Source organism: Strix aluco, chromosome 6 (genome assembly GCF_031877795.1).
Source record: "Strix aluco isolate bStrAlu1 chromosome 6, bStrAlu1.hap1, whole genome shotgun sequence".
Classification (NCBI taxonomy): Eukaryota; Metazoa; Chordata; class Aves; order Strigiformes; family Strigidae; genus Strix; species Strix aluco.
The window spans coordinates 11,546,558-12,479,725 of record NC_133936.1 but is presented as its reverse complement, the minus strand read 5'-3'; the positions used below and the strand labels follow the sequence as shown (position 1 = coordinate 12,479,725).

The following is a 933,168-nucleotide window of genomic DNA, read 5'->3' as shown; positions in this document are numbered from 1 at the left end:
CCACAGCAGATGTGCAATAATTCAGACCTATGGCATCAAACTTAAGATGTCAAAGTAATGAAGGCAAGCCTAGAGGTCATCTGGTCTCTCCTTCTTCCCCAGGGTTGGATCAGTGATGTCTGTGCCCATCCTGCCAGGAGTTTGTCTAGCCTGCTCTTGAAGACCTCCAGCCTTTCCATGCGGTGTTCTATGTGCCACAGCCCTAAGGGCATCAGTGGCCTGAATGGCCTTGACCAGCCTCCCCTGGAATAGCCCCCATGCCTGCCCATGGGCCCAGGACCATCAGTCCAGCCCAGCCCAGGGCCATCAGTCCCTGCCCCAGCAATGCGTTAGGATGCCAGGCTCTGTCTCCACCACTGCTCTGCTTTGCTTGGCCTCAGGCCTCCTGACCCCAGTCTGCTGGCTGACTGCTTGGCTTGACCTTGGACCTGCCCCATCACCAGGAAGTTGCCTGATGACACAGGCTTGGGGCTGCCTTCCCTGGCCTGCCCTGATCCCTTGCTGGGGCAGTGGGACAGGCCCTGGCTGGCGGGTCGCTGCCCTGCCAGCTGTGGCATTGCACGTGGCTCCTGGCTTCCCACCCTGGAGGGAGTGCTGTCCCCTGCTGCACACTGAGCTACCATCCCCCTGAGCAATCTGTTGCAGTGTTTCACCCTGAAAAAGTCTGTCCTGCTCCCAGCTTAAATCTCCCCTGCTGCATTCTAATCTACTATTCTCCATGAACTTGGAGAGCATCACTTCCCTTTCTTCTTTGTACTAGTGTTTTAAAGACTTTTAGACAATTACTATGTCACCTCTGATATTCTATTTTCTATGGTAATTGACCTGAAATTGCTCAATCTTGCCTGTATGTTGTGTTTCGTAAAATTTTAGTTGCTCTCATCTGGAGTCTTCAGCTGATACACATCTTTCTTGAAATATGATGCCCAAAACTGGACAAAACACTCCAGCTGAGACCTTACCAATCCTAAGAATAACAGAAAGATTACATCATCTGTCTATAAATTATACCCATGTTTATATTTCTCAGTACAATGTTTTTCTCTTTTGCAACAGCACAGTGTTGTTAACTGATGTTGAACTTGAATTTCACAATAGTCCTCAAAACTTTCTGCAACGGTATGAGCTATCCCGTTATTCTTTATGTTGTGTGTATTGTTGCTGAATCCTGACTCACTGTAGAATTTTGCACATTCCCTTATTGAATGACTATCTTTTTTCCACAAGATTTCTCTAATTTGTTAAAATATGTTAAGGGAACTTTTAATCTAGGTTTCATCCCCTAGGTCCTTGGGATTAAAAATCTACTCCCTTTAATCTACCCACATGTAGCTGCTCCTATACACTTTTTATATCAAATACTTTCCCTTCTTGTCAGCAAGGCAATTAATAACACAGACATTGAAATTATCATTTTGATTCAATGTTAACACCATAGTATGATGAATAAGTTTTGTCAGAAGACATTGTAAGAAAAATTCAGTGTATTACATCTGGTATACCGATTGGTTATTCCAGTTTGGGTTGCTGCTGCAGTGGATTGGCTTCAGAACATGACAGTGGGAGAATCAAGTTCACAACAAACATTGTAATTGTACATACCGTACTTATATAATTTTTACTTATGTTATTGTTGATTATTATTTTTGTCAATCTGAGGAATTCCCTGATATTTAAAAAGATCCCAGAATCTTCTGCCTGTGAAAATGATGAACTTTGCTTATATTTGTGGGGAGTTAGGTAAAACATGGGCCTGATGCTACAGTCCATTTCAAATGTAATTTCAACCGGGGCAGATAGGTAATAGGTAATTGATGTAAATCAGTACAACTTCATTTACCCTCACTGGGAAACTGACCTGTGTTCTCAAGTTAGCCATGGGGAACTTTCTGAATCTGGTCTATGTACTTTTTACTCTTTTTAGACTTTAACCTAAGCATTTGAAATAATTAGGAAACTTACTATTTATTGAATAGTAGGCTTGGGATCATTTCCTTTAAAAACCAAATAATAGTGCTGAAAATGTATCATTATCTGCTCCTTGAAACAACGTAGAAAATGACTGAAAATAAGCATGTCTTACATGCCTCCTTAGGCCTAGGACTACATCAAAGGATGCAAGTAACAGCTTGAAGGTAAAATGTTGTCTTCATCTTAAATTATTAAGTAGAAGTAAAGAGCATTAAATTATCGATACTATCATCTTCACCTTAATTATCTTGTCTGAGGAAAACATCTATTGATGTAAAGTAGACCTTAGTCACAGAAAAGCATTTATCTTCTAAAACACGGTTCTCTTAACCTGTTTTATAGGATGGGGACTATGCATCACTTTTTCTCATCTAGCTCCAACCCAGTCTTTACTTGGAAAGTCTGCTTTTGATCTTCCATTTAATTTCAATATTTCTCAGCTAAAGTTCTCAAGCAATCATTTTTAGTTCCATTTATGGAACAGACGTGTAAATCCTTTAGTGATATCCTCCTCATTATATTTCCTTAAATGTTTGGGCAAATATTTACAAAACCTTTCTCAGGATCTGTATCATATCTCTTTTATGGAAAAAAAACTATAAATAAATCACCTAAAAATCACTGTCTTCAGTTTTGCCCAGCCTGGTACTGAAAGTGCCTGGAGATCTTTTCCTATCTCATGACTGTTTGTTGTCTTGTGAGAAATGAATTTAGTGATCTCACTCTGCTTTCTAGTGAATATGTTAGCATAATTTATGACTCCCACAGCAGAGAAGGCTGAAAATATAAAGACTTGAAAACAGATTTTTCTTTTTTGAATATGAGTCATCTCAGATTACCACTGAGGGACATTGCCTGGCTTAGGCCAGGGAAGCTTGAACTCTCAGTGTCTGTGCTTCTCCATATGGAGAGACATAAAGGAGTTATATAGGAGAATTTCTCTAAGGCAATTGCTACGTCTTCTGTCTTTCTCCAACAGCCTTAATTGCCAATATTGACTTTAAACTCAGACATGTTGTAATGTTTGTTACATCATGGGACTGGCTGTCTTGTGAGCTCTGTGAGTCCTGCCTCAGGTCTCCTTCTCAGGGCTGAATTAGGCTAAGGTGACCTGATATCTTGGTCATACAGAGGATGACCTGACATCCAGAGACTGTCCTGGCTTTTGAGTAAAACCTGTTGGATTTTTTTTCCCCTCTTGAGCTTCTGTCAAGATGTTGGATTTTCTCCCTTCTCTTCAGTCTGATTTCCAGAGCTATAACTTATTCACAGCTTCATTTCCAGTTTCATTCTCAGAGATGGGAGTGGTGGCCTCAGTCTTCGCACCTGTGTCAGAACACATGAAAGAAGTTTGCTGACCTAAAATATGCTATTTCTGTGCTCCGTGTCTCCCACTGAATCCTTGACTTTCACTCACAACTCTAAGCCCCATTCTGAGTCCAGTAGTTGTCATCTCCCTTAATTTATTTCCTGTTCCTTTGCCTTTTTTTTGCACCAAAAGTGTCAGCCCTTTTGTTGTGGTGGACCTACCTTTACAAGGTTCAGTGCTGGCTTCTTGATTCCTGTTCCACCTGGTCTCCTCCGGAGAGGAGTGTGACCTACCCTATCATGTTGTGATCTTAGTGAGCACTTCAGTATGTATGGGATAGACATTTAAAAACACTGACTTCTAAATGTGCTTCAATTGATATTTGGTACCTTAGGCTCAAAATGCAGGCTTTTCCTAAAGATTTCCAGAACCTGACATTAAACTTCTTTAACAAAAAAGTCAGGAAAGCAGATTTGATTTTAAATATTTGATTTAGTGTTTGGGTTATATTTCTGCACGAGAACCAGAGGATGAAACTGAAAACAACTGTTTACCGGCTTGAAACTTATTCATCTACTTTTGCTGTTGAATGTGATTACAAGTGAAATGAATGAAAAAAAAATTGTTATAATAATCTCCCAAGTGATTACTAACAGACAAAATAGGACTTGGAAAATGTTAGCTCAAAAACAGTAAAAGAAAAAAACACTTCTGGAGTTAAATTCCTAGTGTGCAGAATGCTAATGAAACTGGTAGATCAAGAAATCATGCCAATAAAATTGTATTAATTTCTTAAGGATTTGTAAACCACACTGAAAAATGGCAAAAGATGACATCACAAAAGCTTCAACTCCTCCAGGCCCTGAACATTTATATTTCTACACTTGAAAAATTACCACCCCATATGACCTTACTACCTGTATTCTTTGCTCTGCTTAGTGGACTTTCCTCAGAATAAGCCTCCTAATTCCCACCTTGCTGTTCTCAAGGCAATTAGCTCCTTTTTCTCTACTATTCCACCCCCTATTCTTGTTTCACTTCCCAACCCTTTGCAAGTCTTCATCCTGAAATACTTCCCTGAACTCTTAAACATCAGTTCACCACAAAACTGTCCTGTAGCAGCAGATAATTGCCTCCCATTCCATGGCCAATGTCCATGTAGATAGCCCACCTCTTCATAATTTTCCCACATTAACACCACCCTCTCCACCACTGTCCTCTGTATTAAGCTGTTCCTGCTCCATTCTCATCCTTACTCCAGTTATCTCCCTCCTCACCTGCCTGCCCATCCACTGGCCCTCTCTCCCCATTTCCAAGCTCTTCCCCATTTTCCATCAGTACCAGAGGCTGAGGTTTTCTCCATGGAGCTTGGCCGGTCTTAAGGAGAGGAACCATTGGACCCAGTTCTGGAAGCACCTCTGTGATCCTAGCTGTAGTCTACTGGCAGGAGTGAGACTCCTCTTCCCCTGCATCCCTGTGTGAGTCAGAAACACCCTGATTCCACCAGCAGTGTGTTACCCAGAGAAGGGTGAGGATGGAGAGCTTGGACAAATGTGGCAGGTGCACCCGCCCAATGAAAATAGGGCTTCTTGGCTGCTGAAGCGTAGCAGCTCCTGATTGCTTTTGCTCTCGTAGTTGGGGCCTTTGGCCAATGGGAGCCGCTGTTGACTACAGGTCAGATTGGGCCTGGGTATAAATGGAGTCCCCTGGGGGAGCCATTCTGAGCTTGTCCCCTGGAGCTGCACGCTGCGGTTGAGGACTCTCCACTTGGGTCGGGATGCTGCCCAAGGAAACTCCTTGAGGTGACTTGGGTTGGGATGCTGCCCTGAGCAGGTCCTCGAGGTTGAGAGCCCTCACTTGTTAGGTGAGTGATAGAGCATTTTGGGTGTCATTAAACCCTAAGGAGTTGTGCTTTGTTCTGTGTTTTGGGTTGTCGTTAAACCCTAGGAAGTTGTTCTGTTCCCCTCTCACAGACATTCGAACCTGTAATTTGCAGAAGGCTAGTTAATTGTGTTAATAATAATTTTTTAATTTTTGGTGGTTGATTGTTTATTTGAGAGCCTCCGTAACAACAAGTCACTGAGGCTCCAGAAAAAAAGTTGTTTGTAATGGTGCTAGAGACCAGTAAAGCAGAGAGTGTTTGAACCCTTCATGGTGGGCACCTCGAAATATTGTTGTGACTCAGGATAGGCAAGGTACTGGTCATATGCCCTCTACACTGCAGAATGCCTAAAGGTAGCATGGGGTGTGTAAATGTAGTGGGGTGACAGGGACACTCCATGCAGTCTTTCAGGGAACTTGCAAACATGTTTGTACAAATAGAGTGGCCCTTGGTTTGGGGAGCTCCGTGTCTGGGAGACAAGGACTCCACTGGGATCAAGGGGGCTGGGAAAAAAAGTGAGAACAGCCTGCAAGTATATTTCTCAGCAAACATGTGAACCTGTGTGTGACTGTCTGAGGGGACAGCAGCACAGTACGGTTCGAATGTCCAACTGTGTTGTCAGCTTCTAGAATTGTATATTTAAATTAGGGCCTGTTTTATGTTAAAATATATATTCCCAATGTTTGTGTATCCCCCAAATCCTCTGTTTAAAATCATGATTCAAGTGGAATGATTTTAGGCAGACAGCCTAAAATCAGTAACTCCAGGAGGTAATGTGAGCTCTGAAATGTAAAAGCTTTCCAAGGGAAGGCAGGGTCATGGCAAGGCCTGGTTCATTTATGCTGAAATGATACATAATATTAGTCCCAAACCAACAAACAGATATGCTACAAGTAGTTCCCATGGATTGCATATCACCTTTGTAAATTGTTTGGATGCTTCAGTCAAAAACCTTCAAATGCAAAACACTTTGAAGAGTTAGAGTCAAGAAGTACAGTACATACCTTCTGAATTATGGGCTGTCAGTATATGACACAACAGATACAAATGTATTGATGTGGATATAAACTAGATATCTGGCAAAAGAGAACTGTAAGTAATAATAATGTACTACTCTGAAAAAGGGATCATTCAGTAATTAGAGCAGAACAACTACAGAAATTGTACAACTCAAAAGCTGGTATGTTGGAATATTATCATTCCTGTATCTTCCTTCAAGTTTCTGGGTGCCTTCATTTCAGGTAATAGGAACTGTACTGTACGTAGACTGCAGTGAGGTGGGTCCAGAGATGAATCCTAAATAACTTTCAGCAAAAGTTGGTGATACTTCTTCATGTGGCTTTAGTCTACAAATGAAATAGAAATGGTTATTTTATTTCTATATACAAAGTTTTTCTCCCTTCCTGATACTTTTGTCTAAAATTGCATCTTGGCATAGCTTTGAAGGTCAGGAAGTGCAGGGCAGATAGCCTGCTGCTTATGGAAGTGAAACAATGTGAATATACAACTCTCTTCTTTCAAGCAGGTTTGGTTTTTTGTTGTGGGTTTTTTTTTTTTGTTTGTTTGGTTTTTTTTTTTCACAGCTATAAGAAGCTAAACAATGTTGCTAAATTGTCATTCACCAAAGTGTACTGGTTATTTGAGTTTAACTAGCAGAAGTCTGTGCTGAACTGGTTGCAGGCTTGCTGAGGTTTCTTGATGAAGTTCTTATGCTCAGTTATATGCTCCCCTACGTAACTGTTTCAAGTTGTGAATAGGCTTTATATGTCCCAGAGAGATTTGTTTCTAACCAATTAGCACTAATAATATTACTTTCTCTTTCTTATTGATGTCAGAGTAGGCTTTTGTACTTGAATGTGGTGGGAAGAGGATGGGCATCTTAATTACTGAGGGCTGGATCATGCTGCCTTGCAGGAAGCTCTGAGGGAGGAATACAAAAGAAAGTGAGATTCCTCCATCGGAAAAGAAGTAGTAGAAGGCCAACTTCTTCCCCCTGCACAGAAGGTGCAGGGAACCCTGTGTCTAACACTTGTAAACAATCTGCAAGAGACACTGGCCTCAGCAGCAGTTGGACTTTGTTCCTTTCAGGTTGGTTAAGCATTGGTTAAATAAAAGGGCATAGGAGCTTGGTATAAATTAAAACCAGAAGATTTGTTTTATCTTCTTTGTAGACTCCCCATAGCACCTGGGAAAAGAACAGCTATGCCTGGGCTTCCTCACCTTCAGGATTCTCAGAAACCATTTGAGAGTCATATGGAAATACTCACCCTGACTCCATATACATAATGATTTTTATCTAGATATACATATTTATTTTTAAACCTATTGTTATCTAAGCTGGCTTTAACAGGCAGGTAATTTTAAATCATGCTTTATGTGCTGTAATATAGTAGAATATAATGACAAAAACATCATGTTTCATTCTGTTCTCCCTTTAAGACATTTTGTATTGCCCCAGGGTTGAAAAACCCCATAGCAATAATCTGTAAATATTGGACAAACTGTCAAGGGAGCTTAATAGCATTTATATCACTGCTGAGAGGGTGCAAATGCAATAGAACATGGGCACAGTAACTTTTTTTCTGCGGACTGCTAAAAGCAGAAACAAAGCTTATGGAGAATGAATTAAATCAGAGAAACTGCAAATATAGACACTTATTTCTTGAGAAAATTAAATTAAACAAGTTTTATTGGGGTTTGATTAAATAATCCACATGATTTTTGTTGTGATTTATATTTTATTATTCCTTGCCGTAATTTCTTGCTATGCAGAATAGTTCATAAACCTTGTTTAATAGGAATGTATTTAATTATTCTACAGAGAAACAGTAATGTTACAATAAAAACAAAAGCTTAATAATGATGAGCAGATCAAGGTGTGCAAAAGAAGTGTCTCAGAAAGCTGCTGTGTGGTAACCACGTTGTGGTAACGGAAGTAAGTCGGTGGGAGGTTGGTATGGACATGCATGCTGCTAGGGTTAGGAAAACTCTGCTTATGCTCCTTCCTCCCCCAATTTGTCCTAGTGGTTCACCCTTCTTTAATCCGTGTTTTGATAAGAAGGTGAGCAGAGAAGAGCGGCTAATCACTCCTTCATGGGTTGGAGCACTGGGATCCTTTGACAGAAACAAAATAAAAGCAAACTGCCCGAGCAGTGGAGGCATGCTGTGTTTGTATCCTGTCTTTCAGAAAGAACAATAGTCTGTGAAAGACATGGGAGAAAGACAACGCAGAGGAGCTTGCTGGCTTTGTATCACCATATCCTTAAATAGTGAGTGGAGAACTGAATGCTTATTATTTCTCTATTTGTAGCCATAGCCAAGGGAAACAATAGCCTTGAACATACATCCTTGCATATATTGTCTGCTCTTCAACCTTAGCAGGGTGCAATATGTATGTAGGTGGAGGGTTTTGAATACTGAATACATTTTTGAAACTCAGGTTTTCCCAACTTCATCCCAACGATACATCTTTCAGCAAGCCTGGGAGGTCTAAATCAATTATTTACTGTAAGTTCCTTGCTTGATATTGTTTTTTTGCTATCCAAGCTAACAATCCAAGGGCAGCAAAACTAACTAGGGCAGCAAAACTAACTAGGGCATCTCCTTCAGGCTGCAAATTTTTCATTCCCTAATTCTCTGGTGCAGGTGGGATGACACAGGGATGGCATGTGGTCATGGCTTAAGCAAAGTGTGCTCTCGCTCACTAAATGACCGCTGAGCCACCTGCTGCAACACTGACTGCTCTGACACTTGGCAGGATGAGAAAAAAATGACAGTTATGACCTGGTTGCCGGATTTTCTTATTTCATGGCTGCTAGGCTTACCTGAGTGGCGGGAGGGAGCCTGTTTATCACAGTTCATTTGGATCTGTCAGTCATTCCTCCCCTCCAGTCCTCCTGAAAACTCCATGCTTCAAAGAGAAACAGATAATAAAGCAGCCAGAGTGAGTAGTTTTCTCTCTCCCCTCTCCATGACCCAGCCACCACCCAGCAGAGAAGTTGCTATACACCTGCAGCAGGGAAGGGACACTGGCTCTGCCAGCCTTGGGCGTACCCTGCAGCTACTTCCCAGCTAGCTGGGGAGAAGGCAGACGAGGTATTGTGCGACAGGTTGCCAACTACAGTGATAATGACTGATCCTATCAAAAACTTACATGTTTTCAACTCATCATCAAACACACATTTTTCTTAAGTCAAATTGGCACCACAGGGAGTACCTCTCAGCAGCAAGGTGAAGGCACAGCACCTCTGCCATGCTGGTGTGCAAACACAGGTTTCCTTTCTGGCCTTGGCTTTGGAAGTTGGGGAGAAAAGAATGGAGGTCAATGCAAGACAGAGGAAGGAGATTCAGTGGACAAGCTGTGGATAAAAGATGACGTCCTGGATCTTCACACCAGTTCTGTGCACCCACTTCACACCTGTAACTGCTCCCTGCCTTTCAATCTCTCCCTTCTGCCCTCTGTGAGGTCCTCACTCCCCTTACCTGTATCCTTCTGTCAGGGAGGAGACTGCAGCCTCCCACTGCACCTGCCCAGGTGTTCCCAGGCACAGAAAAGAGCAAAACAGCCCACTGGAACATTTTTCCATAGAAAGGTCTGTGTGTGCTGGTGTTACATTGCAGATCTACAAGGTTATATGGCAATTTGGGAGAGCACATTCCTGGGAGTAAATTTACTTTGAGGACATCTGTGGACCATGTATCACCCCCTCAGAGAATCCACAGAGACTTAGCCACCAAAGTCTCTGCCGTAATTTCTTCTTGGGCTACTTGGCACATGACTGGGAGGTGCAAGAGCCCAAACCATGGGTGCAGCGAAGCCTTCACAACCACTGGCACATGTGATAGGAGCACTGCCATCCACTGAGACACAGCAGGTGAAAACACATTGGTCCTCAAAAATCAGCTGTGTTCCCATGTGATATCAGTCCAAATGTATTTGTTCTGGTTGCCCCCCCCCAGTCCTTTTCCCCACCACAGCTCATGTTAAGAGATTATTGACTAACAGCATTACAGTAGTGCCAAGGGATTGTTGATCCTCTAGTGTCAGAAGTTCAGTGAGTACAGCAGAGAAGGCCTCAACATTATAAGTAGAACTCAGACATTAATCTGTGTTTTCTCATTCACAGAGGTTTAAGCTAACACGATTCTGCTCATGCTTCCCACAGGTTAAGTGCAAACATGAAGAATTACTTTGGTGTGGTTGTTGTGCTGCAATTTTATTAAATCACAGCAATTCAGTCATGAATCTTAAGGCAGATGGTGATGTACATAATCCAGTTGGTGTTGACACTAGGTTTTAGAGCAATCAGTCAGATCCATGACTAGTAATTTAATATCAAAAAGAAATAGCCAGCAGAACTTTCACTCAATTAAAAGAAGAAAAAGAGGCTGTTTTAAATGTTGCTGAGGGCATAATCTTTCTGAGACTGGTATCTTGATTTTAGACACACAGTATGAGCCAGAAAGCCTATGAAGGTGGTGCTCAGAGACTGGCTCAGACAGTGAGGAATGTGGAGCATGCAAATTTGCCAAGGCTGTGCCTTGACACAGCTCAGCAACGGAGAGCTTCTGTGAAACCTCCCCAGCAGAACCAACCTCTTCCAGAGGTGCTGCTACAATTACCTTAGAGGGCTTACTGCTTGATGGAAACCTAAAAATATTTCTCACATATATCTGAGCCTTTGTGTAAGCCTCATAAAGTTCAAGCGTGCAGCTGGTGCCCTGACAAAGGGTTGGACCTTGGTTTGTGATGAGGCCTGTCTGAGTGCTGCCTTGTGCAGAGACCTCACCATGAAACTGGCCCAGCAAAGTACACATGCTGAGCCAGGAATCTCACACAGGCTGATGTCTTTGTGCAACTCCAGTGAGCTAAAGGAGATTAAACGGGGGTGAAAGTGAGGCAGGGAGGATGGGAGCAGCTACATTTTTCTTTGCTAAAAGTTTTAGATTTTTTTTTTCCCTCTCCTTGCTGTGGCTTTGGTGAAGCTGATTTACCTGTTCTAGCCATGATTTCTTGTGTTTTAACTGGGAACTTGCTGGTTGGGGGAATCTTGAAGAAGAACAGGATAGTTTTATAAGCCTTTTGTTACCGGTAGGTTGGGAGGAACACAAGTCTGGGGAACCCAGTCTGCTTTCCTTCTTTTGTAGGAAAAGCTTTCAGCTTCTTTTTTATCTACCCCACTCAGAATTTTGAAAAGAAACATGAGGGTGAGGTAAATTCCTCTTCTACCTTTGTAGATCCCTCTGTGGGATTGCACTGAGTGGTTTGGGCAGCCCACACTGCTGAACCTGTGAGCTAAGCACAGCACCTACCCATGCATGTGCTGTGTGACAAAGGCCATTGGCAAATGTTACATTCCTGACTCTTGTTCTCCTGTTGTGCAGCTCGGTCAGTTCTCTGCCCACCAACAGAAATCTGCCAGTTTGGATAACCATGTCCTGGTTTGGTCTGCTTTAACTATTTTATTAATTTTTTTTGTATCGCTAATGTAAAGAGACCAGAGAGTTACAAAGAGTTGTGCATAATGAAAGATGGAGATGCTGTGTGTACCTGTGTGTACATCCACATCTATACATAATTTTAGCTAATATCTGATTTTTGCTTTGGCTTTTAATTCCTTTCAATTCCTTCAGCCCTTTACCACGTAACCAGAACTCTGATAATGCTGCATCAGCATACTGTGAAGTGGAAAACCCCAACTCCATTTTAATAGAATCCATACTGAAAATTAGAAAATAAGATTAAAGATGATGTTTTTGACTTCAGGGCTTTATCAGACTCTAGGAAAAATCTTACCTTTTCAGCTGAAGAGAATCTGGGAAGCCAAAGCACAAAGATGAAGAAAGATGAAAGCAGTTGAGAAAGAAGAGAAGGATGTGAATGAGGGAAAAAGGGGTGGAGGAAGTATGAAAGGGTCAGGTGGCTTACTAGGAAGGCAAAAAAAGGATCAAAGGGTAGGAAGCCAAGTACTAGAAGAAAGAATTATAATTTTCAGCAGCTGGGGAAGAAGACTGAAATAGAGGAGTCTTAATGGTGCACAGTTGGAAGGGGAAACTGAAAGGTACTAAATCAAAAAATGATAGTAAAACAGAACTTGTGGGGGAAACAGCAGAGAAGAGAGAGCAAAGAGGCTGCTAAATGGAGAAGCATGCTGTAATTTGTATCAAGGGATGGTGGCATAAAACCAGTAATAGCTTCAGCTGTTCTGTGAGAGGTGTTGGAAATCCTTTTGCAGTGGTGCAAAGAGAAATATACTTTCAATATTATGTTTAGCTGAGGCTCTTCAGCAAACTGGTGGAAGCAATTAGCACAGCTAATTGATTTAGCATTCTTTGAATACTGGCCTGCTGGACCTCTTTTTGCCTAATATATGATATTTAGAAACACTTATTTCAAACTATTAAGTTACAAATCAAGAAAATAATGAGAAACTCCTGGTAAATATGATCCTGTTTTTAAGGACTTGAGCTTGGTGGCAGGGCTGAATGATGATCTTCAGGTAGGAATGGGTTGACCTTCAGGAAGGTCATCAGGTGGGAATGGGAGAGAATGAGTGACTGTTCTCATTTTCTGACTCTTTTTTCTGTATCAGCTTTTGTTGCAGTCTTTTTCTGTATGTAGTGGAGAGATTTGGGGTCTTTATTATGGGGTCCTGCAGCAGAATCCATAATTTCCTTAGATGCCTTGCATATTTATGCTGAAAATGATAAGCAAACCCACTTTCTACATGAGTTTTCTTTTGCCTACAACTCTTTTTTTTTTTTTTTTTCTACTGTGTTTTGAAGAGTTACTTCTGCATTCTCTACTATGTGACAATCTTTTGTGAAGGTATTATCCTCATATTGCCTCAACAAATGATCAATATCTTTGGCACCTCTTCTAGATTTGGTCCAAACCAAGAACATGGCAGAGCAAAATAGGGTTATCCTCCCTCTAATTTCTATGATGAAAGTAAGAAAAATATCCAGAAAAATTAGGCATAGACACAGTGTTTTCTCTGGAGAAAAGAAAGAGGATGCCAAGAGAGAAAATGCATTGTTTTACAATAGGCTCTCTTTGCTAGATCATAATTTCTGATGAGATTCCAGCCTGTTTTCAATGAACTGAATAACAATATTAATATTTGCAGTTTTAGTGCCATTAATGTAAATGGCAGAAGACCTCCAGTTCACCCTCTCTCCCCACATTGTTTTGTCTGCTAACAAGGGAAATATGTAAGGGATAATACATCAGCAGAGAAATACTGAAATCAGTCTCAGTCACAAAATATTGAAAATTTGATGGAATAAATTATCTGGCATGCAGGCTGCAGAAAGGCCTCAGGGGTAGTAAAAAAAGTCAGTGGTACTGTTAAATTTTGAACCAGATCTGTTAGCATCTCCACAGGACTTTCTTCTAAGGGTGTGACTCAGTTTTGAACATAACCCAATGTAATGAAATGTCAGCAGAATGTGCTTCCTGGGAAAACCTACTTGCTTGAGATACTTTAAAAGAAAACTGATTAAAGTGGAAAAAAACTGGTAGAGAAACATGCATCCTGAATGGAAGATGGAAATAATAATCTGACTCTTTGTACTTCTAAAAGCCTCATACTATTCTGATGGTAAATATAGGCAATAAAATAGGAGGAATTTATGTGCACATGCATCCCCTCCAGTGATGACTCTGGTGGTAATTTGTAGAAGAGTTGTACATGTGTATGTGCATGCAAGAACAAAGGAAGTTGAAAAGAATAATATCACAAAAATCAAGAACAGAGTTGGTTATTCACTATCACAAAAAGATTAAGCAGACCAATTATTTAATGGATATACATTGGCAGAGTGAAAAAAAAAAAAAAAAAGGCCATTGCCTTGCAAAGAACCTGTTAAATTTCTCCTTTTGACCTCTTTTTGTGCTCACTTCCAGTTGTCATCTATCTGTCTCAAATCATAAGGTCTCCTGTGCAAATGCATGAATGTACAACAATTCTGAAATGAGTCCTGCTTAAACAGCATTAAAAAAAAAATTGAAACTTTTCACATGTTCAAGTGAGCTATTGCATGCAGTAGCAAGTTTCTGTAACATTTTGAGATGGGCATGTGGCAACTGAGGCTGAGCATGCAAAAACCAAGTCTTCTGGTCACCTTATGCCTGGGAGGGAGCAGTAGCTGGAGAGTTTTAGCAAGAACTTCCCAAGTGGAAGTGGCAACCAAATGGAAATACTCTGTAAGAGTAATCTGGGGTTCAATCCTGCTGCTTATAGGCATCAATGACCCCTTTGGTGCTGTCATCTTCTTGCAATCAGGGCTTAAGCCTGGGACCTTATCCATGAGTTTTGTATACTGTGCATGACAGCCTGTAAGTAGGATATTGTGTTTTCAACTCCCTGCTTTACAATATGTTTTTCTGAAGTTTAGGTGTCCCTACTGTCCCACATTTTGCCCAGTATGACTATTTCTTGCCCAGTTTCAAAAGTCTTAGAATTCTGCAACTCAAACAGGGGTTTCTTGCTCTACCATGCTGAGGAAGGACAGTGGAGAAGACAACTGGGGTTAAAGTGCCACTTTGTTTATTTTCCAAATTAGCCACAGGGCTCATTTCAGTAAGTGGACTTGTAAATGATCAAATTAGAATGAGTTCATTCTTACCACGTTATTTTAATCTAATTAAGGTTCAGAAAGCCTCTGGAGCTTCTTTTCGATAAGCAAGAAGAAATGCAACATGACTGCAAACTTTGTAGTGAAAATAAGATAAACCCTTGCTTTTTCATGACCTTGAAGTCTATTGTAATGGAATTCTTTACCAACTCAGGTACTTATCATAATAAATCCTTTAAGTCCAGAAAGTCTGTCTCCTACCTTTGCCTAAACAAGATGAAATCAAATAAGGTACTTTAAGAAGTTTTGTATTAAACCTAAATTACAATTCCCTGAAAGAAAGATTAGGGCTTGAAATGGGGCATGGAGGAAGAGGTAGGCCAGGGTGGTGCCTGGGGTGCAGGAGGCTGCTGCAGGGCTGCTGGGAGGTGGAGGCAGCGCTGGGAGAGGAGCCATGGGGTGCCCTGGTGCAGAGCTGTGTGGTGGGGGAGAGAAAGACCACCCCAGTGGGGCAAGTCCGTGGCTTTGAAGATGAAGTGGTCAAAGGGGCACAAGCTGGGGTCCTGCCTCAGGTGATCCCTGCTGGCAGAGAAGCATTGACAAAAACAACTTCTGCTTAAAAGCAAGGATCCAAAAATTTTAGCAATTGCCTTCAATTGAAAAGGATAGAGTCTAATGCTGGTACTTAAATAACAGACAAATCTTGCTATATAGCAGTTGTTTGCTAGTCAGGAAGGCTACTAAATCACAGCTTTAATTTAGAAAAAGAGCTGATGTATTTGAATACACAGTGAAACTAGACAATCATGTAATTATGTCATTACAGAGTTCAGCTCTCCTTTTGTCTGTCCTGTGCTATGTGTTACTTTTGTCTTTTGGATCATTTGAAAATGAGAGCCTGATTTTTCTTCTGGCACTGGAAAGACAATCAAACATGCCTGCACAAAGCCCCTTCATGTGAGTCTGTCCTCACAGGTCTGAGATGTGGTCCTCCCATTGCCTATTGACTCTGGCGAAAGGAGAGCGTCGTCTTCTCCTGCAAAGCAGTTATCACTGTACAAATAACAACATAACGACCACTGGAGGAAATGACTTGGCAGTAAAAATTGGAAGGAAGCTACTGTTGATTGAACTAAAAAAAAATGCCTCTTTCGGAGTATTTAGCCTAGCTGCAGCCAGAGTCTGCTTTTTTCCACCTTTTGCTTTGTAAAAAGAGGTTGGATTTCTTACAGCAAATAGAGGCATTTGGTGTACAGACAAGTTGTCAGTAACAGCTCTGCCCACACCGTGCAAGCACCATATATTATGTATATGGGGAAGGCTATAAAAACATAAGGAATCTGCATATCCACACTTTATGTACTGTGGGTTCAGTCTTCATCAAGCCTTTAAAGGAGCATCGCCTCAGGGAAAACCAAGTGAAGCAAGTTATATGATGCCAATGGGAGATAAATTCTTTATTGATTGTATGAGATTAATTAATCTAGTTGTATCCAGAGTCCGTGAAAAGCTAGTGAAAAGGCAAGTGTTGGATCAAGTTAAGAAAAGGGATGTGAAGCCATGAAAAGGCATAGCCTTGGTACTGCATAGCACCTATGAATTAAAACAGCAGTCGTGATGACTAAATCAGAGTGAGCTTTGGACATATACTTGATGTGCAGATTTCTTTTCTTATCACCACAGACTTCTTTGTGTCTGGAAATCTGTTAAGGTTATTATTTGAGAACTATTTTCGAGTGATGAAAGGATGTCGGTGTCTGCCCAATCTGCTGCTAAGCTAACAACAAATGTAGAATTTAATTCAATCTTGCCATAGCATTACAGTGTTGTAGCTGTGACCATCCAACCTAAAGGTATAAACAAGGCAAATGGTGTAGCAAAACGTGCTACATTTTCTTAGGTCAGATGGTATTACTGGGAAAAACAAGACATATTTGGGGGAATATAAACCTCGTTTTAGGGAAAAGTATTACAAAGGCCTGAAGGGAAGTCTAATGCACCCAAAAGCATATCTGGTGTTTCCCAATTATATCTGCTGAACTAATAAAAGATATTCCTTATCTTTGCAGGCCATATCTCTTTTTTGTGATAGCAGTGTTATTTAAGATATAGGATCTTTGCATTTTATCCTATTTAGTTCTGCTCATCCTCTGTGATGTGGAGCAGCTGGAGCAGCACCATGGGAGAAATGTCAGGTGAGGTAAGAAAAAGGTGAGAGAGAGGTTTTAGTAAGACTTCACTATTTTCTAGCTGTTCTGTTCCTTGTGACCCAACATAGAGTAAGGGCTGCAATAGTGGCAAGGTCTTGGTAAAAGCCTGAAGCAGGAGGAGCATTAAGGTAGTGAAAAGCCACTTTGGCATTACGTCTCACTTTCATTTTTTCTTGCCTTTAGATAAGGAATAAACAAAGTGGAAAGGAGGTGCATGTAAAGAAGGAATTTTATCTTGCCTCCTTGTATTTTAATGTGTGTTTTCTCTTTCTTGAAATAAATGGCTTTTGTTAATTCAGTCAGTGGTTAAACATCTAGAACTTTCAAGGCTAACTTAAGACAATAATCCTTGTGTCTAAAGACAAGCACACCTGAATCTCAAATCTTTCTGGACACGTCATGAAGACAGTGTCGAAGTAAAAGTTTTGGAAACATTTCCAAACTTTGCCAAGTCTTTCTTTCACACAAAAACCCCCTTTATTCTCTGTGGATGCTTTTCACTTTAGTGTAGTCTGAAATACACAACTTTTTTTTTTTTTTTACCTTCTTCCTCAATGACTTATTTCCTTCCTCCTCTAAAATGAAAAACTTGGGTGAAGGAAAAAAATGTGTAATTGTATGTGCTCATTAATCCCTGTGATTCTAATTATATGCAGGGCAGGATAATTGTAGTTTGAACTCAAGGCTGGTTGTACAGGTCTCATTGAATTTTAAAATATGTTTCTGACAAATGGTTTTAATTAGATTCAAGTGGTGCTGCTGCTATTTTAGGTATGTAATCTTCACAAGCTATTTGTCTGTGAAGATTCAACAGAAAAAATATAATTTTTTTTTTTTTAACTTTAAAAGAAGTTTTTATCCCTAGAAAAAGCTGTCTTAAGAGTGGTCAGTGACACACTTTAAATATGCAGCTATGGTGTTATTGTCAGTCATAATAATGTCAAATTCAGAAATGCTTAGAAGGGATATTGAACTTATGTTCTCTTTTACTAGCTCTGAAATCTTAGGCTAATGATTCACATTCATATATTTTAAACTAATGCAGATTTATGGGACTTCAAACACAAAGAGCCATATGCTTCCTCAAGCAGCAGAGCACAGAGTGAATAAGGCACTTGAAACACACTCCCCAAAGCGCCTGACACATGCTTTCTTGCACAAAAGAAAAAAATTCTGTATGTTAAAATACAGTCACAATTTCAGATCCTTAAAGGCTGCAGAGCGCAAAGATCTGATCCATAGCTCAGTGCAATCGGTGAGAATTTTTCTATTGATTTCAGTTGGTGGTAAATAAAAGAGGAGCTTTGTCCAAACTGAACAGCGGAGAGTGCGTTAAAACAAATCAGCTGAGGAGCCTTATCCTGCATAATTAAAATGAAAGTTACCTCAATGAAATGAAAGTTACCTCACTCCTTCCTGTAAAGAAATATTTTAGAGAAAGGATAAAAGGGCAATTAACTTTCAAATTGCTCTCTAAATAGCTGGGAAATTTGGAGTTGTATCCGTCTTCTCTGTTCTGTGGATTTTGGGGGTCTTTGTCAAACCTGATGCTGCCTGTGCAAATGCCAGCCAGGTCCAGGGGTGATGCTCCTGCACGTGCCTGCCCTCAGCCCCTCCTTTGCTGGAGTCCCCTTGCTGCTGATTGCTTTGAGCCATAGCAGGGACCCAGAAAGAGGGAAGGCAATTTTAAATTGCCTCCCAGCAGGAATTTTGTACTAAAACCTAGTGGCTACATTCTCCTTCTCCATTACTGTAATATTGCAGAAAAGATGGAAGAGGCTTTTTTCTTAAATTACAAATCTCTAGTTGCAAAGAAATAAAGCCTCTGAAGAGAGCAATTTGGTGCTGAGGCAACTTCTTTCTGTCCTCTGCTCAATAGCGATCTATTTTTAGATGGTTTGGATAAAATTATGTTCAGCCTCTTTGGTCTTTGACAGAGGATCAGAGTTTGTTTGAAGACTTTCTGTGTAAGCCCGGCACCTCAGCAATGAGCGCGTTTGGTTGCTGAGCTGAGAAATAAGGCTGTTCTGGTAACGGAAGGCTGTGCATTATTCAATAATCTGCTTTCCCGTGCACGTAGAGTTCAGCCCTGTAAATCTCCTCATGAATCACCTTCTTGTTTATTTTCCTCTCTCCCTGATTAATTCCCTGAATTCTTCAGTGCTGATGTTCGTAATGGGAGGCTGTTCAGAAGGTCAAAATACCTCTCACTGGGCACTTATTATTTCTGTTTTCCCTTTGCCACTAGGAAACAAGGCTATGATCTGTGGCAGAAAGGTTTTCTCATGTGTTTATTTTTTTAAGATAATGAATGCCACTATCCATTTAATGCTTACCTATGACTACAGCTAGAATTAAAACCTACAGCTACCTGCTGATTTTTTATACATTAAAAAAAAGGCATCTTATTTCATTGAATATTCTTTCCACTGCATTGCTAGGGAACATAATAATTTGGTTATGCCATTCTGAAAACATATTTTTTTTTTATTGCTGTTTTTTTGATTAGTTATTTTTAATGACTTGGATTGTATCACCTGTAATATGAAATAATGAATATTTACAGTAGAGGGAGCAATAGCACCATTACTGCTCTATTTCTCTTTGGCTGTCAGTTGTGTTATAGCTTTATATAGCAGATATATAGAAAAACAACAGTTATCTAGATGAAATGATGTGGTCTTTTCTGTAGTAAAGTTTCTCTCATGATTCATATTAACTATAGAAATAATATTTCATTTTATAAGAAGTAGAAGATTTTCCTTAGGGAGTTGTCTTACAACTGCTGAACAGCAGCAATACTGTTTCCACCTGAAAGAGATTTCCTTTTTCAATTGCTACTTTAGAAGTATGCTCTTATCAGGAATTTTAAATTATAATCAGTGTATTTGGCACCTTCCTTTCAAGGCTTGCAGAATGGTTTAAAACCTTTGCGAGTGTTTGCGCTACCTGTGGTTAACAAGACCCTTCTGGTGTTGCTATGGAAATTGTGAAGTTACAGTATGTACACGCTGGATCCTCTGCTGCTCAAATAGGAGAGGGAGAGGTGACAGTGGTTCAGCATCTCTTTGTTCACATGACCCTTAAGCAGGAGGCAGTCACAAAAATTAGGAAATTATTTGGGAAGAGGCATCTTAATACAGGATGTGTCTTAAGACTTCTATTCAGTGCAATGTGCCTTGTAGGTTATTTGTAATATATACATCAGCCTTCCTAGATTGGATTTTAACTGCAGGTCAAATAAAAATCAATGCCATTACTGGGGAACCCATTTTCTCTAATTCTTTGGGTGGTCACTTGAGAGAGATTTCTGTGTAGTATAATATATTTCCTTACAAGAAAGAATCTCTTGAAAAGGAGGAGGAGGAGGATGCATTTGGCACTGACAAGTCAGCTGAAGATTTTGTGGGAGTTTTTGTGACTGCACACCAGTGCAGGGTTCAAGCTGTTGCCTCTCCAGATGCACAGGTATGGATGATGCAGCTGAGAACAGAAATGTGCCAGAAATGTGCTTGTCTGAACTGCAGATTCTGCACCATCCTCACTTCAGTGCAATTACAGGAAGGATATTTCTTCTATATGGGTTGGGATTTCTGAACAGATTGGCTCCTGTAACATGTGGTGGCTTATTTAGGGCAGAGATGTGACACATCATGGGAAGTAGTTCAGGCCGGAGGACTAATCTTAGGAGAAAATGGAGGGGTGAGGAATGTGGCAAGAGAGAAAGAGAGAGAGAGAGAAAGAGAGAGAGAGAGAAAGAGAGAAAGAGAGAGAAAGAAGCAAGAAAGAAAGTCGGCAAATCTGGAATTCTCCTATGGGGAAATTTTGAATTTTGGAAGACTGTTTTTCCTTAAAATATAATACTTGGATTGAAATGTCCCAGTGAGTTCTGCTGTTCAGGCTGCAAACTCTTCCAAACCAGGGACTGTCTGCACATACAGTCTAGATAGTATGTGGCAAGATAAGGCTGTGATCTTAGTTCAGTCTGTAGGTATTACAGTAAAAATGAGACATTATAGGCAAAAAAATGTAGGAATAGAGCTTTTCTGTGATGGTCACTGACAATGAATAAATATTGATCTTCAGAGTGCTCTCTTTATGAAACCACTCTTTTTACCAGAAATACACTTTTATAATCTCTTTGGAAGGTGATTAGAGGAGAAAAAAAAAAAAGCTCATGGCTCAGATGATCCTCTTGCCATTCAAGATGAACTGTCAAAACGTTGTCATTTAGTGTAACTGACTCATTTAAAAAGCTGAATCACAAAAGCATAAATGACTCTCGTTCATAACATGATTTAAATGGAATGTCTTTGATTTTGTTTTATTTAATTTGGACATCATGCCATCTTTGCAGAATCGTGTTGGTGACACTTCTATTTTCTTGTTAAAGGTTGCTCATCAACAATTCACAGCATCATCCTTTCGTTTCACTTTGACAATCCAGCGTTGCCTCTATATGTGCACATGGACATTGTTTCATTCTGGTATCATACATCATCTTGATAGAACCATGGAAACATTGTTTTGTCTCCATAACGGTGTTATAATTACATCATAATGTCTTGAAGCAATTAGTATTACAATAATATGTTACAAAAAGTATATGCGATGTGTGCATAGCAGTCTGTGCTGTAGCATTTGTTAGGATTGTACTGAAGTTTGTTTGCAGGTCTCCAAAGAGTGGTAATCTGTAATAAATGTTTACACACTAATTAGTGTTTGGGCTCATTTCAGCAAAAAAACCCCCAACTTCCTACCTTGTCATAAGTAATTGCCTTTTTCTGTGTTAACTCAAAAAGAACTGACTTATTAAAGCTATTTTTAACCTGGAGGATGACCGCAAGGTTGACAATTTATGAACCAATTAACTCTCCACTTTTCTTTAGCACTTCTTGAGCATCTCAGAACACTATAAACTGGAACGAGGGCTCCCTGCCACTCCTGTGAGGCAAATAAGTATCACTATAATCATTTTACAGAAGTATAAAAGAGAGGCACAGAACTGTGAATTGCTTGAGGTCATTTTGCAAATCCATAGCAGAATTGTTACAAGATCCAGAGATTCCTGTGCGTGTATAAGAATGTGTGTGCGTGCACACACACACAGTCACTCATGTACATGCAAAACACCTTTATGTATGTATGAAAATTTATGTATGCTTTATGTATGAAAATATGGTAGTATTTAAAATCTTATAAATGGCAAAATACCTTTAAGGCAAAAAAAAAATCCAAATCTTTGTGTTTGTGTTCAGCGTGTTCCTCCTAACCAGAGCTACCCTGTTTGTCCCTTGTCACAGTGTAACTGGAAGGCAGAGAAGGGCACAGGACCGAGAGGGAACTTCTGGGTTCAATGAGCCTTTCCACCTATTGCGGACAACTCTGGCACACAGTTGTTGAGTTTCACTGATCAACCCCCAACTTCAATTTTTATTTAGATACTTTGTCTTTCATTAAAGTAATAGAGAAGAAGATGGGAAAATGAGATTTCTAAAAGCATGGGTAGAAAACTGCCAATTGTAGGGAAAGAGAAAGCATTGCCCTAAAGAATCAGAAACTACGAATAAGAGTCAAACCCCGCAGTTCTTCTCTGTTTGAAATCTGGAAGAAGACCAATGGCAATTTTGCTTTAGTTGAGAGTATTTCCAAAATGAATAAGGAAGCGACAGCCCTGGAGCTTCAACTGTCTTTCTGTAGACTTGTATGCAAATTGTACTGAGCTCTGAAGAAGTGTGTGTCTTTGGCTGGCGGTGGACAGAAAGCAATGTCACTTGGGTATGCTCAGCTAGAGGTTTCTGAAACCTTCTCATGGATCAATTTCTTGGAGGCTGTGGCAAACTGATTTCCAGTGGGAGACTTTGGAGTTGACTCCTGTTAGTTGAAAGTTCACAGTAGATTCTGAGTCAGTAGCTCCTCTGCCTGATGTTAGTGTCTAAAAATGTCCACCCACACTGTTATGGACAAAACTATAGCATAGCAAGGAGGCAGCTCCACGCCTTGGCAAAGTGTGGCAGATATAGTCATTTCTTTAGGGATTTTTGAAATTATTTTCATGGTCTTTGTCACTTAAATTCTACAGAACTGTAATGTGAGTAGAGTGCTTAAGTCTACCAGGCTCTTGGCATAATCCCAGTGTGGTGATGCTTTCCTTCCCTCCTCTTTTCCTTCTCGCTTATCTCCCTCTCCCCACCTGGGTTTGCAGGAGATGGCAAGAGCTCCTAGAAGGAAGGAGAACATGTCAGTGAGCAGTATCAGGCTTATGGTGCTCTTCCTGGGTACAAGGAGGACTAAAGCAAACACAGGCACCACTGATGCATCAGGGATATTCAACTCCCTTGCACAAGAGAAGTTGGAAGCATCAGGCTCTATTTTAAGTGTGTGCTGTTTTGTTACCATACCATAAACCACAGAAAGTGTTTTTGGGCCTGGAAGAGCAAACCACTGTGCCCCTAAAAAGGAAGAAGTCCATCCAGCTTTCATTATCTTTAGGGATGTATGTTGGAGTATTTTTCTTTTTCTAATGTTTTCATGGTTGTGATGCAAAAATCACAGCAAAATCCTATTCAATCTTAAGAATAATCACTTTGTAGTGTAGAGAACATACCTTTCACTACACTTCATAATGATCTAGAAGATTAATTAAATAATGAGATAGTGAAATCAAGCAAGAAAGTATGGAGGACTGGGAGGATATCCAGAAGGATTTAATAAAACTGGATGATTGGGCAATATGATGTCAAATGAAATTCAGTGAAGATAAATACACGATAATGCATTAGGAAAAATAATTTAAGCTGCTCATGTGAACTGATGAATTCTGAATTAGATGCAACTTCTCAAGTGTAAAAACTTGGTGTTATCATGGGTAGTGCAAGGTCTAGTAACTGATGCAGAAGAAAGTAGTGGGGGAGATCCTGGAACACATTGATACAGGGTGGAAGGATAATTTTCTGAACAATACCCTTTACTGAAAACATATAGAATGCAATAAAGGTTCATTTTAATTGAAGTAAGAGAAATTGCTCCTGACTAAACTTTCTAAGATTAGTTCCAGTTTCATAACCTAAATGGATGATGAGTTGTGCTGATAGTAGAATTTGAACCTGGGATTTTCAGCAATAAAAACATCTTATACTGATCAGACTGAAAAGCATTTGGATGAAATGTGGTCTCCTTGATGTTAGAGGGACTTCTGCTTTTAATTTCACCAGGCCTGGGATTTTACTCCAGTTCCACAGTTAGAGTCAATAGTAGACTTATGACACTTATGTACACTACTGACTAAAATTAAAAGCTGTTGTTGTGACAGTGTTGCAAATACAAGGCATAGAAAACCTATATAATCTAATAAGTTAGACAAGATAATAGCCATTGGTAAAAAAAAAAAAAATATTTAGTAGAGAACTTTAATCTTCATTGCCAAAATTAGTTTCAATTTGGTTCCTCACACTTTTTAAAAAAAAAAAAAAAAGTGTGTGTGAAACTCTTTTCCATTGACTGGAGAAGAATCAGCCCAAATATGCATGTATATAGACACATATATAAAGGGAGCAGGAATGATGGCCTTGGCAAGAGATTAAAATAAAAGGATTAAAATGCCATTACATATAAACAAATATGAATTCATGGATTTCAAATGATATTTGACTGCATGAATGATAATAATGACTGCAGTGTTTACTTCTGTTGCCTAGGAAAGCTGCATTTGTTTACAATATTGACATTTGAATCTTAAATTCATTTGTCATGTTGTGCTGTTAAACTTTATAACTGATGAAGAGGTTTATCTTTGAGATGAAAGCTTCTCCTGGCAGAACTTGCAATCGGATATTATTTAGCACTTGCAGCACATCAGACTTGGAGCAGGGGTGGCAGGTTTTTGGGTGTCGCTCCTGTGAGCAAATGGGGACCAATATGGCTGTGGCCCAGACTGTGCCTGCAGTGCCAGCTGGGAGGAGTAAACAGAAGCTGGAAGGGGAATGTGTGTCTTTTGGGCACCAAAATATCCTGCTATAGCTCTATACCACCCACCGTAAATGGCAATGTGGAATTCACCTCAGTGCAAAGGATCTGCCAAGGCTTCTCATAGGAGTAAAATTCACCCTGAAGTAGTGTGTCATTCAGCTGTAGATCTAATAATATCTCACTGAACTGTGATGATTTTAGCCTTTCCCTGAAGGTAAGAATACACTATAGCCCTGTTGCAGATAGGTTAATTATTACTTAGAGGGGTAATTGTTCTCAGGAAGGTCATGGTTCACAGCACAAAGAAACCTCGGATTTGAATCTAAGAATCCTTACTCCCAATATTTGTTTCTACCTAATATATATTTGTTGTTCTGGCTTTGGCACTGGAGTAAAAATATTTTTTTCTTTGGCTACATACCAGACTGAATATTGCTGAGTGTATACTGCATGTACGCAGGTTCAGAATTTTTCCAGTAGCCGTAACTGCTCGAGCTGCACAGGCACCCTGTATTTGTTTCCCTTTCAGGATACTTGGCTTGTCTTTAACCACCAACCATTTAAAATAAAAGTCTCTGAAGCAAAAAACCACATTTTCAGATAGAGAGTCAAAATGTCAAATTTTGAAAGAAAACCATTCTGAATTCTTTCTCGCTATTTCCAGAATTGTTTCAGTCAGTTTTACCAAAGCTATGTGTTACAGCAAATGTATTAGGTGTTAAAAACTGATATTAGCCCAATTCTGCCTTGCACTGAAACAAGAAAGGTTGCCCAGCCTTCTCCTTCTGGGTACTTTTTTGGTATCCTGGTCTCCCTGCTGCTGCCCCAGACAGCTAAACCCAAGGAATGATGCCCTGATGAAATGAGTCATGCTTTCTCTGATAACTGACAAGATAGTGTATGAAGGCCTTCGTAGACTTCTGTCTGTTATACACCAGATCTGCTGGTAAAAAACTCTGTTCTATCAGGACCAAAGAGGCTTGGTCCAAAGACGCTGGCTCTTGGTAGCCAGGTGGCCTGTGGCCTATAGCTCAGACTTTGTGCAGCTCTGGAGCGTGAGCTGTCTAGTGCTGTCTGTGAAATAAAGTGTGCTAACATCGCATAGCATGGGTTTGGTCTCTTCCAGATGTTCACCAGAGTACAGGGAAGACCTGACATGACATAGTCAAAGAAAGGAAGATGGTTGGTACTTGTGTACAGTTTCTAGATTTGTTGTACCAGTCATAGTGATACAGAGAGCTTCCTTTTAGCAGATATCAGCATTTCTAAACAGATCCAGATGACCAATGAAGGTTTACCCTTTGAAGGAAGGGAGTACTTCAGCTCCAGCAGCTGTGAGGCATTATGTTTTCAAAGATACTCAGAATCATGTGTGGTCCTTAAGAATTTATAGCACAGCTTTCCTGGAGGGCAATTTTGATACCAGCCTCTATCAGACTGACAGAAAGGGCTGTAGAAATACCTGCCTTAAAGGCAGGTCTTATACTGCAGAAAGCATGTGAGCTTTACCTGCTGTCATATAAATGACGTCCCTCTCAGAGCAAGTGTCACAGTGGCGAGGAACAATATTGTTTTGAAAACTGTCTTCAAATACTGTCTCGCCTCTTCTGCAGAACAGTATCATCTGTTACTTCTCATCTGGTTCCTAATTTTATCTCCTTCTAAGCTCTCAGCACACCAGATTTGCACTTCTGCAAGAATCTTGATCCCATCAGCACTGGAACTAAAAATACAAATATCAAAGTGTCCATTTATACTGAAAACCCAAATCATACAGAGGCTTTTGGGCCTCTCTGTGGTACTGAGGTTTTCCTTGAATGTTCTGCCACTGAAGCATCTCTTGTAGGGTGAAGAACATTCATCTCTGCAGTTGTCGGAACTGGCACAAACCTCATCAGGAGTCTCCAATATGCCATATGTACATTATCATCCCTGTCTGTCTGTCTGTCCAGGTCTCCTTGTGAACCATAGGAATTCATCCCTGACCTTTTAATGCCTGGGAAGTGTAAGATACACCCAGCAAGCTGCGGTGGCAGTAGAGACCTACTTTTAAAGTTCAGAGTGAAGATAGGCTTTGAGCTGTGTGAGATCTGAGTTACTGCTGTAAGCAGCTAAGCGCCAGGTCTGTAATCATTGTGGAGGGGGGTGGAAGGCTGGCCCTCAGCCCGGGGGGCCAGGAAGCACAAGGATGTGGCTGGTTGGAACCATCTTCCTCCTTGCCTGGTTACTAGTCTTTGGTTGCAGTCACGAGCCTCTTTTGTACTCCCAGTATCCCAACACCTTCTCTCCTTCACACTTGCCTGTAGCAAGCAATACCAGGAGGAAGCTGGAGCTACTCTCTGTCCTTGTGAACCTCTGTTTATAGGCAGCAGAGATAGGAGACCTGCTCTTAGGTGGAAAAGAATAAGCCAAAAGGACAATAAATGAAGGAGAACATCTGGAAACTCTCCAGACATAGGCAGACTGAAAAGATATCTGGGGAAGGTGGCAGAAGAGATCTGCTCAGCAAGACTCTTAACGCTCTCTGGAGGGAAGTAGTTACTGGAAAGCAGGGAGATGCTGAATAACCAACCCCTGCTCCTGGTGTCAAGAAGAGTTATGACTGCCCCTGAGATCTAGTGGAAAGAACGGCTGTGTGTGCTTGCAGGCATGTGGGTGAAAACTCAAACTCACTGAATGACTCCGGACATCAGATTTGGCCTCAGTAATTTACTGATTGCTGCCTTCAGTAACACTAATTCTGTTTTCAAAAAAAAAACCCAAACAAAGTCTAAACCACTGCAATAAAACAACTAAGGAGCATCTTGTGACAATTCCTCATGTGAGGCTCTGCAGATAAGACTTGTGTAAATTTACCTGAACGATACTGTGATGTTAACTTAAAAACAAACCAAAATTTATTTGATGAACCTTATTCATTTGGGTAATTTGGGAATAGACATTCCAGTTACTGGGTGGAGTCTGGCATGAAAATGACAATGTATGTTTTCAGTGTTACAGATACTGTAAAGCACTAAGCAGGATAAACAGCTGCCAGGTATAGGGTCTGTAAAGGTTGCTGACGGGATTTTATGAGGACTGTATAGTGTAGTTTGTAGTAAGGAGGTCTAGAAGATTTTGAAAGGTTGTCAAAGATGACACCACCCAATTCAATAAGAATGCATGAATCATTTGGTGAGCTAAGGATACTATTAACATGTTAGCTGATTACTTTTAGGTTTACTAGGGCTTCTTAGGAGAATCCAATCATTTAGTTTTCTAACTTTTTATGAAAAAAATAAACTGAGCTCACATTGATTTTGCTTTTGCATACAACACCATTACTTTTCTTTTATCCCAGGAAGAAACTTCTTTCTCACACTGATTTATACTGGTGAAATGGAAAACAGGTTAGTATTTATGTCCAACCATGTGTGAAATTAGTATCCTACAAGTGCACTGAAATGAATGCTTGTGGTAATAAAGTAGTAGTCACTGTTTAATTTTAATGCATGCTTCACCTTAAAATTGGTTTTTTGAATAGCTACTATGTACATTTACATTCTTCCCAAAACACTTCAATATTTAATACTTCCTTTTTCTGGTCTAGTTCTGTAACTCTTTCTGCACTGGGCAGAACTTGCCTGGGAGGTTGCATGGAGTTTAGGAGCTTCTGGTAAATAAATACTGCTCAGTATCGCCAAGAATCTGGCAAAATTGCAGAATCAGGATTAAATGTTTGCAGGAAACTTAGTTAGAATAAAATGTTCCAGCTTAACAGTGCTTAAGACTGACGTTCTTTATGTACATAAAAGTACAGTGTACACTTGGCCAACGCAAGCTTCTCTCTTCTACCCCACTGCAGCAAACGGAGTCTGGCTGAGCGATATCATCTTCATGATTAGATTTTTTAAATTTCTTTTTTCATCATTAATAGAATCTGTGATCCATTAGTGCTAGCAACTTATTTAACAAATGTGTCCAAATAATTACCAGGGGAGAAAGGATTTTCACTCACTACTGACTCTTTCCAGATTTATATCTGTAAACTTAGAGAAGACCTGTATCTTCTTCTCGGATGCATCAGCTGTTCTGCTTGCTGCTAGTTCAGTTTAAGCTTCTGTGGCCAGAGTGGCAAATGCAGATATAGATCTTACGGAAGAGGCACATTCATCTGTCTATTGATGCTAGCAAACCTCTGCATTGCCACAGTGATAAAACTACTTTATATTTTTTAAATTGTCTTGCTAATTGTTATAATGTTCTTCTGGATATGGTGGGTTCTGGAGAGGAGCGATTATTGCTCAGCTTTCTGTCCAAGTTAAGGGAAATTGGAACTAATGTTGACTCTGGAAGAGGAGACTAGATGGCAACTGAGTGGACATTCCCACTTCAGCTTTGATCCAGATGGGAAGGATAACAATAGCTGGGATGATGCTGGGATAAGGCCTTTGGCATGGGATCAGAGCTTGCTCTATGCCTGCCCATACAGCTGTTCCACATCTGAGCAAACGGTAGAGCTAACCTATGTGTGTAAATGTATGTGTGGGTGCTGTAAAGCCAACCTTGATGTGCAGTCTACTGAGTGCAGAAATAATCTTTGGCATATATGTGGGCATTTGAGTCTAAGCATATGAAACTTGCCTTCTGCCTCCTCCATCCTGCCCTAGAGGCTTCTCTGCACACTGTGTTTTGGGGGACTTGCAGATTTTCCCTTGCAGCATTCCTGATAGTTTAGAATACGGATGGAAACTTCCACCCCTTGCGCCTGGTCCCATTTAAGAGCATAGTAATTTCAACTCTAATACCTAGACATAGGTCTGAACAGGTCTCCGGGTGTGAGAAATTCTTCTCACATACCCCAGAATATAGCTGCAAATAGCTTATTAACAAGGCAGCCTTAGGTGCTTTTAAGACTTATGTTTTCCTGCTCTGCTATTCAGGTTTTGTCTTTGATCTACCTATTAACACTCTGTATTTAGACATTGCTGTGACACTGCAAGGGAGAGGCTTTCTGCACAAATAACGGTCTCTGCAGCACCTTGACGACTGCAGCTCGTCTGCTGGGCCTGGCAGGATGGTTTTTCTCCCTGTTTCTTTTTGAATAAGAACCCTTGGTGCGTGTACTGTGTTTCGCGGTGCTTGACTCCTGATCCTTTGTGCAGGACACCCACGTTGCATGTGCTTTCTGGGAGTGCTGTACTGTTTCCAGCAGTGCAACTGTCCTAGAGCCTTCAAATACATTTCTCCTGTCTTGGATCTGCTGTCTTGGAAAGATTAATTTTACTGATTTCTTGTTCAAATTCTTCTCCTTCCTCCCATCCTATAGTTTGCAAGCTCATGAGATGTATCTGAAAAATGTTTCATCTCAGATGCCACCTATTACCATCCTATTGGAAAACTTGACTCTTGCAGAGGCCTTAAATCAAAAGCCTATGTGACAGTTTCTGATCTTTGAGCAGCTTTAGGGGCTGTCACAAATAAAAACATTCGTACCTAGTTAAACTAAGTTGTTTGGTATGGATTGAGGTATTTGTCAAGCAGAGCCATGAAAAAGATTAAAGCAGCGTCTGTCAGTGAAACTAGTGTATTTTGGCTTATGTAATTCTACAGGGTTTTTTTTTCATGTTTTGTTATTCAAGGAAAGTGTAGGTGCCTTCAGCATTATATCTAAAAAGTGATTTATACATTGCAGAAAGTATTTCATTCTATATTTAACAGCTCTTCTTTGAACAACAAAAACCGTAAACTTGTTGCCAAGACTTGAACTGAAGTCATGGTGGTTCCTAGTTGTTAATGATATTTTACAGTGACAGCCCTGTTCTGCTTGCAGTGTTAATAAAAATAGTAGCTCACTTAATGTCTGGGGTTGCACTAAAGTTTACTGGTATCTGATATACTCCCCGTCCCACATTGCCATGGTGTGTGCATATGAGAAGTGTGTGCTGAATGTGACAGCAGGACTGTTGCTTCAATGATAATGCCATGAAAACAGTGAATATATTGTGCAGGGTTTCCCTGGCCAGTGGAGCTGCAAGCACAGAAGAACAAACTTGCTGTGCTTTGCACAGCAGAGGTGGGCAACAAAAATGCATGGCTAAGTCTTGATATACTTTAATGAAACTGGATGAAAAAACCTCCAACTACTTTTATTCTTTAAGCGTGGAAACTCCCATTTGTTTCAAAATATGAGATATCTGGGACCATTCTTGTTCTAATGAAGTTGTTCTGTGAAGAAAAAAATTGTTTGTTCTCAGAAGACATCAGTATTTTATATGGTTAAATATAAGGACCTTAACTGGTTTAATCATTAACCAGGAATCTGTGTAGGTATCAGGATGGCAGGTCAGCTAAATGAACTGCTCTCCCTCCCTCAGCATTTTCTAACATGTTTGATTGTAGGTTATAGACAAAGATGTTTTCTATAGCCTATATGATTTCTACAACTGATGCTCTACACCACGCCTGCAGGGATCATAATGAAAGAGGAATATAAATTTCTCTGTCATTGACAACATTAATTCCCTTTGGATGATATGAAATCCTCCCTGCTTATGGGTAACTCCTGTCTAGCTTCTAAGGATACTCCTGAAGGAGGAATTCTTTGACTCTAAAAACATCCAGATTGTATCAAACCTGAGAGGATTCAAAGTGCTTCATGAGGAAGCCACGTTATTCCCAGCTACCAAGGCTTTAGCCCACACTCACAAACCAACCTGTATGTGAGTCTGAGGGAGAAGGAGTGTTAGGGAAAGAATCTGGGTTGTGGGTAGTGAATACTGAGAGATGAGATCTTGAGATGGGCTTTGAAAAGATGCAGATTGCTTAAGCCTGGAAGATGGAAGGATTTTCTGCATCATGGTGTGATGTGGAAGAAAGGATGAATGGTCACTGAAGAAAGTCTGGTGCTTGAAAGACTGATTGTACTCAGGTGCTTGTACTGTGGTAATGCCCTCCTGCTGGCGTTCCTGATATGGAGGTGGTTCTGGCATAGTGGCTGTCCTGAGGAGGTGAGCTCAGAGGCAGCACAGAGGTCTGTAATGAGCTTCAGCAGCCTAGACACAGCTTTTGTGTTGGTACTTTCTGCAGATAGTTGTGAAATGACCCTTTTTATCTGTAAACACAAAAAAGTAAATGGCTTCAGTTAAAACCAGCTGGTGTTAGGCTTAGGAACTGGGCAGTAGATCAGAGATGAGAAGGGAGGGAATAGGACCACCAGAGGGAAACTAAATGTTAGATAGATCTCTATAGGATGTTTGCTCTTATTTCTGCAGTCCCCAGGCACGACATATGATTTGCTTCTCAATTCTGTTTCAATTCCAGTAGTAAATGGTAAGGTTGGAGAAGATGTGACTGGGATCCCTGTGCTCATCCTGCCTGGTCAATGCCATTTAGACAGTTAAGTTTCTGCAGGGAAATTTTCAGCCTTTTTATCAAGTGTAATGTATCTAGTTGGTGAGCATACATCCAAATCCAGCCTTACTCTATGTGCTATTGAGATGAGATGGAGGAAACCCATGTTCCTCTGTTGTGTAAAATACTCTGAGCTGAAACAAGAAAGGTTCTGCCAGCCTCAGCTGCTAACCTACCTGACAGATTGAGATCTGATCCAAATAGTGTCACTTACAACCAGTTGGCTCTGAGATTTCTGCCATTTGGCATATTTTATTTCTTGAGATACACTAGACTGACACTTAGCTCTTTTGAAGTGCTCCAGTGAGTCCCTCTGTGGTGACCAGGTTCCAGAGATGTTTTGTCCTCATCTACAGCTGAGTTCCTCCTGTGCACCTATAGAGTCCCTTAAACACCAGAATTTTTCAGTGGCAGAGGAGTGGTGATTGGGCATTACCCCTTCAGGATAATGACAATGAGGGCACAAGGACGTGCTGGCTAAAAGACTTTTGTTCTTCAGAGTGGGAGATGCGATTCTGCAGCAAGGATGGGTTATTCAAGAGTAATACAGCCAGAGGGGTGATTACTCCAACCGTTGAATTTTGTTTTTAACGGTAGAGGTAGCAAAGATGAACAACTGTGAGGTGCGAGAGTAACACTGCTGTTTTACAATGGTGTTTTGAATAGGTGAAACAGCAACATTTCTTCTTAAGCAGGCTGCTAGTTTTAGAGCTGTTACGCGATTATAGCAGAATGAGGAGCTGGTGAGACTTCAATTAGGTGAACAGGAGAAGAAATGAAAGTGCCCAAATGGCAAACATCTGTCTTTCTGTCTATCTCTGCCTGTCTGTGCTTGAAATCTTGATAGCTGGGCTCAGGGAATAATATTTAACACAGCTGCTAACAAAGTACAAACAAGTATTCCTCACAGCACTCCTTTTGAGACAACAATTATTGTCCCAAATCACGAATATTGGAGCTGCAGCAGAGAAATAAAAATCATTCAGCTAGCTGAATCAATGTCTGAGCTGGGACCAGGGTCTTGGCTTTTCAAACTCCTTTTTGGCTCTCTACTTGCCTAGGACTGTAAAGAATAAAACATGAAGGCATACCTGCAACAACATGCAGTTGCGCTGATCGCTTCCAAAGCAATCATGCCCTTCAGCCCATGAACAAAAATCAAAACACGCAACCAATCCCCCACCAAACCCCAAAACAAAAGACATTTTTCCCATGTAAGCCCAGCGGCGTTCGGCGCCGCTCCCCGGGTACCTGCCCGGCGGACAGCCCGGCGGTTCTTCAGCCGGGGGGAGGCGCACGGCGATACGGCTGCGGAGGGCACAGGGGGAGGAAATAAAAAAATTCCCCCTGCCCCCCCCCCAGCCGCGGCCGACACCTGTGCCCGGCCCGCCCCGCCGGTAGCAGCTGGACCCCCGCCCCCGCCCGGGGCGCGCTGCTGCGCGGAGCGGCCGCGCCCCGCGGACGGGCTGCCCCGGCGGCGGGGGGCGCCGCAGCCGCCCCGGCCTGGCTCAGGAAGTGCCGGTAGGGAAGCGGCGGGGGCGGCCGCCGGGGGCCGGGCCGGGCTGTCAGCGCGGCGAGGGGCAGCAGCGGCGGCGGGGGGGAGCGGAGCAGGTCGGAACAATAGCGGGTGGAGGGGAGGGGGCTGGCGGCGGCGGGGCTCGGCACCGGCACCCCGCCCCGCGCAGCCCAGCCCAGCCCAGCCCGGGGGCAGCGCAGCCCAGCCCTGGGGCAGCCGCCCCGCAGGCACCGCGGAAGGGATGATCCGGGCGGCGCTCGGCTGGGCTCGCTGCTAAACGCGCCTCCATCCCTCCCTCCTCTCCTCCCTCCCTCTTTCTCTCTCTCTCTCTCCCGGCTCTCCTCCTCCTCCCTAACTCACTGGATATTACCAGCCGCCGGGCTCGCCGCCGCCTCTCCCCTAGCCATGAATCCCGCCGAAGGGGCGGCGGAGGAAGGCGCTGTCCCCGACTCCGAGGTGGATGCTTTCTTCCGAACAGGTAGGGGAGCTGCGGGGAAGGGGTCGGGGCAGCGCCGGGCCCTGCCTCCGCCGCGGGATGCGGGTCTGGCGGCGGCGCGGGCACCGCCGGCAGCGGAGCCGCGGGGAGGGAAGAGGAGGGGAACGGAGGGGATCCCCGCCTGTCTGCCTGCCTGTCTCCTCGCTTTGTCCGCCGCGGCCCCTCGGCTCGTCCGTGCCCCGGTCCCCCACCCCTCCCGCCCCCGGGAGGATGCTACCACGGAGCTGCGCTCCCGCCGCCGCCCGCCTCGGGAGGGGACCGGCGGGGGCCCCCGCCCCGGGCGGGCACAAAAGCTCGGGGACAGCCGCCGCGTTGTCGCCCCCGCGGGAGGCTGCGCCTGCTGGGCCCCGCCGGGCCCCCGCCCCGGGCAGCGGCCGCCCGGGTACCGGCCGGTATTGGGAAGAGGCGGCGGCTGCCAGCCCTTCCCGGCCCGGCCTGGCCCCGCTCCGGCCGGGCGAAGCGCCCTGGGCTAGAGCTCGCCCGCAGCCCCGCTGCCGGCCGGGGGTGCTGACCCCGCGGGGACGGGCTCGTAAAGTACCTCAGGGCAGGGCGAGAGCCGAGTGTTTCGCTCTCCCGTTTCGGAGGATGCTGAAGTGAAGCAGAAGTGTAGCTGGGCTGCAGCAGAGCGTGGTGTGGGGCCTTCGCTAATGATGCGGTGGCTAATTAAATTCTCCGGGCAATGGGTACGTGATGAATCCCCACCGTACCACGCGTTTGTGAGGTGGTGGTTGTGTGGGAGCCCTCGGCTCTGAAACAGGGCTTTGCACAGGATCAGCATCTCAACTGACACAACTTGTGGTCTGTGTTGTTTTGTGTCCGTCCCCCCCACCCCGGACAAAATCTTAAGAAAGTGTTACAGGCTTCTTGGTAGCTTTTTAATTAAAAATTGTAAAGGATTGAATATCTGTTTCATAACGGGGTTGACCCTTTTAGGCTAGGACTGACTTATTGCCACAGCTGTTTGTCAAGACTTTGCTTTTCAGCTGTTTTCCTCCTTCTACCTGCTCATTAGCTACACACAATGCTTTGAGTTCCAGTTACTAAAAACCAATTCCGTAATCACCAAAACTTTAAAGAAGTAAAATCCTGAAGGCCTGCAGCAGCTCCCTGCTATGGTAGACTGCACCTCATTTATGTGAAAACCCTTTGATCTAGAGGATAACTATAATAAGATCTGGCTGTGTGTATCTTGTGATCCACAAGCTATTAAGCCATAGGATATTTGCCTGTTGATAGCCTACCTGGTTACAAGCTAATTTCCTAAGTCTCAACAATGACAGCTTTGTTAAAAAAAAAAAAAGGAAAAGAACCCACCAATTTTTTTTTTTTAAAAAGGAACCTGTTAATTAAGGTTCCCCCCACCTTTTCTCTCTCTCCCCTCCTTCCCTTAAAGCTGAATCATTTCTCTGTAACACTGCCTTCTCAACATAAGCATGTTAGCAGAATTGAATTTGGAGAGAGCCAGGTCTGTCTACCTCCTACAAAAAAAGTATTCCTAAGTAAGGAAAAAGAACAGGGAGCCATGTGACCAGACATTTCTCCCAGTCTGCCTCCTTCACCTGCAATTTCACCTGTAGATCCATGAATACACTTGTCACCTGCCTTATACATTGAACCTGGAGATTTCAGCAAGTCTTCTAACACTTCTGCTTCTTGAGGAAACAGAATCACAGGTGGTCCTGGAAGGGATGCCTAGGCCACATCCTTGCACTGAAGTGTGTATGCATACACCATGCCTGATGGTCATCTCATCTACATTAAGCTTCATCGAAGGAGATGACAAAATTCTTGTTTCTGTGCTGGTATGTAGCATCTTGTGTCCAAAAAGATGATATGAAAAAACTGAACTGTTTATTCTGATTGTCAGCTGTTACAATGGCCAGGCAACATTATAGAGAAATGGGTGAAAAGCACGAAAGCAGGCATGACTCACGGGAGCGAAATGGCACTGTTGGTTTCCTGCATTGTTTGTGCGCTGTTCACTTCTGGGGTCTGTGTGTGTCTGAAGTTGGTTTTAATGGATGGCAGAGAACAGCTGATGCGGGGCTTAGGAGAACAGCTGTAGACAGGTCACAACTGACTCTCACACTCTTCTTTTTTGGCTGTCAGTGGCAATCCTGCCTGAGTAAGGACTGTGAGACAGGGTCTGGTTTGTAATAGCTGCAGAGACCTGCATTGACTTAGCATCCTTTTTCCCTTGGTATTAGTTTTTTTCTTTTATTCTCTATGTCCTGGCTTGTATTCTGGATTTGTAAAGCATGTCCATTGTGGTTTACATGCTCTTGTACATTCACATGAAATAAAAAATGAATCTATGTGGTTTAAAGATTAGCTGCTCCAATAGCACAAGTATACACTAAACTGCCTAAACTCTTCCCAGAATCAAAGCTGCTACATGGAAAAGCATGAACTCACTATCCTCAGTGAAAAAATTGGAGTCCAACCAACAAATATCTTACTCAGAGGCTTTTAGCGACCAGCCGGGCTTTGCACTGAGCCGGGAGGATCGATAGGCTGCTCCCTGGTACCAGCAGAGGAGGCCGAGGCTGGGAATGGCGCCGCGCACGCAGCGGCTCCCCCGGCAGCACCCAAACACTCGGAGGTAGCCGTCCTTTATCGGCGATGACAACTGAGATAGCGGCTCTCTGAGCTGTACCTGGAAAGTAAAACTGAAGGAATTAACACGAGGTAATAAAAGAGGGTCTGTTCTGGTGCTTACACTGATGAGAACTAGGAATGACTGAAGAAAAGGGTGGATTTAACACCTGCGTGGCTGATCCTGGCAGTCAGTTAAACATCCCCAGAGACAGGCAGTGTAGGGACTATTGTAGTTTTCACCATCAGATATATGCAGAGAGTAATTCAGCCTTCTTTTAGAGAAGCACCCCTATGTAATTGGGATAAAAATTAACAGGCAGAGGGACTTTAAGAGCAGAAATGACTATTGCAGTCTCCAGCTCTGATTTCTGGGATAACAGCAGTTGCTGAATTGAGGCAGTAATTTCTGCGTGACGTCTGTCGCTTCTGTTTGAATAAGAAACCAAATCTATGTCTAGGTATGCCTTATTAAGTTTCTTATGTCTATTTTGGTGACAGATAAAATATGAGCAAGTTCTCTGGAACTCTCAGTAGTCTATATTAAATGTGCACCAAGATGTTTATATTGCATGGAACACAATCCAAATACTTGTTGTTTCAAACATAAAGTAACTAACTTTGTAAAGCATACAAACGACAGATATCCCTCAGATACAGACACAGAGGGAAAGCCTTACCTTTGTCTCTAAGCTGCAGGAATTTCTGCAGTGTGTTTTGGAAGCAGAGGTGAAAGATACAAGGAAATCCTTTACCAAAATTTTAAATATTTATAGAGGTCATGACAGAACAATTTAGCAAACTACCAATTACTGACATGGGTGATCATCAATATTTCTTATCCACTAGCAGGTACAGTTTTATTCTCTAATTTATTTTTCTGGCTCTTAAGTATAACATTGATTATGTCTGATACAAAGATGCTGACTTTGTTATCGATACTTCCTGTGAGTGAGTTGAAAATTGATATTCTTCCATCTTCTTTGACTGCGATGAATTATTCTGTTTGCTTTCTGCTTTCCACCAGCTGGTTATACTTCCAGTGTTGTTCATTTGTGCACAAGTGACTGGCAGCTCTGCTGCTAAATAACTTTAAAATGATTGGCAGTGGCCAGGCTGTTTGATCAATAGATGTGCTTGAAATGATCTCTGCAGAGAAGTGCTCCTTGTGGTTGATGGAATCAAGTGTCTCCTCCTAGAGCAGATAAATTGATTCAATCGAGTTGTCAGTGGGGGTGAGGTGTTTGCATGATGTCTGGCTTCCTCACCTTGAGGATTTATGATTTATAAGGCCTGGTCTGGTAATGTGTGCTGATACAGGACAGTCTTTTAGAAAAGACTGTCAGGTTGTGCCTACCACTTGGAAAGCTCCTCTGTTCTTTAAGGTGATGCTGTTAATTAAAATCTGTACTCTCTGGAGGTTTTGACCTCTGACCCTGTGAGGAATATAAGTTTCTTTCCTTATGGTCTAATGCAGCTGTGTTTTCATGTGATTGACATGGGGGAGGAGGATGGTGGGGACCCAGATCTTCCCAAGCCTCTGTCACTGGGTACCCCAGTGCATGGAGAAGGCTGTGTGGCTTTACCCTGCTGTTGTCCTATCTCTTCTTCCTTAGGAGGAGGGAGCTTTGCTAGTCTGAGAATTGGCACATAGACTTGACAGAGGACGTGTAGGTGAATCAAGAGTTCTTGGTGGGAATGTCTGTCCTCTTTCCCTCTCTTGCCCTGCAGATGCTGCTCAGAAATGGGGCAGAACCTTCTGATTTGTGAGGTTTTGTGACAAAAAGGAAGGATCTCTTTTTGTCTGATCCTGAAAGGGAGCAATTTAAATTGGTGATTTATGTTCAGAAAAGCATTTCTTTCCCATACTTCTTCCTTCCTCCTCATTCAGAAGTACATACAGGGTAACAGGGGTGACATCTGATAGTTATTTACAATGTGTTTCTTCTGGATGAGATTGTATTGTGTTATAGGCCAGTAGGAAGATATTTATTCTATTTGATATTAATTCAATTAACACTGAACAGAATTACTTCCAGAGGAAGATGCCTTTGACACCCAGCTTCTGTTCAGAGCTGAAGTTCACAATCCTTGATTTCCAGGACAGGATGCAATAGAGAACATAAGCTTATAGCAGACTTGCAGGCAATGCAATGAGGCTCAATATGACATCTACAGAGGTTATTGGTGGGAGAGGGGAACCTGTTGCCTATGCTGTGTTTTGGGGTTGAAACTCTGAAAGAATAAAAGTGACATCCCAAAGTCACCAAAGAGGAGCTCTGTACAACCCTCCTAGTGCTTGTGTGGACAGTTTTGCATGTGGCCTTAGATGGCCATGCATGTCTTGGGATGATGAGCTGCATGGATACAAGCGAGCATCCAACTTGTCCAGGCAAATATAACTATTGCTGTTTCCCACCACCTGCCTCCCACAGTGTATTTTATCAAGTCCCATAATAATAACCTGCTGGGGGGAAACCATGAGGGTTTAAAATGGGAGCAACTTTGATGGGTTGGTGGGTTGTTTTTTTGGTTTTGTTTAATTTCCAAGCACACCCTTGCGTTAAGAGCTTGCTGCGGAGTCCTCTGGCCGGACAGGTTCTCTGGGCCTCTTGAAGGTGGGGGATGAAGTATTCTGTTGTTTCAGCTGCTGTGACCTTACGGTCCCTAGGAAGGTTGATTATGGATGTATAGCAGCTTTATAGCTCCATGGCGACACGTACTGCACAGTACCCAGTGGTATTTTAAGTACTTCATAGTTATATCAAAGAAACTACTTATGGAGTATTAGGCCTTATAAACCCATAGCGCTGTGCATTTTATGGCTGGAACTTAAAGTAAGTCATGAAACATCTTAGAGGTATTTGTGCTTTTGTTTGATTTGGACTGGTGTCCTGCTTTTAATATTTCTTTGGATAAACAACTCCCGTTTTACAGCCTTGCATGGCACACGCACCCTGTGTTTAACTGAAGGGACTCTGCCACTTGGGGAATTTTGCCTAGAGAGTCTGGCAAGAATAACAGCAAATATTACAATATACATGTTGCAAAAGAAAGCTGAATACAAAAAGAGAAGTCAAATATGATTGTCTGAATGGAGAACCCTAAAGTGTGGAGGGCTGTAAAAGAAAGAAGTCATAATATTTTGAATTATTTTTTTTCCACTCAGTTCTGGGACAGATTGTGTTACTGTTGCACAGATCCAGAGGACTTCAGAGGAATTGTTTGGGAGTTTTCATGGATGTAACTGAAAACAGAATTTGGCTCAGGCACTGCAATGGCAGTCGTAAATCTAGGTTCAAGTCCGTCACCTGTACGGTATGTGGATTGCAGTGTGTTGAAATGGGATTTAGAGCATTTTGTGCTAAGAATGGGCTAATATTTCAGCAAAATATTTAAGCTTTCATGTTGTATTTCAGATTTGGTTCAGAATGAGCCCAGTATTTGAACCTAGGGCAAAGACTTTCCTCTATTGTAAGTCATTGCAAAAGTCATTACATATGTGACTACTGTGGAATGACGTTAGTTTCAGTTACTTTTAATTTATTTTATTTTGAACTATTAATGAAGATTCAAAGTGGTATATTAAAATTATGTATGTTCAGTGCTGGAGTGTAAAATACCATGTAAAACATTTATTGAAGATTAAATAAGTCCTGTTTCCTAATCAAGGGCTTAGGAGATAATTCTGTTTCTACTTTTAAATACAAATATTCATTTTACTTGCCCATTCTCATTAACTAGTGCCTAGAATAAACTGTGGTTTATTGAGGTTCTTTCTCCCTTTTCAACATGTGTGGCTTTGTTACTAAAATCTAGGAGTGTTTTCTGTTTCTTCCAAATTACACAATGTGATGACTGCCAACATATAGGTACATAGGCCTAATTTGTCACACTCCCACTTCAAGGCAACAAATTGCCTTTAAAACTAAAAATGAAATTCCTTTTTTTGTAACCTTAATTATACAAACCAGCATTTCAGTTTCACTGATGGAACAAAACTACCATAATTAGGCAGACTGTAGTTTCTAGTGTAAGGTCACATCATGCTTTGCTGAGGATAATAAGAGGAAATGATCTTCAATTTAACATCTCGGTGACTGGCAGACCAGCTGCTCTGGTCATTTCTCTTAGCAAAGTGGCCTTGGGAAAAAAGGTGAGTGTGTGGTGTTTGTGAGAGAAATTAAATTAACCTCATTACATAATTGGTATCCATGTAGACTTAGTGGAGTTTTCAGGTTTTTTAAAACTATTTTTTTTTTGCATGTGTGGTGTGTGGAATAAGATGTGCTGAAGTGGTAGAAGACATGCCTTACCTTTAAAATAAAAAAAATCATTACAAGGAAAGATTTGACTCCAAGATGTTTCTTTCTTCTGGAGATTGTGATTGTCTGCAGTACAGTAAAGGTAGTAGGTCAAGCGTGCTCTGGTGCAGCTGGCATTTGAAGAGTGATAGTTGGGCCTGGGTTACTTTAGTACCTGAAATTAGAATATATATATATTGAAAAGAGCTTTGTAAAGGTTCCCTGGTAATATCAGCACTGCTGGCGTGGTTCCTGACTCCTGGAGTGTACCCTGGTGTTCCCGCTGTTTTAATGGCAACTGGCAGCCTACATTGGGAGCAGCATCGTCAGCTGGAAACAATAGTGTCTGATTCTTGTTTGTCAGCTGGAACAATAGCCCTGCTGATGGGCTGCGGTGAAGGAGAGCGGGCTTCCTTTGTATGGCAGTGCAGGCATGGCAGATGGCTAATTGGACATGATAAACCACGGGGGCAATGGGGGAGAAAAAGGAGATCTGCAGGGATTATCGGCTTGTATCCCCCACATTAGGGAAAACAAAAATATGTATTTTAAAGATGTTATCAACTGTAGCTCTTTGCCATGAATATATCATCCAATAACAAAGAAGGGGGACACCCTAACTAAATTCTTTCCTTAGATGATATAAAGTCCACTTTATTAGCTGGAAGCAAATCATATTACTGTATGGGAAGGTAGGCAAACATGTGGCCCCAGAGACGCTGGCATGGCACTTAAGAAAATTAGCAGTGCATATTTTTCACCAGTCTTGTAAGTGAATGTCAAACTGTTGTGCCAAACATCACCCAAGCTGAAAACAAAGAGCTTTGCAGCAGTGTTTTTCAGGAGTAGAAAGTTACGCTCTACCATAGTTTGTCTTGGTACAAATAGACGTCCATCAGTGTTGGAGCACTGAAAAGCTAAGCTGATTAATGAAAACAGAATTTATTTATTTAAATGTATACTCTATTAAGTCTAATAATATACACTACGAAGCCAAAACCTGAGGCCCTTGCACAAACAAACTTTTGCTTACTTAAAACAGCTTAGTGAAAAATGGAACGAAAGCCTCATTGTTAGCACCACAAAAATGATCAGAGGGGTGGAACACCTCTCCTGTGAGGACAGGCTGAGAGAGTTGGAGTTGTTCAGCGTGGAGAAGAGGCTTCAGGGAGATCTTATAGTGGCCTTCCAGGCTTATAGGGGACTTATAAGAAAGATGGGGATAGAATTTTTAGTAGGGTCTGTAGTGATAGGACAAGGGGAAATGGTTTTAAACTACAAGAGGGTTGATTCAGACTACAGATAAGGAAGAAATTTTTTATGATGAGGGTGGTGAAACACTGGAACAGGTTTCCCAGAGAGGTGGTAGATGCCCCATCCCTGGAAACATTCAAGGTCAGGCTGGATGGGGGTCTGAGGAACCTGATTTAGTTGAAGATGTCCCTGCTCATTGGAGGGGTGTTGGACTAGATCAAAAGTCTAGTCAAAATTTAAAGGTCCCTTCCAACCCAAACTATTCTGTGATTCTAAGGTACATGTCAATCCCAGGTGCTTTTTGGTATGAGACATGTAGGCTTAGCTGGTAGCTTTGGTGGCTCTGGGCTGTGCCCACAGCCTGGTAGCAGTAGGCAGAAGTTCATCCCATTGGATGTATTCTAATTCCTTTTTTGCTCCCTGATAGTTAAACAGCAAGACAAAGCACACCACAACTTTGGGATTAATTCCACAATTTTTGCTCATCTTTCTTCTGTCCACAGAGGAGGTTTTAAGTAGTAAGGCTGAAAGGGGGTCATGTGCAGTAATCTGCAGTCATCGCTGGCTTTAATTCCCTGTTTTGTAAAATAGTATCAAGTGCCTAAAATACTTTGCTATTTTAGTGTCTCTCATAGTAATAATAATGTTGTGGCATATAACAGATACGTTTAAATTGTAGTAAAAATAAATCTGCAAGAGGTTAAAAATAATAGCTAGCAAGAAATATGCGGTGCTCTGTGGAAGCAGATTTACTTTCTGTGGAAACGTCTGGACTGTGTTTCTCTTCCACTGTTTACTACTGTCTTTTCCCATGGGACAAGTTTAGTGGAAACTCCAGATGAAAAGTTTCAGCGGGTTGCCTTCGATTTCAGCAGGCCCTTCAAGTGCTGTACCTGTCAGTCTGTGTAGCTCTTGAAGCTATAGGTGCAGGAGACCATTTGAAGGATTGTGAATGGATGCAATTAAACTTCTGATAGGGCTGTCCTCCTGCAGGACCTACAGTATTGTCATTATGTTATGATGGTTCTCTACCAGAGTTCGTTGTTTGTGTTATTGTTCTCAGTCAGTGATTAGTTCCTTCTGAAGCAGATGCTGTGTGAACGCTGAGCAAAAAGATGATCCCTGCCATCAAGTGCTTGTGATAAAAGCTGTCAAGTGAATTGTGAATTCACTTAACTGAAGGCTTATCTTTTGCTTTGCTTTGCTTTTAAACATGCCTGAAAGACAAGCCAGAGGACTTACAGAGTCTAGCACTGGGTGTGGAGCAGAAGGAATGGCTGAGAGTAAGGTACAAGCAGAAAAATAGGGAAGGAATAAGAAAACGGTAGGGAAACCTAAAAAAACATGGAAGAATGCAACAAAGTTATCTAGCAGAGCACTTCAGAGCTGGAGGGCACTTGGCTGAGAAGGGGATCACAGCCGGCATGCCTGCATCCTCCGCAGAAGGGAAGCAGGTGATGTCAGTGTGGGGAAGGTCAGAAGCAAAAGGAAATCACAGAAATGAGACAATAAGAGGTTTGATTGGAGTTGTAGCTTTTGGGATGGAAAGCCAAAGGTAGGTTTTCTGTCACATTAGAGGAAAAAAATTGGCAGACTTTGTCTGGGTGCATAGTGAAAGGAGGGAACAGGCAAAGCCTATGCATGTACCATGGGCAGAATGGGGAAGGCAGCCATAGGAGGTACTGCAAAGCACAGGAAAAATAGCAAGGTTTTCTCTTCTAGGAGATGCCCCTCACAATGGAAGACCATTATTATGCCACTGCAGTCTTTTAATGGTGACTGCACCAAATGCCTGTCTTGTTTTGATGCTGCGGAGAGAAGGCATTTCTCTATGAAGAAAAGACAGAGAGCCAAAATCCTTGGGTGTTCTACTTCAGGTTTAATGCCTCTTGTTCACAGAAATATGTCATGAAGAGCTAGCCTCCTTGGATCTGACTGCCACTGTGTTTGCAGCAATTTAACTTTCCTGCTCTGCTTTTCCATGCTGAGGCAGAGAGTTCAGGAGTGATGCTAATAGAGTCAGTCTGAAGCATTCAGATAAATTTAGTCCAAAGGAGCAAGTCAGGCCTACCGGGTAAATAGTAATGATCTTGTGTGCTTCAAGGACTTACATCTACGCTGTGCGAATCTCCCGTTAACAGCTTGCTCCTATTCAACTCAATCCTGCTCTAAAGTTAGTTGAGGTGTTAAATAGGTCAGCTATCTATTACAGATTCCTGTTAGTCTGTAATCTGTCGGCTGCTTCAGGTTATTTATCAAATTCCTAATGAGATGGTCTTGAACTATTTGAGGCCAGGAGAAAGTTGTTAACACTGGCTCAGTTTAAAACACCTCTAGTGCTAAAACTGAACAGTGGGAAAACGGTGTTTGTTAGATGAGTTCAGATCAGTTAAAACTAATCTGTGTGGTAACAGGAGTTTGTAAAAATGACACCTTCCAGCATGCAAGCCCTTATCATGGGAATTCTTTTTTTTTTTTTAAAAAACTGCTTGTCATTATTTTGTGCAGTGAGGTGTAACTGTCAGCTTGGACCTGGTTGCTGTGATTGGGATTGATTTTAGTGCTTGATTCAGCTTCAGCTCCATTGTGATGTTTGTGCCTGGGAGCCCTATGATGCTCATGGGCAGTAGTTCAAAACCAATGGCTGGTATGTTCTTACTTGGGTAGTCAAAGGACAGGTTTCTATAGCATCCACCTTAGAAGTCAAGCAGTGCTCGAGATGTGCAGGATGAACAATAATTGCTTTGCTTGGCTCAGTCATCCTCAGCTCCCCATGGTGTGCAATTGTAATGGAGATAATAGTTAATTAGAAATAATACACAGAATTAGTACAGCATTTCAAAACACTTAAAAGACACAGTCTTTGTGTTGAATAGGGAAGTCTCATCAAACCCATCTATAAAAAAGAGATAGCAGGCACAAAGCTGCAGTAAGTGGTTTTCTTGAGGTTGTATGGACTTTGTGCATGTGTTTTTGAAAAACTGATGTCCTGGTGGTGGAGCAAACCCTGACGGAGCGCTGCATGGCTTTACCTTCTGTTGGCAGGGCATGGACCAGGAAAAGCGCACCAATCCCTTTTACTGTAGGATTGTCAAAAGTCATGGCTGAAGTGACAGGTGAAATCAGAGAGACATGCAAAAACTCAGCTCGTCTTAAACCACTTGATATGGGTACCTATATATGGATGCAGATGACCTACTTCAGACAGGTTGTACATCTTGGCCGTAGTCCTGGAAATGGGATTAACACGCTTTGCCTATGTCCACACCAACCAGTCAAACAGTTTTACGATTTTTTTATTACACTAACCCTATTTTTAAATATACATAGGTCAGAGCCACATCTGGTATAAAAAATGGCACGATGCCAGTGACAGCAGAGGAACTACAGTAATTTACACAGGCGGAAATTTTGGCCTGTGTTCAACTGACAGACTTGTGTGGGGATGGGGCCAAAGAGGATTGGTAGCAGAGTGAGGATATTTCTAATTTACTGTGCTAAGACATCCAGATGATTTTGCTCATCACCATGGTACCTGAATGCTGACAAAATGAGGCACTTGGGCTCCAGGTCCATTCTGTTCACTATTTGGTAGTGTCCCCTGTGCCTTTTTTGTAATGAGCGTGCTGCTGTGAAAGTTACATCTATTAAATGCTAAATGTAAGAGAGATTTAATGACATGCTATTAAAAAGTTCCACCTACCTAAAAATGCTTTGCTTTCCAGCCCAGGTTTGCTAATATATTCCATATTTCACTGAGATCTCTTCTTGAAGAGAATGCTTTCAGGAGACATTTACAGCTGTGATCCTGCTTTTGTTGTCTTTTATGAGTGCCAGATTCCCTTTTGCTGCAAAGCCAACCACTTTGTCATGAAGTTTGTGCTGTGGATGTCTCCCATGGGCGTGTTAGTTACTTGGGGCATGGGAAGGCACCTCCTGACCGGTTCCATACAGCAGAGTTTAATGGAACTATTACCATAGTATATGATTTCCTTTTCTTGGTCTCATTTTTCCTCATACTTTTTCCTCTTGGAGTATATCTAGCAAATGTAAAACATGTCTGTCACTATTCCAGATGAGGCCATTCCCTTAATGTGGCATTTTCCAGGGTAGAATACCCATGGCCTTCTGAAGAGCACTGGATTGATTGCACATACCACCTGTATTTACCAGTAACATTCCTCATGTAACATGTGAATGAGAGAACTGCAAAGAGCTGTAATTAAGTGCTACTCCAACGAGTCATTTTCACACTGACAAGAAATAGAAACTCATGTTTCACCTTCCTATGGGAATATATAGACAAAAGAACGTTTCCTCTGTGGAAGTTATGTTTATATTTCTTTTCTTTAGAGACAGAAGCTGTGGGGGGTATAGCACAGGCAGTTGTCACCAGTCTGTGGACTGCAGAGATTGGTGTGGGAGCTCTCTCCCCTTGTAAATGCCACTGCCTCTTCATTGCTCCCCAGCCCAGAGCACAGCCCTTACTTTTTGCTGGGTGCAGCTCCCCAGAAAAGACTTCCTTTGGCTCATGTATACCTGGAAGATTTAAGAAGGAGCAAACCTGCTCCCTGTCTCTGCTTTCTAGATGTCACCAATCCAAATGGGCCTCCGTCTTGTTGAACTGAATGGGAGAGTGCTGTGTGGGGAATCTGTCACTCCTCTTCCTCCTGTCCCACTCCTGGGGTGCACAGTGACCAGTGTTTCCACACAAAGTAGCTGAATGGACAAGAGAGAAACTTTATAGATTAAACAGAAAACCTTGAAACTAATAGGATAGCATGGAGGGCAGACTTAAGGTGCCTAACTAGCAGACATGCAAAGTGCACAGGCAAACAAAGCTCGTTTTTTTTTTTTTTTCTTTTTTTTTTTTTTTGTCTAACACGCAGCTACATTAGCAGCTGCAGCTAATGACTTCTGAAGGGATCTCCTCTTCTGGCTCCCTTTTTGCTCTTCCAATCTATGTATGTATTTTCCCTGAGAGCTGTTCCAGGAACTGAATTAAAACCTCCCTAGTCATTACTTTTCCTTTTGGTGTGCCGACACCCTGCAAACGGTGGCTGGGGCAGCAGCCTGAAGCAGTTAGGTTTCAGAGGAAGCCAACTGTAGCAATCTATTTTTAAAAGGTTATTTTGATGAATAAAATTGGATTTTACGACCTGATCTGAACTGGTCTTGGGCACCCACATGTTGTGCTGCCACAGCCTGAACCCACAGGAGCATCACTGTTTGTTGTTTTGCCATTGCAATCCTATCTGCTTTCTGTATCAGACAGCAACAAATTATTCTCTTCACCCTCAATCCTGCTTGTCCTGTGTGTTGATAGTGGAGAGTTGCAAATCTTTTGCTGGGGAAAGCAAAACTGTGCTTGTCAATTTGCAGTTTCTTGGCTGTCCTGTTTCCTTTCAAGCAGTGGGAGTCTGGAGTTGGGACTGTCATCTTTTATGAAACACTATTACATTTTTTTATTTTGACTATCTGTAAAAAATGATTTTAAAATCCTCCATGACCAAAGAATTTATGCAGGAGTTTACATAAGTTTCATCCTTAACTTTACAGTAAAGTTATGGATATAGGCACTATGTAAGGCCTTAAAACACTGGAGTTAACCACCCACACCTCTCAGCTACAGTAAATGAAACCTCAACCACCTTGATCCAAAAAGCCACGGGCTGTTGCAGCATCAATCCCTGATGCCTCATCTGGACACATCCTTGCACAGCTCCTCTTAACATCAGTGGTGCAGGAGCTTTATAGTTTTGGCGGGCACTGGCCTGGGCTTGTACCTCCTTATAGGAGGCATTCAGTGCGTAGGAGTGAATATAAACCTTGTATTCTGTCTCTTGAAACTGTCTCAATATTTCTATTGTGCAATTCTACACAAAGTTCTATTGTGCTTAAGTTACTTGAGTTTATTCTCAATCCAGAGACAAATGGGAAAGCTGTAATGGATTGCTTTGGATTAGGTATTGATGCTCAAGAAAGCTGTCTGTTTCAGTGTCACGCTTTTATACACAGATAAGTAAATGAATGTGTTAGTTTGGAAGTTTAGGACTTGTCGTGGAGGTGTTTATCATACTGTAGTCCTGCTGATAAACAGGATTTTTAGATAGAAAACCTCCATGCATGAGCAGGTGCTGATGGCTCTGTTGTTGGCACCCATTCATTTGGGTCCCTAAGAGACACCATTTTTTGAAGTTAAGACGAGGTTGACAGTTTTGAAGCTGCTGATGCAGCTAAGGAACCCCCTGAGCAATTTTTGTAAAGGAAGGCTGCATTCCTTATATCCTGGCCATATTCCTCTTGGGATAGCTATATTCTTTTGCTTTTCTGCATTTCTACTCTGAGGTTATGCTTTTCAATGCTGGTGTGCATGAATAGTTGCTGAATTTGACTGTATGAATGGCTGCATTTTAGTGTTGAGAGGTAATTTGTATCTGTGACTCCTCTCCTAGGGCTTCAGGGTGAAGATCCTGTTATTCTTAGCACCTCCAGTGTCTTTGCATAACCTCTCTCACTTTAGGCAAGGTAAAACAAACACAGCCTCTGGCAGCTCTGTGTCAGGAACAGCACATGCAGACACCATGTCCAAACACCCCATCCTTCCCGCCTGCTACCGAAGCTGTCCGGGAACACACGGGCTTCCCCTGCGTCACGCCCCAGCCTGTACGTCTGAAGGAAACCTCCTCGTATCTTCAACTCTTCCTGCCCAGCTGCACACACAGGTCCAGCACGTCACAGCTCATTGTTTAAGATGGCAAAGTCCATTGCGCTCCTGCAGCAGGACAGGGGCTGTAAAATGTGAAATGATGTTATTGTTGTTAAAGAATTTTATAAGCTGTTAAACACCATGTGTTGGTCAGGCAGAGCTTTCCTATTTCCACTGCTTGATAAGAGGCTTGCGAATGAACGCTTGCTGTATGCAAAAAAGGGGAAGGCATGCTCTGGTTGTCTCCAGCGTCCCAAATCAATGGGTGCTTTTTCTGGTGCCAGCTGGAGCTGAGTTCCCAATATCTCAGTCCTCTTCTGCTTTTTGGTGTGTAGAGTTCATGTGGCATTAAATTAGGGTGCAGCAGCTGAATTGCAAGCTTTTCTGACAGGAGCTCTTGAGCATCTGCATCTGTAACTTTCCTGAGGCTCCCTTAGGTAAACCCTGGCATGCTTTATCTGACAGACAGCTTGACTGGTATTTCTAATTGTTTACTCTGCTGGTGTCACTGCATCTAGGTGCAGCCAGAAACTTTCGTCCCAAAGCTGTAGGTATCCCCAACTTATATTTACAAGTGGCAATGTTGCAACAAGGCTGTGATACAGGAATGAGTATTTCATCCTTGTAAGATGAAACTGTCGTGCCTTTTTGGGTGGGAACTGTAATTTAGATACAGGAATCTTAAATGCTAGACCAGCATATTTTACTGGGCTTTTAATTTTATACATCTCGTCTTTCTGGTCTCTGTCAGACCAGAATGCTCCTCACTTGTTCATCTTAAATATCAGTTATCCCCTTGCTGTGAAAACTGATCCATTGCAGAACAAGGATTTTTTTGCACTGGAGTAATTCTAAGAGAAGAGATTGCTGCTGTGAAAAGCAAAGCCCTTGGTCTTGTTGTTCTGTGTTCCTCTTGTCATCATTAAAGCTCTTGTGAGCAGCCCACATCATCACCAGCTTTCCCTGCTGCTGGAGCCTGCAGTGAGACCGTAATCCTGCATTTGCCATGACTGTGTCTTCCCATAAAGTGTGATTTTTTTTTTTTTTTTTTTTTTTTTTTTTTTTAACAAATCTAGTATTGTGCTTTCTCTGCAGGAACAACAGCAACAACAAGATAGGCTGCAAATAGCAGTGCTAGCAGAAGTAAGCAAGTATCCTGTCATCCAACAGTACTGGACAAATACCAATCTAATTTTCACTTTGTAATATCAAGGTTGTAGATTAGTGGATAATGTAAAATTCTGGAGATCAAGGTCCTACGTCTGCTGTGGCCTACTGGATGACATTAAGTAATTAGCATTGTTCCGTGCCTCAGTTTCCCTCTGAGAATTGGGTAATTGTCTGCGGAGGAAAAGTCCTATAAAATAATAACACTTAAAGCAGTGCATGTAACAGTTATTAACACAGAACACTGTCATCATCTCCAATTTATGAATATGAGGAACTGAGGCAGAAAATGGTTTGCCAAAAACCATTGATGTAGTTGGGGCAAGAGTCCTCATTAGACCTCTGGAGCTGGTGGCTGCCTGGCCAGCCTGCAGGCTTCATGCTGCTCATCACCTTCCTGCCCCTGCCTTTGAGTACCACAGTGCTGGTTAAATGCAGAAGACTTTAGTGTGTGGAACAGATTTAGGCTCATTCCTTTTGCTGTTCCTGCTGAGTGAATTGGAAAAGTAATAACCAAAATGGTTTTTATCTAGGAAAAAGGTTTTAGAGCCCTCCACTTTTAACACGCATATGTTAATAGTACAAAGTATATGGGACAGAATTGTCCTAATTAATTTTCTGTCAAAATTAACAGCCCTTGATTTCAATAGGAACAGATTTAGGCCGACACAGTGTCTTTGAAAAACTCATAGGACATTTTGCCCTGTGGTTTTGAGTATGAGCTGAAGCTTCAACCTCATGGAACCTCCTCTGAGCAGAGCTTTACTCTTCATTTAAAATGTTCTCCCTCTTTAAAAGTCAGCTTCTTAGTGTAATTTGAATCCATCTTATTTTAGGGTATATATTTAGTATCCAGCTGATTTTTTTTTTTCCTCTAAAGTTCTTGGATAGCAAGTCCATTAAGAAATCTCAGTGTTGCCAAACCAGTTTAAGACATTTGGAACTTCAATTACCTGCTCAACTCTTAAAAAGTAATTTGGTAATGAAAGCAGTGAATGCATTCTGCAGTGTTTAAGGATTGCTTACAGAGATAAAATGGTTTTGGCTGTATGTCAGATAAATACTTTTATGCTGAAGCATATGTGCAACCAGTTTTTCTCCTTTTTTTTGAATGAATCTGAAGAGTCTAATCCTCCAGAATATCCCCAAACAAATTCTGGATTACTAGATCCTGTGTTCTTAAATGAAGACAATCATTCAGTATTTTGCACCTAAAGAACATCTTTTATCTCTGGATCTTGATATATTTTACAAAGCCAAATATGTTCAGTCTAAGCAAACTTATGTGAAACAAGAAAATATAATTTCTCATTTTACAGCTATGTTAGCCAGCAGGATGACATGATCTGACTCTCATGTCAGGCTGGTATCAGAGATTGCTGGAAGATGATATGGGATGGCATGCCTAGGTAAGAAACTTGGGGAACAGATTCTTGGAGTCTCGCTATTTTTGATGTGGACTCAAATGTGATCCTGGACAAGGATCTGATGCCTCTTGCAAGTGAACAAAAGAAGGGTGCAAAACTGTTTCCCTCCCAGTCTGAGTTGCAGATTATATTTGCATGAGTCCCTTGGGTGACCTCTGCCCCTGCCTGGGAAGCCAAGCAAGGGCTCTGGTGTGTGAGAGTGGCCAGCGTAGCAGGAGAGAAATAGCTGAACTGCCTTGCTACCGTACAGGTCACAGATGGCATTTGGTTTATGGGAGAGAAGCTTCTCAGCTCTTCCAGTGTTCTTCCATTTTAAAATTCATCTTGCTGGCTTTGGGTTGACTGAAACAAATACACACTTAACTCCGGTTCGAGAGGTGATTGAAGCACTGTACTGTGAGATGCCTATCTGTGTGGGTGGCTGTCTAGTATTAACAAGCCAATTCCAGTTACCCTAAAATGAAGAATTTAGTTGAAAAATGAAGACCATTAGTACCAGCATTATTCTTTTCTTATTGTGATAATGTAATCTGAAGCTGAATGGTGTTTCCTGTGAATCATACCCTAACTTTTTACACTCCATAGTTCATCTGTGACACTGAATGCAACCTCATATGCCTTTTTTTTTCCTTGAACAGTATCTACAGCTGTGGCCAGATGTGCTGCTTGGCTTGCAGCTGAGCTGGGTTCAAAGGCTTTGAACCCGAGCCAGGCTCAAAGTGGCTGGGCACTGTCCCCACTGCTGCAGGGTCGGTATTTGCAGGCGTAGCTGCACGTGCAGTCCTCCTCTAACCCAAATCAGTCAAAATGATCTGGGTTAAAGAAAACCCTCCATGCTTTTAAATAGTAAGCCAACCTGGATCATTTTGACACAACCGGGTTAGGGAGTGACTGCGTACAGATATAGTGACAGATTGGAGGGGGTGGCAACCCAGTTCTGCTGCAGCTGAGCTGTGAGTTGGACCACAGGCTGAGTAACGCTAATTGTGGGCGAGTTCAGTAAGCTGCCCTGACTTTGGTCCTATACAGTAGCCTTGTTTTATAGGAAATAATGAAATAGTTTAAGGGCTAGAAATGCAGCTGATGTTTCCCAGGTTTGGTCTCTGATTACCAGTTTGCAGTCTGATGCCATCTATAGTAGATGTACTCATGGGTTCCTGCCCAAGAGCCTGGTAGTAGCTGTGTTTTCCCCTACAGGCAATTTAGAACAACTTCAAGGTTCTTCCAAGCTGCACTTGCTTTCATGGACTGTAAGGAAGCTGCTACCCAGGCAACATTTTCTGGAGAACAGCAGTGATTTTCAGGTGTTCATGCACATGACTGACACACGTGTAGTCTTGACATGAGAGATGCTCTGTGAGTTTTCACAGCCTTCTAAACATGCTGATAATGGGTGGATATAACAAGGCTTTCTGCAAAAATTGAATGGAAACAGCCAAGATGTTAGTTCATAGAGGATAGTATAAAAATCCCTGTAATGCTGTCTTGGGCGTTCGTAAGCACATGTGTTTGACACTAGGCTTGACAGTGATCTCATTGATTTCTGCTTGTTGAGACTCAATTACTCTGGTTTAACATCAGTGTGCATGAGAGCAGAGTTAGGCCCACTGAAAGGATGGATGCTTTTTCTTTCCCCTCGAGGAACCTGTTGGCAGTGGTTATGCAGGTCATGTCCACACACTGTGACCTGTCTGCACAACAAGCCACCACTCTGTGTCAGTGGCCAGCAGACATTTCCAAGACACCCTCAGCGATAAAAGAGCATCTTCTCACCCCGCCTCCTCTCCCCAGGAGATACGATCCCTTTGTTCCCATAGCAGACACACTGAATGCTGTGATCCAGCTCCTCACCAGGGCAACATGTTCTTGCCATGGGGCCTCTTCCAGTTTCTGGTGGAGGCAACAGTAGGGGAATCCCATTTTGGTGCGTAGGCTCATTCAGGAGAGTTGAGCATCCATAGAAATAAGTGGAGAAAGCCTCGCTGCAGTGAGGTGTGTGGTGCATGATGGTGAGGAGAGACGCCTGGGCTATTAGATGGGGTGCCCCCCAAATGCTGGGGCTCATCTCATTGCCTTCAGGAGTCCCATGTGGTGCATGTTGCAGGTGTGTTCATGATGGCGTGTGACAGCTTCCTGTCTTCTGGTCCTGAAGCTGATGACAACCAAAGAGAAAGGACTTTCCCTTGTCGGTGTTTATTTCCAAATGCATTCACAGCACGATTTGGTGTTTCCCCTGGCTGGCTGAGGTGAAGGCTTGACCTCCTCCTCTTTCAGCTCCTTTGACATTTACTTGTAACGAACAGACCTAGATGTTGCAGTATGTTTTTCTGTGTCACTGAATGCATTATTTGCTTGTCCTTCACAGAAGAAATACAGTATCTTTCATCTCAGCCCATCAGATTGTTTTTGTTGGTTTTAGTTTTGTTGTAGCCATTTAAACCCAGTCACTTGGTCAATAGGCGTTATTCATATGGGGAGAAATAAATTGATTCATACTTGAAGCACACTCCCTTTTGCACACACTCACACAGGGCTATAGCATGAGACAACAGCCATGAGACCAACCCAAAGGGCTGACTGCTGATGTGCAATCTGTGGGGTCGTTTACACCTGTGGGGACGGGATGCAAAATCCTATGGCAGTGCTTGACATGAGTGGGACTGAACTGTCCCAGAGCAGAGTCTGGCCTCAGCTGGTTGCATTTGGCAAATCTACAGTTTCTCCTGTGTTATGAACACGTGCTCCCAGTCCAGATCCTCCTGCTTGCTGTGTTATATGCAGAGACAAGTCTATATGCAGCCTACAGGCTGTTTTAAGCATTTTGGAAACCTCTGTGCACGAATGGTTTGTCTGCATTTCTGGAAGGGAGCTCGATTGACACAAAAACACAGGAAAGCTGCATCCCAGATGCTTTTGCTATGATTTGGTTGTGTTTTCTGGGAATACTTGGCATTTGTAGCACTGTCTGGTCTCCTTCAAATCATATACCTGCCTGGAGGCCAGGACTCTGAGCTCATGGCTTGAGCTGGAATTGGCTACCTTCAACCTTAAACACTACTTTTCTGCAACAACTGTCTTTTATTTGTAGAATTTCAGTCCAATTTCATGGTATTCAGGCTGTTTCACTTACCATTTCTCATGCTTTTTCCACGCTATCTCTGCATCCCAGTAGTGCAGTGGTCTCTACTACATCATCTTGTCCTGAAAATTTTGCTAGTAACAATAAAAATGTCCATGTTTATTAATGGTTTCAGGAGAAGCCTCTTCAGCTTTCAGTTAAAAAAAAAAAAAAGATAATTTGACATGTTTGGACAAAACCACCAATAGCTGAAAGATTTTGTTTGAAAACTTCCCAGAAAATTAGAATAGAAATTTTTAGTTGATGAGTGATTTACACTTTCCAACAAAAATATTAAGTTTTTGTGGAGAACAAGGGGCACTTTCCTTGATTATTTTGCTGAGTCAAAACCAGATTTCATAGTGAGGAGAACATTTTGCTGGCAATTCCTTGTTCAGCCCTGCTCCTCCAACTAGTTGGTTAAGCATCTCCTAAAAAAAACCCCATTCTTCTTGCTTCACTGGTAGATTACCATGCTTTAATATTTATGTTTAAAATGAGGCTGATAAGATATTAAAAAACAAACAAGCAAGCAAGCCTGCGACCTGCGTGTGCCAGAGTTAATGGAGCTGTCGGCTCTGTTCGTGCCATAGTGATTGATGGGCACTCTGATGGAGTGGCCTCTTCCCTCTCTCTCTGTCTTGTCTGCATGTTAATGCCACCACTCATTGAATAATGATGCACTTTAATACAGATTTGTCTTATTTTTGTTTCTGAGCGCTGGCAGGGCTGGGGTTATGTCTGTGTTTCTCTGAAGCACCTGGCGTGCTTCTGGTCAGTTGGAATAATTCAGCGGGAAGAATTTTACCTAGAGATGAGTATGCCCCTGCCTTATGGGAGCGCAGACCAGTGAAACCAGTTGCATGTTGTATTTCAGTTAATCTGCAGATTCGGTACTAGGCGTAGATGGGGCCTGTATCTCAGAGCATATGGGATTGCATGGATGTGCATGGGTATGCCTAGCATTTTCACATGGTTTCAGTGTGACGGAGACGTGAGTTAGAAGGTATGAGGGGCACACAACAGGCTGTTGGTGGTCTTCTTGCAGAAGTTTCCCCAGGCAGCTTGCGGGGGAGCCCCTGTGTAGAGAGCAGACAGGCAGATCTATGCCTGTGTTGTGTTTGCTCCTGAGCTAGCTTGTGTGACCAGTTTGGACACAACCAGTGGAGTTGTACATGATTCCCTTGTGGATATGCTGGCTGAGTTACACCTTATATGATGGATGCGCTTGGCTTTTACGCTTCATGTACAGGCATCCAAAGCTCATGTAAACATTCAGAAGCAAAGTTTCTCTCTGTGGACATGATTCGTTGTGGAAGGATGTTCATAATGCTTTCAAAAGAGCCCAGAGCATTTCCTTGTCAGTATTTATTCAGTTCTCTGTGGGATGAGGGCAGATAGTCTCCCTGATGCAATGCACCTCCAGTTTGTCCTACTTGATATTACTGTCTCTAATATAGTTATTTATGGTAGGGCCAGCTCAGCATGTTATTAAATTTACAAGCCCTAGGTTAAATCATTAGTAAGAATAAATATTTTAACAGACAAGGGCAATTTAGAGATCCTGGGTTAGGTGTAGCAATTTAAGCACCAAAGGCAACTGATACTCTGAATTGCACGTACAAAGACTAGAGATTTAACAGTGTGGGAGGAAGGGAACTTCAGGGACCTATGCCACCAGTGAATATGGGATAGTTTCAAAGACTTCAGAAAGACCTTAAGATATTTGCATCAACTACTGCCTGTATGATTACAATGTGTGAGGAAGGTATAGGAGAAGTGGAAGGAAAAGCAAGATTCTCACTAATAAAACATAGTTCCATCCATCTTTTTATACTTTTTAAAAAATTTTGTTTTGGGAGTCTAGTGGGTCAAAGAGGTCCTGGGGCTGCTGTCTTTGTAGGATACTTGGAAATCAGTAGATCTAAGGATAAGTAATTCTTTCAAGATGGCAATTCCCCCCTCCCTCACTTATTTACTTCAAAGATAAGTCTTGAAATAAAAGAAAATCCCCTGCTCCCATTGACAAATATTGCATAATATAGCATGAATATGGGGGGGGGAGAAGCAGCAATTTACCACATAGCTGCAGTCAATTTTCTAGCTCTTTGGAAGTCATAAAGTATCACAGTTCCAGAAGGGTAACAGAGGCTGCAGTTGCAAACTCTGCTTCCTCCTGCTCTCCTGCAGTATTTATTCACCAAACTGTGCAAAGTGCAGTTAGTCACCAAGGCAGTTTGGGATTTATCTCCCTTGCTTGCATTGTTTCACTAAGGGGTATGGAGCTTTCATCCCTTCATCAAACTACTCTGGAGAGGTTTAGTATTGCAAATATGCCAGTGCATGGTACAGCTGTCATATTCCTGCTGCTCGAGGAGAAATTTATGGCAAGGAAAGACAGATACATGTGGTGTTGGGTTATGAGACTGACAGATTTGCTGTCATGTCTCATAGCAGTTTAGGTGAGATAAATCTGTGTCTTATTTATTTTATTTTGTCATGGAGTGCAAAACTTGAGCAGAAATAAGGGATGTTTAACAAGTAAACGGAACCTAATTTTCCTATTGGTGTGAGTTTGGAATTTCCCCACTGATTACTGATTATTAAAAAAAATTAAAGCTCACCTGAGTGACTCAGAGGAAGGAGACAAGGTACAAGGCAGTGATAAGCACAACCTCCAGCACACTGGGGATGGTGTCTCTCACTTGAGACAACGTGAGCAGCCCTCATCTGCAACGGGGTTATCAAACTTTATTGAAATCGTTTTCACGTGTGAATTGTCTTCCTTCCAGCAGCTGTCAAAAACCTGCCTTGGTAATGTCTTGGAGCAGCCTGATCCTGCTGCAGGAGGCCACCCGAGCCCAGTCCCCCTGAGAGTTTGTTACATGTGGCTGATCACATGGAAAGATGTGCTACGCTACATTAAAATGAAGCAATTAGGGAAAAACCTGGAAATTGGGTTTTAAGCCAAGATTTTGAACAGTTGCTACCAACTTCTTAAATTTTCTGGGACCCACTGGTAGTTCCTAAAAAGGTATTTAGAAAGCCAGGTTAGTCCATGCTGTAGCATCTTTTGTGGTGGCTTTTGGTTAGTATTTATGTTCTGAGGCCATATATGTGACTATTCCTGTCAGAAGCTTTTACCTTAAGCAAACCAAGTAGTGAAATAAAGGTTGGGGTTTCCTTCTCCTCTTCTATACCTTCACAGTAGGTCTGTATGCCCATAATCTGTCCACTGAATGTGATTTAGGATGTCTAAGAGGAAAAGGATATTTTCCTGTATATATGAGTGAGTTTTTGTCTCTGAAGTAAAATATGAAGAATTAAAAGGAAAAAATCCATTTATTATGTAATTTCCTCTCCCACTTATTGTATTTCCTTTGAAAAATGTAATCCATATGACACTTGGTTGTTACAGTGAATTTGTTTTAAAAATCTCACAGGTGATTCCAAATACTTATTACTTTCCTTAGTGGAAAATCAGTTTCTAGAGACTTCTTGGCAAATGTATTTTTTTTCTTTTTCTTTTTTTTCTATATTATGGTCACACTTTCTCTTCTAATTTATTGTCCAGCTCTTTAGAAAAATAAATGAATCTGGGAAAGGTGGGTTTATTTGCTCTGTGCCTGGTTTGGGTATCATTCAGCCTTGCTCCTATTTGGATAGTTCCAGCTTTTTAACTTGTCTTCACGTCCTCTTTGTTTCTGTGGGGTGGATTGTGTTACACTCCTCAGTGCTTCTTCATGTGTTTCACTATTTGTGCAGCAGGGCTGGTCTGGATAGCATGGCGTAAAAGCATGGGCAGCTACTGACCTTGCCCTGGGAGGGTAGACAGAAAGAATTAAGACAAATACTGGACACTTTCTCTGAAAGAGCATCAGTCTGGAGTAGGAGAACAGTAATATATATATATATATTTGCATGACTTTCAGAAGATGTGGAATATAAATCTTATTTATTCTAGGAGTTTTAGTTTCACATTTAAAACAAAAGTGATTGAAACGTACCTTTTTTTTTTTTCTTGACTTGTCACACTGGCATGACCAGAGCCATGGAAAGAACATTGAAGTGGTTGTGGCTTAAAGCATCAGAAAATGTGCTCCATCCTTCAGGCTGGGATGATTTCTTTGAGATTGCTTAGAAGAGCTAGCAATAGTTATAGCACTGTCTACCCTGGACGTGACTTACACGTGCACATTGGAGTGCCTTGGCATTAGTGCAGGTTTTGCATTTACCCCATTGCCAGTGTGGCATGATGTATTGCTATGAGCTATCTTTTGTAACACTTCATTTTGTAGGACTTCTGCCAAATGTGGGGTGTTTTTCCCTTTGTCTTACGTATCTCTTTGTATCCCAATAGAAAAGTTGCTCTGTGTATAGATCTTAAATAATAGTGCTTTTCTTATACAGATACTCAGCCCTCTGAAAAGGAGACCACTCTATTTTGGTCCAAGATAGAGGTCCTAAAAAGGAAAAAATACAGCCTTTGTGATTGCTTTGAAAATCTTGACATTCACTGCCATTTTTAGTGAATGGATTTCTTAGATGCCTTTGCCCATAGAGGAGCCAGAAATCGAATGTCTCCAATATTTGGTTCTTTCTATTATTTGAGTATTTTTGATACTTCAGGAAGAAATTCTGGTATTGGGGGGAAAAAAGCCTGAGATGTTTTTTCCTGCTCACCTCTGAAGTTGTGAAGCTCTGTTGTTTAAAACCTGATATTAAAATGTGTTGAACATCTTCTGGTGCCTTTGGCTGCAAATCTGCATCAATTCATATTGTGCATTGGGTGAGGCATTTTATTCTTAGCTTTCTGAAGCTTAATTTCTGCTTTACCTGGAGTATTCTCTCAGCTATTGCAGCAGTTTATGGTTATCCATTCTTTTTCCTTTAGACCAACAGGAATTTTTGGAATTTGAACACCTTTAAGAAAAATATCAAACCTCGTTGCATCATTTGGCTGCTGAAGTGTAGGTATGCTGGCAAATTCGTTATATTGCGGTGAGCCTGTAGTAACTAATATACTGTGTATCACCAGTTCATTAAACAAAACCACAAACAAGCAAAACAAAAACTCCAAACCAGCCCTATTGAGTACCTAAAGTAACCCAATTGTTACCAGCACCAAATACTGCAATTTGTAAGAAACACATAAAGGTCTCTTCTTCTCTATCATTGTGAAAATGAGTTTTGATAGAGTTTTATGATGCTTAGGCTAAAAGATTGAGATTGCAGTTCCTAATATTAGACATATAAGTACATTTTGGACTTGTATATGAGTTGAGACTGCATTTTGGAAAAGAGCAATAACACAGCGCTCTCTGGCTTCTGCAAATGGAGTCACTTGTTCAGGAATGTGAAATAGGTGTCCAGTGTTAAGTAGCCAACATGTTGGCTGTAGCTTTCAGAGTGTATGAGGTGTAGAATAATTTACACTGGTGGTTAGCTGGAGCATCCCTACGTCCACCATGGGGTCAGGACTTGTGAAGAGCAGCCTGTGCTGAGTGCTCATGCAGCACAAACTATGAGGTAGTTTTGTCTGTTCTGAACAAGCCAAGAGACAGAAATACTTCTGGGCTGATTCATTAATAATGGCATGTTTGAGCTTCCATACCAAATAAGGCTGTGGTAGCAACAAAAGGTCAATTTTCTGTGACTTTTGCTATCCATGGTTGCTGTTATTGCTTAGTTTGGTGATCAGGTGCTGTGATAGAGCAGTTCACTTAATATCTCAGACATGCAGCCTAGAGCTTAGTGCAGAGAAAATCTAAGAAGGAAAAATATGCTTTGTCTAAACGGTGCAATTAGGAGCTTAGAATGACAAATGCAGCTCAGGTAAGTATTAAATGGTGTGTCTCAGACCCTTTTCTGTTCCAGTTTGCTCTTCGTAGGATGAATTCATAACTGGCTAAAATGTCAATGTTGTTAAAGGTTAACACCATTTAAAGAATCAAGAAGCAAGGCCTTTGTAGGTTATTAAAAAGTTAGTTAGAATCTGGGTTCCTGACACCTCTAGTGTAGCTGTTTTCCGTAATCTTCCTTCCTGTGAAGTCAGTGAGAGCTTTACCACTGCCTTCAGTAAGGTTAGATCATTCTGCAGCAGAGAGGAACAGAAAGAGCAGTGATTTACTGAGCCAGTCAGGTTTGCTCCAACCACCAAAAATTCCCTTTCCTATAGTTGCCTGATCTGTTCTTTCATTGCTGTTCTAGCGGAGATTAAAAGCAGTAGCGTAGCAGTGATATTGGAGGCTTGCTCAAATTCACATCTGTGTGCTGATGAATCAAAGCTCTGTGTCCTGGTATCTGCAAGTTTTCCCCAAATTATAAAGTGTGCACATAAGGAGAAGTTTCCCTCAGTCTCTCCCCCATGCCATCTGGGCTTTGTTTATCTGTGTGTGAAGTGGGGGATTTTATGTGGCCTCCTTGTGGGTAGCCTGATGAAAGAAGTGGCTTTTGCATCCTGCAATGGAGGCACTAGAGATCATGATCTTTATTTTAAATTATTTTATTTCCCCCCCAGAGTTTCCATTGCCTGTGACCAAGGAAGCATTGCCTCCTGGAGAAGCAATGACCTCATGTGCAGTGGGTCAGGGTGTAATCGGGGATGAAACCCAAGTCTGCAGTCTTGGTATCCCTTGTTGCTGCACCATCCTAGTGCACGTGGACTCAACTAACTCACACATGAAATAAGCTGGGTGCTGTGAGTCACAACCCCTCAGCATTGCGGCTTTCACCAGGAAAGTGAAGGCTCATCATGTGCCGGTGGGGTTTGGCTTCATCCAGGATCAACACCAGCCTCAGCTGGCACTGAGCTGCCCTCCAGATCTGGATCTTCCCAATCTTGAGGATGTGGTATGAACAGTTTGGGGACTGTTGGGAAGGCAGCTGAAATGTTTGAGCTTTTTTCGGTGTTTTGTGCTCCGATGAGCCCAGACCTACTCTATCTTTCCTCCAGTTTCATCCATTGCAGTTTATTCGCAGTTGCCCCCTTAAAAATTGCCTGTGCCAGTTTACATGAGCTGAAGAATTTCTCCTGTCTGTAATTTTGCCTTTGTATCAAGTCACACAGGGCTTTTTAAACCAATTGAGGACCAAAAAATAGAACTGAATGTTGCAAGAGGTCATTCTCTGTTCGTGAAATGAGGGGCTGCCTGTCTGTCCCTCTCATTGTATCTGCAGTGTTGCCCATCATCCTGAGTGCCAGGTCTGAAAAAGTGTATTCTTGCTCTGCAGTGGTTTCCTCTCTCTGCTGCTCTGTACCGGACTGGGAGACTGCAGTAGGAAATCACATTCCTACAAGGTGATCATACGGAAGTATGGAAAGCAAATTAATTACATTTATTTGGTGGTTGTTATTTGTTGATTATGGCCTTTCTATGTTTTGGTTTGGGTTTTGGGGTGGTTTTTTGTTTTTTTTTTTTTTTTTTTTTTTTTTTTTCAATAAAATCTATTTCCAGTTTTTTCCAAATTTTTGAATGTCCAGTTCTGCTTTCTATGAAGCAGACTATGACCCAAATTGGACTGCAAAGGCTATTCTTGCACAAGTTGCAAGGAAACCACATGTGGTCACAAACCTGATCTTACTTGAGATCATTTGAGATCTCGCTTAACCCCACACCATCCTGAGCTGTCAGATTTACATTAAAGCTGATAAAAGAAATTTATTCCACTGGATTTCCTGCTTTGAAAGGAGCCATGTATTTTGCTGATGTGGTTTGATTTTGCTGAAATTATGACAGAAGTTGGACCTTTCCCAGGGTCCCTGGTGCAGAGCCAGCTAGCTGTGCGAGCTGCTATGGGGCTGGTGATGCCCTCTTGGGAGGGTACGTGGTGCCAGGGCACCCAGGCACGCAAGCCACTGTGGGGCTGAGGATCCTGGCATCACAAGATCTATTGCTCAGGAGCAGGCTGCCAAGCCACTAGGGCCCCATTTTTGTTTTGGAAGAAAACCAGGTTTTTAAATACTAAAATCCTGCATTAGGCAACAGCCTTTCTCTTCCCAGTTCTAGTTATTCCTGACCCAGAAGGAAGAGGACCATCCCAAATCCCCTTCTCTCAACAGTTAACTACTCCTTGGATGTTTCCCGTTTAAGTAGTTGTTTAATGTGCTCCTTAAATCCCAACAGAAGGAGATTCAGCCCAGACAGCGAGAGAAGTCCATTTAGTCTGAAACTGTATGAAAACTTCCTTGGGTATTCCATGAAAAAGTTCTGCAAAGGCTACCATGACTGCTTTTTAATTTTTAGGATCTGCTATGGTTATAAAACTGTTGCTGTCTCCTGTTTAGGAAGCTGAGTGAAATATGAAATAAAAACATGCACTTTGTATGTTCAGGCTTATTTCGTACAACTAAAGGATGAAGGCTTTGGGCTGGCATCATCTTCTATTGCAGCACTGTTTAATACCAGTCCAACAGGAGACATAACTGCAATCAGCAGTAGGTAGCAATACAGCAACACTCGTTAAAACAGGGTGGAAATTATATATTGATTAGGAGGTTCATCATGTCTAAGAATGTGATAGCTGATTTATAGGCAGGGAAAGGTTATTTGCTCTCATTTATTTATTTCAGCCATTAAAATACATTTAGTTGCAAGACTTGGAGAACGTGTGTGGTAATTAATAAGCCGACAGAGAAAAGAGGTGATGTTGTGTATGTTCTGTTAGCTCCCATCACCAGTACCAAAACACTGCTGAGCTCTGGTGAGTTAATTCATAGAACAGCTGTGAGATGTGGGGGATTATTAGCATCTCTGTTTTACAGATGGCACCGAAGCGTGGAGAGGTGGATGAAATGCTAGGATTTGACAGTGGTGGGGGGAACAGAAATGGATCCAATTTTCTCATGCTTAACTTCAGGACCTCCTTTCTCTCATCACAGCCTCTTGTAATAAAAATTAGAGCATGGCTCTGACATGGTCCAAGTTTTGCTTGAGTGTTTTTTCTGATACTCTTTGAGTTAGTAGTAAAGGAGGACAGGGAAAGGCTTTCACAGAGCTGGAGCTTCAGAAGGATTGCTGGTGTGTTAATGGATTGGATTACAAACAAGCAACCAGTGAGAAGCTGGTCGATCTGGGTCCCCTAAGATTCCTCCTCCAGTTGCCCCAACCAAGCAGAAAGCTGCTGGCAGTGTTAGGTGAAATAACCCCTCTGTTACCCATGTAGTAACCTCAGACAGGCTTTGGGAGAATAATGGTGAGAAAAACTGTCTGCATTTGATGGAAGTGAGAACTGAAGGGAATGTATCTGCCTATTTTAGCAGCCTTGCATGCATTGTTTCCAACAGAAAGATGATCTCTCATATGTGATATACTGGTGCAGGTCATAATAGCCTTAGCCTGCTTTGCTGGATTTCAAAGAGAAGAGCAGAAACACTACAGCAGTAATAGCTAGCCTTACAAGAGTCTGCTAGGCAGTCAAAAAAACCAGCTTTTCAGCACTAAGCCTTCACACTGCCCCATTAATGTAAGCGTACTGCCCAGACTCCTCCATGAGCTTACTTGCCTGTTTTTTGTCTAAAAGAAGGCAGAACTCCTTGAGACCCTCGCTGATGGTGAAGTTGTTACCCTTGTGGTTTGATGGCAAGCAAAGGTACTTGATTTATTTATTTATGGCAAATAATTTGAAGCCTCAGTCAGATCTGGCTGTATCGGTCATTCAGGTGGTATGTGACTGCACCAGCAAGTGTTGAGCTCGCTAAATGCATGAGATGGGACAGATGAAGGTGAACAGTTCAGAAGAGTATGGAGGGAGGAGAAGTTGGGAGTAACAGTGATGGATCCATGAAGTGGTTTTCTAAAGGAATGACTGACTACTTGTAAATAACAGTAATTTTAAAATCTTACATCTCTGGGAATGCATGGTTTGCTTCATGAGCTTATGTGACTGTCTGGCATCACTATGATAAGCTACGCTCTATGGTTGCGTGTGGGTTTTTGGTTTGTTTTGTTCTTTGTTTTTTTTTTAATAAAAGCCAAACTCTTTGGGTGGTGTCTGTGTTTCCTGAGTGCTGGCATTAACAACACACAGTTCTGAAGAGTCGTCGTATAAATAGGACGCAGTGATCTCCAGAGAGCTTCGTGCTAGTCTTAAGAAACAGTAACTTTGCTTTTAGAGAATGACATGTTGGATGTCCCTCTAAGCTTGTCCAACTGCAGCATTCAGCACGTATGAGTAAAGTTCTGAGGTTCCACTTAAAGCCATCCCTCAATGCTAGGACTACTGGGATTGTCCTCTCTTTTCTTTGTTGTCTTATAGTCAGTTTCTCAGTATCCTGGGCACATCTGTCCTTTCTACCACTGACAGCTTTGGAGGGTAATTTTTAACAGTTAGAGACCATCTTCGTGTCTAAAGATCTGGTGGATTAAGAGCTTTCCAAAATCTTTAAAAGGGCTGATATTCTTCAAGTTCTAGTTTCAGATTTCTCTTGTAGACAAACAGTGATGGATGAGATTTGTTGTTCACCATTGCACTGGTGCATAATTCTAAAAACAAGGTGAGGTAGGTACTCACTGTGCTGTTTTAATATGTGTATGATAAACTTAATGCCCAGTTTGTTACCTCCCAGCTTCAATTTTACGATTTGGAGTTAGTCAAAGTACAGTTTGTTCAGCACCCTCATTAGGTATTTACATTTATAACTGCTGATTTAAACAGATTCAGCTTGCAAAGGGCCTCAGAAATCTTCAAAGAGTATTTACCAAGGGTCCAAGAGAACAAAGTTGTTCTAATTGTATCATAAATTCAGCAGGGATGTTACGCTGCTGATTTTATGCTAAAAATATTATTTGTATTCAACAAAGGAGACACTTTCGATTTGCACATCTATCACTCCTTACAGAACACAGTTGTTTTCTCAGGATATTTCTTATCTGCACACTAATAAATAAATAAATAAACACAACTTGTAAAATGGGCTGAGAAATAGAATTTCTCTAAAAATACGGGGAACGCCAAACCAGCTTGTGTGTGGGCTAGACAGTGATATGGGGTGGTGTAAAGGACTGAATGGTAGTGTATCAGATCCTCTAAAATGACATAAAACAAATCTACTCTTCTGTGGTGGTTTGATCATAATTTTGGAGAATTGTGTTGCCCAGGGTGTGAGTTTTATAGTACTTTAGTGCTTTTGTCTGTGACGCATTTTTTTGGAAGCTGTTGCTAAAAGTAAGAAAGATATAAAGACTGAAACTCTAATGTTCTGATCTAATTTTAGGTAAGGGGACACATTTTGGTGAATTTAGAAGATGAAGATTTCTTGTTGAGTAAACCCAGGCTCCCTAGCACCACATTTTATTCTGTTACAGCATTGCTCATCTACAGTGAGGTGATTTTTACCAGTTAAGGTACTGAGTGATATATTAGAGCCAAATTTACTGCTCTGGGGATTAAAATGACATAACAGTGCAAAGCTGAAAGGAGTATTTGCCTGGTGTGCTTTCAATGAGTATGTGTATCTAAGTAGGGAAAAACAGCTTTCTGTCATCCTAGAATACATATAAAGCAGCTTAGTCACATTGAGACATAGCTCCAAGAAGTACAAAAACACATTTTGAATGCACTTTGCTTTGTTGGAAAATATAAAGGTCAATTTAACCAAAGGATGTCATGAGATCATAGAATCATTCAGGTTGGAAAAGATCCTTTGGATCATCGAGTCCAACCATCAGCCCTACTCCCCAAAGTTCTCCCCTACACCATATCCCCCAGCATCTCATCTAAACGACCCTTAAACATATCCAGGGATGGTGACTCCACCACCTCCCTGGGCAGCCTATTCCACTGTCTAACCCATGATGATACAGAGATGATACAGAAAAGATACAGTATGAGAAAATAATTGAAAGCAAGTACCCAATTACTTGTTTCCATCCACTTCATAAATGGTAAGAGAGAGATGGAGTAATGTCATTAGTGCACAATTACAACAGCTGTGACTAAGATCCTTCCATGCACTGTCATGTTGAAGTGTATAGGTTAAAAACCAAAAACAAAAATTGTGCACCCCCCCCACCCCCCCACTTTGCAGCTGGTTAGAGCATATTCCTTTGTATTAAGTGTTTGGGAATAACAGTTTTTAGCAACAGAAGGTCCTTACTGTGCTGACTTTTCCTTATTTTGGTGTTACAAGTGAAAATAGAGATGTTATGTAGCCCACAAGAAGGTCATGACAGAATCCTCTGATTTGCAAATGTAGAGCTGCTGATCAGGTCTTTCATCTTCTGAGCTGAGCGGAAAGGTCTTTTGTCACATCCCAGTGAGCATCGCAAAGATGAGATGTTCACCCAGCAATGATTTAAACTAGACATTGGATACTATGAGGAATTATCTCGAATGCGAGAATTTTTTCTCCTTTTACTGGGAAGCTCAGCAAGCTCTTACTGAGTCACTGGTGACATTTGAGGGCAACCATCAGGGTGATATCTGCCTGGGAAAAAAGCAAGGGAAGTTTCAGGGGGTGGCATGCATCTCAGGGAAAGCAGAGCAGCATCTGAAGTGCATTGCTTGATGATGTCTCTGGCATACTGCATACTTGACAGGTCCCAATGGGCATCTTCTGAAAATTGGTCCTTTCAGTAGTTATTTTGTGTAAAGGTATAAACAAGGTTTGCTTGTCAGGATTTTACATGTGTTTCTCATAAACTCCATGTCCAGGTATCTAAGGAACAGTTTACAACTTAGCAATATGTGAGAATGGAAAATACTATTTTTGTTGTAAGTATTACTGGCTGGGTGACTGAAGTTTCTCATAAAGCATCCAGTGCTTCTGAGGTGCCTGTGTCCCTGAGGAGCCTTCATGATCAGAAATGGATGTAACTCGTGGCTCAGGACTCACTGCATCACACACTCAATAGGAATCTGAAATTTCCATAGGAACTGAAGTGCTGTATGTCATTCAAGCTAGACATTTTTTGGCCTTTTGAAAGTTTTCAGTGTACACAGTCTGGGTCTAATCCTGCTCTCATTAAGGCTAATGGGAGCTTTGCCATCAACTTAATGGGAGTAGGAAAGAATCTGTCACAAGTTGTGCCTGTCCAAGCCATGGATTGTTTTCTACAAATCAAGGTCTTTGCTTTAGTGGGTCTTTTTCTCATTGTTAGTTTTTTCATTATTATTAGTATTCCAAGTGTACCTAGAGACCCTGACTGAGCTTGACTATGCTGTGCACTGCACACACAGGTATTGGAGGGGAAACCTGCTCCAAAGAGCTTGTAATGTAAATAGGAAGCTAAGAGAAAGCTGACAGGTGAAGAAAGAGGGGTGTGCAGAAGGGACACAGCTTGCTTGGAGTGGCAGGCAAGGATGAGGAGTGCAGCCAAGTCTCTTCAGTCCAGGTTCAGTGCTCCCAATTGTGTTACTATGTTCTCAAGTGCTCGACTAATTTTGGATTTATTCTGATGGAACTGAGGGAGCTTTCAAACTGATTTCAGCTGGAGCACTATCTGCCCTTTGCTGTCTGAGGGCAGCAGGAGAAGGGACAGACTCTAGTCTAATGGAGAATTACAGTGCCTGTTATCATAGGGAATAGAAGCCACTTATGCCATTTTTCTTTGGCTTATCTGGTCCTCTGAGTAACCATTTGCCTTCTCTGGAAGGTTGTTCTGATGCTGAATGGTTCAGTGTGCTGTGTGGTAGAGTGACAATAAGATAAACACAAATAAATTGAAGTTTTTCCTACTGGCCTTTCAGAAATGCTGAAGATCCCTGTTAAAACAGGAGGGAAGTAAGGCTCCTGTAAACAAAATGCACCATTATAATTAGTCTTAAATGTTTTCAAGGTGGCTGTCATTTGGGTTTCTTTATTCATTCGTTTTTGTTGGAGAGGAGGAAATGTATATTTTAATTTGGTTTATTATTAGTGAAAGTTCCTTAACTTCATTAACTACTGTGAAAGTTACTAGTTTCATTCCTGTACTACTACTGCTTATTTTCTCTACAGCTCTATGGCTTTACATGTCCACAGGTCCTTCAGGAAAGGGGATTTCTTTTCTATTGTTCCACAGGAGCTGGTTTATTCCCTGGACCAGTCTTCACCTGTTGGAGAAATGAATTGGCAAAGCTTAATGAGTTCTGGGCAATATCCCAGGCTTTTTTTTTGACTATAGGGCAAACATAGTATCTCTTTAGCACAGGAGAACATGAATTTCAACTGTGAGCCAAGACTACATTGCCCACACAGGTATATTTATTTTAAATATGTTGGTACCAGACTTTATGCCAGGATGAAAATTACTTTGTGCTTTCCAAGGTTTAGAAATAGTTGAAAACTCACTTTCCAAGTTGATGTTGGGGGACACTTTTGTGCTAAATTTTGAGTGAAATTAATTAATTCTTGCATTAAGAAAGATTACAAACTAATCGGCTTCCTCCCTGTAGCAAAAGTTGCCAACATGTACAACATGACAAGTTGGATAGTGCTGTTAAAAGCTTTCTTCTGTATGTGATACTATTTGAGAAATGGAATGGTATGGTGTATTTAAAGGCTGTGTTGTAAAATGCATATGCACGGGGGGTAAAATTAAGGTTGCCTGGGCAACCTTAATTCTGGCATTTCCTGATTTTTGAATGCTATTTTGTGCAACCTTCTCATTGCCTCAGAGTAGTGCTTGCACTGTGCTCTATTTATATGCACGCGGTATAAACTAAAATAAATGTTTTCTAATGTTAGTGTTGGATTTCAGCTAGCTATTTGTTCTTCATTTCATGCTGGAGTTGTTTTGTCTCTTGGGTTTGTTTTTGAACATTTTTAACAGTTAATATTCAAAGGAAAATGCTATCGATTTTGTTCTCCCAGTACTGAAGACAGCTCTTTTCAATTGAACCTGGTTGTGCAGGGGTAAATCAGGAAGGAATTTGGCTCAAGTGATTTCTATTTCCTTTGGTATTTTTCTCCCTGTTTTGCAGTAGTTCTGTAAGCAGCTTTTCAATGAGCAATATGTTTCCCCTACAGTTTCACTTTACTAGAGAGATCAGGATGGAAAACATAACATCCAATCAGAGTGATGTAATCTCCAAGGGAAAAGTTTCTTCAGCCTGCTATAAGTAGAAATTACGTTTCTTTTTAGCAGGTCTCCTGGATCGAGCTGTTTAGGGCTTCTAGAAAGGGAGCAAGTGCATCCAAATGGATTTTCTCCAAAGTAAAATGTTCTCTTTTTTTGGCTGTGCTTTGAATAGAAAAAGTTATTTTAACCCTCATCAATTTCTAATAAATCAGCACAGTGAAGTTCACTGAATCATCTGAAAATGTAGCTGATAGGTAATCTTAAAAATCGAACCGAGGAGGCACAGACTGCAGCGTAACCCATAATGTATGGGGAGCTCATGGAAGCAAAGATGAATGAAATGAGTTTTACTGGAGGTGGGAGCAGGAAGGAAGCAGGTGGGTGGAGCTAGCTGTAAATCAGACAGTTGTAAATATGGCCCAGGTTATTTTTAATATTATGTCACTTTTTCTTCTAATGTTGGGGAAAGTATTTTGATTTCCTGAGACTCAGTGATTGAACAGTGAAACAAATGTTGTTCTCAGCCATGACTGATGGTGAAATCAGACTTGCAGGATAACTAAGGGAAGAACCAGGTCAGTAATTAATTTATCTTGACTACCAAGCTCAGTAAATCTCATTGCCCTTTTGAACATGAGGGATGAGGGCAGGTAAACACCTTCCCAAAGGTGTGGAGGGGTGAAGGGCTGGGGTAGCACTTCCATCCATGAGTTCATGGCTTTCAGCAGCCCTGTGTCCAACTCACTAGATGTGACCTCTTTCTAAAAATGTTTGCTTGTACTGTGATTTAAAATTAGCATTCTACCCCGGCACATCATATGATTTTCTAACAGGGGCAGAGTGAATAAGAGTGTTCAGGACACTCCCAGTATCAGCTGTTTTAATCTAAGTACAACTAAGGAGGGGTTTGATGTCCTTCAGACCTGCTTTCTAGGCTGGAACATGCTGTTCCTTTCTCCCATCCTGAGCTTTACAACATACTTTGGGCCAAATCGTCTGCTGAAGTAAACAGCCAGAGTACCATTTGAGTTTATACAATCCCAGATAGGTCATCTTCCCCGTGAGGGCTGGGGGAGGGTGGGGAGTATTGTATCGTAACTTCCCCAAATGTAAGCACTGCAAGCACAGGGAGTTTGGAGTTAAGGAGACATTAAAAATAAATCACTATAAGAAATGCACGGTTAAGTCAGTTGAATAATCTACTTCATACTAATGCCCCTCAATAATGCTAAATATGTGATTAAGGCTTTTCAGTGGTTGTGGTCCTAGAATAGATGCAACTGATTATAAGGCACATTTGAGTTATTTCTTCTTCTCCTTGTGGTATCTTGTAAGGCAGAGACATTTCCTGCAAGACAGAGGACTTGAATCCTTGATTTAATTTGCAAAATGAAATTCAGCCTAAGTATTGATTTGCTCAGAGTACTGTCATAGTAAGATCATGCAATGACTTGCAGCATTTTGTGCCAGCTTCTGTTTCCATCAAGATCACTGGGAACTTTGTCACTGATGCCCTTGGGAGCAGCTCTGGACTGTTCCCGTGTACTTGCAGTGCTAGCACTCCCACTTACCAGGCCCTGAGGACAAACTGGTCTTGGAGGTGATGGTTCATCGCTCAGAAAGCCAGTGGGGAGAGATGTGGATTTTTTGATATGAAGTTTTCAACCACTTCCTGGACCAGTTGTAGCCTCAGTGCCATGTGATTGTCACTGTTGAGCTCCTCTATCTGTCACAGCTCTTCTGGCCAAAGGGCCTTGCACAGATGCACCTGTACCAGCACAGCTGTGCTCATCCTGCCCTGGAAAAGACTAGAATAACTCTGACAAGCAATTTTATATTTTGGTACTTATAAATGCTGCATCCACAGCCCCATCAGCATAGTTGTCCTGGTTTAATTGCAATGATATGAAACTCTTGTGCTGGCATAGCTCTGTGAGCTGGAGCGAAGACCTTGATGCACCCCTGACAGACACAGTGTGCAGGCAAAAATATGTGGGCGTTTTGACACCTCTTCCGTGCTGCTTTTAGCCTTTACATTCTTGTTTCCTTTTCTCCACACCATGACAAACCCAGTGATTAAAATACAGTTCTTTGTAAGGAAATGACATAAATTGGTCTTGCTCTGGAGATCTGTTCACTGCATACAGTGAAAGTCGGGTCTTGGAGTTTTTTACTCTGCTCTACAAACCCACTACAACTCTGACCAAAAAACCTGAAAGTTTTCCTAGTTTATACGCTATCAGAACTACTCTTATCTGCATTTATCTTGCAAAGCCACCTGTATAAACTCATTGTCTTCAAATTATGCTCCCAGTGACACGTGTACAGCCCTAAAGAAGGAAATAGAGTTGGCCAGATGACACAGGAGACATAATTCACAAGTAATGGATTTACACAGCACTGGACCTGAAAGGATCTGTATTATTACTGATGATGCATGAGCCAGAAAACAATTGAACTTGACTTGCAACTCAAGGTGAAGTGTGCAGCAGTGTTGTTTTACTTTTAATCTCAGTGCCTTGCCATAGTGGTTTTTAATAGCTTACAAGCCATGTAGACCCCATTGTACAGAGTCACAGCATGGGGCTGAACAACACCGCACAGGGAGACAGCAACCCTGAACAACAGGAGAGCTCTTCCTAAAGACACAACAGTGCTCTGATGAAGAAAACAAAACTTTTTTTTCTTTTTTCACCGTGAAAATATGTGATGGAATCTGAAAGTCAGGAATTCTTTCCATCTCCTAATTCACAACTTTCAGATCAACATCAGGGTATGTCATTGTTTGGAAAATTAATAGCTTCAAGCTGAGTTTTCTCACAACATCAACAAGTTCTCCTTTATAGCCCAGCAAAAGCACAGACAGTGCTGGTTAAGTTTCTTGTCTTAGTCAAGTCTTCTGGTTTCTTTACTTCAGCATTGTTTCATTACTAAATGTAATTTTAGGGCCTACATTTTCACTGTTAACACTAGGATTTACTCTGTTATAATTCATTTGAAGCCAGTGATGCTACATTGTCATAAGAGTGAAGTAAAAGAGAAATCTCTCACTTCAATCTAAAGAGTTATCGGGTGCTAACAGTTATGGGCAGAAAGGGCCTATATTTTCAACGCAGCATCCTAAAAAACTTAGACATTTAAATCCATATATGGACATGACGTTAACACATGCCTACTTTAAGACATACTGAATCTCTGCAGCCCTTGTTGACATAAATGGAAATCAAGATGTTTGTTGCTTATGCTCATGTAAGGTTTTGGGTCTGCTTTACACATGTGCATGCCCAATACTGGAGCATCCAGGACTTTGAGCCAGATGCTGAGCTCCCAGCTCTCTGGGCTGGGTGGGCTTGCCTCTCTCTCTTCCTTTTTGACGAACTTCCTGTACCAGCCCTCGAAATTTGTGAGCAAATAAACCAGCTTGAAAGCACAGAAGACCATGACAAGGCTTTCTTCAAATCTTATCAGTGCTCTTCCTCTCATCTAGCTTCTAGCTCCTGGACCATAAGATTGGGACCAAAGTGGGCTATTGCTGAACAAGATGAGATGTACCCTTTTCTGAAATAAGCTGCTTCTGTTGCCTCTTGAGTGCTCTCAGCCTTGGGAGCAGCAGACAAGGACCATTATTCAGACGTGGCTTGGCACAGAGATGCAGTCGCTAAGCTTCTAGGCTGGCTACAAGTTGGTTCAGTTGAGCAATTTTATACAAGGCAAATGCAATTATTCTCTTTTTTTTTTCCCCCTTTTTTTTTCTTGTAAGAGAAAAAAAAATTCAGATTCTTTGAGCTTGATTGGAAGGAAAATGATCCTTTACTACTGGATTTCCCAAACTGCCATGTAATCCAAATAAGTCTGGATTTGACCGAATTCCCGTAAGAGGCTTAGTAATATCTGAGCCATTGTTTTAACTTAATGCTGTCTGATGGGTTGATTATACCTAGTGCTGCAATGCTCAAAGGTTTGTTTTGTTTGTTAAATTGTGTATAAAGAAGTTCATTTGAAGATGAGGTCCCTTTCATCTCTTTTAGAAATGAACAAGTCCAGTAATTGTTCATTTAACGAGCAACAATTTGTGGCATGTCTCACTGCATGGGCTTTTCAGGTTGCTTTCCAAATTTGCATTTCTGATCAAGGATCTGTATGATTTTGGTGAAGCTGTGTGCATAAGGCATAATGATATTTTGGATGTTTCAGTTCTTTATCGTGAGTGGCTCTCTCAATGGGAGTCAAACTCCTCACTTCCACTGCTGCAAATTTATTGTAAAAACTATACAGTATAACATATCCTTGCTTCCTTCCTGACATGGATGAGATTCACTGGCATAATGATCCTTGTTTGTTCTTGGCTAGCTGTATGATTTGCTGAATGATTACCTGTAGCTGCCAGATCTGAACTGTATGTCTTCTTACACCTTGTGAGGATAAAAACATGACAAAGTATCAATCAAAATGTCAATTCTGAAGCTATTGTTAGTAAACTCAAACTGTCAAAGGGCATATTACTAAAGGCAGAAGAATAACTCTGTGCAGATCTTATATCATATAGTAAAGAAATATTTCTCAAGAACTTTACCATCAACTATTAGTGTCAGGAGGATATTCTAAGTTGACATCATTATAGCTGCAGTTCCCAAATCGTGCTCCCACGCGTGTTAGATGTAAACGACCAGAGCAAATTCACAGCATAATGATGGAGTTATTAAACACTGAACCAGATTGTGTCCTACTTATTACCATTGTGAATGTGTTCAGATGAAGTGGATATTTCAGGAGGAGACATGCACCCATCTGGTCACATGGTGGGATAGGCACGTGCCTCACACCTGTGCTGGGCTCCCAACATCAGCAGTGCATCCTGCCCTGATGCCAGGCCTGTTCTTGAGATGCTGGATGGGAAGGAGAGAGAGTTTTGTGTTGTGAGAGCTCTGGGAATCATGGGGTGTTTAGTTATAACATCACCTGCCCAGGAGAGAGTTGATACCAGTGCAACACATGAAACTGGAAACCAAAGAGAGTCTGGAGAATGAGGCAAAACTGATTCTCCCTTCTTGTGCAAGTATCTGTCTGATATTTCAGTGACATTTACAGTGATTAAATAGATAGAGAGGATCTGTAAACCTGTGATTTAGGTTTTCTTAAATTTTTTTTTTTTTTTTTTAAAAAGGTCCTTGGGGATTTAGAAGAAAGCCTTTATGATCTCTTTAGTTATCAGTAGGGAAAGACTTGGTACTGCTACACCAGCTCATGAGAGACTGGCCTCATGGAGTCTCTTTTCCTGAAGAAATAACTGTTAGCTATCTGAGCTATAGTTTGAACTAACCAAAAAAGTATTGCACACTGGGGAACTGCTCTTTCCAGCCTCACTTCTCTCTGCCCTCTATATGAATAATGCCATGTCGTGTGTTAGCATAATATACTTCCCATGTTCTTGCAGTATTTTGAAGCATTGACTTGATCTTTCTTTCCCTCCTCGATGGTTTCAGTGCTGTTGCATTCCCAGTGTTTACATCGATGCCGTATGAGCTAATGACAGCAGGCAAAGTTATAATTCTGATCATTTTATTTATTTATCATTGGTGACACCAAAAGCCTCAAGGAGGCTGTAAGGTCTTTCCCAGGTCCTGTACAGGTGCCTGCCCTCTGACATCCAGATTTGAGAACGTATTTAAGCGCCTAACTTTTATTTCAGACTCCTAGGTCCCTACTGAAAAGAGTAAGAATTTAGGGTCCAAATTCATCAGAATATTTAGACTTTTATTTTCCATTGATTTCAGTAGCTAGTCTTTATATATATAAAGACTTACTAAGTCAGGCAGTGAACATGAAGTAGGTTGTCTGGATGCAGGTTACAGAGTGAGTGCTGTAGCCTCATAAGTATTTTGATAACAGTCCATAAGTAAACTCTTAAATTAATGAGTTACATGTCAAAATGCTTTTTGAAATCTGTGCTTTGCTGTGTTAACTGCTGCAGCTGAGGCACACGATCCTCTCAACATGGCCTGGCAGCAGGGGGGACAGCACACTGAGTCATACTTCTGTTGATTAGGTGCCACCAGAGGTGATAGGCTTTTCCTTGCCAAAATTACAACCTCTACACCTGGACACTAGTGCTGTTGTAAGTCCAACAGACACATATGGAGCTAGTTTTCCAACTGGCAACAGCAGCTTATTTTTATTTGATGGCACTTGAGTCCTAAGTGGGGAATATGCTATTATTAATAACACTGAAAATTTCTGTAGTGAATTTATCGCTAATGCAAAATGTACTTTTCTTTTTTTGGAAGAGCTTCTCTGATATTTTGTTGCATAGATATGAGGGCAATGGCCTATGTAGAAACCTGGATTTGTGCTAACAATTTCTTCTCTGCTGACTTGGAAGTGATTACATTAGAAACTTATTCATTTCATTTTGCCATTACTATTAATGTAAATCTGAACTGGAACTCCTAGTTACTCACCAAATGTTTCTCATAGGTACGGTAACCAATATCTAAATTTGACAGGGAGAGGGTCCTATCCAAAATCCACATACAACAGTGAGGTAAAGATCACGCTGTCACACACAGTTGTGTTGCTGGTGTTATGGTATATAAGAACAGCCACATTCAGGGTCCTGTTAAATTAGCGGCTGCTCATTCACAGCTGGGATAAGAGGTGTAACCCTCACCTACCAGGAGGAACTTCATGTCTTAACATACAAGGCATACAAATTTGGGGGAAGGGAGATTGTATTATAAAGCCCTAAAAGCTGGCAGGTACACTCCTGCTGTTTGTACCTCTCTGAACCGTTTTGTTTAAGACTAAGGGTGACTTCAGGGAAGGATCAGGAGATTTTGGTCACCAGCTAAGCTTCAAGGGGAGAAAATAACCCTTGAAGGACAAAGTGCTTATTTACTCACTGTGCTGTACATATGTATGCTGCTTCTCAGCAGGTTTTTAAGAGGGGAACATATGGTATCCCTCTTCCCCTGCCTGAATCTATTCTTTTAAATTTGTCTTGCCACAGTCTTGAAGTTGCTGTCCCAGTTTCTGTGACACCAGAGTCAAGGCAATGTAGCACGTCATGTGGATGGCTACCCATGCCCCATCAGCAGTGGCTGCCCTCAGTTGGGCTTTATGAAGGCACTGTAACCCACGTTACATGGCACAGATCCTTCCTGGGATTTGCAAGGCACTGGTTATCTATCTCCCCTTATTTTCAGTAAGATATCAATGCTGCTTTACCTTCGCCTGGCTCTCTTGGAAATTTCAGCCTGACTCCTTCCTGAGCTGGGTAGAAGTGCTGTGCCCTGCACACAAAACTGATGTTTCATACCAACAGGGAGGGCTGAGGTACAAACTGAGTTAAGAAACCTTAGCAAATCTCCATTGATGTTTTTCAGGCCTAATAAACACTTTAATATAATCTCTCAGACTGCTGGAGGATGGCACTGAGATGGAGCTAGCATACAGTCTTACACCTTTGAAGGAAAATAATAAGTAACTGTGCTCAATGAAATAGGCTGATACCCAAATGCAGTCGGTTCAGTGGTTAAGAAGCGCTGTTTAGCTCTGAGGTGTAAATTCATCTGCATTAGGTTCCTGTGCCATCAGGTGCCTCTCAAAGCCTGGTGCTAGGTTTTGATACCATCAGAGCAGGGCAGTGGTACTCACACCAGCGGTGGACATCTGGGGCAAGATCTTCAAACACAGCCTTAAAATGGGCAGCTTATTTGTGGTGGCAGGAAAAAAAGGCTTGTAAGGTCCTGCATCACTCCTGCAAGCACTACATTTAGAGGGTCCTTGTGTCATTACAGATAGGTTTGTTGTTTGTCGGCAAAAGAGGTCATTCTGGAGACCTCCCCTTTCCACAGATGTCAGTTTTTCATTAATATCAAAGAGACTGTTTGTGCTTCTCAACCTGAACAGGGGGCCAAAGTGATAACTGTGCTTACTCTTACAAAATACTTCAACCAGAAAGAGGAAATGTCTGAATTTGTATAGTCCAGGTTTGAAAAAACATTGGCTTTCCCTTCATAAGAAGAAAGATTTTGTGTTAAAGGAAAAATGAAAAACATTCCCAGACCTGGGTAAGGCTCTTACATAAGCCATCCTTTCTTTTCAGATGCCCAGCAGTAAATGATGCAAATGAAAAAGATACAGTGTGGGGAGTACTATTTCAGTGTAATCTTCCACCTCACGACTGATGCCTGAACGATTTTATTATAAGAACAACATGGTTTGGGGCACAGTGTCACAAAGTCAGCTCTTGCCTGGAGCACGCATTTGAACGTCAGTAACCCCTCTGTTGCCAACTGTCCAGAGAAATCACGTTTTCTTTTCTTTTGAAACTTTTTCTCTCTCTTTCTGTACTGAATTCTACCACTGAATTTCAAACGCAAACCCATGGAAAAGGGAAATGCCCTCATGTGGACTGGCTTTTCAGTGGCATTACTAGACAAGCTGTAACATAGGTGGATTGCTTTTTGTTAGTGTAAATTAATATTGGGCATCAGTGTTTGTAGTGTGACTAGCTCTAACCAGGTTGTGACGGAAAGGCTTCGCCACTGTCTCTTCCTTCAGGAAAAGCCTGCAGGTACTCATTGGGAGGGTGCTATGTTAGAGTGAAGCACACAAGGTGGGCTGTAACAGTGGTCTGTGGCACTGCAGGCATGGGAAGATGAAACGCACTGTACGAGTGACTTTAGGTTTCAGCCTTACCCCAAGAAGGGATTGTGCTTCAGAGAAGTGTGTGCTGTGTTGGTACTGCAGGAACAGTTTGCCCACATCAGGGAGAAAACAGAATCCCAGAGACCCATGTGGAGGGATAAATGAGCATCAGTGGGATTTACCCTATGTAAAAATATACTAGGCAAACTGTCATTGCTCTGTAGTTTGTGTTGTCCTTCAGGGGCTATGCCAAAGCCTATTTTGGGAGAAGGACTTCCCATCTTAACCCACGTGTGCCAGCTATATTGAGGGATATAATTAATTTTTAGTATGTGGTCAGTCCATAACATACCTTACCTTCAGGCCAGAGGAGAAGCGCTGTGCTGAATTACAGCCTCCCACAGGGAATGCCAAATGGGTGTAACTTGTAGAAATAATAACCTTCCTGGGACAACATGGGGCCTGTCCACCTGCAGCAGCTTGGGTTGCCCCATACTGCTCCCTGCATGGCATGTGGAGACGCTGACCTGAATTCTCTCAGTCATTGCTTGTCATCTTATTTCAGCTGTTAAGCTCTCTGGAGAGGATGTTATCTTTACTGTGTATGGTGGCCAGCTCAATTTTGGTTGAAAGTTTTAGCTGCTGCCATAACACAAACAATAGTGTAAAGGCAAATAGCTGCTGCTGGGAGGAATGCAAGCCTGTACCGCTGACCCGGAGCAGCAGGGATGGAGGAGCTGCTGTCACACCCTCTATGAATCGGGTGGACCCTCAGACAAGCGCAGCCTTCCTCGCCCAACACCATAGCACTGGCCCTGGTTTTCTGGGAATCAAATAAACTCTGGGGTGGCTGGGATAAGAGAAGCAACAGCGGGATCATGAGGAGGAGCAGGAAATGTTTGTCTGGTGTACAAGAAGGGGAGAGGAGGGTTTACATTGCCTTCAATAGTTTGTGAGGAAGGTTGCAGTGGAGCAACTGCTGTGAAGTGGAGGGCTTTGAGTGTTGGTGAGCTGACAGGTTAAATGATGATTCAGTGGCTGGTTTCTGATATTCAGACCTGCTCACCTAGCTGCTCTAGCTAATAAAAAAATCTGATTTTTTCTTGGGTTTAATTTTTCACTAAAGCATCTTTCATCCAAAAATACACTTCATTTCCCTTTCCACCCTTCACCTCTGTTTAGCGCCCAGCCGCAGGCAGCAATTGATTCCCACAGCCGTAGCGATGAAGTTCTCAGCACTTTTCAGCTTCTGCACTTTTGGACCTTTACTCTTGGCTGGCTGTGTAATGTGCAGCACATTTTACAAGTCTGAGGGCATCTTGCATGACAGGGAAGTATTAAAGCAAAGGAAATAGTTTTTCTGCCCAGCACGTAATTAAACTACAAAATTCATTGTCACAGGAGGTTATAGGGATCAAAATTATAAATGGATTCAGAAAGGGATTAAATGAATTTATGAAAGAGAAGTCCAGCAAAAAAGCTTACAGAACAGTTTAATTAGAATTTGTTTCAGAGAAAACTCTTAAACTACTGTTTGCTGGAAGAGTATCCTGCAGAAGGGTCACTTCTCGGGTGTCTGGGTCTTACACCCCCTCTGTGAGGTTCCTCTAGTTATATCAGTCCTTCCTTGGGCCGGGCTTAGAGCTTCAGCACTGATGTTCTCCAGTATGATGCCTGTTTCTTGGTGACTTAATTTTTCTTTTCTGTGCAAAGTATGAGGATAAAAAGAAAGAGTAAGATAAATAAAGGTGCGCACATATATTCTCTCTGGTCTCAAGAGACCAGCAGAGCAAGGGATCTCCCAAAAACCAGAAGCAGCTTCTTAGGACCCATGGGCACATGAGCCTTGTGGATGTGGATGCTCTGTTCCTGCTCTCGGCTCTTTGTGTGTCCTGTGCAAACTGAGCTTTAAAGACAGCACAGAAGCATTTTTTTTTCTGCCTTAACTTACTGTATGGATGTTATTTAGCAAATTATTTTAAGCAGCAACACATTTGAGAAAATCTGCAAGGTTTTGTTCAAGTAATCTGTAAACAAAATTAGGGGCTTAATGTGGCAAGCGAATTAGTTACTTTGAAGCTTTCGCTGGTCTCTGATTTTAGGCCAGGTAGTATTATTTTTGTAGTTGATAATGTTTATATACCTATTTAAATGTCATCATGCCTTATCGAACTCTAAATATGTCACCTGTATTAATGTGTAAGGAGTCAATGTGTTTTGTTTTTTTTTATCAAGCATGGGAAAATACCGATGTATAAACATCTTGCAATCTTGATTTCCTTTACAACTTCTTTAAGCGCTTAACAACTGCAAAAACCCAACTTCAAACACTTCCTGCAACTACTTAGGGATTAATTTGAATTAAGATAATTCAAGTGTTGGCATATAACTACGAGTTGGGCCTTAAAAAAAAAATCTTTGCAAAATAAAAGGATTCAATTTTTTTTCCTAATAAAAACAAACAGCTGTGTCTCCCATATGGTATTCTCTTGTAAAATATTTACATTTGAAAGGCGCCCAGACTCCTTGCAGTAGAATACAATTTAAACAATGAATGTAAGTGAACAAAAATCTATTGTCAACTCTGATCACAAAGGTTTTTACCATGCACCTTCCCCCTTCTGACTCCTCTGTGCTCAGCATTAGGCTATCATCTTAGTGTTGGAAGATTTTCCTTGTCAAGTAACTCAGTGTTTCTCTTTCTGAAGAAATAATAATTTTCATCAAGGCTCAACCTGGTGCAAATCAAAGGGTGTTTGTGAGAAGAAGGATATTATGAAGGAATTGGGGGGAAAAAAAACAATGAAAGAAGGGAATGAACTATTAGAACATGAAGTTTTGTAATGGTTCACTACTCTGAACTGCAGAAAAGTTGGCTGTAGGACAGTCTCCCTGGAAGCGCCATCGCGTCTTGGTTAGTGGAAGCAGTTTCCTTGGCTGCATGGCTGCCAGAGTCTGTCTTTTTTAGCCTACTGCAAGGATAAATGTTAACTTTCCAGCTGGAATTGCTGTGTTTGCTTTCACAGTGAAAACAGAACTAACAATTCTGGTAATGTTATTAAAAAATATTTGTCATGTCAAAAAGTCTTGCTGCCTGTAATTACGTTTAAACATCCCAAACTGAATAGCAAGATTCAAACTCAGCTAGAGTATTTGATTAGGCTCGGTTAATAGTTACTAATGGGTGTGCAGCTTTTATGTATGACTCGAGGGAAAGAATGGGGGAATTAATGGCAAGCTTATTTGGAAAGCTATGAATGACTGAAGAGCCATGAGGTCCTGAACTTCATCCTGTCCTATGCATGGGAGAGGGGGGGAAGGCTAGTGTCAGGTCTTTTTCATAAAGCAAAGGTTCTGATTTTACCAAATGAAGGGAAGATCTTAATAGAAAACAAAACAATTTTTATGTCTGATGTATGTGAGGGTGATGGGAGTTACTTTTTTCTTGCTCTTTTTTTTTTTTTTTATTTTAAAAAAGTTTCTGTTTTGTCTCAAGCCCACAGCAGTCTCTTTGCTGGCTGTGTTTGCTGTTGACGTTATTCTCTGCAGAGCAACGGGGACCTCAGTCTGTAGCGTTTCAGCAACAACGATTACAGGCTCTTTCATGGTGCAGACCACATCATCTCCTGAGTTTGCCAGATACCCACAGTAGTTTACTAAGACCTTGTCTCTTGGGAAGTTGTGTCACTAGTAACACCACCAGTGCTACTAAAGGAGTACATCCCTCCCTAATTTAACTGCAGTTTGGATAGTTAAAGGTGCTTTTCACAGAAAAGGCTGTTCCCCAGGGCAAGGTCTACCTGCATGAACAGAGGTGAGCACTGCAACCATCCAGTGATGCCCACAACAGGGCACTGGGACAATGTGTTTATAACTCTGTTGGTATAAAATCACATCCCTGGCCAGCAGTCACTCATGGAGGAAAACTGGGTGCAGCCCTGGCTTTAATAATTAGAGAAATCTCTGCAGTTTTACTTTTCATTTTATGTCACTCCTGTTTGCCAAGGCCTCTTGGCATAAGCCTCTCTAAGCTCCCTTGCAGTCCATGAAGATATAAAAGAGTATTATGAAGAAAGCTGTTTTACCCTATGCATTGCCATTGTGACATCCCAAAGAGTTAGTTTCCAGCACAACTTTGTCCTTTCCCCCAGTTCTCCTGTTCTTCCCATTCTGAGTGAGCATTTTCCTAGTTGTGGTGAAAGAGTATTTCCCTTTTGAATTATTTATCAGCTCCATCCAGCTCAGGAATAAATATGAACTCCTGATAGGACGATAGTTTTATGGGTTTTGGCAATAAGCCACAAGATGGTCCAAAAAAGCTGCATCTTTTTATTATATGCAATGTTTGGACTTTGGGAATAGTTTATATTGGGAAATAATGTATTGCCAGTGCCTTGAGAAAAGCCATGAGACTGAAGAATGCTTGTTTTTGTTGCTTAAAAAAGATTGTAAGGATAACGTTTATGACGCATCTGATGTTTGAGATAAACTTGTTATTGGGGTGTGAAGCAGCATGCTGGTTTACTTGCTGGTTTGAATGGAGGAATTCAAAGTTCTGGTTTTACAAATGCATTTTATCTTAATTGAAAAAGAGAATCTCAGGAAGTCCGAATGCACAAGCAGATCATCTGCATGCTAAACTGATGGTGTCTTTGAATAAGTCTGGATGATGGATTTCTGACACAAATGCTAGAAACTAGTGACCATTTTAAAAGAAACACGGGAAGGACACAGCTATTTTATACGGGAAAGCACCTGGCACGTTTACATTTATTTCAGAGACCTACATCTGTAGTTTTGGACTGGTCTGGAGGAGATGGCAGGAAGACAGGGGTGCTGCTTACAGTAAAAAATCCCAAAGCAGCGTTTTTAACCCCTTGCTGGCTGCTGCTTTTCTCTTTCACCATGTGTTACCCTGGAACAGCTGTCGGCAGCTCTGAGCGCACCAGGCTCAATGCACACAAAGGCTCAGCGACACGGAGGTTATGACCTAATGTTGATAGCGCTGCCATTTATTGTGTGGCTGCCATGGGACTTCCCCTGCTTTGTCTGGGGTCCTGCCTAACCTAATATTCTCTTTAAAAGGCTTCCTTGCACAAGGAAAAATTATGAAATCAAACTTTCTCTTTTATTGTAGCAGCTTGTGTTTACTCTTGATGTGCTTGCTCAGAAAAGCTATTTTTGTCACCACTGGGGAAAAGAGACTAGGTTCTTGTGCATCCCATTTAATCAGAGTTTCAAATGGTTGTTTTCTAGGGGACAAAAAAAAAATCAGGGCAGCAGTCAAGGGATCTTCTTATGTTGATGGTGATGGTTTTTATTCTACAGGAGTTATAATCTAGATGAGAGAGGCAAAATTACTTGGGGACAGATCTGGCTCTGTAGACTAAAAATGTTAAGTGTTGCTGCGAGGCTGAATGTATGTCTTTTTCACTTGAGTGCTTTACTGTATTCAGTCATGTAGTGGTGTAATTTTTCACCATAGATTTTTGCCTTCAAATTTGGCTGTTAGGATCAGTGTATGAAGTTTACACACATCTATTTTAAAACTCCTGTAATTGTTGCTTCCTACCAATCAGATGGTGGCAGGCATGTATTTAGTACATGCTTGGGTGTGTCTGTTATACTCCTGAAACAATGATGCAAGTAAATACAGCAGATTATTTATGATTAATGATGATAATTATTTTAAAAAATCAGTCCTTAGATATCTAGAAGATATCTATCTATCTAGAAGATCTATCTTATCTGCAATAGAAGATAAGTTTAATTCCGAAAGGGTAGCAGGGATGGAGCATTGTCCTCCAGTTCCAAAAGCACAAGCTCTTTGCTAGCAGCATCTGTTCAAATTTGTCTGTGGTTATTAACTTATAGCTGACCTGTAGTACATATTTGGGCAGTCCTTTTCGATACGGTGAAGGGCAGTAATGCATATACATGCTGGCCAATTCATTATAATTAGTTTTGCAAACTGGGAAATCTAGAAGAGCAAAGGTTGATTAAGCACTGGATAATCAGAGCTGGAAAGTTTGGTAAAATACTGTTAGGTTTTTACTGTGCCCAAGGGATACCTAGGGGAAAAGCAGATTATGGGTACAACATGGTAGAGACAATGGGATACAGTTCTGTCCAGAATTATTCCTGATGTTTTTCTTCAAGTATGTAGTTAAACTTGCCCTTTGGTTAGACAGATTTAATTTAAGATTCAAGTGCTAGAATGAGTAACATGTATTTCAGGTTCTTGTATCTGTTGTCTCTAGCTGGTGCCTAAAACTGAGGTGCCTGAAGTAACTATGTGCTTGTTAAAATCTTTGTCAGGTTTTCATTCAGAAAATGATAAATGGATGGGCAGGAACAGGAAACGTTTAAATCCTATGAACACAAAAGCCTCATGTGGCAGCAGAAACAGAATAGCGGCTTTTTGCCAAATGCCTGGGACAGACGCAGGGCCCTGAGCACCCCCACATACTTGTGATGCCGGCGCTCAGCCACATGGTGAAATTCTAGCTCGCCAACTTTGTTTCATTACTTGGAGAATCTGTTTCAAATTTACTTATAAAAAAACCCCTAACCTATTAAATATGGCTCATTACCAAGTTTAAAGGATATCTGTAATGGATATTTCTCAAACTTGCAGGTAATAGAGGCTACCCTTTGGAGAGTTACCTAAAATGACCCTTTCCATGTTTAAACCATTTGCTACCACCACTGCAAAATGAATTATAAGGATATTTTAAAGGAAACATGTATTGATTAAAAGACTCCTGGGATCCTTTAGCTATGGTTCAGATTTTTCACAACGATGATGCTGTCAGGTGCTTTGCTGTTTCACAACTGGATGTTGCGTAGGGGGACACGCATGTTTTATGTCACCAGAGGTATATGAAAGCCCAGTGTCTCAGACAGAGGACATTGATGTGGTCTATTATTGTTGAGCATCAACATATCACCTTTTGAAAATTTGCTCACCAGAGTTGATGGCAGATTGTTTGCAAAGCAAATAATAGAAAATGTGGACCTCAGGAGATTGTCTAGTCTATGCCCTACTTCATGGTGAGGACAGTGACTCTTGTGTTATATCTATCAGCTCCAGCAAGGAGATGGCCATAGCCCTTGCAGTGGGGTCTATTCCAGCACTTAACTATGCCCTGTTTTCAAATGTTTTTCCAAAAACTTTATCTCATTTGCAGAAATTTAAACAGGAATCTGCAAGTTTGAAGCTATCCTTTCACAAATTTGTTTGAAAACCCTTAGAAAACCCCAGTCCTCTCTGATGATAACCCCAGCTTCTTTCAGTCTTTCCCAGGAGCTCCTGTGCTCTGGACCTCTGCACATTTGCAGTCTTCCCTTCTGGCCTCTTTCCAGTATGTCCGTGTCTCATTTTTCCTTTTTTTAAAGTTTGCAAACAGTCTATTTGGTAAAATAGAAGGCAAAACTGAAGAATTAACATTTCATTAGTCAACTAATTCAGCTTGTTCCAGGTGGCCCAGTGCCAATTTAATGAATTTCTTGTAGTTCTGATGCAAGTGATAGGGATGCCTTCATTTTTTGAAGGTTCTCATTCACCTATTGTCTTTTTAGTCTCTCCTGCTCCATTCTATAGTATTTACTTGCTGCTAGTTTTCAGATGGGATTTTTGAGTAACTGAGAATGAAACGAAGAGATCCAGCACAAGAAAGTGGAAATTTACTGGCAGCTCTGTTCCATCCCATCCACATGGTGATTTATCTCTATCTTCATCTGCAAACCAGCTGCCCTCTATACTTTCTAACTCTTGATTCAGTCCTCATTGCTATTGTTACAGTAGTCTGGGACATAAGAAACCTTCTCTTGTTTCCTTGCTATCTGAAAACTGTTGAGGTTGTATCATAACTTTTACTTTGTGTCCAAGAACAAAAGTTGCAGCCACAGAAATAACCTGAACTTATTTTTCTGTGTTTTGTGGATGTAAATCTTGGATGGCTGTTTGCTGAGACCAGTGATCCTTATGGCTAAAATGAGAACAGAATATGGTCCTGCTTGTTTATAGAAAAAAAACGCCAACCTACATGGTTTGGGCTTTCAGTGATGTTATCTTTTGGTTGCTGATCTGTGCAATGGTTTCAAATTATGATTTTTAAAAAGTTTCTCATAAGGCATCTGCTGAAGGATTTTTGGCCCCAGAAGTTTGGCAAAGTGCTGGTTTTATGGCATCTGTATCTGGGTTCTTGACTGTTATTGCTTCTACTGGCTTATTGTTTCTGTGCTGATTTGCAGCTCAGAGTTGTGGTTACCTGCAGTAATAACTTTGGCCCTTTCCACGGAACAAATGGACCAGGTTCAGAAGTGGAGTTGCAGAGAGGTTGCAAATCAGGGCCACATGTATAGACTTAATATTTGCAGGAGTATGGATTGAAGGCACATTTCTGTCAGGGGAAACATGCCAAACAGGACGGAGTCTCATGGAAGCCAAAAGTTTGGGTTCTGCAATGAAAGTGCTCCAGTTGCAGTGATGCTGAGATGACTTGGAAGAACAGCTCTTACCTAAGTTGGCAACAAGACCATAAAAAGCCATCTGAAAGAGCACAGCCCTTTGTGAGATAGATGCAGCAATCCTTGTGGTTGTGCAAGCCTCTGAATGAAACAACCTCCTGTGATAGCTGCATGTTGTCTTTGAGAATTCTTGGTTTTGTAGCAAAATGTGAGACACGTTCTCATTAATCTAATATTGTAGAATAAGTTTCTGTCATATCTGTGAGCAGAAAAAAAAGAAGAAAAGGCACTGAACTTTCCCAAACCGCAAAGCAGTATCTTGGAATAATGAAGTGGATGTTGGAGACCTGTGCATGACTCTTGCCTCTTCTGCATGTTTAGTAGCCACAGGGTGCAGTGTGGTGACAACAGGCATTTCCTGGCTGGGCCTGTAATTCTTAGAGTAGAATGTTTTCTATGCCTAGAATATGGTAAGATCTGAATGTCCTCTTTTGATAGCTGAAGAAAATAATCTATCTGACCAATCATTTTGTTCACTTACTGGCTATGCTCAGCACTTTCCAATCCACAGTTGACTAAGTGATGGAGAATAGTTAGATTGGGCTTTCAGTCATGAAAAATGCATCTTCTGGAAGGGACCACATGCCGTTTCTGCTTTTGGAGCTCAGGACACTCAGAAATGGTGAGGAATCCCCAACTGGTGCATGCTGCTACATGTACAGTAGCAAATAGTGTGCCAGAGGCAGTGAATCTGCACTGAGACATGGTTGGTGTGGAGGAGCCGATGTTTGCACGTTGTGCATTTCATCAGTTGCCTTTGTACTGGCCCCATGGATGCCCAGATCACCCATTTGTGGTGTGTGTGCATCAGCCATTTGAGCATCATCCAAAGGGATGCACTTCAGGTGTCCATAAGACCCCTTGGCAGCACAAATCAAAGCACAGTAAGTGGAGCAGTTGGGAGATTTCTTGAAAAGTGCATTCTGGACCTGCGCTGTGATGCTAAAGTAGCTGCACCTACTCTATTACAGGGCGACCTGCTTATTGGATGAGGGAAAGGCTGTGGATGTTGTTTACCTTGACTTTAGTAAGGCCTTTGACACCGTTTCCCACAGCATTCTCCTGGCGAAACTGGCTGCTCGAGGCTTGGATGATCGCACGCTTTGCTGGGTAAAAAACTGGCTGGATGGCCGGGCCCAAAGAGTGGTGGTGAATGGAGTTAAATCTAGTTGGCGGCCGGTCACGAGTGGTGAGACCTGGACAGGCTGGAGCGATGGGCTAAGACCAAACTGCATGAGTTTCAATAAGGCCAAATGCCGGGTGCTGCACTTGGGCCACAACAACCCCCAGCAGCGCTACAGGCCTGGGGAGGAGTGGCTGGAGAGCTGCCAGTCAGAGAGGGACCTGGGGGTGTTGATTGACAGCTGGCTGAACATGAGCCAGCAGTGTGCCCAGGTGGCCAAGAAGGCCAATGGCATCCTGGCTTGTATCAGAAATGGCGTGGCCAGCAGGGACAGGGAAGTGATCCTACCCCTGTACTTGGCACTGGTGAGGCCGCACCTCGATTACTGTGTTCAGTTTTGGGCCCCTCACTACAAAAAGGACATTGAATGACTCGAGCGTGTCCAGAGAAGGGCAACGAAGCTGGTGAAGGGTCTGGAGCACATGTCGTACGAGGAGCGGCTGAGGGAACTGGGGGTGTTTAGTCTGGAGAAGAGGAGGCTGAGGGGAGACCTCATCGCCCTCTACAACTCCCTGAAAGGAGGTTGCAGAGAGCTGGGGATGAGCCTGTTTAACCAAATAATAGCGATAGGACAAGACGTAATGGCCTCAAGTTGCGCCAGGAAAAGTTTAGACTGGATATTAGGAAGCATTTCTTTACAGAACGGGTTGTTAGGTGTTGGAATGGGCTGCCCAGGGAGGTGGTGGAGTCCCCATCCCTGGAGGTGTTTAAGAATCGGGTTGACATAGCGCTGAGGGATATGGTGGAGTTGGGAACTGTCAGTGTGAGGTTAATGGTTGGACTGGATGATCTGCAAGGTACTTTCCAACCTAGATGATTCTGTGATTCTTGCCCTTGAGGTCAGGTGGGGGGCCACTACCTGCACCGGCAGTTTATCACTTCTGTTCCTCTAATCATCAATAATTATTATTGAGGGATGATTGTGCCTCCAAAACTCTCCTTTTTTTATGTTCCCCTTCCTCAGTGTAACATGTTTGTCTCTGGCATAATCTGTAAAGCTCCACCTTGCAGTGCAGCCCCTACCACGTGGGCTATGCTCTGCCCCCTCAGACAAACTGAAGAGCCGGCACCCAGCTTCACCCGCCCAGCCCCTCCATCTCTCCCAGGGACATCTGTGTGCACCTCAGCACTGCTCCCACTCAAGTGGTTGCTATTTTGGAAAAGAGCAGAGAGGATATCAGCCCCTCTGTAGAGTGCTTACTGGAAGTGCCTCACTGACTCACAGCAATTACTGGGATATCTGAGGTTAAGGGAGTGATGAGTAATTGAGGTCTTTTTCACTTCAGGGATGCCAGATCCTGTCTCCTTGTGCACCCTATGGAGAGAAATAATTTGCAAGCGTTAAGTAAAGAATTTATAATAGGTGGAGTTTTTTCTCCCACCAAGACTAGCAGTGCCTCTAAAATATCCTTTTGCATTGACTGGAGGTGAGAGGGGCAGAGAGCATTGTACACTGCATCCTCCATGAGAGGAGTGCGGGGATGTGCTCTCTCCCAGACCTGCAAAAATGTCCTGAGACCTGACCTTTTCCTGCATAGCCCCTGGGAAAGCTAATTTTTGTATCGCATACAACACAGGGTCATGCCTAAAATTTACCTCTGGGTCAGCATCTATGGAGCAAGAGCCCAGTGAAACCAGGGAGGATCAGATTTTTGCTGATGATCTTCGAAGGCTGCCGTGTGCTGCTGCTTTATCAACTGGTGCGCCACGTCCTCAGCAGACTAACGATTGATGCTTGATAGCAGACATTCCTGGGAATACAAATCCCCACGCTGCCATGTTATGCATTCATAAGGCAATTATCAAAATGGAGGTGATCTTGCTGAGCGTATAGTTTGGATGCTGAATAATCTCACTCAAATGTAGTATCAGTGCAGACCGAAGGAGGTGTTTTTCATGCCTGAATATGTGTATCTTAAAGCAGAGAATGCAGCCCAGCAGATCTGGTAGCTAGAGCTTGTTAGTACTGTGCACCCATAGTCAGAGCCTATTTACTGCAGTTGCCCCACCCATTCTTCCTGAAGCAGGTGCTGTTGCAGAAATGCTTAGCAATTTATCTGACACTATATATTCCTATCTTGTATGCAATTCCACCAGATGTACCAGATGGTTGCTCCTCCTTTTTCTTTTAGACTCAACGTGATTTTACTTTGGGTTTTTCATTGTGTCTATAAAATTCATAGCAAGTTTGGCTGTTAGTCTCTTGCCTGCCTTCCGTCACCAACTTTTCTTTCCTTTCCTTTGTCGTGATGCCTGCTGTGCCATCTTCTCCTGGAGGATGTCTGCCACAAGGGACTGGAGCTGCAGCCCCTACACATTTAATTCTTGAACTAAAAATACAGAGATGTCATTCCATTCACTTCTACCCTGAGGCCAGACGGGCTTGTGGGGATTTTTATCATGTAATGAAATGCTTCTAGTGACACAGTCTAAATGAAGAATAATCTCTTATGCCTCTTGTGGAAATAAATTCAAAACTGAAGTGTAATTAAAATTGCTTTTAAAGGCAGACAAATCATACTGAATTAAAAATCTGGAAAATTTCTTTTTAAACACTCACTTTTCTGAAGAATGTTGGGTTTGGGTCTGATTCATTGAAGTAATGAGAGGCTTTCAGAGATCAGTGTTTGTCTAAAAAATATTGGCTTCCAGTTACGTAGACTGCATGCAACCTGAGTGGATGAGACTTTTCACTGGCGAACAAGTCTTGATATCGCTATTTAAAAGCAAGTCAAGCAAAGAAAGCTTTACTTGAATAGAAACCTTCATTCTAAGCTCTGGACAGAGTAGATCTGGGAATGAAGAGTGGCTCATAAGGTCACAGCTTCATCCTTTGTTCTCCTTAGGATCAAGGCAAAGTGAGCTGTGGCATCTCCTGGTTTTTGTTGCTTTACGAGGCTGCATATAGTGTGGGTTCACAAGTTAAACCTCCTCTGGCATCACACTTCCCAAAACTTTCTGAACTTGGAGACTGTCTTCCATCACACTTATAAAGCTTGAGATCTAAACCCAGAAATGAGACAAATCAAAACACTTTTTCCTTGGTGGTACTAAGCCATGGTTATGCAGGGTGGTTTACTGACTGTATTGTTTGGTGCTTAAACTAGGAGCTCATCATGGCCCTTGGGCTTACACCATCCTGAGCAGGGTGCAGGGGCACTGACCCTGGGCGGACCCCAGTTTCTGCACCATCGCCTATTCAGCCACAGCCTGGTAATTGTGCAGCCAATTAGTCTTTGTTGCAAGCATCTGTGACAAAATACACTTTGTTTTAATAACAATCATTATTTGAAAAGCCACTAAAAATTAAAACAGATGCAGCCATTATGTAGCTGCTTACATTTGCGTGGCTCTACCCGCTTTCTTTAGTCACGAGTGAAATTGTAGCTTGTTCAGGGAATATGACAGACCCCTAAATATGGTGATCAGGCAAAATATTTTCACCCGACTGCCTTCACACAGAGAAGCTCACACACGCCTGTGCTCCCAGTGGCTCAGGGTGAGACAGCGAGCTGACAGATTTCTGAATTCAAAATAAATTCAGGTCAGCCTCAAAGGCAGTGATGGGAGGGGAAGCCTGCCTCTCTCTCTCTTCCCTGTCTTCCCTTGTTTGAGTGTTAGATCTTGGTAAAGCTCCAAATTAAAATATAATATGCAGGTTATAGTTGTGTGAGCATTTTTGTGCTTTTGAAAAACATTCTCCCAGGAACTCAGTTAAAAAAAAAAAATTTTCCTCCACATGTAATGGTGGGAATGTGTTTTCTGTTAATAACAGTACCAGCAGTTATCATTCTTACACTGTTCAGAGACCATCCGTTATGTTCAAGGGAAGAATGTATAAGAAAAAAAAGCATCAGGTGAATTCTCATACAACAGTATGAGAAATACTGTTTGAAAATGTTTAAGTCATGGTTAAGAAGAGACCAATGTCTTTTCTCAAAGGCTGTGATTATATTCTTCCATTTTCGTAACATGCTCATTATCAGATAATGCTGCAGTGGGTCATGTAAGGAACACTTATACCTGCTCTGAGAATTACTGGGGACTTGTTGAATGTTTTCAGTGTATCATTTTCTGGAGAGTATGAGACCAGGAAAGGACTTAAATGAGAGAGAAGTCACACTTTAGTACAAGCCACACTTGCTTTTTTCACGTTGGCCCTTATTTGACCAAAGTTCCCTTCCTTTTGGTGCACAGTCCATGCCATGGTCTTGTATGAACAGCAAGGTCTCTATTTGTCATTTGCGAAGGAGAAAAACAATGGTATTCTCTTCATTTCCTAACCTTCATCCTTCACATCAGATCCTCCTTCAGAAATCTCCCTTATCTATTCTTCCTGTCTCCCTTGTTCTGACTGTTCCCTGATGTTACAATTCTTAGTAATGACCAGTAGTTAGACATACTGCATCGCAGGGAGCACCAGGGTGTGTAAAAAGAGAGAGGACCCATATTGTGACTTTTCGTTGTTCCCCTTCATTTTCCTTTTCTTGATATTTCCTGCTGTGTTGTGTGTCCAGTAGGATGCAGTTAAGCCAGTACCTGAGCATTTCCATTAAAATCAGTGGGATGAGTAGTGTCAGCAAGAACTACTCACCCAAGGAAGATCGAAAGCATTACACTGGAATTGCAAGTTAGATCTCCTTAGGGACCTATTGGCTTTTATTTCCATTTTCTTAACTTTGTAAGGCATAAAAAATGTTGGTGATATCAGGGAGATGAAGAGAGGAGATAACACTCCTGAGCAATTGCAAGTCCTGAATTTGTGGTGTCTGGCAGCAGAACATGGAGGTGATACGATGGAGTTGGTGCCAGGTGTGTGCCAAGGTCTGCCTTGAAGAGCTGTCAGTCGTGAGCCTGTATCTCCCAGCAGTGCTGCCCCAGCTCAGGGTGTCATCAATCTTTTGTGCAGGATCTTTGCAGTGGGAAAGAAGCTTCTCCACTGTTGTTCCTTTGGATGTCAGTGCTAAAAAGATCCTTAAATGTTATTTATTAATTAAAAAACCAAAAATCCAATAGAGGAAGAGATGCATACACTGAGCGTGTAACTTTGGAAAGTTGATTAGGGACGGTAGAAAATCTGTTATAACTATATTAGGAGACCTTAAAAGTGAATCACGCAGATCTTTAAAAAAATAATTGATCCCAACCATAGTTTTGTAGAGGAAGTTGCTGAGTAGAAACTTTTTTCACATTTTCCAAGTGATAATCTGGGATGTAGTCATGTTAGTGGACTCGTCCAAAACACAGACAGACAGTTTCAGAAGGAGATTAAGAGCGCAGGAATTCTTGGCTCTTGGCCCTGCGTTCAGACCATTTGCCCTAACGGAGAAGAGGAAACCACAACACACCAGGCATTTGAAGTACACTCCATTAAAGAGAACATGAGACTTTTAAATTAGGCCCTGTTTCGGCAAGGTGCTTTCAGCATGCACTTAATGTTGTGTGATTTATGCAACGACTTCACATGTTTTCCACAGGGTACCTCACGCTTAATGTTATTTGTTTGCTGAATCAGGGCCTAAATCAGATCTTTTTAAAACTTCCTAGTTAATTAGCAATCTCATATTATCTTGTGCCCAGAGCAGTTTCCAAACTGGCATTTTAGAGCCTGTGGGTACAGTTAGCTTAAAGTAATCAAGATAAATGTTAGATTTAGGAATGCTAGTCCTATCCAAATTGCATGTTAACTAAAAATACTCTTTGGGTAAGCGCTATTGAATGCAAATAATATTAAAGAACTGAACCATCCTGTGCATACAATTTAGGAGATGTTCAAGATCAGGAAGAAGAGGGAATAAACAAGAAAGCTATTGATATGTTAAAGAATAAATCACTTATTTCTGTCAGATTTGTGACACAAGGTTTTGTAGTAAATAGGGACCAGTAGTTTTCCTCCAGCTGTTGTAACTTGGCTTAAATTTAAGGTTAATTTGTCAGCTGAAGTAGAGGCGTAAGATGAAGAAGACTGGTAATGTGTTTATACTACATGACAAAAAGTCTGTGTTCAGTTCTTGCCTTTGCTATAAATGTCCTGTTGGACTGTGGGCAAATCTCTTAAGCTTTGTGCACCTCAGCTCTCTGTCTTCTGCTTCATGTTTCATTTATCCTTTAGTTGCATATTGAGAGTTTGGGCTTTTCAGAACAGAGCCCAGTGTGTGTATACAATTTAGCACAATGGGCACTACATTGGATTAGTATACGTAGGTGTTTCTGAAATATAAATAGTAGCATATAATTTACAACAATCAGACCATAAAATGATATAAACTACAATGTTATGTCATTTTTATTTGTTTGGAAAAAATAAAAATTACTCTCCTGGCTTAATTTCTTTTGTGATAGTGTTGTCCTACAAGAAGCAATGTTATTTCCCTAAGAGATGCTGAAGTTCTCCCAGCTCCTCCCTGTTACCACTAAGATGACCTGCACTATTCGGGGCCATGATCTCAGATGCAGTGCTCCGTTGTTTTACCTCACTGTGAGCCTAATCGAGATCACAGGCCAAAGTGTGTATTTTGCTTTACAGTATTTGGTGTGATCAATATGCCATTTTGTCTTGTTTGAAATGCTTTTAAACATTAGGTACTGCTGTTATTTAAGGTGAATATTACGTGTTAGAAGTAATTACTATCATGTGTGGAGCTGTGAAACATGATTTTATTTTTATATGTGCATTGGACAACATTTTTACAGTTCTATAAGTTCTGCTTTCAGGGAAGATTTGTTAGGACTCATGGTTGTCCATTGCCATAATTCTTTATATCTCAAATAAGCCTGTTTAGATGGAAAATACGTGTTTAGATCTTGGGATATGGAAATACCAGAAACAGTGTTGAAGCTTCTTCAATTTCAACAAAACCTATGTCTGGAAGAACCAGTGGCACTGAGTTTCCGTAGGATGTTTGGGTTGTGCATCTTCTTCCCGGTCCCTGTATGGCAGGATTGAACCAATGTACTGTTGTTTAGTCATGCCTTGAAATGGAAACAAAAATGTCCCTTTGTCATTTGTAAGACTGCCCATCTCCATTTTCTTTCAAATTGGTTGCTTGAAGAAGACCTATGAAACTGAATAATCCTGATTACACTTCAGAAGCACCACAGGGTAAGTTCAGATGAAATAATTAAAGAATGCCATCTTGTCATCATTTTAATATTTTTGATACAATAGTAAAATTATATTTGTTTATCGGTGCTGACATAATGCTGTTGTGCATTAACTCTGACCACATGAGGATGTATTTAAAGTTCATCTTTATCACATAGGGTTTCAATTTCAATATGATGCAGCTTCCAAATCAGTCAGAAAGTATGGAAAAATTTACTCACTGTGTAGAATTCATCTATTAATTTGAACTGCAATACGAGTCTGTGTAGATTATTTTAATCTCCATGTTACAAGTAGTTCTCTGTGGTGGAGTAAGATGACATTTTATGATCTGCCAAAGTTGTTTGCTTTTTTTGACACAGATACATGGCATTACTAAGGTTAAGTGAAAGGAACCTGAGAGAATTAAATATGAAAAACTTATTTAAGGCAGAGGGAAGAATGCTCTTAGTATATGTAAAATGACAGCCACCCATCACTGGTAGTCAGAAACTGCAATAGATGGACTTCTTTTTTCTTTCTAGAGTCCTTGCAAAATAGTCCTGGAACTGTCCCAGACTATTCAGGAAATCTCTTTAAGGCAAGAAGTATCAAAATGTATTGCGAATCTTGCACCACTTTTCAAGCTGTCACATTAAGCATCGCTAAGATATAGAGAGGGAATTTCCAAATATCCTCATTGTTAGCCTGTGTCAGCCTCTCTGATTGTTGACTTGAAGTTTTACCAATGATATCTGTAGGCAAGCCTGACAAAGAGCTCTGAATGCTTCCTTTTCATCTTATACAGCCAACCTATAGATGATCCCAGTGCTAGTGGGTCATGAATATATATTCAGCCCTGGGAATACATACAAAAAAAAGCATTGCATAATGCATAAGGCTTCACATCAGTAGAACTCTTGAATGTTAGTTTAAGCACAAGATTTTTTTTTTTTTTTTTTTACTAGTACATGAATAGACATTTATGGGGGTTGCAATATCGGGGCTGTAGTTATTTGGCCAGCAGTATGCACCTGCACTAATGCAGAACTAAAGTGTGATTTGAAGCTAGAATTGGAAAACTTAGTCTCTGGCTTTTATACCTGTGTATTAATCTGAGACATATAAATTCCTCATTTGTAAGTTCATGCAGATACAAGGACAGCTAAATAATCTCTCCGGAAAAAGTTGCAGGTATATAAAGGTACTTAGCAATATTCCATGAAAATATAGGAATAAAACACAACTGAGCTAATACAGCTTGAAATTGTAGGTCTTCAAGGTTTGCCTGAAAGTTCTCATTGAACTTGATGAAGGGATTCTCATTGCATTACCTAGGACTTGTGTTTGTGTGTAAGTGTACAACAATATTTTAGAAGTGTAAAATATGAATAATTGTCAAAGCAGCACATGAAAATACAGCAAACAGTCTAAAAAGCTGATGAACAAAAGGGGATCCTCCACAGATTCTTTGTTTTGTGTTACAGTGCTGGGAGTTTGGAAGATAATAGTAGGTGAGATATAATTAAAGGCCTTTTCAATTTAGAGCTCCAAAGTTTGAGGTCTGCACGATATGTTATCGATCAATTAGCCCGGATTTTGTTACATGCCCTGTGCAGCCCAACAGCTTCTGAAGAGTACTAATTTAAATGCTATGGAATAAAACAATGCAATATTGATTTGATGTATATCCTATTCGATTTGAAGATGGAGAGCAATGGTAGCCTCGGGTCTTTTTCCTGGATTCCTGTGGCCAGCACATGGCATGTCCCATCCATGAAGCAGTCATTGAAATCAACAAAGTTTCACGGGCAGAACAAGCACAGGGTCTGCAGTGCTGCTCCCCAAGGGTCTTCCTGGCTTTCAGCAGACCGGCACTCCGTTCTGCCATTTGAGTAGACATTACCAGTGAGGAAAAAAATTCCATTCTCAGTTAAACTTGTGTAAACTAATTGACATCATTCAGGCTAAAGGGGATTTAACTGCAGGCAGAACTTGGCAAAAATGGGAAAATTATATGGGAAATAGTAAGTTTTGAGCTTGGGAATAACTGATCAGGCCTTATGAGCATTTGATGGGTGATTTTCATTCATCAGTCCCCTTTTTCTCCCTTCTAAAGTTTGCTTATGATGACTTGTGGATTTTATTTTTTTTTTGTTTGGTTCAAAATATTTCTTCCCTCAACTGTTTTGTTTGGTTAATTTTTGTTTTTTTTTTAATCAAACCACACTGCAAAAGTTCCCTGCAGAGTGGAGTGGGAGTGTTCAAATGCACTCAGTGCTCAGAACAGGTTTTGGACAGTACTTTGTTGAACTGTATGTAGCAGGGATGCTCATGCAGATAACATTCAGGTGCCAATGCAGTTGTGCAGGTGTGAAAAATATATCTGTGGTATAGAAGTGGCTCAAACCAGCTGTTCTTTGATAAGGTGTTTACAGATCCTCCTTTTGCATTTAATGCCATGTACTATCACTAAGGAGATGCAAAAGGTTGTCGCCTGCAGTTACAATGGCACTAATGCTCATGGGACTGAGATGATTAACGTTGACTGAAGTGAGTCAATGGACTGGATAGCGAAGGGCTTCTCTGTTTTTCTCTGTGAGAGGTACAATAATAATTTGCTTTTTATTTTTACTTTGTGGGAAACCTCCAGCTCCTGAGTAGGTGTCGTTACTGGCACAGGTCTTCTCACGTTGCATCATGGGCTGTTTCCATCAGTAGAGTGGGATTTTCAGCATTTTCATTCATGAAGTAGGGGTCTGCAAACCTGTAGATGTTTGTAAGCAATGTTTCATGCTGCCTTGAAGCGTGCAAGTGAGCGCTCAAAGTACACTATAGCAATTCAACAGGCTTAGTGTGAAATTTTGCGTGATTTACGTGAAATAAGATACAGGAGGTCTTGAGCAGAGAGGCAGTGTTGAATAACAGAAAAGTCTGTGTGAAATGTAGCCAAACAGCTTTAAAGTGCTTTAGGGGAACGAAGGAGGTTGTCAGCAATGGAAGGAGTTGGGAGGTTTTAATCATTTAGAAATGTGGGTGGGACTGTCATCACCAGCCACCACTGACCATAAAAGCCCATTCCTGCAGCCCTTAGGCAAGGCTTTCCTTGCCTGAAATAGTTGTATAATCACACCTAAAACGTCCCAGCAGTGTTAATGTCTGGCAGGTCATTTCACAAAGCAGCTTTTGGTTATAACTATGTAAGCATCTTTGAGCTCTCAATAACTAAACATTATTATTAGCTGGTGGTTAGGAGCTTATATCTTGTGTTGCCTATCCACAGATGAGACCGAATGTATTTACATTTCAGCACAGAGGCAAATTATATTGAGATGCTTTGGTAAGCATTTATAGATAGGCTAACAGCTCCCATGCAATAAAGAACCACATAAAAAGGCTGTTTCTTGACATGGCCCACACAGTTATGTTTGATGAACCTGAAAATGTTTTGTACAGAGAGATCTTGTAATGTTTTGTCTAATTGTCAGAAAATACTAATGATATATCCAAGTTGCTGTTGTTTTCCAAAACACAGTGGTAATAATGAACAAGGAATTAAATTTCCCCAGAATCTTGCAGAATGATGTAATATGTTTAAATATGTAAACTGTGTAAGTGGCTCTCTGAATGATTTGAAGGAAGTCTGTAAAAAGAAATCGAATGTTACCCTCACTTCCATGCGGTGAGGGTCCTGCTCAGTGTTTGGGTGTGCTCAGGGTGGTCACCAGTGCCCATGGGATGTCCCTGGCTGGTGCCTAGTCTCCTCTCTCCATTTCTGAAAAGGTTACACTGAGGCAGAGACCATGCCAGCTGATGGCTCTTGAGTCTCCGTCATCCACAGGCTGGCTGAGAGGGTGATTTATGTTGTTAAATGGCAGTTTAGTGCTGGTTAGAGAGCTGGAGGCTGAAGTCATTTATTTATGCATGGAGCCATCCTGCACAGAGCAGTGCAGTGTCTGGCCCCACGTGAGGAAGCACCCAAGGCCACCTGCATGGGACCTAGCAGTCCTAGGCGTCCTGGTGACTTTCTGACATGGACGTGCCTAGAGGAACTGGCCAGAGGCCACTAACCCTTCTCCTGTCCACCCGTGGTTCCCGGGCTGAGCTGGGAGGGTATTTGCTGGTGGTCTCTTAGGATGGGTGACTCACGCAGCCCTGAGCCACAGCCACGCTGCCAACTGCCGAAGTGCCTTGTAGGAGGGTGGCTGCGGGAATGCTGGAGTTTTCCATTCACATATTTCCAGCATATATGTGAATGGCATAGGAGGTATCTCCCAAATGAGAGCAAAAAGTAAGGGGATTTGGGAGTCTGGAAAACATGGATGCTATAGTACAACCTTAAGGCAGCACAGGGATTTTGCTCCCAGGAGACCTAAAATAGACTTGAACTGGTAGCATGGAAGTGACTGTGCACTGTTCCAAATGCCCTGAATTGTCCCACTCTGCCTGAGGAATTGCTATAATATATATTGGTGTTTGTCATAGCTGCTGGTAAACAGTTTCCTAAGGCAGGGACAGACTGGCAGAACAGTTAATTTATGGGTTGCTTTTTTTTCTTTGTCCAGTCCATATTCTGCTTCTCATGCACAACAAAGATACTTAGTCAGGCTGGATTACCAAACTGCCACTGATGTTATCAGGAGTGATGATGTAGCATTTATTTATACCCACCCATTAGGAAGTGATGGACAGTGATGCTGCTGGCAATCCGCACCCACTATTATTTAAAGGAGCTATTCACAATTTCATGCAATCGTGGCTTCTTGTTGTTGTCTCAGAAAGCAATTAAGAGTTTAATTAAAATCAGCACTGTCTTTATTGGCTACAACTGTAAATATCCTAAAATGATCAGACATGTGTCTGCAGCCTTTGGAATTGTGAATAGTGAACAGTTGCCAAACGCTGAAATGAAGGAAAGTGTTGGCATGCATTTAAAACCCATATAAATGCTAAATTAAATCTTGTAGATTGGATAATAATCTCCATATTTTTTAAAAACTATTTTAAGTATATCTGTCTCAAAATAAAGCAAGAAGGCAAAGGGAACAACATATACTTTAGACAGAACAACATTACTCATCAGACTTTTAACTTTAATGATCACAAGGCTTTTAAAAGACTCTCTGTGCAATACTGTAATGTAGACCATATTTTCATCTGAATATTTAGGACAAATAGAGTCAGTTGCTACAAGGCAGAATTAAGCCTCCAAGAAGAAGCTTTTGAGAGGCACAGGGACAACACCACGGTGGGGAGAAGCTGGTCGCTTCTTGTGTAGTTCTCTTCTCCTCCCCATTACACTGGAGTCCTGACTTGAAGCTCAGTAGATTACAAAGACTGTGTTCACTTTTTAAAAGTGTAATAGATTTTTGTTGAATTCATATTTCTTCTATTTTAATTTACGTCTAATTTAAGAAGGTTTTGGCATATAGTATAGGCAAAGAGTGTTGTTCAGGAGAAACACTGGTTTGAGGAGGAAAGTCTACCAGCATGGCCTGGGGCTAAGTGAGTGCAGATGTATAGATTTAAACTAACGTGGATATATGTCGGAAAACTTCCCCTATTTTCCTCATTAAAGGTTAAATCACAGGCTCAGTAGCTAACCTCTCCTTGATTAAAGGAAGCTGTAGAGCCAAGGAATGTCTGCGTTCATGAGGTGCCAGGCTGTCAGCAAAATGGAGGAAGGAATCAAAGACAGTGTAAAAAAAAATATTCTTTTTAAATGTGCATTCCCTTTTACATCCTTGAGTCTGATAGACTCACCAGGCCTGCAGGAAAGGAGTGTCCTTCACTTTCAAACAGCATCTCAGTGTCACACAATGGATTTCACCCAGGATGTCGTAAAAGCCCTTATGGTCCATGTCGTGGGATTTAAAGCTGTGGGTTGCTTGAATGTTTGCCTTGTTTGTTGTGTTTTTTTGCATGTGAAAAGGAAACCTCAGAAATGTGCATAATTACTAATATTAAACAGTCAGTGTGCGGTAAAAATAACATTAGATCTTGGTGGAGTTATAGCTGCAGAGCTGTTCTTGCTGGTAACAGCCACACACTCAGCTGCTCCACCAGATTACGTCTGCCAAGAGCCCAGATATTCTGTATGTACATAGAGACTGTTGCTGTGGACAGAGCTGTTGTTAAAAAGGCACAGAAATCATGCTTTCTGGTTTTTCCGTTCCACCCTGAAATTGCCCTCCCAGTGCCCATTGCAGAAGTTGGTTGGTTGAGAGGTCAGAGGCACAGAGAGGAAAGAGTTTGTATTTTCTTTTCTGTATTTGGGTGCTCTGCTCAGGGCTAGCGGTTGATTGCAGCACAATAGTGCTGTTTTCTCTATGTTAGAAGGTAATTTTTTTAATAAAATATGTGACTTGAATACACAGAGAAGTCCAGATTTCCTTCTGTTGCTGAGGCAAGCATTCTTCATGTGTAGCCCTATTCTTCTGGCCTGCTTTTGTTAATTATTATCCCAAAAATTTCTAAACAGGCCAAAAACCTCATCTCTCAGAAACGAGAAAGTAGCAACAGTTCTTTTGGTCAGTGATGCACAGGAGGAAACATGAACAAAAATTCTTTACCTGAAATTTGGGAAATGTAGAGGTGCATGTTTTGAAACACATGTAATATATGTGGCAGAGAGCAAAAGAAAAAGTGGATTTTAAAGGAATTCAAAATCTAAATCTTAGTTTTGCAGTTTGGACTGAACACTGGTGAATTTTATTCCCAGAGAAGTGTTGCAAGTGACAGGCAATACATTTGGTTAAGCATAAACTTGATAAGCATCAATAGTGTCTTGGTACCAGGATAAAAGCAGTAGTAGTAACAGAATAAGATGTCAAATAATGGAAAACTTAAAAAATATCTTAAGAGTTCTGCGCTTATGAACCTCTGTTTCTCATCTTATCAGTAAAAAGATATCACCAGACACAAGGTGGTTTAACTGTGCAAGGTTTCACCTTTGTGGCATATGATACGGATCATTTAATAAACGTAGTTAGCTGGAAGCCCTATGCAATATTGTGAACTTCAGGCTTTCAAAAATTTTGAGCTGAAAACACCAATGCCTTAAAAATGAGATTTGCAAACAGTATACATTTTCTTGCTTTTTGTATGTGTATTCTGGACTTTAAACCTCTAGAGTCTGCCCTTTTAAAGTTTAAATTGATAAACAAGTTTCAAGGAAAGTTTCAGGAGGCTTGTGGTAAAATCAGAAGCAATCCAATCTGTTTAATGTATGTTAAGTCCAGTATGAATAGTAATACAGAATTGGAGTTTTAAATCATTTTCTCTTATGTGTAATGTATGTACTTCCAGATGAGACACAAATGGGACTTGTTGATATTCATCCAACACAACACACTGATCATAAGTTAATCGTATGCAGTAATACTTCACAGATTTTATTGAGATAAAATTTTGGCGTTTGGAAACAAATTAGTCTGGCTTATTTGAACACATTCATATAGACACTCTGGGAACCTGCAGAGCTCTGGGCGTTTTCCATTTCTTGTAAGATCTCCAAGGCCAAATTAGAGCAAAATGCATCATTAAAAGGCCATACAGCTGCCACAATTGTCTCTCACCAACCTGTAATTACAAACAGTTCCCACCGATTTGCCCCACTGACCTCCAGTGAAGGCAAATGAGCTTTTATTTGGCACTGTGTTGCAAATTGTCCTTCATGTTTCTTGTTGTACGTTGAACTTTTCATTCTTTCCACTTTGTTTCCTTGTTTTTTTGGGAATCACGAGTTTTTAGTATTTGCCTAAAAGTTATAAAAACAGGAGAAAGAAAAATTTAAAACTAAAGAGGGAATGTGTTGGCAGGAAAAATCCATTTGAAGCTACTGGGGAGTTCCTACTGTCACTTGAAATGGCTGTTGTGGGGGAGGATAATACAAAGGCCTGGATTTTTAAATGTGATTAAGAAAAACAAGCAGTGTTTCTTATCCTTGAGCTGGTTACAATCTAATCCAAGCAGCTCAGTGTAAAAGTGCATTTTTGGCCTTAATTGATATTTTTAATAATGTTAGTGCACAGTCTGAAACGATCACATTTTGCTTTGACAGCGTAAAGCATTGTGTAAGTTTTCATCCGTACCACTGAACTATAAACATTGCCTTAGCCAGCCCACCAGAGCTTGAACGTTTGAACTGGGAGCCGTCTTGCCACAAGGGTGGGAAGGGAGGTATTTTTTCTTGCCGAGAGCAGAGTTGTCAGTGGTGGTTTGGGGGGACATCAGCAGGGGCTGGTTGCAAGAGTTTTAGATTATATGGGTCTGACCCCATGAACTGTCTGGCCTGAATTTGCAGGTGAACAAAAGAAGTGGGGTGTGTGAGAAAGCCAGGTAGGACTAGACCCCGAGTTAACTGCCTGTCTGTGGTGCAATTTCAGTATTAACCGTGAAGAGAGAAATTCTTTAAGTACTGATGGATGCTAAAGCTTCTGCACAATGCCTATCACAATATATCCTCCCTGGTTATTTGCTTTAAGACTGTTAAGTCCATCTTATTTCTTTTTAAGTCTGAGGCTGAAGTGTTTGTTGGAATTCCTATCTGTGAGCTGTGCCTCCACTACTGGGGGGGTTATTCCTCCTGGCCCTGGAGCACGCTCACCCCCAGCCAAACAGGACTTTTGCCAGAGGGTGCTTCCCTCTTACTCAGAGTCACACTGCCCTGTGCTTAGAGTGGCAACAACAAAAAAGAAGGATCTTGAAGAAAAAGCGAATCCTTATTTTTCTTATCCATGGTGCAAATCAAGGCTTTGTCCTCTTGTTGGTGTCCGCAGGGTGTGGGGAGCAGGTGGTGCTTAGGGAAGCTGCTGTGGGTGCTGGGAGCCGTCCAAGCTTCTTCTCTGGGTTTAGATGCTCTTGGAAAGCTTCGGATAGCAGAGCATTGCCCCCAGACTGCTACCCCAATGCAGTGAACCTGTCTGCACTGGACCTGGATAAAATGATGACATAGGTAATAATACAATATATTATAGAGAGATTTGTAGACTTTCTGCAGCAATTTCCATCACTTGAGTTCAACTCTTCCATTTCAGTACTTTGGCACCTCAGCTTCTGCCCTGTCCCCAAACCCAGGAGCAGAGGGCGAAATCTACAGGAGGGAAAAACTACAGCTTTTCCAAGCAGCAGCTATGGTTTGATTTAGAGTTGAGGGGAGAAAAGCTCACCAGGAAAACAAAACCAAAAGAAACAAAAGCAGAATACAACAACATAAAAAAAAAAAAAAAGAGTGCCCAGGAAGGAAAGATAATTTTCTGTTTGCTTTCGAATTAAAAAAAAAAAATCAAAATTTCATAATGCTATAAAACCGTATCAGTTTTATCTTACTCAACCCATTTTGTTTAGTAGGACAAGTTTTTCCTTGTGTTCACTTAAACTAATGCATTTTTTATTTTGGTGTGCTTAGTGTTTAAGGGGGTGCAGGATAATGTTGGTGAAAGCCAAGCACCATAATGCAAACATTGCAGGCTCCCCGCACCATGATTCAGTAAGGGCCAGTCTCTGAGCCATTTAGGACATTTGTAACTCCTGCTAAAGTAATTCAAAGTTCTGCCATCCAGGAACTTCCACCTATATTGTTTTTCTTTTAAATCTATTTGCAGTGTATCTGTCTTTGTCCTTTTAAAATAAATTTCTCAATACTTCTCTTTGTTTTCAGAAGCATGAGATCATTGTTTTTGATGGTTAAGAGTTTCAAAAGAAAAAAAACACAGTAATTTGCTTCATATAGTTTGTTTAAAGAAATGAGCAATGACATTCTTTCTATTATTACTGCTTCATCCGAAATCCATAGATCTCTTTTACAGTCTTTGCTGGCCTAAAATTACAAATAGCATTTTAAAGTTAGTTTGCCTGTGGGAAAAGAAAACTTGGGACAAGCTGGCTGTGCAATCATCAGGCCAAACCTACAGCATCAGATGAAAGAGCTGAGAGCAAGCACTGGTAAGCAGAAGGGACACAAATAAGACACCATTGGGGTGGGAAGGTGTGAAATGGATTAAGCTTCAGAGCTGCTACTCATGAGAGTAAATGGGAAATGAGATGTGGAAATGTCATACCTATGTGTCTGTATGAATGCAAATGAAGTTCATCTTGACCCTGAGAGCCAACGTTGACATGAGAGAGCACATCCACACGCGTCCAAGGCTGATCTACACAGGGGAGAGCACTGGGCTATTACCAGCCTGTCCCCTTGCATCCTTTTCCACCTCTGTGAGAGGAGAGGAGCTGTGCTCATGGTTGCCCCCATCACGAGAAAACTTGGAGCTCTGAGTGCTGAGCTACCTGGGACTTTAAGAAAAGAAATAGCTTAGATACATGTGTTTACATCCAGGGGCTGCTACTGTGCATGTCCTCCTTTTGCCTCCTTCCAATGCTGTGAAGCACAAGGTTGCTCTGAGTTTCCTCTTGGTTCATCAGTCTCAGTGTACAAGTGCTTCAATTCATTCAAAATACGAAGTCAGGAATCTCTCTGGACCAGTTCCTCCTTGTTCAGTTAGGTATATAGTAAAACAAGGAAAAATTGATACTACCATGTGAAACACTGTGCTCACTGTGTCTGCTGACTTTGCATCACCAGCCAGCTGGCTCTTCAAGAAGAATTTTAGTCCCCTCTGAAACCTGTGAAACACTTCGCAGGTTCACACAGCCTCAGTAGCCAGATCTTGCCAAGGTTGGCTGGGATCCACGCCACCTTGCATGTGTGTAGTTCAGCATGCCAGACTCCTGAACGGTGTATTTAGAGCTAGTTGATGTTTGTGTATTTACCAAACAAACCTTGTCTGATTATCTTAGTTCACATCCTCTTTGTGTATCACCATCAAATGACAAATTAATCTCTCCTTAGTTTCCATGACACATCTGCTCTGGGATGGGGAGCACAGACAACTGTACACAAACTCAAGGTCTGGTGTCCAGCTAAAAACTGTCTTCACACAATCTTCCTGTGTCTGTCTTGCTATCTTCTATACCAGTGAAGGATTCTACCTACTGTCTGGTAAAGTCCATACTGATGGATCAGGGGCAACATGACCATGATTTTGACTGCACAAGACCTAATCCATTGCACCAGATCCTGATTTATTTCTTTGCAATTTCCAGTTCATCAGTGAGGATCGGTTCCCTGAAGATACCCTTTAAGACATGGCTTTCCAGAGGGCAAGACAACCTGGCCAGCCCATCTGAGCAGGAAGTTTATTGGCAAATATGAATCAACTCTAAGTAATACAAGCAATATTCAAACAGGAACGTTCCTACTTGTAGTGGGTTGACCTTGGCTGGATGCCAGGTCCCACCAAGCTATTCTATCACTCCTACCTCCTCAACTGGACAGGATGAGAAAAAACATGATGAGAGACTTGTGGGTCGAGATAAGGACAGGAAGATCACTCAGCAATTACCATCAAGGGCAAAACAGACTTGACTTGTGGAAATTAATATAATTTATTGCCAGTCAAAATCAGAGTAGGGTAATGAAAAATAAGACCAAATCTTAAAATACCTTCACCCCCACCCCTCCCTTCTTCCCCAACTCAACTTCATTCATGATTTCTATACCTCCTTCCCACCTTGAGCAGCAGAGGGGAATGGGGGTTGCTGTCAGTTCATCACGTGTTTTCTCTGCTGCTCCTTCCTCCTCACACTCTTCCCCTGCTCCAGCATGGAGTCCCTCCCATGGGAGACAGCCCTCCACGAACTTCTCCACCGTGAGTCATCCCCTGGGCTGCAGTTCTTTCAAGAACTGCTCCAGTGTGGGTCCTTTCCACGTGTCCTTTCCACAGGGTGCAGTCCTTCAGGAACAGACTGCTCCAGTGTGCATCCCCCACATGGTCACAAGTCCTGCCAGCAAACCTGCTCTAGTGTGGGCTCCTGCCTCCATGAGGTCACAGGTCCTGCCAGAAGCCTGCTCCAGCGTGGGGTCTCCAGGGGGTCACAGCCCCTTTGAGTGCTTCCCTCTGCTTTGGCATGGGGTCCTCCCTGGGCAGCAGGTGGGTATCTGCTCCACCGTGGACCTCCATGGGTGCAGGGCAGAGCTGCCTCACCATGGGCTACACCATGGGCTGCAGGGGAATCTCTGCTCTGGCACCTGAAGCACCTCCTCGCCCTCCTTTTTCACTTACCTTGGTGTCCGCAGAGTTGTTCCTCTCACAGATTCTCACTCCTCTCTTCTGGCTGCTGTTGCACAGCATTTTTTTTCCCCCCTTCTTAAATATGTTATGCCAGAGGTGCTACCACTGTTGCTGATGGGCTCGGCCTTGGTCAATGGTTGGTCCAATTTGGAGCCAGCTGGCATTGGCTTCATCGGACATAGGAGAAGCTTCTGGCAGCTTCTCACAGAAGCCATCCCTTTAGTCCCCCTGCTACCAAAATATTGCCACACAAACCCAATACACTACTTGGACCTGTCTACCAGCAAGGAAACAGAAAATATTATTCTGTTCTGGGATGACCAGGGCAAATCTGGGACTCGGAGCTCTTATATGCACACCATCACAGCCCAGGGATCTTCAAGAAAATGAGAAATTTTGACTAAAATGGCTTTCACAGCCCTAACAGTTAAGACATTTTAGTTCTTCAACCTTTGATATTTGCACTCTAGTTTCTTATCATCATGCTCTTAATCCTGGATTTAATCTTTCAGAGGTAGGGCCAGATTCTGCACCTTCCATCTCACCAAATGGATGTTGAATGGCTTTTTTGGAAGTAGGAGCTCACATAAATTTTCAAGACATCCTCACCAGCAGCAGAAAAGGCTCAATTATAAATACTTACCTGGCAAGGTAGGAAAGGATTTCAGTTTGGCTCACTGACATTTTCTGTCTCTATTCAAAGCCCAGAGCCAAGGTATTTTGAGCCTGCCAGTGCTGAAGAAGTCAGGCCCCCCAACAAGATCACCATAAGTTCTATTTTAGAAATAGTCTGGTTTTGACTTCTGCAACGATAAGAGTTTAAAATATTTAAGAAAGAAACATGGGTCTTCCAGGACCCATAACTCAGTCTTGACAGGGCTTCTGAGACAAATTTTGCAAGTGGTATCCCTCATTCTTTCCATTCCACTAATAGGTGAATGGGAAAGCTACAGAGTTTTAACAGCAGGGCTCCTTTCCAGTCTTTTATATGCATATATCGCACAGATGCCTCCCAGATATCTATCAAAAGTGATCTTAGAATTCTGTCCCAACTGGCCAATATATCCATCAATATTCTTTCCAGATCTTGAAGAAACACAGAAAAGCTGAGCTTACAGGACATTTGGGTACAGTGGGCTTTATACAGACATGTATTTTAGATCTACTCCTTGGCGTTTTGCACCTTCTGCAAAAATAATAATTGAAAAAGCCTATCTATATGAGTATAAGGTAAACTAAGCCCAGCTCAAGCTTGCATTTTGGAGATACCCACTTCACCAGACAGCTTGTGGCACATGTAGAGCTCTGCACAGGCTGCTCAGAGGACCAACACTTCCCAGGGTGCGTGTCTTCTATTCCAAGGATGCTCATGACTGCAAAGCCCTTGCTCTGTCTGCAGTGGGTTGTCAGAAATATCAAAGCTAACATGGGTACTAAAGCAGCCTCACTGCAGCAGGGTGGAGTTCCTAGCAGGCTCCTTTCTCAGGAGAATGTAGGTGAATTCTGAGTAGTCACAGCTTTAGTGGCTCTGGTACTCATACCATCTCATCTGCACTGTAGAAATGTTCTGTGACTTCTTTAGACTGTTTGTCTACAAGGTTGTAATAATCAGACACAAAAGCAAATGGAATCCTGATAAGCCATAGCGAGCGTGCAGGTAAACAACCATTAAGATTTACTTTGGTAAATTGTCAGTTTCATCATTTTCTGTTTGTGGAGTGTATGAGTCATGATGGAACTTATCTAAACTATTCACTAGTATATTGAAGAGTCCTTCTCTGGTCTACAGATCATGATATTGAAATTGTCCCACAATCAAATTTATTTCAAGTTATTAATTCCTCAGTGTCCTCTTTTGCTGGCAACTGCAAAGAAATGCAGACAAGAATTGTTGAAAGTTAATATATGCCTTTGCGATGGTTCAAATTAACAGTTAGGAGTTCATGGGGGGCTTGAGGTGTTTTTTTGGGGTTTTTTTTGTTTGTTTTTTTTTTTTACTCTATCCAAGGAGCATGCTTGCTTAGTGCATTTCAACTATAATCTGTGATAAAAATGAAGACTGTTTTCTTGACTCAGGATCAGCTATGGTAAACTTCAACAATGTGTGTGTGTGTGTGCATGAGAAAATGAAAGAAAAAGGAAATTTTAAGAGAAGGACTTAATGAGTGGAGAGCTATGAGCTGTGTTGGTTACAGTACAGTAATCCTTCTTCAGACAGAAGTGGCGAAGACTGGTGAAAGGTAGTTTGTTGAAGAAAAAGACACTGAAGTTACTGAAAACATCCAGCAAGTGGGTAGCTTCTTTGTTCGTGGTGATGCATTTCCCTAAATCAGTTTGCTTAGAGTGAGCTGTCTGATTGACAATTTTGCTCACTGTTTGTGTGAGAAGGGGGGATATTTAATTTGTGTCATCAGAGGTAAGATAATGCTAAATCAAGGTGACTGTGCTGACTGATGGGGATGCTTAGTCACAACCAGGCACTCCTGGAGGCTGTGTCTATGATCTATCAGTACATTTGTTTTCTTACAAATAATAAGGGAACAAGAGAACCTCTACAGAAGCCTTGATTAGATATTATTTTCTCTCCTAATGCCTTAAGGTTCATCTGATCCTTCATAAGAACTTGTGTCTACTTACTGTATTTAATTTAGTGGAATACTTTAAGCCATTCAAGTTATCCAAAGGTAGTACAGAAGGACTGATAAAAAGCTGATATAAGTGTCTCCTTCAGCAGCAAAATTTTCATATTTTACTGAGTCTTGGAAGAGAAATACATGCTGACACAGAGAGAAAACCCCGCTGGTATGCTGGATGCATTCATGGCAATTAGTCAAGGAGCTATCAGCAGGAATTCTTGCATTTCTTTTGTCTGTGGCATCTTGAGAATATCCTTTCCCAAAGTACAATAAACTTCAGGAGGGAAAGAACACTACAGGGAAATTCCAGATATGAAATACAGTGTTTCTTCAGTGTTATGGTGAGGAGAGTATTGGGGTTTGTAAGAGCATGGAGGCTGCAGTACTAGAACAGACCAATAATCCTTTCAGTGCAAATTTCTGGGTGTTTCTTCTTGCTTTTACTATTCTTTTGCTTTTTCTGTGTTTTTAAAATTTATTTCATCCCTGTTTATTGAGAAGGAGGTGCGTATAAAACATGTTACAAAAGCAGTGGTGCTATTTTATTTCAGGGTGTTACATCTGTCATATAATTATCAACCTATTTGGTGGAACAGTTTCACAGCATGCTTTGTTTGCAGTAGCCTTTGAGATATTGAGGTTTCTATCAGCTTGTATGTCTACTTCTCCTTAATTATTGCAGTCTTATGCCACTGAAATTCATTGTAAGACTAACTTAATCTCACTGAAGCAGTATTTCACCTAACGTGTGTGTATGCAGAAAGATCTAATCATCTAGCCTGATAAGACACACAGTGAATACACTGACACAAGGTTAGGATTCATAAGAAAAGTCTCAAAAAGGCATTGTTGGTTTGGGTCAGAATTTGAACAATTTGAACTTTTTTGAACTGACATCCTTCCTCCCAAAAGCCACAAGTAAGTTTTCAAGGCCAAATGATTTGTCATGAAAAACTGCATCTGGCTCAGGGACTGCAGTCTGGGCTCCCCTGAGCCAGGACTGCTTTGGGGGCCACAATGCCAAAAAGAAAATATCCTCTGTTGTTGGACACTTTCAGGGGAGCAGGAGTGAAAGGGAATTTGTCTCTGGGGAGGGGGAATTTGCTGGAGAAGAGAGGAGGGGAGCAAATGAAGGAATTACAGGAAGAAAAAAACGTTAATCTGTGGGCCTTGTGATCTCCTTTGATGATGCATTTAGGGGTTCAGGACTGTAAAAGCTGTAGAAGGTTGATGGGTACCTGAGCATCCCTTGGTTTATACACAGATTGTGGTGTATCCCTTGGTTTATACACAGATTGTGGTGTAGCACTGTATCCAGACGCTCACAGAGCAAAAACCTTGTCCTTAGTTACTGTCCTCTGAAGACTTTGCTGCCGACTGAAACAGTATTTGGGTTCATTCCTCAGCATACTCTTTTGAAACCTCAATTAAGAAGAAGTTCAAGCAAAAGCTGTGTATGCAACCCCATGAAAAAGCCACTGTGGCCTTGAATCTTTCCTCCCTCTTCAGATGTTGCTGGGGACGCATTCTTTCAAATGCTGATATTGTGTTGCTTCCAGACTGAGCCATTTTAGGATTGTGGTTAAATATCATATTGTTGAAATTACTGCTGTTGATATTAAATTGGCTGGATGGTGACTCTTGCTTGGGGTTAGCACAAGAATAAATTCCTTCTCTAACGATTGCTTTCAGGTTCAGCGCCACTAACATTGTGCAGCAAATCTGTTCTGAATGTGCTTAACTAAACCTCTTGGCATTAACAGATGTGTTGCTTCCACTAGTGTACACAAAACAGATCTTGCAGAATTTCTTTGTTTTGGGAAATCTGGACTCTCAAAATCAAAGGGGTGAACGGAGTGTTTAGAATAGATTTATATATGTTTTAATTCTTGCCCTGTGGAAATACCGTACTGTCTCTTAGATGAGATACCTTTAGATTTATGTCCAATACCGTTGACAAGATGTCTCTTAAAATTTGACATCTCAGTACAGTGCCACATACTATTTCAATGTGGAATATTTTTCACTCATTTTATATTAATTTAAAACCTAGGTTTTTTGCTAGTGCCAGCAGAGAACCCCTAAAAAGTAGTACTTCTCTGCCAAAGTAAGCTTGGAGATACACAGGGGATAGAGCATGAGAAATGCAGTGCTCTGCTCTACTATTTCTCATTTGCTTTTTGGAAGCAACATTTCCATCTTGGTTCTTCTGTTTGGGTTGTCTGATGTATGTGGATGTTGCTGTGTGTTTGTTAAGCACTTGTAATTTTCACAACACTGTATGAGATGCAGGTATTGCAATAATCCCTTCTTCAGGGATTTCACAGCCTTGAAAATGGAAAAACAGGATAAGCACCCAAGTCAGTATGCAGATAAGTTGCCCAGCCTAACTCAAGTGGTCAGAGCAGCCCTATAGAAAATTTACATGTGTGAGTGGAAGGTATGTTCTGATCTTGGAAAAGAAATGAGCCTTTTGGAGAGGTCAGTATCAGTGGGGAACATGAACTTCGTGTACCAGTGTTTGGGTGAGGGGGAAGCTGTTGAAATATTTTTTTTTTTTTTTTTTTTTTTTTGTGTAGTAGCTGCAGAGCATGAGGTAGGGAGGCAGACTGAGGTGGGAGAGGTGGAACCTGTATATGCTGCAGTTTTTCAAGCACATGAAGTGAAAGAAAAGGTGGTAGGTAGGCTGGGCAACCCACAGTAGGTGGGCTGGTGGGGTATGCTCTTGTGATGCTCAAGGATGAGTTGTCCTTGATATGGTGGGTAGTGGGGAGGCCATGGCTCAGCTCGAGGACTGGGTAGCTGTGGTCAGCATTGCATGTTTGCTTTTAGCCATTGAGTTTAGCTCAAAGGGTCCTCTGAGGGGATTTGCAGTCTTGCACCTTCTAGCAAGAGGCCCTGTCTTCTGAACGGAGAAAGGCTGGATTGGAGAGGCTAATAAAGCAGAAAGTGGTTTATTTTGGTGATGACTTTCTGACTGTTGTTTAGACTACTGATACATAAACTCTCTCCTCTCTCTCTCCTGTCTTTTGTACCATCTCCTGCAATCTGCAGCATCCAAGTGACACTAGTTATGTTTATTTAAACAAACTTTTCTACCCCTCTAACAGCTTGTTTCAAGTCTCTCTTTTCTTATGTGAGCCATTATTAATCTGACTTGAAAGGGGAAAGAAACTTTAGAATTATTCCTGGTGCCTGTAGGGACAATGTGGGAGCCACTGTCTTAACAGACCCTTCTGGAGACTAATGCAAAGCAATAGCTTAACCGAGGAGAGTCAACATGTACTCTATGCACACAGAGCAATTTTGGAGTGTTATCTTGGTAGGGTAGATTGCTTCATGACAAAGGCTCTGCTAGAGGAGTTCACTGAGCATTAAAAAGTGTCAGATTTTTATTTATAATGTGAAACTGAGTAATTTGCTCCTTTCATTAACCTGTAAAAGTGCAATTGCCAGAGGTCTAACAAAATCAGCAGAGCTGAGGCCTCCCTAATAATTACAATCAGTTTCCAGCTTTAACTTATGAAAAAGAAACATGATAGTTTTATGTGCAAAGCCATTATTAACTGCGTAAGTATTTGTAATTAATTTTCTGCATTCTCCTAACAGTCTTTTGCCTTGGTCATTTGCATTATAAATCTTTTCTACAATGCCATGGGTTTAAATTTTTTAAATTGAATGTAATTAATGTATACATAAGTCCCTTTGTGTTGTAAACAAGGCTAGGAATCCTGACTGAATAACTAAACAGATCTTTTAATTCTTCTGTTGTTACTAGACTACTAAACACTGTCAAGAATTTTAACACCATCAACCCTAGTGATGGATCTGATATAAATTGCTAGACAAAAATCTTCTTAAAGCCTAAGTTTTCAGTTGTTTATATAGTCCTAGATAGCTATTTACAAAGCATAATCATCTCAGATAAACCTCTGGCATGTTTAGAAATACTTGGGATGTGCAAACTGTGACATCTCTATACAGAGCAGGAGAAGATGTAGAAAAGGCTTGCAAAATTTATTGATAATCAACTGAACACATCTAGTTTGTTTCTTAGCCCAGTTTCTGAAAGACCAATGCCATTGTGGTGGTTGAGAGATACTTCCAGTTCTCTGGATAATAATTTTTGAGCCCAGTGGGAAAAGGCTGAGTATGAATCGAGTTATATCATTATTAGACCGCAGAGAAGCCCTATTGTAAAGGGCGGTTCTGAAAGCCTGAGCTGTAGAGAAGGCTTTGGATCAAAATGTGTCTTACACCCCAGGGAACCCCTCCACAAGACAGAAACCCGTAAGAAATGGGCATTGTTAATGCTAGTGTTGATTGTATTTAATTAGAGCATGAGGCTGGGAAGCAGTAAATCTGTTTGTTGGTTGGGTTTTTTTTTCCCAACTCTGACCTTGACTTGCTTCAACTGCTTGGGTAATTTTTTTTACCCTCTTGGATAATCTTTAAAGGGATTAGAAAGTTTTTCTGTCTGTCCTACTCATGGCAATAACGTTATGCTTTACCTAGAGAAATGGCATTTAGCCTTTGTGTCATTCAGACCCACTTTTCAATACTGTGAGTGTGATATTCTCATTAATGGGGATGTTCCTGGAGACTGGCTTATTCAGCCAAATGAGAAGGGCAGTGTAACTGAACTTGGATACTTACAACTTATATCACCCTGCAGGAAGCTTCATCTAGCATTAGCATAAGGCCCTGTCAGAGTTTGGAAGGGCCAAAGAAATGCTTTTTTGTAGCATCATATTATTTCTAGGGAAGCATAAATATTAAGCCAGTGTTAAGGTTAGGGTGAAATCTTTCTGAGTCAAATCAGTGGAAGCTTTGACAATTGCTTTGGTAAACCCAAGCTTTTAACATATTGATTAATTAATGAGAGAAAATCATCACAAGGAAACTCAAGAAGCACACTTGCTGCCTTGGAAGTTCAAACTGAATTTACACTTCAATGAAAACAAGAGTGTGTTAAAAAGTTTGGAAATACCCACTGGAAATCAACAAACTATAAGCCTCTCCCTGACAGTGTTTTTCATCCATACTTCAGGCTGTTAACCTAACAGGAACTCATTGATAAGAACATAAAAGACCTATTGATAAATTGATGAGAGAAGTCATGAAAAACAGACAGAGCTGAGAAGACTCCCTTCCCAGCTGCATATCAATCTGCAGATACTTAGCAGCCTTCCAAGCAACCAATCTGAAAAGCTGTTTGCTTTTAGACATATCAGAATGGAGTTTTAGCAGCTGGAGCTTTCCTACACACCTTGTTCCTTGTATAATTTTTCACCTTGCTTTGTAAAAATACGTGGTTTTGGAATGGATTCCCAAGCAACCCAGATTGCTGCTGTATTAGACTGTCCTGTCTTCATTACTGCCTGTTGCTTTACCAGGCTCTGTATCAACCAGGCATTGTATTAGCAACAAAGTTACTTTTACCTTCTGAACACTGATGAAAATGTTCAGCGGCTTCAAGCGTAATAATAATTCCTGAAGAAACCTCTGCAAACACCCATCCCTCCTGTGCTATTCCCCTCTGCTAAATGTTTTTGAGATCTGTCAGTTAGCCAGGTCTGAATTCATTTAATGCACACTTTATTGGTACTCTATCATGCTAATTTTTAATACAAATGTTGTGCCATACTAAATCAAACATTTTAGAAAAAGATACGTGCACTATATCAATACAACCAGACTTCAGCAACCAAACTTACAACCTCATTAAAGAATGAAGTTGGGTTTGTTTGACAAGATATTTCAGCTATTGAGGTATGCTCTGAGATATTGACTGTATTCATCTTTATCAACTGCATTTTGTATTAACTTTTACATTCATCTGCCTGAGGTTGAGGTCAGGCTCTATAGTTGTCCTAACTGTCTGCTTGTAGTTTTTCAGTGTTGGCACAGCATTAATTCTCTGCTAAAGATTCCTCCCTGGCATAATTTGCAGGTCAGACTTCTTAGCTAGGTTTTAAGACCTTTGGGTGTTGCTGCTTTACAGTGTTGGTTTTTTTTTTTTTTTTTTAATAGATACTGCCTCACAATGTTTTCAGTTTTTCATTACCTGGAGAGGGGTTCATCTTTACAAGATGGGAATTCATTGTCCTACTTCTTTCAGGGCACAGTGCTTTTGACACTGGTAACAATTCAACTTCTGGTGTCTAGCAAAAAGTGCCTACATAATTGCTAGGATTATAATTGCTGGGATTTCTTTTTCTGTAGAAATTTATATCAAAATTTAAAGTACAGAAATACAGCTGAAGAAGAATAATTTACTGTAGGAAGTAGATGAGCACTCTGTTCTTACAGAATGCTCATATCTAAAATGAAAGTTCAACTTGGCTTCTGGAGCAGCGTGCTGAGTAGTTTTCCCTTTAAAGACTTTTCCTCCTTTTGCAGTGAAACCTTTTCATGTAGGGCTCTGCTTCCTTGAGAAGGTCTCATGCTGCTTAATGTCAGTAGATACACCCACGGCTAGTCAGGAGGTAGATGTCAGAAAGGCATCCTGCTGGGTTTGGATTCCTGAAGCAAGCTGGGTGCCCTGCATAAGGAGAGGAAAGGAGCCAGTCAGTAATTTTCTCTGGTTAAAATGGGACTTTGAATATAAAGGACCATACTCCCTCCCCCACGAGCCTAACTGAAATACTTATTTCTTTTGTTTAAAAAATGTAAACCACTATAATTTCATGTACTTGTGCATGGCATAAACTGAAGCTATCTGCTTGTTCATTATAAAGACCTGTATTATTGTGACTTGTATTATATTTGCTTCTGCTGTTTGAACTTTGATTATTACTGTGATCTGTAACACCATGGCTAGTAACTTGTGTTGCCTTCTGTCCTGTCCTGTCCTATCGTATCCTATACTATCCAGTATTTGTGTACTGTGCTCATCATATCCAGAGCTGACTGTCTTCCAGCAGTGCATTAGGCAATCTGAAGAAGAGCTGAAACACATGACAGCATTACCACAGATTAAGGAATCACTATGATTTAATGAACAACTGACTACCACAAATATGCAGTACTTCCAACCTTGATACAAAATGCTAATAATGAAATATGTACAGAAGCCTGGACATCTCTATTCAAGAAAGGTGCCAAGAAGGGCTACTAGGATGATGAAAAAACTGGAAAAGATATATATGGGATCTCATTAAAATGATGCTAAAAATGTGGCTTGTTTATTTTTCTAGAAGAATGAAGACTGAGGGTAGATTAGGTTTGTTTTCCTGTAAATGCAGAAGGAGATAATCTATTATTTCACCACTAAAAGAGATTGAAGTCCGTGTTCTTGTCTAATCCAGATTGTCCCAGAATATCAAGTCAAATTAGATTGGGTTAGTAGCTGGTCTTTGAACTTTTCTATGAGTTTTCTAGGAAATAGGAAGCTTGAACTTGATCATCATTTGTAAGAATATTGTGAAGTTCTTCAAAGATCCAGACAGATCCTTTCAAATCATGGCCAGTGTCCAGTGGACTGGAGAAGACATGTTGGGGTAATTTAGTTTCCTGTGGCTTGCAAGCATCCTGTAACTGCTTTTAATGATAGATGAAAGAAGATGGAGGGTCCTGAGGCCTACCGAGCACTAGGTAAGTGTACTGCATGTCTTGAATGGTGCACAGGCACGACTCTTGTTACAATCAGCCTGTACAGAAAGTGGGAGACGGGAAACCGTGGGTGGTTATCACCTAAGTGAGATGCAGATCCTGGGCTGTGGTGAGTCATCATGGACTGCTCCTCCCCTTCCTAGGCTGCTGGACCCTGGACCCAGGAGCTTGGTCTTCAGAGAGCATGGCTGGTGTTGCTTGGCAAAGGCTGCAGTTATGGCCAGTCCTCCTGTACTCCCTAAATCCCCATGGCTCCTACCACCACTGGGAACACAGCAAAATCTGGCACCAAAGTTTCAGTGAGAGCAGCTTTAGAGTGCTTTGGTCATCCAGTTGATCATCTGCCTTCCCCGTCAATGTTTTCTGACTAATCTAATTTGATAGCTTCAGGATGATCCTGGAAATATGCTTGGAAGACTTTTTTGTCTTTTTATTTTGTTCAAAGAGAAATAATTAATTCCCCTCCTGCTGAATTCAGTTCTGTTGCAACTTAATTTTTATGCCTCATTTTACCACTTGACAGGAAAATATGTTTGTGTAAGAACTGGCTTATTAAAGTGGGATAGCCCAATAAACCAGAAGTAAACCCATTGAATCCCAGTAATATCCTTGCCTAACAAAAGCCAAATCCCATGCAAGTGTCCTTGTTTATAATTCCAGATTACAAAAAAGTTGTGCCAGCCAGTGATGGGAAATAAACTCTTATTTTTCTTCTGATATTTGAGTTTGTGGGTAAAAGAAAAGAGGAAATATTCAGCTCTTTGAATAGGACTGCCATCCAACCCCAACCCTGAGGTAGAAGCCAGACGTCTGGATGCTGTCTGCGTGCCTATCCTGGAGGTCTGTGGGAGGGTAATTTCAGGGCAGAGATGATCCAAATTGTTGGGTGCCAGATAGCTGGATGCTGACCACAAATATTCAGTCACATTTGGATGACTGATGTTTGCGTTACTCTGGAGGTAGGTGTTTCTTTTTGTCTTTTCCTACTGCCAGGGCTTTGCATTTTTATGAACATCTCTGGTGAGGGGGAGGCAGAGTTGTTGAATACAGCAGGTCAGCAGCAATTCCATCATTTGGAGTAGTCTCAAGCTGTTTGGAGAGAATAACCTTCCTTTCTCCCTATTACATGCTAATACCACATTGGCTTATGAAAATCTTTCTTTGCTGAAGTATGTGGCTGGCATCTGCAAATCCTGGTATTGTATGGAGTTGGGCTGAATATTTCAGTAGCTCCAGAGTACTGTGTTCCCATAGCAATGGAGAAACCTTAGTACCTTGCACAGGCACTTGCATGATTCACAGTAAGGAAAGGCAAAAAAGAAAACTGGTAAATCCTACACAGTCCTAGTTCTTTGGGACAGTTTGTCATGTCTATTCCTTGCTGAGGGGGAAATGCTGATGCAGCAGCTGAAAAGAAAGAGGGCTGGTATGATTGCACATACCGGGGTGACAGTGCTTACCTGGATACGTGTTTAGTTTACTGGCTGTCCTGTCCACAGCTGACAACAGGTGGGGTTGTCCTATTTGTGTCTGATCACTACACCTTGCCTGAGGAGAAGGAATTTGGGGACAGCATTTTCTCTGTAGTGCCATTCTCGACTCAACCTTCCTTTTAATCAGTGCAGAGTAAAGAAACTATGCATTGCGAATACTGATGCACTGAGCTATTGAGCATACAGGCTGCAGAATTATGGTTTTGCCAGTTGTCAGGAGCAGCCACCTTTGGGAGAGGGTCTGACACAAATTGAGAGAGAGAAGTATCTGAGTATATTTTCTGTAAAATAATCTTCTATTATTTTTATAGGTTCTTTGCTTGATAAAACACAGAAGCAAAGAAGTAGGGAAAAAGGGAATCTGGATTGTATAGTCAGACTGTCTTCTTACGAACAATGGATTTTAACAGCTGGAGAGCCACCCAGACTTCTCCCTTAACAGCCTCTCTCTCTTTGGGAACAGAGGTTACAGCCATGTCACCTAAGTTTGGTGGCAGAAAAGTTTGCCTGGACAAGGACATCAAGGACTGGATGCCATCCAGTACCTGAAAGCATGTTGGGGAAATATGTGCCCTATCAGTAATGCAGGGGGGTTGTGCCAGGATATGTTACTCTAGCTTGCCAGACAAAAGCAACCATGACTTTGCATGTATGAATGTGCAAGAAGGAGCTTCAAGGGCTTCTAGACAGCACAACCCTTGAGACCACTATTGTAGCGACCTTTAAGAACTTTTGTGAAAACAAGGGTCAGGAATGACCCATGAATACTTACAGAAAAGTATACTATAAGTAAGGAGTTGTTTAATTGGTAGGAACAGACATATTAAGATCCCCTATCTGGAAGCTGAAGTCAGATAAATTGAAACAGGAAAGATGGCTATCACTTCAGCAATCAGGGTTGTACCATCTGCAGGAGCTTACCAGCAAATGTGAAAAGTTCTTAATTACCTGGAATATTTCAATTAAGATTAAGTATCCTTCTGAAGTAAATGATCTAATGTGGCCACAGCATGTAGCTTCTTTTCTCAAGAACTACTAGGAAGTTTCTGCAGCTTGTCTGAAGTGGCAGATCTAAATTCCTGTGCTTATGATAGTCTCTTCTTGCTTCAGAACACAGGTTTCTATGCTTTGATTATTTCTGTGGTTACCGAAGTAGTAAATTTAAAGGTGTTGATAAGGTGATTGATTGACACTAATTTCTGGACTTTGTACTTTTAGACCTAAAGAAGTCTCAGGATGAGTTTCTAAACACTTTTTGACTCGGGCATATTTATTATATATGTCTGAGCCAATGAAAAGAAAAAGCATGCTGAAGTAAGGTGCCTTGCTTAAGGTCACACAAGGAGGTCTGTGACATGACTGTGACTGGAAACCTATTTGGTTTTTTTTTTTTTTTTATTTTTTTTTTTTTAGCACTGAGGAGAGGCCATAGCATCTGTACTGATATATTCTCTCCAGTTAAATTAGCTTGGTAATACTGATACCTGATCTGGTGTTCTGGAGAATTAGAGACCTATACCCATTTCTAAGAAATAATGGGGAAAAAAAGCAAGACATGTCTCATTCATTTTGCAAGCCTCATTCATTTTGCATTGCATTCCTGAGCTGAAAGAAGGGTTTAGCTTGTGAATTTAAATCACTGTTAGCAGACACTCTTAGCTGGTTGGCTGAAAGAACCTTGACAGAAGTTGTAGTAAAAGCAGATGAGAGATGTTGATTATTTTTCACTTCATTTATGCAGGTCTACTGATGGATTCTGGCAAAGACAGACCAACAGAATCATCATGTGCTTGCCATTTTTTTATTTAATTATATGATACTTCCTCTATCAAATCAGCAGAGGTGAAGTTTGAAGCGTTTTCACAAGGCTGCCCATTGTGTTCCTAAACAAAAAAATGCACAATCATGCCTTTTTACGCATTGATAAACAGCAACACAATGGGAATACATATATAGTGGCTTTTGTCTCTCAACTTTGCAATACTTAACAGAGGTAGATAACCTTCTAAATTCATCCAGAGGGAGAAAAATAAAGGTGAGGACCACGTAATGCAGTGAATCAGTGCTAGAGCTGACAACAAAGTTCCTCAAGTTCATTACTGCTTACAAGTGGTTGTCAGCTACCAATAATCAACCCATTCAATCATGACTTGTGGCTTCTGTTTTATGGTATGACTGGTGACAGTGGAATGCATAACTTCAGCTTGTTTTCAGAGTCTGAGCCATAAACAATTTTAGGAGCAAGTTTTCTTAAATGTCTCTCAACATCAGTTGCCATTTTTAAATATTCAGGCTCATTTTCTTATAAATGTTGATCTCTTTGTCTTCTCAGGAAAATAACATACTTTTGGGCTGATTTCAATCTGAGAACATCCAAGCTATCATAATCATTCTCTCTAGCAGAAAGAATATGTTGTCAACTGAACTATCAGAGGGATGAAGTTTAGCTTTTCAAAGAATTTAATCTGAATCCTGAAATGTATCAAAGAGCACAGTGAATCAGCAGAGCTTACCTACAACCTTCTAAAAGTTCTCCTTTAATGTTCACTCTACTGAACTTCTGCTTCTGAAGGTATTTGAGAAGTCTGAGAAGTCGCATTCTCTTTTTACAGAAACCTCTCTTGATTTAGCCCATGAGCAACAACTGTGAAGATCAATAGCCCACTGGTGGTAAGGAATAAATTATATTGGCAGGTTTTTTTAGCAAGAAAGAAAAAAAATATGGCTTTAGAAGGTTGATAATGCATTTTTGCTGCATTAATAAGATTTCCTAAGAGCTTCTGCATGGATATGTACAGACAGATTGGTGTAATTTTTAACCCGAGTGGATATTAGAATAAATATTTAATTAAACCACTTATAATGTGAATCATAGAGTGAAACATAAATCTCACGTACAAACTTTCTTGTTCTGAATTTTGATGCAGTATTTATTGAGATCAAGTTAAATCATTTTGGCTATCATGGATGGATTTCCCAGAGTTATACGTACTCTGCTTGTCATTTATGCAGCAATCCACCTATGGACATATCTTGTTTGCTGTCGTTCCTTCAGGAACAAATGAACTAATAAATCTCCCAGTATTTTTGGTTTCTGCATCATGAACTTACAATGAGTAAAAATAAAAGTAGAGGCAGTGTCAATAGCTTGCTCAGTAACAAAAGGGGAAGAAAACAAACCCAGCTGTAATTCATTGACATATTTTTAGTCTCAAGTATCTCTTCAGCAGGCTGGTTCTGGTTTTATGGGCTAGTTGTGCTATGAACAGCATTAATGATATAAACCAATGCATACCTGCATTGTTATTACACCAGAGGGACTTTCAAAATGAATGTTTCGGGAGATTGGGCTGTCCCCAAGCCATCTGTTAGAGGAAGTAGGACAGTTTGAGCATCTGATGTCTGCTGATGTGGTACACTCTAAACTCTCTTTGGTTTCATAAATCTATAGGCAAGTGCCTCTTCTTCCACCCAACACTCAGATACCTGAAGATGTTCCTGTGGCCTGGTGCCTTAGCTCTCTTTTTGGACACATAAATTTCCCAGTTGTCTACTGGCCTTGTGGCAATACAGCATTTTATTTTTTTTTGGTACTTAATATCTATAATTTCATTCTAAAGTGATTGTTTGTAGTCAGTTTCTTTCAGAGGAGATGTTCTGATCTGTGTCCAAAGTACTTCTGGTTTGGTCCCTCACTTAGTAACAAGGCAGATGGCCCAAATACTGAGAGGATACAGAGCTGCTTTCTGATGTGCTGGTCCCAAATATGCTGCTTCTAAACCAAATCCTGAGAGTTCCCTGCGCTTCCTGTTCAGTGCTGTCACCCTAGTGCTACAGGGGAAAGGGTGAAACCTGATTTTTGAGAAACTGAACCTTGTGTAGGAGGCCCCTAAGTGATCTGGTGAGTGCGTTTGGCTTTAAAGTGGAGCGTTTTTTCTGTAAGATGCTCTGGCTCCTTTGCTACTCAGATACTTTAGTGATAAGTATAGTACAAGCTTTAGGATCAAGAAATTAGGCAGTCAGCAAAGAAAAAGAAAAAGAAGCACAAGAAGGAATTTTGAGCACTGTGGATAAAGAAATAGCTTTTGAAGGATTAAAAAAAAAATTGAAGTGTTTTTGACCATAGGGATCTCAGATACCAGATTTTGATTGGCAAAGTAAACCTGTGCTTTATATAGCACAAACATACAGAGCAGCAGTGACCAAACAAAAATGAAATCTATCTCTTGTCATTGAATTATAAATAATATCTAACATATGCATGTAATTACAACCAGGATTACATATATACAGAGAGCCAAGGGAGAGTTGTAACATCTATACTTAAAGAACCAGCAAGATCTTTCCAGTTCTGTAGAGATTACATGACAGCATCTTCATTTCACAAATATGTTTGTGGTCCTAATACACCAATTTCTGTTCCTGTTGAGTTACTATTGTCTTACCTCTCTTCTTGACAAATGTTTAACCTGGCAATTCTTAGTTACATTGTCTGGGGGACCTTACGGGTCCTGGGGCCTTACGGGACCTTAAGGACCTGGGGCATCCTTAGATGCCATGTGTGTACATACTGTGCTGAACAAAATACTGGCTGTGGCAAGGACTGAGCGAGTGAAAAAATGGGAGAGAATAAATCTTGTTGAGAATGTGACCAAAATGGTAGCAGATCTGGGGTTAGTTTTGTAAATTTCTTCACTTGTTTCCAAATTACTGCATAGTTCACTGTTACAAACATGGCCACACCTGTACCACTCTCACATCTCTGCTACTGGCTTAAGTGTCAGACGCAGTGGAGAAGATCCAACTGCCCAACAGAGAGATAAGGAATGCTGCTCACTTGATAGCAGCTGAGCTGCTTATTGCACATCTTATTACTGATACTTATCCCTTAAAAGCCATGCATATCACTTGTTTAAGCAGGCAGGGAAAGTCCATTAGTTTTCTCGGCTGCCTCTTGGAATAGAAGAATTCAGTTAGCACTTGATTGCCATTAGGAGAGGTGGCTGTCTTGAAACTCTTCCTCTTAGAAAGGTCCCTCATTACTTCATGAGTCCAGATACATACTGCCTGAGAAGTATCTTGCTCTTCCTGATGTCCTGCGCCACTTGGCAATGTCTCTGGTGTGAGCTGCTGGTCAAGGAACGCAACAGCAGCACAAGCAGCATGAGAGAGGATGGAGCCTCCTACTCATATTGATTTTGAGAACTGGTCAGATCCTTGTATACTTTAACTCCTGAGTACTTTCGCACCAAACCCACTAATGTTTCCAGTTGTAATTTTTGAAAATCAGTTATTTGTTTGCATTTCTGGTCCTGATCATGCAAAACAGAAAAATATAACAATTACCTTACATTTCCTACCAGGATAAGGCAGCCACTTTTCCCCTGCAGCTTAGTTGTAGTTCCTTAGGGACTAATAAAAATTATAATACTGTATCTTGTTTAAATTCTTAAGTAACTTTATCCAGTTTTGTAGAAGAAAGTATTGTCAGATTATCTGCTGCTTTGATGTAGAAACTTTTCTTTGGGTAAAGCTTTTTCCATTAAAATCTTATTCATGTTGCTTTTATTATTTTATTGTTTTCACACGTGAACCCTATTATCAGCTTAGGGATGAAATGGTGCTTCTTTATTCCTTTAAACAGAGAGTTCAATGAAAATATTATTAATCTTTCTGGGCTATTTACCCAGCATTACGAGTAGCCTATCTGTGGTGTCAGTGTTAATGATTTTACGTAGGAAGGTATGACATCTCTTTGCTGACCCTAAAGCACTGTGGGTTTGCCAAGTATTATTTTGCAGCACAGATATCTACTACTGATTACTCTGGTCCCATGAAGGGGTGTATTAGCTGTAACATTGATTTTTCTTGTGCTCTTACATAGATGGGAAAAAATGTGTTTGCTACAATTCATTTGAAGGGGAATCAGTCAAGTTTTTTGCATTGCCCTAGCCTCAGCTGACAGGAAAGTCTGGGTCCTGCCTTCCTCGGTGATACTAAGGTGGTAGTGCAAGAAAGGGTAGAGTTTGAAATCATGGCATAATGATCTCTGAGTGAAACTGGAAACTGGGGTGAAAAAAAAAAAAAAAGTTGGCCTTCCCCAGGAAAAAGTCAGGCTCCAAAATGGGGGGGGTAGTATGAGCTGATGCAGCATCCTGGCCAGGACCTGACCCCTGCCTGTAGTGGAGGATGCCAGAGAAATACTTATGGGCATACCTGTCCTCTGAGCAGATCAATTCTGTAGCTGCATGAGGCATGACGGGTGCCCAGTACTGCAGTTTAACTCTTGTCATGCTGTCAGGCCTGGATCTGTCTCCCGAGTTTATTTTTAGAAGTGATTTGACAGAGAGAGAAGTGTGGAGACTTGCCCTTTCCCTGTGGAGGGGAGCTCTGATTATCCCTTTAGCCGCAGCGTTCTTGTTTGGCTGTCTCTAATCTAATCTACCTCTGGAGGCATTTCTATACTATGCTCATTACTGTGGTATGTGAGCACTTTGTGCAGTGAGCTGAAGCACAGAGTGAAAACCAAAAATCCCCTGGGCAGAATCCTGCACCATGTTTTGCTTCTCTGTTTTTCGGGAGGATATGGGTGGGGGGGACTGTTGAGCTTGCCATCCGCTTTCTGTACCTTCTGTATCTGGCCCTGAGGTGATTATTGCTTGCTATGTTTAGTGTCCCACCACCATGTGCTGGAAGACTTTCTGTATGGAAGTTTCCACCAGGACCTATAGGTCCAACACACTGTAATGACATTCACTGTGATGGGGCTACTGCAGCTCTGCCCAGATAGTACCCTTGAGTTGCAAACCTATTAGCAGCAGCATGTTTCCTCCTTTGGACCATTTCAGAGCAATGTGATTTTTAAAGTCTTTTCTGTTTCCTGTGCTCTGAACTACTGATTCAGTCTCCTTCTCCAGCTTGGACAGCAACATAGCTTTCTGTGACCTGTGATACTTCCCTTGCAAACAGTTCATTATCTTTTTCCTCTCACGAGCCTATATGATCCCTTAATTGCAATGTAGTCTGCCCGTGACAGGGTTTAGTCACGAGGCCTGAGTGTGTGTTTGCTTTGTATGCTTAATACCTGGAGGAGAGTGGGATTTGTCCTATTCTTGGTGCAGAGGCAAATTGCCGCCAGATATGTGGAGTAGAGAAGAGCCGTGCACAGAAAAGTAGAAACACAACCAGCGCGCACAATTGGTGGCTCCAACTTGGCATGTTAGGGTCACATTTTCCTGCAGCTTTCCCCCTGTTATATCCAGAGTGTTAGGAAAAAAAGAGAGGCTGAAAAGTGCCAGTTTGGCTTGGAGCCTGGGTCTCCAGAAGATGCAGTTCACTACGCTGACTACACACCACTGTTCATGGTGCTGCTGAGGTGTCTGTCTTCTTCCCAGTTACATCTCCCTGTGCAACACTGCAGAGAAACTTGCTGTGATGGTTCAAACACTCTGGTAATTGCCAAGGTATTTCTTTGTTCCTCTTTTTGGCAAGGATTCCCTGTGAGGTGGAATACATCTGTTTTCAGCAGTGATGGAGAGAATAAGAGGTACTTGTTCTCCATCTGCTGAGCTCCACTTAAATTGTTATTCCTTCATGCTTTCTCCACCCTTCAAAACATAAAACTGGCAGAAACAAATGAAGCTGTAAAATAACAGTTCTGAATTAATAAAGCTTAATTGTGCCAAGTGCTGTTAAAAAGAGCATTTTCCTCAGTATGCTCTTAACACTTCAGCTGTTACGGCTGCTGGGAAGAGAGGAAAGTTGTTCATTTTTACCTGACTGGATACTGTGGGGTTAATAGACCCCACGCTAGGTCTGTCAGTGTTAAAATTGTTATCTGGAACAAGTAGAAATCCTGTGGAAGCAGCTATGAATGCAGTTGAGCAGCACGAGCTAATAGCCTGGCTGTTAATACCTGGATCTACGGGATGGCCAGTGAAAATACCCAGAAATGGGCTGGGCACTGCTTAGATGAAAAACCTAGTAGGAGCATGTGTAGTGCTGCTAGGAAAGGGGTGGGATTTTTACTTGAGTCATCAAAGACTGATGTGGGTATCGTGTCTCTTGGACCAGACTAACTGAGCTCTGTAATGCTGATCTATCATAAACATTTGTTTAACATCTTCCAGCAGACTAACCCAGACCCAAGCAGGGGTCCCGGTGCTTTAGCTGACTGTCAAGCAAAACTGCTTTGTATTTGTAGACAGGTAGCAGCATGTCTGAAAATCTGCCAGTTTTTCTATTTAATTATCTATGAGGGCTGTTTCACCATTAGAGCTGTTTCCTATTTTGCTTTCTCTGAGGAAATGCAAGAACAGGCTCCCTCTGCCAGTGACAGGGAAATTCGAGGATGCCTAAAAAGAGTGGCTTTGCTGGAGCTGCAACTCTGTTAGGGATGGTCAGAAAAATTCTGGTAGAATCCACATGCTGTGCATTGAAACTGAAAAGTCTTGCGGTAACATAGTGGTCTCAGGGATGTTTTCTGAAGGAAGGATTTGGAAACCAATGTAGAACCTGATTCCTTCTGAAAAGAAGGAGGAAGAAGGTCTCCATCAAACCTCTCACCTTTTCTACCTTGAAATATATATTTTGACTATTCTGGTTTTCCTGTAAAGTTTGAAAAGGTTTTCAGTCCACTGATAAACTCAAACAAAAGAAAAGAAATTATCCTTCGTTAAGCTCTAGATTATGTTAGGGTAAGGAAATTCACAGGCCAACACATCTGAGAACCTAAAAGCCCATTTTTAGTTTTTGTCAGTAAGAGGATGGATGTCCTGTGAAGTACAGCCTGAAAAATCTCTTTAAAGAGACCCATGCTGATTTTCACTGAGGTTGAGGTTGTTTTTTCCTTTGATTATTAATTGTTGGTTTTCTCTGAGGTAAGGAAAACTGGTTGCTCAGAGCAATAATCTCAAGGCTGTGCCTGTCAGATAAAGATATGTGATTAATTGGCTGGAGCGAGAAGGGTGTCTCATTTAGATTATTTGTTTGCTGATACTGTCGTGGGGCTACAGGTGAGATAGCTGACCGGCTAGATACAGCAGACTGAAGATCCTGTAGAAAGACTGTGTTGCTTATAGGTAGCAGTAGGTCTGGAGCTGCACTGCACTTTTATTTGCATGTCAGGTCTATGCACTAAACATGATTTATTTGAAGCTTGATGGAAGTATTAGAGAATAGAATAAAATGAACAGATCTAGTTGCCAATGTTCTGAGCTATTTAAAAATTCAAATTAGAGGTCTTAGAGTGCACTGCTCTCAAAAAGCAGTAACATCCAGGGGATTAACTCAAGAAGAGCTGAGCTCCAATTCCAGCTCCACCACTGACGTGGTGGATAGTGCTAGGAAAATAATTTTCCTTCAAGTTTTTCAAAGGTGGCCGTTTGCTTTGGGTGCAGAAGCTATGTGCCATGTGCTTGGTTTTCAGTGCCAGAGTCAGGAACCGGTGCAAATGCTTAGGGCTCTCCACTGCTGAGAATTTGTCATGGCCATCCTTATATTTGACGAGAGGACATTAAAGAGCTCATAGTCATGGAGGCCTTTTGAAAACTTCAGCGATAGGCATGTATAGAACTGGGGTGGCAGCACATGTTTCAGCATCTTTTCCAATCCATCATACAAGTACTGAGGAAAATCACAGATTAAATGGAGAAAATGGCAGCAAGGATTTTGGTACAGTAAAGCAAGTAGGAAGGTGAAATTTGCAGAATTTACAGTGGTTCAGCCTTGAAAGCCTTTGGAAATGAATGGGAATACAAGATTTAGTTACTTATCCAGGCAAACCAGGTTTCTGATGTACCCTTTCCTTCAGAAAGAGGTGTTAGTGAGTGAGCCTTGGTTCAAGAAATATATCTTAGGAATGAATTTTTGAAGTCACAAAGAAAAAAAGAAAAAAGCTTTATAGACGTTCACGGAAACTTAGGCTGAGAGCAGGTCAAGATACAAAGGAGCCACTACTCTACCCTTTCCCTGCAACTTCATATTAATAATTGGAAAATACATTAGCAGATGCTGCACTTTTCTGAGAAGAGTGAAAGATGCCATAATTAAGAAAGGGCTGATGTATTATTTAAGGGTAATTTGCAATTAGTGTTCCTAAGTGCTGTGCTATATTATTAGTTTCTTCTCTTTGTCTGAACAAATGCAGTTGGATAATCTGCAAATTAACAATGATGGAAAAATCACTATGAGTACAGTTCTGGCTCTCTGAACTGAAAAGAGCTGGAAGAGAAATTGGCAGTTTACTACTCTGGTTGCAGAGGGCAGGTGGCAGAGCGGTGGCAGTGGGACCCTGGGGCCACCATGGGCGTGGGAGATTTTGAAGGAAGTTGGTGTCTGGGACTTTTCAGACAATCAGTGTGTGATGGCAGGGCTGGGAGGGAGGGGATTTGTGCAGAGTTCCCGTTTCTGCAAACACTTCCCTCCTAGGGACAGGATCTCTGCACAGCAGGAGGAGGAGAGCTTTGCTCTCAGACCTCCTGGATGTTTGCTGGAAGAGAAACCCACCTGTCCTCAGGTCTCTCATCTCTGCCTGTGCGGTGGGCTTCTCTCACTTGCTCCTGACTTTATCCCTGTGAATTCACTGAAAAAGGTCATAATTATGCTTCAAATGCCCAGTGATAATTAGGCAAATGCCCATCGCTTAATTATTTTCCTTAAGGTTATTGGTGTTGAAAAAAATGGATGTCTCTTCCAGTGTCCATGCTTCTCCACTTACATTTTTTGAGACCACAGAAAAGTTTTCTAGAGTCTGCTGAAAGCTCTTTCTCCATGTAGACAGGAGGTGGCACATATTGCCACTGTCACATAATGCCAAATGAACAAGTTTCTCAAGCTCTTTGTCACCTTTTTGCATTGTCACGTTTTCCTTTCCTTTGGCAGATTTATCCTTGCAGTGACTGTGGCCAAGAATGATCAGATATAATTGATTATTTCAGTCCGTTCCCCACTGTTTGTGGCTTTAGTAATGTGGTAGGAATATAAAAGTGTTCAACCTGTAATGTCAGTGCAAGGAATTAAATATTTATCATATGTATAGTATTCCAGGGAGTGATTCAGAAATGATTAACATGTAGATTTGCATACAGGAGCATTAAGAAACCTCACAAAGTGGACTATTCATTTCTAAAAATATATGCAGAAACATGTTTTGTTTTCAAATTTTCAGATATATGTGTTTAAAAGAAACCTAAAGAACCATGATTGACATGATCCTATAATTCTACTGGCCTCAATGTCTGATTATGCTACATATCCCGTAGGGCAGCTATCTCAAAAGCTTTTGGTCTATCTATGACTGTCAATCTTGACTGTCTCTTTCTGAATCAGCAGCAGTTTTAATTTGAGCTGGTGTCACTGTGAGCACCTACTCTTTCAGCTAGTGGAGTAATTGTGAATTTGCATGGTTGGAAGCAGTGAAATAGCTGTGGCTTAACAAATTCTAGTTTATCGGGCAAAACATGCTAATCTACTGTTTGCTCTTGGCTTACTCCTGTCACTAACGTGGTGGGTTTAAACCTCTGGGAAACAGCTGCAGATATCCCCTGAAGCACATTTTCAGCAAATTTATTTTATTTCAGTACTGAAGTGTGCTTAAAGTGCACACATAGTTATTGCAACTCAGTGGATGGGCAGTAAATTGCTGAGCTGTAACAGCTCAATCATTTTTGGTTATGAGAACGTACCTACGCTTTCTGGTTTTATTAAGTTTGATTTTTTGATATAGGCCAAATTTGACTTGGCAATGGCAAGCTGGAAATGCTTTTGATTATTTTTCAAAATCAAGCAGAACCACTTCACCTGCAATATTTTAAAGTTTTTTATATTCATTGTCACTAGTGCTACCTGCCTATATAAGCAGAGCCTTCTAGGAGCTCATTTCTTCTATCTGGGCAAATCAACTTGCTACCCAAAATAGAAAACCAGGAGGATTTTAAACCCCTTTTCTCTAAAATGGTATTTCAATCTCTCCTATGTTTAGGCTGGTGGCCCTGAGATACACACCTGAGAGCTGAAGACCTGTTTTTTTCTCTAAGTTGGATCTATTAATGCATTTGACACTGGTCTGGTTTGTAGAGCTTGTGATAAATCCTGCTGTAGATCTGGCAGTTCTCTTGCAGAGATCATGTCCCACCGTCCTGTCGGAGGTTATGGCCGATGGAAGATGTGTCTGTTCTGTAGCTCTCAATTATCTTTCCCTCTACAGAAAGACAGGAAGAGCTGTCTTTGATCCTACAAAGCTCTACAGATGTTAAAGGGAAATACAGAATAGCTAACTTGCAGGTATTGTAGTATCTACCTTACCATCAAGTTTTAACAGAAAACTGTGCTTTCAGAAAGCCTTTTGCATTTAATGGAAGAACTGCAGCTGGAGTTCCCCCATCATAGCTGTAATCCTAATAATAACAATTTCCAACATGTTTGCAACAGTCAGCGTGGCTTGAGGTGTTTAAGAATCATAACTAGTCGAAGTTGCCATAATCTCTTTTACCTAATATTCCCTCCATTTCAAGTTTCTCATGTCCTGGAGGAAGAGTGGGTACCTACCAGTGACTAGAGGCCCAGAGATACACCTCATATTACCTTATTTCCTGTCTTATGAACAATATTGGCTTCTTTCTTTTAAAAAACTGATTCCCCCTGGAGTTATGAGGTTTATTTGTTGCAATAGGCATTTCTTGTGATAGACTTGGCTTAAATGTCCAAGATCTGTAAATGTCCAATACAGAAATGTTTCTGTTTTCTTTCATCTTTATAAGTGTTCAGAGCACCAGTGTGATATGTTGCTGGAAGTTTTGTTATTAATAGATATAGCAATGCTACTCTGAGGGTTAAGTTAGACTCAAGGTACAGCCAACAATGCTTATTCAATTTCTGATTTTCTTATAGAATTCAGACTAATGAGGAACAAACCTGACAGAGAATTATCCTTTGTATGTACTGTCTTGAGCATGATGGGGTAGCATGTTGTTGAATCAGCTGTTTTTAGAGCCCAGGTACCAATCCTGTGGTGTTGATGAAATTCCATAAAAAGGAAAAATAAAAGAAATGGAAAAGAAAAAAAACATGAACTAAGAGTTGAAATATTTTATGAAACACATGCTAAATCTCCCTGCTTTAGGACCAGTGGCCTACAATGTAGCAGAGCACTGGGCCAAAAAGAGTAAATCTTTAAATGAGTGAGACAATTTTATGCACAGCATGAATTTAGAAAGGGGAGGAAGGGAGGAGGCCATAAGACCAAGACAAAGCTTAGCAGGAACAGAAAGAGGTAGAATATGTCTGCAAGAGAATGCAGTCATAAAAGGAAAGGGAAATTGACACAATATGAGCAAAATAAGATGAACTATTTTTTTTTGTTCTATGGCACTTTGTCTTCCACGTCAGAACCTATTACACCATTACATCATTTGTGTGCAGAGTACTAACTGTGCTTTCACTGGGTCATATGTTGTTCCCAGGAACTTTACCACCAATTCAGATCACTTCGAGGCTTGATTTTGCATTACATCGGTGACACTGGGGTTAGTCCTGATTTATATCATTCTAATCATATGAAAATCGCACACTTGATTGGTAACAGCATTTCTTTAGGATTTATCATTCATTGATCTCAGAGCTCTCTGTGGCAGTAAATAATGATCATTTCCAGCATGTGGCAGATGATTAAAAAAAAAAAAAAGAAAACACTGAGGACTTGCATGTTTTGCCTGTGATCACATGGCATGGCGGGGAACACAACCCAGATCTCCTGATGCCTTGCCTATGAGATCATGCTGCCTCCCTAAATAAAATTAAAATGGAGTTCTGCAGTAAAAAGGAATGACTCCGCTCTGATACCAGTCTTAGTGAGATCAGCAGTGGGCCTCCGCTTAATAACACCATACTTCTGCCAGGTTCACTGGGAACACTATTAGACTCCCTCAATAACTGGAGAAGAAAGTGCCTGAGCTTTGGTTCCCATCTATACACAAAATGCTGTAGAACATCACAGCAGGAGCACTTCAGCAGGTGAAAAACCAGCCGGTCACCTCACAGTTTACATAGCAAACCAAGTATTTGTTATATCCATCCAATTTATATCACAGCCCCAAAAAAGCACTGTGATTTTTTTTTTTTCCCTAAGGTGGCAAGCGCCCCCATATTTATCTGTGACTTTCTGAGGTTCATCTGTCTTCAGTGGGATGCATGTGTATCCCACCACCTCTCTCCCTCTTTCTACCCCCTTCTGACTGGAAAAATGTGTTTTTAATATTGTGAAACAGAGATTGTGTTTCCATGCTACCAGCACCACAGGAAATTCAGCCCTTACTAATAATAAAAAAAGACTTAGTGTTTTCACTTGGAAAGGGAGTTCAGGACAAGTGCAGCATGCACAGGAGCTGGTCTGGTGCCCCACAATGGGAATGGATGTGAGGATGTGGGTGCTGAGCAGTGATGGCCATTGACAAGGGCTTTGACTGTGTGGAAAATACACTGCATTAGGGAAAAAAAAAAGCAGTATCAGGATATGAAGCAGTTGGGATGTCTGTTCAGGCCTGTCCTAGTCGATGTGCTGAGATGGTCAGTTGGCACAACGTTGCTGCTGTATGGTAATGCTTCATGGAGTTGCCAGGGTCATGTTGCTAAAGAACACTGAGCTTGTAAGTTCTCTGGTCAAAATTATAAATTTCAGCCTCCATGCTCCAAGGTGTTTCATGTAGACAAAACTATTTACGCCAGTATTTCCCATATGAATGAAAGGGAGAAAAAAAAGAGGTTACTATTTCACTATTTGTAGATCTACCATTTATCTGGTTGTCCCTGGAAATATATTCTTTTTTCCACCTGGATTTTTTTTTTTTTTTCTCTCAAGAAACGCTTTATATCAAAAGGTCTGGACAAATGGTCCTAGCAGATGTTTAGGCCACCTTGGTGCACATCTGTTTATTTGTGTTGGACCTGTTGGGCTCTGTGCAGTGTGTGGGCCACAGATCCTGCCCACCTTAAGCAGAAAAGTTTTGCTTACAGAGAGTCTCTGCTCTATGGTGCAGACAGGACCCCAGGTCTGCTCACCCTCTCCCTGTGTGTAGCCCATGGCTAACTGAAGAGGCATGAAGGGGCTTGAGGGTTTGTGTCAAACAGCCTGACCCCAAAGTATTTGCTGGTATCTTCTGCAGTAAAGCTGCCTGATGTCAGTGCAAATGGGAGGGTGCGCTGAATTAAGACACAATTTGCTGGGAAATAATAAACTTTGGGGCAGTGGAGCCTATGTACGTGAACTTAAAGTAGTCTGTGATAAATGGCAGGGCAAAGGCATAGTGCTCGTTCACTGAAATGGAACGTCTGCTTTTATACCTTAGAAAATGCAACTATGATTCATCTTTGTGGGTCAAGGTTTGTGATCCAGTAGAGGAACATGTAGGAGTCTGACCATGAAGTATCTTAATATTGCAAAATGGACCTGTAATACTGAATTCCTGTGGGGGTGTGCAGTGACCTACTGCATTTTCCTGTGTTTCTTCACAGGTGTGCATGGTCAGGGCATCTCTTGAGATACTTCTTTTGTGATAACATGTTCTATGTGTGGCAAGCTACATCTGTAGTGGTACTTTGCAGTGACTGACCATGAGGACTGTGTTTTCTTGAAGGGTTTTAAAAGACATACTTAATATGTTTGCTTGATGGAAGTAAAATATTTTGATTGCTTTAAAACATCGTAATAGATGCAACTAATAGAGCAACTTTGAAGTAGATGTGGAGTTCTGGCCTTCCTCTGCTTCAGTACTTCAGGTTTATACAGAAAAGAAATACTGGGTTGCCATGGTAACTGCTTTTTCACAGGTTCACCCTGTGTAACATGCTATAAATCTTTCTTATGTGCAAGATGGACAGAGAGAAGATAAGGAGATAAAATCTTGGCTCAAAGATCAATGTGTGGAAAGGTAAGTATAAAGTGTGGTCACATGGAAGTAATTCAAGTAGTGCAGAGCACACAAACTGTGCAAATCTATCTGTGCATATCACTCTCTATTTTATTTAATTAATATTCTTCTCTTGGGAATACCTGCTTCATCACATTTCTCGGATTCATAGGCCATCCAGTAGAACTGAAATTGTAATGTTATGGCTCTGTCATGTGGCTCATGGTTTTCTTAATAAACATTGCAACCACCTATTTATTAATGGGATTTGCTCAAAGCAGACTGATAAACAGTGTCTCTGATGACCTCTGTGGGAAGTCATTACAGCCTCGCAAAGCAGTTAGTGTCCCATAAATCAGTAAGATTATAACTCCCACGCTTTCCACAAAACGCAGCTCCTGCCTCCTTGGTTGCCCTGCCGGGCTCGCATGTTTGTGCTGGGGATATAATGTTGGTGTTGGAGTAATCGCCCATTGCAGTAGCAGATTTTCTGCTAAGTTTTTCAGGCCTGTTCAGCACGTAATTTGTAATCGGTGACTAAATCCTAGAGAGAAAAAGCTTTAAGATACAGAGAACTGTGTATCATAACTGGCAAACATCTCTTGGTCATTTTTGGTATTGAGAGTGCAGCACCATTCTGGCATAAGTGGTTTCTGCCTTGAAAATCTTCCAGATGGAACAGAGGCACCAAACAGGGTACAGACAGACATACAGGGGTGAAAGAGCTTGCCAAAGAGCATACAGAGGTGCAGCAACGTAGTGGGGAGCAGAGGGAAGCTGAGTCCTGGGTCCCTCTGGCTGTGAGGTGTCCCCCAGGTTTGTCCTCGGTGCAGGATTCTGTACATGTTCATGATTTTGCAAGAGACGGAAAATTGAACTTCTCAGCATCCCCTGGTGATTGTAACGTTGATGTATGTTGCATGGTGAAGCAGGCTGAAAACTCTAGAGTAAGAATCTTTTGAGTGAAAAAATATGAAATGGTTTATTATCATTTGTCCCAGATTTCAATGACATCCTGGGTGCTTACAGAGGAATATGAAAAAAAGCAGTCCTTGGTCACACACTGTTGTGGTGGTGCTCTTACAGGTGTTTGAGAACCTGATATTCCTGAGTTTATTTAGCTCACCTCATCTTTTTACTGTTTTTCCTTTGTGGGGAATGTGTTTGCGGTGAAATACAGCATGAGAGACAGTACATTAAAACATGAATAACTGGGAACATACCATACTTCTCTGCAACAGGTAGATCAAAACAACCCAGAACCTCCAAGAGAAGCCTGGCTTTCAGCTCCTTTTCTATTTTTATGGGTGGCATGACAGTTGAATGAGAACCTTGATAGAAAGCAAGTGCATGTAGCTGTTTGGCTTCATCTCTTTCTCAACAGATACTGAAAGGCAGTTTTGCTAGAACTCTGAATTCTTGATCTGTGCTTCGCAGGTTTGGTATAAAGTGAGATCTGACATCTGAAATATTGTTTTTAAAGGCTGTCCTGTGTTCCTCTGATGGTCTGCAGCACTGTAGCACCACATTGGTTTTCACCAATGAGATTCTTTTTGCCAGGCAATAAACTGAGTTGAGGAAATTACACACATGTTATAATTTCATTAGAAGTGTTGTGGTGGATTGTAAATATCCATATTGTCTTTAGTTAGTCTGGACCTAGGAAGCAGCTCAGACAAAAACCTAAGATTCTACTTAGTGAAGGAAAAAAGTTGGACAGCATCTGATTTTGTTTGTATTGATTGCTTTATCCATTAAGCTTACATACAGGAAAGCTTTTGTGAGTGAGTATCAGGCTGTAGGTAGGCAGAATGAAAGAGCTACTAGCAGGATGCTTTGCTTATTACCAGATGATGCTATGGATGGGGGCATTAATTGCCAGGAAAGTATTGAATGGTGAGGCAAATGGCTGACCTTGTAATGGGCAGTGTTAGGGACTTGTTATGGACCATTTCCTCCATGAGTCAGGCACTTTGGCACCGGTCTCATCCCCCGTTGACACTAGAAACAAAAGTGTCTGAGAACCAGAGCTGGCCTCGGCTGCCGGGCTGTTCCTGGCAGAGGGCAAGGTCACTTGCTGAGATTGCTTGGGAGCTTCTGTGTGTAAAGAGAAGCAGCTGCAGCCTTCACCAGACCCCAAAAGTTTGATCCTTAAGTAAGGGTGACAGGTATTAAATAAAAAATAATAATAATAATGTGCATTCTAGAGGATAAAATTGCAAAATGACAGAGCAGAGGTGGTTGGGTCATTAAAGACCTTTATAAGTTTCCTGGGTGCTGAGTTTTTTCAACTTTCTCGGAGTCTCGAGTCCCAAATGATTTAATTGGCACCAAAGCAAGCAGGGCTCTGCTGCAGTCCTGGTCATTCAGTGTGTTAGAGCATAACTTGGGTTTCCTGAGTTACCAAGGTTTTCCTCAGGTTGAAAACAGGACCTGGAGAGGAGACATTGGGACTTAGCACTTGCCCTGACATTAAATTGGGATGTAGCCAGAGTACACATCCAGAGTAGGAGCTGGGAAAATTTCCCAGACACCATAGTTTAGATGTGCCCATGTAAACACTGTCTGCTTTTCCTGATTTATTTGATGGTGTCACCTGGATAAACTTCTACAATGCTAGGCAGTGCCTTTGAAACTTGATCTCCAACAGGGAATACTCACATCCCAGTTTTAGGCATCTGATCTGAGTACTTCAGTCAGCAACTTAGGTGATTTCACTGGAGTCTCCAGAGGCAATTCTGAGCTTCTAAGCATCAAAATAGAAGCCACTTCTAAACGGTAAGGGTTTTTAACACACCTTTTTCTAAATCTGAAACAATGCAGCAATGCTGTTTTAACTGCATTGTAGGAGTCTTATGAGAACTCATTCAGTGACCGTTACGAGAGACCTGGGACAAAAAGATAAAAGCCATCTTCACTCTTACTGCATCTGACTGTATTGCAGCCAGATGGAGGATAATTCCAGTTAACTATGTCTCAACAAGAGTATTAGGTTCCTAGGTGGTTTGATCTTAGAGGGAGCAAAGCACAAGATTAAATTAGTATCAAAGATGATGAGGATGTTTACTGTGAACATGCACAACAGAGTAGAGATATTTTTGTAGTGGTTGCTTAAAGCTTTGTTAGGAGGTGGAAGTGAGGCCTTCTGTCTAGTTGAGGTCACTCAGTTTCTGCATTAAGAGATGAAATCTTATGCAACTTCTGACCAGCTTGAAAGGTTTCTTGAAGCATTGAATACCTCTTCAGCCTGGGTTTCATACAGAGCATGGCACGGTGAACCCTTCATCTGGAAAGGGATCTTGTGTTGTCACTGCGTGTGTAATATATGTGCTTCTTGGCTAAAACTTCTTGAGTATGTTTGCATTTGAACTTCATGTACAAGTTTCAGATGCATCCATGATTTTGTTAGTAACAGAACTAAAACCAGTTTACAAACAGAAGGCATCCTTTCCTGTTGTCATGACTGTTTTTAATGCATCAATAAAAGACGATTGCAATTTTTTCTAGAGAACATATTTTCCATGCACTGAAGGTCACTCATACTGTCATTTCTTCAAAAGGAAAAAAAATTTAGTTTGTTTGTTTTTTCTGAGTGCAATCATCAGATCATTAACATAAAAAAGGATAAAGCAGCAATGAAGTGGGAATAATGTAAATGAATCATATTTAAAGATTTATCATATATCTGCCTTATTACTGTTTGTCTGCCTTTTTATTTTCTAACTCCAATATATGGCAGATTAAAAAAATGGAAAGCTTTTCTTTTTTCTCCACCTTCTAGATCTGTGTGGTAGGCAAAACATATAGGCACAAGCACAAATCTGTTGATGAATTAGCATCCTATTTGATTTTAAAAACTCCATCAGGAAACAAACCAGAAATAGTCAATTATGAAACTGTGTTTTTATATGTGAATTACCTAGCAGATTCCCTCAAAAGGTTTAGTCCCAATGAAAATTATATGCCTCTATCCTCATATATCCAAAGCATGTTATATAACCTTTCCTTTAAATTTTTATAGTGATTGAATGTAAGCTCATTGTATTTTCTGAAGTACCCATAATTGAGATTATGGAAGTGCGACAGCAATTCCTCTTTTAGGAAAGTATGTTGCTTTGCATTAATCGTACTTGGTTGCAGAGAGGAGTGGGTGTGACTTTTCAAATTAAGCAGCCACAGAGAAAAACACTTAGTGATTTTCCTCAAGTAAGTTAATGTTTTGAAAATTATTTTAATTTGAAAGCAAACAATCTTGAGATCTGGGTTGGAGAAGGAGGAGCAATGTTTTATTTTTATTCTCATTTAGTGTTTCAGCCTCTTCCTTGCCATTTTTGTTGCACTGAAAAAATTAATTAACTTAATTGAGTTCATTTGGAAATAGTAACAGAAGGATGACAGACGCGTTTGTTCCCCCTCTCCCTAATGAGGGAGCATTGTCTCATTCAGTAGCTGCCCAGTGCTGTGCATGCATGGAAGGGGTGCAGTGGTGGTCCCACTCCCTCTGCCTCTTAATGAGCAGAAAACCGTCTCCCTACTTCATCACCAGTCTGTAAATAATAGCTGCAAAGATGGTCCTGCTGGTCCCCTGCTGCGGGTAGCAAGGACCATCTCTCTGGTGCCCGTTCGGGGGCTTCTAGGCATCCAGATCAAACAACTTTTAGTAGGACAAAATTCACTGGGAAAAATAACTGACATGGAGAAATGAAGAGGGGAGAGGGAGATGTTTCCATCTGGAGGCAGGAGGCGGATGACTTGGTCCTCCTGTGCCCCCACCATCTCGGAGCAGCAGGCAGTTGGCATCACTGCTGCAGGCCCCCTCCAGTCATGCCTTTCTCTAGCTGTGTGTATTTACAGTTGAAAGATCTTTTTCAGGCTTTTACTGTGTGTTTGCACAGTAATGTGCATGCTGGCTCCTGATTTCTGTCTGGACCTCCAACTGCAACTGGTCTGTGAATAATAACTCTGTACACCTGAATAAAAAGCATCACCTGGAACAGGAGGTTCACTTGGAGGGATCCATCCAGTGTAAAGTTTTTACTTTATGCTGAGATCATGCAGTAGAAGCTGACTAGACAGAAGACTGAAATAATCACTCAGGCATTTAGTCCTTTTACTTACATGGATCATCCTCTTAAAAAAATAAATAATTTTCCAGTTAATTTCAAAGCTGGAACTGAGGTCACAATTTTGCTCTCCCTATGTAATGACAGACATCCAAGGAGACAGCCCAGAAGTCAGGAATGGGTGCAGGGGAGTTGGAGGGGTTGACCTTTGTGGCACATCACCTCTCTGGGGTGCAGACATCCTCCTCCTCCTCCTCCTCCTTCTCCCAACTGCAGTTGAGTGGCTCAGTTGCCTGCGTTGGGGCAGCAGTGCAGGCATGGGCGACGACAGCTCCTCTGCCGCATCAAGCCACACAGGAACCTCCGGAGGTCCAAGTTTGTCTCATCGTTTATGGTTTCAGCCTGGATGTTGAAAACATCTGCTAACCTGTCCACAGGCATGAAAAAAAAGGGAGATTTATGTATTTTAGTCAACTTGATTTAAAGGGGTAAGAGTTATTGTGAGACAATGAGGTATCAGCTGTTCTTCCTTGTAGAGGGAGAACCACCACATGGCCGCAGCAGACTGTTTTTGGCAAGCACAGCTGAAGTGCAATAATGTGCGTGTTTCCTATGAAACACGGGGGATCAGCCATGAAAAATGCCGAGCAGCTCTGCAGGGGGAAGGCACGCTCAGCTTTCCTCACTGCCGAGCCCTGTACCCCCAGGGAGCTTCAGCTCCTGAGACCTTGGTTTACCACATCTCCCCTGTGCAGCAAAACACAGGCACACATGCTTGATGTTAAACCTACTCCAAAGTCTTATATAACTCATTAAATACAAGCATATGCGTTTAAATGCTCTCCTGAGTGACACCCTCACAGCACATGCCAGCAAGCACGTATTTAATTTCATGCATTTGGTGAAATGTTGATTTTGTTTTATTTATTTTTGTGCCTGGTGAGAAGGAAAAGTTTTCCTATTTAATTTTTCTGCAACTTTCTGTATAGGGAGTGTTGAAAAAAGGGACTCTACACCATCAGTTAGAAGCTTTGCTACCTACTAAATCTAATTACTTCCCCCTGCGGTTTTTAAAAATCAGTGGTGATTTCTAAATGAGTGTGGTATATAATAAATTAGGTTATTTTTGTGCCAGCTTGTATCTTTAATATCTGACTACAAGATAAGAGGTGTTAACAATTGGGTATTATGTGTAAAAGAAGATGCATCATTGCCAGTGCCCAGTATACCTTTGACAATGAACGAGCAGTTACATTTATGCATTAGAGAAAGAATGTGTATTCCTGCAAACGAGATGCTACCATACAGTCCCAGCTCAGCAGAAAACAGCCTGGCTTTGCTCAAATGTTGTATGAGCATGGCTTTACTGGAGCAAGGGAGGATTTTGAGAAGATTTTTCATACACTTTTCTTCCTAGTTAACACCAGCTTCCCCCTTGCATGAGGTGTGCAGTTTCCCTATTTAGATTGGGCTGATCATTACAGACTTAGTTCAGCAAAGCTTTTATGTTCTTAACTTCAGTGTGAAGTTAACGAGCATCCTTTGATGCTTGTGGGTTCATCGGTGTCCTACTTGCCCCTTTGACTTGAAACAAGATAAAACTATTGCTGAAGCAGGACTAGAGCTGTCATACTTCAGATGTGGCTGGGTCTGACCCTTGCAGGGAGTGTGGGGTGGACCTGCTCGTCATGTGTTGCCCAGTTATGCTGCATGTGAGTGGCAAATTTGTCATGTCCAGAACACATCCTGGTAGTTTTCTATCCTGGAAATCCTATGCAGGAGTGTTAGATGCATAAAACCCACTGTTGAAATTTCTGATCTGCAAGTGAATGGCAGTAGGTCCTGTAAGAGTGGAGTGGAAAGCATGGTGTCTTAGATCTCACTGCTGGTAGGCTTTCTATAGTATTTGTATCAGTGATGGAGGAAGGAGACTTTAGCCTAATTGCAGGATGCTAGGTATGAGCTGACAGCATGCCTGTCACTAGGAGTGAGTGTGCTAAATTTGCATCAAGGACTGGTACACAGTTTTAATTAGAGTCCTATAAAATTGTGTTATCAGGCAACTGAAAAAGACCACTAACCAAAGTCCTTATAGACTTCAACAAATATTAGAAATTTCACTGTAAAGCATCCAACCCTTCTACTGGGCATCTTGCCCACAGAGCTGATGGTATTTTGTTAAGGGTGTCAGTGTCTTATGTGAATGTGTCAGGTCCAATCCTTTAGACTTTTGTCTTAATGTACATCTGAAATAGTTTCAAAACAAGTCAGTGTAGGTGGACTTTGTGAAACTTGTGTGAGGGAAAGATTGGGCCACCAGGGAGGGATCCACAGTAGGCTGCAAGGGCTTTTGTATGTGTGGTTTGGGGCCTGTGGTGCTTCAGCGTGCAAGTTCACGTGGGAGGATGCCCGTTCGTCTGGGACACTTGGGGAGAGGTTTGGATTTATCATGTATCTGAAACTTCTGGGTTTGTGGCTTCTGCCGGAGCTTTGGTGTTAATGTAACATATTTTCTTTAAAATAACATACTGATATCTTAAAAAGATAAGAGGAAGAACAAGAAAGGAAAAAAATAAGACCTTTTTTGACAGTATCACTGTGATAAGAGCTCTTAAATTAATACAGGTGAGCCAGTTTGTATCAGCAGAGGTTTTGGCCTAGGGTCTCCATGGGGAAAGATGAAATGCTTCCACTTTTCTAAAAGTTGTATTACTGGTTTAGTGAGATTTTACCTTTATCTTTTAAAATAATGTCGGCCAGGTCTTGAAAGGAAACCCGCTTTCATCATTTGGCATGAATGTGCAAGGTGTTGGTGAACCATGAAGGGACCTGTTTGAAAGTGCTTTTTCCTCAGAAAGGTTTCTGAGGACTGTGAAGTACCAGACAACATATTTTTTATTATTTTTAAATGGCTAAGACATGAACTGGAAAACTGTGGGCTAGTTTACTTAATATCTGCTGTTAGGACAGGAGACTTCTGGGAAGCTTTCTCAAGTGATGTGGTAAGAAAACACCTGGAAAAGTGTAGTTTCACTGTGGACAAGCAGGGCGAGTGCTGGCTGGGGAAGTCATGCTCAGCCAGCTTTCTGGTGACACTTTAAGATACTAGTGCCATAGCAGAGGAGCAGCATTTTGTAGAAGAGCTGTACATAGGCCTAATGATGGTGGAGAAAGGAAGAAGGCAGGTTTTGGAAAATGCTCTGCATGGATGAGCAGTAGCAGAAGAGCGTCTGTGTGCTGCTGGAAACTGGCCTCACGCCAATAAAAGATCACTGTAGATGGAAAATTCAAATTTGAAAGGGGCTGATCATGTGGAGCCCTGTGGTACAGCTCTGCTCATCCTCACCAGCTGGTGAGGCAGCAGGATGGGTACCCAGGGAGATGTGGTGGGAGGCTTGGGGCTTCCAGCCCCCCAGACCTCCAGCAGCTGTGCCCCTGATGGCCCTGCAGCTGGGAGTCCGTCGCGCGCAACAGGACCATGCCTCCCCCAGGTTGTCTGCTTGGTACTGAGAAGTACAGTCAGTGGTAGAAGGCGTAAGAAGTTCTCTCCAGGTATCATTGCCTTTATTAAAACAGTGTAAATAATCAAGATTTTTTGTTTTGGGGGTGGGGGAAGTTCTGGTGCAAGAAGCGTTAAAACTTTCCTATTTACTTTTGTCATGCCAAAATGAGAACTATAAGGTCACCGTGATGTCTTACACTCAGAATCTATACTGATACAAATGCATGTAATTGCATATATTTGTCTCTTTTAGACACAGGAGGGAATTCTTCTTGCTCATCTTTAAAGGTCATTGTCCTAGTCTGTCTAATAACAAAATATTAATTACGGTAAGTAGTATAATCCTTTTTTTATCCCTGAGAGTCTTCTCAAGGCCTGCATAACCTTGCAGGCTTACTGCCAAGTTTTAGTGAGTGCAAAAGATGCCTTGGATTTGTGGTCATGATAATTTCTTGTGCTGTAAGTAAATGAAATGATCAAAATGCACAAGCAGCATCTGACATTAATTGCATGAAATACAGTTCTATTGAGAGTTAAACAGAAGAGAAATTCACTGCTGGAGACTCCTCGTCTTTAAGATTGATGATACGTGGGACACCAGCCTTAAAGTTCATTATTTAAAGTTCATTGGAGGCTGCTGACAGGGGAGGCCATCTCGATGAAATGCACCCTTCATGTGGGATTTCCTAGTTTCACAAATGGGGCCTGGGCTTTAAAGAAGAGTGTGTTAATAGAAGTTAGATCTTTTGGGTTTTCCTTATGTTCTCTGTAACGCCCAGCAAATCTGTGCTGCTGCCTCATATTCTCAGATTCAGAAATTAGGTGGTGCAGGTATAGACAGGTGCTTAATGCACTCTATTTAAAAAATGACATTTCCATTCCTATTTGGAAGCAAAAGCACTGTGAAGCTTATTAGTGCTCAATTAACATAATATATTGCAGTTATTATTCTCAGAATGATACCAGACATCCCATTCGGAGGGGGTAAATTGAATCCTGATAACTGGCATTTAAACGAAACTGGAAACCATCACTTAATAATAGGTGGTAAAAATACAGAATATCATTGTTCCTCTTCTGAATTCATTTAAGCCTGGTTGCAGGTGAAGAATTAACCACAGACTTCCATCTTCTGTTAAGAAAAAATAAAGAAAAGAAAAACTTAGGCTGAAATAATCATTATACTTCGTAAGATGGTTTGTTGTCAGTACAGAGCTTAGAGAGAAGGAGGAAGGTTTTATGGTCCTCGACTTAGCACTGGATGGACATTTATAGACTTTATTGGACATTTCTTCCCAGGCCCTGCTCTCATTTTCTTAAAAGACAAAGATAATAATTTTTCAGTCTACTACAATCTTCTAGACCTCTTAATATGATCCTTTACTGCTAATACAGGAAAAAAAAAGTGTGTTCCAGCTGAAGCCTTAGGCAGAATCCTCTGTGTCCTCTGCAACATGATGGGGAAAAAGTCCAGTGTTACGTTAGTGCCTCAGAAAAAAATTCAACAGCTACTGTGTTGTCCACAAATCAGTATGATTTTCAGGCGCTTGGAAACATTCTGGTGTTGTAACGAACAGTTTATGTGAAAATCTTTTTCTCTATATACATGTTTTTTTCCATGATCCTCAAATCACCTTCTTTTAAACAAAATCATTATTACAGATGCAGGAAGTTTTAAGACATGAAATTGCATTTAGTCAGTTCTTCCTCATGCCTAAAAGAGAGGTTGCCATGGCAAGCTGCCAAAGCTGTGTACATAGATTGGTGTGCTCCGTAGACTTAGCTCAGTGCAGCAAAAAGTCAGGTTGGGAATGACTTGTTGCTTCCGTTAGAGAGCAGTTGGGTGGGAGGTTCTCCCCTTCCTTCACCCAGCGGTGCCTCTCCGTTACATAGAGTGCTACTCAAGTAAGAACATTCAGCACAGAAAATTTTTGAGAGCTATCCTTGATTTAAAATGTAGTCTCATCTAGAAAATGTCAGCTGGAAAATTTGTCAGTTGGAAAACTGGAAAGTATACAGGGAAAGAAAGCTGAGTTGCAAGACCTGTTAAAAATGTGGGGATTTATGAAACAGAAAAAGTGGTGATGAGTCTGAAGGTATTTAGTTATTTTCACCACTTGTAAAACCCAACTAAAATAACTTACTAGGTTATTTCATGTCTAACCTGAAGTAGTTATGACAAATAGATGGCAGGGAGGAGCTGCCTTCACGGGCCAGTAGGGACCACACTCTCATCTGCACCACATTTCTCCTGGGTCTTTGTTCGCCACACAGTCACATTCAGCAAGATGCTTGAGGCCATGCTTACACCCATTAAAGCACACTTAAACATATGATTAAGTATTTTATTAAATAGAAACCTTTGCTGAATTGAGGCGGTCGGTACCAAGTCAGCTTTTGCACTGATTTGCTGACGTTCACCCCGTCCTTAGGGCTGCATGCCCTCAGTGGAGCCGACCCCCTTCGCTGTGCAGCGACATTGCAGGGTGTTGAAGGCTTGATTAGTGTTTGTGAAATGATCTGAAATCCATGGAAAGAAGTTGTTGCAGGAAGGCAAAATATTACAAAATATGTCTGTTCTGAAGTACTTGTTAATAGATTCTGGGATCCCTTGGAGATGGAAAGTGTTACATAAATGTGAGATTTAAAAAAGTACTGCAGACCTACTATCTGATTAACATCTGTGCTGTTTAATTTAAAATATGTTTAAATATCATTATTGGACAAATTGAAACTACAAACAAAACCTAATTTGTTGTTTTATATTGATGGTAAAACTCCATTATTATTTTTTATGTAACTTAATAAAGATTATTTGCATGTATTAGTTATGAATAAAACGGTACAAGGGAATGGGTCATGAGTGTCCAGTATTTCTGTGATTAAAATTACAAAGCACAGTGGAAAGAAACATAAATAAATCGAGACCCATTTTTAATTAGTATCAGCCTCTTTTGAAACATGACATGCAGGTCTGAGAGTGGTGCTGCTGATGTCCATTGCAGTTTAATAGCCTCCTTTGTGTGGTTCCAATTTGCATGAGATTTACTTGGGAATTGATTCTTCTCCAGCCCTGCTAGCTGCTATTTTGGGAAGACAAAAGGGACCAAGTATGGTGCTGTAGCTCAAGCACAGGGCAGGATTTCAAGAGCTGAACCCCGACAGGCTTTGTATGGCTGTCAGGCTGCTTTGTTTTCCTGAGCTGCTCTGGTCCAAATGCTGAGTTTGTGAGCCTTCCGTCTTACAGAATAGAAATAATAGTGGTTCAATTATTATTTCTAAAAATAGGAATAGTAGAAAGTCCAATTTTCATTGGACCCCAGGCATTTAATAATCTTTTAATGATTTCTGCAAGTTTTGAAGATGGGGAATTGCAGCTTCTTTATAGCATGTGAAGCACAAATAAGTGTCTGTATGATCTCCTTACTCCTGCCCTAGCAGCCCTGTTCCCCAGTGCAAGGAGCGGGGCAGTGCCTGAGCCCTGCTGGGGCAGCTCTTTCTCTACCTGGGAACCCGGCTGCCTCCCCAGGGTCCTGCAGGAAGGGTTTGAACTGTGTTGGATAGGAAGCAAGGACATATAAGTGACATGGATTTAGTGAGGAGAGTGCGACTGTGTATTTGACATACTGCAGTATAACCATAGCCCACAGGGCAGGCTAGAGAAAAGGCTGTAACACTGAGAAATCATCACTGAAATGTGCTCATGGCCTTTCCAGCCCCAGGGTGCTGGGATCTGGAGTGAGCAAAGGGAGCTTTGAGCTACCCACAGCTCCTCTGCCCCATCGGCCATTTGCTTTATGCTGCAGGATGTAGCATGGTATTATAGCAGGTCACCTTATTGAAGTGGCTCTTCATGGGCAGCTCATTGCATTTTATTTCCACAGACACTGCCGGGTTTTTACCTTTACAACACTGGCTGAAGCTAACTTCTTATGTAGGTGTGAAGATGGCTGTGTGTGCATGTAACACCAACTTGACAAGCATGTGAAGGGGTACAGGTACAGTAATGTCGAGGGCACCATCCAACAGAAGATGAAAGGTGGGAAGTGTAGTTTACACCATAGCCCTTGGCACCTCTGTTGAGTTTGTAGGCAAGGGTGCCAAGCAGTGTTGGTGGTAAGGTGATTTTGAGGATAAAAACATCTATTTAGTAGCATCAGCACAAAAAGATTACAAGTTTGAAGTGACTGAAGAGGTAAAATCTAAATAAACAGAAAGAAAAGCTCATATGAAAAATTGAGGGTGTTGTGACAGGGTTTCTATACAGTCATCAAAGTAGAAACGTAACTCTAGCACCATCTGAGTCTCTAGGAGAGGCCAATCCTGCACGGTCCAGATTCTTGTAGGAAGCAGAGCGTTGGTGGGAACTGAGATGAGAGTACTCCTGGCAGGATGAGACCAGGAGCTGGCATGTTTCACAAGTGGCTCTTTTTGCTGTTAGCAACCAGCTCTTCTTTGACGAGTAGCAAAATAAAATGAGTGATGTGCTTTTTTGGTTCAAGGAAGAGTTTTAAAATGTGAGGGAGAGCTGCCAGGATAGGAGCAGCGCTCCTCCCTTGCTTTGCTTTTGATGTGCAGTGAAGATGAAGGCAGTGCCTTGAAATAGTCTCCTGCACTGGGCAAACAGGAGAAGATGAAAGGGAAGAAAAGTGAGAAAACAGTCCTGGTTTAGGCCATGGCAAAGACACTGTGCAGAATAGCCTCTCTAAAATGCGTCACGATAGGAAATCAATTTTGAATTACACTATGTGACGCATACTGTATTTTCCATCCTTCATTATAATGAGCAAGTACACCCTTACATAATGATGGCTTTTTAAGAGATTGCCTTTGGCTGAATTTATTGCCAGACAGATCTATCCCATGGCATTTAAACTTCATAATGCTATGAAATGTGCAAGCTGGCTGACGCGGTGGGAGGATGCTTGTAAAACTTCATGCCAGTGAGGGCCATCTTTCTTTTGCTCTTGCACCTCATTGATCTCTTGTAGTGGATGAAAAACAACACAAATCGATGCCACAGATCTCTTGTAGTAGTTGAGGTTCACCTCCCTTTCACTGTACCACAGCAGCAGCAATGCTGCTGTAACAGGAAGGAGTTTTCCTTAGCATTAAGGTCCCATGTCCACATAGCATGCCCTGTGTGTCTGTAATAGCAAGGCGATCTGAATAGCTAATGTACCTGAGCATGAAAAGATGGTGACAATTGTTGAACGACTCTTTGCGCAACACTGGGTAGAGAAGCTTGTGCTGTCTGTGTGGAAATCCCCAAATGGTTTGGAAGCAACTTGCTGAAAGTTATTGGCATGCAACATCTGCAGTTTCACATTCTTCCTCAAGACATATGGGCATATTTTTCAGTGTTATCCCTGTTTTGAGGCACAGCAGTGGCCCTGAGTGAGCCTACTGGGAGCAAGAGGAGGGGGAGATATGCGCATCTTCCACGCACATTTGCTTCCTCAGCCTTGCAGCTGAGGGTGCCAGTGAAGATGCAGGTTGTGATAGTGGCTTTTAGTGTGTGGGCACCTGTCTCTTCGAAAGCCTGTGGATGGGTGGAAATAAGTTTCACAGGCCAGATTTGAACCAGGCCACCGTGGAGGGAGTGCTGACTAGTTGGTTGCTGCCTCCCAGCAGCCAAGCAAATGACACTTTTAGATGAAATTGCACTGAATTGTCCTCATCGTTTTAGGGTGTATTCATAATTGACATGACAGATGAGATTTTCACATTTTCTGTGTTTTTGTTGCTATCTCTCTTTCTAGAGATAATATGGTGAAGTCCCCACTCTCTTCCTTTCTTTCCAGAAACTGAAGTAATATTTAATGAATATAAGCGCCTTTTCAGCTTGGTGACATTTTCAGCAATGCCCAAAATTAAACTCACTAATTTATTTCCTTCTGGAAATTTTAGCTGGAAATTGCTAACCATCTAGAATTCACCCTGGTATGTCAGAATGCTTCTCACTGAATTATTTTATAACCCCATTCAGCTGCATGAGGTGCTGATTCACTAAAAAGAGAAAAACTGAGGACCCAATTCCTGGTTTTATACAGTGAATTACAAAGATAAATTAGAAAATAGATGTTTTCAAGTTTTCATATTGGAATCTAAACTGGACTTTGTTAGATTATTCACTGTTTTTGCAAATTCTTTGAAAAATGTTGGTATTTATTCTATACTCATCCACTGAAATGATGAGGTATCTCCTGGGTCTGAGATGCATGAGAGGTCCCCAGGGTGAAGCCTTATCCTGACTGATGTACAGGAGCCTTTCAATGTGAATATTCTCTGCAGCCCTGCTCCACTGGCTCTTTAAGGGTTACTTCCCTCGTGTTGAGAAGGTCAAAACGCCAGGAGGAAATTGAACATAACTTCTTGACATTTGAGATCATGAATTTTCCTTTCGAATAAGAACAGTAAATTTGCAAGTTAGAATAAAATTAAACCCTTCAGATGGTTCAGATGGGGGAGGGGGACTCTAATTAAATCCTCCAGGTCGAGCAGTCCTCGCTCATCTAGTTTGATTTTGGTGAGCTGCCTGAGTTGGTGCGTACAGAAGCGCGCCACTGTTTGTTTTGTTTCCCAAAGCACAACTGTTATGAATCTCCCAGTGACAATAGTGGACTTGGACGTGCTCAGCTGTGGCAGATTGATTGTCTCAGCTTGCCCATGCGCTACCCTCTGAGTCACTGGCTGTTTGCATAGCACATAGGGATGGGTATACATCACTTTACCCTTAGAAATGCAGTGGGCTGGAGCTCCCCAACGATAGGGATTGGGAGATGCTTAAGCGCAGATCTGATTTATACGTGAACAATGTTGTCTTCCCTGTCTCCTTTGTGCTTTCATGTTGTCCCAGCTGGTCCAGAGGGTTGAAGGTTTTGTGTTTTTGTGAAGTCACGGCCGCAGGAATTTGGTTTGCTCACCAGAAGGACATGCAGTCTGTGGAAGGCTGCTTTCTCCATCTTGACATGCACAGGGCCTGCGTGCGTGATCTCTTCTTGGGGAAGGAGAGCCACCACCAGAAGCCAGTGTCCCCCGCTGTTTGCTCACATGAGATGTCAAGAAGTAATTCCCATACTGCAGCATAAGGCTATTTAATCACTATTTTACTGAGAAAGCCACTGAACTTCGACTCAGGAATACATCTGAACCAATAAGTTGAATGCGGTCGAGACTGTTTTCTAGCAGTGACAGCATCTGGCATGGAGCAGCCCAGGTCTGTTCTGAGGCCCTGGTTTAGTCTCCAAAGCAGGGTAGCTACATGGAAATTGCTCATGGTGAATGGTCCATGGCCTGTGCTGCCCTGCTTAGAAATTCTTTAGGAATGTCCTACTCGGCCCAAGCCAGAATCCTGCCAGGTACCATTTATTTAACAGCAAAAAGCATTGACTTCCAACCTGCATTTAGTATACTCATCAAATGCAACCTGTGTGGTTTGAATTCAAACTAATGGCCATGTCATGGGCACCATCTACTCCAGCTTCTGGAGGAGACAAGAGGAACTGGCTGCTCCCCAGCTCCTGCAGGCACCAGGAAGCCAAACTCCCCCAGCATGTCCTGCAAGCTGGGCAGGGAGACCTGAGTTGTCTGAAGAAAAGCGTGAGACCAGGGCTTTGACCAGTCTGACTGGGATCGAAAAGTGCTGTGCCAACGCAGAATAGTGCAGCAAATTTATTAGAATTTTTCCAGGGAAGCATGGAGGAGTCAGTGAGGGTGTCTGGAAGCAGAAATGGGCTCTGTTTGATCCGCTTGTGTAAACAAGTGGTAAATCTAAAGCCAAATTCAGATCTGGTTTGCAGCATATAATCCCCCTTGGCTTAACCTAGGGTTAAAGAGGTTTAACCCTGGGCTGGTAATGGTTCCTGAGAGATTCCTGCTCATCTCCATAATGGACCATAGATTCGGCTTTGCTCACTGATAATTATTTTGACAACAGTGCTGGTTCTAGAGCCAGGAGATCTATTTGTTCCACATGACAGAACAATTTTCTAATTTATGTATGTGTTTTACATTGCTGTTTTTGTTAACACTGGGTTTATCCAATCAGTCTCCTCCAGTCCTAATTTCTATAGGTATTTGCAGTATAACTGTACTGCAGATACAAATATGGCAGCATTTCTCTTAGCTCTACTGCCTCCTGTATGGGGTACCCCAGATTTTGTGTGGGTTTTGTTATGCCGTCCTACACAGGTATGTTCTAGCTCACAGTCCCCGCTTCATCCTCTTAGTCCTTATGGGGTCTTTGGTCTGTGTCTGAGAAAAGCATGGAGCCTTCCTGGCTCCTGGTCTAATCTGGGAGCCTAGGAATATTAGGCACCTAAATGGGACAAATATTAAGTTAAATATTTTCTAAGAACTACTTCTGTCTACTTTACTGTATGCTGTCACATCTTCCAAAATTTTAATGACTTTTTTGTTTTCTTTTCAAAGACAAATATTTCCTTTCCTTTTACATGCTTCATGCAGCTTTTCAGAAACACGCAGGGGAGTTTGAAACACCAGCTGTTTCCTTTCAAAATATCTTTGAAGGTCCCTGGGCCATGTACTCCTTACTCAGCTCCCGGGTAGCTGCAGGGTCCATGCTTCATGAAGACTGCGAGGGAAGTTTCCAGCCTCTCAGCCTCACCCAAGGGTACCTGGGGCTGCCTTGTCTCCAATTTGTGACAACTCGGTCGTCCTGGTCCCACCATGGTGGAAGCAAGTAACACACATATGACAGTTATTGATAAAAATTCCTGTTTCTCATGCCCTTTGAGGTGTACCTTCATGTTAATGAGCAGAAAGGGGAAACGTTTACTGACAGTGAGAAAATGCATTCCCATGCAATTTGCAGTCAGGATTTGGATAAAAATTATATAGGGGAGTTGGAAATTATCACAGCTTGCCTGTCCTAAAGAATGAAGGGCTACAGCAGATAAAATGTGCACAGCCTTCAACAAGTCTAAAGACACCTGCTGAGAGCAGCCAGCAAGGAAATGTAGGAATGGTAATGCTGGACTTGCTCCTGGAGGCATCCCACTGCAGTCAAGGGAAGACTGTAATAGTTGTCAGCATAATGTCCTGACTGTCCCCTGGCACCTTTCTGGGCATCCCCTGCATTTGGGAACATTATTGGGGCTTCCCCCATGAGCAGCACTCCCACTCATGTGACAAAGATGTGCCTGATGTCCCTATTGTATGGATGCCGCCCTTGCCTGGACACAGCCCACCATCCTGGGGAGGTTGTTCCTGCAGAGGTGGCCATCCTTCCTCACCAGCTCTGTGCCAAAATCCTCATACAGCCAAGAGCCTTGAGACGTGTTTGAAACTGAGAAGGAGCAGACTGCAACTTGGTCTCTAAGGGGATGGCATTGCATGGGCAGGTGATGGGGTCCCTGGCTGTGCTGTGAGTATTGGCCTCCATGGTCCCATCTAATTCCCTCCATCCCTCCCTCAGTCCCACAGAATGGATTTAAGGTGCTCTGGCGTCCCCTGTGCAGTTGCAGCTCTGTGGCTTGGCCATTGATGCCATCCTGCCCGGCATCTGAGCGCCCTCTGGACATTTCAGCCACCACAGACATACAGGTTAGCTGTGTCTGTGCTGGTGTATCCATCACCACAGAATACCCCTGAATGATGCTCCATCGTTAAGAATATTAGCACCAGGTGCAACTATTAAAGTACAATTATGAAATATTTGTTCTAATGATGAATTCATAGCGTTGTTTTTGTTGCTCTCAACAGTGGTAGTCGCTTGGGTCTCTGGAAGACCCTGCAGCTAAGAGATAACCATGGCCTATCTACTGCAAATATTCCTATGGGTAACTTTTTACACATGTGTAGCCTCATTAAGCCATCTGTAGAAAATTAGACTTCTTACTGCATAATTGTTTGCAGGAACAGAAACGGGGTTCATTGCTTTTCTAACAAAAATTGTGTATCTGTCTAGAGAGTGATGACTTTATTTTTATTTGCATGAAGGCCATGGTAATGAAGTAGACTTGATGAAAATGAGAAGCAGACTATGAGAACCTGGCACTGGTGGTGAACTACTGATAACACGGTCTCATTTTCAGTTAATCCTGAGACTGTGCTGTGCTAGTGCTGGGAAAGTGTCAGCTCCTTACTTGTATTCTGAGAACATCTATCTTTTAAAGATCTGTATGCCAATACTGATGTTGTGTTCTCACTACTTATACTCTTATATACAAGTTGGTTTTTTTTAAAGGAAACATTTGTCAGGATTTTCCTTCTTTTTCTTTCGGAGAACAAGAACAGTCCTTTACTTGAACACTTGACTATGCTGGATTGAGACAGTTTAATTCCCAGCTTTTCTTCTCTCTGATATTGCAGTTTGCTCCTGGCATAAATAGGATGGTGCTCCTTCCCTTCTCCTATTCTTTGTGTATTGTCTTTAGAGATTGTCTTGTCCTTGGGAATGGTTAACTCCTCAGGCTCCCAACTAATGCAAGCAGAGGTTGCCAAAGGAGGGGCTGGCATGTCCCTCGTGCCTAGACTTCCACCCTCAGTGCAGCCCGACTTTGCTCACCTGCAGACAAACCTCTCGATGTGAGGCTGCTGGAAAGCAGAGCTCATTGCTGCATTGGTGATCACACTGTCAGGCAATGCACAGTGCACTTGAGTGTCTACCGTGTGTTAGACACCCAAAGTTTCATGGCTTAGGTAGCCAGAGAAGAGGTTTCAAACATATGGATGGTTGTTACACCATCAGCTTTTGCTTAAACTTGAAAATCTCCTTTCATGCCATAGTTAGAAACCTGTGCTGTTTTCCAGAGTGTTCACCCTCTGAATCAGCGTGTGTTGTGCTATTGGGCCTAAATATGTCGGTTTACTGCTAATGGCAAAATTCCAGGCAGAGGAAACTCAAAGGCACCCAAGCAGCTCAGCTCTCTGAAGATGCTGTGGGTGGGATTGATGGATCCCACTTCAGAAGTTTACACCATTTACACCTGCATTTGGGCTAATGAGGAATCTCTTTGTTGTTAATTATGAGATATAGACACTCTTAGAGAGTGACGCATTCACTTTTTTTTAGACATCTCCTTCAAATAAGATGAATTGCCCCCTATATCACCACATTTCTCTGTTCTCTCCTTTGATTCTGTTGTAAGCCATTTGCACACGATGAAGGAAAACCACCAAATGGTGGCCTCTACTGTTGTCTTCCAGTGCCCTGCTGTGAAGGGAGAGCTTGCACCTGCCGCAGCCCTATACAAAGCAAAGGCTCAGCAGGAACGGAGGAGTTAGGAATGCTCCAAAGTGTTCTTAACTGGAAAAAACAGTGATCAAAACCCACAATCGAATGTATTTCTGAGCCCTCACAGTGCCACAGGTCTGTACTGCTTTCTGTGCAGTACATTTTTGCAACCTACTCGATTTCCCTCACCCACTTTTTTCCTGCTTTACTTGATCAAGGAGCATCTTTGGCTTGGAAGGAAGCGGTGAGAGACCGCAGCGATTCACACTCTTCCACTCTACGTGCTATTTGCAGCTGAAAGGGAAAAGCTACTTGAGGTAGAAACCTCCTAGCTTGCATTTTGCCACAATGCACAGCCGTATATTACAGTCAGGGAGGCAGATATTGCAAATGGGGAGCTGATTTATTTCATACCATGCTCTTGTGAGGCAACCATGGATTGAAGTGGAAGCAGGCAAATAGGCCAGCACCATTAGAGGGCCTTAATAAATATTAATATAAGCACGTGCTTTTCTGCTAAGAAAGAGTGACTGGTGAGCTGAGTGCACACTGGCAGCTGTGCACAAATTAAGCTTTTCCATTTGTTGAGCTCAAGCGCGGCTACAGAATTACACGGGGACAGGAGACACACCAAAGTGGGCAGATGCACCCTTAATGTCATCACACCGAGGAGTCCATGTAGTCTCTCTAATTAACATGAGAAGTGTCTTTGTTTTTTATTTTTACTTTTTGATCTTTTTATGAGTGAGGCTTGGTTTGATGCGATCTAGTAAACTTTAGGACATGGTGACTTGCAAAAGCACATCATTTACACCAAATCTGGCAGTTTTTGACACCAATAGAACACACTATACACAAATGTAAGTAATTATACAGCTTCAAATTTCTTTTTCATATTTTCAACTTTTAGACTTTAATCACTTAGAAAATAGTGAATAACTTTATTTTTGTTTACCAACTTACTTTTCATTCATGATTCACAAGTTTGCTAAGGATGCAAGTTGGATTTTAGTTAAAATGCAGAAAATCTGCACTGTAAAATTGCTTTAGTATTAGTTAAGGTACTTCTGCTGGATGCAAGAGATTATTTTTTACTAATCCAAGTATATTTGTATTTTAAAATGTTTAAAATATTATTTCTGTGTAATAGAGTGATAATTTTGGTCAACCTATCCTTCCGAATGATTAGATCCCAGTTTTCTACACCAATTTCTTTTTCATGTAGCAGAAAGAGAAAATAAACCTTCTTGTTTGTTTTGGGTTTTTTTCCAATGCTCAATCCTTTTCTTAATCCTTGGTAAACTGATTAAACTGACTTTATTGAACTAAATTAACCTAAACTAAATGGATCATTCCACTGAGTAAATGTTTGCAAGGGTGACAGAATCTGGCCCTAGTGATAGGTAAAGTAATATCAAAAGGGAATAGATGTACTAGATTTTAAGGTTTCCAGTACTTGATGATTGTTTTCCAAACCTTGAATTGTTAAAGTTTTCTGTAAAACTGTATTTAAAGAAATACATAACTCAGGCTTTCCTAGGTTCCTGATGATCAATTGTGTGTAATTTGTTATTGATTCCCAGTGCTATTTTTGATCTAAAATGGATAAGAATTGATTTTAGAATGGTATATAAAACTTTTAAATGAGGTGAAAGTTTTTTTAAAAACACAGGGAAATACTCCCCACATTTTTATGTCCAGAAATATTCATTACGAGATCTAGCCCAAGTGAATAACCATCATGTGATTTCAGAGTTGAATGTAAGTATAAAGACTTTTTACCGCTAGCAAAGATAACAGTTGATTTTTAATACAGAATCCTAATTATTTATGTTTAAGGTTTGTAAAGCTAAGAATTGTTTATACATTGGAAGTCAAATACAAAATAACTATTTTATATGCAAAAGAAAAAAACCCATGTAAATATATTGGGTTGGATTTAGTTGAGAGAGGTTATTGAATTATTCAGTTCTTCATGTGATATTTAGATAAATAAAGTCTCATTTTTCACTATGCAGCTGATCTCATTAAAGGAGGAAAAAAAACCCTTTAATGTTTAAACCATCCTCTAATTCTGAGCAAATCCCTAAGAATGTTCTAAGGAGAGAGAATTCTTAAATGGCTGGATTTTGTATCCTAATTAAATCTCTTGACAGCTCTCTGCATTACGTGCAACAGTGGCTTAGTGCAATACAGGAGGTGGGGTTCAGCTTTTCACAGTTCTTCTTTTTAAAAAAATAAGTCTTATGTTTTCCTTTTTATTCTGTGTGCTGAGGTGCCCTGTTTCCGGGTGATCCAAGTTTAGTTACTCCTTGGAGGTGTATGCTTTTTGGGTTTTTTTCTCGGGTGGGAAAGGAAGACTGTCCAAAGGAGGGGTGGATATTGCTAGTAGTGCAACAAATTACGAGGAGGAGTAGATCCATTTCTGAAGTTGTCTTAAGAATGAAGTATGGGATTTGACTGATAGATTTTTAACTATAAATGGATTAATTAGAGTGTGTCTGAGGTCATGTATAAAAAAGGAGAAAGCTAATTAGGTCTGAGCAGTACTCCAAATGCCTTTTGTACTGATGACTGGAGATCAAAGGCTAGAGCAAGTTTTTTAAGATTATATTTCTTTAAATGAATAAATGAGCCTTACTAAGGGTGGACAGTGTGTTCTTTTTGGAGGAGCACAGACAATCCAGGCATATTTTCTACCTGGTTGATAGGTTTAGAAGTGTCTGGTTTCTAACTGATGCTTGGGTATTCAGATATATTATGCCCCCATGCATTACGGTAGAAGAGATTTGTACTTTTGCATTTTCATGCTTTATTTAAATGCAAGGATTTTTCTCCTATGCCTTGGGCTCAATTGTCAGAGATTCTGGATATTAAGTTTATTATGGTTAGACTGTGTTTATTACGGTTACACTGTAGCTGCTCTAATCCAGGAGTTATATATGCCCAAGAGACTCACTTGTCCTCCCTTCTTTCGAGGGATGCAGTCAGGTATTCTATACTCTGTCCTGCTTTTCTGCTGTGTGCTCTCCTTTCTGTCAGTTGCTACATGGCAGGTGGCTATAGATACATGAGATTTCGGTTTTGTGAAAATTTATTGGGGCCAAGTTACAGTCGTCTTGTATCTCTTTGTAATGTCATTTAGGACGGACTACACCCATGCCTTGTTTTGCACTGGGCTTTTGAAGAGTTACACATTCAAGGCAATAGCAATGCACAGTAAAAAGCATCTCCTGTGATGTACTGAATGCCTGCAATCAGCACTGAAGTTAAGGGAAACTAAGGGCACTCAGCTCAATACAAAGGAGCCCTGAATGTTGGTGATGATTAGGAGCCTAAGTGCCACCTTAGTTTTTCTTCAAAATTCCATTACTGCAGTTTAAATGGAAATTATGATTTCCCTGAGCAGAACAAGCCAAACCAAGATACAACCTTGTGGAAGTCAAGAGTCGGTAGCAGGGCAAGTCTGGGACAAAAGGGCAGTTGTACACCTCATTGGAAACTACTTCTCTCCATCAACAGTCGCAATGAACCTATTCAGCATAGTTTTCATGCGTTGTGTTTGGTGATGTTTTTGCATAGTTATTTCTCTTTTTTTGACCTGATAAAGTGTGGTACTTAAATGTTGACTTTGGCATTTCCACATGTGTGTCATGATGATGTAACTTTTATGTGTCGAAGTTGACGGATTTTTTTTCTTGTAGACAAGAAGGCGGCAAGGAGGGGGCTGCTAATTTTTGACAACTCCATTCTAAAATGAGAGCTATTTCCATTTGGATTTTTAAATGAAAAGAGTAACATTTTGCCACTTGTGGGAGTGGCATAGACCAGATGATATCTTGAGGTCCTGTGTTTTAATTTTGCTAAGTATGTCTTAGAAATGACCCAAACATTCAGAGTTACACCATTTAATTAATGAGGTTTATCCCTTTTCCTGTCCTGTGGTTCAGCTACCAAAATTTAAAGGATCATTTAGGACAATGTGAGTCACTGGCTGATGCCCAGGTAGGCGTGCAGAGTCTCCTGCTGAGGGTGTTGAAAAGCTGGACAGCACATGAAGTTTATAAGATATTGCTCCTGGCAGTCTCATTGCTCAGATTTAGTCTGATGTGCAAAGACTTGTGAATGGAATTGAAGGAGGATTTATTGCCCTGGATGGCCTGAGGTGGAGTGCTGTTCTTCAGTCTACGGGTTGTTTGCAATGTCCCTGTTGCTTCCCATGCATCACAGCACAAACTGCTTCAGTCTGTAATGCTCTTAGAGAAATATAACCTTTTGATGACAGCAAACATCACTTGATGGATACTTTAAAAGAGGTTTTATTGACCTTTGTGTCTTTTCATATTTTCTGATTTGTTTCTTTTTTGGAAAATCCTGGCTGGGATAATCCATTGTAGAACTATATAGTTTCAGAAATGAGAATAGCTACTAACTGAAGTCTTGAAAGCATCTCCTATTGCCAGATTTGACCAGCAATACAGGATAAAAAAAGAGCTGGTTCCTCAGAATTTTCCTCCTGTGTGCGGAGGTCTGTGGTCAGAATGAGTTGATGTTTGATGTCTTTCAATTCTCGGCATTCGTTTAAGCCAAGAAGGACCTCCACCTTACTCTTTGCAGATGGGTGCTCTGCAAGCACCTCTTTCTTTCTCCACCTCAAAATGGAGCACCCAACAGATGGTTGCAGATGCTGACAGTGGTATTTTCACACTGCTGAGCCCATGCTGCAGCCTTTGGGATGGTGTTTTTTAAACCTGCTCAATAGCAGAGGGGCCTTTTGAATATCCAAATCTATAGCAGAACTCCTAGTCTTGAAAAAAATCCTGAATACATCTAAGGACAGATCTGTGTACAAAGTAATGTAAACATTACCTCGTCTGTCTTGCCAAAGCCACTTACACAGCTTTCTTATATCTGCAAGCAGTTTTTATTTGGAAGATAGATGTCTATCAGCCAGTGCTTGAGCCATATCTGCCTTTCTCAGGGCCTAATTAAACGAGATGATGCCTCACAAGCATTTTTATTTCCAAATAAAAGTTGCTAAAAAGCATATTATGGATAAAGGAAGAATTCCGTGGAGAGGGAGATGGGATATATTGTGCCTGTTCATAGAAATTTAAACTGGGTTATTCAGAGGGGCACAGCATGCAGACAACTGCTTGTATTATGGAACATTATTACTGTATGTAATAGGAACAAATTTAAGGGCTGTTAGATAAAAATGTTATGATCTCCGTTATTCTAAGACCAGTGGCCGTTTTGCCTAGTTCAGGTGCTGTGACCCGGTGCTGGAGCCACTTTCCAAGCGTAAAAAGGCGTTTATGTGGCAAAAAGCTGTTTGCTGCTCAGTCTCTTGTCACATGCTGAGGAACAAGTCTGCAGTAAGGACTTGTATTCAGGCACATAGCATGAGCAAATCTGTTACAAAATTGGGATGGCATTTCCATTCTTGACAGAGATGTTAAGTGAACGTGCATTAGGGACTCTGAAGTTATCAGGAGTTATAGTGGAAAGGACAATTAATTTCTGTGTAAGAGTACAGTGTTGCTCAGCCCATGGAATCAACCGTGTCACACAACATCTTAATCAGCTGGCAGCCAAGAAGAGTCATGCCATGGATGCAATGCGACCTGCTGCTGGACATACAGCATACACCATCCTGGGAGCCAGAGCAACACACAGTGAGTCCATGTCCTGAAGAAAGCCAGATATCTCACAGATATGGATGGCAAAGCAAAAAGCCCCTTCCACGCAGAAGCATCTCCAAAAATTGTCTCTCTCAGCTCCTAGCAGTGTTGCACTGCTTTTATATAGGCTGGTGATAATCTGACATGTTTATACCATGCATACCCATATATATGTCTGTGTGTGTTTAACACACAGACATATATATGGGTATTCATGGTATAAACTCATGTATCTACACACGCACATGCTCAGTTTTCTCTGGCTTTCACAACTCTTGACTTCTGCAAGTGGCCTATACACCACATTTGTAATGCAAGTTATGTTCTTTGATTTTATTTTTTTTTCTTGTTACCTGGATGAGCTCCTAAACAGTGCTCTTACCGCCTTTTTTGAGCCGTGCTGGTGACTAGGAGCTTGCTTTAACAAGATAGGAGCAGAAACCTGAGTTTGATCTATGTAGTAAATAGTCAAAGCAATTTGAGATTATTGCATGGAAGAGGTGATGGTTAATGCAGAGCACTTGGGCATGGCTTTTGAAGCCCTGAGCCTTTCTTGTGCTTCTGAACCTTCTAAATGAGTTTAGGGTGCAGAATATTCTCTAGGTCTTTGATTTGCCACACAGAAGCAGAAGGAAGCACGAGTATTCAGCCTGTCTCTTCCTTCTCAAAGGCTGGCATACAAATGGGGGTGCCCTAATTATGCAGGAAGCAAAAATACACCTGCAAAAGGCAGTCCTCATTTGAAATCTAGCCCTGTATGAAAAGCAAGATGGAAGAGAAGTCTGGTTTTGCAGTGAATTGGAAAAATGTGGAACCTAAGTCAGAGCAACTGCTCTTATATGTGCTGCTGCTGTTTGTCTTTCACAGGAATAAAATTTAATATGAATATGTTTATTATTACCTCATAAAGCTAAGCAGAATTTTAGAGTGGAGTAAGTGAATATCTTTGATGGATTGTTTTCCCCCATTGGAATGAAATCCCAGTGAAAACAATAACATATTTAAGAAGTCCTTTGGGAAGCAGAGGATAATGGGGCTGGAAAGCCTTCTGCTGTTTCACACTGGTCTGTAAATAAGCTCACATCTCTCTTCTGACTCTTCATGTCTCTATCCACTTGGGAAGAGGTTTATTTTTAGGACACTACCTGTATTTATATTACTGTCTCTGGAACTAGAAGCAGTTGTTGTACTTAGGGGATTTACTTTCGAAACTTTTTGAAACTGTGGACATAAATTAGAGTTGTCCTATCCCTTTTTAGAGTTACTTGGATGTGAAACTTCCAGTGTATTTCACACCTCCAACTGCTTATAGAGCAGGTGGTGTGTGTGATGTGTGTGAGTGCCAGGGGGAGTTTTGCAGCTGAGAGCTGGAAGCACAGAAAGGTGGATCTTGCTCTTGAGGCACGTAGGCTGCAGGGGCTGTGTTTGCTCCTCCACCTGTGTGCTTTGCTCACAGTGACGTTCTTCTGACTTTTTTCTGAAGGCAAAAATGCAGTGACTGTTCTTCTCTATCCCTCTGCTTGTGAGATTTAGGCATGGACACAGATCACTTTGAAATTTAAAGGGTAACTTCATTGACTTTAATGGACACAGGCTCTTTACCATCCTTGATCTCTTCAAAACACATTGAGATCTTCAAATGAAAAGTGCTAAAATGGTGAATAATATTTGCCCTCCAGCACATACTAGAATTACCTTGTTTTTCTGCTTAGTGATATGAAGTGTTGGATCTGTAGCACTTGGTAGAAGAGCATCATAATCTGTTCCTGTCTATACAGAAATACAGGTAATTTGGTTAAATAACCCAACAAACACAAATAACCTTCACTATTAGTCATCAAAGGTGTTAATAAATAGTGCACATAAATATTATATTGACTATGTGTCCCAAATATTACAATTCCTGCCAGATAAGCTTCATTATAAGGATTGACCCGTCTCTCTGTGTGTTGACATTTTAATGGAATTGTAGCAATGCCCTGAGCAAGGATTACATGGGGGAAGCAGTTTAAATTACCTGGAGATTTAAAGATTTAAAAAAAAAAAAAAAAAGAAAAGAAAAGAAAAGCCGAACCCATTGCTGCAAGATTCATGGGGGAAAGAAACATTTTATAAGGAGAAAAGTTATTTAAAAGATTGGGCTTGGAGGCAGCAGCTGAATCAGATTTATAGTCTGAAGATCTAGGACATCCCTGCATCTCTTCAATCTGGATCACTTATCTGTTAGGAAAGGAATTTTTGTGCAGTAGATGGTTTACTGTTACTATAGACACAGCTAACATTCATGAAGCAACTGAAATGAAAAATGCCCAAGAAAACCCCAAAGAATTACTCTGAAACCAATTTAGGGCAGCGAAGTGTCTTGCCCCAGCCCTTGCTGAAGGTCAGCTTTGGTTGTGATGTTTTCACTTGTGTCTTGCTGTACTCACATACGAGGTCACTTTTCTGTTTAACCTCTCACAGAATGTCTCTCAGAGATGTCCATCTCCTCCCAGTAAATCCCGGTAGTGTAGAAGCTAAAGATAAAAATCTTAGGTGGTCCTCTCCTCCATCTGTCCCTTGCAGAGTATTGTTCTTTGGTATAGTTATCATTTGCTACTTCAGTATGTTAAAACTGGGTAAGTGGACACACTGCTGGAGATGAAAGTAATTTGAAAGTGCTGTATTTCAAGGTGTTGAGCATCCTTATGTCCATTAAAGTCAGTGGGAGCTGATAGCACTTAGCACCTCACGGAGGCATTTAACATCCCAGAGGGTTTGAGTTATACATTACAAAGCCCCTCAGGGAGGGACTCTGTCATGATTTATTTGTCTTTGAATCTCCAAAGTCCCCTATTGTGCTATATATATAAATAACTATATGATTCTGGAAATGCTGTTTGCGGCCTTGTGGAGCTGACCCAGTTATCTTAAACATCTTAAACTTCTTTTCAACTGTTAGGCTTGATGGTGTAAAGTTTGTGCTCTCAGTATGCTGAGCCATGGGGGTGCTGGCAGAGATCTGGGGCACCCAACCCAGCAGCCTCCCCTTCAGCATCACACTGCAAAGCGACATGGGCCCAGGGATTTCCCCTGCCCTGAGAGCACACAAGTGCCTCACTTGTCGTTGAAAGTTTAGCTGGAAACTAGTTTATCAAATAGGTGACCTGCAAACACTGAGAACAAAGAATTTTAGGACAGTGTTTCAAATGTCTCAAAGACTGAGTAGGTGGGGGAGATTTGCAGCTTGTTTTCTCTCTGTCCTTATTAATGGGCTCCCAGAGGCTGGTTTGAGTGTCAGGTGCGGGACAGACTCCACTGCCTGTATCGTGGCACTGTGACAAGTGCTCATCCTCCACCACTGAACGTTACTGTGTTTTGCCACTGGTTTTGTCAAGAGTTTGGATGGTGTACCAGACTAGCTCACCCTTGCCTCAGCATCCTGCTTCCAGCCTCTGGTGGGGTGTCATCATCACTAAATGATGATGTGGGATTTCCCCTGAGAGACTGGGTCCCTCTGGGTCATCCACACAAGGTGCATCACTGCTAATTTCCACAAGCCCGATCAAGCGAAGGTGTCCCCAGGTGGGAGTACATGAGAGCCACTGTCTAGGCTTGGAGGAAAAAAAAAAAAAAAAAAAAATCTGACATCTGTTCTGTGTCAGATGCCCCCCTTTTCCTGCTGCTCAGCATGTTGACTGAATTACAGATTTACTGCAGAGAATGAAGGCTCCCCCTTTTAACACAGCCCAATTGATGGGCTTTAGAGGGCTGATTTGCTAGCTCCTTTGGATAGAAAGGTTGAATATTACTTTGTTCATAGCAAGTGAGTTCTCAGTGAGCCTAGAAACCCTCAGAGCAGTGCTGCTGGTGCATTCGGCACTGGGAGCGTGCAGGGTGGTGAGGCAGGACGCCAGCTCCTGTAGGAACTGGTGTGTGTGTCTGTGAGATTGCATGTGATGTGTCTTTGGTTTTTGTGTTCTTGTATTGACTGTAGTTTGTATTGACTGCAGCGGGGCAGTGGGAGAATTTCAGGCTCAGCTCTTTGCAGCTTGAGGTGACTATATGCTCTCAGTTAAGTGTGGTAGGTCATGATGCAGCCCAGGCACTATCAGCGCTGTCATTAGAGCAAACTTGTTTGCTGCTCACCCACCCTCAGCTCAGGACGGGGCTACCTTGTGACTTGCGGCACAGCAGTGAACACAGATGCTCAGGAAGCAGTTTCGCACTTGTTTTTGGACATTTTGCGTCTCCAGTTTGAGTTTTCCTGGTCCTTGGTTAATTCAATTTTTTGATTTCATACTCCACTGTTGTTTCCTCCAGGGGTATGTGGAGACTGAGCAGAGGAGCAGTTTTCTTCTAGCCATACCAGCTCCACCATTTCTGCAATGGTGAGAGCTCCATAAAAGCTTTTAGATTGTAAGAGGATTGCCCCATACTAAAGTGCTTTCTGATCAATGGCTATCAAGGTCAGCAGTTGCTCTGTAGAAGTTTCAAACCTACTTGTTAAATTAGGAAATATTTTAGGCATGCAATCCTGGAAGTGCTGCAGATCAGGTGTGTACAGGCCTCTGCAGAAGAAGCTTCCAGTCTAATTCAGAAATACTTAAATCTGTTTTTCAGTTGTTTTACAGCTTTCTTTTTTTCCCCTCTTTATTACATGTTCATCACCAATTAAAAAAAGGAGAATCTAAAGTTCACTTCTGTGGTCAAGTAATTTTTTTGTCTTGTGAAAGAGTTTTGCTGCTAAATGCATTATCTGCTGCGGGAGACAGAGCTGACAGGCTCTGGGCTGGGAGTTTGACTGTTAAATCCCGCCGACAAGGTTGTTGATGACTTTGACAGATAGCATGGCTTTTATGTTGTGGCTCAGCTTCACATTCAGATTTTCTTAACCTCATAATATCAGGACCTTCTCACGAGGAGATGCTCTGACAAGCTGAAATAGTATTTCAGTGATTTCCCACCACACACACCTGCTTATCAAAAATAAATCCTTTTGGCTTTCTCTGTAATTATGCAATGGGACAGGGAGGCCTGCAAGCTGCACGGTGAGGGGCAGGGGCTTGCCTGAGGACATGCCTGTTGATGAAACAGCCTCTTGCTGATGTTTTTTTGGAGGGTTGTCTATAACGTTACTCTGTGAGGTAAGTCAGGACTGCACAGAGGCCACAGGACACCCCAGAGCCAGGATGCATCACAGCATGATGTGATACCCAATGTGTAAGTGCAGAATAGGGGCCCGGGGGTTGTACACCTTCCTCCCTGTGTGAAGAGCCCTGAATAGCAGGAGCTTTTCTCCCTCTCTTATGCAGAGGAATGGGTTCATCCATGGATTTTGGAAACACTTCTCCCACAAGAGCCTGGCAGCCATCCCCTGCACAACTGTTCCTCTCCCCACGCAGCCATTTCAGCTCCATGACTGGTGGCTCTCACCCTCAGCACAGGAGCCGGCCCTGAGCATCCTGCAGATGTCCTCTTCTTTGCTGCAGAACGTGCACTGCCATGAATGGGGGTAGGTGGTCCCCTCAGCATCTGAAGGGTACACATCGGGAAAGCAACAGAATGAGACCAAGGGAGAACCACCAAAGTGTGGGGGCCGGTCCATGAAAATATGTATGAGAGAAATGATGGCTGTCCAGGCTAGTCTTGCACAAAGTACATCGAGGTTCATCTCTGCCTGTGATGTTACTTCCCAAGTACTTACAGCCTACTCTGGTCATTACTTTGTGTTGGATTTTGGAGAAAAGTTAAAAGGCTGCTTTTTCTTCTTTTTCTGTGTAGGGGATTCAAATCTGCAAAGTGCTAAGTGACTCACTTGCGCCAGTGAATGAATTAGAGAGTTGTGATTTATATGCGTTGGATGCTGTAATGTAGAAAAATGCATAGCGTTATGCAGGGCGAAGACTGGTGCTTCAAAGTATGAAAGGATCCCATGCAGGGGTTATGAGGTGCAGGGTTGCACAGCCAGGTAGCAGCTCAGTGGAGTCTTTCCTTCCTCTCCGCCCTTTAAAGTGTCAACCCCTTGTGCTGCACAGCCAGATGGCAGACTCGATGGCCCCACAGCCTGACTCCCTGGTGAAGCTGTTTCCCTTATGATGTGATCTCTCTTGTACTGTGGGCCAGATCCTCAACTGGGACAACTCACATCAGCTCCCTGGGTTGCACTAAAGTGATGTGAAATTACAGCTGCTGACTTCAGCTTGCTGAGGATCTGGCCAGTACCAAACAAAGAGCCCAATGAAAACCTTAGCTCATAGAGATGGCTGCCAAAAATTCAGATAAACAGCTGTAGATCCAAAAGCAAATCCGGGCTGTGATTTCATTGCTCACCATTGTACCATTGTACCAGCGCTTTAAAACCTGGTGTTGTGATAAATGCAGTAAAAGTGCTGGCTATGCCTGCACAAATATCCTTCCAAACCCAGGGCCTCACGAGTCTATGCAGACGTACCTGAAGTCAAAATCTGGTGCTCAGCTTTCTACCTTGTGCCTTTAGTGCCTACTGTTGGCTTCCTTTTGTCAGCCTTTTGTCTGGCTTGGTTTTGGTGAGCAACACTTCACCCCCATGCTGTAGGTGGACAGCCAGTTATGATGTGTTTATTCTTGTTGAACTGGTGAAACACTCAATTGGGAGAAAAGTCTGCTGGTCAGTTTGGTAGGAACGGCACCATTTCTCTTGTTGTGCTATTCCTGATGTAAAATCCATGAGTCCCCCACACCCACAGGAGAGGCTCTGGGGTACAGCTTCGTGCAGGGTTTTGGAAGATGCCCACTGAGATGTGAATGAAGGGCTCCAGTGGATTTCAGCATGGCTTTGGTCTCAAAGCATCCAGGGTTTCTGGCAGCAGGCTTCTTCCAGCATCACACTTTATATATATACATAAATATATATATTGGATCTCACTTAGTCGTGAGTGTTTTTCTTTTACAGGAAGGAGGAGATGCACAGAAAGGAAATGTAATGGCTGCATATAGGAAAAATGTTACTTTCTTTGGCTTTAAAAGTTGAGTTCCTACTAACCTCAGGAATATTCCTCCTCCCACTGGGAGAGTCAGGTTTTGTCTGGGTATCATGTCATCTGTCCACATTTATTTTGGATCCAGAAGAAATTATTAAAAATGATTGAAAAATCAGGCTTTGAAACAGTTGGTATAGAAGTGTGAGACCTGTCTATCACCTTCCATCAAGGAAGTCTTGGCACCTCTCTTTCCATCTGACAGTTCCCCTCACCCACTTCTGTAAAACAGAAATGCTGGCTGCTTTGGTAGGGGAGCACAACCTGGTTGATACCAGCAGACATGCCATGCTCAGCATGTGACCTGTTGGCACGTACCTCATTAGAAAAGTAATAATTTTAAAAGAGAATTAAGGAGACTGGAGGCTACCACTGTGCTCTGCAAAACATATTGGTCCCTGGGGTATAGTCCACAGAAAGCCGCCTTCTACTTCTTGTAAAAGGAGGTGCTGTCTGTTCTCCATCATTGGCCTGTTTTATTCTTTTTGCTGTAACTAGTGATGCTTTCTTGGTCAACATCCTGCACCGCCATCAAGGTAGCTGGGTTTAATTCTTTCAGCTATTTGTTTTCCAGCATTATCCCCCCTCTCTTCTGTTCTCTGAAGTGATTGACCTATTTTCTCATTTCTTCATGTCTGCGTCTAGTCTTCCCCTGTGTTATTATTAGCAAGCTGAAGCGTCACTCATTAATCTAGGAAAACAGCCCTGTCCCAAAGAGGCACAGCCATATGCCTAAGTGCCTTCTTGAGTTTAGACCTAAATCCATGGCCTTCTCCTGCTGTCCCCCACCGAGAGAGAGCTGTTTCCAAAGTAGGAGTCCAGTCACAAGCCCGGGGCTGCTGCAGGATCAGTATGCAGAGTCGGTTTGGCAGCCCCAAGCTGTGATTAGGTTAGAGACTGGGATTCGGAGCTGTTAACTACTCTGCTAAACAGCTCATAGGCAGCTGAGTGGCTGCAAGATGGGAGCAGCAAACGGGCTTAGTGCTGACACAGCCTTTCAATAACCAGATGTCACGAGCACAGAACACCTCTATATACAATGATGTATATACAGCTTTATATACAGTAAAGAAAATTAGCCCATATATGTTACTTTTCCCCCTACCTGGCAGGTTACCACGTATCTACACCGTCTTCTCTGCTTGCTGTCATTGATTACAGAGATGGTACTTGCCTGCTGAAAACCCAGTGAGATTGGTTTATTCATCCTGGGTCTGTCTTCATTGTCATCTCCCTACAGGAAAAAAAATAGGTCTGTCCACCTTGACACCCCTCCTGTGAATATGTGTCTCTCTTTATTCAATTTACTGCTAGCAACTTTATTCAATTTACTGCTAGCAACTTTTCCCAGTGCTAAGGCCAGGCTCAAGGAGCCTCATGTTCCCCACTGTCTGTCCTGAACCTGAGCTCACCCAGTCTCTCATCTGCTCCTCACAGGGAGTTAAAGGGCTTCCACTGTACAAGTTCTTCTTTAGACTATTGTTTCTGCCTTGCTGATCCTTCCGACTGCTTCAGATCATTGTCTGAGTTTAATTGTTCTTATCCCTTTTTTCTTTCATTTGACATACTCGAGTGTTGCCTAGCATTTCATTAATTTTTCATTTTCTGCCCCCAGGAAATTTCTCTCCATTTTTGGCATGTTTCCCTCATTCTCCCCGCAGAACACTGAGTCAAAGAAATCATTTAGTTTCCTAGCAATATCCGCCTCATCTGTCATCAAGAGATAAAATTACTAAAACAATGAACAAAAGGTTAAAAAAAACCTGGATGTCTCCAACTGCCAGATTGTAGGTCCCTGCAGTCAAACACTGGTTACGTGCGTATTCTCCCTGTATGCCTTCACATTTGCCTCCTGCCCACTCCCTCCCCTGTGCTGAAGCAGCTTGGTTTGATCTGATCCATCTTTTCTGTCTGGAGAACTGGGTGAAAACCTCGCCTGAAAGCATCATTTTTGCTGATGGGGCAGCTGGAAGGTTTTTTTGGTGTGATGTCTCTCTGTTGACAGTCATTAAAAGGAAGTATGGAGTGGTTTGCAGCACTAGAAGTTTTATTGGGATGTTTGTGAGTGGGAATGGGCAGCACCTTTACCTTTTCTAAGCATGCAAGCCATGGTCAAAACATTGGGTGGACAAAGCCAAAAGTAAGGAGGAACAAGAATTGGGTCTGCTTAGTGGAAAAAGAGGAGATTCTTGGTTTATTATTATTCATACTGTAATTGAAAGTGTTTTTCTTGGCCAGCAGATTATACACAGCTCAGTTATTACTAGTGCTGAGGACAAGGATTTGCAAGTGGATATACCTACTGTCCATGGGTACAGAAACTCCTTTGGATGGTGGTGGATTACACAGACATGATGTATGTAGTGAATGACTGATGGCTTCCTCTGGTTTGCCTTCCAGATCTTGAGAAAGCAATTGTTAAATGTGTCCTCGTGGAGCCGGGTGTGGGAGGAGAGCGCCAGGGCCACGCTCTGTCCTTAGTTGGGTGGATGCAATTGCACATTTTTGAGGCAGTTACACCAGATTGACACCCGTGTAGCTCAGATGTGCTTTCTCCTAACTGTAAATTAGTTGAAGATCTTTAAATCTTCAGAGGTCTTCAGGTCTCTGAAAATTAACTTGCAGGTTTTTCACAAGCAAGTGTTTTGTCATAAGTTAGTAAATTTGAACAAAAAGTTGTCTGAGTCATCTGTAATTTGTACTGGGGAGATTTTGTTCAACAGTGAGACTATTTGATATGGATCAAACAGCTGCCAGACTGAAGCTTGCTGTTACCCCAGATGTGTGAATTTCTAGCAGTGTTATTAACTGGATTGTTCATCCTCAGTGCTGTATGAAATTCTTTCCTGTTATTGCCATTGAAGGAAACAAATAAAGAAAAGCCTGTGTGGTGGCTTTGCAGGGTGTCTTCTGCTTTCCTAGAGTGATTATAGAATAAAGTTCTGAGGAAGCCAGACTCTGTGCAAGTCAGTGGATGCTTTCCATATGATAAAGGAAAAAAGGGGGAAAAAACCTCTAATTTTGTGTCAGTTTTGAGAGTTCTTTTGGCTTCTGGTAATTTTGGTGGTTATTTTAAAGGTGGAATCCAACAAGTGTAGAAGTATGTGATGGCATTGTGACATGTTAGTACCAGCCAAAGCCACTGAGTCACCCCTAGCAAATGGAGAAAATTTATTTTTCAAGCCTTGAGAGCAAATACCTTTGTGTTTTGTGTTTGAGCTGCGGTTCAGTTTGTACTCTCTGTTGATCTTCTCCTCTGTGCTCCTCTGGGTTGGGATTTTCTGTTTTAATATGTGACAAGGAATTCTTCCTGGTTGAGAAAAGGCCATGACCATGTCCTTACAGTCCATTGCTTTCCATATTGTTTAAGCACATGCTTAAATAACCCTGCAGAGCAGAGAAGGATTACCAAATCATGACCTCTATTTACAGACTAAGTAAATATTGGTAACCATCAAGTTTATATCATGAAGACAGAGGAAAAACTTGTGTCTGGTCACTGATTGTCCAGAAAGAGTGTGTGTGGTCTATCCTTTATAGCTTGTGGCCATACTCTGTTATGAATTTGCCAGAAGAATCAGTCTTTCTAAAAATGTGTATTTTTCCAAACTGCTGTGGGAGCAGTCCTACACCACTTTCTATTCCATAACTCAGGTTAGTAAAACACTGTAAGTTTGCTTTTCTCATTTTAGCTTGATGACCTGCGATGAACAAAAATTGAGCGAGATATTCCAGTTTATTTCCCATGTGCATTTTAATTCTGCATCTAATGCAGGTTACTCCATCAATTTATATTTTTCTTAAATCAAGAGTTGCTATTCAATTTTTCCAGGTATTTCAGCTGTTTCAAATTTGCTCTTTTGAATGCCCACTAAAGCATCAGGATGACAGTCAACATTTGGAAGTCTGGAAAATTTATGGAAAATTTTGACATTACCAAATTTGTTTTCTTTCAAAATTAGAGTAAAACCAACCTTGTTTGAATTTCCCTTTGAAACAGAATTTGCAAAGCTAGAGGTGAAATACCACTCCTTCTACTATAATTAAAACTGGCCGAGGGCTAAAAAAGGCTACAGGAATCAAACCCCATCTATTGGCAGCACAGAGGGAACTCCACTACCTTCTAGAAGACGAGGGCAGCAGAGGGATTGCTCAGGAGACATGAATTTTAAATCTGTCTCCATGGTGTGTACCCATTATTGTTATTGCTTCATTGCATTTAGCATCAGTGCCCACCAAGGGCCACTCTCCATCCCCGCAAACGTGGCAGATGGGGAAAGGGACCTGGAGAACAGCAGGACTCTGAGCAGAGCACCAATTAGGCAGGCACTAAAAGCACCTTTCTGGAAGACCTGTCCAGACAGTAAACATCCCAAGGGGGCAAGGGTTTGTCTTTTTGCCTCCTCTGTCTCTCTTCTTCCTATTTTTAAGTGGACAACTCCAGTGAACCGTAGTATGCATCACCAGAAGAAAATTGGGATTTTAAGGTGACATTTCTGGTAGTCTCTAATGAGTAGGTTTCTAACACGCGCTAGCATACCTATCCTCTGGTATAAAATCTCTACATCATGCTGGGGTGCCACGTGACTTCACACTGTAAATGTCGTTAGTGCCTTGTATGTTAACAACCCTAATTGTTTTCAGTGATCTGTTGTGAATTGTTAACTGAGGACACTATCTCTTAACAGGAGAAGCTGCACTAATTGCCCAGTTTTCACAGATTGGCTAAAACCTGTTGGCCTTTTGAAGTTTGTGTGTGTGTATATCATCTTTGTTAATGGCATATAGATCATTATTAGAGCATTCAGCTGTGCTGTCATCCTCTTAACAGGGACTACAGACCTTAGTGGTTACTACCAGTGAGCTCCTGGGAATTGATAAGATGATAACTTGAGTCTGGCTGCACTCTCTTTATGCTTAGAAGCTCCTGTAAAAAAAAAGACACTACAGGACCTCGCAGTTTAGCATTTGTGTGAGCCCTTGTTTAGTTTTGAATTATTTGGGATCTTGTTTCTTGGAATCTGGGATCACATTATACAAACACAGTTCACCCATAAATTCCACAGATTTGTAGAGGTGGTTACAAAAACCAGTGCTCCCAAGTGGTGAAAGCTCTTCTTGGGCGCTTAAATGATGTCTCAGTTATTTGCAGCTAGTGACATCCAGCTATAAAAATTCTTTTCTTAATGAAAGGAAATTCTGTAGTAAATAATTTTGACATCTGTAAAGCGACACAGAATAACAGCCATCTTCAAAGTAATGTGACTTAGAAATTTCTAGTTACTTGCAGCTCTTTCCTCTTTCCTTCTCAGAGATAGGGGACGTAGAAAGCCAAAATAACTTGCTGCTGATCTGACTCTGCAAGATGCATTTTTGCAGTTTCAGGATGAGGGCCATAATGAAAAGCTATTTCAGCATGACTCTGGGCTTTGCCTCTGGCGTTTGCTGGCTGCAGTGGCTTCAAGTTGCCGTAATAGTTGGGTGCTATTGTATGTGCATATTTGTTTTCACTTAGGTCATCTGGAAGACTCAGGCGATGGTTTTTTTTGGGAGGAATTACATGCTTCAGGGACTTGTATAGGAGGTGTTGATCCCTCTGAAAAGCACTCGCTATTATCAAACAGCTTCTGAGGGCTGGTGGTAATTAAACAAGCCTCTGTCTGTTCAAATCACTTCTTTGAACTTATTACTGCAGGTTTTAGATTGGTAGGATCCAAAACCAGATGGAAATGTTGGTGGGGTGCACTGGTGAAGTGTGAGCATTTGTCCTTGAATCACAGGCAGAATTTCTCCATAGGAAGATTGTAGAGATGATCCAGGATGGTAGAGCCATTAACAGATAAAAATGTGCTGACCATCTCTCTCATTGCCTGGGTACAGTTGACAGAGGCTTTTCAAATCTTCGGTTTCATAGGCTGTGCCGTTACTCTGGACCTGCCAGCGTAAAGATCTCATGAGAGCAATTTAATGGCAAAAGGGGATTTTGGCCAGAAGAGCAGGAAAAACTATGCAGGCGGCAAAGCATCTCCCTTGCTGAGCAGCTACTAGAGCAAATCCCTCTACTGCCTCGTTCAGCACTTCCCCACCCTGTGGTAATTTTGTGCTGCCGTATTGAACCTGACTGTAAGGTCCCCTGAGCCAGGCTTGTAATGGTGGTTTCCCTGTCCACAGCGTCACTCCATGCTGCTCTGCGGTGACAAATAGCAAAGCTGATAGGAGGTGCCTGGACCCAGGGAGAGTCTTCCTCGAACTGCTGTCCTGGGGTCAAAGGATGCCGGAGGTGGGGTGGGACCGTGAAGGGAAGGAGCCCAGCAGACAGGCGTGTTGTACTGGGCAGCAGTCTGCAAACAGCAGCCTCATGGTTGCAGACAGAAAATGAGCCAATGTTGTGGGAACTCTTCTGTTTTTAAAGTAATAGGGGGAAAAAAAAAAGGTTCTTTTTGGCAGAAATTTGGGTTAAACTCAGTTTCCATCAGCCTGTGTTAAAGGAGCAATTGTGACTCCCTCATACTTGTCGCATAGATTTTTTCCAAAGAAACCAAAAAAATAATAGATTCTGAAAACGTAAGACCTTGCAGTGCTTGTGTTTTGATTTATGGCTTCTAATGGCGAAGGAAGCAATACTGTGTGAACAAATTATTCACAGATCAGAAAAAGTTGGGGGGAGGGATAGATGGGGGAAATAGGAGGCCACTAAAGAAATTTGCCTGAAAAGGCACCTAAAAGTGATTCCTGTTTCCTAGTGGAAGGCAGGGATAAAGTATGCAGCACTGAAATGCAGCTGAAAGGTCCCAGATTTATATTCAGCAAGGCAGAAAGAGGAGGCAGAAATGGAGAGCAGAAATGTTGTTAAATGTGGAGGAAAGGAGGGTGTTTGTTTTTTTTTCGGGGGACAGGATTTTTTTGTGTGTTACACTGTGCTGGGAATTCTGAGGCTGCCTGATACCACAGCAGGTCTATTGAGGACTCCAGTCTGAACCAGTACTTTAGCATTCATGATACATAGACTGAACTGCTGACAGTCCATTCAACAGGGCAAGTGAAAAGGACAAAACTGCCCTGTTCTGCTCAGCTGCACTGCTCTGTTTCAGACTGATAGAAAAACTCCTCTCCAACAGTAAAAGGAAACTCATATCACAGTGTAAACCCTGATTCTCACTAGCAGTGGATTCAGTGAGCCTTAGTTGTATCTGATATTCCAGCTGCTGAAGTGTGGGGCGGGATGCCAGAACGTTATGCTTTCAGAATTGCAGGTTGAAGAGTTTGTCATTCGATAATCCGATCTATACAATTCTCTTTAATCTCTTTTCCTAGTGGAGTCATTAAGTACACAGGAATGTTTGGCAGAGAAATGATGGAGTGTGATATATCTTATTTTGGGAACTGACTTTCCTTTTTAATAACAATGAACATTTTTTCCGCCCATCACTTTTGTGACTGACACAGGAGATATAGTAAAACTCCTGTTCAGAAGAAGTGTTAGGTCAGTCTGCAGCATTTCCTACATACACAAACAGCTAACATCATTGTCTGGATAAAACCCTCAGATTTACAGCCAAGTGCTTGTTTGAACTTCCTCAGCATGCTGAAAGATTGATTTTAATGGAAACAGGACTTGCTTGCAGCACTGTCAGAAACACCTATTTGCTTTAGTGGGAGCAGGAGGAGGATGCAAAGGGGATCAGATACAGAAGGCTGTGCCTGATGCAACACTGGGGATGAGATTTTGCCAGTGAAAGCAGACGTTTTGAGGGTTTATATTTTCAAGTTACTCTACTGGAGCCTTCTAAGAAGAGGCTAGGTTTAGAGCATGCTCATTGCTTCTATTCTTGAAATCTCTACTCCGTAAGAGGTCTCTTGCAGTTGCTAAGAAACTAGGTTCCCCAAATGGACATCCCTTTGAAAATCCTGGTCTATTATCAGAAGCATTTGTGGTATTTCAAAACAGCCACAAAATGTTCAGCAGTGCTTTTTGTTATTTTTGGTTTGCTGCTATGGGCTAGAACAAAAAGAACTATCTTTTCTCATAGAGACACCTGACAGATGAGAAATTTGGCAGAGGAAAGGATGTCCATCATCACTGGGCTTAGGAGGACAGTGCTGCTCTATAATACAAGGAAATCAGTCTGTGTATACAGGGCCAGCATAACACAATCCCACCTCACTCAGGTCTCTTTTCCAAGCCTGCATGGCTAATACAGGTGAGGGGGGACTGCGGGGACGGAGCAAGGAGCATCTTCATCCTGAAGCTGTATCTAGTTGTTGCTGCTCAGTCTCTACTTTTTCACTGCCCTGAATATCTCCATTTCAGACCCAAACTCCTGCATTGAACAGGCTCAATGAATAATTTCTCAATGGTATGGTTGTTCTTGTGGTTACAGTGGCAAAGCGACAGAGAGCTTGTCTCAAACAGGGGTGACTTGAGCACTAGTGATACAGCAGGCTGGGGCAGTCATTTCTCTTGGCTAGAATATGGTCACTGGCTCTGCCAAGCTTTTTACTTTGGTAGCTTTGGCACCTCAGTAAGTGGTGTCACTTTTAGCTTCACTTATAGCTGCTTGATTATCTGTATGCTCCACTGCTGTTTGACGTGAACACATCCTCATGTGGGCTGTCCCCAAAATCCTTCTCTGCATCTTCACTCTGCATCCACAGAAGTGGAAGGGCATCATCACCCTTTGCACTAGCATGGTTTTGTGTTCTTCCCTGAGAAAACAGCCATCATTTGAGCCTATCACCAGTCTCTAGCTTGCTCCATTTTTTATTTAAAGACACGTTACCTTCAAAACTATAAAAGAAGGGCCAACTTCCATGGTTTATACATTCCACGCTACCACCTGGTCCTCAATCACTCCATGTCAAGATTTCCCATCTCTTTTAGAGGGTGTTTCATGCACGGGTTGTATGTATTGACTTGTCTCTGTAATGATGTTTGCTTGCAGTATGTTATTTAGCTGCTAGTTATCTTTGTGTACTGTAGAGAAATTCAGACAAGATTTGCTGCTTGGTAAACAGGAAGGCAGGGTAGGAACCAAAGTCTTTTTATTCTCATGAACTCCTTTAGGTTTTTTTCTACAACAAATACCTTCTGTTTAAGAAAACAGTGTGTGACAGGAGTAAAATGGGAACAAAGTCATAATGAATTTTCAGCTTGGGCAAGAAATTGCATACAGCTTTTATTCTAGATTCTGGATTTGAATATTATCTTGTCTGGAGAGGTTTGATGAGGTTTTACTACCAAATATCAGCACACTGTTATCAACCTCCCACCCTGTCTTCTGAGCACTGTGGAAAAACGGATCAGTCAGGCCTGTTTTGTGTCCAAAAAGGCAGTTTATAACTTGAGCAAGTTAGCCTGGAATAAAGAATTATGGCTTGGATGTGCGTCTTCCTCATCTGCATGAATTTACAACATCCATTTGAACTGGCACTGATTTATAGTCTTTAAAATAGTACAGGACATTTAACTGAAGAGGATTGACAATATGCAAGGAATAATAGTCTGTGAAAGGAATAATTGGTTATGAGGTTACACTGCTAGAGGTTTCCTTTTTCTTTGTCATTTGCCTTTGAGCCTAAGTTAAATTTCCTTTTCTGTGCATGTAAGATAAGCAGTAGTCTGGTCTTGTTTGAAATGTTTTCTTGATTTCATTAAGGGTCCAAATCATCATTCTGGAAAAAGAGAAGCACTGTCACACTGTGCCAGGATGGTCAGTCTGTAATGATGCATCAGCTTTAGACTCATGGATTCCTCCCTTGGTTTCCAGATCTCCTTGCTATACTGGTTTCTTCTCTTTCTTTTTTTTTTTTTTTTTCTTTTTTTTTCCCCTAAAAATGCTTTCCACTGTAGTATCATCCTAGGATGTCCACTGGCTGTTGGGTGTCTCTTATACAAATATGGACATAGGTTGTATCCATGCATCTAGAGAAAGTGGGCTGTGAATTTTCTGCTTCCTGTGAGCTGGATATTGGGGCATAACTGTAAATGATGACCCAAGTAACTGAGAGGTAAGTTACTAGTCTGTTTGTAAGCAGAGAGAAAGGGGAAGAAAAAGAAAAGACACTTGTGTTCAACAAATTATTCTGAAGCTTTTCCCATCATCTTAATTGTTAGTTCCTCACGATTTCCTTCCATAAGTAATTATGAAGTAGAAAAGTCATAAATTGTAACTTAATTTGCCCCAATTAATGTTGAATGATCAGTGCAGTTTGCAGAACTGAGTGATTCAGCTGCACTAATGGACTGTGGTGAAAATGGTTTTCTGTCACGTTATATAATGCTCTGTTATTGTCTTTAGCTCAGCTCATGAGATGCTAGAAAATCTCTTGTTTGTGCTTGCTTAGAAGCTGGAGTCTGTATCAATTTTGCCAAGTAAATTACACGGGTTTTCTCCGCAATGCTGTTACCAGGAATCCCGACGAAGCCCAAATCAGGAAATGGCTGGATTTCTTGTTCAAGGGTTACCTTTATGGCAAAAACCCAGTATGGACTCATTACAGATAAGTGTATTTGTTATATCCTCTAAGATCATCATCTTATGTATTAATTTCCAAGACTACCAATTTCCCAACTGTTTGACTGAGATCTGCAAAAGCCATTGATAAGAGTATTTCCTGTCATGGGACTGGACTCTGTTTCCAATTACCATCCTACAGTTTTATGTGCAACAGATTATTGACTATTTAGAAGACAGGATAAAAAAAATCTGTATAAAAATGTAATTCTTTTAACTTGTGCCATGTTCAGATTTTCTTTTGACTTTAAATCATGCAATTTATCAGGATAATATCTTCATTAAAAAGTATGAGAGTCTTCCTTTCTCACTTTCTCTTTTTTGACTCATTGTCCTCATTTTCACTGATTAACTGTCTGTTTTCACCCCACTGCACTTTCAATTGGAAAGGCCAGCTGTTCTGAGCTATCACACAGTATTGCTCTTTAGGAAAGTCCTATATATTCAATTCCTATAAATTCCACTTGGGTTAAAGGAAGAACATGGGGTAGTTGGATTATTCTGTTTTCAAGCAATAATGTGTATCTGTGTCTTGAATACAGAAGTATGGAGCCTGAATAAACGATAAGCATTATCTCCCAGATGACACAAGTTCTCTAACAGGAACCACCTAAAAACAGACAGAGCTCCAGCCTGGAGAGTTTGGAGATGAGCATGTCTCTTTATGACTTGCTGACTAGCTTTCAGCACAAGTGCCCCCACAATAAAATCTGGGTCTTGGCCTAAGAAAGGCCTTGGAAAGGCGTTGGAATTTGGTCTTCTGTGCCAGAAGAGCATGTGGCTGGGACCTGTTATGGTGGAGATGCATCTGAGATCTTGGACACTTCTCCAGTCTGGAAGAAGAGATTTGACTCACAGCTACAAGTCATCCTGTGTGAGACGTTGTTTCCCTCACAGGACAGCAGGATGAAGGACAAAGATCATCTAGTCATGAATATATAACATTTCTCTGCTGCCTGTTGCCATTTCTTCCCCATTTTTAGTATGATTTTCTTTTTAATTTCCTTGGCCACATTATTGGGTAGCTGACCCAATTTAAAATCACAGACTTCATCAAACCCATTATTTCCAGAGTAGGAAGCTATAGTGCCTCTGATGAATCTCCTCTTTAGCAATATTGGTTTTGTTCTAGACGTGACTCTCTGACTGGAAGACTGGGAGCAGGGGGAGTCTTTCTTTTCTGGAGTTGTCTTTGTTTTATAGCCACACGTCAAACACCACTGACTACCACCTTCCTTTCAATGCCCTGCTTAGCATCTCATATTCAGCCATGTGGGACAAGCATTTTAAATGAGAGGTAATTTGGTGTCAGTGCTGCTTCACCCGAGTCTCACCTGAGTAGAGATCATCAACTGATTACTCCAGAGTTCAGTGTGTAGGTTTAGGTTTTCCTATTGAGGACCAAATCTTCATCATCATTTCACTGAAAACCCCACAGAATTGGGGCATATGTCTTAAAAGCTGAAGGTAATAGTTTTGGTGATCACGTGTTCTTGCTTCTGCAGAAGACATTTTACAAAAGACTTGTGCTTGTTGCCCCACACTGCAGCTCTTTTCTGCAACTGTGTTGGCAGCTTTCAGGCTTGTAGATTGAGAAATCTATGTTCCAGTACCCAGGCGATTAAGTATGTGGATTCATGTTTTATTTTCAAATCTGCCAACTTTTGGAGCTGTTATTGCTCAACAATTTTGTTCAGTCATTGTCAGATGTAAGGAAGACTTGAGGAGGAAGAGATCTGGACTAACACCCACTGAGTGCTTAAATGCCTCTTCCACCACCCAGACTCCATACATTCTGAAGATCAGTACTCGCTGTGGTGGGAATTTCAGATCTAATGAAGTGTCTGAAAGCTCAGAAGATCAAGAATGTGTAAACAGACTCCTGAGACAAGCATCTTTTTGAAGTGTTTAGTAAAAACATCTGTAAACATCTGCAGCATGGAGGATAAGCAAGGGACTGATTCAGCCCCGGGCTTTGCTGGGGGAGGCAGGGTGGTGCGTGGCACAGGGCTCTGCACAAGGGGCAAGGGGCTTATCCTGAGCCTGTGATAATGCCATGTGTGACCTCGACGAGGGACTTGGCTTTCCCATGCTGCTCTTCCTTCACCGCATAGTAGATGCACTTTGCCTCCAAGCACACTGTTCTCCATGATGACTGCTCTGAGATACGAGCGATCCTGCTCAAAGATGTGCATGTTGAAAGCTCAGGGATGACTCAGACAAGCTGGTTTTCTTTCTGAATGCAGTATTCTCCACTCCTATTTGTCATTTATTCCACTAAAAATTGGCACTGGATGGTGGGTTGCACCTGAAGATCTTCACAGGGTCAAAACAGGCTGGTGGGGCATCTTGGAATGTACTGGAAACATCCTGTGGCTTGGACTGATAGTAAGTTAGATTACACCCAGTGAAGTTCAAGCAATGAGCAGACTAATTACTCGAGACTTTACTTGGCAGCAATGCTAAAGGAGTGGCACTTGAATATTTTCTCAGTTTTCTAGAGTTTTCTTTCAAGACATGTTTTCTTTCAAGAATGGCTTTACATCTTTTCTTTCTGCCTTTTAATTTCCCCTTGAGCAAACTGTACAGAGAAAACACCCACTTACAACTGATGCTAAGAAATTTTCTTGGCCAGTGAAAAGACAAGATGCTGTTTCCAGGCTCTGCGGCTGCTCTCAGGAGGTAAGGAAACACGCTGTCCCCAGCATATGGGTGAACCAAGATGCAGGAAGAGTGAACGATTTGCGTGTGATCGCACGTTACGTCTGTGGCCAGGATTCAAAAGCAAATGTTTCAGACTAACCCTGGTAACCATTATCCTTTCTTTTCCTGGGACCATCAAGGAAAATGTCAGAGCTTTCTGGAGACAAGAGCTGGCATAGCAAGACCTCAGGCAGAGCCACATGGAGCTGGGGGAAGGTCTCATGTATTGGGCCACCTGCAGCTTTTATTATCTTTGCTGTGACATGGGTTACTTCCCTCACAGGCTTTCAGGGAGAGTATGCCAAGGAAGTGAAGGCCATTTCCTTCCAAGGAATAAAACGCAAGTGTGGCTTCGGTGTTAATTTCTGGAGAGATCTCTTAAATGAGCCACAAAAAGGGGTTGGGACCTGTACTGATGTCTGGGCATCTCCACCAGCTCCTATTTTTGCAGGAGAATAGGTAAATGAAAGGTTAGAAACATCCCATGTTTATGAGGCAGTAACTGTTTCCTGGCCTAAACTAATTTATAAGCAACTTTTGAGTAAGATATACATCCTGAGGCTTTGAGCCAGAGGATTGTCCATGATAGCTTTATTGTCAGATTAATGTAGTATACCTCCATGTTACTGTTAGCAGACAGATATGTGGTCTCCTTTGTCTTGTCCTAAAATAGTCTAATAAGGGAAAGATAAAAAATGAAATGGGCTTTCAATATCAATTTAATCTGCAGCTATCAGTAGTACTGCACAGTAGCCGTAGCTGTGCCCTTGTTCCCTGAAAGCTCTCTGCAATGTTGCTGGTATGCTTTAACACTGATTTCCATACCTTTGCCATCTTGGTTTACTTTTACATTTAACTCAGTTCTGAATATTCTGGGTTTCTCTTGATTGTCTGGAATAATTACAACTTCCCACAAAATGCTACTTTTGCTTTCAGAGATCTGAATTTACTCAACCTAAACTCCAATTTAATGTTATTTTTCTTGGGAATCCAAGCAGTAAGTGTTCAGGTCTGAGTCAGTAACTGTGCGATGTCTTGTGCTGTAAATGGCAAGGCAAATCCGTTTCTTCTTATAAGGAATAAAAATAACTCACAGAGAAACCATGAGGAAAGTCATACAGAAGTGTGGAACTGAAGGATGGTTTCAGCAGGGTAAATCTACAGTTCTCTGAAAAATGTGTAGAGCTGCTCCTCTCTGCATCGGGATGACTAAGGACAGGGTTTAATCCAAAGTCTAAAGCCTTGGGAGTCTAAAAAGTCTAAAGTATTGGGAGGAATCCATTTTCCCTCCAGCCCAAAGCATTTCATTGCCTACCATCCTACCATCCCATCCGTACAAGGCTCCTTACCCCCGACATTGAATACCCCCTGGCTCTCCAGGGCTTGGCTCAGCTTGAAGCATGGTGAGAGAAGCTGAGCTCTAAGCCTGCAAGCATAAATGCTGTATTACCAGTTGGGAACTATTTGCATTCTCAGATGAGGATGACTCAAATAGCACGAGCTGTGACTGTGTGCTGGGAAAATATCATCCGGAGGACGGAGTGAGCCACAAGTACACCCGTTCCTTCTCACTGTGCTCATTTCAGAGTCCCCCTGACAGTTTATAAAAGCAAGTCAGCAGTGACTTGTTTGCAGGAGCAACAACCTTGTCTGCGTGACTATGGATTTCTAAAATCTCCAGGCAGATTTCATCATCACGGGCAAGACCTTGACTGGTGTTGGAGTGGGAAAGGATTGGCAATTGCCTGGCACTAAATAGCTGTGTGATTGAAGGGGCCCTGGAAGGAGCTCTTTGGGACTGAGTATGTCCTAAGCAGCGCAATTAGCATTTGGGGCTGCACTTTCCTTTGCTTTACACCTGAATACATAAAGAGAGCCAGAGAACAGAAATACATCTCTCAGCACCATAACTGCCATAATTGGCCTGTTACATTGATCACAGCGCTCCTTAATGATAAAAGCCAGACGTGGTGCTTTCCAAATCAACAATTTTACACTTAGCTAAAAATGATAACATTTGGATTTAATTAAACACCATTGCTTGTCCTTGTTGGAGGGGAATAGGAGAGGGAGAGAGCCACACTAAAGCTGCAAGGATGGCCTGGCAGGACTGCTCCCGCAAGCAGGCACCTCCAGCTTGTGAAACCAGTGTGGAACGGCTGGGTGTGTGATACTGGCTAATATTTTGGAAAGTTCCTCCGAACTCGTTAACTCGGTACATCTGTAAATACTGGCCATGTTCCCAGCCTTTATTTTCAGCCCACTTTTCCTGTAAGCTCTTATGCATTATCTCATTGGTTGCAATCAGACATTGTCATTAACTCCCAAAGGTGCAAGGCAGGAGGAGGCAAAGCCCAAATCCAGATGGGTTGGTCAGCCATTAACACTGCTGTACCATGGGTCATGGAGGAATGCTTCATGACAACTGGTTAACAGGGCAAACATTCACTTTGTTTACCCTCAATAAATCTGTGTTTCACATACAGCTGTTAGCTAAGGCTCCTTCAAATCCTTTTCAAGGCTCAAGGCAACCATCATACTGGGGTCCACAGGGCAGCACTGGGGGTATAATATATGTTTGACTGGTGTCATCCGAAACCAGTTGGCTCAGGAGCCCAGAAGGAAAGAGCTGGATGTATTGGGGGGATGAAATGAGGAGAAGCGACGACGTGGCTGAAGAGTGGAGGTTTTGCTGTAGGGAACTTACAGGGGACATGACAAAGACTTCGAGGATCTGTGTGTCAACATAGTAGGAAGCTAATCCATACCAAACCAGGTTTCAGGAGTTTCTTTGCCCCTAGAACAGCTTGTTTCTTTCATGTGCATGACAGTGGGTCTCAGATATCTGACTACGACCTGTAGGAGTTGCCATAAGGGAAACTTGCTAACCCCTACAACGCTGAGGTTTTACAGACAGACAGCTGGGGAATGGTTAAGTTACATGTACACACATGTGTCTGTGTAAGCAAGTTGGCAATGTCTGTAATGCAATAATTTGAAGCTGTCAAATAGTTAATGTAGACTCAGCTTGTGGACTCATAAATTTTAGTTTAACATGCAATTCTGCTCTGACAAGTGTCTATATAAAAATAGCACCTTCCTACTGAAATGATCTGCTATCTATGTGTAATCACATGCAGATCTGATTAATTTGGTGACTAAATTAAGGGGAACGGTTTTGAAAAATGGGTGTCTAAAGTTAGGTACATACTATTTAGGTACCTAAATATGCAGTACAATTTTAAGTGGTACTTAAGTCTTGTCACTTCAAGTTGCCCTTGGAGTAGCTTTTAAAATCAGATTACCTTTCTGGAGCCCTGAAGCGCAGAATTAGATAAGTGGGTTTGAAAATATTGTCTTCATTTTTATTCCTTATTATCTCTGTTGAAGCTGGAGATATGCAGCCACTCTGGGAGTGGGCGAGCAGAATTCTTTTTTGTTCCTTTTGCAATTGTACAAGCCAAAAAGATGACAACTTAACTTCTAGATCCCAGCATGAGTTTGTAGACCTGGTAGTTGGAAAAACAAACCAAACATCTTTTTTACTTGTAAACTGACTGCATTTGATCTGGAAATCATTGAGATGCAATAAACATGAACTCCATGATCCTATTTTTATGGAGTCAGTTTTCCGAGTAGAACCACACTTAACAAAACAGTCATTATAATTGAATAGCGGCTCTTGTGAAAAGGGCTGGATTGAAAACACTGATTACAGAAGCCTTCTGTTTATCTCTGGAACAGCAGTGACAGTGGTAGCATAAGCTACAACACAGTATTCCTCAAACAATTGACACCCAAGCAACTAACTGGTGTTACAGCTTCAAGTGCACTGTTTTGCTGGGTACCTGTTTTCTAGCAGTGGTGGGTGCTCCTGAGCTAGTGGTAGTGTAAGTGGTTGCATAGCCATGTTGCTGAGGAGGTAGCAGTGACTTAGGACACTTCACTTTCCTGGCATTTTTGTCTACGCTATTGCTAAGCAGTTTTTTGGAAGCAAAGGAGGTAGCTCAGTTGCGATTGCTTATTTGGTCTCCACAAGCTCACTGCTGTTTTGTCAATTACTGCTGGCTGCGCAGAGCTCGGACTTTTTCTTTCCCCTACCTTTTTATGCTGACATCTGTCCACTGAACGTCAAAGTGCAATCTTTCAAAGCCACAAAGTCATATGACTTACTGAACACTTAAGTGATGATCCATACAAATGCGGGCAAGCTCGCTCCTGGAGGAGGCATTCTTCTGTCGTGATGCGTTAAAACAGCTCTTTGTATTTGGGCAATAACAAAGATTCATTTGAAAGTATTAGCTATCATTAGGGCTTGACCTCTTCAGAAAGTATTTTTTAGTGAGGGTTTTAAAGTGGATTTGGAAGGATAATTATTCTTCTCCTCGGGTAGAATCTGGGCAATTTATGTGCTCGGCTGACTTGCCGTTTTGGCTTCAATAGATATTTATTCCCATAACATAGGATTTCTGTGCATGGTTGTGTCGTGGTGGCTGAGGACGATGGTAATGGGCAGATTAGATACGTGCAGACAGAGATAGTGCTCAGGGTGACACATCCTTAATTGTCAGTAGTCTTACAGCAGTCAGTGTGCTCAGTACTGTGGCTCTTCAGTGCAGGGGAAGAAGAGACTATTTATCTCTTTGTTTTTCTGTGTGTGTGTGAGTTCACAAAACATTTCCAAAGGAGCATCTCATGGCCATGAAAAGGTTGTTTGTCTATATCATTTAAGCCAGTATACCACTCGGAAAATTGAATTCTGTACCTCTCCTACATTTCTTTCCATTCTATTTCAGTATGCATTTTTTATTCACAATCATGTCATTATTGGTTTATCCTACAGCTTTCATTAGTAGTCAGTGTCACGTATCTCGACTTTCTGGAGTTAACATACACCTTTCTATAAATGGATATTGCAACATTTGATAGGGCTTCCCAGGAAAGTGGTAGAGAGGGTAGATGTGTTTCCACAGGCCACATTTTCATCAGATTACAAAATGTAAGCAGGCATTACCAAGAGAATATTTTTCTGATCCTCTCAGTCCCATGTAATATCCCTGAACCCTGCTGGGGGGCACTGGGCCAAATCCTGTGGTGGGATCCACTGGGTGGGGTATAAAATAGTGGTCTGTGGACTCATGAACATTTCCATGATATGTTCCTCAGGAACAAGAGTTCTGGCTGGAAAGTCATAGCTACTTTTCCAGTTCAGGTTTATAAATGTCAGGTTTATAAAAGGTTATTATGAATGTCCTGCCTCAAATCCCTGGCTATGACATCTGCACACTGCCATTAATCAGCTGCCATGAAATATGGGAAATACCATTACAGGTTTGGTTGTCTCCAACCATAGCTGGCTCTGGCCATCTTAGGCACTTTTGGATAGAAACTGCTCTCCACGATGTGTTTGTGCAGCCCTATACCAGTGATGCTGACCGGACCCCATAACAAAGCTGCAGGCAGGGCAGGATGCAGACATAAGATGGATGGCGAGGGGCATCAGCACAACTACTGTTTCCCATGACTGACACACGCATGTTGCACCAGCTGGTGGTGGCAGAGGGGTGGAAACAGATCTTCTTAATGTGCACCTGCTAATATAAATTAATTATTATAATAATGAAGCCAAAGCATGATGAATCTGTTCTCTCCAGCCCGTCTTTCATTCTGCCTTTGCTTTGGAAACAGGCAGAAAAATATCAGTGCTTTTCTTTCTTTTCCTTTGTGCAGTTAATTTGCCATTTTTGTTTTGTCATTGCTCCTAATGTTTCATTGACTTCTGACTGTGACTTGTCATTTATTCAAAGCCACATTAGCATGGTAGTGCCTAAGAATTATTGAAAAACTAATATAATGGACAAGTCATTCCAGCAGTAGAGCTGGAGTTTGTATGAAAAGGTCATGGAAACCCTGGGCTGAGTCGTAGGCTGGAAATGTGGACATGGTCTGTACTTCTATCAGCAAAGCTAGAACCAAAATATGAGAAGGTGCGTGTGATTGTGTGTTTGTGTTGGAGAGCACAGATGCTTTGCATGGGATGTGTATGCAGGATGGATTCCTGGCTGGGAAAAAATATAAAAATGGATTATTAAAATGTTGCAGCCACAGGAGTGAAATCTCACCTGCAGTAGGAGATGTGGGGGAAAGGAAAAGCTGTGTTGTCTCCTCATCTCTAATGTAGTGAAGGTCATAAATGTCGTTTTCTTGACAGCTGAGTTTAGATTGGGGTCTACTCCTCAGTGTTGTACTCAAATGAGTCTTAGCAGCCTCCTGTAGCAAGATCCTGGTAAGACACCACAGGCCATAGGTCATCTGTGATCAATGTATAATTTCACTATCTTTAGGAGTATCTTTTTAATGAACTTTTGTGGACTGTTACTGACACTTCGCATGTGACAGCTTCCTCCTGCCTGGAATTGCTGTTTTTTGCAGAGCATGCTGTTCAGTGAAACTGAAATCAGGGTAACCACCAACCAGTAAAATCCCTTCAGAAGAAGGGAAGATGTGCATGGGAGAAGGATTTTATAATGCAATGTGTGAAATTAAAAAAATAATTGCTAATATAATGCACTTCTTTCACCTCTCTTGAAAGAAAAAAATAAGGAGATAAGGTCAGGTCTGTGGCTTTTGCATTTGCAACCTGGTAGTGGGCTGGAAAGAGGGGCCCTGAACTATTTCCCTGTATTTTAGGGATGAGTTGGATGGTCATCTGACTCCAGCTGTCGGGGATCTATAGAGCAGCAGCTTGCACTCTCTGGAATCAGTCAGATCTCATTAACCTGTAGCCATTTATTTGTGCAGCTCTGAGCTGCCCCTTAGTGAAAAGAAGCCAATTTACTGAGTCTAGGTGATAATCTTGTTAGATATATTTTAGCCCCTTCCATAAAAAAAGTATGTTTGGGATGAAAAACATATTTCTGGTAACTCCGGTGTCCAGTCTCACAGACTAATGGGATATGTAAGATGTGATTAAATGTGTGTCCTCTGTCTTTGAAAGCTGCCCAGTGGCTTTCTGTAACTACCTTTTGGTGAGTAGCATTTCAAAAAATTCAAGGACTGCTTGTCCAGGAAGAGATTTAGACAGTTAGTGAGGCTTTAATCCCAATCACCTCTTTATATGTGTCCTTAGCTGGAACAAACTAAAGGAAAGCTGCATTTTTCAACCCATTGGTGATCCTTTTCTGTTCAACATTACAATAACATTGCAGGTTTTTACCACAAAAATGTCAAGCTTCTTACAGCAGTAAGTCTTTGGGCTATAAACATTTATACTAGCATGCTAAAGAGATTTGGGCATAAGGGGCTGTACTGGCATTAGGGAGCAGCTGAAAATATGAGTAGGCTAACATTAGATTAAACAGAGGCAGGCAGTAATTTAATTGGCATTTATACATTGAGAGAAGGAAAAAATAGTAAGTTTAAAACAAATGCAGCTAGGGAAGCTTTTAGAAATTAAGGAGGTAATTTGCTTTCCAAAATGACTCAGAGCATCTCTTGTTAGCTAATTAACAAAACAGCAGATTTGTGAATTTAACAGCAGTGGGGTTAGGACTCGGTGGGCTCAGTTCTCGGCCATGTGTTTGTTAGGGTCTGTTCAGCCCCCTTGGTGCTTTTGCTCTGCTCTTTGGCATCTGGGGGAGCCTGGCCTCTTTCAGGGGGCAGAGTTACAAGTGGCTGTGCTCCATGATAGGAGCCAGATGAGGGTGAAAGGGGCAGGTGGAGAGGCAGGAGATTATGCATTGACTGGCATGACTCAGCCATCCATAAAATGATTTTCATTAATGTTTAATGTGTGTCAAAAATGTCAGCATCCGTAAGAGAGGCAGATAAATTATTTAGTCCCGTGAGTGTCTTGCCTTCCCCCTCCTGCTGATGTATGTAAAATGTTTGTCCTGGTTTTGTTTAGATTTAGGATGTTGTCAGGGAAGTTAGACTGATCGCTATTACACCCAGAGCATTTCCTTGTGAGACCCTTGGAGGAGCTGCTGCCACTCTACAGCTCGGTGGGTTATGCACAGTCCCTGCCAGTGGGCTGGAGTTGGTTTTAGGTTGGTTTGCAGAGGAGTAGACCCTGAAAAACTGAAATAAGGACAGAAGGGTGGGGTGTGAATGGAGGTCCTGCTCTCCAGGTAAGGGCTGTGGGGAGCTGCTGTTGGAGCAGCTCAGCATCACAGTGTAGCCCATGAGACTTTCCTGTGCCCCTGAGGGATCCCTGAGGGGATGAGGAGATGCACCTGATGTTAGCTGGCATGTGTTCTTCTGCCGTTCTTGCTGCACTGTTTTTGCTGGTTTTATCCAGAGGTGCATCACCCAGAGAGCTGCGACTGCCTAGTCTGGATGAGCTGTGTCCCATTCTGGGGTGGGGATCGCCTCTGCAACCCCAGCAGGGCTTTGGCTGCTCTCCCACATACCCCTCTGTAGGGATGGTTTCTACTTGCCTGCCCCGTTTCAAGAGCTTGAGGCATGGGTCTTGCTTTATCCATAACTGGGGAATTTGTGCATGGGAAGGGAAAAAATCCCTTTTGAGTTGCAGGTTTGGGTTTTAATTTTGTTAATTTTGTTAAAAAAATCAGCTTCACAGGATGACACAGTAGCTGCAAGCTGAAATCATAAGTCCTAGCAGAAAGAAAGAGGGACTGAAGGGGATGAGCAAAGGAAGAAATGTGTCTGATCAGATGGGATTTGAGGCGAGGTGAGACAGAGTGAAATGTAAGCTTAATTAATAGTGAGGCACTAGTTTGTGAATGCTGTATGAACCACATCAAAAATGACTAATTTAAAATCTACTCTGACACTCTCACTAGACACAACCATCCTTCCTGGGCAGGGATCTTTATGAAGGCAATGGGAACTTTGTCAGCCTGTGCGTCTGTTTGGACAGGGCATGTTGAACCCTGTCAGAAAAATTAAAAAGAGAACTTTGCATTAAAAAGGAAAATGTACAGATTGTTTTTAAACATGGGGGCAAATGCAATTGCTTTGTTTGTTTGGGATTATTTTTTTCTTTTTTAGGGAAGTCACAGACCTTGGGACAAGGATCTCAATTGGCCTCTAATTAAAGTTGCTTTCTTACTGTCTGGCATGAAATCCCCCTGAGAGGCAGATGTTTGCAAAGCACACTTGAGGCACTGGCATATGGTTCCTTTGTAAGGCTGGCGTTTCAGCAAAGTGCCTCCTGAATGTTGTACATAATTAGATATTTTATTTTATTTTTTTGTCCTGGAGAAGTTACTGGCGGCTGGGGACCTCCAGGATCTGAGAGGGACACTTTCTGAGAGATGGATGGGAAGCCCTAAGCACATCACTAATACGTGACAGGTGCTGGCAGATGCCCCCCTGCAGCTTTTTGGGAAAAGCTTGTTGACTAAACCAATTCTAGTTAAAGGAAATTATTCTAACCTACAAAACTTAATAGAGGGTAAGACCCTGGGTACCCAACCTCTACAACTTCACAAAGAAATTGTGTCCCTACGGGAATCCATCAGCAGGTCTAAACTTTTTACAGGATTATAAAATTCTGAGGAATGTTTCCATAAGGAATCCAATTGTAATTGGAAGGGGAGTGAAATGAAAACAAAATATTTTTGAAGGCTGCCCAGTGGTGGAAGGCTTGGGTGGAAACCATGGCCATACTTAAAATATGACCTTATATTGCAAATAACCCATAGCTCTTTATTAACACCATAGAAGACTCCTTGCATCTGGGTGGTCATTGATGTGTAATGCAATCTACAGCAAGACACTTAATGACTAAAAGCTCAAGGTGCTGAATACACTCATTTCCCTCTGGGACAGTGCATCCACTGCTTGCACACTCAAGAAATAAAATACAAGATTTTGTGTCAGATGACCTAATTTTTCTAATTCTCCTAATGTCTCTCTTTTCTGCCCAAAAAGTCCTTTCTGTGATCACCAGAGCAAGTCTTTCCTACTGTTGGTACCTCATTTTTGCCTATCTGTAAAAGTACACTGCAGCAGTTCACTGCCTCAGAAAGGTTTTTTGAGACAAAATTAATTTGTGTTTGTAAGGTACTTTTGTGGTCTGTGGACCTGACTGTGCTTTACTGATGTGGGCAGTCATTATTTCCATTCTGTAGAGAGGAAAACCAAGTTCTAGCACAGTTAAAACAGTTTGTTCAGGATCACAAAGCAATTTAGGAGCAGAACCACAAATAGAGCCAGGTCTTTTAACTAGCAGTCAGATGTGCTATCCACAGGGCTACCTATGATGTCTAATTATTTTTCTAAGGGTAGGAACTGAACGATCTCAGCCTGGTTCTAAAGTCCTGATGAAAATAAAAAGGAAATGCATAAAAGATTGACTCACAGTCATTGCATTCTCTTAGCATCTCTATTAGTGTGTGTTTAAAATGAAATGAATAAAATCCCCCATGGATGGAGATGAAGCAGAGCCTTCGCTGCAGACTGTGCATTAATTCGGTATCCTTCTGATGCTTTGAATGGTTTTGTGCCATGTATGAAAAGGCAAAGCCTGGCTGTTGGCTTAGGTAGGGTGCACAGGGTGTGATGTTTTAGGGTTTAGATGCTGAACACAGCTTATTAGAGGCCACATGTGCACAGAGGCAAATGAATTTGCATGCTTGCTGTAAGCAGCTGTATCTTTCTTGAAGCCTTGCCTATTCTTTGGCATGTTTTCAAGCTGAGGCTACTGTTTAAATGTGTGGACATTCAAAGGCTGTGCTGGGAGGCTTGATGCTGCCAAGTACCTCGTGGAAGGAATAACAATCTCGGCAATTAGCAAGCTCCCCCAAACCCCAGCCCTGCCTCTTGGTGTCACAGGCAGGGGAGGGAAGGGGGCTGTGCTGGCAGTGGCTGTCCCTTTGCAGGGATTCAAGCAGTGGGAAATCAGAGGGACTGACCTGTCAGTGTAGAGGGGGCATAAAAGCAGCTGGACCTCTGACAAGCACTGACAAAACTTGGAATCAGAGGTAGCCTGTAGTATTGCCACCCAATATCTGTGACCAGAAGGATGTTCCAGTGAGCAGTAGTGGTGTATAATTAATAAAAGGAAGGGCAGAATAAGGAAACACAGAGAAAATAATACTAGTCTTGGACTGAGCCTAAGTGTTACATATAAAACCAACATTCATCTTTTCAGTTTAGAATAAATGCAGCAATGTAATGAGTATAACTTTTGTCTCAGCTGGGATAAAGTGCTTGGCAGGGGGTGCAGTGGAATTAGTCTTCTGTGCAGACTATCTATTTGGTGTCTATGGTTCTTGCAACTTCTGAGGCTATGGCGTGGGTCTGTGTGTCAGTCTGCACACTAGATCTGGTGGCATAAAGACATTTAGTCTGTGCAAAACTAACAGGAGTACTAGATATCAGATTCACAGAAGATTTATGGTTGGATCCTCTATGAGTACCTGTAACCCACTTTGCATACCTATAAGTCTATAATCCTGTGTTTATACACACTTAGACGTGCAGAAATAAGCAGACTTCAACCACAAGCTTAAATGCTATGTGGGTCTTCAGTTATATAGCAAGAAAGCCATCACAAGTCTACAGAGGTCCTAGGGATTATTTAAATTTCCACTGCAGAGCTGAAAGCAAGCTCTAGCCCCAGCTCTGCATGGGGTGAGAAACACAGCCAATGCCAGCTGTGCTTCCATGGAAAATATTGGCAATGTCCGTGTTAGCTTTTTCTGGTCTCCCCTGATGAGTGTTGCATGCTGTGGCCATGCTTACTGCTCAAGGTATGTTGCATACAGAGAGTCTGTTTGCTGCACTCGTTTGTTTAGGCAGGGCACACATGTCAGGAGCACCAGGTGAGAAGTTCTTGCTTGAGAAAGCAAACCAAGGGTGGAGGGGGACAGCCACCATCCTTGCCCCAGGGCTATGGTGCTAGTCCAACCTGCCTTTCACGCTGGCCCTGCCACACTCTGACCTGCAGTCCTAGGGCTATAAATACTTCCTGTGAGGCCAGGTATTACTTTTTATTGGTTATTAAGGAGAATAATAACCTTTGTTTGTGAAGTATATAGCTCTAGGTTAATCTTCAATAATAGTTAGTAATGATATTTACAGATTAATTTTGTATTTTTTCTGGCTGGTGCTGCCTTTAGATTCAATTCAATCCTTCCATCCTTCCGTCCTTCCTTCCTCTGCGAAGCCAAAACCTGCTCTTCTGCTGTCTGCACCAGGGAAGTGTGGCAGGAGAGCCTCGCAGGTTCCTGGGGGGCCCAGGGCACTAAAATGCTCTTTCTTTGCATCAGGGATCAGGCTGTTGTCCGCAGAGGAGTGATCGGCAGATGCAGAGTGTCCAGCCCCATTTATCTCTGCCAGATGGTGCTAAAATACGAGTCCGGAGCACATGTTGCTTCTATTCAACCAAATGCTTGTGCCATGCTGTGGCCTCTCTGACTCTGAACCAATGAGCCTCAGCCAGCAAAATCCTAGCAGCAAAGGCCCTGGCAGCCCTTGGCTAAGCCCCTCTCCATGGCTTGTAGAAAATCAGGGAAATCAAACTAGGAAGGCTCACAACCCTGTGGGGACAGACAATAGCATGCAGGAAAGGGAGGAAGGGGTTAAAGAGGGTTTAGCACACACAAAAAGTAAATATTTGAGGCAGAAATGCACAAAGAAAGAATAATGGAGAGAGAAGGGCAGGAGGAGGAAGCAAGAAGTGTAAAGAGAAGAAGAAGGAGGATTATATTCTGCCAGAAAACAAAGGGATGGTTGTATGAGAAAAGCATTGGGGAAGCATTGGGAAAATGAGGGTTCAGCTCTGCACAAACTTTCTGACACTGGACAAGTCAATCTCTCTGTGTCTCAGTTTGCAAAGGCTACAATGGGAATAATAAAGTCTCCTTTGTTCTGCCTCTCTTTGCTCACATCAGACGTCCCTTCTGTTTGTGTGTTGTAGAAAGCGAAGATGCTACCGTATGGCAAGCAAAAATAAAATCTACTGAGTGAGGGGAAAAAAAAAAGAGGTAGGAAGGGAAATAGGCTGTGGTAAACCTAGGAGATAACTGCTCCAAAAACTGGAGGTGGGGTAGGGGAGGAGTGAAATACAGGATAGGCCTTTACTGAGGGAAGAAGAAAAAACAATATGGACCAGATTAATCCTACTGTTGCCTCCTGGACTCCAGTAGAGTTTCTCGAGGGATGGGTTTAGCCCAAGGAGTTCAGTTTTGTTTGGTTAAAGAAACTTCATGCCAAAGTTTTTAAATAGTCAAATCTGTTCTGGGAACTATGAGAATGTGGGCTGCCTTTCCTGAAACATTGCATGGGACTTGGGATGAACAACTCCCGCTGAAGACATCAGGAGCCAAGTGATTAAGCCCCATGCAGTGCTCTGACAGGAGGCCTTCTTCTTGCCTACGCATACTTTTTTTTAAGTATAGAAAGTATTTCCATATTTTCAGCAGCTGATCTTTATTTGAAGCCAAAACCTGCATTTTTTCAGATTAGAAATGAAGCTTTTCTAGGAAAAGCCACTCTGGAGCAGACCATTGGTCCATCTAGCCCAAGACGGTGTCTCTAACAGAGGCCCTGCGCTCTGCTTAGAGAAAGAAATCTTAAAGCCCACAGGGCTCTCTCCAGCGATAATTTATATTTCACTCCAAGAGTTAGAGTTTGGCTTTCACTCCAAAGTCTGTAGGTTTATATTCTTTCCAAAACTCTTGCTTATTTTATTAATCTTTACAGTTCCCTGGAGATGTTTGTTGTTTGCAGATCTCTAACCCATTTGGGAAGGCCCTTGAGCTGCTGACCTCCACGTCCTGCAGCAGCCAGTTCCCCAGGCCAACTGAGGCATTTGTGTGGGGAAAACGGAATTTTCTTCTCTCGATTTCAGGTTTGCTGCATTTAATGTGGAAGCATGCCGTAAGCATCCCATCTCACCCAGCTGGCTTCTCATTACAGCATCTCACCTAAAACTGTGAGCTGCTTCTGCCGCGCAGGGAATCCCTGCTAGGAGATGGGCTGTGCATGTGCAACACTGCTCTGCCCTGAAACGTGACTCAGCCATGCTGAGGATCCACTTTTTAAATTTTTCAGTGCTTCCATGTTTACAGGAACACATTATTCCGTCAGCTGCTCCTGCAAGCATGGTGTGCTTTCTTCTCATGTCACTGGAGTAATAAAAGTTTGTGGATAGTCACAGTGTCCCCACTATGTGGATAGCACATTAAGCCAGGCTGTCATAAAGGTGTGAGGGGCTGCAGGGTGACTGTGACATGGCACCATACTCTCTGTGCCTCTCTTTTGGTAAAGAGGTGGTTGCAGTGCTCAAGCTTATTTGCAGACCATAGTGAGACTTGTAGGTAGAAGGGCGAGAGGGGCACTGTTGTGTAGTCCCATGCTTATGGTGATGGTGAACCAGCAAACCACTGCATGGACAATGAGCTGCATGGCTCAGAGTTCAGCCTGCTCTTCCTTCATCCGTCTGTACTTCTCTGTCCTTCTGTCACAGAAGGGCTTGGGTCTTACGGGGGTAGGAGAGAGGTGTAGGACAGGATATAAAGTACAGCCTTTGTTATCGTAGTAACGAACTGGATAGATGGTTGTATACCCGGGGCTCTGCAGCAAAAATTAGATGGTGCTATGCAGACATGACTTCGGATCCAGCATGCAAACAAACAAAACAAATGTATTAGAAACAGCTGGGGAATAGGATGAAAATGAGTATTATTAGGGGTATGCTTATAATAACTTATGAACTGGGGAATGCATCACTGCTGTGCTGGGCCCTCCTGGAGACAGATTTGCTGTTGCTTTTGGAGCCCTTATTACAGGCATTGGTTTTCCCATTTATGCATCCCTTCCCCCAGCCCTTGCTGGAAAACCTGACAGCATGCTCTGAGATGTAGATGCGAACACGAGGGTTTTGTCAGGAGTTGGAGTGACTTCTGAAAGCAGTGGCCATGGTCTCATCTGTGGGTCATGAGCTGCCACTTGGGTGAGGATGTACATCACCCAGAGAGAGGGCATTGCTTTAGGCACTGATCTACCTTCAGGAGATTGCTCCCTCATCATTTGCAGCTCTTGGGAGTTTTTGTTGATTCCTTGGCTATAGGATGGGCTCACAGTTTTCTAATTCATTTGTCATTTTGGAGCATGACTGACGTGTCCTGGGGGATACTGAGGAAAATGAAAGCACCTTCTGGCAGCACTGTCCCCATTTGTGTCTTTTCTTGCCTCTCCTGTGCAATGTCAGGACATTGGCGCTGTTAGCAGCGAGCCCCTTGCTTGTACCCTGCCCTGCTGCAGGTCAGGATGTGACCATCTTTAAAAGTTATACATTTTTCTCCTGGTGTCCATGCATATTACCTTTGTGAGATGCAGTCCTTCTTTGTGGGAGAGTGTTTGAAATTGTCATTCAGCTGTCAGTATAGTGGGCTCTTGCTAAGACATCCTTGTTGTGTGTTTTACATATATGAATACCACACCCACTGAAATTTTTTGGTAATGTTCACTAAGACTTCAGTTGTATGTCTACTGCACAGTTAAGTGCCTAAGAATTGACTTTGCTGTTTCCCTGACAAATTTAACAAATATTGGCCAAAACTCAACTTGCACTGACACTGCTGATCTTGCAGCTGGAGAAATTTGGCCCAGTACTCTGCTTCAGTGTCTTTGAGCCACAAGTGATGTGTCTAGCACGTTGGCTGTTCTCGTTTGCTTCACTGTTGGATACGATGCTTATATACAAAGCTGCTTAAATTCCAAACGTTGCCTGTGGCTGAATGGTTCCTACCTTTGATGTGAGAGCTAGCCCCAGCCTGGGATCTGAGAGGTTACTCTTGTTAAGAGGGTAAGTTAACAGCAAAGTCTTATATATTTAACACAGAGTGCACAAAGCCCTGCTTACTTGAACACAGAATGAGTTCAGCAACCAGGACTAGTTTCCCTGGTCCCAAACCACATCACTGACACAAAGCACTCTTTAGGGATCTCTTAGGACTGTGCTCCAGTGCCTGTTCAAATTGCAGTTACATTGGTCTTGGCCTTGCATTGAATTACCTCACTCCTTTGTGTGCTGATTTTCACAAGCAGAGGCTCAGGTGGTGAGTTTGCTCATCTTCTGGAGCTGAGAGTCACAGAGGTGACACCTGAGAGCATGTGGGGACTAGAGAGGTAGTTGTAGCCGTTGGTCACCGATGAGGGACGTATTTGCATGTGCAAGGCAGTCTTGTTGCACAAGCTGACTGTAAATGTCAAATGCTACTTCATTTGCCATTAACAGTAACTCAACCATAATAATAGTAACATTTGTAGGTACACAGGTTCAGCTGCAGGTGAAAATGGCTGTTACGGCCTTCATCCTGTCTATTCCACATGTCTGCATGGATCGAACCACTGTAGCTTGGCAGGCTGCATGATGCAAGAAGTAGATGACAATAGTTAGGGGGGGCTTTTATCCCCATTCCCACTTTCAGACCCAGATGGTCAGGTGTCATCGGCTGTGTTCAGCAAGGAAGGTGCAATGGCTGGAGCAATATTGCCCTGTTTCTAGACAGTCCAGAAAGCTGCTCAGTGAGAAGACTATCTTTCCCTGGCACCATTCAGAAGAATGGTGGTTGCTGCCTGCCTGTGAAAGGCAGAAAGTAAAAATACAGGGTTTCAAATGTGTTGTACTCTTTGATAAGCCGGAATAGATTTAAGGCCGTATTAAAGATTACTTGTCACGATGGGCATTCACTACCCAGTGATGGATAAGTTGATGGATAAGTTACTTTTCAGATCAACTGCAAAGATGTCCTTCAAGCCCACCTTTTGTTTTGTAATAGTGCTGGTGGAATAGCAGTGTCTGGCTTGCTGTGGGGTGATCTGTTACTGCTGGTCTTTTGCAAAGCAGAAAGATGCTGCTGGTGGCTGAAGTCATTGGCATTTCTTTTCGTAAGGCTTCCAGGAGAGTAAAAATCAGGGATTTCCTTGGTCAACTTTCAGGAGACGTGAAATATTTTGGCACTGGGGGGAAGGCCTGTGCAGGTATATTTATATACCTGCCTGTGCAGATGTATTTAACATGTCGTCAAACAGCATGAATTACATGAGGATGTGCTTCATGTGGTTTCAAATGACTCCTTACCCAGGGAAAACTTTGGCTAGCTCGTAAGGAGCGTGTCCTCCTTCTGAGCGTGGTCACCACCTTGAGCTGTTCCATCTCCAGCTGTGCTGTGTAGAGCAGAAATGAGGGAAGGGGAAAAGCCTTTTTTAAGCCAGCCCCTGTGCAAATCTGTCTCAAGGGCTGATGTTAAATGGATGTGAATGTGCTGTAATGTTCCCTGCAATTTTGCCTGGACTGTGTTCAAAACAGTGAAGGGAGAAGGCTCCTGGCTTGTTGTGCAAGTTGGGCATCTCCCAGGCTCGATAGTATGATCTGTGAAAAAGGCAGCAGGGGTAAATATGATTACTTGGTGGGCAATTTGTTAACCTTTCAGAACTTCTGAATGATAAAGTGATGAGCTAATTCTCTGTATTTTCTTTTTACAAACGTATCTCTATTGATGCTAATGCTGTTTGTGTATCAGCCATTAAGGTCTGTTCCTTGGTGCTTTTGTGTAATTTGTAGACTTTCTCCAGTCTGATTTTGAGAAACATATAGTGTCCATGAAGCTGTGAGCAAGGACATGCTCTCTTCTAATGTGACTTTCCTGTTTTCCTCTGTTTTGCAGGTTCTTTTCGAAATGATGGTTTAAAAGCTGCTGATGTCCTTCCTATCCTGAAGGAGAAAGTGGCCTTCGTGTCAGGTGAGCACATCTTTTCTCTATCCCTCTAGCCCAGTGTGACCACTGCCTGCCACATCCCAGTCCGTATGGCACTGCAGAGTCACAATGGACCAGTTTCATGTTTGGACTTGGTAGTACTTAACTTAGCTCTTCTGCTAAGAAAAGGGCTGTGTGTGTAACAGGGCTATCCAGTAATACTGTAATACTGTAATACTCAGTAATACTCAAGAGTGTAGGAAACTGGCCTATGTTGATTTTCTTCATATTCTGAGAAACAGGTAAATGGGCAGCACAGGTGGGATGAAATGCAGCTTCTCAGCTCCAGCCCAGACCTGTGCTGTCTAAGCATTCAGGATGGTTCAGGGATCCTGATTTGGATTCAAGGTCAGTGAAGAGCATTAATTCCTGTTTGTAAGAAGCACTCAGCCCTGTAAATCACTGGTGTTTCATTTGCAGTCCCAATCAACTTGCAGTTAAAAGTACCATTGATGCTGCATTTACATAATAACTATGATGCTCAAAGCTCTCCTGCCATCCTGTACAAAGATTTACAGCCTTCATTCAGGAGACAAATCTCGAGGACCTGGGGGTGGATGAGGACTAGACAATATGAAAAAAGCTTTGAGAATGGCTTGGATGATATTGTTTCTGGCATGAATTATTACTTGTCAGGGAGAGGGGAAAGAGAAAGTCATAAGCGATCATAATCTTGCATGAAGTCACTCAAATTGGCAGCATAAAGCCGGGGTATTTCCAGTTCCAGTGTTTCTGATGATTGCAAACCTTTCAGGCTGCTTTTGGTGATCTTCCCTATTGCAATGATAAAACCTGCATCAAAAATAGCCATCCCCCTTGTTTGCAGTCCTTGCTTTTTGTTTCCTTCGTCTCTGCAGTAATGCTGACTGCAGAGGGGAGGAGAGTAACAGCGAGGCTGTCCTCCTCCCTGGCTCTCCCCTGCGTGCTGGAGTGGGGCCCATGAGGATGGGGCTCATCACCCTGCTGAGCTGTGGAGATGCCTGGCCACGCAGGAAAAGCTTTTGCCTTGACTAATGGCTGGTGTGAGATGTCTTCCTATGTAGCAACAGTTAAATGGTCCAGGGATCATGAGTCCAGCATTGACTTGGGCAGATGATTTGTGACTGTAGAAACCCTAAACTTTCTGACCAACAGCATGAAAATCCAGGACTTTGAGGGAAGCTTGTGAGACACTAGAAGCCTTGTGTGAAAACCTGAGTATCCCAACAGTACTGGCATGCAGGACTACTTTACCTTGCACTGGTATTTCATTCTGAATGTCCCGAAATATTTTATGTGGTTGTTGTCTTTCACTGCTCCAAAGAGGGGAACATAGTCATAAAAACACAGCATACCTGCAGACTTGTTTGCAACACAAAGCTGAACTGGGCGCTCTGGGGAAGTGAAAGGGAGGAATTTATGCAGGCACTGTACTGCAATTTAGTTCTTGGCTCCTGTTGTTGCTTCGCATGGAAATGACTGCAGGATCATTTGGTAATTCACGGAATATTTAATAATGACAACCTGTCTGGATCGTTTATGTAGCCCCTTACACTGAAGGTGCCTGCCTTCAGCTCTGAGCCAGAGGGTCTCACACCAAATCATCAGCTCATTAGAGGCTGTCCTGGGCCAAGCCTGCCTTGTGGGGGGGCGTTAAACAAGCAGAGCCAACATGTTCCCCTGGGGTTTCACACCATGATCCACTGCAGGCAGAGGACAGCTCGCTCCTCGTAGACTCACCAGCCTCCTGAATTGTATCTGCTCAGAATGTGCCAGCTCCTGACAGAGCTAGCTATTTAGCGGTCCTAGGATTTGCGCCTCCTCTCCATGGTCTCCAAACTCAATGACTACAGGCAACAATTGTCAGGGGCCTTTACAGATAGAATACTCTAAACTGCTAGTATCTTCCTATAGTAGCCCCGGCATCACCCTCCAGCCCAGAGTTTTAAGTACTGCCCTGACTTCCCCTGAGTTGTTATAATAAAGCAGATTAAGAAAAGGATTTGGGCACTTCAACTGGTGGCTAGATTCTTTTTAATTAAAATGGAATAACTTTCTAGAGTATGCTTTGAGCACAGAAGATAAAATGTTTGCCAAAATAGACAAATCAAATAGCTGGACTTTGCAAGATAAAAAAAAATTGTTCTGTAGTTAGTACAGAGTCTGGGAGCACTTTGCATTTGTAATCAGTCTTCCTCAAGGAAAAGGAGAGTTTTACTGAGTCTTCTTCAGAGTTTTATACTATAGTTAATTTTAACGATAACAGTACAGTAAAGTTGTCAAGGGGGTTCTCCTTACATCAGCAGAATTTATCAACACACACAAAAAAATCTCAGCTGAACATCTCAGTTACATAGTTTATTTCTTTTCTCATCTGCTGTGGCTCACCAGCTTGATTTTTAGTCCATGATCTGACAGGAAAGCTGCAGAGAACAAACAATCTCCTTCAGGCAGGAACTATACCATGCTTTGTATTTCAGTGTTGGGGATGCTCCACACCTGGGCCATGCAGAGCAGCAGGGCAGGACAGGCAGGGAAGTGACACTGGCTGCTGCCTGCTCCACAGCAGGCACAACAGGACCTGCCCGCACAGTCGTGTAATCTCAGAGGAGCACTCAAGCTTTCAGAAGTGCACTTAATTTCTGAGTTGAAATACAGCTCTAACTAGCTGGGCATGGATTCATCCAGCCTAAATGCTGTCTGGGGCTCTGTGCCTGGCTCTTCCCTGTGGTGGCTCAGCCAGCAGCAAGCAGCAGGCGCAGGACTCTGCATCCGCATCCCTACACCGCGGGAGAGTTGAGTGGCGAATAATGTTGGGATTATTTCCTGGAACTGGTTCTTGATTTCTTCCAGTGATCTCATGTATGAGCTAGACTGAACTCAAGCAAAGTTCATGTGTATGTCTGTCTAAACAGCACCTGAAAATCCTATTCCAGCACTCATAAGCAGAGAGGTGGCCTGATCAGTCGGGGGCATGGTGCATCCTGGCCATCACTGTCTGATTGCTTCCATCACTGACCTCGTGGAAGCAGATTAAGCAGGGAGTTGGCAGGGAGGAGGCTTTGGCCACCTGCTTGTTGCCTAAGCCCTAATAAAATCTTGGCTTTGCCTGGGTTGTTCACTGTGTTGCTTCCAGCAATGGAATGGCTTTGGGAACGATTAGAGAGCGAGCTACAGGCCAGAGACTGGTTTTTGTATTCTGAGAAGGAGATGAGCACAGAGGAGAGGAAATAAAACAGGTTGTAGATTATTTTAGGTGTTTTTTTTCAGTGAGAGGTGGTGAAATATTTTGGAAGCTGGGCTTATAGTCTTTGCTAGGAAACACAGATGCTGTTTTAGAAGAGTGGGTTAACTTGGGATGTTGTTCAGCTGCTTGATTGTATTTATAGGAGATTTTCTATTGATCAGTGCAATATGGGAGGAAGCGTGTGAGGCTCTCAGGAGAGGGAGGGGAGTGTGTTACCATGTTCCCTTCCCGTGCATGGAGCTTTTCGTACACTTAGGCTATGAAAAGCTTGTTAGTTGACTAATGCCGTGGGTCTTGCTGAAAGCATTTGGCCTTTCCCTGCATCCCACCCAGAAGAGTTTCTCAAGATCCTTCCCAGCACTTCCTATTCCCTGGAGGGCTTAGAAGAGCGGCAGTGCGTGGGCTGCCGCCTGTCACCCAGGTATGGTCTGCTTATCTGCCGAGGCAGGAGTACAAAGGAGGAGGCTGGCCAGGTTTCTGAGAGGGTGGTTGAGCACAGAAGAATCAACAGCAAAAGGCAGAAGGGTGTAATAAGCCGGTGAGCTGCTGCAGCTGTGACAAGCAGAGCTCCCAACGTATGTTCAGCAAAGCAGCAGGTTCTTCTGTGAACTTTGGGCACCAAAAGGCATGGGGCAGGGAGAGGTGGAACAGTTTGGCCATCTCCATCTTTCAGAAACCCACTGTCCCCAACACTACATGTCTCGGGAGCAGCCTCATGAGCTGAGTCACAGTGATGTCTGAGCCTGGCTGAGAGCCTGAAGGAAAAACAGAGAGAGATTTCCCAAAAGGTCTTTCAGAGGAGGAATTTCAGTGTAAATAGAACAGATGAAAGGACAACTTTGGAGTTAGGTTTCACTAAATTTAGGCCAGCAGGATGAATCAAAGAGGAAGGCTCAGAGGAGAAGACACCGACCTTCCCAAAAACTTGTCCAAAGACACCACAGGTCACTTAGTGCCAGAAGTACATGGGAGCACATGTGGAGGGGCATGTTTTTTCTTTTTCCATGATGGATGCACTTTATTTTTCAGAGAAAGTGTTGAAATGAGACCCCAGGGCCCTCTGGGCACTGGAAGAGTTCAGATACAGATTTCAGGGGGTCTCAAACGCTGATTTGTAGACACTGAAATTTATATTGGGTTGGGAATAGAACTAACCAAAATATTTAATTTTCGAATGGTGTAAACATTTTGTATTTGCACAAAATGTTTTGATTTAAATTAAAAGTTTCCATTCTTCTCTTCCTCTGGAATGGAAATTTCAAATGAAATATCAACAATTCTTCTATATTTTGTTACAGAAAAATGTCTTCCATTTTATACCATTCCCTGATGTAGTTTGAATCAACAGAAATTTCAAAAAGAGGAAATATGCTATTAGAAAAACATAGCATTGCTTGACTGTTGCATTTTCCTAGTGGGTTTGGGCCATCACACTTTCATCTAGAATTTGCTGCTGCATTGATGCAGATTTTTCTTTGAAGAAGAAAACAAGGAAGTTTAGACTGTAGAGTTTCCAGGTCTTTTGATGAGGTCTGAGTCTGATGGTATTTTTGGTTTTGTTTGGGTTTGTTTGTTTGGGTTTTGTTTGTTTGTTTTCTTTTTGTTTTTCAAGAGTGTTAGGGCATTTTTGAGGATAGGGAAGAGCCTTTACCTATAGGGGATGTTTAGATATCCTCATCAGGACTCTAAGGCTAATGCAGAAATCAAAATGCTTCCTGGGATTTCTGATTTCATTTACAGATTGTAAATGTAGTGTTCAGAATCAGTTGTGTATTTCTTTCCATACATTTTAACTGTAGCCATGGACTAAATTAAACAATTTCTGTAGAGAATGCCTAGTCACTGCCAGCACTTACTGTCCTGGCGCTCGGACACCAGCAGCTTGCCAAGATCCACCAATATCTCCTTAAAGCAGGAGATTTCTCCTTTATGTACTTCCTTAATTAACATGTGCGAGAGTAACGATGCAACCTGTGCTGCCTTGTGGAGAGGCAGAAAGGTTCAAGTGCTTTACAAATGGGCAAAAAATCAACCCAATCAAAACTTCTATCTGAAAAGATTCTTAAGAACTTGTGGGTGTCATCCAAACATGCTGGACTGACCACCTCCTGGTTGGTGGGTCCCTGCATCCTGTCACATAGGTATAGCTTCTCAATTAATTATAGGGACTTTTAAAACAACAATAAGAGGAAGGAACTGAGCCTGTGAAGCCAGAAGGTGTATATACATCCCATCCTGATCCAGCTCACAGGATTTTCTCATCCTCAAAGACACAGTGAGCTCCATATGTATCTCAGCAAAGGTCTCATCTTCATTTACACAGGCAGTCGAGAGTTGTCCTTACATAGAAATCAAGGCTGGTAGCTTATAAATCGATATAAGGACCCAGGGAGGTGACTGTAGCACCTGAGATAATTAACATGATAACAACCAACCATTTTGGTCATTTTGCAGTAAGCTGTGCTCTTCTGTCCCACTAATGAGACTTGTCACCTCTGAAAACTTCCTTATTTCTGTGAAAGCACTTTGGTTTGTGGGCTTATGTTTTTTTTCTAAAGAATCAATCTTAACTGACAAGAAACACTGAAGTTTACAACTGCTCATCCTCTCTGTATTAGCAGTGGTTGGTTTTATTTAATACTTCTCTTTGTGGGAAAATATAGGCTATTTGAAATAGAAATACTGTGCTGGAATGTGCAATTTCAGAAACATTTTCTTCTGCCAGTGTTTCCCAGGACTAGGCTTAAAACCAGAAGGGTAAAAGACTTCCTAATAGCAATTATGTAAGTCCATTCGCTTGAACTCTCTCTTGAACTTTCATTAATTTGCAGGATCCTTTACTTGGCTGTAGCTGTCGAGGACTTACCTGCTGGGGACGTGGCAAACCTGATCAGCCAGTTATATTAAATCAGTTTATCACATATTTCACTTTGCTGATGAACAGCAGAAACTTTGCCATTGCTGTTTCTCTGTGCTTATCTCAAATGAGGAAGGCAAACAGTGTGTGATCAGGATGAATATGGCCTCTCTTTGTTTCTCCTTAGTCTGTACAGCTTCTAATGTTATGCCCAGGGGTGTGAGTTTGGAGGGCCTGTCAGTACCACCAGCAGCAGCATGACTGGCATCGTCACATGCTGTTTCGGTCCTGCCTCTTCTCCAGGGGCAAGAGAGTTTGCAGTGGGGTGTTTTGTTTTAGAAGATTTGGGGTTTATTTTGCTCAGTTTTTCTGTTGTTTTTAAATATATACAGCTATTCCCATACATCTGTGATAGAGGAGGCGAGATCAAAAAAACTAATTTGCAGTTGAGGCAAAAGGCAGTGAAGTTTGCACAGGTGTGAGTAAGGGTCAGTGTTAACGAGGAGGGTACTGGTGCTCTCTTGTTACTTTACAGCAAACCAGCTTCTTCCAGAGGAAGAAATGGACTCCTCGGGACTCTCTCTGGAAGTTTTGCCTTCCACACAAAAAAGCTTTTCCTTTGTTTTAATGAGTCTCACTTGTCCTTAGTTTTGCTTTGCTGCAGCAATAACTTTCTCCATGGAAAATGAGAGTTTTCCCAGTGGCCTGTTGGCAAGTAAACATTTAAAATTAAAGAAGTACCCCAAAATACTTGCATAAGTCAGCAAGGGTGTATTACAGCCACAACAGGTGGTCTTTTCAAATCCATGCAGTGGCTCTGGGTGATTGTGGAACAAATCTACCTGGTGGGAAATGGGATCCTCCAGTGGCTGCATGAGCATCCCATCTACAGCCTCTGATCTGCTCTGCCAACGGATCTTGTAGTGGGAACATAAGGCCTTGTTTTTGGAGTCATTAACCCTGAATGTAATGTTGCAAATGTTGGCCATTAGGATTTGATTCAGGCAATTGACTCTGGGATATGGGATGCTGCAGAGAGCAACACACTGGAGGATCAGGCCCTGGTGACTGCATTGCAGCTGTGTTAATTTGCAGGTGAGCTTGTTATGGGAGCTTCAATTTCCATCACTGTTGCACTAGAATCACCTGCTTTGGAACCAATTTGGGGTTGGGGGTGGTCATACAGATAACTCTATATATGACCCTTACAACAGATGAGTCCCTCTTGAAACTGGAGGAGCTTTAGTGCAGAGGTATGTTCACAGGAGGTCTGGTAGCAAGCAGATTCACAGAGCTCAGCCATGGCAGGGAAAGAAATATTATTTTAAGACTCTGGATACCAATTCCTTGATACTTTGCTTTCCTAGGAAGTCTGTCAGTTAGATTTAGAAAACCAGAGCATATTGTTTGTCATTTTATTGAGGCGCCTGACATCAGCTGAGCTCGTTCTTTCTTCTAGTTCTCTTCATTATCATTCATTTTCTTACCATATTTTGGACTGAAATACCTTTTGAGGAGTATTTCAGCTCCTCTGGAAACTCACTTACAGTCTCAGCAGAGTCTGCAACATCAAGATTGATCAGCTTATGATCTGCAGGGGTCAGATGAAGCAGTGTATTCATGTGAACTGCAGTAGACATCTGAATGGAGGCCAGAGACAGTGTATTACTCCTGTCTCTGTTACTGATGGACCTTAGATGAGGTACTTAGGAGCCTTTACATGTGTTAACATCTGTCTGTGTCCGTGGTTAATCCTTGTGAATTCATGTTTATAAAGAGAGTGTAAAAGGAAGCAAGAGGGTTTGAATCCCTTAAATATAGATAAATGCAAGCAGGTAGTATCTATCATAGTAGAATTGATGATAGAACTGGAGAGATGCAACTTGAAAACAGAGCTCGACAGAAATAATCTGTTGTATACAAGAAGTCTGCATTAAAGGAAACTGATAATTTCCTGTCCTAAACAGGATTATACAAAGCTGGAACTTCAGCTTTTTGTATATTATTAGGAATGGGTGTGCCTCAGGACTTGAAATTGGGAAGGCCCGTACACAGAGTTCACTTTTAATAACACTCTGGGTTGGCCAACATCTTGATTTACCTGTGGGCAGTTGGAGCCAGCATAGGCAGAAACATTTGGGCCCACAACTGAGAGGATTAAGGTGTCAGTTCATGCAGTTGCCAGGACAGGGATCTTATGGCTGGAGTTTCTTTTGTCTTGGTTGCAGGCTTTACCAGAAAAGTGGTCATCAGAAAGTCACTGACTGTGCTGACTGTTTCCATGCAGGTTTTTTGAGGTTTCCTTAACTATTTTTTTTAATGTGCTATGCATCCTGATTCCTTGTGCCATCACTGCAATATCCCCTGTGTGATTTGTGGAGGAAAAATGATGTAAACTTACTTCTGGGAACAAATGTTGAATTTAGCAATGGCTTCTGTATAGACTAGAAGAAAGGGAGATGGGAAGAACCGGCAAGCAAGCCACTGACAGGTAAGGCCATCAACATTTTGGCCATACCAAAGGATTTTGTAGGAGGAATGCAAGACATATATGGCTAAATATTTGTTCTCAGTGTACTTTGTGCCCTTAAGAACATGTGTTTTTCTGACTTCTTTTTCCAGAGCGCTAATAACTAGACCATCTGTTTGCCTCTCTAAATCAGAGCAAAGCCCATGAAAACCCACCTTGAAAAACAATTAGAAATTATCAGCTGTTTGTTTTAGCATTTAATAACTGTAATTAGCAAACTTAATGACATGTTTGATTATTGCATCCCATGTCTGTGAGCTCAGTGGGAGGCAGGAGATGGGACATATTGATTAGAGCAATTGAGACTCTTCCTTCCATTTTTTATTTTTTTTAAAACAATATGCTGGGTGGTATTCTCTGAAGAGACTGTGCATGTAAAATTGGTGTTGAGATCATGGCTGACTTGGAGCAAGATTAGCCTCCTTGGGTGGATTACTAACAAGCAGAGACAGAGTTTCTGTAATGTTTTTCATTGCTAACTTTTAGCCTAAGCGCTATGAAGCTCTAATACAGCGGACTAAGAGTCAGAAAATCTCATTTCTACTCCTGGTTCTTCTTGACTTCCTGTGTGATCAGGGCTGAATTTCTTCCCCTCTCTGTACCTCACTGTTCCCCTCAGTAAAAAAGAAGATAATAATAAAGAAAAGTAACAGTATAGGCTCACTGTACAGTCAATGCCAAAAGATTTTCTTCTCTTCTTGTGGCTGTTGCTACCTGTCTGGAGGCTCCATTAGAGGAGATCAGGGTCCTAATATAGACATGTTAGGTGTCTGAAGTTCGATGGTGGTAATATCCCATTTAGTCTGCCTAGAAAAGCTGAGACTTGTGGTTAGAAAGTGCAATGGAAAAGCTACATATTATTAGTATTTAAGAGAGTAAACCACAGTTACTGAACTCTGCAAGTCTTATGGTGAATTAAACATACCGTGGTTTGTTCTGGAAGAAACCTGACGTTTCTTCATACAGGCTCTTCATAAAATTGTAAATTATGCAGGCATTCATAAAAATTAGGGTTTTCTCATGAATGATTTGGAAACAAGTGAAGGATTTTAGTATGTACAATGCACTTGTAATAATAATTTCACCCTATTGCTCAAAGCATAGAGCAGTACTTTTATCACAAATGAGAAACATCTGTTTCTAAACCTCACATTTCTTGAAATTTGCCCCATGTCTCCTTGTTCTTCTGTGCCATAGGACTAGAAGGAATTGGTCCAGGCACTTATTTATCCGTCTGTCATCCAGAAACCTCCAACTGGGTCATCACGTAACCTTCCTCCTCCAATGAGAATTAACCCATTTTCTCTGGTCTGTCCTGGGAACTTCTGACTCTGTGTTAGAGCTTTATTTATCCTGCTCCTCTGAGGACAGTTTGGATGAACTGTTGAGGGACAGTTTTTAGCCTGAAGCAAAGACAGGACAGGAATGTTCTGAACCCTGTTTCCTCTTCTGTAGCTGAATTCCTTGTGTTATTAAAAGGGTCAAGAATTTTCTGATTTATCTTTTTCAGCCTACCAAAATTTAGATTTTTTGAGGTTTTTTTATTTTTTTTTTTTTCCCCCCAGAGCTTACTTTGGTGGAACTGTAGGTGGGAAAGGGGTCCCTGGCTAGAAACACAATTTTTGGTTTATAAAGCTCAGGTGAATGGGCAGCATCAGAGCGATCAGGGCTGCTGGGCTGTGGGAAGCTCATGGCCCTTCCTGAATGTTTCATATCCTGGGAGAGGATTACAACTGTGGGCTTGGATGTCTCCTGATCTCATCTCTTAGTGCTTTTCCACTTTGTAGAAATATTTAAATAACTGGGAATGGAGAAGGAGAGGGAGTATGACTGAGTAGTGGGTAGCATGTTCTTCTGGGATGTAATTCAAGTTCAGGTCTCTGCTTCAGTGAATATCTGGAAGCTTTTGAAAGCCTTGGTTACATCTTGATATGACGGGAAATTTTTCAAAACCTTGAAAAGCTTCCCGTGTTGAAAAAATATTTCCCTCCAGCTTTAGTTACTACATTGGTTTGCCATTCTATAGGCTGGCTTGCTTTTCTGTTGGACACATCATGCATGATATAATGGTTTTGGCATTGTTACGGTGTGTGAAATAATCTCAACGAAGGGAGAATGTGCTTAAAATGAGGAATTTTTTTTATACATATATATGTATATAGGTCTGAAAATAGAAATTAGCTTATTTCCTTGTAAACTGAATCCTTGTTACATTACACCCCCATCCTTATGCTATGTGGCAGAGGCATGGATCAGCCAAGGTGGCACTGAACTCCCATGGACCTTCCTCACCTTCATGGTGTGAAGCCAAGGGCAAACATCAGGCACAGATATTTGTGTGGAAGTTAGGCAGGACAGTTTTTCTATTCCACATGTACCCCAGCAGAGCTTCTTAGGACTCTTCCTACTGAATTAGGGTGTTTAGGACATTATGGAATTCATGGCCTCACAGAGCGCGGGCGTCCTGTGCTCTGCACGAGATAATGCTGCACAGATCAGTGCTGGAAGTGTGCATGTTCTTGTGTAGCTGCTTCTTGTTGGCCAGGTAAATTAGTTCAGAGAAGCATGTGACTTTTCTTTTCTCAGAATTGAGAGTTCTGTTAAAGGGATTATACTTTCCACTGAAAAGCACAAAGTCATCTGCATTTTTACAGCTTATTTACAAGGTCCTTGCAGTTCTGTGCTAGCTTTTTGAACTGTAGTTTTACTATTACTTCTATTCCTAGATAACAATGCAAACATGTGTCTAACAACACACAGTTCCTGAAAAAATCCTGTGATAATATGTGAAGAAAGAACTAAACATTGAGTGAGGCACTAGATTCCAGTTTCAAGCTTATTAAACTTTATTCATGGCAGAGGATAAAATAAGGTGCTGTAGAATAGATTGTATTCACCCCTGTATCTGTGATTGTATAATTCAGGATAGAGTCATTCCTTTATGGCTAAGCCTTTTGACAATTGCTGTAAAAGATGAAGTGCCAGACACTGGCAGTTTAAAAGGAGTGGATTTTAAGACAGGAAAGCTACAGGAAAAAAACAAACCAAAAATCATTCCAATTGCCAACAACACTCTCTAAATAGAAAGCATAGGAGTCATGAACTTCTAATCAAAATCTCAATTTCTAACAAATTGCCAGATAGATTAGAACATTTTACTGCATAAACATTACTGGAATACATCACTCCTATCGGGTGGAACGTTGTAAACTGTCTGGCAATGAATGATGTAACGTGCTGTGTCACAGTGAAAAATACTTTCACTTTCTTGGTGCTGACCAGTTTAAAACTATCCCCACAGTAGGATTTCATTAGCATTGCCTGCTTGGATTGACAGTTATATCAGATTTGATGGGATTAGGTGAAAGTCTGAAGAAATGCTAGTAGCAATTTTCCTTGTGTGGGTTTTTTTTTTAATTTATTTTTTTTTTATTTCCTCCCTTTGGAGCTCCAGCAAATGCAAGCATGTCTTCCTCAATTAAGCAAGCCTGAAAGCTGCAAAGAGTGTATGGGCTCTTGAATGTGCCGTAATTTATGTTTATCAATTCAGTGCACATAGTTTTTTTGACATGTGCTTCCTGTCTGATTTTCTAACAAACCTTTATTTTCCACAGGTGGCCGTGATAAACGAGGTGGTCCTGTCTTGACCTTCCCAGCCCGCAGCAATCACGACAGAATAAGGCAGGAAGACCTTCGGAAACTTGTGACTTATTTGGCCAGCGTGCCAAGGTAAAACTAGAAAGAAAACACTTCAAAGCTTAGGGTGGAAGGGTGGGTGGGGAACTTGTTCTTGGCAGTTGCTGATTTCCAAGTATTAACATTTAGTAACTTCAGTTCTTGGGATGGAGAAACAAAAGTGTTCCCTTCCTCCTCCTGTGTATATTGTGATGCTTTTTATCGCACACACAGCAACGCAGGAGCCCCAGAGCGGAGGCAGTGCAAGCAAACCCAGGCTTCAGGCTCGCGACAGCAACAAGGAGCAGCTCTCATTCCCCATGTTTCTGTGTGGTTCTTCTAGAGGAGTGGAAAGGGAGGAGAGTGCTTATACGTCTGCAGTTAAATATAGCAAGCTGGAGAGAGCCTGCTGTCTGCTGTTGCTTTTTAATACCTTGTGGGAGGTTCAGGAGAGCTGGAGTAGGGGACTGTAGTTGCTGGGGCAGAGAACCTGTGCCATGGTGAGGAGGCAGATCTTCCTGCTCCAGCATTTTCCAGAGCTTTCTCCAGGCTTGGGGAGGAATGTGGGTGGACTAAGGGGAAAGCTTTCAAAGAAAGGCATTTCAAATGGTTCTGCATGTGAACCAGCACCTTTCCCTGCCTTAGTTCCCATGTTCCTCCTCCAACATGCAGGTCCCCATCCCTTTCCCAGGGATGCTGGAGGAAAGTTATGTTGCCAGTGCATGTTTGTTTTTGCAAGCTTTGGGAGACAGTTTATAGGGCTCAGTGCCCAGGTAGGTATTTCTGAGCCAGTGTTTAATGCCTCTGAGAGTATGAGACTATGTATGCCCTCATCCAGCTTCCTTTCCCTATTTTCCAGCTTGCCAAATATCCTTACCCAATAACTACTGCACCAGTTATTGAGGTGAAAGTTATCCCAGGGCAAGTGAGGGGCTGAGAAGGGATGTTCAGGGTTGCAATAACACATCCTGTGCCACCCAGGAGCTCCTTTTTTAAACCCAGGATATGATCTGTTAAACAGTGCACATATTTTTGTGAAGTTAACACTTGAATGGCAGAGGGGTTGGCTGCATCTGGAAGTCTTGGAAATGCACTCAGTTCCTTAAACATGCAATGTGCAGAGAGCAAAGTATGGAAGAGCGTTGAGGGTTGTTTGGAGGCTCATCACTTAGCTGCGGAGAGTGAGGGGCAAAGACAGCCACATGTGCCAGATCTGCCAGTGCTCATTTCCTGGACTTCACAAGTCCTCTGGCGATGCATTTTTTTTTGCATTGGCCTTTTGCTCATCAAGGTTTTACTAATAAGCTGAATTGGTTTGCTTTTCTCCCCACCCCGTCCCCTTTTTTCCCTCTAGCCAGCTCTATTTTCAACCACATTGTGAGCGAGATTACGGGCATGCTGTGGGGCTGAGAGAGCAGTAGGTCACTCCCTGGGAGTGCGTGTCCCAGGGCTTGGCAATCCCCCTCCAGCTGCTGCAGTAATGAAACTGTTCCCTTACATCTTATCATTTTTTTGCATGGTCACAAGTATGAAGATATGACACTGCTTGGGGTTGCAAGCAATTGCACAGCAGAAATTACCTTCTAACATGTCAACCTTTTCTATTAATTGCTCTTCCCTCATGGAAGCAGCAGTAATAGCAAGATACATCCCTTCTGTTCCCCACTCTCACAAAACTAAATTGATTAGCTCAATCTTTGCTGCTGCTTTTGGTCGCCTCACTGTGAATCAGTCCAGCAGTGATCTTTCTCTGATGATGCAGAAGCTGGGGGACAGAGGTGCATGCTGAAGGAGCTAATACAAGACCCAGCTGCTTGTCTCTCTAGAAGCAGTAAAAAAAGCATTCCCACTCCTGGTCCCCACTGCAAAGCCTTGTTCTGCTGTGATGTTTGAAGCCTTTGAAGGACATCTCTCTAGTTATACCAGAGAACATTCTTTCCTCTGCAGTACAACCTCCCATTGTGAAAATGTGCCCAGCACTGAGGGACTGGCTATTCATGAATTACTTTCACCAGCTTCCCGAGGATCCTTGCAGATTGATTCTGTGGAGACATTAAGCAGAGTACTGTCTCCTGTTTGGCATATTACACATTGAGAGGCGTGGAGCAGAAAGCAGCAAGAGTGATCAGAGGTCTAGAAAAAGCGGCCTGTCAAGGAAGGATTAGAAGTGTAGAGGTTGCTCTGCAAAGAGAACAAAAGAGTGAGAAGGATCTTCAAAAGCATGTTGTGATGCTGCAAAAGGGAAGGGTTCATAGGGCTAGGACAAGAAACAAAAGTGTTACACTGAAGCAGGGGAAACTTAGGCTGGACATGAGGAAAAGATTTCTAATGGATTCCCATTAGCACTAGAATGAGTCGTTTAATTTCTTTTTAAATTTCTCCATAACTCTACAGGCAAACCTCTGGCATGGGTGTAAATGATAGGGAGAGGGGATGATGAATCAGAAAGTAATTTCTTTAGGTTCCTCCTAGTCCTGTTTTGTCTGGTACCACAGCTGTGATCTCACTACCATAGGAGGGAAACGTGACCACAAACTTTGTGGGTTTGGCATGTGGGATTGTGTAACCTGTGTGGTGTAAAAAAACACTGAAAACTCATTTTTCCTAAACATTTTGTCACTTTCACAAGGGCAACCAGCAGAGCTTTCAAACTTATTTATTCTTTGGAAACAAATATATGGAAGGAACAGTTTGACTTCATATCACTGGCTCCCAGTTCATATTTATTCCAAGATGAATGCTGTAATGAATAACTGCATCAGCCATCCACCAAGATAAACACTTTCATTAGCAGAGACTCTGAACGGGATGTCAGGAGAAACTGCTCTGATGTTCAGCGTGCTGAAAGGGAGAGAGTTTTCTGTGCTAGCTGAAAAACTAGAAATTCTTCTTTAGGAAAAAAAGAGACTGTAATTTATCATATTGACACCAGTATAATGATTCTTTATTCCCAGTGCAGTGGTTTCTGAGTGAGACAGATTGCTGTCCACATTGATACTATCTGTCACTTAACCCCTGTTTTATATCTTAATGGAGGGGGCAGAGGTGGTGCATTGCTGGGAGTTTTGGGCAGGTATGAGATTGGTGATGAAATATGATGATAGATTAGGGTAAGTGAAACTGGGGTCTTGCCAGCAGTTTTCAAAGTTTCTGATTCAGCTTTCCGCAATTCCTTCTTCAAAACCAGAAGAATAATGTGGGTTTTCTGAAAGCAGCAATGTGTGTTTGAGTTAGAGCGGAATAGTGAGTGCTTTCATGCAGCTGGGAGTTGCGGTCAGGCAGATGCCTGCAGTCAGTGGGGTTTCCTGCGTGGCTGAGGATCACTGCTTGGGGGTTAAGACTTCAGATCTAAGAACGCGGTTCATTCATATTCCAAAATGGTAACCTTGCAGTCCACAGTACCTGGGGTGACTTAGGGGTCCTGGAAGATTCAAAAGCCTGATCCTGCAGTCTTGGGTACTAGGAGGAGGTTGAAAGTGGGTACCTCACACTGTAGACAAATGTGGTCCTGGTTCGGTGCTGTACACTGGTTCTTTCAGGCATATCACAAGGTCCTTTTCTCTGAACAGTTCCACTATAATTAGTTACTAAGAAACGAAGGCACTATTCATTAGAAGTAAAGATAATTGCCACGGATACCAGGTTTCTACCGCTCTGCCATTTTCTGCTTGTTTTACATGTGTGCTAATGCTTTCTGGATAGGCGAAGCTGTATTTCTTGTGAATCAGGATAGCTCCTATTTACATGCAAATTTAAATGGGATGCAATGTTTAGAAATTTGGGGGGCGTGACTGAATCTAGGATATCATGTTGTTTATGATCGAGGGAGCTGAGGGGGAATTTTCTGGCCTCACTGAGGATTTTATTTTTTAACACCAGTGCAGTGCCATCTATTCTGGTAGACTGAGTTTTGATTTATATGTGTATAAATGAAACTAGCACCAGGCCAATCTCCTCTGCGAGCCCTTTGGAATTAAGAATTAAGTTATGCGTAGGCCATAGGAGGATAAAAAGGAGACAGAATATTATTAGCCTGAGTTATCTCCTCGCATGGTGAAGCAATAGGATGAAGGAAATGCTCTCTGTCAGCTATAGTGAATCTTCCGGCTGAACACATCAATCTGTTTTGGAGCCAAGATAAGCAGTCTTCTGTGCTCGCTGCAGAGGGGGAAACCTGAGATGCCTCGGAGGCCTGTATTTTTAAAGACATCTACTTTTTATTTGTCCTCTGTTCAAAAACCTGCTCAAATATTTCTCTCTTCTGGGGGACATCCAGGGCTGACAGCAGCAGCAAAATGTTTCCAAGGGACAGCCCTGTGTGTTTGAACAGCTCCTCACAGCTGCCCAAGTTCAATGAAAGGTGCTAGGATCAGTAAAAGAACTTGAGTGCCTCTAATAATTAGTTCAGCGATTGGGGCTTTATAAAATTAGAAGAACAATACAGGCGATGGCAAAATGTAGCAATACTCTCCCACTCTTGGATTTATTTTAAGTTCTTCTCTGATGACCTGTGGTACTGTGTATATTAGCTCCTCTAGCCGGGAGTAGTGTGAAACTCATTTTGTTGATTGATAGGAATTAAACCCTAGAGCTCTACTTTCTGTTACATGATCCTAGCACAAAAGAAGCTTTTGAGGATAATTTTTTTCTGGAGGCTATTGTAGATCTACAGAAATAACCATGTATTTTAAGAATAACACTAGGGACTTCATACTAATTTTAGTAACTAAGTATCTGGTGCCATCTATGAGATAATTATTCCACCATACACTTTTATCAAAATACCACAGTAAAAAATTAAGTGAAGCTAATGAGGCTAATGGAGGTTTAGTATTTTCTTCAGATATAATTTGATTTAAAAAAAAAAATTGTAAGTGTATTTTGGAGAAAGAAGGTCATTAGGAGTATATAACTGATGTGAATGCTGGTGAATTTAAGAGCCTTTTGCCACTGGATAGCTAGTTCAGATCCAGTGTGCATTGTACATGGTATTGGTATGTGATGTTGTTATCACCATCTGTTAAGGACTGGGGGACTTCTGTGGAAAGAGTTGGTGGTCTTACCTTGTCCTACTAAAAGGCTTCTGACCACATCACTGTTTTTCTTCCTGTATCCCTTTACTGACCACCTCAGGACAAAGTTACATGTTCGCCTCTTGTTGGAGATCAGCTCTTCCAAAGAGGATCTCTGATTTCTTTCCAGCTGTGGTAATGACCTTTTGAGACATTTTATTCCTAGATAAGTGGAGAGTGGTTATAAATGATGTCAAAATTCTTCAGTATCTACATCTGCCAGCCCAGCAAGCTCCCCTGTTTACCAGAAGCTGCTAGAAAATGTGGACTTCCTAGAAGTGTAGAGGGAGCAACAAGAGCTGTCAGAGCATGGGGAGCAGGAGTTATGAGAAAAGATTGAAGGTGTTGGGGATGCTTGGGTTAAAGAGAGGGAAAGTAAGAGTTATGTGACTGCAATCCAGTATGCAACACTGAGCACAGGAAACAATTTGGTCTTGCTGTATATGGCAAACGCGACAAAAAGAAATAGATTATAATCATAGAGTGAAGAAATAAAGCAGGTTTCTGTAGCATCTCCATTTTGGATACCCTGTTAGAAGGCATATCAGGAATGACCCAGGTATTGTCGCTCCTGTCTTGCAGCAGAGGGATGAAAACAGCCTTTCCAGCTCTCATGGTAGTGTTTTATATAAATCTGTGGGGGAGTTTTAAATAGGTACAAGATTTTAATTTCCCATGTTTGTTTATTTTTAATCTCTGGAATTTTTTTGAAAATGAGTCCAAACCTAAGGTAAGTAGAGGCTTTCCATATCAGTTTCCAAATGACTTCCTGCTTTCATTGCCTGTTGCTGTTTTCCTGGATAGTGTTAAGGACTGATCTTGCACAGCTCTGGACCTAAAGCAAATGTCTTCTCTTCCTCTGCCCTTGTGGGAGCTGAGAGTGCTCTCAGACTGGTTCCAGCTTGGTTAGCTGCGGAGCCCTGCTCTGCCTTCCAGCTGGATAACAGTGCAAGTGTTTTCAGACTGGTTTTGTGCCGAACAACACAAATAGCATGATACGGAGGTTTGTGGGTAATGTACTGTGAATTGCACAGCCCACGTAGCCTTTTTCTTCTAAAGGCTAGTAAAAGGCAGGGTAAGCTGGGCTCTGCGTATCCCTTCTGCCAGTGATTACCAGTATCTTCTATTTGCTCTAGCAGAAGTATCTCTCTTCTCTCTATTGTGAAATAGAGGCAAATGAGAGCAATATAATGTTAATATTGAGACAAACTCCTGGAGATTTGTTTGTCTTGTTTCAGAACATGAGTTCAGGGACTCAAATAAATAAATAAAGGTTGATGGTATTTCAAGACTGAATTTCTTATTTGAAATACATTCCTTAAAGGACATAGAAAATACTTTGCAAATCCCTTTGTAAAGTTGTCTATCTTGTATCCAAAAATAATTGCACCATTTTGGAAGTCATGAAAATCTGTTACTGTTTTTTCACACTAACTTCTTCAATATTTCTTTACTCCTAAAGTAGTAGCTTGCTCCATTTTATTATATATTAATTATATTCCAGTAAATAATTGAAATTACTGATTGCCACATGCAGAGAAACTAGGATTTCAACATGCCATTGTTTTTAAGCATTCTATTCAACACTCAACATCTGCTTAATTTTAGACTATAAATCTGCAATTGAAAACAGCTAATATGAAGGAATCCCTCATTTATTGTGTCTGAATTATTTCCAAGGCAATTGTTCTTTTTTACAGGGTAGGGTAGGGGGTCCAGTTTTCTCTTACTGATAACCATGCAGACTCATGCTGAGATTTCAAAGTCATATTGGGTTCTTTCTGGTTCATCTAATGTCTCCAACATAAAGATTCTCCAGCAGGTTACCCATTTGAAGATTTAGGATTACAGCGGTAGCCCTACAGGCCAAGTTTAACCTACAAAGAAAATTGACAGGTCTGGAAGAGAAGTTGCTTCTCCTGGCACTGTGCTGTTTTTCCAGCCCAGTGAGAGCTCAGTCATGACCTCTTCAGTGGAGTCAGTGGATAGGGCTCAATGAGGGGACACATCCAATGAAATAAAAGGTCACTGTTTTACTTTGCGCTCTTCCCAGACATCAAAGCAAGTGTCTCTACCCAGATCAGGTCCAATGCCTTTTGGTTTTACTGGTCTGGCCTTTTTTGCTCCAGCCCTACCTCCCAGCTGTGGGCTGTTTCTCCTCACCACAGGCAGGACATTCAGGCTGCAAGTTCAGAGCAGCCAGGACGGTGGCGAGTGGAGGACTTCTCCACAGCCCCCATCTTCCCAGGTCCTCTGCACAGAAAATAGCCAACAGGCTGCTGCTGCTGAGCTGTAGCTCCACAGCATCACTTCACCTGGCTTCTCTCTCACTGAGAGAGGAGGAACTGGAGGGCTCCTAAAACACTCTGAGCAGAGGTAGAGATGCCTGTGGCAGTGCTTTCTGCCAAAGGCTTGGCCGGGGGGGCTGACCTGGAAACAACCACCTCCTGTAAGGATGGTGACCTCACGCAGTGGCATCAGCTGTGCTTCCTCAAGGTGTCCTGAGGGGTTGATGGCACAGGAGTCTGAGCTTTGCCAAGGCACTAAGAAAACCACAGCTGTCTTCTTGGAGGAGCTTCCGATGCTGCTCAGCTCCCTGGCATGGGCTGGGGGCTGCTGATCTTTGACTGTCCCACACAGGAAGGGTGCCTGCCCTGTGCAGCTGCTCTCTGTGTCGCTGTATTTTTGTTAGCGATGTTGTAGGTAGTGTGTGACTGCATTTCCAACGGGGTTTGGGCTGGGAAGGATTCTGCTTGGATTCCTCCAAATCTGGAGAAAACAGCAAAACAAACCCCCTCACCATGCACACCGCCACTGCTAGGATTCAGAAGCTGCCATGACCCAGTGATGCCGGTGGGGTCTGGGGCCTGATCCCATCCCCTGAGCTGTCTCACGTAGAGCTGTGCTGCTGCACTCTGCTTTTTGAGCTCCATCCAAAGCCCTCGATCTGGGGATTAGATCAGCATTGTTCCTCCTTGCTAAATGGCTTTTGCATGTTGATTTTACCGACATTTGCTGCCTGGAAGAAGGAGCTGAGGTGATGAAGAAAAGGCAGAAATTTATAAACTAGGATATATCCTGCACCCGTACACTGGTGAGGGAGCTGGTGGGCACCGCAGTCTGCTATAAATTTTATGCAGAGCATCATTTTCTCCATTCTCTTCCTCAGTGGCTCTCTGACAAGTGGTTTGTAAGTCTCTGCAGCACACTTTGCCATGCTGCCCTCTCTGGCCTTTTCTGTGCTAGTGCTGGTTTAAAGCTGTTGCATGCTCCTTGGGGGCTTTTTAACCATCAGATTTGTGGCTCTGTGGTACTCTGAGAGGTCCAGCCAGCAGTGACCTGGAGACTTCCATGGAGAAGGCAGGTTTGCGTTAATGCGAGCAGTAATTCAAAAGAGTTAAAATTAGCAAACTGAGACCTTTTGTGGGAGCGGCACACTGGCAGCAGAGCCGACACCAGGCGCATACAGTTCCCTCCTGAAGCTGTCAGCGGAATATGCAGCGGTTTAGCCAATCCTAACTTTTCTTTCTGGTGATCTCTTTCCTACGGTTTTTGCAGAGACTGTAAAATGTTTTTTGTCTCATTCCAGCATGGGTGCTTGTGTTCCTCATCAGTAACTCCAGTATGTGCTACATCCTTTTCGCTCTTAGAAATTATTGTAATTTGGAAGCATCTTATGCCACCCTCTTCATGGATGTCATTAGGAGCAGGAAAACAACTGCTGTGCTTTGCAGTCTGCTTTGTGATGCGAATATTGTCAAAGGTATCTTAATGTCAATGGAAAGCTCTTCTAAACTCCTATGGAGAATGGATGAGACCTTTACTGTGTGCCAATTATGGAGCAAATAATGGGAGACACAAAAGTGGAGTTGTCTCAGTCTAGACTGCCTGGTCCTTATTCTCATTAGAGGGATGCAAGTGTTGTGGATGCTGCTCCAAAGTCTGTATTCCCAAGTGCACAGCTTGGGTGGGACTGAAGATATGTTTTCAGGAATATATTTTTAGCCTTGTCTCCAAATGATAAAAAGCTTACGCAATTGGGCTGTCAGTCACTGTTTAAAACAAATCTGTCAGAGAAGACTCTCAAGAATATTAAAGTCCTAGAGATTTAATGAGAATAGACAGCTGCATCAAGGAAAGAGACCTAATTAGTGTCTACAGAGAGGGAAAGGTGGTCTGAACTCACCCCTTCTTAGAGACTGGAGGTAGAGGGGTTATCTCCAGAGCATATAAGAGACAAATTTCTTACAAAACATTAGAGAATCAACGTGCAAACCACTACCAAAGGTTTGGCAGTTCCCATGTTCATAAAAGTGCATGCGAGTTTATGGTATTAAAAATTGGATCATACTAAAATAGAACAATGACCAATTTATGGTAACATATGGTATTGAGCAGGCTGATGCTCTTATAGCATGGAAAGTATGGTTTGGGACTGGCAAAATTTGTCTCAGAGCTTGGGATGCTCAATTCCCTGCTGTTTGCAAAGGGACTTGGTATCCAAGTTTGGTAGACAGTTGTAAATCTCATCAATGGTTTCTTCTCATTTTCCACAAGGTGCTCCTAACCAAGTCAGTCTGTGGTATTTTATGTTTTCCTTGTGGATCCTGGCACTGCTGCAGAATTCCCTGTAGATCCTGTAATGCTGTGTGCAGCAAAATGTAACTATGTGGTGTGAGGCTGTTGGGCTACTTCGATTAAGAAGAAAAAAAAGAGAGAAAGAAATACCTTAACATGAAATAAAATCATAAATAAGCAAAATAATTCTAGAATCTCTCCTTCCCCCCTAAGAAAAGGCAGAAAAGTTTAACTTGAACATGCTTTTCGCTTGGCACATATTGTCTGGTCTGCAACATGTGCCACAGTGTACTTTTCTACTATTAAGAAGGGGGCATTGGCTTCCCTGCCTGTTTATGCAGGGCTTTATGTCTAAGTTTAAAGAGAAACCTTAGTCTTTGGAGAGTTTTCCAGGGATGTAATATTTTAGAAAGTTCCTTTGTGGTACTTCACCACAAAGCCAAAGCACCAAAACAGCTTTCCCTTGTCCTGCAGCTGCATTCAGGGTAACATCCTGCACCTCTTCCCTATATCCCCACAGCAGTGCAAACAAGAGAAAGGAGGAACCTGCTGTAAGCTCAGTGCAGTATTTACAAGGGCTGCCTTTGCTGAATGGTCATTTTGGTTAAAGTCATTGAATAGAAATTGTAGTGTAGAGCATTGGCTTTGTAGAACAATTGCATCTCTCTTTGAAAATTCTAACAGCAGCAGCAGTTCGTCGCCCGCCAAACTCAGGCTGCTTTCACACGCCTTCCCTGTGCACTACTCAAAGGTGTGTGTAATGTTGATATGATGTAACTCTCCTATCACCCTGTTTCCCATGGGAATACAAGAAGAACTGGTAATCTTTAATATCTGTGCAGTGATATTAGCACTTAGTCTTTTACTAGAAGGATGAGTTAAGTTTGTTAGTTTATTTATTTGAACATCTGTATGTCACATGAAAAAGGCACACCATCAGTAATAGTGGATGGAGACTTTTGTATTCCATATTTCAAATATTCTTTAAATGATATTAGTATAAACTATACCTCTAAAATAGTTTCCTACCATTCCTCTTTATTTTCATTTTAATTTAATGCTAGTGAAAGATTAGCTGCAGGAAAGATGGGTTTATGGTACTGATTACTATTCTTTCTTGGCAAAGTACCAACAACATCCCTGGCCAGGATGATTTAATAGGTCTCTTCTATCTCAATCTTCTATGATTCAGCAGTAGACTGCCCTAGAGGCCAAAGTCCTCTACTAATGCAGCAATACAAATTTTTCCTTCCATTGTTTTTCTATTGTGAGTGAATCCTAATTGGAGACTAAAACTGCATTTCCTTTTCAGTAGCCTTAGCAGCCAACTTAGACCACCATCTGAGGACTATGTTTATTAGCAGCTCTGCTTGTGTCTTTTGTGATCTTTGTAGATGGTAATCAGATGAGAGCCTCAGGTTTAATTTAGGCCACCCATTTAGCTCACATTTGCACTAAGGTAGATGCCATGCTGGAACATCAGGGAAGACACACAAATTCCTGAATTTTAGTTCTGGACTCAACATTGAGTTCTGTTCTCCCTTGATTTAACTGTATAACCTGAATTTACCAGTCCATACAGGAGACACCTCACAAAGGTCTGGGAAACAAAATTAGCTGATATTTTTACAAAGACAGAAAGAAAAGATAGGAGGATAGAAGACGATAGAAAACCTTAAGTGATTTTGTTATAGTTATGCTGCATGAGGTGGAAATACTTTAATAGTACGCACTGATTCGACCTCTCATTTCTTGGAAGCAGGGTCTTTAAAGTTGCATTTCCCAGTACTGACTTGGGAGCTCTGCATAAGAAATTCTCTGTGTACTGTGCCACCTCCTGACCTTAGAAAATGCACTTGATAAAAGCATCTCATCACAAATATACCATTTTGCCATGCAACGAGTCTAGGGAGTAGAGTAACTTACAGAAGAACTGTTAATTCCAAAACACAATCTAAATAAAAAGCAGGTACCTGTTAAACTAATGGGTGATCTTATGGATAGGAAGAATGGCTGGAAATGCTGCCTTGTTAATAAACTGTTACTCTAAGAATTAATCAAATAGGCAATTTGTTATTTTTCTTTGAGACCTCTTTTTCCTCCATTCTCAAGACAGAACTGAACTCTTATAACACTGATTAATCACATCCAATTTTGTGGTTATGTCCCCTTATTTCTCCATTCTTCTGTTTCTACAACGTTTGTAATTTAGTTCAGAAACTGCATCTGGAGAAGCAAATATCTCTGGGATCACAGATTAGTTTAGATTTTGCTTCCCACTGGAAATTTGTGGGTAGGAGCTGCAATTCCATTCCAAAATCTAATTAAAAAGCAGGTACATAGGAAAGTAGCAGACAGTCTTACCCATAGGAAGAATGTCTGGAAGCTCTGCTTTGTTAATGAACTGTTAGACTAGGAACCAAATACACAAGCAATATGTGCAGGGTTTTTAGGCCTTCTTTCTTCTCCATTCACAAGGCAGAACTCAACTGTTATATCATTCCACACTTACCAGGCTTACTGGAAATCTCAATTTCTCCTTAATTTCCAGAACAGCCACCCCAGTGATTTTGCAGTGTCAGATGGTATGTGGTAGGTGACAGGAAAATAGGATCAGCTAAAAAGGTTTCCTGGGATTTTCATTTAGAAATGAATTCTGTAGGACACTTCATCTCTGTAGTTTTATGGACTGTTAAATTGCATCTGTGGTATATTAGCATCGGCAGCACTTTTCTGATGACTTGTTGGGCACTACTAATTATATGAAAAAGGCATACATTTTTGTTAGGTAAAATCAACTCAGTACCTTTGAGAAAGAGGCCACTTGAGGATCCATCTGCTCTAACTTTGACACTAGGTTTAGAAATATTTGCCTTAGTGAATAAGATGTTAATTGTCCTCGTGTTATAATATATATTATATATTTTGTACCTTCCCAGTGGCACTTGGAAAATTACAGCAGACATGTTTGAATAAGGTACAGAAAGTGGAGCAATATAAATCAAATAAATGTATGGGATACAGTACCAGTGCAAAGTTGTCTTGATCTCCATTTCTGGGCTTCTAAAATTGGTGACAAGTCAGTATTTCCAGAAGCTGAAGTCCATCTTGCCAATATTGTGCTTTGCCCACGTAGAGGTAATTGATTTATAACTGTTTTTACAAATGAAAACACATTTTTGCCTTTTTTGTGGGAGGACACAAATGCACAAAAGAACTTTAACTGTGTTCATGCTGCCTTGAAAAGATGCCAAAAGTCAGATGTGTAATTAGGGATTTTGTTAAAAGTCTAATTCCTGCACCTGTGAACATTTTTTGGCACATAGCTTTTTAAGTCCTTGCTTTTCTTCTCATATTTCTCATTTTCGTGGCCAAGAATTAAGTTCCTTTTCAAAGGAAATTGTCAAAGATCTTCTGGGGTGTATTTTATTCTTTGTCTAAGTCCAGTACAAAAAGGCAGTTCCCTCTGCTTTTGTTGTTCAGTGAAATACTCTAAAGCATAGTATTACAGAATCACAGAGTCATCTAGGTTGGAAAAGACCTTGAAGATCATCCAGTCCAACCATTAACCTCACACTGACCATTCTCAACTACACCATATCCCTAAGCGCTATGTCAGCCCAACTCTTAAACACCTCCAGGGATGGGGACTCCACCACCTCCCTGGGCAGCCCATTCCAGTGCCTAACAACTCATTCTGTAAAGAAATGCTTCCTAATATCCAGACTAAACCTTCCCTGGTGGAACTTGAGGCCATTCCCTCTTGTCCTGTTGCTTGTTACTTGGTTAAAGAGATTCATCCCGAGCTCTCTGCAGCCTCCTTTCAGGTAGTTGTAGAGGGCGATGAGATCTCCCCTCAGCCTCCTCTTCTCCAGACTAAACACCCCCAGTTCCCTCAGCCGCTCCTCGTATGACATGTGCTCCAGACCCTGCACCAGCTTTGTTGCCCTTCTCTGGACATACTCGAGTCATTCAATGTCCTTTTTGTAGTGAGGGGCCCAAAACTGAACACAGTAATCGAGGTACAGCCTCATCAGTGCCAAGTACAGGGGCGAGATCACTTCCCTGTCCCTGCTGGCCACGCCATTTCTGATACAAGCCAGGATACCATTGGTCTTCTTGGCCACCTGGGCACACTGCTGGCTCATGTTCAGCTGGCTGTCAATCAACACCCCCAGGTCCCTCTCTGACTGGCAGCTCTCCAGCCACTCCTCCCCAAGCCTGTAGCGCTGCTGGGGGTTGTTGTGGCCCAAGTGCAGCACCCGGCATTTGGCCTTATTGAAACTCTTGCAGTTTGGTCTTAGCCCATTGCTCCAGCCTGTCCAGATCTCTCTGCAGAGCCTCCCTACCCTTGAACAGATCAACACTCCCACCCAACTTGGTGTCATCTGCAAACTTACTGAGGGTGCACTCGATCCCCTCATCTAGATCATCAATAAAGATATTAAACAGGAGTCGCCCCAAAACCAAGCCCTGGGGGACACCACTCGTGACCGGCTGCCAACTAGATTTAACTCCATTCACCACCACTCTTTGGGCCTGGCCATCCAGCGAGTTTTTTACCCAGCAAAGCGTGTGCCCATCCAAGCCACGAGCAGCCAGTTTTTCCAGGAGAATGCTGTGGGAAATGGTGTCAAAGGCCTTACTAAAGTCAAGGTAAACAACATCCACAGCCTTTTCCTCATCCAATAAGCAGGTCACCCTGTCATAGAAGGAGATCGTAGAATGAGTTTTATTTAACACCTGATTACTCATGGCAAAGGTCTTTAAGATCCTTCAGAATGAAAGATGATAAACAGGTTATGATAGTATTCTTATAATGTAGGTTTGTTCTTCCAATGTTAAAAGTAATGTACGGAGCACTTTGTTTTGCATCGCATAGATTCAAGTATTGGTTAAGTTCTAACAAAGCTAATGATAAACTATTTTAATTAGATGGGGCAGAGAGAAGAGCCAAGAAGTGATTATCACCAGATTATGGAACAGGATTTTTTTTAGCGGATTTGAAAGTGGTTGGAAACACTAATAGATCAGGTAATTTTATGAGTGGGTCTGGATAGATTTATCAAACCATTAGTTCTTCCTACCTTTGATAGGTGCCTCCTATGAAAATCACAGGATTCATCTATTGGTTCTTCCGGGCTACAGCTGACTTCAACAGAATCTGAATGTATGGGAAATATATATCCACTCTGCATACAGAATCAAGGAAGAAATGTATCTCAAAATAACAGACTAGAGAGGGTCTTTCTGGACAGCCATTCACCAAGCCTAGGACTTTTCCACAACTTTCTTACATCTTGTGACACAAGATATTTATTCATTGTGTAAATTGCCAGGGGCATAAGAAGGAAATCATCAAGGTGGAAACATGCATTCACCATAACCGCTTAGTCACGAATGGAAGGAAGATATCAATGCTTTTTTAGGATAACACATTAATTTACTAAAATAAAATTGGAAATTGATGCAAGAGGTCAACCAAAGCAGTAAAAGGCCTGCCTGGCCTGCAGGATTCTACTTCCCATGTTATTTTCCTAATTCTTGTTTAAGTACTGTGATGCTCCTCCAGAAAAGCAGTTAAGTGCGTACGTAAGTTCATCTATATCCAGCAAGTGTAAACATGTGCTTCATGCACCATCTTAATTGTAATCAAGCTCCCTATATTGTGAGGCACAACCATACAAACAGGAACCAGATGGAAGACATTTTTATCAGACAGACCATAGGATTAAAGAAGCATGGTCATTGAACATTGCTGTCCTTTCAAAACCCAGTATTGGAGTATGACTGCATCCATGCAGCATCCCCACAATGTGATCATTCAGGCAGCAACCACTGTCATAAACTCTGACTCAATCTTATCTCTCTATTTTCAGATATCAACAACCTGTGTGAGCTTGCTTGATGGACATAAACACACATTGTTAATGGTTTTAGGAGAGCTTATATCAAAGAGGGTTGAAACAGTTTGGAATCAGTAATTACAGAAGATACGGGAACCGTCAGTTCTTTTTAGAGTCGTTAGTTTTGTGGGTGATTTTAGCATTGAAGTACTATGAATTGGTATAATATCACTCTCATAAGAGATCAGTGCAGTGTTCTTATTATTTTCAAGTGGGGGGAAAAAGTCTGAGTCTATTTGAGCTATATTTTCTATGCTGTTTGTAAAGCATGTCATAGCAACAGAGATTTTAATCTGTTTTCCTTAGTTTTATACCATAAAGCACTTGAAATTATGTATTAGGCTAGTGCTCCTGTGGGTTCTACATCAAATCCAAAATAATTGTGGTTTTGCAATCTTTTCCACTATAGGCTTGTAGTACTAGTTGTCTGATTAAGCTGTGATCAATGCTTTTGCTCCACACGTTAAAAAAGGAGCAAAATCCTTGACTAAAATTGAAGACGTATTTATTTGGCCAGGTACTTGCCTGGTCCTAATTGACAGCCTGAATTGTATAGCATGGTCATCAAAACAGGCAAAAGCTTATGTGAATAGTTCAGGGTGTTGACAAATGTTTTATCTGCAGGCTTGGTGGCAAAATTAACAGCAATTAAATAGTTAAAAATCCTGGTATTTAGGCAGTCAAAATTGTTTTTTTAGTTAACACCCCAATAAGATGGAGGGTGCAAGATCACTGTTCTCCTAGTCTCATTGTTTCTTTCTACTGGCTGCAGACTCAGCAAGACAAATGTGCATTAGTTTATATTGTCAAGGCTATCTCTGCAAGCAGATGGGCTGGAAATCTAATTAAAAAACCCAAAAGCTTTGATTCTGGCAAAAAATAGCAAAATCTGTGGGACGACCCTAAATCCTCTGAATTAAATGGATGTTCTATGTCAATGCAGTTCTATTGTCCTGCTTTATAAATAAAATATGAAGGACTCTACTTTCACATAGACCCATAAATGTGCTCATTTATGAGTTTAATAAAGCATGTGTATTCAGTACAATTAGATAAGCATATGTATAGAGCAATAATTGCTCCCTATATAAAATCAGCACACGTGTAACAGAGAATATAGCCCAGCATGGGTAAATAAGCACATGCTTAGATTATTAAGTGATCTCTCTTAAGCTTTTGTGAATTAACCATGAAGCAACCGTGGCTGTCTGCAATTTGTAGTTCTCCTGCAATTATGCATCCTACCTGTGTCTGAAAATGTGGCAAATATAATACATTCATTGGAAGAATGCATTACCTCAATAAAGACAGTAGGGTAACACCCATTTTACAGGTGAAAAAAAATGAAGGTAGAGTTGAGCTATAACACAGAAACACAAGAAGGCAGCGAGCAACCTAGCTAGGATTGCCAGACTCTCAGTCTCACCCCCTGGACTGCAGTGCTCTAGCCATATGTAAAAAAATAATATATTGTGAAGCTATAAGTGAAAGGAAAATATTTCCATTTATTTGTATTATCTCAGTGTCAGGGAGTTTTACTTAGTAGGCTTTTTTTATACTGGGTGATGTGTCCAATGCGAGGCTAGAGGTTTGCAGAGCGACTGTGAAATGCTTTCTGTTGTTTCATGCCAGGTGTTGTCCAGGAGGGTAACTGTGGTGGTTCAACTTGTTAACAGAAACCTGCTGCATTAGGCCCATTTCTATAGAGGATGTTATGTTGCATTAGTTTAACTCACAGGTAGGAAACCCATTAGTCTGGTAGAGTAGATATGGCCTGTGACATGTCTTTGATGTGTCTCTTCCAGATCAAATAAGCCACTCAATATTAGGTCAAGCATCCTTAAGTGCAGTGCTCGATGAACCTGCTCTCTGATTTTTATTGCCATGAGCTGGCTGATATCTACAATATATTGTAAGAGTTTTCTGACTAGCAGATTCCCATTGTTCCTATCCTGGCATACATTAATTCGTTGATATAATTTTCAGGTCTGGCAGCAGGAAAAGCACTACCTGGGGTGTGCAGTTCCTGAGATAAATAGAGTGATGCACGTTCACAGGTGGCACTTGTAGATGGACTTACCTGTGCAGTTTTATTGTGCCTTTGATAGAAAAGCAATATAGCTAATAGGGGAAAGAGAGCAGCAGTTGAAACCAGGCAATTACTTTTTGGAGCATTTGTCTGAACCTACTTTAGTTGATTAAACAATTGTTCTGAGTTTTTCCAATTTGTGGAAAATGGACTGATGGGAAGAGGTGCTGATGGAGAACTGAAATTATAAGTGGTCGTGATGGAAATTCAGGATCAAAAGGGAAGCAACCTTAAAACTGTTGGCATGACACCAATATGTGACTTCCGATCAGGATGGGAAAGTGCCTTAGCATGGTGGACTGTGAAACTGAGGGGACCACACACAGACATCTAAGGAGCTCAGTCTCCTACAAAGGTGAGAGCATCTGAAGGTGGGGTGCTCAAGTGCTCAGTACTTCAAGGGCTCTTGGGAAGACAGGCAGTGTTAGCTCAGAGACTCAGTTGAGGTCTGCACAGCTATTTCCAGGTTTTGGTGTCATTATTCGACTGTTGGGTTCATCTTTGCTCTCTAGAAGCTTTGTGCATCCAGTTTTCTCACTCTGGGGGTCAACAGTATCTTTTGGATCTTCTATTCCCTTTGAAATACCGAGTTATCAACTTGTTTGTTTGTGTTCAGTCAACATCAGTGGTTTTGATCTATCACACATTTATGTCTCCACACAAATAATAAGGGATACCTCACAGCAAGTAACTTCATTGGCAAGGCTTAGTCACCCTTGCTAGACAGAGTGAGAAAGCCTGGCCTTGCTAGGAGATAGATTCAGAAAAAATTGGACATGAGCTAGATGTTTTGGAGCTGGATTGTGAATAGCACATCAGTATCCACTGTCTCTTGAGGACTCAGTAAAAAGAACTTTTTCTCCTCTCAGTGCTATCATGGTGGTTATTTGAAAGAATAAGTGAAGTCTACTGTGTAAAGGAATACACAGAAATTGATTTTACAAGTGTATCTTATAACATAGGTTGATTCTGTAGCTTCAGAGCAAGCCCTTCTGGATGTAGTACCACAGCCAGTCTTCACCCAGCCTGGCATGGCAGGAAGTATCTATCTGATAAGTGAACTATTTTGGGTAAATCATTGTGCCTAAAAAGATCTGTTTTGTTTGTATATGGGTGGAGCTCAAAAAAAAATGAGTACCACTGATTTATTAGTCATTGTCAGTCCTCATTGTCCAACCTGAGGAAAATGGAGGTATCAGCTTTCAAATCATACACTTCTAAAGAGAACTCAAATTCTCATGTAGTATATAGCAAAACAGACCCGTTGCAGGGACCGCACAGTGTTTCTGGGATGTAGCACTCAACCTTTCCTCCTAACAGATGCACTTGCATCCAGTGTGTGCCCTTAAATAAAACGAGCGTGTGGACTCTGGCCAAACTCTTGTAAGCCTCAAAGAATGGTTATATCACTTCTGCTTAGGAGATAAAAAGTGCAAAGCAAATCTCATGCTGAACTATGCCCTTGAAACGTGCAGAAGCTAAGTTACTTATTTGTGGAAGAATCTGCTATTTTGAAGTGCAGGTTTTTAAATGAGAACAAATCCAAAAGCTTTAGAAATTTCTCACCAAAAATACCTCTAAAATATTATGTTGATCAAAATACTTAGTTTTAATATAATTCAAAGGTTTTGTTCTTTTTTTTTTATGTTGTCTGATCAAAAAAAAAAAGGAACAAAATGAAGAAAAGATCTTTCATCTGAAAAAGCCTAAACAGAATATTTTGCTGTTATATAAGCCTTTTTTTCAGTTTTTAATTCAGTACACACTTTCATAATAACCTGCACTCATCATGAAACATCTTATTTTGAATTACTGTGTAATTTCTCATCTTCTTTCCTTAGTTCCTTATTTTAATTTCAGCTCTTCTATACGTGGATGTATATTGCTCTCCTGTACTGCCAGGAGTAACGTTTGAGAACTACTGAGTGCTTACTGCAAGAAAAGTTAATACTACTTAAAAAAAGTTATTTTAGTATCTTTGAAGAGTATTTTTTCTTATCCTCATCTGTGAGCCCAATTGAGCCCTGGATCAAGTGTGCGAGTCCCCGAGTGGTTATACCTGCTTACATTGGGACTGAAATTGGCATGGTGTTTGCCTTTGGACATATACTGGATTTCACGAGGTAGTGCTGTCTACTGTCTAAACCTACATTAATCATTCTCTGCATGAGCCGAACACGTTTGCAGGCTTATTTATGCTACAAAAGGCCTTTCCACTCTGGGTAACTCTTCTTCCCACAACACATTTCAACAAAATGTATGTATTTGCAGTCTGGAGACTTTCCATTTTGGGGGTGACTGTGTTTTACTATGACGACTGGAATCCCTGAAGCTGTTCACCATGCTCCATTCACTCAACTTGTTAAGCCACTGGTGCCTTGAACTGATGAATCAGGATCCCGGGACTAAGAGCCCCAAGCAGTCATTGCCCAGATGAAGTATCCTTTTCCTTATGTGAAAACCTGGCAGTGTTCACTGTAGACTAAACTTTATAGCGACTGCATGTGAAATGGACTTCATGGTCTCCTCGCCTGAACTACAAAAAATGCTTAAAGTGCAGGCAAAAAAGATATATTTATTTTTAAAATCTTACTAGTTTGGCTGTGCTAAGCACAACCATATATATTTATTTCTCACCTGGAATCCAGTGGATTTGAATCTCCAAACATATGCTCAATAGCCTCTGCTCATCCAAACTTTTTCAGGAATGATGTTTATATTTCAACACAACTCTAATATTTATTTTTCCAGCAAATGTCAATAACATATAATTTTCATTTAGTAAAACGTTTTTGTTTTGTTTCTGCTAAATCATCTCAAATACAAGATTTTAAATGCTCAAGAGATAGTTGAATGGTACTTACTGTTCAAATATTTCTTTGTTGTAGTAATAAATCTTTAAATGTAGCCCTGTTTCAACAAAAACAAAGCCCTGATTAATTTCATATTTATCTCAGCAGCTGTTTCAAAGAAGACCTGCCAGATATTGATCCAAATATAGTAGACGTGCAATAACAAAAGGGGAAGAGGGTAAATGGCTTTATATGAAGGAATGTGAAAAATTATAATATTCGTCCTCTGGATTTGGCTTTAACAGCTGCAATTATGCATTCTTGGACACAGCTGTGTTTTATATCTTCACTATTTGAATGAAGACAGGAAGCTTCTCAAATAGTGTTTATTTGCTCAATTAAATAGGAGGACGAATGCCTGCAGAGCTCTGGGTCTGAGTTCTGGTCCTGGGTGTAATGATGTAGATCAGGATTTTTATCCGGATAGAAGACAGCGCAACACAACCCTGCTGAATCCTGACAGAGATACCATATGGGACCTGCACTTCTCACAACTCTCAGGAGCTCACAGGATCATGGTTACATATTGGGAAAAGATTTTCTTACACCTAGCTGGTGTCTGAGTTCTTCCTAGCTTACATCATTTTACAGCAGAATTGCTTTGCCTTCAGAGCCATTTTTCTTAGAAGTAAAAATCAAATACCAAAATAATTTACTTGCTTGAGAATAGCAGGAGCACCCATTCTGGCACTGGTTAGATTCTGCCAAAATATTTGGGGTTTTTTCTGTCTTTCTGTTCCCTCCTGTTGACATCGGGCCAGAGGCAGGGGTTGAATGTGGGCATTGTTCAGCCCACACATTGCATTCTTGTGCCATTTGCAATCACACCTCGTGTCCCCTAAGAGCAGTGGCTGGAAACCAGAGACAGAAGGTTTGTCTGACCAGACCTCACTGGCTCCAAGTCTTTTTACAACATGTCACTGAAATTTCTCTAGATCACTGCTTTATGTCCAGCTCCAGCCAGTGTGAAACTGGCTTAGATTTCTTTTTTTCTCTTTTTAAAAAACAAAAGTGAGAATGAGTGATTCCTTTTCAGCACTGAAAGAGAAGAAACAAATTTAGGTCACAGTAAGGAAGAAAGGATTAATTGGAAATGGAGACTGGATGGCTGCTTCTCCTGTAATTACAAAAAAGCATGGTGAAACCCAGTTAGAAAATGTTGAGAAGGAAAATTTAGGATGAAGTCTGTCTACCTACAGCCTTTTAGGTAATTGAAGTTCTCTGGTGGGAGCTTTCTGTGAATTGTTATTCCAGAGTAATGGTGCTCTCAGGATGTGCATCACTAACTTCCTCCTCTGGCCACTGATACACCAGCACGTAAGGGAGGTGTGAGGATTAGCAGTCGCAGGTGTCCTGGGATCTTTGAGAAGACAAACTGCCTCATCACACCGAACAGCCACAGTTACTAGGGGTTGTGAGGAACAACCCAGACTGACGGTGTGGAAGTTCAGAAACATACATGGTGACTGTGATCGTGAGCAAGGTACATTCTGCTGAGAAGTAATAAATGGAGTAAAATATTTTAATAACTAATGCTAATTCAGGAGTGCTTGACAAACAGGTCTGCTAGAAAGGACTTTATCTAGTCCTCTAAATGTCAAGTATATTATGAATATAGATGACTGACTATTTCTATTGACAAGATGATCTTCAGGCTCAACATGGTAACGTAGAACCAAAGTATGAAAGTCAGTAATGCTGATTATAAACCTCCCCATCTAGCTTCATTTTCAAGCTGAGTAAACAAACCACAAACAAGATGAATAAAAAATTGCAATTGATCAAAAATATTAACACGTAAGTTACTGAAGTGATCCTTGGCAAATTTTGATATGGAAACTATGCAGCAGAATTAGTCTGGTCTCAGTATGAAATGAGGCCTTTGGGATAACAGTCTGTGCTTGGAGGCTTTCACATACCCACTTTTCTTATCTTCCTCTCCCTTTTCCACCCTCAGCTTGTGAATCAATTGGCTGACTACAGCCACATTTGTCAAAGGAATGGTGATCTCAAAAATAATTAAGTTCCTGCAGATTTTTTTACTTACAAATTGATGCTTGTAGAGCTACTTGTTATGCTGAGAGTGTCTGCTGACAAGGTTACACTGACCCTCCTTAAAGGAGATCTTGCTCTCACTGTTAACAAATCATATTTTGAATGAGATGCTATACATGTCAGATCTGTGCTTTTAGCGTTCCAACAGGCGTGCCAAATGTGCTTCTTTGTCATTAACTCATGACTGCAAAATGGGAATGGAGATATTATGTTATTTCAGCTAATCAAGTGCTGAAGCTTCTAAATGCCAGAAGCTTTGGCCAAACTGTAAGGATGAAAAATACACATAATCAATGATAGGTATTTGAAAGATTAATCAGAAAGCATGAAGTCCTTAAACTCATTTGATACCCAGCAAGCAAGATCTTGCCAAAGAAAATACAATTTAGAATGTGCCTGAATTAAAGAGGAAATTTGAGAAAATAACCTTATGAAAGTACCCTAGAAACCGAAATAGAGGCATTTATTTTGACAAAATTATCACATCTGCTTCTGAGTTTCAATTTTATGCTTTTTTTTTCAAGTAAGTATTGTAAGTATTATTTTCACAAATATTCTGTGGTATTTTTATTAAACTTTGAAGCTGGTCTTTGCTTAAAAGCAGTGTAGCAACTGAAATGACATATCAACTATCAAATATTTTGTGCTCACCGTTGCAAATCTAGTCCAGATGAGCACAGCCAAAAGGCTGATGGATTAACCAAATACCTTGATCTGAGTGTTTTCTCCAGTTTCTGGTCAAGTATCAATACCGGAAAAAATTAAGCACTACAATCAACATTAACTGCCATCCTAAAATGATTACTTGTGCATAATAGATATGTGGATTGATGTAGTGTCTTGGGAGCAGGGATAAGGCATGTCTTGCTTGGACAGTGTGGAGGAAGCTTGATTGCTACTGATGCTTTTCCCGATCAATTGCTAAACTGGGAAGGGCTTGAGCTGTTGCTTTTAAACAATAAATTTAATAAGCATGGCTAGACTATTCAAAAGGAACCTAGTGTCATTTCCTCAATACATGTTGAGGTAACTGAAGAAAAATGATTGACTGTCAGAGATGACAAATCTTCACAGATTGCTCTGACTCACCAGAATTTATGGGTGCTTCATTATGTCTACACAAAGCCAACATTTTTAGGACCCTATCAATAGCTGTAAATATTTGGATATTGCAACTTAAATTTTGGCATTTTTTAGGTTTTTGAACTAAATTGCCTATGAGGTGTCCCCACATTTATGTAAGCCTTTTGTACTTTCATGTACATGTTCAGTTGTGTTTTTGCAGACTGTTATTACTCATTATTTTTAATTCTTTGGATTTACATCTATAGTTTCCTGAAGAGTAATTTTTTGGAATTAATTCTAGACAGCTGAAGACTGTAGTATGAGTATAGGAGCCTGGAGACCTCCACCAAGGCAGGCTCCTTAGACAAATACAGCATGGCAGATGGTCCCTGCCCTGAAGAGCTTACAATCTAAATAATTTTCTTATCTCCCTCTTCTTTCTCTGAGGTGTGAGTACCTGATTAGTATCCAGCTGCCTGCTTGTATAGTAAAAGTGCTCTCAAAGGCACCCCTCTCTGCAGCATGCTCGGCAACTGAAAGTAGAAATAATGAGCAGACAGCTTTCTGACTTGCAACAGTTTAAACACTGTTAAATAATAGTTTTTGACAAGCAAGTTTAGAAATCAGGTGCTGATTTTCTGCAAAGAGTCAGAGAAGGACATGTGGAATCATCACTGTGCTGGGGAGATCAGATTCTGTAGATGAGACTACAGACCCACAGGTCTTGTACAGGTTAGTACCAGTCATCTCATTAAAGAAAAAAATTGCAAGCAGAGCCAATTCTGCAAGACTGTTAGCAAGGTTCTTGAAACAGAGTTAGGTTTGCTCAAAATGATAAATACCATCCATTTGTATATTATCTGAACTGTATTTGAAAAGGGGTAATCATCTTTTCACTTACTTCATACAGGAACTTACATGCCTATGTGACCAATCAAGTAGGGAAATCCTTTTTGTAACTAAGAGCACTTTGAGATTTGTATTATTAGTGAAATAGTTGTTACTTGTTGATGTGTTTTGAACCCAAGAAATCTATGATTATTCTTCTTCCTTTCTTCCTTCTCCATCCTATCAGTTTTGTATTTGAAAATGTACTAAGCTTCTTGAAAATGTGATCTAGTTACAAGGAGCATGGGTAGTGCTGATAGGGAATGACTGCTTATTGCCTCTTCCAGGACAAGAATCGGGAAGCATCTTGACCCTTACCCATGGGCTGATGTCCCAGCCTGGCCCGCGGGGTCAGTGGGTGTTCTCCTGTGTCCACCAGAAAAAGCTGGGGAATTGTTACCCTTTCTTCTTCCACTGAAAACATATTGCTAAGTCTTCAAAAACCTGAAAGTAGGGCTTTAGGGTGTTGTGGAGCCTTTTTTCACACACATGCTTAGACATAGTGTGCTGATGGGAATGGGTGGCAGTACTGTCTGCTCCCTCCACTGATTTTCTGAACCTCCAGTGTCTGGAGAGGCTGTAAACCTTCAGTAAACACAGAATCCAGTCCATAGTTATATCTCTTAGTTCCCTATCTGGAACATCTATCTTACTGCAGGCTGAAATTCCAGTCATGGTGGTATGTAATCATGGGTGTCAAGATGATATCATCCTGCCTATGCTCTAATTTTGGGTCTGTTGGGGTCTAAGACTTCAGTTCAGGTTCATAAATGGAAGACTTCAGTCCCTCCAGGAATTCCTGTTCTGCTTACTGAAACAGGTTTTTCTGTTGTTCATCAGTTAGTATTAAATTATTGGTTTAGATCAGGTTTGGTAAGTTGTCAGGTTGTCAGCAGCCAGAGGGAGTTGGAATGAAGTTTATATTTGCTACGCCTTGCTGTGGTTGCAATGGGAGTGTGGATATTTATTTATATCAGAAAGGACAGATTGCACTTACCTGTTACTGTGTGTGCCACTGGGGCTCTCCATGTGCCCGTGGGGCTCCTGGATCTCTTTGTCAAGTGTTTGAGGAAAAATCAATCCCTGGAAAAGTCAGTTCAGTATAACAGGGATTGGTGACTTCGCAGAAGTTACTGAAGACCCTATAAAGCTTTGCAAGAAAAAAAAGCCCAAAACACAGAACTCCTTCTATTCATCCCTTTCTGATTTGATTCTTTGCCTCAGCTCTCATTCCAAAGGGCAAGAGGCAGTAGCACCACCAACAAAGCTTCTTTTACAGCCTTTTTTGGCATTAGTTATGGAAGGATCAGATGTCTGACCTTTCAGCAGTAGGTAAAAGGAGAATAAAAAGATCTATATTCCTGACAGTGTTTGGAAGTGCCTGGTCTCCCTAGTTTTCTTTGCACTGACTGTTGTATGCGGTGTGCTCTAGATGTGCCAATAACATTAAGGCAGAGGACCAAGCTTGTTAGCTTTGACTGCTCCTTCCTGGCAGTAAGTTGAGACTGTTCAAGTTAGTGAACTTTCTTAACATGGCAAAATCCGCTTTGCCATGAGGGGGTCCATATGTGCACAAATCTTTCTAGATACTGGTAAGGTCACCGAGGACTTTTATTTTTAAGTTATATATGTTAATCCAAAGTGCCTCCTATGAAGGATATCCCTGTCCTTATTCCAGCTCAGAAACCTAGTTGTAAGCTTTATAGAGTTGTTTTCAGTGAGATATGTAGGAGCTGGGTCTTATTAGCAGGAAGAGTGCTTTAAGAATTTAGAGAGGCATAGTGAAAATGATCCTGTGTGTTTGTGCACTGAGAGTATTCGTGTGGAGGCTAAACAGTCTCACAATTTATAACCATAGTTAATAATATCTCTCCTCAGCATATTTCAGATTCATTCCAGTGATATCAACACTTGATGTTTTAAATTATCTTACATATGCCTTTATGTCCACGATATTGATACTATTTATGTTGATGGCCAGTTTGCAGAAAGGTCAAAGGTGCTATATTCATGTATTAAAGAGGATTTCTTCTTCTGTAACTCACTGCTGCATTCATTATACAAAATATGTTCATGCTCTGCTGTGTTTCTCTTCTTTCTCAACTGTTCTTTCTGTTTTCATCTTCCTTTCTTCTTTCCACACTTCCTTTCTTCCAACAGCTTCTCCTTCTGTGGAAAAGACTGTGATCTCCATTCCACTGTAAAAAAGAAAAAAAGTAAAATTACATCAGTAGGTAGACCATTCTGTTGTTTTTAGTGCATCACCAATGGGTTTTACTCATTTACCATACCAATAATATTACTGAGGATGAGGAATTTCACATTTTGTGCAAGTGTTTGAGGCCTAAAGCAGATGCCATAGCTCTCAAGACTTCAATGCCATGCATGGCAGATATATTAGCTGGTCAGTCAGAGTAGTAGCCACTGCCTAAATCTCATCAAACGTTGGATGGTGCAGATGAAGGATGACACTTTTGAGCCATACCTCTTTTTCTGAGGAGCAATACTACGTCCCTGGAAAAGCTATTCTGAAAGCTCCCCAGATTTGACTTAAATCAACATGTCCTTTTATTCTTTTTCCTCTCTTCTCCTGGGGAAAAAGCGAAGATGTGTTTGTAGGCTAATGCTCTAAAGCTTTTGGGCACCATGCATTGCGAATGACCAGGCCAGATAACTGTCTTGAAGTTTTGAGAAGGGAGGAGCATGGGCTGGCAGAAAAAATATGACTGCAGATTGAGAAAGATCCTGCAACATTTGGAAGATCAATCAGGAGGGAAAAAGACCCCAATTTTAACAGTGCACATGCTGAGTCACAAGGACCTTCCTTTCAGGGAATGATTGCCAGGCACATTTCTGGAAATAACACTTTTTAAAAGCCCTTAAAGGGGACTTTAAAAATGAAGACACCCAAATTTACAAGTGGCCAGCAATGTTAAGGCACAGGACCCTGCTTGTTGGCTTTGGCTGGGAACTGAATTCAGTATGTTGAAAGCAGAATCCATTGTATGTACACATAAATAGCTTCTATACAGATATATTTGATTCTGTTTTCAATTGTGTGAAAGTATGTATGCTTTCAGTGAAAATTTGAATTACATGTATTTGGGAAATTAGATGTTAAACACACTTGAGTTTCATGTAAGTTAGATTATGGTAAAATTAATATATCCTTTCATATAGCCTTTATACTGTACTATCTTTTGCCTTTTATTTTGAAGTGTATAATTCTTTGCTTTGCTCTGAAGCACTGAACACTAGCAACAAAAGTTAAGTCTCAGTGTGACTGTCCACAATGTTAATTATCTTGATATGCTTTTATTTCTACAGCGAAGATGTTTGTAAACGAGGATTCACTGTTATTATTGATATGCGGGGATCCAAATGGGATTTGATCAAGCCTCTCCTAAAGACTCTTCAAGAAGCCTTTCCCGCTGAGATTCATGTTGCCCTGATTATAAAACCTGATAATTTCTGGCAGAAGCAGAAAACAAACTTTGGCAGTTCCAAGTTCATCTTTGAGGTGAGAGTCACATGAGAGATGTATCGTAAAGCATTATCTCTGATAAGAAATTTTATTCAGGTAAAAAAAAATTCCCAAGCCCTGTGATTGAGAGAAAATAAAACACATCTAAGGACTGTTTGCAGGAGTGGGCTGATGCCCTGACATCAGGTTGCCTTCTGAGCACACTGCTGGAATGGGATTCATGTTTCATCTCAGAGGTTCACATGTATAGTTCACTTTGGTGAGGGTATTTTTGTGGTATTTATTTCTGGTGGTGTTGCATTCAGTCTTTCCTTTTTTTTTCTCTTAGGAGAAACCCCCACCAAATCAGTCAATATACTAAAGACAAAGTTCTCTAGATGCTAATGTAAGGGTTTGTTAGTTGACCTCTACCCAACTCCAAGTGGTAGTTTTTTTTATAAAAGACATTTATACTAAATTTATCTATATATTGTCACTGAGACATTTAATTGAGATTTACAATTCAGGGGCAACATTAACAACTCATGTGAATGGTAAGTTGCCTCAGGCAGGTTCTTTGAGAAATAACCAACATACAACTGCATAATTAAAGGGAATTTTACTAACTGTGTCATTGGTGAAGACAAACCAGCCTTGCTCTCTTAGCGCACTTTATTTTTATATGAATTTCACCTTCTTATCCAGAGAGATGCAAAGCTCAGTGCATGAAGTGCTCATACATCAATCATGCCCAGCCGTGAGTTAGTCATGTGTTGTTTTTTTTTAATTTGCTGAGAAACAATTTTATCATTGGCTGTCCTACTTACCAATCCATTAGTTTCAGAGGGACACTCAGATTTTGCATCTCTGGAACTCAGAAGAGAGTTTGGCTATAGTTCTTACAGTTGACTGCAATGCAGAACTATTTAAGTATATATTTAAGATCTGTTGAAGTCAGTGTAATATAAATATGTCCTTATTTCGAACCTCTTCTTAAAAGCACTCTTGAATTGCAGTGGGCAACTAGATTGGTGTTAAGCATTAACAAACTTTTACATTATTGTCACAGTTTAAGTATTTGTACACTTTTTCCCTTTGTCTCACAAAAAACAGTCAACTTATAAATTTTCCTATGTTTAAATGGGTCTTTACCTTCCTTAGCTACCTATGAGAACTCATGCATCAGTATAGGTTTATGTCACGTCCAGAGATTCCTCACACTTACTGAAATCCCATTCCTGGCAGAAGTGGCTGCCATTGCAGTGCAATGAGGTTGGCAATGCTGCCTCTGGGAAATGAGAGGGACCAGGGCAGTGGGAAGGAGAAAGGAGACATATGGATACAGAAGAACATGGAGCAGGAGGGAGCCAGTGCAGAGACTAGTAACAGAATAGCTTTTGGGGATGGGGAGTTCTGTTTAAAATATATATGGGCAGTCCCATCGTAGCCCAAGAAAAAACAGGTTATGCGTGTATATCCAACACTGAATTTCAGTCCTCCAGTGCTTTAATAAACAAAAGCAATGCCTTCCTAAAGCTTCAAAACCTAGAAGTAAATAACAGCGTTCAAATACATATTTTTAGAACGTTTGTTTGGTTTTAAAATGAATTAATACTTTCTGGAGGCTTGACATTTTTTTATTGTGTGGAGATGGTGTGATGATAGTGAAGAGTAAACTGTGGTCAAGCTATTCTTCATAGTTACAGCTCTGAGTCTGTACTGTGTTAAAAGCTCTGGACTCATTTGCTGAACATGCTGGCACGCATTAAGGGTATCTGCATTTTGTGTGTGTGCCTTTGAGCTTTAGTCTGTCTGCTGGGCTGTTCACATGGGTGTCTATAATGGCTCACAAATTGTTGGACCACAGAAGGAGAGTCAGTGCTTTTGCTGTCTGTTGGACCACCTGCAGACACTCAGAGCTGATCAGTCCTTCAATTCTATAATTTTAAAAAGATTTCTTAAGCTGTGGTCCACTGTACAGTAAACCCCCTGCAATATACACACCACAATCCAGGAACTTCTGTTTTAAAAGTTTTTTGTGGATGCTGCTGCTTATCACAGAATCATCTAGGTTGGAAAAGACCTTGAAGATCATCTAGTCCAACCGTTAACCTAACACTGACCGTTATCAGTAGGCTCAGGCTTTGGGGCAGCTCATGCTCTCTTGTAAGAAGAACTGTGAATATCAAATAAGCATCGCAGGTCATTATGACTCACATTTATTTGATTTATGTGGGGCAGTACACAGAGAGGGACCTTCTCTGCACTGAACATCATGGTGATTTCCCACAGCTGTGATCAAACATGAGGTCCTTGGCAGGAACAGACTGCAGTGGAAGGCAATGTAAGACTGTTGAATTATCCCATCTACAAATTCAGCAGTAACCAATGTCAGTTTTAAGGCCAGATTCTGGTTTTGGGCTTAATGGAAGCATTATGCATATGCCAGGGCAGTGTATGACCCTTAGTGGAGGCAAATGATCTGGATTTTGTGTTTGAGAGTGGCAGAATGATTCCATGTCACAGTCCAGAGAGTGAAGCATGCCCACAGATCATCACACAAAGAAAAGAGAAAAAAAAAAAAAGGTTTCGTTGACGTATGTGGACTCCAAGGCTTCCTTTCACTTTGAGGAATGGACCAGGCAGCTTAGTTACCATTAATTCAGAGGTGTCTTAAAGATTATTTTCTTTCTCTTGCTGAAAGGGTTTAAATTGTGGGCAGAGCTTTTTAAAGTGATTTTGAAAAGAAAGACAAGTGATGCCTGAGAGACAGTTACTTTATCTTACCACAGACCTTCTTAACTAAGGTTGTTTTCATGAGTGTTTCAAGAACTCCTTAAAGGAATATCTGAATAAAGAAATTTGCTGCAGAATTCATGAAATAAAAAACCTTTCTGCTATTTTATCATGTCAAATTCTATTCATGATGAGTGCTTGCATTAGCTTGACACACTGCAGGGGGAATGCCCAGGTATTAGCCATGAAGAGAAGTCTTTTCTTGACAGGCAGTTAAACTCTAAATTGAATTATTTTCAAGGGGTCAATGTCCAGGTCAAGAGGTTTAGAAATATTAAATCCCTCTGAAGCTACATACTTACCTTCCCATTGTTTGTTGGCTCTTCTCTCTGTCCTCCCCCTTCCCCAAAGCAAGGAACATTGCAAGAAAGTTTTAAAATAATCTTTCTGCTGAGCATAAGTTCAATACAATCCCAATTTTAATACATTGCAGAATTATATTATATTTAGGTGGATACATATTGGAAGAAAAGTCTATTATTAACTTTAAACCAGTGGGCAGCCTGCTATTTTGGACATAATTCAGGATAATGGACAAGACTTGAGGTATTTTTCTTTGTAGATGACTTTTACAAGATTGCTGTGATTATTGGGTGCCTCCACTTCTGAAGAGCACAAACTCTGACATTCTTTAGAGGCCTGATCTTTAGGGGAGAGATGTGCAGTCACTGATGAACATCACAAGCCTTTAAGGGCTGCCAACTTGGGTGTTAACATGACAGCACTGAAAATCTCTAGTAACATATGAAACCCTATGCTCATATTTCAGAAAAAAAATAATTTGTCTAAAATAAATGGAAACAGCCATCAGTTGTTGTGTCCTTAAACTGTAATCTGCTTTCCAGGCGCCCAGTGCATTTCTCTATCACTGATTACTGAGTCTGAATGAATTAAAACCATCTCTTATTGATTGTGCATGATTCATGAGCAGTACTTTCTATTAGCAATAAATTCTAATTGTTAATACTCCAATGACATTTCACTTTTACATTGATTTTTGCTTAATTACATTAGAATTTACTAATATGAAAGAGATCTGCCTGTGGCAAAAGCCAACTGGAATAATCTGGAAGAAAAAACCAGCATATTCTGTGTTTTGGGAGGTCACAATGCCTTCTTCAGTTCATATGCCTAACACTTTTGTTGATGTATAGCCACGAGCCTGAGTGTAACACAAGTAGCAGAATCCCTGTAATACCATATACCTGTTTAGTGAACAATCGTGTACAGATATCCAACAGCTGCAGTAAGAAGTCTTCAGTGTCCAACTGGGTTGAAGTAATCTATGGCAGAAGCATTCTCATTATATGTTTTTGATAGTCAGGTGACCTGAAAAAGATAGACATTATTCTAGTAAATATCATATCTTTTAATAAATAAATACATTAGTGCTATTAATAGGAAAGTTTTCAATCCAATTATTTCATCAAAATTAAACATAGTCCTCAGCATCTTTTACAGTGTTCCTTCATTTATGTATTGACAAGGAAAATAATCCCTTCATGGTCTTTATGGATTGCACCGTTATTTTTAATTGGACATTCACTGATTCAAATGTTGTCATTTTCCCTTCCTTAGACAAGTATGGTATCTGTTGAAGGCCTGGCAAAACTTGTAGATCCTTCTCAACTGACGGATGAGTTTGAAGGATCCTTGGATTACAACCATGATGAATGGATAGAGTTGCGCGTCTCCTTGGAAGAGTTCTTCAACAGTGCCATCCATTTATTGTCAAGGCTGGAGGATCTCCAGGAAATGCTGGCTAGGAAGGAGTTTCCCGTTGATGTTGAGGGCTCAAGAAGGCTGATTGATGAGCACACACAGCTTAAGAAAAAAGTGATTAAAGCTCCTGTGGAAGAACTGGATCGTGAGGGTCAGAGGTTATTACAATGCATAAGATGTAGTGATGGTTTTTCTGGTAGGAACTGCATTCCTGGAAGTGCGGATTTTCAAAGTCTCGTGCCAAAGATCACCAGCCTTTTAGACAAGCTGCATTCTACCCGGCAACACTTGCATCAGATGTGGCATGTCCGCAAGTTGAAACTGGACCAGTGCTTTCAACTCCGTCTTTTTGAGCAAGATGCTGAGAAGGTAGGGTATAATCTGTCCCTTTCATACTTTAACCAAGACTTTATCACAATGCCACTGTGACCATAATTTCTATAATTAGCAACAGGAGGTATTCATCACAGGTGTAAATCTCATGTTGCCAGTAGATGTACTTTATGTGACTCATAAACCAAATTCACTGGACTAGTTGTTGGTTGTAACAGGCATTATGGCATCCATGAATAACTTGTCTGTGTCACTTTTGATGAAAGTTGTGTCACAGTGGGTACATTTGGTAGACATTAGCATGAGAATCAGGCTTTTTTTTCAAGTTTCTTTTACTAAGCTTATGAATGTATGTCACAGCACCTAGAGAAGAATGATTTCAGGGTTTGATTCACTATGATTATTTTTTGCACTTCTTGGGAGTCTATGGGAAATTTGTAGTTTAAATCATTCTAATTGTTATTTCAAACAACATTTTCAGTTTCTCTTTCCTAGGAAATCACAACAGGATTTGCAACTGGTAAAATCTTTAGTAATGGCTTTGTACCAAGGACATGGCCACTTAGTTCCCACAGCATGAGATCTGAGACTGTGTTTAGGTTAAACATATAAACAGACCAAGAGAAAGTATTCTGAAATGACAGCAGCATGCAAAACTGTGTGGCTGTTTTGCATTAAAAAGCACATAAGGATGGCATTTGATTTCATACCTGACACTGAGTCAGTGAGCAAAACTCCTGTTCACCAGCACAAGACTTTGAGAAATATTTAACATTAAATTATTCCATAGAGATTGCATTGCAACTTCATATTTGTTAGACGTTTGCAATGTAGTGTATCAGCCTGAAAAGCACATAAGGTATCTCATGATGAAATACAGTGTACAAAAGTATTTAGAGCAGCCAGAAGCACAGGTAAGTAACATGGCTTTTGGAAGCTGTAGTTTCACAGGTGTGCAGTACCACTGCGGAGTTACTTCCCCATTCCCTAACTCTTCAGAAAATATTCAGGAACCTGTAGTAGATAATGAAGTCCCCTGCAAGCAAAGTATAGCTGCTTGTCATGCTTGTTGAAAAGACTGGCTAAAAAACAGAGTTCCTTAACCAGATCTCATATACACCACCACCTACAAATTTCAGTAATACACAATAAAGCAGGCTTCTTACTACTAGTATTTGCCTCTGTTTGCCTCTGCAAGCACATGCAGGTACGGATTTCAGTGAATTTATTTTAGAAAACTGTGTTGTGCTAGAGTCTCGGCAGGCTCACTTTCTTAACACAGAAGTGCTTGATACCTTGTTAGGTGGTTTTGTGAGAGGCCTTTGCTGCACATTTAAAATTCGAGGCCACAGAAGTAGGGTGTTCTCTGTGGAAAGTACTGAGCTCTCAGACTCATGTTTCTCTAGTTTGTATATCCATCAAAAACACCAATCTCTGAATCTTCTCCACTTAATATATGTTCCAGTTGTTTCACTAATGTGCCTGTCTGGACCCAGGAGGAATAGCAAAAGAAATGCAGACCTCATCTGCAGGGGTATCTCACTGAAGATGATATTTTTTAATCAGCTGCAAATTGATATTATTTTTAAAACATCAGGGAGAAGTACATTGCTGAAGCAAATATAATCTTCAGTAGTAGAGAGCAAGATGCAAGACATTGGTTTTCAATGCCTGTACTAAATATCTCTAAGGGATGCTAGGACTGAAAAGGCTCCGTCATTGTATAATCAATCCTCCTGTTGGGAAAACCTTGAATGCAGATGAGTCCCTCCAAAATGAGAGTCACTGTAGCATCACTCAAGAATGCATAAGAGCAGAGTTTTTCTTCCAAATGCTACAATTTCTTCTTCTTCTGCCTTTTGCTTGTGTGTCACATGCTATAAGGACATCGTGCATTGCTACCCTTCCCAGTGGTGGCTGTATTTCAGTCGGTGCTTCAGTTTGGATTTTCAGTTTCTTTGGGATTAATCAGATGACCGCTGCTTACTAACATAAATTTTTATTTTTATTTATGATTGTTATTTGCTAATATTATTAGCAAATTATTACTATTTAGCAAATTAATATTATTAATGTTATAAGCTGAAGGGCTCTCAGATCAAGTCAGTGTCTGACAAGGTCTTATTGCCGAGCACCGTTCTGTAGTGTTGAAGGAAGTCTCCAATATATTTTTCCTTTTTATCTCCTGAACAGGCATAAAAGGATGGTGTGATACAAGTCTGAGCATTGTGACAGCTAGGTTCTTTGCATGTGTTATTCTGAGGTTGTTAAGTGTAAGGTTTAGGCAAGTCAGTGGATAAATGAAGCTTCTGAGGTGAAGGAAGAAGCACTGAGAATGTGATTCCTGCCTTTATAACACTGGCTGTTTCAAGCAATTCCTGATTGACAAAATTGGCATTTTGATCTTCTCAATATCTCTTTATTCATCTGCCTCACATTACCTAAACACACAGTTTTGCTTTGGCTTTTCTGAGTAGCTCTGCTTGCTTTTCCTTGAGTAGTACATTTTCCCAAAAAATAGAAAATATTTTGTTGTTTTATACTCTCAAATCACTGTTTTAAATCTTTTCAGTTTGTGAGTCCCTAAAATTCTTCCAGGAAACGTTGCAGACCCTTCTACTTCACGTTTCACACATGTGGACTGATGTAAAATATTGATGTGCTTATTCTGCTTAGCTGCCTTTTGCAGATCTCTTTGAAGTAGCCTGACCATCTCAGACTGGAAAGTACTTATCTCATAAAATGTTCAGAGCTAAATAGAGTCTGAGCGCTGTCTCCACTGTATAAATAGTCACCACAGTGTGTCTGTGTATTGAATTTTAAAGTTTCCTGGTACCTCCATTTGCTCAGTTGAACTCTACCCTCTACAATTAGATATGGTAGCAGAGCCAGGACAGTCTTCATCTCCCAGGGAGAGGCACAGCTCTTTCCATATAACCTGGATGTGTCATTTAGTGCTAATCAAATGACAACTCTAACACCGTGTGAAAGCTCAAACTCCAACATAAAATTCTGAATATAAATAAGGTTTTAGGGCCTTTTAAAATATCTCTGCATACTCACTGGATGATATTTTAGGAAACCTGTTCTAATAAGGAGAAAATGGACAAGGAATTTCCATTTTCTGGGCACCTCTGATTTTAAAATTTTTGTTGTCCTCATTGCTTGAAAAGTTCTTAAAGATGGGCTATGAAAAAAAATGGGACACAAGAAGGAAAAACACACAGTATTTTAAGGTAGGTTTTTTTTGAACCCCTTGGTATTAAAATACGCCAGATGTTCAAAGCTAATCAATTAACTTTTGTCCCTCCTATAGATCCTCTCTGTTGGAACATTTATAAATGGCAGTCACTACCTGGACACACAAATTATTCAAATTACAAGTATTACAACTTACAGAAGGTCTGTATAGTTGTGTGCTGAGCAACTCATATTATTGACAAAATAAAAGGAAGGGGTGGCAGTCCAACTGTGGGCTTCTCCCACTCAAATCAGTGGGAGAGAGCAGAGCTGTCTGTGGAGAAACTGCGACTCCAAGTCAGGCCTTTATGGTTTTATTTTCCTGTGCTGGGGCCGAGGGAGAGGAAAAGTTGGTCCATCACATAAGCACAAGCAGTTCAGTGAGAGTGGATCCGCAGATGGAGACTGGAAGCTCCTTGAAGCTCAAGTCAGCAGGCGGGTCAGCCATGTGGGGAGCTTGGCAGAGTGGTGTGAGGAAGCTCACATGCTGTGCAGTGCTGACTGTAATGATCTGCTGATAAATAACACATTTCAGCCGCTGGTGTAGCCGTGACCCTCACTGTTCAACAAATTAATTCCTCACCAACTAATATATATGTACATATGTACATATATATATATAATTTTGAAACTGGAACTGAGGCTTCACTGTGTTTTTTACTGGGTAGCAGGGAAAATATTTTTAGCTATCAGTAACATGAAAAAATGTAGTCCAGTCTAAACTGAATATTGTTTAAAACAAAAACCCCACAATCAGCATAGATCCAACTATTAGAACTATCTGAGAAATGTTAATTGGTTGGTTGAAATCTGGACAGGGAGAAGAATTCAGGCAAGAGTCCACATGTTTGGCACTTGAATAAATACCAAAAAAGACAAAAAATTATTCTTACACTCTGCACTTTCCAGCTCTTCTGGAAATCATTTGTAACTGGCACCCAGCTTGACTTTTGTAGGAATTACCCCATCTTTCTGAGTTGGTTCCATATCAATTTTACTACTCCGGCATCTATGTGAATGAAAAACAGCTATCATGATGTAATCAGCGCTGTCCACATTAAGTATAAGCAACATAGTCATCAGCTGGACTGAACCAAGGATCTCTGCTGTAAGCTTGTAACACCAGCACAAAGAGCAGGCTGGTGTAACATCATTGGCGTCAGCCTCTAATGGGAGGCAGAGGAGACTTTGTATGTTCCCTCTGTCCTCACCTCCCCTTCTCCTTCCTGACTTTCTACAGAGTCCACTACACAAAGGCAAACTCCAAAAAATGACAGTGGTAGTTAGAAAATGCCATGAGTGAATTTCACTGGAAGTTTGTGGTGGGCAAAACATTTTATTTGAATAGGGCCAGCTTTGTAGAATGTCTAGTGGCAAACCACAGGCCACATATAGTCTTCAAGGAGCAGTGAAATAACGGGCTTGCAGTCAAAACCATCTGCCTCATCCATACTAAAGCTTCCCTTTGAAAAACACAGCTCTGCCTGTGATTTTCCCTGTGGAGCAGGCTATGGGAAGCTGTCCTGGCTGCTGGGGGCTGCCGTGGTACCGCTGCTCTGCGGGTGGCTGCAGCGAGAGGGAGCGGAGGGCATGGCCTGCAGCTCCTACCCACAGCAGCTGGTGGTCCCATTTCCCAGGTGATATGAGCAGCCTGGAATGACAGAAAGATTTCAGTGAGTGCAAGACTGATTGGAAGGTGATAACTATGCAAAGTTCATATGATAGAAGACAAGTCTGGAGAAGGGAAGGAGTAAGCAAAATGGTTGAGGGTGAATAGGATGGAATAACAGTTGCAGCAATTCTCCTGCATCCCACTCCCTGTGCAGGTGTGAGCAGTGAGACTGTGGCACCAAGGAGCACACACTGCATCCCTCCCTTCTCAGGCACAGCACTGCTTCAGGCCTCTTCCTCGGTCTGGTCTCCTTAAATAAGGGAACTGATGTGTTATTCGGCTGGATAGGTGCTATTAAACTCAGCCCCCATGTAGTAAAATAAATAATGGGAAATTTGGTTTCCAAAAGAGGAAAATCACAGCTACACCAGCTGTACTAGACTCCTGTCCAGTGTCCTATTCCTAATGAAAATATTGGGAAGACTCCTACTGGTTTTCATCAGAAGCACAATATATCCCTTAATGCTTATTCTGAAGTACCAGATGAAATTTAGGAGTTCCTGGTCTAGAATCTAACTTGACACCATACTGAGTTAGTCTATAAAAATACAGAGAAGCTCTAGCTCCACAGCAAAGTCAGTGGGAGAGATTATCCAAGAAGTATACAATCTGAGTATTTGAACCATGCTCACGCTATTATTGGAGTATTACACCTGCCAAAGGTTCATGTTCCTCAGAAGGAAAGAATGCTCTGCAAGCTACTCTTTGTCTAAAAGATGCAGGGTAACTTTGATGGAATGATAGCATGCAAAATGTGGAAGTTTATGCTATGGCTTAAGGGGGAAAAGATGGCTTTAAGCAAGAAACATTGATATCTTGATGTCTGAAAGAAGGGAAACTATCAGTGCATTTGTGATTGTATGATACATATACACTTTAACTGTTTCATACATTACTTCCCCTTATACTGCACTTAAAAATTCTGAGGCTCTATGTTCTGTAATAAAATGCATTACAAATCTGATGATATGATCCTTCTTGCTAATAGGAGGCAGTTTAGTTTATTACAGTCCATTAAGTAGAGCAATTGTAGCTGCTCCTTTAGTCAAGTGATGTTGTGTGAGGAAGCATTTCCTAGAAATGGGTCTTAGCTGACTTTCTGGAAAAGCAGCATGAGAAAGATTAAAAAGATCAGCAGCATCTTCACTTCTTTCTTCATTTCCCATCACCTCTACATTTTCTTCTTCTAGCAGTGTCAAAAGACCCTGGAAGTGATACATAAGCAGATGATAGACTTTTCCTGTTTACAGTATGTCATATTAACCCTTAAGGATTTGTGTAATGCCAAAAGGCATAGCACCTGGGACAGACTCCTCTGACTGAGATAAAATCCACTTAGTGAAGGACCATTTCCCCTCTCTTATTTCACTGCTGGAAGCACTCGGTTCCTTTGATCTGTTCTATGTGCCATATATACAATTGCCTCCAAAATTTTGTGTGTAATGTTGGCTTAGAAGTTACTGCAATGGGGATGTCTCCCAGGGAATGAGACTGGGAAACCAACGAGGAAAGTACTGAGAAGCTGATGGAGGGAGCTGTCATATGTGAAATGAATACAAAGCAAATGAATTCTGGGGAGGTGGTTAAGTAGGACTGGGGAGGAGGTAGGAAGCATATTAATTGGGGAAAGAACCAAAATCAGGATTAATAACGAGAGCACATCCTTAGTGTTTTGCACCAAGGAGAAGAATATATGCCCCCTGTGCTGTTTCACTGCAAAAGAATTTGTTACTGAGTGAATGGTATTTAACAGTTAACAGTAATAATCATAGAGGCATAATAAGCGTGGATTAGACATGGATTTTTGCATAGGATTTAGATTTCATTTAAGTTACATGAACACCGCATTGGTGTACAGAACTCAGCGTGCCCTGGATTTTCCATCTAAGTACTTACACCATGGATATCACAACAGCACAGTAAGTGAGCATCACAGTAAGGAGCTTTCCTGGAGATTTTGAACACGCGGGGTGTTGTTAGACCTGAGGTAAGCTCCATAAGACTTTCTCAGTAAAAGGAGTCAATAAGCTTAGTGTCTCCTTCACAGACATTTGACTGCAGGTCTAAGTGAGGCTCATTTAAGCATGTTACTTTCATCCTTAGCCCATTCCAGATGTCTGTGCAGACAAAGGACAGAGGCCTTGGGGTACAGATACTGACTGGGAAAGGCACTGAACTGGGGTCTGCGTTTGTGAACGTGCATGTGTTTGCAGAGACCTTTATAAGAAGAGTGACCAAGAATTTGCTGCTAAGCATAAATTAAATGCCTTACCCATAGTCCGAGAAAAAGAGTTCTCAGAGATCACAATGGCTCAATTTGTTGTTGGTACCTACCCATCTCAGCCCAAAGCAGCTGCTTCTCTCTTTATTGGGTGAAAAAACTCAGTTTCAGTCTAGTTTTGATTGCATTCCCTAACCAGATTGCATTTTGGTGGTCGAGGTCTCCCTGAGTTGTCAGTTAAAAAGACAGAGGCCTGGTCCTGTAAAGCAGAGTCTCAGCTTCTACTGAAATTAGTGAAAGACTCATGGACTCTTAAGAGTTCCCACTGACAGGTACTCAGCGAGCCAGTGCTGTTAGAGCCCTACATCTGGGAGCTGTGTAGCCACCATCTCTAGCTATTCTCTCTGTCTCAGCCTTACTGATGGCAGGGTTAGCAACTTTGTCACCCACTTACAGAAAAGGGACCTTATTTCCAGCTGTCTGTGCTGGTGCTCCCCACGCCCTCCCCAGTATTCCAGTTATATTACTACATATTTGCAACATTATAGGCAACCTGATTTGCCAGGGCTTCCAATAGTCCTAATACGGGAAAATCAAGCTTTGAAAATGTTCCTGACACCATTGGTTCTTATTTTAAGCTATAGAAGAAATATACAGATCTCTACATTTATGGATCTGGAATAGACATTGCTCAAGAGCAACATTTATTCGAAGTATTTTAAGTTGCTTTAGCGTCTTTTTCTCTGTCTTTGCTGATGCATATGGACTCTTGCACAGAGCACATAGTGTCTGTTCTCTCCTGAAACCTTGCTTCCATATCTGGCATCTAGTCTCTCATACTGACAGTGAAAAATGCTTTCTTATAATCTGAAGTTTCCCTTAGCATATGGTGACTTTTATGGTATAGACATTCTCACTAGATGACTGTGCTTCGCCATTAATAAAAGCAGACTTGGGATGCCAGTGCTGGGAAGGAAAGTCAGCTATCAGTCTAAATAAGCTGTCATGTGAATAGAAGATCATCATCTCATGTCATCCTTTGTACTTAAGCCCACTCTGAAACAAACAGAGTGGACCAGCCCCTTGTTCAACACGAAGTGTTTGCTCTGACACGGAATTTCTAGTAACAGGCAGAACACAGAAAATGGGTGCAGATCCCTAAGTCGTTGAATTGACAAACACCATCTTACAATATCAAGATTTTAAAATTTAAAAAGATATTGTATAGATGATATGGAAAGGAGGCTTAAATTGAGACTGACCTGGGTGCATAAACAGTAGTTAAATGCATGCTCGTATGGCACCTAGAGCAGTAAAGTACTGAATCTGGCTGGGGTATTGGCAGTTTCCACAAAAGAAATGCAGAGTTGCAGTTGAAAAATGCCCTTGGAGATGTAAGGGTATGGAAACATTCCTACTGAATACAGATACGTATCCACACATGACTTGGATTGCTTTAGTATAGTACTGGGAATATTCTTCTTCACTTAAGATGTTTTGTGCAAGACCTTTCTAATAGCATCAATCAAGGACAGATCAACACAGGAAATTCATATCAAAGGGAGAAACTGTATATCTATTCTTAAAAATCTGTGTATTTCCCCAAGAGGACCTATGCCAGCTCTAATCACTTTTATTTAATTACTTCACACAACTTAGAACAAAGGAGGCTCTAACAAAACAGGTGAGAATTGAAAGCATGTAGCAATAACTCTATTGTACGAGTAGTTTTTCATTAATTTTCAGTGTTTATTCAAATGTGTTCTCAGTCATGTTTCCTTTTGTTTTGTATTTTAAATTAATTGAACTCTTGCTACTGAGTACTGCTCCTGCTTTGTCTCGAAGCACGAGTTCTCTCTGTCATGGATAAGCCACTATGAGGTGTTCTGATGCAGCTGAATAAACAGTATGATGTTCTGAATGCATCTTTACTGATTTTTTTTCTGAAGCTCAGTAGTAGCAAAACAGGGCTTAGGCTCATGGAATCCCCAAATTACTGGGTTTACCTGGTCTCAGACCTATATTTTTTTTCTTTTTTTTTTTTTTTTTAAACAAACAGAAGAACAAGCTTTGCCTAGAAGCAGAAAAATGTTACAGCAAGGGGTGGTTGTGCAGGGAATGTGTGTTGACAGTTCCTTATGATGCTGTGAGCTTAGATGTCATGTGCTAAAGAGATTTCAGAGTGGGATCAGAACCTTCCACTTTGGAAGGCCCTGAGAGTGGCATCTATACTGTGTCAAATCTGCAATCCCCATCACCTAGCCACGGACACAAAAGAATTATTGGGGGACTGTGGGGTAAATCCTTTTCAGCATCTGTAAGGATAAATTACTTGCAGACCCCTTCACCTTTAACAGGAAAATGAATCCTGTATAGCCTATATCTCTCAGTTCAGGAACCTCCATGCTGGGACTTGCAGAGTTTGCAGGCTGTAGCTCTGAACTAAAGATGCAGCTAGCTGACATCTGCTCTGTTTAATATGAAATAGGCTTCTGACAGGTTGCTAATGCCATCCACGATTTGTTGCCCCGAATGTAAAGTGAAGAGTTGCCAGAGTGAGAACTAATGACAGGGGGCTCCGTAGGAACTGTTCATTACTTTGACCACTGCTGGTCACACTTAATAAGATCCTGTTCTTCGTATTTGTCGGAAAGAACAGATTTTTGCAAGACCAGGAGATCATTATAGAAGTTTTTAACTTCGCTCAAAGCACATGCAGAGCTCATTTCTGCTAATTGGATTGTAAAATCAAGATGTCTTCATTATTAGTGATGTGCCAAAGGAGCTTGCAGCTTTTTCATAGTGTCAAGCTTGTATTCTGCTACTTTCTTATTTATCAGTCAAGGCCACAGGGGGTCTTCCCCTATGTACCAATAGCACTGTGAACATTTGCTTTTCTGCCTTTCCATCCAACAGTAGAAAGCTTGGCGACAAATCTAATAACAACAGGACAAATCCACAAGTACGCACCAACTGCTTTGTGCTGTTCCTACAACTGAAAGCAGCTACAAACCCAGTTTTGCCATCTGGTTTGAGGAAGTATGGGATTGCCTTGCCTGCTGAGCAGAGCAGTACAAGGAACTGGATAAATATATATCAGAAATCCTCTTCCTGGTGGATGTTATTCTAGTGGTGAATGTCACCTACGCTTGTTGCAACCATCATTTCTTTCCCTGTGGAGGAGGGGGCAGGACTCCCTCTGGAGCCTAGCATTGACATTTCTGTTTCTGCTGCAGTGAGTCTGTTGCTGGTTTTACAGCTCTGAGGGTACAAACTTGCTTCCGTAACACTTCCATGACCTGAGTTCAGACTCCACAAGCAAAGCATGTAAGACTCTTCTGAAGGCATTTGTGGTGCTGATTTTTCAGATGTGGACAGCTGTCCATCAGAAAAGGCAATCATCTGCCAGAGACCGATTGCTGTTGAGCTGGATTGGCTTCGGAGAAGCAAAATGAAAGTACAAAGGACGCAAAGTTCAAAGCTAAAAGTTGGGAATTAAAAACCGCAGGGGTTAACTGCCTTGCCTCCTGTCACACAGGCAGCCTGTCCCACAGTGGGAGTCCTGATCTGATGTGTAAAATAAGTATCTCTGTGCTTTCCATCTTTCTTTATCAATTCATTCTGCCTTGTGCTGCCAAATCTGCTTCTGCAGGCAGCTAAATATGTTGCCTCTACAGCACTTGGAATTGAATCTGATCTTTTTGATGGGAATGTAAAAACAATAACAATGCCTCGATCTACTGCTGCAGCTAGGGATGAGGAAGACTTGCGCATTTCCTTCATGCTAAGTGTGCCCTATAGCATAGTTACAGCAGTCTGGAGCCACTTTCCATCCAGTTTGCACTGGATCATCCAACACGCTTGTGACCTTTCAGTGCAAGAGGGCAGAACATTAACCAAGTGATGGCGTAATTCCTGCTGTATGTTTCCAGACTCTGGCAGCAGTCGCCTCACAGTCCGTTTGCTCCTGACTGTAAGGAAACAGCTCTGAAGCCTGCCGCTGCTGAAACTGGAACACGGTGTGCTGTGCTATTTGTAGTTTCCTGCTGCCGACACTGGATACGCAGTTACTATTCCTCTTGCTTCCTCCATGAACATTAGAATAGGTCCAAAAATAATTGAAGGCAGTATGTTCTGATGGAATATTTTTGCATTTGCACAAATTTCCTCTTTATTTTGCTTGCCAATTTTGATAGGGAGCATTTCGAGGCTGTTTCAGCTTCTCCAGCTTGGCACCACTGGGAGGCACAGGAATGCTCCCCTGATCAGTATGGCAAGAGAAAGTGTTTTGGCATCTGAATACAGACTTAAAACTCATTTTTAAGGATGAATATAGCATATTTTAACCGTGAAGTTCTGCTTTAACTAATGAAGACAAGAAGACCCAAATGCTCTAAAGGGCAATGAGGCCCACATATCTAGAAAAAAAGAAAGAGGCCCGCAGATACAGAAAAAGATAATAAAGCTGCTTTTTTTATTTATTGCTTTGATCTTCAAGAAGTTTAGGTGATAAGAGCCTAGCTGTCAGGAAATAATGTAATTAAGCTGTGCATGAGGTTCACAGACTTACTGTGCAGCATCTTTCGCATGTAGCTATGTGATTATTCCTAAATGAATGTCTTCTGGCCCGGCTGAAACACTTTAAATGGCCTACACTTGGCAGAGTTGGGGTCTTAAAAGTATCTGAAATTAGCCTTCATATCTATTTATAGGGAACACATAAGAGTGGGTGTGCAGTTTGAGAGGTTGCCTCCTCAGGAGCAGGATATGATTTAAGAGGTGAAACCAGGACCATAGTCTGTGGATTGTTTCCAGGAGCATCTGTGTCATTTTAAACCAGGTCACTTCGGCTTTTCTTCTTACATATCATGCACATTATGAAAACTATTTCAGAAATGTTTTCTTCAACCTTCATGTATTGCAAGGCTCCTCCATATTACTTGGCATTGAAATCCTGGATGCCTTTTGTCCTACACAGGTGCTGAAAAGGTGTCGCAAGCAAAAGAGTTGAGGAATTTTGCTCAATTTATTACTAATCAACACATAGTTCTGATCTCGATTTGGGTGTTGAGAGGAAAAAGGAGGACAGGCTCCAATAGACACCTGTTCTTCCCCAGGCTCAATTTCCCTGATTTTTGTCGTGGTTTATACCCAGTTCATCAAAATTCTTCTGGTGAGGTGATGTCAGGGATAATATTACATGAGTTTTTTTCTGCTGCCATCTGTTCTCTGATTCTTAAATTTTTTCTGCTGCTGCTCTTAGTGTCCGTGCCCTGGCATGAGCCAGCCACTGTCCCTCAGGGGTGTCCCTGCCCCCTTTGCCATGGAGAGCCCCACAGAGTGTCTCCAGCCCTCAGAAGCCGCCATTTTCTTTCCCTAACACCTTGTACCCAGGTGCTTCTCTGGCTGATGGAAGTTTTGGTGAATGGTTGGGCTCTGGTGTGTGGTGGTTTTCCTGCCGGGACCCCCCTGGTGCCAGAGCCGGTGGGAACCGGCTGGGTTTGGCTCAGGGTGGCTCACGGCCTCCTGACAGGCTACCACTGCCCCGCTGCACAGCTCCTCACTCACGCCCGTGGCACAGGGGAATGCACCTTACGCCCAGCCAAATTTGCTTTTTAAGTACTTTCAGCCCTGGGGAATCAGAAGTCACTGTGAGGGGTGAGTTGGATTTTAAGGTTTTTACCAACAAGTCTGTTCACTGAGGTGGGCCTTAAGGCAGCCCTGTGAAAGCCAGGGGCACTGCTGAGGGGGTGGCGAGGCCTGGTGCCACCCATGGAGCATGTGTCCCCAGGCAGGGACACTGCCTTCCCAGGTTGTCAGGTTTGCCAGTGTCAACGGCAAACATTGAACTGGTTAATTCATGGGATGGAGAAATAGCTGGGGTAGGGAGTCCTTACAGGGATAGGAAGTGCTGGACACCCCAGAACCCAGTGGAAAGCTGATATCCTCAGCTTTCCATCTGTGTGGAGATTCCAGCTCCAGCCCCGAAGTTTCATGGCATGTTGGGAGTTTAAACCTACGATTACACCACAGCTGTATCTCTGGGCCGCAGACATGGGTGATTTTGGTAGGGGAAATGCCACGCTTCTGATACAAAGCCGTAAACATCTGTCTGGCTGTTTTGTTTTTAATGGCAGCTATTTGGATTCACAGGAATGTCACACATTAAGCCAGGAATAGAACCAGGGTCTGTAATAAAGTCACCAAACTCGTACAGCATTTTCAACTGAATGAAAGTGTATCTCACAGATGCTGAAAACTGAGAGGAAGATCCCTCACCTGGGAACCCACTCTGATCTTTTTATAATTTACACTTTTTTTCCATTCACAAGGCCACTGTCTATTTATCTCTTAGTATTACATTTCCTATCCAGCCAATAAATTCATTTGCACTTAGACAGTAAGCAGTTGTCTGTAGATGATCTGTGCTCAAGAAAGGCCATTTCCATTTTAAGGAACAGAAAATCCTTTCCAGGAATGCCCAAGTGTTTGATGTCACTAAGTGTGGCGGAAAGGTACAATATTTCAAAAAGCAAGCAAAGAACACAGATGCATAAAATATGCCCAGATATCATTAGTCATGTGTTCAGTATCTGTAATTTTCTTCCACCTTCCCCAATAAAATGATTCCTTCCCTTTTCAGCATTATAGGAATCACATGCGTTACTTTGCGCATGGCTGTGGCTTGGTATCTGTCAGGAAAAAAACACAGATCTCTTACCCTGGCATTTAGTAGGAACATTCAGTGTGAGTATGTTGGAAATGGTGCTCTGATATTAACACAAAGCTATTTGTCACGTCACACGTCTAGCTAATTTTCTAGTGGGTTGACAGTTGGGCCCATTGTCTGGAATAATTTAATGTGCTGTAGCTTAAACTTACTGTACTCTATGAATCATATACACAGATATTAATAATGGAAAAACTGTGTTCATGCAGCATTGAGCTTACACAAATACAGCTGTGGGTCTGAATCTTCAGCTGGTGTAAATTGGCCTCATTGAAATGACACCAATTTACCCTGGCTGTGGACTGCGCCAAACACATGTGAAAGGGAAAGATCTGGCAGAAGTATTGGCTTGTCCGTCACCGTCTGTAAACAAGAGACAAACACAAAAACAAACACAACTTTGTATTTAGGCCCTGGCTTAGCAGAGCATTTAGATGTATGCCGAGTTCTATTTTAAACCTACAAGTACTTTGATTTAATTAAGGCTGTATTTATAGAGTGGCAATAGGAATTGCAGCAGATTGGGATTTTTTTCTGTTGCAGCAGTTTTCATCAAATTTGTTGATTCATGAAAAAAAATGAAATGTGCTATCAAAGTTTTCTTCAAAATTTGTTCTTCGGCCAGTACAATCCTGTCTGAGAACAGCCATTTCATGTAACCAGCCCTGTGGGCAATGCTGGGTGTTGAAGCCCCTGACCAGCCTCCCCTGGGGCCTCCCCAACCCCTGCCCTCGGGCCAGGAGCCCCACTGCAGCTCAGCTGTGGATATCAGCCTCCAGCTTTGCCACAGCCTGCCCTGCCTGGCCACGGGCCCTGCTGAGCCAGGCTGATTTGACTGATCCATTGACTCATTTTGTGGCATGACCTGGGACCTGCCTTGTCCCTGTGGACCTGTGCTGTGATCATGGGGCTGTGTCTGAGCCTGGTTACCCTCACTGGACCTGATCCTGACCCGCTGATTGACTTTCTAGCTTAATCTTGGACTTGTTTTGTCACCACAATTTGCCTGATGATCTCTTGATTTAACCTGGTTGCTATCAGCCCTCAGGGGCTGTGTGACTGGATCTGACTAATGAGGCCCCTATCCTGCCTGCTGGGTCTTTGTTTCTGGCTCCTCACCCGTTAGGAACCAGCTAGCCTGGACAGCCAGCATCAGCCCTCTGTTCTGCTGAAACTAGCTCAGAGGCTTGAGCAGACGGATTTTTATCTATTCCAGGTAAATGTCCTCCTTCTTTAGACTGTTGGCTCTTCTCATGTGCTCCTTTGTGGAGGTGTTGCACTTCTGCTGGCCTTTTCCAGATGTACAGGTGACCTAGATGTGGCTGGTTCCAGTTAAGCTGTAGTTATGATTCTTGTCCGGGGACACTAGAGGACTTTCTTGATTGATTGCCTTGTATAAAGGTGACTCACATGCAATTCTTTTCAGGATCAGGCCCTTGCATATCAGCGTAGACTGTGTATGCACAAATCTGTTGCACGGTATTCTTTTTTTTTGTTCAACTACTGGCTAAATTCAATTGCAAGAGATGTAAGGAATATGGCTTGATTTATCTTTAATTAAATTGTTGTGAATGCTTGAACTCACTTAATGAGATAGGAATAGACCTTGTATCTGGAAACTTTTAAAACTCAAAAGAGGGACTCTGGCAATTACTGTTCTACGTGCGTTATTATTTTGTTTATATTGTAGAAACATATGAAAATTAACTTGCTTAACTGTAGATGTCCTAAGAGTGGAACTTTCCACTTTCTGTTGTAGATTAGTCAGTTTAACACTGACAGGATAGTTATGACAGTCCAAAATGCACATGGACTCTTTACATGGACCTCTCTTTAATAAGCAGTGCATGCTTATCTCCAGCGTTTTCCAACCTGTTGATCATGGGTATTAACTTCGCTAGTAGTTGGTAAAGGTATTCGATAAAACAGATTTATTGTCCATAGACTAATTTGCAATAGCACTTGCCTTGAAAAATTTTATGGGGTCCACAAATTGGAAAAGATTGGAAAGCACTGATCTAATAGGGATTTCATCTGGCATATAATTAGTCATCTACCCTCTACTCAACTACAGGCAAGACATTCTTTTAGATTAACTTTTTTTTTTTTTCCCCCCCCCTCTTTGTTAGCAGCATTTGGAGGCATAGTGGGAGAATATATTTTTGCCTGGTGCATTACATGTGAGACTGACTGGAGTTTATTACAAAACCCTGCCTCATATTTTTTCCAAGTGCTCTTGAACTTACTCTTCTTATTTGGAACATAACCTGAGTTCTGCTTGTCAGAGCAAATCCAGTAAACACTACTGGTCCTTGTCAATATTTATGCAGGAGTCTACCTAGAGAAAAGATAGTGAGGTAATGCAGAAGGTAGTGATGTTGATTGAGTAGCTGTTGCTCTCCCATTTTTGTATCTTCTTTTCTAAAGTTGGTGCCAGAAGCACTGCACAGGTGATCTTAGATGATGTCAGCTGAAGTATTTCCAGCAAAAAGTCAACATTCCACAAAGTCCTATTAGGACCTTAGTGTGGATAGAAAGATAACCATGATCAGAACAAGTACAGAGAGAGACTGTGTATCTTATGAAAGAATAAGAGAGCTGGGCTTTAGTAAAACAAACATCAGGAGAAACTATGAACCTTTCTGTCCACACTGGAAAAGGTTAAACACCTGGGAGGAGAACTTCTTTAACTTACAGCGCAGTGTTGACCTAAGAACAAATGTGTATAAACTGGTCATGACTCTGATTTAGGTCAGAGAGTATATGAAGAGTTCAGTAACAGGAGCAGAAAGTTTCTGGAACTGCTTCTTACACGAGGACCTGAGCTGTGGCACTTAACTAGTTTTCAGGTGGAACTTCATCTCTTTATAAAAGTAAATTTTATACTGTGGTTAGCTGCCAAAAGTAGTGATTGGACTTGACCTGAATGTCCCTTTGGGATCATTTTCTTGATACGTATCCTATATTGTTCTTCAGGATGGTGTGGTTATAATGGTTATTATTCTGCCCTTACTTACCCATATGAGTTTGATATTTATGGCTCAGACCTTATAGAGAAGATGATTTGCTACAAGCAGGTTCATAATTAATTCCATCCCTAGTATAGTGTTAGATTATGAGTTTATTATTTTTAGCATGTATAAACAATTTAATTAATAAATATATTCAGTTCACTGGCTGCCAAGACCATGAGGGCTGTAATCCTCCCATCAATACCACTTGGCATAGAGTGTGCTGCCAGCCGTGTGATGGGAACATCATCCTGTAATGCTCTGCACCACTGTTTCAGAATCCAGTGCTAATGCTCCTCAGCAAGCTCTCACAAAAGCCAGAGAGCAGAGGTTATTATTTTAAATGATGTTATAAATCTCATTTTATCTGAGGTTGGGCTGGACTGCACACAGCCTGCATACATGCTGTTCCATATCCGTGTGTTTCTTCTCTGTTGTCAAACAGCTGTTCTCGCCCTGTACTCACTAGCCTGCCAGATGTTACAAATCTGGGGAAAGTATGGAGTCATATCCTCCTTCCCATCCTCTGCTGGACTTGCTTATGACCAGCTTGAGACCTGCTGTTTGGTCTAACACTTAACCTGGATTTTCTAGTAACTCATCAACTGTGATGACAAAACATGAGGTTAAGAACTCATTGTTGCCAGCACGACTGACGCTGGAGATATGATTTGATACCCTGACTCTCAAGTGAAGTGGCCTCAAGACCATATGAGTGGTAATTACTGGTGTGTGTATGATCATTAATGACAGTTAGGGTAGATGCTTTAGCAAAGCGTGGGGTGGGGAGACCCTTTGGATAATTCTTAGTTCTTCCAACTCTCTCGTAAGAGACTAATTTTCTTAATTAAATGTGGCACTTAACATTCTTCACCATATGCATTCACTTTCCTTTATGTATTGTTAATAACAATACTACAAGAGATGATCACATTGAAAGTTTATCTTCTGTTTTAAGTATGCTTAACCCTTTCCCCCAGCTACTCAGTCACTGGAAAACTCTTAACTACTTAATTCATCTCCAGATTATCTACAGCAGTGTGAAGTGCCAGTCTGGGAGACATTGAGGACAATTGGTTCTTGTGTTTTAAGTGATATAATGTCCTGTCGTGGTTGAAGCCCAGAGTCCAACACATGTCCTATCTTAGTTATTCTGCACTCCTGTTTAGTGTGAATTCATGAATGCAGGAATGATTAGCAGATTTTAGAGAAGAATTAATTCACTGGCAGTCAGCATGACTCCAACTAAGAAGTAAGCCAAAGGAATAATTAAAGACCCATTAATTTTATGATAATCGCTAGGCTAGGTTTGTTAGGGCAGTCTTTTTCATGAATGGGATGAGATCAATTGATAACAGTGCTCTATAGCAATGTTAAAATGACACGGAAAATCTCAGTTAGCTGAGACACTGTATCTGGTTTAAACTGATCTCATAGGGCACATTCTCCAGACTCTGCTATTTACAGTATTAAAACCTCATTCCTTTGATAGGGAAACTAACTTATCAAAGGATGTTAAACATTTTTCCAGGAGCCCAAGTTAGCCCCTTGAAACTGTGGCGGTCCTTGCAGGGTTGAGTAAAATAGCAATTGTTGGGTCATTGCCATGCTCACAACCTTCATGGTACACTTTAATTAAGCAAACCAGGCAGCACACTCACTTCAGGAACACAGGAAGCATCAGTGTTTCTCATGTGGAAAACAAGTTTAACTTGAAAGCTTTCAGGAAATATTGCTAGTAATATGGGCCAGACAATGTTGACAGACCTTCATATTGAAAACTCCTGGCCACGCACTGCAAACTCTCACAGCATCATCACAAATCACCCAACATCTGGTATTTTCAGAGCCTCAACTTCCAGTCATATTATTATGAGAAAACTAAACATTTGAGTCCATTTTAGACTTTGTGGTCAAAGAGAAAAGTTTGAAAACACAATCCATTAGATCTCAAAAGCAAGTAAGAGCCCATTTTTATGTGTTTTATTTATTTATTTAAATCCCACAATTGTTAAGCAAATCTTGTGATCTGTGGCAGTATGTGATACTTATCGTTTCCATGCATCCTTGATTAGGCGGGTGGAAGTACAAAGTTTTCCATGATGCCAGACCTGTGCAATAAAGAAAAGCCAATCCTCTCTTCAGGTACTTGGGAGAATGTCTACGGTTAAGTAAGCATTAAGTAGAAATGCTTCAGAAGCCTCTGAAGGAACCAGCCCTGGAAACAAAAGCAATGTAGACAAATCCAAGCAGCACTGTGCCCTGGCTGTGCTGTTTTGAGGGTCAAGTTAGTATTTCCACACAGCACTGGACTGTGCCATGCAGAGGTACCAATTCATCTGGAACTTGGTTGGGTATCTCAAATATAGTAATGCATTGCATAAGGTAGACATATGTGAAGTCTTGCAAAGCCCTGGTTGCTGCGTAAAGGAAGAGTGATTGTAAATACTGCTGATTTTTCATTAAGACTCAAGAGCAATGACGGTTTTTACAAAGCAAAGTGCATCGTTAACCCTACTTTAGACTGTAGTGAATCTGCATCTTTTTACTCTACACTCATTCCTGGGCATCTTGCTTTATTTTCTGCCTGCTCCAAGCCACATGAAACTCAAAACTCTTCATTCTCTGGGCTTTCAAGTGAGACTTGAGAGAGTCAGGGAGAGACTCCAGACCATATTGATGGGGGATAATTTGCTACAGGCATAGGCCAGCTGAAACCAAAGTAATTTTTAATGAAAAGTATAACAGAAAGATTCAAAGTCTAAATTGAAATTGAATGTCTTCCAAAATCTGCTATTGTCCATGAATAGAAGTTTAAAAAAAATACTGTTTTGGAAGGTGGTACAGATCTCATCACTGAAGTGTGTTGCTCAAAATTCTTGAAGGTCATCCTCTCAACTGCTGTTGTGTATTTCAGTTGATTAAACAAGACAAAAAGATTAATCATCTCTTAAATTTTTTTCTTGGTAGTTTATTATTGTATTTTAAAAGGCAGAAGCTTGGTTTAACTTAACCTAGATTCTCATCCAGTAAGATGTGTATAGATTAGATGGAGGAAATGCTCCCTATCCACAGAATAATAGATTACTAGTTTAAATTACTTATCTTAAAAAGATTCTGATTCATCTTTGCTGGGCATAGGACATTAGATTTACTGTTTATTTTTAGTGGATTGCTGCCAGTTTTCTTCTCACTGAGTGTCTTTAGATCATTTAAAATGTTAAAAAATGTTCACATCAAACATACATCTACTGACAAGAAATCTGTGTTGGTTTCTCAGCAGAGATGTGAAATCTTCTTGGGACAGGAACTTTGTTGTTATGGAATTTTTCTTTCCATTTTGGCTTTATGGCTATTTTTTTTTTTCCCTTTAAGCCCATGAGTGTGGCAAATTATTTAATGCTAATATTGCTTATTAAATTTTAATAAAGTGAGAAAGAGGAATCCAATGAGAAAGCTTTAGGTATCTCTTCAGGTTATGGTAGCTTGTTTCATTCTGTTTAATTGTCAGTAAAGCTTGAAACATCTGACCTCATATTTGCAAAAATCTTGTTATTTATAGTTTCTGAAAAAAATGGTGATAGTCCTGATTTTGATCAGCTCCATGGGTACAAATGAGAAAGTAACTGTGTCAGGGATGTTACTTCAGACTTGCATCATTGTAACTTGAACCAAATTTGGCCTTTAAGAGCATTCATCAACACAAAATGCAAGCTAGTATAGACTCTGTAGTTGCAAGTGTATTTTCATAAATAAAAGATTAAGAAGTCAGGCATATGTGACAGATTTTTGGGACCAGGTCAGTGTAGTGTGTCTGGTGGCATTGGAGCGGTTACAATGTTTATTTGCCTTTTGATGAAAGGGATATTCAGTATTATTTCTGCAAATCCCCTACATGAAGCAACGCACTCCCATGCTGAATTGAGTACTCAGCATGAAATGCTGAGCTTATTGCAGGAATCCTAGGTGACCCATACAGGGCCTTTCTCTACTCTTAGGAGCACTGTCTCTACAGGGAATGGGTAACTGACCCTGAGAAAATAAAGCAACATACATCGCCTGAGCAGTGAGCTTCTTCAGCTGTCACAGCTCAAAAATTGTTATTCAGTGCTAAAGAACAAAACAGCTCTTGACTAGAGGGCACATAAATGTTGTAACAAAGATCTGGACTGATCTTTTGACTGTAAGGTGGTTGCTTAGATGCTGCATCACTTGCCTTCTCACCCTGAAACACTTTCTTTAACACCAGGGACTGTATTGACCTGACCTCCACTGCCTCTATAATTACTTTTTCTTTCCTTATAATGATTTAATAAGTTGGTGTTTTTTTATTATGAAAGAGTCGTTATTAATGGGCGGTTCCCCCACTTGCTGGGATGGAGGTGAGGGCACATGGTTTGAAGGGATTCTGTGACAAAAATTTTGCAGAAAAGAAGAAAACTGAGCTTGTAATGCCTGCAGATCTATAAACAGGAGTAAAGAATTAAAAGTTCTCAGTCTGAATGCATTTAGTCTCTAAAACAACACAGGACAAGCCAAAACATAAGCACACTATCTCCTAGCTGACTTATGAGAGCTTATAATGAATGAATGAGCTGCAGATTGAAATATCACATTAACACGCTACAAAATAAGGAATGAGTTTCATCAGCTTTATTCAGTATATTTCTATCTGCGTCTGAAGTACTGAACTATCCATTTTGCTTGGAAATACATTTGGAAGTGGAAGAAGTTGAAATGTGTACTCTTTATAGATATTAATAAAATACTTCTTTTTTCTTTTTCTCTCCTCATCCCAAAAATAATAAGTGGAAGATAGACTTGGTTCTGGCTTCGGAATTGGAAAGATCTAGTAAATATAAGTGTAGGAGGTCAACTGGCTATTTGAATGTGACATTTGGAAACTTTATGTATAGACACAAAAAAAAGAGGGAGAGGAAATTGCATCAATAATATTTATGGAATTTTTAGTCCATTTCTGGATTACTTTATGAACTGCTAGATCTTTGGTCAGTGAAGCAACCCCTGATTTTAGGTCCCTCTGCTGCCATCTTTCTATGATTACTTATAGGAAAAGACTATGGGATTAGTCTACTGAGGAACATGCTTTATGAATTATGTTTTCTGACCTGCCATTCTGTTAATAATGAAATATGGTGGTAACTTATATGCATCCATTGCTTGACAACAGCTTATTTTGATGAGGAACATAGGTGAGGTTTTTTTGTCTGTGTTGCATGTACATCTGTCTCAGAACTGTGGATTTTTATATTTTGCACTGTCTCATTTTTTTCATCACTAACACTTTTTTTCCCCTCTGTCATGTGTGAACACTTCTAGATGTTTGACTGGATCAGCCACAACAAAGAATTGTTCCTGCAGAGTCACACAGAGATCGGCGTCAGCTATCAACATGCCCTTGACCTACAGACGCAGCACAATCACTTTGCCATGAATTCCATGGTGAGTCGAGGGCACGCAGTGAACAGCGGGTCTGTGTGTGTGAGCGAGGAAGGGGCCGACCTGTGAGGCCACCTCTAGTTCGGAGAGCACTATGGACCTGTGAGAAGTGAAACAAGGAAGGTCAGGCTGGCCTGTGGCCGCTGCCCTCTTTCTGGGAAGCAGTGTTGCTCTGTCCACCCAGACACTGATAGACAACTATTGCCTTGACTTAAGAGCAGCACAGTCCTGTGGAGTTTGTTTACATTTTGGAAAGCAAATACAGTATCTTTTACATTTTTGACATTTATTTGACTGGGAATTAATGAGAACTGTAGGTGGCACCTTAATAATTTATTCTTCTTCCCCCACACCCTGCTAAGTACTTTTCAAAACCTTGAAAAAGATACACTAATCAAGCTGTCAGTTGTGGCCACAGTGGGATTTTGGCTTTTTCAGTAGTTAATCGGTCAGTCTTTTTGAATGCAACCCAATTTACCTTAGGTTTAAAAAAAAAAAAAAAAAAGCATCATTATACATTTATAAGTGCTTTGCTCATTTTCTTACTCTTTCCAGGCATAAGGTATTTGTTCTGGAAACTGCTCTGCTTTCAGCACAGAAATGAGGACAGAATGTATTGACGTTTTGATTGTTGCACTGGGTTAGAAAAATGCGTGCATACCCCCTGCTGCAGTTGCACAATGCAGAGTTGAGCCCTTTCTGAATACTCTCTGTCAACAGCACAAAAGCTTCCCCTTAGTAAACCAACTCCTACAGGTGTACCTCTTCATGCTGTGTACATTCAGACTACAGTTGCACTGGGCCTGAGACCTCAAAGTTAGTGGTTGATGTTTAGGTTGGTGGTGTAAGTCGCTAGAGAGCCACACCCTACGGTGCTGCCAAAGGGCAAGGTGCTTGGGAGCAGCTGTCTGAAATGTGGAAAAGAGGTCCTGACTACCTGAGCTCGTTAAAGACCACACACTGCTTTCATGAGATTACAGGTGTTAACCCCAGAATTCTGGCCAAATTCCAGATCAGGTAATTAACTTCTCTGACCTGAATTCACCTGCCATTTCCACCTACCTAGCTATTTCTCACTAAAGCACTGTGCCTCACTAAGGCATTGCATAGAAGTGGAAGATGAGAAATGTTTATAATGTCTGTCAATGTATTTATTGTGATTATAATTGAAAGGAACACTGAAAAACAGGCTCTAGGCACCTGATTGTGAAGCTTGTTATCACAATGCCATCTAGCAAAACACAGGATAGCCCAGCCTCCATATAACACTGCTGCTCACAGAACTCTAACAAATAAATGTGTCCTGGAGGTTAGTGCATTAAAAGTCATTTAGTTTATGAAGGATGCCAAATCGATCATAATTCTTCAGAAAACACCATTAGAAGAGTCAAGATGGAGGACCTCCCTTTATCCTTTTTGTGGTACTGTCTGGTATTATTTTCTTTAAATAACTGGGAGCTAAACTTGGAAAGAGATAATTCCATCTGTCCCCTGTTTGGGAACGAGGAATGCAAGTGAGACATTTGCAGAGATCTTGGGGGAACTTCTGGGAGCAGGGACCTCTCTGTGGCTGCTCCGTGGCTCACAGCTGTGCCATCTCACCATGTCAGTGCTGCCAAACTCCTGTCTAAGAGAGCTGCCCAGGAGAGAGACCTTTTTGGCTGCGGGGAAAGAGTGCGACAGATGATGCACCTCCCATTTTGCACTGTCTCCAGTATAACCCATGCACACGTATAGTCATATGGAAGCCCATACAGTCAGCATCAATCAATCTACAAAGAAGATTGTCTCCTCCATCTCTTCATCATAGAGGATCTGTGTGGAAGGGCATTAAAACACTTTCAACCTGTAAGTGTGGTGAGAGATGGCACTCAATTCTGCTCTAAATAATTGGACTGAAATATATGACTCTCTGGAAGAACCCCACAACGTAACAAATATGCCAAATAATATATATGTTCTCAGATAATCCTCCTTATAGGAATATAACTCAAAGAGAGCAGTACACCTATATGTCATTTTTCATATGCTACTTTTCTTTTAGCTTTATTTGAATTTTAGACCTAGAATCCCTCTGATGATGGGGTGATATCTTCCTTTTGGTTTTGGATCAACATCAATTCCTACAGCAAACAAGCACAGCTCATTCAACTTAGATTTCTATTTTTAAAAATGCTCTCTCAGTAGGAACTTTTTTTAAAAATTCTTCAACAGATTTCAGTTGTCAAACAGAGGTTACATAAGAAGATGTGGTAACATTATTGACAGTATGACAAAGTCAGTATAAAAAACTAAAACTATAAAAGATATAGAAAAAATTCAGCATGCAGGTGCAACAAAGAACTACACTTTTTATTTCTTTTTTTTTATTTCTTTTTTAATCTAAAGGAGGCCTCCATGGTATTTATCAGAAATATCAGAGTTCTACCCAGTGGTCAAAATTCCTCATGGTCAGCTAGGTTTCTCAAGACTTTCCATATTGCTGGAAGGCATGTATTTGGGTTATATGTTTGCACAGTGGCCTCTCTAGAGGGGATTTCGGTGCCAGATTTGCACAGGCAGATGAGGTGAGTTTTACAGCCTGGTAAGGTTGGCTTGTGGAATTAAACAGGGCTGCTGTCTTGCAGAGGGCTGGGCATCTTATTTTCCACGTAGCAGACATGGAGGTATATCAAGGTGAAAGGACATTTGGAAACAGTGGGAAAAGGGTAATAACCTTAAGGGGCAGGCTACTTGAACTAACCTGTAGCTGCTGTTCTTGTGTTGGTATAGTGCTGCTGTCAGCAGTGATGGTCTTAGATGGAGCAGATTCTTTGCTAGAAAAATGTGGAGTGACTCCTGGTGTCCCCAGAAGTCAGTATTGTGAATATGAGGGTGTTTGCATGCAGGAGACATCAGCTTGCTGCATAAGGGTGTTGGGCTGCATACTAGTCACTCCATTTGTGGTGAAGCATGCAGGAAGAGCAAGAAGAGATTGAATCTAAAATGACCCTTGCCTGGCCACAGCCCAGGTCCTGTGGTAGATGGTAGTTTTCTCTCTTGGCATGCACAAAAACTCAGTGCAAGCCTGTGTGAAGCCACTCTGTAGGCTAATGCCCCTGCATTTGTTTGAGGCAAGAGCCAGTGATGGTCAGCAATGGAGTCAGGACAGATCAACTTACCTGAACGAAGCAAAACCAGAGAAACTTGGGTGATGACTCTGAACACAGTTGTAGGACATTACATACCCCAAGCCTACGCAGCCATCTGAGCCCTACTTTGGTTGTCAGAGAAGTGGGGCTAGAAATATGGATCAGGTCTGCTTCATGTATAACAACACTTTAGTGAAGGAGAGTCTTGCTGATAACAGAAACTAGTGTGAAAGAACCATCACAGCTAACTGTAGTTTCTTGAGGCAAAATACACAAGGCCTGTATATTTTGCCAGGTTTTCTGATGCACAGACTGATTATGTGTGTTTTGGTTTTTTTTTTTATCCAGTATAGTCTAAGACAATTAGTCAGTGATGTTAGAAATACATAATCATGTGATTGCTACTGCGCAACTGCCTTCATTAAACTGTCTTATTTTTATGGCAACATCTTAGATCAGTTGTTTATGCTATCATTTGATTCCTGTTGGAGACTGTTGGAAAATGCATATTATTTGATAATATTTATATTGTACTGTGAGAAGGAAGTTTAGGTCACTGTTCTAGGTGCTATACACTTTCAAAGGAAGAAATGGTCTTTGCCTTGCAGTCTGTTGCCAAAGGCTCTGATCGTACAATATTTATATACATAAATTACTTCTGCAGATCAAGAATCATGTTGTGTTAAGTTAACCACTGATAAATATTTGTGAAGCTAAGGATTAGGATTAAGTAACATAATGCAGAAGGTGTTAGAGAGAAGACTATAACTCTGGTGAATTTACTGTTAGGTATGTACTCATTTGTGTTTATAGTCCAGTATTCCTCAGTCTCTTCATGTAATACCCTTGGCTGCAAAAAGAAAATGACAGGAATCCTTTCCTGTTTCCTTAACAGAGAATGGGAAGGTTATTACCCTCAGATCTGTTTGCAATCCCAGGTAGAGTATTGTGACCCACCCAAGTCTGAAAACTTAAGATTCTGGTGAGTTTTAATAAATTAAAACTTTCATACCATTCATATCAGATTCATATCTGATAAGTCTTAAAGCTCTCTCATGCTAATTACAAAACTAAAATATTTAACTACCATGCTTCGGGCTCAAGACATGGAGTTTGGTTCAAGAAGAATGACTTTTCAAACCCAATTTTTTTAAATATAAATCTTTTGGTTTCTGAGTCTTGAGAGTGAACTGGATCATACTATAAACTTTTTATCTGGGAATTTGCTTTATAATTGTGATTTTGCTAGAATTTTGCTTTATAATTTAGCTAGATCTTTTTTAATGCAATATATTAGTCCTAGCAACTGTTGGATTGAGAATAGCTCAGCTATCACGAATGTGAGTAACGAAATAATGAAAACTTGAAGCAGTCTTACTGGTTGTGGGGCTTGGGGTTGTTTTGGGGATTTGTTTTGTTTTGTCAATACATTAAAATCAGTATTGGGATAAGGTATGGAGGAGGACAATGTGGCTGAGGATGGCTGTATGTTTTGCAGGGAAAAACCCTACAAACTTCAGTAGAAGTTGCATTGGATGTTCTTGGATCTCTAAGGTGTTTTGTTTTGATTTTTTTCCTTCTTTACACTATGTCTAGTATCCTTTAAGCCTAGCATAACTAATAATAGTTAAAATATTCTCTTCAGTTCCTCTAGAAAATACTCTCTAAATGTTTACTGGGTCGTGCCTTTTGTCACATGCTCTTCCTATACATCTCTATAGGCATGCTGTGACCAAAGCTCCTTCTTAGAAAAACAATTTGTTACTCTATTTTTAACAATAATAATTCTTCCTTTTAAATGAACAATGTGGGATGTGGAGAAGTCATGTAATAAAGTGTAGTGTGGTATTTTTTTTTAAACAAGGACCATAGATTTTTTTTCTTCCGTGTTTCAAGGCAGTGCTTGTTTTCACTTCAGTTTCAAAATAAATTATGTAAATCTTTGTCACAGCTGTATAATGTTTATACTGAAGCAATAATACTTTTTACGAAGATGAATATTAGCTCCAACATTTTGTGAGTAATCTCAATAATCAAATAAATTCCCTAGAGGAAAAAAACCACCGTTTCAGTATGACACAAAGCATACTGGTTGAGCTCTGCACTTGGATACATGGTGTATGTGCCATTTGTTCTGGCTGAAGTGACTCGTATTTTCTTTGCCAGGATTTTTTTATGCCTGGATCTGTTAACCTCCTTAAAGAATGAGTTATCACTTTCTGTGGGACATGCATAAAAATGGCAGTGTTCAGTGCTGGCATTGCTGCCTATCCTGCTGTCAGGGAGTTAGTTGTCTGACACTAGATGGAGATGCATGTTGTCCTAAGAAAGTCACAATATATTTCAAACACATTACAATTATCATGTAAAGGCTAATGATGTCTGTTGAAAATTCCCAACGTTTATCTTAAATGAATGGTATTTTTCTGTATGTAGGCTGAGCTAAAATGCCATCCAATATTATTCTGCACAGGCTACATATAATTGGCCTTGTTATAGAAACTTAAAGGTCTTAAAGATATCTCATGAGTTTATTTTGTCACTGAAACATTCTGCTTCGGATTTATGTGTTAGGTTCATTTCACAGATGGTTTCTAAAATCACAGTAACATAGTGTAAGCTGGTTATTTTTTTATTTTATTTTAAAAAAGAACTTCTCAACAATCAAACTTCACCTTCAATTAATCTGCAAAACCCTTCTCATGCAGCCCACCTTCACTGCTTGCCATCACAATATCTCAACTAGTTCTCTAGGAAATGAGATGAACACAGCCAAGTTTCTTGCAGATTTAATGCTTCTCACTGCTCATTTTTCTTTTGTGAGTGTAAGATATGCTTTTTATATGTGTATTAGAAGAAAGTATTGTTACAGCTAGGGTTGGAGGGTTTAATTAAGAGGGAAAGTCTCCCAGCATGCCCACTAGATGATCAGGGCTGAATTTCCCTGTGGGAAATCGTTCCCCAACTGCACTACTGTCAGTGCTTATTTTGAGACTGAGGGCTGTTATCCTACCAAGTGTTAGGGACCTTAGTAGTGATTGCTTACACTGGGAGGAACAGCTGTGTTAGACACTGATGACCAGAATCGAGGCCTTCTTTAGGTGACAGACATGGACTAAGAATTGGTGGACAAAGAGGGGTATGTGCACTTGCAAGGCATTGCACAAGGCTTTTCTAATCTGAGAAAGAAGCTCTTGTATATCATGATGCTGACATACACATGGGGAAATTTTTCTTTTGTTTGTCAGTCAGGTAATTTTTAGAAGGCAAAAATCCCCTTTTTTGATTAAAGCTTCAAAGTTGAAATGAAGTCAAGGAAAAATTAACTCTAACATGGAGAGTGCTTTTGGAAAGTCTGCAAATACATGTAAAATAAAGGTTTTTCAATGATAAAGGATATATATTAGCCAAAACTTGGATGTATCCTAGTGTCACTACAACAGAATGTCAACTGAAGTGCTTTTATACTTACTTCTAGACATTAATATACTGTTTTCTCATTGTTTGACCTACTGTAGTCCTCTATCACCATAAATCAGTGATCCCTTGCAGTCCTCTTTGGGGACACCTCTCAGTTTTGAAAAAAAGATGAGGCCTTAGGTTATATTTAAAGTGAGACTCTCTGTGAATCTGCTAGTAGTGCATTTTCCAGCCTGAAGGAAAAATAAAGTCACAGACATTAGTTGCTCTATTTAATTTATTTCCTATTAGGATAAAAAGATCTATATAATAGTGACACAGAAAAATCTCAATTCATTCAGTTTTTAGAAGTGAACAAACCAGAGGGAAAGGAATGTTTAACTTTGTGCAATGTCAACAGTTGAATTTTGGCAGCATAGATTTTTGTTTCATTTTACTTAGAACATTGCACATTGGCAGATAAAGATGAAAAAAAGTGACTTATAATTTTGTTCTACTTCAAGGTCAAAAAGAAATGTCTTGCATTTTGTGAATTGTGGTCAATTAAATGTTTTTCTCCTGAAACTAAATTCTGGAGTGTCTTGAAGGCATACTGCATTTTACCTCAATCCACAAAAGGGATCCCATCTTTCCCAGTTTTTCATAGAGATGCCATCTTTCTCAATAATAGTGACACTGGCTAAAGGTCTTGAGATTGTAAAATGTGCTACATCTGGTAGGATGTGCTATCCTGAGTTCCAGATCTTTAGCCAAGTCTGCTCTATCTTGTTTTTCTGTGAAACCTTGGACAAGTCTTATGTGTCCAAGCCCCACTTCAATGTCTCTGCTTTACTAAGGTGGGATAGATAAAGCAGAGGTAAAGAGTGCATGTGTCTGGAAGTAGGAGGTATCCCCATCGCACTACCTCTTGGAGCTATACAGAAGAGCACATCACATGTGATACTGCACTTGAATCCATTTATTGCTCAGAAAGCAAGAGGGGAAGCTCAGGAGTCTCTGTTTCCTGAGCCAGTTGCGCTTGGTGCACTAAGAACAGAGGTGTGAGCAGGTGACTCCTGAACTGCTCCTTGCTTTCTGCTGGAAAATGTATGGAGTTAGTGGGTTGGCTACAGGACAGGTTGGTACTGTTCCATGAAAAATTCTCATCTAGGAAAGTGAAATTTCATCCATGAAAATCCTCATCTCTGTATAAAAATATAACAAACAGACATAACAATATATAAATCTTCCTAACTTATAAAACAGACCCTAAGAACATCTGCTGTATTTGAACTAATCTTACATTTACCCTTCTACTAGTTAATACATCTATATACTGTGCCTATAGGGAACCAAGGAATTCACAGTTGTGTTCCTCCATGCTCAGTGCATTGCAGTGGCTGAGATAATTCTTCAGGGAAAAAAGAAATAAACAAAAGCATGATGAAAGCAACTATTTTTTACATTAAATCAAAACTTCTTCAGCAACTTTTCTGTCAAAACCAGCAAAGTTTTATGTCTTCATTTGGCACAACTCATCCAAGCTTCAGCAACTTTAGTGATGCTACACTGCTTTCCACCAGAAGAGCTGACCTGAAATGATCTTGTCTGAGACTCAGTCATGAAGACTTTCTGGGAGAAAGGCTGATATATTTAGTCTAAGTTCCAGTTTCTAACCTAGACACAAAAAAGTGTTTGACTGTGTCTGATAGTCAACATTCTAAATCATAGTATCTTTACTCTAAACTTCAGAACAATTTTGATTGGTTTCTCTAACTGTACTGAAAAAAAATTTTTATTTCTTTAAAATAAATCTGACCATTTTGAGCCAAATCCAATTTTTAAGAAAAGGCTATATGATAAAGGGAAAAAAACAAAACTAGAGGCTGGGTATTGCTTTAGATCTGTGTTATTTATGTGATAGCTGTCATAGTCATGGTTCTACCAGGGAGAACAGAGTGGCTGTAAGGGCTGTGGCCCCATCCTTCTTTCCTTGAGCACTTACAGGTATGATGAGTGTACTTCCTAGTTATCCCATACATTTTGCAGACATACCTTGTCCTGCTTCACAACTTAGTTTGGACCTGTGCCTGCCTTGGCAGTGCTCTGTTGTGTTTCATGTTTGGATCGGCAGATACCTTTCCTCATTGTGCTTCCACTCACGATGATGAGATCCTGCTCCAACAAACATGTCCACCTCTGATTTATTATTTGACCATAAGTAATACTGTTAAAATCATCATGGCTGTGTTGGTCCTTGTGCATAAAGGTCTTATGGATTCTACACTCTGAAATTCGTAAAGCCCTTTTGAAATACTTCAGTGAGACAAGGAAGCAGTAAGTCAACATGAGCAAAACATCTCAAATTCTGGGATGTTCCTTTCTTTCAGTGAGGAGGAAAGAGAAAGGAGAAGTGTTTATATCAAATGACATTCCAGAAATCTGAAAGACAGCTGCCATTTGTCTTTTGATGGTGCATCTTTGTAAGACATTGTCATGATGGCTATTTATTTTCAGGTTTACATTTCTATGCAGAGCAGGGGTATTATAATGCAATTACATTCATTTTGAGATATTTTATATATATATATGATATAATGCAATTACAGTTCATTTTGAGAAAGAACTATCCTTCCGCTGTTCAAAGGCTGAATAAAAACCATCATGGAAAGTTTTTACGAAGGAACAGAAAATATCACCCTTTTAGTAGGCTTTTTGAATCCTTCTCAATTCAGACTATAGCTAAATGATATCTCTGCTGGAGAACAGCTTAAAATAACCTGCAGAAAAGATAACATTTTAACTGAAGAATATAATTTAATAGACATTTCTATGGAAACTCTTATATTCTGTAGAATATCCTTATGAGCTCTTTTAAATTCTATAAGACTTTTCCATTTATTGACACTGCATGTCTATAAAGGATTATCAGAGAGTTCTCAAAGGAGAGAAAGCAGACATTTCACTTAAGAATATGTGGATTTAGCATCCAGAAATATGAAGCAACGCAACAGAAATATCAAGAATAAGATAGAAGCAATGAGTAGACCTTAACAGGTGAGTAAATAGCTAAAGTATGGCAAATTAGTTTTACATAAATAAATTCAAGAGGAGAGGGGGAGATAACAGTGTTAGATAATGGCATAGATGGGGAAGAAGATTCTTGAGGGATGTATTTTTAGAGTGGAAGGTAGTATGCATGTTATTCATGCATATTTAAGCATGTGGTTGATTGCTTTCACTGACCTGCTCAGCTTTACTCCAACTGATGGTGTTTGGAATGTGTAATGAAGGCAGAGGGTGGTCACGGTTCTTTCTTCTCTTTATTTATGTGTGCTTTTTAATTTTCAGAATGCCTATGTCAACATCAATCGGATCATGTCTGTTGCGTCAAGGCTTTCTGAGGCAGGCCATTATGCTTCCCAGCAAATTAAACAAATATCTAGCCAGCTGGATCAAGAGTGGAAGAGTTTTGCTGCAGCTCTGGATGAGCGCAGCACCATCTTAGCCATGTCTGCTGTCTTTCACCAGAAAGCTGAACAGGTGAGCTGCTGTTGTGACTGGCAAAATGATCCACTGATACTTTGATAATGATGATGCTGCAGTTACTACCTGATGGCTTTTGGCTTGTATGCAGTGAGGTTAAGAGCCTTGTTCCTAGTGGATAAGCATCTCAAAAACAAATAGTAACATTTTTCACAAAAAACTGGCACATGTTCCCTGAGTGGGTAAGAAAATATATTTATGCCTTAGTGATGAGAAATAATCTGATCATAAGTGAAATGCACTGGTGCAGTAACATACTGCCTTATTTCTATTGCCTAATATTTCATCAGTGCTGTGGATAAATTCAGGATTATTATGGTCAGGAAAATGTATGTACCTGCACTTAGAGGTATATGCGGTATGCCCTATATGCACAGGAATATTCACACATATGACATAGACTCATACCAGCAGACAATTTCTGGGAGCCAAAGCACATTACTGTTAATGAAACTTATGGAATTCATCCCACCACCTACTCTTTCAGTGCTCTCTGTAGCCCCAAACTTTGTTAGACCTCACTAAGTATTGACTTCAGAGACAGCTAGGAACATCCAAGAAAATTTTCCATGTCCCTGAACTCTGGTTTGTGTCTTTAACTACCAGAATTGTTCCATAATTTCATAGCTACAAAAGATTTAAAATATGTCAGTGAATAAACCTTCTGCTTTTTTTACACCTAAACCGGGTCCACTTAATGGTGATGGTTCAACTTCGATCATATGTTGTTTACATTCATTTTCCTGTGACAAACACTGCTTTGGTGCTCTCTTCAGTACCGTTGTGTGCTTGTTTTTCCAAGTAGTTGATATCAAAGCTATGAAGTGGATGTGCTTGATGTTGACCCATACTTCAAGTGTGTGAATAAGAAATTATAACTGATAACCCAGAAACTGTGCTTCATAAGCCAGAATGTATGTATGGAAAAGTATAGCTCAAAGAGTAAAGATTTTCTTTATTGTTTGTTTCTGACTGTAGAATTATAATGGATTTTTCTTGATTTTGTGTTTCCTATTGACAGCAGGCCATAGCATAGAGCAATTACTCACCCTACTGGGCACTTACTCATGTAAGCACACTCAGTGGCTCTGATGGGACTGATACACTAAGATGATGCCCAGTATAAGTACTTTCCTCTCAGTACAATGAACACTGTAGTATTTAGGTGTAGTCTTCATGTTAGTAATTGTCAGTCATCATCTATTCATAAAGAAAAATCAAAAAATAATTTATATCCAATCACAATGAGAATGTTTAAGATTTATTAATGAATTAGTTCTTGTTTGCTTTGTTTTGTTTGGTTTTTGGGCTTTGGGTTTTTTTTTCTTTTTTTGTGAACGATCCCCTATTTTTCTGAAGTGACAATCTTGTTTGCAATTCATGAAAAGTTGCTGAGGTATTGTATAGTATGAAAGGCAATAAACCAGAAAGCTGTATTGAACTGTCTGTGAAGCTAGAGATGAATATTTTTTTTGTCTTCCTGCCTTTGGAACACTGTCAAAGTGGGTATTTTGCCTCAGCCTTAACTTGAGAAAAAGCTGCACTAATGTCACTTTCAGCTTTGGGTCTTTTTTCTTTACAAGTGTATGGATGGGTCTGAAAAACCCAGTCCTGCCTTGGCACCTCTTCATAAGGAACTGAAGTTTGTGCTGCCTGACAGAAGCCAGTCTCTCATTACTAACAGGCAGGAGAGTTTGCAAATTGTGAACTGCAGTTGCTCCTCACTTGCAGTAAGAGACAATTCAATGGAAGATAAGTGCTGATGTGAAGCCTGTAAACTCAGACTGCTGCAAAAAAGAAATGTGGGAGTCAGTGAGTCCATTAGCCAGGACTAAAATTTTGGCCTTGCTTTAGTAACTCTGGTAGGATAAACCAATGACTTGAATGCTATTAATTTAGTCATTTGACCTCTGTGTAGCATAAAGAATGAGGTGTTTGGGATTTGGTCTATAACTCAGTCTGCTGTCTATCAAACATTCATTCCAAATGTGACTCTCTATTATTTGGCATCACCCAGGTTTTTTTTTTAACTCAGATCAGGGCTTCATTATTTTTCAATAAATAAGGCTTAACTCTCTGAAGCAAAGATGTAGATAAACCCACTATTTCCTCTGTCACATATCATATCTTTTTTTGATCCCCTTTTTCTGTCCGTAAAGGTAATCTTGTTTCAGATCCAACCATTTCTCCCACAGTGTACCCCCGCTTCCCTCATACCGATCTCATAAGCAGATTGTCTTTCCTTCTCCAGTGTGATAAGCTGCTATAGTCTCTTTGTTCATTCCTTCCTATTGATTGAAGTTCTCTGTGATGCCAACAGGAAGCAAGTCTATTAGGACCGTAATCTTTCAGCCTTTGGCACACCCCAGCCTGCAAGGAAGTTGTTGGCTTGGGACAGAGATTTATGAAAAGCTCTACGATCTCTGTAATATGCAAGCTGAGCAGGAAGCAACTTGTTTTTCAAGGTCTCTTCCTAAAGACCCCACACAGAAAACTGCACAGACTACAATTTGTCTGGCTTGGAAGGATGAAAGGCTGAGTCAACCCTGCTGGGAATTGAACCTCACATCTGTCTTCACATGCCTCAGAATCACATTGCTTTCCTGGCTCTTATAGCAGATACATGTGGCATGTTGAATGGGACTCGGCTGAATGAGTTCCTGGATCAAAGCTTTTTTTTTTTTTGCTTTTGTTTCTTGCTTTTTCTTCTGTGTGTGTGTGCACGCATATGTCTTCCTTAAATTTTTTAAACAAAATTTGTACATTCTAAACCATCATCAAGAAAAGAGCAAAGAAAAGGGAAAAAAAGGAAAGAAAAGGAAGAAAGAAAAGATAATTCTGGCCAACTTAGCCTACAGCCAGGCTTCCTTCAGCACAAGTGTTTGAACAAAAGCCAGTAAACTAAACTCCAAACAACCACTATGTCCAGGTCAAGGTGCAAGTCAGGATATTCAGTCGCGGTGTTTCCCAAATGCCCCTTAATTCCACCTGCTACAAATCTCTTGGTTGGTTTTCTCCCTTCTTTTGTCTGTGCTCTCCCCCCCTGCCCCCCCATGCTAGCATGGAGATATTCTAGTGCAAAAGAGAATCTGCTTCTGTATCTTTAGGTATGACTGAGGCTATTCAAAGTTGTAAGAGAACATGGGAGAACGTGTCTTATCTCAGTGTGATTTCAAGAGAACTGTGCTGATTTACGCCAGATGAGATTCCAGCCCACTAACTGCCAGATGGGGGAAGCAGACATACCAGGCGTCCTCCCTTTCTTGGATGTAATCTCTGAAAGTGTACTAAAGTGTTTGTAAGATGCTCACTCTACAGATTCTGTCAGAATGAACAAATTAATGTCTTCAATCAGCCGAGAGATCTCAACCGATTAATTCTGGGTCAGAGTCTACCCTCAGAAGTGCACAAGCAGAATTACTATTTAGGGTAGTAGGTGTTAAGTGCACACGCTAGACATTTATGCTGATTCTCTGTAAATTGACCCCTGACCATTTGTTTCATATTACCTTACTCCCCAACCAAGAAGACTACTGTTCTCATCTCTCATTTCTGCCTGGATCTCTCTAAGCACATCCTGAACTCCCCTATTTGAGGAAAATAAATGAAGAAAGGAAAAGAAAAAAGGGAGGAAGAATTTGAGGAAAGGGAGGAAAGGAAAAGCCAGTTGATATCTCTAAGATGTAGGGATAAGACCAAGATAACTTTGGCGTTAGACAGGGAAATGCCAGAAACAACAACAGGAAATGTACATTTACAGTTAGCCTCATACAAAAAATTCAGGGCATCAAGAGATATTATAGGTCACTGAGGAAAGCAGTTTCACGGCCATCTTCCCATCTTTCCCCACAGCCATTCTGGAGCATGAAAGTACACTAGAGTTTGGTTTTAATTGCTCCAGGGCCTAGAACTACTGTGGTTATCCAGCAGCTTCCACATAGAGGCCTAGCAAGCAGTAAGCAAGGACTGTGCAAAAACTGTGGAGAAATATGGACTAGAAAATATCTGAGCTGTGTTTTGGAGCAACCATACGGTACAGCATAGCACTTCCAGAGGAAAGCTAGTAAGTGGTCTGAGAATACGTTATACCTGACCTAATACAGAACTTGCAACTTAGGTGTATAGGTTGTGAATCAGAAGTAAGCTTAGGTCATTACTTCAAAGTTACTTTTGGATTGGATCAGAGGAACAAAGGTATGTTAGAGACTTCTTTGGTTTTTAGGATAATTTTTTCTTAATCTTTCCTGAAGTCTTGAAAAACATGGAAAATTATTGGAGCCTGGCATTTCAAATCTCATTTAAGCAGCCTTTATGTTCCAAATAGGAGCTACTCTAGTCTATGGGCTAAGTAGAAATTTAAGCAATTACTTTAAATGATATTGAGTATCTAGTGGACAGTAACAGCTCCTGTTCCAACCTAAGTTAGCAATTTACAATTTTAAATGCATCTTTTTTCAATTCAGTCAAATGGTGATTTTGTGATATGAATATGTTTCTAGCATGAAGGGTTACATTTAATAATTTTGATATTTAATAATATTACATTATTATTATTACATTTTATATTGTTATATTACATTATATATTATTACATTATTATTATTATTGTTACATTTAATAATAGGTTTTTGTGTCTGCCACAGTGTGTGACGAATAATAAAAAGTAACATAGCTGCTCTTTTCAAAATACCCAAATCAACGGTCCTATGGTATGAACTAACACTTTGCAAAAATCCTTAAAAAACAATTTGCTCTCCCTATGTGAAACTACACACACAGCACAGACCACCATGCACTGTTTTAGGGTATCAGAGTAAAACACTACCAGGCTGCTTTTCTTAAATTTTTTTAAAACAGATGATGTCAACTGCTCCTGCTAGTGGCAGAAGGGAAATTACCAATGTAATTTCTGACGTGACATTGTCTATATACAATAGATATACAAAAGGAAGATAGATGTGAGACATCAAGTTGGAAATGTGGTTATGTGCATAGGATCTTCTTGAGACTTCTCCCACCTACTGTGCAAATCACAGTCTGGGGATATGGCGGTATATGAGTAACATGACTATAAGTACTTGTACTAGAATTGGTACAATTCAGCAGTTTTGGTAAGAGCCATAACAGTGTGATTCCAGCAGCAGGAGCACTGGTCTATAAGGTGTAAAGGTCTTTTCTTCACTGTTTTGACCAAGAAGTTTATGTAACAGCCCCAAAAGGGATTGATCTCAGCTCCGTGCTCTTAAAACTGCATAGGAAATGATGCGAATTCCACTGCCTTGGCACAAAGTATGATTACTTCAGCTTTATGCAAAGGTGTTCGAGGATTTCATCTGAAGAGATTAAACAGATCAGGAGTCAAACCAACACAAGAGAACCTGCCATCTTTGACTCCAGTCTTCTAGAAAGCACAGTTTTCACTGGTAGACTTGTACTTTGTAGACATGCACGTTTAGGAATTCATCTTTGTCACTGACTCTTTGTGCACTGAAAAGAAGTGTTTACAATGCAAACACTTTATAGCCTTGATTACACAGCAGCATGGTGAATAGCTTTACACTGCTAATAAAAAAGGATGCTGATGCCAGAGCCAGAGTTGAATTGAAATTCTTTGCTTTGAATCTCACAGCCCTTCATGCTGTGAGTAACTGCTTTAGTAACAAGCCACAGGTGAACACTTCAAGAGTGGATAAAGCTGTGATCCTGGGGGTACTTTTGTGGCATTATACATTCACCCTACAGGGCACTTCATCTGTTGTATAATTAGCTGTTCTTTTTTATAAATAGCCCCAAAGTATGGCAGGCTGGTTTAACAGAAAGATGGAGGAAGCGAAAATATAAATGAGGAGTAATGAGGTTGCATTGGGCAGTTGGTAGGAACAAAATATGAACATGTGAGCTGTGTCATCAAAGTAAGCCTCGCTTAAAAGAAAAACAGGATGGGAACCTTAGAGACTAAATTCCTCTTTTCTTTTACAGAACAGGCAGCACCCAGGAGAGCTTCTCTAATTTGTTTTGCCAAAGTTCATCAGCAGTGCTCTGGAGGCCTTTAAGAGTGGAAAAATTTTTTTCCACCCCTCTGCTCCCCGAAGCCATTCAGTTTCTGGCTGTCTGTTAAGGCTTCCAACCAAGGTGCTAAACCATATCAATTGCAATGGCAGTGATTTTTTTTCTCCCTTTTCATGGATGTCTGCCCACCAGGAACTGGACTGAGACCAGCAGCTCATTTTGCATTGGCTGCTTAGCAGCCGTCAGATGGTAATGGTATCTGATCACTGCTGACCTGGGCCAGAATCAAATGTGTGTGTGACCCAGGGGTTTAAAGCCTTGGTATCCTATTAGCAATCCCACTGAGCTGGCCCTGGCTTGGGAATTGCTTGAATACAGACTGACTGCCTTTCACTGAAATGAATGTCAGCATTGATTTTAATAGGGGTTTTCTGTTGCTCAAATTAGTAGTGTTAAGGACAGGTAAGCGACTGAGGGAAGATTGAAAGCTGAGACAATGCTAAATACAGCTGGAGCTGTACCTGTGTCTTTTTGTGCTTCACGCTGATGTCTTTTTTCTAAACGTATTGCAGCCTTCCTTTTTGGAATGCAATGTTGTAGCCTCCCTACATGGTATGCAAAGACTCTTAGAATGGGTGTTTTCTGAGCCTGGTTAAAGGAGCATTTGTTTTTAATCCAGAAGAAACAGAAAACATTCCTTTGGATCTAGGTGTTCCTCAAGCACTGAGGAGGTGGCAGGAATGTGCTGTTCCAGGGTGCCCAAAAGAACTCCTTTATAACTGTTATGTTTTCCTCAGCCCTTGCTGCAGTCATACGTGGCACTATACAAAGTTTTCTAATGTTGATGAGATGTTGTTCTGTGTCACTGTTGCTCATTATTCCTGGGATTGTTTCAGTTCCTTTCAGGTGTGGATGCCTGGTGCAAAATGTGCAGTGAAGGAGGCCTCCCCTCAGAAATGCAAGACCTGGAACTGGCCATCCATCATCATCAGACCCTGTATGAACAAGTAACACAGGCCTACACAGAGGTACGTGCTTTCCAGAGAAGAATGTGAGTATCTGTTAAGTGATAACAGATATTTGACTGCATTTTGGAGCTTAGCTTTTCTAAGTGAGATGGGTTCTGCTTTCCATTTCTTAAACTTTTTCAAAGAAGGAGTCAGATCTAATCCCCGGCTGTAGGAGGTGACTCCCAGCAATCTGCTTGTAAAGGCACAACCGGACAAATCTGAGGGACAAACCCCATACAGAAATGAAATCTAGAACAAGTGTTGGCACCCTAAGAAGAGCTGCTTCACTGCCTTTGCTGAACAGGGTACCCCTTTAAGCCACCAGTAGCTTTACTCGATTTGCTTTTGTTCTGTGAATGAGTCCTGGCTCTAGCACAGGTACGCTAATGGGAACAGAGGATGCCAAACGCTTTTTCCTTCAATATACGATGTCACAGAGATGTCAGGTCCTCATTTTAATGAATGCTGCAAAAGACTGTGCTTTAGATAGAATCATAGAATATAGAATCATTTAGGTTGGAAAGACCCTTAAGATCGTTGAGTCCAACCATTAATGTAACACTGCCAAGTCCACTACTAAACTATGTCCCTAAGCGCCACATCAGATATATTTGTATATACTGTTGGCAAATATCTCAGACCTAAATAGGGTATGTGTTATATTCCTTTAAAAAAGGGTGCTAAGGACGCTAAGACAAAAACATATTCTCTAGCATTTTGTCAAAAAAACCATAAAAATTTTCACTTGCTCTTCCCCCATCCAAGCTGCAGCATGAAATAAAAGCTACTGACAAACAGCCAACATTCAGTGCATCTGACTGTGCAGGACAGGGTCTGTGTTTAGTCCACTTTATTTTGCAAAAGGGCTGCAGGACCTCACTGGTACCCTGGAAGACTCCTTTTAGGAATGAGGCTGGTCTAGATGTTCACCCCAGGCATGGGCCGACCTCCAAATTACCCCGGGGGTGGGAAGCCATGTACGTTATCTGTCCTATTCTGTTATTCATGTCTCCAGGATGCAAGCTGGTTGGAAAGTAATCCACAGATTACCTGAATTCTTGGCTTTAGTTGTATTTTTCATTTACCTGTACAGTTCTGTGCTTGACTGTCTTTCTGGATATCAAGGGATTTTGCTCCATGCAGGGTTTTCCAAGCTGGACCAGAGGGCTGTGGTAGTACTTGCTATAATTAGTAAGTTACCAAGTGAAGACTTCAGAACAGAACATAACAACTCTCATCCGTGCTCAGCCCTTGCTCTGGCCATCAGATTCTTGGAAGAATCTATAGTATAAAATAGAAGAGAAAAGGATTTGCTAATCTAGGCTTGGTGGTAGGCACTCACACATACACAGTGAAGTTGTACATATACCTTGGTGATGAATGTAAGGAATGTTAGATAGAAACCTCTTATTTTTCGAACACCTGCAAGAATTTGAGAGTTAGTCAATTAGAATGAGCAAGTTTGGGTTGCAATCACAAAGGGTAATTCCTTATTCAATACTCAGGCTTCTCAGGAACAGTGGATTGTGAGCAGACATAGAACAGTCCTGTTGACCTCTAGTTGCAAATGTAAATTTTATACATATACATAGTCAGGTGAAACAAGGGGGGTTTTTTTATTGCATTTAAAAATTATTTCTAAAAATTAAGTCAAATTGGGATTAAATAAAAAATAATAGTGCTTGAAATCGGCATTTTGTTTATCAGCTCCAATCTTAGTTTTTGTGAAATGAAAATTAATTTAAAACTCATTACCAAAAGCAACCTTTAACATGCATATTGCTTTTGCTGATGCTTCCTCAGAAAGCTACAACTTCTCATAGGCACAGCTGTTTAAAACATTTCTATATTATTTTACTAATAAGTACATTTCTAAACAGTATGTAGAATTGCTGGAAAGGATACAGTCTGTTATTACAGAAATGTTCATCCATTTTCGCACAGCTACATGGTGAGCTGAAAAGCCTTAGGAGTCCTGCCTCCAATCCACATGCCTATTTCTCCAATCTAGATAATGCTCCTTGCCCACAGAAAATAACATTCTTCCCTCAGAGCTCCCTATGGTGGGATGAAAATTGTGGCTTTTACTTTCCTTTCTTTTCCTGCAGAGTCATTGAAAATATCTGTTTCTATTTCTATAATTCTAAGAGATTTGGAATAGAATGAACATTCCTTGAACTAACCATTTTATACGAATATTTAATAGGATATTAGTTAACATTTAATAGGATATATGGGCCTATTCGGTTCTGTTACAGAGTGTAACAAAGCAGTTCAGATTCACTGCAGGAACCTAAGAAGAGATGCCCAAAGAATCTTAGGGAGACTCTTTGTTTTCCATCTTGACGTAGTTGTAGTTATTTGCCTTCTTTCCCTCATTGCACTTGAGTGAAGCTCAGAAATAGTGGAAGCAGAAATCATGGCCCTGTTATGCAATCCACAGCTAAGCAATCCTCTGCTGTGCTAAGCCAAGCTGCTGGCAGAACAGGCCTTCCTCCTTCTGAGAATCAAGTGGTGCTCTTGCCTTTACTTTGGGTAGAACAGTGCTGGAAGGAGGAGGTACACATGAGATGTATGCCTTTGGCAGATTCCCCTCTTGAAAAAAGAGTTGCTCTAGCCAGGGTGTACTTATGTTGCTACACCTGTGTTTCTAGTGGATGAACAGCAGGAGACAAACTTGGGACACCCCTGCTGAGGACTGTACTGATTTGGTAAAGATAAGGAGGGAGAGAAGGAAAGGTTTTCTCCAGTCAGGCTTGAGGCTGGTTGATGGTCAGAGCATCTTGTTCACTGTGACTTGATTAACTGCACTTTACTGTCTGTTCCTGGAGGCGTGATATATTTGTTCTAAAGACCAATTGTTTTTTCCTAGTGCAAATTGTAGCTGTTTCACAGATGGCACCATTAGTCTAGTCACTCTCAAGGCTTTGGAGGTCTTTCTGACCCACTACATAGGGTATCTTCAGATTTTAACTTACTCCCCAGCTATGTATACAGCATCCGTGGAGATTATTCCACTAGTGCAACAAAATCTATTTTTTGATTCACCCAGGGTCACATAACTTCTTACAGAAGCATGGTGATTTATTTTTGCAGTTACAAGGAGAACATGGAAATGACTGAAAGAGCACAGTAGGTAGCTTCTGCATTTGTGAAGCTGTTCCTTTCTTTTATGAAATCTGTTCACTGGTGAACTCTGAGAGCACAAATCTTCTGTGCCTGTTGATTGGGAATGCAGTAATATTCACAACAAAAATAATTTCAGAAAAGAAATTTTTTAAGCCAAAGAACTTCAGAGCTGCAGAAGATAGGAAATCCTAGAATACCTATGTAATCCTTGCAAATACTGAATACCACTGGTTATCTGATTGTCACTGTGCTCCTTGCCATATAGTTACTCCATCATGCTGGGACAAGCATGTGCATTGGAGAGCAGGAGAACACATCTAATAGCCTCTGATTTGTGTTAATGATTATTAGCAGGACAACATAAACACTTGAAGTCTGGCATTTATCTCTGGCTATGAAGAAAATAACTGGAAGGCTGTGTTCATCAGGGAAAAATCATAACTTGTAGTCTCTGAGGCTTTTTAGACAGACAACAGGAACAAATTATCATGTAATAGATAAAAGCCTTTAGGCTGTAGAAGAAAAAGGAGCAAGAGAGAATGCAGAAGCATACTCGCTTTTTCCCTTACACCACAAATCTGGGAGAACATTGTCCTGTCCCAGCTTCAGATGAAGCAGGAACATACAAGCTGTTGCCTTTGAAACAATCTTTTTGTTCTGCATCGCTCCTACCACTGAGACTTTCTCTTGTAAAGGCCTTGTTGGCTGTATTCACGTGCTAGTCAGCTCTGAAAGAACACTTCTTTGTAAGACGACTGAATTTAGTCTGGTGTTTTGATCAGTCGTAATTAGTATACAAAATATTTCACCCAAGGATCTGACCCCTCAAAATCGAAGAATTGCAGGATTGCACCTCTGGGAGGGAAAAACCTGACATGCAGGGCCTGCACTTGGGAGGTGGTGTAGGTATGAATAGGTCTATATTATGGCACAAAGTTTCCAGGAAAGTTGTCCTGAGTGAAGCCTGTCTGTCATATTGTCTGTACAATCACATATCTCTTACTGGTAAACTTTTGAACCTTTATTGTTAGTCCTGATTCTGCTGTGATTTCTATCAGTGTAAATCAGAAGGGACTATACTAAAAGTGTTGTAACACCACCCAGGGACAGGTTCAGACCAACAGTAAGCCTTAAAGGCCAGTAACAGGAACACAGTAAATTCATACAGTTAATTTAGCCAGTGCAAAGAGTGACTTTCTGGTCTAATAAGCTGCTCCTAAGTGTGTGCATAGCCTTGGTTTCCTGTTCCCAGGGATTAAATTGTTGCTGATTATCTTCCCACAGATAAAATAGGATGTAGTATGCCTTGTCTCCTTCCCTGTCTAGAAGCTGCTTCTTCCTGCCTAGCAGCTATTGCCACCTCCATAATGTTGCCAAGGTAACACCTGTGCCTCAGTGTTTCCTCGTAAAATCCTTCCTCATATCGCCACTATCCACTGCTCTTGGCGAGTACAGTCATTCCCTCTGTGACCCCAGAAGGCTCCAGCGTGTGCAAATTGTTGCAGCTGGTCTTCGGCAGCAACTGAATTTGAGTATGGAAAGCTACTCCCTATGGACTCTCCAGTTATTTCCTGATCTAATTCCAAATTTCCCTGAATATTTAAAAAATCTCCAAGGATCTGCCTAAGCCCACCTAATGGTCATAAATATGATGAGATTTGACTCCCAGTTTTGCCAGTATAAATCTCAAAGGGTCTCTTAATTTCTCTGAACATGCACGAGATACACACTGCTACAACAGACTGGGATGTAGCATGGCTTGCCAAAAGACACAGGTTTGGGTATTAAAGGGTATTTGCTACATTTGAACAAGCAACTTATAATACAGAAATAAATGAGACTTGGAAATCCTTGAGATGTATTTTAACTTTGACTGATAATGTTCAAAACAGAAACTGGATGAAAAACATTCATTAAGCCATTCTCTGGCAAAATTGGTTATTGTGATTGCAGAGAAATAAAAACACTTTTCAGAAAATTTTGTCATTTTCACTGCAGTTTGTTTCAGAGTGAAAAGAGAAAAGTGGGCTTGGAGGAGCAGAGGGATTCTGATAGTGTCCTCATTTACCATTTCTGTTGAACAAAAGATTTTAACTTTGCAATCTGCAACTGAAAAATATTTCAAAAAGCCATTTTAAGAGAACCAGTGCATGCACACACTTGTTAACTGCAGTTGGGTTTTTATGGTTCCATTTTTTATTTTGCCCCTGCAATATGAAAGTGCTTCAGGAATGTTCCAGGAAAAAATCTGGCGTTAAAAAAACTGGCATTCTGGGGGTTTTTTAATGCCCAAATGCCTTTGCATCTGCAAATGTTTTAATATGTTCAAAACAGGTTACATGTGTGCAAAGGACTTTGCATTTGCCAGCAAACTTCGTAGCCCACTGAAAGTGGAGACTATAGGTCTCTCTGAGCTATTTCTGGGGAAGAAAAGAATTATTATCATATACGAATTTATTTTTCACTGCCACTGAATGAAATACAGAATTGGAATGTCACACTTCTCAACGTATATACATACTTAGTAATCCTATGAAGAAAGGACTCTCCCTTATCATACATAATATGAATGATTCTGCCATCTGTGGTTTTCTTAAAATGCCACCTCCTCAGAAAAATAGGCCTGCTATTGCAAATGCCACCTGTCATCAACTAGTATATGTCAAGAATGTTCAGTGCCCGAGTGTCAGAACGTAATATAGTCTTGGGATCTCTGTCTCTGTGAATGCAGTCCCAGCAGCGTGGTATCTGTGCTCCTGCTGAGTGACACAGCAGGCTCACTGGGAAGCAAAGGCAAGTGCTGAATGTGTAAGTACAAGTCAAAAAGAGATGTTAGGAGGTCTTTCTTCCTTTTTGACTAAAATAAGGAAAACACATGGGGAAAAAGAATCAGCTAGACTGTTCTCTGTCAGCTATTGGATGTTTAAGTATCAGTTCAGTGAAGTAGACCTATTTCTTCACTCAGGTGAGCCAGGATGGAAAAGCTTTGCTGGATGTCCTACAGCGTCCTTTGAGCCCTGGGAATTCTGAATCCCTCACTGCTACTGCAAACTACTCCAAGGCTGTTCACCAGGTGTTGGATGTGGTACATGAAGTCCTGCATCACCAGCGGCGCCTAGAGAGCATCTGGCAACACAGAAAGGTCCGGCTACATCAAAGGCTGCAGCTCTGTGTTTTCCAGCAGGATGTTCAACAGGTAATACCATTCCTAAAGTAGGTAAAGAATGGCCCTTTCTTTGCAGCCATAAAGATTGTTTGGTGACTCATCTGGAGGCTATTGCCATAACTGGGATTTCACACGCAGCTCTATCTATGCTAGAAATATGCTAAAATCCTAATACACCTTTCAGTACCTCTCAGTTTCATGTTGGAATCTTCAGTCAATCCACTGATTATTGATCAGTTCATTCCTCAGAAGAATGTGACACTATTTTCAGTGGTTAATTTTTCACAAATGAGCAATTAGCTCTAGGTACTCCGCTGTTCTTGAGAAAGTGATGTTTAATAGAAAAAAGAATTTCAAGTATAAAAAGCAATCGAACTGTGGTGTATTTCACCTTCCTACATGGAAACAATACAGATACAGACCTTTTAATGGTGCTGTTTAGATGACCTTTGCATTATTACCACTTATGGAGTCCACATACCTGTGCTATGAGTTTGCTGGCTCAAATGAGCTGCACACCCCAATGTGAGCCTGCCTCACAGAAATACAGTGTATACGGTACAGGCTCACCTCTGAGAACTTAGGCTCCAGGTGAGTAACTTTTCTCTCCCAAAGGAATTCATTTGAATATTAGCACAACTGTAAGTGACAGTAAGTATGAGATGCTACATTTGTAGCTGCCAAATATGCAGGTACAATCAACAGATGTTACAGGGCTCTGCTCATTCAGGATGGTGTGGTTTGTTTAAGGGCCCCATTACAGCCTGAAGCAGATGTTAGTAGCAATATGGTACTTGCTTTAAATGAAGAGGCTGAATGCTCTAATCATGTTTATGGAGCATTCTAATGTCCCTGGGGTTCTTCATGTCATTGCCTTCCTTCAAATGAAAAATGAAGTAGAGTCAGTGCAACAAAGCTGCCATGTGCAAACTAGACATGAACCAGCAAGGACAGGAGACCGGCAACTTTTATTCAACGTGCAAATTTGTGGTCCCGTTATAGTGCCATAGTTGAAGTGTACCAGTACAGACAGAACTGCAGCTGTATATAACCCTTTACAAATCTGTATGACCATTTCTTTGACAGTCTTGAAAAGTTTGCCAGAATTTCTACCTGCTCAGTTTTTCCTATAAAACCACACAGATATTGATACCATATATAACTACAACTGGGATTGAATGTAACAGATGCTTAATGTAAGCAACTTCACTTTCATCATGTGTCAGCAAATATACTGCATGGTAATGAAATTCATAAGCTATATATTAAATAGAGCATTCAGAGTACTCTGCAAACTATATGAAGTTAATACAACTTTGGGGTTAAAATCTCAAAAATCAAGGGTTGTGAATTCTGATGCTATTATGCTTTTTCCAATTGTGGTATACAATGTCAATCCATATTATCTTAGGTATTCTTCATCCCCTAGAGTGATTTACACTCTTGTTCAATCTTTCCAACATGAAACTTTCTCTTACATCTTCTGAAATCAGTAGAAGTGTTTATGAGGTCCATTCATGAAACCCGTTCAGACTTTTACTTCCCATATATGTGAGGCAATGAGGCTGTGTCACTGGTTTTCAAAAGGCACAGGTCTTTTGTACGTACTGTGACTTTTGGTGAGAGGAAAAGAAACAAGCAATAAGAGTCACTAGAGTACAATCACTTTAGAGAGTATTACTCTGTGTGAGTTCTGTTGGCAGCAATCTTTCCAAACTTTTCTCCTAATGGGTAGTTATTATCTGGGAAGCAACAACTTAATGACAGACATGTTTCTGTCCTAGTACACACTTACTGGAGGCATCTTTTTGTCCTGCTTAGTAGAGAGGAAGAGATGAATCATTCTGTTCACTAAACATCTGTACTATTCAAGATAAATGCTTTGTAACTCATAAATGACATTATCAGCTGAACAGAAATATGAAGTGTAGGTTCCATGGGGAGGAGGAAGATATTTGAGTATGTTGATGGGTTTGAGTATTTTTTAAATAATCACCTCCTATATATCTGTTGTGCAATTCCTATTATGTTTATTTTGTTAAATGCCCATCAGTTGGCAAGTGAGCTGTCTACTTCTATGTTGTCACTAATCATAAGTAACATTTATCTATAATAATTTGTTGTCTTGTCAAAATTTAATAACCTTTAACAGAGTTCTTCCTGGTAAAGTCCAAAAAGAAAAGATGTAGGAGAACAAATCCTGACAGGAGAGCCCCGAATTTATTAGACTTCATTGTCTTCTAGACAAGTGATGATACAGTGTAGTTTCCCTGAGGAAGATGCTCCTCTTCCCTTTCCACCCAGCTCAAAATTAAGCGTGTTCTCACAGATGCAGTTTTCCCTATCAGGATGTCCTGTGGCTCACTCTCTCCAGCTGTTGGCCAGTGCAGTAAAAATCTGGTGAAAGATGATCTCCTTGTCAGAATTTACACTTTCTCACTTGTTCATCTATACCTTTCTCTTCATGTCAGCTGTTCTGTATCAATCTTGTCTTAAAAGCAGATGTGAATAGTGACAGGTTTGGTGTGTTGCATGTTCTTAATACAGACTCCAGGATTATTTTGCATCCTCTCAGTCTGCCATTAACAGCATTAATAGCTTTTGGTAAAGACACATCTCCAAGAAGAGTTTCTTAAGAATCTTGGAAAATCAATAATTTTTCACCTAACTACTCTAGTTAGTCTTGCCAGAGGGATCAAGTATTTAGGCATGCAATGTCAAGTGTTTGAGAGGTCTTGCAAAACCGGTTAGCTGGATGAAGGCTTTACGTAGGCCAAGTGTGTGCCTTTTGGACTAGATTTAAGGGTTAAGCTGTGTTAAACAGGGCTCATTCATATCATTCCTGCTGTATTATGCACCATTTGCAAGGCCAGACTACATGCTGTATGCATTACTGGCAGTTCAGAGCTATGTTCTCAGATAGTTTCACACTGTCAAGGAAATCCTTTTGATTCTAGCTGGGTTTCAGTTTGAACTGCACAAAACCTGAAAAGATTGAAAACGATGGATTAAAAGAAATAAAAGTAAGTTTTATTCTGAGATAGAAAGTCAGGCATCCTTACAGTCATGTCAGAACCAAAATACAAGTTGTGCTGAAGAAAAAAAAAGTTTAAACACTGTGGATTGCCAAGTTCCAATATTAATGTAAGAAATGTTATGCTATAAAATATCTTTAGAAGTAATCACCACCTCACACCATCAGACATTTTACAAGATTATTTGCTATTATATCTATGTATTAATACAATTACATCAATTTACACATGTGAACCAAGGTAAATAATGGTGTGCTAAGGACAATGAGTTATGTATATATAGCATTTTAAAGAAGGAAAGCAAATAAATGGTGTGAAACTGCATTTGCAGCCTTCACAGGAAATGGAGCACCGTTCACACAAAAGGGATAGCAGTTAAGACAATTTGTGAGCTGTTATGAGGCTCTGTGCAGGCAGGAACTGACAAGGAACTTTAACACAAAACCTATTTAGGATCATTATAAAAATGTTGGGTTGCCGAGTGTGTAAAATACTTCACTGCTTCAGTTGTTTTTTAGAAGTTCTCTATCATTTCAGATAGGGAAGAGCTGTGCTGTTTGATCCTTTTAGAACACAGCTGTGGGAGGAGGTGCTGAGATTCTGTCCTGCAAGGGAGGAAAAAAATCCCTTTGACATTCATACTGATATTCTGTAATTGCTGCAGATGCTTCAGCCCATTTTTGGTAGCTTTTCCTTTTTGCCCCTCTCTGCTCTGGGTCTTCCCCTTCTGCAGATTGTTTACCAGCAAATTAACACCATTTTAATTTTTGTTAAGATTTGAAATTGTTCTCATGTTGTCTCCATTTTAATTTTTGTTAAGATTTGAAATTGTTTTCATGTCTCCAATTTCCAGTCCTTTCCACTGTTACATCCTGATTTACCCTGTTTGCCTCTGCATGCATCTCTCCGCTTGAATATGTTCCCTTTGCCCCTGTGAACAGCAACACTGAAACAGCAAGGGTAGCATAAGGGTTGTACCATGAGCAGATGTTACCAAGCAGCCTTAGAAATAGCTGGAGTAAGTTTATGACACTGTTCTTCACCCCATTGCCTCCCCCATCCCCTTTGTTTCATATGGGCAAGAATTTTGTCTGAATTCTCTCACTTCATAAACTCATTCAAGTGAAACTGTAAAGCCTGAATCATACCTATTAAAGTAGAAGGAAAATGGAGACCCATCAGATGCATTATTGAAATGGTCTGTGCAAGCCTTGAACTTGTTATTTTAAAGCACTTCTGTGGCAGAATAATCAAACTGCTACTCTTACTCTGCAGGGCTTCATTTCTTCTCATGGAAATTCTGTCTTTTCATCATTTCCATACATAAACACTAACACTTAGCCTGTTACAGGCAGTCTTTTTCTCCACAGATTCACATTGTTCTGTCAAGATCACTGCTGGTGCTGCTTCCTTCTTGCTTTACTTTTGTTGTGATGGTTGCCTGTAAAGGAAGAGCTGGAAAATAGGTGGATGTAGAGGTACTGTGTGTGCTGGTGGAGTTTCTTGGCTATGTACAAAGCCTTGAGTTAGCTGTGGTGACTCCGCCTGGCAAAGTGGAACATGCCAGATGAAGACCAGTGGTAAACAGCAAGATGACAGTAGGAAGTGCTTACTGGCAAGAGGGTAGGCACATACTAAGAAAGTTAGGATTGTTGCCATAGCAGCTGTAGTGATGTCTCAAATCCTCTTGGTCATTGAAAAGGTCAAGCCAGACCAGTGTCAGGTTCACCTAGATTTCTCTGAATTTGTGGATCTGTGTTCTGTTGGCTTCATGCCCAGATACACTAATGGACATAGCTTAGGTTTCCTTGTGTGGTTGTCTGCCTCTGGTGATGGATAAAAAGGCCATGTGGCCATACTGATATCATTACATTTACCAGCTGCCACTGTAGTGGGAGACTGCAAAGTATTGCAGGAAAGGCTGTCTCTCTTCATAACCAAGCACTTTAACTTGTAATGTGTCTGGCTTTTACTGACCAAGAAAACAGATCAGGGCATGATCCTGACATCATTTGTATAGAAAAATGTCCTGCCAACATCTGTTTGTCTCCATACACTATCTGAGAATGCTGAACACTTCATGTGATGCATGTGATCTACATAGCCAATTTGCAGAGAATGCTAGGATATTTGAGGCAGTTCATGATTCATTTAGTGCTCACACAAGATTTTAGAGGATTAGGTCTGTACATGCCCCCACACATGCATGCATACACTCAGTTATTTTGATCGCTTCAAGGCAATGAAGAGTTCTCCAACATTCTGTAGTTTTGTCATCGTTTGTTTCAAAGACAGAAGAAATCAGACTATATATCTCCTTTTATGCTTTGTTTACAATAATACCTCCACTGGGTCTTGTAAAACAACATATTTATTTGTAAACAATTGCTAAAAATAATGAACATTATAATCAAGTCAAGATTATATTTACTACCATATGACTTCAGCCGCAGCACCCTGCAAAAATACATCACATGCTCTGTGTGCCATCTGAGCAGATTTAGCCTGTAAATAGCTACCACTGACAGATCACTGACTAAAACATTACAGCTCAAAGCACCCTAGACAATTTTCATGGCCTCTTTGGTAAATTTGTCAAGTAATGAGATGCACTTAATGTTTGTCACGTATGTTTACATTTTCAAAATATTACTGCTGTATTTCCTCTGAGATTAGAAGGTATATGTGACCTTACCAGCCATAAGGTTGAAGTATTACTTGACAGTGAGTAGAGGTTCTAACTATGGTTGTATTGTCTCCAAAAATTAATGAAAACGTAACTCAGGAGTCAATAGTGGTAAAACTACTTGACAACCTTCTCCCAGTGGGATGTAACAGGAGAGAAAACAACCTTTTGTTATTTGTGACTGAGATAAATACCTCTGTTTTCACTAATCCTGTCCTTCCAGCAATTGTTGAGGCCAGAGTGTCCACACCTGGTTTATTATCTGATATAAATATCTCACTACACAATTCTGATAGATCATCAAACAACTTTTACCTACATATCTCTAAAGGACTAACTTAATAAGATGTGCACGTGTTTCCAAACCCACATTATGTCTCTAACAGCCTCTTATTTAGTACTTGTCTGCTTTATTATTTATGCAGTAAAGGATGGTACGTTTGTAGTAAAAGGATTTTTTGTTTGTTTCCATCCACTCTTTGTCACAGACCATGCAATAAAACATCTTGGCAACTGCTTCTTTAGAGCAATTTTCATTCCATTCCTTTTGTTCCTGCCAAAGGAACTGGCACATTTTCAGGCAATGTGAGTGCAAGTCTAGGCAATGAAGAGATTTGTGGCCCCACTTATCTTCTGAAGAGGACTAACAAGTAACCATCACTGACACTGATTTCAAAGTAAATTGGTGGTATATTTGTGCTGATTAGTATCCTGCAGATATTATGAAATGAATTAATAATGACATGGCCATTTAAATAACACAAGGGTTGCCGGGTGACTTCGTTTATTTTGAACTGTTAAAAAAGGACTGTCATTCCTTCATTTGAACCCACAGTGGCATGGGATTATGCAGGAGCTTCAGATTATTTCTACTGGCTGTATATGTATCTCTAAACTCTGGTGGCGGCAGGGAGAGTAGTAGAATAAGAGCACCCTGCACATCTTTACAATCCCTATTACCAGATTATGTTGGTTTTGCCACACAAGGCAGCCATGCAAGGAAGGAGAACGTTGCCCACATATTTCTTTGGTTTCTAGTGATTTCATATGGGTGTTTCTCTAGTTCCTTTAGCTTGCAAAGACATGAAGCATTTATGGACGGGGTGCTCAGGGTTGTCCAAACCAAACAGGACAGGGTTCTTGGAAAAAGAACACAACTGAAAGAACTAACATGCGTTTTTCCTCTTTACCAGTAACTCCGGCATAGAAATCTGCCCTTCAAAAGGCCACCACATAGCTTCCCAAGAGGAGTGCAAATACATAGCACTTTGAAATTTGAGCATGTTCAGACAATGGCTGTTGGTATAGAGCTAGGCTCTGTGTTTCTGGCCAGGCAGTCACATTTGCACCCTGTAACCAGTGATCAGCATATGGTATAAGAACACCTCAGAGATATCTCAGGCTATCAGCCTAAGAAGTTAATTGCTTTAAATACTTCAAACTCATGTGAAAGAGAAGGAGCTCTGTTCTAAACTTCTGACAATGCTTTTAAAATATAGATCAGTATTATCTTGTATTTTTTGTGCCAGAACTCTTCACAAAGAACTATAGGTTTAAATTATTACGTTTTCATTTAATGATATTTATTCTGGAAATTCCTTAAGGTCTGCTGATTAACAATACTCTATCCTCTTCATAATTTGATTTAAAGTGTAACTTGAAATTATCTGGAAACAACCTTTGTGCCTTTCTTCCTCTAGTTATTAAGCCAAGCAGACAATTGTTCTTTGTGCTTTTAAAGAGTCACTGATTAAAAAATAATAATGATCACTTTTTAATTTACACACAGAACAGTAGTTCTAGGGATATCAAACTTCAGGGCCCAGTTTCAGTTACCAACTGAAGTTTACTTAGCATTGATGTACAAACAGTGTGAGAACACTTTGATGAGCTCCACAGCTGTCTTGGGAAATAGGATCTGAAGAAATCTGAACCAGCCAGCTTGATCTCTGAACCTATTGAAGTGAGAAGAGGAACTGAAAAAAAAATAAAATCCTTGTGCCCCAAAAAGTGTTTTTCTCCTTTAGAGCACTGTTGGTCCTTCAAGACCTAGTCCTTTCAGATGGTCTGTTTTGCTATTTCCCGAACTGCAGATGTTTGCGTTCTTAATGAGAGATTAGGAACCTCTGAGGCAGCCTTCTGAATCCTGCTGACTCATTGAGGTTTTGAATCTACCTTATAGTGGATGAAGAGGACATAATTCGTAGTATGAAGAAATGGAGAAGGTGATATAAAGATACAGTTAGTTCTCTGTAGATAGATGCAACTATCCATGGTCTGGATTTATCCTGCCTGTCTTTAGGCGTGTAACTGAATCATCCACGTCAGGAGCCTAATTGCATAGTCTCCTTTTATAGTCAACAGAGAGACACTGAGATCTTCAGAGAATGACTCAATCTGTCTAAGATCTGAATTGTACTCTGGATACTTCCATCTCTTACTGTTGACTGTTGGGGAAATAATGATACGTTAGGCTCTTCAGACAAGACCTTCAGTTTATTACCTGATGTTGGGTGAGATGTATTAGGATGCAAAAGCCCAATCCTGTGTGGGGCGGAGCATCTCTAGCTATCATGCCAGGCCACTCAGTCCCTTTCTGATCCAGGATTTGCTTTACAGCAAACTGCAAAAAAGTCAGTCCTAGGCAAACTGCTAAAATTTGCTGTTACGCTTAAGCAGAATTGTCCTCCTTATATCATATACTCACTGTCTGTTTCTATCCCAGGATTGTTTGTATGTCAGCATCCCTGAAAATATGATGTGTAGTTTATTGTTTCTGAAAGGCATTGTTGGCTCTTATTGTTGTGGCAAAGGAGGGAAAAGAATCAGGCTTGTCTGTTACTGATTAGGCCTACAAAAATAGTAGGGCTGCAGTGGTGAAGGAAGAGAAATAGAGTTTTCTACAGAAATATGTATATGTTTTGAAAGCAATTGCTGGAATGAGTAATTGTCACCAAGAACATGGAGAAAAATAAGGTATTTGAATAAACATAGGCTGGAATGCCAGAAGACTTTCTCCCCTGCAAAAGAAGTTACAATAACAGTAGTACTTCTTGCTTATTGTGGTTTCTTTCATCTCAGGATTATGGGTTTTCTAAAAGGTTGATGTTGAGTGACTTGCCAAAGGTCACTGAAAGCTTCATGACTAGAACTCTTCATGTCAGGATGTCTGATTCACAAATCTATGCTCTAAACCCTTAAAGTCATTGCTACTCCAGTTTTACCCTGTATGAAAAGGTCTGATAGGATTTATTGGGACTATCTAAAAATGAAATAAAGGTCTGTTATACTAAGAAATAAATATGCTATTTTAGGCATTGTTTTAGGAGTCCAAAATAGTAATTCTTTTCTACTCCGTTTGTTTCCCTTGATCTTTCCTTCCAATTATCTCCTTACATGGCCTCCCAGATTTTTCATGATCCTGCCTGTCACTCAGAGTGATCAATCCTCTTTCATATTGCTTTTGACTGATGGCCAACAAAAGGTATTTTCATTGAAGTGAGAAAAAACCTAGCCAGACAACAAAGAGGGTAATGATAGCTGGTTCCTAAAGTACAACTATAACAATTTCACTGTGTTTTCCTCCACGGAGCAGCCAGCTGGTTACTTTTCCCCCTCTGGTAATGAATTGCACTCATGATTGGAGATTATTATATCTTGCTGGGTAGCAAAGCCCAATTTAGGTTGAGCTGATCTGGCACCACGACCTGTTTCTGCTAGCTGCTCCTATCCATGCTAGTCATTCCCACTAGCTCTTGCTCCTCCTTCTAGCAGGTCTACATTACTCCATGCCAAAAACTACTTTTACTATCTCTGCTCCATACGTCTGTGCTCTGCAGCAGCTCTTTGCTCTGTTAGCATCTCCTGTTGGCTGTGCCTTGTTTCAGTAGCTACCCTAACTAACCAACTTCTGAAAGAGTTCTGGTATTTCTGTCCTTGGAAGAGATGTTGTGCACTATTTAGGACTAAACACAATGTTTTAACTCACAGGAGACTTTTAAGCAACTTCTTTTGTTTGATATTCCTCATACAGAACTCTTACACAAATCTTCTTGCTTGTTTTTTTTGAAGTTGTAATCTTTGGATTGTAGTTCTGGAAGCTATTGCCTAGGCTGGGGTGACCCTTCAGGCACATTTAGACAGAGCTGGTTGGCTCAGATTCCTGTATACTATTACAGCTATAAACTTTATTTTATGTTACGCTATGGTTCTCTTTTAACAAAATGTCTTTCAAATGTGAAAACATGCAAAACAAACATATTTCAGGCCTGTCCGTTGGTCTTTTACCTTTCTCTTCCCTTTGTTTTGATAGTTCTTTCCTTGTTTCTTTCCAGCCTTTTGGGTTTTTTTGGATAGGATGTGTATTGAGGGATGGAGAAAATTACTTTTATTTTTGGCTTCAGCAATGTACAAAACATTATGACCTTGAGACAGTTCCCTTCCCAAATAAGGAGGAAACATCGGGGAGGAGGAAAACCACAAAATGATTTTTTTTTTTTTTTAATTTCCCTCTCTCTCCAGCAAAAAGTAACTTTAAACAATCAAAATGTATTTTTGGGTATTTTTTCGGCTTACTTACCTCCTCAGGTTTTCAAAATACAGGAGGTGTCAGGAAACCAGAAGAGAAGGAAGTTCAGGGTGAGGGGATGCCATATTCTGGGAGCCATCAAGCTAGGAGAAAAACATAAGAAAGCAAGCAGTTTTTCACAGAAAACATCAGTTTGGGGGAAACAGAACTTTTCATTAAAAACGTGCTCTTAGGGGAAGATCCCAACCACTTCTGCCCCTCATTCTGCCCATGACTCACTCCCGGAGTCTTTTAGGTGGCTCCTCTTCTCTCTTGAACATCTCAAGGTTGTTCCTTGCTGAAAGCGCTTTTCATAAGCACGGTCCTACTTGCACATAGTTTATTGCAGCATTACCAGCCAGCCGGGGGACTCAGAGCTCAGCATCCGTTTGCTTGCCTCCTGACACACAGCTTCTCATTGCCATTATCCACGGCCTCCTTTGGTGAGTCTGTAAGGTCACTGGCCTTTAACCCTTCAAAACCCTCACAGGATCCATTTCTGCTGTGACATGTAGAAGAAATCAGCCATACAGTTATGGGTAGATTACCCAATGATGCAAACATTCTGGGCTTTTTATTTCAGCTCTGCTATGTCTTGCATACTGAGTGCCTAGCCCAGCATGGGGTCTGTATGCTACATGCAAAGCTTCTCACACACCACAGTAACTTAGCCCTTCCCCCACTTATTTGCAGTACTGAGCTGTGACTTCTCTGCCCTGGGACACCATGTGTCAAGTGGAGCTGGTTTGCCTGAGCAGTGATTGACAGACAGGCAGTGCAAGCAGAAGAGATGCTGCAGTGGCCCTACCGCAGGAGAAATACTGTGGTGCAGGTTTGAATCCCTGGGCAGGACCCAGTGGCAGAGAAGGAACCCTGCCATGAGGTCAAACACAGCCTCGTGCTGTACTCCTTTCTCCCTGAGCACAGCCTGACACATAAGGGTATCTTAAACTGGGAGATAAAATATTTGAGACATCAGGCTGTTTATTTAAAAGACAAAGAAGTGATCCTAGAAAAGTCCCTGATGGGGAATTGCCACTCCTGGCATTCAGGACACTTCTTTCATCCTTGTTCTCCTACTTCTCCTTCCCCACATGGTTTTTCCACTTTCCTATTTTCCCTCTAGTCTCAAATCATGTCAAAGTCCCATGGGGAAAGGTTATATTTTCCTAGATGTTGGCATGATGCTCAGCCCCAAAGGGCTCTGACCCCAGCAGTGAGTTTTTCTGTTACTGGGATGAGACTATGTACCAAGACCCATTTGCCCCAGCTGGGATTTGTTCTTTTACTAAACTTACTGTCTTTGCTGTGATTGTAAGCCTTGTTCAACCAAGATGATTACATCTTCTGCTCCCAACAGCAGAAGTAACCTAAAGCAGCACTTTATTTAATATCCTGGTCAATCACCAGTTTTCTCTATGGTGAAGCAGACTCAAGCACAGTGGGGAGTGCCTATACAGAGCCTGGAGCATAGTGCTTGCATTAGAGACTACTCCATTGTAAAGCTCATCCTTGCTTTATCAGTCCTTTCTAATTGTTAATTGTCTTTAAGCATCTTGTTTAAACTAGTTGCAGTTTAGATGGGTTGATGCTATCAAAATGTAGACAGTTCTGTCTAAATTAGGAAAGCAATCTCAGGTTAGTACAGTGGTAGCGGTTCCAGACAGTGACCCAGAGCACTGAAATTAGGAGCCAGCCCTGTAGGTTGCTCTTTTCCTACTGACTAGTCAAGGAGTGTATTTCCCAGGGTAGGTGCCTACCCGATTTACCATTAGACTATTATACTTCTGCCTGTACTGACACAGTTATGCTCTGGTTACAGCTGGAGCTGAAAAAAACACGTAGTAAATATGTTCAGGGTTTAATTTACTGATATTTTTCCTAAATGTTTAGTGGCTACCACTGAATGTTTAATTGTAGCAGTAATGATACCATTATCTTAGTCTGACATTTATCTATCAGTGGATTTCTTTCTTCATTTTACAGACAGGAAAGTGAGGCACTGAAAGGGGCCATGAAGCAGATCAGGGTTGGAACTGTGAAGAACAATCCTTTTTTTTTTCTGAATCTTTATCCACTCTTCATTAATTTTGTTTTGTTTCCTCTCTTGAAGCCTATAGCCACATCTGTCATTGGCAGACTTAAAACCAATTGCTCTATTTAAATACTTGAGAATAGCATACTTTTCTGAAGAGTTCATGTAGCTCCTTTCTTCCATCCTGTGAACTTGCTGTATTTCTTGGGGACCTTTTACATTTTGGACAGTCGCACTGAGAAAAAAAAGATGAAGTAAACATATGCAAGGAAAATACTTCACAAGCCACAGAGAGCCACACTTTCAAATGCACGAATTTCTCTATAGGATCAGGATGCTTTTCCTCACAAACATGAAAATCAGCACTGTAATGCTCTGTTCACACACATGAAAATTAACTGTGATGATAGCTATCATTAGTAACAACAACTTGGAGGTCAATACCTTAGAAATCTAAATCACCGCTTCCACTCAGAAATCAAATCAGCTGGGTTCTGCAGGTGTCCTTATTTACTATCAGGTCTGCAAATGCTGTTTTTCTGTTGGTCTGATGCCAGAGAAGCAAAATAGAGAGTTACTAGAGGTAGGAGGAAACACAAGATGCTAAATAATTATTTGAGGAATTAAAAAAAGCCCTAGTACACATGGTCATAGCATAGTCTGAACACTGTTAACTCCGCATACAAGAGGTTTCTAATCTGTTGGTGCTTAACAGCTGTAGAGATCCCCTACTTCAGACAGTGCACATGAGGTAGAAGCTGGGCTGGCCATTGAGCGTGCTCAGGTATTTCTCTTCCTGGGAGTGCCAGAGCATAAGCTGAAGTGGTGGAAACAACTATTGAGGAAAATGAAAGGGAGGTTTGCTTGGGCAAAAAAATTAAGAGCTTTTCAAGTTGCCTTTGCTTCAATGCCCACTCTGCCTGGGACAATGTTCTTCGTGTGCTCTTGAGCTGTGAGAGACCTGGGATATTGTTTCAGAAAACTCTGATTGTGTCTAAGCAAACAGCCTAGCTGGGGGGTGCCAGATCTAACACTAGATCTGGCCCCAGTCCTGACTGACCCAGCAGTTGCACCCTGTAAAATGGATCTGAAAGGACAAATATGGGGTAAGAAATGGAGACCTCAGAAGGAGCAAAATCACTGTTCTAACTAGTGCTATGGACAGCAACAACTGAAATCTTCTATATGCCCTAGGTAAGAAAATATTTCTGAATATTACCATTGGTGAGAAACTGACAGGCCTGATTAGTTGTATTGGTAATTCAACACACTACAGCAAAGTGGCAAGTATGATTCCTGAGCATAGGAGAAAAGACTTACAAACACCAACACCAGCAGCATAACTGCAGAAAAAATAATCTACCTGCCAGCCTGGAGAAGCCTCATGCAGAGCACAGCAGCATCTTTCTATGCTGATGCAGAGCACATTTTCTGTGTCTTGTACAGAAGGAACATGCACAAATGTGGTTATTTATAGCTTCTCCACCCACACACAGCTTTGAAACTGGCTCTAAAAGAAGTTCAGCACTTAAAGAATACAACAGGGTTTTTAACCTGAAGATTTTTTTTTTCTTTTTTTTTATTTCCTTAAAAACAATATTCTGGGAACATTAGTAACAATCCAGGCATTAAGGAAGAAACATTAGTTCTTCATTTGTCTGTCTATTGTTCTGTTACTTGGAATGTTTTTAGAGAGGCAGTGCCAAATTTTATCAAGTAAAATATTTAATCAAGAAAATGAAAGATAAGTGGGATACATTTGATGAATGGGAACTTTACCAAAGGAAAGCAATGTTGAGTTAAAAGAAGTTCTTTCTCAGGGTAAGAGGCACTCCCTTTTGGGGAGTTTGCATCCTAGATGACAGCATTTAGTGAAGGAGCAGGTTGGGGCTGTGTGATCTCAGCCAGTGCCCAGAGGAAATGGGCAAGTACTGCTCTCAAAATGCCAGCCTACTCTCAGCCAACTCTGCCAGAGTCCTGAATTGAATGTGCTGTTCCCAAGAGAGAGACATGACTAAATCCTGCATCTCACTAATTACTAGGGCTGGATCAGCTCTTTCCTTTACATGGTATGAAGGTGGATGGGGCCAGAACACATCATATTCTCACTCTTCTCCAAATGCATGTTAGTTTTTAACCATTGTAATGTGTTTATAGATATGAAGAACTGTGCAAGTCCATAATAGCCATCTGCAGAAAGCAGGCACAAGGTTGTTTTTTGCCATATAAGCCTGTGAAAAGGTAAGTTGGAGCAGCAGTGTGAGAGACAGTGCACACCTCACCATTGCGTGAAGTGGACAGCCACGTTGCCCATGGGAGGGTGGCTTATCTGGGAGCAGACGAGTATCTGTGACTACTGTACAGGTCCATAGGCCTACGGTAATGTGAAAGCTCTTGGAGGAGAGTGGGGAATGGAAGAGCAATGCTACTGCAAGATAAGGCCCGAATCAGCAAGTCACCGTGAACTTCTGAGACTCTGCTAGAAAAGTTGAGAGCAGTCTTGTTGGTGCTCAGGCCACTGCCATAGGAGATATTTAGGATATCTTCACTTAGTCACACTGTTAACTCTGGAGCCCTTTCACAACTGTTTTGCATACTTTTGCAATAGAACTGCTAAGAAGGGGGTAGCCAGGGGGAGTTGTTATTCTGTGGTGATTTCCACTGCAGAAGCTGTTGATGAACAAGGATCTTGCTGCAAGGACTGTCTTGTCTGGACAAACTCCTACAGTCCTGTTTCCAGATGGGCTTGTAGGATATCTGTGGGTGCTAGAAGCAGTGAGGAGTCTGAAAAAGACTATGTGCATGTATTTTTGCATATTGAGGACGTTTCTGACACACTTCTAAATTGATGGACCCACGTGTCTCAGTAGTTGTATAATTTACTCAGATGTGTTCACTAGTATCAGCTGTGCTTTGCAAGGCAGGCCCCACTGCAAAGAACAGAACATTGATGTTCTGCTTTTGGTAAACTAGTGGGTTTTTTAACTACAGAGATTAGATTTTTGTTGTTAATATGAGAAATTAAGTAATGCAGAGATTAAACTTTCACATAATGTCCAGGAAGCTCATAAAAGCACCTACAATCTGATTTCATGGGGACTTCTTTTTTTGGTTGAATGTATACAAGGGAATAAGGGAAGGGTTTTAAATGTTGTAATTGGCTCTGCGTTTAATTCCTCTTGTTAAGTTAGTGGCACTGTGCAGCAAAATACTGATAGATCTGTAAGGTTGCTTTTCCCTCCAAGGGTAAATAGGACTGCATGTTTTATTTTTTTAAAAGACCTCTTCAATTATGTGGTGGTATTTGGAATAACTACAATTAGAGAGGAAAAGCAGGGGGTGATTAAAACATCATACTTAATAGCAGCTGCATTAGTTCTCTGGCTTTTGAAAGAGACCCAGCCATAGCTGAGTACATACGTACCACACAGAGGAGTTGTGGTGAAAAGGAAAGGCAAAATGGAGGTGACAGATTTTTGACTGACTTCAGGGAGGGTTGTCTATTTTAGCATTTTAAGAGAGATCTTCCTTGAGAACGGATTGAAGAAGTATCAAAATTCATCTTTCTTGTCCAATCCTCAGACTGTGTTAATGAGTGTAGTCCTGTTCACTCAATTCCACCTCCTTAAAAAAAACAACCAACCAACCAAAAAAAAAACCCCAAACCAAACAACACAACCCTAAAAACTCAGATTGTTTGTCTGGTGATAGTGGTATACATTGATTAGGTCTTAAGCCAATTTCAAATAAGTGACTCTTATGACTGACCATCTGAGCTGAATTAAATACAGAAGAACTTGGTTGGCTGGCTATATTATTTTCTGAAGATGAATTAGCGATTGCCACACAGACAGGTCAAGCTATGGGATTTCAGGATTTATAGATATATGCTCAGCAATTAGGCATTTATACCACAGTGAATTTGGAGCAGCTTACACCTGATTTCAAAGCCCTACCTTTCAGTGGATTGCCTGCTCACATTTGTGCAGCTGCCATGATGTTGGTTACTATTTATGATATTTCCGTATGTTCCTATATTGGAAAAGGTTCCTAGAATCCCCAGCCAATTTCGGAGCCACATACTGCTGGAGGCTGCAGAAACTTAACGTAAAAGGCAGCTTTCACTCCAAACTTTCTTTTGTCAGCCTTGCTTGTTTTGACTTTAAGTGTGGTTAATGTCATTTTAGAAATGAGAATGGAGGCAGGGAAGTTGAGTCATTTGCTGAACTGGGCATTGAACCGAATCATTCAAATTCCAGTCCTTTTGATATGAAATCCTTGTTGCTTTTTGCTTATTTCTTAAAACTCTTGCATAATTTGACATGCTTAACCAAAGAGAGTGAACAGAGTAAGGCACTGTTCCCTTCCACCACAACTGAACTGCATTAGCAGAGCGGTATCTGTACATCAGGAGTATGCTTATCTGCATTAACCTACGCAGCTTGTAACATGCTGTCATACAAACTACGTTTGTTCAGAAGTTGCTACATGGGAAATAGAACATGGTGTTCAGGCGTGTGTCTGGAGGCTCAGAGTCTGCTGGATGCATAACTAGCCGTGCCTATTAACTTTACAAACATGGGGTCTTTGATCCACGTTTACTGAAGTCAGCTGAAACTTTGCTGTGGATTTTGGTGGGAACAAGATCTGAGTTTGAGTCAGATCTAGATGTCTCTGAAATTAAAAATAATCTTATGGGAGCCGAAGATGATGTTTCTGGTTTAAACATGAGGTGTGATTCCCTTCTTCAAAAAACTGTTTTTTAAAACACTTTACTGTGCCACCAACTTAAATTATAACGAAGAAAGAAGTGAAAAAGGGAGCTCAGTTTTTATTAGGAGGTAAAAACCACAATTGAGAATAGCTGAGTTTTGTTTTGGGTTCTATTATGAACCACTAATAATAGCAGGAAAAGCCAGAGGATAAGTTCCTTTGTATTTTGGTGTATTTTCTCAGCTAGATCTCTACTTGACATTACCCTGCTGTAACAGGGCCAGGAATAGGAGGGAAAAGAAATCTATTTTCAGCAATGATTTGGAATACAACAAAGAAACTATATTTTAATTTAAATCAGACTTGGTGTGCATTTTATTCATTAAAGAGGATTAGGATTTATTAAGTCTCCTTGAGTTGTTGTGGGTTTCGGGGGATTTTTTGTTTTGTTTTTCTTCTGATTCTCAGTGTTTGTTCTGTCTTCTCTGGTGCTGTAGCTGACACCAAATTCTCCTGGAGGGCCTGGTAGCAGGCCAGGGCTTAGGCTGCCCATACCAGCCTGCACAGAACTGTGTCATCCAGGAGCAGATGTAATTCTAATGGTCAGAAGTTGACAATCCCACACTGGCTACTGCCTCCACCCAGAGATTCAGTGGTCTCCCTGGCAAATCTGTGCTCTTTATCATTCAGAGGCCCTTTCCTTTTACCTCCCAAGAAGGGAGTGGTTTGTGGGTATCCTGAGAGCATGCCTACTTTGAATTGTGTTGCTCATAAATCCATATATGATGTGTAGCTTCTCATGCTTCTATTGTAAGAAAATGGACTGTCTTCTGCCAAGACATTCTCTGTCTTCTATTTGCAAATTCTAGTTCAGCCAGTAAGTGTTAATAACTAGGCTTGTACAATTTTGAAGGGCTTTGACATAAAAGATCGGATTTTGTTGCTGTGCGGTATAACAAAACATTTACAATCAACTTTGGATGTAAAGTACCTATGAAAGCACAATCTGAAACATGAACCTTTTAACTACACTTCCTGGTTACAAAAAGCATGATTGGCAAAGGCAGAGTTTCTGGAATAGGAGTTTCAGACATGCAAGACCTTGGAGTTACTGAACCTTCATAATAGCTGCTACAGGAAAGGTAAAGAAGAGGTTTGATTCTTGTGAGTGGAAATGGTGATGAGACTATAAAACCACAAGTTTTGAAGAGCCATATGAATTCCTGGTATCACACCAGAACTCTAGTTAGCCCATAGCGTCTCAAGAGCAAGCAATAAAGTACACATAGTGGCAACTTGATATTGCTTGGCTTCCTTTCACTGGCATAAGCCTAGAAGATTTTGGAGGCTCTATCCATGTGTTTAAAGTTAGGCAATGCTTATGCACCTATTTGAAATGGGGCCTCATTTAAAGCCAAATAAATTGGGTGTACTTCACTGGAATTGCTCTGGAATTTATTACAAGTCTGCTAGAGTTACCAAAGAGTTAATCTAACCCCTTTGAGTTATGCCAGGTTTGTACTGTTTTGAGATCAAGATCTGACTCTTAACTGCTTAAAGTGTAAAATGGTGTAATTTATTTTCAGTTTTCAGAGTAACCTAGTTTTAAGAGTCACTATGGCAACAATAGCGGGTGTTGGAGTAACAAAGATTAATGATTCCCTCAGCCAAGGCACTTCAGTGGGTCATCTCGCTCAGGAGCAATGAAACTGTTCAACATGGGCCCGGGTCAAATGCAGTAGTCGGGGTGCCCTGTCTGCTAGCACAACACGCTGCATCTTATTAATGCTGGTTTTATCACCAACTTACACTTCTCATCTCCTACCTGTAGGACAAGGGCAGGGTTCAGTGACTGGTATATTTGATCAATCCTCTGTGTTCACTCTGTGAAGTGGTGGAGTCACCATCCCTGGAGGTATTTAAAAGATCTGTAGATGTGGTGCTTAGGGACATGGCTTAGTGGTGGACTTGGTAGTGTTAGGTTAATGGTTGGACTCGATCATCTTAAAGGTCCTTTCCAACCTAAATGATTATATGGTTCTGTGATTCTTATCCAAGTCATTCTCCTTTCATCTTCTTTCATTGCTGGTAAAAGAAATACAATTTAAAAGTGAAAATGCAGAAGTTTTTTCAACTAACTTCAACAGCAGATATAGTTCCTTAAAATAGAGGATTTACTACTCCTTTCATATTTTGTTTTCATGTAAAATGGGAGCAGAGCATGGGGACTTGCAAGAGTTGGTTCCCAAGGAGATTTTAATTTAAAGTCAGATAAAGTTGTGAGGTGCTTCTTAGTTTTCACATTTACTGATTAAGAAAGATCCTACAGAAAGAGGCTTCATTTTCAAAGAGCTCCATTGACATTCTGCCCTTTAAAAATAGTGCCCATTGCTTTTTTTTATTTAAAAATCAAATTAACTTTTTAAAGTATTAAAAGAATTAACCTTAACTGCACTAATGCAATCATCTTGCCATATTCCCATCATACAAATTAGCCTAGAGGAAGAGCAATTATCATCCCAGAACTTTGCTTAATTATTGCCTGATTGCTTCTTCAACCGTTTTCCTTTAAAATCATTTTTCCATTTCTTTCTTCCTGTGTTTTTCTACCTCGTCCTGTACAAACTATCACCATTCCCTGCAAATGGACTCTGAGGTATGTTTTTCCCTGACCTCACATGGGCATTATTTATTTTGCCAGTTTAGATGTGCTATAGGTTCCCATAGGCAAGAGTTCGATCATCAGCACAAAGGAGTGTGGAGAGGCCTCTGGAAGCATTTCTTTTCTAAGCACCTGCTTCTTGATGCTGCACTCAGATGAAACCTGTCTGAATTGCCACTATTACTATTTCTGCAGTTACACAGATCGTTCAAAAGGGACAGTTATGGCTATTCTTCCTCCAGGTAGCATTTTGAATCTTGTGATTACCCAGCCATATAACGACTGTAATAGCTAGTGCAGTCAGCCTGCTGTAATTGTACTGGAGTTTTATTTAATTTTCTTGGTGACCTGGGTTTTCTGCTTATTTTGTTGGGTGTGTGATTGTGCCCCTGCGGAGATAAGGAGACAGGACATGCACATCACGATAGAGAGAAATTACTGTTCCTACCACTTTTGATCTTAAATTAGGTGAAATAAGAGAAGAGATATTAACATCTTCATTTTGACACGTATGTGTATCCTGCAGCATTCCTGCCAATAAATGCTGCTGACATCAGATGTGCTTCTTGAGCATTTGGTTTATGTTCTCCTTTTGTTAACAGGCTCCTACCAAACATTTCATGCTTTTGAGCCTGATGCTATATAAACTTTTACTAGCTGGGAATTAAACACAGAATTAGGAATCTCCGTCCAGAAAAGAAAGGGAACCGCCTTCTCACCTCCTAGCCTCACACGCACACTTTCTGGAGTCCCATGCAAGACACCATCAGAGTAAGCAGAGCAGCTCTGGACATCTTATGGGCCTGGGCAGAAGAACAGCAGAAACAGCTACCCCAATCAACTCACCGGTAGTGATTGGGTCAGTAAGGTGTGAGATGAGAATTTGCCACAGGTGAAGGTAAAATACCAAGACTATTATCCTCCAATCCTTTCAGAAGATGTCTGTGAATTATAATGTTTCCCATGTGATTCCAGGGTCAGCTTCACCCATGCTTGGAAATGTGCCTTGAAGCTTGAACTCAGCTATGTTTTTATTAATGCTGTATTATCTAATGGACAGCAGCCTGGATTGGAAAATGCTGCCTACGTGGGGAGCGTGTCCACACAAAGGTTAGACTGTATTTAAATTGCAGTCAGGCAGGATCAGGCTTTACTGTGCTAGGAGCTGCAAAGCAGGAGGGAGGTCCTGGCCCCTGTCCTGAGCAGCTTTCAAACTAGTGGAAGTACGGTAGTAAAAGCATACCAGAAAGAGAGTTGGCATATACTGGAGCTACAAAATATGTTTTATGTTTCAAGAAACACCTCAGATGATGGATCTGTCTGTAGCACAGTATTTTCATTCCAAAGAATTCATGACTTGCGGCCTTTTTCTAGCTGTTTTAAGAAAAAATAGCTTGGCAATAAAGGACAATTAGGAAATTTGAAGATGTAATTTGGAAAACACTCTTTACTGCAGTTTTAACAGCATCTTCAAGCTGTTTATGTTTTTAAGGAGTAATTAAATTATTTGAACTAAGTCACTGTAACTTCAATGGCTAACTATATTTCAGGATGTTAATTTTTGGCAATAGAGTAAGTTATACAGTCCGTGTTCTCAATTAAAATGTTAAATGTTTATCTTGAATTATTACACAGTTATGCTAGTTCTAAAGACATTTCCTTTCTTCAGGGTAAGGGAGTATGTCTCCAAACATGCTGACAGGTAGATGTTTACAAGTGCTGGTGATTTCAGGTTTAATTGTGACCTTTCAGAGTTGTTCCTGCATTTGCCACAGACTAATTGCTTAACATTTCTCATTGTTTTCTCTGGGGAGTAAATGCTTTGTATCCATTCAGATTTATGTTCTTGCTATTGCTTTGCTTACTCAGTTATTCCATACTTCATCTCCTCATCTAGTGCAAACTTTCTGTGCCTTGTGTGATGGAAACAAAGATGTGATATTTCTCCATGTTTGCAATTTATTGTGAGCTGCTTAGATGGCAAATGCCTTATATAAGAAAAAACATATTAGATGCTCATATAAATGTTTAGGATTCTTTTGATAGTTAGGGCTGTCAGATTATCAGAGCTTCATGCTAACACCCTGTATTCTGCTAACTTCCTGGGACACCTCAGCAATTCTCTTAGTCTCTTTATATATATATATATTCCCCACCTTCTATGCAAAATGAAATTATAGCATTTATGTTTTTCACTGAATGGTTGTGAAAACAAATGCATTGAAGACTGGAGTGGTCAAATATGTGTTAACATGAGTTTCAGAGCCACAGAAAATGTTGTTAAGCAAGATACTCTTTAAAAAGTCGTGATTTGTTTCTTGTGGGAATCGTGGCAGAAGTAGAGTTTATGGAACAATTTGAACTTGAACTTCTTAAAGAGCAGATAGGGTCTATGAAATCTGAGACATGGCACTCTAAGCAGAGAAATGGTGTAGGAAATAAGTAGTCAAATAGAGTGTTACAGCCAATGTCATTAGTGGACGGTTTATAGATATTTTTTTTTTTTATCTTGTCTGCTCATGTAGTGTTGATTTATTAAGTGGATATACAATTTTGTCACCTGAAGGGGTATTTTATATCTAATCTTATAAGCTAAAGGATTTGGAAACCCAATCAATACCCATATAGATGACTTCAGAGGGAAGCTTTCATGTCACAGGAAGGATTTGGTGAATCACCAGGTGGTGCCCTTCTGTGTCAGGCAGTATGGAATAACTGCCCAAATGAAACATGAGACTTTGCTGCAGGAGTTGCCAGCTCTTGGATGAGTCCTGGAGCAAAGTTTTATTCCATATGGATTAATGTTCTAGCACTTTGTTTGGCTGGGTTTTTTTGTTGAGAGTAAAGTATCCATATTTTGACCAATGCTCTGGCCTAGATTCATTGCCTTCATTTTCATCTTTATTTAAAGTGGGCATCATACGTTGTATTTCTTATTCTGAATTGAAGCATGTAATGAAACATCCATTTATAAAATAGAAGAGGCAATCTCTGTCAACAGTCATCTAACAGTGACTAAAGCAGCCTAATATAACATTGGTTGGGATAAAAAATTTATTATTATGTGATTACCACTTTAATGCTATAAGCATGAAAAAGTTATTAGAATAGTTTGCTGTAGAATTACAGTAAATGGCTATCAAATATTAATAAATAGAAAGCACATACTGCATATTACCTTCATATGAAATATTCTGTAAATTAAAGCCATTTGCCACTTAAAAATATATTTAAAAAATAAGGCCTCATTAGATGAGATTTTTTCAAACTTGAATTTTGATCTGGTTCCATATTTAATAGATAAGTTGAAAACTCCTGACAAGAGGAAAGAGAATGTTGATGAAATTATTTACAGACTGTTAATGACACATGCTAGAAGACCACCCTCCAATAGTTAATGTTATTACAAGTTATATACAGATTCCTGGTCAAGAATATATTGCAGAAAAGCTCTTAGCAGATCAGCTGGCACATGACTGTCAAACAGTTTGAAGGAATGTATTCGGGATTCTTTACCCACAGCAAATGGGAGACAAACTGATAAGAAAAAGGGAAGCAGAAAGCGATGACTGAACTGCCAACACACTTGGTCCTGCTTCCTCATCCCCACAGTGACACTTGTGCCAAATATGTGTTGTCCCTGCAGGACATAAAGTGCTTTGATACCCCATTTTGTGAAATTATTTGTACACCATAGATGAAAAATACCTTGTAAGCACAAAATATTAATTAAAAAAATGCTTTTTCAGAAAAGAAATAGGGTTGGAAAATAAGTATATATACATAAAGCTTTGTTTGTACTTGGAACTGCTTATAAAAATATGCTTGGGATCTACAGTACAGGGAAGACTCAAAGCCCAGGTGGTTTAGATTCTGTACAAGCAAGCCATGAAATAGCTTTACTTGCCTGAAATAAAAAAATAATCGCATCTTCCATTTCTCCAGCCTTAGGTTTCTAGACTTAGTCAATAATATCTGGTCATTTATCAGCCCCACAGAAGACAAGTGGCTCCTTGCACAGCAGGTCTCTCCTGCTTTGGTTCTATGCCAGGGGAGAGCCTTTCTCAGGCCAAGCTGCCACGAGTTGCAGGGTGTCCTGCAGCCCCTGCCCAGCATCACTGGGGCCCATGCTTGCTGCTTGCACCTCAGCACTGCACAAAGAAAGGAGGCAGGTACAGCACTCTGCGGTAGTCGGACTATCCTGGGGACGCTTGCGGTGTCTTCTCCTTTCAGTGTGACAGAAATACCAGCTGTTGTTTGCTAGTCCATTAGCATCAATAGCAGCAAAGATCAACAACTCACTGCAAGTGCAGGGCTCCTTGCTGAATGAAGTCCTAGCTACTTACACAAATACCAGTACTGATCTAGTACTATTTATTCTCTTAGCTTCTGTGTATTGGGAAAGAGATGTAGAAAGGGTGGAGACCACATCCTGAAATTTCCTGAGCTCATATTGTCAAGTTAATTTTTTCTTCCAGCTTGTAGTAGACCCCGAACAGATTTGATCTAAATTTTAGTGCCAGTGTTATTGTGAGAAGGAGCTCCAAATGGATAGTGCTCATAGAGTTGATCTATTTTTAAAACAAAATCCTCTTTAACTTTCAGAATATCAGATTTGCCACTCTACTTTTCCATAAGGATCGGTTACATTTGGAATTGAAAATCTGAAAGACTTGGAGAGTGCATGCAGTCAATATTTTATGTCCTGCAGTAAAGAATTCTTAACCTTTTCATTCTAGTTACTCTGATAATGCTTTCTCTCCACATCAAAATAAATTTTAATTGATCCCTCCGCCATGATATTGGGCTCACTTAAGATGCTTCCCATTGAGATCTGCTGTTCATGTGAAATCAGCTATCACTGTTTTTCAGTTTACGCAAGGAGGTCTTAAGAGGATGGTACTTGCTATAAAAGATTCCAGGTTTCTGATTCCTGTTCCCTAAAATCCATTTATGTGAAAGCAAATATTTAATACCTGCCAGGCTCAAATAACTAAGCTAGACTTCAAAATAAATTGAATAGTAAAAATCCAATAATCCTAATTTACCAGTAACATCTACAAACATTTATCTTCTATCCAGCTGGAATGGACTTTGACAGATCTGCATGCGTTTAGCCATAGCAAGCACAAAGCAATACCTTTGCAGCTGTTTTATCCTCACCCTGAGAATTTCTCTGTGCTGCTGTGACAGGAGAGGTAATTGGGTGTTCTTCTTTTCTGGCAGGTACTGGACTGGATTGAAAATCACGGGGAAGCCTTTCTGAGTAAACATACAGGAGTGGGGAAGTCTCTACACAGAGCACGTGCGCTGCAGAAAAGACATGATGATTTTGAAGAGGTAGCACAGGTAAGAATCTGAATCGAAGACTTCTGCTTTCTGGCTTGATTTTTGTTACTCTTCTTGTATATTCAGAAAAAAGCTATTGCTGTTTTGGGTCACACTGCTCTCTTCAAATATTTGGAGCTGAGCAGGATTCTGTCTCCCATATTTGAAAGTTATCATGCAAACTGCAGAGTATGGTAGCAGCAGGATTTACAGTCAGAAAATCATCACATTGGGTCGATGGGAGGTCTCAAAGCCTATGAGAAATTGCAAACAGTTTACAGGACAGTAATGCAAAGTGTTGGGACATAGAGGAGGATGGTTATGAGCAAGAGCAATAGAAAAATTGATTGTAACTCCTACAGTGGAAACTGAGGACCTTGAGAATAAGGTGGAAAGCAGCAGCTAGTAAAGAAGCAGGGGAAGCACTGAAGTGTGTTTGCAGTAAGGACAACTACCTTTCCACTCTTTCCAAGAGTACAGTGTATTATGTGGAAGGGTTTTTTGTTTGTTTTGGAATGAGAGGCAATAATTACAGGTAGACATTATTATTATTATTTATTTTTCTCATAGCACAGGGTAAGCAAGGCTTGTTCAGGAATTTTGGTATGAAGCCAAAAGCTTATAACTTTTCCTCGAAGCATGGTCATAGTAGATGTTTAAACATACATCCTGTCTTTATTTATAGAATTTAAAAGAAAGAGGACCTTTGAAAAGTTCTTCCTTTTTTTTTTTTTTTTTTTTTTAAAGTATCTTATGGCCAGAAATTATCCAGTCTCAACTCTGGCTGTCAGATCGTGTTACACCTTTTTTGTTTGAAATTTGAAGCATCCTCTATCAGAAATTGATCTTCTGTAAAGGTACTTCTGCTTTGAGTATTTCAGATGAAATCCTGGTTAATCTATGTAAAGCAGAATGTATCAAATGCTTTGTCTTCCCAATGCACACAAGGCAGGTTATTGCTCAAATATTTCACTGTGGCTTGAGACAAAAATGTATTAGACTTTAGTTTTGTTTTCCTGTAGTACCCTTCCCATGTGCTGGCCTAGTTTAGTTTAAGATGTTTCCAGGAACAGGGACATACTTCTTTCATTGGTCTTCACAGAAACTATTTCACTGCCTGATGGCACCTACTGCCTAGGTAATTTTTTTAAATCTCCCTCATATTCAATTTATATTTCTCTCAATCTTTTTTTTTTTTTTTACCTTTTTTATATCCCTTTAGTCTTATTTATCTCTCTTAAGGAGATAAATGCCAGGGAAGGAGATGAATTAACAACTCTGAAATATCTGTAGAATGTAAGCATGTCTTCTCCTATGTGCCTCTTAACCATGTTAAACACATTTAATTCTACTAGCATGTTCTTATGAACCAATCCCTTAAATACCTTTGTATTTATTTGTATTTATACCTATTTCTTCAGACCCATTCAGTTTGCCAACATCCTTCTTGATGGAATATTCTTGCTAGTGAACCTCAGTGTTACCTTTTAGCTGTGATGGGATGTCTTTGCATACCATTGACAAATCACACGGCCTGAAAGCAGCAGTTCTAGATTGGTGGGTCTCTAAAATTTCATGGGACCTTCTGTGGATTTAAGCCTTCCGTTAATACGCTTGAATTTCTAGAATTACCTTTTGCAAATTTATTAAAATAGACCTTAGGCTGGAGGTTGCAAACCACGGTTCTACAAGGCCTCATCCAAAAGCACAAGTTAGTGGGAGGTTTCATCCTGAAATCAACATTAGGTGCCTTTCCAGAAGATGTGCTTGAGTCAGCTGTTACTGGATATAACACTGGGGGAACAAATGAAAATGAAGATCGTGTAATATACAGGAGCTGAAACTAGGTGATTCAATGTCCTTTGTGGCATTAATCTTTTCTAAATCTCTCTTCTCTATGATACATTAGCTTCATAATTCCAGTTACATCTTGCATTTCTGGATCACAGTTAGCTTTTTCTTCTTTTTTACCTCCTCTTTGAGTAGTACTTCACTGGAGATGCAGGAAATAAATTAAGAACAGGTGAGAAAAGACAGAAAAATAACATGGTCTTGACAGGAGAGATGAGAGCAAGCTGTGTAACTGTCTGCACTTAGAAACAACAGCTCACTTAAGGCTTGCTCTACTGAACAATGTAATTTGGAGATGCATCCCTTCATTGGGGTTTAGGAACCTTACAGATGTGAAGCTTGCATTCGTAGGTACTAGGGTAATTCAGAATAGAATTATTTCACTTAAGACTTTTCTAACCCCTCTGTTAGTCCTCCTTCTATACTATTCCAGCATTTCTGTCTGTGAGTAACTTTACACAGATTTCCATTCAGTTCATGAGGCCAAATTCACAGCAAGGAGCATATGAATCTAGTTCAGTGGATGACCACATGTGTTCAAGTGAAGGTGGGTGTTTGGGAGGAGGATGGAGAGGAAAGAGAAAAGTGTAGTTTACATGGGTATAGAATCTCTTAGGTTCATCTGAATTTGATTCTTTTACATCTTATGAGATAGCATCAATGAGCATCTCATTGCTCTGCCTAGACAATTGTGAGCAGTCATGATCAGTCCTGCACTCTGAGTATGAAGTTTATGATGCCTCCTAATTAGAAATAACTGACAAACCTGGTTACCTCCTCCCTGGCCTTAACAGGAATAGTTTCCTCTGGTGCATTCACACCAGAATACTATTGCTAATTTATGAGGCCTGTCTGCAGTGTGACACTGGAATGTGGTGCTGGCAAATGGACGTGGGGACATACACTGAGGGGAAGTGAAAGGAATCTCAGGCTTTATCCGAGTTCAAGGACTTGAGAATATAATACTCTGCTTTGGAAAGAGTAATAGCGAGGGTAAGAGGGGAGGCCATAAATTTATCACACCTGGCGTTCTCCTGCAGAAGCTTCTAGTGAGGTCAATTTTGTGATTGGGGAATAAATCTCCCCACTCTGATTATGACCAGTTTTTATTCTTCCTAACTCCCTTCTTGTTTAACTCTTTAGAGCTGGTTGATAATGAATTCTAACTTAAGTTTAATTATTTGTCATTTTTCTCAAGATAGCGAATATCTTTGATATGGCTAGGGTGGATAACTGGCATCGCTTATTCCTAGTATAGCCATATATTAAAGCACATGTGCTAAGATCCTGAAACAAACTGATGAGTTTGCCTATTCCCCTCATCAGGATGCTAATTACTGACATTAACAATTTAAAACAGTTGTGGGTTTTTTCCTTAAAAATTAAAATAAAATGTATAGTACTGACATACCTGGTGAGATTGACAATATAAGCAATAGTATTTGCTATGGCAGTTCTCTGAAAAAAACACTTAGCCTGCCATACAGTATAAACTTATTCTCCAAAATCTACTTCCTTTTGACTCCCATATATTTGTTCTTACCTCCTATTGTTTCAGGAAGGCATTTGCAAAGTTCAGACTAGAAGCACTTTACATGAGTTTTCTTGATATTTTCAACAGTGGGCAAAACATTAATGTTTTTGAATGCTGCCTAGCTGTATGTAAAGAAAAGTAGTGTATCTGGGATTGCTGCATTGAGAAATGCTCTGATTGACTGACCTGACAAGGCACTAGATTGAGAGGTGGAACGTGCTCCCTCTGTGTCTGATTAGAAACTTCGCAGATTGATAAATCTGGATGTAATGATTCAATCAGGCATGGCCCAAATAGATCACATTCCTGCATACAGCTGTGCTCAGAAAATGTCAGTGATTTTAGAGCGCTGCATTACGGGCCATAGGAAATATAATTTGGGGTCCCTTTCTCTCATAACTGCTGTTTAGACAATGCTCTGGCAATTTTTCTAACTGTATTTATTTTACATGGAGCACAAAGGTGGCAAACGTTTGAATTTGGATTGTAAAGTCTGAGCTCCTGGGAGGGAGGTTGTTACCTTGTATATACCTGCGACCGTCTCTCAGTCAGTGCTGATACTGTTCACAGGCTGCCACCCTGAAAATGCTGACCTCAGGCCCAATGCCTACCACACAGTGAAATTTAGGAGTTAGGCATTATATCAAGATATGACCAAAGAAATCCCACTCTGGATGTAGCTGCAGTGTTCCTGCAATGACAGCCTCTTTGCTTGACTGGAATTATTTTGTGCAAATCAGACAACTATAGTTCAACCAGTTATGATTGTAAATCCAAAGGTAATTTTGTTTTAGACCCTAACTTTTCCTTTTTCAGAGATTTTATCCTGAAAACCAGTGTGCCTTCCAATTGGAAAAGTCTCCCAACACTTCAGCACTATCGAGTTGAGCTGCGTGTGTTGGAAACCTTTCTCGTATTCTCTCTATATGAAGAGAGGGGCCACAGATCATTCTCTTCCCTTCTGGCATTCCCGGCAATCGGAGGTTAAGGTGGCCTTCTCGGTATCCTCCTCTGCTCACAAAGAGCACCACTGCATTTGTGCTGGTGCAGAATTAGGAAAGATACTGGGGAAACTGCTCTGTTAATCTCTTGCACTATGCTGCTGCAGGACTGAGTGGTTTTGTGCTTTGATCTGAAACAAGCATTTCTGTAGTCTTTCTGCATTTATGAGCTTTTTCATCAGATGTACTGTTAAAATTTCTTATCGGGCAGGTTTATGCGCATTTTTGGCATGCGAACGCCCACCAGTATGTATTTCAACCTGCAGATGGCACTCGCAATGCATTGTAAAAGCCTTTAGCTCTGCTAATGGTAAACAGAGCTGATGTTTCTAATCCAAACTAACCAAATATTGTCTCGAAGTGAAATGAAGCAGAAGTGGAAGCTGGCTCTCATGCTGTCCTCTTGGTGTTCTCCCACCCCTGCCAAAACCCACGTTGTTCAAGGTCACTCAGAAAAACAACCCTCCTATTATTATTTTTTTTAAATGTGAAGCTGGGCGGTCCATGCTTTAATGCAAGGTGGTGCTTGTCATCTGTGTTTATGGGATAAGCTGCTCTCGGATCTGTGGAGCTGCTTTCAAGGCTCTTGGGCCACATTATGCTCACAGCTACAACTGAGTGCTGTATTTAGTACCTGTGTGTGTGTTTGCATGCAATAGGTGGTGTATTTTTTGTGGTAATCTGATGTTTGCTAGGTAAAGTACCACAACTCCAGCATGCAACAGAGTACATGCTCTGAACAGCCTTGGTTCAAAATGTGTGGAATTGTCCCTCATTATCAAACACAGTAAGAAGGTTGCCTGGAGGCTGAGCTGTGGCCATCAAAGTTTATGCAGCTTGTCTGTATGTCCTTGTGACTGAAACAGTTTTGATTTAGGTACATGGGAGGATCCTGTAGTCCTGACTTTGAAAGTTTTACAGGATGCATTTTGCCAAGGTATACATGCAATGCAGTGGACTGTTCTTGAATTATTACAAAGAAGGAGAGTCAGACAAAATGTGAGCAAAAATGCTGGGCTTTGCAGTATGCCATTTGGGAAGCTATTCACTTTTCCTGTTCTTGAGTATCTGTGCTTGCTTTCCGCCAAGACAACTTTTGGAAGATGATGATTAAACACCCGAACACTGGCTTTGAACCATTGAAGTTATTCTTATGTGTACATATATATTTCTTTTAAGATTCATCTCTTCCTTTTATTCTTAAGGAGGTAAATGTATTTCTTGCAAGGGAAGGCTTTCAGAGGAGACCTTGAAAGTTAAGGGCCTGTATTGTCTACTAGAAATCAAAGATCAGGTGATACTCTAATCTGAGAAGCAATTTGTGCTCCAGTGTTCCTGTCTACAGTATTCCCTTTGTCTCTTGTATAGTTCCTAAACTGCTGTCAATTCAGTATTTTCAAGAAGATCTTGGGCATAAAAAGAAGTTTCAGTGTTAATATGTTGAAAAATATGATTATATTGTCATGTCAAGTATCCAGTGGATTCAGTAAGAAATCCTGCAGGTAAAAATGGTATTCTCTGATTTCTTAGTCCCACATAGTTTTACTTGAACTGCTTTGAAACTAAGTGAGGTAATGGAATAGTCAAGCCAAAGCTGAATTGCAAACAGCTACTTGTTTGGCCTTCAGGATAAAAAACTAGTGCTTTCCCATACAAATTCCAGCTCTGTTGGACATCTTTATTCTAAAGTTTGGCATGAAGTTCAGTACTGATGTAAACCAGCTAGGCATAAATTAGGAGTCCATGTTGATAATGAGCACTTAGGGAGCATTGTCCCAGGGTGATTTTTTTTTTTTAATTATTATTATTACTTTTTAAATTTTTGTGACCTACCTGGTTGTTGAAAGGAATAGTTCACTGGGCATACTGGACTTTTCCTTTTGAGTTGGGTGACTAAAATGCCATGTAGGATGAAATAGTAGGCCAAACAGGAGAAAGTAGACAATTAAACCTGGTAGGAATGATGCTCAAAGTTAGCGATAATAACTGTGGTTTCAATAATGCCAAATCTTTTTAACAATAACAAAAACATGAGACAGGCAACAAAAACTCAGCCCTACTCTTATCTTCATCATCCTTTGCATGGTCATTAACAAGTTCTGAAGCTATAATCTGCAGTTTCCTGTTCACTTCATGTATGTAAACGTATTCATTTCTACACAAAGAGGAAAAAATGCCCTCTGGCAGCAGATTACACAGGCCTTTGTACCATGGTGCAGGAACTTTGGTCTTCAGGACTCTTGGTCTCCTCCTGGCTGGCAGCAGGCTGCATCTGGCAGTCACAGGCAGCAGAGAAAAATGAAACTGCCTATATATGGGTTGTCTGTGAAGGTTATCTTGGGACTTCTGGATCTAAAAACTTCTAACAACATAGCTGAAGAGCCAGACAGTTTATCATGGAAGCAATTGTATAACTTTTTGCATGAAGTCTAGCAGCTTCTGGGTGACTCAGGACGTATCTGCATTGCAAGGGCAGAGATACTGAAATCGTTCTGCACAGCCTCAGCCAGGAACCAGAAAGGCTGGGAAGGGCTGGGCAGTATAGCTGTGTTAGATATAGTGCTGTGGGGACTCGACTGCCCAACCTAAGTCAGAAGCAGGTCATGTAAGTCATGCTTTCCCTGAGGAAGTGTGATACTCTGAAGAGTACGCTGTGGGTATCAGTACCATGCTCCATTGCATGATCTAGACATGGCCATGGAGACTTTATTAGCAAGGGTTACTGAAAGAGTGTCTTGGCTAATCTTCTGAAAGTGATGTAATTGAATTGGTGGCCCTTGGTACTCCACGATATAATGGTAACAGGGAACCTATTTTTAGAGAGGCCCTATAATGGCACAGAAATCTTCCTGGCAATCACATGAAGAGCTGTTCCTATTACGCCATGTCTCTAAGTTTGCATTTCAGTGTATTTCTTCTCAATCTAGAGGTGATTTTCTTTCCTATTTCTTCCAAAATCACATGACAGCTGGATCTTTTCATTAAACCGCCTGCAGCATGATTCACAATCTAAATACTCCCTATAAAATCTCAAGGCTTGGCAACACAATACATTTTTGACAATTGCCAGGAGCTAGCTTCCTATCGCTGGTTTATTTGGCTAGGTTTATTTTTGTGTCTTTAGAATATGTTCTTTTAATTTGCCTATAAATGCATAATGCTGTTCCCATGGCAGACTGGGAGACAATGAAGCTATTTAAGAAATATGTATTTTTAATTCTAGAGATTCTGGAAAATGGAATTTCTATTGTGTGGAGAATTCTGAGTTTTTGAATTAATTTCATTTTTGAATCAGAAAAGACAGCCAGAATTTCCTAAAGAAGAAAAATACTGGAATTTGTTTTTTCAAGGCCATAAATTTCTTAAAGACAACACTGGAAAATTATAACACCGATGCATTATATAACATGCATACTAAAAATATATTCAATGTGATACTGATGTCTCAACTGAATAAACATACAGCTGAAACAAAAGATACCACTGACAATTTCTGTGAAATATACCCACTTAGATGAACCACTGCTGTTTTGACTGACCTGTGTATGTTGGTGAAAACCACTGTCATCTAAGGGCTTTTGATCCCCTCTGATCATTTTTCTTTGTGCTCTTCTTATTGGCGGGTCAGTGGGTTATCAAACTGTACCTATTGAGTCAGGAAGATTAATTACAGCAATGTGCAAATCTCATTTGTAGTGATGGTGGACTAGTACTCTTCAATTTCTTGTAACTATTGATAGCAGCGAGGCTCAGTGGGAGAAAAGTGATACTATGAATCTGATAGGCATTTTTGCTTTCTGATTTTGTCCTAGGGCAGTAGAAGGAGCTGCCCATGGCTCTGCTGCTTCCTCCGGGCCAGCCAGTGGTGTCTTTAGGAGAATGACACAACAATAGCCAGAGCAACTGTATTATGACATTGCTGCAAATCACAAATATGCTGCTTTGCAGATATTTGGTAAAGGAAATTTCGTGTAGATTAAGTCAATATCAGAGAATTGTACTCAGTAGCAGAGCAATGTAATTTTCAAGGACAGGTTTTAGGTATTCATTATCATTGTGCAAATGTTCTGGGAATAGACTGAGTCCTACCCATCACACTGCTACACAAGACTTAGAACAGAATCACACTTCCAATTTCAGAGAAATTGCTTATAATTAACTTGTTCTAAAGCATAGAGAATCCAGTTCAATGGCTGTATCTGCACTGCAGAGAAGCTGCTTGGCAGTGTGGTTGTGCCTCTCTTCTTTTCCTATCGCAGGTCCCTAATTGTCGAGATGAAGGATGTCTTCTTATCCCACATCAGGCATTCGTATTGTCTAAAAACTACACTTGCATTATGAGACTATTGCAAATGTTTTATACTGATTATATATTAATAGAAAGTATTCAACCTACATTTTATTGCCTATAAACCTATTTTTTTAATATATTTCCCTGAGATAGAGTTCAGAACTCAGTTTTCCATATATAGAAATAGGGCAACATCGGTGGATTTACAGAGGTCTTTTGGAATTGCATGTGTGTGAAGAGGGACAAAAATCCTAATGTCTGTATGCATAATTCCCTTGTTGATTCAGTGCGTGTAATCCAGCCGTTAACTGTGGTCTGTGAGGTCTGGTTTTGCATAGCCAAGCTGTATGAAAGCACTGGTTTGTGTCACTATGGAAATGGCATATGGTTTGAGGCATTTAGGCATCTTTGTTTAGTGTGTGGTTCAGAGCACTACCACATGCAAAAGCACAGGTTGCTGTTCTCCTTTGCTGAGCTAGGGAGAGAAATTCTTGAGATTGACATGAGAAAAGCAGGCAGAATCAGCCTTCTCATGTCACTACACTTAAATTGAAGCTTGTTTGGGGAGAAAGAAATTGCACAATTTGCAAGAAGTCAGGAACTGAGACAGAAGGTGTTTCTGAGCTGTCAGTGAGTATGTGCACATGTGTTTGTCTAGCACGGTTGCCTATATTAGTATGCAGCTAATACAATAGAAACCAATATGTGCTCCAAAACAATGACACCGTGTCCTATTAACATGCAACCCTCATTATGATTAGAGTGTTTTGTTCAATGCCTAAGGGTTGTTTTTTCTGCAGTGTAGGTAACTCCTTATGACATTAGTGAGATCCACAGCTATTCGGCAAACGGAGAGCAGAGCCTGCTTTTGCCTCCCCTGGAGTAATATTAGGGCTCATCACAAAAGTGCACAGCATAAAAGAGCGCTTGTGACTTATTAATATCAGGGAATGGAAAGTGCAGCCTTCACGTTAAATGTGTCAACCTGAGAGCTGAAGCAAATGCATTGAGTGCTCAGTGAAATGAAGGGTGTTTCTGCATGGAGGGGAGAGGTGGCTGAGAGCACTAGTTTTTGGTGTCTGGCTCCTGGTTGTTTTGCCTGTGGCCAGGATTTATATCGACAACCAGAACTTGGATTTGTCAATGTCCACACATCAAAGTTGAGTGCAGGAAGGACTTGAAACCTGCAGTGCTCCATGGTGGGGAAGAGACGTCTAGTACCATTTCAGTGTTACTTTCTGTAGTCTTCCGCACTTTGTTTTAGGCTCAAAAGGGACCTAGTTGAATCATTTTTAAAATCAGAGGTATGTGTTTGTTCCCACCACAAAAGCAGCTCAAATACTGCCCAGCCAGGAATGCATTCACACCATTCCTCCTCTGTAGACAGTAACTATTGCTGACTTGTGTCACACAGTGGCAAGCTGTCCTTCCCAGTCCCAGGCCCTTTCCCAAAGGATTTGTAGTTTTATCGATGCCAAAGCACAGTTCCTCAGTGCACAGAGTGATGGGCTCCATTCCCGCTTCACTCCTCTGTCATGCATTGAAAACCAAATGGGAGAGAAGCAGCCTCGCAGCACAGCCAGGGCTGTGCAGCCATGCTGTAATATCAGTCAACTCACCAGAGTGTGTGCTCCCCCTTGGGATTGGTAATTGGGTCACTAGGTCATTTAACCAATGTAAATTTAGGTTTTTATAGTTGCATGTAAATGTGGGACAGAAAAAAAAATGATACTTCAGAGCACAGAGCACAGTCCGATTTGTGTGCTAGGACAGGGATACAATATAAGGAGATTATTTTGGGATGAGAATGGCGAGGGGAGTGTGAATTGCTGCTTGGACCTGCTGGGCATGCATCCAGGGGTGGGGGCAGGTGCCCAGATCCTACTGCTTGGGGTTTGGCACAAAACTGTGACTTCAGGATAACAGGCAGAGAGAGATCAAAAGACAACTCAAAGAGAATTTCTCTGATCTTTGTTTTTGTCTCATATTATGTCCAGTCATATCCTTTGGGTGCCTTATTTGGGATTTTTGGAGGAAGGGGGATTGGATAGGGAGAGGGAAGGATTCAGCAACAGTAAATAAAGAATACACTAGAAAGCTCTCAGGATTTTTTTAATAGTAAAAAATTTGGCAGATGTTGACTATAGAGGCAGTATCTCATATGCCTGCAATATTCTTGGAGACCTACTACATGCCAAAAATCAATACATTTTATAGCACAAAGATCTCTGGTGGGAATGCTGTTCTGTACCAGGTCTCTCGTGGTAGGTCATTATTAAGATATATTTATCTCAGATCATGCGTGGCCACCTAATAAGAGCCAGAAATAAAAAAATGTTATCTTTCTGAATCGTTGGCACGATTATGGATAACCTGAATTGAATTTCACACAGTAGAGCACATTTTTAAAATATGCCCCATATGAATGCTTTCTGACCAACATGGAAAATACTAGTTCCAGTCTGGAACTTTTCTAAAGTAGATGAATAAGTCTGGTGTAAAATAAATAAATAAAATGGTTTATTACTTCCAGGGTAGTGAAAACCCTTTATATTTTTCCTCATTATAAATACGCAGTACATCCCACTAACTCTTACAGATTATTTTAATCTTTTTACATTTTAGGGAAGGTAAAGCCCTTAGTCCATTTTGCTTTGGTGACACCTCTGAAGAACTAATTTGATGGGTAAGCTGTACAGACAGTTCAGGGAAATAACACTGGTGAAAAATGGTTTATAAATCTAATAAAATTTAGAGAATGGTTTCTACTCATTTGAAACAAATTCCAATGGTAAACCATGACCGAGAACTGAATTAATGTTGACAGTGAAGAGACTCTGAATCCAAAGGGACCATCTTGCTGACCTGCACCTAAGGATGCTGAGCTGGAACAAGGAGATGAAGTAAAAAGTTACTTCAACTATAATTGAAGCCGGGGAGGCTGCTTTATTCTTGTAGATAGCAGAGGAGCACTCACCATCAAATTATCTGAGGTCCAGAGAGGAGGGGGATGAGGACAGAGGTTATCTGAGTGGTGGGCAGGTGGTGTGTCACTATTTCTGTTCTCAGGCTATGTTGAGAAACCTCCTTCTGACAAGTGGAAATATCCAAACTGTCAACAAAACAGAGCTGTTGGTGTTTTATTCTCATCATGTGTTTTGTCTCTGGCAGGCAGTGTGAGGTTTACTCTGGATGGATAGACCTATTTTTAAGTGATTCTTTGCTACAAGTTAAACTTACTTGGGCAAATAGGAGGAATCCAGGAGAACACCAAGGGCCTCCCTGCTTCCCTCTGAGTCTAGAGGGAATATAGACAGTGCTAGCACATGGCACCAGCTCAGCTGCATCACAAGACGTGATGCCCTCACTGAGAGCGTCTCCTGCACCACTCCCACCTGGGTCAATGCATGGGAGCAGATGCAATGCAGTGTGTCAGGGAGGTAATCTGTGTTTTGAAGGAGCAGCAGCAAAAATGTCATTAAATCTCTTCATCCTTCCTGAGGTAGCAGCAGTGCACTGACCCTGCTAAAAGGCTGTGGCATGTCTTCCTCCATACTTTTTCTGTCAAACATCAGTTTTCTTGTCAGAGATGGCCTTTAACTTACGGTAAAATAGAGTTCACTGCAAATCTTGAGGTCCTGTGATGCATTCATGGTAGACTTACCTTTTTGCAGCAGCCTATGTTGCATTTTTGTCACATAGTACCAGACAGAAAGAAAGTATGATTGTTTTGCCCGTACAAACCTCATGAAGTTCAACAAGGCCAAGTGCAAGGTCCTGCACATGGGTTGGGACAATCCCAAGCACAAATACAGGCTGGGCAATGGGTGGATGGAGAGCAGCCCCGTGGAGAAGGACTTGGGGGTATCAGTGGATGGAAAACTGACTATGAGCCAGCAATGTGCACTCGCAGCCCAGAAAACCAACCGTGTCCTGGGCTGCATCAAGAGAAGTGTGGCCAGCAGGTCGAGGGAGGTGATTCTCCCCCTCTACTTCGCTCTCGTGAGACCCCACCTGCAGTGTGTGTCCAGCTCTGGGGGCACCAACATCAGAAGAATATGGACCTGCTCGAGTGGGTCCAGAGGAGACCACGAAGATGATCAGGGGGCTGGAGCAGCTCCCCTGTGAGGACAGGCTGAGAGAGTTGGGGTTGTTCAGCCTGGAGAAGAGAAGGTTCAAGGAAGACATTCTAGCAGCCTTCCTTAAAGGGGCTACAGGAAAGATGGGGAGGGGCTCTTTTTCAGGGACTGTAGGGATAGGACGAGGGGTAACAGTTTTAAACTGAAAGAGGGTAGGTTTAGGTTAGAAGTAAGAAAGAAGTTCTTCACTGTGAGGGTGGTGAGGCATTGGCACAGGTTGCCCAGAGAAGCTGTGGCTGCCCCCTCCCTGGCAGTGTTCAAGGCCAGGTTGGACGGGGCTTTGAGCAACCTGGTCTAGTGGAAGGTGTCCCTGCCCATGGCAGGGGGGTTGGACTAGATGATCTTTAAGATCCCTTCCAGCCCAAACCATTCTATGATTCTATATGCAGTACTGTGTTGTGCTCCAGACTGCCTAGTCTCTGTATTTGGCTATATAGAAATTCTTAAGCTGAAAGCTCTGGAGAATTTGGGTCAAATTTTGTTGAATTTTCTTCTGTTAAACATTATCTTGTTCTATAAACAGTTCCATGGCACTCAAAATGTGCTTCAGGAAAGGTGTTATAACCTGTCTCTACATTAATGGAGATAAAGGCACAGCTGAGTTGGGTTAGGGGCTGTGGGGGAAATGGGGAGAGGAAATGCTTTGCTGTCTTACTGAAAGCAGATTCCGTAAAAACCTACACACTAGAAACAAAGCCAGGCAGTTTACAGAATTTACATCCTCACAGGTTTATTTCTGCCTCTGTTTTCAAGGCAGTAGTGCTGCCAGTTGTATCTGGTACTGACTTTTCCCAGTGCTTCTGACAGTCCAAAGCCTTTTCATACTGCCATTGCTGTGAAATCTCCAAACTGCGAGCATGATACTAGACTCAGAATGCCTGAAGTTATTTCAGTTCAGGAGACCTGCAGGACTTGATAAAGCTGTCATGATTGCACTCATGTCTGCAGGGCTCAGAAAAGATGCGAGCTGAGCCTTTGGGACAGAAAACAATACTGTGCCCTCCCAGATTGCTGCTCACCTTGGGGCTGCCATGCGTTTCTTTGTTTCTCTACTCGCCTTCCCTTTTCCCTCTGTTATAAAGAAGTTGTGGAGCTTTGCTGTGAACTATTGGACTTTTGATGATATTTATCATTTGGGAAGCTTTCAAAATGTTGCATTTCACTCTTTCACTCCTGACAGTTTGCCTTCTTGTGCTCCCTTGTCATTCCACAAAAGAAAATGCTTTCCTCACCTTTGCTGAGTGACAAAGGCTCAGTTACCTTACAGTCACTTGAGCAGCTCTCAATCATATGCTCACCCAATTATCAAATCATTATGCAGTGATAATACGGTTTTACTGGTACACTTGCTGTGCTGCATAACATGAACCAATATCAGATTATATTATTTTTTGGCCTTAAAACCAGTTTGGTTTAATTCTTGATACCAGAACTACTGTATAATGGCATCTTAGTCTGTTATTTTGTCTTCACTGTTCTGCTCTCATTGCTGTTGCTCACTTTCATGTGCCTGTTACTATGCAAGGATGTTCTCAAAGAGAAGAGATCAAGCTCTTCTCAGGGATGTTACCAAGGATCAAATACTAGGATAAAACCTGGCCAATAAGCATCAGTTTCAGATGTCTTCCCTAATCCTTGTAGATCATTTTACAGTCTATAAAATATTGAAAATATTGAAACAGCAAGAGGAGTACCTCATCATCTCATTTTAATATGCTGTTTAGATATGCTTCTTCCAGAAGAGCAGTAGGGTGACAGGAAAAAAAAAAAAACCCTCCTATAAGTGTAAAATGAGCCTACATATCAAGTAGGTACTGTTTCTATTTAGGGTGCCTTAAGGTGCCAAAGTGAGGTATAACTGCTGGCTTTGAAGGGCTGTGAGACCACCTCAGTTAAAACTGCCAAGCTTTTTCAATGCAGTCTTTGAAAATTGTTTCCACTGATGTTTCTTTAGTTTGTAAACACAGTTGTTTGTTTATTAGACCCAGTGCATGAGCCTTCCTGGGGCAATGCTTCTTTCTCAGCTGGCAACCTCTCTTGGTCTCAGGAAAGAGGCCGAAAATCAGCTTTGTGAGACTAAAACTTCATTCTTGTGCCAGAGGGATGTTCTTTCAGTTCCTGTGTGGATTTTTGCAGATCAAAACTTCTTAAATCACATCTCACAAAGTGTAAAAGTGCATGTATTTCTGGTAGTTTAAACTGCAGCTTCTTCAAGGTTGTATATCAGACTCCAGTGTAATCATACAATGATATGCCCTCCTTATAACACAGTGTGCAGATTGCTTCCCTGGAAAGGGTAAGACTATTTGCTTATCTCATATTAAGCCAGTGCTTAGTAGTTTATTTAGTAGAGGAGATTGCACATATATACTAATTAAAAGAGGGAGGAAAGGGGAAGTTTGCCAGGCTCCAGGTGAGACCTTTGGTGGGTGTAGTCTTTCTGCCCACAAAAAGAATGAAATCCCTTGTCTTCCCCCTTGCAACAGAAATAAACCAATCTTGCAACCTAAATATATATATATATATATAAGTAGAGGTTTGAAAAGTCTAGATCTTTGCCAAATATGCTTTTGAGTATTCTGATTTAGAAGAAGAAAATAGTTCTGGTGGCATTCAAAGTAAAGCCCTTGCGTAGATGGTACTCTTTAGTAGTGATAGAAAAGTTCAGTGATAGTTAAAATGACCACACTGAGCGAAAAAAGTTAGCTTATTCTTTGTGTGTATGTGGTATGTGCATGCCCATGTGCATCTATGTGTCTTTACATACTTATTAATATTGGATTTGATGCGTGATATTAGGTGGCATTTAAAACATTATTTCAGTATATATTTCACTGACGTTTCATTGAATAATGGTTGGGATCACACCAGAGTTTATTAGTGTGATTGTGGTAATAAGAGTATTTTCTACTTGATATATGACTGCACTCCTGATTGAGATGAACAGTTGATGTGATAAAATATACCGTAAGCAGCATTTTTTTTATCTAAGGTAAGCACTCAATATAAAATAGCACAAAGCATTATTTTAGCTAATGTATTTCCAGCTATTAATTTTATTCTTGCTTATTTATTAGTTTGAAGGTCTAAGGTAGCTTTTAAACAATTCATCTGGGGTTTCAGCATTTGATGTAATGTGTAAGTGTTACTCTTTTAAATTCAAATAATAAATTCATCTCAGTTTGTATGTGAACCCTGAGGGAAAATAGTAAATAAAAGATAACAATACATGGAAAAATGTCTGGTTCTTGGAAATGGTTAGTGAGGGTGCTGTGTCATATCAACCTTGTTATTCCTGGGAACTGGTTATTTCTCATTCATGCTGAAAAATCTCTTATGCTTACATAATTCACTGAATTACTGAAGGTGTGAAGTAGTAATTAGTATCAGCATGGTATTATATATGTCTTCTTAGCCATCTGAAATGGGAGCAAACTTCACATTCTCCAAATCTTTTGATGTTCCTGAACTTAGCTGTGCTTCAAATCATAGAATCATAGAATGGTTTGGGTTGGAAGGGACCATTAAACGTCATCCAGTCCAAACCCCCCACTACAGTGAGCAGGGATGTTTTCAAGTAGATCAGGTTGCTTAGAGCCCCATCCAGCCTGACCTTGAGTGTTTCCAGGGATGGGGCATCTACCACCTCTCTGGGCAACCTGTTCCAGTGTTTCATCACCCTCATCATAAAAAATTTCTTCCTTATATCTAGTCTGGATCTACCCTCTTTTAGTTTAAAACCATTACCCCTTGTCCTGTTCCAACAGGCCCTACTAAAAAGTTGTCCCCATCTTTCTTATAAGTGCCCTTTAAGTATTGAAATGCCACAATAAGGTCTCCCTGTAAAATGTCAGTGAGGAGAGTAACAATGTATGAGTAAATGCAGATGCTCAGCCAGAAAATATCCAAAGAAAAATAATTTAAAACATTGTCAATGAGCCATGGTCCCACAATGGGAGCTGAGATGCGTAAGGCCCTTTCAACCCCATGTACAGCTGCAAAGATAGCTTTTCCAGGAGCTGGGAGAGAGGTTTTCTATGCAGTGCTGCTTGGCTGAAGCATAGGTAACATTCCAGGCATTCTGGTTCCTAGACTGTGTTCGCAAATAGATGCAGTTCTGATAATAGTAGTAATTTTGTTGAAATTGTAAAGTGGTTGATACTTGGACACACGATGCTTGCCCTCACAAACTTACCTGAGACCCTCATTTGTTAAACTACTTAAACAGTTATGATTCATTCATTTGAAGGTAGGCATGTTCTTACATGTTCATCAAAAGATGAATATAACAAGCTGTAGTATTTGAAGAGCTCAAACTTCAGGAAGGACAGTGCAAGGAGAACTGCAGCAAAATTATGGCAAGAAAAACTTAGGATGAATTGCCATATTTAAGGAAAGAACAGTCTGCAGAAGAAGGTGATGGAAACTTCATTAACCTGGATATTTTCTGAAAAGGTCTGAGGGAGTTTCCATTCTAGCATACCGTAGAGAACAATCCCGTACTGATAGAGCGAGTGGCTGCATGACCTCAGAGACATTACTTCTGTAACTGTAATTCCTGTGAAGTCTGTTTTGAATTAGAGCAATAGAGCACAAGCAAGAATATAGGTCTTGATTTAATTATGTGAAATTCAAACTGAATAAAATCACATCTAACATTAGATCATCATATGCACTTAGCCTTTGCCCTTCTTAAGGGAGGAGGAATTTTGACAAAGATGGATGCTTCCTTAAACCCCAGATTTATTTATCAAAGAAATGCTTCGTTTTGGTCACTCGTTTTAGTTTTAGAATATCAAGTTACTAAAGATATAATTCTCCACAAAAGCCTGACTGTGAGATCACTTAACCTAAACAAAAACTGGAGCTAATTTTAACAAAGTGGCTTGAGCAAAGAATCTGATAGCAGTAACTGAGCTTCATCATTAAGAATAACAGTAGTTTATAAGGATTGAGAAGAAATGCAGCATCAGCTCCATAATTATAATTTTGCAAATGTGAATCATGCTGTAGTTTCTATGGGGAGGAATGCTACCTGCTGTCTATGCGCAGAACAGGGCTACAAGGCCTCCAGAGTTCTATTTTCAGCCCTTTGACATTTTTTGGTCTCCTGCTGCAATCTTGAGTAAATGGCTAGGAGGCTGACCCAGTTCTCACTGGAGTCAGTAAGATCCTTTTTACTGTTTTCAGTGAGTGATGGATCAGGCTTTGAACTTTGTCTCGACATCCCATCTTCACAGCAGGAGTAATAATACTGAGATTTCATCTTTGGTGTTGAAGAGTCAAGTCATGACTCTAAAGAACATAAAGGAGATATCACATCAGAGAAAGCCTAATAAGTCTCCTAAGCTTCAGCCTGCAGGCATAAGATGGGATTCACATCACTAGTCTTTAGTCAAGAGGATCAGATCTAAGCTAGTCATCTGAGTTCTCTTTCTAGTCAGTACTTACTGGCCTCTAGAGATGCCATCTCTCCTGTGCCTTTTACACTGTAAAACCTAGGTGACAAAGCTCTCTGAATCAATATGAGGAACTTTTTCCTGGAACTGCCTTTCACAGCCCCAAAACTTGATTAATACAGAGTAAGGCAGGCCAGTGGTGTCTCATTCCCCATCAGCATATCTAAACATCTAGTTCGGAACTGCAGTGTCTATAGAGTATGTAGTTTGTGTTTAATGTGATAATGTATCTGATCACCTGCCCTGTTCCCCTACATCATGTTTCTCCTGATGTATACAACTAAACAACTTTCTCTGGTTGATCATAATGGTTCACAACACATTGGAGATCTTGGAGACAGTTATCACGAAAACATCTCAAATATAATAAACAGCTGTAAAATACAGTGCAAGGGGAGATTGTTCTGAAAAAAAGTTGCCCAGATTTAGGGCACAAACTCTGCCCTAGACTACCATTAGACACAGCTATGTTCAATGTAATCTGCCTAGAAACATGTAGCAATAAACTAGTTACAAGTGTTATTGCTAGGAGTAGAAGGAAAACTACATGGAATCATTTTCTGAAAATGCATTTGGGTCGAAACCAAAATGCTGCACTAAATTGATTGCTGCCTTAAAAATGTGGGGGAGGGTCAGTGAAAACACAAATATGTATGATTGGTGTGTTCCCCCTTTTTTTTCTTTTTTTTTTTTTTTTTTTTTTTAAATTTAAAAGGATATTAAGATACTTGAATGCATCCAGAGAGGGGCAAAAAAGCTGGTGAAAGAGCTGAAATAAATGTCCTTTGAGGAGCGGCTGAGGACTCTGCGTTTGTCTAGTTTGGAGAAAAGGAGGCTGAGGTCTGACTTCATTACTCTCTACAGCTTCCTGAGGAAGGGAACTGGAGAGGGAGGTGCTGATCTCTTCTCCCTGGGATCCAGTGATAGGACATGTGGGAATGGTCCAAAGCTGTGCCAGGAGAGGTTTAGACTGGACATTAGGAAGCATTTCTTTACTGAGAGAGTGGTCAGACACTGGAACAGGCTTCCTGGAGAGGTGATCGATGCCCCAAGCCTGTCAGTGTTTTAAGATGCATTTTTACAATGCCCTTAACAACATGCTTTAACTTTTGGTCAGCCCTGAAGTGTTCAGGCAGTTGAACTAGATGATGGTTGTAAGTCCCTTCCAATTGAAATAGTGTATCACATTCCATTGTAATCTGTTTCTGTGACTAAGATATTAGATTTCTTTAGGTTGCAATACATATCATAAATAAGAAAGACAAAATATTTCTGTTCTGCTACCTCTAACCTTATATCAGTCCAAGAATACACTGATGCATTTTTCAGTATTTTTTCATTTAATTATTTATTTATTTTTAATTAGGATAAAAAGGCCAAATAGTTTCAAACCAGAATTGGGGCCCTTTGGTTGGTTTGTACTGAGCACTGCAATGGTATTTTCTCTGTAACAGACGAGGCCAAGCACAAACTGCATGCAGCCAGCACTCTCTGATGTTGAGAATCAGTGCAACTCCTGCTGTGGGTTAAAAAGATTTGGAGAGAACAGTTGACGAAACACTTCTCTGGCACAAAGATTATCGACAAAAATGTTTGTTTCAACTTTAAGGAAATCTCTTAGGCAGTTTGCTGAAAGAGCTGTGTTTGGATAGTTCATTTCCAATGCAGTGATGGCTTCATATGCGCTAACCTGGAGACATGATGGAATCTCAGCTGAGATCTGCTACCTGGGTCAGAGTTGGAAATGGATTCTGATGTTTTGGAGCTTGTTGGTCTGAAATGGAAAGGAAAAAGTGATAAATGTAACAAGTAAATTTCACATTAGCCTTTTCATAAACCTTTTTTTTTTTTTTTTTTTTTATTTGCTAGAGAATATCAAACTGTTAATGATTAATGAACCAAAGTTACAGGGAGTCCTGTTAGTAATTACTACTATAGGATAAGACAATAATCTCCTCTGATTTGGAATTGTGGTACAGATTGTTGTATAGGTTTTGTTAGTCTATTTCTTTTCCATAATTGTGTTTCTTTTTTGTTATTTGCAAGAAACAGAAGAGATATGAAAGTCTCCTGGTTCCATCTAAAATGAACTCCAAAAGCATAGATTACAGCCATTTCCACTATGAAACCTGAAGGGTGCAGTTTCATTTTCTGGTGTTTACAGATTTCACGATTGAAATAGACAATTATGCAAAGATTAGTATAGGAAGATTATTAAGAGATTTGAGATAGAAGTTGGTTTTGTGCTTGAAATGGTGCAGAAGTATGTAATGCTAGTTAGCAGATCACTAAGAATTTCAAGGGTTTGCACATGAAAGTTCTCTCAGAGGTTAATCCAACCTTAAGAAAAAATGCCACACAACCCTAAAATTTCAGAGAGTGTATAATTTTATAACTCATAGATTATGTTTCTGTGGAACCCATGCTATTGTTGTTTGACAGGAACCAATTTCCACAGATGCAGAGGAGAGATTCTTCTTCATGGGATCTCCTCTCTGGAGGAGGGATTAGCCATTTTTGGTGTCACCTTCCTCAGGATGCCACAGAAAACCTTCCATGGGTCTGAGATTTGCAGAAAAGGGGACAGCCATGATTGTCCTTCTACTGGCAAAAATTTCCTTATTCCAGAGTTTTGAATCTGGATGCCAGTTTGGAGATGAACCTAGATCCTGTGCTCCTGGTAGATCCTGCCAGATCTCAGAAGGGCTGGGAATCTGAGGTAACCTCTTCTGGCTGGGGGTAGGAGGATAAGGAGACATTATATGCTTTTCTTCATCATAAGCCTTAATTCTCTATTGGATTCACATCCGGCCTGATCCAGGGTTATGTCACACCAAAAAAGTACAAAGTGCTTCAAACAAATGAAATAAGGGTCTGTACTCTTCAGAGTTTACTAACAAGAGAGTGAGCTCAGGCTGAAAATGTATGAAGCAGGCAAGCAGTGCAGCATTATAGTACCAACCCAGATGAAGGTCTCAGGTTCGACATAGCTTTAGTTCAGCACTTGTAGAGAAATAGATGTGCATGAAAATACTTGATATGTGTAACAACTTCTGCTATGATTTATGTGCACTTTAAGCAAATGAACAGAACAAAAGTAGAGCAGGCCCTCACCAAATAACTAACCTCTAGCTTATTTGGCCTGTGCTGTGTTTATACCTCATCTGACAGTAGATGACAATCTGTTCATGAATATGTCAGACTCTGGAGTTCAAGGCAAGTGTGGTTAACTCCCAAATATGACTGCTTATCTGAAATGTATCTAAACCTCTTAAATCTGCAACAGTGAGCTGGAGATGTCCCAGCACCAGGCCTTCCTTATAGAATGGGAGGGATAAAGCCATTAGTGTTTTCCTATCATAAACTGCACCTGTTTTTAAAACCCAGACACCTAGTTGTAAACTCAGTGGACAAAGATAAAAAAAGAGTTGAACAAAAATTTGCCCATACTTAAAATGCGCTGTGTTCAGGCTTCTTGTGCATGACACATTTATGCAAACGTGTCCAAAATTAGGTATGAATGCTTCAGGGAAACATCACTGTATGCTGACAGTGCCTGGCACAGCCCAGGGGAAACACTGCCTGTGCCTCTTTCCACATCCAGCCAGCTTCCTTGCAGAAAATCCCCTTTGCCTTTGGAGAACCTTGTGCTATACAAAGGGACTGCTGCAGGACCACTCCATCCTTTACTGTCTGTGCAGTGTGGCCAGAGCCTCTGTTGAGGCCAATCTGTACTCTTTTTTATTCCCCAAAGTCTAGGGCTCAGCCTACACCCTTTTAACCATGCCGTATATTTATATCTGATCATTGTGTTGGTGAACTCACCTTATCTAGATGTAATTAGGTACAGCATATGTTGGAGTAAACCTGTAATGGTTTTCAGCAGAGAAGAATGTAAGTGTGTTAGGGACAAATGCAGCAAAGCTGTATTCATACTGTTTTTGAACAAAGGTGATTGTGTCCCAAATCTGTGCCATAAGCAAAGAGTGAATGCATTTGGAAATATACTAAATATTGTAAATAAAAGCAGGGAACAGCCTTCTCCCCAGGGAGCTGGACTGGTGTTTGAGCAGTTGTAGTGGTAATGTGTGAAAAACCTTAGAGTGGTATAGACTTTGAAAAATAGTGCTAGCTTTGGCATTTGCTCCAAATACTATTGGAAGTGGATCATTCAGAAAGGATGCTGTTAAGTGAAATTGGACCCTAATTCAGATCATATTAAATGGAACATTTTTTACAAATTCTCAGCTAAAGAGGTTTCCAAAAAATGATTATTAAAACATAACATTTTGCCGCTGTTAACAACCTAACCATTATAGCAATGACCTGAAAGTGAGAGAATAAAAATTTACTATTGGTAACAAAACTGTCTAGAATATATTCTTCACAGTCCAAAAGGAGAAATGCAAATACTGTATATTTATAGTCAGCCCTCAGAAACTGGGAAAATGAACAGTGAATGAGCTGTTTTCTTTCTGCTTTTTATAACTGGAAATTTTTTCCCCCATTAAACGCTTGGAGGCCAGTGTGCCACCTTTGTATTGAATATTTTCTTAAGCAACAATTATTGACTGCAGCAGGATATTATCTAAGTAAGAACAACATAACGTGGCTTTTATGTTTGACAGTGTTCCTTTAATGCTCAGAATTACATGTGTGTCCACAGTGTTCAAACGTATTTTGTGTATATGCATCAAGTTAATGCATTTTTAAACTGAGGAGGATTCTCAGTAGGATTTTGAAAAGGAAAGTGCTACAGTTCTAGTACTGATGGGAGGTTAAAACTCCAAGTGGGAGCAGTCTTAGGCCAACACCGAGCATTTCTGAAGATCTCACCCAGTACTGGAAACACCCTTAAGCTAATATCTTTGTCTCTCCTTATTTTTGTGTGTTAAATGCTACAGAGCTATTGGCCTCAACTCGAGTGACGAAAGCTTTTCTATGGCAGCAAGGACTGGCTATGTTTAGTTGGCTAAACGTAGCTGACTGAACCACGGCTCCATGGCTATGGAGAACATGACTGCACTCCCTTTCCATTTCTGCTGTTATTTATGAGACTCTCTGGTGTATTAGTTCAGTGGTCTTTTCCAGAAACGTGAAAGAGGGAGAGAAAGGATGGGCAGGTAGTTTGAAAGCTGAGGTAAATTTGGTGGAATTCACCTCTGTTTGTCCACAGTCTGGCATGTCTCAGGTACATCACTTAGCTTCTGCATTCTTCAGTACCCTCTCTGTAAAGCAGGGGTAATACATCTCATATTGCAAAGGCCGTGGCTATGGGGTGAGTCTATCAGGATGACGAAGTGTTCAAATTCTTATGTAATGGAGGGCAGGTATGTGCCTCAGACAAACTGGAAATGATACCCCTCCAAAGCAATCTGAGCGTTACATATTGGCAGCTGCAAGCTAATCAAATAGACATTCTGTTTAGAAATACAATGCAGAACAGTAGATCAGAGGAAGAAATGAAGAAGGAACCTGAAGACACAGTCTTCTCAAGTTATCTCACAAAAGCCAGTAAAAGGCAAATGTTTCTTGAAGCTGAGACATCTTTGGTTAACATGATTACATGCTGTAATGTGATAGCTGTTGGGAGGCCTTCACAACGAGCTTCTAGCTAAGTGTCACATGAGGCACTGTAGGCTTCTGAGGTGGTTAGTCCCACTTGCTTCATTACATTATCTTTGAGAAATTCCAGGGGACTTGGAAATAAACAAGTGCACAGTCCTGTTGCTGTGCCTGGCAGGATTGGGCTGGGGTGGTGTGTTTCAAATAAGAAATTATTTCACATGTACTCAGGGATTAGTCTATGTGGCTTTATACATTCCCCTTTCACAGAGGGCAGTGCCAATAGGAATTATTACTATTGTTTTAAAACTCTGGTAATCATTTGCTTTCATGCCTTTGAAAGTATAAACAGCCTGTTTCAGGGGTTTACTTGCCACAGTTCTATTACTCATACTCCGTTTCTTGCTTTGTTTGCTGGTAGAATACATACACCAATGCAGACAAGCTTTTGGAGGCTGCAGAGCAGTTGGCTCAGACTGGGGAATGTGACCCTGAAGAGATCTATAAAGCAGCCCGGCATCTGGAAGTACGGATTCAGGACTTTGTCCGGAGGGTGGAACAGAGGAAACTTCTCTTGGACATGTCAGTCTCCTTCCATACCCACACCAAAGAGGTAAGATGTGCATGAGGGAATTTTTCTGTGTATTGCTGAGTGCTGCAAGAGTCTGACTCTGAAAACTCAGATGACATAAAAAAGGCATCTTCACCGCGCAGGACTGATATCCAGTTCATCTGATGCATATGACTAACTGTTGTAAAGAGGAAATAAAATGTGAATGAAACATATGAATGATATAGTACACTAAAATACAGGAACAGTATATCTAACATATCAAGCAGTGCTTAATTCACAACTAGAATGTATTGCTATAAAGTAAGAATTCTCTTGTGAGAACATGAGTTGATATTAACACATTAGGTCTAAACATGCTAGCAGTGTGATAAGTATCCTCAGAAGGATTCCATTTGAATGTCATGTTAATTAATGTAGCCATTATTATTATGTGTTACTGGAAATCTTACATTGTTTAATGAGGCAGACTTCACTTTTCAAAATTACGGTTAAAGAGCACATAGCCACGTACTGATACAGTGAATCAGTGAGGACATGAATAAATGCTGTTTAGTGTAATTGAAAAATATCCAGAGATAAGGCTGTCTCGCCAGAGATACAGTGGACAGGACATCAAATGGGAGGCCACTGGGGATGTAATTAAAGCATACTTCACATTTTTCTGCAGACCAAAGGCCATTCAGTGATGAGTGACATTTAAAGACTGGGTTTCTGCTGAGAGAGATGGAATTAGTCAGAATGGTTGTTTTCATGCTCTGCAGCATCTGTTTGCAAAACACCCTTGATCAGAAAGATGCTCTTAGAAGCTGAAAGCTTTGCCTGTGTTTGTTGATTTACATATTACAAACAAGTTGTGTATAGCAGGCTTCAGTGTGTTGGGGAGCCTCCTTAAATAGAAAGTGTATGCACACGTTCATATATATATATATATATATATATGGAAGATGGAGTTACAGTGTGTCCATTATAGCTGTTGATACATGAAGGTTTTCCTTTTACATCCTGCTTCTGCAATATACTAAAATCTAGTTACTTTAAGCTTGTGAATAGTACTATTGTTTCCAGAGTACCTCAAACGCTTGCAGCTATGTTGGTTTGCCACAGGGGAAACTTAATTGGTTATTTCCTCAGTCAAAATTATTTCATAACAGTTTCCTACTGTGATTAACCTTGCTTCACCTATGCAGGTGGTGACTGGTAACTCAAAGATAGGCATGACTCCAGGAAGTTATCAGTATAATATGTTTTCTATCATCTAAATTTCTTCTGATGATTACTGGTACTGTGCAGCCTAATGTGTTTGGGAACTCGAGCTTCCCTGTATGAAGGGTTTTGGATTGCAGTGCACTATCCTTGCTTCTGCCCTTCTTCAACAAAAAGGGAATTTGCGTGCTCCACTCACCTGGTTTTAATGAGCCCTGTTACGGTGTATAAAAATGCAGATGTATAAAAGTGCACATCTTTTTTGAAAATTACAAAACCAGTCTTTTGTGACAGCATCAGTGCTGTTTAGTAGATATTGAGAGTAAACCCTAGATCTCTGCTTCATTGAGATTTACCCATGGGACAGATTGGTGCTGCGATGCCTTTTTGGAAAGCTTGGTAAGTACTTTCTGTCAGTTTTAGGGAAATCCAGAGTGGACAGACTCCGGGTGCCTCTCTCTCTCCAGAGGGACAGTTGAGAGAGCTGTAACATAAAATGGGACATCAGCAAAGTCAGGGTGGACCCAGGAATCCACATTCATCAGAACGAATGACAGCAATTGGGTTGGGTGCAAAGAAGCTGCTAAAGTTATTGCAGTCTCCAGCAGTTCCCCAACGCTGGAGGATGCACAGTACCTCTGCAAGAGAAAGGAAGTTTTCACTCACTTATCCCTGTGTTAATTCACTCCCATGGGGGCCAAACACTCATCTTTTGCAGGTTTGCTGAATTTCATTGTGTGTCACTACCTGCCTCCTTCAGTGACACATTTCTGCATTGGTGTGAGTCACACAGCCCAATACCTAATTTTTTTGCCAAAAATATAAGTGAGGAAATTGCTGCAGTTTTAGTATTTGTCTGCCAGCTGTGGGGATCCCCAAAGACACAGTGAAGTAAGCAAAGACTTCCAGGGGTGAACTAGTACAAAGGGCAAAGCATTACAAGAAGAGAGCCTTAGCACATGTTTGGATCTGCATTTGCCTTTTTATGCTATAAATAGATTGGCTCAAGTAGAAATAACACGTTGTCTGGCCTTGCTTAGCCCTTCATGTGTATTGTAAAATGTGGAGTTAACCAATGTAATTGTCATTCTTCAATATGAATATAAAGCAGATAGCTGGATTCCTCAAAAATGAAGAAATACAAATGTCCTTCCTTTACCACCATGCCTATGATAGTATTACGTCCTTTCTCTGTTTCACACCAACTGGTCTCAGCTGGTTCCTCCCTAGGCTCTGATTAGGGCCCCAGGGAGACCTCCCAGCCTACAGAGCTAGGCTGGACCAAATGCAGGTTCTTGCTCTAGCCACTTGCCCACTTGTCCAGGGTGAGATCTGCACCATCCATGCTCATTTTGTGAAACTGCTTAAAAATAAATTCACTGTATTTGCTGGGATTTCAGTCCCAAACAACAAAGATAACATCCAGTTCCAATTTTAAACTCAGGATTTATCAAACAAAATTCCCTTTGGGTCAGTAGCAGTTTTAGTTGAGTTAAAGAGTTCAAAATCAGATTGAAATTATAGCAAATGTCAAGGCAAAAAATTCTTTTGCTGCAGCAGGAAAATACAGGGAGATCTGAGATCCATTGCTGCTGTTTTACGAGGAGGCATTCCAGTTACAGTGCTGGCACATGCCTCCCTGATTAACTTTGTCCCTCCTACCTGCCATGCTGTGCCTGTGCTGGACTGTATTATGCCCATCGAAACCCATCCCCTGGGAGTGTCTCGGGGCAAGGAGAAAGCAGTTTGGCTGGCATGTTAACATGTTTAACACCTGATATATTTTGCATTATTCTAGAAGGCATTATTAGTTATGTAATAATAACCATCATTATTAATTTCATCCTCTGCAGTTCTTACAACTATTTCTTAAACTATTAACAACTGCTTCTCTTATGTCCTTGGAAATGAATAAACAGTTCCCTTCATGTTTTCTTGGCAATAATGTAGAAAACTATGGCCTAGATGTATTTTTCATCTAAATTTACAAAATTCTTATTATTTCTTGCTATATTAATCTACTGAGACAGAACTGGTGAAAGAATTAAGTAGAATTGGTCTTAATGACATGTTTTTTGTGGAAGTATTCTAAATACCTTCCTACAAGGAACATGTAACTTCTGACATCTCCCTAGCACAGATGAATTGCATTTCTGATGTGATAATTCTCAGGTGGGGATGAGTACATTGATCGTGAATTTCACACTGCTTCACCTGTACTCTCTACACCTCTTCATCTCCGCATGTGACTACTCAGATTTGCAGCACCTGAGAAACTTTTAACAGCTCCCATTTTTAAAAAAGTGATCTTCTCAAATAAATGTTTCCTTTTGTAATCTACCTTGCTAGAATTTCTTCAGGACAATATACAGTGTTGAATTAGGGAGTCATTTAAATCCAGATGTCCCATGAGCAATGAAAGTTAAGAGTGGCTTTTTTATAATACAGTAGACTTGAATCACTGCTCGTTTCATGTGAAAGCACTATAAGAGGATTCTTTCTGCTAAACACTGACTTATACAGTTGAAGGTATGTGAAAAAGACTGTCAATTAAGCATAACTATAATTTTGATTAATTTTTAAGTGGCCTTACTTAACAATACCTGCAATAGACTGAAACGGCGACTTTCTGGTACTGTAAAAACATTTTAGAGGCACAAATTTAGAGCAGTCCCCTAAGTGATTGTTAGTGTCATAACTCATCAGTAATGTAGTTGTCCTATTGCCATGCCTGTAAAAAAGATGTTGTGTGTCCCACTGTCCTACAGTATTCATTATGGTCTCTTAGTTTATACTCAGTATTTTCATACCCTTTTAGGCCAAGGCATTCCTGATGGTGTGAGCAGAAACCTGGTATACCTTGGGAATCAAATCCAATTATCTATATGACAGGGTAAAGTTATAAATTATCACTGGGATAAATGCATTCAACAGACTTGTACCTGAATAATTTCTCTCAGGATTAAGTGTGATTGAATTCAGGTTCTTACTTCAAATCTGATTCAGTTATTAGCAGGATTGTCAGATCTTGCAGTTTTGTCACAAATCTCATGATAGTTGATGTTTTTCTGTGAGCTCTCAGCTGCTGAGATCAAATGATGATACAGGATTCTTGTCTGTCATTTCATTTTGTTTAAAAGAAAATAGTTTTTGAGCCTCCTGGAGAAGAGGTTGCAGATGTGATAAAATCACACCCTGAAGACTCAAAAACCTCAAGGCAAATAATAAAAACATCTTGTAATTCATTGTCTGAATCTTAATACTTTACATTGGTCTCACAGTTTTATACTTATGGTTCTGAAGTGTACTTTACAATTCCAAGTATAAAAATGTAGACACAAAGGAGCACTGTCACCATTTCCGTATAATTAAAAACTTTTAAAATCCTCTTGCATAGTTAAATGATGACTTAGCATCTTGTAGATGTCTTTACTTTCTGTACAAATTTTCTTCTCTGTTTAGCAATCACAGTTTTGTTTTGCCTGGCTTAAAGTGACAGGAAATACTGCTACCATCAGTTTCTGATACAGCTTCAGTGCTGGGAGTTTAAACAACAGTATAGAAAAGCCTGGGAATTACTTTTGTCAAGTAAGTGTTGAGGTGAGGCTACACATAGATAGCTCTGTGTGACATCTACATGCAAATAAATTCTTGGTTTCATCAGCGGGATTTTAAGGTTTTAGAATTAATGTAGGTGTTTAAGACCAGTGTATTCTCTGTATAACTGGAGCAAAGATTTGTTCTGTTACTTGTATTGGCTGATAATGCAGTTGCTAATTTAAGTTCAAGAAGGGACTTCACTGAATTTAGATCCATTTACAGTATATGGGTCTTACCTGAACTACAGAGCAGTTCTATAATTGCTTCATAGGTCTTTGGGGCATGAAAATCATGCTTTGCCACCTCTAGGTTTCTCATTTCTCAATGGGTTTCAGATTATCACTTTTGTGTTGTGTTGAGTCCAGCAAGACAGAAGCAAAAAGCAGGAGAGGCAGTAGTGTGATTTCAGGTCATGTGCCCTGTGCTTTGCTGGCCCTGTGGTAGGTCAGAGAGCAATAGGATGGGGTGCTCAGTGCCTTCAGTTCCATGTAGAGCCTGCCAGGTCTACCTGGCACACAGAATGGGGAGATGAGTATGCTTAGGAAATATTTAATGTTGAGAAAAATGAACTACCAAACTCTTAACAGGTTCTTACTGTACATGTGCAAACTGGAACTGGGCAGAAGTCTTCTGAGTGACCAAATTTGGGCAAATTTTCACAGGGATGACATAATGTATATTCTTGACATCAAGGCTAAACCCTGCAAAATTTCAAACCCTTGCTTAAAAGCATGGAGGGTCTGGAGCATCTCATGTGAGCAGAAATAAGACTCCTTTTCTAACACAGGCAAAATAACTCTTTTTTTCCCCTTCCTCTCATTCTGGACCTTTTACCTCAAAATTCATCAAGTTCAGCCTTAGGCAGGTACCTGGTATGGAAAGTTTCACTCTGAACAGCTTGTCTGATAAGGCTGTGAGAAACTGAGAGCAAAGTCCTAGACCATTAAGTGTCAGGCAACTTCCTATATAGACCTAAATTGTTTTGGTCAGCAGGTCACCTTGGTCACCCCATATATATCAGTGGGGTCACTCAAGTGAGTAATGGGAGTGGGTTTACCCTGTCAGTTAGGAACAGTAACAGTGTTTTATTGCAGGCACTGCTAACTTAATTTTGCTTGATAACCAAGACCTGTAAAATTAAATTCTCTCTGCTTCAGTTGAATATCATGATTAGGAGATTATTTCAGTGTAGTTCACTAATTTTGACAGGGCTTGGCCCTCACGTTCTGGCAGAGTTGCTGGGAAGCAAGGAGCAGAAAGCTCATGGAGCTAAGGTTGGCTGCTGTTGACTCTCATCAGAAGAGTTGATAGAATCTATCAAAGTTAATCATGGAGCAAACATGACTAGTTCTGGGATATATTGTATAATCCTGTCGTTCATTGTAAATTGACCTGGGATTCAAAGTTAATGTTACTGAACTTAATAATTTGTTGTTTGACTTTAACTGTTAATATTGACATTTCAGAGCAATCACCCATCAGCTAATAGAGACTTGTGATGAAGGGGATAATCAGTTTAGCAATTCCACTTGCTGGCAACTTCTAGAAGTCCTGAAAAGGTCTTGTTCTCTGAACATGTTTACCACAAAGTATTTGTCTTACACACTTAGACACTGCTCCTGTCCTGGACAATGCTTTTGTTCCCTTTCTCATATTACGGCCAGATTTAAAAAACAATGGAAGCATAAAACACTAAAATGACCCAAACTGGAAGTCTGCACATAAAATATTCACTGACCCTTTTCAGGATTAGAATGAAGCACCACGTGCCTTGCTTAAAAGCTAGAAATTTTGGTCCTTCAATGGGATAAAATTAACGGCTGATATACATACAAAGCAGCATACAAAATTGGACTTCAGAAATATCTGCCCCTCTTCTCACTGCAGGGCTGTGAAACATCAAACTTTAAATTTGTGCCTCTTACAAGTATGAACGTTGTTTTTGCTGGGAGCTGAATCAGTGTAGTTTGATGGGGGGAGTATTATAAGCAGAAAAATCACAAGATAAGGGGGAGAAACAAGCAAATGCTTTTATAAAGGATTAAGTTAACGATGATATTTAAAAAAAAAAAAAAAAAAAAAGTGCTCAGTTCCTAAACATTCTGATAATTCCATCAGAGCTGAATTTGCAGGCGGAGAGTAGAGGACGCGGGAGAAGTGAACTGCCAGAGCTGCACATACAGTTAACGTGTGTGCAGGCCTTTGCTTGGGTGGCAGATTCCTTGGAGAAGACAAATACGTTGCCAGCTTACTGTTATCATTCTGATAATTGGGGCTGTAGAGAGGGCTCTGCTGGTATAAAAAGTGTTATTTTTGTGTGAGCTATGTAAAAATTCACTTGGGATTATCAGCAATCAACTACCATGAAGCAGTAAAATAAGAGCAAATCCCTCTCCAACTCCAGAGCATAGACTGTTACTTTGACCAAAATGCAAACATTCACCAGTGATTCACATTGGTGGTTTCTTTGCAGAGTTAAATCTTGTCTGTAAAGCTACCAAAGATCTGGGATTGAGGAACCAAGACAGATGGTGTGGTGCAGGGTGTCCCTCTTTCCTGTCCACTTGTCTAGAAGCAAGATTTTTTCATGAAGGATTAAGAAGCTATGGATAAAGAAAGCTGTGGTATCCTGGCAGCACATCCCGCTCTTGAGCAGGGGAGTTTGAAGCACAGCCAGACCGCAAGTGAATAAAATTCTGCCATCTGTGACGGCAAAAAATTGTAAGACAGAATCAAGGTAATAATAATTAAATGCTTGTAAATGCAGCCACATAAACCAAATGTCAGGAAGTCAAACCTGCAGCAGAGTAAGGGCAAGTGCATGGAAGCAAAGTTCTTTACATCATTCTGCCATGTGCTAGCCAAAGGATTCCGCAGACTGCATTTAAGTTCACACTTTGCTATCTGCATTTTTCAGGCCATTCACCAGCATTTTGACTCACTGCTTGACTTCACTCAAGTACCATCACTGGCTTTTGAGGGCCCTTGCATGTGTTTGTGTGTTATGGAGACAGGTCTCCAGCCTGTATGCCTTGCTCTCCAGATAACAGTGGTTCATACTGCAGCTACAAGGGTATTTTATGAGCACCTTTAAATGGGATGTGCCAACTCTCATAAAGTACCCTTTTATTAGTCATATTACAGCCCCTTTTCCCAATTTCCTGAAGCTGATGAAGATGAGCTTCTCCCAGTTTCAGGATATGGGCCTGCAGCTTTTACTGCTGTATACAAAGGCAATGGAGTGGGCAGCCAGTGCCTGTGATAATTTGTGTACTGAGTAAATCTTCATCAGAGCCACATAGGGACATTTCTGTAAACTCAATAGACACATTGTATTGCACCTTAAGTAAACATATGCAACAGGGTCTACACAACTAGTTTAAAATGGTTACTGTCAGTGTAGTGGTTCAAGTTGATGGATACAATAAGACTGTTTGGTCTGAGAAAAGTCCCACAGTTTGTTTAATCCTTAGCAAGTTTCAGAATGATTCAGAACTGTCACAGGTGATTTATTTCTAGATTCCTAGGGTGCAGTGCACAAAGTTGCACAAAAAGGCTCAAAGCAGCAGATCAGGGTCAGCCTGCAAGTAATATGGCCAGTCACTAGAAAAAGCATAGAGGGAAGAGGTAGTGCAACTCCCATTTGAGAAATAATGAAACGTTTAGAACCAGTGAACAATTTAGAGGAAAATGTAATGGTACCTGCATTTATTTAAGTAAATTGCTAAAGTTGTAGTGTATGTTTTACGGCTATGGAAAGCTCCTCCTGCACCAAATTGTACTGTATTACACAGGTGTAAAGCTGAGTAAATCTTTTGATGTAGGAAGAACTTCTCCAAGCCTATTACCACTATAATCAAGTGCAGAATTTGATTTTCTTAGTACAATAACTGCAGTTAATTATATCCAGATTCATAATTACAAATAACTTACATTAAAATTACACTAGAAGAGGAACGTGTTTTTGCAATTCATGACAGTGGCAGAAGAAGCAGAGAACATGTACTTCTGATTCTTCAGTTATAAGCCAACTTTCTCTCCTAGTGTGAATAGTCCCTGAATTACATTTACATGACCTTGGGCTGGGGATCTACACAGTCCCTGATGTAAGCGTAGCTACCCAAATCATGTTTCCCTTGAGAGGAGATTATTTTGTGCTATATCAATCTGGGCCATGCAGGACTTGGAAAAAGCATCAAATGTTTAGGCATTGCAAATCCTTTTGCCATAGGCAAGGTTACTAATTAAAAAGTGTCAGCATACAGAAGCACCAGATGCAGCCCAACCAAGGATGAATGTCAAGAAATTGGCGAGGAAAAGGGAAAAAGCAAGAAAGAGGTTAGGAAGAGATCAGATGTTTTTTTTTCACAGAATGTTCACTTTCTTTCCACTCATCATTTCTTCCCTACTAGTTTGGTGGTATCTGACAACATTACTTCTTGCAGCAGAGTGTCTCATCAGCTATACCTTACCCTGGGAGTCACATATTGTGGCATTTTATATGTAGTGTCTGGTCATATCCCATCTTGTCACATTTTATTAGGTATGCTGTCATTGTGTGACACTGGTGGCATGCAGTCACGTTACAGCTCATCATTATATACATTGTTTTCTATGTTTCTGTTGACATTTCCATGAGACCTTGAATGTGACTTTGGAAAATGTTATTGAAATATGCTTCCAATTTATAACAACCATCAGTTCTTTCAACTGAAACAGCACTGGATGCATTCTAAGTGTGAATAAACATCAGCTGATTAAGGTTAATTGTGCTGAAAAATTTTATCTCCATCATGTTGGTGTGGGGAAATCAAGGTAGAAAAAGCAATTTCCTAAAGGCTGTGCAGTGAAGCTAGATTCACAACAACACTTGAACAGGTGCTTAAACATAAGCACAGGCTGAACTCCTTCCACAAATTAACCTGAACTTGGGGTCTATGTGACTTCCTAATGTGTATTATGAAAAAGCTAGATGTTACTGCTCAGACTAGGTTTGTATAAGTCTGGCATAGTAACAGAGGAAAATAGGGTTGATGGGCATCTCTCTCTGGAGCAATTCTGTTTGTGTTTGGGTTTTTTTTTCTCAACCTGCCCTTGGTTTTCTGCACACTTATGTTACAACTCATGGAGTGGAAGCAGTGCAAATCAGGTGGGAAAAGAGGGTCCCCGTATTTCACTGTATTCTTCTGTGTTCTGCTCTAGCCTTCATTGCTGTGATGGATGTTCACTTTACTGAGCTGTCATGAGCATCCTTTTGAGGCCTGCTCTGCAACACATGACACTTCTCTGACATAGTAAAGGCATAGAACATATACCCTGGAAAGTTGCTTGTTTCCATTAACATCCTTGTTTTGAACAACTAGCAAAAATGTTGTGCAATAGTATTTCTCATGGATTGAACTGACTGGTTCTTTGCTTTTCACTGGCCTTATTACTCGGTGTTTTTAAACTGGTTTTGAGGGGATCCAAACTCATCTCTGGCATTTGCAAATAGCAGCATATGAACACTGGGTGTTTAAGTTATTCCAGGATTTTCTTAGCAATCTCTCCGGGTTTTAGATTTTGTTTAAAGTGGTCCCTTGCTCTAAGTCAGAAGCATTAATTTCTAGGTAACAGGCACAGATGTCCTTCAAACCTCCAGTAAGTGGTCTCATTAAGTACTTCAGTAAAATGAAGGGTATTGCATCAGATGAAATAGCTGGGAATAAAAAGCTGTATTGTCTCTTGGATGGAGGGAAACTGCCTGTGTTTTATATCCAAGACAGACGCAGAAGTTGTTACAATGCATGAGAGGTGCCAGATGCTCCCCCAGAAGAAGGGGGGAGGGGTGTCATTCTTCTTTTCCACTGGTCTAGTAATCAGAAGAGAGTAGTTGTGCTTGCTTAAAGCCATGGCTACCTAGATAAATAAAGCCTCAGCTCTGGAGCATCTGCGGACCTTTAGTGTGGATGTTTTAGAGCTAGGTATTTGCCTTAGACTTCTGGGTAGCTGACAACTATAACATTTTTAGACGTACTTTGCATGGGTCAGATTTGTGGCTGGATCTCTCTGATGGACTTAATTTAGGTTTTACCACTAATGTGTTAACATTTCCATATCCAATTAATCATATCAAAGCACAGATTAATTTGAAGGAAGTACAAAGATTATTTTTGTGTTATTTCTTCATTGTTTTCCAGGATTCTGTATCTTTGGTTTAGTACATGTTAAGTAATACAATGCAGAGATTATTTCCTTTTCTGGACATGTGCATCACTGGCAAGTAAAGTCACCACAGCTGGATGTGAAAATATTGTGTTAGTATTTGAAATGTCTACATGCATCTACATATGCCCCCTGTACAGTAGTTTGGAATATGTTTATGAATGGGACAGGTGCTCACAGATTTTACTTGTGCTAAGAATAAAAGAAGTCAGTTTCTGCAAATATGAGATAAATGTCCTATGTAATATGTCAAATTTCAATGAAAAATTGAAATGGTTCACTCAGTCTAAGCTAGCTATCTGTTTAGAGTAGGTCACAGCATGAATTATGAAATGAGCAAGGTGACTGGTGATTTGGGGCTTAATAGTCAGGATTTTTTTAAATCAGTGGAATAGTTACATTGGAATTAAACATCAAGCCCTAATAGGGACTGATTTTCCTGAGCTGTGACAAACAGGATGTGATTTCTATTTTATGATTAACAGCTCTTCTGACTCTGGTATTACAGTGACATGGAGTTCATCTTTTCATTGCTGTGACATTCAAGTGGGGCTTGGTAGTAGTTTAGTTCAGGTGCTATTGTAGCCTATAACCTAGGAAGTTTTTAAATCAGGTTCATATTGTAAATTGTTCCTGAAAGATCTTCCTAATCTTATTAATATTGACTGATTCTTTGTATTAGGATTTCCCAGGGATTGGTGGAGTCTAAAGGATTAAAGGCCTCTGAGTCAAGGATGACCTAGATTCTGATAGATTTTATTATTCAAATCCTTACAATCAGAGGTCATTAATGGAAACATCTGAAGCTAATATGAGTTAATATATTTGAGTGCTTTCTGAAATTAATGAGCCTTTTGGTGCCAGGTGAACACAATACAGTTCAAGTGTTTCAAAAATATTTTGATTTAGATGCATACTCAAAAAGTGACTTAAGATCTTAAATGTCCAAATCCTTTTGACTGCTGCCAAAAGTCAGGTTCTGGAGACACTTGAGAACAGGGTTTTCCTCCGAAGTTGCAGTGGAGGATTGGAAACTTTCTCCACTGACCTAACATGATAATTTCAAGAAAATAGCAGATTCCTAACCATGAAGAAAGTTCTCAATTTCAATTTAATTTTTGTAAAGGAAATTCCCTGATTTTGTTTTAGTTATCTTAAGTGGAAAAATGAAATATGATGAAGAACACCAAGAAATTAAAAAACTACTGGCTTTCCCAGCTCAAAACAGAATTATGATTTATATGCATGGCCATTTTTCTCTTCTATATTTACAAAGTGCTCTATTACTTGAAGATCTGATAAGCAGAGAAAGTAATATTCCCCAGCAACCTGGTCCTCTCTTGTTATAGTCCAGCTGTCCCTACTGTTTGGGTGCAGGGAGCAGATCAAAACCAGGAAGATTCTGAATGTAATTCCTATATAAAGGCGTTAATGCATTTTGCTTTATGGTGGCTTCCCCAAGTTCAGCACCTGGACCTCAGGCCACAAATGAAAAAGCTTTCTCTTTGGTCCTTTAAAAATTTTTTCATTCTTTCATTTATTTCACAAGTCTGACTACTTAATTGTATTTTTTTTCTTTTATTAATAGTTGCCTGTTTATATCATGCCGTTCTCCTGAGAACATGAAAATATGTAAATAACCTGAGCAAAGACATTCCATTTTAGGCCAGTAGTAGGGTAGGCCATTATGATTATGCCATTTATGAATAAACAGAGGCGTTTACCCAAAATATTCAAAGCTGACTCTGAAAATCTAATTGAAAAGCCTTCAAATTAAACATGTTTTAAAACTTGTTTTGTAAGTCTGTCAAGCAAGGAGTCAGTAGCAGAGGTGGGGACAGAGCAGAGGGAGCTGGGCTCTCCCTTTTCTGGTATCATGAGCAGTACTGGGACGGGTTCTGATTTTGGTTATCTTGATTTAGGTCAGAGTGATATCCTTGAAGTTAGCAGCTTGAATATAGTGTAACATTGGATGATTGGCCTTAGGTTTGGACCCTAATTGTGAGAAGCCTAGCCAGCTGGCACTTAAGATGTCCCTCTCCTCCTCTCGTTTTACGTGGACATGCAGAATTCACAATCTCAGAAGAAATCCTGTAGGATGGGGATCCTGTGCGGCTCGTTTTGAACAGGAACATTTTTACCAGCTCTTTTGCCACCCCCACACAACGTCTGTCATCTGCTTCGTGTGTACCTCTAGCTCCCTTTGAGACAAACTGCTCTGCAGCTCCCTGGAACGGCAGGCAGAAGTGCAGCCCCCCTGCCACCAGCACAGAGTCCTTGACATTTCCCAGTCTACTGGTACAACATGTTGTTTCCCGTTCCTGTACTTCTCTGCTACCTTGCAGAATATACCAGCAGAATGTGGGTTAATGGGGCAGGCATGGCACAGAAAATAGTCTCTCTGGTGGAGTCATTAGGATTTGCTGGCAGACTGCCAGCTCAGTTGGTGCAATTTTACACTCACTTTTCAGAGCAAGCTTAAAGGGGAAACCTCCATTCGCTTTAAGCCTTTACAGCCAACGAGAGGCTGCTGGGCTTGCCTGCCACTGTCCAGATCTCTGATGAACAGCTGGCTGGAAATTCTCATCTAAGCACTTATTCAAATGATTTGTTGTTGTTTTGAAATTGGTAGTCAAGAGTATTTAAAATTAATGGATCTGCATGGGATTGATTGGTAATATTGCGGTCTCCTATGTTTGGGTTTTCCCAAAGTTAAAACGCAGAATCTGAGGTGTATTTTGAGGAGGGGCATAAGTGGCAGAAACCCACATTCCCTTCCGCCCCTCCCAAGAAAAAAAAAACAAAACAAAAGACCCAAACCTTCCACAAACCCCTCTGCCTAGAAGACATAGCTGAGCAGGCACAGCTAGACTTCAGCCAGTACCATGCATACATATCAAAGATTTTAGGTCTGTTCTGCAACAGGCTTCAGCTGCATGTGAAATTAATAGCAGCTGATAGCACACAGCTCCTGTAAGGGTTAGATTATCACAGCTGTGGGACACTGTAATTTGTTACTTGTGTAAAAAGTTAATCAGAATAATATAATTAGCTATTGCCATATAAAAACTGAAATGTAAATTAATTTTGGAAAATTTACCTAATATTATATTTATTTTACTTTGTTGCTTAAAATGGAATTGCATCAACCAGAATCAATAACCAATGGGTTTTTTTTTTTAGAAACTTTAGGTCAGTTTTTATGTGAAACATGCAGCCCTAGTTAATACTTACTGATCTGGAATTAGAGAGCAAAAGGGTTAAATCTCAATCCCTCTCTGATTTATATTTCCCTCCCCTCCTTCCCAGCTGTGGACATGGATGGAAGATCTGCAGAAGGAGCTCTTAGAGGATGTCTGTGCTGACTCTGTGGATGCGGTTCAGGAGCTTATCAAGCAGTTTCAGCAGCAACAAACAGCCACCTTGGATGCTACCCTAAATGTTATTAAAGAAGGGGAAGATCTAATCCAACAGCTCAGGTAAGCATCCACCTGGAAGACAGGTGTTGAGAAATCTGATGTATGGTGTGGTTTAGGTGTGCATAAATAGGGAACTGTAAATTAGGATTAATTGGGAGAGTTTATTAATTCTTTGCTTATTTATGATTCTTCAAATTCTTTGAGTATTTTGTTGAAATTGCAAGGAGTGATTTGTGTGGACTGATTAGAGTAGTTTATGGATCAGCATGGGCTCCTGTTTGACAGAGAGATTATTTATAAGCGCAGTGAATTGAAACAAATGTGTTTCAGGTGAATATTTTTAGTTGGTATTTATAGAAGATTGTTAAATGGTTGTGAGCTGAGGCCTCGTGATTTATATGATAACTCCTGATGTGTATTCTTCTTAATAAAATATACACGTGTCTAACAATCTTCATTCTCATTTTGCATACAACACCATTCTATTTATATTTGTCCATGTGGGGTTTATTCATAGTGTCAAAGAGGGTCTTATACTGCCAGTTCTACTTGCATTATGGATTAAACCAGTTCATTTTACTGGATTTAAAATACATGAAGAGACTGGCTCCAAGAAGTTGGGGGTTTTTTGCTTTCTCAGTCTGTAAGTGTAGTAGGACAAATGTTTGCAGAGCAAGATTACACAAAACTTGTAGTTGTGAGATCTCTCTCATTTGTTCTTATTTACAGTGGTTTTCTGTGTCTTTAACTTTATTGACAGCAGTGGAGTTTTCCTGCCTTTTAGTGATGTTACTGAGCTCAAAACCAAGTCCAATACATCACTTATTCTTTAGGTCTTTGTCACAGATTGCCTTTATCTACATGTACATAGTGGGTATGTTCTGTATACATATAGAATATGCAAATCTGACAGATCTGATGCATTTCACCAGAGACTGTCCTAGAGAGTTGTGTTATCCTCCTCACCCTGAGTTTTCCTAATCTGATGCCTTCAGTTCTCACATGAGAAGTGCAGAATGATGGGCCGTGATAGGAAAAGCCTAAGGTGCTCTAGACAGTGAAGGGCCCTGGTGGAGCTTTACCCTTAAGAGCCCTCATGGAGTCCCTGACTCCTATTACAGCCACGTGTTGAACTTTCCTCTATACTTTTTCCTATCACCCTGGATGCAGAGTCTTCTCCACTGTGTCAGGGAAGGAAAAAAAAAAAAAAAAAAAAAAAGCGAGATTTGAAAGGGCTTCTCTAGGTTTTGATTGTCATTCAGCCCTAGGCAGCCACACAGGAGAGCCTGTGTAAATTCCTAGTATGTGGCTTATCTGCATCACAGGGCGAGAGTGAGGGACCCGAGCTGTGGTATTGCTTGCCGAGATCAGAGTTGGAAGGGAAGAATCAGGAGTTGGACATAGCTGGGCTCCATCCATCCATTTGTCTTTTCTGATAAGTAGGAAGGAAACATGCTGTGTGTGGTAAGTGAGCTGCCAGAAGGAGGGGGTTTTTGCTAAGTATGTATGTATGCCCAGCCATAACAGGTCAGTCAAAGGTCTGCATGGTAATTCCCCTTTATGCAAAGAAACTTTTTGCAAAGTTTAGGGCATTTCTACAAGATCACAGAAATGGCAGTGAAATTCTGGACTAAAGATTTTTTGTTGTTGTTCATCCCACCTATTGGCATAACACCATTTCAGCATGAACACCCATGGAGAAGAGCCTGAAAGGGACCCTGTCTAAGCCCATCAGGTAGAGTGTGGGGTGGTTTGTGGGGTTACAGTAAGTGTCTGTATTGAAAGAGTCTTGGTGCTGGCTGTGGGATTGGCCTAAAGGCTTTTTGCCTGCACCTGAGTCAGTAGGAGAGCGGCATGTGGAGCTGGAGAGTGGCCAGGGCAATATCTGGAGCTGAGGTCAGTGGAGCATCGCTATGAATAGCAGTTATTGGAGAAGAGCTGGTGTAGTGGCTGCAAGATCATGCAGGGGAAGAGGTGAACTGGGATATCACATATGGGACTTCTGCTTTTTTAATGTAAAGTTAGTCAATTCTTATTTTCAGTCTTTGAAAAGTAAGGGTGTCCTCAGGTCTGAGACTTTTTTGGGAACTGGTGTCATGTCTAAACATTTGTGAAATGCCAAGACAGGTTTTGTGGCAGCTGTATGTAATGAAGAAATAGTTTGGGTGTCTGTCTTGTATTCTGGGCAGTGAGCAAGGTGGAACAGGATGAACATATTTGTGCAAAGTGATCCCCTGCTTCTGATAAAGTTAAGACCAAACACAGAACAGTTGTCTGAAGGACAGAAGCCCTGAACGCACGCAAAGATTTGCAGGGCTGAACTGTCAAGATGATCTCTGGTTCAAGTGCTGGTTTTGAGCACTAACTGTAAAGCCTGTATGTGATCCTGGATTCTTTCAAAAGTGAAGTAGAACTGTGTAAGAATAACATGAAACCACCTCTGTGTGTGCCCACTCTAACAGCTTTTGTGGCTGCTGGCAGAAATAAAAACCACACAGATAAAGGAAAGGAGAAAAAATTAGAATTGCTACAATCTTTCTTTAACACAGCATTTGACAATGTGGATCACCTTGTACCTGCCGTGAAGAATAGCCGAAGATTGCAAACACTACAACAATGAAGAGAATGAAATACACTGCTCTTATCAAGCATGTCATAGCACAGGTTAAAACCAATAAAATTAACAGGGCTTTGAAATACTTTACTTTTCTTGTCCTTATCCCTGAGAGTACAGGTGTTGGTTTAGAAAAGATTATTTGTGTAATAGCACTCTGTCTCCTCCAGATAGCTTAGGAAGAGCTCAACTGCCTGAACTAGTTAAATACAGTGCCTGGGACCGCTCTTCACAGAAGGTCTTCAGGACCTTCAGTGACTCTGCATCAGGAGACCATACCTGTCACAGTTAAAACAGGCCTGGCTAGCAACACTGTACATGTCATGGTTAGCATTGGACACACTTTTTTAACTCTTCCTTATCAGTCTTTTACTGAGGTGGTCATTGTTCTCAGTAGTCAACACGAAGCAAATCTTTTCAACTGCATTTCTAGGAGTGCTGCTTGGGGGCAACATTTCTGCACATCTGTGAAAGGCAAAACAATGACTTGCTCCAGTGAGATGTGGAAGAACAGGAATGTTAGGGGCAAAAAAGACAGTGAAGAGTTGTGCATCTTGCCTTCTTTGCAGTAGTTCAGTGTATGAGCTTTTGCTAATGGGTATGTTTCACTAAGCTTTCTCCCAGTTAAAGCACTGAAAGTGGTTTCAGAAGCACAGCGTTCATTCTGAACAAACTCAAGAGCAATGCGCTAAACCCAATTTTATGTAATGCAAAGTTTATTTTGTGGTTTTTTCCAATAATTTTCCTGCATTTCTTAACTCTAATTCATAACTTTTCAGAGACTAGTAAGGATCTTTTATGAATTCTTTCCCAAAATTTCTCAGCACCAGACAGAGGCAGGAAATCTTGTGGCAGAAGCATCCAATCTCAGAAAATTTTTTTTCTGGAAGGAGATCTTTCTCAAACCAGACTATATACGCATTGTCAAGGCCTTGTCTGAGGAGACTGTGAAGAAATACTGGATTATTGCACTTAAATTTTTGTATTGCATCAGCCCCTGAAATGCAAGCATGACTTGATTTGAAGAGTGAAATGTTTAATGAAAAAGAATTTCTAAAACCAAGTGTGTCTTTAGATCCCTTGAGAGATTATTCAACACCAGTCTTGAATAATTCATTGAGTCATTTAGATAACATATGAGTAGTAATAATCCTGCATTTGAATGAAGACATATTTCATGTCCTTTTACAGAAGACAGGTGCTGACTGAAGGAACCAGAACTTGATTGAATGTGGCCTCAGATTAAGCTGTAGTTTCAAAATCTCACCTTGTTATTTACATTCATCCTTCCTCTGTACAGCTGTAATGTGGAGGCAGAGAGAGATCTTGTGGTCACCAAGAAGGTAAAAACACAAGACTGACAAAGAGTGGGGCAGAAACCATATCACCTGGAGAGAGTAATAGTGGTGTAATATTCCCTCGTAAGCAAAGGAAGTTGGTAGTATTTGCTTCAGAATAATGCTGGTGCATCTGAAGTTCAGTGTACCAAACATAAAGGAAAAAGAGGTGAAACACATCCAAAAAGCAAACTGAAGAGTTAAGTGTTCTGTATTTTTAATTGTAATCTTAGGCTTCAGATGTTCAGGCAAATGCTTGTTCTGTTCCTTCAAGACACATAATGAAAACAGAATAACGTGTGTTTTGTTGCCTTAGAACCTCAAAGGTGTGTTTTAAACTTACCTGAAATTATGCTGTGTATCAGTGCCTAGTTTCAATTTAAGGCATCTGCAAAAGGTTATACTTTTTTATTTCTTAATTATGTGCACTGACAGTGTTCAATTAACATTTAAGTTGACTGTACATTGTTTTGATCTGACCCTATGTGATGATAATTTGCAAAGATCAAAGCACAAGCATTTCAGTCAAGTTCTGTAGAAAACTACAAATGCTTTGCTAGATGTGTATGGAGGGAAAATTCAACACAGAAAAGGGAAATAAAAAACTAAAAATTGGGAACAAATTAACACTCTTCCACAGTGGGAAACTCCATGGGCACCTCTAACTCAGCAGCCCAGGTTAGCTGGCCAGAGGAATGGCTCCCAGCTGCATTTGGTCCCTGTGGGACAGTGAGGTGACCTGGCAGCATCACCGGACATTTCACTCATCTTCCAATATTGTCAGCCAGTGCGTTACATGCGTGGGAGTTTGTTGGTGCACCAATAGTCCAGTATGATTTGTAATCGCACCTCCCCACACACCTTCTCCAAGGCGGAACTGGAGATTGATAGGAAATATTGAGGGTAAGAGCTGCTAGCTGACCCACTTCATCCTGTTATCCAACCAGTGCACAGGTCTTTCCAAGAGTGTATTTGGTAGGGTTTTCAGTTGTCTTGGTTTAAGTATGCTAAATAATGCAGCTGCTAGCACACGCCTCTGAGTGGGATGGACAGAGGAAACCATTGCATCTAAATCTTGTTTTAGCTGAAGTACCAAAGCCAAGATTAAATTATGGCTTCAGAGTTCCCTTTCTGGTTCTTGTTAAAGTTGGGGGGACCTTTTGTGGCACATTTGAGGATAAATTTCAGCTCTTTATGTCTGCAAAGGCTCTTTATCCGTAAAACACTCACCAAACAAATTTACTGAAGACGTAACAGACTGTAGGTGAGCCTAGTAATATATGTGAGAGTACAAATAGAAAAGAAACTGTCAGAACGGTCCTATGTCCATGCTAAGACTTCTTTCAGGTACAGTAAACTTCCCCTTGGTCCTACCCCACCAGTAAAGGAGTAGCTCCCTTCTGGTGCCTGTATATGGAAGGTGTAGGTGGAGCAGTATCTGGCCTATCACAAGCATGTCTAATTTCACTTACCCTAGTGAAAAGAAAAATCAGAGTCTGTCTTGCAGTGTTTGAAAGGTGTTTTTCTTTGGTGGAGTTTTTTGCACTGTATTCTGCATCTATTGCTGTACTATGTAATCCAGAGGAAATCAAGGCATCCCGATCCCTTGATCTAAAATGCTGGTAATTCTGATTCATTTAGTCTGTAAGTAATAAAACAAATGCACAAAATTAATTTGTAAAGGTCCAGGTGGCTAAATAGCCTCTCTGAGTTTGGTGTGAATGTAGGCTGAGCGGGTCACTCTGTAGGATTAAAGGGAATTGCCAGTCAGTCTCCTCAAGAGAGCCATTGAGATTGAGGTGTCATTCTCCTCTCCTCCCCCTCCCAAGCGTGTAAGTTTGCAGTGTCACGACAAAAGAAAGGATGATCCCCTTGTTCAAACTTTGTGCCAAGCTCAGGAGCTGCAGGATTTCAGCGAGTAGAAGAGATGAGTGTTGCATACACCTTTCCTCAGCCCTTTGTGCTTGGGTTTGCTTCTCAGCAGCACGCAGAATCACAAATGTGTAGTTCTTGCTCTTTTGCCTGCCTTAAAGCTCAGCTTTAACCATGCTCTCTACCTTGCTACAGGGACTCCGCTGTTTCAAACAATAAGACTCCACACAATAGCTCCATCAGCCACATTGAATCTGTCCTTCAGCAGCTCGACGAGGCCCAGGTACAGATGGAAGAGCTCTTCCATGAGAGGAAGATTAAGCTAGATATTTTCCTGCAGCTCCGGATTTTTGAACAGTACACCATTGAGGTAAGAGCTGGCTGCATGACCTGAGAAAGGTAGAGCTGTGGGAGAGGGAGTATATGTAAACATACTCTGTTAGGATACACCTGGAGCTGTTTGATCGTGCTCAGCTGTCCAGTGAGGAAGAGAGAGAATTACAACCAGGTTTTAAATTTGGCATGTTGAAGCTAAAAATATGTTTTAGGATATACTGCTAGAATACACTGAAATAGATTTGTGTCAGCTTAACTGACTTTGCTGAGAATCTGCCTGCTTTGCAGAGAAGCTTTGTAAGATGCCCATATTCTAACTCTTTATTGACACTAGTCACTTGGTGATTTGGAAGTTCAGTATCACTTATTAGTGAGGTTTGTCTCATCAGATACAAACATAGATGCATACAAACAGATACATGCTTGGCTTTAAACCACCGAGTGAAAAAACATGTTATGCATGAAAAGAAAGGATATTTAAAACTTAGGCTTTTTAAGCATTACAGTGGATTTATTTAAAAAGGAAAGAAAAAAAAATGAGGGGAAGTTAAAGTATATTTTTAGGTCCTCATGCAAAAAAGGTCTTTCAGTTCTGTTTTTCACTTCTGTTTTGAAATCAAAAACACTGGATGGAAAACTCATCAAAACATTAATAATTGAAGTATTCTTGGACAGAGAAGCTTTAGAGACTCCAGCTAATCACATTAATTACTTGCTGTAGTTCTGATAGGACATGATGCAAAAAGAACAACAGGTAAATTAACTTGTGCACAAAATCTGTGAAAGCCATGTGTCACCACTTATGTCCCTTCTGGGGTGTGTTTATCCTATTGTATCCCACTAGTGTTTTTCAGTTCATGGAACACTTTCAGGTGTTTTATGATGATATATTCCTGAAGGTATTTTTTGTAAATCTGTAGATAATCTCAAGGTGGGTATTGGTAATTAATGGGAGACTTAGAATGCTGTGTTATACTCTGTGTTTATTTTAAGACATGGCATGATGAATTATAGTGGAATAAAAGGCTGGAAACAGAGGCGTTTAGGTGTATTGATCTATAATTGGATGCCAGAGATGGAAATCAGTGAGGAGTATCTGAGTCTTCCTATTGTGACTGCATAGTTGAGTATTGTACTGAAGTCTGTTCTACACTGCTTGTTATTCATGTAAATTAGGATAGTTTCATTTTACTTACCAGTTATATACAGCCTCCTTGATACCAAGAGAGTATTCTTTGTGAGCATGTGTGTTTAAGTATAAATGTATGTATTTCATGTCAGATAACATATTTTGCCTTAAGAATGCTACAATCAAAATTCAGGAGCCTGCAGTAACTGTAGTATCTCCTATATTTAAATAGAAGATATTTTGATACAATGGTGTGACAAATGTTGAATAATTAAGACTTTTACTCTAAGGATATAAATGGGGTGTCAATGCATATATTTGTACATACCTATAAATAGCACCTGTGTTTTCAAAAATGAAGCAAAAATATGAAAAGCAGTATGTGCTTCTGGAACACCCAGATGTGTCTGTAGGCAGTATATGATGAACACATGTGAGTCATTCATTAAGATCTCAGCCTGTGTCACTGCAAATTCTAGGTCTGAACCTAGAATTATTCTGATTTATTTAAAGATATATAAAAAAAAAAAAAATCACTGTTTTCAAATTCTTTTTCTTTGTACATAGTATTTCAATCAAAGATCTCAAAGGCCGTTACCACCATGGATTGCTTTACTGATGGGGCAACTGAGGCATCAGGAGATGGTGTGACTTATCCTAGTCCCCTCCATATCTGGTGCCAGAGATGGGAGTACTATGTGGATCCCTGTTTTGTTTCTGCATGAATCCTACTTCTGTGTGTTCACAGACACGTTTGGAGAGTCTGTGATACATTAAGATATTTAAATTTGGAAATGTACTTCAGTCTTCTAAAATAAGATTAGCTAGAGAGGATTTAAAAGAAAATCACCACTTTGTTGTCACTGTAGATTTGCTATTTTTTATCATAAGGACATCTGAATTCCCTCTGCAAGATTAATATTACAAGGAAATCTGAGAACATGTTTCATAGGGAGTCTATGAGCAGATGATTTTATTTAGAAAGCTCCCTCATTCTTACAAATATTTTTTATTTTAGAATAATTATGACAATTTATAACTGAACACACAATGAAAAATATATCCAGGTCAGTATCTTAAATTTTATAATTACATCCAGGGCTTAAACAAGAAAAACAGTTTGATGGATAATAAAAAGAAAGGCAATTTGAAATAAAATATTAAATGACACATGTATGCTGTGCATTTCAAGCAACAGCTGAATTGGCTCAAATTGACACAATAATGATCCTTAGAAAGTAGATTGCAGTCAGTTGCCTCAGCCATATAATAAAGGTTCCAAGTCAGTACGAAACTGTTACCAAAATTAACAAAATTATCTCATGCCATTGATGAGAAGCAAAAAGATTTTTTCATCACCATAATTAAAAATGATGTAGTATTACTAATGGTTGACTATTCCAAGCTTTTAAGGGAAAAAGGTGATGAAATTTAAAACAGGACATTAAGGTTTTTTTCTACTAAAGACAAGTAGCTTGAACTATAACTGGAAATGTATTTAGGTTTTAATTTTCCATAATAACCTAGATCCTGCATAGATTAAGAATAGTAAAATAATGTGTACCAGTATGATTGTCAAATGAATTTCTCCTTTTCTACTCTAGATAAGTCCCCTTCCATCTGTCCAAAGAGCAGTGCCATATTGAACACATCCCTAACAAAACCCCTCTACCTGCTGCAGCCATGTTTATCTCTCTCCTTCCTGCACCCACACAAACCATGTGCAAAAAGTGGGCCCTCCACCTCCCAAACTAGAACCCCTTTGTCCTCTTTACTGCTTCTGTCTTGGGAAACTGAATGCTTGACATTCTTCCCCCTCAGGTCGGTGTTCTCACCCTTGGTTCTTGCGTTCTTGTGCTCCAGGGAATCCCTTGTGATGAGGACCCTTCCCTCGGAACTCTGGTGGGAGGAAAAACTTGCATCTCTCTAGTGGAAGCCAGAGGGATGTGGTTGTGCGCGCCCATCTGCTTCCAACAGCTTTAGGGAAGGCTGCACATTAGAGCTCAGCCTCAGGGAACAGTTACATCTCGTGATGTCTTTTTCCATCCAGTTCTGGTACCGAACATTTTTGATTCTGTTAATTTTCCTTACTACCCTCTCTCTCTCTCCTTTCTAATTAATAAGGCAAACTGAAAGTATTAGGAATTTTTTTTTAACTCACAAACGGCAACTGAGTGATTTGCCTTTAGTTTTATTTAGAAAGTATCTGTCATTTGTTCTTTGGAAACTTTCCTGCTTTTAGTGTTCTCCCCACATGTTGAAATCCATGCCATAGATCAATCACATGACCCTTTCCTTTGGCACTGCTTCCTAAACTTGCACTGTACCCACCTGCTTTGTAGCCCTCCTGGTTTTTGAGCTTTTCTGTAATCTTCTTTTCTTGACAGAGGTTTGGAGTCCAGACAAACTTCAGAATTAATGATTACTGCACGAGCAACACTTGCTTCCATCTATTTAGGCATCATTGGACCTTTCATTTCAGTGAAATCTCCCAACTATTGTTGCATTTTGTCTTCAGGAAAAGTATTTTATGTAAAGAGAAGCCACCTGCCTATTTCTTTGGCAGGGCAGACCAGCTGCATTCATTTAGAACTTCTAAGGACTTCTAAGCTTTTGTATTGTACTTGAGTCAAGGCAGGTTTGGCAGATATGAATTTGAACCCACAGGCAAATAGCATGTGCTGCCTGTCCCTTCTTGTCTTAATCTCATTATATTGACTGATATTTACACTCTGGGTTCTTGGGGTAAATTATGAAATCCAAACTATGGCAACACCTGGAAACAGACATAACAGAAACATGAGAGAGCCTAGCTATCCCTATGGGAAGCTGTTCTGCCTTAGGTTTTAAAACCATAAAATGACAACCCATTCTTTATTTAGGAAACGTGTCTAACTCTGATGCCTGATATGCTCTATTCCTTTACCAAGTCATTGTGCATTTCAAGACAAGGTGGGATCATTAGGATTATATGGTTAGTCTTTCTATATGATACAGACTTCAACTGAGTTTGTGCAGCCAGCCAAATAACTCAGGAGATTTCATGCAATGTGAATGTGGTAGCTGATCCACTACAAGGAAATAGGGTGTAAGACTCAAGGGGCAATAGCTGGCAGACATTAGCGGCAGTGCTGACACCACACTGAGCACATTATATGTATGAAGCACAGTCTTATTCCAGAGTTATATCCTCAGTAAAATCTGTCAAGTATACTTTGTCCCTTGCTTTAGAAATAGTCATTTAAAGGCTTATTAACCATTATTTGGATGAATGCTAATATACAGTAAAATGCTGAGTAAATGCATAAGAAACAAATGGTAAAATTCACTGAGTTGCAACCCCTACAAAATTACTGCCATCCAGAGTCTTTCTGGACATTTTTTCTTTACATCATTTGTAGAGAGATGATCAAATTCACCCGTGGACCTCTACAAAACTCTATGACTGAGAATAGGAATGATCTCAGCCAATACCTGTCTGGCAACAGCTGTTGGTTACCTCCAAAGAAACTTCCCTCTCCCTTTCCCAGAGCTGCCCACCTCTTTCCCTTGTGTGTGTTGTTTTGTTTCCTGCAATACGTATGAATCTGTGCAATGCTAGATAGAGCCTATGCACTGTAGTCTTAGAGCAACATGGTTCCTAGGCCAAGACAGAGTCCTGGAAGGGATTATGGGGGTTCCCACTGTACAATATAAATTTGATCTTGTATAATCTTTCAGAAAGCCCCAATGATCACTAAAATCTTCACCTGCTGGATATCTAATTTTCCACTATTCAATCTCTTTGTCTCCATTTCACCTGCTAATAAAATTTTTCAACCTTGATTTTACTTGCTGGCTCTTCTGGCTGTTCACATCCATCCATGAGCATGAGTTTAGAAGGCAACAAGAGCCAGCTTTCACAGTAGTTTACTTCACTGTTATTTACAACTCACTTGAGTTTCCCATTCCAGGTTTATAACATTAGCAGAATCTTTCAAGTGAATTAGCTGCCTGTGAGAAAGTACAAGATGTTTTATAGCCCCTCACTGACTTAGAGCTGACACTCAGATGTGAGATGCTTTATTAGAAATAAGAGTTACAGAGATCTTGAGATACATTTGAAAGAAGGGAAACAGTAGAAGAATTTCAGCCTCTTCTGTTCATAGGCTGGAATCTTAAAAGATCTCATGTTTAGCGAGCTTTTGTTTTTCTTTTCCATATATACCTAATTTTCAAACTGCACATCACTTCATTTTAAGGAAAGGCAAGCACTAAGCTGTCCTGGGCACCCTGTCTTTTGGAGCTGAATTCCATTGTCTCTCTATATTTGGGATTCAGGAGCCAAAAGCACCAGAGCAGAATCGTCACTGTGACAGCCTTTTCACACTTCAGTGGCCTAGGTCCCCACTAAGTCAGCATGGAATCTCTGTCTGTTGTCAAAAAAATGGGTGACAGCATTGTCATACTGTCAGCCCAAACTGAGGTCTGAGGAGGAACAGCAAACTTTCTGCTTACATGATCTGTAGAAGTGGCAGTTTCATTCACCCTTTCCTACCTACATCTCCTCTACCATATACCTTCAGTATTAGTCTGATCATAGACCCACTTACACTGTCACATCCAGTCCTCTGCTCTTCCAGCCTGTTCTGAACGTTGAAGCAGAGCAAAATGCTGTTGTCCCTGGAGCCCAGTCTCTGGTATCTTAGAGATCTGGTCTCCCCTACTCCATTATAATCCCTTTCTGCACTCACAGACACCCCCTCAGCATCCAGGACTCAGCTTTTTTTTTTGATTCCTTCCTGGAGCATATCTGACCTCTCATCTCATCCATCCTCACTCTGTGTTCATCCCAGATGTATGGCTGCCATCTTTTTTTCTCTTGAAATGACATAGATATTCCCTTTTCTTGATTCTGAGCTCTGTACAGATCTGCTCTGTGCCTGTGTGACTGTTCTTCCTGTCCTGCCTCATCCCCATGTTCTACCCACTCTTCTCGCCTTTGCTCCTTGTCCTACTTGCACCATCATTTCTCTTGCAACCTGCCTCCTACATTTGCTTGTTCTTCCCAAGCATCTTTACTCTTTTTCAGATCCTTCTCATGAGCCCACTCTCTTTGTGTTGATAGCTTCTGCTCCCAGGATAGAACTTTCTTTCACTCCTCCTCATATGCCCTTCCTCAGCCCAACCTTCAAAATATCAGCTCCTATGTGATTCATTTGCCATATAACATTTATCTTCTTTTGCTTGATTCCTCATTTCCCCTCTCCACCTCCTTCAATTGGCAAACAAAATTTTCTGTTTGGCATTAAACAAGATGACTTTAGGTGTCAAACACTGAATTAAGGCCAAACAAGCAGCATTCAAGGCTCAGCAGCACCATTTTGTAGAAAATCTCAGCAACGGCATTTAAAAAAGATACTTGGGATTTAGATATTAAATTATTGTAGATGTGCAATTGCCGGCACAGGAGCTGCTGCAGCTTGGGTAGGCTCTAGCCTAATTCATAAGCAGACTACAATGGAGGCGTGAGATAGCTGGACTGTTGTTATTGTTACTGCTCTTACTTTTCACCTGCGTATCTCTTCTCTATACCTCTCCTCTTTCTCCAGGATTGAAGATGAACATGTCTCTCTCCCTTCGGTCATGTTATCTGCTGGTGTTGCAGCATGTTAAATCCAGGAAGCAGCAAATGCAGCAGTATTGCAACAGTGGGAGTTTGGGTATATTAAGTTGCTGCTTTAGGAGGATTCCTGCCTAAAGAGTATGTGGTCTAGACTGTGGTTGCTGTGTCTGCATGAAAAACAGACATGGCTGACATAGCCTGTATATCTATTATAGCCTTGTGATAGTAGCATGGAGCTCAGCACAAAACGAGTATTTGCTCACATACTGAAGATTAACTCTTGCACTGCCTCCACTGCTCTGATAAGGATATCTTGGGTATCTCATTTAATACTAGATTGGGTTCACTACCAGCATTAGTTCCCCTCCCATTATCATGGTAGCAGGAGCATCTATTTCAGGTGAAGAATGAAGAAATGGGCTTTCTAGACTCATTGCCAATCAATAGTTTTGTCATGGCTTTCTCTCTCAGTACTCTGGAGTACTCTGACCTTCCTTTAGTAATAGGGAGCTGTTTCTTGGCCACCAACCGTATATGACCTGCAAGGAAGGAGCATCCAAGGAGTCAGCTGGAGTGTGGCTGCAGGCATGTGTGCAGCTTTCCTTGGAACAGTGTGGGTACCTGGGCATCTCTGCTGCTTTTGCTAATGCAGACTGTGCACTGCCACTGGTGCTGCTCTCATGACCCTTCTGCTTTGGTATGATTTCTCTCTCATGCCACAGCAGAACAGAGCAGAGCTTAGGGCTTGTCTTGCAGCAGGGCTTCTCTTCTCTCAGGTCATGTGAGGGACTCTAAGGTCTATTTAGAATCACAAATGCTGGGAAGTAAAGTGAATAAACATAAGAAGTGCTGTAAGTTCTTCCCACCAAAAAGTCTAGCAAATGAATAGAGTAAATGCTAATCAGCCATTCTTCTGGGTCAAAAGGGAATTAAACAAGTTCATGGCCAAGTGAGCCTCATTTATGAGAAAATTCCTGACACAGGCCTAGTGCAATTGGCTCTTACCACAGTTTAGGAGATAGGACACTTTTGTCTGATGCAGTCCAAGTTTCACCATAGATGTCAATGCCTGACCAATCTGTGAAAGCATCCAAAGTCCTTTTTTAGACTTGAAAAATATACATCTGTAGTTAACAGAGCTGCCTAATTACAGCTTCTTCCTGAAGAAAAATAAATCATTTTCCCTATATCCAAGTCAAACCCGTTAGGGACTCAAATTCAGACTCTGGGACCATTTCCAAATGGTCCAGTTTGAAGTACAGAAAATGCTGGGATTTTGAGGCATTGGCTGTACAGACAGAAAAGGAAATGTCTTAATGAGATACGCAAAGCAGCATGGTCTCTGGGATAGGGCACCAGATTGAGATTCAGGAAACCTGGGTTGTTATCACAGCTCTGCTATTGCTGCTTTGCCTTTGTGTGCTTTAGATTCCCTTCTAGCCATCTGTTTGTCTCAGTTACTCAGAGCAATGTACCCAACCTTCCTGTATACGCTTCGCCTGAGAAATTTGGTGGTGTTCCACCTCTTGCTGTGCCTGCCTTCTTCCTCTCTTCCCCTAACCCAGCACATGGGATGATTGCCACTCCTTTATCAGCCCCCACTCAGAGGCAACTTCCCTCCTTCCTTCCTTCTCCCTTCCATTGGTGGCTGTGCTCCTGGCCCTGGTGGAGCTGGTGCTGGGCTAACAAGCCCTGCTGACCCTGTCCAACTGTCCAGAGCTACTCAGGTGCAGTCTTAGCCCCTGGTCCTGGAAATGTGACATGGAGCATCATGGGCTGGCCTTGCATCCTGGGTTGTTTATCAGCTTCTGCCCTGACTGCCTGCACTGTCCTTTCCTCTTTAATTGGAACCACTGATTTAAACTGGGGAGTGTGGATAATGGAGCATAAACCCTTCAGTGCCTTGCAGTGGCTAACAGGACAGGTAGAGATACTTAGGTGCAGCTCCTCCCGTGTGGGGAGCCTGGTGAAAGCTGGTTGCCAGCACAAGCACGAGAAGCACTGGTTGCCTGGGAGGCAGTCCTTCTCTTGAGTGTTTGTAGATGCCTCTCTTCTACAGACCTGTCTTGGACACTCAGGCCTAAGGGGCAAAAACCAGTGCAGTCAGGAACAGTCATTTCCCTGTGCTTAAGTGGAAATTATTGTAGGTTTAATGATAAAAGCAATGCTGATCAGTGTCCCTTTCACAGCCAGGTGGAAAAGTTACTAAAAGAAACAGAACACAGCAGAGAGGTTTACTCAGGCAGTTTTGTAGAAGTGCTGGATCTCAGCATACTTGAGGGAAGATTTGTTGATTCCTTCATATGTCCATTGTCAACTCCCCTGACAGTTCAACCCTCTGAAGGATTTGCATTTTCCTGTTCTGGAGTTGATATCCATAGATGTAAATGGGATTGAGATTTTGTTTTGATAAGAATCCCCCAATCATAGCATCATGGCTGTCAGAGCAAACTGACGTAACACATTCTTTGATTGTTTTAATCTTTTCTATTACTGCCTCTTATAAATGCTTTTAGACATCTTCCTGAGTGTATGTACATGAGAATGTTTGCTGGAATTTGGGAAGTATTTTGTGAATCCTTGCAAAATTTCAAATAATTATGTTTTAGCAGCCTGATAATCAATGCAATGAATTCAGACAATATTTTTAATAGCTCACAAAAAATAAAATTCTTCTGATTCACTTATATCACATGCCTTTCCATTAGAAAGAGCAGAAAGGGCTTTGCATTGAACTTTGTGTGTTTTCTGTCATGACTGTAGGAACCTGCGCTTACTCTAAATTCATTCTGTTGTGTGTAGTTTAAAACAAGGTCAAGACCACCTCAGTTCTGATCACTGTTAGCCAAGGATCTGTCTCTAAACGTAAATGTATCTAGTAAAACCCTTATCCAGCATCTGCTTTGACTATTTCTCCATAACTGTTAAATCTGCCGATAAGTCTCTACAGTCCAGGGACTCCAGCAATGATATGTGAATGAACCAGAGGCTGCTGGAATCAGGAATGAGGCCAAAGAGACTGTAGAGATAGGTATTAGTTAAAGGTAATTAAGTGGAATGGGCAATGGAACAAGCTGAAGACAAATAGAAACCCCTCAGGATATCCACGCTCTGTCTTTCACCCTGCAGCTGAGGTCCCAGGTACTTGGTTGCTTGAACCTGCTTTCCTGCTTCTCTCAAAAAAGAGCCTAAAACCTGTTTTTTTTTTCCTTCTAAAGCAAAACTGTGTACTCTCATCTGTTCTAATGTGAGAAGGGCTGAGAGCCAGTCCATTCGGGTTGTCTTCCTGTGCTTGCGTTGGATATAATGTATGTTTTCTGAAAAGGAAAACTGAGTGGAAAATTTTGTATCTTGGCTGCTTAGGAAGTTAAGCATCTCACTGCACGCAGGCACTGAAGAGCACTTTTAGTGAGAAACAGAGAACTTTTCGCCACATCATAATGTGCACAAGTGGGAATTTAGATGACGAATTGACCTATGAATCAGAATGAAGTAATTTATTTAATAATTTTTTAAAATACTTTAAAAAATTGTATTCTGTACAGCACTAGCCTGTATGCATGATTTAATACCCATTTCCCTTGTCTCCCCCCCCCTCATTCATTGTCACTAGCATGTTCCCACTTTTTTGTCTGCAGTAGCAGAATCTGTGTTGAGGTGGGACTGCTGTTTGGGTAGAGGCTAGATCTTGCTTTAATTAAACAGGCAAAAACAGAGTAGCACTTTGATGCCAGTTGGCTACTTGTAGGCTAAAATGTAAAATACAGAAGATATGGTGAAGGACTGCTAAAATCATCACACTCTGTGTTGTGATCAGGAAGCAAAGAAAGCAACAGAAGATTTTGTATGTTCCCATGAGTTATTGGCAGGTTATATAGGTCTTTGGTTAGAGCCAGGTACAATTCGTGATTCTACTGGTGATTCACCTAGCCCTTGAGTATGATGTTTCTGTGCTGTGCTTTCCTCATCTGTAAAAATGAATTATTTATATTCATTCTCCAAAGTAAAAGCTTTCAGATGCACAGCAGAAAAAAGTTATATAGAGCTTGTTCCCAAGTCCACTGAAGACAACAGAAAGACCTTTATAAAAGACTGTAAGTCCCTGAAAGCACAGCATAGGACTCATTGTACAACTGCAATCAATGCTGGGGGGGGGTGGGTAATTCACAAATTCATAATAAAATATTTAGTCTTATGATGCATTTTCTGTGAACAATGGGTAGATACTGTTCACAATACATTATATCAATAGTAATAATTCTGGAAATGTATTAGTTGTCCCTGTTTTAGTGCTTACTGGAAGCAGTTTATCATTTCAGTTCTATGAAGGTAGAATAAATAATATTTCCCTATGTAATATGTAACATACAGTGTGTTGCAAAATGTTCTTAGAAACATTCAGGCCATTTTGGGTTTATGTGGTCACAGGTGTTACAAATTGGTTTGTAATTCTGTAAGCATTACTTCTTCATTTAAATTTGAATTTATTCAAAAACATTATCTTTACCATCCATGTGAATATAGTGAGTCTTCTCTTATAGTGCCCTTTGGAATGTGTAAGGGAAGAAGGTGTCCGATTTCTTGTTGGACTGATAATCTGTTCCTGGATTCCCACCTAAGCAAAATGTTAAGCATGACCATTAAGTGGGCAGGATCCAGATTATACTCAGGCTGTGGTCTGGAGATTTCTGGATCAGAGTCAAAACGTGAAGTACTTTTGTGATCCAAACACAGATTGAGAGTAAGATTTTTCATTGAACTCGAGTGAATACAGTGTCTGTCTTCTGCCCATGAAGGTTACAGCAGAGTTAGATGCTTGGAATGAAGATCTGCTGAGACAAATGAATGATTTCAATACTGAAGACCTCACATTGGCTGAGCAGCGTTTGCAGCGTCACACTGAGCGGAAGTTGGCCATGAACAACATGACCTTTGAAGTCATCCAGCAAGGGCAAGATTTACACCAATACATCATGGAGGTCCAGGCTTCAGGTGAGCAGAACAATTTGATCTCTATTTCACATGAGAAAACAAAACAAAACAAAACAAGAAAAACCCCAAACACCAAAAATGCATATCAAGCAAAAATACCCCAATACATACCAAATACATCAGCTTTTAACATAAGTGAGTATGGGTAATACCTGTCTCTCCACTCCCAGAGCTGTTCCACAAGTTTTGGGAATTCTTTGATTCAGGAATATATGTCAAAAATTGCTGTTTCTTTGAGACTGAAACTCACTGAGGGAATAAAGCTGACTTTAAGGTTTCATTCTGAAAGTTTCACAACTGCAGGATGGAGTTTGTGATCAATTCCAAAGTGGATGGAGAGGGGAAGGCAAGACAAGTTGCACTGGTAGGACCTTGTCCTTGCACCACCTCAGAAACAAGCACTGCAGGGAATCGTGAGTTACAGGTACTTGAGCTGGCCAGTCAGACCTCAGGTCCGGATGAAGTTCTAGATTCCTAAGCTTTCAACTAGACTTTATTGAGAGGCGAACTGACCAGATATGCTGGCTTCATTCTCCGAAGACTTGAGCACCTATTCCCTGTGCTGTATTTCAAGGTGCAGACATGCCCAAGGGAGAGAGAGAAGTGAGGGGAGAAAGAAGGTAGTTATCCAAGAGCCCTCTGGGAAAGAAACCAAATATGAGTGCCTTGAAACCAGTCATGAAATGGAACTCTTGTTTCCAGCCAGCTCTAATTGGAATTATTTTGGTTACAAAGGGAATAGGATAAACCATACTGGAATTTTCCTTTTCAGTGTGCACTTGAAAGTTAAAGGTAGCAACTTGGATGTATAAAAAACCTTTGGCATGTGCTTTTAAATGACAGACTTGATTCATGTTGATAGGGAGTCTGTCTGATACTTTTACTCTGCTTCTCAGCAGTAGGATTCTATTTCTAAGACATCCTATGAATCAGTATTTTTGTATCCTTGCATTTTGCATGTGGAAAAGGAATACCATAATTCAGATTAATCACTGTGTAAAGTCCAGAAGTGAATGTTACTTGTGAAGTATTTTAACCTTCTTAAATGTCTGGAAAGAGTGCAAAGCAAGAGCAATTCCTGTTCTTTCCCTCCCAATTTGCACTTTCAAAATAAAAAGTATTTTTATGCTTTTATTCTTTGGCAAACATTTTACCTCTAGGCACCCACCTTTAAAAAAATCTGGCAGCATTCAGCCTGATTTGGCAAGCTGCACTCAACAGAGGCTTAAGGACTGCTACAAGAATATGTTGTGAACTAGACGATCCGGTGCATTGTGTGAACCATGTGTGCGAGCTTCTATGAGATCTGCCCACACTATGCCTGGTCCTGTGCTTCAGCTCCCTTGCTTTCTGGGATAGAAAACTTGTCCCAGTGCATCATTTAAGATGCTTGCTTTTTTTTTTTTCCCTCCTTCATCCTGGAAGAATCTTAATATGAGTAGGAATCCATGGGAGGTAAAGAATATGGTCCAGAACAGAGCACAGTTAGAAGTCTCAGTGACCGATTTTTAGGAAAGAAAAAAACCTAAACTTCTGTGTTTGTCAAGAAGTTAGAAACACTTCTTTTGGATTAGCAACTAAATGAAGTGATTTTTAAAATGCTTTTATAAGATTATCTAAGATCACTTTCTATGAAGTCTACCCAATAAAAACCCATTGCTCCCAAAGGCAAGGAAGCAGAAGCCTCGTGGGGATGTAGAGTATCTGTAGTTAATCAAAGGTAACGGTCATGTCTGCCATGCACAGAATGCTAAATGCTGGGAGAATGGCAAAATAAGAGAGAGAGATTGCTCTTGGGAGCCCCCTGTTTCTTATGTCAATAAAGGACAGTTATACTTCATAAAAAAATCATTTAGTTTTACTTCCTCTTCCTGAATCATAGTCATTCCTGAATATCATAGTCATTCAGTGCATAAATTAAGACATGATTGTTCTTACTGCCAGAGCTGCAAATGTGCAGGGGTTCTGGGAAATCGGCTGCTATGGCTGCTTCCTACTGTACAGTGTCACCACTGCTACAATCAAAACTCAGCTGTAGCCATAGAAGATAAAGCCAGAAAAAATGTGATTTTTCAGAGAAATTCTACCTAACCAGCCACTCCTAACTGACCAAGTTTCTTCCCTTACCTATAACGCTCTTTGAGCTTTATTCTTTTTACCATGTCACACAGGAAACTGATTCAATTTTGATCACTCTGGCATTTGGTGTGGAGGTCTTTAAGCTACTAAGTCTGTCAGAAAAAAATTACATCCGGGTTTTTCCACACATGATGCCTTTTTCACTTGGAAATCTTGTGCAGGTAAAAAAAGAAGGTTTTAGACATTAGCACATGATTTTTGCATGTCTGCTGCAGATTTGGAGCAGTGATTCTTAACAGGCTGTGGAGTGTCTGGAAATCCTTGTGAACATTGTCACATTGGTAGAATAAATCCAGTGGTCCTGTGATGCACTATATAAGATTCTGTACAAGTATTTAGGGCATCCATGCATGCGAGGCATCTATGCAAGTCCAGTATTTCCACAGCTCCGTATAGCTCAGAGTTATGTTCCTGTGATTCCTTCCACTACTCCAGCACATGTGAGTGAGCCTGCTTTGGATTAGCCTGTTTTCACCATCAGAATAATGATTCTTCAAATAAATGTTTGTTTTTATTAGGGAGTACGTAAGATCTGGAAGCCAGGTCGTTTTCTGAAATTCTGCAGTACTACCGAATTGTCTTCACGTCTCACTAAAAATCTATGTCCTCAGGAAACATATTTGCATTTAGAGAATATTATGACATTATTCACAAGAAGACTAGACTTTTTAATGAGCCAGCTCTTTTTATTTCGCGAACCTATCTTCTATTTTTCCAGTTTGATTGCAGCTCTACTGCTGATAGCAAAGCTAAATATGTGGGCAAATATTCTAAAAAAGGTATATTGATTTTTTGGGTGTCTAACTTGATATATTGAAGGGGCCTGGTGTTTCCAGAAGTGGCAGCTTGGACATATCTGAGAAACCCATTTCCTATGAAAGTTTAGGATCATAATTCATCAGTGATTTAACACTTCAACCTGAGCTGCAGTGACAATGTGTTCCTGTAATGCAATAGCATATGCACCTTAGCCGTTCTGCTTCTAGGTACTAAAAGCAGTTACGCTCTAATAGCTGATCAATTGATTGCACAGATTTATTTGATTATTAAAGTCCATTTACATTGTCAGTATCATTGTCATAATTAGCACCACAGTTAGGAGTCGCTCATGGTTTACAGAGCTACATTTTTATACCTTAGAAGCAATTTGTCTAAGCCTGAAATACACTGCGAAGCTGATGCTAGGGAAATTTATACAGTCCCTACCTGTTATATGGAGAATTCAAAGCCCTTTTGTTTCCTAGTCATCAAGCTAACATCATTCATGTCTTCTCCCAGGGTTGCATTGCTGAAAAGGGAAATGCAAACCTATTTCTTTTTTTTTGTGATGTCATTTATAATTAGTTATAACTATAGTTTATATTGCAAGGAAGAGGATTGTAAACTTTCCTGTCATGGGCTTTTAATAGTTCAGCCTGAGAACAGGTTTGAAACAGCTTCAAAACAGCTTTGTATGGATCAAAAAGCAGTACCCCTTTCTTACACTGAATAGTATCTCACATTGCAAATAGCTCAGGTGTAATTAATGTCTGTTTTGTAGGATGCCAGTTAGTGTGGCTCAGTACTCTTCTGTAATACTTTTTAAAAGCATTTTCAATTCACAGAATCACAGAATCATCTAGGTTAGAAAAGACCTTGAAGATCACCTAGTCCAACCATTAATTCATTCCTTCACTTGATATGTGCTGCACTGGTTGAGACATTAGGAGAAAAGGGCAACCAAGTTTGGTTTATCAGAAAATCAGCTGTGCTTTTCTATCTATCAAAACACAATGTAAAAATAATATGTATGAAATTATTCTGAAAACAAGGCTTCCTATTTTGCAAACCAATCTTTGAGAAGAATAAGTGCTCTCACCGCATGCGTTGGCACTGTAGAATAAATCTGCATGACATATGACAAGCAGGAAAGGGCAGATCATTCATCATAGGGAGCGCAGGCTGCCCTTGGATAGCATCCCAGGCAGTTCACTGGTTGCTGCTGATGAGTTAGCACAATCAAAACCATACCAGCTGAGTGTGCATGAAGGAAAACTGCATTTAATATCGAATAGGTGTGGTGAAGTCAAGCATACAAAAAGCCATCATGTCCTGAGGATACAAAACCATATGCAGGCTAATTGTAGCAACAATGCCTGGTGTCTGGCAATTGAAAGGAACTTCACTCCCAAGAATAGAAACATATATTAAATTTCCAGTCCTGAATGGGAAGCCAGGGGCCATTCCACTTTATTTGGTAATGAAGAAACTGGTTTATTTTGGCTGGGAAAGGGAATAAGCCAATCACTTGCATTCCCATGTGCTTTTTCTGGTAAAACCAGAAACCAGGAAAAAGGGGATAGGGTCAATCATAAGGTCATTTATTTTGTGTACTGCCCTCTGCAGATATTGCTGAGAGAGAGAATGAAAGTCACAAGTCTCTGAGGAGGATAAAGGGGAAAGAAAAGACATCTTCCTAAATGGATTTTAGAAATAGTGTCCAAGCCTTTTGTACAGCAGCTTCTGATTAACACATTTCTTTTTTAATGCCCTATTATTCCATGAAATCAAATGGCTTTGGAGAAAAGTGTAGTGTTTTCTCAGCATTACTGCAATCTGATTATTTTTATATTAGCTTCCTGATCCTCCCTGTATTGAGGCCAATGGCAAAATTCCAGTAGACCTCAATAAGAGAAGAGTTGGGTCTTTATTAGTTTATAATCACAGGGATTACAGTAACATGGGATGACATCATACTTCCTTCAGGCCAAACTTTCACAATTACACTGGTAATATACTCAACAATGCTATCGCACCAGTGTAATAAAGAAGGAAGATGTGAAGCTCTGTGTTGTATTTCATGTAACCACTACACACAAGGTTCATAGGGTCGTAAGAAAACTCAGAAGGTAGGAAGGGTCTTGGGACATCTCTATTTCAACCTCCTGATCAAGTCAGGGTCAACTATGAAATCAGACCAGGTCATTCAAGGGTTTATCAATTTCATGCAGGATGCAAGAGATGGGAAATGTGTTACTAAGATAACTTTTCTCTCTGGTGTGTGAGGACTGGATGAAATTCAGTCTGTGGAATAATTCTGAATGAACTATAGCTTGGTTTAAACTAAATTGTTGTTAATGATCCTCTAAAGTGCCCACATGGAAAAAAAGTTTGCACCGTGGAGTTCCACACACTTATAGCACTAATGTAGATCTGGCGACTAGAGTTTACTTCCTGTATTTCACTTTTCTATTTTCTTCCTCATCTTTTTTCTCTTCTAAGTTCTTTTCAACGTGCATTTCTAAGGTGTAAGTTCATGAATTACTTCAAGAAAGGGTGTTTTTTCTGTCTTATTTTTAACTCAATGTTCATGCAAGTTTTTGAGCAAGGCTGTGGTTAAATCATGTCCTACTAGCCAGATGCTGATGGGTAAGATGAACAATGATCACCAGAGAAACACTGCTTTGTAGAAAAATGTAGTGATGCAGAATAGGAAATTGGGAAAGCCATATATCTATGTGAGTGAGTTTAGTGAGAAAGAATTACTCAGAGAGTTGCAAACCAATGTGTTAGGTGGCAAAAAATTTTGAAGCTTAGATTTGTGCAACAACTGAAATTTTATATAAGTGCAATGATATCTATCTCTGCTTGTTGCAGGCATTGAGCTGATCTGTGAAAAAGACATTGATCTTGCAACACAGGTTCAAGAACTGCTGGAATTCCTTCATGAGAAACAGCATGAGCTGGAGCTTAATGCTGACCAAACTCACAAGAGGTTAGAGCAGTGCCTCCAGCTCCGGCACCTACAGGCTGAAGTCAAGCAGGTGAGAGTTTTAAACCACACATAAGGGTCTTAAATGGATTTTCAGCCAAAACATAGATGCAAACTGCTAAACCAGTTTCTGCTAAATCACATACCTTTACGTGAATGCTCTTAATCCCCCTTTCCTTGACAGTACTTGATTTGCTGACGGATTGCATCATGACCCTTTACATATAACAAAGGGCTCTGTTCCCTCTAGTGTGCTTATATCTGGCTTCATGAATAGTTGTGGGAAGTCTGTGCAGAACTGACGCCATAATTCTCAACTGGAGAAGCTGCTTCAAGCTCCATGTGTTCTGGGAATGTAATGATTTGATATGGGATCCAGATTTAAGCTGTTGTGGAGAACTGGCCCAAAGCAAAGAATAACTGAGCTGTGAGGTCTAAGTATGACATTACAGTAGTTTCACCTTTTCATTTATTGCTATACATCTGTTGACCTGCAGGAATCTTTAGCATCTTCCCGGTGAGATAAAAAATTCTGTTTGTGGTCTCTAGATCCTAGGACTTCTTTAGTCATCTTAGAATTGTTACATTGCCTTTCTTCCAGATTTCATCTAGTGTAGGCAGTCGTGTTCTGCCTCCCTAGGTTTTCCCTAACGTTTAATTTGGATGCCCCACATTTTCTTGTTTTCCTTTACTATGCAGAATAACACTACACTTCCTGCTTCCTAATCCACAGGTGGCTTCACACTTCAGTGTATGTCTGGATTTCAATGGAATGGTCTTGGTTTCATTAGGAAAACCAGGAACATTTTTCCAGACACCTGGAATATTCAGATTTCCATTTTACCAGTAGAAATTGGGGGGAGTTGGGTGGGTTTTTTTCCAAATACTACAAGGAGTTCATGAAAAAGTTTTTCTGCTTTCTTTACTAAAAAAAAATAAATATAATGTACTGGGTGCTCAGTACACATGGTCATAGGTATTCTTTCTTCAAAAGTGAATATTTGAGTGATGCTATATCTGAATTGTTTTATCTGCTGACAAAAATTCCTTCATTCTCAGACAACCCTCAAGCTAGAAGCTGGCAGCACAAACACCAGTGCAACCATATTCTTTTGAAGTCCACTTTGATGTGAATATTTTGCAACCTTAAATAAAAGTAACACAGAACTCTCCTAAATTTTTATTTTGAAAATGTAGTCATTTTGCATTTGTGATAATTGAAGGCCAATTCCTTGTGAAGCTCCAGAGCCCTATAGAGTGCTTTGGCTTTCAAGAAACTCTGTGATGTACATAATCACCACCTTAATATGATTATAAAGTGTATCCTTTTTTCCATAGGTTCCCAAAGTTTTTTTATGCACAACTTAGGTAAACTTGGAGTTTTGTGTGGTAGATTGAAGATGAAGTAGAGCATTTTAACTTCTGATGGAGAATAGAGAGGAGTAATATGTGTAGCAGAAATGCTAAAAATGCAGGTTATCGCTAGCTGACAAAGTCTCACTAGCCTGCTTGACCAGGATGAAGTGCTAGTCAGCCAGTCCTGTGGCTGCTCCTGGAGCCATACAGTGACAGTGCAGCACTCTCTGCAGGTATCTGAAGTTACTTGCCTCATTATCAAGTATCTGCTGGGCCTTAACTATTTTACAAACCAAAATCTAACCAAAGGAAATGGTTTTAGGACTGAACTAATACTTACTGTGAGAGGAGAACAGCTGCCTTGAATTAGTATTTCCTTAACAGAGCTTGGGACCATCAGAGCCTTCATTACTATGTGACCTTTCAGCAAACCAGTAGTGAAGAATCATTTTATTTGTTCAGCTGAATACTAAGGACTCCTTTGCTTATTAACCTATAAATTACCACAGCTATAGTTTCCCTCAGAACGAGGCAAGTTAAAATATATCCGTGCCCTATCTATTTGGTTTCCTGTAGATGAGTCATATTCCCAACCAGTTAGTGAAACTGGGAAATATATTAATTTTGGCTTGTAGTTCATCTCCAATCTGGTCCAGATTTCCTTCACTTTCATTTTAGTGTATCTGAGACGATGGATGATCTCATTACCAAATTGCTCTCACTCATGTGAATCAGTTGAGATGTGGTTGACGCAAGACACCTACTGTAGCTGTGCTTAAGTTCTGCTGACAGAGTAAAATTGGTCAAGGCTACTAAGTGTACATGTGTTTGCATTTTGATATAATGGCTCATGGAAATATAAAGTCTTTTAACTGTCTCTATCTATTTAAGTCTCATTTACCAGAGATTTCTGCTTTATATCATATGCACCAAGGGTTTGAATGCCAAGACAATGAATCGAAGTTTGGGGCCATTAAAGCGGAACAATTCCAAATGAGATGTTCTGTGAACTGCTTTAGAGTGGAAATAGTATAGATCTGTGATTCACAAACTCTTCTTTGTTAAGAAAGATCGTGGCCAAGACTGATTACCCTTCATTTAGATCCCATCATTTCTGACAGAAACTACAGAGCTTGGATTGCTTACATAAAAGTAATAGCAGAGTTGTGGAGATCATTTTAAAAAACAAACTCTCTAATGCTGTGCTTGAAGCTGTTTGACTTCCTTGCCCCCTTACTTTGTATGTTTTTTTCTTTTTTTGATGTGTTGAACTTGACCTAATTTACTCCTGGATATCCCCACAATGTTCCACTACGCTTACTTTCCAAGCTATTTTGAAGTGTATTTGTTCCTCTTCATGTGCCTTGCTATCCATCCACTTTTGCTGTTTGACATTAGATTTGCTTCCAGATGAATATGCCCAAAGGATGATGGGAAGTGGTCATTGGAGAGGCACTGAATATATTTGGTTTTTCCCAGTCTAATGTCACAGAGCTCCTGGAAACCTAATGCAGTTTTGAACATGGATAAAATTACCAGAAGGTGTCCTTGCTGGTGGTTGTGTCTGTGGTCCTAAGAGCCTCTCAAGCTACAAAGGGTCCAGAGATGTAAAAGATTCACTTACATTATTTTGCCTCTTAACCTTAAAAATTTTTTTCCAACGTAACTGGATGGGTATCATTAGCAAGGCCTTAAGTCTTTTTTAGAAACATCAAGGAAGGCATTCTGTCTAAACTAAACTAGCGGACTGAAACACTACATGATGCAGAGCTCTTGTTTCTCAAGAAAGGCTACACAAGAAGTGCCTCACTTTTAATTTTTCCTGTAGTGTCTGATTCTGTGCTCAGTGAAGATGGCAGAGTTTCAGGATATGAATTTTAGATGAATTTGGTACTATTATTTAATTACAGAGGAGCCACATACAGAAACGTAGCCTGTTTTAAACAAATTGGAGTCAAAGGTGGGAGTTGTGTCAGAGCTGTGTTAGACAATCCATGCCTTGCAGTGAAATTGTTCTCCAGTGGCAAGTGGCTTTTATCTAAGATGCTGTCAGTGTGTTTCTGCTTCTCCATTATAAAAAAAAAAAATGGTTAGGCTTTTTAAGAGAATATTTGGAGATTTATCTGACTCCAGAATTATTTAATTATTGTTTCTACAAAGTTGATAAAAACTGTAATTTGTAGGAAATGTCTGTTTAAAACCATCTTTTGCTGTTGGCCTGCCTGCACATTGCCAGATAATGGTGAATCTATTAATACAGAAAATGATCGGAGAAGTGTCTTGGTGCTGTATTAACAGCTTCTATACATATTTTAATGAAAGGTATTGAGCACCATATAAGTAGAAGTCAATTTGTGAGCAGGTCTTGTAAACCAGATACAAATGTGTAAATGCTCTCTTCCAACCATTTCACAGTCTACTTCCAAACCAGTGACACAATGAAAGGCTCTACAGGTGACTGGTTTTTGCACTTAGACTTAAGAAGCTTTGGGTATGCAACTGAAATTTTTTCTTAGTGTGTGTAAATGACGCACACACACAAAAGAAGGGGAAAAAAAATTAAGAGAAAAATATTACTATGGAAGATGCTGATGCAATCCCAGATGAGGCCCTGACATTTTTATGTTAGACTTTTGAAAGTAGAATGGGGTCATTATTTAAGTTCTTCCAAGTAAAATTTGGTAGTGCCTGAGTGCTCACTGGGCCTGGAAGGGGGAGTGTAGGAGCCCCACAGTGAGCGTCTGAACCCGCACTCTGAGGGAAGGAGGAAGGAGCACAACTCAGGGGTGACAGCAGCCTTGGTCAGGAAGAGAGCTGTAAGCATTGCTGACAAGATGTAGTCAGTCAGAGCCTGACCTGGACTGCTTTACCTTGTGAGTCAACAAGAGTGTTGTGCAGGGGAATGCATGGCTGTCATTAACACTGGAGGAAACCTGGCTGATTTCAGTTGGATGGTCCCTCTTCCTCCTTACTCAACCTTGTTGCCTATTAGCTTTTCACTAATCAAGTTGCTTTGTTATAAGACAGAGGTTTTCAGTGATTTTTTTACTATTTAGAGACTCAGATATTTGTATGAAAAATGTGTCAAAACCTCTGTGTCAGGTTTTGAAAATTTCAGCTCAAATGAAAGGTGTTCCCAAGAGGACCCTGTCATGCCCTGATTGTATTGTTTAAAAAAAAAAAAAAAAAAAAAAAAAAAAAAGAGAGAAAGAAAAAACAGCTGCTGCATTTTTAGCATACATACTCAGTATTTTTTACACTCTAAATGGCCCAAGCCAGGTTATCACGGTATATAAAGTGTGAAAGCATGTCTTTTTATGACATCCTCACTTCAAGTCTTTCCCAGATAGTGTTCCTTTGGTTAACTTCGGCTTTTGGTACCATGTAGTCGGTAATAATGTAGCTTTCTTGTCTGATGGATTATGAAAATGCCAGCCAAAAAGATTGCCATGTGATAACCCAATTTCTTCTCCTTTAAATCTTTGTTGCATTTCCCACAGGAACAATAACACCTGCTGATGAAAGAGACAAAGCTGACAAATGGAATCTTCCACACTGTTGTACTGAGCAGAATGTAATTTTCTACAAATTAGGGTCAGCTACATGTGTAGATGGCTCCCCTTTCTTTCTCCTAGGGAAAACTCATTTTCCTACCCTACAGGGAACTGAATGGCTATATCTAGAGTGATACATGATGTAGGGATAAAACAACAGAAAATCCCTATTTCTTTCAGGCAATTTAATGTATCACTTCATGAAAATGATGGCACAAAAGGGAAATTACTATGTAGAATATTGCAGCAAAGTCATTTTTGGAGCTTTGTAGATCACAAGCTAAATTTAGGGCAGTGATTGGGCAGTCAGGATTTCGTGTTCATCTGTGAATTGAATCCAGCAACTTTCTGGTTTTATTGGACTAATTTGACACCCACACAGGTAGAAAATAGGCTTTGAGACAACACAGCAAAGAACTTGCACGTGTGTCCTGGGTGCCAATTTTCCAAACATGTGTCTTAAAATAGCAGAAAATGTTGCTGCTTAAATGAATAAATACAAGCTTGATAGATTAATTATGTATATTTAGGATTTGATTCTGCAGTCATTACAGCATGGGTTGCATGTCTACAAATAATCTGAACATCCCTGAAGTAAAACCTCTTGACAAAATACAAAATGCAAAACCTGGGATTTCTTCCTAGCTCTGCATGCAGGTGGAAACTCCAACTGCATCTTAACTCCATGTCACATGGAACCAACATTGCCTTCTCCTTCCTCACCACTAGGCTCTGACTTTTGTGTGAAAGAAACACAGGCAAGTGGAGCTCAAAAAGTCACAACGTCCATGATTCCAGTTGGAAATTTGAAAAAGAGAGACATCTTTATGTCTAATTTCAAATCTCCCTCATTCCGCTTTGTGGTTTTGCCCCAGGGTATTTGCATAGGGGAACATTTTTGGTCAAACCTTGGAAATTAAAGTCCTTCTCTATCTGAATATCCATGTAAATACCTTGGGAGTTTAATTCTTCAAGCAGTAACTTCTTCAATAAGATCTTTACCCTTGAAAAATTTATGTCATTAAGGCCTTATTCTAGAATTCCTTTCTGCTCACTAATTCAGCCTGAGACCACACCGGGCAAAATACCTTTTTTTTTTTAGCCAGGCTGAAGCATTTTCTGATCGGTGACTACATAAACCTTTGTAGGGAAGCAACCTTTCCATAAGCACATCCTTTCTTTACAGGTGCTTGGCTGGATCAGGAATGGCGAATCAATGCTGAATGCAAGCCTTGTCAATGCAAGCTCCCTCTCTGAAGCTGAGCAGCTCCAGCGAGAGCATGAGCAGTTTCAGCTGGCCATAGAGGTAACACGAACAAGTTAACTTTGTTTCTCCTTCCCAGGTGAACATCATACAAAAGGTTATCTCTTGGGCATCAATCATTGATTGTTTGAAGGAATGGAAGGAATAAAAGCTTTAGAAAATCAAGTTATTAAACTAGTAATGCAACCAGAGGCTACTAGTGAAATAAATTATTTATCATCTGCAGCTGTTTATTCTGCTGTCAGATATCAGCCTTTCCATTTATGAAAATGACACTCACTCATGTCCTGATAATTTCTTTGGTGAAAAAATAAGAAGATTCACAAAGTGATCTGAAAATGGGAAAAGTTTGTGAAGTCAGTTTCTTCCCACGTCCACAATTTGCAGATCATTTCACAAAATTCATTTACAAATATCTTTGTTACTGAATAATGCCCTCACATGAAATCTTTGTTTCATTCAACCCCTTTTGTGGACATCAGAAGAGACATTCATTCAAACCCACATTCTCAAATAACTTTGAAGAAGAGGCAAGAGGGATGATTTTTAAGAATTGCCTGCTAAACTGAGCTTTTCCTCCTGCTTGGCTTGGAGTAACACATCTTTGACCTGGCCCTTGAAAAGTAATTGTGAGGCAACTCATTTGCCTCACTTCTGGGGCCAGGACATGGCAGAAGGAATAGCACCTCCTCTGAGCTGCCTTCCTTTGAATGAGGAGGTAGTGGAGGGCTATCGGCTCCCCTGAGTAGGGCAGTACAAGACTCATAGGCTCAGTACTTTATATATCTTTGTCATTATGAACAAAGGGTGTGCTCACCCCAGTTGCTAGAAAGGGAGTCCATTGTTTTCCCCTGTTCCTGCTTAACAAGGTGTATATGCTTTCCAGATTACATTAATTGCTAGCTTTTTACAGAGCAAAGAACAAGTCAGAAAATCCCTTTCTGTGGTTAATATATATTTGAAAGTAACCAAAGCTAAACCAAGGTTTAAACTATGAAAATAATATTTCCATAATGGAGATTTGAAGAGACACTTGATTTAGTGGGGGGAAAAGTGTGTTTATGTCTTCCGGTAAACTTTAAATAAGTCAATATACATTATAGTGTTGATAGTAAGTATAGAGTTTAAATCTCAGCTAATAACCTATTTTGATCCAGCTTCACTCACACTAAGGAAGGAGCAGCTGTTGCAGCTCCTAAGGGAAAAGGAAGACGTTTTCTATCAATTCTGTATGAGCTGGCTGGTACCAAGCTGTGCTGACCACATCTTGGCAGCCATCACCAGACAGCAGTGGGGAACAAGACACCCACTGGCTGTGTTATCGCAGCTTGCTGCCGTCGAGGAAGTGCTTGTGTTTGGTGGTAAATGCAAATCACAGAGGGAGAAGAGGGTTACACTACAGTAAGGGGAAAATAAGTTTTCAAGGGGAGAAAACACTAGATTAAATATTTAAAGTGTTTAAAGCTCAGTATGGTGAAGAGATCAGCAAAGCACACAGGGCAGACCATTCTCTGAAGGCATTCTAGATGTGGAATTGATTTTCAGTTGAAATCCTTTAAAGTCTATTTAAAACAAGTATTACAATTCTAACATCAGTAAAGCAGCTGGGTATTAAATTTAACCAGTTGTTCTTGAACATCTTCCTAAACGTTTCTGCCAAGTATTAATCCTTTTTTTGCTAATAGCTTTCTCTACATTGCATTATTCATCAGTGTATTACCAGATGATTTCAAGCTTCTTTCCAGGTTCAAGGTTTAGATCATAAAAGTATCACATGAGAATTTGTCAGCAGCAGTTACAAATGGGATGCAGAACAGAGGAGTCTTTGGGAGATTTTAGGTCTTCTGTTCAGAAGATTAAGATCAAATATTGGACCAAACCATGCCTGAACACAGTTACTCAGGAAGCTGTGAAGGACCAGGGGCTATTTTCCTCTTGGCAACCCACAGAGGAAGGTGTAATCACCACTTGGTTACTCTGAGAGGAGCTGATGTAGGCTGGGGAATGGGACATATAATTCAGTCCTGCCTGTAAAGTGGCTACTGAGTAAATTTGGGAACAGTGGAGAGAATGGCTTGACTCCCCCCAGCTCTGCCCTTAAGGGTAGCATAGTGTAGCTCCAATGTGAGTGAGCTGACTTTCAGAAATGTATCTTGCAGGGGCTGATATCTGTGATATAGTTCATGCCATTTAGTAAGACATCTTCATGTCTTGTGGTGTTGATGTTTTGTATCCTGCAGACAGGACAGTTACAGGAGTAAAGCTGCTGATGCCAGAAAACTGCTTGGCAAGGTCAAATTAGGATGATTAGACTCATAGTTTGCCAACACTTTGGTGTTTGCTTTTGTATCTGCAGTTTGTATGGGATGCAGTCAGCACTGAGTACAGGCTGGGTGGGAGCTCAGCACAACGGCTGCCTGCACTGGGGTTGTCAAAACGGATCCACTGAGAGCCCCACCCTGGGTTGTTGCCCAAGGGACAGTAGCTGATCAGTGAAGCTAACCCATCTTAGCCAGTGCTTGCTTGTCCCAAGCTTTAATAACATGTTGCAAATGTGTGTGAATAATTGAAACTAAAATGCTTTGCAGAAAGTAACTGTTAACTGAAGATAACTCTCTGAAAATCTTTCACTCTCTCACATCTCCATGCTCATACCTCGCTTCACCTTTCTACCATACATCTGGCACATCTATACAACCTCTCTTTCCTCCCCTCATACACAGTCCCTCTTTCATGCCACTTCCTTACAGAAGACACACCAGAGTGCCCTGCAGGTCCAGCAGAAAGCCGAAGTGTTGCTACAGGCTGGGCATTATGATGCTGATGCTATCAGAGAGTGTGCTGAAAAGGTGGCCCTGCACTGGCAGCAGCTGATGCTGAAGATGGAGGACAGACTCAAACTTGTCAATGCCTCGGTGGCCTTCTATAAAACCTCTGAGCAGGTGAGCTGAACAGTATCATATCTGTGCCATAGCATATTGCTGCAGCCTGAAATTTAGCTCGCAGTGTATAGTGTGAAGGTGTTGCCTCTCACCAAGATCAGCGCAGTGTTGAATTGTTCCAAATACGTGCTCTGCTAATACCACTAAGGAGCAGTGTTCATTCTCCTCACTTTTCTTTGAGTAATCCCCAAAGTAGGAAGAGTGTGGCTTCAGTCAAACCTTCTTGCCCTTAAAAGCTGCCCTTTGTCTTTTTACATATGTTTGCACGTCTTCATCCACACATTAGGTGCATGTAAACGTTTCTGTCACCTGAACAGGGCCAGTGTTGAGCCCTGGGGTGTCTCCCAGCTGGTAAACACCAATCTGAGTGCACTCCATGATGTAGCAGTGCTGGTAGGTGTGGGTTTTCTGCTGTGTCCTTGAGTGCAGGGGGTCTTCTGACAGCAAGGGATCTCACAGCATTGGCAAAATTAACTGAAAGGACATTTGCTCCATTAGCATAGCAATGTTAAGCCACACATGGGAACCAAAGTTTGAACTAGTCAAAATTGTTTCTTTGACAAGTATTATAACAAAAAACCCAAAACCAACCAAACACAAAAAGGCAGCAGTTTGCAATAACTTTCATCTTAAAATTTTCAGTGAAATAGTGTAATTCCTGAAGTTTTGGTGGTTTTTTTAATTGTCCCCTTTCCAACAGGAAGAATTTCTGAAATCTCACCATTTTTGTTTCAAGTTTTCATGATACCAGAGTTAATTTTGAGGAATATAAATCTTCTTTTCATTGAGAACTGCTTGCAAAAAATTACTTGTTACTTTGTGAGCAGTACTAGCCGGTGTTTTCACTAGTAAACGCCACCATGCTGAAAAAGGTGCCAAGATATGAAGGAATTTCCCTTAAATCCGTCTGCAACAAAGATAATTACAGCAGTAACCATTATATGTTGACACAACTTTACTTCATTCCAGGTGTCCATGAGTTACAAAACACATTCCAGTTGGCTGCTGGTATGGTGGGATTATTCATCCCTTGCACAAACAGGTGCTATTTATACTGTAGTCAGTGAGAATTAGTGTCATAGTGTGGATACTCAAATAGCCTTGCCTGATGTAATTTACTGCAACCAAGCAGTTTGTGTTAGCATGGGCATTGCAGGAACGTGTGGTTTTATGCATGAGGCGGAAGTGATTTCCATTAAATTTTCTATTGTTATTATCACGCAGTTAGTTCCACAATTAGAGAACCAGACATGGAAAGTTTTTTAGCACAACTAAGTATATCATTGGGGAAAGAGATTATTCTTTCCTTAGCATCAAGGCTGTAGATGATCCTTGGGCCACTTTTTGGTGTCATTTGTTTAATGCATTTTTAAGATTGTTTAAGATTAATTCATTCCTTGTAATGAATGTCTTTCACTGTGGAGAGTTTCAAACAGATTTACAGTCCCTGATGCATTCAAGATTGAAATGAATTACTGCTGGTGGAGGATTGTGAGAAATGAAAACCATTAAGGGATTCATTAGTGCTTTAGACAGTCAAATGTGCTGGCCAAAATACGCATAGCCAGTAATTTATCAGTTCAGTCTCTCTTCCTGTTTCCAAGTCACAGACAAGCATACTGCAGTGCCCACCAGTTCATTCATTAGTTGCGTCTATTCAGCAAATGTTTCGGGCAAAGATCATTCAGTTTTGAATGCTCATAAACTCACTGCTGCAAGTAGTCTGTTGTCTTCTCTTGGGCTGCACGACTGATTTACAGTCCTTAATGATCTGCTCCCTGACTGGATGACAGTGGATTGAGTAATTTACTGGATCCTGAATTCTCCGAGTATCTAGGAAAAGGAGCTAAAAGAGTGGAGAGACTGTCACAACCAGCCAAACTTTTTCATGCCTGTCTTCCCCAGGCACACTACGTTTTTGATATAATTGGTGGAGCCCTGGCTTTCAAACAGTCCAGTTTCTCTCTGACTTCATTGACAGCCCACCTTATATTAATTTCTGTCATCATCTTAACAGATAGATGATATCTGCATGTTCAGGGACCATCCTTTCTGGAAGGATGTGGATCCCAGGCAGTCCTTCTGCTTTCATTTTTTAAGTCACCAAAGCCCAATAGAGTGCCGAAGTTTTCAAGAAGTAAAATGGAAATGCTATTCTGTGCCTAAATAATACATGGGGCACTTGTGTTCCAAAAAGTGTTTGAGGGTGAATGCTCATTTGCATCCAAGCAAAAAGACGGTTTCAGATTGTCAAATGCATAAGGTCCTCAAACAGCCTGGCAGCAGGATAAGTTGATCAGTTCACCTCAACTCACCAATTTTAAATGGAGTTTGATGTGTTCGAGTGGAGTTACATGACGATGGTCTGCAGTAGTGGGGAGGATTGTTGGGTGGTGCTAGACTCTCTTCTAGACTATGCTCTTAATCATGTGGGGTCCTCTGAGTTATGACTGTGTTCTCATAAAACTTGCAGGACTGAGCAAGAAAAGGGTGAGTGTGGTTATCTGGACCCCTAGCAATAACTGACTGGATCTTGAGTAATCTCAGCAGTGGAGTGCATAGGAAGAGCCCTCTGTGAGAGAAGAGGAAAGTTCCAAATTTTCTGGATAATTTTTGCAGTTTTTTCAGCTTCTGCACAGGCCACTGAGAGTATTCTCAGGACCTGCAATGCAAAAGACTCGGCCTTGTCTTAGGCCACTGCACACACAGTTTTCAGACTGTGTGAGTTTGTTTACCTCATTCCCATTATTCTAACAAGTAGAAGATACATGTATAAGCCCTGTACAGTGAAACACCTGCATCCACCTAGGTTTTGACACTGATTTACTGTCTATTGGTTTCCCTCTTCACAAAAGCTGTATAGGGAGCAACTAACATGCAGCTGAAGAGAATTAGTTCCAGCTTCAGACTTTGTTTCAGGAAAGTATTTAAGCATGTGTTTTTCTTTAACTATGTGCTAAGTCCCTTGACTTCAGTGGGATTTAAACACATCTAAGCACCCTTCCAGAATAGGGATTGTTTCCTGAATGATCCACTGGGGCCAGACTGACCCCTGCCTTGATTCAACCTTCTGAGCTTCCCCCCCATTATCCATTGGAGGAAAGGAAGGATTTATCCCCCTTAAACCAGATGAATTGCATCCCAAACAGTAGAGATCCCTATAGTAAGAACAACCGCTAGAGTGTTCTGTCCAGGGCCTATTTCATACCCAGTTATCCTCCATGACACGGCCCATAGTCCAAAGCATTTAGATTGGAAATGTCATTGGTCATAGACTTTTACTGAGTATGTTCCTCCTGATTATGGTTGTAGATAACTGAATTGTTGTGCTATGGGCATGTTTCAGGTATGCAGTGTATTAGAGAGTTTGGAGCAAGAATACAGACGGGATGAAGACTGGTGTGGAGGTCGAGATAAACTTGGACCTGCAGCTGAGATAGACCATGTAATCCCTCTGATCAGCAAACATCTGGAACAGAAGGAGGCTTTTCTCAAGGTCTTATTTTAGTTCTCTAATAAATGAGGAAAACTCCCCATTGAGTAGTCAATTTAGAGCAGTGTTGGTGAGTTTGAGAAGAGTAATTCCAGTTCAGCTACTGTCTGGCTGTATAAACCCTAGGCTAGTTTCACACTGTTATAGTGGGTGTAATAAGTATTATCATCAATGTGTATCTCAGAGAGATGTTATCAGGACTAATTAGGTGGTATTTGCATTGCACTTGGGGAATGTTAGTTGTGGTGGTTCAAAGTTCAAATTTTCAAAATTGCATATGATGAGCATTATAAATGACAAGTATTATACAGCATTTTGGTGTTGGCTTATACAAACCATCCAGCATTTCAAATTCTGTCCTCCAAGCCAATAACTGAAGAATTACTAACAACTGAAGCAATTGTGTCTCTGCACAAGGATGGAGACAGAGATTTCCTCCTGCCTTCCAGGTGCTGCTTTGTAAGAACTGTGGAGTTGACAGGCTGACAAGTCAACTGACAGCCAGCCTCCCACCTTCCACTAAAACTGAAATACAACATGAAACTATGCTTGAAGGCAAGGCTTAAGAAATTATGGCTCTAGACTGTACATTTTTTGAAACAATGAGTAGTTTTCGTGAGAGATGAGTTAGCTTTGGTTAAATTGAAAATGTGTGATGTACTAGCTCTTTACAACCAGTTGTTTTATTATTGTCATTAATTTGCCTTAATATGTAAAATAGGCCACTATATGCAAAATGACTCATATTTTAATACGTTTATGAGGCTGTTAGTTTATTAACTGAGTTTATTGACTATTAGCTGAAGCTCTCGTGTTCCCAAATGAAGGAGAACTAGTCCCTGCAAAATAAACAGAGAACTCCCTTGGGTCCCCTTTGCTCTCTTTGCTCATCTTTACTGCTTTGTTTTGGTGGGGGCTGTTTTTCTTAGGCCTGTACACTGGCACGAAGGAACGCTGAGGTATTCCTCAAGTACATCCACAGGAACAATGTCAGCATGCCTGGAGTAGCAAGCCATACAAGGGGGCCCGAGCAGCAAGTGAAAGGTTGGTGCACTGGTGCAATGACAGCATTGAAGGTTTTGTTTGCTTCCCCCTCTGCTGTGTGGCCAACCTACAGTTTGTGAACATGCTGAGAAGGTGCCTTAAATTTTGCCATCTGCTGTCACTAAAATGGTACATATGCCCGACACCTTTAGCAATGCTAGTGAGGCCTCTCAGAAAGTGATCCCTCCTCTGCTATGCATGAGTTCTTATACAGGACTCTTCTGTTGCAAGTGGTAGTGGGGGACAAAAGGAAAGGGGTTTGAAATACGGTCTCTCTCTGGCTTCTCTTGTCAGAAGAGTTCATGGGAGTGACACTATGTCATCCCCCATCATGTAGGTTGTCAGATGAGATGATCGGACACTATTTTGCCTTAATACCTAAAAACACATAAACAAATAAGGCCATATCAAATGCGAGGTCTAGATGCATCCTGTTGCTGCTGAGCACTGGAAAACAATGCACCCCAAAGTTGTTTGTCCCTAGGATGGATCTGCTGGTTTTTTGTCCCTGGAATCCTGTTTGATGTCCTACCACATCAATCACTAGCAAAAGTATCTGCCTGTAGTTACTTCCCTTTGGTCAAAAGAGCACTGTTCGGATGATACATCTGAGATGTTTGAAATGTTTCCACGTCTCTGCTTAATTAAATGGTTGTTAATCTTTACCTAGCAATGCTGCAAGGTACTGATAAGAATGAGCAAAGTGATTCTGCAGTAATAAACCATTTTTGTTATTATTATTGGCTTGCTTACAAGCTGCAGAAGAATACAGGTTAAAAGCAGTACAGTCATTATGTGTGTGGGAGGGATGGGAACTTTGGTTATACACAGAAGATGAAAATGGTGCAACTGAAGAGATAATTTTCCTTCCTTACTTTCAACACCAGTTCTTCAATGTTAACATGACTTTGTTCAACTTCCCCCGCTAATGTGTCAAATGCTTGTTGTTGTGGACTTTTGTTCCCTACAGTTGAAAATCATGGGGAAATTAATTGAACCCTGACTCAGCAATTCCTTAAATATGCACCTGATATAAACTTGTGAGTGTTCCTCACTGGGCCTGTTTGAAATGACTCACTTATATAAAAATCAGCTTGTATATTAGTCTTTTTCTAAGTCAGATGTGTAATTCTTATGCTTGGTGACTCTATCCAGAGAAAATCATTGAAGCAAACACTTTAGTTCAGAATAAAAGCACCATTTAGTAGGATACTTACTGTGCTTCCAAAGCAAAGTCGTTGATACAGAACAAAATTAGTTTTATTTGTTGTAAACTGTTTATGCAGAGACCTGATCTAGAGCACCCATGACATGTTTCAAGTTCCTTTTGTCACTCAGACAAAGTTCCCATTGTCCTCAGCAGGGACTGGGCTAGGTTTTGCAACTACCTTAAGTATTACAATTTTTTTTACCATCATCAGCGTCACACTTGTAAATGGGGAGGGATACATCCAAGTCTGTTTGCAGCCACCAGTGTTGATACATAAGCAATGAATATCAGTACATTCAGAAAGGGCTTAGGGTGAGAGAGGTTATTAACAGGTGCTGTAAATGATCCTAAATCACTGTAAGGGGTTGAGAAGCCACTCAGTGTTTTAATATAAAAGAGTGTAGTTGCTGCCTAAGCCCCCTCTGGCAGATGCTCCGCTTTGAGGTCAGGGCAGGAGGGCTGCCAGGCCCTACCTTCAGAGGTGGCTTACCTGGGCTCCATACCCAGATGTGGCCGGGATGACCCACGCTGCCACCAGCTACTCATGACTTTGCTCAGCTTAAATAGAAAAATTCAGGTTTAGCTAAGGTTTATATTAGTGATATAGTGTAAATCTCTTGCACTCCCTCTGCAGATTATCTTTTCAGTTAGGCTCATGGTACATTTTAAAGAGTTAAATCAAACCCTTTATCAAGTTGATACAGTCTGGCTGAGCACTCAGGTTTTGAAGGAGAACATGTATGTCCTAGACTCCAAGGAGCAGCAGGTCTCCTGCCAGTCTCTTCCTGAATCTGGGTGTCTGTCACATCCCCATCATACAGACAACAGTTTAGAGGACCAATACCAGGCCTCAACCCAAAATTGTAGCCCAGCAGTAACTGCATGGGCGGCACGCAGAGGCTCTCCAGACAACGCAGCTGTACAAGAAACATTATCAGGTATGTCAAAATAGGAGCTCAGGCTTTAATTAAATTCGATCATGACCAGAGCTCTGCATGGGACAGTAGGCTTTGGTGCCAAGTGCTGGGTAGCCTGTGGCCAGAGCAACAGACAAGGCAGTAAAAGAGCAACTTCTCCTATGTCAACCAGTACCAGAAGCCTGAAATAAGCAACAGAAGAGAACGAAAAGACCTGAAATCATGTACCCAGTGTATTTACTGGGATAAATCCCAAACTCTGTTTTAGCATCTTGTCCTTTATGAGATAACCCTGCAACTGGACTTTCTTTGTGGGGTTTTTTTGTTTGTTTTTTTAAAGCAGCCCCTTTGAATCAATGCTTGTTTTTAAGAAGTACAATCTCAGGGGCTCTGCTCTTGGGAATGTGGTCCAGGCAGAGTGTGTAAATTCAGCTTTTTATGGTTTATTTCTGTATGCACTCACAGAATCACTAATCACACAGACATTTTCCTTTGCCCTACAGCCATTCTGAGCGAGCTGCTGCAGAGGGAGAACCGGGTCCTTCACTTCTGGACCTTGAAGAAGCGGAGATTAGATCAGTGCCAACAATATGTTGTCTTTGAGCGCAGTGCCAAGCAGGTAGTGTAAAAACCCCACTTCGTCTTTCTGTCCTGTCGGTGTGTGAATATTTCCTCTATCCATGTAATGCCTGTGTGAGGGGTTGCTATTGCAATCTCAAGTTGTATTTAAAAACTGTAACTTTTGAAAACATGGCAAATGTAGATTTTTTAAAATCATTTAAGAAAATTAAAAAACCCAACAACAAAACTAAGTATTTTTGCCAGGCCAGATTAATTTCTGGATTTGTTCATTTTTTTGAAAATAAATATAAGAGCAAGCTTCTTTCATTGAGCTATTACTGAATGAGAAAACTGCTTTCTCTGTGTGCAGATTTATCTGTATATAGGTAGAATTCCCTACATTCCTTTTTTTCCTAGAAAACATACAGCACCTTTTGTATCCTCTCCCACCTGCTTTGATTACCGTGTTCTTTTCATGTGTTCCTGGAAAGTGTTTTACCATACACAGTATAAAGTCCCAATGCATTTGATATCCTTTATTTGGCAGATTTTTTTTGTCAGAGGATTAGTTATTGAAATACAAAGACTGTTTGTTTTGTTTTTCCTTTGGTTGTTTTTGACATTCACAGGCCTTAGACTGGATCCAAGAAACAGGCGAGTATTACCTCTCTACTCACAACTCCACAGGGGAATCAGCAGAAGAAACTCAGGAACTCCTGAAGGAATATGGGGAATTCAGAGTACCTGCCAAGGTAAACAGTGACTTTAATCTAATTATGGCATCTGCCTTAGTCTATGTTTATGATCCTGTTTCAGTGCCTTAAATCTCTTGATTTTGTGTTTTCCTCCTGACATCCCTGGCACAGAAGATAAATGTCTTTTGAGAGCAGTGATCTTTCATTTTTAGCAAGACATAGGCACAAAAAGAAGGTTTTCTCCCCCTTGGTCTGTACTGGTTATGGAGTATTTCTGTTCTGATCAGAAGAAAGAGAAATTTACATACAGAGTTCACAACAACCTAATGAGACAAACACTAATTCCATCCTCAAACAAGTATGGTATAGAGTAACTAATTGATCTGAACATATCCAAGGTTGTCTTGGATTCCCCGTCTCTTTCTTCTGTCACTGCAACCACAATTTGTTTCATTAATTCCAGCTGCGTTGATCACAGATGATAATTTATCTCATTAGAAATAATCTGCTGATCCCAATAAAATACTTTAAATAAATGGCTTCGTAAACTCTGGGGTGAACATTTTTTATACAAAGCTGCATTACCAAGAATCTATTAATTTATATGGAGCAATTCTGAGAAATCTGGTGGAGTTTACAGAGGAATGGTGATTGGATCTGCTTCAGACAAATTAATTCAAACCATAGGTAATTCACAGACAGTGAATCCACAAGGGTATTAGCAGTCACCGATAAGGATCTAAATTGCAAAGTCGGACTGCAGCAAGACCATGGCTTTCATATTATGGAGCTTCATTTCACTGTGTCCTGAAATTGATCTTCTGTAATCCTTAAATTCCTCATTAGGCTGTCCATGCTTACATGGGTTTGATTCATGGGCTTTGTGGTGTTCTTGTCTCCTTCCTTTTTGGTTAGCTTGCATGTTTGTGAAAATGGGAGATAACTAGCACTGGATGGAAGTTAATTTAATCAGGCAGGACCCGTACAACATTCTTTTAACAATACTTCTGGCCTCTAACCACCCATCATCAGTCTGCGTGAAATCATGTTCCAGTTTATAATTTAATTTTGATCATAATAATCCTGATTAATCCTGAAATTTCCAAACTATTTTTGCTCTTGACTTAGCCTAGGATTGAGTTTTATACCTTGTTCTTTATTGATCATTACAGGCTGTTCTTTACACTGACACATCTAGTCTTGCTCCCTAGGGCTCTAGTAAATCACTTTCCTACTGCTGACCTAGGATATTTTCACTGCCACGTGCAATCTGGTAAACGCATGTCACTCCCAGACTGATGTTATTCTCAAATTAAGCTGTAACTGAAAGCCTTCCTGATCCCAATAACTTTCTAGCCAAGTCAATTGTTTGGAAAGCAAAACCAGCAGTAGTTTTTGGTAATGAAACACCCTTTAAATATAGCAGGAAGTCAGATTTTTGCTTCTCCATGCCTACCCTTGCTTAAGTACTTAATTAATTTGTTAAGATGACCTATGATTTAGCTGTTAATTTATTTTGCTAGTGAAATTTCTTGAATTTAGTTTTGTGCTTGAAATCTGCTAGATGTTTTTTTGGTCTGACGTGCATTTGTCCATCTGTGGCCAGCTTGCTGATAATGTCAAGTACCTGACAGCATGTCTTGCTTCAGGCAGAGTGGAAAGTACTCTCCATCTCTGAAAAGCAGCTTGCCAGTACCTCTGGGGATACAACTGATTCTCCTTTTGCTTTTGGGGATTAACATGTGCGTTACAGCTGGAATGCAGTCTGTACAGTTGATATCTTAGTTTTTATAAGCATTTTGTCCTTGAGTTGGCTCAAACATAGGATCCAGGCACCTTCAGTTCCTGGGATAGATTTGGAATCTAGACTAAAATTTATAGCTACCTCCTTTGTGCCAGATTTGCACAAAGTTTCTCAACATGGAAAACCATAGTGACTAAGGGGCAGTCAGAGCCCAAGTGGAATAGAAAAGACCTCTGAACGGTTTGGGGGCTCAGTGTATGTTTTGGAGTTCAGGCATCTTTTAGTTTGTAATGCTTTAACTGGAACTAAAATACTGATGGAGGATTTTATAGTAGACCAGGAATTTGGATTTAAATTCTGTTTGTTTCTAAAACAGAGTAGTAGTGACTCAAACTCACTTCCTGAACTGATATGTGGTGTATTAATGACCTGCCTCCACAGGTCTGCAGAACCACCTAGGTATAGATTCAAAGAAACTTGGTGTATTTTATGAGGTGTGATTTTTAAATCCTGTCTTCTACTCCAAGGCTTACAAAAAATAAGTTTTTTGTTATAGGAAGGAGGCACATGTAACTTCCAACACGTTTTCCGTATGTGTTTGTGTGTGTGTGGTTTCAAAAACTTGACTTTTTCTATCTCCTGCAGCTTCTTAAGTGTCCTTATAAAAATGTCATTCCTTTCATGTTTTACTGGGCAAAGTTTAAAGCGTCTGATTCTGTGTAAGATGAAGTACAGGCACTCTTTAATGATGTATAAAAAATTGCAAGCTTCTTCTGACTGCTGTGTGAATTAAAAGCAAAGGAAATAATAATGCAACATAACAGAGGACCATGTTTTGGGCAGCAAACAAAGGAGAAAGTGAAGCTCCTCATCCAGCTGGCTGACAGCTTTGTAGAAAAAGGACATATACACGCCACTGAAATTAGGAAGTGGGTCACCACCGTTGACAAACGCTACCGTGACTTCTCTCTCAGGATGGGGAAATACCGCTACTCCCTGGAAAAAGCTCTTGGAATCAATACAGAGGTACTGTAAGTCCATGTCCTGTTGGGGTTTATACCAAAGCTGAAAGTCACAGAGGGAAGTGAAGGCTATGGCATGAATGCTGCAGGTTATCGTGTGTCCATTAGAAACAATTAAAACCCAGCCAACCTACTTAGCCAAGCTCAGAACTCTGAAGAGAAATGTTTTTTTGTGGCAGATCAGTGATATGAGGTGGAGACAGATGAAGATCAGAAAGACTTTCTGAACAAATGTTAGCACCATTCTGCAGGAGACCATACAGCTACTGGGAAGGAGAGGGAAACACATTATTTGAATAAAAGTCAGTGTTAATTTTAGCATAAGTCATAAATGCTGCTCCCACACCATTATTTTCAGTCAAACTCAGGCTTTGACTGTAAGTTTCCATTCTCTCATCCTTTAACTAACCAAAAAATTGATCCCCAACCTCATCTTTGAGCTCTTTTAGGTGAAATAGAGCAACACAAGAGAAACAAAAATGAGAACCTCCTGCTATTCCCTGGCCACAGTATTAAGGGGGAGTGCAAGAAGCAGAAACACCTTAAAAACCTTTCAGTCAACCATCCTTCGAAATTAAGTTTCAAAGAAAGAGGAATAAATTCCCTCACACCCTCAAGATACCTTAAATGTACTGTTCCTTATAGGGTCTCTGGTTTACACAAAGTTACACAGTCTGGAAAGGTATTTCCATGGCAGAAGGCCATTGGAATTCGGGATTGTCTCTGCATAGTGCTCTACTTTATCAGACTATTTATGAAGTCCTATACTAGGCAAATAATTTAGATGTGAAAGGAGTAAGGTAAAACGTAGACATTTGTCATCAGTACCTATTCCTAGATACAAGTAACAGTGAAGACTAAAATAAATCTCATAGTTAATGTTTTTTTTAAGATTTTTCTCACCTTCCTACTTTCTCCCTTCTCACTGTAGTTCTTCTGAATCTCTTTGAATTTCCTTCTTTCTGACATTGTTATCTTTATCTTTTTTCCTTATCCATTTGATCTGATGAACATGCTGCATTTTGCACAACAATAGGATTACAATGAATTTAAAATCTGTACTGTCATTTTTTCTAGGATAACAAGGATCTAGAACTAGATATTATTCCAGCAAGTCTTTCAGACCGGGAGGTAAAGCTGCGAGATGCAAATCATGAAGTCAATGAAGAAAAAAGAAAGTCGGCCAGAAAGAAAGAGTATGTCCCCAAATGCTCATAGTCTGCCATGACACATTATCTAAGAGTGATTCTATGATATTTTCATGGCCAGAACTGACTGACAGTTGTATAATTCCTTCCAGCTGTGGAGCTATTGAGATAAGTCTAGAGGTGTAGGGCAGAAGTTGTGACTTGTAGGCTAGAGAATTTCAGAACATACAGGTTGAATTTCTTTTGGTTTTAATCAGAAGTCACCTTTGGAAAGGGAAAGGAGTGAGTCAGACCCTGATGTCATGGAGATACTCATTGTCATGATTTCCTTATGGCTGTATGTGAGAAGTAAAATGAACAGGAAAAAATCAAAAGCATCTTTATATGTCTAGGTATTATCTAAGCTCCAATGACATCCAGAGGAATTAACAGTCTTTCAGTGACACAAGAGTTCGCTTGGAGTTTAGGTTCACATTTCAGTGGGTGTAGAACTGAGAGAACTGGAAGTATTTCATACTCAAGGAAATATTTGGAGAGTGCTTGTTGCACTTAAATCTAGAAACAGTCTAATTTCACAGTATTTTGTCTTAATTTTTGTGTGAGAATATTCTGGACAGCATTTGTATGTACAATCCTTCTCAGCCTCTGAAATTGCCACTGTGGTGCACAACTGTGATAAGAAACCATTTCTACTTTAGGGAACAGTAGTTACACTTGGGCTGCCTGTGACGCATTTTCAAAACATTGGGCATTTCAACTTTGAGATGCCCAGCCTCAGGCACTATAGATGTGGTTGTTGGGCTTCCCAGCAGTCTGGATTTTTCTCTGGTCAGGTACCAAGCTGTCGAAGCCTCTTCAAAGTAGTGGTGTCTCCCAAATTCATCTGTATTGCCACTGAAGGTCAAGTTTCAGGGTGACTTACCGCTGACTGTTAGTGAATATATAAGTGTTGTTGAATCTCAAGTCCTTACTCCTGAGAAAAAACAATTCTGAAAATCAGTTGACTGTTAAGGGTGGGCATGTAGATAGTAAATCCCAACTCAGGGTTGCAGAAATACAACTTAATAGAATTTTATGCAGAAAAGATATTTAGAAAATAACCCTACAAGGGACTAGATTATGAAGTGGTATTTCATTCATGGAGCTGGAAAGTGCAAACTAAGGCAGCTGAAGGTTTAGAGTGGAAGTACACTGATTCGTTAAGACAACAGAAGGATGTTTTGTATTCTGTTCATTGTACAAATGCCTGTAATGTCCAAAACACCTGAAATACTTTCTTTTTTCCAGATTCATTATGGCTGAGCTGCTTCAGACAGAAAAAGCTTATGTCAGGGATTTACATGAATGTTTAGAGGTAAGTCTCCAGTATTTTCAGGAAGGACATGGTATCCTTTGCGGTGGTGATGTTGCTGTGCTGCAAAGGCTGACCTTGACAAGAATCTGTGTAAGGGTACCACCGTTGGTGTCTGGCTGCAGAGCTATGTCCTGCTGGTGGAGGGAGCTGGGTGGGCCGCAGAGGGAGCTTGTCTCCCACTGGCTGAAGCGTGCACTGCAGTCCCCACCCATAGCTGTAAATGTCTGCACCTCCGGAGACACCCGACTGTGCTTCTACTTACAAAGCAGCGCTCACCCCTGCAGAGTGAGCGCAATGTCCTGGGACTCAGTAAAGAGCAATGTATTTGCATGTTGTCCTAAAATTTGTTGGTTTCTAGTCTTTTTTGAATCATGGAATATTTTCTTAAGAATTCAAATCTATTCCTTTGGATCATCTCATGCTAGAGAAAGAGATGGATTTGCACTGTCAAATACCTTGTCTAGCTCCACAGCAGGGTGTTCCTGAAGGGGACTGTGATACTCGGGGCAAAAAGCAGAGTTTATTTCAGTGAAGTCTGTCAGCTTTCACATTCCTGCAATTTGAAAGAGATTTTTACGTATCTAACACTACTGAACTGGCAAATCCATCTTATCTTTCAACTGTTTATGCCTGCAGTTTTTGGATACCATCAGCTGGACAGCAGAGACAGGTGCTGTTGGCATGTTTCTGCTTTTTCCTCAGACAACTTCTAAGTGTCAGCATTTTGAATTTCTCTGAAGAGCTTTCTGTGACACTGGAACATTTTTTTTTTTTAGCTTGTTTATTTAATCTCAAAGTACATAGTTCTCTTGTCAGCCTGTGCCTTTGGCAATAAAACAGAGAGATCTATTCTTTTTCACTGCATTTATTCACAAAGCTAAGAATTGCTGGTGTCTTCCAGACTTACCTTTGGGAAATGACAAGTGGAGTGGAAGAAATACCTGCTGGGATCCTTAATAAAGAACATATCATCTTTGGCAATATTCAGGAGATATATGACTTTCATAACAAGTAGGTTTTCCTAACAGTTCTGTTAATGTTTACTGACTAAGGAAACCAAAGATGTGTATATACATCTACATGGTGTCTGCAGTGAACGCCTACAGTACAATACACACAGGAGTGTAAAGTAATTTATCCAGATTTGCAAAATAATGTTTGATTTCTTGTTTTCTTTCTTTTACAAAAATGAATTGCGTCTTAGTTTAAACTTTGCCTTCAGCTGGTTAACAATGTTAAAGCCATATTATACCAATGCTTTGTGGTCCTATACATGCTTTCCATCTCACAGCACTAGATCTGGTATGGAAGCTTGCTGGTCAAAAATATGATCTCTTGGAAAACACGAGGGGAAGAAAAGGAATGGTTGACATGAGCTGGGTTAATAAGTAGCTTTTCTGCCACTTCTTGGAGACTCTATATTTAATCTGTAACTAACAGTAGTCCCTTTATCAAGATAAGACTGTCTATCAAATCAGCTTAGTGGGCATTGTTTCCCTGCTATAATGTGGATGCAATAGCAGTTATAAACTTAACATTTAGGGGTGCTGAATCCCACAAGTTCAGTCTGAATTTCAAAGTCTGTCTTCAGTTTATGCCTCAAAACCAAAACAGTTGAAAACAAATCAGAAAACCCTTCCCTGTTGAAGTTCTGGAAGACTTTCAGTGCTGCAGCCAGATAAATGCACTATCACATACACATAAATATGGTTCAGCAGAGGTTGCCATATGCATGCTTTTGTGCAATCAGTTTCGGAGCATATCAAGATAGTAGATTCAAACTACATATTACATTACTAACTACATATTACAATACAAAAAAATGTAAGTAATAGATTAAATTGAATTCCAGCCCACAGGAATTGCCTTGTCATACAGGTAAATATGCTTCCCCCATTTAAAACTATGCTAGGATCACCCAGTTGCCTTCCCACTTCCCCTCTCTTTGTGGTGGAGTATTTCGCTTTTAGTGACCCCAACTGATGCCATCTGATTACTCTCCTTTTTGACTTTTCCTTGCTTCCAGCTACTACCCTTTCAACCCTCAGTCATGCCCCTCAGCTCCCTGCTTGCTGTCATTTCTTCTTTGTCTGACCCATCCTCCTCCAGCCTGCTGCTTCTGCATAATCCTTTTCCCACTAAAACTTCTAGCAATGCTAAAATAAATTGTCCCCACCTTGCTTCTGCAATCTTCTGCTTTGGCTGGTGATGTTAATGCATTCCCCAGCCTGATTCAGGGCTGGGGAAAACAGCACATTCAGTTGGTTCTCCTTCTGCATCTCCTGTTTGACATTCCTCTTTCCACCCAGGCATTGTACTGGGCTCTATCTTCAAACAGAGATGTCACTCCTGGTACAATGTGTTGGGAGAGAGTTGATTACAAAATCTGTATTTTGGGAGTTTACTGCTTACCTATGAAGTGTCAAGCTTGTTTAAATTGTTCTCCTTTGTCCAGTGTGCCAAGTTTGGTGATGGAAAGCTGGCAGCTTTGGGCTTCTTTTTTTACTCTTCCTCCGAACCACTGCACAAGATCTTTTTGAAGATCCACGATCTGGTTGTTGAGTATCGCTTTGCAATCCTGAATACACTGACCCCCTACTAGCGATTGCAACCCTTCCCTTTCCAGTGGAGTTGGGCATGACTGTGCTCAAAAACCAAAGCATACCTTGGCAAGGACACATTTTTTCCACTAACAGGACACTTGGTTAGCCTTGTAATCAAGATACAAGTATTGATCATTAACACTCACTAACTCATTGGTCATTCTGCTTCTCCTGGGTATTTGAATGTAATTACGTTGGTGTCTTCTTTTTTCAGCATTTTTCTGAAAGAACTGGAGAAATACGAACAACTGCCTGAGGATGTGGGCCACTGCTTTGTCACCTGGGTAATGAGGCATCTTATTTTCATTATTTATTCAAATTAGTTCTTCCAGCATAAATGGAAACAAGCTGGGAATTGGTGCAAGGGTTATGTCCTTAGTGATAAGTGAGATTAGGAGCTGATCTGGAACTACAACTGCTTTGTCCTTTACCTCCCCCAGGTGAAAGGTTCCCTCCCTTAACTCTTCTCCTGAGCAGTGGTGTGAAGGCTTTCCAGAGCCTCTGTCCTTGTCCTGCACTAACCAGTACAGCTGTCATGGTTTAAACCCGGCTGGCAGCCAAACACCACACAGCTGCTCACTCACCCTCCCCCACCCTGGAAAACTGGAGGGGTAGAGGTGAGGAGACTTGTAGGTTGAGATAAAAACAATTTAATAATTGAAGTAAAATAAAATTAAAATAATAATGATAATAATAGTCATAATAATAGAAAATACAAATGAGTAATGCACAATGCAATTGCTCACCACCCACTGACCAATGCCCAGCCTGTTCCTGGCTAGTGATCCCATAGAAGCAAAAATCCTGAAATTGTAATCCCAGAAGAGAGAGCAAGCTTCCTGCTCAACCCTCATCTATGTACTGAGCATGACATTGTATGTTATGGAGTGTTCCACTGGCCTATTTGGGTCTGTTGTTTTGGCTCTGCTCCCTCCCAGCTTCTTGTATAACCTGCACACTAGCAGGACATGGGAAGTTGAAAAGTCCTTGATTTCTTAGCAACAACTGAAAACATCAGTGCATTATCAGCACTCTTCTCATATCAAATCCCATACTGAATCCAAAACACAGCACTATTCTAGCTACCAAGAAGAAAATACTAGCTCTATCCTAGCTAAAATCAGGACAGCAGCTTTTACCTCTGCTGGTTCCTGTTTTAACAGGACTTTGTCAAACCAAACCTGTATTTAGGGGTGACATTCATTTCTTTGTGAAGAGCTCTGGGAGGACATTTAAAATCTTAATATACCTTCCTTAGAGAATTTTAGTCATGCCAGGAGACCTCTACAAAGGTGTGAACAACATATTTTATCAACATTTTTCTTCAGAAGTTACTGTCAAATTGCTGAGCCACTATGCTCTCTCATTCTATTACCCAATGCCAGGATAATTTCCAACAGGACTTTGAAGTCTTGATGCTAAGAGTCTTCATGGGCATAGGAGGTTCCAGGAATTTGCTGCAGTAATTTATCTGTATGAAAGCTGTTCTCTTTTCAAAATATTTACCAGGCAAGTCAGGCATCTTCATGTTTTCTCTGATGGTTTTGTTCATATTTCAAAGCTGGAAATTAGTATTTTAAAAGTTATTATGGAAAATTTTCACTTATCAAAAAATAAACATGTTTGGATGATTTCAAATGGGCTTTTAATTTAAAAACATGACAAAAATGTTGATGAAATGGATTCAGAAATATTGTTTACAAAGAAGAGATTACATATTTATGAAAGATGGACACATTTACCTATCATTCTGTGCAAAATCTTCATGGTATTTTTAAGATTCTACCACATCATCTCAGCAGTAGTACATGTCCAGAGCTGTGTGTATGGTTACATAGATACATACAAAAGTGCCTGCCCAATTGCAGGGTCTTGTTATTTAGGTACCTGGTGTAAAAAATGCAATAGTAATAAAAGGAGGCTATCCTCCTCTTCTGTTTGCCTGCCTCTCCCTGAGACCAGAGTTCAGTAATATGAAACTGCTGTAAGGCAGGAGTGCGCAGATGCTTTTAATTTCCTCTTAAAAATAAATAAATTAGGAAATGAAATGCAAAACACTCCTAGCACAACATAAAGTTTGAGTCATTAATGTCTGAACCAAGGTAGGAAAGGCAAGCTTAGGCCAGGCGTCACAAATCTGAGCCAGTCTCAGATCAAAAATGTTGGCTCAAGCCAGTTTAAGCTAGGTGAGTCTCTTGCCTAGAGTTTCTACACTAGCTTTATCTGCAAGTAGGTGATAGAGCCAACACTTCATGACTGGGTTTTGAGACCTGCAGACTTTTGGATACAATCTGTGTAACATCATTAGAGCTCTTAGAAATTATTTTATGGCTGGATTAAAGTTTTAGGCTTTACCTCTGTGGCACTTATTAAAGAAAGCCTCCCATAGCTGTTACATGGTGCACCTCATTCCCCTCGGAACTGCTCAGGTAAGGTATGAACTGTCTGTAAGTATTCTGTTCTTAATTTGCAATTCTTATGTTGGTTTAAGAGGTGGGGATTTATTACCTGTATTTATCCTGGTGAGTCTTAATGAAAGACTGTGTGAATAGAGAACTAGCTTATCATGCTTTTCCCTTGATGTTTGTTTTCACAGGCAGATAAATTTCAGATGTATGTCACCTACTGCAAAAACAAGCCTGACTCCAGCCAGCTCATCCTGGAACATGCAGGGACTTTCTTTGATGTAAGCAGCCGTTGCCATTTTCCTTCAGTACGCACAGTGCAGCTGAAACACCTCCTCTTTACATCTGAGCAACGGGTTCCTTTTTGTGCTTTGTCATTTGGGTTTTTCATTCCACTGCAGATACCACATGCTGTGAAAACTGATAGGCTGTGGTGTGATGTGTGATCTTCATCAGTGTGGCAACTCATTTTTAATGGAGACACACATTCTTATGGGAACCTCTGTGCATTTTTCAGACCAAATCCTTTCTAAAGATCTGGTTTAGATGTACTCTCTGCTTCTGGGTTTAGGGGTAAAATGAAAAGCAGATCCCATTATATTTTATGACCTGAAATCCCTAAGTCCAAAACAAGATCCTGTCCCCCTGTTCTGCAAATTTTACCCACCCTATTAAACGTTTGCTTCATCATGCTAGTAAGGGACTCCACTGACTGCAGTTAGACTATTTCCCTTACAAGTGCTACACCTGGTGATAAACATTTGCAGGCTCCAAACCCAGTTTTGTGGTCTGAGAAACATCTTTAAAGTTTTTGAGTACTTTTAAACTAAGCTTTCCCTCTGATTTTTGGAACCTCATCCATTTTGCCATGCTTTTCTGCTAGCTTATAGTTTTAATTGTTGCCTTTCTGAAAAAATGCTAAAACCTCTTTTCCAAAGCACTGAAAATCTTTTTACAAATGTAACCACTCAGCAGGATCCAACCTGTGATGTGGTTGGCAGCTGACATGAATCAGTTCCTCGAGGTTTTTTACGTGCCAATGGTTATAGCATTTCAATTAAACTCAACACCGAAAGATTGTACACGAGCCAGAAGAAAAATGATGAACACCTTTTTCTTTCACCTTGTTTTTTGCCTTCCTATCAAATGATCTAAAAGTAGAATTGAACTGAAAGGGATTTTCCAGGAGGTGGCGCTTGAGCCTGTGGTATGGTTTGTGCTGGTTGATGACTCGTGGAGGATTTGAGCCGCCTTAGGTGTCTATCAGTGTTCGCACAGGTTAAAAACGTTTCCTCTGCTATGCTTTTCCACTCCAGCTCAGTATATGGGCTGGAAACCTGGCTGATGTTGCTTGATAGTGAATATTCATATGTCAGCATCTGCTGTTTTGCAAGGGGAGATGTTTTCCTTTCATTGGTGGGAATTGTGCTGGGCTGCCCAGTGATGCCTGTGCAAAAAGAGAAAGCTGGCTATCTCCCACAAAAAATCCCCTAGGAGTCACTCAGTCTGAGTGACTAAGGTAGTGTGAAGTACCTGTAGATCCTTCTTATATTAATCGTGGAGTGGCAGTGGTTAAGTGACAGGACAGGGGACAGTCTGGCCTGGGGAACACAAGGGAAATGCTAGTTCTTTTCTTTCAGGCAGCACCTGGAATTTCCCAAAACACCCTGATAATGAGAGTGAGTTATCTAGAATAACAGCCCTTAGTAAGAAGCCTGCTTGATGATCACAAGTGTACAACCCCTCAAATTGTATAAAGCATCATAGGAAGCCACCTTTGAAGTGAAAACAAGCAGTCCCAGTAATCTGTCTGAACACCAAGTCCATGGAAAATCTACAGCTTCAGGGATCATGGCTGCAAGGGTTAGCTAATTAGGAGGAGCAAAGATAAGTAATATATCTTGCCTGAAACTCTGAAGAGAATTACTAGCGATGCTATTGTATCTGGGATGTTCTAAGGACATAAGTGAAGCCATGTATGTGGAGAAAAGCAGTTTCTTTTCTTAGACCAGTTGATACAGGTGGAAAATTATGCACAAACTCTCAGTTGTGAAACTTGCCTAGTTTATCATATAGCATTAGTCTAATAAAGGATAAGGATGGTTATCTTCCCTCCCTGCAGATCTTGCTTTGCTTATAAAATTCAGAAGTTGTTGGTATGGTTCTATTAGCTAGAAATTGCATAGGGAATGGAACTAGTGTGCTTACTCTTTCATAACTGCAGTAGACTCATTAATTTGGTTCTTTCACTTTTTTTATCTGTCTTGTTCATCATCTGAGAGTTGCTACATTACTTAGAACTGTTCTTCATTCAGTAGTTTCAAAGATAAATGATGCTTACCATATTTAGCAATTTTTAATATTTGTAATACCGTATACTTCAGGCTAGCAAGATATATTTTTGATTACCAACATGTGTTAGCCCTTGGCTTCAGCTGGTGGAAATCAGCATATTACTGAGGTGATCAAGTTGATTTCAGTGTCTGTTATTTAAGTGAGCTTTGGCCATCAGGGCAGAGTTTGGTTCAGTCATTTATATGCTTCTGCTAGTTTGAATATTTTTTCCCTTTAAGTCTTGGGAAAGATCAGTTTGTTATAGTCAGGAAGCCACAGGACACCTTTAACTTGCATGACCAGCATTTACAGAATGGAGCATGGTAAAGCTCATTGGCTTTGGTAGCATTGCGGAGCATTGAGTTTCTGTATGGATGATGGTTCTTGGATAATTTCTCCACTGAGCTGGAGTGTCCATTAGGAAATGGGCAGAGGCACAAGCAGGGTCTCAGTTTCTTGTTAGTAATATTTCTTCTGAAATTGTTCACCAAAGGTTTGTGCTATACATTACAAAACCTAAATGTTTCATGAGGGGTTTAGTGCTCAGTCAGTCTACTCAGCAAGACACTGGTCTGTACACCCAGTTCAGGATGCAGTTTGTCCTTCTACTAAAGAACTGTGTACAATTAGATGACTTACCTTAATTTGTGAATCTCTTTAGACATTTGACACAAAATCTGGGCACTTCATCACTGCTTCATGGTAAATTCAGCAGTTCTTGGTATGAAATTGTATTTAAGTATTCCTGTCTCCATGTTGTCCATCCAAGGGCCTGTGAAGGTTCTGTGCTGTCCTACAGAGAGGATGTTTTTGGTGTTTGGGATTCTGTCATTGCATGTAAGACTACACATTGATCCTGCTCTGCAGCTCATCTGGTTTGCAACACACAACTGCCAGCACATGGTGCCTGTCAGATACCTTCATTTCTTCTAGGCCCTTGGGACACTTTTCTACCCAAGGAATAACTGAAGTTGTGCATAACGGTGAGCCATGGTGCACTATCACACGAACCAAGGTTGCTTTAAACAAGAAGCAGAGCAACGTAGAGACCACAGAGCCCTGTGGCTATCTTGGTTCTGAAAGCTTCCAGCTGCTTCAAAGCTAGCTTGTATATCTGTGCTTTGTGTTGCTTAGAGGTGCGTGAGAAATGTCTGCACTACTGTGCTCTACCCTGCACAGACCTCTCCAATTTCCACCTCCACCCACAGTAAGTCCAGACCTCTCCAGGTGTTACAAAGCCAACCCAAGACACACTCCAGCAGGCTGCCATCTTACTCCAACACTTCAGGGACCAGAGCGAGGAGCTGAAAGGATAACGTCCCTTTCCAGCAGTGTATTTGTCTGATTGCCATGTAGCAGTGCTATTGCTTCCCTGCTGCAGGTTCCTGTGCAGCAGGGACAGCTGTCACTCCACCAACCCACTCTGTCTCCGCACAGTCTGACCGGGGAGCATCCTGGCAGACCAAAGAATGACCGAAGAGTTGGCATCTCCCTGGGAGTATGTCCTGCTGTTCAGAGAGCTGGGAGGAAGGAATAGTGCTAAATTCATTACTTGGATCCTACAAAAACAAGTGTTCTTCGCCAGCTCCAGGAAGTTCACAGACATGGCTGAGGCCTTGCTGGCTCCTGCAGTTACTAATTGAGTCCTGGCCATGTGTTCTGCAGACACTGTCCCTGTTTGGAGCCAGCCATGACTCAGCTTCATGCAAACTCCATTAACCCCCACACAGAGCCCCTTCCCTTTTGGGTCTTGTTCATGGCACCAGAGATATTTTTTTTCTAAAACAAACTTGCCTAGTACAAAAAAAAAAACCCAACCTGTTGGCACATTGTGTGAAAAGTGGCTATTTTTGCATCCCAGCATAAACACTGGAGCTAAAAAACCCAGCAACCTCACTAGTACTCAGCAGAAAATCAGACTGTATACAGAAAGAAAATCTCCATTCTTGGCAGCCCTTCCCTTTTCATCTTCAGTAACTTCTTCCCTTTACAGCCTCAAATTTACCCTCCAGTAGCTGGAGACAAGTCCCATTCCCTCTTCCCATCTGCTTCCTTAGGAACAGAGGATTTTCTGATGGCTAGGAGCAAGGGGAGGCATGCCCAGGGCCTGGCAGAGACAGAAGGAATTCCAACCTGTTCTATTTCAGCAGACGATCTGCCCCTATAGGGCATGACTTTGAAGTCTTTCAAAAGGTTAAATATGTTCATCAGCATCCTGTAAGATTTTTCAGGAGCTCCTAACTCCCACTGGAACTGGCTGGAGGGAGGCAGCTGGGCCCTTTGCAGACCTCACCAGGTGCCTATCTGCAGTGTCTCCAGAAGTTCATCAGCACATCACACTGATCAGCACAGACATTTTGGTTGAGATTCAGGTGACAAAACAGAAGTATTCAGTGCTGAAAGAGGTATCATAAGAGTATCTCTCCTGGCCCCCAGCTGCCAGCTCAGAATAGCATAGGTCTCTCAGCACTGTGTCAGACCTGTTACTCCCATGTGGATATTTCAGCCACCCCAGGGCTCTCAAATGGTACTAGATGCTTATGTTTAGACAGTTAAATTACACCCTACTCATGCAATTTAAATTAATGTCACTCCATTTTAATTGAATGTTAAAATTCAGCCTTCATAGCTAGGAGAAACCAGTTGACATGACAGATAAGTCATATTTAAATCGAAGCCTGTGTAGTTTACTCAACAGCCTTAGCTTCACTTGCAAAGGGCCCCTGCAGTTTAAGTGGCCTTAAGGGGACTCTGCAGTTTATTGGCAGCATCTCTGAAACCACAGTTATTTGCATGTGAGCTTAAAGAGAATTAAAAAACTAGACAAAGAAATGCAGAGATCCAGAGCTAAAATTAGTTATGGGTGGCTCTGTCTGGCAGGGGGTTAATAGTTTTCCATGACTGACTGCTGTTTTTATCTCTTCTAGGAAATTCAGCAAAGACACGGTCTGGCCAACTCTATCTCTTCTTATTTAATCAAGCCTGTCCAGAGGATCACTAAATATCAACTCCTACTGAAGGTACCTTAGTGAGCTGCCCAAAGCAGCTCATGCAGAGCAGTTCACAGGTGTAATGAGTTAACTTGTTCTTAAGGGAGCTGCTTCCTCACCTGTTCGTGACCTGTAAACAGCTGCTGCTGAACTGCTACTCCTATTTCCCAGGCCTGAGCATAGCAACAAAATGTGAAATCAAGTTGGGTGTTTTAAAGGAAAAGACTCACAGAAAAAAACAAACAGTGAAAAATTGATCACCTGTTTCAACTGTGGTTTTTTTTGTATCCAAGTGGATTTAACTCTAAAAAACAAGAAATGTGAAAGGGAAATTGGAGGGATGAGAGAACTGTTTACTTTCCTTCTTGCTAAGTTTGTGATATGCAATATTTTGATTAAAGGCTTCAGTGACAGCAGTAATGAACTTTGGGAAATTTCACTGACTCTTGACTGAGATTCCTTCACTGGCATTAGATTCTGTTTGGGAGCTAACATGTTTGTGTTTGAAAAACAGGGAAAAGCTTCTTATACAAAGCAAGGACTTCCAAGTGAAACATTAACATTTCCCATAAAAAAAAAAAATCCTTGTTGATTTGTTGTAAATTGGTTACAGGCTTTTGCAGTATCTTGTGAGTAGGTGAATTTTAGATCTAACTTAACCAGCCACTGCTCACTTCAAAACTAGTAAACCAGAGAAGAAAAAATATCTGGGGGATAAGTTAAGTGTCAGATTCTGACTTTGAAAAGCTAGGACCAGATATGATACTTGCATCTCTTTAAATCTTCCTGTGTGTATACCAAAGGGAGTGATGTGCTGTACTAGGAAGGTACTTACTGAGTACATTCAGTGTGTTGACAAATCTGTGCTTTGTACCAGTTTACTGAAATAACAAGTTTACCATAGTCTTGTGAGTGCTGTGGGACAGTGAGCCTGCACTGCACAAACCATCTGCTAATGGGAAAGCTAAAACACCCCTTCAGTCATCACGACTTTGGTCTCCTTCTCGGGTGAATCTTTCCTGAAGGGACCTCCCTACCCTGGGCACAGCACACCTGCACTGTGGTGCTCACCAACACTGCTGGATCAGGCTGGGGTCCTGCAACCTGGCTGGCACAGCTGGACTGACTGGGGATTGCAGCATAGGCATAAGTCCCCAGAAACCCTCTGAGTGCAGAGTCTCACTCAAGAGCACCTTATGTTGTCTTGCTCTATCTCCGGTGTGTTTTGATGCAGTTCAGCTTTCTCCTGCCACTATCAATGAAGTGGTTGCAACTTTGTGTTCTACTTGCCAAGAAAACCAATCTGACATAAAGCCAGCACGTTGGTCAGTTTGTTTATAGGTGTTCTGCATTGCTTCTTAGGAACTGCTAACCTGCTGCGAGGAGGGCAAAGGGGAACTCAAAGATGGTCTGGAAGTGATGCTCAGTGTCCCAAAGAAGGCCAACGATGCAATGCACGTCAGCATGCTGGAAGGTAGCAGATGGGTGGGTGGCTGGGGCAGGGGAGGGAACCACCAGTAAATGAAGCCTCTTGTAACTTGTGTAGAAAGTTAGTACAGTTTGACTGTAGCAATACTGTTGCTCCTTTCTGATATTTCTCCAAAAGTCTTGGAAGAATAAAGCTGGCTAGGAAGTTTTGGGGTTTTATTTATTTGAAGGTTTAGACTAGATGTCAGGAAGTATTTCTTTACAGAACGGGTTATTAGGCATTGGAATGGATTGCCCAGGGAGGTGGTGGAGTCCCCATCCCTGGAGGTGTTTAAGAGTAGGGTCGATATAGCGCTGAGAGATATGGTGTAGATGGGAACTGGCAGTGCTAGGTTAATGGTTGGACTAGATGATCTTCAAGGTCCTTTCCAACCTAGTTGATTCTGTAGTTGATTCTGTATCTTAGGTGTGTGTATATCTGTATTTATATGTGTATATATATGTACATACGCGTATGTACATGTGTACATGTATATATACATACAGTTAAATGTATATATACAGTTAAAACATTCTTACTTAATGAAACAAAAAAACCTCCTCCTAAAACAGTATCAGTTTAGCTGCTGGCAGCCTTAATGATTATTGAATGAAAACATTTCTAAATGCTGTCTCAACATTTCAAAAGAAAAAGTTCCGGTTTTCTGAGTCAAAACAGCTTGTGTTTCAAACTGTTAGAGTAATTATCCCAAAGATTAAAAAAAAAAAAAGAAAAAGGTATTATCAAAAAGTATTTCAAAATTACAGAAAAAAATGTTTTGATTGCCCCAAAGTTAAGTCTTTTATTGGCTTTTTGATATGTGGAGTATTTCTAAAATTTAAAAATTTTATTCTGCACAGAGGTGCTTTATTGTCTCTCAAACATTTTCTTGGCCTGGGAAGAGCTTTTCCAGCCTGGCTTGAGTCAGAACCAGGAAACAAGAAGAGTACTAAAACAAGCAAGAAAAAGGAAATGGTGCCAGTAGCTAAGCAGCACATTAAGACCAGGTGATTAAAATTGCAGGGGGGCAAACTGACCCAGCATAGATAGAAACACTACAAAGATGGTTTTAAGTGTGGTGTCTGGTTAAAAACAAGGTTTCCCGAAATAACACCTGGATAATCTGTCCCCATGAGATGACCAGCACCACATAATAATAAAGCAGGGATGGCTTTATTAGGGTAGACAAGCAGGACATTTGTCTTCTGAATAAAACATTATTTGTGAATATTTGGAGCAAGGACCAGGGGTGCTTGCTGCTCTCCCAGGGCTATCTGGCATGAGCAACAGCAGGCTGTGCTAGTGGAGGAGCAGTTCCCAGCTCTGGAGGGAAGTGTGACTGACAAGCTGCTGAGACAGCAGCTTGGAGGGCACCTTGCACTAGGGACTCCCTTTTCCTTCAAGCCTCCCAGTTATGGGGAGGGAGCCCTGTGATCCTCAGCCATGGGAAAGTTTTTGACATGCAGTTTGGAAGATGAAAAACTCCTCCTGGAAAACTTGTTTCAGACACCCTATCAGTTTGCTCTCATAGATGTAGCTCTCCCATGCCACTGCTATGGACTCACAGGCCCTTGAAGGTTGGGTTAGCATGCTTGAAGGAATCATGGTGTGATGGGGTACTTCCAGCCACCGCATGTTATGTTTCTCTGAATTTGTGTTGACATGCATAAGATTCCTTGCATTGCAGCTCTGTGTACAGTAACTGCCACTGAAACCTTTATAATATCTTTAAGTAATTACTACTACATTTAGCAGCAGTCTCATTTAGCACATATGATGTATTTGTCTCTGGTGAAATAATGATATCGTTGCAAGAGGAAAAAAAAAATTATTTTCACTACTTTCACTGGGGTAATGGATGCCCATTAATGTCTTTTCAAAACATGCATAAAAAAAGAGAAAGGCCCTTTTATATCAAATCCTTACTGCTCTGGTGTTTCTGGGCATTACTGGTCCCAAGAGCAAATACAAGCCAATGTATTTTGTGGTTTTAGGGTTTGATGAGAACCTGGACGTCCAGGGAGAGCTGATTCTTCAGGATTCTTTCCAAGTGTGGGATCCCAAGTCTCTCATTCGGAAAGGACGTGAGAGGCATTTGTTTCTTTTTGAAATCTCTTTGGTATTTAGCAAAGAGATCAAAGATTCTTCAGGACACACAAAATATGTTTACAAGAACAAGTTACTGGTAGGTGTGGCTGCAAAGAAAATATTCTGGATGTTGTGTTGCTTGTAGGTAGAGGTGGAGTTTGGGGGATGGCTCACATGTCCCCATGCTGGGTTGGGGATACTCATGCCACCTTGAAAGGGCTGGTTCTGGGCCTATAATGCTCATCTGGAAGCTAAGCTGACAGTGGGTCTGGAGAGGTTTAAGATAGTGAGATGTGAAGGGTGGGTGGGAAATGCAAGGAGTATCACTCAAGCCATTCATTTCCCTGCCATGCCCTGCTGGTTTACAGTTTCCTTTATCTGTGTGTAGCAAAGCAGAGACAAGATCTTACTCTCCTATCCATCCCTGCCTCCTCACTTCTCCCTACAAATGTAAAGTTTTCTGGACTTACGAGGCTTCATATATATGAAATCTCTTCTCATCTCTCCTCCACACTAGACCTCAGAACTGGGAGTGACTGAACATGTTGAAGGAGATCCCTGTAAATTTGCTTTGTGGTCTGGACGGACACCATCCTCAGACAATAAAACAGTGCTGAAAGTAAGTATTTTCTGCTAGTTTTCTTTGCCTTTAGAGCTGCTAGTTCAGGCCTTGGGAGCACTAAATGAAAGGTCAGTTTCTTCCCTCCTTGTATTCACATAGCTTCCATCTCTGTCAGCAGGGTCATGCCTGCATCAGGAACAATTTGGCTCTAAGACCTCAGTATGAATCCAGACAGTGCAGTTGTGCAGCCTTGCTGAAATTGCATCTCCTCTTTTAACCTGGGTTGAGCAGCTGCACACTGACACCAGGCACATCTCGGAGTGTTTGGCTGGGAGGTGTAATTCTCTTAGTCCTTTGCCACTGGGCTTATCAACAGTCAACCTTTTCCTCAAACCTCCAGAGCTGACAGCCATTTCTGTCAAGTGAGTTTCTAACGAAGATTTCATACTATAGTTATTTTGTCTGAGGAAATCCCAGCTGTGCACTGATAACCTACTTCTCCTCTACAGAGCATGCTGTATTGCTAGCATTAAATATATTTATCCAGAGCTTAGCTGCTTTGCTGTTGCTTGCCAAGTAGGTCTGACAAAAATACCCTCAGTTCTCCTGGGGTTACCAGGTACTCCAGCAGCTAAAACAATACAGCAGAGAGGAGAAACAGTTAATCATGCATTTTCATCAGCCAACCACAATTCTTCTACATAGGAGGTGACATGCTGGGAGTATGATAAAGTGTCCGTCTTTCTGCCTTGTGGAACTTTAGGCATCCAGTATTGAAACAAAACAGGAATGGATCAAAAATATCCGGGAAGTCATTCAAGAAAGGATTATCCATCTGAAAGGAGCTCTGAAAGAACCAATTCAGCTCCCCAAGACGCCAGCAAAGCAGCGAAACAACAGTAGGAGGTAACCTCAGTCATTCCGTACAATGTGAAATCACTAGCATTTTCTTGACCAACAGCAGTGTAGTGTCTGTGGGCTTTTTACTGGATTCACTTACTTCTTCTCACTATAGTCAAAAGCAGTTTTCATCATCTTTGCTTTTTATATGTTGTCTTGGTAAAAGTAGCTAGAAAGCTTTTCTATGATATACATACAAAGATCTTTTATTTTAGTACTCCAAAGTAGTAGAGGGAAATGAACAGTAAAAATTCTTCAGAGTCCAAGGTTATATTTCTTTCCCAAAGTAAAATTTACTTCTCCACGTTTGAGCATTAACAGGGTTTTTTTTTCCTGTTTGATAATGAGAATCACAGCTGGTCATGACAATATATTACTACAGTGGAGAATCTGTGTTTCATCATCAGATACAACTCATTTCAGCCTGTGAAGTGGTATTAAATTTTTGTTGTCAGCTTCTTCGAATCCTGGATTAAATAGAAATTCTGGGCTGTCATGCTGGCATTTCCAAAAGCCACCTGTAATTTGAGCATCTCCATTTCCTCATCCAAGTTTTATCACTCTCTTACTTCAGGCTGTATTACAGAGGCATCCAAAGCATGAGTAACCAAGGTTACCCAGGAGACTTGTAGCAAGGCAGAGATCTAGACATTTCTTCCTCAGGACATGGACCAATACAAGAGTTTTCTAGCACAGATCAGGGATCTTAATTTTTTTTTTTTTTTTTTTGTCCTTAAATATATATTTTGTAGTTCAATGTTTATTTTGAAAGACCAGTAAAAATACAGAACTATATCTATACAGCAAAAGGGAAGAAAATACCCTCTGGTAGCAGATTCGTATAGGTAGTCTTCTAGAAGTCTACACTGTCTTTATTTGTGTTTGTTTGGATATCATTTTTATGGCTTAGTATTAAATTCCTGAAGATGTGGTTCCTGTGAGACAAGAGAAATAACTCTTCCTTCAGTGTCATGTGTAGCCTGGGCTGAATGGTTTTGGTTAAGGCAGAAATCTAATTGAAGGAAAATTTCTGCCTGACACCCTCACTACAAAGCTATTTCTGAACCCTGAAGTCTTCTATGCTTTAAATATACAGGCAATGTCCATCCTCTTTCCAGCAACAAACGTTGTGATTATGTGCTAATCCCAACCCTGTGGTTGAGGGTGACATCATTTTAAATTGCAAGCTATATAGCAACACAGGCTGCACCACTGAGGTAATTTTAGTACAACGCCAGCTCTGGCATGCTGACTCGGCACTTCTCAAATCCACCTATCAAGTGGTGCACGTTCCAAGGTGGTGTGTTAAGTAAGCATCATTGTTTCCTTATTGTGTCTTTTGCAGAGATGGAGTAGATGATGCAGACAGCCAAGGAGATGGCAGCAGTCAACCTGACACCATTTCCATTGCATCCAGGACATCACAGAACACAGTGGACAGCGATAAGGTAGGCCTGAAATGTGAAAATACACTGCAGCTAATCACCCACAGAAAAATATAAATGAAGAGCAGAGTAGAAGGCAAAACAAAGCAAACTGTCTTCTACTGAGTGAGTTGAAACTTGTATTCCCCTATGCTAGGCTGTTAAAATCCAGTCTGTTTCTAGGTGCTCAATAGTACTGCTGTTTTAAATGGTAACATCTCTGTTGCTTCAGCTTCTTTGTGGTTAATGCACAGAGGTTGAATTGTCTCTGAAGAAACACAGCCCAGTGCAGCCCTTTCTTCCCTAGTAGAACTTTCCTTGTGGGAGCAGCTTCTGAATCAGCAAACAGTTGGTTATATTCCATATTTGCCCTCTGAGCTAAAATCAGTAGTTTGTTGGAGGAAACACAGGTGCTTACACACCAATTAATACAGCAAAATTGGGATCCTGGCTGGTATCTTGAGAGCCTGGGAGACCTACCGTTTCCAGAGACTGTGATTCTGGACCGCTCCCTTCGCGGACATATGGTGGAACATACGGATGGCCCTGAGGCACGCTAAATTCTGTTGGAATGCTGCACACTGTTGGCACGTACGTACTCGTCATTTTATTTATCAGATGATCTGAGTCCAGATTCCCAGCTCCACTAGGATGCCTGACTTGAATTTGTCACCTCCAACTGCAGTCTTCAGATGAATTAGCAGTTGGTGGTAGGAGCAAATGGGCTGTTAGTAATAATTTACCTTAGCTGTGCTGATGGGGTTTGTCATATCCACTGAGAGAATGTCCATATTCTTGTTATGTGTTGTTTTGAAATCATGTCTAACTGGCAAAAGGATGAGTTCTGCAGTACAATTATGGGTTTATCTGTTTGCCAGGGCTTTAATTACGCTGCTACTTACACAAGGTGTCTTCACAAAATCAGAGTTCAAGGTTATGGTTGTAAAGTTCACAAGTAAGGTTCAGTGCAGACATTATTTTGAAAGATGGACTCAGAAATAGGAGTTAATTGCAAATAAATTACCTTTGTAAGACTACCTGTTGTATTTATCTTGAAGGCATGTTCCCATGGTTTTTTGGCCAATAATGTGCATTAGAAAAGTATTAATCCTCACGATCCAAAGGCCACTGTAATGTATGCAAATACTTTGCCCGATGTCAAAGGAGTGTTTTCTTATGTCTTCAGTCCACACAGATGTGACCTACTTTTTCATGTTTTTCACATTTATCATTCCTGAGAAAGGCCCTGACTTAGTAGAGTAGTTGATCTCATGCCTAATTTTAAGCATTTGCATAAGCTTTGCTTGTTTGCCCCAAGCCCATTGACTCAGTTGCATGAATTATGGTAGACAGGCGGGGTCTAGGTAAGATGCTCCATACTGCATGCTGTAGCTGCATACAAGATCTATAGTGCCAACAGCACAGGAAACTATCAGGCTGTATCCTGAATGACAGCTCATCATGGCAACAGCTGGTTTAAGGATGCAAGACTGGAAACAGTTACAGGAATTTCAACCCAAAAACTTGTTTGAACTGAATGGTGAATGTGTATGAGATAAATTGAGCACCAGATTGTACAGGGAAAAATTTGTTACCACTGGCTAAATCAGTTCTAGAGTTATGTCATTTTTTACTTTTTTAAGGTAGTTAAGGTCACTTGCTGACTTAAGGCTGTTTGTGTGTCCTTATATACATTCAATGAATAGAAACAAATTCCAGTGTACACCTAAAGCTTAAATATACTTGTATGTGCTTTGTTGAATCTGAGCAACTAGTGTATCATCCTTAGATGGAGAGGCAGTTCCTGCTGAACAGTTTGCGTATTGTCACTGATGCTAACGCCAGAATACTGTGGAGGATTTAGCCCTCAGAGTGCTGCATTACTGTGTCTTTGCTCCAAGGAAAATGAACTCCCTGCATTGCTTTATTGTTCTCTCTTAGTTTTTCTACACAATGTTACCCAAATTAATGACAGATGGAGCTGGGTTGTCTTACTTCCCGTCGAAGTGGCATGGAGGCAGACCTGCGTTCAGTCTTGGTTCAAACACCGGTTCTTATGCTGCTTGCACAAAGCCCTTAGCACATATCAGCATCTGCTGCGAGGGGACTGTCTTAGCAGATCCCAAAGCTGTGCAAGGACACAAGACACAAGACTCCTGGTTGTGATGACATGGGAGCAATTCACTGTCATTCCAAGTTGCTTTACTCTCCAACTTTAAAGGGGGATTTTTTTCCCTCCAGTGTGTAGTTGAGCTTATCTTCTAGGATGGTCTCAGTGAATCGCATTGGAATGGGAAGATTTATCTTCTCACATAGACTGGTACTGAGTTATTTGCACTGGGAGACTGTACCATATCATGCTCTCTAGTTAAGGTTTCTTGGCACAGATGATAGTGCTTGGTAAACTCTGTAACATACATGCTATAATTAACTTGTGTGGTACTGATAACAGCACCGATAGGTAATGAGTTCAGCAAATAGTGGTTTCCCTGCCTGTTTAACTCCAACAGAGTTATTCCCAGGAGTTCAGATCCCGGCTCTGAGTTTTTTCACAGCTGTAGCCTCTGTGCATGACCTCTCTGTGCACCCCAGTGAGATCTCAGAGATCCCAGAGGACCCAGGAGAAAGAGCTCCTACCTTTAAAAACTCTGGCTGTTCACAGCAGCCTCATTTACAAACACATCAAAAGAGCTTTGTAGTGCTAGCAGTGTGCCAGGATGGCAGCAGATTAATCCTGCACTGGGACCACCTATGTATTAACTCAGTGCTGGAAACAATTCTCAAGTATCATTTAAGAGTTGATATTACTCTCTGAAGGCAAAAGAATCCAAAGATTTAGCTGACAGGCTTTGTCCTTTCCCTAAATCTTGCTGTTATGCCCAAGGATTACCTAACACTTTAGTTGAATGTTTAGACAAGAATGCCAAACAACATTTTAGACAAAAACACAACCTCTCAAAGATTCCCAATTTCAAGTAGCACTTCTGCTTAATAACACTCCTTGTGCCTCCAGTAATATGTATTTATTTCAACCTATTTGTGAGCCAGTTCCTTCTGTGTTGCGAATAGCAATTTCTGTCTCTCTCATCATGGCACAGCCCTAGATCAAAGCTTTACTTTTGCATTTCAAACTCCTAAAAAGGCAGAAGGTTTTTTTGTTGTTAAGTGGGAATGAGATAACATTACTGTAAATTCAGCAAGGATTTTGCTTTCTCTCAAGACAGCTGAACCTTGCCATAACATTTATCAGGGGGATCATTTGGTGCAGAGGATAGAGCACTTGACTGGGGGCCAGAAGAGCAGAGTCCTAGTTCTGCTCTGTCACTCACATGTTGGATGCCATCACAAATTACATCTGATGGCACATTGCACATTTTTTTTTTTCTTGTTTGGATTAGGAATTTGGGGGGGAGACAGGAATTCTTGCAAACATTACATTTGTACATTAATTATAGCATTGTCCTATGTTGTCCCAACACAGGATACAGACCCAGACTCAGAGCTGGTTTTGTATATTGAAGGAAATTCACAGCCATCTTTATAGCAGCAGACTCTGCTTTGAAAATATTCTTAATTATATGCTTGACTCAGAAATGTTACTAAGTCTTTCAATATTCAGGCTTTCCTGGCTGCAGGCAGTGGTCAGGTGATTATACAAGACTCTTCAGATTAAAAGAAAAAAAAAAAAGAAATGTCCAAGTCTGTTTAAAAAAAAAAAAAAGGAGATTACTCCTGTCTTTTAAATTAAATACCCATTTAAGTAGATTCTTAAATCTGGATCTTAATCCTTAATATCTTTAGTTTTCTTGGATTTTTCTCTCTCAAAAACACATAAAGCAATTATCCCTGGGCTGAAACATTTCATTTTCATTAAATACTATGTACTAGAAACGGAGACTTCAAGTAATGTCTGTAGGTCTGTACATTTGTAAAAGGGAAGAGAGAACATATAAAATGTTTATTTTTCCACTTGCAATCTATGACTTTTTCTATATGAAATCTAAAATATTTCATACACAGAAAAAGAATTATTTGGATTATCATTTGGTCTTATATAAGTATTATATAGAGGGGAAAAATTGGGTTCATGAACCGGACTCAGTGCTAAAGAATTAACAGATAATGAATACTATTATAGTGAGTGTAAATCCCATTGAGCATCCAAGTCAGGTCCTAGGTAACCTACTATGCAAAATATCTTCATCCTTTTCCAAAAGGCAAGCTAGACGGCTTTTGTTCTATACAGTAAGCCCTCTTCAGCATGCTATCTAAAAACCTCTCCTTAGGGAGAAATCCTTGCCCTATTCAATTCATGGCAGACAGGATTTCAGTCTTTATATTTGGATTCAAAGCAGTGGGGAATTGCATAAAGAAAATGCTAGCATGCAGGGCACTCTCATTTGTTAAGCCCATTGATCTATTGGCTTGTAAAACAGCTGTTTCTGGCGATACCGGTCCATCTTCTAATGGCTATTTTTTTGTTCGCTTTTGCAGAATGCTGAGGAGAGCAGTGCTCATTTCCTCGTGTTGTTTTTGGATGTGGAAAAAAGCCCTGTAATGTGAACTGAGAAGTTTTGCTCTCTAAAAATAAATATACACTATATACTTTTATCTTTTCCATTAGAAACTGTACTCAGCTCATCTTTCAGCAGTCATGAGGCTGAGATCTTGACCTCTTCCACATCAGTGGTATTATATAAAATCTGAGAATAATCATTTTTCTAATTGAAGGTAACTGGTATAAGAGGGGAGGTTTTAGAATTACGGCTTGTTGGAACAAGTCACCTAGAGGCAGATTCTCTTTTCTTGAAAGGCTTCTAATCAAGGTAAAACAGCTTTCTCCCTGTGATACTGTTACTGAAGCAGGAGTTAGGATCTGATGCAGTAAGTACTGCTTCAGATTTTTCGTTAGGAAATCGTCAGTACCTTAGGAAGTTTCCTTTCCAAGTAACACTCTTATGAGGAGTGCCTTGATCCCCCACTTTCTTGCTTCAGGCTACTAATCATTTTGGGTTTGAACTCCATAAAGTTGTGCACCAGCATGCTACATATTTTTCTAAATAGGTAGTATTTCCTTGAACTATTGCCTAGTGTTAATATGTGCTGATTAAAAAAACCGGAATTACCAAATGGAAATGCTCACTCATTCAATAGTAAAGGAAACTTGTTCTGCTACATACCTCACAAGGAGAACTTAAGGAAAATTACTATGTTTATTAGATGCCACCATCAACATATACAATGTGGCCAATCATTGCTTCCCAGCATAAATTATTCTGGAAATTAAGTATTGAAATTAAAATGCCTAAAAAACAAGTTGAAAAGCCAAAGATCCCACTCTGACTGGGCAGCTTATAAAGAAATTAAGTATGTTAAGGTGAGCAGGAAGTTTACAAATACTCCCTTCTCTGAAACTGTCAATCCTGTCAGCTGGAGTTCAGCCACTTCCTTCCAGCAGTGGGAGTTGGAAACCTGACTACAGCAAGCAGGGAGCTCTTGGTTGCTGATGGCTGGCATTGTTCCCTAAATGTCACTGAGAAAAAAGTCTTCTCCCTCACACTACCATAAAGCTGAGATAACAGCCCAGCACAGAGCGTGCCCTGCTCTCCCTATCACAGGACATGGATCCTGCAAATAAAAGTGGGTTTGTGTGTGGTTTGCGTTGACATGATGGAGGGAAGGGGTGCCATCCAGAGGGACCCTGACAGGCTTGAGAGGTGGGCCCGTGCAACAAGGCCAAGTGCAAGACCCTGCACATGGATCAAGGCAATCCCAAGCACACATACAGGCTGGGCAATGAGGGGATTGAGAGCAGCCCTGCAGAGAAGGACTTGGGGGTATCAGTGGATGGAAAACTGACTGTGAGCCAGCAATATGCACTCGCAGCCCAGAAAGCCAACCGTGACCTGGGCTGCATCAAGAGAAGTGTGGCCAACAGGTTGAGGAAGGGGATTCTCCCCCTCTACTCCATTCTTGTGAGACCCCACCTGCAGTGCTGTCTCTTGTGAGACCCCACCTGTCCAGCTCTGGGGCCCCCAGCAGAAGAAGGACATGGACCTGCTCAAGCAGGTCCAGAAGAGGCCACAAAGATGATCAGGAGGCTGGAGCAGCTCCCCTGTGAGGACAGGCTGAGTGAGTTGGGGTTGTTCAGCCTGGAGAAGAGAAGGCTCCGGGGAGACCTTATAGCGGCCTTCCAGTACTTCAAGGGGGCTACAGGAAAGATGGGGAGGGACTCTTTATCAGGGAGTGTAGGGATAGGATAAGAGGGTAATGGTTTTAAACTGAAAGAGGGTAGATTTAGGTTAGATATAAGGGAAAGATTTTTTTCCTATGAGGGTGGTGAGGCACTGGCACATGTTACCCAGAGAAGCTGTGGCTGCCCCCTCCCTGGCAGTGTTCAAGGCCAGGTTGGATGGGGCTTTGAGCAACCTGGTCTAGTGGAAGGTGTCCTTGACCATGGCAGGGGGGTTGGAGCTGGATGATCTTTAAGGTCCCTTCCAACCAAACCATTCTGTGATTCTATGACATGAAGGCACAGGCACTTCAGAGTAGGATCTAGTTGCAAATCTGTGTTTACATGCAAGCTCAGCTCTCTACCCACTTGAAAGTGGAACTAGCCTCTTGGAGCACGCTAGCAATGAGACCATGATCCTTGCTACTACCAGCATTGCATATCAGCTCTGCCTGGATCATAAAGCTGATCCCACCAGAGATTTCTCTGCTTTTGGTACTAATAACATTCTTCTCTTCTGTGCTGTCAGACTGGCCTGGAATCAGCAGCAAGCCTAAGGCTCCTCTCAAAGTTGGAATGACTTGGAAAAGCTCAATTAAAAAATGAAAGCAATTGCTACAAAATAAAAATACTTTTTCCATGAAAATCCTCTTGAAATCTTGAAATAAGAGCATCAACCTAAGGAAAAAGCATTTTAAAGAATTGATGTCAATATGAAATAGTACTTTGTCAAATACAGAAAATGCAGACCTGGGATAAAAATGAGAGATCCCCATTTTCAGAGAGGGAATTAAAGGCACGGAGAAATTAAAAACAATACCATAAGGCAAACACATGCATTAATTCTGCTAACAAGAGCACTCTCACTGAGCTGACAGTTTAATTTCTAGTTAGTTTCTCAGCAAGGGAACTGATATACCAAGCAGAACTAAAAACTATATAGCAGATCTCTGTCTCTCTTCAATGCTGTTATTCTGTAGCTTTCAGTTATATACTTTACTTTCCTGAAGCATTTTTTTCCTTTGAACTCCTGATACTATGGATTTTTAAATCATCTCTAGGCTCCTACAAAATATGTTATACAGCTAGTGATCCAAGCCCTCTATCCCTCTGGCATTATTATGGCATGATGTGTGCATCCCATGATCCAAGTTCTGTCCTTTTCCATCTCTGCCAGTGAGTTCAGCATTGAGTTAGTGCAAGACACATTTCTACTGCAGAACTGGAGTAATCTCAAGGGACAAGAGCTGTTGACCCCCAGCAGTGCTTGTGTATGGTCAAAACATGTATCACTGTGGACTGGAATCTACACAGTACTTGAGCAGTGGGACTGAACGGAATAGAAAAGACCTGTCTGGAAATTCCCTCTGCTTATGTTTAATGGCTGCTATAGCTTGTAGCTGATGTGAAGGAAGTTGGAAGGTATGATGTAAACTCTTGACTATGACAGAGCTAAGGGAGAGCATGATCATGGGAATATGGAGTGGGTGGTAAAGCAGATAGTCATTTAAATACAGAATCTGGAGTATTTCTTTAGAAATCTTCATGTTTTCTGGAGCCCTGTGAAAGGTGATGCATAGAGAGTTGTCTGCCAGGTGAGGCTGGGCATTGACTTGGGAATTATTCCTCCAACCTACATATTTTACTCTCAGTAAATTAGATTAGATTTAACAACTGTGAGTTTCTAATGGGCAATGGAAGGGATTGATTTGGTCTCATTTATGTAAGTATTGTTGTGATTATTCTACACTGATCCTGTCCAGGCAAGCGATGTGCCAGAATTCAGAAGTGTACTGTCTGGAGTGCTGCTCCCTTATAGTGACTGATAAATTATGGTATCACAAGTAAAATTAAATTTATGTAATAGAAAATGACTGCTGACTGTTAAGTGATTTTTTTCTGTGAAGATATGATAAAGAAAGAGGAGTGAATTATGACTCCAGAGGATATATTTCTATCGCTTGGATGCTGCCTACCATTAGTGCTGTTGTCACACTGAGTTCTTACTGCCCTCACCTGTGGAAAAGAGAGAATATGATAACTGTCAAAGGAAAACCTGACATAAAACATTTCGGCACTTTAATTAGCCATCTTGAGGGCTCACTAGCTATAGGTTATTAACTCTTTTCAAGATACTGTCATGCCATAGCAAAATGTTTACCTTATAAAGGAAATAAATTGTTCAGCCAGGAGCTGACATCTCTCTCTCACTCTTAACATTTCCTTAGGCAGTTTCTTAACATTTCCTTGGGCTTTGGGAGACTGCCTCTTAATTCTTGCTCTGAATCTTGGCTAGGAACCCTGTAAATTCAACTCTTCCCTGGGAAAAATATACAAATGGATGCATCAGGTTTTTTTACTGTGGATGGTTCCCTGAAACTGAGGTCATTGAAGTGACACTTGGAGCTGATAAAATAAGACTGGTTTATCTCTGCTGGCAATGCCTTCTTTGACAGGAACTTACCTTTCTAATCCTTCATGCTCAGTAATATTACTGTGGCACTTTTTTCTTTCTCTCTCTTTCCTAAGTATAAGTAAGGACTTTCCCTTTGCTTCCTGTATTTCATATCAGGAATGCAGCACTGCCAGCATCATGAAATGTTCTAGCTTTTGAATTGCAGAGCTATAGTTGCCTGTCTCCATTCGAGATTTTTCAGTCTTTTGGAAAACAAAAAAAAGGTAAGGCTCTTGGAGTGAAATATAACACACTCAAACAGACAAGGTTTAAATTAGTTAGATTTCCAAATTAGGTCATCCCAGGACTGAAGTGCTACACTCACCTTATTTGACTCATTGTACAAAGTTGCATGGGCACTCACAGAAAACTGAACCCGAGATGTGATCCAAATAGTTAAAACATCCCTTGCTCAGTTCTAGGCCTATGCTCTGCCTTGATATAACTTAATCTCTGTTTTGGGGACTTGGATGATAGGTCTTGCATTGCCTTTTTTTCTCTGTGCACTGGTCACTGTGTGACTTGTAGTTTTACAGGAATTTACCCACCTGTCGTCTACAAGCAGAGTCAGTTGACAGTTCTTTGTTTTGGATTTATAATGCATGTGGCACAGGGTGTCCAGCTCCTCAGCACAGCTATTAATGCTGGTACTGCCAACAACACAAATCTCCCAGGATAATTCTGGGGCCTTTGACCCTTTTTATCTCTGAGAGCTTAGAAAAAATGGACTTTGGTCTTCCCTGGATTGGAACCAGATTTCAAAACAAGGGTGAAAGTAATTCTTACCATTCTTAGTTTTCAGCCAGGTTTAATCCTGGCTTGAATTACATGTTACCTGTCTTTTCCAGCACCTATTTCTAAATGTAACAAGTAGATGGTCAAGATGTTTACCTCTGAGAAGTGACCTGTCAAGGGTGTAAGTGCTGCTGAGAGTAGGGACATTTCCTTTCTGTTGTTGCCAGCAAGTATTTGTTGCAGCTGTGGGTGGAGGTGGCACTAAAGACAGGCTGTCTTGTTTCAAAGAGCTTTCTCAGAAAAGGTGTATGTATTCTGTTGAAAAACAAAGTAAGACATGAGCAGCTGCTTTTAAAATATGACACAAGTTGGAAGCACTTGCAAACTTCATAGTAATTGCTCAGGGAACTTTCTCTAAGTCCTAACCGTAAAGTGGAGCCTTACCCATTTCTTACTGTGCTGCATGGCTGGACAATTCCTCCCGCAGCTACCTAAGAGATGATGACACTGGATGACTTTCAGCAAAGGCCCCCTTTTTTTATCTGGTAGTTGAATTTTAGCCAGAATTTACCCAGAGATTAGAGTGTTTCACACAACCCTGGCTTCATCGCTTTGAAAATATAGCAAAGCCAAAGCAAAGGAAAGAAGGCACAAGCTTTGTAACAGGTTCTTTCTTTCTCACCTTAAGGGAGATTTAAAATAATATGAATAGTGTTAGATTTTTAATTATATGATATCAAAAAAGTTTTAATTCCAAAGTAATTGTTTCTAATGTGCTTAATGCACTCTGGAAAAAAAAAAAATCCCAAACTGCCTATGGAAGTTTCCTGCTTAAGGAGAGTGCTGACTGTGGAGCATTTTTCATGGACAAAAATTAATATCTGGAAATGTGGAACATCTGTAGTGTCCATGGAACTAGAAATCATATTGTTCATTGGATAATATTTCTGGGAAATAGCTTCATAAAAGGTATGTGTGAAATTTGCCATCTATCTTAAATATCTCAGCTGGGATTTCTGAAGATGCTATTTGAGCTTTAGCGAGACCTCTGCTATCAAAATGTTTGGACACAATTCTGTCCCTGAAGGAAAGCCATTCCCCTGGTGGTCTGTGAAGAGTAATGAGTCAACACTCACAGGTTTATTTCCAGATCAGTGCAGAAGCAGCAGATATTTTCTTACCACCTCTCCCAGTTTTTCATTTGCAGCTATAAATAACTGCAGATATGAATCCAGATTCAGTTGGGTGATCAGATGCTGAGAAGAGATCCAACTGAAAGTGCAGTCCTAGGGAAAGAGATTCTTCAAAGATTTCTTTTCAGCATTTTCCTCCATGCGTAGCTGGTAGTTACACCCAGGGCAGATAAAGCATGCTTTTATAAAGTGCATTCTTCTGTAAATTTTCTTTTCTGTTGCTATTCATTTCATAAAGAACATTTGTTATTGATTTTCAGAGTTGGTTTTTTTTTTTTTCATTTAGGAAATAAGGATCAGCATTCAGTATGCTTTTATTTTTAGATCATTTCAGTCTAATGCATCTTTTGGTGGAAAATAAGTAAATCAGTAACATTTGAAAGTACAAGTCAAGTCCCTCTATGATAAAACAAGTGTATGGGATGCCTTCAGGCTGAACCTCACCTGAGAACATTGTAGCTATGAATATAAAGGGTCAACACATTCATGTGAGGGTATTTATACGTAATTTCTGTGGCAGCCCACTTGGTATCTCCTTTCTATTCTTGCAAGCAGCGTGAAAATCAGATTCTATACTAATGTGCTGATGAACACAGCTGAAGGTCATCTTAGTTGATAGAACAAGTATCCTAAATTCACTGCAAATGTGGCATTTCTCAATCACAAGATATTTCTGAAGAACATGTGATCCTGCTTAGACAGGATGGCTGTAATTTTAAAGTGTACAGGAATAAGGTGCAGAATGCTGCCCTTGTAAAGATGGTTGAAACTCAGCTGTGGACTATATTATGGTGTTAAATGACAGGAAATAAATTATGCTCCATAACAATAAATCTATATTATCAAACAAAAAAGGATGCTTTGATGCCTGCTGTGAAGAAAGAGGATGTTTAAGTTATGGGGATGTTTAAGTGAATCAGTTTGATGCAATCAAAACAGAGTAAGAAGGAAGTGCAGTAAAATCCCTTTCTTTCTTTCTTTCAAAGACATCACCAACCCAAGTGATTTTAAAATAGGGTTCAATCAAATTATTGATTTGCACAGAAGAATTAAAGGATATTCTAGTTTTCAGATCTAAAGAGAGACCAGCTGTTGTTTGACTTTTATAAATGTGCTGTGATTTTCAAGGAATCAGATGTCAAAGATTTGTTGGCATTTATGTTACATTAGAAATTGAGTTGGTCTTCAAATGGCAGAGGAGCTTCTAGATCTAAACGGATCTTTGACTGAATGGGAAACAGTTAAAATTGATTAATGTTAGTCAAAAATAGTATGTTTTTCCAGCAGGATTCCATCTGTAATGGTTAGACAAAAAGATATATATTAAGAGATCAAGTGGCTGAGTTCCTCTTTCCTCTAAATATATGATAATGAGAGTGCAAGCTGAACTGTTAAGTCGTTAAAGGCCGTTTCTCCATTATTTCTTATCAAAATTAGCATTCAGTGACCTGTAAATTATTCACTAATTCCTTCCCTTTCTCTTCTTGAACAGTTCCGTATCACTTATGTTCTTGTACTTCTCTCACAGCACAGAATGACAGTACTGGGCTATGACCCTGGTGAGGTGATTCCTCGGGGTGCCCTCAGACCTACCTGTTTTGTCACATCTCATGAGAGTACACTGGCACTTGCCGAGACCTACGATCTGAAAGGTCCGAGCACCACTTTGTAAACAAGCCTGCTCCAGACATGGAATAGATACTCCTGGCTCAGAGTCATGCTGGTTTTGCCAATTTATCTGTTGATAGAAGGGGGAAAAGGGTTAATTAAACGTGGATAGATTATATGGTCCCCTCAAAATGAGGACATAAATAGAATAGGAAGTGTCCATCAGTATTCTGGGATTGTCTCTGTAGCCATTCTTAGGCCAGGCACCAGATCATCTGAAGTGCTAGGCTTAGAAAGAAAGGAGCAGGCAGGATTCAGAACTTGTTTTAAAGAAGAGTATTTTATTATTTTTTTACTTCATCTCAAGTTCTACCTTCCATGTTGTCAGTAAGCAAGAAGCTGTTCCTCATCTAAACCTGATCATTCTCCTCGTGTTCTTCAGAGAATTTGAGTTCATATTTATTTATCCTGTGCTGTTGTTTTGAGTTGTTTCTGAGGTTTCATTCTGGTGATTACAGCATGTTTGTTTGAATTGGCTGTACAATATTAAATATATCCCTCTGGAGGAACAATATGTTTTCTTGTTGGCACAGATTTTTTTTTTCCTTTTAGAATTCATCATTTCTGTGTGGTTAATTCTTATTAGCTGTAAAGCGCCAGGTTTGTTCAAGAAACTTAGAAAACCTTGGAACGGCATGGTTCCAGCTATAAAGGGCATATAGGGATAATACAGAATAACTGTCTAGAAAGGAAGGAGAGATTAAGTGAGATGAGAAATTAGTGTTAAGAACAGGTCTTTGAGCAACACTGTTAAGTTCATTGATCAAGGATGCTGGAGAACACTGGAGATCATCCAAGTTCAAGGTTAATACTAGCAAGCAGTTTGATATTGAAAACAAAACTGTGTGTGAAAGAGGAGGACAAAGGGAAACAGTTGCCCTTTTCTTCATATAGGGGATCAAGTCAGGAAAACACAGATCACAAACAATATTTATAAGAACACCTTTAATTCAGGGGTGGAGAGTTGTACTTTTGTGCAGTAGCTCTTAGGCAGGTGTCTAGAAGTTCTGCTGAAGGGTCCTTTCTTTCATCCCGTGTATATGCATATTTGCATGCAGCAGCCATTGCCTTCTTGGATCTAGTCTGAGTTATACAACCAGTTGTTGATGCTAGTGTGTGCTGGTGGCCTTGTCCAGATTTGGCTGACTCTTGGTGTGCTGAATTTATAAGATCCTGGGGATTCAGCAAGACTGCTTGTCTCCCTCCAGAGATGATCTGTTCTTGGGAAAAATCCACAAGCTACCATCTCAGCTCATACTTTTCCTCTCTTCAGCTTGCTGTCTGCTGATGACTGTCTCTCCATCCAAACCTGTATATAAAACCTATATAAAACTCATTCACACATTCTCATGTGGAAGAGGCGTTTATAGCATGGCCTCATAAAAGATGCAATGCCTGATTATGGGTGAAAGAGACCAGACAGGCAGTGAGTTAATTGATTTTAACTCTTTGAGCAAGACCACATCTACTTCAGTCTTTGTGTGTACCTAGTTGAGTACAGCTGTGAACATAGAGGACCATGAAGCATCACAAGAACATAGATACTGCATTGGGAGGCAAGAGGAGGAAGCAGAGGAACATGGAGGGCAAGCCACAGAGAAGCACAGAACTGGGCAGGCAGATGAGGGAGGTGAGAGTTTTCATGAGAAATGGAGACATTAGATGTGAGGGAACCAGAGGAAGAGATCACACCACACAATGTTATCATTATTTTCTTTTCTCTTTTCCCTTAGATCCCACTAAAGTTTTGCCTCTTCTCACCCCTTGGTCAAGCAGGGAAGAAAAGTCTTTGAGTTGTGGGGAGGGCTATTCTGGTTGCTGCTGCTAGTCCACAAACTCACAATCTTTTCAGTGATCTGAAGCAGTATTTATTCTGGAGCCAAATATTTTTGCGGCAGGGTGCCCCAGGAGGCCCTTCCCTGCCTTAGAGTCAGCATTCTCTCCACCTTGTAAACTGCACGCATGCCTTGCTACTGGCAACCTACAGCTGAGAGACATCCAAAGCTTCCCTCAAGCATCGGTTTCCAGAATTGCAGTGCTGCTGCTATCCAGACAAACTTTATCTTTCTGTTTGGATCTTGCATTAATTATAACCCACCAACAATCAAAATCAAACTCACCCTCCTCAAATGTGTGTGGGCGAGAAACAGAGGGGTGTGAAATGTATGGCGCAACTCCACAACCCCTTTTCTCCCTGGGTTCATTTTTCCTGACACTACAGCATCACTTCCTGACCGTACTTGCAAACAAACATTTGCTGAAAGAGCATGGCTGGACCACACATGCGTATTTTCCACTCTCGTGGAGAAAAGCTGTGTGTCGGCTGTGGTTATTTATTTTCACAAGAGGTGGTTGGGTTTGTTGTTGTGTCTTTAGGGCACCATCTCTTGAGGTACTGAGCCTTCTCAGCTTGCAGAGGCTGCAGGAAGAATTGAGGGTGGGAACCAGCTGTGCCCCACAGGTCTCAGGCCTCAGTTGGCGTTATTACTTCTAAAAGTTTTCCAGTGTTGATATTTACTGCGTGATCTTGAGGAGTCAATAGAAAAGGACAGCAGGGGCTCTACCCAAGGGAAGGGACACTTTCCTTAACCAAACCATGTGATGTTCCTTTAAAATTGGAGTTGGAGTTGTGAAACCATCAGTTAGAAGTATGACATTTATAGAGAGAGGAGAAAGTAAATTGAAACACACAGAGAAACTTTAGCTTTCTGGCTTGCTACAGATAATGCAGCGAGAGTTGATTTTTGTATGAATTTAACTGATTCTGCTTAGAAAGGTAAAGGGCCACATTCTATATCTGTTGCTACATATAAAACAGGAAAAGAGTCATTCAGCTGACTGGTCTTTGCCTTCACAGCTAGGCACCGCACATCACACAGGATCCTCCACTGTGCAGGCTGCCAGTGTGTGCTGGGGCACTTGAAAGGCAGACAGAACCCTGTCTCTGCTATCCCCATACCTCCCCAGCAGCAGATCCAGCAAGGGGACACCTTCCCCCAGCTTTGTACTGGCTTAAACAGCTGCTGACTGCAGGGTGCAGGTTAGGGGCTGAGGGCTGTGGTTCATGAATCACTTCTGGCTTTTGTTGCAATGGCTGAGCAGACTATGGCTGCATCTCCCCTCCCTCTGCAGCTGAAATATAACAGAGGTGTGAATCAGGCCTTCAGGGGTTGTTTGTCTGGGTTGTCTTTTGAAATCTCTGAGGCTTCGTATTCTTTCAGAGGTCCTGGTCTCAGTGCTACATGCAATTATTTTGAAGAAACTCTTTTCAAACCCTGAGGTTCTGCTGCCCATCCCCCCTCTCCCAGGGACTGAACCTTTGGTACCTTTTGCCTTTGTGAAACCTTCGCCCTTCAAGCTTTCTAGGAGAGAAATTTGAGGTCTGAGAAAGCACTTTAGAAATCAACCCTTTCTCAAGCTCATCGAGTTGCTCCTTTATGACCTTCTCATTGTGTGATGAGTATGTGTTACTTAAGAGCACTTGTCCATTCATTTCCACAAAAACGATAACATTGTTGAAGATGAAATGCAATTTGTTATGTGGCACTGCAAATGCAAAGAGGGAGAAAGGGGACGATGAGAGCTGTTGCACTGGGTTAGGCAGCTGCTAGGGTCAGAGATGCGAGGCAGAAAAGATAAGTCATTTGAAGAAATGGAAAGAAAACAGGATGAAATGTAAGTCAGTTTTGTTTCATCAGGTCAAGGAAACCACCTCACTGTGCACCAGGTGAATATCTGGCTCTGAGCATCTCGTAGCTCCACACCACATCCAGCCCTTAAGGAATCCACTGGCTGCTCAGGGTTTTGTTTCAGTAGTAGTGGGATTTGCCTCCAGACTTTGAACAAAACACTTTCCCTGTGAGGATGGAATATAAAAATAGTTCAGGAAGAGCTGGTCTAAAGCAGATGTCTTCTAAAAAAATATACAACTTATTTTCCATCTGCTGGTTCCCAGTCCTTGGTTGCTGTGAGAGAGAAAGAGCAGCACCGCTGCATTTCAGGAGAACCAGGATGTGCCTCCCAGGGTGCAGATCTAAAAGGTGTCCACTTGCATGCATAAACCTGGCTTTTTTGTTGATAGGAGTGATATAGTAACTGGTAAAATAGATCCCAATGAATGAGGGCTTTCCTTTGCATTTCTTAATGTTATATCTGATAAATTCCCCAAAGAATTCTTCTGGGCATCCCATCCATATGTAAAGTGGCTTAATAGGATAAGTGCTTTATAAAGCAGCTCTGTAATATTTTAGTTGTCTTCTTTCATTTCAGTAACAAGCGTAGGGGAAGCTAATGTCCCAGTACACAGGGATTTGCAGTCACCATTAATGGTGATAATTCCCCTCATGGGAAACAATATAAAATACCGTCGCAAGAGCTAGAACACTTTTCTAGCTTTTCTTTTTATTCACAACAGATTGGGTCTGTATTGCTAAATTTCTTTGTGCTGTAGAGGAGAAAATAAATCTAGCAAAGAGAAGTGATTTTAAAATCCTTAAGATAAACTCTTGATGGTGGATCATAAAGGAGTGATTCTGAGTGTCCCAAGGCAGCATTTATAAGATTGAGGAAAATGAAATAAAATCATGGCAGGTATTAGCAGTTTAGTGAGTTTTAACTGAGTCCTGATGACAGAATTAGGAAGAGTTTTTACCTTTTTCACATTATCATCACTAACAGGAGAGGTCTCACTTGCTGTTTGTTCTATTTTGATAGTCCTGTTTTAACAAATACGCAGACAAGCTGCAAAAGAGCAACTGCCTTCAATTGCATGGCATGTCTCTCTTATATTCTGTATTCATAGATCTCAGTCTATGCAAAGAAGTTGGAGTCGTTTTATGGCTGAGAAAACCAGGTCACAGAGCAATGATGTGATTTGCCAGAGCTCACACTGCTGCCCCAACATGAAGAGAAGTTCTGTTTCAGTCTCACTTCATGCCGAATCCACTGGGCACCCTTTCTTATGGGAAATGAATAGACAGTACTTGTTCAGAGATTTTCCTGACATCTTTATAGTGGTACAATTCAAAATGTCATTTATGTGCATTGTCTTCCCCACCTTCAGTTTGGTCTGAATTACTGGGCCAAATTTACCTGTTTTCAGTATTCAAACTCTAGTTAGGCCAAACCTTCACAGATAGGGTTTGCATTTCTGTTTTGAGAGAGAAATTTGGCCCATTTTGGGAAGGATTAGATATCTGCCCCATCTAGAAACAAATTATCTGCTCAAAGAGTATTAGTGTCCATGTATGTAGGATCCATTGAAAGCTAAAGATGAGCAACAAAATTATTTCTGGATACAACTGCTTATTCTCCAAAGATCATAGTCATTCCAGGCTGGAATTTCAACTCAGTAATTTTGTTAAGCATCTTATTTTAGTGTCAAATAAGATTAATTTAGTTTAAAGCCTAACTTTATTAAGAAGTGATTCGGCTTTCTGTAACTGGGCCTGAGCAGCTATGGAAGCAACTAGCAGCAAGGTTATCAAGCCAGGAGAAGAGAGTGTTCCTACTGAATCTTGAGCAACTGATGGGAGGCTTGGCATCCCATGCCAGTGATACAACATGTGACCCATACAGCAAAAATCAGAAATAGATTTTCTATTTTTATTTGTTGGAGGAAAGGCAATGAACTGTTTAATATAGTAAATGATAGACAATGAACTGTGAGGGGGTTTTCTAAATCCATGTTGAAGTATTTTATCAAGATAGAATTTCATATGAAATTTCTTGCCTTACTGCTTGAGGCACAGCTGAAGTCGTGCTCTTACCTGCGTTTACCTGTGTGAAGAGCAAATCGCTTCAACTGTCAGGTTTGTAGAGGCTGCCAGCTACCACCACTCCACCATGAGGGCTGAGAGAGAATCAGTTGCCATGTCCTACTTTTCTTTCCAGGTATTTTATGCTCTTAAGAAAGCACTGGGCAAGACTTGGTTTGACTCTTTCTAGATTTAACCAGATGTCTATAAGTGTAGGAGGAACCTTGTTTTGTTCCTGGAAGCCCTTTTGAGTTGGGAAAAATCCTTCTGTGGGGCTGAATGCCAGGTTACAAATGAAATGTGCTGTAAGAATGCGAACATGCAAAGGAAGGAGAAGCCTTTAAAAAGCCAATTTAATGTTATTTCTTCTTTCTTTTCAAACTGCAGAAGCAGCTTTTGGTGCTCAGAAGCTCTTAGAATCTATTTTTCATGTCTTTAAAATATACAGCAATGGAGATTAATAGATTGGTTTGTTTTTTAATGAAGTGAATCTTGGAACTGGATTTGAACTTCTGCTGCGAACTCTTTTATTTAAATGCTTTCTTATTTATGGCACCATGCTTGGAATGTTATACATAGTATTATCTGACTATTAACTCCTACAATAAGATGGATTCTAGGATTAAATAAATTGTGAGCATTCCTTTTAAATTTCTGGAGCCAAAAGAGTTAGGAGTGTTAGATCATCCAGCTGTAGCAATTCCCCATGCATAGCCCAGTGGCATGTTACAGGGGCTGTGGTGGCTGAGCAGGATGGAAGAAGTCGCTGGAAGCAGCAATTGCATGTGGAGCTTGAATTGCACATCCTCTACTCACCACATAGGGTAGGTGACCAAACTGTTTCATGAGCAGCAGGCAGAGAGAGGGAATGGTAGCCTTGATTCAGCACAATATAAGCTCCATGTAGGGCATATATTTATTGACCTTTGAAGTCAGTCAGATTTGAATCTTTTGTGCTTTGTTTGCTAAGTTATGGTCAGTATGCAAAGTTACTTTTTTGCATTGCCAGGTTAGAGCCAGCATTATAAGTTGGTGTAATATGCTAACTCAAGTGGTTACTCCAGGAGCTGTTTGAGGGTGTGGCATGTTTCCACTGTGTAACTGGTCACAGTTATCTTTTCGGTGCAGAAGAACAGATTTTTTTTCATCGGCTGCAGTATAGCAAATACAGAACTCACTCATGTAAGCATTGTGTAAAAGTGCACATATGAGCTATCTGGATTCAGCTGCCCATCACACCTGTGTGTTCCCACCTCAGCTTCTGGAAACCAGTTAGGAGTCCAGGTGAAACCCTGTCCCTTTTAAGTGTGTGAGGACGACTTCAGTGGGACCTGAATTTGTGTCCCCTCTCAAGCAGGTTATTGCTTTGAACCTTTATGCTTGAAACAGGAGAGTTTTGAGCCTGATACTGGCTTTGAGCCAACACTAATCTTTTAGTCAAACAAGGAAGAATCATGTTTTTAGATCCAAAGGTTAAACATTTCCTTCCTGCTGTCATACCTGTTTCCATTGAAGAGTGTTAATTGCATAAAGAGTTGCTACCATTTACAGTCAGCTGTTCCTTAGAACAAGTCATTTTCTGTATGCTCCTTTCCAGATTTCATTAAAGTGTGTTCTTGGGTGATTAAGTCTTATGCAAACAACCTCTTGACTGGGTGATCATTTCTTTACTTGATCTCTCATATTCATGTATTATTCTCCTGTCTGCTGCATAGTGTGCAGTGGTTTACTCCTTCTTCAGTTTTCTGAAGAGAAAAAAGAAATTTCCTATCCTTCATTCCTCCATACATCTAGGATGTAAGATTCAACTTCTTTGTTGCCAGTAACTTTGTTCACTGATGCTGATTAGTCAATGAAGTGCTTTAATCCAGCCATTCAATTTTAATTTCATTCAGTGCTTTGGCTGGATGAAATGACCAGTGCAGTTAGTCAGGTCCGTACGAGTTGGTTATACCTGCAGGCAGGGATTTTTTTTGTCACCAAGTGTAATCAGGCAAAGATATATGGTTTATCTTATTTTGTTGACTTCAAATACCACAGAAATCAATGTCAACTTAAATGTCATTGTTGACTAAGGCTTTTGTGTTAATAGGAAAGGAAAATGAACAGGAAGAGGGGGGACAGTAAATAATGAGTTGCTCGGTTCCACAGAAATAACAAGGGATGTGAATTTTAGTATGAGAGAACTAGCAGAAGGAGGAGAAGGTATCAAGTGAACCTGTCTCATGTCAGTGGACATATTGGGCATGTTTCAGAAAAATGGGCAATGGGAACAAGTGATACTCTGACTTTCTAGTCTGTTCTGTAGACTTGAACAGTAATATGACTGTTTTATCTGAGATTACTTGTAAAATGGAGAGCACAGGGTACCTGTGACAGACCTTTGGTCTGACGACTGTAGTTGGTATTTTGCAAAGATCAGAAACACTGTCAGGCACTACAACTGGGTAGCAAGAGGTGGAAATGAGGAATCATGCCTAAAGAGCAAAAGATGAGGAGCAGGAGAGTGGGAACAGCAATAAAGCCTAGAGGCTGAGATGGGGAAAAGAGCAGGGAGTGAGGGCATGTGGAACAGCCCCAAGCAGTGGATGGGAGTCTCTCACAGAGCAGAGGCATGGGCAAAGCCCCACCAGGTGCACAGCCCTCTGGAGACTGGCTGTGCCCAGGTGGCCAAATGTCTTACTTCCCTCAGAGGAGCCTGCTGAGAGCAACCCATGGCAAGGGGCCCACTGTGACTTGATTGTCTGGCTGCAGCTGAAGAGGAATCTGACACCCTCCAAAGATACCAGGGAACCTATTGGCTGAGATTCCTTTGCTAGAAATGAAACGGTATCGCTTAAAGATGCGTTTTGTGCTGTTGTGCTAATGTCTTTCACAGAAGAGTAAGACAAACAGTTGGAATACTGTCTTTTGGAGTAGGCTTGCTGCAAGCAAATTACAGACCATGAGTAATGAATGCATTTGACAGCAGAGCTTTTGATTTTACAACACATTCATAACACCTTGGAGCACTTAGTACCTTGTTAACCCAATTAGCATATGCTAAAACTGCTAAAGCACCAACAGCTATTAACCATGTGCCAAACTGTCCAGGATCATGCTTTGTTATTACTGCAGAGGCAGCTAAGAGTGGGAAAGAACCATTTTTAAATGTCTAAAATGCACAGACAGTTGGTTACAATAAAGCCAAAGAAATCTGAATCAGAAATTGATAAAATAAAACGAGCCATCATGCATAGACTGTCTTGCCTCATAGGCAATAGAAGAGCTATAGTATTGTATATGTGGAAGTTGCTTATCCTGAAGGTATAAAAAGAGCCCTAAATCATTTGTGCTGAGCAATCGTTGATAGTATTGTTCCATCCCGTAGGCTGTGCAGGTTGTTTCTAGCATGTCGCAGAAAAAAGAAGCATTAGTGAAACATGACTGCAGTGTGCAAGCAAACAGACATGCGCCTATGCTTGCGCTTACGTACTTGGATCGAGCAACTTAAGGTTATACCCATCGTGAGTCATTTTCAGTCTCTAGGGTTCACGTCTAACATTAAAGTACGGTTCAGCTGTCATGCATAGGCGATCCTTAACCTCTGTTGCAACCTTTCAAAGGTGTTAATATAATAGGACCATTTAGTCCTGTCCAGAAGGAATGGGATGAGAGATCTGAGTCACAAATAGGCTGCATTAGCATGTCCATTAGGTAGTTGCTTTCTAATTTCTGTTCAAGTTCCCATAGCAGAGTCTTTTATGCTAGAAGAATCGTCTAACCTACAGTAGTCAAAACTGATGTGGTTTCTAATGACATAGTAATGGGTTTCTGTATTCCTGCATGAGATATAAATAATACAAAAGATCCTGAGAAACCTTCAGAAATTGCATTTGACCTAAAAATGAAAACAGTAAGAGGATTCATGAGTGTCAAATCATTCCACTTCACCTGTGACTTGATGAAGAGATTGCAGTTCTCAAAATCTGCCATGTCTCATTTTAAGTTAATACAACTGAATTGCAAACCTGATATACTGACTCCAGGAATAACAATGAAACTACAAATAAAGAGCGTGAGTTAACAATGGATTAAATCCAGTTCATGTAAGTAATGCTGGTTAGCACCTGTTTATAGACAATAAAATTAAACTAGCTTGGTATTTTCTAATGAGGTTATAATTTAGGTAATAGAGGAAATAGTGTCCCAGTGATAGACTTCTGTGGGCATTTGATTTGGGCCACATGATATTTTTACTAACAAAGCAGAACAATAGAAAATAAACATGGCATGTATTAAATGGATTGAAACCTGGATAGTTGACAGATTTAAATAGAATTATTATAGGGCAGACAAGTTTGTAGGGAAATCCTGAAGAGATATGTCCTTACCCTTGTGATAGGAGAAAGTTTTTAATTTAATTTTCTAAGGAAACAAAGTTTTCTTTCATGTTTTCCACATCTGTTTGTATTCTGCCCTCTAATAACTTTTGTACTTATTGGACAAATTTCAAGCAAATTGACAGAAGCTTCTGATCTCAAAAATAATTTCTATTGGAGGTCAGTATAAGGATAGGCAGAGAGACCCAGAAGCTGCTCTAAATAGGAGAAATGCAGTCAATGAACACATGTATTTATGGACACACACATTACTAGAGAATCCACATAGCTGAGAGACTTCATATATGCTTGACCCTCAGAAAAACCTTCCACTGTAGCTGGAGACTTGACCACACAGCCCAGATCTGTGGGTAGCTGGCTTGCACTGGTTCTGCTCCATGGGGACTACTAGTTACCCATGAGAAGCTGAAAAAATAAAAGAGTGCCACTAATACCTGCAGCTGGGTGAGCAGTCCGAAGCAAAAAAGAACAGCCTGCTGATCCAAATGGCTTGGCAAGCTTGGTGTAGATAAACAGGGCAAGCCCTAATACATGCAGATCTCATCGTTATGGAGGGAAGAATATCAACCACTCATGGGAGGCAGAGGGGTTAGCAGTGGTGTTGAGGAGACTGCTGGTTTCACCAAAGTTGTGGTAGTTTTTGCCTTGCTAGAAATGTGCTAATCCAAACTGAATGTTTCTTGCAAAAAAATACCCATTAGCTCTAATGCAGGTTTGTACTCCGTCTCATGAAAAGGTGACTGACACTATCCCTGTTTCCAAGACACAGAAGGGATATAGGAGAGTGAAGTGGTCCAAATTAAACATTGGACAAGAAGCAGATCTGGAGTTAAAACCAAGATCATCTATGTCCCAAGCAGTGGTCTTCTGCTAGGTTATTTTGGCTTCCGTATCTGTATGTTCCCATCTTTAAGCAGCAAACCAATCCATGTGAACATAAAAAAAGCACCTTCCTTATATGAAAGGTTCATAACAGCTTGGGGCACTCAGCACTCTTGAGACATAATTATGCTCTGCTCTGTTGCTAACTCTAAGATTTTAATTATTTTGAAAACACATCTGTAACAGCATATACAAGAGCAACAGGGTAACAATAACAATAAAGTTGTGTTGTGTTCTTGGTATAAACTCTTTGGTTTGGGGTTTACGATTTATGTGTTCTGGAACTGGATTATTGCCTTATAAAACAATGCAGCAGCCTTTTCTCATTTAGTTAGCCATCCATTTTTATTAGGGTCCTCTATAGAATGCCTGCAATAATATTATAAAGGTGCAGAAGGTTCATTATTTCACAACAAGTGGCTAGCCAAGACCATTATTATTTTTACAACAGCCAGGCTTGCTATTGAAATATAGTTTTGATTATAACATTTTTTTCCTCCTCCCTCTTTCTCTTTTCTCTACCAAAAGCAGAGATGTGCAATTGTTCCTTTTCAGATTGCTTTTCCACTGCCCCACAAACATGTCATTTTCAGTGAAATAGATGGATTATAATGGGAACAGATCAGTGATAATGCATCACTGGAATACAGCCATCCCCAAGAGAGCTTAGAATAATAACCAGTCTTCCTAAGCTTTAAAATCTGCAGTTTGGACAGCCTATAGGTCTTAATATGGAATCTAGTCCTGAATTTTCCCTGCACTTATAATTCTTTGATGCGCAATTATTGTTTGGGTTCTCCCTTCCCTATCATGTTGCCATGACAACTGCCTTGCATAAAATCCAGTGCTCAGACAATTACAGCCACTGCTTTAGAGAGGGGCTCCAGGCTCATAAAAGTTGAAATTGTTGCTCAAAGAGATTACTGAAGATTAATGACTCTGCTCTGAGCACCACCGAGTAAATTTCTGAAAATCATGGTAATTAAATAAAAAATATATGCAGGCAATGTGTTCTCTGAGTCAAGAGTGTTGACATCTGCTGGGAGTGGTGGAGTTACTGTAAATCGGTAGTAAAAACATCTGTGGGTATTATTCCTGCATATAGTTTCTTTATGCTAAATAGCTACAGTGTTTAATTAGCTGTGGTGGTTTTCCTTCGTCTGTTATCTGGTTGTAGGTTGAACATATTGACCAGGGCTTGCTACCGGGGCTGGAGCGGGTTGGCTTGTCCTGGGCTGGTGCTGTGTACCATGGTCGTGCAGCCTAATGGCCCTGTTGATGAGACCAGTGCTCTGTTTCCTGCCACTGGCCTGTCGTACTTTCATGGGCACGTTACTGGTCATAAGGAAGATGAATACAGAGCTGCAAATTGCTTGCACTGAATCATAAAACAGGACTTGTTTCATGAGCCCATTAAGCACATGCCCCTAATGTTAAGCATATGCTGTGCTCTGCTCAGTAAGAATAGAGTTAGCACTGGTTTTTAAGTCCTGCACTGGTTTGAAGGTCTTAGGAGTTGTGAGCCTCACTGGGACAATTAATTAAGTTGATTATTTTACAAAAGTGTTTAGCTATTTTCATATTCAGTAATAACATCTTTAATATTACATGCCACATGAGTTGTAACCAGCTGTCATGCAGCAGGATTTAAAATTATCTTAATAAGAGTCAAAGAAAGTCATTTTGTCTTCCCCAAAGACAATAGTACACAGCTGGGTTAGAGTCTGCCTTGCTCTGAAGGTGAGCAGTAGTCCTCAAGATAGGCTCCAAAATCACATCTGTTCGAAAGCAGTGTATTACAAACTTATGTTACTAAAATCAGAAGAAACATGTGTACTAGGAAAAGCCTAGCTTAGGAAAAAATCCTGTGTATTCTAAGGGGATAAAAATATTAACTCAAACCAGATACATAAATGCTAGGGCCATCTTTGTTCACTACAGCAGATCTTTCAAAATCTGTTTCGTATCAGGGCTTGTCTGCCACATAAGATCTCTTGTGCCCATCGAGAAACCTGTAAGTACGAAGAATTCACAGAAAACTCAGAAAGTGGCCATGCTGCCAAGCAAAGAAGAAATACATGCAGTCTGAAAGGGAACAATAATTAATTTTGAGATCTAAACCTGTTTTTAAATTAGCTGTTTGTATGTTAACTTCCCCAAATCAGCAGCTTAGCCATCTGTTTCAGTTAATTAGTTAGCCTTTGGCTGAAGCTTAATCATTGTAGGAACAAGAGGTAGGGGAATCAGTAGTCCTAGGAGGTTCACAGGGACTATGCCCATGAGACTGAATTTAGCATCAGGCCCCAGTGCTTAAATAAAGGGCAAATTTGGGTTGTTGCACAGGGTAAAATCCCTGCCAGGGACAGCTTGGCAGTAAGGGTAGTGGGGATGCACAGCTGTAGTGAAATGTATTTTATTGCTCCTTGAAGATCCTTTGGTTTTGTTTCCATATCCAGGACATGATCCTCTTTGAGGACTGCTAGGTTCTCCCTTGATGCATAATAATAAATAAATTTGGACCTGCAAATTTGCTAACCTAGTGTTAATGGCTGAACTAGTCCAGCCTTCTCCTGCTTGTGGTGAGCTGTAGGCCTGGGGTAAATTGTAGCAAAAACCTAAGAAGCGTTCAGGCAGCTGGGCCAGCCTTTTCCATTGGGGTTATTTCATGTCAATTGCTGCAAATTAGACATATATAAAATTTATAATGTGTGGGTGCCTGTGCACAGAAATTTAGCTTCCTCAGTATTTACAGAATATAAAAGTCCTCCTTGTTTAACTCTATGCTAAATGTTTCTGTCACATTAGGAAGGCAACCTTATTTCATTCTGCAGCTGCTGTTTAAACACTACAAGATCTCTTTTTAATCTTAGGCAAAGTTCAAAACGAGATGTTTCAAACATCTGCTAACTATTATGGGCCGTGCCTGCTAGTAGAGGTAATAAATTATAGCCAAGAAGAGAATCAAGTGTCTTAATAGTGTTTTTGTTCGTTGCTTCAAAGTTTGTCCTCTTTCAGTGTTATCTGTTCTCTTTTTTAGCATGGTAGTCAACATGCCTGCAAAGAAGATTGTGCTGTGGGTGAGGTGGGTGGGATCGCAGTGGGATGAGGGTGACACCCTCTATTTTAAGTTAGGGGAAAAACAACAAACAACTTGGCTTCTCTTTTCCAGAGCAGAGAGAAATCTAAATCAATCACAAAAACGCACCCTCTGTACTACATGCCAAAAACAAGATGGGTGGTTCTAGCAGAATATGGGAGAAAGGGCATTTTAGTTTCCTCCAAAGGGGAAGATAACAGATCAGCTTTCTCATTTGTCATGGAAACCTTTTGTCAACCCAGTAACAGTGACGTCAAGGTGGCAGTGGCACAGAGACAGGGTTAGCTAATGTAGCACACACCTGTTGAACTGCCAGAGGGGAAGGTATGTTGGCTTTTACATTTTCCATCCCTGATTCTAAACAACTTTGAGTCAAGGTTTAGAAAGTGTTATTCAAGTCCCAGGGCAGTTTTCCTGAGCTGTAGCAGATTCATACTGTGAGCAGGTGGTGCTGGAGCTTTCACTCATGAAGAAATCCAGCTAAGAGGCATTTGCTCAAGCAGTGCCGTTCTGCAAACCCTCCTGCTTTGGGTATCCTTTTGGAGGGTGGCGAGAGCAGACTTGTGCCTTAGAAGAAGAGCACCAAATTTCTTCAGTGTGTTTGCTTTGCTTGAGGGTAAAGGTTTTGCTAGTGTTTACCAAAGGAGCTTTTTAGAAACACTTCTATAAAAAGGGAAAAATGAACCTGTATTTATTATGCCACAACTATAGCTGTATAGCAATAAGCTGAAGCCCATTTTTGGAATGACTGTTTTCCTGCCAATTTTTTACTGTAATGCCTTCATGTTTAGTGTTGTTGACTGGCTACTTTTTGTTTTTGTAAACTGAGATTAGATCACTTTTTCACTTCACAAAAAGTGTGAAGATCACTTTTTCACTTCAAGACACAAAAGTGTTGCTTTTGTGACTACCTTCCCTTTTTTAGTAAATAAAAAATGCTTTAGCAATTTCTTTAAAAATAAATACTTCTTTTCACAAGAAAAATGTGTTAGCAGGGAAAGCAGTTCATTTTTGCTGGACTGTTCATGTTTACTAGATGATGTGTTTGCAGAAGACTTTGAATCAGTTAAAGAATTGTACTGTGTCAATAGTTGATGCAGTTTCTGTTACCATGACTAAAACATGAATTTACATTAGTTGCATTTCTTGTCTATGGTAACACATGGTAATTCTAATAAATAAAAGTGTGCCCTTGTTATTGCTAAACAATATGCATGAAACTGAATATTTCCTATCATATAATTTGTAAGAGGAGAAGAATCAAATTATATTGGGTTGCAAAGTGGAATTAAGGCTGAGAAAAAGAATGGAATAAAATGACATATGGTGATCAGAAAAGGAAAATGGAGTCAGCCAATGTAAATGACATTTACTGTACAAATAGAAACCAAATGTATGTAGTGGAGCCAGTGAGTTGTAGAAATCTTTGCAAGAGAGAACCATCTGGGATTGTAATTTTCCAAATAGCCAATGAATTAAGATAAGTGTTCAATTGATAACCCATGGCATCCTAATAGAGACGGATGATGTCAAATGGCTGCCAAGTTTCAAAGAGGTGGAAAAAATAAAACTGGGTGATAAACACTTTGTTTTCTGTAGAAGATGAAATTGTCCTTCATATGAAGGAAATAAGGTTTAGCTACATTAGTACTGTTCCCACTGTGGTGAGTATGTGTGAATACTCTGGAAATATCTACAAATAACTGTAACTCTCTTTGCCTTCAGTTTGGAAAATGTTGTATACTCCTCTACATTTTTTTTAAACTCCTTACTGGTGATTTCAGCCTGACAGAAAGGTATTTCGTGTGATCTAAAGTCTCCATAGTATCATTTAATTTTATTTGGGACTTTGTGGCTGAAAGACAAGAAAAAGGCTTTATAGACTTTGTTGAAAAAAAGACTCAGAGTTCTTATTACCGCAGATAGAGAGACCGAGGCATGGCAAAATCTGTGGTCTAGTTTTGAAGGTGCTCCTTTTGCCTTCATCGATACTCGTGAGACGTGACTGTGGTCTCTATAATGAAGTTGTTATGTGCTTGGTGTAACACAAAGAAAATAGAGACTGGGGAATGGAACAAAGTCTTTTTTTCTCAGTGACCCATATCCCTTTCTCCAGACATAAATTACCATCCCACCCCATAAGATACTGCAGAATCATGTGATCAAATCGTCTCACCACATACTTAGATGCTTCTCCATTTTTATGGACTGCTTCTTGTTTTGTCCTGATTGCAAATACTCACATCAGTCCTGACTCACAAGAGAACACAATTTACAGTATAAGCCCTAATGATTTTTACTGAGCTTGTGCATACATACAGGGTGCTCTCCTGAATCAGACCTATAGTTTGTGCCTCTTGCATTGAACTCTGAAAATTCAGGGAGGAACATGAAAGAGACATTTGTTAGGGTACTGAAATGTTCATTTACCCCTCTACTTTTCTTTCAAGCTCTCTGTGCCAAACTGTCTCTTCAAATTCTGCAATTTGGGGATTTTTTTTAAAAAGGAGAAAAATTTTTTGGGAAAAAAAAGAACAGTTTCCTGATTTTTTTCTCAGTCCCTGTCTTTTCTTTAAAGGCTGTGTAGCTGGAAAGTGGATGGAAAGGCTGTACTGCTCCAGCTGAGAGAGCACTCTTCACTTTTTCAAGACCAGCAAACTCCAGGAGTTTTTGAAAACATTCAGGATTTGGCCGTTTTGATTGATATTTACCCACTCCAACATCAGGCATCGAAAGCAGGTTACCTGCAACCCCAGGGAAGGGGCCTGTCTCAGAGGACTGCCATGTCTCCCGCTCCCCATCCCCAACAGCTGCAGCCCAGCTCTCAGGGTACGGGAACCACAAATGTCCCCTGCTGCCCCATCCCCGTGGGGAGCAGCCCGGCTTCCCCAGCAGGAGCAGGGCAGTGGGCCAGGCTGTCCCTGGAGAGCCCAGGAGCTTCTCGGCGCAGGAGGAGAGGAGATAGCTTGTTGCTGCAGCTGGGCAGTGGTACAGCAGTGGCAAAAAACCTCTGTCTGTCTGCCAAGAACGAGCCTGCCTCTGAATAGTTTCCCCTGAGTTTCTCTGTTTTCTGCAGGGGCTTTTCAGACTCACTTTTCAGACTCCTCTTTTCTTTTTTCCCATGCCTCAGTGGTGCATGTTACTGACAAAAATACCTTTGATACAGGAGAGAGGCGAATTCATTTATCTGCCCCTTGGATCAATCCAGACATTAGTTATGGTACAATACGGAACAGTGTGATAAGGAGTCCCTTTTTTGCTGGAGGGTCAGAAAGGGGAATCAGAAAGAAGAGAAGGAAACAGTCCAGGCTGTGATAAGTTATGTACATGCTCTTAATAGGGTCACTACTTGCTAAGGCCTTGTGTGCGAACCCTGAGAAGGAAAGATATTTTAGATTGCATTTTCATAATTTTCTTGAAGAAATTTATCGTTGAAAAGAATTACCAGCTCATAATTATAGTGTTATGTGTGGTGATGCAACAGTAAAATCCCTTTTCATGCAGTAAAGGCTAAGTTCAATCTCTTTTAGTTCAAGCATGTTTTTGCTCCACTTAGGATTCATTCTAGCAACCAGAGCATTTCTGCAGTTTTTAGTTTAGATTGGGTGGGGGTTAATGAGGTTTGAACACACAGCTCCGCTACTGTATTGCCTGGGCTAGAGGAAATTGTTTACTTGTTATTTATCATTATCATTCTTGTCCAAAATGTGCTCACATTTTATGAAAGGAAACAGATGCTTATGCGAAAAATCTTACAGCATAGATGAAGAAATAATGAATTAGTGAAATGGAATTTATGAAGGGAACACAGTCCTGTGCCTGGAAAAGGAGCTAGCTATTCAGCCAAGGAAGTGTCCTATTGGCTATTCAGTTTAAGTAGGTGTGATAATATGATGCATAATAGCATAAAAACACAAGTATGGCAGGCAGGCTGTGGATGTTAAGAGTGATAGTAAGTGGAGTTTAAGGAAGTGCAGCAAAGGTTAATAATTTCTTTCTTCATTTTAGGATTCTCCAGTATACAGTTTGAGAAACTTACCTCAAAGTGAATTAAGGTTTTGTATGGAAATTGCTCAGTTTCATTACAAGTGCTGATCAGCACTGAGGGCTGTTTATCGACCTGGTCAGTTACCACTGCTGGTATTCATCATCTTCTTTTGTCCGTCCCCAGGCCCCTGTTTTGTCATCTGTCCATCTCTGCAGCCCCAGTTCTGCCACAGCCCTATGTTTTTCCAATGTCTCTATCATGCATGGGCTCCTGTTCTCCCTTTCTTCTCAGCTAGGATGCCATGAAATCCCTTGCTATTACAGCTGAAACAAAGCAAGTCAGATCCACTGTCAAACCCTACAGATTCACTGTCTTTCTGCAATGGAATTTCTTACACAGTTTGTTTCCCTGTTGCTAGCAAAAATACAAATGTAGTTCTCCTGAGCACATATCTTTATATCTGCCAATCAAGGATAAGATAGAGATTTAGCCTAGGATTTTCAAAAGAAACCCAGAGGAAGCAAGTGTTCAAGTCACACTGAACTTCACTGACTTCAGGCTCTATCCCTCCTCTGCACTTTGAAATCCCCAGCAGTAGCTCTCTAATTGAGCTGTCCTGAAGATGTCCTCCACATGGCTTTAGAGACACACTGGATATGGTAATGTCAAACATTAAGTTACTTGGATCTCGCACTGAAAATTTTACACTCGGCTACCAAAATCTTTTGTTTATCCTTGACACTGTTGTATTTCACATTGTCAAATACCCTGAGAATATTTTAAGCTCAATTTATATCGCCTTCCTCTGAATGTGTTGCGTGCAGAAGAGAAATGTGGTTTTGGGGAATAGAAGAACACATACATGAGTGTTGTGAGTAAACATAGACATCCATCTTTGAAAATTGAGGCCCCTGTATTGATTGAACTGAGTCTAGCAAGAACAGAAATGAACGTATTTGTCTGGCAACCATTTACATGTAACAGTGATTGCACAGGACAGAGTATTTTATCTGAAGTGTCTTCAGTGAAAGAAATTAAGCAGGAGCTGGGAATGTGCTTATCAATAGACTTTATTATTCTGCTCATCCTTTGATAAATGAACATAGCAAGTTCTTTCAGGCTTCTCTCAATCTTCTACTTGTTTGTGCTGGACTTCATTGATCCATATTTAGCCCTCCCTGATAATGTGACATGACAGCACATGTAAATGGCAAAGTCAATGAACATTTCCTTTCAGCTGAAACAAAGCAAGCCCGATCGAACTCTTTGGATTTATATTGTTGTTTGAAATAGAATTTATTACCTTGTTGGAAACTAAAAAAAAACCGCACAAAAAAATGTATGCAACCATTTTTTGATATTGTAGTTAAAGAAGAGAATTTTATGGGAGGAGTGTCCTCCGGGCATGCTCCAGTCAACTCTATCAAACAGAGAGGCCAAGAATGATAAAATTCAAAACCTGCAGCTGCTGCTTCCTTTGGGAGTCACATTACAGTAGTACAAGCAACAGTCTGTCGTTTTAAAAAGGGAAGCATACGACTGCAGCCAAACGCCTTTCAGCGCTATTTTAGGTAAGCTGATCTGCATAAAGGCCATTGTAATCTCTTGTGCTGCTCAGGTTTTAGGCGATATTTTCATTTTATAATGCTGTTTCTGTGTCCACTGAAAACATCTGCTTAGACGTGCCAGGCTCGGTCATGCACCCTGTTACATCATTTGGCAAATGAGGTCACCTCAAGTAAATAGCAGTATTATGGAGAGGAGAATGAAAGCCCCAGGATTTAACTGTTAGGACTCAAGCTGTAACCCATTGTGACGGCTGAAGATCCTGCAGCAATGCTGGAAAGGCTCAGTGGGTGCAGTGGACAAGGCAAGCAATTGGGAGGACTCAAACACAAGTAATCATCTCCCTCAAGATCCTTTTTCCACGGTGCCAAAGACTGACTGGAGGTATGGGCATGCACAATTTTGCAAACTCTGCTGCTCAAAGAGGGCATTGCTTCAAGCAGAGTTCACCCATGCAGCCTATCTGCAGCAGCAGTGGCCTGCTTTTACATAGTGATTAATGGGAACACTGAGCTGGAGTGGGATGAGACTTTAATATAACAACCAGTAAAGTACAAGCATTAAAGAAAACAGTTTGGGAGAGAGGGAGAAGGAGGCAGCTAGGCAACCCCACAGACCCAGGGGCTATCAGACTGACTGCCACCACACCCAAACAGCGTCCAGAGTTTACTTTGCAGCCCCAGCCTTTTCAGGTGTGATTTAGATTTACCAGAAGCGTTATTACTCTCAACTGATGAAAATTCATGGACTGCATTGGGTTCAATAGAAATAGGGACTAGATGGCCAGGCTGCGCTGAGCCCAGTCACATACCCAGTGTGGTGCTGGGGCAGGGCAATGGCCTCAGCTGTCACACGTGCTTTCAGCCTGAAGCCTGCCTGACACCCAGTGCCGTCTAACAGTCATGTCAATAATGTGTCATGTTTTTTCTAGTATGTTCAAAGTCCCTCTGAAAATTCCTGCTCTGCAGTGTGACACCTGCTAGGGGAAGAGGGGCAGGAAAATGGGCGAGCTGGGACCAGGGCTTCCTTCAGCAGCTTGGAGATGAACACCACTCACTGTCATCGTTCCTGCTGATGCGTTTTCTGTCCTCTCAAATCTGCATTTCCCTTTATGTTCTATTAGACCAACCTACTACTGAAAATCGTTAAAAGCAACTTATCCAAATCCACCTTTGAGTTAATTTTGGGCCTAAGGCCCTGATTTATAGTAATGGGACCTAGGGACCAACAATAAAAAAAGAAAAATAGCAGCTATTAAATCTGTAAAAAGGAAACGACTTGGAAAAGGAGAGGGATGCCAAGCTAGCTTCTCCAGCAATGGCAGAGGGGAGTCAGACTTACAGGACCATATGGCTTAAACATAGTTTGAATAATCTCCTCCAATTAAAAATAAAGCCTGTTTTATATAAAACATCTGTTCTGTGAATTCAACAATTTGGGAAAAAAAAACATCAGGGGACACTTTAAATCCTTCATCATGTTTTTGGTTTCTCTGTTCAGATCCTTAGCCATTTTGAGGAGCTAATATCCCTGAAGGAGTGTTGTGGTTTCCTATGATGCTACCAAGCATCAGTGCAGGCTTTTGCATTTCTGTATGCTGGGCTTTCCATCTCTGCTGCCTTCAGATGTCCAGCCTTCGTTGCTAAGGTGTGTGTGTTTTAGGAGAGTCCAGAGGACCAGAGTCAGGTCAGTGATGATCAGCAGAGGGCCTGCAGTGAACGGGCATCATTGGAGCTGGGCTGGGCTGAGACACAGGAAGGCAAATCCTCCCATCAGCCCTGTGAGCTGCTCTCATAACAGTGCTGGGAGATGGGCATGGCTGTCCACTGTGGAGGGTATCTATCTCATGTAATCAGGCTTATATGTATCTAAAACACAGTGGTACTTAGCCACTAAATCCACTAAACCACCAGCCAGTAAAGAAGAGAGTACAAGATTATCTCTTCTTTGCCTTCACACACTCACTTCTTACAGCAGGACCATAGCAGGAAAACATAGCTTTGAAGCAATCTACAACTGCTTGTCTTGGAAATGTCTGCTTTTTATTTGACGAGGGGGAGACCTGTTGCAGGTATTGTTTGAAATTATATCACTTGTCCCAACTCCATAAAAAGTGTAACTGTGCAGACAACAACATACCTGTCTAAAATAATTATCTAGATTATAAAGGAAATATAATATTGGGATATGTGTATCAAGCAAATTTGATCCAGTGCACAATCCAGTGCACAATACCTAGGGTGATTTTACTGTGCTTTTCCTCTGAATATCATTTGCTTCCTTCTCAAGAGGACATCAGTCTGAGGTCTCTCCTCTAGTTGTTGTGAGCCATTCTTCCTAGTTCCTCAGGTAACTATTTTTATTTCAGTGCAATTTAAAAGCAGAGGTGGCTAATCAGGGATCTGTAGGTCCTAATCATTCCCTGACACTGACATCAGGGAAGCTGTAGGTTCTCTGCTGACGAGCAAATAGTGGGGGTCATACTCAGCTAGGAACGCTGTCTGACAGGGAACAGGGCTGCTGAAAGATTATTTAATTCCTCCCTTCTCAAAACTCTGACCAGGGCAGAATGCCTCAGTTAGATAGAGACAGATGTGCATGGTGCCCACCCTCTGCACTTGCAAAGTGTGCTTGTCCCTTGTCTTTCTAATGCTTCTGTTGAACTTAACTTTCCCTTCTCCAATGGTACCAGGTATGTGATGCAGACAACAGAGTTTCTATTTTAAACTCATCAGCTGTGTAGACCTTTCACTGTGCTCACTTTGCCTGTGTTGTTTGTACCTGGGGATGTTCCAAAGTTGCTCGCCAGAATACATGATCGGATTTTGTGTACTTGCTAGCACTGTCCTGGGAGCTGATGTCTGATGAATCATCTATTGACTGAAACCCTTGACCTCCTGGGCCAAGATTGTCTGCTTTGCTCGGACTGTGCTGGACATACAAAAGAAAGCAACTAGTCAGTACTCCCTGATTTCAGTCTCTCCTCGTGCTTTTATTAACCCTGGGTGAGTTTACAATACTTGTGGCTGTGGAATATGGCAGGTGGGGGATTACCTTGGAGGGTTTCAGCCATCTGCCTTTCTCACCTTCTGCAACATCAGTAGCAAAGGGATTTGGAGCCAGCCATGCTGGCTCTGTGCCACTGAGGAAACAGAGATGATATCTGCTCCATTTTGTGCTTCTCCAGGGAAGGGAAAGGAATGGAATTTGGGTAGCAGCTCACTGAGCCAAATGCCATGAGAAAACCTTCAATCTCATAGGAGGAAACACAGACTAATGCTCTGGTTCAATTTGTTGAGTGCAACAAAGTGAGTCTGGTCATCTTTATCTTCAAAAGCATTTTTTTATAGTTGGATGTGCTGTTTAATTTGGGTCAAATTTAGTCTTACTTTCTGGAAAAAAGACTCCAGAAATAATTCAGACAGCTCCCTTCAAGCTGTTCTGCAGATGTCAGCATATGCTGGAGTCCAAAATCCAGCACAATCAGGATATGGTCGCCTAGTAGGGACTCCAGCAAGAGATGCTGGACAGGAAAGGTGCATGCTATTTGAGACCGTAACACCAGATTTCCTTTCTGTTAGCATATTTATATGTCCCACATGCCATCTCTGACTCTTCTCCCTGCTGTGGAATAACTTTCTGTGTCTTGATTTATAGAATGCTGCACATCCAGATGCCTCTGTTGTTATCTCCTCGCTGAGAGGAGCAAAGCTGGTACATTTGGACTACAGGGCTGTCACCATGATCCCAGCCATGTGTTTGACTAATTGGTTAAATATAGAGAGGCCTCCTGGTAAAGCTCGGGCAGTGTTCCTCTTTGTTTGGTCAGACAAAACAGAAGGAGTGGGAAACACCAACTCCATCTTAATGGAAGATGGGTAGGGGGGCCTGAGGACTCAGAAAAACTCAGAGATGAGCCAGGTATTCTCCACTGAATTTCTGATTCTGAACTCAGTCTGGAGCAGTTTTCCTGACCATAATAGGTTATCTCTGGTTCAGCTCATAGCTCCTGAAATACAGTCCGTCCCCATAGAAACACCTCCGTGCCGATGCAACGAAACGTTCACCAGAATTGCCAGAGCTCTCAGCTCAGCATCCTGTAGAGGCTTTAGAGAGAGGAACGTGGGTGACTCAGTGTTCGCACTCCAAACAGAGCCTGTTACAATGTAAGAAAACTAAAGCAATTCTCTGGTACTGAAATTCCTCAGCGGCTTCTTCTGAATTTGAATCTCTCTCTAATCTCCCAGTAAAAAGAAAATCTCTACAAAATTACAGAAATTTTCACAAAGAACTCCATGGGGGATAAGATTTCTCATGTCTGTCCCCCAGCTAGAGTGACAGCTCCTGGATCTATGTCAGTGCAAACAGAATCAATGTCTAAGCGGTTTTACTCACTTTTTTTAATCTCTTGATAAGAATGCAAATGCCATTTTTGCTCCCACTGCCTTTCTCACCCTCTTGAAATAGGCTGTTTATGGTGACTAAATGCTTCTATCTGAAACTGGCTGTTATCCAAAACCAGATGGGCAGAAAGCCTAAGAGCAACAGAAAACTAGCAATTTATATTGGGACAGAGTGCCACACCACACAGAATACTTTGTTTAAGCATGTAGAGACCTGCGTCCTATTGAATACGTATAAATAGCCAGCTAGTGTAGATTTCTACAATGATGTTGGCATATTTCAAAATACTTAAATACTCTGAGCAGCTCTTCTGACCCTGGTAGATTCATTCTGCATTGCTGATTCTTTGACTGAAAATCAGATGTTGGCTTGAAATTTGTACTGCAGAGTAAACAACTTCTTATCTACCTGAAATATATTGGGTTTTACCTACATCTGCAGATGCTGTGCACTGCTGATTCTGCATCTGAATATGTTTTTAAGTTTGAAAAATATACTGAAGGGGAAATTGAAGCATTTTAGGAACAGAAAAAGGAAAAGGAGATAAATATGAACAAATGATACAGCAATTTTAATAACAGAGTATGCTGAATAATTTAGTATAGTGAGTTAGGCTGGGCATGATTTTTTACATTATAATCTAATATTTCATGAGAGGATACTCGTGTGTTATGTACTGATAGAGCATCTTTGGCAGTCGTGAGCCCTGAGGCCAGAAAAATGAGTCTATAGGCTTTGGCAAAGGTATGGCAGCTTAAGCTTACTGCATTTTCAGGCAGTGTGTTGCTCTAAAGGAGTTGATGCAAAGGTGAGAGATAGGTCTAATGCACTGACATTTATTCTCCTGTTCTCTGTTACTACTCAGCTGTGAGAAGGGTCTGACCAAACTACAGGAATATTTGGAAATGGGGAACCCCAGGTATAACTGATCTGTATACTTTGCTTGGCAGTGAGTGGCAATGAGATTGCCTGAGCTGTAGTCATTCCTCAGCATCCAGTCCAGGGATTTAAATACAGCACTGAGCCAAAGGAACCACTCAGGCACATGCGGCACCTGCCCCAGGTCTGGCTGGGAGGAGCCAGCAGCATCAAAACCCTGGCTGTCGTCCAGCTCACAGGGTCTCCCATGAGCATCAAATGTAGTTCCCTGACAGAACAGGTAGCCAGGTTGTCTCTCTCATGTGCCCTCACATTTCACAGACCACAATGGCTTGCAAGCTTCTAACAAACTTAAGACCTTAATTACGAAAAGACTAAAACCTTAATTATGGCACTGTGTCACAGGAGAGAAGACCAAGCACACCAATATTTCGCACCTTTGTAGAAACAGACAATTGAAACACTGCTACATTTGCTGGGGCAGCTGTTATTTATTCACTTACACTGATACAGCCACCATAGTATCACTATTAACCAGTTCTCTGCCTATCAGAGCTTGGGTTCATCTTTTAGAACCAGTGTGAGATCCATTGTCATTTGCAGGATAAACCACTTAGTTACCCATTTAAGTAGTGACTGAGGAATCTTTCTCCAGACACCCACCTCCCAAATCCCTGCTCGCCTTGTTAGAGAGCTATTAATTCCTACTTTTCTTTCAACTGGAGTGGATTTAGTACTAGTTAAGATCTATTTTTGAGGGAAGGAGGGACAGCCTGTGACCTGATAGGTCTTTTCCATCTGCAGTGTAATGATAAATATGCCTCGGGTGTTCAGCCTTTCTTCCTCTGGCTGCTGCTTTGTTGCTGGAAACTAAACACATGTAGCAGTGGCCATGCACACATACTGTGGTTCAGGAAAGACTATCTCATGGTAATCCTGCACTAACCACTACTGGTTAGTCCAGCTAGTCCTGGAGCTGAGCTTGCTCCTGCGCTTGGAGCAGCCTGGATGCCCCTGCAGCGGGATGTGTCCATGGCTGGGATCATTTTGGTGGCTTGCACTTCACCCTCCCATATCTGACGGGCACTCGGTTGGGTGTTCCCAGAAGCAAAAAGGCTCATGTAAGCTATGACAAAACTCATTCACCAGAGTCAGTGTCTGACACAAACTGCTCAAATCGATGCTCAGAGGTGAGCAATGTCCTGTGGTAGAGAGGGGAGTTTTCAATTGCTGTGTGGCTGGGTCCCTGCCTGCACTGGTGACATAGGGCAAGGCACTATTCTAGCTCAGGTTTGATCTGTTTTAGAACATCCTAATGAAAATTCTTACACACTGAATGCACAGTGATGCTTTCTAGCCCAGGAACAAATGAACACAGAGGATGGGTGATGGTTTGCTGGTGGCAGGCACCGTAGAGACAGGCTGGGGCTCCTGCTAGCTTCTCTCAGGACATACAGCATGTTCAATCGGGATCGCTTGGGGCCCTCCTGCTTCCTCATTACATTTTGCTATTTGCTTCTACCATTTCCTTTTCTTCCTGATTTTAAGGCTCTTGCTTGCTGTGTAATTCATTAGATTTGTCCCTGTCAGATCTTTCAGTTATGCCCTGTGCTCTGCAAAGGGATATTGCATTGTCATTTTTATTTTAATGTCTCTCACTGATCTTGTTGTACCATACACAGATTAGACTGCTGTCTGGGTTTTAAATATAGCCAGTCAGTGGCTTTAATGGTGATTCTTGTCACAGGAATAATAAAAGTGAACATTACATGTTAAAATACGAAGCCATTTACCTGTGAAGTTCAACCTTAAGGGCATTCTCTATTTTCTTTCTCTTTCCAAACCAAATGCAATACGTGTGAGAAACCAGCAGCCTATCTGTATTTCAATTTGCATGCTCCAACATAGAGAGAAACATGATGTACTTCTCTGAGGTTGGAAAATTACTCTCAAAACAAATTAAGTAACTTCTAGCTTGAGGGATCACTTCATAGGTGAAAGGATTTCTGTCATCAAGAATCGGATGTATTTGCATTATTCCTCAGTGGCTTACAAATTGTATATGTGTTAGTATAATATAACCTTTCTAGAGAGAATACTTTGCTGTGGGTTAATTTGGTAAGTAAATGTTCTTTGTGGTGTGGTGGTATGTAAGACACAGAACAGGCATGGTAAATACTCAGAAGTCCTTGGGCAGAAGGAAGGAGCTCCTTTTCTGTTCTTTGTGGCTGCCACCTAAAATGATCTGTGGGCCCCTACCTGAGCTCACTGCTTGCACCTGTAAAAGGAAAACCTGCTTAATTCCTCCTGCCAAAGAGGGGGTCTTTCTCTGTCTCCAGCCAGTGAGTTGGAGCATGCGGAAGCCCTGGTCCATGTTTCCATCCAGAGGATGTTGGAGGAGCAGGGGATATAAATTCATACGGCTTCCAGGGAGCTGAGGGAGGTTAGCTCCCTGCCTTCCACATCAAAGGTAGGCTTCTAAAGCTGGGGGGGGGTGAATATCTCCCCTGCTGAGGAAGAGCTTGATCACACCAGGTGCCGAGCAGCTCCTGAAGGGGATGATTACTTCCAGTTCCATTATATTAAATTGCTATTTTTAATGACTCAGAGAAAACAGGAGCTCGGGGCTAGATGGTACCTGAGGGTCATGGAGCACACCTGCCTCTTCTGGGATAATGTTTACAGGTGTTGTCCTAATTGAAACATCTGTTTGTATCACAGATGTTTAGATATTTGAGAAGGGATTGAAAAGGCCTGCGATGGACTGATTTGAGGTTAGCTGCCCCTCAGCCTGCAGTGCAGAGAGGGCAGCATCGCAGGCGGAGAGTGGGGAGCTGCTTAGGGCAGCGCTTCCCAGGCTGATGTTCCCTGGGAAGGGCCCTGTTAGTCCCAAACCTTCCCAAGTGTTGTCTTCTCCAGGCCTTTTTCCCTAAGATATTTCAGGGCTGTTTCACCTTTCCCACCTAAGCAATAAAAAAGACTTATTTTTCAAAAATCAACCTGAAACATCTGAAGAAATTTTTTTAATATTCTGGAACATCTTCTGCCCATATCATTGGAAGTTAAGGGTCTTGGGATCCTGTCTGAACCAGCTCCTTCATGCCCAGACATCGTACATCATACTTAGATATGGACTCTGAAGACGAGTGAGAGTTAATTCTTTATAGCAAATTGGCTTGCTGTGTGATGGCAAACACGGACACCTAGTGGTACTCGAGTGCAGGGCATGTAGATGACTTTATCTCTGGAAGACTAGATACAGCAGTGTTTGTTCACATATTTTCCCCTAAAAGAAGGAGAGATTTTATTATTTTCAGAGAAAGTGTCATAGATAACATAATGTGGGGGAAAGAAAATTTACTTGGCAGGAAGTAATGAAAGAATTAGGGGAAAACCATCACATTTGATAAGATTTATCTGTGTATTTACCAAGAAGCAATCAGGTTTTTTTCTTGTGTCTTAAATATCTCATACCACACCAGATCAGATACTATATTGGATCAGAAAGATTTTCTACTCCTAAATTAGTCCATAGCAAAGAAATCTCAGTAAATATTACAGCAATATCTTATTCTTACCATACCTGTCAATTTTTGTACTCGAGTTACAGGGAGATCATGTCAGTGTGATGAATGGTGGGTTTGCTGATAAACTGTGTAGCTAGGTGCTGAACTGATCTCTTGTGCGCTTTCATCAACCCACTGAGGTCTTTCTGCCAGGATTAATGCGCGCGCTCTGTCTGAACGGCCTCAAACAGCAGCCATGGTTTGTTTTGTTTGTTTTTTCTATTTATTTACAAATAATCTTTCAGAGAAATATTTCCTTCTTCTTCCCCAAATCTAGCATTTCGTCTACGGCAGAGACACAGGACAGGTGAGAACCAGTCCTTGTCCACTGACCCCTTTCTGTAATTGTAAATATCACCTCTGTGAATGGGATTTCTTTTACACACAAACCACTATGCCACTGAGTGGGGAGACAGGCTGTTCACATGGGATTATGCATTCAGGGCTGCTTGGGCTAAAATAAGGGATTTTGGGATTGTACCAGCTGAAAAATGAAGTCTGTTGAGTGTGCTCTCCTCAAGGGCTCCCCCATTCAAGCTGATAAAATGATCCCAGTTCTCACTGATTTCACAGAGATACTCTGCGTCTTACAAGATTTCTCCCAATTCAGTTGGATTTAGAAGTTGTTCTTTTAAAAGCATTTTATAATATGCTTGGGTTTAGCTTCATATCCTAAGAAATAGGGAGGTTTATGGTGTTACAGTTTTGAATCAGCTTGTTTACTATTCTCCTCTTAATAACTTTTGAATCAGTGGACTAATTTCTATCAAATATGACACTGGAATAAGGACCTCAGATTCCTGCATGCTTCAGGGAAGCAGGCAGCATGCAGAGGAGAAGGACCCAAAAGAGGGCCCCTAATGACAGGCAGACAGCAAGAAATCCACACTGCAGAGGAGCATTAAGAAAAATTCCTCACACCAGAAAAACTTAGATTTGTGCTCACACCTTTTTAGAGACCAAGAATCAACCTCTGAGATCCAAATCTGTGAGAAAACAGGCTTCATTAGCTCTGCTGCTTGTGCAATCACTTCTTCTGTTTTGTTCTGCTGTATACACAAGCGCTTATATATCCGGTCCCTGGTTATATAGAGACTGTGATTAAACAGAGACCAGTATTGTTCATTGAGAGTCACAGGGTGAGAGGCTGAAGGAAAGCAGCAGGTTGCCAGCGCTCAGTACGGAAGTAAGATGATACATTTATTCTTAGATACAAATCCTGGAAGTCAGCATATAATCAATCACTCTGCGTTTATATATTTACACCTCTGTTTTCCATCAGAGAGCATGGGAGGAGCTTTTCTGATCTGCCTGGTCAGGATTCCCTAGTCTCCCAAGAGGTCCCTAGGGAGAGTTTGGGAAGATGAGTGCATGTTTCTTGTCTTACAAAAAAAATTGTAGCTGTTTCCTCACTGCACTGGTGGCATGTGGGAATGTGTCTAGCTCATGCTGTAGAGGGGTGAGCTGGAATTTGTCCTGCCAGGATGGCAAGCTCTGAGGTAGTTTGGGCTATTGTCAGTCTAGAAAGTCACCCCAGAAACTAAAGAAAGAGAAAAAGCAAGGCTTCTGATGGACACCCACAGCTAGAAAATTCACCCACAGCTAGCATTCAAAAGGTTACTGGGTGGGTAGCTTTGATTTCTCACTTCAGCCCGGCAAAATCAATAAGAAGTAAAGGAAACCAGGGCCACAACATGTTGAACTTTGACAAAAGAAATGATTAACTTGGCTTCTAAGGAATATAAATCCTGTCTTTGCCAGTGTAAATATGATGCAAAGATGATTGCCTTCATCCTGCCCTCTCTGACTTCTATTCCTGTTCTTTTTTTTTTTTTTTTTTCCTGTTGAACCTGGGCAGTTGTCTGGAGGGTGTGAACTAACTGTGGTGCTCCAGGACTTCACAGCGGGCCACAGCAGTGAGCTGAGCATTCAGGTGGGGCAGACGGTGGAGCTGCTGGAGAGGCCAAGTGAAAGGCCAGGCTGGTGCTTGGTCCGGACCACGGAGCGGAGCCCACCTCAGGAGGGTCTGGTCCCCAGCAGCGCTCTCTGCATTTCCCATTCCCGCAGCAGTGTGGAGATGGATTGCTTCTTCCCTTCAGGAAAAGGTAGGCAACAGTCCAATAGGTTTAAGACTGTTTCGGATTTCCCCTTTTGTATCATGTAAGTGCAAAGCTGCTTGGGCTGCTCTTGCAGTCAGCGTGGGCAAAAGACTGTTTAGTCACTAGTGAGTTTTGTTACCAGATCTCTGTGAATCGGCACAGCACTAGCCTAACTCCATTTCCATGAATCAATGTTTGTACGTGTGCGTCTTTTGCTGTGTGGCAATCATTATTGTCTTGAGATTCTGGGTAAAAATAAGACCTTTAAACCACAAAGGGACTGGTTTTATTGCCTAAAATCCTAGAGGGCGGGAAAGTCATGTTGTATATTCACCCAGAATACCCCAAACTGTGGATATGTTTATGAGTGCCACAGTGCACACTAGTGCATGGTTTTTTGTATATGCCTGCTGCCTGTCTATTATTCCAAACAAGCCACCAGTGAATACTGGTACACTCTATTGACTCATGAACTGTAGACATTGTGTGTAATGGCACAGCATAATGGGGAAAAAATCATTTACAATTAGTGTGCAAAAAAACACATCCTTGGTATTATCCTGAGAGCTTGGGCTTCATCCGCAATGAATGGTGAAAGACTGTTCGTCTCTGTGGTGTCTGTGACCTATTTACTTGATGTTCTGTTCTGAGCAATGTGTGTCCCGCATACAGCATCCATGCAGCCAGGCATAGGAGACACTCCAGGCTGGTAGACCAGAACCGGTTCAGTTCAGCGTGGCCAGAGCAGGTCTCCTTTTGCCTGTGCCCCTTCTTTTGGACATGCACAACACAAGTAAGGTCCAGGGAGAAAAGGCTCCTGTTGTCCCACTCCCAACTTCAAGCCCACAACCCGAACTGGCTTTTTAAATTTTTTTTTTCCCTCTGCATTAAGGGAAACAGAATTTGATCCGTTACTGTTTGAGCAAGTTAAGCTTGGTGGTTTTGTTTGTTTTGAGAAAAAGCATTGAAACCAGGCTGTAGTCTGTCCTCGCTCCCTGCCTGTACTCCCACTGCGGAGGCTGGGAGTGGGGCACACACCCAGGACAGATCAGCGTGGTAGGGCCAGGGTCTGCAATCAGAGTTTCCCTTAAAAAGCCATCTCATCCAAACCTGGGGTAGGAGAGCTCAGCTTTTCCTCTCAGATTTGATCCCCTCAGCCAGTCTCATTTGGTTAGGTTCTTCCCATTGCCCTGCTTTGCAAGAGGGAGAAGGTGAAGTCAGTGCTGGCTGTCAGATCTGTCTGCTATGCAACCTCCAAACTCATCACACACTTCTTAGACTTGCTGCCACATCTTCTCTCTGCCACACGCCTGGGGCCCTGCCCTGCTTCTGCTGCCACAGGAGCCTGTACTGGTCCTCAGCTCTCCTCTGAGAAGCACTGCAGTTGCTTACATGCAAATTAAATCTGTGAATAAATAGAAAAGTAAAGCTGAAAATCAGTCTGGTCTGTGTAAGACCAGTCACTGCCTGGCATGACTCATAGGAAGCAAGAGACGTGTCTGCTGGGTGCATGGTCCAGCAGTTGGGCTTGGGTCCTCTGCTGAAGGACACTGTGAGACACCGCTCAAACTTTATTTGACTGTGCTAGGTTGTAGAGCTTTTCCTCATATGCAACAAAACTTAAAATTGCAGGAGTAGGCTGTGGAAAGGGAGGCAGGAAATCCTGAGGAGGATGGAGACAGGGCAGTGCAGGGGCTGAGGGCTGGCAGGGGACATGGGGACTCTGCTTCCAGCACGACTGCGTGAGCTTCAGGGCACAAGTGCATTGCAGGTATAGTGCCACAGGCGCAATTCCAGGCTTCGACTCCTGGACTGGAGCCGACTGGTGCCTGGAAGCCACCAGGCTGTGTCAGCACAGTGCAAAGCCTGCGCTAGCACGCTTTGCCTGCCTGTGGGGCAGGTTATCTCACATAACATGCTGCGACCACTTCCAGGTTGGAGCTGGCTCTTGTTCCGTCATCTCTGAACAGGTGCAGAGTGAGTCTGGGGCTGTCTGGCTCCAGCCATATATTCATGGCCTTTATTTACTTATCTCTCTTTCCCCCTTGGCCTCAGTTTTCTTCCTGCACATACCAAATCTGTATCAGGGAGCCTCAGTATTAATGGGATCTCCAGAAGTGCTTCTAGAAATAATAAAAATAACCAACCAATCCACAATTTTGGCCAGAGTACAGAAATTGGTTCTGTGTCTAATCAGTTCTCCCTCTATTAGGAAAACAGGAAATTGTTTAAACTGAATGAACAGATGCTGGGAATAAAAAGAGGGGTAAGTTTAAAGTTTAAAGGGGAAAATGCGGTAGTCACTAGAAGAGCCTGCTGATGTCATGAGATCCTGGAAGAATTAGCGTGATAAATGGCTTCTGACTATTCAGATTCGTGTACTTCTCTACTTCCAGTAGCTTTAGGCATGGGTTGGACTCAGAATCCCTTGGTCAAGGCTTCCAAAATTTCTCTGCAATTTTCGGCCTTTCTCTGCAACCCAGAACAAAGGCTGGCACAGTTTATATCAACATCACATGGTGTTCCCTGTCTGTTTCAAGTATGTCAACAGTTGCAGAAGAGCAGGTTAAAAGGAAAAATGTGGTGTGAATATAAGAGAAACCTGAAAGAGAACATTTCCTACCTGTTGTAATGAAATATCTTTACAGGTTTCTCTTGTTGTTGATCAGTAAAAGTGCAGAGACTTTAAGGACTGGTCTCCCAGCCTTCTGACTGACTGATGGCTGTGTTCCTTTGGAGGATACACATTTGGTTGTTTCATGACTTGACTACAGCTCAGAGCCCAAGTATAGTCCTTCCTGTCCCTCCTTTCCGATAATCTAGCAGTGTTTGCAATTACCCTCTGTAAAAAGGCAGACAGGTTTTTGGGATTCAATTGATTTACAAATGATTGAGTAAAAAGGACCTTGTCTGTAGTCTCTCTTACTGTACTTGAGAATCTGTGGGATGTGTTTTTTTCTGACCAGCATTCCTAGCAAAGAAAAAGAAAGACCTGTGACACTAGGAATGAAGCTCTGTTTGAACTGTCCCTCATGGCTAATTACAGGAAAGCTGTGACTTTTATTTCTGTCTCTTTTACCCTATAATTGAACTCTGAGGTATTAAGCTATAAATTTCAGATTAAGAGAGAAATCCACATGGATAGAAAGCAAGTTAATGACCTAGCCGATATTCATTAAGCACACTGTGACAAGCATATTCCTGGTGTCAGCCTGTTAGCTTTGATGGAGTGAGTCCAAATTTGAATTTGGCCCATGAAACATTTAGATGAAATCTTGATCTTATGACCCCTCACCCAGCATTTTTCTTGTAACATCAGTCACAGTGTAAATCAAAGAGTAACAAAGGCTAGTTCTTGCAGTAATTTTAAGCAACCTCCATCACCAAAGGAAAAAGAAAGCGTTAAAAAAAAAAAAAAAAAAGGGTTTTATGGCACTTGTTTTGGACTGATGATATGCAAAGGGATCCCATTCAGGGCCCCAAACCAGATCCTGCCTGCAGGATACTTGTGTCTGGTACATATCTCTGGAGGAGATGAGGAATATATTTTTTTAAGATGCTATGCAAACATCTTGCTGTGCAGGCAGATGGCCACTTAACAGCAGGACTTTGGTGGCAGTGGTGGGTCCTTGTAACAGAGCAAACTGAGAAATAGTTGGGTCTCTTCCAACTGAAGAGGGAACATGTGTCTCACAAGGTGTATGTTAGCAGGGTGAGCATCTCACCTGCAATTCCCAGACGGGTCACACTGGCCCTGGTGCATCAGCTGGGAGTCTTCTCACCAGACTTTGGGCAGGAGGAACAGAAGTTTTGGTGCTGCTCAGGTGACAGCTTATACATTTAGGGGGTCACCTACCAGATCCTACAGCCAGAGAGAGGGTCGCCTACCTGATCCTACAGCCAGAGAGAGCTGCTGGCTGGTAGGTGTGATGGCAGGCTGGTGGTGAAAGAAGAAAGCAGAATAAGGATTTAATGAGGCTGGTGAGAAGAAGAGTGCTATCAATGAAAAAGAGGTCATGCCGAGACCCATGTCTTTGTGACCACTCCTTGTGGGAAAGAGCAGATCATTTAATGGATTAGTGTGGTAAGCTGGTGAGGCTAGTCCGGCTCTTGTTGGGGTTGGAAGTCTCTTTCCTCCAGTTCCTGATCTCAGAAGAGTGATCTGTGTAGGGAAAAGCATAATTGTTTCTTCCCACGTCTCTGTTTTTAAGAACATCTTGGATTTTAGTAGGGAAAACAAGTCTAGGCTGCTTTTATTGTGTCCCTGTTCCTGTTGAGTATTCAATTGCAATCTGCACTGGCTCATGCACTTTCTCTGTTGTGTTTTAAACAATCTCTGTTGCAAAACATATTTGATGGTAATGATTCCTGATGTCCCAGGGGAGCTGTGTCTGGACAATTTAGAAGTTTTAGTGCACTGCATTAAACCTTCTGTTGTCCTTGTAGAGACTAAGGAACTGTTTTTGTTTTTGAAAGTCTTAATTAAGAGCAGTCGATTAAAATGTTTGTAAGGCTCTGAACTAAAGGAAACATTTCATTAGGTAACACAGTTGATTTAACTGGTACATAAACAGGTCATGGAGTTTCTATTAAGCAAACAATGTTCAGGCTCCCATTGTCAATATAAATATGCAGTATTTAAATAAAAAAAAAACCAAACCAAACCCTCACGTCTGTTCCTAATACTGTTCCAACAAAATTTCATAGTATAGACTGTCTTTCAAGAAAGGTCACGTGGACCTCCTGCTAGCATTTAGTGCTTCATGGCATCCTTGATACATCCTTGTTACAAGTTCAAGACATGGCTTACATAGAAAAAACAGTTTTTGCTGTGGTTTCACTCCTTTTCAATTATGATAGAACAGCTGGAAACAAGTCTGCTAACCAGCATGGTGTAACACGGCAGCTCTCTGGGGGCTGGCACCAAGGGCTGCCGGGGTCCAGCTCCGGACTACTGCTCTACCTCAGTATACAAGTGTGGCTCCAGGCAGTCGTGAAAGGAATGGGAACAGAAAGATGAAATAACTCAAAACCACTTTGCTATTTCAATCAGGTCACCCTTACCCTTGTTTTTTCTCCACTGTGTCTCCCTCATCTCTCTCATCAAACAGTGGCTGTTTGTCTTCACTTTCATGGCCCTTCACAGCTTCTCCCCACCATATCACTCCTTTCTACCTCAGTGGACCATGTCTGCCCGACTGCTAGAGAGCTGGTGATGCCTCACTCCCCAGCCTACTAGTATCTTTTGATCCCAGACCTCTGTGCTTTCTCCTACTTCATAGTCAGATGTGGAAGAACTCAGATACCCATAAAGTGTCTGTCCTTGGTGTTGTCCATGTTTACACCTTTTCCTGGACTCCATTATCTCCAAAATAATAAAAAATGAACAAATATTTAGCAACAGTTGGCAGTATGTGTGATGAGATCTAATTTTCGTTGTTTCTAAGAGGTAGGCCAAGTCAAGCCTGAGAGGTTGAGCTGTACCTGTGTAGGGGTATTCATATCACTATGACTGTAGCTCTACCAGGGATTTTACCTTTTGGGTACATCAGTACATCAAGAAGACAAAACTACGCTGACAAATCCTTGCATAGTCAAGCCCTAGAGGCAGCGTCAGTCCAAGCACCACCTGAGTAACTAGATAAGCTGGGCACAGCCTCACCAAGCATGGCAAGTACTTGTCCTCCATGGTAAATCACAGCAGCTACAAGTCACGGACGCAGATTGTATGCAGGCTGTTGGAGCCATGTTCTGATGGTTTGTGACTACCCATACTTCTCTAACATGGTATTTCTATTTCATTTTTTTTTCTTATTTTCAGTATGACATCACTAGATATTTAACGCTAGATACAGCCACGTGGACTTGTTTAGGACATATCAGGTACCAGTAAAGTCAGTTATATTTATTGCTTCAGCTGCTCTGTTATCTCATCAAAGCAAAAGGCCTCCAGTGCTCTACCTGGAACTTTATTTTTGTGAAGAAGTACAATTTTGATGAACGCTTTGATAAAACAGGAAAGGCTATTTTGGGGAAGTTGCTTTGCTTTTGTACAGTGGATTTTTATTATTTTAAACACAGGAGTCTTTGTTTAAAAGAGAGAAGGCCTGCAAATTTTCTTGTTTACTTTGCCTTTGCTTCCCCTTCTGACAGGGGGTAAAACTTTATCCACCTATTCCTCTGTCAGCTTAACCCCAAATTTCACTGTACGATGTCCATGCTGTTTTTTTCACTGAAAAAGCTAAAAAAAGGGGAGGGAATTTAAAATGCTATGGCCAGCTGAGCTTATCAAGAATGCCAAAGGATTCAGCACCTGGTCTGGCAGGGAAACTGGGGGGAAACTCAGCAGTGGTACACATAGTGCTGTGATCACAAACGGTCCGATCAGGATTAGACCATTGATGCTGTCATCTTTGGACATGTCACCATTTGTTGGGCCTGATTCCCCAATGTGGGACCCATCTACCTGCTTTTCCTGCTGCTTCTTCCATCCTTGTCATAGGTCACCCTCACTGCATGTGTATCAGGAGCAGCTTGGGGAGTACAGCAAACAGGGAGAGCACAGGATAAGACTGGGCAGAATTCAGTAGCTGATACTGCATAAAGGTCAGGGTACCTGAGATAAAGGTCCCTTCTGGCATTACGGTCTCTGACAGCTTTATGATTGTGCAACTCTAATGCGTAGCTTACAGCACCTTTGGGACCTTTCCTTAATTTGGCTGGAAGGCTTTCAGAGAATAGGGTTTCCTGGTAGCAGATATTATATTGATCACCTGTATCTCGTCATTAACATACTGGCACCATCATCCCAGGCTGTGACTGAGTATGGGATAGGATTGCTGTCTGTCAAGATAATAAATCATTCTGATTTTAGCATCCCATTAGTCAAGGCCAGCTGAAAAAAAAGGAAAACTGGCAGAGAAACCCTAGTAATGGTCACATGGAAAAGCATCAGCGAAAATGTAGGGCAGGATGTTTCCAAACTTTTTGTGGATCTGTGAGAAGACAGAAACATTCACATTTCAGAAGGGTTAAATGCTAATCTCTACGGAAGGAAGCGACGACCATGGTGTATCGCTGCTACACAGGCTCTGTCAACACTGAGCAGTGTGGTGCTCATGAGATGTGTATTTCCAAAATGAAAAATCTTCTCTCTCAAGATAAAGGGTCATTTGTTTCCTTTAGATATGCTTGTGGGTTTGTTGGAGAGGCAGCTTTTGTAGAGGGTACAGTTGCTTATTGCAGCACTTCTGTTTTGTAGAGAGATGGTGGTTTGGCAGGTCCAGGGTTGGGTGATGGAGCCCAGCATACAGACTGGGTCTCCCTGTCGAGGAGTGGAGCGGTAGGGATTGAGGAGAAGGGGGAGAGGGTTGCAGCTCTAAAGAAGCTGTCTCTTATGGCCTCTCTGGACCCTTTTCCTCTTTTCACTTGCCTTACTTCTGTCTGTCTGAGGTGTTGAGAGCCACACTCAGGCAGACGTGGCTAAGCATTTTAAGGTAAGGCAGAGAAGGAGAATTGAGTTGCCAACACATAGCCATGCATTCTCCCAACAATTTGATGTTTCTCTAAGACTCTCATGTCCTCATGAAGTTTGCTTGTAAGGTCATTATTAGAAGTCATTTTCATGCTTCCCCACAGGAAAAAAAAATGTAACACAGGGTGCCTCTCTGCGTTAAGCTCAGGACCGCATTTCCTCCCACAGCTTCTGTGGAAAACCAGGGTCATAAATTCTCCATGCTCTCTTGGCTGTCCTGCCTACCTTTCCAGCCTTCTTTCCTAGGGCCAGCCCATGCTTTCCGGGGCCAGGTTAAGCCAACCCAGATATTCAGCAATCTGTGCAACGGGACGGGGTTTTACTCCTCAGCGCAGATGTTGAGAAGCCCCAGAGCACCCCTTTCCCTATCCTGCAGAGAAACAAGAACCTCCCTCCTCTGCTGCAGCTTGTTCACAGACAAAGGGGAGGTCCCAGCTGGTCCCTGCTGCCAGGACATAGCTGCTTAGGTGATGGGTGGGTGGGTGGCCACAGACCTCTCCTGGCCCCATGAGCCATCTGAGAAGGGACAGTCTGAGAGGACTTCAGCTGTGCATACCTGGACAAACAAGACTGCACTTGTCCTGTTGTCCCAACTTTAAAGACATGATGGAAAAGGAGTCTTTAATTTTTATTGCTCTCATATTGATGTCCCAACTGTGGGGACATCGCAAAGGCCAAAGATGCTTCTACTGAGTAAATACTATACTTTTATTTCATTAAGTGAGATAGTTTCCTGGAGTAATGTGGACTGTGTGCATCCCATATGGCCTGGGGAAGACCAGAGGCAGCTTCCATACGAAGAACCCTAAGCTAGGGAAGGTATGTCCTGCTCAGTCCCCAGCTCTCCCAGTGATCCCAGCAAATGTCCTGTCACAAAATGGCTGAGCTCAGCCTTCCCTTGTGTTAGCAGGGTCAGAGCAGAGAGCGGGGCCTTTGAAGGGACTCCATAAAAAGTACCGATTGAATCTGAGCAATGGTTATTGTACTGAGAAAGGACTTGGGCTCCTGCTCTGGTACTGAGGTTCAAGGGTCCAGGTCAGGTCAGGTATTATCACAGTTATCCAGGGAGGACAACTACTGAAAATGGTCGAATATGATGCCTGTTTGTTTTTATTAACAGCATAGGAACTTTATGGATGCCTTCTGTTTCTTCTCCTCCTGGAGCTGTTGTACCTCAGAGCACTGCAGACACCAGAACAAGGAGGTGGAGTAGAGAGTTCAGTTTGTAGCATGAGGTTTTATACTAGCTCTGACCTGAGGTCAGCAGCCATAACATCTCCATGCCTCTGCTCCACTAGTGAAAATCAAGCAGCCTGGAGGAAGGGTATAAAAATAGCTCCTTGAGGAAAATCTATTTCCTCTGTATTTAGTTGTGTGTCTTGAAATACATGTAGCGTGGTGGGAAGCGGGGAGTTGTTCTGTAGCGCTTGGCCCATTGAGCTAACAGGAAGGTCATCCTGAAAGAGCAACGGGAGCATGTGGATGGCTTGCGTCTTGCGTTTCCTCTGAGGCCAGACTAAATTTAGCAGATTCACAGATGGACATCGGACCATAATCCATCTGGGACTGTGGTGGGAAGAGTGGGATCTGGGTTGTTTGCCTGGGCTTTTTGCTGCATAACCAGCTTCAGTGAGCCACCATTCACTATTATGTTCCTCTTTGAGCAGGTTCTGCCTTGCTCAATACGCTGTAATTTACTGCCTGATCCTTTTCCCTGAAATGTTTAAAGTTTAAATATGAAGGAAAAATAAACTGTTGGTTCTGGGTTCATGGCTGACATCCCTACTAACTTAATGTGAAACTGTGGATGTACCTTTTAATAGTATCATCACAAAGGTTGAACCTACAACTGATACTTGCAAGAACTGCAGTAACACAAATACTAATGATTGATGATTTTGGCTTCCCCAAAATGTTGTCTCCTCACTCTTTCAGCTTTCAGACAGTTGAAGGGACTAATCCTAAATGCAGTATTTGCACCCTGCAAGGCTTGTACAGTGCTGGGCTGGTCCTTCCGTTGCTAATCTTAAACAAATATTTTATGAGTATGTTTTGAAGTGAACCAGCTCTGCTAAAAATCCCATTTCCCTGACCAGTCTGAGCCGGAGATAGGCAAACTGCAATGCAAAGCACATGTGTATTAAATAATGTATTTCAAGTAATTGAAATTATGTTTCTGTATATCTGCCTGAGCACAGTGCACAGATTTGATATATTGATCCTGACACAAGAAGCCTGATTTTCCTGTCATTTACGCAAGCATTTTGTGAGAACAGTTATTCCCAGGTTACGCATTTTGCAAAAGAGCCTGAACCAATGTCAACTTTGCTTAGTTCAGATTAATCCCAAATTCTAGAAAGCAGAGTTAATGTTATTGTCACTATGATGGTCTAAAAGTCTAGGGCAGGAGGTTATTTACATAAATGTCAGTGTATTTTTTTTTTTTCCGTTCATACTAACTGGTCTCACAAAAGATACTATCTCTTCTTACATATGTTGCCTTTAACTCCAGAATTGTATTTTTCTTTTCTTTAAGGCAGAGTCCGTATTTGATTACATTTTCCTTAAATCTGTTTAAACAAGTCTCTCACAGTTCAGAACAGCTAAAAAACTTTTTTATTATAAGAGGTTAAACCATTCGTGTCTTTGGCTGTCCTGAGCATTTATTAAAAGGTGCTATTTTATGTATGTATCATGTATTCTTCATAAATGCACTGAATAATTATCAATTCTGCAGGATTGTAATGCAGTGAAATAGGTAATTTTTTTCTTTCTAGAATTTGCAAAATACAAATTAAATTTTACACAGTGTAAAAATAGAGATAATTGCTTGCATATTGCAGTAAAAGTTGGGATGGCCTCCAGTCTCTGTAAAGGTGTGCCTTCCAACAGAAACAATAGTAATACACTATCCAACACCTCACATAATAAAGCAGCCCTGACTTCTCTTAAGCAAGACAATTTGCAGATTATATGTGTTGGTAACTCCTGTTTTCATGAAGTGAACCTAAGGTTCTGTGCTGCTCACCAATAACATTAAACTGCCTGATGCCAAACTCAATTTTTTATTGCCTTTTGCTTTTACAAGCCAAAGAGATTAAAAGTTAAATAGTAGCACCCAGTGTTCATATTTTTCTGTTTTCTAGACTAGGGAAGAACACTGAAATCTTTCAACTCAAGATATGCTTTAAAAAAGTATTCTTAGCTCTTCATACATTTCAGTTTTACTCCTTCCAGACTGTACCCAGCTCTTTATTTTCTCTGCAGATTGCATGTATATTCAGAATTTTAAGTTAATAGCTGTATTTTGCCAAGGAATATATATACCCAGTTTTCTTGGAAATCTATGAGAATTGCATTTAGGTATCAGAGAACAGATTCTGGCCTTAAGTGCCAAATGGATTCTTCAGAAAAGCACTGAAGAATTTATTAACTCTGCAGGACTCTTACTCAGTGAAATAAGAACATTTTTCCTTTCACTGACAGCAAGTCAAACTGAGTTTCATGCAGTGTGAAGGAATCAGGATACTCTTGCTTCAAAGGAAGGCCATTCTACCCTGTGAAAAAGCTTAGTAAAAAAGAGTTTTGTGCATGGATGGCAGGGGAAGGTGGTTCAGGCTTTGCACCCCAGTAGTCTTCATGGCCATTGCACATCTGTTCAGACAAATCTGCTGTAGTTGTGCTATGCATACATAGTGCTGCTCCACAGGACCACTGCTTTGTACATAGCTTTCACCTGGGAGCTATACACGTTCTGCAATGTTCAATCTGCTACAGCCTTTACTTATTTTGAAGATGTGTCTTTCTGCACATAAAGATCAAAAATGCAGATTCCACTCTCCATCAGCTTGCTGATTACCATTATAAAAGATGCTACAGGGCGCGCAAGCACAACACAGACAGGCCTGATCTCAGCAGCACTGCAGACTGGTACTTATTTCTGCTGAGCAAAAGATAGTCGGCCAGGTGCAAGTACCCATTTTGTCTCGCACGGGGAGGCTGAACCTCTCTGAGCATCAGGTATGTGTCCTGTGCCTACCCGAGCAGCCACGATCTACCATAGTGAGTGGGATCACTAAGACCTGTACAACAGTACAGGTGATGCAGCAGTCATATACCTTGAGGCTTTTTCAGTAAAATCTGAAAATAATGACAGAAGAACCAAGGCAGATCAAGGAACTGATCTGGGCTAAAATTAACTTTTTTTTCCACCCTAGGTTAATTTTAACCTGGATCCGTTTGCGGGTCAGATTCACTGTGAGTCTGCACAAACATTTCTGTTGGCGCAGGGAAAGTGGCAGGAAGGAGCAGGCACCTGGGAGAGACAGAAAAGGCAACAAAGGGTTTTGGCAGGGCTATTGGCTCTTGACAACTCAAAGTGCTCATGGAACTATCATGTAATGTGGAGCTGTTACATACCAAGAGATCGGCTGAACATGGGAATTAAAAAATACTCCATGACATCATGTACTTGCCCTCTCACAGAAAGACAACTGCTTTTTCTGTCTTGCAGTGACTAGAAATGCCAATGTGTAGAAGTTCAGCTTTTGGCATTGTGTGATGGTACCAAGCAGAAGGGGGATTTCTAGAGTATTTGGTGCTAGACTAGCAATCACTCACTGACATTCCCAGGAGCTGCATTTCTGTAAAGGACATCAGCAGAAATCCTGCCTGCCGGAGAGCTAGCATCCTAAAAATGCCATTTCTGCTAGTATGTGGGCACGAAAGAATGAAAGCGGGCAGAGGTGCTCCACACTGATAAAAGCAGAGGGCTTGTTTTCTAGACAGTCATTCCACCAGCTGATAAAAATAGCTTAAAAACTATTTTTTTTTAAATTCTCCACACAGCAGGCTGCCTGTTATGTGTACTCTTGTTATTTATACCTGCCATAAGTTTCAACAACAGCTTTACAGACTCTTTTATGCTTGTCTTAGATCTGGTATTGTAAATCAGAAAGCTTTGCCATCCCAAACATTGGCTGGTAAGAAGTCCTCTGCTTTCTTTTTACCCCAGAAAAATAGGGAAGTGGAAAATACAGTTAATGCAATAATTTGGCCCAAATAAATAAAAGCTTTTACAATATTGACATTGAATTTTATTTTAATTCCAGTCCAATTCCTCCAGACTGGCCAAACAAAGAAAAATTTCTCTCTAACTAGCAAATGGTGTGTGACAGTTTTTTAATTTTTTTTTAGAGTGCCTTGAACCATAATTGTGTTGGATACTGGGTGGGGGATAGGTCATGAACAGAATTTGCAATTTTCTGCAACGTCAGGAAAATAGTCTAAATAGTCTTCCATAAACAGACAAACAAACAAAACAAAACAAAAAAGCCCAAAACAGGTAACAACTTACTCTAAGGAAGGAGAAATGCCATTTAAAGAGAAAATTAGCTGTGGTTTCTACCATCCAAATAAAACAACCTCAGGCAAGTTGAGACAGGCAGGTCAGGAATACTTTTGCTGCACTATTAGTCTGTAGTTGCTAAAACAACAACTCACCTTTGTCAGGCACAAGTGGGTGAGGCTCCTGTTTGTCTTGGAAAGCAGATCAGGATAGGCTGAGATAGGCTCATGATTTCCCCACTGAGGCCCAGCACAGTAAGACAGGAGCCAAAACATGTCCAAAAGGCCGCACTTTAGTGCTTTGTGTCTTCAATATCATTGGATATTGCAGTAACTCCCAAAGATATGTCTCTAATGGAGGTAAGTGCTTCAGGAAATTAACACAAAACCTGCTTTAAATTTTTATTTCACTCTTTTCTGCTGAAGGGTTGAGTTTTTTATTCTGGCCAGTAGCTTGTTCAGGATGTGTCTACCATCCAGCATAGCTCTCCAGCAACCAATCAATACCATACTAAACATAATGTGGTACATGGCTCCACTTACTGGACCTCTTACGTTAAACTGGTTTGTGAGGTGAGGCTCTTTGCTGCAGCCTCATCTGAGGGTATCTCATCTGGTGGTACTGCTGGTGGGTCAGACAAGTCCCCTCTGCTCACACAAGACCTCACTGAAGCAGTAGAGCCATTCCAGGGGCAGGTGAACCTGCGCTGAGGTCTTGGAGAAAGGCAGTGGGGTTACGCCAGCTTCTAACTGTTTTCTTAAGCAACTTGCTGTCAGCAAATGGTTACTGCTTAGGAAGAAGCTGTATATATAGTGGAATTGGTCCTGTGCCCAGGAAAACAGAGGAACTGGTCAACGTAGGAATCTGTTCTGACATATCTGAGAGGCAAAGTTAGGCTGGAGGTTGAAGGGGCACATGTTCTGCAGGTCTGTTCTGCTCCTGAGAGTAGATGAAACTCTTCCAGATTATACCTACGTGAATATTTTGTGGGCAACTCTAAGTTCCCTTGAAACACACTGAACCACATGAAGGCAAGTGTATGCAGTCTGCTCTACAGCCATCCACCTCGTGCTGTTTATTTGATGATCTTTTTGAAATACTTTTGTGGATAAGTCTCCAAACAACTTCTCTTTTTTTTTTTTTTTTTTGGTAGGCTTTTCCTTCTTTGTAGGATGCAGAGAAAGAAAAAAGATGGGTTGTAAATTAGGAAATAGTTAGGTTAGTGTCAGTAGGGGACTTCTGATGTTTGGGAGAGGTGGGCTGTACAGTACCTAAAGGTGAGGTCCATCTCAGCAGAGCAGACAGGTCTGGCTGTGGCCTTTAAGGCTTTACAGTCGAGTTGGTAGGCCAGGATGCTGTTTTGTCATGGCAACTCTTTTAAGTTGCCATAAACCCATCCCGTGCTGACATCCACAGCAGAGGGATCAGGAATGATATATTCTAACATTTGCTGAACATATGCCTACATTGCAGTTCAGTGTGGAGTTTGTGTTGGACTGTCTATATTTCTTCTTAATTTGTTTGTTTTAGCTAGTTGAGAATGTTCTTTTTTTACCTACCACTGTGCTGAACTGAGGAGCCAAAAACCTCTCCTTGAAGTTGTGCTCCCTTGCGCCAGGAGGAAATATGACTCTATTTATTTATTTATTTTTAATTTATTTGATCTGTTTTAGTACCCAATAAAGTTGTTGTTTTTTCCAACTGGCACGACAAGGCTCTGGCTATTTTTAAAGAATGTGGTTAATTTGATTTAATGTAATGAATGTTTAGTGCTGTTGAAAATAGCTGGAGCCGGAGCCAAGAATAATGTACTGAAATGTGCTGGTTGAGCAAGGACTGTTTGACTCTGCCAGTCTGCTTTCCCTCCAATTGTTCAGATTTACCTGGTTTTGCGAGTAGCATTTGCAGGCAAGACGTATTGATCGGGTGCTTTTTAATACCAAATCTAAAGGCCGATAATGTCAGAGCTGTATTTTGCCACACTCATTTCAAAACAAATCAAACAATAACAGCTCTTCTTGTTGTTCAGTGTAGGAGGTCTAATATCTGTTTCAGACCACTTGAAAGAAAATGTGAAATGCTAATATCCTTTTATTGCACACAAGAAAATTGAGGCATGAACTGGTAATTTTTTTTCCCCTAAAGTCACCCAGAAAACTAGTGGAAGAATCAGTAATGAAACTAGTCAGCTAGCATCTACCGGGCTCCTTAAGCTGCTGTGTAACTCTTGATTTCTCCATGAGCTGAAACTAGATCGTAGTACAAATTCTGCTAAGTTCTTGCTCCTGGTGTTTCTCACTGACCGGTTCTTGGCATGTCCATGTTTACTGTCCTGCCTGCGCCATCTGAATTGCTCTGCAGAGGTACCTGACTCTCCCTATTAACAAAGCTTAAATTTCGTGCATGTCCTTGCACTATCTGAGTACGTCTCTGCAAGTCATATCACCTATTTAAATGAGATATTTAAAACTGTATGAATCCATCTTCCTTTTGCTATCTGTGAGTTATTTCTGTTAGATAGATGTTTCCCTAATCCTTCATAAGAAATGAGTAGCTAATACTTAAGCTTCATTGGATTAAAAAAATAAATCAGCCATAATACATCTTACTCCATGATAGTGGTGCCCATAGGGATGGATTTTCTGCAGAGATCACTTTACACCCTAAAGCACAATGTAGGATTGACCTGCATAAGTAATGAACAGATGCTCCTGACAGCTATTACGTTATTCATCTCTTCCTATATGTGATGGGGAAGGAAACAGCACCTGTAACTGTGGGAGAAGTGTAGTTGCTGCTGTTCTGCATTACAGACCTGCAGGGCAATCCTGACCAGTCATATTTCAGTGTTCCTGTTGACCCAAATGAAGCCATGCCAGCTTACATCCACTAGTTATTTTGTCCTGCATTTCCCTCACATAGGTCCCTTGGTCTATAGCCTAAGAAAATGAAATAGCTGCTGCAGGTATGAGGGAGAACTGGAGACAGTGTAAAAATGTATATGTTCCATCTTTCATCCGAAAATTTGCACAAGAAGACTGGGTAGAAGTATTAGAACTTACTTCCCCTCTACAGCAAAAGCAATTTCCACAAACTCTCTCAGATTTCATATGAAAGGAACTCATATGTCTGGGGACTTTCTAAAGGTGTACTTAAGAGCAGACAGAACTAATTTCCACATCATCCTGACATTAGACTGAGATTACCTCCGTTCCATCGTCTGTGTTGCACCAGGCAGCACACTCAGCCCGTGGTGCAGGCACACTGCTAATAGCCTTAGCTTCAGATGCAGTAAGTCAGGACCCTAAAATTTTCTTGGCCACTCTGCTGCAGAGAATAGCAATTGTGTTTGGAGCATGACGTCAGGAGATGTTTTCTCAAAGAATTCCTGCAACTCAGGCATAGGGTAGAGCAAGGGCTGGAGTGTTTTCTTTGCCAGGGGACATACAGGTTATTCAGGGACCACAGAGTCACACATTAATGCACTTTGTCAAATAACAACATGAAAAATATAATATGAACATAGGAAGTGAGGTTAAGGATCCTTCATAGACCCAGGCAAGCGCCTCCTCACCCCTCACCTAGGGCAAGTGGACTGTGCAGACATTTTTCCCCCTCTGCGATCTCTGCACGCTTCTACTTCCCAAAGGCCGAACTCCCCACTTGAAGCTAAAGGCTCAACGCAGTTGGCCACATAGTTCCCACTGATGCTGGTGACAGAAGTCTTCCTCATCCAGGGCTGAAGCCAAGCTAGGCTGTGCCCACAGTGTGTCTCTTCCTCTCTTTAGAGGAGCTAATTGATATGATGTGATTATTAAGAATCTCTCTTTCAGTCTTATTTTGTGAAATATTTATTGCATGTATAATTAATCAGTGCATATACATAGATATACATCTTTTAAAATTTTATATCTTTAGAGATAACCTTCACAATTTTGCTAGAACTGTAGATAAGGGGGCGGGAGGGAAGGCAGCCTACTGCCCCCCCGAATAATTACTTCAATTCTGTTTTAATTAAGCAAACAGTTTTTCAGAGCTGAGATCGCACCTTAGTTATGTTTTAAAGTTTGGCTGCAATCACAAGAGCTACAAACTCGCTCCAGAACCCTCCTGAGAGTCTCAGGCTTCACTGCCTAAGCCCTGTTTTATTGAAACTTCACCCCCAAGTGTGGTTTCATTGCTGTGCCTTGGTGTAACCCTCACCTCATTTCTGGGACTTTCTTGGCCCGGTGCTGGGCACTCCCTGACAAGCCGCTTCTGTGCCAGCCCTGCTGCCAGCCCTGCCAACTGCCCTGCTCCCAGGGCATGGGGTCCCCACGCTCTGCAGCCGGGCTGCCGCTGCCAAGACAGGGCCTTGTAGTGGCCAGCTCTTTCGAGAGTCATGGGAGTTTAGGGGTGAAATGCTACTTTTACGATGTTTCCTAGTTTCTTAAATGAGGAGTCTTAAAGATTTTCTTATGATGACTCTTAAAACCTACCAAGATCAGGGCTCCAGCATACTAGGTGCTGCATAGGGACTGCTCCTGCCTCAGAGCCCATATTGCCAATCCAGGCAGATGCCATGTGAACAGCAAGATGTCAGAGATTCATAGAATACCAGGTTGGAAGGGACCTCAGGGATCATCTGGTCCAACCTTTCTGGCAAAAGCATGGTCTAGGCAAGGTGGCCCAGCACCTGTCCAATCGAATCTTAAAAGTGTCCAGTGTTGGGGAATCCAGCACTTCCCTGGGGAGATTATTCCAGTGGGTGGAATTGTTCTGTGAAAAATTTCCCTCTTGGGTCTAATCGAAATCTCCCCAAGAGTAGCTTATATCCATTACCCCTCCTCTTTTCCATGTGACTCCTTGTAGAAAAGGGAGTCTCCATCTTCTTTGTAGCCACTCTTTAAATACTGGAACATGGTGACAAGGTCTCCCCTAAGCCTTCTCTTCTCAAGGCTGAACAGACCCAATTCTCTCACCCTTTCCTCATATGACAGGCTGCCCAGTCAAGCATGTTCATCTTACTCCTTTTATCTGTTTGCACGAATCAGGCTGAGTTTAGGTGGGAGGCAGCCTATAGGGCAGAAGGTGGGCATGGTGTGAGAGAGTGGATTAGAAAAGAGAGAGGTGTGGTATGAAGCAGAAAGCAGAGAAGTGAAGAGCTGCCTTCTCAAAACAGCCCTGCTACAAGTTTCCTGAATCCCTCAGAGGCCCTAAGCTGGCACCTTCTTACTGCCAGGCACTTCAGGTAGTCGACAGCCTCCTGACGAGCTGCTGCCTGGGGCACCGTGGCAGGGACGGTCTATAGGAAAAGGGAGAGGTGAAGAAGGGTGGGGTGTCCTAGCTGGTTCCCAGTCCACATCTTCCTTCTCTGGCTGCAGCTGCAGGTTTTGCTTCCAGTGAATTATCTCCCTGCTACAGGCATGAAGCCCTGAGTGTACCCCCATTCCATTGCATCTCCCAAATAGGCAAAGACCCGAGTCAAAGAAAGACACAACACACAGCAAAGTGGAAACAGAGTTAAGGTTCCCTTCATTCTTACCTACTGAAAAGCACCTTGGTGCTCAAGGGCTTTGTCAGGAAAATTTTGCACGTTGCAGGCTCATTATGAGGTTGCCAGTCCTGCCAGTGAGGCTGTAGTCGAAGACTAGTTCCTACAGTGCAGCCAGAAGGGAAGCAGAAAGGTTTCATATTTGCTGTTGCAGTGGAGGGAGTCTCCCTGGGAGGGTCTGTGGCACTCTCCTGGCACCAGGTACAGGGGTCCTTCTGCCAGGATGGCTCTGAGGTCAGCAGGATCCCACCTGGCAGCTACATGAAATCACCCAGCACAGGCCACCCCCTGGGCAACAGCACCTGCTACGTAGGTGCAACCCAAGGTGCGTTTGTGAACACTGTGCCAAAGTACAGCCCTCACCTCCTGTCCAGAAACGGCCCTTGGCCCTTGTCACTTACTCCAAAGCCATTACGCTGCAAACCAGAAGCCTTAGGCCACCTTGCCAGTCCGCAGCATCGATACAGCCATGCCTGCTCGGGCTGAAGTCCTGGGGCAGCAGGGCACCAGGCACAGCCCATCTCCCCTCTGCGGTTCCCCTCCATACGTATTTGTGCCTGGGAGAAGCAGCTTGTTGGGTTTGTTCAGCTTTTGATGCAAGAGTGCAAAACTATGATGCTGCCGCTCTGGAATCCTGCCTGACCTCTCCTACCAGCCGCCTCCAGCAAGGTTCAGGAGGTTTTTGGCACCCCCAGTTTTCCATGCTTTAGGTGGGAAATCATAACACAGCAGGTTGGCACCTTCCAAAGCAAGCTGTGCCTCTGGATCTCAGGTGTTTGGTCCATGTGTCAGAAGGGTGAGCATTTACCCTCCAGGGCTTCAGGCAGGTCTGCTACTGCACAGAACAGGCGGAGCAGTTGGGAGCGCAACAGGCTGGTTAGTATTTACAACTAGTTGTAAAAAGTTTTTGCTGTCAGAGCCTTAAGTGAAGGAATGGCGTGGGGGAAAAAAAAAAAAAAAAGTTGTGAACTTTAAAAAGAAAAAACCACAGCAATACAAGTTTTACCTTTTAAAGACTTTGGAGGAACCCCCCCCTCCACAACATATCAGAGCTCTAGCAAACTTCCTCCCAGGCAGTTTTTATTTCTCGCTACCGACTTCGGATGCCGCCCGCACGGCCCCGGCCGCCCGCCGGAGCGCAGCGACAGCATTTCCCCCCTCACCGCCAAAACTCGTTTTCCTTCCAGACGGAGGCGGGAGCCCCGTCTCGCCGCACACATCCTCTCCCGGCCGCGGGAGCTGCGCGGCCGCGCAGGACGCTCCGCCCGCCGCCGCCCCGTTGCAGAAGGCGGCGCGGAGGCCGCGGGCCGGGCCCCGCCGGGCCCCGCCCCGCCTAGCCCCGCCCCTCCAGGCCCCGCCCCCGGAGGTGCGCTCCGGGCCCGGCGGGGACAACGGCTGGCGGGTGCCGCGGCCGGCGGCGGCTCGGCCGCTTGTCACGGCTCTTCAAAAATATTTTTCCAGAGCTTTTATCTTTAATTATTTTTTGTGATTTGTTGTCTTTCCCAAGCGGGCCGGTGGCTCCTTGCCATGAGCAGCCCGACGGCAGCATGAAAGCGGGCAGGCGCGGCTGTCCCGCCCGCTCCGGTCTGGGATGGCTCTTGGCGAAGTGCTGCTGCTGCTGCTCCTCCTGCAAAGGTCGGTGGGGTCCGGGGTGCGGACAGCGGCCCCACGGGGGGCTGCGGCAGGCGCCCGGGGGGGCCGGGAGCTCAGCGGAGCCCTCGGCGGGGCAGCATCCCCCGGGGCAGAGCGGAGGGCAGGGGCAGGCGGGGTGCAGCCGGGCTCGGCGCCCTGCAGCCCGCTCCGCTCCGCAGCGCGGCCGCGGCTGGGGCCGCCCGGAGCCCCCTCGGCAGGGAGCGGCGGGGGAACCGGCCACGGGCATCGGGAGCGAGAGGGCTAAAGTTGACAGGATACATTTTATCGCTGCTGGTAGGAAACACCCTGGAACTGTAGGGTCAATAGGGCGGAGAGAAATATTTGCTTGAATGAGACTTTTTTTTTTTTTTTCCCCCCCTCTTTTTAATCTTTCTTGGGCTTGGATAGGAGCAAAATGCTTTGAGAACATCTGTTTCTCACAGTTCACAAATCTCTGAATGGTGATGTGGGAAGGTCTGGGGAAGCTGGCTGAGCTGAAATGCTGGGAGAGATGTGGGAAAGCCACAGCAGTTGGAGCGCCTTGTAAAAATAAAATTAAAATCTGGCTTTTACAAGGAACAGTGCAGCTCAGACACACTGACTGAAGATTTCCTAGCCTGCAGTCTTTATGCCATGGTATGGCTCTTGAACTTGTTCTGGATAATGTGAGTTTTTTGAAGATGTGTGTGTGGTGTTTCAGCGTTTCCTGTTCTCTGAATCAAACAAAAATGTCCCAAACAAAACTTGCCTTTTGTTTTGGATGCTTTTTTTAAAACTAAAGCTTTTAAATTCAGTTTTTTGGTAAAAACTGGAACCCATTCATACACCCTCAGATAAAGGTGACACTGAGGATGGGTGGACTTACTGATTTCTTGAGGCACACATTTGCAATGCAGGAGCCCTGTTTCCCCGGTTATTGACCTAAAGTCACGCTTATGTGATGACAGCAGCAAACTAGTTGTTGATGGAGTTTGCCACTGGAGTTTCAGCCTGGGAAGAACACACTGCTTCATGCCAGAGCAGTGGCTCCTGAGGTCCATGCACAAAACCCTGCTGTTTTGCAGCCTTTAAGAAGGATCACGTAACCTGGTTGTAGGGGTAGGGCTGCTGACAGAAAGGTTGTGGTACTAAATTACTGTGAAAGCCAAGTCTCTCCGACAGTCTGTGCTTTAATGTGTTGGCCCATGCATCAGTTTGGAGCTGTATTCAAGCTCTCTGACATGGCTCTGGTCTTTAAAATGTTGATTCTAACAGATTAAAAATCTTCCTGCTGCCTATCCTGCCTGCAAACGTCTCTAGAAGGGGGAGAGGGAAACAGCTGGGTCTTCTCTCTCCTTTTGAAATGTTAACTGTGTTTGCAGTTCTAGTTTACCAGGTTAGTAACAAAAGGTGTTTTGTGATACCGACAGCTTTACTTCTTTCTTGTCCTTGGTAGTAAACTTTGGGCAAAAAGCTGTAAAAGGCTATCTGTTACATTGTATTTATTAAAGAAAACCAGAGGTATGCAGATGGTGGAAATACTCCCTGAATATAAGCAGGTACCAAACCTGACATTTGATGAGGGATTTGGGTGCCCCAGACTACATCAGTCTGCTGGTGTTGGCAGCTTCTGCCATTAAGCTTGGAGATGCTTTTATGTAGCAACCAGACCACTGAAGCTCTGACTTCATGTATTCTGTGTTGTCAGTGATTGTCTTTGCTTCTGGGGGGAAGGAATGCTGTCCCAGGGCTTCTCACTGGTCTCAGACTTGCAGTGCAAATAAGGGACTATGGCTTGTATTTAAGATGGGTGTGAAGCACCTTGGAGCTGTTCTCACTGCTGCCCTATAAATGACCTTCCCTTTGCCTTTGGAAATGTGGTTCTGCTTTTTCCTGGTGACAGATGCCTGATGAATCTTGGATCTTTAGCAACAAGTGAGTAGGTTTTGTCGTGCCAATAAGAACGTTCAGTGAGAGAAACTGAGAAGATGAGTGTGCAGTGTATGCTCAAACAGAGGTTGTGTTGGTACAAGCTCTGTCAGTGCTTTTCTTGCCGTGGAGCTTGGAAGTGATGCGGGTGCTTGATCTCCTAAACAATAATGCAGAGCTAAAAAAACCCAAACCTACATCCCCGGTGTATCATGAAATACATAAATTTTGTGTAACTGGGCATTTCTCTGAAGGATTTTCATGGATAACTCCAACTACTCTTTTGAATCAGTCTTATCCTGTCTATTGCAGCAGCAGAGACCTGGATACTGCTTTTTTGCTTGTTTCTCTTGGTGAGTTTCTGATGTTGTCAGCTGTGCCCATATACAAAGCTATTGGGATCCATCCAGAGAAAGCAAGTGACACTTAGTACCATTTGCAGTTTTACTCTGACCCCGATAGTCCCCTGCATGAACTAAATAAGGACTACTTGTCTGTTCTGAAGTATGGAGAGATATGAATCCTAATATAGGAGTGCCTCGGAGCAAGAGTCTGTCACTTGCTTTCAGCCATAAAAAGGGGTAGTTAAAGAGTAGTAGACTTGCACAGCCTTTAGGCCAACGGCCTTCATCAGCCAAGAGTGGGCAAGCAAGGCTTTTTGCAGTATCTCCTAAATGCACAAATGCAAAGTGACCTGGTGTAAGGGGTTCTTCTTAGTGCTGCAAAACTGGCCTTGAAAACAGGCTGATAAGAGGGTTCTAATTCTGATGGTCTTTTGATAACTAGAAAGTCATTGCACTCACCTTAGGAATCAGTCCAGGATTTGCAATTGAATATACCTTATTTTCTTTTAACATGGAGTCAGTCTCCTCAGTTATCTATGTGGTTCAGACTAGAGGCTCTTTTAAAAGGGTCATAGTGAGGGAAAGCAAAGAAATTGGCGGGATTCCTGCTTTGTGAAATGTCTTTTCTAAAGCAAATGGTCAGCTGTATGCCTTGAATGCGACAAGGTCAGAACTTTGTTGCCTTTAAACACTGAGCAAAGTCCAACGGGTGAGTGCCATTACTCTGCACTACCTCCAGCTCAGAGCTCTGAAGCTCAGCAGTAGGTGCTGGGAGCTTGGGTCAGGTGAAGACCAAACTCTATGCTCTAACGCATGGGGGACTGTAAAGACTAGTTAGTGACTCAGATTTAACCTAGAAGTTAAATTCTGTGTCCTGTATTATCCAGGGCATTTCTTTACAGTGGTTAAGCTCATTTAGTTCTAGCCTTGCTGGGAGCCCACCGGGGTCTCATTGCCCTAAGAGCACAAGGAGAGACATGTTCCCATCTACTGGACTGGAGAAGCTAGCTATGAGTGCATCAGGTACAGCCTAAAGAAATGGGTCTGTGGTTAAAAGTAATCTATTGTCAGCATAACTTTACAGTGTAACACCTCACACCCTGTTCTAGGTAATATTATGTGGCTGCAGGGTGGCTTCAGGTGAGAATATAAAACACTTTTTACTTGAGGGTAACCAGAAACAGGGAAGACGGATTTAAATGGATGCACCATATTGGCTTCAGTTAGAGAAGATGTCTCTCTGCCTCCTTGAACAGTTGCTCTTCCGAGCAGGCTGCTGGTCATATCCAAACTTTCCATTTCAGAACAAAAGAAACTTAATCTGAATGTCAAACCTTTAATCTCAGTGTGTTAAAAATGAAAGATTGATTGAGTTTGTGTGTGTGCTAAGCTCCTGGTAAAGCTCTTATTTACATTTCCTGTCCCTCCAGCTTCTCTTCTATCCTATCTCCTACAGTTTTGCTCTTCCTTCTGCATTTTGTTTGGTATACTGTCCTCTCTTTCTTTCTTTCCTTCCTTTTCCTCTTCTTGCTCTCCTTCCTGAGTCTTTGATTTGTTACTGGCTCAGTCTGATGAACCTCTGCTGTAAGATTAACAAAGTAGGCTTCTCTTGACAGAGTGGTGGTGACTAATGTGTGGTGAAGAGAGTTCAGCCAGCCACCTTGTCCATCTTTGCTAGATGGTCAGAAACAGAGCCTTAACTGGAAGTTGGGCAAACCAGCATCATTACAAGGGCTGTCAACGGCATGTTAATAACAGTTATTTTTTCATTAGGTAAAAAGTGAGATCTGATGGTGCTTTTTATAGAAAGTGCTGACACTGTGTTACAGCAAGCTGCAGAGCTTTGCTAAGGAAACTGGTACCTTTGTGCTGAGTGGTAGCAAGAGAGTGATCTGCAGCAATATATTCAAGCCCATAACATTTCCTAATTTGAACATATTTTATTTAGTGTTTCAGGCTGAGCCATGGTTACACTGTGTAAAGCATAATGGAATGCATGGCCAAAGCAGTTCTGTCAAAATTGAGGCAGAGGAGAAAACAATAGTAAAATTAAGGGTGTCAACCAAAGCTCACTTAGTTTCCTGGTCCTTCCTGAATGAGAAATATGAGGAAACTGTTACCTTCCCCAAATACACGCCTTGGGTGAAGTCCATCTGTTGCTCATTAGTTGCATCTCAGTGAAGTCAAGAGGATCAAGTGTACTGGTCTTCTGTGGGCAGTCTCTCTCTCCTGCCAGAGCTGTGCTCGGCTCTTTCTCCTGGCAGGTTCATGAGCCAATGGCTGTGGTGAGGTTTGGGAGACTTGTTATTTTCTTCCAGTTCTATTAAGAGAAAATTGGTAAGCCCATGACAGGAACATACCTTCTAAGTCCTGTGTTTTCCCACCTCTGCAGTCAGAGTAGGTCATGGCAGATAGTTATTGGAAAGGACAAAAGAGCTGATGAAAACACTGCTCAGTTGAGCAAGCAGGATTAACGTGACAAGGTGAATATTGTCAGCAAAAAAAAAAAAAAAATATCACTGTTTTTGGTAGTGTGGAAACGTGCTTTCCCACACCTGCTTTACACCCTCCTAACAGATAGTCCTGAGTTAAGCGTGTCCCAGAAGTGTGCCTGATGGTCCCCATGCCAGTCTTTTGGGAAAAATAGATTCACTGGTCTGAACCTGTTAGTATTTGTGTGCGTGGGAATGTCCTCCCTTGAACGCGGCAATGAGACGTAGGAGGACTTCAGCAGGAGAAGTCCTGAGGCTGATGAGCAACCTCTGAACATGGACAGTTGAAGGAGAAGCATGGCCACTGCTCTGTTGGCAGGCTGGGGGCACAGTGGGCTATTTTTAGGATTACTTAGTTTTAAGTGTTGTTAAATCTTACCTCTTTGCAGGAGGGGTTTTTGAGGGTAGAAACCTTGTTCATGGATATAGCAGGTCAAGTTTTCAGTGAGTCTGTGTTACTACAAAACATAAAGTGTCCAAGAGCACCAGAGGTTTGAGGTTTTTCAAAGTGCTGGTTGCTGCACATGACTCTGCTCAGCGCTCTCATCTTCCACCAGCCACTTTCTGTAAATCTGATGTTTAGTGTATCAGTGCCAGTGTTCAGGATGCTTTAGCAACTTTCTCTCAGTTCCCAAGATCCAAGTAATGCTAGCATTATTTTTTTCTTTTTTGAAAGTTACACACACTGCTAGACAACTCTAACTCTCTCAACACAAGCTAGCCCCTCATCCGGCAGCTTTGTTTCTCCCTTTTTGCAGATAATCTTGCAGCCTCATCTTTTGAGATGTGGTTATATATAGGATGTGACAAAAACTGTACAGAAAATAAACTTTGAGATCTTAATTCACATGTATAAAATAGATAGCAAGAGCTTCTATAAAGATCAGCTTTTGGTTACTAGTCGATGGGGTGAATGCATGGTGGGGATCCTTACTATTCATATTGTTGCATTGTTTTAAACTTTCATAAATTCATCCAGTTTTAAAGAAATGTGGGGTTTACTTTTATGCAGGCTAAGATCCTAAACTTCTCATTCACTCTAAGAAGCATATAAGAATTCACAAGGCTTTATTCATCTTGTCAAAAGCCTGAAGAAGGGAGACTTTATTCTAAGGGAAAGAGAACAGATAATTGTGAAGAATATAGATAGGATAACTCTGTGTTCACTGCAAAGAACTAAACATGCTGCTTTCCTATAAAATAAGTGCCAGATAGATGTATTGTTTAGGAATTCAATGCACGGATGCTGAAATAAAATCTATCCATTTTGAAGTGAAACAAAAAGGGCAGTTATTTCACATGACCCCAGAAGGATTTTGGTTTTTTTCCAAACCGTTATGTTTCAGCATACACCTTGTTAAAACTTGTATATGTATTAGGAAACTAATGTATCATTTTAAAAAACCCCAAACCTCAAAATGTTTCAGTCTAAAAATAGCATCAAGATACTTCTCAAATACACCAGAACACTGCTACATTTCAGTGTAGTTCTTGTCTGTTAACAGGCTTTATGGAAACATTCTCATCTTTGGCAAAAGTTGCAATTTCTTTTCAAAAGAGAAAAATTGGTTGGGCAATTGGTGATTACAGCAGGGATCTACAGATGTGGTTTTCATTTTCAATTCAGTAAGGAAATCCCGTTCTCTGCCAGTTTAGCCACTGCTTATCAGTTGCTATTGCAAAACAGTTCAATTGCTAATATTGCATCATGCAATTCAATGTCATGTAAAGATACTTTTTAAAACAACTACAGAAGCACATCTGGCTGTTTTCTTTAAAAAAATATCTGTAGATCATAAGTAGGACTTCAGCACATGTAAAGAACTATAAGAAAATACCTGTTGAGATATACTTGAAAATTACTCCCTTAGCTAATGTTCTTTGCCATTAGAAAACCACAAACCAAAAATTAACCTGTTTGCTTTTAGCTCATAATGTCTGACGTGGTTGATTATGCTGAAACACAAACCATTCCTTGCATTAAAGGTAGTTAGTGCATCCCATTCAGTCTCCTGCTGAGTTTGATGTGCCTCTCAAATCTGTGAACCTCTGTCCTGGACCAGCCCCGCAGTCCTCTCCCCGGCAGGCTGAGAACATGGAAAACACGTCACCTGCGCTCCTTTCAGATAATTATGGCAAAGTATGAAGATTTCACCAGTGAAGTCCTAATGTGATGAGAAATAGAACCTGCAAATTGAGTTACAGCAGTTGATAGTAGGACAGCCATGGGAATTTCTTCTCTTTGATGGGGAGAGAGCCATTATATACACTTCAGTTGACGTACTTGTCATTTGCTTTTCTCCAATGTAGAATGCAGCATGCATAACATCACGTTGCAGAAAGCCCGCTCCAGCTCTGGCTGGTTTCTTACTCCCTCACCTCCCAGCACTTCCCAATGCTTTGGGGTGCTCCTCTGTTATGCGGGAACTGTGGTTTCTCAGTACTTCTGGAAAATGGAAAAAAACCCACCTCCCATTTTGTGTGTTGCCACATAAGGAGTTAGTAATTGCTACTCTGTTGCCCTTATTGCACCCCAATGCACTTGTTGTTCCATGTGTTTCAGCCATTGCTAGTCCTGGTACAGCTCAACTGTGAAATCTTGGATCCCTGCAAAATTATCTTCCAGGCTGTGTGAGGCTGTAAAGTTGTGCAAAGGGGTGAAGCTGGGGAGCCAGACCTGCTGGGAATCCATTAGCAAATGTGATCCTGAGGAACCAGTGGGTGGTTTCTGGTGGAGATCATTATCTTTTGTATTGGAAGGTTGTAAATTAAACATGGAGATTTAATGTTGCTGTATACAGGAAAGCACAAGTACCGTCTCTATGTCAGTTTTGAGCAAAGATCCCTTGTTCACTGGCACAAGACAGCACTGAGTTAAATTTTTAGGAAGGAGACGGACTCTTACCTGTGATAAGAAGGGACTGGATTTAGCGACCCTGGAGGTGTCTCCACTGTTATGTTTTCCAGGCATTTTTCCACGTTCATATTTCACATGGAGCAAGGAGCTCCGAGCACACAAGGAGAGCTGGGAGTGGCACATCCTCAGCTACAGCTAAATCCGCTGAGGACACTTTTTCATGCAGTTTAGGCTTGCTGACAATTACAGCTACGCAGTATAGCAGCAAAGGATGTGCCCTGTTTTGCTGTGTTGGTTTTTTTTTGTCCTCCCTTCATAATGTACATGCAGCTTTAGTGAACAGAGGTTTCTTACATCCCCAAGACATGCACTACAGTCTTAACTTTTCTGAAGACACAGTTCAGTGAGCACTCTGAAACTTTCTTGATGTAACGTAGGAAATTGGTGACAAAATGAGCATCAAATAATCAACAGTTATAGCTTCCAGATTTATATCTACCAGTTGTTTTCAGCCTTTTTATAGGCCTGCATCACAGACGTACCCGAGATCATCTTGTTGAGCAGCACCAGATAACTGTGGCCAGAATGACGCCCGCTGTGCAGCGGGGAACAGCAGGATTGCGTTAGGGGTGAAGGCAGCTTCTAGGTGGGTGTAAGGCAGTGAGCACGAACCAGCATGTGTGCTCCTTCTCATCGGTGGGGCTTTGCTGCTGTCCCAAATCAGATTTACCCATGTTGAGCACCCCTGACGAACAAGGGCCCAGCTGTCTGCTGCTGCAGAAGTGTGCACCCAGGCAGGCTATGAAAAGTGTTGCACAACCCAGTATAATTTAACCACATGCTGAATAAATACACTTTTGAGAACTCTTTTGAAGAGATGTTGCCTAATTAATCCTGCAGGGGGTATAATATGTATATTTTTGAAATCCAGTTTTAGCATCATGCAATTAGCTTTTATGGCCTAAGGATTCTGATTTAAAACATTCTTTAGTTACTAATAGTAAGCTGTTTTAATTAGAAATGCAAATACATTTGGATCTAAAATACATCTGAGCGGTACAATGTAAAAAGATGATTCACAGCTAATGCCATTAAAGTGCCTCAAGTCTGGTATTCTTTGTACCTTCTGTAGTTTGAATCCCGAGGATCAACATGATATTCAAACATTGCTCTCAGCTGAAACATGTGGAGGCTGCATAGACCTCTTTAGGAAATGGAATAAGTATTAATCAACAGGGATCCTTTCTAGAGCAACAGAAGGAAAATCATAGCTTTAGGCAAGAAGGAAGCAAACACTTCGAATGTTACAGTAGTAACTTCAGCTCCGCAATAGCAGAGCACAGCTCGTGCCAGGGCACAAGTGCTGAGCAGACAGCAGCATCAAAGTTGACGTTGTCTTAGTATCAGAGAAATTACTCAGGATTGAACATCCTGGGCTGCTCAAGGAGGACAGTAGCTGCTCAGAGCTGTGCTGCTGTAAAATTTGATCTGGCAATGTGTCTAAGAAAAGTCTCAAGCAAGGCAAGCTCCAGACAAACATCTAAAGGCAGATGCTTGCTGGATATTCACTGCAGTCACTTGTCCTGGAGATACTAAACTATCAGGCAGGTGGATATCTTGTGATCAGACATTGTACATTGCAGTAAGAGACTACCCATATTCGACAAAGTCTTTCCAGAAACAAAGAGTGTCTCTTGCTAGATCAGTCCAGCCCTTGCTGGTGTGTTCAAATAAGCGTTTCTTTTTCCTAATTACTTTGAAAGATGGGGCCGAAAGAAAGCAACTACTCAGCAATAGTGAAGATGGCTTTTGTAATGATAATCGCTTATTAGACATGTTGATTGGTAGAGCATTTTTACAGCTATTTGCAATTAGACACAGTGATGCAGCTGGGAATGAAGCAGTGCAGTTTATGCAGTGCACCTCTCCACATCTCTGCTAAGCTGGACTTAAGAATTTTTCTGTGAGGAGGCTGTTGGTAAGCAGCAACGGTGTAGGCACTGTAAAAGCTGTGGATGGCTCTGTGTGGCCCTCCAGAAGTCAGAATGAGTTTCTCAGGACTAGCCTTATTGAGAAGGCTGGTGGCTGCATCAAGGCACTGGCACAGCCTCAGAGGGCTAAGACCTCGGCAGGGTGCTGCAGGGAGCTCTCCTGTTCCCATGTGGCAGATGCTCTCTGAGACTTCAAGTTCCGATCCCATCTTTCTTGCTGATGCAGATAGAGTGTAGTAGTGATTTCATCACCTGAAAGCTGATAAACTTGTTGACCAGCACCATGAGGAAGGTTCCTCACAGAACTGCTCCCTTCCCTGGAGAGCTGTCAAACAAAAAACCAAGATGTAGATCGCGTGAGCCTGTTATATGGGACAGCAAGTGATGTTCTGATTTTCATACTTAAGCTGAGCGAGTTAAAGCTTCCCACAAGTCTAACTGATAGTCTTGAGTGTGCAGTTAAAAGTCTCTGAGCTGCTTAGCCATTTCCCTGTGCCGTGTTCAAAGAGCAAAACATCACAAGCACCAGCAGTTCTTATCTGTGTGTTTTATTTCCAAACCGCTGTTTGCATTTACTTCATTCATTACTTCTTTTAATTCATCCCAGCCAGTACCTTTGCTGTGAGCTTGTATTTTCCACTAGTATTTCTGGAGGACAAGGGTGTGGAGGAAGCTGCTTTGGGCACCAGCCCTGGAGGCTCCAGCTGCAGTGTGTCTGTCGTCAAACACCCCAACCTCGTTGTTCTTGGTGGTTACATGGTGTCCGCTCTCACCCTGCACCACTTGCAACTTATTCTTATTCCGTTCTTTTCTTTTCAGGGGCTGTCAGAGCCTGAATAATTTAAGAGTGAACAAATGAGAGACGTTCATGGAGGACTCTGTTCTTACCTAGGCACAATTTGACAAGCATGTAGATTGCCTTGGGTTTCCACTGCACCTACCACAACTTTACTAAGAGAAAAGCCCCCTTTCCTAGACATCTGTGTCACTCTTGCTTAGTAAAGTTATTCAAGATCAGCGCCTTTGGAATTGGTTGGTAAATGGACAAAGACTTTCTCTTTGCCCGGAGCTCCTGACAGCCTCCAAGTACCAAAGAGAACTCCACAGCACTAGAAAGCAAGAGACAGCTGCTGAATGTTGGAAGCTACTGCATTTGGCAAAAGAAGCTGACGCTAAGATGCACACAGTTGTGTTTGTTTGTTCTGCTTGTTTTCTGTGCTTTCTGAGCCCTGTGTGTGCCTGGAAAGTTTAATGACCAATGCCTTCTTTCTCAACATGCAGTTTTTCTTCCTATCCCAAAAAGCTTTGGGTTCTGTTCTTGCTTTCCCCCCCCCCCCCCCCCCCCCCAATTCCAATTTATTTTGAACCAATACTCTTCTGTTATTTCCATGAGGAATTGTTTGGAGACATAGCCACAGTTTCCTTTGAGGAACACAATATTCAAATGATGTCCTCCCTCCTCTCTCCCCATTCAGCAAAGTGATCCACCTTGTCATAGAGGTTGCTGGCTTCAAGCGTAAGGCAGAGTTGACCTTAGCGATGATGTCATTTAACTGAGAAATTACTTCAAAATTCTTACAGTAGCTCAATTTGGGAGCTGCTGAATGAAGCTGACCCTTGACACTTTGCAAAAGAATAAGTCTTGTGTTGTACTAACAGCTGCTTGGAAACCTTGTGTAATAAAGTTTGTTTATGTGCCCACCACCAGGATAAAAGATGGTATTCGCCAACTCTGGTACCCTTATGCTCCCAGCAGAGCAAAACTGCTTAGATCAAAGTTAAAAAGTCTGCTTCTGTGTGGGTGTCTAAGCATTTCACAGTTCCTTATGCTAAAAGTAACAGTGTACTTGCAAAGGCCAGCAAATGCTGCTCTTCTTGTTCAGCTTCAGACATGACATTTTCCCCCTCATCATCCCATATAGGTTTCCGTAAAGGTTCAGGGTTAAAACTTTTTTACAGAACATGCATAAGTCTCCTATCAAAATATATCAAGGGGGATTTTTGCTTTGTGTTTGGGGCTTTGTTCTTTTTGCTGCTAGTGACACTTATTCTGGAAACGTCAGGGTCGGGGATTACTTTATTTTTGTCACAGAACGAGGACAGTGTAAATACAAAATGTAAAGTAGAACTTAGAGAAGTGCTTCAACAAGTTGTTTGACTAAATTGAAATAAATGTTGATTTATTCAAAAAAAAAAAAAAAAGCATGCCCTTTCTGGATCTTGTTAGTCTTGACTTTTTATTTCCTTTCTTTGCTAAAGCAAAATACATGCCTCTTGACTTCAGAAATCTGCTCTCCCAGCTGTGAGGCATTACAGGAAGGCTGCTCCAATGTGTGCTCCCAGCAGATGTGTTGGACTTGCTCTCACCGTGCTCTGGGCTGGTCCGGAACGTGCTGGGCACAAACCTGGGGCCAAAGAATGGGTGAATGAAATCGAGTGTGTAGAAATGCTGCATCTGGCCTCAAACTCTACTGTGTGGAGCAACTGCTCTTTTTCTGAGCTTTTCCACACCCTTTTATTCAGTAAAAACCTCTTCTAAAAAGTTGTTGCTTTGTTGGGGAGATAAGTGAGGTTCCCTTGAAGGACTCGAGCAGTACGTACCTATGTTATAGTATTTTAGGATAGGAGATAACGTACCTATGTCATAGTATTTTAGGATAGGAGATGGCTAGCAGTACCTCACCAGTGGGTTGGTGGATTCACTCTGTGGATGTCTGTTCTCTTGTATTCCTGTCATAAACTCACAACAGCTTATGTGAGGGGTTGGATGGGACTCTGAAGCAGGATGAATTTTTCAGGCTGATAAATGTAAAGAAAAAGGCTCAAACCTCCCACCGGAGAAGTTTTAAATACCCATCACAGTTGTATGTTGTTATATAGAAACACGTTTCTGAGCAGGACACCCAGAGAGGAGGACCACAGATGTTTCATCTGCAGTTCAAGTTCTTGGTGCCATGGGCTTGAGTTACACGCTTTCCTGAGAGTCTCGTCAGAGGCACAAGGACACGTTCTGCCTTCCTGTGCAGTAGCTCCTCAGCTAAATGTTTGTCTGTAGGAAACGAGACCCTGCCCTGTATTCATCTGAGGACTCATCTTCCTCTTTTCCCTGTGCCCTCCCTACAGTCACCTCTGATAATAGGTTTAGGTCCATATGAAGCAGCTGATACAATAGCGGTGACTTCTGTAGTTGTTCCTCTCACTAGACACTCTTGGACAGTAATAAAGTCACATTTTATTTCAGCAGTCTCTCTCTGCCTTCCCCTTGTGCTGTTTCTCTCCCTGGAGACCCAGCTCACTCATTTAGCACGCTCTCAGGATTTCAATAACTTTTCTTGCAAGGCCTCTTGAGACTGCGCGCCTCTGTGCTGTTTCTCTAGGCTTTTGGTTTTATCTCAGTCTTTGAAACTTTCCCAGAACTGCAGTGACTTTTCTCTGACCTCCAGGAACTGGAGCTCTCGAGCCCTGACACTCTGACTGGCACAACCAAGACCTGGAGACTAGTTTGGGATGTCAGCTTTCCCAGCGCATGCTGGATGAAAGCTGCATCTGAGCAACACCAGCTAAAAATAAAAACTATTCAGCTGAAGCTAATGGCGGGTTGCCATGAGTTATTGCTCATTAAAGTGAATTGTCAGATGCTTAACTTCAGCTAATCATTTCCTGCTGTGAGATCGGCCTGGTATGAAACATACTCAAATGTGGGAAGGGGATTCACAATAACTAAATTTAGCTAAGGGTGTAATTTCCTCGGACTCCCTCTGTAGTTAATGGAAAGAGAAAGGCTCCTACAGGCAGTGATTCCTGCTCTGCATCACCCTTGGGCAGAAGTGTGCACAGCTCCTTGACTGCCGAGAGCATGAGGTGAGCTGCTGCCTGCCACTAAAATGAGCTGCTCTGAGTGATCGTGTTTGCCCATCCCAGCTAGCTGAGTGCTTGTTTTCCTCAGATTAGGTTTCTACTTGGAAGTAATGATCAGGATGTTGGATATTAAAGCCTAGAGATAGGTGACCGTTTCCCAAAGGCAAAACCCATATGCAAAATCCCCCCCGATCATCCCCTGCTTTGCAGTGTAGCTAAAGGCAACTCTGCCGATCATCCTTATCTCAAAGCGGCTCTTCTTTCCCATTTCCAAGAAATATCAGCTATCCAATAAAGAAACAGTGCATTCCAAATATTGTGTGATTCATTTAGTTTTTAGTCCTTTTTTTCCCGTTCTTCTTGGAAGTTAGTCTTGTTTGCATGTTTGGCAGTGAAACAGAAAGTCAAGATTTGAGTTTTTATATTACAGCAGTTGGAAAGTTTGTCAAGCATGTCTGCTTTTAGTGTAGGCTACTTTCTCTATTGAACTAGAAACTTTTGCATAAATAAAATATTTAACTCCATACCACTCTTCTTGTTTGGACAGAAGTAATTTCATCCATGTAAATGGAATTGTGAGAATCCTGCCAGATTGATTTGTGCCTTTTGATGTTATTTCCAGCTTGAAGCTTCAAGGGATACTCCAAGACACAAACAGAAAATTCAGTTGAACCTTCTCAATTCTGCTCATTTCCAGGAGATTATAAAGTTAGGGAGAACATTTGAACCTTGGAGCAAAATTTGCATTTTAGTTTCAATGACATAGTTTAAACATGTCTTTACCCTCTGGTGTGAAATTGTGTCCTATGTGGTCTCATTTCATTCTTCCCTCAAGCCAAAGCACGGAGCAGGTCTGTGGTTGGACACATGTAGAGTGGCGGAGCAGAGCTGGGAGTGGATGGGGAACTGTGGAGGACTCCGGGGTGATTTTTGCAATTCCATTCTGAAAGTTTAACATACTTCTAATGTAAAGGGGTTTTCAAGCCAGTTGTCCCCTGTCTTTTTCTGACGTGGACACTGAAAATTTCCTTGTGTTCACTTATGTTCTTTGCTGGAGCCTTTTTGGAGGCAGTGCCTGAGGAACTGGTTTATCTGTTGACATTAAAAGTTGTCAGATTCATTATTTACATTGTTATGAACTAGTGTTTTCACTTGGGGAATAGCTGTAAAGTGACTTTGTATTATCCAAATGTTGTTACCTCCCAAATTTTTGCAAATCCATGCCAGGTTTTACAGGCAGAATAGGCTCTAACACTAAAACTGGGATCGGTACTGTCATCTGCTTAAGCCACAAAGTTTTGTAACCCTGACTCGTGCCAATAAAAATGTTTCACTGAGTGTGTTTTGGACATTTAATACAAAAGCTCAGAAGAGACCAAAGAAGCAGTTTTCATACCTCGTTCTGCCATCTGTTGGGTAGAGCCTCAGCCCTTGAAGCCCCTGAGATCTGAGGTGGCTCTCACAGCAGCGTTTCCGAGGGCAAGTATAAAGCCTCGAGGGCTGAGAGCTGTGAACTTGAGCCTACAGCCTGTATGGTGGAGATGCTCGTGGAAAGGGCAGGGGAGGGTGCACTTTGATAGTTTAGATGACTCTTTAGTGTGAAATACTAACGTAGAGTCTGTGTTTGTGCATAGGATGGGTCTAGATGACTCCTGCTTTCCAAGATTTTCTGGTACAGAGATTTCCATTCTTCAGGAAATAATAGCTTGGGTAAAGACCGAGTTAGTCTTTCACCCACATCTGATTCAATTCCGTCTTTGTCAGAAACGTTAGTTTACAGGAATCACTAAATATGGAAAATGGGTTCTGTCGAGCACAGCAGAGCTAATTTATGTGCTCATTGGTCAGATTGCCATTATTGGCTTTCATTCATGAATGGAATTATTTTTGCAAAAAAAAATGTTGATTTAAATGCACATGCTAATAGGATTACAGAGTTCCCATTCTGGCTCATCTTCTTTGACTTCTGTGGAAAAATCCTCTTCTCTCAGGCTGTTTTTCTGGAGGGAGAAATGGAGCCACACATAAATCAGAAGATTCGCCTCTTCTCACCTAAAGCAAGATTGTGTCCTGTCATAGTCACCTGTATTCACAGCTATATTCTGTATTAACTTCTGGTTATGGAAGCATATTTCCTTCCTATCGTATATGATCTGTGGTTAGTATGGACCAAAAAGAGAAGCGTAATGTTTTCTTCTGAGTCGCTCTGAGAAGACTTTCCCTTTCCCCGTAGACAGTCCGGTGCTGCATGAGCCTGGTCAGACAGACCTCCCCTCCCATGTGTGCTCTGGGGAACAGGGAGGTAAAAATAAAATGCCTTGTATTTATGTTCCAGCAGTAATTCCTACTGACTCAAATGGGAATACAACTGTGCCTCTAAAATGGGTCTATGAGATTTTCGGTTTTCCTTTCACCCAAGGTTGCACAGAACTGGAACCTTCCATTTTTCCAGTAAAAGATCTGTGCTTTTATAGACGTCTGTTCATTTGAGCAACAGCAACAAATATTTCATGCCTCCGGCGGTGCAAAAGCTCTGAATGTTAAAGCTCTTCGGTCTGGCTGAGTATCTGTCACAGTCCTATTGCCAGAAGTTTCTTGGAGGTTTGCTTAGGGGCGTTTTGGAAACCATCATTTCTTCTGTCTGAATGAATGGTTTGGCCAGGAAATCAATCTAGCCACACTAGACTGCTGACCTCCCTACACCCATTTTGCTTCACTGAATACCTTTTTTTAGACATGTGTGTCCTGGGACATTGGTGGCAGGATGACTGCTCGCTGCAGCTCTGTGCCAAGCCCTGATGTTCCTGCAGACCTGCTGCAGTACAAGGACAGCCGCTGCTTTGCTGGTCCTTGCGGGCAGTGGTGGCGGCCTGAATTACTGTGCAGTGTGCCGCTGCATCTTTTCCAAAGTGCTGTCTGGCTTTTCTTAAGCAAACTGTGTTTCCGAACATCTCAACCAATACAGATTGCAAAGCACATATGTGATAGTGCTTTGCAAGCAGAGCACGGTAACATGTCCTCCTCTTCTACTTGATCCACCTGCTGTCTGGATCTCAGGCTAGTATCAAGTGTCATGATTAATGTGTTTGTAGCTGTACGTGCCACAGAAGCGGTGGAGCTCACACAAGCATGACTTAGGAGATTGTCTCCAAAGTCTTTCCTGGCAGATTTTTTTGTGTTGTGTGTTTCTGTCTTTCATTTTGTGAGCTCTGCTTTTCCTTGAGCTCCAGTCCTGCCTCTGCGACCATGTCGAGGTGACCTGCTTTATGTGCAAAGGAAATCATTCTCAGCAGGCTTGGCAAACAGCAAGTGTGACTTGCTCAGAAATGTGTCCATATTTGCAGTTCCTTTAAAAAAGAAAAAAGGTTATGAATATTGGATAGTGAATGTTTGGCAGTGGTGGGAAGTGGGATGATGAGATGGGAGTGCTTTGTACTTGTGTAGGGTGCTGGGTAGAGCAAACTCACCCCACCTCAAGGGGCTCTTTATGGTGTCTGGGGAGCAGGGAGATTTATACCAGCCTTTCTCTCCTACCTCCCTGCCTATCCTCCAGCCAGCAGAGACTGCATTATAGTGGAAAGGCAAGATGAGGCCACATTTCTAGTCTTGAGTTACATGGGCCAAGCTCTGTCTCAGATGCCTTACAGTGGTCAGCCAGGGCACTTCATCAGACAAGGAGAAAGAAGGAGACTTCATATCTGCCAGGGTTGCATACAGCGTGGCACGACTGAGATTTAGTAACCCATTGGTAAATAGCCTTTTTCATCACCAAAGGCATGACCTTGAGCGTGAAAATCCAGAGCCTCTTTCAAGTGGGATCATTGCACAATGTAACACATCTCCCTCTGGAAACCTTTGGGTTGGCTTTCATCTTGGCTTGTGGCTCTGGAGGCCTGATGTTCAGTCTGCAGAGGTTTCCTGGCTCTAGGTTAAACTTTGGACAAAATTCCTGCAAGCAGGCAGGGTAGGCTGTGGGCCAGCTCGGGACTTGTGCTGTTTCTGCCCACCTGCTGCCTTCCCTGGGATGACAGGGGACAATGACTGACCATCGCTTCCCCGGGACAGCCTTGAGCAAAGAGTGCTGCTGTGTGAGGGGTGCTGTGTGTCTGTCCGTGTCCCGGCCGTGGCTGTGCTGCCTGGGGGAAGGCGAGGGAGGAAACAAGGCTGGGGCCTGGCCCTGCTCATAAACCCAGGGGCGTTTTCTGGTTGGGAAGGGAGGTCCCTGCCCCTTCCATCACAAACTTCAGGGTTCCTGGGTTTGGCCCTGCCTTGAGCCCACTGGGCTGAAGTAGGATTGTGCGTCTCAGTAACAAATCCTTGTGGTGGGTGGGGGTGTCCCAGCTCCGTTTAGGCTCCTATCAGCTCCCTTCCCTTACTAAAAGTTAAATTGTCAAGGTGCCATCAACTGGAGGTAGGGGTTTGGACTGTGTTACTTCCAAGCTGTAGTAAAAAAACCTCTCTGTACATTAATCAACCGAGATGTGGGAAGATGAGCTTGTCCTCAGTTCTCCTCAACTTCCCCCTGAGCCCAGTACCCAGCAAAGGCAGTGAGTCTGATACGGCTGCTTGCCGCAAATCATCCCTGACAGTGGCAGCCTCCACACAGTGATCGCTTCCAGTGTTTCTCCTTCCATGACTGAAGCCTGGCTCCTTTTGCACCAGTAATTCCCAAAGTTAATCCTGCTGCAGCAGCAGTGGGAGCGCAGGCACCTGAGGGCACCCCACTCGGCACAGCCCCTTGGCGGGGAGCCCTCGAGCTTCCTCCACCGCCTGTGGGGCTTTCGGTGCTGCTGCGGGGACAGAGGGCCGAGGGCGCTTGCAAAATCAAAATCACCATCGCAAAACCCTGAATGTTGCTGACGCAAGGTGCGCTGATAAACTCCCAGGGCCTCACGTGGAGCCTGCAAGAGGAGACTATCTAAACCCTATTGAGTGGATGATAAGCTGGCCACTGACAAGTATTATCTTGCACTAGTTGATTTAATGCCACTTCGTGTGCATGAAATAACATCAACAGGAGCTGGCTAAACCCAGGCCTTTTTGAGATAAGACTGCTACTTTGCCCTTATGGAGGAATGTCAGAAAAACCCCAACAGCTCCACCTGGGATCCGTCCTCCTCCCAGCCCTTCTCATGCTCGCTCCTGTCATCAGAAGAGACATGATTTGGATTTTCTTCCTGTCTGGGAAATGAACTTTGCCTTCCTCTAGCTTGTTACAATTATTTCCATATGTTCTAAAAATCTAACTTTTGACCTCAGGTATGTAATAAATTATTGGTTCAGCTTCTGACTGAGGCTGTCTATGGATATAAAATACTCTAAAACATTGTAACTCTCACGGTCTGCATTGTACAAGCTAGCAGACAAGGCAGGCTGCAGTCTCTGCTTGGTGCATAGCTGGCTGTGAACAGCAGCTCTGCCCATGGGGGTAGGAGCTCTGTGTGCAGGTAGCAGGAACTGGCTTCTAAAACAATGTAAGTAACGATTCCCTGGGAGAGTAGCAGTCCCTCAGCATGTGTACTACCCAGTATCTCCAATGATATTTATTGCTGAACTGAGAATATCTTGATGCACCTGGCTATTTTTATGTGTTGTAACTTATGTTTTTGTTTTCTGCTGGGATGGATAAAAGATTCAGAGAGAGTCATCTAAAAATGTTTAATAACATCAGCTGACTGCTTTCTGATGTACAGTCTCAGATGTATCTTACAGGAGTGTGACAATTACTGAAATCTGTAAAAAAAAAAAAAAAAAAGGTGACTTAAACTGTGTGGGATAAAATGTCTCGGTCCCTGATTGATCCTGGGAAGGGAGTTCCCTTGCCATGGTTTTAGAAAGGTGAAAGTAGGATACATGTTCCTAAAGGGCAATTGAGAAATCTTCAAGCAACTTGTTTGCTTTGGTTTTAAAGACTTATTGACATTGGCATATGTTTGGTCTGCTGCTTTTGGGGGCGAGTAAGAGAAGTTGTACCCATTTCTAAGGTGCTAGTCTGACCATGTGTATTGATAATTGCGGTTCGATACAGTTCAGCAGAATCTCCTGCTTGGTTATAATGGAAATCTTTTTTGGATTTTAAGCCTGCCCTTTATCTCCTTCTTGGGAGTTTCCTTTGCGTTGAACAATTTGTCATCTTTTGTAATTGTTCATTCCAGTTTCTTAGTTCTAGGAAAGGTGTGAAGTCTTCTTACAATTTGCTTTCAGGGGCAAAAGAGATAATTTTATGGTGCTTCAAATAACCTTCAAAAGTTAGTAAGTAGTGTAACTAATAGTACTGTCATTGGAGTCTGGAAACAGCTGAGAAACATTTATGGAATCGGAACATGACAAAGTGTCGGTGGCTGTCAGGTCTCCTGTAGTAATCTGCTTTTTGTACTTATTTTCTTCCTGGCAATTCACAATGAAATCTGTGGGAAGAAGCTGAGAAATTCAACACTTAGCATGAAATTCAGGCTTTCATCAAACACTAGGTAACTTTGCTGTCTGTTATCTTTCATAAGGGCAGACAGTGTGGTAGGAAATCAGAGAAGTGTGTAAGATTGTGAAAAATGCCTGTTGTAGGGCATATTCCTCTCTCTGGTGTGCAATAAAGTTTACACAATGTCCATAGGTCACGAAACCTTTCACTGAGGCAGCTTGTATTTTCATGCTTAGGACTGCTAAGCGTGTGATGTGCATTAGGAAATAGAGGAGGTGCTGGTATGATCTCTCACCTGCATTGTTTTCTTTCAGATGCATATTCAGTCTCTTCCAATGACAACGGGGGCAAGTCTGATTCAGTGGCCAACTTACAACCGCAGCCATCCCTCAACTCCATCCAGAGCTCTCCTGGCCCCAAGCGCTCAACCAACACCCTGAAGAAATGGTTGACTAGTCCAGTACGCCGGCTGAACAGCGGAAAGACAGAGAGCAACATCAAGAAACAAAAGAAGGTGCGAGATGGCAGGAAGAGCTTTGACCTCGGCTCACCAAAAACTGGAGATGAAACCACTCCTCAAGGAGACAGCGCAGATGAGGTGTGTGTTGGTGTTTGTTGCCCAAAAGATCACAGCTCTGATAGTCTCTTCTGTGGTATGTGATTCACACCTGAGTAAACACATCTCCCTTAGGGTCTAGAGGGAACAGAGAATCATGTATAAAATTGCATTGATTGAAGCTGTGCTGCAAACAGCATTGTCATCCAAAGAGCAGTGGAATATAAAGGGAACAGAATTTCAAAGTCTCCATATATTATTGTCCTTTGACTAGGTTTGTGTTTTAATAGCCTATTAGAAAGCTGCCAAGCATAGAAATTAAGTTATTCTTTAGCAGCTGTTATCACTTTTTGCTGAGGTTCATATCACCTTTATTCTACCATGGCAGTGTAATTCTTTATTGAAAGAAAACACTCAGAGGAATAGCCATGTTTCCGTTAAATCTGCTATGTATTTGTAGCTGAAGTTTCTCTGCAGGCATGTTCTTTGCCAGAATGGCTCTTTCCTGATAAAGCGAATAAGGAATTACAAGCCAAAAATGGAAAAGATACTAACTGAACTGAATGTACATTTTAAAAACTGTACATTGAGCTGCTCTCATTGAAATTAAAAAATACTTTTCCATCAGCACACAGACAGCTGTAAATGGCCTTAGCTGCTTGGGTGGCCTATAAACTGTATCTCTGTAACTCTTAGAATGCACCAGGATTAACCAGCAAAACCTTGCATCTTTATTGATTCTCTTCCATGATGCTTAGCATTACCTGCAATTCTCTCCACCCAGCACGATATTGAGCCAGTATTAATCTTAACAGACTCAAAGCCTGGTGGTAGGGCTCAGGTATCTAAAAAGATAAAAGAAAGCTGTCCCTGCTCCTAATCACGTTTAACTTTTCTTCAGAAGAGCAAGAAGGGTTGGGGAGAGGATGAACCAGATGAAGAGTCTCACACACCTCTTCCTCCTCCTATGAAGATTTTTGACAATGATCCAACCCAAGATGAGATGGTAAGGCCTCCCCTACTATACCAATTTGCTGTTGAAGTGCATTTCTCTCATAGCCGTCTCACAGTGATTTCGTAGTGGTCTTCTAGTATCCAGGGCCTAGACTTGTCATTATAAGAGACTTGGACATGCAAAACATAATCTAATACCTTTCACCAACTGGATTTACGAATAGTGCTGGATAAGCAATTTAGCGTTGGCTTCCTGTTTTATGACAGGTCGATCGTGTGCTTGTGTTGTGTGCAGTCAGAAATTCCACTCAGGCTGATAATGCATGTTCTCCACATCTGTTTTAAAAGTGCCATTGATGTCTGGCAGTATCAGCAGAAATGCTGTTTGGTGGCAGCCTGGGCCCGAGGAGTAGGACAGATGCTGGAGTCTCCCTGAATCCAGAAATACCACCTTTACCAAGAGTTAGATAGCTTGGGCTCTCCACTCAGGCTTTGTGTGTGACTGGGATCCAGGAGTGTTGTCAGTCTGTGCCCTACCATCCATTCTCCATTTTTAAGTGCTTTAAAACTTGCAGATGAAAAAGCCTACCCAGTGCTATCACTTGGCATTTCTGAGGTATGTGGCTGATCATTACTGGATGGTCCATCAGCTCCAGTTGTCTCAGAAGCCTGCAAGGTATCTGAGGTCCCTCTGAGGAGGGTGGGAAAGGCTTTGGTCTGCCCATCTTTGTGTACCATGCTGGGGGTGCTAGTTCTTTGATGTTAGCTAGGGTTTCTTGAATGTTAAGTCAGAATTTGCTGTGGTAGGTGATGTGGTGACTTGCAGAGTCCTTTAGTGGCTCTCCTGGACTTGGGGTGAGAATCTGTGAATATGGCTATGACAGTGGTTTGTATTCACAGTCAGTGCGGGTCCTGTCTGCACGTGTCCTCCCCCACCCTTTCCTGTTGCTGTCGTCTCCCTTATAGAAATCCATCCTCCCGTTTAGCTGTTTCCTGCTTTCCTGCTGGCATCTGTTTTTAGCACTGCCACTTCTCTGTCTCTATCCTCTGATTGTAATTACTGCATGAAACGAAGCAAGGCTAGGGGAGATTAATAAATTGTTGGAAAAAAACAACCAAGAATGTTCTTGGGGAAGGTTCAGGCAGGAGTTTGGAAATACAGAGAGAGAAGGGCGCAAAAATTTCTGGGACTCAAGGAGCAGAGTGGTGGAGGAACGGATTTGGGGGCTTGCTGCTAATCTTGTCAGAACTGTTATGACATTGTGGTGGCAGCAAGACCAGAAGGAAGCAGCTGGAGTTGTGGACTCTTGCCCTCCGAGTGCTGCGAGTGCTGCTGGCTGGCTGGAGAGGGGCAGAGGCAAAAGGTCGGCAAAGCAGAGTCGTGGTGGATCCATGCCCAGCACAATAGCAGTTGCTCCTGGCTTGTTCCCCATGGTGTTTAGCTAAATGTTTTGGGGTTAGTTTGCTTTTTGGTTTTTTGGGGTTTGTTTTGGTTTTTTAAAGAAAAACAAAACTGCTTTAGCTCAGGTCACTATCATGCCATGTGATTTTAGTATTTCTTAAATACTTTCCTGACAGCGCCAATGTTGTAGAACTAAACTGTTTTCTGCTCCAGATGTCTGAGATTTATAGAGCATTTTGGCATCCTGTTTCTTCACCCGCTCCTAAAAGAGAAGATTAAATAGAGCAAGATGCATCAGAAACTCTTTTTCTCTCTCTTTTTCTTCCCCTACTCACTTTTTGTCACGGGGGAAAGAAACTTGAGCTCACAAACATGGCTCCTGAATTCCCTGACACAGGAGCACCATGTTAGCAATGTTTGAGCCATGCTGGAGCCAAAAGCTCTTTAATGGTGTTAATTTGGGCACAGCTCAAAATGCTCATGTCCTACTGCTTACAGGCATGGGCTTAGGTTGGACCAGCAGCAGAGTGGGGAAGTAGCAGTGGTAGGTGGGAGATGTCTGCACGGTGCAGAGGGTGGCACCTTATCCTGAGCCCATCTGCAAGGCAGCAATAATCATGCCTTGCTGCTCCTGGAGGCTCTTGTAAAGACAAAATGCAAGATCTCTTCATATTAGAAATTCATAATTTACTTTCTGGGAAATAGAAACACCATTTTTCAATTTGCCCCACACAAACCAGACTCTCTTATCAATCACAGAACAGTTTTATCTAACCCCAAAAGACTTGTAGGCAGCAAATGTTTCCATACTCCCTTCAAAATCCTGCAGTTATTTACTTTTCAGAGATATTGAGCAATTTCAGTTAAAGAAGTGAGAGCAACAGCTGTTTAGTGCCTCCAAACATTGGACGACTCCTGCTAGAATGGTTATGTGTAGTGGTTGTCCTCTGTGTACTTGTCCAATATCAAGAAAGTCCCTATTTTCAGTCTTCTTTTTTTTCCTAGACATGTCCGTCTGCATTGCAGGTGAAACAGGCTGTCTGAGCTTTTACATTTGTATGAGATTCCTACATTACCAGCCTAATTCCTCAATTACCAGCCTGATTACCTGTAGTTTTTGTTGTTGTTGTAATTAGAACTGTTGATTAGAAGTATTATTTGTGAAAGACAAGATGATGAGTGGCAGTCTGTTCACGCTTCTGCTCTGTCACAAGGCTTCTGTTTGGGATTGGTCTCCTTTGCCTTTTTTTTCTCCTCCTGGGGCTGTGTCACTCAACGTGAGCAACCTCCCCAAAGGGCCTCATAAAGAGGTGGCCAGATGCCTAATTCCTGCCATCACATTTCCGCGTCTCACTCCCACCAGCACTATTTAATCTCAGATATGTGTTCGTTGGCACCTGCACAGTGACTTCGCTGAAATAGCTACTCTCCAGAAGACCTTTATTAAGCAGCTGAGAGATGAATAAGCTTTTTAATAATTTTAATGCAGAATTTATAAAAATTTAGCTCTGCTTTAGTCCGTGTCAGCCTGCCAAAAGCAGGTTATCAAAAGGCTTACAGTTTTACTCAGTGCTTGTATTTCATTCAGAAGAAATGTACATATAGGTGAGCTAATAAATACCAATGCCCACAGCTATCACATGAGTTTTTTTCAAAGTGAGGTTTCTTAGGACAAAGACCAAGTGGTGAAGAGGCCCATATAGAACAAAAACCTCAAACTAAAACAATATTTCACACAGAGGCCAGTCTTCACAGCACCGTGGGGGATCCTTGGGTAGCACATTGAAGAGGTCTTGGTGTTTCTGGAGATTTGTAACAACCAGCAGCTATTAGCTGTGGCTACCTGAATGTGGAGACATCCAAAGACATTACATCATGTCAGACACCTAAAATCAAATACCTGAGACCAACAGACTGGCATAGAGAAGAGAGACTGAAAATATTCTAACTAATGTCACCAGTAAAAAGTGGGCATCTCCAAAGAGTGTTTCTGCCCTCCTGTGCCAGGTACCTAGAATAGATGAGATATGTAGGGGTGTTTTCTCTCCACTGATTGCAGAGAGGGGAGAGAAAAGATACACATTTTAGATGGCTGAAATTGCATTAATGAGAGGTGTCATCTAAGTTCATTTGGAGTTGCAGTTGATCTGTGGGGGAGGGAGAAGGAATGATTTGTTCCCCCATGCCTCTCTCCCTTATTGCCTGTAATTCTATGTGTACCTTGTTCTTAACTGCATTCATTAAATATGTATATGGGGGAGGGGGTAATTTCTTACATCTGCAGTAAGAAGATCAATTTTCTGGAGTCTGTAAGACCATAGATGTCCTCTGAAGGAGGAACCAACAGACATTATGAGTGTTTAGCCTGGTTGCAAATGAACTTCAGTTCTTTGACGCTGTTCCCTGGTTCCCAGCCTTGGAACTGCTGCAGGGAGATGTACAGCCAGAAGTGGATGGCAATTCTGTGCTCGTCTGTTATGGTGACACTCACTCACCTGACCATGCATGTGGTCCTCTAACCCTCCTGCTCCCCTTCCACATTCATCTCCTGTCTCAGAAGCTGCTTCACTGACTGCTGGTTTCCTACTCCCTTCTCATCCTGCTAACTTGCTTTTCCTTTGCAACCTGGTGTCTTGCAGTCCTCTTCTTTGCTAGCTGCTCGACAGAGCTCCTCCGATGTCCCAACTGCCGCGGATCTTGTCAGTGCAATAGAAAAGTTGGTCAAAAGTAAGCTGGTAAGTTTAGTGTTGTGAAAACTGTGTACACAGCAGGCCTAATATGACTCTAGAGAAGGTCTTTAAAATCTAGCTCTTGTTTCTGGTTTCCTTGCTTTCCACCTTCATCTGCTATGCTTTTATTAACCCTATGTGCTCTACTTCTCAGTAGAGTGTCTAATATTTTTGCTTCCCATGTGAGATGCAGCCTACATCTCACGTTGCCATGTAGGCTCTGCACTGCATCGTCAAAAGGCACTTTTGGAGCAGGCTTTGCAGAGCATGAGCTACTGTACTGTACTCTTTCTGGGGTCCTGTTGGTATTCAGATATTTTACAGAGTGGGATGGGTTTTTTTGTTTTAAAGCTTGTTCTGAGACACAGGAGTTTTACTACCCAACATGTGAACTTTGTTTGGTATTCTGTCTTCCCTGAAAAGACCCTCTAAAGAGTAGAACTGCTTGAAGTATCACAGCTGTGCTTTAATTTTACAAAGATTCATGTGTCGCTTTTAATCTGCCTTGTCAACTCTTTCTGACAGAGAATGGAATAAGCAATAAAAATGCTCTGGGTTTAATTTGTTCAAAAATTTCAGTATTGTGCGTTCTCCTGTCTGGTCCCATGTCTGTTGGATAAGGAGTAAATCCTGTTTCATATCTTGGCTTCTCTTAACTTTTTCTGAAAGAGTTCAAAATGTTAATATTAAAAACCTAAACCTTTTTCTACATGTCCCAGAACCTCTAAAATTAGTAACTTAATTAACAAGTGAGGATTAAAGTAGAGTTATGATGAGCCTACAAAGGGTCATTTCCTTACATATACTGGAAGGATGAAGAGAGTAAAAACAAACAAAAAAACCCATGGTGATCATTAAATTACTGTAGCTCTGTGCAAGCAGCTTTATCTAGCGAATCATTTCAGAGGGTTTTCGCATTTTCTCAGTTTGAGATGTTGGTACATGAAGATAGTCAGCATTCAAGGGGTGCTTGATAAGGAGTAGGTGGTGAAGGAACTCTTTATGACATGGGAAACCGAGAAGGACATTCCCAGAAAATTTACTTAAAGTGGTTTTATTCTATTGAGGGACTAACAAATTGAAAAGCATTTCATTAATCCAGTTAAATGTATTTTCGGAGGGTGTTTTATTTTCTCTCACCCGCATGCAGGCCGTTAGGTCAATTGCAATTGCTTTCCAAGGATTTGGGGAAACTTTAATTATTGTGGAATGTTACTCTGTATCCATCTATTTCTGTTTCATTTTGTGTTTTACTTCACTACCAAGAATTCTCATTCAGTCTTTGGCAGAGAAACACTGACCATGTGTAGTTTAACACTTGCTTCTGATTGAGACACCAGGATATTTTCAGGTTGTTTTGAAATAATTTGGAAGAGTTTTCTCCTCCTGGGGCTATTGGAACATCTTTTCCCACCTTCTAGCAAAAGGAAGTTTTCTCTGTTTTAATGCTTTTTTGTGGAGGTCTTATGTCAACTTAAAACTAGTTTGGTTGTGTTTCACTAAGTCCTGCGGAAAAGTATTGCAGAATACTCCGCTTGGTTTTAGACTGCAGTGTTGATTGCAGAACTGACTTGAAACAGAAAATAACACTGATGCTGGAGTTCAAGGATGATGTTTATTCTATCGTTCTTTGGGGTTTATTTAGACCCTTGAAGGAGGATCTTACCGAGGAAGCTTAAAAGATGCTACTGGCTGCTTAAATGAAGGAATGACGCCTTCAACTCCCCCACGAAACCTTGAAGAGGAACAAAAAGCCAAAGCAATGAGAGGCAGGATGTAAGTTATCTTGATGGTTCTTCTTTCTGAAATATGCACCCAAGGAGGACACATAGCTGCACTGAAAAAATACTTTGTTGTCAGGGAATGAGCATGGAACTGGCAGTAAAACTGTGTTCTGCTTGCTTCTGTTTTTTCTTAACCTGTAAAAATACTTTATAAAAGCACTTGCACACCCCAGAAGTTCATCACTGCTCTTTAAAATGTACAGCTTTTACCCCAGATAGCAAATACTTTTTGCTGTAAAAGCCTCTGAAGAGCTAGACAAGTATTATTGAGATGTTTGCCTTGGTAATTACTACGTTGCTAGAGGTGAAATCAGCTCTCAAAGGGGAATATGTGGTTGACCTTGTTATCTACCTTCAAGGCAAATAACAGAGAATCCCACTAGGATTTTTTGAATAAGAGAATATTTTTTTGCCTCAGTTATTAGCAAAGGAAGGGGCAGAATTCAGATGCATTTGTGGTGAAAACACGCCACTGAAGAGTTTGGCAAAAGTTTCATTTGGGAAACCCTCATGTTCATGGTAATGGAAGACGAAAGAAATGGTGACAGCTCATGAAGTTGATTTTTAAAATTATCTGTACACTCCCTTAAATGTAACAAAAAGTAACACTTGTGCCTTCAAAGCTTATCATGATTAAAGCATTTCTTAAATGAATAGTTCAGCTGAAAGACATAGAGAATTGGAGAAACAGAATCAAGAATTATACGAAAGAGAGCTGAGGTAGCTGTTTTCTTTATACTGCCTCTTACACTAACAGCAGTAACTGCAGTGATCTAATGAAATAGTAGATTGAGGGGAAAAGTAATGGTCTATACGGGTCTCATTGGAGTGTGGTAAGGTGAGAGGTGGAAGAAGAGCAGCCCGTTTGGGAAAGATGCCAAGCAGGGAAGGAAACCAAGTCAGGGGAGAACAAGGAGGTAGTTAAGAGTAGAAGAGGAAATAGGAGCAAAGTGTCACAGGTCTGTGAAAGCCATCATTTGCTCCTACAGTTTATTATAGGAAGCCAGAGAAGCGATACAGTGAGGGACTGGATCAAGTCCCAGCAGCAGGCAGGGACATGACACTCCTGGATGTGTTTCTGAATGGGAGAAGTTTTCTACTAGGCAGCCGTCAGCCTTCCTGCAGGGAACATCTCTGCCCACGCCTGTCTCCTAAAAGATCCTCAATATTGCAAGTTCTTGGGTTTCTCTGGTAGCAATTCATTCATTAGATAACTGGCAACTAACTGCAGGTTGCAGTTTTAGTGCAGAGTCCTTTGCCACTGTAAGCATAGGATACAGTAACACTCTAGTGTGCGACGCTTCTGGCAGGGGGACTGGCAGTGTGTTATGTGTAATTAATGGCAGCCTCCATCCAGATTTCCTAAATGCCAGGATGTTTAGGAGCACCTGCTAGTGGCTTTCAGCACAGGACATCTCTCTCCTCTCCAGCTCCTTTGTGTCTGTATTCTTTATCTGTGCAGCTCATGGAGTTTAACTCCATAGCTGTATGAGGCAGCCGAGCTCCCAACTCAAGCTGTGATGCCCCATTCCCCACAAGACAGCAGCTGAATCCTTGCACAGGCATGGGCAGTAATTTCCTGTGTCACTGGCAGCACATGCATGCCAGCAGTTAGCCCTGGTGTTAGGAAATCCCTATTCCATCAGGTTTGATTGCTGCATTTCTTTGAGCCATAAGGCAATAGTCTCATTGAGTAGTGTTGTTCAGTATAGATTGAATGTAGTTACCAAGATATCCAGGTATTCAGACTTATCCAGAAGCGAGGAGGCTCTGTCCTTGTTTCAGTTCATGCCATTTTAAATACAGCTGTGTAGTCAGTACCTGCTGGTGACCAGGGCAGGCACTTTCCAAGCAACTGCCTGCCCTTGCTCCATATTATCAGATGAGGAGTGAACTTGAATTTTTGTCAGCATGCATCTTAGAAACCTTAACTTTGGGAGTACCTCTAAGGTCCTGTGTCACATAGGCTTCAGAGAACTAATAGAGATGGTCAAGGTTGATTTTTCTGCTTGCTAGGAACAGGGGAGCTGGGGGAACACTGGTGCTGAGTTTAAGGAAAGCGGTGGAGGTGCAGACCCTGGTTCCTAATAGAGGTGTAAAATTGCAGGTTTAGTCTGTTCACCTAATAGATACCTGGTTGCTGCACTGATTTTTAATTCACACCCATCTGCTTGCATGTCCTGCAGCATTACATACTACAAGTACCTGCTGCTTCATTTTTAGAGCAGGATTTGGCCAGACGGATCCTTGCAGTAACTCAAACCAAAGGAGAGGCAGTGGGCAGGTGGGAGAGGTTCTCCCCATTCCCTCAGCAGCAACTCTCTGCCTTCATGGGGAGCAATGCACTGAGAGGTGGTGTGAGCCTAAAAGTAACCTCCCAGCATGCCTGCCCCGGCAGAGGAGACGTGGCAAGCCTTTCACAAGGGCACGGTAGGTCAGCCAGCAAGAGGGGACTGTACAGTGGACGCTTGTTCAGGCCACACGCTGCTGCTTTGTAAGAGAGCAGCCTTTTGCCCTGCGCGTGTTTACTACCCAGGCACACAACTTGGCAGGGCGCTTCGGAGAGCATAAGCATCTGGCATCGCTGCTGCCAGCCCTGCCTTCTGCCAAGGGGGCTGGATTTCACTCTCAGATGAACAAGAAGCTGTTTGACCTCTTTCTGCCACGTGTCTTAAGTATCTCCTCTGCTCTGTCTGAGCAAGGGACATGTGAGCACAGTGGGAGCAGGATTTATTTTCTCAGTAACCTCTCATAACTGAGTCTCTCCTTGCAATGCCAGTCTACTTTTTTTTTCTCCCCTCTAGATATTTTCAAACAGGCTTTTATCTTAGCACTGTTTGCCCTTAGCCCTATCATTTCAAGCGGGTCAGTCTGCTGATTGATGTGAACGGAGTGATATTAGACATGAAAGCACTCCTCTATCTTGTTAGCCTTGTTACTGCCATAGTGAACTTGAGCACAGATGGAGTTTATTTGTCATGTGCCAAATCTATGTATTGGCGTAATTAAGAGGCAAACTGTCTGCAGCAAGCTGTAACTTTTTGAAATTGTCCTTGAAAGAACATTATGTGATTGGTCGGTTTGACTTAAAAAGGAGGGGCTTTTTTTAGCTTGCTGTTGTTTGCATGCATCAGGTCTTCATTAGGTGACTTTCCTACACAGGATTGTAGCTCTGAAATCAGTGTAAAGCATTTGACACCCATACATAGATTACCTAGTCTGAAAGATTAAGCTTTTGGTTATGACAGGAGAGAGGATTTGTTTTCCAAGTGTTTGAAACTTCCAAATTAATTGCTGAATCTTGGGCAAATCCAGAAGGACTGAAGCAAGAAATCCTCTCCTACTTGCTGCAGAATGGATCAGGGCACATCTCCATCACTATCAGGGAGCTGCATGGGGGATGGAGGAGCGGAGAGCAGGGAGGGATGGTTAAAAGTACAGACAGCTGGTTTTCTGCCGTTCTTGCACCACCCTGGGAAGTGGGGGTGAAGAGGGATAGGAGGAAAGAGTGGTTAAGAGAATTGAAACTACCCTGACCTGAAATGTGACATTTTTGTCATTTACATTCCACTGAGCTATAAGTGAGTGAAGAGTGAGTTGTGTTACGTGACCTGGATGATGGCGGGGTTTTATGGAGGGGTAATATGTGGTAAGAGGAGCAAACAGTAACATCAAGGAATATGGTCAAATATGTGTGTGTTCTGTTTTAATTTAGGTTTGTCTTAAATGAGCTGGTACAGACTGAAAAAGACTACGTCAAAGACTTGGGAACTGTTGTGGAGGTGAGCTGAAGCAAACCCTGCTGTGCAAAATGTTTTCCCACTAAAAAGCACCATGCTGACAAGTGACAGCAACAAAAATGCAGCATGAGAAACAAACTGCTTTATTTTGCACTCTGCTTCCATGGTCCCCTTCTCATGTTGACAGAAACAAGAAGAAATGCCTTTGGAAACTATTTTTGTTTCCATCTAACAAATGTTGTATTCTAGGTTTCAACTCCAGGGTGCAAAGGTTTTTCTTGGCTACCCTGCTTGTGACAAACTCTTCCTGCTGTAATGCAGCCTTGAGGGCAGTGGTGGAGAACAACTTATGTTCCTACCACTTATTTCATGCTTTCCTTGCTGTCATATTGAGTAACGGTAACACGTACTTTACTTGAGTTTGCACCAGGACTAATGTCCTGTGTCTGAGTACCTTTCAGGAAACTGGGTTTGGATCTGTGCTGAGGTGCATGTGTGGCCTGTGGATTATTGTTTTGCAAAACTACACTTGAGATTAAATAGAGTTTGGGGTTTTTTCTGTTTAAAAACAGTCATAGTTTTTTAAGCTTCAATTTGTAAAGACCTGGCTGATCCCTAGGGATCATCTGTCAGAGCCAACTCACATGCAGGGTCCGGGTTTTTTTCCCAGCAAGGACTCAGAACTGGAGGCTCGTGATTGAAGTGGGCTTTTGGCAATGCTTTTTGGCATTCACTAGTCCAAGGAGAATTACCAGCCCACCTAACAGTGATTTTCAACAGCTTCCAAACTTGAAGACCTTTGTGTTATCTTCTGTTTACATCATGCACCACTGGCAAACCTGATAGAGGGCTGCAGTGCTCCAAAGGCTTATAAAGGAACTCTCAGGAGGTGTGAAAAATCCTATTCATGTGACTCTTTAAATTTACTGCTTGGCTTTGTGCTCCCACAAGACTCATGGCGATGAATGGAAGAACTCAGTACAGAGTCTGGCTTCTTCCTCTTACCAGAGAAGCCAAGAGCTTGATAAACTACTTTTGTTTAACTTTTATCTTCTAATGGCACTTGTCACTTCAATGACATCTAATAATGGTTTGTGTAAGTATTGTAGATATTCGGAATAAATCCTTTGAATTTTCTTCTAAGAAAACTGTGTAATTTAAAGTATTTAGACGGTTTTCTGGTTTTAAATTGTACAAAAGATATTTTAAGTGTTTTCAATGTAACAAATCCTGACATTAAACTTTTGGTTCTTGGAAAAAAAAAAAAAAAGGTGTAATTATTCTCCCCTTTCAGATGAACCTTTTGCTAATCTCTGATCATTACTCCTAAAGGGCTTCATGAAGAGGATAGAAGAAAAAGGAGTTTCTGAAGATATGAAAGGGAAAGACAAGATAGTATTTGGCAATATTCACCAGATCTATGACTGGCACAAAGAGTAAGTTTTTGGTTTAGTTCCTTTTTAAGCACCTTTCTAACCACTCATTCATAAAGGATTAGGGTGTATGGTGTCTATATGTCTAAGCTGCTTTAATTGAACATCAGCAGGTCATTCAGGGCTGAACTTCCAAAGGACATTGCCTCACTTTAAATGGTCTCTGTTAGTTTGTAAGTGCTGCTTAGTAACTTCACAAGTCATTGCTACCTTGAATCCTGAGAACATGTTCTAATTCATGTGCTTTTACCCACAGTTTCACAATACACTAGATCCTGATATAGGGCTTTGTCTACCCAATCAAAAATGGCACAACTGCATGAAGCGAAGCATTGGTCCTACATAAACTCTTTTTCGCAGTGAAAAAACTTTGATGGGCTGTAGCTTTGCACTGCCTGGCTTTATGGGAGGGTCTTTGTCTTGCCATCTCTCACAGATAAAGCTTGATGCTGGCTCAAACACTATGCCAGGAGTGCTGCTCAGTGTGACAGAAATGCTGCACACAAGAGAGTCTGCTCTGTGTCAGTGCTGTTTTGCCAATGGCTCTTGCCATTCCTTGCTGGGGAGTCACAGCAAGAGGCTCTGTGGTCCGTCCACAGCTCCTGAGCTACTTCTCATAAGCAGTCCCAACATGGCACCCAGAGAGGTGCTGCTTGTGGGGTACTAGCAGGAAAGCTACTGAGGCTGCTATAATTGTGTTTCTTGGGTCACAGCTGTAGGCTCAATCCATTCCTATATCTTGTGGTCCTCAGCAACACAAACATCTTTTTGCATCTCACAGGATCAAGACGACTGACCATAGCAGTAGTATTTGGCTAGTAGGGTAATAAAACGCAAATATTTTCAAGATACTTCTGTAAAGCTCTAATGGTCTTTGGCCCGGTTGATGCTTTTGACTCTGAGTTAGGAACTCTGTTCCATGAAAATCTTACTCTATCCTCATACAAGTAGCTTTTGAAAAACTGCTGGAAACACGAGGCTTATTTCAAACCCTGGGCCATTTCTGCTGTGACTGTATGAACAGCAATGTCTTGTTTATGGACTATATGGCCATCATTTCAACTCCGATACTCAGAAATACTCTACAGCTCTGGCTAACTAGAATTTGAGCATCCATGTGCAGTCCTGAGCAGCGGACACTGGTCTGGATCTTCCTTCAGCTCTGGACATTTCCCTCACCCAGGAAACACAGTGTCCTTCCCATCACGTGTCCCACAGGTGCTTATCTCATGGCCTGGGCCTGTCCTTGTCTTCTGACAAATGCCCTTGTGAGCACAGAACAAAAAAAGTCAGAAAAAGCTTCACCATATATTAAGTTGATATCAGCAATGAAGTGTTTTTACTGGTGACATTCAGTGTTTAATTGTGATGATAGGAGTTTTCTGTAACATGCAGGGAGGGATTCCCTATTTTTAGTTCCGTGTATCTGGGTCAAGAAGTCTATTTACATGCAGATGAATTTAACATTTATAGAGGGTTGAGTTATGAAAGCAGCTGTATCTGATGGTAGCAATAGGGACATTTAGTTGGGACAGCTGTCCAATGTGCATCTTTTTTTGAGGTTCTGGGATTTCTTGGGACCAGACCATTGCAGGCATGTCCTCTCACCAAATCTGGCTACTGTATCAAATCCATGGAGGCATTTGAGACAGAAATCCTGCAGTGAAAAAGAGGAAGATCATGGAAATGGAGATTGTCAGGATTTACCTAGGAGTTAGAAAAACCTACTAGTATTTCTAAATTTTAGCTAAACTGCTTTTACCTCACTTTTAGGCATCCCAGTATATTCTGGGTAAGGGCATTCAAGCTAGAATGAACGACCTCCCCAAAGCTGCAGGTCAAGATAGAGTTGGTATTTATTAATTACTGTTACTGTTATGAATTACCATATATTACTAACAGTAATATACTGAAAAATAGCAAAAAACAGAACATACCAAAATTCTACCAGCAAAAACATGTTGACTTGAAAGTGGAAACTTCTGCATCTCTTTCACATTGACCAGTACTCCAAATCTGCTCGTTCAACTGAGAGCTTCTGGTAAAGCTTCAGTTGAATTTTCACAAGCATTTTGGTATATGGAAAAGATTTACTTTGGGAGTTCTCAGTGAAGGAAAGCAACTCTTGCAGTTAGATAGTAACTGGCACTTTTAAAAAATTAAAATCACTGCAATAGTAAAGAAGAGCAAATGGTTTGCAAGACAAGACCTCCATATTTCACAGCTCTCATCTAATGTTTTAGAAATGCCACCATTAAGGGCTGAAGCCAAGCTTACCGTTTGATTTATTTAATACTATAGCTAAAATTGCACTGATATATCGGAAGGATGACTAGTTTGCTGCTGGGATGACCTAAAGAAGTATTCTGAAATGTTGATATCCTTTCTTTCAGCTTTTTCCTGGCTGAACTGGAAAAATGTCTTCAAGAACCTGACCGTTTAGCACAGCTTTTTATTAAGCATGTAAGTTTTACTTTGTTACCTATCTCTAGTATCACTGTCATTTAGGGTGTGATGACTCCTTTCCAAAAATATCTGCTTGTGCCAGCTTGATAGTTTTACAAGTCTGAACTTAATTTAAACATAAAGTAGCCCTATAGTTATGCGTCTTCAGTGAGCAGCTGGATTGAACTAAAGCATTAATCATTGCCTTCTTGCAGACTTCTTATTTTGGGGGCAAAAGTGATGCAGCCAAGGACATCTGCTAAAATATAATTATGGCAGGTACTTGCCAACTTCTAGGATTGACATGTTTGTGTGATGTTAGCCAGAGCACAACTCTATAGCAAATTTCAGACCTACCGGTGTGGGAATGACAACTCTAACGGGCTACCCCCATGGAAACCTCCCCTTGCCTACGGTGCAGAAGTGGAGAATAGCACCAGTAAACCAATATACTTTCCTGCTTCAGCAAACTAAATCTTTTATTAAACCAAAAATAAGGAAGACCAAGCAGAACATCATAGCAACTTTCTGCCAGCTTTTAGCAGCGGAACAAAACGGTAGCTAGTATCTCACCAGGCTGCTGTGCCTCTTGCTTTCATAGGAGCGGCGATTACACATGTATGTGGTATATTGCCAAAACAAGCCACGATCCGAATATATAGTAGCTGAGTATGAGGCATACTTTGAGGTAAGCATGACTTATTATACATTACTGCTACTTACAGCTGAGTCCTAGTCAAGTAGACTATTCTGTAACCTATGGGGTTTGTCTAAAACAAACTCTGTAAGATTTTGATAACTGCAGATGCTGCTAAAGTCTCTGCTACAGGGAAAAAAAGTTATTTAATTTATTTCACATTCTCATGTTGTTAATTTCTAATAAATATTTAATCCAGTACTAACGGTCTGTGGCCCTCAGAATGCCACAACTGCATTGGTTTCTGTCCAAAATAAAATAAGACTTTAATCTGTAGTCTACAAACAGGGGAGGAGGTAAAAGTTGTTGGAGCTGGGTGGTGCCTCTCATAAATTCCCAGTAACTTTGTCTGTTTCAAGGGGACTAGACACATTTAGATATTAATGTGAAAGAAGCTTGTTTAACAAGGGAAAGATGTTTTGTTTCACCCAAGGGCATGAGACATGCTCTGCAGGACTTGTTTGTGAGCTAATCCCCTCTGCAGTGGCAAGAGTAGTCTCCCGATCTTGCAGTCCTGCTCGGTCAGCTCAAAGGGGGAAGGGATCCTGTGCTTTCCAACGCCTTCCAGCTCGGTCATGACTTTTACCCAGTCTTTGCCTAAATAGGATATGCCAGATTTTTAAATCCTCTAACATTCCCTCTTGCAAACAAAAGATTAAGAACAGACCAAGTTTCTGTGGAAATAAATCTCTGCTGAGACATTTTATCATGTTCTCTGTCTTAATCTGAGATTGTTTGCAGTTGTTTTTAATCCTCAATTTTTAGGAGGTTCAACAGGAAATAAGCCAACGGCTAACCATCAGTGACTTTCTGATCAAGCCCATTCAAAGAATAACTAAATATCAGCTTCTTCTCAAGGTGAGTGGAAAGATGCAGACTATAGTCTGCATCTTTCATTAGATGCTGTTTTTTTAAAATCAGCCTTAGTTTTAACTGAGGAATATCTTCATCAAATTAAGAGGAAAGAGGAGTCTGCTTAAACATGGGCATACAATGACAAAGTGCCGTGGAAAATGTCCAGAGAGCAGGGGGGGCCACGTCTGTGGGATTAGTTTGCAATTTAAAATAGTAAAAAGATGTTTTGTTTTGTTTTGTTTTCTATTGGAATTTTTTTATAGAGGAGTAAACTTCGTGTAGGAATTTTCTTCCTCTGAAGTTTCGGAGTAAACTTTCATTCAATTTTTTTTTAAATTGCACAAGTGTGTTAATAAAGCCTGTCTTTGGTGCTGCATGGCATACTTCTAATAAACGGTATAGCCTCCATTTCTGAATATCTCTCTCCAAATTAGCATAAGAAACTTATTTCCAGAATATTCTGATGTCTTGAAATTTGGGGAGCTCACCACAATTTTTTTCCCAAGGCGTCTGACCACTCTGGCTTCTGCTGACTTATCCACAGTGCCAATTTCTCAGCATTTCTGAAAATTCATCCCTAGGTGTCTGAAGCTAATATGTAAAATTAGGCATGTCTGATCCCTACCCTGTAATCTTCAGCAGTACCGGCGCTCTGAGCTGGTTTCTTCTCTTTTTTGAACTAGTCTCAAACAGGCTGCCATCAGCCCACATTTTGGTAATTGCACACTAGCAAAGAGGCAGCCACGTGTTCACTGAAATGCAAAAAGGAAAAGAAAAATCCTCAAGTGTGTGTGGTCTTGTGGCTTAAGACAGGGACCAAGTAAGCATTCCCAAGGGCTAATCCCAGCTTTGTCTTTTTTTCTGTGATGTCTTCAGCAACCATCCACACCCCTTTTCCATATCTATAAAGTGGTTATAACGTTCAGCAACCTCTGAAGATGAATTTATTAATATTAGCAAGTTACTTATCAGACAATCACATGCTGAATATGCTTTTTCTTTTTCAAACTGGCATCTTTTGTTTTCTCTTTCTGATGTGCCTTAATGCAAACCTTTCTGCTTTCTCCAGGACTTCCTAAGGTACAGTGAAAAAGCTGGTCTGGAGTGCTCTGATATAGAGGTACGTTTTCATGTCCTGGACAATAGTGCTGTTATCTAGTGGCACTTTATACGGGGGAATGAAAACTCCAGTATTCCTTTGACAATAGTTGAAGATCCCGCTGGTATTCTAAACGTGGTATTTCTCTTAGCTTAAGTCAGAAGATGAAGGCGCAGTCCTGCATTGTAGGTGCACCATCCTCTTTTAGACATTACTGTACATCTTCAGTGCGTGAGGGCCTTGCCATGAATAACTGCTAGCAGTGGTCGTGCTATTGAAGTTCATTATTTGACACTTTGCTTTTAGGAACCCTCTGATTCTCTTGTAATAATACAACGTCCTTTTTCCTTAACAGAAAGCAGTTGAATTAATGTGCCTTGTACCGAAACGTTGCAATGATATGATGAACCTGGGTCGCCTCCAAGGCTTTGAGGTATGCATTTGCATTCTGCTTATAATAACTAGGCAAGGAAAAGTATTTTATCTTTCTATGATTGTCTCCCTACTCCACTCTGTTTATCTAGTGCTTGTTATTCTCCAGTGCTGAACTGCATGCTTTGGTGAGGTTTCAAAGGTGGGGTTGATACACCTCTCACTCTAAACTTGTGACAATGTATCTATTGTTTCTCAAAACGTGAGATCTGTAAAAGCTTCTGCAAGCTTGAATTAGACTTCTTATATCTATTGCCAGAGCAAAATAAGTGATGAACCAGACTGCTCTCCTGCCAGAGCAAAATAAGTGGTGAACCAGACTGCTCTCCCTATTAGAAAGGTCACCTACCATTAACATGTTAATAGCTTCCTCTGAGTTTGACAACATCCAGGAGGGGACTTGTGAGCTATAACCCCACAGGTTACAGCTTGTGGTTTGTAACTAAGCCAATGCAGACTTTGGCAGTCCCGCTGAGATGTCTTATCTCCAAAACGAAGTCAAGTTTGTCTTACCGTCTTATGCATTGTAGCATTCCTGCAAACAGGTAGGTCCTGGTTTTTTGCACCTTCAGAGGTGTTGTGTCATTGACTACTGGCTTAGGGGGTGATGGAGAGCTCTTGACTAGAGGGAATCCAAGGCACTACAGTAATGAACTACATAATGGGAACAGTGTTTGAAATGAAGTATACAAAACACTCTACTTGAGACCTCTTCCTTTTGGTTTTATGCACAATCAGTGGCGATGAGAACAAAGAAAACCTGTGTTATTTTCCTTAAACCGAGGTCTTGATTTACAAGATTGCTGCTTTGATAACTTAGAGGGGATATGTCTCACATGAATTCAGTGCTGCATGGAAAACTTGGACTGCATGAAACGTAGCAGATCATGGTGGGTCGGGGTTTGTAATGTTGGTGCCTGTCTGCTTCTCAGGGCAAGCTGACAGCTCAAGGCAAGCTGCTGCAGCAGGACACCTTCTACGTGACGGAGCAGGATTCTGGAGTTCAGTCTCGACCGAAGGAGCGTAGGGTGTTTCTCTTTGAGCAAATAGTTATCTTCAGCGAACTCCTTAGAAAAGGATCTTTAACGCCAGGTTACATGTTCAAGAAAAGCATAAAGGTAAGAAACAGGGATAGGCATATTCTGGTTGATGGTCATGTAAGGAAATCTTACCAGTTCTTTATACTGTGAGACTGGTCCATCCTGTCGTAGGTGTACAACAATTTGCAGAAAATATTTGCATTTACCTTTCAGTGGACCAGAAGCTGTTAAGACCATCTCTCAGTAAACCACTGGGTGTCTAAATTTACCAGGTAATTTTTACAAGGAACAACCAGGACAGATCCTCTCATTCATAGCTGTGAGTTAGCAAATATTGCTACAAAGCCTGCAGTAGTCGAAGAAAGTATACAATAGTTGCTTTTAAGCATGATCATAAAAGGTGGGGGAAGGTGTAGTATCCAAAACAGTAATCTTAGGTCAAACTATAAGTCAGTATTAAGCCTCTGTGTGACATTACTGGAAATACTCTCCCTAATGGGGGGAGGGCTCTTAGTACAAATATGAATGTTGCAAGAAGGTAGAACTATTTTGAAAACAAACAAAACCACACACAGTTCTAAAAATGCAGCTATGAGGAATTATAAAACCAGCTAAACTATAAAGAAAGTTTTAAGAAATTAATTTTGATTTTAAATAATCTTTCCAAATTATGGGGCTGGGACTAAAAGTAAAAATAGAAAGTAACCAGGGAAAATACTTATTTGTTTATTTGTTTGTTTAAGGGGTTTTATGCTTGTTTAACAAATGCTGAAATGGTGAGGGTGAATTGGTGCTACACCTCTCCTGGTAGAACAGCCTTTGCTGTGCCTGCAGAAAGAACAAAGTCACTAGTTTCTTTGAAAGTCTTGATCGTTCAGAGCTGAGAAACCAACCTGGGATTGATTTCCTTTTCAAAATACAGGTTAAAAAGAGATGTGGGAGAATGCATTGTGTTTGCTCTAAATTTTAAATGGTACATTAATATGAAATAGGAGAGAACAATATCAAGTGAAATAATGCATATTAACCATGTATAACTAAACAAATCTATGATAAACAGCATATTTACTGAAATGAGGACATCATCTTGGTTGACAGAAACTGCAGCATTTGTTGAAAAGCCTATATCCATTTGCAAGTCAGTGTATTTCATAGTTTCCAGCCAAATAATACGCTATAAAGGAGAAACCTAAAGTGTACAAATAAACAATCATCTTGATTTAGATGATCAGCTTTGATTATTGCTGATTTAAATTGTTATTAAAGTTGGAGATAGAAATAACATGAATCATTTTTACTTCGGTTTATTGTATGTATAACAATGAGGCTTTTATCTGCAGGAAACAATTCCTGAATTGTATATTGTAGATAAAGAGGGAAAAATAAATCTCTCCTAATGTCAATAAAATTAGCTTGCCTCAAGGGTATGAGTTGCTTTTCTAGTTAAACAGTCTATGAAAGTAATGCTATTCCCACTGTCTGTGTTTAAAATTTTTGTGCGATAATTTTCCAGTCCCTCTTTTCTTCCATTTGGCAAACAGCTCATTCTCCTGTTGAGTGCCTACAGCAAGTGTGGGATCCCCCATGGCTCCATGTGCATCTCCCCCACTGCAGTGTGGAGTCCGTGTGCCGGCAGCTCTCACACCCTGCCTCCCAGCCCCTACTTCAGCTTCTGGCTGCTTTTGCATTTCTCTCGTGCTTTCCCACAGAGATGAGCCGTGGCCCACAGTGGAGCAGGACCATTCCCTATAGCAAGACCATTCCCCGCCTCTCTGTGCCACGGGCATCCTCACCTTGCAGTGGAGCCTCAACTTGAGCTGGGCAATTCCCTGGCAAGAGGCACTTTGTCCAAAGGTGTCAGATAAACAGGCCGCCTCATCACCTGTGTTTCATAACCCTGCCCTAAAAGTGGGCATGCAGAAATTGAATCTGGTCTGAGTTCCTAAGCCAGGATTTGAGGAGGCTTTACACAGTCATCTAGGACCAAGTTTCTTTGACCTTGGTTCAAGTGCTGACACGATCCTGCTGGGCAGGTTGAACCCATCTTCACAGCAGTCATCAGGACTGAATAGCCATCTTCGGCTAGCTTTGGTACCATCTGTGGTCGTGGTGGTCCAGTTCTCTGGGAGACACTCCCTGAGAGATGTAAGCTGTTTCCCAGCTGGTCACATCCTCCCACACAGGAGAAGGACCTGGCCCGCAGTGGAGATCCCATTTCTTTCCTCTGTGTCACAGCCACTGCTGAGCATTGAGGTCTCTCCATTCGAGTAAGAAGCGCATATGACTTCAAGTGCAGCCATTCTGGTCTGTCAGGTAGATGAGGTTCCCAAATACTGTCCTCCAGGGTCTGTCACATTCAGACTGTGATAGAAGCTTCAGCATGATGTCCTACGTTAGTGAAGAACCGTTCTTTATGCAGTGAGGTAGTTAGAGTTCAGAAATCGCATTTTCCTTCTTGGATATTTCTCAGTTGGATACCTTTCAGACTCTCAAAATACCTAAGTGAGTAGCCTTGGTAATACGTCTCCCTGAGACACAAATAGGAGGCTAGGGACTCTGACCTACAAATCTTTTTCCTGGACTCATACCAGGATTGATTTGTTTGCTTTGGCTATCAAGCAGAGGAGCAAGAGCTCAAAACAAGAGGAAGAGCACTGTCCAGGCTCACTGTCTGTCCCTTTCCTTGTCCCCGTGTCAGAGGAGTTATTGCATGTCCCTCTAACTTCAGAGGGACCCTCAGAAGAGAAGGAAGAGGCTTCTTCCATCTTGTAGTTTGGATGCTGGGCAGTATTAAGATGTGGAGTGGATCTCTCCATACCTTGACAGATACTCAGAGAAATTGGAGATAGACTTCTTCTAGGAGCCCATTATTGTCTTAATCTTCGGAGCTGTCTACTTTTGACATGAAGACTCTCTTTTTTTGAGACTATGCCAACCTATTCTTGTTTACTATCATAGATATAAGTAGCTCAGGAAAAGTTAAAGTTATGGGTACACTCAAATAGAAACCTCACAAGGGCAGGACAGCAGCCAAAATTGCCATCCATGAGATTTCCAGAAAGAGTATCCGTGACTACAGTCAAATGACGTGATTGTGCAGAGATGGCTGTAATCTGCTAGAAGCAGATCTATTGGAGCATTGGGGGAGAATTGTTCTTTTTTTTGGTATATCCCTGTGCACAGTCCATTTCATTTCTAAAACGCTGTAATGACTGAGACTGACTTTCCCATGGAGGATAAGAAATGTAAACACTTATTTAAATTGGAGGAATGATAGGCTTTGTTAACATCTTAATAGGAACATTTTAACTCTATTTATGGGTTACAGTAAATTTTTAGCACATCAGTCAGATCTATGTTACCTTAAAATAGAAGTTGTAATTCAAGACAAGGCAGGTGGATGTCTGGTACATCTGTCAGAGCTTTATTAAGCATCATATTTAAGCTTAAGATTTATCTGCCTAAATCTAGATGAGGCAGATTCTTCTGATTATGATCTGAGAGTCTGTTATTGGACTCAATTATTTTCAGGAACTTTTCACAACAATTTTATTCTGATTCTTGAGTAATGTTAACTCATGGTCCATGTAACACATGCTTACCTTGGCTTGTTTCAGATGAACTACCTTATCATTGAAGAAAACGTGGACAATGATCCCTGCAAGTTTGCCCTAATGAGCCGGGAAACATCAGAGAGAGTAATTTTACAGGCAGCTAATCCAGAAATTCAACAAGCTTGGGTACAGGACATCAACCAGGTCCTGGACACACAAAGAGATTTCCTAAATGGTATGTACATGGTCTTTGCTCTGTTTCCCAAACTGTGACCCTAAATGGGATTTAGAATCTTTGTGTCTTTGTTTCCTCTACGAGAAAAACATTCGGTGACTTCTTTTCATAAGGTAAATCACGAGGAGAAAACTAGACCCAGTCTGCCTGTCATTAAGCACTGGGTCAAGCCATATCCACAGAGTACATGGGAAAGAGTCCTCATAATTTACAGCTGATCTTTGAAAAGAGACCACCTCAGTGCCACTCTAGAGAAGTCTCTGTCTTGCATGCCAGGTCTGCCTGGTGGGAAGATGAAGAATGGGAGAAGGGCTGGGCAAGCCTGATCTGAACTGCTGTGTGGCCCTGGAGCCCACCCTGAGAAGCTGCTGGAGCCCCATCTTGCATTAAAGACTGCATGTCATTCTGGCCTGGCTCCATTAGCAGCATCTTGTGGACTGTTTTTGGCAGCCTACTGGCTCCCTGCTTAAATAGGTGGTGGGTCCCTGTGCAGTTGCCATGCATATATCAGTCAGGTTCATGTTCAGGTCTCAAGTCCCTCCATCAGTGATGTGCCTTTGCTGGTACATTTGTGCAAGATCCTTTAAAAATGCTGGGGTTTGCAGGGCTGTATCACCTGGTGCTTTCCATGCTACAGGGAGATTTTAAATCTAATCCTTTCCCAAGACCATGTTGAAGCCAGGTTGCTATTGTATCTACACAGTATCTCCCACTTACTCAGAGTAAGGCTTAACCCCAAGAACCTCCTGTTCAACGTCACCACGTGCTACAAGCTGAGGACATGAGGTGGGATGAAGGCTGCCTCACCATCCACCCCCTTACAGGCCCAAACTGTGTGGGGCAGCAGCTGCTTTCAACAAAAAAAAAAAAAAAAAGAGAGGGCAAAGAAACATCTGGGCTTGTTTCTTCTAGGAACCATGGGAGCTGTGCATGAACAGGAGCCTTTCCAAAATGTCAGCTTTGCTTTAGGAATAGATTTGGGGTGGTTTGAAATAATATTTCAAATTAAAGCTGTGTTTCTAAAAAAACCCAGACAAACGCACATGATCAACAGAAGTGTGTATTTTGAAAATACAGAGGAATCAAATTCAATTAGCAATTTTAGCTTGTTCCTGCTCATGACTGGATGAGCGAAAGAAGAGGAACCAGGACTAGAGGAAAAATCTAAAGATAGTATCTCTTTTGTTTGTTTGGAAGCAACAAAGTGGGAATCATTACTTTGGATGCTTCCAAAATTGTTTTGCACTATTCATTTCGAAACAGCTTTTGTTATGGAGTTTATATTAGAAAGAGTTCTATATTTAAAAACTTATTACATGTTCAATGATGAATCTTATTTGCTTGAATCAAAATGTTTTGGCTTGGCACAATCCGTTAGCTTTTTTGATTTTCGAGTTTTGGTGTTTAGTTTTGTGGATTTTCTGTTGCAAAATCTGAAGAGGCTCTTTCAGTTCACATCAAAACAAAGGTTCCCTTTTCTTCAATGTGGAGGTTTTTAAAATTTTAATTTAGCTTAGTTTTACTTTTCATAAGTTAACTGGCAAAGGGTTACAGGCAAAAGCTGTTTGTGACAGTTCGAAAACTATGGCTGAGAAGGGAAATAGTGTTTCATCTGTGATTCCAAACTTGATATTGGGTTTTCGTGACTTGGAATAGAAATGGCCTCATACAACCACTGTAAAATGATTCTTTAAATACATTGGTGAAATGAGCAGTCTAAGTTCTCCAGTTTGACCAACTGGTACCAAAACTTGCTGGTTTTGTGTTGGTGCAGTTGGCTTTGAATGAGGGATTATTGGAATAAAAATAAGTTCCACTAATGTTTATCTACAGAAATTTTTTTTTAAACTTTATGAGAACTCCACAGACAGTACTGCAGGGGTTTTCTGTCTCTTCCACATCTTTCTCACTCATTGTTTTATTCACTCTTCATTGTATTATTCACTCTTATCCTCCCAGGACTTAGGCCCTGTAGCCCCTTTTTCTACTGAAGCATCTTCATAACCCCTATTTAGCTCATCTTCTGTGAGGCCAGCAAGGAATTTGATGGGTTAGGAACATAATTGTCAGTATCTCTAAACCTAGAAGTAAAAATAGATTTATATTAAAACACAGGCTTAAGGATTTACTTTAAACCTATAAATAAGATCCAAGAAAATTATATTGTATCCAGTAGAGCCTGTCCAGTCCAGAACAATTTAAGTGGCTTTTAGGATGTAATCTTATTGAGGCTGACTAATCTTTAAATACGTTCTTTAGCTTTGCATTTCATTAAAGCGGATGTTTTCTGTCTTTAAAATCATATTAAATCCACACTGAGCCAATGCTGCATAAACTTAATAACAAAATATTCCCTGTGAATTCCTGCCCAAGCTGTCTCTGATTTTTTTCTTTTCAACAGGCAAGCCCTAAAGAGTACGGGGCTATATACAAAACATAGTATTTGCATCCACAGTTCATAAATGTAAAACTTGATGCAATTACACTGTAATATTCAAGCTTTTAATATTTTTCCTTGGAAAAGCAAAAGCTGCTAAGCTTGAGAAACAGACTGTGCACCAAATGATTGGCTATAGTGACTGTTCTTTTGTTGCTTTAAGAAGCAAGCCGTAAACAAAATATGTCACTGATGGATATATTTCATAAGGAAAATGCCATTTATCTGTACCTCTTCTTTAATCATGTTTTGTGGGGGGTTTTGAGAGAGAAAGAGAGAGCACGCAAGTACATGGACACTGATTTTTGCCAGAAGCTTGTAAGAACACTCACAGATGTTGAACAGGAGGCTGGAAGCCAGGCATCGCTGTGACAGTTAATGGTGGAATTAGTAGTCACAAGTGGACACTCATCTAAATGCCCTTTAAAAGCGCTGAGTAGGATAAATTGTTTTGAGATTGATTGAGAAGTATTCATTCAGATCTTACTGCTAAAGAGCTTGCAGCCTAATCTACTGTATGTACTAGAAGAATGTCACCATCACTGTCAAAATTGTCAAAGTTCTCCCCAACCTTCCTTCTCCTCTGTGGCTGATCTGCAGCAGGACCAAACCATTTTCAGCTGCAGTTGAGGTAAGCGAGTGAAACTGGCAGTCACTGTGGCATAAATACGAAGCACTTTTGTGACAAGGGTCACTGTGTAGGTTTTGGAGCCAAGTAATCGACCAGATTGCTACAGGTCTATGTTTGTGTTCTTTTGAAGAAAATGGTGATCTGGCATTCTCTTTGATTTTTTTTTAGTCTCTTGTTCTTTAGTATTAAGTGATTTCTTGTTGGAGTAGTCCTGCTTTTCTCTGGAAGTGGAATGCTAGAGAGTATGCTGTGTGGTGCTGAGCCTTTCTGTTTTTCTTTCCTTTTCCTCTTGTTGGGAAAGACATTCCTTCTGTTGTGGTTCCCTGGCTGGGCTGATGCTGTGACATTATGTCCTCCGTCTGCCTCTTGCTAGACTAGTCTCTCTGCATTCCAGTAGGTTTAGTCTGGTGCAGTACTAACTGACTATAAATCATCCATTAAAGCCACATGACATGCAAAAAACTAAACCCATAGGTCTGGGGATGGTAGTCTGAGCCTAGCAAATCTGTTTCTTTCCCATTTACTGTGAGTCCCAGCCCTGATCCCTTCTCCTCCAAACATAACAAATTCTTTATTTCTTTACCATCTGGCATTTTTATCCTTCCTTTTCCCAGTGTAAGCTCTCTCCATGACTATGTAATGTACACTTTTACAAGCAGACTCTCTTTTAAGGCTTATGAAGCTGTTTAATGTTGCTTGTGAGTGTCTACTGGAGAGGTCTGGACTGCTGGGATTAATGTCTTTGTGCTCCCTATACTTCCTCACTTACTGGTCATTTCCAGCAGTTTGAACCAAAGTAGTTAATATAGAAAGCACATAGAGAGCTAAGTTGCAGTGCATCATGTCTGAAGAGTATTTAGTAGTCACATTGTCTTGGGAATATGCAAATGAGACATGGGTCTTGACCTGTGTTTTCTGGTGATAGCAAAATTGACTGTAAATGAGCTGTGCATCTCTTATTTGGGCTTTCATTTATTTTGACTACAGGATGCAGTTAATTTGTGCAACTTCAAAGAAAACGAATGCAATTAATAAAAGCTATAAATGGCAACTATTTTAACCCACTGTGTTGGTTAGAGAAGCTGTTCTTCACAGTAGCATGAAGTGCTGTGTTCAGTTCATGTGCAGTACAATGTAACATGCTTGTGTCCTGTCTAGCCATGAACGTGCTATGTGCTTCCATGGGTGGCATCTCCTGTCCATTTGGTTTGCAACTTACGTGTCTGTTCCGATTGAATCACCCCACACACTCTCTGCAGCCCTTTGCAACATCATTGAAAGCATATAGCTAATTCTTGTCCTCTTTTGCAGCGCTACAGTCTCCCATAGAGTACCAACGCAAAGAAAGTAGCTCAGCAGTGCTGAGGCCCCAGACCGGTAGGGTCCCTCAGCCCAACAGCAGACCCTATTCTTCTGTTCCAGTAGGGTCTGAGAAGCCTTTGAAGGCTACAAGCCGTAACCCATCTCTCCCACCCCTGAAGATATCTACCTCCAATGGCAGCACAGGGTATGAACACTCACAGCCCGGAGACAAGTATGAACAAAGCAAGGTACTGAACTCATCTGATAAAACATGATCTCATAGCCCATTTCATATACCACAGATGATCTGTGAATATAGCTTTAATTATCAGCTAACCAGGTGAACAGGAATCAACATACTGAAACAATGGTATAAAATGTGATTAAGGTTTAAACTGAGACTGTGAAAGCTCTGGCACCCAGATGGGTGGTACTTTGGCTGGGAAGTGGAGACAGAGCCTGACCCTGGAGCCTGGAACGCTGATCCCCGTGTTTTTTGGGGCACTGTTTGCAGACCTGGTGAACTGAATATCCATTTGCAGTACTGGCAGCAGCAATATTCAGGCTTCTCTAATATCCATTAATCACCCATTCCTGAAGAGGTCTACTCTGATGGTGTAGAAGAGTTTAGACTTTTTCCCACGTAACAGCTCGCAGGGTGCCAGCTGAAGGGTGTAATCTGGGTGCATGTGCACTGCACACAAACCACCAAAGAGTCAGTAACGATCAGCGGTGTTTGGACCCTGCTGCTGGCTGTGGTTGACCAAAGCCACTTTCCAATATGACCTACATTTAAGATCATGAGATGTGTGAGTATTCATTCGGCTTCTAACGTTGAGCTTTCATTGATCCTTCCCCCCATTTGGCTCAGCCCAGATCGTTCATCTGTAACACCATACAAATGAGAACATTGTTGGGGCACCATTGCTAGCAGCTGTGAAATCCAATGTGAAATAGGAGGCTGGTTTGTATCAGATCACTGCCGCCTTTCAGATCCTTAAAATCCTTTTCTACCAATGTGAACTTTAAGAGTTTTGTATCCTTTGCCCTGGTACAATTAGGCTGGAAATGAAGTAGTGGGATTGCTGCTGGAAAAGACAGGTTCCTCAGTGCTGCCCGCTCACCGGTTTCTGTTGTGTCCCTTTTTGCAGACTGATTTGGGAGGGTGCAATGGGACCTCTTCCATGGTGGTGGTTAAAGATTACTATGCACTGAAGGAAGATGAGATCTGTGTGAATCAAGGAGAGGTGGTTCAGATCCTTGCTATCAACCAGCAGAACATGTTCCTGGTGTACCAGCCTGCAAACGACCACTCTCCAGCCGCTGAAGGATGGATCCCTGGCAATATCTTGGCTCCCCTCACTAAATCCACTACAGATAATACCGACGGAAGCATCAAGTAAGTGCCATGTTGGCTTCGCTGGGAGCACTATGTGGATTTTTTGAGGAAAAAAATAAAATAAAAATAAACAAACCCAAATGGTAGGGAATTCCTGCTGATTTTTATCTACAGTGCCATTGGAACAAGCTGAGTGGTCAATCCGCAGCATCGGGCAGCCATGGTGGATGGCTCGGGTTTTGCTTATTTTCATTTTGTGGGGTTTTGTTTATGCTTTGGAGAGAAATAAAACCATAGACAGTTAAAGATATGTTTTACGTTATGCCATTTTACACCAACATGGATCTGCTTGGACTGGACTTATATTTATGTTGTATTAAGTTACTAATCTATATATTGGTTATAACAGCATCTAGCAAAAAAAAAAAAAAAAAAAACACAAAAAAATCCAGGCCCCGTGTTGGACAGAGCTTCGCTTCTCAAGGAGGAGAGATTTTGTTGTCTATGGCAATTTTCTTGTACAGCTTGTATCTTTTTTTTATTTTATTTTCGTTTGGTTTGGGTTTTTTTCTGTTCGCAGTAACTTTTGTAATATATTTTTTGGTTTGCAAGACCCCCATCCAAGTACATTCCTGTATAAAGTATTTTGCACTATTTAAAAAAAAAAAGAAAAGAAACAAACTCATATCGATGAAGTCAGGTTGTGCAATATAATGGATAGTCGCAATGTTCATCATTGTACCTGTAATGTAACTAATTTTAAATGTACTATTTTAAATATGTAAAATAAATTTTCACCATGAGCATGTTTTAATGAGGTAAAAGAACTAGTTTGACCCTTTTTTGGTTTGGTTTTTTTTTTGTTTGTTTATAACATTTTGTTGCTTATTTAACAAATGTGTGGATATATATATTTTTCTTTTCTGATTTTTAGAAATTTGTCAGTCTGAAATGACTAATGCAAGAAAGTGGGGTTTTGGTATTAAATACAGAAGGTACAACCCTCTTTTCAGTAATACCTGTTGATTTCTTTTAACATTTAAAATGACTAGATAGTAATGCATGATGTATGCTACAAATTGTGTTACCTTACATGAGTACCTCAAGGCACAGAATCGAACACAAGGAAACATTTTGTGACAGATTCACTAAAAATAATAATTTGATCTCTGCTGCAGTTTCAGTTAAGAGAAATGATGACTTTACCTGTCAGTCAGTAATGAATGCTCCTATGAATTGCATGTTAAGCCAAAGGAATTGCTTAGCACGTCTCTTGCACATCTGCCGCGGCCATTCCCGGGTTCCTCTCTAACCACAATATGCAACCATGTGCCCTTAGATTCATCCACGGCACCAGGCTGCTGGGGAAAACTCTGATTTCATGGCAGCTGTACAGTCAAATTCTGCGTCAAATTATGTAGTCGGATGAATTGTGGCCAGGAAGGCGTAACAAAATTGAAAGACACATGCATTGCACTTCTCTCTTTCTCACTGCAGTGAGATTTAAGGTTGTAAATCATGTTTTCGTACTCAAACAGCTAAAACAACCCTGAAACCAAAAAGATGCTTGAATAATAGAAGTCTTACGGGTAAAAAATGACCTGGAGCTGGTGTTGTGTTCAGCCCTGTCTAGTCTGCCAGATCCTATTGACTAATTAGTATAAGTAATAAAACTGTTTCTTCTGTTGACAATTACTGTACACAAAATATGTGGTCAATCCAGTAGCGTTGGTATCATGTATTATTCACTGATAGGTCAGGGAGTCCATCAGCCACGTCCTTGACTCTTACCATATCTTGAAGAAAAATGTAACAGTCCTGAAGTGTTGGATAACTTCCCCCGCTCTGCACATCTAATTTGGACCTCCTTCAGAAACGGCCAAATATCAGACAGCACTTGCTGTCTGGCTGAGACGTGCAGGGTGCTCTGGTGCTCCTTGTGCTCAAACACGACTGCCTGTGCCAGCTGTTCACAGTGGAGATACTAATCCTGGTTGCAAAAACAGTCAATATGACCCAATTCAGTCTTGTGTTCAGTGGCAGCCAGCTGCTGGGGGGCCATTAGTTTACTTTTTTTTTACTTTGAGCTATTGTACAGCTCCCATCAGGTGCTGAAGTATAACCAAAAAACGCTTAGGAATCAGACGCCGTGTTCATGGGGGAGCGTCAGCTGTGTGGGGCACCCTTTGAGTCCTACCTTGCTAACATACTGCGTTTTATTGGCATCGCAGGTGATCGTTGGATTACATGCAACTTACTTTGTAAAATGTATCAAGGTACTGTAGACATGACATGTGCCAAACATTGGGCTTAAACATGCAAATCAAATTTGCATGACTTAAAGGTGGGCAGATGCTTTGAACCTGGATCCCAGCTCATCACACTGCTGTTTTGAGAGCTTTCTGCTTTGGACAACATACCCCTTCCCAAATCCCAACCCCCCACCCCCCACCTGTCCACTATTTAAACCAAAAGAAATCCATATTAAGAACTGGTTTGTTTTTTTCTTAATTTTTTATGTCTGCTTTGATATGCAATTTCTGTTGTCAACACAGCATTGCTCTTACAAAGGGTGACATGGTCTATTATTATTTTTTTCCAAGAGTAGGGTCATAGGAGCAGTAATGAGGGGTGAAAAATGTACTGGAAATCGTGACTGCTGTGATGCTTGCCAAAAACCGTGGACCAACTGATGTCCTCTCTAACCGGATTGGCAAAATCAAATGGGAAATTCTTGGTCTTGAGAGGCACAACAGATCTTGTCATTCTAGAAATGACTTATCTCTTGGAAAGTCCATGATGTAGCTCCTGTTTGTTGAGCTACTCATGTTCTGAGCAACATGTAGGGAGAAACACCTTGAATTTCTTAAATTTTATTTGCTCTACTGAGTAATCTATTAAGACAATTCCCATGTATTTACATTTGTTTCACTGCTTTTAACCAACAAGACTGAGGACCAAATTGATGTTTTAACTGTAGCAAAAATAAAATAAATTTCTATTTGTGGCAATGCGACAAAGTCCCTGAAACCAGATGACCAAGTTCTAGTTGCCTGCTTCCATCATGGACATTATTTTTCCTGCTCCATGCATTTAAGCAGCAAGTGTGGCACAACATCTGCTTCGCAGATCTGTTTGGTTTGATTTTTAACTTCAACTCTCATTGCTCAGATTGAGATAGGCATATTGCTGGTGGCTTTCACCTTCTAGGGAATTGCAGTAATCGCAAATGTGGATGCTGGTTCCCCTTTCCAAATCCTTCCTTCCTGCTAAGATTTGCCATTTGATTGCTGCATTTTTTGGTACAACAGGAAGTCATGTTCATGGCATACCCTGCGCATGAGAAAGCGGGCGGAAAAGGAGAGCAGTGGCAAAAATGAAGCCAATGGGCCACGTAAATCCAAGGATATTCTGGGGAACAAAGTCTCTGTTAAAGTGAGTAAGGCCATCTGAAAGCTGTGTGCTGCTCTCCTGCTTCCCATCCTTTTCACCCCCTATAGCATCCTCTCCTGAGAGAGGGAGGGGGTGGCAATTTTGGGTTTGTTTTTTGGTGTGGTTTTTTTTTTTTTTTTCCACTTTAGCTATCTTTTTTTTCTTTTTTTGTAGTATCTATTTTAGCAGGATTTTTGCATGCAAGATAAAATGCAGCCTTTGTTTTTCATTTTCTTTTTCCTGGCATCCCACATGGAAGTAAGTAATCTTCATTAAATAAACAACTATATGTATGGTTAAATAACTGTTCTTAAAATTGAGACAATAGTGATTTACTGACCTCTGACCTAGCCCAATCTGCAGCTCCATCGGAGCCGCTGCAGTGGTGAGAAAGCCCCTGGGTGAACCAACGGCCTTACTGAAGTTGATGAGTTCTCTTCAGGCCAATATTTGACCACATCTTAAGATAAGGGGTTCTCAACCTTGAGATGCTTCAGATTTTTGGTCTGGGGAGATGGTCTCAATGACCTTTTTCTTTCTGTATTATCAGACCAGGCAGAGATACTGACTCTGTCTTGCCAGGAGAGGGTCTCGTGTGTGTCTGTGTGTGTGTGTGTCTGTGTCTGTGTCTGTCTCTCTCTCTCTGAGATCTCCCAGTATGGAAAAGGTTGAGAACTGTGGGGTTAAGCTCCATCTTCTGCTCTGGGTGCCTGACTACTGTGCTCCAATTCAGAGGACCCATCCCTATAAACCGACCATGAGGCCTGCTCAGGACTAATGTGGGGCTTTCCCTCCTAACAGAGGCAAGCAAACACTCGTTGTGATTTTGACACAACCAAAGCCCAGCCTTGATTTAGGAAAGCACTTGAGCATGTCCTCTGGATCCACCCCTCTCCAGGAGAGCCCATGATTAAGTGTTTTCCTTTGCAGAGGCTTTCCGTCTTGTAAGCCTAGTGAAATAGCCATGGCATGTGCAAAGGGAGGAACCCTGCCACTGCAACCCGGGCACCCCTCGCACCCCCTGCGCAGCCACCCTGCAGCCAGCCGGGGAAGGACTGGGCCCGAGGGAGGCTGTTGCTCCAGCATGGTGGCCACAGTTCTTCCTCCTGTTGCTTCCTCGCTGTTTTTACTACCCGAACGACTTGCAGAATCACTGCCTCTTCTTTGGCAAAAGCATGTCTTTGCCTTTGCTTCCCCTGTTTTGTTGTTGGTTTGGTTTTTGTTCGGTTTTTTAGAGCACTTTCTGTACTGTTACCCATTTCCATGCTGCTCACAACTCCTGTGCTGCTCTGCCCTGTCTAACCAATTTCTCTTCTAATCTCTTGTTCTCTTTCTTCCTCTTCACGCTGCCAAACAAGGAGACAAACAGCTCAGAGGAATCAGAGTGTGATGACCTTGACCCCAATACTAGCATGGAGGTAGAGACAATCATCCTTGTGATTATTTTTTTGTTTCCAAGAACATGTGCCTGTTTTGAAATGCCTTTGCTGAAAGGGGAGCTGGTGGGTCTGTATCGCTCATGGACATATGTGCCAGTTAAATGTGAGTCACACAAAGCACCAATTCTGGTTTTGCCAAGCGTTGAACTGGAATTTGGGTTGCTGTTGTGGTGGGAGCAGTGGAGGAAGCTGAGGAACAAGATACTGCTGAGCTGGAGGCTCACATAGCCACCCTTAGTAGCTGTTTCCCACCTGGCACCTCAATCAGTGAAACAATAATGCATGCATGTCAACTGCCAATAAATGTAGCAACTTTCTATATTAAAAACACCCCTTATCCTGGCAATACGTGCGGAGCTGCTAGTCAGGCTTGTGTTACAAATCACTGGAGCAAATGTTGGTGCACCACGATGAGTGCTTTAAATTATCTAGAAGATAAGACAAAGTTTCTTTTTTTCTCCTGGCAGAGTGGGAAATTGCATTTCTGTAAAGGTACTGAAGGAGTATGGTAAAACTGGCTACATGAATGTACCCATATCACAGACAAGGCTGATGCAGATAGGGGGACGCAAATTATGATACGTTACACTACTCTTTTTCCAGTGTGAAGCCACTAGTTCTAGTGCAGTGACCAGGACACGCCTTGTTGAGAGAGCTTAAAATCATAAAGAGTTATATATCTGGTTCTCCTCAACATCTTGCAGAACCCATTTTTTTCTGTGTATAGTGACAACACCAAGCATTTGTATACATTGTACCAAGGCTGAAAGAGCCTCCTACTGAAACAGGCCAGGGCAAGGTTCAGAGAGACATAAGTGATTTTGTAGAGATGACAGGGCAGGCCACTGGAGGACAGGGTTCTCTGTGTTCTAGGAGATCTCCAGGATGTTGTTAGCCAGGCTGCACTATAAATATCCTGCAAAAGAAAGCTGATCTTCCTCCTGGAGGGAAAAAAAAAAAAAGGGGGGAGAAGTGTATCGAGATGTACCACCTCAGCTTTTAACCTGAAGTCTCTCTCTTATTTTAATTGTTTTGGCACAAATAAACCCATCTTTGAGAAGGCGATGTGTACTAAAGGAAAGCTTTTGACCCAGCTGACATCCTGGAGATTGGATGGTCCTTATCGCTAAAGCTGCATTATTCTCAGGAGTGTGTTTGCGTTTAAGAGCATTTTACCAGTCACAGGTAACAACTAGAAGTATATGTATTTGTTACAAGGCAGTGCCCAGTTATTGCACGTGAGTCCATGTAAGCTTTAGATCACTGAAAATTGCCCTCTGGACTAAAAGGTGGCTGAGATACAGGTGTATTGTACAGAGCTAGGTGAGAATCACCATTCTTTTTGCAGAGGATTTCTGTGTTTTGACTTTTCTCAACAGCAGGAAAATGGTATGTTTTAAAATTGTCAGTGGAAGGTATCTGAGTTCTTACACTGGTGGCATTTCTTGTTATTCCCAGCATACTCCACATGGATCTTTTTTGTTTGATTTGGGTTTTTTACCATGGTCCAGTCTACTGATCTTGCCTGCCTCTCTGAAGTTCAGGAGATAAAAGCCTTTCTATTTAAACCAAAAGACACTAATGTGAAGTCTTAGCTATGGTATTGAATCTGCTATTGGGGGAGTAACTACATGCCTAATACGTGACTTGATTTCACTCAGAAACTCCCTCCTGCATCTCCCAGGTCACTTACTGGAGGTGACTGTGCCTGTGCTGCACTGCAGTCCCCAGGAGCCACGATGTTCCCTGTGGCTTGGAAAGCTCAAGTCTGCTTCTGACTTGGGGCTGAGCAAATGTTTAAAATCGCAAATAAATAAGAGTGCAGTTGTGGTGATGACTTACTAAGGTCACACTGCTCTGCAAGGAGCAGCATGGCCCTCACTTTGTTCTGGTACACCTGCAGCCTGGAGTGAGTGTGGTCAGATTGTTGGTCCGGCTAAGAAATATTGGGGGGGAGGGATTGCTGGTACCCAATATAAACTAAACAAAATTATCGAGGGAGCAGAATAAGGGAGGGCTATAAAACGCTCATGAATCCATAGAAGAGGCCATGGGGAAGTCTAGTCTGTAAAGGTCTGGCTTATTCACTACTGGAAACCACAGTTGTTCTCCCTTTCCCTTCATTTTGAGTGTTTTGATGCTCCTTTTCAAACATGTTATGAGAAATGAACTATATTAAGGCCTTGGGAGCTAAAGTCTTTTCTCATTAAAACAGAGGCAAGGCAAGGTACTTCCACCACCAGAGCCTGGTTCAGGGCTTCAACAGTCTTTTACGCTTTGTGTCCTAGGCTTAAACAATTGTTAAACAGCTGTGCCACCCCTCCACCTCAACCTGCGTGTGCAGTGAAAATCAGCATCTCGCCTGGTTTTCCTTTCCCTACTCCGCATGGTACCTCCCAGTGGAGCCACTGGTGAGCTCCCGGGGGAGCTGGAGACAGCGTGAGTGGCTGCCCAAGGAGGGGGATCACCTTCTCCTCACACCTGGCTCAGCTCGTGATGGATTTTATAGACACTGGGAGTGCTGGTAGGAGAGCTGTGTCCTGGCCAACAACTCTCAGAGGTGCACGAGGCCCTACCTGTGTCATTAAGGTGGAGTCGTCTGTACCTGTTATTGCAGCCAGGTAATAACAGGGCAAGTCACCTGGCTTCTCTTAGAGGACTGTCACCCCTGACGTCCCTCTTCCTCCCACCATGCATGAGAACGTGCACCCAGTGCTGGAACAGAGAGCAGTTTCTACATGCAAAGCAGACATATTAATTACTTGGAAATGTCAGTGCAATTTACCTCCAGCCTACTCACTGCGCAACAAGTCGGTAAGCTGGTTGTAGTACCCATGAAGTCCCACAGCTACTGTGGTCTTTCAGATCTACCTTTGCTTGCTATTCATAAAATACTACATATGTGTTCAGTAGATTCCAGATTTCTGAAGCACTTTGCCTTTGTTTCAAGGGGAAACATAGACAGAAAGAAATGTGGAGAACATATATAGAGAACAGGAAACTCAAATTCTGGGTGACTGTTTAAAAGAGCTAAAATGCCATTACTGTGGTTTTGCCCCCACAGGGACATGCTGGCCCTGGAGAACTTTCCATTCATTGTAACTTTGATTAGAAAGAGTATCTCTTGGTGGATGTTTCTTTTTTTTATTAATATGTAATGAAAGCCATTAAGGATGGAAATGAAATTTCCCCCCCCCCCCCTAGTTTTCTGCTTTTTGCTGTTGTTTCACAAAACAGAAGGTGCAAACTCACCTGTTAGGCACGTGAGTGTAGGAGCAGGCACTTAAGGAGCATGTCTAGCCACGGGAGGGATAGGAGTAACCTATATTTAAGAAAGATTGGAGACTCCCTTTCCACATGTCTGTAGCTAATTGCACAGGGACAGGCGACTCCACTTCTGGGAAGAAGGTGTATGCCCTTGTGAATCAGTAAATACCATCCACACCCAAGTCTGAGGTCCTGGACAATGACGCAACTAATTGTCCTACGATTCTGTGTCGTAACGTCTCATGGGGTTTTGATATTGCTAAAGGGGTCATAAGTCAACTGTGCAGATCCCATCAGGCTACCTCTCTTGTCTGAGTGAGTGTCCTTACAGCAGTCAGAAGACCTGACTGACCTAAATGTCACTAAATTTATCAGCAGCTCTTCCAGGCTTTGGGGTGGACCTCACATGTAGGGATCTGACACGGCTCCAGACGTCTTGTTTTGCACAGCATGACTCCAACTGCAGTGCCTTACAAGCAACCCTGACCAACACCCAGCTGTCACTGTCTAGTGTTTGTTCCAGTTTCTTAGCTGTGCAAAGGAGAGATGACCCCGAGTCAGTGGAAGTGCCATCATTAGATTAGTGAGCTGGGCTGTTGCCAAGGTACGTAAATTGGGCTTCATAATCCCTTTTTTTCAGTTATGACATTTTAGCATGCTAAGAACCTCTCAGAGACACTTAAGATAAGCACTAGGAAACATCCTGTAGGGAAGAATATCGTGTTAACACCCCCACAGTCCAAGTGGTTGAGTAAGTAATGGTTTGGTGGATACAGCATTGGCTCCAAGTCAACACTCAGCTCAGGCCAAGAATTCCCAAGTGCCTTAGGCAAATGCCTTCACCCCCTGCCTTGAGTTGTCCATCTCCAGAGCAGATCTAACATACTCTTTTGGTGAGATCTTGTACAGTACTGGTAAGAAAGCCTTTCCTGGCCTGTTATCACAGTATGAACACGTACAATCCTGAGAACCTCCCATGTTTCCCTGGGGTGGCCTCCATGGCTGACACCACTGTCCTGCTGCCCTGAGTGGCCAGGGATTGCTGAGACTGACCAGAAGGGTGGCTCATTAGGTGTGACATAGCCTGAGGTGGCAGCGCAGGCACGGTGGTTTAGCTTTTGGAAAAGGAAGGAGTGACCTATTTTATCTGCAAGGAAGGGATAGAGTGCTACAACACAGTGCCTGGAGTACAAGAGACATCCCACAGCTACAGCCGTTGAAGCACACCAGCCATTAGGGCCTCATAGCAGGAGCGTGATGAGGGCAAGAGGACTTCATCAGTTATTATTCTCCCATTTTAAATTATATTTTCCCTTTGGCAGCATCTATCCATGCATAGCAGGATCCTTATTTGCTCCTTTTATCAAGAAATTTGTCTTGTTAATTTGTTTCTTCTTTGGGGGAGGGGAGGCTGGTGACACTGTGAGCTTGTCTCCTCAAAAGTCTTAAAGTAAATGTTGACCAAGTCAGAGACGGATTGATAGATCTTTTCCTACAAATTAGTTGGCTTAATTCCTCTGTAACCCATTTAATCTTTTTCTGAAAATCGGTTTGGGTTTTTTTGGAGTGATGGAGCAAGGAACATGCTGCTGACTCTGCTACCAGCATGTGCAAATGCGTCAATATTTTATTTTAACTCAGTGAACAAGAAGTGCCATGAATTGTTTACAAAATGCTGAGCTGCTTGTCTCGGAGTAAACATGCCCTCTACTGTTTAGATAAAGCACAGATCTTATTACAGAGGGCTTGGTTTGCAGCCTAGCCTTATGCATTGGGGGAAAAAGTATTCTGACTCCTGTTTTCAATGCAATTCCTTAAAATAGGACTTAAATGCGGCATTGGAAAAATCTGGGCGTCCACGGGGCCCTTCTGTGTATTGCATGTGTCTGGGCTAGGCTCAAGCCTCTTCCAGGGAGGTGGGTTAGGCACGGCGAGGACTGCAGTGGAGAAGCAAACTCTGGCCAGGGCGAGAAGCCCTCACAGGCAGCCGAGCTGCGCTTGCAGGGCATTTCAGGACCGGCCGCTGGCATTGCAGAATGGTTTTTCGCTCTCCACCAGATACAGCATGTGTGCACAAATGAAAGATAAGCTCTTGCTAGGAATTAGGGCAGTCGGAGTCACTTTGCCAGTGGAGTCACTGCCGCAGATGCCTTTCTATCTTTATAACATGAGTTTAACAAACCAGGAAAAAAGTGGCCCAGTACTGCAAAATGCTGAGTTGCTGGATGCAGCACCTATGCTGCTTTTCTAAAGCCTGACCTTACACTAAGTTACACTTAAGTCACTTAGATCTAAGTCCCTTAGATCCCTGCAGGTCCCCAAAGGCATTCAAGTATGCACTTCATGTGCCTTTCTTGGTTTGAGCCCTGAAACAGCACAGGCTGGAGGGGGAAGAAGCAAGGTCTATTTCTGGCTTTTTTATTGAATAATGCTGACCCATCCTCCCACTTCTTTATCTCACCCCCCGCTCCCTCCCTCCAGCTCCCTGTCTGCCTGGTCAGTGTTAGACCCCACATCACTTGAGCAGAGGCCGTTTGGTCTGCCTTTGTCACCTTGTGTGGGGTTCTCATTTTCAGCCATCATTGTACGGGAAACAGAAATGCTCCTGGCTGCAGAGGGAGCGTTACAAGTTTTCACCTACCCTGGATCAAGCTACAGGTATTTCATCCAATGGAAAAAATAAATCTATCTCGTTTCAACTATATTTATGTTCCTAGAAAAAAGAGCCAGCTGTGTTACCTGAGGACTGTCTGCATTGCCAACTGAGTTTCATCCCTTAGGCTTTGTGTTTGCCTGGTGTGGGCTGATGCTGAAGGTGGTGTGAGAAGTTTTTATGTTGGGCAGTTCCATCCCCATGAGTTTGTTCGCTTGCAGACCAGACAGGCAGTCACAGTGGTGCAGGTGGTGGTTGCTGGGATTTCTTCAGGGAGCCCTTGTCAGCATGAGACCCTGGGCTGCCTTCCCCTGCTCGTGGCTGCGGATGCTTGGCTGAGGGCTGGGCTGTGAGATCCTCATTCAAACAGGGGTTTCAGGGCTGAGCCTTGTGCTGCTTTTCAGAGAGAAGAAAAGTAAAACTCTGCAAAAGCCATATAACCAGAAGTGGTTTTTTTTCCACCTGGTAATCTCAAAGCAGTGCAGAGCATTCCCTGAGGGAGTGCTGCGCAGAACCCAGGACTCCTGCATCACCACAGCAAACACCACCCGCTGCCCTTCGGCTTGTGTGGGAGCTCCCTAGGGTGAGCAGGGGCTTTTAGAGGAGGAAAACATGTTGGAGAGGGCAGCCTGTCACCATCTTTTCTCTGAGGGAGAAGTCCCTTGGGTTTGGAGCCCACCGTGTTTCCCGGGCGAGCATCTCTGGCAGCATCATGTGCCATGGGTGCAGTGTACTGGCCCCTGAGCCTCGGTGGCTGTGGGGTAGCTGCACCCCCCTGCCCGTATTCCCCGTTTCAGTGCACAGCACCTCACCAGGCTCGCCAGCAGCCCGCCCCGGGCCCCTCGCTGGCAGGGATTTCTACTCTTCAGAGCAACGCGGCTTGGCTTTCATCTCTGTGAAAAAGCCCTGAGAAAGAGGAAGAGAATTGGGAAGAGTTACTTGCACGGATTTTAACAGCTTTTCCAGCTTTTTGCACACACCATCATTTTCAAGAAGCTCTGGGAGGTGCTTGGCAAGTCCATCCATAAGGGAAGCCAGCCCCAGCACCGGCAGGAGGCTGTGCGGACAAGCGGTACGTGAGTTCCCGTCCTCCGAGGGCAGTGGGGCCACGCTCTGGAGCCCTCCTCCCCACCCATGGGGATTAAAAACCTATTTGGCAAATGAAGAAATCATCTCCAAAGGTCTTGCACCTAATCTAGAAGGACTCTGTGGAGTCTGTCGTGTCCTGCCATCTGCCCATAGCCTGGAAACCTGGCCGGCCTGCAGAGAGAGACAGCGAACCCCCGGGGCCTGGGAGCGGATGTGTGAGCCAGTGGAGCTGCCTTCTGGTCACAGATCTGGCTGTGAACCTTTGCTTTCCTATTTCTGCCCTTCCCACCCCACATTTGACCCCCACCTTCAAAGTAGACCTAATCCCGTTCTCTAATTAGTGATGTTTTAAATCACTTTGATAGCACTTAAACATTCTTGGGCAAACAAGCTTTTATTTTTGTCTAAGCTTACAGCAAGCAAAAGCTGCAACGTGGATGTGGGGGTGTTGTTAGGTTAACATTTTATTAATTAACAGATGAGGTTTTAGCAAAGGAAATGTAAATTTTAGCCATAAACTCTTTCTAGCAGCGGTAATGTTCTTTCTGATATTCCCATGGTGAAGCAAGGGAAAAAAACATTGGTAAGACAATTATTATAAATGACTGTGCCTTGGAAGTCATTAGAAATGTAGCATTATTTATTTATAGCTATATCCATTACATTCATCATTGTAGCTGCATCTTCTGATGAATCCTTTGGAGTTATAAAATTAATATAAAGCTTTAGGAGCATTTCTTTCTCCTGATCTCTAATCCTACAAGGATGGAAATCAGTGAATAATAAAGGAGTTTACTGCATGCTGCAGGGAAGGAAGGGGAGAGCTTTGGAGGATAGATGTGTATTCCAGCTAAGCCAAAAACTACAAAAATGAAGATGTATGTGCAAATGAGCTGATGCCTGGGGTTACTCAGCTGATAAGTGGATGGTCTCACTGAGTACAAAGTGGCAAGTAATGGTTATCCACAGAACAGCGTTTTCTTCCTTTGCTGTGTTGTGTGAGTGATACAACCTAATCACAAAGATCCATCTTTCCTTTTCCACATGCACAGGTTGGAGAGAAAATGTTCTTCTTCATCCAGTGCCCTCTTGTGCCCCAATTTCTTCCTGCCTATGGGACTGAGGGGGCCGTATGTGGGTCCTGGACCCTGTGGAGCAGCAATTGCTGCCTCTAAGCCCCTCACCCTCTCGGAGGCTCCCAGGGTGGCTGGCCAGAGGTCCATGTCCTGGTGTCGGTACCCAGCTGCACCCTTCAGATGGAGCTTTGTGCTTCCCCAGTGAAACCAGGGCCAGGAGGTGCAGCCAGGAGGAGAAGGACTTGACGTGGGACCCAAAGAGCCTGGCTGGCTCCCTCACCCACTCAGGCTCCTGCCTGCCGAGCCGAGCCGTGCTGTCCCATTGCAGGGGGGCACGCTCTCCTTCGCCCTCACCACCGCAGAGGTGTCTCCAGCATGGCTTTAAAAAATAAGAAGACCTAATTATAGTAATAGTGCTGAAAGAGTCCTCTCCAGGGATGTAGGCAGAGGTTGGCTCCTCCCAGGATGCTGGGAATGGAACGTCTGAAATCTCAGCACTCTTGGGAGCATGTGAGAGCCCAAACCATCACACTTTTGCCCAGCAAGTACAGACCTTTAGGACTGACTGGTGACGTGGTAGGGACGGAAACCTGCTTTGTCCACAGGCAGCAGCCCCTACTCATTTCTGGAGTGCAGAGTATAAAGCACTGGTTGTTTCAGCTGGTACCATGAACGCTGTGTTCTCTGTCGATGTGTTCTGAAGGATCAGATTCTGTTTATTGCTAGGACAAAGGATAGTCTCAGTCTCAGACAGTGAGGAATTTTGATGTAAGGTATGTTTCTATGGGGAAAAAATGAACCTTTGTGAGTGGCGCATCCATGTTATGCCTGGTTCATTTGGGCTTTCTGATGGTGAAGGGGAAAGCAGACCCTGAGGTCTCAGTGCTGGTACCAGAGGTTTGCCTGGGGCTATGAAGAAGGGCTGTGAAACCAAAATGAACCTGAATATGCTTGAGTGCCTCTTCGAATGGCACCCTGAGCCATTCACCTTGGAAAACTATTTATAAAGCCAAAATATAAATCTTGAAGATGTACCTACATTATTTTGAAGGGTTATTGCTTCTGCTTCATGGCCTGGTTTCTGAGCCTCTGCAAAAACTCCCATCAGCTTTGGCAGGCTACGAATTAGGTCGCTGCTTCATTGGCATCTTCCAAAATAGCTCTGAAATAGATAGTAACAAAGATATTTAAGGCAACATAAACCACACTTGGTGTTTATGGTGCTTGATATCAAATTATTAGTTTGAATTTGGATAACAAGGCCTTATGAGATTATTAAAACATTTAATGAGGCTAAACCCTCTATACTCTTGTACACCACTGTGAAGTTAGGGCTGATGCTGCATGTAAGAACTTAATGGTGTTGTCTTTGCTTTTCCCAACTTTGCTTCCAGGGTTACATGAGGTAATTGGCATATATAGGCCATGGAGTAGCTTTTCAAGTCTTTGCTAACTTGATCGATTAACTAGTTAGATAAAATAACTCTCAGTTATTCAAACCAAGTTTCAAGTTAGAAAGTTCCAAGCAGTCCAATGAAATGAGTGAAATTTTACTTATTGTGATAGACCAAGAATTGTTGCAGGACTGATACTTGCCAACAGTCAAAAAGAAGGCAGTATTTCTGTTTTAGTGCTTTACTTTTTTTTCCTGAAGCTAAGCAGAAGTTAAAAGATGTCTCTCCAAAGCTGGTTAGTGGCCAGAGTGCTGGTGAGATGCCTCAGGTGTGTGGTGACTGCAGACGCTGTGTGACGTGGGTCTGGAGCCGGGCACAGGGGGGCACAAACCACCTCCAGGAAGATGAGTTAATGGCTTGGGCATTATCACCCAAGCAAAGAGAAAGCACGTGCACCCTCCTCAGCCTTAGCGTTGTGCCTGTTACCTGTGATGCTGTATCAGAGTTCAAGAAGCCGTAGCTTTCATTTACTTCCCCAGCTGTGCCTGGGCTTGTTCTGTTGTTGCTAGGGCTTGCTGTGTCAGCCGGTTGTTAGAGGTTGCTTGTAGCCACTGGTCAGTGCTTCTGCGGTTCTGCTCAGGTTCACCACGGTACCTTGTGAAACCAGATGTCTCTTTGTCACTGTTTAGAAAAATAAATGCTTTTATTTCTTTGTATTTTACAGATAATCAACCCCAATTTCATTCAAGAAGGTGAGTTAAAGAACAGCTGTGCACTGACTGGCACGGAGGGGCAAGTCAGCAGCTGGGATTTACTCCGGTGCAACAGCATGCTCTGCACTGGCAGCGTCTACAGCAAAGGCAGCTCCCTGCTGCTCAGTCCCCAGGAAAAGTGGTCTTCCTGCTGGCTGCTCAGCTCAGACTGCCCAGGGCCACAGGCGAGGCTGAACCCCCCAACTCTGCCTTCACAAAGTCTCACCCTCCTGCCAGAGCACAGGGCTGGGGGACAGACAGTCCCTGCTACCTCCTTCTCTGAGCTGTCGACAGCTGGTTTTTGGTGAAGGGGGAGTTCTGGTAACCCAGCTGTTTGGGACCCAGATCCCGTAGTTGGTTCTATAATGTCTTCTCTAGATTTGTATGGAGAACATCCTCGTCTGTAGATTAAAAGGTGTCGTGTGTGTCCCCCCATGTTTTTTTACAGTGGCTCCAGAGTTTCTTGTGCCATTAGTGGACATCACCTGCCTGCTTGGCGACACAGTGATGCTGCAGTGCAAAGTCTGCGGGCGGCCCAAACCAACTATAACCTGGAAAGGACCGGATCAAAACATTCTTGACAATGACAACAGCACGGCCACTTACACGGTGTCATCCTGGTACGGTCCTGCCTACGGATCCCAACATAGCTGGTCATCATGGTTGCGTTGCCCTCAAATATGGCACCAGCCGGGCTGTAAGACTCATTAGAAATGCAGTTAATCAAGTCTGGCATGGTGTATCGGCACATCGCTGCACCACACGTCCACTAGAAAGGGTCAAATTTTGGGGTTTGGGTAGCTTTATCATTTCCTGAGCTGACATAGGATATATCCACAAAGTGTGTTTGCTGCTGGCAGACATGAGCTTGCTCCTACTGACCTCCTCAGCCAGCTGCAAGCCAGAAACCAGAATGTTTCCGACACATTAGTTTGGCTAATACTGCCTCTGTGTTGCTGGGGCTTCTCTGCTTGAGTTTGATGCCATGTTCACCTTTGGTAGGAACAGGAGTTGAGCAGAGCAAGCCCTCACTGGCTTGCAATACCCATATCATTGGGTGTTTTCTCATCTCATGGGCAGAGGTGGTAACTCCTGCAATTTTCCTGAGCATTTCCTCAGCTCTTCCTAAAAGAGCCTACATGTGCTTCTGGGAAGGCTACATCTGGCTGTGCTTGGACAGAAGGATGCTTGTCATAATGTTCCCGGGCTGGCTAGTGGGGAGGAAAACCAACTTTACATCGAGCATTGGGGAGATCCAAAAAGATCTGGAGTTGAATTCAGGTCAGGTGACAGCATGCTGCTGGATGCTCATCTGCAGCTTATATAAGCAATTTGGGCCAAACTGCAGTGGAAATCTCTGGGAGGCAATCTTTCATGCGAACTTTTCAGCACTTCTGGCTCAGGCTGAGATGAATCCAGGGAGTACAAAGTCACTGAAAGTGAAAAGTGAACATCAAGAGAGAAAGGATTTTACATGTTCAATAAGAAAATTTACATCTGATCAAGAGCTTCCTTCAGAGACCATTGTGCAGCAGCCCCAGAGCACCCAAAATTGTCTTTTTAGCCATTACTCGGTAGATCGCTAGTGCTTTATCTTCAGGCTCTGGCTGGGGTTGGGATAGGGGCATATTTCTGTACAGGCTTCTGTTTTCCATCACAGTTTTTCACCTGTGCATTGGCTCCCTGTGCACTATCAGCACTTGCATTTTCTTGTTACTCGTATTTGTTTCTCATTGAAGACACTGCCTGCCAAGGAGAGGCCCAGGAGATCAGTGGCGCTCTTACAAATCTTCCTGGCATCAGTGTCCAGATTGTGGGGGAGAGGGGATATTTCAGTCCTGTTTTAAACCAGCATAGTCAGACCAGCAAAAGCCGCAGCATCCCAGGCAGTTATACCGGCAACTATGTCCTTCTGCAGTTTCCAATAGATTACACATTCAAGAACTAGTCTACTTTTGCCATCAAGGGAATTTACTGTCTTCAGTACAGCTATAGCTGTTACACAAGCAAAATCCTTTAATTCAGGACAACTCCATTAAATTGCATATTGAAGATGGCAACGGGCAAACCAAAGTGACTATGTACAGACCTGCTATATATTCACTAGACTCAGTACAGCTGTTTATTTTCTCAGATTGGCCCAAAGCGTCTCTCACGATGTCAGTGCTGACATTCTCTATCCCTCGCTGTTGTGAGATGTCCAGCCTTCCGACCGGGGGCCTGGCAGCCACATTAGATCAATTGCACATGCTCCAAGGGTCTGAATCTCCCCAGAAGTGTCAGGCACCCTGCGCTGTGTGACTGCCTTCTGCATCTGTGGGAAGCCCAATTTGTCCGGTGTGTGTTGGAGTTAACTGTAGAGGCATAGCAGCTCAGCATCTCCTGAGACAGGAAAGATGTGTCTGGGGAAATTTTTACTGATATATGGAGCCTAAGCATCCAGCTCTGGACAGGCACAGCAAATGTTCAGTCCTGGACTTTGCTTGCTGCTTGAGTGATCCTTCCCCATCTCCTCCGAGGCCATAGCACACAAGCAGATTTGCCTGGCAGGCAATCTGGACCATTCTGCTTGAAGGTTTCGTTAAGGGCCTAATCCTGACATATGAAGAGGGTGCACTTGGGTACCGGGTTGCTGGGGGGGATGTTCCTTCAAACAAGTTAACAGGATTTGTGTGCATGTGTGTTTGTAATGAGGCAGGACAGGAACTGGTATAAAAAGCATTAGCAAGTGAAGCAGCGCTTTGTAATGGGGGCTTCCTGCATCCACAGTGACTCCGGGGAGCTCACCTTGAAGATCTGCAACCTGATGCCTCAGGACAGCGGCATTTACACCTGTGTGGCAACCAATGAACACGGAACTGCATCAACCTCTGCAACCATCAAAGTTCAAGGTAGCACATCTGACCTTAACACCCAGGGTTTCTCCTGGATGGGGTCCCTGGGAGGGGGCTGGGAGCACACAGGAATAGCTGGTGAAAGGCAGCCAGACATGGAGCTGTGCCAGGTGAATTGAGACATTAAAATCATACAACCATTCCTCAGCCAAGACTCCCACTGATGGCTGAAGGCATTGCAGACTCTTTGCGCTCGATTAAGTCATCTAATCATAAGCATCACATCTGGGAAATGAAAATGCATTGGCACTGGTTCAGCTCCTGCATCCTGCTCGCTTCGTTGCTTCCCAGGGGCTGGGTAAGGTTGGCCGGGGGAAGCTGAGCTCCCTCAGGCTGCCGAGCCCCTGGGGGGTGATGCCCCGGCTGCCCACAGGGAGCTCTGTGGGCGACCCAGTGACACTGATTTTCAGCCTCCCCTTCTCTGTGGGGGACAGAGGAGGCGAGAGAAAGATTTGGCTTGGGAGAACTGTTCTGCAGGGATTCAGCTCAGAGACATGCCTCCGAGCCTGAATTCTCAGCACTGTAATTAGTGACCCATCTGATTGTAATGAATATGAAATGATGAGTTGATGCTCATGACCTCCAGCTCTGGGAAGGGATCTGTTAGCATGAGAGATGAGGGGTGCCTGCTGCGCTGGAGGGGATGGCACAGAGACGAATGTCCAACTGGTGACTTACAGATGCAGGAGTGTCACAAGCATTTAGAAGTCGATTTGTTTGGTCTCACAAACTGCCCTAGAGATATAATTTCCCCAATTTATCCAAGCAAGTTAGTGGCTGCACTAACTACTCCTGTGCTGAAGGGAGCCCTGAGCAAAGCACAGAAGAATTACTGGTCATTTGTCAGTCTGCTGCCACACATACCAAGTGCCATACACACAGAAGCACTCTGAATGCCTTGCTTGCGTCATTTTTGGAAACTTCAGTGGTAACTGTGTCCCCACCTTCAGAACCTCACTCGCTGCCTGGTGAATGCCATGGGAATATTTGCTTTCCTCAGTTCCATGGGCTATGCATCAGGTCTTGAGCTGGAGCAAAAATTAGCAGCAGCAGGTGGCAGGTAAAGAGGCTCTGCCTTTAGAGCAGCTGAGCTCAGACAGATCCTCTGCACCCAAGGGGCGATTCTGCTGGCTGGTCTCACAGGGAGCTCTCTGGGGTGTCGCAGTGTAGCTGACCACCAGCTGTGAGCGAGAAGAGATTCCCCATATGCTGTAGTACTGTGAGACCATGCTGAGGCAGCGGCGATTGCAAGCAGCATGGTTCTCTCCTAGCTGCTCGTATGGAAGTATCAGACCCACAGTGGTGGGTGAACGGGACCATGACATTGCCTTTCCTCTGGTGGTGCTGGTAACCCAGCGTAAACCAGAGCACTCCCTCTGCAAGGCACAGCTGCCCCATAGTGACCTGATGTTCCTAGTACACATGATCTTCAGCATAAAACAGTAGCACTTGTTGATGTGATGCTGGACTTGGTGCTTGTTTTCTCTTCCCAAGGTGTCCCAGCTGCCCCAAACCGCCCCATTGCTCAAGAGAGAAGCTGCACCTCTGTGATCCTACGCTGGCTACCCCCATCCAGTACAGGCAATTGCACCATTTCAGGCTACACCGTGGAGTACAGAGAAGAAGGTAAGTGGTTTGAGCTGTGCTCGCTGGCTGGGAGAATGAGAACAAAGTAAGTGTCCTTTATGGCACAACACGTGCTAAACTAAAACATATCCATCACTAAGGCATCCCTTCATCATCTGCATTCTACCACCACGGTATCCATCCTTTTTGGTGGGTGTTTCCCAGGAATGCAAAAACAAAGCAGCCCCATTATTTCTTTGATCTGGATAGAGCTGCAGATCCCTGCATACTTTTCAAGCTCAGCTCTGAAATCCCTTTTCTTAAATCCAACCATCCTTTTCTCCTGAAGAATTAAATAGATATTAAATGCACCCTTTTCCCAATATGCACAGGCATGTGCTCTTGAAAAGGGCATTTGAAATTATTCGCACACCTTTTTGCATTCTTCCTGCAAAGATGTGAGGGGCCCTGGGCAGTAAACCTTGCCTTAGGTATGTGTCCTCTGGTTTTTCCCCATCATCCTTCAAAAAATCCTACCTCATGTATGTGCAAACTTAATCACTCCATCGTATTAATACCGTCTCTTACCAAATACTCTGCCTTGACCCTCACTGTGCCATTAGTGTGACTGGCATTTTCGTGAAAGAATAAAAGCTCTTCTATTAACAACAGCCACCAAAACAAACAGCAAAAAAGCAGCAGTGGTTTCCATTTTCAGTATTCCTCTTACTCCAGAGGAATCACTGACTCTTCCCTGTAAAACCAACCTTGACCTTGTGAGACCTGGCAATCAGAATTTGCCCACAGCATGCACAAAATATATGGGTCATGGTAAATATAGGTAAAAAGCCCTGAACTTACTAAAATAAGAAAATTTTATATATTGTTGAAAGAAATCATAGGCTGTGACAGAGCTCAGTATCCCAGGGGTCCTTTTCTGTTCTGTGACCCTGTGCAGATGAATAAAGTATTGCTCCTTTGGATGCCACAGATTAGGCAGTGCTTGGGTTTGTTTCTATTAGGAGCAGAAACACATGACAGAGTCACACATTTCTTTGCTGCAATCCTGCTCGTCTGCAAAAAGCCCACACTAAGCCGCAGAAAGCTGGTTCTCCTCCTGCAGCTCTGGGTTTCACTGTAGCCATGTTGTCTTCTGAAAAAGATGTCATCTGCAAAAGCACTTGGCTTGCGCTGACTCCCTGTCTCAGCTTTATCTGGGACTCCCTTGTCCATATTTTTTTTGCAGTATTTCTGCTACCGTTTCTCTCATAGCAGAGCTGTCATCAAATCAGCCCTCCATTCGTGTCTTATCATGCTGCCCTGAGACATCGCTTGTAGCACACAGTCACAGCCAGACTGCTGGAGAGATCAACTTGTCCCTGGGCTGTGTTTTTTCCATCACTATCGGTCAAGTGAGGGGCATTTCCTTTTTCCTTCGTTTAGCCAGACTGGAAGGTGGCTGAAACACAAAATAGCTTCCTGTGGTCCGGTTCTTGTTTAACAGAAATACATCAGTCTGCTGTAATTTGCATTTTAAAAACGCTGAGGATTTTAACCTCCCAGAGTACTGCATGAGTTGGGCAGAGAAAGCCTCTGCTCTAAGTTCATGTATTGAGGCTGATTCCTTCAGCTCTCCTTCTCTCCCTCTGTAAAATGCAGGCTCACAGGTCTGGCAGCAGTCGGTAGCCTCAACTTTGGACACATACCTCGTCATTGAGGACCTGGCCCCAGGCTGCCAGTATCAGTTTCGAGTGAGTGCCAGCAATCCCTGGGGGATCAGCTTGCCCAGCGACCCATCCGAATTTGTGAGGCTCCCGGAGTACGGTGAGTGGGCGCAATGAGGAGCGGCTGATGCACGCAGGTGTCCGCCTGTGCAGTCTGTATGGTGTGCTTTGACAGGTCCTGATAAAAACATTGATCCTGGACCTGGTAGGAATACAAGAAATAGCCTGGGAGATGCTCTGAGCCAGCTCCTGCCAATAGAAAGGCTTTTCATGTCTGCTCCTCCAGCAGGGCTCACAGCCTCCCTCTGTCACGGAAGCTATTGCAGCTTCCTAGCAGGTCCCTGCTTTCTATCCCAAGACCATTATCTTTATCTCTGGGCAACAGGCTCTGTGTCCTGGTTTGTGCCCCCCCCGCCTCTCCAGCAGTGCCGGCAGCACCAGGGGCTTCTGCTGGGCAGCCCAGCTGGGGCCTGCAAGTCAGCTTGCAAAACATACCTCCCCGAGCAGTGCAGCCTGCGTGCATAGGCAGGCTCTGATGGAGGCGAGCCCCCAGCACACGGTGCTGCAGGAATTTGGGGTACGGCTCACTCACGGCGGTGCTGAGAACAGAGCCCACAGTTCCCCATGTTTTAGCAGCTCCAGTGTGTAACTAGGCCTGTGACTGGCTTGGATAGCCTTTGCTGGATGAAATGAGAGCTCACACAGCAGAGCTCGACCTCCCAGTTACACACAGACATGCACTTAGACTGTCTGTATAGCCCTTTTCAACCCAAAATTGCAAGAACAGATTTGAATCCACCTTATCCATACCTTCCTCTGGGGAGCTCTGGCTTTTAGTAGTCCAGCCCATTGGAGCTGTGCCTGAGCAGTGTGAAACGGGACTCCTAGTGGTAATGTTTGCTGTTTTTAAGTAATACAGTCTATCATAATTTTATAATATGCCATTTATAGTCCACAGGAAACTGTCTTTAACTTTATGCCTTCTTGAATGTGCTTTGTTCTCTCAAAGACTCTGCTGCTGATGGTGCCACTATTTCATGGAAGGAAAACTTTGACCTCGCTTATGCAGAGCTGCATGAGATTGGGAGGTAATGCTAACCCTGCTTATCACTGCGATAAAACACCGAAACAATGGCTTGAAGCTTTTTCCTTGGAGGAGAGTCTAGGTTGTTTTTTTTGTAGTTAGCTTAAAAACTGCTGCTCCTTTCAAAGAGCACTGCACATTAAATACTGTTTAAAATGCAGACTGGTTAAGATACTCACTAAATTTTGTTTCTCAAGATCAGTTATGATTTGAGGGTTGCAGCTTGCCAAACTTGTGAACAATTAGGCAGCCAAATCTCTAACAGCCACTGGTAGCTCTCGCTGGTATCTCCTCTGTCATCTCTGATTTGATGTGAGCTTTTGAAGTCATGACAATTTGCTGGTTCTGGGTAAGCTTAACCTCAAAGACTGAGTTTGCCAAAGTACTTAGGCATGTGACTGACTTAAATCACATCCCGAAGCGCTTTGCTAATTGGGACAGTCAGTTGAACAGGAGCCTAAATAGGAGTTGCATATGTTGTCAGCCCTTGGTGCCCTGCGCAGACAACAGATAAGGAGCATGCAAACAATTCAGGTTAATGCAGTTCTTCAGCTCAGAGATCAGAGGCGGGTAGTTCTGGGGCTGAAAGGACAGGAGTCTCTCTGGTTCTGTAGAAAGAAGAGTGATGTATTAATAAGAGGCCAAGTTCAGCACACGGTTTCACTGAGTAGTTTAACTTTCGGGATTGGTACTAGGCACTAGTCTGTATGAGTTTCCTAAATGCTTTCCTGCCAGCTTTTTTCTTAATTTCTTACTGTGTGCCTGAAACAGTAAGACAAAATGATTGGTTAGTGATTATTTAACAAGGCTTTTCTTTTAGTTGAGTGAGACAGTTTGGGCTCTTTATTAAATCAACTGGAGAAGGGAGACCCACAGCTAAAAAAAGAGATAGGACCTGTAAAAGTGGCAGCAAATTGAACCCAGGGGAGATTGTTAGAGGACATCAGTATGACTGCACAAAGCAAAGTGACACCGCTTGCTCTCAGTGTTTGCTAATCCCCAAAGAATCTCTATACTCAGGGTAAGAGACAGAGGATCTTTGTTTGAAAAGGTTATGAACAACTTGTTAAATCCGATTTCTTGTGAAATATTAATGCGCTGAATCAAATAACACTTCGAAAATCAGTCTGTTATTGCACTGAAAACTGGGTGTGATTTATTCATGAGGCCCCTTCATTATTCTGAGGTTTTTTTATTTCAGGGGTCGATTCTCCATAGTAAAGAAATGTGTTCACAAAGCCACCCGGAAAGACGTTGCTGTAAAATTCATTAGTAAAAAAATGAAAAAGAAAGAGCAGGCAGCACACGAAGCAGCTCTGTTACAGCACTTACAGCATCCTCAGTACATCACTATCCATGATACCTACGAGTCTCCTACTTCTTACATCTTAGTTTTGGAACTGTAAGTACATGGAGCTTGAATTCAAGTGTCTGGGTAAAAATCACAGCCCTATTAAAGCCAAGGATAAAATTCAGCCTGAATTCAGCAGGGCAAAGATTTTGTCATCTGTTTTTTATCGATTGTGATGTCAAATGAAATAGCCATTTTCTGCAGAGCTTCCACTGCCTTTTCTTTACAGCAAATAAGAGACAAATAGAACTGCTTTCTACTCCAGTGAAGCTCAGGTAATTGTATCAGCAGTTAGTTTGTCCCATTGAGTAGCATCAGATTTATTTGGGCAGTTTTGTCCACTTCTTATATTCAAGTAAATGTGTTTCAGCTAGATTGAAGCCTATGTTGTTCTAATACTTCTTGGTGAAAAGAGCTGTGTAGCAACTATGCTTGCCCCTATAAGGAGAAATAGCAACCAAAATCCAAAATGCTTCTTTGTTACAGAATATCCAACAAAGTATATTTGGGCTATTTGCTTGTTTATTTATACAGATAAATAAAACTAGGTGGAAAACTTTTATTGGGTTAGTTTTCCCACAGAACATATTACCAGCTGAAAACGTCAGTGATTTTTTTTCTGCATTATGCAACCAGCTCTATAAATAAATAGATGAATCCAAATAATTAAGAGGATCTGTTTTCAAAGGAATTGCCTCCGTCTATTGAATCCATCCTTAAGCAAATGAGTTTACTTTGAGACTGTTGCTAAATTTTTCAAGGACCGGAGATAACAATTGAGGATTAATCATTCTACCACTTCCATGGCCTGCAGTATCTTGAGATACCATTAAATACTCATCAGATCTTGCATTTTGGTTTCCTCCATTTTTAGGTCACAAAGTTTCCATTGCAATTTTGTTTTCAAATATTAACTGTTCCTAGAGATATCATGTGATCTTTCATGTGCAGGGTTTGATTTGTTTGTAGGATGGATGATGGTCGTCTCTTAGATTATCTAATGAACCATGATGAACTTATGGAGGAAAAAGTCGCTTTCTATATAAGAGACACAATGGAAGCCCTGCAGTATCTTCACAATTGCAGAGTGGCTCATTTAGACATAAAGGTAAGAAGAAAAGAGAGTAATGCTATTATTCAGTGCCCTGGTACAGAGTTCCCAGCTGCACAGACAGGGAGGAGGTGCAGTCTGTACCCCAAAGAGGTGATGGCTAAATGGACAAGCACTATCTTTCAGACCTGTTGACCATAGAAGGGACTTACTGACCTTCAGCGCAAGGTCCTTTTCTTCCTTCAGACAAGAGATGCACCTATTTCTTTGATTCAGTGGTTTGTTCTCAAGGTCTTTCTGGATTTATTGAAGGAAAAGGAGGATGTCTGAGGCAAGAGTGAGACATCACTAGCACCTGACTGAAGGGGAATTATAAGATAAATCCACGGGGTATGATTTGGGCTCACACCTGTACCAATTTAGCTCCCAAGCTTCCCAAGCAGAGCTGGCTTGTGCCCAGGCAGCTCAGAGCAGGCCAGAAGGAGCACGTGTCTTCCTCACATCCACAGCAGTGCCCTGGAGAGCCCAAAGCACAGGGAGGGGAGGGTGCAGGGGAGCAGGAGGTGGGGAGAGCTGGCAGGGCCAAAGGAAAGCAGCATGCTGCATTGTGCTACAGAGCCTGAGAGGGGAACTGGGTGGGAAATACACCCAGGGAGAGGTTCTGAGAAAGAACAAGCTGCATTGTGGAGAAGAAATTCAGGCATTCTTTAATGTCACGCCCAGTTAGATTAGTGCAGCTCGTACCTCCTTTTGTTAGCACACACGGTAGGAGGCACAGTACTGTCCTGGATTCAGCATTGTACTGCTGCTGTCCTCACCAACATCCCAGTTATCTTGGATGACAAAGAATTAGCAATTGAAGTTATGATCAAGTGTTTTGAGTTTTGTGACCTGCAACGTTGATTCTGGCTGTCAGGGATATCAGATAATCTATAATTTTTTTGCAGGCTTAAATGCCAATTAAAAATGGAGAATGAGAGATGAATTTAACTTTCTTGTGTAGTGGACAATTCAGCTCCAAGGATGTCTCTTCTCAACTCTCCAACCCCTAGGCATGTCAGATAAAGTGATGCTTTCATTCTTCTTCTGTCTACTACCGCTATAAAAAAAAGTTCCTTTTGTACAGTACCTTATGTGGGCATTAGTCCCAAAATGCTAAATCATCCTGGTTTCTTTCAGTAAGATTGTCTGTATTTTCTGCCGTATTTATAGGACCTGTCAAAAAGTAGGTGTCACTTGGAGGTAAGAAACAGCTCTGAATTCTGTATTTGATCATAAGATACTTCTGAGAAACAAGGTGGGAAGCCAATTTTTTGTGACCTATTTACAGTTCTCCCGAATGAGGGATGCTAAATAAAGCACCTTCTGTTGCTAAGTGGGAAGCAGGAGATGCACTGGTAGTGACAGCAGACCTAGCCATGGACTGTCTTGTCCCAGGATCCTGATCAAGAACGTTTTGATTTTGTCGATTCAGACTGCACAAAAGAAGAGCAAGCGCAGAGATTTGAACAGCAGTGTAGTGAACTTTGCTTTATATATATAGCCATGAGGCAGCAGTAAAATATGCATGAGGATGAGGAGCTATAGGACAGAAAAGTGAGTCTAGAGAGGGTGCAAAAAGTAAATTCAGAAATCATCTCAGAGTCAACAAAGGAAGGAAAATCCATGTTAAGTCCCCAGAGTGGAGTATATAGGCAATGCTCAGCATCTTCCACTGAGAGAGAGAGAGATCTTAAATACTGAAAGAGTTGGTAAAACAGAGGGAAAATCAATTAGGATGAAATATAATTGCACTCTGGCTTGGAAGGCATGACTATGTGCTGGTGTTTATAAGGGAACATCCACACCAACTGACAGCAACAGTAATGGCATGCACCAGAGTCCCTCCCACGATATGTGGTAGAGGGAACAAAGTTGAACATTTACTTCATGAAGAATATATCTGCTGCAAGATATGCACGTTTAGGTAGCAAGTTATCATGTAAACAAATGGAATCTAAATAAACTGATCAGAGGTGCACAAGTCTTATCAAAATTTTAAAATCTATCAGTGCTCTTAATCTGTAGAGATTAGTTTGGAAAAATAAACTGAGTATTCAGGACAAAGTGCAAAATCCCAGTGTGTTGCCCTAGTGCAAAAGAGGATGTTGTCATTGCAACTTCAACACTGATCTGAATTTACAGCAGTGTAAACAGCAGCTGAGATGGTTCCTTGTCATTCACTCTCCTGATCTGTACCTCGCACATCTGATTAAATGCGAGTTTTGATTGGCTATTAAACCTAAATGAAATCTACACACTTTATTTGCAAAAATATAAGTTTTTGTTATTATCTTTTCAACAGCCAGAAAATCTGCTCATTGATTTAAGAATCCCGGTACCTCGTGTCAAGATCATTGATCTGGAAGATGCAGTTCAGATCACAGGTCATTACCACATCCACCACCTCCTCGGAAACCCAGAGTTCGCAGCTCCTGAAGTTATCCAAGGCCTTCCTGTCTCCCTGAGCACAGATATCTGGAGCATTGGGGTCCTCACCTACATTATGTTAAGTGGTGTCTCTCCATTCCTGGATGAAAGCAAAGAGGAGACTTGTATCAATGTGTGCAGAGTAGATTTCAGCTTCCCACCCGAGTACTTCTCCGATGTGAGTCATGCCGCCAGGGATTTCATCAATGTTATCCTCCAGGAAGACTTCAGGAGAAGGCCGACAGCAGCCACTTGTTTACAGCATCCGTGGCTGCAGCCGCACAACGGCAGCTATTCCAAGATCCCACTGGATACCTCCCGCTTGGCTTCCTTCATTGAGCGCCGCAGGCACCAGTACGACGTGCACCCCGTCCCCAGTGTCAAGAGTTTCCTGATGGGCAGGCTGAACCCCGGCACGTAATGCCTCCACCCCCGGGGTCCTACACTGCTGGTCCTGAGGCAAGGCGCAGGGAGTGAACAGGCACAAAGCAGATCTGTCTGTACATAGTCCCGTATTCGGCGTTTGCATTTCATGTGGCTTCCCTAATTGCAGGGTACAAATCTTTGTGGAGGTGGCAGTACCTGCCCAGTTCCTTGGGACCAAAGTGAAGGGGGTAACGGCAGCGGTACCCGCTCCTTCCCCTTGGCGGGCTCCTCTTGGGACACGTGGTATTGTCGCATCCACCGCCAGAAAAGGACTTCGGGAAGCAAACACCAACTGGAAACAAGAGCCAAAATTGAAGTTGCCTTAATCTTTGTGAGGCAGCCTTATAAGAAATCCTCTTGATCTTGCTGAACTGATTTCAAAATGTACGAGAGATTAGGAGTAGGATAGTGGGGGGGAGTGAGACTAGGCTGACCTTAGCATGTACCGCAGAACTGGACTGAAGTCAGATTTTGCTGAAATCATTGCAAGCCTGCTTCAGGTTAACAGACGGATTTTGCACGCCCTGCATGCCCGGGTCTGCCATGATTTCAGTGGGGACTTTGCCTGCATAGGACATGCAAGATCAGGCCCTAGTCACTGCTGGATCAGCTTCTGCGGTGGCATGGCTTAGATACACTCTCGTTGCATGGTAGTGCTCAGATCAAAATCCCCTGTTAATCCTTGGGCTTTCTGCTGTGTCAAGGCAACATGCAGTACCTTTCGGAGCTACGATTAAGGCAATGAATTAATTGGAGCATGCAGCTGGTTTTGACTAAGCACAATGGGACTATGATGGGTTTTTTAAAAGCATTTTATACACACTGTACAGAAATCTTTTGCAAAACCTGTGCATTGAGAAAAGGCTGTGTCAAATTTTTGCAGTATCTGTAAACTAGATGATGATAATGAAGACAATTTTTTCTATCACAGGTTTTCAGTATACATATATTGTATCATATATATAAATATATATATATAAAGGATCCTGTTCCACTTCTAGCTTCAGAATTGCTTGGCCCAAAGTCCATCTAAGCCTTTCAGAGTGCAGTAGGAGTGGTGAGTTCATCCTTGTGCTTACAGCTTGAAAATCGTTTTCAGTGTTTAAAGTATGTCATTTGTTTCATTTCCAAACTTGTAAATATCTCTCAGCTGCCGTTAGCACCTCATCACCAAAGCATTCATGAGGATATTTTTATGTCCAAAGTCTAATTTGTAATAAAATAAAAAATACTCACAATTAAAACATTTCTCTCTTGCAAGCCAAGTTGCAACATCATCATATTGATGTTACAGTGACGGAGCCAGCCTTAAGTATAACCAATGCAGGGAGTCTGCAGGGACAAATCAGCAGTTCGTAGGCTGGCCAAATCTTCCTCTCCAGCAGTGGGACTGGGAGGGGAAACACCTCCCCACCTGGGGCTTCCCCATCCTGCTGCCGCACCATAACACTCTACAGCCTTGTAGGGTGATGATCAAAGAGATTTTCTTTTTCCCCTGGCATGCAAGGACTTTGTTTCGGTGCTGAGTGCCGTTGCTGTGCCTGCAATGGGAAATGTCAGTTGTTACCAAAGGTTTTCCTAAGGAAAAGGGCTTGATCTGACCATGTGTGCTCAGTATAGACTCTCTTATAAGGGCAAGAGTCAAATTTAATTTACCATCCAAGTAACTGCACTGTGAGCCTGCAGTGTATCTGCAGGAGCAAAAGCTGTCTCTGCCAGCAGCGGGTGGAGATACTCTGCAAGTACTGTTAAATTCTCTGCTAGCCCTTTTTTTGATCCACCTCCAAGCTCAGTTTCACGTCAGGTAGGAGACCTGGCCCTTCTCTTTTGTGCTTGCTCCATCAGTACGCTGCAGTGGTCAGTATTTTGCTAGTGGAGAAGAAAGGAGGCATAGCAAAAAAACCAACGTTCAGCACCACATGCTTGTGATACAAGAACAGACCTTGAGGTCGAGGAGCCACAGTCAGAAGGGTGAGCCTGGGTGCCTGAGCAGAGTCAGAAGCAGTGTAGGAGGCTGTGTGGCTGATGAAGAAAGATCTAATAGAGGGGGAAGTTGTGGGAAGGCTTGAAAGAGACAGTGTTCACAGAAGACTAAACCTTCTGGATCAGCTAGAACCTGTCTCGGTTCCCCTCTATAGTGCAGCAGCTAATTTTCTAAGCAACCCAGTAGCACCTCTTAGACAAAGGCCAGACTCATCCTGAGCAAGAGTGCGAAGTATGTGATTTCTTAGCAACTGAAACTTCTTTCAGACAGCAGTCATCAAGGGGTGTCTTTAATTAGCACCAGCCTCAGGTACTTTCTCACTACAGGACTGTTTGTACTTCTTCCTATTTGTCAAAGCTGGCTCTTTGTGCTGTGATTGTGCTGCCGTTTAAAAAAATGTTTATGGAAGTGTGGTTTATAAAACCTGCTGTTTTTATTAGGCCTGTGGGTACAGTTTAAGCCACAGTCTTTCTGCTTGGCATTAATGCAAACAAATTCTCGTGTCTCACATGAAATCTGGAATTATTTTTTTTTTCCTACCTCCTGCATTCACATCTCAAACTGTGACAGCAGACACTTTGGATGCACAGGGGAAAAAAGCTGGGTTGTTTAAGGGAATATTTAAGCCTCCATTTGCTATCAAATAACAGACAAAAACCCCCAAAAGGCTGAAAGAGGATACATGTTTAGGTATTGGTGCTCAGATTCAAAGAGATTCCTCATCAAGGGAGAGCTGGGGGTGCTGAACTCTGAAGATTTTGAATGTTATGGGGTTGCTTTCCTTTATGGTTCTGCTTTTTCCGTATTCACGTTGGAGAACTCCTCTTCCTGGGTGCTGCTCTTCTTACAGCACCTTTAGGAAAACTGGACCCTGTTAGTACTTGCAGATACTTCCAGATATGTTTGTGATTATCAACCACTCTTGCATTTTATCTCAAAGATTTCTTTTGCCTGAATAATATCAAGTTGATATGAAATGCTGCTGTATGATAAATACAGAGGAAGTATTCTGACCTTGCTCTCTCGAGGTCTTTTTCAGCCAACCTGTGGCCTCTCTGCAGATCCAACAGGTCCTGTAACTCTGTTGTAAAGAGATTACAGAAATTCAGCAAGTAGGCCTGGAGTGAGCCCACTGAGTGAGAAGCACCACAGCCAACCCCCTCTGCAGCATTCTGCAACTACTAGATATTTTGTGCATGAAATATTGTCTGTAACAAACATGGGGAAACACAGTTTCTCATAAAGCTCCATTAGGCCTTTACAAAGCTCCAGAGAGAGCAGCTGACTCCGAGGGGAAGATTTCCACCTGCAGTTTTACCACTCAGGGTATTCCCAAGATGGCCGAGTGAAGGTGTGATGGCAGCTGTACCCTCTAGCATCTGCGGCAGCTTCAGACCAGCTAGAATGACCAACAGTAGTAGTAGCAATGGAGCAGCACAAGCTTGGTGCAGACTGGCACTACGCAGACAGCCACCGCCTCCAGACGTCCTCACGGTGCTCTTACCCTGCACTGACATCGAAGTACACTTGCTCACAGTGTCCCCCAGCGCTGGGCTGGGTGACGGGCCTGCAGGAAGGCAGCAGCAAGGGTGACAGAGCTCAGAGGGCACACTGACATGTGGCACTTGTTATTTAAGATGGCCACATTTAATGGATGTGCCTGGCAATGAGAAACTAACTCTCTGCTTGGAGCAGCCAGGCCAGGCCGTTTCACTCTTAGCCACTGGATGGGAAATCTGATTGCTTGTGTAACGTTGTCAGCTCCCCTCAGGTGTCCGAAGCACTCGCTGCCCTGTGGGTGATCCCCACATCTCCACCAAGCTGCCAAGCCGCCTGCGTATGGTACTACAGGGATGACACACATCCAGGCCAGGGATTTAGACTTTAATATTTTAAAGCAATCCAGGCTTTAAAATTAATAAAATTTCTCTCTTCCTACTGGTACCCACAAGTCTTGTTTAGTCTTACTGCCTTTTTAAATTAATTTTTTTCAGGAACATTTATCTTTAAAAGCATTTTACTTTTAAACTTAGTTAACGCTGAGACAAAGTCTGTGCCCTCAACTGACCTACCTGTACAGGTTCTGTGGCTTCAGTGGAGTTCATCTGCATTTCTGACACTGCTATTAGGCCTTTGTTACAAATACCATGAATAAAGGCTAAATGCAGAACCGCACATTATGACCTGACTATATATAACCATGTTTTAATGCCCTTGCAATGAGGGGACTGCAACAAGTGACCTGGGTTAATATAAACTTCAGAGGCAGATGTAAAGGCTAGTCTGTATATACAAAGGTCTAACAGCTAATTAACGTGCACAGGGGCTAACCACCTGGTTTTGTTTCTGTTCCTTTCACTGCAGCGGTAGATTATCCGCTAACACGGGGCTTGGATTTATTTTCCAGCTCATTCTTTCATGTCCCATCAGAAAATGGTGCTTTCCAAAGGAAACAAAATAAAATCCGATTTTACTAGGCTGACTGCACACTGCCATCAAGTGATGAATTCTCATTCTGGGATCTGTATAGTGGTGTTACCATAGCGTCAGGATGCTGAATTTTCGCTGTAACTGTAGTCTTTATTATGAAGCTAGTGAAAAACCAACATCTTCTCTACTCAAGCCATATTTCACCTCCATGTCCAACTTCTGATGCTGGTGCTTTTACTTCTCTTTCTACCAAACTGTTTGGCGTTGCTCTGCCACTGAGGTCAATTTGCTGATAACTTTTGGAAGGCAAATGCAATATAAAGTGCAAAAAAAATATCGAATCTCAGACTTATTCACTAAGAGCAAACAGTTGGAATATATTGATGCTTTTCAATCTTTGCAACAATCAACTGAAGGAGGAAAAAAGAAACAGTATTGCTAACAGTTCAGCATTTTCAAGGTGCAAAGTAATTCCACAGCCTTAATTATTTCAGTGTATTGCTGGTCTGCCTTAAATGTATCTTCAGTTTTAATTGCAAATTTCATTTTGTATGCACACAATGTTGTTTTGTAAAGGTAAGTTTGTAAATATTTCCTTTGTAAGTCTAATCACTCATGTGTACTGTTGTGAGGTGATTACTTGCTGTCCCATGTTGTTATTACTATACTGCAGTATATATGATCATCTACAGATGTAGCTTCAAAATGTACATCTTCTGTCCTTGCATTCCTATAAATAGAGTATACGAATGATTCAGTTTCTGGGCTTTTTTGATTAAATACAGTTGTTCAGAGAAGACCGGGTCAGTCTTATTTCACATGTATGGCGATCTTTCTGAAGCCTTGAGGAGTCAGAGCTTGCTGATCACTTTTCGGAGGGATTTGACAAGAAACCACAGCAAGGGACTGTCACCCCAGCCAACTCGTGGCCTTGCACACCCGGAATCCAGGCAGCCTTTTGGGACACCCCGGGAGCCGAAGCAGAAGGTCTGGGGTTACACCAAACCCTGCCTGCAGCAGCGATTTCTGCTTCCCCCTGGACAGGGCGCGTGCTGCCCGCGGGGCCGGGCAGCCCCTCACCGCCCCCTCCCGCCGCCGGGGTGCCCGGCCGTGTGGGGCCGGACCGTGAGGGGACGGGCCGCGGGGCGCGGGCTGGCGGGGGGCGGGTCCCGCCGGGGCCGGGGTCTCCCCGGCACCGCCCCCACAGGGGCTACGCCCCGCCCTGCCCGCCTCCCGCGCATGCGCGCCCCGCGCCCCGCCCCCTCTGTGCGTCATCTCCCGGCGCCGGGGCGGTGCTGGGTGCGCGGCGGGATGGCGGTGGCGGGGCGCGTGGCGGCTGCGGCGCTGTGCCAGGCGGGCGCTCTGCGCTTCGGTGACTTCGTGCTGAAGAGCGGCCGGGCCTCCCCCGTCTACATCGACCTGCGCGGCCTCGTCTCCCACCCGCTCCTCCTCCGCCAGGTGCGGGGCCGAGCGGCGGCCGCTGTGGGGGGCGAGGGGCCGGGGCGGGTCTTGCCAGGCCGCGCTTGTCCGTGCCGGCACCCCGGAGGGCCCGGGTATCTCTTTGCCTCTTGAGGGGAAAAGGGTCTCTTTTTGGCTAAAGGAGGGGAGGAGGCCTGGAGCGCTGCCGGGGCCTCTCCGGAGAGCTCTTCCTGGGGCTGGGGTCGTGCTCTGCCGGGCAGGAGCCCGCGGGCTGTCTGCTCGCTGTAGGGCAGGGGCTGTCACATCGTGCAAAGGAGAGAGACTTCCATGCATTTGCATCGCGTCTCTTGGTAACACATTTGTTCGGTCACGTTCACACCAGTCTGACTCTTAAAAAATGTTCGGTTTTCCTTTTCAGGTTGCAGATCTTCTCTTTCAAGCAGCCAAAGGTGCTGGTCTCGAGTATGACTGTGTGTGCGGTGTTCCTTACACAGCACTGCCGTTGGCCACAATTATCTGCTCAGAAAATCAAATTCCAATGCTTATACGAAGGAAGGAAGCAAAAGACTATGGTAAAACCTTCAAATCAAGAACTTGTGTCTACTTTTTGACATGTTTGGAAATGACTTTATAGATTTGTGGTTCTTTTGTAATGCACAGCATCTTCATTCCAGTTTAAGGTTACCACTCCAATTCAAAGAGCAGCCCCTTTTCCACCTAAAATGTACCTCCTGCAGCATCCCAACCTGATCACGCCCTCCCAGCTGGTTGCTGATCAGGCTGCAGCTTGAATGTAGCAGATTTGGACACTCTTGAAGAGGGTTTTAATTTTTGGTTTTATTTGTAGGGATTTTTTCATTTGTTTTTTTTCTTCAGCAGAGTCTCTTTTTCCTTGGCACCATTGCCATGGTTCTGAGTTCTGGCCTCTTCCAGAAACCAAGATTTATAACTCAGTTTCTCTGATATGCAGAGACCAGTGCCACATTTCATCCCCAAACAGAACTTCTTGCGTATTGGTTCCAAGAGGAACCTTTCTAGTCTCGTCTTCATTTACCCCTCAAACCCATTTTTCTTTCATATCCAATAGCCCTGTAACCAGTGGGCAGGGTGAACAAGGTGAGAAGCAGTTCTCTACCCAATGAACCAATTATTTGATTTTGATGAAGGGGAAGAGAAGGCTGAAGCGCTAACCTAGCATAGCAACTGGATTTCTACATGTGATAAGAGATGTACTCTTCCAACAGTATTACAGAACAGAAATAGAATAGAAAGTATGCTTGTCAAAACTAAATGTTATCCCTATGTTAGTCAGTGTGCTAGGCATGAAAACATTTGCTGTTTCTTCTTGTGAAGGACAAGAAGTCAATTGTGACAGCAATTAACTGCCTGGCACAAGGTTTCTGGTGTCACATGGGTTGCAAAGCTGTATGTACACTTGTTCTCTAGGCTGTCATGGTCTAAGCACCACACTTGCTGCATAATGTTCTGCTGCTTGCTGCTTCCCAGGAAAGCCAGGCATCCTTTGTTGTTGCCCCCCAGGAGGCCGTTCATGGACGTGTGCCTGTTGTTGGTTAGGGCAAAGGCATCTGGGGCTTTACTCCTCCTTGTTCTAACAGGCATATTACGCACAGAATAGTGCCTGTGCAAAATAAGAAATATGCTGAAGGGTACCGATAACTTAGCTGCTTTAATGACATTTTAAATAACTAGAGAGAATAGTTTTGTAACTCTGAGCATTCAATTCATGACAATGATAAACTTCTGTAGTCATCCAAAGATTTAAATTTTTGCGGGTAACAATATGTCAGGTTTTGTTAGTGGAATGTAACTTCTGGAAACATAAAGAAGTATTTTATTAACTTGGAGAAGTAACAGCCTTTATGAATTGAATTAGAAGTCAGTGACTAAGCTGCGGTAAGATCTGTGATAACTGGTATTGGGTAATAACTGAACAAATTACCTTTTCATACCGACAGTGAATGTGAAATTCCTATTCTCTTGAAGTCCAATTCCACTGGACTTCAGGATATGCTGCAGCATATGCTTGTATGTGGAACAACTGTGATCCTTACATTAGCATAGCAAGTTAAAGTTTTGATACTTTAAGGTTTTTCGGGTCTTAAACTTTCTTCATTTAGTGGAGTGTTTGCCTTTTATTTTTAAGGTACTAAGCGGCTGGTAGAAGGCACCATTAATCCAGGAGAAACGTGCTTGATCATTGAAGATGTGGTAACAAGTGGATCTAGTGTACTGGAAACTGCAGAAGTTCTTCAGAAAGAAGGATTAAAAGTCACGGATGCCATAGTGCTGTTGGACAGGGAGCAGGGCGGGAAGGCCAGGTTAGAGGAACGTGGAATTCGCCTGCACTCTGTGTGCACATTGTCCGGGGTGTTGGAAATTCTCCAGCAGCAGGGAGAAGTGGCTGTTGAAATGGTTGAAAAGGTGAAGAAGTTCATTCAGGGAAATGTGTTTGAGCCAGTGGCTCAGAACGGCCCTGCTCCTGTGAAGAAGCCATGTAAAGAGCTGAGCTTCAGCGCTCGTGCCGAGCTGCCGGGGGTACATCCTGTTGCAGCCAGGCTTCTCACGCTCATGGAAAAGAAGCAAACGAACTTGTGCCTTTCTGCTGATGTCACCAGCTCCAACGAGCTGCTGCAGTTAGCTGCCGTCCTGGGCCCCAGCATTTGTATCCTGAAGACACATATAGACATCCTGAATGATTTCACCCAAGAGGTAGTAAAAGAGTTGAGAACACTCGCAGATCGACACGAATTCTTGATTTTTGAAGACAGGAAGTTTGCAGACATTGGAAACACAGTGAAACATCAATATGAAGGTGATTATCATCAACTTCGATTTATTGTAACTTCGCTGCTGGTGTGTGTAACTGCAGTGCTGGCACAGGTTGCCAGGAGAGATGGTGGAATCTCCAGCCTTGGAGAAGACTCAAGGGGACAAGGCCCTGAGCAGCCTGATCTATCTTTGAAGTTAATGGTGCTGAGAGGGCATGACCTCCAGAGGTCCCTTCCAGCCTAAACCTTTTTATGAATCTGTGGTTGCGCTCAGTAAGTAATTCTGAGTAGTTGTTTGCCGTGAGAAAACGCAGTGTGGCTTCTTAAGGCAACCTGCTATTGTATACTTGTGTGCTCACTACAGCTTTCGTTGGATATTGCATCTGCAACTGTAGAACAGTTTTTCTGATCCACGTGTCCCACGTGATCTGCGTACTGCAGTGAAAGATAGTGCCTGTGGCAGTGGATTTCTAGGTTACTGTAAATATCTCAGTGAATATTAAAGGTGAGTTACTAGGAAGTGTTTGTGAAAAGTAAAACTGGGAGATTACACTTTGTGGTTAGGCAGCTATTCAGAACGGTCTGATGGGAATGAACTTGTAACTGTCAAGCTTCAGTAGTAAAACTGTCCTTTAAAATGTGAATGCTTTAGCATGCAGCTTGTTTCATTTAATGTGTTTCCTGTTTAATACATTTCTAATGACACTTTTCCTATGTCTTCCCATCTGTGTTCTCAGGTGGTGTGTTCAGAATCGCGTCCTGGTCAGACATCATTAATGCCCACGTGGTTCCCGGCTCTGGAGTTGTGAAAGGTCTGAAGGAAGTAGGTCTTCCTCTCCAGCGCGGCTGTCTGCTGATTGCCCAGATGAGTTCCCAGGGGTCACTTGCCACGGGTGAATACACAAAAGCTGCGGTAAGTAGGCAGTCTTGTTTTGGGTTAAAAGCTTGTAAAGTGTTGTGACAGGGAGGTTTTGTGTGCTTCTAATATTTGCACTTCCAAAAGTGTCTCCGCCTCTAACTACTACAGGTTTTTTTCTTGTGGAGACTCGGGAATCTGACAGCGTGGTGTTTAAAAGTTGCAGGCTAGTCGTGTGAGGTGGCCAGAGTTCACACTGTGAATTCTAGTAAACATTCCAAGTTTGCTATTAGCCCAGCCTCTTTTTTCCCTTAAGCAATAAATTTCTAAATAGTTTAAATTCATTATATTATTTATAACATAGAAAAAACCACAGTATTCATGTTCCTGGCTGTAAGTGCAGCAAGATCAGTGAGGAGTGAGTGAGCTCTGAGTGACTTTATATTGGTAAAACAAGAACAGGTGTTTCGTGCCCCTCTCTTGCACAGCTTAACGTGTCAAAGGAGGGATGAGAAATAGATTGCTAGTCAAGCTTAATTTTGGGTATATCATTTGTAATTGTTTACTGATCATCTTCAGGTACAAATGGCCGAAGACAACTCAGATTTCGTTTTTGGATTCATATCTGGATCAAGAGTTAGTAATAAACCAGAATTTCTTCACTTAACTCCAGGGGTGCAGCTGCAGACTGGAGGTAACTTTTTTCTGAAATACTTATAGTCTGTTTGTAAATAAAGTAAGTGATCTAGCGTTCAGTGAAAAAGTGACTGCTAAGGCAGGTTTTGCTGCTGATTCTCTGGTGGGAGGAGTCTGTGTTTGCCATTATGGGCTGCCTTCTGTATTTCTGGGTACACTGATCCCTTTCCTGGGAGCTCTGAGAGGCAACCAGCAGGCTACACCGTGTGTGCTGAGGTCGTGCATACCATAAAGCAGTCCTTAAAACAGGTGAAATGTCATCAGATAGGTGTTAGGTTAGATGTCCAACTGCTCAGTAGGAGTTGAAAAAATTTTTAACAAATACAAAAGTCTAACTATGGCATTGTTGATACTGATACAGATACAGTATCAATGAATGGGAAGTCTTACAGTGACTAAACAGGTTATCACTGGACTGGGTAGGGAAGATGTGTTTCTCTGCGATACTTAACTCTTATGAAACCTGAAGTGAAATCACAAGCTTTTATGTGAATGGTTGGAGGTTTTGCCTGTTTAAGGAAGGCTAAGGCTTATATCAGTAATCTTGATCGGTGCCTCTTTGTGTAACTCTTCAATCTATTGTAATTGGTAAATCATGAAAAATCTGTGTAATAGGGGGTTTTTTAGTTGGAGACACAGTTTCTAGTTAGTTTGTGGATTGTTAGGGTGACCGTTGAAACAGCATACCTGGTCTCTGTTCCAGCACCTCTTTGAAGGTTTTTAGTAGATACAGTTTTGTATGAACTAAAAAAAACGGTGTCTCTATTTCAGGTGATAACCTCGGACAGAAGTACCTAAGCCCCAAGGAAGTTATTAGTGAAAAAGGTTCAGATATCATTATTGTGGGACGTGGCATCTTGTCAGCTTCAGACCGTCTTCAAGAAGCAGAGAAGTACAGGAAGGTGGCTTGGGAGAGCTATATAAGCAGACTTGGTATTTGTGCAGAAGATTGAAAGCAGATCACGTTCCTAGTCAATAAGCAAAGCTGATAGAGCTGCAATCATCGTGAGACTTCCAGTTAAATACACAGGCACTTCAGCCAGTAGAAAACTGCCCATTTGGAGAAGAATCTGCTACTAATAAATTATTTTCAGTTGTGCACACACACACAAAGTTGTATATGTTATGGTTGTATTTTTAATATTTGAATATATGAAACCAAACCTTCATGCCCAGATCTAGCCTTAATAGCTTTTCTCTGATGAAAAATGTTTCATGAAACACTCCGAGGGTATTTTGTTGGCCGTTGTTGCTTTTGTTTGTTTTCCCCCCCCCTCAAATTCCTTCTGGCTGTGGAAACTATTTTACTGTTCTTAATAAATGTTACCTGCAGACCTGACCTGCTGCCTCACTCCTGCAGGATTACTCGGCTCTATTTCCAAGGAGCAAGTATGGATCTTAATCCCACACTGTGAAATTGAGTAATGTGTTGTTCAATAAATAATTTTTTTGCTACTGTTTTCCTTTCATGGGATCTATAAGTTGTCCTTTTGTGGCAGTGTGAAATACTTTTTTCAGAACCCCATTATTATAAAAAGTCATTCCAGTGTGTTTGTGACTGCAGGAATTACTTATGATTCTATTTACAGGAGCTACGAAGAACTTGTCTGAGCAACTAGTTGTGTGCTTAACTATGGTGGAGCTGTTGATTCCTCTAACAAGAAACGAAAATGTGCTTTCTGTTTATTGACTTCTTGTGACAATAGCTGGAATACTTCCAGGAATTACTTTCCACTCTTCACAACGAATAAGGAGAAGTAGAAATATCTTGTATGACTGGTTTTGATTAGAAATGATGGAATAACCTAAAATATGTCTAGTGTATGTGTGGTGGAAATTGACTTGAATTTTCATTGCTGTCAGGAAGGCAAAGATGAATGGTGATGCAGTTCTAGACTGTTGCTGTTCCTGTGCCGATGCAAAGCACATGGAGAAAGCTGGTCCCTTTGTTACTTAGCTGTAGACTAGGAACAACTATAGAGAGAAGAGTTTTTTGGCATTAGTACTGGACTCCACTGAGTCTTTCAAAATAGGAGATTGGAGTTATGCTGAACTTCAAAGGGAGAGTTTTTGTTGGTTGGATTAATCTGTGCAGAGTGTCTTAAGAGCAAGGGATGCAGGTTTGGATCTGAGGGCCTTGCCTTATGCTTCTTGTATCTGTGACATTGTGCTCTGTTGGCAGTCGGGCTTCAGAAGCATATAACTGAAAGAATTCCTTTGTCTGGGCGTGTTGGGGGTGATGACTTTACCCTTTCACACTCAGCATGCCCTGGAAGTGTGCTTCCCCTCTTGATGACAGGGCTGCTTTGTGGGGCTTACGAGTTGCTTACTGTGGAGAGAATATTAGAACTTACTCAGTGTGTGTTTTGTTTTCCTTGGGGCTACAGTTTCCTTCAGTAGTCATCTTACGGATCATAATTTGCATCCAGGGAAGATGGAGGCTCTCTTGGCCACCTGTCACAGCTGGAATTTGATGAGTGTGTTGTATCTTGCACAGCCACTCATCAACAGTCTGAGTGTCGTGATATTTCTCATCAAATTCTAAGAACTTACAGTCCTTCAAAGTGAAGGGAGGATTTGTGATTTGTTTACTGTCTCATTTCACTTTTATCTCATGGCCTTGACGCCTGTAGCAGAAAGAAGACTTTCTCACAAACTGTTTTGCAGAAAACTACTTTTTCCACCAGAGGGAGCTGAGACTCTATTTTTCAGGAGAGTCGACGCCCGAGCTCTTTTACAGCTAATAGTTTCCAATGATGGTACTAACTCTAGATATGCTTAGGGTGAAAATCTGTCTGCTTTTCAACAAGTTACACCCTCGCTGATGTCCTCATTTAAAACAGTAGAGTTTACCATACAGCTGCCTCAGGCTTGAGTTCAGCACTCTGTGTTGTAGACTCACAGCCCAAACAGAATTTTGTGAGTTCAGTATTTTTCACTAACTGCTGAATCGTGTTAAGCAGGTGGCTGACATCCATGCAGCTAAATCCCTGAGCAGGCTCTTCGGAGAGCTAGTTTATCGGGCCTCTAGCTGAAAAAATAGCAACCACACTGGGAGAGATTGATGTGATCTAATATCCAGTCACTTTTAGAGGATACATGCAACTCATTTTCCTTACAAAACAAATTCTGAGGAACTGATAGATTGGAAAACTTCATTTCACAGTCCTTCATTGTGCACTCAGTAAATCATTCAGAAAGAGCTGTATTCTGGCACTTCATTTGACACCAATGTCGCAAACATTTCAATTAGTAAAACAAAAACATGTTACCTCCTGTATGCATTCTTCTGTCAGAATGATTATAGTAAACAAGTGTGTGCACTTTGAGGCACCTGAAAGTGATTAAAAATCCAGTTCAAATTAAGAACAAATGTTAATTTCCTTGCTTGCCCCTGCTGCTGGGTATTCATCACATAGTTCCTGCTGTTGGTCCCAACTGTTCCTAACATGGGAACTAGGTCACAATTTACAAAACTCATTTGCATCATAATATATGAATCTGAAAGTCTTGCCGTTCATTCTCTGATCTGATTGAGGCTGGGGTAGAGGCATAAGGCTATATTTAAACTACTGGGTTATCACGTGATTTATCTGGCAAGTTTACATGAAATTATGATCCTTAATCCACTCTGGAGTATGGTTTGTAATAGAATGACAGGATATCACACTTTTCATAGTGAAATAAGACTGATCAAAAGTTGTCAGTGCTTGCAGCAGAAAGAAGGCTGACTTGCTGCTGTTTCTGAGCAGCGTAGTGGGGACTGTGGGAGAGACCAGCACACAGTGGAACCATTAAGGAATTCTTATGTAGCTTTTGATATTTGTATGTAAAGTTCACTATGTCTCTCCAAGGTTGTGGGTATCTGTCTAGCATGAGGAGTGCTGTGTCAAGAGAACCCAGCCTGGGCACTTTAATTGGTGTAACTGCATAAGTACAGTGCTTGACTGGGCCTTAAAATTCTTGCGAAAGTCTTGATAAAGCCAGCACCGAATGAAAACCAGCTGACTTAAAATTTTTATCCTTAGAAGTATGATTTGTATGTCACAGTATCAACATTGCTTTATTAACCAATAATTGACAGGTCATATTGTAGTTTCTATAGCCTGTTCTATGAAAATTTATTGAAGACTTAATCCCAGAAAAATAACTGAGTCACTTCCCTTTAAATTTACGTGGAAAGCCTGTTGCTGTGGATTTTTTTTTAGCAAGTGACACAAACATTGCATTTAGGGAACAGGACCAAAGGAATGTGAAACACCCAGAGGAAGTTTGTTTCCACATCTGAGTTTTGGAGGTCACTGTCTCAGGGAAATGGTCTGTTTTGGAAGGCTTGTAACTGGACTGCGGGCTAGACAGGCTGGATGTTTTGTTTGTTTGTAATCACCCTTGGTTTTTGGTCGGTCTGTACCACAGTGACAAGTACAGCTTCATGTTTGAATGCTGCAGCAAATGAAAACAGCCTTGTGCCTGCTCCATCTTCAAGTTTTCCTCTAACTCTTTTGGCAGGCGTTCGCAGGCTGGAAGCGGTGACCCTGCCTGTGTGTCTGGGTTGACTTTGTCTTCAGTTTGGTTCTCTGTTTCTGTGTGACACATGTCCTCCTCTGAGCTTTTTCTCATAAACTGATGCTATCCACAGTCAGGCTGTGAAAAAGTGGGGTCGTAGGTGGAGGCTGGCCAGTACAGAGAACAGGAGAAAGCCAGAGCAAGGCTGTAACCGCAAAGTTCTTGCTTATAGCATGGTCTCCTGAGCAGAAGTGTGATGGTGTGCCATAGGTTGTGTTTAGCCCACAGAGGAATTGCAGGAGGAGAAGCTAAGCTAGTGCAGTTGCTTTTGATCTGTTCCTGAACAATTAATAATAGCTACACAAAAGATACTTTCATAAATACGACTGTTTAGATGGGGAAATTCTGCAGTGTTCCCTGCAGCTGATTGTTCCTGCTTTGCTGAGAGGTATCATTTTAGGCGGATGATGGGAGCAGCTGTAAAGGTGACTTGGTTATAAGGGGGAAAATACTGAGCAGAAGACCACCTCTGCTCAAATATTGACAGAGAAAATGTCTGCCAGCTTGGGAACCAGAAGCATCCTTAAGGAGTGCAGCTGGAGACCGAGAAACCAGAGACATCCTGAGATACTACTGCTAAGTGCAAAAATAACAAACAGTAGCAGCAACTTACCATCTGATATTAGCATCTTAACATCCTGAGAAAGTAAGCACTGGTAACTGCCCTTGGCTGTTCTAACTCACAGAACAGAAAAACAGTCTGATAAAACAAAAATTGGTCTGAGAGAACAGAAAACATCATCAGTTATTGGCTGTGCCAAGTGAAAAATAGAAATTAGCAGCATCTATTGGCTGTTCTGGGTGGTGGTGTCCTACGCCCCTTTATGTCTCTGCGATATAGAAAGGACTTACTTTTTACCCAAAATGGAGCATCTTTCCTGCACACAAATCCCTTTTCCCCATGAGATTTTCTCGGCACAGCAGACCCTCACCAGGGACACCAGGCTCTGAGATGCGGATCATCGTCCGAGTGAGACTTCATCCATTGTCGACTGGGCCCACTGCTGGGATCGGTTTGATGAGCACTTGGTACCGGTAACATTTTTAAATATATATATATATAAAGGCCTGCATGTAAGTAAGTACTGATAAATGTTTGCTGCTTTACTAGTGGTAATTCTGCAGTAATTTGTAATATTGAAATATAGACTTGCTGTTAATTGCTGCTGCTGTGGAAATACATGTTTGCTCTCTGGTAGTAATTTGTAGTAACTTGTATAGATACACTTGTTTTGCCAGTTGTAACTATACTTGATAGTAGTAAACTGTAATGAAGTAGAGAACATAGGTAATAAATCCTCTCTGTCTTTGTGCATGACAGAGTCCTGCAAACGTGCAAACAGTTGCAATCTTTGCAGACCTGCAGGCCAGGTAACCCTTCTGGGTTCTGACATTAATTGGTGTCAGAAGCAGGGTTCTGTGATACACAAGTCATGGATGCTTGGGAGAAGGCAGTAGAAGAGCAGCGAAAATGGCAAGAGGCTAAGGGGTGGAAAACCCCTCGGTGGGACAGGGTTTGGGTGTCTGAGAATTGGTTGAATTGGGAAATGCTGCGAGCGGAGTTTCAGACGTGGCAGGACAGTCACAAACGCAAAGCAGAGGACAGCAAGGGGGCCTTCATCGGGCTTCTCACGGAGGCGTTGGCAGCCGCGGGCGCTTTGTTTACCACTGCTAGGCAGGAACTGGAAGCTTTGCAGCAAGCTAAGGATGCAGAAGCGGGAGCAGTTGCCTTTGAATCCCATAGTTCTGTTATGAACCAATTACTTAGACAATTAGAAACGAACCTCAGACCTCTGGCTATACGACAGCTAGAGCAAGAGCCTACATGCCTGGTCTCAGAGAATGAAATCACTGAAAAGATGCACAAACTGAAAACAGATAACGAGGAGGGCTTTGATTCTGGCAGCGGGTCTTCCACCCCCGCTTCGTTAACTGAGCATTGTGCGGATAACGCAGCCTCCTCATGCCCTAGCAATAAAACTTCCCCGGCACAACTCCCGGCTCCTGCCAGCAAGGAAGGTGCTCCCCCGCTGCCCAGGGTCATGATGACTGCTGCAAATTTTAACGCAGAACAGCTAAGGCAGCTGTCCTTGCAGTATGGCAAGAAGCCCCATGAGGACTGGGTGGGATGGGTGGCACGGTGCTACGAGCTGGAGGCTGGAACCGTGATCCTTAATCAGACAGAGGCCAGACAGATATTCCTGGGAGGAAGAATATTTCTCCTGAACCCCAATGCAGGGGCCAGGGTGAATACCTTCTCCCTATTATCTTCGATAATACATGCTGTTAGAAAAATGCCAGGACCGTGGGGATATCTCCCTCCCCCTCCCTGGAGTACTCCTGATGGGTTTTCTGGCTGGACGATGAGACTGGCTGCCCGGGATGTCCTTAAGGCACAAGGGGCGATACCCCAGGACATGATGGCTGTGCCAGCAACAGCAGCAGGGAAACTAAAACTCTTGCAAAATGCAGCACCCGGGGGACCAAAAAACCTGGCCTTAATGTTACGCCATGAAACCGGGGACTGGAACACCATAATGACTCAAGGGCTGCAAAATTGGACAGCCCTTGTGGGGATGCGACGAGGACAGGAAAGCACGCCCAAAATGATAGTCTGTGAAAGGGAAGGTCAGGTCAGGGTAGTCCAGATGCTAAAGGGAGGTCAGAGTAATAAGAATAAGGGACAAAATGCTCAAAATGCTGAAATTAATCAATCTGACACAAAGCGACGCCCTGGCAAACAGGAGCGTGATCTGGAACGGAGACGCTTATGGGACCTCCTGCGAGGAATAGGATTCACAGCCGGCCAGTTAGAGAGGATGCCCATGTTCGTCTTGCAGAGACTGTGGGATAAGCGCGATGGGGGGGGCACCAGCAGCCCGGGGGCAGGAAAGGGGCCGGGTGGTGTTAGTCCCTCTGCCTCCCCCATCCCGGACAACCGTGTTCTGTCTGGTGCCCCAACCCCCCTACCTGAAAACGAATAGAGGAGCTTCCAACATCAGCCCAGGGAGTCCCAATGACCCCTCCCAGGTGTCCACAATTTTTGGAATTAATATTGGCACCCTTGTATACCATTGATAGTGAATTTCAGATACTCTGTCTCTTTTCTTATGGGTACAGGCGCCTCAAGATCAACAATTAAAGCTGAGGACGCCCCTGGGTTAATCCAGAAATCTCAAGAAAGGATTTCTATAGTAGTGATTGCCAGGAAAATATGAGAGCTCCCTGTGGCCAGAATAAAATTGGCTCTGCCTGGTGGAAGGACACTGACACCCATAGTGGCAGTAAGGCGCTTAAGTATTTTGGGTATGGATATATTAAAATCACAGACTATTAATACTCCATTAGGCTCTCGGGTGCCAAACCCTCAGATCCAGAACTCTATAATTTCTATCGATAAAATACCTGCTGTGGAGACTATTGCTTTTCTGTTACAGGCAGCACTCAAGTTACCTAAAAGTCCCTTCACCCATGTATGACAGTACTGTATTAGCCCTGAAGCCTCAGAGGCATAACTGCTCTCATCCAGGATTTAGGACAATGGGTTATTGTCATGGTTTAAACCCAGCCGGCAGCCAAACACCACACAGCCTCTTGCTCACCCTCCCCCCGCCCAGGGGATGGGAGAGAGAATTGAAGGGATAAAGGAAAGGAGACTTGTAGGTTGAGTTATAAACAGCTTAATAATTGAAACAGAATAAAACAACAACAATAGAAAGTACAAATGGGTAATGCACAATGAGATTGCTCACCACCCACTGACTGATACCCAGCCCGTTCCTGGCTAGCGATCCCAAAATACCAAGATCCCGCAGCCACAACCCCAGAAGCAAGAGAGAACCCCCCTCCTTCCCAGATGCCCCTCCTTTATATACTGAGCATGACATTACATGATATGGAATATTCCATTGACCAGTTTGGGTCCGGTGCTCTGGCTCTGCTCCTTCCCAGCTTCTTGTACACCTGTGCACAAGCAGGACATGGGGAGTTGGAAAGTCCTTCATCTCATAGCAACAACTGAAAACATCAGTGTATTATCAGCATTCTTCTCATACCGAATCCCATACTGAATCTGAAGCACAGCACTATTCTAGCTACTATGAAGAAAAATTAACTCTATCCCAGCTGAAACCAGGACAGGTATTATTCAGAAAACTCATTCACCATATAATTCCCCTGTACAGCCTGTCCATAAGTCTAACAGCACCTGATATTTAATGATAGACTGTCATAAATTAAATGAAAATACTGGAGCCTTACATGCTGCTGTCCCCTCTATTAAAAATCTTATTTTTTCTATAGAGCAAGCAGCCCAGCCTTGGGTGGCTGCCTTGAATATAAAAGATATGTTTTCAGCAGTTCCATTACAACCTGAGGATTGAGAGGGATCCACTTTTACCTGGGGCAGAATACAGTTTGCTTTTACTTGATTACCCCAAGGGTTCAAGCATAGCTCTACGTTATCACACCAGGTTTTAGCTAGGGAATCAGAACAAGTCCCACAGGAGCCAGGGATGACAGTATATCAATACACAAATGATATTTTACGTGGAGTTGATCCCCAAACCTCCCCCAACAATGTCCAAATAATGTGTGATCACTCTGGGAGCTGTAGGATTCTGGCAAGCACATTTTCCAGAGTTTGGCATAATTGCTCAACCCTTACATGGTCTGTTAAAGAGCTGTGCTACCTGTCCATGGGCAGTTATTCATGAAGAACCATTTCATTTATTAATAGGCAGTGCTTCAGAATATCAGGCTATGGACCCCATAATGCCAAAAGCCTGTGTACAGGACATACAGAGAGAGGACATCAGTGGGGATTGTAGCAATGAGTTCCTGATAAAGCCCAATTAACTCCTATATCATTCAGATGAAAGGGGTGGCATGGTTCCGAGTCATAGTATTTGCCTTGGAAAAAATCCTTGCTGAGTATTGATACAGCCCTGTTAGATACAGAGCCCATCCCATGAGGTGCACCTTTAGAAATACAAACCCTGTTTGCTGTCCTTAAAAGAATCAGAGAATCTGCTCCCATTCCCTAGGGATAGAGTGGAGTAGTTCAGTTGGAAGGGACCTGCAACAATCATCTAGTCCAACTGCCTGAACACTTCAGGACTGACCAAAAATTAATGCATATTATTAAGGGCATTGTAAAAATGCATCTTAAAACACTGACAGGCTTGGGGCATCGATCACCTCTCCAGGAAGCCTGTTTCAGTGTCTGACCACTCTCTCAGTAAAGAAATGCTTCCTAATGTCCAGTCTAAACCTCTCCTGGCACAGCTTTGGACCATTCCCATGCGTCCTATCACTGGATCCCAGGGAGAAGAGATCTCCCTCTCCAGTTCCCCTCCTCAGGAGGCTGTAGAGAGTAATGAAATCAGACCTTAGCCTCCTTTTCTCAAACCCTCAGTCACTCCTCAAGGATATGCCTTCCAGCCCTTTCACCAGCTTTGTTGCCCTCCTGTGGATGCATTCAAAGGCCTTCATATCTGTCTTAAATTGTGGGGCCCAGAACTGTACACAGTACTCAAGGTGAGGCTGCACCAACACTGAACACAGTGGAATAGTCATCTCTTTTGACTGATTGGTTGTACTGTGCTTGATGCACCCCAGGGTGCGGTTTGCCCTCTTGGCTGTGTTGCAGAGGCTCTCGAATAAACAAACAGCAACCAAAAAAATAAAAATGCATTGTCAACACTATTAACTAGCACTCCGCAAACATACAATGACAGATTCAAATGTCTGTGAGAGGAGAACAAAACTATCACCACTTCCTAGGGTTTAATGACAACCCAAAATGCTCTGTCACTCACCCAACAAATGAGGGCTCTCAACCTTGAGGAACATCTTAGGGCAGCATCCCAACCTATAAGAACCTCAAGGAGTTTCCTTGGACAGCGTCCTGACCCAAGGGGAGAGTCCTCGACAGCAGTGTGCCGCTCCAGGGGGGACTAGCTCAAAATGGCTCCCCCAGGGGACTCCATCTATGCCCAAGCCAAATCTGATCTGTGGTCAATATCGGCTCCCATTGGCCAAGGGCCCCAAGTACCACAAAGCCCCGAGAACAAGGGCACAGAAAAAAGACATCAGTAGCAAAAAAGAAATCAATACACTTCAGCACCCAAGAAGCCCTATTTTCATTGGGTGGGTGCACCTGCCACAGTCTGCCAGGACTCACTGCTGGCTCCTATTGAGCCTGTTGTCAACCAGCACCCCCAAATCCCTTTCTGCAGGGCTGCTCTCTAGCCACTCCTCTGCAGGGAGGCAGAAAACTTCCTGAAAAGAGGGTCTGGTCTGCAAATGGGTGGTTCTGTTCCACACAGGAGAGAGTCACTGAAGACAACAACTGGCTGTTTATCCCCATCTACAGTACATAAAAGGTTTGATTGAGCAGGGCCAGCTTGCTTGGCAGATCCTCTAGCATTGACTGACCAGGTGGCTTTTGCTAAATGCCTGTCCCAGTGTTTGAAAGTTCCACCACCCATTGCTCTCAGTGTAGTTTTTAGCAACCCATTGTACTGCTCAATTTTCCCAGAGGCTGGTGCATGACAGGGCATGTGATATACCCACTCAAAGCCATGTTCTTTGGCCTAAGTGTCTATGAGATTATACCAGAAATGAGCCCCATTATCTAATTCAATTCTTTCTGGGGTGTCATGCTGCCACAAGACTTGCTTCTCAAGGCCTAAAATAGCGTTCTGGGCAGTGGCATGGGGCATGGCACATGTTTCCAACCATCCAGTGACAGCTTCCACCATTGTAAGCACATAGCATTTGCTGTGCCGAGTTTCTGGGAGCATAATACAATCAATCTGCCAGGCCTCCCTCTATTTATATTTTAACCATCGTCCTCCATACCAAAGGGGTTTTAACCCTTTGGCTTGCTTGATTGCAGCACATGTCTCACATTCATGGATAACCTGTGCAATAGTGTCCATGGTTAAATTCACCCCTTGGTCATGAGCCCATTTATATGTTGCATCACTTCCCTCATGGCCTGAGGAGTCATGGGCCCAGCGAGCCATAAATTTTCACCCTTATGTTGCCCTTCCAGACCCACTTGAGCCACATTAACCTTAGCAGCATGATCCACCTGTTGGTTGTTTTGATGTTCTCCAGTGGCCTGACTCTTGGGTGCATGAATGTCCACATGGCATACTTTAACAATCAAGTTCTCTACCAGAGCAGCAATATCTTGCCATAATTCAGCAGCCCAGATGAGTTTGCCTCTGTGCTGCCAGTTGCTCTGTCTCCATTGCTGTAGCTGCTCCCACAGGGCATTTGCCACCATCCATGAGTCAGTATAGAGCACTGACCACCTTTCTCACTCAGCAATATCCAAGGCCAGCTGGATGGCTTTCACCTCTGCAAACTGACTCAAGCCACCTTCCTTCAGCAGCTTCTGTGACCCATTGTGTGGGGCTCCACACAGCCACCTTCGATGTTTCCCTACAACGCGACAGGACCCATTGGTAAACAGGGCATATTGCTTCTCATTATATGGTAGTTTATTATATGGTGGGTACTCTTCAGCACGTGTCACCTCTTCCTCTGGTGCCATTCCAAAATCTTTGCCTTCTAGCCAATTCTGATCATTTCTAATATTCCTTGGCATCTGGGGCTTCCTATTCAAGCCCATTGTGTGATCAGTGTGACCCATTTACTCCACATGGCATCAGCTGCATGGTGTGTAGACGGGACACTCCCTTTGAACATCCAACCCAGCAGCAGCAGTCAGGGTGTCAGGAGGAGCTGTGCTTCAGTACTAATCACTTCTGAGGCAGCTCAAATCCCTTCATATGCTGCCAATAGTGCTTTTTCAGTTGGAGTATAGCTGGCTTCAGATCCTCTATATCCCCAACTGCAACACCCCAGGGGTCGACCCTGGTGCTCTCTGCCAGAGACTCCAGGTAGGGCCATTCTCCCCGGCTGCAGTGTAGAGCACATTTTTAACATCTTGTCCTGTCCAAACTGGCCCCAGGGCTACTGCATGAACTATTTCCTGTTTAATTTGTTTAAAGGCTTGTCATTGCTCAGGACCCCATATAAAAGCATTCTTTTTCCAGGTCACTCAATAGAGAGAGCTTAAAATCTGGCTGTAATTTGGAATATGCATTCTCCAGAAACCCACAACGCCTAAGAAAGCTTACATTTCCATTTTGTTAGTTGGTGGGGACATAGCTGTTATCTTATTAATCACATCCATCAGAATCTAATGATGTCCATCTTGCCATTTTATTCCTAAAAACTGAATCTCCTGTGCAGGTCCCTTGTCCTTATCCCACTTTATGGCAAAACCAGCTCTCAGAAGGACTTGGACTATTTTCTCCCCTTTCTCAAAAAAACTTCTTCTGCTGTGTTATCCCATACAATGATGTCATCAATGTATTGCCTGTGTTCCAGGGCTTCACCCTGTTCCAGTGCAGTCTGAATCACTCCATGGTAAATGGTGGGGCTGTGTTTCCATCCCTGGGGCAGTCGATTCCAGGTGTATTGGACACCCCTCCACGTGAAAGAAAACTGGCCTGCACTCTACTGTCAAAGGGATTAAGAAGAACGTGTTAGCGATATCAGTCGTGGTGTACCACTTGGCTGCCTTTGACTCTAGTTCATATTGAAGCTCTAGCTTATCCAGCACAGCAGTACTCAGCAGTGGTGTGACTTCATTCAGGTCACGATAGTCTACTGTCAATCTCCACTCTCCATTAGACTTTTGCACTGGCCATACGGGGCTGTTAAAGGGTGAGCAAGTCTTGCTGATCACTCCTTGGCTCTCTAGTGAATCAGTTTATGGATAGGAATTACAGAGACTCGGCTGCTGTGATATTGCTGTTGGTGAACTATTGTGGTAGAATTGGCACCCATTGTTCTTCAACCCTCAGCAGTCCTGTAACAGAAGGGTCCTTTTTGTAGTAAGGGGCCCCAAACCAACATAGTAATTGAGGTGCGGCCTCACCAGTGCCAAGTACAGGGGCAAGATCACTTCCCTGTCCCTGCTGGCCACGCCATTTCTGATACAAGCCAGGATACCATTGGCCTTCTCGGCCACCTGGGCACACTGCTGGCTCATGTTCAGCCGGCTGTCAATCAACACCCCCAGGTCCCTCTCTGACTGGCAGCTCTCCAGCCACTCCTCCCCAGGCCTGTAGCGCTGCTGGGGGTTGTTGTGGTCCAAGTGCAGCACCCGGCATTTGGCCTTATTGAACCTCATACAGTTGGCCTTAGCCCATTGCTCCAGCCTGTCCAAATCCCTCTGCAGAGCCTCCCTACCCTCGAGCAGATCAACACTCCCACCCAACTTGGTGTCATCTGCAAACTTACTGAGGGTGCACTCGATCCCCTCATCTAGATCATCAATAAAGATATTAAACAGGAGTCGCCCCAAAACCAAGCCCTGGGGGACACCACTCGTGACCGGCTGCCAACTGGATTTAACTCCATTCACCACAACTCTTTGGACCTGGCCATCCAGCCAGTTTTTTACCCAGCAAAGCGTGTGATCATCCAAGCCACGAGCAGCCAGTTTTTCCAGGAGAATGCTGTGGGAAACTGTGTCAAAGGCCTTACTAAAGTCAAGATCGACAACATCCACAGCCTTTCCCTCATCCAATAAGCAGGTCGCCCTGTTGTAGAAGGAGATCAGGTTTGTCAAGCAGGACCTGCCTTTCATAAACCCATGCTGACTGGGCCTGATCATCTGGTTGTCCTGCACTGTTGTATGATGGTACTCAGGATGAGCTGCTCCATCAGCTTCCCCAGCACCAAAGTCAAGCTGACAGGCCTGTAATTGCCCGGATCATCTTTCTGACACTTCTTATATATGGGCATCACATTGGCTGATTTCCAGTCTGTTGGGATGTCCACAGTAAGCCAGGACTGCTGGTAAATGCTGGAAAGTGGCTTGGTGAGCATGCCAGCCAGCTTCTTCAGCACCCTCAGGTGTATCCCATCCGGTCCCATAGACTTGTGTATGTCTATGTGATGCAGCGGGTCACTGACTATCTCCTCCTGCATTGTGGGGGGGGTCATTCTCCCAGTCTCTGTCTTCTGGCTGAGGAGGCTGGATTCCCTCAATACAACTAGTCTTGTTATTAAAGACTGAGGCAAAGAAGGCATTAAGCACCTCAGCCTTTTCCTCATCACTCATTACCATGTTTCCTCCTGCATCTAGCAGGGTATGGATACTCTCCCTGGTCTTTCTTTTGCTACTGACATACTTATAGAAACATTTCTTGTTATCTTTGACTGCTGAAGCCAGATTAATTCCTAGCTGGCCTTTAGACCTCCTGATTTCCACCCTGCATAGCCTCACAATGTCTTTGTAATCATTGTGAGTGGCTAGCCCCCTCTTCCAAAGGCTGTAAACTCTCCTTTTCTCCCTGAGTTTCAACCAAAGCTCCCTGTTCAGTCAGGGTGGCCTTCTCTGCCACTGGCTTCTCTTACAGCACCTGGGGACAGCCTGCTCCTGAGCCATTAAGACTTGCTTCCTAAGGAGTGTCCAGCCTTCCTGGACCCCTATGCCCTTCAGGACCATCACCCAAGGGATCCTGTCAGGCCGCCTTCTTGGCTCCAAAAGATTCAAAAGCCCCCCCAAAAAGCTCCTTGCCGGTCCCTTTTGCCGCAATTCCCCCCCAGCGCGGGCTTACCTACACTGGAGCTGGTCTCCTCGGTGAGTGGAGATCACCTAAACAAGTCAAAGTCAGCACTTTGGAAGTCCAGGATGGCAGTTCTGCTGCCCCCTCTCCTGGCGTCTCTAAGAACAGAGAACACTATTATTTCATAGAATTATTCAGGTTGGAAAAGACCCCTTCGATCATCAAGTCCAACCATCCGCCCTACTCTACAAAGTTCTCCCCTACACCATATCCCCCAGATCTCATCTAAATGACCCTTAAACACATCCAGGGATGGTAACTCCACCACCTCCCTGGGCAGCCTATTCCACTGTCTGACCGCTCTTTCTGAAAAATTTTTTTCCTAATGTCCAGTCTAAACCTCCCCTGTTGGAGTTTAAAGCCATCCCCCCTTGTTCTGTCACTAATCACCTGTGAGAAGAGACCAGCACCAACCTCTCTACAATGTCCTTTCAGGTAGCTGTAGAGAGTGATGAGGTCTCCCCTCAGCCTTCTCTTCCTCAAACTGAACAGTCCCAGCTCCTTCAATCACTCCTCATAAGATTTATTCTCCAGGCCCTTCACCAGCTTCGTTGCCCTCCTCTGCACTCCTTCTAGCACCTCAATATCTCTCTCGTATTGAGGTGCCCAAAACTGGACACAATACTCAAGGTGTGGCCTCACCAGTGCAGAGTACAGGGGGAATATCACCTCCCCCCTGTCCCCCACATGCCCTCCTTCTGCCTGGTGAGAGGAGGGGAGGGAGCCATGTATTTCTTGTAGAGCCTCTACCTGCTGCCTGTCTCAGAGTGTGGCTCCACCAGTCAATCTCTTTTTCACAGTCTTTTGATCATTCTTAACCTTTCTACCTCCTCCCTCAGTTCAACCACCTGCCTGAGCAGATCATTTACTTGATCACACCGCACACAAACGGTGTCTCTGTCTCCCTCCGATTCAAGTGCCAGGCTCAGGCACTCTTGGCAGGCAGAGACCTGCACAGCCACCTGTTCGTGCAGGACCTCTGTCTGGGTTCCCACATTCCTCATCACTCTGCCTCTTGGCCATGTTGTGACCATGGTCTTCTCTCTGGCCGGGAGGGAACCAATCCCTGGGTGCTGTTTCCCACACGCTGTGCTCTCACATCCCTGCAGTGCTGTTCCCTCCCTCCCCTCTGTCTGGCACTGGTCAACTGCTTGAAGGGATCAAACATACCTTGTCCAGTGGCAGAGACTCAGCCCTGCTCTACAAGCTGCCTCAGTGCACTCACAGCCAAGCACCGTCTGACTACCCTGAGCTCTGTGGGCAGTCGCTGCCCTCCCACAGGGTTCTTATCACCTGATCAAGGGTGGGTGGTGCTGGTTCCACCCACACTAAGTCGGTACCCCACCCACCTCATTACCAAGGGGAGGGGTGTGAGCTGGTCTCGGTGGGTGACTGCTGGTGTGGTTACACCTCGTTCAGAACAGGCACCACGGGCACTTGGCTCTGCCCTCTGCCCACACCGTCTCAGCTGCCTGCCCACCGGCTTGCCAGCCTCCTTAGAGCCCGCTAGCCGCCTTCTTGGCTCCAAAAGATTCAAAAGCCCCCCCAAAAAGCTCCTTGTTGGTCCCTTTTGCCACGATTCCTTCCCCCAGTGCGGGCTTACCTACACTGGAGCTGGTCTCCTCAGTGAGTGGAGATCGCTGTGCCCTAGTCGGCCTCCAACCGCCACATCATGCACCAGTCCTTCTCTGTTCACAAAGAGGAGATCCAGCAGGGCACCTTCTCTGGTCGGTTCACTCACCAGCTGTGTCAGGATGTTGTCTCCTACACATTCCAGGAATCTCTGTTCCACTGCTGAAGACTGAGGCAAAGTAGGTGTTGAGCACCTCAGCCTTTTCCTCATCCTTTGTTACCATGTTTCCCTCTGCATCAATAAAGGAGGGAGATTTTCCCTAATCCTCCTTTTGCTGTTAACAAATTTATAGAAACATTTTTTATTATCCTTAACAGCTGTACCCAAGTTGAGCTCTAGCTACACTTCATCTCTCCTAATGCTCTCCCTGCATAGCTTCACTACATCTTTATAGTCTTCATGAGAGACCTGGCCCCTCTTCCAAAGGCAATAGATTTTCCTTTTGTTCTTGAGATCCAGCCAAAGGTCCCCGTTTAGCCAGGCCGGTCTCCTTCCCTGCCTGCTTGTTTTTTGGCATGTGGGAACAGCCTGCTCCTGTGCCTTTAAGACTTCTCTCCTGAAGTATGTCCAGCCTTCCTGGACTCCCATTTTCTTCAGGGCAGCCTCCCAAAGGATTTTGTCAGTCTTTTGAACAGGTCAAAGTTTGCCCTCCAGAAGTCTAAGGTGGCAGTTTTACTAACCCCTCTCTTTGTGTCTCCAAGGATCGAAAACTCAATCATCTCATGATCACTGCACCCTAGACGGCCTCCAACCTTTACTTCCCCCACAAGCTCTTCCCTGTTCACAAGAAGCAAGTCCAGGAGGGCGCCTTCCCTGGTCACTCACTCACCAGCTGTGTGAGGAAGTTATCCTCCACACATTCCAGGAACCTCCTGGATTGTTCCCTCTCTGCTGTGCTGTGATCCCAGCAGATACCCAGGAGGTTAAAGTCCCCCACAAGAACAACAGCAAGTGACCGCGAGATTTCTCCCAAATGTTTATAGAAAGCTTCAGCCACCTCACTGCTTTGGTTGGGAGGTCTATAGCAGACTCCCACAGCAAGATCCACTTTATTGGTCCTTAACCTAATCCAAACACTCTCAACCCCGTCATCACTGTACTTGATTTCTGAGCTCTCATAGCATTCTCTAACATACAGGGCCACTCCACCGCCTCTCCTTCCCTGTCTATCCGTCCTGAAGAGCTTGTAGCCATCGATTGCAGCACTCCAGTCGTGTGAGGCATCCCACCACGTTTCTGTTACAGCTACTATGTCATAGTTCTCATGCTGCATCATGGCTTCAAGGTGCCCCTGTTTGTTGCTCATACTGCGTGCATTGGTATAGATGCACTTGAGATGAGCTAATGAATCCAACACTTTTTTGTGAGTGTGGGCCCCATTCCCTACCAGACCCTTCTCAGGTGTTTCCACAGTTCCTAAACATCTCTCCCTTCTCTCAAATGAAATGGCAGATGGAGAGCCCTCACCAGTCCACCATCCTTCAAGCTTTGGCATGCTCCCCTTGAGCTTATTCCTAACAAGACCAGTTATCTCCCCGTCCCCCCTCATATCTAATTTAAAGCCCTGTCAATAAGCCCTGCTAACTCCTGCCCCAGAATCCTTTTCCCCCTCTGGGACAGCTGCATCCCACCTGTCTCATTTGTCACCAGCAGACCAGGTGCCTTATAAACTTCATCATGATCAAAGAATCCAAAATTCTGATGGTGGCACCAGTCTCTGAGCCATGTGTTAATCAGATGTGTTTTCCACCCTCTTTCAGTGTTTTTCCCTTCCACTTGAGGGATTGATGAAAACACCATCTGAGCTCCTGAGCCTTCAACTAGCCAACCCAGTGCCTTGAAGTCCTTTTTTAGTGACTTTAGACTTCTCTCTACCACCTCATCATTACCTGCCTGCCTACAAAGGGTAGAAATCAGAGGGCTGCACCAGAGCAGTGACCTTCCTTTTAATATCTCTAACCTGAGCCCCAGGGAGGCAGCAGACCTCCCTATGGTATGGGTCTGGTCGACATATGGGCCCCCCATACCCCTCAGAACAGAGTCACCTACTACAATTACCATCCTTTCCTTCTTAATTGAAGAAGTCACAAGTCGTGGGGCTGAGGGACAAGCTGTGGATGACTCACCGGATCGTTGTGCCCTAGTCGGCCTCCAACCGTGTCCTGGTTTAACCAGGATAGGGTTAAGTTTCCCCAGCAGTGGGGGGGAGCTCTAGCCGGGTTATTCAGATACCATGCGGACGTCACATCCTGGCAGGTCACATTTTCCTGGCGCGGGAGCGCGGTGCACTCGTGGTTTTGTACATCGTGCTTCTCACTGCTGTATTTGGTAGCTATTTTGCTCTGTTCATTGCTATCACTATTACTGTTATTGTTGTTGTTTGTTGTGTTGCTATTGCACTGTTGTATTAAACCTTTCCTTATTTCAGTCTTGGGGCTTTGTATTTCACTCCCTTTGTGGGGGAGGGGTAGCGGCCGCGTGGTCTCAGACCCCGGCAGGGGCTAAACCACCACAAACCGCCACATCATCCACCAGTCCTTCTCTGTTCACAAAGAGGAGATCCAGCAGGGCACCGTCTCTGGTCAGTTCACTCACCAGCTGTGTCAGGATGTTGTCTCCCACACATTCCAGGAATCTCCAGGACTGGTCCTGCTTTGCTGTGTTGTATTTCCAGCAGATATCTGGGAGGTTAAAGTCTCCCACAAGAACAAGGGCAAGCGATGGTGAGGTTTCTCCTAAGTGCCTATAGAATATTTCATCCACCTCTCTGTCCTGGTTGGGTGGCCTATAATAGACTCCCACTATGGCATCTGCCCTGTTGGCCTTCCCCCTGATTCTAACACAAAGACACTCCACCCTGTCTTCACTATACTTGTGCTCGAAGCAATCATAACAGTCCCTAACATACAACGCCACCCCACCGCCTCTCCTTCCTTATCGATCCCTTCTGAAGGGCTTGTAGCCATCAACTGGAGCACTCCAGTCATGGGAGACATCCCACCATGTCAGAGGGGAACTGACAGTGCAATATGCAAAGGCAATTGGGTGCTAAGCCCAGTGCCGATGCAATATATGTAATGATTGGGAAACTAAAAATTGAAAACTAAAGGAAGATGCTCAGTCATCAGGGTGACAAGCATCTCATTTCTAAGCAATGGATATCCAAATTACCTAATATCCAAAAGGAATGAAGCGGTTTTGTTTTTCTTTCAGGTCACCCTACCTGCAACATCAGCAACCAGAAACTCAGATTATTCTCCCTGGATTTTGGTCCTACCTTATTCATCGTACTGATTTGGAAGGTTGACAAGAAATGAAACAACATCATGAGCACTTTTGTTTCTTACAATTGTTATATTATATATACAGTGATTGGATCATATCTAGTAATTACAACATTGCTTGTTTCCTTATCTTGAGGATGGAATAGCAATCACATTGTTCAATTTATGAGTACAGATTCTCAAGGGGACAATGAATTGAATTGTTGGTATTGCTCGCCACCCTCAATCATTCCATGACAAATTTTGGTGGTGAGCTGAACCTGTCCCTCAAGCGTCTTGGTATCAACCTAATTTGGCATACTTACTACCCAATACACCAAATTATCAACAACAACCTTTCACATTCATATGTTAAAGCCCCATGGTGCATTACAAAGCCCCAGGACACAAATTCAATTTAGGTGGGGAAGCTAAGCAATTGTAATTACACTTCGTATTACAATCACACCCAAGCATAGTTTCAATGTCAATGTGACAGAACACAGCTTGTATTGATTCTGGAAATCCCATGGACCTGAAATAACGAATCAGCAATTACAAACAAAGATGTTTTTAATGGACTCTGTCATCTTACATGGAATGTCAATAGTATGAATTGTCAAGATACTATAATCTCACTGGTTTTAATTCTACATGCTGTTCTCTACAGAGTAATGGTTGGTTTAGTACTAATGATGATGGGGATATATGTGGCCCAAGCAACATATCTGGCTGTATAGATCACAATCCCTTTTGGACACTCTGATTAATGTGCTTAACAAAATCGATTTTTTTTTCTAATCCATGGTGTTCATTCTGCAGACATTGCAATGACTCCGGGCGAAGCTGGTCGACGACATTTTAACACCTGGCTCATTCTGGCTTTGTGGTACTACTACCTCTAAAATTCTTGCAGCACAGCGGACAGGCACTTTTACCATAGCATGTCTTGCTCCTTCAGCATTTCAATCTCAAGATTTGACATTTAACTTCCAACACAACCATTACCCTGTAGTAATCAGGGCAGAGTGTCTAAGCCCACAGTAACGAGACCATCTACGTTTCCTGTTTGTATAAGGGCTTTTTCTAAATTTGACTATTGCTGAATTAGAACGAGCTGTTGTTAGTATTTCTGCTACTTGCAATTACCCAAAATGCTACTATGGATGCTTTAAAGAATCTACAGATGGAGATTAACTCACTCTCACAATTGGCTACTGACACAAGTGAATTATTAAAGAAGTCATCGTTGTGGGGTTAATAAAAGGGTTTTATTAATGATTAAACAATGATCAAATGGTAATTAATCAATGAGTGAATGAAAATCCAGTGGTAATTAAATGGTGATTAAGCAGCAAATGAATGTTAATTAAACTGATTTAACAATGATCTGACAATGATTTAAAAATTATTTAAATGATAATTTAGACAGTGATTAGATGATGATTTAGATGATGATTTAGCAGTAAAACACTACTACTTACTACACTTCTAATAATTAAGCTAGACCTTGATATATAAATGTTGCTAGCATACAATATACCTTTAGGCCTAATGTAAAATGTTGCTTACCTCATTATAGACATTAGATGCCAGGTAAAGGGCAACCTCAAGGATTAAACTTGAGAGGCGTCCCTGACCAAGGGGAGATCACCTCTGTGCAGCCTGCTGCCATGCAGGAGAGCTCAATGGGCTCAGGGGCCTACAGATATCCATAGTGTAAAGTGATTGACTCATAGTCAACTGCTGCTGGTGTATGTGCAGGTGTGCAGCTGTAGCAGTTTTAGTTTTGTCTAGTCCCAGCTTGGGCTGGTACTGTTAGTCCTGTTAAGATGTGGCCTAGACTCCTTAGTCCCTGAGAAGATGTGGCCTAGCACAGCTCTCATGGTTTGCACAGCAGGGCTGATTTCAGTCAGGGCTGCTTGTTGGTGATGCCTGAACCAAAGCACTGCTCACTCAGAGTGGGTACACCTGTCACAGCTACCCACATTCACTGGGCCTTGGATTATCATTTAAGCTTCCAAAGCAGTCTTTGTGTGTAAATGAATAGTACCTGTTGCTTCTACACTAACAAAGTCAACAAACCGAATGTGAAGTGAATGTTATTCAGCAGCACGTCCACCAAACAGCCCAAGAGCAGCCCCTGCCCGGGGCCAGCCATGGCCATCCTCTTGGCTGCCAGATCCCGGAGCATGGGCACATGCATCTCAGAGACATTAGCTCTTGTCCTGGCTGTAAGATTCATGCTTTTATGTAGTGTATCTCATATGAAATCACTGTCTCTATCACTTTTATTCACTCGTACCTCAGCCAACAAACCCTCTCAGAAGTTGCAACAACATTGGGCTCAACACAGCCACAAGTCTCCTCCACCTCACGCATTCGGAGGCAAGAGAGATGCACCAGGTGGGCTGTAGTCTCACTCCTAGTGACCCATCAGTTGTCATATGCCAAGGGGTGGAGTGATGGGAGCAGCCATAAAGGCGACCTGGTTATAAGGGGGAAAATACTAAAGAGAAGAATACCTCTGCTCAAATACTGACAGAGAAAATGACTGCCACCCTGGGAACCAGAAGCATCCTTGAGGAGCACAGCTGGCATCTTTGAAGTGCAACTGGGTACTGAGAAATCAGAGACAGCCCGAGACACTTTCAATGCAAAATGCAAAACCAAGGAACTGTAACAGCAACTTATTGTCTGGAATGGTGAAAAAAAATCTGGAAAAGGGGGAAAACACCCTGAGAGAGGAAGAGTTGGTAACTGCCATTGACTGTTCTAAGTGACAGAACAGAAAAAGAGTCTGGAAATACAAAAATTGGTCCAAGAGAAGAGAAAACATCATTTATTGACTGTTCCAGGTGAAAAATAGAAATCTTATGCCTTACCCAAAATGGATCCTCTTTGAGAAGTGCCTGTGCATGAACCCCTGTTCCACATGACATATCCTTGGCAGAGTGGATCCTTGCCAGGGATGCCAGGCTGACTCCGGACTCCATGATGCAGATCACTGACCAAGCGAGACTTTGTTTGATTGGTGCCACTTCTGGGATGGGTTTGATGAGCACTTGGTACTGGTAACATTATATATATTTATATATATATATAGGCATGCATTTAAGTAATTACTGATAAGTGTATTTGCTGCTTTACTAGTGGTAATTCTGTAGTAACTGTAATATTGAAATATAGACTTGTTGCTAATATTGATTGTGCTGCTGTTGAAATACATATTTGCTTTCTGGTAGTAATTTGTAGAATAGGTATACTAATCATAAATATACTTGCCTTGATGGTGATGACCTGTAGTAAAATGTAATAAAGTAATTTAGGAAATTAATCTTCCCTGTCCTTGTGCATGATGGAGTCTTACGAACCCACAGTTGCAACCTTTGCCCACCCACAGGCTGGATAACCCTTCTGAGTTGTGACAGTTGAATGGAGGAGTTTCTGTTGGGCTGCATCCAGTGGATACCAGCACTAACTAGTGGGCATGGAGAAAGGGATAGGATGAAATCAAACCTGGTGTCTCTATCGTATTGTATTGGTTTGGCTTCTTGCAGGCTGGCAGTGAAGAGGAGGTAGAGGAACAACAGTCAGTTCCAGTTCAAAGCGTGTTCAGATACAGAGATGATGTTGGAATACAAGCATCAGGAGATGCTACTGGGCTGCAGATGTAGTCAGTTATCTCACCTTGGTATTTCTTTCCAAGAATCTTTGTGACCCTCTCCTCAATACACTAGCTCCTTTGCTTTCCAGGTGGCTGGAGAAATGCAACGTTAAAGAGGTTGAAGAGTGTGAGGCATTCATCTTTCAGAGCTTGGGCTTAGCCTTTAGCTGTTGAGAACCTTCTCGCTCCACTGTACAGGGCAAAGAGGATGCCAAGCAGGCACGCCTCACTCCAGCTTGTGTTACAGCAAAGGGTTACAGTGCATCTCCACAATTAACAAAGCAAATAATGCTGCCATTGGCCTTGACTTTTCCCAAGGTGTGATGTGGTGGTTTCTCCCCCAAAAACACCAGCAGCACAGGGAAAACACGCAGGTGAGCCCCAGCCCCAGTGCCCATGCAGCAGCCTCCAGCTGTGGGTGGAGAAACAGGAGGAGCTGATGTTGCAATGGCATCCGGATTCCAGCTTGGCCAAAGAAGCGCTGACATTTTTCCATCACATGTGACCCGTTGATGCATTCTGCTGTAGTTTTCATTCAGGAATGCTAGCTGTGGTCATGCTGCCTGTGTTTACAGACACAAATAAACTGCTGCTGACTGAAATACACCATTCCCATGACTGCGCTTGGCACTAACCTTGCAAGGTTACCCTGTGTAAGCAGATCTGCTTACACAGTAAAGCAAAACCTTCTCGCTCTTGGCATCACTTCCTTTTTTTTTTTTTTTTTAGATACAATTTTGTGGAGAAGCTAAATTTGAGGGGCAGAGAGTATAAAAATTAGAAACAATGAATTGTTTCTTTTATTTATTTGTATAGTTTCTGTGGTACCTTCTGATAGTAGAAGTGACATGAAGAAAGCCTGACCTAGAGGCTGAAGCCTTCCTGCACCCAGGCATGGCAGCTGCTGTCCCCACGGGACAGGCACAGGCTCCTGGGGTGGTGCTCTGTGTGCTTGACCCAGCGCTGTGGGGAGTGGGATGCTCTTTGCTGACAGCAACCAACCCTATTACCTTCTTTTTGTTACACTTTCTTGGGTGTCTGGTCTATGGCACTCTTCCCTCACCTAATTGCTCCCCCCATTACTCACTGGCTACTCTGCAGACCAGTACAGCTGAGTCTCCCCTTGGAGGAGAAGGAGGGCACTTGCAGTCCTGTCCCCAGGCCCTTTCTCCTCCTCTGCACTCTCCCTACCCAAACCACCCCTTAGCAATGAGTCAAGCTCTAGCTCCCTACAGCTGCCTTGCTTGTCCAGTCTCTCCTCACTAACCCAGCATACTGGGAAATGCCAAAGCGTAAAGGTAATCTGCAAGGGAAAGGTGGGGCAGGGGGGCACTGCCTGTGCCTTTCTTTTTGGAGTGCAAAGGAAGAAAGCAAAGGGGTTGGTTTTGTTTTTAACCTGCTTGGTCCCTTGCAAATTAACTGCAGCAGAGCTGTGTTCACAGTGTTTGCTGCTTTGGGTGGCAAAGCTGGTTTAAAACATTCCTGGCCATCCTTTCCCTCCGCTTTCCTTCCTGCCTCCCTTTCCATGCCTGGGGCAGTACGGCTTGAGTGAGGCAGTCACATGAACCAAACTAAAATTTGCTCTGCCTACTTGTGATGATTATTTTTTGACTATTTTCTGTTTTTCTTCTGTGCTAGTGATGAAATCTATCTTGCCAGCATGGCATTAGGCAGTTGGATGGTCACGAAAACCGAATTTGCCCCATGGATGCTCCTTCCCAGGCAGCAGCATTAGTCCCAGGTATCCAATATGCAACATCTCAGCCTGCAAACATTAGCCTGGGCTTCAATATTGTGTAGGAAATATGGAGCTCTGAAGAGCTGCCCCTCTTCAGCACTCAGGCCTGTCCTACTGCTCGTGGCGCTGCAGGGAGGAGGCAGCACAGCCCCCAGCCCACGTAGGGGTGGGTTACATGAGGGCAGTACCAGCATTTAACCAGAGCCTGCCCTTGCACTTGTGTTCAGGATGTATGCACTCTCCTCCCTTGCGAGGGCAGATTTAGTGGAATCAGGTGGGATGACAGGGTACAGATTTAATTTATTTGGGGTTCTGGGTTTTTTTAACCCACCTGAGCAGTGCCAATGCTGCCCATGTGCCACTTGCTGCACTCCTAAAAAAATCCCTGTTTAAAGCTATTTTTAGTGTGGTCTGCTGCATTTCTTCAGTGCTGCTGGTGGGAGGAGGGGTGACAATAAAATTCTAGAAGGACAGCTGTTTATACTGAGCAAATAAGAGCTTCTGTTTATAGAGGCAAAACAAATAAAAGAAAATAAATCCGGAAGGATGGGACCATGGCCCTTTTCCAATTAGAAGAGCAAGTCAAAACAATGAACACCATTTGTTTTTGCTTTTCCCTGGCAAGCTTTCTTCAGCTATTGCATGATCTGTTCAGGGCGAAGAGACAAGAAAAAAAGAAAAAACAAAAAGGAAAAAAAGAAAAGCAGGCAGTAGCAATTGCTCTGGCTTCTCTCTCCTGCCGGAGGCTGCAGCCTCGCTGTAGTCTGCATGGGTTTGAAGCTGCAGCTGTCAGCCAGGGTAACCCAAACCCCAGCTCCAGAGGAAAACAGATGGGGCTGGGGGAACAGTTTGGGGGAAAAAAAACAACAAAACTAAAGCACGTACACTGTGAAGCAACAACACTGGGTTTTATCCAGCTCCCTTTCCAGCCAAAAGCTTAAGGCTCCCCTGCTTTTCCAGCTGGGCTCTGCTGGACCCTAGAGCAATAGTGATAAAAAGTCAGAGGTCTAGATGAGCTGCTGTGTGCTCCCAGCTGCCCTCCTGCAGGCACCCAGGCCAGACGCCTACTTGCACACCCCAAGGAAAGGGTGTTTAATTTAGTTTCCTCAGCCTAAACTCCTATTTCCCTCGGTCTCCCACCAGTTTCCCGTCTGTTTAACACTGCCGGCATGAAGCAGGAGCTCCTTGTGGCACTTCCCACCCTGGGTCAACACCAGGGTATTAAATCAACATATCTTCTGTGGCAGTCACTGCGGCTCCAGCTCCTATTTTTATAGCCATGCTTTGACTGATAAGGCTCTATTAATAAATCAATCAGGCAGCACCACTTGCATTTGCAGGAGCAAGCCCCTGTTCAGTTTGTCAGTGGGGGACTCGGCAAGGAAACAATGAACTCTTACTCACAGCATCATATATGCACAATAGTTTTATTTTATTTTTTTATATAAAAAAATTCCTAAAGACTGCAGAACTCTTGTATCCTAATTTCTTACACAAATGCTTCCGACATCCTCTTCTTTTTAAGCTAATTCCCCCCTAACAACTTGCAATGGCGTGGGTTCCCCTGATTTTGAACTAGTCACCCTTTCTAACAGGATATGTCTAAAGCTGCAATATGGCACTTGGTTGACTTAGTTGGCAGGTTTAATACATCCAGAAAGCTGGGGTATGGAGTCACACACGGCTCGGAGTCCATCAGCACAGGTGGGGAGCCTGCCTTTGTGTCTGTGCCTCCAGAATGAACCAGACTTTTCTCCTTACTGTGCAAATAACAGGCTTTGGTCATCGACCAGTCCTGTCGTAAGGGATTCTTACCCCTGAAGAGGATCCCATCTTCAAGTGGGGAAGCAGCACATACAGTCAAGCAATTGTCCACAGCAGTCCCAGATGCTGAGACTCCATCAGTCAACTGTACCATTGTAAGACTTGTTGAGCTTGTTGAATGTGAACTCTACGTTATGCGTGGAGATAGGCTTTCGGTAGAGAGGATTGGATGCCTGTGGAGAAATGAGTGGACAAAAAGAACAAAGATAAGGAACAAAATCCATGTCACGGCAAAAATGTGTATAATCGCCCCTTCCTGCACCAATTAATTTAGAGTTACTGCTGCATTTGGCTTTGACTGAAATGTGCATTCAGATCCAAAAGTAGTGTTCTTTGTCTATCGACCCACCTTCCATCATGTCTGCAGGCACAGGTGATGCCCTCAAATGCTGGGCAACTCCACCTAAAGCCTCTCAGAAGGGCTCCCTCATGGACCTGACCAACCTGGCTGCCACCACAGTCAGACCTTGGTCCCCGCTCCCTTACCTCCTTCAGCCCTCCAGCACTGCTGGGAAACGCATGATTAAACCAAAGGCTGGGCATAATTTTGCAGAATATTTGTAATTTGCCAAGGGGAATGACAGTGCAATGTGCTGGTCCCTGAAGTCCTACTGTGTGGCATCGCAGGGCACCCGCACCCTGCATCCCTTGCTCCTGCCACCCTTCTCCATCACTGCAGAGCTGTTTGCTGCCTGTGCATCCCTATAGCCTCCCCATATGCCAGCAGCACCTCCACCCCAGGCTCACCATTTCATATCTGGCCCGGGAGCGTTCACTCTGGAATCGGTCAAACTCCCGTCTGTCATGAATGGTGACGAGCAGCTTCCAGAGCCCCAGCAGGATGATGCCGATCAGCACCACGCTGCCGATCACCGCCAGCACGATCGTCACGGCACTGGGGGCTGAGCTGCATGCTGGTGACAAGGGGAAGAAGGTAATTAGCTCGGTGGAGTGTAGCCAGGATCAGGATACCAGGACATAATGACCTGGACTGCAGCCACTGAGCAAGTGACCTCAGGGCAGCGCTAGCAGCAGTGACAAAAATTGAACAAAGCAACAGTCCTCTCTGAAACCAAAGGGTTTTTTTTTTTTATTAAATAAATTCCTGGCTAGATGCAGTTCAAAGGCACAGCTCTCATGGATTCCACCAGAGCCAGGATGTCACGTAACACTTTGGGGGAAGAGCAGTGTTGCAGTGCCACCATCCAACAGTGATGCCTGGTTTTAATGTCAGGTGTCCCATGTGGGACACAGAGGTTTAAGGTGCCTCTGGCAAAAGCCAGCTCAGCTTCTGGCCCACATGGAAGCAAATTATTCCTAGGCACTTTAAATAAGTACATTAACTGTCAGCTAACCAACTGGTCTTTCAATTAAGTGCAAGCCACAGCACAAATAAAATAAAACATGCATTATCTCAGTCTTTCCCATACTGGCCTGTGCCTCAGAGGACCAGAGCAGATTGCAAGAAGCTACTGCTGGGTGCTCGCCAGCTTGTCCTGCAACACCACGTGGGGGTTTTTTTGAGAAACTGCATTGCATGTAATTAAAATAATGCTGGGAAACACAGCTGTGTGTGGCAGCCCCAGAGAGGGGAGCAGGGACACACAGCCTTTACATTGCCTGGACCAGTGCTAGCAGTTTGGCAATGAAGAAATCCATAAGTGGTATGGGGCTTTCCTAACATCTTGACTCAACCAGCAGCAGCACCAGGTGTCCCCTTCTGATTTTTTCACTCCCAGTGCCTGTATCTCCAAATCAGTACATGGCATGCTTTTTGCTACATAAATAGGCTGGGTTTAATTTCAGCATTCCAAGCTGGCAGCCATTTGCTAGCAATGCTGGCAGCTCAGGTGCATGTTTCACTCTCAGAGTCCTTTTTTACTAAGTTGGGAGCATTTGGAGCTGGGTTTCAGCACTGCAAAACACTTTATTTTAAATCATCCCTGTTCATCTGCTCACGCATACCTTTGTGCAGCCAGTGAAACCAGCCCTTCCACAACCCGCCAGGCTCCCCAGCAGCCCATCACCTCTCCCGAGGCAGCCTGTGCTATTAAAAGGAAACACAAGGGAAGGCCAACCTGGCTCTTTGAGGACGGTGAGGTTGGATTTCCCACTGGCAAGCTCCAAGTAGGTGAACTTCATGACGCAGTTGTTCACGGGGTAGGCACAGAGGATTGCATTCGGGTCATCTGTTTCTGGAATAAGATGCAGAGTCACAGAGTTTTATTTTGGGTTTTATATTAAAAAAAATCATAAAGACTGCAGAACTCTTGTATCCTAATTTCTTACACAAATGCTTCCAACACCCTCTTCTTTTTAAGCTAATTTACCCCTAACAACTCATGATGGTGTGGGTTCCCTGATTTTGAACTAGTTACCCTTTCTAATGGGCTATGTCTAAAGCTACCATATGGCACCTGGTTGACTTAGTTGTCAGGTTTAATATTAGGAATCAGCACAATTCTCCCCTGCAAGCTGAGCAGGGCTTCCCATGGATGCCTGGGAGCAAACAAATGGGGAGCAAGTGTGGAAAGCAGCACAGTTTTAACGCAAATCATGCAGATTATAACTAAGCAGCATCCAGACTTACTGCTCAAGAAAATGTGGCACTTGGCAAACACGGCACAGCAAACAGATGCAACATCACACATACACACACTCTTCCTTCGCACAAGTCTGCTTTGGCAATAAATGCTGCTTTCTTCTTATTTTGCTAAATTTCTTGAAGAGTGGAAGCTGAAGAGAAAGTGAGAGGCACAGTCTCAGCCTGAGAGGACACGGATGGGGCCATCAGCAGCAGCAGCCCATGACTGGCTTGTGCTCCAGCTGTGCTGAATAGCTCCGGAAACGTTTGAGAAGTTTGTTTTTTGAGTGAGATAGAAGAGGAAAATGGGGAGGGGAGGAGGGAGGGAGGGGGAAGGAAGAAGCTGGTTGGAGGGGAGGATGCAGGGATGGGGGAGTTGCAAGAAATGAGACTACTTTATTCCCATGGCAGTACAGGTGCTGTTTGTTTGCCCGTTTAACATACCGAGGCACCAGGCAGAGCCTGTCACTGCTCTGGTCACTGTGAAGGCTGCTTCACAAAAGCAATTAAAAAGTTACAGCAAAGCCATCATCTGAGGTTTGCAGCTCTAGCTTCAGGGGTGATTTCAGCAGAGCCACTGCCCTGCAAAGCCACAGCTCGTGCGGTGTCCCTGCTGCAGGGACAGTGCCTGGAGGGAGATGGGGCAACATGTCTGGCCATGCCAGGTAGCTCTGCAGGGGCACATCTCTGCAGGCCTGCATGGGCTGAGAGTTTCAAGGGAGAAGAAGGGATCTGGGAACCCTTGGCTGGCAAAGATGTGACCTTGGCTTAGGCACCTGGAAAATGCTTCCCACAGCTCTCCTCCTCACTTGTATCCGTGCCTGTCTATCAGGCTGAAAAATGATCACATTAATGACCACTGCTATTCCAGTCCCTTATCTCTCTCCTTTCTGTTTGTCTTTCCTTTCAATACCTTTGACCTGCTTTCAGTCAAAAGATTAATACCTCCATTTCAACAGCACTGAGCCCAGATGCAACTACCTTGCTGGTGAGTCCTGACAGGGTTCCTGGTGTGGACAAGCCTCAGCTGTTCCTACCTCGGGACAGGAGAACTTGCTCTACCTCCACAGAGGTACTGAAGGCAGAGCTGGAGAAGTGCTGATTGTTACAAAGCAAAGTGCTAATTAGATTAATACTGATAAAATTCCATCTTTCTTGACCAATGCTCTTCTGAGTTAGGCAGCAAATTTTAGTTCCTTCAGGCTCAGCTGTTTTCACTCCCATCTTTGCACCATTATTCTGTTAAAAGATATGGTGATTAAAGTCTTGATAGTAATGATCTCCTGGTCTTCACTAGGTTTCAGAGATCACACATCCCCAGAGAGTGGTGTGATAGCCCCATCGAGCTTTCAGGTCCATTGATGCGTGCTGTTGGCAGGTTCAGCTCAGCACTAGACCTGTCATGCTCCCCTCATATTGAAAGCTCCTCTCTGGAACCATCAGGAATGGATATTTAATATTGCAGAAGCAAAGGAGATCCTGCAGAATCCAATGCAAGTCATATAAGCCTCCCAAAAGGCATCATTCTGGCTCGTGAGTCCAGTGACAGATGCCTCTGCTCTGTGAAGCTTTGAAGCACTGGCTGCTTCATACCCAGAATCAAAAGGCACGTGGGATCTTCCAGGATGTGTTCATTGCAACTCTATATTTAAGAAACTCCTATCCTCCACTGCCAGGACTTCTGTGACAAATATCAGCATTCGGCCTCTCAGCAGGGACTTTTAACATGTGCTACATAATACAAAAGCACTTGAACACCAGGATTTGGCTGAGTCTGCCTGCAAAGAAGTCTGTAGTCCCCAAGCACTTTTACTATGAATATTTTACTCTACCTCTTTCCCTAGTAGCCCAGATCTCCAAGCTGCAGAGTTCCCTGAGCTACCACGAGCTGAGTACCACCCACAATCTGGCTGCAATAGTTCAGCAGAAGAATAAGAGTAGTTCCCCAAAATGTCTTAAAACAGAAATTTGGCTGTGTTTTAGTCTCAAAGCCATGCGGGGGGTTTGGCAAACCACAGCCCAGCCTCACCTCCCAGGGCGCAGGCAGCACAAAAGCTGGCTTTGGCATGGTGCAACAACCAGGCAGGAGAGTTGAGCTTTAATCCCCAGTATGTGCTGGCTCCTAAGAAACACAGGCCAGTCAGGCATCAGGAAGGAGCTTCATGTGGTTTGGAAGTGCCTTGTAACCTCTCGCAGTGTGCTGGTGTAGGTGCACTCCCCGGTAAACTGCAGGGAGGATGGAGAGAATGAAAGCAAGTCTCCCAAAGGGAAAGGTAGGAAACACTGCTGGCAGTAATTTAAAAGCTAGACACTGGATATGAGAGGAGTCAATGGGGAAAACATCGCCTGCAGGCAGCTAGGGAGGAAGGGAGAGAAAGGACAAGCAAGGTAGAGCACTCCCACCTCTATAAACTATGGGAAGAGGAGGAAATGTCAGATGTGGACAGTCATTTATCTCTGCTTGATCTCCATCCCTCCCTCCAAGGGGTACTGCTAAGGCCAGGGTCAGGATTAAAGCTGTCACAGTTTGGATCCCTTCTACTCCCCCAAATAGCAACCAGGGACTCCCAGAATGGAGCTTGAAAAGAAGGGGGAGAAAGTCATCTGCTGAGGGATGCAGGTGTGGGGTGACCTTTAGAAGAGGACACAAAGGACGGGAGAGAAGCTTGCTGGGGGGACTTTTAGCAGTTAGTTCCACCAAAGCAGAACTCATCATGTCCAAAACAGCTTTGTTTTCTTTTACAAGCTCACTTCTTCCAAGATGAATTCTCAGAAGATTAGGGAATGACTTTTTTGGGTGATACTTTGTCCTTTTGCACTCTCTCACGGCTCATCTAATCTTCTGTCTTATCTGATTTCATCCTATTGTCTTTGCTCCTTGCACTGTCAGTAGTGGTCCTCACAAACCCTCATTTTAAGATGTTATTTAAAATCAAAGGGTTTTTTTTACTTCAGTATAGATTACAGCCTGGAGAGAGGGTCACACATACCACATATACACATATACATACACACATACATTTCTAAATACCAGGTTTTCCCTGAGGCTTTCTTTACAGATATGTCTTGGTCTGGTTAAGAGGAGTTCAATGCCACAGTCACTGGCTCCCAACATCAGCAGTCCTGTTGCTGCCTACTTACCGAGAACATCCACAGTGGTGATGATCTCGTCCTTGCAGTGCTTTTGGCAGGTTTGGTTATCAGCCAGTCTTCCTGAGTTAAACAGCTTGCATTCAATGCAGTCCCTGCAGAAAGACACATGGAAGGGAAGATTAAGCACCCGTCAGAAACCGCATGAACATAGAGATTCACCCCTCAGAAAGGGACTCCCTGGTTGTTGGTCTGGTGGCTGCACGAGTGCACCACAAGGAAAGAACAACTTCAGGGCCAAGCAGCTCCATTTTAAGGATGGGTTTACTCTAGGGGATTCAATGAAGGTGCAAAACAGATGGTAGGTTTGGGGTCTGTTTGCCCTTTGGATGTCAGGAGCTGCACGTCAGCTACTGCAAAATCCATCCTGCCTGAGATCAAGGCAGACAGCATTGCTGCTCTATGCCAGTCTGAGGCTGATGTCCAGGGCACCTCCATTGCTCCATCATCCCCACTTTCCCTTCCTCTGCAGCTCACAGCTCTCTGGGCCTGGATGTTTGCAGCTCAGGGTGCAGCAAAACTGGGGTTGCCAGACTTTCCTGCAGAGCAGCACAGCACTGGAAACGAACAGGGATGTGAACCTCCATGAGGACTTGGGCAGCAACACTTGTTACTTCTCTACCTGGGATACTCTCAGGTTGCTTAGTGTGGACTCCGAGCAGCAGTAGGCTTGTTTGGGGCTAATCCCCCTGTTTAATGAAGCAGGAGTAGCTCCCTAGCTGAAAAGTCTCCCAGAAACCAAAAAGTTGCCCTTCCCACCAGTGAGAAGTCCCTTCTGAATGCCCCCCATGAGTACCTTTTAGTGCTACAGACGCCTGGGCAGGTGGGACACTTCTCACACGTCTCTCCGAAAGCCCCCGGCTCAGTGCACTGACACTTCCCACAGACACAGGTGCCCCTGCCGCTGCACATCTGTCCGTCACTGGAAACACAGCCATCCGTCTCAGTGGAGCAGTTGCAGTTGTCCCCAATGTAACCGGCATGGCACTTGCACTCCCCGCAGTGACACTCTCCGTGGCCTGAGGCAAGAGCAGGGGGAGGCATCAGCAGCATTCCCGGCCAGTGCCGGGTGCTGCAGATGTCCCTGCGCAGGAGGGACCAGCAGCCCAGCAGGAAAAGCTGCCAGAGAGACCTTACTTGGCAGAGTAACAAACAGGTGGTGATGGGAAACACCTAGATAACAAATTATTATCTACATTTAGCAGCAAAAATGCCTATTTGCAGCTCCTCCAGCTTCCCTCTATAGTCACTCAAGACAAATGGGCACCTCTCCCTTCCTAGGTGGAACTAGGTGGCCAGGACATGGGCACAAACTGCCCTTGGGAGGTACTAGCAGTGATGGTGACCATGGGGAGAACAGGGCAGCTCCCTTGGAGCCGACACAGCCTGCAGCTGGAGGAGGCGACTTCCACCTCAAGTATGAGGAACAACCACCTACTACTGCAGAGCCCAAGAAGGATTAACTGGTAGAGACCGCATGCTCCAGCCAGGTGTCAAACTTAATACCCTCTTACTTTCCTCTTCCCAGATGAGGGTTCCCAAGTATCCCCCTCCTTTCAGGGTGCCCCTTTTGCACCCTCCTGGTTCACACCCATTTAGTGCTTGACACCACCAAGCAAACATTAACACCTGAGAGCATATTTCAGCAGCGTGTTGTCATGAGCCTTTCTTACCCGCAGAGTGAATAGTCCTCATCTCTGCTTCCTGGTGCCCAGCACCGTGTAATTGGGCTTTGCAGAGCACTACACGTCCCACTTCTGCAGAAGGTGAGCAGCATCGCTGTCATTCAGCCCCCAGCACTTTCTAAGCATTGCTCGGCTTCACTCACGTGCCACCTGAAGGATCTGGCTAAGCTATGAGGGTTATGTGCAGTTTAGTACCATGATTTCCACTGCGACTGGAGTAGCAAGAATATTGAGGCTGATGAAGGGTCTCTGGCAGCAGCTTTTGAAATACTGCTTCTCAAACCAGATATGTCCATCTCAGATGCATGGCACACAAATACTTTGGGGCACCAGAGGGTGTGGCAGAGTTGATGCGATCTCACTGCTCAGCACATGAGCCGGACAGGAGGTTGCACAGCCAGACTGTGGCCAATTTTTTGCTCAGTCTTGCTACGGCATGGCATTTTGTTAGCAGAGCTGCTGTGCTAGTAAATGGGCGGCCCATGCCATGCTCCCAGCCTAGCCTTCTCCAGGCCACACCACTTAACAAGAAGTTTACTCCTCCTCCACGCTTCCCTGCCCACAGCAGACCCTGAGCTCTGGAGATCAGTATTACTGCTGGGCCCTCAAAATGGTGTAACAGAGAGGGATCTTGTGAGGGTTTCCATGTTTACTAGTCTGGCTGGTGTTTTGTAAAAATTAATCTCTTCTTTTTCTGTCTACATCGAGAGATATGAAGATGGGAATGGAACAGTGCTTCCTTGCTGGTTTTGAATGCAAGGTTTAGCAGTAAAAAAGCCTAACAGATTGACCATTTCATAAGGTCTTTCCTACCCTTCTTCCTAACAGTTTTACTTAACAAATACTCTCCAAAATCTTAAAATGCCTTAAAAAACATTAAATCAACAAGGACCGTGTCCTGTGTCCAAGTGAGACCTCTATGTCCCAACCAGTACCACGAAGGTTGCTGGGATCAGTTGAACCTCCCCCAGGGAGTAGCTCAGGGCAGCTCACAGCAGACGTGGATGAAGAAACTGATCCAGTAAGGGCACTCCTATGCTGAAGCATCCCCTTGCAGCTACAGGGTTTAGCAATGGCCTGAGGAAGTCAACATGCTTCAAGGCTTTTAGCAATGGTAAGTGGAGTGGCTGGCTGCCAAGCATCTGGTTTCAGAAAGGCATCCATCAGCTCTCTGGAAATACTGCTCAAATTCCTCCTTGGTCGGTCCCTAGGAGAAGGGATGCCTTTGAAGGCATAGTTTATGGAGCTGAAGGGTTTGTATACGAGGCTCATCAGCAACCTAATTACAGCTCAGCTTTCCCACTGGAAACAGCCTCAAGAACCTCAGACAAGATAAATTATATACATGCTCCTTTCATCGGCACAAAACCGCTCATCTGCCTGCCACTCCCACTGCTCCAAGTCTACCAGAGAGGCTGTGGATTGTCAAGCTATATCCCTTGCCAAAAGTCATGGGAGCACCTTCTGTTTTACTAGGCGTCTCATATGTTCCAGCACATCACAAGTTGCCCTCCTACAGCCTCTTTTGCACTTCCACTGTTTGCTTTGGATCCAGCCTGCAAACTTAAACATTACTAGACAGAGGAGATTATGTTTACAAGATCTCTAGAGGTGACCTCCTTCCCTGCCTACATCTGATGGAGATTAAAAATCCCTCGCTCTGTTTGCCTTCACAATAACAGCCTTGCCCTTGCCCCAGACACATCTGTACAGGCAGGTTTGGTTTGCCCCTTCCCTACAAAGCTCCGGTTTTGAGCCCATGGACAAAGACAGGTCCACCACTGCTGCTGCTCGGGGTACAGCTGCAGAGCGGGAACCCCTGTGCCCTCTGCTTCACAAGCAAATCAAATGGGGTGGCTGGCTTTTATACACAATTAATTCAGGCAGTTGGGCTCTTGCACACAGCAAAAGTTTTGTGCCTCCATGGCAATGAATGTGTCCAAATTAACTATAAGTCATGGTTTTCTTAAATGGGCAATATTTCAAGGAATCCAAAGCAGCTGGAGTTGAGAATCCATGTATATGGCATTTAGTAAATGTGCTCATGCTTGAATTTGAGCTGTGAGGGCCAAGAGAAGCAAGCTGATTGCATTCACACCTCTGCATGCTCCCGATCTGGGTGGCAGACACCCCTCTTCTCTTGGGCAGAGAGGCAGAGTCCCTATATCATCAGACTTACTTCAGTCCTCCTAGGATACCACAGAGCCCAGCAAAAGATGCAAATCCATTGGAAATCTGTCTCTGGACCATGAAATGGTTCAGTTTTTAAAGCTGTCAATGCCAGGCTGGTGTAGGAGGCCAGAAAGACTGCACATCCCTTCCAGCCCCTGGGCAGGCTGGGGATGGAGCCTGGAATGACTGTCCAGGGGAAGGGAAACAGCCATTTCCAAATAATGCATCCTACTAAACCACTGTGACTGGAAAATTTAAGAAAAATCATCTTAGAGCAAGTGATTTTGTTATTGAAGTGTATGAAGAAAAAAGCACTTCTATGAGGGTGACTAAGTGTGGGGTGTGAGCTTAAAATTTAAAAACATGTTGAAATGTGTTTTCTGCCTTGGCCACACTGGCTCAACATGCAAGAAGTCACTGGCTGAAGCTCATCACAGGGAATGTGCCAAGAGTGGGAATTTCCATGTTGACCTTTAACGGCAAAGATGTTACAATCTTCACTGCCTGCATCAGCTTGAAAGAGCGGCCACTGCTGCAAGCACCATGAGCTCCACTTCTGGTGCTCTCCATCCATCTCCCACACAGCCTGGAGGTTGGAGAAACATGGTGAGTGGGCTACATTTATTTCTCATATAGGTGTGACAAGAATCACTTCTCAACGTCCACCTGGAGCACCAGAGATGAGAATCCACTCCATCCTCTTGCTCAGGACACAACCTGAGAGGAGCCCCAAGGCAATGTGGCAGCAAGCCTTTTGGCGATGGTGACCCAGAGCTGAGGTTTGCAGCATGTAGAGTGCTACCTGGTGCTCGTATGTTGCAGCAAAATGTGCTGCACATTTCCAGTCTCAGCTATCCTATGGTCACACGCAGTGCTGATGTGGTTAAGCAGTCTCTATGCTATGTAAGATCATGTCTGCAGGAAGCCTTCTACCGCTAGACAATTATGAACCTAGTTTCACTTCCCAGTTTCATTTCCAAGATAAAAATGCGTCCTCGAGGAGGGTGTGTTTCAAGACACCGCTGCACCAGCAGAAGTCTCATAGTGCAGGACGTTACCCTGGACTCTAATGCCCTTGAACACTTTGAGTTTGCGTGTTCTCTATTAAAGCTGGTTTGTGAAGCCAAAAGACATTATGTTCTCCAAACATAACAAGAGATGTTTTCTTCTGTTCCCATCCTTGAAATGAGACAAGCTTAGACGTTTAAAAGATCCAGATCTAATTGGGAAATTAAATGCTCCCTCTGAATTTGATAACATACTTCCCAGCCAGCTCTTGATTGTTGGGGGGACTAACATGAAACACATGTCAGGGAGGCTGCAGAAACATGCTGTGAGGGTGTAGCAGAGGAAAGCAATGCTCCTGTGGGGGGGAAGCAGTCCTCAGGCTAAGTTTGGACTAGTCTAGGATCCAGCAGGGCAGGAGCCATGGGGTGTGCCACTGCTTGGAGGCATCCTCTTCCCAAGGAGGCCACCAAGGTGGACCAGGACCTACAGCCTAGCTGGTCCCTCTGTCTCTCTTCCCACCCCAAAACACATCTACATCCCACTGCCATGCCCTGGCTGGGCTGCACGTCTCTCCGTCACTCAGGCAGCTTTTAGCAGGACATCCAACCATCCTCATTTCACCCTAGCTGCCTTTGCTTCTCCCCTCAGCTGCCTGCCATCCCCTCTGCCCTCATCCCAGCACCGCACACAGCCGGCTTGGCAGCCTGACACCAGCGCTGTGTCTCACAGCTCCGGTTCCCAAGTGGGGTTGTTGTGGGTGAGCAGGAATTGGGATAGCAGCTTCTGGCAGAAACTTCCAGCCTCTGAACCCAATTTCATCCCAGGCTTCCTGACAGCAGGCTGCAAAGTGGGACCCTGTGGTGGCCAAGTGCTCGGCGGGACAGCCTGTCTGCCCTCTGCAATAACTGTCTGCCTTTTAGGAATTGCACTGACCGCTGCTGCACCAAGAGGTCTGAAACTCAATGCACTAAAAGCTCTGTCACTAGGTCTTTTGATAGGGTTTTCCTAAAGCCCCCTAATTCTGGGGACCACAAAATTATGCAAAAATATCAGCTTTCTTTTGAAAGAAATAAAAATGATCCCAGCTTTTATGGAGGGGGAGAAAGAGTTTAAAAACAAGCCCCTCCAAAACTCCTTTTTCCTCCCTAATTTTCTAGAAAATTAAATTGATGTGCCTACCATATAAGAAAAAAATAATCCTCATCATTTTTAAGCCAGTTTCTTGGTTTCTGAGCACTCAGGAGGTGAAAGGTCATACTGCATTTTGTTCCCATTAAATCAAACCACTTATTTTTTGTGCCTTCATGCTCACCTCCAGGCTTTGGGTCAGGACCTTCAAAATGCTGTCCTTTTGTCATTTTTGGTTACTTGAACAACTAGTTTGAAAGAAACCCACAAAAACCCCACAGGAAAACCAAGTAAGTTATGGCAAGCAATTTCCAGATTCCCCGGTGCCATCCCTTTAACGAGCCCTGGCCGCTGTGCCCATCACCCAGAGAGCCCCGACGCAGAAGCCACACGTTTGTACTCCCTAGGGGTGGATGCACCAAAACCATCTGCTTATGAGAGAAGAAGAATTCAAACCCTACTGACACAGGACACTACTTGAGCATCATTTTTGTATCAGACCGGCCAATCTCCCAGCAAAAGTGCCTGACGCCTGCAGGAGGGGCTCTGTGAACAGCAAATTTTGAGTGGGAGGAGGAAGGGCAGCAGAAGAGGCTTTGAACATTTGGAAAATGTAGACCTTTCCATTTGGGAAAGGGCTATGGTAAGACACAGTGCCTGTTTAGGCAAATAAATCATTGACTTCCCCGCTAATCTCTTTCCGTGACTCAAAGCAGCCAGCGCTGCACATCAAGAGGCCAGGCAAGGCAAGGCAGTCTGCCTGCGGCACAGCTCAGGTTCACAGAGCCATCCTGTTGCCAGATGGTCAGCACCAGTAGAAAGCCAGGGAGAGGTTGGGAAATTTTCAAACTGGGGATGGGCTTAGGATCCGTTCCGTGGGTCACACCAGTCTGGCAGGCAACACAAGAGTGGCAGGTTGGCAGGAGCATCCCCAACTCCTGGAGCCTACGGAGCATAACAACCTCCTTGTGAAAAGGAGGTTACTATATAAACACAGACAGACAAACATCAAGGGTCCAAGGTTTCTGTGTAAACTGAAACGCATCCACCGACCGCTTCCATTCACACCAGAAGAGAGCTCAGCCATGCTCATTTATCCACAATGCAATACTGAAACAACAAAACAAACACTAAGAGAGTAGTAATAAGTATTGCTTTTCTGTATGTTATTTACACCAGACACCATGGATCTGTGCATCTTCCCACTGCATTAATTTCAATGGATATTTATATCCGGAAGCATCTGGGTTTGGCCAAGAATCAACAAGGCTTTAAATAAGCCTTTATTTCAATCCTACTGCTGGTTGAGCTCACCAATCATCAAAAATAGTATCAGAAATGCAGACTAATGAAACCAAAGGGAAAGAATAAACATGTGCTTGAGCTGCTAATTCAGCCTTGGGTACCACAAGCCCCATCACCAGCTCCACATCACTGCCAGCAACCCCCACACTGCAGCACTGCCATTATAAAAAAATCCTTTAGCCCCCCAATTTCTCACTCACTTGAGAACTTCTGGGTTAAATGAGAACTCCGCAGGGAAAACAGGGCTTTGGAAACTGCTGTCTCATGAAGGCAGCCGAAAGCGATCCAGGGCAGGCAGATTTCCTGCAGCAGCCCTGGCCAGCCTTTCCTCATTTTCCTTCTGTCTGCTACAGAAGTGGGGCTGAAACGCAATCATGAGATATGGCTGATGATCCACCAGAAAGCCAAAATGGGCAATGAGGAGTCATTTCCTGAAGGAGATCTAAAGCTGCGTTTCTTAAAATAAAGCCTTCCTTTTTTTTTTTTTTTTTTTTTCTTTTAAAGTAAGCTCAGCACTCCACAAATCTCTTGACTTTTGCTTATGTTAACGCCTCAGACGAGCCTGCCACACGTGGCCTTTTGGATGGAGACCCAGAGTTGGGAATTGGAGCTTTTAGGTCCTGCTGCCGACTCTGCTACCGATGCAGGGAGTGATATGGAGCGAGGGCTGCTGCCAGATCCTCCCAGAGATGCAGTGCTTCATCCTGAGCAGGGGCAATCGGGATGGGTGTGCCGGTTCCCTTTGAGCCATGGGTCCAAATACCATCCCACCAAATTGGGCACATGATCATCCTTGGCTTTGTCACCCCTTAAGCACCTGACATGGAAGGCACTGCAGAAACTGCTAACAAATCATATTATTCTTTAAGCCAGATAGGAAGGTATGTGTGTGTGGAAATCCTCTGGCTTTTCCCCCTCCTGTGTTTCCCTCCAATCCTCTAACTCAAAAAGGGCTCTGTACCACTGTCCTTTTCTATCGACCTACATCCCTTCTCATGCAGACATTTATTGGGTGTCCCATGGGATGCACCAACACCTCTCTTACTACAGTGCTCCTCTCTCCAGCTAACTCTCTGGCCCTCTAGCAGACAACACCCACTTGCAAAACCCCCTCTGTGCAGGTCCCCCATTTGTTTCCTCTCTCCCCAACAAGCCTGACAAAGAAAACTGCTTGACAAAGAGCAGTTTCCACTTGGCTTTCCCAACCCTGCCCAGATACCACCAACACCCATGGGTCCAGAACCAGGAGCTTCTCCCCCACTTATATACTTCTTGGCCCATCTCTTTGCCCAGGTCTGCTTATACAAGTCTGTATTTAGCCTTCAGCTTTTGCCACCATGAAGGTTCTAGAATATTTAGAAACACGAGGGGACATATGGTGACCATGCAGTTAGATGAAATGTGGATAAAGGGCTTGAGAAAAGCTATAGCCTGCAACCCTTCCACTGACGCCTGGTGCCTCCAGGAAGGACGAGCGTCATCCTCCCACTCCAGTGCCTGAGCAGGCTCCTACCAGCTCCTACCACCCAAAAAAACCTCCGGATTTGTTCTTAAAATAAAACTTGGCTCCAAAACAAAGCTGCACGATCCCAAATGCCTGAACTCCAGGGCCAAATTCTATGGTTCAGGTCCATCCTTCAAATGAAAAGCAGGCTAATTCCCACCCTGCTGAAGCCCAAGTGGGCTGAATGTCCTTTCAGCTGGACCTCGTTAAGAGGAGTGGGCTCTGGAGCAGAGATTGTTTCTCTAAAATCCAGTGCCATGGGAGCCTTGCCCAGTTCTGTGTTTGGATGCAAACACATAATCTGATGCAAGTTCACCAAAGGTCCATGGTTTTGGAACAGATTTCTCCTTTCTCAAAGAAGCTGGAAGAAGTCAGAATATTATTCAAAGTAAGACAAAAAAGAAGAGAAAGAACGAATCCGCAGCCTGTGCTGCACTTCCTTTTCAGGCCAATCATTTAAACTCAATTTTTTAAGCCAAACTGAGCAAAAATTCACAAGTTGTCAGTGCACCTCTACAAGAAATGCAGAGACCCAGAATTTTACTCACCTGCTGGTTTGAGGATTTCATCTGCCTCTAAACCCCAAATACAGCATTCATTTCCAAACATTTATTTCTGTTAATTACTATCATCAGAAGGATCAAATGCAAATGCCAAACTCAGTGGGATGCTGGCCATAAAGGCATAGCACTTAAGCGAGTTTGTTCTAAGATCATCTTCTCTCTTTGGGGAGCAAGTAGGCAATGAGCTGTGTTTTCAGAGTTGATCTTGTTTTTATTTTGGAACTTTGTACTTTCTGACATATGGGGTTCCTGGCCATGGGAGGGGGTGGCTGCAGCAGGACAAGGGCATTTGGGTATGTGCATGCACCATCAGATGACACCTCTGGTTGTGACCCACACGCTGTGCCACTTTAAGAGCAGAGACCCACAGACAGAGCTCTGGCTCCCATAAAGATGTCAAAGACATCACTTCTTTATTCTTTAATTCTGCCCTGGCATTTAATGCCTCATTAGCATGCATTAACACTTGCAAAAGGTCCGCTCAAAGACAAGGAGAAACCCCAGTGAAAAGAGGCAGGAACAGCAGCACTCTGTGCGGGTTGGTCCTCCAAGGAGCTGCTGCCAGATTTGGAGAGAGCTGCAAAACTTTGACAGCAATGAGGGCCTGGGCAGGGGGAAAGGAGGGATAAGAAAAGGCAGCCTTGACCTTTCGTGCTAGGAATAGAAACTCTAGTGAAGCAGTACACGATACGCTGCGGAAGGAAAGTCCAACTCCGTTGCTGTTTCAGTGTGAACAACCAACACAAACCCTTGACGTGAGCAAAGGCAGGCAGGGTATACCTGCTGCCAGAAACGCGAAGATGAAGAATAAACACAGCACTGAGCAGAAACATAAATGGAAGTATCATGCGTGTTCCCATGAGAAATCCATGCAAAGATCATAAAATATCTTGTGTTGGAAGGGACCGGTAAGGATCATCGAGTCCAACTCCCAAATAACTGATAATATTTAACAGGCAACAATGTAACAGTAATGCCTGGTGGTGTAATATCTAATACTGAATTTATTTATTGTGAAAGAAATCCAGAGGAGCATATACATTAAGTACAGAGCATTCTAGCTAAGAACCATCCACCTGCACTGAAATACAGCCACCTCTGCCCTGAAACACAGCAGCTGCGCAGGGTAACACGGGAGGTCATTAGCAGAGCAGTCAGGGGGCAACCAGGCATTTTACATGCTTCAGCTATAAGCATTGGCCATGCTTTTGCAGGTCATGGCCTGTGGGCGAGGGTCACCCCGTGTCATTTGTCCCAGCCCAGCAGTCATCTGAACCCCTTGGGATCTTCAGCCTTTTGAATGGGCACAGAGCAGGATGGGGATGTGCACACTCTCGGAGGAGAGCAGCACATGTCTAGGATTAAACTGGAAAGAGAACAGAAACCAGATTAAAGGGGAAAAAATAAATCTGGAAAGGAAGCAGAAGAGAGACATTGAGGAAGGGTGGAGCTGATGCCCTGGGGGGAAGCGGCAGGGAGTTTTCAAGAGCCTTCCAGGACTGGAGATGTGAAGAAACAAATGCACTGCATCACCCCCATGCTCCTCCAAAAGGCCACTGAGGATTTGTATGAGACTTCATGATGATGAAATTTGGGATGCAAAACATCTCCCACCTGGCTCTCAGCCCATCTCTTCACCAGGGCTATGAGCCACAGCTCCTGGGAATAAGCACACCCAGAACCACATGGGACACACAGCTGAATTTGGTAGCTCAAGGCAGAGAGACTTGCAAAGAGTGAAGGAGCTGTCAGGACCGAGAGGTTGGCTGCACAGGCACCAGCAAGACAGCATTAAGGATGGGTCCCTTCCACAACAGTGGTTTACGGGGCGCCCATCTCTCTTGATTTAGGACTGCCAAGAGAAGGAAGGTTGCACCCAAGCCAAAGCTTGTCTGCATGACCCAGAAAGACTGCATTGGTAGAGGATGTGCTTTAAATAAAAATCCTTCTGGCTTCTCTATTACAAATAACAAACAGTCTACTAACACATGGTGACAGGCATCAATCATCAGTGTGAGTGCCCCCATTTCTCTGTCTCACCACAGCCCTCTAAAATAATAGTGGTTGATACTTGGGAACCACTTGCTTGCAAGGCAAATTCAAACACTGCTAAAGAGGGATGCTAATGCCAGACAGATGCTTGCACAGCTCCTGGGAAGCCTCTCTCTACCCTTTCGAATTATCTGGGAGCCAGGGCTGGGCGTCCCTGCTTTCCATTACAGAAGGTGCCACCCCAGCGCAGGGTAAGATGCAAGCGCGGGGCACCGCAGGCTGCCCACAGCGGGTAAGCACATTTCATACACGTCCCTGTGGTTTCTCATCCTCTTCACACTGTGTAAAGAGCAGAGAGTTTCTCTGTGACATCCCCCATTAAAAGTTGAGAGGTTTTGAGTGCTGCTCTCAGAGCTCACTGCCCCCATGCCAAACACGGCCATGACCCAGCCTTTCAGGAAGGCACTGCGGGAAGCAGCCTGGGATGACCCAGCCTGGGATGACCGGCTCCTGTCACCTGACCGAGACCTAAAAGCCAACATCCCACACGTGATGGCAGCAGCAGGCTCCTCCACAGTTTATTCCCCACCTGTGGAAACATTTTCCAAATCACCACTCAGGCAATCACACTCTGCTTCCCCAAAATGTTGCAATGGCACTGCAGCCCCCACGCTCTGCAGGAGGTCAAGCAGGAATGCAGGAATATCAACTGACATCAGAAAAGATCTGGTTTATACAAACATGCCTTGGGAAAAAAAAGGAGTAGTTTTTTCTGATTTGGGACTCAGATGCTGTCATGCAGACAAATGACATTGGACACACGGCCAACAGCATCCTCAGGGAGCTTGTACACAGGGTGAGAATGGCATCAGTCTGAGACGGATGAAGATTAATTCAGCTGGCTGCTCTTCCAGTTAATCCCCTTCACAGCCCTCAGCCCTCCCTGCCCCAGCTGACCTGGTCCTTACATTTCTTTAGGCTGACCCACAGGATGGGAATAAATGGAGTTCACCTAAACCTTACATTTCTTTACACTGACACACATGATAAAAGTAAGTGGAACATGCCCAGCTTCACAGTTTAACCTCGAAAAAGGAAGAGGACAGCGGAGGTCCCCCATTTGATTAATTTCTTATTAAATGCTTGCAGTCTATTCTTGTTGAAGCCAAAATGTTTCACAGGTAGAGAGGGGATGCAAGCTGGAGAGGGGATGCCCATCCAGCAGTGTCGCCACACATGAGCACTCCAGCCTCAGTTCATCACTGCTACAGGACACAGCAAGTCAGAGGTTTATTTTTCCCTTCTTATTCAGGGGGATTTTTTTGTTTTATGCATTTCTTCTCAGGTGCACAGATGTCTCGGGGCAAGGACTCTGGCTGAGCAGCTTCTGCAGGCAATAAAAGCCAAGGCCAAATGGAATGCAGCAAGGAGAAAGGCTTTTAGGAAGCTCTAGGATAAATGTGCAGCCTGACTGAGTCTTGACCACATCTTAAAAGAGAGATGCTATCACAGTGCCATCTCCTCATTACTTATTCTGGCCATAAGGTCCCCCTGGGCTATGCAGCAGCTCTGTAGACAGGACACTGCAAGATGCCTGAAACCAGATTTGTAGGCTGCCAAGGAGGAGTGATGGTCACCCTGTGCCTCACACAGCATGACAACATGCCTCTGTTTTCTAGCCCAACTTCAGCTGGTTTTTAGCTCCCTGTCCCCTACCCTGCTCTTTGGTGGGGAAAACAGACACTCACAGTCCTATAATCCACCCTAATGGAAAAGGGGTTTGGCTCAGAGGATTTGCTGGGTTCAGCTCACCCCAAACTGCTCTCCCATGTCCTGTAGCCCTGACAACACATGCAGCTGCTGCCTAGCCCCCCCTGCGAGCCCCCCACCTGCTAATAACTGGGACCACTAACGAAGCAACCAGCACTGTGAGGTTGCACCATGGTGACCTGAGTTGACACTACATTCTCTGTCACCAAAATAAAGCCTCAAAAATGCTGGTAGACATGTGCTCCCCATCCTCCCCCAGACCGGGGAGCGGATCAGGAGTGACCTGCGGGGCAGCCACCCCAGAGAGGGAGCCACATCTCCACAGCTGCATGGCTCACAGTTGCACAAGCACTTAGCAACAACTGAAGGATTATTTTTAACTTCCACACCTTATACGGCCCTTTTGTCTCTCCCCTTCAGATCCTTTTTTACTATGCAGTGCTCAGATTCCACCTTTTTACACAAACTAAATAAAAATTACCCCAAATCAAAAATCTAAAGATAGCAAGACTTGGCATGACTTAAAAGAAAACACTGCAGATGTGGTTTAGGCTGTGTTCCCTATCCTCTTTCTGCCACAGGCCACACTCTTCCCTTCTGGCAGGGGCTACATATGCTTAATGCCACCTTCGCCTTGGCATTGCCACAGGCATTGGGCACAGGCAAGATCCCCTTCTTCCCCAAACCACGGTCAACCCATCGCCTGCAACTTGGAGGTTAATAAATCAACTACTACCCATTTCTTTCTTAACAGCAGCTTCTGGTAAAAGCTTACACACTAGGAATTAAGAGAATTAAGACAAGAAAAAAATGTTAAAGCTGGATCACCTTTATTCTCACATCTGAGCCTTCAGATGTACATCAGCATCTTCTGTCCAGACACTACCACTAGGTAGGTGAATAATAACTACAAAAGTGTAGAAAAAAGTCTATTTCTATAAGATGTGTCCATGGGCACAGTGATTTGTATGGTAACAGACCCCGCCAGAAACCCCAGGGTGAAGGCACCAGTGGTGCCATCAAACCTGAGCGCTGCTCTCAAAGCACGGGGCTCTATGACACAACCCGAAACTGCTGCGCTGGCACTGGAGCCATCATCCCACCAGACCTCCCGCAAACTGCTTGTTACGGTGCCTGGGACGGGAAACACCAAAAACAAATTGCAGAAGCAGGAGTGAGATTTATAATTTGAGGCTATGTTAAAACAAACAGAAAAGCCTTATCTCACTGGACCTTGGTACAGGCTAAAACCTCACAGTGCTTCCCCATTTAATAAAACCAAGAAAGGGAAGCATTCAGAAATAAATACTGAGGACTTGTATGTCCTCAGCAGTTTTTGAAGTGGTTTCTGCAGGGCAGCTGGAATTGCATCACACATCAACTTGGCTATTCTCTGCGATTGGAGATGGATTCTCAATGAGCTGTCACTTCCCAAATCCCATTTCAGAAGTGATTCTGACACTTGCATGTATTTGCAAATTTGACACCCAATGCTTTATTGCTGACCCAGGCTTTTCCTGTCACTGGAAGCCCTGTACTGGTAAGAGAGGCCAGACGCCCATTTTGCCGTGCTTTAGTCATTGTAGCCAGTTAAGATGCTCACAGCTGCTTAAGAGCTAGAGAGAAGTTGCAGGGCTTGATTTACAATTGCAAAGTGTTTGTAAATGTGATTCATTACACACAGAATCACAGAATCATCTAGGTTGGAAAGGACCTTGAAGATCATCTAGTCCAACGTCTAATTCTAAAAAAAGGGAGAAAAACCACAAAAGACCTGATCCCACAAAGCTGCACCAACATTGGCAGTCTCTGTGTTGCTTAGGCAGTATGGATTTTTGGAACAAGATCCTTTGTGTTTCAGGGGGAGAAACAGCTTGCAGCGTGGCAAGTGCTCTTTACTGACTCCTCGGTAGTGATGTTCCCGTGCACAACCACAGTCCTGAGCTGAAGAGTGCACAGATGACACCCACATGGGGAGCCGGGTAATGGCAGTGATGGTTAAGAGGAAATTTCTCTAGAGACACCAAAGTAAAGATGATGCCATACTACTCTGCATCCACCCCCCTCCAAGAAATAATAGGTCTGCAGCACTGAAGCTAATGAAGCTTGGCCTCCAGCGAGCCAGTCTCTCTTCATTAGAGGCAAACATGTGACGACCTCATCAGGGCCTCTCCTCCTTCTTGCCACCTAGTTTTATGGGACCTTCAGGAATGCAATTAGTGCTGAGATGTTTCCTCTTTTGTCAAACTGCCTGGCAGGCAGCCAAGGGGTTCAAAAGGCACTGGGCTGCGCAGCCAGCTGTCCCTTCCCGAGCCTGGCTGCAGGCAGGAGGGCTCTCTTCCCCTCTCCCGCAGCCACCCGCTGTTCAGAGTAGAGGCCAGAGCAATGTGCCAAAGGCCTCAATGCAAGAGGGCAACTTCTCCATCCAGAGAAAAACTGGGAGTGAAGCATTCAGGGGTTTGGGAAGCAACTGCCTGCTTTGTTGGAGCATGATGCTGTGGGTAACCTGGTTGCATCTCTTTTGGAAGAAAAGAGCACTTCTGCAAGTCATCCCTGATGGCCCTTCCAGAAATTGGATTAATGGTTTAAAACAGCTACTCTGGAGCTGTTAACTGAACTTGGGGAGCAGCAGAACAAATGTGACTTATTAATGACTAAGTGGCATCAACTAACAGTTGGATGCAATTTCAATCAACATTTACGTGTTATAAATGACCCCTTTTCCTTCCCATCTCACAGAGACAGGAGGGACGTTAAACCTCCCACTAAGAGGAATTAAATTCTTGCTTCTCCTTTATATTATCTTCCACCCAAAATCTGCTTCTCCACTTCACAGGGGGCTACAAAAGGACAGCAGCCATATGCAGCACTGTGTGCAGTCATCTCTTCTCTCAAATGCTGACAAAATGAGGTGCCAATATTTTTAAATGGACCCAGGAATGAAAACGCTTTTGCTGGCCAAAGGACTAAGTACCAAGAGACAAGAAGTTCAAAGTTCATTTCAGACTGTTTCAACCCTACTGTGGCTTTCGCCAGGAATATGGGATGCCTGAGCACAATCTGCCTCCCAGCCCTGTGTCATGGTAGTGACTCAATGGGTCAGCTTTGCTCCAGATCATAAAAAGAAGAAATGCCCAGGCTTGCTGATGATGGGCTCACGGTGCCTCTGAGCTGAGGCACGCAGAAAGCAGAGCCATGTACATGCAAATCAGTTTGCATATTTGGATTTTTACTTCTCAGCTTGGAAAACTGTGCTTTCCTCCTTGTGCTCCCCAAAACCTGGGCTTGGGTTGGACTGGCTGCTTTCCCACCTTCTCTGTCCAGGATAGGCACTCAGAGGCTCACGATACCACCTTGTTCAACAGCTTGGGCAGGTGTAAATGTATTCAATGGGGAGGACCTCAGCCCATGTGCTAAAACTGAGGTTGGGTTCTTTTGGGGTGAAAAACGCTGTTCAAAATACAGTCATCAGAAATACACTGAGAGGCATTAAGTGCCTTCTACACTACCAGAAGATTCACACAGTATAAATAAAGCCCTTGACAACAGTGATGAGCTCCCCTCACAGGTCCAAGCCAAGCAACTCCCAAGCAAGGACGGAGACGACAATGATCTGCAGCAAAATGACAGCTCCCGATGCGCTGCTTGTTTGGTTTCTGTGTTTGCTAAAACTTGTTGGTCTCCCCTCACGGTGGGATTCAGCCTGCAAGAGTGGTGGGCACCAGAATGCTGGGGCCTTTCATGGACAGATATTGTGCCCAGGAGAAGACAGAAGGATGGCAGGCTGTCCTTTCTTCCCCTTAAAGGAATAAAAGCAGTGACCATGCTCCGGGGGACATCCTGCACCCAAGGCATGACGCAAACTTCCATGGCTGTCAAATCTACATGCGCTGATGGACTGGGATGTTCAGCACTGAGCTAAACACACAGTCTTTTTCAAGAAGGCCCTATTTGTAGGGAGGAGAGAGCACGGAAGTCCGCTGGAAGTCACCAGAGATGCTTGTGTAGAAGAAGGCTGTTTGTTAGGTGCAGCTTTGGGCACAGCTCCACTGCACAAGCTCAGACACTTTTGGTGGGCTGGTGAAGCCCCAAGCCTCTTGGGCTGACAAAACCACCTCAAAATGTTATGTCATTGGCACAGCACTTGCTACAGCTCAGATTTAGCATCATAACTGCTGGAATTAAAAAAAAAAAAAAAAAAAAAAAAAAAAACACAACCAAAAAAAAGAAAACAAAAAGCCAACAAACCAACAGCAATAGAAATACCAGGAGGCATAGGGAGAACTACCCCACGCCACACAGCCATGCCAGACTCATCCCACCCCTGGAGCAAAGAGGCCACTTGGCCTCAGCCTACCTTTTATTTTCTTCCATAGCTATAAAAAGGACTTTTAAATGCAAAAAACTCTGTCAAATCCCAAACCAGCTATGCTGCTGTTCCCAGCACATGAAGCTCTCCACAGGGACAGAAGAAAGCAGGTGCGACATAAGACACACAACTTGCTTTCCTGTGGAGTGGTAGAGCTCTGGCAGGTATTGCCTGCCCCATATTGAGCAATGTCAAAACATCACTAGCTAAAAGAAAACAAGCATGAACATCCTCTACCTGCCTAGCAACACAACCATCTCAAACAGCCAGAAACTTGCAACCCAAAGGTGTCCCATCACTTACTGCCCAGCTCAGAAACATGCATGGCAAGATAAACAGTGGAGAAAAAACCAACCACTTCCCTGGAGAAAACATGAAAAATAGCTATTTCTCCAAGTTTACACTTGTTTTGAAAATTTTGTCCAAGATTTTCAGTTAAGGAAGTATTTTACTTGCTTGAAAGCTGGCAAATTTTAAAGAATAACCTTTTGCCCAGCTCCAACTGAGGGAATTATGTCTGAGAGCTAATCCAGGCAATTATGTGCAAGGTAAATTATGTGACCTCAAATTGACAAGGAATTAAAGCCATTTCAGCAAACAGAGCTAAATAACTCCTCTACCTTTGCTTAAGCAAAGCTGACTGGCTACATCTTCCCCAATGAATGACTTGTTTTCCCAGTGGGCAGAAAAATCTATACATAAAATACCTTTAGGAATCTTTAACACAGATTTTCTCTAATAAGTAACAGACCGAGACACAACCTTTCCTTTCACCTGTGCTGCACCAGGGGATTATTTCAAATGCTTCATCTTAGAAAAAAAAAGATGTTTCTGCCTTTGCAAGTAAGGATGGCACACGTAGAAGAAATCCAACTGAAGAAGACACCAAAAAGCTTCAGAGGATTCAAGCCTGTGCTGCCTTATTCTTTCCTAGGAATATACTTCAGTGTGCAAGAAATGTGCGTGGTTACATCAAAGTAACACCACCAAAGCCAAGCCTCTGCTCATCTCTGTGGGACCTGGGCAGAGGACAAGCCTGTAAGGAGAGAGCCTTTAATGCTGGAAACTCAGTTCTGATGGAGATAGTGCACTTTTGGCTCATTAGTGTGGATGCACTTAAACCTCTCCCTTCTTTTTTCCATCAGAAAAAGAAAAGGAGCGCAGATCCAGAAACAGAGCAGATTTTGGCAGGTGGGGCAGGTGCAGCCCCTCGCACACCCTGCACACACCAGCCCAGCAGCTTTCCCCATTTCAGGGTGATTTCCCCATCCCCACGATGTGGAGGGCACGAGGGAGGAAAGGCTCCTACCTGAGCAGAGGACTCCCTTATACCTGGCGCAGGAGAAGTCGTCGCACTCGCAGAAGGGCCCGTAGATGTTTCCGAACTCGCTCTCGTAGCAGAGGCACTGGTTGCAGCTGCACTCCCCTCTCCCGCTGCAGAGAGGTTTGCCCTCCGCTTCCCGGCACATGGCGTGGTGCATGTCCCCGCTGGCACCCTCCTCGCACTCGCACCGGGCCCCCAGGTAGCCAGCGTCACACTCGCAGAGCCCGCAGGCATAGGTCCCATTGCCGCTGCACTTGCTGCTGGCCGGGGCGGTGCGGCCGGTGCAGCCGCAGAGGCAGCTGTAGGTCACCACCACCTCCAGCGTGTCCCGAAAGCCAGCTGGCTTGATGGTGAAGGCATGGGAGGTGTCCTCGGCAGGGCAGCTCCGCGCCTCCACGGCCACCTCGAAGGAAACCTAGGGGGGCATGTTGAGATGTAAATTAACACGCATGGCCCCAGAATGGCTGCCAAGGGTGTCCCGGGAAGGAAGGCAGGAGGGAAAGGCAAATGTCCCAAGGAAAAGTCATGGAGCAATTCTCTGGAGTAGGGTCACACTCAGCACATAGAGCTTTACTCCCAGGTGTGCAAAAAAAACCAAAATAGTTGCCCATCTAACGAGGACATCTGCAGCTCAATGCACCAACATCTGCCCGCACCAAAAGCGGTTTGGCATCCTTAACATTTTAAAACTCTTTACTGTCAGTCATTAGCAGTAATTTTCCCCATCAGGGACCACTGGTGAAAGGGGAAGGAACCTGACTATTCCCTTGAAATCAACAGGGCAAAACTGTAGCAAATAGCCTGGTTTTCATGCTATTAAAAATAATAAACTCTGCTGAAACCAAGCACTATGAAGGATCTAATCAATGCAGCACAAGGGCTCAAGCTGCCTGCAAGATCATGGATTTAGAAGGTTTTACAGGAATCCTGATCTGCACACAGAGATGTAAGTCAGTCACGCAGTCTCAAGCTTTCAGCGTGCTGCTAACAGACCATTTTCAATGGATGCTTCTATTAAGACTGGCTTCAGAAGGGTTATACGTCATTATATGGTTACACATCATCCTCCTACTCATTTTCTCCTTGGGAAAATCAAGACAGTCCTATGGCTGTTTGCCCAATTTAATCCTCCTGTTTGGTGGGGGTCTTGGGCCAGCCAGCACTGCCCGGAGCTGCTGCTTAGCAAAGAGGATTAACCTTATTTCAAGAAAACGAGCCCCTTTCCTAGGCATCAGGAGGGAATGATTTTTCTCCAGACATTTGGGGTCACCTTGAGCTCTCACTGCCTGCGTCGTCCCATATACCAAGGGGTGACATGCAGATGGTGGCCCAGCAGCAACCTCCAGCTGGGAGAGCTGCACCTCCAGGGAAACCTCCCTTGACCCCCTCCCATTTCCAAGGCCTGAAGCAATTAGGCAACAAACTCAAATTACAGAGGAGAAGGAGATCAGAAAGGGAGATAAGGGGATCAGGGTAATCCTGCTCCCTTTCACCCGTTGACACCCAGGCCCTGGGACTAAACCCCAGCAGATTACAACCCAGTGCCAGCATTATCCTCTTCGAGGAAAACTTTCTTAGCAGGAGTCAAATCTTGATCCACATGGCAGCAATGGGACAGACAGCAGCTGAACAAGAGGTGATGGAGGGATGGGACCCCCATGATCCTGTGGCACGTCTGCCTATGCAGGCACCGCATTACTTGGGTGCACCCAAAATGGGAGAGGTACCAGTGTCCGCTCTCTGCTGCACCCACTGCCAAACCCCTTTACAGCATGAGCTGCAGTAGCTGGAGCGACCCCTCTGCTCATGCTAAAGCTCTGAGCCCAGGATCAATCACCAGATTAATTCTGTTACCTTGGGGGCTCAGGTTTTGCTGTGGGAACAAGAAGGGCACGTGACTAGCATGGCACACTATAGGGATTGCTTTTACCTGCCCATCAGAGATCCAGTAAGGTCAGCTAAAAAAGCAGAGGCTACCTCCCTTTTTAACACTTGATAGAATAGAATCATAGAATGGTTTGGGTTAGAAGGGACCTTAAAGATCATCCAGTTCCAACACCCCTGCCACAGGCAGTGACACCTTCCACTAGACCAGGCTGCTCAAAGCCCCGTCCAACCTGGCCTTGAACCCTTCCAGGCAGGGGGCAGCCACAGCTTCTCTGGGCAACCTGTGCCAGTGCCTCACCACCCTCATTATACTTCATCTAAATCTACCCTCTTTCAGTTTAAATCCATTACCCCTTGCCCTATCGCTACATGCCCTTGTAAAAAGTCCCTCCCCACCTTTCCTGTAGCCCCCTTGAAGTACTGGAAGGCCACTATAAGGTCTCCCTGGAGCCTTCTCTTCTCCAGGCTGAACAACCCCAACTCTCTCAGCCTGTCTTCATAGGAGAGGTGTTCCAGCCCTCTTCGCATGATCCTTATTTGGTGGGGTAAAAATCCAGCTACTGTTGACTCTTTCAGACTATTTTTATATGCCTCAGCGCTTAGAGCTCTGGTATGTTTGCAGAGTGACTCTTCTCAAATAAGGCAATCAGGCTGCTAATGAACCTGCACCCGCGTCCTCACAGACAGCAAAAGCCTGGAGAAGGGGAGAGGGTTACCCACTGGTTTGAGCCCTCCTGCTCCCACCCTTCAAGCCCAGCAACTCATTTATCTATATCTACATTCAATTTAAACAAGCAAAGCTGAGCCTCTCTGGATTTTTTATAAAAAAGCCCAGGGTGGATTATGCCATGCATACTGTTAACATTAAGGGGCAAACTATATCTTTAGTCTGTGCTGCCATCCAATAACCCTAGGAACTGAACACACAAGAGGAGGGTTGTTGCCTTTCTGAGCACCCTGTCTTTTTTTGCAATACCTCTGAAGTTAATCATGACCTCTTCACTCCAGGAAAGAAAAGTTTTGATTAGAATCATAGAATCACAGAATCATTTAGGTTGGAAAAGACCCTTAAGATCATCAAGTCTAACTGTTAACCTAACACTGCCAACTCCACGACTAAACCATGTCCCTAAGTGCCACATCTACACGTCTTTTAAATACCTCCAGGGATGGTGACTCAACTACTTCCCTGGGCAGCCTGTTCCAGTGCTTGAAAACACTTTCAGTGAAGAAATTTTTCCTAATATCCAATCTAAACCACCCCTGGTGCAACTGCGGCCATTTCCTCTTGTCCTATTGCTTGTTACTTGGGAAAGGAGACCAACATCCACCTCACTACAACCTCCTTTCAAATAGTTGTAGATAGCAATAAGGTCTCCTCTCAGCCTCCTTTTCTCAAGGTTAAACACCCCCAGTTTCCTCAGCCACTCTTCATAAGACTTGTGCTCTAGACCCTTCACCAGCCTTGTTACTTTTCTCTGGACATGCTCCAGCACCTCAATGTCTTGTAGTGAGGGGCCCAAAACTGAACACAGTATTCAAGGTTTGGCCTCACCAGTGCTGAGTACAGGGGTACAATTACTTCTCTAGTCCTGCTGGCCACACTGTTTCTGATACAAGCCAGGATGCTAATACAAGCCAGGATTCTCAAACAATAACAAGAAAACCTTGACTATTTAACAGAGCAGGAAAAGACCAGCAGGCCACGGCAATAAAAATTTCACAGGTGAGAGTGTGATGTGAATATCTGGAATTACAGGGAATAAAAAGCCCATTCCTGACTATTGCATCCTGCTGCCTGATCAAGACCTTTTGGCTCAGGGTACTGTACACAAGACACCTGTAGTCTCTCTTTCCTTACAGCTGACCTTGGGCTGATCTATACCACCCAGAGACACTTCCAGCAGAGACACTCTCCATGAGTTTCTATATTAATGTGGCGCAGCATGAGGAGAGCAGAGCAAGATGAGAAAAGCTGTTCTCTATTGCCCCGGACCACTCATTGAGAGAGGTAAATGGCTGCACAGAGGGTGAAACAGCCTCTCCAGGGGACAGATCAAAAGGCAGACTCACCGTATCTCCTATTTTGAGATCCCCGCACTTTCTGAGCCCAGGATAGGACAACCCATCCTGACACGTGGCAGTGAAGGTCAAGCCAATGTCCTCAGGGCTGTCCCAGACTGTGAGCTCCACCTTGGACCGAATACTCTAGAACACAACGGGAAAGCAAACTGTCAGGTTCCCAAAGGCGGGTGGGTTTCTTCTGCTTTAGTTTCTTCTCCTGATTTTTCCAGGGGGTGGCTAGGACATCTCTGCACCTATATGGAAAAAAATCACCCCTGCACACACAGTGACATTTGGGTTTGACTTAACCAGCTCAGGAGACGTCTGATGAATGCAACCAGACTCAAGCCTACAACCCCTGCAGGTGGCTTATGCCATCTAGGACAGGTATGATGACCGCTGTAGCTAGCATTGAAAAGATACAGATACACAAGAAAAAAGAAAGAAGAAAACATTCTCAACCACAATTGGAGCATCTCCAAGCTGAAGGTCAGACCCTCACACATACATCTGCACCTCCTCCTCCCCATAAAGCAGCCCCTTAGCGAAGCGCAGAGCCTGATTCTCCACTGGCAGTTATCCTGTGACGTCCTGTGACAGCATAGAGAAGGTGTAAAACTGCACTAACTCTGTCCTGCTTTGTTGATTTCAGCCAACTGGTCAGAAAAATGTATCTTCTCTTTTAGGAGAAAATGGCAAACAAAAAGTACCCTTTCAGATGCGTCAGCTGGAAACACCACCATGGGAAAAAATAAATGAAAATTCTCTTTGTGAAACTTTTCAAAGTGAAAAACGTTTTCCATTAGTGAGGCTTTGGTATGCTCCTAACCCCTTTCTTCTGCTTCTCATCTCTTTGCTCTGTTGCACACACAGACTCCTTAAATCAAAACAACATGAAGTTTATAAGTATTAATTTAGAATGACATTGTTTTGTTTAATTCTTCCAATGGCTGGAACTGATTTTTTGTAAGTGGTGTCCAAAAACGATAAAGGTTTTCAAAATGGAGCTTTTTATACAAATATATTTATTTTCCAAGGCCAGCTTGCAGCTCCATCCCTCTCTCCCTTGTCCCCAACCCTCACCAAAGTGGACAGATTAAGGAAAAGTGTTAATTCAGACCTCTTGCCAGTCCATGTAATAACAAAACCAGAATTCACATGCCAGCAAAGAGCTAACGCTTTTGGAACCAGGCAGGAAATACATGAGTTTTGGCTGCATGAATCTAAACAGCCCTTGAGGAAAGAAAGGAATAATTTCCCATCTCTCTGCTGTAACAGAGGAGTCGTTCATGGGGTGGCAATTTGGACTGTACAGAACATCCACCGCCTGTGGGCTGAATGCTGCATGTGCCAGTAAAGCTGAGCATACTGTTCTGCTCAGAACTATCCTGTAGAAATTAGCTGTCACACTGATACACTCTCCCATCTTCCTACCCAGAGCATCTCATCTGGGGCATGGCAGAAGACAGGATACCAGGCCAGACCTCGGGTTGACCTTGTGTGGGCACTTCCTATGTTCTTAGACAGATGTCAAGATTTCTTATTAGCTCTATATAGTAATGCTATTAGCCTAATTATAATGTTACTATTATTAGCCACTTTGCACTGTTACACAGCAACACCTTCTCACAGCACTACAGCCACCACTAAGGGCAACTGCAGGATTTTGCTGCTGTGTTGCTGGGTGGCCACCAAGCCCGCTGCGCTTCCAGGGTCGAGGGGAAGACGCTAGAGAAACCAAAAGGAAGGACCTGGCCCTGAGACGGAGCAACATCTCTGCCTGAAATAAAGCTGCCTGCTATAGCCCAGGGGAATTCAAAGGATGGATAGTTTCAGTGTGAAAATAAGGAAATTCTGAACTGGCAGTGGCTCCAGGGATGGCTGATGTGAAGGCTACCTGCCACAGGAAACCCATTGGTGGTGTAATGAGAAATAGATCCAAAACCTGCCTGGACCGGGCTTAGGAAAGTGGTTTTTAAACCAGCATCCTGTTTGCTCTCTACAGTCCAAACGCAGCCCATGTGCCTGAGCAGAGACCCCCTCATGCCATGACAGCTGGGGCACAGCTCCACAGAAGCCTTTCTGTCTTCAAGGCATGTTGAGATTTGGAGGAAGGTTTTTTTTCCTTAGTGAGGGCAGAGAAAAAAGCAGTCCCTGTTCTCTTTTGCTTCACACTCTATGGGATGGAGGAGAGGCGGCAGCATGCTGAGGAGAAGAAAAAGGGAGATGGAAGATGAAGAGATGAGGGAAAGGGATCTCGGGGATAACGTAAGCCCTGAGCAAGTCTGATGTATGCATCGGTGGAGGGACACAGATGAGAGAGGACCAGAGACAGCCAAAGCACTGAAGAGGAGAGGCTGAGTCCAGGCCCAGAGCACCAGCCACTGACACCCTGCAGGAGAAAATGGTCCCTGTTGCAGCTGAAGGGTTTCTCTAGGATCAGAGTTTCCTTTCCGTGAGTAATAAAAACAGTTCATTCCCACTTGGGAAACAGAAATTTTAGCCTTCTCCTTCAGTCAGAATTTCCTCCTTCATTTCAGGAAAAAGACAAAGCTACTGAGAGGAGACGGGCTGCGTGGGTGCTAGGCTGCCTGTGGCCCCAGACTGCCCACAGCAGAGGCAGGAGCTGCCAGATTCTGGCAGCACGCCCATGGGTCCCAGCCCGCACCCACCACCCAGCTGAACAGGCAAGAAACCAGTCCCGGTCTCAGCAGCAAATCATCCCATACAGTTCCTTCCGTGGGGCATCTCTGTCTCAGTGTTGTAGTGGTTTCCAGCCAGCTGCACTGGAAAGCTCACAAGCAAAGAGAAGGAGGGAGCAGGGGTGGGGGCATCAGATTCCCAACAGTTTTCATCAGCTTATATCTATCTGCAAAGGCTTGAGGGGTGGTGAAATGGAGATGCATGTTACAGCTGGGAAACAGAGGCAAAGAGAGGTTTTAATGAGATGGCGCTGAGACAACATGCAAAATCAATGTGGAGTGAACATTCATTTCTTTCTCCCCAGCCAAGCATCTTAGCCACAAGACCCTCCTTCCTCAAGGGGACAAACTGGGATTTTGTTTTGCAGTATCTCCAGGGCCTTGTTAGCAGCATTAGCTGCTCATTGCCTTTCCTCAGATGGTGAAGCTTTGGGAAGCACTCTTCCCAAGGGCATAACCAAATACTGCTTTAACTGCAGGGAGCTGTGGGGGAAGGGAAGACGAACGTTACAAGTCATGCAAAGCACAGCACAATCCTACATGACCTCTGGATGTGTGAATTCCTCCAAAGAAGTCCTTCCTTACCCCCTTGCACTAATGAGCATAGTACCAAGAAGAAGAGCTTGCTGCCACCAAAAGCTGTGTTCACAGGTCCTGTCTATGAAGGACCCTACCTGAAGGCTGATCCATTATGGGGTCAGATCCCCATGTCCAGCTTCAAACCAGCAATATCCTGCCAGGAGCACAAAGAGCCAACCCATAAGAATTCAGGGAGAAGTCAACAGAAATGTCGACAACTAACTACCCAATGAACATGCAATTTAGCTGCTTCTAATTGATCTGCTCCCCTGATCTCCATGGAGATGGACAATATCAGGTCAGCAGTACAACTGCAGGTTTTTTGCTGTCCTCCAGGCCTGCCCTGCCAATGCCACATAGGCAGGGCTCCTTTGGGACCCAAGAGACACGGTGATGCTCATGGGGTGTTGAGGATCAACTTGTGCTGCACGGAGACCAACACAAGGATGCGACCTTAGCTGGAGCCTGGTCATGTCCTTGGGAAGTCTCTGAACATCAGATAGTGAAAAAATAATCTATTTTACCTACTGGTAGGGTGGTCTGAGAGAGAATTGGTTTAGATTGGGGCTGTATTTTTAGGGTAATTCTGCACAGGAGAGATGTAGGGTAAAATATCTGCTGTGTTGCAGGCTCCCTTGGGTATTCCCGTGCTCCTTCTCCACCTCACACACCTTGTTTCCCTCACCAGGATGGATGTCCCAGCTCCAGCAGTGCGTGGAGGACCAGGCAGGGAGGCAGCCAAGCTGGGTGGAGCATGCTGGGGAGAGGCGAGCTGGCCGAGCTCTTGGCACTTTGCACGACAACAGCTGCGGTATTAGAATGCACTTACGTTGTAGGCCTTGACGATCAGCTCGATGATATTCTTGGAGTCTTTGTGCAAAATCTCCACTGTTGTCCCAGGAATCAAGGCAGTAAAGTTCTTGAAAAAAAAATAAAAAATAAAAGAAAATGCTGAGATGCAGAGAGGAGAGCAGAGGGCAAGGAGGGACTGACCAGATCCCCAGGAGAGGGGGTGGAGAATGAGATCAGCCCTCCTGCTCTCTGTGGGCGAGCAGCAGCATCTCAACGGTAGCAACGTGGCTGCCTGTTGTTTTTGCTGAAGCTTTGAGAGCCAGAGCAGAAGTTTCTGAAAGCAACCTCGCCTGAAACATCTCCCCTGCATCTGCAGAGGAGCAAAACCCCATGGGGCAGCTCCAGACAGAGATCAGCCCTTGTGGCTCAGGTCACCTTTTCCTTTCAGAGGGGAGAGCGGGACAGCAAAGGAGTTCAAATTGTATGTGGCATGTCGGGGCCCTGGACTCCATGATGGAAAAACACAGCTGGGCAGAAACACTGCACGCGATTAGGTAATGGGATTAAGTCACTGCAGAATGGGTTGAACAGGTTCCTGCTCTCTCACATGCTGCACAGCTGGCAGCCATCCGAACATCGAGATTAAGCTGGAGTCTATTTTAAGTCTTCACATGCTCACTAACATATATATCTGTTTGCTCTAAGAAGCTTTAGTGCTTTTTGCTGAAAGGACTAGTGGGGAGGGATGGCAGGCTGAGCCTTGCCTGCCTGCATGCATCTGCCTGCCCCTGCCAGCCCCACAGACAGCATGTGGCCATGTGCATGCACGCTTGCGGCTGCACACATGCGCGCTTGTGGCTGCCTCTGCTTCACAGTGCCGGCTGGAAGATGCTTTCAAGAGGCATTTAAATCTCCCCCTGGCCCAGGTGGCTCAGCAGCGCTTACCTTGTACAGGACATAATGACTTTTCGTAACAGCAAAAATCAGGTGGATGTTGTTTTCAGCAAGTTTCTCCCCAAGAAGCGCCAGGGAAGGGTAATCCTAGTGGCATAAAAAGGGCAGAAAAACTGATGAGTAACGTAGGAACAGACTAATTTTATTGCTCTTCTCCCAATAGCAAAATTCATTCCAAAAATGTGGCATGTTTTGTTGGGGGATGAAGTCCCTCATGTATCAGCACAATTCCAACTGAAACAGCAGAAATTCTGTCATCCCTTAAATATTTCTGCTGCACCTTTCACTAGAATCTATGACCAACAACACCATTAGCTGCAGCAACACCTGAAACACTGGATTTCTTTCTTTCCTCTTTCTGCTTTGCCATCAGCAGATGCACATTTGTAATAGGCTGGCTGCTGTCTCCAGGGTTGCGAGGCAGGGAAATCTAGAACTGGAGTAAATGGAAATGTATGATTTTTCTTCCAAAGCAGAAACATCCATTGCCTGCTCTTTCTTCATACTGGAACCATAAAGAGATTACAATAAGCTCTTTAATTCTGCAGGCTTCCCAGACAGAGAGGATATCAGGAAGATACTGGTCTAGCTACCCACAAGCAACAAAATAATGAACAGGGCTCACTTTCAAGACACCGGCTTGAGTTTAAAATCCCAGACTTCTTCTGTAGTGCTGTTATCAGAAAAAAACGCCTTGTTTACTTGCAGACTGAAGAGCTAATTGGGAGCCTCCAAGATTTAAACATGGAAACACCAAGGCAGCATCCCCACACCAGCTCCGCAGCATAACCCCATGTCAGTACAGGGACTGTCCTCCAGCATGCATATGCTTGCTGGGGATTGCACAGGTGAGTGGAAAGAGGGTTTCTCCGAGGATCCTAGCTTCCATCCAGAAACACCTCCTGTTACAAGGTGACATCCATGCAGGAACAAAAATCGTAAGTAATGCTCGTGATCTGCTGAATAAAGCACCCTTCTGCAGAAGGATGTGATAATGAGGCAGCAGGCAAGTGCTCTTTCACCCCAGAAGTTTCCTCCACTGAGTTTAAATTTTAAAAAAAGGGCCAGTTTGTCTATTTATTACTAAGACATATGTTAGCATTGTGCTGAAAGGCTGTGAATAAGAGTGTCCTGTTGTGCTTGCTAGTGTAGCCACATCAAGGTAGACTCAGCCTCGCTAGGGAAAAGCTGACAGTCCACTGGACATTTTAGAAAAGGGATGACATATTTTATGTTTCCTCTACATTTTTCAGGCAAAATCTGATGCTCTTCAGGACACTAAATTACTTTTCCCTCCTTTGCAATGAGCCCTGAAGGAACTCACTAAGCTCCTAACTCATCTTTGAGCATCACAGAAGCATTCACTGTGGGGGGATGCCCAAGGGGAACCGCAAATTTTATTTGCAAACTGCAGGAGCAGGGGAAACCACACTGGTCAGGGAGTGCATTTGCCAAAGGCTACTGGAGTCGGGGGTGGCTGGTCTCCAGAGAGGTCCACCAACACCCTGAGGTCTCCAAGGGCTGGGCCCCCATGTCTCCCCTCACCAGCTGGCTGGACGCACTGTACTCATTGGCTTCATTCAGGTGGCACTGGCCATCATGGGGCTGCACCAGCCCTCCCAGCTTCCCATCCAGGGCTATGTGGGGCACGTCATCCGTTGTGAAGACCAGCAGGTGAGACGCCTCCTTACGCCAGCCGATCTTCTCCTGAGGGAAAACAAACCCCATGAGACAGCCAGTCTGCCCTCGCCAAGCCCACGCTTTGCCCCTCGCCCTGCACAGGGTCTCAGCCATGCGCCCATCCAGCAGCAGACCCATTAACACTAATTAGAAGAGCACCATGCTCCTGTTCACCCATCCCTGGCAAGAAAACAAGATGTCAGGGGCCCATCTAGCATTTCTCAATATCTCCTTCCAACACACTTACTTAAAAAGGCATGAGAAGGTATGTGGACTGTCCACCAGACCTTCTCTACCCAGATCCAAGAATAAGAATTTCAGCTGCTTTTGTAGCCAAAGGAGACCTGCCAAATTCCTCCACACACATTTAATCTGACCTTATTTCCTCAGCTCTGCGGAGTGGGCAAGGCAACAGCGAGAGCTGCAATATCCACCCTGCTCAGCAGTTTCATTACCACCCACTCGTAAAGGCTGTTTCTGAGCAGTGAGACACAGCGAGGTCCCTGCCCAAGGGGGCTGGCTTTGGTGCACCCATGTGCATGCACAGGCACTCTGTGCAAGGACCAGACATTATTCACCATGGAGAGAGATGCAGGGATAGATTTTTTTCCAAATAAAGGGATAACATTTAGTGGATAATGTTTCCCTCCCACAGAGCTTCTACAGGTTTCCGGCTTTGCATCGGTCTGAGAAGTAGATCTGTGCCTACAACAGCACACTTAGGTTGTTTGTAGCAATGGAAGTGGAGGGAAACAGAGAAGCCCAAAGGAAATTTTTGGAAACCATAGTGCTGCAGCACACTCCCCTGCGCTTGCTGGCTGCTTCCACTGCCAGCTCATGCCAAGCCAGGCGGGCTCAGGTCCTGCCTGCCAACCCTGGCAGAGAGATCCTGCCGCGGCAGAGACTGGAGCCAGAAAGCCCCATCTCCCAGATCTTCCCCTCGCCTTCTCTCCTCACACACATCCAGCATCCTGCCAGTCCACAGCTCAGAGCAGCACAGCACAAATTCTTTGGGAAGGGACGAGGGAAAAGCTGGTAAAAGCTTACTGATGGGAACATAGTGCAGATGAATATACCGAAGTCCTCCAAAGCTTACTGCTCAGTTTATTCAGCAAAATCTGATATCTGCCTTGTTTTATATTAACATGATAGCCTACAAACTGCTACAGCCTGGCTGCAAAGATGCTTCCTATGGAAAGCACTGGCATGGACAGAGCCAGAGGGTAGAGCCGGCAGAACCATGGCTGCCAGTGCAATTTTCGCCTGCAAGTGTGAGTCATTGCCCAAAGCCTGCTGATATTTCCGATAAATATAACTCTTGCTTCAAGGACACCATTCTGGAGTAGATTTCTTTTTCCTCCCTACTGCAGAAGGTATTTTTTCTTTAATGGCATTTTAAAGACCCACACAATGCAAATAACGCCATAGGAAGAAATCTTTGGCAGCATACAGCCTTTGCCATGTACCAGCACATTACAATCCAGCTCAGTACGCAATGAGGACTTTTTTGCTCTGGGAAGCAGGAGTCATTCCACTGAATTGACCCCACTGGACAAAAGGCAAAATCTTCATGCCAAAATGTAATTTCTTAAGAACTCAACCCAAAAGTGATTACAGCCCTAACAATGCAAGAGGCAGTTCTCGGTCTACTCAGCCACCAGGTAGAAGCTCATCCAGTTCACTTTTCTCTACACATCCAAAGCTGATTTCTTTTTTTTTTTTGTTATGATTGAGGCCAAGAAACTCTCAAAGAGATGAAAAGGATTAATCTGAGTTTCTTTTCCTTAGAAATGCTCTACACACAAAGAAAATGAACTGCATTCAAGCAGCAGTTACAAAGCCACTTCAGGGGTGATGATGCTGTTTACCTGCCTGCTAGCCCACCTTTAAATCAAGGGCTAAGCATCCCTTTGCAGGCAAACTCTCTGTGCCTCCAACACATGCTTTTTTCCCACATAAACAATAACAAAACTGCTTTGGATGCTTAGTTCAGCAACTCGCTTCCTAAAAGCAATGAGCACCCACAGTTTCCATGCCAATCTCTGGGCACTGAGAGCATTTGATGCCTTAGAGCATTGGACCAGGGTGTCTCAGATGGGGTGGCCAAGCCAGTGCTGATGCCACAATGAAAGAGCTGGAGACCTATGGAAAAAGCACCCGGAGAAGCCGGCACACCAAGGAGCCACCGCATCTCACGCTGCCTCCGCCAACGGCTTCCAGGCGCTGGAAAATACAGCTCTTCAGCACACAGTTTCCACCACGAAACCCAGAGCAGCACTCTGCTCTGTTTAAAACAAATAACCAAAGAGACTTTCATTTATTTTTACTGGACTGGGACTGTTGAACAAAAAAAACCTGCACTGACGTCTGCCCCCTCATCTGGTTTTTGATCCTCATGGGCTATAAAGGATTTTGAAAGCAGGGGTGGAACCAGACCCAAAGCAGAGTGAAGTGGGAAGACGTGTCTCCGCAGGGCTGGGCACACTCTGGATCCTGCCCCTCCTCCTACGACAAGCTGCAGTTGCCTCCCGTATCCCAAAAGACCAGCTTCTCACTCCTTACAGCCAACACCGACTGGCAAAATGGCCATAGCTGTCTCAGCACAGCACAGCCCTCCAAATCCTATTGAAAAGGCTGCAAAACACTGCATCAGTATTTCCAAGCCTGAAATAAATATATAAATTTATGCTTTGAGCACCGAATAAAAATGGTTCTATTGCCAAGACATCAACTGCCAGGAGATCCCCCTGGATTCATCAATTGTCTAAAACCCCACCAGTTTTACAGGTGCAGACCTTTTTGCAAGCAAGAAACAGATATAGGTGCAAGACAAGTATGCCTAGAGATTAAAAGCCGAAACCTCCTTTGTTTTGCATAGCTCTGAAAGGCACCTCAGTGTCTCCCAGATGTCTTGGCCATCTCCATGTACCAGTGTCTAGCAAGCACCAATCAAAACTATTTCAAAAGACATATTATTTTCTAATCCAGCATTATCTCCTTGCTGCATCTTAGTATATAAGATCTGAAACTTATACATAACACCAAGCCATATGATGCTTGCACTTAAAGAATGGCAGAAAACCAAAATACTGCAAATGGAAAATGTAATTACAGAAGGTTGATTAATATTCCTGGCTTACCATTTTAGCATCAGGATAAAGGCTTATTGTCTCTGGCTCTTTCATTGCCTCTAGAATAACATTTACCATATCTTCATCTTTCAGAAAGGAGCCAAACCCTGGGCCTGCTCATTAGTCTGTATTAGCTGTACAAACTTTCTCCTGCTCCTTGGGTTGAAAACCAGGCCAAAAAATGACTTGAGTGTTACAGAGATCTTAGACACCTCATGCAGAAGAAATGCTTGATATGAATTACAGTATAAAAATACCTAGTCAACAGAGTAGGTATTGTTTCTGACACCTCAGCACCTCAGCGCTTGAAGGGGAGGAGAAGACCATACTCAGACACTGTGGCTTGGAAACAGCAAGGCTCTGCCATGCCATGCCCAGCTCTCCCCAGGACGTCCCCCTTGATGTCACAGACTCTGCTGCTAAGCACAAAGTACTACATGCTGCATTGCCCTGAAGGCAGGGGGCTTTCTAAGGTCGTAACTGCCCCAAATCGTGGGATTTGAATATGGTAGAGGGTGAAATCTGGAAAAAGCTGGAACATGCCAGTGAGATGCAATGAGGTACCACAGCAGTGATAAGGAAACCCACTTCAGAAGTCACCAAGGTGTCTGTATGCTGCTCTCCCTGCACTGGGGGAAAATAGCTCCTGAGTTACTAGAAACTACTGTCTGTGCAGGGTTTAGTCCCCACAATACTTCATTAATCACAGCAGGATACAAAGCACCATTCATTGCAGCAAAGAGCATCCTCATCAGGAAGCAGAACCCCAGATGTCTGCAACCTTCACTCTCCTCGACAGTGCTGAACCCCACCACCACCCACGGCCATGGACCAATCTGGGCCATCACTCGGCCACCTCAAGGGAAATTAATCACTAAGCTCCCATTTTGGCTACAGAACTTAGGAAGTCCGTCAGTTGGCCTGAAATTTTGGCCCTTTTAACTCTGGTCAGACAAAGCCTTTGCTGCTCATGCCTGCAATCAGCAGGCAGCTGCTCCACCCACAGCAAGGGCTGCCAAGGCAGCGCGAGTTATGGTGCAGCCGGTTCTCCTGCCTTGCACACCGGTCCCATGCACTTTCCCACACCTGAGCTCCAGTAATTAATTAACTGCTGTGGCTGCAGAAATTCCTCTGTCATGACCTGCCACATCACGCCAAGAGCCATGTAAGCCATGTAAGCACACACACACACCTCTGCTCACTCTTCCTAGATGTTGCTCAGTCCTGAACTTAGATGGTGCCAGCATCTAAATTCACTTTCTGAATACAGAAGGGACCAGGCTGTATACTCAGGAATGACAGTTAAAGATTTTGGTCTTTACCAACAGTTTGAGACTGGCACAAATGTGCAGGAAATATCTTGCAGGTCTTGCCTTCCACCAACACCTTCAAAATGAGCCCCTGTGATACACACTGCAGTATTGCTGCACTGTAGGGAAACATTGTCCAATTTTTGCAATAAAGTGGTGGAAGAGACTGCAAAAAAACACACGGTGGGTGGCACAATTGAGTCACCATCCTGAGATATCTCTGCTCTAACCATGAGAGCCACCTCTCCAAAACTGAGAAGCACTTTATGCCCAGATGAGTATTGGGAGCAGCACTGTAGTTGTGTCAACAATATCTTGTGCCAGGCTGGGAGAGGGAAGATGACTGTTGGGTGGCATCAGATCCGACGAGGCAGGTTCAGTCCTGCTGAAAGCATGAAGCATAAATGAAGCCAACCCGGATCTCATTTCCCACAAGCCTGCATCCCAGCACTCCTGCAGACGATGCCTATCTCCTGGCTCGCAGAATCCAGACCCAGAAGAAAACACACCCAACCAAAGGAATATGGAAGGCTGGAGCAAACAAAATCCAAACTGTATGTCAAAAGGGGAAAAGACAACTGGAGTCTTCCCTGGTGAAGCTCAGCCACATGGTGGAGGGGAGCAGACACTTCCATCCCTGATACATAAAGGGATATGGAGCAGCCTACCTAATGGTTCCAGAAAAATCTTCAAGTGAACATCTCCAAAAACCCTAAGGACATGGCTAACATGGCACCAAGCTAATGAACTCTGTCTTTAATTACTGCTAACAGCTCCAGTTTTGCTGACAAAGAGGGAGAGCAGGCTATCAGCACCCAGAGGTGGGATCATCCAGCTCCACACAGAAAGCGGGCAGGTACAAGCAGTAGGAACCAGTGCCAATCCTCAACATGGGTCAATCGCTGCAAGATGTGTTTGACACACTCTTAAGAAATGCATTGAGCCAACACACAGTGCTGTTGCACACAAGTGTACATGAATCTTAAAGGATTTTGTCCCAGGTGCTCAGGGATCAGCACCTACAAGTCTAACCGTGATGAAATCTCAGCCCTAAATTTGCATTTGCAAAAGCTCCGTTTTTACCCCTTTAAACTAGAAAAACATTCTTTGGATGTTTGTGTATAAAAGCATATGAAAACAATAGCCTTTTCAAGGCATTTTTCATGGTTTCTGCAAGAAAAATTTAGTAGTTACTTCCAAGAAATGGCATACTGAAGCTTTACCCTGGTCCAAGAACAGAGCAGAAGAAACCTCCTCCTCTTTCGCTTTGCTTTAAAACCGCAGAAATCAGAACAACTCACCTTGCACACAGCAGCCTGCAAAATCGCATCAAAACCACCCTCTGGAGCATCACGGTTGCGGGAAACTTTCTGTTTCTGAACTTCTTCATTGAAACGATCGACTTTATCCGTTAGGGACAAGAGGTGGCGGAAGCCAAAGGATGGGACACAGCTGGGGAACAGCTTGTAACTGCAGGAGGAATAGAGGAGTGATCACCTGGGAGGAACCACACCAGCAGCCAAGAGCTGCAGAAGCCACCAGCTCTACCATGTTGGTCTCCAAACTTCTGTTCAGAAAGGTAAAATACTTTCACGAGGTTTCATGTTTTGGACACTTCAATTTCTGGCTATTTATCTAAAAAACCCTACAGCGGAGTCCCTTTTTTTTGTTTGTTTTTCCCCAGGGGCTTTGAACAGCTGAAGTTTCCAAAGATCTCACCAGGACTGAACATCTCTCTCCATGTAAGGTGTGAGTGGAGACACCACACACCAGCCTGCCCTGAGTCATGCAGCTCATAAAGTGGTTTTCACACTGGGAATCTGCAGTGCAGGATGTGACCCATAGTGATGTGGAGGTTCTGTTTTGTCAGAGCCAGCCTCCTCAGCAGCCTGGGAGGGTGGTGTGAGCCGTGCCCCATGCCTGCAGAACCAGTGGGCTGGTGTCAAAGGGCACCATGCAGGAGCATCACTGCTGATAGCTACTTTTCCCCTATTTTTCAATATGCATTTTCACTCTGTCATCCAGTTTTCTTAGCAATACATGCCGCCCCTCACCCCACTACACGTCACTGGGCACGTGGCAATTGCCTAACATAAGATGTGTTAATAACTAACACCAAGTCACGCATCCTCCCACTCTTCCTGCAAGCTGGTGAGCAAACACCATCTCTGCTTTCCAGAGCACCACTGGAGCAGAAAGGTACAAGTGGCACCTAAGGCAGAGAAATGCTTCGGCAGGCTACCAGGAAAACTTTTTCCATACAAAACTATCAGGAAGCAGCTTTGGTGCTCACCACGTGGCCAGGAGAGCTCAGCAGAGCAGCTCCTGTGGCATGGGAAATCAGTGAGTGTGTGCAGGGGAGAGGAATGAGAAGGGTTAAGAAGAAAATGTGTTTAAAAAGTTGGGCTAGCTCTAGTTCACTCTTATCTTCAAAGATAAAACCTGGAGAACAATTAAAGGCCTCTGCTGACACATGACCCACTAGGGGTAAGTTGTAAGAGGCTTTTTACACAAAGGAGTATTTAAGATTTACAGCTGGTGGGAACTCAAATCCCTCACAAGGGACCCCAGAGCAGGGATTTCCACTGCACAGCCATGAACACACCTAACCACGAGGCAGGTCCCACTGCCCCAGGAGTGGCTGACAATTAGAGCCATCCCTTGTGATCAGCTCTGTGTTCAGACTTGCATCCTGCTCACACCCAGGGCTGAGGCAAGGAGTTTGCGATGTCTGAAACCTCTGCACTGCAGGGTCTCAGCAAGCAGCCCGTAACCTATACGATACACCTGGGTGCTCTGTTTGCCAGAGCCCTGGTGCAGAAAGAAAACACTGACATGCTATAGGGTCCCACCTCCCATAAAGATGTATAATTTAATCCTTTTTTGTTTGTTTTACACTCCAGGTTTGCTGGCAGAAGCTGCAGGCAGCAGCAGGACAGACAGTGGATATCTGAGTGACTACACAAGGGCACACAGCAGTGCGGGTGGGTTATCTCAGGCTGTAACCTCCAAAAGTCATATCACAGATAGATGGACAATTAGGTGTTCAGTCAATCCCTCTGCCTTCCTTATCTTTTTAAATTTATTGTTTATTTCCTTCATATTATCTCTCTTGAATGACAGCATAGCTGCAAGAAGCCACGTCCTGGCTCCCCGGGGAGGTCCCATCCAGTATGCTGAGCCACAAGCAGGAGCGAGCAGCAAGCTGGGGTGAGATGGAGGAGGCACAAGGGATCCCAGCCAGACCCCGCATAAAAACAGGGCTGCACACCACCCAGACCCGCAGGACAGCCATCACATGAGGAGGAGAAGGAGGAGAGAGCCTGGACCAGGGGCAAAAAACACCCACCTCAGCTCATGTTTACTTGCAGCTTTTCTTAGATGTGAGCAGGCTACTGGACAAACTGTGTTCTGACACTAGAAATATCTGCAGACAAACCCACACCTGACAAGCCACCTCACTGCCACATCAGCGAGCCACCTGGCAGCAGCGACAGCCCACTTGCAGAGCAGGCAGGGGAAGGCAACTCCACGGGAGCCAGCACCCCTGGTTTGGATGAAGAGGAAACAGATGGCAACTGGAAGGGGGCACCCACCAGATGAGCTGCCTTGAGCAATCCTTCCTAAATGGTTTCCCAAGACCAGGCTGGCTTAATGTAACCCATGAACACAAAAGCAACCAAAGCGGGTAAAACCAAAAGGACATGCAGATAGCCTGATGATGGTGGGAAAAGCTGAGGCAACAGCTCTGGATGCCCTTGATGAAAGGGCATTGGCAGTTTCAGGAATGCCTTGCTGCAGAGTTGTCCAGCTCCATCTTCTCCTCCTCTTCCACCCCTCTCCTCCTGTACATTTCACTTGGCAAAAGCCATGTCACTTCAATTAAATCATACACCGGCTAAAGTTTCCAAGATTTCTCCAGCTGGAGCAAAATCCTGTCCCCAGTCCACAAGCAACATGAGCGGGTGATGGAGACTGAGGATGACACAGATGACTGAGAGCACCCCTCTGAAGCCATGCCAAATTTCTGAGGGGAAAGAGCTACGAAGAGCATAGTGTACAGTGCCATGGTGGCAGAGCCACCTCCCCAGCTCAGTCAGCATGGTCACTTTTGGCTAAGCTTCATGTCCAAAGCATGAGTTTTCAGTGTTAAAATCCATTTGATTTTCATCTCTGGACAGAACTGGTGAAAAGAGAATACAGATAATTTTGTCTGGATGACAGTCAATGTGCAGTGAGATGCCAAATGCTTGGTCAATGCCAAAAGTTGGCGTAGAAACCCACAGCTGATGAAAGCACTCTTTAATCTACCTCTCATATGGAAAACTTAAAGGATGCATGCTTGCAGAGCTTGGCATCCATTTGTGTGGTGATCTTGCAATATAAGTATCCACAAATGGCTCAAATAAAAGTGCTAACCTACTGTCCTTAATGACTAGAAAGCACCCCAGTGATGGATAAGGTGAAGATGGGGACCACAAGGGTAAGTGTCAACAGTCACATTCTCCCAGGAGGGCACTGGCCACTGTATCCATCCTTTCGTGTCAACATCCAAACCCATCTGAGCCTGAACATCCCTCACTACACCCAGTTTCACTCTGGCATAATCTCCAGTTCAATGGTCTTGATCTCAACTCCAACAGTTAAAATCAAATTAAAAGAGTCTAGCAAAGACACTAACAAGCCAAAACCAAAAGAAGGCTCTGATATGACTGCAAAGCAAACCACATCATCTGTGTCTTTTGCAACTGCCAGTCTGCTTTCCTTCCACAGAAATAAAGATGAAAAAAACCTGCCTGACATCTTCAAAACACATTACAAGAACTCCAGGCCGTCACAAATCTAATTTCCCCCAAACACTTCTGTTGGGAAGGACTTACGCTGCCTTGGTCTCCTTATCTGTAAAATGGAGACAAAGAGCTTAATTGATTTACTCAAAGCCAAACTATGACTCAAAGCTAGGATCAGAAATCAGGAATTTCTGGCTCCTTCTCCTTTTTCTTAAAGCCTGTTAAAAAGCCTGCTATGCCTGCATCCTCTTCAGGTACTTAAAAATAGCTTCAGGCTCCTGATAGAACAGTTTCCCACCTATAGATGCACAGATCATCCAACATCCACTGCAAAATTGGAAGTTGTCCTATTTTGAATCATTCTGGAGCATCACAGTGACAGCCATGGCTAATGAGCATTCCTAAAAGCCAGAGCTTAAGTGTGGTTCATTATTTAAAGCAAGAATAGGAAGAGAAGATTGCAGCCAGGCTCTGTGCAAACACAGGGCTTGTCCCTTTGGGATACACCTACCACTTACCCAATGCAGGGATTGTTTTGGTATCTTGGTGCTGTGTAGGAGAAAGGAGAAATATTTTTGTCCACAAAAGAGCCAAACCCCAGCCGGAAATTGCTAGTGAGCTTTCGCATCTCTTCAGCCAGCTTGGTCCCCAGATTGCGAATATTATCTAGGTCATCATTCATGGACAGGGAGAGATCCATTAGGTAGTAGAGGTCCACAGGATAGTCCTCCACTTGCCGAACCTGAACTCGGAAGGAGGTCTGGTCACCTGCACACACACAAGAGTTGAAAGCAGTGAAAAGGAAACTCCTAGCACACACAAAATCCAGACCATGTTGGGTTTTTTTCCCCCCTGCAGAGCAGATCACTTGCAAAAGAGGGTGATGGGAATAAGCTTTTCCAAACCTATCCCTTAGGAGACTAACAGGAAAGCAGGTAATGACTTTGGGTCCCCTTAAGCTATGTAGTGTACTGGTTAGCAAGAAAAAGCCACATCTATGGAGTGCATGTCTCTATTCTACTTTGGAGATATGGGAAAGGTTCTTTCTACCTCAGCTGAGAGAATGTCTAAGGGGGGACACAAGAAAAATCCTGCTGCCCCAACTGTGTACAGGCCAGGGCATTTTCCCAGAAAAATGGAAAGAAAACCAAGCAGAGTGAACCTCAAATGTTTCATGGACTACTGAAAGAGGGACCCTGCACATGCTTACTTGGGTACATCCTTAAAGCAAACCAGGAACAGTCCAAGAAGTCCTGCACAAAAGAGAGAAGGAGGTGGAACAGGAAAAGAAGGAGGGTCAGGAGAAAACAGCCAGCGTGAGATGAATGCAAGATGTCCTCTGAGCTGTGCAGGGAAGCCAAGTTGAAGCAGACACAGAAGAAACACCTTTGAAAAGGACCTCTCCCCCAAAAAAGTGCTGTGTCACCATGATTCTGGAGAAAGCAGGGCAAAAGGGAAGTGAACTGGAAACAGAAGTTTGTTAGGGTCACCCAGGGAAGCACCGAGGCAGAGATGAAGGTTCCTGAAGTGATGAACATGAGGGAAGGAGCTGACAGGGCTGAGTCACAAGCTGTGCAAATGTGAAGAGCAGAGGAAAGCCCTTCCCTTGATCTTCCCCTTCGCCAAACCACTTTCAACAGAGATGCCCTCCAGAAGGGGTTCCTGGGAAGGGAGGCCACTGCTGGCACTGCCCACACCTCAGAAAAGGTGGAGTGGCTTCAAAGTGAAGTCAACTTCACACCAGATTAATCTTGGTGGAGCCAGAGAGGAGGTGGCGAATGTTTGCCTTATGCCTGGCTGAGAAAGGGGTCTAAATGGAAACCCCAGACTCCAGCACCCTCAAGCCCCAGGTTGGTTTGGCGATCCCATGTTCCCAGCTGCCTCCTCAGCCCCTTTTCCAGCTCAGTGGGGTCTCAGACCCAGGGACTCAGATCCTCTCAAGACCAAGCTCCCCCTCCTGCCCACCTGTCCCAGCTCTTCATGGCTGAAGCTGAACTCTGGGCACTGACAGGTTCTGCAAAACACTCATGGCTTCCCTTCTTCTTCCCCAGAAATTTAATGCACATTTTTTTAGTATTGTGAAAACATTTCCGTAACCATTTTATTGTTCTCCTTGTTGTGCACAGCAGCACAGCTGCTCCCACTTACTTCCAGCCCAACAACACGCAGCAGCAGCATCCCAAAACTGCTGTGCTGGCAAGACACAGCATGAGGGGCTTTGCAGCCCAGCAGGCAGGAGCCCTGTGTGGCACCTGGGGTTGCGCTGTGCCGAGCAGCACCCAGGGCCAAACACCCTCCCTGGCTCCAGGATATGCTTTGAGGTGATTCCTGCAGCCATCCTTGTGTGTGGGGAGCAAGCGAACACCCTCTCCCAGCCCTCTGCAGCAGCTGCTATGGCCCAGCAGCATCCACCCCCTCGGCAAAGGAGCTGGGGTGCCTGCACCCCAGGGCATGTCCATCAGGGTCAGAGCCCGCTTCTTTTGCAAACAAAGCTGTGAAGGGTTTAGATCCGGCTTTGCTCTTTGCTCCACCTGTTCTCTGTGCATCTCAGTCAGCTTGGTGCTGGGGTACCAGAGAAGTCACCTACAGCTCCTAAACCAAGACCTTCCCTCTATTTAATGATTTCCCTCCACGTTTAGATCAAGGGTTGTTTCCAAGCCAGGTCTTCTTCTCTTGCAGGTAGTTGCTCCCCCCTGCAGTCTGCTACAACCCCACCTGGCAAAGGCAGGGCTGCGAGGGGCACCATGCGCAAACACGCACACGTAGGTATTGCTCAGATATCAGCTGTAGGAAGCAAGAAACTTGCCATAAATATTCCTCCTTATTCTCCCTGGCTTTCTTTCCCAGCAGGAGCAGGACTTTCTCAGCACTGTGCTGCAATGTAGTATGCAGCAGGGTGCAACTCAGCACTGTCCCTACAGTAAACAAAGCTATCGAGGTGCCTCAATGAAATCAGGTGAGCCTGACACTGCACCCAGCATGCATTTGTGGGGGGGAACAAAGGAGAACATCATTTATATAGTGCAAAACCTGTTAGCGCTGATTGCGGGGTAACAAACCATAACTGCAAGCTTGACTTTAATTCAGAGCTGCAAGAATGTATTTAACTCCAGGAAAATTCATTCCCATGCCTATTTTTTTCATTCCAACATATTTTTCCCAGTGGAATACCCAACCCTTTCAGAAAAAGAGGATGTGTCCTTCTGCATTTCCCAACATTTCCGTTTCCAAAACACTGTTCTTTCAGAGCTCGTCCTAAGATGGGATTTCCTGTGCCACAAAGGGTATTTGGGATGCTCTGATCAAACCTTCTTCTCTTAATAGTTACGAATTTATTAGTCTCCAAGAAGCACCAAAAATAACAGGATCCTGGGCCTGGTTCTTTCATTCCTAACTGCACAAATCCATTATCACAGAGAAAATATCACTAATATATGTAGATGTAAGTGCAAAAGAATTTATTACTCTCTGTGCACAGTATTACTCTCACACTTCTAGGGATAATCCAGCCCTCTCCTTCCCCACGTATCGTCACCACCATCCTCTCCTTAGGGCTTTTACTGAAAAGTTTTAAATTCAATGCTGAATTCAGAAATATTCCTTGGATGCTGTCACACAGAGGCAGCACAAAAACTGGAAAAACTGCTTTTGGCCAATTGTAGAACACAAACTCAACAATCACGCTTAACCAGGAAAAGCTCTTTTTTCTGCTTGGTGAGGCTTACAGCTTGATGGGCAACACAACTTGCATCTATTCATTTTTAAAATTCCTTTTACACTATTCATATTTTTCATTTAACCAGGACACACCACTTTACAGCTGGACCCAAGATTAAAAAGCAATGTTATAAAAACTAAATGCTCGATCTGAAAGCTACCCTGTAAGAACATTAATTTAAGGGCTTTGGAAATTAGCTGTGGGCAAAGAGATTTGGGGATGTGACTTCTGCCACAGGACAATTAGATCAAACTGCCTGGGTGGGAACAGCAAACAATTGACAATTCACTCCCTTCTGCTTCTGCTTAGCGGTCTAAGAATAAAAGATCACCATTGCCACAGACCGCTGTGTGAGTTCATCTTTGAAATAGTACACCCTTCATGCCCAAAATTAAATCAACATTGTCTCCTTTTTGTCTTGGGTTCACAGGGTGAAACCCATTCTCAAACTCAAGGATTAATGGATAATTTAAACTGGGGATGCTAAAACAAGGGTTTAGGAAGTCATCAGTCCTAAGATAGAGTGCTGCCCAACATCAAAAAGAGAGCAAAAATGGGAGATACTATTACAGTCATCAAGGTATGTCCCTCCTCCTGCAGGGGGCTCCGATACTCTGCAAGAGGGGCACAAGGAGGGGAGCTCGTTGGCTCAGCGTGGGGATCGCTGTGGGGGCCCTCAAGGTGATTCCTGCTGCTCAGCCCAGATCTGCAGGGCTTTTCTGCCGTCCAAGGAGCACTGAAGATGGCCACAAGTGTGGTACCCTGCGAGGGCTGGCAGGAACAGCACACCAGCCCTTGCAGCCCAAAGCATCCGACAGCGTGGCCCCCAGGAAGCCGCAGGGAGATGGGCCCCCACACCCTGTCACAGACCAGAGCGGTGGGCATCTGTGCCTCCAGCTGGGCAAAACTGCTGGGGATTGGGAAAGGGGAATTTGCTGAGCGCAGAGGGCACTGCACATGAAGGAGGTCTGCAGGAAGCAAGATGTGGAAGCTGAGCCAGTCCCTTCTGCCAGGAATTCCCTCAAGAAAGAGGAGTAATAACAGCTCCCTTTCTTTATGGGAGGAATCCTGTGTTATCAGCGACATTCAGTTGCAGAAGCCATGCATCTAGCCATACATCCAGTGGTGACGTCCCTCAGGTATCTGCTTTTAAGGCTTTGAAGCAAAATTTCTTTACATTTGAGGGTCTGACTGATGACAGCAGTCATCCTGCTGAGGAAGAGTTAATCAAGAGACATGACAACTATCCAACCCATAAAATTGAAACAAAAAACCCTGCAGAAACTGGGAGGCTCTGGGAGCCCACTGGTAGCATGAGCACCAGCTCAAACGCCTGTTTTTCTTGGGCAAAACATCGTATTTCATTTTTCTGTATGCTCATGAGAGCTGTCACAAAACTGTAAGCCTTAGAAACCCACACCAATTGCTTATAATGAATTGAGCTTTTATATTTGCTTCTTAACTTTGTAATAAAGAGCTTTTTTTTTCCCCCCTTCAGAAATATTGGCTGCCAAATTTTTGTAAGAATTCTGAACCCACATTAAAGCCTCCCCCCATCATGCAAAAACTTTTGATAACAAGCGTGCTCACATGGCTGTCCAGCCATTCCCTTCTAATTTTAATTAAAAGGAAGAGATTGAAGAAAAGTGATGGCTCAGGGGAATGAAACAGGGATCTGGCTACAGTCCAAGGCCTGAGTCACAAGTTCAAACCTCCCATCTTCTGCCTTGATCCCATGGCTCTTTTGCATACTGACAGAAAACAGATAGGCATTTTTGTTTCCAATTTATAGAAGGAGCTGTCTCAGTTTCGAGTCAAGCACTGTCAGCTTGGTGCAGGATCTGAAGTTATTTTAACTCCTTCCATCCAGTGATTACATTTTTAAGCTGAGCAGGTCCCTTTTAAACACATGCAAGGATTAAGATTAGTATTGATAACAGTTGTGGGTGGGCTTTGATTGACTTCGCATAACAGCAGTGTCCTCTCATGGAGAACATACGCCTCAGCCCCAAACCTGTTTGTGATGCACCAAAGTTCATAGGCTGTGGAAGGGGCCAGCAGCCACCTGCTTTAGTGGGCTATGAGGTCAGGAGCTATAACACACTCTTGGCATGTCCTGGCCACCCTTTCTCACCCACACACACACCCCAGCAAATGGCTCGCAGCCACTGGGGACTCACCAGGACGAAGATTCAAGGCGACCTTCTGAGGCATGATCTGCGTGACATCCAGGTGGGTCTGGCCGGAGCCCTTGCTGCTGAGAGGGACGTTCTTCACCACGCTGATGCTGCTGCTGGGGTTTTCGATGGCTCCGGCACAACCGTTTGCAATCAGATTCTGCAGGAAGTCACACCGCGATGTGATGGACTTTGTGCTGCTGAACTCCTGGGGAGTGAAGAATAGACAAAAGGGAAGGGGAGGGAGAAACATCAATCGCATAGCACAGGCTTTGTTTTGACATGCTGGTATCCGTAGCAAATAGGAGATGACAAGAAGCTGGTGTCATTTGTGGTGGCTCACTCAAAAGCACTGAGCCTTGAGCCTTTCAAAGGGAGCTACCAAAAAAGAAATTCTGCAAGGATTTGAAAATTGAATTTGCTCACAGACCATTGCAGCAGAAAGCTAAGCCTGCTTTTTCACCCCAGCCACAGCAGCAGCACTTGCTCCCAGCCCGACTTAGGCCACATGAAGAAAGCAAGGCAAAATGTTTGGTTTGCTGCCTTACAGCCAACCGCTTCAAGGAGAAAAGGTGAGAAGCTGTTACTTTTTGCATGTGCATCACCTCAAAGGAGCTTTGCAAAAGAGAGAAGAGAGGACAAGGAGGTGGCACCGAGGGGAGCAGGACAAACCCACCAACCCAGAGAGCCAAGTCAACATGTGAAGCTGGAGACTGAGGATGGGTGGCTGCAGGGATCTGCAACCTCTTCCCCGGGCGAGACACTGCACGTCCCCACACAAGCACCACCTGTCCCCTCCTCACACCTCTGCGCTGCAGGTGTTGGCATGACACCATCACATGGAAAAAAAAAAAGGGACAGCAAGCGGTCCATGAGGCAGAGCACAGCCGGAGTGGTTTGGTGTGGGCAGGCTGCCCTGGGCAGCTTTGCCAGAAAATAAGGGAGGTGGGATAGCCTGCATGGGAAGTTGTCAAAAGGCAGCCTGTGGCCACTGCAGGCAATGAGGTGCAGGCAGCAAGGTGCAGGCAGCAGCTTGCTCCTGGAGGACAGGCTGTCACGGCAGGGAGTCTCCCAGCGCCTGTCCCCAGAGCTCCAGCCCTCGCTGTGAGCCCCGTGCGTGGTGCACAATGCAGCCTTGTCCTGGGCGGCACTCGGGAACAGCCGGCTGCACAATGCAGCCTTTTGCAAAGAACCCATTTGTTAGAATGCCTTTTCTTTTAATATTTTTTTTTTCCAAAAGCACCAAAGGGAGCAAGTCGCATGCCCAAAACTTACTGGATTTTCAACAGTCAATTCCTACTTATTTCTGCACTATAACAACAGAGACAACTGTCTTCTGCTCCAGGCTGATGAACTGAAATGACATGAAATAATGCGAAGAAGATGCTCGCAGCCACACCAGCCCCTCCTTCAGCTGTGCAGCCAAAAAACAGTGCAGGGCTGAATAAATCTCACTTTTTGATGAAGCTCTGGCATGGCAGAGGACAGGGGAGACATCAAGAAGGGAGAGGCCATCAGACAGATCTCGCTTTTGCACCCCACAGGGTGCTTGGGGGTCCCCCGAGTCCAGCCTCAGATGCAGGGCCCCAGGACACAGACAGAGGCTCTCTGCTGCATTTTCTCACTATGAGGTCCCAACGCTATTTGAAAAATGTGAGATTTGCATTCCAGCATCCAGTGGCGGAGTCCAGCCAAGGAGACAGCACGTCAGATGGATATGAACACAAATTTCTTGGAACACGTCATGTAAACAGATGAACTTCCAGAAAGGAGGACTGGGACTACTTAAATCATCTCCAGCATGATAAAATTAAAATCAGAATCCCTCACAAAACCTCACAGAACAACACCCAGCCTTTCAGAGCAGCACGTTTAGGGCAACCTTGGAGAAAAGTTTATCTCTGATGTGGTTTGACCTAAAGTCAGTGAAAAGCCAGCAGGGTCCAGGCACTTTCCCGGGCTGGTCCACCCCGTATTGGGGAACCCATGAGGAGATGCTCTCCCAGTACCTGAACCTCAGCTCCAGGTGAGCACCTCTGCGAGCTCATTTCTGCTGCCACCTATTAGAAAGGACACTCTGGCTGTGCAAAAATCAACACAAACAGCACCAGGAGGGCAGCCGGGAACCTTTAGTTATTCCCCAGAAATTAACACTAGGGAGAAGTATCCAAATAGGACAATATTTAGGGCTGCTCATGCAACTGCAGCCTTTATCAGGCGTTTCCAATTCTCCCCGGGGTCTGCTCCAAAGCCTCTAGATGTGAACGGAAAGACTCAACTTCAAAGGGCTTTGAATTAGAGCTTAATTTTCTGGCTGGGGCTGGGGTAGCAGAAAAAGAGCCAGGAGGGGCGGGCAGCCTGGGGAGAGGAGGATGGCGGCTTCCTTCCCCAGCTGCTACTCTTTAGCAGTCAAGCTCGTAACACCACGAGAGACAGCTCTGGGTATGGTACTGTTTATACCGCTGTTCATTATCCCAGCAAGGGGTGTACACGAGAGCAGCATCCGCACGCCAAGGACGAGGCAGCACCAGCACATGGGAGAGGAGCACACCCGTGTGGGACCCTCAGTGAGCTTTTTTGGGGCAGGGCACCCGAGCATGTGTAAGTCTGTCCATTTGCACCGTGGAGAGAAGTGGTTACTGCTGCAATGTGTTTTTCTGCAGCCTCCATGACAAAAGTTCTCCAGAAAAAGCCCATGAGGTCAGGGGAAGGCCCCTACACAACCTCTCCTGATGGGAGGTGCACAAAGCTCTTAGGTCAGCAGCACCTCCGCACTCCTCCAGTCCCCAGGTCCCTCTCACTTGACCCAGCTATTTTGTCTTAAACTTTCCTCTAAAATAGGCCCAGAGGACTTGCCACAGAGCAGCAATTGCTAAGCTGCAGCTCCAATCAAATCCAGGCCTTTTCTTGTTTGGTGGAATGCCTTAACATCTGTGGTGCACCCTCAGGGGTGCAAATGCCCCAGGGGAGGGGTGTGCAGCCCAGCACCCAGTGGTGCAGGTCCGACCCCTACTTCTGCTTGGGTTTCTAACACAGGCAGGGTAACACCGGGCAGGGGAATGATGGTGGCCTTGGGAAAGCCCCAGCAATCACCTCAGCACCCTGCAAACATCCCTCACGTGCACCTGTAGATCAAAACCCAAAGCCAAAAGGGTGGATACCAGGTACCATCCAACCCAAGCGCAAAGTTTTCTGCAACAGAGAAAATTGAGACTCCCAGAGGTTAAATGAAAGAAAAAAAGGATGAGCAGATTTGAGGAGTAAAGGGTACTGCGCAGGTCCAAATAATTCATGAGCAACCATGCCGAAAGGCAGCCCCACACCAGCTCAGATGTGGCACGTCGGTTCAAACCCCAGTCCCTGAGCAGAAGTCGCTTCATAGTTCATTAAGCAATTTGGTGCTCCCAAATACCTGCCGACCATCCGCCTGCATGCCTGCTTCAGCGAAAAATGCAGCAGGTACCCCACAGCAGGCAGGAACCACCCCAAGCATTGCTTCGTGACACAGAGAAGCATCATTTCAGGAAGATCCCACCTAGTCCGTGTTAGTAACGCTGGCTGCTCGCAGCCTGGTGCGCTCTTTGCGGACCAGCCTCTGTGCTAACAAGCTCACAAAAGCAAATGCACACAAGTGGACAGAGTGAATGGAGACAACAGTGTGACAATTACATGCTCATCAGTTTGACAGTTTTAAGACAAATTGCTTGATTCATGTTATAAAAACGGAGAATAGCACTGACTGTATCTAACTGACTATATCTAACTACTGACTAGACATGTCCCTAACCATTTTTTGCTTTAATCAGTCCAGTTCTGCATTAATTCAGTCTGAAATATGCCTGCATTTTCCATTTAAAAAAATGACATGTTCCCTCTAGGGAGATCCTTGATTTTCCTTTCTCATTCTCCAGACACACATTCCTGAGATGGGAGAGGATGGGGTACAAGCAACCTGCTGGAAAACAGAGGGTGCCATTGGGGAAATCTCAGTTCAATTAATCAAAACAAAAATTTCAGTTTAATTAATGTAATTAATGTGCATCTCTATTTTGTATGTACACACCTAAATGCATCCACATCGGTATGGTGTGGATGAACACACAGTGTACACACACCTAACAAACAAGGAGCCTCTGCACGTTGGTATGCTGCTCCCCAAAGCAGCAAACAGAAGGTAACAGCAATGTAATGACATAATTCTAAACCCCATACTGGTACTCCTGAATGGTCTTTTGGAGAGTATCCCCCCTGCAATCACTCCAGATAGGTTTATCATGAACACAAACACCACCTGTCTATCACACCCCACCTGGCAGCTCGGAGGGCAGCGCTGAAGCCACTTACAGAGCTCCCTGCTCTCCCTAGCAAGCCCAAGAAGCCCCGCTGAGCCTGGGCAACCTGACACCATTGCAAAAAAATCAATGAGCATCCTCCCCTCCCACCCCTGAAAACCAGGCTGCCACAGAATTCATAGCAACCCCACAGGCCAGCGTGCAGTTTCCAGCCAGAGTCTTTCACCAGCAGTGTGTCAGCAATTTGTAGTCATTTCCAGCTTCTTCTGAAGCTTGCAGGAGAAGCTGAGGAATCTCCTCAGATTCCAGCACAGATGGAAAGGGCTGCAACAGTCTCCATCACCCAAGAGTCACATATTTCTCTGACAGCCCTGTTTCAAGGCATGCTCAGGCGATGGTTAAGGCCACACATTCATACCTCCTCTTTTCAGTGCCATTTAAACAGATCACCTCATTTAAGTCCTGCCTTTCAAGGTATTCTTCCACGAGCCAACAGAATCGATGTCTGCTTCCAAATTTCCAACAGCCCAAAGACTTGTGGTTAGCTCAGCAGCCCCTGGGGGCTCCGGGGCTGCCGGATAGCAGAAGCTGCTATCATCAACTCATTCATCATCACCCTCTCGGATGGGAGCAGAGATACTGAACACAAGCAGAAACGAACAGAGGCTGATTCAAGCCAAGGGAATGTGATGCACCCCGTACTAACAGGTTAGGAGCCATAAATTTATAGCATCTTGACTACTCTGTTGTACGCATGCTCTTACCCTCACAATTCAAGGCAATGTAAACACAAGGAACCTTATGCCACTTGGAAAACCATTGGGATAGGGCTCCTTGTATCTGCAGAACTGCTTTCATGCACTCCTAACCCCTAGTTGCAGTCTATGAGTGCTTGAGACTTTCTGCTCCTCTGCGGTCTTGCGGGGCATAGATCCAGGAGTGCAAGGGGTGATGGAGGAGGATGCAACACTGCAGGAGGCTTGCATGAAGCATGACCATCTCCGGGAAACAGCATGGCTTTCCTACTCAAACCGCTTCTCTCCCACAGCCGAGGGGTCCCTCACAGCATCAGCACTGCCAGGCACCCAGGGGGACAACGCACAGACAGATATGATGGCACCGCCAAGTGATGTTATTCCCCAAAGGGAAGAATATTACATATGAGAAGGTATATATATATACAGGAAGATATAATAATATATATATAAGCATATTTTGTGTATATCTATTATATATACACAAGGTGTAGAGATATTTATTATATATATAAAACACATACACACATAATATATATAATTATATATAGAACTAATATATATATACACTTATAAACTTCTACTCTATATACTTCTGACAAAATTATGAATTGTTGCCTACATAGATGACAACAGCTGGCCGTTTGCTCCCAAACCTGTTAAGTAAATGCAAAGGGAGCAGAAAATACACACTAATCAGCCGATTGTGTTTCTACCACAACATAACTAGCATCTGTGGAAGCCACTCCAAAATCTTAGTCCTGATACTTAACAGCAACAGAGGTATAGAATTTGACTGGCATATACACTCACTGGCAACGTACATAGCGAATGACAGCTAATGGAAATAGCTAAGGAAAACAGACTAAAAGCAATTTAATAAGCATGCCTGACTAGGCTGCAGCAGAGGGAAAGGAAATAAGGTGGTGAAATGACTATGCAAAGAAAGTGGATATTAAGAGTTTATAATATTACTTTAAAACTTTTGAAGTCAAAAACCTCTAGGTATCTTCACAATCCCACTACCTCACCTGATGATCTCAGTTAAAGGGAAATAATTAGAGTTTCAACCAGTAAATTCAAATAAGAATAGAATTAGGATAAGAACTCGCTAAGTTTTAGCATGCAGCATGTAATGGGGACAGCAGCTTTTAAACACGCAGCTCTTGGCATGAAACACCTTCAAATGTATTTTTAAATAGCTGCTGCAGGCTAAAGGTCAGAAAGTATTACAGCACTTCCCTGTAAACACCCGTCTTCCTTCTTGGCCTCTCCATTCCATTTAGGAATATTTTTTTTTTTGGTAACTCTCCTGTTTGCAAGATAAGAGTCAGGCTGCCAGTCCCATGGGCTGCTATACAATTAGTGGTCACAGTGACCACCAGATAAACATTTCCACTGGCAGCATTTTGCAAGAAGTTGTCTTTTGATGCCAAGAATAAAAAAAAAAAACAAACAAAAAAAAGCAAGTTATTGGGTACCCATAGCTTAATAGCCAGCGTTCCTGGATCCAATCTCACCACCGCAGATTAGCTGGCTGGAAGAGGAGCTCTTACAGCTGTTTACAAGATGTCTCAAAAGTGGATCTATTGCTTTACCCTTTCCCTTCTGCACAGCATTCTCCTTGATGGAAAAAAAAACATGAAAGCTATTACACTGTCAGGTAGCATAGTGTTAGTAGCGTCAGGAGGTCTTCCTTGCAGAGCTGCAGCTGTGCATCCAAGTAAGTGAAAATCCAGTAAAACAAACCTAGAGAGCCAGAGGCTGGGGTACCTCCTGAGACCCAACCAAACCACGGGGCTTGGGAGCCCCCCTTGCCCCATGCCCATCACCATCCATCCCCATCCTCCACCCTGAGGGGCTGCAGCCGCCCGGGACAGGGCTGGTGGAGGAGGGCCAGGAGCAGCAGAGGGGCATGTGGGCAGCACCCGCATCCGCAGCTCAGCATCACCAGCTATAGCTGCAAGGTGAAGTGTGTGCTCAACCCCACAGCTTTCTTCCCCCAAAACAGGACTGGGACAGCCACACTAGAGGAAAAAGGGTCAGCAGGGAACAGGAGAGCATCACTCCTGGCCCTGCCCATCGAGAAATTCAAGATCATCCACTGCTCTGGGGTTTTTCACAGCCCACAGCTGGTTCCTGGCACAGCAGCTGCGCCTGCAAGTAGGCAGGGTCTTTCCCTGCGTCTGTAAGCATCCATATTTCTCTCTTAAACACTTAGGACAGATGTAGGCACTAAGCAGACAACAGCTATCTACGCATCAGATGTTATCAGGTCCTTCACACACCTTGTTCTCTAGAAATCGTAAGTCTATGTGGTAAGAAGAATATTTGATAAGATATATATCTAAACTCATAAGCAGTCCTTAGGGAGCAGGGAAAGATATTTGCAATTTCTCACAAACCAAGGAGGCCAAATTGAATTATGGGTGAGTAGCCTCAGCACCAACATAAGGATGCATTTTCACCCCAAAGAGCACAGTTAAGCTGTGTAACTCATCGCCATGGCATGGATGCCAGAAGCATGGATCACCCCCCAAAATGACACAATAGATTCAGAAAGGAGAATTATCTTTGTTACAGACAAAGAGCCCGTGCCATGTCAGGCCATGCAACAAGGGACACGTAGCGGGACACCAGCCGGGGGCTTGGGGCTTTTCAGGGAAAGAACTTTTGAACAAGGGTCTCTGCAACACAGAGGCCATGCAGTGACCCAGCACCCACCAAAAACAAGAAGGTAATTGAAAGGACAGAAGGACTGAAGGAACAGTGCTGCTCTGTTGAGGACACGCAGGGGCCAGTGGGGTCAGAGACTTATTTCCTATGGTGTCAAGGAGCTGAGGAGTCGCATACACCCAAAATACGCTCGGCATGGAGCACCCGCTGCCCTCACCCACCCCTTCTATCACGGGACAGTGTCAGGAACAGGCAAGGTGGGGGAAGAGCTCCCTTCCTGCATTACAAAAGCATGCAAGAGAAACGAGGTATGCCCACCTACCTCTTTGGAGCACCAGGCACACTTGGGATGGATGAGGAGACACTCTTCGCAGGACGTGGCACTTCCGCTGGTACACAGATTGAGACCTTCAGCAAGAAAGAATGACAGAGAGAGGGGTGGGCTGAAGAGTTCCTTCACTCCAAAACAGTGTTCAGTGGTTTTTTGAGATATTCTAATGTTAAACATATTGTAAGTTCAAACAAGAACAAAGAATCTCCCTGGAACTTAAAAGGCAGGACAAGGTTTAAATCTCTCCTCACCTGTAAGGAGGTCTTGTTTTCTTTTCCTTCCCCAAGAAAAATGAAAAGGACAGAAACTTGTGCTGGAGACTGAGAACATCTAAAATGACTGGTGATTTTTCTTCCCTCTTTTTCAATGGTTTCTGGTTAATCAAAGAGTTCAGCTATTCATCTTCCTAATTAAGTACTTGTATCACTGCCCACAGAAGGCAACAGCTGTTTGACCAGCCTGAAATACACAGGTGGCCATCCAAATCCCTCCAAGATGGACTTTTAAAGTCACACTAGGCACATCTTCTCAATTTTTCCAGCTGAATATATGGGGGCCCTCCCCAAACTTTTAATCTTAAAGCAGCCTTGGAAGACACTCGTCTCACCATTCCACAGGTGATTTCCATAGTGGACTCATGTTACAGTAAATTACTTTTAATTTATTATGAGAGTCATTTCCCCAGGATATCCAGGTTAAGCCAGGGAGTGTGTCTGCACTGGGACACATCCAAGGCTGGCTGAGGTGGAAGACACCATGCCACAGCCGAGGGCTCTGCGTCCACTGAGGCAGCAGCGATGGTCTTTGCTCCTGGATTGCTGATGTCCAGCAGCACAAGGGGTACCACGTCAGTTTTGCTTGCAAAATCCACAACATGGGCTTTGGGCTTTAAAAATAAAGTGGAACCACACAAGTTAAGCTGAAGCAAACATCAATGGTACTGGTTTTGAATGCAGCAGCTTGTTTAAGCATGCCTGTGGCTATGAATGTGCCCTTCGATACCACCGATGCCCCAGTTCCCCCGGGTGCGGCTATTAACTTCTACTGTCAATAACTCATTAAACAAATCTTCAACTGAGGATATAGCACAGAGGCTGCACACTCCAAATAAAATGCCTCAGGCTCAAACTCTGAGTCTGCTGTTTTTTCCAACCCAAATGTCAATAAAAGCATTGTCAGGCCTCTATTTTCAGCCAGTTGCATCTGCAGATACCATTGCACCACGCTGCTGTTGGGTGCGCAGACTTGACCATGGCTGCTGAAGAGCCACATGGAGTTGTCTCCTGTCCCAAGAACTTACTGCCCAAGAGCTTTAGGAAAGGGATTTTTACTATAGCCCATGTGAATATCGCACCAAAAAATTAAAAGTGGTGGCTGGCTGGGTCACTCCCATCCAGCGCAGGGCTGTGAGCGCAGGAAGCAGTGAATCAAGCCGGACAGCTGGAGGAAAACTTAGCCCTAGGCTAAAACCAAAAGGAAGATAAGTAGGTCCTGTCAGTAATTCTCAGTCATTGCTGAGGCATGATTGTGTCAGAGCCCCGCACTGAGGGGGCTCTGCTGCCCACAAGGTGGTTAACTCTAACCCGGGAGTGCGAAGCCCTGGACTTTCTCTATGGCTCTCATTCAGACCGGCTGCTTGGGCTCATTCATACCAAACAAGGGCCTTCTTAGGGGTTTTTTTTGTTGCTGGCTGTTACCACATACCCAGGCGTTTCATTCCTTGTTCACATTCAGAATTTATATTTCAGACCCTGGACACTGCAAGAGCTCAAAACATAAATAGGTAATATAAAGTAAAATGTAACTTGTTCAACTGAGCTGTAATTTGCACAGAGATTAACACTTGCATTTACAAACCCTACAACACAGCCCAAAGACTCTCCTCGAGAGCTGCTGCTCTGGCAGCTGTGCACAGGGTAACACAGCAAAAATAATGGGCTTTATAAAGCAAACACTTGTGTTTGTACCCTGGCTACCCAGTCCTGGCTCTCCCACAGCTTCACTTGCCCGTCTGCATGGAAATAGGATAATATTTACCTCTATTCCTGACTGCTGGATTTTTGAGAGTTTACTTAGTAACAGTAATATCTGAATGAAAACCAAGGTCTCCTCCTTCCACCGGGTGCCATGACCAAAGCAGCCCACGCTCCTGTGGCCAGCCACGGGGTGACATTCCTCCTGGTGGCAGCTTTTGAAGTTTCCAAGTATGCTTTTCTTTCCACTTCGGAGCAACACCAAACCGTTTCCAGCATTGTTGTGAAAACAGAGCTTTGTGAAGCCCTCTGATTTTGGGCTGAAACATGAGCTTTTTGAGTTGGAGTAAAAACACACAGGATTTTCCAGATGTAAGTCTCTGCTGTGCTTGATTCAGCACAGTCTTTACTGAATTGGGCAAAGGAAGGGCCTGAAGATGCCCATGCTAGTCCAGATGCTGGGGCGAGTCACCTAGTAAGACTGGAAGAAACACAGTCTGCTCCTTGATTCCGATACATTTAATGAAACCACTCCTGAATTCCAACTAAACTTCTAATAATGGAGAAAGTACCATCCAGGATTTAGCTGAAATTACTCCAGAGGAAAATAATCACCCCCCTCCCAGACTGCTGAGCTCCACATCCCACATATGGTCCTTCGCACTGATTCTGCTGAGTCCTAAGCCCTACACCCTATTTCATTTTGCAGAGCAGTATCCAGCAGGCACAAAGAGCACCTCCAACCGATACCCTTCCCTCAGGCTGAGCCACAGGAGAGACCAAAGAAGCAGAGGAAGACAGTGCATCCCACTAGACAGCCGAGATTTTAATACATCAAACTACTGAGGCTGAGCAAGATAGGCAACTCTCATGAAAGGTACTCAACAAATTTACTTATAAAGATGCTCCAGGCAACCAGACCTCATTTTAAACCTGTTCTGCAAGAAATCCTAGTTTGGGCAGGTCCTCAAACTGAGATGAATGTGCTGGCTTGCTTGGGGGAAAAAAAAAAAAAAAAAAAAAAAAAAAAAAAGTGATGTACTTTATACAGCTAAGTGTGAAAAAAGATCATTTTATTTATGCTTGCAACAAGTATTCCAACAGCCTCGTCCCTGAGATGGTCTGCTGCACTACTGAATCATCAAATCAAAGGATCAGACCCACTAAATAAAGCAAGATAAGAAAAACTCTTATGAGTTTTTGCAGTCGCGTGCCACAGCACTCTGCAAGATCAGTCTCTTGTTAAGATAAGTCATTAAAACATTAACCATTAAAACATTAAGTACTGGAATGGTGGACTCAGGCATTTTGTGGGTTCCCTCCATGTCAAAAAAAGTTTCACAAAGTGCTCAGAGAGGAGAGAAATCCCGTTTCCAGTACAACTGGTGCAGTGTCACAAAGTGCACTGAGGTCTCCGAGTGTGCCCAGGAGCCCCGAGAGCATCCCCACGGGGGACAGGGACCACTCCCTGGGCTCGGGAGCCCCGAGAGCATCCCCATGGGGGACGGGGACCGCTCCCTGGGCTCAGTGCATACGCGGGTGGGGGAAGGATGTAAAGTGAGAGCGGGGGAAGGACATAAGGTGAGAGCGGGGGGATCGGTCGCTGGCAGAGCGAAGGCTTGTGGCCTCGTGCTGCTGTTCCTCATCCAATCAATTAATACACACTGCTGGGACAAACATCCCAGGAAAGCGCTTTTCCCCGACCAGAAGTGGCTATAGCTGATTCTATTAAAGCGCGTCTATAGAGCGCGGTGCCTATAATGCTGTTCCGTGCTTTTTAACGCGAAGGTCTGAGATCACGCCCCGCCAGCCCGAGGATGCTGTCCCCGCCGCCCCGCAACCGGTGCCACAGCGGGCGGGGGGGGACCCGGGGCGCAGACCCCCGGCGCGGCTCCGAGGTCGCCCCGGGGCCGGAGGGGGAAGTGGGGAGAGCGCCGGCACCGGCCGCCCCCCCGGGGCCGAGGGAAGCGGGGGGCGGCGGCGGGCCGCGTCCCGCCGGCACCGGGGCTGGAGCGGGAACGGGCGCACACGCAAAATAGAGCGCAGGGTGCCGGTGGGGAGATGGGAGCGGGGCTGAGGCAGCCGGGAAGCGGGGCAGAGAGGAGGAAAAAACCCGTAAACCGTGACAAAAGTGCACCGAAGCAGGGCAGAGAGGAGGAAAAAACCCGTAAACCGTGACAAAAGTGCACCGAAGCGGGTTTAGGGGGATAATCCGCCCTCCGGGGCGGCGTTTGCAGGGCCCGGAGCGGTGGGGAGCGAAGCGGCCCTTACCTCTGCCGGGCTGCAGCGGGGCGGCCAGGAGGAGGAGGCGGAGGAGGAGGAGGAGGAGCGGGGGGGGCCGGCGGGCGGCGGCGGGGGCCGGCAGCCCCCCTCGGCGGAGCATGGTGCGGGCGGCCGGGGCGGCCGGGCAGCCCTTCCCGGGCAGCCCTTCCCGGCCGGGCCCTCCCCGCCGCCTTTTGTGCAGCCGCGGCGGCGGCGGCGGCGGGAGGAGGAGGAGGAGGAGGGAGGAGGAGGAGGAGGAGGAGGAGAAGAAGAAGGAGGAGGAGGAGGAGGAGGCGGGGGCGGCGCCGCGGAGCTGCCCCGGGTGCGGTGGGCGCCGCGTTCCGCGGCGGGACGGGACGGGACGGGTGTGCGTGTGTGTCTGTCTGTCTGTCTGGCCGGCCGTCGGTGTGTCTGCCCGTCCCGCTCCCGAGGGTGCGCTGCCACCTCTCCCCGCCCCGCCGCGCACGGGAGGCGTAACCCCGTAACACGCGGGCACGGCCTGGCCCACGCACACGGGTGGATGCGTGTGCGCGGGGACGGGGACACACAGACACAGACCGCATCTGCACACACGCCCACACTCGCACACACAGGCGGACATGCGTACGTGCAGGCCCGCGGGTGCGCGCCCACATCACGCGTGTTTTCATACACGCACACGCTTCCACCCGCCTGCGTGTGCGCACACGTACCTGCACACAGCTGCATGCCCAGGTGCACACAGAGGGGTACACCTTTCACGGGCACCCCCCCAGAGGTGCGGGTACAGGGCACACGCAGACACGTACCTGCAGGCAGACACGCACAGTGTGCGCAGACACACGCACAGTGTGTGCAGACACACGCAAAGTGTGCGCAGAGACACACACAGCGCGCAGAGACACGCACACACAGACGCGGGGCTCTGTACCCCCAGGCACACGAATACTACGCGCCCTCCTCGCCTGGCTCGCAGCAGGGCTTGCTCTCATTTCCCCACGGGTCAGTGGTTGCTCTTACGTGGCTTTTTCCTGCTTCAGGGATTTTCTCTGTGCAAACAGACTGTGTCCATCTGTTAAAGGGCTCTCCGAGCAAGGGCATCCGGGCAGCGCTGCCCTGCCTGCCGGCGCTGTGGCACTGTCCACGCACCCACCGCCTGTCCCGGGTGCGATGGGACATCAGCACTTCAGATCTAAAGGAAACGGCGGATTTATGATTGTGTTTGGGTTGTGGGGGAGCTTTCTGTTTTCTTCTGTTTCTGAAAGAAATCATAAATCAACCGTAGAGCTGATCACTGATTTTAAGGCAGTTTATAGTAACAGCTAACCCGTGGCCTGCAGACCTTCATGTCGCTTCAGCATAATGTCTACTAGATCTCACCACAGATTTTGCTTAAAACACATGCCCTCAATCCAGTACGTTGCATTTGCTGTTCTCAGAAAGACGTAATTAACTGTAATGCCACCTGCCAAAATCTCCCCTTATTTGCACTGATTTCCAATGCTGCTTTCATAAACCTCCCTGATTTCTTCAGCCTCTCCATACCCCTAGGAGACACCAGGTTTGGGTTTAAAGCGACTATTTGTTGTTTTAGGAAATACTCGCCTACAAAAGTTGTAACATTTTAACTGTCCTGGTACTGCTAAATCAGAGTGACTCCTAGTGTGGCTGTAGGAGCATTACAACCATACTGCTTGCAACCAGCGCAAAAATATCACTAAATGCCTCACTAAAAACTGCTGCTGTGGTAGGAACATGGTGCGTGAGTCAGGCTATGACCTACAAGTTGCCCTCGAGCTGTTGGCTGTGCGTGGGGAAAGGGGCAGCACCAAGAGCACAATAAAATGCATGCCATCACTCTTCATTAATAATAAAATTAATACTGGCCATGTTGTGACTGACCTGGAAATGCAAGACGTGATGTGCAGGGACTTCAAAGCAGGTTGTTCTTCTCTGGCGTATTTTTAATATTTCTGTGAAAAGAAAGAAAATGAAATGCAGATCCTGAGTTTGCATGAAACAAAGTACCTCATATGAGCCTTAATGCCCAGAGAAGCCTCATGTAGACCTAGAAGTCCCTTCTCAGATCTTCTGGCCATGCCCAAGTATCCTGACATACAATCACATGTACAAACATACATAGATGGTCGTAGGAGCAGGGACGCCTCCATCCCTCCTCCCTCATCTCTCATCCCTCATCTCGTGTCCTGCCATGCTGCCCAGGGAGCGCTGGGTGAAGGAGCAGATTCACAGAGGCAAGTGGTGAATGAGCAAGAGGGAGAAAGACTTGACTGTGGGATTTCAAGTAGGAGAGAAGAGGATTTGATGAAGAGGGGGATGACTTGCAGAAGGAATGTACCGCAGCGGGACCAGAGCCAGGCAAGGCATGGGAGCTCACCAGTCACCAGTTATATTTAGCTCGGCTCAGATGAGGTTGAGCACCTGCCCTTGCTTTCTGTGGGTGTCTGTGGCATCACTGCAAGCACCCAGTGCCTGCTGTGCCCAGGCTGACCTCACCCTGAAGACCCCACAAGAAACCTCTGAGAGAAGGGAGAAGGTCGGGAGCTGCTACTACACATTTTTTGAGCCGTGAGCTGTTGTCAGTGCTCAACATCTGCTATCAGTCATGTACCCTCATTATCGTAGTTTTCAAGCCAAACCCCTGTGAAGGTCCCGCAGATTCACAGGCCATATATCTCATCGCAGTAGACCACTGCTGACCCACAAACCATAGTGCAGGTCCTGGGCTCTACAGGGAAAGACCCTGCAGAGGAGGAAGTGCTGCAACTTCCCCCATGAGAACAGTGTTAATACCCTTCTCCGAAGCCAGCACTGCACTCTTCCCCTCACACGCAGCAGCAAAAGGGGGTGTAATTACACTAATGACCAAGCCAGCAGCTGTAACCTCAAGAGGGGACTTTGGGGCGGTGGAACACGGGGTGGGCAGCTCAGCTCCAGAGTGAGCAGGCAGCCTTGTGTCCCTTGAGGTCAACCATGGACTGGGAAATGAAGCATCAGCAGAGGTAATGTGTGGCCTGAAATGGGGTCCTCAGGGAGGGTGTTTGTATAAATCCTTCCAGCTTGATGGTGACAGGGGTGCTGGACCAATGTGTGCTGGCTGCTTTTCTGGGGTCAGGGACAGGGTGGCAGCAGATACCCAAAAAGAAGATTTCCTCCATGTATGAAACCAGATGAGCCTTCATCTTCCTCCTGGGATTCCCTTGTGATGAATAAGGGACTGACAAAAAAGGGTTTTAGTGCCCATGTGTTAATGAGATTATTAATGACAAAGGGATCATATAAACCAGTAGAAGATGAGTTTGAGGCAGCACCACAATTTTGAGATGGGAGCCCAAAAAGGGGCTCTGTCTCCTGGGGATTGTGAAAGGATGACCTGCAACAAAGTCACTCTTGATCTCCAGGAACAGCCATCACCACTCCCCATGTCTTTTCTCTCTTGACCATCATGTCTCCTGTCTACACAATGCCATTCTTGAGGATCACTTAGTCCATGGGACTGAGATTCCTCAGGTTTCTTCAAGTAATTAGGTGCCACAAGGGACCTTGAACTTGGATTTTGAGTATCATTGCACAGTTCTACTGGAACAGAGAGAAAAAAATACCCCAGGCTGGAAAGGCCTGATCTTTGTGCTTGTTTTCTTATCACTTGCATTTTAAAGCTATGGTCAAAGCAGGACATAAATCCAGTGTATCTGACCTAGGCATGCACTTGCAAGCAATGCAATTGTAAGTTAGTTCTTTGACTCTTTTATAATCAGTCAAAACAAATAAAATGCTTTATCAGAGATACTGTGGGTGTTTTAAAGAAAGGTTTTCATTGTCATATCTTCCTCGTGGCAGGAAGAGAGGATAAAAGCATCTGAGTCACATCTAGATGTCTGCCATGGCACTGAAGAGGTTCTAGATTTTCAACGATGACTCCTCTTTCTGCACCAAGTCAGAGCAAATGCCGGTCCCAGAGGCCCAGCCCACAGCCACAGCCTGTTTTAGTGTGACACTCCACCTCTGCCTTAATGTTTCACAAACTACTGCCTTGATCCCACATCAAAATCCTGGGACATCTCTGACTTTCTCTCATTTCTATACTCTGTGGTATAAGTTTAGGGTTGCTACTTACTAGCAGCTCCAGCTGGAAGAGACATCTTCAGAGTGGATATAACTCACTATAACCTCATTATTGTTTATAACTTCCGCAACCGCCGTACCTGCAGTGAGCCATAGGATCTCAGGCACAGCTCTCTGTTGTGCCAGAAAGACCAGCTAAGACATCTAAGATTACCTATTTCCAGAAGTCACAGTGAAGCCAGTGCTGGCTGGAAGAGGTCTCCAGATGCAGCCTGGCCTCCGACACCGCCGGCACGCAACAGGTCCTGAGCATCACTCAGTCCTTTGGTCCAAGCAGCTCTCCATACAACAAAAGATGGGCAAAACTGGAACCTAGATGATGATCAAGCTGGGCTGATTTATGGTTTTAATAAAAAGGAGTTTTGGGGGAGCTAGGGTCAAGCTGGATCAGGGATATGAAATAAAAGGCAAACTAGTTTGAACCTTGGGGACCTCCACCGTGCTACAAACAGTTCTTGCATTAGGAAAACACTTTCTCTTCCTTTCCAGTTCCTTACCATGCTGTTTGCCAGGTCCTCCTGGCTGTGCTGCAGTGGGAGCACAGAGGCTCACACGGTGGGCATGGGGGGGCTTTGCCATCCCCACGCTGCCTCCCCCCACAAGCCAGCTCACACACCTGACTGCTGGGTTTTTCACAACCATTGAAAAAGTTTATCTCCTGCTTTTTCCAGGGAAGCTACAAACAAATTCCAATTCACACAAAATCTGTGTCAGTAATAGGCAACAATCACATGCCAAAAATGGCAATGATGAATTTCATCCTTTCTTAAAGAGTATGTTCTCTCATCCAGCTAAAGATGCATCTCATGCTGCTGCTGCCTGCTATAAAAATAGATATAAAGGTATCTATTTTTACCATCGGAGGACCAACCTCTCTTCTCAGCTACTCAAGAGCAATGCTACCACTCCTGACCTGCTGAGAGGAAGCATTGCAATAATGCTGGGAAGCAGAGAACAGCACCTAAAGCCTTCTTGCCAAGTTTCGTCCCTCTCCTACATGAAAAAGGGCAGGGTTCAGAATAAATCTCTGTGCAAGTCCATGCCTGGAGCTGTTGGGCTGGAAAGCAGCTTTAAGGTGCATAAACATCATGCCTTTAAGGTGCATAAACATGAGTCCTTCAAACAGTGGCAATGGAACCAGACCAAAGCTGATAAGTTTTGGCATTCATACAGCTCCCGAAGCAGGGGGAGGGGCTCTTGTCTGCCTGAGCAGCTGTGTTCAGGAAAGTCTTACTGATGTGCTGAACTGAAATGGGTGATGGATGTCGCCAGACATGGACCACCCCGAAAAATATGCCCTGATCCCCGGAGTTAAGGAGTGTGCCATCAAAGGGACAGGCATGGAGATGCACAAAGCTGTGACACAGGAGAGGATTAAAAATTAACAGCTCACTAGAAACTTGCTTGTGGTCTCTGTTAATGGTTAGCCCCAATTAAAATATGATCATTAAAAGGTTTTACCTTTCGTGTGGCTTTTCCTGTAACTGCAAAGAGCCAGCTCCATCTTGTGGCCAGGGACTCTGCCAAGTCGCAGAGAGGAGGGAGTGGGAGGAGAGTCTGATAGCCTGAAGGTCCGTCTCTACCACCTTGCATGGTGTATTAAGAAATATTCTCTCTTCCTGCACATCTTGGCTCAAATAAACTGGACCCATTTTGATTAGTACTCCGGAGAGCCACAAAAGCCAGGAGCATTTACTGGGTGTATCTAGCAGAGTGTTTCTCATAAATGGGAAGCCCAAAGAGATTCCCTTTGTATGCGTGCATGTGGGGGAAGCATCATTAAATATGATTTATTATGTCAGCAGGTAGAGCCAGCTAGGCTTGGCTCCACTCAAATCTCTGGCAAAATTCCCACTGAATAGAGTAAAAGCCCAGGTCCCAAGCGCCCGGACAAGCGGAGTGCTCCAAAAGTATAAACTGCTTTTCAAAAAATTCACCCTGGATCTGTGCAGCATGGGCCTCCCGATGCCCCATGCAGTTTTTTCAAATCTCAGCTGACACGTAGCTATTTAATCACTATCAGAAATAAATCATTGGACTCTGGTTTTTTGCTTATTTTTCTGGCAAACAGTTTCTGCCCAGCATGAACTTGCTGCAGAATCTGCTCACACCAATCTTGGAAGGACAAAAGAGTTGAGAAATGATGAAAAGTCTACAAGGAAAGACTTTGCTTTGAAAGGAATAATAATGTACTGTTACACATGTGCAACACAAACCCCGTTTCATTTATAGGAATGATATACAGGCTCAGGTCCACAATTCCTCCCCAGGGACCCTTATTCACATTAATGTCAGTACAAGGTAGGCACCAAAATACCTGCCTGGACTTGACCCCTGATTCCTACCAATTTAAACATTCCTCTACTTGAGAGGAAATTAAGTACCTTAGCACTATAATAACTTATTGGATTCATTGACTGTCCCAGATATGATTTTTTTAAAAAAATTTTTGCCTGATTTACCCCATAAAAGGATCACTACAGATAAAAGACTTCAGAGAAAGCCTTTTCTCCAAAGTCTCATTTATGTGGCAGACTTCCCCAGCTACACCCAGATATCCATGACTAAAGGAGAGGCAGAGATTCCCTAATGTTTAACCAGGCTCATGTCAGCAGGCACAGGGCAGGCAGCAGTGATACTGGCAAGGGTCTAGGGGAGCCATCTCAGGAGTGCTGAGAGCTTTCCTTGCCCTCCCCACTCCACTGAGACATGACAGACTCTACTCTGGGAAGATGTTAATGTCACTTTAGAAAACTGACTGTCAAATCAATGACCAGACTGGGAAACCAGCTGGGACGTATGTCCTCAGGGTGCTACCAGAGGTATTAGTGTTTCAGAACAGGTAAAAAAGGAGAGAAAATACTCAGTTGCCATAGATGCCCACCAAAAGCAATGTTGGTCCCTTCTCAGCCCTCTCTGGAGTCCTGGGCAAAATTTCTTATTCCTCTCAGTGCCCTATTTTCCCTTTTCCATCTTATCTGGTCCTGCAAATCTCTCAACTCCCCTGGGAAAATCTCTGCCATGTTGGAGCCAGCAGCCGGGCGGATATTTTCTCTCTGCTTCCCCTTGATGCCATCCACCTTGGCAAATGACATGGGGTACACTGCCTGGGATTTGGGGACACTGCCCGGGGACTGGACACAGAGAGAAGCAGGTGAGGCAGAGCTTCTTCTCAAGCTGTTTTGCTTCCACCAGGAGAGGGAGGGTGGGAGCTGCTGGTCTTGGTTTGCTTTTCGTAGAGAGGAGAGGAATAGACTTTGCTCTCCACAAGTTGCTCTTTGGAGCTTGCGTGTGAAAGGCAGCACCTTTTGGGCTCGAAAGCAGGAAGCATTTTGCATTTGTTGAGTTATCTGCTTGCAAAAATTTTCCCTTTTTTTATGAGGCTGCTTACATAAACAACAAAGAGCCTGGTGTACAGCACCTTACCCTGCCTCTCCATGGTTTATGAACAGCCTGGGCATAATTAGGACATACAAGACATGCTATAAATACACACCTCAGGCATCACCTTCCAGCCCATGCTGCCATTAAATAGATCAGGTCAATGAGTTCAGAAGGTGAGAAATGTCCCCCTGTCACAGGTTGTCCATCCAATCCCAGGCTCTGCTCCAGGGGCTGCAACAGGAGGGGCTGCCTTGGGGGCCTGGCTCCTTTTACAGCCCCTTCCTCCAGCAATCTCACTTTCTCATCCTGTTGTTAGAGGGTACACCTCTGTCATGCATTTGCATCCTTGAATTTGCCTAATCTCTTTTATGAACCTGCAGAGTTTGCAAACCCCTGTGGCAGCAAGTTCATCACCCGCGCCTGTAAATTACTTTTTTTTGTCTGCTTTACGTTGACCTCCTTTAGCATTGCATACCCCCAAATTCTGGTGGGCACTTGCCTGCCACCCCAAGTCAGTGGCTTCAGAGACCTATCAATGGTGGCTCAGTGCATCCCAGTGAATCTATGGGGTGAGATAGGCTGGATGTGCCTGGGAACATAGCTGGGTACCACAGCCCCCCACGCCCCTGGACTGTGCCACTGCTTTGGGTACCCTGGATCAGCGCCCCCTGGTCCTGGTCACTTATTTACAACCACTACTTGACCTTATATCTCCTGTTACCTAGTTATTTCACTTACTTTCCTTTACTCCTGCTATCTCTTTACTCCATGTTACCTTTTTACTTCTGATTGCTCTGGCTCCTCCGGCTGATCCACTGCAGGAGAGTGACAGATGTGAGAAGCTCCCCAAACAGCTTCAGCTTAAAAACAACCACAAAGAAATCACTGAGCTTCTCTGCTGTATCTTCATCATCCTCATCTGCCCCTTTTATACCCTTGTCATCAGCATTGCCACAGATTTCCTAGCTGCCTTTGTGGCTTTGATATGTTTAAAGAGCCTTTTATCAGCAGTTCGAGCACTCTTTGTAAGGCAATTTACGGATTCTTATTTTTAGCCCTATTTATTTCCTGTTTAATTGTGACCTGAGATGTTTTATGGGTTTCCCTGTTCTTAGACCACTTTGGGCTTTTAGTGCTGGGTTTGGGGATTTTTTTTGACTGGTTGCTGCACAAAATTAGTAGCTTCAGCTCACACCCCAAAACCTGGGAGAAGTCAATTTAATCTTCCTGGGAACCCTTAATAAGCAAAGCTGCTCCATCTGCAAACACCAGACACAAGGCTTTGAAACAGGGAGCATTACTGTGTTAAAAATAAAAAGGTGAAGGGTGAGAAACTGGGGAAAAAATAGAAATTGATGACTTTGCAGTTGCCAGACTTGACAAATTACAGTCCTTCTCTCACAGGAGTGGCAGATGACTGAGGCAGTGCTATGTTTGCCTCACTTATCTTTCTGTGGTTTGTTTCTCTGGGCTAAAAAACCCCAAATTTCAAGCAGGATCATCTGTCCCTGGGTTGTGCCAGGGTCCGTTCACCCTCCTGAGCCTGAGATGAAGCTGAGGTGGTATCCCCAAAACCATCTAGGGACAGTGATGTTCGCCAGGGCATCTGCTTGAATCCCATCAGCCCTCACCCGAGTTTCCCTAAAAGCTCTCTGTACCAGGGGTTTTTGTTGCGGAAGCCATTCCTAGTGAGGAGAGGAGCACTTCTTGCTAGAGGAGAGGCTCCTTTTCCCTTACCCCTGTTCCTCCTGTTGGAAGGAGTGCTATCGTTCACCTTGGAAACAAGCCATCAAAGTCAAAGGAAGTACACAAAAGTGAAAAGTCAAGCCCTTGGGTGTGCAACGGTGTCTTACCTTCAGTGATCGCTCTTACTTGCTTATTTCTCCAGTCTGGCACATCACATGCAGGATCTATGTAAAAACAGTCTCATAAAGAAAACAAGGAGTGCTTTACACCAGCAGGTAACCAAAAAAATGCAAAATCATTCCTGCTCTCAGGCCTGAAGGGAGCTGCCCTTGCAAATTTGGATGCTGGGCTTTGCTGGGGTGTTTGGATGCAGGTTTTTATGTCTCATTTTTGAGGCTGGTTTCAGGCATAAACAGTGCAAACAGCACAAGATCCATCAGGCCTGATTAAGCCCTTCCTTACCCTGCTGGTCCATCACATTACTGTGTGACAGCTGCCCAGACCAAGGCTCTTACCCCACAGCCATCCATGGCACCGTACCCCTCCCCTACCCCCCCGCATGGCTTCAGTATGCTCAGGTGTATCCAGATAAATGAGGAATGGCAGCAGTCCCAGTACCCCCAGACAAGTATGTGCTATAATCATGCAAACCTCTGTCCCTGACACCTTTATCATTTTTTAGTACACCCTGCACAGATGTGCCAAGCAATCTCTCTAGTATAACTTTTTGTCAGGACAAAAGTAGGTAGCAGACTTGAGTGGCACCATCTTTCCATGTCCTCTGCGGGTTGCGTGCCAGCAGGACACCCTCTATGTCAGGGGAGAAGATGGATGGAGATCCCAGGACACGAAACAAGTTGTGGCAGTTCCCTGAAGCCCCTCACCCTGCCTGCAGGCATGTCCTCTCTCACACCAGTGGGTGAGGGTCGTGCTCAGCTCCCTTTCCCATGCCCAGATGGATTTGGAAGGATGGGCAGCTAAAAAAAACACATAGGCCAAGTGGCAGCAGTGATAAAACACCACAAAGTGTGATTTTCCATGATCATATTTCCCAGCAGAATCACACGTTGCTCATAGCCAAACAGAAGTGAAATATCTGAGAGTTTGCCCTTTTGGTACAGAATTCCAGTCCTGATAAAATAGCTGTAGCAGCCTTTGAAATGCTAAAGAGTTGTATCTGATAGCCCCTCCCCAGCACAGGCTAAATGAGAACTGGTTGCAGTTGCAGAAATTAGCTTTGAACCAGAGCAATGAAAATTCCTCTGCAGTTAAATGATGCAAACACCTGACTATTTTTGCTGCTTTTATTATCAATGACAGCAAATGTCTAGATATCACACCCTCAATAAAGTTTTACTGCATTAAAGTTTCGTTTATCATTGAGCTTTCAGCTGCATTTCCAACCCCTATTGCTTTGTGAAAGAATAAGAGATAACACTTAAAAGCCTTTTCATGTGCCTCTGTAGCAGGCTACTGTTACATGTGTTTCAAGGATCCTCTGCACTAAGCCGATAGAACCAGGCAGTTTTACCTCAGTGAAAGATCATGATGCGTGGACTGTTACTCTTGATGTAGAGAAATCTTTTTATGAGACTCCACATAACCCCGAGTTTCAGTCTGCCGTACAAAGTGGAGGAGGGGTTATCCAAGCAAAAACAGTGGGCTGAATGAAGTCTACACTGAGCTTCATGACTTTTTACCATGTGTTCTGCCTGTATCCCACCCACTTTTCAGTGTCTCACTCCATGCAAACTCCTCAGAGAGTTCTGCTGGCAGCAGAAGCTTTTCCTGCTGCTGAAAAATCAGGAAAAAGGGGAAAAGGAAAGAGCTTAGCAGATGAAATAGAAGCAGGGAGCATCTCCTTCACCCAGGCAATGGTGGGGACACACAGGGCTCAAAGAAAAAGAAGGGGGCAGCAGGCCTGAGGAGCCTTACATTAATGAAACTGCTGGGAAAGGGAGCTGGTGCCCCTTGTAGGGCTTTTCTATCTGGGGGAAGGACAGGGCCTCTCCGCCTCTTGTGCTAAGGGTAGCCACCATGCCTTGCTTTACTCCTCATGGGTGAGTACTCTTTGAGGAAAAGTCAAGAAAATAAGACCAAATTTCTACCATTTGATTAAGGTATCATGAAGAGCTAAGTCCAGTTAACCCTGCTCACACGGAGTAAAGGTCACCTTGTGCATGTTGAGATGCGCACAGGCAGGGGAGGGTGGTGAAGGCCTCCAGAACCTGCCCTCCTACAAACACCTGCCAGCGGCCAGCACCGCGCAGCCAGGTGACAGCAGAAAAGGGGGCAGGAATCCACTGGAAGAATGAAACAGTGAAAACCCAGGAAAACAACAGAGAGAAAATGGCACCTTTTCTCACCAGACTACTTCTGAATTACTACTCACTGCAGGCAGTTCAGAGAAAGCAGGGTCTATCTTCTTTTGCTAGAGAAGCCACATGAGAAAGATCAGGACTGTTTAGTTCCCAGTTTTCAACCACGTAACTGGTGAGTGGGAGTTGGTTTTGATCAGAGCAGTGGAACAACCTGATTGCATGTGTATCCTGGTAATCTCTACAGCCACATACAGTGTTCTCTACCACTGGCCTGCAAACTTGTCATTTAAGCTGAAAGACACTACTTTTTTTAGCTGTATGACATTAAAAAACCCATATGCACAAAGCTGCAATCACAGAGAGCAGCTTGTCCAGCATTCTCAAAGGAGACTCAGCTGCACTAACTACCCAGTTCCCACCAAAAGCAATCACAGAAAATTGGTGCCAGACTTACAACAATAAAATTTTAGCTTCATTAAAATTAATAATATTTGTGGTTCCAACCTCTGAGTGAAAGCTGGGTGCTGATGCAACCAGTCTCTGCACACTTGCACCTAAACTCTGCACAAGTTTTCACATAAAAGTCTCTGGAGTTGTTAAAAAACACTTACACCACTGGGCAGCAACATAAGAAAGCCTTGGTACTGAGAAAAAATAATGTTTAATAGGAAAAGTTAATCTGCACATATAAAAACCAAAACACAAAATATAACATGGAATTAAATGATGCTTAAATGAACTTAACCTATAAATATATGTACATATTTGTGCATATATATATTTTATATATATATAGGGAAATGTTAATGCTAGTTGATAGATAATGCACACTCATTAAAGTACAGTAAAATGTGGATTATTTTACAGACAGATTTATTGAGTGTATGTAAGAAATGAAAAAAAACAACCAAAACCAACCTTGAGATCATTCAATCAGAACATGAAGAGTACAAGAGAAAAAAAATGCTAACACTTTCCACAGGAGCTGAGAATGTAAAATCAGTGTAGTTGTGCAAGATGCAGAACAACAGCGTTTGAAGATATTGTTTCTTGTCATTATATTGGGAAGGAAGGTTGCATAAAAGGTCAGACAAGTCCCATTTTCTCACACAACGCATGTCAACAGAGATCTGAACAGAATGCTTTCAGATAGGAAATACTGGGGGGTTGAGGCGGGGAAAGAGACTGTATCTGATATAGTAAAGAGAAACAGCTTAGGTTCTCATGAAGAACAGTTTTCATCTGCCCAAAGCTATGCAGGCTGCCTGTAGCGGAAATGGCATGAGCACAAATACAGACAAAGCTCTGGGTGCTGATATTTTTCAGCATCACACATATTGCCTGGACCATCTTTCAGAAGAATTGAAAACCGGCAGGGTTTAAATCCTGGTGTACCCATTCCCTTGCCAATGTACTGGCCTCCTGAAAGAAGTCTAATGCTTATTGGAGCCCATTAGTTCTTTTAAAAGTCCTCTTCTTTTCCCTACCCTCTGCTTCATTTTTCCCTTATTTCAGAGAGTTGTCCGTGATCTCTTTCAAGCAGGCATCTTCCTTTAGAAAATTTTCAGAGAATCTGGGGTTATGGTCTTTGTTGTCTCTTCTGCTGAAGTAACTGCATTGGTGAGAAGCTGTGAAACTCTTTGGCCTGACCCACTGTCACGGTGGTTGTCCATCCTTCCACCACTCTGGCCGCTTAGTATCTGCTCTGCGTCCTAAAGCCCCCAGGCTCCCGTGATATTTCGTACTACAGAGAATTTGGACAAGAAAAGAAAGAAAGAAAGAAAGAAAGGGTAGCTCTGGGTCAGAAAGCTCCTTCCTCAGAATAGATCAGCATGTAGCACACTGCACATGAAAGCCCTCTGTGACACACCAGCCCTCAAGTAAAACCAAACAGGCAGATTTTAATCAGTGAAAAGTTGACCTCTTCGGAAAGTTAGAAATGCCAAAATCCACGTGAATCTGGTCAATCAACTAACTAAATAGATGTTTTTCTTCTCTTAATTGGCAGCTTTTTAAAAGCAGGGGTTTTTTTTAAACATCAGGTTTCTGTGTTGCTTCTATCACGGTTTACGCCTCAGTTCTGCAAAACACATAAATGTATTACAATTAAACAGATTTTCTTCACTAAATAGGGGTATTTTCTTGCACCACGGAGGTGGAGCTAAAATGTTATTTAAATGAGATTCGAATGGACAGTGTGTTTCCTATTTACTTGATGCATGCAGAACCCAGCAAATCAATCATATCACAGCATAGCACTTCTCTCGCCCCTGCTCCCTCTGCAGCTCCCTTGCTGCAGAATTCAAGGATAAAACAGGCAGTTTTTTCAGAACACACCTTCCAGCTAATGACACGCCCCTGCTGAACAGACTCTCCTGGGCTACATCAGTGCAAAAGCTGTGCTAGCTTTTTCATGGCACTTTACCCCTTTCCAGCTGCAGAGGCTCTTGCAGTGAACTAGGCAGTGGCAGAGCGGGTGGGAGGACACCGACTCTCTGGGCAGGTGTGCCAGCTTAAGATGAATGTGAATCTTGCATGAGGCTGCAACTGGGAAGGGCCACGGCAGCACCTATTGACACTACAACTGGCTTAAAAGAAGCACAGGTTGTAACAACCTGTGCCACCTGCATGCACGCCTGTGCCGAACGAGGTGTTCGGTCAATGCCAACAAATGTCCTACAACACAGTAGACCATTGGGTAGCCAAAGTGTTGCTTTGACCCTTGCTTTTCACATACGCCTCCTGCGACTCAAGGATAACTACTGGGGCTTTGGAAAAGTTTTTATAAAATGACTGCTGATCTCTAAATTAAGTGAAATTTTTTCAGCTGCAGCTATAGTTGTTTATACCACTTTAGCCTTCCAGATCAAGGGAGGATGGACAGAGTGGAGTTTAGGTTCCAACAACGTCTGTAGCCCACAGCACTACAGTTCAGGAATGCCATAGGCCTGTGTGAAACACTTACCAAATCATCATAATCCCTTTCCGGAAAACGACCTCTATTTGCAGAACGCATCTCATATGGGTTGTTTGGCTGATAACCTGGGTTTGCATGGCCAGAAGTGGTCTGGACTCTGGGGAACATTGTGGACTGTCTATCATCAGCATTTGGGTTGGAATATCCTGTTTTTATCAGGCTCTTCTTCTCTGGATCACGTTTGTGTTTGGCTCTTCAGAGGAAATGAAAGAACAAAGTGGGGTTTAACAGACCTTTTAGTGTGCCTTACTTACCAAGTCCAACTAATTGAGTTGTCCACTCCCACCTCATTTTGAATGCACAGTCCTGTTCTGAAACATGCAACATATTTTTCTAGCACACCTATTGCAAACCCCTTGTTATCCATGGTAGAGTACAAAGTCTGGCATCTCTTATCACAGATGGGGCTAAGCTGCTAAGAGAGACAAAGGGGGACTTTGGCCTCTTTCCACCAGTTCCGAGCATGAAGGAGTTTCCTTAATCACCACTAGCTCTAACTGACTATTCAGAGGAAGAAATGAGGCATTCATTAGGACCAGTTAAGAGAAGTTGCCCTCGTGCCTGCAGACAAAGCTGGACACTCAAATGATGCATTTGAATTGTCTGTGATCACAAGTCCATACATTGCATGCACACTTGGCACCAGTTTGTGCAGCTGCTGGCGAGCTGTGCCTGCTATGGGCAGTCTTGTAGGCACCTTTACCTGGGCAGCGCTGAGAGCAAAGGCAGAGGAGCTCCTTGAGTGTTTCTGTATTTGTTGTGTGGAGAGAAGTGAGGAGGTGCAACTGCAATTGGGAATTTGCCAGTACACCAAGAATAGCAGGCTTTAAAGAGATGCTTAGCTGGAAATGCCACCTGTATTGAGCTGAAAGGGGCATGCCAGACCTTGAGCTGAAGTGCTAGCAGGGAAAGCTGCAGAGGGTCTAAATTTAGGCCACACAGTCTTCTGATATCAGCATCCTTCTTCAGTCTTATTCAGATGCCATACAAGCACTGGCTAGAGCAGGATTAGGATTACTGGGTCAAGTGTGTATTTTGAAGACTCGGCTGAAGCTTTTATAGTTGAATTCACAGCAAGAGAATAAATACTTCTGGGAAGACCACATAGGCAAAGCCAAATTGTACTGGCTACATGACTTAAATGAACTTGTCTACCCAACTAGGCATGCAACCACATTCACAGCCCTGCTCCTCTCTGAGTTTCTGCTTAGTTCTCTACGAAAATGTAACAATGCAGCTTTTACTCAATTGTAAGAAATACTCTTACCTTACTGAAACAACAGAGACTGCTATCACTAAGCTCAGGATAATGGCTCCAAACACTGTACCCACTATTATAAGGATGAGTTCTCTATCTGGAAAAAAAACACACCACAAACAAACATCAGTTGAAAACTTGTGGTAAATGTTGAAAACCAAGCCCTGTCACTGTCCTCTTGCTATTAAAGAAAGGAAAGCAAGAACAGAAAGAGAGGAAGGAAGGGAAAAGAAGGGAGGGAGGGAGGGAGGGAGGGAGGGAGGAAGGAAGGAAGGAAGGAAGGAAGGAAGGAAGGAAGGAAGGAAGGAAGGAAGGAAGGAAGGAAGGAAGGAAGGAAGGAAGGAAGGAAGGAAGGAAGGAAGGAAGGAAGGAAGGAAGGAAGGAATGTTGGTTATTCATTCCCACTCCTGGTGCTGTCTCAGTACAACTGTTTGTGGACACAGAAAGATGTAAATTAAGGAACTGATCTGCATTAAAGACTGTCTCTTCTGGATGGCTATTTTGATCCCAGTTTAGGTTCTTAATCCCATGCACTGAATGTCTTCAGACATAATTATAGCTGAGGGACAGGAACAACTGAGAGGGTGTAGGGGTTGCTTAAGCTAGTATTGCTGTTAAAATATGTAGTTAGGTGTCAGATAGGCTCTTCCTGTGCCCTAGGCACATAAGGCACACTGATTTGAGGTGTCTATTATGTGGCACTATGAACACTGCATAAATATCCCATATCTGAATAAATGTTTGGCAAGAAATATTCATTTTCACTGATCTTGCTGCAGAACCAGAATGACTAAGGAGGAAGACATGAATTCTGCACATCTTCCTTCAGCTGTGAATGAAATTGCTACTAAAACGTAGTCTTAGCTCTGTGTAGCCATGGTAAGTTAAAAAAAAAAAAATAAAAAAATTGCTTCCTGCAGGGCGTAATTTCAAGATAAGAGTGTGAAGAGTAAGACAGCCTTTTGAGCTACCCAACCTTACTGGTGGTACCTACTTGAAGATCCCAGTCTGGGTTTATGAGTTTGCCATTTAGTACGCTGAGTGCGTGTACTGGAGATACACAGCATGAAACCACCAACTGTGCCATTACCAGCAGAAAATCCAGCACATTTAATCACAAGAGCATACATTGACACAAGAGGGAATATGATTTCTTGAAAGGACATTACGCTAAACACGTGTGTGAAGTATCTTTGGCTATTGCTCAGCAAACTTTTTACATCAGTACCCACCAAGTGCCATATGGAGAAGATAAGGCTATTAATGGAGTTTATTATTAGGGGGTCCCAAATCTATGTTTAAATTCACAATGTGTTGATTTTGTGCCAATTTAACATTTTCTTTTGCTTTATGAAAAAGGCCTTAAAATTTCCAAAACTTTCTCTAGAAAAATATGTTGCATGTGATGAAAAATGTTGTTCCTGCCAAACATTTACACCTGGCAAGATTCACTGTGCTGCACTACAGCTACCATTAGCCAATCCCCAAAACTTTTAGGCAAAACTGGAAGAAAACCCTTGAAGATCTCATTAGCTGCAGACACAGGTATGTTAAACATGTATAAGAATGCAGCAGTGTGAGACCCCAAAGGGCCATATGAGGATGTACCTTTTGCTCAAAAAAAGCCAAAGGAATTGTGAGAAGTGAAGAACCATAACTGTTTGTTTTTCAACCTGCCTTTGACTGTATTAGATGTTCTGAGTTTAGGCACATGCAAATATTAGAAGGCATGAGAAATGTCCTCTCCTAATTTATATGATGGTGGAAACTGGAGAAAGTGTAGTGAACAGCTGCAAAACCGACTCAGAAAAGGCAAAAAAGCTCTGGAAGGCCTGTCTGGTTAGCTTGTCCAGATGATTACAATTATGGGATAACAGTCTGGGCCACCATCTCTTCACCAGTATAGAGTACTAGATACTATGCAGTGCTTTAAAGGTAAAGGACAAACAAGAACCAGTAGTTGGATATTAAAGCAGAAATGTTTCAAATGAGAGTAATCCACTGACGTTTCAATAGAGGGAGTGATTAACTACAGGAGAAACTACTGCATTAGTGCTGCTGAGTTCAGCACTGCATGTCTTTAGATGAGGACTAAATGCTTTTCTGTCAAATAACCTGTGTTTGAGTAAAAACTACTGAGCTTAATGTAGAGGTCATCAGAGGAAATGTTACTGTCTATCTGAACATGATTTTCAAGAAGGGTTTTTCCTTCCAGGCCAATAGTTGAATTTAATCACTTTTTTCTAATATTTTCCTGCTATCAATACAGGATGGTGGCACCCCTAAAGGTTACTACTTGTTAATTTTGTTATCTCAGGCAGATTAAATATTACCAGATATTTTTCCATGCTATAATTAAAAATCAGAAATTCTTGTACTTACTATTATTGCAGTTGTCCCCAGAGTAGCCCACTGGACAACTACATGAGAGAAAAAATAAAAAAGCGGAAAGAAAGAAAAAAAAGGTAATGTGATTAAGCAGGTGATCAAAAAACAATAGTATATTTCCACTTTTTATCAACAGTTTCCCTGCAAGGTGTGTTTATTACAGATTTCCTCTTTAATGTTATCTTAATATTGAATTATTTCATTTCATTGTTAAGAGTAAAACAATCTGAGATTTTCAGAGTGATTGGTGAGCTGGGCACTAAAAATTTCAGGTTCACAGTCTGAAAAATGTTAAAAGGGCCTAATTTCTGCAAACAACTAAGCTCTACACCTCTGAGCCACTCTGAATTGCTACACACTGTCTTTATCAAAAGCCTCAGTATAAGGTCTACAAGGACTGGCAGCTCTTTGTCTTCCCCCTGTACTAGTTTATTTAAAATATATTGACTTTATGGTAAGGAGTGTTCAGTGTGTAGCAGCAGTAACTACAAAAAGAGCTGAATTAATGGATATGGGGAGTAAGGTCTTTCTGCTTATCCATGGGAGCAGCACACAACCAGTCACCTGCTCAGCTTCACCAGCAAACGACATTGCTTTGTTCTGATCCTGAGACAACAGAAATACCCACGGAGAGGAAACCAAGACGAAATACCATAGGTCTGAAAGTTATCAAGAAACAGAGTCCCCACTGATATCAGTGGAAACTTTCCAGGGATTTGAGGCAAGTCTGGCTCTAATGCCTGTTGCTTACTAAATGCTTCAGCATACCAGTTCCTATGGCTCAATTACTCTGGAAGAATAGTTTATGTTTATGTGGGCAATCCACAAAATAAACATGAAGTAGTTTATCCTCTTCACTGACTCACAGATGACCTTGGATCTCCTTGACTTTCGTCTGAGGTATTATGAGTGCACACCAATGGCTAATGCCAAGCAGTTAAAGTGCCATAACTTGTGACACCAGGCAAATTTGTCCACCTGCTAAGCAGCTCAGGCACTTCCCTGATTCACACAGTTGCAGCCTGTTCTTCTAGACTGAGGGTGACCTCCTGTTCTTCTCCCCTATCTTTGCCTAGAACACAGGAACACAAGAAAAATCTGAGTACTCACGCTACACATTTTTCATCCTTCTTTTCAAAGTTAGTCATGCATTTGCATGTTGGAATCCCTTTTTCTTTTGCACAGTATTTGTTTTCTTCTGCAGAACAGTCTTCACTGCAATCTATATTTTCAGAGGGAAAAAATACAGAGTGAATTGAAGATAACCCCCCAAAAAATCAACATTGGAGAAAATCTCCCCTTTCTTTTTTTTTTTTTTTTAATTGCACCGTAAACACACACAACTTTGTTGTGCTTCAGAGCAACAGAATGGTTTTCTTAGGGCTATACCTATATAGAACAGATACTGAAATACAAAAGCACAAGATCAGAAGTAAACGGTCTTTGTTTAAAACCATCCAGCTTCATCAGACCGGAAATCTGGCTAAGCTGCATCTTACATAGGCAAGCAATGACCTACAGTTTGATCTCACAGCAGGTGATTTGTATTGCAACTGATCTAAAACTGGATCAGATTTAGACAGGTTAGGGTCCACAAAGGCCCACACTGGATCACATCTCACTGGCCTCTGTTGTAGCCAGCTACCATAATTTTATCATGAGTGTTTGCAATATTTGTTTTTTTTCTTAAAATCTCATAACTTAGACTTTTTTTCTGTAGTGTGAGAATTTTAGTTTTCATAAGAAGAAAATAAGGTACATCTCAGGGCTGTAAAGGATAGCTAAAAATATAAACAGAATACTCATTAAAAGGTTCAAAACTAGCAAGCAAATAAAACCTCAACAACCAACAGTTCCTAAAAATCACACAAATTGTTCTTCCCAGAAAGACCTATCTAAACACAGTCCTAGAACTACCAACAAGGGACAGAGCTTTAACAGATTGTTGTAGTGCATCATGAGACTTCCAGTTCTGTCAGCATCCCCATAGCTGTCTGCAGGTAACACGTGGAATTTATTCCCAAAATACGTCCTAGCAGAGAAGGCTGTGAATACAGAATTCAATTTGTTCCATATTTTACCTATTTAGATTTCAATTCTTACCAAGAGTTTAACAATGCATTTGAAGAGTTGCCCACTCACTGGTTTCAGTGATAATTTTCTCAGCCTTTAGTATTTTATTCTACTGGAGTAGAATTATGGATGTGTTTAAAGTGAAACATGAGAAGGTGTTTCTATGGCTTTCTTAATAAGACACACATTTCCTGGTTTTTAGAGGTCAGCACATTTGTGGAGCACCCTTTTCAAAAACAGACTGAGACAGGGAATAATCATGTCAGCCTTTCAGAGATAGATAAAGTAGCAAGGTTCTTACCTGAACAAGAACGATCATCCCATTCTGTCCTTGAGAAACCATCTATGCATATGCATTTTGGAAACATACTTTCTTGACAGGTTGTAGTTTGAAGGTCACAATTAAAAACGGCACAATAGGTTGTAGCTTTAAAAAAGAAACAATCAGGAAACAAACCTGAGTACTAATAATATAATTTCATAGAAAGCAGTGCACTTGCTCAGTAAATCATAAACCAACTATTTAGCAACTCCGAAAAAAAACCTTAAGTCCTTTTTTTGAGACATCAATACTGCAGGCATTTGGACTAACCCTTTCTTTTCCCTTGCTCTTTACCAATTAAGGTCCTGTTTCCATCACATCTTCTGACCTTCTGTTTCTCAGCCTCTTACAACTGCCTCCAAACATTCCTTCCCTCCAGTCCATGAAGAGGGAACTTCTACTCATAAGTTCACATTCTGAACACTGACTTTATGACTCACCTTAAAAAAACTGTAGAAAAATCCCAGCACTATTCCCTTAGTTTTTTCTGCAACTGAACTGTGAGGCCCAGATCCCATACAGTTCTACATAGATATAAATATTTATGGGCATGCAGCTCATTTCACAAGCAATATTATTATGCTGTTTGCCCAGCATGTTGCTCTTTAGATCCATGTCCCAGTGGTGGGAATGGTTTACAAACTTCAGTGGGTGGGATGGAGTGGAGGAATGTGATTGCGCTGGTGCTTTGTGAGCTCTCAGGATTTTTCTATTTTGCCTTCACATTTAGGACCAGCACACAGAAAATGTCATGGCTGAGGAGGATACAGTCACCTTCAGAGACCAAATTCAGGCTATAAGCCATGAAATGGACTCCTTTAATTATTAGCTACGCCTTTCGTGAAAGCTGATTTCAGAATACGAGCATATTTTTTAAAAAAAGATTAAAAAATCCGTATTTTATTTAGAAAATCATTCTCTAAGTATTACACTTTCAGTAACGCAAGACTTTACTGGTTTATACCAATGAATCACTCAGCTCAGTAGCTAATCAGTGAGGCCTCATTTCAATTACCATGGTTAATTATGGACGAAGAAGTCTAAGGAGAGTTTCATCCTATTTTGCCAGTAAAATACTGGCTTATTCTCAGAAGCAAAATATATGTCTGTATATATTTTGTCCTGATTTTTCCATCCACTTAGCACTCAGCATGTTAAAATCAACATGATATTACATACTTGGGAATAAGTATTTTCCTTTTCTTCTTTAGACAGGAAGTAGAAAGCCTTAACAAGACAAAAAAGCCCAACACTGAATGATTGAGTCTTCAAAATTACCTAAGATTGAATATTCAGCTCCTTAAAATCAACAAGGTTTATGCTCTGATGGGCTTTGCTGCACACAGAAATGTTCTAACCAGCTTTGACGATAGGAACCTCTGCTTCCACAGTGAGGAATTACATACCTCTGTACAGAGAGACATAGGACGACTCTTTTATTGCATTACTTATTGCAGAATTAACTCTCTCTTGGTTTACAGCTGAGTTCTCCATAAACAGGTTTGTCACTGTTACACTAATTGAAGGAGAAGCTCTGACTTCTTCTAGAGGTCTGAAAAGTACAGATAACATCATTTTAAAGTTGCATATAATCCATATGGATAGCAAGCTAGATGCAAAGACAAGAGATTTCTGCCAAACCTGCCTCTCTCCCCTAGCTTCTCTCATCCCACAATGTAGCTAGTTGCTAAGACACCTGAAAATAAATTCAAGTCTTGTTTAGGAATACATTAATGACCATCTTTCCAGTAGATCCAGATGTAAGTAGGTAGCTGGCAAGCAAAAGCTGTTGGATTCAATGCTAACAACATCACTCCTTTGTGTGCTGTTGTCATGCAACTAGTATTTTTTTACTGGGCTAACCTCAAGCCAGCTGCAGTGTGGAGGACCTCATCTGTTAGACCCTGACTTTTACATGCTTGCATCAGCCTGAGGCATCATCCAGGCCTGACGTGGAGAACCCATCCTGAAGTATGGTGAGGATAACTTAGGGTACAACCACAAGGAACTCAGAAGGGTCTCTCTGCAATGTAGATGTATCTATGATAACTGCATGCTAGCTGGGTTGGGTTCAGCTGGACAGGAATCTCCCTGGGGTGAGGTAGAGAACAGCAGTGACTACCCTCTTCTTCAGCTCAACTTCATGCTGCTGGGATAGGCACACAAATACCTTTAAGTGGTAGATTGCTGTAGTGCCTTAAGATGTTACTGTGCCCCATGTGTTGGTCACAACCACTCTGCTGAAGTTACTGCCCTCACAACTTGGCTAGAACAAGAGTCTGCTTAACTGCTTAATCCACGGGGTTTGCTGAAAAGGTTTACACTGCTGTGTGTGCTAGCATGACAGGTTTTGCTTATTGTGGGTTAGGGAGCACTCACAAAGAAGCTGTCAGAGCTCTGGGGACAGTGACCTGTAAGAGATGTGGATGGGAAGAGAGGGACATCTTACAGTGTCCACCTAGATCAGCAAAACACCTATGCTCACAGCTACAGTCACAACAACCCATTTAATAACATCTTTACTCAGCCTGCCATCAGGAGAGACCAGCAAATGCACAATGAGATGCAGTGGCTTTCTGTACTGAGGGTGTTTCTTACATTAAACTGGGACTCCAAGTTGGACCTGTTCATAGCAACCTTGGAGTTAACTGTTACAGTTTCAGAGATATGTCAGAGATCAAGGGACTGTTAGTTATAGCACAGTGCTATATCATGGTGCTAAAAATGGGACTGTGGAGCTGTCTCAGCCAGCCCACTTCACAGACATACTGGAAATCCATGGGGTAAAAATGGGGTCAGCATCCCAGAAACTTTAAAAATACAAAAAGAATGTCCTCCTTTAACAGGAGGCATACTGAACTGAACTCATCTCATATCCTTTCCTGAACTGAGTACTCCATGGGAAACAGATTAAAATGGGATGTGTGGGAAGCATATACTGTGCAAAGACCAAACTAGCAAACTTACTGAATTTTCACGATGACAGTCTGTCCAAAGCCTGCTAAATCTTTGAAGGCATTCTTAAACTATAAAAGATAAATGAAGTGGAGTTAAAGGCAAGCAGAAATATAGATCAAATTCACATGAACCACTGAGGCTTCAGCTGTAAATCTTTCATCCATAACATGCTACTATAGGCACAAATAAAGCAAGCTGATCTGTCACATCCACTGTGAAAAATATTGCAGAAGAGGAGTGGTGGGTTGGTGCTGTAGAACAGAGAATATGGGAGAGCAGTGGAGGGATGGGGAGACGTGAATTGAATGAGTGTTAGGCAGTGCATTAGGGTTGACTGGCTCCACAACTACAGATACTCCCTTGCAGACCCATAGCTTAGAAGGGCGTATCCACATTACCAACCTACATACAAATAGAGGGAAGAGGGAGAAGTAGGCACCCTTACAGATGCCATGTGTCCCTAAGCTGCAGTGAAGTGGGATTGTCAGGGTTGATCTTGTGGGGAGAAGCACAGAACTGATGAAAGCACTGAGGATTGGCTGGGGTCAGTAGAAAAGTCACCGCTCTCCCTCATGCTATCCCAAGCAGGGAACAAGTGGTGGAGGCAGCTGACACACAAGCAGAAGGATCCATGAGAAAAGGATAAGATATCTAAGTCAACTGAAATGAATGATAAACTATTCTTCTTTGTAATAAAATAAAAATATTCTATGCTATTTTCACTTTTGCATACTATTACATTTCTATTCTAATGCTGCATATCATGCACTTCTGTAGCTGTCATGAAAAAACGTTGGACAAAAAAATCGAGGAAAATATTTTTTAATATTCTGGAGGGACAATTTTTGGCTACTTTCTGATAAAACATTCATAGAAAGAATAACATGAATAATTTGATAACCATTTTTTGATTAATTCTGATTAATATTTGGTGGATGTTTTTTGATCAGCTGTCTGGTAGAGTTGCATACATCTTCTTCCTTATTTCCAGAAAGTGACATAAGCAAATCCACTTGTTTCAATACAATTGTATAAATTAAACTGTTCATCTTATTTCTTCAGGAAATCCATTACTACATTTTATCTATAATCACAGAATGCTCAAAATGTGTAATATCCATTTCATTAATAGATATAAAATACTGATACTGGTATGCTTATGGAAGACACTTATTATTTAGGTATTTAGACACATCTGGACAGCCATTCTGAAAAGTTTGTGCTGTGTGGAAATGACAGCTTTCTTTAAAAAAAATAAAATTGTTCATTTTTACTCATACCACTGAGTATTACTTAGCCCTCAGCAAACAGTGGAGATCAGAAACTAAATGGGTTAGAAAACTTCACTCAGCCCCATGGTTTCTGGGAATGGTGAAAGATACAGACCAATTTATGTGAGAACATCCCAGAATAGAAGTGGCACTAAAAACGTGGATATTACTTATTTCAGGTACATCCATCCCTTCACTTCAATGCATGGACTCATCTGAGGGCAAAATTCAAGTCTTTTATGAATAGGTCTAAACTACGGTGAAGCATTCTTTGAAAGAAGTAGATTTCTCAAGTGGAACTGTTCTAGGCTCCACATTAAAGGCAGTGTGTGTCCCCTCTGTCTGCATGACATTCAGGATAGCATTAAATATATAGAAAAATAAAAAACATCATCACTCACAAATGTTGTTATATTTTGGAACACTTCTTCATACTGCACAGAATTTACATTTTGAATACTATTACTGTAAAATCCTTTCAGTGTAATGACCCCTGGATATATTTTCCCTGGAATGAGAACAGAGAATATTAATTAATTAGAAAGCATTCAAGTATGTTGGGCTTCACCTTAGAGTTCTCCAGCCTTCAGAGATGGGGAAATACAATGCAGAAATCAGTCAGTGTTATTTTTCATATACCGGAGGAATCAGTAGGGGAAAAATGTTTGCTCAATCAGTTCAGCCATGATGGGGGACATACTTTGGCTACCTGGGAAGCAGGCAGGATCCTGGTTTCAACCAAACTGGCCAGACTATGAAACTGAATAATGTTAAACTGTAAGCATGGCCTGAAGCTAACACAGGACTCCATCTGAGGTGTCACAGCATTTAGTGAGAAAATACCTGTATTAAGGACTCCAAATCTGCAGCCACTAAGCAACTAACATGGTTCACCATATCTGAGAAAGAAATTCAGTGTCAACCTACTTTTTAGGCTCAGAAGCAAATTTGAGAATCCTGCTTGCAGGTACTTAAATAAGAAGCCCCTTTTGCTAACATGCTTGGCTTTCAGCAGCATCTTAGAGATGCATTTCAACAGGACTCTAATGAGTGTTTAGCAAAAAGGAGTATCAAGCCAGTTGTTCAGAGGTCTTCATGGGTTTGGGCCTTTTAAAATCCTGGCTGTTAATATTGATGTGAGGTTGACATTTGCATTTTTTCCTGCTTTTCACTAGTTTAATCTCCAGCACACCTGACAGAGAACTCACCTTCTTTTCCTAGCACATTACCCTCTTTGGCTGTTACTGTTTTGTGAGATAACAATCTAGGTCATTGTAGCAGTGGCTGTCTGCAAAGCAAGGCATTATTCAGAAGTCACTTTCCCAGACTGATTATGTTTTCAGTTATAACACGAGAACAGGGATATGGGAAGAAAAATTCACCTGAGCAGTTATTTGTGAAGTAACTAAAAATATAAATTGCCTTTCTGCAACTCACCTTTATGACAATCCTCATTGCTATAGTAGAATCCATACTGGCACAGGCAGGTAAAAGTGCTATTTAAAGCAACACATGTAGCCAGTTGTCCTCCACAAGGGTCTGGCTCGCACAACTCTGCTGATACAAAGATGAAAGATATTGACATCAGGATTTCTAAGAAATTGCAATAGCCAGTTCATATATAAAGTAGTTCATATATCAAATAGTTCATATACACTTCTGAATAAAGGAAATTACCAGGTAGAGTATAGATGCAATTAAAGAGCACATGGCTATGTCTTGCTTGCTTAATGGCTATATAGTAACTGTTTTTCCTAAACAATTCAGCAAGATAGCACAGTGAGGATGCAGAGTAATGCTGAAATTCATCACCTGTCTTACTGAGCATTCACAATTAAACTCTATTTAATACAACTAAACCTAAAACAAACAAAAAACTATATTGAGGTTTGCCAAAATTGGTGACTAAGTTAGAAAAATTCAGACTACAATGGCCTGGGTGTCCTTAATACTGCACTGGTATGTACTTGCCTTATTATAATACAGTGTCATGGTAGGGTCCTTTACTGCAGACACATCAATAAAATGAAGGCTCCCAAGATAGTCATCATAGTATGTATACCTCAATAGACATCAGAGTATGCCACTAAGGAATTTGTTGCAGGGCTTACAGCTGTCACCATAATATGACTAACTATATTAACCGGCCACTATACCATGCTTCTACAGCAGTTAAACTTCATGGGTTTGTGCTGACTGCTACCTTCTACTTACTTGCAGGAGTTGTTGCTGAAAAGAATGTTGTGTTCATTTCTGGAAAAGGGAAGATAACTTCATATGTCAGCCCTATTAGTGCCTTGGTTACACTGAGGCCACTGAAGGCAGCATGATATGATGCCTCAAAAACTTTCCCAAACTTTCTTCTACCTTGCCCTGTACACTAGCCAGAGCCTTGCCCTTATATCCTGCAACCTGTTGCTCAGTGTAATTAACCCTGCATGCCTGTCTGTGGTATTTCTTCTCTGGCAACCTCTCTCCACTTGATTTGTCCTCTCCCTGCCAATTTTCTCCGTCCAAAAGCTCTGCAGGCTCTGCACATCTCTCCCTCTCCACAATGCCAAGCTAATCATTGCTAGTCCAAGACAAGGGCAAGGTTCTTGTTTCTGCCCTCACAGGATCTTCAGTGTTTCCAGAGCATCCTGTGGTTTAAGCCTCTGTCCTGAGCCAACCCAAGTCCTCTTTGACTCCAACATGTTTAAACACTTGGAAGACTAGTAGCACTACAGGAAAACTTCCAGCTAATACTTCCTTGAAAATCATCTTGTGACACGCTAGCCTGGATGCATGCACAGAAATAAGAAAAAGAAAACTCTTCAAAAGATGAGATAACAAATCCACCAGTAGAAAGAAATTTAGGGAGCAGTGGAAAGGAAAAGATTTAATGAACTTACATTGGCTAGAGGGCACATCTCCAGATATTCTTTTTCCAGAGCTCCTACAATAGTTTTTATGGAGGAAGAGCCCACATGCAGAAAGCAACAAGGCTTGAGAAATAATCTCCAACACTTTCCCCTTGTGGCGAAGGCCAGCAGGGAAGAGTGGAGGGGAAACACAGAATCGACAGGAGTCACTTTGTATCGTCCGGAACATCCCACAGGGATGGGGGCTTGTCAGGTATGGAGGATTCCGTGGAGGGATCTCTCCATGGTCCCCGGCCATGGCCCCTGGCACTCAGCCCCATGCTGGTGTGTGTCCCAGCTCCCTCCCTGCCCATGCTCCAAGCAGCCACAGGAACAACTCCCTGCAGGGCCCGGTCATGGGCTTGCCCTGAGCACCTCCTCTGCAGGGATCCTCTTGCACTCTGGACCGGTGTGGCAAGCAAAGGCACCAAGTAGGAAAACAGCAACCACTCCAAATCTTCCCCAAGACTTTCCCCTTGCACTAAAGGCCAGCAGGGAAAGAGGGAAGAGGAGTGGAGAGGATTGAGAACCTTGATCTGGGCACCTTTGTCTCCTCTGGGAGAAGAACTCAGAGAAACCTGGAAAGGGGAACTCGTCCCTGCCTGTGGGACCTGCAGCGCTGTCTGACACTGAGTTACACCAGTTCGTCCCCAGAAGGGGCTGACTGAGGGATTTTGCTTCTTACCTGTAGTTCCTGGGGTTGTCGTCACAGGTGTGGCACTAGTTGCTTCAGTGTTGTTTGCTGATGAACAGAAGAGGAGATGGTGGTACTGCTTAGTGGTGTGTGTTGGAAAAGTTTTGACAAACTCTGTGTGTGCAGGACAACCTCTGAGTAGGGAAGGGGGCACCTGCATAGGGCTGAGCAGCCAAATTCCTGTCCAAACTTACTCTGCCTTTGGGCTTTCCCTGGCCATGATGCCTCTGTAGTTTGACGTGCCCGTGGCCGCTTTCCCCAGATCCCAGGACTAGAGCACATGTCCCACAGAGACAGTGTATTGCCCCCAGCTCAGCTGCACCCACTGGCCACATCTGTCTTAGCCATGGGCACACGTGTGTCTCCCTGCAGCAAAGCTCCCTCGGCCTCCCCAAAGCAGAACCACACGGCTGGGACCGTTTGACAGAGCAATTCGAGGGGTGCCATCAGACTGCGTACAGCTCACACACCCTCCGCTCCCCCACAATGGCCTTCACCTCCCCACAATCATTGAGGGGAAAGTCTGAGGCAGCTGGTCTTTCCAGATGGTGGGCAGGTGTGATGGGAAAGTGGGGTACTGGCAGGAAGGATGAACTTTTCCAAGCCCACTATGGAGGAACAGCTGAGTGCATAGGGAGCAATCTCCTCCTCAGGGTGAACCCAGCAGGAGCTTTGATCCACCTGGATGGGGCCCTCCAGTGCCACACTAGGACAGGGGGCTTGGCCATGTATGGAGGATTCCTGGGAGGGATCACTCCGTGGTCCCTGGCCATGGCCCCTGGCACTCAGCCCCATGCTGGTGTGTGTCCCAGCTCCCTCCCTGCCCATGCTCCAAGCAGCCACAGGAACAACTCCCTGCAGGGCCCGGTCATGGCTTGTACTCTGGACCGGTGTGGCAAGCAAAGGCACCAAGCAGGAAGAGAGCAGCCACTCCAAATCTTCACCAAGACATTCCCCTTGCACTAAAGGCCAGCAGGGAAAGAGGGAAGAGGAGTGGAGAGGATTGAGAACCTTGATCTGGGCACCTTTGTCTCCTCTGGGAGAAGAACTCAGAGAAACCTGGAAAGGGGAACTCGTCCCTGCCTGTGGGACCTGCAGCGCTGTCTGACACTGAGTTACACCAGTTCGTCCCCAGAAGGGGCTGACTGAGGGATTTTGCTTCTTACCTGTAGTTCCTGGGGTTGCCGTCACAGGTGTGGCACTAGTTGCTTCAGTGTTGTTTGCTGATGAACAGAAAAGGAGATGGTGGCACTGCTTAGTGGTGTGTGTTGGAAAAGTTTTGGCAAACTCTGTGTGTGCAGGACAACCTCTGAGTAGGGAAGGGGGCACCTGCATAGGGCTGAGCAGCCAAATTCCTGTCCAAACTTACTCTGCCTTTGGGCTTTCCCTGGCCATGATGCCTCTGTAGTTTGACATGCCCATGGCCGCTTTCTCCAGATCCCAGGACTAGAGCACATGTCCCACAGAGACAGTGTATTGCCCCCAGCTCAGCTGCACCCACTGGCCACATCTGTCTTAGCCATGGGCACACGTGTGTCTCCCTGCAGCAAAGCTCCCTCGGCCTCCCCAAAGCAGAACCACACGGCTGGGACCGTTTGACAGAGCAATTCGAGGGGTGCCATCAGACTGCGTACAGCTCACACACCCTCCGCTCCCCCACAATGGCCTTCACCTCCCCACAATCATTGAGGGGAAAGTCTGAGGCAGCTGGTCTTTCCAGATGGTGGGCAGGTGTGATGGGAAAGTGGGGTACTGGCAGGAAGGATGAACTTTTCCAAGCCCACCATGGAGGAACAGCTGAGGGCGTAGGCAGCATTCTCCTCCACAGAATGACATCGGCAGGAGCTTTGATCTACCTGAAGGAGCCCCCCCAGTACCACACTGGGACAGGGGACTTGGCCATGTATGGAGGATTCCTGGGAGGGATCGCTCCATGGTCCCAGCCATGGCCCCTGGCACTCAGCCCCATGCTGGTGTGTGTCCCAGCTCCCTCCCTGCCCATGCTCCAAGCAGCCACAGGAACAACTCCCTGCAGGGCCCGGTCATGGGCTTGCCCTGAGCACCTCCTCTGCAGGGATCCTCTTGCACTCTGGACCAGTGTGGCAAGCAAAGGCACCAAGCAGGAAAAGAGCAACCACTCCAAATCTTCCCCAAGACTTTCCCCTTGCACTAAAGGCCAACAGGAAAGAGGGAAGAGGAGTGGAGAAGGTTGAGAACCTTGATCTGGGCACCTTTGTCTCTCCTGAGAGAGAAAATCAGAGAAATCTGGGAAGCGGGACTCGTCCCTGTCTGTGGGGCCTGCAGCGCTCTCTGGCACTGAGTTACACCAGTCTGTCTGCAGAAGGGGCTGACTGAGGGATTTTGCTTCTTACCTGTAGTTCCTGGGGTTGTCGTCCCAGGTGTGTCACTAGGTGCTTCAGTGTTGTCTGCTGATAAACAGAAGAGGAGATGGTGGCACTGCTTAGTGGTGTGTGTTGGAAAAGTTTTGGCAAACTCTGTGTGTGCCAGAACTGGGACAGGGGGCTTGGCCATGTATGGAGGATTCCTAGAACGGATCGTTCCATGGTCCCCGGCCATGGCCCCTGGCACTCAGCCCCATGCTGGTGTGTGTCCCAGCTCCCTCCCTGCCCATGCTCCAAGCAGCCACAGGAACAACTCCCTGCAGGGCCCGGTCATGGGCTTGCCCTGAGCACCTCCTCTGCAGGGATCCTCTTGCACTCTGGACCGGTGTGGCAAGCAAAGGCACCAAGTAGGAAAACAGCAACCACTCCAAATCTTCCCCAAGACTTTCCCCTTGCACTAAAGGCCAGCAGGGAAAGAGGGAAGAGGAGTGGAGAGGATTGAGAACCTTGATCTGGGCACCTTTGTCTCCTCTGGGAGAAGAACTCAGAGAAACCTGGAAAGGGGAACTCGTCCCTGCCTGTGGGACCTGCAGCGCTGTCTGACACTGAGTTACACCAGTTCGTCCCCAGAAGGGGCTGACTGAGGGATTTTGCTTCTTACCTGTAGTTCCTGGGGTTGTCGTCACAGGTGTGGCACTAGTTGCTTCAGTGTTGTTTGCTGATGAACAGAAGAGGAGATGGTGGTACTGCTTAGTGGTGTGTGTTGGAAAAGTTTTGACAAACTCTGTGTGTGCAGGACAACCTCTGAGTAGGGAAGGGGGCACCTGCATAGGGCTGAGCAGCCAAATTCCTGTCCAAACTTACTCTGCCTTTGGGCTTTCCCTGGCCATGATGCCTCTGTAGTTTGACGTGCCCGTGGCCGCTTTCCCCAGATCCCAGGACTAGAGCACATGTCCCACAGAGACAGTGTATTGCCCCCAGCTCAGCTGCACCCACTGGCCACATCTGTCTTAGCCATGGGCACACGTGTGTCTCCCTGCAGCAAAGCTCCCTCGGCCTCCCCAAAGCAGAACCACACGGCTGGGACCGTTTGACAGAGCAATTCGAGGGGTGCCATCAGACTGCGTACAGCTCACACACCCTCCGCTCCCCCACAATGGCCTTCACCTCCCCACAATCATTGAGGGGAAAGTCTGAGGCAGCTGGTCTTTCCAGATGGTGGGCAGGTGTGATGGGAAAGTGGGGTACTGGCAGGAAGGATGAACTTTTCCAAGCCCACTATGGAGGAACAGCTGAGGGCATAGGGAGCATTCCCCTCCACATAATGACATCGGCAGGAGCTTTGATCTACCTGAGGGAGCCCCCCCAGTACCACACTGGGACAGGGGACTTGGCCATGTATGGAGGATTCCTGGGAGGGATCGCTCCATGGTCCCAGCCATGGCCCCTGGCACTCAGCCCCATGCTGGTGTGTGTCCCAGCTCCCTCCCTGCCCATGCTCCAAGCGGCCACAGGAACAACTCCCTGCAGGGCCCGGTCATGGGCTTGCCCTGAGCACCTCCTCTGCAGGGATCCTCTTGCACTCTGGACCGGTGTGGCAAGCAAAGGCACCAAGTAGGAAAACAGCAACCACTCCAAATCTTCCCCAAGACTTTCCCCTTGCACTAAAGGCCAGCAGGGAAAGAGGGAAGAGGAGTGGAGAGGATTGAGAACCTTGATCTGGGCACCTTTGTCTCCTCTAGGAGAGGAACTCAGAGATATTTGGGAAGGGGATCCTGTGCCTGCCTGTGGGGCTTGCAGCGCTGTCTGACACTGAGTTACTCCAGTTCGTCCTCAGAAGGGGCTGACTGAGGGATTTTGCTTCTTACCTGTAGTTCCTGGGGTTGTCGTCACAGGTGTGGCACTAGTTGCTTCAGCGTTGTCTGCTGATGAACAGAAGAGGAGATGGTGGTACTGCTTAGTGGTGTGTTTTAGAAAAGTTTTGACAAACTCTGTGTGTGCAGGACAACCTCTGAGTAGGGAAGGGGGCACCTGCATAGGGCTGAGCAGCCAAATTCCTGTCCAAACTTACTCTGCCTTTGGGCTTTCCCTGGCCATGATGCCTCTGTAGTTTGACATGCCCATGGCCGCTTTCTCCAGATCCCAGGACTAGAGCACATGTCCCACAGAGACAGTGTATTGCCCCCAGCTCAGCTGCACCCACTGGCCACATCTGTCTTAGCCATGGGCACACGTGTGTCTCCCTGCAGCAAAGCTCCCTCGGCCTCCCCAAAGCAGAACCACACGGCTGGGACCGTTTGACAGAGCAATTCGAGGGGTGCCATCAGACTGCGTACAGCTCACACACCCTCCGCTCCCCCACAATGGCCTTCACCTCCCCACAATCATTGAGGGGAAAGTCTGAGGCAGCTGGTCTTTCCAGATGGTGGGCAGGTGTGATGGGAAAGTGGGGTACTGGCAGGAAGGATGAACTTTTCCAAGCCCACCATGGAGGAACAGCTGAGAGCATAGGCAGCATTCTCCTCCTCAGGGTGAACCCAGCAGGAGCTTTGATCCACCTTAATGAGCCCCCCCAGTACCACACTAGGACAGGGGGCTTGGCCATGTATGGAGGATTCCTGGGAGGGATCGCTCCATGGTCCCTGGCCATGGCCCCTGGTACTCAGCCCCATGCTGGTGTGTGTCCCAGCTCCCTCCCTGCCCATGCTCCAAGCAGCCACAGGAATAATTCCCTGCAGGGCCCGGTCATGGGCTTGCCCTGAGCACCTCCTCTGCAGGGATCCTCTTGCACTCTGGACCGGTGTGGCAAGCAAAGGCACCAAGCAGGAAGAGAGCAGCCACTCCAAATCTTCCCCAAGACTTTCCCCTTGCACTAAAGGCCAGCAGGGAAAGAGGGAAGAGGAGTGGAGAGGATTGAGAACCTTGATCTGTGCACTTTTGTCTCCCTTGTGAGAGGAATTCAGAGAAATCCATCAAGGGGATCTTGTCCCTGTCTGTGGGGCCTGCAGCGCTCTCTGGCACTGAGTCACTCCAATCTGTCCTCAGAAGGGGCTGACTGAGAGCTTTTGCTTCTTACCTCTAGTTCTTGGGTTTGTCGTCACAGTTGTGCCACTATTTTCAGCGTTTTGTCCTGATGAACAGAAGAGGAGATGGTGGTAGTGCTTAGTGGTGTGTGTTGGAAAAGTTTTGGCATACTCTGTGTGTGCAGGACAACCTCTGAGTAGGGAAGGGGGGACCTGCATGGGGCTGAACAGCTGAAGCACTGGGCAGACTTGTATTGCCTTTGGGTTGTCCTCAGGCCCAGTGCCTCACTGGTGTCTTGTTTTCCCTCATAGTCCTTCTCCCACACCCTGGCATTTGGCTCTTTCCCACCAGCAGCAGTTGTGTACCCTTCCTGCCTTTCTTCTCTAAGCTATTGCAGCATGCTGTGTTGCTGGCACACACATGTGTCCCTGCAGGAAAGCTCCCTCCACCTGCCCAAAGCAGCACCACATGGGCAGTGCTGGCTGCCAGAGCAAGGTCAAGGGCATCCCATTCCTAGTGCATATGCTCCAGCCTGAGAGTTAGCAGAGCTCTGGCCTGGCCAGGTGTCAGTGTTGCTGCCTTCTCTTGCTACCTCAGTTTGCCTTCCTCATCCCTTAAACAAGCAGTGCTTTTTGCATCATGCACCTTCAGTAGTTGCACTGATTTTAATCAGATTTACATGACATTGCACTCCACAGTTAACATGTTCACTGTGACTCTTTGGATTCTGCTCTAGACTTCAGCTGAATCCACAAAAATTACTTTCACTGCAAGAGATACATATATAGATATTTTGCAACTATGGAAGACGCTCTCAGTAGCAGCATCATTAAAAACTCTGTATGGACTCTTGCAGAGCAGCAGTGGAAGAATGACTTTGCTAACACCTTCTCCTATGCTGTAACAAATTCAAGCAGACATTGAAAGCAGAGTATTTTTATTCAAAGAATGTATATTTTGCTAAATTATCATCAGTAGTATCAATAACCTCTTTCCAGGACTACACTTCCATGCAGTTATAACAGTATACATCAGATTTTTTCACTCTTTTCCTTCCTTGCTATAATTCTTTCTGAATAAAGAGAAACCTGGCTGATACCAGACAATTGTTAGAAGAAAATTTTCCTCACATTTTTGTTTCAGCATTACCTATTACTGTGTTTACTCTTCTGAAGTATTTTATCTATTGATTTTTAGGATGCTTATTTTATATTTAAACTGTGTCATTCTTAACTCTTGATATAAGGAATATTCTGGGGATCTTTTTGTCTAGAAGTAAGGAGAACAAATAATAAAACAGGCTTTCTGATAAATGTGTGATACTGACAAATGGCCAGTTTGGATCATATGATGTAACTTTAATCTGAATTAGTTAATATATGAGTTAGGAATAAACATATTTACTCTGAGTTAATGCCACTGCAATCATAATCTCATCTAAATCATAAACAGCATGCAGCTGGAAGACTACTGTATGTGGGGCTAAAATCCTTGGCACTAACATACTCTTATAGCTGGTATATAAAAAAAATATTGTAAATCTCAACGGACATTTGAAAAATAGGCCTCACTTTTCATGGGCTTTGAAAATCCAAAGTGAGGCAAATTTTATAAACTTTTCTTCTGATCAATAAAGCTGATTTAGAAAAGGCACATCAAAAAAGCAACACCTGAAGTAATCCATTAGTCTCCTCTAGGTGAAGGGGAAACATGAGCAAATGCTCCAGTTCTCTGCCAAGTCTTCTGTCTTCACTGGCCCCTGAGTCCTACAGGCAGCATTATTTCTTCCCCAGTCAATGTAAAGAAATGTACATTTTTTCTATAACCATGATATATGTATCTATGCTGGCCACATGCCATGGTTTTGCAGCATTGCTTAGACTGCCTTCTCAAAATGGATGTTGGGGCAGTAACCTTTTACAGAGCTAGTCCTTAGTCTACAACAACTGTTAGCCTTGTAGAGGCTCTGGCTAACAGTTGTCCAAGAGCGCCCTTTGGACTCAGGAAGAATCGTGCCCGTGATGACAACAGAGCACATGAGCTGCAATTGAACCTTGCTGACAGGCTTGTTAAAGGTAACCTGGGCAAAGGTGGCAATTTTATGGCACTCTCTGCCTAGACCCAACCTTCTGTGTAAGGAAACAGGATGTCTTAATAGACTTAGGCATTTTGTACAGAGATTAAAAATGGACATTATGGCCGAGGTTATGGAGTAACAGAGACATCTGGCTGCTGAGCAGGGCAGGGCCTTTGCCAGTACAATTCAAACAGAGCCATCCTGCAAAGCTTTTACAATGTTTGTTTAGAATGAAAAAGGTTTCTGGGCAGGCCCATCCTGATGCAAAGTCAGCTCAAGTAAGTGAAAGACTCACATTGGTTTCAGTTGCTCTTGGGTCAAGATTTTTCACATCTTGCTGTTACCCACAAGCCTCCAAACAGAAAACCAACCAACTGACAATCTTGAAGACCTCTATGCTTATAATTCATAGCTAAAAATTAGTCTGCAGCATGTTGTAGATGTTGCTGGAAATACATATGTTCACTCACAGTAGTCAACAGAGACCCACAACAATCTGTCCCCAGTTGCAAGCTTAACAACATCAGTGAAGGTCTTAATTTGGGTCATATCTATGTAACTTTATCTCCATATTAGCTGTGAGTTCCTGTCCTCTCACAGCTTCAGGTTTCCACAAAATTCTTCATATAGTTGCCTTTACTTCTGCTAATGCCTTGACTCCCTCGTATCTGTCACTGAATATCAGGGACAGGCAAGTTTGAGCAGAGGTTCTGGCCCACAACTACCAAGCTTGTCACAATGCCAGAAAAAGTAGTAAGTGGCTTAAGGAATGATGCCTGCCCTTCAGTTTGAATAGACCACCCTGCAACCCTCTGACACCCAAGTTGGTGGTGAAGTTCCCATTAATTAATTTCAACAGGAGGGAACGAATGCTTTGCGAGCCAGCTCAGGTGGCACTGGTTTCTAGACTGATTGTTTAGGACCCTCTGGCTTGAAGGCCAGTGGCAGCAGACCTTTCCCTGGGTACTGGGGTGGAACAGTCGCACCTTTTGTTATGCCTGTAATAGAGCTTGAATTACCTGGGTTTAGTGTGCAGGTCCTGAAAACTGCTCTTGGAATAGGCTAAATTAGGTTAATCACAAGCACCAGTGATTTTGCATTGTTCTGTGGACAAGGAAAACTCTTGGCTTGCAGTGACATTTTTTGTCGTTAATTAATCAAAACCTAGACATGCTGAATTGTGTATCACCACTGACCTCCAGCCTCCCAGCAGCTGCTGAAAGTACTAAGCAATCCATTCACTACCACAGAATAGCTGCCCTGATAAATCCCAAAACAGAAGATAGTGTTTCTTACCTTTCGAAAGGCTCAACACCAGGCTGAGCAACACAGCGAGGAATACGCAGCGTCTCATTGCCGCTTCTGTGGCTGCTGCTACTTGCTGCTAAACCTAAGAGAAAGTGCTTTTCTCTTCTGGCGTCAGCTCATTTAAGGTCCCAGCCACAGGTAGGGAGTTCAGCCCTGAGGTGACGTCATGGTGGCAAGCAGCAAATGATAGATCCAAGCTGTGTTTTTCTTCTTCCTCAGGCTGGGAGGAGATTTCTGGACCTGCAGTATTCTTCCTTTAAGTCATAAATGCTTGAGACCTGTTGACACAAGGAACTTACTGCTAAATAACCTGACGTGGGAACTGACAGCACACCAGCTCTCCCCTGCCAGCTCTCCATGCTGACACCTTCAGTGCAAATTAAATGGAGCGTGCTGTATAATCTGTTCTTAAAGTGGAAGAAGCTATCCCATCCCAAGGCATGCTAATTATGCCCTTGAAGTAGAGTACCTGGAACCCACATGCTCACTTCCCTTCCAATAAATTACCAGTACAGACAAGCTCTATGCCTCAGACTCCAATTGTTCTTTCCTTATAATCAAAAATTTATGCCAAAGCACTTCCTACTGCTCAACAGAGTAAGAAGCAACAGACAACACCTGCATCTTTGACATCAGAGAAACAGGACTGATCTTGGCCCTCCTGGCAGTGATTATGGCTGTTTTGTTTGCTGCCATCTTATGTGTGTTATGGGCTCAATAAAGTGGTGTGGCAAGAGAAGGGGGAGCAGGCAGGATATCCAGCAGGTGTTTGACTTTATCTGGGTGGCAGCCCTCCTTTCTTGAAAAGAAGCATGTTTATGCCGGGGAGACCTTTGGAAGCAGGGATGGTCAGGCTGGAGCAGGGAGCCTGCAGCAGATCTAGAAATGCAAAATAGTCTAGAAGGCCATGGAGCAGGTAACACAGATGTGACACAGGGAAAATAGGTAGGAGACAGAGAATTTTGATGTTGCATCCCAGGAAGCCTCTGAAAATTGCTAGATAGAGACCAAGATGGGAAAAAAGGTCTCCGTGGGCAAGATCTGGTTTTCCCAAACTCTCCTATTTTTAGCTGCCTCATCTGTCTGAGTTCTCTAGCTGAACAGTGTGTTTGTTGTACTTTGTGCTCCAGTAAAATGCACTGCTCGAGACCATTAGAAATTAAATGGCCCACAGTGATTTCCAGCTCCTCCTTTTCAGATGAAGGTGTCATTTCTCTCACTGTGAAGGCCTGGGTGACTCTGGATCCTGCCACAACTGCCAATAGAGTCTTTCAGTGAAAAAAACACAGGTTATCCTGTCATTATCGGGCATGGACAAGAAGGATGAGCAACCCATCAGTGTATTCCCTGCAAAGCCACCTCTAATTGCTGAGGAGTTGGCTTCCTCTGGCAAACTCCACTGCCAGAAACACTAAGCAGGTTATGAACATATTTCCAAATGCTAAGTAACAGCTCTGTGTGTTAAACGCCTCTTCCTTTCCTTCACCTTGATCTGCTGCTTTAAGAACAAGACATGCAGTCTTGTGTACTAATCTCCTATATTCAGAGGGTGGCTCTCCTTGTATGGAAAAAAGAAATACTTCTGGAAAGAAATGAAGTATTACTCAAGTCATTCCTGAGCTTAGGGTTGTCCTAAGCTTTTATCTTGCACAACACCAGGAAACATCAGTGGGTTACGGACAGCAAAAACAGTTGCGTGCCTCTCTGCCAACACAGGGAATGAGTGGCCTCATCCCTCTGTGCCCTGCCACGTGGACCTGCTCAGGGCACCGAGCCGGAACCATGGAGTTTTTTGTTTGCATCTTCATTTCCCCTCGGGCCCCAAAGCCCCTCCAGTGCGGCCTGCTCCCCACACCTACCCCTCGTCCCCACAGTGTCTGTGTGGTTGCCAGGGTGGTTATATGGGCTGGCAGAAATCCCAAGCTCTGAGGGGAGGCCAGTATCAGGGTCTCAATGTGCTCCCCTCCACCAGGGTGTGTGGTGCCAGCCATGGGGGCTGTGCCCAGACTTCCACAGGGCGATGGGCCTGCCAGGGCAGGGCGCAGCACCGTGGGGGATCAGGCCAGGCTAGGGGGTCCCTCAGGACCTGGCACGGGGAGGGGGACCATGGGGTCCAGGCATCCCATGTTCACTATCAGGCAGCTGCAGGGCCGAGGGCAGTGGGCGACCAGGAGCAGCCAGGGCCCATCCCACCACCCGCAGCCAGGGAGCAGGGCTGGCCTGCGAGGGTGGCCAGGGTCAGAGCCAGCCCTGGGGTGGCCTGGGGCATGCTTGGGGCCCCCGCAGCCACCCTCTCACTCCGGCTGCCCCTCCGGGCCATGCTGGATCCAGCTCCTGTCCCTGCTGTTGCTCGCTCCCATGCCAGTCACCCAGCCCAGCCCCTTTGGTTCCTCCGGACCCCTCCTTAAAACTCCCCTCTGCCAGGGATCTGCCAGAAAAGGGGAAGGAAATGCCTGAAAAGTGTTTGTCACCAGAGCACTGTGCATCCGTGCTCAGGCAGCATCTATACCCCTGCCCCAGGCCACCATCACCCTCCCAGCTTTGCCTCATGCAGGGCAGGGATACCCAAAAACTAAACCTGAAGTCTCACTTGAATAAAGCACTTCAGTCCTGAGCAGACTGTGCTGCCAGCCTCCAGGGAGACCCAGCGCCCCCAGACACCATCCATTTGGGGAGCCACAGCATGTGTTTCAGCTGGAAATTGGTGTGCAGAGGTGGACAAACCTGGCTGCGAAGGGTGTTTGGCAGAGCTGTATGCCACAGGTCCTCTGGCCATGTCTATCTCCCATATCTAGACTCTGTCATCACAATACATCCCAATTTTCCAATGCTGCCTCAAGGTGAAACTAGACTAATCCAGGTCTTAAAATCTTGTTGTTGGCTATGAGCAACTGTGTAGGACCAAGAGAAATTCTCAGAGCACTACTGAAAATGAAGGTCACATCTTCAGCAGGTGGAAAAGGTGCAGCTTTCCTAGCTACACTGCTATCTACTGGTTGAGTGTATAGTCCTGCACATTAAAACTGTCTCTACAGTGAACGCACATCAGGAGCTGCCGTATTACTTATATTTTTAGAGTTCACTTCCATTCTTACCTGATTGTTCCTGTTTATCATGATCACATTTTGGGCAGTGTGAATCATCTACAATGCAAAAGGCACCAGTTCCTCCAGGAAAGAACATGCTGAACAGACATACACCTTCATGTACCAGATCTTTTCATCTCTGCTTGCCTTTCCCTGTCCATTTTGTGACACACTGGTGGTCACAACAGGCTCTCCCTGGGGAGAAGGGGGATGACAGGCTGTATATGTGCCCCATTGCTTGCCAATTTGTGGGGGAATTAGTAATAGAGATTTGATGGTTTAGGAGAACAGACACAGAGAATTACCAAAACAGAAGAACTGATGTCAGTGAAACATCAGCAGCTCTAATGCAATTACTAATGAAGTTATTAAGTATACGTTTAGGCAATAGCTAGTTGACTGCTAGTCCAGACAGACTCACACAGCCACAGCAGTTGTGATGTCCTGTAAGGAATTACACAGAAAACTTTATTTGCAGGAATAACTGAGTAACTTTCCAGAAGCTGTACTGGAATAAAAAGTGTGCTATATTTAGTAACAAACACCGTAGTTGTTCTCTTGTCTTCATCTTTGTTTATGGCAGGAAAAAGAATTATCAAAGGTAAAAGACCTTGTTTATCTATTACAAGGTGCATAGTCCCGTGCAGCCTCATTATTTAACTGTAAGTTGTGTGTAATCAAGGGGCAATCATGCTGCCAGAAGACATACGTTAAATAAGAGCAAGTGAGCAAGTGTCTTTTATAGCCCTTCACTTGCGTCAGCTTGATACTTTCTTCCTGTGTATTTTTTCAATCCTATTCCTTACTAGATTCCTATAGATTTTGCTATCTCGTGCAAATTTCATTCATCCACTGTGTGTTACATACACAAGTAGAAATATACGTTGTAATTAGCTAAAAGAACTATGGATGCATTCAATGGTCTCAGAAGCACTGATACGCAAATCTGAAGTGGGCAGGACTGTTAAATCATGGCCATAACTGCAAGTGTCTTTTACCTAGTCTCATGGCAATGTTGTGACCAGACGTTTTGCACTGCCAATTTCTTTAAAAGATACCCACGTCACACAGAAAATAGAACAACTTGCAGTAGTATTGGTAACAAATCTGTTAGTCCTTCACTTGCAAATAAACAGAACCTCAGGATTTAATCTGGTTACTCTCTCCTAGAGTCTTTCTAGACATGGAGCAGGCACGTAACACAATTCTGTACTATATTGCAGTAGAAAGTGGACTAAAGTTTCAGGATGTAGCAAGAAGTATGTTCTAGACCCACCATTTCTTTGCGAGCGGCACTCACTTCATCTAGGGCAGCTGTCTAGTGGGGGCCTGGTGACGCTACTGTCAAGGGTAAGGGATATCTTACCATGGGGTGAGCTACCCTCTGCGGACATTTGTCTCTATTCATGGCTGCTGGAGGAGCCAGATGGTGGGTTCAAACTGGCCACCTAACTTTTGGTAGAGCAGATTAATCCCACCTTAGTCCCATCCGATTGCTATCACAGTTGCGTGTTGCACTCCTCTAGAGCAATATAGGAAAAGATTGTCCCAGATGAACATACCTGCCATTACTCCAGATGCTCTTCCACATCACGCCTCTTCCTGGCAGCCTGGGCTGGACACTGTGTTCATCTGGACTCAAGGTCTTCCTCTGAGAGACACTCAGCTGTATATTCTTCACAGTCCCTTGTGGCACTTACTAGGTAGTACTAGATCTCACTGTGGTCAGGTCCAGTCCCTTGCTCTTACAAACAGCCCTGCTGCACCAACCTCTCCTGAGGTTTTCATCTCACCAACACACACTCACACATGCAAACACACAGCTTCACCAATTCTCTTGCAATCCCAGCAGGATGAAAAATTATATTGAGGAAAAAATTAAAATGAAACTGAATTGATTAATGCTACTGAAACAAACATATCGGAACACAACTTGTATTTCAGCTGAGCAGTTCATTCAGCACAACTAACAGAACATACCCATCTCCTCTTTGCTTTTAATTTTATTTAATCACCAAGCACCACCAGAAGAACAAAAGAACTGTAACATATCTTATATTCTAGATTAGATTTCTAATTATACTTAAAACCATCTAAAAGTTGCATATGTATCTCTTCAGAAGAAAAGCTAAAGACAATAAAAAAGCTGAGACATAGTAATATTCATAGTTTTATTGTATCCTTTTATAATACTGACTAGAACGCCAGATTTAATAATATTGGATGCAGGTATAAAAATAATCCAATCCTCAAAAATTATATTTTGCTACTACAGTACTGTATAATTAGTGGAGGCTGAAAATATGATACAACTTTAAATAATACTGGTTTGGAAAATGTCCTCAGAACCTCAGCGACTTGGAAGCAAACATTCAGAGATACAGGGAAGGAAACAGGGGAATGTCAAGAACATAAAGCAGGTTTACATTCAGCTTGATAAAAGAAGCACAAACAAATGCTGAAAATTTACCTTTTGAAATAGAGCTCACAAAAGGTGAGCTTTACTACTGCAATTCTGAAAGCTGCTCAAATAAACCATTATGATTTTACACACGAGTCTGACCTTCTGTTAGGAGAAAGTCCTGTAGAATTTAACAGGGCTTTAAACAAATGACTGAGTTTAACAGTATTTCCTTTAAAAAAGGAAACTATTAAGTATTTATTCAGTTGAGTATTTTTTTCTTTAAAGTAAACTCATCCTAGCAGATTTTATTGGAGACCTTTTATGTCAGGTGAATTCTATGGCACTGTTTGAGAGAAGTGATCAGTTTTTACTGTATTCCACAGGACTTTTCCATATAGGATTTTGCAGATCTGGGGGCTGCCTGCTGCAGTCATTAACCCAGGCAAGACTCCCATCCCTTCTAGCATATTACCAAAATAAACACCAAAGGACTTCGCATTTACACACTACTTTTGAGGAACCTCAGGCACCCTCTCTAGGCTTTCCCTCAACAAGGATATCACGCACATGCAACACAAACTAGACACAGAAGAGGTGTCATCCCACATATGACCTTACAGTACAGAAGCCACACTCACTTTAGATGTTTACTTCTGCAAAACAAGTAAACATATTCTTTTTCTTTCTTTCTTTCTTTTTTTTTTGCTATTTCTTACCCCTTGGATTTCTGTCCTGCTTTTTGATTTCAGCAGTTCAATGGCACGAAGAATTAAATACACATTGCAAAGCTCCCAAAAACTTTCAAGCACACAGCACATACCCCTTTCGAAACTGGGAGATCTTGCTTCATTTCTAAAGGGACAAGTAAGAGTGAACTGAGGAACAGTTCTTATCTGTGACTGCAGGAAGCACCTCAACATCCCTAGAAGATCTTACACGATAGGAAACAGGTTGGCTGATCGGTAAAACAGCTACACAAAATTCACATTCTTTCTCTTCTCAGGAAGGTGTTTCAAATCTTGAACCTGGTTTTGTTCAATCTCACATAATACAGGTCCTGCTTACAGTAGTAAGTATACTTTTAAAAAATAAATACCACAGGCAGAGGCAGCAACAGTATCACAGGAATAGGCAGAACACAGAGCCACGGGAAAGCATGTACTACACACAGGTGGCCCCGCTTGGTGGAATAATTCAGGCCTAAAAAAAAACTTCATTGCAGTCCATGGGAGAATTACCCTGGTCACTATAATGGATGCTGGATTAGGTCCTTTGTGTGTAAAGAGGAAAAAACATTAGTCAGCATAGGAAGAGCATTTAAGTAAAATGCATCCATTCTTGTTAATTTAAGAAAGAAAACTAAAGATTAAACATCACTATGAGGGAATGAGAAGTCCAGCTGGATTTGGAATGGATATGGCCATTGACCAGTGTTAGAGACAAGCTCTGGGGAAGCACTTGGTGTGTCTGCAGCAATGTCCAAACCGTGCTGCTGCTCACTCAGATACTGGCAAAAATCTTTACAAGTATTGGCACAAACAATTTCACAATGAGAAACACCTCTCTCTAACTGCAATTTATTGCTATATTTTAAAGCTTTTTACTACCAGTCATTGTGGAGGCAAATACCTTTCAGAAGGCGGGTCACAAGGGGTGACTCAGTAGATGACTGTGACAGTAGGTCTTGCGGGAAATGCCGCAACAGCAATGAGATTCATTGCTGCTGTTACCTAATGCTTTAGATGTGGAGGGCAAAGGGCATCAAAATGCCCCTGTCCTGTTTGTTCCTCATATAGCCCAATTCAGTGCTGTGAGGTTTTCAACAGTATGCAAAAGGCCCCCGAATTTTCCAGTGCAGCTGGGAGGGCTGGCCAGGGCGAGCAGCGGTGCATGAAGGCTGTGCGTATGAGCCTCCCTTTTGAATGATCCCTCAACTCTGTGTTTTGCTGCTCTGTTCACTGGGGCTGCCTCTCCTAGGATGGCTGCCAGGGGTATTTTTGTTGGTGAGAGGCTTTTGTCAGGGCAACTGGCAGAGCACCACGGCAGCAAAGGTGTGCCTCCCACATCTTTTCCTGTCAAGCAACATAATTAGCATTTTTTCCAAAGTTAATCAAAAATACACCCACACATCTGCCTGTGGGCCCTTGCTGACTGCTCCCCTAGCTTTCCACAGCAGCCAGGAGCAAGAGCAGATTTCTGTGCAGTGTGTGTAGTTTTTCTTCCTTTCCCCACATCTGCCTGAACCACTTGCATCCTCCTTACAAGAAACATGCTGCTTCTATCTTATCCTCTTGGACAGTAGAGATCAATTCCACTTGGCAAAAACATCCAGTATACTTGAGTAGCTAAAATTAATCTAAATAGTCTGAGAAATAAGCTGATTTAGACATCTTATGGGGAGTTAGGTACTGACCAGAGAAGCATCCACATTTGAAAGTGGGCTTGAGGGCATGTGAAGACCCCTCGCACATCCGACAGGAGCGACAAACCCCACTCCACTGCCAGAGGGTGCTTAGTTTATGGCAGAGATGGAAGAAAACAGAGAGGATCCCAATGGCAGCTTTAACAGAGGCAAGCTGCACAGAAACAGGTCCCATCCCTGCTGTGGCCAGACAAGCCTGTTACTGCTGGGATGTGGTAGTAATTAATTGCAGTAAAATAACTGTCATAAACTGTGGCAAAACACACTGCACTGCACCCACCCCTTCTGCCCTAGTGGAGCTGGGAGCCGCTGGGGCCTGGGTGAAGATGGAAACATTGCAGCACAAGGAGCGGCTGGGCTGGCGGAGACCTGGGGGCTGAATCACCCCAGGCTCCATCCACTGAGCAAAGACTTCCTGGATCACCATGTGGGAAAGCACCTGTACCCACCCTGGTGCTGACACCTGTTTATATCCTCTTCTGCCTGCTGAGTGGGGCCTCCTAAGACACCCAGAGAAGGTGCTACAGGTCAGGAGAGACTCTTTTCCTCCTCCTGTGGACTATGCACTGGCTCCGTGACTCTTTCCTTACCAAAGCTAAAAGGAAGGTCAGGCTGCAAACGATACATTCTCCTAAGAAATTTCCCAAAGTTTACCTGTTCTGGTAGCGACAAAATTTCTGTGCAATAAAGTTGTCTCTTTTGGAAAAGGCCAAGTTTTTCAGCCCCCACTCAGAAAATCCTACTGGGTTTACTGAGATCCTTTCACTCCATATACAGCATTAAGAATTTGAAGATCATTAAGAAATGAAAATTAATTACTAGCAAACTTCTGTGTGATCTCAATTAGGAACAGTCCTATCTCATTTCCACTCAAATTCCTCGAAATTTGCTGTGAGATACAGACCAGGAAATTTGTTCACATAGTCCATGTTACTCTTTATATAGAAAGATTAATCTGCAATTGTGAGTTGATATTTCCTACTTTGTACTTGGCACACACAGGAACATTTCTGTCTTTGGACTAACCAAGCAATTAAACATATTTGCCTATAAGCATGTGTCTAAACTCTTCCCTATCTGACAAAATGCTGGCACATGGTTAAATCCTACCATCATTGCTGGGACAATCTTCATTTTTGCTAAGCTGCTTTAATAAATAGGGGCAGAGCCCAGTGCTTTTCTATACGCTTTGGATTTAGATTTAGCATGAATCCCAGCTTCCCCCTTCCTTTTGTAACACAGACAAAACCCTCCTCCATACCATGGGAAAAGCAGTCCTTTCTGTCCTAGGCACTCTCAAAACCAGAGGCAACTCACTCGCACAGAAACAACCCTGCCAATGTCCTCTTTGAAGGACCCCACAGCACAGCAGGGTCAAGCCCTTAGTTCACATCATCCAGCAGATCCTGTGTAATTAAGATATCGGCTGCTAACGAAAGGGAGAACATCATTCATGGACTGGAACACTGATCTGCATGGCAAGGAACAGCTAGTTCTCGTGCTTTACCTGTTACACTATTTTGGATACTGTAACTAGAGTTTTCCTTAAATACAGCTCTTTAGGCAGCTGTACTTCCCATGATCATCCATTCATCTCCCTCCTACAGTTGAGATAGGCTGTGTACTACCACCTGTGAGGCTGATTATGGATCAGACAGGCATGAAGTTCCATGCATTGTCACCGTAAGATCATGTAAGTGCAAAGGATACTGCCCTAGACATCCATAATGATCTGTTTTTCTGCAAGCCCACACTGCTGTATCTACATAGTAGATAACAGGTGAGGCACAAAAAGACACTGCGTTTGTGTGCTATGGTTGGTACACCAAACTATGTCTTCTCCAGCACATTTGTGGTGCCTTTCCTGCCTTGCAGTTTTGAGAAAATAGAAGTAAATGTGAGCAGGGACCAGAAACCTCTTAGCTCACGCAGCTGATGACTGCCTAGTGCTAGCTCCCCTTCCTCTGGGTAGCTGTAGCTCACTTCTGATAGGGAACACAACAGCCTTCAAAGTGCTGGGAAAGGATCTGGGGACTCACAGCATCTGTAGGATGCAAGCACTACTACCTGCTCCCTGATGGAGGGCTCTGCATCCCCCCAGGTTTGCCTCCAGAGACCAACCACACAACATGTCAGCCTCTGAACTGCTGTTCTCACTTGGGGTTAGGCACTTTGGGGGACACATCCCGCAGTCCTTAGTGCATCAGTGAGCTGAGCTACCTTATGAACTTACTTGTAGGCACCATGTCTTTTCAAGCGTGGTGGGGGAGAAGGGAATATCAGAGGGTATGTGCCCTTCAGTGAAACTAGCTTATGTATGCACTACAGAGATGGTGGGTTAATGGCTAAGGAATTGTGCTATTTGTTATCCTCATACAAGCAGCCACCTTGAATTAAAAGTGCAGTCACATTCAGGGGAAGGACCTGTATCTGAATCTTGTATCTAGACAGGATTTAGATGACTCAGGTTAACCTTTCAATCTGCTCTTTGATGAGAAACGTAATAACTTAACATTCTTCAGCTTTTGCCGAGGTGGAGTATGAATTAACACACCTAGGTGAGGAAACCTGCCTGGTCTGAATCACTCAAAACTAGGATGGAAGAAAGCAAAACACTTCAACATAAGTGATCTTTGCTCCACAAGTATTGAAAGCATCATGTTTTTCTCTCCCTTAAATGCACCTGACTGCACTAAGCCTTATTTTCCAATGTACTGAAAGCCTCCACAGCTCCTACAGAAGTCGAGGTGGGCTGTGGAGGCTTCAAAACTATGTTCCACCTGCAGTGCCCAGAATTCAGCTTCCACTTGCCCATCCAGGGCTATAGCATTATTGCTCCTTCCCAAATTCCTCATAAGGAACATGCTGAATTCCCAGCTCATCTTCTTCTTCCCTGTGAGCAATTATTTAACATTATATTGCTGTTTCTACAGGCATTTAAATCCCTGTGGTTCCCATAAGATCCTATATGGAAGCATTATGATGATGTATAGTGGCATCACTTCTGAACAACACTGGTTGACAAAACAACGACATACTCGGACTCTTCCCTATACACAGGAAATTTTCAAAGCAGCACATAGGATCAGCTGTGTTTTTTCAGTTAAAATTGCAGTGGTATGACTAACTTTCTCATACTCCTTGGAGACTATTAACCCATAAATTCAGCCAGTATCACCAGGTACCAGCAAGGATCCAGCCATTTGGAGAACTTCTACCAGTAAGAAGGTGAAGGCCAGAGGACAAGCCAGCTTCCCTGTTGTGTATGAAGCAGAAAGCAATGCTGCAATGAAAAAGGGGGTGGACAAACATGCCCTACCAATAGCAGTTGCACAGTGAATCTTTGCATGAAGGATGGCTAAGAAGACAAGCACAGTCAACAGTGAACAAGATCTGTAAACAAAACACTCCCTAGTGGTATTCAATGCAGAGTGCTGGGCACAGTTCATCTGCCTGTACTGATCCATGCTTGCCATGTAGCGTAAAGAGTGAAGCAGCAGCACAGAACAAATCCAGAGTATATATGTTAACTTCCATCTGGGTCTTTTAGTGATGTGCACCTTGAGCCACTCCCTCCTCCTCCTTCTCTCTGCTGTTCAGTAAGTGTAACTGATCCTCGGGGCAGCAACGCTTGGCATGAAGTTCAAAGTCCTTCCTGTTAAATGGGAAGAGTAAGAGTGATGTGGGCTGAACTGCCCAGGAGACAGATTGTACCTGGGGATCAAGGGCCACAAAACTGTGTCAATCTTCCACTCCCTCTCCACTCCCTGCTAAAAATAGTCTCTTCTTCTGGTTTCATCACTAATGAAGGATGGATTGTATTGTCCAGGGTAGATGCATGAATGTCGAGATCCAGGCAAACCAGTGTAGGGAGGATAAAGTCCATTTCTTTCCAGTTCAGGATTTCTCAGTCCAGTTGGCTGTATTAACAAAAAGGTTAAATAAAAAGGGTCTTATTCTCACACTCAAATCCTCCTTCAGGCACAGCCTTACCGCCTTTCCCAGCAGTTATTTCAGTAGCTAGAAGGAACAACATGATTGCTAATGATCTCTATAACGCAGAATGATTTTTACTGTGGGAGTTATGCATTACCTGAAGGAACTATTCTGATGCAATCTAGTTTCGACATCTTGCTAATTAGCATATTTGAAGTTCACCTGGCTCCACCAAGTGCAGTCTAAGTGCACAGTTAATTTTTAATCCAAGAGAATTGTGCTGATGAGCTCAGGTATTGAAACAACTCTCACGAAAAGGATATTGTCCCAGAGCCATCCTTAAAGGAAATACTTATAGAAAATCAAAAGTAGTCTCCTACTTCGATTATTACCTGAGAGCACTTTTCTCCCCACTACCATAGGTACCTACTCTCCCAATGCAGGCACTTGTATTATATGACAAACACAAAGTAATATGACCTTCCTTTCTCTTCCGTTCTCTTTCTTAAGTAAATCTTCTGGAGACACTTGGTTGAGGAACTTTGATGTCTAAGACCAAAACTGTACAATCCTTTCACCCAGTAAATAACATCAAGCCACCTTGTTTGATCTGTTACAGAGCTGATCCATGCAAAGCCCTCATCACCAACTGCTTGCTAAAAAGCTCCCCTTTCTAGTTGCCAGCATAATAAAAGCCTTAAAAAATGTTTAGGAAATACATTTTCATTTCTAAATCTCTCATTCTTACTGGAAGTAGGAAGGATTATTTCCTTTCATGCTGTGCAACCCAGTAAACTTGCTTACTGAAAAACTTAAAATACAAGCCAGAAAAAAGGTATTGCTGCTGCTCTCTGCTCTGGAAAGCAGGAGTCCAGAATGTGTGATTTGCGTGAAATCCTGCAACCTTCACTCACGTGAGTAACCCACACACACCTTAAGCACATCCAGCACATTGCTGTAGATTAGTGACAGATGAGACACCAGCATCACAGCAGCTCTGGATACAGACATTAGCAGATGGTACCAACCATGACAGCAGGTCTTGTGTTTGTGTCTTTCTGTGCCCTACAGAGTCTCTTACTCCTCCACCACTTCTTCCCTGTCATTTGTTCCCTCAGAGCTGAATGGATGCTCCTTATGCACCCTTCCTGGTGCAGGAAGGGGCCTGTACTCTGAAGAGGGGAGGAGTGGAGGAAACGAGGGGTCCTCAGTGACCAGCATCTTCCCATCTTGGGGTGAAATCCCCCAGGCAGAGGTCTCAACCTTCCAGCATCATCAGTGAGGGTGGGAGAAAACTACCCACAGGGATCCCTAGCAGTCTGTCCAAAACCTTTAACTGTCCTTCTCTACTCTAGGATTGGACTTTTGGGGCATCTACCAAAATGTTCCTGAACACTTCCCTAGCATTATTCCTAATGACATCTCTTTGTGATATTCACCACATGTAATAGCTAGAGTCCATAGGACTCTCAATGCCTTGCTGTCTTTTATTTTTCAGGAAAGCGATCTGTACTTCCAAAAATAAAGGAATATGCCTTTCCTGTATCAGGCACAAAGGATTAATGGTTAAGATATGGATAGATACCGAATAATACACATCTGTCATCTGCAACAGGTTCTTGGTGCTTCCGTTCTCCTGCATCTCGATGGTCTCTCTGCCCCACTCCTGTGCCCGGGGGTTCTTTGGATATTCAGCATACGGTGACATCTGGAAATCCCCACTCTTGAAAATGAGTTTACTTATGTCATTTTTATTCTTCCTGTTCATAAAAGAATGAAGGAAAATGAAAACATAAAACTTATCCTGCTATCTTGTATGCACTTCTGACATGACTTCAGGAGATTTACTTCATGCTATGAACCTTGACTGGGAACAAAGATCACCTCAGAAGGGCTATAGTCCAATCTTCTGCTCCAAGGCAAAACCGGATATGAGGTCAGATCATGCCACTCAGGGCATTATCTGGTGGAATTTGAAATCTCCAAGGATGGAGATGGCATAACCTCTCTGAGCAAACTGTTCCAATGACTTACTGTCCTCTTCCCTACATTCAGTTTGAACCTCTCCTGTTCCAATTTATGCCTGCTGTCTCTTGAAAATGTGTGTGTTCACCTGAGTCAATGAAAAAGTCATGGAAATCTAGGAAGAAAGAAAAATGGGGACTGTTGTGGTTTAACCTGGCAGGCAGCTAAACACCACACAGCCTGTTCCCAGGAATCCCTGTGCTATTCAAGTCTCTAAGTGCTTAACTATAACACTTCTAGGCACTATATTATTCCTAAGAAGGAAGAGCTGCAAGGGGCCAGTCTGAATGACACCAAATGCCCCTACGTGACTACCGTGTTGTTTGAGTGGACTTTGGTGATGCTTCCAGTTCAAAGCAGAATACCCTCCAGGAAGTCACATAACCTGCCAAAGGCCAGGATCATGAGACTAGTCCATCCCTGCAGAGATCTGCACTCTGGAGCCCACAGGTGTACTGGCCATCACACCTCCTGGCTGGGGCTTGCTGGCGTCCCTTGGGCTCAAAACATGGGAACAAGCACACACCACTGTGCCAACCAAACCACTGCTATTTCTATGTTCCTGATAAATCCAGCTACTGCCTTTAATCAGAGAGCTCTGAAATCCTAGATTTGGGAGCTGGAATGGTGGGGAGAGAGTGTTACTGCAAGGCAGACCTTTTTGTGATACATAAATTATGAAGCAGGACTTCCTCAGCAAGCACATCTTGCCTCTAGTCCGAAGCTACCTGCTGGTACAGGAGCTACATGTGCATATGTGTGTGTACGTCTGAGAGGGAGAGACACACAAAGTGAGAGCACATGCAGGACTTGTCCATAAAGGAAAATTAAAATAGCCTTAAATACACTCAAACACCACTTGAGCAATTGCCAGTAACCCCTCCTGTTGCCTAAACTTCTCCTTTCTACTTAGTTTGCATTTTTGGAGACTGCTCCTTGGCTGCCTTACAGCTCTGCATGGGAAGGACTCCTTTGCTTCTCAACCTTAGCAGACATGATTGCCAGGCACATCCTTAAGAGACACCCAGTTCAATTTTTTAGCCTGGTTGATGGGAAAGAAGAAGATAAGCCCCAAATGAAAGCACAGTGTAATACTTCAGCATCTCTGATTAACTTACTTGCTTAGCTATTCTATGTTTTCACCTATGTTTTGGTCCTTCAGGGTTCACATGTGGAGCACTAAGTGTGGTGTAACCCACTGAGAGGATGCCATGTGAGCCGGGGCTGGTGGCAGTACCTACCGGCAGCAGGTGACAATCAGTGCTATGCCCATGATAAGCAAAAGTCCCCCTCCTGCAGCCGCGATCACCACGGTGATGAGCTGATATGCTACAGACGGGAAAGACAGAGACTCACTTAGAAACAGTGATATGGTTGTAAATACTAATGTAAACATATCCACAGTCCTCATGCAAAGGGATTAACCATTTATTTCCCATCGTCCCTCCCTCTGCAAGCAATACTGTCTTAAATTTTCAAGTGAAATGAATGGAGTTGGTGATCTGCTGAAGGAAGAACAAACTCTTCTTTCCCTAGGGGATGGATTCCCTTCACTGATAGATCAGAACAATTCAAACAGTATTTCATGGATTCAACTCCAAACATCTTGCTTCAAGAGAGCCCACTATATGTGCTGTCATGATAGAGTATCCAGAGAAAGATCACCTATCCTTAGTAGATAATATTAAATCAACTTTGTCAAAGGTCAACAAAATAATTTTCAACAGAAATGAAGAAACAAATATCATTGACAAGAGTAGCATGTACCTACTGCATTTTAGACATAGTCATTTGCAACTACTTGCTTCAAATTTCCCATTTCTGATGGTGTGGAAATTAAAAGAAACAAAGGTCAGTACTTACGGTTTCCACAGTTGAATCCACCTAAGCCAAACGGGCAGCTGGTAACAGAAAACAAACGGGAGTTTCAGTGGCTTAGTTGTGCCAACAGGTCACCACAGCAGTATTAGGAAGGATGGTGGGGTAGGAGAAGGGCAGAACAGTCACCATACCTCACACAGGTCTCATTTTCCAGCTTATATCCATCTTCACAGGCTGAAAATACAGAAGAGAGAAGGGCCATGAGCACCACATAGTGGTGCAAGGGAGGCATTTTCTATCACCGGTTCTCACGGCAGCTTCACCCCAAACAACCTTGGGAACCAACAATCCGGTCTGTGCTGCTGGCACAGCAGCAACGCGATGCCCTCTGATGTGATGCAGTATCTCCTCCGGTTTAGGCAAAACACCGTGCATTTAAATTCAGCTCCCGCTGGCTTTGACAGGACCATTTCAGGGCTTCTCGGCAGAGCTAGCCCGGAGCCTGGCACAGGGTGGGCAGCTGGTAACGTAATTCCTAGCAGAACCTCTTCTTGCCCAAATGGAAACTCACTGCACGCTTGTACTGCTTCCCACAAAATAGCAGTGTAAAACATCTGCAAGTGCCTCCAGTCTTTGCTTTGAAACCTCATTTGAACAGTGCTACTTTAGCATTGATGCACGCTATTACTTCTAAATGTTAGTATTGCAACAAAATGTTATGGAAACACAGTCAGGGTAACCCAAAGTGGTATGTTATGTTTTGCCTCATGTCATCTTTTTTTCTTGTCTTTCAAACCTGGAGCTAAATCAAATTTTGAAATACCATATTTTACTATAGAATAGAAATTAAATTTACTAGGTCTAAATAACCCAGAACACTGCTGTGTAAAAAATGTTGGCAAAAAACTGAAACCATTGCTTCTAAATAAAGTAATTTCTTTGCTTATGGACAGCTACCTTATCACATGAGCTATCTGAAAAAATTATACCACCCTTCTGATGAGCAGCAAAGGTGATGATACATTAGAAATACAGTTATAAGATCCCTGCTTTATTCAGCAATAGTCCCACCAGAGCTCCTGCAGATCTGCTGCCTTCCGCAGAGGCAGCGAAGGTGATCACTCAAAGACCTGAGTAGGAGTGACATGGACGGAGTCACTTTGGACAGAGGGACAATCCAGGGCCAGCACATGCAGCAGCCCTTGGGGGTCTGTGAAACATCACCAGGGGTCTGGAAAATCCCTGCAGCACAATCCACAGGGAATAAAACTAGATTGTTAAGTGAAAACAAAAATGCTTATGGATTTTTTTTGCCCTCAAACACCATATGCTTAAAAATGGTGAGGCAGCAGCTCTCAAGCGCTCTTCCCTCTGCCTTGCTCTCTAACCATAGGGAAAACCTGCAGCCGAAAGCTCAGGCACTCTCTAACCCCAGAAAGCATGAGGATATCTGCGGGGAGAGGAGGGGCTGCCCAGCAGCGATCCCAGCAAAGCCGCAGCAAAGCCCTCTCCTCCTCTGCTGCTCCCAGCACACCAGATGCCTTTTCCCTTCTGGCACAGCCAGCAACTATTTTCAGAAACACTTCGCACAGGAGGGGAGGAAGGAAGAAAAGAAGGACAAATGTGTAACGTTGTCCATTAGGAAGGGCTGACAATATCATAGTAAACCAAGAGAGAGCAGTAGTATTCTGGCTGGATTCAGAAGTTTATGGCTCTTCCAGCACCAATAGCAAGTCATATTGATGCCAGCAGGGAGCAATGTGACTGTGGCCTCCCCCTCATAATACAGGTCACAGAACTTCTCTAAATTTAATTCCAGTGTCAAATCAAATAATTGAACTGGAGCTACATTTTAGAGAACCATCCAAGACTGATTTTAATATTTTCAGTGACAGACAATCAACCACAACCCTGGGTCAGATGCTCATAAAGTTAATTTCCCCAGCCATTAAAAACATTCACCTTCTTTCTGGTCTGAATTATCCTAGTGTCAAATTCCAGCCTTTGGATGTTTACTTGCTAGATTGGAAAAGGTTATATGATCACATTTTTCCTCCTCACCATCACATCGCTCCTTTGCCTTTAATAAAGCCAAGTGCACTGAGATCTTTGAGTCTCCCTGGTTATTGCAGCTTTTCTCTGAACACTCACAGGTTCTATTTGACCCTTTTGATTTCTCGCTCCCAGAAATGGATGTTGAAAGCCCAGGGATAACAAAACTTCCCCTCTTCTGCCTGCCTGTGCCTCCTAAATGCACCCAGGGACCATATTAGCCTTACAAGCCAGAGCTGGGCACCTCTTCTTTACCCACCAGACCCCCTTTGCAGCTCTGCCCAAGTCTTTGCTTTCCAGGATACACAACCCACAGTGTGCCTGGCACTCCGCTCTTGGATGACCTGTCTTGCTTCTGGTCAGATTGACATAATGTTTGCAGCCTATATACCATTTACTAAGCATCTCCCGTTACTCAGCATGCCATTTTCCCTGTGGGGTGTGTGGACACAGATGAGTGATGCACTCACATCATGAATATTGCAGCTCTAGGCAGAGACTTGTAGCAACTGGCACCAACGATAATGGGGGGACTGATGTCCATGATAGCTGGTCTTGAACCCCTTTCTCTACTCCATATAGCCCCACTACTCCTCCACTACCTCTTTCACTCCATTTATTCCCCAAGAGCTGGTGATGGGGAGGGTGAGGCGCTTTATGTAGCCCCCCTGCTGCATCTCATCGTAATGATTTTTGCACTGGATTTATTTTTCTCTCTCCGAGATGGTTTCTTTGAAGTCAAGGAAGAGATCGGAGGTTGACTGGACAAGAGTTAAGAGCCTCAGTCAACAAACAGCCAGGGCAGGGGTAGTAAATCCCAAAGGATACTTGCCTGGCTCATTCAAAACACCAAAGCACTAGCAAAATGAGACTGGATGGGTTGCTCCTTTCACTCACTAACAGAAGAAGGCCAAAAACATTACGGAGCAAATGTTCTACCAAAATGAGCCACAAGACCAGGCAATAATGATATCTGCAGTGAAGGGGAGGGAGGCATCACGTCGACAGCTCACTAGAGTTGCCTTCTCTAATGAATGCAGCAGCCCTGTGTACCCCAGCCCCAGTTCCCACCTGCCACTTGCATGTTGGGAAGGCCTGGAGGAGCCTGCAGGCAGATGCTGGAGCCCAGCCTAATCTCAACCCCTCAGCCCTAGCCCAGTAACGTGTGTAGGGCACATACACCTTGAGTGGTCTCAAAGCTGGAGCCATGCCTTGGGCAGGAGCAGCCCTGGGATCCCACTGGCACACAGCTCTCAGGCCAGGAGGCTATAGGGGCAGTAAAGAGGAAAAGCAAGATCCTGAACATGCATTTCTGCCTCACCTAAACAGTCAGTCCTTATGTCTTTTCCTCTCCTCACCCTGCCTTTTCCTGCCACTTTGCTTTCTCCTCTGGCATCTTTCCTGCTCCTTTGAACACACTCCCAGGAGAGCTCGTGTTGTCACACTCACTCGGCAAGCTTTCAAATATGAGCAGGGAACAGAAGAAAGGCTTAAGTGTCAGGGGCCAAGCAAAGGTATCGAGTTGTGCTTTTCTACTTGAGATCCCTTTGCCTTTGCCTTCCCAAAAGAGACTCAGGGGTCTCTTTGGAAACCTGCTTTGCTGTTCCTTGCTTCACTCCAGAAACACTCTGTACTATTAAAAATAGCATGCCCTTGAAAAGCTGACACATTGGGTTTGTCGCCCTGTTTCTAAAACAGCCCTGAAAATACCAGGATGGTTGAAAACCAGCAACGACCCAGAGATGACTGAACTGCACACTGAGAGGTACATGGCCAACACGTCGAAACTGTGGTTCAGAGACTCAACCCTTCCTTGGTCCAGGGGATGCTTTTCTGAGCACGCTCCAGGGGACAGACACTGCAAGGCAGGACAGAACAATCCCTGGGGGTCGGGGCAGCCGATCCCCCATGCCCCAGCAGCTCTCCCAGCCGCACCCACCTTCCCACGGGGCAGACCGGACAGGGCAGCACAATAGCCATTTCCCTCTTTGCAAATACTATAATTGGACTTACCATGCCACATTTTCACAACCCACAATGAGGGTCGGATGCTCAGGAGACCTTGGTTCCTGTTTAGTCACTAAGAGGGCAGAGATTTTCAAAGAGGCTGGCATATTGTACTCTACATTTATCAGAAAATAGCCCTAAATATCAAATGAGGGCCATAGCTTGGCTTTTGAAAAAACCTTTAAAAATCCCAACCACCTGGCTTATGTAGATGGGAACAAAGTGATCTGATATCTTGCTGGAGTGTGGCACCATGCTGTCGGTGCTACCCTCATGCCACTGCACTGTAGCCTAAATTCTGCATCAGTCCTGTCCCTCAGACACTCTCAAGGTGATCACTAAGATGTTTCCTGCTAACAGCAATGAGCTGAAAGTGGAATTGAGGCCTGCCTGTGTGCAGGTAGGGTTTTTTTTATTTTGCACAGCAAACAAGACCCGTAAGTAGGGAGTAACCACATGTACAAGATGTTAGATCTCTTAGCCTTCTGCAATCATCACATCCAAGTGTCTCACAGCCTTTCAGGTATTTATCTTCACAACACTGATTGGCAAGAGACATGGACAAGAAAAAAGGAGTAACTCACCCTGGGTTCCCACCATCGATGATGGAGCAAGAATTGGGCAAAAGCCTCACAAGTTTCAGCTCAGCTCCCCACTAACTACATAAGCCCTTCTCTGCCCCTCAAGGGTTGGTGGATATGGTCAGTATTTCCTAATAGAAATCCTTCCACCAACATACAAGATGAAGGGAGGGAAGGAAAACACAAAGGAGAAAGGTTTTGCCTGGAGCCACAGAGAGGAGGAAAGGCAGGACCATGACCTGGGACCCTAAGATGCCCATCTTTGAGATGTCCATCCCAGAGCCTGCAGCACATGAGTTATTTTCAGGCACATTTTTCTCACTCTATGCTCAGATTTGGAATCAACAAAGCATCTCATCCTATTTCAACAGCAACCCAGCAGATACTGCCAGAAGCAATATATAACCACTACTGCAATTCTTATTGATACGTCATCAGAAAACTGTGTTTCTTAAGAAGCCCTACAAGAACCACTGGAACTAGGGAATAGACACCCTGATCCTACAGAAGTCATTTTGACTACTGGCACGTGGACAAAGACCTTGTTTAAAATGTAGCAAAACCAAATTTCATGATCTGAGGAGTAGCTAAAAAATAATAGAATACTTAAGCTTAAAACTTCTACTAGGAACCCAGCTGAAAAATAAATTCATAATCATTTTCAGATACTTATTTTTAAAATATTGATGATGTATTAATAAAAGCTTGTGAGTTTAAAGCACTTCTCCTAAGTTCGCTGAGAGTTCAGACAAAATCAAAACAGGCAGAGACACACGTCATCTCTGCTCTGTGCCACTGAACTGGAGCCCAAAGCAGTCGGGCCCCTTTCTCCCTGTTCTCAATCACTGTGACTCACAGCGTGCTCCAGAAAGAGATAATATTATTCCTAGAGACTGTATCTTCAGCGTCTGCTGAAAAGTCCCCTAACTACATAAAAGAAACTTGAGTTACTAATATTTATTCATAATACTGAGCTTCTTGCATGCACAGCAATACACACACACTCATTTCCACTGGAACAAAAAGTTTAAGCAAAATTCAGGCAAAATACACCTTATAAAGAGCAATACCTCGGCAGGAGTGGTCCATCTTGTTGTATTTGAAGTACCCACTTTTGCACTGGCAGAGGGCCACTCCATCGAAGTCTGTGCATTCAGAAGTTTCCTTGTCACATTCAGGGTCTTTCTGCTTGCACAAGCTGCCAACTGTCAGGAAGAAGCAGCCAACATCAGCACAGTTCGCTCTGAACCCATGTTATGCACGTTTGCTTTCCCCAGGCATCACATTCAGCTCATGTGCAGCTTTAATCTCTTTTCTTTTTATTTAAATAATATTTGTTCCATTAGGAGACAGTCAACATTACACTATGTCACCATTTCTTGCATATCTACCATCGTTTGTACAGGCAAATAGAGGGGGTGAACAATAAATGCTTCAGCTCAGAGGCAGAAGAGGAAAGGAAAAAGAAAAATTTGGTTTGGCTCAAGCTGAAACACATTCACCCCCTGAGACAGTTCAACAAATCAATTTTTAAGTTTATATCAAGCAAAACATTTTGCTAAGCCCAAACCAATTTTTTTCCATTTCAATATTAAGCACTGGATTTTTTCATTTTTCAAACAAAGAATTTAGCCTTTCATTTACATTACTTTGAAGCAGTGGTTTACTTTATAAAGTCAGATTTGTTACAATGAGCATTCAGCAAAACTGTGGGTAAATGATGGAAATTGTGTCACCAAATCTGTATTTTTTACTGGGAGGTCAGACTAAATGAAATGAACAAGCAAAAAAATATTCATGAGGAATAGGATTTTATGGAAAACATGTCACTCATTTGGCACTCACCTTTTATAAGCCTCTCCCTGATAGATCCATCTTCTTTTCTTTTTTTATTTGACATCTTTTCTTTTAAGTACTTACATGAGAACATGATTTGTTTCTTATTCTGCTTATTTCAAGTTAGAAGCAGTCTTTACCAGAAGCATTGTATCAGAGGTAACAGCTAGATATAATCTGAATGGGTCTACCAAAATAATTTAATTCAATCCATGGTGAAATGTGGCTTTAAAATACGGCATATTAAAATAAAAGCACATGCTAAATTCCTCAGCTTTGTGCTTACTTTGCCGAAATGCTATGAGGGGTTTCCCACTACACCCAGGCTAAGTGCTTGCTGCCCTTCATCCTCAAAGCCAAACCTTGAAGTCTCCAACCCTGAAGTCACAGAGCTCTGTGTGCAGAAGTTTTCGTGCAGGAGCCCATCTTTCATTCATAGGTGCTCACTCCCTGCATCTTGCCAGTACCTCTCACGGCGAAATCTCCTCTATCACTCCCTTGGAAAGTGAGGACCACTTCTGGTGCAGGGCACAGGGTCACTGCCACCAATGGGGTCCACCTGGAGAAGGTCCTGCACAACACTGAAGTGCTTCTCCAGGTCTGTCTGTGCCACACCCACATTCCCCTTAGGCAGGCAGAAGATTTGGTACAGAAAGCAAAAGCTTTTGATTGTGAACCATTTTTACACCCTGCAACACTGAAATTGGGCAGGCAGGAGAGCAAAGCTCCAGCAGCTCTAATCAACCGGGGTGGGGGTTGTCTCTTGGCTTTTAGGTCATTTCCCTGGCTCCTGGCTGTGTGAGGGGCATTAAGACTTACGGGGTTTTGATCTGGCTGGGGCCTGCTGTCACATCCCAGAGATGAAAGGCTGCCCTACAATGCCTCTAATCCTGTGCTGCATGATGTTTTCACAGAGAGGCAGATTTCTCACACATGTGGCAAAGATAAGGCTCGGTATCTGCATCCCTTTTGTACTGTGAGGCTCTTAAGAGGACTCCGATTTAAATAAGATAAAGATTCAGAGGGGTTTTTCCAAATGCTAAAATCTTTCTCCCCCTATTATAAAAGAAGCCAAATAAAACATCCCTTTCCCCTCCCATCACAGTCCCTCCAGATTCTGTTTACCTCTGTGGAGCGGTTTCAGGCTGGAGATGAACTGGCAGGCTTCGGTGGGGGATTTGCAAGCTCGAATGTAGCTTTTCACGCTGCTGACAACGTCATAGAAAGTCACGTTGGATGCTAAAGAGAACGTGGATTGCACTGAAACATGCACAAAATTTGCCTCCCTAACAGAAAACAAAACAAAACAGCCCTGAGTACCACTGGTCAGTCTGATGTGATCATTAGTACCTTATACACGGGACTCTTACTAACACACATACACAGGACTCATTAATGCAAGCAATGCTTATCACAGACACAGTATTGCATACGTACTGAAACAGTCATGCATTGCAACAAACCTTAAAAACAGGACAAACCTATACACAGAGAGGTAAACATAGGGCTGGAAGGGGTGCTGGTAGCTCACTTTGAAACCAGCCATAAATTCCTCCTGGGCAGCTCACAAACCTGTCCCCAGGCTGCTCAGGCTAGGAGGAGGGTACTGGGAGCACTGGGCAAGCTGGTCAGGCATTCCCCATGCCCTGCACTACTACCGGGCCAGATTGCATCAAGCCTAGCACCAACTCAAAATGGAGAACGTGGATCTCAAGCTGAACATCACGAACGCTTGAGTTTCTCATTCTTCCCCTGGTAGCCGTAGCCTTACCTGGTCGCCTTGACTGTGGAGTGGTGGTACCCGGGCAAGCCCCACAGCGATGCATTGAGCTGCAAAGGAGAGAGCAGCTGTTAGTGCCCTGAGGGATGATAGAGGGAGGCAGGCCAGCAGGATGCAGCACTGGACAGCCCTCCTGAGTCACCAACCCCTGCATTTGCCAGAGCTGCCTGCTGAGGCCCAGGGGGCTCTAAGCATCCCAGCAGTTCATCTGCTCGATAAGAAAGATGCGCTGTCCTGTCATCTGCAAAGGATGGTCAAAGTCACCATTGCACAGCCTTGGACAAGAATGAAGACCTGGGGATTTCGACATGAGCATCTGCCTGGGGCCCCACTGTGCAATGACCGCAAAGGCCAAGGACAAGCCAGAAGCCAGTGGGGAGAGAGCCCTGCGCAAGGCCGAGCACAAAGTGGCACCCTCAGAGACTGCACATCTTGCAAGGAGGCCCCCTCTCCCTGGATCCACGAGGTTCTTTGTGTTCACTCCCCAGCACAAGACATGCAGGCATCATCAAGGCAAGTCACCCCGGCCCTCCCCTCCTTTGGTGGCATCTCCAAATCACCTACTCCAAAAAGAGATGGAATGAAACTGCAGTCAGCCCAGGAACTGCTAACAGGATGAACTCGTGTATGCAATGATCTGGCTAAAAAATGCACAGAGATGTACCTATCCCCAACCCAGGGGTCTTTTTGGAGCAACTGATGGCACAGCATATGGGGAAGCCACCAGCTCACCCAGTGCTTGCTCTCAGCTGACCGAGGGTCACATGGTTGTGACAGCATGGCTGGGACACTCCATGAAGAGGAAGGCATGTTTGGGTGGGTGTTGTTGCTGTGCTTCATCCCACGGGGTCTGGCTAAGAGCAAGGTGGCACCAGCTGCAGTCCAACCCTCCCCAGCACCTGCGAGATTTACTGCTGAACGATGAAATCCAGAGTTACTGTTTTAATGTTTGACCTTGGAGGAGCGCTAATGCCCTTTCAAGGTCTGGAAAAGGCAATGCAGCCAGAAGACACTAGGAAAGGATGAAGGCTACAGAAGCTTGAACCTAGACACATCATTTCACGAAAAGGGCCTCAGGATTTTCTGGGCAGATATGCTGTCTTAAGCCCCATAGAAGCCAGATCTCTCCACTGCTGTCTTGACAGCCTGGGTAGGGCAGGGGAGAGAAGCATGCTGGGATTTAAAAGCATACATCTCATCAAGTGTACATCTTACACCAGACCAGAAAGGCTAAATCCATGCTACGTTGTCTTGTGGCTTCCCATGACAACCATAAGAGAAGCGAACAGGACCTGTCCCATCAACATTGCCAATGTCCCGCCAATGACACTCACCATAGCCAGGATTTCACCCTCGATGTGGAGAAGCTCTGCGTACTTCCCATGGGTAATATTAAATTTCAAGGGGACCTGGCCAATAAATATTCTTACTAAAAAGGAGAATAAGACAAGTTAGTTGGAACACATATCTCCGTGCCACGTGTAGATGTGATTTCATCCGCCTTACATGAGAGACTGTCTTTGAAACTCGCATCGGAGAGTCACTGCCCCAATAAAGCAAAGTCCCAGCTTTGGGATTTTTCCCAAGGGTTGCTGTGATGTTCCCACAGCCTCAGTCAAATTCCAGAGCTCAATGCTGCTGAACAGTCAGCATCTCACCGCAGTGTTCATACATTTCATATAGAAACACAAACTAATTTAAAAGTACCCCTGAACACAGGGATCTGGATAAATTTAGTAACAAGACAGTTTCAGGTACCAGAGCTATTTATAATAATTTGGAGTAAATGTGTCAAATCTTTTACCCCTCCCTGCAATGGAAGGAAAGCAAATCAACAAGACAAAATAAAGCGCTGTAGAAAGGACATTTTCATTTTTCAAATTGTTGGACAGAATGAGCAATGACATTTGAAAAGAGGTCTAAAAAATGCATTTTTCTGTGCTTAGATTCATATTTGATTCATGGCAGCAGAATGCAATAATCCAAGTTGTCCAGACTCAGAGAGATAATACCCCTAAATCTTGCATTAAGTGTTATGAGATACTCAGTGGAAATGAGAACTCAGAGCTCCAGCTTTATGCTCCACCAGAAAAACAAATACGGTTGCAGATATCATTATAAAGCCTACAATTTTTTCCCATTTTTTCCCATCCACAGAGCCTATCTTCACCATGAATTTTCTATCAAACAGCTCTAATGTAACGACTCCGAGTAAAAATGAGAATCACCTTCACAGTATTTATATAATCTGCCCATATCCCAGTTCAAGGCATAATCAAAACAACTCTCCAGATTAGAAGCTGACACATTCCAACTTGAAGAAATGTTTCAAAAACACCCCTCAGGGACACCTCACCCATGTTTCCTTAGCAAAATTTTCATGCCTCTAATCCTTGCTGATTAAGGGTCAGAAGAAACTTAACAAAACAAACTCCCCTTTACAATGGGATATTGTAAGTCCTTGGGATCGAGAGTCCCCTAATAGAAAGGAGGGGGCCAGAACCTGAGTTCCAACTAATAACTGTGCTGCATGAAAAATGCTAAAGGTACGAAACAAGACCTTGATCTTACAAAGACTTTCATGGCTGCTTAATTTTCCTCACATGGCTGGTCCCACTGAAGCCAGATTACACAATAGCCCCACTCACTTCTTCCAAGCCAAGTGTCATTGAACAGGTTTGCGGAGCTGGGAGCTACAGTAAGCTGAATGCTTTTTGGGGGTTGTAAAACACATTAGGAACAGAAGGGGCACATCTGTCCTTGCTAACAAACCTGAGCCCACCACTCTGTTGCTGTGTTTTTAAGAAACCCTCAGCTATCACTGTGCCTGCTCCCCCAGGCAGCCCAACACGACAGGCATTAGACACTGCACTTGTATAAACAGTAAAAGGCCCTTGTTAAAAGTGGTGGTTGGGAGGAACGTTAAGCTCCTGAACTAGTCTGAGCCTAGGTTAATTTATTTTAGAACATTACAGATAATTATTTCCATCTTTTTCTCCCCTGTTTTTTCACTTTTGTTTTCTTACCTAAATTGCACTTTCCTTTTTCCAGCTCATATCCAAGAGGACATTGACAGATATAGGAACCACGGCTGTTGTTGCAGGTGGCCAGTGCAGGACAAGGGTTGGAAAGACATTTATCCACATCTACAAAAGCAGAAAAAAACCCAGGCTGTAGTTAGAGGTTCACAAAAATCATCAACTGTTGGACTAAAAAAGATCAACTTGGCTACTCTTCTGTGACCCCTTGAGCACTATCAGATGCTTCATTGCATCATTTGCACATACTATTTATCCTGTTCTTAATTATTCTGTTGGAGCTGGAAGAATAAATACAAACCACTTTTCCTTGAATATTCATTCAAAAGCCCTTGGGATCCAGTGCTGATCCATGTTAATATGAACACCCAGCTTGTCTATAGCACTGCTCATCTGCATATCTCAGGGTGCTTTTCAAAGACAAACAGCCCTACAGTTATGGATGGAGAGACCAAAGAGGGGACCTCGACAGCCAGAGCTAGACACAGGAGCACAGGACTTCACCAAAGTCCTGCTCTTTTCATCCAAGCCCTGTTTCCATGATCCAAAGCTAGTGCTTGAACACCGATGCAGTCTGTAGTTTACCCAGTAATGATGGAGGCAGCCCTGGCTGCCATCACCTCCTTTACTGGGGCTGCAGCCTCCTCTGTGCCAGGTTGGGGATGGTCACAGCAGCAATACCTGCCTGTGCCCCTGCTCACAATGCACTTCCCGCTGGGGGAGCAAGGGCTTGGGGAGCAGACACCAACTGTGAAATACAGAGTATCAGGGCATTAATGACCGTAGTCTTAGATGCTTCATAGATTAGCCAACTCAAACTGCAAATTCTGGAGAAGATATTCAATAGTTCCCTTTGAAAAAAAACATGTCCTGGTCAAAAATCTTCCTCTTGCTGTGTGTATGACTCACACGAGCACAAATGTATGTCACACGCATGTGCAAGGGCAGACAGTAGGCAGGACTGTGAACTTGTTGGTGACAAGGCACTACAAGATGAGCTTACACACCACTTGTACCTATTTTGTGGCTGCTGCCCAGCACTGCAGCAAAGGCAGGAAGGATGAACTTTGTGGTTAAAGCACAAAGCATGAGAGCCAAACCCATGTGTGTATTTCTGATGGCACCACGATAACCTGTGGCATCACACAGGCCCTGCAGACCAGACAGTCCCCAGCCAACCTCCATGTTGGGACAGACCATTTGATGCAATCTCTGTACCTTGACTAGCCTGTCACAGCTACCTCAGCATCAACAAGAAGGAGATTTGGTGTCTCAGATCTAAGCAGTCAGAAATGAGTGGGCTTATTTTAAAACATTGGCTTTCACTTCAGTTCACTGGGTGTCCTTCAGTTTGCTTTGTACAGTGGGAATCAGCTGATAAAAAGGATACACTACCTTAATTTTTCCATAAAAAAAATCAATTCCCATACAGTGAATTTTTTTGCATGAAGCCATAGCTGTAATTAAAGCCAATCAGCCTGAGAACTAACCTTTAAATACTTAATTATTGGATGGAATATATACTATTGCCAGTATTTCACTGAGATTAATGCAATTAGCACACACAATATCCTACAGTGGCATGAGGGCCAGGCTCCTGAACTTTAAACACACAATCAATTTCCATTCATATAAAACTTCAGTCAATGTATTTACTTGAGAAGATAAGAAGCCTAGAGTGGTAATAAAGGACTGTTAACAACACACTCAGCAAGACTACAGTACGTAGCCTATCAGGAGAAACAACAGGACCTTAAGTAGGAGATTATTTAGTGACATGGGGAGAAAATGACCATGAGTCATAACAGTTCCAACACAAATACTAAGTGCTAGCCAACCACCTTCTCTCATAAATAAGGCAGATATTGATCAATATCGATGGATATTGTCAATCGATTGACAAATATAAAATGTATCCTATGATTACCTGGAAGGCCAGCCAGTTTTATTTTTTTAAAATTCTCAAATTTCAGCTTAAGTTTTCTATCAGAAATGTTCACCAAAATGCTCACCTTTTTCCAGAAGTTCAGCTGGATTGCTAAACCCTTAGCTTAAAAATACCAACATGGAGACCAAGTTCTTATCCTCAAACCCTGCTGACAACAGATTTGTCATACATACATACATAACCCTTTGAAGACCCTTAAAGTGGGACCCAGGTGTTCCTGGCCCCCTCATCCCTGGCCCCACCACTGATGAGTGCCATTAGACATGTTACCTGTTGCCGGAGACGACATCCTCAGCCCAGCCGTGCTACTTGATGGAGGAGCGGTGGTTGGTTTGGTAGCAGCCAAAGTAGTTGCAATGCTCACAGCGGTCTTGCTGGTTGGAGGGGCTTCAGAAGAACTCGTAACAGGGATGTTTTCCTCAGTGACTCTACCAGGCCTTGCAGTGGTGGGATCCACAGCTTCTGTGCTTTCACCAGTGGTATATACGTGCTTAGTGGCAGTGGGCGTTTGAGGTCTGTGGGCTTTCATGGTGCTAGCGTCACCTGGGGTTGGCTGATGACCGGCCAGTGTTGTCAGCATCGGAGGTTTTACTGTGGTCATTGCCACCGCTGGGACGATGATGCTGTGGTTTGTTGCACTTGGTAAGGGACTAAGTGGTGCATCCGTCAGCCCAGCCCTTGGGGCATCACTGGTTGTGGTGAGCAGTGGCGTTGCCTTCCCAAAGCTGCCCCCCTGGGTGGTGGCAGCTCTCGGTGAGGTGGCCTCTGTTACTGTTGCGGGAGCAGACACAGATATGATGTGTCCACCAAGCTGCTCCATGGGCACTGTAGGGAGAGGAGACCCAGTGGAGGTGAAAGTGGTGTTGTTTTGGGGCTGCTGCGTGACACTGTGTTTGTTGGTCCCTCTGGGTGAGCTCCCAGCCGCGGCAGCTGTGGAGGACACCTGCCTGACCACAGTCATAGTTACAGAGGTGCTTGCTTGATCACTGTCGTTGGACTGCGAGTTGGTTGATGGTGATGAAAACAGAGGTAATAAAGATGCTAATGAATAAGATGGGGAAAGCAATGAGGAAGTGGGCAAGGAGGATGACAAAGCCTGCAGAGAGGGTGAAGATACCATCACAGACGATGAGAGTGGCTCAGATGATTCTGATGATGTAAACAGATAAGTTGTTGGTGGTGTTGAAGACACCGAGTGATGCAGTGATGACAGTGAGGAAGAGGCTGGAAATGCTGATGAAGAGAGAGATGATCTGCCAGTGGTCAACAAATCAGAGTCAGTGTTGAAGAGAGTTGTATTTTGCACACTGCCTGCAGAAGCAGAAGTCAACAGTTTGGAAGAGTGTACCAACAATGGCTCTGTAGATGGTTCAACAAAACTGCCATCACTGGATACATTGCTCCTCCTGTCCTGTGCTACGGTAGATTTTGATGAATCAGAAGGGTTGGAAATTTCAGAAAAAAAGGTAGAACTTTCTGAGGAGTCAGCAGATGTGCTGCTATTTGAGATAGACAGGAGGGTCCTTTCTCCTCCTCTGGTATATGTAGTTGAAATGTATGTGCCGTCCGTATGAGAAACCGAGGTCCTTTTCTCAGTATTGATACTACTGATTGGCTGATGACTACTTGAAAAGCCTGGAGTAAAAGGACAAAATATATTAGAAAGACGGAGTAATATGAAAGTATTTTGATGTCATATTAAAATCACTTGCAAAATACATAAAATGTTCTTGACTGTGAACTGGCCCAGAGCACCATCCAAGTATCAAACAAGGAGTCTTCTGTGCTCCTTAATTGATTCTAAAATGGTGAATTCAGACAGACATAAGGCTCCCATGAAACATGTAGGTTTCTAAAACACTGTTCTTCCAGTACTGCTTTTCTAATGTGATTGAGCACTTATCGTTCCATGATATTTTGTGGCAAGCTAAGCAGGAAAACCCATCTGTTCTCTTTATCACTCATAATTTATAAAAACTCATATCCTCTCCCTCTTATCCTCCATTCCCAACTAAAGAATATCTATCTTCTTCAGTTGATTTGTTTTTAGACACAGTGAACTTCATGCCTCTGCAGGATGAAATTATTACATTATGTTAATTTGCAGCTTATCATGAACTCATTGACTGAAAACTTTGCAGTCAGGAAATCCTAAATGACTAGCACATCAGTCTGCAAAAAATTCAGATTATTTAGCATCAAAGGCGCAGTCAATCTTATAATATGAATTTCAGGATGTACAGCTAAGTTCAGCAATTTCTACAAATAAAAAATAGGGTATTGAAAATTTGGTTTAATTCTAAAATTGACTTAGGTCATCATGAAATACTTCTGAAAGCATCACCCAAAATAAACCAGATAGGATGCAAAAAAATCATGCGGCCATTAAAACAGGAGAATTTCCCTGCTTGGGTTCACGGCTTCACTTGTGGAACAATTCCCCAGCTAGGTGGGGTCTGGCTTTGAGTCCTTTGATGAAAACATCCCCCTGAGTGAACCTGCAGGTAGCACTAATGAATGAGAACTTTGTATACAACATAGATAAAAGCAGGACAATGTGAACTTTACCCTTCCTGCCCAGATGTACGCTGGGAGTCACTAACTTACTTGTGAGATCGTTTTGGAAAGAAGAGTAAGTAGGTATCTTGGAAGAATGTGTGAAGAGTGTCTCCGTCACCAAGCCCGTGAAGCCCCTGCTGCTGGTGGAGGTGTTGGCTGTCCCACTCTGCTCCACTGGCTGAGCTGGCCCTGGAGAGCTGGCAGTTTCAGCGTAGGAAGCAGAGCTCTCGGTGCCACCGGCCAGCGTGCCGTCCGTCACCAAGTGCAGCGTCCTCTCTCCACTGCCAGCAGGATCAGTGATGGGGCTGAACATCCTTTCCTCAGTACTGGAGCTGCTTAGGGAGTGATGGCTGCTGCCTGCAGCTGGAATAGGATCAAAAAGCAGGCATCTGATTTTATCATTTCAGAGCAGAAAATACTTGTGAGTTCTACAATAATTCTGTTTCGAAATGCAGATTAATAAAATTGCACAGATAAACACAGATTAAATACAGATTAAGTAGGTCTCACATATCTATCACCTTAAATGTGGATTTAACACACAAAGACTATTCCAAAGGAACAGGACTGTCCAAATACAGAAGGACAATTGGTACCTTTAGAGTCATAATGGCATATTTATGTTATTTATAATTATCACCTCAACCCAGGCACGTAGTAGATGTATCTTACAGCGAGAAGCTACACATCTCATTCCTGACACCTTTTTGTTAAGCATCAAGAGCTGCAGATATACATCACCAAGGAGCAGAAACACCACTGCTTATAAATCCTGTCCATGACACCCACAACAGCTCTGACATGTATTGGTAGTCATATCAACCCCACAGAAGAGGGAAAGGGAGAGGCGGTGGGTTTTTTGCTAATTCAAACACCATCCCAGAGTTCAGAAAAACTCACCGGAAGGTTCAGCAGCGGCTGAGAAGTAGGTGGAGACCCTGGATGAAAGGGTGACCTTGGGCTCTGGGTACCCTGTTCGGCCGGACGAGACATGTCCGACCCCAGGCCATGCCGTGGAGGACAGAAGGGGGCCAGTGCGGGGCTCCCCAGCCATGTCCGGGTGAGACGTGGGGCTTTCTGCCGCTGTGCTCCACATGCCATGGTTAGCTGCAGCCTGAGATGTCCCCTCCTCGTGGCTGGAGACTGTGGATGAGACGTACGTGGTCTCAGTAGGAGTACCAGAAACTCTTCTTCCTCTCTCTGGAATTGCAAAGCAGAGATAAATATATATATATATACACACACATATTTTGTACATTAATAATACCTTTGAGGCCTCTACAGAGACTAGAATCTGAATATTTCAATCCCCACAGCAGAGGTGGCACTTGGTGACCAACATCACTTATTTTCTATGTGGGGTTCCCAGGCAGTCTGTACTTTTCCCCTTTACAAAAGAAAAATAAAACACATTGGGGCGCATCGTGTTTCTGAAGGAGAACGGTGGCAGGGAGGTAGGACCTGGTCTTCAATGTCCTGCAGAAAATTCCCTTGGGCAGGCCAGTGGGTTTCAAACCAGCTCTGGTGAGACCCAGGCAGCAGAGCTGAGGCTGAAACACATGATAACTGGGATATAAGGAACAGCAAAATGTCTACAGATCCTTTGCCACATCTCGTGCCAGGCTCCCCCAGTTTGAGGGTTGAGGTCAAGGCTCCACAGCAGCCTTCACCTGTGGCCCAGAAGAGCTGCCTGGCTGTCTAATTCCCGACATGAGAAACACTGCCCCAAGTGCCATGAGGTGAATAACTCACCAACCGTGCAGTGCTCAGAGGCCCTTCACTATAAACCAGGCTTACTAAAAAGGCAAATCTAGTTTAAAGCTAGAAAAGGAAGACTAGCAGCTTGGGAAGGGCGTGAGAAGGAGGGATGTTCTCCATGGCAAGATGGGAAACCACAAGACCCACCTGAAGCACTTGGTGAAGGCGAAGGCACTGAAATACTGGGAGAAAATGCAGGCAGTGGCTTCGTTAGAAGCTCACCAAGTTTAGCACCACCCTGTGAAACATTGCTCTGCTTCCCGGGCTCTGTTGCTGATGAGGACGGCAGAAGGACCACGTCCAGGGAGCTGGTGCGGGGCGGAATGGGAGCGGAGCTGGATGCTGTGCGGGTGTCTGACACGGGGACTGTGCTCCTCTCCCCACCACTGGTGGCTATCACTGAGCTGGGCATACTGGTGAGAGGAGCGTCAGGCAGGTGTCCTCCTGTAGCCAAGGTCCCTTCTGCTGAGAAAGGGCAAAGCAAAGTGGATTTTTACACCCTAAGCTATAAACAGGTGGACGTGCTCTCTTCCATCACCACCCTTAGGCTGACGACACAGATAAAACATAGCAGAAGATCCAAACCTGGAGAAAAGGCTAACTGTGAAGACACAACCTTTTCCTGTGCAAGGAGGTGCTACTCACAGAAGGACACCCTGAAGAGGGCACTGGGAACAAGGTGTGGGAGCACTGTTGGGTTTGCTTCCCTCCGGCGCTGCTCCTGGTGCCACAGTCCAGCCGTGGGCACCGCACACCCGCATTGCTACTGCAGCGCCGCAGCGAGTGAGGTGGGGGTACAGCGGTGCCTAACTCCCTGATACTCGAAACAAAGCATGGCAGGGTCATATGGGATCAGTAAAAGCTGCATTTGCATACCAGGGAGGGAGTCAGGAATGACTGGTGTTGCCTCCTGCTTGTACAAACACTGCCAACGGGGCAGTCTTGAAATCGTGCTGTCTCAGAAAACACAAAAAATCTCAGGGCCAGACTGTTCTTGCAGGAAAGCTGGGTTTTTCTGGTGACTAAATGCAAAAAACAGCTAATGAATTTTTCTCTGCAAGTTGAAATTTTCCTCCATAATGCCCAATTCCATTGTCCAGCACCTCCTCGCAAAGCCTCACTCCTCCATACAGAGTGAATCTTTGAGGTCTACAGGAAGACGCCCAATGGGGTCGGTCAGAGCTCACCTGGGGAAGCATGTTCCAAAGCAGATGGTGAGCCTGTGAGCAAGGGGTCCGTGGACAACATGGTGGCACCTCTGCCACCACCACCCTGGGCTCTCAAAGAGGAACGAGTATGGTCTGGAGAGCTGATGGTTTCGGTACCAGTGATGGAAATCTCTGTTGTTTGGGCCAGTCTGGTGCTGGCTGACAGAGACCTTAACGTCCTCCCTCCACCCTTGGCGGCTGTTGTGGAAACGGAGGTACTGGTGGTAGGGAAATCAGTTCTTCTTGCTGTTGACAGGATGCTGAATGACACATGGCTGCTTCCAGTAGCTAAGATATGATAAAGATACAATTTACATTTTTACACATGTGAAACTATAAATAAACAGTGAGCTTTCTTCCAGTAACAGCCAGAGGCAGCAAGTACATGCGCAAGTAGAAACTATGAGATGTCAATCCAGAGAAAATAGGAAATTTCCAAAGACATGAATCCTTCCTACAGAAATTTGCCTTCTAAAAAACATGGTTTGATGCTGAGAAAAGTGCTATTATATAAAAACTGTTGAACTACTAATGCTGTGCACTTGATTTCACCATTATGTGCCTGAGTGCACTCCATGCTGCTAGAACAAACAAATACCCTAACAACCCAGAAAAGTCTGGAAATCAGTTCAGACAAGGCATAACACTGAGCAGTGCGAAGGTCTTAGAGACATCTGAAGAAATGGGATCAGGGGGATCAGACCCCTTCAGCATTGCAGCAGGGTCTAGGACCAAACAGCAACATGAAGGACCTCAGAGACCACATTCAAAGTTGCCTTAAATTTGTTGAGCTGGTTCAATTTCTGGGAAGAAGCATGGTCCAAGGGGTAGGACAGAGGACAGGAACTGAAATCTGGTCCCTGTGACTGCAGGGACATGATCTAATCCTTGCTTGTTTAGTTCTCTTGCCTATAAAATGGAGATAGCAACTGGAGATAGTAAAAAAAGAATTGTGATTTGAAAGTTAATTATTTTTCTTGGCATGATGAAACTTTCCACACATGTGCCCTTTCTGTAAAAAACCCAAACCACATTTTTTGGTCAAGCAAGAGCTGAAATATTTCAGACACAAAATCACACTGCATCCTTCCAAATAATATATTCTGCATAGCAGAACAGTCAGGCAAGTGTAAGATACAGTAACAGTCCTCCTTTTAATTACAAGAAAAATGGTATTTCACTTCTAACTTGAGCTCACCTGGGGAAGGACCTTCCGAAGGAGAGTGAGAGCGCGTTAGCGAAGGGTCTGCCACCCGCTCGGTGAAATCCGTGATCTCTCTGGACCCACGAACTCCATAGGTCTCTCCCACAGAAGATGCAGACGAGGATCGGATAGTGCCCAAGGTCCCGTACATGGCACTACTGGATGTGGAGTCTTCTGCTGCCCATCGGCTGCTGCCTGTGGCAGATCTCGGGGGTCTCCCGCCACTGCCAGTGGCCGTGGCTGAAATGAAAGCATTGGTGGGAGAGGAAGCAAGGGGGTTTTTCTCTGTCGCTGAGTTGTTAACTGGTCCGTGGCTGCTTCTGACACCTAAGATACAATAAAAACAGGTTTGATTTATGCATATAGAGCTATACATTTGAGGGATTGTGTGTAGAGCATACATTTCTATACTGTTTGTTGAGAAATTGAATAGACCAAGTTCTCAAGCTGGAAAAGGCGCTGCTCTGGGAAGAGGTGAATCCCATACGTTCAAGTACGTGTGGCTTATAAAAAGCCACGAAAATCTTAACTTAAAACCATTTTTTACCGGCAGGCTGTGCACAATACCCAATTTATGCATTTAAGGTGCCTTCCAGCCTGTTTAAATCAGGAGTATACACCTCTAACTTTAAACCAAATCTAGAGAATAAGCTAAAACAGGCCTGGTTTAGGTTTTCCAGTAACAGTCCAGTGAGCCAAGCTGCTGTCTCAGTGCTAGGCTGATGGCACAGCTGTGGGGCCAAGCTCCCCACAGCACCAGGCACCCAGAGCCACGCAGAGTCGGACACAGCCTCACCTATAAGATGTTCGGAAACACCCCGGCGCCCCAGCCTGGCATTCAACCCAGCCCTCTTTAGCAGACATGCTGTCCTGGGGCTCTCCCAAACTGCAGCACTGGGGATGCCGATATTTCACCAGGAGCAGGAGCTGCACTACGAGTCACAGAGCAATGGGCTTAATTGTGAATTAATGGTGAATGGTGGGGCAGAGCTCACTTGGGACCACTCCAAGAGCACGGGGCGAGTTACCACTGTCGTGGCTGCAGGGACTCCCAAAACACCGCCACTCTTACAGAGCAGCCTGCATGGTGGACACAGCGCAGGTGACGGCTACAAATCCCGAGCAAAAGTGTCTCTGGCAGGAAAAGAGTCCATACATGTTTTTCTGACCAATGGCTGCTTTTCCCAGCATGGAAGTTTCATTAGGAATGAGGACATCGATGTTTTTCACTTTTTCGCCCAAAAGCTGAGATCCACTCCCACCCTTCCCACCATTCCCACTGCCAGCCCAATGCAGCCAGTAATAAAAATATCCACGTATCCAATAGCAACTGATGGCCATATCTAAAGAAAAACAGCGCGGGGATAAGAAATCCGTCCAGCTTCAAAGCAGCCAACTATCAGACTAACAAATTTACCTCTGAATGTACTTTCAGAAGCAGAGAGTGAGCTTGTGAGCAAAGGCTCCCCAGGAGGCGCTGGGAGATCGGTGGCTTCCCGTGAGCCATTAGGACGGTGTGTCCCAGCCCCCGAGGAGGAGAAGATCCCCCTCAAAGAGCTGGTGGGGTCGATGCTGGTGGCAGAGCCCCTTGTCACCATAGTTGTGTGGCTGTTTGCAGGGGACGCCGGTGACCACACTGCCACGCTGGGCATGTCAGTATTGTGGGCGTCCGAGTGCAGCGTTGCCTCTTCTGCAGCTGGGATGCTCTTGGGTTCATAACTGCTGCTGCTAAAGGCTAAAAAAAGGAGAAAAGAAATATAAAACTGCATACACATAAATGAAAACAGCTGGATAGGTTTCATCCCTCTATCAGTAGATGTAGACATCGTATGTGTGAATATTCAATAAGGAAATATTTAAAACTGGGAAATCATTAAGACAGGGAAAAAAATGTTCTCTATATAGGAACTCCTGAAATCATTGCTTGCAAAATTCAACTGAAAGTTTTCAAGGAAAATCTATCCCCCTCTTCCAACAAGAATAATATTTATCCATACTTTCATTTCTGTGAAATGTTTTTAAATGTACAGAATGTGCCAAATACAATATTATTCCTCCTTTCTTTAAAATAAAAAGGATGTGTTTTGTTTATAAAGAGTCTTTAAATAATGTTCTGAGTTATACAGCTAGCTATCAAACTCACTCGTGGAAGCACTTTCCGAAGCAGACGGCGAGCCCATAAGCAACAGGTCTGTGGCACCTCTGTCACCACCACGCTGGGCTCCCAAAGACATCCCAGGGGTCCAGGTCTGGTCTGAGGAGCTGGTGATTTGGGTACCAGAGGTGGAAATCTTTGCTGCATCAGCCAACCTGGTGCTGGCTGGCAGAGACCTTAATGTCCTCCCTGAACCCTTGGTGACTGTTGTGGAAATGGAGGTGCTGGTGGTGGGGAAATCCAAAACTCTCCTCTCTGTGGTCGAGACGTTGGATGGCTGGTAGCTGCTTCCAATGGCTACAGCACAATAAAAAAAGACCTGGATTTATATGTATGAAATTATAAACAGATGGATCCATTTTCTTCCCAGATGCTTACAGCGCACATATGGATATTAAGCATAGGAAGTTTTCAATCTGGACAAAGTGCTCTTTTGGAAAGGCATGAATCCCCTCGCCGCAGGAAGACCTTGCACAAAACCCAGGGCTCACTGCCAGGACAGCACGGCTTCGCGAGAGCCGGGGCAGCTCAGCCAGCAGGAAAACTCATGGGACAAGGACTGCAGGGACTTGCCCTTAAATCCCACCTTTGCTCTAAGACTGCTGGAAATCAGCCCAGGCTCTCTTAGTATTTTTCTGTAGCTTGAACACGGCATCAAACAGCAAAGGGGGGAAACCTGAGCGTGGCCATGTTCCCATATGAGCCTGCAGCTCACTACACATCCCAGGGCTTAACGGGACACAGGGAAAAATGCTTAAGTAAGAATAAAATAGGGTAAACCAACAAATTGTAGACTGACCAAGCTCACCCATGGCAGTGCTTCCTGAAGCCAGGCGAGAAGGGGCGAGCTGGCGCTCCATGGAGGGCTCGGGGAAATGTCCCTGTGCTGGGGTCACTGAGGAGGGAGCTGAGGCCAGGGGCTGAGCCATGGAGCTGGGCACGGCCCTTCGGATACTGGACCTCAGGTTGTCTGCAGCCCTGATGCTGCTCCCAGCAGCTGTGACAGAGGGAAGGGATGTGTCAGTGTGAGAACCCTGGAGGTGTGTTTGCTCCTGGCAAGTCTCAGGCACAGGATAAGGACTTGGCAACACCGAGGTTTTCAGTAAGTTCACATGGAGTGGGGCAAAGTCTCTGTTTTTGAGAGCTCCAGAAACAGCTGCTTGCAAAGCAAGCGAGGGGAAGCCGCAGAGCCCAGGGATCTCAGGTTTGTTGTCCTGTACAGGTTGTTGAAGCACAAGCGTCTCACCCTGTCTAGCCAAGACCAAACCCACCCGGCCTGGCTGTGAGCGTGGGTTACCAACCTCACACCCCACTACAGCACCACTCGGGTGGGACACACAGCTCAGGTGGGGTTGGGACCTCGCCTTTGCTCTGCAGCTGGCCCTGAATCAGCTGAGATATGTTGCAGTTGCACATGCCCACCCTGCAGAAAACACAGTGATAAGGTCCAAAGACCTTTGGTTTTTTTTTTGAAGTGGAAAATGCTGGGGGATTTTGGACCAAATTATTTTTTCCATTGCTTTTTCCTGCTTTCGGCAGGGCATTTCAGCTAACCATCCAAATTATAACAGAGCGCATGCAAAATACAGCATCTTCTCCATTTCAAGAAAGCAAAAGCTATATATAGCTTTTTAAGGCTATAAAATAAATCCATAGGCCAGCAGATCTCACCTCCGAAAATGCTGTCTGTGGCAGGTGATGCTGTGAGCGAAGAGCTTGTGGAGTCCCCCACGACATCCCTGGGGTGTAGCATGATGTGGTTTGCACCAGTCTGGGTACTGGAAGCTCGGGGAGAGGACTGGGGTTGTCCCAGAGAGCCAGGGAGGGGGGTACTGGGGAGGGGTCGCAGCATTGCCCTGTTGCTCCCCGAGGGGCTGGGTGAAGTGGCTGCAGTGCCTGTGGGAGGGCTGCCAGGCTGCTCTGTGCCCACCCAGCCACTCGCTGGTTGAGAGGGACCACCGGTGCCTGCAAGGCAATGGGGGAAAGCAAATGAGAGCACAGAGACGGGCTGAGCTGGCCACCCATCACCTTCTGCTGTCACCTCACCCCACAGCCCACAGTCCCCTTGCCTGTATTCTGCCTACAGCAACTTTGTCTTTGGGAGCTGCACTGAGTAATTCATAATTTTTAAGGCCAGGAGAAGCCACAGAGATGCTTCTCTCCACCCTTGTGCTTGAAGCAAGCCAGAAAACTGCCCTGAGCACATGGTGAGGATGGAGGGCCAGATCCAGCACACAAAGCTCTAGCAACACAGGGCAGCCAGGCTTAACCCATGCCTGGTTTCTCCAGGGAACAGCAGCCACCTTGTTCCCAGGCTGAACTGGGATGGCTCACCCGGGCGATGAGTCTCTGCAGATGAAGGCAGCAGCACCGTTCTTGTCACGTTGTCAAATCCTGCCACGTCCCAGGCCCCATGGCGCCGGCCCAGCACCCTCTCGGTCAAGTCAGTGCTGCTGGCTGCCAAAATTGGTGGTGTCCCCTCGGTAGCTGCAGGGGTGCTGGGAGAAACAAGAGCCCTCTTACCTCTCTCCCGGCTGCCCACAGCATGGTGATGGCTTCCAGCGGCTGGAAAATAAAACAGAGAAGGTCATGTTCTCCCTGGACAGGTTAATTTGTCTCAGCTGGGGTGGCAGAGCATCACCCGGAGCGGTACCCAGCCCTACCATACACAATAGGTAGGGTCACAGCTGCATTCTCTGTTTCCTCTAACACAGACCACACTGCAAGAGGGAGTGCTGGGAACAGAGAGTTTCTGTCACCAAAAAATATCGGTATTTCAAAATTTGTCTTCACGTGTATGGCAAAAGAAACCCAGATTTTTTAAAAAAACATTAAAAACACAGAAGGCAGTAAGGAGCTTACACCAGGACAGCCATCAGCTGGCAGCCTGGGCATGCCAGCTCCACACTCTAGTCCTGAAGCAGGAAAAAAAATGAGGAATTAAAAAATTAAAGAAAACCTCTATGGTCATATCTCAACAAGACACTTACTTCATCCGGGGATATTAAGAAAAGAACTGAAGTGGGGACAGGGCAGGCAGCACAGCCTTGTCCTGCTGGTGTGGGAAACAGGCTTTGATTTAGTGCATGCTTAAAATGTACATTGGTTTACTCATGACCACAGCCCCACCAAACATTGTGAAGATTATGAACAAGCCCAACGGTAAATGTTCACCTGCACAATTTTCACGTGAGGACCTCAGCTACAAATCATGACATAGCTGGTCAGATACTTTTTACTTGGGCAATCATAATCTAGGTTGGGTTCACGATGGGGTTCAGCTCCTCCTGGGAGGAGGCGCGGGGATGCCCGGGGTCTCCGCTCTGGGCACAGCCCTGGAGCTCTGTGGATGGGCAGGACTCTCTGGGGTGCTTCTGGGTGGGGAATAACAATGGTGGCAGCTCCTGAGAATCACCTTCATTGTAATGTTAAAAAAAATTCAGCTTTTCTGGGGCTGGATTTCTTCCAAAAATCTGAATTTCTAGCAGCGGGGAGGGAATACTTCCTAACCCACCAGCTATGCTTGGTCCATAGGCTGGGTACAGCAAACAGGGACTCTCACATTGATAAAACTCACCAGGAGGAAGGCTGCAGGCGGGCGGGTGGGTTGCTGTCCCAGCAGATGGGCTGTCTGGGGGTCCTGCTCCTGGTGGGGTGACATCCCCACCACTGGCAGGGGGACCAATGTGCCCCATGACCCTTCTCGCTGCTGGCACCGCACCATGCCTGACAGGTAGCAATGCCCTCTCCCTGCTCCTGGCCAGCATTGTCACCAGCTCCACACTGTCCACGAGAGACCCAGAAGTCCTTATCTCTGTGTCCGAACTTCTCGCCTGATGGCTGCTTTCAATGACTGAAAGGAAAAACAAGAAAAAAATCCCCTCAACGCTGGATGTGTAGGCTCGGCTCATTGCAGTAACACTGAGGCCAAGCTCTGAGCTCATTTACACTAGAGAAAATTTTGCATAATCAAAACACAGACACGAAATTTATTTTTGGATTCACACCAGTGGAAATTAGATTAGTCTGTGGGGCCAAATGCCGAAACCCACCGTTGTGCACAAGATGAATCCAATTCAGCACCCCCATGGGGTTTTTTTTGTGTTAGGAGAAATAAGTCTTTAAAGGAGCAAAAAGAAAGTCTTAAGCAAATAACCGATGGAGATATGTGCAGTGTGGAGTCCATGGGAGGAATGTGTAGGTCTCCAGAGCTGATGGCCAGCTGGAGCCCAGCACAGCCCATGTGCCCTATCCCAAGGGTGTGATGGGACAGGAGGGCCCCACAGCTCTTCCCCTCTCTTCACTCAGCTGGTGCTTGCTGGACACCTGACCTCGAGTCCCCCCACCTTCAGAGAGCTGGCATGAAGCTGGCTGAGAACGGCAGGGCAAACAGGAGGGTTGGCATATCCCATCCAGCCACCACGAGGCACCAAGACAGAAGAGATCAATGTATAGTGTGGATTACACTGGCCATCCAGGTGCTGAAGCACCCCAAGGTGATCGACATTTTGGTGTATCTGACGTTAATGTCTACCAGAACATGAGAAACAAGATGGGAGAATTTTATGCATCTGCAGGTCCATTTTCTGTGAGCAAACGTGGCCCAAGCCCCAGCCCCATCCTAAATGTGTTTGCGTCTGCTCTCTTGGTCCTGCTGCAAGGCTGATCCAAACTCTCACCTCTCCCATCATCCAGAACAATTTTCTCATTTAATTAGAAAATGAATAAACACATTTATGGAATAAATGTTGGTTCCCAAGCCAGCATTACCCTTTAGCTTAGCTAGCTCTTCCCCTCCCTCCACAGGCTCACCACAGTGCCGATGTGTAACAGCAGCAATCTCACCCCCCCTTTGCACAAGTTTCTTCTGCATTTCTACCATCTGCTATATCTTATGGACCCAAAAATTACTTCTCCCAGGGACGTCAACAGGCATTACATGCTTTACAGGATTTCCAAAAGTACACAGATGGCTGTGTGCATCTCTAGAATATAAACATGTTCCAAATTGGGCCCTAAGCAAGGACTGAAGATGTTACTCAGTAGCTAACTTCTCAGCTCAATCATGAACACTGACCGCTGGCAGCAGCAGCAGGACTCGGTGCAGCAGCTGTAGCTTCAGCCTTGGGTCTGCCATCCAGCCTGATACTGCCTGGATCAGAGCATCTAGTGACTGCTGCTGTGAGTGGTTCCAGTGAGATTTGCTGGGGAAATCGGGGTTTCCAGCCCACAGTACCAGTCAGGGCTGTGCATGCACATTGGTCATGTGAAAACCAGCAGCAACTGTCCCTGCCCTACGTTACAGCCCCGAGGCTTGTCTGGCTCTGCAGCCTCAGATGCTCTTCAAAGCCCACAAGTCAAAGCATGACCTAATCACAGCTGTGTCATCTGAAATGGCAAGATCCCAGTTTTACCCATCTTCCTTATAACCAAAACACAATCTCTGGGCTGGAATAGCCCATCACACTCTCCACTCGCTGAGTGGGCAGAATGGGAGCCTGTCTAAGGAAACTCCAGTTTAGGGTGACAGGGTCCGAAACATCTCAGGAAATTGAGACAAGTCATATATTTTGGGAGGGGAACTCTCCCCACTTTGCAGCTCAGAGATCCACCAGGCTACGGGACAGACATGTCCCGCCTGTCACACACATGGCATCTCAAAACAGGGCTGCAGATGATACACAGACAGCAGCTAAAATCACTGCTCAGTCTCTGCCCAAAAGCTCTGATGTTGAAGGTTAAGCACTCTTGATGTTGAAGGCCTCTAAGCACTTTCCTTAACAAAGCTGTGCCTCAGAGAAACACCCGTGGGACACGTACTCCTCCTTGCCTTGCATGTGTCCTTTGGGGTTGCTGTACCTGCCACGCCAGTGGTGGCAATTTCAGGAGTGGTCTCCTCCATCCATCTGCAACAGCTTCAGTGGGAACTCACCAAGAAAAAAAGAGCAATGCAGGTAGGACAGTCTGCATTTCATCCTGGAAGTCTGAGCACCACGAGGCCCAAGGGGACAAGAGCCCCTCGGGTGCCTCTACTGACAGCCCCAGCCACGGCTGCGATGCCCACCTAGCTGAGGACACCGAGCCGCAGCTGCCGTCTGGAGCCTGCAGTGAGCCACCTCCTGTCCCATGTAACAAGCTGCTTGTTGTCGCCATTTGGACGAGGGGATGCAAAGTTGCAGGGGACGCTTGCTACGCTCATTTGCAAGCCAATACCCAGCCTGTAATTGTAGCCCACAAGTCCATTTATAGCAGCCCCGATGCTGAAAAATTTGGGTGTGCTGGAAGGCGGCACACTGAATTTCTCTCTGTTCCCCTCTCACTAAAAGCTTTCAGCTGTGCAACCCATGTTTACTGTGCCCCAGCAGCCAGCTTTGCTGCACAGAAAAAAGGCAGAGCAGCAGATGCTTAAAGAAACCCTTAGGGGATGAGTATAGACAGAGGGAAATTTGCTTTCTCAGGTTGCCAAGTCATTTGTCAACAAGGGCTCTGACCAGACATGCTAAAATATATAGCAGGCACTGCACAGGCATTTAATTGCCACTTCTTAAAAATAACCCTGGAAATGCCAGCAAACAGTACCTTCAGCTAAGACCCTTGATTGAAAGCAACTGGTTCAAAGGTAAAATGCTGCTGGCTGCTTGTCTGGTTGTTGTTCCCTGAGCAAATCCACCTCAGAGTTTTCTCTAACCTCTTCTGGCTCTGCAGAGCTGCTGGGAATAAACCAATGCAAAACCTTTCCCCTCATCATGGGCATCAGCTAACCTGGCTTTGAGTGCAGTCAGGGAGTAGACAGGCTGAATAAGAAGGTATTAATTACCCAGGCTTTTTAGAGTCATCTGGCATTTTTAACTCTGCCCTGCCCGGTGTGCCAGTTCCTGGTGCAGGGGGGAAAGCTTTGTGCCAGTATGGGCTCAGCTCCCCAGTTCAGTGGGTGCAGAGTGTGAGCCATGCTGGAAAATCCAACCCACAGCATGTAGGAAGGAAACCCCAAAAAATCAGGCTGTTCAACAAAATAAACATAAAATCTCAGCTCATCACACAGCCATCAACCTGCAATTGAGTTGCAGGACAACTGCAATCTCCTCTTTGACTTGCCTGCAGAAATTAGCCTTCAAAGATGACCATCCACTGGAGTGGGTGGACCAGATGCAAACTTCTTCCAAAAAAATACATGCGGGACCATCTGGCCTCCGCTGATGCTTAAAGCTGAGCAGCCCCTTTAGCTCAGGTACAGATTTGTCACTAACAATTTTGTCACATCCTAAACTGCCAACTGCCTTCCGTGGTTTAACTCCATGCAGCCACAGCAGTCAAGAGAAATATTTGACTTCCAGCACAAAACCGTCCTGCCACCCGCCGGACCGGTGTTTTCCTTCCCAGTTAAAACTAGCAGTGATGCTCACCAGACAGGTCGAGGCTCGGAGTTACTTTTTCTTCACAAGCATAACAAGTCCGCAGCTTGCTGGGAGCTGAATTATAATGCAGCCAGAACAAACAGATCAAGTTCCAGCTGATTTCTCAAGGCTTTGGGTTTGCCCCTGGCAGCTCGGCTGGATGTCTACCTTGTGAGACTCCTGAAAAATCCCTTTTGGACCAGCAATTTTCTGTCTCCATCCCTGGCTGCAGCACAGGCATTGCCCTGGCCAGGAGGTGACTGCTGCCAGGACAAAGTCACGGTGATGCTCAAGGCTCAACCATGGGGCAGCACAACACCGAAAAGCACAATACTGCAACTTTTCAGCAGCGGCTGCGATCGCTCACGGACATTTTAGGGCAGGGAGGGAGGAGGGATGTATCCTGCTAACGCCAGGGGAGCAGGATCCCTACAGACAACATTTGGCAGGAGCATCGCAGCCAGCCGAGGCACACCACGAGCTATCCCAGTCCTGCTGCTTTCCTGCAGAAGGGATTTTTCTCCTCAAAGGGCAGAAAAATACTCCCTCGAGCTGGGAAAGCAAATTTAATCGGTGTTTGCACACAAGGAAAGCCAAGAGCCGTTGTTCGGCTGCCCAAAGCAGCCCTTCACCCCACAGCAGTCCCTCCTCGGGAGGGTGGCGATTCCCTGGTGACCGTTCCCAGTACAGCCGCCCATGCAGCGGCTGTTTTGCCAGGGCTACGGCCACCCCAGGAGCATCCCATGCTGAGCTGAGCACGCGTGAAGCCGAAGCAGGCTCCTCCCGAGGACAGGCAGCTATAATTATAAAGCCCACATCTGTTAACGTTGCATAATCTTAACATCATCCGAGGTTGCGATGGAGGGAAAAAAACCTCATCTCAACTTAGAAAACTCCTTGCCGGTTGTAGGAAAAGGTTAGGAAGAAAGGCAGGCTGCGAGGGAGGAGAAGCGGGGAGCAAAGCCGGGGCTGCCGGCCCCGCAGCGGGTGGCACGGGTGGCTGCCGGTCCCCGCCGGGGCTGGGGCCAGGCTCTGTGCTGTGTTTTGAACGGCTGCTGCGGATGTCGGGATCATGGGTGGAGGCCGGTTAGGAGCCAAGTGAGTTTGTGCGAACAAAAGCTACAGCCCTAAATCTGGACCGTCCAGGGCTCTCTGGGATTTTCGATTTCCTTCCTTGTTCTTGCCCTGAAAGACGCAGTGCGAGGCGGGGGGGGGGGGTGGGGGGGCTGAAATGGAGCTTAGAAAAAAAATCTTCATACTTGAGATGGGTTAGTTGAGCGTAAACATGCTGATAATATTGCTTGGGGAAGGTCCCTCGTGTGCACTAAGCACGGGAAGAATGCGAGAGGTTTTTAAATACATGCGGTCAACCCTTTTTTGCTAATTCTTTCAGTATTAATAAAAGGAATTATTCAGCCTGGATGAAGGTGGTGAGAGAGGGTGGATGGGGAAGAGAAGAGGTGCAGGAGTCCTGCCAGCACCTCCCACCCTGCTGCAGGGCTGTTTGGATGGGGTACCCTATAGATACATCCCCTGGCAGCATCTTGCTCTGGTCCTCATCCTCCTCGTCCTCTCCCCACCAGGTCCCAGCCAGAGCAGGACAGCAATTTACAGGACTTTAAATCATTTAAACCATAGTACAAAGGATTTATCCAGCTACCAAAGGTGACTGGAGCTTCAATATGTCAGCTTGAGAAAGGTGATGGGGTCTTAATGCCAGCAGCAGACCCTGCAAGCTCTGAGTGCCAAGGTCCAGGTGGTTAACACCTACCTGGCCACCACGGGTGATGGGTGCCCACAGGGCTGGGGACATCGGCATCGTCCTCAGACCCTCCTATGCCAGGCCATGGCACTTCGCTTGCAGTGCTGCTTTACGGCACAAAACACACTGCACTTCCACACCACCTCCCCTCTGGGACCTTTAAAATCATGGCCTGGAAGCAAAAAAAGACCATTTTTGCTTCCTACCCTTTTTTCATGATCCCAGAGCCTGATGCTTGGAGATGCCATAAGAATAAAAAGGATCCAATTACTGGTTTTAAGAGCAGTATCCTAAAGCAGAGAAACACGTACTCCAAAATAAAGAGCACACAGAAACCTGCGATCATTCCCAAAAGCATGGGATGCATGCACACGGCCTGCCTGCAACCAGGGATAAAACCTGCACAGTGCAGGGACAGGACATTGTCCTGCTTATCCAGTGGTTTCCAGCCTCTTAATCCTGATGTCCTAAACATTTCCCTGGGGAGGTGCAGGCTCCCAGAACACCAGCTCAAGCCTATGAAATTCTGAGCTTCTTACTCATCTTTCTTGGACAGTTTGGGCTTAATCCAGGCATCCCTGGGACCGCATGGACCCATGCTGCCTGAAAACTGCCAGCCCAGGTCTCAGAGCAGCGCCTTAAACCTCTTTTCATGAGCTTTTGTTTTTAAAGGGCTTTCGGCAACTGAATTAAAAAAAAAAAAAAAGTCCTGCTTTATTGTCCAGTCTTTGGTAAACACATTCAAATACAAGTCCACTTCCAATAGGGATAAGCTGTCTCATGACTACCCATACTCCTAAAAAAACCTGTAACTGTGCCAATGCTCCAGTAAAATCCCAATTCAGCCAGCCAGCCAGTGAAGAGGGGATCAAGCCTCCAGCCCCAGAGAGGCCCCACAGGGCCCTGGGACCCATGTCCCTGCTGCCTTTCCTGAGCAGAAAGCCTGAATTACCTGTATTTGCTTGCTTGCTGGCTCGTTTCTTTTCTACCTCAGTAGTGTCATCTCCCGTCCCCGTCCCAACTGCCCCCCCCTCCCCTGGTGTTAATGTGGGAAAAGCCCCTGTAGTCCCAGGGGGTGAGAAGGCAGCTCTGCCCCAGCACCAGCTGATAGGGCCCAGGAGTACTTCCCAAAGGGATTTTCTTTCTCACTGTTTTCAGTAGACATTAATAAAAATAAGCGAAATCTCCACAGAATGCACAGTTCTCTGAGCATCCATCCCTCCTCTCCATCCCCTCTCCCGCCACCCTGCGATGCTGAAATATCTCCAAGTACCCTGCCTGCTCTGCAGATCCCAGATTCCAAATCCCAGCACCACCTAAATTCACTCCTAAAACCCTCATGGCTTTTCTGTAACGTCCTGCAGAAATATTACAGAAAATATCACCCACGCAGCGCTTCTCCTTCCTCTTTCCAGGGTTTTTAAAGTCCCCTGGAAGGTTGGCTCAGTGGGAAGGCAGTGCTACCCTTGCAGGCACTCAAGAGGGCAAAGCAAAAGCCGTGCAGGGACCCAGCCCGGTGTCACTTTAACTTCTGCTCCCATCTGAGGGCAGTGCTGCTGGAGACTGTCAGACGGCTCGGGGAGGAAGTCTCCTGGCAAGGCTCCACCAAAGTGGAGTTGCTAGGTCACTGGAACAATAAAAAGGCAAGAAAAAACATCCTGGCTGCAAAAAAGAAAGGGGAAAAAAAAGGAAAAAAAGCCATGGCAGTGTGTACAGAGCTGGTTAAGTGGAAAGAAACAAGGCTGGAGAGAGCAGGACGATGCCGCTGCTGGCTTTTGTAAGCATGCGACTTAATTTCTAACAAGGACCTTTCTCCAGAGGTCTCACATGAAAAATTCCAGAAACCTGGAATTTCTCTGCAAGGTTTCCAATTGGTAAATCTCACATGGGGCAGTATTTCCAGGGAAGCTAGCCCGCTGCTGCTCTGGAGAGATTAACTACCCTTTGCATGTTAACCAGGGCATCACAATCCATTGTATGACTTTCTCGCACCATTACATGCCCCCAGCAGCTGACTGTGTTCATTTAAACTGGTAAGAAAACTGCCTCCAAGCAAGGCTATATTTCGGCAATAAAGGGGCGAGCAGCCCCACAAGGTGCAGAGTGCTGTGCAGCCCTGGGGCTTGGGCTCCTCCATAAGGAAAGGTGCTAGCAGTTTAGAAACTGCAGAATGAAATTTTGCTTTCTGAAAACTTTCATTTCAAGGCCAGAAGGGAGCATTAGCTCATTCTGTCTGACCTCATGTATAACTAAAGTCATTCTGTGTAGCTTATTTACTCCCAATACAAACTCAATGACTTGTATTTGACTTAAATGGATCTTGCAGGGAAAAAAAATCAAACTATTGATTATTTGGGATTGTGCTTAAAACCACAAGAACTATGGGCTGAAGCAGATTTTTCTGCACAAAACCTCAAAGTGCATCAAAAAGCAATGCCCAGCAGTGTGAAGCATATATGCAGCAGGAGCCATCCACCCCAGGAGCCAAGGACTCCAGCCTTTTGCAGACCCAGGCAAAAACAAGGCGGTATTGTCATGTCAGACTCTGGAAACAAAACCACAGGTCCCTGCTCCAAAGTGGTCTGAGCCTGGGAGATGCTTCTCGCAGCCAGGAGGGCACAATAAATACCAGGAAGATGGAGGAAAGAGTAGGAAAAGGGGTGCTACGATGCTGAGAGGTCACACTGGGAGCAGCCGGGGGCTGCCATGGGTCCCTGGGGGCCAAGCGATGCTGCCCATCGCCACAGGATGGGCTTTAGTCCAGGTGTCTTGACCAGAACCTGCTCTAGCAATGCACTTAAGAAGAGCTCCCCAGGGAAGTATTCTCCATGCTTAACACTAAGCACACACCAAAGAGCTTTACTGGCTGGCGGCCACACCAGGCATGATGACCAACCTGGGAACTGAGCAACTTCTCAAGGACATGATGGGGAGGTGGGGACAAGAGGAATGAGGGGCCCTTTGGATGCAGGAAGATCACAAGGCCACCAAGGGGTGGATGCACTTTGGTGACACACAGACACAAAGCTCGCTGGATTCTTACCTCCATGTAGAGTAGCAAAATCCAACCCCATCCCAGAGGAAGACTGATGGCAGCCCAAGCCTTACACCCAGTTCTCACCTCCCAGCTGAAGGTGGGATGCAGGGCATGGTGTCATGGCAGTAGGAACCATGGGTACTCTCATGGCTCTTAGTCTTCCAGCAAGGGACGGTGAGACTTGGGAGGGGATGGAGAAAAAGCAAACAGGCAAAAAAATAAAGCAGCTTAAAGAGAAATTAATCCCCAGAAGAGATAAGGGCCCGCACCTCCCTTCCCCCATCTGCTGTGAAAGGATGATGATCTAAATCGCATTTCCTAGATGACACCGCACCGATCTGCTGCCGGAAGCAACAGTGGCAGGGCTCAGGATGGCGCCGGACCTCCTTCTTCCAGGGGATGAGCCAGGTCCTTCCCCGCTGGCACCCACCGGCCGGTCACCACTGCCACCGCAGAGGAGCAGCGTGCCCTGGGGCGGCTGGAGCAGGCATCCCTCCCGCTGCCCTGTGCTGCTCTCCCACTGCCTCTGCAGTCACATGTTTCCTTTCTGAGAACCAGGGGGGAAGGGGTTTACCATTTCCAGTGCCTTTTCGCATGTGTTTCAGGAGGTTGAAAACAAGACACCTCCTTTCAGCTGCGTGCAGGTCTTTGCTCTGCAGCAGGCAGCCCCACGGCCGAGCCCGGCAGCCAGCAGTGGAAACGGGTGATGAAAGGGCAGGATTGGGCTGTCACTGAGGACTCACAGGAGTCAGGGTCAGGTCACAGCCTACATTGGTGCATACGGGCACTGTGTGCTGAGCAAGGCAGCGCAGAGGATGAAGAGGCCAGAAATCTACGTCCAAACCCCATCTGTCCACACACTGACTCATATTACCCAGCATAGAGCCACCTCGCACCAACTGCCTTGGCGCACTCATGCCATCAAGTGACCATCAACTTCGGTCTTAACCCAACATGTGATGTGGCTTACCCAGCACCATACGATCTCCAGGCATACCAGCAATTTGCAGGACAGGATTATGAGGATCTCCGTCTGCACAGTATGGACTGTTCTTGGAAGCCATGAAATTGCTGGTACTCCCATTCCCCTCCTGGTCCTCATTTGGCTTTCTTCATGCATCGTATTTGCTCCATGTCCCTCAGAAAAGACCATCTTCATGATTATTCTACACTCTCTGATCAAGTTTCCCTCCTAAGAAACATCTTTTCAAAGGGCTTTTATCTGCAAGGTTGGCTGCCAGTCTAACACTGCAGCCCCATTCTATATTTGCTGAAAGAGCTGATAATGTCCTAAAAAGCATTAACATTTAGATGTTAGTCCTGTAACTGAATCCGAATCAAACAATGATGACTGTTCAAATGCCTAAAGCCACTCAGGGGTATTTTCCTTTGAGCTCTTCCAAGCTTGTACCAGGGGTAAGGAGCTTTCTAAAGATGCCTTTGTGAGCACCAGCTACTGAAACCCTTCTCCTTGTCCCTCCAGACACAGATACAATTATGCACAGCTCCAGCACAAAGATAAAGGCTGAATTACAAGAGCAGTATTATGCTCCACAATCAGGGTCCTTGATTCCAAATGACAAGGAAAGCAAATCATGCGCAGTTGGTTTGCTGATGTTTCCACTCCTAGAAATTCATTCCCATCACGGGGGGAGACATTAGTTCAATACACAGGGTTACCTTTTGCATTACCTCCCCAGATTGCTAAATTACCTGAACTTGTCAGTTCATGAGATCTTACAAGTTATGCAGGGTCAAACCTGGCCACCACTCGTATGGGATATCTTTCTTTGCAGAAGGTTTAACTATCAGCTGCTACAGTTTCCCAGATAAGAAAGTGTTTTCTTACCTATAATGGCACGGATGCAGTGGGACAGCTATTCAGAGAAGCTGTGAAGCCTTTCTCTGGAGTAAATTTTTTTTTTAAACGTGATTTTAAATGTGTTAGATAAACATCTTCTGGGGTGATCCTGCAAGGGGAGATGTCTTGAGATCCCTTGGGAGATACCTTGAGATCCCTTCCAGACCTGCCTTTTGCTTCTATAGAGCGGTCAAAAAACAAAACCAAACCAAAAATCCCTCAGATATCCAACCGCCAACCTCCACCCCTCAACGTACGCATACTCCTCCCCGCAAGACAGGTCCTGCTGCCCTGGGTGGGCTGCTGTGCCCTGCTGCTACGCTATCACAGAACGTATCTTTCCGATAATATATTGAAGCCAAATCTTCAACTTAGTGTGATTCATCCTCCCTTCAGTGAAGTTGAACAGAGCGTGATGTTTCACACCGGTCCTCAGGGCTTAAGAGATTTTCCGCAAGAGGAAGGGTGTTAACGCCAGCGTCCTAACAAGTGGTGACGTGGATAATTGTGCTCTATAGATTCAAATTCCTCTTGTCACTCCAGATGCAGAAGTGCCTTTTAGCATGCTCTTCAAGAAAAAAAGAGCCATCCTTTGCCACTGGCAACCCAAAGGAGCCTGCCCATCAGTCCAAAACTCCTGAATAGGTTTCTTCCTGGATCTGGAGATCCCTGAGGGAATCTGAGGGTGGTTCTGGTAGAAGAAATGACATCCATGTCCGCCTGGTTATAGAGGCAAGAGGTCAGACCGATTCCTGTAATGGCCTTTAAAACCTCTGCCATCCCAGCATGCTGAAAAATGCTGAGAAAAACACCCTGAATGTGTATGTGCAACACATGTCCTCTGGGAGATGCAGCCTGGGCTGCACCCCTGGGGCAACCATTAACCCTGCCAAGTTAACCCTTCATGCACAGTTTGCATGCCTTTCTATCAGACCACTTAAAATTCCTCCTCACTCCTTTCCCAGCTGATTTCATCCCAGAGCTAAATTAGCTCAGGGTTAAAAAAAAGGGTATTTTCTCCCAAACTTTAGCTGCAAGATCCTTGTTGCCATCTAACCACTGTGCAAAAGGTCCCTTAAACATCTCTGTGTTTGCCTTGGTGAAAGAACTGTAAAGGTCACAGCGTTTCTAGAGGATTTTTTGCAAGCACTGACTGGGGAGCCCAAGATGGGGTGCTCACGCAGACAGGGCAAAGGGAAGGACCTGCAGCATTTAGTCACATTGCGAGTGATGCGGTCACCCTCAAACAGCTTAAACTGGCCAGACCACAGTCGAGATGCTGCAAAAGTAGTTTTAAAAGTCCTCCTAGCTTCACATCCTTGCAAAGAATGAAAAGGCAGATGGAGCTTGCTTCTCCCAGTGGAGAGAGTCAATCTGCCAAGGTCAAAGCACTTGCACAAGGTATTCAGACAGCTGGACAGAAAACAACTGGGTTTTCACCCAGTTTTCCTGCTGCATTGCCCTGCACTTCTTTGCACACCCTCTCTTTTCCTAGCAAAGCAAGATGATTAAGATGGTTGCATTTCTCCTGCAGACACACAGGCAGAGCCCTGCCAAGCAGGAGTGTCTGAAACAGCCCCTCCGTCTGGACTCAAAAGCCTCTGGAGTTCAGCTTTGAGCTAGTGGTGTTTTTAAATACAGCCAGACTGGACTTCTTGTGTGTCTCCTGGATTTGCAGCTCACGTTTTCAAGGGTTTTTTATCTACCACCTCGATAGCCAGAAGCTCTTTTTCTTCTCCTCTAAGCGATTCTCCTGTAATGACAACTCCAGGTTTCGGGGTTTTAAGGAAAGACAGCCAAAGCTTAGGAGGCTCTCGACCAGATCCTGACTTTGGCAGCAGCACTCCCTCACCCACAGCCGAGATGCTGACTGCAGCTTCAGAGATGCTTAAGTAACCAACTGCAAAACTATTTATCAAATGACTGCAAGTCAAGGGCACGGTGGATGCATAAGCCTCCTCAACAGCCCTGCCTGAGCAGAGGACAGGCAATGGGAAATACCTTCATCCAAAGCCATGGGAGGGACTGAGGGCAGCAGCACAGGAGCGGCAACAGCTTGTAGGATACTTCATATAAGCGCCCTGCTAATAGGAAATAGGTTGAGTTTTGCATTTCAGGCACTTTTTAAATGATGTTTTTATATCTCATGTATTTTATACTGCCTTCTGAAGAGATGAAACTCCTGAGACAGCTTTGCTTGTCCTCCTACGTTGAAACAAATTAGCCTGGAGACAGAGACCTCCAAGACAGCAAGTTCCTACAAGTTTTATGAAGACCAGCACTTTGCTAGAGAAGACTAGTGAGTGTCTGGCTTGGGGAGCTGCTGCACCCAGATGAAGGAGGGTCTCCGTGGCTTGGTCCATGCCCTGGCTGTGGGACCCGTATGCACTCAGCACCCACAGAGCCCAAAATAAACCACAGCACACACTACCGCCGCCCACCCCATGGTGAGCAGAAGGGAGCAAACCACAGGTACTGCTACGGAGTAACTATCACACGTCCCTCCCTTGCATGGGTTTGCTCAAACACTGACAGTTCTAAAAATGAGCCTCTTTCTCCCCTGGTTTTACACAACCAGACTTTTGACCCCAGCAACCCAGTGAGTGGAAACCTCACATCATTCTACCTTCTTCCAGTTGATCCCTCTGCTCACCCTGGCTCTGCCTGCCCCTTCTCCAAGCTCTTCAGGACCAGGGGTGAACATCATCCCATCCAGCACCCAGCTGAGATAAAAAACAAATTAACAGCAAAGAAGGGATGTGACCCAAGATCCTAAATTCTGTATTATAAACCTCACCGTATTCAGATCCTATGAGAGGTCCTCATTTTAAGCAAGAACTGGTTCTTACTCCCTTTTTCCCTGTTCTCTCCTGAGCATGTCAGTAGACTGGGTCTGACAACAGCGTTACTATAACACAGGCAACAGCTACGCTAACAGCTTGGAGGAGCTGAAGTTTACAGAGCTTCCTTTACTCGAGGGAACTGCATTTTTCTAAGATTATATTATTACTTGGGCTGGCCGCTCAGTAATGCAACATCATTTCCCTTTTGGGTGGGAAAGTTCTCTCCTTGTCCTTGGACGCAAATGATTTCAGCCTGAAAAGATGAATGCGAACTTTGCATAATCAAAGAGCCATAAATGAACCATGCCCCTTGCTGAAGCAGCAGGATGTTATGGTATAACACCCGGGCTTTAAAAAGTATATGGTGGTGGGTGTACAGGCATCAGCTGTATGTATGCAGAGAAGGGTGAGAGGGAAGGGTGGCCAGCTGTGCCAAAACCATTTTCTCCTGATAGGCACCCAAAGACTTCATTCTTCCACCAAGCCTGTGCTTGTAGCCCTCTTGCATCTGCTCTGGATGAATATTCCCATAAATGAACCTCTATTATTTATGGAAACAGCAAATTACAATGCAAATGTCACAAAACTGCTCAGAGAAATAAAAATTTGAATTTGTAATCAGGTCTACTGCCACTGAAAATTGGATTCTGCCTTTCACGCTCAGCTAATCAGGAAAGAGAAAAAAACATATTGTATGACCTACATCTTCAATCGAATGTAAATAACAGGGCCTGTGGTTGGGGTATTAAGGCCTCGTGACAAGCTTGTTCATGAGCTACAGACTATGGATTTTGTATTGGACATTATCAGGGGAATATTACGAAAAACCAACCTTTAATTTGCTTGGAGCACCTTCTGACACTCTGGATGGTCAAACTGCCCCAAAAGCTTCTTTGCACGAAGACACCACAACAGGTGCCAGGATCTGGGGGCCGTGCCTCTTTCCAGAGGAGCTCCATGCATGGCTGAGGGGATCAGCCCAGGCGTGAGCGGTGCGGTCCATCTACCCCGACCTACCCAGACCCTCCTCACCCTCCATACCTGAGAAAGTCTCTTGAAACTACGTGGGGAAGCAAAGCCAGAATCCAGAGGATTTACACTGGCTATCTATGATCCATCCAGCTCCAGATCATTTCCCCAGGGTATTTAGGAGGTCACAGCCCTGCCCTGAACACTCCACACATGGAGGGGCAGCCAGACTGGGCACAGCCTGACATGTCCCCTCCTGTCTCCCCACAGCACAGATAGAGGCAGACAGCATTTTTGTGCTGCAAAAAGGCAGCAGCTTCAGCCATAGCTGAGCCCTATGACTGACTGTGTACCTACCCTTATTTTGGAAATGGTACACAGCTACCGTTGATGGGGCACCCACAACACCAGCCAGTGGGTCCTTTCAGTAGCAACTCCAGAAGAGCCGCTGACTTTGGTAGTGCCTTAGTCTCTACACCACAGCACTGAAACACTATTGCTACACTGACAGGTTTTATTGGCTTGATTAACTTCACTGAAATAGTGCCTTAGCCTGTGCTTTTTTTTATTGGCTTGGATGACTGCTTCATAAATACAGCCATCACGACCAGCCTGATGCTACTAAGGTCTCAGTCCGCTTCTGTACAGCCCTAAGAGCAGTGATCGGGGCCAGCAGCAGCTCCCGCAGCAGCAGGCATGGCCCTGGTGCCCGGGCTGGCTGGCGGCAGCACCCAAGCAGGCAGCCAGCACACACCTACAGTTGGCCAGGCTTTGGTCTCCATTTTCACCCAAGGGACAGTTCAGCACCTCATTCGGTAGCTCACGGGACAGAGCAATCCCCTGCTTCTATTGCCAAGGCACCTCCCAAAATCCCTTTCGCAGGATTGCCTGAAACACTGCGGATTTGAAGCAGCGGCTTTATGTTTCACATGCACAGTCCCAGCCATGGCAGCATCCATTTGAGTTTTGCACACCAAGACCAAGTGCCTTTCTAGCTTAGTACCACACTCCCTCCACTAAATAAGCATAATCCTCTGCCACCTCTTAGAGATGTGGTGGTGATGGAACCTCCACATGGCACTCAGCTGCTGTGACATGCCCCCTGTAGAGGAATGGGACAGGGAGGATGGAGGCAGCACGCAGAACAGCTTGGGAGCTCAATCACAGAGTGTTTCTGACTGCCAGCCCAAAAATTGGGATCTGTAAGGTGAAGCAGGTGAAGGAAGCAAGTTGTGCCAGAAACCCCATGCTCCTCTAAACTCATCAGTATCTGCAACTTTGGATACTGAAAATAATATTCCCAGAGGGAGGCACCCCCACACCAGCAAGGCTGGCATCAGCCCCCCCAGACATAGCAGCAACCGCCCGCCTCCCTCATCTTCCCAACTATGAGTGAAAATTAGAGCAAATTAAATTATCCTTCTGAAGTAGCAATGGCTGCTGGAGCAGAGCGCACTGTGAACACCTGCTGAATGGGCGTGGGCTGGCTCTGGTGGGTTGCTACTGGGAAATGAAACTTTGTGGAGAGCCCAATAAGGGGCTTTAGCTACAGCAGCTATCCCCTTACCTGCTGTGCCCTGGTCACAGCTTAGCACTCGCATTCGCTATGTATGGAGGTGTAAATCAATATGCATCACGGTGTGCTCCCTGCCAGTCAGGTTACACAGTTATCTCTCGGACTATTTATTTACCACTTAAATATCATGCAAAGTGCTTTCACAGACTGATGCGAACCCAGCCAGTCAGTGCACGACCCTCGTTACCTTCAGGGGCTTGGGATGGGGAAGGGGAAGGGAAGCTGATCTCTTATCTCCCTCCTTTTCTGAAACTCTTTTTCTTCTCTCTTCTTTTATGCTTTTAATTATGTACCCCAAAGGAGCAGAGCTGAATCTATACAACTCCGGGGACTTCATGTTAGTAGCACATCAACCAAATCCACTTACAGCTCACAGAGAGGGGCAGTGAAGATGCCCAAGAAATAAAACCCTGCAGCCTACGGGTCTTTTGATAGCAGCATAGAGGCATGGGAGGTGATTCTTCCTTGTCCCCGCACTGCTGGGGGAGGAAGCATCCTTCCTGCACCACCAGCAGTCACCTGAAATCCTATCAAAACTAAACAGCAGCTCCTTACACATCTCTGCATCGATGTGACTGTACGGGGAGCGGGCTTCTGCCCCCCAGGAGCCACAAAATCCATACTGTGAAATCTGAGGCAGGTTTGGAGGCAATACCAATACTTTTGTGCAAACAAGCATTCTCATAATCTTCTTCCCTTGCTCCTAAATTTGCTGCTTCTTCACACAAAAAGTTTCAAAGATAGAAAGTTAAAAAAAATACATAAATAAATGCAGACTGTTCTGCCCCTCTAAGAGGGCTGGGAAGTTTCTCCTAGCAGCCAGCCTAAATCTCTGCTGCAAGCTAAGCTGATTCCTTCTCGGGTGATTTCACACCTTATTTCCAGGGCTCCCACCAGGGAAGCTGCAAAGAAAGGCGGCAGCTGGCACAGGAGAGAGGGAGAAAGGACAGAAGGCCGGACACAGATGGCAGAAAAGCAGATCAACTTCTCAGGGCAAGTCCATGGCCGGTGGCTCCGCGCTGTGCTGGGCAGCATGGCAGGGCATCAGTGCGGGTCAAAAGTAAAGGGAAAAGGGACATTGCAGAAGCAGAGGGAGACACCAGACATAGTGACTTTGTCAGGGGCTAAGTGCCACCTCTGCTGTTCCTGTGGTGTCACTGGAATTATTCCCATTTTACAGATGGGAAACCTGAAATAAGGAGACCTGCAGGAGGACAGAGCTTGTAACCGAACCCCCATCCGCCCCAGGCTGGTGGCAGACAGTGCCCTTCGGCTCACCCAGCGCCCATGTGAAACAGCTGCCAGGAGGAATTTCACGGAGGGGTTTGATGATGCTTTAACTTTACTGTCACCAGCTTTCTCACTTCCTACTTCACCTACATTTTTTCCTATGTTCCTCTCCCTGGGTTCAGCCTGTACTTTAAACAACACGTGAAAGCCATCTGTCCTCATTTCTTCACCAGACAAGCCCACAGTGGGTTTGGCAGGGAGGGGCGGCAGATGCGGTCCGAGGCGCAGGCAGGCCAGGGAAGGCAGTGAGGTTCCACAGGGCAGCCCGGCTCCCGCTCCACTCCCTCACCCCATGCTTTGTCAGAGACTCAAAAGCTCCATTTCTACACCCACTGCCTCACCATCTGCTCGCTAAGCCCTGCCTGAGAAAGGGCTTTTGCCGCCTAACCTCAGACATGTTTCAAACAGAGATGTAATCTTCATTTCCACGTAGCGCCAGGGTGATGGGTTCACAAGAAATACTCCCCCCACACACTTCAAGCAAGCATTTTCAAAGGTGAAAAACACAGGGGCAGAAGCAGAGATAAACAGGGATTTCTCAAGCATCTACAGCTCAACCTGTGAGTGATTCAGGAGATCCCATCAGCCTGCTCCCGTAACGCCAAACAATTCCCTTGACTGACAAGCATAGAGCTGTAGCTAACAGCGAGTGAATCGCGGCTGTCAGGACCCAGCGTAATTCATGATGCTGTTTGCTAGACAGCAAGCTACTGCCGGGCTATTTATCACTCCTTCATGATGCGTCCCCCATTCCTTCTGGACGGGGTTGACATGATTCACGAGCACCTGTAGCTGCCGAGCACGGGCTGCACGGAGCAAAGCCTCCACTGCTGAGCCGGGCGGCCAGACGCTGGTAGCCAGACAAATGGCTTTTCCAGCATGTGGACAGATAGTTCAAGCTTTTCAGACTCTCAACAAAGGAAATGCATTCCTCCGCTGACTCTCAGGAGTCATCAAGGTCACAGGAAAAGATGCCAAACCGAAAGCTGAGCTGAAATTAAATAGTTTTTTCTATCCACCGAGGAATTTGTGCAGCTCTTGTCAAATAATAGGCGAGCACTTTCCTGGCAAGTTGCAGATTTTATCTTCACAAGGTTGATAGCAGGTAAAACAGCATTACTCTCTCCCAGTCTGGAGGACAAACTGACACTTGGAATGGCACAAAGAGGTGGCTGAGCTGGCAACAGACTCAAACCTCCTTAAGTGCAGGATCCTAGTCACCAGGCTGCTCTCACACAAACGCTGTTAGTTAGGAGCTTTTGAATCCACTGCAGGGTACGTTCCAGTCAATATCCCCAACTATATATTTTGTTTAGCATGGATATATCTTACAAAGGCACACTTTGTGCAGAAAACTAAAATTTTATAAATGTAGTTTTGTCACATTTCCTGAAATTGTATAGCTCCGTGAAAGTAAACCTAACCCCCAGTACCAAAGCATGATATTGCCTCCACATCAGAAATTAAAAGATGAAATCTGACAGTCCAGCTCCAGGCGATCAATCTTAAAACCAACTCGGACTATTTTGGCGTATTGGATTTCCTTATATCACCTGCAGACTCCCAGCACTTTCCAAACTCATTGAGAATTAGTCATCCTTAGAGCTATGGGTCTTCTTCAGTAAGTGAACCAGTTTACTGGGTGACACTTGAAACGAGCCCTGCTTGTTCTGGGAAAAACATGGTTTACCTTGTGCTGAAACCAAATGCAGCATCATTTGTAAAAGCACCAAACTAGTCATTGCTCCTGATAACGACACTGCAGATGTGGTGTGCAAGGAAAAATATGACTTTATACATGACTAATCTGACAGTCTGTAGGCGATGCAGAGTGAGGGTATTTATAGAGAGCCGATGGCATCTGTCCCCACACCTGGATGTGGGGCAACACCTAAGGTGAGATAAGGGCAGGTCTGAAGATGAGCAGTAGGTGACTCAGACCCTGCAGACCACCTACGGGAGCCACCGAATTCCTGCCTGGGAAGCATTTTGGTGGGTGGACGCGTGTCCCCACCAGAACATTCCTCAAGTTCCTCTTGTGAAGTTTCCACCGTTTGCCTTAGACTCAGTCCACGCAGCTACAATGTGTTTACAGTTAACAGTTTCCCACCGACGATTCCCATCCCAAACCTTCACCCGCTGAAGCGCTTTGCCTCTACCACGATGGACTGGGTGAGCAAGGTTAAAAGTGCTTGGGAGAGGGATGCGGGGTGGGGGGGTTGGGCGTAGGTGATGCCGCGATGCTCAGCAACCCTCGGTCGCGGTGCCGGGACCAAATCCCATCCCCACGGCGGAGCGGGGCACTCACTCACCCGGGCTGCCGGCGTGTCCCGCGGCGGGAGGCGAGCAGGGGCGGCCGAGGCGGCTTCGGGACGGTGGAGGAGGAGGAAGAGGAGGAAGAAGACGCCGAAGGGAAGCGAGGGGCAACGACCCGGCCGGCGGGACCAGCCCCAGCCCCAGCAGCAGCAGCAGGGTGCAGGCTGCCGGCATGGCGCTGGGGGTGGATGGAGGGGGGGGGGGGGGGGTGGTGGTTGTTCACATGCCCAGAGCGGGGCAATGAATAACCACGTAAATAGCGATTTTTAATTAATTCACAGTGCCCCCCCGCGCCGGGGCGGCGCAGAGGGCGGCCGCCCCGGTCTTAAAAGCGAGGGGTACCCATCGCGGAGGGGGCGAAGGGGGGGGGGCGGGGGGGCCCGACCAGCAGCGGCAGCAGCCTGCGGCCAAGTGCCGGCGCCCGAAAGTAAAAGGGCAGGCGGCGGAGGCTCCTCCTCGAGCCTGACATCACCCAGCCGCGGCTCGGCTCGGCTCGGCACGGCCCGGCTCGGCACGGCCCCCCCCGGCCCGGCCCGGCCCCGAGCGGCCGCCCCCTCCCGCCCCGCGCAGCCGTCGGGCCGCCCGCTCCCTCACCCGGCTGCGTGCAGCAGCAGCAGCAGCATTATTGTTACTGCTATTTTAAAAATATTTTTATTTTTACTTTATTTTTCCTGATGCATCTTCAGCAGCGCTGGGCGAGCAGGAAAGCCCCTTGCCCACCACCCCCCGCCACAAGCCACCGAGGAGGTGCCCTGGTGCCGCAGCATTATCGCTACCGCGCTTAAATGCAGACCGCGCGCAAGTCTCGCGCCCCGCGCAGCGGCTCCCGGCGGGGTGCGGGGGCTCCACTCCGGGCAGTGTCAACCCCCCCCCGCTCCTGGCAGTACCGCCCCCCCCGACAGTGCCACACCCCGCTCCGGGCAGTGTCACACACACACACACACACACACACACCCCGCTCCTGGCAGTGCCACCCCCCCGCTCCGGGCAGTGTCACCCCTGAATTTTGCTCTCAAGGGCAGCGCTGCCCTATTTCACTTTCCAGGCCCCACGCGCGATGGAGGTCGGGAGGAACAGGCCAAAACCACCCAGCTGCCATAAGGACACCCCACACATGGCTGTGGGGGGGTCGGCGCCGTTACACTCCCACGCTCATTTTTAAGCTGCAGACAAACAAAGCCAATTGATCAATTGATCGAGTCCCCTATCACACCTCTGGCTGCGACCACTACAGCTTCGGAAGCAGATGGAAACCTGGCCGATTGTGCAGTGCTCTGCAGGACTGAAAAGTTTCTTTCCACATGAGTGTGGTGAGCATTAGATAGCCCCAAACTTAATTCCCATTGAAATCAAGTCCCTGCCAAATAACTTCAACTCTTTTATTGGTTATAAAGCTAACCCGCTCTCTTTTAAAGGCCAGCAGCCGCATTTGAGGCCACAACTTCTTTGCGGTGGTGAATTTCCCAGGCTGGGCTGTACGGGAGGCAAAGGATTTCCCTTTATTGTTCTGAAATTCCCTTTCATAACTTCATGCTCCTGGTTCTGCGAGAGATAACGCCACAGAACAGCAAGTCGGGCTTTGCCGAGGCTGCTGGCATCCCGAGGCTGCTGGCATCCCAAGCTGAGCTCTCCCTCCCCAGGGAACAGAAACTCGTCCTGGGCAGCCTCTCCCCTCTGGGCCCTTTGCTTTTCCCTCGAGCTGTTTCAGAATCAGGCTTAATTTCCACAAGCCCAGCAGAATCCGACATTTCCAAGCGGGGGATAACAAGTGACAATACACCACATCCAGGTAGCTGCAGCCTCGGACAAAACCCAGATCTGGCCCTCAGCGTCCCACTCCCCGTTTCTCCCTTCAGCAAAAGCGCAAATCGATAGCTGAGAAACACAAACTCTCCTGAAAGCCTCTTCCACCCAAAAGGTGGCACTGATGAGCCCACACCAGCATGCTAATGTCCTTGGCTTTACCCAGACGCAGGACTTGGTCTCCCCTGCTCCCATGCTTTTCTCGCAATGTGTGGGTGTTTTCTGCACCTTCCCACACAGCTTTGCAACGAAGCACACTTGGAAATCTTGGCTCTGCTGCTTGTGTAATCACAGAGGAAACCACTGAAAAAGGCAGCCCCTTGAGGCACCCCTCTATCAACCCATTCTCTATTCTGTTCCCTGCAACTTTTGGCATCATCTTGCTTCAAATTTGCTTAACCTCAAGGAATAAGTTAACCTAGTGTCTGTTTGGGAAGTGCTACATGTTAGGAAATGAAGCACAAAAAAATCCTGACAACACTTTAATTATACAAGTAAACACCCCAGTCCTAGCAAAGGGGACATCTGAGTGACCCAGAAACCACAGGCAGTTACCACCAGCATGCATGATCCACACAGGACATCTTTAGGCTGCTTCAGCCTGTGTCAATGTACTTACACATTCTTTATGGATTAGGCTGTGTAAAAAAAAGCTTCCTCATTGATAAGATGGAGAGACCAATACACCACTAAATAGCATGCCATCATGGGACTGAGTTAAAGCTCAGATGAAGCACTGTGAAGTATTTTGTTACTTTAGGAGATGGCACAGGGAGCATAGAGCAGCAGCTCAAATATTTGGGGATATCTTTATACATGAAATGAAGGACTCCACATTACTGATTCCTAGGACAGTAAGTAATATCAGTAACATTCATGATTCTTCAGAAAGTTTTGTTAGTCCCTGAAATGAAAGTCTTGCCAACAAGCAAATCTGACACTTTCCTAAATCCTTTAACTGTGCGATACAGGTGAGGTAGCAGGGGCAGAGAAACCTCTCTGAGGTCAACTATATGCCATCAGGGCTCTGTGGGGCAAATAAAAGCAAACCCAGCCCTGACGTGAAATGGATTCTCTCCTGTCCACTCACTCTCAAATTCTCACCATAACACCAAGCCTACAGCTTTCAACCCTTTCCTCCCACCTTTCACAAGAGACTTCCCCAACATCTAAGCCACGTAGCAGCTCCCTGCTCTTACTGCATCCTCCCAAACTGTAAATCCAACCAGCAGGAAGCACAGTATCGAATGCTGTTCCAAAAAAGTCTCAATAAATTCTTCCTACTGTTTTACTCAACAGGCGCATCGAGAGCAATAGCAGAAGCAGGCAAATGCAAAACAAACGTTGCTGAAAGAACAACCGGTGTCCATATCGAATGGCTCCGTCTCCCCGTGCCCCTGCGGTGCAACCGTAGCGTGACCCACCAAGCTGTGAGTGGTGAGGACCTGGATTAACACCCTGTGGGGTGGGGAGCAGCTAATGCCCTCTCCCAAATTGCCATTAAACCTGCCCAGGCTGCTGTAACCCTGCATTTCTGAACCAAACAAGGCATTTTGTGACTGTGACAAGGATGACCACGAGGACTGCACGCCCATATGCACCGCCAGCACCAGGAAACACCGGCCAACGGGGCCTGTGCTGCCCTTGAATCGGCCTCATCCTGGCAGAGCTTAATATAGGCAGGAAAACGCACCGTTGGGGCCAGGGACTGCCCGTTGCAGCCTCTGGCACACACGGCAGCGGTGAGGCTGCTGCCTTCACCAGCCCCAGCAAAAGCCCCACAGCATGAACCCATGTGTTTAAACCAGTATTTACCATCAGAAAATGATCTCTCTCCTCTCTCCGTCATGGTTCCAGGTTCCAGTCATAAGCAGCACATTATTCACAAGCACCTGGAAAGGAAACACCAATATTCAGGCAGTTTCAGACTTCCCAAAGGCCATCCCTTCCCCCTCCCCCCCCCCCCAGGTGCCTAATTTGCCAAGGTTTAGTGGCTGTAAATTTAAAGCTACTATGTTTTCCTGCCATGTTATTTTATTTCTACCTTCACCGCTTCATAAGGAATATCCCTGCACTGAAGAAGTCAATTTATGACTGATATTTTTGAGCTCCAGCTCCAACAGCCACATGAATACATGGAAAAAAAATCTCACTTTTTTTTTTTAAACTGGATTTTTTTTATCCATTGGAGCTGCAGAGGGTGGGGTGGTGGGGATACCACCCCTGACACCCACGTGCCACATTAGACACCCTCCTGGGAGGCCAAGGAAGCATCAGTGGTGGGAGGAGGATGTGCTGCAACAGGATGAAGGTGGCTGTGTGGAGCACAAGCACTCATCAAAGGCCACCGGCGCTTGGCTTTTCCCTGCGTGGTCCTGGAGTTGTTTATCCCCGTGGCACAACTGCACGCTCTGCTGCTGCATCCTGCTAATAATCGTTCCAGGGCAGCTCTAGGCTGAGAGCTGCTCCCCTCCCTTCTTCAGAGGACAAAGCTAATAGGAGATTTAAATGCATGAAATCATGCCTGAGGAGTCGGATGGGCCAGGCAAACCCTGATGTAAATTAATGCCACCACATCCTCCTGAAAGAGGCTGTTACCTCAGACAACTCCCTGAATTATGTATAAAATACATTTAACACTTCCATCTGAAAGCAACCAGCACATTTAATGCACAAAGGAGTTAAAAATAAACAAACACCTCATCAACACAGGAAGTCTCTAACATAACTATATAAACCATGATTGATATTATACACTGATTAATTGAATCCCACCCATCACCTTGTTTTGGGGGAGGAAAAACAGTATTTCACCTTGATTTCCACTCTCCAGATTGAGGGGTTGGAGACACATGACCGAATTTGCCTGGTTCTGCATTGTTTTGGTCTGAAATCACCAAAAACCACAGGAGTCTCTACAGAAGGAGCATCTCTGTAGCACTTCGTCAGGATTACTTTGACTGGTCCCTTCTCTCTGCTTCTATAGGAGCCTTTCGCAGCCCCGGCCAATGTCATGAAACTCCTGCAGCTCCCTTGAAACTCAGCCCAGATCTGTCCAAATGTTGGATCAGGCTCATAAACCTCAGACAAGTTTTAAGCTGATGATGAATTAAAGTACAAAGTGAATGTTTTCTACTCCTGGAATTTGTTATTAAAAGTCCTGAGTTTCTGAAGTGGACAGATAGTTTCTGAGTCATTAATTACCTTCCCCATCTCCTCTCGATGCCGTAAGCCATCCATTAATGGATCCAAATCATCCAAAAGGCACTTAGAACCTAACCATTTTTCTTGAAATTTTGGGGGTGGTGGTATTTTATTGATTTATTTTTACGAGAACTGCTTGCCTTGTACCTCCATTGGAAGCAGCTTGTTCCAGATACTTGCCATTCGGAGGTCAGAATGGATGCAGGTCTTGTGGTCTCTTCTCATCCCTCACAGAAAAATGTAAAAATTAAAATGATGGTGCATTTAAAAACAACAAACCAAACAGTCATTTAAATCTAGCTGGGAAGAAGCAATTCTAAATTTCTGATTTATTTCTTTTAGGATCCTTTTCAGCCAGCTCTGATTTGGAGCACATCAACAAAAACCCAGCCATTTCGGAGCTGAGCAAAACACTGCACAGCAGCATCCTTAAAATCCAGAAAGAAGCCCCTCCAAAGTTTACAAGTAACATTTGGATCCAATAAAATTACAGGTGCGCTCCTTGACCACTGCATTTGTTGGAGCGCACCCATTATTCCATTCACTCTCGCATGAGGGGGGCAAATCCCAGGTATTGGGGGGCATGTGCAAGAAAATCACATGAAAAAAGCCACAAGGAGCAGAAAGCAGAAAGGAAAGGAGCCTCTCTTTAAAGCCATATAGGCTTTAAAGCTATTTATTTCTAGCCTGCAGTTTGCTGCTAGAGCCTCTCCTCCATAGCTTTTAAGGCTGTTACTGCTGAGGTCTCACCTCATCTCAGGTTTAAGTGATGCTACGCCAAATCTGAGTCTCAGCAACACGCCACTGTGAAATATAAGCAAGTCCATTAGATACCTCTTTTATATAGAGTTACCATATTTATAGCCTGTCTACAAAATTTTCTGTCTTTTATCTCAGTAACTGCGTGTTCTAAAATTCACCAGTCAAGGGCAATAATTCAAATAACCTCGGTTTCCCACTAACCTAAATGTTAATCCTAGGCTGGCTCCTGTGATTCAGCAAATCCCTTCCAACCTTGCAGGTGTCAAGTATAATGCTGTTTAAGAAACTCTGCCTGTCTGAACTAGAGGTGCATGGATGAGAGCATGCCAGTTCCACGGGGCACAAAGAGCCGTCCATGCCTAAATTCTGTCATGCACAGAAGCATCATTTTATATTTTGTCATCATTCTTTGCTACTTCAACACTGTGGTCACAACTATCTGCTGTGAATAAGTGACCATGGCAGGTGTGGGATTTTTTTGGCCACCATACACAACAAAGACCATCCAAGGAAACTCAAAGATCAAGAGAGAGGCAAGAGAGCAGAAAAAAAGATGGGTTTGAGCTGAGCTATGGATTTAAGGAGTTTGGTTCTCCTCATGCACGCTCCTAATGGGACACACAGGCAGGTCCAGGGAGATGATGACAATTTATACCAACTGAGGAGCTGTCTCTTAATGCCAATAACACAATAAAACTTCGTTTTTCTCCTGCCCATTCTTAGTCTTGATTATTTGTGCTGCAAGTTTTTTGAGGCAGAAGATTCTGATTTCTGGACCTGTTTAGTGTTGTGAGATCACAAACACAGCATGAGCTTCCAGGCAATACTGCAAGGCAAGTAATAAAATCTCTATTCTTCACTGCCTTCTGTGCTTGTATGTTCTGCAAAGGAAGTCGTCAAAACTAGAGCCACCAATTTACAGCTGGAGCCTTCAAAAAGAAACAAGACCAAGCTTTCATATCCACATCCCTCTTGAAAACAAATGTTTTCACGCCCTGACCTATTGCAAAACATTCTCATTTCTCAAATAATCAATAAAAAAGTAAAATTTCCAGATGAAAAGAAAATAATTATAGATGCTAACAAAGCTTACATGGCTGAGAAGATAGAAGGACCTTTTCGTAATGACATCAACCAAACTGCAACCTATACAGGACATATGATGCTCAGATCTGGGTTCCAAACCCACCTTCAGGGAACCTGAAAATTCATGAAAGCCACAGGATCTGGAGTCACAGCCTGGCTCCTGGTGGGGTGAAAGCAGCACATTCCCATTTGCAGTGGCAATCTCCACCTGGATTTCTTCCCTTCAACCACTAAACGTGAAGCTGATAATTCTTACCCCTAATTTCACCCATTTTTTAATAGTGCTACAGGAGCTACAGATGTTTTTGAGACAACCCAATCTTTGGCAATGCAACTGCTCTTTCTTTCTTGCTGGAAAAGCTTCCTTGATGTGCAAAGTCCTGTATACCTGTACAGCCTGAACTCATCAAGTCTCCAACACTAATGAGTCTGTGGGGTTATCAGTGCTGAAACGAGGCTTCCCTCCACTCTTACCGTGCCAGAGTTAATGCTCCAAGAAAGATCAGTGTGTCCCTTTTCAAGCACTAAATGGGAAAGTTGCTCTACTCATGACCTGTAATGGCAGCAAGGAAACCAGCCCTGTGCAATGCATTCCTCCCTTGCAGATACAAGGGGAGAAAGGACCAGATGCCCATACTTACTGCGTGGTGAAGGGAGCTGGTTCCTGCTGTGCTGGTGGTGCCAGTGAAGGAGGTGGAAGAGTTTCTTCAGCAGCAGCACATGGAGCCCAAAGACCAGAATCCCCCAGGGGAAGCTTCAGCACAGAGCCACATCCCAGCAGATCCAGACTCTTTGGAAACCAAAGGCAAAAGGCAATGGAAGGAAGGGAACCCTGGAAGGAGTATTTCCAACACAGAAAAACCAACTTGAGGTAGCTCAGAGCTGCCCACACAAGCATAACTTCCCTCTTGCCTCTATTGAGATAGTTAAGTTTAAAAACAGGTAGTAAAAGACCTGTGACCTTGAAAAATGAATATGCTTTCTGCAGTGCACCGGGATTGCTCTCTTCTTCATCTCAGCAGAAAGCCTCCTTTGCTTCCATCTGTAAGAAAACTGGAAGAGCCAAAGCTGCAGCTGGCCACACCATGAGATGGGACGGGGGTCCCCCATGGCCGGTAATGCCAGGGCACCGAGCACTGGCAAGTGGAACGGCGCTTAAAGGCATCGAGTGCGCCCAAGCAAGCACACAGAGGAGTTCCTGGTGTCTCAAGTTTTTATTGCACAGAAGAAATAAATAATCTAAAGGCTGAAACGATCAGACATTAAAGGAAGCGAAAGGCAGTGATTTCCCCCTCCTTGTAGCATCAGAACTGATTTGTGGTGCTGGAGCTTGTCTCAGCCCAGAGCCCTTCCTCGCACCTCCGCAGGTCTCTGCCAGGACCGCTGCCTGCAGGCAGGACAGCGCTCAGCAGAGGGGTTTTTCCCTGGGGAGCAGAAGCAACAGTGATGGGGGTGTCCGTGTAAGACCTCACCCCACCCCACAGCCACCAACACTAAGGTCTGTGCAGGAAATCCTGCAGTGTTCTCAGCTGAACCTCCCACATCCCAAATCACGGCAGCAGGAGAAATGTCTCCTTGTGGGAGCTCACTATGTGATGGGCTTTAAGCAAAACAAGCAAAGATGAGACTAAATGTATTTTGTTAAAGCACTTCTGAATCATCCGTCCCTTCAGCCAGGAGATGCTCTATTTGGACCCAGCTATGTTGTCAAGTCCCAGGTGTCATGTCAGAAAGGATGTGGGAAACCACTATGAACAGCTTCTAAGACATCATTTCACAGTTTTACAGTAGAGGTCATTATACTGCATTACTCCATTTAAATGTGCGATCCCAGTTGTGAATATATTTCATAATCTTCTTGCACTTGACATTGATTCTGGCCTATTGTCTAATGCCTTAAAGTACTTTCTAAGACCTTGGTAATTGAAATGCTGAGGTAGAAAATTACTGTATTACAAGCAGCCAAATTCACGCCGAAAGGAAAAGTGAATTGACCTGGAAGGTCACATCCATCCGTGGCACAGCTGGGAGCGGGGCGCTGGCTCCTGCTGCCGAGGTCACCGCTCCCAGGCACAAAGCGTCCCTAGTCACCCAGAGGACATTTGAAATGGGGTGTCGGAAGCTTTTATAGCAGCAATGGTCTTTAGAGCTCAATAGTGCTTATAATTGAATTCTTTAAAAGGATTATATTGTCCTCAGTAACTCATCACTTCCCTGGACTGGCCCTTTCAATTGCATTTTTGCCCCCATTTTGGATAAGATTCGAAACCCAACAATGTTGTAGTTTGCATAAACAAACAAACCTCAAATATATAAATAATTATTCACATCCTTTTCGTATATATTCAAGTATTCACAAGGCACCATGGCAGCCATTAGCATTTCTAAATGCTTTTTTAAGTGACAGCTTGATTTTTTTTTGTGTCCTTTACTGGAATTGATTCCCAAACTCCTCTCTGCTGATAAGCGAGGACTGGTGATAGCGGTCCCGTGAGGCGAAGTCTGCATTCTCCTCCGTGAGCTGTGTGGTCTCCATGCCAACTGTTGCAAAGGATGGTGTCACCACAATCTGCTCCTTGGGAGATGGCCTTCTCCTGCAAACAGAGAAGCAGAGGCGCCTGCATCACCCCTTGTTTGCCATCCATTAGCAGCCGTGCTCCCGGCTGAGCAAACAAGGCAGGGCACTTCAAGAAGAGGCTAAATCCTTCTCGACACCCTTGGGAGGCACAGAGGTAATGTGAAAACATTTTTCTTAGAAGGTGCACAAAAAATATACTCTCCCCAGCAAACACTGGAAAATATACATTTTCTTAACAAATAAGTTTCCTCTTTGGATGTTGGCTATGGCAAACACTTTCCACACAGTTCAGGAGAATAAGGAGCATGAACCATTTCTAATGAAAAATACCCTTCTTATAGTTAACCTAAGCTTTAGTGTACAATTATTTTTGTAACTTTCTTAAATGAAAGAGATTTTCCTGCAATCTCTTTATCCCAGAGGCTGATTTTAAGAAAATCTTACTGCAAATCAAAACTCTAAGAGCTTATAGCACTGACTCAGACCTCATTGAGCACCTAAGAGCCTTAGATGTGTCAAGAATCCTTGGTTGCCTCCAAATCTCTTGCAGTCTAATGAGATTTCTTCTTTACCTCCAATTCATTAAACATCTTGCCTGGATTTCAAGAAAACAGAGCTTAGGAAGAACCTGTAAATTACTTCAATGCAATTTCCTGCAGCGTAGCAAAGGTGGGCTTCAAAATGACCCACCTGACCCCCAGGCAGAGCCAAATGTGCCAGCATGAGCAGGACCCCTGGCATTAGACTAAGCTGACCAAGCTGGCTGGCTGACCCAGAGATTGCACTCTTTGAGGAGAGAGAAATAGGATCAGTTTCTGCCTTGGGCACTCACCAGCTCCCCACTCAGCCCTCCTCAGCAGGGTCTTTGCTCATCAGTTGCAGTGATCAAAGCACTAAGGACTGTGCTGGTCTGGTAACTTGCAGGATAAAATCCCCCTGCAAAAACAGCACCTTTACCCATGAGAAGTGGGGCTGCCTCTCTGGGAGGGATAGTTTCTCCTTTCCACACATGGTAACTCTCCATGAAGCCTCGCATCTCAACTAGCCTCCCATGGGGAACCTCTGACAACGGGCAGGGCTGAGACACACCAAGGGACAACTGGGAGGAAAATCCTGCTCCATCATGGACCTAAAATGACCTGCCATGAATCTGCCCAGATGCTGAGGTGGAACTGGACAGACAAGTGTCCAGGATATGAAGCAGTGGGGTCTGACTCACCGGGCCACAAGTAATTCTGGCAGTACTTCAGCACAGACCCATGCACCCTGTCCCCATCCTCACCTCCTCACCCCTGGCTTGGGCTCATGTCACTCGTCAGCAGACGTGAAAAGGGGTGGGGAACAACCCTTTATTCCAAATGAGACATGCAGAAAACAGTGCACACCCTCTGCACCCCCACACTCCTCCTCTTCTGGGTAGTCTGCCTAACCTGGGCTCTCATCCCCTAATGCTTAGGCAAATGGGCAGCTTTACACAACTTCTGTGAGAGGCAGCAGTAGGTGCATGAACAAAGCTATTCATTGCAAGAGGTGTGCAGGACAGGTGGGTCTTCAGGGACCCAGTCCCATACTCAGAGACATCCACTGGTCTGATAGAGAGAGGGATGGATGTGATGCAGGAGAACTGACTTGTCTGTTCTGGGCCATGCCACAGACCTGCCCTGGGGACTGAAGAGAGGTCCAGTCATCCCTGGCTTCTCTCCCAAGCCACCTCTGCTACCAAAGGCATGTGGCCATGTTATAGGGACTGTGGGCAGAGGCAGGAGCTGGCAAGATAAGCATGGGCATGTGCCAGTGTGCTTAAATGCCCAGACTTTCCTTTATTTTAAAGAAGCCACCAAATTTGCACACATAATGCATGGCAGCTCATGTTGTGCAGTCCTTACTACAGTGTTCACCCACCCCAACAAAAAAGCAACCCAACAAATTGCGAACCTCAAAATCCAACTGCATTGTACAGCAGCAGAGATGGTCACTACCCTCTGTGGGAAACCCAAATGGGATAGAATTAATAATTAATAGGACCAAAACAAATTAACAAAACTAGTTAATAACCAACCAAACAAAACCCTTAAGGTCTTATGGGAAGGAAAACCCCAAGACAACGCTACTGCAGTCCCTCAGTACTCAATGGCTCCTTCACTGTTTATTGTATTTGCCCAGTAGCTATTGAGGCTTCCCCCCAATTTCCTCTCTGAAATTCGAGCACAGCTGCCACATGTGCCTGTTCCACCACTACCACAGTAATTCGTTTTCAATGAATGGTGGGTGGAAAAGATGGAGTTTCCTGCTCCTCATTTCCTACCAGATTTTCCAGTTCAACCTGAGCCACCAAGGTTGACCACAGACCTTTGGGGTAAGATAAAGCTTCAGGCACTGAGATATGGTTAGCAGCTGACATGTCCACATATAAGCCAGAGGAGACTCCAGCTCTCCTTACATGGCCAGCCACACACCAGGTTAACTGGAGCAAACAGTTATTTTTACCATTATGAATAACTTTGAGTATGCAAGAAGGGACTGCCTAAGGTAATAAGCAAGTCAACTCTGCCACCCCTCTCTGTGCACATTAGTGGGTCACGGGAACAACAAGCACTGCCTTGGTCACTGCCAAGTGACTGGTACCAACCTGCATGAGGTGATCAAAACTGACTTAATCCAGCTGAAGAAACTGAAATTCGCTGCTGCTCCTACAGAGAAAGGCACGAGAAGTCAGTACACTGCTAATTCTCTCATAATAGCATTACACCACTGAATTTTTGCCTAAATCTCAAACCAACATACTTGTTATTAGCCTTCAGTACACAAAGATTTTGCAATGGTGAGAACACTCCCGCAGTTTCCCCACACACTGCGGCTTTTCAACGATTGTCAAGAAACTTAACCCAAATTTCGCATGGAGAACAGCTCCCCCTTCCCAGACTGACAGCCTGTGAAAATCCCAGTAAAGCAGTGAGCAAAGCACAGACACCCACTGCAGTACCTTTTCGTCCCTGGACAGCAAAGATCATTCCCCCTGCAGGGATGGGGAGACGGAGGAGCCATTCAGCTGACCTCAGCCAGGGTGGCTGTGATCTCACCGTTCCTTCCCTCTTGTCTCACCCCATGGAGAGCTGGCTTAGCTTATTACACCAATTTTTTCTGATTTCTCTGTAGAGTTAGTGTCCTGGACTGGCTCACTGCAGGGGCAGGGAAGTGCCCAAGCTGGCAGCAAAAGCAGCAGCAGAAGTTTGTGGTGAGGGAGAGGGAGGAGAACAGAGACCTAGCAGCGCCTGCTGGATTTGGCTTAGGCTGTTGGGGAGGAAGAGCAAGAAGAAGAAACGTGTCAAAATCCCAGAGGATTTCTGTTCTGAAGGTCTTCCTCTAGTCCTTGGTCCAGAGCATCTCTCAAGCCAGTGTCTTCCAACCCTTCTAGACAGAAGGGTTGTACAGTCCTTTGGAGAACAAACTCACAGACCATTGGATGCCACATGACCACAAAATAATGTTCACTCAAATAAAAATCAGGCTGAATTTTGAGTGTTCGTTTCTGATTTTTTCTTTGCCATGCATTGTTTTACTGTATGCATGGGAATGCATGTGCAAAAGAAACCAAGAACAAAATGTCTAATCATACTGCTATTTGTCAGATCACCTTCCAAAATCCCCTACACACTGACTGAGAATTTCTTTTTAAAGTCATTTTTGGTAAATATTTCAAAAGCAGATAACAGAGATATAATATAGTGAATATACAAAGGCAAAGAAAACTCCAAAGCCTGAAAACATTATTTGTGTTTTGCTTAATATATGGGGGCCATAAAAAACTTTGTTGAAACTTAGATATATTTCAAAAGATACAAATTAGGGAGTACAATCTCAGCTCTATTCTACTATCCCATACAGATACATAGAAAAGAAGTTCCTTAAGTAGAAAGAGAATTGCTGAGCAATGTTTTGATGGTTACTGAGTGACAACTAGTTTTTGATTTCTTGTCAGGGTTTCTGAAATCTAGTGCCTACTTACCTAGTGTCTAATAATCTTTCATCTAAATAAACCCAGGTAGCTATTTCTGCATTGCCTAAAAGACAAGGACTCAGGCTCTTGATTTTTCTCATCTGGGACAAAAAATTGCACATCCATGCGTGCATGCATGCACCCATGTATGTATGTAGGCATAAGTACATGAGTAGACACACACTGTGTGTATCAGCCTCTCCCTCAGAGACACAGACTGATGCAAACCCCTCCTGCGGCCGTGCCAAGGACCTGTAGGCTCTCATGAGCTGCTTTCTGAATGTGCTTCACTGTTTAATTTTGAACTTGTTTAAGCCGGTCACATGCACAGACCTTTCTAACACCCTCTGCCTAAAAGTATTTTCCCAGATTATGTTCCCAATATATTCAAAACTGTTTAGTTCTGGAATCAAAAGGCTCTCTTGTTCCACAGTTATGAATGCTGAGATTTAATAAGATAATCGTCATAATTCCCATTTTCCTTAAAGTTTTCTCAGGTGGGTTTAGATTGATTAATTAAGTTTATTAAAATGTATTTACAGCAGATTTTTCTCATTGCTGTGATACATTTACAATCTTCCATCCCTGTTAAGTCTTAGTATTAGTATCTGGTTTTGCCATTTAAAGTACAATATAATAAATAAGCACAATGTTCAAACTATCAAACCAATGCTAGTTACAATTAGAATCCAACATAAAATTAAAGACTCGGAGAGAAAATGTATTAAAACTAGCAATGAAACAATACCTCATCATTCACTGTGTCATCTGCATATTAAACACAAGAGTCTCAATCCTAATTAAGTTAAATTAAAGCTTAATGAATTTTTAAGCAGGTTTAATAATACAGGAAAAAAAAAAATACTCACCAAGGGGGAGCCCTGGGCTCACTTGGCCGATGTAGAAATACAGAATAACTGCTGCACCCAGGCTGACAAGGGTGTAGATCCACTGAATGACAAACATTATGATGAGGGACACGATCGCCTGTTGAAAAGACATGGTTTGGTGTTACCCCAGAGTCCGTAAGATAATATAATGATGACAATCTGACAGTCCTTATTCTGCAAAGCCCAGCAGCTCCGCTGACCTCCTGCTCTGGCCCTGTGGGACAGCTGGCAGTGCAGTGTCCAGGCAGGCTGCTCACCTTCAGACACAGCCTGACACCCGGTCAGCAGTTTGTTCCTCAACCTCACAAGACGAACATGCATTGCAACTCTAACAGAAACTCTTTAATAACTGAGGCAGTGAGGCTTTCAAGTTGTTATGAGAGCATCAGCAAATGCTCTTTTGTTTTTGCCAGAAATGCTCCATCTTGGTTTTAAATACACACAAAACCAGTGCTTTGATGGCATTTCCACACCTCCATCTTTCTCAGGGTCTTCTTGGGAGCGCTGTGTAAGAGACATGCACAGTCAGAACCCAGGACACAGACACTCAGAATTATCCTAATGAGTGTTTTCTTTTAGGTGTCTCCCTCCTAATGATGCCCCGGGATGGGGACACAACAGAGGCTCTTCTTGCACAAGACCTGCTGCACAGCCCAGGTCCTGCCCATGGGAGGAATGATGCCAGCTGCAGCTAGGTGGGTGGATGGATGCTCCTGGGCATTTGGTGGCTGAGCCGGTGGTGCAGCAGAACCCCTGGGGAACCACGTCATCTCCTGCCTGCAAAACACTCCACAGCATGTGGCTTTTGACCTCAGGTAGAGGTAGAGCACTCAGGTGAGCATTTCCACACAGTGTTATCTGAAAAGATTTGGGTATGGCATGGCTGAGGTTTCTTGGCAATGAGGTTCCCATGTTACACAGAGCCTCGTTTGGTCTCACTGTTAAAAGGAGAGACAGCACAGGTTTACAGTGTCATCTTCAGCAGCACAGAGGTAGCTTTCAGTTCAGTAAGCTACCCTGAGTCCTAGAGGCAGCGTGGACCTCAGGTCTCTGCTTGGCTACTCCAAGAGGAGTATCCAGAGGCTCACCAGCTCAGGAGGTAGATTTGGCTCAAGGAGCATATGAATGGGGGCAGGGGTAGTATCTTCGTGGGTGAGGTAAGGAACAGCAAGGGGCAGCATGAGGAGAAAGAACTAGAGGAGTCCAGACTGACACAACTGGTGAAGCTCGAAGAGAGAGGGCAAAGGGGAAAGGAGCCAGGATGAACAAATGCATCTGATGTTTGCTTCTGTGATTTTATTTTGCATCGCTGATCGTTTCTCAGCTCTGCTGCAACCTCCTCCCAAGTCTGACTATTGACAGGAAACCAAATCTGCTTTAATGAACACATCAGTCATCTCCGTAAAGCAAATTCCCCCACGAAGGCAGGGAGCCGACCACTCTGCAATGACACGGTTTGGGAGCCACGTTAGTTGCTGGGCCCAGAGACAGCATCAGGGTGCAACCTCCTAAAGATGTCATTGCCAGAGAGGAGCCTCCACATCCATCCCAACCCCGGCACCGCAGTCCGGTGGGACCCCTCACCAGAAGCCAGCTGCTGGCAGCAGCAGCAGTGAATTTGAAAAGTAGGTGTCAAACTCCATCTGAGGATTAAACTAAAAGGGTTTGGTGTGTTGTTCGAGTGGGTTTGTTACATTTTACACACAGCTATGAAATCCCCATCCATGCAGCAAAGCCATATGGGTCATTCATTATGCATATCTGACCCTTTCCCTGTCATCTGCCCAATAATCCATCTTCCTAAAATGAATTTAAATGTCTTAAAGTCCTCGGCAGCTTGAGACAGAAGCTATTTAAAAGCTATTTATTCTTTAAAATAACGTGCTGGAGGAATGCTTCACTTTCCTCCCTCAAAAGATGGAATTTCACAGCCGGGCTGCTGGTATCAGGAGGTCAGCATTAATGAAACCCCACCTCGAGCTTGCAGAAACTGGCTCATAAATAAAAGCAACACAGCTTTGAAGCTAATGTCTCATTCCATCCCACAGCAAGAAAAAGCAGGCTGGCACACAGTGAAAAAGGGACACTGATTTTTTCCCAGTCAGCCATGCATCTCTGAAGTCCTAAGATGCCAGACTTTGATTTTGTATCTTTTGGGTTTGGGTTGGGGTTTGGTTTATTGCTGTTGTTGTTTTAATTAATATGTCATCTGGGTTTCTCTGAATTTGAATGGCTGGATGCATGGTACCTTGAGTATTTAATTCAGGTGACCTGGAATACTAGAAACAAAAACCATTTTAAAGTACCGGAGTGCATTTACACTGCAGTAAGGGAGGAATTTCCTTGTTTTCTCCCATCACAAAGCAGTGGTCAAAATAAAAGAAAATTACTTACACCAGCAAAGGAAATCCAATGGTTGAAGAATCTGGAGTAGAAGGATTCTGGTATTTTCTGAATTCCCAGCTCTGGAGTTTGTTGCTTTATAGATGATTCTACAGGAAAATGAAAAGACAGACAGACAGACAGACAGAAAGACAGACATTAGAAAGGAGCTAAAGTAGATTATTTTCTATTTTACATTACCAGACTCCAGAAAACCAAAGAAGTTCTAGCTGACAGCAGCGTATGGAAGAGTTAAACCAAAACCTCTAAAATTAAAACCAAAAAGGAGTGCGAGAAAAAAGCCTAATTGCTAACTCTGGTGCTGAGTCCATTTGAAGGCCACATCTGCCTATCTCTGCCTCAGTTCCCCTGTTTGCAAAAGAAGACAAATAAAAGCTCTTCTCCATTGGAAGGGTTTACGAAGCTTAATTGACTAATGCTGGTAAAACACTACAGCACTGAGATGACAAACTCCAAGCAAACACACAGTATCAACTACCCATATCGCCAACAAAACAAATTCAGACTCTTAGCTGTGGATGTTGAATTAGACTCCACCTGTGGCACAAGGACCACTGCATTTTCATAGCCTGAGTTTTAGACTCACACAGCTCCATCCCTCCTACGCTGCACCAGGATGAAGTAAACTCCAAGATACACTCAAAACCTTTTTAATGTACAGTGCTAAGAGTGCATGTGTAGAATGAGTATATAGTAAACAACCCTACACTAAATATAGTCCTGCCTGCTTTCCTGTGATTAATCCTCCATAGGACATTGCATTGGAACTTCTCCCATGATGCACTGTGATGAACTCTACCCTCACCTGGAATAAATGATATTATTACTATGAACCACCAAATGACAGCCCTGTATAAAGCTAGTTTCACACCTGCCTTCAGGAAAGGACTGAGAGGACCAAGGTTATATACCATTCCCCCATGAGCATGGAGACATCCATCTCCTACAGCCCTTACCTTCTCCCCTCTGGCTGCAGAGCGCTGGCACCTCACTGCAGAGCTGCACTCCCCGCTCCAGCAGCCTGGGTGGCTGCTGGGCATCCGCAGCAGGTGATGAGCATGGACCCATGTCACGCTGACAGCCCTGCTCAGCCAGGTCCTGCTGGCTCTCGTTGTGGGGCTCTGCAGTCTCATCACAACCATACTGAGCTGGGGGAGCATCATGGTGGAGATCCAGGAGAAAGCTGTCTTGTAAGGTCTGCTTGGCTGGCTTCTTTGCCTTCTTTTGTTTGACCTTCTGGGTTAAATTCTCAGCTCCTCCTTTTTTGCAAGTACCTGGCTCACTACAAAATGGTTTAAAAAGCTGGTCCATGTCTTTTGTGAATTCTAGCAAGGTACCATTTGACCTGCTTTGAATTACTCCATCTGCTGCATGGCTGGAGGGTTTGTTGAAAATTAAAGGCTGGGAAGAGTGAGCAGGTCTAGCGTTTTCCAGCTGGGTCTCATGAGGTTTCTGCTGAACGTTGTAGCTCAAGGACACTGAGAAATAGGAATAGTCTACAGCAATATACGTCAACATGAAGTTGATGGTGACTATGGGAGCAAGAACGTTCACTTGCCCAATGAAGACAAAAGCCATGGTGATGAGACTTGTTAAGCAAATTGCAGCCACTGGAGTCTTGTTGGGTCCTTTCTAGTTCATAAATAAAACAAATTTACATTTAAATTAATAACCATGAGCCTCACTGTGAGGATTCTCCACTTGCTCAGCTGCCATGGGTGGTTACCTGGGCAGTCTGCAGTACCCCCTTAGTCATGACATACATGCATGCATGTGCAAGGAGAGGCTCACTAGCTTAATAAATTAAAGAACAGGCTGGAAGCCAAAAGCTGCTGAGCTTCCACCACACCTCTGAGCCTTACTCAAGCTTTGTCTTTGGAAAATTAATCCACTCTCACTCCGTATCTCCATGGTAAAACAATGTCATTAAAGCAGCAATAAACCTTCAGAGAGATTTGTGGGGCTTATGGGAAGTCTGGCAATAAAATGTGTTAATTAGAGTTAACTGTTCGTCTCTAATTTCTCTACAGGACTGCCAATGGAAAGGCTTCGCCTGCCAGACACAGTCAAGGAAGCTCTGCCTGCATGGAGCGGTGCCACCTTCACATCAGCAGCTTCTGGCCCTGCCCTGACATGAGGCTGAGTTAAATCCATGGTCTGCTGAGCACTTGGGGTTTCACTCCCTCCATCCACACAAGCCACATCTGCCCAGCGCAGGAGGAAAGCAGCAGAGAGGTTAGGCAGCCGAGGATGCTGGAGGGTGGGAGTCAGCCCCCAGCAATGCCAGGTATGCACTGGGAAGGCAGGCAGCCAGGAGAAACGCTGCCTGCTCTTCAGCTCTGGGGTGGGGTGAAGGCAGGGAGAGGAGGAGAAAAAGAGAGACAAAGCAAAGGGCATCGGGGCTGGAAAGACTTGAGCCATCAGCTTATGAACTTTAATCCCAGGTCTAACGTGCCCTTCCTTGGACCAGGCACTGTCTTGCTGTTTTGGTACCCAAAAAGCCTGTGCAGGCTGCATAAAGACCTCGCTGGAAAATATAAGATATCTTACAAAATATCTTAGGTTTTCACTTACTGCATGTGCTTTTTTAATAAACACACAGCTCAAATGGAAACTATTTCTATTTCCTCCACTCTTATTTATTAATAGAAAAGGGGACCTGTTCTGGACCTTACACCTTTTCACAATGACATAGAAATACAACTCGAGGACAAAAGAACACAGTTCTCAGAAAGCATCTTCAGTATCAGAAAGATGTACTGAGATGGGGAACAGATGGGACGATCTCAGGATGCGTCTGGCTTGGGTTTAACTCTACAGAAAACACTTGTGTCCTCCCCATCAGCTGGGGTTATGGTGACTACAACACTTTCTTCAACCACAGAAAAGAACTGATGTGGAACAGATTGGTAAGGGCAAACTAAATTTATTAACTCTCCATAAACCAAATCTAGACAATTTTCAAGGTGTCAGAGAGAAGGAAAGGGGAAAAGTGATCTGCCTTTGATTTCTCACCTCTTTTTGAGCCCTTCCCATCATGGCACTCTGCCCAGACAGAGTTCAGAGCAGAAAAGTTGACAGAAAGAAAGAAAACTATCAGAGAAGAGAAGGAATAAACTTTGCAGTCAACTTTACTAAATCTCTGAGAATTTCACAAGGGTTGCCAAGTGGAGAACATCCTGTTCTGGGATCACTTGATAACTGCCTTCAGGAGCTGGAAGTTTTTGCTGTCATTATTGTTGCTGCTTCCCCTATAATTATTACTATTTATTATTATTATTGCTATTATTATGACTTTAATTTTAGAAAGTTACTTTGAGAAACGTGAAACAAAGGACAGAAAATTATTATACTTATAAAACTTAAATATTTTTAAACGTTCATAAATACCAATATTGTAAAATATTTTTCTGTATTTACAAGCTGCTCTGAAGGAGCAAAACATTGTAAGGTTTTGCAGCCACTAGGCACACAGTCAGGTACTGCAGGTTATTGAGAGTGAAGGAATTATTTTCTTCCTGTTTAGAAGAAAGGAAAACCATAAAAAATAGTTTGCTACTACAGAGTCCTTAATGACTGGTACTTTGACTGATCTCAGTAGAACGACTCATGTGAATGAGGATTATTTGTGAGGACAAGAATAAAGCCTCCTGTCATATTCAAAGCAAGGCTTTGTTTCAAAGCATATCAGCCCCCTAACTTAACCTTTTAAATCTATTATTTGTTTTTATTTTATAGTGTCCAAAAGGCACCTTATCTTACAAAGAAGTGTCCTTTTCTCCAGTGTGCACAGACTGAATCCACAGCACCACGACTAGTCATGTACTCAGCTATGAGGTTACCAAAGAGGATAGGAACAGCTTAAAGAAAATGTGCAGGAAAGAAGAAAAAAGATAAAGAGGCAGTTGCCATCCATTTCACCAAGTGCTTGGACAAAAGCTTCAGGCCTCTGCCCTGGACAGGAGGGCAGAGAAGAGCTAGGTACCTCCCTTGGTCACAGTTAGGTTCAGTACCAGCATAGATAAGGCATTTGCAAAAAAAAACCCACAGGAAAAGTTTTGTCATAAGTGGCTGTTTTACTGGGGACATCTCAAAGAAGCAGGTCTGAAGGAGGAAGGGGATCGAGGCAGCCCAGGAAGGGCTGTCTGTGTGTGGGGGCAGTACAGACAGCCCTGGGGCTGGGGTGCAGAGGCAGGGTGAGTGAGATGCTAGAGTGAAGCAGAGCTGCTCCTGCGTGGTGCTGAGCCCCACAGGAGGGCTCAGGGCAGAGGTGGTGCAGCACAGGGGACAGGCAGGGAAAGGACCACAGGCAGCTAGGCTCTTGGTTTTTTTAATAAAACCACCCATTTCCTGGCTTTCCTGACTATGCATAGGATACCAGATCCCAAGTCTTCCCCTTCCGGCATTTCATACGTCCCCCATCTCACCCCACAGACACATAGAAATCCTGGCTTCTTGAATCACCAGTTTTCCTTAAGGTGAAGGTTTGACAGCAATCTCACAGAAAGGATGACTAACCCCACGTCCAAGAAAGGCAAGCATGGGGATCACGTTCTCCTGGGCGATGCACTGCAGGATCCTGGGTGCTCCATACAGTCCTCCCATGCAGGAGGCCAGGGACGAGATGTACAGGCCTAGCAAAAACAAGAAACCCACCAAGGATACCTGGAGGAAGCGGAGAGAATGCAAAGTTGATTATATTGTTCTTTAAAGACCCCTGAGCAGTCTTAAATACAGGTATTTTAAGAGATGACATACATGTTGTAACATTGCTAAATGAACAGAATGAGCCCTGGGAAAGCAGCAATTTAACTGGTGTGTGGTATGAAGTGCAAGCAATTAATACAGGAAAATTATCCCATAAAAGTAATTTAATACTGAACATCCTGTACCGACAGAGTGATTTGACAAGCTCATATCCAAGAAATTCTTTGTCACTTGGAGCAATTGCAGTAAAGCAGCAGCTATTAAATTCCACTTAAGTAACTGGAAGTGAGTTTATTTCAGGAGAGATCACTTATATACAGAGCACATCGTACAGGAAAAGCTGCCCAGGCTTCCAACCATCCAAAACAGGAAGACAAACCCCTGTGTCCCAGAGGGGAAAACCAATCCTGAAAGAAAATCCACAGTAAAACCAAATCCAAATTGCCACTTAAACAAATGGCATCTCAAAAAATACGCTCTGAAGGATATAATATAGTGACCTTACTTTCTTGTCTTCAATGAGAAAATAATTTTCTTCAGCCAACATGAATCTTTAAAAAAATCTTTAAAGCCACAGTGATAACAAGGCTGGGATTATTACAGGTTTCTAGTGAGCATCCTTTCAAACGGGGAGCATCTCCTGCAGGCATGGAGGGAAACGAGGGCAGCTCCTGGTCTATCACACAGAAGCAAGGACTGGGGTCTCCCTGCACATGTCCCCACTGTCAAGAGCTGCAAGCACAGGCAGCATATCTAAAAAAGCCCCACCGAAATACACAAAACACCACAATATGAACACTGTGCAAGAAAGCTTTGAAATGGGAGCGCTCCTGGTACCATGGTGTAAGGGTGTGGGCAGACACAGCCAAGGAGACTAAGGTCTACGGTCACCTGAGCCATGCCCAAGTCCTGCAAGACCACATGAGTCTGACAGCCAGCCACAGAGAAAGGCAAGGTGTGGGGGGTAACACCAGCACAAAGGCCAGGTAGGGAGAAGAAAAAAAAAAAAAAAGCAAATTTTGGTCCAGATCCATCCTGCCCATACTCCACTGAAGTGAGCTGCTGGAGGTGCAGACAGGTATCTGTGGCAGGGGATGTCACCGGATGCACGTCCCCTGCATCCCACATGTCCTTTGTTCCCACCCCTCCTCTTGTGGAAAATAAGGTCTAAATGAACATGGGTCCTCCCAGCTTCTGCCCCTGTTGAAGTCAGGTGACATATGCTTTATTAGAAGGAATTACAAACATTTGCATGGCTAAAGATGATTCAAGCTACATCTGCCTTTTCCTCGTCTATGAAATCCACACACAGCAAAAAGGAGATTGGGTAAAAAGCCATGAAATGCTTGCTGTTTGGGGAAGGCGTGTAAAATTAATGTTGTGGTACAGAACCGTTCAAATTTCCTACCACAACATTTCTTTTCCCTATGACAATCCACTTGGCCTTGTGAATTTTATCCTGCAGGACGGAAGAAACTTGAGGCAAAGATGAGCAGATATCAGCTTTCATTAGACACTCGATGGGGAATCTCCCCTTCGCTCTCCTCTAATCCTGCCTTGCTTTGAGAAATACTTGGAAACAATCAGTTGTACCAGACATCATATGTTATTTTAGCTGCCAAAAATGTTTGCATTTAAATGTACTACTTGACATTCAAATCAGGGTTAGAGGGGAAGAGTCCTTTTCACCAAGGCTGATGAAAGGGTTTGCTGGGGGTTTTGAGCACGGAGAGTGTGAATACTTTGTAAGAAATTGGCACTTCGAGCTCATTAGAAGTGAAATTACTGAATCTCAGTTTTATGTTTAAAAAGCCAAACAAGTATTGTAAGGGAGAAAAGCAGTCAAGCACTCACTCACCTGTGAGTGACAGAAAGGGAGAGTTTGGGTGTATAATGAGCTCTCCCCCCTCCCTCTCTTCACACAAAGTCATTAAAATCTAAAGCAGCTTGTAATAACTCAAAGAAGCAACATGAATATTGGGATTGCACCATTGTTTTGTTCCATACTAGGGTTTTGTTTGATTGTTTGGGTTTTTATATTTAACATTATTAAATAGCTTCACATTCTTTCATTCTTTACTGGGAGATGTTTCATTCCCCTGCCCTCACAAGGGTTTTGAAGTTAAAACACAGCTTTAACAATCTCTCTCTCTTCAGCTGATTCATTTTAAGCTGATTCTTTTAGTTACTGTACTTTTCGTCCACTAAACCACTGACATACAAAGACATTGCCTTAAAGCAGGTAGGCTCATTTTTTTTTTCCCCTAAAATAGAAATTATTTTTTACCTTAGCAGGAAGTGGCAGGAGCCCCACCAATAATTTGGAGCTTATTCTGGGGGCTAGAGGAAGTCTAGAGCTACAACTACTTTGAAAGAAAACAAAGCCAGAGTTTCAAATTGATATTTTGGATTAAAACAATATTACAAATCAAATAAATGGCAAACATCTCGATTTTAAATTAATCATAAGAAATAGTGTCAAATATGGTGAACCCATGATTTTGAGTAATGCTGAATAACAGAAGGTTAGCCCTTCCATATCCTATTTAAAGTAAGACAATAGCACACACCAAAATCTTTTGCTCTCTTTTTAAAGGCCTGCAATGATAAGGTTCATTGCCTATAACACTACAAACCTTCCTCATGTATATACACCCATGTGGAATGTCTCGAGTTTAATAATCCTATTGCTCGCCCTGCAATTACAGCCCACTAGATATGGAAATGTAAGCTTCGCTTGACTTAGTAAAGATAAGCAGTGGGGTTCTTTAGAGATTTCAATTTGGTTTAAGCTTTCACCAATGAGAAAGGATACATTGAATAAAATACAGCATTTATCATTAGACCACATTAGCATATTTTAGCTCTTAAAGCTATTGCCGGGTGATTATGCCAAGATTCAGCATTACTGGATATGCTAGTGAATGCAAAGCTATTCAAATCAATTGTACACTAGGATTTACAATGGGGAAATCCCCCTGAATTTCAATGAGGGATGGGTACCCAAATTCCTTAGGCTTTTGGAAAATTCAAGCATTTAGTAAGGCAGATGGCAACCAAAAGCACCATTATATAAAACCACGCTGGGTTATTCAAACAAGTTACCTTCTCTGCTATCATGAAGTCATAGCGGAGTGACTGACGGGTACAAATGGCTCCCAGCAAAAAAACAAAGACCATGTACAGAAACCACCTGCAAACAATAAAAATAAACTATTTTTTTTCCAGCAAGAGAAGACCACTGAGAATTCTGCCCATTAGCAGAGCCAGGAGAAGGTCAAGTACCCACAGGCTGGGTCTTCAATCACTCTGCATGGCCTGTTCCTGCATGATTTAGCCTCAGGGCTAAATTTAATACTGGCCCACGTTACCTACCCACTACAATGTGCCAGGGACAGCCACAGCGTGACTGTACAGTGCCGCTGAGGGGAAGTTACCTGCACTCTTGATGTGTGCATGGGGGAGATAACCCAGTCCTAAGGAACAGACATTTTGGTAGGGCCTGTAGCAATAGGACAAGGGGTAATGGTTTTAAACTAAAAGAGGGTAGATTCAGGCTAGAGATAAGGAAGAAATCTTTTATGATGTGGGTGATGAAACACTGGAACAGGTTGCCCAGAGAAGGTGGTAGATGCCCCCTCCCTGGAAGTGTTCAAGGCCAGGTTGGATGGGGCTCTGAGCAACCTGGTCTAGTGGAAGATTTCCCTGCCCATAGCAGGGGGCTTGGACTGGGTGATCTTAAAGGTCCCTTCCAACCCAAACCATTCTATGATTCCATGATTCTGCAGGTACACAGATCCCTTCATCTGGCAGTTACACTAAACACTGCAGCCAGCCTGCTCTACAACCTCAGTCATGATCCTCCTCTGGTGTCTCTGGCCTTTCCAGTACTCAGGTGGAGGGATAAGCTAGTCTGTCTGCAAAGTCCAGACAGCAGAGATGTGAATGACCACTGTCCATCTATCTGTGATACTTCTGTGGAATCCCCTCACATAAAACAAGCACCAATTTCAGCAGGAATCCCTCTAAATTCTGAAGGCCCTACCTTTCTGTCTGAACCTTGGTATGCAAGTAAAAGTAATAATTTCAAAAGCCATTCAGGTGGCAATGAAAGCAGGCAGGGAAACCTACTTTTTTAAAAATATGTAACAGTATTTAACTCCTGGAAAGCAGCATTTCCTGGGGGAGAGCACCGCTTGGGGATGCAGAGCTCCTGCATCCCCCTGGCCTTGCAGGTGGGTGGGTCATCTCACCTGTCTTGGCCCCATTTTCCCAATAATAAGAATTATATTTTAAAATATTTTTTATATTTTCTATTTATATAGAAAAATAAAGCACTTTGAAATCAACAGCAATAAGTGACAAAATCACACACCCCAAGCCTTCGAGAACTTTGCATCCCGCTCTGGGACACCTGGGCTGCAGCAACACAACTGCTCTAGTGCCAACACAGATCCCACCCAGCAGAGGAAGGACTGATTACATCCGCATTAATGAACCTCTTCTCTAACCCACCCAGAGAAGGTGGTGGTAATGGATGATCATTTGAATGAGAGCCAGACCTTAATTTTCCAGATGGCTGAGTAATAAAAGGTTGATGGGAATATGAAATGGATTGGTCACATCCAGGGCAGTCTCCAGAGAGTAGATGTTCCCCAATCTATGACTTACGAGGTTCCAATAGCAGCCAGAGACCCCAGGGGGATGTTGGTAGCAGGCTTTTGGAGATCTCCACTCATATTGAACCCAGCCATTACACCTGTATTTTGTAGAAATAAATGCAATTTAGAGTTAATCTAAGTTATAGCATATATAATACATATTATAATATGTAATATAATTTAATCAGTCAGTTAATTGATTGCTTCAGAACAGTAACTGTATCACTTCATTGTGCTTCCAGACACACGAATACTGGCTCCCATCGATTGCTTGGTAAGAAACTGTTCATGACTTCAATAGAAGCAAGCCACCACTAGCACGTCTACAAAGAACCCTTTGTCCAGTTTGAACAATGCCGGGGAGGGAGAGCAGAAATCTGAACAAAACCCATCTTATCTTAATGCAAACCTCACAGAAGATAGTGCTGTCCAATTGTTGAAAAGAAAAATGCTACCACTTATCATGGCAGCGCATTCAGCAGGTGGTGCTACCCCCCCAGACTGGATCCATTACAGGTCCCTGCATTCATGGGGAACAACCACCATTACAAAATGGCCTGTCCTGTCTGTGTTCAATGACAATCACATGTGCATTTAGCAGAGGGAGTAACAGGGCTCAGCACGTAGGTGGCACCTTCCAGCCAAGGGATCTGCTTTGGAAGTAGACATTATCTCTACTTTGCAGATAGGACAATAGAAGTGCTAAGAGGGCAAATGATTGTCCCAGTATGATGCAGAAAACATGTGGTAGGACTAAGAATAAAGTACCGAATTATTATTTTAGGCTAGAGTACAGGGTATTGTACAATCAGTGACAGTCCATAGCCTAAAAAATTACCACCTAAATATGCAAAAAAGGGGAACAGCATGGAGGAAAGGATTACAGGCTTCACGCTGAGGCCAGGAACCCAAGGTACTGATTGGTTAAGAGGCTTTGCCTATAGTTGAAGAAGGAGTCATACCAGACTTGTCAAGAAAACACAACCTCTCTTGTCACATTATCCCAAAACTTTTCCTAGAAGACTTCAGATATCTGCTATAAATAAATTTAAAAAAAATAATCTATGATTTAGAATCCTGATGTGAATTTGGACAATTTGAAGGCAGGACAGAAGAGCCTCTTTAAGACTCTAACTTCTGCCCATCACTGTCCCACCCCTTGGATGTCAAACTAATGGCTTTATAAGGACACACGGGCCAGGTGCCAGCCAGCAGTGCTCATGGGACAGTCCCTGGGAGCTGGGGTGAGATCACCACAGAACAACAATGAGGAGGAGGACGCCAACGCCACGGCGCTTGCAGCATCTGCCAGCCCCAGCAGCAGGGGACCGACCATGCGTCGGTCTGCCCCTCAGCTGCCAAGTCCAGCAGTCATTCCTCATTTCCAAAAGGCACAAGAATGATGAAGTCAGTCTCTAAGGCTGCAAATCTGAGTGACTATAGCTCTAAATCAGTGACAACCCATTGCATTTTAAAGCTCAAACACTGATTGCTGCTTGGGAGGTTTTTTTCCCCAAGACAAAGGGTTAATAGGAGCCGTGGGACAAATCCCAGGGTAAAGGGGACAAACGCAGCTCAGCCAGGTGGATGCCTTTCCTACAGACATTGCATGGCCACCAGTGGACTGCCAACAAGGAGCAATGGTTGGGTTGCTAATCGAGGAGCAGGGGGGCTCATTTCCCTGCTCTCTCCTAGGCTTTGCTGTGCATCTTCATAGCTCCATCTTCCCACTTGCTCAATGGGAATTGTAACACTTCCTCTCCTTGCTGTGCTGCTGTGATGATAGCACATTAACGAGCACAAGGCACTCACATGTTGCCAAACATATTGTCCAAACATCCAGGGCTTTATTTATTTATTATTAATATTTTTTCCTTGATCATCTTTTTTTTTTTTTTTCCCCTTGATCATTCTACTCAGCAGCCATCTTTTTCTGTCCTCCTCTCCACCACAGAGCAAGAGCTCCAACAGCCACCCCCCTATCCCACGGGCTTGTGGCATTCCTCAGATCCTGGAAGAGCTGTCTTCCAGATTTAGACCAGATTTGAATCCTTGACACCATACTGAAAACGCTACAAATCAAAATGAGTTCTTAATTTTCTCCTGGAAGGCTATTCTGTGGACGTACTTCTGAACAGCACTGCTAAAAGCCCATCAACTGGTGGGCTTTTCCCCCGATAAAGCTTCCAAGCCCTGTTCAAGCACTGGTCCTTTTAAACAGCTACCCAACAGGCTTAGCTGGAGATGAGAAGAATCAGGAAGGCAGAAATCCATGGAAGTGGTCACAAACATCATGCTGAATGAAGTCTTTATGAAGCACTCTTCAGTGACATGTTACTTTGCAATTCAGCGGCAAAGCAGAAAGCTGAGAATACTCTGAACTTTTCTTCCAAAGGGAGCAAACTATTGTCAGAAGGACAGCTGTTAATCTCATGTGCCTCTTGGCCAAGTTTCCCAAACATCTGGCACCACCTCTAAATCTTCCAGCTTGAGCTTGACTCACTTCTTCCTCATCCAAACTCCTGCCTCAGCAAAGCACTGGGGAAACACCAAAATGGTGTTTTCTGGGCTGAATATGAAAAAAGTTGAAGACATGCGAGTCATCAGCACAGCGATGACTGCACAGCCTGGGCCACCTCATTGCTTCCCTCCCACAGACACACGCATATTCAGGAGCAGCCAGGAGATGACCTGCCAGAACCCACATAAATGGGATCTTGAGGTTGATAATTGACCTCCTGCCTGGCAGAGATTAGGGGTCAGACCCAGGCCACCGCACACCATTAGCTTCTGTCAGGACCTCCAGGAGGTCAGCAGAGTCTCCTGGCTTCCACTGACAAAGGCCAAGGCCACCACAGAGGAAACCAACACAGATATTCTCCACCACTCAGGTGAAAGCCATCTCCTCCGTGCTACAATTATGCCTCTGACCTGACTACTATAAAAATATGGACATTGGTAATACAGACATATGGACAATGCCAAAGCCACCTCTCCACCAACACCCAAAAAAGAATTTTTCAGACAGGATGATGGGTGCCACAGAACAGTACTGACAAGGTCTTTTGTGAGCAGCAGACTAACCACCCCACTTTTCAATGAAAGGACGACCTGATTCATTTTCAAAAAAACCTTAAACAACCTCCACCATCCGTAGCCTCAGGCACCCCCTGCCAGAGAACTGGTCTGACTTGTGAGAAGCCACAAACAGCCTTTCTAGAGACTCTAAATACTCAACAGAAGAAAAACTCTACACTTGCATAAAGAAGTTGGGACATTCCTTCCTCCAGACACAGACCTGTCCCTAGGGAAATGGCCAATCCCTTCTGAACTCAAGCAATCATATCTGCAGATTGCCCATGGAGAAAATTATCCACCTCTCTGTTTCAACGAGATAGCAGGCTGGATTTTCCACACTGGCTATTATCTCAGAGAGCAGCAGATAATGACAAAGCTTCTGGACAAGGAAGCATGAAAACACGGTCAACTCAGCCAGGAAATTATGGCTGAGACAGTCTGTACATTGCTGCTATTCCCAGCATAATCCTGTCCTGGGCATCATCCAGGCGGTGGATACGTGCATGAGGGGACCACCTACATTGTACATTAGACACAACCATCAGCTTCACCAGCTCTGGCTTCTAACTCCACCAGCTATGGTTTATAACTGTAGATATGACTGCTTGCAAACACCCATTGCATTTTCCAGTGAATTTACTATGAAATATAAAAGGGTTTTTTTTTTCCTTCACCCAAGAGATGAAGAATGGAAAATCTTAGATAAGAATTGTAGCTAATTTTTTAAAAGGACCAAATTCTCCACTGATGTAAGCTGGCACCTCTCCATAGACTTCAATGGAGTTGTGCCAGTTTACATCATCTGATAACTTAGCCCAAAACTTCTAAATCTATTTGCTGTCATTTTGCAAGTGCCAAATATGGTTTATTTCAGAACTGGTTTCAGTACGATGATATTTTCCACTAACGCTGCTTCAAACGTCGTCTTACTTTCTTATATCACATGACAGCACACTTCTTTCATTAGACAGAAAACCTCGGGGATTTACTAGAAAAAGAAAAACATTCTCTGCACCACAGAAACGACGTTAAACTTCCTTTTAAAAATGCATTGATGGCTGCATGGCTACTGCTAGGAGCTGACTGTGGGCAGCCAGCTCCTGAGACTCCTTCCCCGTGCAAAGCCCTGGCTAGATGGGTAGCTGGGTGTTTGCGTATCACAGCACAGCAGCAAAACATGTGCATTAAGAAGGTATTTACAAACATGCAGAAAAACATCTGGTTAATGCACAGAATCTCTGTAGGGGTATGTTCACATCTTCCGTAGCAAGTGTTAGCCCTTTTGATTGAAGTCGGCAAATCTGAGTCCTCCATGTCCATGCACTCCCATTTAGGCCAGCTCTAGATGTATGTTTTGGATCACTCAGCTACTTCTCTATTATTAAATGACAAACTTTAGGGAATAAAGCCAGCTGCACTGCACATCCAGCTGAAATGGTTTAAACAGCTATTACCCAGGAAGCAAATGGACCAGCCTCTGCTTACCACCGCTCAACCGTAAAACCAGGATAACTTCACTCATGTTGCTGGAGTTGTACCAATAAAATACAGAGAAACAGAGACAACAACCTGACCTGGAGCAAAACGATCCAAGGAGGATGCTCATAGGAAGCAGAATGTCACTACCAGTCTATGAAAGGCTGGAACGACCATCCCATCCCTTCCAGCTGAAGCACCCAGCTACTCCTCCTGCCCATTTGGTCACAGCAAGGGTCTCCTTGCAGGTCCTGCTCCCCTTCCCTGAACTGGCTGCCCCTCTTTGCTTTTACAGCTACCAGCGTGTATTTCTGAAGTTTCCGTTTCACTGCTATTTCTGGTGGAAATGGGCAACTTAAAACCACTTTTCAGCACATCCCAGAGACAAATTTAAACCAGTTGAATTCAGATAACCATTTCAGAGGGAGAGGAAAGAGTTTATCCTAAAGAGATCAAAATAGTTTCACTTCAAAGAGGAACATTTAATCTCAGAAAGGCCCAAACATCTTGTTTCACAATTTCCTAAACATTTTTTTAAAAAACTTTGTTATCAAAAGAGCATCTTAGATCATAAACTAGCATATGCTAAAAATTAAAAAGAGTAAACACAACATTTAATAATTAAAGATAAACAGAACATTGCTTTGGGTCAAAGAAATGTTTCAAACTGGCTTGAAGTAACCCCTCAAAACTAAACAACATATTGTTTCACTGAAACTGTCTCCAAATTTCTGTTGCATTTTAATGCAAAGGATCTTGCTTCCAGCGCTTCGACGGGGTCACTGTGGGGGTTCCAGCTGAGGCAGGTACCACTTGGGGATGGTGCTGGACAGGAGCACAGGCTGGAGGTGACAGCCTGGGAGTGACGTTCACGTGTCCCTGCCACTTCTTTTCATGCAGAGGTGCTGGGGACTGACACTGCTGCTCACTCACAATCTGCCTCACACTGCCTGCCCTGCATCAGAGGCGCTGGCAATCCTATCGCATCTCTCAGCCTGCTATTAATGACGCTGCCAAACCCATCCCTGAAATGTCATCTCCAATCTTACGGACCGCCTGTCCTGCTGGCAGGCTCCAGCTGCATCCAAGCAATGCCCACAATGTGGTGGGAAGCAGCTCTGCTCCAGCACGGGGGATCCCGAGAAACCCGGGGTACCCTCTGCAGGCCTAGCATCACACCCCCATCGTGGGGGAGGAATCGAGCTAAGCCAGTGTGGGTCAGGTGGGACGTGGGGGAACCAGCCCTCACGCATTGCCCCAGCTCTAGGAGATGTGAGCTTTATTCCCAGCGCTTCTGAGGTTGCACTGGGCTTCCCATTCATGATCTGCAGCAGAGGAGTCTTGACTCCCACCCTAAAGATTTCTTAATCAGATCGCAAGTTCTTTCATGTAGAGCACCAAACACAACCCTACGCTTTATGAGGTTCCTGAACTCCGCAGCGCTACAAACAGCAGTAACAGGAGCAATAGCAATGTTATATGGTGCCACTGGCACCACTACACTGAAGGAATAATTTAAATCCTGTAAATAACCAAGCAATTAAAAAGAACGCATGAAAAGCTGTGCAGCAACCAAAGTAATTATACATCTGCCCAAACTGTATTTTCAGAGAATGTTTAACATTACTACTGGTATTACTACTGCTAACTAACAAAGCAACAGGCTGCCAGGGCTTTAAATAAATTATGTCTATTGGCTTTGGCCTTCTTCCTAGGAGCCAAGCATTAGCAGTGATGAAGAACCATTTAATATGGCTAATCACAGTAATTTTCTACACAGCTTTGTCATAACTATTCCTTCTTCCGTAACCAAGGAGCTGGAAAAAAACTGCTTTCATGTATCAGAAGAAGGGCTCATGAGGAAAGTCTCTTTCTTTGGCTGGGGGACTCACTTTGGCCAGGCAGAAATGACAAAAAAGAGGGCAGAAGCCAACTTCTCCATGGTGCTGATAGTTCAGGCAGATGAGTTTTCCAAGAAGAAGTCTACACAGAGGCAACAGCCACCCTGATAAGCTGGGAGAGAGGATGTCAAAGGAAAATTTGAAGTCCTGCACTAGGTGCGCCTGACAAAGTGACAACTTCTGCTACCAGACCATCCCTCCAGTCCCATCTGTTTCACAAAACCCTTTAGTTTGTCTCCCTGTACCGCAGCAATTCTGCGAACAACTTCCAGAGAGTTGCTTAGAGCTAATCCTCTGAAAATTCATTCTGTAATCCAAGGATTCATCGCTATGGAAACTGCTTATAATCGGTACTTTTTATAGCTTAAAAAACCCAGCATCAACAAAAGGTATTGTAACTCCAATTGACAGTTATTTCATTCCCACTGGAGACTGCCAGCTTTGGAAACGGGACATGGATCTTCCTGGTAATTTAAGGGAAAGAATAATATGAAAGCATCCAGTTAAGCTCATAAACATGAGCTCTGCTGACATGCAAAGATGCATCCATGACACTGTGGTGTCACACAGTGGTAGGTCAGCATCGTGAGCAATGGCATCAGCCCAGCTCAGCCACCCGCCCACAGTAAGGATGGAGGGAAGACCCTCCTGTGCTCTTCCCACACTCCCAGTGCAATCAAATCATAAGGCTTATCAAATAAGATAAATCATGATTGGCATTTTTACAAAGGCTCAATACCTTGTGGCCTGACAGTACTGGCCAAGATCAGTGCCTGAGCCTTGCTCTCGGCAGGAAGGGATTTACACCACCACGTCAACCCAGAGAGTTGACCAGCAGTTTCTGACTAGAGAGAGACAGAAGAGCACATTCAAGTGAACAGAAGTGTGCAAAATTAGAGATGCTGGAAGAAAGCCTGAACATTTTGAATGGACCGTGTGAGTTTGCTACATCTGAGTACGGACCCACTCACCTCGCCTTGCAGCCCAGCAGAACTCCCCTTGCTTCTGCTCATCTCCAAGATGTGACTGTGCAGGAAAAGAGGGGGAGGATAAAACTTAACTGTACCTGTGGCAGCTGGGAAAAACACTCCGAAAACAGTGAAGAAGGACTCCCCCTGGCTGTAGTCCGGCAGCGTGTTGTTGAACATAAGCTCTTCAGAATAGCCGACGAAGCCATGTTCTGCAAAGACACGGAGGGTGAGAGGAGAACTTCGGAAACCAGAGGAACTGCAGGAGACTCTCCAGCCAGCTCTCGGCGACCATCCATCCTCTAAACACGTGCAACAGCAGTAGCTGTTTCAAGGGATAGTTTGAAAGTAGGAATGTCAACTTATTTGCTGGGGGCAGAAGGCAGACAAAGAGGTCAGTGAGGTTACACAGGTGCAAATGCCAGGGAAAGGTGCAGCAGTGCGGGCCAGCACATCGAGAGGCACCACCAGGCTGGGCAGCTCTTGCCAAGCCAGAGCACAGATTGTATCAAGTCTTATCTGCAAGCAAGCTGAACATCGTTCCGTAAAACCTGTCCACAGAGGAATCTGCAGGGATCAGCTAATATTGATACTTATTTATCCATGCCACTTTAATCCTCTTTCCAAACAGAGCAAAATTATGCTGCCGTAAGACAACTGCATCCCTGAGCAAGCCCTCACACAAGGCCAGTTTGTTGCAGGGTGGGCTCTCCCCTACAAGATGAGTTTCCCAGTGGAGGAGGAATAAGGTGCTCTAGAACTGCCTACTGCTCTTCAATGCCACTTACTCTCCTGACACCATTGCTCTTTTGTTGCTGTGTTACCTCTAAACCAAGGCTAAACATGGGACTGTGCATCACAAGCAGCTGCCTTCCTCCCAAATCTTCTGTAGATGTTCATCACCTGCCCAGCAAGGAGCAAATGATGAGACCTGGGGCTGTGCCCTGCTCCCCACACTGACTTCTGCCAAGTTTTGCCAAGGTCATACACACAGAAGTTCTACTTTCCAAACAAAAAGTTTTACAGAAGATGGGAGAGAAGAAAAAGCAATGCGTAGGATATTATCACGCAACTGGCTTACTGGGTATGTAATGGAGTATCCTGCTCTCTTACTTCACACTGGAAGGACAGGTCAAATTATTCCACAAACCTGGATTTGTTAGGAATACTTGAACCTATACACTGACGTGCTGGCAGGGCACTAATTAGGAAAGGTTTTAGATGATTATAGGTAGAAAAGATAACACATGAAAGCAAGTGAAGGAATTAATGATACATCTATGAAACCCATAATTTCATTTTCAACAGGTTTTTAATGGAATATCTTAATCCGTGGAAACTTCTCCTTGTCAGTCATCCAAATGTTCATGCCAGCTGGGGGTGGGAGGTGAGCAAAGTCAGTTCCTTTTTTGCTCCTCCCAATACAGCCTGCTGTACACGGTAATGGACAGAAATTTAAAAAAGACTCCATCAAACCTGTCCCATGCCTCAAAGACAATATTAATGATGTTTGGACAATAGATTAAACCGGAAAATTAAATCAGAGCTTTGAACACAAGACCTATCCACTTAAAGTCTCAGAATATAACTAACCAAACAGCTTTGAAGTGGCAACAGAAAAATCCTATAGATAATCAAAAGTTTCCTACTACATCTGCATTCATTGTGTTGCCCAAACATGGATGGAAATACACTGATAGAAAAGGTCTCCTGCTGCTAGGCGTTTTAAAAGCACCAGCTATCTTTACTAGGAACGAGTCCCAGACAAGATTTAAAAGGAATAAGCTCAGTGCAGCACTCTGACCTCTGGACCTCACGGATGTCTGCAGAAAGCGCAGCTTCTGGAGAAATAAAGGGGGGATTTGTGTAGGCTGTACTTCCCACAAGACCAGACCTGAGCTCCTTCAACTGGAATTTGTGCTGTTGGCACGTGGGCTGGCTGCAAAGCTCCCACCAAACTGCTGAAGGAAAATTTCAGGGATTTTTCAAGTATGTGCTCCTCACAGAAATGTTAATGCTTCATTAGTAAAACAAAAAGGGTGGGGAAAATATTCATCTCGCTCCAAGGAGATCTGCAGACCTTCTCCAATGTGTGCTTTGCAGCAGCCTCAAATATATCTATGTCACTCTTGACAAAAATTTGCCCCACCAACATTCAAAAAACCTGCTGTGAAGCCTCTTTTGATGGTTTGCTCTCGTATTTTCCTCTCATTATCATTTAGGTTTCCCCTACTGTCTAACCAAAATCACCCTGTTTGAAGTTCATACTGCTGTTTCTCGCCTGATCCGTAAGTTATTTGCAATTTTTAATGCCATCCTTTCACCTGTTGAAAACAGCCCCCATCCTGCACTGACACAGTTTCTGTCAGGCTGTGAAACTTTACATTTGTCTTCATCAAACCACAAATCGTCCTCTTCATGCCACTTTCCCAGTTTGTGTGAGGTCATCTGGAAGTCTGACCCTCTCAACCAGGATGCTGCGAGCCCTTCCCATCCAGGGGTCATCTACAATTTGAAACTGCATATTCTCTTTTCCATCATCCAAGCAGTTAAGGAAAATACCAAATAACACCAAACCAAAACCAGACCCTTGCAGGACCTCACCAAGCACAGTGACCTCCTTTGCAAGTGAACCATCTCTAACTGAGTTCTTCCAACTGGGTTTTGGAGCAATATAATTCAATGATGGGTTGATACAGGCACTTTAGGTGCCTTATGTCTCCTTTCTCATACAAAAGGACAAGTATACAACAAGACTAGATTTTCTTTGAGACCATTTTGGCCATACCATGGTCAAAGAGAGACCATGAAACCCATGAGTCCAATGTCTGATCTGCACCTGTGTGCATCTTACCACTATTAATCTTAAGAAGCCAAACGATCCTGCGGTGCTCCATCCATTTGTCTGCTGTTCCCTTTCCTACTTTATACCCATAAGTGTAAATCCTGGGTGGAAAAGACAAAGCCCGAAACCATGGCAGATGTCACTGGAACCACAGAAAACTACAGCCGTGGATTTGTTGAAAAAGCCACAGGATGCACTTACAACTCTATCCCACTTTGGCTTCCTTTCCTCACGGTTCTGGCGGGCAAGAGGAAGCCCAGCCATTCCACATTTCCCCTTTATACAGAACGAGCAGCTTTCTTGTCTAATTAAAGAAAAGTTCATCCAAATGTTACTTGTTATTGCAACCTCATTTCTCAGTCAATCACCCTCCCGTGAAGCAAATCTCACGTCCCTTTTGATCCATTGTACACCAGGATTTGCAATCGCCATCAATTTAAGCAAGCTATCGGCACACGACCACAGAGCTGAGAACAACACACTGTGAGCACCTCCTGGCTGCCCTCACGCCTGCGACCAGAGCGAGTCATCTGTGACCTTTCAGCTGTCATATTAATGGGACTAATTGTAGCTGACGGGGCAATTGGGCTGAAAATCATCCAAAACAAAACAGGAATCGGCAACTGAGACCAATTGGTTAAACCAACAGAGCACTTGGTCGGTTGTTCACAGAGTCAATTATCCACATCCCATTGAAAGTGCACTTCAAAAGGACGAGCTTCGGAAGGAGGAGGGAAGGAAACATGATAGGGTCTATATTTGGCTCTCTGATCTCCAAACAAGGCGAGATTTTTTTTTTTTGTAAGAGGATCTTTTCCTTCTCCAGCTTACTCCTGGGTACACAAGATCCAAGCCAGATTCCTCTCTCCTCACTCATTACAAAATGTTTGTCTAACAAATTTTGCTCTCAATTAATTTATGCAACCCCACAGCCTCCAAATCCTACCTTTAATGATCCTGCTCTCAGTTGGCTTGCAGAGGGCTGGAGCTGAAGTGCTATAAACAATCTTCCCAGTGTCATGCTAGAAGGAAAAGAATCTGGTTCCTTCTCTGTGCCACGTCAGCCTTATGGGAAATGCACGATAAAGAGCGGTAACAATTCATTTTCATCATTAGATACTCAATAAGGAGCAGGCGCATAATAGGTTTCTCAAGTGATTGAAGTAAATAAACAACAGCGAAAAAAATTGATTTAGAGCAACATCTGAATTATTCCTGTGATTTTTGACAAATTAAGTCCTTCCAGTTGCCCTTATTAAAATGATGTAATTAACAGTAAAAACCACCTAGCAAGTTTCAAATGGAAGAGCTTCCAGGATGAGCATCCTCCATCCACAAGTGTAGGGAGACCGCAGGGGGCTGCATATCAGCCCGATGAAAGCAGAGGAGGAGGAGGAAGATGGCCAGGATTTTCATGTCTCCCCAGTAACCACGGATGCTTGGGAGGAGGCACCAGCTTTCTCCTGGTTGCCACCACTGCATCCCCCCTCCTGCCCGGATGGGTTCCATGTTTGAGCTTTTCTTGCACTTTCTCCCAGTTCTCACCCTGTGGAAGAGGATGAAAGCAGCCAAGGAGGTTTCTGGCACTCAGGACACTCCTTAGCAGGCAGCCCCTCCATGAAGTCTGGGGTTTCAGAGCGGGACTCAAGAAGGTCGGAGAAGGGGCGTGAGGAGAAGCCGTGGTTACACGGGGTCAGGCCATAATGCAACGGCACAGAGGACGATGGCGCTGCCAAGTTCCAGGCAACCTGGAGCTCATTACAGACTAGTTAAGTCTTGGCCAAATTCAATAATCCTGTTCACAAGCTTAAGGTTAAGTAAACCCTGGCACTGAGGCAGGGGCTAAATAATGCAAAAATGGAAAACCACCTTAAGAAACAGTTCCCAGAAGACAGTCACGTATTGCACTCTGCTTGTGATTAGAGATTTTAATTACGAAGGTGAATGCTGAAGGCTTGAAATGGTGAGATTTTTTTCTTTTCCTAAATAAGTAAGCTCACACGTTCCCGCCTGGAAGGTACTTGCTGAGATTTGCTTTCAGAGGAACAGCTGGAAGTGTTTGTCTTGCAGCACATTTCCCAGGTCTGACCCCAGCATTTTCAGGATCCTGTGTGATGTAAGACATGGAGACCCAAAGAGTAATTATATATCCTTGGCATAATTATCTCCTCTCTCTCTTCCCATTTCTTCTTCCATCTCTAAACCCTTCTGGCATAAGCTCCGAAATCCAGTCCTTCCCCTTGGACACTAGTCCAAGCACATGCCCAGAGAGAGGTCCTGGCATGGGTGCTGGAGATACCCAGGCACACCAGTGTGGAGAAAACAGGAATGGTCCTCGCAGCCTGGTCCCACAGCTGCCATCCTCACCTGAACACACACCTCTACAGTAAGATAAGGTTTCACTCCTCACCAGCCACATGATTGCATCTTTCTCCTCCAGACTCTTATCTGAGGGCAAAGTACTGAGCTGTTAGCTCCCCAGCAGGCGAGTCAAGCTCGGTCAGGTTGGGAACACTCAGAAGTTGTGGTCTATCAGATGACAGTTGGGTGGCCTAAACCAAATTAATTTCTACATAGGTCTAAGTGCTCTACAGTGGGGAAGGAGTGAAATTCTCCCTCCAAAAGCCCTTGCAATACTAATTCTTCCCCTGCCCACAGAGGTTGTTAATCCATGGTGGTCACCAAACTCATCAAAATGTACTTACTACTCATAGCCTATCACACAAAACCAGCATCTTCACTTGCCAAGGGAAAGTCAGTCATGCCTGGCTTTAACAAAGCAACATTTTGATGCCAAACCACCACCAGCAATAGGTTTTTCAGCATCTCAGTGTGCAGTTGTGGATACACAGGATTAACCATCCACATAGAAACTGTGGATGTGAAGACACACGTGCAAAGCTGTGAATGTTGTCTAAACCCCACAGTCTTTTTATCTTTGTGTTCCCCCCATGCTATGCAAATGCTGAAATTTATTTTGAGGCAACAAGCAGCATAGGAACCTCTGACACAACAGCTCTGGACGATGCTCTGCGCCGACTCAGCCACGCTCCGGATGGCTCTGGGCTTCCCCAGCAAAGGGGGTACTCACACATGCTGGAGATGACATGGGTCTGGCTGATCACACCCACAGCCCAGCAACGCTATACAGCACACCCAAGGAAGGTCACTGAAAACAGTGCACCTCTCCAGCGGATTGGCATCATCAAAGAGGCATGAAGAGGGCATTGGGGTCATGAATAATGCTTGAATTATCTTTCCCAACAGAATAAAAAATAAATCAAAGTGGTGCAGTCACAAGCCCCATCCCTCTGCATCCCTCCCTGCACACATCTGGCTTCCTGTTTGGGCTTAACACCAACCTTAACAATCACGTTTCCAACACTCTTCCAAGGCTGGGCCACTTTTGTAGCCATGCCTTTGCAACCATCCAGCTCCAGCTCAAGCTCCTGAGATCCTCCCAAAATTTTTTCCCAGGCAAGTCCAACACCACTATCGCTACTCCCAGGTGCTGCTCTACTGCTGCCAGCCTGGTACAGAGCAGATGGAGGCAGAGATGTATGAGAAAAATGTGGAAAGGTTGGGAAGGAAAACAGTGAGAGGGAAGCAGCGCTGGAGGTGTACAGGGGACAGTATGGTGAGTTTCCATGCTACCAGTCCACTGCTCAACTTGCTGTGGGCTGACACTCAGCCTGTGAGATGCATGAACAGATTTTCACCAGAAAGTCCCAGTCCTCTCAGAGACAGGGAACTGATGAGTCATGAAAACAAAGCATGTTAAGAGGCAGAGTTGCACTGGCAGGTACAGAGAATAAACATGACCTTTGCTGAACTCATACAGGGATACAAAAATGTTTTAACATCTTCCAGGACATCTCTTGCTTCACCTTTGGATATACAAGTTTTGGCTAGAAGACTGGGAAGAAACAGAAGAAAAACAGAAGAGCTGCAGGGGAGCAGAGCTGGAGGAGGATGGGGTGGACTGAAGAGATCATCAATGCTCCTGTCTCCTGACAGCTACTGCTGAACTCATCTGCCCAGGGGACCACATTCACCAAGCCTGGATTGCCCTTTTCTGCAGCCCCAGTGCAACGTGTGTGCCATGTGAGTCTGCATGGATCAGTGCACATTTCCTACAAGCCAGGAGCATGTCTGCTCCATGCTGGACTTGTGGGCAGCAGCACAGCTCCATAGCTGGAGATGGGGCACATGCAGCCCAGCCCAGATGGAGAAGAGCAAACACAAGACTTCTGATACCTGTCCCTGCAGATTCACCCTCCATATGTCACAAATGACATCATGTCTTGGGTTCATCTCAGTCCTCAGGGCCACATCCTACCTGCTGACAGCTCCCACAGCCTCAGTATTTCTGCTTTGTGAACCTTAAACTAGGTAAGGGAAAAAACAGAGGAATTTTTGTGTTGAATACATGCAGGTCAATGATTATGTAGTGATAAAAACATGGCTATTATGCAATTAACACAATGGCCACACTCACAGATCAGAGCAGAAAGACTGCAGAGTGCCTGCCTGAGCTGCCAGGGCACTGAGAGATGGGGGATACAGGAGCTCCCCACTGCCTGCTCTACCCGACCCCAACCCATGCCACTGCTGGCAGCCCTAAGCACAAAGTACTGGGAAGAAGAGGAGGTAAGAAGAGAAAGGGACTAAATTCCCTCTGTAATTTCACCCCTAAATACCAGTTTAACAAACTTGCTATCAAAAAAGTTCAGAGCGATCACAGACCCCGAGCCACAGGCAGCAGGAGCGAAAGCAGCAGCTCTGCTGCCACTGTCTCCCCATGCAGCAGGATGGTGCCAGCTGAAAATTAAGCACCGGGTGCCATAGCCGGCCTCTCCCCATGCCTCGCTGGCCTCAGCAAGTGGCATCCTCAAAAATGTCAAACCAAAGCTGAGCAGCAAGAAGCAGCCCGGGGCGGGGAGAGGAGCCCGTTGCTATTTTTCCACTTGTGGCGAACAAATAAGCTCCTATTTTATCATTAGCACTAGGGAGATGGTTTCATAAATTAGGACAAACAGCACATTTATGTTTCACGTTCGTCAGAGCTGCAAGTAGCAAAAAATAGACAGGTTTTAGTGAAAAAAAAATTTGGCAAGAAAGGGGTGGGGGGAGAAGGCTCAGAGCAATTTTAAAGAAAGAAGGAAAGGAGTTCCCTTGCCCAAGACTTTCTCTGCACCCATAATAAGCCTGGCAAACCCAAAAATTAGAGATTATGTAAAGTCTGTAATTGAAGGAGCGAAAGCCACAGTTAAAACAATCTAAAAAGGCCAAGCCCTGAGAAAGGCAACTCGAATCCCTTATCTTTTGATGGAAAAGAATGTGCTCCCTGAGATTAATGACGTGTTTACCCGAAAGGAAATCGCCGCCCTTCTGAAGCAGCGAGTGTTTGTTCCTCCCGAGCTCCTGTTTTCTGCTCCAGAGCTGATCTCCCAAACCTCCTGTTTAAAGTCAACACACAATACAGCTTCCTGTCACCACAGGCTCCAAGGGATCCCACCATTAACTCTCTCCGAAAAACCACCCTCCACCACACCTGCCTGCTCCGGCCACCACCAGCAAGGACAAAACCGGGATATTTTGGTCACGCTTCAAGTGCCGGCACGGAGACAGGCATCACACCAATGGCTGCCAACAACCTTGCTGCAGCGTGATGAATCACCCCCATGCATAAATATTTCTCAGCTGAGCAGACAAATTAGCAAGCGTGGAGACTGATAGCACTGTCGAGGGGAAGCACTCACTGTCTATTTTCCTGTCTTGCTCTTCGAAGTCTCCGGACACAGCAGGCGAGCTCTTCTCAAGTTGCTCAGGGTTTCGGCAGCACGCCCTGCAGCCTGGCCTGCTGCACGATGCTCTTGGAAAGAGGTTTAACGCTGGTCAGTGCAACGGTCTGCCGTGTTACAGGAGGCATGGAGGACCATAGGATTTGTGCCCTGAAAATTCCCAAGTGAGCAAGAAAGCCTAGAGCAAAAGCGTCAGGAGGTGATCTGTTTGAGGAAACCTGCAAAAAAACCTGCTGAGGGACCTGCTCATCAGTCCTTTGCATACATGACAAACCCAAGTATTCACATCTTCCCCCTCTAGTAAAGGTACCCCTGGTAAAGGCACATGCACTTCATCTTCAATCTCCTCCTGGAGCATCCCAGCCAGAGAGTCATCAGGTCACAAGTATCCTCCTCTCCCTAAAGACAATGGGTGCTGGCCAACAGCTAAAAATAGCACAAAAGGCAGAATAAACAAATGGAACTGCTTAAATCTGTCTCCCTATTTAGCTAGTGGGGCAATTTTCACTTGCAGGATGCTGTCACCTGTCTCAGAGCTGAAGCAGCCTGTGCTCCCCCCAAGCTCTCCCCAGCCACATCCCACCTCCTGCAGGACTGGGCTAGGTGGGAGAAAACACTAACTTCTGCCCAACTCCCCATGTACCTGATTTGTCTCCACCTTGCCTTCTCAGCAGGATGGAGAAGTGGAAAACCACCGGTGTACACAAGAGCACACACAGAGCCTGAAAGTACCCACACAGGGCAGCTCCTCATCAAAAAAGCTCAGCACCTTGGCACTGCTTAAATAAAGGAAAACTCAGGAATGTGCCTGCGGAAGTAGCTTGTAGAGCTCCTTTGGCATTTATTCTGTCTCTACAGGTTGGTGGGTTTTAATTCTTTTTTACAAAAAAGCCAAAAAATTGGTATTTTCTGCAGGTGGAAAATCTGAAATTTTGGTTAGAAGAAAAATTGAAGAGATTTTAACAGGTATTTCAACTTTATAACGTCCACTTATGTTTTATATTATTTAATGCTAAGTACCAGACTTTCTGTAATATATAAAATCCTTCCATTACTATTTTATTTTTTGATGTGGTATCTGCTACCTGGCTTGTTCAGCGGTATTCAAACCAGCCAGCAGAAATGGTTTTATTCATTACAAAGAGGACAAGAAAACGTCCCTTGCTTCATTCCTTTTCTAGGAAAATAGTTTGCATCAATGGGATATTATTATTAATTATAGAGTAGTATTTCTTGGAAGTCATGCCCAGAGTCCCTGGCTGTGGGAGGTTCTGCAGAAGTTCTCTGATGAAAAACCCCAGCCTGAGAAATCAGAATTTAGGTTGAGCCAAGGCACAACAATTGGAGGAAAATGAACAGCAGTTGAGCAGCAGTGGTGATGACACACATCCTTTGGACTCGTTGGAGTGACCTCCTTTCTAACTCTGAGCTACTCCCTGTATTGCTTGGGACAAAGCCGAATCCATGTTGATCAAATCCCCATCTTTCAAAAGAAAGCAGTTAACCCAAATGTAACATAATTCACCAGACCCTGCCATGGTCTACAAAGTCTTCTGCCATACTCATGACAAGAGCATCCCGTACTTCCAAGTTATGGCTATATTATCCAGATGACAACGGTATTTCAAAAGAAAATAATTCCATTTGTTGATTTTTTGATTCTATGTCCAAAATGATAGTTCGATTTTATTTTTGGGAGGTTTTCATTATCCTCTATACAGCACACACAGCTACACCTTCAAGTCTAGTTTCAGACTGCAAACCAAAGTGGAAATCCAACAGTGTTTGATTTTGGAAAGGTTGAGCAAGATGTTATCACCTAAAAGGACTTTTTTGTTTGTTTGAAACCATTAATTGAAGTCAGTTTAAATCAGAGAATACCTTTTCCCTACCAAAATCACATTTTTTTAATTAATGCATTTTCCCTTTGAAAGAAAACCAGCAAGAATCACCGGGCCATCATCCAGGCCAGTGAAGGTACAACCAGGCTAAAATCTCTTACCTACAGTCAAAGAAGGCCAAAAATTGTTAACACAAGCCAGCAGAGAAGATGATGAGCAGTAGATAAGGACCCATGTCCCACACAAAGTTTTCTCTTTAGCCTAGGAGAGGAATGCAAACTAGAAAAGAAGCAGCTGGAGAAAGAATCTAATATCTAGAAATTATCTTCATAAATTAAGTCTCTAACTAAGGAAGGCTGATTCAGGGCACAGCTGAACTGTGACTGGAATTAAACACTGGAGGAATGAAAAAAGAGGATATCTCCATCATTTGAAAACAATTATGTAGTGTCACCAAAAAAAGAGAAAAAAAAAATCAATGCAATTAAATAAAGCTGTCCCATTTAAACACAGCAACAGGGAGAGATGGAGTGATTATGGGATGATATATATCTTCCTCGAGCAAGTCGGTTTTATTAGGTCTCTATCATTAAACAAGTTGCTGCTGAACAGAGATCCTGCACGGAAGGTTTTATGGCAGGAGCGGGTGGGGAAAGCCCCCATGAAGGCAGCGTCTAGCAGGGGACAAAGCCAGCCAAGGTATTTCAGGTTTTATTTACAAGCTTTAGGAAAACAAACAGCATTGCTTCACAGGGAAACAGGAAAGAAATTAAAGGTTAAATCAACCATGTACAAAATCTTCTGTACAAATCAGGAGCAGTATTACCTATTAAGCAAGTTTAAACCTGTAACAACCTCAGCAAACCCTCTCCTGCTCCGGGGATGGACCTGAGCCAGCCCAGCCCTGATGGCACCGTGCAGTGGCACGTTTTAGGTGTCAGATTAGGCCAGAACCCTCCTCCTCCTCAGCAGCACACAGCAGAGGGCAACTCACTCTCGTGCCCACGTGGCCATTCGGATGGTGCAGCCTGGAGAAGACTGAAGAGGAGCACAGGAGGTCTTCCAAGCAAGATGGTTTAATGCAGAAAGGAAGGACATTAGCTGGTCCCCAAGTCCTCAAGAGATCCAAAGCGGTGGGTTTTGACTGCAAGAATGGGGAGTTAGCCTGAGATAGCTGTGACTAGAGCAGGGTCCCCAAGGATGCAGTGGAGGATCCACCACTGGAAATTTTTACAAGCACAATTAGATGCACATGGCATCCCCAGTGCAGCCCGGAGGGTTGCAGGAGGGCAGGGACCCACAGGCCCTGAGCTCTCCTCCCCTCCTCCTTACCCACCTCCTGGTCTATGCTTCAGGACTGTGGGCTCAGAAATCCCACCTGGCCTCGGTGGAGCAGGGGCACAGGGATGCCAGCCCTGGCCCCTGGCGAGCAACAGCTGTACCGACACCCCGAGCATCTGCCAGCAGGCAAGACCGCTGCTCCTCAACAAAGTCCTACTGCCAGCTGTCCTCCAGCAAGGAAACACTGTGAAACCCTACCTACAAACAGGGCAGCAGAGTGGAACCATGCAGCAAAGTTACATCTCAACTTTTTTTTTTTTTTTTTTAAATAAACTGCTTTAAATACCTACTTCAGAGAGCCTGGACAAAGTGGTGTAGCCTTCCTCTCACTATCTAAATAAGGCCCCTAACAATGTTATCACTTTTCAAAACACATCTGTCCTGCAGCTCCTAGCCCAGACAATTGGCAGGTAACCAGTTAATAAATGTCTTCGCCAGACTGTTGAATAGGCTGGCCCCGGCTCAAGAGTGATGTCAGGGCCATTCAATGCACTATAATTGGAAAAACCTGGGGAAAGCAATCCCGTGTTTTTTAATAAATAAAGAGCGTATTAGCAACCTCCTGCTTTTATTCACCACGGTGTCTACCTTGTTCGGTAGCAAAGGGGGATTTTTTTTCTGCTGCCGCTTGCTCAGTGATTTCTACTTGGAATTTGATGCCAGTTTCCAGATGTGTCTCAGGCCAGGAAGTCAGCAATCAGCCTGGATAAAGCCTCTGGGATTAGCTGCAGATCATCTTCTGACACACACATCCTTCCTGCACCCTCTCTTATGAAATTGGGGCACACCCCTCGTGCCCAAAAATAAAATAAAACAACCCAGAGCCAAGCAAAAGCCCCTGATTAGGACACTTTCATATTAAATATGTGGGAATATATTTAATTAATACAATCCATCAAAGCTCCTGAGGCACTGTTTGAGGGAACTTTACAACACCAGAATGTTTATATACATAAATCACTTCAACAATTGCAGGTCCCCTGTCCGCTTGGGCAGCCCCAGGTGAAGCTCATATCCCACAGCTCCTCATCAGTGGTACCCAAGGGAGAGCATCACCTCCCCCAGCTTGGCCACAGAACACCCGAGGGGGCTGAATCCTCCAAAGGACTCGCCCTCGGAGGAAGAAGCGAGAATGAAAAATGAGTTTTCTGGGCTCTGTGAGAGCAACTTTGGGAAGCCAAAACCCAGGCGGGTGACATGAAGGATGTGGTTTGCATGGAAAATAATCCCAAGCAGAAGCACCCTGACAGCAACGGGCCTTTCAAGCCTCCCCATGTTCCTGAGAAACGAACTGCCTGGTTTCCCCAGCGGGAGGAGAGGGGCTCAGCCCCACGCAGCCGGGCTCAGCGCTCGCCCAGCCATGTGGCACCGTCTGCTGCAGGACAGGGGGGTTGCAGACCAAGGGGACCCTATTACTGAATTCCCAACAAAATCATTATTATTTCTTTTTCCCCTAGGCATTTAAGAGGCTGTTGTTGGACCTCTTTTGCTCATGATGTGATTCCTTTCATCTCACCAACAAAGTGCAACCAAATTAACACCAGCCCTCCCCCCAATAACTGTCCCCTCCACGCGTTCCTGCAGCCGCTCTGCTTTAACAGGGCACCTGAGAGCCACTGCCAAAACAGGAAAGCAGGCGCCTAATTGAAAGGGAGTATTTGGGAGTCACCCCACACAAAAATTAGCAGAGATATGCTAGGAAAATAAAAGAGTGGGCATTAACGGCAGGCTTATCTTCTTTTTCTGTGATTCTAATGTTTGGGACGTGAAGAGGCCAAAAAGTTTCACATACTGTTCTGAGGAGCTGGTCACGGAGAGGAGCATCCTCTCCTTTACATTCACGGTTTCCCCCCAAAATAACTGAGGCTGGTTTTGAGGTATGGACCTCCAGAATTAAAATGCAAACGTAACCAAGCCAAGAAAACCCTGCACTGCTACTATGCAATTGTGTAGCAAGTGCTGGGTCTTGGTTATGGGTTGAGAAGTTGAGTGCTGCCTGATTTCAATTCACCTGTGTTAGGTTTGGTAAAAACAGTAAACTGTGCCTTTCAGGGAGAAAGAGATACTTTCTGCCCCTAGGAAGGAGCACAGGGGTCTCCCTTTCTGGAGGTGGGACTGAATTTTAAGGCAAGTGGCCAGAGACAGCTCAATGAGGCTGGTTTTCAGGCAGCACAAGGAGCCCCTCTCCTCGCTACCCACCCCTGGCCAAGATCCCAGCCTGGGATCGTGACCCATCCCCAGGGAAAGCGCCAGCTGGAGCCGAGGGGAGGATTTAGGATTAACTCCAAAAAATCAGCCAGTCCCACCCCACCCTGCAGGCAGCCTGCAGAAAGGAGAAAAAGCCCTCGGGACCAGGCAGAGGGACACCGCGGCCTGGCAGGGAGCAGGCAGGCCTGCCTGCAGCCTCAGTGGGGTCGGCAGCATCAGGACAAGCAACCCAGAGCCATCCCTGTCTGCTGGAGTCACTCAGCTCCTCCAGCCCCAGCTCTGGGCTGCAGGAGCCCAGCCGGCTCTGGGAGTGGGAGTGAGCCACAGCAATAGAGAGAAAATAAAAAGGAGAAAAAGCAGCGGGAAGCCCTGCTGAGAAGCCCCCTTTTGTGTAAACACACTCCGTCCTCAGACTAAAAATAAAGGCAAACCACAGGAAGGGAGTGAGTGCTTGGACAATATCCGATTTGGTGTGTGCCTGGGTGTGAGCTGAGGGAATGGGGAGAAGAGCAGGGGACTCCACCCAGTGCAACCACACAAAGGCAGCCGTTTAAGACCTTCAAGATGGACAGGCATTCCTGGAGATTATTTAAATCCAAATAACTGCTGCTTGGCAGATGCATAGTTCTTTGGTATGTGCGCAGCACTTGGAAATGTTAAGTGAGGGAAAAGGCTGCCATGGCAGGAGCAGGAAAGGCAGGATAACTGCACAAGGCCCATTTTACAGGTACGGAGACTGAGACCTGAGGCTGTGAACTGAAACCCCATAAACCTGTCTTAAAACAAGGAAGCAACCCAGACAAGTTGCCACCTGAAATCCTTCCAGCTCACAGGTCTATCCTCAAAAATTACCTCTCCCGGCACGCTGCCCTTTGCATCTCATCACTGCTGCAGATGAAGAACCAAACCCAAAACAACTGCACGCACATGAAGGCTGCAGAGATCTGATCAGTTGACTGCCCATCCCAAAGGGGTCTCAAACGCCTCCCCAGATGCTGGGCTTAGATGAACTGCACCTCACCATTGCCATCAGCTGACTCTTGAGGATGGAGCTTCACCAACACCTGCACGTCCCATCCGCAGCCCCTTGCAGGTGGGATGCTCTGCTGACGGTGCAATCGCACCCAAGAGACAAGCATCCATCCATGCCATGCAGAAAGTGTGCAAGACAGAGTGAGGAGGTTTCTTGAAGCCCAGTGCTCACCGTTGGTGCTGACACACCACTCAGAGGCCTTCTGGGGAAATGCAGGACTTGGGAGGAAGCAACCCTTCAGCCTGGCTCGAAACAGTTCTCACAGGGAAGCAGTCTGTAAAAGCAGAGAAACCCACAGCTCTCCCCAGCCAACCTATGGCTGCAGGTCCCACCGTACGGGCAGCCCCGCTCTGGGGTACTGGCATTTGGGGCTTGGAGCTGGCCATCATCAGCCTAATATTCTTCCATGCTGTCGTGATTTAAACCCTCCTCTCTTTAGCCAGTCACAGCTAAACTGCAGCATCTGCAACGCTCAACCGTCTCGTTTCCCTTCCTTTCTCTATTTTCTGACAGAAGAAAACGACATAGTGCTCAGCAGCGGAGGAAATCAAAGACAACTACGTTGACCTCAACTTGGGCATGTTTCCTGCTGACGTTTGTATTCCTCTAATTCTCTCCTCCTGGTCCCATGTTCACTATCCTACCATCATGTCTCACCCTGAGTATTTGTTTTCTCTCTACTATTAGAAAGGTCTCTAGGTCCACATTAAAGGTCTCCTCCAAGCACAACCGAAACGCAAACCCCTCCCCGTTTCCTTTAGAAAACAACTTCCTATGAAATGCAGCTGTTTGGAGCAGGTCAGTTGCTTTCTCTGCAAAACACGCCACACTGAGCACAACTGCCCTCACTTCATTCTCATTTGCAAGTGTCTGCTGAGACTTCTACCGGCTTCCATTTGGGACATTTCTTATATGCTAAATATAAAATGCAAAGGCCTTTCCAACAGGCTCTCTCCGAGAGGGGAGCAGTTGCTGGTGCAGCAGCTTCTGTCCCCATCCCACCGTCCTTGCACACTGTACTGGCAGCACAAAATAACACAGCAGCATGAAAAGACAGCTGCGCCATCGGCACTATGGACACCTACATGTCTCACCTCCTGCTGCCCAGCTTGGCGGCTGAATCCCAACTGTAAACCAAAACCGAAGATCTTTCCTTTAAGTCAACTTTAGCAGGTTGCTTGCAACCCCCTAAGGTGCTGCTGGACACAGGGGAAGCCAAGAAAAAGCTGACACCTTCTGTTTACTCAGCTAATTACACTTCATTATTGCTGGAGTGGCCACTGCAGCCCTTCCACCACAACTCCCCGCATCTTGAGATGTGTTTCCCTGCAAACAGCCCTTGAGAATGAGGATGGAGGGAGGGGAAGAGGGCTCGGGGTGCAAGCAGGGCTTCAGGTGGGAGCCCCAAACCTCCCCTTGCCCAAGATGAAGCCACTGCTGCAGGCTGAAATCAGGCTGGGGAAGGTTAACAGGGGAGACTTGCACCCACAGCTCCCTGAAACCCCAGCAGTCACCTGCCCCAGCCCACCCAGCTCCCTCCTAGGCTCCCCCCACCATGGCCCTGGGCAGCAAATCCAGGGGTGTGCAGCCCGGGGCCAGTGCTGGTGTCACAACTCACCACAGCCAGGGTCTAAGCGACCTCAGGGGTCTCTGGGGAGAAGATCTCTTTAACGCAAAGTCACAATCTTCTGTTTTCATGGACACAATGCTTAATGCAGAGTTAGACAGCAGAAGGCTACAAAGAGTGACTGCAAACACAGCCACTCTCTGTTAGAAAACCTTAGAGTGCAATACAAGTGTAACAAGTGCACACATGGAGAGCTCAATTCCTGAGGTTAAACACCTAAATTAATAAGGCATCTTCAGTCATGCTCTGGAAGTACTTATTCCTTGCAAAATTACAGGTTGCCTCTAAAAGATCAGTACCAAAGGACAGGAGACATGTTTGGAAGCGCTGAACTCTGCCCAGATGTGTAATTTCACAAAGAACCTAAGGAGAAAACTCTGGGGGATTAATGCCTCCTGACCCCAATGTGATGAACCCCCAGTTTTACCTGGATCAAGGTGTGTAAAGGACCCAATAACAAAGTCCAGTGTTGAGACGGCCAGTAGGAAGAGCAGCAGGAGCTGGAGCCTGATGATCCACTTCACCCCGGCCAGGTTGATCCCCAGCAGGCCCAGCAGGACAGCCAGGGAGATCCCGCGCACTGCCCAGATGTTGCTGAGGCTCAAGACGTCTGCAATGGACTCTGCAAATCCAGTGATGTACATGGCACCTGCAACGCACTGAAGGACAGAGCCCTGTGAGTGTCCCACAGGAGAATGAGGGATCCCCATCCACAGCCCACATGCTGGCCTAGAGTGTCTCTGTTCAGACAGACAGACATTTGCTGTCACAATACAATCTTTAATGCTACTCTGGCCAACAGGGACTGAACCTTATTGCTGTAAGCCAGCACACTGCCAGGGCAGCATACCTACTGCCCGGGTAAACAGAGCAGGTTGGGCGCTAGGGCCAGTAGCTCAGCAACTTTCAACTGGCTTTAAAACTCACCCTCTGTTAATGCTCCAGGTGAAACCACACTGGCCTCTCCAAGGGAGAAAAGGATGAGTCAACCTCTAAGTTTCTTCCCTTCTTCTGTTTCTCTGAAGGAAAGCATCCCAGTTCAACACCTGCCTGAAGAACGGCAGTTTGCTTCCCCCTTTATTACCTCCCAGGGGTTATTTTTAACTCGGTGTTTAGTTTGGAAGTAAAGTCTGATGTTTCACCGGCTCCCCATCTCATTGCTGGAATGGAGCCTGCACTTTTGAGGAGAGTGCATTGTGCAAGCCATGCCCCCTGAGCTCCCGGGAAAGCTGCTTGTTTGTCTCAGGGCAGAACACGCGCTCTGCCCTGGGTGGCTGGGAGTCTGCAGGATGGGACATCTGCAGCACAGGTTCCAGCCTGAAACCCCACTGCAGGGCAGCAATCTTAAATACCAGGACGTTTCCCTCCAGAGGTTCCCACTAGCTGACATTTCAGCAACAACCCTTTCCAGTGCATGGCATCCCCAGCAAACCAGGTCGGGGCACACACTGGCACGCCAGCACGGGTGGTGTGACCTTGGGTCCTGCGACCCCACTATCCCTACCAACGGATGAGGGATGTGCAGCACAGCTCCCACACGACTGTAAGGGAGAAAACCCCCACCTAAGCCAGCAATAGTCAGAGCAGACCCCTCCTTCGCTGCAGATCCCCCTTGGACCAACCCAGCACCACTCCACAGTGGAGGGTGTTCAGGATGACCTAACCCATACCCAGGAGCTGCGGGTTCATGTATGGTTTTTGGCAAGCGAGATGCGTGGGATTCACCTCTGCAGACTCGGACACCTACAACTTGGAGATCCTGGAGAAGGACTCACTTTCACCATAGGCAGACACCTAGCACAGATCAGGTGAACTACACCCTGAAAGTCTCTCCTTCTCCTTGCTGGTAGCCCGACTGTGAATGTTTCCACCAGAGAAGTTTCAGACTCTGCAAGGTAGTCCCCAAATAAGCGGAGGTAATCTTGTTTACTCGTATTTAGCACTGCTTACGCCACCACTGAGTGGATCACGCATGTCCTACATGGGTACTTTCTCCAGAAAACAGGTCTCTCCTGAGCTAGCAGAGGGCAACACCCCATGCCAGCACAGCTCTGTTTGGGGCACCCACAAAAAATGCACTTGCAAGCCAAAAAAACCCCAAACAGAATCTAACTCTGATTAACACATTAAAACCAGGTGCAGCCCGCACTTCTCACATGAGGAAAAGCCCTGTAGACAGAAAGCAGTAGCACCTAACCCCAACTCCCTGTACCCAACCAACATCAGTTTTTGAAGAAGTTAAGTTTTCTTAAGTAGATAAGTTTTCTTTGCTTTCACACCAAAGATGGCAATGTGCAAGGACACTCTGAAGGGAGCAGAGCAGAGCAAGCCTCTGACGGTCTCAACACCACAAGCCTCCTTGAAACCTTTCCTCTGATGAATCACAAGCATCACCAGCAGAACAAGAGGAGCTGGGTGCCCACAAACACCCCGCTGCTCCGCACACAGCAATGGCCAGGTCCCAGCGGCACTGTGACATGGGCTGGTTTCTCATGAACTACCTGTCTTGAAATCAGAACTGGGTTCTAGGCTGAAATTTGCAGAAATCAGTCCCTTACGAGCCTTTGTAAACCACACACTTTGCTGGGTGATGAACATAATTGATTTTCATCACCCAGACAAGCGCTGCCATTACCTTTGCTTTGGGGATTTTAGGGCTGGACCCTGGAAAACCTCTGCTTGCATAGACAGGTCTTATTGCAAACCAGTCCAGGAAAGGATACTCCAGAGAAAAGCACTGAACCCTGGCCTCATGGTTAGAGCTGTGGTGACCAAACATGCATCGGTCTCCGTAGGACTTAGTAGACACGTGCTGCATCATTTAGGGCAATCTGATTAAGCCTCTCCTCTGGACCATACCAGGAGGACCGCAAAGCCCAACTGGGTCTCAGCTCACCTTGGCTGATGCCACAGGAACCCATCTCTGCAGCAGCCCCAGGGCACTGGAGCCACCTCTCATCCCCCAAGGCATCAGCAGCACAGGGCCAGTCATTCCCCACTTGCCCCAGTCAGACCAGGGAACAGGGAATACCCCCACTTCTGGCCAGACTCACCTTGTGAGCATCTTGTAGTAGGGGAGCAGCCTGCAGCTGGTGCAAAGCACATTGGGCAGAAAGCACGGCCAAAGAGAATGGAAAGGCATCAGCTCTTGGTAGCAGGCAAAGCACTCCTAAGCGAGCTGCCAGCCCCCACCCCGCAGCCCTCCATGCACACGGGATGCCTAGGCAGGGGCCGGGGCTGCTGCAGCCCAATTTTTATGACCCTCAGGACAGGCTGCAACCTGATTGCTTTCCCAGACGGGGTCCGCTCGCAGAGCAAGAGTGGAAAATATGACAGGAAGGATTCTCATGTGTGGCCCATTTCCATATCTTGGCTTGTAACTGTGTTCAGTTTGTATTTTATGGACACTTGCTTTTAATCTGGAGTGAAAGGAGAAGAGGGGGTTATTTTTGGTTTGGGGTTTTTTAAAGGTTTTCAGAGATTGCTGCAAGCCAGCCAGTTAAAAACAAACCTTAATAAAAATGCTTCTCTGCTTGCCACATTTTATACTGTTCATAACGTCTTTATGGGGGGAGGGGGTTAAGTTACTGCAGGTTTAAGAGATTACTTTCCATTCTTTATGTTTACTACTTGTGTATTTCAGTGCTTCACCACCATGACAGCTCCTTGGAGCCTTTCAGAAAACCCAGAACTGTGACTTTTGGATTTCGAGAAGTCAAATTAGCTGTAGGCCTTACCACTGTCCAGCTCTCCTCTCATCCCAGCTCCACTTCTGCTGGCTGCTGTGGAGAAGCAGCCAAGGCTTGCCCAGTCCCTAAGGGCACGGGAAGCACGCCAAGGCCAAGCTGCCAGCCCACAGCTGCTCGCTGTGCTTTAGGTGGCCACCCTGGCCTCTCCCACTTTGGTTTAAGTCAAGTCTCTTGCCAGCAAGGGCATGTCCTGGCAATGGGGGTAATTTGGGTTGGGAGAGCATGTCCTGCACGGTTCGCTTGTTCAGACACCCAATTCCTCCACCGTTGTGACCCATGCCAGACAATGTATTGTCACGCACAGGCTTGCTCTTGGGGAGCAGAGCGGGGCTGAATGCTCCCCATGGCACTCTCCCATGTTGTCCAGCACACTCTGATTTTATTTGGAGCATAACTTCCTCCCGCAGGAAAGCACAAGATTAATGTCTGCATTACAAAGTTTCTAAATTTTCTTTAAGTAACTTTTTTTTTTAATTACCTGGCCAAAAATATAAAGGAGGCCAACGGTCCCCCCTACTTGACCTCCAAGGACAGTCGAAATCATAGAGTAGACGCCTCCACTTCCGATGCTGCACTTTTCACACACCCCAATTCCAGATAAGACAGTCACCAGGGCAACCAGGATGACAAAGGACACCAGAAACATGCCCATTACAATGCCAGTGTTTCCCTGGAATGAAAAAAAATAATTAAAAAAATAAAGATCAACTCACACCAACTCTGTTGAGACAGAAAAAGGACCTATCTGCTTCTAGTCACTAGTGATCAATGAATCTGGAGTCATTGCAGATTAAAAGAAAAACACACACACCCCTACTTATCTAGTTAATGTAATTGATTGCCAAATTTACAGTTCCTATTAGCACCCCTTTGAAGACGATCTGCCTCATCCTGGGGCTGGACAGACCTCTGCATTGAGCAAGTTCTGCTCCATCACCAGCTCTTGCATAAATCACTGATTTTGTTCTCTGGTGTAAAAAGAGCGAGGTCAAACAATGATTCAGCCACCATGGGCTGGGGATCACCACCTATTTGCATGCTTTAGAATGGCATGCTTAAAAAAACCCCACTTTCATAACAAAAAGTAGTTTCAAAATCAAACCTTTTGGATTTGTGTCAGCTGATTTATTAACAGCATCAAGCTCGCATTTTAATTTTTCACAACATTTACCTTTAAAAGCTCTGATCCTCCCAAACAATGAGATACTAAAGAACAAAACCCCAAAGGCAACACAGCGTGGAAGATAAATAACACTCTCATAAACCAGCACACGCTGGCTCTTATCTGCACGATATACGCTGAGTGGCAGGCGGCTCTCACTCTCCCTGCACTCAGGGGAGTTTTGTGCAGAGGATTCAGCCCCACTGAAAAAAAAAAAAAAATCTTCCTGCTTGGGGCAGAGGGGGGCCCCGGGAGGAGCTGCTGCACCAGCCATGCTCTCGCTGTGGGTAAGAAGCAAAACACTCTGAACAAACCCAGCTGCAGGCCCTTGTTGGCAGCTTTAAGGGCCAGCATAACCCTTATTTTGGGGGGTTCAGTTTGCCATTTAGGTGGGATTTTCAGAAAGGGAAGGCGCTTAGTACCTCCACGAGCATTCAAGCACCTCTTCTGAGCTCGGGACCTTCCAACCCTCTCGCACATGGCTGTAATTTACTTTCCAGGGTCAAAAGTTTTCCCTCATGCTCCAGCCCACCTTCCCCTGCTGACAAATCGCTCAGCCCGCTGCACAGCAATTCCAACTGTATGATCAGAAATCTCCTCCAGTGCCCAGCGCTTCGTTAACGTCTGGCTTCCCTTCCCCTGCCTTTACTCATATTACAGGCCATGTCCACAAACCTCCTTTCCAACCTTGCTCCAGCTATGCTTATTTCTGAGGTCATGTTAGCCTTGATGGGGTTTGTTTATCATCAGCACTAAAAGGCTGCTTCTCAGCTTCAGGGTTGGTTGAAATCCCAGATTCTTTTTCTTTTCTCTTTTTTGTGAAACAACAGAAACATATCCAGGATGTTGCTATCATCATAAAATCCTATTTTGGTTCAGCATCCCGCTGCCTTTGACAGGGGCTTTATCTGGTCAGTGGGGAACAGAGCCAAGGTTTGCTATAAATGCAGCTGCTGGATGGGTCAGCACCACAGTCCACTACAATCTGATACTCCTTTTTAAAAGGATAATTGTTCTTTTTCTTCAACAGCTTACCCTCAGGTTAAAAGGGTTAATAAATCCAACATGCTTCAGATAAAAAAAGAAAAACAAAAGCACACATATGCAAACATACACATGGGCTTTTGCAGAATCTGCTGGTGGCACCAGGCTATAGCAGCAGCTAGTTAATGGGCAATTCAATGGTTCCCACAGAAGAAAGAGTTAACATGAAGATGAGGGAGGAAGGCTGGACTCACAACAACAATAGCAAGCAGAGAAAGTAGAAAGAAAAAGCCCCCATTAAACACAGATGGTTATTTATGCATGTGTGCTAGAAGGGGTTATGATAGTTGATGAACATTTCGGCAAGATTAGGGTCCCCTGGAATTGCAAAGCTTTACCAGCCCTGGCTCTGGAAATGTATAGCAAAAGCCTGACTCTACGAACAGCTCGACATATCACCATTGGCTGCCAGGTGAGCTCTCTGCCAACCCGACTTCTCCTCCCTTCCCTTTTATGCTAAGCTTCCAGCTGTTTCAGTTTTTCTTTATTTACTGGCTTTATTTTTATTTGCAGTTACTCCAGCAGCAACTTGCTTTCAAAGGAGATGTGGAGGAAATAAGATCAGGAGAAAGAGGGATCTAGGAAAATCATCCCGACTTCTCCACCACGATGACTGCAGCTCCCCCCAAAGCCTCCAGCAAAGCAATTTCTAATACAGAGTGCAAGTGTCTTCCTGCTCCTTTTGGAATATGTCCGTCATGTCTGTGACATGAACTCATGCCTGTGACACAAACTCTGCCCAAAGACTCAAATTCCACCTGTCCCTGGAGGAGCTTTCCTTCTTCTAAAAGGAAATTTTAAGATACAATACAACATTTTGCACCAGAACGGGAGCACAGACACCCTTCCAGGCTCTGACCCTCAGTGAGATACTATTGTGGATCCACAAGTGGAAGAGCCTGTGGCAGTGATGACAATTTCACCTGACCAAGCATTGCCATTCAAGACATGTGGAACTCCAACACTGACATGTTTGGAAGAGACCCACTTCAGTGGTGTTGGGAAGATGGCAGAGTAGCTGTAACTACAGCAAAACGCTTTACCTGAAAAGCAGTTATTTTGTCTCAACGATACAACACAAGGGTGTCCCTGTTCATTGTCAAGGTTGTTGTTGTGTTTTTCTTTTTCTTTCCTAAAGTTAAGATAGGAAAACACTTACAAAGACCACTTCAGCTTTCCATTTTAGTGGAATTTTTTTAAAATGCTACAAATTACCAGAGGACATACGCAATGCCTACAATGAGCAGCACAGAATCCTAAACACCTGAGTGGTGATGGAGATACAAGGTAAAGAGGTGAGGAGGAAAATGCCTATTCACACATTCAACCAAGTCAGCACTCACTTACCACAAGCCATCCTGTCCTCAGGAAAAGAACCACTCCAAAAATATTGATCATGCAGGAGGTGAAGACGCCATCCCACGTTCCAAAAAGCACTGGCTCCCACACAAACAGCTGGATCTTCCACCAGGGCTTGGTCTGCGTTGGAGATACCTAGAGGAAAGCAAAGCCTTCAGTTTTACCTCTCGTGCTTTACAGGCAGGCTGCAGAGGCGGTGCACCAACCAGCCACCAACAGTGGGATGGCCACCAACAGCTGCTAAGACACCACTTTTGTCTCTAACATAAAGGGGCAGCAGAGCTGTTGGGATCCCTGGGCCCTGGAAGAATGTTCCGTGTAATACCCTATTTATATTCTTGTAGGATAAGCAGCAACAGAATCCTACTCAGTCTCAGCGAATTAACCCCGTTGATGATGTTACATGAACCAAAAATACCATTCAAGGGGTCCTTTACAGAGCCTGCAGCTATATGTTGTGCTTCTCCTGTCCCTGCCAAACACCCCGCCAAGACAGGCAGGGTCCTCAGTGCACTGGAGAAGTCTCCTAGATGAGATAACAAACCAGGCTGGACCAATGGGGACTGACAGAGAAGGTTAAGATGGTCTCCCCATCACACACCATCATCTCCGATCGGGACACTAGGTTTCTAGAGGAGACACGGGACTCTGGTACCCGGGACACCAGTGAATTTCAGAGCTGCTGGAACTGAGACCTGAAACTCCAGGGAAACTGTAGTTTTCCTATTGCAACTGCTCCCTCCTGCCCTCTGGAAACCAAGTCCTCTTTTTCCCTTTCTTAATAATACACTTCAGGTTTACACAGCAAAAAGAAGGGCAGTTTTGTTACTTCAGTCCTGTTTACCTGCCACAGAGGTAACCAAGAGAAGGTGCAGAGACCATGGAGATGGAGACATGGGCTGTGAAGGGAAATGCCTCCTCAACATACCTGCTGTGCTTCCTCATGGAACAGCTCCTGGACATATCCCTCACTTCTGGCACCATTCAGGCTGAACATCGTATACTTCACGTTGCCTCCACCTGCCCAATGTGCAGCTCTAACACTACAACAGGTGAGGCTGATCCGAGCAGAAGGTCAGCTGTTCTCCTCAGTCAAATTCCTGCAGTGCTGGATCCTTCGTTGTAGAAGATTCATGGTTTTATTGCACTTTACTGTGAAAGCAGGAAAGACAGAAGACACCACTGCTGTTTTCTTAGTCTGCAGAAGCCCAAGGCTATTACCCAGATGGAGCCAACAGCGGCTCATAGCAGATGCTGAACTACAGAGTGACACACAGCAAGCAGAGAGCAATGCTCCCCCAGCACCCTCCCAGGGTCTGCCTGCGGCACAGGCTCTACCATTAGCTCTACATTTAACAGTCCTTGGTGGCCTTTTCTGAATCTATGCACTCCCCTGGTGCCCCCAGCATCCTGCAGCACTAGCTCTACAGCTTCGCTGTGTGCTGTCTGGGAAGCATATTTCCTTTCATTGGTTTTAAATCTGGTGCCTGGTAATTTCATTGCATGCCCCTGTGCTCCAATGACATAAGACACATGGACTATCCACTTCCCAGCACCACTAATCACTTCACAGCCTTGATCACATCCCCTTCAGCTGTACTTTTGCAGACTAGAGTCCTGCTGATATAACCTCTCCCCTGATGAGCGACCTTGTTACCCCGCTCTGCTCCTCTTCCAGTATGACACAGAGATGGAACTGGAGCAGCTGAAGGCGTCCACCACCAGAGACGCACACTCTGCATTCCTGATGCTCTCAGCCACGTTCCCTGCACCGATGTACGGGAGCCTTTCTTCATGGTCATACCCACCCTTGGCGGTACTGTCGTCTTGCCTACAGTGGCCCGACCAGATTTGTACCTGCCACAGGCAGACTCTGGCAGTTGGTCAGGCTTAATTGAACACCATGTACGTACCAAGAAAGCAGCATCAGGCTTTATTTCAAGGATAACTTAGCACATCTTTACAGAAGGGGAAAATTATCACAGGCATTTCTCTGCCTCAAAACTGCTGGTTCCTCTCCTCCTGGTTTTGATATAAAGTTCTCCCTCTAATTGTGAAGAGCTGCTTTTACACATCTCCCTCCAGCTGGCTGCAGGTCTTATCTTCCCCAAAATGGTCTTGTGAGGGCCATCAACCAGTTATCCACAGTCTCCCATGCCAATTGCCAACGGAGCCTTTCTGCCCATTCCTCAGCGCAACTACAAGGGGAGCAAGACATGTTCCACAGACATGGAGAGGGCAGCTTGTCTGGACTGTCGGCTCTCCTGGGGCTGATAGTTTTCCTGGCCAGTTGAGTTCACATGCTTACAAGAATCAACCACAATCACACAAGGCTTGTACCAATGGCTGGACACCTTACCTGAGACCAGAGACCCAATTTATCACACGCACAGTGTAGGAATCTCTGACTCCGCAAGCTTGCAAGCTACAGAGACAAGACAACCAACAGAAATGTGCTTTTCCTATTGCACAGGGACAGAGACATACAGAAACTACTTTGGGTCACTCAGGATTTCAGCATCAGGGTCTGAATCCCAGCTCCCAGATCAGCACTTTCACCATCCTGCCTTTATGATTATTCCGCTTTTAAATACCCAATAATAAATAACCAATGCTGCCTCTGCTCTACCATAGTGTTTCATCTGCAGAAGGTCTCCTGCAGCTGGGGTACAACTGCCAGCACAGGAGGGTTTTCTTCACCCTGTTCACATGGCTGGTTAAGCAGCACCAAAGCTGTAAGAGTTCATTGATTCTCCGCTGCTCTCTCCCCTTTTTTTGAAGCAAATAACCCTTCACAATATCACACATGGCTGCTGTTACAGGGAGATTGGGGCTTCAAGCAGGGCAAAAGCAGCAGGAGAAGATGAACTCTAAAGACACGAAGCTCATGTTTTTATGCAAATAGCCATAGTAATAAAAAAAGGAAGAAAATACACGATGTGAAACAAGATTACAATTGAATCACCATATTCTAAGATTCCCCAATGCAGCCCTTTCTTGCCAGAGATTTCACTCAGTAAAGGATTCACTGTAGCTACCCAAACTCCCGTCTTTCACAGCAGTTCCAGCTGGATGTAGAAAGAGCAGGGAGGCTGCAACCCTATGGCTCCCAGCTCCCCTAAACCACTTCACCAAGGGAGCCCCGAAGGAGATGGCCCCGACTCCCCACAGCAGCTCAAGGTGGTTGAGGCCGCTCGTTCAGCGTGCCTGGCGTGCGACAGCATGGGCACGTTTGATGCACCTTTATTACCAATCTGAAACTTGCAAAATACAGAGAGAAGGGCTCCACGCACGGATTTCAGTCTTGGAGCTCACCTTGCAGTAAATGTTACTCTCCTGAGACATTTAAACCCCCTTATGTCACAATTTCCTTCCTTTGCCTCAGCGTTAAAACCCCTCTCCTGCCCTGTGCTCCCATGCCCTTTCCGTTCAGCCCTGCTCCCGCTCGCCTCAGTGTAAGAGCTTTCTCCTCTGCAATCGCAGGAAATTGCCTCTCCACTATTGCTCCTCTGCGGCGTTTCCAACGGCCTAATATCTTATTACTTAATTCTGCAACTGTTTACATCCCTCCTCAACGTATGGATCCATTCAGCTCTATGAGGTAACCGAAGCAAACACAGGAGGGGGTACAAAGCACAGAAGCAAGAGCTGAACAAGCATGCCAGGACGGCCGCTGCACGCCCAGCCACGTCCTGATCCGTGCGACATTGCACCTTATCTTTGCAATTTAGGGTATGAAAGTGGAAAGTCCTTAGAGCAGGAGCCCTCCTCTTGTCCCATGCAGCACGCTACCAGCACAGTGTGGTTTCTAAGTTGCTGCACAGCACAGAGATCTTTTCGGGCAGTATTATCTATCTGGGTCACTGACCCAGCGGAAGATTTTTCTGCTATACACACCAGTCTGCCAAAAAAAACCAAACAGGCACGATTTTCCTCTAATAAAGGCAAGCCTCTAACTTGAAAGTTAATTGATATTACTTTTCCTAAAGTTTTTGCCAAAGACACTAACCAGTCTATAAATTAAAGAACAGTTGTTTTAATCTTTCCATACCATTTAGCGCCTGAGAGAGCAGAAGAGCATTAGCAAACCTCCTCGCAGAAACATTACAAAGGCTCGTCTCCCTTTCCTGCGACACTTCTATACTTAATTACAAAACCAGATTCCTATAGATGAAATTTCCGTGCCTTCCGCATCCTTTCAAAGCAATAATATTTTATTAATCGTCACTTTAAAGCAATTTCTGAGCTAAGTGTCGCTGCTCTGAGCTACTCAACAGCTGGCTGATTTGAAAGAGGAAAGGTTAACGCCTTCCCAAGCACAACTGCGTGTGGTCCCACGACCTCCGAAGCCTCTGTCCCTGCCAGAGGAGGTACTTCCAAGCCTCCTTCTCTCAAGGGACCCAGCAGCCAACCGCACTTTAGTTTTAATAAATCCCCTCAACTCCTCTCCAGGTCAAGTTCTTAAAAACACCTAATTTAGGAGACCCTGTGGAAGGCAGGAATTAAAGGGAAATAAAGCAGCCATCAGCGCAACGAAGGTAACGCCACGCATAGCAGCACTCGCTTGTTCCCAGTTACTCATTTACTGCAACAGCCAGGACAATTAACCAACTCTTTTTGGTTTTACGTATCTCTGCAGCGTATCTACCGCTGAGGAACACGAGCGGTGGGAACTGAGGCCGGGCTCTCCCAGCAGCTTTAAGCTCCCGGGGCGGTCAGACGGCTTTGCTTTTGCGGAGGCCACGGCCCTGCCAACACCTTCGTGCCTGCACAGGGCTGCGGGCCCGGGCCAGCGCCCCACCGGGGCTGTGCCCACCCCTTCCCGGAAAACGCTGGAGGTACCTGCCTGCTCTTCCTTCCCTTCCCCCCCCCCCTTTTTTTTTTTTTGCTTTTATCTTTTCTTTTTCTTGTTTTCCTTTTTTGCTTTTTGCTTTTTCCTTTCCTCTTTTTTTGCTATTTTTTCTTGTCTTTTTTCCTTTTTGCTTCTTTCCTCTTTTGACATTTTTTCTTCTTTCGCCTTTTTGTCTTTTCTTGCTTTTATTTTTTCTCTTTTTTTGCTTTTTTCTTTGCTTTTTTTGACCTATTTTTTTCTTCTTTTCGGCTTTTTGTCTCTTTTTCCCTTTATTTTTTCACTTTTTTCCTTTTTCTTTTTTGTTTTCCATTTTTGCTTTCCATTTTTTTGCTATTCTTTACTTTTGTTGTCTTTTTTTCCTCCCTTTTTTCTTTCCTTTGCCTTTTTTTCTTCTTCTTTTCGCCTTTTTATTTGCCTTTTTTTTTTTTCTTTTTTTTCCCCACCTTGTTCTTATTTTTTAGCTTTTCCTTCCCCCTTTTTCCCCTCCCCCCCGCCCCGAGCTACCGCGACGCCCCAGGGAGCGTGGGGCAAAGCAAAGCAAAGCAAAGCAAGGTGCCACCCGCGGGGTCCCGGGGCTGCCCCCCATGCCCCGCCCCGGCCCCGCGGTGGGGGGGACGCGGTGCCCCCGCCGCCCCGGCCCCACTCACCTGGCGCCGCCCGGGCCCTCCGCGCTCCTGCGGCGCCGCCTCCCGCGGGGCCGGCCCCGGGCGGCTGCCACGTCTGCCCGGGCAGCGCTGCCCCTCCCGCCCCCCGCCGGGCCGGGCCGGGCCCGGAGCCGGAGGTGGCCACGGCGGGTGAGGTCCAGGGAGCCCCTGCCCACCTCCCCGGCTCTATCGACGTGGCTCTCGGCAGGTCCCACTGGCGCCCGGGGCACACGCCGGTAGGTTCTGCCCGGAGGGGCCGAGGCACGGCAGTGCTAGAGGGACTGGAGGCGGGAAACCGAACTAAATCGGGTTTAGGAGCAGACTTCCACTAAATCCGAAATTCTCGGGAGTCTGACAAAAAAAAATAATTTATAGCTGCTCGGTCTCAGGAGGGAAAGCTGCCCGCCGCAGGGAAATGGGACCCCGATTCCGCATAGGAGCGGTCGCAACCTGGTTTCATAGGAGCCACTTCAGCGTAACTTCCCCGTTCAGGGCTGCCAAGAAACCCCGCGACCCTGCGTCAACAAAGCTCCATCTGAATTAAAGGCACGAATTTTGGATGGTCTCAGTCTACACAGGATCAAATCTAAGGCTAGACACCCTTCCTTACAACTTGAGTAGCATTCACTGACTTCATTTACTTCCAAAATGAAGCCAAAATGAGTTAGGGACATTTTCATTTTCAATAAATATCCATATGAGACATCCATGTAGTCTAGCAAACCCGCTTTGATTTTCCAGTGTCCTGCAGAGGCAAAGCTCAAACCAGACTTTTGGACAGAAACAGCAAGGACGAGCAAGTGGCAGAAAAGGAAAGCAAGAGTTCAGAGAAGACAGACCCCTCTTCCCAAAGGAGGATGAAGACTAACTGAGGAAATTGGCAGATTTCTCTCCAAAATATCCCATTCCTGGAATATTTCAGAAGCTCTCCTCCAGCTCCCTCCAGAGAGAACACTCTTTACAACTACCAGGGAACAGGTCCAGCCAGATTCTCTCATCTTGAGGGCCAGTGTAAAATCTGAAATAAGTATCTTTGATTTCTTGCAGCATTGGTGAGGAAGCACTAGGACCGAGTCCTGTGGCTTGCCTGCAGGCACGTCTGCCCCGGCACACACGTGCACACTAAGCGAGAGCTGAAGAAGTTTCTTGAGGCAGTTGCTACTGCCACCCCCCACTACGGACCACTCCTTCAGGCAGTCCTGCCTCCCCACTGGAATAACAACTGCAGAAATCCAGCAAAAGGTATTTTCAAGGACTACACTGACACATTAAAATCACCAAGCACTGCTGTTAAAAAAAAAGCACTTTCAGGAGTGCTCAGTGTTGGTCTCCGTCTGCTCCTATTTAAGTCATGGCAATTTTCAACATTTTCCTTCTTGGCAAGAGAATCCAGGCGGCAGTACTCCTTCAGCAGGGCTGCGTGCGTTCCCGGGGAGCACACTGCTTTTCCATACTCAGCACATGAGCAAAACCATAGACTGACATACACTGTCACTTCTCCAAGGACAATCAGCAAGCGGCAGTCATGTGCAAAGCAGTTTGCTTTCTTTAAAGAACAGGCTTTAAAAATAAAGAGGTAACCCAAATGCAACAGAAGCAGCTCAAACTTAAATTTCTCGCAACAAATATGCAAGGATGTGGAACGGTATAAATTCCCCCAGTGCACGCTCGGGATGGCTGCGTGACTCACAGCTGGCTCAGCCACCAGCGTGTTCATGCAAGCCTTCCTCCACACCGCTCCGAGGTCTACGCCGCCTTCCAGGAAAACCACCGCAAACCATTTGAGAAAGGTTTTTAAAAGGCCTAATTAAAAGTTCTCTCTCCCTATGCTGAGTACTTTAACTCTACTGGGAGGAAAAGGTGTGTGGGGGGGGGGGAAATGCAAATAGAAGTTAAAATTGTTTTATCAAAGTCCAATTCTTGGGTGCTTTCAGGGCTGGCAACAAATGCTGCAAGTTCCAGACACCAGCAGGAATCCTTCCCCTCAAGTTACGTAGGTCCTTGGGACTGTCAGGTGGACCATCCGAAGCCTGGCAGACCCAAGTATCAGACATCCTGACCTCTGATTTGAGAAGGCTTTCGATAGTCCGTGTCACTCAGTGAACAGTGCTCCAGAGGATGGAGTCTGGAACCGGATTTAAGAGAGTGAAGGAGGCGACCAGAAGTTATGTGCGATAAAACAGGTAAGGGAAAAACTACAGAGGTGTCAAAGATATAAACGTGGCCCCCAGAAACAGGGAAAGTAGCAGCACAGAGGTCGGTCAGCAAAAGATGTGAATTTGAAACATCCACAGGTCTGAGCCATCCCATGAAGTGTGGATTGATACTTAGTAGAACGGGTGTTAATTATCACATACCTCATCACCATCTTCTGCAGTTGCCAGACATACCCATCCCTCCTAACACAGCAACGTGGAAGCCAATTTCCCTGTACACACACAGCACAAACAGTGAATAAACTACATGTCTTAGCTAACCGTATTGCTTAATGACCTACAGACAAACTCTAGATCAACAGTAAAATGGGCTGTTTTACTTTTAAAGAGCGTGTTCCTAGACTGAAGAGCCAGCCTTTTTCTACTCGAGTTTACTCATAGTTGTAAACGGTAAAATACTTCGCTTTTAAAATGCAGTTCTACCTGATTTTGTTCAGTGCATGATAACAGCAGTTATCGATATAGTACCTGAGCATCACCACAAACAACACTCTTGTTTCAATTCCTTAAAATAGAGTTTCAGGCCACAAGAGTTACTCTGTGAGAGCCAACACTGCCAAAGCGTGTCTCCATACCCGACTCACACTGTCCTTACGGCTCATTTTCAAGTAGCTGCAACATCCACCACTCTAGCTACGCATCGGACTAGGGGACTGATCAGCCCGTTTGACTTGATGCTTTCCTTTAAGCTAAGAAATGCCATCTTAAAGAAAATGCTCCTTTCTGAGTGCGTCTTGGAGGAAAAGATCTCTTTGGCACACCGGTATCCTTGCACTTGCATATCCATCTTTCCGAGCTGTAACATTCTTAGGCAGTTCTGATCTGTCTGTAATTAGCTTTATAACAAAGATGATTTCAGGAACTGGCGAGACATATGGAAGAAAACTCGGGACTCGACAGAAAACAAACAAGGCATCCTTTGAGTTTCTGATGACATCCTCTTCTTTGTTCTTACACGTTACTGCATGGTGGAGATTACCTTGCAATTACCCTGAACATATTCCCAGCACTCTTAGTTGTTGCTTTATCATCTCTCGTGACTCAGTTTATCTTGTGACAAGACCGACCGATTAAGTGCTGCTCCTGAAGAGCTTTCAGAGTATAAAAATTATACATTTTGAACTGTCATTATTGATATTAGAACACAGAAATATTTTTTTTATAAATTACATTTCTAAAATAATAGAATCCTCTTGGTTTCACTTAGGCCAGGCTACTGCTTTTGATCTAACAGCAGTCATAAAAGCTCTGTTACTTCTGCCTCTTTGCAATGGCACTAATGATCACATTCGACAGTGAGAAAAAAAAAAGATTATATGTAAATAAAAGTGAAAACTAGCACATGTTCAGTGGCACAGCTTGCACCTCCATAGCTGGACCAGCTTACCTCTCTCAGGCTGTGGAGCTGGGAAGGTATTACCTCCTCTAAATGAAGACAGCTACGTACAAGTTACTGCCAATGCACCGACCTATGTCAAAAGACATCAGCACAAAGCTTGGTTTGGGACAAGGCACCCACACTTCTAGCTGAGAGGCTTGAAAGGTGCAGCTGCTGGCCAACCAAAAGCCAAGCCGCTTTGCTACCAGCAGGCAGCAGAGTACAATTATCACATAGCAACATGTCTTGGCTCTCCTTTGTATGGCAGGTAGAGCTGCCCAGGGAGATGGACTCCAAGTGGAAAAAACAGCAGTTACTTGTACACCCAGCAAACATCCAGAAGTAAGTGCGAATGGAGGGAGGAACTAGATCCCAAGCCTTCTGTACGATGTGCATGGCTGCCAACACTGGCAAAAGTGATGTAGTTGGCTAGACTGCAAAAGATACACACACACACACACATTTTAAGATGGAACCTCACCAAATCATCGTATTTCATTTCTGCCAGTGACTCATACGTGTACACATTCAACTGCCTTTGAAATTCAAGAGCTAGACCAGATACTGCAGCCGGGATGTCCTGAACCTGAAGACCAGCCCTGATGTGAAAAGGGAAAGACGCTGTGGAGGAGGCAACTTACCTGAGCGACCAGGGCAGGGCTGCTGGCTTCTGAAAGGACAGCACACACGGGCTCCATTTTAACCCCCTGTTCCAGTCTCTTCTTTAAACTCCGTATCTTGACAACTGAAGCAGACAAAGAAGCAAACAATATTCTATAGGAAACGATCTTCTGTTGATTTGGCAAGTGCAACGCAGAAGATAACCGATAAATTGGACACTCTTCCAGACTACCTCCCTAAACCAACCCACCTCCAAATCTCTCTACTTTCATAAAGTGCTGCCTATCCTGGAGCTACGAAATAGTTTTTCCTGTGCAGTGCAAAAAAAATATTAGTTTCTGAGAGAGAGAGATTTTTTTCGTCCCTCTAAATAAACAAATAACCATTCATTTTAACAGAAAACTCTTTACTTCTCCTAGCAAAAAAAAAAGCTAATTTAATGATTATTTTTATCACATCAAGATATTGAAAATTGTCTTCTTTTCAGTATCACTTTACTATTTGACAATTTTAATTGTGAAAGTCAATAAGCAGAAACTATCAGTTTTGATTTCTTATTTCCACTGCATAATTAAAACAAATAAAAATCAGTATAGCTAATGAACATAACAAAGCTGAAGACAAGCAGGGTGGCTGAGTATGCAGACACTACTTACTCAGGCATATTGCAGAGTGCACCCACAATTTAAAACTATTCAACATGAAACCATTAAAAGTAGTTACTACACTGGCTGGCTGTTAACATACCACGTTAAGCTCTTGATAGGCTATTTTAAAAAACAATACCAAAACATGCACACTGGAGTCATATTGAAACAAAGTCATATCAAGTCATGTTGCTGTATTCACTCCATACTTCAGAAGCATGTAAAGGCACTACAAGACAGCAATGCCTATGGCCTCCCACAGCTAAGAGGGACTGAATAAGGGCAGCAAGGCCAATTTCAGAAACGTCCGTGCTGATTTAATCTGTTACTACCTTGTGGCTGTGCATGGCCATCCCTGCTAGTGCTGCTGTCCCCTGGGTTAGAGCCTAGAGCGAACCCCTTGCGTGCCCTTTCTCTGCTACCATGCAAATGCAGTCAACTGGGTTAAGTGTCCTCCAAAGGGGTTCAGGCCATGGCCAGACGGAAAGCTCCTCTCATGCAGCCACCGCTGCCCCAGAGGTTCCCCGAGGTGGCTGGTGGCGAACGCCCAGGTAGGGACTCTGCGGGCTCCAGGACCGGGGCTGCACCCGCCTGGCAGGGAGGCACTGGCATCCCAGACAGCTCCTTCTGCAGTGCTCATCTGATCGTGGCTCAAGTCTTAACACAGGACTTCACTAGATTTATTTTTTTCCTCTTCAAAAGGTATTGTGCCACTTTTAAAACTTTCTTATACAAAACTTGTTCTCACACGAAGTAAAATCAACAGAGCCACACATTTCACAAAAATCAAGTCTTTATCAGAAGGGACCCTACCAAAAGATTCAGGGAAAATGACGCCTTTAGCACATCAATAAATAAAGGCAGGAAAACTAAATTATCAGTAATTAATGCTATGGGGCACATTTCTGGTTTCATAAGTACATAAATGCTATGATCTTCAATATTTTAAAAATATTTGCTTCAATGATAGAAAAATCTATGTAACGAATACTCTGTATACTACACAGGCTACAAAATGATGTAGCACACACATGGCATATTGTTATCCAATAGACTTGACAACTTGAGTAATCAAGTTCACCTTTCCTACAACTGAGATTAAAGCGAACTCCTGATTCTTATTTACATAAAGAGTTGCTGGCACTGACTAAATTCCCACTACTGCAAATAAAAAATCACAAAAGAAAAGCTGTTCTAATACTAAGTGTTTCTATTAAAGTGATTCCAGGGCAATCTTCTAAAATGACCAGGATTAAAATTAAGGTCAGATATTCTGTTTTCTATAATCAAAGGAGGCAAGAAGGAGATCCAAAGGGGAAAAAAAGCCAAATACGTTTTGTATGTCTCAAATCAAATATTTAAATATTTCATTTAATTGTTGAAAGTATCCATTTCAGTTCTTGCACAATGATACGTGTCTTTACATGCCTTCATCTGTCTCATTAAGAAAACAGATTTTGTCTGAAATTATCTAACATGAAAAATACCGCTAAGTCTATTCATAAAACAGTATTCTATATTTTTATTTTTCAAACAGCAAGTGACCACATTTAAAATGCATCATTTGCAAATATAAATTATCAAACTATTAGTTTAATTAAAAATAAACCAAAAACATAACTTCCCTTAGTATCACAATACATAAAGGGTATTATAAACCCAAAAAGACTAAGTTAACCATAAGAAAACAATAATGTCAAAAGTGATGAAACTCATTAAGTCACTTAATGAATAAATCAATCCTAATACAATACCATTCACCATGATTATGTAAAAAAAAAAAAAAGCAATCTTTCACTGTATTATACAGATAAAACAATCCAATCCTTCATGCCACATTTTGTAAACCATGATATAAATTACACTCACAGTCAAATGAACAGGAAGAGTAACTCCTAAAAGATTTTAAGTTGCTTTTAGGGCAGAAATAAAGGCAGAAATAGAATCATTTAAAATATATCAAGTTTAACCAAAAAATTTCATTTGGTCAAGCCTGCTATCCAATTAGTTTTGTTTCCTGCAAAACTATTTTTGTCTTTTTTGAATTATGAAATTTAAATGTTTCTTTTACATATTAAATGTAAGTCACATGTTGAACTACATTAAATCCTTTTATACTTTTATTATTTTTGCCATGAGACCCAAACATCTTTCATGTACCTACACACACACACACCCCCACACCCACCCCCACACACACACTCTCTCACTTGATACCAAGAAATTCCTCATTTCACAGGAATAAAGAAAGACTCAGATACTGATTTCTGTCAGAAACATAAGGAATATACAAATTCATACTTTTCAGGTTCCTACAAAACCATCTCTCACCTATATACATACTTTCACTGATGGAATTCAGGTTACGGTCTTTTGTCTGATCATAAAGGGACGGTATAGATGTTGTAGGATAAAGAAATACTGTATAATCATTGAAATAAACCTGTTATCCTAAATTTATCCATACGGATTTTTTTTTTTATTATTAATTGAAATACAAAGAAGGCATATGAACTTCAGGAAAATAACACTATATCAGAAATCCACTGTAACAGTGTTCCACTATATATATCATCAGGTTTTTCATAACACAATTTATTCTGTACACTAGATTTTGTACTAATTTCTCTGTCTTCAAAGTCATGATATTTCCAGATCCAATTCAACACTACATAGTATGCCTTCAAAATAAAAGGAGGTCACTTGCTTTATTGAATACCAAGTTCCCTTCCAGACAGCATTAAAAGAAAGACAAGACTACACAGACAAAGTCCAGTATAATTCATTTCTGACAATGAAAATTTCAACCCCTCATACTGTTGCAAAATTCCTCCTACTGAAATGCTTTACTACAATAATAATAATAATATAATAATAATAATAATAATAAAAAGCATACATTACATATAAAAGATACCAGTGTACTAAAAGTGACAGAAGTGGACTAGCAAATCCTTCAAAGCACATATTATATAAATGACTAGCATTTAAAAACATTTTTTTCCTATAAAATGTAGGTCATATACATTTATAAATTGGGGGTAGGGGGTTCTAAAGCAGTGATGACTGTTCAAATAGTTATGCTGCTCTGTACAGTCTAATATCTATTCAATTCAAACTATAAGTTTGACATTTAGTTTATTTATTGGAATAAACCCATCTCATCATCTCATAGCTCATAATTTGAAAAATACACAACTCAAATGAAGAGGTGACTTGTAAGTTCACTGTTTATCTGCATATGAAATAAGAAGAGAACTACTCCTTTCTACTGGAGGCCCAAGTCTCATCAGTTCAATATCAGGACTTAAAGACCCCAAATTTTAAGTAGAGGAATTGTCAGGAATCAGCACAGAAGCAGAATAGTATCTCTCATCCTTTAGAGACACAGCTATTCAACTTTTGCAGTCTTCCTCATCTTGCAGAAGTGCAGCCAAGCCATTCATTTCTTACTCAAAGTGTGTACAGACGAAGCCATAGATCTAAAGACTGTCCCCTCTGTGACTGAAATTGTGCTGTGTAAACAATGTTATATACTCCAGCAGGAGGACATCTGAATTTATTTATAAAAAAATGATTAAGAATATTCATTAACTCAAACAAGGCTATTAACTCCCAAAGGTATTTTTGGAACTTATCCTTATGCTACTTGTAAAGTTAGCACTGTCATGTATTATTGCTTACAAACAGTACATCATCATATGCCTTCTAACAGAGCGGTACTGTGATCAGTTCCTATGTATTTACAGGCTTTTTTGTTTGTTTTTTAAACAAGCTATAAAAACATTACATACTTTACAGACAATACAAATACTCAAGTCAAACAAATGGAATGCATAACAATAAGAAACGTCATAAAGGAAGACTGACATAAGTCCTTGATTGTCAAGACACATTTATATTTATATTTAAACTCTAGCTGTGCAGAATCAAAGATTCAATCATAGGTACATCCTTATTTGATAAATCATATTTACAGCATGATATTGCATAAAAAAATAAAATAATGTTGTTTACACAATATTACCTTTCATCCATTGGATTAAGGAAAGCAAGAAACAACTCTTAGAAATGTTTGCTTGCCTCAGTTTGTGTTTCCTATCAAAAGATGTAATTTTAAAAAGGAAACATAAGGTTTTATATGCCGAGTAGAGCAAAGGCGACTATAAATTTATTTCCCTGACACAAAGCAATTTAAAACTGAACAAAAGTTTCAATTTTAACTTAAAGACATTTCTTTTCATTAGCAGTAATACTCTCTTAGTACTTGTCCTTTGCAAAGGAAGTTTTAGCTAAATGCATTACATGCCTAACATAAACATGCATTACCGTAAGTTGAATGAACTTTCAAAGTTACAAGGCTTCATTTTAGTATAACATTTAACACTAGGAAACTGTAACGTTATTCATTTGCTTCAGTACCAACCATGTAATTTGAAAGTTCACATGTGTACTGGTACCGACTGCATAAGCATATTTCTGCCTTCTAAAATTTCCAAATGGATTCCCAGGAGTATTAGGATTTTCCCTGCGATTTATAATGGTATTAAAACAAACAAATGAAGAAGAATAAAACCCAAAGCTCTCAAAACCAAGAAAATTTAGTTAGCAAATATACATACATAAAGTAATCCAATGCTGCAAAATTCAGAGTGGATTCATCCAAATATTCTGGTTCATTTCAAATAGTTACTACATATGATACAAATACTATAAAAATATTCTGAACAAGCATGGAATATAATGCATCTGGTCAAGTGGAAAGTTTTCATAGGAGAACATGAATACTTTTGAATAAATTCCAAAAGTTACAGTAGAACCCAAATAATTCGCAGCAATGCCTTAGAAACCCTTTACAAATGACAATTTTGAAAATAGTGAAGAAGCAGGCAATAAAAGCAAGGATGTCACATCACAAAATGTACTTTGCTCATTTATTTTGACAGCTGCAATTTAGTTTTCAATACTTCTTGTACCTCCCAGTATACTCATATAGATTCTGCAGTATACTTGGGTGAAGTAGTACAGTATTACTAATATGAGACCTCACTACAGTACTTTTTAGACCATTGCAGAGAGGTGGGGAATAGACCATCAGGGATGTATAAACCTATCGGATGCTCTGATTAGTGGTCAGCGAATTAGCAAGATTTTACTGTACTTCTCAATTAACAATGAAAAGCTCCTGCCATCCAAAAAATTGACAAGTACAATATAAAAATAATACAAGTGTTATTTCACATGAACACTTTCTTGTCCTATTTTCTTCTTGAAACACAATTTTCCTAAAGACAACACTAGGAGACACAAGATCATAAACAGTTCTTTTATCATCCAATTTAAATTATTTATGTTGTTATTCATAAGCCAACATACAGTAATACATATGGTTAATCCTTCTCCCCAAACCTTGTAATTTATGACTAATTCATTCTCAAATCAAATGAAGAAAATGTAAATGCCTATTAGTATACCATTACAAGCTGATTCCTTCATTGTCTGTTATATTAATGGTAAAACATATCAAAGGATTCATGCTAAAAGGGACACTGTCAAGTAATTTAGGACCAAAATATGGCCTATTAATATGTGCAGATATATATATATATACACACACACATTGTGTATATATATAGTTTGGTAATAAATGTCATCAAATTCCTTTTTTTAAAAATCATCATTCCTCTATGACTAGGAGATATCCCCAAAAAATTCTACCTTACACACACACACACATTCAGCGCTTGCATGACCTTTAAGTAAGAATGTCTGCTGTTAGCTCTGTGGAATATAAATGCTCACCCCAGCCTTATGCTGACCGACTGAACAATATCAGTACAAGAACAGAACAGAAAACCAAAGTTGCTTTTTTCCAGACATACGTGGAAAACTAACAAAATGAACACCGACCAGATCAAAATGAAGAGTGTGCATCTGTAGCAGATTAAAAGCAGCAAAACATGAGCAGTGGAAAATGTTATTAAATAATGCAATTATTAAACAAGCAAAAGCTTTTTACATAGTTACAACTTCTCAGAACTACATACACGCTTATTCCAGAACGAAAGTGCATGTACTCAGGAACTCATAGCAGTATATTTGGTTAACTCCTCCAGTACAGAAAGCTTCAAGCATCTGTGGATCAACAATTCACACCACCGCTTTAATTGTACACGTGGAAGAATCCTATGAGATAGTCCCTGTGGGCTAGATGGGGACTTCACAACCTGTCCTAAGGCACGGAGTATAGCTGTAATGGCTCAGCAGCAGGCTAGGGAATGAGCTGTGACGTAAGGACATAAATTCCTCAGATGATTCCCACTTTGCTCTAGGGAAGAGCAAGTTCCTTCGCTCGGTACAACAGCTTGCTCCCTCATGCATCCAAGTAGCAATTCCTAAGTGTGAAGATGGGATGGAGTGAGAGCTACTCCTTCCTACTCCTCAATCACTTTCTCACAGCAGAGTATCCATGCAGTAACTTTTTAAAATAAAGCTGAGTCAATCTCCTTAGGGAGGAGGAGGCTTTATTCCTTACCTCCTTATGGGGCCAGAGATGTGCAGTAATAATACAGTCTTTTTTTTTTTTTTTTTTTGCTTTTACTGCTTGTTGTATTTAACAAATAGTACTATCAATGGCCATCTATTTGCAACTACAGGACAAAGATGCCAACACAGTATTATTCAGGCAACACAAGCTAGGATGTCATGGAAATGAAACACTGAAAATGAAACACACGTTACAAGAGGTGGCTTCCTGGGATATAGGGGCCATATGTATTATGTCTGTGCAACACAGAATGGAAAAATCAAAAAACCAAACTGACCATAAAGAAAGCAAAACAGAGACACATGAATCAGTTTTTAAATATTATTTCAAAGAAATTTCTTTAAATGTATCATTGATAATCCATAAGGAATTTAGTTTTCTCCCTTGATGCTCATTCTTCCTAACTCGGGGCCAAATATTCAGACAAAATTACTGGTAAGTCATAGCACGCTGAAACAGCTTCCTATATTATACACAGGGTCAATGAACCAAAACAGAACCGTTTTCTTATACAAAAGTATTAAGTAAGAAGTTTACATAAATTGTATTTCTTATCAATGTAAGAAGCAAGCTATGGATAATAAATGCACTTTCTCCCTCGGCTGTACCAAGTAAAGTTAGTGCTACCATAAGGGAAAAAGAGACAGAGTGGGATCAGTTTCCTAGTAATGAAAATTCAGAAAAATTGTGCTACTGCTTTGGGAAGAGGTGAGAACTGTTACACGTCCTGCTCAAGTCCTTTCCTAAAGGACAGGCTATATGTTAGCCCCTTGAGATGCAGTCTTTTCTCCTAGCTGATGGCTTCATCTGAGCGATAGATAGCAGCTAGCAATAGTGCTGTAAAAAGATGTATGCAATCCTATTTAAAAAAAAAACACCATATACATACTTATATATATACGTGTGTGTGTGTGTGTTTTTCCCTGGTTAATCAGCCTACATTAGGCTTAAACTGCCTTAAACTACCAGACAGTGTCCCTTTAGGGAAGGTGCAATAGAATGAACATACAGTTCAAAAATCCGTAACTTGTTAACTTAAACTACACAATAGTTATGCTACTCAAATCTTACCACCTTAAAAATGCACACAGAACTACTTATCGTACCATACTGGATACTTCAAGACAAAGTACTATTCAAAAAAACATATTCATGGTACAGGGATAGTCTTTGTAGTTTATTTATATGGTGAAATGCAACAAAAACTTCTGATCACTCGCCTATGCTGGAAAAAGAATCCTGTTCACTAGTATTATTCAGCAGTTTTGGTTGGTGAAATTGTAACAACTTTCACTAAGCAAACACTAAAAAGATAGGGAATTTGAATGCCCACTTCTTCAGCTTTCAGGGATACTTCAATAAATGTTATGATCTGAATTGTCAAAATTCTAGACAGAGAATTAAAACAATTTTTACAGAAGCTAAGAATACCCAATCTCAAGTATATTAAAAAGAATTATTGGAGGTGTATGAGATGAACATGATGCAACCGTATCAAACCTAAAAATCTAACAATGGTTTTATTTTTTGAGAAATCAAAAACTATCAGGTTAACTAAGTGCTCTATGTTAATCATTATGAGCATGTATGGTAAGGTACAATTAAGCTTTTAAATCTTGGAATACACAGTTTGTGTAAGCATTATGCAACTGGGAATGTCATCTACAGAGTATTTTAACTAAAACTTCAAAATCTTGGTATCTGCATATGAAAAAGTCATTAAAAAGTTACATCTAGATTCAGCTGTACAAAGAAATACACATTACTTCAGGAATGAAGTAAAGGCTTTAGCAGTTAGACATTTTGCTTAAAAAAGTGTTTAAAGTATTTTAAATTAATTAGACTTTTAAATAGTAGAGTTAGTCTATCAGAATTCATTTTTTCCTCCAAACACAACTCAAGGTAATGCAAAGCAGAAATAAAGGGCATATGGTCTAAAATTATTTTTGAGAGACGGAAGAAAGATTATTTTTGTAGAAAATTTGCCATCTTTTAAAGCCATATTTGCTTGACTTTGAAACTTGTTTATTCTGTGTGTTTAGCAAATGTTGATTCCCTGCTGAAGAGCAATGACTATGCTGACAAGCTTAGAAATGACAATATGAATAGTATCAGACAATAAACTGTCCTCCCAAACCATACAAGGAAACCAGTAAGGAAACAATCACGGGGGAAAGTCTTACCTGGGGATTTTGTTTATTTTAAATTTCATAGAAGGTAAAATATTTTCTGGATTCAAACAAGTGAATAATAAACTGCCTTTGATAGGGGCACCAACATCAGGCAGTTCAATGACTGGTGACTAACCAAAAAAAAAAAAAAAAAAAAAAGAAAAAAAGAAAGAAGCAGTTATTGGTCTTGCTAATGTCAGCTTACTTTTGTTTTAACATAGCGCTCTTAAAAGCTGTACAGAATTCCATCTTATACAGAGCAACCCCCTTTTGACAAATGTGTTCTAAAGTGCCAGTATTATTTACAAAGATTTCTTAGCCAAAAGTCTGGCCCGTTGTGGCATCAGGTGATGAAGTCATCCCAGCTCTGCTATCATTTACATTCACCAAGGGAAATTCTGGGAAATCAGCACTTGTCCCTGGTCCCCGAAGGTTCACCTGTCCATTGGCAGTGCTAAACTGAGATGATATTCCAGCTCTTGCCCCATGGTACTGAGCTCTAAAAGGCTGCTCAAAGGAGCTAATTTGATATGCTTGATGAACCGGCTGTGCCTCTGCTTTCTTCTGAGAAGTCACTTGATCCAAGAAGTCCTGTGTAGAGGAGGAAGAAGAATGATTTGCCTCATCACCTGAAAAGGGAAAAGGGTGCTGCGAATCACCAACCATTAGTCCAAAATGAGACTTGTCTGGAGTTGTTCTTAATGGAGAGTTCATTCCCGATCGAAAGCTATTGACGGGTATAGACGTGTAGACCTTCTCCATGGAAGGAAATGCTGGCTGGGTTGTAAGAGTCTGGTTATCAGTCACAAAATTAAGGCTCGGGTTGTTCAAATAGGCATCATTTTGGCTAGTTCTGTCCAAAGCTTGTTGTAAAAACTTTGAATATTCTTGTAACATACTAGCTTTATCTGATGAAGAAGCTTGAGAGCTTGTTCCAACTGTCTCAGATTGGGTGACCTCAGATACTTCAGAAGAATTGATTGATATACTGGAGGTCACCTCGGTGTCAGCCACACTGAAAGATATCTCATGTTGTCCATTAGCCTTGTGTGAGTAATGATCTAACAGAGTTTGCAGTACCTCATCTGGAATGACATTTTTGTCATGGTTACCTTTAATTTCAACATTCAGTGCCTGGGTGTCTAATATTGAGGCTGTAGCAGTTTCATCAATGACGCTGGCTACAGCTGCCTGTGTTACCGAAGGTTGAGATGCTATGGTACTTACATTCAAGGCATATTCTCTACTGTTATTACTAGTAGCTTGTAGATACCTCTTTTTCTTTAAAAACTGCATTGCATCATCATAATTAGTGCTGCTGTGTACAGGTTTACTGGGCCCTTCCTGTAATGTGTCAACTTGATCAATGTCAGCATTACCTTCAGAGTCCAGTAAACTTTGCTTATCCACAAGATCAAAGGCATACTTTGAGACCTTGTTGTCTTCATACGTAGATAAAGGTGAAATGGTTTGACTTTGCTCAAGTGGCTGTTTCAGACTCCTCTTGCTGTTAACTTTTTTGAGAACGAGCTTAGGTGGGTGTATTTCTCCAGAATTTGCTTCTTCTAAGTGCGTTCCACTGACTGAAGAATGTGGCATCTCAACAGCATATTCCGCTACCATGTATTCATCTTTTACTTTAGTACTAGAAGAGTACAAAGGCAAATAGTCATTTTTGTCCTTCTTCTGTTCTGACTTATCTGTACATTCCTTATCCCCAGATTTTGTTTTCTCTGTTTTCTGCCTTTTCTTCTTTGGCAAGGAGCTGTCTTTCATAGGCATAGAGAAACCAGAATCTTCCTCTGATGGCAAAAAGCCAACTTTGGTGGCACTTCTGTTCGGTTTCTTGTCACGGTTCTCATGGCACATACGTTTATGTTTCAGCACACGATCAGTCCTGGAGAAATACTGCAAAAGATTTTTATTATTATCATTACAGAAATATACTAGCAGAAAGAAAAGAAACCTTTCATTCTAACAAATTTACTTGACAATTAATCCACTTTACTGACTTCTAATTAAATGTTAAACAGTATATAATCAATAAAATCAAGCACGGACAGTTGTGACTGCTCCACCTACGCACCAAGACCACCCACCTTAACAGAAAAAACATTCATTATAAATTTATTTGTATGCACATGACCACAACATCTGGAGAAAGTCCTATCTGTAGTACTTGGGAACTGACTGGTGTCTTATTTTTCAATTGTGAAAGATTTCACTAAGTCATCTTACCTGCAAACAATATTCACACTGGTAAGGCTTCTCTCCACTGTGAGTTCTTTTGTGCCTTTCCATGTGATACTTCTGAATAAACCTCATACCACATTCATCACAACGAAATGGCTTTTCACCTGGTAAAAAACACATAGCAATGTTAATCTAAAAAAAACCTAATCCATGTTCTTCCATACAATTACCAGGTCACATACTACATTCTCTATTAGAAGTAATAAAGAAGAGGATTTAGTCTGTTGCTATTGAGAAACAACATAGGGCTTGCTCACATTACTGTTTTCCCAGTACTCAGTAGCTGACGCCTCAAAATTATTTTAAGCTTTTACACTAAATCACCTTTAAAATTAAATTCTTATCCCCTCTTTCTAATGTAGGTGCAGATATCTGTATTAAACCTAACAAACGAAGAACTGCAAAGATAGCCGTCCTGAACTGCTGCTACATAATTTTTTTTTAGCACAGATGATCATATAAAAATACCTCAATTCTGTCACCAACTCATTAACTCAAACCCAGCCCTTCTAGAAGAGAATTATGCATTTCCAAGCTTTCAATTTAACATTTTTGTAGGGTGCTCTGTATTTTCTGTATTTTCTTCCCTTATCTGTATGTAGAATTGAAGTAACTGCTCTGGAAAAAAGCCTACTATTTTGGTTGGAACCTAAATGTTAAAAAAAAAAAAAATTAATTTTAAAATATTTTATTTTAAAAATTGATCTGAAAACAAGAAACCTCTGTAGCTGAACTGGCATTTGCATACTTACAAGTTTTTCTGGTTGGTTGTTTTGTTTGGTTGGTTTGGGTTTTGGTTTTTACTTTCATGAAATGTTAATTCAGACAATATTTCTTGCCCTGAATTCATCTTCAGTTCTCCCTTTGTTTTTCCTCACAAAGAAGCCCTGCAATGATCCTTTCAGAACATGGAGTAACTCTATTTTTATTTCTTTTAACTTCTGCCTTACATCTTCCCTCTGATATTTTTATTTTCTAGGTTTCTCTGACAAAACCTAAAAACGCCAAGCGCATTGAAAAGTTAGTTTTGCTTTTACAGAAGTTCACTATTATTTAATAGAACTCACCCTGAACAACAGTAACCTTTCCTCTTAATATTTACTGTGAAATCTTTTGAACTGACATAGAGATCAGGGATTGTCTTGGCAGCATCTGTCAACATCCTCTTTGTTCTGAATACTGTACTGCACTGATTTTTGGGATATAAACCATCTTTCTTTTGTTTGCAGAAATACACAGACTATTTCTATTTTTCTGAGGTAGTTTTATTCTTTAAAATTATTTTATGAACTAATTATTACTAGTCATTAATTATTAAAATGTTAATAAATTAATTTATTATTTTAAATGTTGTTAGAATATATCTTTTCCATTTAGAATTGAGGTATTTAGCTACATCCTTCTAAAATGGAAATACGGTACCTTAAAATAAGATGCCAGTATTTATAGAAACTAGAATGGAAAATATCTGTATCACCCACACATTTGCTCCTGGTCAGATCATTAATGTCCAGAGTTTCAACCTTCTTAATTCCAAGCATTTTCTAAAACTCTCTCTTTGTAAGCCTATGCCCTATTTCAAATTATTAATTCTTACCTCTCCATGTGGATTCTCAGCCAATCCCTTTTTCGGATGAAATTATTCCAATTTATTCTCTTCTAAATCAAATTATCTCCTCTCCTAAGATCTCTCAGCTTCCATCAGTTCTTTCTCTACAGGCTCACAACCTCAGCATCCTAACTCTTCTTTCACATTTAGTCAGAGACTAACTTTTAGCATTTCTTGCTTATTAATAATCACCATAATTTTTTTTTTCAGCACCCTTTATAAATTATAATGCCTATCATATAATCCTCTCTCATACTGTCTATAAGCAAATTCTCCTCTCTGGTCTATTTCCTAATTTTCAAACTCCAATTTCATTCTTCATGTTCTCTTTATTCATTAGGTACTCTTACTACCACGGTGTTTTACTTGCACCATGCCTGACAAGACTTTCTGAATCAAATACCAATCCTTGGCTTCACTGTTAAAGAAGATGAGGCAAGAACATTTAGGTCTCATTGTTCTTGTTCAATATATGGAAACTCTTCCATCCCCAAAGACAACCACTTAATCCTTGTTACTTACTGTTTTCTTTCCCTTTGCTCCACTGTTCTACTTTGTGTTTCTTTTAAATCGCTCCTTCAAACAACTTCTCCTTACATTGTCTGGACATTTGCTTTCACACTATCTTAGATTTTCTTTTTTTTTTTTTTTTTGAGAAAGGAGCAGCTGTTTAGGATGAAAACTATCCTGAGCCTTACAGAAGCCAAACCAAATCAAGAGAAGCAAGACAGCTGAGTCTTCTTCTAGCTTTGAACAGCCCTTTGAGAAGCTACCCTGCTATCCCAGGAAATGCAGAACATTTCATTAATACACTTACCTTCAGCCTTACACCCATTTCTGTAAATGAATGGTCACAGAGGTCCTCAACATTTGTCTACTCAAGCTGGCCATTTGATGGCAGAAGACTCTCCCAGCTACCTATTCCCTTGTCAAGGCTTAAATAGGGCCAAACAGGGGTTCTGAGATTTTTTATTGCAGAGTATCATCACCACCAGCTATTTTGGAGACTTTGAGAGTACATAAGAAGGCACTGCTGGCCACACCTCAACAGGAAGAAAAGTTTGGGGACACTGCCCTTGAATTACTCAGCACAACACAGAAAATAATTTTTTTCAGTAGAATTCCAGAACACTCTGGAAGTAAGATTAAGAAACACTTTGTGAAACTGATACCATACTTAATTTTTGCTTTAGTCTTCACAAGGAAGATAATGTTAGAAAAAGATTAAAAATTAATATGAAGATATTCTTCCTATAATAATTTCTTCCTAGCAGAAGCCTGAAACTTCAGATGCCTACTGCAATTTTGTTGTACTTTTCAAACAGGATCTATCACAAATAGAGGAGATCATTAATAACAACCTTTTGCTAATGTAGGGAGAATCCAGGACATATTTTTCTGAAACATCTTGCTGAGTGGGAAAGAATCAGATGTGGGGAAAAAAAAGTCAAAATTTAAAAATACAATACAATAATTATATGCATTATTTATGAAAACAACCTATGTTTTGTGTCTGTGTTGGAAATCTATTAAAACTGAGCAATAGAACTATTTATAAAGCGTAGTACAAATACTATGTGTATGAAGGCTGTAACAATTATAAACCCCCAGGCATTTTAAAATTTAAACAGACAAAATACAAATTATAAAATACCAAAGAAGGCAATAAAAAAGCAGCATGACTGAATAATAAGGCGCTTGAATGGTTAGCCCCATGTTGCTTTATTTTTTAAAAAATGTAATCTCATTTTTTGTGTTTAAAATGGAAAGTAGGGTGGGTTACAGAATTAGGACACATGAACGCATGAGTGGGTAAGGTATATAGAAACATCTCTAAGCAAAAAGAAAGCAGACATATTTGGAAAAAAAAAAAAATCAGCATCTTCATGAGCCTAGTAAACTCAAAATATGAAAATGTTTGTGTACCAATGATTCTTCCCTCTCTCACAACTGACATGGCAGTTTTCTGTATCATTAGTGGCAAGTTTAGCAGCAGGGTTCTAGCACTGCTGTCCTCCTCTACATACAATTATTTCTAGTAAGTGAATTTTGTATTAATGCAATGTCTGCTTTTAGATGCAACTATTTAATTATTTACACAGAATACGGCTGTTCATTGATTGCTTCCCAACTCCCTCACAACATTTCATTTGAAGGAGTGGTTCAGAGAACCGAATTCAAATCACACTGGAACTAGCTGGAGCACCTGTAAATTCAGGGCTTGTAACAGGCATAAAATGGGGCTTCTGAGTGTTACCGCTGTCTTCAATTGGCTTAAAACAAACTGGAAAATTTGACAAACATCTTAAAAGAGTAACAAACATCCTGTTCTTCATCAGTGTTTTGAACACTGTACAAAAGCTGGTGCTAAAAGCAGAGAGATAAAAATGCAAAATAAAAAGAAAAAAAATACAGTATTGAATTTATAAGTATATTTCTTAAAAGAGTATAGTACAAAGACAACTAACTTTCCTTTACTTCCATCAAAGTGAAACACAGACCCACTGCTCACCTTCTGGTGAGAGAAGCAAGCTGAAAATTCATCTTTTCTGGATGGGTTCAGTTATGCAGTCCTGAACAACAGAGTAATGCTACACAAACAGCTAAGGCCCAGTAGTGAATACTGTCATATAGAAGTGAAAGCACAGACAGGAAGGTAGAATGCCAATTAGCTATACTATAACTGGGCCGAGCCAAATATTAAGCACTAGTCAAATACTTGCTAACGAAACAGTCTTCAAAAAAGCTTTTCCTGGAAGCTGGGTCTTACATGTTTTCTCCTAACCATCTACTAGCTGTCACCTAGGAAAACACCCATAATTCAACAATTGAAACACAAGCACCATCTTCAATTTTCTGAGAAACAAACAAACTACACCTCAGGATGCTGAGGAAAACAGTTATCTAAAAAAGTCAGATAACAATATGGTTAATTTGTTAAATGGCACCTTTTTCTCTGCTAAACAAGACTAGTACATGTAAGAACTGGCAAAAAACCTGCAAGCCCCCCCCCCCCCCCTCCACACCCTCCCTCCAGAGCTTACAATCAACACAGAATTCTCATTAGAGCTAGAAGTTGAATTTAAAGAGATAATTAAATCTATTTATAAAATATTTGCAGTCAAGTGTTAATTAACTATATTGCCCAGACTCTCATTTTGAAAGCCACGTACAGGGAATAATCCTAATTTAGGAAAAAAAAAAATCTTCTGAAAAATGTGAAGACTGCACTTAAATTTTTGCCTTTGGGGGGGGGGGGGGGGAGGTGTGGGGGCAGATAGATGGAAGAGAGTGAATGAGCATTCTTTTCAAGAATAGTATCTACACAACGTGGAGGCAGCATGGTTCACCAATTCAGAGTCAGAGGAAAGACTAGGAACAGAACAAAGACACTGGACAGAAGAATGGAGGACTCTTCTGTGGCTGACTGGCTGAAGGAAACCTACTTAGTCTGGACTCATGGCAACCTAGGATACAAAAATCCCATGAACAACAGGGTGTTTGTGCATGTAACTCCCTGTACACTGCTCTGAAAATTCATTTTGCAGAGTTTTTTCTCCCTCTCAACTCTTACACATGCACACACTGCACTGCGTGTTAGTAGCTTTCATATCCATTTAAATGCTACAGCCAAGAAACACTGTGCACATTCACCAGCTCTGCTTTTCTGAAAAAGAGGCTGAGAAACTGGCATCTAGTCCAAAGGGACCATATTACAAAATATTTAAAGAGGGATTGAAAGGCCATGCACCAAAATGCCAAAAACCCAATGAAGCCAAACCTGTTAAAGAATGTGGTTTTGTGTGGTGCAAGAAGATAAAAAAGTAACATGTATAAACTTTAACTCACTTTGGCTTAAAACTTTGGGCCTTATTTGACCTATATTGAGTATTTTTAAACTAAGGCTCTTATTTTTAGAACAGTTCTGAATTAAACCTTTCAAAAAAAAAAAAAAAGTGAAAAGTGAAAAGTAAAGCTGATACTAATACCTTTGGGGTTAGGCATTTTGGCCATTTTAGTCCTGGCACTTTTCCATCAAATTCCAAAATAAATAAATAAATAAATAAATAAATCTACTGAAATGTAATTTGGAAGTCCCCATTGTCTGATTTAACCTCATGCAACAAAAGATAGAACAGCTTAACAAACCTTAACTTTTATGAATGCACAAACTTCAGGACTTGCTACCCTGGGGTTATTTATAGAATACTACTTTCAGATTTGCTTACTAGAGTTTATATTCACTTTACAGCCAAAGGAAAGTGGAGCAAGTTGAAAGCACAGAACTGATTTATTTTTAAAAGTTTTATAACATCTGTTAAGTTAAAACAAACTACAACAGGGTTTTAGGCTGCATACTTATTACCAGAAACCTTGCCTGAGTGGGGAAACAGTTTTTAAGCACGCCAGTAAAGATACTCAAGGCACTATACTCACCAGTATGAATCTTCTCATGCCTCTGTAGCAGGTACTTCTGTATGAAACGCATGTCGCACTGACTGCACTGAAATGGTTTTTCACCTTGAACAATATAATTCCACATCCATAAGTTAATAACTACACACTGTTGTTTCTGATAACTACTTTTGAGGAATATTAAAATATCTATTAAAAAACCAGCATCTGAGCGAATTCCAAAAATACTCTAATACCAAAAAACATTAGCCTTACTAAGTATATGAACTGCAGAATTCTTTCCATGATCCTAAGAGTCACATTAAGACTAGCACGGAAGAGTGATCTGAAATGGCTGTAATTTCCTCATCAACAAAATCAATCACGATGCTGGCATAAGACTGCATTCAGGATACTGGCAAGCTATTATAATGGTAAGTACCTTTTTCACTTCTCCGAACCAGAGAGATACCTCATCAGGCAAATAAGCAGCCGGAGCACATTTTACAAAGGGGTCAATTTTGGCACTTAGGCTACAAGTCAACCCATTACTTTCTGATAAAGAAAGAAAAGAAACCTTGTAAACAGTTAAGTCTTCAGTTTATTAAACATATGTTGATTTTTTTTTTTCCTGGTATTCTTTTGACACTTTGGTGCATGGAATCTCTAAGCTTAGATGCCAAGTTAGCTACACTCTTAAAACTGAAATTCGCATAGAGCTGAAAACATTTTTAACATAAGTAAACAACTCTTTATATAGTAGAAAAGACAAATTTGAAGTCAAGCAGTACCTGTATGAATGAAGACATGTCTCTGTAAATGGTAGTTGGTTCTAAAGGCAGCATTGCAATGCTCACAAACATGAGATTTGTGGGTTTTCACACCAAGTGATCCATCCTCATTTATTGTAAGGATCTATTTTAAAAAGAGTAAAATTTGTTCTCACACTACCCTCTAAAGATGTCTTATTAACTACAAAAAAAAAAAACATTAATTTTTTCGATGCAGAAAATTTAAATATTCCAGGTAAAACAATGCTAATTTCTACAAAGCTATATGTTAGGCTTTTAGTATACATTTCCAATTGCAGTCCAATCCAACTTGTGCCTCATTGTGTATTAAGAGATATTTCAACAGGACGGAGACAAAAGCAGCTCGTGGACAACCAGCTTAGAGCTCCCCTATTCACAGCTGAGTCACTTTATATGCTACTGTTTACTTTGTCCGTCTGTTGGAAAGGATGCAATGTAACCAAACCACCTCTGGGCACTGAACCATGGATAATCATATTTTAAAGCAAAAGTGAAAGATTATATTCTTTTTTCAAATCACAACTGTAAATGTTTGCTAAAAGGCATTAAAACTTATCCAGTATAGTCATACAAATTATCTACATCTACATAATACCAGTTGCCTTGGAGGCAAAATTGTATTTTAAAAACCAAAACCCCAAAGCCAAACAACTAAGAAATTAGTATTATTCTTCTCCCCTTCCAGGTTTTTCACTCAATAAAGTATTGCTCACTCAATATACATGTTAGAGCATCTCCTTGATGAATTCACCTTGCCACACTCAATTGCTTTGCTGTCAAACAAAACTGCTATTTTCATATAAAGTTGAAAAAACTTAAATGAAAAAAATTACACCATATCTACCTTATTCAATAAAGCTCATCACAGGTTTTCTCTAATTTGTCAAAAAGAAAAAAAAAAAAACCAAAACCCAAACTCTCTACTATCTCTGGCAAGAGAATAAGAAAACCAGTAAACAAATTACATTTCCGAAAGTCTTACTTAAATGGAAACAGAGCTACAAAGAATAGCTTAAAGTAACCTTAAATAAAACAGCTTAATCCCTTGTTATTAACAAAAAATAAAAGTCTGCTGGGGAAACACATCTGCAATTTGATTAGCTACAATGTTTTAGGTTTTATGATAATGACAGTGATGAAAGAGAGAGTCAATAACTGAAATAGTATCTCTGCAATAGTAGCAAATACTGTAGGATCTACTTAAACAATTTTTAATTCTGCTGCATCAAAACTCAGCAAGAGTGAAAGTCTTGAGCTAACAAATTCTTGTGCATTCACTCTGAAGGACAAGCACATTCATACGTTTGTAAGATTGGTATGTTACAGCTCCAGTAAGTCACAGATAGAGAACTATAAAAACTCTGTTCTGTAATGACGTACAGCTAATGAAACACCGACTGATTATTTAAAATAGATTTAAATACATGTTATGAAATGCTTTTCATATATTATATTGAAATTTTAAAATAATTGTGCAGAAAACACACTTAATCACAGTTATCCTAAACCTGGGCTCTTCTAGTGCATCCATTCATTGTACCACCTCTTAAATGAAGAACGTTAACTTTGTCAGTGCAGTTTGCCTAATAAAAGCAACAAAAAGCTTGTGCGTGTGTGTGCGTGTAAGTGTGTACATGTGTGTTTGTGTGCATGGAAGAGGGAAAAGTAGCCAGGATTCATAAAAGCTAATGACTTTTTATTTATATGACTACTACGTTAATATAAAATAAAATTTTAAATGTTTCAGTATGTTAATTGACTTCCATTTGTAAAAGTCCCAGCTGCTGTTTGGATGGAAAATCAACCCCGTTACTCTGGGAAATCAGTAGGCTCTCACCTATGTCAGTCCTTCAGCTTCTTTCTGCATTCCTACCCTGACAAGTTTGAAAAAAGGGGAAGAGAGACTGAAAAAGAACCTGTTTAACAATTCTCCTGATCATTTTTCAATCTTTTGTCATCTCAAAAGACTAACACCGACAGACTGGGAGATAAAAAGGAAGCATGCAAGTACCTGTCTGTAGAAAGAGGGACACATGCCTCTCCTACCTTGCCATGTTTCCATGGAAGTGATCTGTGAACGTACTCAACCTAGATCTCCTTTTTCTATCAAAGGGAGAAGTATCTCGATGCACAGGATTTGGAACTTGCTTCCACACCCAATCCAAAACAACTTCTCAACTTTCCAAGAATACTACAAGTGCAACCTACTTTGACAGTGCTTTGAGGAGGACTGAGGGGTCCCACTCCCAGGCCAACAAAAAGGAGGTTTTGGAGTTTTTCTTGGTGTTAGGGTGAGTCTTCCTTCAATGTATACACAGTCTGGGTTGATTTCAGAGTAGGCTTATTTTAATGCTGCTGTGTGATAACATATAACTGATTTTTGCCTGTCAGAGCAGCCTGTTCTATTTTAAGTCTGAAGATTAAGAATGATTTGGGGAATTACTATGAGATATAACACTGCTACCTCATGAGGTGAAATGATTCTGGTTTTATCTGAAGTGCATCTCAATAGAAGAAAATTGTTTTCAGACATACAGGGATACATACTCTTCATGAATGGATCTACAAAACAAATTTTGAAGTAACAAACCAGCAGCTATGGTAAGAATCTTTTGATATAAATAAATACATATATGAAGATGATTATGACCACAGGAATATTCCCTACCGGTAAATTATTTTATATATATTAGTAAACTTTTTAGAATTTTCAAAACTACCATTTTAGATTTCTTTTTAAAAACTTTTCGCTACTATGCATGAAGCATATAAAATTATCAGGCTCACAGAAAAGCACAACTATTATTAGATAGATACAGAGTAATGATTTATAAATTGTCTACAAAGCTACTGACTCATAATTTAAAAAAAATATTTGGAGAGAGAACTGCCTGGAGAGACAGATGTTAAAATATGTCAAGGGTTCATGTTGCTAAAAAGAGTTCAAAGAAAAACACTGTTATATCAGGTTTTGTTTTGGGTCTCTGGTGAACTTCAGAACTGCATCTTTACTGAGCAAACAAACAATTTCCAGCCTAACTACTTCAAATGCTAATGAAATTAGTCATAGTCAACCAAATCTTCAGGTTCTTTTAATCTTGGTTTTGCCAAATCAATGTCTTACTTTTGCTGGTGAACGCTGTTTTCTTTTCTTCTTTTTCTGCAAATCTACTGGCTCTCGTATTTGTTTTTTGTCTCGTTTCTGTTGTTCAGATGCATCAGTAAAGGTAATTTCTTGCTTTACACTGATCTGTTAAGATACCAAGTGCCAGTTTCAGGTAAGGTTCTCACTACAGAAAAGCAATTTTTCAATTTTAGAAGATGACAAACTGCTGAAACAGAAAACCTTTTTCTAGGGAATTATCTTGTGGCTTCATTCTTTCAGAAATTTAAGTGAAAGGAATAATAAGTATCTTAAATAAAAAGGGCATAGTTAATTTCTACAGTGACATTTTGATGTATCCTTTCATTCATCTCCCAAGGTCTTTTTTCCTCCTGACCTGTGGTGATTTTGAGATCAGTTCTTATATTAAAATCACTTCCATCTGTAAAACCATTCAGTTTTTCATACCTATTTTACTTTAGTCCGTGTTGTTGTCAATGCAAGATTTAACGGAACAGTTTATTATATATTTAAGACAGAAGTATTTTTTAAGAAAAAAAGAACAGTACTAATGAAGTTTTTTTCCAAAGAATATTTCTTGATCTAATGTAAACTTTAATAAAGAGCATGATACTCTTACATTTTTTCTAACACCTGAACCACCTGATCTACAGCTAACAGAGTAGTGTTTTAACAATACTACCTTTCTGAAGATTATTCTTCATGTATAAGGCTATCTACTTTTAATGTCCTGGTAATTATCCTTTATGTTTGAAGGGTAACAGTGATGATGTGCTGCATTACAGAAAGACGCTCTGTTTTCAAAAGGAAGTCATCTGTATTCTCTCTGGGAAAGCTGAGGTACACCTTCTGTTAGATATCAAGGAGGGGCATATTTATGGTCATGTATGAAGTGTCACAGTCCAACCTGCAGTGTGAATGCAACTGCTAAGCGTCCACATACTTTGAAAACATACAAGATGCTTCCTATAGCATAAGAAACTAAATAGTACTATGAACAGCATAAACAGTATGCACCTTTTAATAACGCTATTTATTCTGGTGTGTAGTTACCCTTGAACATTAAATATATTTAAAAGAGCACATTTTAACGCATTAATTATATGGTAACAGCCTGCTTATAAAATATTTATAAAACAGATACTTAAAGATTATACTTAATTGGCAAAATTTATCCATAGCCAGAGGCAAATGACATTTTCATAAATAGCATCCATTCATAAATATTTTGATAATCAAAATCCAAACAAGCAATTAATAGTTTCTTGCCAGAGTAGGATTAGACTACCAGATCAAGCTTCCTAGTAATTTCTCCAATATTTCACAAAGAAATTGCTTACAGGGACATTAACAGCATACTGCAGCCCTTGAGGAAGTCTATCTTGCGTATCCATGTCATCATCATTTTTTACCGTCTCCTCATGGACCATGAGTTCATCATGTGAAATCATCTCTTGCTGTCGAAGTTCACTTTCTTGTAACACTTCATCTGTTGCAAGAATTTCTTGGTGCGCCATAGTCCGATCTTGAAGCACTGCCTCTTGCCGTTCTCCCGATACTCCAGACTGGTCAGATACTGCACCCATCCCTACCATAGCCCTGGATGACTGCATCTGGTCTATGCCACCACATTTAAGAAATAATCCTCCCAGCTTGTCTTCAATGTTCATTCTTAAGTGCAATAACCTACAAAGAAAGTTTTAATAGTAAACATCTACAATTGGTGCTCTTGCTTAAAATTTTTTACTTAAAAACATTTTATAAGAACTCAGTTAGTAGTCAACATACACACATGCACTCCTAAACCTGATATCCGAATAAAAGCGAAAAGTTGGTATCTTGGTTCACAACATGAAAAGATCCTCCTTTCACACACATGCATGTGTACACAATTGAACACTTTTAAATAAAAAGTTTCAAAGTAAAGTGCCTTCTGATCACTGGCAAAATCCTGGTAATTAAATGATAGCTAATTCCTCCTTCTACTTCCTTAGAAAACCGTTGGTTTTTTCTGTGTGCCCTTTTTAAGCTGTTCCCTTTTTCCGTTTTGACTGTCTTTTACAAATGCCTCTTTCATATTGGTCCTATTCTCCTTACTTCCTTGTCCTTTGAGTGCCCTTTCACTGCTGCTACCCCAGGGCATACTGTAGCTGCTGGAACATCTTAATATCCACAAGTGAGAGAAAACTGGGCTGCATCAAGAGAAGTGTGGCCAGCAGGTCGAGGGAGGGGATTCTCCCCTTCTACTCCGCTCTCATGAGACCCCACCTGCAGTGCTGTGTCCAGCTCTGGGGCCCCCAACATCAGACGGACACGGACCTGCTCGAGCAGGTCTAGAAGAGGCCACGAAGATGATCAGGGGGCTGGAGCACCTCCCCTGTGAGGACAGGCTGAGAGAGTTGGGGTTGTTCAGCCTGGAGAAGAGAAGGCTCTGGGGAGACCTTATAGCAGCCTTCCAGTACTTAAAGGGGCTACAGGAAAGATGGGGAGGGACTTTTTAGAAGGGCTTGTTGTGATAAGACAAAGGGTAATGGTTTTAAAGTAAAAGAGGATAGATTTATGTTAGATATAAGGAAGAAATTTTTTACAATGAGGGTGGTGAAACACTGTAACAGGTTGCCCAGAGAGGTGGTAGATGCCCCATCCCTGGAAACATTCCAGGTCAGGTCGGACAGGGCTCTGAGCAACCTGATCTACTTGAAGATGTCCCTGCTCATTGCAGGGGAGTTGGACTAGATGACCTTTAAAGGTCCCTTCCAACCCAAACTATTCTATGATTCTATAAAAAAAGCAACTTTCTGGCTAAAGGAATATGTCAAATAAGGACTATAGAGAGGTCAAATCTGCTTATAAAAAAGGCATTCATTTTCACACCCACTGAGCAGGAGCATTAGTCAGGAAATATGAAGTCCAGTCATGAATAGCAATACCATTACATTGACTTCTGGTAGACAGATAGATATAAAATCGTAATATTCCAACAAGTGTCATGATATTATTAATTGTTTTTAGAATAAGGAAGCTGGAAATGGCAGCATCTTCTTATTCAAGTTATTATTCTATATGCAAGACAGTCCTAAGACTGTTCTTCTCCTTGGCATACTGGACATCCAGTCACAGCAGTCAGCCTCCTTCACCTTATTCCCCAGGCCCATAACTTCTATCCATTCCACAGTGCCCTGGTCTACTCTTTCAGACAGACAGACGAGACATCCTTCCTCCATCCCTCTATCTTCCCACAGCTGAAGGGCAAAGGCTATACAAAGGCAACAGCAGACACAGGGATGGGAGCAGACGCGCAGCAGAGTTGGACAACACACAGCAGGCCGAGCCAAAGCACAGGACGGGTATCCTGGGGAGTATTACAATCGCATCAGCAGCTTTGATTTTGATGCATTCAGTGTTACAATTTAGATGTGATGTTGGTATATTGCTAGTCATCATCATCAAATTCTGTCCCCCTAAGGGTGCAGCATGATAAAAGGCTCCATCTCCATTCAAGTTTTAAGTCAGAGGCTACGCTTCTTTTCCTGCAGCTCTCAACAACTCATAACCAAAGAAATGGAGACTCTCTGCCTAGAATTGGCAGGGCCATCACCCTGCAGAACTGCACCTCTATGACCCCCCCTGCCAGTTTAACAGCCTTGCCAACATGTAAAAAGACTGGATCAAACAAATGTACATGAAATGTTTACATTTCAATTTCCAGTTTGAGCCATTTGATCATTTTCCAAAACATTTTCATCACCAGGAAAATATTTTGAAAATTCTGGATGTATCTTAAACATTTGTGAGGATTTGTTTATACCAAACTACACCGAGTTTACAAAATAAATAGTGGTCCTTCTTCAGGTGAGATCCTACAGTACTTGGTAGGAATGCAAGCCACCAGCAGAAACAGCTGAAAAAGATCTCAAAGTTCTCCTACGTTATACTTTGTTTCAAAGACTACTATTAGTTCTTGACTTTCCAAAAGTAAAATTCACCCAATTTCTTAAAAAACAAAGAAACAAACCAACCCACCACACACCCCAACAAATAAAAAATAAGCCCATTAACATCTTCAAGTAGCAACTCATGTTGTATAGCTTGAAAGAACACTTGTCCCTATTCTCTATTGTGAGAAGTTCTAAATTCTGAATGTATCATAGTAAGGTCTGACTTCTCTGAGTTTCAAATATTTAAGAGGCATGCCAAAGAAAGAAGCTGTTCAGTCAGTTACATTTTTTTTTTAGTAAGCTTTCCTCTGCTGAAGTCAGGAGGACAGAGTCACCAGGCTAAATCTGTTTATATATGACAATGTCATCAAAATTTTTAATATTCTTCCTTCCTACGTAAAAAGCACATTCTAGAGACCAAAAAAGCCTGTGATAGCAGGAGAACATGGGGAAAATTTCTGTTCAGAACATTTATGCTTGCAATTTGTCCTTTTTTGTTCTTCTGCAATTCTAACATAAAGAAGTTTGAAATCTTCCACTTGATTTTCACAGCATGTGTCTTCAAATACAGACAACAATTCCTTAATGCCTTGAGAAAGCTCAGGTAGTGCTAGGTGACAAATTGACTCCCAAATTAATCCACTTTATAGTCAGAGAGTAAGATTTCACATGTCTTCAAGGGAAAATGCACGTCCAGTATGCCACACAGCAACCTGCAGACATTATACAATCCATGAAGTATTTTTTGGAGGTAACTGGGAAACCATACTGATAGTTTCTCAGCAATAACACAAACAAAACAAAACAAAAACCTGGCACAGCACTAAGGCTGCATTTTTTTCCACCAATGCAGATCTCCCAGAGAGATCTTGCAGCAACATCCTAAAAGGGGAAACTCAGGATGAGTTTATCATCAGTGTGGAATATCCTGTGCCAAGTAAGAAATGGGAGAAGGAACTGAAGTTCTTAAGAACATGTCTCCCATGAAGCCATTATTTGATAAGAGATGGACAAAAGATTTAAGGTTGAGACTGGTTTCTTAGGTAGGGCATTTTAAATATGTAACTTGAAGGATAGACTCCAAGGAAAACAAGCAGATATATTTATTCATTTCAGCCTTTATCCCAAGTTAATCCATACTCAGGGTACATCTCACACAGATTGTCATTCACTACGCTTTTTTCCCACACTACAGAAATATGACAGCATAAACTCACTGCAGATTCTTTAGAGGCATGACGTGGACAGGTACTAGAATACAAGAACTCAAGATGCTGAAACACATTCAGGGGAGAACAAACAGTATCAAGCGTGAGAACACCATGGCCCTAATCTGTCTGCTCAAGCCACTGACAAAAACAGCACAGAAGGTTGTTCCACATGGAAGAACTGCCATATCACTCTGAAATTAGGTATGAATTGTAGAAATCCTGGATTTAAAGCTATTTCCCGGCAGGAAGGTAAACAGGCAAATGCAGACAGAGACTGAGTGTTTTAACAGTGCAGAAGAGCCTGCTTCTCTCACCAACAGAGGGGGGAAGACTCGTGATATGCAGAATCTTAGGACAGCTGGCAAGATAGGGCAGCTGCCCAGAAGACAGGCTAGCAGTGTACTGGTATTTATTGGTCTTGTTAGTTCTCTCAGTTGCAGAGGATATGAAAACTTTTTCTTTCTCACCATGACTAGCAGGCTTAGCAGAGTCATGCAACTGCAAGCACTCAAGTTCTTTTCCAGTCATGATTTTGAGTCATATCAGAAGCTGGTACAGTGAATGTACTGCTTATTAAATCAGGCTTTCAAACATCTGGCTTTTCATAGAAAAATAATGAGAACTCATAGTGTTAGGCTGCATATTCTAAGTGATGAAATGCAACTAAGTTATATGACATGCAGGTACTGCTTTAAAATGAAGAACCACAAACAAAAACAAGCTATTAATCCAAGCAAGAAGTGTCCCAATTGCAATCAATTCAGTAAAACACATGTAATTTGTCAACTGACACCGTTTGGCTCACATAAAAGGAATCTTATCATTTAAATTGAAGATGAGGAGAAGTGTTCTTGGAAGAATGACAGTGTGATAAAGAAAATGTAAGTTAAAAGCACGCAGACAAGCTCACTTTACCAAGCCTGCAAAGATTAAATAAATATTTAAAGTGCAAGATGCATCTGTGAAATAAAAATCAACTTATTTTGAGATTATCTTGAGGGAAGCTACAATAATACAAACCACGTACTAACACATACAAGCACGTTTCTTGGCATAAGACATTCTCATCCTTATTGCAGAGATGTTTTGCATGGAATTTCAGAACTTCTATTAAGCTTCAGCAAATAATCATATTATTTTTCTCTGAATATATAGTTTCTCTACACACTGACAGAAAAAAAAAAGGTCAACAAAACCTTTAAAGTATCACCTTTTGCTTGGTAGAGGCTCTCCAAGCCTTTACTCCAGGCAAAGCATTTCACAAGAGAAATCTAAAGGCAGAGCCTCCTGGGTATGCATATATTTTGAGGGAGGAGAGAGGGGAAGGGGAGGGACTGCATAGAAAAGGTCCCGTGGGATCATCCCAGCACCTTCTCTTTTCACGCAGTGCTCCACAGCTGCTTACAGAACATCCGCAGCCAGTGAACCATGTTGCTTCATTTCAGAAACCGCTGCTACGCCAAACCCTACGGCAGTACTTCAGAACTATTCATTTCAGTAACCCTGACATCAGTTTTTCCAAAGGTTACTGGTGCAGTAAGTTGGAGAGCTAAGTGGTAAAGACGGTATTTCTAATTAAAGAAACAGCCATTTAAACAAAAACATACTAAATGAAAAGCACGACGACCAATTCCAATTCAGAATCAAACGTTAAAATACAATCAAAAGAAAACATTAGTGGATTTTTAAAAGTCTGCTTGGATGGTGGCTGCAATGAAGTAAAGCTGAACAGAGACCCTGAAGGAAAGTGGCAAAGCCACCAGAGTACAACACATGGTCCTGCTCTTTTTCTCCACTTCAACTGATAGCGGGTAAAGGTTATTCAGTCTTCTTCCTTCTTTTCCTAAGCAAGTAGTAAAGCATTATTTAATTTAATGAGCAATTAAATTGCTCATTAACCCAGAGATACTAATTGACTTCACTTTAAAAATAAAATTCATATGTGCAGTACCGGGTTGAGTTTCTGTAGTTCGGATTTAAAAGATTATCTGAGAGATGAAAAAAGAAAATATGCTTAAGGATTAGTAACAGACAAAATATAAAAATCATCTGCATTTTAAAATCTATTTGTAGAACAGAACTAATTTAACGTTTTTGTTCTTTTTTTAAAGCAAGATGGACTTTTTTCTATTTGTAAACAATTTCCTGCAAAAGTCTTTGTTGTTTTAAGACTTCTGCTGGGTTTTTTTAAGCATTACCAAGCAAGATTTACTTCTTTCTATATCCATATCCCGCTCCACTTTCCTATAATAACTTTTCCCTGGCTTTCCAAGGCAAAATGGAATGAAAGAAGGCTGAGGGAAACAAGAAAAAAAAAGGTTGTTAAAATTTAGTTATTTTTCTGCGTTAAACCTTAGCTCACAGAATCACAGAGTCATCTAGGTTGGAAAAGGCCTTGAGGATCATCCAGTCCAACCATTAACCTCACACTGACAGTTCCCAACTCCACCATATCCCTCAGCGCTATGTCAACCCGACTCTTAAACACCTCCAGGGATGGGGACTCCACCACCTCCCTGGGCAGCCCATTCCAACGCCTAACAACCCTTTCTGTAAAGAAATGCTTCCTAATACCTAGTCTAAACCTTCCCTGGCGCAACGTGAGGCCATTCCCTCTTGTCCTGTCGCTTGTTACTTGGTTGAAGAGACTCATCCCCAGCTCTCTGCATCCTCCTTTCAGGGAGTTGTAGAGGGTGATGAGGTCTCCCCTCAGCCTCCTCTTCTCCAGACTAAGCTCCTTCTAAAGGATTCTAACAAAGACTTGATATAGAAATACTACTTCCATATACAGCCATAAATTCCCTTTAACCATATTTTCCAAGATTCAACAATCAAACCCAAGAGCCAGGATGCACAACAACAATTCTAACATGCCTTTTGCAACTCGATACTGTTCTGACAAAAATATCTACCTCCACGATTCCCCTCACAAAAGCTGAGACTGAGCTCAATTCCAGATATTAAATGGTTTCACTAGAAGTAGCCTAATGATATTATTTCAGTTCCACATTTTGGGAAGTGTGTTTTCATTTAAGGTAAGACAAGGCAAACTTCCTAATGAACAAATACTTGAAGCACATTCCTACCACAGCCTTGCTTCCACAACAGTCTTTGGAAGAACAAGTGCATGCAGGGCCCAAACAACAAACTGTATAAAGGCTACTAGTACAAAATGCACACACAATAAACTTTTTAAAAGACAATCTATGGAACCCCCTAAGCATATTTTGCTTCTTAGGGCTCATCTCTATGGTCATACTACAATGATTTGTGCTAAATGGTAAACTTAAATTAATATAGTGTACATAAATCTACAAAATTCCTTAAATGAACATTCTTATTCTAGTATGGCATTTATTTTTTTCCTTCCCTATTTAGACTAATTCACTTTGGAAAGGTTTATTCTAAATAAAAAAAAAAAAAAAGCCAATCACTATATAATCACAGCAGTTTTACTGGCACGACTAGTAAAACGTTTCTAAGTAGACAAACTTCTATAAAATCAACTACAACTGATAGCTACCATGCTAAGAGAGGTTCACATTCTTATATCAGAAAGTGAAGATTAAAATAAATCCTTTATGAAATTCAGATAGGGAAACAAACAACCAAAAGGCCATTCCAATGAGACATTTGGGGTGTTTACTTATTTAGAAGAAGTCAACTCAACTCTCAACGATACAGCTGCAAGAAACGATCTGATATATGGGCTACCTGCCCAAAGGGGTAGTGGCCTGCATCTCTCCCCCAGTTAGACCTTCCTGTTGCCTTCACTGGGTTGAGCACAGCATTGTGCAATTAAGAAAGGAGTTGGGCAAAAACGTACTCACCAGAAAAGCCACTAGGCTTCCTTTGGAGCAGTGGGACCATGCAGACAGGGTGTACAGGAGATGGACAAGTGAAGAAGCAGGGGGAGGGAAAAGGACCGCTTCTTTCAGCAGCGGTCAGCGGTTAGATTAGATTAAAGTGTATTGTGAAACTGCTCCACAAATGCAATGTACACACAGAAATGAACAAGTTACAGCTGCCATGCAAACATACCTAACAGCTATGCCAAATTTAGATCAGGGGAAAAACGTATATCTGCATTCTTAAATGCTTTCTTCCTGAAAGGAAGTATAACAGTCACAAATAATTCTGCAATTCCTAATGCTAATGAAGAAAGAGATAGCAATACGGCTTAATAGTATATTTAGAACTACTTATGTTTAAGCATTATCATGAATAAAACTGCCATCAATGCAATTCTCTCCAAAAGAAAGAAAAAAATTAGAACTTGACAGGTTCCTAAGGTCCACTTAAAAACCCTATCAGATCATGAAATACGTTGAGTATTTTGACATCAGAAGATCTATTTGTTTGCACTATTAAAATATGGGTACAGTCCAATATAAAAGGAAACACAGCTAGCTTTCACAATATCAAAAGTTCAATTTTTAACATACTGCAGAAGCCTGGAAAGTAAAAAATAATACCCTAAAAATGGTTCTAAATAAAGAACATTAAATAAAATTATCTCTTCTCCCTACTCAGAAAAACAAGACTTGGCTAAAAGAAAGATTTTGAAATTAACACACAAGTGTTTATAAGAATGAATTAAAATGTGTTGACTTGCAAAAAGAAAGTAATCAAACATAAATCATTGTGAAAAGGTTCACAGATCATAAAATTAACACATTCTAAAATGTAACATATGATACAAACACTCTTAAGACCTGTTGCACAGTTATTTCTAAATGCTCCATGTTGCTGAACACATGCCAGTACAGGGCCTGATCCCACAAAGATTTACACTCATACTGAGCTGTGAATAGTCCTATTACAATCAACAGGATTACTCACAGAAAATCTACTTATCGTGCATAAAATTATCCACGCGTGAAAATCCTTGCCACCTTGCTTAATGTAAAAATCAGTATTAGATCATCACCAGCATAACCATAATCTAATATCAAATGAGCGTATCGGAAGGCTTTCAATACTGTATTAACAAAGCCACAGTTACATGTCAAAATCCATGGGGATGTCACCAGTGTAGCAAACATACTTTAATATTCCAAAAAGCATAGGCAAAGTTACTTTTTATCTGGAAAAAAAAGCCACTGATTTTGTGGCACCAAACTACTCGAAAATAGTTAATTTTGAGAATTTATATGGGAATTTCTACCACTGTACAGTTAACCTGAAAAACACAAAGCAGAATTTCTGTCCTTACACTATGAAACTCAGACACTCAAATGTGCTCACTCCAGGGACTTCCAATGAAATTTATACGAGGAAAGAAAGCACTACACAAAACTAAGGCTACCTAGCATCTTCTAAGTACTTTTAGTAGTTTGTAACTTCAGTCCAACTGGTTAAAATTTTGTGAAATTTCATCTATCACATGCATGCCCCAAGCTGAATCTTCATAAAAATAGTTCAGATAATGTATCAAGTGTTGATTTTGATAACAGTGCAGTTATATGACAAAGCTGAGCCAATCTAACAGCTGTCACTGAAAAGGGCAATCCTGCTCCCTCCTTCTAGCTGTGAGAGTCCACCCTATCTTTTGTGCCTACTCTGATGCTCATACAGACATACTGGTTTATACACTCCACCAGCCTGGCAACTTTTTTTCCCCCCCAGTTATTAATTTTCTGCCAGGTTAACTCACTGACTGAATTTACCATAAAGACAGCGTGTCAGAAGCAGCTCCAAACAGGGTGCAGGAGTGGGCCCTTCCCTGTTCAGCATTCACAGTCTAACTGTCTCAGCCCATCTCATATAATTTCACCTTGAAAATAAATGGAAAAGAAAAATATGTTGCTTTTTAAAAACTGTGATTTTTTTTTTTTTGACAAGCCCTTAAATTCCTTGTGTCTCACCACTCCTCTACTATCTGCAAGTATCTGTGAAGCATCTCTTATCACTAGCACTATGCTAGCGTTGTTTTACAGAAGATGACAACCTGCTGTTGCTATCAGTTACCCTACTGGCCCAAATGGCAAAGGTCTGTATATATGTATATGAAACAGAATTTCTGGTGTTTCTCTCCAGATTGCTTTTTAAAAATCCTTAAAACATTACACACTAAAACTCCTGGGAAAATACAAGAAGTTGCATGCAAACATACAGAAGTTTCAGGGACTATCATGACTAAGGTACCTCGGTTCATCATAATTCACCTCTCCAGCCTACTGGCACTGTCATTTTATTTTATTTTTTTTTTACATAGAAAGATTATATATGTGTGTGTGTCTGTCTCTCTTTTTCTACAAAGCATTGTTTCCTTCAGCACACTGAATGAAACTGCTCCACAGAAACAGGAGAAACTAGTAAGATAGTTTACCATATCCTTGCTCCATTTGTTGCAAGGGCTGAAATGTGTGTAAATGAGACACAGAGAGAAGGAAAAGAAAGTCATGACCATTTAAGCAGTTGAATGCTATCTTGCAAAATAGGATCCTATCCTTGATCCTGCCAGAGATCTTATACACGTCTACACAAGCCATTTCTACCAAACTTTTTTTTAAAAATAGGTGATCAATAACTGTATTTTCCTCATTTTCTGGGTGCTTACCCTGACACATTTGGGTCAGATTTACCTTAAATGCCGAGTACTCGAGGCTGCAATTAAATAAATGATAGCAATAGTTTGAAAATAGAAAGATGAATGCAATGCTCGTTTGTTTGGGTTTTTTTTAAAGAAAGCTCTTAAAGAGCTCAATGGACATCCACACCAAACAGAAATTTTCGTCTTATTCCCAGGCATCATCAGTTCTCCGGCCATAAAATAAGAAATATGCATTTCCCTTCCTTGAGGCGTAGTGAAATACTTGTAATAATAAGCAACGTTCAACATAGGTCACAAGGTGAACTAATCAGTTTATAGTGGTCTTGTTCCTGTGGCCAGCACAGCTCCTGAGGGGAGAAGGTGGCACACGTAAGATGGAAAGCTAAACCCACATCAGTCACTTAGGTAACTGCTGTGAGAAGGTGGGTGAGAGGGGTCTGGCCTCTCCTAGGAGCTAATCACTGATCAGAAAGGACAAACGACCAGTGGGTTTCCAATTAACAGAGTGGCCATTTTGGTGAAGAATCACTAGAGGAACGGGGGCACGCAGATGTAGGACTGTCATCCAGAAAAGGTGAGCACGACAGTAACACTGAAGAGAGTAACACTGGTTATCACCATGATGTTGTAACAGAACTGTAAGAGATTTGGCTTCTTTCCTCAGCTCTGCCACTGCTGTTGGGCAAATCTGTTATCTTGGCAAATCATCCCCCGCCCTGTATTTCCACTTCCTTGTCTCCAAAACAGGGGCAATGACCCACCTAGGATTTAGGTGTGAAGAGAGCAGTGGGAACTATCTATGAGGGCCTCACAAGCCTACTGACAACCGTTACAGAAATTTCACAAAGAAATATATTCATTCTGCCTTCAGAGCAGGATTAAGCAGAGCACAGTAAGAGAGCAGACGTTATGCAACGAGAAGAAAGCAAATTACAGAGCAGCTGCTTATTCAATGAGCAGCATGTATCCTGTACATTCAAAAAGGTAGGGGCTTCTGCGGGAGGAAATATTGTGTTCATGTATCACAAAAGACTACAATATAATATTAAGGTACCATACATTAGTAATAGTGAGGATGGTAAAATGAAGGTGGCATAGGTAAAGCTCAGTGCTCCATTTTTAATGTTTGTGTGCTTGACTTATACCTAAAACTGTTCTTTCAAAAGCACGCTTTTCTTGCCTGTGATATCTTTACTTCAGCTTCATTGTTTTCTAAAAAGCCAGCTACACAGATTAAAGAAAAATAGTAATCACAGAAAAATTCAAGCCAATTAATTAATACATCCACATAGACTAAATAACATTGGACAATAAGCTAATGAAAGTATAATCAAGGTTTTGATCAGAAAACCTTGAAGTTAGCAGCGAAAGCAGTCTCAGATACTAGAATACATCCCTCATTTACATACACGACAGCGTTAAGGAAAACTTGCAGGAAAATATCAACACTAATCTAAACCATAGGTGAGAAGGACATGAATAATGATACAAAACAGATCTTACAGAGTGCAGGCAATGTTTCTAGATCTTACTCCAGTATTTGAAAGCATTACTTCAGCATGAGCTCTCAGGTTGTGAGAGCAATGCAAGAGTTTTAGAATACAGGAACCATTCTCCTAAGTTGCAATTTCAATTTAGGACATCGCCATGCATTAAGTACACCTTTTTTCCCTAACTTTGTTACAGTAAACTTATTCAGGGTAAGATTACATTCTGTGTAACATCTAGAAACAAATTCTGCAAAATGTCGTTGGCTCTCTGTAGAGTAACTTTTCACATGGTGATAGTGGCGAGGAACATTTTTGCATTTAAACCTGCTGAGGAGGCAGAGTCATACCCCTGCATAACTTCATTTTTAATGGATATTTATTTCATTTCAGCTGTGTTTCAAACATTCCCTTCATCTACACATGGAACAGTAACCACAAAAAATCCAATTAGTCCAAAACATGATAGAATGAACACCTCTTCAGTAACAGATTTGCTGCAGACTGATCAAGCAAATCTTATGCTTTCTATATTGTTTTTCAAACACCACACTGTTACCTTCAGTGGCCATCTTTCAGAGCCACACGTGGTCTGGGCCAGAAGATCTGAGCGAGCCCTTCCTAAAGCACAAAGACATAGATCTCTGTTGACTGCTCCACTCCTCAAATGCCATAGGTCTACCCTACCTACAAAAAAATAAAGGCCTTTCAGGGACCTAGGGACTCCACAAGGCTAATACACCTAGCCACTAAAAATTACAAAACTAAACATGAAACACAGAAAATAAACTATTTCAAGCACATAAATATCTGCTTCACTTTTGCTAACGTAAACACAATGCAACACACACATAACAGTTGATGAAAAAAATAAGCCCATATAATAATCCCCTGAGGAAGGAAAAAGAATCACAGGTGACAGTTACTAATCATAATGCACAAGACATTTCCATAAGGTGTTTGGACCCTTCAGAGATGGCAGCTGTATAAGAATATAAAAACAGCGAAGTGACAATGATTTAGGTATCATTAGAAGCAGCATCTCAGACAGTATGTTCTGGTGGTAGCCCTTTCTTTCCTTTAACACATGATGAAAAACAAGGAGCAGCTGATCTTGAGATGCTCCATTAGGGAAACCACTGATCAACAGTGAACAAAAAAAAAAAGAATATCTATCACTGTTCTTCAAAGTATTCAAGCAGTTATGAACTGGGCACCATAGAGCAATTTTCATCAGTGCAATCAAGGATTGTTGTGGCCTAACCAGCACTCTGTTACAACAGCATCAGAACAGTATCAAGCATCTTCATCAAGCAAAAGAGTCAGCACATAAACGGACACATGTTAGTATTTAAAGACAGTATGAAATCAGCCAGAGGGGGAAGGAATAGAAATAAACTCTAAATTCATGGAAGTGAGCAACTAGGTCACTTTCTCAAAACCCCCTCTTGGAACACAAGCACATTACAGACCATGTAAATTTGCCAAGACAACAAAGAAGGTTTTTAAGAGTACACTTCTGTACAGTTAGGATTTTTTTTCCCACATTGTTGCAACAAATCCACCACCTCCCTACTGATAACCAACATTTGTGGTCAGATTAAATCAACTAAAAACTATTCCTACCCTGCTTACATAAAATTCCAGAATTGTAAATCAGCCTCTTTTAATCTGGCTGATCTTCACTCCAAAGAAAAGAAAAAAAAAAAAGTCAAATCAAGTAACTACTAAATCCAGCGTGCTTCTGCAGTGTATCCTCTTCAAAAGGTTATCCACAACCCCAACAAGAACTTCCAGGTAACTCTCCACCTTGATACTCCAAGAACAGTATGAGCAAGGAATCCCGCTGACTTCTATCACATACCCCAAGGTGATTACTCCTCATTACAGTTTTATATTTCTCAAACAATTTTAAAGCACTTAAATCCATTTTCAGATCAAGGCAAGCCAAAACATGAGATGTCTAGAAGCCATTTTATAAGAGCAGTAATAACATAGTTATCCTGGCCCATTAACTAACATTGAAAATAATCCAAAAAATAAAACTCAGACTTCTCAGGATTGTACCCTCTTGAATAAAAAGATCGTGGAAATTGGATTCTACCTCAATGATTTTGGTACCCTGAAGCTAACTCTCGCTAATTAAGTACTAGAACACACTAAAACAGAAATTCAGATTGATCAAAAGATATGATTCATGTTTATAATAACTCCTATAATTATTAGGAACAAAAATCTTGAAGGTTCTTGATGCCATTAACTCACAGACCAACAATTAAGAGCTACCATCCCAACAGGTCTGAAATTTCTGAGAACCCATAGTCAAATAATTTCATGAAGCCAAGTCTTAGTGAAATACATTTAACACAACCCATATTACAAAGCAAGCAGGAAAACAATCTGTAAAGTAATAAAATATTCTTACAGGATTCTGGTAAGAGAAAAACCCAGCATGTCCTGTGTTTATGGACCGCTTTCCAGATACTATTTTCTCCTTCAACCATGTTAAAGACTCTCAAGTCCTCAAGCCCTCAACCCGCTGACACAGCTGCCCTCACCCAGGTTCCCTCAACACAGAGTTGTGTCCCCTAGGTAATGGGCAACAATTTCAGGCACCCAAGATGCAAGCGCTAAAGCCAAGACTGCTTTGCTGAACTTGTGTCCAACCAAAGATAAGGAATGAAGAGTTGCCCAGTGTTACAGCAAATTTTAGGCATGTAACACATAACTACAAGAGATCCCATGCTTTCTGGACACGCAGGCATACTCTCATCACCACCACAACTGTGGAAAGCCCCATGCCTGTCCTGTGACCTATAAGGAACATAAGCCAGGGACAACACAAAGACTCACTAGACAGTAAACTACAAAGTCATGCAAAGAATTGAGAGATTAGGTTTTCTGTCAGTTTGTACTTTTACATTGCTGTTCCTCAAAAAGTGACAGTAAACTCACACTTAAATCTTCCTTATATTTCATCCAATACAGTGTCTATAACACTGAGTATAGGTTCCTAACAGGCACCAGAAAAGCCTCAATACCCCTGGTTTGCATGATCTACTTTTAAGCGTCAGATTAAGACAACAAGCCCACTGGTTTTGTCTACAAACTGCCACCTATTCTACTTATTCAAGCAATGTACTGTGACAACTGGATGATCATCCTCTGCATGCTCCTTTTCTATAAACTCTATTTTATTCCCCCTCCCAATCCCTTAATTTCATGTCAGGTATAAACAATGGGTGATCATAAAAAATATATTTTAAATACATAAAAATTCTTTGCTATGAGTCACTTAAAAAGAAAACTTCATAATCTCTACTAGGAAAATGCAACATCAAGGCCAAGTAGCTTTCCCTTATTTCTTTGCACCCCCTAACTATACAAGCCTTTCCGATCCCCAGAAGACAACCACATAAGTTTCACATCTTTTTGCTGACTCAGAGAAAAATTAATCACCAAGTATAACTGTCAGGTTCACCAGTGACAGAAGAAGCTCCTGAGAACAGCAACCTAATAAAGCTTTCCTCCTTGAGGGATGACAGCAGTCTTTCTCCCGTATGAATGATTCATTTTTGTTTGATATTGTTAAAGTAATATTCACACAGGGCACCTTCACACTAGATTTTACCCAAAAGAAGGGTTATAAGGTCAAAACATAAGTTGAAAGCCAATATTACACAGACACATCTAGAAAATTTGCAAGTGATTGTGGTCTAAAATAATTGTATCACATCTTGGTACCCTGAGGATTGACCACCTCCCTCTGCAGTAGATCTACTGTGGTCACTACAAAAATTTTCTTCAAGGTAAGAAGTGTAAGGTTACTCTAGCAAAAAAGGAGTCAGTTGAGTTTCTCAATCTTTCATGAAGAACTTCTTTGTTAAAAGAAACTTTTAAGGACACAAAATTACAAGATTTCTTACATTTATTTATACAGTCACTGCTGTATCTAGAAATGCTCAGTGCTATAAATGGCCCAACTTAAAAGCCTGACAATTGTCATCCATCTCACATATATTTTGTCTGACAGAGACTCACATGTAACAGCGACCTATGTTAGGAACCACTGTGTATGTGGTCAAAACCAGAGGAGAATCATACTTCAGGAGGTCAGCAACAGAGATGATAATTTGCTTCAGAGTACTCTTATTTGAGAAACTCTGAAATCATCCACTGCATCTGGAAATACTGACTGTTATAATGCTTACAGACTAAAAAATCATCCATGGATCCCGTGAAATGTACTCATTTCTTGGCTTTAATACTCACTTTGCTCCCTCTCCCCTCCCTTTACAAAACTGAAGAATGTTTGCAATGCAATACTACAGATTCACTTGTTGAAAGCAAGACTAAATAGCTTTCACTATCAAAGGAAGCCTGCAGAAAGCTGGCGAATTCAGAAGTTGCTTACTTGCTTTGCCCCTTCCCAGTAAACTACAGATCACAGCTACATCCCAGGCAGCTGACCTGCATAATATGCTGCTTATTGATTGGCAAAATAAACTTCACTTTATGCTGAAGGTTTCTCATACTTGATGACTAGAGCTTTAGGCCAGATATCATCATAAATACATGCTAGAAGTATTTTACATACACATACATACGCACACATACTTCTTAGGAGCACAGCACCATTTTCAAATCTAATCCCAACAACAGAAAAAAAGAAATCTGACAACTTTTCAGGGCAATCACGCAGCAGTTAAAATTCAGAGAGTGTAAAAAGACATTTGTTTCCCCTTTCTTAAACACTGCTAGTGAACATATGACTATGCCAAATCTGCCCAGCATCAATATTTCTCACTTCACCTCTTGCACTAAGGCAACATGACCTGGTCATGACGTTACTGGCATTGTAAACCTTTCTAATGATGTCTTTTATATCCATTTTGGGGTACATAATAGTAAAAGTTAATACAGCCTTTATGGGCCATTATTACAAAAATGTTAAAATACTTGTCAAAATTTTTATGAATGGGCATCTTCTTACAGATGTAGCTGCCATTTGAAGCAGTTTTAGAGCAGAAGGCTTATCAGTCTCATATCTGAGCTCACTTACACAGATATCACAACAGCTTTATGCATTAGTAATATCATGTGTTACATCAAAAAGTTATTTTGTTTTACAGACATTTTACTGGCACCTTGATTTTTGGTTTGGGTTTTTTTTCCCAGTGCAAGAGATCTAGACAGTTTATATTTGATAGGCTGTTCATAAATTATACCCTACTGCTGTTTGCAGGTTGGAACTTCTTCCCACACAGATTTCATTTTATCATCAGACTGTTTAATTCTGCGCTTATAAAAATGTCATCCTAGTCATAAGGGAAGAATTACACAGCACTGTCTTAAAGTTTTCTGCACAAACTGTGACAAGATGCAGATACTGTAATACTAATGTGCCAGTAGAGTATATCAATTGCAGGATCAGGCCAATATACATACCGTGTTAAAGAGCTATGTCTTGCTGTTTTCCAAAGTGCAATGAAATCATGAAGCAATATAAATTAGTAATACATTAACTGTATTACAGTATTCACACTGTTACCTCTTGATATCATAGCCTTGAATACATTAACACACTGATAATATCGCAGGAGTATACTAAAAATTATTTCTGAGCAAAAGCAGTTTCAGTCTCTATATTATCTCCCAAAATAAAATTCTGACAGTATAGAAGAAGTTATCAGGAGATTCTAACCCTTCTGCACATTGTGCTTTCCACAGTCTTTCTAAAAGACACTGAATTGTGTCCCCTCAGGACACACTTATAATCAAGTTCTGCGATAACATATTATGGATTTTTCCAGATATTTTATCCAACATGCTGAATGATATATGAAAAATATCTCTATATAGAGTCAGGGAAAGACAATTTAATCATGTACAGTATTGGAATACTCACATATGTTACTGTATTTTAATTTGTACGATAATTTGTAAGTTAAATAGGTTAAACCTGTGTCAGCTGTGTAGTTTATGGCATTGTTGCTGATGTATAAAGTATTCTGTTCTATGTAGATGATGAGGAAAATGTATATTTAAAATGTATATAGAGTACTAATGAGCTAAACAGATGGAGTTGTGTTTTTAACTTCACTGGAAAGTACTGGAATAAAGTAACTAACAGCATTTGTGTAAATGAAAATAAATCTCATGAAAACCTGAATGGATTTTCTTTTGTTAGACAGAAGTGTGCAGTTGGCATATAGCTATATATTATAGCCCATGGCTGTGTTTTGCTGTCATGGCCTGTCAATAGCTATGTCTCAGCTGTTAAAAAACAGTAAGTTAAACGTATAAACTCAATACTAGTTCAAGGGTTTCTGCATAGATTCCAATACACAGAAGTAAAAAAATTAAAAAAAAATACTTGATGAATCTCAGCACTCCAAGAAATACTATTTCCCTGAAAGTATTTCTGTCAAAAAAACAAATTAAAGTACAAGTTAATCATAGTACTGATTCTTCACATAAGCCCTGCAACCTGATAGAAGCAGACACCCATGTCTACTTACATCCATGAAGACTCTGTGGGACTTCATTTGTCTTTAAACACTCAGTTATGCAGATCAGACTGCAAGCTGAAGGCTTGAATCTATTTCATCATAAATGATGCTGGTTTGAAAGGCAGCTATCATTAAAATGCCAGGCAAAGGCACAAGAAGTACTTATTTTAAATAAATCTATTTCTCTGTTAGATCCACTTAAGAGTCTTCAAAGTAAAGAAATATTTCCAATGGCATTTACTTTTCATTTCTTGTCCCATTCATTTAATATACATGTCATTGTTAAGTTTGGACAAGAAGGTTGGACACTTCAGTTTCATGTTTAGAATAACAGCTCTATGTTTATTTATCCAAGGCCTTATACCAACATTACTATTTCTTACTTAACTTTCATTACTTCACACAGAAAAATGTATTTTATATTGGAGCCAAAATTAAATCAAACTTAATCCCAAATTATGCTAAACAGTTAAAGTGATGTTGATAGATTAAGGCTCACTCCATCAAGCTGCTCCATACAGACAGGTCTCCATTTCTAATATTTAAAAAAATGGGAAAACAGCCCACATAGTGGTCTTCACCAGATGAAGACTCTACAGAGATCCTAGTCACAAAAACCATCACAAATCTCTACCAGCAGATACAGAAGACAATCCCATTCTGTTTTTTCCCCCAAAATACTAGAATACAACAAACCCTTCCTCCCCACTAGTAAATTTTAAAATGTTTTACCTAAATCCATACGCTAACAACCAATACCCTGAACTTTATTATTTGCAAATTTACACTACTGAACCTGTGGTGCAAAGAACCCATCTAGAAGTTAGCTAAACTGTTTTAGATGTACCATCAACATACTTCACTAATGTATTAGTATCCTCATAGTTCAGCTCTAACATTACTGGTACACACAAGTTCTCAGCTGGAAGTAAGAACTTCCAGCCTCAGTGGTTTTACAACACCAACTCTCTCTAGAACACACACATGCTCCACGGAGCTTTAAATCCTCATACACATAAACTTGCATACACTGAACTGAGAGGGAAAACCATCTTTTGAGAAGCTACATAATAATATTACAGAAGTATGTGTTCCTTCAGGTGAACAATTTAGCCTGCAATATAACTTTTCATATTCTGAGTAATTTTTCTTCCCATTTTTTTTAACCATTGTGGTTCTTCAAGTAGCTACTTACCTACTTATGATCTGATTTCATAATCCATTATATTAGGGATTTTCCATAAATAGAACATGTTTGCAATGCAGTAGAAATTAAACACATATGGACAAGGACAGTAACAGAAACATAAACTACATATACATCTGTTCTCCCAGGCCTTAGCCTGAGGAGTGGAGACAGAAAAAGTACATGTGCACATGACAGCCTAAATGCAAGAGGTCAGCCTCATCTTTTTTAGCTTTATTCAGTTATATGAGCTCACTAACTACATGTATATTTGGGGAAGAGGGGCATGCAGACATCCAGAAACAACTACAAAGAAAATACTTTTGGAAACTGAATACACACGTATATTCAGCTGAATATTCATTAAGAAAGGCCATGACAACAGTTTTCAGAAAACGGTGCAATTGAAAAATTTTGTAGAGTTTTCCTTAATTACTGCAACAAGAGTGGGGTTTGCTTGCCTCTCCCATGAATCTGCCTGTACCCTGTACGAGGGGTCTGCAGATCCCATGAGATCCACAGGAAAGCAGACCTCATGAGCTCTAGGGCTTCCCAGCACAGCCAAAGCTTCTGCAGATGACAGCTGTCACCCAACACATGCATGAATCCCAGACACTCGACATGGAACACTGAAAAACTAACACTGCCCACAGGTATGCAAACTTTTTACATAGCAGAATAGATTTGAAGTCTAGATTGGACCATTGGTTTATCTAGTCTGATTTTGAGTACAGCATAAGAACACCTGCAAAAATTGATACAGGTTAGCACTATTTTTCCACCTCTTTCCTTCACAAGGCATGCTTCACCAAACTCATGGAAAATGACTGCAGAAGTTGTACCACTTGTAAGGACAAAATCTGATAGGGGTACTCCAAAATGTTTAAGCGTGACAGGCCCACGTACGTATTTCTAGCAAGCTTGTAAAGTACTACTGAAATCTGTGAATAAGTACAGCAAATAAACAAAGCAACCGAGATCCTATTCAAAAGAAAAACCATAGTCCTCTGTCATTTATCTTGTACCAATGGCAAAGATACTGCTCATCAGAAACGAGACGTCTCTCCCATCTGAAACTTCTTGGACCAGAATGTCACATGTATGCAGAGATAGGTCATGCTCTAGGTAGACTTTCAAAGCAAGACTTAAAGCTGCGATCACTGGATTCCACATATCTACTTTTTTTATCATTGTGCAAAAGCCCTCACAGCTGCTCTGAACACTTTACAAACACAAAGTGATCAGAGAGACGATTTACGTTTGCAACATAAATGTCTTCCCTTTTTATGAGCCAGCTTAATACAGACAATTGCTGCACTCATCCCAGCTGAGGCTTGGCAGGAATTGGAGGAGGGAAGATGATGAAGAGTGAAAGTGTTCAAAGCCCAACTAATTTCTGCTCGACTCCTCCCGGTCCCCCCTGCCCTCCGGACCACTTCCAGCCTGGCACTTGTTAGCAGCTCCCGACGCTGGAGAGAGGTCCCTTGCAAAAGCTTTCTCCGAGCAGCTGCGACTCGGGGAAGGTTATTCAAAATATAAAATTAAATTAAATATATTTTCACAGGTCGGCACACTTCACCTATCTTACACCAGGAACAATGGGGACGCGGGCAGCGAGAGGATACGGCCGCCCGGGAGGACGGGGCCGGGGGGACGCGCTGCCTGCCCGCCTGTCCGTCCGTCCGTCCGTAGCTCCCCCGGCTCTTTGTCCGTCTGTCAGACGGCCCCGCTGGCAGCGCCGGCCCCATCCCCACCTCCCCGGCGAGGCCTGCTTGGCCCCGCAGCGGCCCCGCGGCTCCCGGCCCGCCGCGCGGGGGGCCGGCTCCGCCGGGGAAGCCCCGCCGCTGGCCGGGGGGAGCGGAAGGGAGCTCCCGGCGCGCCCCCCCCTCCACGCGCGGCGGGGAGCGGGGGATGAGGAAGGCGCCCGCCGCCTCCCTCCTCATCCCCCGCTCCGCCGGAGGGGCCAAGCGCGGCCCATGCGGGCGGGACGCGCCGGGCCGGGCCGCGCTGAGCCGAGCCGCAGCCCCCCCCCTCCCTTTCCTTCCCTTCCCTCTCCTCCTCCTCCTCCCTCCCTCCCTCCCGCCGCGCACCTCCCGCCGCGGCGGCGGGCGGGCGGGCCCGGCCGGACCCGGCCAGCTCCCGCTCCCGCCCGCCGGCACTTACCGGCCGCAGAGCTGCGAAGAGAAGGCGGGCCGGGCCAGGGCGCGGCGGCGGCGGCTCAGAGTGCCCGTGCCGCGGCCCCGGGCATGGCGGGGCGGCGGCGGGGCGCGGGGGAGGGGAGGCGGCGGCGGCGGCGGGGGAGGGGAGGCCGAGGGGAAGTTGGCGGCGGCGGCTTCTTCCTGCTCCGGCGGGGCGAGCGGCGCCTTCCCTCAGCCTCCTCCTGGCGGTGACAGCGACAGCCCGGCCAGAGCGCCGCCGCGCCGCGGTGCAGCATGGGAAACGCGCTCGGAGGACCGGCGGGCGCCCGGGCGCGGCGGGCCGGCGGCGCGGCGGAGCGAGGAGGAGGAGGGAGATGGAGATGAAGATGGAGATGGAGAGGGGAGCCGGGCCGGGCCGCGCCGCGCCGGGCCGAGCCTCCCGCTGGGGCTGGGGCCGGGGCCGGGGCCGGGGCCGGGCCGGGCGGTGCCGGCGGCCAGGGTTATGCGCGGGTCAGGAGGCTGGCGCGGCCGTGGGAAGCCCCGCCGGGCGGGCCCGGCCGAGCGCTGCCCCGTGCCGGCCCTGAGGGGAGGGGAGGGGGGACGGGAAAGGCCCTTCGGCCGTGCGGGGTGGCCAGGCCAGGCCTCGGGCGAGGAGAGGGCGCTGCCGGAGGGGCTGGGGGTGCCCCCCCCATACCCCCCGGTGCCGTTCCAGCGGCTTCATTTCCAGTAGGGGCTCTCGGAGGCTAAGGGGCCGGCACGGCCACGGTGGGTGCTGGGGAGGAGGCTGAAGTAAAGCCGGATCACCCCCTGAGCACGGGTCCCCTCTCCCGACGCACCCCACTTCTCTCGGGCGACGCCGGGGCCTTCTGAGGCAGAGGGGTGCGGCCAGGTGCAGGAGGCTGCGGGAGGCCCCGGACCACCGGTGTGCTTACGGAGGTGGTGGCTGTGGGGCTCCCAGGGCCTCCAGATCCATCAAGAAGTCCCGAGATGAGTTTTCTGCGCTGTAATCTCCATGATCGTGGTGTCCTCCATGACCCCACGCAGTAAACAATTTGGAGAATTGCTAGAGGCCAGATCTTCTTAAAGCCGGCGCCTTCCTTGGAATAGCTCTCCACCCAAACTGTCTGTGCCTTCACAACTTTGCGTCTTGGTCTCGCATCCCTCAACTTCACCTCTTTTAGGGGTTACCAACTTTTCCAGGTTTCTCTAAATAAAGTCTTTAGCCCAGCAACGCACTTAAACACGTGCTTAACTGAATTGCTTTATGTCACTTGCTTATAATTAAGCATGTGCTTAAGTGCTCTGCTGGATTGAAGCCAAAATCTGCATCAGCTCTATTGGGTAAAATTTACCAGCTTCATCGGGCTTAGCTTTATGAGTCATTCAATCAGCAGCAGCCCAAAGCTTTTTGCTACAAGTGTAGTTATTCCCAGGTTGTCCTACAGGATCACCCTGTCTCCACGACAAGGCTTATGCTCTTCGTTCAGGTCCTGTTAGAAGTAGGATGCATCTGCCTGGTGAGTCAGCCTCATGTAGGGTTTCTAGTTCCTGTAATGAGATGCATTCATAGGGTTCTGCATCCTTATGCAGGTCATAGATTGTGCCATCCAGTTAGAGTAATAAATTGCGTTAAGAAGAAAACATTACTGACATTAAGACCCAGTTTGAAGGTCTGCCCTGACTTTATGCAATTCGTATATTTCAAAATAATTGCGTGGAGTACTTAATCTGTATGAACAGAGGAAGGAGTTAATAAAATGTGGCTACATTTCATGCAGTGATCTACAATTTTACATAAATACAAGGAGTGTCATTAACCTGCTTGCTGAATAAAATGGGAAACTTTTTAATTTCCGAAAATAGAGCTGTAGAAACTGAGGGAAGATTACATTTATGCAGCTTTGATTTTTTTTTTTCCCTTCAAAGACAATTAATTTGGTGACTTTATTCATTTCTTACCTGTCAAAAAAATTCTTCTGAATTTCATTAAGTCTGAGTCAGGAATCTCAGCACTAAAACCTTATTTGAAAATACACTGAGGAATTAAAGCTTTCTGCGGGGTGAGCACAAGTCTTTCTCCAAGGACACATCAATTGGAATCTGCTTTTCAAAAAATTTTGTTTGGCAATTAACAGGGTAATATGAAGACGAAAGACTGTCTTGTATTTAATGCACAGAAGTAAGACTCAGCATATTTAGGTTCTGTTCATTACTTTCCTACCATTCTTCTATAACCTTAATCAAGACATGCTCCAGTTCTCAAATGTCAGTTTGGGTTAGGGTGGAGTTTTCTGTTGTTGTTTTACGAGGAACTGAGCACCTACAAGTTGTCAAGTTCAGTGAGAATCTCACAGTGCTTTGTTCATCTGGAAGCACCCCCCCCCGAGGCAGGGGTAGCCAAGGGACAGATCAGACCTCGGACATCTGCCTCTTTGCCACCCGTATTTTCAAATGATGGTAGTTCCTCGCCAAGTCACACAGCTGTGGCACTGATGTTGCTCATATTTGTGTTCTGACACACATTTAATACTGTGGTGGTTATTTATTAATATTAGGGTTTTGACATAGCTAAATAAAAAAGGAATATATAAGCCAGCAGCTTGAGAAGTTTAAAGGGGCACTTGCATTTTGACCTATATTTTTTTTCTTACGCTGCTCTGTAAATAGCAGACAAACTTTGCTTTTCCCTAGGGAAAAATTTTAACAGTCTTTAACATAGTCTTCCCTCTCCCCCCTGAATTCCAGAAGTTGCCCACCCATGAGAAACCCTCTAATGTGTGTGCAGCATGGAGCGTGGTACGTTTCAGTTTCCTTTTTTTAAAGAGAGCTGAATAATGGAAAGCAAAAGGCACTTCCCCCCCCCCCCCTTTTTTTTTTCCTTTATAAATCTAGAAACCAAGAAAAATAGGAAGCACAAGTAGGCTATATATTAAAACGAGTGGGAATCATTGGAGAGTATATGTGTGCTTTTAAAGGTCTTAAACAGGAAGTGGCTTCAGAAGTAACTGTGTAGAGTAAGCTGAACCATCTCATTTGACCTCCTGCATGACGAACTGAAGGATTTCATTCAGAAATTTATGCATCAAGCCAGTAAATTCTAGTGAAGCAGCAGCTGATCTGGAAAGATCCAGTCTCAGAATTTGAGAGAAAAGTCCACCAGTTAGGAAGGTTTTCAGGATGCCTTCATATTAGTCTGAATTCATCAACCCTGAGCTTCTAAACATTCAGTTTAGCTATTGGGTTTTAAGACCGTGTATCAGAATTTTTAATTATTTTCCAGGTCTTGCTTTATCCTTGTAACTCTTTTTAAATCCCCTTCCTGTTTTTCAGAAAGTATTTTTTTGTTTGTTTGAAAATACTGTTAGCATGGGCCTACTGCTCAATCATTTAGCCCACAGACAAGTAAATCAACTAGCATCAAGTGTAGCTTCCCCCCCCCCCCCCATTCCATATATCCACATGACCTTTTATTTATGCCTTTGGAGTGATATACAAAGTCTAGTGATGTGGCTTGTCCTACTGACTCTGCCCAGGATGAAGTTTCCTTGCTGCTTTTCAGTTGTTCCTCATATAAAACAAGGATACAACGTATCTGTCTTCTCCCCCATGCAGATGTCACAACTCACAGTTCATAGTCTCATTCCTTCAAACACACACAATTGGCTTTTCTTGAGTAAAAAAAAAAAAAAAAAAAAAAGTTGAACTATTTATGTGTGTATGTGGTTACAGGATCAGGCCAAAGGAAATGTAAAAAAGCAATCTCCATATCAACGATCAATATTTTTACTAAGCATTTTATAACCATGCTAAGTCTCAAACAGACTTAAGATTATCAGGGAATAGTTCATGTCAGTAGATTATATATGGAGAATACTGTCTGAAAAATCTTTGTTTTCAAAAAAAAGGTATTTGTAAACAGAAAGTTCAAAACCAAAGTAAATCCAAGAGAAATCATGGGATGTTAATGTGTGGAAATACACAGTTCATCTTCCCGAACAGTGCTAAAACAGTCTTTTCTGTGCTTGTGGAATCATCAAACAATTGAAGTTAACAACTTTGTGGAGGACGAAAGTAAGTTGACTTTCAGAGATAACAGATGTGTTCTCCCCCACCCACCTGAGTTATTCTTTTAATGTGAAAGTTAGTTTAAGCTTTAGTGTCTGTGTGTCTCATCAGTCTACACACTGGGCGTGACCTGCAATTTTGCCGGGAAACCCTTTGACAAAAATAAGTACCAAATCATAACTGCATAAAGGAACAGTAATCATCATTAAGAGAGCAAGAAGTAAATATAAACTGGTTTATTGTAAATGGCTTGTTGCCACAGAAGTGAAGATAAATGCTACTTAGTCCTCGTCGCAGACTTATGTCTCATTCCCTGTTCAGCAATGGAGCCAAGCACATGTCTAACTTCAAAAATGCAAATATCCCATTGAATTAAATGGAGTTATCAGATACTGAATCAGAAAGAAAGCTAAATGCCTTCTTCAATTTCTCTCCCTCCCTCCCCTCCTTCCTTGAACCAGTAAGATTGCTGTGGCCCTGGTTAATGCTAGTGTGTGCCAGCGATACAATGAATGATGCTTCAGAAATGCCTAGATAAATGCCTGACATTTCAACAGTGGATGCAGTCAGGGAACGATTGCTATTGAAAGCTAGAAAATCTTCCATTTTTTCAATTCAAGTATTTTGCCAGGGCTTTAACTAGTGCAAATACTCAATGCAGAAAATTAAATGAGTCCATTGTCTGAGCATCCACTCATGTTGTCTGTAAATTGCTCCTCTTCATTTCAGCATCCCTGATTGAATTGGTGTTTTAATTATTTTTTTTATAGCAGGCTTTCAATTCATGATCCCACGTAAGCCTGACTCCATTGAGTCTGCATTGCCCTATAGTGCTAGCAGATCAGGAATCAATCATAATGCTATCAGTCACATAGTTGTATAGTATGCTTGTCATGACATTAACTAATGCAGAGAAATGTGATGATATAGTAGGTCTCAAAATACCTGTGCATCTGATGCTTGTAAACAAAAATAACTAATTACGGAAAACATTGGTCAGAAGGAGAGCGTACATGCAAGTTACCTGGCTCTTTTCCTTATTCCCAAAATCTTTTCTGTTCCCAAATCTATTTAGAGAACACTGTTCTGCTTCCACCTGAGCCCTGAAGAAGTCTTCATATCAGATTAGTTTCTAATGCCACAAACACACCTGACTTGACTCATTCCTTTATTTTACAATATTACAGCAGCTTGAAGTGCTTTAAAACTTGAGTTGAAGACATGACAAAAATCCCAGAGAAAATGAAAAGTAATGGTTTGATGAGAGATATATCTGTCTGAAAAAGAGAAAGATAGCAAGTCAGCATCAATCAAGATGGTTTTGTGTAGACACAAGACATTCAGATATCTGTAATATGTTTGACTTGGGCCCACATGACATTCCTATAAAATTAGCATTATAAATCTCCAGATTAAAATAAAAGAGTATGTTTAATGTCCCATGCTGAGATGCCTAATAGGCAGAAAAAGCAACAAAAATGATGATAATGTAGTACTCTACCTAACATAAATTGCCAAATGACACAATGAGGCAGAATTTAGAGAACCAATTTCTCTGCCTTAAAACACAAGTTATAAGCAGTGCAGAAAACCATCTACTCTTAACTTAGATTAGCTGTCTACCTAAGACATTTAAGTTGAATTAACTGCAGATGGAAAAGTAAGAGAGCCTTAAACCCCAGCATGAACATTTTAGGATTAAACCTTTCAGAATTAAATGTAAAGGAAGCTAGGGATATTTTATCTGTAAAAGAGAGAGCATCCACACAGGAATTTGGTGGGCTTTGACTAATGCAATTTAATGTCACACCTTTACTTAATTCATCTTAATCTTTCCCAAGTGTCCCACTGCAGCTGAGTTCTTTAGTCTGAAGTATTATAGTGGATCTAATTTGAAGGACAGCATTAGTTGAACCATTAGCTAAAGTCTTATCCATATGGGGAGGTTACTCAGTGCAGAGTACCAGCTACCTCAAACCTACTTTGTGCCAATATTCTTAGTTTACATTAAAGTGTTGTAGACTGGATCATACCACCTAACACGCACAGGGAGTTTGTGCAAAGCAACTATGTATTTTAAATTCAGATTCACCCTCTTCACAAGTCTTAACATTTACCCAATTAAAAGTGAGACTCAAAGATTTGAAGAGCAAGTAGGATACTAGACTGTGGTGCAGTGATAATGATGAGAGATTGATACTTACTAGGCAAAAGTTCAAAGTTAAAACAGGAAAACTAAAAAATAAAAATTTAAGCCTTTTGGAGATGACACAGATACTGCTGAAAACAATGAAGCCCAAGAGGATGTACATTCCCAGGGTGAGAAGGATCAAGCCATTATGCTAAATGGGACATTTCCATACATTATTTGAGCCAATAGGAAAACCAACATAGAAATCTGAATCTATGAAAGCTAGTAAAAAGGAAAATCTCAAATTTCAGTTGGCAGTGAAGAAAGAGAAAATGAGAAGGGCACAAATGGACCTTGAAGACAAAACAGGGGGAGATTCTTGAAGTGAAGAAGTTAAAAAGCCTTAAAAGGCTGGAATTGGAAGTCTATAAATTAATTACTCAACATAGCAAAAAAGGAAGGATTTAGCAAAAACGGAACATCATAGAGTTGCCCCCCCTTTACTAGTCTTTTCTGGTAGTACTCTCAAAAATTGCATCAAGATAATAAAGAAGTGTTCAAACAAGACAGGCTATTAACCATTCTCCAAATCACATAGGGCATATCCATGACTGTCAGAAGCTGAAACAACTGGGCTGCCAGCAAAACTGTGCAGCCATACATCTTTACCCGCAAAGCAGTCAGAATGGTCTTTCAAAGCATTTGAAAGATCATGTTATGGCAAGTAAGGTTTTGTAAATGAAAATCAGATCTCACTAATCTCTTAGAATTATTGATTGTATCAGTAAGGTAGGGAATAAGGAAAAGCATAGGTTTACTTTGTCTTCTAAAATATATTTGACAATTTACGATGTCAGAATTTGTCCAGGAGACAGAAAGCAGACAGGAGGGTTAGGTGGTCAATTTTCATCAGAGCATCAGGTTAACAGCAAAGGCCTCAGCCTTCCATCCTAAATCCATTTCATGTTGTTTGTTACAGTACAGATTGGGAAAAGATGAATGCTAAACTAGGGCATGATAGATGTAAATAGAAAACATAAGTATGATTTTATTAAGTTAACCAGGCCCCAGGTTAACTAAAGGGGGACTAAAGGAAACTTCAGAGCTCTTCAAAAAAGCTAGATGAATGGACAACATAATGGCCAAGGAAGTTCATTGTATCCGTATGAAGTTATGCATTTAGGAAAAAAGGCAAACTGCTAAGATCCCTTATAAATGAAAAATTGCAAAGATACAGCTTCAGGTTGGGGGGTTCTTGGCAGGGAAAGGCAGAAAGGTAAAGCTGTTGATAAGTAAATTTCTCATGTGCCTTTCTCATAAGATGAGAAGTGGTCTAGAAGAAATTTCTCTGAGGCCAATGTAAACTAACTATTAAACCCTTCGTGAAAGTAGTTATGACTGATTTTTCTTTCAAAATACAAGGATATATTGAATGGAATTGGGTCGGACTTGTACCAGACTATTCAGTGGTTCAACCAGAGGATAAAGACTGCTAAATTTTCAGATCGCACCAAGCTGGAGATGGCAGCAAGAATGGCTGGGATTCAGGTTCAGGTTCAACCTCCTCTTGATAGTCTAGGAGTAAGCTGGAGAAGAGGGAGCTCAGCTCAGTAAGGACAGAGGAAAGGACCTGCACTGAATCTACGGCTGAGCTACAAGGACAGCAAAATTTCAGAAGATGGTTTAGTAGGGCAGTACGGTTTTTCACAAGCTGGACATGAACTGATGTGCACATCACGCTGTTAAGTATGAACTGGCTTATACCTTGTAAGACACAAAGGAATCATTTCCGTTCAGTCTACACAGTGTTGTTAAGATTTCAGCTAGAAGTATTATGTCTGGTTTGGGGCATGAAGCTCAAGAAAGATATGGCCCAGTCAGAAAGGACAGAAAGAATGATAAGAGATCTAGAAAACATGACCAAAAAGGCCTAAATGAACTGCACTTGTTCTCAAGGAGAATGCTAAAAAGGAAACATGATCAGACTCTTCAAATATGTAAGAGGCCATTGCACAGACAAGTGGAAAAAGCTGTTTTCCCTGCCTATGGGAGGTATACAAGATGTAAATTGCAGCAAGGAAGCTTTAGGTTAGGTATTTTTCTGTCTTTCTAATAGCAAAGTTTACAAAACACTGGAATGGCCTACAGGGCTGTGGAGTCACCAGAGGTCTTTAGGAGCAGATTGGACAAAGATACCAGGGATGCTTTAGGAAGTAACCTCGATCGTTGCCTTTGCCCCCAAGTGCCACCCAAGCCTTGTTTTCTGCTGTGCAACAGAAAGCTCAACAACTCCATCCTTTCAGTGTGAAAATAAAATAAGCAAGCAGACAAAATAGGGTGAAGAACAATAAAAAGATAGAATATCTTGTCATAGATCTGTGGTACAACCTCAAGCAGACTGCTGTTGTCCAGCCATCTCCAGTCATCTCAAAGAGACTGAGAACTTCAGAGGATTCAAAGATGAGCAACAAGCAGGATCAAGGGCATAGCAATTCATGAAAGATTGAAAAGATTTGGATTATTATCTTCAGAGAAAAACAAGGATGACAGAATAAAAGCACATGAAGTAGTGTCTGGTACAGACTGATCAGGAATTTTTCTTCTTCCCATCTCATACTGTAGAAGAAAGGGACCTTCTCTGAATTATCAACCTAAAGGTGGATATTTAAAACAAACCAAAAAAACCCCTAAAAAATCCCACACCAAAATAAGTACACAACAAGAGATTAAAATGGGGAACTTCTCTGCTATGGTACATCCAAAGTATTGATGCTAAAAACAAAAGGATTCAGAAAGAAAATGGCTTTCCAACATTGGTACGCGAGACACCTTAAAGCCTATGAAAAAGTCTGTTCCAGCTTACCTGACATCAGCCCTTTGCACCGCACTCTGCTGTCCCCCATGGGCCCTTTACGGCCACGCTCCATCCTGCTAGAGCTATTCCTGAGTGAAGCAACACGAGTCACGGAAGGAAGGATGCATGGCCTTCTGCCACCGCCTGCAGTGCTCCTGCCAGTGTGAGGACTGAGGCAAGAGCCACCGAACCCATCCCGGCCGGCAGCCCCCTAAACCACAGGGAAGTTGCACCACAAACCCAGCTGCCTGCTCACAGTCGCAGAGCAGGTGTGCAATGGGGGAAAGAGGCCAAAAAGCCTAAGTTTCAGGTATTGCTCTTTTAAAAGACAGCAAAGGGGCCAAAAAGAAGGACTGCTTGCTTTTAAGAGGACACTATTCATCCCAGTAGGCTGGGGACAGGCTGGTAGTACTTGCACATCACTGAAAGAACAGAGGACAGGTCTGATCCAAGCAGTTTCTGTCTTAGATTTATAACACATCCTGAGCCAAAAACACTGCTTTGCCCCAAAGCAGTAGCTTGAACAGACTTTGTAAAATCGTGGCCTTGTTATCATCCTAAGAAAACTGAGTGTGTGTATCAAGGAGGTGTATCTATCTGTTTCTGTGTGTCTAATTTACCCAATAACAAGCAAACAGTGACAAAGGATCTCCAACCCAGATGACGGCATTGACAGCACCTATAAACAGAAGGGCAAAGGTCTTAATTGCAGAGTCTTACCCAAAGTTAACTTAACAAACCTGTTTATTACTGAATAACTCCAACCATTCAATTTTCAATTATTTATACATTTCAGCTAGCGCCTCTGAAGAACTGAACTTGAAGTGCGATCAGTTTAAGGACGCATCTCAGAGACATACCGGAAATTTTGCCAGAAATTTGTTTAAAACACAAAACAAACAATGAGAGACCAATTTCTGGGAAGGAATGTGGTGCTGTGTGTGGGCATTAAGAAAAATGTGACCTTTGTAATGCTGAAACATCACAGTATTTTACATGAGGAGAAAGGTCCCTCCTCAGCTTCTCTCTGTGGGTCCACTTCGGTAAGGAAGGGATGCTGCATGTGATATGGTCTCTCCACAGATGACCTCATTAGTGGCAGCAGTTAGTTTTTTTAACACCAGAGATAGTGATATAGCAACACCAGACTATTTTGAGCTAACAGCACTGATGCAATTTTCAAATTGTACACGACTTCCAGCTAGCTTGATGGAAAAGCACCATCTCTCCTGGTCTCCTAGAGCTTACAGGCTCTAGAGCATCACACCAGGCACAGCATTTGTGAAGTCCCTTTCACACTGACATAAGCCCCTAGAAGGCTTCGGCAAGGAATAAGGAGGACTAACTGCGTCCTGCAGGTGAGACCCGGAAGAAGAACCACCCTTGCATTTTGTGCCCAGGCAGATTCAGGAAGCCTGGGAGGTTGGTCAGGAGGCTGGTCCATATACTGCCAGCTCAGAAAGCCTCCAGAATAGCAATTACTGCCTGCCTGGGAAATCCAGGGAGCTTGGCTGAGCCCTAGGGACAACGTAAAATGAAAGTGGTCAGAACAACATCAAAACGGTTTGACTGTGGGCTGGGGATATCCCAGACAATAAAAGCTGTTTGGTAAATGCTGCTTTCCATCTGCAAAGCAGATGAGAGTTCAATGCTAAGGATAATTTAAAAGTCAAATAAACGATTTTAAATGGCTTGTAATAAATAAAACCATGTTTCTTTGTAAAGTAAACTGCCCTTGTTTGCTGGCTGGATGTGTGCACACCAAACCAGACAAGCAGATGAAGAAAAACCAGTCCCTGGGTGAAAGGAGAGACTCTTGCCCAGCCTGAGAGGAGCTGCAGTAAATGGTGGAAGAAAATATCCCATCAGTGCTTCAAAGGGCAGGTGGGAAAGGAGCTGATGAGGGGATGAAACTTATGAACTGGAGAGGACAGCAGACCGCAAGGTAATGCACTGGATTTTTTTTCTGGGTCAAAGCTGTGAGGTCAAATCTCTTGTCCCAAGGCAAGAGACAGCTTCCCTTTCCCACAGCCCCTCTGGTGAGCTGACAAGTGTTGCAGAGCTGCTGGTAGTTGTGCAGTTGGTCCTAACTGCCAAAGTTAACTCTCCACTTTCGGAAGCCAGAGGCACGGAGGAAATAGACCCTGATACAACGCCTAGCCGATAACCTTCCCAAAATGGGAAAAATAAACAAACGGGGCAGGATATTCTGGGTCACTCATTGAATACAAAAGGGCAAACCCAACAAGGTGACCCAAAATCCATACCTCTCTAGGGGAAAAACCAGTTTTATTAATAAAAATACCAACAGATTATCAAAGACTCCTTATCAACACCATAGATGCAAGCTGACAGGCGGAAATCAATGCCAGCTATTGGAATATGAAGGCATGATAAAAAGCTACAACTTCCTTTGAAAAAATGTATATTTAGATGTAGATCAAGGATACTTTCATTTTGTCAGCTTGGCCATTTTTGATCAACTCACCATATTTAATTAAAGCTGTAATAGTCAATCTCATTTCTAATTGCATGCAAAGTGGCAATATTTTGCAGATTGGTTCCTGCCTGGGAAATGTGTCTGTTTGTAGTACAGCCCACTTATGTACTAAAATGGCTGCTTTTTTCCCACAGTTTACAGAGAAGTTTACAAAGCTGGAGCTGTCAAAAAATAAAACATCCTGTGCTATAGCTGTGCATACTAATGTGTAGTCTTAATGCTGGTGAATTTTTCATGTAGAAATCAGTAAGTCAATGTCCTTAAAAAGGAAGAAAACCAGGTTTTATTTAGTGCCAAAGTAGAGAAATAAAATCATTTGGGAGAGATGGGGGGGGGAGAGACAGGACACGACACACACGACACAAAAAAGAAAAGCAAGTTCAAAACATCAGTTTTCTCTTAAATAGAATGTGTTATCAAAGTAAGTTATGTTGGTAACATGAAAGCTATCTGAATCACAAATAAAGAAAATAACTAGAAGAGTAGGGTGTAGTATAGGGTGAGACAGCGTTAAAATATTAAATGCAAAAACAGCAAATGGGCTGGGTCAAAACTGAAAGAGGACGTCACTGTGTCTTCACCACAGAAACGCTGATCACAGGCATATAAAATGGTTAATATTGCAGCTTCAAAGTTTAGTCTAGTGAAAGATGATTTTCATAATAATTTGGAGCTATAGGAACATGGCCTTTGAAGCTAAAATAGAAAAAGGGAAAGGTACAGTAATTTCACTTGACCTTGCAGGAGCAGTGTCCTGAAGCCAGTGATGAACACCAGCCACTCACACTTACATCAGACCAAAATTTCTACAAGGTAGAGGCTCAGGGTGGTACAGGCCTTTAAAACAACACAGACAAGAAAAACCCCACAGATGCTGTTTACTATTGGAAATCATCAATAGACTCAACTTACCAAATCTTTTAATACATCAAAACATTCCCAACTAATTGGTATTGTGGTAGCACCTAAGAGGTCCTGCTGGAGCTGAAGGCCTGCTTGCGCTGGACACAACTGTCAAAAGAAAGAGATGTCTGTCCATCCTCAAGTCTGTTATAGTACGTAAAGATGCAACCACCAACAGGAATATAATGTTCTCAGTCTCTTGTTGCTGAATTTGTACATCCTCTTACCATTCCCTGTAAGATGTCTATTTTTTTATAGCTACAACTGAATTAAAAAAATGAAGGAACATGAACCTCAAATCACCCACTGCAGCTAGGGAATCTGGGAGGACAGAGGGAGAGCAGGAAGCTGCTGCGATCCTCCTCTGTGACGTGTCTGACCCCAATCAGCAGCTGCTAGTAAAAGCACCACCTTGCGTGGTCAGGCTGTCCCTTTGTGTTTGCATAGTTTCTAGTGAGGGTCATGGCTTTGGTGTCCAGAAAAAACCACTTCTTTGCATGGTGGAAGTTTTTTCAGGCCTATAGTAAAGCCTGTAGCAGCAAAACAGCAGCAACTCAGAGCACACACCTGAATGAATTACCAAGTTTCTGTGATTTGTCTTAGATGAATTGTTCACTTTTCCTCTGAGTAGATCTTACGTTTAAAGAAATTTTCATCAGAGTGCAAAAAAAGAAATCTCAGTCGCCTTCTAGAAAATGAGATACTGGTCATTAAACATTGCACTTCATTTAATTGTCATCACGTTGTGAGTAAGAGCAGTCATGCTGGCACAAATTGCAGTTTAATTGCTCGCAAAATACTCAAACTACACAACATGCCCTGATTTGATCCCAGAGCCACTGACACAGCAGCCAAGCCCTGGAACATGCTCACAAGCCCTGTTTGAGGAGCGGTACCCCTGGAGCAGGCTTCGAAACACCACAGAGGCTCTTACCCCCTGTACGCTGCTGATTGTGCTGTGCCCAGGCCCCACATCCCCTATGTGTCATGCCGTGCCCCCACCCACAGGTCACCAGCAGTCTCACCAGACCGGAACCAGTCCCCTACAATGCATCACTTGCCCATAACCTCCACGCACTCCCTTGTGCAGATGACCACAGGTCCTGCCTATCACCAGCCTCCCCCACAACACCTTAAAGCCCTTAAATCACTCTTTAAACTGCTTCCTCCCACAGGGACATTTCAGACCACATCACAGCCCACCAGAAGCTACCAGTGACCCAGATTTATTCCCTGGGAAAGGTGGGATAAGAACATGCCCGTTGTCACACCACTAAGCACTTGTAGCTGGGTTTTATTCTAGACTCCTTATAAGATTTGCTGGCTTTACAATCACCAAAGAATACAAACAGCCAGGGTACAGCAAACACAGCACCAGGGACACAGGGTCACACCAGCTGCAGCACCCCCATTGTGGTAGGAAATAAAGGATTTCTGAAAGTGAGCACAAGGAGGAGGCTGCAGCCAGGAGCTGTACCTGGAGGAGCAAAGCACATGTAATTTTGCAGGGAACAAGAAGAGGCAGTAAGAAAAGCAGAGGAACAGAGGGAGAGCAAAGTGGGGGCCAGCTAGCAGGCACCTTTTTAGAGATGTCCTACATCCATCAAGTAGCTGCCCCCCAGTCCAAGGCGGGCACAGTGTTCTCCCATCAGGGATGGTGACAATCCCCGCTCCCCAGCAGCTCTGGAGAGCCCTGGCAAGCAAAGCGAGAGCAATGGATGGGTGGGGGAAGGAGAAGCCCCCGGGGCCATGGGTTGCACTGGACCATGCTCACAGGGAAGGAGGCTCCCATGGCAGCTGGCGTGTTTTCCAATCAGTCATACATTTACTCTAGGAAATTACCGTATCTGCTGCTGGAGAGAGCTGGTTAAACTGCTGGAAGATGCTGGGAGGAAGGTTACAGGCAGCTGCAGAGCAGGACAATACACACAGAGAACAAAATACAGTTGATCTCAGCCCAAAGAACCTTACCTGCCATCTCATTAATTGAAAGCTAGTCACATGCTTCATTGCACGACCCGAAGTAGCATCCTATGTCAGGTTTTTCCCTCCAGATTCACAGTATCAGGCACCAGGCACTAATCTGCTATGAAATGCAAGTTTAGGGGACCATGGTACGAAGAAGGAGCTTGCCTTCAGCTTATTTCCTACAGCAGAGAGGCTGTGGTGGCCACAGCACCCAGTGGTTTGTTTCTCCATTTCCCCTTCCTTCTCCTGTAACTCCTGCAGCCGCCCATCAGGGACAGGCAGGTTTGCAGCGCCCTGGTCCGAAGGATGCTCCAGTGCATTCCCATTGGAAAGGTGCCCAAGGGGCAGCCACCCCAACTTTTGAAGACAGTCTTTACTTGTAGAGAAGGACTTGCCCCAAGGGAAAAAGTCAATTTTGTTCACAGTACAGTGGGACACAAGTCCAAGCTCCTCTTAAAATAGTGTTTAAGGATGCCAACGAGTCCCAGTGCATCTCATATTGGCACCAGCTTGCAACCATAAATTACTCAGACATGAACAAAAGACCGTGGAGGCTGCCAGTGTCCCAGCTAGGGGATGAGCAGAGGAGACATGGCCCTAGGTGCACATGGCAGCAACATGGCTGTGCAGCTCCATGGGCAGCACAGCCACGATTGGAACCACTTGTGCCCACGTGCCTCACCCCTGAGCACAGAGACCCCTAGAAAACGGGGACAGCCTTTGCCATAGCCCCACCAGCATTTCATTAAGTGAACTGCTGGCAACTGAATCCATCTCTCTCCTTTTCCTACTTTGTGCTGTAGATAACCAAAGTAGAGGACAGAGGTGGCTAACTAGCATGTCCTCATCTTTCTGCAACAATTTCTGTTTCATCTGCCCCTAAACCTGCATCTTGGCAGCCCAACCTAGCAATACATCACAAATTATTTGCATTGAGCAGACCCACAACTGTGTGACTGTTGCTAGATAAGATCCTTCTGAATCTCAGGATTTATGGCTGCATCCATACCACAAGTGCCATGGCCAGGATGGCATAGTCTCACCTGCAGCTTAGCTCCTTAGCTGCTCTGAAAAAATGGCAGAAATAATAAGGATGAGGAAAAGAGCACATCATAAGGAACAAGGAGATAAATTAGCAAATAAGTGGAGGGAAAAAAAAATACAAAACCAAAGAAAATGAGGGCTTGACTGTAGTTGACATTATGTAAGAAGAAGAGGGGAAGAAGCATCTCCCGCTAGGCTGGAAGAAGTCAGCATGTAAGAGGGCTGCAGGAGAGAGGAGCACCTTGGCTGCACACTCTCTGTCCTGGGGCGTTTTGTTTGTTTTTTAATAAACAGAAGGTACAAGTCCAGGCTCTGCTCCCAAAGTTCCTGTTGGAGATGGTCCCCAGCCAAGCAGGAGATCCAAAAACCTCTCAGAGCAGCTGGAATAAAGCTTTGCATCTGGAGCCAGGTACGACAGAAAAGCTCAAATCTGTCTGCTCCAAATGTTGAGGAAGTTTGGATGGGGGTGGAAGTGTGATGGCCAAGACCTGCCTCTCCTCTGACAGGTTAGCCATAAGCAAAGAAGTTATTTCTCTCATTTTAACTTTCTGGGCCCAGAAATGGAAATGGTGTCTCTCACAGACACTGTCCAGTAGGAAAAACTTGAGCTGAAGGGTTTCGGTTTTATGGCTATAGCAAAGACAATAATCAGCTTGCAAGGCAAGGCCAACAGTGAGTGCGTATTAGATGGCTATTCTTGGGGATTAGATGAATATTTTTTTTAACTTGGGGGGAGGGGGGGGCAGCGTGGGGAGGGGTAGTGGGTTGTTGTTGTTTTACATTTCTTTCACAAACCAGTCTGTCTCGCAAGCATCACTTCCCTGTGAGTGCTGGCAAGTGGCAGAGGTGGCTGCTCCTCACCTGCGTTCCCCACCACACTAAGTGCAATGGAACAGCCATTTGCAAATGCTTATCCCATAACAGCAATGTGCAGCAGGCAGAGGTCTCCAGATTTATTTTAATTCCCAAAATTCATGACAAGTAGTCTGATTTTCAGAGAAAAGCTAAGCACTAGCTAAGAAAGCCAAAGAAGAAGCAGCACAGAAACAGGCATTCACCTTGTGAAAAGCATGCCTTAAATCGTTTTGTTTTTTTTTTTTTTTTTGGCTTTGTTTAGTCTAGTTTTGGATTTCTCTGCTGAAGCCTGCTGGATCAAAAGGCACTTGTTTGAACACAGCACGCAGCGTGGGTTTGCTTCGCGCGCTCTCTCGCCGCGCCATGTGCATCATCACCAAAGCCGTGCAGGGGGCTGACCCACGGGAGCAGCATGGGTGCGTGATGGTGGCAGCAATGTTTGTGCTAAAACGCTGAGATTTGAGAGAATTCACAAACATGGTTGCAGACACGTGGGAGACAAACAAACGATGACACGAATTAAATGTTTGCAAGGACAGCTGGAGAGCAGCGATTAGCAAACAGCGCGGTGGACACGATGGGGCAGGTAAGTGAGCACCGACCAGGGCGCCAGCAGAGAGATCACGTTGCAAAACTGCATATGGGCTGTTGCTTTATCCTGGTGCCTTCACACGCACTCACTGACCTCCCCAGCTGCACTCTGCTTGCACAAGCTGCTCCGACCCAAGGAGTGACTTTGACTTGGAGCCAGGCAAGAAACTCATCCAGCGCTGCCGGTGCCGGGAGCCCGTGAGCCGGCCTGGGCCAGGCTGACAGGCAGTGCTGCAATTTGGCTCCAGCGGGAGCAAACAAGCACAGGTACAGACAAGATTTATTTTTCCTGTTGGAACACATTCATCTGCAGATTAGTGGCTGCTCTGAGCACACCAAAGCTAGATACCGGCAGTTAACTCTTCTCTGCCAGCCTGCAGCCGTCCCACTAGGCAAAACACCTATCCAGCAGCAGCAACCAGCTCTCCAGCCAGCGTCTGGTTCCTCTGGGATTAGAGTCCTGTGCTTCAAGTACATCAGCCCAGGCACCAGACGCACACTAACCTGCAAATTTATTTACTTTTTTAATTTTTGAGCAAGAGAGAAAGAAACATCTGTAAAACAGGGGTTCCCTCTCCTAGAGAACAGCAAAGCTAGTGTTTCTGGACCAAATGCAAGAAAGCTCTGTAGAATTCCCAGTTTCTAATTTTTACAAAGAGAGGCCAAAATCTTCAAAAGCAAACGCACAGCAATCCACTACAGCTTCTGTTCCTTATTTAGGGTAGACTACATCTGAAATCTAATTATCTCTCTGCAACTCCCTGTGCAGTCAAGGCAGACAGAGATCTCCAGGGACCAATTCCTTCCACCTGCCTTAAACACCTACCTTGGGACATAATCAACTCCCTCTCACACCCAGGGATGCTACACAGAAATAACTCCAGATCCCATCTTCTGCGACATGTGAGTCAGACTGCACCTTTACACTTGACAGAGCAGCTTGTCCTTCCAAATATTAGCCTCTTCAAACATTTGGAGGTGAAGGAATATCTTTAGTGTATGTTGACCCAAGGGACTAGCAGCAATGGTAAGATCAGTCAGCAAGAAGAGGCAGTTTCATGGTTCATGATTTATTTTCCTTTCTTTCCCCAGATTATGGCAATCTGATAACTGGATTTAGAAGTACCCGTACAGCCACATAACAGTTTGCTTTTCTATTCGTTGGATTCAGAAATGTCACTTGTTTCGGGACAGCTGCTGAGACATAAACAGAACATGAGACACTTACAGCCAGTCAGGAAAGCACACCTCTGACCTACTGCAGTGTGCCACATGTCCAACCTGCAGCAGCAGTGGTTCCTGAGAAGTGAATGCTGGTCACCACGCTACAAGAAAATCAGTGGTTTGGAAGGCAAACGTTGACACAGCAGCTGGAGAACTCCTGGACAACCAAGTTGGGGAGGACTTGGGCTACTCATTCTGTAAGGAAGACAGGAAAAAAGAAAAGTGTCTGCTAGGGACATGGTCATATCAAAGCTACACAGGAGTCTCTGCAGTTCTTAAACATGAGACAAAAGGACAAAGCACTGTTGGCTGAAGACAGAAGAGAGAATGGCAGAAAGACAAAAGGTGAGAGGAGAAGCACTGCTGAACATGGCTGCTCAACCCAGCCTGAAAGGCAATCCGTGCTGCCTAGAGAGCTCTTCAATCACTGCAAAAACCCACTTCTTTCTGGATAACAGAAGAACATCCTTCAAGGAACACAGTTCCTGCCTCTCTAGAACCAATACATAAAATGTAATTAAGCTTAAATTTCCAGGGACAGCTGGTTATGGAGCCACCTGTAAAGAAGCAGTTGCCATCCATGCCAGCGCACATCCCAGGAGACTGGGCGTGTTGGTGAGGACTTTAGAGGACTCTGCACAACATGAAGAAGCAGATATCTCAGCAACATTTCTTGAGACCCTTCCCATCCTTAATCAATGGATAGGAAGAACAGAAAGAAATCAGAGGTGCAATCACACTGTAAAGTGAGAGATGGAGGTTTTGTGGCACATTCTTCCAGTGGGAGGGGAGGCCACCTTATCAGTAGAAGCCACCCCAATTTTCTGAGCAGCAGGCTCAGGCAGACTAAACAACTAGAAAGAGATTGAACTAGCATGAAGGGAGGATGAAGGGGAACACCATTGAACCAGGAAATTCAGAACAAAAGCGATGAAGGAAATGGGCCAGTTGCCTGCACAGCAGTGCCACAGAGTGGGTAACACATAAAATCAACAGTTACAACACATTTGCAGGCACAAACTTGGCACAAACAGGTTACCAACACCCGGTGGAAGGATTCACATACCAAAGCATTAACACCAATGGGAGGCAGAAAGTGGCAGTGGGTGGCAAAAGAGGAAGGGAAGGGGCACGCACCCTCTGGCACAGACGGTAGGAACCACTTTTGAGCCAACAACTGTGTCTACCAGCTCAGGCAGCTCAGTCTGCCCAGGACACCAAAATGTGCCTTCTCACCCCACACAGGCCACTTTAACCTGAGGTGCCAACTCCCAGCTCTCTTGCTCAGGGTCAGGGTTCTTGCATCCCACATGTTGCTACACAGATGGAAAAAGTAATCCCAACTCAGCTCCCGAGCAGGGCTGTCTCCTAACCACAGCAGGTTCATGTGGAAACCAAACTTACAAACAAACTCTTCCACCAGCTGAGCCTGTGTTTGCCAAACCCAACCTTACCCAAGCCTCCAGCTAGGCTTGCAGAGCTCTGTGGTTCCTTTCCCTGTGCTTATCTCCAACCCTACTCCTATTAATAGCTAATTTCCCCTCTATATCCTTATCTGCCTACTCAAAACGGGATCTTGCAAGGCAGAGGTTATCAGCTCCTGAAGGCAGGCTCCTACAGCAGCTCACTACCCTCTGCTCTCATGAGACCAGACAAATCCTGCCATCACCCCCAAAACAGGAACCTGATGCCCCATGACCCTCTGGGAGCATCTCTGTTAGACCCAGCTCCCTGATCGCTGCGTGTTTGCTCGGGATCTCCAGTACTGCAGTACAAAAGCCATCCCACTCTGGTAAGGGGGCATAGGGACAAAAGGGAAACTTCACCTGAGTCAAAAGTTGTCCTAGAACCACCAAGGCATCTGTCCTGCCACTCACACATCTGCTGGCAATACAGCCCTCCTCCCTGGCTTCCCATAGCTTTCATTTAACTCCAGCACAGGAAGCTCCATAGTGGACATCAACATGAGAGAGAAAAAGGAAGTGTTTTCAAATGTAAAAGTAACATGAAACCGAGCAACCACTAAATTGCCTTGTAATTGCAATCATTATATTTGTTGGAAGGAAACAGAAAAAAGACACAGCTAAGCACTATGTATTTAGCATTTTAAAGCTAAAAATAGCAGCAACTACATCAGCAAGGAGAAGAAATTTGAACAGAAAGTGAATGATCGCCAGCAATTATTTCCAAATATTTTAAGTAAGCACCCTGAAATTGGAAAAAGGCAACATGTGTTCAAATCCCTGTCCTGGCTTAGAGGAGAAATAGAAACAGGTAAAATATTATGGAGAGGGGAAGAATGGTAAAGCCAACCATAAAAAGAAGTTAGAGGTTAGGAAAGATCAATTATCTATAAGGAAGCAAGATGTACTTAGGGAAGATTTAGCACTGGGAAGGATTTTCGATTTTGAAGGAAGGATTCCTCATGTCCTCTAGTAGTTTGGCTTCCCAGACCAAATGATGTCTCCTGGTTCACAAATGAACCCCCTCCACCAGTAAGTATTCCTGACACTTTACACGGTTTGAAGGTTAATTCAGCATTTCAGTTCCTAGATGTCAGAGAGTTTGGTCAAACTTTGTCAACAGCATATTATAATGTAGTAACATGTTAAACTACATAAGGATATGCTTTTCACTTCATTTGGGAGGATGCTAAAACCGATTCATACTCTGAATGCACTCTTCATCAACCATAGCTGTGCGTTAGCTCCATCACGAGGAGATAATTTCTCCGGAGTCACACCCAGGGTACAGCTTCTTAAATTAATGCCTATATCTGCAGATCCATATAGCTTCCTCTCAAGCTTATAGCAGTACCAGCATAAGAGATCTCTGAACCATAGACACAGATTTTCAACAAGTCTTGAATTGCAGGAGAAATTCCATAAGGCTGGAAGGTGGCTAATATTTTGCCTGTTTATAAAAATACATAGTTAGAGAGATTGAATTATTATAGGCCTGTCAGTCTGAAAGTATTCCCTGGGAATGGAATAGCTGATATAGAGTTAAAAGAGATTAGTGCCAATCAACACATTCACAGAAAACAGATCTTGTCAAATTGGTTCTCATTTTAATAGATTATGGTTTCCTGGATAAAGCAATAGTGTAACTGCAGCAATCCACCATACCATAGCTTTCCTCAGTCAGCTCAGGTTGGTCCTCTGAATAAGGAAGCAGAGACCCAGCCTTGTGTTCCTTAAAATAAATTAAAATCTGGCCAAAGGCATCAGGAAACGGGAACTCTTTGGGGTAGTGGGGTCCTGCTGGAATCTCTCATTGGCTCTGTGCTGGTTAGTGTCTTAACTAACAGCCAGGGCAGTAAGAGCATTACTGAGACCATGGGTGATGGAGATGAAAACATTAAGGAGCCGCTGGAAGAAGAGGAGGCTGCACTGCTGGGAAGCAGTGATGAGAGTCACCTGATGGAAGCAAATGGGCCAGCCCCAGCACAGCTCCATGCAGCCCCAGCATGGTCAGGCTGGGAGAAGAACCACTCTGAAAGACAGTGGGAGCACCAGACATGGCTTGAGAGGAGCAGTGATGGCCTCAGAGACTGACATGATCCATGCGGGAGAGCAGGGAATGTCAGAATGTCACACAGGAACGGGAACACTGCTGTGGGTATTGCAACGCCTACTCTAGTTTGGCAAACACAGGATGAGAGGGATGTACGGGTCTGCTGCGTGGCCCAGGAGGGATCTCACTGCAGCACAAGGAGCCCACGGCTCTTCCCCGCTGCCCCCTGAGCATCCAGCGTCTGCAGGGCCATTGGAGGTCAGCAGGCAGGAGCAGACCAACACTTCGCTTGGAAGATGAAGCAGACAAATGAGACTGGAAATAAAGTCTATGCTTTTAACCCCTGGAACAACCATCATGAGGATCTGGCCTGTCACCAGAGAGGTTTAAAGCTGGGATCAGAGAGCACACACTTCAGGAAAAGCTAATTCAAAGCAGCACTGGGCAAGGCCTACTTTTCCATCTCTTATACAAGAGTGCAGCTTACACAAATGGTCACAGGTCATTCCTCCTGACCATGCAGCCAGCACCACTTCCAAGCAGTTATTAAAAAAAAAAAAAAAATTACTGCTAGCTCAGAAATCTGTGTTTTAAGTCCAACTCATGGCAGCATTTGCCTGGTGTGAAAGGCACCTGAGGAACCTGCAAATCACAGTGTAATACACAGTATTATTAATAGCAACCTACAGCAAATCATGAATTCATCACTAAATCCTGCATGGAAATCTGTTCCAGTGTAACCATCCCTTTGTATTTATTGCGATGGCCCCCGCACCTCTGAGCGGCAGGAGGGGAGTAGGTGGCATTTGCCTCCCTCCTGCCGCAGAGTTTTATTTCGGCCCCTGCGAGCCCAAGCTGGAGACCCACAAGAGGGCGGTCGGGGTTGTGTTTTCCCTTCGACTACATCATTTTCCACCTTAGCATCCTGGGGAGGCTCACCACAAAGTTGCTTTTCATCTTCTGTGGCCACTTACAGCTACTTTCTGAAGAGAATGTAATTGGTGTTGTTATATGCCACGATATATACAGATAACAGAAAATGTTCACTGCAGATGAAGCAGCTATTTATTAATCGTAGTCCCTGGAATGTTTGTGGTATGTGGGGCAGCCTGTTTTAGAGCTGCATCAGCCAGCAGGCCCCCAGATCACAGGGCTGACCATGCTGGTGTTTGTAGCATCAGGGTGCCCACGAGGTTTATGCTGGGTTTTTGAAGACTGAAGCTTCTTCTCCTATTTTATTTACTCAGAAAATTTAAAGCGATCATATTAAAAATAGATACAAAATATTAGACAAAATTAAGTCTCTCCTGAGCTCAAGAGAAATGTCACACCATTATCACTCAGCTTTAAGACCTCAGTCACCACCACAAGTTTCATTCAGACCTAGATATGATCATTATTATTATATGATCATATCATCAGTATTACCTAGTTGTGCCTTTGACACCTCTTGAAATTTCCTTATCTCCTGTTTCCACCTCCCTCACTCTTTTTCTCCCTCCAAAACAAGGCCAACGCAGTGCTGCTTTCCCCTTCTGCACAGCACAGCCCGCAGGTACAGAAGCTTTCCGTCTGTTCTCTCCACTTCCTCCACCCACCCCATCCCTGCTCTCCCTCTTGCCTGTTCACCTTCTCTTCTCTCCTCCTTACCTCCTCACCCTCTTGTGCATCTCCTCAAAACCCTGTCTCCCCTCAAGTGCATACAGCTTAACCCTTCTTGCCTCTCCCAGCATGGTGCCATCTCCCCTTACTTCCAAACACTCCGCACTTTCACTGTCTGGAGTTGTTTTCCTCCAAATCCACACAAGATACTTCCCAATTTGGCTTTGTTTTGTGTTTTAGATACCTTCTATGACCAGTCAAAGAAAAAAGATTTTTTTTTTTTTTTGAAAGAAAATACAGCATTGGGAAGGGCAGTTTATGTAAGCCATGCAAAAGCAACTAAAAAGGCAGCAAAAAAAGGTTTCTCCTCTGCATTTGACTGTACAGAAGTCACAACCGCAAAATCCTTTTGATAACACTATCACACCAAGAAGCAGCAGAAAACAGCAGCCAATGGGTCACAATCCTTTGCTTACGCAGGAACTCGAGGCTCTCCAGATGGCCCAAGGCAGAAGGGGGTAGTTGCCGCAGTCCTACTGTGGAGGGGACATACATAAAACCTCCCTCTTTTAGCTGGCAGGACAATGAAGCTTCTGCCATTGAGACATTTCTCAGGCCATCACCGCTGCAGCGAGCATCCTGCCCTCCCCGGTGGCCACCCGCTAGAGGGACGCAGCTCACAAAATCTAGTCTCCTGCAGTGCCGAGGTCTCTACAGGGGCTGGATCATGAATGCGCATCCTCTACGAGCCACCCCCGCCCTGAGAAACCCCCACTCTGCTGGGGAAGCGGGAGGGAACCCTCCAGGCAGGAGCACTCAAACTCCAGGGTTTAGAGCAGATATTAATTCTGTGGCAGCAGGAAAGTGACTGCTTACAAAGGCGACTGCTTTTGCTGATGATACGCGAGTATTCTATACTTGGATTTGGCACCAAAGCCTGTGCTCCCATTTTACTTGCTCTCATTCCACCTGGTTCCTTTGTTCATGTTATTTCTATGGCAGCCCTGTACTAGAACCTTCACTACACAGATCATGCCTCCCCACAGAGTCCTAGGAGCAACTACAAGACAAGAGGCACCAGGGATGTGCAAAACGGGGGCGCACACGGAAACATGAGTTAGAGCCCTGCTGTGCCACTGCGTGACACGTGTGGGGAATTCGGACAACCTCCTTCCCTGTAATCCTTTAGGGGACATTAGAAAGCGTTCCTCGTTTCTTTAACTGAAGTGCACAAAAGAATTCCGGTGGCAGGCAGAGCCACACAGGGAAACACGGTCCCTCCCAGGATGCAGTGCTCACAGCCCAGCCAGCCATGCTGGGACCTGGGCCTTGGCCCGCTGGCTCTGACACAGGTTCGCCCACAGCCGCCACTTCCCTCTGGCTCACCTGCACCAGGCGAGCTCCTCAGTGTGGGCTTGAGCTTCTGATTTGCTCTGCGCTTGCCAAGGTAGTCCCTGCACACAGCTGCTAGGTTAACTCTGCTTTGGCTGACACACCAGGTACTGAAAGAATACATTTTAAAAAAAAAATTAAATAAGTAGAGTTCATAAAAATACTTTTCCCATTTCAGCTGGCTCCCTCACCCTATCTACATTTCAGGAGCAGACAACAGTAGCAACTAAAACATACTGACTAGTCAAGGTCCTGCTAGTAATGGGGAAGGTCAGGGATAGCATGAGCAGTGATAATCCACCCAGCACCGCTTCCTGGGACAGAAGCAACAGCTCCATCAGCAAATTAGATGATCCATGTAGGTAAACTCTTTCACATACAACCATTTTGTCGAGATTAAATTAAAATGGTCTACCTACCTGCTATTATTCTCAAGGCCTTCCACAAATTTTTGATGGTTATTGGATAATTGAAGGAATCTCATCAAGGCAAAGCAGATCAAGTTATGGAAGTTAAATCTGCACTGTAACTGGAAAGATGCACACTCCACAAGTGTGCATTTGTCATGTGGACTCTAACCACATGGGAACAGCCATTAACCCCTTAAAAAGTTAAAAAGCTGAAAGAGGGGTAGAAGCCTTGACTGTTTGCTCGGATCCACAAGTACACAGACCTCATGCAATGCTTTTCTGAAAACAGCAGAAGTAAAGTTATTGCAAATTATCCTTAACTCACCTTTCACCCAATTTCTGTCAAACAACACAAACCCTTTTCAAATGATCTTCTCTCACCTAGCTGAAGACACACACGGAATTCAGACAGCCAGTTCTGTCTGGGCAAAATCAAAGCAGGGATCAAAGCTGACTCGTAACAAGTATCTAGTTTTGGTCTAATCACTACATTCTTCACCTAAAAGGCAAATAAGGTAGTTGTGCACAATTTACTACTTAAATTTTAAACTCAAGTTTAAGGCCTTTTGAGAACTAAGATGGACAAGAACCCATTTCAAGAAATTGACCAGCAGTTTTCAGAATTGGGAAGACACCATTTCTACAAAAAACAACATAACAAAAATATCAAAGAGCAATTTTATTTAGCTTATTTGGCACAAAACTTACAAGAACAGTTTTGTTCCCTTCTTAAATTTAGTACAACTAGCAAGGAAAAAAAAGGCATACTGATACATTTAATAAGCTGTACAGCAAGTGAAATGTGGAAAGAGGCACCAGAAAGATCTACCAAAAATCAAAGTGCATGAAAAATACCTACTCTGAGCGCCTCATGGTATTGTATTAAGGCACCACTCCTTTAGAAGGTTTACTGAATACATCAAGTGTGCAACTTCTTGGTTTGGAATGTAAGAGTCCTTCAGCCTGTATCAGAACCGGATACTGCAACCTCTGAATGGAACACTACTTCTCCTTGTAAATGTTAAATGGAGACACCTCTTTCTGCCCGACATCATCTCTCAGCCAGAAGTGTCACTGTCCTATGCTTTGAAAAAGCCAGCACAGGTTACCAGAGTGACTAGCATTTTACTTCAGAGTTTTAAGCTGTAGTGTACACCAGGCTTACAAATTCTTTACAACGGTTTTATAGAAAAGAAATGCTGCAGAGACAAAAGTAACATTGGACAGATCAGTAACTACATTTAGATACTTTATCAAAAGAACATTTAAGGACTTCCTGGAATATCTCGTAAAAAAGGAAAAAAAAATTAAAGTCTGAGTAATGTTATAATCCAGAATAATTAAATACATTTTTCAACAGAATATTACAAAGCTTCTTTTAGGACTAGCAATCAAGCCTGACAAATTCCACAAGACTTCAGGAACTTTAAGTATGTAGAGAAAGCCCAATATTAGACAGTGGTAAGTGTTTTTCGCAATTGGAAACATTTAATGCAAGTACCTGTAACTGTAAATCATGTTATACTGGTGTATATATATACACACACACACACACCGAAACATCATTACACGAGCCAGACAGACACCTTGGTTCATCGTGGATTCTGCACATCACTGCTCTTAAGTACTACAGAAGTTGCACCAAGTATTCTTTTAAGAACCAAACTGCTTCAGTTACAAGAAGAGGTACCACAGGCCAGATTCACATCTAGTGTAAACACGTTCCAAAAAACCAAAGAGAAGTTGCATCTGCTTCTTACCAGCTTTGACTTTGGTTTTGCTGCTCAGCTGGATCACCAGTCTCCTTTACTTGCAGGAAGAAGTTTGATAAGAAACCAATGCCTGTATCAAAACTTAAGTGGGAACCGGTAAATGCAGAACATCGTATCAAATCAAATCATTGTACAACACCTCTACTGTAGAGAGTTTCAAACATCTCAGGAGCTTGAGACTGCTTAACCTGAACTCTGGAAAAGCACATTTCTCTATGGACATGCAAAGGCATTTAAATGTGAACCCTAGGCGTTACAATATTTCATTTTTTGTCCTCTTATGGCATAGACCTCAAGAACACAACTGTGTGTCCCATTATAAAACACCAAAGAACCCTTGAGCATTAAAAATTCTAAACAGCAAGGGCTGAAAAGAAGGGCATCTGGAAGTGATCTACACATCACAGAGCATGGTGTTTCACAAGTCTCAGAACAGTTCAGTTAATACTTTCTGGGATAACTTTCCCTATACCTTTGCCCCAATACAGAGCTGTAGTTTTCAGTAACTCTTTTACCCCTGAATTATTTGCTACCACATATAAAACATGCCACAGAAGTGGCAGTCAGGGCTAAACATTTAACAACATGTCCTTTTTGTCCTTTATTAACAATTACAATCAGCAGAAAGAAAAACTACTCACTCAACTCATTTATTTCATGATTTTATGTAAGTCATGTAGCAACTTAACATTGGTGTTATACATTTGTGCTTCCGTTCTCTGGCACTTGGAGGAGGAATTCATTCCCAGATAATCACATCTTGCTGAAGCATTCCTTTGCATTTGTCCAAACTTGAATTCCCTTTAAAAAAAAGTTGAAAATCAGTAGGTGGAAATATACTTTGTTCACAAACCTCATCAACAGACTTTCTTCCACAGAAGACTCTACAAAAAAGTCCCACAGAACTTCACACAAAAATAAGGCAGAGGCCACACTGGAATTGGACCACACTGCCTGTTTTTTATATATATATGTCTCAACATTAACAAGTTACTGAGTTAGAGTAGGACGGAATATGTGGGAGGTTTTACGCTAGTGACTTCCAACCCTCTGTGACTGCAATGTTCCTAGTTATTGCAAGTTTGCATCTGATCCCCTGTTGATATGATAAATAAACTAGCCTGGCCTTTCACAAGCTAAACGTACCTTTTTGCACATGCTAATCTGCATAACAGCATAGCTTATAAGCGCCTCCTTCAAATCGTGATTCTTTTGCTCTTTAAACCGTTCAATGTCAGCCCAGGCACTTTTCACAAAGTCTCTGGAATTAAAAGCAGTGTTTCTGTTAGTAAGTGTTTTACATGTTCCATCCTCAGCTCATCTTCCTTCCTCTGGACCCTCAGCAGAGAAGCTATGTATGAAAAAGTGCTCCTCTTTCAGTCAGTAAACAGTCCTGTAATTATGCATCCCACAGTGTCCTCATTTTATAATTGGCACTATTATCTAATTCTCCATCATCATCTTAAGGTTTTTAAACCAGAGAATCAGTTTCACAGGATGCGTTGGGTGGGTTGTTTGGTTTGTTGGATTTTTTTTCCCCAGTAAGCATCACTGCCATAGAACCAGTATAATTCAGAATACACTTTTTTCCCCTCAGATTCTGTTGGGGTAACTAAGTATCTTTATACTAGCATTCAGCACACACCATTGCACGTTTCTTTTTCAATTGTGAAGTCAGAAGCTTCGTCTTTCCAACGTGCAAACACACTTGTCATCATGATTTGGAGAACTCAAGTATAACAACCATTTACAACGCAAATTTGACTTGGACAATTCACTTCAGAAATTAAGTTTGTTGGTTTGGTGATGTGTCTTCAGGTCTCCTTAACCAAAATGGAGGTAGATTCTGTAATTCATAGCTTCCATTTGTGTTGGACTATACATACAAGGCAAGTGTTCACTTGAAAATTGCTTCCAGAGCTACAAAAGAACATCTCCAGTACTTCTGTCAAAATGATTAAGAAACTACGTTTACTAAGCATCCTGTTGTTTTGAACTATTCATGAACTAGTCTTATCTTTCCACGTCTAATCCTAAAATATTAGGAGATTCCACGTTTACCCCTTGTGTTATATGATGAACGTGTTCTGAGACAATCACATTGCTTTAGGAATGCTAGTTCTTATTTTTCATGTTTGCATTCCTGAAGAAAATTTCATTAGAGCACCAAGAAGCAGTTACTCAAACACAACTCGCCAGAACTTCTCATCTCTTTCAAACAGGACTCAGCTGTCCCCCATTTTAAAAAGTCGCAGAATATGAGCTCAAGACCCATACACATAAACCAAACCAAATACTGTGTTTGAAGCAAATCAGCTTTTGAGTCAGGCTATTCCGCTGCAGACCTACAAGCCCACCTGCTAAACATATTACTAGCTGAACATAAAAGCATTCAAGTCAGCCATTAGAGTGGGCTCAGTAACTGGGAAAGTCATCAGGTTTTACATAAGCCATACACTCAGACCAGAAGCTAACTGCATGTACTGTACTTTATTTCACAACTTGCAGCTGACAGGAGCTTTTATAGACAGCTCATAAACACCAAGAATATATTAAAAACACTTATAAAATGCAAACACCTTCAAGAGCATCCAGTCAAGGACTTTTGCTAAGACAATCCCTGTGTTTTCTTTGAAAAAGTCAAGCCCATTTACCTGCCCTCCAGATTTTTAGACTTAAGTTGTTCTTCTCCTTCCTGTATCTGCTCTTCTAGAACCTTTATCTTGGCTTCCCTCTGTTCAGGATTTTCCTGCCCAAAGAGCTTGCTGGTCATCCCTTTCAGGGAGAATGTTCTCACAGTCTACAAAAAACAAAGACACTCTAGGTTTGGGATTCCTGAGCACAGCCATAGGACATTATGTGATTTTACCAGCATTTGGGCTTATTATTCAGCTGATTTTTTGTTTTAACTTCCATTTTGTGAATTAAATTTTCATTAATTGATAGGCACCTATGGGAGGTATGGTCGCTCACATTAGACTGAGCGAAGTGGGGAGGAAGTAATTTGATGTTCAAACTCTTTAAGGCTGGTCTGTTGATCAGACCATAAGTGAGTCATTCCACTCATACAGGTAACCCTGCAGAGCATTTTCCTATTGAAGTAGGAAAGAAACTAAGCCTTGTGTTCTGCATGAGAAAGAAAAGCCATAAAGTAGTTTCGTATAGAACATCAATAGATCCAACAGCCATATTAAGAATTCTAAACACTTTAAGTTACCACTTTCAGGTAATGTTTTAAGTAACGTTACTTTCCGTATAAAATGGATTAACACCACATATGAGTAACATTCACCTTTCAAGAGGCAGAGGAAGCCTTTTATAATTCCCAACATTTTGATCTTTAGGATAGATGTGTTTGTGTTATTCTGCTCAGGTCATATTTCCTGCAACCCTTTACTTGCTCAGTACTCAATAAAAAAGTTTGGTACAAACAGCTTATATCACCAAGAACCAAGTTACTTTAAACCTCAGATGCCTACAGCTCATATGATATCGCTTCTCATAAGCGGCAGCCAGCATGTTAGTGCCATTTAAATGTCATTCTAAGTAACTTGGCTCAAATAAAAAATAAATTAAAAAAAAGGCATCTTGGAGAAGAAAGTGGAAAAAGACTCACTCCTGTTGCCAGCTCCTCACACTGCTGTTTCTTAGATGTTAGGTCCTGTGCAGCCATTTCCAAGTCATATTGCATTAGTTCGTGTTTCCTGCAAACTGCCCTGAAAAGTAAGTAATGAAAGATCTATCACGTAATACTTTTTTTCTACATCTCCCTCCATTTAAACTTTACAAATGGCATCATGGGGGTATTTTTTGGCAAGCAGCACATTCAGTTATTTATCTAGCTCGAATTCAACAGCCTTATCACAGAATGCATAACTCTGCAAATACTGTAGTTAAGCAAGCTTGGATCAAAGTATAAAGAAAATTCTTAGTACAGCAGCATTCTGCTCCTCTTTTTAGACTCATTCCAAGACACTCTCAGCAATACAAGCCCTACCACCTACTTAAGGACACCACTGTAAAATATTTTTATTCAAAATACATTACAGAAAAATCACAACTATGACAAAAGGTACCTGGAGATGGTACCTGTCACAGCAGCAATGTATCAGTCAAACAAAATTCTTCACATTTTATTTTTTAAACAATGAAACAAGAAACTGTGCTCCTGGATTCATATAGTGCCTTTCATCTGGAAGAGAGGAGAGTTTCCTCTGACCACCTGCAATAAGCCCCAGTCCTGTGTGGGCTGACGATGCTACATCCGTACTCCACTGCCGGATGCACATTTGTCTCCCAGGAGAGGCTAGTAGTGCTCTGGGTTCCCACACAGCAGCCCTCACACTTGCCAACCCAATTTTCTACAGCACTACTTGACCTCTCCAAGAGGTTCAGAGCCAGCCTGTGGAGAGCATGATAGCTTTAGGCACAATTTTATAGCATAAAGCAATTTGCTTTTGTATCCATGCTTCTAAGGAGGACTGCCCTATAAAGGCTAACATAAACAAAAAATATAAAAAAATATAATCCGTATTTGGAATAAACAGCAGTATACCAATTTTAACATTTCTGTCATTTCACTACTGATTGGCTCAGTTCTAATTTGTATTGTCACCCACGTGGCAATCAAATATGAGTAAGCAAATTAAGAGGTGAGATCATGGAGATTCCACAACATTGAAATTTCTACTTCTCAGAGAACAGAAGAGGATACTAAACTAAATTCAACATCAACACAATGTTAGAGGAAAGGACTGCAGCCTCCGCTTGGGCTATACACTTCTGTACATACCGTAGTGCTTCTGCATAGAAGAGATATTCTTTCAGCTGATCTGCATAATGTTCCTCTTCTTCCAGTATGTCATCAATAGAAGCTGCATATCTGGTGAAAACCAACCATGATTAAATATAAAGTTCCTTAATTTAACCTTTAAGGACTACACATACAGTAACAAGGGAGGACACCTGTTTCACAGAACCACCAGTCACAAAGTAAAACAGTGAAAGGCACTTCCAAAAAGGGTTTTTCCTTTATTTTTAATTAAACTCTGAATCAGCTAATATAAACATTCCTGCAGGCCTGTTTCTTTGGTTGTTACAACAATGAATCTTTTGACAAGTACAAGATCTATCATAAGTTTCCTGCTGCAGATGAGGCAGTTTTTCTTACAGGAAAGAAAAACACTGTTCCTTTTCTTCAGTGGACTGTCAATATACAGCACCATGGCAAAACAAGACACAGTGCAGAAGAAATCCTGCAAAGCTTAAAGCATTAAGGCATAGAAGCTTGAACATCATATCTTCTGAAAAGCAAAGAGGTTGCTTTCATTGTTCATTACTCAGCCTGAGTACAAGAGAACTCACAGTGGTGCTCTGAACACCACGAATTGAAGTCGTTCAGCTCCTTGCTTTGTCTGGTGTGTAAGTCAGGCATATCAAATGGAGAAACAAGAAGTTTAAACCTTCCTTTTAGAGAGAAATTTGAAGTCCAAGGGCTCGAACCAACTCCGCAGCTCTTGCATTCAGTAAGAGTTATGTCATTTAGGCTGATGTCTCCTAAAAATGGCAAAAAGCACTTTCTCTGTCTAGCTTACTTGGCTTATTGGACAGCATTTAATAGGTTCTCACTAACCAAGATGATGGTGCTTAGACACATTTGCAGGGACAGGCCTACAGCTAAGAGGTAACTGCACATCTCACTTAGCACAGTGACACAAATAGGATGCCACTTAGCCCACAATACAGGGCACGTGCCACTGGAGATAAACAGAACAAACAAGATCTCATCACAAATGCCTTCATCTATTCTGCTAACTCAGTCTGGATTCTCAAGTATGTGGCAATCCCTTGCACAGCTGCAGGCTCTCTGAAGCGAGCATATGTCCATGCTTGTCTAGTGACCAGCACGTGACCCATATGTTAACTACATATGTTAATTACTCTTGGCTTTAAAGTTTTTGCAAAGTCTTCGAGCTTTTCCCTTTTTTCCTGTGTCTCTCCATTAACTGGCGCTGTGGAAGCAGCAGCAGTCTCAAGCTGAAAGGGAACTGGTAGCATGACTTGGGAGAGAGCAAGAAATCCCTCCTTCAAGTTCCAAAAGAAACAACAGGGTCACTTAGACCCCCTGGGAATCTAAGGGAGGTATCTGAGGGAGACACTCCTGCTGAAAGTTATCACCCTCAGGCCTGCTCAGTAGGGCCTGCCAACTAAGGCTCTTCAAAGGGGGAGCGGCTACTTGCGGAATAACTGGAAGAATGGGAAGACTGAGGAAGAGCTGTAGACGTGCCCATGTGTTCATGAATTGTGTAAGTTTGCAAGCAAGATGAGTTGTTTTGCTGGTCTGCGAAATCAAAGACATGGTACATCCAGGAAAAGCTCTACCAAGGCTACTGGCAATAAATAAGCATAACACATGAAGTGACCAGCAACAGCAGATGAGATAAAAGAACAGGCAGAATAAGAATTCACATTATGAATCAAAGCAAGGAAGAAAACCAAAATGTTGAAAAATATACTTGTTCTGAAAAAATCCTGCAGCCACACAGGTCATAAGTGGCTTACCCTCTCTATTTTTTAGTTCTGAAGTGCAGTAATTTCAGTATAATGGTTAGACTTCTCAGGGCAGCAGATGGGCCACATTTCAGTTTCAAGTAAGTTCTAAATTTAGAGCAGTGCTAGAGCTCATCTGTGGCAGAACAACTCTCAAAAAAACCCCAAACCCCACCTTACGTAGACAGGGGTTCCATTATGACACAAGTTTGATTTGAAAAAAAGTAGTAAGACCATCTGTATTTCTGATTGCATAAGCTGAAGCTTAAATACTTGTTTGTCCTAAGCAGATAGGCAAACCAGGGAAAATCTTACAGAGAAACACTGCACTAAGTTCTAAAGGTACCTAACACGTACACCCACTCTTCATGGGAATCAACTAAACCCTTTTTTTAGCCTAGACTGGTTCCACCTGTAATGACAGTCTAGTTGATACAGAGATAAAGGGTCACTCATTAATGGCATAAAGGACAGAAGTCAAAGGTCTGGCATTTTTCTTTCATCTTTTAAATGCTAGAATTACAGCCATTCACTCGAGCTTTCTCAGCATACTCTTCTATCACTTTAACAAGCTTCATCCTGTTATACAGCATAACATCCAAAGCAGCTTTGGGATGTCTTCTCCAAATATTAAGTAGTTTTAGATCATACTGAACAATAACAACTCAAAAGTTTAAATAAACATCTAGTAAAGACTATAGCATATGGGGTAGATATAGATGTTAAACTTCAAGACTAATTTGATTATTCTCTATTAGGCAACTTTCTTGAAGTAGCTTTCTGTTGCAATAAACTCCTGTGTAATGTTATGGGAATGGCAACTGGACTGTTAAGTTATACTTTCAAGAGATCACAGACATGAACTTCACTGGTAGGAGACCACATGGGTCACTGAATGAGTTCCTGAATCTCACAGCTGCTGTTTCTTGCTTGATTGTCACTAAGAGATTATTGTTGTACGAGAGTACCAGAGCAGAAGAGATGACAGACAATGAAAGCTACCTCAGGCTTCATGCAGTGATAAAGTTACCCAGAAACTCACTGCCATTACTCTGGATCTTTAACCCCAACTGTGTTACAGAAATATAAAACGTCTCGGATGCATGGAGAGGGCTCAGCCTCCTCACTGAGAGGTGAGACCCACTTCTTAGTTGGTTATGCATTTCTAGGTGTTTGACATCTTAGTGTGGTGTATCTGAACCACTGAAAACTTACTTGTGCATCCTTAACTCCTCTATATTATACCATGTTTTCATAATCTCTTCAATTTCTGCATACTGCAGTAGGCGCTTAACATTGTATTCCACCTCTACTTATTTTCTTCTGAAAGCTGAATGCATTCTCCATTTCTTTATTCTCACCAGAGCCCTCTGCCTAAGAAAATATTATAGCTTTTTTTGGGTGCAAACCACGTTAGCCAAAACACAGAAGTGTGAATAAATTATTCAGAGGGGTTCAAATTCTTAAAGATCAGATAAAAACAGAACTATTCTGAAGAAGCTGAGGGCAGAGTTTGGTATGGCTCTTCAAACCCTTCCACTTGACAAGGCATAACACCAATAACAAAAAGGCAGTAGTACATGTGTAAACTAAACCAGCTAGCTTTAATGTAAACCTGCACTGTAAACTAAAACTGATAACTTTACTTCCACACAAATTACACTTTAGCAGTAAAAATACTGTATGAAGTGTCAAACAGCTTCCACCTCTTGCTGGAGTTGTTACCTATTTGTATTGTGCTATTATAGAAGAGGAATCAGAGTGATGAGAAATTATACTGTTTCACTTACTATATATGACTACCTGAAAAGCAGAAAGCATGAGCCTAGAATACCACTCCTGTGAGTACTCTGAAGTGCTAGACTCTTATTTTGAAGGCTGTGCTTTGTGTAGTCTGCCAACTAACACTAAAGATACAAAGAGGGAGGATTCTCTACTTTATTACATTCAGTCAGTATTTGTTTCAAGAATCCATTGGAGTTTCGGTGCTAATTAAATTTCCTAACTCTCTGTAATTAAGTCTAAATCTGTGTACCATCTACTGCATGGTACAAAATGCTGCTATCAAAACCAAACGGATCTCATCAGGTCTGCAGTACATTAAAGCTGTATTCCACCAGTTTCTGGCATAGTAGCTTAAAAGAAAAACTGGAAGAATTCCAAATGCTTCTACAATTTCAAAATAATAATAAAAAAGAAACCCCTCTGGTTCCCTTGAGACCTTTTGAGCTACTTAATACAGTACGCTGATGCTAAAATTGTGCCTGCATCCAAGTCACAGAAACACTGTATACCTAAAAACAATGCACCCCCAACTTTCTTGGTACTCTGCGTGTATGTACTTTGGGGTTAAGGGAAAAGAGAGGAAAGAGAGAGTTCTACATCTGGCTTACATCAAACTATCAGATATTCAGTCAGTACTTACACATCCATGTGGTGGCCAGCACTCTGCAACCCATCCCCCATCTCCTTTTCTATTGCACTCCACTCACTGTAGGAAAAACAAATGAGAAACAACATCACACATGAAGGGTAAAGGAAGTTAATAAGCTGCATCCTGTATATAGTTTCTTTCCAGGTGACACCTGAATGGAAACTGCCTCAGAGTTAGACTTGGCCAAACTGCTATTTACAGCATTTTGTTAAACAATTGTCCCTGACACCTAAACTCATCCTCACAGATATACTTAGTTTGGGACTGGGTTTGAGCAGAAAGAGCTAAAATAGCTAAAACTCAATTTAAAAAAACATAGCAAAAACAAAACAAAAAACCCCCTAGCACTTAAAATAATTGGGGCAGGCTGGAGGGGGGGGCAGGACAACACACACAACACAGGCAGGATGGGACCTTTCTAAAACAGAATTTGGTCTAACGTGCTCAGCAAGAAGAAACTAAGCTTTCCAGACTCACAATACATCAGATAGAAGCCTCTCATTCAAAAAAACAGAAGGTGGGATTTGACGTTTGCAAGCACGTCACTGCTCCTGAAACTGCTCTATGTAGTTTTCTGTTTTCATAGTAGACTGCTGTTTAGTTCTACTCATTAAAACAAATACCAACTTACAACCATCTCATTACCACAACTACCTATTCACATTAAGGAGATCATTTAGATAAAGAAGGAAAGAGCTACAATAAAGATAGCAAGAGACTTGTTCTGGACATCCAAGTACATACACTGCAATTTTAGTTGTGTTCTCAGCTTTGTGAAACCTTATGAGATTTCTTAGTTACAAGAATTACATCCGCAACTCTTTTTACAAGAAAAAAGGAGGGGGTCCCCTCATATTTCACAGAAATTATCTAATGCATCTATTCTGTCCTTCACTTTTTCATAAACATTCCACTCTGCTGATGTTGACATTTGTTTGTCTTTGTGTTATTACAGAACTACACCTAATTTCACTTTAAAACCCCCAATGAGAAAGACATCTGCAATCCATTAACCCAGAGAATTAAATTTAGCACTTGAACAGTGTGTAGAAGCAGGAGGTTTCCCTTAACCAGAAGTTTAGATTCTTTAATTCTCCAGTGAGATGGAAAACTTGAGCATGCAATTCACTCATATAAATCAAAAAACGATTGGCAAATTCACTTAAAAACAGTACTAAAATTGGATATAGTTGTTGATTTTTAACTCTTAAAAGGACCTAGAAGATTTTCAAAGACAACCGCATGAAAATAGGTAGTAAGTTACTTCCTGAAGAAACAGAATGCCAACACAAAGGCCCCAAAGGTCTAGAATAGAAAACAAAAACGTGAAGTCTTCCACCAGAGACTAAACTCAGCAGATCCAGAGATCACTACATCCAGCACAGAAGTCTCACTAGTACTGCAATACAAAGTTTTACAAGGCAGACATTTAAATGTTTCAGATATACTTTTCAAAAGCATAACATAAGCAACAAATTCTCTCTCTCCACATCTGTCTAGGTATATATTTAAAAACTGTATGAACTCTTACCTGAATACTCTTCCATAGTTGCCATGGACTTTATAGACACCATATAGCCGGTCTGCTACCCTCTAAAACATTTTAAAATATCAGGTTTTGGTCATCAATGTTAAATGCAATTTCTTTGTTAAAACCCAAATACAAACTTCAAGCTACAGCCTTAATGTTTTTACACAGGTAAACAAGATTAGGCCTAAATCTAATCTAAGCCACTACTGAAGGAAAAAAAAAAAAATCAACAGCATTAAGTCTTTGAGGACTGAAGTCAGAATCAAGGCTATATTGAAAAGTAACGTTTCAAGTAGTTTGGAAGCGTTCATGTATAGGATATGCCTATGGAGACCACAAATAATCAAGTTACCTTCAGTTTTTGACAACCAGGTATAAGACATAGCCTCTCTTACCCAAATAATGCCAAATTTATATATACACTTACTTATTTAACATAAAGAAGGTCCATCCTGTCACCAGGACTGTAAGGAAAGCTTCAGCAAAATTCTAACAAGTGACTTGATTTTTCAATCCAGCTCAGTGAAACGAAGGAATAGAAAGCTATCCATTGCAGAACTTACTGCTCGAGCTAGATATGTCATTTCAGCTGTTTGGAGAATCAATACCTGCTGCAGCCAGCACTATGATGCTGGCAACAACCTCAGAAGAAAAGACCACGTGTACACTCTGAAGTGTGACTTGTAACCCAGATAATGCCCTTCTAATTGTAATGTACCAGTGAATGAGACTGAAGTTTGGTAAGAGTTACTATTATTGGCCTGTCAAAGCAGTAAAAAGGAAACATAAGCAAATTGCCCAACAGATCTTAAGCACACACAGCCCTGAGAAAAAGGCAGTGTCAGTAGAACACCAGTAATTAATCCTCCCAAGAACCTCAGCTCAACAGGGCAATTCATTACTGCACAGTTTCCATCAAAAATTAAATCCCTGGTGAATATACTAAAAAGCAGTATCATGCTCCTTACTATTGAAATTGTAATTTCCTATTTCCTTTTTCCTTTAAAAAAACCCAAATCTTCCATTCTCAACTCACAGAGTATCTTGATGTATGACATAATTGTTCTCATCATTAGAAAGAACATTATTCATTACAGACAAAAAAAAGAAAGTGCGCTGGGAAGTATACACAATTCGTACTACAACCTCTGGAAAACAAAGCATTTATATGTCTGACCAGAAAACTGTATTTTGGGGCCCTTCCCAGCCCAGACATCCAGCAAAAGCAACTTGTTTGCCGAGACATCTCAATTCTCTTTAAAACACCTCCCTCTGATACGTGACCATCAGGAGAGAGGGCAGATTAGCAACATGCATGTATTTGCTCTGCCAATGACTGTCAAACTCAACCATCATATTTGGAACTCTTTCCCCCCCCCCCAGTCTGTACTAAGTCAGTGACCCCCCTTTCCATCTCCCACCCCACGCTCCAGAGCCAGACTCTCTCAGGCAAAACTGCCCTTATTCTAGAGCATATATACCATTTCTCTTGACTAAACAAGAAATACTGCCCTAGAAATAAATTATACTATTTGTCACGACACACATGGGAAATACTTACAGCTCTGACTCGCAGAAGGTGTGATATGACAGACTGCAGTTCATCGCTATAGTGTTTTAGCTCAGTAAATCTCCTGGGAGCAGGAAACAGACAGTACATCATTAGCCATCATAAAAGCAAGCTTTCACAGAATGCAAGATAGAGCCACAACACTACAGCCAGTGAGACAGAGCCTGGATTATGTTGAGGTGGAATTAGCTGAAGACTCCTGAAGAAGTGACTGCAGAGTTTAATTTCCCTAAAGCAAACAACCCAACACTTTCATAACTGCTGGTTGTTATGTAAATGAAGAAGGTTCAGAACAATTTAAGAGATAGATTTTTATAAAATATGAGTAGTTAACTGAAATTACTACATCATTGTGTTAGGTTTTTTAAAACAACGGGATTTATGAAAGCAAGCATGAGTGAATAGGAAAGCTTCAAATAAGTACAAAGCCAAAATCTGCTGAAGCGTACATACTTATTAAAAATGCATTCACATTTCCAACCTGACAAAGATGCTTAACTTTCAAGCTGCCATCTAGCCAGTTTTAGGTATAGTCTTTCAGAAGTTCAAGGGAACATTCACAATTATCCCCATTCCTCTAAGGTTAAGCCGTACAGTAACTGTTACTAGTTATGTATGAAACCCTACTGAGACCTGTACCTCTGCACGGGAGTCACGCACAGCTAAAAGCCACCAGGTCACTACAGCTTAGCAAGGTACCAGTCAGGTAACCCACCGCATGTAACCACATGCACACTGCTGGCCTGCCGCTACTGAAGGAGTGGCATTTCATCGGCCACCCCAGTCAAGCCTTGGTGGTAGTTTAAGTTAACACATTTAGCTCATCCTAATCATGAAGCAGAGGCAGCTGCCACAGCTTTGCTAGTGACAGGTGACCAATTAAGCCAGAGCAACAGCCAGTTCTGTATATGTAAACCCTCCCTACTACACACAAGTCTAACTCATGATCTGCTTCAGTATGCAAGAACGTATTTCATCCAGATGGGAAGACAAACAGCTTTATCTAAATTACTAAACAATGATATGAAAATAAATAACATGGAAGAACAACTAGAATTAAGGAATAGGAGACTAAGATTAGCCTTTCAGGTTGATGTTCAAGCATGAAGAAAAAAAAAAACAACACTTCATCCCTCCTCCCACCACAGGCACACAGTCCAGCTTTGTATTTCAGAATAGTTTGTACTCAAGAGGTCTTACTGAAATGAGTCAGGTCACTTGTTTTGGGTGACCAAGTATGAAATTCCAGGGTTTTTCATTTAACACCTCTTCTTTCCCCTAAAATACTGTCCTCCTTATATTCAGGAAGTAGAAGCTTTATTACCATTTCTAATATTTTTGATCTCCAAGGAGCATCTTTTATAAGATTATGACACACACAGGGTTAAAGTACATAAAAAGATTTAAAAGCCAGAAGAGAAACTGTATGGGAAAAATAAATATAGTCACTGATCTGCACAGTGGGGTTTAGAGAGCAATCTTTTCAGTTTACACTTTATAAAATATGCACCAGGGCTGCATGTCGGACAGCTGCAGACACGTACAGTGAAGATATTTGAAATAATTGAACTAAAACCAAAAGATTCAAAAGCATGTCTTCAGCTCAGGAAGACTCCCCTTTCCACTCCAGAAATTTATAATAAAAAGTTTTATTTATCCTGTTTTGTGGCAAGAAAGCTTTTAGGAATTCCGTACTCCCTGAAGGCAAGAGTCAGCAACCCAAGAGGACTTTCAGTATCCTGGACTCCAGCAGCAATACATCTTCTCCCCATGCCAATTCCTCCTCCATTAAAAAACAAAGTAACAATAATAAAAATTACTACTTCAGAACCCAGCTGTCTTCTTTTTATTGCCTCAGAAAAGCATAAACCAAAGTGATGCTATTTTTTGCCCAATCTTCTGTGAAGGTTGAAAATTTTACAAATATAATTTTTCAGGAAAAACTGTTTTTAAGAGACTGATGGTGTTGCAGATCAAAGGTTTATTTCTCAAGTATTTGCTTAAGTCTTATTCATTGCTCATGTAAAAAAAAAAAAATTACATAATTATAAAGTAATTTCCACACTGAGTTTGGTGAGGCACACAAAGGGACATTTACTTTCCAGTGCATCATAACAGTAGAAGTGTGAAACAAGACATAGTTTTGGCACCTAGTAACTGAGGCTTTTTTAACTAGTACTTTTTACTGGGTCTTACTGGTTCTGCAACATTACCAACAGTCTAGATATTTAATTAAGCTATTAAGTAGAACTTCAGACACAAATGAAGAACAGATCAGGTCACGTTTCTGTAGGATCACCACCAGGCTTCTTCTCGAAAATATATTTTACGGTAATGGCAAAGATGAAATTTCATTTACAGTAGACAGCATTTCAACAGAAGTTATTTACTTTGTGCATTTGACTCAGCAGTACTCCTTCCGACATCAGGGAGGGCAGTAACATTTTCCTGGTTTGTGAAGGAAGATATTACAAGAACAGAACTGTTCACTAAAGAACAAGCAACTTGTCCAACTAACCAGACAAATAAAAAGGAGAGTTACTTTTTTTTAAAATTCTGTTTAAGGACAGGATTTAGTGTTTTCTAAATAAACCTTTCACCAAGAAGAAAGCTACTGTTTTGATTAAAGCACAGAAAGAGAAGAGAACAGGTGCCATGAGGCCAAATTAGAGGTCTGCAGGACATACAAATTTACCTCCAAGTACCAGAATACCAGATTTTTATCACATATAATTCCATCATTAAAGATATTAATTGCTTCCCACAGGAGGAGGTTTACTTTCCAGTCTACATTTGAACTCCTAGAGCATCATTGTTTCAGCTGTTTAAATCTCCTCACGTTGCTCTAAGCTGAAGGGTGCAGCTCCACAGGACCACAAGGCAGTCTGGACTGGGAGCTGCAGCTATTCTTCACCTGAACCCTTCCTGGCCCAGGAACCTGAAAGCCTACACTCCACACAGCAGTCAGATCTTTTGTTCTGGCAAGGTGAGCTTGCTGAACCCACTTCACCACCCAAGGTAACACAGAGGGGCAAGGCATCAGATTCCAGGCAGCTCAACCTAAGCGTGCTATGCAGAGCAAGGCACTATTCCTCCTGTTAGGGCCACACATGATATGCTAAAAGGCTCTCCCTGAATTAAAAAAAAAAAAAAGTTATGCTCATCAGTTATTAAACAACTTGCATCCAAAAGTTCAATTTGGAAGCTATGTAGCTGACAGAATACAATAGAAAGTATGTGCCATATCTCTTAAGTCTCTATTGAGATACACTCAAGGACTGTTTTTGTTAAAGTCCTTCCTCATGTTTTCCTTGTATTAACTCTTTTCCTGCTTTTTTTTACCAAGCCACTTCCCATAACAGCTTTGCTTTCTGAAACATTAAGTTACCTTGGAAGATAACAGTATATTCCTCATCTCAGCCTCAACCAGTTTTGCCCAGCTATGCCTATAGGCAGACTACTGGCAGTTTCCCTGCCAGGAAAGCAGAAAAAGCTACCTCCTACTTGCCACAGATGAAGATGATGGGAGGATGAAGCATTCAAACAAGGGGCTGATTTCACCTGTAGCAACTGAGAGAATTGCTGTCTTCCAATCTCATTCGTGAATGTTATCTTTTATATTAAACCCTAGCTAAAAGCTTCCTTGCTGTCACAGAAGGCTGCAAAAGCAAACACAATAAAAAAGGAGGGACTGGATCAACTCAGATAAGCCTATAAAGAGGTTTAGAAAGGTATGTGCCCTCGAACAGCCTTAATACAACACCCATAGATGCTAGGGAAGTACAAAGGGAACAGACAACAGAAAGCAGTCAGGCACATGGACTCTCCTTAAAAAGCATCTCCTGTCACCACTACTGGACAGCAGATGAAACCAGAAGGGCACTTCGTACGGGTTACTATTGCTTATCAATGGCAAACAGCAACATCTCATGACCCTACTGCTGCACACTAATGTTTTTAACTGTTGCAGAAGCAGAAACTCTCATTTTACCCTCCTCATATCACCTAGGGTGTGATGAACCTTCCACTAGACACCCTTACACTTCTGACCAGTTTTTTGATCCAGCAGATTGCACTAGTGCCTGTCCCAGAGCTTCCTAAACTGCAGCAGAGCTGAACTGACCTCCGGACTTCCAAAAGCATCTGTGAAAATTGGCAGCTTGAAGAGAACTATGAACTGCAACATGGGGTGCAGGCATCCATAATTGTACACTAGCAGATTTTTGGAAAGACCTACTGTCAATCTGTATTCTGTTCACGCTTGGAAAGATTTCTTTGCAAACAAATAGTAAGAGGTTCTTTTTCTGGGCATGGGTTTTTTTTGTCTCTTCCTTTTAATCTAGCTGAAAAACTCATTTTGGATAAAGTGATGGCAATTTTCTGAATCTTTCCTGCTTCTAGAAACAGGATTTATCAAACCTTTTCACACTACCTCCTTACTGGGCTTCTGTTAAGATCTGAAGTGCAGAAAGATAATTTTTCTTTTCTGAATTTATTCTAAGGAGATAGAATGTTCTGTTGTCTCAAGTTACAGTTGTAACTGAAAAAGGGAAAGGGAGGGAAGAAGGATGTGGAATCTTACTTGTCTGGGTTTTTCACTCTGAATGTTGCATTAAGAGCTTTTAATCTGGAATCTGCCTGAAAAAAGGGGAAAAAAAGCTTTGTTAATTTAATGCAATTAAATTTCAGTGACAAAAAAACCTCATCCTTCTGGCAGCACCATTAGAAAAAAAATCCTGCCTTCCTGGCATATTTCAATCTTCAAACATTGAACAAGTTGACACTAGCTGCCCCGCATGTCAGATTTTTTTATTAAAAAGTCAAAAACCTAGGCTATTTTTGTGAACTAGGATGTAAACAGTATCCACTAAAATTAAGCTGGTATAATCCAAACCCCACAAAAATAGTTCCTTCTTAAAATGTTACACAAGCCATAGAGTTAAGATACACAGCCCTACATTCTTCTTAGATGAAGCAATTAGGTAACATAAGACCATATGGACAAACTATTTTATATTTTTCAAACCAAATAAAACCGGTGGTAGAGTGACCTCTGTATGGTCTTTATTACTAGGAACAGTTCCCCAATGAAATCAAAATCTTATACATGGTGTTCTCTTATTTTATGACTTGTTTTACAGAAAATATGTAATTTGTATATCAGAATAGAGCTATATTTAATACAATATTCTTTTCTATATCACAGCATATATAGATCTCTACAGAATAAAGTTCAATACCTAATTAAGAAGGTAATTGGCTACTTTACTTTGAGATGTTGGTTTTTCAATGCCCGCAACAGCAGTATGGAATCTCTCCAAGGAGTTTGTGGGGATTTTTTTAGTTTAATTGAACATTAAACTGTGCAACAGGTATTTACTCTTAATAAGACACCAACACAGATGAGCTATCCCAGCCTCATCCACAGAGGTCTCACATCACCACAACTTTTCTGTATGGTATTTTACATACAACTCACTCAGGGCTCATCTATACTGCATGAAAACTCCAACTCAGGGAAAATGGCTGGAGTTTACTTTTGATCAAAACATCCCTCTTTTTAGTGAAAGAATACATCTTGTGACATGTATAGATTTCCTGTATTGCACTCTCTTAGATAACAGACTGTGCCACAACTGCCAGCAGGAAGTTACTTCAGCAGTATTTGTTAGTGCTGGTATATGACACAGGAATATTTTGTGCACTGTTACAGCCAACTTGGAGCTTGAAGAGTTATTTTGAATTTGACAGTGAAGGGAACGTAGTGTTTTCCCAAACCAAGAACAGAGCCCTTCCTTTAGGGCCCTTTCAATAGCTTCTACAGAAGAGACAGGCATGGTTTGAGACTGTTCCACCTCCCACTGCACTGGGGCTCAGCAGAAGATACTTGTATTTTAATATCACTGCAAGTTTCTTTTACCTGCAACCACCTCCAAATCTGAAGGACACTTAAGAGAGCATCCAAGTTTAGGGAAAAGCAGTTTGTTTCTTGCAACTAGGATGAGAGATATTGATGGAAATCTTGCTAACTTTAGCTGCCCTTCTTCCAGTCACCAAACCACCAATACAAAACATAATCCATAAACCAAAAGCTAAGTGAATAAAACCTGCAAGACTAATATTGGAAGAAAAGAGGTTCATCGTTACCGCTACACGCAGCGCTCCTCTATGAATATCTTGCAAAGGGAAACCAAAGGCAGCATGGGGAAGCATGTCCAATATAGCACAAGGAACACAAAACACTGCAGTAACTCCAACTCCCAGCCCAGGTTTTACGTTTATTCAGAGTGTTCCAAGGGCTTGTATGGCCTTGGACCTCCACTGCTCTATCCCCAAGAGTCATTACACAAACCAGGTTAGAGAACGTGTGAGGAGTATATGTAGGTACATCTGAATGACCTAAAATCTAACAGTACAAACACCACCTAGATACACCGACATTAAATCAGAGCCCTTCCCTCTAAACAGCTATTTCACCAAATACTGTATTTATGTTCAAACAGCAGGCACCAAAGCCACTCGAGTTTGTTGGGACAGCATGCACATTCAATAGGTTTACACCTGAAAAGGATCACTTCCTACATTACAGTTAGAGGGCAAATTTTTGCCTTTTGTTACAGACACATGTAGTGCTCTGAAGGAAGAGTTCAATAAGCACACAAGCACTGTCAGGCAGGAACCAAAATCCTGCCAATGCTCAACCATCTATGTAGGGTTATTTCCTTCTTGCCGTTAACAGCAAGCAACTCCCACACATCACTTTTGAGCATTTGCACCACACAGAGTTACACTGTTAGAAAAATGTCTGTCCAGTCTTAAACTTGATTTAAGACTAATATGCAAAAGCATTTTAGAGATGAACTCCTCATCAAATGAGGTACAGTTGAGGAGTTTTCAGACAGTAATTCCTACTATAATCCTATAATCTTTTAAGTAAACAAAAGAGAGAGGGGAATTTTCTCCTTCCTAAAGGAAGGGTTAAAATCCCAAGTGACAAATCCCTTAACAAACAAAATTAAGTGCTGGGGGTGGGAGGGAGGGAGGAAGGGCATGATTTAATGATACAGTTGGCAGAGTAAACAAAGTCTTCAGCATCGACATTCAACTATAACATGGCTACATTGCATTAATGTCTAATTTAAAGTTTGTTAGCCTGGTTCAAACCCTTTGGGACAAAAGACACATCCTGCTTTAATGCATCAGCAGCAGAGACAGCAGCAGCACGTAAACCAGTGGTCTGATTCTAGTCCAAGACATGTAGTGAATGGAGGTTTGTCCTCCAGCGCAGTGCTAAATAACCTCCAATCTTGAGGGGTTTATACTTCAGATGTTGAATAAAGGAAAGATGCTTTTTCCCAGGCTTTTGCAAAAAAGTTATTTTTCTTTCCTAAGTAAAGAGAACTGTAAAACAGAAACTATATGCACAATCAAATCTAGAAGGAAAACAGGACTTGCTCATCTATCATTTAATCCACAATATGGTTTCAGCTAGGCAAATATTCTCAGCATTCTGCTATGAGTTTTCTTTCATACACACACCACTGTGTGCACTCCTGAACATACCCTGCCAGTACAAACTTTCTGAACTCCTATGAGTGTAAGCTGAAATAAAGATGTGTTCACTAGGAAAACACAGCTTGAGAGCTTTACATTTCTTGCATTAGGATTACTAGCAACACACAAGCCCTACCACGATGGAAGAGAATTATTGTCAACTTATCAAGTGTCAGTATCAAAGTTCCTTGAACAGTGAGGATAAGAGCACCAGTGATTTTCTTTAGCTCTCACTATTCAGAATAATTCTTCATAATCCACCTAGTTTTCAGTTGTGGTTTCATGAAAGTTGATCACGTTACAATGAAACAAAAGCTCAATATTTGTCTCCATATAGTAACTTTTCCAAGTACGGTCCAGCAATCTGTGTTTCTCACAAATTCTTGTCCTTTACAGATACACGATCTTTGATCATTTATTCCTGCAAGTCTTCCACCAGTTTACCCAGCCATGAACTCACTGATGTCAGTGGGGACAGTACTACTTCAAGACACATTCTGTTAAACAGTAAAGGGGCACTAAATCCACCTGTCTCAGTCCCTTTCAGCAACTTACCCTTGTAGAGAAGTCCTACAATTCAGACCCCTTTGCTTGCCTTTTTTTGTTTTTTTCCTGACAGCTTGAACCTCTTACCAGTCTAAATCTGACACCCATCTTTAAAACAATGATAAACTAAACTGACAACATACAAAAGCACTGCTATGGACTCAAGTCTGTTAGTTTTAAAGCTTATAAGGATCATAATTCTACATTACTAGCAGAATTACAAGTTGAGCATCGAACATAGGCACATATTAACAAGCCTGATAAAGAACTTAACTACCGAAGTCTTACCTATTGCATGCTAACACCACCACTGTTTTTGTAGTTACAAGTATATATAAAGCAATGCCTTTAACTCATTCTAACAGCAACAGCCTTTCATAAATAGCCTCAAATATGTTTGCTGGAGTATTTCTGTGTCACAGCAGTCATGAGACAAACAATTATGGTAATTACCTTTAACTGAAATCCAGTCTCATTCACCATTTCTTTCCATCTACCTTCCTAAAAATACAGGAAAAGAACATTCAGTTAAGAGTGCCACAGCTTTAGCAAGTCCCTGTACCAGAAGAGGTTCTCCAGTAAGCCTGGGTTCTGCCTCAGCTACCCTCCCCACGTCTTTTCAAGAATGTGGGTTAAGAATAACATGTCATTATGTTGTGCTTACATACCAACCTCCCCCAAAAAACTCTTTCTTCTTCACTACTCAATTACCTCATTCTATCAAATGGGGGCAGGAGCCACACAGCTTTGTCTGAAGTAGCTCAGCTCTTTAGAAAAAAGGGTAGTTATCTATTAGAATATCTGTTAGATTATCAGCAACTCCAAGGACCTTCGCAGCTTGAGGCAGAGAGCACACAGAGAACATACAGGTGACAACTGTTTACAGTGCACATGCTGTCACCTCGCTCATGCGTAGGGGTTGGTTGTCCACTGTTTTCAGTTCCCACACACTGGTTCATCTACATACTACACTGTGCTGTGGTAAACACATCTACTCAGTCTATTTGGGAATCTCTCATCGAAGCACAAAAAAAAGAAACATCCAACATCTCCTAAAGCTGAAAGCTGCAGAATGCAATGCTTTAGCTGACAACTGGATCACAACTTTTGTGGTAACATATTGTATTGGTTTTGGACCACAACACATATGAATGGATCATGATTCAAAGTGCAAAACTAAAGAAACCATGGCTATCCAAAAAGTGAACTGGAAGCCAGTACTGTCTCTGCAGCCAGCAGTATAGCACGCTAACTATTTCAGCTTTAGTCCTAGGGAAGCTTTCCCAACTAACAAATGTTAAGTTCCCACTATGCTGTTCCAAAGACGTAGAAATTCTCTCTTAGGAGCCTTAAAATTAGACTGGAAAAAAGTCATAAGGTACATCAGAAGGACAATTGTACAACTGCAGTGGGCTGTTGAGAAACTTTTAAACTGACAAGCCTCTTCCACCTCAAGTTTATTCATATTGTCTACCCTTCTCCTAGACACAGAGCAACCTATGGGTCCGTGGGAGGGAAGAAGAGCAAAAGTACATTAGTTTAATTAAAAGATCACTGAAGAACATATTTAGAAAGCACATCACTTTACCTGTGTTAAAAATGAATAAAATATTTTGTCTTGACAAAGGACAGGATGTGAAGCCACACGTAACAAGAAGTTTTCCAAACCAATTCTTCTTCTTTCCACAAAATCTGGATCCATATTATCTGCTGATAGCTTATGCCAAACAAAGTCAGCCTGTTTAAACAGAAGAGTGTTAATAGTAAATAAGTAACAAACAATACAAAACAAGCTGCAGCCTCAGCTTCCTTACCCTTTTTTCTGGCAAAGGTGGAACAACAATATGGGGATAGGTAACTGACAAATAATTCCTCAACAACTCAAATTCACTGTAACGTCGCCACAGGGAGTCCACTGGGGCACACTGTCCCTCGCTCTGGGACTCAATAGCTCTGAAAGATAAAACAGCAAATTTGAGCATTAGTAAGCTATCGCCTTCTCCCTCATACAATCAGTACAATTATAGCAAAGGCCCTAAAAATAGTTACCCAGTAATGATTACTGCATAACTTTTCCATAATCTAAAGTAACCATAATTAATTTCATATCTACACACTTCATTTAAAAATATTTATAATTTCTGCCTGATAGTACCCAAATTTTTTAGGAACACAAGAAAAGTCAACATATTTTCATCACACTACAAACGAACAGGTAGGTCACAGTCAAGTATTCACACAGGTGACTTAGTTCACATCACTACAGAATTAGAATATTTCTCTTGGAACAGTGTCAGGCTCCAAGCCAGCATGATTTCAAGAGCACCTAAAGGATACAGAGTATTACAAGAAGGAATTTACTATTCAATGGGAAAGTCTTCACTTCAGAGGATAAAAATTGTCTTGCCTGCAACAGCTAAAATAGTTAAAAAGATAACTTTAAAAATATTTAGAAATTGTAAAGGATATTTTTAGAAAGACGTAGCAAATTTCAAAACACTTCCAATTTTTTTTTTATTCGAAAGCGGTATCTTTTTATATTTAAGGACTAAGGACATGTACTCTAACAAACTAGGTAAAGACAGAGTAAGCAGGTACAAAATTGATGCATCTGAAAAATTTGTTGAAAACTCAAAGCCAACATCACCTAGCAAGGTATTATACGATTTTATGTTACTATAAAAGGAGAAATCATGGAATATTATAGGACTGAAAAGTAATAGACAAACTTGAAAAAAAAAAAATCATTCTTCATACAAGACATTTAAAGCAACAGAAATACTTTGCAACGTCATAAAATAAGCATCAGGTCAGTAACACTTCTTGGCAGTTAGCATATGCCAGAATAAACACAGAGAGAGAATTCAGACAAGGCACTTAACAGAAACCAGTGATGCCTATGTCTACCTTAGTTCTTATATTAAGTGACTAACTAGCATACAAAGCACTGGCACAAACCTACATGAAACAGTATTAACTACGTTATGAGATTATCACAGATTAGTTGGGGTTGGAAGGGACCTCTTCACTTCTGCAGTCCAACTCCCTCACTCAAAGCAGGTTGCTTAGAGCCATGTCCAGGTGGGTTTTGAGTATCTCCAAGGTCAGAGACTCTACCGCCACACTGGGCAACCCACTGCCATGTTTGACCACCCTCACAGTAAAGAGGTTCTCTTACATTTAAATGAAGTTTCCTATATTTGAATTTGTGGCTACTGCCTCTTGTTCTCTCCCTGTGAATCACAGAAAGAGTCTGGCTTCATCTTCTTCACCTCCCCCACCAGGTATTGATACACACTGCTAAGATCCCCCGAGCTGTCTCTTCAGAGGCTGAACAACCCCATCTCTCTCTCCTTCTCCCAGCACATCAGATGCTCCAAGCCTGTAATCATCTTCATGGCCCTTCACTGGACTTGCTTCAGTACGTCCACATCCTTCTTGTACTGGGGAGCCCAGAACTGGGCACAAGAAGTTATGAACTACAAGTACTTACTCATATGGTAATCAGTAGGGCAGGGTACTACATTATTTCTTCCAGTGGAATTCGGGCTATACAATTCTTGAATTCATAAGAACTTCCTGGAGTAAAGTTTTTAAAACATCTAAATAGCACACAATTTATCAATTATTTAAGCTATTCTTAACCTACAAGGTTGGATTTCTAATGACCTATTGAAAAACAAACAATCCGACTTCAGAACAGCCCCAATTATTTACTACACATAAACAAAATACAAGAAGTCTTTGTCATCCATTTCTGACCTCTCATTAGAGAGCAACAGCCTTGCTATATCATCATTTAACAAAAAAAAAAAAGCAAAAGCATGGTTACATCTTGAGGTTGAAGTAATGTAATACAGAACTATGCAAAGGGAACTTTTTTTAAGAAAGTAAGGCAGAAGATTTTCTGTCTATCCTTGCCTTGTGGAAAGGACATTTATTCCTTGACTGAATTTGTAGAAAAAAAAATTTCACGAGCAGGAAGAAAAAAGGATGTATTCATAAGCATTCAACACAAACTGCTGCAGATTAAAACTGTTTGAGACTGCCTTAAGAAAAAAAAGGTGACCACACTGCTGACAGCCCCTAAATCGCACTGCCACCATCCCATAGAATTCTTCCCTGTTAAAGTACAAAGTTGCACTGCAACCACAGTTTTGAGGAGAGTAAATTCACCTCAGCGCTGGGCTGACAGGCTGTGCAGCATTCCTCCCTGCACAAACAGTGCACAATTTAAACATTCCAAGACCACTTCAGCTAAAAGCAGGTATCTAGTGATTGTACTATTGCTGAGTTGAAGGTAAAAATTTAAATCTGAAGTTGAAGGTAAATTTAAATAGAATTAGGAATTAAGCTATTATGCTCCAGAAGATTAGTTGCTTAGTTGAAAGCCGAAGGCACAAACCTCACTTTCCTAGATGAAACTCGCAGCAGGGTTTGGTAAACAATGCGGCCATTCAAGACACTCACATAAAAGAACTTCAGAATTAGGGATCCTTTTAATCTCCATCTTCAGCAGCTATCAACCAGTTGCACTGACTTACATACACCAGGGCTTTCAAGAGCACTTCTGCAGGGGTTATTATCAACCCTTAAGCAAGACTGCCACCATCAATACGTCACAGGATTGCGTGGACCCTTCTGAGAACATACTGCACAAACATGAATAGAGAGACAAACACAGGCTGCCCTGAGAACCCAGCCGCATCCAGGAGGACCCATCTGTGCTGCAGATACAGATGCTGCTGCACCAGCAGGAAAGCGGCAGAGACTCACCTAGAGCTAGGCAGACGTTGCACAGAGCAAAGCAAACTGCAGCCACCCTTACTCTAAAGGGAGGAAGATCACAGATCCAGATCTCAGATGTAGAACAAGGAGTTCTCCATAATATAACGGATGTTCTATCAGACAAGAATGAGAGAAAAAAACCCTGCAGGATGCATTTGGTCCACTGCTATTAATGTCTCTCCTCTGCATAACCGTTTCCTGGACACAGCAAATGCAACCCTGAGATTGGCACAGGAGCTGTGTTTAACTAGCTCTTCTTCCCAGTTTTGATTTTTCTGTAATAGGAGAGTTTCATTATTCATCTTTTTTTAAAAATTTAATGGAAGTTTAAAACTGACTGCATCACCTTGTCACTAGAGGCAGGCTAAGTGCACACACACTACTGACAATTTATGGCAGCCTAACGCATTTCAGACATACAGCAGTTATAGAGGTTTAAGAAGTTACCACCAAAGGTAAATGGCAAGAAGAACAGTTCACTTCATTTTTTTAAATATCATTCTTATTTTTCTTGTCAATATGAGCCCCTAAGGAAAAGTACTGCTAGCCGCAATTATTTTTCATCTCCACTTAATTTATTCTATGGGCTTACACTGCCATGGGCAACTTCAAATATAAAGTTTTCTACCTCCTGAATGTGAAGTACTTAGAACTACGTTCATTTGGCTGTTACATTCCAACACAGTGTGTAGTTAAGTGTTGTCTTCTGCCTCTAACCCAATCAATTCCCAATGCAGCGCAAGTCTGGTCTTATATTTATCACTTTCTGAATAACCTAGAACATCAATGAAGTCAGCACAGAGGAGAATGAAAAGGAGTTTATCTTTCAAGGAAGTTTCTGGTCCAGACATTCCTACTCTGTTTTCAAGGGCACTTCTGTAGAAATACAACTCCGCAAGATGTTAGAAAAGATCTTGGGGAGGAGTGGCTGGAAAGCTGCCAGTCAGAGAGGGACCTGGGGGTGTTGATTGACAGCCAGCTGAACATGAGCCAGCAGTGTGCCCAGGTGGCCAAGAAGGCCAATGGTATCCTGTCTTGTATCAGAAATAGTGTGGCCAGCAGGGACAGGGAAGTGATCTTACCCCTGGTGAGCACTGGTGAGGCCGCACCTCGATTACTGTGTTCAGTTTTGGGCCCCTCACTACAAAAAGGACATTGAATGACTCGAGTGTGTCCAGAGAAGGGCAACAAAGCTGATGAAGGGTCTGGAGCACATGTCGTACGAGGAGCGGCTGAGGGAACTGGGGGTGTTTAGTCTGGAGAAGAGGAGGCTGAGGGGAGACCTCATCGCCCTCTACAACTACCTGAAAGGAGGTTGCAGAGAGCTGGGGATGAGTCTCTTTAACCAAGTAACAAGCGACACGACAAGAGGGAACGGCCTCAAGTTGTGCCAGGGAAGGTTTAGACTGGATATTAGGAAGCATTTCTTTACAGAACAGGTTGTTAGGCGTTGGAATGGGCTGCCCAGGGAGGTGGTGGAGTCCCCATCCATGAAGGTGTTTAAGAGTCGGGTTGACATAGCGCTCAGGGATATGGTGGAGTTGGGAACTGTCAGTGTGAGGTTCATGGTTGGACTGGATGATCTTCAAGGTCTTTTCCAACCTAGTTCTGTGTGAACTATCCCAAATTTTGGTAGTAAGCATTTGTAAGTGGCCTCAATATAGCACTCTCATGTCAAATACAGTTACAGTAATACACATTAGTAGTATAAAGTTGGGCAGCTTGTCTTCCATAGTTGATCTGCCTTAACTCATCCTGTTCTGGCTTGCCATTCCTCCACACACCCATTTTTGCCAAGTCAGCTTTAGCATGTAAAAGTTGATCTGTATTTTTCTTAGAACTCCCAGTTCCTGCAGTCAAGAGAGTCACACTATCATTTAATAAGTTTCAATAGTTTTAACACCACAAGTGTGAGAAAAGAACTAAAGAATAGTGCTCTGCTATAAACTAACAGGAGAAAAAGAAATCAAGAAGAATGGAAATTTAAAAGCAACTTCACAGATTCTAGTCTGTTTGGGGAACTGCATACACTCCCATAGCATGGATTACAGGTTATAAGAGAATGCACTTAGATTTCACGTTCCTATCCTACAAATGTTGAAGGAAGGCAAATATACCAATAGGATCATCGTGTATTTTAATAGCGTAGCAGTACATTTATCCTTTGTAAGGGGTCAGGTCCACACACCATCAGTAAGCTGTCATTATAAGAGATCACAGCCAGAGACAGACAAGAGAATGTGCCAGAGTAAATTACACTCTTAATGCTTCATGACTGTTTTGTAGAGTTAATTATAAACTAGAAGCAGCAAAGACCATGTGGAGCCTTAACTACGCAAGAAATTTCTCAACATGCCTGCTAATTCTGACAAATAGAAAGCTGATATAACAGGAACACACCAGTTATTTAAAAAACATGAAAAAACACAATAATCATAGTAACATCTCAGTGCACACACACACACAAGTATCAAGCAGAAAATTAAATGGGAACCAAAATTTTTAGAAGGTCATCTAGGAGCGTAGCATTTCAGCAGGGAAGGACTACAGCTTTATAGAGGAGCCTAGTCCTGCGTCAGAACAAAGCACTACTACCCCACAACTGAGATGCAGGCACACACCCCACAAGGGACCTCAAGAACTCAAGGAGGAAGGAAGCCAAGTGCCAGACCAGATCATGCCACTCACATCTTCCCTGCCCACAATGAAGAAACTAAGGAAGTTTGCTAGATTTAAAGCCTACCATCAATTTATTCTGACAAAGCAGATCTGTGGACAACAGGCTAGCCTTCCCTATGTCTAAGTTAATCAAGCTTTACAACCCTTATGAGGGACACACAAGCCTCACATTATACCCTGAAGAAAGAGATTAAATTACTACTAGAGAACCTTGAAGGTCAAACCTGCCTGCGTAGTTTATTCTTTTTTAAATAGACAGCATCTGATGCAACCTCCTCAATGTACTCTGTGTTAAGCAGCCTGATGTTATTTCTCTTCTCAGATCATACTTACTTCCTTTATTCTAACATGCATTTATTCTCACTGTCTTAGAAGGGTGAATGCTGCCTTTTTTGGTTGTAGTTGTTGCTTTTATCTTTATATAACACAGTTCTTGTTTTGGGCAAAAAGCAGTTAAGAGACAACAGGTAAAGGGAGCAAATGCGACCAGTAAAACAGGTAGACAGTTGTCCAGAAAAATGTCTGGATGTTCTTCTTTGCCCAACATCCCACTGCAAAAAGCTGCACACTAACAGTTGCAGCTCAGCATGAGTCTGCCACCACACTACCCCTTCTCTGCAGGATGGGCATCCCTGCTGTCTCTGCCACCAGCAGCACCTGCTCTAGTCATTTTTTTCAACAGGTTGTGAAACTTTCAGTTCAGTTCCCAGAGAGAGAAGACAACGTATCAGGAGGGCAGCTGTGTAGCACCAACAAAGAAGCTATGCTTTTTAAATTAACCTACTTGAATAAATTTAAGACACATTCTGAAATTATTAATACCAGTTTAAGATTCCCCCTTATACCCAGGCTTTGATAAAGTAAAAGCAGCCAGATTCTGCTCCCTAGAGCGCACAATGCTGCAGAGTTGGGTAAAGGAGGGGAGCAGCAAAGTTCTTTATAAAGCTGTGGTGGGAAAGTACTGTACAGCCCTCAGTTATGAGCCTGCATCCACACCACTGCCTTTTAAATGAGGTAATAAGAGTCTGAAACTACATGGATGGATTTAGGACAGGCAAGCAAGATGAGAGAAATAATTTTTTTTTAATCACACCAAAAAATGTCTCCACCTGGTTACATATGAGACCATAAAATATCACCAATTACAAGGGGATTTCTCCCCAGGAACCCCGTTCCAGAAAGGAAGTAGAAATCCACAAAGGTACTCATTACACTTAATACCTTCATTACCATCTAATTTTTCAGACCACATTATGAACTCCACCATTAAAAATGCAAGTACTGCAGACCAGTTTCAATTAAGATTATAATCACTTGTTGACATTTAGTCAAAATTCTCAATTTGTTTTGGTTTTAAAAACACAATATAATACTTGTACAGTCTTCAGGCAGGAAAACCATATGTTTCCCCTCAAAGTACAGTTTTAACAATGCAAGTTATTCATTGAATGAACCAACCTGCCTGAAAAAAATTAAAAGACAAAATTGAAACCTTCAGCTTTTACATTCATAACTGATGTTTTAAGTGATTAGAAGATTACATTACTCCAGAAGTCACGTTCATTTGCCTTAATTTAAAGTGCCAATGCGAAAACTTTAGTCCATCTAATTAACCTCTTCCCATTTCCCATTTAAAACTAATTATCTTAAATGAGCCATTAAACAATTCTGAATGCAATAAAAAGAGGAATGGCTGCAAAATATTAAATCAGATGAACAGGAAATACATCAAGTTATTTCCTTGTAAAAGCAATCACCTCTTCAATTGCAGAAGCAGTAACTTTGCTTTCAGCCTTTGACCTTCTACTGTACAAGAAGTGACACTTCCACTCCCCTCCAGTGGACAAGGTTCTCTCTCTGTGTAGAGGAACACCATTTCAGAGGGCTGGGCAACTTTTTCCATTAGCTATTTAGAAATGGTCTCTGTATTTGGGCCTCTCAACAGACGTAAGAACAATCATTACAGATCAACTATGTGCTCTGTAAGACATCAGAAGTTACCTGGCAAGCTGTATGGCAAAGAGGCAGTTCTCTTGCTAGAAGATTTTTCACAGCCAGGTGATTTTTTTTTTTTTAATACCAGTACCCAGTTTGCTGTATTTAACTAAAATATATATCTACTAAGCAGGTTAATGATTCGTAGTATCAATTAAGTAAAAATCACCAGTAAAGTAAGTTTTCAACTCCTCTGTCTTCTTGACTCCTGACTCTTCCCTGTTGAAAGCTCATGCTGAATTCAGACTTTCTTCCTTTTTTCCTAATCCCTCCTTTGAAGGGAGCAGACAAGTCCTCAATGAACAAACCTGCATTTTGGTTTTTATCAGAAGACAACATACCTCTGCAGGCATTCATTCTGTGCCTCTCCCCAGGAAACGCATGCCTGGGCTCTTCACCTAGCCTAGCGTGGAACAAGAGACTTTGGGAAAGGAACTCAAAACGTAACAAAGGAAGAACTCCTGAAGTCCCATGGTACAGCATGGCTATCACTGAACTGTGACCTGGCTGGCTACTGATTTCCAAGTTCATTTCTCTCACAGAAACCTTCGTTAGAAGTCCTTACACTTTGGATGGGCAATCCAAGGTCTTAAGGGAGAAACAAGTATCACTCATGTCACAATTTAACTAATAGAAAACTTTCCAAATATTGAAAGTAGAGATAAGATTAGTAACTTCCCCAGCTATACTTGGGGAGCAAGAAGGAAATACACTGAGCCACCCTGTCAAATCACTTCAAGAGGAAGACTAGTAGGGCTGGAAACCAAGGATCCTGCTATTAAATAGTCAGATCAGGTTGCACGAAGTTGTGTTACTTTTTCCTAAAGCCACATTTTAAAAAAACCACAACAAAACACACTCCAGTCATCATATTGTGTGACCAGGAGGACCAAGCTAGAGATCTGAAAGTCAGAAGGGACAGAGGCAAAGTTATCTAAATGGAAGTGTCCTACTACTACAGAAAAAATTGTTTACTTTAAAGGAGAACAAGAAAAAGAGGCATCCCTGTCTGTATTACAATTAAAAGTCCATTAACACAGAGCACTTAGAGGTGCTCCGCATTCTGATTATCTTTCAGCTCTGCCACACAAAGGGTACAAGACCAGGAATCAAATGCTGGGTTTTATACTATCTCAGTTCTTGCAGTTTCATGCAGACTCTGGTATAAGACACAGCTGCCTAAATTTCTTAACAAGCAAGCAGGTCTGAATTTAAGTGAGGTCCTGGATATTTGCAATTTTCCTTACAGAAAGGAAGTGATATGCTGAGCATCTGCATCTCAAGAAGAAATATTTAGCTGCACATCTTAATTATAAGCATTTATACTTGCCTTAATGCCATTTCCCACAAAGAGATGGAAGTGTTCCTCTGTTCTCACAGGGAGAATATAAAAACTAAGTTATTTTTAAATAACTGTATAGTTTAACGGAAGCTGTGAAGCAAACTAACTTCAAGACTAATTGAACGGAAATAGTTCAGCACAAAAATCTAATTAGCTAATGCAGAAAGGAATAAACCAAGAATAAAGGGGATACTTTCAGGAAGCTTTCAGGAAGCATGACCCTTGGAATTTGCTGAGGCTCTGCGGTCTACACCAGTGGAGTTTGTTTTGTCTCAAAGAAACAGATCTACATCAAGGTAGAATATCACTTAAAAAAAAAAATCAAAGTCACATAAAAATGTGAGAATAGTAATAAGTCCTTTCATTTTGAAAAGAAAAAGGAATCAACACCATCACTTGCATTTTGGAAACAGTTTCATCAGCACTAGTGAAACTAATGTGTTAAAAGTTTAGGTACTCAGCTCCTGTTCTGTAACAAACATACAGTGGTTGTAATTGCATCCATCTTGTGTCTCTTATTCACCCAGATGCAGTTCCTCAATTCAAACTGAAATTAAATCCTAGATAGCAGTAATTGCAGAACCCCAGTTCACATAAACGTAATGCAACTATTATTAAGTGGTCTTCCTTTTATATTACTATAAACTGAGTTTTATTCTTCAGCTACAAAATATGCTATTACCCATAGACAAATTGCTGTGAAGCCCACCTACAGCTACAGGCTCAGCAGGAAGCACATTTAATAGCCACCAATTATATTTATGCAAGAAATTTTGCCTTCTCAGCAAAAGGAATAGAGAACCTATTTTATTAGAGATGTGACAAACCCACATTTTCAATAGTTCTGTGACAAACATGTAATTGGTCTTGGTATTTGCTGACCACAGAACAAAATAAATCTTAATGAAAGAAAGCAATCTGAGCAGCAAAATACAGTTTTGCCACTATGAAGGAACCACTGGGAAAGATCAGCAGGAGTGAGTCTAAAGTAATGTAAGGATGACTGGGAAAGGAGATGCAGTCAGCATGTTCTGGGGCCACATAAAGATGCCCCCAGAGAACACTTCACATCACAGTTAGACACCAATGATACCGATTTTCTTCTCTTTTCCTTCAGAAATATCATTAGAAGAAAAGCAACATTACCTATGTAAGAAAATGTGATCTTTATTATCAATACACTGTAAAAGTATTTCTTTAAACATCTGAGCAATTGCCAAAGAGCTACAATATTGGAAAAATATGATGTATATCTATTCTGGATTTTATTCTGAAAGTTTAGCAAAAATATAGTAAATGTATCCCAGCAGGTCTGCAGTCAGTGCAACTGGTGTGTCCCTTCATCAGTTGAACCAGCTAAGAAGCCTTTTAACTAGTAACTAGAAGACTTATGTGATAGTACTACAATTTGAACTCTTCAGAGCCTTTGCAAAATGCAACTGCTTTGTTTCAGAAGGTTTTATCTGTACAGCACATCATTCCCAAGGCAAGGCCCAAAGGTTAAAACTGTTAATATAAAGAAGAGAGACAGAACTCCTAATAAAGTCTAATTTTGAAATGCTTGCTTCAGCTGAGTAACATGATCCTGCATAATAGGAGTCATCTGTGACTGTTTGGGAAGTAACAGTAAGTTAGAAGATACTTTAAAGCTTTGTTCCCTTCTCAATACTTAAAGTTGCAAGTTGTCTTTGTGGCACCAAGTATGTTTACCATACTTGCATTATTAATCTTCTTAACACAAGAAGACTGAAAGCAGTAAATTCTTCAGTGAAAGTTCAAGCTAGTATGAAGGAAGAAAATAGTTAATTAACCCTAACCCTTAGAGCATCTTCAAGGAGTATGTGGTGATCAGATCAAGCAAAACACTTCAAATATTAGTGAAGCAGTAAATTTTGACCACATGACATAAGTCATGAGACTTCTTTATTTTCTTGTGACCTCAAACAAACCTTAACCATTACTTTAGACCACAGTGCACAACCTCTCTCACATACAAGCTGCACATAAAACCTCACATACATGTATGTAAATTTCTCCAACCCATGTCAAAGAAACAACCCAGCAGTTGTTAACACCGTATTAAAGCAACATCATTCAAGCGCACATTTTTCCACCTAGCTCCAAATGAAGAATTACAGTACACCAGCATTAGTACTGAACGGGAGATCAGATGCCAAGTTTTCAGGGGCAATATCCTCCAGAGTAGGTTGATAACCACATAACAAATCATAAGCCTGCTAAATCCTCTCATCAACTGTACCTGAGTATTTTTAGGGGTGGAAGGAGGGAGAATCTATTTAGAACGGCACATCCACATACTCTGAGAGCAAGTTCTCATCACCCACCTTGTCTCAATGAGGTAAGCAGTGTATGTTTCTTGCATGTTCACGGCATTCCTCCCAGTTCGTTTCTCAGCTTCCGAAACAGTGATTTCCATTTTTTTTGCCAAACAGTCTTCCATCTTTTTAGAGGAGGAAAATAAAGACTCATGTAACATTAGCCACACAAAGCAAAGGCTACTAACCCTGCCTCCCCTTCTCCCACACCATATTTGTTCAAACACAATAGGTCTCTATAGGATAAAGGCTTTAGCAGGGCCTGGTTTTACACCTATATTCTGTATTACACTTGCAAATGGAAAGAGAAAAACCTGCTTTTGGGGAAAAAAACCCAAAGTCAACAAATGGACAACTTGAGATAGCAAAAGCCATCATGAACACAGAAAAGAGAAATATTCTTCTAACAGGTAACAAAGTAACCTTTTTCAAAAACAAACAAACCAAACCTAGTACTTTTTATCTAAACATTTCCCAACTACCAGTGAATTCCTCCTCAGGACATCTGGGACACACGTAAACCACCTCTCCCCTTTCACAGGAAACAGAATACATCCCGACCGAGATGTTTTTCTTTTAATCTCTCAGAGGAGGATCGTTATCTTTTACACACTGGCGGGCAGCAGTCAGTCAGGACCACACACCCACCCTGCAAAGGCACGACTGAATTGAGCAGGGAGGGGGATTTATTTGTGAAATTAAGGGGGGGGGGGGGGAACACGGACGAATTTAAATATAATAATAAATAAAAACAATAATCTGGCACTAGGGACGAGGGCAGACGGTGCACAAAGCTCTCTGACACCGGCCAGAACGGGGCTGGAAGCAGAAGCCCACAGCTGAGAGGGCCGGGCTGCACAGCTCTGCCCCGGGCTCCCCCGGGCAGGGGCTCGGCCCCAGGCAAGCAGAGGGAGAGCTCGGCCCACCTGTAGCCCCTTCCTGCCGCGGCGGGCAGCGCTAAACTACCGCCCGGCCCTGGCCGCCCCGCGCCGGCCGAGCCCCGCATCCCTCCCCGCCCGCCCCGGGCCGGCGGCCGGGCAGCACGCTCAGGAAAGCCCGGTGCTCGGCCCCGCCAGAATAGGCCGTGCCGAGGCCGGCGGCCCGCGGGGGGGACACCGCCCCGCCGTCGCCACCCCCCGCACCCTCACCGTGGCTACGGGCTGCTCCGGAGGCGGGAGGCCGCTGCAGAGCCCGGCGCCGTCCTCCTCCGGGCGGCTATCGCTCGGCTCGGCCTCGGCGCTCTCCATGGGGATAAGGGGCTCGGCCGCCTCCCTCCGCGCAGGCGCTGAGGCCGGCTCCGGCGGGCAAACTCATCGCAGGTCCTAGAGCGAGCGGCCGGGGCGGGGGCGAGCGTGTGTCCGCCCGCCCGGGGCCGGCGCTGCCCACAGCCGCCGCGGGGCCAGGCGGGCGGCCATGGGGCTGAGGCGAGGCGGGCCCCGCCGGCCCGCGGCCTTCCGCTGCCGCCCGCCGCGGCCGGTGCTCAACGGTTGACGTGGTCTTAAGCCCCTTCTAGGCTGTTGGCGCCCTGCCCAGCTTTCTGCCCCAAATTGGCGCCTTAGGGACCCGGCGGTGGGCACCTCGTCATGAACACGGCGGTTCAGACACCCCTCGTTGTTGCGAGGCTCGGCTCGCCCAAAGCTGGGCGGCATGAGCCTCCGGCCCGGGAGAGACCTTCCGCCGTCCCCTGGGTGCTCGTCCTCACTCACACAGTTGTAAACGTTTATTTCTAAGATTTACTTTTGTTGTTGTTCCTTTCTCGGTTCTGAGGTCACTGCAGAGTTTCTGATGCACCCATGCTGTGTCATATCTTTCATCCGTAGCAGGACAACTTGTCATTTTGCTTTATAGAGTCTCTTTCAGCAGCTGTTAACTTTCCCTCAGGATGTTTGTTAACATTAGGCAGCTTGGGTTATTTTTTTAAAGCCCACCAGCCTGTTAATTCCCCACTCTTCACTCCTTTACAAGCAGCGCAGGACTCAGTCGTGCTGTGTTGGCTTTTACTTATCTTCCTGTCTGCCCTGCTTTCTCCATCGACTCCTTCCCCGTGGTGGTACAACATCCAGGAGGGTGTTCTCCTGCCCACCATCTCTGCTGGCTAACACCGATGTGTGTCCCATCCCACCATGCTTCCCCAGGGGGCACCTGAGTAGTTAAAATCCCCTGAGTTCAGCTCTGGGGAAGCCTCTGTCGTTTATTTAATAAAAGCACCAACTGTCTCTTCTCATTGAGCAGGAACAAACCTTACTGTGTATTTCTGTGATCTCTGTCTTTTTGAAGAGATGTTCAGCAAGTCTGCCCCGCAGCTCCTACTGAACGTCAGTTAATATATCTCTCCATCTCTCTCTCTCTCTCTCTCTCTCTATCTATCTATCTATCTTCGTTATTGCAGCCTTTGGGTTTATTCCCTCACAACCCTGTGGTGCCCACACAGTCCTTGTGGGGACAGCAAACTGGATGGAGAGGTTCTTCCTATTTATTCCTCATACTCCAAACATCATTTTGGACACTCGGCAGCAGCCCCATCATTCTCTGGTTTACATATCACATCACTCCCTTGAGATTTCCCATTTTTGCACCAGCTTCATGTGCTTTGGTTCAGGCACTACATTTTTTATTATTCTCATGTAGCTTCTTTTTCTTTTCCTGCCCTTTTCAAACCCAGGTTAAAGGCTGCCTCAGGGGATTAAAGGGTTGATATTACGGGTTTCTTTGCTTTGCTTTTTTCTGCTTTGAGTAGGAAACGGTTTTTTTAGTGTTGACCAGAGCTGAATTTGCATACATTTTTCATCCAAAAATTAATCTTTTTCTTTCAACAGCAATTAAAATAAATCTCAGAATCCCCTCTGAAGACCCCATGAATTAATATTTGGCGTCTGGTTTCTATTCTGTTGTCTTCAATGTTTATTCAACTTTTTCCTCGGATTGTTTGAACTGATACCTCAATCCCTCCTTTCCCACCCCTCCACCACTGTAGCTGGATGGAGTTTCCCAAGCTTTCCCTCAAAAGGCTTTCCTAGAACAAAAGTTTTTTACAAGTATGCGAACTGTGATTTGTCCTCTGAATAGGACTGATTTAAGATTTGTTTTCTAAACCCAAAGTCCAGTTTAGATGTAAAAGCATGATTGCACTTTGTAAGACAAAGTCTGTTTTCCATTAGGGTATGGTTTTCTTATGTTTACTCAAGATGTACATTAAGATACATACCTTGTATCAATTACACTTGCATTTGCAGGATATGCATACTGAAATTTTTCTGATCCATATCAGCAATATAACGGAAATATTTATGTGAAGCTCATGCAGGACATCATGCTTTGTATTAAATACTTTTATTATGGAAGTAACATTATCAGTAAAGTACAGTAATATTTGCAGGTCTAACATTCAGTCATTTCAAAAACTATTTTCAGCTTTGAATTTTCTTAATACTACTAAGAGCTGTGGAGAAGAGTTAAAACACTATGTATGTAGGAGGAGGATAGCGATAGAAGTGCCCAAATCAAGATGACCAACAGCCTGGGTAGCCCTCACATACATTATAGCCTGGTGAGCTTTAGAGGACAGTGTGAGATGTCCTGACAAACTAGTGTGCAATGAAGAGGTCTTCAATAAGCACCAGAGTCTCCAACAAAGTGCTTTTCCTGAGCCATGTTTCCCCACCTCAGCCTGCAAAGTGGAGTGACAGTATTTTCTCACAGAAAAATGGTCCCGGCACACTACTGCTTTCAGGAGTACTTCCAGGATTTGTGCTACTTGGGTCAAAACCAGCTCTAGTGTCTCCCCCCTAGCTGGGCACAACCACTAGCGCAGTCAGGCTCTCTTTGAACCCCCTCTTGTCAGGGTGTGAGTCTGATTTTCTGCAGGTTACTCTAACCAGGACAATCTCCTGCTCTTTAGCATCTTCACTAGGCAGCACATCCCTTGTTCTTCAACCATAAGAAGGCAAGCTCGACTCAACTTCTTATCTACAAGTCCCTTCAGCCTCTGAAGCTGTCATCGGAGAGGTAGATTTTCTCAAACATAACCTTTTCAGATCAAAGCACTATTGACTTCCTTACCAGAGAGTTACACATCTTACAGGAGAGAAAGCAATATCCAAAGTTCACCAAACACAGATGCTCCTTTTTGCAAGTGTTAGTGTGCTTTCTCTAAGCCATGACACCATACCGAGAAGCAGCAGACTGCTCCATTGCCCTCCTCTCAGCTGTTCCTGACTCCCAGCACAGTCTGGCAAACAGGGACCCCATATTTTTCTAGTTTGTAAGTCCATTTTTTTAATCCTACTGTTATTCTGGATAAACTGCTTTTTGACTGATGAAAGCCAAGCAAGGTATATTACCTTATAACTAGTTCCCTGATGCTTTTTGTAAGGTTATGTGTGTTGCCTTTCCTGCCTGGACCTTTTGACAGCCTGTTTTGTTCTAGCAAATAAACAAAAAAATATATGCCATTTTAATGGGAAATATTTCAGATAATTTCCCCTTTGTCACAACACTAATTTTCAGTAACTTCATTTAGAGTTCCTCATCCCTTCAATTTCTTAGAAGTAGTTAGAATTAAATGGTAATACAACCAACAACAACAACCATCACTTTGCTGCTGAGAACTTAAATGAAAACACCTAAAGCAGTGTCTATGCTTTGCATCTATCCTGCAACACCCGTGGCCTTTCAATAACCTTAGAAAAAGAGAGTTAACCAGCCAATATTCCTGCTGATGAGAGGTGTATACCTATGTGCCTGTGCAGTGCCTAGCTGTGCCGGTGCTCACAAGCGGTGAGTTACAGTACGAGTAGATTCATGGAGCAGCACAGCTGGAGCTGAGAACTCACCATCCGCACCACACATATTTTAGAGGATATTTTCTAGGGTGCCTCTGGCCCGCTCCTGGGGACTGGCCACCCTTCACGCCTTCCAGTTTAGCTGCTACTGAAAAAATCCAGCATGTGCATGCCCTCAGACTGCCTTGTAGTGCAGGCCAAAGCGGGATGGCTGGGAGTTTTCCTTCAAAAGCACATTCCTGATCAATGGTTCAGGCTCCTGGATCCTATCATAATTTCACTACCAGTAATAATAATAATACAAAGATCATGAGTCAGGCTGTCAAACTGCTCATGCCTCCCTCTACAGGCTAATTCCTTTAGACCCGAAGGTGCTTGCTAACTGGAGGCGGACGGCAGTCAAAGCAATGCCAGCTTGTGCTTTTGGTCTTCAAAGGCTGATCCTCACTGAAGACCCTGGCGTCTGTCTGCATGTGATGTCATTGGTATGATGGATGGAGCAGAAAACAGTGCTTGCTTAGGTTGCCTAAGAAAACACAGCAGAGGAATGAATGTCAAGGAACTGTCGGTAAAATGCATGAGTAGCTGCTTCAGCATGGAAGAATGCAGGAGGAAAAGTAGGTTCAAAAAGAGTAAACAGGAAATCCTCTCCTCATATGAGTCCAGGCTCCTCACAGACATATTTCTGTCATACAAATTGCTGTGTGAAATGGTCACTAAATAGTAGAAAAATCAACTTTTTGTTAATTATTCAGAGAAAGAAAAACTTGTGTAGAGTGGAAAAGAGAGATGGGTATCTTCTGAGGTGGGGGAAATCACCTGATCCCACTCAGCCTGAAATTGGTAGCAGTGATTTCCGTCTATTTCAACAACGACAGGTCTGAATCCATGAATACAAACAAGCCAAAACTAATCCACATTTTTGAAAGAATCTGCACAAGCACATCAACAGTATAAATGAAAATTTACTGAAAGTGGCTTCAGAAGCAGCACAAAGCAAGCCAAGAGGAAAAAAAGCAAGAAGATTTGGGACAGAGTTGAGCAGAAAAAAACCAAACAACTCAATAACATTGTAAATGGTAGAGAAGGACAAATTAGACCTTTATTTAATCTTGATGCAACTTTGGTCAAGGAGCCTGTTGCATGCAGTCTAAGAGAAGTTAGAAGTGAGGCCATTGTTTCTGAACTATAGAAGGACTCCAATAAAAGTCAGGCATCACTTAGAAAATGCATTTATCCTGTGTGGCTACCAAAATGAACATTAGCTGAGAGGCAGGAGCATGGGAAAGTTGGCAGGGCTAAGGAGAAGTGGTTGTGGCAATGCAGATAAGGCCACCTGTGCCCAAAGGAAGTATAGCTGTGTCCCTCAGGACACATTGCTGGCTTTGATCGCACTCCTTGCGCTATCTGATCAGCAAAGACTACCACACCAGGGCTGGGACAAACTGCAGCAAGAGAATGGAAAATGCCAAAGGTCAAGTCATGGTATTTTCCCTTGGGTGATAACAAGGAGCACAAACCATAGTACCACGTACATGAACTCAAACAAGCAGCAAAACACTATGAAACTGCAATGGGAGAAAAGTAATGAGAACTTTAGCCAGAGAGTGATGGGCACCCTCAAGCACCCACCAGGCAATGGCATTTGAATTTATTTGACCCTCCCAGGACTGGAGCCAGTGTCCTTGTGAGCACAGGATGGAGAAGGCGGCTGGATCGGATCCACAGTGCAGGGTGCACATCCTTCTCAGGCAACTGTTGCTGATGGCACAGTGAAACCAAGGCCATGCTTATAAGATGCAGAAGTGATGACACTGAAATTCCTGGGGTTTAATTAACTGCCAGAACAACTTCGGAGTAGTTCAATACAACCACACAATATAGGCACATAAATTAAGAGTATGGATTTGTGCTCACTAATAGAAGGTAAGTCGTGATCCTATCCAGTAGCCGTTTTCCTTAGACCTGCTTTTTAAAACTTCAAAGTATAAAGCAAATCCTCTTCACAAGAAAAACGCTCATGGACCTTATCTGAAGTCCAACATCAATACTGATATCAACAAATTAAAAAAGAACAAAGCAGATTCCACAGATATTAGTCCAGTCATGTACCGTGCAAGTAGTCAGGAGGGCAAAGGAACATCTTCTGATTGCAGAAGTAAATCCAGCACCTTTTGTTGTAGTCAGTCGTTTTAAACCCAATACCTCTCCTATGATCTCTGGGGTCTAGTGGGCATGGAGGAATTCCAGGGAAGCTCAGGAGCGCTGGCCGTTGCGCTAGCACTGTCTGTGGCATGGCTAAACGGTTCCCTTCTTCCCTTTCTCTCTCTTCACGTCCCCTGTCACATGAAGGTGATCTTTGCCCCTGGGAAGAGTAAGAGGTTTGACTTACCTGGGTTTGGCACATGTCCATCATGATGTTACCCTGCACAAGGGTGTTTAGGGCCTGTGTTGGGAGCTTCAGATCTATTGATTGGTTCCAGAGTCTTGCCTCCCACAGTGGAAACCCAGGCTGTTTGAAACCTTCATTTAAATATATACTGTATTGTTTCAGGTGTCCAAAGTTTTATTTTACTTCTCTAGTAAATATCTTCCAGCTCCTAAACAAGAACTTTGGGAAAACTGCTCCCACAATGCAACTTAAAAATCACCCTGCAGAGACCTTACGTTTCTCAGCCTAAATCCAGACTTCAGTGTGTCTTGAATTATGAGGTTGTCCAGACCACTAATAGAGGAGCAGGGGAATTTACACCAAAAGGAAAAAACAAGCCAACAATAAAAATAGCCATTTATCTCTTCTTCCTCCCCTATGTCTTACTCCAAAGGTCACTGTGTTCTCTTGTGGAAGCAAAGCTCTATAATGTGAGTTTCGACGCTTTAGGCTAAATCCCAGAGTTCTTACTCAGTTTTCCCTGAGTAACTTTGGTGGATTTTTAGTTTGTACTTTTTCCTTGGATAAGGTCTGAGAAATAAGCAGGGGCTCCACAACAGAGCTGTTGGTCACAAAAAAGCCCAGGTCGGTGGGGTCCGTGCTGCGGGGCTCCTCGCTCAACCCAGGGTGACT

General features: G+C 42.9%; 8 protein-coding genes and 4 long non-coding RNA genes across 49 annotated transcripts; 3 read left to right on the top strand and 9 right to left on the bottom strand.

Moving 5' to 3' along the window:
• Nucleotides 1–6,353: 6,353 nt before the first annotated feature.
• Nucleotides 6,354–34,992, bottom strand: LOC141925121 (uncharacterized). The gene is made up of 3 exons (XR_012623761.1): nt 34,862–34,992; nt 8,987–9,072; nt 6,354–6,508 (listed from the first exon to the last, which is right to left on the bottom strand). It is a non-coding gene; the product is annotated as an uncharacterized LOC141925121 (long non-coding RNA).
• LOC141925122 (uncharacterized) lies at nt 21,255–34,282 on the bottom strand. The gene is made up of 2 exons (XR_012623762.1): nt 34,198–34,282; nt 21,255–21,642 (listed from the first exon to the last, which is right to left on the bottom strand). It is a non-coding gene; the product is annotated as an uncharacterized LOC141925122 (long non-coding RNA).
• Nucleotides 33,766–560,430, top strand: KALRN (kalirin RhoGEF kinase). 13 transcript variants are annotated; one of them, XM_074828701.1, is made up of 61 exons: nt 33,766–33,832; nt 34,201–34,305; nt 198,433–198,507; nt 210,750–210,864; nt 238,643–238,835; nt 243,153–243,665; nt 265,844–265,966; nt 275,845–276,036; nt 282,945–283,076; nt 289,153–289,383; nt 314,278–314,400; nt 338,641–338,832; nt 353,110–353,279; nt 359,238–359,412; nt 370,909–371,104; nt 376,880–377,046; nt 383,091–383,210; nt 385,892–386,110; nt 389,457–389,606; nt 390,533–390,647; nt 393,278–393,393; nt 393,965–394,087; nt 396,618–396,800; nt 397,874–397,992; nt 399,232–399,298; nt 400,200–400,309; nt 402,116–402,185; nt 404,498–404,587; nt 409,568–409,660; nt 410,993–411,104; nt 413,093–413,283; nt 413,704–413,805; nt 414,512–414,654; nt 415,994–416,096; nt 457,153–457,182; nt 458,734–458,980; nt 499,203–499,486; nt 500,346–500,450; nt 506,175–506,305; nt 510,029–510,095; nt 511,386–511,489; nt 513,880–513,949; nt 514,533–514,619; nt 515,394–515,486; nt 516,553–516,603; nt 516,938–517,015; nt 517,947–518,132; nt 521,672–521,843; nt 526,223–526,461; nt 527,365–527,612; nt 530,864–530,987; nt 532,343–532,402; nt 542,627–542,654; nt 543,103–543,274; nt 545,424–545,545; nt 547,043–547,174; nt 548,774–548,938; nt 549,848–549,926; nt 551,124–551,324; nt 552,243–552,381; nt 554,669–560,430. In XM_074828701.1, exons 2-61 carry the CDS (start codon nt 34,233–34,235, stop codon nt 555,212–555,214), a joined length of 8,856 nt encoding a protein of 2,951 aa, XP_074684802.1. In that variant the 5' UTR covers nt 33,766–33,832; nt 34,201–34,232; the 3' UTR covers nt 555,215–560,430. The 13 variants fall into 13 exon arrangements, 10 of the variants coding, with proteins under 10 accessions (XP_074684802.1, XP_074684812.1, XP_074684804.1 ...); XM_074828711.1 differs by lacking the exon at nt 33,766–33,832 and adding an exon at nt 504,440–504,535 and having other exon boundaries at nt 34,088–34,305; XM_074828703.1 differs by lacking the exon at nt 33,766–33,832 and having other exon boundaries at nt 34,088–34,305; nt 385,919–386,110.
• A 494-nt stretch (nt 560,431–560,924) lies between these two features.
• UMPS (uridine monophosphate synthetase) lies at nt 560,925–566,862 on the top strand. Its single transcript, XM_074828700.1, has 6 exons — nt 560,925–561,091; nt 561,471–561,624; nt 563,217–563,885; nt 564,579–564,754; nt 565,277–565,391; nt 566,165–566,862. The coding sequence occupies exons 1-6, from the start codon at nt 560,945–560,947 to the stop codon at nt 566,344–566,346; spliced, it is 1,443 nt and encodes a 480-aa protein (XP_074684801.1). The 5' UTR covers nt 560,925–560,944; the 3' UTR covers nt 566,347–566,862.
• Nucleotides 566,863–592,329: 25,467 nt separating this feature from the next.
• On the bottom strand, nt 592,330–655,726 carry ITGB5 (integrin subunit beta 5). The gene is made up of 15 exons (XM_074828699.1): nt 655,382–655,726; nt 651,129–651,214; nt 643,087–643,291; nt 637,707–637,956; nt 633,700–633,868; nt 627,823–627,984; nt 626,269–626,364; nt 625,361–625,450; nt 621,260–621,394; nt 617,285–617,714; nt 599,276–599,498; nt 598,471–598,574; nt 594,824–594,940; nt 593,493–593,659; nt 592,330–592,918 (listed from the first exon to the last, which is right to left on the bottom strand). Exons 1-15 carry the CDS (start codon nt 655,491–655,493, stop codon nt 592,823–592,825), a joined length of 2,442 nt encoding a protein of 813 aa, XP_074684800.1. The 5' UTR covers nt 655,494–655,726; the 3' UTR covers nt 592,330–592,822.
• An 11,805-nt stretch (nt 655,727–667,531) lies between these two features.
• Nucleotides 667,532–692,708, bottom strand: MUC13 (mucin 13, cell surface associated). 11 transcript variants are annotated; one of them, XM_074828239.1, is made up of 17 exons: nt 692,469–692,708; nt 689,148–689,201; nt 687,940–687,996; nt 686,733–686,789; nt 686,102–686,158; nt 684,896–684,952; nt 683,721–683,777; nt 681,573–681,692; nt 680,537–680,643; nt 678,874–678,932; nt 677,313–677,458; nt 675,886–676,011; nt 674,622–674,733; nt 673,506–673,543; nt 671,133–671,220; nt 669,854–670,058; nt 667,532–668,968 (listed from the first exon to the last, which is right to left on the bottom strand). In XM_074828239.1, the coding sequence occupies exons 1-17, from the start codon at nt 692,524–692,526 to the stop codon at nt 668,963–668,965; spliced, it is 1,404 nt and encodes a 467-aa protein (XP_074684340.1). In that variant the 5' UTR covers nt 692,527–692,708; the 3' UTR covers nt 667,532–668,962. The 11 variants fall into 11 exon arrangements, with proteins under 11 accessions (XP_074684340.1, XP_074684338.1, XP_074684339.1 ...); XM_074828237.1 differs by having other exon boundaries at nt 667,532–668,632; XM_074828238.1 differs by having other exon boundaries at nt 667,532–668,632; nt 681,573–681,689.
• A 5,015-nt stretch (nt 692,709–697,723) lies between these two features.
• HEG1 (heart development protein with EGF like domains 1) lies at nt 697,724–760,970 on the bottom strand. 7 transcript variants are annotated; one of them, XM_074828696.1, is made up of 26 exons: nt 760,845–760,970; nt 759,106–759,159; nt 758,503–758,582; nt 756,967–757,043; nt 733,878–734,153; nt 732,635–732,865; nt 731,972–732,265; nt 731,100–731,297; nt 730,289–730,597; nt 729,563–729,880; nt 728,140–728,472; nt 726,921–727,229; nt 725,881–726,198; nt 724,876–725,175; nt 724,024–724,338; nt 721,687–723,051; nt 719,457–719,576; nt 717,765–717,859; nt 716,422–716,480; nt 715,776–715,936; nt 713,885–714,019; nt 708,366–708,408; nt 708,217–708,254; nt 707,595–707,682; nt 705,914–706,088; nt 697,724–704,312 (listed from the first exon to the last, which is right to left on the bottom strand). In XM_074828696.1, exons 4-26 carry the CDS (start codon nt 756,998–757,000, stop codon nt 704,163–704,165), a joined length of 5,664 nt encoding a protein of 1,887 aa, XP_074684797.1. In that variant the 5' UTR covers nt 757,001–757,043; nt 758,503–758,582; nt 759,106–759,159; nt 760,845–760,970; the 3' UTR covers nt 697,724–704,162. The 7 variants fall into 7 exon arrangements, 6 of the variants coding, with proteins under 6 accessions (XP_074684797.1, XP_074684794.1, XP_074684795.1 ...); XM_074828693.1 differs by lacking the exons at nt 756,967–757,043; nt 758,503–758,582; nt 759,106–759,159; nt 760,845–760,970 and adding an exon at nt 753,345–753,701; XM_074828694.1 differs by lacking the exons at nt 756,967–757,043; nt 758,503–758,582; nt 759,106–759,159; nt 760,845–760,970 and adding an exon at nt 753,345–753,701 and having other exon boundaries at nt 725,881–726,195.
• A 428-nt stretch (nt 760,971–761,398) lies between these two features.
• Nucleotides 761,399–811,902, bottom strand: SLC12A8 (solute carrier family 12 member 8). Its single transcript, XM_074828691.1, has 13 exons — nt 811,804–811,902; nt 810,864–811,010; nt 807,789–807,980; nt 803,989–804,220; nt 786,961–787,074; nt 779,450–779,537; nt 777,884–777,971; nt 774,590–774,736; nt 771,028–771,703; nt 770,063–770,160; nt 767,648–767,765; nt 765,411–765,471; nt 761,399–762,797 (listed from the first exon to the last, which is right to left on the bottom strand). Exons 1-13 carry the CDS (start codon nt 811,870–811,872, stop codon nt 762,632–762,634), a joined length of 2,196 nt encoding a protein of 731 aa, XP_074684792.1. The 5' UTR covers nt 811,873–811,902; the 3' UTR covers nt 761,399–762,631.
• Nucleotides 811,903–811,944: 42 nt separating this feature from the next.
• On the bottom strand, nt 811,945–865,402 carry ZNF148 (zinc finger protein 148). Of its 10 annotated transcripts, XR_012623755.1 has the most exons (8): nt 865,198–865,402; nt 843,485–843,830; nt 842,145–842,270; nt 839,000–839,123; nt 838,251–838,334; nt 832,190–832,308; nt 829,964–831,859; nt 820,600–820,710 (listed from the first exon to the last, which is right to left on the bottom strand). XR_012623755.1 is itself a non-coding variant. In XM_074828686.1 (7 exons), the coding sequence occupies exons 2-7, from the start codon at nt 843,812–843,814 to the stop codon at nt 812,025–812,027; spliced, it is 771 nt and encodes a 256-aa protein (XP_074684787.1). In that variant the 5' UTR covers nt 843,815–843,830; nt 865,198–865,402; the 3' UTR covers nt 811,945–812,024. The 10 variants fall into 10 exon arrangements, 9 of the variants coding, with proteins under 9 accessions (XP_074684787.1, XP_074684786.1, XP_074684782.1 ...); XM_074828686.1 differs by lacking the exons at nt 829,964–831,859; nt 832,190–832,308 and adding an exon at nt 811,945–812,027 and having other exon boundaries at nt 820,607–820,710; XM_074828681.1 differs by lacking the exon at nt 820,600–820,710 and having other exon boundaries at nt 822,009–831,859.
• Nucleotides 816,483–818,198, top strand: LOC141924926 (uncharacterized). The gene is made up of 2 exons (XR_012623705.1): nt 816,483–816,607; nt 817,113–818,198. It is a non-coding gene; the product is annotated as an uncharacterized LOC141924926 (long non-coding RNA).
• Nucleotides 865,403–883,134: 17,732 nt separating the features above from the next.
• Nucleotides 883,135–890,108, bottom strand: LOC141924925 (uncharacterized). Its single transcript, XR_012623704.1, has 2 exons — nt 889,812–890,108; nt 883,135–883,502 (listed from the first exon to the last, which is right to left on the bottom strand). It is a non-coding gene; the product is annotated as an uncharacterized LOC141924925 (long non-coding RNA).
• A 785-nt stretch (nt 890,109–890,893) lies between these two features.
• On the bottom strand, nt 890,894–926,920 carry SNX4 (sorting nexin 4). Its single transcript, XM_074828680.1, is given in 15 exon segments — nt 890,894–892,800; nt 893,146–893,260; nt 894,654–894,799; nt 895,616–895,715; nt 896,792–896,881; nt 900,974–901,039; nt 902,514–902,575; nt 904,075–904,147; nt 908,666–908,721; nt 912,637–912,684; nt 913,772–913,921; nt 913,998–914,136; nt 925,333–925,448; nt 926,472–926,588; nt 926,590–926,920. Coding segments are annotated over 15 exon segments (1,374 nt in total). The 5' UTR covers nt 926,638–926,920; the 3' UTR covers nt 890,894–892,752.
• Nucleotides 926,921–933,168: the final 6,248 nt, after the last annotated feature.

What these genes read in the sequence shown, in the direction of transcription:
- ITGB5 (XM_074828699.1), bottom strand. Translation starts at nt 655,493, where the DNA reads ATGCTCCGCCGAGGGGGGCTGCCGGCCCCCGCCGCCGCCCGCCGGCCC. An exon ending in TGCAGGCTGCTGTGTGCAAG is followed by an intron (nt 627,985 to 633,699) that starts GTGAGTTGTTCT and finishes GTTTTCCCTCAG; the next exon opens with GAGAAGATCGGCTGGCGTAA. An exon ending in TGATCGTCAAGGCCTACAAC is followed by an intron (nt 621,395 to 625,360) that starts GTAAGTGCATTC and finishes GTTGTGTTCTAG; the next exon opens with AGTATTCGGTCCAAGGTGGA.
- HEG1 (XM_074828693.1), bottom strand. Translation starts at nt 753,522, where the DNA reads ATGCCGGCAGCCTGCACCCTGCTGCTGCTGCTGGGGCTGGGGCTGGTC. An exon ending in CGCCTGCAGCCTTCCTCCTG is followed by an intron (nt 732,866 to 733,877) that starts GTGAGTTTTATC and finishes TTTATTTTCCAG; the next exon opens with CCGCTGGAAGCCATCACCAT. An exon ending in AGCCGCTGCTGAACCTTCCG is followed by an intron (nt 724,339 to 724,875) that starts GTGAGTTTTTCT and finishes ATCCTATTCCAG; the next exon opens with CTGCAGGCAGCAGCCATCAC.
- ZNF148 (XM_074828681.1), bottom strand. Translation starts at nt 843,814, where the DNA reads ATGAACATTGAAGACAAGCTGGGAGGATTATTTCTTAAATGTGGTGGC. An exon ending in AACAGCGTTCACCAGCAAAA is followed by an intron (nt 839,124 to 842,144) that starts GTAAGACATTGA and finishes TTTTTAAAATAG; the next exon opens with ATCCTTACAATAAATGAGGA. An exon ending in GCATGAGAAGATTCATACTG is followed by an intron (nt 832,309 to 838,250) that starts GTGAGTATAGTG and finishes GTTTTTTACCAG; the next exon opens with GTGAAAAGCCATTTCGTTGT.
- UMPS (XM_074828700.1), top strand. Translation starts at nt 560,945, where the DNA reads ATGGCGGTGGCGGGGCGCGTGGCGGCTGCGGCGCTGTGCCAGGCGGGC. An exon ending in GTGAATACACAAAAGCTGCG is followed by an intron (nt 564,755 to 565,276) that starts GTAAGTAGGCAG and finishes GATCATCTTCAG; the next exon opens with GTACAAATGGCCGAAGACAA. An exon ending in GGTGCAGCTGCAGACTGGAG is followed by an intron (nt 565,392 to 566,164) that starts GTAACTTTTTTC and finishes TCTCTATTTCAG; the next exon opens with GTGATAACCTCGGACAGAAG.
- MUC13 (XM_074828237.1), bottom strand. Translation starts at nt 692,526, where the DNA reads ATGAGACGCTGCGTATTCCTCGCTGTGTTGCTCAGCCTGGTGTTGAGC. An exon ending in GGCAACCCCAGGAACTACAG is followed by an intron (nt 683,778 to 684,895) that starts GTAAGAAGCAAA and finishes TCTGTTCATCAG; the next exon opens with CAAACAACACTGAAGCAACT. An exon ending in CTATGTCTCTCTGTACAGAG is followed by an intron (nt 676,012 to 677,312) that starts GTATGTAATTCC and finishes TCTTTTTTAAAG; the next exon opens with CTACAACCTATTGTGCCGTT.
- KALRN (XM_074828711.1), top strand. Translation starts at nt 34,233, where the DNA reads ATGAATCCCGCCGAAGGGGCGGCGGAGGAAGGCGCTGTCCCCGACTCC. An exon ending in GATCTAATCCAACAGCTCAG is followed by an intron (nt 353,280 to 359,237) that starts GTAAGCATCCAC and finishes ACCTTGCTACAG; the next exon opens with GGACTCCGCTGTTTCAAACA. An exon ending in TTGAACAGTACACCATTGAG is followed by an intron (nt 359,413 to 370,908) that starts GTAAGAGCTGGC and finishes CTGCCCATGAAG; the next exon opens with GTTACAGCAGAGTTAGATGC.
- SLC12A8 (XM_074828691.1), bottom strand. Translation starts at nt 811,872, where the DNA reads ATGTTCAGCCTGAATGGTGCCAGAAGTGAGGGATATGTCCAGGAGCTG. An exon ending in ATTGGATTTCCTTTGCTGGT is followed by an intron (nt 767,766 to 770,062) that starts GTAAGTAATTTT and finishes TCTTTTCAACAG; the next exon opens with GCGATCGTGTCCCTCATCAT. An exon ending in GTTTTGATCACCTCATGCAG is followed by an intron (nt 762,798 to 765,410) that starts GTTGGTACCAGT and finishes CTCTGTTTGCAG; the next exon opens with GAGAAGGCCATCTCCCAAGG.